This window comes from Lissotriton helveticus, chromosome 8 (genome assembly GCF_964261635.1).
Source record: "Lissotriton helveticus chromosome 8, aLisHel1.1, whole genome shotgun sequence".
Classification (NCBI taxonomy): Eukaryota; Metazoa; Chordata; class Amphibia; order Caudata; family Salamandridae; genus Lissotriton; species Lissotriton helveticus.
In genome coordinates, this window is record NC_136069.1 from 1,258,795,285 (window position 1) to 1,259,948,717 (window position 1,153,433).

The 1,153,433-nt window shown below is 44.3% G+C and overlaps 1 protein-coding gene across 1 annotated transcript; it reads left to right on the top strand.

The window, feature by feature from the left end:
- Positions 1-82,545: 82,545 nt before the first annotated feature.
- Positions 82,546-911,234, top strand: ATP10A (ATPase phospholipid transporting 10A (putative)). Its single transcript, XM_078658238.1, has 21 exons — positions 82,546-83,911; positions 342,451-342,655; positions 498,739-498,824; positions 622,240-622,346; positions 628,143-628,274; positions 651,053-651,183; positions 654,686-654,938; positions 724,094-724,311; positions 753,557-753,751; positions 764,129-764,690; positions 797,033-797,136; positions 808,324-808,450; positions 820,916-821,097; positions 825,376-825,700; positions 865,991-866,067; positions 874,038-874,163; positions 878,974-879,174; positions 879,402-879,482; positions 879,583-879,687; positions 895,105-895,292; positions 909,363-911,234. The coding sequence occupies exons 1-21, from the start codon at positions 83,436-83,438 to the stop codon at positions 910,069-910,071; spliced, it is 4,590 nt and encodes a 1,529-aa protein (XP_078514364.1). The 5' UTR covers positions 82,546-83,435; the 3' UTR covers positions 910,072-911,234.
- Positions 911,235-1,153,433: the final 242,199 nt, after the last annotated feature.

A 1,153,433-nucleotide genomic window follows, 5' to 3' on the forward strand; every position in this document is an offset into this window, starting at 1 on the left:
TCTGCTATGAGAATTCGCATTGCAGAGATTCCACCCTGAGTGCAGAGACGCCCCCACAACTGCTGTGGCCCATTTGTGAATCAGGCCTACAGTGTCTTGTGGTACTGGAGAGTCTATTTTTTAGGATGGATGGATACTTCTTAATATTTTATAGACTAGGATCCCAATTTTAAAAGATTTAGCTTTGAGTTAATTAGGAAACAATGGGAATCCGACCAAACCGCAGGTCGGTCGGTCGCAAATCCGTGACAGTGTCAGGCAGAGACTTTGCGCCTGAAATCATAATGAGCCCCTGTAGTGTAAATCTACACTCAGATATTATGAAAATTATAGATTTTTTAAAAATATATATTTTATTAGTTTCCAATTATATTGTATATCATTTCCAAAACCATTACAACACTCCAAGTACAGAGATGCAGAATTACATTGCAGCATAAGAAACAAAAGCATGTATTTGTTGATATTGTTTGTTCACTTAGCTATGATCATGAAGTATTGATCCCAATACTCTTGCTGCATACAGGTTAATCTCAGTTTTGTCTGCCCTATTGATCACCTTCCAGTCAAATCCTTGGGATACAACCACATTGTCTTCACCCTCCTTCGTGTCCCCTAGCGTCCTGACCTAGTGTATCAATCATTACACCTCATCAGAGCCAACCTTCTCCTCTTCCACAATCCTCAATTCAATCAGCATCTTTCTCCATGCCAACAGGTCGTCGTTCTGTCATTCATCTCATCTCGTTTCATTCTAAGGTCCTCAGCCACTACCCATTCAGACACATCTCAAAACTAATCCATGTAAGTGAGCGGGTGTGCACTCAGCCACTTAATGGCAATCCCCTGCTTCCACAGCACCAAACCTAGGATTAGGAATTCACATCTAAGCTTCCTTTTAGGAGGGGCTGATATCAGACCTAGCGATGCCTCACATGAGTTACAGGGGATTGCCCAACCTGTCGCACTGTTTAGGTTCCACAATACTTCAGTCCAGCAGGGTGCTATGGAAGTGCAGTTCCATACCACGTGCTGGAATTCCGCCTCCAGGGTCCCACACCTCTGGCATCTGTCAGATCTAGTAGGGTCAATAGCACAAAGCGTCTTAGGAGAGAGGTACGCCTGATGGCTATATCATATTGGATACGTTTAAAGTGTGCATTAGTACTTACAGTACGTGCTCCCATGTGTACTTTCTGCCATTCACATGAAGTTAAGGTCTCTCCTAGCAGGGTCTCTCATCTATTGTGTTTGCCAGGAACTCTCTCCGACATGTCCTCATGTAGTGCCCTATATAAATCCGTTATGTGTCTGCGGCCTCCAGTCTGGTCTAGCCGTCTAGTCAATGTCTGCGAGGGTGGCGGTTCATCTGGTAAACAGGGCCAAATCTCATGGGCCATGGCAGATAACTTATAGTATTGTGAATACTGACCTTTACCCAGCACAAATTAATACAGTGCCTCGTCTCGGGTAATAAACTGTCCACCAAGATATAGGTCTCCTATGACATCAGATACACCATCCCACCATATCTGTACTGAAAGTACTTCTGCTTAGCCTGGAAAGGTTTCAGTACCTATATTGGCATATCCCTCGCATATGGCCCACAGTGCAGTACTCTCCTAACTTCCTATTCCCAGATGCAACCTATCTGTAGCACCAGGAATGGTTGTGTCATTGGTGTCCGCGCCCCATACATAAGCAGCTCAGGGAGTGTATAGCTCCCATGTGAACCATTCAGGCGCCTCTTTTCCCAGTTGTCTACCGCCTCGAACCATTGGATCACATGTTGGAGGTGGGCTGCAAAATAGTAGAGTTCCAAGTTGTGAAGTTTAATACCTCCTTGTTCCCACATCTGTTTCATCTTGGCCAGCCCTATCAGTTTCCGTTTTGTGGCCCCCAAGAACAACCCTGTCTCTTGTCGCAAAACAGAAGAAAACTCACAGATACCAGACCACCTGTTCAGATCCTAGCTTTTGGTTCGGTGTATAGTAGTTTAACTCATGAACTATATTTAGGTCCAAGGCCCACCCTTTCCAGCACTCGCCACATACATTACCACAAAACCAAATCAAATGCTTGTAATGTATCGAGAAATGCCAGTGCATCTAACCTTTCCCACAAGTCAGGGTTATGGATACCATGGAACAGTCTGCGCAGATTATAGATTATAGATAGTGCTTCTCTTGGGAAGAAAGCTGCATCAATCTTCATGTATCAGGGTTGACAGCTGCGGCAGCAGGCACGCGGCCAGTATTCTGCTGAGTATTTTAACATCAACATTCACTAGTGAGAGAGGCCTATATGACCTCCTCTCTGTTAGCTCTTTGCCTGGTTTTGCTACTAGCACTATGATAGCCTCATGCATGGTGTCCGGAAGGCGTCCACAGCACAACGCTTCTTGGTACACCTCCAATAGCCTATCCACCACTACATGTGCATATTTATGGTTGAATTCAGCTGAGAGACCATCTCAAGGTGTTTTTGCAGTTTTCTGTCATAGTAGTGCTGCAAAAACCTCCTCTTTAGTTATGTCAGCTTCTAGTGTCATCCTCTCTTTGGTATCAAATGTAGGGATGTCTAAGTCTGTTAAGGATGGTGCCCCAAGAGTATCTGGTTTGACCATTTGTTTTTCATAGACCTCTTCGAGATGTGCCCTATAGACGTCATTTATAGCCATCTGAAAGTTGACCAATTTACTGGAACTGTCTTGTATAGTCAGAATCCGCTCACGGGACTCTTGTTGCCTCATCAACCATGCCAGCATGACCCCTGTCTTATCCCCTTCTGCATGCAATCTCTGGCGATGTGCAGTAAAAGTATGCTTTTCTAGCCTTCGCCAATCATCCAATAGAGTACTACGGGTACGTCTCCAGACTCTGGGGTTGTGATGGCAGTTCTATTTCTATGTCCCACAGTCGAGTTTCGTTATTAGCTATGTCACGGGTCAATTGTTGACGGACACAGTATGTGGTCGTGAGACAAACCTCTCTAATCACTACCTTCTTAGCGTCCCAGTTATGGGCTCTGCTACTTGAGCTACCCCAATTCTCCAGAAAGTAATAGGTGATCTCATTTCGCACTGTGGCTGTGAACAGGGGGTCCATCAATGCCTCAGCATGTAGTCTTCGCAATAGTACCGCAGGGTGAGTACGGCCCCATGTCAGGCTCACCAAAAGTGGGGAGTGATCCAAGATATATTGTGCTAGGTAGGCGATCTCCGGGAATGGGCTCACCAGACTAGGGGTAACAAACTAATAGTCCAGTGTACTGTATGCTCCTGTCACTGGGGTATAACAGAAGAACAATCTGGGTCCCGGGGATCATTCTCTCCATGTGTCGACGAGGTCGATGCCCTTAGTCAATTCATGCACCTGCTCAGTCATGTGGTGTTTTGTATTTGTGCGAGCGGGTTAGCGTTCTAACAGTCTATCAAGCACACAGTTGCAGTTGCCCACTAGCAGTATTTCGGTCGCCAAATATGGAGAAGCAGCCAAGGCCATGTCAGGGTAATAGCATGCGCAGTCAACATTAGAAACATATATATTTATAAAGCACACCTCTTGCCCATCCAACACTGGAGCCACACATTTCAGGGCACCCGCGCATATCCTGACTATAACGTTGCATATAACTGACCCCACCAGTGTTTGCGTAAGCTGGAAACACAGTCACCCCATACGTGTGTTTCTTGCAAAAGGGCCACTGAGATACAATAGCGTTTGAGGCATGCATACACACTCCATCTTTTTTCCAATTGTGTCAGTCCCCTGACATTCCATGTCACTATTTTGAATACTCCATCAGCCATTGGGCATGTTACTCATCCACAGCACGGGAGTCAGGCTGTCAGACAAGCCGGTCAACTCTATAATTCTCAGCATCCATTCACCTAATCTATCATTTCCCTTTTGAAACCATGCAATTAACAAAACTTCAATCCTGTGAAACTCCCCCCTTCCCATGGGCAGAAACCTGAACCCACCCCGCCTCCAATGAGGGAGCGTGTGAACTCATGGTTTCTGCCCCAACCCAGGTATCTTTTATGAGTATCAAACCAAGAACACAAGTAATGATAACCAAAATACTGGAATGCTTTGCTAGAGATCAGCACTCTGCAGCTGCCGCACGGGTATGTCCCATGCTGTACCACCATAGTATCTAGACCCCTGGGCCCTACCACCTCAGGCCACCCACCATATTCCACCCAGCACCCACATATTTATGCATATATTACATCAGCTCTAGTTATCTTACCCCAATGAAAACAGATAGGGAAAAAGAAACAGAAAGGGGGAGGTCTAGAGGAGAGAGAGGGCAGGCTTCCACAGCAACATCTAATAACTATTCTGAGAATTACGACTAGTAACTTATGGCATAGGTTATCCATACATGTCTGACATCTAGATATTCATTTTCAGAAGTCTACTGGACATATCATGGGGGCCCTCCTCCGTACTGTCTGTGCCATACTCAGGGCCACTCCATCTATCCAGAGTGGAGTCCCTCTGATGCAGGAAACACCTTCGTGTCATTAAGGGTGTGTTTGTTCTTACCGATTTCTTTCTGCATACGTGCTAACCATATCTGCTCTCTCTGTATCAACATTTCAATCCACTCCAATCCCTGCAGGGAGGCTCCAGCCAGAGTATCTACCCAGTCACTAGCCTCATTTGCAGTGAAGAAAAAGTGTACCGTACCATTTCAGAACACACGTACTTTCGCTGGGAACATCAGGTTGTATCACAGATTAAGGTCCCCCATACATTTTGACAGCTGGTTTTGTACCTGCAGCGTATCATTTGGAAAAATAGATAATCGGTGACACTCTAAATTTGGTGGGTCCTTCACTCGTACCTCCTGCAGGAGTGCACCTTGGTCTCTGCGGTTAAACAGCCAGGCAAGGAGGTTCAGTGGGGGGCACCTGAGCGTTACAACTGAACCAAGGCCCAATGCACCCGTTCAATTGTGAAGAGTTTTGACAGTTGTTGAAGGTGCATGATTTTACCAAGTCACTCTTCAAGGAAAAGTTCAGAAGACTGGCTCTCTGCTCCCTCCGGTAAGCCAACAAATCATAAATTATTTCAAATATAATGTTCTTTGGCATCTTCAACATGTTCTTCAAGCCTGTGAAACAAGGATTGGTAGTGGTGGTTCCCAAAATGGGAATAATCGCGCCTACACTTATTATTTGTACAGGGAAATTCAAATGGGCTTACAATGTGATGTGATACCTCTAATTGAGACGGAGTGCTACACAGACCACTGTCACTCACTACCAAGGGTGACTGTTACCAAAAAGGTTTGGTAAATCAACACATGCAAAAAAGGGTCAAAGGGAGCACAATCCTAAATATATGTAAAGCAGGTGACAAAATAATCACAAAGTTTCAATACGAAATGGCAAGGTCAAGTTGAAAATATCAATGAATCTTCACTTTTAGACAAGATACACAATCAAATAAAGTCCATGTATGCTTATTTATCCATTTATTCAAAGGCTTCACAGAAGATAATCAAAGCATCAACAAGAGCGACCACCACGTGTTTCGTCGGTACATCCAATTCGTACCATGACTTTTTCAAGGCTAGATGAATGATTAAGAGCGTAATGGATCTTGGCTTTACTCATGAACCAGAGTTCGAGAAGTCTTGTCTTGGACCTATATCATATAAGTGTATGAGCACTGTAAAGTAATTTTCAATTAAAATTTTCATAGAAGTAGATGCTATGGTTCTCAAGGTGCAACATGGAGGTTTACACCGTGGATGAGGGGCAGGGTCCTGCACCCTAATGTCTCCAAATTGCGCAATAGACCAAAGCACAACACGTGTGAGGGTCCTCAATTGGAGGCTTAACGCCAATCCAGTAAGTGGCGAGTAGGGTGGCGTCAGAACAGTTCCTCATTTGTTGGGCCCAAGTTGTCCAGGGCCTATCTACTCAGCAAGCCACAGGCCATTCCAGATTAGGCCCAGGTCACAGGCATAAATATGCAGGTAAAAGAGGCCAGCAGAGCTCCGCAGCAGTCGGGCCCACCACAACAGGTGTAAGTCACATGCAGGTAATGGCAGCACAGTCAGATGGGGGGCAGGAAACAGGGCCTAGCAGATGCACGCAGCAGCGTCTTATCTTTTATTAAAAATAGTGGCCTCCCCCCTGGTGTACGACATCCATCACAGGCCTCATATCAGAGGAACACCGCAAGGCCAAATCTGCAACCTTGCCCACCTACCAGGCCCCAGCTGCTCTCATAGGGCACCTAGCAGGACGAATGGATGCAGCGGGCCGGAGCATTCACCAGGGAGCAGTACTCGGAAAGTACAGGCCCCACCACAGGAAGGCCAGCCAGCCGACACACACACTCCCAGCCCTGTCGCACCTCCCCAGTTTCACCTGAACAATGGGCAGGTGAGCCGGCAGCTCCCAGCATGAGCACCGCCACAGAGGGGATCCAGGCGGCCACCCTTGCAGCACAGTGCCACAGGATCCTTCAGCCTGTGTCCTCACATACCAGCCTGGTAGCTAGGCCAGGTCAGCAGTGGCAATCCAGGGGACGGAGACCGCATTTGTCAGCCTGCAGATGGAACAAATGGCTCTGTCAGGCAGCAATCAGGTACGGGCACTAGAGAGGGTAATTGTAGCACTGGATGGGTGGTGGGTGGCAGGATTTTCACGGATATTTAAGGGTATTATGGCGGAGCCTTGTTAGAGTGGGCCCGCTATCTTGGCTGAGCAAGCCACGCTCCCATGAAAATTGTAGATTTCTACATAGGTGCGAAGTAGATTTACACCAATTCACCTGTATGTATAGGTCCCTAGGTATGTGTATGTTTACAGCATTTCTTTTCATACATGGGTCCCATATCACCCTGGAATGCCAGTGTGAGCACAATATTGACCTAGCAGAGAACCCATTATTTGATGAGTGAGATTTACTGTGGACTGCAGACGTTTTATTAGCTATGTAATGACACCTCTTTCATGCTCCCGAAGGTAAATTATCAACCATGAGTCTACCTCCGATTACATATCGATTGGGAAATCAATAAGTATGGGCGGAAACTTCGTTCCGCTCGTGGAATTTGCGAATTTTCTGGCAATTTTGCGAATTGCGCAAAATTGCCCAAAAATTCGCATTTCGCGAGTTGGCGGATTTTTTTTTCTTGTTCGCGCTTCTAAAATACAATCTCGCGCGCGTGGCATTGACTTACCATGATTCTGCGTTCGCTGATGAGTTTTCCTCCCTGTTCGCGTGCGCTGCGAGATTTTGGTAGCTGGCCGAGCAACGCCGCGATCGCGAACACGTCTTTGCGACCCGAAACAGGAAATTGCAAACACAAACATGTCATTGCGACCCGAAACAGGAAATTGCGAACACGTCATTGCGACCCGAAACAGGAAAAAGGCATCGCGAGCAGGCTGGTTAAGAGAAAACAACATGTTCGTGACCGTTGCGACAGCATGCGCAAGTTCTCGTTCCCGAACTGGTAAAAAAATCTTGCTAACTCCCCCCCAAAAAAATTTGCAAGCTCGCAGAATTTGGCGGATTTTTGCGAATCGCAATTATGAATTCGCGAATTCGCAAATTCCGTCCATGCTTAGAAATCAACTAGAAATCTCAAAGGTCTACGAGCTTCAGCTGTGCCTCACTCCAACATGTTTCACACCTTCATGACGAATGTTCTAACATTAGAATGAGTATATTCTGTTCTAATATACCAAACATTTTTGATTCTATTTAAGGCACAGAGGAGATAAGCAGTCAACACTACACTTCATGTGATTCCAAGAAGAAAGGTGCAGTAGTAACGCCTATAGATAAGACCACTGTCAAATATGCAGTGCAAATCCTCTTTTACATATGATTTGATATATTTTATTTCAAATTAGCTCCTTTTTCTTTGAGGAAATCCACCTGCTTTTATAATAAGACATCATATAGAACTAAACTCTGAACTATGGAGCACACATTGCAAACTGGTGTGACAAGCCAAGTTAAAAATATCGCCAGGGATTCTCGGCATTGGCCACTCTATGTCATCTTTTTTCACCACTGAGAAAAATAAGAGACGAAAATTCAGAATAAAGAACAAAATCTCAAAGACAGCAAACAGCTCAGACCAAATACAAGAGGCAACTATAATGAAGATAGAAGGCCCGATTTATATTTTGATAGACAGCCTGTTGTAGCGCCAGGGGGACAGTAGATTATACAGTCCCCCTGGTTGAAGCAGCGCCCACTGAATTTATAAATGACCGTCAAGCTAGTTTATTTTAGGAACCGCCATCACTGTTGTTCCTGTCAATGTTCTTTGCTGTTTGGTGCAGGACTTCTGCTACATGATGGAGCCCTGTACCAAACAGTTTTTTTTTTATTTTGAAAAAATTAATTCCTAAACTGTATTTTCTTTTTGAAAATAGTAAAAGAAAATGCCCCCCTCACCATAGGAGTTATCGCTCATAGCAAAGGGGTATTATTAAGTTTTTACTGTCCTTTACCATCAGGATTTTCCTGGTGGTGATAGACAGTATCATAAATGGCTATCTGTCCACCCATCCTAATTGGGTGGGCGGACATATAGCCATTTCTCTGATGTCCCTTACTCTGTCGAGCTGTTGGAGAGGTTTGGCATTGGCAGCGAGGGAGTAGACATGTCCACAGCCAAACATATAGTCTGCCTTCACCTAAATTGGTAGGACGGACCATTGTCTTGGTGGGAAGCACACTCCATCACCATTATAACAGATTATGATTACCACCAAAATATAAACCGGGCTCTTAGGAATGCTAAAGTGCTGTTATGAAAATGAAAAAATTGTGCGGGACAATACTTTTCTTTAATAGATTTAGTATTTTTTGTGTATAATAGTATTGTTTAGAGTAATTTCATTGCATGTCAAGACCGGGGGCTCTTATTACTTTAAATTTTATCTTACTGTTTAAGTTTGTATTTTTATACTCAAACATCGGTAATTACTTTTATTTACTTTTGATCCATTTATCTGTCTTATTCAAATTAAATGTTACTCCATGAAAAGTAAAGCTCAAACTTGTTACCTTTCTACATTTATTTATATAGTTCAGGAGCAAAGAGTACCTCGGAATTTAGCCACCCCAAAATTTTACCTCAATCCGAGTCAACATTTTACTGGGTTGGAGACGGTGTTAAAACGTAATTTCATGAGGCAATGTGGCCCACGTAAGGCACCTCTCAAACATCAAAAATCAGAACATACAAGTTTAAGTAAAATGGGCCTAATCAATAAGTAATGCCCTGATTATGATGCAGGTCGGACCACATACCAACAGTCCGTCGGTGGTGGACCGACCGCCGACAGGCCATCGGTCCGACCGCCCCATTTTAATGCAGGCGCTCAGACCCTAAGAAGTGGGGTGGGAAGACCACCGCCTATGACAGGACCATCTGATGGGGCGGCAGTCAGAATCGCAATCCTGAATGGAGGCAGTGCCAAGACAGGCACCGCTGTTGGGACTATGATATCCCTTTCTGACAGCCTTTTTATGTCAGACAGACCATCATGATTAGGCTGTCAGAAATGCATATTGGGGGCTACGAACAGGGCCCCGTCTGATATGGAGAATGTAAATTGGCCCAGGAGGCACATGGTGCATGGATGTGCCTTTACACAGCAGCTTGTGCTGCTGCCCTTTTCCTGGACCGCAGCACAAGTCGCTGTGTAAAGAAGTACTTTGCAACTGCCAACCCAGTGGTTGCATCGTGATGAGGCTGTTGGACTGCCTCCTGCTTATCGGGCGGTTTGGATAGCAAGTGGTGTTCCAACCGCCCCTATCGTAATCAGCCCCTGAGTTCTAGATCAAATAAAAGTTAAAGGTTTTACTACAGGATTAAAAAAGTAAGCAGTGCAGAGTGAATGCCATGAAGACTCTCAATGAAAATGTACAGAGAATGCAGAACCTGAAAATTATTCAAAGTCCCAAGTTGGCAGCAAAATCGAAAGAGTAACAGGCATCATCCCTAGTAGAAAATCTTCTGGCTCACAAGCAAAATTGATTGTTTGTATGCATTATTTTCACATATGAAATTATGGGATCGGCAGACTCACTGTGGTATTTCATTAGCAAATCAGAGCACATGAAAAATAAAAATCATATCGCCTTACACCTAAACCCTATTCCACTACATGAATAAATTATTCAGCCCCCTCTCTGCTAATGTCACCCGAAGATGCTAGAACAAAACTAGATAAATGAACAATAATGTGTTATTTAAATGAATAGCCACAGTGAACCAGGGGAAAGACCTTGGGAAATGTTGTGGGTAGCAGCTGAAAGTTCATCAAGAGCGGAGTAACAATAACAGTGGAAATGATGATGTGCTGCAGAATTTGAGAGGAGAGAAGTAGGCAGGGGAGAAAGCATGAGTGACAGGGGTGACTTCCATCTCCTATCCTAATTTGTGGCCCAGTTAACATATATTAATAGAACACACTTCTGCACATCACAGACAATGTGGTTTAAAGACAACAGTACAACACTCAATTAATGGTTATCTAATCAGAAATTACAACAAAGGCTGCATCACTTTTTGCTTCTTTCTGATTGACTCCTCCATCAGCTTTAGTTGGTTGTAAACACAATCCTTGACATTTTCCATCTTAAACTCTTTTTCTCTCTTTGCTTAAATTACTTTCTTTTATTTTTACACTCATAATTTAGTAACAGACACCCAAAAATCTAAACAAGAGGAATAGAGGAATTGCACAAAGTATTACAATTATTAAAGGAGTTAGGATAAATCTCAGCGTTGCCTCTTCCAAACTATCAAACCATTCACCAACCTTAATAGAACCCTTCCCTTTCCTCACTAACCCCGGAACCAACTCTTTCCCATAGGCTGTGCTCTTCTAAAGCTTAGACTTCACGAGAAATATTAGTAATGTTTTGTACAAAGGCATTAATAACCCTGCTGTTATCAGGTATGAAGGCACAACACTTCTTTGCCTTCACTACCTTGCAAACACAACCTTCCTTCGTGAGATGTATACCTTGCGCTAAACGCGCTAGGTATACTGTATGTTTCTGGTTCTGACTCTTCTGCTTCTTACTCAGATACCGATGTTATATACGCCCATTTAGGTAAAACACACTTTCTGCTTGGATAATTTTTTTTACTGGTCTTTTAGCAGCTGGGGATTCAATTTCACTATTCTCTAAATCAACTTCAATTATTTCAGATTCTTCATTGATTGGTTTTAGTCTCTCATTCTGCCAATGCATCCGATTTTTGGATTCTTTTAATTGTTCTGGATGCTTCAGCCCTTGTATCTTCACTTGTGACCACTGCTAAATCTTCTTCACTCTCTGTTGGTCTTGACCGGTGATCAGCATTGGTATCACAATTCACTATGACCTGTTTTCTTCCTTTTGGGATTCTTGTTACTCAAATTTCAGCTGGAGTCTTAGATCAGAGACAGCTTCTTCTTGCTGCCACACCCCAATGGATCCACGTTGAGAACTTGAGCTTGGATCTTTGAATCAGTGGTTGTTTTCACCACTTCTTTATCCACCGCCTTCACTCTGTGAGAGGCATGGATCCACTGTGGAATTTGGGCACACTTAAGAGCAGTGTTAGTCACTAGCAAACCTTTATAAGGGCCACACCACCTTTCTTCAAGACAGTGTTTCAAAATATGACTTCTGACATCTACTCAATTACTTGAGTTCAACAAATGACATTGAATTTTGTTTGCTGGTTCTTTTTCCAAGTTCACAAGGTGAAAAAATATTTTGCTGCCCAGAAGCTGTCAAAGGGACTAGGGCCCAAAAGAATAAACACAAGCCCAGGAGGAGGGCTCCATTTCACAGAGAGCGCTAATGAGCGAATTGTGCTTCCTGTGTGCAGGGGCACTGCTTTTGCTGCCCAAGAGCTGTGAAAGGGACTACAGCCCCAAGAAACAACGTAAGCCTGGGAGGAGGGCTCCGTTCCACATTAGTGCGCTAATAAGAGCAATGTGCTTCCTGCGGGTGCAGGAACTGCTTTTGCTGACCAGAAGCTGTCCAAGGGATTACAGCCCCTGAGAAAAAAACAAGACTGCCAGGTGGGCTCCGTTCCATGGAGCACGCTAATAAGCACATTGCGCTTTGTGCAGGATGTACCCAGGCACGTGCCCGGGCGATGGCCGGGCCAGCCGCGGGCTTGTCTTCGCCTGTCATTGACCAGAAGAGGCCTGGCTGGGCCTCCCCACTTGGCGCCTGATAAAGTCATCAAAGCGGTGAGTTGTAGTTTATCTTCGCTACCATTTCTACTATCTGACCCTCTCCCCACACTTGAGACAATATTTTTTGTAGCATTCTTTCATCTGAACGACTTTCTTTTTTATTAAAAAAATACAGATTTGCCTGCTTTTTCTAACAAGCTAAGAACACCCCATTTGAGGGAGTGTGTGGAGGATTATGGAGAAGAGAAGGTTACCTGGGGATAAGGACATTGACAAAGCTAACACCCTCATTGCAAAATGCTGGATTCTTTTCTGCCTAGGGCAGTTGATCTCATCTCTAAAGAGACTGACCTTGGGGAGAGGCATCTATCCTTGGACATCTATCCTTGGACCTAGGCGACATCCAAAAAAAACCCCTCTCTGGAGCAGTTAGACCAAAAACAACAATGAGCTGGGCCTCAGAATCCCCTGGTTACACATAGCTCGCCACCAAAGATAATCATGTCTGAGGTGCTCCTGGTCCACTCACCATCTAGAGGTGATCTAAATGTGTCAGCTGCATCCTATGCGAGCGAGAGTGAGCCCCCTATCAAAAGAAAGCTACAGCCAAGTGTGCCTGTCGCTCAAGTCTAGCGCACAGAGGTGCATAGATAAGAACCCTCCAGTTGCTATGCGCCAGCCTGACCCCTCCCAGCTCTCCACTTAAGGAGATTCCAACCTAACCTGAAATGAGGTGCTAGACAATTTCAAACCAATAGTAGTAGCTTGTATAACCATTTTAGTAGAAAGAATAGGGAGTTTTGAAAATATTGTTTTGGAACTAACCAGGTCACGTGATAGGGAAATGGTAACATCCTCCGCTGGTTTGGTTGGCCTTGTTAGTTTAGCTGGCCTTGCAGGGCCGGTGCAGCCCCTGCTCCCCTACACAGAGGAATCATTAATCCAACTTAAGAACAAAGTGTGTCATTGGCTACCTAAAACCTGAATTTTAATATCAAGGAGTAAAATCTTTATAAGGCGGGCAGGGTGGGTAGGCCATATGCCCAAGAACTTGGAAGGAGACTGTGGAGTCATTAATTGAAAGCATCCAAGTCCGGCTCACCATTTAATCTCAAGCAAAAGGAAGGACAATCCTTTGATTGGCTGCATTAACGCTCTTCCGTTAGGGTTTTTCAATAAACATCTGCAACCCAGGATGCAACCTGACCTCTTGCTTTTTCCTCTTGTAGCTTGTGGGTTCGCCAGACCTCCGATTCCAACTTCAAACTGATTTCCCCTTTGGCAGACTAAGAATTTAATGACTGGCTTGTACCGGTTTCTATTCTATCTAAGAATGTAACAACAGGGGGCGTGGCTAGCAGCCGAGAGGAATGGCCGCGTTCTAAACCGGCTCCTCGGCCCTCATAATGAGGTCTTCCACTCTCAGATGGTGCCATAGATGACCCATTATCGAAAGAGCACCTATCACTGACCTGCCTGGGCGCACTCTCTTGCTCCCCAGCCGCCTCCAGGCCCCTACGACCGCTGCGGACTCCCGAGGCTCTGCTGCCTCATCAGCTTAAAATGGCGGCTGGAGCTACTAACTATCGTGAGCCTCGATTCCGGCGCTGACCCTGAAGCGGGGAGCTTCCACGAACACACCGCATCAGAGTCGGACCCGACGGACCCGACTCTCTCCCACTGTGCGACTCCTCCACCCCGGTGGGACGAACAGAACCGAAGAACTGCTGCGAACAGCGAACCCCTCTGGAGCCCGAGGTGAAAACTAAGCGAGTCCCCGGCTTTGGGCCTTCTACCGGGGACCGCTTCACGCTGCCCGCACCCTGGCCGGATACTCTCCTTGACTATCAACCATTGCCCCGATGGTCCGGACCCATCGTTGTCCCCTGTGAGGCCAAAGGGGCCCCCACAAGACGGTGTGCTATCCTGCCTGGCCGCTCCGCCTAAAAAGAACCAGAGAGATCGGCGGCCTATTTGCGACCCACCGGAGGGAGGTCCGGTGGCTGGGCACTCCAGGCCCACAAGACCTGCCCTGAGTGTCTGACCTCCTGGCAACGCTGCAATTGAGATTTCACCCTCCGTGGGGAACACCGCCGAGTGTCTCCCGCTGTGTGGCTCCTCCGCCTGGCTGGGGAAATCGGAGTTGGAGAGCTGTTGCGGACGGCGAGCCCCCCCCCCCCAGAGCCCGCAGTGACGACTACGCGAGTCCCGGGCTTTGGGCCTTCTGCTGAGGACTCCTCCACGCTGCCCTCATCTTGACCGGACACTCTCGCATTCACTGTTGCCCTGAGGGCCCAGGCCTATCAATGCTCCCTGTGAGGTGTGAGGGGGCCCCCAAGAGACGTAGTGCTACCCTATCAGGCCGCCCCACTTAAAACGTACTGAGACGATCTGTGGCCTACTCGTAACCCGCCGGTGGGGGTTCCATCAGCCGGACTATCCAGGCCCATATGCTCTGCCTCTGAACACCTGTAAAACGTCTCCTTACCACACTGCAACTATGATTTAACCCCTTACAGAGGACATCGCCACAAATGCCCCGAGGAGACCAGCTGCGGGAATCGGGGTTGAATCGAACGGTCGCTGTCTGGCGTCTGGCCCTGTGTCGCGGGAGTGGACCGCCCTCCCGTTTCTTCTGGAGATGCTCTCGCGCTTGTGGACCTCTTTGAGAGAATACAATCCCACGGAGTGGCCAGACCCTCGAGGAACCCCCCTCAACTCCTATGACCTACCTGCCGGTGCTCTTGACTGCGAGAGGCGCTTTTCAACGGTATCTGTGATCTACTGCTGCTTAAGTGACGCCGTTATACTCCTCCCCCCCGCCAGGTCGTCCCTACCCTAGTGCTTTTGGTCTGGCGAAAGGGGTGTCACCCTGACTGAATCAGGAGAGAAAGGGTTTACTCCTGTTGACTATTTCTAGTCCCGCGCCACCGGACTGCATCGGACGTATTGACACCCCAACATGGCCTCCAGTAAGGGCAACCGACCATCCAACCAGAGGCAAATCAACAAACTCTCGTGGGGAACCCAAAGAGGTGAATCCTGAGAATGCGCCCAAGACTGCGATGTCATCCTTCAAACGGCACGAGCAGGTCCACCTGTACGACTGGAAAACGCCCAGATAAGTTTCTTTCCCGACTTCACGGTGAAGGTTCAAGCTCGTAGGCATAGCTTCCTCGAAGTAAAAAAGGCGCTCCGTGCCAAAGACATTAAGTACGCCATGCTGTTTCCCGCCAAGCTACGAGTGGAGTCAAACAGGAAAACTTGGTTCTTTTTGTCACCTGAGGAAACATGGGACTGGCTTGAGGGATGGCGGCAATCGGGGGCCACCCAACGTCGACGTGGCGAGTCGACCGAACGTGTTGATCCTGATTTGCCCCTGGAAAGTCAAGACCTATTCTCTGAAGACAATCAGACGGACTTGTGAGTTCACCAGCGGACTGTTCATTTCCACCACCAATGGAACACAATTCGGAAGCTCGAACTGTACGACTGGAGCCTTCTGACCATGGGTGGCCAAGGGCACTGTGTCTTTGTCTTCACCTCTGCTGCCCTGATTTCTACTCCCAGCGGTCCAGACGCCGGAGAGCGTCCAGGTCATGTCATTGCTTAATGTACTATGTGAATATTGTTGTTGATACATGGTTATTGAAGCTGCACTAGACTCAAATATTCATCACTTTTGGGCGAGGGCACTTATGGCTCTCCACACACCCCGTTTATGTTTGCGAGGGCGACAGGCACTCTGCCTAGTTGGGGAGTGGATAGTTTCAAGTCTGCGGGCAGGGAGGCTGGGTGGGAGGTTGGATCGGGAGGGAGGGGGGTTTTGAGATGTTCTATTCTAGACTTGATGGTTTTCTCTTGTGTCTTCAGCAAAGTCTTTCCTTCCTCCGCTACACTGCTCCTTCCGAAGCCACATATGTCAGGGATGTGGGTAGTTGGGAAATTTGCTATGATGCTGTTATTGTTTTTGTCTTTGTTATTGTTTACACGCTGCAGAGGTTTTTTAGACATGGAGCTTACTACACAGCGATACGTGCCCCCAGAAGGCGTTCCGTACTCATCATTAGGAAGTACCGGGTCCCCTTTGGACTCTGTCGTCGACCGAATTAAGTCCGCTATTAGCACTGGGAATCACTCTGTGACTCAGAGGCCTATACTCCGTGAATATCTTCCATTCTTTAAACCGCCATGACTCCCCCCTGACTAAGTCTCTCTCCCTCATGACATGGAACGTCAATGGAATAGGCAGCAAAATAAAAAGAGGGATAGTCATGCAATATCTCAAACGGCACGCTCCAGATCTGGTTCTCCTCCAGGAAACGCACTTAATGGGTAACACGTGTCAAGCACTACACCGGGGGGGTTACAAATTGCTCGTGCACGCAGGGTTCACCCCCGGTTCCAGAGGGACCGGTATCCTTGTCCGCAAAAATGTTGCACTAACGTGTACAAAGACATGGGCTGACCCGCTTGCCCACTTCGCTGTGCTAGAGGCTATCTGGGAGGGAAAACCGTTAAACGTCATCTCAGTTTACATTCCCCCAACCTTAGGAAAAGATGCAATGCAGACCCTGCAGCGATTAATACTGGATCTCCCACACGGACCCCTGCTTATTGGAGGTGACTTCAGTATGACTATGAACAATACGCTTGATCGGCATCCCCAGCGTACATCACACAGACAGGGTTCTGATCTCCTAGATTTTACACAGGCGATGGGACTCGAAGATATATGGCGTTCATTTCACCGGACCACTTCTTATTTCACACACTATTCTAACGCCCACAATAGTAGCTCTCGCATAGATTACCTCTTCACCCCCACAACTGACATGGAACTTTTCCGCCATCCTAGGGGTCTCCCCAGGGGAATCTCGGATCACTCCCCACTCCTTGTAGAATTTACGTATCACCACCAGAGATCCCGCGGCCCCATAATCATAACCCCTTGGCTCCTAAAAATCCCCGACATAAAAGACTGCCTGCTCGAACACATGGAATATTACTTCACAGAAAATGTTGGATCCGTGAAGTCGGCTATAACCATCTGGGAGGCTTATTAGGCTGTACTCAAAGGGAAGGCATTAGCTCTCAAAACTGGCTATATACATAAACAGAGTGAACACCTGATCCAGACCGAGGTAGACCTAGTCCACCTAGAATCGACCCACAACGCAAACCCCTCAGAAGAGACGGCAACCCGCCTCCGAACGAAACAAATAGAATATAAAGCATTAGCTTTGGAGAAGGTGCAGGCCAAACTTTTAAAGACTCGCCACCGAGTATATGAACTGGGGGACAGGGCAGGTAAAATGCTAGCGTGGCTCGAAAAACGCGAACAAGGCTCCAGATGGATCCCAGAATTGGCCGGACCAGGCAACTCTCCTATCACAGACCCTGGGGAAATAGCGGAGCTCTTTGCTGCCCACCTAGAGGGAGTGTACACAGCTAGGGCACACTATAGTGCCGAGGAGTCTAGACTGCTCTTGAATGAAATGAGATTACCCACTCTTTCTGAGTCGGACGCGCAAGAATTAGAGGCAGACCTCACAACAGAGGAGATTGGCAATGCATTATTTGCCATACAATCAGGTAAAGCTATGGGCCCCAACGGTGTTCCTATTGAATTTCTGAAGGGTATGGCAGGTGAGATCCTCCCGCACCTGAGGGCGATGTTCGAGGAGAGCCGCGATACCAGATGCTTGCCGTTAGACCAACGGTTGGCATCAATAGTTGTAATTCACAAACCTAATAAACCGACTACTGATTGCTGCTCCTATAGACCTATTTCCCTCATTAACTTCGAGGTGAAAATCCTGGCAAAAATCCTCGCTACCAGGCTCATGACAGTCCTCCCCACCTTAATTCACGAAGATCAGTCAGGGTTCCTTCCAGGCCTCAACACGGCGCTGAATCTCCGTAGGGTCCACAACGTTATGAGTAGAATACCATATCTCCAAGAAGACGCAGCTATCCTCTCCCTCAATGTCACACTTGCCTTCGACTCTATACAATGGTCATACCTTTTCGAGGTCTTACTCCGTTATGGCTTTGGTCCCAAATTTATTCAGTGGATCCGATTGCTCTATACTGATCTCTGGGGTCAGGTATATGTCAATGGTCACACATCCAGACGATTTCCTCTACACAGGGGAACTAGGCAGGGATGTCCTCTGTCCCCATTGTTGTTCGCTCTTACCCTGGAGCCTTTAGCCCACTGGGTTAGAACGGATAACTCTATCCGAGGCCTCCGGTGGAGTGACGATATAATTGACAAGATCTCATTATACGCAGACAACATTCTCGTCTACGTCTCTTCCCCTAAATCCTCTATCAATAGTCTACTGCACGTCATCACCAATTTTGGCAAATATTCTGGCTTCTCCATCAACTGGTCCAAGTCAGTAATGTACGGGCTCCACGGCCCGCTCCCTCCTCTCCCAAGGAGATACTCGATTGACCCTCCTTTTTCCGCAAACATAACTTCATTCAGATGGCTGGAAGCCCCAGGAGAAACAGGTCAGCGCTGGGATGCTCACTGAGTTACTACGCGCTTTACAAAACCATTAAATAAATAAATAAATAATAAATGTGGTCCAGGACAGATTTAAGTACCTTGGCATCTTTGTCACCCCTGACTCCAAACTCTTTTATGACCGTAACATAAAGGGCCCCTTACAAAGACTCCATAACGACATATCACATTGGAGATCGCTCCCTCTGTCTCTCCCGGGCAGAGCAGCCCTTTTTAAAATGCTTGCCCTCCCTCGCTTTCTGTATGCCTTGCAGAATTGCCCATTTCCCATTGCTGACTCCTACTTTAAAACACTTGAAGGAGATCTCCGCCTCCTCCTATGGGATGGCGGCTCTCCCCGCATTGCTCTTCCCTCACTTACACAGGGGTGGTAGATGGTGGTATTGCCTTACCAATTTTGGAAAAAGGGGGTGGTGATGGACAGAGTTTCTGAATGATGCAGGGTATACTCAGACGTGAGTCCCTTGCTCATTGCACCATCAGGATTCAAGCAAGCCGGGCCGAAGAAGGCTGTGATGCCAGAAACCGGTCCCCGGAAGCTTGTTTCCTTCCCAGTATAAGAATTGGCTTGGTAGTTTGGTTTGCCCTGTTCCCATCATGCACTGGGACAGGAACAGACTAATTTGCATATAGCCAGGTTCTGAGCTGGGATAGTGCAGTGAGCTAAAAAAACGGTGATGGATTAAAACCATGATCTATTGACTTGGTAAGAGTATTCTGCATCATTCAGAAACTCTGTCCATCACCACCCCCCTTTTCCAAAATCGGTTTTATCCACACTATGTGTGGGAGGGTATACTCAGACGTGAGTCCCTTGCTCATTGCACCATCAGGATTCAAGCAAGCCGGGCCGAAGAAGGCTGTGATGCCAGAAACCGGTCCCCGGAAGCTTGTTTCCTTCCCAGTATAAGAATTGGCTTGGTAGTTTGGTTTGCCCTGTTCCCATCATGCACTGGGACAGGAACAGACTAATTTGCATATAGCCAGGTTCTGAGCTGGGATGGTGCAGTGAGCTAAAAAACGGTGATGGATTAAAACCATGATCTATTGACTTGGTAAGAGTATTCTGCATCATTCAGAAACTCTGTCCATCACCACCCCCTTTTCCAAAATCGGTTTTATCCACACTATGTGTGGGAGGGTATACTCAGACGTGAGTCCCTTGCTCATTGCACCATCAGGATTCAAGCAAGCCGGGCCGAAGAAGGCTGTGATGCCAGAAACCGGTCCCCGGAAGCTTGTTTCCTTCCCAGTATAAGAATTGGCTTGGTAGTTTGGTTTGCCCTGTTCCCATCATGCACTGGGACAGGAACAGACTAATTTGCATATAGCCAGGTTCTGAGCTGGGATGGTGCAGTGAGCTAAAAAACGGTGATGGATTAAAACCATGATCTATTGACTTGGTAAGAGTATTCTGCATCATTCAGAAACTCTGTCCATCACCACCCCCCTTTTCCAAAATCGGTTTTATCCACACTATGTGTGGGAGGGTATACTCAGACGTGAGTCCCTTGCTCATTGCACCATCAGGATTCAAGCAAGTCGGGCCGAAGAAGGCTGTGATGCCAGAAACCGGTCCCCGGAAGCTTGTTTCCTTCCCAGTATAAGAATTGGCTTGGTAGTTTGGTTTGCCCTGTTCCCATCATGTACTGGGACAGGAACAGACTAATTTGCATATAGCCAGGTTCTGAGCTGGGATGGTGCAGTGAGCTAAAAAACGGTGATGGATTAAAACCATGATCTATTGACTTGGTAAGAGTATTCTGCATCATTCACAAACTCTGTCCATCACCACCCCCCTTTTCCAAAATCGGTTTTATCCACACTATGTGTGGGAGGGTATACTCAGACGTGAGTCCCTTGCTCATTGCACCATCAGGATTCAAGCAAGCCGGGCCGAAGAAGGCTGTGATGCCAGAAACCGGTCCCCGGAAGCTTGTTTCCTTCCCAGTATAAGAATTGGCTTGGTAGTTTGGTTTGCCCTGTTCCCATCATGCACTGGGACAGGAACAGACTAATTTGCATATAGCCAGGTTCTGAGCTGGGATGGTGCAGTGAGCTAAAAAACGGTGATGGATTAAAACCATGATCTATTGACTTGGTAAGAGTATTCTGCATCATTCAGAAACTCTGTCCATCACCACCCCCCTTTTCCAAAATCGGTTTTATCCACACTATGTGTGGGAGGGTATACTCAGACGTGAGTCCCTTGCTCATTGCACCATCAGGATTCAAGCAAGCTGGGCCGAAGAAGGCTGTGATGCCAGAAACCGGTCCCCGGAAGCTTGTTTCCTTCCCAGTATAAGAATTGGCTTGGTAGTTTGGTTTGCCCTGTTCCCATCATGCACTGGGACAGGAACAGACTAATTTGCATATAGCCAGGTTCTGAGGTGGGATGGTGCAGTGAGCTAAAAAACGGTGATGGATTAAAACCATGATCTATTGACTTGGTACGAGTATTCTGCATCATTCAGAAACTCTGTCCATCACCACCCCCCTTTTCCAAAATCGGTTTTATCCACACTATGTGTGGGAGGGTATACTCAGACGTGAGTCTCTTGCTCATTGCACCATCAGGATTCAAGCAAGCCGGGCCGAAGAAGGCTGTGATGCCAGAAACCGGTCCCCGGAAGCTTGTTTCCTTCCCAGTATAAGAATTGGCTTGGTAGTTTGGTTTGCCCTGTTCCCATCATGCACTGGGACAGGAACAGACTAATTTGCATATAGCCAGGTTCTGAGCTGGGATGGTGCAGTGAGCTAAAAAACGGTGATGGATTAAAATCATGATCTATTGACTTGGTAAGAGTATTCTGCATCATTCAGAAACTCTGTCCATCACCACCCCCCTTTTCCAAAATCGGTTTTATCCACACTATGTGTGGGAGGGTATACTCAGACGTGAGTCCCTTGCTCATTGCACCATCAGGATTCAAGCAAGCCGGGCCGAAGAAGGCTGTGATGCCAGAAACCGGTCCCCGGAAGCTTGTTTCCTTCCCAGTATAAGAATTGGCTTGGTAGTTTGGTTTGCCCTGTTCCCATCATGCACTGGGACAGGAACAGACTAATTTGCATATAGCCAGGTTCTGAGCTGGGATGGTGCAGTGAGCTAAAAAACGGTGATGGATTAAAACCATGATCTATTGACTTGGTAAGAGTATTCTGCATCATTCAGAAACTCTGTCCATCACCACCCCCCTTTTCCAAAATCGGTTTTATCCACACTATGTGTGGGAGGGTATACTCAGACGTGAGTCCCTTGCTCATTGCACCATCAGGATTCAAGCAAGCCGGGCCGAAGAAGGCTGTGATGCCAGAAACCGGTCCCCGGAAGCTTGTTTCCTTCCCAGTATAAGAATTGGCTTGGTAGTTTGGTTTGCCCTGTTCCCATCATGCACTGGGACAGGAACAGACTAATTTGCATATAGCCAGGTTCTGAGCTGGGATGGTGCAGTGAGCTAAAAAACGGTGATGGATTAAAACCATGATCTATTGACTTGGTAAGAGTATTCTGCATCATTCAGAAACTCTGTCCATCACCACCCCCCTTTTCCAAAATCGGTTTTATCCACACTATGTGTGGGAGGGTATACTCAGACGTGAGTCCCTTGCTCATTGCACCATCAGGATTCAAGCAAGCCGGGCCGAAGAAGGCTGTGATGCCAGAAACCGGTCCCCGGAAGCTTGTTTCCTTCCCAGTATAAGAATTGGCTTGGTGGTTTGGTTTGCCCTGTTCCCATCATGCACTGGGACAGGAACAGACTAATTTGCATATAGCCAGGTTCTGAGCTGGGATGGTGCAGTGAGCTAAAAAACGGTGATGGATTAAAACCATGATCTATTGACTTGGTAAGAGTATTCTGCATCATTCAGAAACTCTGTCCATCACCACCCCCTTTTCCAAAATCGGTTTTATCCACACTATGTGTGGGAGGGTATACTCAGACGTGAGTCCCTTGCTCATTGCACCATCAGGATTCAAGCAAGCCGGGCCGAAGAAGGCTGTGATGCCAGAAACCGGTCCCCGGAAGCTTGTTTCCTTCCCAGTATAAGAATTGGCTTGGTAGTTTGGTTTGCCCTGTTCCCATCATGCACTGGGACAGGAACAGACTAATTTGCATATAGCCAGGTTCTGAGCTGGGATGGTGCAGTGAGCTAAAAAACGGTGATGGATTAAAACCATGATCTATTGACTTGGTAAGAGTATTCTGCATCATTCAGAAACTCTGTCCATCACCACCCCCCTTTTCCAAAATCGGTTTTATCCACACTATGTGTGGGAGGGTATACTCAGACGTGAGTCCCTTGCTCATTGCACCATCAGGATTCAAGCAAGTCGGGCCGAAGAAGGCTGTGATGCCAGAAACCGGTCCCCGGAAGCTTGTTTCCTTCCCAGTATAAGAATTGGCTTGGTAGTTTGGTTTGCCCTGTTCCCATCATGTACTGGGACAGGAACAGACTAATTTGCATATAGCCAGGTTCTGAGCTGGGATGGTGCAGTGAGCTAAAAAACGGTGATGGATTAAAACCATGATCTATTGACTTGGTAAGAGTATTCTGCATCATTCAGAAACTCTGTCCATCACCACCCCCCTTTTCCAAAATCGGTTTTATCCACACTATGTGTGGGAGGGTATACTCAGACGTGAGTCCCTTGCTCATTGCACCATCAGGATTCAAGCAAGCCGGGCCGAAGAAGGCTGTGATGCCAGAAACCGGTCCCCGGAAGCTTGTTTCCTTCCCAGTATAAGAATTGGCTTGGTAGTTTGGTTTGCCCTGTTCCCATCATGCACTGGGACAGGAACAGACTAATTTGCATATAGCCAGGTTCTGAGCTGGGATGGTGCAGTGAGCTAAAAAACGGTGATGGATTAAAACCATGATCTATTGACTTGGTAAGAGTATTCTGCATCATTCAGAAACTCTGTCCATCACCACCCCCCTTTTCCAAAATCGGTTTTATCCACACTATGTGTGGGAGGGTATACTCAGACGTGAGTCCCTTGCTCATTGCACCATCAGGATTCAAGCAAGCCGGGCCGAAGAAGGCTGTGATGCCAGAAACCGGTCCCCGGAAGCTTGTTTCCTTCCCAGTATAAGAATTGGCTTGGTAGTTTGGTTTGCCCTGTTCCCATCATGCACTGGGACAGGAACAGACTAATTTGCATATAGCCAGGTTCTGAGCTGGGATGGTGCAGTGAGCTAAAAAACGGTGATGGATTAAAACCATGATCTATTGACTTGGTACGAGTATTCTGCATCATTCAGAAACTCTGTCCATCACCACCCCCCTTTTCCAAAATCGGTTTTATCCACACTATGTGTGGGAGGGTATACTCAGACGTGAGTCTCTTGCTCATTGCACCATCAGGATTCAAGCAAGCCGGGCCGAAGAAGGCTGTGATGCCAGAAACCGGTCCCCGGAAGCTTGTTTCCTTCCCAGTATAAGAATTGGCTTGGTAGTTTGATTTGCCCTGTTCCCATCATGCACTGGGACAGGAACAGACTAATTTGCATATAGCCAGGTTCTGAGCTGGGATGGTGCAGTGAGCTAAAAAACGGTGATGGATTAAAATCATGATCTATTGACTTGGTAAGAGTATTCTGCATCATTCAGAAACTCTGTCCATCACCACCCCCCTTTTCCAAAATCGGTTTTATCCACACTATGTGTGGGAGGGTATACTCAGACGTGAGTCCCTTGCTCATTGCACCATCAGGATTCAAGCAAGCCGGGCCGAAGAAGGCTGTGATGCCAGAAACCGGTCCCCGGAAGCTTGTTTCCTTCCCAGTATAAGAATTGGCTTGGTAGTTTGGTTTGCCCTGTTCCCATCATGCACTGGGACAGGAACAGACTAATTTGCATATAGCCAGGTTCTGAGCTGGGATGGTGCAGTGAGCTAAAAAACGGTGATGGATTAAAATCATGATCTATTGACTTGGTAAGAGTATTCTGCATCATTCAGAAACTCTGTCCATCACCACCCCCCTTTTCCAAAATCGGTTTTATCCACACTATGTGTGGGAGGGTATACTCAGACGTGAGTCCCTTGCTCATTGCACCATCAGGATTCAAGCAAGCCGGGCCGAAGAAGGCTGTGATGCCAGAAACCGGTCCCCGGAAGCTTGTTTCCTTCCCAGTATAAGAATTGGCTTGGTAGTTTGGTTTGCCCTGTTCCCATCATGCACTGGGACAGGAACAGAGTAATTTGCATATAGCCAGGTTCTGAGCTGGGATGGTGCAGTGAGCTAAAAAACGGTGATGGATTAAAATCATGATCTATTGACTTGGTAAGAGTATTCTGCATCATTCAGAAACTCTGTCCATCACCACCCCCCTTTTCCAAAATCGGTATTGCCTTACCAAACATGCGACTTTACTATTGGGCTTCTCAATTGACTGCCACTAACTCTTGGTTATATAGTCCATCAACGAACCCTGCTTTCCACCTTCGGCGATATCAGAGGGTCCACGAGGGATACCTTGGGGCCTTATATGGTAAACCTTCCCGCTCTCGCTACATAGGCCCGATGTCCCAAACACTTACAATCTGGCACCGAGCGAATAAGCGACTCGGCTGGTTTGACACTCTCAAGTTATCCGCTCCGCTCTGGACCTTACATAAGCTTGGCTCCCTATGCCACTATCAGGGCTTTGACAAGTGGGACATGATCGGCATCTCTGCCCTGGGGGACATGCTTCACAAGGGCAAGCTACTGACATTCAAAGAGCTCCAGGAGATATATGATTTAGCCCAATCTGAGGCCTTCCGCTACCTCCAAATCAATTATGCCATACTCACTAATGTCCCTGATCTCTCTTCTCTTCCACAATCCTCGACTCTTGAGGATAGACTGTTATCAGAACCCCTTCAGGCCAAAGCGATATCCTATACCTACCGCAAGCTATGCAATAACATGCCTAACACTTTCCAACTTTTGAGAGACAAATGGCAAGGCGACATTGGGGGCCTGGAAGATGCTGAGTGGCAGGCGGCATTGATGTCTCCGTGCGATTCAGCTATCAATCACAGATTTAGGCTTATACAATTAAAGATATTACACAGAACATACATGTCTGCTCCCCTCCTCGCCAAGATTGGTAGGCGCGCAACTGATCTCTGTCTCCGTAACTGCGGGCAGGTTGGCACTTTCTACCACATTATCTGGGAATGCCCGATGATTCAAGACCTGTGGGAGCGAATGATTCATAAGATGCCTGATGCACTAGGAAAAACTATCCCTCTGTCTCCCAAAAGAGGACTCCTTAATGTGTGGGACCCCACAGATCTCACTGCACTGGAGCGACAATGGGCGGCTCTGGGCTTTCTCTTGCTGAAACGTGAAATAGCAAGGCAATGGGGCTCACCAAATACACCACTTTTGATTAAATGGGTTGCTACGATGGATACATGTATGTTGTCTGAAAAACTGTATACAAGGTCAGGGGGTGTCCTGGAACTTGGGACAAAAAATGGGGACACTGGAATGTTTATAGGGGCGAACTATGTACTTCCCCTACAATTGAAATGGCCATGATCAGGACCGGTCCTCCCCGAGCTCGCACTTGTAATGCACCGCTGTAATGTATGCTTTCTATGTCAATATTTGTACAACATGACTGCCACCTGATTATTTATGAATATTGTTTTAAAAAAAAGAATGTAACAACAGCATCAAAGGCCCACATCTGAACCGTCGTCTCTCATTCCACGTACCGGAAGGAGAACTCCACTCTGCCCAACTCGCCCTGGCCACCGTCCCACAGATTCACTAGACCAGAACCTGAGGAAGATCCTTCTCCTACCTCGGTGCCAAGACCAAGAACATCCTGCCCCTTCACCTCAGGTAATCCCCGTCACTGACCCAATGCAGGAAGGATCTCAAGAACTGGCTCTTGGACCGAACCTCCATGCCCAGATGGATCAACAGCCTCCTAATCCAGTGCCTTGAGACCCTCACAGGTGAGTAGCTGACTTTACAAACTCCCCATTGATTGATTGATTTATTTACCTCGTCCCTGCCAGAGCCCTCTCAACAGACTTGGTTTTCCCACTTGAGCCTGCCATAAAGCTTATTAGCTGGAATATTACTAGTTTTATAAGACTGTCTAAATATTTTGGAACCATGATGTAATCCAAATTTTGTGCATTATTTTATTTAATAAGTTTACATTTTTTCTTGTCAAGTTCTATAATGCAGTCTTTGATGTAGGATGCCAGATGGATATTTTGTTTAAGGCATTATCACTTCTTACAGAAAGGTCATTATGTCTCTCCAATAATTTCTGTGTGGCGGTAGGGGGTAATTTTAATGCCATGAATAGTTTTAATCCCACATTACATGAACCCTTTTTGTAAGCTGATAACTTTCTATGTACATAAGCCTCTGGCCATAGGGGTCTGAAGCTGTTTAATGTCTTATGTAATTTTGGCTCACTGAGGAAATTCTTGGAGATCTCCACAAACAGCCCCCCAACTTTGTTTGTTGGGACAAAGGCTCAGTCATAGACTCTATCTTTATCTCTAAGACCTTGGTACCATTTGCTAACTCGGGAGGGATGATTGAGAATAGATCCAGGGACCATAATCCTCTTGAACTCCCCCTTAACCTTCAAGACTATAATCAACTCTCCGCCTCCCCTGGTGGAACTGGCCTGTCCCAGAAGGATAGAGGGTTAAGGTTAAGTTGAAGAGCTGTCCATATTCCCACTTTGCCGATCTCACTTGTTGGGTCCACTCGTGATTTATTTGTCAGCCGTTTGCTAACCTTTAACCCCTCGCCTTCTGACCTTCTAGCTGCATTTTGGGCTCTAAGCTACGGAAACATCATTTTAGGTCATTCAAGGGCCGAAGGTGTCCCTAAATCAGAATGGTTAGACAAGGACTGTATAATTGCCTACCGAAGATCACGTGAAGCCCTTATCACTAAGCCTAGGAATCAACAGCATATCGCAGCGGCATGGATAGTCTACAAACCATCAATGAAAAACAGGAAATCAGCACTCAAAGAGGAAACATGGCAACGCTTAATTTACTCATTTAAAATCAAGCATGCAAAGGGATTTTGGGCAATTGTAAATAAAAGGAATTTTTTCTTCCCCACATAAGAAGGGCTATGATCCAACATTACCCTGAAAAATGGGTACAGCATTTTAAATTGATGTATTCATATGGAGGTAGCCCCATGGCAAGTGATGTGGATAGTGTACCACAGTTTCCACTGAAGATTAGGTTTGGTTTGGATGAAGTTTCTGCCGCAATATTAGCTAGCCCCTCAAATAAGGCACCATGCCCAGGCGGGGTACCCATGGACCACTACAAGAAGAATGTTCTAAATGCTGCAGCTTCTTTTGGCATTCCTCATAACTGGCAGACTGCTTCAATTGTGCCAGTATTAAGAAAGGTAATTGACAAGACTCGCTACCAGAGGCCAATTTCGCTTCTGGGTTCTGTGGTTAAGATTGTAGGGCATGTTACATTGCACAGAATTGAGGACTGAGTAGAGCAAAGTGGTTCCTTATGTGGCGCTCAATATGGTTTTACGGTGGGCCTGGGGACCCTGGAACAGTGTTTAAATTAAGACCTCATATAGGGAATTACATGATTGCATTGAAGGGTCTATTTTATTTAGCATTCATGGACCTCAGTAGTGCATTTCATCGTGTCAATCACTCCAAACTATGGAGCATTTTAATTAATATCGCCTATATTTACCTTTAGTGGAGTTTCTTCACACCTTTTCCTACATGGTCAGCGCTTCTGTAAGATATGGAATTGAGAGGAAAGGCACAGATCCCTTTGGCCTGTCCCGGGGAGTTCACCAGGGCTGTGTCCAGGCTCCTATTTTATTTCTTTTATATATCAATGGTTTAAACTTGTTTTTAGTATCACAGGGGATGGACATGCCTAAGGTGAAATTGGCTTTTACCCCAGGATTACTCTAGTTTCTCCTTTTTCCGAACACCAAATGGTCTTAGGGGTCTTATGCCTTCATTGTTTTTATGGACAGTCTAGATTTAGAAATGAATATTGTCAAGACCCACTACATGGTTTTAGGAAGCAAAATTCTAAAATCAGGCCAATCTCTATTAAGAGGAAATACATCACACAGGTTAGCGAGTTTCCCTGTTTTCGGATTACCTTTGATTCAAGGAATAACTGGTTACTCTGTCTGGCAAACCGCTGTTTGCATTTTAATCAATCTGTTGGGTTTTGCATGGGCTGCCAGGTAGAGTAGGAAGCAAGGCTATATTGCCTCTGCTGTAGGTTTATAGACTTGAGTGTCTACCAGTTTTGACCTATGGGTTAGCCTTATGGGGTTTCCAGGACTGCTAAAAACAGAATTAGGAGAATTGTTTTTGTAGAATATTACAAGGCCTTGGCCCAAGTAGATCACATTTTTTTGTACACAACAAACTGTGTTTACCTTATGTGGAAGACTATAAAAAACTCGCCCAGCTTCTCCTATGGATGTCAGTCTGGAGCAACCAGCAGACATCCCTGAATCGGGAGGTGATATCAGATTGCCTAAGTTGTGATAATGGCCATAAGATCCCATGGTTAGGATATATAAAGATATGGCTGGGGTGATGGGCAGGCCTGACCTGTTTTGCTCCTCTCACAAGCTGGGTAAAGGTGAGCATATTAAGGTCTAGGAATCATTTGACTGGAAAGTGAAGGACTTTCGGTATTCCCTTGTGGAATCTGACACCAAACAAGAACTTTATTTTGAAATTGAAACACAAATAAGTATTGATTAAGTATTGACTGTCTTTGTAGAGGGGAACCGAAAAGCAAGCCTGGCATAACTCAATGACTGTATACTATTTTGCATCTGATGGGATCTGGAATAGGATTACTACTGGACTCAGTACCACTGGACAACATGGGATAACTATTTTATTTACATCATCATCTCATGCATGTAGGAACATCTTCTAAAACCATTTGGTCAAAGTTGTGTAATTGCCATTGATAGCTAGTACATCATATATGAACGTGTCTCGAAACCATAGTCATTTCTCTAAAGTAACTGTGGAACTCATCTCAATGTGTATAAGGTTAAAAACTGCATTAATAGAATACACTGAAAGAAAAATACTAATTAATGTGTGTCAACAAATACAGCAATGTTGTACCAATATTTGTAGAAACTGAAGGCCTGTCTCCGATTTTGGCCATTTCGCAATGGTAACACTCACCTCAAGTAACTTAAGTATTGTAGAAATGTGCAACATATTATAAGGATTCAGTGCTGAGGTAGCTTATCAATGTATCACGCTCTATGTATTTACCCATGCTGTTGAAGACATTTAGACATATTGTTATTGTGGATTGACAAATGACTCCAAAGGCATAAGTAAATACAGAGGGCTTGATACATGTCTAATCCACTTTAGTACAGAGCAACTACTGATTCACATTTGGCTCCAAAATATCTCAAATAATTTCAAGGTTGTCTCACCATTGTGAAATTGTTGAACAAGATATGGTGGCTTTCACCTTAGGCAAAAAATGGTGATAAATCACAGCAAATATGACATATGCTGATTCACAAATTATACCCACATCGAAGAATCAAATACAATTCACCAGATGAAACAGATCACACATTGTTACATTTCCAAATGAGTCATGAGTTGGGCCTGATTTTGACACTTCAAGATGGGATACCTCAACATATATGTGATGGCACATGGAATCTGCCAAAATCCCTTCATCTATCCCATTTTTCTCTATCATTGAGCTCTGATCTGGACATAACAAAGGGTATTGAAAATGGTTTGAGGTATGTTTTACTCTGTTACCATTGTGTACACATTCCTGTCTGTGTTTCTACAAAAATTGTATGTCTATCACAAGTATCTGTACAAAAACACACTGGCTCACATACACATTTAAGAAGGAGTAAAACATCATGGAAATCTGTTGCTTTTAACATGTATGAAGTCGTATATCTGATGCTGAACACAATTTGGATATGTGTAGACTCCAAAATGTAGCCTTAATTCTGATGTGACTAGTGACTTTGTCTCACCTGCTTTCTCTTGTTTGTGTAAAATCTTAAATTATCAATGTGACGCTTGGAACATCCACTGTATCATAAGTGCATAGCATGCTATGTCACATGTAGTTTGTCTCCCATTAAATCATCCACAGTAATGAAGGAGCATCACACCTAAAATAAAAAAGACTATAGGTCTGTTTGTAAGAACTGTCCCTCAGGACATCAAACAACCTGATGTATATGTGTAGTTTAGGCAGCCAGGTCAGTCGTGGCCCGTGCACATAAGAGCAGAAGAGGGGTGGGATTTCGACAGAAGACGACAAAGGAAAATTAATTATTTATTTAATTTCTCCTCTTGGTCGTCTGTCGAAACCCTCCTCCAACCAGGCCCCACTGCTCTAACCTGCACGGGCAGTGGCTGGGCCAGGTGTCTGCTCAGAACAGTCCGTTGGTAGTAAACAGGAATCAGGTGGTATCCTTTACAACAAATGAATAAACAAAGCACATCATCACACACGTTGTACAAAACTTACACCTTCAAGAACTCTTTTCACCCTTAATGTTGATGGGAAACATCCTGGCTGTAACACAGAATCACTCATGTAACATGTGAAACTCAAAAAAGAACTTACCCACTTCATGCTGCTATTGAGCTCTAAACTGCCCATCTAGCTGGGGATAGGGCACCGCAAGACTGTAAGCCATTAGAGGGGTTAGGGTGTGGCGCATGTGCTTTCCACAATGGGAGGACTGCCCGAGCTGGACTTTTGCTGACTTTCTGGTCCAGCATCGTAGGTTCTCCCACCTCTTCCTGCAATGGTGGCTTTGCTGCTTGTAGACCCCCAGGGCAGGTATCTTCTGATGGGCGTTGACCTGTATGGATACAAGAAATGAAAGGAAAACAAGGGTTTTGTGACTTTTTGTTTGTCTGTATTGATGTAACACAAATTTACTACATCTATAACAAGCTTGACTCATAAGTTACCATTCAACATGTCTATTTTCATGTTGCTGACCAAAACAAATAAATTATTACACACTTTTCTAGTGACCTGTTGACTATCCTCATCCCTTGTCATGTCCTACACTCACTAATCCAGGCCAGCAATATCATCTAGCACAGAGGGCTCCGACATTTTCTGTGATGTGAGCTACTTCAGATCAGTGGAAAACGTTGTTAACTACTGAAGGCTAAAAATGTGTGCATTGTTACCCAGCACCCTCATGGCCAGCTTCATTGACTTGATGCATATAGTCCTTAGAGCCAGATAATATGGTTTGAACAACATACTATGACTGAGGGCACTACGAAAGAGCTGCCGTGTTTGTCAGTGAGAGCGTGCTCTTTGGAGATGTATGAACATGTGCAGGTATGAATGGGATATAATTGTACAGGTGACAGAGTCTGTGCTGTATTTACTTGTAGCACAGGACACAGCTTTTATTGCATGTGGCACCATTACATGGGTGATACACATATACAATTTTATGTCTTTTTGAACTGGGGGAATTTGAAAGTGCAGAGAAATATTCTACCAAACACTTCATATCATGGAACATATTTCTGCACCATAAACTTCTCACATGTAAAGAAATGCTGTATCTTGCATAAGTAATTATGTCACAGTGAAAACAGTCCACTTGGAGTAAAGTACCAGCAACTTGGAAATTAGACACTTTGAAATGGGAGTAAAATGAACTGATGTGTTAGCTCAAGAATTTAGGTAACTCTTCATTTCAATTGTCCTCCATTTAAAAGCATATTTTTGCTCAGAACTCCAAGTTTGAGTTGACCAGGAAACATTTTTATGATAGATATACTTCAATTCTTCACCTGTTTTCCGCTGTGTCCAAGCACCAGCCTGGCCCTTGATTCTGACTGAGCGCTGCTCATTGTCAGGCCCTGCTATCTGCAGCTTGATAATTGTGATGTCAAATGAACACAGCCTTCCCTTAACCATTATATGAAAACATGACCTTGTGCCCATCTAATAACGGACATCAAAGCTGTGTGCTACTCTGAAGGGGTCTGGAAGCTACTGGTAGCTCCCAAACAACTGGTTGGAGACCCCTAATCTAGGATGAGTGATTTGTGGGATTACACACATATCAAACATCATTTACATTTGCTTTGTACAGAAAACATATATATTTACAGTTGTAAAGACAACATTATGTGTTTTCTAAATTACATGATGTAAGATTTCTACATTTCACATGTAATTCAAACATATACATAGATATATATCTACATACGCACCAAATAAAATGTAGGGCTTTAAACACACAACACATACTTATGTTGTTGTTTTTTAACATTGTAAAGTGCTTACAAATCTCCAACAATATTGTCCTATGTAAGGAACAAAATATATGACACGTTACATCAATGTCTGCACTTCACTCAGGAACTCAAAGGGACATTGTAGACTGTGTTAATGGAAAAACTGTCAGACAGATTCACATATACATTTCAACATGTACCTGTTCCTCTGGTGAGTCATAGAGCTGGTTATAAAGGGACAGGACCTCCTTTGCCAACAACTCCTGCTCCTCTGGTGAGAAGGCGGGGCCGTCTCACCTGCTCAACCTGGCATTGTTTCTCCCAGCGGTCACAAACAGTAGCAAAAGTGGAGGAGGTCTTGATCACCGCAGTGTTAGGAGACAATTGAGCTTTTTTTAAAGCTCTACCGCAAACATGTGTGCGACATACGTGATCGTATACATCCAATGGCCTTCGTACATTGCTTTCACACAGGTTAGCCTAAGGCTGTGCCCGTCGTAAGGTTCAACACCCACTACACGGTCAACTTCCACCGTGGACATCTGATTACAAATGTCCTGGCGGCGAGATCAGGTGCCAGCCATTTTAGAAGGTCAAATGATGTGTTGGTGACTGTTAAGTGCATCAACACCACTGAAAATGGTGGCTAATTTGCTTACCTATTCAACCTTCAAAGGACATTCATGTATTACACTTTTGTATGTGGTGCATTACTGTGGTTAAATGCGACAGTGTTGTTTACACCTCCATTGAATGTATTCTGGCTCGCTTTTTCATATTTAAAATATATCGACAGCTAAAAAATGACATTTGTGAAGTAAAAATGTCAAAAACAAATGTTAGATGAACATATGTGAAACCATATATGATTTTAGCACAACAGTACATTTGCATTATAAATCAAAAATAAATATGTGGAAAATGTTTAAAACGTTTCACATTTTTTCCAAAGCAGACATTTGAACCCTGGGAGAGTGAGGAGACGATAGCCTCAAGTGCCACCATGGAAGAATGGGATATTATCAAAAGGTTCAGATTGAATAGGCAAACTATATTGGATTTATGTCATAAGCTGGAGCCAGATTTCTTGCCTCACAACACAAATCCCACATATATTACAAGAATTGTCAAACTCATGGCAGCACTTCTTTTTGGGGCCACAGGATCATTCCAACACACTGTGGCAGTATCTGGTGGAATGTCACAACCAACTTTCAGTGGTGTGCTACTAGAAGTTCTTTCATCAATGATGAGGCGCATCAACAGCTTCATCCAGTTTCTACAGCGTGATGATTTTGTGAATGTAAAGGGTGATCTCAGTGGTTTGGGTTGCCTACCACGTGTGGCTGGAGAAATTGATGACGCACATATTATGTTAGTGCCACCACACGCCAGGGAACAAGTCTACCAGAATCAAAAGCACTTCCCTTCAATCAATGTGCAAGTTGTCGGCTTAGCTGATTTGTAAATCACAAGTATCTGTGTGCGATTAGCCCATAATTCCTTTGTACCACGTTACTGCAGCATACCCCTGCAAATGTCACAACTTGGACGTGAGAGGGCCTGGCTTGTTGGTAAGTACAATCTGACATAATATTGTTTGGGTAATTTCAAGGTGAATCATCTGAAATGGTGTTGAATATCTTGGCCCTTCTTGTTTTTTCCATTTAGGAGGCTCAGCATATCGTAACCAACCATGGTTGTTGGCACTGCTGAGGAATCCAACAATGCATGGGGAAGTCTGCTTCATTGAGGCCCATGGAAGAACACAGAGGCCAGTGGGGTGGGCTTTTTTTCTGCTCCTAAAGGCCAGGTTTTACAGTCTGGTCTAGACTGGTGCCAAATCACCATGGTTTGCTGCATGCTGCACAATATAGCCCTTCAACTGAGCATCCCTTACATCGGAGAGTTTGGAGACCACGAAGAGCCACAGGGTGAAGATCCTGAAATGTCAAATGAAGATGATAGTGGTCAGGAGGAAGGAGTTGACGTGCGTCATAATGTCATTGACAACTTCTTCACATCAATGTAAGTGTCTCTTTACATATTATCGCATTAAATGTTAAATCAACTATTGATGTAATGAGGAAAAAAGTATGTACTGAACATTTTTTAGGAAGGGCAAGTTCAGGGAAATCCAAGCTACAGGTCTTTGTTGATCAAAATTCTGATGCATTGACTTTTGTTGTTACTTTGATTGTTTATCTCTGTCTATGTTTTTGAAAATGTTTCGTCAAAAGGATGTTTTTTTAATGTGTTAATTTTGTTATGTTTCGTTACTCATCTTTTGTTTAAATCTGTTGTAGGTATCTACAGCATGTCAACTTCATTTGGACATGTCAAAGTTGTGACATTTGCTATTATATGGTGCTGTTTCAAAGTACAAAGGGACCATGGGTTGACCCTGGGAGAGACAGACACCAAGACAACTTGTACAATGATTGTATGGTAGGTTTTAAGCTTGCATTAGTCTTATTTTTTTTGTAAAATTTTTATTTTGCAGTTTTAAGTACAACCAATAACACAGAAGAAAAGGTCATCTAGGTGTTACACAGTCCGCCTTGCAAGGACACTGAATCAGGAGCATTGTCCCAACGTAAGGCACAACAAGTCCGTGCCACGTGATTATAGCCATAGCACCAACAGTTCGGTGAAGCCAGCGTCAGCAGCGGTCGAGGCGGATGCCAAGGGGAAGGGTCCCCAATCCTATGTTCTGTACATCACATCCAAACAGCTATGGACCCAGCAATGAGCAGTAAACACCCAGAGTAACCAGAACAAGAAGAAGTTAAACAATTACCCCCCCCCCACCCCCCCCCCATGGTGGTGACCCCAGCACACATACCCGCACAGTCGTCCTCCAAACTAAACCTGAAAGAGATGCAGCGACCTCAAGGATGCAGGACACACAGCTGAGGGCAGACCTTTGGATAGGAAGTCAACTAACGGGCCCCATTGGAACTGAAAATCCTCGAATTTACCCAGGAAGATGTCTGCCATCCTCTCCATGCTTAAAAGCTTCCAGAGTCGGGCGTGCCACAGAGATATTGCCGGTGCCTCACTCCGCTTCCAGGCAGCAGCCAGCGTAAGCTTGGCAGCGCCCAGACAAAGCCATAAAATCTTCTTGTCGGCCCGGGTTTGATGCTCAAGACCGGGTTCACGCAGTCCCAACAGAACAAATGCAATATCGTCCTCTATGGGATAGTGAAGGATGTCCCTGATATGCGAGAGAATCTCCTCCCAAAACGGCCTAATCACTGGGCAGTCCCACCAGATGTGGCGGAAGTCCCCAAGAAGCCCACAACCCCTCCAGCATAGGTCAGACGTGGCCGGATAGATACGGTGAAGCCGAGTTGGGCACATATACCACTGCGTCAGCGTCTTGAGGTGAGCCTCCCGCAAGTGGAGCAAATGATTAAACGCCGTCATGTCCCGCCACAAGGCCGACCATTCCGTATCGGAGATGTCTCTCCCCAGCATGACCTCCCACTGGCCCATGTAGCGGTGCCTAGGTGTCACCGCCGATTTAAGCAAAAGCTGGTATAAGAAGGAGATGGCTCCCTTCATGACAGTTGACCGCAATATAAAAGCCTCGAAAGGCGATGGGGGTCTCGTCGCCGCCTCCATTATCACGGGTGTGGTGGCCCAGTGATACAGTTGTAAATGATGAAATCGTTCAGCGTGGGATATCCCGTAATCCCTCATACAGTTAGCAAAGGTGAGGGGTACCCGCCCATGAAACAGATGAGTCAACGCCCGGCAGCCTCCCTCCCTCCAGGCATCAAAGACCCCTTCCCGAAGCGCCGGCGGGAAAGCTGGATTGAAGTGTATAGGCGTAAACGGTGATGGGAACGTAGTCCATCGCTCATCCGCAGCTAAGGAATCCCAGACCTTCAGTGTGGTACCGGTAGGAGTACTGATATAGGCGTTCAGCGGACGGTCCTTCTTGGGCTTCCACGCCAAGTCCCAGACCGATCTGCCAGCCACGCTCCGGTCCATATGCAGCCAATGTTTTTCTGACGTTTGCTGCGACCACTCCACCAGCACTCTCAATTGCGCCGCTTTATAGTAAAGCTGCAGATCAGGAAGTCCCATTCCTCCCTCGGATCTCGGCTGCCGCAACACCGTAAATGAAAGGCGAGCCCGGCCCCCCTGCCACACAAATCGCAGTATCTGAGTTCTGAGATGCCGAAAAAAGTCGTTATGGAGAGGGATGGGTAAGGCTTGAAATAAGTATAAGTATTTGGGGAGGAGAACCATCTTAACAGCATGGATCCTGCCCAACCAAGATATAAATTTGGGCTTCCACTTCTCCAACTCAGCTCGGGTCTTCGCTAACAAAGGCGGGAAATTGGCCGAAAAGAGCCCGCCAACCGTCGGGGTCAGGTGAACCCCCAAGTAGACCAGTGATCCATCCGCCTAGGCCAAAGGAGTCAAGGGCCGCACTCATTCTACCTCCTCCTGAGAGAGAGTAAGATTCAAGATATGGGATTTGCCATAATTAACCCTGAATCCTGCCACCGCCTCATAGGCCAACAGGGCTTCCCGAAGGCATGGCAGTGAGCGTTCCGGCTCTGTTACCGATAATAAAATATCATCCGCGAAGAGCGTGATTTTGTGTTGCTCTCCCGTGAACGGAATACCCCGAATCCCCTCGTGCTCTCGCACCGCTATCGCTAACGGTTCAATACTTAATGCGAACAGGAGCGGGGAAAGGGGGCACCCTTGCCTGGTGCCTCTGGAGTGCGGAAAAAACTCCGACATATGCCCGTTCACTGTCACCCTAGACCTCGGGCAGCTAAAATTGGCCCGCACCATAGTGATGAATTTTTCCGAAAACCCGAAGGCGGTCAAGGTGTTAAATAGGAAGCCCCAATCCACCCTGTCAAAAGCCTTTTCGGCGTCCAACCCCACCAGCACCGCTGGGATGCGGAACCTGTCGGCCTTTTCAAGTAAGTGTACCACCCTGCGAGTATTATCGTGGGTCTGGCGCCCCTTGATGAAACCGGATTGATCCGGATGTATGACCGCAGGTAACAGATCCTGCAATCTATGCGCCAGGATCGCGGAATATAATTTAGCGTCTACATTAAGTAGTGCAATGGGGCGGAATGACGCACAATGGGCGGGATCCTTCCCGGGTTTCGGCAAGACCGTAACCACCGCCTCCGCCAGGGAGCCGGCCGAGGAGCCGGACACGGCCATGTCGTTAAAAAGAGAAGTTAGGAAGTCACACAATTCTGAGGCGTAAGATTTATAGAAGACCGCCGTATAGCCATCCGGTCCAGGCGCTTTGTGTAACTTCAAGCCCTGAATGGCCTCAAGCACTTCCTCCCTGGTAATTGGCGCATCTAGCAACCCATACCACTCGGCGGAGATCCGCGGGAGGGGCAATCGCCTCAGGTACTCCCTCTGAGCCTCCGCGGCGAGCCTGTCTCCCGCATACAGGTCCGCATAAAAGCGTCCAAAAATAGCCGCCTTCACCTCATCCTTGTGTTGCAATACACCCGCCTCATCCCGTATCCCTCCAATATATTCGCGTTCCCTCTTATCTCGCAGCTGACGTGCCAAGTGCCGTCCCACCTTATTCCCACCGGAGTAAGATTGTCGCCCCAGCCTCAGCATCGTAAGTTCAGCCCTGTTATTGTAATGAGCCCGCAGTTTCCCTCGCACCGCAGTCAAGGGTCGGAGGGTAATTCTCGAGGGATTGAGCTTATGGGCCTGTTCGAGGCGGGACACCTCCGCCTCCAGAGCCTCCCGGTCTTTACGCCGCTCCTTATTAAGACGTGCATTGAGGCCCAAGCACGTGCCCCTAATGGAAGCCTTAAAGGCATCCCAAGTGTTAGTGACCGATGTATCAGAAGCAGGGTTAAGCTCAAAAAACTCCCTAATGGCCACCCGCAAAGCTTTATTGGAGGCATCATCCCTGATCACCGAAGCCGGGAAGTACCATTTTCTCTGCCCACCGCCAGTCGATGACCAACGGAGGCTAAGCACCAGCAAACTGTGGTCCGACACCGAAAGCGGAAGAATGGTGGAGTCCAGGACATCTCCCCTAAGGGCCTGACTGATAAAAATGTGATCCAGGCGGGAGTAGGTGTGATGTACGTGAGAGAAGTAAGTGTAATCCCTGGCAGTGGGGTGATAAAAGCGCCAGCCATCAACCAGTCCCAACTCCCCCACCTGCTGCTGTGTAGATGCCGAAAAAAAAAAAACCCCAGCCCTATGGAGCCCCGAGCTATCCACCGACTTGTCCCACACCAAGTTGAAGTCCCCCAGGAGGAACAAGTGACCGTCAGCAAAGTCTCCCACCTTCTGCAATAAATCTTGGGAGAACTTATTCTGACCTGCATTAGGAAGGTACACCACTACAAAGGAACATAGCTGCCCTTGAACAAGCCCTTTCACCATCAGCCATCGGCCATCCCTATCAGTGCGCACCTCAATGGGTTGGAAGTGCAATGCAGCGCGAAAAAGGAGGGCCACCCCTCTATGTTTCGTAGATGCAGAAGACCGATATATAAGGGGATACGCCTTATGCTTGAGTTGTAGCTCGTCCCTGCGCGCCAAATGCGTCTCCTGAAGCCCCACAACATCCAACTGATGATCCATCACGTACTTCCACACTTTCTGCCGCTTCTGAGGCGAGTTGAGACCCTTAACGTTCCAAGTCCCTATACTAACAGGCATACCAAAAAAGAACCCCCAAGCTCTCTACAGCCAACGTGCCTGGACCCCCACCCGCACTCAGACCCCCCCCAAGTTAGAGGCCCAACCGAGGGACCACCCTGGATATCCCACTGGAAGGCAACTGACGAACCTGAGCCCACCCGTATCCGGTGACTAAACATATCATAATGAGGGCAACTGAATAATAATCCACATTTAATAATCCACATTTGTAAAGCGCACAATCACCCGTAAGGGTCTCTAGGCGCTGGGGGCCGTCGGGAAGATTAAGCAAGCTATTGCCCAGAGTCACATGGTGCTGGGCTAACCTGCCGCCGGAGCCGGGGATCGAACCCTGATCCCCAGATTCCAGCGTCAGTCGCCCTGGCCGCGGCGCCACACCTCTCCCACTGAACAGAAGCGGCATCATCAACGGCCAAATCGACACCCCCCCACGCAACCCAGCACTCAACCCCCCCTCCAACTCCAAGGGATCCATGCCAGAATAGCCCACAGCAAGTACAGAGTCCATGTCCAGAACAAAAACAGCTGCCGAGCCCAAGAGGAGGCACCAGCAACAGAAGCCAAGGAAAAACGCCTCGAGAGGAGACAACTCTTCACACACCCAGCAGTCAAACTTCACCACCAACCCACCCCGCCCCATCCCCACCCCACACAAAGGGATATAACAGTGAAAAATAATACCAATAACAATAACAATATGAACGATACTCATCGTGAGTTGCATCAGTCCAAGTAGTCCAAAAGTCGCGGAGATCCGTCCACTCCGGGGACAGAATAGGGAGACCAACGCGGTACCTCCCAAGGTCACGATCCGGGGAGTCTTCTCCAAAAGTACTTCCATTCACCCAGACCAGGGGGCCGATGCCCCCTCCAGCGCCGATCCGTCAACAATCAAAACTCTGTCACGCCGCTCCCGAACTGGCTTGCGACACCGGCAGCGTCGTCGAAGCTACTGAAGCCACTGCGTCCACCCTTTCCTGCAGGCTGGTATTGCGGTCCGGGCGCCCCCGATCTGGAGAGGACCCCACTCTGTGCCATGATGAGGATCGACGGCGCCGCCGAGACGGGGATGCATTCGACCCCTGGGACGGCGCCGCATCATCCAAACCCAAGAGATCCCTCGCCTCCCGGAGGGAGCGTATCTGCACCAGCCGGTTCTGCCATCTGAAGATGATCCTGAAGGGGTGGCCCCAGGAGTATGCGATGTTACGTTCCCGCAGAAAGGAAGTCACTGGGCGGAAATCCCTCCTTTTTTGGAGCGTAGAGGCTGCCAAGTCCTGAAACAGCTGAGGACGATGACCCCTAAACTGCAGAGATGCAATGGCCCTGGCTTTACGAAGGATGCGCTCCTTCACCTGAAAATCATGGACACAGACAAGGATGTCCGGGGGTGGCCCCCCCTCTCCTGGCAAACCAACGCGATGGGCTCTATCCATTCTGATGTCCTTCACATCTTCTTCGTCCAAGATCTGCAGAAACAGTTCCTGTACATAGCCTCGCAAGTCTCCTGCCTCGCCATCCCATGGCACCGCCTTAATGCGGATGTTATTCCGACGGGATCGGTTTTCTAAGTCCTCCGTGTGCGCCTGCAAGTCCAAGTTTTGTTCCGTGAGACGGAGGACATCCTGTTGGGGTAAGTGCACATCATTGGCCGTGCTCAAATCATGGTCCTCTAGAGTCGCCACTCGTTCGCCAATCCCATCAACATCCCTTCTTACCTCCCGGAGGTCGGATGCCAGCTGCGCCCGCAGCTCGGAGATATCCTCCTTGATGGAGGCAAAAAGTTCGGTCATAAATGCCTTGGTAGCCGGGGCCTCATCATCGGACACTCTCGGCGAGCCACTGGGACCGGGGGAAGCCGGCTGCTGTGAGGATTTAGAGGCTCCGTCTTTCACTACCCGCCCCTTGCGGGCCTGGTTAGACATGATGCCGGGCAACCCTCCTCCGGGTGGACGTCCACCAGTCACTCTCAAAGTCAAGTGGTATGGGAGCCCGGGCTCGCAGGTGTAGTAAGCGGCCCCACAAGGCGGCCCAATTCGGTACCTTCCTCTGACCACCAGGCCGAAAGCCCCCAGAGAGTCCTCGATCGCCGAGATTCCAATCAACAGGACCGTACAAAAGTCAAGGACCAGGAAGCCCCCAGCCTCCGATGGCAAGTCCCTGAGGGGATGGTGCAGCAGGGCAACTCAGTCACCAGCTATCCAGGCGCCGGCGATAGTCACACAAATCGATCAGGAGAGCCAGATAAAATGGCGCCGACACGCTCCCTGTCCAGACCACCTCCAGACCTCTAGGTGCATACTCCCAGCTTCTCCACTAGTCCAGCTCCAGTCTGCAGCAAGTGATCGAGGCCTGCACGATCTAAGCCTCAGGGAGGGGTGTGGGGCTCCACCAGACCCCCCAGGTGGTCACGCACTGCAAGCCGACGTACAGCCTCCCCCGGGCCCGCACTCCACCTAGGCCCCCGCAGGCTGCAACCCCCAGGGCTCTTCCGCTCCGTAGTTAGCCGAACCGGCTCCAAGTTCACTCCCCCGGCTCGGGCTGCAGGGCGTCTCTCACTCCCCCCTTCCTAGCTAGGGCGCAACTCCTCGTACTGTGTCCGGGCCCCACAGCGTGTCTCAGGGGCGAGCAGTGACCGGAATGCGCCCGGAGCCTCCACCACTCCGCCGGGTCTGCCCTACGGGGCCTCCGTGCTCCCTCAAGGTCAGGCCCTCTCCTCACCTCCGGCCGGGAGAGCCACACACCACCGGCGTCCCCCGGTACGTTGCACTGCCCTCCGCCGATCGCGCGGCCCGCTCCAGGGAGCCGGCGTATGGGGAGGACCTCGGGTGGGTAACGGGCGAGCCCCTCTCCGCCGCCGCGGTCACATCGATCCTCCGGACGGCCCTCAGAGTACGCGAGTCCGGGGATTTGAAGGCCTCACAGCTTCCCCGCTCTTGTAGCCGCCACGAGCGGCTCAGCGCTCCGCAGACGGCACCGGACCTCTCCGCGCTGCATCGTAGACCTCCGACAACGGTCTGGGGCCAGCCTGCGCCAGTGACATCGAGCTATCAGCAGCAATGTTGGATCGGCGCCGGAGAGGCTCGGAGAAGCGTCTTACTCCGACGCCATCTTGGCCACGCCTCTAGTCTTATTTTTTGTTGTGTGTTGGCACTAAGCTAATATGTGTGCCATCAATTGCTCAAACCACATGTTACTAGAGCCAAAGTATACTTAAACCCCTTCACATTTCCGAAATCCTCATTTGGTGTAATGTGTATGGAGCTGTTATGTGTCACATCATTGTAGGACAAACTTCTTGTAGCACACCACTTATCCATTGGTCAAGACATTCTCCTAGATACTGGGACAGTGTATTGTACTGATACTATGTCTATCAAATGTTTACTGCCATGAATTTGAGTATTGTTTTTTATTGATGTGGGTTCCTTATGTAAGCCAGATGATCTTCCTCCATCTGATGACATAATTGAATTATGCTTTGCCCATTGAAAATGATTGTTTTGGTTCTATCCTTTTCTTCCATGTTGGCAATGTCTGGAATTGGCAATGTGAAAATGGCCACAGTATGTGTGTCATGCATAGATTGTCATGTTTGTGAACATGTTGGCAGTTAAATCTTTGACAGATGAAATAAATTACTAGTTGATGAGTTATAGGCATTTGTATGTTGTTGTCATGGTTGAGAACTTGAGAGAAACATCATCTACTTGCAATTCATTTATGATTACACAATCATTTGTTTTTTGGCATTGTAATGTATGATGGAAGGAAACAAATGAAATAAACAACTTGAGGAATACTGCACCAGTCTTTTACTTTGTGTGCTGTGATTTTAATAAACAAAATCTAATGACTATAACAAGGTGAAAATGAGTCACGCAAACCAAAAATAGGAAAAGCCAGCCATGGTGAATGAAACCATTCGTGAACAGCCAACATTGTTTGAAGTCCAATTTCCAAAATGCAGGTGGCACCAGAAAAGGAAATGTGTCCAGGAAAAGTCCACATATTGAATAGTAGTCCCACTCTGGGGGAAATTAGGATCGAGGTCTCTTGTTGGTGGTGGCAAAGGTCTTTCCCTCCTCTTCTACTAGTAGTCTGGATGGATGTCCCCTTCTGTGGGGGAAGGAGAACCACCTTTGCAGGGACTGAGGTGGGGTGGGGGCAGGTGTTTCTACTTGTGGCAGGGACTCCCTTTCTGTGGCTGCAACAGATGTACTTGCACATGCTGAGAGAACCCTGCACATACATGTATACATGTCATGCAGCACCTCAGTCAGGGAGCCCAAATCGGAATTTAGATTCTCCATTTGTACATTGTGCTCCATCTGCAACTACTTCATGTCCCGGAGCACTGTGAGTACCTGGCCATCTTGTCTTTGCACTGATAGAGGGATCCCAAGACTTGGTTTAGGGGGCTGGGTGACAGTTCATCCAGTGGCCTCACTATGCTAGCCAGCAGGGTCCCTCCCTACCCCATCTCCCACTACCCTGTGGCCTTTCCCCAGTGTGCCCCATCCCACAGGTTCCTGGCTGAACAGTAGGTGGTGGTGCCTCAATATCAACCTGGACTGGAGGCACAAGATTGGTGTGGTGTTGCTTTGGACATAAGAAAGGAGCTGAGGTGTTGTAACAGTTGGAGTAGGAGGTGTAGGTGTGGGCCAAGTGAAACTCACTGGAGCCATCTGCCTAGGCAGACTAGATGGACTAGGCCGCTCTTCTTTATCCAGACTTGCAGGAGTGTAGTCATCCCTGGAGGCTTGATCCTGGACTGGAGTGGAGGTTTCCTGAGTGGCAGATGGTGAACCACATGCTCTAGCTGTTGGACCTATTATGAATGTAAAAATATGGATGCGTTGTAAAAGTGTGGATGAAACATCCAATGATTTGTAAGCAAAAAATGGTGCAACCTAAAAGGGAAAAGGAAATCAATATTATGATTATACCTTTCAGTTGTATTGTAATTCTTTACACAAACAGTTTACATTTCATACAGAACAACTTTAAAAACAGGAAAGAGATGTCCTGAAATGTAAAAATGTGTAATTATACATGGAGTGTACCAATAATTCAACACAACACAGTAGAGAAATGAGAGATTAACCAGTCCAAACCTTAGCAGGCTAAATAAAAAGACAGACATTGACACAACTTAGATGGATGTTAAGCATTAATCATCATATTAACAGTGCAGACAGAGTACATTTATCACAGATACTACTTATATTCAGTATAGAAATTTACAATAATAAACAATTTTATGTCAACATACTTTGAATTGTACAACTCATGTCATCAATTCAATTACAAGACTAGAAAAAGAGAACATACACAACTTTAACATAAACAATTTTCAAAGGAAAACTTTAAATAGGTTTTGATCAATAAATTACACTTTACCATATATGAAAAGAAGCTTTGAAAATAGAGTAATTACATAGCAATATGATTTTCACAAAACAGAAATAAGGCATCATGGTAGTTTTAGTTATTTCAATGATACATTTACAACACGTGCAAAATTGTAACTTGAACAGTGCTTGTGTAAATCTGGAGTTAAAAGGGAACAACTATTCACTATGTTTTATTTAAAGTACGTACACTTACAACGAAAATACCATCATGTAAAATGTGATGGCTATTGAAACTTGATATCTTAAATACAACTCAAACCATTAAAACAGACAAGCCAAACAAGATGTTACTGATATATTTAGGTTTTTATATAAATAAAATTGTACTAAACACATCAGCAAGAGCTAACTTCAAAGCAAACAGGACATTAAGATTTAGTGACACATTGTATAACTTACCAATCTCCATTCACCCAAGGATTCCTGTTAAGCCTTCTGGAAGTAGGATCTCTGAGACCCTCTCCTCCCAGAGATATAGTTGTAAGGGGGGGTCTGAAAGAACCACCACCAGTCCTCTGGGCCTCCAGGTGATGCTTGGAAGCCAGGGAATGCAATCTTCCCTGCAGTTCATTTAACCTCTTCCTAATTTCCTCTTGTGTGCGCAGGTTGTTTACTATAACAATCACTCTTTCAACTATTCTGGCCCACATTTCCATTTTCTGAGATAAGGGCACATTTTGGATTGCCCTCCAAACAATTGTGGCTCTACTGTTATGATTTCACCCACCATTCTTGACAATTTTCACTTAGTAAAATGTAAACGTTTGTGCCCTGGCATTCTGAATTTATATTTATTGAACAAAAAAAGGAGAGGGGGGACCCAGGAACTAATTTAGGTCCAGTGTCCATGCTCCTTTTACTAGTCTAGTTATCAACAGGAGAACAAAGTTCCTATACTAGGGTGCAGAAAGTCACCCATGTATTAAGGGTGCAAAAAGTCACCCGTGCAGTAAAACATGAAAATGAGAAGTAACAAGTAGGAATGAAGTAATCCTAGGTATAGAACACCCAAATATTAGAGGGAAAGTCATTGTACATCCTCTGCTGCCCTCACACACCCCGGAGGATGTCATGCTTCATCATCGGGCGTTTGCTCCTCGTAGGACCAGCGCTGCAATTCCCTACGGGTCCCCCGAAGGGTCACTTTATCGGAGATCTTTTTAGAGGATTGCCGGATGTTGCATGAGGGTGTGTGTGAAGTGGGTAAAAGGAGGGTAAATAAAGTGTGTGCCAGTGAGATAGTGTTATAAAATTCAAGGGTAAACAAGCAGCGATAATATTCAATGGTAAACCCTTGGCAGTCCAAAGTACTGCTAAAAATGATTGACCCCAATGGGCCTACAATGCCTGGGTGTCAATAGTCAGGGCCAACATGTTTCGCGCCTCTGTCACCCGTAGGTCATTAGCGCTTCTTCAGGACCAACATAATGAAAAGTGATGTGCACGTGATACGAGTATAATTTAAATTAAAATTATAACCTTCTTATCTCAGTCAGGGCGGGGCAGAAACCTGTATACCCTCGTTATGGTTACAGTTGCTACATGGAAGCCGCTCCTGAGTGATACCTAGGAAAAGAACAGACATGATAAACCACAAGTGAGCATCAGTAACAACTTGATGCTTCACAGAGTGCCACTTCTGTGTGCACATCGTTTACACAAAAAGAAGAATGCACAAGCACACAAGAAAGGCCACAAATAGGTCGGGGACAGCTAGTCGCGTTGGCCCTAATCTGAAATAGCGTCTAAATTATTAAAACCTGGTACTTTGATCTAGCTTCAAAGCTGTGGCATAACGTATAACACACAGGAAACATCATTCTACCATAGTTAAAGTGGTAAGGATACCAACATGTAGGACTGGTAGTGCGACATCAACATGCTTACCAAAAACTAGTTAATAGCGATCCTCCAATGGTCAGAGTAATGGACGCCCGCGTATAGTCGGGCTGTGGAAACAATAAACACAGACCAGAAACATAAACAGTACATTGCCAGAGCGCCGATGATGTTGGACAAAATGATAATAATCATCATGTACCTGTCTCGTTAATGTACTTACAATTAAATGCGGGTGCTGCCTCCCCTACACCTACCCCTGTCCAAACGTCTGCCGAAAGAAAATTAGTGGCGGCAGAACGCAGATTTAAATCAAAGGATCGGGTCAGGTGACAGGCGGTATCCATTTCCGGTGAAGCCTTAAAGAATTGTATCTTAATGCGCATGTGCGGCTTAGGGAAGCAAATGCGCATGTGCATGCGTCGGGCACACTAATCCCTTGCTCCTGTGCACTGGTTTAATGAAAAAGGAAGGGTGTCATTGCCGGTAATGCTCAGAGGAAGCTGGCAAAAGTAATGAGACTCACTTGGAATGGAATGATACTAGGACTATGTCAACAGGTGGATCTCTCTAGAATGCAAAGGGTATTACATGCGAGTAAGTCTCATTACTTTTGCCAGCTTCCTCTGAGCATTACCGGCAACGACACCCTTCCTTTTTCATTAAACCAGTGCGCAGGAGCAAGGGATTTGTGTGCCCGACACATGCACATGCGCATTTGCTTCCCTAAGCCGCACATGCGCATTAAGATACAATTCTTTGAGGCTTCACCGGAAATGGATACCGCCTGTCACCTGACCCGATCCTTTGATTTAAATCTGCGTTCTGCCGCCACTAATTTTCTTTCGGCAGACGTTTGGGCAGGGGTAGGTGTAGGGGAGGGAGCACCAGCATTTAATTGTAAGTACATTAACGAGACAGGTACATGATGATTATTATCATTTTGTCCAACATCATCGGTGCTCTGGCAATGTACTTTTATGTTTCTGGTCTGTGTTTATTATTTCCACAGCCCGACTATACGCGGGCGTCCATTACTCTGACCATTGGAGGATCGCTATTAACTAGTTTTTGGTAAGCATGTTGATGTTGCACTACCAGTCCTACATGTTGGTATCCTTACCACTTTAACTATGGCAGAATGATGTTTCATGTGTGTTATACGTTATGCCACAGCTTTGAAGCTAGATCAAAGTACCAGGTTTTAATAATTTAGACGCTATTTCAGATTAGGGCCAACGCGATTAGCTGTCCCCGACCTATTTGTGGCCTGTCTTGTGTGCTTGCGTATTCTTCTTTTTGTGTAAACGATGTGCACACAGAAGTGGCACTCTGTGAAGCATCAAGTTGTTACTGATGCTCACTTGTGGTTTATAATGTCTGTTCTTTTCCTAGGTATCACTCAGGACCGGCTTCCATGTAGCAGCTGTAACCATAACGAGGGTATACAGGTTTCTGCCCCGCCCTGACTGAGATAAGAGGGTTATAATTTTAATTTAATATATACTCATTGTATCACGTGCACATCACTTTTCATTATGTTGGTCCTGAAGAAGCGCTAATGACCTACGGGCGACAGAGGCACGAAACATGTTGGCGTTGACTATTGACACCCAGGCATAGTAGGCCCATTGGGGTCAATCATTTTTAGCAGTACTTTGGACTGCCAAGGGTTTACCATTGAATATTATCGCTGCTTGCTTACCCTTGAATTTTATAACACTATCTCACTGGCACGCACTTTATTTACCCTCCTTTTACCCACTTCACATACACCCTCATGCAACATCCGGCAATCCTCTAAAAGGATCTCCGATAAAGTGACCCTTCGGGGGACCCGTAGGGAATTGCAGCGCCGGCCCTACGAGGAGCAAACGCCCGATGATGAAGCATGACATCCTCCGGGGTGTGTGAGGGCAGCAGAGGATGTACAATGACTTTCCCTCTAATATTTGGGTGTTCTATACCTAGGATTACTTCATTCCTACTTGTTACTTCTCATTTTCATGTTTTACTGCACGGGTTACTTTTTGCACCCTTAATACATGGGTGACTTTCTGCATCCTAGTATAGGAACTTTGTCCTCCTGTTGATAACCATTCTGAATTTATAAACCTAACTGATTGTAATTACCCACCAAAAGATTATTTGCAAAAGAGAGAGAATGAATAAGTAACAGGAAAAGCTAAATTAAAACCTGACTTGACTGAGAGATCACAGTGGAACAATGTTATGCTGCTGTGGAATGGCAAAGGGTCATGGTCTGATATGGAGGCTGTTTTATAGTGTGGTATGCAGGTGCAAACAATTGCCCAATACACATCAGGTGTGTGATGCTTGCATCCAGCCTACAGCCACAGGAATAGCCTGATGTTACCCCCACAACGGAATCACTCAGTCGGCACCCTTGCCAATAGCACACCGCCAGCACACTGTGAAATCTACATCGGCTTGGCTCAATCTTGCTGCACTGATGGCAAAGTAGTCCTATTGGCCAGCTGAGGAGTCCGCCTCGTTGGCAGTGGTGAGCCGCATACATGGCGGTAAACACTCTGTCGTCTGAGAGACAGCCAGCATACATCTAAATAGAGCGGGCAGGCCTACGTCAGCTTGCCAGAGTACTTGGAACCACCGCTGCTGCACAAAGATAGTAATACTGCCAAGATCTAAATCAAGCTGTAAGTATTATTATTTGAATCCACTTTCAATTAATCCAATTATGTCTTAATGTTTTATGAATAATTTTTCTTCACTTTAGATATCTCGCATTTAAGCAAATGGCTGTATTTTTCTGTTATAAATTTAGCACCAAGTCTACAGGCCAATGGGAGCAAGATGTCTGCTGTTTGTAAATGTGACACTAGGAAATGGGAGAAAATCGAAATGACGAGTCTTATGGAATCCATATAAACATAAAGTTAACTCTTCAGTTTAATTATCTTCGATTTCAAAGTGGCGCCTTTACACACAGCAGGCATCTTGCTCCCAGCTACTGGTAGACACAATGCCGTATTTATAACAGAAAAATACAACCATTATTATAAGTGGGTGAAATTTAATGGGCAGGAAAATGCTCCATATTATGAACATTTTTGCTGAACATTTTTCTCCACTTTAAATTTCTCCCATTTAACAAAATGGTTGCATGTTTGTGTCATTCATGTCAAGCACAACAAGATGATGGAGGGAGTGCTGAAACTTTTCACTCAGAGAGTTGAGTTTCATCCATTGTTCTTTTGCTCACGGTGCCACATATAGTGAAACGTACATCCTGTACCACATGTATATACAACACAGCTTCATAGTCACCCATACAGATATGTCTCATTCATATTCATACATATTCATATTTACCCAAAGACCATGTTCTCGCTGACACACATTACAGCCCTGTCATAGTGCCCCGGGTCAAAGTATTTTGTTCAAAACTGACTTAAGTCTGTCTGCCATCGTCCCAGGAATTGGGACTGGCTGCCTATATGGTGGCGGTTCCCCACATGTAACTGCAATGCGGCATCCACTGCAGCGGTTGCATTGGGAATGTTTACCATTGTGGCGGGTGCTGCTGACTGCAGCACCCGCCGCAATTATAAAAATGCATGTTGTGCATTTCCTTCCACTACGTGGCAGGCACCACCTGGTGTAGGGAACTCCAAGTGCACAAGTAATATGCCCCTGCAAAAAGGGGGCCCGCGACGGGCCCCCAAAGTACATCCCTGCCAGCCTATGAATGGTGGTTGAACTGCCATACACATGCTGGCGAGGATGCAGCATCCAAATCTGCCGGGCGGTGCCTGCTATGCACCGCTACAATGTTTTGCAGACAAGTAAAGATGTAGGGGATCGTGGTAGTACCAAAAAGATTTTCTGTTCTTCTCCTTTATTCAATAATAAGGTAAATATGAGGAAGAGGGTGCATTTTTATGAATGGTGTGACTCATGGAGAGGATGAATGCTAACACAGTTATTTTGTGTTTTTCTAGCTCTTTAATGTCCTGACGAGAACCTGGAAAAAAGCTTATGGGTTCAAAACGCGTCAAGAGTTTAAACCTTTCAAACAAGTGCTACAGTTTAGAATTATACCAAGGTGGCTCATCTCAAAAAGGAATTAAGTATCATGTATATAAATGTATTATGAGCTAATTGGTTCACTGTTTGATTGCTAGCTCTTGCTTCTTGAGACGTTCAGTAGGGCTGTTATCTGTTCATTAATTTCTCTTTCTTTATTTTTTCATTTCTGTTTTTCAAACAATCACAGACTTCGAGCTAGTTGACAACTTTTTCTTTTTATGTAATTTCATTCATACATGTGTATTTTAACGACTTTAGGTGTTGTCTGAGTCTTGAAAATTTTGTTTATGTTCAGTGTCTTTATGGTGTACAATGTTGTTGAGAAAAACTAATTTCTCTTCACTTTTGAAAAAATATTAAAAAATGCTTCGATAGAATTCAATAACAATTGTTCAATAATAAATACCAATAGGATTAAGGAATCAGTTGTGGTCATATCAAGTGTGGGGTGTGATCAGGAAGAAAGAGTGTGAAAGACTATCAGTATTGGCATGTGTGTAGTTTTTTTTATATATTAAATAGGCCTAGGCTTACTGATTATGGGCCAAACCCCTCCTAGTTGGTTCACTTTCTAAAAGTGGCATTTCCAAACACACAATTGTATAACTCTATATTCATAGCACTTTGTCCACAAGGGTCTAGGACCATCCACTATCTGATTCAAATAGTGGGTGCTATTGTTTGTAAAAATGAACAGTATTGATTACAATAAACATTAGGAGACACCTCACTTAAGCAATCGAGATAACAACACTGGATGTTCATTCCAGTGCCATCCTCTGGCCCATCATAGTTATACTCATATGTGTCCACGGTTGAACAGCTGTCAGACTAGCCTTCTGCAAGCCCAAATGTAGTAGCTATTGTATACTACTGATGCCTATTACTGCTATGTTTTGGTCTTGTCGCGTCCCTGCTTTCTTATTTTTTTTTGGGTGGGTCCTCCAGTCACAAAGACATCCTGTCTGAATAGTAAGTGTTTAAAAATGTGGCCCAAAACTCATACACATTTTAGTTACATATGGTTCTGAGGCACAAGGTTAAACAATCCTGGTACATGTTACTACCTGTGGGTTACAACTGGCCAACATGTTTCATTGCTGCATCTCCTCATGGCAATTGCACTGGAGCCAGACAACCAAAATATCACCCATAGAGGATGACAAGCCTAAAAAAGAAAGAAAAAGGGAGAGCTGGGGCTCAAACCATCAAGCATACAGAGGATGACATGAAGGTGCCATGCATGTGCAGCAAAACATAACTCATATGTAGTTACTATCTGTCAACAGGGTGAAAGCCTGTCAGCGAACAGAGTATTCAATTTATTTTATTGACCACATACTTAAAAAGATGTTTAATTATAATTGATACACTAAACGTATGAGAACATGGTAGAGGAACTGTGTGCCACACTACTCTACTGAACTAGGATTAAGTAAGCCCTAGACATTCAAAATAGGATGATTACAAGCCCGAATGTATGGCCTGGATTAAAAAAAAAGTAACAAACAAATGAAAACGAGCTTGCTACCATCCCAATGTGCTGTCACAAATGTATTTTACTCATGTATCAAAACAACCATTAGGTTTCTTAACAGAACCCTCACCCACCAACCCACTTGGTGGCATGTTTCATCACTGGGTTCCAACCTAAGAAACCTACTGCATCTCAGGTGTGCTACGATGCCTGATTACGGAGGAGCTGGGTTTTTTTGTGAGGTAAAGAATTTGTGAGTTAAATAAAACTACCTCAAGGGAATTCATCCCTTGAGAAATATTAATTGTGGATAGTGAATAGTGGCTAGGATGTGAGAGACCATCATTTTTTGACTTAACATCCACCATCACTGTTTTTAACGCTACCCAAGGGATCCACAATTATAATTTCCTAAGGGGCAGATTCCCTTGAGGTAGTTTTAATTTACTCACAAATTTACTACTTCAAAAAAAGAAAAATCTCCACTGTAATCAGACAATGTAGCACAGCTGAATAACATTAGCCGTCTTAGGTGGTAAGCCAATGATGCAGCATGGCACCGACTAGGTTGGTGAGTAAGGGTTCTTTTAACTCCTTTGGCGCGGCCGCGATTCGGCGCCTGTGCGGCCGTTTTAATGAGTGGGCGGGTTCATGACGGCCCCCAGCCGTCATCAGCACCGCCCACCATGATGCATGATGGACGGGGGCCGTCATCAGCATGGAAGGGGTTAAGAAAGCTAATGGTTTTTTGATACATGAGTGAAAGACATTTGTGACAGCACATTGGGATGGTAGCAAGCTCAATTTAGTTTGTTACATTGAAAAGGGGAAGAGAAACTGGCTTATCTAATCTTCTCACTATCCTATTTTGTTTATATTCCTGGATTAAAAAAAACACATTGATATATTTAGTTAGACTTTAGTATTGTCATTTTTGGGGTGGATGTGGATTCTGTGATTCACATGGGTGAACACCCCTCCCCAAGGGTTTCATGTACGTGACAAAAATGGCAAGGGCCAGAGGAGTTACTAATTATATGGAAGATACATATATGTATCATTAACCAAGCCAAAACACTAATCAACTCATTAGGCCCAGATTTACCAACATTTTGCATCGTGGTTGCAACACTTTTTTAGCACAGCCAGAACACAAAATGTTCATTGGTATTTACTTAACCACGCATTCCCATGCATGGCACACTCCCAGATATACGGAAGCTAGTAAACCTGGGAATGTGTCTAAATGCAACGCCTGCCCTAGTGAGGCGTAATGAGGAGAAATATCTTTATTTCACCTTGTTACTTCCTCTTTCTATGTGTAATGCATTCTGCATCAAGCATAGAAACAGGAATTCACCTTACAAGGCTTTTTTTGTGCAGGAAGATATCCCTTCTTATCCTGTCCATAACGTAAGGACCCTTGCAATATGGCGGCAACAAGTGGGACAACGCTATGATGGTGCTGAAGAGCCCCATCTCCATTTCACACAACTCAGCGCAGCAACTTTGATTGCCGCCCTGCATTCCATGAACTTTTACTAAATCGTTGTAAGTAAAAGTAGTAAATTAGTGATTAGCACAGTGTTTCCAAAACTATGGGTCGCGACCCACTGGTGGGTCATGAGACAATTTTTGCTGGGTTTCAAAAGTCCAACCAATAAATAAAGATGCCTTTAAATTCTGTATTTATCTTGTCACACTTGCTGTGCTTCAAACACAGACGTCAAGTGTCAGGCTATGTCTTCTGACAAATTGCCAGTTATTTGGTTTTACATGGGGATTGGTATTTACAAATTCCTCTCACGTTTGCAGTCAGTGAAAGAAAAGTAAAGTGAATTATGTGATAATCTTGTTGGGGTACAGAGAAAGGCTGTGGGTGTCTTTTTTTTGCAACTCACAATAAAATGTAAACCAATGTAAATGAACAGTACACATTCAGCGTTTAGGTAAGCAAAAATGAAGCAAATTTTTTGTGATTTTGAAGTGTGATGGAAACAAAGAATTTAATAGGATCAAAACATATCATGATGCTTTAGTTGGTGATGCACAAATGATAAATATTTACTGAAGAACCAGAATTCAACACAATGTCATTTGTGTGCATTACAGTTTTGTCAGTAAAACTGCATGTCCATGCAAATTTAGTGGCATTACAATGGAAATGTGCTGTAAGTAAATGACAGTGCTGCAGTGTCCTCTCCAGCTCGGTAGCATGCAAATCACTACGCCACACACAGAGCTCTGCAGTTCACGTCTTTATTCTTCAGAGTGAAACCGTTAACTGGACTCACTTCGCCACAACTTTATTAACCACACCCATCAGATTACATAATACTTGTAAGGAGTCTGCTGAGGGCCACTAAAGTCTTCATGCACATAATCACTGGACACGACAGGTGCGATACCACACAATGGTTTAATTACATTAAAAAATCTCCCAACTCATGTCCTTTAAACCTAGGTGGATTGTGAAAGTTTGTCATTCTGTCGTTCTGACAAGTGGGTCGTGGTTCTAAAAGTTTGGGTACTACTGGTTTAGCAGTCTGCATATTGCAAGAGTCTTCTAGTTGGTCTCCCCTTACACTCCTTCACTCCACTAGACAATGTCATAAACTTTGGTATCTAAGCTCTACATCATTTACCAAAGCATACTGTCAAAGAAAATCTGCAGACATACCAATCGAGGTCTGAAACTGTTTATTAGCAGAAGAAAAATCCAGAGTCTGGTAATTCTCAGATTCGGTTAAACAAGATTCCCCCCAGCGACCACTATTGGGGAGAACTCAAGTGAAGCAATCGATAGGATTTTATACATATTTTACAATGGAGGTCACATGACGTTGTTAAACAAAGGGAGTACGTAGGTGCCGGATAATAAAATCATGAAAAAGGAAGAAGATGACCTTCTCTTCCATCAATAATGTAATCTTGATCCTTTGAGTGCCTAAATAAAACATTCTTTTGTAGGATTCTACTACTAAGTTGACTATTGGAGGCAATGCAGACGCGGACATTGATATAAATTGAAACGAAAATGAAGAATATATCCAACAGCACTTCAAAATCTTCATTCCCCAAACTCCAAACAGAACTTTTTTTCCCCAAAAAACTTTTATTTGATTTTCAAGGATAACAACAGTGCAAGACGAGCACATATGACATCATCGGCAGATGGATACAGTGTGTATTGTGTGTTTGTAAATGATGATAGATTGAGAGAGATTTCAAAACAATGTAATCCTCCTGATTTTGTCTGATTGTGATTCAATCAGGGATTGGATGGGTCACTGAGTCCTCAAAAATAAAAAAAATAAAAACATTTCTATGTTCTGTCAGTCATTAACACATTGAACACATCAATAAATAAAAAACATTCACAGCATGTTTCTGGGTATGTGAAGAGTCTCAGTGGCATCATCATGAAGCAGATATGCATCACCAGTAGGTATAATATTCAGAGGGGCCCCCAACATGGCATATGATGGACATTGATTATCTGTGTGAGGCTCCCGAGTATTGTCCAGTCTTCTCCTTAGGGGCATTATCTCTACACCTCAACCGTGGACAACATACTTTGGATCCCATCCTTTACCTTTATACACTCATTTTTACCATGCTTTTATGCATCTGCACTTAATTCTGTATTGCCCATGGGTCTAGAAACTAGAAAGCTATTTCTCATTTATGACTTGTTCATGTTTATATATTCATTGTGATTATCCGGTGACAATTTGTGCTATATGTTTTATGAGTTATGATAGTGTGCTCTTAGTTTGCATATTCACATATTTGTACAGTGGACTGTGTGTTAATATCAGTATAGAAGATTTATATGGGCAAAGTAGTGAAGCGTTTCCTCTCATGTTGCATCACTGACCATGGGGACATTTTCTCACACTACCCCCGAGAATCATCATAAAAGCAGCGTTTTCATTTTTCCGAGAGAGCAGCATTTTCGACTTCTAGGTCACTTGTTTTTTTTCTACCAAGGCAGCAGATTGCGAACACACTGGCTTCTCAGAAACATAAACTACCTCTGCTGGCAGTTCCAGGCTGTCTGGCTTCAGCTTTCAGGTATGCTAAAAATGCAGCGCATCTCAAGATGGCAGAACTTTTAGCTATAATTATTATTAGCTAGGATGTATTAAGAGGGCAATCCAAGGACACCTTTCTTATCAGTGCTTCTGTCAACACCCCATGGATCCAGCAGGGGCCACTGGTTATCCTGGATAAGGATTTGATCGCCGTGTCGAAAACTTAGTAACTAATCACGTTTCTGCCTTCCATGCATAACGAATTTCTGACAGGTTGAAAGATTGTGGCCTCATAGGGCCCCATTTTCCCCTTTCAAGGGGAATACCCTGGTCACATCCCAGCTGCAAATTCTTTACAGCATCCCAAGTTGTCTCAGATCACTTCTTACTCACAAGGGGGTGAGTTTTGCCAATCTGCTACCACATTCCAGTTTTGTTGTGGCTTTCTTTCACGTTCTAATATGAATTGTCGCCTCATAGGATTTACCACTCAGCTGACACTGCATCAAACTGCCTTGATTGTTTGTTTGATTCACACCTCCCTAAGAAACATAAACACCCTTGGCTCAAACTTCTCTACTGTGATCAATATCAACTTATTGGTTGATGTTAGAAATTGGGATTCTGGCTGGCAGAGGTATGCACCCTGTACATACAGGAATCCCAAGCCAGGTCAGGATAAGTCAAATACACACCCTAAATTAGCATGTGCTCACCTTCTGGTAGCTTGGCAAAGAGTGGGCATTCTAACTATAGAGGCAATGTGCAAAGTATTTGTGCAACACTTCAAACAGTAACACAGTAAAAACACCACAAAAGACTCCACACCAATTTAGAAAATAGATTATGATTTTATAATTAAAACAAGACCAAAATGACAAAAATCCAATAAGTAGAAGTCAAGATATAAAATATTATTGATTAAATGCAGAAATAGAGCTTTGAAGCAGTAAGTGCCTGGGCCCTATTCCAATGGACCAGGCACAGGATTAAAGACTTTAATATCCCTTAGTTTTTGTAGAACAGAATGCTAGTCAGCTGGCCCTTAGAGTCACTCTCAGTCCAGTGATGAAGGTCCAATCAGAGTGCGCAGCAGGCAGCAGGGCAGCAGGGCAGCACAACAAGGCAGCAGTCTTCCAGAGCAGCAGTCCAGCAGAGTGTCAGTCTTTAGCACAGCAGTTCTTCTTCTTGGCCAGTTGGTTTCACATCCAGAAGTCTACTCATGTGGTAGGGTCAAAGGTCCATTACTCGCATCCAGCTCTGCTTTTGAAGTGGGGTTACTTCAAAGAAGGGTCTTTGAAGTGCACAGAGGTACTTTTTTCCTGCCCTGGCTCCAGGCTCACTACAAGGGGGTGTGCAGCCTTTTGCGTATGGACAGGCCCAGCCTATTCAGGTGTAAGTGTGAAGCTGTGCACAGCTCCTCCCTCCCTTCCTCCCAAGACGATGCAGGAAGTAACACCAGCCTTCCTTTGTGTGGGATTGTCTACAGGGAATACACAAGGGGAACTGTCACCCAGCCCAGCCAGTGATCAGAGACAGGGAGCAGAAAACAAATGGCTAAGAGCCGGAAAATGTCCAGCTTTCTAAAAGTGGCATTTTCAGAATGGTAATTGCCATTCCAGATGTAATAAACGTGACAACTGACCTTCTCCCAATTAGGAATTACAGCGTATTGCGTGTAATAAGGAATCCCCAATGTTAACCTATGAGAGGGGTAGGCCTCTTAGTCATTAAAAACGAGACATGCATAACTTATAAGTACATGTGCATCCTTTTAGTTACTTAGCACCCAGCCCCATGGGCTACCTTAGGCCTACCTTGGGTGACTTATATGAAATAAAAGGGGAGTTAATGGTTTGGTAAGGAGTTTTAAATACCAAGTCGACAAGGCAGTGTAAACTGCACACACAGGCTCTGTAGTGGCAGGACTGAGACATGTTTAAGGCTACTTGAGTGGGTGGCACAAGAACTGATGCAGTTCACTAAAAGCTTTTAATTTACAGGCCATGGGCACATGTAGTACACAACTACTAGGGACTTTCAGGTAAATTAAATGTGCCAATTGTGAATATGTCTATCAAACCATGTTTTAGGGTTGAAGCAAATGCATTTTATCACTGGTTGACAATGTAAAGAACTCAAGAGTCCCAAGGCCAACACAATGAATCAGAAAAACTTTGAGTCTAGCAGACATACGGTTTGAAAGAAGCCCACCCTAAGGCTGTCAGGTCTAACTGTTGGAAATTAACTTTCAAGCACTATTCCCACTGTAACCTATATAGCATCCAAAATTCAACTCTCAACCCTATGGAAAGCGTTCTTCGTGCAGGAAATCTTATTAAAGGTAGGAATTAATTTAAGCCATTGGCTTCCGGTGCTTGGCATCTAGCTCTGGCACTTAGGACAGCCTTCCACATGGGGATGCTGTTTATGATGAGCACATCATCAGTTGTTTAATAATTCAATATACATTCAAATTACTAATACCTGACACCCAGAGCTATAAGAATATCTTAGGCTGCACCACCTTCTCCCAAGGAGAACTCTCCATACCGTTGCCTAGCAGACAGACAACAGGCATAGCTGGCCTCACAACTACTTTCAAGGTACCTAAGAACCCGCCCTCCCCACTCAAAGGGTTCCTGTGCCACTTTGCAGAGGCACTCCGAGTTGTCAGCTGCAACTACTGCGTAGAGTACATTGGGGATCACTTGCTCTTCAGACACTAGCTGACAGCTGTCACACTGGCTCCAGTGTCTCTCGGAGCCTGCACCCTATGGTCAATAATGGTCACCCACTGCCCGTATTTCTTAGTGTTAGCAGGCAGGTGGGTTCTTGGGACCATCTCACTGTCTCCTAGTGAGACCAGGGTTCATTCTGCTGGCTCCCACCCCCTGGGAACCCAACTCTTCCCCCGAGGCTATACTATCCAGCCCCAGGGTTGGTGCACGTGCAGGTGCAGAGGTAGTCTTTTTGGGACACCTAGGATTCCCTATGAAGTGGCCCACCTGACCACAACCATAACATGTGCGTGGCCCTTCTGGGCAGGCTTACCTGCAGGGACCCACAGCTTCTTCTCACTGGGGATAGGAACCTTTCCCTTGGGAATTACTTTAGGGCCCTTTTTGGAACTTCTTTTGTTTACCCTTGCCCCACCACTCTTCTGCTGGGGACTCTTCCCACCTTTGGCAGAGTCTCCCACATGACCTTTGTGGACCCTAGTACTGACTCAGCTGTCCGCCTCCACAGCAAGCTTCCTTGGGTCAGTCAGCCTACTGTCAATCAAATGCTAAAAGAACAATTGATTGACAGAATGCAGAACAATGTCACTCATTCACCCCAGTGCAGAGATCTGGGACTAAATCCATCGTTTTTTAGCTCCCCATGCCATTCCAGTTTGAACCCAGTCATATGCAAATCAGTCTCGACCCTCTGCCCAATAGTAACAGTCCAGCCCGAATAGCCAGGCCAGGTCCTCCTGGACTGGAAAGAAGCATCCTAAGACCTGTTTCAGGGTTTCATCCCTCATCAGGCAGGATAGCTTGACTCCAGTGTCAGGGAGAGCACGGGGCCCACGTCTGGGCATACCCGTCCCACTTGGGTTGACAAATGCAAAAAGAACAATTGATGGACAGAATGCTGAACAATGTCAGACATTCACCCAAGTACAGAGATCTGGGCCTAAATCCATCATTTTTTTGCTCCCCATGCCATTCCAGTTTGAACCCAGCCAGATGCAAATCAGGCTTGACCCTGTGCCCAATGGAAACAGTCCAGCCCGAACTGCCAGGCCAGGTCCTCCCTCGACTGGAAACAAGCATGCTAGGACTGCTTTTGGGGTTTCACCCCTCATCAGCCAGGAAAGCTTGATTCCAGAGGCATGGAGAGGATGGCCACAGTGATGAAGATCTCCACATAAGTGTGCAAAGCTACAAGCAGTAACATACATTCGTAAATCCTACAATTAGAGGCTCCATCCCATGATTTGAAGAGTTGCCGACATGTAAGTCTGCTCCCACTTGGAAATGCTGAGTAGCAAAAAAGTGTATAGCTACCCCTAGGTATAGTAGCAAGGACGCACGTGAGTAAATATTTATTAACCATTACAAATAGGCACTTTTGTTTCAAAGGTCTGTCATTTGCATTGTCATTATTCATTGTTACCGTTGTCCTGAATGTTGTCGTCTGCTGCAATCGCTGTGGCTTGTTCTGGTTGGGACTGGTTCGATCGACCTCGTTAATCGGTCTGGTTTCTTTTCCGCACTGTGCGCTACCCCTCGAGCCAGTCCCATGTTTCCGCTAGACTGTTAAAGAACCATACCTTCCCTTCTGTTTCAACTCTCAGTATAAGGTAAATACCAAGGTTTGGGTCCTGTATCTGAACTGGCTTGGACCACTGGACTGTGCAAAACGAGAAAAGGAGCGAGACAGATTTATTTTGCTACTTATAATACCAAACAGCACATTAATTCTGGATGGTTCTCTATTTTATTTTAGCTTTTCATATTTTTAGAAAACATTTGAATACTTAAAGTATGTCATCAAATAAACAGTCGTCAGACAGTGAAAACATACATGCAAAAAATGGAAAATGTGCAGGGATATATACAAGTGCTATACATATAATCAACAATTAGATACTATACAGTGACACATGTAACACCAAACAATATTGATATTTAAAACATTAGGAGCCAGTCCTTTCTATTGGGTACAAAAAGACAAGCGGACCTCTAATCACAGAGAACTGCCTGCCTGTCTGGCTGAGCCAAGGATATGGAAAACCCAAATTAACAGGGTTACAAAGCAAGGAATAACACTATATAAATCTCAATCGTCCTTGCGGCACCCAAATTCTTTCTCCAAGGCTCAGTGTCAACGCGTTTCGAACCTCAACGCTAGTAAGGGTTCTCCTCAGGACACGGACTGGGTGAAGCCGGAACTGTAAATAATGATGAAGAAAACTAGGTGTGAGTGTTGTGTACTATTATGAGCTAAACTAAAAAACTAGGACTCATTTCTAATATCTCAAAGAAAGATAGAATAGTACCTGTAAGTGACCGTTACATGTCACTTGTGATTCGAATTGATGTGGGCGGGCCGGGATAGCAGTCAGAAAGATGCTGAAGACTAATTGGAACACCCTTCAACTGTCATGGTTCTGAAACCCGACGAGCGAGAAAATCAATACCAGGATTTAACACGCACAATAGTCCATTCGCACTGAGTACGTTAGGGGCCTCCCTGTTTGACAGAATTAGAAATGCACTGCTTGTCAGGACTGCAGTTGTACTTGACAGCACTGATAGTTTTAGGAGGGGGCGAGTCACCACTGGCGCTGCTCTAAAAGAATCAAAAATAGAGTATAGCGTTTATAAACCAGTGTAGCCAAGCTGTAATTTCGACACATATGGCGAAGTTAGTGATTTGCCGAGATAATTGGGGACTCGGGGTTTATAAAACTCACTGTTTGACTAACCGCCCTGCGTCATGGCGCCGCCTCCGCTTTGATGTATTTTTTATCGGCAAAGTCAGTGATTCTGGAATAATAAAAGAGCCGGGTGTCAAGGGCCAAGTCCATTCTCGCTTTAACCACGCCGCACAGCAGCGCACGGAGTCGAAGTCCGACTTACTTGTAATGAGAACTGCCAAGTTAGTCAGTTTCCTACACACGGGCAGCGTTCAGCATTCGGCGTGTGAGCGCCGCGCGATCATGAGGTTTGTTTAAAGGGGCCGGTGCAAGTCACGTGTGCCCGCAGGTTTCTGGTACATGTAGTGCCTGATCGTACTAGCTGAAAGAAGGGACATCCTCAGCAACTGACTGCAAGTCACCCGGTTTGGCCATGTAAACAGACATATTAAAACTCATTGGAACAAGGCAGAACCGAACTCATGACGGACATAATTACCACCGAAGAAGGGGGAATTTCGGAGTGGATGTCTCATGCAGATCAAAGTTTGCTGGATTCTGGCATGATTGCCACAAGAGAGGGGTCAAAGATGTTGCATGCAGATCAAAGGTTGCTTGATTCAGACAGGTCATTAAGACCTGAGTTTGCAGTGTCAAATTTCAATATAAGATACGCTTCCCTCTGTGAGAGGCGTAAGTCTGGATCACCACCTCCCCCAGCTTTGATGACAGAGAGTACAGTCCATTTCAGTTCATCCGCCTTGTGGTTCTTTTGCGAATAGTGGGCCACTAGCGGAGCAGAGAGTATTTTGTTGTTGATTCGGGACCTGTGTTGGATTATTCTTTGTCTGACTTCTTGGGTAGTCTTACCGATGTATACCTTTTGGCACGGGCATGAGATGGCATAGACCACATACTTAGTTTTACAATTCGTATGTTCATCGTGCCGCCAGCATTTCTTGCCGTCCGTGAATAGCGAGCAACTGCAGTCCTGACAAGCAGTGCATTTCTAATTCTGTCAAACAGGTAGGCCCCTAACGTACTCAGTGCGAATGGACTATTGTGCGTGTTAAATCCTGGTATTGATTTTCTCCCTCGTCTGGTTTCAGAACCATGACAGTTGAAGGGTGTTCCAATTAGTCTTCAGCATCTTTCTGACTGCTATCCTGGCCCGCCCACATCAATTCGAATCACAAGTGACATGTAACGGTCACTTACAGGTACTATTCTATCTTTCTTTGAGATATTAGAAATGAGTCCTAGTTTTTTAGTTTAGCTCATAATAGTACACAACACTCACACCTAGTTTTCTTCATCATTATTTACAGTTCCGGCTTCACCCAGTCCGTGTCCTGAGGAGAACCCTTACTAGCGTTGAGGTTCGAAACGCGTTGACACTGAGCCTCGGAGAAAGAATTTGGGTGCCTCAAGGACGATTGAGATTTATATAGTGTTATTACTTGCTTTGTAACCCTGTTAATTTGGTTTTTCCATATCCTTGGCTCAGCCAGACAGGCAGGCAGTTCTCTGTGATTAGAGGTCCGCTTCTCTTTTTGTACCCAATAGAAAGGACTGGCTCCTAATGTTTTAAATATCAATATTGTTTGGTGTTACATGTGTCACTGTATAGTATCTAATTGTTGATTATATGTATAGCACTTGTATATATCCCTGCACATTTTCCATTTTTTGCATGTATGTTTTCACTGTCTGACGACTGTTTATTTGATGACATACTTTAAGTATTCAAATGTTTTCTAAAAATATGAAAAGCTCAAATAAAATAGAGAACCATCCAGAATTAATGTGCTGTTTGGTATTATAAGTAGCAAAATAAATCTGTCAGGCTCCTTTTCTCGTTTTGCACAGTCCAGTGGTCCAAGCCAGTTCAGATACAGGACCCAAACCTTGGTATTTACCTTGTTTGTTGAGCGGGCGCTAGCTCGCAAGGTTCACACAAATAGTTGGTGTGCATAAACATAGTGCATTGATTGAACTCAGGTCTTCGCAGCCCTGAGCATTGGATATGTCTGAAAGAGACACGTTGTCCTTCAGTGAGGACCACATTCAAAAATTGCTCTCGGACTCCACACTATTCTCATCTATCAAATTGAGTAATACAGCAAAACAGCTGAATGTATCAGACAAATTGTTGAGACTACAGAAGAAACATGTCAGAACCGAACTGCACGGACATTTCCTACTTGCCAGTTTAAAAGCTGGGGTTATACCCTGGGGCTTACAGATCAAAAACGTCCCTGTCATTTTTTACTGACAATCCAGTCTATAGAAAAGGGTTTAGCTGCATCAGCACAAGGTGCAGCCGAGACTTGATAGTGCATACCATTGAAACGGCCCAGAGAATCTGCAAAAAGGAGGAGGAGGAAATCGAAGAACAGCTTCGATCTATCAAAGATAATCACACCGAAACAGAAGCCAAATCTTTACTAGAAAAGATTGAAAGGGAATTGGCAACGTTCAAAGACCACACCATCAACTTCAAAACGACTAAGTTCGAAAAAGATCTCAAAAGTTTCAGTCTCGAGGTGGTCTACCCGTACCTAAAAGACGAGTTTTATACTCGCCAAGACTCTACTAGGTTTCTGAATACTTATCAAGGAAGATCTAGAAAGAAGTTTACCACGTTCTCGGAAACTTTCTCCTCAGAATCCACTGGAGATTCGGACGCTGGCGAAGGCCCCTCAAACAGAAATCCTTCCAAAAGACCTTTTTTAGGACAAGGCCAGCAACAGAAGAGAACCAGATTCAAGCCTCAATGGGAGATGACAACACGCAAACAGCACTACAAGTCTTAAACAAATCCCCGATCATCAACATCTCAAATAAAGTGCTAACTGACGCTGAAAGACAAGTCCTCGAGTTGGGCCTTTCGTTTGTACCAGGTACATTTATGGACTTCACTAGAGTCAAGCTTGAAATGACTGAATTCTTTAGGAAATTGCGTCTCAGATGGTTCTTCCGGGAATCACCGGACCAAGTACAAACCGAAGCATCTGGCCTGAGGAATAAGTCATTATTCTGTCCTTCAAACTACAATACTTCCAAAAACATCATCACTTTTGAACGGGTGGTGATGTCATCACTGAATGTCTTGGAAAAGAAACGCCCCTACGTTCCATCTAATGTAACCAAAGAACAAAAAGAAGCAATCATGCAGCTGAAGAATCAACAGGACGCCATCATTAGACCTGCGGACAAGGGGGGTGCGGTCGTCCTTTGGTCAAAGGATTTGTATAGAGCTGAAGGAAGGAGCCACGTTGATAATCGCGAGTGGTACCGTCCTATACCAAAGGACCCTACAAATCAAATATCACAAGAAGTGAAGATATTGGTCAACGAAGCCAAGGAAAAGGGGATACTTGGCCCGAAGGAATCAGAGTACTTAATCAAAAAATATCCGCGAGTACCGCACCTGTACTTCTTACCCAAAGTCCACAAGGACGCCACGACACCCCCTGGGCGGCCTATAGTATCTGGCTGCGACTCGGTCTTAGAGCCTATTTCCCAGTTCGTCGATGTCTTCCTCAAACCTCTAGTAGTACAAGTGCCATCATATCTTCGTGACACGATGGACTTTATCAATAAAGTAGAACTATTAGATTTCGATCCAACCGAACAACTGATGGTGACGATGGATGTTGCGTCACTCTATACGCAAATCCCCCAGCAAGATGGACTCGACGTACTCGAGATATATCTGGAAAAAAGGCCACGACCACACAGGGTCCCAACCGAGCTAATTCTGGAATTTGCAGGACTTGCTCTGAAGAGAAATTATTTTACATTTGAGGACGATTTCTTTCTACAAGTGAAAGGATCAGCGATGGGTTGTCCGTTTGCTCCTGAGATGGCCATCTTGTACATGGGGCAATACGAGGAGAAGTTTGTTTACAATAACAACCCTTTCAAATCACATATCCAGCAATGGCTGCGATATATTGAAGACGTTTGGTGCGTTTGGAATGGATCAATAGAGACATTGGAGGCATTTCACATCTGGCTGAACAATCGCAGCCCGGATATCAAGTTCAGCCTCACCCACAACTCTAAATCACTACCGTTCCTAGATGTGGAAGTGAAGGCCACTTCGGAGGGGCTTGTTTGCTCCTTGCATCAAAAACAGACTGATAAAAACAACGCCCTGCACTTTAAAAGCTACCATCCTAGGAGCCTTAGGAACAACTTGCCCTATGGACAATTTCTTAGGGTGAGGAGGAATTGTTCGAGAATTCAAGACTACGATATCCACAGTCAAGCTCTGGTCAAAAAACTACAGGAGAGAGGCTACCCGAGAAAGCTCCTCAAGCACTCGATGAAGAGGGCAAAATGGACACTTAGGGAGCACTTGCTTGAAAAAAGACCTAGATTGCCAACTCAACGCATGGTATGTGTATCCACATTTGGACCTCACACACACCCTCTACAAAAAATCATTCGGAATGCGTGGCATCTCGTGGAAGAAGTGCTCCCGGATGTGGGTTCACCTTTGTTCGCACTAAAAAAGAATCGCAGCATAGGACAGCTGATCACCACCACAAGACCACAAAAGAAGCGCGATTCCCAGAGTACAATCTTTGGCGCAACTCCAGTAAAGGGACACAGAAAATGTTGCACCTGCTCGGTGTGTAACCTTACAGTGGAAGGCTCGCTATTCACGGACGGCAAGAAATTCTGGCGGCACGATGAACATACGAATTGTAAAACTAAGTATGTGGTCTATGCCATCTCATGCCCGTGCCAAAAGGTATACATCGGTAAGACTACCCAAGAAGTCAGACAAAGAATAATCCAACACAGGTCCCGAATCAACAACAAAATACACTCTGCTCCGCTAGTGGCCCACTATTCGCAAAAGAACCACAAGGCGGATGAATTGAAATGGAGTGTACTCTCTGTCATCAAAGCTGGGGGAGGTGGTGATCCAGACTTACGCCTCTCACAGAGGGAAGCGTATCTTATATTAAAATTTGACACTGCAAACTCAGGTCTTAATGACCTGTCTGAATCAAGCAACCTTTGATCTGCATGCGACATCTTTGACCCCTCTCTTGTGGCAATCATGCCAGAATCCAGCAAACTTTGATCTGCATGAGACATCCACTCCGAAATTACCCCTTCTTCGGTGGTAATTATGTCCGTCATGAGTTCGGTTCTGCCTTGTTCCAGTGAGTTTTAATATGTCTGTTTACATGGCCAAACCGGGTGACTTGCAGTCAGTTGCTGAGGATGTCCCTTCTTTCAGCTAGTACGATCAGGCACTACATGTACCAGAAACCCTGCGGGCATACGTGACTTGCACCGGCCCCTTTAAACAAACCTCATGATCGCGCGGCGCTCACACGCCGAATGCTGAACGCTGCCCGTGTGTAGGAAACTGACTAACTTGGCAGTTCTCATTACAAGTAAGTCGGACTTCGACTCCGTGCGCTGCTGTGCGGCGTGGTTAAAGCGAGAATGGACTTGGCCCTTGACACCCGGCTCTTTTATTATTCCAGAATCACCGACTTTGCCGATAAAAAATACATCAAAGCGGAGGCGGCGCCATGACGCAGGGCGGTTCGTCAAACAGTGAGTTTTATAAACCCCGAGTCCCCAATTATCTCGGCAAATCACTAACTTCGCCATATGTGTCGAAATTACAGCTTGGCTACACAGGTTTATAAACGCTATACTCTATTTTTGATTCTTTTAGAGCAGCGCCAGTGGTGACTCGCCCCCTCCTAAAACTATCAGTGCTGTCAAGTACAACTGCAGTCCTGACAAGCAGTGCATTTCTAATTCTGTCAAACAGGGAGGCCCCTAACGTACTCAGTGCGAATGGACTATTGTGCGTGTTAAATCCTGGTATTGATTTTCTCCCTCGTCTGGTTTCAGAACCATGACAGTTGAAGGGTGTTCCAATTAGTCTTCAGCATCTTTCTGACTGCTATCCCGGCCCGCCCACATCAATTCGAATCACAAGTGACATGTAACGGTCACTTACAGGTACTATTCTATCTTTCTTTGAGATATTAGAAATGAGTCCTAGTTTTTTAGTTTAGCTCATAATAGTACACAACACTCACACCTAGTTTTCTTCATCATTATTTACAGTTCCGGCTTCACCCAGTCCGTGTCCTGAGGAAAACCCTTACTAGCGTTGAGGTTCGAAAAGCGTTGACACTGAGCCTCGGAGAAAGAATTTGGGTGCCGCAAGGACGATTGAGATTTATATAGTGTTATTCCTTGCTTTGTAACCCTGTTAATTTGGTTTTTCCATATCCTTGGCTCAGCCAGACAGGCAGGCAGTTCTCTGTGATTAGAGGTCCGCTTGTCTTTTTGTACCCAATAGAAAGGACTGGCTCCTAATGTTTTAAATATCAATATCGTTTGGTGTTACATGTGTCACTGTATAGTATCTAATTGTTGATTATATGTATAGCACTTGTATATATCCCTGCACATTTTCCATTTTTTGCACGTATGTTTTCACTGTCTGACGACTGTTTATTTGATGACATACTTTAAGTATTCAAATGTTTTCTAAAAATATGAAAAGCTAAAATAAAATAGAGAACCATCCAGAATTAATGTGCTGTTTGGTATTATAAGTAGCAAAATAAATTTGTCTGGCTCCTTTTCTCGTTCAACTCTCAGTATGGCAGGAAAGAGCATAGCATACATGGTCTGCTTCTCCCGCAAGGCTCTTTTCACTTCGAGGAAGCTGTGCCTTTGTCTTTGAACTTTAAGTATAAAATTGGGAAAGAAGGTTATTCTACTGTTCTCAAAATCAATTGGTTGTGCCGTGCGGGCCACTTGCCGTACTGCGTCTCTATCCGATAGTTGAATACTCGTGCTAATATGGGCCTAGGGGGTGCTCTGGGTTTCGGTCTACCCACAGCACCCTGTGTGCCCTTTGAATCGTGAAGAATTTGGACAAGCCTTCGGGTTGTAGGTGTTTTGCAGTGAGTTCCTCTATGAACAAGTCCGTTACCTGTTCTTCTGCTCGCTCCAGCACGCCTACAATTCGGATGTTATTGCTCCATGCTCTGCCTTCATAATCGTCCAACTAGTTTTCCAAACTGTCCTTGCAGACTTGGATGTCTTTTATTTGTTGTTTGAGGTGCTTTTGGTTAGAGAGTTGGTGGTTGTCTCCACATCTTTAATTCTGGCATTGTTGCGGATGTCTGCCCTGATCAGAGAGACTTCCTTGGAGACAAAGTCAATTCTAGATTCCAGCGAGGTACACACTGTAGTGATAGCAGTCATTATATCTTGTAGGGTCAGGTCTAATTGCCCTTCGGTTATTTGCATTTTCCCGGGTGCTTCCTCGATCTCCTTCTCCTTTGCACCCATCCCTTTTTGCTAATGCAGACCGCTTTTGACAAAGTGAAGGACTTGATTGTGGAAGCACCAGTTCTATCTGCTTTCGTAGAGGATTGCATGCCCCTTATCACTGTAGATGCCAGCCTCTGTGGTCTAGAAGCAGTTATAAGCTAGAGGATAGGTGACCGAGAACAAACGGTTGCATTTGCTTACAGGTCCCCTCAGAAATATTACCAACAATATAGCGCGACTGAGGGCGAGGCCCTGGCATGAGTTTGGGGAGTTCATAAGATGTATGTCTGGGGACGTTGCTTCGAGTTACACTTGGATCACAAACCCCTTGTTTACATTTTCATTGGGGGGATTCATAATAATGTGTCCACAAGGCTTACACAGTTGGTCTCAAAGCTGTATGAATACACGTTTAACATAAGCCATGTGGCAGGAAGGAAACATTTTCGAGCAAATTGCTTATCTCATATGCTATATAATCAAAGGAGGAAGGAAGAAGCTTTGATCCATTCAGCTTTCTGTCAAAGGTCAATAATCAAGGGGGGAATGGATCACTTGTACCTGTAATATCAGGGTCAGGTGTGGTAACCAACATAAAAACCCTCAATCACAGACAGGAGCAGAAAGCGGTATATCTTGATTCTCCGCCTCTAGAAACGTGAACTGGAAAATATTAAAAAAGGACAATTCAAATCGGTGAAATAAATCACAAAGGGGAGGGGAATAGAGGAGAGACCACAACCAGCAGGTAGGATGAAGTAAATCAAATTATAATATCCGTCAGTAGTTAAGAAGCACTACAGTACATGATTATACAATGACCATAACACACAGGGTAGGCACTGGGCGTGCTGGTGCAGGTGAACGGCGCAGTGACATAAGGTTGCTAAAAACAACGTGAACGGCGAGAGTAGATAAGATTAAGATGGTCAAAAATGCAGTTTATATATAGTGTTTATATACAAGTTAGTCCGATAATTAGATTGACCACAGTAGAGTCTGAGTTCTAAGCTGGGTAGTCGACGGCGTTTCAACCTGAATGATTCCAGGTCATCAACAGGACAATTGTCATTATTTTGGGGGTAGTGCTCTGGTCAAGCGAGCATGATTGCGATCCTGAGGCAATCAAGGTCGGTCGGTCAGCAGGGCAGTAAGTAGGTGCCAGGTCTGAATTCCAGGAACGAGGGAGGTACAGAGGGATCAATACCAGGTGCAGCCCGGTTGGTGGGCGATGAGTATGGTATTTGAAGATCAATTGGCAGCGCGATGTCAGGGAAGGTCGCCATGGTTTAAGTTTGCCGCTGCAGTGGAGTCCTTGGAGTTAGCAAGGTGTCCGGGGAACTGAATTAAGGCAGAGGGATCAGCCTCTGCAGTTCTGGCGGGACGATTGATCGATTGACGCTTCAATCGTCCCGCCAGAACCGCAGAGGCTGATCCCTCTGCCTTGATTCAGTAAGTAAACTAGAAGTCTGCCATGTATCTGTTGATTGTGGACCAAATTAGTAGGAATAGCATCACAAAGTAAGTAGGTAGGAATAATCCCTTGTAAACAAAAAAGAACAGCCGCGGGCTTACAAAGTGGGAGGGTTGAAAGGAGTGTGGCCAAGAGCACACAAAGCGTTTCCCTTGCGGGATCGAGCCATGGGCACCATATGTTTGCAAGTTAATTACAAACATATGGTGTCAAGCTCTTTCCCGCTAGGGAATCGCCGAACGTGCACGCGTTGCCATTGAAGGCAATGCAACGCGTGCACGTTTTTGGGATAAAAACCGAAGAGATTGCTACAGGTCTTTTACCTATGCAGCGCATGCGCGATGCGTAGGCGAGACCTAATAACAAGGTGGTGCTTCTATAGAAATGTTACTGTTCTATAGCACCGTGCAGTTCTAGTTAAGGTCAAACGGTCGACATGTTTCAGCCCCGTATTTTTGCTCAGGAGGGGTCGGAGGGCTTTCTTCAGGACCTACGTGAAAATATTGGGTCGCTAATATTATAAGCACCCTGAGGGGGTGGTTTACTGACTCACCCTTCTTCTTGGTCACTGATCAGTGGTGCTTGAACGAGATGAACTTGAAATGGATGATGATGTGTGGATACAGTACAGGCCTATCTGGATGTTGAGTCCATGTTTTTAGATGAGGACTGGATGAATGCTTTCCAAGAGGATGAAACTCTTAAGCAGGTCAGTGTGAACATATTTCAGGGATGGCCTGAAATCAGATTCTTGCAGGGTGTTTTGAGGACCTATGCATAGATAGCAGGGGAACTATCTTGGGTCAATGGTTTGATCCTAAGAGGGGATTTACATGTTCCCCCGCTCAGGTTATGTGAGGCCATCATTTTCAAAGCACATCAAGGGCGTTTGGGCACCACCAAGACATGTATGCATATCAAGCAACTTTACTCGTAGCCTGCTCTGGGTAGTCAGGTCAACAAGGGGGTTGACAAATGCCCAGAGTGGTTTCTCTCTGATAAACATTGGAAGGTCAGCAAGATACCTTTGCACCCTGTCCCATACCCTGAAGCTTCTTTGTGCAAATTGGGCCTGGATTTTTTGGGAATGTTTGTCTCACTTGCTAGCAAAATTAGATATGTCCTTTTGCTAGTCAACTACTTTTCTAAGGGGTTGTACTTTTCCTTTGCCAATTCTCCTTCCTATGAGGCGGCCATCAAATTTCTGGTGCAGGTGTTTGCCATTGAAGGGTTGCCCAGATCTCTGGTGACAGATAATGGCTCACATTTTGTATCTAGTCAAATGTGCACATTTTTTAATATGCATGATGCTTTGTATTCACCAACATCCAATGACCTAGTGGAAAGAGGGAATAACGTGTTAAAGGAAAGTGTACAGGCAGGTCCCAGCAGGATTGGAAGTTAACCTATTTCTCAGACAGACAGTATGGGAGTACAACACGACTATCATAAGCCACCTACCTGGATCCCAGATAATTCCATTGGGGCAGCGACGCTAGTTCCCAAACCCTCACAAGACTTTACCTCACCTCAGTTTACAGGAAGAGACACTGATCCAGTGGCAAATCCCAGGGGGAAAGGGGTTGGGATGGAGAGAGCATGTAGCGTCAAAGTTGCTGTGGCTCGTCTACTCAACAGCAACACTACAGCGGGCATTCATACCAGTCTGATGAATGGTACCGGCAGATATGGTACCTAAAAACATACAAATATTAATGCTTTAGTCTAGTATTTACTCTTTCTCTTAAAGTATCACCTCACAAAAGCTTTTCGAATCTCAACCAACCTTTAGTTTTGTTGTTGTTGTTTTATTTTCATTTTGATTGTCCGTAGAGGCTCCTTTATCACAATTTTCAAAACTGTAGTGAGTATTATTTCAGCATCAAACCCACAAGAAAATTTGGACGTGTTAGCTTCACCCAAGACCTCTCTGGCAGAGTCCTGCCAACAGTATCTAAAAGTTGAACAAAAACACTGGTTATATTTGTTTGCAGCACGATGTTGCCACTGTGCTCAGCACGTAGTAAAATCAAGTCTGTTGATGTGTCTCTCCTTTTCTTCTAGTTCTTTTTTCTATCCAGGTGCGAGACTAAAGCACGATGTTCTATGCAGTGAGGTCAAAGCGGGAGAATGAAGGGGGCTGGCAAGACAGAGTGCTGGAAGCCGGGAAACATGTAAGTGGCAGGCGAAGAGGCTAAGCGAAAGGGAGGAGTGTGGTCATTTTTTAAATAAGACTGCTTTAGAACTTTCATAAAGGTCACATTTTAATTGTTTGTAACAAAGGAATGGGTTCAGATAATTAACTAATGAGGCTGCCTTCTTGAAGGTGCTTTATAATGTTTACAAAGGTTGCATTCTGATTGCTTATAGCAAGGAACAGGTGTAGAAGATTAATTTGATGAGGCTGTCTTCTAGAAGGTGTTTTAGAATCTTCACAAATGTTGCATTCTAATTGCTTATAGCAAGGAACAGGTACAGGGGATTAATTTGATGAGGGCTGTCTTCCAGAAGATTAAGTTGAGGTAATCTTTGCCGGTTCCTTGAAGCTTATTCTGGTGGATTTTCGGGATGTGGAGACCTGAAATCTGACCTTGGATATGCAAAGTAAAACATTTGTAAAAGCTATTAAGCCTTTTTAAACAAACCTGGGGATACCAGCTACAGCTAGCTATTACCAACAGCATGTAATATGTCAAAAGTCAGGGTACAAGACATTTGTTCATTCAAAAGTGTTGGGAGGAATGATATGAGTCATGCTGGTATATTGTAATAGTCAAGAGAGGTGAGCTGTGGCATGAATCCTGATACTCTGAGACTAGATTTGCCTCAGTGAGCACCTTGACATGATCAGGGCTCACTCTTGATACCACCTGGAGACTCACAAGTGCAATTACTGCAGGTGTCCTAGAAGCATTCTTTTTGTTTTTACAGTTAGAGTCTTCAGTTTGGTGTCCGGTTGTCTCGAAATCAAAACACCAAGCCTTCTTGGGATCTCAGTTTTTACCCTGGTACCCACCCTTGGACCATGATGAGTTTCTGGGTCCACTCTCCTGAGCAGGTTTTTTGGGGCCCTGAAGAAGTAATTTTTTTGTTTCTATCTTTTTGGTCACCATCTTTCCCTTTGGGGGTCTTTTTGGCCTCTTTCTTTTGGTAACCCCACAAGTGATAGGTTTGGTCACCCTTGTTTTGGCCCAGTCGTCTGCCTTCTTTCCCAACTCTAGAGGAGAAAGTGGACCTAGGTCTACCAGATGCTGATGTATCTTCTCATTGTAAAAATTAATCAAAAGATGCTCCTTCATAATTAAACTGTAAAGCCCTTCAAAGACATTCACATTGTTATCTGTTAACCAACCACCTTATGTTTTCACTGAAAAGTGAAAAGATTCCACCCAGGGCTGACTCTGGGTTTTCGAGTCACCTTGAATCTTGTTCTATACTCTTCAGTGGAGTCCAAAGCCCTTAATCAGGGTATCCTTCATGAGGTCATAAGATCAGCATATATTTCAGGCAAAGTCTCTCCCTGCATTTCCCTGAGAATAGTTCCCCCAAAAGAGGAGCCCGTTTTTTTCTGGCTACTTTTCTACCTATACAGGCCCTCTCAAATGCAGTGATCCATTTGATGATGTCCTCGCCATCTGAATATATAGGGATAATCTCTTTGGGGAGTTTAGAGCCATAAAAAGCTTCACCCTCCCTATTTATTTGTATGCTGTCACCAGAGATAGGTCCTAGGCCCAACTCTTTCCTTTGTCTTTTTATTTCCTAGAGCTAAGCTTCTAAGTTCAATCTCCTGGTCAATGTTCCCAGACTGAGGTCTTCCTCTGAGTAAGCCTCATCTTATTCTGAGCTGGTTCCATCTTAACCACCTCAAACGTAATCCCCAAAAAACTGAAATCATCCCTTTTGCTCCCAAAAACAACCCTCTGCCTATCCAACAATGGATTGCCGATATCAAAGCACTTAATTGCCCTCTCACTACTTCCAACTCTGTCAAATCCCTTGGCATCAGCGTCAACCAGAATCTCAATCTTATCCCACATATTAAAAACGCTGCCAAAGGTGCCCTTTTCATTCTCATCACCTTAAAAAAATCAAACCCTTAATTCCAATGGACGATTTAAAAACCATTGTTCAATCACTTGTCCTTTCCAGAATCGACTATGGCAACGCCACTCTTGCTGGCACCCCCAAAGTCCATCTTGCCCCGATTAAATCTGTCCTCAACCTGGCAGCCAGGCTTATCTCTGACAGTAAGCGTTATGATCACATCTCCCGGTCCTCAAAAATCTAGATTGGCTACCAATCGAAGGCAGATCCACCTACAAGATTGCGTGTATCACTCACAAAGCCCTTCACCAAAACATCCCCTTGTACCTTTCTGACAAACTCCAAAAAGCAGGATGTACTAGATCTTTGAGGAGCACCAACGCCCTTGTCCTAATCCCCCCTCAGACCAAAAAGAAAAAGACTCAATTATGTTCTTTCTCAGGTAATGCATTATCTATTTGGAATTCTCTTCCCAAAGACCTTCGCTGCAACCCTTCCTACCCCCTTTTCAAGAAAAACTTCAAGCTGCTGCTTCTCAACAAATATTGGGGTCCTTAATTCTTATTGAACTACCGGTCCATTTACTCTTTGCTGTCCTATACACTCTCCCTTACACTACCTTTCCTACTCTCGCTTTTCAAGAACTACCTCAAGCTGCTGCTTCATAACAAATATTGGGGTCCCTAATTCCTATAGAATTATCTGCCCATTTACTCGTGGCATCCCTCTACATTCTCTCTTCCTTCTACTCTTCCTACTCTCGCTCTCCTTCTTTCTCCCTCTAACTAAATACTTTAGCCCCCCTATTTTCTTTCTCAACAGCTCTCTTCTCCCTTACTTGCTCTCTAAAAGCTACTCCTTCTTTTCCTTTTACACTTGGAGGACTCTATCACCTAGTATATGTTAAAAATGTTCCGTTTATTGATTTTCTTTTTCATGATGTGTTAAGTATCCTGTAAAGCGCTCTGATACTCTTGGGTCCAGTAGCGCGATATAAAACCTTTCAAATAAATAAATAAACTCAACCACTTCCTCGGTTGGATCTGTATTAGTATTCTCATCCTCATGGAATGCAGCCAGTATTTCTGGTTTATCTCTCTCAAATACAGCCAAAAGCCTTGTAAGATTTTCAGTGGTAGCATTAGAGCCAGTTTTTATACCATATGCTTTACAGAGAGCCCTTTAGTGGGAATAAGTCATGTCCTCATAAGGGGTCCAGTCAAGCCCCTGAGCCTGGTTCTCTGTATCTGACATTATTTTTTACTAAAGTTGGGACCTTTTTATGAAGTTAAAACAAATAACTATCACTGCTTACTTTGTCTTAACTAAAGCAAGACTGTTACATTTCTAAACAATTTGCTTCAGTGGCTTAACCCAGGCCCTATCACTTAATTTTAGAATTTTGGAAAAAATAGACCACTCAAACATTTGACTAGCTAGAAATATTTTGGAGATTTACTCATGTGACCAAATATTGAGAAAGTAGTTTCCGTAAATGTAAAATTATCTATCCCACCGCTGAACCACCAAATTTAGGAAGCTGGCTCTCCATATAGTGTACTAAAATGAAGTACACTGTGACGAGTTCAGTGAAACCCAAATAGGTATGCAGAGGTAAAAGTATATCATACTAATGCTCTTTTTGGGGTAGTGTGGGCGAGTAGTTAGGCTTATCAGAGGGTGGTGCTAAGCAGATGTTGTCCCACACAGGCAATAAATGAGACACACACTCAAAAATAAATCATAGACCAATTTGTGAAAATGAAGACTATTTTTCTGTATTTTAGAGGCCGAGCACACAGTCCTAGGGTAAGTACTTTTCCAATTGCGATATTTAAATGTTTGGAAAATGTATTACATTTGTGTGCAATCATGCACCAAAGGAATCAATGGGAAGATAATAGAAAATTGCATATAAAATCAAGCAATGCTTTCATGAAGTTCACCTTCTCGTTTTGGGTCGATGTCATGACCTTGTCTAACGTTCCAGCAGGAGAAGTTCGGGAGCGTCCCAGATTGGCTGAGAGCACAGTACTGAGGGTCTTGGAAACTGGTCCGTAAAGACAAAGGGGGACTCCTTGACAACGCAGTGCACAGGTAGACTTTCAGGTAAGTATGTTGGGTCTCCTTGGAGGGAGAGGTCGCAGGGGCCTGGGAACCTTGGAAGCAGGGCTGGTTGGTCAGTGCTGGGGCCAGGTGCAGAGCAAACAGATCAGCCGGTGCTGGTGCTTTGGGAGTCCGGTGTGGACTCTTCTTGGTTTTTACCACTGGGGTGTCTGGTACACCGTGTATTGGCACACTACGGTTCCGGTAGGCCTTAGAATCTTCCCGTCCTTGAAGGCCATCCTGTGCTGGAGGAGGTGTGAAACACCCCCGCCCACTGTAGGTATTGTTCCTGCCCTCTGAGAGCGCTGGCTCTCACCCCATGAGGTCATAAATGTCTCTGGTGGTGGAAGGCTGTTGAAAACCCGCCAGAGACCCCACTAGTGTTTGGTTAGGTTTCAGGGGACCCTTAAAAGGGTCTCCTGTGTGAATATATTATTAAATCAACACTGGCATTAGTGAGGGTTAATTAAGACAATATGTTTGATACCAAACATCTTAGAAATCGGAGAAGCCATCATGGAGCTAGAAAACTCGTATTGACAAGTAGCCAGCCCATGTACTCTATATGGCTTCCATGTTCACTTACAAAATCACAGAATGGACTGGACATTGTAGGGGCATATCTGTTCATGCTGATATGACCACACATAGGATATAGTGCACCTTGCCTTAGGCCTAAAGGCCTGCAGTAGGGATGACTTACCTATATCTTATATCGCGCATGGGGAGGCATGGCACACAGTGCTGGGTGCCATATTGATTATTTTGATTTTTCTGCACCAGTACATGCAGCCTGCAATGGCAGAGTGCATAGCCTTGGTGAGGGGTCCTGGGGTGGCATAACCAGTGTTGCAGTCACAAAGGAACCTGCCCAAGGTACCAGGGATACCACTAACTATGGACTCACAGGGAAGGTGCCCAAGGTACCAGGGATACCACTAACTATGGACTCACAGGGAAGGTGAAATTGCGCCAATCGTGGTACAGAATTTTGGGAAAGAGATCTGGCACTGGGAACCTGATCAGTACAGACCCAGTGCACTTACAGTTTGAAATTACATCAGGCATCAGGCAATAAGCAGGTGCTAACCATGCAAAAAGAGGGACTTTCCCACAGATAGGCATTGGGTTTGGTTGTTGTTGCTTTCACAGATTTGGATTCTTGTTGTGATTCACTGGTTTCTGCTATTTTTGACACATTTTTTCTAGGTTTTTTTCCAATAAATATGACTTGTAGCACTTTTTGTTATAATGATTGATTGAAAAAGCTTTATTCGAGTTATACACTCATAAAAGCACTTTTGTTATAATGATAAAATAGTTGATCCTCTTCACCTATCAGTTTCCATCTTTTGAGAACTTTGTCTTGCTGTATTTGTGCAGCATCTTGAACTCTCTTCTGTCCAGCTGCAATTGATGTTAGCTTAGCATGTGACATATTTTTCTTAGTTGAAGGAGTCCTCAGATTTTGTAGTTAGCAACACTGTCAGGAGGTAAAGAAACTTCGCTACCACCTGCTTCACTCATTTAAAAAAAAAAAAACATATTTTATTAGTTTCATATCAGCAAAATACAAAGTACTGTATTCTCCACCGTCTCCTCCCTCCAAGCCAAATACTAATTCCTCCCCAAGACAACGCACATAACCAATCACAGTGTGCATTCGAGTTCAATACAGTATAGGCCGGTGGTCCGCATACCACTTTATAATACCTTTCCATACTCTGAATCTCAATCATCTTGCTAATACTATCCCTAACCCCAACTGGGACCCACCCTCCCTCCCTCCCCACCGGCGTGTATTACATTAAGTATCAAATCCAAAACGCATTTCGTAATTCAACGGCAATCCAAGGTTTCCCACAATGTAGCTAGGAGGGGTCCTCCCCATGCAGAACATCCTCCCCCTATTCCTCTTCTGATTGGTGATCAGATAATGCTTGTACCAGCGTTTCCCATGCGTTCGCAGAATTTAATGCTTTCTCATTATTTAAACGTCATGCCTGCTGTAATCCAAGGACACTCTCACTACCAGCCCATTTTTGCAATTCAGCCTTCCACCTTTTGCTGTTGGGACCCTTCCTAGATTTCCAGTGCCTTGTTATCTCCCTTTTTGCTAGCAACAATCCCATGTCCACAAAGTTACTTGTCACCTTTGTCTTGGGGGTATGAGGGAACCAATGTAGTATACATACTGCCATGTCAAAAGTTAAGCGTCTCTCAGTGACTTCATTCAATACGCTTCCCACTTCTTCCCAATAATCCCCAGTTTAGGGCACTCCCACAGCATGTGTTTCAGCTCCGCCCCTTCCCTTGTGCACTGAGGGCATGCTGCATCCTCAACCTTAAAGTACTTCTTGATCCTACCTGGTGTTAAATAAGCCCTGTGTAGTATAAATAAATGCACCAGTTGAAATCTTGCGTTCCTCGTACTTTTCCAAGCCCTACGTAGTAGATGTCCCCATGTCGTCTCCGGTATGGGTTTCCCAATACCTGCCTCCCATTTTAATCGCAAGGCATCCAATGGTGCTAATCTCTCATTTAACATCCTGGAATAGAGGCACATGACTGCTTTAAAGGTCCCTGCCGCTATTACTACATATTGACATGCCATTGTTGTTTTGGGTTCTGTGGGCCCTTCCCTCCAATGCTTCCGTATTGCATAAACCAGCGCGGCGTGTATCAAAAATCCTCCCCTAGGAAGATCATATCTCTACTGCAGTGCCTGAAATGACAGCAATTCCTCCTCCTCATATAGATCCCCAATTACCTGGATCCCTGCTTTTTCCCATTCCATCAGAGACGTCCAATCACCACCATTGGGCAAAGCTGTAACCATCCCCAATGGGATTTCGGGCGCATAAGGATGTAGCAATCCAGCTCTGCGCTGAATGAGATTCCAGCACAAACTCAATGTCTTCTCTTCTAGAGAGAGTTCCCTGAGATCAAGCTTTTGTTGTAAGACTATGAAGGATAGAACGTGCCTTGGGATCCCCCCACCTCTCAAGTTCTCAGGGCCTCTAAATTCCATTCAAACTGCCTGTGTCAATACCTGGAGTTGAGCTGCCAATAATACAGCTCCAGGTCGGGAACCGCTAGTCCGCCCTCTGCTTTTGGCCTTACCAGTGTTACTTGGGCCACTCTCCTCCTGCCAGACCCCCACAGGAACCCTACAATCATGGATTTCAGTAATTTAAAGATCGATCCCGGCACCCAGATTGGCAATGTTCTAAAAAAATATAACAACCTAGGTAGCGCCACCATTTTTAGCAAAGCGATCCTTCCCATCACGGATAGCGGGAGCGTGGACCAAAAGGCCATACTACCTTTCAGAGCTCTCACGCATCTTCCTATGTTCCCTTCCAGCATATCGTTGACCTCGTGATAAACATGGACACCTAGATATGCTAGGCACGTCGACTCCCAGCGTACTCCCCGGGATATGGTGGGTGGCAACCCTCCAGGTTTCACTGGGAATAAACACGTCTTAGTCCAGTTCACCCGCAGTCCTGAAATGTCGCCAAATTTCGATAACATGCCCGCTGCTCCATGAAGTGCTCCCTCCATATCTGCCAGAAACATCAATAAATCATCCGCATACAACTAAATATATTGCCAATCCCCTCTGACCCTCAGGACCGCGTAGTACTGCCCTATTCTAGCTCTTGTCGCCAAAGGCTCTATCGCCAAGGCAAACAATAGCGGGGAGAGCGAGCAGCCTTGCCTCGTCCCGCGTGCCACTTAGTACTGGGGTGATATCAACGCTCCCACCTTCACCCTAGCTACCGCGGATCTCCCTGCATCACTCATGATTACGAATTTGAATCAATGGAAATCCTGAAATAAAAACAATATTAAAATAAATTACCAATATGATGGCCAAAACACATCATTTTAGAGCCACCATTGAAGGGTTGCGCTGAGGAGTTCTTTTCTGTCTCTTTTAGACTACTTGGCCTACAAAACCTAAGTTTTGACACCAAAATGAAGAATGTAGCTCTAATAGTTCCTGAAATATGATATCACCACTGCAACACATCCACCATTTTCAAAAACGGCGTCAATAAAATTTGGCCCGGATTAGCAATGTCTACCCAAGCTAAATTATTTCTCTAATGATACAATAACACACATAAAAAATGAAAATCTCTGGGCAACAACTATTTTACGGAGATATATTGAGGGGCCAGGACTATCGATCACAGGCTGAGACCTCATAGCACTATAAATACACAAGTCACTACTCCCACAGAACCAACCAGGATTCAATTCTGTGACTCTCTGTTCACATACAGAAACAGTGATGGCATTAAACTATAAGGTTTTATAATGTAAAAGAGTAGATTTCCCACTGATTAGTTTAACTTGCATTTATTTTTCATTTAAGGTGTTTGTTTATATGCAGTAACTGGTGAGTGAAGCAACAATAAAACATTTGCATATTTTATCCTATTTATTCATGTTTTTCCACCCTGCTCAACCCTTGTGAGACACACCCACACACACAAGTTCCCATTCTTTTTATGCACTTCAATTGTTGTACACAAAGACAGCCTGGAACGTGACAAATAAACAAGGGCGTTCTTCCACGCCATGTCCATATACATGTACTTACAGTCATTTGTGCAACCCTTGGGATACAGACACTAACCCCAGAGAGATCCAACCCAAAGTTTGAAGACCTTAAAATGAGTGTGATATTATCAGGGTTAATGTCACATGACTTCACTTCCTGGGAAATTAAGGGTCAAGATTCATATGATGTCACTTCCATTGATGCCTTTAATGGAAAATGTTGTGTGGTGTCATTTCTGCTACCACTAGCATTTTGATGACTCTACGCCCACGAGGAGATATAATGATAGTAGTGCTATCTGCGCAGGCATAATGATAGCAGTGCTATCTGCGCGCAGGGGCAAATTAGGCGATATAATTATAGTAGGGTGTGAATATATTATATTTTCCTGCTTTCTTGAGCTTAGAGACATTCGAGTTTCACCAAATGGAACATTTGAGAATTATTGCCTATAAACTCGCCTGTATGTTTTAACTTTTAAGGCACATTCGTGAGTTGACTACCGGCAGGAAAACGAGCCAGTGATGTGTATTTCAAGATGCCACGCTCCTTTTTGATGTTATGCTTTATGCATTTTCGAAACTCCCCCGGCTGAAGAAAGAGAGCGCCCACGTTGCAATATATTACACCATCATGTGTTTTGGGCAAACATGCCAAGCCACGACGCAGTAAGGTCGGCCTTCTCAGGTTTCCCGGAGACAGTTAAGCAAACATGAGACGCAGACCCCTCCTTTCCACTCTAACACCCCCTAGACTTAAGTACAAGGCTGCAGGGTTGGCGGGGGGTAGGGGGAATGAGCAATTGTGAATTACCATATAACAACTTGTTGATACTGAAGATTCCTTCAACAGAACAGTGTCGCTTGCTTATTGGTACTGGAGTTGAAGAAGTTTGCTTTCGCGTTTTAGCCTAAAGGTTCCCAGAAAATACGCTCTTCTGTTTTCCAGCCTCCTCAGTGCGCGCGTCCAAGAGGGGCGGAAACTAGTCTGAGTTTGTGGGAGTGACGCGGAGGAGGGGCCCAAAGTGCAACGGGACTTCAGCAGGACACGAAGTGGGTAGCGGGTTCCCCGAGTAGAGGCTAAAAAGAAGCCACTTCACGCCGGAAAGAAAGAGGAAATAAAAGCGGGAACGCCCCAGGACAATCTTCGCCCCGCGCCGGGAAAAGAGCAGCCGCGGAAAGCAAAATAAAGACCCAAACCAGGAGTTGTGAAACCAATTTTTGTTTCTTCGTTTTGCCGCCGCTTACATTGGGAGGTCCTCCTGCGATGAGAGGTGGGGTAGCTGGAGGATGGACGGAGGGCGGTGCCTCCGTTTCTTAAGAAATATTGAATGACTTTGGAGGCGCTGATGACACGTCAGAAGGCGTGTTGATCAATAAGACCACGTTTGTTTGTTGAAAAGTTTGTATACAGAAGACAGCGCGGTGCTCTTGTGAGCTAATTAACCACAGAGGACCCTGTGAATCACCGAAAAGCCTTTTAGCTTCAATGGACTGGATCCACTACTTGTGATATGGCAGATTACTGAGGTGGTGTACGGTTATTGATGAGGTGATGGACCACTGATGAGCTGTTTGGTCGCTGGGAGTTATTTGGTCATTTTTGGTCTGTGAGTTGTCACCTGGACCGTTCTTCCCTCACTTTTGGAATGCATTTGATTTCAGAGGAACCAATTGGCCACTTTTCAGATAGCCACCCTGGTGCAGTCTGCTAACTTTGGATGTATTTGGTCACTATAGCTCTGGGTGATCAGAACACGGCTCTGCTGACCACAGGTGTGTTTTAATGGTCACTTTAAGTTTTTGTGTTGTGTACTCTTTCTGTAAAGATAAACTGTAAAGTTTGCAGCGTGGATTGGTCTTCTCCAAAGTGTGCCAAGCTGTAGGAAATACTGCACCTAAAGGTAACTGGATATTTATAATGGAGAAGGGTGGCGAGGTGAATGGTGAGCTTGGCAGCCAGGTCACAGATGAAGAGATAAAGAAAAAGAAGAGGAGAAAAAAAGGAAAGCGGGAGGCCAGGGCACGGACTGTGCACTCCAACCTGCTGTACGAGGTGGGATCCCAGAGCCTGCTAATGCCATCGGCAGCCAAGGCAGCTCTGGAGAACCCCAACAGGCAACTGCCTGGCAACTGCATCAAGACCACCAAGTACACCGTGCTTTCCTTCCTGCCCAAGAACCTTTTCGAGCAGTTCCATCGCCTGGCCAACATCTACTTTGTCTTCATCGCTCTTCTCAATTTCGTACCCTCTGTCAATGCCTTCAAGCCTGAGATGGCGCTGGCACCTGTGCTCTTCATCCTGGCTGTCACCGGCCTCAAGGACCTGTGGGAAGACTACAGACGCTACCATTCCGACACAGAGATCAACCACACCGACTGCCTGGTGTACAGCAGGTATCCTGGGGGCTTGTGGGTAACATGGGCTGGTGAGCATTCTGGGGGTAGCCGGACTCTGAATTTAAGAGTAACAAAATGCATTCTGACATCTCGTAGGCTGATGCGTCTTCTTGAAGTGCTGTTGGCCCAGTGCATCCGGGCATTGTATTGGCACAGTTGATAATGAATGAATGACCTACTTTTCTATACGAAATAGATTTAACTATATCAGTGTTTCTACCAGACTGCCCTTGATGTGAAAGAAGTTTAACAAAAAAAGTAAAATTCCAGCAAACCATAGCATTCAGAAGATGACGGTGTCATACTTCACCATTGTTGCGGCATGATGCACCATGAAAATAAGGATGACAACTTGTGTGATAATGACAATAACTGATGTGGTAATGACAAGAGGCATCCAGGGCATTGTTGTGCAAGAACGTGGCCATGTGGTGTTGGCACAGAGGGACCTGAGCCAGGGGTTCTTGGTATTCTTGGCAAGATACTACGCAACATGCACAGGGTGGCGGTGTTTGTCATAATTCATTTCATTGATACAAATAGTGGCTGAGGCCATGTGCTATGGGTGTTAAACTGGCATCCTGCAAAGTGCCGTAAGTTCTGTCATCATGAATTATGATCACAGCATTGACTGTAAATCCTGAACATCGTAGCACTGCCATGGATCTAGTATTCGAACTGTGGCAAAATGCACCCTTGGCTTTGTAATGGCACTAGAAGTCCTAGGGTATAGGTGGGGCATAATGCATGTATTCACAGAAAAGACCTAGACCACAAAGGCATCCGTAAATTAACCACTTAATGTTGTACCATATCATGCAAAACTTTTGCAAATAACTCCTCTTATTTTAATTAGTGAGGTAGGAGGTACATCCATGTTATGCCATATTTAAAAGAATATGCCCAATCCCTGGAAAAAATGATGACAGTTGTGAGACAACAAATAACACACACCTATGTGCCAAACTCAGATAGGTAGAAAAAAGTGTGTGTGAGCGAGATGGCGCCTCACAGGCACACCACCAACGGGAACCTGGCAGGTACTCACCAGGATTGCCCTGATCTCATCATTGGCACCATCAAGTTCCAAGGAAAGAAATGTGTCCAAAAACAAACAAAACAGTGTTTGTGAGAATGTGCAGTGTATAGAAACCACGAACAACACAGATCGTGTCCAAAAATAAACATATAAAAGCCACAAACAACACGGAACTTAGCTTTATTCTGTCACTTTCGTGTTGGTTGCGGACTCTAAAAAAGTGAGAATGGCTACTACCTATCTAGCCACACTCCACTTGCCGACATGTTTCATTGCCATTCACATTTAGGCAATTTCTTCAGGGCGTCACAAATTTTTAAGCCACTGCATTGGACATGCGTAATCTTCACAACTGAAACAAACATATAAAAAGCACATAATTGTCATCCTTCCTTCTAAAAAAGCCATTAGAGAAAGGCTTTAAGTATGAGTGATCCCAACCGCACATAATAACACAGTATTTACCCTCAGTCGACCACCTGGTGGGTCTTTGGGTCCTGAAATTGCGGTTTTTGAGTCTAAAGTGCTACAAGACATTAAATTGCTAGAAACGAAAGAGAGAAATACTTACCATAAAAACATGTCCAGGTCAGATTGGGAAGCTGTTAAGAGCCTACAGAATAATTCTGATCTTACTATAAAAAGTGCGGATAAAGGCGGAGCGGTAGTTGTGCTCAATACTTGTGACTATGAGACAGAAGTCTACCGCCTACTCAATGTCCGCGCAAATTACCAGCCTTTAAACAAAGATCCTACCCCTGAATTACTCACTATCATAAAAGGGATGGTAGGAGAGGCAAAAGAGAAGAAATGGATTTCCGATAAGGAAGCGGAGTTTCTGGTGAATACCAACCCCAGAACTCCTGCGTTCTACATTTTGCCAAAAATTCATAAGCCTGCCCGGCCTCCCCCGGGTGGGCCCATTGTGTCTGGGATACAATCTGTCCTGGAACCGCTATCACAAATTGCCTAAATGTGAATGGCAATGAAACATGTCGGCAAGTGGAGTGTGGCTAGATATGTAGTAGCCATTCTCACTTTTTTAGAGTCCGCAACCAACACGAAAGTGACAGAATAAAGCTAAGTTCCGTGTTGTTTGTGGTTTTTATATGTTTATTTTTGGACACGATCTGTGTTGTTCGTGGTTTCTATACACTGCACATTCTCACAAACACTGTTTCGTTTGTTTTTGGACACATTTCTTTCCTTGGAGCTTGATGGTGCCAATGATGAGATCAGGGCAATCCTGGTGAGTACCTGCCAGGTTCCCGTTGGTGGTGCGCCCGTGAGGCGCCATCTCGCTCACACACACTTTTTTCTACCTATCTGAGTTTGGCACATAGGTGTGTGTTATTTGTTGTCTCACAATTTTTTTCAAGGGATTGGGCATATTCTTTTAAATATGGCATAACATGGATGTACCTCTTACCTCACTAATTAAAATAAGAGGAGTTATTTGCAAAAGTTTTGCATGATATGGTACAACATTAAGTGGTTAATTTACGGATGCCTTTGTGGTCAGGTCTTTTTTGTGAATACATAATTTGAGTGGAGGGCGACCTATGACTCCTGTTCCCTCTAAGCTCCTCGTTGTTAGTTGTGTTGGGGCATAATGCATGCCAGTTCTTACAATGGGGTCATGGCCCATGCATTTTTAGTAGTGAGCCCATGCAGTAGGGGAATTGTAGAGGCACGCTACATGATATATTCACCATGTATGTCTTGATTCAATCATAATACAGTGTGCTGCCTAGCATTGACAGTATTTCTGGGTATCTAGTGATTGTTGTCTGCACTCATATTGATAATCCCCCTATGCATTAATTCTAGGCGTGTGTCTTACCGTTTATGGATATGAGTGTAGTTACACGTATTACGGCTGTGAGGATGGTTCCAGGGTTCCAGTAGTACCAATGCTTGTCCTTGTGCGACATTTATACCACACCTCCTTAGAAAAAGCAATCATGGATTCTGTGTTTAAAGAGGCCGACCAGTGTAGAGAAAGAAAACACTTTTCTTTACCCAGTCCTGCACCTCCAACAATCAGCAAAAATAGACACACTGGAATGATTGTTTGGTGATGTCTCCTTGAGATTTGTGCTCTATTGTGACATCATTCAACAGGTGGCTCCTCTAAATCATACGACAATGAGTTCTTGTCATGCAAGTGACAATTATTACCCTGGGATTGATAGGGGCAGCATGCATCCTTGGTTTTATTTGTGGACATCAAGCTTTATTCTGGATATGGCAATAGTTTAATGTTCCAGGGGAATTGCAGTTTCACTACAGTCTCTTTCAGAAAAAAGGAATAATAGTGGGTGTAAGCGCTGCGGATTTCAGTGTTTTGATCATACTACCTGAACATTGTTGCAGCAGAATCCTTTAAAGTACAGTGGTGCCAGGTTTCCCTAATGACTTCAGATGTTCAGTTCCTCATAGTGATGACCCAAGCACGATTGTGGCACCTTTGAACTTGGCTTGCCGGCACAGCACTAAAGAAACCTGGAATAGCAGTGATTGTGTCCTTAGTTTGGGACCTGGCATCATGCACCCTGTGATGGCCAGCAGTATCCTACAGTCAGGGTGCGCAAAGTGTCACACTGAGTCCAGGATATGAATGACTGCACCACATGTAGAGTAGAGTATCTGGCATTACGCAAATCTAACTTTGAAGTACACAATGCATCCAATACCTACCTGTCTGGTGAATGTTATGTCCAGTTGCGTTCTTGTGACCTTTCATAGTAAAAACCTGCTACCAATCTTACAGAATTGAAGGCAGATATTGTCTTAGACCAGTGGTTCTTAACCTTTTGACTTCTATGAACCTCCACTTAATCATTACTGGAACACAGGGACCACCCCCCTCCCCCCTACTGAATAATTATTAGATACTGAGGAAGCCCACTGAGTCATTACTTGAAGCCAGGGGAGCCCTACCTAAGCATTTTCGAAGCGTTGAATGGCAAAATAATGCACATAAAATACAGAAACAAGCATTCACTAATAAAATACACAAATTATTAAATATTTCATTTAAATTCACAAACAAATTAATAAAAATGTATATACACTTTATTAGTCTGTTAATATTATATAATTTTCTAAACAGCTAAGGACTTCCAGAGTAGGCTTCGCAGTTCCTTCCATCCGGGGGTCCCAGGAGCACAGGTTAACAAACCACTGTTTTAGAGCATTTTAAAATATGTCTTTTCACTTGCACCAATATGTGGATTCACATGTGTTTTTTTAATCTGGAGTATTGTATATTTATACAACGAGTGTTCACAGCTTTGCCACTCCTGGGCTTTCCTTTCACAAATTAATCTTGATTACGATAACCTAAAGACTATTTGAGCTAAACCAAGATAAGTCCCACAATGCATCTTTTGGGCAAATGTAAGAACAGGACTGCAATTGTTGGCAATGGGCATGAAGTTCCATGGTCAGTCATAGTTGCCAGAATAAGGGAATCTGGACTCAGAGGCTTGCGTAGCAGGCTTCTTCAAACCACCTACCAAGGTGTCAAATCTGAAGGGCATACATGTAGTTGAGACTCCTGTCATTCAGACATTTGAAGAAAAACTCTCTACAAATACTAGTAGGTGGGAAGCAATGGATCTGGATCCTGAAGTTAGGAGTAAACCACACAAAGTGCTGTGTATAGGATTGACACATTTACCATTCATCTTCGGTTGCTAATACAGCTTTTTGGACAGTTACATGATGCAAACATGGCGAATGGTATGAGATTTGCTGCAGCACTGCCACCCTATGAACCACTACCAACATGCTGAACTCATAATACAATGAATGCCTGATTCACAGTAGGGTCATTGCGCAACGCCGGGAACACGAAAGTACGAGGGGCTAATGTTTTTATGAAGTGTGCCAGGTTTTGAACATTAGTCATAAGATTGTCTTTGGGTTTCTTTTTCAGCAGACCATGGAGCGGCTAATAATTTCCTCTAATAGTGAAATGGGCTCTTTCAGATTAATGTACGTGTTGTGAGGTTACACCGCAAGGTCACAAGCCTCCTACTGCGAAACTTGTTTTATGTTCGCTGCCTTCCACGGGCGTGCAATAATGAACAGACAAATACAATAATAATAAAATAAGTAAATATTACATCTGAGGGGCCACGAAAAAGTGCTTGCTTTTTCGGATCTTTGTGCATTTTCATGGCCACATTCTAAAAGTTGAGAGCGCTCGAGGGTGGTGACGTGACATTTGCTTGACTGCTGATAGCCGGAAGTGTGCGCAGCGCGTGGCGGTGAGTTTACAGGTCTGCCCATCCTGCACGTCAGCGTGCTTGGCGCGAGCAGCGAAGATATGCAACACGTGTCTAGAGAGTTTAGGACGGTGTCAGTGTATCACTGCCTGCGGTGGACACAGAGGTTGTACTCTTTCGGCGCGGCTCGCTTCCCTGGCTCTCTGGCGCTCTGGGGGCAGGGCGACCCGCCTTGCTGAGTGAAGAAAGGCACGCCCTGGGCGAGGCGGGCGCGATCACAGTGATCTGTTATTTTATTCAAACAGAAGACTCTAAGTGTACTTTTAAGCTGTTTACAGCCATGGGCGTGAATAATGGAAGGATGCCTGGGCACAGGAAGGAGTCACATGCTAATAAAACGCAATGCTCTTGGCGAATTATCGTGCTAATAAAAAGATTGCGGATTAGTTTCCATTAGGTCAGAATAAGGGTGATGTGTCACTCTAGCTATTCCCTATGAGGCACGCGCTCATCTGACCCTTTTTGTATGATTTGAAAATACGATCTTCATCCTCTTGAATGTGTCCGTGAAAGCATCATTATGATTATGTTTTAAATGGTAACATTTCCAGGTCCTAGTGGTAGATGTGGGCGAACCAACAAATTAATAGGGAGAGCTGGGCCAAGGGTTAGCTCCGGTTCTAAGACGTGAACATATTTGGCATGTAAGTCGTGCAACACCTTCTTAAAATGTGATGATGTGTCTTCGAAATTCTAAAGTGTGTGTTTCTTTAACATTACCCTAGCGTATCAGATAAACTCTGCATTGAGAAGTATTTATTAAAAGTGAAAGTTGTTAAACATGAACTGACAAACATCCCTGCTCCCATCCTGCTAATCAATTCTTTTAATCAGTTAAGAGTCAAGTCACTTGTCATGGGTGCCCTGTATGAGGCCTAGCTTCTTATTATAGAAGTAGCAACATTTTAGGCTATTAAATCAAACACAAGAGCTTTTTGTACAGTGTATCCCCTGACCTCACGTATTTGAAGGTACTCTCCTTTGATAATGAAAAAGGAGGATCACACAGTAAGTTCCCGCAGGTTTTGTGGTTTCACATTGTGCAATTTAGCCATTAAAGAGGTATATATTTCCCACATCAAAGGTTAATACTTTGTTAATTGTTGCTGTGTGAGGTTGAGCGTGGGTGACATAAATAATCCATATTTTATTTTCATTTTTTGGTAGTTATACATAGCAGATACCTTTTAGCCAAGGATAGAAGAAGGTTTGGGCCTGGCAAAAGGTTTATTTTGCCCGGTGCACCTGGCTGGTTTAACTGCACCCATCGGCTCTGTAATGGCACGCCCAAGACATATTTAAAGGGCTAGCTAAGTGGGTGGCACAGTGAATGCTGCAGGCCCACTAGTAGCATTTAATTTACAGACCGTTGGTTCATGTAGTACCACTTTACTAGGGACTTGCAAGTACATTAAATATGCCAATTGGGGATAAGCCAATATTACCATATTTTAAGAAGTGAGCACATGCACTTTAGCAATGGTTAGCAGTGGTAAATGCTCAGAGTCCTAAGGCCAACAAAAACAAGGTCAGAAAAGTGGATGAAGAAGGCAAAAAGTTGGGGGAAGACCATCCCAAGGATGACAGGTCTAACGCCACCCTACTCACATTGAAGAAAATGCTTTGCAGTTTTTATGCTCTTTTTAATAACCAATTCAACTCAGGACAGTAACTAAAAATAAAGTGCACGTGATGTGTCAGCATTTCATTCGTCATCTGTTATTTTTGCATTTGTTGCTCTAAGTGGGGATGGGATGGCCAGATTTGGGTCCCGTGCTTGCTACGGCACGAGATTCAAGCTAGCCTGGCTGATGAGGGATGATACACCGAAACCGGTCCCAGGATGCTTGTTTCTGGTCCAGGGAGGACCTGGCCTGTCAGTTCGGGCTGGACTGATCCCATAGGGAGCAGGGTCAAGACTGATTTGCTTATGACTAGTTCTAAACTGGAATAGCGTGGCATACAAAAACAAAACAAATTTAACCCAGATCTGTGACTGGGGGGTGAATGTTTGATTTGTTCAGCATTTTGTCTACCACCTGTTCTTTTTTCATACGGAATGACATGGGCAGCTGCTTCAAAGGCTTTTTTTTATACTTTACCACCCTGCACATCATTGTTAATGCTGTGCAGCATGGCTAAAAACCTTTGGCAAAGTCAATAGGCCACAAAGCTGAGACCTCTTGGTTTTGTCAGTGCTTGTTTTGATATGTTGCCCATAATGATCGTTGACTGACTTTTTTTTCCTCTGATTCTTAATTTCTTTTTAAAAGCTTGCATGCCTAAGTTGCATATTTAAAGCTGAGCTTTAAAATTCCTCAATAGTTGATCAAAACTGTATGAGACTTGTCACTTTTTTTTTTCAAATTTTCTAAATTATTTGGATACATTTTATATGGAAAAAAATGCCATCCCTGTTTTCATGCTTCTGCTTGGATTTGCACTAATCAAGCAGCACTTTGGGAGCATCATAAACAGCAGCAAATTGATATATTTTGCAAAAGCCGGCATGTCTTTATATTGGAGTCATTGTCAGTAATGCAAGTTCAGCATTCAATGCACTGTATTTCTTTAGAGTGCCCACCTTAACATTGAGGGCTTTACATAATTGAACCATATGCATATCTTTGAACATCCTATACATGTGGCTGCAAATCTTCCTCCGCAGCAGCCATTCGAGACAAAATAAGTATGAAAACGTGTTGTCCTTGAACCCAAAGAATATGTCCTTTGAATGGGTGTAGGCATTCTACACCCACGGAGGTGTGGTGCCACTGGATATAACGACTACAACAATAACTGCAAACTTGAACACCGGTCACATGTCATTTTGAGTAGTAACTTTCACTTTATTACTCTAAGAAGACATTGTTTATTATTATTTGTAGGAACCCTACCTCGCAATATGCTCCATAATGGGGAGCTACAAACAGGGCCGTTTCTAGGTCTTTTGCCGCCCTAGTCGAGAATTGAAAAATGCCTTCCCCTCCCTTTTACTACCATCACTCTCTCCCCTGTCATCCAGGCTCGAAGAATTAATGCATTAGATCACAGAATGTGCCTCCTTATGCCACATAATTTGCCTTTTTTTAATGCATAATTTAGCCAATTCACCGCATAATTTGGTTCTCCCTGTGGCTTAATTTCAAGTCGCCCTGAGTATAAATAACACCAACAATCAAAGACCACATAGAAAAACAGCTGAGTAGGTTAACCGCTTGCTGCAGAGATCTGCAGTGTTAGCTGTTTATAAATTGAAATATTTGCACAGTCTACTCAGCCTTTTATCTTTCCAAGTTAAAAAGGAGTGCCTTTGTGTTGAGTAATATTGACCTATTATCTAAGCCGAGAGGCACAATTTAATTAGCAATGTATGTTTTGTAATGGGGGTGTATAGAGCACAATCGTAGCCGTAGAACACCACAGCGTGGTACAATAGTTGCCTGGGTACATTTGAGTGGTAAATCATATAGAGCTGCCAAACTGACTCTAGAACCAGATGGATTGGAAAGTCTTGCTACATGAGTTTATTCACGCAGGTGGAGCATCACTCGCTTCATATCTAGCCGCTGCTGATATGTCTCGCCGCATAAATCGTGACAAACAACCACAAAAGCTAAAGCGCAAGAGGCAGAGCACAATGTGAACTTGTTTTTATTGCAGGTTAGAAAATATGGCTATTCGTCTTTTTTTCACTCTTTCCAGGCCATAATAGGACCGGAACCTGTATTTTGGGGTGAAAAACAAAAAACAAATTTCAGATTGACATGCTGGAAAAAATAAGCTGCTTGGCACCCTATATTTTTTATGTGTGGCGTGCTATTAGCCACCTGTTTGCACTGCTTAAAAACAAATGAAATTCATGAATTATAAACCAGTTACCTGACGCAGTTATTTTATTTCCTAGGCACCAGAGCAGTCGACACACACAGTCCGCCCCGTGCGCCGAGAGAGTGGGTGGTGCGATGTGGGAGTAGTCACAGACGTCACTGGCTGCTGCATAGGGCACCGCTCGGAGACTGGCCAAAAATTATGCCCAGGGCCGTCATTGGTAGTGCTTTCCAGTGGTACAAGATTGACAGCCCTGGGGACCCACACACTGGTACCGCCGGCCCGCTCCACACACCACTATGCTAGGGTGCGCAGCGCAGCATGTTCAAGCAGGTGCGCTTGCACTCACATACGGGTGCTGCTGCCTTCAAATTAAAACAAAAAATTCCCCTTTTGCCACCCTAGCTCTTTTGCCACCCTAGGCTGCCGCCTAGTCTTGCCTAATGGTAGAAACGGCCCTGGCTACAAATATGAAACAACGCTGTTTCAAGGAGCACGTCTGAGCTCCTTGGCTGCTGACACTGGTCGGCGATCCCTATCCCTAACGTTCTTGTTTGGACGTCTTTGAGATGTGCTCACCTGAAGTGACAAGACTACAGTGGCACAGTTGTATTTCTTGAACTTGGTTAGTTGTCTCTTTGAGGTCTAGACATGTTTTGTTTTATAAAGAATATGTTGCTTGTGCCGAGAGTTTGTATCCCAAGTACTCTACCCCGAGGTGTAACTGTGTAAGATTTACCAACCCCTCTAGTGAAGTGAGGATTCATCCCCTAAGTTTAAGGTCTATGCGTTTCTTTGGAATTGTCTAATCACATTTTGCAGGAAAATCCCTTCATTTTGCATTATGCCACTGTGTGGCTTGGCCCTGCAATTGGTCTTGTAAATGCCCTGTTGACAGCAGAAATGCAGGGGATGTCTGAATAAATTAGGGCAGGACTTGCCAGCCGGTGCACCAGTAGTCTACTGAAAGCCGTGTGCTATGTGCAATTTCAGAACAGAGCCATCTTGGTAGTTAGCCCTGAAAAGCACTGAATCTAGCTGTTTCCCATGCATGCTCACTGTGTAGCCCACAAAGGTGGCCTAGATCAGCCTCATCAAGGAAAGAGCTATTTTACTCGAAGCTTGTTCTTCACCAGATAACAAATGAGGTCTAGAACTGCGCTGCACCACAGCACATGTGCACATATGCCCTCTTTACTTTTCCACTTAATATGCATGGGAGAGGCAGCGAGCATTTGCCCTTCAGAAATGTTCTGCAAGCAGGTGCAGAACTAGCTTGGCTTTTGGTCTGCTGACAACTCTGACCCACAGGACAGGACAGCATCTGGAGCTCCATGACAGCTAAACAGGCCTTACTGGATTTGTTAAGTAAGCTGAGTCTACTATTGCTATCCAGCACATGCTCGGCTGGCACCATAATCTTAATTTGATGGTAAATTTGAGGCATCACAGGGGCGTTTATATGAATTAGCTGTGAATAATAAAAAATGTCTTTGTTGTGGTGCTTCATACCACAATATATTCCTTTTTCAGGTCTGGCTTTCTGTAAGACCTTTGGATTTTACTAAAATTATAGTCTGATATACTTAGTTTTAGGGGCTTTTAGCCAGCCTTTACACCTTTTTGTTTGCTATTGTGTCATTCACATTTATCTGAATGTGAATGATTCACACATTCCGAGAATGCTTGCGCCAATCCACTTGAGCCATTGGCTACCTTCACTCTGAGTGCCCACATTCTGTGCTTTCACATGAAGCACATCTACACACAAAGTACTTCTTTTAATTGTCAAGAACTACTATGGTAATGTGTGTTTTTGAGACAAAAAATATTTTTGCTTTAAACAAATGTGTTTATTTAGATTGACGAGGGCGTAGTCGCTTTCCCAACTAAGAAAGTTATCCAGAACCAAGACAAAACTAAACATGCACAGACAAAGGCAAAAGGCTAGCAGACAATGCCAGACCTATTGTCTTTGCCAACATTTGTTCTCACATTGTCACCCTTATGCATAGAGATCATTTTATCAACTCAAATCTAGATTATATCGCGTGCTAGTAGCAAGCACTTAACTAGAGAGCCAGGTTAAGCGATGTTTATCAGTGCAGAGAGAGCACAAGAAATTAACTGAAAGAACGAAACAGAAAGGTGGAAATTCTGAACACTTCTTGGCAATTTTCCTTTAAATACTGGGGCATCGTGGATACTGGCACAGCAGTGATGCTTTTGCTGGCTTGACTGGAAGGTGGCGGTATAAATTGGTACACCAATGGTGCTAACATACTGTTGGTTGAGGAGGGTATAGGAAATGTAGTAATGGAATGGTGCTGGAACTGACTTGAGGACTTATTTAATTTTGCAGGTTGTCTAGAAATTGGTAGTACAATGGTACTTTACATACTCAAGCATGTGGAAACTTGCATTACAATGTTTCATTGTCATGGCAATTGTGATTTTCATAGAGGGGTGGGAGCTGACACATCAGTAGTACTTTACACTTGGCAGGGATTGTGGAAATAGATGCATAGATTTTGACTGTCAAACCATTTGGTTTTTGGTACTGGTATTATAATTGTGTTTCACACTCTGAGTGGTGTGGAAACCTGTACAGAAATCGTACTTTAAATAATGCTTGAGAGGGTAGTGGTATAACAAGGGTTTTTCTCTAACTAATAGGTGAGGAGTGATTGGCAACTGGTGTAGAAAGGTTAAATGAGCTGGCATGCACAACAATGTTTTACATTCCTGTACAGTCTAGACACTGGCATGAGAGCAGTTCTTTATATTTTCACTATATGGAAAATTGAATGAATGGCACTTTTCATACTGAGGATGTGTGAAAATGGCATGACAGTTTTGTGCTCCATGATGGAAATGCGTAGAAACTGGCACGAAAATGATGGTCTTTATCCTGTAGTAATGTGGAATGAATAAAACAGTTGCATTTTACATACTTTGAATATAGAAGCTCTAAAGACAATTACGTCTCTCATACTTACAGGCTGGAATTTTACCATGACACTTTATTGATAGGGAGCATTGTATAACCTGGATGATTATGTGTGACTTTTAAAGTAGAAAAAACATCTGCACTACCATCATGGCAGAATCTGTTATCCGACAATGGGCCTCTGGACATTTATCACATTGTCAATAACTTTCTTTCAGCTGTATCTTGCAGTAGTGGCATCTCTCCTCAGGAGTTGTAAAAGAAGCTTTCTGTGTTAAAAAAAAAATCTATTCAGTTTTCGCAGAGAAAAACAAACAGTATAACATACCACCCAACTGTCGAGGACATGTGAACAGAACATACAGCAATCATTGCATACGTTTTCCTGAGGCCTGGGCCAGAGCAAGACACCAGTGCAATAGCCAGAGTCTTTTTCCTTTCATTGTTGACAGCGGTATCGAAACCCAACAATTTAACTTGTGGCTCAAGCCCGATCTACCCTCCATTAACAATGTATGTCCTGGATCTCCTCACTCTCCCTCTTCCCTCACTTCCCTCTAGTGACCACAGATCTTTTGGAATTTGTGTGAACAACCTCTCGCCTGTTCCATCCGTTTTTCCACCCCCATACACCAATACATTCTTCCTCCCACTCCCTTATAGTAGGCAGAGTTGACGCCCCACGGTTCTTCATTGGATCTCTACGTGCCACCATCAAGGCCAGGTTGAAGAATAGGCGGGCCTAGCGGTCAAGGGTTTGTTCGCCCCAGATGCTTAGTGAGACATATTGGGATGTAGGCCTCACCTCGTAGACCAGGATGTCTGATATTCTATTGCCCGTCATGTTTCCAGCAGGTCCCAATTTTCGGACATACCCACAATGTGTATGCATAAGGATGCCCTTCATCCGACAGCCCCACAGGAAAAATGTTTTGAATTTGACTTCGACTATGGTGTTAGTTGATTTTACGGCACCCATGCGTCCTTTTATTCTCCCTAGGCACTGTTTGTTACTTCAGTTTGATTTTATCCGCCTAATGGAATCCGAAGCTGCCATTCGTGAACTGAAGTCCTGCTCTCCTGATGATCCTTGCCCTATTTATGTGCTCATTAAGGCTGTGAAAGTGGATAATCCTATCATGAGCGAGCTTCTAAATGCTTCTTTATCAACAGCCATAGTTCAGTTAGGATGGGCAACAGGCTAAATTGGTTCCTCTTTTGACAAAACCTTCTGAAGACCCCACTGTTTTGACGAATTTAAGATCTATTTCCATGCTTCCAGCATACGCCAAAATTGTGGAAAAATGTATTTATAAGAAACTATCTAACGATCTGAAAACTAATAGATTGCTGCAAACTAGTCTGTCTGGATTTTCCCCTAAGTATAGACTACCTTGCCTGAACTGCCCAAATGTATCAAACTGTCTTTGGACCAGGGTGGAAAGGTGGCGTTGATTTTATCAGATCTTTCTGCAGCATTTGTTACTGTGTTGCATACGCTTCTTCTTCAAAACCTGCATTCCTTTGGTTTGGTGGGCTAGCCCTAGACTGGATAAAATAATATCTAGAGAACAAAGGACAATCTGTTTGGCTCGTCCCCATCTCCTCCGGGTTGAAACCCCTCTCTGTGGGAGTGCCTCATGGTTCAAATGACGAATTACAACCTTCGAAGTAACCGTGGAAATAAATAGATGAACAGACTTTTGGAACAAAGATAGCCATAAAGTGGTATCACAGTGAAAGCTCGGAGAGTGTGAGGTCCTGTGTGATCCTCAACAAGATTGTATATACTTGTGGGATTCAAATATTATATCCTGAAGATGGTGTTGGCTCTTTAAATACGTGCCCACCGAAACGCGTCGATGCGTTTTTTGGAGTTGATATACGTTGTCTATGAAGTAACAACCCTGACTATAAAAGTGATATAGATGTCAGAGTGTGATTGCGTTTCGACTACTGTATTTATCTCATGACAATAGGATCCATTTATTCCTTATTTTTTGTCTCCCACTTTTGTGTTTTTATATTTGTGTGATTTTATATTTTATAATTGTATATTTTTATCAATTATGTACTGACGAAAGGATATTCTGTGTTTTTAATACTTACCTGAATAAACTGTATATTTTTTATGAATGTCAACTTTATGTTTCCTTTTTGCTCCCTTCTGAGTTTATTGTTGTGTTTGAAAGTATAGATGTTCTAGTAATTCACCCAAAGGGGAATTTCTGTTTTGACATTTGTCTTCTTGGTACCCTACCCCTTTGGTTGTTGGGTCCCTCTCTTTTTTTAGAGCTACATGTGGGTAGAACTATGACATATTCTAGAAATATAATATGATGTTTGCCGCATTGAAACCATCTAATTAGCAGCACCATACAGTCCTTGAGCAGGTCTATAATATAGCCGGCCACATCCTTGAATATTTGAGTAATACTCAGATAGATATTACCACCACATCCTAGAAAATAGCATTAGCTCTATTGGTATTTTATATTCTAACGACAGAAATGTTAATGGACCTCAGAAGAGAGATACACAGTCTTTCTTGGTACATATTTTTCTTTTTTATATATTTTTCTTGTTTTTCATTATCAACGGTAAGAACACATGCACTAAAGGTAAAATTGCAAGTAATATCGGATTCTGCCTTGCATAATAATGCAGTGTAATTTGCCGAAAGAGACAAATTTTTTTTAAAAAAAAGAGTAAGAATCGAGGCATAAAACCTGCCCCTTCATTACGCAAGCTACAGTTCTGCAGGTAGGAAACACATATGCATGAAATACTGTGGCCGGGCTCTTTCTCTCGGCCGGATATTGATTTGACCTAGGGGCCTGCCATAAAGTTCTGATTGCTGCAGTGCCACTTCCTAGGAGCAGAAATATAAGCCCCTCTGTATCTGCCACAATTTTAAAACTGTTGCTATTTCTCTTGGCGGGGGAATTTTCACCGGAATTGCTTTTTAGAGGAGCGCATTGTACCAGATAAGTAAAGCTTCTTTGGCAGGCATAAAGGGATACTATGCATCCAGCTGTTTGTTTCAGGCGGGGCTGTTTCAAATAGAGCAGGTCCCAGACGTATTTACATGTGGCTGGTTCCTGCCTGAGGTGAAATGTTAGAGAAAATATTGACTGGGATTCGCCCCCCAATTTGCTACCAGTAGCTAAGGTTAATTCAAGCATGCCACCCGCCATTTTTATTTTCCTCAGTTTGATGCCTAGATGACCAGATATGAGTCATGTGCTCACTGTGCCTCGAACCTCATCTTCTATGCCCCACAGATGAACCCTAACTAGGCCAAAACCAGTCTGTGGAGGCTTGTGTTCCTGTTCTGAGGAGAAATAGCCTGGCAGTTCAGAGTTGACTGTTCCTATTGGAGCAGAACCAAAGTTGATTTGCACTTGGCTGGTTGCCCGTCTATGATCCCATGCTGGGCCAAAAAATATGGACTGGGTTGCTACCACCAGCAATTACCAGTCGCTGAGATATAGTCAATCATTTTACTAATCACTTTTTGGTATTCCTCATGTTTTGCAAACAGGCGCACTTCAGACTGCTTCATTAGTTTTCATTCAAAAATAAGTGTCAAATCTGACTTTTTTGACATTATATTTGAAAAAATGTGAAGTCAAAGACACCGTTTGGTGATATTTTACCGAAAAAATGAGAACATACTTGCTGACCCTTCAGTCTTGATTGCTGTCCTCACTCAGAAAAAGTGTGATTTTCCGAGATATAAATATATATTGTTTGCCATAGCTATTTTTGATTCCCAGTTCGGCTCAGCCTGTGCCTCTCGTTTACTGCAGGAACTGTTGAATCTGTGAGCTGAGACCTGTGGCCCATAAGTTACATACTCCCAAATCTTTACAGCTGGCGCTTATCTGACTGTAGCACCTAAACTGATCTGGTATAAAGTCATCGACAATGATAATGTTGAATTCTAATAAACAGCTTTTACATGATTTAGTGTTTTTTTTATTGACCATGATTTTCCTTTGACACATTTGAAAATTTAACACTAGTGCATGCAGTTTATATGGTATAGTGATGACAAGGGAGGAATTCCTCCTACATATCATAAAGTGCCCATACCCACAGCTCTCAGAAGTAGTACATTTGATAGACCCTATTGTAATGTAATCATTCTATCTGTTCTTGGAGCAATGTAAACTCTTCCAAAAGCAAAGTTTATTCGGTCTTAACTGTTTCCCCAGATTTTGACGATAGCTGTTAAGGATGAACTATGTCCCTGGTGTCGGCTACGGATGGCTGAAGTCTCTTCTTCAAAGATTTTACTTCCTTTTGGGTGAGAGGGGTGCAGCAGAGACCACTGACACTTATATATGTGTGAAAAATGCTGCTTTATTGAAACAAGTGTGCATCACAAAATTTTCCTACAGTGGCATACCGACTTACAAAACTAAAAGCTCTCTATACAAGTCTGTCATCTACCATTCCTAGCCCCCACTCCTAAGTTACCACCCCCACTTAATGTAACCCATCAATTATCTATACCATGACATACTGTACTGCAATTGTAACATTTTTAACTTCCCCTATGATTTAACCGTGAATCTATTAACATCTGCTAAACTTAACTTGCTGTAACATAACCTTTTATCCTCCTACCTCGTTCAGGTGTGAGCTTGTTCACCCCCTCCCTTTCAGGCTGGTTTGCCTTTGGCAACAGTAACTACCTTATCTAAAGCCCTGAAAACTTGTGGGTCAACCAGCACTAGAAAAAGACATAGTCTGACTTTTTCTGCCCCCCTGCCTGGATCTTGACCATCTCATATCTGTACTTGCTATCTCTGAGCCAAAAATTCCTTCACTTCCAACAAATATAGTATAATATAACCATGAAAGGTGCCCTCCATCGCAACAAAAGAACTCTGCTGTATCGTACCGCAAGTCGGCATGCTCTACCCGGCTTTTCCCTTCGTCTCTGCAATCTGCACATCTCCCTATTGATTTTCCTCCTTGCCTTATCAATTGCTGCTGGCTTTTTAGCACCCCTCCAATTCCTCCTGGGTATGAATTCTGTCCATGCTACAATAAACCCTGACCACTGTGCTTTTATCTACTTCAGACTTTCATATCCCTCCGTAACAACATGCACTTTTCCATGACCATATTGTTTTCACCTAAATGCTCTAACAACACCTCAAGGGTATTTCTCCCTTGAATCAACCTGTTAATGTAGGAAACAGCTCTGTCCAACCCATACTCCCTTTTCCATGCCAAACAACAGAAAGAGCGGACTGTTCAAAGCCCAAATTACGCCCATGGGGACTCTTGCTGGCTTCTTGGTCAGCCCATTTTATGAACGAGTGCCACATGATCCATACCGCCAAGCTGGTAGCCTCCAGGCCTGGAGCCGAACCTGAAATGGAAAACAGCAGTAAGGGAAAATACAACAAACGGTCGCTCAACACTCACTCCCTTCAGGTCTGACATACATCTGGAAACAATTTGAGGACCATCTACCCAGACCCATGATTCTCTCCCTGGACCAGCCCCCTCTGTTGCACCCCCAATTCAAAATGAATGTGTACCGTAGTCTGTAGCTCCCACCTTCAACTTATGGATCACTTTTCTTACAGTTGCCAACAGCTGAAAAGCAGTCACAGGGTCCGCTAGATACCACTCATCGCCCCATAGCTTCCTACGCCATACTCCCGGGAAGAAACCCTCCTCGGGGTACACTGGCTGGCGTACCATTATTCCCGTTGACCTCTGAATTCTTTTTGAACAGCGCAACCTGATTACAACCCCTGTCAGCTGAATTCAAATGTCCTCCCATAGTAGTCCCCTATCATCCCTGCCCCCCAACAATTACCTATACTGATATTTCGAATAAAAGGCTATTTATAAGCATATCCCAGCTTGGATAAGCTTTCTTTGCTCTGGTGGAAAACTCTTTTGTTAACTAAATATCAGTATAGGCAATTGTTCTTTGTTGATATAGAATTGTGGCTCAGCCTTGCTGATTAAGAGCCGACCCTATTTGTTCTTAGGCCCCAACAATTACAACACTTTGAGTGCCTCGAAAAAATCCACGTCAACAAAGTAGAAAACAATATCGATTCCTTTTCTGATCTGAAAATATAGGGCAAACCTTTAAGCACCTTGGTAAATCCCTGCCACGTAAGCAAGCAGCTTCCACTTCTTTCCTGAACTACCCTGTTCTGTGGACCAACCCAACAGCATCCTCTTACCCAGTTCTCCTGCCGATAGGCCATGCCCCCAGAACAACTTAACCATGAAAGCAATGCCTGCCAATTTCCCCACAATTATGACCCGAGAAAGCCCTTTAGCCTTCAGCCCCAGAATAAACTACACCATGTCCTCTACTTTTTTCCATTCACCCGACTTCCTACCAGCCCCTGTACTGAGAAATTCCCTCCCGGGCTGAGCATATTCTGTCTGTGGAGATACGGCCAAAGACCCTACCACCAACTGGAAGGAACTGTCTCTGTCTCCTACTGTCCACAGTTCAATTGTCATTGCTTCTTGTTCCTGTCCACGGCCAGCCCATAGAACCTATCCTTCTGTGAATAAGACAAAGCATCCAGAGTGTCATTGTCCACACCAGGTTCGTGTTACGCCCTTAAAAAAAATATCATGTTTTAAGCATTCAAGCACAAAAACCACAGTAACTTTAGGACCTGCATGTCTCTGGCTGACTGTCTCTTCACCATCCGCACCACTGCCATGTTGTCAATACGAAACAAAACTCTTTTGTGTTCTAACAACCCCCTGACCCCCCACAGGGTGAGTGCCATCATCAGTGGGAACAACTGAAGAAAGACGATGCTGCAGCCACCATGCTTCCTCATTTCTGGCCATTCTTCGGCACACCAATGCCCTCTCAGTATAAGCCAAATACTATATCACCTGCAGTGTCCAAATAAATCTATGCATCCCACTCAACTTCACCCAGTGCACACAGGGGATACCATTGAATGATTCCAAAAAGAAGCACCACATGCACAAATCCTCCTTCACTTCACTCCTGCTGACAACAACTCATGATAATACGGTAAGGACAGGCCTGATGAAGCCAACCCCAACCTACAGAATGTCCTACCTGCCAGTACCACCCTGCATGGAAAGTTAAGATTGCCCAGCAGCAACTGCACCTCCCTGATCTTGACCTTAGCTTTGTCCAGCATTGTGTCAAACAACAATTGCGTGTTCAGTTTTTTTGTCCTTCGAGAAACATGCCTCCATGACCCCAGAGTCCAGCTCTATCTCCAAAAAGGAAAGTGTTGTCTGTGGTCCCACTGTCTTCTCGAGAGCCAAAGGGACCCCAGTGTCATCCATGATCTCTTGAAAACTTGCCACCAGACGCTGGGATATCCGCAGAGCCAGGTTTAGTGACAACCAAATATTCATCCAGGTAAAGGGTCACCATGTAAACATCTATTCCAAAAATGAAATAAAGCTCTCAAACAGGGCTCATGAAATAGAGCAAATCATTGGAAGAGCTTTATCCACTGAGCTTTATCCACATACGAATGACCTTCACATTGGATACCCAGCAGCTGAAAATCGTCAGTGTGTGCAGGGAGAACTGAAATACTGACTTAATGTTGCATTTTGCCATTTCCACTCCGACTCCTGCCCGTTCCACTAGTGCCATTGCCACGTTCACTGTTTAATATGACACACAAGCTAACTCTTCCGCTATAAAATCTTTCACTGATTGCCCCTCTGGCCATGAAATATGTTTAATCAGCCAGAACTGACTCTGCTCCTTCTTGGGAGCCACCCCTATAGGGGACACAATCGGGTTCTCCAATGTCCATTCATCAAAAGGGCCAGCCATCCTACCCTTCCTCACTACTTTCAACAATTTTTCCAGCACAGCCTGTGGATGTTTCTTTAACGATTTGTCTGCCCATCGCCACAATCTAGGACCTTGTACAACAAATGGAAACCCCACTGAAAACCTCTCCTACAAGATCACTGCGTCCTCTTTATTGGGGTAGGACCACAGCCAAAAGTTCAGTCTATCTAACTTAACCGTCGTGCAAGCTTTTTCCTCCAGGTCCTTGGGCCCCTTTCCTCTTCTGTAGGACCCAGCTATGCGTTGGAGCATACCGGAGACCCCCAGTTCCTGCCGCCAGTGGCCTGAGTATCCCACTGCATGGCCCCCTTGCTGTTTCTCTGTGTTGCCATAACATTGTACAAGGGCGTGCCTCCCTGTGCACTTTGAACATTCATGCCTAAACCTGCCATGCTCTCTCTAAATCTTTCCCTTATTTAAATCGCAACAGTTCCCCGTCAACCCACCTTTTTTTTTTGGTGTATAACCCACCCCTCCCCGGATAGGGTGGGCCTGAAAGAGCCAGCAGACTATTGGCAGGCCGTCGGTCGTGACTATTGTCAGTCCAAACTTTGCCAGACACTTTGTATGCTGCCAGAGGTCTGCTTTATTTGCCTCCACTTAGCCTCTGCATCAAGGGCCATGTGCACTCAGAATTCATTATCATCATACTGTGCCCACGCATTACCCCAAATGATATTTGAGCGTTGCGTATGACATCCATGTACTTAAACAGGGCCACACTCTGCTCGGGATATTTCTCACCATACACACTAGCGCAAATGAGAAACACCAATGTCAAGATTTCTATGCTCATTGGCACCCATGACATTTTGCCAGTCTATATTCCTCCTTCTTTCACCCTTTCTTGGTACTCAACTCTCTATGTAGGCGCTTAAACATTTCTACATACTCCCCTTTCCAAATCTTTTCCTTGATGGACAACATCAGGTGTGACCCTAATGGCTTAGTCACCGCCGTGTACGGGAGTTTCGTTATTTTTAGCGCCTTGTTCTCTTTGCCCTGTGCTCCTTCTAACTCCCTCTTCCCTGCTTCTGTCCCCATTCATACTCTGTTCCTTTGACCTTGTCCTCCATCTGCTCCTCCACTAACGTCCCCCTGCTGTACCTGTCCCCCTGTCACCCTGGCCGCTATTATCACTACTTTGTTCTCTGTGCCGTCTGTTCCTGTGACCACGGCCCCCCGTTCCTCCGTGCCTCCGTGCCTACCCGCATGTCCTTCACATACATGCCTTTCCGCAGTCTTGCATCCTCATCCCCCCGCCGGCACGATGCATCCACTCCGGTTGATACCATCTCCGTGGCTGCTCCTTCATTCTTACGTGGCTTTAAGGTCGGTGCCCGCTCCGAAGCCTGCTGCCTTGCCAGTTTATTGTTACCCAACTCAATGGAACAAATTTTATCAACCCAAAGAGAATGAAAGGCTGAGTGAATGAATTAATGAATACTTTAATTGTGCGGTTAATCAAAACCATTACAAAACACAGCATATTTAAAAGAGGAAGAAAACATATTTTGGAAGTATAAAACAATAAATATTTGTTTCAAAGATTGTTAAAATCTCCGATTGTTTTTGTTTATAAAATAAGACAGTGATTTACAAACACCCTAATGGGCAGAGCAAATCAAAGGTTCAGTGTTGGCCAAGCATCCACAACCCGGGCCCTCCCTTCTAAAGAACTCCGAAGGGTACACCTCACTCAGTGTATGGAGAGTTGCCCTTCAATAATGTACAGGTGTGGTAAACAAATTTCCCAAAACTGGCCATGTGCTTTACAATATCCAAAGTATAAAGTTGTTGGACTGCCTCTTTTTCTTTACGGGTGCCCATTTGGGGGAGGATCGGTCTAAGATAGAATCTAAGAGCTGACTGAAGGGCTGGACAGCAGAATAGTATATGGGCCAAGGATTCTTGTTTGTAGTTGCAGAAGCGGCTCTCCCTAATGCCCGGCCTTATGTTCACAGTTGGATCTAGTTCTTTTAAAGGGAGGGGGTGTAATCTGGCAGCAAAACTCCTGTATAGGGCTTGCCTCCCCACGGCCTGCCTAAGATGAGGTTTCTGATTGGACCGTGTATGTGGGAGACTTTGGGTCTCATGAAAGCCTCTTGCTGCCAGGTATTCCATGTCCAAAGTGCGAGAGCGTGGAACCAATTGCTTTTTTATTGTTGCCTTGATAGTGGCGTAGTTGGTTATGCTAGGGTCTCAGTTCTCTGTGGCAAGCTGCAGAAGTTATTTGGCTAAAGCAAAACAGGCGGACCATGGGTTACTACTGGATTGTTGAAAAATCGGTTTTAAAACAGCCTTCATAAAGTTTGTGGGGGCCGCCGTTGTTAAGAAGTATATCGAGAGAGTCGCCAGCTCTTCTAGCTTTTGCTGGTTGAGATAAAATTCCAAACAAATTATGGTGTTCCTAGTACAAGCTGGTAATTCGAATATCTTTTTGTAAGCAGTGCAATGTATTTTTTCCAGGTCCTGCGCAAATTTCCCTGGGAATATCTGTTGCGCGTAATTGTCTCTCAGGACTCTTTGTATGGCCATTGTTGATGGGCTATCCAAAGTCATGTATAATTTGCAAAGTGCATAGGTGATAATTTTCCCCTTCTGCTGCAGTTGATGGAGGTGCACCCGTGGGCGGCCTAGTTATTTTAGGATTGGACACAGTCCAGAGTCAGCATGCCCAACCACCACTTTGCCACCTTTTCTTTCAGATAATGGCCAAAGTTCACTATTTTGGACTTGGTTGAATTAGCAACCAACTTGTTCTGAGCGTTGTATACCGAAAGGGCCATGAGCGCTTTTTGAAAGCCTATTTTAGTGTGGTTGAAGAGAACCAGGTAATCAGCATACTGCAACAGCTGTATCTTTGTGAAGCCGATCCTGGGCGTGGCTAAAGATGCTCCATTCAGTGCCCGGCCCATGTCTGAAGTGTACAGGTTGAAGAGTATCGGGGCCAGGACACATCCCTGCTTTAGCTCCCTGTCCGTGGTAATTTTCTTAGTAGCGGGCTGACTGGTAAGTTTGACCCTTACCCAAGTATGCGAATATAATGATTTATTGGCTTGTAATAAGGGTGGTCTGATGTTCAATGTGCCAGTTTCTGCCAAAGGATGGAACAGGCTACGCCGTCGAAGGCTGCTTAGTAGTCGATGAAGCAGGCAAAAAAGAGGCAGGGTGCAATGGGACAACTCTTGATGGGCTAGATATGACAGGGCGACGATGTTATCCATGGTTGAGCCCCCTTGTCTAAACTCAGTCTGATAAAAGGGCAGAAGACCTTCCTTCTTGACCCAATCCGCTAATTCCGCCAAAAATTAGCTTGCATGGGCCTTGCCCTCGATGTCCAGCAGGGCACTCATTTGGTAGTTCCTTGGGTCAGTGTTTGGCCCTTTTTTAGGTCTCCCCTAGCGAACGCAGCGCATGCGCTGCTTCGCCCTGGCGAGACTATTGTTGTCGGTTTGGTGCGTGAAGGGGACAAAACATGTGCGCGCCCGGACAGGGGATGTGCACGCGCACGGTGTCAGGAGATGTGCACTCCGTACGTGTGCATATCTCCTGTCCCCGTGTAGGGCTGGCGTTACACAGCGCTCGCATCGCGCGCTTTCACTTTCTCTCCCGCCGTCGGCTCCACGGAGACAGCTTGTTGTATACCTGGCCCGTTCCTCTGGCGCCCCTTTGTTGACCTTTTCTTTTGTTTCATGTATTCCTTCTGCAGTGCAGGGTGACTGAGAGAAGGTCAGAAACTTGGCCGAAAGGTTAATCAAAATACAGGTTGGCATTCCAAACCTAAAGTGTTCACTTAAATGAAACTTGACCCATGCACATGTTCACATTTACCCAAGTAATTTTTCCTTTTCTAAATGCATCTTGCAGGGAGCGTGTTAAGGTTGTGCAACACTGATCCAATGGTTGTACAGCAACAAGACAGTGTTTTTAGAGTTCTGCTATTAATTTCGTCATCTTCGTCCAGCTGGAATTTACTCAAACACTTTTATGCATATTTCTCATTGTCATATATTTCAAATACCGTGAGCTCATCTAGTAAGTCTAGTTAGCAGTGTTTGACAGATTAGAAGTCCAGGAGATAAAATGCAAACAGATGTACCGCGAAGTCAGTGTGTACTATAAACACAGCACAAAAACAGCACTTAATATCGCGCCCGCACCACTTGCAATGTTAATGGGCATCAATTAAATACCTCAGTGGCAACGGAAATAGAAGTAACCTACAACCTACACTACTGAAATTTGAAAAAAAATACTATGTGTATTAACATCTGTGCAAGCCTACAAAGCCAAGACATCTCAATCCAGCTGCAAGAGGCTAAGAAGGACATGATACTATGCAAAGAACATGTATCATAAGCAAACTCGTACTAAAACACAAATATACAACATAAGTAAGATACTTTGGGAAAATACTGTAAATGGACTCTAGGCTGTATTACCAGAAGACACACACAGAACCTTGCTATCAGACTTTACCTAATACAAACCTTTCTTATAGGTTGCCATTAAAAGGACACATTCTAGAATAGATAATGGGATTACAGTGGCTCTCAAAAACAAGGACTCTTTGTTGCCAAATTGTACAAATGATTCTACAAATGAAGGCCTGTAATAGCTCCCATTTATATTGGCTAATTATACTGTTGCACACAATTCCATTTCTTTCAGGTAGCAGCTACACACTGCGGAGAGGCTTGTTTTTTTCTTCAGCTGTCTGTTCCTTCTTTCCCTTCACAGAGTAGAAGCGAGCCTTGTTTCCCTTTTAGACTGAGGCAGCCGAAAGTGGGCATTAACAGTGCACTAACAGTGACACTAAGTATAGCTACTGATTTGGTAAAATTAAGAAAGCTTGGTGATGTAGTTACAAATAAATCCTGCTTACTTTAACCTCTGGAGCTAGTTTTATATACACCTGACTTACCTATATGCAACTACTGTAACAATGTCTCTGAGAAAATTTCTTTTTGCATGTACAGAACAAGGGACACCACATTTCATAGGAGACATTTTGAGTTAACTTTTTAAAACACCAATACCATACATCTCTTTCTGGAGCCCCTCATCTCCATGTTTCATACTTCATCTCTTTCCTCTTCATTGCTGTCTTTTCACTCTCTCCTTCTGCATGCACTTGCTTTCTCCTCCTCTGCATCACCCTCTCCTTTCACACCCACCCCAAAATACAAAACTTGTTTTTCCTTTGGTGCCGTATACATACTATTGGCAATATACTTGTGTCCTCCTGCTGCTTGCCTTGTGGGAGCCATTTATTTATTTATTTTCTTTGAGAACTGCGTATATTTGCACGATGTCCGCTGCATCATGTCCCCACCCTTCTGTGTTGCTCTCTGTGACCGTATGTGTTTTTTTTCTTTAATTATCATATATTGTTACTTGGCACTGCTAGCTGCTACTCTGGTCCCTTCAGTAATTTCTCCATCTCCATCTTCCAGACAGTGCTGCTAGCTGCTACTCTGGTCCCATCGGAAATTCCTGCATTTTAAATCCTCTAGGCATTGCTGCAGCTGTGTCTCTGTTCCCAGTGGTAATTCCTCTTTCTAAGTCCTCTAGGCAGTGCTGCTTCTCTGGTTCTGTTGGTAATTCCTTATTCTTAGTCCTCTACACAGTACTGCTACCAACTTCCATTCCAAATCTTCTAGGCAGTGCTGCAGCTGTGTCTTTGGTCACAGTGGTAATTCCTCATTCATAGTCCTCGAGGCTGTGCCGCTAGCTGCTTCTCTGGTTCCGTTGGTATTTCCTCATTCTAAGTCCTCTAGACAGTGCCACAGCTGCATCTTTGGTCCTGTCAGCAATTCCCCATTTCTAAGTCCTTTAGACAGTGCTCCAGCTGCTTCTCTGGCAAGTGAAAACTGCATAAGTGGGTTACTCTAAAGGACATATTGCAATTAAAATATGGTGAAGAAAAAGAAGTTTGAATCTGTTAAGACTGCAGGCAAATGTCCTTTAATTATTGTGAGGTTCAACCTTTTTGGGACCTGTTGCAAATTACTGTCTTGAAATGCTGATCAGTAATCCTGTTGCGCATAAACTACAGAATGCTGGAGTGTAGTACAACCTGAATATTCCCATTGGCAGTGGCTTCACAGGGTAGAGAATAATGAATGAAGTAATTACAGTACACAAAAGTAGGGGAATGCACATAGCACCATTTAAACCTTCTTGGGTGACAGGAAAGCTTGAAAAATTTCAAAATTCATTTAAGCTGGGTGGACCAAAGCAGGTGGGTAATAAATGAGATAACCAAAATAACTGTTCAGTGGTGTAGCAGTACGCTAGTGTCGAAGCTCTGTGACCATTTTGGGAAAGCTAATAAAACAGAACATGGGAAGACCCATGATGTTGTCTCTGACCGTGGTAAAGAAGACTTGCTCAAGCAGGCTGGCCAGTGCCCGGTAACCTCATAGGAATAAAGACAGATTCAGACAAGTGTTAAACATCTTTGGAATGAGTTGAATACATGGAGCATATTGGTGACACATGCAGCAGATAAGAAAATACAAGAAGTGATGGATTATTGTATGAGCTTACCATTATAAACCTTGAAGGGTTCGATTCATTATAAAGCAAACACTATTCTAGCAACGACATAGGTGCTTTGTGCTGACAGGCGTCCACTGTATTCTATCGTATATCGTACACCAACAAAAGCGCAGAAGTAAGTGTATTGTGACTCAGGCAGGTGTTTAGGTGAATGAATAGTTATATATATAAAAAAGAACATTTGTAAGGGTGCTTACCTTGATTAAACGTGTCAGTCATTAGTATCTTGGTCCTGCGGAGGCCTTATTCAATGGCCGAAACGCGTCAACTACCTTTCGCTTAGAGGTTCCACCCAGTAATTAAATTTGAATTCATTGATTGAATTTTCATCAATAAATAGCAGCTGTTAAAGTGTATAGATAGCTAGATAACAGACTGTGTGCACGACTGTTTTGTGTACCAATGACAGATAATATTTGTTTTCGGACAACTTTAAGAAAATAGATTTTTTTTAAAAAACCTTTATTGAGGCAGATAGCAATTACACAGCTTTATTCGCCTACAACCTGGAATCCCAGGCCGGCAGCTTCGTCAGTGACATTAAAGTAAATCCTTTACTGAAAAAAAAAAGAAGAAAGCAAGCATGTGTCTTAACACGGCAAGCCGCCTACAACCCATCCGGGCCGGCCGCGAATAAGGCTACTGTGAGCTGCGTAAGGATGCATTCTGTAATGATGGAGAGAGTTAGGCATACCAAACTGTGAATGCTTGAGATTTCTCGATTTTTTAAACTTTACTTTTAACCGTTTGTGAAGCCCAACAAACTTGTGGGACTAGTGCAAACTGTTCCCCTCCATTGTGTGGCCACCATACCGGGTATGTGAAGAAAGGATCGTAAGGCGCGGAGCGCTAGTGTCGTATCCTTGACAATTGTGCAGGCACAATATTCCAACCTAATGTTCTCTGCACCTGGTGAATCAATCCAAAGAACATGGAGGGGGAGGGGTATGACTAATAAATAGATATTGAACTAGACTTATGTGTCGTTTATTAGTACGTCATGCTAAGTGTATGTCCTTAGGGTTAGGGGACCGCATCTAGGAAACAGGAAATGTGACTATTTCATCATTGTTGCAACCGTTGCAGCTAGTGTGAAATGTATAACACTGATATCCCGGGGGTATAATGGGTGATGGTAAAGTATTACAAGAGCTCTGGTATAGGGTACCACGTATAGTGTTACACGTCATGTGCCTAGCATATGTAATAAGGTGAGTGGGATAGGTAACTTCACTTAGGGGTGCTGTCAGGGTCTGGTATCGCGGAGGTGCCCTCCTGTAGCTCAGTCTCGTCCTCGGCCTGGGTACTGGCCTGAAGTCGGAGAAGGTACGCCGTAAGAGGACCCCATATGTCTTTGGGCCTTGATTTATGCGGCAAAAGCTCAGCATAATTAGACAGTTGGTCTTGCCATGTGGTCATCGTTGTCAACCAGGTCTTGAATTTGGGGGCACAACCTCTCCCCCACCGACACGCCACCAGTCGTTTCGCCAAAAGGAGGCCCAGCGCAAAAAAATTACGGTGAGCCTGCAGGGCAGGACATGCCTGCCCCAATAGAGCAATCCTCGGGCATGGTGACACGGTCGTGCCTACCATGTCCGACAAGGCTGCAAACACCTCATCCCAAAAAGTCTCCACGGCACGACACGTCCACGCGAGGTGGAAGAAGTCCGCCCCCTCTCTCCTGCAACGCACACAATGGTCATCATCTCGGAGGCGAAAGCGGTGCAGTTTGGCCGGGGTGTAATAGAGTCGGTGTAGAAATTTATAATGGACCAGTCTGAGGCGTGTGTTACCCGTCACTGCGGCAGTGTGCGAGCAGCTCTCTTCCCATTGTTCATCCGACAGTGGTATGTCTAGATCACCGTCCCATTCTCGTCTCGCTCTAAGAGAGGGGGGAGATGGGGCTGCCTGTGTGTGTTTGTAAAGCATGGAGACAACATGTTTCGGGTTATCTGACTGTAGCAGGGCATGAAGGGGCGCCACCGTATCCGGTTCATCTAGAAAGGAGGGAGTAAATGCCCTGATGCCCTGTCTCAGTCGCACGTACAGAAACGTATCCATGACCGAGGGGGTAACATCTCCAAAGAGTTGCGCCGATGTGCGGAAACTGCCCTGGAGATACAGGTCTCCCCATATGTGAATTGCTAGCCTCGTAAGCATTTTACGGCCAAGTTCTTCACAAGTTACACTCAGTCTTGGGTCATGCGCCAGGGTCATGCGAGATGAGTAGAGAAATGGCGTTCCCATGGCCTCGGCTAAACGTCTCCAGGCGAGCACCGTGCAGTCCACAGTGGTGGGATCGCGGTCTACTATCTTGGCTCTAGAGTAGAGATAACCTGACGGTTGTTCTGGTCTCATATAGCCATCCTCAACAGCCAAGTGCGCCATGAATGGAGGAGGATGTAGCCAATATGCCGCGAAGTGACCTTGTGCACAGTCATAATAGCGCTGAAAATTGGGCACGTCAAATCCCCCTTGATGATATGGGAGCATCGGCGTCTTTAAGCCAATCCGAGCTTGTTTCCCTCCCCAGATGAGACGGGACATTTGTGAGTTAAGGGCCCGAAAGAAATGTGCGCCCGGATTGTACGGGATGTTAGTGAAAAGGTACAGCAGTTTAGGTTATACTACCATTTTAATCAGGGAAATACGCCCCGCCATGGAAAGTGGGAGGTGGATCCACCTAGTTACGCTGTCAGTCAGTTTATCCAGGACTGAACCGTAATTGGCCCTGATGAGGGTATCACGGTTTCGAGTCACTTTGATGCCTAGGTATTTGATTTCATCCGACTCCCAGATCAAGGGATAATCCAAAGGGAATTGTGCAGTCCTATCAGCCAATGGAAATAGAGCTGATTTTGACCAATTTATGTGTATTCCTGCGATACCCCCAAATTTGGTGATCTCGCGCAGCAAGGGGTTTAGGTTCTCCGGAGGCTTGTGCACATAAAGGGTCATGTCATCAGCATATAATGCAATAAGCAATTGTCTCTCTGGGTATATAAGAGAGCGATGATTGTGATGTTGGCGTAGTTTGGCTGCCAGAGGCTCAATTGCAATTGCGAATAGGACCGGGGATAACGGGCATCCCTGTCTTGTGCCCCGGTGAATAACAAAGGGGGCCGAACGGGAACCGTTTAGCACCACCGAAGCCTGGGGTTGGTGATAAAGTAAGCGGATCCAGTCAAGGAAACTAAACGGAAAGCCCATCCGCTCTAGTAGCGCCAGGAGGTAGTCCCATTCCAGTGAATCAAATGCCTTTGTGGCATCAAGAAAAATGGCGGCTGCCTCGCATGTGGGGTTAATGTCTTGTATTACTGCCTGAAGCGTACGCAGGTTATGGGAAGTCGCGCGGTTTGGGACGAATCCTGCCTGATCCGGCTGTACCAGCCGTTCCATCAGTAAGTTGAGGCGCGATGCAAGTACTTTTGCCAATATTTTAATGTCTGAGTTCAAAAGGGAAAGGGGTCTATATGAGTCACAGGACTCTGGCGGTTTGCCTGGCTTCAACAGTGAGGTTATAAGGGCTTCGCGCATAGTGGTCGGTAGAATACCCTCCTCGAGAGCCGTGTAGTACACCTGTTGTAGGATCGGGGCTAGAACGTGTATATAGGCCTTGTAAAAGTGAAATGGTAGACCATCCGAGCCCGGAGATTTGCCCGATTTCATGGACATTATAGCATCCGTTATTTCCTCCAACTCGAGTGGGTGGTGAAGGAATTTCTGCTGTGACGGGCCTAGCCATGCTAGCGCAGTGTCGTCCAGATAAGTATTTAAATTAACCGGGGTGTGTCTCTGAGAAGTGTAAAACGTGGAATAGTGATCAGTAAGAACCCTGAGTTGTTCTGATAGGTTCCGCTGTGGCACATTATGTAGGTGTGGTAATGTAGGTGTGGTATCTGGGGGGGTTAACAGCAGACGCTAGTGCCCTACCCGGCCTGTCTCCCTCACCATATCTACGGGCAGTGTGTGTTTTCCCTAAGAACTTACATTCTTTCTCCGCTAAGTCTGCATAGTCATTTAGTTTCTCCCGAAGTTGAGCTTTGGCTGTATGGCTGTGTGTGGGGTGGTCAATATCACGTTCCAATTGTCGCAGCTCTAGTTCAAGCTTGCGCAGTTCTTCTCGTAGGGATCTGAGGACGCCTCCCCCCTTAGCAATGCACCACCCCCGCACAGTGACATTGAAGGCCTCCCAGACTGTTGTGAGACTGGATACCGATGATATGTTACGCTCAAAAAAATCTTTGATATCTTGTTCCAATTCCGCCTTAAAGGCCGAATCAGTGAGGTGTGCAGGGTTGAGGCGCCAGCTTAAATAAGGGGAAAAGTTTAGAGGAATGCGTAATGACAGGAGTACTGGTGAGTGATCGGAGAAGGTACGGGCGGGGTGTGAGGCCCTGACCAACCAGGGAGAAAGGCCCGCTGTCAAAAATACGTAGTCAAGACGTGCCCAGGTAGAGTGTATGGCAGAGAAGTGTGTGCCCTGCTTGAGAGAAGGGTGTGCATGCCTCCAAGCGTCAATCAGGCGGTGTTCCTCTACGATGTCTGATAGAGTGCGTTGCGTGTGCGTGTAGTGTACCGCCTGTGGGTGGGATCTGTCCATACTATGCCGGAGTGCAGTATTAAAATCACCTCCCAGAATTACGTGAGCAATACCCATTGATTGGATTTTACCCCAGAGTGTAAGGAGAGCAGTTGGGTCATCTGTATTAGGACCATAATAACATGCAAAGAGTATTGTGTGTGAATGAAGTCTGCCCCAAACCATGCAATATCTGCCACACGCATCAGCCTCAAAACCTGCCGGGGTAAAGTGCACCCCTCTTTTGACTAGGATCGTGATCCCCTAGCGTAATTTGAATAGGACGAAAAAGTTCGACAGGAGGCCCAGCGGGATGCAAACAAGGGGGGATTGCCCAACAGTAAATGTGTTTCTTGGAGCATGGCAATGGATACATCCTGTCGATCTAGGTAGCCCAAAATCTGCCTCTTTTTCTGTGGGTCGTTAAGCCCCCGTACATTCCATGAAGTCAGTTGCAGTTGTTGGGCAGGTTGCACATTTGTTACGTCACCCATCCCAGGAAATACAGAAATGTGTAACACATAAGCATGACATCAAGATTCTGGTAACAAACAACATCATAAGTGCAACTAGCAATCCCGTAGTCCGTTTTGGCAGTCCCGTCCCATAAGAGTGCTAAAATTTGTAAAGCTATTCCAGTAGTGTGTTGGGACATCCACCCTCCCACACCGGCAACCCCAACTCGCCGGGCAAAGAATACCCACCCCCCCACCCAAAGCCAAAGAAAAACAAAACAACATGCTACTTTCGTCTCTCCACTATGGAGGGAGAGGTTGCAAAGGGGCTCGCCCATTGGGGAATCGTATCTAGGGGCGCCCGACTTGCCTCCCACCTCTTACTCACACCCACAAGACACCAGGTAGCAACCCAGTTGTCTCCCATGGGACGGAGGTGGGGTGTCGAGCACTTAGTGTCACATAGACCAGTGAATAGTAAGTCAGTAAAAGTACCTCACCGGAGTCACAGCACTGCGCGATCAGCTATGTCAGGAATACGGGTCTCGTGGGTCAGCCAGGAGTCCAGCCACTGTCAGTCCTGCTGTTCCAACGGCGAGTGTGATCTGGAGCGGTGTCCACCCGCATCACCCCCGGTATGATCCCTCTTATGTTGCTTGAGGAAGTCCTCCACCTGCTGCGGGTTTGTAAAGATGTGGTGTTTGCCTTGGTAGGAGATCCTTAATTTCGCAGGGTAAAGCATGGCGTAGGGGAGTTCCTGGGATTGTAACTTCTTTTTGACCGCCACAAATTTACGCCGTGCTTCCTGCACCGAGGGGGTAAAATCCGGGAAGAAGGATAAGGCCGTGTTGCCGTAGTTTATCCTACCCAACTCTCGTACACGACGCAGCACCGCATCACGGTCTCTATAGTTCAAGAAGCGCGCTATGATGGGCCTAGGTGTAACCCCTGGAGGGGGGCGTGCAGCAAGGGATCTATGGGCTCGCTCAACGATGAGGCGTGGAGAGAAGGAGTCTTTCCCAAATAGTTCGACCACCAGGTTCTCCACGAAAGTCTCCATCTTCCCAGTGTTTGTGGATTCCGCCAGGCCTAAAATTCAGACATTATTTCGGCGGGACCTGGCCTCCAAATCCTCGTTTTTGTCTGCAATTATCTTGAGGAGCCTGTCCATTTGCGTGACCTGACGATTGGTAGAGGTGGTCCCGTCTTCCAGTTCGGAGATCCTGTCCTCGGTCTCTTTTATGCGGGTGTCGTGTTGATCCAGTTTCGCCACGACCCCATCCATGCGCGCATTTATGGTGTCGATCTTGGAGTCGATTGTTGAAAGGCTTTGTCTCTTACCTAGAAGTAGGGATTTCCAGTCTTCCTCTGGTGGGGCCGATGTGGTAGGGCTCCCCTCCGGTCCCGGCATCGTTCTGGAAGTCTTTTTGGCCTCAAATGGAATTTTGGACTGTTTGGCGTCGCTGCGGCCCATGGTACGCCTCGGTGTCCGCGACGTCGTGGTAGCAGATTCCGCCAGGTTCGTGGTGGTCGAGTTCAATGGAGGTGGGGGCCACCGGCCCGGCGAGGGAAAAGGAGTTTGTGGGCGGTCCTCCCTGCGTCCCCAGTACCAGTGATTGTAATTGAGCGTTCAGGTCTCCTCAATGCAGCCCGCGACACCGGAATGCCTTGACTCGTCCCCCGAAATGGCAACAGATCCGTTGGTGGACCAGCGTAGAAGGCAATTCGTGGATAGCGTCGAAGAGCCCAGGGAGTGGAGCCGGAAAAGGAATGTGCCGTCGGTCCGTACAGTGCGCATGGGAGGAGGAAGGCTGTTATTGAATGCGTCGGCGAGCGGCGCTGCAAATGTTCTTGGCTGCGGCACAGGCGTAGGTTTAAAACAGGCACTGGCGGTGCATATATGGCCGGGGAAGGGAGGGAGGGGGAATGCCGCCCAATGGAGTCCGCAAGGCAAAATTGAGTGTGGTTTGTCAGAGGACCGCAGCGGTCAGTCCGCACCGCACCCCACTCCAGATCTCGCGGCGGCAGTGTAAAACAGTTCAGGCCTTGCCCCAAGCCGGCCGCAGCTATGTCGCAGGATATCACCAGGGCGGACCAGGGGAGCAATGGAGGCTCCGCCTGCAGCGGCGCGATGTTTCCAGTCCGCCTGCAATGTGGTCTAAGCAGGGGAGAACCAGCACAGTCTCGAGTGCGATCCAGGCGTTATGCCACGTGTTGCGCCATGGTGGCCATGCAGCAGTTGGTCCCCTCCCATCACTCCTCGGGTCTCCAGAGGCGGCAAGGCTATGGGGGGGCCACAAATCAGGAGCGCGGGCAAATTAGGCGGTGGTCACGGGGCAATGCTCAGCGGTGTGTCATGGCCGGCGCTCCCCAGCGGGCTCCAGCAAGGAAAAAGCGCGCAAGATAGGCCGCCCGGGCAGGTCCGCGACCGTAGGAGACTCTCACCTCCCCGTCCGGCAGCTCCGGCGTATCACACAGCAGCAGGGGATCCAAATAGTGTAGTCGGTCGGGACGCAGGGAGTTCCGTGTAGGCCTCTGATCCCCGGCCTCACCCAGCTCGCTCCCCCGGCAGGAGGGCACCACAGGACCGTGAGCGGGCCGCACGCTGAGAACGAGGCAGATTCCGCCGGCCCCCGATATGGCAGACGGGAGGCGAGGGTACCGATATGTGCCTCTCAACAAGGCGATTCAGGGCGCACTTCCAGCAGGCATTGACTTCCGGTCAGGAGGGCATGGAGGATGGATGAAGGCTCGACCAGGCGAGAGCCTCACTACAGTGCGGCCATCCTAGTCCGGCGCCACCTAGCGCCCCCCCCCCCAACTTTAAGAAAATAGATTTGTAAGGAACGCAGTTTATTGTAAGAAACATAATGTTTCATAATATAAAGAGGATATTAATGTACAAATTCTATTGAATATTTCGATTAAATTGTATCAGTTTCAACCGTGTATACAGCCGGGGTCGAGGGCGATGATATATATGAAGTAGACTTAGAGAATTAATTAATTTTGATATATTTTTAAGACACTAGTGATTAATTGCGCTTTTGTCTCTTGATTGACCTTTGCATCATCCGTACAGGGAACCATATATTCAGGTATAAAACTGCTTGATAGGCCAGTCCAACACTGATCTATTCAATGCAGTAGTTGTGTTTTAAATGGGTAGTTTGTATTCCTTGTACACTAAAGAATTTGGCGAAAGCTGTTTTTAATAAACTTGAACTCGACACGGACGTGTAATCTGACCTAGAAAATGCCTGATTTTTGCCAAACTGGTGTGGAAGAAACCGTCACTGCATAAGCCATGAAGTATATTTTTGAGGCACTGGCCGCTCTGAATCGATGTCACTTGTTAAAAAAAAACATGTAGTCCCAAAATAGTTTCTGAACTTTGTCTGAAGCCTGTATGTTTATGGGGTGGTTGGAAACGTACAAAAAGACCAAATGAATCACAAGGTTGACACGCTTTTCCCTGTAGAAACCACAAATGATGCTCTGTGTCTTCTGAAATGGAAAGTTATCTTGAGCACAACCCAGATTACTCATTTTGTCACCCTTTGGCATTTACTGAAAGATGCATGTGTGTTCTTTACGACCAATCACCCGCGTTCGCATGAAAGACTGTTACTCATAAGAAACACAGACTGTTTAAATTGCACTGACGTTTAGAAACCGGATAAAAGGCCGCTAGGAACTGCATGAGGCGTACGTTTGCTGGTGCTAATAATTTATATTTTAAGGTTGTACTATGGGTTATGATTGTTTTCCAAACTTCCACACCGCAGTCACCTATGGCACGATAGCACTTGTGGTTAACACTCCTATTTCTGGTTGCAGCTGATTTTCTTGAAGCTCGCCCTATCCTATTGAATTAGTCAGCCCCTCTCTATGATCTCTACACTCTTGTCATGTTGCACATAGAGTGTTTGGAGTACTTTACAAGCCAATGAGGTTGTAGAAACAGTTGACTAGTGAAGCAAGAAGAATGAGGTCACAGGGTTTAGTGGCTAAACCCTTTAGTGGCTAAGGAAAGAGGGATCTGTTGGAGGGTTAGCTCTTTGAAACATCAATAAACCATTGTCATTAAGCAACTCCGACCTGATCAACAATCCTGGGCACAGTGGTCTTCTTTGAGCTTTTCTTTTTTTATATTCAAATCATTTTTATTGAAAAATACAATTATAAAGAAAAACACATACATGAATGAAACAACGGAAATAAAGGAATTGAAACAAAAGAAAAGAACAAAATGAAATGACAAAAGAAATGGGCCCGACTCAAATAATACTTACATAGCAATTATTACAAACATGTTGGCGTAGTCAAGTGCGTGTAGAGTACACCCAGCGTCTACATGAAAGTCTCATGATGAAAAAACAGCAGCAAACGAAGATATCTGTTACAGGTGATCATATGAAAAGGCAGTGTGGTTACATACATTACAATAAAATTACAATAAAGTCTTATATATCACCACCATAAGATGGATTTACGGAGGGACAAATGAAAATGATGAGGCGTCTAAAGACTCCAAGAGTTTCCGGTTAGTCTTACGCCACGGGGAGGTATGGAGAGCCGGGTTGTCCACACCTCTTAAGAAGGACAGCCACTCTTGCCAAATTCCAAAGGAAACATCCCTGGAGTTCTTCCACTTGCATAGTATTACTTTACAGGCTAAGGTGAGCAAGAGATCCATCAGTTGTCGATCATTATCGTTACCTAGTGTTGGGTCAAGGACGCCTAATAAGACGTATGAAAATTCTCTAGGGGGGTTGATGTTGAATATGTGTTCTATACATTTATACATTTTATCCCAGTAATGCTGCAGGGTAGGGTAGGTGAAGAGCATATGAGAGAGGTCTCCAACAGCGGAGTTACAGTTCCAGCAGGTCGGAGTATCTGTTAAGCGCAGTTTAAAAAGTTTTTCAGGAGTCCTGTATGATCTATTAAGAAGCATATTTGGTCTGAGACAAGATAGGAGATATTTTATTCGAGAAGGCCGTACTCTATATTTTATCCCATACAAACTGAATATTGGTGGAGTTGGATTCAGATTCCCATCTAGCCTCATTACGTTTATGCGTTTTCCTAGGGTTAGGTAGAAGAAGTTTGTAAATTTTAGAAACAGTGTGACCCGCTTTCAAAAATCGTGAGAGTTGAGAAGTGAGCGGTGAATCACAAGGTTTAATGGAGCGTGCTGAGAGGAGAGCTTTCAATTTTAGAAAGACGTAAAAATCCATGGGAGTTGAGTTGTGTTGGCTCTGAAGATTTGAGAAGGGTAGCGGATGGGGGCCTTCATAAAAGTCTTTTACTAAGTTTATACCTTTCTTGGACCAGAACTCCCAACGGAGCATAGTGCCGTCAATCCTTAGAGAGGGGTTCCGCCACAAGGAGGCTAAATTAGATTTATGTACTTTCAATTTATGTGGGAGGTCCAATCTCAGGAGGGCTCGCCTGGTGTTGAGGAGAATATAGCGAGAGTGAGGAAGATGGGAGAGATCCATGGTGAGGAGAGCAGATAGGGCATTTTGTCGATGAGTGACCTCTCTATATCAAGCCAAACCGGTGTATAGTCCGGATGTATGGTCAGCCAGTTGGCTCCTTGTTTGCACAGAAATGCTGTTTGATAATTCCTGAAGTTAGGGAGACCCAAACCGCCTTTTCCCTTAGATAGTTGTAACTTAGGGCCAGATGTAGGAAGCCTAATACCGGTCAGTAACGGCAAAAATTACCGAATTCGGCCGCTACCGACCGGTATTAGGCTTTTCTGATGTAGGGGCCTTATCTAAGGATTCGGTAATTTATCGAATCGGTAATTTAAAGAATCGGTAAATTACCGAATTCTTAAATACCGATTCGGTAAATTACTGAATTCCTAATGTAGGGAGCACTTAAATGAGTGCTTTTCCCATGTTAGGCTGTTTGTGGCCTATCCTAGGGCCGTATTAAAAAGAAGGTTTAGACCTGGCAAAAGGTTTATGTTGCCAGGATGAAATGGCAGTTAAAAACTGCACACAAAAGTAGCCTTTGAAACATGTCTCGGGCCTGAGACCTGTTTCAAAGGCTACTTAAGCGGATGGCACAATTAGTGCTGCATGCTTACTAGTAGAATTTAATTTACTGGTCTTGGGTACATGTAGTACCACTTTGCTAGGGACTTATAAGTAAATTAAATGTGCCAATTGGGGGTTAACCAATTTTACAATTTTTACCATGTTTAAAGCAGCGGGCACAAGCACTTCAGCACTAGTTAGCAGTGGGAAAAAGTACAGAGTCCTGAAGGCTAACAAAAACGAGCTGAGCAATCAGGAGGGGGAAGGCAAAACGTTTTGGAATGACCCTGCAGAGAGGGCCAAGTCCAACATGAACGCCCTCCAGCCAAGAGCCAGGGCAGAATAATCATTACATTTATAGGCTTCCCTCCGTAGGCCATAGAACGTGGATGAAGGCCCTCTTATGCAGTGGCTCTTGTCAGTCTGAACTCAGTTGGATCCCTCTATCTACACTCTTCTGAGCCACTGGATTGGCCCACAGAAAACCCTTCTCATCTGTAGACCCCAGCTACACAGCTTCTAACCTTAACTTGCTCACTGATGTGTCCTATTAGGCAGACAATACCACCATTGCCAACAAAGTGATGTGATCCATTCCGCCCATTGGATCAGACGACTTTCCCCAACCCAAAGAGAATTCTGCCCATAAGTACAGCAATTAACAGAGGTCACTAAAAGCTATTAGTCTCAAGTGCCAGTCACTGTCCCATCTACTGCCCTGTGGAAGCTTCAAGCAGGGACTTTGGGTAGGCCTCTCCTCAAGCCTTGGGGCTATGGGTTATTGACAGTTCTCTGACCTCTGAGGTTTCTCAGAGTGGGGGGCAGCAGCTGCGGGTGATAGGTACCCTACTTCCACTCTGCTTACTACCAGTTGTGAAGTGGAATCCTGATTCTGGCTTTTCAGCAAAGTGTCTGTACCCTGAGGCTGAACAGGGAACAGAGGTGAGTCCTCCCTCGCCCTGCCCCTCCATCTTGGCTCCCATATCCTCCGCTTAGGAGAGGTAATCCCAGAAAACGGAACCGTCAGGGTGCCTTGGGCAGCCACCCCTCCCATCTCTCCTGATTCCATGGGCAAATCATATCCCAGAATGCAGTCTATGGGTATCTGAGGACTAACTGACCCTCCTATGGAAAACCTCCCCACCCCACTCCTGGGATACCAGGGCCATGGGGTGGAAAAAGTAATGCCCCTAGCCCTAAACTACCCTATACACCTGGCTAGTGCACTGCTCTGGGGAAACCGGCCTTTCCACTACCATGGACTGGCTTGCCCCAGTGTCCCTCAAAGCAGTGACAGAGATCCCATACACCTTCACCTGGTGGAACTGATGACTTCAACCCTCAGGGATAACAAGCTCACCCTCTGAGGCTATCTCCCAGCTAGAGGAGATTATGGCATGGGTACTTCCCCCTAAAGCCACTCTGGCCACTCCTTTTCAACTTCCACCAGTGGGGGGGTTTCTTAGGCCATACAGAGTCTCCCTGCTTGTATCCTAACTGGGAACACTCAAAGCAGCAAGTTGAATAGGGGCTGCTCTGGGCCACCGCCTACCAGAACCTCCCCCCCATTTCATAGAAGAAGCTTGAGAACCCTTTCCTCCCACCTTACTCTGGGACTTTTCTGGTTCACATTTACTGGGTCACTGTAGTGGGGGAACCTGCACCAGCCTTCTTGGAGTCACTCCCAGGTACCATTGTTTACATTCTGGCAGTGATCCAGAGGTCTGCCTACCTAGCAAGCTCCCTAGGGTTAGTGAGTTTACTATCCAGTAGGTGTTGGTGCAGCTCTGTAAAACAAGTATTCGGCATGTGCTTCCTCAGGATCAAATTGTACAGCCCACTTTAATCATCGACCTCGCTGTCCCTCACACAACCACTTAGTGCCTTAAAGGAATAATCAAGAAAATACATCCAAGGCTGGTTTGGCAGTTTCTGGTGATAAGAATGGCTTTCCCAGAGGCATATGTCATCTGGTCTCTTATGTCTAGTGTGAGCAGGGTGTCCCACCCCACTGTAGGCATGTGTTTCTAGAGTCCCCCTCCCCCATATTCCTCTTAGACCCTGTGCTTACTTAGGGCAACCTCATAGGCTGAGTACCACTGTCAGTATCATCCCCTTCCACAGGTGAACAACCTTTACAACGAAACTTTTACAACGCACTACCATTACAACGCGGTCATTACACCGCAAACTATTACAACGCATTGTGCTGGGGGGCGCTCTAGGATAGGGAATAAGTTTAATTTTCTATCCAACACCTTCCCTAGTGTCCACGGGGACTGGAGTTGGAATAGAAAATTAAACTTTTTACTATCCAGCACCTCTAAGCGCTATGCGTTGTAAAGGTTTGCGATGTAAAAACCGCGTTGTAAAGGCAGGCGTTGTAATAGCCTGCGTTGTAACGTCATACATCCCCTTCCACATAGCTAGGCACCAGGTGTTTGGGTATGTGTACCTGTTTGTATCCATTAAATACTATGTTATCACTGCCACCATTGCTGTAGTTTCTGCTTGCTTGGCTCGAAATTCCAAATCTTTGAGACTTAGCTCATGGGTCAGTTTTCAGTTTTCCCATCTGCAGCTGAAATTCCTCCTCCACTCTCCTATTAGCCAGCCCCTCCGGGCCATAACTTGGAAAGACACAGTACTTTCTGCCCTGACAATCAGCTACATTCCTGGGATTCTGTTGACCTCCTCATCTCAGGACCTGTACCCAGGACCTCTTAATGCTCCACAATACCTTTATCCTCATCTTGGTCCTCTGCTGCCAGCATCTGGTGAGTCTCCAACTAGGCCCTCAGGGCCTTCTGGAGCTCCAGCTTCATGGTATTCTTCTTGGTTGAAAGCCCCTTTTCTTTACAGAACTCCATGGGCTTAGCCACAGTGTAGCTATTCAGATCGAAAAACTCAAATTCCATTCTTGCATATATAGTTAGAGGCAGTCAGGTAGAATGAGAGTACGTTTTTGAAAAAGCAAAATGAGTAAATCAAGAAAAAATGTAAACTAACTCAAATTGGTATAAACATATGTATAATGTGATTTTAGTTTTACACAAAATCACTGTATGGCACTACACAAACACAGATGCTGTATCTCACCACTCAACACCAATGTGAGAAATTGGGCTGTTGGTCGATGGGGGGTGAATCCTTCTAATGCAACAGCCACAATCCCTGTCAGGGTGAACCATGAACTGTCACTAAATTAACCTGTGCGTACCCTAGAGCAATCCTTGTAAGACTTCCACAGATGAAGAAGTTTTCTGAAGAGTTTGGTCTGAGGGTAAAATATTAATACCTGCTGCCAACTTTGAAGTGGGAGAAGCTTCTAGAGTTTCTCCCTGCAGAGTTGCCGGAATTTTCTGCCTCCTTGCTCTGGTCCCAGTCTGTATTTCGGCACAGTGGGCTACTGTGAGGCCTTTGAAGTGTAAGTGTGGGAGGTAACAGCTCTGCCATCTTATCAATTTAGAAATGGCCCATCCTGCCAACACCTGTACCTTCCTTTGTGTTACTGTCTAGGGGGAATACACAAATGTCAACTACACCAAACATGTGATCCAGAAAAAGGGGGAAGCCAATAAATGGTTAGGATACAAAAATGCCAACTTTCTAAAAGTAAATACAAGGAGATGATGGACGGGGCGCTGAAACTTTTCAGACACTCACCCCCAGTCACAGATATGGGTTGAATCCATCATCGATCTTTAGTTCACTTCTCCATTCCAGTTCAGGCACAGTTATATACAAATCAGTCTTGGCCCTTTGCCTCATGGGAACAGTCCAGCCCGAACTGCCAAGCCATGTCTTCCCTGGACAAAAAACTAGCATCCTGGGACTGGTTTCGGGCTAACAGCCCTCATCAGCCAGGCTAACTTGAATCCAGTGGCAAAGTGAGCAAAGTCTGAACATTTTCAGCGCGCTGTCCATCATTTCCTTGTGTTAATTTTCTAAAAGCAGCATTTTTAGAATTGTGACTTAAAATCAGCCTTTTTCATTAAAGAGGTTTTTAAAATACAATTTCTCAGACACCAGACATGACTTTCATATCTGATCCCAATCAAACGTTATCACTTATTAAATGTGACAAGATAACCAAATGTTATCCTATAGGAGAGGAAGGCTTTGCTGTAGTGAAAAAAGAAGTTAAAGAGTTTTCACACCCTGGACACGTAAAATGCTTACGTTTTGCTTTTTAAATACTTTGCACCCTGTCCTGTTGGACGTTTAGGGCCTTCCCTAGGGATGTCATACGTGTATCAACAAACATTGGCAAAGCCAATAGGTCTTGCCTGTGCAAGTGCTCTTGGCTTTGTGAATATTTTTAGCCATGTTGTACACCAGTGTTGCAGCTGTTCAGCATAACTAAAAGTTAATGATGTAACAGAGAGCGTTTTTGAGTGTTATAGAGTAGTGTAGAGCACATAGAGTAGAGATAAATGGCGTGGAGTGTTATGGAGTGGCGTCCAGTGTAGTGGCATAGAATGCCTTGGTTTTGAGGAAAGTGGTGTAGAGTTCTTCCTATTTTTCCTTTGTTTCAGCTAGTCCACTACGGAAGCCCGTGGAGGGTCACATGAAGTGTCTGCATGTAAGAAGAGGCTGTTGCATATAGTGTGGTGGCGTAAAGTAGTACAAAATAGAGTGGTGTAGAGTGCAGTGGTGTGGAGTAGATTGGCGTAGAGTTCAGTGGAATTGTGTACATTGGTTTTGAGTAAAGTGGTGTAGAGAGTATTGGGGTAAAGTACAGTGACGCAGAGTAAAGTGGTGTAGAGAGCTGTTGTGTAGAGTGGTGCAGAGTAGCCAACGTAGATTACGCTGACATAGAGTGGAGTGGTGCAGCGTGGAGTAGAGTGGGGCAGAGTGCAGTGGTGTAGAGTGCAGTGACATAGAGTAAATTGTTTTAGAGTAGAGTGAAGTGGCGTACAATGGAGTGGTGCAGGCAGCGTAGAGCACAGAGGTGGAGAGTGCAGTGGTTAAGAGTAGATTAGAGTGTTCTAGAGTGAATTTGCATAGGGTGGAGTGATGCAGAGTAGAGTGTTGTAGGGTGTAGTGGAGGTGAGGGGCATAGATTTCAGTGGTGCAAAGTGGTGTGGTGTAGACTGCATTGGTGTAGAGTGCACTGGTGTAGAATAGAGCTATGCAGAGCAAAGTTGAATAGAGATCAATGGTGTTGGGTACAGTGGTGCAGAGTAGAGTAAAGTGGCGTAGAGTGTTGAAGAGTAGAGTATATTGGCGCAGAATGCAGTGGTGCACAGTAGTTGGCGTAGAGTGCAGTGGCGCAGAGTGCATTGGTCATAAGTAAAGTGTTGTTGAGTGCATTGGCAGAGGGTACAGTAGTTTAGAGTTGAGTGGCATAGAGTGCAGTGGCGTGGTGCAAAGTAGAGTGAGTGGCGTGGAGTGGTGCAGCATAGATTGCAGTGGCTTAGGGTGCACTGGCATTGAGTGCAGTGGCAGAGTGGAGCAGAGTGCAGTGGCGTGCAGTAGACTGGCTCAGACTAGAGTTAGGTGGTGTAGAGTGAAGTGGTGCAGGGTACAGTGTGGTGGCATAGAGTAGTGGTATATCATACACTGGCATAGAGTGGAGTGGTGCAGAATATAGTGCAGTGGCATAGAATGTAATGTTACAGAGTAGAGTGGCGCAGAGTGGAGTGATGTAAAGTTGAGTGGCCTAGACTGGAGTGGTGTAGAGTGCAATGTAAATGTAAATGTAAATGTACAGGAATTTATATAGCGCAAATCACCGAGCGGTTTCTAAGCGCTTGCTTAGGGAACCCGTCCTGGTATTCCCCTGTGAGATAACCCAGGCAGGGTATCCGCAAGGTGAAAGCCAGGCATCCCGCCGCGAGGGGCCGTTGTGGAGATTAAGCAAGCTATTACCCAGAGTCGCAGAGTGTGAACCCGTGAATCGAGTAGGCACCAGAGTGAGAATTGTCGAGTCCATGGACATTTTAGGACTCAAGACCCCGCCGAGCCGGGAATTGAACCCTGGTCCCGGGCTGACCTCTGCTTCCAGGTCTGCCTCCTCTAACCAGTGAGCCACACTTCTCCACTGGTGCATAGTAGAGTAGAGTGCATTAGCATAAATTAGAGTGGTGAATTGTGGAGTAGGGAGGCATAGAGTCCATTGGCACAGAGTGGAGTGAGACAGAGTGTAGTGGCGTAGAGTGCATTGGCGTAGAGTTCATTGATGTAGATTGCAGCTGATAGGGTAGAGTGGTGAAGAGTAGAGTACAGTGACGCAGTGTAAAGTGATGTAGAGTTCAGTGGTGGAGAGAGAAGTGTTGTAGAGTAGAGTAGATTAAAGTGAATTGGTGAAGAGTGGGGTACAGAGCAGTAACGTAGGGTACAGTGGTGCAGAGTAGAATAGAGTGGCTAAGAGTTCTGTGACCTGGAGTGCAATGGTGTAGAGCAGAGTGGAATAGAGCAGAGTGAAATAGAGTGCAGTGGCATAAAGTATAATGGTTTTGAGTAAGGTGGCGTAGAGTGCAGTTCTGTAGAACAGAGTGTCATAGACTAGAGTGTTGCAGAGTAGAGTGCAGTGGTGTGGAGTGGTGCAGAGTTGACTGCAGTGAGGTAAAGCGGAGTATGAACGGTGTGGTAACGCACTGCCATTACAGACTACACAGCCTTTCTCCAGCACATCCCCAGTAGCCAGCATGATTGTCACATAAATCCTCTTTCTTTGAAGTCAGAGGGGAAAAAAGTAAACACCAAGCTCTGTGCGAGAGAGCCTGACATTTGACCTCTGCTTTGAATGCACAGCTAATGTGATAAAATAAGAACAGGATTTAGTATTACATCTTTTTATTGAAAAATCAGGGCACATACGCAAAAAGCATCTGTCAATATCGCCCAAGAACAAGATTTAAAGGCTTGTACAGAAAGAGAGTTCTGGTTGAAGAACTCTTTAAAAAGGTTATGGGCCATGGAAGGGAGAAAGCAAGCAAATGTGAATTACCAAACACAAAGCTAATGGTAAGCAGTGGGTGGCAAGCATTCCAGGGAAGCTTTCAGAATGTCCCCAAGCTGTGAGACAGCTGTGCTGTCTGGTAGGCTTCAACATAATAATGAAGGTTTAGGCCTGCCAAAAGGTTAATGTTGCTTTATTAGCATGCTTGAGACATGTTTCAAAGGCTACTTAAGTGGGCGACAAAATGAGCGTTACATGGCCACAAGTAGCATTTAATGTTCAGGTCCTGGGTACACATAGTACTAATTTACTAGGGAAATTACATGTGCCAATTGGGGGTAAGCCAATTTTACCATGTTCAAAGGAGAACACAAGCACTTAAGCACTGGTTAACAGTGGTAAAGTGCACACAGGCCTAAAATCCAACAGAATCTGGTTCAGAAAACCGGAGAGTGAGGGCAAAACAATTGGGGATGAAGTCCAACAGTTTGCGTTCGTTATGTTTTCCCTTTGGCACAGGCCCTCAACAAGGGTGTCCACAGCTGTCACTGCTTCTTTTCGCGATTGTGATAGAGCTACATCTTATGTTGACAGTTGGCATTTTGTCTCCGAGGGCGAACCTGCCACCCACTTAGGGTTATGGTAATCATTTGTATAAATCTTGTTCATGTCCTGTTTGGTGTTGGGTACTGGAGGACCTTCCTCAGGCAAGCCTGAGTTAAGAGCCTGGCACTATGCGTTAAAGTTTAAATGCTACCAGGAGACTGGACTGCCTGAAGAAATAAATGGCTGTGGGGGTGGGTATAAGTTTCTGTCACATTTTATATTATGAATCATCACCAAGCTTTTGGAACAGTGCCAAGTCATAAGTTATTATTCACAGAGCTGTAGCATTTACCTTTGAAATGTAAATGCTTTCTTTTAAGCGTTTTGTATACAAATACTACATTATTCACAGCTTATGCCGCCACGCTGAACCTCATCATATGACAGGAAGCGAAAGTTACTGTGAAGCCAATGTTGGACTCACTTCTGAAACTATGGAACTCTGAACATTCGTTTAATCGGCAATCACCTTCATTTTAGACAAAACCTTATTTTTCCTTCAACCAGTTGTTGGCTCAAACCAGTTTTTATTCCCCCTCCCCGCCCCCCAAGCACCACAAGATATCCAGATGGATGATCACCACGCTTTGTAGATAACATCTGCTGCTGTTGTAGACACTTGCCCAAAAGACTCACCCTTAAGAGAGTTGACCTTTTGCTACATAACGAGAAGAAAAGAGATCCATAGCATGAAGTGTCGAATAAAAAGAATTTGATTTTGATTTGGCTCCTGGGGTAGTGCTATTTAGGAAATTAATTGAGAATCTCGGGAAACACATCAGAATGAAGACCATAAACTTGGAATAAATACTACCTCTTTGAACACATACTTCTTATGGTGATTTTGAACTTTGAGGCACACTTACAATATAAATTAATGATTGGACTAGCAATAAAGGCAAGTGAATTGAGTGAATAGCTGTTCTCCACTGTAAGATGTTCTTTGGGACATGGCTGGGGGGAAGAGGATATGCATGTGCCTTGGCCAGCTGTTGTCTGTGCTGAACCTAGACTGTGTATTAAACTGCACTGCTGCTGCTTATGATGTGTCTGCTTGTGCTTTGTTTGAGAGAAAAGCTTGCTAGTGTGTGTTTGTGTTGCTAAGAGTGTTTGAGTGAAAGTTCTCAAATAGTGGCCAAGGGATTCCATCTCAAGTTTGCCTCCTTGCATGATAGACTATGTAGGGTTATACATACTAAGATTGCAAATGCAAAACATCAAACCACAGAATACTGTTAGCTTAAAAGTCAAGTGTTTATGCATGCATGGCATGGAGCAGTGTGGGAGGTGTTCTTTAATGTATTCTGCACTAAATTTATGGTGTTTCTATGAGGAATTACACTGACCTTTAACAAGTAGAGAGAAAGAGAAGGAGAGACTGCCATTATCCTCTTGGCCCAGGATGTTAACTATATTTTTGTCAACAGTTGGATGGAACCGTAATCATTTAGAGACCACACAAACTGTAGTAGATTGGTGTCCTGAGAGTTATCCCCTGGGCAAACCCTCAGAGCACTGACCCCATTTGTCTCTCCAGTTGTAGTCCCACAGGGTTAGTGCCTCTTGGATCCCTTGGACAGAACCCTGGCTGGTTGTAGCCTATTGAATAGCTGTTGGTTTTCCTATTTGTGCCAAGGAGAGTTGTCTTATTAACCTCTTCATGTAAGTGGATGTTCCGAGGCTCTGGGCTGAGACAGGCCAATTGTGTATATTCGTAATCGTAATGTTTGCGAACATTCGGTACAATCCTTATTGGATTAACGCTTTACAAATTTTAGTGAGTGCAGTAATTTTGATGCATGAGCAAATACAATTGATGACCATAGAGAACAACCCTATGCCCACTTCTTCCTTTGTTACAGCTAGTCCACTACTGGAGCCCGTGGAGGGTCACATGGAGCATCTGCATGTACGCAGAGGCTATTGCTGTCACAGAAGAATCCTGAGGAGGAGCGTGCCTCTCCACCCTGCTTATCTTGACTTTTGAAATTGTAGCATGTCCTGCACAATGATTAGGCACTGAGCATCATTGAATTGCTCAACTGTGTGCATGAAACTTGGAGCTGCCTTACATGTCAATCAACATGTTCTGCACTTTGGATCAATGAACCCTTGTTGCTGTGGTGGCCCCAGAGTACGGAGCCCGGCATGCTAGCCTCTTGCTCCTTCTTGGTTAGAACTAAGCCAAAGCCCTGCTAAAGCTGTGCTTGCCTGCTCTGCTGCCCTTCTTAGTATGATTGGAAGCCTTTAGCCAGACTAATGGGTCCTGCCTATTTAAAAAGAGTCTGAGCTTGCTATACACCTCACCATGAGATGTAATCTGCTAAGTGAAGATTCCACATTCTTGGAACAAGATGTTCACAAACTTCCACTACGCTTCTTATGTACTGCACACTGCACTGTTACTGAAGAAGGTTGCCACAAAATAGACCTCTACAAGTAGTAGATTTAGACTGGTGGCTCAGACTGTTGCTTGTGCAAACATTTTTTTTAAAAACTTTTATTATTTTCTTTGTTGCTTCCAATTGCCATGTGTAGTGGTTCAGCACCTACCTGGTTGACCAGCTAACCAAATCCACACCTCATTGTGGTGTACATGATCCCCATGTGCTCTCATGCTGTTGCCACTGTGTGCCTTGCTGCAGCCAGAGGTCTGCATCCATCGATCACACTCCTGCTTATGAGTAAGAACTTTGTCACCACACCCTTGTGTTGCATGTAGCCTAGGCACTGTTAATAGCATTGTGTTTGCCTTCTGTTGTGGGGTTAAGTTGTCAGTGAAAATTTAGATCATGACTATTCTTAAACTACCAAAGAAATTGAAAGAATCTAGTATTGACAGGAAGGTTCCGTTCTTCTCTTCTCCTCAACAGCCTCTGCATGGATATCTATGACTTTGGTAGATTTTTGTGCACACCCTAGGGGTTTGAATCTTCAAAGAGTTAACATCCATGCAGCTCACCTATGTAAATCTATGGTGCATAGATTTCCAGGTTTTCAAAAACATTTAGAAACTGGAACACAATGAGTATAACTTGTTTTAAAACCTTAGTGGTAGAGCTAGTTTTGTGACAGCTCTGCATGCTTCAAAAATGTAGAGTTGTACTAGTGCCTATTGTAGGACTTGCATTAAACATTTCTTTTGGTAGATGCTAATTAAGCACATCAAATGCCTTGTGTGTACAAAGTCGTAGCCTCTACCGGCTTGAAAACAAAGCCTAATAATGTGGGTAGATTAATTTCATATGTAGTTATCAAATACGATTGGCTATCGATTTCCAGTTTGACACCTTGCATTACGTACCTCCTGATCATATCTCTTGTACACTGCCACATTTATGACATTAAGCAAAAAGTTGTGTTTTCTTGATGGATATCCCTTTCTTCCCTTTTCTGTTTCACTGTGGTGCCATCACCAATTATCCTCCGTCCACGGTGCTTGCCCAGTGCTTGATCAATTGCTTTAAGGTCCACCCATTCTCACCAGACATTGAACTGCTTATGTGGGCATCTTCGGGACTTATGGATAGATAAATATCCCGAAAGTCATGCAGTGATCCGCCCACCTTGACCAACTTTTCAAGTCATGTGGTTCTTTGCTTCTACAGGCCTTACAGTGTCACTCTTTGCCACCACATGTCTCGGGTAAATCGGAATCAGTTTCTATTTACTACTGTCTAAACTTGAGGTAATTAACAGGGTATGTTTGGGGCCCATGTTGAGGTGCTAGTTTGTGGCCTCGGAAAGTGAAATGTGCGTAGTCCTCCTTCCAAGAACCCTTGAATCTTCAGGCAGGACCATACCGTAGATCCAATCTTGATTTTTCAACATTAATTATGACAGGAGCATAGCCAATAGGAATAAATAAGTACATTAGACCAGAAAAATAAAACATCAATGATATCGTTTTTGGATTATGAATTTCACAAACATAATTCTTATGCAACTGGAAATATTTTATTGCTTGAAACAGATATTTTTCAAGTTATTATTTATCCTGATCTTCTATCAACCCTACTAATAATATATCTTGTTAAAACAGTATAGTTGTAAGCCTCTTAATTGAAGAGTTTGTGGTCGATTTGATGTGGTTACCTTTAGCCAAGTGCCGCTGCACCAGGCGGCAAGCTTGGGAAGGAGGGAGGCTTGGGTGGCGTTATCTGCTAATGAACATCAGAAAGTGTGCGCCATTGGTCACATTTGATCACTTTAGTCCGCCAGTTAGGGATGGCCAGTTCCAATGAGAAATATTTGGAGGTTGTCCTGTCTAGCATTGGCAGTACACCCATCATTTCTAACCCAGCATTCCAGGCACGATGCATTTTAAGTGACCTGCTGATTTCAGTGTCATTGTGCGGACTGCCCAGCCTTCACCTCTTTCTTCCTGCCTTTCGTTGGATTAGTAAACATAAAACATTGAAGCAACAAAAAACACTGAAGTAAACAAAAAATAAAAAACATGGCTTGGGAGTTTGAGCTGGACTGTTCCTGTTGGAGCAGGACCAAGACTGCTTGGCATATGGGTATGGGACTGGGAATTTTAAAAAAAACAAAGCTTTATGAGTGGCCGAGCAAGCTCTTTCATCCCTTTGGTCATTTTGCTCCAGCGGTACCAAAATCAGTAACCTAGGAGTGGGCTCTCCGATTGATGGGCTGCAAGATCAGAAGAAATGTTGTGGCTGCCAGTACAGGACACAGGGATTAGTCCCTGTGTCCTGGAAACGTTTAATAAATACCATATAAGTGGTAAGGAAGGGGTATCCTGATTCTTTGGGCCGACACCTACCCTGCACACGGCTGAAATTCACCAGTTATTGTTTACTGAGCTTATTAGATTTGTGCCCCCACTATGCTCTCTGCTTATGGCCTCACAGATTGCATCACTCGTGACATGTTCAATTGCACCATTGATGATATACTTATTATAAGTGCCAGATATAAAAATCGAAAGTTTTCTCCTTGTCTCAATTTCAATATGATACTTTGGGCTACCACTTTGTTTTGTAGTGCTATGGCATTTTGTTAGCCAAGATTGCTAGTTTGTGCTATACACCAGCACTGTGTGTTGGTATATGTGCAGATGATGCTCATTTTTGTGCATTTATAAGTAACTTGTTATATGTTAAGCTAGGTGTGGCCAGAGAAACGTTTTCGTGAAATATGCCTTCTGCTTTTGAGTTGGACTGACGGTCAATTTCAGCAGATGTCTTGTATCAGCAGATGTTTCTTCAAAGATCTGGAAGGCCTGAGTTGGCGCTGGTCTTGACTTTCTTGGCATGTTTTATCTCCTGCAGATTAAGTAAAGCTTGCATGAAGTAATGCCTAAACTGAATATCCTTGACACTGCCAGGCGGCCTTTGGCCAGTGAGTAACATATCACGCAAACAGTAGCTTGCCAATCGCGTAAACCGAACGCGGTTGCCACATCCTGTGATTTTACCTGAGAAGGGCGCGGAGTTACCCAAAAAGGGTAGCAAGATTTGTGGCTCAGACTTCGAATGTTTTGTTGAATTTCAGACTGGTCTTGGTGATTATAACATTTTTTCCATGCCTTCCTGTTCACTCCCTAACTTGACATGTTAGGAAAAAGGGTTTGTCTACTTTGTTTTTTGGCATGAAAGGAGCCTGTTAAAATACTTCATGCTGTAGGGACCTGCTTTAGAATGCTTGCAACAAAACTTCAATTGCTATGTTTACTAGGGGCATAACGCAGGCCCCTGTAGCCACTGGGCTTCAACCTCAGGGCTATGAACACCTGTGACATACGCGAGTCTCAGGGGCCACTCAACATATTCTTCAGGGGGAATATATTTTGAATCACACCAGTGATGCTTGCTTTGATTTCGTCAGTAGATTGGACCATAGGATATTTTTCACAGATGGGCACCTTTGCTTTTTAATAAGTGCTTGTTTTAGGCATCAGAAATTTACGAGTTAAATTCTACTCTTTATTTCTCTTTCCTACCAAGGCTCCGTACTACCTGCGTTCATTTCGTGTTTGGGTTGTGCCAGTGGCATTTTCAAAGAGGTGTCCTGTTTTTTGGTTAAAAAGCATCAACTTGTCTATAAATCTGCTGCATGCCTAACAGACTGTCCTACTACTTTGATCTTGTTTACCATTGTTTGGTCTCTCCACTGGACTGCAGTAGACCAAAAGATAATACGTAACTCTGTTGTGTTCCCCAAGAAGTGCTTCATCAAACTGGGGCCTACATTTCTGTTAAATGAGCTGCAGCATTGTGCCTTCGGGTGTCATGTCTGCAGCTTGTGAAACCTACTTACATTTCCTCTGTTGAGACCAAACACTTATGGGTGACCCACACGCCTCTTACCGGGCACTATTCCTCTGGAACACACTGCTATCTAGATGACATAGAAAGAGAACTAAAGGAGACTCGAAAAAGCCATAAATCCCTAGCTGTCCCCAGCAAACGATAAGAACAGCCAGTACGTGTTTTGTGACTGAACCATCACTTTATTAAGGCCCACACATAAAGTCAATAGAAATAGATGGTGCAGTTAGTATAAATCCATCGTGCGATGCTGTTTATTTTCACAGTAACACGTTGATTATTATTTGACAACCCATGTCATACTTAAATGGTCCCCTTGGCCAGAAGAGCCAAGCTGTAATCATGTTGTTACATTCTAGAGCACACAGACATGGCATCTGATAGTGCAAACCTAATAGTGATAGTACAGTTAGTCTGGACTATTAGATGATGACATGAATTAAGGGTGTACATCCGGGTTTCTTCTCTGTAATACACGCACATAGCAACAAAGTAATACCCTTGTCATGTGTGAGAACTTAAGACAGTCGTGTGACTTTTATTCAAAAGCATTTGGCTTTTGAGAGATGGTCACATCAACCTTTTTTATACAAAAAGGTGAAATGGCTAAAATGCACAGGATTGGATGGAGTTTTCACACATTAGATCAAGCTGCTTGGCAGTCATGGCCACCTCTATGTTCTATTGCATTGTTAAGTGCAATGTTGCGAGGCTGCAATGTGAGGTCCTGCATTAACGTCGAGGAGGCTGTCGACTGGGGAGGGCCTGAGATGCAAAGCCCTGTGTCGGGTTGCATCACGCATTGGCTGGTCCTGAAAAAATTGCAGGGCTTAAGATGCAAAGTCTTGCATCGTCATCGAAGCTACCGTCAACAAGAGGTTTACGATAACATGGTGTGCGTCAGGGATCCGTTGCACAGCAGTGTTTCAGATCAGGCTGCAAAGGTGATGTGAAGTTCTTGCCCTGAAAAGTCCACGCAGCAGAGGCAATGTGTCAGTTCTGCTTGGGGCTGCGCCATGCATCAGAGGAGAAGTGTCAGTTCTACTGGGTCCACAGATGGGCTGGCAGAGCATCTTCAGTCCCACATCCAAGGGTCCAGGACAGGGGTGAGGGTGACACCACTTGGCAGGGTAGGACTCACAGTTGCAGTGTCCAGGTGCTGTTTACAAGAGACCGGCCCTTGTAGTCACTCTGGTGGTCCTGGGTACAGGTTGCAGGTCCAGTTCTTCTCACCTAGACAAAGGGGCAGCAGGTCAGCACAGCAGAGGAGCAGTCCTTCAGGGCAACAGTCCAGCAGTGGGGCAGTCCTTTCGGTAGCGTAGCCATCCTTCCTGGCAGAGTTTTCCACAGATCCAGAAATGTACTGAAGTGTTGGTGGCTGAGGTCCAATATTTATATCTGGTGCCTTCTTTGAAGCAGGAGAAATGTCTAGAGAATTCCCTTTGAAGTGCTCAGGGAGTACGCAGTCCATTGTGTGAACAATATCAGACTACAGAAGGTAGCCCATATACCCTGAAGAGACTAGGGCAATCATGTATATCATAAAACAGTGTCTCGAAAGGGTGTAAATTAATGGTCCGGTACACGTAGCACAATTAGTTTGCAAATAATTGAATCAAAGGGGGAGAAGAACCAGGGAGACAAATTGCTTATGCAACAAAAAAACTATTTTAGTCAATATATACATTTCACATATTGACTTCATATAACAAACGTATGGAAGGCACTGCATTACATTGAATGACATGTACCCTGTGGGATACTGTGCACAAGTGCTCGTGAAGGATTGTGACGGCGCAAGTGACACGTGAGGAAGTATGTACAGCGATAGGAGGGGGCGCAACGAGGAGCAAGTGAAAGTAAAATTTACATAGTTAGGACACCCAAACAATAAGTGGTCTTGAATACAGTTTAGTCAAGAAGGGTATCCTTGAGGAGAGCGCCGAGAATTCCGCTGTAAAAAGTCGACAGCGTTTTGGCCTATTGAAGGATTTAGGCCCTCATCAGGACCAGGTTACTTTTACTTATGTGGCAGTGGTGGGCGGCTACACTGTCAAAAGTCCAGGTGGAAGGCTGTCAATGTGTAGGTAGGTGAGGTACCAAGGAATTGGTTGTCGGACCTGCGAAGGTTCAGTTGAAAGGGATGTGTTTGCAGGCTCCGAGAGAAGAACGGGGATCGCTCACTGTCACGACATGTTTGTCTATCAGGACATGTAAAACTTATATGTACATGTCCTATTTTTTAAATACATAGCACCATGCCTTGTAAGGTGCTTAGGAACTAACTTAAAGGTGACGTATATGTATTAAAAAGAAAGATAAAGATCTGACAAAAGGTTGATTGAGCCAGGTTGAAATGTCAGACTAAAACTGCACACACAGCTGCAATGGCAGGCCTGAGACAGGTTTGCTAGGCTACTTAAGTGGGTGGCACAACAAGTGCTGCAGACCAGGGCTGGACTGGGAACCCAAAGCAGCCCTGGCAAATTTTGTCAGACCAGCCCTCGTACTGTGCTTAGAGTGTGTAGCAAGCAAGCCTGACTGCCACAAACAGGGTTTGAGGGGTTCTCCGAAGAAAATGTAGGAAAAAACTGTGCATTCTACAGCAAATTTGTCATTATATATTCAATTGCAGTAGCTTTTAAAGCATATTAGAACATTGGAATGTTGGGTGCTACAATAAAGACAATGGAGTGTTCCGGGCCTGTAATGGCCGGTGAAAGCCGGGACTCCCAACATTCCAATGTTTGTCGTTCACAGCTGTTGCTATGAACAAAGGCCTCAGGGAGCTCGAGAGGATTTAAATCCCCTTGGGCTCCCTGGGGTCTTTGTTTTATTTGTTACAACATTCTGCCCTTTAGTGGAATGTTCTAATAGCCTTTTAGCCCACCATAGCGATGGGCTATACTGGCCATTAAAGGCCTGCTCCCTTGTTAAAGACCCGCGCTTTCGGCTCGGGTCTTTAACGTTGAAGCAGACCTTTAATGGCTGGTATAGCCCACTAGTAAATGATGACCTTACTGTGCACCAGGAAACAGCTATCTTTGTTGGAACTCTTGAAGGATTCCTTTACTATCACCCTCCAGCAGTGACTCTTATGTAGGGTGTTGGAGCACTGTACATCACACATAATAAGAATTTATTTCTACCCAAACAAACGTTTTATAGCAACATGAGGTTAATGAAAGACTGGGGGAAAAAATGATTTCCTAACCTGTACTATGCTGCTTGCATACAACTCGTTGATGGCAGTTCATAGCTCACTGTGCTAGATTACGATTGTAACTTATGAACTGTACAGTAACAAAAGAATCTTTGTGACAAAAGCAGTAACCCACTGAGCAATGCACATAAAATATTGTTCTTTGATATGCATGGTATATGTTCTTTGCAACAGGCATTAACCCCCTGCCCCACTTTAGGTGAATCAAAATTACCACTACACAAAAATTCCATCTGTTTCCAGCAGCTACATTAATCACCAGAGTTAATGTGACGCTTTAATTGTTGCCCGAAAACCGCTGAATATACAATGACCTTTGCAGTGCTTTTAAACCTGCTGCACTGCTACAAAACCGGCCTTCCATCCTTCCAGCTTGCAGGGTAAATGGCCGGGACGGCCAGTCCAGCTTTGGGCAGGCCCACTAGTTGTGCTTAATTTACAGGCCCTGGGTATATGTAGTACTGCTTTACTAGGGACTTATATGTAAATTAAATATGCCAGTTTGGATTATGTTAATGTTACCCGATTTTAAGCAGTGCGCACATACACTTTAGCACTGTAGTAAAGTGAACAAAGTCCTAAGGCCAGCAAAAATGAGATCAGAAACATATGGTGGAATAAGGCAAAACGTTTGGGGAAAGACCACTCAAAGGCTGACAGGCCTACCAAACGTACACAAGCTTTTTTAGATATTTGTAAAGCAGATGGGGGGAGCAGAAGCAACAGGGTCTGAAACTGCACAAGGGACGGTGGGGGATGCTGAAGCAAAATGATCAAGAGTGGAAAGCAACAAAGCAGGGTGAATGAGAGGACCCTGAAGCAACACAGGGTTGAAGAAAGAAATTGATGACACAGGAGGAAACAATGGGAAGAAGCACACAGACAAGCTTAGAAGGGAGGGGTGGGATGAGCACATAGGCAATGAAGAGCATCACAGAGTGCAGGAAGAGAGAAGTACACGAGGGAGAGAGCTCGAGAAAACATGCATTCTCATGGACTTGGAGTGCCTAACACAAAAGAAAAAACGTGCATGAAAAGCAAGCAGTGGCTGCAGAGTTACCTTCCAATCAAGAGATGGTATAGAGACAATGCTTCATGGAACGAACAAGCACAAGAATGACAAGCTGGGACACTAATAAGAAGCAGGCAAATGAGTGACAAGAAAGCCAACAAATGATAAGCAATGGGCGGGCTCTTAGCCCCTCTGTTTTCTTGGTAAGCCACAATATGTCAGTGTTAGAAACTGGGTCTCCAGTTGGCAGCGGTATGCACCCTGTCACAGTAGGGACCACAATCCTAGTCAGGGTAAGTGACAACACAATCTCAAATTATCCTTTGATTACCCCCTGGTAGCTTGGCACAGAGTAAAGAGGCTTAAGTTAGAAGGCTATGTGTAAAGTATTTGTACATTAACTCATATATTAGCTCAGTAAATACACCACAAAAGACTCCACAACAGTTTAGAAAAATAGAGATTATATTTATTTGAGCAAATCAAGAACGAAATGATCAAAATCCATCAAGTAGAAGTTGAGATATTGAAGAAAAAAATACAATAAAGCTCTTTCAAGCAGGTAGCTCTAAAAAGGTTACTTCAGGTTGTGAGGGACCAGTGAAAATCCTACGTTTAGGCCGACCGTGATGGAGCACAGACTATATACAGGGACTCACTTGGGCCAGCTGAACAAAATACCTTGGATTCTGAGGTGCAGTCTGTGCTGCAAGACCTTGCTCCGTTGGTTCTGAGAGCCTGTGCAGCGAGGCTTCAGAGTAGTTTGTGAGAGCTGTCAGCTGTGCCACAAGGCTTTGCGGGGCTTTGTGCTGCGTCGTATCAGATTTGGCAGAAACTCAGCTGCAGAACCCACTTCTGAGGTCCAGAACTTGGAGGGGGCACCTCAAGCAAGGGTAGGACTCATCGAAGGCAGAGTCCAGCAGATCTTGCAGGGAGTCTTTTGTGTCACTGAGACTTTGAAAAAACAAAAACACAGGAGGCAAGGGTTCAGCTCTCCTTCAGCAGAATCAGAGAGCAGCAGGCCACAGGGCAACAAGCAGTCCTTCCAGGAAAGCAAACACATTTGAGTCCTTTCGGCAGTACCATAGCTCTTCTCTTAGGGATTCGGAGTAGGACCAAAAGTGTCTGATTTCAGAGGATGAGAGACCCGGTACTTATACCCAAATGTGCCATTGATGTGGGGGAAACCTCAAAGAGTGGTTTTGAAGTGCACAAGTACACCTTTCAAGCCAGTCTTGTCTGCCAGGTTACCTGTGCGGATCACTAGCCATTTGTGTGGGGTCAGGTCATTACTCCTTGATGTCCCGGTACAAACCCCCCCCTTTCCTCCCTTTTGCCCTGGCTGGCCATTGTAATGCAGATTTATGCAGAGAGGTGGTCAGATACTCCTGGCCTTCCTTAGTTTATGGCTGCTGGGGAGGAATGAACAAATTGAATCTCTCACCCCATCCAGATGGGGTTTGGAGACCGGTTGGAGGTCACATAGAGGAGAGTTAAGAGCAGAAAAATGCCCACTGTCCGAAAGTGGCATTTCTGCACTAGTATTGTTAAATCCAACCTTACCAGCAAAGCGCATTTTTCACTACTATTCCACTCGTACCAAACATGATGAAGGTACTCCCCTGGGATCAGGTATTACCACTTAGAAACATGTTAGGGAATTCCCAATGCCAGTCTATGAGGGGCATAGGCCTCACCATAGTGAAAAACAAAATAGGCTGTTTTTCACTAACAGGACATGTAAAGCATACAAGCATTTGTCATTTCCTTTGATTACATAGCATTCTGCTCTCTGGGTTGCCAAGGGCTGTCCTTAGGGTTGACTTATATGTAATAAAAGGGGGAGTTCAGGGCTTGGCAAGTAGTTTTACCTGCCAAGTTACAGTGACAGTGAACTACACAGGTAGGCCATGGCAGGCCTGAGACATGGTTAGGGGGGCAACTGATGCGAGAGATAAAATCAAGTCTGCTGACCCACTAGTAGCATTTCATTTACATGCCCTGGCTCCTGTAGTGCATGTTACTAGGGACTTATAAGTAAATTAAATATGCCAATTGGGTACAATCCAGATTTACCATGTTTTAGGGGAGAGAGCACAAGCAATTTAGCAGTGATTAGTAGTGCTAAAGTATGCAGAGTCCTAGAACCAGCAAAAATGGGTACAGAAAATGGAGGGAGGCAGGCGATAAAAGTTGGGAGAAAGACCCTCCCAAGGCGGTCAGGTCTAACAGTCGTGCACCAGATGGTGCATGCTCTGTCTAATAGCCTTGACTTAAAAAGGTCTGCATAAACCGTGTGGTCTCTGTGATCTGATGAATCATCACCACACCATACTCTTGATAGAGCTGTGACTCTGCAGTCACTTTGTCACAACTTGGATATGGGATGAGTAGGACGGTGCCAGGGGAGTCACCTATTGGCATCAGTTCGCTCAGCGAGCGTAGGAAACATAGGCAAGTCTAATGGATGGTGAAGTTCAAAGAGCCGAGGATCTCCCATAGATACAGAGGAATTTGGAAGCTGGCTATAGGCATCTCCCCAGAAAGAAGTCTGAGGGTGGGAGTGGGTGAGATCCCAACCCAATCAAATGTGCTGAGCAGAGATTGTAGGGAATAAAACTGTACAGGCCAGCATTGTGGTGTGCTACAGCCTTTGAATAGTGTGCAATCCAGGAGACTTCTTGTCGGGGGCCGCAAACCTGCATAGGATAATGTATGAATATCTTAGCCCCTTGCATGCTCGTGACTGAACCATTCCGTCACGGTGTTGTGCTGGTGACGGAATGGTTCTGTCACGGCCCAGGTGCCGCACCTACGCGGTTCTGTCACGGCCCAGGCGCCGCACCTACGCGGTGCTGAATACGCACCTGCGCTGAGCGTTCTATTAGGCGGGCGGGCCCGTGACGGAACCATTCCGTCACAAGCACAGCGCCACCGCGGCTCATGACGGAGTGGTTCCGTCACGAGCATGGCGGCGCCGCCCAGCGCCCCCCTAGCGCCGCGGCGGAATTACCGCCGCGGCCAAGGGGTTAAAATGCAGGTTACTGACAATTTAGATCTAAGCCAAGTTGTGGCATCTTTATTGCCTTCTGAAAACAATTATTTTGTATCTCCAGATTAATATGTGTGTTTCTGATATATTGTAAATGTGTTATATGTGCAGTGGGAAAGGAGGTCCTGCCCTGCTCTCTGCACAGTTGAATAGCTCATGAAATATGGAGTGGAAGCAGTTGGTTTAATGGGAACTGCAGATGCAGTGGATTTGAAGTAAACACAGTGTTTGCTTTCATAGGCGAAGCCCAGGATTTGGCATATTGTGATGTGTTGCGCCCACAGCACTTGTGACCTGCAGCATGCCTTCACAGGTGCAGCACCAGGAGAGGCACGAATGTGGCTCTTGGCCCACTGCATACTTCATCATTCATCTGATATAAAGGAACAAAATCTAGGTGTGTGTTTTGTGAGAGATAACAGGCTTGTTGTCCTTGGGTACGAAGTGGAATTCCTTAGAGTATGGTATGTGTAAAGGTTCGGATGTCTTCTTTGTGTTTGAAAACGATATTTTGCTAGTCGTGCAACTTTGATTATATTCGTGAAGGAATGTGGCAACACCCACATCGCAGTGTTTATGAACTTCGAACTGCTTCTGACTTAAACAATCAAAAACAAACATCGAATGTTGGAGATGGTTTAACACTGACCCCAAACTATTTGGGAGAGGCCTTGTTTTTATCAAAAACAGATTGAATAATATCAGTGCATCTGTCTGTCCTTGGAGAGCCTACAGGAACACAGCAAGAATGAGGGAATAGCCCTCAAACAGTATAGAAACTGCGTATTTTCTGCTACTTGACTGTTCTAACACAGTCCCTCTTCGCTTTTGTGATAAATTGGTGGTTTAACATCAGGGAATACTGTTCTGTCGTATTGTCAGTGTCTACCAATAATCAGTGCTTAGTTTGTAAAAAAAAATAATAATAAGTGCCGGGGCTCTCGTCAGGAGGCCACCACAGCTGGCACCACTCATTGCCCCTGCCAGCGCAGCGAATGATAGTAACGACACAACTACTAACCATTACACTCTTAAAAGTGCGACAATTCGTACTATCTCAGGCCTCCAAATCTGAAAGAATGGCTTGGGAGGCAGGTATTAGTAATTTTTTATGTATATTGAATTAATGATTAACTGTTCTTGTGGTCATCTCTAAAATAGCCAGACAGCGTCACCTTGTGGCAGACTGTGACAGGCACCCGTGTTAACAATTAAGTGCCAGTGCCGAGCACCGGAAACCACCTGCTCAAATTTAGCACTGCCAATAACACTGAAAGGGCAAAACACATTGTGTGGTCACAGGGAGAGAGGTTCTTTATGTTAGCAACCCTTCGATTTGATACGTTTAGTGTGTATCTTTGGGAACTCCCTTATGAATTTTTAAACGCCAAAGCAGAGAATGCCGTACATCGATGTACGATTTCTAGTCAGAATCCATGTACTGATAAAGTTAAAGAACGTGAATAGTTTGGTAAACCATTAAATCCCGGAAAACAACTTTTTGCTCCTTCTGGAAATGTCGTAACTCTGTGGCTAGCTGTATGTTGATCGCTAAGCCGGGGGTGTGAAACAATGTGCATATCTTAGCCCAGCAAATATGCTGACCTGGCTTTACGTGCATCAAAAAAGGTTTCCTTTGAGTTTAAATTGTTTAAATCGGAAAGATGTAGTAATTTCGCAGATACCGCTGGACATTGCTGGGAAGGTTGCTCTTAACCCCTTAGCTGCTGTACCCCCACCCAACCAGTGCTGAGCCCTTTATTGGCTATCAGGCATAGTTCGGGCTTAGGGCTCCATAACTTTTTTCCACATCAGGTATGAAGGCTAAATTTGCTTCCTTTGTTTTTTTAACATCCTCATGAGTCTAAAGGTACACAGGGTTTGTGGATTCCCCTGGAGGGGACTGAGAAATCAGCCAAAACATAGATTTTCTGGGAAACAGGGGAAAAAAGTGCTGCAGAAGAAAGCATCTGTTTTGTTTCCTGCAAATGGCATCAACAAAGGGTTTGTGATGCTAAAATCACCATCTTCTCAGCTATCAGGAATAGGGAGACTTGAATCAGAAAAACAAATTTTTCAACACAATTTTGGCATTCTGTGGGAGACAGCCAATTTTTCGTGCTTTCAAACTCCTTCCAGTTTGTGGTGGAAACAGGTGGGAAACCCATATTGGATCTCGGAGAGCTATACATTTTTGAAAACTAGAGAAAAATTTGAATTCAGCTAGGGTCAATTATGTAAACCTTAAAGGTTTTCTTCTAAAAAGTAACAGATGAAATTTAAAAAAAAATTGAAATTGAGTTTTACAAAAAACAACCATTTGTATCTTCGTTTTCATCTGTACCGTCTTCTTACTATGGCAGATTTTTTAAAGCAATATACTGTTTTGTCCGCTTGACGCTTCTGGTTGTGGCGATATATAGAGCTTATAGGTTCTCTAAGAACCCAAGGCACCCGGAGCAACCAGCCGAGCTGCACCATACAATAGACTTTTATTGTGTACCAACATCACAGTAATTCATATGGTAAATTATAAAGAATGGAAAAAGGGTATGAAGGAAAACTTTGTATTTCTGAAATGTACACCAGATATTGAGTTTAGGAGCAGTGGTTGTTTGTACATCTATGAATGCATGGGTACCCTTACTGGCATGCATTTCAGGGGCATTTTACAAAATGTCTTCTGTGTTACACACTTGCTTACATTTGAAAGGCACAAATATAGACTTATTCAATTGGTAATAGCAAATTCTTTCTATTCTGTATTCCCACGTCTCCAGAGAAAAACGGCGCCTCACTTGTGTGGGTAGGTCAAGTGCCCGCGACACGAAAGTGCGCCAAATGCAATGTAGACACACCACATTTTTCCACTGAATAAGTATGTGTTTTTTGCAATGTGGGTTACTGTGGATTTTGGGCCCCAGCTCAGCCGGTACCTAGGGAAACCTACCAATCAAGCACATTTCTGAGAACTAGATACACAGGGGAGGCCAGGGTCGAGTGATATGTGTGGTTCTCACAAGGTTTTTGTTACCCAGAATCCTTTGCACAGCTCAAACTTTGTATTGAAAAATACATTTTTCTTGCATTTCTGTGAAGAAAAGTCCTGGATTCTGCAGTCAGCCACAAATTTCTTACCACCCAGCATTCCCCTAAGTCTACCGAGAAAATTGGTACCTCATTTGTGTGCGTAGGCCAAGTGCCCACACACGAAAGGGTGCCAAATGCAACATCGACACATCACATTTTTCCACTAAAAAACGATACGATACGCTTTTTGCAATGTGGGTAGCTGTGGATTTTGGACCCCAGTTCAGCCAGGCACCTATTGAAACCTACAAAACCAGCACATTTTTTAAAACTATACACCCGTGTGAGTCCAGGGTGAGTGACTTGCATGGCTCTCGACAGTTTTTTTTTTACCCAGAAACCTCTGCAAAGCTCAAACTTTCCCTTTCAACACAGTTTTCTTGCATTTCTGTGAGGTAAAGTCCTGATATCTGCAGGCAGAGAGAAATGTCCTACCACCCAGCGTTCCCCAAGTCTCCCGAGAAAACCAGTGCCTCACTTGTGCTGGTGGAGACATTGCGTTTTTGGTCCTGAGCTCGGTGGCCATCTAGAGAAACCTACCAAGCCCAGACATTTACAAAATCAGACACCTAGAGAAGTCCAGGGAGGTATGGCTGTGTGGATCCTCAAAGTTTTCTTACCCAGAATGCCCTGCAATGTTGTAACATTGAATAAAAACTCTATTTTTTGGTGTCTTTCTGTGATGTAATCTACATGAACGTGCAGTAATCTACAAAATTCCTACACGCCTGCATTCTCCCAAGTGTCCCAATAAACACTCTACCCCACTTGTGTGCCTGGGCCTAGGGCTTGCGTCAGGTATGGATCACACCAGGGTCAACATTAGTCCAAACCTGGAAATTTCTGAAAACTAGACACTGTGGCTTGCTTGGATCTCCCCAACGTTTTCTTGCCCAGAATCCCCGCCAGCCTCAAATTTAGCTAAAAAGTCACACTTGCCACAAATTTCTGTGTAGGAAAGCTGTGGGATCAACAGGGATTGTACACATTTCTACCACCCAGCATCCCCCCAGGACTTCCCCGGGTGTCTAGTTTTCAGAAATCTCTGGGTTTGGTAGGTTTCCCTAGATCACCGCCAAGCCAAGGACCGGAAAAACGCAAATTTCCCCCCTTGGGAAACCAAGTCATTTTGTGACAGTTCATTTTGATGCCTCCACAATACATTTTGGGTCCTTCCCTGTCAAGAACTCTTTGCCTACCCACACAAGTGAGGTAGCATTTTTATTGGGAGACCTAGGGCTGGTCGGGTGGTAAGAAACCTGTGTCTCCACGCAGATTCCATGTGTGTTTCTAACCAAAGTTTGACATTTGCAAGGGCTTCTAGGTAATATTTCCTGGTGAGAGCCACGCACCCATGGACTGCCCTAGTTGTCTAGTTCTAAAAAATTTGCAGTTTTGCTTAGGTGACGATTGAGCTTGGGCCAAGAATTCACACCTACCCATAATGACTGAAAAACTGAGTTTTAGTAAGGGCCATCGTAGTGCCACAGATAGAAATCTGGTACTAATTTGAAAAAGTTAATCTACCACTGGTTGGTTTCAGCACCTCCAGAAATACTGGCTTCAAAGCACAAATACTTATCAAAGTATGTGAATATTGAAATACTTCTTAAGGTGAGCCATGAAGCCACTTCAAGGCACCAACTGCTTTATGGTCCATTCACACTCCACACTCCACACATAAGACTTTCATACCACCTGCCTTTGTCCCAATCCAACAGATCAGTGGCCATCACTTTCATACGCCACAGGATGGAATCAGTTTTAATACATTTTACCACCTGTCAAGTAACCGCCTCCTTCTTTCTGAACATTACCGAACGCATGCCTAGTGAATCTTTGCTAAAGGCTCCCAGGACAGCTGCATGAGGCTCAGGAAGAGATGTATTACATGCAGCTTTAGCGCACTCACTGTGGTAAATCCAACTCCTTCCAGTTTGTGGATGCAAGTTGGGGGTGTCCAAATATGCCTCCGAGGTATCATTCCACAAAGTCAGTAACCATATCTACATTTGAAATTAAGGCAAACATACTGGGGAATACTGCCGAAGTTCCCTAAAGAGAACGTCATAAACTGTGAAGAATGGTAGTTTTTGACACACAGGGTAGTCTGTGAAAACGTAGCATATGTCCCATCCATCGTTCTATGCAGTGCTAACTCTAATGCATTTGTCATACAGCAAACTGAACATCTACTAGATGTAGAGTTGGATGCAGATTTCTCTCTAATGGTAGGAATTTTTTGTAAAGCGCACTTTCACCCGAGAGGGTATCCTGTTGCCGATGCAAGAGCAGTAAGGGATGACAGATGGAGTAACCTAGTTGAAGAGCCAAGTGTTCAGCTTCTTGTGAAATTTTAGAGATGGTGCATATGTGTAGAGGCAGGTCATTATGCCCTTTTGGAGCCAATTTGGCACCCTGACTTAATTGTCTTAACTGTAATTATGGCTGGATCCCTTTGCTGATTTTTGTTGTCTTGTGCAAACACAGATCATGCTTGTACCCTTTGGCATCGTGGTCTCATGGATTGTGGTCTAGTTGGGCTGAGAGGGGTGCCCAAAGTGCTACTCTCCTGGTGGTGAAAGGCTACTTGCTTTGCCAGGAGTTAAGCAGCCTGAGCGCAGTGGTGGCAGTATACCATGGAGTGATAAGTAGGAGTGACAGGTCCTTTTAAGTTGTGTCAATGGAGTGAGGCCTACAGGCTGATTTCATTCAATCAGAAATCTTTATTCAGTTATCATTATAATCATAAAAGTATATAAAATCAATTACAAATCAAATCATGCCTAGAACAACATACCCCACAGTTAGGATACATGTTACAAAAGATAATGGAGACAGCAGCAAGATCCTCGTAAAAAAGCAACTTACGGGGCGGACTTAATAGCAACAGAATTAATCCAGCATGGAATCCCTCACTCTAATTACAGCTCCTAAAAACCAAGACACTTAAAAAATAATATGTTCATTAGATAGTAATTGAAGGAAGTTAAGAGCAGGTCTAACTTGTCTAAGGTTCTAAGGTTCAGAATCTTCAATAAAGGCTTCAAGAACATTCTCCTGGGTAACTTAAAAAAAAGCTACAAAACATCATGAAATAAAGAGTGTCCTGCGATAACACATTGTCGCAACTGCAGGGACCCAGTGAACCTGGGAGGCTCCTACCGCTCGGAGAGGCCAGAAGGTAATGAAGCATATTTAATCTAAATCTAAATCTGGTCAATTGAAATATGTCCCTGTCACTCTTTGCAATAAATATATAAGGTTCCAGGACTAAACTGTTTTTATGAATGTGTGCCCCCGTACCATGGATTTGATCAGTTCTAGATGCTCTCTAAGTAAAAACCTACGTTCAAAACAATTGTCCCTCATTCACCTCAGTTGAATACTGAAAGTCTGGGGGCTATAAAATAAGTCCCTCCTGCCCAAGTTACTTGAGGCAATCTTAATATATGCACCCAACAGGATTTTAACATTGTGATGCAAGGATAGACAATCCTTAAGGATCAGCCTGTTCAACTGGGAATCCTCCCTAGTCCAGAGCTTGATTCAACATAACTATGGCCTAAGTGCAATCATATCTTCTATATGCTATACTTCTAACTTATTATGCACGCAAGATGCCAAATTACTTCGGAGGACCTTCAATATGCGCCTTAGAAACTTATTTTCAGCAGTCTGAATGCTATCCACTTTTATGTAACCCCAAACATCACTACTATATAGAGTCTTAGAGACATACTTGGCCGAGTAACCTTGGTTAGGATTCTGGCTGGGCCACTACCCAGTCTCTGAGCAAAACTAATGACAGCAGCATTTGCCTTAGGGAGCTCCCATCTTTTTTAAAATTAAGGACTTCCAATTTGTATATGAGTAAAACAACACCCCAAAATAAGAAAAGGCTGGCACTGTAACCATGGTATGACCGACCACCTTAAATGTTTTGCTTCTGGTACTGCTCTGACCCACTACCATCACATACGATTTGGTAAAATTAACCACAAGGTGTCTTTGGAAATGTCGTATTTTACTTTGTGGTCATTTATGAATACTCCTTTTTTTTTTAAAACACAAGAATTTGACTGAAAAATCCTTTATTGTTGCTGCTGTGTGTATTTTGAGTTGTGAGTCAATATTCACTTCCTTGTGCCCACTCCACCATCCCACCTGAAAAGCCTCAGACTGCTTGACCTACACTTCCACTGATAGTCATGTGCTTGCCCAGTTGCTCATGACCCATAGTAGGTTGAGCCCAAGTACATCAAGAGTGAAAGACCTCAACCCCCATGTTGAGGCCCAGTAGCCCCTGATTGCTTATTGGCCCTCTGAATGGTGTTCTGACAGGTTACATATCTTGACTGAAGGGAAAACTGTCCAGGATGGAGTTCCTTCTTCTCATCAAATGTACATTTGTACACACTCTTGTGCAATGAGGATGACCATAGTGTATCTAGGATTACAATGTATATCATTGAGTTGCTTTAAAATATACTTAAATTCAGGGTGCTTTGACCTAAGTGAAGAGCGTGGTCAAACTGAAACCTATCAGTGTCCTCAGAAATTGTGTCAGTCAGTGTCCTACACCAGAAATGATTATTGTCCTGGGGAGATCGCATGGTTTATTTGTATTTCAACACGAAACATAATAGGGACCCTTGCATCGTGCATGCTTAAATAGTCTACATCAGAATAATTTATTTGACCAGGTTAATGCAATTTAGTCTGAAGTGGTAAAAGTTCAGATTGATTGATAGAGGATTTGCGTTAGCATAGTTATCGGGGATAGGCATTTGTCTTTCAACTTCAGCCTCATAATCATCAACATCATAAAACTTTATTTCGATCACAACGATCATAAAAGTACACAGCACAAGAAAGATAAAATACAAAATGCAAAAAATTGGTTTTAAATGACAAATACCATAAAATAGTTTAAAAACTGGAATAATAAAAGCAGATAAAATGTGTGGTGCATCATACAATACATTTGGAGTGCTTGATCCATAGTGCATGCCAGTATCCGGGGAGAAACCATAGACCATTACTCGTCGTGTGTCGGTGGTTAAGATTCTCAACACCTCAAGGTAGTGGCCGAGGCCAACCAGTCTATACTGCGGAATTATCAATTTTTTCCTCAAGGATTTATAGTGTGGACAGAAAAAGAGTAAATGCACAATGGATTCTGGACTGGCATCACACGCAGGGCAAAGATCATCATTAAAAGCATTACAACGCCACTTTATACAAAACAGTTTTGTGGGCAAGGCCTTGTAGCGAAACTGAAAAAATAGTTTACGTGCCAGAGGAGGAACTATTTCATCAATAGTATCCTCAAAACGGGAGGCACGTTTAAAATTTAGGAATTCATTAGTCAAGCATCCCTCAGTTTTTGCAAATACCTTTTCTGAGATGGCTTCCCAAAACATCACTTTCAGCCTAGCCCTTAGTGTGATGGCCAGACTTTCTGGGTTTTTCCAAAACCCCTCCATCCCAAGCCTCCCCAGTAAATCCCTTAAGGAGCTAAACCAGGGGATCGAAGTTACCTGGGCGAATTTCAAGGGGCCAGTTAGTGCCTCTCGATAGGACATGAGCTCATCCACGGACCACAGCCTGTGCCAGAACATGAGAAGTTTATAGTTCAGTTTATGGGCCAGCTGTCTCTGGGCTAGGTCAAGGTAAAGGGGTGTCAGAGGGGTACTAGAAGGTAGGTCAACCAGGGATCTGAGAAAACGATTTTCAGTAGTAGTTAAACAATTAGTATTAGCCGTGCCCACAGTTCAGCTCCATAGATGACCCCCCCAGGACCTTAGTATTATAGATTTCTAAGGCTGGAGCTAACTGCCTGGACAGGGTTTTCCTGTGAATTTTAGTAATGTGAGCAGTCAGTTGGATTAGTTGTAGTTTCACTTTTTCAATGTGGGCACCCCAGTGTATTGTCGAGGTCAAGTGAATACCTAGGTAATCAAAAGCATCAACTAGGTCCAGTTTGCTATTACCAGCTAACACAGGTCTTTTAGAGGGTTTGGCCTTTCCTCTTGTAAAAATCATGTATTTCATTTTAGCCTAATTAAGCACCAGGCCCCGTTCGTCACAAAACGTAATAAAATCATTCAAGAGTTGTAGACCCTGTGGGGATTTCGAAATTGTCGGTGAAAAGAAGAGTTGGAACTCTTCTTGCGCCGATTTTTGGAGCATCGCACCCATCTCTGTCTAAAATGTTGACCACTCTTTTAATAAAACGAGTAAAAAGTGTGGGGTCTAACACACATCCCTGTTCTACTACGTGCTGGCAAAGGAAGTTTTCTGTAACTTTATTAGTCTCCCCCACCTCACCTGTGCTGTGTTTGATGAATGTAATCTGATTAGAACATCTAAAAGGTTTCTTGGTCAGCTCAACTCATTTAGAACTCTCCATGGGCTAGCTCGCGGGACTAGATCAAACGCAGACCGTAGATCAGCAAAGGCCTCGTGAAGCTTCCCTTCCTTAACTGCCACTTCCTTCCAATAAATGCAATAAATGCAAAAGAGGCGAAAGGCCTGGTTCAAGGCACTGTATTTGCGCGGAGACCTGCTTGAAAATCACTCAGTATTCAAGACTCTAGAATCCAATCCTAGATCCTTCCTAGAATTTGCTTACAGAAGATTTTCTGAAGAGTCAATAAGGCTTATAGGCCTATAGCTAGCCGGATTTGCTCTGTCCCCCTTTTTATTAAAAAAGGACGATTTCTGCTATTTTCCAAGAAGGGGGAATAGGAGTACCAGACAGAATTGAGTTGGTAAGCACATTTATATAAGAGCCCCAGAGGACTATGTCCTCTCTATACAAATCGTTAGGAATTCTATCAGGGCCGGAGGCGTAGGCTGGGACGCACAAATTGCTGCTTGCTTTTCCTCCATTGTAAAGTGCAGAACACCACCCTCATCACCATGTACCTCCCCCCACCACTCACTGGCTTCCTCTACTACCGTGTTGTCTGATCCATAAACTGAACCATAATGCGCTACCCACTCCTCAGGCTGGACTGTAAATTCCAGGGCTCTCTTGTTCCCCTTGAGCCAGTACACAGCTTTACTTTGGGTTAGCATAGTTATCAGGGATAGGCATTTGTCTTTCAACTTCAGCCCCATAATCAGAAACATCGAGAATCACAATATTGCCTTCCTTATTAGCCTAATTTAAAGTAATATTTTTATCCTGCTCTAAATCATATGAGGTCATACATTGCCTTTTAGTTAGGTTGGGCCCGGTTTTCCATTGAATATTTACATTACAGGTTGGTTTTAGGAAATTTTTTACATACTTTTGTTTAGAAAATGTTAATTCAATGTCATGTAATTTACCGAGAATTACAGCAGCTACTTGACTGCTGATTCTGCTTTGGTTAAACTTGCTACTTCTGCTACAATAATGAAAATTAAGAAATATTTATTTCTGAGTGAGCTTGAACGCCTACATTTCAAGGGAACAACCAGATCCTTAGCTGTTTGGATGTTCCGACGCCTACTGAAGATGTCCTTCTACAAATCAAGCAGCTTCTGCAGAAGAAATTTTGTATTTACTTTGTTGCCAATAAAATGATACCAGCTAATACCAAAATAAAATAAGACACTATGAAATATAAATTTCTCTTAAAGTCATTTGATGGTCTAAATGTTTTGCACTACCTCGTCCCTAACAAACTTCTATTACTCTTACTTCTGTCTTTGGCAGTTGATGCAGCTGTTTACTCCTTGTAAGTGACATCATATTACCAGTTCTCCCTGCCTTAGCCCCATTACCCACAGTAGCTTGAATCATCATTTGGCCAAAGCCTGTTAACACTAATTACACTAAATCCAACACCAGAACAGAAAGATATTATTCTTCATTGAGCATTGTTAGACTTATCAACATGTGGGTGGTCTTCCCCCTGACCTTTTGCCTTCACCCTTATATTTTGCTGACTGTGGGATCTGTGCACTTTACCACTGCTGAACAGTGGTAACGTGCTAAAGCTTATTCCTGAAAACATGGTAAGATTGGTTTACACCTCATTGGCATATTTAATTTACTTATGAGTCCCTAGTAAAGAGGTACACCAGATATATAACCCGGGACTGTGAATTAAATTATACTAGTGGGCCTGATTCTAAAACAAAACAAGGGTAGACCTTCTCAGTAAGAACCGGGACATCAAACAATATCAAAAGAACAGCGGTTCTTATTAGAAATGTGTACGGATAAACAATCCAAAACAAACATAATGACAGAATACAATTGAACTGTTTGAGGATGCAATAGAGAAAGAATAAGCATACCTTAGTTATGTTGAAAATTACTTGTATTTTCTTAAATATAGTTTCGTAATATGGCATGCACCCCAATTGAACACAGAAACAAAAAAACAACCAATTAAAGGCATTACAATTATACAGACAACATACACAAATAATGTATATGTTTCCAAAACTGTAACAAGTGACCACATCGAAAAATTAATGAAATCGAGCACTTGTTTGTGTGTGTCGATGATGTTTCGACCCCTGTACAATATGGGGTCTCATCAGGACCTACAAAATGTGTGGACACCTAAGAATTAAAAAACACAGAATGACTACTCCATACTGTGATATTAAAAAGTGTGTCAAAACAATTAATAACTGAAACCGTACCTGATGGAATCTAAGATACTTCAAACAGTATGCACACCAACCAAGTGCCCAGCAGAAAGGTGAAGGGCACTCACATGGGGCACCCTGGGCGGGAACTGGGTAAAAAACATAAAATGGGTACATAATATCATAGAGAACTCAAAGAAACAACTGCAAGACTTGCAGTGGGTTCACAATATCAAAGGGAAACAATGGCAAGACTTCAGTGGGTTTGCGGGGAATGCTTACCCTCAAGGTGAGGATGCTGACTAAGCAGGGCAATGCTTGAGTAGAGGTGCAAGGTGCCGCAGTGGGTGCCTAACCAATAAGAGGACGCTTCCAGCAAACTGTGCATGTACCACATGGTCAGAAGGCTTCTGCGATTGTATCACAAATCACCGTTGCTATGTCAATGGCAGCTGAAAGACACAGTGGTGGTGTTCTTCCTTTTGACACTGACGAATAGCCAAAAAGAGGCTTGGGGCGGTGCACATGCAGTTTCCTGTAACTGTATGATTATTGGTTAAGCACCCATTATGGCGCCTTGCACCTCTACTGAAGCATTGCTTTGCTTAGTCTGCCTTGGCAGTAAGCATTCTCTGCAAACTCATTGAAGTCTTGCCATTGTTTCCCTATAATATTGCGAACCCACTGAAAATCTTGCCATTTTTCCTTTGAGTTCCCTATGATATTGTTTACCCATTTTTATGTTCTTATAACTAGTTGCTGCTGTGGGCTGCTGTGTACTTCAGAAGGTGGCTTTGCTGCACCTGAAAGGACTGCTTTGCTGCCTGAGGCCTTGGTGTTTGAGTCCAGTTCTAGCTCTTGAACCTAAGACTACTAGACCGACTCCAAGAGCTAGTTGTCTGGCCTCCTGATCAGAGGCTTGGGGACAGAAAAGGCTCCAACCTTCTTGAACCCACACCTGAACCTAGCCTGAGTGAGTGTTGATCCTCCAAGTTATGCCCCTTCAGTCCTGGACTCCTAGAAGTGGTGGCAATGTTCCCCAGATAGCCAAAACTCAAAACTTAGAACGCTGACACTTTTTGGCTAAAAACTGCTCTATGAACTGAAAGGAGACCGGGACCGACCTGCTCCTCTATCCGCTGAAGGTTCGCCGCTGGTCGGCTTGAATTTGTGGCAGATCCCTGTTACTTTCTTCCCTGCAGCAGCAATCCTATTCAGCGGGCCTTTGTAGAAGGGTTATCAAGGCCTTGCAGAGCCCTCGTTGGCTAAAGCTTCCAACCTTGTTCCGCTGGTGATTTTTGACTTCCCAAAAAAAAGACTATGTCCGAACGAGGAAATCTTCACCGCGACATCGCCCAACAGCTCCCTAACAACACCTCCCCTTGGACACCGCCTGCAGCCTTGCCCCGTTGAACTTCTACCTTCTCTGAGATTTGTTTATTGAAATTTCCTCTAAGTCCGAAGGTAAGTGCCAACCAGGCCCAATCTACTTCTTGTATCAGACTCCCGCTCCATCGCGGATGGCTATATTTTTTTTTACTTTGACCCAGTCTCGCATGTCTAGATGGCCTCAGTTGGTGCTTTGATATTTTAGATACTAGATTTTTCCTTAAATTTGGAAAAATTCATAACTCTGGTTCTACTGATTGGATTTGTTTCGTTTTGGTATCAAATATGTTATTAAACTTCATTCTATTTGTAAGTTGGTGTGGGATTTTTCTCATGTTGTGTTTTCCCTTTATTACTGTTTGGGCGTTGCACAAATTCTTTACACATAGCCTGTAGGTTATGTCTGACTGCTTTTGTGCTACGCTACCACAGGGATATGCACAAGTTAATTTAGTGACTTTTGTGCTTCACCCTGATGGAGATCGTGGCTGTTGGTTGACCAGGGTTAACACAATTCTCAACCAAAAACTCAATTTTTCACAAGCATGAAATTGATAAATGTGCAGGTAAAGACAGCAAAACGCTGTGTTCACTGGAACTGCTAAACCAATTGAAAAAAATCCCATTGGAAGCACCATTAATTTTTACCCTTTTAACCTCTCTAAAAGACGATTATAGCCAATCTTAATTAAACTGCCTGGATCTAAGCATGCCAAGATGTAAACATATTGGTGATTAAAAGAGCTCTATGATTTTGGCTTACCGGTCTTCCCCTTCCAGTTACTGACTAATGTCTCCACTACTTTTTTTCTCAAAGCACTATTTGCTTTCAAATATTGCAATTTATAGCTCTTGCCACTCAGTATTATTAATTCTTTCCTACTTGGGTTCAGACCATTATGTTAAGATTCCATTTCCCCCCACATGTCTAAATTTATCACTACAATTGAAATTGATCACCTATCCTTGATTTTCATTTTTTGTAACATCTGAGTCATTCACTGTTGTGACTCTTCTACATTACTCTTTGCATTGTCAATACTTAGCTTCGCTCTTGTAGCTCCGTCTGGGTCTCCGAGCCGTAATTTTCTTCCCTGCTGATTATGGAAATTCACTGTGTCTAGACCTTCCTACCATCCAAAAACTGCAGCATATACACAACATGAATGTATGTTGTTATCCCGCAGTCTTTTTCCCCGCAGGGAATCACAACGCAGTCGTTCGTTGTGATTCCGCATACCATTACTCCACAAGTCGGAACAACGACTTGCGGAGGGGGGGCGCTGGATGTTGAAATAGTAAAATGTACTATTCCAACTCCAGTCTGTGCGGACAATACGGACGGTGTTGGATTTTAAATCGTTGTAACAACCGCGTTGTGATTCTCTGTGGGGAAAAAGATTTGTGGTAAACTTACCAGACAACATGGCACATGGGAGTCTATTAGAGCTCCCAGCTAGGTCATCTGTTAACCCCTATCTCACAGCCCTTCACTGGATTATAGTGACCAAACGTCCCATTTTTATATTGCTTATCATCTGCCATCAAGCCCTACCATAAAAGGCTCATGGTTCATTCTTTTTACGTACATTCTGAATAGTATCACCTGTCTTTTCAAAAGGGTCTGAAAAACTGGCTTTTCCAACAGCACTAATACCCTTTTAAACTCAGTCTTCTATTCTGGTGCCTGACCACACTTTTTAGGCTACTAGTGTAATTTAAACATTCACTGAGGGCAGGGGTTGTAATTCAAACATTCACTGAAGGCAGAGGTCGTGGCCATGATGGCAGAGGAGTAGGATGCAATCTCTATCCCTACCTTCTAGCAAGCAGACCCAGCTGTTGAGGGCTAAGACTGGGAATCCTGGTCACTGAAGATACAGATATGCGTGGAAGGTGATTGTTGCATTGCATTCCCTGATGGAGGCCCAGGGCGGAGTGTTAACAGGACACCAACTTTGCAAATGGCATCTGAATAAAACTGGAGGTTTAGTCCAGGAGCCAGGCTTGTGCACATCACCCCCAGATAGCTAACTATGACAGAGCAAGGGAGATCCGAAGAAAGGCAGACGTGGCACCACCTCTTTGATTAGTGGATCACCAGCAAATAAGCACCTTGAACATAGACCTGAGAGGGAATACTACTGCAGAGACTGGTGCTTTCTGGGTCAGAAATACCTCAGCAAATGAGCAGGGGTCCTTAACCAGGGCTACAACAAGAGCTGGAATTAAGTCAGCCTATAGTAGGAAGCATAAGAAACATCTACTAAAGTGAGGAACCCTATTACTGGATCATGACATGGGGTGATACTGATGAGGCTCACATGAGCCTGGGTCGAGTCAAAGGCACTGGGCTTTAGTGGCACACTTGGTCACAGAATGTGCCAGAGGAAAAATAAAAGTTGCTCAAGTAATAGGACCTGGGGGTGGCCCTCTACAATCCTGCAAGAGACGTCTGTGGGGGCACTCTATTTCAGAATCTATAAAGAGTCCTAGTTAGACAACTAGGTGTGGCTGGTCCCACTTGCAGGATCAAACTTTTGCAGGGCCCATTCTCTTCAAAAGGAAATCAATGGGTGCACTACCTGACAAAGACTGGACCTCAACACATTACTTACAAACTTTTTTTTATGTAGGTCTTCATTGGGGCTTTATTGAACCTAGAGGAAGGATCACCACCTTGATGGCTCGCTTTGATTCAGAAGGAGCCAGAGGAAAGCTCAGAATTGCAAGTCGATTGAGACCTGGAGGGCCCCACATAACCGTGGAAAAATACACTCTAGTAGGATCCTCATTGTTAAATAAATCTCCTTACCAGCCACTTGGAGTCTGAAAGGGTTTATTGACAAGAATTAAATGATTAGTCTTTCAATCACAGAGTGGGCCAACTTCAGTACCCATTTAAATCATCAACAGGGACAAGCTTGACAAATACAGACAAGACCCAAATTCGTACTCAACTGCACACAAGTTTACTGTAGTGGTGAAAGCATGCAGCTTCACAGGAAGAATATGAACAGGTGCGTGCCTGGTTGAGATAATGAGAACAGGAGAATTACCTTCACTAATAAAAACTGTATAAACAAGTTTTGGTTAAGCAGGCCGTTCACTTGTTTTACTCTTAAAGACAGTCAAATTGCATGGCACTTCAATGTCCCAGTGGAGTATATCCTGTGGGTACAATCTGATAGAGACTACTAGCGGCAGATTCCTTAACGTAGAATTATCCCCAGGCACGAGACTGGATCCAGGAAGTTTTTTGCCCAGCATCCCTGCACGCCGGGGGGGGGACGGCATCACTCGACTCCGCCCGGGCGTCGTCTGCGTACGTGATGTCAGCGAGGTCACATACGTCCCACCCCGGCGCGCCTGCATCAGTTTTTTCCTTTTCCGCGTGCAGCGCGGATCCGGTTCATGCTCTGGGCCTTTTTAGGCTTTCCCTTCGATCTCTCGTGTGTTGTGGGAACAGTGCGCGGATGTCTTCGCGCTTCAAGACGTGTTCGTCTTGTGGACGCTTGATGTCGGTGATGGACCCTCACCTCATTTGCATGTGGTGCATGGGGGAGGATCATAGCTCCACTGATTGCGAGGTGTGCCAACGGCTGAAGCTGAAGTCGCGGCGGGAACGCCGGATGAAACTTCTCTCGGCTCGCATATCCAGATCGGCTTCGTCACCTCGCTCAGCTTCTGCGGAAAGTTTTTGAAGCGGCTGTCATCGTCGTCGTCCTCATCCCTCTCCTGTCCTGCAAAAGCGTCGCTCCCTTGTCGGTAAGTGTCGCAGTTTGTCCCTGTGGGCTGGTTTCCGTCCTGTTGGGGGCATGGGCTTTCCGTGGGTGATGCGGCCCTGCGTATTGTCCCCCTATCCACTGTTCCCTGGTGAGGGGGCGTCGAGAGCCCAGATGGAGACCTATGCGGTGGCTTTACAGGCCTCGCTGGCTTCTCCTCCTCCTTCACCTCCTGGGACGTCAGCGGATCCCTTGTGCCATGCGGGGCCCTCTGTGGAGTCGCCAGCGGCTCGGCCCCGGCACCGACTGCTTCGGCTCCAGGCTCGGAGGATGTGGTGCAGTTGGGGTGCAGGCCTTCGGGAATCCCTCCTTTGGACCACGGCGCTTCTGCTTTGCCGCAAACTCCTGCGGGAGTCCCTGTGGTGTCGCAGGAGGACGCCGGGGCTTGGGTCACATCCCCAAGCCCCCCTCGGCCCTTTAGGCAGGTGGCGATTCTGTCTTGGGCCGAGGTGACGCCGCCAGTGCGCCGGCAGCTGCTGGCCCTGGCAGCGCCACAGGGTCGGCGGACCCCTCTCTTCCCTTCGTAGGTCGAGGCTGGCGGGGGACCCCTTGTCAGTCCACGGGTCCCTCTCGATCCACCGGGCAGGGCCTGGCCCTTTCCCGCTCTGCTTGGTCTAGCGGATGGCCATCTTAGTTTGCAGCCGTCGCCCACATAGGAGCTGCTTTTTCCACCGCAGGGCCCTACGGAGGCGGGTGCGGCCTTCCCTCGCGCTATTTCCACAGTTGTGGGGATTTTGCGCATAGGAGATCCGGCTGCCCGTTTCCCCGCAGATCATCTTTTGGAGGTTCTGCACCAGGGCTCTGGTGGGAGGGAGCTGCTGCCCCCCTTGAAGGTTCACTTCATTCTTCTCTGACAGGGACTTGGGGCCCTCCCGCCAAGGGGGATCCGGTGCCCGATAAACATCCTTTACAACGCAACTTTTACCACGCAGTGCGTTTACGACGCAACTTTTACAACGCAAACTATTACAACGCATTGCGCTGGGGGGCGCTCTAGGATAGGGAATAGGTTTAATGTACTATCCAACACCTTCCCTACTATCCACGGGGACTGGAGTTGGAATAGTAAATTAAACTATTCACTATCCAGCGCCTAAAAGCACTATGCGTTGTAATGGTATGCGTTGTAAAACTTGCGATGTAAAGGTAGGCGTTGTAAAAGTATGCGTTGTAACGTCATACATCCCGGTGCCCCGGTGCCCCAACACCTTCTTTACCGGCACCTTCCAGCGCCGCTTGACCCGGCGTGTCCGGCTCCAGGTTACGACGGTAGACGTTTTAGGTATAATAGCCTTGTTCTTCCTGCACAAACTAGTCAGTTTGTATGAAGAACTAGCCTGCCGCTTTAACCCCGTGAAGCATTAGAAACTGTATTTCCAGTTTCTCCGTTTTTCCTCGCCTACAACAGGCTGCGAGGATACCAACTGCAAGTATACAGTTAGGTTTCGGAATCTAGGGTTGGGTGCACGTTAGTGTGTGCAGACCGCCCAGGTTCCTCTCTATTGGTCCTGACCTAAACCTGGTAGATTCCATCGCAGGTTGAAACATGTGTAGACCACGATTTTTTCACATTCACATAGATATAGCTGGTCATTGTAGCCAACTGAAATATCTCATACACATATTTTAATATTGTTCAGTAACTTCAGAATAAAAGTCTTTTTCAGGAAAGTCATACTTGGACAATTTTTAACTTCACTCTTTTTTTCACTTCACTCACTAAAAAACCAGCGCCACTGTAATCAGCTGTCGCAGCACACCTGGATGGCACTCGGCTGTCCAGGTGGGCCCCAATGATGAAGCATGTCACCAACCAGGTTGGTGAGTGAGGGTTTTTTAAACAAAAGAATACTTTTCTTTTGGTACATCGCCATCTCCCTCCTTCCCTGTTAGGACCACTGGTTTGGTCCTTTGGGGATACTCCTTCTGTTGTTTATATATTCATGTCTTGGGGACCAGGAGTACCTTCATCCACCTTCGTGGATAACCCCTCACTCTCTCTTTTTGTTACTAAGTTTATCATCCCACCACATCTATAGTTAACAGGTCCCTTGCTCGCTATGCAGCATTGTAGTAGATACCCATGTATAAAGGATTGTTTTTAATAGGTGGTTCATATAAAAAATTGCCTTTCTCCTAGCCAGTATTTTAAGAATCAAACGTCCTACTTAATTTTGAGTATTATAGATTTTTTTACATCTCCATTATTCTTCATGAACTCTCCACTTATTTTGTGGTGTCTTCCTCTGGTATATTATTTTGTTCTAGTCTCTTCAGAAATGTGACCCAGTCACTCACTGCAGAAACCTCTTTATAAATATGTACCCTACTACAAAAATGCCCATTACTAATAATGTTAGTCAACAAACTACCTTCACTTACTTAAAATATCTTCACAATTAAACACCATATTTTATTCGGTACTTATAACTTTTATTATGTGTATATGGTGTGTATGGGGCTGCATATTGGAAATACCAACATAAAGTCAGATTGGACTAAATATAATTCCCACATTCAGTAACTACTTTAGAACTGGTAAATACTACTTCATTTTTATATGAAAACCTGGACCTGTTTTCTTTCTCCAGAATATGCAATTGATGGAGTCTTTCTGCTCACAGCCAACTCTTTAGCTGGCAAATGCTGTCATACACTCAGTATAGTTTTCCGTAATAAAATCAAACACATTGTTTAATCAGTATATTTAGTCAGCTATCAAATCTATGTATACCCCTCTATTGAATAGAGCAAGATCCCCATATTTTACCTATTGATAGCAGTGATATGAAGCAGTTAATGCCAAGCAACTACAGGGTTGAACAGAGGTTCTTCCTTCGTGTCTTTATATACCCCGTAATCCTATTTTTCTCAGATCACTTGATGAACTCAGACCTACTCAAATTGTAGTTCTAGAAGGTGATTCTGCCTGTTGCTTCATAAGCACCAGTGACAGACTACAGATTAAAAAACAGACTTGGTAACACTGCAAATAGACCTCCTCACAATGGAGAGAGCAAGCACTATACTCATTATATTCATACAAATAGTCTTAAAGATGCCTCTACCGGTGGGAACTGTCTACTTGACAATGGGAGGAAGCAATGCATATTACTCAATTGGCGATTGTTACCCAAACATAAGCTAGAGATAGCAGATCTTATTTTAGAGTTTCGACCTGATGCCCTTTTTTAACCGAAACCTGGCTAACAGATATACCGGCTCCTGATATATTAAATATAGTCCCCTAATCACGCTATACTCCGCCTTGACCGCTCAACACTCGAAGGAGGATGGCTAGCGATAATTCTTAAAAGCAACTTGCATTGTCAGCTACTACCAGTTAATATCGCAAACTCTGAGGCAGCTTTTTTTAGCATGAACCTAAACAGTAAGACACACTGACTGGGTTTCTAATCTATCATCGACCGGGTCCAGCAACGACTTTTGTTAAAAGCCTAACATATGATTTTGGACTACGCAGTCATGTGATGTATTCCTATAGGTTCTGTATCGATCCCCCTATTCCTGACCCTGTTCTGGTTAACAAGTTAACTAGCAGCCATCCCATGAGGCAGAAACCGTTATCTGATTAAGCCACACCACGGCACAGGAACGTGTTATCTGATTAGGTCATAACGCTTGCCATCTAATTAGACAAGCAATATTCCTCCAGCCCCTGATAAGGCATACGGAGTTCTCAAAACAAATCAAACCTATGACAATCTGGGAAAAACCCTGCGGCCATTGTTTTGATTTCACCGAGAACTTCAGCAAAAGAATGTGCTAACGACCAGTTCGTATGACATCCTTATTGACGTATCTATGTCCATCCTTACGTCAATCTCGGCACCTTACAGGTATAAATATTACCGGTATTGCCTTAAGCAAACACACGCGGTGGTGACGAGATCGGAGCAGCCAGACTTGCCGAAGCCCAGAGCAGAGCAGACCCCGCTGGCGCAGCCCCGCCTTCCTGACGCGCTGAGAACGAGACGCTGCTTTCTCCTGCCGAGAAATCCAGCTCCGGCGCTTCCGGGCAGCCCTTGCAGGCAGCCTGGAATATCGAGACCAAAGACGAGAGATACCATCCCTCAACCATCCTAGATTCCAGGTACAGAACTGAATAACCCCTTGCAGAGAATTCTTGAGTCAGTCACTTGGCAAAACAAACTTAACTTAAACTGCTACTTTCTATTCCCACCCACGTATTAGGCTTAGGTCAGGTACACTGGGGTAGGCGTAGTTAGAAACACCAGTTGAGTACGATTAGTCAAATGTATATGTGTATGTATCTATTTTATCCATTTTAAACCACCATGTGGCTTAGAAACCATATAAATGTTTTTACAGTATTATTTTATACTTCTGCTTTTATTGTATGCACTTTACTTAACCATAAGTATTGCGATAATATCGATCCATTTCTCTTGTATGAGAAAAGAGACTGATCAATAAATACCATCTTTTATTGAACCGCCCGTCTCTTCCTTTTCTCTACAATCTGGTGAGACTAAGAATGCACGTACTGACTGAGTAAAATAAGTTGTCTTTTGTTTTCACACGACTCTAGAGATATACTCTTGATTAGGGGAGAGCAAAGTTGTCATGTTCTATGGTTGTCAGAAACTAAATCCCTTCTTGTCTATCCAGGGAGGTTCAACTCCTCCTTGCCTATTCGAGAAAGTTTCTAGTGAACTCTGAGCTAGCTGGCAAACCCAAAACTTTAAGTCTAATATTGACAATAGAAGACCTAGTTAACGTCTGGTCTAGGCCTATACTATTGAAGGTATTATTCCAATGCGCAGAGCCTATTGGGATAATAGGAACTACACTACATGGCGCCCAAACGTTTGGAAAGGCGATAAAACTAACGCAAGACATTAGAGTAACTCAGTCGTGCTTTTTCACTCAGACCCCTTTTTTCCCATAATACTCCAAAGACGTCTGGAGTGGGTGAAAGGTAATATCCGCCAAACCTCGCAGGAGGAAACTCCTATGTATGGTTCTTGGTTTAGTCAACGTTGAAGGATACACTGTTCCAAAATATTGTGCATCTAATCTTTGTTGCCATAAGAAACCTGATCTGCAAATAAACGGAATAACCTTCTGGACAGTACAATGTCAGACAGTGAAGGAGAAAGAGAGGCAGCTAGAATGGCAGCCGAACTCATAGCAGCTGATAATACTATGCAAGAAGCAGACCCGGATATAATACTCATCCCGGTCAACACAGGAAAATCTATAACTTTAAAACTTATAGAAAATGGACTGACACCGAGAGGTGGCACAGTCATATTCGTAATAGAGGCACACGAATATCGGCAGACAGAGGTATTCTATTCATGGATACACTTTCCAGCAGCAAACGCTGTAACAAAGCACTTCCACTATTACAAAACAGAGGAACCTCCTAATGAGTACACTCCTTTCGAGGAGGTGGAAGTACCACTTAAATTTCAAGAGCACCTGCTCTTGTTTAATGGCGCCCTAAAACATAATAATCATATCACCAGGCTCGGTCCATTAGGTAGACCAGGAGCAACGTGGCCGGTCCTAGCCGGATACACACCACATCCAGACATCGAAAGAATGTCTGCAGCAGATCTTTTAATACAACTAAAACAATTAATAAAAGTACATAGACAATTAGTCCAATATGTAATGCGGACTTCAACAATCCAACCAGCAATTAAAATTCCACAGCTGACCCCTCATCAGGGGAACACAAATAAAATTACACCACAGAACATACAGTCCTGCCTAGGTAAAGTACCAGCTAAACGGGAACAAATACCATTCTGGCTAGCACAAAAAATCACCCAAATAGAGGCGTTTTTTCCAGACACCACCCCGTTAGAAAAACACAGGATTCTGACTATCTGTCTTCCAATGGGAACCGCACCACACGTGGAGGACTGTGACACTTGGGGTACAGTCTTTGCTTCCATTTACACAAAAACGCATGGTGTTCCATCCATCTCGGTAATACCAGATGTGCTAAAACAAATTCAAGATGAATACGGTCCAGAACCCGCTTTAACTCTTGGTATGAAATTACTAAAAGACTTCAAGCAGGTCTCGGCAATACTACTAGCCAACATAAAGGGAGAAGCAGCAAACGTGGCGATCCGCCAAAGGTTAAAAGAGACAGATTTAGCAGACCAACCAGCTGAAATTGCCAGAATTATAGAAAAATCCTATGAGGAACTAGGTAGAGATAGTTTAGGTGGAATACCAGTAAAACCCCAACTGATTGAAAGTCCTGAAAAAGTATTTTTTAATAATAATTTAACATCACAAAAAAAGAGCTGGGATGGAAACAAACAATCCAATCCTAAAGAAAAGAAATTCCAGTCCAGAGGAAGGTCTCCTCGGCGGAGAGAAAGATCTCCAAACCAAGGACGCAGGTCTCCCCAAAGTGAGCCCTCTGGGAAAAGATACAACCTTAGAAATAGGGATAATATAAAGAAGCCTGATAGATATCAAGAAATTGATACACGCCCCTCTCAATCTTTTCAGACTTCCTCGCAGAAATCGGAAAGAAGAGGACGATCAGAACAAAGAGAAGAGCACGTCAAGTCCAAAGACAAGGAACCTGCTCATCTAAAAAAGAAACTACAATTTCCAAAAAAGAAGGTAGCCAGTATTAAAGTAATAAATAATGCCGAGAATACTGAGGACACAACTGAAAAACGGAGAATGGGCTCAGACAATGCTAGACAGCGCAGCAGAAGTGAGCATAGCTCGCAAAGTCCTTATGAATCATCTGGAGACAGTGGACACGAATGAATACCTTCAAGTGGAAACTGCAGACACCAGCAAACCTCACAAAATATATGAAATAACTTTACGTATAGAAGGGGATAAGACTAGAAAAATAAGGGGACTATTTTGGGATAATCTCTCCAAGGGCTATGACATCCTTCTAGCTGAAAAAGACTGGCCACCAGAGTTTGTCAGGGACTGCCCTCATGGCGAAGAAATAATTATGCCTGCCTTCTCAAATCATATCCCAATTCATAAAAAATACACACTTGCTAGAAAGTGGGCAGTAGCTGAAGCTCCTGCTTTATATAAAAATCATGTAGGATGGGAAGAGGACTCTCCTCCTCACAAAATCCAGTTAAAATCACAACCTACTGCACAGAGACAGTATCCAATCAAGCAAGAAGCTAAAAAACAGGTAAAAGAAATCCTAGACCAATTAGAATACCAGGGGGTGATTGAAACTTGCACCTCACAAATGAACAACCCTTTGTTTCCGGTCTCCAAACCAGACAATTCATATCGTCTAGTTTTGGATTACAGACACCTTAACTCATGTTGCAAAACTTTTGCAGTACAAAACTCGCATAGTGCTGCACTAATGAATAACATAGTGCGCAAAAAATACAAAACAACATTAGACATCTCTAATGGATTCTTTTGTCAAAATATAGCACCAGAGAGCAGATACTTGTCCGCGTTCTCAATAAATGGCGCTCAAAAACAATTCTGTCGGTTACCCCAGGGGTACAAGAACAGCCCAGGATTATTCTTAGCGAGAGTAACAGAGTTACTACAAACATATGATGACGAAGCATTATCTTATGTCGACGACATATACCTGACAGATGATGACTTGGATACTCACTTGAAGAGGGTGAACACCATAATACTTGGGTTCGCAGCAGAGGGTTACAAATTCAACTTTAAAAAATCTAGAATTGCCCATCTAACAGTCCTGTTCTTAGGATATGAATTATCAAGTGAAGGCAAAAGCCTGGCTGACAATTTCCTAGAGAAATGTGCCGTACTCCAAGCACCTAGAACACTAAAAAACCTACAGTCAATTCTAGGCTTCCTAAATTTCGGAAGAACATACATTGCAAATTACGCAGAAAGGGTCAAACCCCTTTATGATCTAATAAAACCAGATTTTAAAAGAACCAATTGAACTCAAATACACACAGAAATTCTGAAATCCTTACAAACAGACATGTTAATTAAAACAAAATTAGAAACACGTGATAACACACGCAATCTTGTGATTCGAGTCATCCCAGGAAGATGCGGATTCACATACCTGACCTCTAATGAGGGAGAAAAGGTACCAATTGCATTCAAATCACACTTGTACACTAAAGCTGAAATGAAATTTAGCCCAACGGAAAAAATTCTAACTGCAACACAGACAGCTATAGCAAAAGAACGAGCCCTGGCACAAGGTAAACGAATAATAATCGTGACACCGATACCAGCCCTAGAGGCTGTAACAAAAGCAAGCATTCCGAATGCTAAAGCGCTCCATCCGAGATGGATACAATGGGCTAATTCTCTTGCTGCAACAGACGTGGCATACGAATTTGATCCTAACTTAAAAACACAAGAATTTCTCCAATATGAATTTGAAAGTCCTCCGCCGACCGAAATTCTGCCTCTAGAACATTACGGCTGTATAATATATACAGACGGATCAGCACAACCCGCAGTGGGGGGTAAACAAGCTTACAGTGCTGCGTGCGCGATTGTTAAAGGTCGTTGGCACAAAGGAAAATTTAGACCACTGGTCACTAAAACACAATCTCTAGGAGATTGTACAGCTCAGCGAGCTGAACTACTAGCATTCAAGATGGCGCTTGAAAATACCGATCGAGAATTCCCCACACTCATAGTGTGCGATTCGTATTATTGCGTTCAGTCTTACAATGAATACTTGCAGATCTGGCTTCAGAATGGTTTTAAGGATGCAAAAGGAGGCACAATCAAGCATAAAATGCTTTGGGAACAAGTAACTCTTTTACAAAAAGAACTACCAAAGACTCACGTGATACATACACTGAGTCATCAACGTGATGGCGTTCACGTTGCAGGGAATTCATTGGCTGATGAGGCCGCGAAGGCAGCTGTGCAAACGGCTTCCGTAGCTGCCATCACACGGTCAAAAACAAAAATAGACAGCGATATATTACAAGCTGTCAGCGCTACAGAAAAAGATTCGATAGAAACACTCCCGAAAGGCTTTCCAGTGAAGTACTCATACATAACTGATGCAAACAATGTTCCGTTTGCTCGAATCCCTGGAGTGGGGGATAGGGCAATTCCAAACATGGAACATAGGTTAGGACTAATCATAGCGGCACACGAAGGGCTTGCTTCTGTACATGCTGGCGTCTCAGCCACAGTATCATTATTAAAACAGAGATACTGGTGGCCACAAATGAGAAGACAAACACGGAACTATGTTATAGAATGTGAAATATGTCAAAGAATGAAAGTATCAACGGTGAGACGACCAGCACAGACGCCCCTTCTAATCTCAGATAAACCATTAGCCTGTGTTTATCTGGACCACTGTGGTCCCTTACAAAGGGATGGTAACTATAAATATATCCTGGTCGCAGTGGATTCATGCACGAGATTCATATGGATGTGGCCCCAGCGATCGGCTGACGCCAGAACTGTTATAAAAGATTTGCGAGTCTTTATCGGCACATACGCAATTGGCATGCTGCATTCTGACCAGGGTCCTGCTTTTAGCTCTCGAGCTTATAAGGAGGCCATGACCAGCATGGGCATTGCATTGCGGTACTCTTGTCCATTTCATCCCGAGGGAAACGGAATCGTAGAAAGAAAAAAACGTGACATAAAGCAATCTATAACAGCAAAGGTATTAGGTTCGGGAGCTGGGTGGGTCAAACATCTAATAAGTGTCCAACGTAGTCTAAACAACCTGCCAAGAAATTCTCTGAGGGGATTCAGTCCGTACGAATTATTGTTTGGAACTAGGATGTTGGTCTTAGATCTTGACAGTCAGACTTCAGTGGTGAAGGAAAAAAGCTTTGATTTCAAAGATCGTTTGGCTATTTTGCAGGACTTAAACAAAACAAGAAAAGACCTGAGCAACATAAAGTTGAAACAGCAGCCAACAACCACTGAAGAATCACCACCGGTCCCAGCAAGACCTGTCTGGATTCCAAAAGTCGGGGATCTAGTCAGAGAAAAGATCGCGGTAAAGAAGGAATTTGGGCCTTCTTACAGAAAAGCAGTTCCTGTCTTGTCTATCAACGGGACAAGATCAGTTGTACTACCGCCGCTTGCTGGTAAAAAGGAAAACCGAGTTGTATCCATCGACCTGGTAAAACCACAATCATGTGGCCGATAACAAACAGTAGGCCAAGTGGACTCCCGATAAGTAGCAGAACACCAAGGTTTGCTACCAATACAGAGGTCCTAACTAAGAGGCTAATCACATTCGAAACGCCTACAGAACAACAACAAGGACTATGCAACAATGCATTGGAACTCACACCTCTAAAAACCCAAATAAAAACATTTAGTAGAGACACACCAACCTACAATGAAGTAACAAACGAATATGCAAGAAACAGTAATCCTGAAGCAATTGGAACAATTGACAGAACGGCATCCGGCTACTTCATAAACTTCGATGATTCCTCTGAAGACCTCAGTGAATCAAAGACACAGCCATCAACAAAAACCTTTAAAGATAAAGCTAAGGAACTTTTGAAACAACTGAAAGAAACCTATCTGATTTCTCCATGGATTGAATTTTGGGTGGCCTTTGGTGCATTTATCCTCATACTTTGGCTCATCATGATACTATGCTTGGGACGCTTCATTGAGGGAAAATATGCTAAAATGGACACAGCAAGCCAGAAAATCAACTTGATCCTCAAACCACACACATCTTCACACGTCGAGAAAAGAGAACTTTCTTCAGTCAACTTCACAGCCAATCCTATACCGGGTGGGGTAGCATGGGACAACACTGACTATGAAATGTATGGTCCGGTTGAAATCCTGAAATATCCACACCAAATCAAGATCTCGTTGAGTGACTTTGTAAAACCAAGCTCATTTGCTGATGATTGGGACTTTGAAAGTATAAATGGTATGATGTCTGACCTAGTGATGTCTGCTAAATTTACCAAACATGATTATTTGCAGGGTTCGTCTAATTATGATAGTATGTACTGTTACAACCACTATGGTAACCATTTTCTACATAAATCTGCACAACCTAGAAATGTTTTAAATTATAATCAATGGGAACATTGTGCAACCCCTCCAAAAGGAAGCTCAAGAACCTTTTATGACAAATATTCATACTTTTCAGGGTTCAACACAAGTAATGCTGAAACATTTTATTTCAAATTGTCAAATAAGATAGGAACAAAAACCATGCTTACAAACACGAAATTGATATATTCGGACTCATTTTTTGCACAAATGAATACATTTGGTTTTGATTATTGGGACAAAAATGTTGAAGTAAAAAGTGTTTGGGGTACAAAAGAATGGCAAGTACAAGGTATAGAATCATTGTTTAGAGCCTGCATGATCCCAGAACAAATTATATTTTTGAATGACACTGTTCAACAAACTACCTGTCTTGGCCTAGCCAAAATCAAAGACTTAAATAAACCGTCTATTCCAAAGCCAACTATGAACAGCAATAGCTCTACAGATGAAGAGATAGACGTAAACTATGTATTAAACCAAAACAGAACACATCCTGATTGGAAACAATGGTTAATCTGGCCCACAGATACTAATAACTGTCAAGACAGATTCCTGAACAAAACACAGGGGTTCACATTGACCAGGCCAGACCCTAGATATTCCCAAAGACAACACCCAGGGATAATCACCACCTACAGTGTGGGCAAACTCTGCCTTCAATGGCTACAAACTTCCACACTGACAGAAATTAAGCAACACCTAACTTTACTTACTGATGGTGCTGACTTAAGTGATTTCATTATGGGACCGCGCAAACAGCGTCAAAAACGCTTCATAGCAGCCTCTGTATATGCAGCTTACAACGAGGCCTGGAAGGTAACTCGAAATTGAGACAGCAGAAAGTATACGGGAAATTGACCGTATTAATTTGGAAAAATCACTTTCTGTAGTGGACAATGGGTTAATGACTCTGTCCTCCAGAATTTTTTCTTTGGACAGCATTGTGTCTTCAGCAATCGACATATTATCGCAAGACTTACTGTTGTTACAACACGGTCAGTCTCAATTGCGTTCTATTGTACAGCTTGGCTGGACGTTACAAAATCTACGTTCAGGCTATGTGCCTTGGCGTTTAATCAACACAACGTCACTATTCAATATCTTTAACCTTACTGATAAACAAGTCAGTATGGCACAGAAGAGTGCTGATTATACAATCCTGAGCATTGAGAAACTCGAGAGATTACCAGTGACAATGTCAGAACGACCTGTCAGTGAATGGATGATACATGGGATAATTAATATTCCAATATCAACCTTCAGGTTTCAATACTGCCAAAAATATATACAGGCTGGCATGTACGAAAAATTGGGAAAAGGGTACATTAAGTCAACATGGAAGTTGCCCTATTCACATGCATGTGTCAGTAATAAAGGACAGAAAGTGTTTCTTAGTGGCAATAATTGTGCGATGTCACTAAGCGGTACACTTCTGTGTAATGGAATTAGTTTGCATGGAGCCTGTGAAGGGAACTCAAATAACCTTTCATGTCACCAGCTAGGCGCACCTGCAACAGAGATAGAACCATTCTTTAAAAGACTCTATAACGGGAGTTACATTCTAATTGTGGATCACAGATGTTGTAGTTTACTGCCCGGGATTCCTTATCTCATAACTATGACTGCGAAGGTCATGTGCTGTGGACGCTTATTGTTCCCCAGCTCCTTTCCAGACAGGGAGGCAAGGGCATGGCCTAACTTGAAAATTACTTCTATTCGAATAGATACTTTAAGCAGAATGAAAACAGTGCTTCTTCAGACGCCGACCAGACTCACGTCATCAAAAGAAACGTATGATCTCCTGGTCGCAAGGACGACTGCAGAGATTCACTCATTGCTATCAAGTAATTCCCCCATACATTTCGCAGAAATCCTGAATGAAATCTTAAATATTTCTGATACCAGTGGAGTCTCAAATGTATTTAAGACTGTATTTTCGATGGCATTAACACCATTCAAAGCCATACTGTGTATTTTTCCAGATTTCGTCCATTCGATTTTTGGCGGACTTCCCCTCATTTTGGGACTAATTGCAGGAATCCTATTCTTGGTCCTTATATTTCGTTATGGCAAACCATGTCACAGACAAAACACCTGCGACAAGGGAAGAAACAATCCGAGCCATTGGATATCGGGACCGGATATCAAAAATCCTGGGACTATCCCGGCTTAGAGACCTGAACATGACTTGGTTTCTTTCATTTCGACCAATGTGGCATCGATGTGTTTTACCTGTATTAAGGTGCTTGCTGTGTGGAGAAGAATGCGTGTTGGACACCTGTCTGACGCTACAATCGGATGCGCCTATGGATGCAGAAACATTGTTGGGTCCGGTAACGGCTCATGCATTGTGCTGCCCTCAACGGCTGCCAATCCTGATGACGGCATTCGTGGAAACTTCACCACTACGATTAAGGGGTAGTGAAGTTCAAGATGAAAGCAGCATCGATCAGGTACGACCTTCTGTCAGCAATACTAATCAAAACGTCAATGGAGACAATCATGCACATGAATGCATGGTTACACCTTTTTCCGAGTTAGTGGAACTTTCACAGGAAGCTGTTGACAGCTTTTTCGACAGTCTCAGTGATATGATGTTCTCACCAGAGCAGAAATAACGACTTTTGAGCAAGCTAGCACACGGCGTTCCCAACACCCTGAATTTGGCCTTCAACTTTAATAATAAAGTAGCATGAACAATTTTCCCTCCAGTTCACAGACAACAATTTTTTCAGCAGCCCCAAAATATTTTTACGATTTTTCGGGACACTTATCTTCTGCTTAAAGTAAGAACTATTCTTAGAGAACTGAATTTCTATTTTTGGAAACTTTATAGACATTAGCTGCCCGCTGGTATGTTCATAATTATTTTATTCTGTGATGGAATGGTCTCGAACCTTTTTTCTTCTGTATTAAGAGCCATTTCATGTGTAATTCTCATATTCAAATAGTAATAATGTATACATATACGTGATTACTTTAGCATTATTCTACAGCTTGAGTGCATATAGTATATATGACTGTTTTTCCGTATATTACATAATTTCGAAATGCATTATATGTATTTTGGGGTGGTAAGGTATACACGATACTCTACAGTATGTTTTACTATGCCTAGATTCGTAAATATGGCCATAGTTAGCGTGGAGTGGGTGTGATGTATTCCTATAGGTTCTGTATCGATCCCCCTATTCCTGACCCTGTTCTGGTTAACAAGTTAACTAGCAGCCATCCCATGAGGCAGAAACCGTTATCTGATTAAGCCACACCACGGCACAGGAACGTGTTATCTGATTAGGTCATAACGCTTGCCATCTAATTAGACAAGCAATATTCCTCCAGCCCCTGATAAGGCATACGGAGTTCTCAAAACAAATCAAACCTATGACAACCTGGGAAAAACCCTGCGGCCATTGTTTTGATTTCACCGAGAACTTCAGCAAAAGAATGTGCTAACGGCCAGTTCGTATGACATCCTTATTGACGTATCTATGTCCATCCTTACGTCAATCTCGGCACCTTACAGGTATAAATATTACCGGTATTGCCTTAAGCAAACACACGTGGTGGTGACGAGATCGGAGCAGCCAGACTTGCCGAAGCCCAGAGCAGAGCAGACCCCGCTGGCGCAGCCCCGCCTTCCTGACGCGCTGAGAACGAGACGCTGCTTTCTCCTGCCGAGAAATCCAGCTCCGGCGCTTCCGGGCAGCCCTTGCAGGCAGCCTGGAATATCGAGACCAAAGACGAGAGATACCATCCCTCAACCATCCTAGATTCCAGGTACAGAACTGAATAACCCCTTGCAGAGAATTATTGAGTCAGTCACTTGGCAAAACAAACTTAACTTAAACTGCTACTTTCTATTCCCACCCACGTATTAGGCTTAGGTCAGGTACACTGGGGTAGGCGTAGTTAGAAACACCAGTTGAGTACGATTAGTCAAATGTATATGTGTATGTATCTATTTTATCCATTTTAAACCACCATATGGCTTAGAAACCATATAAATGTTTTTACAGTATTATTTTATACTTCTGCTTTTATTGTATGCACTTTACTTAACCATAAGTATTGCGATAATATCGATCCATTTCTCTTGTATGAGAAAAGAGACTGATCAATAAATACCATCTTTTATTGAACACGCCCGTCTCTTCCTTTTCTCTACAATCTGGTGAGACTAAGAATGCACGTACTGACTGAGTAAAATAAGTTGTCTTTTGTTTTCACACGACTCTAGAGATACACTCTTGATTAGGGGAGAGCAAAGTTGTCATGTTCTATGGTTGTCAGAAACTAAATCCCTTCTTGTCTATCCAGGGAGGTTCAACTCCTCCTTGCCTATTCGAGAAAGTTTCTAGTGAACTCTGAGCTAGCTGGCAAACCCAAAACTTTAAGTCTAATATCGACAATAGAAGACCTAGTTAACGTCTGGTCTAGGCCTATACTATTGAAGGTATTATTCCAATGCGCAGAGCCTATTGGGATAATAGGAACTACACTACAGTCAGATACGCTAATTTCACAGTTTTAGGGGACCTAAACATTCACATAGATAAAACAATCACAAAAAACTTAATGGGTGATCTGAGTATGTGCCAACTCACTCAATTAGTTAATGTCCCTACACATGAACTGGGCCATCTATTGGACCCCATTTTTACCAACTTGCCTTTCCTAACAGTAGCGGAACAAATCCTGGTGGCGTGGTCAGATCACCATTGATTCCCTTTGGAACTTAGGAACCCTCACTGGAAATTGCACTACCCTTTAAACCTATCTCACGCAAATGGGCATGGATTACACTCTCTGCATTCACAAAGGTTTTTCATTCTCACAGACCAACTCTCATAGAATGCCCATCGACAGCTAATACTAAGATTAAGGGGTGGATTCATCTAGGCTTGGATATACTAGCACCATCCAAGCTAATGACTAGCAGGCGATCTAAGCCCTCTGCACCCTGGTTCTCAGTGGAACTCCAGGAAACAAAGCGGTCATGCAAAAAGTTACAGCGAATATGGCGCAAAATGTACCACGAACATCATAAATCCACCTACCTGGCAGCCTTGAAAAAGTATCACAAGGATCTTAGGCTGGCTGGCCCGTGTAAAGTTTTATGACCCTACAAATTGAACACTCCAAAAACTCCACCAGAAAGCTCTTCCTGGTAATTAAATCCCTGACCTCCCTAAAACATACCACAGCGCTAATCCCTCCCTCTACTGAGCGCTGTGAATATAGTGAATATCATCTACGCCTTTTTCCCGTAGAGTGCTAGGACTTTTGAGATGCTGCATCTCTCTCCAATACCCTGCCAGACTCCATGGGTAAGCTTTTCAATTTACAACCCATCGCTGAGGCTGATATGCACAGTCTCATGCTGAGAAGCAAATCGGTATCCCCTCTAGGCCCTGCATCCCCAACCATCTTGGATAAAGGCAATGCTGCCCTTGTCCCAGTACCAACAGAGATGCTCAACCTATTGTTTTGCTCTGGCATAGTTCTGAAAGAGTGGAAGCACGCCATGGCAATTCCCCTGCTCAACAAGCCTAACCTAGAGCCTTTACAGCCGGAGAATTTAAAACCTATCTCGCTACTCCCTTAATTTGCAAATTTGCAATCAACAAATAATGCAGTTTGTAAAGGATTACGATCTCCTCCATGAGAGACAGTCTGGTTTCAGACCCCTCTTCATCATGGAATCAGCACTACTTTTAGCCTCGATTCATTACGCAAAATTGCTGATGATGTTCAAACGGCGGCCCTCATCGTGCTTGACCTAAGTGCCGCCTTTGATACAGTCACCCATGGTCTTCAACTTGACAGACTGCATCGTGATGGCATAGGTGGCCTGGTTCTGGGTTGGCTGGAAAGATTTCTGGAAGACTGTACCTTTCAAACTACTCTGCAACCTTACGTATCGTCAATTTTACATCTGAAACAGGGGGTGCCTCAATGTTCCACCTTGAGCAAGACCCTTTTCAACCTATAAATGCGTCTTCTGGCAGATCTACTGACCAACCATGGGGTGCAGATGGTGTCATATGCAAATGACACGCAGCTGATCCTTACCCTGGCACAGACCAATGGCAAAGCGGCTGAGGATTTCAAACTCTGTCTCGAGGACATGGCAAATTGGATGAAACATAGCTGCCTTAGGCCTAATGTCAGTAAAACAAAAATGCTAGTGGTAGAAAAACAGCCCTCCATCTGGTCATTGAGATGGTAGCCCAGCCTGTTGGGATCTCCATCTTCCCCGAGTCAGAAAGTTAAAAATCTGGGAGTCTGGTTTGACTCAATCTTATCCTTCTCTGACCAGAATACAGCTCTTACATGCTCCTGTTTTGGGATTTCACAAATGTTGAAAAAAATCTTAGGACTTATCTCGGACGATGCCAGGAAGCTAGTGGTACAGGGGCTTGTAACATCCAGGTTGGACTATTGCAATGTCCTCTACCTGGGGGCACCAAAGAGGAGCATACATATGCTCCAGCGGGTGCAAAAAGTGGCTGCTCAGATGCTCTTAAACATCCCTAGACTTGTCCCAACTGGTAGTTCTTTGGAGATTCTCCATTGGCTCCCTGTTGAGTAGAGGATCTCCTTTAAAGCCCTATGCTATGTCCACAGGATACTACAAGGCAAGTGCCCAAAATATCTTCGTCTCAGGATACAATCCTACCACCACACGTGCAGCCTGAGATCAGCTGGAACAGTGCTGGTCTGCATTCACAAATTTAATAGGAAACTTTTCAGAGGCACCTCTTTTAGGTATGTGGCAGCTAAGAGGTGGAACTCCCTACCCTCTTACCTCAGATGGGAACCAGTAGAAGGAGCTTTTAGGAAGCAACTCTAAACTTGGCTGTTTAGGAGACATTTCCCTACCTAGAATCTTTCTATCCTTTATGCTCTTCATGATCTCAGCCACTGAATGGAATTCAGCGCGGTGACACTCCGTAATGGAGTAACCATGGTGCTTTATAAATTACCATAACATAAAGTGAACATTTGGGGCATAGTCACAATATACTGTCCCATTCTTCTTTTATATTCAAACCTGTTTAATGTGTTTGAAATCTGCACATGAAAAAATGCTGTCTCAATTTTCATTCTCTCTCTTTCTCCTCCTTGTGGTCGCAAAGTCATTTTCCCTAAGATAATCCATTACTAAATCCTGCTTATCTTTGGTGTCCATATCACATATTCCACAGGTTCCACAACTAAAATTTCCAACTATGGCAGAGCCATTGCAAAGTTTCTCTTGTCCTTTTGCCTATCTTTGTGCATATATGTGTGCTAGCTAGTTGCTCACATTTTATATTCCTTCATTGTGCAAGTAGCAGTGTTTTTTGCTTTATCCATCTCAATATTGAGAATTGACAATTTGTTTTAATCAAATTCTTCAGATTTCCACTGAGACTTGAGAACGTTGTAACTCCAACTAGCCTTTCGGATCCTTTTATCCTATCTTTGGGGTTGAAGATGCTCTGTCACAGAAACTAGTGTGTTGTGTCATTTGTTGTGGGGAAATCTCTTTCAAACAGTTTATGTTGCAATATTTCAGCATGTTTAAATAGTAAGTTTCACCTTAATTTTCCGATTGATATAATTTTTACACATCTTGGATGCTAAGTTTCATACTGCAATAAAGTATTGCAATCTGATAGTTTTGTGAATAATTCTACCTCTAATCTGCCCAACCGCTGTTGTTTTTTGTGTGTTCAGATATACTGCATCGTGGCTATCTTAGATGGTATGTGCCATAAGCCTGAGGTCTTGTATCTCAGACTTAACCAAACTATGAATTATTCTAGCAGTTTATCCAAACCTCTTAAAATAGGAAAGATATCTGCAAAGAAGCTTGCCACATGATATTCTCAACATGTCATTATATGTGTGTGTTTTGTCAAAAGTGCCTACATACAGGAGGTTGGCTAATGACATAATGAGGTCTGGTCTCTGGGACTTCAACGTGTGTATAAACTCTATTGCCTGTAAACAGTAACGCAAACGGAACAATCTACATCTGCCCTCGAAAAAAGTGTGGTTGCATTACGAGGTGACTATCTGTGCCTGCGGAACTGCACTCACATGGGTAGTGAGACAAAATATCGAAATTAAAATATCGATATACAATAATATCGATGTTTTAATTTCGATGGTATAGAATATCGATGGCCAAAATATCGACAGACAGAATATCGTTTTTTTAAGGTATGTATGTTACTAATATCGAAATTTACTAATATCGAAATTTTGTTTAGTGTTATGTATTTTATTATGTTGTTTATATGTTTGTAAATATGTTTTGTAATGTATGTTTGAAAATTAGTAAATTTGTTTACATTTTGCGTTTTAGTATCAGAGCGGGTTGTGGGTTTATAGGGGAATAGAGTGGGAAGTAATTTAATAATAATTAATTAATTAATATATTTTTGTAAATATTTTCAATTAATAATTGGTAATTAATTCATATTCATTAGTTAATTACATTAATTAGAGTTAATGTTTTAATATAGATATTGTTATTGTTAATTAATAATTGGTAATTAATAATTATTAAGTGATTAAATGATGTGATTTATTTATGTGTAGTGGGTTGTGTGTTTATAGGGGGATAGGGTGTGATATAATTAAATGTAATTAATTAAAGAGATTGTATTTATTTGTTGGTATTTATTGTTAATTAATTACTAATTAATATGTGTTAATTAGTTCATTTATAATTGCATCAATTTAGTAATATTAATTGTTATTAATTGATTATTAGAAATTTATAATAATAGTTTTTTTTTGTATGTGTAGTGTGGTGTGTGTTAAAGGGGGAGTAGTGTGGGAAGAAATTTTTACCCCCATGCTATCCAACGCTTTCCCTACTGTTGCACCCTCTGGAGTGGGAATAGTAATTTAAACCCCTACGCTATCCAACGCTTTCCCTACTGTTGCACCCTCTGGAGTGGGAATAGTAATTTAAACCCCTACGCTATCCAACACTTTCTCTACTGTTGCACCCTCTGGAGTGGGAATAGTAATTTTTACCCCTATGCTATCCAACGATTTTCCTACTGTTGCAATATGTGGAGTACGTATATATATTAATTTATATGTAGAGTTTTTAATTTATTTTAAATGTATATGTATTAGTTATAATTTTTTTAATGTTTTAATGTTTTTATTTAATATTTGTAAAATTATATGTATTTTAAAATTATTTTTACATTATTATTAATACATTTAAAAAAACGATATTTTTAATTTCGATATTTTTGTACTACGATATTAAATTTTCGATATTTTTGTACTTACCTTTATGAAGATATAACTCCGATATTTTTGACTTCGATATTTTTGTGTCGATATTTTTGTATGTAGATATTCTGTCTGTCGATATTATGTCATAGATTCCTCACAAGGCCTGTTCATGATTTAACATCAGCATGTTGGTGACAGCATCTTAGGCGGCATCCATTTGGAATGCACCAGTTTGATATGCTATTCATGTGGAGCCTCATTGGGTATTGAAGACTGCTCATGTACAATCTGACAAGTTTTGATGTGACTGTGTTTCTTTTTCATTGAGGGATATTCTTTTCGGTTGTGGGCTATCCAGTCAGTGACTGTTAGACATCACTTTGAAGAGGAGCCTCATACATGACTGCACCCTACCTACAGCGACCTCGCCCTTTGCAAATAAATTCCTGTTCTTGATGTATGAGTATATGTGAAGTACAGTTCTCGTACCAATTATGAACTGTGGTGTTGTTGACAGAATTACATTCTGTTGATTTATAATAGATATAGTTTTCCCCTTGCATTTTGGGTGTCAAAATGTTTGCAAGTTCGTTTATTTTGTCTCTGTGTGTTCTCTGCTATTTATATTGTGTAACAACCATGCAGATTGTGACTCAACTTCTGTTTTTAGGTCTCGCCTAGCGACGCAGCTTGCAGCACTGTCGCTAGTGAGATCTATTGTCGTCGACTTGGGCTCGTAAGGGGGACAGGAGATGTGCACTTTTCCCAGGACAGCCCATGTGCGCGCTCACGGCGTCTGTTTGAGCTTCAGCCCAGACAGCCGATATGCACGCATACGGCTCGCGGCGGTATTACAACACCTGCTCGCACCATACGTGTGCACATCTCCTGTCCAGGCGCGGCACGCTTACGTCAGCTGCATGCAGTAACTGCGCCAACAAACACACGTACCAGCTGCCCCCTAGCCAGTGCACACGTAGGGCTCGTCTCCATCAACGCGCACTTGGCGTGCTTTCGCTTTCCCCCACTCTGGCGTTTCAACACAAGACCCGTGATCAGAGACACAGCGCCTCCGTGGGACCGCAAAACACTGCTTGACCGGGCGGAGCAGAAGGAGGAAGCGGCCTGAGCTGAAACATGCAAGCTCAGTAGCAGCGCCTTTAAAGCTCGGAGGACAGTTCTCACGGGCACTTGTTTGTTTCACAGGACCCAGACTGACGCTGTGCTTGAGAGATGTCTTCCTGTGTGCTCACTGAGCTCTTCAGGTAAGTGGACGAGCACCAGAACCTGTATGTTAAGGTGATTGGGAGCTGGGACGCCGCGCGCTGCTTAAGTTCGCTTCTTGTTGAACGGGATTCCCAGCCGGCCCTCAGCTTGCCCACTTGTTCTCGGCTGTGACAAATGAACGTAGCTCTGTTTTTTGTGATTTATTTAGATGAGAATACCCCCAATCAAGGTGGTATTTTAAAACTGAAGTATTTGTAGTGGGCACGCTCTCCTGGATCTTAGTAAAGCAATGCACTGGCTTCAGCAGTGGGCTATAAATTCTGGTACTGGTAGCAACTGAAATTGCCGCATGTCTGTTTTTTCCATGCTGCAGAAGCCTTATTACACATTGTATAGTTTTAGGTATATGTGCGACAGTAATTTATGAGCACAATATGTTCTTTCAGAGTTAAAGGAGGAAAATGTTAATTGCAGACAATCATTGGATCACATCGCACTTTGTAGTACCTTATCCAGCGTGAGTTGGTTATGCGCCCCCGTATTTTTACCGTTTCATTCACCCAAGAACCCCTACCGATTTTATCAACCTTTGAAGAATAAAAGGCTGAGCCGGCTTTGAAATGACGTAAACATTTGTATGCCCTTTTGCTCTCCCACAGATGTTTGTAGTAAGCTAGTAATCTATCAGTTCATGCTTTTCTCATCTTTCGAAATGCAGTGGACGGATGTTACATTCTTCAAACGAGTGCGATTGTCTTGTCAAACTTGTAACTAGGTAAGCCAGGTTTAAGGTGGCGATGCTTAACTACTACCTATCAACAGAGGACATTTTATTATGCACCTTTGTGGAAAGGTGACAGACTTCACTGGACAAGTCAGAGTAATCTGGCACTTCTCTAGTGTAGAAAAGGGCTGTTGTATATAACCGGCCAAATGTTACAAGAAGCATTTGCAATGCATTAGGTCTCACATTCGCGAGAGTTTGAGCTATTGGCATTGTAAATGATAATGCCTTTTATTTATGTTTCAAAAACAAACACATAACTAAAAAGCATTGTCATTAACAATGTCAAAAGCTCCAACTCTCGCAATTGCGAGACCTATTGCATTGCAAATGCTTGTTTTGTGTGCATCCGAAGAGCCATCTGTGTTGTGACCTAGATGGAAAAGGGTTTTACAAAACTATGTTGGCATTTGTGGTACAAGTATGAGCGTAGAAAGGAATCCAGCATTGTTATTACACATACTAGGAGTTGAAGGACAGGAATTCCTAGAAAATGTACCGAATTGTCTTGAGATGATGAAAAAGCTTAAATGAATTCAAGATTGCTATTTAAAAAAATTAGATATGAAAGATATCACTTTGGATGATGCATAGTCCAGATGGACAGTGAGTCTGTGGTGGAATATGTCACGGTGCTAGGAACTCTGGTTCATGGATGAGCCACCCTTAGAGGGTATGGTTGCCACAGCATGGGGAGCAGAACAAATGATGGATTGTGGTGATGGCTTGGGGAAAGTAAGTGTAGTTACGGAAGAGTTTTGTGTGATGAGTAAAGCAAATAATAGGAGAACAATGGGAAGATTCATAGGTCAGTGCTACAGGTCTGGAGAGTATCAATTCATAGCCAGTTGTAAGAAGTGTCCAGCCTTGTGAGGTCACCTGTAACAAGTGTGGTTAGAGGGGCACTTGCAGAAATGCTGTAGGAGCTCAAATAAGGTGGCTGAGGGTAACATGGTGAAGCAAGTTACTGAAGAAGTTTGCTACAGGTAGGTGGCAATACCCTAGGCAACCCCACAGATAAGATATTGTTTAATGATGTAACAGATGAAATGATGTTCGATTATTGTTGTTGGTTAAGCATAATGTCAGAGAAAATAATATTCTAGAGTGACCCCCCCATCAAAAAGATCTTGGAGTAGATTTAGATCCAAATGTGCACCCCTCAGGTTTGTGTTGGTCAAGTTGTGGATATGTGTGTGTATTTCACATCCATGTTTCCATAAGTGCTTACAAATGATCTGGGTTCTGTTCAAAGGTATATTCATCCCATTAAACCTACATCTGGTGCTGTTCCACTAGTTGACAGAGTGAGAAGACTCGCTTTAAGTAGTCCTGATGCTTTCGTGGAGAGCTGGAAAGTTGGCAGCAAGGGGGGGGGTGATTGCACCACTTGAGACATCTGAGTTGCTGACTCCAGTGGTATCTGCCAGTAAGGCAAGTGGTGCTATATGACTCTGTTACAACATAAGAGCATTTAATAAATACGTTATTGTGGATTGGTTTCCTTTAGCAAACATTTAAATGTTGTCCATATTAGCAGGTCAAGGTACTTCACTACCTTGTATCTTGCACCTGCTTACCATCACATCAGACTACACCTTATTTCTCAAGATCTCCCAGCTTGTGTTACCTCTATGGGTTCCTTTAAATTCCTTAGGATGTCCTTTGGGCTATCTTCACCTGCTTCAGGTTTTTAGAGAGTAATAGGTTTTGCCTTGGGACATTTACAGGACATGTGTTACTTCCAGGATGATGATCTTCTTTTTTAACCAACTTGGACTGAAAATAATGAGAGGGTTAGTTGATGTCTGTTTGAAAAGGGAAGAAGTAAAATCTTTGGGGCGCTGTTTAAGCCCAAGTAAGACTTGGTTGATACTGTCTGAAATCTATATACCCCTTGTAATGGATGTAGTGATCTTGATCTTTTGGATGGTTGAATTGTTTGGTTGTTTCTTATCTAACCTGTCTGAGAAGACCAAAAAGATGAGGAGATTTTGTAAGAGAGGGTGAAATTCATATGGCCCTAGGAGTGCATATCTAAATTTGGAGATGTAAAGTTGGACTTAATGTGTGCTCCTGATCTGCAGGTTTTTATTCCAAGAAAGGAGACCAGAGGGATAACCCATGCTAGTATCAAAGGTCTGCATGTGATTCAGGGTCAAGAGACACTTATTGCCTCTGCCTGTAGAGCTTAAAAAGTAGGGGTGAGCGGAACTCAATTTCACAGAGTTACATAAAAAAATCCACGAGATTCTACATAGTTCTGCCAGTGGGAGGAATTCGGCACATCCTGATGATATTTAGCACCGGGAACTTCTTCAGTGCTGTAACATCAGCATAAGGCCATCATGCAGTGCTCCACAGGGTGCTGCTTCTTTCTGACACTCGAGTAGAATATCTACTTGAGTGACAGCTTTCTTAGTGTGAACATTTGCCAGCTGCAGCGACTGCCCGTGTTGAGAACATCTCTGCCAAATAGCAGTTGGCAGAGTTTTGGCAAACATGGAGTGGGCAAAGCTCAGTGAACTGGGCTGGTGGAACAGAGTTTATCACCCACCTCTATTTAAAAAGAGCTGAGAATAACTATTTCATTATCTAAAAGGAGGCCTTGGCTTTGTGTTAGGCTAGGAAAACATTGTCATTTCTTTGGGGTTGTATATTCTATGAGTGGACAGATCACAAACCTTTGAGCTAATGTTTTCTCAGAAAGCGCTTAGTTGTGGGTTTTTTCAGAATCTCCACATGTTTTGTAGAGGTTCAAGAATATATGTGTTCTGTATATTCTGCCTGATGATAACAGCGCAGTTGACTGTCTTTCAAGGTTTGCAGTGATGGAGGAGGAAGATGTTGGGTGTATGGAAGATGATGTGTGGTTTAGTTAAAGTGTGTGCATTGTCTTTGGTGGTGGTATTTGGCAGGGAGAAGGGATGCATTAGGCAGATCTGGATAAAACCTTGACTGTGTGCTGTAAGTACTAAAGTGAAGGTTGGCCGGACAAAGGATGTGTTAGTGACTTGGTTAAGCCCTTTTGAGCAGTCAAGGATGTATTGTCCTAGCATTATTGATAGATATTCGGAGCAGGGCCTTTATTAGCATTTGCTCATGAAGGCCATTTAGGTATGGTCAAAACCAAGACAAGAACTTGTTCTGATTTCTGGCGGCCTTCTCTTGATTTGGCAATGGAGAAAATATAGACAGCCTGATTTTTCTACGTGGTCACCCAGGACTTTTCATGCTTGGCTAGACCCTATATGTTTGCTGGCTTTGAACTCTGAGCACTTTACCCTCTGCTAACCAGGAGGAAAAGTGCTTGTGCTCCTCCATTAAATATGGGTAAATTGACTAAGCTCCGATTGCCGTATTTAACTTTTCTATAAGGCAATAGTATATGATGTGGAAATACACCCATGGAATGAAAAGTTACGTGTTACCTCTAGACTACAGAACTTACTGTGCTATCCACTTGTGTGACAAAAGAAAACATTGCTTCAGACCAACCATTGTGTCGTAACTGCTGCAGTGTAAAACCTGTTAAAATAATTTTAAAAAATGGCAGGTAAAAAAACTCCCTTTTAAAGCTTAGTAAGTCACCCGCCTTCATACACTTTAAGCCCACAAGGTAGGGTGCATGATATTTAAAAAGGGGACATGAAGAAAATTAATATTACAATGTCCCTTCAGTGGCACGGCCAAAAGGCTACTTTCACTGCGGCAGGCCTAGATGTCCTTATGTAGGAAGCCAGAGTGCAGACTAAAATACTATTATTGCTAACTCTGGAAAAGGGATCAGCTACAAAAATAATGAATGAATGAATAGATCTCTTGCAAATCTCAACAGCTGCTCGAAATGAGTATTCCTGCACTTCCAGTGACATCACACTATCAAGACCTATGTGACAGGTCTGTTGAGCCACATGTAACATTTGGGGCACACTTGAAAGGGAGAGAACTAAATGCCAAGCTAATTCTTATGGATCCCCTGACTGGTTGCTGAATGACCCTGCTTTTTTCCTACCAGAGGTCTGTCTCTGGGTTTGTTGTGAATACAGTGCTTGCTTCTTACTGAATTTTAGTGTGGGATGACACTAGAATTACCATAAAACACCCCCCAAAAACACCCCCAGACCTTATGCCAGTTTAGTGTGGCTGAAGACTTTTGCCATGTTGAAAATATGCTGACACATGGTATTTAGGTCTATTTTCAGTAAGGCAAATAGGAACTATTGCAAAAGTAGGTAGGTGGGGGCCTGGGAACATTTACTCCATTGGTTTGGGAGGTCCCGGTAGTCATCCTAGCCAAGCCAGACTTAAATGTGGCATGCCCGGGCACACACTTTTTAGAACACTTGCTGGACCTGCGGAACATCAGAAGAGGACTTGGTCTGCTGTTACCTGAGGAGAGCCCTGAAGGACTTGACCTGCTCTCTCTTATACCCAGGACGAAGAAGTGGATTCCAGAGGTCTGTTGGCTTACCTCCTGTGTGCCTACAGTGAGACAACAAGCCGCAAGAGGCCTTTTCCTGCAGCTGGCCAGTGGCAACTGGACCTGGACTGGACCCTGCTATTGGCCTCTACCTGGCACCCTTTAAGTCTCTAAGAGCCTCCCCAAAGGTCCTGGAGGGCTTCAGAAGTATACCCCTGTGGTGGCTTTGGACTTTAAAGACTAAGTCAAAGGATAATATTTTTGACACGGATGAAAATGTTTGGTGTATCTGGCCCACCCCCCATCATAGTCAGCCTGAAAATGCAGCTAGGTCCCGATGTACTGTGACCATAGACAACTCTTGGTGCTATTCCTACTTAAAACGTAAAAAAACATGTAACTCCAGTTCCCCTTATTAGATTTTTGTCCTTTTACTTTGATTTTTTTAAACATTTTACTGTATTGTTCTAATTCAGTTTGGGATTTTTATTGTGTTGCATTTTGACTTTATTGCTGTTTTCGTACTTCAATAATACTTTACTCATTGCTCTAAGCTGAGCCTGTCTACTTTTTGCTAAGAGGTTTTACAGTTATGACAGCTAAACTCTGGAATACCCTTCCTCTTGACCTGAGGTTCACTTCGTCTGAATCACTTTTTCGCAGTCGACTGAAGACCTGGTTATTCTCCTCTGCATAATTATTCCTTACCTTTCTAGATTGCAGTCTACAGCGCCGGGACACCCCCATTGGGGGTAGCCTTGCGCTTTATAAGCTTCAAAATAAATAAAATAAAAAAATAGTTACCAAAGGGTTGAGCTCAGATTAATTTAGTGACTTAGAGGGTCCCTTCAACCTGACAAGTGTTGTGATTATTCTTTGAGGCAGGCAGTCACCAACCCCCAATAATAGTTCAATTTCTTACAGAGAAGAATTAGAGAATACCGATAACGTGAGGATAAGCAAGATGACATCATTCATAAAGTGCACCAATGGTGTGTACAGAACTACCTGATGGACCCTGGCAAGAGACCGCTTTGGATTAAGTTGGTCCCCTAAGAAGTGTCCACTCAACTCCCTATTTATTTATAGTAGTGGATCTCTTTTCAAGATGACCCGGGACTGGATGTGTCGCTGATACTTCTTTGGTGGCAGTTGTATGCATTCTAGAGGATCTTTTCAGGTAAGAAGGTGTCCCAAAGGTGTTCTGAAAAGCATTTTGACAGACAATGGTGCTCAGTTTTGTTCCCATGAAGTAGTAGAATTCTTGTACTCGTATGAAATTGTACAAAAGAAACCCTCATTTTATCAACTACAAGCCAATAACTTGGTTGGCGAAGTTCACTAACACCAATAAAGAGAGCTACCAGTCAACTAGGTCCTGTGGGCTACATTGGACAAAAGAGGTCCAGCTCCGTAGGATGTGTATAGATTAGCTTCACAAACTTCCACCAGCCATTCTCCTTTCGAGTTTTTCAGAGGAAGGGAGCCCAATTCTAGGCTGGCTTCTGGGTGGATGTAGTGGAACAAGGGTTGGGTGAATGTGTCATTGGATGATGTACAACATGTGAGCAATACAGAATGAGAGAAAAAAAACACGCTTTTTAGAAAGTCGATGTCAGTGTTGATGATTGGTTGAAGATTTGTCTTGGGTTGGCCTAAAAACTTGGTCTAAGTTTTCTGAACCAAGGAGGGCCATTAAGATTTTCAAAAATGCTGTCAAGACACCTGAGAGCGTAGACTGGGACATCAGTAGGGTGACTGTGTTCTAATGAGACTCCTCCTTTATTGAGAAATGTCCCTCTCGTGTCATGGATGAAGAGTATCGCTCTCCAGTTCTCAAGGACTCTATCACTGGTGTGGTCCAGCGTTCAGGTCATACAACTCCCAAGAAAAATTCCAGAAGGCCAAACTATCTGAAGGATTGTGTGCAACTCATTTTTTCAGTATGTACCTGTTTGTTTTCATTTGTTTGTAGTTTTCATTGCTTTCTTGCTATGCTGTGTTTTGCATTAGCCTTGTTTTCTTTTCTGTAAAAAAGGGGAAGATGTATGGTATTTGCTCACCTTTTGGCTTCGAGAGGCCTTGATGTCATGTGTGAAGTCATATTGGCAGGAGTTCCAGACTATTGCTTGTAAAACTGCAGTTGGTTTTAGCCTGTGGCTAAATTGGAATAAAATACACTTGGATCCAGCACTTAACTTGTGAATTTTCTCAATTCTGCTGGTATCAATCAGTTTCCAGGAAAGAGACATTCAAAGCAAACAACCCGCCCGTGCAGAGATAATTGAATTATTTGTGTGCTGACAAGGAAATCAATTTCTAGTTGGAGGGCAGCAAATAATTTATAAAAACGTATGTGATGCTCCCTTCCTCTGCATTAATCTTGCATGTTTCAAACCTGCGGGAAGAAAAAATTGTCTAGGTAGAGCTTTTTAGAAAATGCGTAAACTCGAGTCGATATCCACTGTAAATTTTACATGGGCGTCTATTCTGTGCTGTCCTCTGTGGGGCGTCGAAGCTTCGCACAAGTAGTGTATTTTTTATTTTCTAAATTCGATTAAATCTTCTGTTTACGTGTCCCACACAAGAGGGGCGTGCCTCCATTTTGCCTGCTCCTGCTGTGCATCACAGAAGGTTCAAAGGCTTCCCTGGTGACAGGGATCCCTATGTTCTTGACTACTGCCGCTCAGCGTTTGTTTTTTCCTTGTGCCTCTCCAGATGAATACAAGGCTGTTCTGGATGCCAAAGATAGCATGTTATGCTGAGGACAAGGTGCATTCGCTAACAGAGACCTGCTGTTATTTTGTTGCACGTTATGCAGTCTATATTGGGGACACGTAGCACCAGTCTCAGACCGTTTTGTTACATCATAATACAAGTAGCACCAATGTATGAGAAATTACATTGCCTCTCTTCAGAACCTGTTCGAATAATGATAATAAAACGTTTTTAAGCACTATGGGCCATATGTATCAAGGTGAATTCCAATCGCAAACGCTGAAATTCGCAGAATTTCAGTGTTTGCGATCGCAATTTGGCCTAGTGCTATGTATGAAAGCACAACTGTCTCACAAATTAAGGAATCGCAAAATTTGCGATTCCTTATTTTGCAAACGCATTTAAGGAATTGCAATTTGCGATTCCTTAAATGGAATATATGAAGCACTCAAGTTGTGCGAATAGTTGGTGGTAATTTGCGATTCCTTTAAAAAAATGCACATTTTTGCATATTTCAAAGTGCCATGTGGCACACACACATGCCCTTAGGGCATGTATGTGCGCCCCATGTGCATCCATGCTCATTTCAGGGGTGCAACAGGGAGTCCTTTTGACACCCTGACACACTTGCAATTGCATTCTCATGTTGCGATTCTGTAATTGGGAATCGCAAATTGAGAATGTCTTCCCATTCAGTCTTATGGGCCTCTTGGCCCATAGAAATAAATGGGGAGGTATTCCTTAATTGTGAATCGCAATTTGCGATTCGCAATTAAGGAAAATGTAGGATTTGCAAAATGTATTGCAAATCCTACATACATAGTGTTTTGCGGATCTCAAATAGCGATTCTCAAAAATTTGCTATTTGGGAATCGCAAAACCTAACATTGATACATATGGCCCTATATCCCGTCGTTAGCAGTTTTGCAGCACTATAGGTAACTTTCTGTGTTTAAAAATCATTAAAGGTCATCAGGACAGGACTGTGGTGAAGGACAGAACTGAACCTATCAGGGTCCCCCACTGACTAAGTTGAGCCAGTGGTTTCCGGTGCAGCACCGGCACTTAATTGCCCACACCCGCACTTATGACAGCTGCCACATGGTGGCGCTGTTAGGGAAATATAAAGATGAGATTAACAACAGTTGTATATTAATTCATTATAAATTCAAATCAACTTGCACTTGCCACCCAAGCCATTCTTATAGCTTTGGGGGCCTCAAACAGTCCGAATTGTCACACTTCTACCAGTGTGATAGTTAGTAAATGAGTAAGTACTGTCATTGGCAGTGGGGACAGTAGCAATGTGAGGTGCAAGCAGCTGTGGCCTCCTGACAAGGGCTCTGGTACTTATTTTTGTACATATTAAGCACTGGGGCCCCCTGAAACAATTTGGCCTTATGCCATAGCCCATGTTGCCCATGCCTTAAGACATCTCTGATCTGGTGTGAGCTAGGCGTTAGACACACAAAGTTCAACTTGATCATTTAATCATCTCGACAAATAGAGCACCATTATGTTTGCCATAAATTGCATCTTTTATCTGCAGTGCGCCGAAACGGCACCACTGAGTATTAAATAAAAAGCAAGTTATTACACCCTAATTTTGCGTTTGTGCCAGACCACGTGTGAGAAGTTGGCCTGATGTGCAGTGCTCACTATTCTAGTGATCACTATATATCAGTCCAAACAACCCTTATTGATGATTGGTTGTAAGTCAACCTTATAGACCAGCTATCCTAGTAGCATGGATACGAGCAGTCTAAGGCTAAGACTCTAGAGGGCGTGTTAAGCCAGCTGTTTTACCATCACATTACCCCTTGAACACCCAGTGAAAGGACACCACACAAGTGTTATGAAAATAAACAGTGTATTTATTAGAATCACAACAACCCTGTACTCTTTATGAGGACAGGGTGCTAGGCACACAACAAAACTCTTACGAAAATACTTAAGTTAGCACGTTATACACAAATGCACGAGGGGCACGAAAAACCATATACTTTAAAAGTGGAATGCGAATTACTAGCAGGTAAGTAACAGTTCTAATAGGCTTTGGAATCGCTAGGACTGGACTAGGGAATCGTTAGATTACTACTAGGAGGCCCAGGGGACTCGGGTGCAGAGTGTGCACTCTCACGCGGGATGCGGGACAAAGTCTATGGAAGCTAGTAAAGGCAAAGTTAGTGTTCACGGGCGAACCCGACCTGGTAGGAAGAAAACGACAGTGGATCCTGACCCTAGGATAGTGAGGCTATGCTGGGACACCGAAGTGCCGAAGTTACCTAGCCCAGGGGCTGCAGCTGCATAGGTCTGAAAAGACGTCGGGGATCTCGTTGCCGGACCAGGAGCCTGGAAGGAAGAAGTTGCTGGCAGGCGACCAGTGAAGAAAAGTTCGATGGATCCAAGCCTGGATCAAGGAAGAAGAAAACCTGAAAGCAGAGGGGACCAAGTTCTTGAATCACTAGCCAGTGATTAAGTGGGCACCAGGATGGCACCGGGCGAAGTCACCGCAGTCAGGTGAGTGGGCGCTGCTGGGCTCTGCAGTCTCTCGGACCAGGAGGCGTTGTCGGCGACCAGGATGGAGGTGCGAGCTGTCCCACGAAGGTTCTTGCTGTCGACGTCGCTGGACCCAGGATTGGGCAACAAGTCTTGGCAAATGCAAGGCCCACGCGGTGGACCTAAAATGGCGTCTTGAGTGGACCAGGAGGGTCCAGGGTACTTCTCCGATGGAGGGAAGCAAGGGCCAGTCTGGAGCAACCAGACCAGCAGCAGAAATGTCGTCGGGCGTCGTCAGGAAGGCCACAAGCCAGCGGGCTAGTAGCCAAACAACGCGGTGAGCAGCAAAAAGCAGAAGGGCCCCACGCAGATCGTGGAGATGCTGGGGGGCTGCTCTTCGGTGCTGGAGCTGCTCAGGGTGGGGGCTTCTCGGACCCCAAAGCACTCACCAGGAATTCACTCGGCGGGCTTGCTGGAAAGAAGTCGTGCAGTCTTGAAGATGGCCGGTCCCTCGAGGTCTCGTCACACCCACGAATCTCAGCGTGACTGATGATGCAGGTAGAGGTCAGAGGTGCCAGGGAAGCCGGTTCTCGTCGAGCTGGGCAGTCTTGATCCGGAGGAGAGACTTGCAGCAGACCGCAGTGTTCTTAAGATGGTGCCTGCGGATGCAGGGTGACTACTCCTTAGTCACAAGGGAGAAATCTTAGGAAGAAGTCTTGAGTTCCTTTCGTGGAAAGTAGTTTCAGGATTCAAAGATGATCTGATTTGGAAGGGGGCCAGTCTCTACCTTTATCCTGTAAAAAGGGGCTGGCACGCGACTAAGTCCTGCCCTATGGGTGGGACTAGGAGGGGGGTGGTTACACCCACTTCCTTGGCGGGCTTTTCTCCAGCACAGGGTCTGGAGTGACCCTGGAACTGGTTCCAGCCAGCCTATGCACAGTGAGCACCGGGGTGCCACGTGCAGTCACCTTCCTCTAAAGCCCTGCCTACTTACAATACACAAAATCCTGTCTGGGACGGTGCTGGCACCGCCCCTGGCAGGAAACCCTTTGTCCTTATCTCCTGCTCTGGGAGGACTCCCAGCAGCAGGAGGGCAGACTTGTGTCTCGGTGGCAGCATCCATTTTGTGGATGCTAAGGCTCTGTCTGACTTTTAACCGGGTTATAGGTTACATGCATGTCGTGTCCCTCTAGAAGGGTGGAATGCTAACCCCGTCGCCAGAATTGGCGAAGGGTTAGTATTCCAATTCGTATGACACCTTACTCGACATGTTTTGATAAAGCGATACCAGAGTTGGCACATAACCGCGAGGATTATAATGCACTTAAGAGTATATGGTATGCGATATCATGGAAATGGCTAAGGGATGGATCCCGAAAGCCGTAGACAGGCTCAGCTCATGCCAGAGCACCATCTCACACGATTCCAAGCACTCTGCCTTCAGGATTGTTAAGGCCTGCCATAGGAGTGACTGATAGGAGATCTGTGTGTCCATTTTAGGGTTAGATATAGGTATACTATATCTAAAGCAAAGGGTGAGTACACCACCTTGCCCCAGCTGTCGTGCAGCCAGTTGTGTCAGTTTTAGTTAGTCAATCCAGGGGTGGCACAATACATGCTTCAGCCCCTGGGAGACTTCTATGTGCACCTCAGCCCTGGGTACAGGGACTTGGAGAGGGCCCAGTGCCAATTCAGTACTTGAGTACAATTTGGATAGAGAGAACAGCTAGGCTGTGGGTCTGATTAGCAGGCCCACAGCCAGGGAAAGTCGTAAACCAGTGCAGCAAAAAGCAAAAAATCTGGGTGATCATAGGATTGCAGACCCTACTCTCCTACATGACCCCCCCCCCAAACTTTGGGACAATAAACTAACCTTGACCAGGTGAGTCTTCTTGCTCTAAGTGGAAATACCTGGAGAGCCCATCAGCATTGCTGTGATCAGTCCCAGGTCTATGCTCCACTGTAAAATCCATCCCCTGTAGGGAAATGGACCACCTAAGCAGTTTGGGGTTTTCACCCTTCATCTGATTTAGCCACAAGAGGGGCTTATGGTCTGTCTGAATGGTGAAGTGAGTGCCAAACAAGTAGGCCCTCAGCTTCTTCAGGGCCCAGACCACAGCAAAGGCCTCCCTCTCAATGGCTGACCAATTTTTCTCTCTGGGTGTCAACCTTCTACTAATGAAAGCAATAGGCTGATCATTACCATCAAAATTCAGTTGAGACAGAACAGCTCCCACACCCAACTCAGAAGCATCTGTTTGGACAATGAATGGCTTGGAGTAATCTGGACTCTTGAGGATAGGTGCTGTGCACATGGCCTGCTTTAGGTCATTGAATGCTTTCTGACAGCTTGCTGTCCACTGAACTTTCTTTGGCATCTTCTTGCTTGTCAGGTCATTAAGGGGGGTCACTATGGACCCATAATTTCTGACAAACTTCCTATAGTACCCAGTCAGGCCCAAGAAAGCTCGAACCTGAGTCTGGGTGATTGGAGGAGTCCAGTCCTTGATGGCCTGTATCTTACTCTCCAGTGGCTGAACCTGGCCTCCACCTACAAGGTGGCCCAGGTATACAACCTGTGTCTGCCCTATCTGGCACTTTGTGGCCTTGATAGTGAGGCCTGCCTTTTGCAGGGCCTCTAACACTTTCCTCAGGTGGACCAGGTGATCCTCCCAGGTGGAGCTAAAGACAGCAATATCGTCCAGATATGCTGCACAGAAGTCATCCAGCCCAGTGAGGACTTGATTCACCAACCTTTGGAAGGTGGCAGGTGCATTTTTCAGTCCAAAGGGCATTACCACAAATTGATAATGCCCTCCAGGGGTAGAAAATGCTGTCTTGGGTTTGGCTTCCTCAGCTAACCTGATTTGCCAATACCCAGCTGTCAAATCAAATGTGCTTAAGAAGTTGGCAGAAGCCAATCTATCTATAAGCTCATCTGCTCTTGGTATTGGGTGGGCATCAGTCTTAGTGACTGCATTGAGGCCTCTGTAGTCTACGCAAAACCTCATCTCTCTCTTACCACCCTGGGTGTGAGGCTTTGGCACTAGAACTACTGGGCTAGCCCAAGGGCTATCTGAGGGCTCAATGACTCCCAGTTCCAACATTTTCTGCACTTCAGTTTTGATGCAGTCTCTAACATGATCAGGCTGTCTGTAGATTTTACTCTTGACAGGCAGACTGTCTCCAGTGTCAACATCATGGGTACACCAATCAGTTTGGCTGGGTGTCAGAGAGAACATATGTCTGAAGGATTGCAAGACTTGCCTGCAATCCTGTTGCTGATGTTCAGTGAGGCTGCCACAAAAGACAACACCATCAACTGATCCATCATCAGGATTCTGAGTGAGCAGGTCTGGGAGAGGGTCACTCTCTTCCTCCTGTCCCTCATCTGTGGCCATGAGCAAGCTCATGTCCTTCCTGTCAACATATGCCTTGAGCCTGTTAACATGGAGCACTCTGAGAGGGCTCCTGGGAGTTCCAAGGTCCACCAAGTAGGTAACCTCTCCCTTTTGCTCAATGATGGTGTGGGGCCCAGACCATTTGTCTTTCAGAGCTGCTGGGGCCACTGGCTCCAGCACCCACACCTTCTGTCCTGGCTGGTATACAGTCAGTACAGCCTTTTGGTCATGCCAAGCTTTTTGAAGTTCCTGGCTGGCCTCAAGGTTTTTGGATGCCTTCTCCATATACTCAGCCATCCTGGAGCGGAGACCAAGTACATAGTCCACTATGTTGGTTGCAGGCTTTTTGAGAGGTCTCTCCCATCCTTCCTTCACCAAACACAGGGGTCCTCTTACAGGATGCCCATACAGAAGCTCAAAAGGGCTGTAGCCAACCCCCTTCTGTGGGACCTCTCTGTAAGCAAACAAGAGGCAGGGGATCAGGACATCCCATCTTCTCCTAAGAGGTTCAGGTAGTCCATGAATCATCCCTTTCAGGGTCCTGTTGAATCTCTCAACAAGCCCATTGCATTGTGGATGATAGGGTGTGGTGAACTTGTAGTTCACACCACACTCTTTCCACATGGCAGTCAGATATCCTGACATGAAGTTTGTACCTCTGTCAGAAACGACCTCCTTAGGGAAACCCACTCTGGAGAACACTCCAACTAGGGCTCTTGCCACTACAGGGGCTGTAGTGGTCCTAAGGGGAATAGCCTCAGGATACCTGGTGGCATGGTCCACCACCACCAGTATAAACTTGTGTCCTGATGCTGTCTGGGGTTCCATTGGACCAACAATGTCAATCCCCACTCTTTCAAAGGGAACCCCCACCACATGTAGTGGTATGAGGGGGGCCTTTGTTGTGCCACCTGACTTACCACTGGCTTGGCAAGTGACACATGAGCGACAAAACTCCTTGGTATTCTCATTCATATGGGGCCAGTGAAAGTGTGAGACAAGCCTGTCCCAAGTCTTTGTCTGACCTAAATGACCTGCAAGGGGAATCTCATGGGCCAAGGTGAGAAGGAAACCTCTCAGAGACAAGGGGATGACCAGCCTCCTGGTTGCACCAGGCTTGGGGTCTCTTGACTCAGAGTACAGGAGTCCATCTTCCCAGTATACCCTGTGGGCACCTGTGGCATTCCCTGCAGCCTCAGCAGCAGCCTGCTGTCTGAGGGGTTCAAGGGAAGGGCAGCTCAACTGTTCCTTCCCCAGGTCTGCTCTGGAGGGTCCCCCTGAGCCCAGAAACTCAACTTGATCAAGTTCAAGCTCTTTAGGCTCAGTTTCCCTCAGCTCTTCTAGATCAGCCTCCTCAGAGACTTGATCCTCAACCTGGGGCAAGGGGGAAGGCAAAGCCTTACCCTTACTGCTCTTCTTCTTGGAAGGTGTCTGGTCCATAATTTCAGGATCCAGCACCTGTTCAGTGGGGCATCTTCTGGCCTGTGACCTAGTCACAGCAAGCACATGTGCTGGCAAGCCTAACATCTCCATGTGAGTCCTCTGCTCCACTTCTGACCATTGTGATGACTCCAAATCATTGCCCAACAAACAATCAACTGGGAGGTCTGAACTGACTACAACTTTCTTTTGTCCCTTCACTCCACCCCAGGAGAAAGCCACAATTGCCACACTATGACTAGTAGTGACATTGCTGGCATTGGTCACCAGGAAATCAGTACCTGGCATGATCTGTCCAGGGTCCACAAAGTTAGGTGTCACCATGGTGACACTGGCACAAGTGTCCCTATAGGCCTGAGCCATTTTGCCATTTATCAAAGGTGTCTGCCTGTATTTGCCCAAAGTATTGGGACTTATCTCAGGGGACATATCCATATCCCCTGTACAGACAAGGACAGCCTGAGTGAGTGTGCCAACTAAGTTGTCAGACCCCTCAGTACCCAAGGTTAACCCAACTAATGCCTTGGGAGGTGCACTACCACTACTGGCTGTACTAGGGGGTGCAGTTGCCTTAGGGGCTGTAGTGGCAGGAGTTTGTCCTCCTCTTTTGGTGCACTCACTAAACCAGTGAGATTTACTTTTACAGTACTGGCACCACCTTTTGGACTGGCGCTCTTGAGTCTTCTTCTTCTGCGAAGCCTGACCCCCACCCTCTTTGGTTTGTTGGGGACCTGGTGAAGACTTCTGGTCATTTTGCTCATTCTTAACATTACCCTTCTGGTCTGCTTTCTTCTGACCACCCTGGTTCTGGTTCTGGTTCTGCTTGATCCTTGTCCTGACCCATTTGTCTGCCTTCTTTCCCAATTCTTGGGGAGAGGTCAGATCTGAATCAACAAGGTGCTGGTGCAGCAACTGGTTCTGACAATTGTTCAAAATGTGTTCTCTCATCATTAGATTATACAATCCTGTGTAATCTGTAACCTTGCTACCCAGCAACCAGCCCTCCAAAGCCTTAGTGGCACAATCCACAAAATCAGACCAGTCCTGAGACTGAGTTTTCTGGGTGTCTCTGAACAGCAACCTGTACTGCTCAGTGGTTAAACCAAACCCATCAACCAGTGTATTCTTCAGGACCTGGTAATTGTTAGCATCCTCCACTCTTGTAGTGAGGAGCTTATCTCTACCTTTACCATCAAAGGAGAGCCACAGTATAGCTGCCCACTGACTCTGGGGAATGCCCTGCACAGTGCAGGCCCTCTCCAGAGCAGCCATCCATTTCTGGATATCATCCCCTTGCTTAAAGGGGGGCACTATTTTAGTCAGGTGTTTAGTATCTAAACCCTTCTCTCTATCTCTTGGGAGATTGCTGCCACCAGTGGGAGCTAGCCCACTCATCTGCTGCTCTCTAGCAAAGGCAAGCTTTTCTTTGGCCAGGGCAAGTTCTTCCCTTTCAATCCTCAGTTCAGCTTGTCTCATTCTAGCTTCATGCTCTTTTCTCTGAGGGGAAGTAAATCTCCTTTGTGGAGGATTCCTTCTCCCCTGAGAAGAGGCATTAGAGTGCAGAGATCTATTGGAGTCCCTAGAAAGAGATCTAACTCCAAGGTTAGGCCCACTTCGGGTTAGTACTGGGGGTCCCCCAGATCCTAGCCCAAGTAAGTCTAAGTTGGTCCTAGTTAGCCTTCTGACTACCTCAAGACCTTTGTCTACCTCATCCCCAGAGAGTTCCTCTTGATCCTCCTCCTCAACTGCTGAATCAGTGTTGGGGAGGTCTGGATCCCCAGAGGTTCCCTCTAAGGCTGGCATGTTCTCATGTAATTGAGAAAGCTTTCTGGCATCATATGTCTCTAAGAGACCTATCAGAAAGGGAATGGTGGGGTTAGACCCCTACTTCAGTTTCCTGGAGACACAGATTTGTCTCATCTCCTGAAAGCTGAGAGCTGCATATCTTGAAGTGACCTGTGGAGGGTCAACACTGACCAGGGGAGTCTCAGTAGAGTCCCCCTGAGTCGACATGCTTTTCTAGTGAGGTGTAAGTGGTGCACTTACCTACACTATATGTTTGCCTACTGATCCCTTGCTAGAGTTGTAGTTTTAGGGTGTGCTAGGCCCTAGGAGCTACAACAGCTGGTTCAGTAGAACTCAGAGTATTCTAAGCTAAGTTATATGTACCTTTAGTACTTATGTGATCTTTCACAAGATATTCTTAGGATATGTGTGGTAAAACAACAGCAAGCTCAAATCCCAACCGCTGCTCACCAATGTGAGAAGTTGGCCTGATGTGCAGTGCTCACTATTCTAGTGATCACTATATATCAGTCCAAACAACCCTTATTGATGATTGGTTGTAAGTCAACCTTATAGACCAGCTATCCTAGTAGCATGGATACGAGCAGTCTAAGGCTAAGACTCTAGAGGGCGTGTTAAGCCAGCTGTTTTACCATCACATTACCCCTTGAACACCCAGTGAAAGGACACCACACAAGTGTTATGAAAATAAACAGTGTATTTATTAGAATCACAACAACCCTGTACTCTTTATGAGGACAGGGTGCTAGGCACACAACAAAACTCTTACGAAAATACTTAAGTTAGCACGTTATACACAAATGCCCGAGGGGCACGAAAAACCATATACTTTAAAAGTGGAATGCGAATTACTAGCAGGTAAGTAACAGTTCTAATAGGCTTTGGAATCGCTAGGACTGGACTAGGGAATCGTTAGATTACTACTAGGAGGCCCAGGGGACTCGGGTGCAGAGTGTGCACTCTCACGCGGGATGCGGGACAAAGTCTATGGAAGCTAGTAAAGGCAAAGTTAGTGTTCACGGGCGAACCCGACCTGGTAGGAAGAAAACGACAGTGGATCCTGACCCTAGGATAGTGAGGCTATGCTGGGACACCGAAGTGCCGAAGTTACCTAGCCCAGGGGCTGCAGCTGCATAGGTCTGAAAAGACGTCGGGGATCTCGTTGCCGGACCAGGAGCCTGGAAGGAAGAAGTTGCTGGCAGGCGACCAGTGAAGAAAAGTTCGATGGATCCAAGCCTGGATCAAGGAAGAAGAAAACCTGAAAGCAGAGGGGACCAAGTTCTTGAATCACTAGCCAGTGATTAAGTGGGCACCAGGATGGCACCGGGCGAAGTCACCGCAGTCAGGTGAGTGGGCGCTGCTGGGCTCTGCAGTCTCTCGGACCAGGAGGCGTTGTCGGCGACCAGGATGGAGGTGCGAGCTGTCCCACGAAGGTTCTTGCTGTCGACGTCGCTGGACCCAGGATTGGGCAACAAGTCTTGGCAAATGCAAGGCCCACGCGGTGGACCTAAAATGGCGTCTTGAGTGGACCAGGAGGGTCCAGGGTACTTCTCCGATGGAGGGAAGCAAGGGCCAGTCTGGAGCAACCAGACCAGCAGCAGAAATGTCGTCGGGCGTCGTCAGGAAGGCCACAAGCCAGCGGGCTAGTAGCCAAACAACGCGGTGAGTAGCAAAAAGCAGAAGGGCCCCACGCAGATCGTGGAGATGCTGGGGGGCTGCTCTTCGGTGCTGGAGCTGCTCAGGGTGGGGGCTTCTCGGACCCCAAAGCACTCACCAGGAATTCACTCGGCGGGCTTGCTGGAAAGAAGTCGTGCAGTCTTGAAGATGGCCGGTCCCTCGAGGTCTCGTCACACCCACGAATCTCAGCGTGACTGATGATGCAGGTAGAGGTCAGAGGTGCCAGGGAAGCCGGTTCTCGTCGAGCTGGGCAGTCTTGATCCGGAGGAGAGACTTGCAGCAGACCGCAGTGTTCTTAAGATGGTGCCTGCGGATGCAGGGTGACTACTCCTTAGTCACAAGGGAGAAATCTTAGGAAGAAGTCTTGAGTTCCTTTCGTGGAAAGTAGTTTCAGGATTCAAAGATGATCTGATTTGGAAGGGGGCCAGTCTCTACCTTTATCCTGTAAAAAGGGGCTGGCACGCGACTAAGTCCTGCCCTATGGGTGGGACTAGGAGGGGGGTGGTTACACCCACTTCCTTGGCGGGCTTTTCCCCAGCACAGGGTCTGGAGTGACCCTGGAACTGGTTCCAGCCAGCCTATGCACAGTGAGCACCGGGGTGCCACGTGCAGTCACCTTCCTCTAAAGCCCTGCCTACTTACAATACACAAAATCCTGTCTGGGACGGTGCTGGCACCGCCCCTGGCAGGAAACCCTTTGTCCTTATCTCCTGCTCTGGGAGGACTCCCAGCAGCAGGAGGGCAGACTTGTGTCTCGGTGGCAGCATCCATTTTGTGGATGCTAAGGCTCTGTCTGACTTTTAACCGGGTTATAGGTTACATGCATGTCGTGTCCCTCTAGAAGGGTGGAATGCTAACCCCGTCGCCAGAATTGGCGAAGGGTTAGTATTCCAATTCGTATGACACCTTACTCGACATGTTTTGATAAAGCGATACCAGAGTTGGCACATAACCGCGAGGATTATAATGCACTTAAGAGTATATGGTATGCGATATCATGGAAACGGCTAAGGGATGGATCCCGAAAGCCGTAGACAGGCTCAGCTCATGCCAGAGCACCATCTCACACGATTCCAAGCACTCTGCCTTCAGGATTGTTAAGGCCTGCCATAGGAGTGACTGATAGGAGATCTGTGTGTCCATTTTAGGGTTAGATATAGGTATACTATATCTAAAGCAAAGGGTGAGTACACCACCTTGCCCCAGCTGTCGTGCAGCCAGTTGTGTCAGTTTTAGTTAGTCAATCCAGGGGTGGCACAATACATGCTTCAGCCCCTGGGAGACTTCTGGGTGCACCTCAGCCCTGGGTACAGGGACTTGGAGAGGCCCCAGTGCCAATTCAGTACTTGAGTACAATTTGGATAGAGAGAACAGCTAGGCTGTGGGTCTGATTAGCAGGCCCACAGCCAGGGAAAGTCGTAAACCAGTGCAGCAAAAAGCAAAAAATCTGGGTGATCATAGGATTGCAGACCCTACTCTCCTACACCACGCCTTCTCACTGCATTTCCAGCTCTGTTATTGAGTGGTTAAACGACTTTCCTTTTTGTATTTTGTGTTGGTAGGGGTCACTAAAGAAAAGCATTTTCCATCTTTGGTGATTTTATGAGGGATATGGGTGGGTGTGTTCTGCCACAAGGGTGAGGAATTTGACCAAGAGCCGACACAAACCAAAATGTGGCTTTGATTCAGTGGAAAGAACCCCCTCTAGCCAGGCTGTGATTGGAGGTGTACCAGTGTGAATGAAAATCCCCTTGGGTCTAACAACTGCACGCCAGAGAGAGGCCTGGGATTATTTCCTTACTTCTCACAGCCAATGCAATGCAACATCATCAATTGTTTTTGATTTTGTTTAGTGGAAAGTTTTTTTATGCTTAAAGTAATATACCCTGAACAGGTAATCTGGAGGACAATAGCACTGAAAGCTTAATATGCTTTGGAAAACATGGGCAACATGGGTGCATGGATATCTAAACCTCAATCTCTTAGTGAAATCATCAAACACATTTCCCCACTGCTTTAAAGGGGCTTTGATAGTCGACTTGAAATGTGTGGGAGCTAACATCAGAAATACACTTCTATCTCCATGAAACCAATGCAGCTCCACAATAAAGACCAAAAATCAGTTATCTCAACTATGAAGGTTTATTTTAAAACATTAATCCAGCCAATATATTTGCAAAGCAAGAACAGATTTAAAAGATATAACAATACAGTTAGGAGACAAAATGTTCCAGTAAGGTAAGTCGTAATAAAGTGAGATACAAGATAGTACAGTCCAGTCATAATGCAGAGAGAATACATCAAAGCTATTAGATAGATGTTCCATTAAAAAAAAACTATCCTTTTATACTCTAAACATAAGCTAGGACAGAGGTCTTCTAAAGGGGATGCATAGAAGCTGTCAGCATAGTTCGACCTTCAGTAGAAGTTTGGAAGAAAAAAAGAGTGTTGATCTTGAAGCTTTGCACTCTGGAAACCCATTAGAGAGAGAAATCTGCTCCCTCTTGAAGTCAGGAAGACTAACTATGAAAAAACAATTAAAAGTACAACTGACAGTTTCCATAGCATTCATATCTAGTTCCCACCACAGAGAACCAATCTCCTAGCAGCATTCTAGGGTAGTTGGCGTACCCACTAAGTTCAAATCTTCACACAATGAGGTACACATCTATTGTCCTCGAGTGTTGCATCTTCCTGGTACTCTGATCAGGAGGCTTTCTCTCACCATCATTGCTCCATGTGTAAACCAACTTTCCTCTCTCAGCCTCACTATCAGCAATCTAATACATAACAATAAGCCTTTCTCTAGCTAACGAGAAACACAATATCACACCCGCAGAGGAGAGAAAACCACATACTGGCAGCTTTAAAGAAAACATGTTCAGCTAAGGCCTAATGTCAAGCTAAGTTAACTCGAGAATCAAAATTGATGCAAGTTACTGTAATATACAGTAGCATAAATCAGTCTGTTGATCCTCTTAATACACTTGTGTCTAAACTCTTGGTGATGTAATGGCTACATACTATTAATTCATTTACATGTGCCACATATGTTAAAGTTACACCACACTTTAAATATATATGTCATAGATTAATGCATAAATGTATAAACGTGATGTACGTAGGGTGGAGCCAAAATTATGCTCCTCCAATAGCAGCAGTGGAAGAGTCCTTCACACACATACACAGTAGGTTTAGCACACACTGTAGCAACATAAGCTTTCCTCAAACAGAACAGTTTCTATGAAGTCATCACTAGGGCAAGATTCCCCTCTCACACAGGCACATTTAGCAGGCACAGTCCACACAGTTATGCACGTTTTTTACACAAACACCACACACCACAGCACACACATCACACACACATCACACACGCACCACACACACTCACATGCACTTCAGCACAGATCTCAGCAACTCAAGCTCTCCTCATACAGGCAAGGTACAGTACTAGAAGCACCAGAGCAGGCTTTGAGAGACCCACACGCATATGCGCTTGCAGACAAACACACATGAAAGGCACAGCTGAGACAGCAGCACTGCAAACTTGCTTCATGCTTCACGGATGGAGAATTCATTCAGCAAGAATTGCAGAAGTGCACACTTCACACCTTTAGAACATTTGTAGCTGAGAGAGAGGCAGTGCAAGCTGCATCACACAATTATGTACCCATTGATGCACACCTGGTCCACCAGAAGCAGCAGCACTTCAATCTTCCTTCACACACAAGACTGCTTCAAAGAGATACAAGCAGAACAGAGAAAGAACAGTTTGGAAAATAAAGGAATTTTAACCGAGTGAGGCAGAATATACTAAGTGTGCAGGTCTTCACATGGGACCCTTTGCCATAAATGTATTGCTCACAATCAACAATACCTTGAACCATGTCTGGTTGTGACAGGATGCCAGTAGAGTGCCACCTGTTAAATAATAGGTGGGCTAATTGGCAGACAATGGACAGAACTGATGCCATAGACCTTTTAGACACCTGAAAATGAGAAAAAAAGTAATGTGAGTAAGCTATGACATATCTAACAGAAATAGGATCTGAAAACCAATGTATATCATGTTTTAGAAGCAGTTAATCAATTGCTCAGTATCTTTTCAAGGTGCAACCTTAAGTAGTGCCTGGATGGTGGGGCTCAGTTAACAACACAGAAATGCCAATGGTAATCTTTTCCCTCGTTCAAGGCACAACACTCTAGTGATATGGTTTTAACAAAAATATATTAGGGTATGGTTCAGACTTAAGCATTCTGTGAATTATATATCTTTTCAAAACTTGTCTACAATATTACATTGGTGAACAATTTAATGTTTTTCAGACAGAAATCCTTACTTCAGGGGCTTCTGCAAACATGACAAAGAATGAAATAAAACTGGAGCCTTTATCTAACAAAATAGTCACTTTCCTATGTAATAGATCACATCCAAACAGGTTCTAAGGCAAGTAAAGTTACTTACCAGCATTCGCAACCATTCTATACGGGCCAGGCCCTACTTCCACCTTCTTCAGTGCCACGATTGTCTGTGAGGCTGAGCAATGGTCAGACACTCTTTATGTTCAGGTCAGTCAGCCAGGAGATAGACATGCACTAAATACTCAGGTGCCGGGCTGCCAGAGCTGAACTTTGCCAGCCTGAGGATTTTACAGGGTGTGACCTCAGCCTGGCAGAAGTACCTTTAGACCCTCCCCCTCATGATTAGAGGTGCATCACAGATTGCTTCAGACCTGGGCACTTCACTTTTAAACCCAGAAGTGTCCAGGGCTGAGTGCCAATCGGTGACACCTCGTTACAAAGTGGAGTGGGTTCAACAGTCTCACTGACCCAGGACTCAAATAACCACCAGATTTCCAGGGATAAATGACCTTGGGTTTTAGTGGAGCTTGATCCAGTGGCTGACCATCCAATCAATCCACATATTGACCATACATTGCTGGAATATCCTAGCTGCTGCATCCAAATTACCCTGCATCATGAGCACCTGGATATCCTCACGGGTGATTAGCTCTGCTCTACAAATTCATATACCATAACATGTCCTCATCACAGGCATATATATATTTATATGGAAATGGAATCCAGACTTACAATTTCCAAGTGGATACATGCTTTCTTTCTCTTTGGCACTTATGCCATATTGAAGGCTGCTTGTAAATATTGGTAATAGTAAAGCCAACTTCAAACCATTGTCCGATTATTGAAAATGTCGACCTGTTTGATGACTTGCCTGTAGAATAACATTGCCCATAGGGTCCCAAGTTATTTGATTAGTCGCTGGCTGGTAAGTATTGTAATATTCTTTGGGTAGCATCTTGACCTGAGAAGGTACTAGGAAATTATAATTTTTTGGCTGTAATTATGTTTACTGTACTCTACTTGTAAATACAGACATTTCCCTTCAGGAAGGGTTTTTTCTGTGTTATCTTTGTTACACTGTATCTGAGATTCTCATTGCCACCTCTCAAAGTAAGCCTTGACTTCTTTGCTACCATCAGAAAGATAAACACTGATTACAGTAAATCTATATTCGGAACACAGCACATTGGGACATCAGCTTTAATGAACAGTAAGCACCATTTATCATGGATAATGGCCAGTAACTACTAATTGCCCAATATCCACAGTAAAGGCTGTTGTACACACAATTAACTTAAGCTAAAACCTACCTTATCTTGATGGCCCTGTTTATTGAGAGATAAACCATCCATGTTGGTTAGATGCACTTTTAAGAATTTCATGCATTAGGCACCAATTATTGAATTTGATTTGATTCTCCAGCAGTGGCTTGTGGGAGAGAATGGAGTGTAGGAGAAACATGGCCTGTGGTGCTGAGTCATGCCTTAATTTTAGCTGTTGTATTCAGACCACTCGGAGTTTCCAGTAGATACCATATGCAACTTGTCAAGTGATTTAACAATAGGGACAGCAGTTCCCAGTGGTGCTTTGGCTTTAACAGTCCTTCACGTAAAGTATGTCCCATTCTCACAAAGGTTTTGTCTGTTTAAATGTTTGGGGTTTTCTTATCAAAAATTTTTCTTGTCATTTTTTTAATGCTATTTTATTGCGTTTACATTTATGATAATAGGATACAATTTTAGTTAACGTTATCCATTTCCTGCCTGAAATGCATAATATTTTGTTATACCTGGGGAGCTGCAAATGTCTCCAGGTTGACACTTCTATCAGTTTACAAATTAATGAAGACAAAGAAGTGCAGCTGTATGCATACCTGTCCAATCTGGCATTTGATTGATGGTATAGCCATTTTAAAGTCGTGTATCATTAAGAAATACCTTGCACAGTGGGGCACATGCAGAAAATAAATAATGTGAACGCGGCAAATTCTGAAGTCAGAAATGTTTCTCGAATCCTATGAGATTGTGGAGAGCAGTGGTTGTTTCAAAGTCTTGACAGCATTTGAATGAATATATCCCTTCTCTTGTTATACTCAGTGCCATAAAGTGTATATAGTAGGTTGCATGGTCTCCACGCTCTGTGTAAGATAGCGTAAGAGAGAGCCTATGTGTTTGGCAACTGTACCTTTAGGCATCACCTTTAGGACGGTCGTTCTATAGCAGACAGCTTTGAACTGAATATATGGGAGTAACCACAGAAAAGAGTCACACCTCAAGTGATGGTGAGTATTTTCTTTAACTCGTGTTAGATTCGGGGGTCTCCAGTTGGCAGAGGTAGGTACCTTTGACCAAATAGGGACCCTTGCGTCTAGTCAGGGTAAGAGGGTGGACTTCTAAAATAACCCCTGCTCACCCCCTTGGTAGCTTGGCACGAACAGACCGGCTTATCTCAGAGGCAGTGTGTAAAACATTTGTGAACACATACAGTAACCCAGTGACAACACTACAGATGGACACCACACAAGTTGTAGCATAAAAATAAGTATTTTTATATAGACTTAACACAAACCCACAAACGACAAAAATCCACAATACTGTACTTTAAAAATGGTAGAATTAGCTTAGTTCTCTTTAGATGGTAAATGCGACACTTTGAGTTTAATATACCTTTGGATGTATAACGCTATACAACGAAAGTGTTGCAGGGAAGGTGATGCGTTGGGTCCTTACACGCAAGAACGGTGATGCATCGGGTCCTTACTGAAGCGTAGGGGATGCGTTGGTTCTTCTCGGCGTGGGGAGGTGATGTGTCGGTTTCTTACTGCGCTTCCATGGCGATGCGACCAGCAGCGCCGTGATGCGATGAAGATCCGGTGCAATTAAACAAAAATGGCATCTTCTCCTTGATGCAACACAATGAGTGCACGGCCGACGGGCGTGCGGTGACACAACAATTCTTCGGAGGCCCTGCGACACGCTTCTCCGGTGATGCAACAGCGTCTGATGCAACAGGGACCCTCTTCTCAGGTGATGCGAAATGCTTCGGCGATGCAACAGTTGCAGCAGCGACACTTTTTCAGTGATGCGACGATAGCCGCTGCGGCGGCGACGCACTTCTCCGATGATGCGACGGCGTCTGATGCGACGGTGAGACTTTTCTCCGGCGATGGGAGTCGCGCTTCCAGCTCCTTGCGACACGCAGTCCCTCAGAAAACCCAACACAACTGCAGGCACTTCCAAAGTTCTCTTGGGGAGCTGGTGGGTGAAGTCTGTTAGCCCTGAGACTTCAGCAGGAGGCAAGCTCTATCTCAAGCCCTTGGAGAGTCTTCACAAGTTGAATGAAAGTAACATAAAGTCCTTTCTCCTTTCTTTGGCAGTCAGGCAACCACTGCAGGCCAATCCCCCAGACAGCAATCAGCTTAGGGATAGTCTCTTCCTCAGTTCCTCTGGTTCCTCTCCTCAGCAAAGGTTTCTTCTTGTTTCCCAAAAGTGATCTAAAGTTCTGGGGTCTGGCTCCTCTCTTTTATACACCAAAATCCTTTGTCTCTGAAGGCAGAGAGTGTCTGTGCCTAGTCCAAACCAATTCTGTGCAGTCCTGGAGCACTTTGTTAACTGGACTCCTTCTCTTCCTTTGACAGTGTAGGCCAGGGACATCAGACGCAACACAGGAGGTGGAGCCAGCATTGTAAAAGGCAGGCACAGCCCTATTCAGGTCCCAGGTGCTCCCCTCCCACCACTCTACATGCAGATGGGTCTATTCAGCCCTGTGCTGACTCACTCTGTCTCCTGGAATCCCCCGGCCCCTGTCACTCAAACTCCAGAGAAGATAATCACAACCTAGCAGAGGCAGGCTTGGACAGTTAGGCAAAAAAATACCTTCTTTCTAAAAGTTGTATTTTCAAACACAGAATGTTAAAACCAACTTCACTAAAAGATGTATTTTATCATTCTGAGTTCAGGCATACTAAACTCGAATTTCTACCTAGTTCCCTGAGTCAGTTAGGATTATAAGATGTTATAATCAAACTGCCCATTCTGGCCTATGGGGAACAGGTAGCCTTGAAATAGTGAAAAACGAAAATGGCTGTAATTCACTATTAGGACATGCCACACACATCAGGGCATGTCCTACCTTTTAGCTACAATGCACCCTGCCCTTGGGCCTACCATAGGGGTGACTAATATGCAGAAAAGGGAAGGTTTAGGGACTGGCAAGTGGGTGCACTTGCCCAGTCAACATGGCAGTACAAGACTGCACACAGGCTCTGCAGTGGCGGACCTGAGACACACTTTACAGGCTGCTTCTGTGGGTGGCACAACCAGTGCTAGAAGCCCACCAGCAGCATTTGATTTACAAGCCCTGGGCACACTCAGTGCACTGTCCTAGGGTCCCTATAAGTAAACCAAGTAAGCCAATCATGGAGTCACTAATCCATACATCAATTTACCATAGGGAGAGCATACACACTTTAGCACTGATCAGCAGTGTTAAAGTGCCCAGAGTCATAAAAACCAACAAAAACAGGTCAGACAAAATACAGGAGGAAGGCAAAAAGTTTGGGGATGACCCTGCAAAAAGGGCAAAGTCCCACACCTCGTATTGTAGAGTCTTCCATTTTTTACTCTTTTGCAAGGTGGGGTCAAACTAGCAGCTTGGCCTGTGGTTGAAAGTCTCTCTGCTCCTCGTTTAAGCTGTTTGGGCTGATTCTGTGTGTTTTCCTATTCAGGAAACAGTGACCTGATACCGCTGGAGGAATTCTTCATGTCTTTGGTACTTGTTGCTCTCCAGAATAGTATTCTGATGGAAATGGGATGCACCCACAGTGGACCTCCTTTCAACAGAGGTGATTACAGTTCCCATGTCAAGGTCATGTCATGCAATGACAAATGGTTGGCAGCAAAAGATTAGTAGTGTTATACTCAGACGCATTTTTACCTGCACGCCTGTTTGGGAAAGCTGGGATATGCCATGTTTGGGACCCCTCAATTTTCCCAGGAGGGAGGAGTACGTGTATAATTGGTTTGTTTGTGCATGAGGTGTTGGCGAGCCCAAGGATGGCGGTCCCCCAGTGTATGTGTTCCCAGGCCAGTGGGTTGCAAGTATGACAGTATCAGCTTTGACATATCTTTCCCTCTTTCACTCCACACCTCCCTGCAAGGCTGGTCCCTTTCCCTGCTCTCTACTTAGGCCATTGTATCAAGGTTGTCATGCCTTTGATGTAGGGTCAACAAAGTCTTAAGTGTAAGGAGGCAGGAATATTTGTGTTACCCTCCTCTTGTCAGACCAGGTTGCACTTATCAGCTTGTGGTCTGCAAAGAATCATTGCCTTGGGCATGGTCACCTCTACAAAAATAGAGATGTACTGATTGTCCATCCTCAACGTGTGCAGTCCGCTCCATCACAAGGGAGATGAAGATTAATTAATCATCACAGGTTATAAAGTAACTCCTGGTGTAGTGTTCACCCTTATATACTGAAATATTAATGATCAAAACATACTTTTTAGGCATTCTTTTTCTATTTATAATCGCAACAATTTTTATTATCATCATTTGTACAATTACCCTGCATCTGTACGTGCAATTGAAATACCAAGAACATTTGTTTGGCACATGCATCATTGGTTTTTGCATTCGCAAACGGTGCGAATCGCAAAAATCGGCCGTTTGCGAATGCAAATCCAATTTTTGAGATGCATCAAGTTTTTTTTCCCCGCAATTTAAGAAATCGCAATTTTTTTGCGATTTCTTAAATTGCGATTGCATTTAAGAAATTGCAATTTTGCAATTTCTTAAATGCAATGCATCATTTAAAAAAAATTGCGAATTCGCAAATTAGAAGTTGTAAATTACCATGAAGTCAACCTTCATGGTAATTTAAGAAAAGTTTCAAAAATGCACAAAAGTGCATTTTTGACACTTTCATTTTACACACAGACAAGCCCTTGAGGCATGTATGTGTGAAAAATTGACTTTACGTTACATTTCAGGGGTGCACCCTTGAAATTGCATTCTCATTTTGCGATTCCTTAATTGCGAATCGCAAAATGAGAATGCCTTCCCATTGATTCCTATGGGCCTCTAGGCCCATAGGAATCAATGTAAAGGGATTCCTTATTTGCGATTCGCAAAATTGGGAATCGCAAATAAGGAAAAATATTTGCGAATTTTTAATGCATAGGTATTTGCAATTTCTAAATTGCGATTCCTTAATTTTCGCAATTTAGGAATCGCAAATACCAACAATGATGCATGTGGGCCCTCAGTGCATTTTGATTGACTCGAGTGCCTCATCAATTTTTGCTAAAGTCACTCAATTAAATTCCGAAAATGATACAAAAATAATAAGGTTATCAAATTACAAAATGTTTGTTATTTCAATGTATTCAAATAAAGCAAAAGTTTGAGTAATTGGATAGTGCAAACTTGGAGCAGAGTAGAATTTTCCCACTGCATAAAACACAGCTTATTCATTTGTTCTCCCTTCAAAGCTCTTGGGGTGCTTGTTTCTTACACTGCCCTCTCTTTGCTGGTTCTCATTTAAAGTTCCCTCCCGGTCACATCTCAGTTCTGAATTTTTTGACGTCAGATGTAATGGCACTTGCCCCATTAATGCAGAACATATTGTATTGTATTCATACTTTAAGGGGCTTTGGTTTAGCTTCCTTCAGCCATAGGCGTCTTTGACTGGGGGATCTTCAACCATTTGCTTGAGACATTGTCACTCACATCTTTATTCATGCCCCACATAAGTATTTTCATCTCATTCTTTCTTCAAGCTGTCTCATGCCTCCTACCTTAGTTATACAGGGGGACTGTGTTATGTTTGAAAACTACAATCTGCCATTACACATTTACTTCTTTATCTCATCAATGCATTAGTTACACAAAATAATCCCCTTTTCTGTTTTGCACTCTAGCATGATTTTGTTTAATTGCTTTTATTAGCATTTGAACACCAAACCTACTGCTTTTGCTAGTGCTTGATATGTTTAGAGTTAGTGAAATGCCTTTATATCGGATATTTTGTATTATGTAAACAAATTGCACTTATATGTTCATTGTACTGAATCATATCTAATTGCGTTAATACAACACATGCAAATTAAGTATCTTAAAATACCGCTTTACTGGGCTTGATATATGTCTTTTTTCTACATTCTTTCTGCTTCGATTAATATATCTTACTAAATCAAATCAAAAGAGACTTTATTCGGTTTCATTCAACCATAAAAGTGCATCACATACAGTACATACATAAAATGACATTGTTAAAATATGATTACAGATTTTGGTTTGGGTGTCCGCATTAGATCCACGGAGCTCACACTCATTATAAAACATCATTCATTGGTCCAGACAGATTCGCATTTTAAGAGTCAACTTTAAAAATTCAAGAACTTGGAGGACACTGTCGCTGTGCAGCAATTGTAAGTATAAAAAGGCTGGTCGTATCTGATTAAAATTAAGTTTCTTTAAAAGAGCAATTAAAAAGCGTTTACGTGGGTATTCGTAAAATCTGCATAAAAACATAAAATGCAACTTGTCCTGTGGAGACTTTCTGTCGCAGCCACAGGATATTGAATTTTTGCTAAAACTCTCCTTTTTGGGTCTGATGAGCAGATGCTGAAACAGGTTAAGTCTGAGTCTCGTTAGTAAAAACTTTTTGTGAGTACTTAGAGTGCCAAGTAGGTAAGGCTCCGTTATCAGACAGGTTTTGACCATTATAAATTTCCTTACACTTGTTTTTTGTAACTCAGCACCCTCCCTCACAGCCTTCTTTCGCAGAAGAAAGGTCTGCTTGATTAGTTCGACGTCCCCCCTCATAATTCCAGTTGGATGTTCGAACAAGTCGGGACGACCCAACTCCAAAAAACAAGTTTTTAAGTACTTCATCCAAGGGGTACCCAGCGCCTTATCGTGAGCCATAAAATCATTCACAATTAAATGTGTTAAGGCGATATCTTTACACAGCCACATGTTCAACCAGCAGGTCAGCGGTCGCAGGGATAGGATATCGCTCAAATATCCCACTCCTAACTCCTCCTGAACTGCAACGTTAGAAGTGGCGGCCGGGACACACAGAAGCCGTTTGTAAAATACGTTTTCTGTGATCTGAAGTTGTCCTCCCGCCAAGTAACCCCAGAGCTCACTGCCGTACACTGCAGTCGCTACGGATTTTGTGTCGTATAATTTTAACAGTGCGCTCGTGGGCTTTTTGCCTAGTTTTGAGGCAAAGTTAAAAATAGAGGCATTAACCCTAGTGACAGCACATCTTTTCTTTGCAAGTTGAGGGCCCCACGACAGTTTAGAGTCAAAGAGTACACCTAGATAGGAGAATGTATTGGAGAACGGTATTACCGCCTCGTCTAATCTAAAGGTGTATTGTCTCTTTGGTTGTTTCCCAACTTGCATAATGAACGATTTGGAGTTGTTAACTAACAAATCTCTATCTTCCATGAATTTTTTAAAAGCATTAAGTAATAGTTGAAGGCCTTTTGCAGTTCTGGATAACAAAACTGCATCGTCTGCGTATAACAAGACAGGGATACTTCTTCTCCCTACTCTCGGGCTATCTGCTTTCACCTCCTGTAAAACATCATCCAGCTCATTTATATAAAAATTAAAAAGGAAGGGAGCAAGTATGCAACCTTGGCGCACACCCTTCCCAGTTCTAAATTCATCTGTTACGCACAGGTCTTGGGAATACCTTATATTTGCGCTTGTGTTACTATGAAGGTCAACTAAAAAGTGTATAATCCCGTTGTCTACTCCCTTGTCCCTCATGGACCCCCACAGCTTCCCCCTGTTCACACAGTCGAAAGCTGAGGATAGGTCCATGAAGGCAAGGTGGACTGTACCTTTTTGGGCAATGGTATATTTGCTAAGTATAAGGAAGAGGTTTAAACATTGTGTTGTGGTCGAGCGGCCACTGCAGAAACCATATTGTGTAATAGACATGATGTTGTTATCCCGTGCCCACTCCGAAAGTCTCTGCAGTACAATTCTCCCCACTAATTTAGCCATGGAATTAATTAGGGAGATAGGCCTATAACAAACCGGGCTATCCCTATCCCCTTTTTTGAATATAGGCACAATAGTGGAAAACCCCCAGGATAATGGGCAACCGACTCTTGCGGCTGCGTTCATAACCGCCACAATAATCGGCGCCCAAAAATTGGGATCAGATTTAAAAAGATCGGGAGGTATCCCATCGGGGCCTGGGGATTTTCCCACTGTGAGTCCCTCTATCCCCACTAGCACCTCTCCTCTACTAACATTAAATTATGTGCCCCCTTTAGTGGGCTCAAAATGTACAGTGTTAGCCTCGGTGCCCCCATACAGTTCTTTAAAATGAGCAACCCACTCTTCCTTTGTTATAACACCTTCTAATCCCTCTCCCAGATCTTGCACCAGGAAGGGTTTTTTAAGGACCGCCCAAAATCTAGCGCTATTTTTCAGAGTTTGCGGTTCCAGGATCTCAGACCAAGCCTCATTCTTCAGTGCCTCCTTCCGTGAGGCAATGACTAATTTATACTCTTTACGTGACCTTTGAACTATTTCTTTATTTCTTGGTTTTACTGATAGAGCAGCTCTGAGGTCACGGGCAGCTTTAGAGCATTCCTTATTGAACCACCTCGGGCCCTCCCTCCCCCGACTCTTTGCTGGTTCTGTCATTAAGGTAGCTATTTTAGCTGTTATGCTCTGAAAATCCGACAGAACCAGTGTTGGATCGGAGTCAGCCCGTGTGCATCTATTAATTGCATCACTACAGGTATCTTTAATGTTCTGATATATAAGGTCCGGGGTACACATAGACCATTTTAGACGACGTCTGCCATCAGTAGCCGTTACCCTACCCCTGGACAGATTACAGTTTGCACTAACCACCCAGGGCCCCATTAGGAGTATAGTGAGTGGATTATGATCGCTAAATGCATTATTCTCAATGGTGAATGAATCCACAAAAACCTGCATGGACAAGGTTAACAGCATATAATCGATAAAGGTCCCTTTACCATGCCCTTTGAAAGTCGGAGTGACAAAGCGCTTTCTGGGGTCACACAATGCCATTGTTAATGTAAGACCATGATTATTGAGAAAATCATTAAAAAGGTCCCCCTCCATGGTGTGTTCCAAATGCAGTCCCTTCAGTCTAGGGCAATGGATTTCCTGAAGGTTTTTCATTAGGGGGTCACCGCAAGGGTGGACGTTAAAATCACCCATGATCAATAGGTTGTGTGAACAGTCCCTCATTGAGGTGTTAACATAGTCATTTAAAATTTCTAAATTACCATGAGCTGTGCCGCTATTGATTGAATTATAAAAATTGATCAAACCAACCTTACAATTGCCCGCAGTTAGGACTAGGCCTTGTATACCGGGATTACTTGATGCCCTTCTGTCAGTTGAACATGTCAGTGCTACCGAGATAAACATTACCATGCCCCCCTTAGGCCTCCCCCTGCTTCCTGATATAGCAGGTACAAAGTATGACTTATATCCTTCAATGAAAATTTCACATTTTACCATCCAGGTCTCTTGAAGGCATATAATCTGAAAGCCCCTGATGTATGATAACCAGCTCTCATCTTGCATTTTAGTTTCCAAACCCGCCACATTCCAGCAATTAACATTGTTTTTATGTATTGTGGGTATTATCGCCTCTGCAGGCTGTCCTGCAGGAGACCGTACAGTACTCTGACCATCCGGCACCGCCAGTCAATCGCATGCGTCCAGCCCTGAAAACATTTCAAAACGATTTTGTGTGGCGACATTGTACCCTCTCGTACTCTGATATATCTTACTACTACATTTCTATTTTTTACCAAAAGATGTGTTTGTTGTTAAATATGTTCACACAGTCTGTATCATATCTTGTGGTTGTAAATATCTTGATAATCATCTTAATTGAATTACTCCTGTTACCATATTTGTTGCTACAAACCACAACATGTCACTGTTAGTTTCTTCTGATCGTCTGGAAATCTTTTTAAGGGGAAAGTTCAAGATAATAACTTTGCTGACATAATCAAGTACATTTGTTTTAATCTTCTATTGAACGTAGATAATTTATTTGCAAAATACCTTATTTTTTCATCATTGTTTTAGGTACCTGGACCATTGTGTAGTGCTACAAAACTCAATTACATGTATTCTGTGTTTGGGCTTCTTGCGCCTCACAGTAGTGCATCCTGCAGTGCAAGAAAGTGAAGGCTACCTACTGCAATTTTGGGTGTCTGTATTCCGCCAATAAAACCAGATCTCACACAGTTGTCAATTCCGACTGGCTTAAAGGGTGCCCAATAACATTGCTATAGTTTCAGCAATATGATTGGACGCCATTTGCAACAATTAAATAGGGCCATGTGTTAGGCTCATTCTTGACGGATACTGACAGGCAGTCATAACAGGTCTTTGATAACCTGCCTTTGCCTTGCTTGGAGAGCAGTCATCTGGCAGTAGTATTTTGCATCTGCAAGATACTACCTGCAGTTCTCTGCATTTTTGCATTTCTATAGCAGGCAGAATTGGATCCCCGATAAATGAGATTCTCATCTAGTTGTCACAACTTCGTGAAACTGTGTCAAATATGCCATGAAAAGATACTGTAAAAATTCTCTAGTCATTGATTTATTCACCGATAGGTCAAATTAATCTGACCAGTACGTGCAAAGCTGGGCACATAATAACACCCTGTTTCAGTGCTTGCATAGTTGCAGCAATTAAGCTATACCTATATTTAATGACATCCATCATTAGCCGAGGATAGGTGTGACCTGGTACTGAGATTTCTCACTTAGTGCTGGTGATCGTGGTGATCACAGTAAGAGCGCTGTAGAAGATGTGCACCAAAATGGCAGGTTTAGTGGAATTTTCAACGATCTGAGGCTGCAGCCAAGGGAGCAAATATAATGATCATATGGCTATCATAATAGTATGTGTGGTTTTCTGGAGCAGGCCAACAAAAGCAGGATTGGACTTGATGTAACCAAACTCCTCGCCCCTGCCTCTGGCCTTTGCTTCCTTTCTGTGTACCTGGAGGCTATGCATTCATTGCTGCCAGGTGGTTCCAGTCTCCCTGCCATCAATATTCTACATTGACAAGGACAGACACTATTCACACTTTAAACATTTTAATGTTCCTCTTAACTGCCTCGCTGCTTCCTTTCTTTGCACCCATCAGTTCTGTTTTAATCGTTACTAGGTAGCTCCTCTCCACTTCCTCCGGGACGCTGCTCCCACTATGATGGTGCCCTGTGTCTCTTCTCCTCTACCCTTGAACTGCTGTTGCTGTTCTGCAGGCCATGCAGCTTCCTCCAGTGGTACAAAAACAACCACGAAGCCAATTGTTCTGTGAATTACTATGTGAGTGAGACCTATTAGATTTGCCAATGCTTGTTATTAATTGTGGCCCCATATTGGGCCACCGAGGAATCTAACCTCCTGGTTTGCACAATCCCATGAGTGAGCCCGGCTACGTTTCCACACTACACAAGGAAGTCTTACTCTTTCAAAACTATGGATTTGCAGATGGCCCATAGTTTTTTTTCTGACTGGATGCATGGATGGCCTCTTCACATTACATTGGCGAGTTGCTACTTTTCTGATGAGAGAGCAGGAAAGTATCATTTCTAAACTCCAACTGGTTCTTAACTGATGGTCCTGGGACAGCTGTGGGTCAGTAAAACCCATTCAGGATGTCCGCGAATGCTTCAAAAATGTAATAATATTAACAGATAAATAAAGTGTATATAGATCAGAAAATTGTAAAATTAAAAATTTTAAGACGCTTTGTAAATGTGAAGGAATTTGAAACTGAAGGCTTAAAATTAAGTTAGTATCCTGAGATTGATTTGTGGGAGCAGTGCAAGTGTATCAAACAGAGTAACACATAGATGATGAGTGGCCTAAATTGAATTCAGAAAAGCTGCAATCTTCCCCTTAAAGTTTAGATTTTGTCAAATGTTAGTCTATTAAATGAAATATTTCATAACTTGTTTACTTGTTTGATAAATGCTTGTTTCTGTATTTTTTGTGTATTGTTTTGTGGTTCAAATCATTGAAAATGTGAAGGCTTGGGACCCCGGCTTCTAGTAGTGATTAAGTGGGGGTCCACAAAAGTCAAAATGTTAAGAACCATTGCTCTAGGGTTTTAATTATAGGTTTATTTTGTCAACAGGAGAAACTGCAGTTAATTTGCATTGACTGTGAATCTGCAGTTAATTTTGTTGACTGTTCATTATTTCGTCTTACTTTGTAAAAGGGCATAATAAGATAATGATTAAGATGTCAACCCAATTATAAAACTTTCCATTAAAAAATAGGTAAAATTACAGTTTTTTGGTGGATCAGATATAATGTATTTTAAGGATGAGCTCTGTTTTCGGAGTTTAACCATCAAAGAACCTTTATTGGAGTGCAAAAAGGGAAAGCTTGCAGAATTGATTTTTTTGTAATCGATGCCTGAGGTAGAAAAATAAATAAATAAGCTAGCAATAAGATTTCCCCAATACGTGACAAGATTGTAGTGTACTCTTATAGATGTTTCTTTGTCAGGTCCTTCACAGCTATTTTGCATTCATTGCTAGATATAATGGAATATTTATAAGAAACTACCAAATGTTAAAATACAACACAGAGCAGGCATCAATGCTGTTATAGTACTCCTGTGTTGGTTGTGCATGCCTATTTGTCCTAGCACCTTTGCATTAGTACTGTCTTTTAATGGCGTGTAGCTCAAAGTAATAATGGATGGGTTTGTTTTACAAAAAGCGTGCCATTGAGTGAGTTCAAATAGAAAACGTTCCATCTATTTTTGTTTGTAAGAAATAGGTTTGTAATCTTACAATTTTTAAATACATTGCCAAACACTAGCTTAATGGTTCTTAGTGAAAAACAGCAAGTGCCAATCAAAGCTAATTAAGTAGAAGGGTTGGGGGCAATTAATGATCCACCTTTAAATGCACATTATAACTCAGGAGCTGTCACAGTGTGTTGGTTGATCCAAGTCTGAAGCGGAAAACAAAGACAATGATATACAATATAGGAAAATAATAAAGCAAAAATAACCGAAAAGGCGAAAATCACAATTTAAAAACACGAGTACACACTTGTGAGGTGATGGGTTCTGCTCATCTAATCCTCCTAGGTTTTTCACTTTTGGATCACCTGTTTTTTTTACCTTTTACTGTGGATGAGCCTAAAATCGGTAACTCACCTTCTGTAAATACACAGTAAATGGACTGCACTTGTTTACCGCCAGTGTTGGCCTTTTAAGATAAGACCGCTGCGACTCAGCAAGGGTAAGGAGCAATTGGTGGGTTACATATGAACATGTGTGCACGCATGTGCACAAGTGTGAGGGCTGCGTGAGGGAAATTCCTGTCATGCGCAGACTGGTAACTACACACAGGTAGCCTGGCGCAGAGGGGACACTGCAGGTTGGTTATTGACCTGGGGTATGCCTCATAATATTAGTGTACACTCACAGAGGGAGAGTTCATTTGGTTGTGTTTTTTTGCTGGACACTGAGACTGGAGATGGCAGCCATGGACAACTGAAAGGAGGGTCCCCGTGATATCTATCTGGACTAAGGACTCTGACTGCAGTTGCCTCCAGGACCAATGGGGCCCTCCTCAGGACCAGGACAGCTGGTCCCCTTACACTTCCTAAGGACTAGTTGTGGGAAGGAAATGGGCTGCTGTGCCAAGTAGGAGAGAAGTGCCTGAGGAGAAAGAGCAGGAAGGCTGGAGCATAGAGCCAGTGGAACCAGCTCCCTGCAAGGTTTGCTACTTTAGAGGCCAGGTGACCTAAGGAGAGTGTTTCAAGTGGCAAGGGCTCGCCACCAGGAACACAATGAGCCCAAAACTTTGCTAAACAGCCCAACAGAGCCTGACATATGGACATGAAAAGTATTTGACCCACCAGGGTGATCGTGGAGCGCATGGAACTCCGTGTTCAGCTTCTCAAAACACCCCGGGTGGGCCAGAGCCCAGGGCTCTCTGCAAGTATGACTTTTTAATTGTGGGTCCTGGGAGGGTGTGTGCGGGAGGCCTCCACCCCCTAACGTTCGGAGGGCCTCAGGCAGATGTATGGATGCCCTTAGGGGGAGTGCCCTTGCGCTTGCCCCCACGAGAGAGAGGGAAGGAGGCTGGCCCAGGATTCTCAACTCTGGGCCCTGAGGGAGCAAAGAGCGGTGGGGGAGTGCTGCTGCACTCCCCCCTACCCCCCAGGGCTTTAAGTGGGCCGGGTCTGAGCACCGGCAGATTTTTAAAGGGGACCTCGAAATGGGTCTCTATCGGGCTCTGTTTTGGGCCCAGACTGCAGTGACAGCAGGCACCTCGATGTGCACAGCGTACAGTGTTCACTTCTCACTGGTGGAGAAGTTAGGGCATGGCGTCACGCCAGGTGTGCGTTGGCGGGAAGGGAAATCCTTTACAGAGAGATGTATTTTCTCTCTGGATTTCCCTTCTCTTTTTGAAACTCAGGAGCAGCAACATTGTCGTGGTGTCACCAAGGATTTAAGTGAAAGCTTTTTCAATATTATATACAAGCCATGGTTGCTGTTTATTTATCTTATGCAACTAACAACCATTGACAAAGCCATTAGTCATGACTTGTTGTAGGTATGATGTTACTTGTTGTATCATATCTGGCTGCAATGACCGAAACAGCAAAATACAAGTCAGGCGGCACATTTTTAGCTTACGTGTTTTTAAGCCATGCCCTTAATTACATTAGCCACGCCCCTTTGAGAGACCCACCCAGTTTTCCATCCCAATCTGTGGTGGGCCTGCAATCTGTGGTGGGCCTGCTTTGCTCCACATGCCCATGTCAGAGTGGTGCTGGCGACCACCACCGACGCGAGCGCCCTTTCCACAGGAGAGGGCAGGGAGAGAAGAGTGCTGATGGCTATTGCAACAGCAGAGAAGAGGCTTCTACGCTGAGTGCCTCCCTGGGTTACCCCCAACAAAGTTAAGCATTCGGGTGCCCAGGTGGGATTGGGCACCCCCACGGAACCCCAAGCAAAAGGAGAAAGAACGAAGGAAAAGTAAATGCCGGGAGGCGCAAGGCCACACAACTCCACAAAGGAAGCTGCCGGAGCCGCTAATCTGATATGCATGCTCCATATGGAAAGCCACATAATGCCCATTAGGGCAGGAACTAACTAAGGCTGTCTCAACTACTGGTGGTGGCCCACTGACCGCGGGTCCACCACCCACAGCCGGAAAAAGAGTGCGAGGAGCTGCAGGAGATCGCAACTCCCCCAAAGGGCTCGAAGGGCATTTGCACAAAGTACTGACGCTAAGTTGGCAGAGTCTCAGGTACAAGGTCCACCTTTGGATTCCCTCCAATAATGAAGCACTCCCCAGAGCAGGTGATCTCCAGCTAGGAGAGAAAAGCAGCACCCTGTAAGAGGTTAAGTTCATTGCTGCAGGTTTTGTGGCCTAAAGATTGTTAAAAAAAGGACCGAGACACATGGTTGATATTTGAAAAGGCTTTATTTAAATGTTTTCTTTGCAATGTTTTGAACAATACATAAATGAAAATTATTATTCATGATGATTTTGCAGTGCTTTATTTAAAAGTGTTATTCACAATGATTTTAAGTAATGATTCATCCAAAGATATTTTTTACAATGTTTTCTTCAAAACGTTGTTGTTCCTTACAGTAGCTCATATTCCTGAGAGGCTGTAATGTTTATTGATGATGCAAGCACCTTGACCCAATGCCTAATTTATACATAAGTGCAGAGGAATTATGGTTACTGGAGGCGGTGATTGTGGTGATATAAAATTATCTCCTTTTCTGAGTCTTTTAGCTGGCACTATGCTTTGTTTTTCTTCAATTGTTCTTTTGTTTTCATTCAGTTGTGGCACAATTTGTATATCTTCGTTATCTGTATCCCTCTCTATCTGACTTGCTCCAGGTCTTTCTTCTGTTTCTTCTGCCTGGATACTAATCTGGCCTTGTTCAGGTATATGCTGCAATTGACTTTGATTTGGTTTGTTTTCTTCTTCCTGAACACATTTATCTACATCTATCTGATACTGCTCAGGTATCTCGATCTCTTGCTCTTCTTCTTCCTGAGCCTTCGCCCTTTTACCTATCTGTCCCTTCTCAGACTCTGGAACTGTGACAGGTATTTGGAATGTCTGAATATATTGATCTTTCCTTATCTGTTTCTCTTCAGATTGACTTTTGGCTTTGATTTGTGTATTCTGAGTAGGTTCTTCTATACCTGTCTCATCCTCACTATCACTCTGTCGCTCTAAATAGGTCTCGCTTCTGGTTCTCACAACATCTGCAGGAATTTAAATCACTGGAATCCATTCATCCTGACTGGTGCTTGGTTGTTCATCATCAACTACTTCGGAATCACTTTCTCGAGACCCCTCAGCTGCACAACCTTCAGCTTCAGTTTCATCAGGTTCAGCCACTCTTTTTGTATGGCTCGCGTGGATCCAATTCGGAACTCCTTTACACTTTACTGCTGTAGTGGTAACCAATATCACTTGTGTTGGTTTTCCCCACCTTGGAGCTAGACAAGATTCCTGTGCATGTTCTTTTATTACAACCCAGTCACCTGGAATCAGATCATGTGCTGGAGTTGTTTGCCTGGTGACAGCGTCTTCTCAAACCTGATGAGAGATAGAATGCACTTGGTCAGCCAGTTCTTTGAAGTACTCTAGTACTAAGTACAGATATATTTATCAACTTATGTCCTGGCACCCATGCCTTCCTCATTGCTCTTCCCATGAGTATTTCATGAGTGCTCAAGCCTGTTTTTCTGTCTGGAATTCTTCTGAGTCCCATGAAAACAAGAGATAAAGCATCTGGCCATTCTAATCGAGTTGATTCATAAATCTTTCCCAATCCTGATTTGATTGTGACATTCAGTTGTTCTACCACTCCAGAAGCCTCTGGGCGGTATGCACAGTGCAGCTTTTGCTAAATTTTAAATGCTTCACAGATTAGACCAAAGATCTCATTATTGAAATGTCTTCCTCGGTCTGATTCAATCGTTACTGGAAAACCGAAATGTGGTATGAGCTCTCTAAGTAATAGTTTGGCTACTGTGATGCTATCATTCCTACTTGTAGGGTAAGCTTCCACCCATTTTCAAAATAGGCAGACAATGACAAGAACGTACTTCATTCCTCTGCAAGGGGGTAACTGGATGAAATCAATCTGAAGTCGAATAAATGGATCTTCTGCCTTTCCAATCTTTCCTGACAACACTACAGTTCTATTCCCAGGATTCATTTGTTGGCATACCAAACACCTATGGCAAAGACTCTCTGCAACGTTCCTGAACTTTGCATTGAACCAAGTTTGTCTGAATAGTCTTACCATAGCGTCTCTCCCTAGATAAAAATCACCATGATACATCCTAGCCATAGGAGCAAGCATACAGTTTGGCAACACCGGCCGCCCATCAAGGTAAATAATGACACAATCTCCAGCCCTTCTCTGACATCCTATTTTCGCCCATTCTTCCTTCTCTTCTTGTTCTGTATCATTTTGCAAATCTTTCACTTCTTCCCACGTTTTCACTCTCTCAAGCAACATAAGTTGGCAGCTGTTTCTTTTTGGTTCAATTTTCGTGTTTATTACCATTTTATTTTTGGCACAATATTGAGCTAGTTGGTCAGCATATCGGTCACTTTGTCATTGTTAGATTGGTGAGCAGCACCCTTGACCACAGCTACTGTTTCTGGTAATTGAATTGCTTTTAGTAAATCTTTCACAAAATGTCCATTTTTAATTGGAGTACCTGATGAAGTCAGAAACTCTCTTTGCATCAAGAGTTGGCCAAAATCATGCTCAACTCCATAGCCATATTGGCTATTAGTAAAAATAGTCACTTTCAGATTTTTCCGAAATTTACAAGTTTTTGTCAATGTAAATAATTATGCTACCTCTGCAGATTTTACTCCAGGTAAATATGATGCTTCAACTGGACCCCATAAAGTGCAAACTGCATAAGCAGCACTCAAATCTCCTTCCTCATGTCGCATACATGAACCATCTACAAATAGCTCATGTTCTTAATTTATTAGTGTCTCTTCTCTTATATTTGGGTGTGGTTTAGTACAAATTCTGTAAGATCAATACAATTATGTTCGATTTCGTTTTTGACTTCTGCAAATTGCGATTCAGGTAACAATGTTGCTGGGTTCAGAATATTACATCTAGCAGTTGTCACATTCTCTGCACCTACAAGAATTCGTTCATACTTAGTGAGCCGACTAGGTGTTAGATACTAAGTTTTAGTCCTGGTCAGTAAAATCACAACTGCATGTGGGACATACACTGTTACTGGATGTCCCATGATAATGGACTCACTTTGCTCAAGACTCGCACAAGTTGCAGCTACTGCTTTGAGACATCCTGGCAATGCTGCTGCCACTGGATCCAGAGTAGATGAAAAATATGCAACAGGTCGTCTCATTAGACCATGAGTCTGAGTCAGAACTGAAAGTGCACAATTGTCTTGTGTGTCACAAAACAATGCAAAATCTTTTGTATAGTCCGGCATCCCTAATGCTGGAGCTGAACACAGACAATCTTGTAACTTTAGAAAAGATGACATGCTTTCATCATCCCATTCTACTGGGTCTTTTGCTCTTTTCTTTGTCATTTGTATCAAAGCTTTTGCTAGGACTGCAAATCCCACAATCCATTGCCTGCAGTAACCTACAACTCCAAGAAACATTCTGATTTATTTCTGTGTTTGAGGTAGATTCATGTTTTGAATTACTGATTATTTCAGAGGTAACCCTTCTGACACCTCTCTCTATCTGGTGCCCCAGATATTTCACTGATGTAGTACAATACTGCAATTTTTCAGGTGATACTTTGTGTTCACCTTTTAATTATTCAGCAAAGCAATTGTATCAGTAACACAGTCTTTTCGATTCTCAGATGCCACCTGTAGGTCATCTATATACTGCACCAGGACTGATTGTCCAGGCAATATCAAAGATTTAAGACATTTTTTCAAGATCTGATTAAAGATCGATGGACTTTCTGTGTACCCCTGAGGGACGCGATTCCAAACATAGATATTGTCATCGAATTTGAACGAGAAAAGATACTTACTCTCCGGGTGCAGTGGTATTGAGAAAAATGCGTGGCAAAGGTCAATTACGGTGAACCAGCCTGCTGCCCATGGTACTTGATACAAAATCACAGCAGGTTTTGGCACAACTGGACAACATGGGATGACAATTAATTTTGCGGAGGTCCTTTACGACCCTGTATTTTCCGCTCGGTTTCTTGATGCCAATTATGGGTGAATTACATGGACTGCTCATTATTTCCTGCAAAATTCCTGCTTCCACTAAACGTTTTATTTCTAGTGCGACTCCTGCTTTTATTTCTGGGCTCATTTTGTTCTGTCGAATATTTGGATAAACTGCACCTTCTTTTACTATCACTTTTATTGGGTCAACATTTGCCATTAATCCTACATCTTTTCCTGTGAAATCCCACACTTTAGGATCTACTGCAAGTTGTAATTCTTTTGGCAAGTCTTCTATGGTAAACTTTTGTTTTTCAGTTTCTTGTCTTGCTAGCATAATTTTATAAATTCCATCTTCATCTGGAGTTAGAATTTCAACTCCATTTGGTGTACAAAAGATAGTGCAATTCATTTTGCACAACAAATCCCTGCCTAATAGATTTACAGGACTGGAGTCACATACAACAAATTTGTGCATTTCTTTAAAATTGCCTATTTTGACTTCCATTGATTCTGTAACTGGGGTACTAATTTGTTTATTAGAAACACCCACTAGTTGGATCGTTTCTCCTGAGAGGGGTAGGTTTGGAACGTCTGCTGTTCTCACAGTAGAACGGGTAGCGCCAGTATCCATCAGAAAGGTAACATCATTTCCTTCAACCTTTCCCTCAATGTATGGACCTGACTGATCTACCTGCAAGGATTCGCCAAGTACGCACTCCTCGTCCTCCCCCCTCAGGCACCATTAGAAACTATCTTCATCAAAGTATGAGTCGCTCAAAAGAAATTGGCGTGTCACTGTGTCCCTTTTACCACTTCCTTCCCAACTTGTGGTATCTATACTGTATGCTGGTTGACTCCGAGGGTTTGGCATAGGCGGTAATGGTAACTGATTTTGTATTACCTGTTTTTGCTGCTTTTTCGATATCTCATTCTGCGTCTTTCGATTCAAACTATTAATTATTATTATTGGTTAGCACAGCCTTACACTCGTTCTTCCAGTGCCTCAATTTGCCGCGCCCATGACAAGGACATTTCTTTTTAACCTCCTCTCGATTAAATTTTCCTCTAGGTTTATTACCTGTTAGATCTGGGGGTCTCTAGTTGGCAATGGTTATCACCTTTGTCCAAATAGGGACCCTTACTTCTAAGTCAGGATAAGGGGATTACACAACTTAATAACCCCTGCTCACCCCCTTGGTAGCTTGGCACGAGCAGACAGGCTTATCTCAGAGGCAGTGTGTTAAGCATTTGTGAATATACACAGTCATACAGTGATAACACTACAGATGGACACAACACAGGTTTTATAAAAATAACTATTCTTTATATAGACTTAACCTCAAGACCATAAACAACAAAAATCCACAATACTACACTTAAGGTTACTTAAAAGATGATTAAAGTCTTTTAATTCAAGTTGTTGGTAAATGCGACAAAGTTCTCAACAAAGTACCTGAATGCGTAACGCAAAGTGAGCAATAGGTTCGCAAAAGGGGAGATGCGTCGGTTCCGTGACCCGGGGGAACGGTTGCGTCCTTCCTCAATGCGTGCGCTGAGTAGGGGACTCGTCGTGAGCCTTACCGGTGCGGAGGTGATGCGTAGATTCTCGGCCTGCGGGCCCGTTGCGGTGCGCAAGATGGCGCCTTGATGCGATGCGACGATCCAGTTGCGATGCGAGAAGATGGCGCCCTTGATGCGATAACGCCCTGGCAGCCTTGCGACGACTGTACTTTGGAGCCGCAACGGGCCCTGCAACGCGCTTCTCCGGCGATGCGATGGCGACACTCTCGATGGCGTCACGCTTCTCTGGTGATGCGACAGCAGGCAGCTTTGATGAACACACGCTTCCAGGGAGATGCGACGAAGGCCCGCTTCTCCGCGTTTCAATGATTTCAGCTGCAGTGGCGACACGCTTTATCTCGATGTGTCGCGCTTCCAGCTCCCAGCGGCATGCAAGTGACTGGAGTCAAAATTCCAAACAAGGAAATTCAGGAGGGAGATGGAGGTGAAGTCTTTTTTCCCTGAGACTTCAGCAGGAGGCAAGCACAGTTCAAGCCCTTGGAGAATATTTTGTAGATGAAAGTCCTTACAAAGTTCCTTCTCCTTTCCCTTGGCAATGAAGCAACCACTGCAGGCCAACCCAGCAAACAGCACACTGGCAGAGGGGCAGTCCAAACTCCTGCAGCTTCCTTGGTTCTTCTCCTTGGCAGAAAGGTTTCTTGTTCCAGAAGTGATCTAATTTCATGGGAGCAGGGTCCCAATATTTATACCCCCAAATCCTTTGTTCTCTGAAGGCAGAGAGGCCTCTGCCTAGTCCAAACCAGTTCCTGAGCACTTTGTTGACATGACACTCTTTTTCCTTTCACTGTGCAGGGCAGAGACATCAGCCGCCCCACAGGAGGTGGAGCCAGTACAGGGGAGGAAAGATATAGCTCTAGAGCACTCTGTTGACATGATTCCTTCTCTCCTTTCACAGTGCAGGGCAGAGACATCAGACAAGCCACAGGGGGTGGAGCCAGCATTGTAGAGAGAAGACCCAGCCCTATTCAGGACCCAGGTGCAACACCCCCCTCTCATCTAGATGCAGATCTCTCTATTCACCACCGGGCTGCCCCAGCCTGTCTCCTGGAATTCCCCGGCCCTGTCACACACAACCCCAGACAGGGAATACACAACTCAGCAGAGGCGAGCTCAAATGGTTAGGCAAGCAAATACCTACTTTCTAAAAGTGGTATTTGCAAACACAGAATATTAAAATAACCTTTACTAAAAGATGTACTTTATTATTCTGAGTTCAGGCATACTAAATACCAAAAGTAGGACTGCTCGATCGGCGAGGTTCTGCGATGATCGCTTCCGAACCCCGCCGATTGAGCGGTCCTACTTTCAGTATTATCCCAATTTGCCGCACTCGCCATCTGCGATGGCAACCATTTAAACACGTGAGACTTACATACCCTACTTGCCCTGGGTCCACATCACGCCCTGGTTGACTGTAATCCCCCGGTCTACCCGCATATTCTTCCACATATTCCATACCGACTGACATCGCTTTGGCAACTGTATAAATTCAATACAGGCATGGTTTATAATGCTGTCCTGAAGATGATGCCACACATCTAAAGTCTTGGCATCGAAACGTCGACACCCTTGTACCATATGTTTCCTAAATACTCACAATGTATTGCACAATGGTACCATGAATTAATCAAGACTGTCCACTGAATATTAGGAAACAGACCGCTTCATTCGTTCTTGCCTAAATATTATTGTTCTGTCTTGTCTGTGGGTCACAGGTTGTGCCCCCTTGACATTACTTTTTATCCATTTTTATCTTTCACATTTGAAAAAATAAATTCCTGTCCGGCTGGACAAAGAACATATTGGCTATTTAGCGTATGTTGATTCTCACTCTGATTTCTCATGTTCTAGGGACCCATGTCTTTAGTAACAATCTAACGCCCAAGGTCCCTAGTATATTACCTTTGGGTTCCCTTGTCTATATAAATAGTATTAACCAAACCAGCGGCTCTGAGTGACGTCAGCGCAGCTCCGCAACTGTCTCCCTCTTTTGCAAGGTAATACGAGAGTTTACTTCGATTCACTTTAAATGTTCATTTTATTAATCTACAACGTAAAAACATTCGCCACTGTGTCTGCGTAACTAATTTAAAGGAAAGAAATTACTTTATTCACTGCGAGTAACTCCCTTCCATTTACTCTTCATTCACTACAAGTAGATCCCTTCCGTCTACCTTTCACGCAAGCATCGGAGAACCTGTTACTCCCTCGGGCTTACCCTTTCTAGGTTATGCAAGGCCAAAGTTTCACCAACGAACCCCTTTGCTGTCAATCAAGCTTAGAAGAACCTGCTACTCCTCCAGTGTGACCTGTTCTAGGTTGTATCACACCAAAGTTTTACTAGCGAACTCTTTGCTATCAATTATTCACACATTTGTACAGAAAAAATCCCTAAAACAGGGCTTCCGGTTTTACCTAACCATGCACTTACTTCAATGACAAGTGACCTCACTACAGAATGGTTTCCATTTACCACCTGTTAGTCTGTCCCCGGGGTTTCCAGACAAAACATAAAAACAGGTACGAACAGTTTTGGTAATGCATTAAAATCAATAAATCTATAACTAATAATCCATCAAAAATCAATATTTACTAACTACCTATTTACACTAATACCTAACCTTGCCTCTGCTACTAAAATAACTGATAGAGCGCGGGCTCACCTGCTCAACATACTCACCTGGGCCCATATATCTATGTATACATTAAACAGGTAAACCTACACTCAATCAATTAGGATTTTTACTGTTTGGTTTTTAAATCATTTATCTTACCAAGCCAAGTCACCGATACCTATAGTCCTAAAGGATCAAGGGAGTTAAAGAGAGAATAGGTAGCAATAATAACATTTAGCATTTCATAAATGACCACAAACTCGGGAAAGGTTTAAAATCTTTATCTTAGTAAATCTTTGAAAACTTATAGAAAATGAAACTCAAATTAATTTCTTATTCTGTTTAGACTAATGCAGATTTTAAAACATAAACATTTTCAAAATGATTTGGAGAGAAAGCATTTAAACAGAGGGTAGGTAAAAGAAAGGGAAAACAGTACAATGACAAACCCACACTTTATAGTTACCTAGAACTATGTAATGACCAACCCTGGTCATAGACTGAGTCAAAGAATAAGAATCCCAAAGTATAGGTGCCAGCAGGAAAGAACAGATGAAAGCCAGAATCAGGACAGGTTAAGGACCAAATTGGATCAGGATAGGACCACCACAGGCTAAGACCAGCACCACAGCTAAATTTCAAAACACCAGCGTTGTAAACCCTCTCTGCAGCTAACAGTCGAACACCAATTGGATCATCGATCTCCTTCCCAAAACCCCGATTGGGTAATCGAATTTTCTGACAGAGTGCTCCGCCAGCAACTCTGCTCCCGATCACCTATTGAGTGCGTTGGGTCAGTGAAAGGACAGCTATTCGGACAAGTCGGACAATCTAACTAGCTAAGCCTACATTAGTTATACTATTTTTCAGGTCAGTGTACCACGCCCAAATGTTACAAATGTGTGAATCCCACAATTTTATTGGACAAAGAACGAGGAGTAGCCATCACACCATATTTTCTTGAAGTAACTTGTCAATCATGTATTGAAGTCGTTCCCTCCCATAACTTTATCTACCCATGTTCTTTATTCCGCCCGGTAGTGAAATGTATCAATAATCATTTAAAAAACATTTTAACAATTTAGCTTCCTCTGGCAAGGCAAGAAGTTCACTCTTCTCCACCTTCCATGTCCGTCTTGGCTTAGATTCAAGGCTACAGCTTCTGTGGCTTCAAGACTTGTCGCGCAGGCGCAGTTTCTCCAAAGATGGAGTTCAGCAAAGCATTTAGGCCCATTATTTAGTTACATGTAAAAATAGAAAAGAAGCCGTTTTAGAGACACAGAATAAATGAATGCTCTGTATACCACTTCTTTCTACTCTATTCCCATTATTATATTTTATACTATTGCATTAAATATTAAGCGAAAACAAACAGCTTAGCGAAGCAGCGATGCAAGCTTCTTGTACGTTAGGACACATACCGGTTATCTTAGTTCTATTGCGCAGAAGCAGAAGTTTTCCAGCAAGCATGTCACGTGGGCATGACAGACGCATGCGCAGTAGAAAATTCTGCGTAGCAGCAGCCATTTTAGTGTAAGCGGAATATAGTTAGTAAAAGCACATTGGCAAGCTTCCCCTAGATGCCTAATATATCGTGTAATGCAATATTAATAAGACAAAACATGTTAGTTAGTACATTAATATTATTATTGAGAGGGTTGCTTACGAGCAAGTCACTTTAAGTGTGAAACCTTGCTCCATCAATAGAATGAGGTATTACTGTGACCTGTGATTCTAGGCTTGAACGGTGACAACGTTGACCTAAAGCCACTGACACCCTCATATTCGGTTATGCGTCATAAGAAATGTGAATGGCGAACTTTGGGGTTATGACTCTTGAGGGGTCAAATGTAATGTTGTCAAAGGTATTTTCACCAGCCTGATGAATGTTTGTAAATTAATACGTAGTATTGAGCAGTGTGTGTGTGTGTGTGGGTGTCATGAATGTACTTTTACTTTTCCAGAGAAAAGCACAGACTGGACAATTATTTATTGTGTTATTATTGCGTGCCAGCAAGTGGCAATTACTAGTCCACACCACCTCCCTTGCATAGCCTATGACTGCTCTGCTCTGCTACCCTGCGCGAGTTAAGCACTAAAATGGGGTGTTGGTTCCCAGTGGAGGGCAAATATGGACCCATTACTTGTGAGGCCACACAGCCAATGGCCTGCTTCCTCACAACACTGCTCATAAAAATGACGAGTCAATCAGCATAGGGCATAGCAAAGTAATATGGACTTGTTTTCTTAGACCGTATAAGGAGAGATGGACAGCATCTAAGAACACATCAAATTTATGCTAATGAACTCTTCAGCCTAATGTTTACACCACATTATATTAGTGAAATTGATTTCTTTTTCAATAGCTATCAAGGAAAGTTTCTAAAGGATAACTGGGCTGTTCCATCTTGACTGAAAGAAGCCACACCACAAATAATCTATCTGGCATTTATGATAGAATATGTTTGAAAACAAGCCACTCAAAGACCACTCAGATACCTAAAGGCAAGTGTATAACTCCAAATAAAATAGGTAATAATCTATTCATACCAAACACAATGAAGGAAAACAATCCTATCATTTTAACACGTAAATGGTTGGTTCTGGTCCACAACACAAGCAATGTTGACTTGGCCTAAAAGGTTAACTTCTCTTCCCCTTTCAGTATATTCCAACCTTAAGGTGGATCATAAGAGCTGGTTACACTTTTCTAAGAGGTACTTCCTTAGCCCGAAGCCACGCCATTGCTAAACTCTTTTTATGTAAACTCTTATTTTAACCCGCCACACCAAAGGCAGAAAATGAAAGGTCAGAAACCCAGAGTCGTTTGGGCTTTGGCCCTCATGCACATTACTTTCACATTTCATGCTTTCTAGTTTCAGTACCCGAGAATCCTTTCAAAAATGGCATTGAAAGAATGAAATGGTACAATACATGGCAATAATCTTTCCACTGTCCACGAAAAGTAGCACATAATACATCGGTTTCTTTTTTTCTGCCTACTGCAAGATATCTTAGAATTGCTTGTCATCCAGCACAGTGATGAGTTAGGCCTTTTCCTCTACCTTTGTCACCAATCTTACTTGTAGTATCATGGGTTGAGGGGTTTGTGTAATGTAAAGCCTTTTAAGTCCACTTCTGTATTCCACACCCCTATTCCCCACAAATTGCAAGCTGGCTGTAGCAAACACTATGTATAAAAGTATAAAAATAGAAAACTTCGTCCTCTGCCTGTGCAATTTCAGCACAGTACACATTTCAAGGGTGGCATTCTGAACGAAAAGTCACGATTTATTTCACATCACTAGCTTTTCCATTTATTTGGAAAATGAAAAGCATTCTGCACTACTTTGCCTATTTCCTGAGAGGCCTCTTCGTAAATCACAACCCTACCAAGATATCTTTACAGTCCCCAAACATAAGGAAAAAAGAGATGTGTATTTTACCTGGATAGCATTTTTGAGAGAAAAGTTATTTGATGAGTTTTTTTATAGCGCCAGCTAGACCCGGAGGTATTAGAGCGCTTTACCAGAGGATCAGCGAGATTGCAAGTTACAAAAAATTTAAATAAGTTACAAAGTGTTAAACGGTAAAACAAGAGTTACAAGAGAATGGCAAATAAAGACATAAGGAAACATAATACTCCATCCATCGTTTCATTCCGTTGTTCTCCCTTTCACTCATTAATGCGTTCACTCATTCCACCCATCCATCCACTCATCCATTCATTTAACTTTTCACTCATCCATTCTGTCACTCCCTCAGCCATCCTTTCATCCATCCACCCACCCTTTCACTCATCCATCCTTACATTTAACCCTTTTTCTCATCCATCATTCCATCCACTCATGCATTTATCCACCCTTTCCATCTGTCCTTTCACTCACTCACTCACCGATCCAACCTCCCTTTCACTCATTCATCCCTTTTTTCACTCATCTATCCTTACATTTATCCTTATTCATTCATCTATCCATCTACCCATCCAACCCTTCACTCACCCATCCATCCTTTCACTCACACTTCCCTCCATCCTTTCACTCACTCATTTTCAACTTAATTATGAACCTTTTTCTGCCGAGGTTGCAGAAAGAACAGGCCCTTGAAGAACTCCACTCCTGCTATAGCTGCTAAAGCAAGGGGATTCACAACGTCCCTGGTCCAAATCTATCCATCCATTCCTCCATCTGTTTTTTTACTCCTACATCCCTCCATCCACCCTTTCACTCATCCATCTTTTCGATCATTCATCATCCATTCATTCGCTCATCCACTCTTTTACTCCATCCATCCTTTCCATCAGCCATCCATCCTTTCATTCATCCTACCACCCATCCATTAATTTACCCTTTCACTCATCCATCCTTTCACTTATTCATCTATCCATCTTCCGATACACCCTTTCACTCACACATCCCCCATCCATCTTTTTACTCACTTGCCCACCCACCGACCCTTTTTGCAGACAGAGAGGGCTCATCAAGAACTCCACCCCCCCCCCGCCCCCCCCCGCTGTCGCTGTAGCTGCTAGAGCAGGGGGTTCACAACGCCCTTTTTTCATACCCTGGTCAGTGTGAAGTGACACAAGGCAATTTAATATTAAACATATATTCATAAATATATAAATAAATCAGAGAAGGGGAGACTAGTTCTCAAGAGGGCTCCGTGTGTGGGACTATTGGTTAGGGTTCTGTTGGCAAACTCTTTATTGGCTGTAATAGATGTAAAGGTTTCCTACACATGGGCCTGTTGTAGTGTCATTCACATTTTGCATCCTCACGCCACAGCATACCGTATGGGGGAAGGGGTCAGCCCAAATCAACCACTGCCTCTTCACTGTGAAGTGCTCCATCTTTGCCTGTACACGTGCATATCTGCCTGGAAAGTGGTGCACTTCAGTGCCAGAGCCCATGAGCTAAAGCCTCCTTTCATTTGTTTGTTTCATTTGTAGTCACTTTTTTTTGGCTTTGTCAGTGTTATTTTTTCTTTATTTTCATGTGTAGACTGAACTGTTCTGCGCCTGCGCAGGACATGATCCTGCCTCGGTGAAATCAGACCCGCCTCCTGGCATTTAAAACGACTGGAAGCGACAACCGCATTGTACATTTCTCCATCATTCTTTCCTTGAGTCAGCACCGGCCCTTTCCCACGCAGCCTACGGTACTGCCAGCCTTGAAGAACTGTAAACACTCATCGGGCCACTTCCTGGTGGTCCAGGCAGCAGGGAACAGTCCTGCAGCTTCCCCGGGGAGAGCCTAACACTCCTCTCTTATCTCATGTTTGTCATCTCCCCAGTCTCTGACATGCTGTCTCTTGGCACAACAAGGAACATATGAACCCTTTCTGCTTGCACAACAGCGCAGCCTGTGGAGCCCAGCCAGGCAGCCCGCACACTCAGAAAGTGTAACTCTATACCGGTTTCCACCTCTTTTTAGGTTTTGCCTCGGCAATGCGTACGAAGTACGCATACGCTAGCAAAACCTCTTGAGTTCTATATCGATCGATGACCCGCCTCTGTCTCTCATTGGCTAGCTCCATAAATAGAGGCTAGCCATTGGGAGACAGAGGCTGTCAATCGCGCTTTCTCGGGGAAAACGCGATTCGGGGGCGTTTCTCGGGCTTTTTTTAAGCCCCGCCCCTTTGTCCCGGGCCGCGCTGCGATTGGCTGCCGGCCCGGGACACCCCCCTGACGTCATTCCCGGGCCGCGCTGTCATTGGCTGCCGGCCCGGGACCTGACTTGTTACTTGATGCGCCCACCTTCCCTCTCTAAACTACTCAGTATGTCTCCTGCTCGGTCCACTGAACTATAACGTAATAGACGAAATATTGTGTAAAAGTAAGCCATTCAACTGTTTAACATAACTGCCATTTTAACAGGAATGGTATCCTTCCTGAAACCTGAAAGATATCAAAACGTGAAAATACCTGAATTACATACACTTATGAAACGAAATCCCCTAAAAGTGCTGAGCAGTCTGTTAAACTATAGGGTTTCAATGATGCAGTTTATCTACATGCGCGTTCTTTCGCCCCTGCCAGACTGGTGAAGAGACCCCATATAGAGCTGCCAACGCCCGGCGAAGACGCGAGCTGTGCAAGTGAGAGGTGAGCGGGGGGGACTGCCATTGTGAGGCGGGGGGGAAACGAAAAGACAAGGGGTAACGCTGGTACGGCACCGGAGACCTGCGTGCGGATCACGGCAACAATCGAGTCTCTCTGGGATATGTGTGGATTGCTTCCACCGTGGCACGGCGGGAGTGTGAATTTTAGTATGGGGGAATTTAGACATTAAAATTGTCGGGGTCGAGGTCTGTGAGGGGCACAGGGTTTACTCTCATACCTCACCCAGGTAGTCGGTTAAAGCAAGCTTTTGGAATATTAGTATGCTTCCGGCCGAGCGGTTTCCGCACCGGCAATCTCATCGGCGGAAGGATATTTTCTATGAACTGGGCAGCATAAGAACCTTTTATGGGTGTTACTTCCCCCACCTCATCCTCCCTCCACTACTACTAATCAATCGTACCTAGAGAGCCCCCTTTATACCCATCTTTTATGGGTATTTTCTTCATTGCATTTTTCCCCATCTCCAAGCGCCGCCCTTCGGCGGTAGATGTAAACAGCAAGCTGTTAAGAAAATTTGGCCTAAGTAGAATGAGGCGGGGCGTGTTATCACCCTTGCTGTGTGTTTATCACCTACTCCGACGCCCCCTTTGCGATCAGAGGGGCACCGGTCTGTGTTTACCAGAAATTGAATGATGGGCCTGTCTCCGCCGGGGAATGGTCCTTGTCCACTTCCGGGCCGGATATTCTCTCATAACTAATCATGGTGTGTATGAATGAGTTGGTAACCGTTCCATTCTTCCCCGTTACCACCTTGCGCCCCATTTGAAATCCGATTATGTTGCTGCGTCGATGCCCTGCTTAAAAAAAAATTCTTATGTAGGACATACCCGGAAATAGTTTCATTTCAGGCTGTGGCTCCTGTCCGGAAACGGTGGGAGGGTTGGAGACAACCACATAAAAGCACAGAACTGATTTGAATAACACTCTTAATCACCGCGTTTAAATTGAAATTTGCAAGCTAAGTTGACCGGGACCCTAGTGTTAACGTAATCTAGTCATGTCACTATAGGCAGGTGGAGGAGCTGCTTCTCACTTTCCAAATGGTGATCCGTTACCTGAGCGAGGAGCCTTTTTGAGAGTATTGCATCCATCGTACGTGATCCAATAGAATTTTACAATAATTACCTAGACGCTTAAACAATGTAATTGTCGCCTTTGGCTACATCCGATAGCGAATGTAATAGTATTAGTGCATAATTTAGCAACTTTTAGTGACATGACTCCAATTAAGTAGGGTATCAATGAATGAAAGCTGTACTTTTGTGGAAGGTATTTTATACTGGGTTGGGCACGCCCACAAAGATGTAACCAGGAGTTTTAAACCCTAACGTGTTTTTTTTTTTAATGCTCCGGGCTTCTAGATCACTGCAACAATAGCACCGTGTATAACAAATAAGCCTTCGTTGGTATTGTATTTATATTGTGCTTACTTCCGCTAATGTTTTGAAGCGTTTTACACTGGGCAGCACACTGCTCTGTAACCCAACGTTAGTGGTTAGTTAGTCCAGTGTTTTTGGATATTGTTGGTTATTAGGGTTAGTCTTGTGCATTCAGTTAAACAATTCCATGCATTCCAAGTTTCTTTGTGATATTGTAATTACATTTATATAGAGCTTACTACCCATGGCGAGGCACGAGCAAGCACCAGCATCCGGGCACTGTGGGTGGCGCCTCAGTGTTGTAGTGATAAGTATTTACAATACGTGTTTGGTGAAGGTATGTGGACGTTTGGTTCAAGGCCTGCGAGGATGGCTGGCTGAGTTGAACGTTCTTTGCTGCAACTTAGTGATTGCTAGTCATGACCATTACCTTGGTAAATTGAGTGCCTTAAACTGGGCAAATGTAACGTTTGGAACCTTTAGTGCTTAATAAGCATTGGCAATGCCACTAGGTCTCGCTTTAAATAAATTATGTATGGTACTGTGAAGCATTACAAGTAAATAGCATGGGAATGGATATCTATTTATGTGGAAGCAAGGAACTGTAGAATGCTACTGGTGTAGGTTAAACGGTCAGGTGACAGTTGCACCGTCAATCAACAAGAAAGGGACTGTAGGGCTTTTTAGAGAGGTCCAGCATGCATGCCCTGTGTGTGTGGGTGGCTCTCTGTGTGCGTGCATGTGGGTGCAAATGCAATAGGTCTCGCATTTGCGAGAGATTAAGCTATTGGCATTGTAAATGACAATGCCATTTATTTATCGGTTTTCAAAACCAACACATAAATAAAAAATTTGTCATTTACAATGCCAATACCTCTAACTTTTACAAAGGCGAAACCGTTGCATTGTAAATGCTTGTTTTTTTTTGTATTTCATGGGAACGACTTGAAATATATGGCATAATAACACGCACCATTGTTTGAATAGTGTAAATACTTGTTTTAAATTACATGTCTGCATGCCTATACCAGTTGCCTTCGTGCCTTGTCAGGAGGGTAGTACAGCACAGCCAATGTCTACTGTGCTTCTCGCCAGGAGTGACAGTTCTCCAGCGGTTTGCTAATTTCGCCTGATCAGCGCTTGTGCTGATCCTTGGTCTCTGTCTGTATTTTGTTTATTCATATCGTACTTGAAGCGTAAACCCCTTGTTCTCCTAACTGTGGTGAGGGGATTATGTTTTCCTGGTCACTTGCATGTGATAAAAGAACAACAGGAACACTAAGGAACCTTTGCTTTGACCCTCGCATCTCTCTCGAGTGTCATGGAGTGTCGAGGAGGTAGTAGAGTGGAGGGTCGTAAAGTGGAGTGGCATAGAGTAGAATGTTGTGGAGTGGCGTAGAGTGTAGTAGAGTCGTACAGTGGAGTGTCCTAGATTGGAGTGGAGTAGAGTTACCTACAGTGAAGTGGCATATGGTGGCATAGAGTGAAGTGGCTTATAGTGTCATCGAATGTAGCGTAGTAAAGTGGCTTAGAGTGGAGTAAAGTAGCATGTCATAGAATGGAGGGGCATAGAGTGGAGGGTCATAGAACTGAGGGGCATAAAGTGGAGTAAAGTGTCGTAGAGTGGTGTGGAGTGGAGTGGACTGGCGTAGAGTGGAGTAAAGTGGCATGGAGTGTCGTAGAGTGGCAAAGAGTGTCGTAGAGTGTAGTGTCATAGATTGGAGTAGAGTTTTCCTAGAGCGAAGTGCCATAGAGTGGAATGGAGTGTCTTTTCATAGTGATAGAGCGCGCGAGGTCACCCAGCCAATGATTCCGCCGTTTCCGGCTTCAGGGCCCATATACTTTCAATTTACACTATTCATTGACAGGGCGACTTCACGGGCTGCTACCAATTGTGTGTGTGTGTTCCCCACTGTTATTACTCAGTGTACCCGACTTACCATCCACCGACACGGGTACCTATGACTTCAATGGATCAGGGGCCTAGCTGTAAAAGGAAAGGCAGCAAATGCAATCTCAAATGACATTCAATACTGTTGTAAATGACCACGGACAACTGGAAGTTTTAAAATGTTTATCTAAAGTTCGTTATCGTCAAGCATTAAACTTACAAGGATAAGGCAATCAATAACCAAGATAATGAAAAGTACATAACTATAGAGAAATAAAGTCAGGGTAACCATTTAAATGCAATTATGAGATAAAGAGAAAATGCTATGTATTCAAGTCAAGGAGTTTTCAGACAGCTTAAGTAAGGCCGTTCTAGACCATATCAGAAAATGACAAACTGCAATGCTAAATATGATTTCCAAGAGGTAGGATAGCATAGGAACAATTTAAGAGTATATGCACTTAACTTTTATGATTCAATAGTTTGCGGCAAAAGCATGGAAAAATCAACATGTGCAAAGATGTGTCTTTATTGAAGCAAAAGACTGAAATATAGAAAGGTGCAAGTGTAAAGAACTTAGAGCAGTATTTACCTAGACTGGTGTGGAAACCAAACCCTGGCCACGGGTCAGTTAAGGACAGGAAACCCTCAAGGAAGGATACCCCTCAAAGGACAGCAGGTGCAGAATGGACACCCAGGACAGGACAGGATACCCTCAGATTAGGAATCAGGACAGGACCTCAGGACAGGACAGCAAACCCTCAGGACAGGACCGCTCAGGACAGGACCGCACCCGCAGTTTGGAAGCAACGCCTGCGCTCCACCCTCTCTGCAGCTATCGATCAAGACCCCGATTGGGTCAGCGAACTCCCAGCAAAGTGCTTCGCCAGCACTTTAAGGTTCAGTAGAACCTTAGTCTATGGTCAATTTCGGACAGAGTGCTCCGCAGCGCTCTGTATCTTCAGTCACCTATTGAGTACGATGGGTCAGTGACAGGTCAGCTAAACCAGACAAGTCGGACAATTCCCTAGGTGAACCCAGGGTAGATATACTGTTTTGGGACAGGGTACCACCCCCCAAATGTTGCAAAGTGTCAGAATCCCCAATTTCGATTGGTCCTAAGGTAGGCTTTGGGTAACACACCAATCATAACAGTCTATTTAGATGCTACATTTACATATTTGGGTACCGCCTAGCGAGATTGGGGTTCCCATGAGAAACTGTGCAGAAATACGAGTGACAATTAACATTGTTGCCGAGTTAGGACAACTGGCTCCGCTTTCCTGGGTTTTCAGGTCAGTTCTCAGGAGCTTCTTGCCCATCACTGCCAGCTGGCTAAGTTCCATCAGCCAAAGTTGTCAGGTCCCCGGAAAGTCGCATATGCGCAGAAGGGACCTCCAAGATGGCTCTCGGTACAGACAGACCCACATTTCCCGCAGTACATGAAAAGTAAGCGAGAACAAATTAATACATAGAAATAACATTATGAAAACACATCATTTGGTTTTGAACTCTCAACTTATCACTACAAAATATACTTATGCAGTCTAAATGTTAGCTACATATAACAGGCACAAGAGCAGTGGCACGAGCAGTACCACGTTACAGGCAAAGCTATGTATTACGCATGCGCATAAATTTCCCTCCAATTCTGCAGACACGTCAGGACACGTGAGTGTGACTGACGCATGCGCAGTGACTAAATACAAGCGGCGGCCATATTTTACGGACACAGATTAAATTCATTAGGAATACACATAGGCAAGCTTCATAAACTTTGCTTAAACTAAATATAAGGTTAGTAAGACGTACACTTATTACCTTGTTATACATAAACGAAGTTCATGAATACAGCAAGCCGCAAAATATGCGAAGCTTTGCTTCATCAATCCCCTCTTTGATGATATTTACTATCATCACAAAATTTTAATGGAACCAGATGCCAACTTTTCTTTCACACTTTATACAGTTCTATCTCTTCTAGCAATCGCTCCAGCTTTTCTCGTTCAGTTTTGGTAGGGTGAGAATTCTTCACCTTTTTATAGATCTGATTATTCATCTCTTCTAATTCGAGCTCATCGTTTCACTCCTCTTGTATTTACTTCTCTTGCATTCACTTCATACTTCTTTGTGTGTTTACGACACTTGCAGCAGACAAATATGAAAAATAGGATGAGACCTATAATTCCAATTGGCATCAGTACTTTGAGTAATAAGCCTTTACCTATACTAGCAAACCAATGACCTACATTTGAGAGACCATCTACCAGTCTCTTCCAGGCACTATCAACCTCGAGTGGTCTGAGTTCCTTTGCCAAATTAGTAATGTTTCTCACATATCTTTTGAGCTGCACACTTTTGTCCGGAATATAAGTGCAACAATGTTGCGCCTTCAACATCCGGCAGACTCCGCCCTCTTTCGCCAATAAGGTATCAAGAGCAAGTCGATTCTGCAAAACCATTGATCTGATCGCAACCATTTCGGTATTGACCAGCAGAAATCCATGAGCTGTCTCAGTCGACAACACATCCACTATAGTGGACAATTTGCAAATTCTGTGAGTGTTCAGAACCACTCCCACTCCAGGTATCAGTGCACTGAAAATACTACCCATTATTTCACCTATACTTTCTCTTTTACTACGCACTAAGCCATTAGTATTTTCACTGCTTCCAGCAACTCCATTCACATGGTATATTTTCGGGAAGACAATGCCAAAATAGCAGCTTCCATACCAGTGATCCGGCAATTTGAAATAAGCCTTGTCCCCACAAATATAATAAATTCCAGGAAACACAGGCTCTGACCCATTTTTGAAACCCCAACCTCCAATTACCTTGTAATTATGTTCGCATTCACTGGAACCAATGAAAATGTTATTATAATAGCTAGTCTTCTCGCAGTGAAGACATAGCTTGCCTTTCTTTTCAAAATCCAGCAACAGAGCAGGACCCGCCCCACCAGTTGAGGTGCCTTCCATGTTCTCTGCCCACTTTGGCTTTTTCTGACTTTCGTCATTAGCCTTCTTTTGTATTTTAATTCTCCTTTTCTCTGCCATGTTTAGGAACATCTTTTCCTGCTCATGCAAAGAACAAGTCAAGTTATCTCTGTGTGCGTCAGCTATGTCGATATTACCTATTGTTAGGAAGTAATCTCCCATGTATCGTATTGCGTCACTTTTGGTATGTACAGGATTCAAGTTCCCACGTATAGGAAGCTCAGAAAAGATCACGTCATTATTAGAGTAATAGTACTGTAATGGTCCTCTTTTGTAAAATAAACTAGCTAAAATGCTACAGGAAATTCCGTATGTCAGTGGCAAGTGATGGTATGTCACGCCTTCAGCTACAGAAGTAGGTAGCTTCATGCAGACATAGCAATCTTCAATTTCCATAGTCTCTACATAGTGTATTAATAAGTTTGCGAAAACATTTAAGCGTGTCCTGTTTTTAATTCTATGATAATGTAGTTCTTCCTCATCTGATGCTTCTAAGTCTTGTTTTGTTTGTCTCAGTGCTCTCTCATGCCTAGCTACACTCTGTGTTGTCAGCTCTTCACTGTCAGTATTTACAATTTCAGTAGGGACAATATTAGTATCTTTGCTTACAGCAAAGGGAATGAAAATTGTTAGTCCTATCCAGAGTAATATCAGGACAACTATACTACAGACACATACCTTGCAGCATGTTTTGCAACAGCTGCGACTAGGTCTACCACTCACGTTTGAATCAGACATTTTAGGCTTCAGAAGAAGTTTCTCGACCCCTCTAGGTGACTTTACACGAGTATCTTACTTTGTGCAAATTCACGGTGGCTCGTCTTCTTCTTCGCCAGAGTACTCGGGGACGGGCTCTCCGTCGCTTACGTCAGTGATATCGAGATCTTCAAGTTCTTCTAACACAAGTGTCCATTCAGGTGACTTGTACTTTTTGTTTTGTCTCTTTATCCGATCACTCCTTCTTTTGGAAGTGTCTTCTGGTTGTTCTGCTATGCGAGCACTTCTCCTTTCTTCTGCACGTTTTTCTTCTACTGTTTTTATTCTCAGTCTCAATTTCTTTATGTATCTAGGCTCAAGATGCTTTCTTTTCTTAAGTCTTTTTGTTGGTACTTGAACTTCGTTCCCTTCTCTTGCCCTTTTGTTCTCATTAACTGTTGGCAATTCTGTCTCAGTTTCTTCTTCTTCTATCTGACTAATTCCAGGGCTAGCATCTGTTTCTTCTGCCTGGGTACTAATCTGGCCTTGTTCAGGTAAATTGTGTGTTTGCTCTTCAAGTGTCTCTGACTCTGTTTCCTGAACACGTTCTTCTAATTCTATCTGATCCTGTTCAAGCACTTCGATCTCTGGACTTTCTTCTGCTCGAACTATTACACTATGTCTAGTCTGTCCCTTCCCGATATCAGGTGTCAGTGGAGGAGTATCAATCACTTGTTCTGTATTCCTCTCTTGTTCAGGATCCTTCACTTGTTCAGTATCGGGCACCGGCTCTGCAGCATTCACTTGTTCTGTATCAACCACGTGCTCTGTCCCTGTCTGACCTTCTCCTTCCTCAGTTTTGATGTGAATCTCAAGAGTCTGAGGTTCTTCGCCTGTGCCTTGCTTTTTCTCTCTAGTCCACTCTCTACCTTCCCAAAGTCGTTCACTTGTTCGAATGGGGTCTTCGGTGAGATCAATCAAGGGAATCCACTCTTCTGGCCATATGCTTGGCAGCTCGTCTTCAGCTACTTCTGGCTCAGCTTCTTGGACCCCTTCAGCAGGCTGGACTCTTGGTAGTTCGTCATCAACTATCCTTGGGCCAACGTCTGCTGATTCTGCAGCTCGACTGGTACTGGGCTGTACGTCGTCAGCTACTTCTGGTCTGGCTCCTGCAGAGTCTTCTGCTGGACGTCCTTCTGCTTCAGGCACTTCGTCTGGTGGTACCTTCTGGGTGTGGCTGGCGTGTATCCAACGCGGAACCCCTGCACACTTGACTGCTGTGGTAGTAACCAGAATCACCTGACGTTTTTCTCCCCACCTTGGCTCCAGGCAGCTCTTCCGAGTATGCTTCTTTATCTTCACCCAGTCCCCCGGGACCAGTTTGTGGAGAGGAGTCGTTGGATTGAGGATGGCGTCTTCTCCGATCTGGCGAGAGATAGAACGCACTTGGTCACCCAATCTCTTGCAGTATTCAAGCACCAAATCATCAGTAATACTCAACAGTTTGCTTCCAGGCACCCATGCTTGTCTCATCACTCTTCCCATAATGATTTCATGGGGACTTAGGCCTGTTTTGCGATCAGGAATACTTCTGAGTCCCATCAGGACCAGGGGCAGGGCCTTCACCCAGGTCAATTTAGTTGCATCACATAGTTTTGCTAGTCTGTTCTTGATAGTTCCATTTATTTGTTCCACTACTCCAGAAGCCTCTGGACGGTAGGCACAGTGAAGCTTTTGTGAAATTCCAAAGGCCTTACAGAGTTCGTCGATCACTGCATTCTGAAAATGTGAGCCTTGATCTGATTCAATAGTGACTGGAACCCCGAACCTAGGTATCAGTTCTTTTAATAAACACTTAGCTACTGTTTTTGCGTCATTTTGGGGAGTAGGGAAAGCTTCCACCCACTTTGAAAATAAACAGACCATGACAAGGACATATCGTTTCCCTTCACAACGGGGCATGGTGATGAAATCAACCTGTATCCTTACAAAGGGACCCCCAGACCTCCCAATTTTCCCCAGTTCCACCACAGTCTTCTTCCCTGGGTTCATCTTTTGACATGACAGGCACCTCTGGCAGAGGGACTCTGCTACTTTCCTGAACTTTTTACTGTACCAAGTCTGTTGGAACACTAGAATCATGGCGTCCCTACCAATGTGTGATCCTTCATGTATCAACCTCGCCATTGTGCTAAGTAGGTGTCTAGGCAACACAGGCATACCAGTTGGACCTAAAATGACACCATCCACACGTCTTGGTCTACACCCATCGTCCTTCCACTTCTCTCTTTCTTGCCAAGGTGCCGCCTGCTGCCACTCTTTCACTTCATCCCATGTAGGCACTTCTTCAAACACTTGAAGTTGGCAGCTGGTTCCTGGCCCCCCTCGTTTTGGATTTACGATATACCGATCTCTTGCGCACCATTGGGCCACTCGATCAGCATAATCGTTTCCCAGTGATACCTTGTCCATGCTCTTCTTATGAGCAGCACATTTTACCACTGCCAGTTCCTTTGGTAACTGGATTGCCTCTAAAAGGTCCTGAACAACTTTCCCATTTCAAATAGGGGTACCTGATGAAGTCAGGAACTCCCTCTGTAGCCACAACTGGCCGAAGTCATGCACAACCCCATAACAGTACTGACTGTCAGTATACACTGTTATGCGCAGGTTCTTCCCAATTTGGCAAGCTTTCATCATAGCAATCAATTCGGCTACTTGTGCAGACTTGATATGATATAGGTAACCTGCTTCCTCAATTTTCTCTAAGGATACTACCGCATAGGCAGCACTCAGGCCTCCTCGTTCATGCCTTAGACATGAACCATCCACAAAAAGTTCTTTATCATGCACAGGCAATGGCGTTTCTTTTATGTCTGGGCGTGGCTTAGTGTTGAATTCTGTTAAGTCTATGCAATCATGTTCATCATCCACCCCCCCCCTCCATATCCTTTGGGTCGGGAAGTAAGGTGGCTGGGTTCAGAATACTGCACCTAACAATGTTTACATTTGCAGTACCCACAGGAATCCTCTCATATTTAGTCAGCCGACTAGGGGTGAGATACTGAGTTTTTGTTCTGGTCAACAAAATTACCACTCCATGTGGGACATACACAGTTACCGGATGTCCCATGACAATGGACTCACTCTGCTCTAAACTTGCGCAGGTAGCAGCTACTGCTTTCAGACAACCTGGTAATCCAGCAGCCACTGGATCCAGGGTGGCAGAGAAATATGCCACAGGCCTTCTCGTTGTGCCATGATCTTGTGTCAGGACCGACAATGCACAATTATCACGAGTGTCACAGAACAGGGCAAATTCTTTGTAATAGTCTGGCATTCCCAATGCAGGGGCTGTACACAGACAATCTCGTAGTTTGGTGAAGGCTGTTAAGCTTTCATCATCCCATTCTACAATCTCGGGTGTTCCTCTTTTGGTCATTTTTATCAAGGGCCTAGCTAGGACTGCAAATCCCAGAATCCACTGCCTGCAGTATCCTATCACACCCAGGAACATTCTGATCTCTTTCTGAGTACGGGGCAACTGCATCTTTTGAATTATTCTCACTCTTTCCGATGTCACTTTTCTGACACCTTTTTCTATCTGGTGCCCCAGATATTTCACCGATTTTGCACAGAACTGTAACTTGTCAGGGGCCACTTTATGTCCCTTCTCACACAGGTGATTCAGTAGGGCAATGGTGTCAATCACACAATCCTTATGACTTTTAGACGCCACCAAGAGGTCGTCTATGTATTGCACTAAGACAGAGTTCCCAGGGAGGACTAAAGTTTCCAAACATTTTTTCAAGATCTGATTAAAGATAGAGGGGCTCTCTGTATACCCTTGAGGGACCCGGTTCCAGCAATACACGTGACCTTCGAAGGCGAATGAGAAAAGAAATTTGCTATCTGGATGCAAGGGAATGGAAAAGAATGCATGACACAGGTCTATCACAGTGAACCACTCAGCATCCCAGGGAATCTGATACAGAATCACTGCTGGGTTCGGGACAATAGGGCAACAGGGAACTACTATTTTGTTGACTTTTCGTAGATCCTGTACTACTCTGTACTTGCCACTAGGCTTCTTAATGCCCATAATCGGAGAGTTACATGGGCTACTCATCACTTCCTGTATGATGTTTCCTTCTAACAATTTCTGTATTTCCACAGTAACACCAGCTTTCACTTCTGCATTCATTCTGTATTGTTTAGTATTGGGGTACACTGCATTGTCCTTGATTGCTATCTGTATGGGGTCCACATTTTTCATTAACCCTACATCTTTCCCAGTAAAGTCCCACACCTCTGGCTTCACTGCTTCTTGGAGTTCTTTGGGTAAATCCTGCATGGTCATTCGTTTAATTTCCGAGTCAGGTCGGACTAACATTAGTTTATAAATGCCGTCTTCATCTGGGGTCTGAATTTCAACCCCCTTTGGTGTGCAAAAGATGGTACAGTTCATTTTGCACAGCAAATCACGTCCCAGCAAGTTCACTGGACTGGTGTCGCAAACGACAAATCTATGCATTTCCTTAAAGTTTCCAATTGAGATCTCCATGGGCTTGGTAACAGGAGTACTAATCAATTGATTAGATACACCCACTACTTGGATGGCTTCTCCCGAGAGGGGTAGGTTTGGAACGTCCACTGTTCTCACAGTAGAACGGGTAGCGCCAGTGTCCAACAGAAAGGTGACATCATTTCCGTCAACCTTTCCTTCAATGTATGGTCCGGACTGGTCTACCGGCAAGGAGGCGCCAAGTACGCACTCCTCGTCCTCCCCTCTCAGGCCCCGTCAGTACTGGTCATCACAAAGGAAGGTATCATTTAGAAGATACTGCGAAGTTGCTGCATTTCTGTTCTCATTGCTTTCCCAGACTTCTATCTCATCTCCCTCTGCCTGTTTTCCCCTGTATACTTGCTTTGGTGCTCGGGGCACCTGAACTGTTTTTACCTGTGGTTGAGTCTTTCTTGGTCTCTCTTTCTGCGTCTGTGGAGTTAAATCAGGAGTTTTGGGGTTATCTTCGGGCAAGTAAGGACACTCGTTACGCCAGTGTCCAATTTCGCCGCACTGATGGCAGGGAAATTTCTTCATAGCCTCTTCCCTGCTCATTTTGGGCCGGGGCTTGCCTCCTCCCCCTCCCCCAGGGCCTTCGTTTTTAGTGTTTTTGACCATGTTACTCAACTGCTTTTCCTGCTGTTCTGCGAGCTTCACCTGAGCCCACATCACTTTTTCCTTGAGAGCCTTTTTCTTTTCTGCCATCTCGTCCTCGCAGTACTTTGCGTACCGCAGGACCTCGTCTACCTTTTTGGAGTGCCAACAGATTTTGTTATCTTTTATCCACTGACAAATTTCAGGTCTTAAACCGTTTACAAACCTGTAAATGAAGGGCGTCATGTCCTTCATCTCGATGTTATCTATACCACTGTATGTTTTAAACACCTGCAACAGCCTTTCATAATAGGAGTGCACTGTCTCCTCTCTTTCCTGCGTTGTTCTATCTATCCTGGTCCAATCAGTTTCCTTAGCTGGCACCTTTAGTTTCAGATGCTGAATTACTTGTTCATATTTTCTCATCACTTCTTTCGATGGTTCCCCTGTTTCTTTATCTCTTGTGTACTCCTCACTAGGCCAGGCTATGGCTATTTTACACTCGGTCCATAGATCGACCGGGACCACAATATCGAAAAACCCATCCAGGTCTTTCCACAGGCATTTCTGCACCTTTATGAACCTTTCCACTTGCCGGTACCATTCAACCGGCTTCTCGCGCAGTTTCGGAAAATCGTTAGTAAAGGACACAATATCCTGTCTGGACCATGGAACGTGCACATACCTCCCACCTGGTACTTCACGCATGGGGCATAATGTTTCGGGCTTGTCTACTTCTCTCAGAGGGAACTCAGGGGTAGCTTGTCTTGATCGGGCCTCATCTTTCTTACGTGCCCACCTCGTTTTCCACCTTTCCACGTCTCCCCATTTTTGCAAAACTGCAAGCAACTCTTTAATCTGCAACTTCCTCCCTGACACATTCAAGTTCTCTAAATCCTTATCTGAGAACTCAGCTCGGTATGGCTTCTGCAAGGGCTTCGATCTGGATATATCTATCCCCATACTAGCTGCGGTGTCGGTCGGTTTTTCGTGGAGCACCCTAGTACTCCGGGTAAGGCTTTTACACATGAACAGCAATTCTTCTTCAGAATAGGTGTTTAATCTGTCTAACCCCACATTTCCTGCCATTAATTCTTCTATTTCTACTCTCAGTTTGTAGAGGTCTAAAGGTTTCGTTTGCGGAGCCTGCTTTTCTAATTCACGACTCCAATTTTCAATTTCTTCCGGTGTTACCAAAGAGACACTCCTGGTACCCGTTGCTGATTCTAATTTAATTTCCTTCGTATCGAAAGGATTATGCCTCTTCTGCACTCCCTTCCCTGCTTGTTTGTTTGGCAGGTCCAAGAATACAACTTCGGACTCGCACTCACTGGACTGGTCGTCTATCAGTAGGGGCTCTTGCCTCGGCGGGGCCATTATCGGGTTCATAACGGGAGGGTTCGAACTTCCTTGACTATTCCCATACAACGGGACTACTGGTCCGATCGTTACCGGAATAGTCAAAGCTTCAGGACTGGTATTTAACTGGGAGATTTTCTGAATTATTTCTGACCTCTGTCTCGCTATGGCCTCTTGCTCCCTTTCATCTAATACTTTTCCTAATGTTCGGTCAGGTATCAGCTGTGGGGTCAGTTGAGGCGTAAAACTCGGGGCAGTAGGATGCGTTTCACTTGGTCCCCCACCATAATTTGGTTTCGGGAACAAAGTTCCTGTGCCAAATGACCTACGCTCTTCCCCATATGGAGGCTGCAAAAAGGGTACTCCTGAACTTACTGGCTTTTCTTCATTTTCATACAGGGGTCTGGGAAAAAATGTTCTTTCACGGGAATATTTTTCCTCTGAGCTCTCGGGCATTCTAGGATATATATTGCGTACCTCTGCGGGTCCGGGGTTCTCAAAATAGGGCAACACCTGGCCACCTCCCCCCCTACATAGGGATCTGTCTTCCTCCTTAATAGATGGACGCTGGGGATTCTCTCCTGCACTGGAAGGTCGGGCTCCCTCATTATAAGGGGGCGGACTTCTCGTAAAGATGTCATCTAACAATTCATCGTCTGACTCTCCAAGGGCTCCCCAATGCTTACATTTTTCTGTCTTTTTCCCTTCCCCCGAAGCGGTACATGCTGGCATCATGGGAAACAGACCCTCAACAATCATGCTCTGCCTCCACTGTTTCATCCTTTTATCCCTGGTCTCCTGTTTCAGCCTGGGGTACCACTTAGTCAGACCTTTGTCCATTCGGGGTTTCTCTCTTTCAAAAGCCTCAATCTCCCATTCCTCTAATGCCTCATACTGCGTTAGTCTTGGTCTGGGACGTAATTCATTCATGCGGGTTCTCAAATTAAATAAAATTCTGCCATTGAAAGTACCGTCTAACGGAAAAGCCAATACTCCGCATCTTTTGTGTACCTTACCCAATTCTCCAACCATACACAGGTATTGTACCCTCGGTCAAACATCATGAATGAGGCAGGAGTATTCGGTGGCGGGATAGTAACGCCCTCTCTAGATTTAATCGGTTTGTCCGTTTTGAAATAATTCTTTACCCTGCTTACAAGGGACATCTTTCTCTTAGCTCCGTACATAATATCGTATCTATTAGCTTTCCACTGATCCCTTTCAAACCCTTGGTTTCTTGGATCGGGTCTAGTCTCTGGACAATACGAGTGCCACATACAATTTCTACGCTTAACTCTGTTTACAAAGTCACCTCCAATCAGAACGCGTCTTGCAATTCCGTGCGACCAATGAGGTGCAGGCGTTCAAGTATTTCCGGCCAATGGGTGCGCGGCCCCTTCGTGAGACTGTCCTCACTCCTCGGCGCTTCACCCCTCCTTTACAATTTCAGCCCTGCTACGCGCCCGCTGCTTCTACCAATCCCAGCGCGGCACGGAGTGACGTCAGAGACGCTTCGCGGCTGACTCCCTCCCTTCACAAGGTAACGGAAACTTTCTTTCCTTTTAAAGTGCTCAGTGCTTGGTTATTTTACAACAAATACACATTCGCCACAGTGCTCAAGTGTCTAGACAGGATAGCTTTGTTTTACTGCAAGTAAACTACTTCCATTTACTTTTCACGCGCTGCGGGTAGATCTCTTCCGCCTACCCTTCACTCTAGCATCGGTGAACCTGTTATTCCCCTAAACTCATCCACTTCTCCGGGATATATCCGAGTCTAAGGTTTCCCAGCGGACCCCTCTGCTTTCACCCTAGCTCCGAGGAACCTGCTACTCTTCCGATGTGACCCTTACTAGGTTACGCCACTATGGGAAGTTTGCCAATGAACCTCGTTACTGACTTTTATTCACACATGTATTCAGAAAACCCTAGTTAGTGCTTCCCGGTTATCCTAAACTGCACCTAACTTTCCTTAAGCCTGTGACCTCAGGACAATGGATTCTATTCACCACTTGCCCTTTCAATTCCCCGGGGAGTTCGGACAACAAGAAACAATACGATTTACAAACGCATGGATTAATACATATAACAATATAAGAACAAGAATAATAATGAAAAAACAGTTCATGAATTGTTTTTACAAGAGATTATTCATGCGTATTCACAAGAGATTGATCAGGTCTCTCGTAATGACCTTTTCCTATAGCAGCATTAATATACTAGCAGCTCCCGACTTGACTAGTCTAACTAATCCTGCCTAACCTTTAGCTAGTCCCTAACCATCCTCTGATCTACCAGAAAACTGATAGAGCGCGCGAGGTCACCCAGCCAATGATTCCGCCGTTTCCGGCTTCAGGGCCCATATACTTTCAATTTACACTATTCATTGACAGGGCGACTTCACGGGCTGCTACCAATTGTGTGTGTGTGTTCCCCACTGTTATTACTCAGTGTACCCGACTTACCATCCACCGACACGGGTACCTATGACTTCAATGGATCAGGGGCCTAGCTGTAAAAGGAAAGGCAGCAAATGCAATCTCAAATGACATTCAATACTGTTGTAAATGACCACGGACAACTGGAAGTTTTAAAATGTTTATCTAAAGTTCATTATTGTCAAGCATTAAACTTACAAGGATAAGGCAATCAATAACCAAGATAATGAAAAGTACATAACTATAAAGAAATAAAGTCAGGGTAACCATTTAAATGCAATTATGAGATAAAGAGAAAATGCTATGTATTCAAGGCAAGGAGTTTTCAGACAGCTTAAGTAAGGCCGTTCTAGACCATATCAGAAAATGACAAACTGCAATGCTAAATATGATTTCCAAGAGGTAGGATAGCATAGGAACAATTTAAGAGTATATGCACTTAACTTTTATGATTCAATAGTTTGCGGCAAAAGCATGGAAAAATCAACATGTGCAAAGATGTGTCTTTATTGAAGCAAAAGACTGAAATATAGAAAGGTGCAAGTTTAAAGAACTTAGAGCAGTATTTACCTAGACTGGTGTGGAAACCAAACCCTGGCCACGGGTCAGTTAAGGACAGGAAACCCTCAAGGAAGGATACCCCTCAAAGGACAGCAGGTGCAGAATGGACACCCAGGACAGGACAGGATACCCTCAGATTAGGAATCAGGACAGGACCTCAGGACAGGACAGCAAACCCTCAGGACAGGACCGCTCAGGACAGGACCGCACCCGCAGTTTGGAAGCAACGCCTGCGCTCCACCCTCTCTGCAGCTATCGATCAAGACCCCGATTGGGTCAGCGAACTCCAGCAAAGTGCTTCGCCAGCACTTTAAGGTTCAGTAGAACCTTAGTCTATGGTCAATTTCGGACAGAGTGCTCCGCAGCGCTCTGTATCTTCAGTCACCTATTGAGTACGATGGGTCAGTGACAGGTCAGCTAAACCAGACAAGTCGGACAATTCCCTAGGTGAACCCAGGGTAGATATACTGTTTTGGGACAGGGTACCACCCCCCAAATGTTGCAAAGTGTCAGAATCCCCAATTTCGATTGGTCCTAAGGTAGGCTTTGGGTAACACACCAATCATAACAGTCTATTTAGATGCTACATTTACATATTTGGGTACCGCCTAGCGAGATTGGGGTTCCCATGAGAAACTGTGCAGAAATACGAGTGACAATTAACATTGTTGCCGAGTTAGGACAACTGGCTCCGCTTTCCTGGGTTTTCAGGTCAGTTCTCAGGAGCTTCTTGCCCATCACTGCCAGCTGGCTAAGTTCCATCAGCCAAAGTTGTCAGGTCCCCGGAAAGTCGCATATGCGCAGAAGGGACCTCCAAGATGGCTCTCGGTACAGACAGACCCACATTTCCCGCAGTACATGAAAAGTAAGCGAGAACAAATTAATACATAGAAATAACATTATGAAAACACATCATTTGGTTTTGAACTCTCAACTTATCACTACAAAATATACTTATGCAGTCTAAATGTTAGCTACATATAACAGGCACAAGAGCAGTGGCACGAGCAGTACCACGTTACAGGCAAAGCTATGTATTACGCATGTGCATAAATTTCCCTCCAATTCTGCAGACACGTCAGGACACGTGAGTGTGACTGACGCATGCGCAGTGACTAAATACAAGCGGCGGCCATATTTTACGGACACGGATTAAATTCATTAGGAATACACATAGGCAAGCTTCATAAACTTTGCTTAAACTAAATATAACGTTAGTAAGACGTACACTTATTACCTTGTTATACATAAACGAGGTTCATGAATACAGCAAGCCGCAAAATATGCGAAGCTTTGCTTCATCAATAGAGTGGGGTAGTGTGTCATAGAGTGGGTTGGCATTGAGTGGAGTGGTGTAGTTTGGTGTACGCAGGGTGTAGTAGCGCACTGCCATTACAGACAGCACATTTTGAATTGAAATGACCACTACATTTGCACATACAATTTTGCTATTAAAGCTATACAGAGCACAAACAATGTGTGGAAACAACGGGCCCAATTCACAAAAGTAATCTGAGACAAAATCCTAACTTTACGACTTTCGGTATTCACAAAGGGCATTTAGGAGTAGTGACGTTTACTACTCCTAAATGCACTTGTGAATACCAAAAGTCGTAAAGTTAGGATTTTGTCTCAGTTAAACTTAATTGTTGGTCTTCTTAAGACCAAAACATAAGGTGAAGAGGGTTGGGCACATTGTGGTCATCTATAGCCCAAACAATTGTGGTGGGTATAGGGAGAGTAACGAAAATACAACTTGTAATTTGCCTTACCATATTTGTTAAGTTTCGCACAAACTACAGCCAAAAGCATGTTTCCTAGCGCCTTACCATCATGTGAATTACATCAGACAAGATGCACACAAATTAAAAGCATTGACTTAATATAGCAGTATACATAGTACTGTAGAACCCTAAATGCGGTAAGAGGCAGACTCAATGAAGTTGTGATTTTCAGCTGAAGGGGAAGGGGCTGCACTGTTTGTTCCAGCTCTCTTGTGAGTTCATTCAGTAGCTTGATTCACTCTGTCCACAATAAGTGGTCCCCGTAGAAAGAATAAAGAACCAATCAAGATTTAGGCCAGGGTTTTCACATTACTAGCTCCTGTGGTCAGAAGTCCTTTATACATCAAACAGCTCACATTTTCTTCACACCAAACCAGATTTCACTTGTTCTCTTGTGTCTGTCAAGTTATTGCCTGTTCTTCAGTCATAGATGTTTCTGTGCAGACTGCAGTCACCCATGGTTTTTTTGTGGGAGAGCAAGGCAGCCCACATTGGCAGAAACCATTGAAGATATCTCAGCTGCATGTGCTATAAATTAAATGATGCATGTTCTGGGGGAAGGGTGAGTGTGTGTTACAGCATATCCAAACGTATTTGGTGGAATACTTTGACAACAAAAGCAAAAGCGTCCCAATTAAAAAATGGACATCCGAAAGTATATCCAGGTTCAGTATTACTACTGAGGGTATCTAACCATAGACAGCATGCCAGTTAAATAGGCGGGAAAGGCAAAGATACAACACGACATAGGGGACAAAGGTTCATCGGTGTATATCAGGACTAAAAAGATATCTGAGACATATCACCACAAAGAATATTTCAGGCTATAGACATATTTGGGGCATATAGTAACACATGTTAGGTAAAACTCTTGTTTCAAAAAATGTATTCACAAAAACAGTTCGCACAATCAATTAATAATTAATGTACACAATTAAAAACAAATTAAAAAACCATGTTCAATTTGGGCAATTATTACTCATATTGAATTTTTTTTTAACTTTTATACAACATAATTAAAAACGAAAAGAATCACAAAAGTCGACGCGGCGTTTCGGTTTTTTTCTTTGAACACCTTCTTCAGGACTGATTCTAGACAGTTAAGAAACACAGAATTACCATCCATTGTCACATTAATACATCATAATACAACACTATCTCCGATTTACATATTACCATTTTACATATAGTCATAGTTGCATCTGCTTTTTTATCTGCCTTTTTCTACATAATACCCAGACATGTTAGAACGAAGGGCTAACATGTCTGGGTATTATGTAGAAAAAGGCAGATAAAAAACCTCACCAGCAGCCATCTAAAACTAAAGAATCAGGCAGTCAGAATGTGTTTGAACTTGTGGAATTTAGGTTACGTGCAACCACACTTGAAATCCACCACCCCACCTCACCCTACACTTTTGGGTCCCAAAGATCAAATTCAAGATGCTGCGCTTTATTTCTGAATAACGCTTGCTGGTAGAAAGGCTTCAGGCCCTTCCTAAAATTGATAATCTCCTCCCCATAATTTGTAAGTCCGAAAACTTGGTGTTTTCTCACCCTGTTCATCCATCAAACCTTCACACGTCGAGAACATTGGAGGCAGATCATCGTGAGTCTGTGGGGCTGGGTTCACAGAATATCATGTTACACAACTAATCCTTTTCAAGCAACAGAGGCACATTTTTTGTTTTTCATCAGACCTTTAAAATATGACATTTTAGTTGAGCTTTTGATTAACGGTCAATGACAAAGACAGGGGTATTGATTAGAGATGGTCACATTTTATCTGATTGGATGAAACCTTGTCCCTTTGGTATTGTTTTCTCTCCACTGGCTGCCACTACAAAAATGGATCACATTTACAGCCTTGCCCATAAGAGGCTTCGCTTCACCTACGCTGTACAGACCAACGTTAAGACATTTTATTAATAAACACACTGCAGCTGAGAAAACAACAAGAACTGCAAGTTGAGACTTAACATGTTCTGCACCGAAAATATGGAACTGTCTCCAATTTGTGATCAATTTAGCCTCAACCCATTTATCAAGCACAAATCTTAAAACCTTAATTTTCAAGTTCTACTTCGAAGATAAGTTTTACGCAGTGTCTCCTCTCCCATTTCTGGTTGCTGCAAATCGCACACATCGGTTTCAACTAATTTGTTTTCTTCAGTGGTTGCGCATTGTATGTAAATATCATAAATCAATACATTTAAGCATATGCAATCAATACAAAAACACGCAGGCCAGGTATTGCCCCACCCCGGGAATTACTGGGACCCCGGAATTGGTAATAACAATGAGTTGTAATGGGCTATTCATAATAAGCGCCTTGTCCTGGCTTCAGACAAAGACAATGACACTGTCGAAAGTATGCTTCTTCGAATTTATTACAGAAACTTTCAATGGAGGATGTGCCTAGGCCATTATTTCATGACCAATAAACATAGTCCAGTATGTATAAACTTGGTAGACATGAGAAATTCTCAGGTCAGATAGTCACAGTAAGATTAGGGGTGTTATTAATCTTTTATGTTGTCTCCAGAGGAGTCCTTAATAAGAAAGGGAGAATCTATCAGTAACCCTGTCACTCCTTTGGAGTCTTTCCTACATTTACCATGAAGAACAGGTTTATGTTGCGTTAAACATGGGCGATCCGTCCATGGTAAAACCACCCACCTGTCTTAGTGGTTCTCTAGATGGGAAAGATCCAAGTCTCCTTGAAGCCAGTCATATAATTAGACCCTTTCCTCCTCACTTGTTTGCGTACCCCGCCCCATGTAAGTACTAGCACCCCGCCCTCCCCCCTTCATGGAGCAAGTGTTTGAAGCTCCTTGGTGCCCATTCAGCTTTTACGTCAGTACGCCCTTGCTGTCCTTTTTCCTCTGTGTACTGTAATGTGGTGGGAAAGTAGCAGGCCACCCATCTTGGAATGATCTAATCTTCCCTTGGTGAGTGCTCACGAGGGAGGCGACTGGTTCCTAAACCTACCCTTGTGTTCTTCTGCTGTCCTAACTGGTAGAGCCAATGACACTGACATCAAGAAACTGGCCAGTGCTCGGCCATCCTCTATGTTGCTCGATTGAGGTGGAGTGATATATGGTGGAAATGAGGTGTCTTCAAGGCTGTTAGGCCACTCGGAGATGCAGGATCAAACACAGACATTTTCAGGTTCTACTGCAAACATATGAATGTATTGTAAAATCTATAAGTAAGGATTCAAGTAGCTGCTTCGAATGTCCTCAACGTCTGATTCCATTTCCTTTGACCAAGATAAAATGGTGTCATAAGGCACCAGTAGGGTAGTTTCAGTGATCCAAGCAAACACTTTTGTTGTCCTTCCAACTCTAATTTGAACCATCTTTTAATTCACCATGAAATTCCTCATTGCCCATTCTTATTGAGCCCCATTCTCAGCTACCTTTTGGAAAAATCATTAAGGACAATACATTCCATAAATCCAGACTATAAAAAAAAGATAAAGTTTTGTTTTTCAGTGTAATGTTCCTTTGCGATTGCAACATTCAAAGACCTTCTGCAAGTAGCTCGACTGCATGTTAGTAGAACACTAGTACACTTTAAGGTTACATTTCAGCATCTTGGAATCAGGCCAGTAGAACCTTTAGATTGGCCTTTAATGGGGTACAGAATGGATGTTTACCTTGTAGCAAACCTAACTTTCAAGTGCAAGAAGCAAAGTTAATCATGTTTGTGGAGCCTAAACATTAAAGTCTCCAGGACTGAATAGTTTCATTGGGTGTATAATTGATATGCGCATACATTCACACTGATTGGGTGCCATAGAAGTTTACGGGAAAAAATATGTATATAGTTCATTCATTCATTCCAGGCATATACACTCTGTTATCTCCCCCTCTTGAAGCATACCTTTCTATCAGCATAAAGGTTGAGGAAGCATGGCATCTTTCAAAAGTAGGAATTTCAGAGCTGAAACAGTCTTGAAATCCAGGAAGGCAGCTCCCCTTTACAGAAAGGGAGATTACTTAAAAGGTTTACATTCCAGTTTTGCATACATTATATTTGCAACGGATTCTGTATTCCTTTGTAGCAAATAAGCCGGTCCATTTTGTATACTCGTATTCAAAATTGATAGAATTTCTGTCCCCTACAAATTAAAAACACAATATGTCCTAATTTTCGGGAGTACATAATTCACATTTTGTTGATAGTGGAGAACATTTTTTAAATACTTTTGAATAAATCTTACCATTGTTGGCGCAGCTGCAGTATCTGTCTACAGAAGAGGTCCACATGGCTGTGTGTAGTAAATCCTGAGGACTGTAGAACACGCCCAGCAGGGCTTGCCACTCCACTGTGCTGTACGCCTTAACTAGAATTGACGGTTTGTAGTTTGTGTCTTTTTTTTTCTAGTGGTGACTGGAAAGGCAGATAATGTTTATTAAGTTAAAGGCAAATATTGATATTGCTGAAAACCTACGAATATATTTCATCTACCACACCTGTAATTGCTGAGTTGCTGAGCATTTTATTTACGATAACTAATAAAGGATCTTGATACCATCTTACTGTGATTAAACTGAGAACTTCTAAGAAGGCAGGGAGATTCTGCTGATGTGAAATGAACTGAAACATCTGTTGCTTCTGAACAGCTTTTATTTTAGAAGGATGTGGTCTGCAAATAAGTGTTTCTTGAATTAGGAATTATTACACTTTGCCAACCACTTTACTTTGGTCTCCAATTTTTTTATAGCACCTTGCATGCTCATGACGAGGTCAGATCGTCATGAGCCACGGTGCTCGTGTGCTCATGACGAGCTGAGCTCGTCATGACCGTTGGAACTCTCGCATGCTGGGCTAATTCCCCTGCTGTGCGAGCGTTCCACACAAACGGGTGTGGTCATGACGAGCTCAGCTCGTCATGAGCACACGAGCACTGAGCCTCATGACGAGCTGACCTCGTCATGAGCATGGGGGCACTGTGCGCATCCCCCAGCACAGCTGGGGAATATGCCCCGCAGGGAAGGGGCTAATGATACGCGCAAGTTCCTTCACTCTGCTTAAGAAGTGTTAGTGGCTTATTTTTACTTAGACTTGGTATTGCTCTTAAATGTTGATTTCTAATGGCTGTAGCCCCTCAAACAAAAAAACACTCCACAACATTAACAAGGCAACATGGGGTGTGTGGCTGCAGTGCCTGAGATTCTGGGGCGGACACTGATGCTAGCTACTAAGTGGAGAACTCTTTCACCCACCCTGGGCTCAGAACGTCCACAATATCAGCAGTCCCTCCACAGTGGAGGATGGACAAGGTCAGATTACCAATGCGGCCAATCGGGTATGGGCCGATGGGCCAGTGCTTAAGTGCCAGCAGGGGGCTGCTTTTATTTTGGACCATGTGCTGTTGTGGCCTTTGGGCCATTCTCACCTAGCTGTCAGTTCTCACCACAGCCCCAATGGGGCCAGCCTGTCCCAGAAGTGAAGCAATATCATTCACCTCTCACCTGCCGCTCCTCCACTAGGACTTAATATTTAGGTCATAGTGGGAAGGGGGTATGGGAGTGCACAAAGGCTGAAAGTCCTCTTTGGAAGGCCAGGCCAGGTGTTGTGGCCATTTTCATCTCGACCTGGCTGGCTCAAATTTCATTAGGTAATCTCCCCAGCACATACCCAATTTATTTTGTGTACTTGTAGCATGTACTTGCTGGAGAGATCCGTGTTTTGTCTAGCCATGTTTATCTCATCATATGTTAGCAGAGAGAGTTTATATGCCTGCTGCAAACACGCGTACCTTGCAAATCAAAGATTTGCATTTTATGTAAAAAGGTCAACAGGTTTCTGCTCAGACATCCTTTTGTTACTTCCAGTTTATGAATTATAATCGCTGCCATTGGAATTAGGGCGGTAAGGAGGACCACATTTTGCATCAGTTGATTACATTTTGGGGCACGAAAAGACCTATGCAACTTTTTTTGATGGTATTCTTTCATTATTTTGTCACTTTATAACATTATAATCCCAGTCTGGGAAAATGTTTCACCCCCATTAGTATCAGTTTAAAAATCAAATACAGCAATAACAACTGAAAAATGACCAGTCAACATTTGAGAAGGGCCTACCAATGCGCAGGAACACGTGTTGCCAATTTTTTTTGTAACTTTTAAACTGACTGAGCTAGAAAACAATTGTTTCCATTAAAATGTGCATATTATGCAGTAGATGAAGAACTAAGTTGCAAATGTGGCAAATCCATAATTACATGGAAAATGCCGTGGCTGCTGAATCACACAATTCCAGTGCCTCTAATTATAATCCTTCCACTGCAGCACAGTGCCCTGTGAACCGGCATCAAGGAGCTGCATGCAAACTACAAAGCATAGAAACGTATTTCATTTTTAATCAATCTTTATTTATTTTGATATTGCTAAAAAAAGGTTTTTTGGGTAGTAATAAACTCTTATTAGTGCAGATTACCCAACCACTGTGTTATGTTTTAATTCCTGTCTGTTTCACTAGACCAAGCACTATTAACATATTTTACCAACCAATGTAGCAGAAATGCTCCTTTTACCCTTGTAACCATCATTGTCTCAGGTAACATTTCCTATTAATTCATTTAAACACTTGTATGATTAATTATTTGTGTACCATATGTGGGTATGATGTAAATCGCTGTCACCCTACACTAGCACTGCTATAAAAGAAATTAAATAGGAACATAAATTATGCCTGTCCCTTACATAAAGGGGTTAAACAAAGTCAAAAAGCTGCTTTGAAAGTGGAGTAATACTTGCTCTGCATTCCTGTGAGCAAACACAGCGAGTATCCCCAACTTCAAGGAACGTTCATGGAGTGTCTTCTCCCCTAAAATCTTTTTCAAAAGGAGGTTAATAGTGTACTTTAAAGCAGAGTTTTCACATAAACTTGCTCAAAAACCATTGTATCTCAAAGTGCACTTACTAAATACTATAAGGTGTGCCAAGTCAATGAAAACATTTGACTTCCATTTTATTCAAAATATGCAGCGGGTGCCCCTATTTGCTAATAATGAACTCATTGTGTCAGGGCTAGAATTATTTTGGTAACGTCATGGGCAATCTGTTAATGTCACAAATGACATACAGTATGCCAGTGGCACAATGTTGTCATTGACTGCATCCATATATATATGTGATGGGTGACCCAAAGGTAAAAATTACCACTAGATATAGAATGTTAAGGCCAGAATTTTGCTTTGGTTGCCTGCGTCCCCCACCCAATATGCCATGGTTGTCCTGACTGAGTATGGTAGTACCAGCATTTTGCTATAGGTGTCCCATATGCCAAGAATGAGCTCCAATATGCCAGTGCCAGCATTTTACCACAGGTGACCCATAGACAACAAACTACCTCTAGTGTGCCAGCACCAGCATTTTGCCATGGGTGCCGCACCCCATATGCCAAGAATTACCTCCAATATGCCAGTGCCTGCATTTTACTGTAGTTTCCCTTTTACCAATAATTATGCCCAATATGTCAGCACCATCATTTTGCCACTGCTGTTCAATATGCCAGGAATTACAGCTTGTGTGCCTGCATTCTACCTAGGTACATCATATAGCACGAATTTCCACCTTAATTCTCACTTAGTTCTCACTCACTCAGTCACCAACACTCACTTGCACTCACAGTAACTTACTCACTAATTCTTGCTTAGTTTCAATTATTTCCACTCCCTCAGACTCACTCAAACTCACTTAATTACACTATCACTCATATACACAGCATGCACACACACTCACTCATTTCACATGGTTTTATTTTACTTGCTTACCTTCACCTACCTAACCTGTTGAGCAGATAATGATATTGGATAGACTCTCAGGACAGGTACACAGCTTCTTCCAGCCTCGGGAACTGAAGCACAAAGTTGTAGTCTGCACAGTGATGCATAGGCTCCAGCTGTCAATTTCTTACTTTTTCACCTCATCTTGTCATAAGGTATGGTGCGGTGACAGAGGCTCTTGCCAACCCCTCTCTCCGCGATGAGATGGGAGAGGTTGAGCTGACAGCATGACTGATGGGTAGCACTGGGTATGGTAGGAATTACCTCAACAGCGCTCAGGGCTACCTGTAACAGTGATACTACAGCATGCCACTAATGGGAGGTCTTGAGGCCTGGCAGCATCCAGAGGCCAAGGCTAGGACCTTGCTAGTCCTGGTTAATCTCGCTGATGACTGTTGCAGGTGCCTCTATGCGTCTTTGCCAGCCATGGTTTACTGCCTCAGGCCGCAGCAAGGGTGGGCATATTTTTTATTATACTAGTAAATAATAGGTTAATATTAATTACTGGTATTATAAACAAGCATTTGCAATGCAATAGGTCTCGCATTTATGACAGTTTTGTAAATACGACACCTACTGCATTACAAATGCTAGTTTGTGCAAACGCCTGTGCGGTGCTTTACCGTTGGCCACGCCCCTTTCTTTAGACGAGCCGTCTCTAAGAAAGGGGCATGGCCGCCATTAAAGTGAAAGCGCGGTATGAGGCGCTTTCACAAAAAAAGCATATTTGTCAAGTTGACAAACAAATGCGTTTTTTTTTTGTAAAAACGCCCCATTCCCCGCTTTCACTTTCCTTCGACTCGGTTCGTTTAAGGTAAGGGCGTGGCCGACATTAAAGTGTAAGTGGGGTATGGGACAATTTTTTTTTTAAATAAATAAGTAAATAGTAGAAAAAAACATGTGGCCACTTTTTGGGCAGCACGTAAAGCTAAGGCACAGCCGCCACTACAAGCGTCTAAAAAAAAATAATGAAAGCCTTACGGGAGAGTGTGTCCTGCCTGCAACAGCAGGCATGCAAAAACCATTAAATTAAATAGTGCTCGGAGGCTGTAATTAAAGCCTACTGAGAAACAACACATGTAAAAGAGGGATGTCGTCATGGGAGGTTGCAAATGAATACAAGGCTGTACAAATGAGGGACTAACAAGCCTATTAAGGAATAAGAAGCCAGCGTTTATGAAGGACAATGACACAAGCCCATAAAAAATATGGGTGGTAAGTGGGTGGGGCTTCAAGTCCATACTCTAATACAACATGCCTCGCAGAGCAGCGCATGTGCTTCCTAGGCTCAACCTAAAAAGGGGCCGAACAAGGGTGAGCGCTAATGAAAATAACAGGTTTTATTCCATGAAACCTGTATGTAGTGAATCAAGAGGCAGAATTTCTGAGCCGCTTTTTCTCCTCCACTTGTCATTGTAGGTTGTGTTCCCAGGGATCCTGACCTAACCCCTTTTGCCCCTTCTACTTGTACTAGATTTCTGATTGATGATATAATCAGAGTCAAGGACCTAGATGATTAAGAGCAAGATTTTTGCAACCATGTACAAGGCGTTGAGACTTAAATAAGTATTTAGTTTTTACAGCTGCAGTGTTTCCAGTCTACGCCAAAGCTACTGACCCTTCAAGCTTTAAAATGATTAATATACCACAAATGTCTTCAAAAGTGAGCCTCCTGATGCTAACCAAGCAGTGTTTTCTGAAAGGTCGGGCTCCTCGAATGTTTGCCACTTTTTTGGGGCTGCCGGGCCTATTTTTGGTCGCAATCCAACTTTGAGGATGGATGTGGCAGAGCAGCACTTGTACTCCTCGATTTATCGGAAGCCTTTGATATGGTGGATCACAAGATCCTGGTCGGCTGTCTCCGGACTGTTGGTATCGAGCGGTCAGCACTGGCACTTCTCAAATCTTTTTTTATGTCAAAGGAAGCATGTGCTGGCGCTGGATTCTTTTCAATCAGAGCCTTTCTCTCTTGCCATGTGGGGTCCTGTAGGGATTCTCACTTATTCCACTCTGTTTAATGCTTATGTTAAATCTCTGGCTACACTGGTTAGATCTTTTGGGTTTGATCTCATTCATATGCTGATGATACCCAAACCATGGTAGCAATGACTTCCTCCGACAATAGTACGTGCATGAATTTTCATGACTGTATGGCAGCTATTGGAAACTAAGTGAACTCCAACTGTTCAAAGTTGAACTCTGCTAAAACAGAGGTCATCCTCTTCGGGAGCAATTCTACTATTTTTTTTTTAATAACACATTTTATTTGGTTATTTTGCAGTATAACAGGAGTTAGCCCTACAATAACACGCATGAGCAGAGGGATAATATTTGCATCGATAACCATTTTCATGATAATCAACGCTACCCGTCAAACATACAGGTAAAACAATAATACGAATAGTATGCAGTCAGTGATCAATCTCCATGATATAGTACATGATACAGCAGATTCAAAATATACATTACAACAAAGCGATAATACAATATAGCATGGGGTGATACCCGTCAGGGATCAGAGGGTGCCACTCATGGGTCCTCCTCGGGTAGGGGGGCAGGTCAATTCCACGAAATGCCGCCCATCGTGTCCAAATCCTGCGATGTTTCCTGGGGCAACCCCGGGCCTCAAAGACTGCAATCTAGGCTCCCATAGCAATTCTACTCTTTGAACTCCTTCCTGGTGGCCAGAGTAATTAGGCACCCTGCCCTCTCCGGTTAGCAAGGTTAGGAATCTGGGAGTGGTGATGGACAATAAACTGACATTTGGCCAGCAATTCAATGCAGTGACGCCGTCCGCCTTCTACATTTTGAGGATGTTAAAAAAGATTATCCCTTTTATTCAGCAAAATGTTAAAACAACTTTGTTAACTGTATTAGTTCTAGCTGAAAACGATTATTGTAATGGCCTGTATTTAAATATACAACATCTAAACGGGCTGCAAATCTTGCAGGATGCAGCTGCCAGAGTGCTGACAGGCATGCCCAAATTCAAATCCATGTTGCAAGATATAATCAAGCTACATTGGTTGCCTGTCAGGCAGCGTGTCAGATTCAAAGCCCCTTTTCTGCCTATAAAACTCTTCATGGGGTAGGCCCTTACTATATGATGCAAGCCTTCAAATGGCAGTGCCCAGGAAGAAATCTTTGTCCCTCTGGTACTCATAAACTGGTGGTGCCCAGATTCAAATGTACCAACTGGGGTGGAAGAAGTTTTGTAACTTCAACCACAAAAGAAATGAACCAACTTCCCCTCAATCTCAGAAACAAACTTAACCTTTTAGCATTTAGAAAGAAATTAAAAACGTGGTTATTTTCTAATTTAGGACGGTTATGTGTTTTTCATTGAGAGCTAGCGCCTTGACACCTTTGGGTATTTTTTGTGTTTAAAAAATTTCCACAACATAACTGTCTGCTGACTACCCCATACACCCTTTTGCACCATTTGGAAGCGTATCCCAGAATGGTGATGATAAAAATAGTGCCTCACATAAATATTGTTATCTTACTATATCGTTTACAAAAATATTGCTTCTTTGGGTGTAGACATTCTGTTAACTCAAAATGGGGGGATTTTTTGGTAGATGATATTTTGGACACAATATTTTAGTCAGGTGACATTTAATCCACAATATTATTGTACCATACCATCAAATGCATCGAGTCTCACTTCACCTCTTCCACTATTGAATCCATGGCAACCTCACTCTCCGGTCCCAGTTGCACTTCACTCTCCCACTCTCTCACATTATAGAAGATTACACCACATATATAGTCAAAGAAGAACACTTTACATTTGCTCATCTGCTCAAAGCTGTTATTACTTTACAGACATATCATCAGTGTGCCTACATTTTAAAAGGGGGATCACCAAAAGTGACTTCAGAATCTTGGCAAATACTCTGAAAAATGTCAACAATGCATGAGCCCCCTATTTTTTGTTTACATATTGTTTACTGATTTCCGAAAATGGAGCCCCTTACTTTTTTTGATCAATTTCACTCCAGTGATCTGAACAGAAAATACTGTATTGGGTTTTGTCTGGGAGACAACCCACAGAAATGCTACACTGCCCAAACATGCTAGTTTATTTAGACTTTGGTCATATCACAAATTGTTATTGCATCCCTATTTTGACTTACAATGCCACTGTAGACAGATTGTACTAGTTCTAGAAGTTTTTAATGCATTTGTTTTAGAGTGATATTTTTGTTTTGCCTTCGTAACGGCCAGAGGGCTGCGGATATTGGAGCTGGGAAACCAGGTTTGAGTCATGGCGTCTGCTCAACATCCTGTGATCCCCTCTGTCACTTCCGTGTGGAGTCCCCCAAGGCTCATCCCTTAGTCCGACACTATTTAACATTTATGTGTCGGACCTTGCCAACGTGATCAGGGCACACGGGATGAGCCTCACTTCATACGCTGATGACACACAATTGGTCCTTGCCATAAAAAATGACGGGCTTCAGAAAGCTAACATGTTCAATCAAGGCATGTCGGCTATCGGAAATTGGATGTCACACAATTGTCTGAAGCTAAACTCCGACAAATCGGAGGTTGTAATTTTTGGCAATCTCTCTCCGGAGTGGTCGTCATCCATGGGCCAGCCCCCAGTCCCGGTTGACAAAGTGAGGAACCTGGGAGTCATGTTCGACAACCGTCTGAACTTCCTTCCACATGCCAACCAGATATCCTCTTCAGCCTTTCATAAACTTAGGCTCATCAAAAAAATTCTGCCCTTTTTACCTGAAAACATGGCGAAAACGCTGGTAAGCTCCCTGGTGCTCTCCACCCTAGACTATTGTAATGCTTTGTTTCTAGGGGCCCAGGAGAGAGTGCTAACAAAAATGCAGTCTATACAGAACGCGGCCGCCAGGCTCCTAGGGCGAATCCCCAAATTCCATCCGGTCTCACCCACCATGAAACAACTCCATTGGCTTCCGGTGAGGAAGAGGATTAAGTTTAAAACCTTGTGCCTGGTATACAAGGCTTTACACAACGTTGCCCCAGCATTCTTCACCCAGAACCTTACTCCCTACTGTCCATCTAGAGCACTGCGCTCTTCCAGCTCCCTGGACCTGGTGATCCCCCGAACTAAATCTGTCAACTGGGGTGACAGAAGATTCCTTGTGGCTGCTCCAAAACTTTGGAACACACTGCCTCATTCGATCAAGACCAGCACGTCCCTCTGGTCTTTCCGAAAAAACCTCAAAACTTGGCTTTTTAATCAATGATCTGCCAGTCCCCTTGTTGGCCAAACATTGCAGTTACTTAGCGCCGAGATGCCCATGGGCCTTCGTTTCGCGCTTTACAAATGTTTAAAATAAATAAATAAAATAAATTCTAGGCAATTCACTTAATCTCCCTGGGCAAACAAAAAATATTTTGTTCTTCAGTAATGTAACTGTTTATTTATTTATTTATGTTTTATATAGCGCTAGCTAGACCCGAAGGTATCAGAGCCCTTTACATATAATGCAAGATCATTAGATTGAAGTACATGCAAAAAAATACAGACAAAGAAAATCGTTCGCGGGCAGCGGTAGTTACAGTATGCAGACATAGGACCCACTTGAGCTAAAAACATACAAGACTTAGTAAACAGCTGAAACCCTAATTTAACCTCTGCAAATGGTCAAGGCAGAGTGGGTGTAAGCTTTGGGAACATAGCTCTGTTAGAGTGTGTGTTAAAGTATTTGTTGAGCAGTAGGTTTTTAAAGTCCCGCTTGAAACAAGAAAATGAGGGGTTGCAGCGCAGGTCACTGGGGAGTGAGTTTCATTTCATGAGAGCATTTTCAGAGAAAGAACGTGTCTGGGAGGATTTCTTTTTCAGTTTGGGAGGTATGAGAAGAAGTGCGTTGGAGCTCCCTAGAGGTCAGGCTCTGCCAGCTTTTGGAAATTTGTTCTCCAGATAGTTGGGGTTATGTGTATGATGGGCTTTGTGGGTGATGCAAGCGGGCTTGTAGAAACATCTTCCTTCTTATGTAAAACACTTTAGTACCTTTGGGTCGAGTTTGCACTATATAAAACTGCAAAAACAAAAGTGCATTGTAGGTAACTGAAAACATAGGCGATCAACACAGAACTCTTCAGAAATCAAAAGTTGTTGTATCGTCCCCATTTTGTCCATTCTGACCACTGAACATAAGGGGCACCTGTTGTCACCCTATTTTTTCTCTTCACCCTATGCATCCTATCCCACCCTTAGCTCAAGTGCAGTTGTTAATCATAATTGCGGTAGCAAACATATCACCTGGCTTAAAAATTGTAGCCTAAAGGTTGTTTCCATAAATATCGCTCTGTTGGGTGTAGATTTACTATTATTATCTCCAATGGGAAGATATTTTTGTAAATGACTGTGGCATGTTGGGCCCTTGACTTAGATATCATACTGGAAGGCCTGCATAGAAGCAGTTACAATAATCTAACCCTAAACTAACAGTAGTGCCCGTACAAAGGATTGCTAGATAGATGAGAGCAAGGATGAGATGGGTCTGAACTTGGCTGCTCTAGGGCAACAACTCTTAAGGAAAACCCTATTCTTCATATCTACATCAAATCGACCTTGTGACTGCCTATACTTTTGCCCAGAAATATCTGGGAGAAAAAGTGAGAGGAGGTTAGCTCTTCCCTTGGTGCCAAAGAAGATTCCTGTCTTGGAATTGTTGAGATGGACATAATTGGGATTCATGCAGATTACATCATCTGGCCACCTGCTTCATTTCTTTCACCACACCGCATAAGTCTCCCCACAACACCAACATTGGTGAGTATCTGCCCTTCGCACTTGACGAGGCCTGGGAACACCCAGGTCTGCAGGGTGCTGTGCCTCAGTCCCTAAGGTTTAGTAACCTTCAAAAGTAATATTTATACATGAATGTTTGCGTAATCACTGAACACCAACAATATAACAATGTTTGATCCAAATCAAATTGTATTCTTAGATTTCTTGTACTCCAAAACTTGATAACACAAAAAGTAACTAGCAGTTTTCAATGCACTCTAGTTCCTGTAATAGTGCTTTTTTTGCAGGAAGTAAATTTTGTTCACAAATAGCATAAAGATTAAAGTAAAAGTTGAAACAAAAAAGCCCAATGCATTTCGGGTTTTAAAAAACCCTTCTTCAGGGGTTACGTTTTCCAATCTCTATTTCTTGAATAATTGCTGATTTTTCATCCTACTGGTGAACACTACAATAAAAACATAACAAAGGTAGCATTCTTAGTCATGATTGTTGCCCATAGCAAGTACTGAATCACATGTATGTTAGTAGGATTTGCACTTGAAAGAGACAGAGTGTTTTAAGGGTGTTGGTCCCTGAAAACGAAATCAAACGTGTGAGAATAATTGCACTCAAAAAGAAACCATGACCTCTGTACATGCTTGAATGTTGAAATCCCTGTTTTCATTGTGCATCTTGACATAGTGACTTTTGGTGCCCTGAGAAAGTGTTAAAATGTGCTCATAAGTTATGCAACGTGCCGGAGTGTTTACCGATGCAATGTTGACCAAATTGGAAAAAAGTACTCGCAAGCGTCTGCGAATGTATACCTAAACAAATAGACCAGAGTCAGTATCAAAACAACCTAAACATATCCAAGCTCAAACTCATATCCTCCTATTCATAGGTTTCTCTTACCGACTTCGGGCTCCGGCAGTGCGCTAAAGTTATGACGCCAGTGTTGGTAAACAAGAGTCTGGCTTCTGTCCTGTAAAGACCCGCGGCTTCACAAATTCCTGTATAAGCGCCAAATAGCCTTGTGACGACTCAGTTCTGCAAATACAGAGACAGAAGCCTTCCGTAAGACACCCTCCGTTTATAACAATCATGCTTACAAAAGCCTCAGAAACTCGCAGTTCACGCCGACTCACCTAACGGTCCCCTCAATCTGTCTGTCTCTTCCGTATGCATCCAACACAGCGAAACTGCCTATAGTCACGTGGCTGGTTTAAACGACCTGCGTATTTCTACCCTGCTGAATTTTCAACAAAACTTTATTAAAACGAAGGGAAGCCAACACGTCTTCACCAGTAGCGCAAAACCATTGCACTTCCTTACTTCAAAAATCAACTAAATCATCTAATAAACGTATGGTATTTGTCTTGAAACAGTCATCTCAGGCGCACAAATTGATTATCAGAAACAGATGGGAGATAATTACACAAGAACCTGATTTCAAAAACATCTTTGAGGGAATGCCTCTGTTTGCCTATAACCGTTCCAAAAATTTAAGGGAGATGCTAACAAGAAAACAAACAATCCAAAACACAGCAAACAAATGGATGAGCAAATGTTGGAATTGTGGTCAGTGTAGTAATGTAATGACAGGCAACACATTCGCGCACCCAAAGACGTGATATAAAACTGAAACACACTTCTGATTGTAACACCGCAGGCGTGATATACGCCATCCGGTGTCCATATGGATTGGTTTACGTAGTGAGGACTTCCAGAAAAGTGAAGACTCGTATCATAGAGCACAAAAGCACCATTCGAAATAAAAATCTCATATTGGGTACAGGCATCACATAACATCCCGCAAATTAGATTCACCATTCTAGAAAAGGTGGATGACATAATGGGTAAAGATTACCAGACCTCGTTGTCTTGTAGAGAGACTTTTTGGATTAAATATTTGTGTATCATCAGTCCAGGGGGTTTGAATGATCAGTACGAAATGTTGTGTTTCCTTTAATGATGTGTTTCCAAGATCATAGTATTTAACAGATAGAGGTTACATATCCAAGTAAACAAGTGATATAACACAGTTATTCTTTTCATTTATATTGTGTGTCCTTGAGTATATGCCTTCAAGAAGCAAGGTTAATATTGTCTCTTCTTTTTTTGTACAGGATTTGCACATGATTACACACAATTATTTATGGTGTCTTTTATCTTCTTCACCTTTTCACACTTCGTCACGCCGCTTCACTTGTTTTGTGGCAGGCCGTTTGTATTGTTTTTCTACATAACAACTATACATCGGTTCACTTTGTAGAAACATAGGTGCGCGGTAACTAGCGTGACCGTCTATGATCATATGATCATGATATGGATTCCCGGTGTTGGCTACCCTTCGTTTTAATAAAGTTTCGTTGAAAATTCAGCAGGGTAGAAACACGCGGGTCGTTTAAACCAGCCACGTGACTATGGGCGGTATCGCTGTGTTTGATGCATACGGAAGAGACGGACAGATTGAGGGGACCGTTAGGTGAGTCGGCGTGAACTGCGAGTTTCTGAGGCTTCTGTAAGCATGATGGTTATAAACGGAGGGTGACTTGCGGAAGGCTTCTGTCTCCGTATTTGTAGAACCGAGTCGTCACAAGGCTATTTGGCGCTTATACAGGAATTTGTAAAGCCGCGGGTCTTTACACGATAGGAGCCAGACTCTTGTTTACCAACACTGGAGCCATAACTTTAGCGCACTGCTGGTGCCCGAAGTCGGTAAGAGCTATGAATAGGAGGATATGACTTTGAGCTTGGATATGTTTAGGTTGTTTTGATACTGACTCTGGTCTATTTGTTTAGGTATACATTCGTAGACGCTTGCGCTTGTGAGTACTTTTTCCCAATTTGATCACCATTGCATCAGGAAGCACTCCGGCACGTTGCATAACTTATGAGCACATTTTAACACTTTCTCATGGCACCGATAGTCACCATGTCGAGATGCACAGTGAAAACAAGGATTTGAACATTAAGGCATGTACAGAGGTCATGGTTTCTTTCTGAGTGCAATTATTCTCACACGTTTGATTTCGTTTTTAGGCACCAACACCCTTAAAACACTCTGTCTCTTTCAAGTGCAAATCCTACTAACATACACGTAATTCAGTACTTGCTATGGGCAACAATCATGACTAAGAATGGTACCTTTGTTATGTTTTTTTTGTAGTGTCCACCAGTAGGACGAAAAATCAGCAACTGTTCAAGAAATAGAGATTGGATAACTTAACGCATGAAGAAGGGTTTTTTAAAACCTGAAAAGCATTGGGTTTTTTTGTTTCAACTTTTACTTTAATCTTTATGCAATTTGTGAACAAAATGTACTTCCTGCAAAAAAGCACTATTACAGGAACTAGAGTGCATTGAAAACTGCTAGTTATTTACTTTTTGTGTTATCAAGGTTTGGAGTACAAAAAATCTTAGAATACAATTCGATTTGGATCAAACATTGGTATATTGTTGATGTTCGGTGATTACGCAAACATTCATGTATAATTATTACTTTTGAAGGTTACTAAACCTTAGGGACTGAGGCAAAGCGCCCTGCAGACCTGGGTTCCCAGGCCTCATCAAGTGCGATTTCCAAGGTAGGGGGTGCGGGCTGTACCCGAGCAAGGCAGCTCTCCAACGGTTTCACAGCGACTTAAAATTGAAAAACCTTTCAGTTTATTTTAGGTGTGCAGGTCCACATATTTACAGAATATCTGTCGTTCACCATCATGCTTCCTTGATGATTATAGCCACAAAATCATATTCTCCATTATGAGCCACAACAGTGTCAAAAAAACAAGCGAAGCCCAGCAACACACAGGAAAAGTGTCTGTTCATGAGAACAAACATTAAGAAAGTACATAAACATGTCACTGGACAGTGCCATGGTGTGTAGGTGCATATCATGAATTGTTTTTCTGCAATTCTTCCTTAAGCTGATAATAGAATGGCAACTATTTTTCATTTTAAATAATCTTTATGAAGATGGTTAAGCTAGGAAGTTTAATACTCTCCTGTATTTTTCTCTTAGGCCTTTTGGCATCTTGAATCCTCACGCTTACTGTGGTAAATGTAACATAAAATGCTCCATGTTTTGTGCCAAATTTGAACTTACTGTAGCTCATCTAATGCTGGCCCAAGAGGTGGACCATGGGTTTCGCTCCTGGCAGCTTTTCCTAACCCCTTGCATGCGGCCGCGATTCTGCGCCTGTGCGGCAAAATCGCAAGTGGGCGGGTTTATGACGGCCCCCAGCCGTCATCAGCACACGAGCGCCGTAGTGCATGACGGCTGGGGACCGTCATCAGCATGCAAGGGGTTAAAGGAAGCACATATGAACACTGCTGCCACACCTACCTCCCAGACCAAGCAGGCCATTAGAGGAAACAAGGTACACTGTGCATGTCGCTTCCTAGTTCGTCGAGAGGTAAACTGAGATATGAGAACATTTTACTTTCTCAAGCTCTGTCTGCAGGTTACATATGTAGGTCCTTGTGTGTACCCTTCTATTCCGACACCCTCGATTTCGCCCCCTTTCTGCTGCAGCCCTTTTAGTCAGTACATGATTTCCAGTTCCACCTCTGGGCGTACCCTTTAGTTAACTTCAGATAAGATTTTGTGTCGTCACTGATCAAAATTGGCCGTTTAACATGCTTACGTGTTTGTTTGTACCCTTTGCTCAAATGAAAAAGTGACAGAGGAACTGTTGGAACCGATTTCTGAGGAGCCAGCATAATTTGAAGTGAGGTCAAACAGCTAGCATTATTTTCCCGTTTATTTCGTTCTGATTTGTTCCCGTTTTCATATTTTGAAATTGTCCACTTTGTTCATTCTTAAATTCGCCTTTTTGCCTGTATTTCTCATAATCAAGTCTTTGCCCCGGACATTCCAATTAGGACTTCTAATCAAGATGGGCTAATTCAGTATAAAAATGATTTATCTTATATAGTTGCAAATACATCTTGCATTTTGTCAAGTGTGTGCGTTTATTTCAGAGATCAGCAATCTTCATTTGCTCGTATCTGGTCTATGTAGCTTTATTTTGCGGTTAAGTTTTCCCCTTAATTGTGGCTCTTTCAAAAATCCCACCGGATTCCTTTTGTAGATAAAAGTCTTTATGCAAAGGACCCCAGTCACAAAGAATGGGCCTAATTAAGAAGTAAGAAATCTGCTCCCATATGGTTTCTCCTCAGTTAAGAGAAGAGTTCAGGGTTTTAAGGGATTTGCAAATCATCCCAGGAGTATTCAAGGAGAGCTACAATCGTTGTGGATATTCTGATATAAAGTCAATGCGTAATTGTTACTTGTACGGAATTTCCCCCACATGGAAAATTCTTCATGTGTTATTAATGTGACACAGATATGCTTACACACATATTTATTTCCTCTAAGTAGATGTTAGACCTGGCATACTTTGGCTTGATTTCCCCAGACTTTTTGCTTTCTGACCTCCTGTTTTTGACTTCGTTTTTGCTGGCTTTAGGACTCTGAGCACTTTACCACAGCTGACCAGTACTAAAGTCCTTTTGCTCTTACCTAAAATGTTATGACAATTTGTTTATCCATGATTGGTATATTTGGTTCACTTAAAATTCCCAAGTAAAGTAGTATACCATATTCCCAGGGTCTGTAAAACAAATGCTACTAGTGGTCCTGCAGCACTGATTGTGCCCCTCACAGAAGTAGCCTTTCAAACCTGACTCAGGCCTGCCACTGTAGGGCTTGTGGGCGCAGTTTACTGCCTTCTCAACTTGGCATTTCCTGCTACTTGCCACGCCTTAAACTCCCCTTTTGTTACATACCAGTCACCCCTAAGGTAGGCCCTAGGTAGCCCTAAGGGCAGGGTGCTGTGTAAGTAAAAGGTATGACATGTACCTTTTTGTTTTACATGCCCTCATAGTGACAACCACCCAAGTTCATTTTCACTACTGCTCCTCTGATAGGTTAACATTGTGAACTCCTTAAATACCCTTTTAAGTGTAATTGCTGATTGCAGAGGAGTAGCTGCTTTATGTTTTATATAATTTTATTGGAAATGACAACTCTTCTTTAGTGGTAAAGTTGGATCTGGTATTACTAACCTAGAAACACACTTTTAGAAAGTGGGCATTTCTCTGCTCTTAGCTGTTTTGTGTGCCTTACAGCCTGTCTCCAATGCACGTTACACTTTGTGCATTCCTCTAGACAGCCACTAGGACAGGATACTCAGCTATATCTGCATTCATCTGTATATTGATGGGTCTTACTGGACAAGAGGAGGGGTGGAGCTGACACGTTCACCTGAATAGTTAGTGGCCTGGTCTCATTCAAAACACTGTTTTACCCCCCACAGATAGGCTGCCAGACAGAGCTGGATGAAAAGGAGACTTGTGCACCACAATGGCTTTGCTTTATAGTCGCCTCAACTTCAAGGACACGTTTGACTATAAGTATTGGGTCTATGACCATCTCTCACTAGTTCACTTTGGGGTCCTAAGGAGTCTCTGACAAGAAGAGGAGCTTTACTACAGGAGGGACTGCCACTTTGCTAACTGCTTTGCTTTGTTGGCCTGTGTCCTGCTGATTGCTGGGCTACTTGAGGGACTACCAATTTGCTCCGTCCATCATCACTTTGTGTTTGCTTTGTTCACCCTAAGTTGGCAAGGTATGCCCAGACGTGGGTCCCTTGTTCACTTTCCCACTGGATTCAAGCAGCCTGGCTGATCAGGGGTGTTACCGTGAAACCAGTCCCAGGATGCTTGTTTCCGGTCCAGGAAAGACCTGGCTTGGCAATTCGGGCTGGACTGTTCCGATGAGGAGCAGGGTCAAGACTGATTTGTATATGGCTGGGTCTGAACTGGGGTGGTGAAGTGAGCTAAAGAATGATGATGGATTCAACCCAAAACTGTGTCTGGGGGTGAGTGCCTGAAAAGTTTCAGCGTCCATCCATCACCATCTCTTTGTGTTTGCACTTCCAGTTTGCTACCTGCTCTGATGTGTTGGCCTACTGCTTCTGACCTGGGCGGTGAGAAGGATTGGACCTGTTCCCTGCAAACTTTTGCTAACTAAGTAACTCCAAGGACTTGTTGGCTTACACCTGTTCAGGAAATCGCAGGGCCATCAAAGATTTCGTTCATAGAAACGACCACCACTGCTAAACTCTGCTAATCCAGAGTCTTACTCTGCCTGACTTGCCCTCAACCAGCCCTGGGCCTTCGCAGAGTGTCAACAGCTGCTTTTGGGCATCCACACACATCAGCGCATTCACCGATGAAGGACCTTGTGTCTGCCTGCTCAAGCGTTGGGCATCAAATTTGTCGACTTCACCGAAGTAGCAGCACCCGAAGGCAGTCCAGCGTGACCCGGTGCACTCTGCACACATCAAGGAAAAACGGGCGTGTGCCCTTCATGACTCCAATCACTGCATCGTATCCAGCAAAGGAAGACACCAGCAATGCAATGCGGGTCCCGATTCCGTGGCCAACAGCAACTCTGCAATCCCCCGACAAAGGTACAGTGAACTCCAGGACTTGCATGGTCCCTGCCGCCCACCAACATTATTGCAGGTGGCCCCGAACGGAGCGATTAAATCAGTTTTCCTCAAATTTGACATAGCATTTTAACTGTTATAACTTTGGAAGCATTGTTTTGTGCTGACCCCAGGAGAAAATTTTTCCCTGATTCACAGCGTCATTTCCACAGCATAACCGTAAAGAACCTACTGAAAGCACAAAGGCTCCTTCAGCATTGTATGTTCTTGAAGTATTTGTAACCTGAGATGTTTAATGGGATTCTTATTGTTTGTATCTTAGTTTGAAGAGTAAAAGAGATACTTTTGTCATACCTTATTGTGGAGTTATTTTTGGGGTGTTTTCACTGTGTTACTATACGCACAGCTACTTTACACGTTGCTGATTATGATAGGCCTGACTGCTGTGTGCCAAGCTACCAGAGGGTGAGCACAGGCTGATTTAAGTGTGTGACTGGCTTATTCTGACAAGAATTGGGGTCCCTACTTGGACAGGGTGCATTCCTCTGCCAAGTAGAGACCCAATTTCTAACAGTGGGGAACATGTTTTTCTCTATGGAAGAATCTCTTCCATTACACTCACAGGAAATAGGGGAATATTCCCTCCATGCCCCTAGTGCCTTCAGGATCCACACAGTGAAGTCCTTTATTGAAAACAACAGCTTTATTCCATAGACGCCCCATCAATAGCCAACAACCATCTCTAATTGAATCTCTTGACTGGTTTCATCATCACATTCCAGGTGTTACATCACTGGTCAAGAGATCACGAGACACCACACATCTTCCCTTCAAACACATATAATACAGCATTATTATAGAACTTTTTACATAAGAAGTTCCTTAAAACAAGGAATAAGGGGGAAGAAAACAAAGACAATTCGAATCTCATCTATTCTGAAAGCATCGAATAATCAAACTAAGTCCTTCAGGTATTTGGGAGACTTGTGGTTCCTGCACTATCTTCTCACACTCACATACATTTTCCCCTGAAGATCAGTGTGCTATTCTTCCTTTGCAAATGTCCTTACTTAGCATCTAATTTATTTTAGGAAATAAAGCCACACGATTCAATTTTCAGATCTTCCCATCTTCTGTTTTGATGGCATTTATGAACAGTTTAATAACCTTCAATGGAGCAGAAAACATTGGAAAAAGCATTACTCCTGTAGGAGTATGCACTTTAACCCAATCACTGACTTCCACCCTTGTCTCATACACCCTTTTCCTCTCATCAAAATGTTTTTTCCTAATTTCTCCCTTTTCATGACACAGCATCCTACAGGATTTGTCCAGTCAATCATTCCATCCCATTCTCCAACTGATCCAAGATGGAACTAATTCAGTGTTAGGCTTTCTACCTCTAAACATCTCAAACTGAGTCTTCCCCGTAGACTGATGTGGAGACCGTCGATATGCAAAAAGCCTATCATGTCAGTAGCCACTTCCTACCATAGGACCCTCTGAAAAGAGGTCTAACAGTGATCCACCTAGAAAGCCTACAATTCTGCCCCTAACGCTAAACTTGCAGGTACAACTATTTTGCCATACATACAAATGATCCGTATTCATAAGCATGCCCTTGAAATATTACATTATACTTTTCGAATTTGATGATTCAGGACAGGGACTTACATTTGTAAAATGCTTGCCTATGTGCACCTCAGTTCAACTTAAGTGCGCAAAAAATGTGATTTGGGAGTAGTGAGGTTAAGCCCACTGCAAAGATTCCATTTCTGTTAAGATGCATGGGTAATTTCTAGCAATGGTTTCCTCTTCATGACGGCAGCCTTGTTTAGTGACTCCTGCTCGGCCGCTCTCCTGTTCATTTATAGTGTGTGATTGCACAGCACTATTAGGTGGGATTCCTATAGAGGGATTGGTTATGCTGGTGGGTTTGATGTAAGGGGTGGCTCAGATTCAATGGTGTATCATATGATTTAATTCCTATAGAATTTCGATTTTTACAGATTAGAACATTGGAATGTTGGGAGGAGCTTGATTGAAGACAATGAAGTGGCTCCAGGCTGATAGTGACTGGTCTAAGCCTTCTGCATCAATATTCCTATGTTTGTCTTTATTTCTCTGTTTTTAATTTAGAACCGCAATGGGTGGAATGTTCTAATAGACTTATAGCTCTTCTGCCTCAGACTATACATATGATTAAAGGCTCTCTTCCTTGTTATAGGCTTATAGGCCCTTGCCAAACTCGGGTTCAAGGCCTTTATCAACTGGTATAGCCCTCGGCAGCGGGCAATAAGGCAATATTAGAACATTGGAATGTGGAGCACTCTATTGAATACAATGTAGTGCTCCAGGCTTCTATGGGCCGGTAGAAGCCCGCAAAGCAACATTCCAATGTTCTTTTTGTTCACAGCTGATGTTGTGAACAAAGGCCTCTCGGAGCCTGAGGGGATTTAAACCCCCTCGGGCTCAAGAATCCTTTGTTTTAAGTCATTAGAACATTCTGCCCTCTAGGGGCAAAATGTTCTAGTAGCCTTAGAGCCATCCTAGCGGGCTCTACCGGCCATTAAAGGCCTGCTAATTTGTTAAACGCTGGAGCGGGCCCTTAATGGCCGATAGAGCCCGCTAGATCAGGCTCTAAGGCTATATAACATTATTTTGTTTGTCTGAAGTTGATGACTTTCTATTTCCATATATCTACTTCACAGAGTGTCTTATATGCTACAAGGCAGATTGCGTTTTTCTGCAGTCAAAGCAATGCTATCCTAACAGCAGTAATTTAACGGAGAATTGTGTGGGCACATGAAAGAGGAGAGGGAGGGTGCAGTACATCATGCTTATATTTTTGGTTGCCATTTACAGAAAATAGTGACATTCTATTTTAGAATATTTGACATGGAATTTAGCATGTCAATCTGATGATTGATGGCTGTATATTTTCACAGCTTTGCAGGTGTCAGACCGATACATTTGTATCTGTAGCTCTCATTCTAGGTAGAGAAAGGTTCAAACGTGACTTGCAATCCATTGTTTATTTAAAAAATGATAATTCCAATTTGTGCTGGTTTAACTGTATATTGTCAAGCAATCGTGTATACATGGGTTCAGAAAATAATTTCAGAGGAAAATACTTTGTTTAGAATACTGACTTAATATTCCGCAACATAATGCTGTATTCAAATTTTTTTTTTACGATATAGCCTTTACTGTAGCATTTACTCATGTACGAAGGCTGCATTATCTATTGGCTTGGCTTTGCTGTCGTTCATAGAGACATTGTCGAATGTGGACCATCACATCTGGCTTTCTGCCTAAACTGGTGCTGGACTTTTGCATACATCAGCCCAGTTACACTGCATTTTGGGGGCTTTTTAATAAAGAATAAAGGGTAGCGTCCGTAATTGCTCTTGGGCAGTATTTTACTGCATGACGTTTGCAGAGCTCTTACACCAATGTCTACCAATGCTTTAGTTTAGGCATTAGTGTCTGGATTCCGATGTCTCTGCTGACACTAAATTATATCCATGATGATTAAGAAATCTCCTCAGCTAAACTGACCTTAATTTTCTCTGTCCCCCTTGCACCTTTTGATACACTTCTTATTAGGTGACAAACATTAAACTCTGAAAGGTAGTGATAATAAAAAGAAAGGTAGTTTACCTACAGTATTAATTTTACAGTTTGTTTGCTTTCATAGATCCTCAGGGACCCCAACCAAAAATCCCAAGAAAATACAACAATAGGTGGTTTGTGAATCCTAAAGGCTTGACAAGGAATTTTAAGCAGTGATAACACCTAAATAGGTCTAGTAATGCCGTTGCCGTCATCAACATTACAGTCTTGCCATTGGGTAAAGTCCAGAGAATAATTTAAAATATTTAAGAACAGTGCCCCATATCTAGCCTTAGAATATTGTAAGGCAAAGCAATAGCAGTTATCTAAGCTATAAATGATATCAAATTAGTGTTTCAATAAGCAACCTTTGAGTCAGTGTTCTAAATGTTGTAGTCAGGTAAGCAAAAATCAAAAATGTAGTTTTTTCTTTTAGCGATGGAGGCATCAAATGTATATTTCCGTATCATTACTCTAGACATGCCTTAAGATCATGCTTGTCACACAGGGATGTCCTGCCTTTGGGGCAGTGCTTAGAAGGTACATGAACAAGAACCTATAAAGGCATGAGACTTTCCCTGCACCTACACATAACTTGCTGATGGAGTTGGATGATTGTAGGTGTTGGGGATTGAGTCTGTGTTTCCTGCTTTAACGGGCAGTAGAATTGTGGATTTCAGTGAGCTTGGAGTTGTTTTGGATTCAAGGTTTTCCAGGGACAATAGGCTATTCTAGTTACAAGGATTTCCCACTTACCCCTGCGTCCTTTAGACCTGAGTCTCCTAGGTCATAGAAAACTGCCTAGACATGTATGTTACTGTTCAGAAACTAGTCTTCCCTTCTTGCTCTCTATCCCCGGCTCTCCCCTGTACCTTCCACAAAACACTCTCATTGAGATTTTACCTTGCCAACCAGGTGTGTTATTCCTCCTGACCCAAGACCATCAGTCAGGGCTACCTTTCTTTTCTTCTTCCACTTCTAGTTCCAATATTCTAAGTGCACAAAAATCTCTAACAGGAACATTGTCTTATAGAGTGTTGCCTTAGAATTGAAGTAGCAAACTAAAATAAGTGAACCAAAGTCTTTAGCATGGCCACCACCATTGTGAGCTTTCTGCTTTATTTCTCTTTGGTCGGGTCTGTTTCTAATATTTTTCTCCCCGTTTCTCAAGCTGTGGGTTTGTAACCTCAAAATAATTTCCTAAAAAACACATTCCACCATCTTGTTGAAACTACTGGCAAGACTGAGTCCTTTTTAGGTCAAAGCCTACCAGTCAGCGCTGCTGTCTGGTTTGCTAACAACATCTTGGGGACCTTCGGAAAGCTTTGCTGGGATTGCATTCCGCCTATTGCTTACCATTGGGTTTGTGGTTTGTAACTCACATTGGCTTGCTTTATATTTGCTGGCTCTGTTTGTTTTAAGTTGTCCAGCTTGAGTTCGTCCCTTCCCTTGATCAAATCCTATTTACTGTATTCTTCCACCAGCACTGGATTTCTTTAAACAGGTTTTTAATCTAAATCTTGTTTGTATGTTGTCACATTTGCTGTGCAATCAAAGAAAGAGGTCAAATGTCAACTTCTGTCTTCAATCAATCAATCAATCAATCATGCCATTTGTATAGCGCACTACTCACCCGGGAGGGTCTCAAGGCGCTTGGGGGAGGGGTATGCTACTGCTCGAACAGCCAGGTCTTGAGTTGTTTCCTGAAGGCGAGATGGTCCTGGGTCAGCCGAAGGTGGATGGGGAGGGAGTTCCAAGTCTTGGCAGCCAGGTAAGAGAAGGATCTTCCTCCGGCGGTGGCTCTTCGGATGCGTGGTACGGCTGCAAGGGCGAGGCTGGTGGACCGTAGCTGGCGGGTGGGCGTGTAGAAGGTCAGGCGGTCGTTGAGGTACTTGGGGCCCAGGTCGTGGAGAGACTTGTGTGCGTGGGTGAGGAGCCGGAACGTGATCCTCTTGTCGACGGGGAGCCAGTGCAGGTTCCTCAGGTGGCTGGAGATGTGGCTGCGTCGGGGGACATCCAGGATGAGTCGGGCGGAGGCGTTCTGGATGCGCTGGAGTCTTTTCTGTAGCTTGACTGTGGTTCCGGCGTAGAGGGCGTTTCCGTAGTCCAGTCGGCTGGTGACGAGTGTCTGGGTGACAGTCTTTCCGGTCTCGGTCGGGATCCAGCGTAAGATCTTGCGAAGCACACGCAGGGTGTTGAAGCACGATGAGGAGACGGCGTTGACTTGTCTGGTCATCGAGAGGGAGGGGTCCAGGATGAAGCCCAGGTTGCGTGCGTGGTCGGTTGGCTTGGGTGCGGTGCCCAGGGCTGGGGGCCACCAGGAGTCGTCCCAGGCGGAGGGCGAAGATCCCAGGATGAGGACTTCCGTCTTGTCCGAGTTCAGTTTCAGGCGGCTGTCCTTCATCCACTCGGCGACGTCTTTCATCCCTTCGTGTAGGCAGGTTCTGGCGGTGTCGGGGTCTCTGGTGAGGGAGAGGATCAGCTGGGTGTCGTCGGCGTAAGAGATGATGTTGAGCTTGTGCTGGCATGCGATGGCTGCGAGAGGTTTCATGTAGATGTTGAAGAGGGTGGGGCTGAGTGAAGATCCTTGCGGGACGCCGCAGATGACTTCGGTGGCCTCGGAGCGAAACGGGGGAGGCGGACTCTTTGTGTTCTTCCGGCGAGGAACGAGATGATCCACTCCAGTGCCTTCTCTTGGATACCGATGTTGCTGAGGCGCTGGACTAGGGTGTGGTGGCAGACCGTGTCGAACGCAGCGGAGAGGTCCAGGAGGATGAGGGCCACTGTTTCCCCCTTGTCGAGTAGGGTCCGGATGTCGTCGGTGGCTGCGATGATGGCGGTCTCGGTGCTGTGGTTGGCTCTGAAGCCGGACTGCGAGTGGTCGAGGGATCCGTTCGTCTCGAGGAAGGCGGTCAGCTGTCTGTTGACGATCTTCTCGATGACTTTAGCAGGAAAAGGGAGGAGCGAGATGGGGCGGAAGTTTTTGAGATCGGTGGGGTCCGCTGTAGGTTTCTTCAGAAGGGCGCTGATCTCGGCGTGCTTCCAGCTCTCCGGGAAGGTGGCGGTGTTGAAGGAGGCGTTGATGATGTTCCGGAGTTGGGGTGCGATGGTGGAGTCGGCCTTGTTGAAGACGTGGTGTGGGCAGGGGTCGGTCGGTGATCCGGAGTGGATGGTGTTCATCGTGCGGGCTGTGTCTTCGGTGGTCACCGTGGTCCAGGTGCAAAGGGTGGCGGTGGGGGGCGTTGGTTCGACGGTTGGGTGCGTGGGTGTGGCGCCAAAGCTGTTGTGGATGTCCGCGATCTTGTGGTGGAAGAACGAGGCGAGGGAGTCGCAGAGGTCTTGTGACGGAGTGATGTCGTTGGTGCCGGTGCTGGGGTTGGAGAACTCCTTGACGATAGTGAAGAGCTCTTTGCTGTCGTGGGCGTTTTTGTCCAGTCGTTCCTTCAGGGATTTCTTCTTGGTGGTGCGGATGAGCTGGTGGTGCTTGCGGGTAGCGTGTTTGAGGGCGGTCATGTTGTCGGTGGTCCGGTCGAGGAGCCAGGCTTTCTCGAGGGTGCGGCAGGACTACTTGGAGTCCTTGAGGTCGTCGGTGAACCAGGATGCCTACTTGCTTCTGGGTCTGCTGGGAGGGTTCTTTAGTGGCGCGAGGTCGTCGGCGCAGGCGGTCAGCCACTGTGTGAAGCTGCGGGCTGCTTCGTTGGGGTCCGTTGTGTTGGCGGGTGGGCTCTGGCTGAGGGAGGTGGTGAGCTGGTCTGCGGTGATCTTGCTCCAATTCCTGTGAGGTACCTGTTGCGGGTGGTGGTGGGTCATGGATCTGTTGATCTTGTGAGTAGTGCGCTATACAAATGGCAAATGGCATGATTGATTGATTGATTGATTATTCTACTCTTAACCACTAGACTGTACACCAGTGCTCTCTCCGCCACTCTGCTCTGCACCACTCTACACCACTGCACATCACACCACTGCAAACTCTACTACAGTGAGCTCTGCAACACTGCATTCTCTGGCACTGAATTATATGCCGTGCCACTCAACTCTGCACCACTCTACTCTATGCCACTGCCCTCTGCGCCACTCTACTCTAAACCAGTGCACTCTACGCCAATGCACTAAACACCACTTTACTCAAAACCAATGCACTCTACGCCACTGCACTTTATGCCAACTACTCTATGCCACTATACTCTCTTCTGCAACACTGTATGCCGCTGCACTCTATGCCTCTGCACTCTACGCCACTGTACGCTAAGCCACTCTACACCATTGTGTTCTAAGACACTGCACACTATGCCAACCTATTCTATTCAGCATCACTTTTCTTTACGCCACTCTACTCTGTGCTACTCTACTCTATGCCACTCTCGTCTACACTGCTGCACTCTGCGACACTCTAGTCTGCAAGACTGCACTCAACGCCACTGCGCGCTACGTCACTCTACACCATTGCGCTTTATGTCACTGCATTTTACGCCATTCTATTCTACTCTGCACTACTGCACTCTACTCTACCAGTTTACGCTACTTCACTCTGTGCCTCTCTACTATACCCCACTCTACTCTATTCCAATGCACTCCACCCCACATTCTACCCCACACTACTCTACTATGAACCACTGCACTCTTCACCACTGCACTCTATACCACTCCCCTCTGCATCACTCCACGCTATGCCACTCTACTCTGCCACACTGCACTTTATGCCATGGCACTCTACGCCAATGAACTCTAGTCTGTAAAGCTCCACTCAATGCCAGTGCACTCTGTGCCAATGCACTCTACCCTCTCTAATCTACTCTTCACTCTGTGCAACTCTACTAAACACCACTCTGCTCTACCATGCAATACTCCACGCTACTCTGAAACAATGTACTCTAAGCCACTGCACTCAGCACCATTGCACTCAGTGCCACTCCTCTCTGCACCATTCCACTCTGCTCTGCGCCACTCTGGGTCAGTGCACTCTACATCACTTTATTCAAACCCAATGCACCGTACGCTACTGCACTCTGCACCATTGCACTCTATGCCACTCTACTTCTACTGTGCAACACTTTATGCCACTGCACTCTATGCCATTGTGTTCTGTGTCATTACCCTGTATGCCTCTCTATTCTATTCTGCACCACTGTACTCTACGCCACTGCTCTCTATACCACTCTACTGTGCACCACTCTACTCTAAATCACTGCACTCTGTGCCAGTGCACTGAACACCACTGCACTCTACGACTACACTTACACAGCACTCTCTGCCACTGAACTCCACACCACTGCACTCTACTCTGCACCACCCTACTCTATGCCACTCGACTCTAAATTACTGCACTCTATGCCAATGCACTGAACACCAGTTTACTCAAAACCAATGCACTCTACGCCAACTACTATGCACCGCTATACTCTACACTGCAAAACTCTATGCAATTGCATTCTATGCCACTGTATTCTAAGCCACTCCACACCAATGTGCTTTGTCACTGCACTCTACGCCACTCTATTCAACTCTGCATCACTGTTCTCTAAGCTACTGCTCTCTGTGCCATTTTACTCTGTGTCACTTTACTCTGTCTGTGTCACTTTACTCTGTGTCGCTTTACTCTGTGCCACTTTACTCTGTGCCACTCTACTATATGCCACTCTATTCTGTGCCACTCTACTCAGTGCAATTCTACTCTATGCCACTCTACACTACCCTATGACACTGCACACTGTGCCACTCTACACCATTTTGCTCTACAACACTGCACTCTATGCCACTCTATTCTACTCGTCATTGCTGTACTATATGCAACTACTCTCTGCACCACTCTGTTCTGCACCATTCTACGCCACTGCACCATATGCCACTGCACTCTATACCACTGCACTCTACTATGCACCACTCAACTCTACACCACTTTACTGCTCTCCATGCCAATGCTATCTATGCCACTGCACTCAATGCCACTCTAATCTATTCTGCACCACTGCTCTCCACACCACTGCACTCTGCACTGTGCCACTGCACTCCATGCCACTCTACACCTCTGTACTCTACCCTGCACCACTCCACATTACCTTGAACCATTCCACTGCACGCCGCTTCACCAGTTCACTCTATGAAAATGTACTCTGCTCTGCGCCACGATACCCTACAATACTCTATTCCACTCTACGCAATACTCTCTATGCCACTCACTCTGCTCTGCACCACTCCACGACACTCTCTGCCACTCCACTCTACAGCACCCTACCCCACTATATTCCACTCAACTCTACGGCGCTCTATGACCTTCCACTCGACAACACCCTACCCCCTCCATGGTACTCCACAACATTCCACGCCACTCGACTCCTCTCCTCTCCATGCCCCTCACCTCTACTCTGTGCCACTCCATACCACTTCTCTCTACTCCACTTTGACACTCCACTCCACACCACTCTCGTTTACCCCTCTAACTTATAGCCATGCTGGACAGCAGCCCTGCTGGTGTACAACATTGCTAAAACATATTGGCAAATCCAATAGCTATTGCATAGGTGAGATCTATTGACTTTGCCAATGTTTATTTCACTAAGCTAAACAAACACCTTAAGATGTCTTCGCTATGTTCCTCCTTTCCCTTGTCATCTGAGTCTGCATATTACTCCATATCCAATTATGTCTCTCTGTGACCTTACCTCAATAGGAAACAAATGTGTGATCACACTGCTTGTCCATAATTATGGTGGATGCAGTTTATCAAGCGTGTGTACTTTCACAAAAGTTCTTTCGAGCGTTTCACCAGGTTGGTGCAGATCAATTCTGGCCATCTCTAAACACGTGTTTCTGGAATATTATCCGTCATCAGTAGAGATTAGGCATGAAAATATTTGGGGTTGCTGAGCAGGCTGCCAAAGTCTTCTGGGGTTACAGTACCTCTCCAGGTGTGCAGGTGCCTCTCCACGAGCTCGTCAGCTCAAAGCGGCTCGAGGGAGCCTTTTAAACAGGAAACAAATGTGGGATCACACTGCTTCACCTCCCAGCGGGTTCGCCCCTAAGCATTATGGTGGATGCAGTTCATCAAGCGTGTGTACTTGCCCAAAAGTTCTTTCGAGTGTTTCACCAGGTTGGTGCATATCAGTGCTGGCCATCTCTAAACACGTGTTTCAGGATTATTATCCGTCATCAGTAGAGATTAGGCATGAAAATATTTGGGGTTGCTGAGCAGGCTGCCAAAGTCTTCTGGGGTCACAGTACCTCTCCAGGTGTGCAGGTGCCTCTCCACGAGCTCGTCAGCTCAAAGCGGCTCGAGGGAGCCTTTTAAACAGGAAACAAATGTGGGATCACACTGCTTCACCTCCCAGCGGGATCGCCGTTAAGCATTATGGTGGGTGCAGTTCATCAAGCGTGTGTACTTGCCCAAAAGTTCTTTCGAGTGTTTCACCAGGTTGGTGCATAACAGTGCTGGCCATCTCTAAACACGTGTTTCAGGATTATTATCCGTCATCAGTAGAGATTAGGCATGAAAATATTTGGGGTTGCTGAGCAGGCTGCCAAAGTCTTCTGGGGTCACAGTACCTCTCCAGGCGCGCAGGTGCCTCTCCACGAGCTCGTCAGCTCAAAGCGGCTCGAGGGAGCCTTTTAAACAGGAAACAAATGTGGGATCACACTGCTTCACCTCCCAGCGGGATCGCCGTTAAGCATTATGGTGGGTGCAGTTCATTAAGCGTGTGTACTTGCACAAAAGTTATTTCGAGTGTTTCACCAGGTAGTGAAGCAGTGTGATCTCACATTAGTGAAGCAGTGTGATCCCACATTTGTTTCCTGTTTAAAAGGCTCCCTCGAGGTACACACACTTGGCGAACTGCATTTACCATGATGCCTAGGGGTGAACCTGCTGGGAGGTGAAGCAGTGTGATCCCACATTTGTTTCCTGACCTTACCTCAGTACTCCGTCTGCTAGGAGCCTATGTCTACCGGTACCCAGTGAACACCCAGCTCATGCCTTACTATTCTGACCACCAAGGGATCCACTATTCAGGATCCCAAATACTTTGGCCAGCTGTCTTGCTCGGGTGCCAACCCTAAGAATCTCGACTCTGTGAACACTACAGTTCATCGACCCCCTCTGTTGAAGCAGGAATATCCGTGCCATTGCACTTAACCCCTTCCCTGCTGCCGTTGGCTGTTGGACGTCACGCGCGCTACCTCGCTGGTACTGCGCACGTCCAACGGCCGACGCGGCCCCGTCCACCCTTTAGAACGCCCGCACCGTGGCAGAAAAACCGCCGCGGTTAAGGCGTTAATATATAGCAGACAGTGGCACTTCAATTCACACTCCCTCAACAGTGAAAGCACTCGCGGGTCTGCGGTTGTGTGCCTGTTCACTATGGCTACCGGCTATTATTGCCTAGTTGATCTTGCAGGAAAAAAACCCTCATGGTTGCTAAAATGTCCCACAAGAAGCATTCTGCCCACAGCACTGGGATGATATAATAAACCAATGTTGTGTTTTTTTTCTCCTTTCTACGGTTGTTTGGCACGCCGTTATATCTACCAGAACACCCCTGAACGAGTAGTGTTTTTTTTTGTATGTCTGAGAATGTAACCTCTGCATATGAAGTAAGGAAAGAGCAGTCCTAGGGGTGTTCCACAAGCACCATGGAACAGTGGGCTGCAGGTCCTCTTAGCCATACAGTAGCCTGAGTGGACAGGAAAGCCACCTCGCTGCCACAGTGGCACTGAGATGAGGCGTCATCTTCCTCCACTCCCAGGACACCTTTGCGGTTTTGGGTAGTGTTTTCAGGCCACAGCAGTACTACACCTCTTCTCTTGTTTCAGTGTTGCTGTTAATTTTACATAAATGCAACATGATCAAAACGGCCCTGTGTGCAGACCATTCAAGCCGCAGTTTACAGACCCAGTGGAATAGACTGCATCCGCGCGCTTTAGCTTCTAACCCACGCTCACAATATTTTTTGTCAGCAGACAACAGATGAACAGATGCGGTTATTTACACGACCCCAGGGAATCTTCACCTAGGCCCGGGTCTGACGTAGGTTTCCCGGCACGTGCTGGGCCTGGCCTCCGAGGTCTCTCCTATCACAGGGAGCGCAGCGCGCGCGATCAGTCGGGTGCATCCATGTGAGAGAATGTCGCAGAGAAGCCTACAGGCCCCAGCTGCCACGTCGCTGCCCATCCCCTGAATGTGTTTCAATATATGTTGTGATTTTATATTTGTTTTCAGTTCGGTTCTTCCATTCATAATACTGATAACAAACTACATTTGATAACAAAAGCTCAGTTTGCACCGGATATGCCCCATGGCTGCACTTATGTTGCATTGGAGCTGCTTTTGAGAATTACTCGCTACTGGTATATCTCAGCAACCGCTTTATTCTGCACTTCCCGCTTAACTTCTTGCTTTGTATTTGACGTTTGCTCTCACGAAAATATTTCTGTCAGCGGAGATATGTTCTCCCGGTGCCAGGTTTTTCTGCCATAGCCACTGTGGACAAGATGAGCTAGTGCCTTCACGCCTACTGGGTACCTCTTGGCAGCTCCGAGCAAATCATTAATGGAGCATTTCTTAAAAATAAATTGGGAGCGTGATTAGGAATTTAGTTTAATTTAGCACTTACATTACAATGAATGCGTCTGTCGCATAAACGTATGTCAAATGCAAGCATTAAAACAAGATTGTATATTGCTAACTCTTAAACATGATTTCTTGCTGACCTACAATGGCACAGGAACCATTTTACATCCCATTAAAATTCGAGAGTCCTTTGGAGACGTTTATGAGCGCTGATTCCGTGAGCAGTTGGCACAAAGCCTCCATAGAGGCCCATCTGTCACGGAGCCGCCATTCTGCAGTCCTGTCTGTACGTCAGAAGCGGTACAGGAGCAGTGTGTCTGCTCGGGTTTGAGTGACGTGTTTTTTGGCCTTGATGTGAGGCCACAGAGCGCACGTGCCATGCCCGGCTGCACGCTGGATACTGAGGTGGTTGTGGCCAGTCATTAGTGTTTTTCCCTACCTTTCCTTAACACAGGTACTTCTGGCAAACTGAAGTGTCACATGTGTGTATGTATATGCAGGGTTTTAAGTGGATGAAAAAACTGGTGGGGGGGTGTCTCTCAAAGGGCCATGGCAAATGTAAGTAAGGGCGTGGCTTAAAACACGTAAGTTAAAAATCTGTGCTAAGCAAAGTGTGCCGGCCGACTTGTATTTTGCTGTTTCTGTCATTGCATCCAGATACATGATACAACAAGTAATATCGTACATACGACAAGTCAGGACCATTGGCTTTGTCAATGGTTGTTAGTTGCATAACATAAATAAGCAGCAACCAAGGCTTGTATATAATATTGAAAAAGTTTCCACTGAAAGCCCTGGTGACACCACGACAATGTTGCTGCTCCTGAGTTTCAAAAAGAGAAGGGAAAACCAGAGAGAAAATGACTCTTTTTAGCCCCTTCAGTGCGGGGCTGTTTCCCCCACTGAGCTGGCGGGGGTGGGGGGGCACGTACAGCGCCCCGGTGCTCATGACGAGGTCAGCTCGTCATGAGCTACGGTGCTCATGACGAGCTGAGCTCATCATGGCCACACCCGTTCGCATGGAACGTTCAGCACAGCAGCGGAGCGTTCCACGGAACGGACGCGGTCATGACAAGCTCAGCTCGTCATGATCACCGGAGCGCCGTAGCTCATGACGAGCTGACCTCGTCATGAGCACCCAAGGTGGTAAAGGATTTCACTTCCCTTACAGTGAACACGTGGCATGACGTGATGCCGTATTTTCTAGACTAGTGAGAAGTGAGCAGTGTGAGCATGCCCACATGGACGTGCCTGCTGTCACAGACGACACGATAAAACGGACTGCCTGTGCCAGGGTACAAAACCCCGATAGTGATCGGTTTTGAGGCCCCCTTTAAAAAACTGCCGGTTCTCAGCACCGGTGAGACCCAGCCCACTTAAAGCCCTGTGTATGTGGTTTTTGTGTAGCGCAAATTTAGCAAAAATGCATTGGAGGGCTGTACAAATCGGAAGAAAAGGTGCAAACAGAAGTGGAGGTGCTGGGTTTTGAGAGGAAATGCGTACCACTCGTTTTGTGTTGTGGTGCTCTTCAAAGAGGTGTGGATCTACTGTATGTTTTTTCTAGTCCCGGGCGAAATTTCCATTACGCTGCATAATCTCAAGTTATTTCTCAAATTTCACATTATGCTTGTAAAGCAAAACTCCCACAATGAATCCATTATGCCACAAATGATAATTCTGCTGCTTTTGCAGCAAAACTTTAGCTTGAGACCGTGGAAACTACGAGGGAGACCAGAATGCAAGCATTGTAGTTTGCAGCACTTGTGTTTTTTGCACAATTTTTTTCCATTGTGGGACACATTAGATTGCATATAGCGCTAAATGCCAGTTTTGCACTTCGCATAATTTTGTATTTTTACGGGATTCCATATAATTCCTGCAAAAGCAAATTATGTAAATTTTGCACTTTTCTAGTTCTTAAATTGTAGAAGGGTATAGGAGTGCTCCCTGTGGATGCTGAGATGTCATTCCAGATCCTTGGTGCATAGATGTGATGTTACAGTTCTAAACCTGTCCACTTTCGCTCTTTTCCTGTTGCTTGCATTGACTGTTTCACTCTGTCAATGTGTTTGCCACATGTAACCTGGTTTTACGGCTTTGAAACCAAAGGCAACGGTATGAACGTGAGGTATGCTGGCTGCTACTCATGTTCAAATTAGCAATATGGAATGAGCTAGCTCTTGGACTGTAAACAACAGGATTTTGTAAAAATCGGTGTACAATGCTTTTGTGCAAGATCAGAACATCTTCATTGTATGGCTCCTGGTGTCTCAAGTCTGGGGCAGAAAGGTTAGTACGATGCAAAACCCACCTCCTTAACTACTACTGGGATTCCTAATCCCGTGCCATGACTCCTGATCTCATCTCACTATACCATATCTGTCCCTTTAATATAGCTCCTTCTTACTGTAATCAAATTTACCTATATTACCAGTATGATACTGCTTCATCTCTTGCTTCATTCCTCCTTGATTTTGTAAATGTGTTGTTTTTTACTTTGTTATTATGCTTTTTATACCACTTGTGGCCTTATCCTATCATGATCATGTAAAGCGCTCTGATACCTCTGGGTCTAGCCAGCGCTATATAAAACTTTAAAAATAAAATAAATAAAATAAAATAAATAAAAAAAGATGCCACTGGCCATTACTCCCTGTGGTCGAGTGATGGAAAGGAAGTGGAGAGCAAGAGGTGATGTTGACCATAATTCTCACGATTAACTGATGGAATTAGATTAGGAAATGAATTGAGGTGTGCGCCAGTGTACCTCTAGTCCCCACAACAGAATTAGACAGGGTTGAAACGACAAGTTACGCTCACTTGTGGAGCAGGGTAGATATCGATTATTTTATACAACATGTACCTTATACACATTGATGAAAAACATCACAGAAACAGAGAAAACGTTGAATAATCAGCACCGTAAAAGTGTGCTAGATTAGCTAGAAACAGTTGGATTAATCAAATAATAATAATAACAAGATGGTATAAAGGCTAACAAGAAGTTTAGCGTTTTTATTGATTTCAATCGCAGAGTGTTTTCACAAACTCGAAATAGGTACAAATCAATGTTCATATGGGTTGCAAGGTTGAAACTTTCAGTATTAGTACCCAACATTATAAAGAACATACAATAATGAAAATGATTTTGTTTGAATGATTTTTAGATGTAATTTACATGTTGCTACTTTGAAATTCATATGAGTAGGCCATATTTAGGATCGTCTGTTTCGATTGAGAGGTGTGGTGCAGCTGCCGGGGCAGCTGACTTTGGGGCACAGGGTTCACGGTTTGATCCCCGGCTCCGGCGGCAGCTCAGCACTATGTGACTCTGGGCAATAGCTCACTTAATTTCCACGACGGCCCCCAGCGCCTTGAGACCTGTAAGGGTAGTAGTTTATACTTTACAAATACGGATTTACATTGCATTTACATTTATATAATATTTACTGACAGCGCTATTATTATTTCTTAATTTGAAACGTTTGATATACTTTCTTATGGTTTGAATAGTTATTAATGAGTTGATTCACTAAAATAAGATGATTCTAATGCATTGGAATTCTCTTGCTCAGGCTGTATTATTTCATGGCCTAACGAAATGAACTGTGATATGTTTCTTTCAAATGTTGCTTTCACTATTACTGCCTAATTTCACAATTTGAGTTTGAACTAAGCCTTATTCTTTGTGTGTGTAATTGGTGGGAACCGATCCTTGGACTGTACCCATGAAGGAGATACAAATACATTTTTTTTTTGTAACTTACCTATGAGGATGACAAAGATTGTGGCTTTTCATGACTATCTAGGGAAACAAAGCTGGAGTAGCATATGGTACCTGACAAACGGAAGATGACCGCAGAATGGACACACCACTGTGTTCCGATCACTGATGTCAAAATTGCATCATCTACACTATAAAGACGATCTCCCCAAAGTAGGTGTGCTTGAGTGTGTGGAGGATGAGGATTAGATTGGAGACGCAAATCAAAGAGATCTCCTATTGTTTAGCTGTTTTTGCTCAATGGCTTGGGATGCTTTTTCAGATGATGCTGTAATTGCTAATTGATTTGGCCTCCTTTACTTGCTGACCACCTAAACTCAATGCTCTGATTTTTTCTTTTCCAGTGAACTTGCTTATTGAACACTTTTGGACAGATTTAGTGAGATACTAAATCCGAACTTTCCTGATTGTTTTTGTTTGTTCTTTTCCCACGTTCTTTGACATGTTCCTAGAGGTCTTTAGCTTGATCCTTTGACCCTTTCCTGAATTAGGTTTTTCCTCCTTTTAACCATCTTCCTGCCTTCACTGGTAGTGGGAATCTATAATGCTTAAACCATCCTCTTTGAAATTATTTGAGTAAATGTATGGTTTTATACTATGTTATTGCCATTCTAACAGCTACTTAAAATGTGAATCACTGACAGAATATCGACTACAAGAATATCGACGTCAAAAATATCGGAGGCGAAATATCGAGATCCAGAATATCGAAGTCCTATCTACATTATGGTAAGTACAAAAATATCGAGAGAAAAAAATATTGTTGTCAAAAATATAGTTTTTTTTAAAATTCCCACTCCAGTGAGCGCAACAGTAGGGAAAGTGTTGGATGGGGTTGGGGTAAAAATTGCCAATCCCACTCCAGTGTGTGCAAGAGTAGGGAACGTTTTGGATAGCCTTCATGTCGATATTCTGGTCACCGATATTCTTGATGTCGATATTCTGTCCCTTCGATATTTCTAATTTGATATTTCTGTAGGTCGAAATTAAAAAGTCGATAATATGTCTGTTCACCTCAAAATGTTGCTGGTATGCATTGATTTTGGATCATTAAAACAATAACCAATTTATCTAAATTTGACTGAATTGGTAATTGTGTCCTGATGTTCTTTCTTTAGACTGTGCTATTTAGTATTGATGCTAGATGCATAATAGAGTTACAGATTATTTTCAGAGCATCAAGTTCTGCTTCACCTATTCTGCGTTGCCACTGCAGAACTCTTAGGGGGTCATTAGGATGATGGGCGGACTTAGTCTGCCCGCCATCCTTTCGGAATTCGGGACCGCCCGCCATAAGTGCGGGGGTCCCATGGGGGGTATTAGGATGTGCCCGCCACAGTGGCGGGCACATCCTGCATTTTTAGCATTGTGGCGGGCGGTGCTCTCAGCACCGCCCGCCACAATGCTAAAAATGCATTACAGCATTTGCATAAACAAAGCGGCAGGCACCGCGTGGTGCCTGCTGCTTTGTTTATGCAAATGAAGGGGGATACCACAGGTACCCCCCATGTGCAACCCCCACCCCTCCTTCACTCTAGGGGCCCGCAGGGGGCCCCCAGAGTTAAGACCGCATGCCTTTCCGTGGCGGCATTGCCGCCACAGAAAGGCATGTCTGAAAGCCCACGCCAATATGGCTGGCGGTGTCTAACAGACACCGCCACCATATTAAACATTTTCCGCCCCGGCCGCAAGGCGACCGGGGCGGAAAAGCGACAGACGGTCTTTCTGTCCGCCGCGGTCCCCCCTACCATCCTAATGTGGCGGGGGAATTCTGGAGAGGATGTCGGGCGATTGCCCCCGCTAGGCCGGCGGTGGCTACCGCCAGCCTGGCGGGGGCAATCCGCCCGACATCATAATGGGCCCCTTAGTGCGTATAATCTGTGTTCAGTAGAAATGTACAAAAAGATAGTTTGATTGGCCCATTGTGGAAGTTGAAGTAGAGAAAAAGTTTCAGCTGGATCCCCTGCTCGCCCATTGTTACTAAGACTTGTTGCCCAGGCAAGTTCTAATCTGCCTGCAATCTTTTGACTTCATTGAATCGAGACGGACGAAGTGTACTTAGTGACCTTCTGAAAATGCAACTATCCACGTAAACTTACCTTACTGTACCTGTAAGAATTGTGGCTTTTCTAGTTAGGAAGAAAAAACTGCTGGTAGGGGGAGAAAAGAACAATTTCGCACAAAATGTGTTGTGCAAGAAATACTACATGCATCTTGTTCTTGTGAAATATCGTTTCCAGCTTCTTTTTGCTTAAACGTTTTTCTTTTTCTATGATCAGACTGAGGTTTGCACAGTGTGCACTAGTATTGCAGATGGAATTCAACTGCACCACTTAGTGCAGAATTTAGGGTGAACTCTTTCTGGAGCATGATTTTGAATATATCAGTTGACCTAATTAGTAGTAATAAAAAGGTATCGACTCTCCCGTTTGGACCTCTAAAAAATAATTCGTATTTTGCACACAAGTAGCATGCCAGGTTTTTTTGGACACTAGCATGCATAATTTGCTTAGTTTGTACATCATTATTTAAGCAGGTACATTGAATTCCTATGGCAGCACACCATGGACATTCTTAAGAAATTTGCCATAATGGCGAAGTGCCATGTCGCATTCCAGATGTTAAGAACCAATACCAACCTTTGGTAAAGCAAGTCTACTTTTGTAGGCATGTACTGATGAATAGCAAATATTTAACCTGAAAAGCTCCTGGTTCTCCACATATGTGATGTGCCTGTCCACTAGAGAACAATCACTGCATTTCTTAGCATAAAAAATTCAAGAACACTTAGCTTTCTTCACCATGCTGTCACTGAAACGTGCTGGGACTTAAGGAACTCTCAACAGTGACACTTTCTGCAGTATCGAGCATTTCATCTGTGGAGAAATGAAATTTGTGCATTCCTTGAAAAAGCATTGCCAAATGTAGGTACGTTAGTTCGTAGCACAGGGTGTATATATAATATGTGCTTCTGGATCAAATAAAACATAACTTAAACTGATGATGCCTCTTGGGATCAGCACCCCATAATCTGAGAAACGCTCTAGTGTGTCTCCTGTACAGTCTTTTGTATCCATTTGCAAAACAGTGTGCCCTTTGGGTTGGTCCTTTTGATCGGTTGCATGGTCTTGCCTGTGAATCAGAGATTCATCTTTTTTCGGGATCCATCCTGAGTCTTTTTGTATCCTGCAAATCTTAAACTTCGCAACTGTTTCAGATCTTTTCACATGTGACCAAACCGACTATTTTTGTTGGCTACCTGGACTAGTTGATGGTACTGTTCAGATCTGAAAAAAATTGCATCCAGTCATTAAAGTACCAACTTCCTGAAAGCCAAGGGGCTGACTTTCATTACTGTCATTTACCATTATTACCAACTACAAATCTGTTATAGCTCCCATAACTGCAGTTGGTTCTTTTGGATCTCAGTACCACTGCTTCCAGCTACATTCAGATACAGTACTGTAGTGTAGTTCCTATTATCCCAATAGGCTCTGCGCATTGGAATAATACCTTCAATAGTATAGGCCTAGACCAGACGTTAACTAGGTCTACTACTGTCGATATTACACTTAAAGTTTTGGGTTTGCCAGCTAGCTCAGAGTTCACTAGAAACTTTCTCGAATAGGCAAGGAGGAGTTGAACCTCCCTGGATAGACAAGAAGGGATTTAGTTTCTGACAACCATAGAACATGACAACTTTGCTCTCCCCTAATCAAGAGTGTATCTCTAGAGTCGTGTGAACAAAAGACGACTTATTTTACTCAGTCAGTACGTGCATTCTTAGTCTCACCAGATTGTAGAGAAAAGGAAGAGACGGGCGTGTTCAATAAAAGATGTTATTTATTGATCAGTCTCTTTTCTCGTACAAGAGAAATGGATCGATATTATTGCAATACTTATGGTTAAGTAAAGTGCATACATTAAAAGCAGAAGTATAAAATAATACTGTAAAAACATTGATATGGTTTCTAAGCCATATGAAGGTTTAAAATGGATAAAATAGATACATACACATATACATTTGACTAATCGTACTCAACTGGTGTTTCTAACTACGCCTACCCCAAATGTACCTGACCTCAGCCTAATACGTGGGCGGGAATAGAAAGTAGCAGTTTAAGTTAAGTTTGTTTTGCCAAGTGACTGACTAAAGAATTCTCTGCAAGGGGTTATTCAGTTCTGTACCTGGAATCTAGGATGAATGAGGGATGGTATCTCTCGTCTCGATATTCCAGGCTGCCTGCGAGGGCTACCCGGAAGCGCCGGAGCTGGATTTCTCGGCAGGAGAAAAGGCAGCTTCTCGTTCTCAGCGCGTCAGGAAGGCGGGGCTGCGCCAGCGGGGTCTGCCCTGCTCTGGGCTTCGGCAAGTCTGGCTGCTCCGATCTCGTCACCACCGCGTGTGTTTGCATAGGGCAATATCGGTAATATTTATACCTTTAAGGTGCCGAGATTGACGTAAGGATGGACATAGATACGTCAATAAGGATGTCATACGACCGGGTCGTTAGCACATTCTTTTGCTGAAGTTCTCGGTGAAATCAAAACAATGGCCGCAGGGTTTTTGCCAGGTCTGTCATAGGTTTGATTTGTTTTGAGAACTCCGTATGCCTTATCAGGGGCTGGAGGAATATCGCTTGTCTAATTAGATGGCAAGCGTTATGACCTAATCAGATAACACGTTCCTGTGCCGTAGTGTGGCTTAATCAGATAACGGTTCCTGCATCATGGGGGTTTTCTGCCTCATGGGATGGCTGCTAGTTAACTTGTTAACCAGAATAGGGTCAGGAATAGGGGGATCGATACAGAACCTATAGGAATACATCACACCCACTCCACGCTAACTATGGACATATTTACGAATCTATGCATAGTAAAACATACTGTAGAGTATCGTGTATACCTTACCACCCCAAAATACATAAATGGATTTTTGAAATTATCAAATATACGGAAAAAACAGTCACATGTAATATATGCACTCAAGCTGTAGAATAATGCTAAAGTAATCACGCATATCTATACATTATCACTAATTTGTATATGAGAATTTACACATGAAATGGCTCTTAATACAGAAAAAAGTTTCGAGACCATTCCATCACAGAATAAAATAATTATGAACATACCAGCGGGCAGCTAATGTCTATAAACTATCTAAAATTAGAAATCTTAGTTCTCTAAGAATAGTTCTTACTTTAAGCAGAAGATAGTGTCCCGAAAAATATGCAAAAATATTTTGGGGCTGCAGAAAAAATTGCTGTCCGTGAACTGGAGGGAAAATTGTTCATGGTATTTTGCTTTTCTAGTTGAAGGCCAAATTCAGGGAACGCCGTGTACGAGCTTGCTCAAAAGTCTCTATTTCTGCTCTGGTGAGAACATCATATCATTTAGACTCTCGAAAAAGTTGTCAACAGCTTCCTGGGAGAGTTCCACTAACTCGGAAAAAGGTGTAACCATGCATTCGTGCGCATGATTGTCTCCATTGACATTTTGATTAGTATTGCTGACAGAAGGTCGTACCTGATCAATGCTGCTTTCATCTTGAACTTCACTACCCCTTAATCGTAGTGGTGAAGCTTCCACGAATGCCGTCATCGGGATTGGTAGCCGTTGAGGGCAGCACAAAGCATGAGCCTTTATTGGACTCAACAATGTTTCTGCATCCATTGGCGCATCTGATTGTAGCGTCAGACAGGTGTCTAACACGCATTCTTCTCCGCATAGCAAGCACCTTAATACAGGTAAAACACATCGATGCCACATTGGTCGAAATGAAAGAAACCAAGTCATGTTCAGGTCTCTAAGCCGGGATAGTGCCAGGATTTTTGATATCCGGTCCCGGTATCCAATGGCTAGGATTGTTTCTTCCCTTGTCGCAGGTGTTTTGTCTGTGACATGGTTTGCCATAACGAAATATAAGGACTAGGAATAGGATTCCTGCAATTAGTCCCAAAATGAGGGGAAGTCCGCCAAAAATCGAATGGACGAAATCTGGAAAAATACCCAGTATGGCTTTGAATGGTGTTAATGCCATCGAAAATACTGTCTTAAATACTTTTGAGACTCCACTGGTATCAGAAATATTTAAGATTTCATTCAGGATTTCTGCGAAATGTATGGGGGAATTAGTTGATAACAATGAATGAATCTCTGCAGTCGTCCTTGCGACTAGGAGATCATACGTTTCTTTTGATGACGTGAGCCTTGTCGGCGTCTGAAGAAGCACTGTTTTCATTCTGCTTAAAGTATCTATTCGAATAGAAGTAATTTTCAAGTTGGGCCATGCCCTTGCCTCCCTGTCTGGAAGGGAGCTGGGGAACAATAAGCGTCCACAGCACTTGACCTTCGCAGTCGTAGTTACGAGATAAGGAGTCCCGGGCATAAGACTACAGCATCTGCGGTCCACAATTAGAATGTAACTCCCATTATAGAGTCTTTGAAAGAATGGTTCTATCTCTGTAGCAGGTGTGCCTAGCTGGTGACATGAAAGGTTATTTGAGTTCCCTTCACAGGCTCCATGCAAACTAATTCCATTACACAGAAGTGTACCGCTTAGTGACATCGCATAATTATTGCCACTAAGAAACACTTTCTGTCCTTTATTACTGACACATGCATGTGAATAGGGCAAGTTCCATGTTGTTTTAATGTACCCTTTTCCAAATTTTTCGTACATGCCAGCCTGTATATATTTTTGGCAGTATTGAAACCTGAAGGTTGATATTGGAATATTAATTATCCCATGTATTATCCATTCACTGACAGGTCGTTCTGACATTGTCACTGGTAATCTCTCGAGTTTCTCAATGCTCAGGATTGTATAATCAGCACCCTTTTGTGCCATACTGATTTGTTTATCAGTAAGGTTAAAGATATTGAATAGTGACGTTGTGTTGATTAAACGCCAAGGCACATAGCCTGAACGCAGATTTTGTAACGTCCAGCCAAGCTGTACAATAGAACGCAATTGGGACTGACCGTGTTGTAACAACAGTAAGTCTTGCGATAATATGTCGATTGCTGAAGACACAATGCTGTCCAGAGAAAAAATTCTGGAGGACAGAGTCATTAACCCATTGTCCACTACAGAAAGTGATTTTTCCAAATTAATACGGTCAATTTCCCGTATACTTTCTGCTGTCTCAATTTGAGTCACCTTCCAGGCCTCGTTGTATGCTGCGTATACAGAGGCTGCTATGAAACGTTTTTGACGCTGTTTGCGCGGTCCCATAATGAAATCACGCAAGTCAGCACCATCAGTAAGTAAAGTTAGGTGTTGCTTAATTTCTGCCAGTGTGGAAGTTTGTAGCCACTGAAGGCATAATTTGCCCACACTGTAGGTGGTTATTATCCCTGGGTGTTGTCTTTGGGAATATCTAGGGTCTGGCCTGGTCATTTTGAACCCCTGTGTTTTGTTCAGGAATCTGTCTTGACAGTTATTAGTATATGTGGGCCAGATCAACCACTGTTTCCAATCAGGATTTGTTCTGTTTTGGTTTAATACATAATTTACGTCTATCTCTTCATCTGTAGAGCTATTGCTGTTCATTGTTGGTTTTGGAATAGACGGTTTATTTAAGTCTTTGATTTTGGCTAAGCCAAGACAGGTAGTTTGTTGAACAGTGTCATTTAAAAATATAATTTGTTCTGGGATCATGCAGGCTCTAAACAAAGATTCTATACCCTGTACTTGCCATTCTTTTGTACCCCAAACACTCTTTACTTCAACATTTTTGTCCCAATAATCAAAACCAAAAGTATTCATTTGTTCAAAGAATGAGTCTGAATATATCAATTTCGTGTTTGTTATCATGGTCTTTGTCCCTGTCTTATTTGACAATTTGAAATAAAATGTTTCAGCATTACTTGAGTTGAAACCTGAAAAGTATGAATATTTGTCATAAACGGTTCTTGAGCTTCCTTTTGGAGGGGTTGCACAATGTTCCCACTGATTATAATTTAAAACATTTCTAGGTTGTGCAGATCTATGTAGAAAATGGTTACCATAGTGGTTATAACAGTACATACTATCATAATTTGTCGAACCCTGCAAATAATCATGTTTGGTAAATTTAGCAGACATCACTAAGTCAGACATCATATTATTTATACTTTCAAAGTCCCAATCATCAGCAAATGAGCTTGGTTTTACAAAGTCACTCAACGAGATCTTAATTTGGTGTGGATATTTCAGGATTTCAACCGGACCATAAATTTCGTAGTCAGTGTTGTCCCATGCTACCCCACCCGTTATAGGATTGGCTGTGAAGTTGACTGAAGAAAGTTCTCTTTTCTCGACGTGTGAAGATGTGTGTGGTTTGAGGATCAAGTTGATTTTCTGACTTGCTGTGTCCATTTTAGCATATTTTCCCTCAATGAAGCGTCCCAAAGTTAGTACCATGATGAGCTAAAGTATGAGGATAAATGCACCAAAACCCACCCAAAATTCGATCCATGGAGAAATCAGATATGTTTCTTTCAGTTGTTTCAAAAGTACTTTAACTTTATCTTTAAAGGTTTTTGTTGATGGCTGTGTTTTTGATTCAGTGAAGCCCTCAGAGGAATCATCGAAGTTTATGAAGTAGCCGGATGCAGTTCTGTCAATTGTTCCAATTGCTTCAGGATTACTGTTTCTTGCATAGTCGTTTGTTACTTCATTATAGATTGGTGTGTCTCTGCTAAATGTTTTTATTTGGGTTTTCAGAGGTCTAAGTTCCATTGCATTGTTGCATAGTCCTTGTTGTAGTTCTGTAGGTGTTTCGAATGTGATTAGCCTCTTAGATTGAACCTCTGTGTTTGTAGCAAATCTTGGTGTTCTACTACTTATCGGGAGTCCACTTGGCCTACTATTTGTTATCGGCCACATGATTGTGGTTTTACCAGGTCGATGGATACACCTCGGTTCTCCTTTTTACCAGCAAGCGGCGGTAGTACAACTGATCTTGTCCCGTTGATAGACAAGACAGGAACTGCTTTTCTGTAAGAAGGCCCAAATTCCTTCTTTACCGCGATCTTTTCTCTGACTAGATCCCCGACTTTTGGAATCCAGACAGGTCTTGCTGGGACAGGTGGTGGTTCTTCAGTGGTTGTTGGCTGCTGTTTCAACTTTATGTTGCTCAGGTCTTTTCTTGTTTCGTTTAAGTCCTGCAAAATAGCCAAACGATCTTTGATATCAAAGCTTTTTTCCTTCACCACTGAAGTGTGACTGTCGAGGTCTAAGACTAACATCCTAGTTCCAAACAATAATTCGTACGGACCGAATCCCTTCAGAGAATTTCTTGGCAAGTTATTTAGACTACGTTGGACACTTATTAGATGTTTGACCCACCCAGCTCCCGAACCTAATATCCTTTCTGTTATAGATAGCTTTATGCCTTGGTTTTTTCTTTACACCATCCCGTATCCCTCAGGAAGGAAGTGAGAAGAATCCCGCTATGCTATGCTCATTTGGCCATGTTTCCCCTAAGGCTGGAGCGCTAGAGTGAAAACAATGGTCAAACGTAGCATGCTCCTAGCGTATATGCCATTTAGACTCGCAAATCTTTGTATAACAGTCCAGACGTCAGCCGAGTGCTGGTGATCTACATTATAAGTGGAAACTAGCCTGTATATGTTAATCGGACGCTTTGCTTTTTACTGTTGATTCTTTCTGGAGTGAAACGACACGGTATTACACCGTTTCTCTCACCACTGCGATTTCTGTTACAGTTTGGGCAGTTCTTTACAAACATGGTATGATGCAGGCTCATGCCTGGCCACCAGTACCTTGATTGTAATTCTTCCAGAGAATCTTTTAGTTTGAGGTGTCTGAGACCCTCGCCCATATGTGCGTCTGCAATTAACAAGTTTCTCCTGTCCATGTTTGGAATTACTCTATCCCCCACTCCAGGGATTCAAGCAAAAGTGACGGAGTTTGCATCGATTATGTATGTATAATTGAGTGGATAGTTGATCGGTAGCGCTGAGCAGTCGCCTTTTGATGACGTTTTCACCGCCAGCACTGTTTCACCGTCAATATACTTCACTGTACGCTTTTTTCTAGCTACGGAAGCCGATTTAGTTGCTACCGCTGTGGCTGTCTCAGCCAATGAATTCCCTGCAACGTGAACGCCATCACGCTGATGACTCAGTGAGTGTGTCACGTGAGTCTTTGGTAGTTCTTTTTGTAAAAGAGCTATTTGTTCCCAAAGCAGTTTCTGCTTTATTGTTGCATCTGTGTCATCTTTGTAACCGTTTTGAATCCATGTCTGCAAATCGTTGTTATATGATTTGACGCAGTAATATGAATCGGACACTATAAGTGTCGGGAATTCGCGATCCGCATTATCTAGCGCCATTTTCAATGCCATTATTTCAGTCTGTTGTTCTGAATTAGTTTCTACTGAGTGTGTTTTTGTTAATAGAGGTCTTAGATTACCTCCGCGCCACACTTCTTTTGTAATCTCACATGTGGGGTTGTATGCTTGTTCTCCCCAAACGGAGGGTTGAGCATGTCCGTCTGTATAGATTACACAAGCGTATTGTCGTAAGGGCAGAATGTCGATTGGCAGAGGGAATGTTCTTTCATATTCTAGATTTTTCAGTTCCTCTAGTTCTGGATCAAAGTAGTAGTATACTTTGTCCGTTGTAATTGAATTCACCCATTGTATCCATTCCGGATTCAATGTTGTTGTTGGTAAATTACACGGTGTTGTTAATGCCTCAAAGGCTGATTCTGCTGTTCTGACTGTGATGTGTCTACCGTCCGCTTGATCTTTTTCTCTAGCTATTGCGGTTTGAACTGCATGAACCATGTTTTCTTTAATGCTGAACTTCTTTTCAGCTTCTGTGTACAAGTGTGATTTGAATGCAATTGGTACCTTTTCTCCCTCATTAGAGGTCAGGTATGTGAATCCGCATCTTCCTGGGATGACTCGAATCACAAGATTGCGTGTGTTATCACGTGTTTCTAATTTTGTTTTAATTAACATGTCTGTTTGTAAGGATCTCAAAATTTCTGTGTGTATTTGAGTCCAATTGGTTCTTTTAAAATCTGGTTTTATTAGATCATAAAGGGGTTTGACCCTTTCTGCGTAATTTGCAATGTATGTTCTTCCGAAATTTAGGAAGCCTAGAATTGACTGTAGGTTTTTTAGTGTTCTAGGTGCTTGGAGTACGGCACATTTCTCTAGGAAATTGTCAGCCAGGCTTTTGCCTTCACTTGATAATTCGTATCCTAAGAACAGGACTGTTAGATGGGCAATTCTGGATTTTTTAAAGTTGAATTTGTAACCCTCTGCTGCGAACCCAAGTATTATGGTGTTCACTCTCTTCAAGTGAGTATCCAAGTCATCATCTGTTAAGTATATGTCGTTGACATAAGATAATGCTTCGTCATCATATGTTTGTAGTAATTCTGTTACTCTCGCTGAGAATACCCCTGGGCTATTCTTGTACCCCTGGGCTAACCGACAGAATTGTTTTTGAGTGCCATTTATTGAGAACGCAGACAAATATCTGCTCTCTGGTGCAATGTTTTGACAAAAGAATCCATTAGAGATGTCTAATGTTGTTTTGTATTTTTTGCGCACTATGTTATTCATTAGTGCAGCACTATGCGAGTTTTGTACTGCAAAAGTTTTGCAACATGAGTTAAGGTGTCGGTAATCCAAAACTAGACGATATGAATTGTCTGGTTTGGAGACCGGAAACAAAGGGTTGTTCATTTGTGAGGTGCAAGTTTCAATCACCCCCTGGTATTCTAGTTGATCTAGAATTTCTTTTACCTGTTTTTTAGCTTCTTGCTTAATTGGGTACTGTCTTTGTGCAGTAGGTTGTGATTTTAACTGGATTTTGTGAGGAGGAGAGTCCTCATCCCATCCTACATGATTTTTATATAAAGCAGGAGCTTGAGCTACTGCCCACTTTCTGGCAAGTGTATATTTTTTATGAATTGGGATATGATTTGAGAAGGCAGGCATAATTATTTCTTCGCCATGAGGGCACTTCCTGACAAACTCTGGTGGCCAGTCTTTTTCAGCTAGAAGGATGTCATAGCCCTTGGAGAGATTATCCCAAAAGAGTCCCCTTATTTTTCTAGTCTTATCCCCTTCTATACGTAAAGTTATTTCATATATTTTGTGAGGTCTGCTAACTCTGGTGTCTGCAGTTTCCACTTGAAGATATTCATTCGTGTCCACTGTCTCCAGATGATTCATAAGGACTTTGCGAGCTATGCTCACTTCTGCTGCGCTGTCTAGCATTGTCTGAGCCCATTCTCCGTTTTTCAGTTGTGTCCTCAGTATTCTCGGCATTGTTAACTACTTTAATACTGGCTACCTTCCTTTTTGGAAATTGTAATTTCTTTTTTAGATGAGCAGGTTCCTTGTCTTTGGACTTGGCGTGCTCTTCTCTTTGTTCTGATCGCCTCTTCTTTCCGATTTCTGCGAGGAAGTCTGAAAAGATTGAGAGGGACGTGTATCAAAATCTTGATATCTATCAGGCTTCTTTATGTTATCCCTATTTCTAAGGTTATATCTTTTCCCAGAGGGGTCTCTTTGGGGTGACCTGTGTCTTTGGTTCGGAGATTTTTCTCTCCGCCGAGGAGACCTTCCTCTGGACTGGAATTTCTTTTCTTTAGGATTGGATTGTTTGTTTCCATCCCAGCTCTTTTTTTGTGATGATGAATTATTATTAAAAAATATTTTTTCAGGACTTTCAATCAGTTGTGGTTTTACTGGTATTCCACCTAAACTATCTCTACCTAGTTCCTCATAAGATTTTTCTATAATTCTGGCAATTTCAGCTGGTTGGTCTGCTATATCTGTCTCCTTTAACCTCTGGCGGATCGCCACGTTTGCTGCTTCTCCCTTTATGTTGGCTAATAATATAGCCGAGACCTGCTTGAAATCTTTTAGTAATTTCATACCAAGAGTTAAAGCGGGTTCTGGACCGTATTCGTCTTGAATTTGTTTTAGCACATCTGGTATTACCGAAATGGATGGAACACCGTGCGTTTTTGTGTAGATGGAAGCAAAGACTGTACCCCAGGTGTCACAGTCCTCCACGTGTGGTGCGATGCCCATTGGAAGACAGATAGTCAGAATCCTGTGTTTTTCTAACGGGGTGGTGTCTGGAAACACCGCCTCTATTTGGGTGATTTTTTGTGCTAACCAGAATGGTATTTGTTCCCGTTTAGCTGGTACTTTACCTAGGCAGGATTGTATGTTCTGTGGTGTAATTTTATTTGTGTTCCCCTGATGAGGGGTCAGCTGTGGAATTTTAATTGCTGGTTGGATTGTTGAAGTCCGCATTACATATTGGACTAATTGTCTATGTACTTTTATTAATTGTTTTAGCTGTATTAAAAGCTCTGCTGCAGACATCCCATCGATGTCTGGATGTGGTGTGTATCCGGCTAGAACCGGCCACGTTGCTCCTGGTCTACCTAATGGACCGAGCCTGGTGATGTGATTATTATGTTTTAGGGTGCCATTAAATAAGAGCAGATGCTCTTGAAATTTAAGTGGTACTTCCACCTCCTCGAAAGGAGTGTACTCATTAGGAGGTTCCTCTGTTTTGTAATAGTGGAAGACCTTTGTTACAGCATTTGCTGCTGGAAAGTGTATCCATGAATAGTATACCTCTGTCTGCCGATATTCGTGTGCCTCAATTACGAATATGACTGTGCCACCTCTAGGTGTCAGTCCATTTTCTATAAGTTTTAAAGTTATAGATTTTCTTGTGTTGACCGGGATGAGTATTATATCCTGGTCAGCGTCTTGCAGTGCATTATCAGCTGCTGCGAGTTCAGTTGCTATTCTAACTACCTCTCTTTCTCCTTCAGTGTCTGACATTGTACTGTCCAGAAGGTTATTTAGTTTGTTTGCAGATCAGGTTCTTATCGAAACAAAGATTAGATGCACAATATTTTGGAACAGTGTATCCTTCAACGTTGACTAAACCAAGAACCATACATAGGAGTTTCCTCCTGCGAGGTTTGGCGGATATGACCTTTCACCCACTCCAGACGTCTTTGGAGTATTATGGGAAAAAAGGGGTCTGAGTGAAAAAGCACGACTGAGTTACTCCAAATTGTCTTACGTTAGTTTTATCGCCCTTCCAAACGCGTTGGGCGCCATGTAGTGTAGTTCCTATTATCCCAATAGGCTCTGCGCATTGGAATAATACCTTCAATAGTATAGGCCTAGACCAGATGTTAACTAGGTCTACTACTGTCGATATTAGACTTAAAGTTTTGGGTTTGCCAGCTAGCTCAGAGTTCACTAGAAACTTTCTCGAATAGGCAAGGAGGAGTTGAACCTCCCTGGATAGACAAGAAGGGATTTAGTTTCTGACAACCATAGAACATGACAACTTTGCTCTCCCCTAATCAAGAGTGTATCTCTAGAGTCGTGTGAACAAAAGACGACTTATTTTACTCAGTCAGTACGTGCATTCTTAGTCTCACCAGATTGTAGAGAAAAGGAAGAGACGGGCGTGTTCAATAAAAGATGTTATTTATTGATCAGTCTCTTTTCTCGTACAAGAGAAATGGATCGATATTATTGCAATACTTATGGTTAAGTAAAGTGCATACATTAAAAGCAGAAGTATAAAATAATACTGTAAAAACATTGATATGGTTTCTAAGCCATTTGAAGGTTTAAAATGGATAAAATAGACACATACACATATACATTTGACTAATCGTACTCAACTGGTGTTTCTAACTACGCCTACCCCAAATGTACCTGACCTAAGCCTAATACGTGGGCGGGAATAGAAAGTAGCAGTTTAAGTTAAGTTTGTTTTGCCAAGTGACTGACTAAAGAATTCTCTGCAAGGGGTTATTCAGTTCTGTACCTGGAATCTAGGATGAATGAGGGATGGTATCTCTCGTCTCTGGTCTCGATATTCCAGGCTGCCTGCGAGGGCTACCCGGAAGCGCCGGAGCTGGATTTCTCGGCAGGAGAAAAGGCAGCTTCTCGTTCTCAGCACGTCAGGAAGGCGGGGCTGCGCCAGCGGGGTCTGCTCTGCTCTGGGCTTCGGCAAGTCTGGCTGCTCCGATCTCGTCACCACCGCGTGTGTTTGCATAGGGCAATATCGGTTATATTTATACCTTTAAGGTGCCGAGATTGACGTAAGGATGGACATAGATACGTCAATAAGGATGTCATACGACCGGGTCGTTAGCACATTCTTTTGCTGAAGTTCTCGGTGAAATCAAAACAATGGCCGCAGGGTTTTTCCCAGGTCTGTCATAGGTTTGATTTGTTTTGAGAACTCCGTATGCCTTATCAGGGGCTGGAGGAATATCGCTTGTCTAATTAGATGGCAAGCGTTATGACCTAATCAGATAACACGTTCCTGTGCCGTAGTGTGGCTTAATCAGATAACGGTTCCTGCATCATGGGGGTTTTCTGCCTCATGGGATGGCTGCTAGTTAACTTGTTAACCAGAATAGGGTCAGGAATAGGGGGATCGATACAGAACCTATAGGAATACATCACAGTACCACATCCACCATCAAACAAATATATCCATTACTGGTACCCCAGTTCATCGTCAAGAGCGAACGCCCACCCTGAGAACAAAATATAGCAAAGAAGAACCTTTTGTTTTCATTTTTGAAATACAGGAAAGGTGTCATAAATATTCGTTCTTATGGAAAGCGTTTTGAAGAGTTTAATTCCACATCATGACGCTAACTCGGGGAGGGAGGGTGAAGTGTGGCGTAGTGGCCAGAGCAGCTGACTCCAGAGTGCGGGGCTCACAGTTTGAAACCCGGTGCTCTCGGCAGCTCAGGTCAGCATCATGTGACTCTGGGCAACAGCTCACTTAATCTCCCCGACGCCCCCCCAGTGCCTGGATATCCATAGGGGTGATAAGTTCGCACTTTGCAAATGTGGAAATTATTTATTTGATCTATTTCCTCAAATTACCAGTATATTAGACTTTCCCAGACTATTATTAAAATGCTGATTTGGTGCAGACGTGATCAGCTGAAGATTCTCCATGGCAGCGTCTTTCTGTTTAACAGTTAACGTCTTGCTTTTTGACAATGAATTTTGAATTTTTCGTGAACCATGTCCCCATTCCTATTTACAGGGGAGCCAAAGAGTTCAAAAGCGGAATGTACACTTTCCTTATCTGTCTTAGTATTTACAAAACTTGACTTGAAGGATGCATTTCTAAACGTGGAGGCAGCCAAAAATATCTGTGATTACTGACTTTTCCTCTAATTATGTTGAAAGGAATAATATTATTGTTTTGCATATTTGCAAAGCTGTGGACTAGAATTGCCCAAATAATAGATACAGTTTGCTGCCAGATAAAACAATGACACAGTAGAAATCAGGACTAGTACATTTGTCTGAACTGTGAGTGCTGTAAGTCACATTTGTGCAAGACAGGTTGAATAAAAGGCCCGGAAGACAAAAGTGAATTATTTGTAGTTAACAATAAATTATGTAAACCACATTTATCATTGTCCTAGCCTCCACCTTCCACTCAGCGCAAACTCCTTTTTTGCCAACCGAGTAATGCAAACTATTTTCAATTATGGTTGTCTTTGTTGTTGTGTAAAAGAAAGATTATGCATTTTGTTTGGACAGATCTCACAGGGTGAAAATACAGGGTTGAGCTCATGTTAGTAGGCCAACACCCAACATGAAAAAGCAATGCAGTTTAGCACTACTAGTAGTTGAAGTTATTACATTTGTGAAATAGAAAAACGTCCTTCTCTTCATTCCCCAGAAAAAATGTGTGCTGATTTTTTTTCTTATCTGAAAGATATATTACGTTTCTAACGATGAAAGAAGAAATCATTGCAAAGTTTAGTCCAAACTGAGTTAACTAACATTCTATACTTCAGTCTTCACCAAGGCTCGTCAAACTTTTATACTTGTCTAGAATCATGTAGCATTATTTGTATGACTGTTTCACAGAAATCATACAAAACTTTCACTAAGGAATGTTCTTGGTTACCTATGAACATTGCACTCAAAGAAACCTAATTTAGTTTCCTTGTGTGGTTGAACCTTCTACGGGCATCAACCATTCTCCACCATATATAATGATCGCCCCTCAATTCGCAGAGTCCACCTATCTTTGGTTCTTTAAAGGTCAACCCCTGACACTGAAGAAAAACCCTTCAACTCTGGAATGGGCAAAGGGGCTCTTGACACCAGATATCATTATGTTTGTATTTGAGGAAGGCCTGGTGTGGGGTAGAAATGGAAAGAGGGGAGATAATTTAATGAATGTGGAAACGTGGAAAGGTGCAACAGTTTGTCTGTAGCTCCTCTGTCGCCCCCCACCTCCAGACAGCTGATTCAAAGGATCATCCTACGGAGGATGCTCAGCTGAGGCAGACACAACATAAAATTGCAAATTAAATAACAGGGAGTTGTCCACCTCAGCGTTATAAGTGACCTCACAAATAATGTGACCTCCACTCACGGTATTGAAAGGTACCCATCATAATTCTTTATATCTTACATGAGCCTTTTGTTTACTTTATATACAACAAGGGGTGGTGATGGACAGAGTCTCTGAATTAAGCAGAGTACTCTCACCCAGTCAAGAGATCAGGGCTAGATCCAACACCGTTTTTTAGCTCATTGCACCATCCCAGTTTCAGAACCTGGCTGTATGCAAATTAGTCTGTCCCTGGCCCAGTGCATCATGGGAACAGGGCAGACCAGACTACAAAAGCCAATTCTTACACTGGGAAGGAAACAAGCTTCCGGGGACCGGTTTCTGCCATTTCAGGCGTCTTCGGCCCGGCTTGCTTGAATCCTGATGGTGCAATGAGCAAGGGACTCACATCTGAGTATACCCTTCCACGCTTAGGGTGGACAAAATTATATACAACAAGGGGTGGTGATGGACAGAGTCTCTGAATTAAGCAGAGTACTCTCACCCAGTCAAGAGATCAGGGCTAGATCCAACACCATTTTTTAGCTCATTGCACCATCCCAGTTTCAGAACCTGGCTGTATGCAAATTAGTCTGTCCCTGGCCCAGTGCATCATGGGAACAGGGCAGACCAGACTACAAAAGCCAATTCTTACACTGGGAAGGAAACAAGCTTCCGGGGACCGGTTTCTGCCATTTCAGGCGTCTTCGGCCCGGCTTGCTTGAATCCTGATGGTGCAATGAGCAAGGGACTCACATCTGAGTATACCCTTCCACGCTTAGGGTGGACAAAATTATATACAACAAGGGGTGGTGATGGACAGAGTCTCTGAATTAAGCAGAGTACTCTCACCCAGTCAAGAGATCAGGGCTAGATCCAACACCGTTTTTTAGCTCATTGCACCATCCCAGTTTCAGAACCTGGCTGTATGCAAATTAGTCTGTCCCTGGCCCAGTGCATCATGGGAACAGGGCAGACCAGACTACAAAAGCCAATTCTTACACTGGGAAGGAAACAAGCTTCCGGGGACCGGTTTCTGCCATTTCAGGCGTCTTCGGCCCGGCTTGCTTGAATCCTGATGGTGCAATGAGCAAGGGACTCACATCTGAGTATACCCTTCCACGCTTAGGGTGGACAAAATTATATACAACAAGGGGTGGTGATGGACAGAGTCTCTGAATTAAGCAGAGTACTCTCACCCAGTCAAGAGATCAGGGCTAGATCCAACACCGTTTTTTAGCTCATTGCACCATCCCAGTTTCAGAACCTGGCTGTATGCAAATTAGTCTGTCCCTGGCCCAGTGCATCATGGGAACAGGGCAGACCAGACTACAAAAGCCAATTCTTACACTGGGAAGGAAACAAGCTTCCGGGGACCGGTTTCTGCCATTTCAGGCGTCTTCGGCCCGGCTTGCTTGAATCCTGATGGTGCAATGAGCAAGGGACTCACATCTGAGTATACCCTTCCACGCTTAGGGTGGACAAAATTATATACAACAAGGGGTGGTGATGGACAGAGTCTCTGAATTAAGCAGAGTACTCTCACCCAGTCAAGAGATCAGGGCTAGATCCAACACCGTTTTTTAGCTCATTGCACCATCCCAGTTTCAGAACCTGGCTGTATGCAAATTAGTCTGTCCCTGGCCCAGTGCATCATGGGAACAGGGCAGACCAGACTACAAAAGCCAATTCTTACACTGGGAAGGAAACAAGCTTCCGGGGACCGGTTTCTGCCATTTCAGGCGTCTTCGGCCCGGCTTGCTTGAATCCTGATGGTGCAATGAGCAAGGGACTCACATCTGAGTATACCCTTCCACGCTTAGGGTGGACAAAATTATATACAACAAGGGGTGGTGATGGACAGAGTCTCTGAATTAAGCAGAGTACTCTCACCCAGTCAAGAGATCAGGGCTAGATCCAACACCGTTTTTTAGCTCATTGCACCATCCCAGTTTCAGAACCTGGCTGTATGCAAATTAGTCTGTCCCTGGCCCAGTGCATCATGGGAACAGGGCAGACCAGACTACAAAAGCCAATTCTTACACTGGGAAGGAAACAAGCTTCCGGGGACCGGTTTCTGCCATTTCAGGCGTCTTCGGCCCGGCTTGCTTGAATCCTGATGGTGCAATGAGCAAGGGACTCACATCTGAGTATACCCTTCCACGCTTAGGGTGGACAAAATTATATACAACAAGGGGTGGTGATGGACAGAGTCTCTGAATTAAGCAGAGTACTCTCACCCAGTCAAGAGATCAGGGCTAGATCCAACACCGTTTTTTAGCTCATTGCACCATCCCAGTTTCAGAACCTGGCTGTATGCAAATTAGTCTGTCCCTGGCCCAGTGCATCATGGGAACAGGGCAGACCAGACTACAAAAGCCAATTCTTACACTGGGAAGGAAACAAGCTTCCGGGGACCGGTTTCTGCCATTTCAGGCGTCTTCGGCCCGGCTTGCTTGAATCCTGATGGTGCAATGAGCAAGGGACTCACATCTGAGTATACCCTTCCACGCTTGGGGTGGACAAAATTATATACAACAAGGGGTGGTGATGGACAGAGTCTCTGAATTAAGCAGAGTACTCTCACCCAGTCAAGAGATCAGGGCTAGATCCAACACCGTTTTTTAGCTCATTGCACCATCCCAGTTTCAGAACCTGGCTGTATGCAAATTAGTCTGTCCCTGGCCCAGTGCATCATGGGAACAGGGCAGACCAGACTACAAAAGCCAATTCTTACACTGGGAAGGAAACAAGCTTCCGGGGACCGGTTTCTGCCATTTCAGGCGTCTTCGGCCCGGCTTGCTTGAATCCTGATGGTGCAATGAGCAAGGGACTCACATCTGAGTATACCCTTCCACGCTTAGGGTGGACAAAATTATATACAACAAGGGGTGGTGATGGACAGAGTCTCTGAATTAAGCAGAGTACTCTCACCCAGTCAAGAGATCAGGGCTAGATCCAACACCGTTTTTTAGCTCATTGCACCATCCCAGTTTCAGAACCTGGCTGTATGCAAATTAGTCTGTCCCTGGCCCAGTGCATCATGGGAACAGGGCAGACCAGACTACAAAAGCCAATTCTTACACTGGGAAGGAAACAAGCTTCCGGGGACCGGTTTCTGCCATTTCAGGCGTCTTCGGCCCGGCTTGCTTGAATCCTGATGGTGCAATGAGCAAGGGACTCACATCTGAGTATACCCTTCCACGCTTAGGGTGGACAAAATTATATACAACAAGGGGTGGTGATGGACAGAGTCTCTGAATTAAGCAGAGTACTCTCACCCAGTCAGTAGATCAGGGCTAGATCCAACACCGTTTTTTAGCTCATTGCACCATCCCAGTTTCAGAACCTGGCTGTATGCAAATTAGTCTGTCCCTGGCCCAGTGCATCATGGGAACAGGGCAGACCAGACTACAAAAGCCAATTCTTACACTGGGAAGGAAACAAGCTTCCGGGGACCGGTTTCTGCCATTTCAGGCGTCTTCGGCCCGGCTTGCTTGAATCCTGATGGTGCAATGAGCAAGGGACTCACATCTGAGTATACCCTTCCACGCTTAGGGTGGACAAAATTATATACAACAAGGGGTGGTGATGGACAGAGTCTCTGAATTAAGCAGAGTACTCTCACCCAGTCAAGAGATCAGGGCTAGATCCAACACCGTTTTTTAGCTCATTGCACCATCCCAGTTTCAGAACCTGGCTGTATGCAAATTAGTCTGTCCCTGGCCCAGTGCATCATGGGAACAGGGCAGACCAGACTACAAAAGCCAATTCTTACACTGGGAAGGAAACAAGCTTCCGGGGACCGGTTTCTGCCATTTCAGGCGTCTTCGGCCCGGCTTGCTTGAATCCTGATGGTGCAATGAGCAAGGGACTCACATCTGAGTATACCCTTCCACGCTTAGGGTGGACAAAATTATATACAACAAGGGGTGGTGATGGACAGAGTCTCTGAATTAAGCAGAGTACTCTCACCCAGTCAAGAGATCAGGGCTAGATCCAACACCGTTTTTTAGCTCATTGCACCATCCCAGTTTCAGAACCTGGCTGTATGCAAATTAGTCTGTCCCTGGCCCAGTGCATCATGGGAACAGGGCAGACCAGACTACAAAAGCCAATTCTTACACTGGGAAGGAAACAAGCTTCCGGGGACCGGTTTCTGCCATTTCAGGCGTCTTCGGCCCGGCTTGCTTGAATCCTGATGGTGCAATGAGCAAGGGACTCACATCTGAGTATACCCTTCCACGCTTGGGGTGGACAAAATTATATACAACAAGGGGTGGTGATGGACAGAGTCTCTGAATTAAGCAGAGTACTCTCACCCAGTCAAGAGATCAGGGCTAGATCCAACACCGTTTTTTAGCTCATTGCACCATCCCAGTTTCAGAACCTGGCTGTATGCAAATTAGTCTGTCCCTGGCCCAGTGCATCATGGGAACAGGGCAGACCAGACTACAAAAGCCAATTCTTACACTGGGAAGGAAACAAGCTTCCGGGGACCGGTTTCTGCCATTTCAGGCGTCTTCGGCCCGGCTTGCTTGAATCCTGATGGTGCAATGAGCAAGGGACTCACATCTGAGTATACCCTTCCACGCTTAGGGTGGACAAAATTATATACAACAAGGGGTGGTGATGGACAGAGTCTCTGAATTAAGCAGAGTACTCTCACCCAGTCAAGAGATCAGGGCTAGATCCAACACCGTTTTTTAGCTCATTGCACCATCCCAGTTTCAGAACCTGGCTGTATGCAAATTAGTCTGTCCCTGGCCCAGTGCATCATGGGAACAGGGCAGACCAGACTACAAAAGCCAATTCTTACACTGGGAAGGAAACAAGCTTCCGGGGACCGTTTTCTGCCATTTCAGGCGTCTTCGGCCCGGCTTGCTTGAATCCTGATGGTGCAATGAGCAAGGGACTCACATCTGAGTATACCCTTCCACGCTTAGGGTGGACAAAATTATATACAACAAGGGGTGGTGATGGACAGAGTCTCTGAATTAAGCAGAGTACTCTCACCCAGTCAAGAGATCAGGGCTAGATCCAACACCGTTTTTTAGCTCATTGCACCATCCCAGTTTCAGAACCTGGCTGTATGCAAATTAGTCTGTCCCTGGCCCAGTGCATCATGGGAACAGGGCAGACCAGACTACAAAAGCCAATTCTTACACTGGGAAGGAAACAAGCTTCCGGGGACCGGTTTCTGCCATTTCAGGCGTCTTCGGCCCGGCTTGCTTGAATCCTGATGGTGCAATGAGCAAGGGACTCACATCTGAGTATACCCTTCCACGCTTAGGGTGGACAAAATTATATACAACAAGGGGTGGTGATGGACAGAGTCTCTGAATTAAGCAGAGTACTCTCACCCAGTCAAGAGATCAGGGCTAGATCCAACACCGTTTTTTAGCTCATTGCGCCATCCCAGTTTCAGAACCTGGCTGTATGCAAATTAGTCTGTCCCTGGCCCAGTGCATCATGGGAACAGGGCAGACCAGACTACAAAAGCCAATTCTTACACTGGGAAGGAAACAAGCTTCCGGGGACCGGTTTCTGCCATTTCAGGCGTCTTCGGCCCGGCTTGCTTGAATCCTGATGGTGCAATGAGCAAGGGACTCACATCTGAGTATACCCTTCCACGCTTAGGGTGGACAAAATTATATACAACAAGGGGTGGTGATGGACAGAGTCTCTGAATTAAGCAGAGTACTCTCACCCAGTCAAGAGATCAGGGCTAGATCCAACACCGTTTTTTAGCTCATTGCACCATCCCAGTTTCAGAACCTGGCTGTATGCAAATTAGTCTGTCCCTGGCCCAGTGCATCATGGGAACAGGGCAGACCAGACTACAAAAGCCAATTCTTACACTGGGAAGGAAACAAGCTTCCGGGGACCGGTTTCTGCCATTTCAGGCGTCTTCGGCCCGGCTTGCTTGAATCCTGATGGTGCAATGAGCAAGGGACTCACATCTGAGTATACCCTTCCACGCTTAGGGTGGACAAAATTATATACAACAAGGGGTGGTGATGGACAGAGTCTCTGAATTAAGCAGAGTACTCTCACCCAGTCAAGAGATCAGGGCTAGATCCAACACCGTTTTTTAGCTCATTGCACCATCCCAGTTTCAGAACCTGGCTGTATGCAAATTAGTCTGTCCCTGGCCCAGTGCATCATGGGAACAGGGCAGACCAGACTACAAAAGCCAATTCTTACACTGGGAAGGAAACAAGCTTCCGGGGACCGGTTTCTGCCATTTCAGGCGTCTTCGGCCCGGCTTGCTTGAATCCTGATGGTGCAATGAGCAAGGGACTCACATCTGAGTATACCCTTCCACGCTTAGGGTGGACAAAATTATATACAACAAGGGGTGGTGATGGACAGAGTCTCTGAATTAAGCAGAGTACTCTCACCCAGTCAAGAGATCAGGGCTAGATCCAACACCGTTTTTTAGCTCATTGCACCATCCCAGTTTCAGAACCTGGCTGTATGCAAATTAGTCTGTCCCTGGCCCAGTGCATCATGGGAACAGGGCAGACCAGACTACAAAAGCCAATTCTTACACTGGGAAGGAAACAAGCTTCCGGGGACCGGTTTCTGCCATTTCAGGCGTCTTCGGCCCGGCTTGCTTGAATCCTGATGGTGCTTGTCTCCTTTCTGGTGAAGAATTGGCTTGGTAGTTTGGTCTGCCCTGTTCCCATGATGCACTGGGCCAGGGACAGACTAATTTGCATATAGCCAGGTTCTGAGCTGGGATGGGGCAGTGAGATAAATAACGGTGATGGATCAAGCCCTGATCTTTGGACTGGGTAAGAGTGGTCTGCTTAATTCAGACACTCTGTTCATCACCACCCCCTTTTCTGAATCGTTTTTGGCCACTATAGGTGTGGCAGGGTATACTCAGACATGAGTCCCTTTCTCACTGCTCCATCAGGATTCAAGCAAGCCGGGCCGAAGAGGCTGAAATGCCAGAAACCGGTCCCCGGTAGCTTGTCTCCTTTCTGGTGAAGAATTGGCTTGGTAGTTTGGTCTGCCCTGTTCCCATGATGCACTGGGCCAGGGACAGACTAATTTGCATATAGCCAGGTTCTGAGCTGGGATGGGGCAGTGAGATAAATAACGGTGATGGATCAAGCCCTGATCTTTGGACTGGGTAAGAGTGGTCTGCTTAATTCAGACACTCTGTTCATCACCACCCCCTTTTCTGAATCGTTTTTGGCCACTATAGGTGTGGCAGGGTATACTCAGACATGAGTCCCTTTCTCACTGCTCCATCAGGATTCAAGCAAGCCGGGCCGAAGAGGCTGAAATGCCAGAAACCGGTCCCCGGTAGCTTGTCTCCTTTCTGGTGAAGAATTGGCTTGGTAGTTTGGTCTGCCCTGTTCCCATGATGCACTGGGCCAGGGACAGACTAATTTGCATATAGCCAGGTTCTGAGCTGGGATGGGGCAGTGAGATAAATAACGGTGATGGATCAAGCCCTGATCTTTGGACTGGGTAAGAGTGGTCTGCTTAATTCAGACACTCTGTTCATCACCACCCCCTTTTCTGAATCGTTTTGTTTACTTTAAGCAGAATACTTTTTTGACTCTTTGAAGATGGCGACTAAATGGGATAACTAAGATTTGATTTAATGCAAATACTTCAGTTATGTACTGTTGAAAGTTTTCATCAAGTCCTGCCATCTCAGGAATGTTATGTTATATGTTTTTTATAAGGCCTTGATGACACTGGAAGGGAAACAGGAAGGGATACTAAATAGGCTCACAAAAGCAGTGCTTTCTATTTTTTTCCAAATCCTAGATGGTTTGTGGTGGCTTTGATATCCAAAGGCAAACAGTTCAAAAGTTTTGCTGCCAAGCGTGAGAAGGCACTCCCACCCATTCTGGCATCTTGATGGTCATGATGACAGCTGTTTTAAAGGAAGCTGAATGAAGAGTACTAGGAGGGTGGTAGGCTTTGACCAATTCTTTTAGTTGAATAGGACCCTCACTATAGATGGCTCTTTGAGTGAGACATTGAGCCTTGAAGGAGGATTGTTTCGCGATTGGGAGCCATTGAAGCTGTTTTAAATAAGATGAGATACAGGCTGATAGAGGGAGATTAAGAATAAGAAGCACAGTGGAATTTTGGACAACCTGTTACCTATCGGAAAAGGTATTCAGGCAGACCAAGATACACTGCATATCGGTATTCGAGACTGAATTCAATCATTAAATGTACAATGATTTTTCTAAATTCAGTGGATAGAAGAACAAGCTTGGTGCTGGGACCGAAAAGTCCTCTGCAGTGTAATAGACATACTCTCCTGCTCTGAGTACCCAACTGTACTGATGTCTGACTCCCTAATGCTGATTTTTGTTGTTAGAGGCAAACACAGATCATGCATGCGCACCATGATGAAGGATATAGTGCTGTGAAATGTATGCATGTTAAATGCATGTACTGGATGTACGTGTGCCTGTGAGTGGTAAAGTATATTAAATATATAGTGCTATGCAGTGTGTGCGTGTTAAATCCATGTACTGGGGTATGTGTGCCTTTGAGTAGGAAATTGCATGAAAGATACAGTGCTATGCAGTACATGTATTTTGAATGCATGTACTGGGTGGGTATGTGCCTGCGGGTGGTGTAATACATGGCAGACTATGGGTTTCATTTTGGGAGACCCACTCCTGCATGGTGAAACATGATTAGGTAGAGAAATCCAACCAAACAGATTTGTATATTGCTGCATTCCTGTAAATTTGGTGGGACACACTGGAGAGGGGAGAACCAAGCTTCCCTGTGCATGTCAAAAGGTGCTATTTTATTCAGAGAGAGGTTACAAGGAAGGGGCATAGGCATATCTCAGGATGAAGTTTGGGCTGATAAGAGAATCGTAAATAGTAAGGGCTGAGGCTCTGGGCTAACCTTCTTATACACATATCACTACGGTTCACATCCAGAACTGTAGTCACTCCCATGGCCTGTGTTGTTGGCCTCTCAGGTATGTTGGCAAAGGCCTGCTAGTCTCCATGCTGGTTAGTGGACATAACACGGGAATCCAAGTCCATCTACCCTGGAGAACCAGCACCTGCCTGCTTGCTATGAATAGTGTGACGAAGAGGAGATTGTTGGAGGGAGCGATGTCTGGGGGGAAGCCCTGTCAAATGAACTCCCTTTGCAAGTTGTGAAAAGACAGTTGCTGCAATGATTTGGTCGCTGCCTGTGTGCAGGATGTAGTCAGCGACCCTTGTATGCCAGAAGAGGTCTGCCGTGAAGTGAGCCGTGTGCATTTCTGCACCATTCAGGTCAGAGCCCGTGCCTAGTAAGGAGCAAGCAACCCCATATTCCAGGAGGGGATGCTGTGAGGTGATTGCCATGTTGTAAGGGCCTTAGCCCCTGTGCGGTTGAGAACCTCGACTCTGAATGGCAGGAGGAGTCACTGGCGGGGAGTTCTTTGTGCTTATTGGGCTGGAGCCTGTGTAGAGTGAGGATACAGTGACCCCGTAAGCCAGAGGAGGACACTGGAACCACCAAGATGTGTGGACTGGTCGGAGTCATCTCCGGAGGAGGAGGCCATTGTGGGAATCCATGCGCACCTGTACCGGGACAAAGGATAAGCTCCAGGATCCAAGCACCCACACTGTCCCCTGCGCAGTGGGACGGACCAGAGACTTACCCTGCAAAAAGGACCCACAAATAACTTCAGGTCGCTGCGGTGAGAAACTGTATGACCGTTAAGTGCAGGCTGCTTGGGCCGCTTTCAGCAAACTCACGTGGATCAGCTGCTACTACTCCAGCACCTGTGGAAAGAGTGTGCGCAGGATCTCCAGTCACTCCAATCAAGCCAGTGCGGGTAAAACTGATTTCAGGCCCATCGACCCTGGAAGAATTTGTATGCTAGATAGCGCTTTGGCGCTGGAACATTGTTTTTTTTTTTTTTGAAAACTTTTTATTGATTTTATAACACAAACACAAACAACTTGCAAGAAGAGAGAAAGAGACATCAGTATATACAACGTTGCAGTACATGGTGTTGGAGCGGGAAGGGCAATACCATGAGCATTTGTTCCATCGAGAAAAAATCACACGGGGGGGGAGGGGGCAGAAGAGACAAATTGCAACCAATACACAATAGAATGTGAAGGAACCCTCGGGTTACGGGGACGTGGGTGCAACATCTGGGTCAGGAAGAGGAGGGGCACATATATCACCACGATAAGTGTTCCATTGAGTCCATATCTTCCCCCATTTTCGGGGGGTACCTCGAGAAATATACACAGTTTTTTCTCTGAACATGCACCAGTCCATGTTTTGTTTCCATTTCCGAATCCCGGGCGGGCCCTGAGCGCCCCACAGTTGCGCAATGTCTCTTTTGGCAATCATATTGCCCAAGGTCACCCACCGAATCTGCGACACGGAGTAATCATTCGGTTCCCATACGTTCAGCAGGCATCTCCTAGCTTCCGGCATCGATCGCACCCCCGTAACCTCACTCATCACCTCGTGCACACGGGACCAGAATCGCACTATCTCAGGGCACTCCCAGATGATATGTAAAAAGGTGCCCAGGAGACCGCATCCACGCCGACACAAACCATCCACAGAGAAGCCCATGTGTACCAAACGGGGACCAGTGACATACACTCTATGCAGGATTTTAAGTTGCACAAATCTAAGGCGCGCCTGGATGGCCACCTCCTTAGGGGAGGAGATTGCCGCCTGCCAGTCCTCATCGTCCAGCTCCAGCCCATCACTAGTCCAAACCTCTCTAAGGCGAACCAGGAGATCAGACCTGGAGTTGATTAATTTTTTATAAATAAGCGAAATCGTACTGTCAGGAACATGTCCGTCCAGTACCCTGTCCTCAAGCGGGGACGACTCCGGTATCTCCGCACCCGAAGGGAAGACCGAGAGCACCGCGTGGCGGACCTGCGCATAGCGAAAAAATTCACGATCGCTCAAAGCGTACTCGGTTTTCAATTCCTCAAACGTCTTCATTCTCCCCTTAGTCCAAACATCATCAATGCTGCTGATACCAATCAAGTCCCACCTATCGAACCCCCGAAACTGCCAAAGTGAGCCAAGTCTATCAGACGCGTACAGGGGGGTGGCACGAGTCAATTTACCAGTCCACCCAAGCGCCATGGAAGCATGTCGCCACACCTGGACAGCCGTCCTGGTGGGGCCCATCACGTTGCGAGGGGTGAGTTTCGAGTAGAGGGCTCTATTGAAATCGCCCCCCGGTATTAACCATTTGTCCATCTCGAAGGCCGGATTCGGCAAAGGGCCATACATGCAATGATTTATCGCCCCCAGTTGAGACGCCCAATAATAGCGACGGATATCGGGCAAAGCAATTCCACCGTCGTACCGCGGGAGCAACAATTTAGCGATGGCGATCCAGGGCCTACCCCCCCACACCAGTTGCCTCTGTAAACTTTCAACCTCACGGAAGTATGTAGCCGGGACGACGTCAAGTGTGTTTTGCAATGCATAGAGGAAGCGGGGCAGTGACATCATCTTAAACAATGCCGCTCTACCCAAGGGAGAGAGAGGGAGTTTCCCCCAAGCGACCACATCTGCCCGAAGGCGCTGAAGAGGGGGCAGTAAGTTACGGTCAAACCGCGCTGGAACATTGTTGACTTCAATATAGAGTCAGAGTGAACTCTTGAGACACTGATAACTAGCGGGGCTTACCCTGGATGTTTCCTATAGTGAATAGGGACCAATCACTATCACAAGGAGCAAGAAGGGAATGGAACCCGGGGAACCACACACAGCCCTGACCTAAGGGGGACTGTGTAGTTGTTTGTGAATGTCATATTTCCCTTTGTGTTAATTGTGGTATAATAAAATACTTCTTTTGTCTCAAGAGTAAGTGTTTGGCTGGGCAATCATTTATTGCTGCTGCTGTGCACATGTTGAGTTGTGAGCCCGTGTTCACCTTCCTGTATCTACCTAAAAAACTAATTTTCAGTTTTCTCCTGTAAGAAAATACATTCCTCATATGGAGAAACTGGATTCCCTGCATTCCCACCTAAGCTTTTGGAGAGGGATGAACCTTCCACTCATAGAAAGTGTTTTACTCCAAGTTTGTCAGGAGTAAATTTCCAATCTTTCCCAGGGTGGGAACAGGGTGGAGAGGAGTTGGTGAATACCGTTAACATAACTCACAGGGCATTTGGGGAGAGGAGTTGGCCTAACGGCTAGGGCGGTTGACCTTGAATCTTGGGAACTGGGTTCGAGTCTCTGCAATGACGCAGAACATTCTGTGATTCTGGGCAAATCACTTAATCTCCCTGTGCCTAACAAAACAAACAAAAAAATGAATGTGTCCTCATGTAATGCAACTGGTGCTATGTAAAGCGCTCTGATACCCGATTCAGGTCAAGTTTGTGCTATATAAAACTCTGTAAAATAAAAATAAAAAATTCCAACCAGGAACCTACCCTTTCTACCCGCTGCCAGCCTCTGTGAGTAGAAGTGCTCACACAGAAAACTTCATGCGCTTAAATTCTTTTAGCAGTGCAAAACCACCTTTGCACCTCAATTAAGCTAAGCTTGAATACTTAACCATGTTTGAGATTTGGCACTGTAATGTTAAGACCATGCAGCGTACACTTAGCTGTAAAATGAAAACAGTCATTGATCTTGTTCTTGATCTATGCTCACAATTAAAGCTAAGAAGGGAACTGAGGCACAGTGAGATGAAGTAATTTCTCAAAGAATTACACAGTGGCCACAAGTGGAGACGGTAATGGTGTGAGCAGTATCGTTGACCCTCAGTTGGAAACTTCGGAACTGGTCCAAAAATATAATATGGGTTTATTATTTGTAGTAAAAGATTTTACATCGAGATCATTAGATTAGTAGATTTCAGAAGCATTCCTTAAAGTATTCTTTCCATTGGACAAGTGGATATTTTATAAAATTCCCCACCCCTGGCTGAGGAGATAGACATATTCCAAGGATGGGGCAAGAAAGGATAAAAGGTACTGGTTGCAAAACCAATGATATGAGTGGGTGGCGATTACTTAGAGTGCCTGATTTAATTTTTCTATGAGGTTGTTTACCTCCTTAATCCAAAGGTAGTTAAAGAAAGAGAGGAATGGGCTACTCGTGGGTTCAGAAATTGAAGATGTCACATCTGATTATTGGGGATGCAATTGAGATTGAAACTGGACAATTTTATGATGGAAGAAGGCAGATAGGCTAGAGCACATGTCTTGAGAGGGTGGATTGTCTTTCCGTAATGCAGAAGCATTAATTAAGTTCTTTGTAATTTGCCTTTATATTTTTAGACCATACATATGCTAGCTAGAGAATAATTAACCATTGAAACATATGTAGTCCTTCACAGAACAGTTTAAATGGACATGAACTTCCTGGTCACCACAGGACATTCAAGTTATTTGTTATTAATAGTTGTCTAACTTTCTGCCATTGTTATGGCCTTGTAGTGCTTTCAACATTTTGGTAGCTTTCCAAGATTAGCATCAAAACCTAGAGTCTGAGCCAGCTTGTTATGAAATACTATGTGTAAAGTGTTCTGACCATATTCTTAGTAATTAATTGTGTCTTCTTATGATTTGATTAATATTTGTGCTGCAGTTTTCCCTCGAATAAAATAATGTTTTTGAAAGAGATTTGATGTTCCCAAACCCTTCTCTTTTCTTTCCATTCTGCAACAAAAGAAGTCTCCTTAGCTGAAATCCTCTCAAGCTTATTCAGCCACATTCCTGCCAATTGTCACAGTCTGGGACTCACAGAATCTAGTTCTTTGCCAAAGAACCCGAATAAGGTTTTCCACTATGTTACAAGTAATGTCTGGAGAAGCCTGCACTTGTCTGCATGGCCCTAATCCTTCCCCATTTAAATTATGAACATTTTTCCATATTCGAGATGACAATAGCAAGGGATATCACTCCTTTAATGTACAAGCTAGAAAGACCATGCTGATTTACCACTCCACTTATGCCTTAGCTTCTCCTTTGAGAAATACCCTAACCTTTTTAGCTGAACTGATAGAGTGATGTATGAGAAGGTGGTAAACTAATATCCAGCAAAAATACAAAGGTGATGAGTGGAATACTTTTAAATAGTCTCAACCACAGGCAATTCCTCAGGCCTTAATCCATCCATCATATTTCACCCACTATGCCACTCCAGATAGAGACCAGCCATATGTTAATCAGCCTTGGTCCTGCTTCTGTGGGTACAGTTCAGGCTGAACTGTCAAGCCAGTTCTCCCCATTGGCTGACACTGTTCATACTGGGCAAAACCGGTCTTGGGCTGCTTGTGTGCCGGTTCAGGGAGGACCTGGGCAAGGCTGCTCCTGTTTGAGCAAGCTCGAAACTGAAGTGGCATCGAGGACAAATGAACAATGGGTTAAATGCTACCCCAGGCAATTGCCTGTGGTTAGACTTATTGCAAGCATTCTTCTCATCACCTTTTGTGTGTTTGATGTACCACTCTAAGTGGCAAGGGTATGCCCATACGTGGGTCCTGTGCTCACTGTGCCACTGGAACCAAGCTACTCCCAACTGACGAGCTCCAATCAAGGCAAAACCAGTCTTTGGTTACTTGTGGTCCAATTCAGGGAGGATCTGGCCCAGCCATTAAGACTGGACTGTTCATACTGGAGTAGGGTCAGGGCTGATTTTCATGTAGCTGGGTTGACATTGAGGTGGCATGTTGGGGGGGAAAAACAATGGGTTAAAATGCTATCCCACATGATTGTCAGTGGTCCGACTTAATCAAATCATTCCACACATCACTTTGTTTTTTTTCTGATCACCCTAACCTTATAACAGGCAAAGCTCAGGCAGAGGCTACCTACCGTATTCCACATATTAACAAGGACAATCATGGATGAAGTTTTGAGTTTGACATATGAACAAAGAGGTGAAAGGCCTGCAACTCAGTGGCAAAATATTTTGTGCTTCTATGCTTTGAAAATTATATGTTTCTAAGGTAAACTTTTCAAAGATTTCTCTTGGCAATTAGAGTGATTGCTTAGTATAAAATTATTCCTGTTTTGTATGGATATTTCAATAGAAGGAACATGTCAGTATTCTTATGTGATTATCATTACACGTCCAGTGCATGTTTTCCATCAGGGCTTTGGAGTGCCAATGAGCTTTCAAGAAGTCCCACTTCATTGCATTGTTATAGGTATCATAGTAAATCTTTGAATGACATTTATCCTTTACACAATCCATTTTGTTTGGTGTTGCCCTACCGAGATCATCCAGCTGGACTTTGGGTTTACATTAAGAACAGATTATGTTGCAGTGCCCAGAATTCATTCAGAGAGGTCCGACCCCATCATTCTAAATCTAACATCATAACACCACCAGATTCTAGGTACATTTGAAATATTACTTCCTTATCCCCATGGAACCCAGCACAAAACTTGTGCCTGACTGTCCTTGATGTTAATCCTTCTTCTAGAACTACGACCTCCACATTACCCGATACGTCCCAAAGGAAACTAACTCGATTTTGTGCACCCTCTGTCTGGGTAGCTGCAACCCTTCTCTAGAATGATCTACATCCTCAGGAACACACCCAATGATGACGTACAGGAAGGAACTAAGGCCCTGATGCATGAAGCTAAAAACCGCTCGCAAAGGGGCAGATTCTCAGAATCTGCCCCTTTGCGACCTGTATTTTTGCATGTGGGATGCATCATCCCAAATGCAAAAATCGCAAATTGAGAATTCGCTAAATTGCGATTACTTGCATTTAAGGAATCTCAAATTGAGATTCCTTAAATGCAATGCATTAAAGTTTAAAAAATAGCAATTTCGCTAATAGGGCTCGCAAATTACCATGAAGTACAACTTCATGGTAATTTGCGAAAACCTTGAAAAATGCATTTTTTATTCATGTTGCGCACACACATGCCCTAAGGGCATGTGTGTGCACAACATATGTGCACAGATCAATTTCAGGGGTGCAAAAGGGGGTCCTTTGGACACCCCTGCACCCTTGAAATCGCATTCTCATTTTGCGATTCGCTAATTGCGATTCGCAAATTCAAAATTCCTCCCATTCATTCCTATGGGCCTCTAGACCCATAGGAATGAATGGGGAGGTATTCCTTAATTGCGACTCGCAATTTGCGAATCGCAATTAAGGAATTTTAAGAAATCGCTATTTTTAAAGTGATTTCTTATTGCATACCATTTTGCTATTCCTTATTAGCGTTTCCTTATTTTTCGCTAATAAGGAATCGCAAAATGGATGCTTGATGCATCTGGGGGAAAGATCCATCCCTTTGTACACGATTTCAACCAGTCTACCAGTAGGATTCTCATCCAGTGTAATGACTGGAATGACATTGTCACTGGTACCTAACACCTATGTGTGTTCACCACAGAGTCTGTACCTCTAGCAGTTACAGTGGCCTGAGGATCCCCATACATTCTTATATTGCACCAGTGAATGTTAAAGTTCCTCCATAAACCTGCGAATACCACTGTCATAAAATACTGTGAAGCTCAGTGACCACACCCATATGATTTTCTGCCCTAATGAAAGTTAATCCAAAGTACTAACAAGTGACCAACAAGATAGAGAGGTTTATGGAGGATAAGTATGGAGGAGTGAGTTGAGGACGAGAAGAAAAACAGTTTGCATTTCATGCTAGACGTGTGTTAACAAGTATTTGAAGTCTTAAATGGTATTTTTTGGGTTGGGTATTGTGGCTAGTATGAAGCATGGTTCAGAGAGAAGCTCGACTGGCATTCCTTAGTTTGTATTGGTCTGACTTTTGACTCCCATTACCTTCCAGCGGGTGCACCTAATCTCTGGCATGGCCAAGCCCTCTATTCCTTATTAACAGTGTACATCTGTGGGCCCTTGGAACATGCAGTGAGTGATTTGGAAAAACTACTATGCGTGCTGGTTGGCCTCCTTTCTAAGCACATTATGCGTATGCCTTTCAAAACCGTTAATAATAAATGTGTTAAGGTGGTGCCATACTTCCCAAAGGAGTCAGTGTGATAGACCGTTGCCTTTTCTTCTGTCCATTGCCTAATAATTTAAATTTACATTTCATTCTATTCTGTGGTAAATAGGCAGCATGCCTTTTCTAGAAGGGACCAACAAGGTGGTTACCAAAATACTGCCACAGCAGCCATTGTTAAGGTACATTTCTGAATTTTAGTTTTTTGTATTACAGTAAAAGCTATTTCATGCTTCCTGTGTTCACATTGTAGGTATTTGGTACATCTCCCAATTCCTGCCACATTCCAGGTAGCTAAATTCAGACCGTTGTTACTAGGAGTGCTGATCTGTATGACCTTTTTCGTAACCGCAACCAGTCTTCATTTGGACCATTATTGAGTTCTTTTTCTCTGGGTTTTAGACATTATATATAGAGACTTCTCTCTATTTTATGTTATTTCTATCTTATTTGTTGCACTTCTTATGGTCTCTTCAGGTGTTTAATTATGCAGCAGCTGTACTCCTATTCTTCTCATTTCACAATCAACTTTCGCTTTGTTAGTCTTTCCTGCGACAGCACATGCGTCTCTCACTTACGAGGGATATTGTTTACAATTAAGGGCTTGGAGCCCCCCCCATTGCTTATCATTCATTGGCTTCATTGACAGCTAATTGGTCCATGTGTGCTGAGCGTCACTTCCTATTTGTTCTCTGGAGCATGGTACGAAGCACAGTTTGATTAATCTTAATTAGTGTCCGTCCACAGATAGCGCTGTGATTGAGATACTTGTTGCAGGACATTTCCTCCGTTTCCGTTTCTTGTGCTGCTTACTCCATTTGTTCTGTTTTCAAACACATTTTTAGCCATTGTTTATATACGCGTGCATCTTTTGGCTTACTCATTCATTACATTTTACATGGATTGGATTAAGCTGTTATAACATATAACTGCCACACTGTCAGCACATTTGCACCTTCATGATGCGTACCGCTGCACACCTATGTTCATTGCCTTTCAGCCATTCATCCCCTTCATGCCTCGTACCTTTGCATTGATTTTAAGTTCAGTTCCTTGTTTGTTACTGGCACCCTTCCAATGTACTATTCTACGCTACTCTTCTCTACTCTACTCTACTGCACTCCACTCCACTTTACACTACTCCACTCTACACCACTCCACTCTACACCAAGTCACTCTATGCTGCTCCACTCTACTCCACTCTATTCTACTCTACGCTAATCCAACGCTGCCACGCTCTACTCTGCGCCACTCCACGCAACTCTGCCCTGTGCCACTCTACACCACTACACCAAGCCACTCCACTCAGCTCTACACTCCATGCTACTCATCACCACTCCAATCTATGCCACTCTATGCTACTCCACTCTAAGCCACTCTACACTGCACTATGCCACTCCACACCACACCACTCCACTCTACTCAACTTTACGCCACTCTTCACAGCTTTAAGGCACTTCACTCTATGCCACTCCACCCTATGCCACTCCACCCTATGCCACTCCGCTCTATGCCACTCTGCTCTTTGCCACTGTTCTCTACGCCACTCTCATCTATGCCACTCTTCTCTACGCCCCTCCATTTCACTCAACACCACTCCATGCTGTGGCACTCTACGCAACTCCACTCTATACCACTCATTTCTAAGTCACACCTCTTTGTTACTCCACTCCAATCTATGCCATGTCACTCTACATCACTCTACTCCTCTCTACATCACTCTGCTCCACATTACACCATTCTACGCCATTCTACTCCATGCCACTATGCTCTCTGCCACCCCACCCCACTCAACGCAAGTCAACTTCACTTCACTCCACTCTATGCCATTCTACAGCACTGCACACTCCCCTCTACAGGACTGCCCTACTCTACACCACTCCACTCTACCTTAAACCTCTCCACTTTATGCCACTGCACTCTACCCCACTCTCCTCTATGCCACTCCAGTCTACACCACTCTACTCCACTCTGCTCCATGCCTCTAACTTATAGCCATGCTTAACAGCAGCCGTACTGCGGTACAACATGGCTAAAAGGACATTGGCAAAGCCAATAATTCTTGCATGGGCGAGACATATTGGCTTTGCCAATGCTTGTTTGATTAGTTATTAGTCTTCCTGAGGTGCTCTTTAGCTATCATGATATCTATTCAATATTCATCACTAGCCTTCACCCTTTGTAAAGGTAATATCTGATTTAAAATTTCAAGTATGTACTCAAAGGAGGAGAATATTTTATTGCAGAAGATTTCCTCAAATAATAGAGTCTTTGGATTGTGGGGTGAGGCATTTGATGGGGCACAATTTTCCACCTGTTCCATTTTCCCAATGGCTCTCTTTTGTATCTTTTCTACATTTTTATCATTGTTCAAAATCTGTGTTACCACATAACTGAACGCCAAATTATTTTTATTCCTTTCATAGAATAATCTTACATCACTTCTAGCTCTTGACTGAGTGACTAGTTGTTTTATTAAGTTTTTCCCACAGAGGGCATCTATTCTAGGCTTTCTAAGTCAGCAGTAAGATCTTATACTATTGTTGATGTTGCTAGAGATGTAATCATTTGACTTTGTCTGTAGCTAACTTTGATATTATTCAAAGGTAGCATTGACCTATTTTAGGCTCCTCGTTTTATACTTCCTTCTAGCTTCAAAAAGGAGTACAGGGGTTTCTGGCTAGTTCAATATTTCTTTGTATTACTCTTTTGCTTGTTTTTTATTACATCACTATCTCCATTGTTATATACTCGAGTGTTCTCTTGGTGCAGAACATGTTTAGGTCACATGCACCCATTATAAACCTATGGGGGTTATGTTCTGAAGCATGTGGATTTGTTCTTGCCATTTCCAGACCTTTCCTCATGAAGTTTGCTGTGATATCTACCCCAAATTAATGTTCTCGCTGCCCTTTTCTGTTATTCTTTGTTTTCTTTTAAAAATCGTTTCATTCGAATTTTCTGATAGAAAACCTAACAATGACAGAACCATATTTGCCTGCTGGGCACCACAGAGTTTTAATTAGACAGTGGTTCTCCCCCCACCACCTCCGTACCCTCCCCCAACGCTCCAAGAAGCACACCTCCCCCACCACACTCAAATACCGCAGCCACACCAAGTTGATCATTGTTTTGCCACAACCCTCGTTAGTCTTCTTTTTTTATGTTTTCTCTGATGCATTATTGCCTCTTTATTTTGTAAATTTATGTTGATCAGTATCCTTTTTGCCCTTATTTGTTTTCCTTTGCTTTTGCACTATTTTCTGGGACAGAATCTCCTTTATCGTCTACATCCTTCAGAGCTAGGGCCAAAGCAGAAGTACTTATTTCAATCTCCTGAGGGGTTATTGCAATTTCTAATATCCTATCTAGCATACAAGTCCAATTTTATATAATGCACACTTATGAGCTCATGGGCAGCTGGTGATGAAGGCATATGTGAGGTGCCACAGAAGAAGGTTTTGAGCTGAAAGAGAATCTTTGAGGCACATGGGAAGGAGCCCTTAATGTGCCACTGAATAGGCATGTGGACTGCGCGGAAGGAGCCTCTGAGGCTATAAGCAAAGATACTGGGAGGTGCCGATGAAGGAGCCTCTGACCTGTCAGTGATGGAGCCTGTAGCGTACAAGTGAAGGAGACTGTAAGTTGCTCAAGAGAGAGGTAGTGGGTCAAGACGCCATGAGGCTTCAGCTAGGGAGCTATGAGGACCTTTACAAATGCATTGGAGTTGACTGGGAAAAAGCCTCGAGGGTGCAAGTATTGGTTCCGCTTAGGTGTCGAAGAAGAAAGGACCTTGTGAATTATTGGTGAAGGACCTTGTGAACTGGCAAAGATCCAGTTGTGATTAGACACCTTCCCAGAGGGACATGACATGTATGAACTTCCTTGACTAACAGAAAGCTTTGACTCTCTCGATCACATGGAAAGGTACAGAGTGGGAGTTATTACAGCGCTTGACATGGCAGTGTCTTCTAAAAGACCTTCCCAAAACATAACCACAGTTTAGGTCTTCTGGGGCAGTCGGTCCCGGAAGGAAGGCTGATTAAGAATCGTTCCCCTCTTGCTTCACAGTGGGAGTGGTACTTATACACAATTTCTCGTGCAAGAAAGACATGATTTCCTAAATATGGAGCCTTGTTTGTAATCAGGACTGTGTGTACGGCAGATTAGCATGCAGGGCTTAGCTGACGGTAGAACAAAGATCTCCGCCAAAGTGCCCCTTTATGGGTGCCCGTCAGGTATTGCAGCGCCGACCCATTGAGGAACAAGTCCATATGATGAAGCATGACACCTAGCGTGCTGGGTGTGTGACGACTCTAGTTCCGACAAGGAGGTCTTCCCTCTTTCTCACCCTTTATCACGTTGCCTGATTAGGTGGAACAGCATATTCTTTTCTGTTGAGCATTGTTTGGGCATGTATGCTGGACCCCGTTATCAAGCCCCTGAGTCCCTCTTTGTTGTTAGAGGTGTCAGTTACTGCAATCTTTGCCTGTGAGGTGCAGGGTACAGCAACAGAGATCTGTGCTTGTGGGTGCAGACTGTGGGCCGAGAAACAGCTGTGCTTCCTATAAACAGGGGTCAGCAAAGGACGGAGAGCTGTGGAGAACAGCCTCTGACCTACAGAGGAAAAGGGGCACAGGAAAAGGCAGACTTGGAATTGGGCTTGTGAGGTGCAGGGGCACCCACTGTGTGTAGGTTAGGCCTTGATGTAGTTCACAGAGTTTTGCTACGTGGAACTTCGCGAAGTTACAAAAAAACTCTGCGAAGTTCTGCGAGTGGCAGAGTGCAGTGCGTACTGCAGTTTGTGTTGGTATTCCTGTGGCTCGGGTACCCAAGCGGGGAAAAACCTCCATTGCACATCGCAAAGCGGAGTTTTCTGCACTCCTCGAACTCCGTGGAAAGCAGAAAACTCCGCAAACTCCGTGAACGGAGCAAAGTTCACCGCCCAGGCCTAGTGTAGGTGAGGGGCAGCGGGGCAGACAGCCGTAATTTGAGGTTCAAGGAGCAAGGCGGACATGCTGCTTTGCACGTGAGGTGCTGGAAAAAGGCAGGCACAAGACCTGAGTGGCCTGGCTCATTTTGAGCCTGTCAAGGCGTGCGTCTATGGAGGTTGTGCTTAGGAAGCTTTACTGGCTTCCAGTGAGACTGGGATCCTCATTTAAAGCCTTGTGCTACTGCTTCAAAGCCCTGAATGACAAAGGCCCATGGTACTTGCAACCGTTTGTCAGACGTTATGTACCGCCAAGAAACCTTAGATCGACAGGGCAGTTGTTGGCAATTAAGTCAAGAAAGTGCGTATGGGCGTGAGCTTGTTTGGCTACCTGATGCCGAAACTGTGGAACGCTCTGCCCGTAGCAATTTGTCAGGCACAGTCAGAATACGTTTTCAGGGAAAAACTTAAAACCTGTTTTTTTAGCTCAGAATGTAGGGGGGTATTATAACTGCATGGAGGACTGTGGATACCTGTACCTAACGCTAGGAAACCCCAAAAGAAGTGGCCATGCAGTTTTGAAATTGCATTAATATTATTATAACAGCTGAGCACATGAGGTGCCGTTGAAGAGCAGAATAAGGGAGCCCTGTATGTGAGGTGTAGGGACAGGCAGACATGGCGCTATATGAGGTTAACGGAACAAACTGACGACACTGTGTATGTGTGGTGCAGGGAAGGGGCACACATACGCTGCACGTGAGGCATATGTGAGGTGCAAGAAACAAGGGTCATGATACTGTGTATGTGAGATGCAGGGAACAAATATACAAGTCAATGAATGTAAGGTGCAAGCATACAGGTGGTACAGGAAGCAGGCACGTGATACTGCATGTGAGGTGCAGGTAGCAGCCGTACATTAGACTGTGCATGTGAGATACAGGGAGAAGTTGACATGACACTGTGTATGTAAGGTCCAGGGAACAAACTCATGACTGGGAGCAGGCATGCATGATGTTCTACATTGAAGGGAGCAGGCACACAACACTGTATGTGCGATGCATGGATTAGGCACACAGTGCTATGTAAATGAGGAGCACCTGTTATTCAGTAGGTGCTACACTACGAGTTATTGTATTTAGTAGCACATTCAACTCAATCTGACAATATTTAGTAAAAAGCACACATTTTCAGCTTTGGGCGCTCAGAAAAACATGGAAAAAAACTGAATGGGAACAGTTATGATTCTAAGCAGAATCTGGAACAATTGCCCCTGAGACCTGGTCATTGCGCCAGAATTCCAGCTTTTTTCTGATTAGAACACAAACATAAGCAAACAAATCCGGACCAAATTCTAATGTTGTTGTTGGCTCTTTAAAGTGTGTTCATGTGTCCTCGATGTAGGGTGTTCGTGGTGGTGCTCTACCTCCAGTCCCCATTTTGGAGGATGTCTTACTCTGTCACAGCCTTGCCATTGTATACATTTAATTTGTACTGACTGCCTTGCTGTGCATTCATTTGTTACCACTACAGTACCTGTCGTACCCTTGATGCTTCCATACTCCAGCCTCCATTGCTGCTTTTTTAAGACTGTCTGGGAGTGCTTTAAAGCAAGAGAGATTAACGTTTCGAAAGTCTACAAGCTGCAGAACTAGTTTGGAGTTGTTCTGCTTTCAAATGTCCTATCCAGGCTGCTCTCCAGACACAGCCTATGTGTAGTGATGCCCAGCCTGGAGCACCCACGCAAAGGTACAGAGTTGTGAGGTTTTGCACTGGTTGACAATAGCCCAAATGAAAGTGAGGTCAAGGAATACAAAAGGGTGGGCTCACCATAAGAATTCCTTTCACCTTGCGCTGCAGATTATGCAGCTCCACCCCTACCATCTACCAAAGGGCAGTGCCTCAAGAAGTTTGTCATTTGCATGCGTTCCTTAATCTCGATTAATGTATTTCAGCAATTAGTTCACAACTCATTTAACAATCCTATTTTAAAAGTCAAACCCCTGCAACCTAACAACACCTAACTTCCTCTAGCTCATCTATTAGCCGACCAAAGATCTGCACTGCCCCCACTCCCATGATAACACCTCCCTCATATTAATTTAGTCTGCCACAGAGAAACTGGAGTACATGGAATCATTTGCTTGAGCACAGAAGACTAATCCCCCAAACCAACATTAACACATAACACTGGACTAACTACTAACCTTGGGCTCCAGAGCAGCGTCCTGTCCAATGGAAAGTGCTTCAACACCCCATCAGGGATATTAAGCGATATATACATATATGCAGTTAGAATTACAAAGCAAGAACCACTGCAATGACACTCGTACAAATTTGCAACATTGTAATTGTAATTGCATTTATATAACGCTTACTACCCCTGGAGGCATCAAAGTGCTTTTTCGGTGAGTAGCACGCTACTCTGGAACCCACAAAGGATTGGCGGTGAATCAGTATAGGGAAATATTAAATTAATTTGAGTGGTGGACATGTTAGTCTATTATTTGAATTGAAAAGGATAATGAAGGGATAGAGGAGGGAAGGGTTTGCATTGATATAGCACGTGTTACCCCTGATGGGTATATGAAGCACTTTTCGCATAGCAGCTTGGCTTTGGGGATATTCTTTCTTGACCCACATTGTAATTGTAGCGGTTAGTGTTATGCGGCTGTCCTATCCGGCAAGACGTGTAGCCAATCTGTCGGAATATCAGATCATGGATATTCCCATAGTAACATAATCCGAACAAATGTAATGCACAGAGCTATTGTCAATTCATCCGGGTACTGATACCCGGTGTGTTTCAAATGCGATTATATATTTCATTTATGGGAGCATAGGGTCACTAGTAGTTGTCCTCTTACTAGATTCAGCCACCCTGACGTAAAACAATTATCTTATAAAAAGATGGGTTTTAAGAAGTTGTCAGGTAGCCAGATGATGAGGAACAAATCAAAGAGTGGAAGGAAAGATGTTCTAGAATCTAGAGGACAACAGTCTCGTGGGAGAAGGAGAACGAGCTGTGTCTTTCGACCAAGAGCTGTAAATCATTGGTCTTTCACTTTTAATAGGCTTTCATAAAATAGGATTTCAGAGCGCTACAAGTCATGGGCCCACCTCATGAATATTCATGAGCCGTGGTTGTGGATCAGTGCCCTTAATGTACTCCTCCTGTCTGTCTTTGAGTTGGAAAACAGAGTGTATTCCACAGGGTATCCACATAGGAGAAGGCATAACACCAGTACAAAAATAAGTGAATGGCATATCTGTTACATTAAAAAACATATATATATGATCAATACCGCTGCAACGCGGTTGAAACTGGTCAGGCTGGACACTCGTCTTTGCACTATGGTTGCTGCTTTATTTTATGTGCAATAAAATCTCACCTCAACGAATGGGCTGTGGTCTGTTCGTGCTTTCTCGCCGAGCATTTGGGGAGCCGGGAGTTTGGTTTCTATATATATATATATATATATATATATATATATATATATATATATATATATATATATATAATTTTTATTTATTTTGCTCCTTTTTTCCATTACACTGTGTTGTGTAAGCAAGAAGTAGACCACATTTTTAGGCCAGCGCAACGTATTTCTACACCACACACCAAGTTTCTATGTACACTGTAATGTTCCCGTGTTGTGTAGTAATTCATAATTTTGCACGGCACACTTAAAAAAATAAAGTTCTATAACGTACGATCCCAAAGTGTTCCGATTTGCTTACTCAGATCCTGAACTTCTAATCCCATCAATAGGGGGGGGGGTACTGTTGAGAAATAGATTGCTAAACATGACATGACTAAACTGTATACTGAATATATTGAGAACAGTTATTGGCACAGCCATAGGGTCTGGCATGCATTGAGTAACGAGTAAAACATTTAAACAGCCTGCTGCAGTGGAAAAGAAATACACATTTAGGTATACAACGCATCAATGAGATTGAATAGGTGATGTATCAGACCACTTTTGAGATGTGAAATAGACCCTGATGCAATACAATGCTGTTCTCCCAAGGGCAGGTGGATTGATAAGTGGAATGATGCACCGAACAGTCAATGACATGAAGCGAGAGATATACCAAATCACTCATGTATATTATAAAGTATTGGTAAAAGTAGCTCCTTCAGGCATACCTAAAATGGATGTGAGCAAAAAAGTAATAAGCAAATAGATCAGAACGTGTCAACTAAGGATTCAGGATACAATTGTCAGCACATTCTGAGTTTTCTTGAGACCTCTCACTATTCTTTCTTGGATCAGTGATCCCAACCTGTACTTTGAGAAATCTGTTCTGTAGAGGTTGCTTGACCGTTCTACAGTTCGGTGACCTATTGTTAAATGTATATAAAGTGGTCTTTGTCTCCACCGAGAGGAGTATTTCTCTCTCACTTTATGCAGTTGGCTGTTTGATGCATTATTCCACTTACCAAGAAGTGCTTCCCCTGAATGCACGAGGGACTATTTTACATCTAAACAGTACACTTAATCATCAGGCTGATCGTCGCTTCAACTTTTCAATATGCATTTTATACAGAACGATAACGTGTTGCTGCCTTCTTCGCAGCATTGTTGGATCAGTGACTGCCTTTAATGTGATAAATAGCACTTCTGTGTGCAGTGCTTGCCAGCAGCATTTATGAACGCCTGTGTTTCCATGCATATACACATTAAAGTCACAACTATTGGTTTTGCCAGTGATTGTTTATAAAGCTGTGCAGCTGAGATAAAAAAATCCTTAGAAAAGTCATTTATGGTTGGTACCTGTGGGACAAGCACTTCCTCTGTGTGTGCCGCTACAGTGAATAATTAGGCAATATAGACCCTAACGGATTGTATCTCCTGTCGGTTCAATGCTGAGCGGAAGCCATGAGAGAATATGGCTTCCTTAGTGACTGCACATTCTATTGATTGGACGACCTTACCAAGCAACTTCCCAGAACTTTTTTTTTCTTTACAATTAGTGTTTGTAAGGAGTTTTTACTGAAGTTATGTGAACATTGTTTTAATGAGGATACTTATTTTCTTCCAAATCATGTCAATTGTTCGAATTATTTATTGTTTCAATGTTTATCTAGGACAACATTTAATTGAAAGTGAAAGAAGGACTGAGGAGAAAAATGAATACTGTTCCAAAATTATATCTGTGGATGGGAGAGTTATGCCTGGGTATAACAAACCCGAAGTAATTTTTGGTTATTTAAATTTTAAAAAGAGCAACTATGCAGGTTTTGCTCGTTTTTAGGTTTCGCACCTGCGAAACCTATTGCAATCGTTTCTGCTTTCAAGGAGTGAAGGGAGACAGGAGACAAGTGATGTGCACGCGCAACCTTCCGAACTGGGATCAGGTCGCGCGTGCTTCCTGTCTCCCATTGCTCCTTGGAAGCAGAAACGCATGCACGCACACACACACAGACCCCCCCTCCCCCGCCGCCGCGTATACACACACATAGAGAACCCTCCCAACCCCCCCTCCCCCCGCCGCCGCTGCGCATACACACACGCATACCCGTTTCTGTCCTGTGAGCTCCTAGCCACCCCAAGGTCTCCGGAGCCAACTGTACCATATTCACATCCTCTACAAAAGCCTGTAGTTCTTTCTGGGGTTCTTACTTGTCCTTCTCGGTACCGAAGATGGATGCAAGATACTCCGTCATCTTCTGTTGCTGCTCCGTGCCACCGCCGTCGAAAACACAACGACTTCCGGCCTCTGGTAGCCGTCACATAAGCTCGGCCTAGCTCCATCCGTGCAACGTCATGATGCGCGTCTCCGTCTACCAGGAAGAATCTTGCCGTACTGGTGCGCATGTGCAGTAAGAAGAGGCCGCGGAAGGAAGGAAGGGATCGGCTAACGGTGAGTGGGTCATGAAAGAAAAGTGGCAGAGAGACAAATTAAGTGTGATCGCCACAGAGCGAGGGGCGGGGGAGATCAAAACCGGGGGACGTGCGACTGATATTAGTGGGGTCTGAGAAGCCCCAGTACCCGCCACTAAGAGCAGTGAAGGGGTTAGCACACCCTGCGGGCCAAGCCTGTGGGCCGGGAGAGAAACCCTTTATTTATTCATTCATTATTTTTATATAGCGCGGATATTGCCCAAAGGCGCTAGAGCGCTTTACAACCGCGATAGATCATTGCATAAGGTGAAAACTTACATCACCCGAGGATGCAGACATATTTAATGCCACGGACACTAGGGGGCGGTATTAGATGCAGCACGGATAGAAGAATCCGCTGAAAGGCGAGGCACTGGGAGCATGGGCCTTTACTCACAGTGGTGTTTGCACGTAGGTGGGGGGCAGGGTGCTAGTGTCGCGATGTGGGCAGCCATGAGGTGGGAAGGGGTGAGACTACTGTGACAACAACACTGCCAGCAGGGGTTCTACTGAGACACTGATGACGTAAGCCCCACGTCAGTGGTCACAGAAAGAGCAAAGGTCACCTCATGTGCACAAGAAGGGAGGGCGGGTCCTGAGTTTAATGTTCAAAAGTTCAAAAGACACGCACTCAGGTAAACCCACTCTACAGAAACTCTACTCACCGCCATCATCTTTTAAACTGTGCTCGACCGCAGGCTCAGCCTGCCGAGAAGAGCCCAGTGAATACAGCCCGGCTCTGCTGCTAAGGTGCCTTCATTTCAACTCTGTTCAGTTTACCTGAAGCAGGAATACAACTCCCAGAGTGCACTGCTTCACGTGCCTGCCACACAGTCTCACCGTGGTGTATCGCGGTAACTCAGATGCCGTACCCCACATCCTGCTGTCATGGAAACCGAATACGCACCAGGACCGGTTCCAGTAGGTGAGAACCCGCTGCAACTGGGGGACAAGGGGGTTCTGGAAACATCGAGAGACAACAGAATGAGCGCTTTGCTGTAATAAATGCTGCTTCCAGGTGCTTCTTTTTTTCAGATTATTCAGAGCAATCCCCAAACTAATCATCTCTCTTAAGACAGATGCCAGTCAGCCTTGGGTCGAAGCTCCCTCTGCCGGGCAGCCGGAGAGCTACAGCTGGCACCGGCTGAGGCGTAGGTATCATTTGCGCAACAGGTGCAGTGACCACCGGACGACAATGGTCCACTGTACCCGAATAATTACTGCAAGCTGAAGATACAGTATGTGGCGAAAAAATGACAACAAAATAAATAAAATAATATAAAGTGGAAATAGCACTGTCTGGATCAAGTATTATCCGACTAGTCATGAGAGTGAAGTGCAGTGCTTGTTAAGCGGATGTGCACAGGTGATGAGGGTGAATGCTGCCACTGGCAGAAAAAGACAGTCCCATTCTCCGAGGCTGGGGTGGGCGGGAGCAACATGTGATAGACAGTTGTACAGACCAATTAAGGAAGGCGCCCGATGCAATCCACTCAACTGACGTTTGTAAATAAGTATTTTTTTTTATTGCATGACTGCGGGTAAAAACTAAAGCTACCTCTGGGTCAGAGAGGTGATGGAGAGATGCAAAGGGGCAGATTCCACGCCTGCCCCGGTGCTGACTGCCACTGACTCACCCTGGCATGGCTCACCCACTGACGGGAAGGGAATGTCATGCCTTCTATTCCAGGGATGCTTCTTCTATGCCCACTTCCCAGCACCACCCCTCCCCCTGCCCCCGCCCCGCCCCCCTCTTCCCACGAGGCGCACACTCTGTCTGAAGTCCCAGTCAGTGGCTAATTAATATAAGAGCCGGGCCTCTCCCAGAGGGACCCCCCCCAGACTAGAACCCCAGACAGAAGGTGGGAGGGGCTCCAAAACACACAAATTGCAGCAGTCATTCTGTACAGCGCGTAGCAAAAGGCATTTGGCGCTATAATAATACAAGTATCTCTAACAGTCGCTTCTACCCCCAGGCTCTGTCGCCTACTCCTTCTCGGCCCCTATCTCTTATTGTCTCTCTTCTCTGTCCTCCTTCCCTGTCTCTTCCCCTTTTCTTACCCTCTCTACCTTTCTCCAAGTCTCTTTCACCCACACTCTCCCTTCTCCCGCTACTTCTCTCTCCATCCATTCTCTTTAACCACACGTGACGCTCCTCACTTGTCCCCCTCTCTCCCCGTCTGCCTCCCTCCTTGTTTTTTCTTATCTCTATCCCTTTGTGTGTGAATAATAACTGCGTCAGCCCCGTGCGTGAGTTGCATCATCAGAGCTGTGTGAATAATAACAGCTGTAAGCAACAGCATACTCTTGCACACACTCTCACTGCTCACCAATTCAAAGTTTGCTAAAAAATGTATGCAACGCATTGTCATACACAATGCCAATAACTCAAACTTTAATGCTGCGAAACTTATTGCATTGTAAATGCTTGTTTCAGACTGGTATTCCTGTATGGTCCACCTTCCTTTTATCTTTTGTGGGCCTAGAATAGCCTCAGTGCGATATTTGACTACTGAGATATTTGACTTCTGAGATTTCGCAACCATACATACGTTCCGAGTACTTGTGAACTAGATGAAGGACAATGATTGGCACTGCCATTTGGACTAACAGTTGCTGATTGATACATTGATTGTACTCCGATTGCATTTATGTATGCTTCATACAACTGATGAGGTGCCCAAACACATTAGCGGATGGCTATGACACTTCACTATGTGCAGTGCTTTTCTAGAAGAGCCTGGAATTGCGTTGTGGCCAATGTAGGAAGCGTTTTAATTTTCTTCAAGCCTTTCCTGTGAGTAATTGTTGCTTACATCTCACATAGTTGTGACTTATTTCAGATTTTCCAGGAGTAAGACACATTCACAGAATAAATCTCAGTGAATCGGGTCCTTTGTTCACTAACTTCACCACCACCACCACTTTCTGATCATCTTCTTACCACTCAGCATTTCGTCCCTTGAATATCATAGCAACCCTGTAAAAACCTTGTGTGGTATCTGAATGAATAATGTTGCGAGCTGTGAAACTGAAGAGAGTGAACACTCCAAGTGCCTTGTAGAAGTTGGGGAATGGTACCTGTGACTGGCGTGAGAGGTTGCAAGCTCCTTGTGAGGCATATAGTGGTGATTCCTGTAGCAATGACTGTGAAGCTACTTTTTGTATTGTGAAGGCTTCAGCATTGACACTCCTTTGCTGGATGCCTCCCCCTCTTCCTGAAAACCATCATCAACCCGCGCTCCTTCAAAATAAGTCTCCTTAGGCTTCAAGAGTTCCCTCATCCCCATAACCTATGAAGGAATATCCTGAACATGCTGGATTCTCTGTATTTTTTCATTAGCACCTTCTCTCCCTGACACTGGATTTTCTTCTACCAGAAATAGTTACTACTGCGGTCCTCATTACAAGGTCCTCATAACTTCTGATAAAGTAATACTGCACAAGGAAGCCCCACTTGTTGTGTGGTATGTTAATTCCCGGGTGTGATATTACTGCAACATTACAAGTTGATCCCTGTGGAACGAGGAATAATCACATGAGTTGGTGTTTATGCACTGATTCCAGCATTTTTTCTTCATTTATTCCAGTATTGTTGGCCACATCATTATGGCTAAAAGAACCTTTGTGAATTGAGCCCATTGTGCTTTAATTTTTGGACTTAAGCATTTTTTGTGGTTGGCCAAAGATCCTTAAGTGCATAGGGGTTGATTGCAGTTTAATGTTTGGCTGGACTCTACGTCATTTTCTTGTATGAGTATGATTCTATGGAGTTCAACCTCCTACGCCTATGTAATACATGAGAAATAGTCGATGAGGTACAAAACATACATAACTCTGACATAATAAGTCGTAGTGTCAGCTGCCCATGTACGTTGTGACTGTAGGAATAATAGGATTATAATGGTATGATACTGTAAACATCCTGGGTAGAGAATGTGGCTGTCCAGAACTGTTTTGAATATAATAATTCTGTATATTTTGGAGAATGTTTTGGGAAGAAATCACTTAAAAAGAAAGCATTAAAAAACATGATACTGCAATGTCAACGCATCACATCTGTGCATACAACTTACCTATTGTAAACATGGGTAATATGTGCTTGGAACTGAGAGGACTGGCTAGCAAGCAGACATTGTAACTAGGAGAATACAACCTGGTGAAAGGTGACAGCATTGCACTCCATTCTAGGCCACAGACTTCCATGGTATCCCATTCTATTCCCCAAACTGTCCTCGTAGTCTGCAGTTCATCACTACAGTGACTCCAAGGGCCCTGGTCTTAGTGGCCCGCATAGTAATCGACATGTAGCATCAGCGTCCCCATACTTAGAGGTGGGAAAATGGCTGAATGTCGAACAGCAACAGCACTTTCAATGAAAATCCCCAGTTTTAATTGCCGCAAAACTTAAACTTGCAGAGTCAAACCTCTATGAAACCAGGGGCTTTGGAGCCCTCTTGCCTTGTGCTAACATCCCCTTTGGTATCGCTTTGTTCGCCCTAAGTTGGCAGGGTATGCCCATACGTGGGTCCCTTGCTCACCTTGCCACTGGATTCAAGCTAGCCTGGCTGATGACGGCTGATTAGCCAGAAACCAGTCCCAGAATGCTTGTTTCTGTTTCAGGGAAGACATGGCTTGGCAATTCGGGCTGGACTGTTCCCATGAGGCACAGGGTCAGACTGATTTGAACTGGGGTCTGAAATGGGGTGGTTGAGTGAGCTAAAGAATGATGATGGATTAAACCCAGATCAGTTGACTGGGGGTGAGTGTTTATTTGTCCCCCGATAGTGCCTCTGAACAATATAGCAGTCAAAACATGCTCTACTGTAGAAATGTAACACTTACCAGAGAGCAGTCTGCCACCTCTTCTCTCAAGTTGTGTGCCCCACCTGTTATTGAGTTGCACCATCTGAAAAAGTGCTTCTAGTCAATTCAATTCTATTGCAAACTTTATTTCGCATTAAAAATGCATAAAAGTATATACTATTCATTTCTAAAACATACTTTTAGCTGCAGTGGTACCTATCCACATAAAGTGTACATAAAACAATATATTCGTTTAAAATAATATGCAATAGTACAGTAGAACCTGCACTGCATCCAACGATCGATGTTACATGGAGAATTTCATTTTACAACAATTATTTAAAAATCTGACTATGCTAAAGTTCTTTAAAATTGTTATATCGTGATTCAAAGCCTATGTAATCTGAGATGCCTTGAGGGAAACAATTAACATTTAAACTTACGGTGGTTCTAGTCACACTAAGTAAATACAGATATGTCTCAGTGGAAAAGAGGTACATACTTAAATTATGCATTTGAACTGTTACTGTTATGATATAAAGTGTCAACATATTTTTATTTTTCAGGAATGAGCGAAAATATGTGGAGAGATACTGGAAGGATGTGCAGGTTGGAGACTTCATACAGCTACGTTGCAATGAAATTGTCCCAGCAGATATTCTGCTGCTGTCTTCCAGTGACCCTGACGGACTGTGCCACATTGAAACCGCCAACCTGGATGGGGAGACCAACTTGAAGCAAAGGCAGGTCGTGAGGGGCTTCTTAGAACTGGTAAGTGAGGATGCTATTTCTCCTTGAAAGCCTTCTGCTTAAATTGTGCATTGAAGACATAGGATCATCTCCTGTAAACCGTGCTGAATGTTATTGCGCAGAAAATGCTCAGATGCTGCCTTAAAAATATAAAGTGAAGATCCTTCTCCATTTCAAATGTCTTCCTTCTTATGTTGTGTTTTATGTGTCCAATATGAACAACACAAAGAACCTAGGAGGTCGGTAAGCCAATTATTCTGGCCCAACTGACTTGTATTACACTATGTCAGTGGGTACTACAGTCACCATTGAGCTCATTTCTAAGGAACAAGAAAAAGGGGGAAAAACACATGTGCAGTGAACTTAGAACACAAAACAAGGAGCTAATTAAAAAACTGGTCAACAAAATCCAGATCCTCTCATAGTGGATAACCATCAAACAGACCAGGTGATCAGTCCTATCATTTGTGTCCAGTCAGACAAGTTGTAGCCCTTCAGAGCCCTCTACATTCCATGATGTTCTCTCCTGTGTAAGACCTCACATGATTCCCACTGTATTTTTCTCTTCACCGCCTGTGGAACTCTTGCATTGAAAGCGTGAGGCTAGACGCAATTCTCAATCTCAGTAACCCAGGAAGATGGATGGATACATTACCCCTTCCTGATGATTTTGACCCCATCAAATGAACATTGATGCAGCTCCTTCTGTAGCAGGGAAAGCCACAAATGGAACTATCTTGATTTCTATGGTGCAGGCGACAAGCAATCTCCTACTGAAGCAGGTGCACTATAACTGCTCTGGAATCCTGCACCATTTTGCCACTATTGCCTATTTAGTCGTTCCTATCCTCACCAATCACAAGAAACGTACTTGACCACATTGCACAGGAGACCATCTTTCCTTTGAGTAGGAGTGATAAAAAACGACTATCCTACCTCCAGAGTGGTGTAGTGTCACAGGCTGAAGCCATCATATGTGATGCAGTGCAGAAGCACCAGAATGTGGTGCCATGATAACGTTACTGCACCCAAGAGGCTGACAGGGCAGTCTTGTGGCAAGTGTTACATTTTGTCACTGTACCCCAACGCCTGGCTACTAAAGCTTGTATGAATGCCATGCCAATACCTTTTAGGCTTTTTGCGCTCAGGGGAAGAAAGGTCAAGCAGTCAGTGGTTATTCTTGGAGAGTGATGTAAGTTTAGAACTCCAACACTGGGACAACACACAACATTTAGCAGCAGTTCTTCATAAAGGAACTAACAGCCTGATTCATCATTGTCCCGTTTTGCGAGTCTGAAATAGCGATTCATAAGGAATCGCTATTACAGACTCGCAAAACGGTATTCATGTAGGAATCGCTAAATAAATTGTGATTCCTACACATTCCTTATTTGCGATTAGCAAATTGCTAATCGCAAATAGGAATAACTCCCCATTCATTCCTATGGGCCTAAAGCCCATAGGAATGAATGGGGAGTTATTCCTTATTTGCGATTAGCAATTTGCTAATCGCAAATAAGATAGCGATTTCAAGGGTGCTAGGGGTGTCCAAAGGACACCCTGTAGCACCCCTGAAATGTAATTTACAGTGGTGTTGCGCACACACATGTCCGAAGGACATGTGTGTGTGCAACATGCAACTTAGAAAAATGCTTTTAAAAGCATTTTTCTAAGTTTTCGCTATTTACCACGAGGTTTGACCTCGCGTTAAATAGCGGCCCGAAATTGCGAATTCGCAATTTAAAAATGGTTGATGAATTGCATTTAAGGAATCTCAAATAGAGATTCCTTAAATGTAATTCCTCGCAATTTAGCGAATTAGCAATTACCGATTTTTGCATTTGGGATGATGAATCCCAAATGCAAAAATTGCGCTTGCAAAGGGCCAGATTCTCAGAATCTGGCCTTTGCGAGCGCAATTCGGCTTGATGAATCAGGCTGTAAGTCTCTGGTTTAAATAAATGTAACACAGTGAAAGATCTAAGAGTCATATGTACACATTTTAGTAATTGCGATTTCCTGATTGCGATTCTTTGTAAATCACAATTAGTGAATCTATATTCCTTATGTATGAAACCAATTGACTTTCATTTAGTGATTCCTGCAATTGACCTACCTCATGAATGTTCATTAGTGAGTCACAATTTGTGACCCAGAAAGAATTGCGGCCATCACTAGGTCGGTGGTTTGCTGGAGTCAACAGACCACCACATCTGTGATTGCTTTTTAATAAAGCAATTTTTTTTTAAATACGTTCCATTTTCCGTAATGCGTTTATAAAGAAAAAGTTAAACTTTGCAGTTGAATTTATAAGGGCAGACTCACTGACTGCTCTTAAAAAATATATTTTTCTACATTTGCAAAGGGGAAGAGGTCCCATAGGGACCCCTTCCCATTTGCGAATGGTTACCACCACCCTTACGATGTCAGTAAAAATGAATGTTTTACAACCGTTATTTGGTCACAAAACATTCATGCATACCATTGCAATTCGGTATTAGGAAAGAACACCCAAAACACAACCCTTCTAAATACAGAATCGCTGATCATAAATTGCAATTTAGTAACTTGTTACTGAATCACAATTTCTGCTCTGTACACATGGAAAATTAATTCTCTCTCTCTCTTTCTCTCGATGGGTTTCTGTATTTCTGCCTTGGCTTTGCTCATAACCTCTCTTGACATGGTTGATCGTGACTGCATCCCAGTCCAGATCATGCATATATCACCAGCACATTTTTCTGATCCTTATTAAGATGTAAAATGTACTCTAATTGGATCAGAATATTACCTTACTTAGGAAGCTGTAACAATTGCAGTTTTAGTTTGCAGGTTGTGCATTTTCTGGAAACCCCCTTGCCTGTCGGACTTCAACAAATGAAGAAATCGTTCTGTTCCTTTGATTGGAGCTGTTATTGCTTATGTTGACCAAACTGCTCCACTTCCTATGTGCTCCTTGCTTATTGTGATCAGAGAGCTGTTGTTGTGTGTCCCTCTAAGTGCTCTTGGGGCCTTTGCTGTGGACAGTCAGCCTCAGATGACAGTGATAAGGACATAAAGTATTTCTAATGCTCAGCCAACACTTGCAGACAGAATTCTCCCCCTGCTGAGGACAAGGAGAACCCAGCAGAAGTTGTGCGTTTTATAGTATTGTTTCCTTGAAAACAACATCAGTTGAGAACATGAGTGTGGTCCACAAAATGTAGCAAGCTAGAGTTCCACAATCTTTTTTTTACAGAATTCATTTTATCCAATGTATTTCATTAAAGTGATGGAACTTGTGAACTAATTCTGCTTGATTATCAAGCTATATATTTTTTTAGAATGCATGAAGAGGTCTTCTGTCGATCTTCCTGATGGGCAGTTTAATACATGTATATACTAATGCAGCTTAATATTTATAATATTTGCCTTTGCATAGCGCATCCTGTGACATATGCCTCTATTAACTTGGTGCCTGTTAAGTCGAAGCAACAAGCAAGCGACTCTGCCCTTAGGGCTGATTCTACCCAATCCTTCAACCTATGACTGGCCCTCTGAATATTCCTTGAGCTACTATTGGCTACCTGTAGTGGGAAACAGCATTTACAACAAGGTTTTTACCGTGTGGTGACTTTAGCACACATTTTTAGCACACATATTTTTACAACGAATATGCATTTACAACGCATGCCAATACCACACATTTAAGGTAAGTGGGGGGGAGGGTGGGTGGGGGTCTTCCCCCACAAATACATTTTGTTTAAATATACATATGATGCGTGGTATTTGCATGTGTTGTAAATGCATATTTGCGGTAAAAACATGCGCACTAAAATATGCGTGGCCAAGGCATGCAAAGTAATTACCTGCATTGTGCTGTTGTAAAGCCCTTGTAGTTAGTGCCGCATTGTACATCATTCCTCTCGTCCCTGGAACTGAATGTTAGATAAAGAGCTGGAGAACCTTCTGTGTTGGCCTACAAGCTCCAACTCATCTGTATGGAATGTGCAAATCTGTATCATGAATGCCTTGTATACTGCATCATTTTCGGCCCTTCCCCTGAATCGGTTCTGTGTCTCCTAAAATTATATAGGGCATTTGTAGTGCTGTTGTGTGCAGCAAAGGACGTGGGCTGCTAGATTGCCATATGAGGGTAATTATTAGAACCTGCAGAATAAATCACAACAACCAGCTGATATATTTCTTGCACTCTCCCTTTCACTCTTCTTCCAACCACTAAAACATCAAGTGCAGTGACCCAAGATAGGAATAAAAGCACCACCCTGTCACTCATGTACAACACAAAGTGGGTGGTTTATATATTGCCTGACATGGTACTCCATAGCGAATATGATGGAGTATTCTCTTTAGTAAACTGAAGGTTTGCCCGCCCCATATAGGGTTGAGAGAAGCCTCAGCTTTCCATCAATGCAGCCCCGATTGGCTCTGTTGACAGAAGGCTTCCTCTGACGGCCCTGTGGAGCAGGGCCAGTCGAAGGAAGAATATTACATCGCCCACTCCATTTAGGGTGAGATATGTGATGTCCTTTTTTATGTTCCTTCTTGTCCAGTAATACCTGGTTGTGTAGACAGAAAATATAACTCAACATACAACCAAAGACAGGGGGGGTTTCTTTATGTTTTTGTTTTTCTGTAACATACTCCCTCTGTGGGAGTTTGTTTTTAACAAAAACAAAAGTTGGTTACATTTTGGTGGTTGGCCATCAAAACTGACAGCAGCAGCCTGTCACCAAACGTTTTGTACCTCAACCGGAACTGCTATGACAGCAGTAATGTCCTCCGCCACCGTGCTGAATGGAATACCATCCGTCAAACTCTAGATCTAGCTCGAAAACACTTCTCACACAGACCACACTGCAATTCATCATCCAATGATGGGTATCTTCAGAGTCTAATTTGAATCAGCCCCTTATTGGAGTATACAAATGCAACTACATTACACTGCATTACAATGACAGTACTATGTAAAGGCATTCTTTATTAAGTCCAGAGGCGCGTTTCATGACGTTGGGAGCTGTAGTATCTGAGTTTAAGAAGTGGCAATAGTCTACCTTAAACAAAAAGAGGAGATATGAGAACTAACCATCAAAGAATTCATGCTATTTAGCGAGTCACTTGTTATTTGTACTAAAGGTTTTATTATATTTTTAACTACCTGTGAAGACTAATTTTGAAGATGAAAGTAAATAAACTGCACATGCAGCTCTTCCATCCCTACCATTGTTATTTCCTTAATTCCTGACATCTCACATTGTTTTCCCTTTTAGCTGATTTTGAAAAATCCATAATCCCGAAGATTCACCAAACTGCAAATATAGTGCAAACTTTGAGCACTAGATTTACTCGAGGACAGGTGCGAGAAATTGGGATACTACTTGAGGCTGGTGATTACCCACCTCAAATAATAACCACAGTCCTCGACAGGGTAAACCACTAAAGCCACTAAATTAACATCAGCTCAACTTCCTGGTATCTGTGGCACAGAGCAGACAGGAAACAACCATTACAACGCAGTCATAAACTCTCGTATCGCTTACCATGAAGCCATCACTATGCATATGATTTTACCATGCAGGCCTTCAGCTGGCATGCCTTTACAATGTATTTCGTTCTAAAGGGATGCATGAAAATGGCATGTTCTCCTTTACAACGGCATATGCATGGTAAAGGTTTTGACTTACCAGAGTCTCCTCTGCTACGGTGAGCATTTTACAATTCTAAACACAGAAGGAGTGTGTCCACACAGGAACAGCACCGAGACGTTCTTGCTGTCTTAACTGCTGTCAGATTTCAGTCGTAATTGCCCACTTGGGTGCCAGGAGAGCAGGCAACATGGATCAGTTATGGCAATATAATTTTAATGTTTTTTTTTACTTATTATTTGCGAGGACTTATGCATGAAGTTGCGATTGAGATCGCTTATGAGCTCCTTCTCTCGAGACATCTCACAAGCTCCTTTATTGACTGGGCAGCTAAGTTACAGTATGGGAGCATGCGCGTAGCCTGATCGAGCATCAGTTGCATAGTTGCAGCATTGACTAGATCATGATCCTGCAAAAGCTCTTTTAGGGATTAGTTGCCTAGTAGGAAGTTAATTTGTCGCACACTCCGACTATTGGTTTGATGTGCTCCCCTTATGTCAAGCTAGAAATATGAGGCTAGTGTTCACAGCGTTGGATACCATACGGCACTTCTGATATAGCAGTGCCGCGCACACCTCTAGTTTAAATGTTGACGCTCCAGTGTTCGGATTGTACGTACGCACATTCGTCAGTGCATTCCGTAGCTAATTTTACGGTGATAGGCACATCTTGACTAATTAACATTGTGAACGCTCGTGTGCATCATACTCCTGTATTTGCACTTCCTGCGCCATGGTGATGCGCACACCGCAGTCGATTTGAGTGAAATTTTTAGTGTTGCACTGGTGAGTCCAGAAATGTGTTAAGTGTTTTCATTGTAGTGGTGTGCATGGTGACTGTATGTGTGGTAATGGCATTTACAATGTGCCCTTATAAATGTGCATTGTGAAGACATGACATGCAAGGTAATGGGGTGCATGGTAGTGGGTCATGGCTGGTAGTGTCCGCGTTGCAAAGGCAAATGAGTGTGAAGTTCCATCACACTACCAAAACAGACAGGCTTAACTTAGAAGCAACGTGTAAAGTATTGAAACAGTAATACAGTTGAAACACCACACACGAGAACTCCCATAACATTTAGAAACATAGATCAAATTTTAATAAATAATATCACACCAAAATGACAAAACTTCAATACGTTGAACCAGAGTTATGAATTTATAATGTTTAAGGTTCAAAATAGCACCCAAAAACATTTAGCACCAACTGCGGTCCTATGATTGGGCTTAACTGGGTCAAGGACGAAGTTTAAGGCCTGATAAAAGTACTAGGTTCGTCGCGGTCAAAGAATTTCCTTCTCACTTAGAAATTGTTCTGGAGAAAAAAGTCTTCTATGGGCAAGACAGCAGGCTGTTGTCAAAGCTGGGCTCAACAATGACAGGGAGTCGAAGTCTGAGGTCTTTGTGAAGTCGCTGATGAAGGTGGGAAAAGTTCAGGTTTCAAGTCCAAATAACCCTCAGCATCGATCAGATTGAGGCTGCTGGTTGGTCAAGTGAAACTTTATACTTTTGGTCTCTGAAACTTTTCTGGAGGTCGGAGTTCCTCAGCTAGGCAAGGCTGCAGGCTTTGCCCAAAAAGGGCTCAATGTTGTTGCATCCCGGTTGATGGCGGTCCTGCTGAATCAGATTTGCTCCTGCAGAAAAGAACTTAAATATGAACTCTGTACCAGTTTCATTAATGGAGTTTGTCAATATTAAATTTCTATGGAACAGCTACCCCTGCTACAATGAAAATAGCTATAAAGGCGCTTTCACTGTAAGGATATGTTTACCATCAAACCTTTACATGTCCTACTTTTAAGTATGATGCTCCCTGCCCAAAGGGGAATGTACGGCCAACTTACGGGTGACTTATTAACATTTAAAAGGAGGGTTTAGGTCTGTCAAAATGGGGTTACATTGACAGTTCAGATTTGTAGTTTAAACCAGCACAGCCAGTCTACTGGTGGCAAGCCTGCTGTCATGTTTACATTACCTCTGTAGTGGAAGGCACAATGAGTGCCACATGTGACTTTTAACTTACAGGCCCTGGTTATACTGTTGTACCGTTTCCAAATGTAAAGCAATCTCATAGGGACTCCTTCCCTTTTGATAGTCTGTTACGATCTCCTTTGAGGCGTAGATAATTGGTCAATGATTTGCGACCACAATTGAGGTTGCAATCCTTTGATATATACCAAGTCATAACTAGACTGGGACACCCCTTCCGAATTGCGGTTCAGTATGGATTGGTAAATCCTTTTTGCAAATCAGAAATGCCTTTCTGACTTGCAAAATGGGTCTAATATATGCTAAAAATCAATTTTACAGTTGCATACTATATGGTTTTTAGAATCTCAGACTTTAATAGCTTTGTACCTCTAACCCTATATATCTTCTATCCTGAAAGTAGTTTAGCAAGGCAAATACCCAAAGATCTGTTTTGTTTTGGCCACTATGTACAGTCACACTCTTTCATCTTCTTCTTCTTTGTAATGGGCAAACCAGTGCTTGATATGCATCTGTTTTCCCTCTATTACTAAAAACATGCCCCATTTTGTGCGTTAGCATTAGAACTGTGTTGCTCTTAAGGCACCAATAGCTAGTGTAAATTTTATTGGTTTGATTTTCTTACTTTTGATACTTGGTTGTGTGACCTTGATTGTTCCTGTTTCACATTAGGTAGTTGCCATATTGGATTCATTGGAATATTATTTATAACAGTAAAGTACCCCCGTGTATTAGATATGTGATCTGCAAGATTACCACTTAGATCTAAACAGACCCAAAGGCATATTTCTTCTTCATGTCTTGCTGTGAACAGAACAAATATTATGCAGTGAGGTCAACATTTGGAAAGTGATACTCTTATTTTTTTGCTTGTGTTCTTTTCTGGAATTCATATCTCTGGCCCTTATAATAATGTATTGTTCCCTGAACTGCTGTCTACATAGGCATTTTTCCGCGTGTTATTTGTGGCAGAGAATAGTATCATGTTATTTGGGTCAGTAGATTATCTTTTGACTCCGCCAGGAGAGTAAAACACTACCATTAAATATGGTTATTGGATTGTGCAAAGGCTTCTTACAGTTTGGCACCACTGTTTCTGGTGAGGATGAAGATTAGTAGGTGACCAACCATCAGCTCCAGATATCAAGATTGTGACTCATACCTCACATATGATCCAAATATCAAGGGCGTTACTCAAATGTGGATGTTGTCCAGCCAGTGTCTGTTTATTTTCAAGCTAAATTATTGAGCTGAATCTCACCGTTGCATGACTTGTTGAACTTGATAGAGAAGTACATTTCCCATCTGATGTTAAGCGCCTCGAACAATATAAGCAACGTGACCCAAAGTTATAAAAGTTGTCATTGCACAAATCTTTATAAACCATACACCTGCAGGAAAAACGAGTCAAAACTTAAATAATTTCACTCAAAGACCTTAGGCCCAATTCTATTTAGATCCATTGCAGAGTATTATAAGGGGTTTTAGGACACCCCCAACGACTGACAATTACATAATGTGCCCTCAACCAGTAATAATGTATTTACATAAATCAAGAAGAAGATTGTTTTATCTTACTGTAGCTTAAGCAGACACTTGTGTAGGATCTATAGATAATTTTACTTTAATATCTCCCAAACTGTCTTCAAAAACAGCGTTAGGCATGACGATGTTATCTTTGTTTCACAGAATAGCGCTGATTTTAAAGTGCCTTGACACACATTACTAACCCATTGTGGTGCAAAACCAAATACAAGGAAGCCAGAATAAAAGATGAGAGTAGACCGATCTTGTTGATTGTGCAGATGGAGTGAAGAATGTGAGACCCTTTCAGGGGGAAGTTAGTGGATTCTGGACAATATATGGGATGGGTACTACTTTTTACAAATGGTGTACTAGGGCCACCAGCGCTGGTACACTCCAGTTGCATAACCAAGCTACCTCCTTTGGGCGCTTAACGCTTCATAGACCGCAAAGTAGAGCAGTTAAGGCTTTCTCTAAGTGATGATCAGGAGCTAGAAGCTCAGATACAACATCATACAGTAAACTCTATGTCCAACCACTGGTATCATTTTCATCTCCTTGTGTTTGCTTTGTTCATACTAAGTTGGCAGGGTATGCCCAGACGTGGGTCCCATGCTCACTTTGCCACTGGATTCAAGCTAGCCTGGCTGATAAGGGGTGTTACCCCGAAACCGGTCATAGGATGCTTGTTTTCGGTCCAGGGAAGACCTGGCTTGGCAGTTCAGGCTGGACTGTCCCCATGAGGCTCTGGGTCAAGACTGATTCGCATATGGCTGGGTCTGAACTGGGCAAAGTGAGCTAAAGAACGATGATTAGTTCAACTGGGGGCGAGTGTCTGAAAAGTTTCACTGCTCCGTCCATCATCTCCTTGTGTTTTGCAGAGAATGGATGAGTGCCACATCTGTCTGCCACTGGTAGACTTTTAACCCTGTCCAACTGATATTGGATGGGCCAGGCTGCATTTGGGGACACCTCTTCTGCTAGAGGAGTGTTTCACCATAGGTGTTCACATTTTTTCTCATTAGCATCTCTAAACGTGAAATGATGTTTCTGAAGCCATGTCGTGCAGGGCAACTGTGCAGCAAATCCTCCCTCCCATTTGCCATGTAAACAAACTTTGTTCCTAATAGAGACCTTTGCACAGTTCCTGTTCACTGTGTTCCATGCTGCAGAAGGACATTTTACCCTGAACGCTTAATCTACCACAGCCCACCTCTGCCAGATTCTTGTAGCTGATTTACACAGTAGAACCAAGAGAAGGCACCACTTACCAGAAAACACAAGACTTACTGAGAGGATGATGCCTAAGGCTCACAGCATGAAGGGCTAAGTAAATCACACATTAGGGAAAACTTAACATGCACTAGATTCTGTTCCAGTCAGCACTGAATCAGGCACATGTTATGGAGACCTTGCAGATTCAGTGACCTGCCAAGAAATCAATGGATTTGGAATAAAGGCAAAGAAGAAGCTGCATGTTGTCCATGCTAAACATAAGGTGTTAAAACAATGTAAAATAACAAAAAATACTGACTTCAAAGGAAATTGTAAATGGCCAATGTTTGTTAGGGGGTTCTGGTCTCCAAAGCATGCTTCAGGTTCTCAAATTTTTCAATCCTTTCTACTGATTTTATAAGATTTCTTGTGTTGGCAGAGGACAGTAAAGATGGAGTTAAGATTATTCTGTTCTGTAGTCTTGCTCGGTTTGAACTTGGAATGGACTGCTGGTGAGAATTGTCAGTCGCCCCTCTGTTGTCAGGTAGGGGCCGTTGCTCAACGAGAAATCTCTGCAATCCCCTCTACAATCCAAGTTTCATTACTTGATCCAAAGACAAAGCCGTCAAAGTGCTGCACTGAACTGACAGAGTGTTGGAAAAAGACAGAACTTGAGGCTGTGAGTGTGCTACTGCTAGTGGTGAACCACGAGACGTGAGGACAGAATGGGCACGACAAGCCTAATCTGTTATTAGCTATATAAGGCATGGATAGTTGCCTTTCTAAAATAAGTGATGTTTTTCTGCCTCTACAGGAGACCTGATGATGCCTAATGCACCTAGGAGCATCTTGGCGACCTGCTGCTGGGAGTACTGTAGGTAGCTGCCTAGCATTGTTATGACACAGCAACAACTGTTTAGATATATTTGTGGAGAAGTGTGGCTCACCGATTAGAGCGCCAGACCCTGAGGCAGAGGTCTGGCCCGGGACCAGGGTTCTATTCCCGATGCGGCAGGATCTTGGGCTCAATGTCCACGGACTCGATAATTCTCGCCTAGGTGCCTACTCTAATCATGGGTCCCACTCTGCAACTCTGGGCAATAGCTTGCTTAACCTCCACAATGGCCCCGAAAGCGCTAGGATGCCTGGCCTCACCTTGGAGATGTCCAGTAAGGGGGCATCTCACAGGGAAAGTCAGGAAGGGTTCCACAGCGGTATACAGCGCCAAGATACCTTTCAGGTGATAGTGCGCTTTACAAGTATACACACATTTACATTTACATATAGGCTTTTGGACAAATACTGAGCTGGAAACCTAATGGCATTCTTGACTGTCAATATCTGTGCATTTATACCCATGCCCTGCTAGAAAGCCACAGCAGATGCTGCAGCCAAAGATATTCAGTGGTGCTGTGACACTGGGGCTTCAGGTTGCATCCAAGAGGGGTAAGCTTGGGGTTTGTTTGATCTCTGAGCTCTTAAATGTTTCTAGGTGTCTTCCAGAAGCAGGACTTCATTATGTACAGATGCTTTGCACACAGAGTGGCCAACGCACCAGACCAATGAAGACTTCCACCATTTTAAATTTGAGCAGCTTGAGGGCCCAGGAGCAAAAAGTTCTCTATGTGTACACAGTGGCGGCCCATGCAGGTTAGAGCGGTGAGGCTCAGTTGGGGGGCGGGGGCGATTTCGACAGACAACCATGAGGGAACATTAAATAAATAATTAATTTTCCCTCATCGTCGTCTGTCGAAATCCCTCACCAACCGACCTCACCGCTCTTACCTGCATGGGCCGCGCAGCTGGGTATACATTGCCACTTTGCTATCCGTTCCTAGAGGAACCTAAGATTTAGACATTATGGAAACTCAAACCTAAGAACTAGAAATGTCAGAAAAAAAGCTTAAGTCTTCGGCTTATACATTGAGGGAAGCTCCTATCTGTGTGAGAAAGCTTATGACCGTGGTTAAACCAATGCCTTTTGGCATGCTAGGTATGCTGCTACGTGTGGGCAAGGTTTTAGGAAATCACAATCATTGAACCGCTTCTTTCCATGCATTTGAAGGTATTGCCATCTACAAAGTATTTAGCTGTTTAAACGTTTCTTGGACCTCAGCCTACAGTTACCTCTCGTGGCATAGTGAAATATACCAGTAATAAAAAAATTCTGATAACAGGATAACATGTTTTCAGTTTAAACGTTTGAAAACATAAAAAATATCAGTCAGGTCTTAATCAGATAACGAATGACAGATTAAAACTGAGTGAAGACGGTAGAGGGAGGTCAGAAATCATATGGGCAAAAAATTGAAAGAAGTTAAACAAGCATTTGCTATGCAATAGGTCTCACATTAATTAAGTTTGAGCTACTGGCATTGCTAAATATTGCACCACCAATTGCAACAAAAGTCTAAATTGTAGGCCCCAAAAATGTGTATTTATTTTTGTAGCAATGGTGGCCTGCTGCGCTTTACATGAATATGTTTAAAAGTAGAGTGCACCATACTGCGATTGCTACAATAGTTAATTGTGGATGCGTTAACAATTCATGTGTGCACTGATGGCTGGTGGTGTGTGTGCCTGTATAAATTGTGCACTGATGGCTGGTGGTCTGTGTGCCTGGTGGAAGTGTGCACTGCCGGCTGGTGGTGTGTGTGCCTGGTGGAAGCGTGCACTAACGGCTGGTGGTGTGTGCCTGGTGAAAGCGTGCACGGACGGCTAGTGGTGTTTGTGCCCTGTGCAAGTGTGCACTGACGGCTGGTGGTGTTTGTGCCCAAAGAAAGCGTGCACTGACGACTGATGGTGTCTGTACCTGGTGAAAGTGTGCACTGACGGTGTGGTTGTGTGTTTGTGGTTGTGTGTGGTTGTGTGTGTGGTTGTATGTGTGGTTGTGGTTGTGTGTGTGGTTGTTGTGTGTGGGTGTGGTTGTGAGTGTGTGTGTGTGGTTGTGTGTGCTTGTGGGTGTGTGGTTGTGTGTGTGTGTGGTTGTGTCTGTGTGTGGTTGTGTGTGGTTGTGTGTAGTTGTGGTTGTGTGTGTGGTTGTGTGTGTGGTTGTGTGTTGTGTTTTTGGTTGTGTGTGTTGTGTTTGTGGTTGTGTGTGTGCTTGTGTTTGTGGTTGTGTGTGTGCGGTTGGGTGTGGTTGTGTTTGTGTGTAGTTGTGTGTGGTTGTGGTTGTGTGTTGTGTGTGTGTGTGTGGTTGTATGTGGGTGTGGTTGTGAATGTGTGTGTGTGGTTGGGAGTGTTGTGTGTGTGGTTGGGTGGTTGTGTGTGTGGGTGGTTGTATGTGTGGTTGTGTGTGTGTGGTTGTGTGTGTGGTTGTGTGTGTGTGGTTGTGTGTGGTTGTGGTTGTGTGTGTGGTTGTGGTTGTGTGCGGTTGTGTGTGTGGTTGTGTGTGTGGTTGTGTCTGAGGTTGTGTGTGTATGGTTGTGTGTGGTTGTGTGTGTGTGTGGTTGTGTGCTTGTGTGTGCATGGTTGTGTGTGTGGTTGTGTAGTTGTGTGTGTGCTTGTGTGTGTGCTTGTGGTTGTGTGTGTGTGGTTGTGTGTGGTTGTGTGTGTTTGTGTGGTTTTGGGTGTGGTTATGTGTGGTTGTGTGTGTGGTTGTGTGTGTGTGCGTGTGTGGTTGTGGTTGTGTGTATGTGTTTGTGGGTGTGTGGTTGGGTGTGGTTGTTTGTGTGTGGTTGTGTGTGTGGTTGTTGTGTGTGGTTGTGTGTTTGTGTGGTTGGGTGTGGTTGTGTGTGTGGTTGTGTGTGTCATCATCAACACCTCCTTCGACATCGCCACCTTCCCGGAGAGCTGGAAGCACGCCGAACTCAGCGCTCTACTAAAGAAGCCTTCAGCCGACCCCACCGACCTCAAGAATTACCGCCCCATCTCGCTACTCCCGTTTCCGGCAAAAGTAATCGAGAAGACCGTCAACAAGCAACTGGCCGCCTTCCTCGAGACGAACGGTTCCCTCGACCTCTCGCAGTCTGGCTTCCGGGCCAACCACAGCACCGAGACCGCCTTGATCGCAGCTACCGATGACATCCAAGCCCTGCTCGACAACGGAGAAACAGCGGCCCTCATCCTCCTGGACCTCTCCGCGGCCTTCGACACTGTCTGCCACCGTACCCTAGTACAACGCCTCAGCAACGTCGGAATCCAGGAGAAGGCACTTGAGTGGATCATCTCCTTCCTCGCTGGTAGGACACAGAGAGTCCGCCTCCCCCCGTTCAAATCGGAGGCCACCGAAGTCATCTGCGGCGTTCCTCAAGGCTCCTCGCTCAGCCCAACACTCTTCAACGTCTACATGAGCCCCCTCGCAGCCATCGCACGCCAGCACAACCTCAACATCATCTCCTACGCCGACGACACCCAGCTGATCCTCTCCCTCACCAACGACCCCGCCACCGCCAGAGCCAACCTGCAAGAAGGGATGACAGACGTAGCCAAATGGATGTCGAACAGCCGCCTGAAACTGAACTCGGACAAGACGGAAGTCCTCATCTTGGGATCCTCACCCTCCGCCTGGGACGACTCCTGGTGGCCCCCCGCCCTGGGCAGCGCACCCAAACCAACAGACCACGCACGCAACCTGGGCTTCATCCTGGACTCCTCCCTCTCCATGACAAGACAAGTCAACGCCGTCTCCTCGTCATGCTTCAACATCCTGCGCATGCTTCGTAAGATCTTCCGATGGATCCCCACCGAGACCAGGAAGACGGTCACCCAGGCCCTCGTCACCAGCCGTCTGGACTACGGCAACTCCCTCTACGCCGGAACCACCGCCAAACTCCAGAAGAGACTCCAGCGGATCCAGAACACCTCAGCACGACTCATCCTGGACATCCCCCGCCGAAGCCACATCTCCGGACACCTGAGAGACCTGCACTGGCTCCCGGTCAACTAGAGAATCACCTTCCGGCTCCTCACCCACGCACACAAAGCCCTACACAACCAAGGCCCAGGATACCTCAACAGCCGCCTCAACTTCTACGCTCCCAAACGCCAACTTCGATCGACCAGCTACGCCCTCGCCGCCGTCCCCCGCATCCGAAGAGCCACCACAGGAGGAAGGTCCTTCTCCTACCTGGCCGCCAAGACCTGGAACTCCCTTCCGACCCACCTCCGCCTGACCCAGGACCACCTCGCCTTCAGGAAGCAGCTCAAGACCTGGCTGTTCGAGCAGTAGCGAACCCCCCCCCCTCTCCCTCCCCCCCCCCAGCGCCTTGAAACCCTCTGGGTGAGTAGTGCGCTATATAAATGCTTGATTGATTGATTGATTGATTGTGTGTGGTTGTCTGTGGTTGTGTGTGGTTGTGGTTGTATGTGTGGTTGGGTGTGTGTGGTTGTGTGTGTGTGGTTGTGTGTGTGGTTGTGTTTGTGTGCGTGTAGTTGTGTGTGTGTGGTTGTGTGTGTATGGTTGTATTTGTGGTTGTGTGTGTGGTTGTGTGTGGTGTGTGTGTGGTTGTGTTTGTGGTTGTGTGTGTGTGGTTGTGGTTGTGTGTGTGTGGCTGAGTGTGTGTTTGTGGTTGTGTGTGTGCTTGTGGTTGTGTGTGTGTGGTTGTGTGTGATTATGTGTGTGTGTTGTGTGTGTGTGGTTGTGTGCGTGTGTGATTTTGTGTGGTTGTGTGTGTGGTAGTGTGTGTGTGGTTGTGTGTGGTTGTGTGGTTGTGTGTGGTTGTGGTTGTGTGTTTGTGGGTGTGGTGTGGTTGGGTGTGGTTGTATGTGTGTGTGGTTGTGTGTGGTTGTGTGTGTGGTTGTGTGCCCTGTGTGTTTGTGTGGTTGTGTGTGGTTGTGTGTGTGTGTGTGGTTGTGTGTGTTTGGTTGTGTGCGTGTGTGGTTGTGTGTGTGGTTGGGTGTGGGTATGGTTGTGTGTATGTGTTTGTTGGTGTGGTTGTGTGGTTGTGTGTCGTTGTTGTGTATGTGTGGTTGTGTGTGGTTGTGTCGTGTCTTTTTGTGTGGTTGGTGTGGTTGTGTGTGGTTGTGGTTGTGTGTGTGGTTGGGGTTGTGTGTGGTTGCCTGGGGTTGTGTGTGGTTGTGGGTGGTTGTGGTTGTGTGTGTGTGGTTGTGTGTGTGGTTGTGGGTGAGGTTGTATGTGTGGTTGTGTTTGTGTGTGTGTAGTTGTGTGTGTGTGTGGTTGTGTGTGGTTGTGTGTGTGTTTGTACGTGTGTTTGTGTGTGTGGTTGTGTTTGTGTGTGTGTAGTTGTGTGTGTGTGGTTGTGTGTGGTTGTATTTGTAGTTGTGTGTGTGGTTGTGTGTGGTGTTGTGTGGTTGTGTGTCTGGTTGTGTGGGTGGTTGTGGTTGTGTATGGTTGTGTGTGTGTGGCTGAGTGTGTGTTTGTGGTTATGTGTGTGGTTGTGTGTGTGGTTGTGTGTATGGTTGTGTGTGTGCTTGTGTGTGATTGGTTGTGTGTGGCTATGTGTGTGTGTTGTGTGTGTGATTGTGTGTGGTTGTGTGCGTGTGTGTGGTTGTGTGCGTGTGTGTGGTTGTGTGTAGTTCGTTGTGTGTGTGGTTGTGTGTGGTTGTGTGTATGTGTTTGTGGGTGTGGTTGTTGTTTGTGTGTGGTTGTGTGCGTTTGTGTGTCGTGTGTTTGTGTGGTTGGGTGTGGTTGTGTGTGTAGTTGTGTGTGTGTGGTTCTGTGTGTGGTTGTGTGGTTGTGCGTGGTTTTGTGCGTGGTTGTGGTTGTGTGGGTGGTTATGGTTGTGTGTGTGACAGTAATACTAAAAGCATCTCAAAATAAAGGAACACAAACATCAAGGTTGTGGAAAGAGAAAGCATGTTGTAAGTGAAACGGGCAGCAGCAAAGCATTAACAGAACATGTTCTTTGATGTTCTTTGAACGAGAACATCAAAGGGGCGCCGCGAAAGTGATCGCGGGCGCTTAATGAGCGTGACGAAGTTTGCCATATGGCACCTCTGCTCCTAAGCGCGTGCGCCTGCGCAAATGCACTGTAGCTCTAGGCTGGCCATGGTAGCATTTTTTGAGCCCTCACTAAAAGTCTCGCCAGGCCAGCGCATGCGCTGGGTCAGGCGAGACCTAAAAAGGATAACTGACTGACTGTAGAGCTGGTGATCTGTGTTTGGCTCCCAGGCTGAAATAAGCGGGATGACCGTTTTTTTGCTCGTTTTGAATAAACAAAATGCACAAAAGTACAATGTGTGGCCCCGGCTTCACCATGAAACAGGCTGTTAGGATTAAACCATTGTTTTTTTCATACAAATCCTGGGTACAAGCAAAACGTTGCTCAGAAATGCAGACATGTGTGCGTTAATTGAAAGGAGAGGGAATAATAAACAGCACGTTTTCAAGGTTATGTTCTTCCAAAGGGGTTTTCTGCTGATGTATGTGAATTATTGGAAAAACGAAAACTGAGAAACCACATTGGAGGACACTAAATCATGGAAAATTAATTTTAAGGAATCACAAATAAATCGGAAATTAAAGAAAATATTTTAAAGGAAGGATCATTTTAAGGAAAAATCCTAAATTAGATTAGATTTGGTTGGTGTCAAGGGGTAGTGAGAGGATTTTGGGCTCTCGGATGGGTGAAGTTTAGGGGTGATGAGAATTTTTTGGGTGTCAAAGATGTGTGGAGTTCAGGCATAGAAATGGGTTTTTAGGGTTCCAGGATGGGTGTAGTTTTGGGGTAGTGTGGGCTTTGTAATGACTATGAAAGGGTGGAATTTAAGGGTAGTGAGTGTTTTTTAGAGTTCACGGATGAGTGAAGTTAGTGGCGTTGAGGCGGTTTTTAGGGGTCAGAAATTGGTGGGGTTTATGTACAGAAAGCATTTTACAGTTCAGAAATGTGTGAAGTTTAGAGGTGGTCAGGGAGTTTTAAGATTCAGTAAAGGATGGAGTTTAAGAATAGTGAGGGGTTTTGGAGTTTAGGAGTTTTGGAATTTTGGAGTTTAGAGATAGGTGACTTTTAAGGATAGGGAGGGTTTTTAGGGTTCAAGTATGGATAGCACTTGGGGTCAGGAATGGGTGTAGTTTAGGTGTCTTCAGGGATGGTGGTGTTCAGGAGTTCTGAGGGGGTCAGAGAAGGATGGCGTTTAGGGATAGTGAGGGTCAGCAAATTAAAAGCATCTAAAGTAATTGTTTGACAATGTGGAAGGTATAAATCTGAAAAAATGCCCCAGAAGCACTGAAATAAATGCCAATCCATTTTTTTCTGAAAGTAAGACCTGCAGCGGTTGCACTTACATCATAGAAAATAAGTATGCAAATGCCAACTTTAAAAAAAATGCATTTTATGAATTAGTTTCTATCAAATATTAAATGCCATTTATCCTGTAAATTTCTATTGAACAGTTTACGGGAAATGGTTTATCAGTAATTGTACTCCATGGAATCGTTTTTCTATGAAACCACATGCAAATGTTTTCTGCACTGTAATTTGTGTGCTGCAGTGCAGCTCTGTCCAAACACCTCAAAATGTACCAGACCAGAGTCACAGAGGACAGGTATGAGAGCGCAATGGAGCAAAGAGTAATGGGCCTAAGGGACAGGTATTGGAAACCAATGGGAGCATATACCTTCAGGTAGGGGCACAAGTGGAAGACGACAGGACCAGGTGGCACAAAGTACGCAGAAGGGGCACAGAGCACAAGAGACAGGCAAGAGCGGCCTGAAAGCAGCAAAGAGCTTAGGGCGGGCAGGCATTCTAGGAGCTGGAATGAGATGCCCCCTTCGTTCCTTGCCCTCCAACTGATTATCATCGTGTGCTGAAGGCACACACTAGGAGCTGCATTGTCTACCCTTTCTTCCTCACATAGTTTCCCCTTGGTCGCGGAAGCAAAGGGGAGGGACTGAAGTGTATGCCGGTTTCAGTATCCGCAGCCAATACAAGCGCACTTCCCATTCAGAGTCCTGCCACACTCATCTTCACAAAGATGACTAAATGATTTACCAGGGATTGGCCTCAGGGCTCCCAGCCAATCCCAGGCTTGATCCCATTTAAGGACTTTCACCCATGCACAGGCCTACGCTCTAGTCTCCTGTCAATACAATTTCTTTCATCCTTCCTAATTCGCTGTGAGCACCAGAGTGCAATAACTCTGCCAGGTTTAGCATAATTTGTTGTGCATTGAACAACACAGAGATTAAATCTTATTATGAGTGTGTCAGAAAAACCCATGCCTTGAGCTTTGAGAGTTGTGAATTCCACACCACTGGTAGTTTATTTGTATCCTGAGTGCAGTGTACATCAATTTAGTGAATTTGAGCCAGTGTGGTTGAGTTTCCCACTGAAATAGTCTGTTAAATAGTCAATCCCAACAACTGCATGAAAGGAAGGTCTTCCTGTGGTACAAATGGCAGTGTAGGTTACCATTAGCAAGTTCGTTAAAATATTTAGCAACATTTAGTATCCTAAGGCAGAAGTCCCAGACTAAGAACAACATTAGAAATAATCTGCTTCACTTCCCGAGTTATCAGAGTGTATTTATTTTTTAAAGCACATCATTCTAAGAAGGTTCATGCAGATTGCTTTTTAAGACCAATACCAATTAATAGTAGCAGGATCGATTCCTAAGGGGTTTTAAAAATTTCGGCAGACCTACAAAAATGTGGTTTGCTGCCAAGCTGAAAGATATTCTAAATAACTGAGTACTTTCAGGACACCTGAAAAGGGCTACTGAGTTTATCGAATATGCTTAATCAAAAGGAGAAAAACATTTTGCAGAGTGAGTCTCCAAGAGCAAGAAAATGGGATTCTCTGAAAATATTTATAATTACAACATGCTTTTACATAGCACATCACGTCTCATGTTTGCCTTTTGTCTGTGCTGTAAATACCAGGGTTAATGTTTCCCAGTTTAGTTGTATTCAGTTTACAGAATTTGGAAGGATGGAAGTCTATAGTTTCATTTCAACAGCTCACATTTGCGACCATTCATTCACTGAATGGCAAGCATTTAAATTACTGAGCCATCTTGTAGTGATGACACAACATACAGTCAAGGTGGAACGTACAAGCACATACCTTTTATCCAAGCACCTTGCTGTAACATGGACATCCCAGTTGACTAGCTCAACTTCACACTTTTCTCTCTTGTGAAGAATACTATAAGATCCTCACGAATCCTAAGGGTCGGCTCGATGTTCAAATGGGCTCACCTTCAGGCACCACCAACTCTGTCTGCTGCTGTAAAGAGGATCGACGGGGCAGATGGAGGGAGGAACAGCAGGGATGGGGCTGAAATTACAAACAACACATGTGAACATGTCATCCTATGAATGATGAGTAGTCTACATTTTTATGCCGAGTACTTTGCCTACCTTTTGTGACTTGACCCCTGATTTCCTTCGCTAAGTGAGCTAGATAGTTGGTGATTTGTTGCAATGGCACAGCTGCTGTAAAAGGAACAAAATGAAACAACATCTTGGCAAACATAGGTGATTAAATTACTACAAGAAACCTACATTAATTATAGCTTTGACAGGTTCTGGACATAGGTCACATGATACTACCAATCACGTACTCAACCAACACGTATTGGCAAGGAGTTTTATCAGACAAAAACTGTCAAGAAATTTCAAGCCCAGGATAAATTCGCCTGTTCTCAGTGTTGATCTTTTGCTCTGGATCCTTTTCCTCAGTGTTTAACCCTGTAAGCTATATCATGTAAATGATCCAAGGTTTTCCTCTGTCTATGTTGAGTCTGTTTCAACACGCTGTCAGAGAGCATTGTCAAAAGGGTCCATATTGCCAAAATATCTCCAAAACAAAATCCCTTGTCAAACTTTAGGACATGCTCAGTAGTACTCCTACCACAATTATGTCTCCTACGTCGAGCGATGTACAACCGACCATGGTCATGACTACCTCCACCAGAGCAGAGTCTCTTCAGTGTCCTCCCAGCAACCAACGAAGAATAGTAAACATGTGCGCTGGTGAGTCTATCTTTTATATCCACACCCACACAAGGTTGCTGCTATGCACTGCCTTCTGGGACATCCTGTGTTTTATAGGTTATCTGTCAGCACTACCAGTTTTTTGTGGCCATGATTTTATATTAGTGCCAAATACCACATAAACTCTATGGTTTTAAAGATATATGCTGGCCTCACATAAGCTAGCATTGGATTGATAAGGAGGAAATGGAACAACCACTTCAAGACTGGTTAGCAGGGATGGACGGGTGAGGCATGACAAATACGGAGGCCCGAGAAGTGGTACAAGATAAAAGGCAAGTTTGGGAGGAGACTCCACGAAGAGCATAGAATTGCCCCTGTTCTAATCCTAGTCCCCCTCCCATTGCCTTGTTTGCTGGATTTAACATCAACGGTAATGGATTTAAGGGTTAAAACAATTAGCCTTCAAAGACCTATCCTCTTGGTCCTCATCTATCAAATACCTAGTCATTATGGGATACAGTTTGTAAGTAGGTAAACATTATTTTTGCCATATAGGTTTCTCTGTACTATGGTAATAACATGGAATTTCACCAATTCACTGCAATATTAATAAATGGGGGATGTATGTTAATTAGTGCAATTTTCTTAATAACATGTTAATGATCCACATTTATTTTAACAACTATGCATTTACGATTGTATCGGTTTTTTTTCAGAACAAAATTTTATTATTTTCTTCGAGAGAGATTGCAAGAAAAAACACAGCACTCCGACCACCGGAGGAGCTGTGAGCATAAAAGCAGAATGCACTGAAAGCAATCAATACAGTAATTCAAAATAACGCAGTTACCACAACTCTCCCACCCCCCTGCCCCCCCCCGGAATTCCTCCCTCCCGGATCCCACCCAAACCCCGTGCACGATGTCCACCGATTCCTAAAAAGGAAAACAATTATTAATCATTTAAGGTATACTCTCCCTCACCCAGGATCTAAGTGTATCTGTACAGCATCAAGATTGTGATGTGCTGGCTGCTCCAGCCACAGTCCCCTGTAGTCCGCCCACCTTTCCCAAATTTTATAGTGTTTCTTGGGACAGCCGCTGGCCTCAAACACCGGACGCTCCAGCCCCATACAGTGATCTAATCCCTTTTTCCACACTCCTACTGGGGGGGGGGGCTGGGGTCCTTCCAGGCTCTAGCCACATCTCTCTTGGCCACGGTAAGGCCAAGAAGCAGTAAATGCCGTTTGTAGACGTTGCCCCTCACCTGTTCCATTACATGAAGAAGGCCCAGCTGCGGTGTACGGGGAAGCTCCAATCCTAAAACCTCAGACAAACAATCCCATACACCAGTCCAGAATCTCTCCAGTGCTCCACTGGACCAAACCGTGTGTATAAAAGTGCCCATCGCCCGACCACATCTCAGGCATTCAGGGGACGCAATCAAGCCAGCTCGCCACAGCCTCTCTCTAGTATAGTAAGCTCTATGCAAATATTTAAATTGGATAAACCGTAGGCGTACGGCAACGGCCGCACCCCTGGGGGCCGCAAGGGCTTCTCTCCAGTCCTCTTCTTCTAATTCACCCACGTCTCCTTCCCATGTAGTTCGCAGCTTATCAAGCGAGTGGGAACAGTGCGCTATCAGCGATTGGTATATGCAGGATATCTTTTTATCCTCTAGTTCTCCCATGAATACCTTAGCCTCCAGGGGGCTGAATTCAGGCAGGGAGTCTAGCCCCTCTAGGGTGGGGGAGATGGCATGCCGGAATTGCAAGTATTTAAAGAACTGGGTTCGGGGCATGTCATATTCGTCTCTCAGTTCTTGGAACGATTTTAGGGTCGTACCCTTCATTACGTGGCCCAATGTCGAGATTCCTATCGCGTCCCAGCCGCGGAACCCCTGAAGGGACGCCAGAGCCGGTAGCCGACCATTCTGCCACAATGGGGTTTCCTCCGTCAGTGTTTTCCACCATCCCATGCGGCGCAGCGCCTGTCGCCAAATCCGGAAGATCACCTGTGTGACCATCGGGAGCTTCTTCCTCTTCGCAGCCGAGTATAATATAGTATGAAGGGAGTCTGGCTCCATCAGATACCTCTCCAGAGCGTACGCTGGATCTCTCCGGTCTCCGTACCACCACTCATTTAATTGTATCGTTGTTTTGATCTACTTTTTGCACTGTTAAATTCAATTAAATATCTCTTACTCAAGTTACAATTTCCCAGTGAACACCACTCACTGCAACACTTGCAATTATGCATATAGCAGCCCCAGCTGCGATTCAGGAAGTTGTGTTTCCTAAATATTTAATGTGAGCATTATTTAATTAAAGTCGTTATGGTTTCAGCAGGCACCACGCATTTCTAATCATTAATTCATGTAGTCAGGATGAGCCTGCAGGTCGACCCAATGCAGACTGGTTAAATATACCAGTCAGTGACAACCTGAAATGCAACGGAGCCTTCGGAGTCAACTACTCACATGTAATGACCTAGCAATTTGACGCAACCATATGGTTTTATTAAGATTATATGCTAGTACTACAAGTGTAGCATTATAATATGTAGTGTGAGGAAACGAATACAGTGATGCTATTTTTATTTTGTAGCTTGACTAATATCAATGTAAAATGTACCACAACACATTTAAATATTTCAAATAGTAGCTAATCGCAAAAAATGCTTATTGCCTTAGCAGGCAGCATAGTGCTTTTTGGATCAGTAACTCTGAGAAACTTGAAAAATTAATTTTTTTAGATTTACAATTATAAGGAAAAAGCCTCCGACTAAAATAAAACAATCTTTGGGAACTTAAATACACACTGTCCAGAGAGTGGACTACTTTGCTGTTTCAAGTAATTTAGTTCTGGACTAAACAAGTTTGCACATTAGGGAGAAAAAAAACATTGTATCCCTGGTGCAGCCCCAAACAGCCCTGTCAACAGAGCCCAGCCAAGGTACACGGGGCTTCCTTGCTTCTAAAATATTTAACAAGAGCCTCATTGTAAAGGTGGATGGACCTAGTGTGATTTCTGTATTGCAGGATAGGAGCAGTATTTTGCTACTTCTCCCCTAATTGCACATGGAACGGTAAGAGGCACATAATGTACCCCTGGCTACAGTTTGCTTTGCAAACAGTGACGTGAGACTTGCCTCATGGCCCACACAGTTCTTGCTTACATTTCCATGTTTCCGCTCAATTTAGCGGCCCGTCTTTGATGTGAAATGCCGCCTCTTTTGACTTTGCAACATTTGACTTCGTAATCCTCCTCCCCACTGAAGACGTAAAACGCCTGCAGTAATTATTCTCATTACCACTGTTAATGCAGCAGAAACTGCATATATAATGTAACAGTCAGGAGGCCGGCACCTTTCGAAGCAGCAGATGGGTTTTAAACATTATGAATGATAGCTGATCCGGAAGACTTAAACCTATTCAGTGATTTCCTCTTGTACTCGTGTTTAACCTCTTTTCACTTGTCCCGTGCATAGCTGCCAAGGTTTCAGATTACTTTTGTGTGACATTTTCCGAATTTCAGTGTAATTATGAGTGACATTCAACGACTATGAGTGACACTTTCTCGTGAGGAAACATCAAGCAACGGAGAGGAGGAAATTACACCCATTTGAGCAACGAGACACTCTAAGATTATCTTAAATTTCCTGCAAAATAGCAGAAATGGAAGGGCAGTCCTCCTTAACATGGGCCAAAAGCAATACCACATCCTTCTTCAGCTTTCTCCCATGCACATTCTCCTTCAAAACACCAATTATTTTCCTCAAAACACACTCCTACTCTAGCATAATCTCCTCACATCCCACACTTTACACCTGCTTGCACCACCGAGAATAATTGACAACCCTCTCAGTTTAAATATGCCATTCCATGCTACAAAACCTTACCAGAGTGATCATTAAATCCAAACATCTTCCTGTAAATTATTGTTGTAAGTGGGCAGATGATGTGCGGTACTGAGGAACCTGCACAACTTTAATTTAAAAGGGAGAGCATCTGCACTTCTCAGCAATGCTGTAATATTTAATGGGAGATCAGCGGCACTTCGGAGGAGGAAGTAAGTATTGTGGATAACTACCAGCACTTTTTGTAGGTTTTCATTTAAAGTACTGCCTATAACATTTCATAGGTATATGTCTCTCCTCCAGCTGCAGATGCACGGATTGAGAGCCCCTTCTGGATAGGCCACTTTTGGTACTACAGGGTTCTGCTAAATTGCCAATCGCCTGAACTAGTGCTGGCGATGCTCTGATAGCAGCAGTTGCTGGGCCTTTCTTGACTTTGGGGGCTCCGTTTTGCATTAAAAAGTTGACAGTCTGCAGAATATTTTACAGCTGCCGGTTCAGGTCATCGAGAGGTCACAGCTTCTGGTCTGCTGTGCCTTTTCTAGATAGTACAAAGCGGTACAAAAGGGGGTGGTGATGGACGGAGCATCTGAACCAATCAAACACTCACACCCAGTCAACAGATCTGGGTTTAATCCATCACCGTATATGGCCATATGCAAATCAGTCTGACCCTGTGCCTCATGGGAACAGTCCAGCCCGAACTGCCAAGCCATGCCTTCCCTGGACTGGATTCAAGCCTCCTAGGACCGGTTTCTAGCATTACAGCCGTCTTCAGCCAGGCTTGCTTGAATCCAGTGGCAAAGTGAGCAAGAGACTCGCGTCTGAGCATACCCTGCCAATTTATGGCGGACAAAGCGGTACAAAAGGGGGTGGTGAGCAAAATAACGATGGATTAAACCCATATCTGTGACTGGGGGTGAATGTTTTGCCAATGTGCAACATTCCGTCCATCATCTTGTGTGTTTTACTGTTCACCGTATGTGGGAAGGGTATGCCCAGACGTGGGTCCCGTGCTCACTAAGCCACTGGACTCAAGCTATCCTGGCTGAAGACGGCTGATAGCCAGAAACCGGTCCTAGGATGCTTGATTCCGGTCCAGGGAAGACATGGCTTGGCAGTTCGGGCTGGACTGTTGCCATGAGGCGCAGGGTCAAGACTGATTTGCATATGGCCATGTCTGAACTTGGGGTGGCTTGGTGAGCAAAAAAACGATGGATTAAACCCAGATCTGTGACTGGGGGTGAATGTTTTGCCAATGTGCAACATTCCGTCCATCATCTTGTGTGTTTTGCTTTTCTAGATAGTACAGCACAGCGCTCGGCTGGACGGACACACATGGAGCCAGGGCAGGTGAAAAATGAAATTTTTTTTTAAAGTGCATGGCATGGCAGTGTCCCAGCGCTAAGGACCCTCCAGTGGAGTGAAGAATGCTTTACATCAGACGCCCGTCCAGGCGACGGGAATCGCTCCCTGGAGCCAGGGCTGGTGAGGAAGCAGGGGCACAGGAGGGCTTAAAAACAAACACTCCTGCCTGGAGACACTGTGAGCACGATATTCTCCTCAGCAGAGCAGCACGGAGAGGTCGCGCATGGACTGGAGGCCCGAGTCAGGGCCCGAAATTATACTTAAATGCTAGTCAGTAATTTAAATAAATAAATCAAGAGTCAGCTGAATGAATCCTAGTATGCTGCGGCACCACCCTGAGCCTGGAGAGCAGTGAGTATTGTCAGTGTATAATGCCGAACCGGTCCGGTCGCAGGACAGCGGCATGAGGCATCACGACCAATTGGGCAAAGGCAGAGTTGCGAGCAGTGGCTGCCGTTCAAACTAAAGGATCAAATTCATAACTGCTAGCGATCACCCATCAGCCCCGCCCACCTCATGAGTAACCTAACTTTCAGGCTGCTCTCAGGAAATCGGCACTCTATCGTGCGAATCCAACTGCAGTGAATGCAACAGCCATCCAACGTTCAGCAGCCCTGAGTCCATTCCCCCCCCCACCCCACCCCACCCCACCCCGACGGGGCGACCTGGTCTGCACGTGCCTGCTACATGTACTTTGAGGGCAGGACTGAGCAGAGTAGTACAGTGTCAGCCCATAGTCTGTCCAGTGCCTAAATGCTTGCCAGCTCTGCCACACCAGAGCCTGCCTGGCCAGCGCGTGGTTCCGAAGCGCAGCCTGAGTTTACCCTAAACTCAATTGTGAGCAGGCTGTAACTGAGCTGTAGTGTACACTTACAGGCTCAGAATGATGACTCGCTCTACTTCTAAAAAGTACATGAAATATAAACTTTGAGAAACCTGAGTGAGAGCCATTGATGGGTACAGGCCAGCCGTGATGACTGTGTTCCAGCCGAGCGTGAGGTCACATCCGAGTATAATCCCCCCCACAGCGCCACAGCCAGTCGTAACCTCTGCTGAGCTGAGGGCAGGCCCCCCCCCCCCCGGGTCCCGTGGAGTCTAATTCGGCAGCAAGTGTCTGTCAGTTATTGACAGCCGCGCCGCGGGCGCGCTGGGACTGGGAAAGTCGCAGATTGTAACATTATAGCACCTCACTGACTCAGAGTCAGAGAGACAGATTTAACTGTTTATTAACTATCTCAGCCAGCTGCTGGCAAGTGAGACGGTCTGCAGCGCTGGGGAGCTCACAAGTGCAAACACGAGTTTCAGAATAGCATTACAAATGCGTGACAATGCATTTCAGTGCAGTGTTGCGGAACACCACACTGAAATGCGTTAGAGTCACACCTGATGCGTGATACTTGGCAGGACTGCCAGTGGCTCTGATGAATTAGATAAATCAAATAGCACATGCGTTGTCTATTTCTGCCAACACCTTCATTTGCACTCATAAGATATACAGAGGCTAGGAAAAGCAGTCTTTTTTCATGTTTATATATTTCTGTTAGGCGCATAGATTATACAACATTGGTTCACTTTGCATATTTCATGCCTTTCAGCCCACTTGTGCTAGCAAAAGTATTTCTACAGGTAGCAGAGCCTGTCAAAAGCCCGGGTTGACATGTTCTTTCCAAAGCCCCACAGTGGCTACTTCCAGGGCCAAGTGAATCAGCTGAGAGCACGTGAGAGATCTGGTGAATGGAGTTTGGTAGGGCCCTGTAAAAAGAGGGCCAGATGCTAAGTTGAGATATGAGTGGTTTTCTCGCTCTGCAGGACATTATCTGAAAAACCTCTTTGGCGATATAATGGACCAAAAACATGTAGATTAGTTGATGCTGCAGAAGAAGATTTTGTGCATTTAGTTTGTATATGCCCCGAAATGATGAATGCATCCCGATTACTTTTAAAGTTTTTATTTAATGAGCGACGGATCCGTACATGTAGAACAGCAATCATGAGAAGCTTGGACTCCACTGATCCTCGCCTAAAATGTAAGTTGCTGAAATATTTGCAAATCCACGACAAAGCAGTAAAACAGACAGTAGGAAGTATCCATAAAGGCAAGCTTTAACTGTATGTCATTGATAAGGAAGCTAAAGTTTTGGTAATCGATGACATCATGAACCATAGAATCATGCTTGCCATATCTCCCATGTACCACCCATACAAATAACCTGTTGAACTGCAAAGTACTTATAACTATGATGTGAATCTTTTAAAAAAAATTATAATATAACTCTGTTATTTGATGTATTAATACTTATAACGTTTTAATCATATGGAGCGACATCCTTTTTAATTTATTTTTTATTTAAACTGTATTTTGTAATGTGATGGTTTCGATTAACTAAAAACAATAAAATTGAATCATACCGGAAAGTGTTATCATCTCCCTGGTACTCTCCAACAGATGATCTAAGATGTCTCCTGCAGAACGCTTGGTTATGAAAAACTTGATTCTCCGGCGTTGTGCGGCCTAAAGGGTGGGCCTGCAGCAGGCCAGAAGGTAATAAGTGAAGGAGACCCGCGCTTACCAGACAAGGCAACACATAGTAATTCGGAAGTGTGCTGGACTTCCTCTAGGCACCTGCTGGATTTGGCAGTTGGAAGTGGAAGTGCAGTGAGCCAAGAAATGATTGGCAGTGCGGCAGATGGGCCTTGTTCAGCCTCACTGCTTCATGATCACAACCCTCCATGCAATATTTTGACACAGTGTGGAGCCCCGAAAATGGGAGTTTTGTGAGAGGATCCTAGAAGCTTGGCGCCATAACGAGAGATGCCTGAACGTTGTGGACTAATCGCAAATGCTATCATGGCTTTGTTTCATAAAAACTTCAAAAGGCATACTCTGACTAAGATTAATTGAACAAAAAAGTTTTCCCAAACCATACCCTGGACCAGGGTCTTTTACATTTTTAAAAAGTAATTAGCCTGTCGAATGTATTTTACTAAAACCTTTTCTTTTCTGTAGAGGTCTTATTCTATTGCTCGAACTAAAAAAGGGGGAGGCTTAATTAAGTTTACTTTAAGAAACCGGCCACTTGACATTGGGAATCAGTTTAAGTTGCTGAGGGATCCAGGAACCGGTGTGTTAGGTGCACATCTTTAAAACGGTATCACTGATCTGTTTGTCACTTGCCACCATCCTCTTTTCCCAATTAGTGTAACATGTATGCACTGTCCTGTTTTTTAATTGAACAGTGTTAAGTCTTTTGATCGCTCAACTTCCCATACTTTTGATCAATTTTAGCTCAATTTGGCGCCTAGTTGTTCTCCGGTGATGTGAGAAATTCTTGACTGATCCCTAGCAATGTTCACTCTAATTATTGTTCTTCTTTTGCGGCAGCGGAATGTTTTTGTGCACCCTTTTCTTGGTTGTCAGCGCAACCGAGTAATATGATGTGCAACTATGCAGGTGAACCAGGTACTACTTAAAAGTAGGTATAGAGGATGTTCATTTTAGCTTTAGAGCCTCTCTTACATAAATTGCGCTCTATAGCAGGTCATAAGGAGATTGTGCTGGGTCCCAGCACACACATTGTCTCCTCATATGCAGAGGACTTAATGTTGCATTTCAGGAACTTGGATGGTGATTATGAACCCATACCATCCACATTTGCTACGTTTCGAACACTTTCCAGGCTCTCGATCAATGAGAACAAATCCTATGTTTATTTCTTTACTGATGCGATGCGCACTCGGACACTGGACTGTGGGAAGTGGTCTTTCCATATAGCACCTGTCACTTTCAAATACCTAGGAATAAATATATATAGGGACATACCGGATCTTCTAGATGGCAACTTGCATCGCGCTATCACTTCACTCAGGTCCCAAATAAAGTTCTGGACTTCCTTACCTATATCGGTGGCAGGCAAGGTGGCAATTGCCAAAATGGTGGTGCTACCCAGATTATTGTATTTTATCACTAACTTACCCATTATGGTGCCGGCATGGATATTCAAATTACTGTCCTCCCTACTGATTGAGTTAGTATGGGGCAAGGGCCGGACGTATAGGGATAACAAAGCTACAATTAGATGCTAAACAGGGTGGGTTAAGTACCCCAGACCTGAAAGCTTACTGCTACGCGAGTCAGTTAAAGTGGTTGGCGTATTGGTTGGCAGGGCGGAACCTACAGGAGATAAACATGTCCCAACTGGCATGGCAAAGGAGGGAGATACATACACTACTATTGCCCAACAGCAAGATTCCCACAACTGCTCCTCATTTGCTAAGAGTTACGTTATTGTATTGAAGGAATGCCATAAGGTACACCAAATCAATGACTCCATACGCCCCTACTATTCCTCTTTTGGGAATCCCCACACAACTAGGCAGGGTTACAAATAGGAGAATATTAGCATGGGTAGATGAGGAAGGGATACTTAGTAGAAAAGGGGAGATTATGCACACCTAATTATCTCTTTATTTTTGTTCAAGATGACTAGTTCACCTGTTTGCGTGCTATGCTTGCTTATGCCTGCCTAGCATGTACTCATATGTGTTATTGCCAGGTTTCTATGACCTGGACTCAAGCATGCACTGCTGCATTGGATATACTTCATAGAATACTATCTCAATCTGTTTACAAGTGCAATTTAACAATTTTTATTTTCCATATATATATTCTGTGCATCATCAGTTCATCATCATCATTATATGTTATACTTACATTCCAATGACTGTTGTGATCACAATCACTGTTTTTTCACATTTCAAAAATTTAACTTTTTTGAAAGCTTCACCCTTCGCCCAATGCTTTTCGGGATGGGCAGTCCCTTCGTTAGGGGCGAAAACCTATTAAAAAAAACAAAATGAAAGCTTTCCATGTTCAAATAAGGCAATATGTACAGCAACTTCAGAATATTTCACAATACCATCTGTATGCAAATCAATATCAATGTTCCAACATGTTTCCACAGTCAAAAACATAGTGATGTATATCTTTTTTTAAAAGACCTAACCATTTTGTCCCAGTCTCGTTAGTCAAGTGATGTCAAACACTGTTGAATATGCTGATAATATTGATTGCTACTTAACATGTAACGTTATGCTGAGATTGTAATGACTAATATCTTCTGTATTATACTGTGATGTCATTGTCTAATAAAAATATGTTTAAAAAAGTAGGTATAGAGGAAAGGAACCCCCCTTTTCCAATTGCATTTTATAGCACATGTTCCCAATGATATTGACTTAAAACGTGTTAGGTTTAGATACTGTTGAGACTGATAGCTCACAAAAGTGACCAATACTTTAATTATAGACTCTACATATCACTCTTCTGGAACAAAAAACAATCATAAGTAGAGTCTGGAGTATTCTTCGAATTTCATATGTATTAAAAAAAATCACTTTTAGACACAAAAAAATGTGCAACAAGAGGTACTATGCCCATCTGAAAATGTGCCACAGCACAAATATCGAGCATCCACATTTATATGCCAGCCAAAAAACTAAGCATCTTGGACCGGGACACAATCTAGACTTATTATCAAAACAAGTATCTCAAATACATCTGACACAAAATAAGGCAATTAACAGTACAAGAAAGAACGTCATGCCTTTTCTCGGAACATGGCAATATGTATGCGAGAATAAATAAAGATGTTCTGTGATTTCACTGTACACGGAGAGCAAGCACTACAATTCCTTTGCTTGTCTCCTATTCACTGTGACATAGAATATCTGTCTGTAGATCACTCTGAACAGAACACACTGTTCATCTGTTAGTAGGCTACATAATATATGCCATGAAAGGTCTGCCATTTACTGGGATGTATAATCCCTCAACATGAGATACTAGGGCACAGGAACACATCCATGGTCACTCCCTCTCACTGTACTTTTCTGCTTTGCTCTCCTTTGATTCTCACTCTTCTCATAAACTTTCCCTCCCTGTTTAACATTCATATTCAGTTGTTTTCTCATATGCTTGCTATCTATTTATATTTCTAACAATACTCTCCATGGTTTCTTTTTTCACTTCTATCTTCTACTCCTTCTTGTTGACTCGCACACAAACACCACTGCTGCTTGGGCTTCTTTATAGCTTGGAATGAACAATTCAAATCAGAGAGAGAGAGAAGACATGACTTGGATCGTGGACGAATTATGATTTCCTGGAGGCATTACAAAGTGTACAGATTAAGGCCACATCTAGATTTCAGAAGTGGGAAAAATCAGGTGTTTGATGTTATCTACTTCTCATATTCAGGCAAAGCAAAACATAATACATCAAGATACAATCTACAGGGAAATACTGTTCTAGGGCAGGCAGAGCAGTGCCAGCTGCTGTGCAGTGCCTGTTCATATGCATATAGCCGTCTTTAGAAGATGAACAGCTGCTCTGTGTTTTTTCTGTGTGATGCAGAATTATTTACAAATCACATCCCTACAGTGCTCTCAACTCACCTTTTTGCTCTGTGAGTAGAGGTGGGGAGTGGGGATATGGGAGGGGGTGTAGCGCTATGGCCAAAGCAGCAGATTTTGGAGATGGGGAACCATGATTGAGTCTTGCAGTCGACTCAACAGTCTGATTTTCTTGGCAGCAAAAGTAATATCCCCATGCCTAAAATATGAATGTTTCCTTGTGTATTGTAACTGGTCCTCATCTAAAGCGCTCCTATACCTTTGGTTGGGTTTGCTCTATATACAATTGTTGTAGTGTAGTTCCTATATTTCCAATAGGCTCTGCGTGTTGGAATAACATATCCTGGAGCTTAGACGTAGGACTGAGGTCGACTAGGTCTCTACCGAATATATTACACTTAATTGTGAGTGCCAGCTAGCTCAGAAGTCACTAGAAACTTTCTCGGATTCACAAGAAGGGATTAGTTTCTGACAACCGCATAAACATGACAACTTTGTTTCCCAAGAATAAGAAATCAATCTCTAGAGTCGCGGAAACAATAGATAGCTATTTTACTCAGTCAATCGTGCATGCTTCGTTTCACCAGAGGTGCTGAGAAATAGAGACAGGCGTTTTCAATAAAAAGTATGTATTGAACAGTATTCTTTCTCAAGCATAATAAATGTACTGCTACAATCGTAATACTGGTTATAAAGTACAAGGCATATAATATGAAAAGTATTATAAAGTAGTACTGTAAAAGCATGGTATGGTTTTTCTAAGCCATATAAAATAACATATAATACATACAGTGATAAAATAATGACTAAAAGTACTCAACTGGTGCTTCTAAAATACGCTTACCCCGGTGTACCTAACCTAAGTCTAGTACAAGGGAAGAAGTAAGTGAGGTGTAGCTTAAGTTTAGTATTCTTTGCCAAGAATCTATTCCAAGAATTCTCTAAGGGTCTAATCAGCTCCGTACCTTGGTTTTAGAATGAAGGAGGCCTTGTATTTCTTTCTCAGGACTCGATTTCCCAGCAACCCGCAAGGGTAGCCTGGAGACACTGGAGCTGGATTTCTCGGCAAGAGAAAAGACAGCGTCTCTCAGTGTGTCAGCTGGAGGGTCGGCTTCCTTCGGTACTTGCTGCTGCAGGGCGCGTCGGGCAAGTAGATAGTCGAACTACTCCAAACCACCGTGTGTTTGTCTGGGCAAATGTAGGCATATTTATACCTTGAAGGTGCCGAGTTTGACGTATGATTGGACATAATAACGTCATCAAAGACTCAGTTCTTTGAAAACTCCATGATTTCCTAGATAAATTAGTGTTCAGGCAAGGGGAAGTCCCTAGCTGCTGAAGGCGGGTTTTTCTAAGAAATCGTTGTTGATTCTCGGAACTTAGTGGAAGTAGCCATGCCGTATTTGGGCTGCATAGGCTCAGTCTAAATATGGTAATGATTTCTAAGCCTATATAAGGATCGGGTAAGTTATACCTATATATGGGCATGAATCGGGAAAATTACACTAAGGTCCTAGATTCCTACACAACACTGTAAAAAAGGAGACAGACTCCTCAAGGAATGAATACTTGACTTGCCGTTCTCCCATCAAGGCATTGGAGCCGCTTGCCCTCCCCTGCTGATTTAGGGCCGGGCGCCACTGCACGTGTTCACATTCCTCTCAGTGGTCACTTGAAATAAAAAAATAAAAAACTGTCCCTAAAGCTGCATTTAACAGCAGATTATCTGTGCTGCAGCTGGTCTTCACTGATATCTTTCTTACAAACATAAGCTGCTCCGAGACACTTCTTTTATGCACAGTGACTAGGTAGCAGACACCTACAGGCCCAGTCTCCATGCACAGAAACACTGCTGGCTAGTAGGTGGTATAGATGAACACCATCTCAGTCCCCTGGCTCTGAAACCTAGCATATCAGTAAAAAACATATGGAATTGACTGTGCATGCCTTACTCACTTCTCAGCTGAGGGAAAGGAGGAGTCACTTCAAAGGCTTCACCGAAGCATTTTATGGCAGTAAGAGTTCAAGGGGTGCGCGCTGCATCTCTCACCATGCACAGAGGGAAAGCACATTGTGTGTGCTCGCTCGATCACACAGCTTAGAGGGAACGATGATCCTTAGTGAGTTCTCTTGTCTTGCAACGAGGACAGAGTCTGGAGATTCTCAGGAGATTCGTCTGCTACAAGTGGTGGAAGTCCACATAAGCTAATTGAGTGGATTAGTTGAGCATGACCTGCTGTTTGTAGGGTGCATTTCTCTTTATCTCTTCTATCAGCATAGAAGAAATGTGTGCATTGTTGACATTGCAAGATGCTCCTCCATGAACAAAATCACTTACCAGAAGTTACTGCGTTGGAACTCAAACTTTTGATTGTAATTTTAAAACAAGAGAATGGATTCCTTAATACTGAATGTTGTTGCTTGGTACCTGAATGATTGGACCTTTACAAGATGAAAAGTATCACTGATATGACAAGCACATTACTAGTCCATAAAGTTACACCTCTGTCATAGTCTCCTGAGTCAAGCCCACCATCAGTTTATGACTTTTTCTTAACACTGATGAAAGCAAAATGCCTGTTTCCAAGTAGGGCTGAACAGGGTGTTGTATTTACCACACCCAGTAAATAGTGATACCCCAGAACACATTGAAGTACGGCATTTACAGAGTGTGGAAAGAGCCTTCTATTCCAAGTTCATCTCCGGATGAGGCATACTTTGCTTATTTGGTATTTACTGCACAATAATCTCTATAATTTTGCTTTGTGTCTCTGTTTATCCCAGTTAAATGTTGGCTTTTTTTTACCTGGCAAAATCTGTCAAATGAAAATATTGGGTGTAGTGTCTTGTAAATAAAAGAACGCTGGGACTCTTTTAGCTCCAACTGCTTACTGTAGGGCTGTGACGTAAGCATTGGAGAGATGAGTTGAAGGCAGGCTTAGACTGTTGAGTTCTGACTTACACGCAGCAGAATAAAGACATGTACAACTAGTCTCCATGTATGGCCTGGGTATTGATGAGTACCTGGGCTGGCAAGATGCTACAATGGGGTTGTGATAACTATTGCATAACTTTGAATTGCAATTCCTGCGTAAGTTCCCATTTGCACAGATATTGAAATGTAACCCGCTACTTGGAATTAGGACCTGAAGTATTGGCTTCTTCTCTTGATAAATAAGTCTAGTCTGTGTTTAGCCTAGTGTTATGCCATTTTATGGTTAGAGGTTGTCGTTACATCACCAACAGGTAAGTAATAGAAAGTAATGTATGCAGGGAGAGACTATATGCATTTGGATTCATGAAGCACACTTTAGTAGCCTGTGACAAATATTTGTGCATAAACCAGGCCACTCTGATTCCGGCTGTTGAGTATGGTTCCAAAGTTTTTTGAAGTTTTCTTTTATTTAAACTTGCTCATATTGAAGTTTTAGGCATGATATATGTTACATTCCATCTGTAATGAAGTGTTCAACAATTGCTCAAGACAGGACATCATCTGAGAAGAATTGTTGCAAGTGATCTTGCTACTTTGTTTTCCCTTTTAGTGCCCTGCCTAATTCTCCCCCCTCCTGTAACAAACCAAAACGTAGGGAGTTCTAAGGTGCATCATACATCAGAAAATACAGGTCTACTGGCCAAAAAGAGCTAATGCAGTGCACATGGAGCGCTCTTCACGCTGTCTCGTCTCACTGTATACATAACTCAATCCAGTGGCTAGCTTAGTTTCTCCATCAATAGTTAAATTAATTCAGGTTTCGTAAGTGTAATAATGTGGATTATTATTTGGTGTGGGTTATAACATTAACTTGTCATCTTGAGCACCATTTGTCACTAAATTAAACAGAGCTCAACCCCTTGGTAGCTATGGCACAGACCAGACTGGCTTAACATAGGGCAATGTTTAAAATATGTATGCAAAACAACAACAGTAATAACGTGGATCTGGAGATATGATTTTTTAAAGTTTTAAGTGAAAATAGTGGGAAAAGAACTAAGCACCAGTGATAGTCTATGAAAGAGGTAGGCAAGGACCTCAGTGCAATTTAAGACCGACTGTGATGGAACATGGATCAGATACACTAAGTGGGTTCGTCCAGTCAAAGAGTGCACCTTCTGACGTAGTCTTATTTTTACAGAGCTCAAATACCTCTAATGGGACAAGCCTGAAGCTAAATCCGATAGAGTTGCATATAAAAAGAACACCTTTGCTGTGAAGTCCTGTTGACACTCTGGAGGCCATAAAAGTCCCAAACTTTTCCAAGTCCCAACTTTTCGGGCTTTCTGGAGCAGTTCCTCTCCGGCACTTCTGAGGATCTCAGGTCCTCAAGGTCAGCACTTGTGGACGAGGACTACCTCCACCGGAGGTCAGCAGCTGGGTCCAGTCCAAGTCCAGTTTGAATTGGTCACCTGGTCACTTCAGGAAAAATGACTTTTGCAGCTTATTGTGTTCCTGTCGCCACATAGGAAGTCAACAAGCTGACCGTTGATGTCCTCTTTTTTGTCCTGGGTACAAGAGATGGCAGGTCCAGTCCTACGGCACTGCTCACAGTTAGAGCAAGCAGGGTCCAGTCCTCTTCTGATCTTCCACAGATCCAGCAAAGTGTTCTTTGAAGATTTCCTTGGGTTGCCATAATTTATGGGTTGGACTAGCCAGTGATGTATCCACCTCCCTCCCTAACCAATTTGGTAAATGTCCAAGGGGTAACCCTATCCATTTTTTTCCAGCAGTTCTTGTTTGCCCAACCATAAAATATCTTACAATGCACCTTCCGTCTAAAATCCCAAATTGTTTAACCCATCCTCCCTTGTGCAGAGAACTTCTGAGGATCCTAGGCCCTCGGGAACAAGCTTATCTACCAGGTCTCACCCCAGCAGAAGCAAGCAGCTGGTTCCAGTCCAAGTCCAGTTGGAATTGGGCAGCTGCTCGCTTCAGGAAAAAGGCTTTTATCAGCTTATTGTGTTCCTGTAGACACACAGGAGGTCAGATAGCTGACCCTTTGAGTCCATTACTTTGTCCTGGGTGCAAGAGATAGCAAGTCCCGTTCTTCAGCTCTGCTCTTAGGTTGCAGCACGCAGGGTCCAGTCCTCTTCTGATCTTCCACAGATCAGGCTAGTGTTCTGAAGAAGGTTCTTTGGGGTGCCGCATGTATTGGTTACACTAGCCATGGATATATCCTGCCAATCAATTGTCTACAAGGTTAAAGTGGTAACTATCTCTTTTATTCAGCAGTTCCTGTTTGTCCTACCATAAAAATTCCCACAGTTCAGTTACCTTTTAAAATCCAAAATGAGTAGCCCTTCCTCCCTTGCGCAGAGATCTTGTACCCACCAATTGATGTTGCCAGGTAAATGAGTATTCCCCTCCCTGTGTCCACTCCAGACGGGTTCTGGGGGTAGCTTCCCTCCCACTGAGTTCAGAGCCAACCTGGATAGTGTGTGCCTGGGAAACAAAGGCTTCTACCTTCTTAGGTATCTCCTCACATGAATGCGCAGTCTTTACCCCAGGCCCTTTCAAGTTAACGAAATTCTTGGAACTGTCCCAGCTTAGCTTCTTGACCTGATAAAGATTGCATGCCCCACACCATGCTCTCCTCCCTAGCATTAGAAGAATTCCATCCATCGCAGCATTCAAAAAAGAGGCGAAATTGTTCTATATGGAAACATTTCCACAATGAGTCCTGGCAGCAGTACCTATGGATATAATCTTTCCATTTTTGCTTCCAGTCATACGCCAGCATCTCACTTCACACACGTGAGAGGGTATATCTGTAACACATATGCTGGTGTGATTTAATGCGCTTCTGATATATTTGTTATACGCTTCCCTGAAGTGTACTGTTGTAAAGAGTTTGTATTCTGCAACTTACATGTTCTCGCTATAGAAAACACTAAATAAATAAATAAATAAAAGCAATTGTTCTGCTTTGGGAGCAGTTTGTACACCTCATTAAGGGCAAGCACTGGCTGGGCAGCTGCTGGCATGCTAATGCAAATTTGCCTCAAGGAACTTAAGGGCAAGAAAAAGGTAACTTTCTAAAAGTTACATTTCCTAAATATTTATCAAAATCTAACTGCACCAATAAATTGGATGTTGAATAAATATGAAAAGTAGACTTTAGATGACTAATCTAGCCATTTCCTGACAAAAGGAATATAGAATAACTAGAGATGTATCACTTAAAATAGCTTTTGAGGGCTAGCCACTGGAGGAACATGTAACTGTAACTGTAATTCATGTAACTGTAATTCTGAACATGTTCTACTTTTAAATATCAGGCACCCTATCTTGTGGGTAACAAGTTGTACTTAGGGGTAACTTATTATTATTTAAAAGGAGAGTTTCCTGCGTATCAGAAAGGGTTATTTTGACACGTTTGATGTCATATTTTTACACTGCTGTAGTCAGGGTACACAAAGTAGACCTGAAGCCATTTTTAATAGGTCTAATTTGTGGGGGGCATAACAAGTTGCATTTGACTTCCACTGTCCTCTAGGTGCATTTTCTACTCCATATACTAGGGATTTATGGGCAAATTAAGTATGTTTGTCGGGGTAAGCCAAATTGACCTTGTTTAAAGGGGGACCACAGGTGCACTTTACTTCTATTTAACAGGGGTAAAGTGCACAGAGAATAATTGCCAGCAAAAATTGTTTTTAGAAAACTGGGGTGACGTGCAGAAAAAGCAGATTTGCTGCTGTAAGCATATATGGATTGGGATTAAGGGTAAACCTTTCAATAGTACATAAGCAATGGACCTAAACTGCTTCAAAGATTTTGTAGTTATTGTAAAATGTGCTTGATAAGCTCTTTATTGGTAATGTATTCCACACTCTGAGTCAACAGAGTGAAACAGGTGCAGGGTCTTTCTTTTTCCAGTTTGAAGTTAATGTGGTTTTACTCTTCCCAGGCTCTTGCACTTCAGTAGATGATCTGCCTTTATCTGGTGCTTCAACGTGTGTGAACAAAGACCAACCATAACAAAAGATAAATCAGAAGGAATGGGATAGCTAAAGATTGTTTTCATGGAACTCAGGTTCTCTGTCCATAGGCCTTCATCTGTGGTAGTAAACCTGATGTGCCTAAATACTCTAAATCAGGCACATCCCTGCCAGCACATCGTGCTGTTGTGAGGGTATTTGTTCAGTTTAGGTAGATGTAGCTACCAGCAGAGGACCACTTTAAAATTACCCTCCTTGCTGGATATGCCTTGGCAATTTCTAGAACTATCTTGCCATGTGATTTTCCATTGTTCCTCTTTCACCTCCACACTTAGGATATTATTTCAGTTGGTATTATATGGTTGTGAAGCTGGTGGCAGAGCAATTAAGCTTGTTATTTAAGTTAGAGATTCATCCCTTTGTTTCTCTGGCCGTTTTACACATTTGTCAATTAGAGTTGACTCCCGAGTGACAGCTGCCATAATTATTAGTTGCATGCCCTCTTTTTTTCTTCACCATTCAAAGGACAAGACCTTCTGCCCATGAAACTGATAATGTCCCTTCTTTCCATTTATTTAGCATACCTAGCTCTAAAGCTGGTGTACAGACAGCCACGTGGGGAGGAGAAGGTGGTCAAGCTGTTAGCAAGGGTATCCCAAATTGTTAGTGTAGTGCTCATGGATGCAATAATGTAGGGTCTATCTTGCTTTGGTCTCCATATTAAATCCCATATAACTTTGCCCCCAACTGCCCTATCCATATGTGTCCAAAGCTTGTTCATCTCTCTGAGTGATCAGTCTGCTTTAACTCGCAGCAGAGCATCACTACAGTATGCTAGGAAGTCCAGAAGTGCTAACCCCCCCCTCCTAATTTGGCTAGGTTTAGATTTGTATATGCTAATTTAGCCCAGCTATTCTACTAGATAAAGTGTAGTGCCATTTTGTGAGTTCAGTGGAAAATGATTTACATATCAGAATCAGGAGTATCTGAAACTGATATGGGATCCTCAACAACGCATTCATTTTGACGGTTTTAATCCTGTCCATTCTAGTAAGATCAGCGACCATTTTCAATAGTTGTTGCACACGGATGTTGGACATTGTCGGTAGTTGGTTTTATAAAATCTATGGGGTCTGTTCTTATTCGGATACCTAGGTGTTTTGTAGATTTATTTGCCCATCCTAAGGGGTTTGGCAGGCTAATGTTCTCACTTTAGCTTGAGTGAGGGTTAGGTTTAAGATCTCTGACTTTGTAAGTGTAATAGAAAAGGCTGGTACCGCATCATATTGTGGGAATCGAGATCTTAATTGTATTATAGAGGTTTCTGATTAGCAGAACATTGTCAGTGAAAAATTAACGCTCAACTTGACTAAATGGGATGCCTCTTAGCTCCCAATTGGAGGGAACCTTTGAAGTTTGCCTTGACCTAAATCGAAGATCTGCAAGAGCTTCTTATGCACTGTAATCCCTGAAGTGTGGGCTGATAAGAAACCATAGAAATTAAGGTAGGAGCAAATCTGAATTTATGTACGCTTTTTCCAAGGTCCCTCAGTCAAAACCTTTTACTGCATCCAGAGATGTTAGTAATCACAAATGCTTTCTTCTTAGCTTTTTAGTACAAGAGAACTATTCTGTAGATATTATCATGTAGGTGTCTACACTTGGTTAAACCCGATTGAGCAGGGTGGCTTATATTTGGAAGCAAGGCATCCAGTTTAGTGATGAATATCTTGGTATGTAATTTAGCATCTACATTGTGAAACTGTCAGAGGTGCATAGTTTGATATCTTTTCCATGCTTTGGCATCAGTGATATGGGCCGCTCCAATTGTGGTGGTCACTCTCTCCTTTTTTATTATTGTGTTTATCATATTCTGTGTCAGCGTTGTTCCAAAGGCTTTGTAGACGTACTGGTATATCCGTCTGGGCCTGGAGTCTTATGTATTTTAATAGATTTAATAGCTGTTAAGACCTTCTCTTTTGTAATAGGAGCTACAAGGATCTCCTGCTGGTCGAATGGAAGTTGTGGGAGGTTAATGGATGCTAAGTAATCAGGTTGCTTCTCATCCAGCAGGGACTCAGTGTGAAATTCAGGTCAGCCTCCGGTGTTTCAGTGTCTCTATTAGGTTTGTTGCAGAGGAAACAGCTGCTTTCCCATCTTGTTTCTCTCCATAGTGCCATCTTGAGGGCTTGAAAAGATTGTTTCGTGATAGTTTAGCAATGTGTTGTGCTGATTTTCTCAGTAGTTTTCATGAGGCTATCTATCTTTTAATTTTGCTGTTAAAGGTTTTGCCTCATAGTGTCACTCTGCTTTATGTAGTGTGTAGCTCTCAGCTAATCTTCACGATAAGGTATGTGGAACATTGTGCCCAGTTGCTTGTTTTAATATCTCCTATTTTATTTATTTTGTATTTATTTTGTGTTTTATAGAGCGCGAACCAGACCTGTGAGGGTATCAGAGCGCTTTACAGGATTGACAGGTGGTATACAATAGATTTAGGAGGGGTGGATACAGTTGGGATAGAAACAGGTAGATACATTATACTAAAAACAAGCAGTCTCAAATCCTGGATATCTTAGGGGTAAAAACAGGTAGATACGTTATACAAGAAAACAAGCAGTCTCAAATCCCGGGTGGGATGCCCAGAAGTGCCTGGTAGGTATCATCCAGAAAAACCATGGGCAATGCCGTAATAGTAGGTGGAACAGTCGCTGAGGTGATTGCAATGCGAGCGTTAGGAGAGGAATTTGCCCATTAGGAAAGTTTTTGCCTCCTTTTTAAAGTGTGCCAAAGACGGAAGTCTTCTGATGGAGGGCAGGAGTGAGTTCCAAATTCTTGGAGCGGCCCCAGAGAAGGCCCGGTTGTACGGTTTTTGTTTTTTTCGCCAGCGTGATGGTTGGAGCGAAAGGTCTCTGGTGTACCAGAAGTTTCTGGCTCCTCCAGATATCAGGAGTTTCTGAGCGAGAAATGCCGGGGAATTGGAGTTAGAGCCTTGTGAGTGATGCAAGCCATCTTAAGTTGGATTCTGGCCTCGAGAGGAAGCCAATTCAGAGCTTTGAGATGGGGAGATGTGGTCGAATTTCTTTGAACCTGTTAGAAGTCTGGCAGCGGCGTTGAGGGAGGCTTTCAATGTGGCCAAAGAGTTCTTGGGTAGACCTGCGAGGATAGAGCTGGAGATTACTAGTGCCTGTATTGCCATTTTTAGGTCGGTAGTGTCGAGGAAGGGTTTCAGATTTCATAGGTAGCTCAGGTGAAATCTGACAGTTTTGGCCATCGAATTGATATGGCCACGCATATTCAAGCTGCAGTCTAGGGTAATTACAAGGGATTTAACAGAGTCAACTGCTGATCTATTTTGCTGTACTCAAAGTCATGAGGGAAGATTAGCACTTCAACATGGAACAGTACCCCATGGTTTGCAAAGAGCCCGATGAAGAATTCCTATTCACATCTAAGGAAGTAGAAGGGGCTATTAAGTGCCTTGTCCCTAATAAGGCAGCGGGCCCTGGCGGCCTCCCGGGAGATTTGCTCCGCGTTAACCCAGCCGAGTGGGGGAGACTTATTGCCTCCTTAATGAATGCTGGCCTGGCTGGTGCGGCACTCCCGGATTCATGGAAGGGCGCAGAGGTCGTCCCGATCTTTAAGAAAGGGAGACGGGATGACCCTGCTAATTAGCGCCCTATAAGCCTCTTGGATTCCACGCAGAAGGTGGCAGGGAAAGTGGTTCTAGGAAGGGTCTTGCAGTGGGTCGAGGAGAACGATATTCTTTCAGACTTTCAGGCTGGTTTTAGAACTGGTATGGGGTCGATCGAGCAAGCATTTCGGTTAATGATGCTCTTTTGGAAAGTGGTTGTACTGGGCAAAGGCAGTTTGTACCTTGCATTTATAGATCTAAGGACTGCCTTTGACCTGGTCCCACGTAACCACCTCTGGAGTGTACTCGATGCACTAGGCATTCCCCCATACCTACTGAATATGCTGATAAAGTTTCATGCAGACAACTTTGCACAGATCAGGTGGGGTAAGCAGGGACAAAAAACAACAGGAATACCTGTAAATAGAGGTGTCCGCCAGGGTTGTGTGCTTGCCCCCCACTCTGTTTTCATTATATGTTAACGGAGTGGTGGAGCACTTGCTCCAACATCCTGCAGATGCACCATCCCTGGCTGGCAGGAGACTACCTACCCTCTTATTTGCAGACGATACCCTCTGATCTCCAAATCACCTGCGGGTCTGCAGAGTCTCCTATCCAGCTTCAAGACCTTCTGTGACTCAAGGGGATTAGTTATAAACACAGAGAAGACTAAGTTCCTGGTCTTAAACCCCCCGAAGAAGTCAGTTAAACCACCTACCCTAGATTCAGTTCCACTCGAGAGGGTCAAGGAGTTTGATTACTTTGGCATTCGTCTCTGCAACTCTATGAGTTGGAAATCCCACCATCAAAAGATGCTGCTGACCCATAAGAGGGTGGTGGGGGCCCTCCTCAAGGAACAACGTGCCTCCTCCCTCAAGCCAATTGCACCGGTTCTCGACATCTACAGGGCACGAGGTGTCAGTGCAGCGCTCTATGGGGCAGAACTATGGGGTGTACAGAAAATGTGGACCAGTTGGCCCGCTCAGAAAGTAAATTCCATAAGGATTTAATGGGCCTCCCTCACAGCACACCAACTCTCCCACTTCTCTTGGATATAGGCACCCGTCCTATTAGTGATCAGGCGAGGTTCCGCCCACTACTCTTGTGGGCACGTATCTGAAGAGTCCCAGAAATGTCCAGCCTCGCAGAAGGCTTAAAAGAGATCCTCCTAATGCCTGGCTGGGCAAAGGTCCATTGGCTAAGGGAAGTCAAGCGCCTTCTCATTGACCTGGGCCTTGAAGATGCCTGGATTACTAGATCCGCCCCGCCCAAGTCAATTTTGAAGAAACTATTTTTGAGTTGGGTGATTGATGGCAGGAATAGTAATGCCAACTTGTGCAGGTCCACGGTGGAATTTCTCTCGGTCAAGGAGGTGCATTTCTGTGAACCATATCTGGATACTATCCTAACTACTTGGGACAGGGCTCTATATTTTAAATTTAGGGTAGGCATACTTCCAGTGGTGAAACGCACTGCCAGTTGGAAGGTTCCGGCGCAGACAACTCCCTTTTGCCCTTGTTGCCTGAACAGAATAGAGACAGTTCCGCATTTATTGTTCGAATGCCCGGCCTATGCAGCCCCTCGCCGCAGATGGCTGAAGCCACTCTGCAGAGAACTCGGGACTAGATCCCATAAGGAGGCCTTAAGAATTTTAAAAACAGACCCTTGGCCCCTGTTTGCAAGTGGACTGGGGACATTTTTAGGCTGCTGGGCATGGCGCATTAGATCTAACAGGCTCTCGTATCTTGCTTGATATGTATCTTAGATTGTTTTTATGCAACTTCTTATGTAACTTGCTGTCTGAATTGTATGTTATTACTTTTGCACTGATTTTACTGTTTTTTAACATACGTGTTTTGCTTTGCACTGGTTTTTACTGCTTTTTTTTAATATACATGTATTGATTTTTATGATATGAACTATATCGAAATAAAGCGATTACTTACTATTAGCACTTCAACACTTCCAGATCTGACCTGGAAGGTTCGCTATAGCCCACTTTTCCTTTCCTTTTAGGCACGCTTTGTGCCATTTCTCATGAGGCGCCTGGTTCCTGCTGCTAGTGTGGGTGCCATATTTTAAAAGGATTCCATACCCACTTTTATCTGTTTATGATTTACTGTTTCATCCTTTTGAATTAGTTATATTCCTTTACCAGCACTTTCCTTCCACAGAGTAGCCTGTGGCAAGGAATGTGGATTGCTAGACCCCAGTTCGTTTTTAATGTATCCCACCTGTTTGGGCTTGGACATGCTGAAAAGAGTTAGACCAAAGCCACGCCTTCGGACATGCTCCCTTGGATGGCGGGCTATTTAGAGCATCACAGAGCGAGTTGCGCAGCTCTGCCATGGAAGGTTCGCCATAGCCCACTTTTGCATTTCCGTGTTGGCATAGTTTGTGCCATTTCCCAGAGGTGCCAGGCTTCTACTGCTAGCGTGGTAGCCTTTTTTTAAAGGGTTTCTATACCCTTTTTTATCTGTTTATGATTTACTTTTTTACCCTTTTGTGTTAGTTATATTCATTTAGCAGTACTTTCCTTCCACAGGGGAGCCTGTGTCAAGGATTGGAGGTTGCTGGTCCCCATTTAGTTTTTAATTTATCTCACCTTCTTGGGCTTGGACGTGCTTAGAAGCTTCGGACCAAAGCCACGCCTTCGGACATGCTCCCTTGGATGGCGGGCTATTTGGAGTATTACAGAGCACGTCTGTGCAGCTCTGCCTGGGAAGGTTCGCTATAGTCTACTTTTCATTTCCTTATAGGCCAGCAGTTTAAGCTTGGATGCACTGCAAAGCGTCGGACCAAACTCCCCTTGGATTGCGGGCTATTTAGAGCATTACATAGCGCAGCAGAGGGATGCAGCGGGCGCACCGCAGGCTAGCCTGTCTGCGCCTAGACCGCACCTACGCCAGACGCCATGGCTGTTTTAACCTCCAACACCCCTGGAGACAGTGTTATTCCAGACAGAAGTTGTTTTGCTGTAATGCTCCAGGTAATGGTTTTCGCTGCAACATACTAGAATCACACACTATCATTAGCGAAGAGTAAAATTGAGTTTACAGATTTTTTAGATCATCACAAACCAGATAATATATTTGTCACTGAAACATGAGCTGGCCCTTCTTCGGATCCATACCTAATCTCTGCTGTTCCCACTGGTTATTCTGTCTTTAGATTGGACAGGATTCCAAAGACGGGAGGGGGCCTAACTGTGGTATACCGCAATCATATGGCAGCCATATTACTGTCAGTGTCCTCTTCGGAATGTGATGCACTCTCCTTCAATATTGAGCTTTCTAAGAATCAACCCTTAATGGATTAATAATCTACCTCCATCTGCCCCTAGAGCCGCCTTTGTTCAGGTAGTTAGTTCTCTTCTAAAATTCCTGCCTTTATTTCTCCAATTTTACCATACTAGGAGACTTTAATTTTCATCTGAAGGCTTTAACAGATAGAGAGAGATACAAAAGTATTAGTGGACACTAGGTCCAATTTGGGCTTGTCTCCATTGGTAGTTGCCCCGACACATCTTGTGGGCCATACCTTAGATGCATTTTTTACAGACAATCCCTTTTTAACTGTTAGAGCCACGTTACCTCTGACCTCCTCGAATCATAAGGCGATTACGTTTGAGATAAGGATACCTTACAAGCCGTCCCCTGTCAATGCTCCCCACCATGCCCAGCAGTACATGCTTGTATAACAAGCTTTCGCAATGCAATAGGTCTCGCATTACAAAAAGTTTGAATTATTGGTGTTGCTTTATTATTTGCAAAGCCAATAATCTGTGGGTGCTTGTGCGTGTGTTTGTCACTGTATCCTTGTGAATGGGTGCCTGTGGATGTTTATCATCTTCTGTGGGAGTGTCATTGCAAACCGACATGTATGTTCGTGTGTGTGTGCTCGCACGTGCCTGCGTTTATTTGAGTGTGCGTGCTATTGAGTGCACGTGTTTTTCTATGTGCGTGCAAGTGTGTTTCTCTGTATATGTTTGTGCGTGCGTGTTTGCACCATTGTGTACGTGGGCGTTGAGCTACAAAACTGTTTCCAATTTGAAAATGGTCGAGATTTGACTGGCTGCAGTGAACCCCGAGGCTTTCAAATTTAAAGCAGAAAGTTTAATTCACTGGGTGCATAATTTAACACAATATTCGAAGTCCAGTTCACTTTGCAAAAAGGCACCGTGCCATGTAATTTACCATCTCTATACATCACCGATATCTGCCAGCGCAAACACACAAACCGGTAGGGAGTGATTCCAACCGATATGAGGAGGGTTCGGGGTGGGGGGCTTCTCCCCACGATAATTTTTTTTTTTAAGTCAGCAAATGGTGCATTTCCAAGTTAAGTTGAGAAAGCAGGAAGAATAATAAAGCAATTGTGATAGTGTAGTTATGACACCAATAAAGAGATTTCATATAATGATAATGTAGGTAACAGCTTATTCAGTGTACCACGGGACTTCATAACAGACTGAGATAACAGTGCTCACAATATCCTCTGCCCAAGCACGCACATCCAACCAACCCAAAGATCATGTCACCTGTTCCTGGAAAAAAATATTTCTGTATCCAGCTGTGTAGTCACCCTCATTGTGAGCATTGCTGTGGCTTCTGAGATCTTGTAGAATTTTATTACCACTAGGCAGGTTCAGTAGTAAACACTAACACTTCGCTTTCTGGTAATCAAGCATTATTTTCAGCCGGCATCCGCGATTTTTGAATATTCTGTCTGAATTTAGAAACAGGGCCTGTGAGATGTACGGCTGTGCTGCAAGGGCACCATGAAGTGGTTTCACTGTGTAAGTGACTCGCACCTTCCACTAGTGACTCACAGCGTGTAGGCTGCCAAAGGCAGTGGCAGTCTCTACGGGACCAGATTACAACTGTTCTGCAAATTGCGATTCTTGCACAGTCAGCACAAGCAGCTGTTTGCGCAGAGATTGTAATTAAAACAATGTGGTGTTTAGTACACTCGACAAGTACCAGTGTGGTAAAGTTCTCTCTCTTTTAATTGTTGGCAGGTCAAATGGAAACTTGCTGGACCTTAAAATTAAAATGGCCCGGTATTTACGAGCACATACGGATTATGGTGCACTTCACTAAGCACCAAAATCCACGATATTCACAAAAAGGCAAAATAGGTTGAATTTATGACATCCAATAAATTCCGTACCCTGGGGTGTCTGACTTTTTCATGTTAGATAAATTCCAGCATTACTCAGGGGCAGTTGTATTAAGACCTTAATTTCTTGGCCAATTTTGCTAGCTCTTTACACTTTATTTGTTTCTCCTAAATGATCTCTTTGAGCTAAAACGACGTGCTGACAAAAATGAAATATGCATTTCTGGAATTTCTGTTCATACATTTGAACTAAAATAGGTTCAATGCACTTTCCTTGAAACGTGTGCACGCGTTATTTCCTGCTCCTATATGAATCCGAAAAGGAGAGGAAGAGAACTAGATGCCATTTTCCTTTCTTTCTATATTTTATCCTTTTGCAAATGGAGCCTCACTGCGCATGAGGCTTCTCAGGTTGGGGAGTACTGTTGTAAATATGTAAATTAAGCTTGTTTAAGAAACTCGCTTTAACTAGCAGGGTTTTTTTGGCATTCAATTCAGACTGTGTATTTAGAAAAGGTTCCGTTCTCGTGCCTGGCTCTCCACCATTTATCACCACTTTTTTTTTTTGTTCAGAAGATAAAAAGCCCAGAAGTGCGGAAAGAGGTGCGTGTGTGAAAGTCTTCCTGAGGAGCATGTTTACCACACACGCAGACATGCAAACACATACACACGGGCACACACACGAAGTACACGAAGCACTTGGGCCAATTTGGGAAGTGTGCAATGGGATCGCACTTGACTTTGCTTTGGCGAAAGTTATCGATACTGACATATAACGTGCTGATCGATGCAGGCTGGGGAGGGGGAGGGTGGGTTGTGCAATTCAATGAAACAGCTGGGGCTTCTGAGGGTTTTGCTGAGAGAAATGTAAATAAATAAATAAAGTTGGTGAGCTGCTCTTTTGCATGGTACTTGTGCAGCCGGCTCAGGGTGGCCATTTCTCAGGACGCCCCCCCTTCCCCGCCTGCACTGACCGCTGCTGGTATGTTGGATTTAACCACAGCAATCGGAGAGCAACAACAATTTATGACAGCATTGTGTCAGGAAGGCAGACGGAGACTGAATGATAGTGCATTTCTTTCCAGTAACTGTGGCTTCCTTCCACCCTCGCTTCACACTCCAAATCCTACCTTTTCCACACGGAGCCTACCCTATCCTTCCAAGAGTGTGTGCTGAAGAAATCCTGGGGTACATGCTTCTAAAAGAGTGTCCTCTACAAGACTAACCCTCGCATTTCTTACAGCTACTGGTGCACTGTTCAGGCCCTTCTTGCCCACATAGGGTGGAGAGCCATCCTCACCAACCCGTCTACCCCACCCTGGCACAACAGAAAGCCATTTATATGTTATTTTACATTATCTCAATTCAAAGGCAATTGAGCTGAATCATCTCTTAATGACCAGCTACACTGACTCCCTCTATCAGCCTGCAACCAATTCCAACCGAACAGCATCATCTATAAAGACATGAAGTAAAAGAAACTGCCCCAGTGCCCAGAGAAAACCATTCCATACCAAAAGACGGCACAACGCACGCCACATCTATTGTCGAGGCTAGAGAACCGGGAAACAGCTAAAAGAACCTGAAGAACCAGTGCGTACGACTACAGACGACCTACCTCCGTATATTTATAAAACACAATTACCAGAACGGAATCCAGATTCACCGCACCATGTAGCAACACAACGTTGTATACAGCAAATGCGCAATGTGACGCACCATATGTAAAAAAGGTATTATTTTTAGAAATCAGCTCAAAGATGTAGCTGACGGTGGTGAATTCTTGCACATACCTGAGGATTCCGCGGGCTCTGAGACCCTTGCACCAAGGACACAGGGGCTGTAAAATGGATCCCCCAAAAAAAGGCAGAGACCCTCGAGTGGTGCGCGCGTGCCACCGCGATCCCTGATTTTGGTTTTAATTATTGTGCCCGTGTCTGGGCACGATAATTGAAACCACACGGCCTATTGGTGTCTATTACGCGCACCAAGCGCGTAATAGACACCAATAGGTCGTGGGCGGAGCAACGTGCCCGCCTTTGGCCTATTGCATGCCGTATTACTGACAAACACGCACACAAAGGCCAATAGCGGGACACAACAGGAAAAACACACGCACGAGTGTGTGCTTTTCCTAGGTCACTATCCTAAACCCCTTTTTTACCCTACTAAAGGTCTCACGCTGTGCGAGCACTGCTGCGCAGTGCAACGCAGGCACAAGACCTAAAAAGGTAAGCTGCTCAACGTAACCAGATTTTAACTGGGTCCCAGCCTGATGGAGTACAAGATTTACACAAAGTAACGCTGAACTACTCCAACTAGCTGGGTTGTTGCAAGGCCCTGATATAGGCAGAAAAGTCAATGTAGTTCATAGAAAAGATCGAATCCTCAAAAAATTCAGCAAAATAACTATTTCAAATGGTTAATAAACATTCTAATTTCACTAGTAAAAACACTGCAGGTAGCAATCGATCTGTTAGCAATATACTTGCAAAAAATTTTCAAACCAAAGTAGAAGAGGTTTGTAATGAATTTACCTCAAATAAGTAAATCATTCCAGGGGGAGGAGACAATCCCTCTTCTTACTCGGGCATGGAATCTTTCAGTGAATGCACTTCTCTCATAGCTGAGCAGGTAAAAGTGTTAATTAAATCGATAAACTCTGGTTCTCTGCTCAATCCATGCCCCCCAACAATTGTACAGTTAGTGCCAGAGATCAAAGCTACTCATCTTGCTAGAATCTCTAATGAGATGCTTAGCTCAAGGTGTTTCCCTAAATGGTGGAAAATAGCCCATGTGCTTCCATGCACAAAACAAAACCTAACCTCAGTCCTCAGGGACCAGGTAGCTATTGTCCAATTTTTTGTCTTCCGATGCCTGCCTAAATTGTGGAGAAGGCTATGAACTAGGACTCAGACTGCTTTATAAATAACAATGATCTTCTTAATTCCACGCAATTTGATTCAGGAGTGGTCACTGTACTGAATCAGCTTGATCGTGGCCTCAGAGGAAATTAGGGCATCTCTGGTTAACAGAGGTAAAGCAGCCCTCGTTGTACTCGACCTGTTGGCTGCATTCAACACGGTCAACCACGATCTGCTGCTTGACCGTCTTCATAATATTTGGATCAAGGGCTCTGTCTTGGTTTTAATAAGTTTCTTCCTCTCTGGACAGGAACAATTTGTTGCCCTGAATTAGTTTTTTTCTAATCCCTTTTCCCTTCCCTTTAAATTCCTGAAGGTTCTTCTTTGATCCCAACACTTTTTTTAATATGTGTTACACCATTGGCCAGTTTGATCAGAGCCTTCAGTTTCTCTTTGCTGTCTTGCTTTCCAGCAATGGTAATGATACAGCTACAAGATTTCATAACTGTATGTTGAAAGTACGCAAATGGATGAAGGGCAAATGCCTCGAGTAAAATAACGGGAAGACAAAGTTCCTCCTTTTTGGTAATGACATCGCTCTATGGTCCTCCTCTTTGGGGCCACAAAAGCTGGGAACTCACCGACCCCTGTCAAGAGGGTAGGGAATCTAGGTGTTGTGTTTGATGAAAGGTTTACCTTTGGAGATCAAATTAACACATTCCTCTCTTACTCCTTCTATACTATTATGGACATTAATAAGAATTCTCTGAAGTATTCCTTTTGAACTGCAGAAGACTGTAGTGATGATCCTCGTTCTCTCCAAAATTGACTACTGTAACGCCCTTTATTTGAATATGCAGCTGGGATTGCTGAATAAACTTCAGATGCTGCAGAATACAGAAGCCTGCATTCTTCTAGGGATCCCCAAGTTTCAATCAGCATCGCAAGCCCGGCTACCAATCAGGAATCGCATTGCCTTTAAGGCCCTTTGTATCACTTACAAGGCCCTAAATGATGTGGACCTGGACTATCTCAAATGTAGCTTTAAATTAAACATTCACACCAGGACACTGTGATCGACCTCAGTTATAAATGCCAGGGTCCCCAAATTTAGGAGCTCCTCCTGGGGTGGCAGGAGATTTATTGTCTGTTCCAAATTATGGAACAGCCTACCTTTAAATGTGAAACTCATGACCAATCTCCTTCTCTTTAGAAAAGGCTTTAAAAACTTGGCTATTCGAAAATTAGTATGGGCTTTTCCATCTTACAGATCTTCCCGACCAGTTGCACCGTGAAGATGCCTCTGACATTTGCACGCTTTATAAGAATTTATCATACGCCATTTACCCTGGCCTCTAATGTGCAGAAGTTATTATTCTAAGAATAGGGTTTATAAGAGTGTTATCAATGTTGAATATTGTTTCTGTCTGTATGCACTGAATTTGCTTGTTGGGATATCCTGAGGTCCCCCAAGTCTTCCACCACCTCTTCAGTTTATAATTGGGCAATTTTCCCTAAGTTGTTATTTTTTTGTCCCCAAATAGAGACTGCCATTGTTCGATGTGCTGCTATGGATTCACTCATGTAGCTCCCATAGTTCGGCGGGCACTCATTCCTTCTCTCTCTCTGTTGCTGGCAAGAAGGACTATCTTCAGCCATGCGCCACAACTTTTATCACGCTGTTGCGACCGCCTCATGCAGAGGGTCTGAGGTCTGTCCATGTCTTTCACCTCCTGTGCCTGCAGTACATTTGTCTGCTCTCTTCTGGGGTATATAGATTTTGCTCTTGAAACCAAACTTCTGCTTTCCCTGGTGCAGCACCGGGCGCAGCCGTTGTCCCTCTCCATGTAGGCTGCCCAGCACTCCCAAGAGCCATCAGGATTTGGTGAGTCATGGGCACTAATAGAGCCTGCAGAGACTTTTACTGGAGTTAAAAAAAACACTTTCAGTTGTGCAGTCCTACCTGCTCCCAAAGTGCGTGATCCATCTATTAAGCATATATGTGATTTTGAAAAGGCCATATTGGAGTGGGAATCAGTTTAAATGAAAACTTGGTTACCTTTATCAGACCTAATTCCTGTTGTCATTCCCTAGGTTCTTGGACCTTTGCCATTGTTTTAGGGAAGCTCAGGAGCAGCACATCGCATTAATTAATATCACAATTTTTATTCTAAGTTAAGTCAATAATGAGAGTTTGGTATGAGTTTAAGGGTTTTATTATAAATCTTTCAGTAAGTCATCTTTATTAGATCACAAGTGTGTTCATCAATTTTAGTCATTAGAATCTTATTAAAAATCAATAATTCAAAAATCAATGACCAATGAAAAATATTGTAATAAAAGCATTAAGTGCAATCTATTAAGGAAAGAATTTCTATATCGGAATTGGGAGAGAATGGTGTCATTCAGAACCCATAAAGAGTTCCAGTTTCAAGTGAGAGAAAATTAAGCATAACGCTTTGGCATATAGAGAAGTTCAAATAATCAAAAATCAAAGCAGAACTTCCCATAAAGAGAATTTCAAGAAACTCTCAAAGCGACGTAGAATAAGGATAAAGGGATATGAATAGGATTCGCAATAGCAATCACAAATGGCAATGAGGTAAAAAGATGCGGTAACCTGCTGTAAGAATGTGTATTATTGTAGACAACACATTCTGAAGCTTTGCAACATGTTGCTTCTTCTTTTCCAGTTGGCCAGTCAGCTTTCGGTGCTCTCCTGGGAACAGGATCACTCCTCTTCTTCTCACCAGAATACAATATTCCACACACAGCAATGTTAAGTTTGAAACTATGTTGTAACAATTCTAAACTCATGTGGGTTATTTTCTCATTCAAGACTGCTTTACCACATTTAACCAACATCTCTAACCTTCTGAATATCAAATCATTCAAATTGCTAATAGTCTATGTAGAAGTTGAAACATCTGTATTACAGAATAGAAAACATTAAGCACAAATCCTTTCACTGCAAAAAGAACAAGTTAAAAGGTCAAGTTCACTTTTAAATGCTGCATTTTTCTATGAAGTTATCTTCATTACTGCATTAAGCAACATTTTCTCATTATGTGCTAACACTGGTCTTTGTGTAAGTAGAAACATTTTGCAGAGTTTAGATGACACCATTTATGCAACTTATTTATTTAAAAAAACATGTTCATTGAAAGGTCAAGAAATAAACATTGTATGTGTATTTCAGCAATTCTAGTCAGTTCGTTTTTCAAGCAATATTGTTTTAGCCATTTGAGGCCTAGTGCGAATAAGTATGATTGCCTAGTGGATTTTTACATTTTTAAAAGCCTTTCAATGTCATTAAAGATTGCACGTTAATTCTGCATGTTTATTATAATCTATATTATTTACTCAAGCCCCTGGGAGCCATGAACAGCTAAGTCCGAGAGGCCATCTTAGCGGCAACGCCCGGTCTTCATTTTTGTGAAGTTTTTTTCTTTTATCAGAATTGCAGGTCATTCTCTGTCTGGGGCTTGTGTTAAAATAACAAGCATTTGCAATGCAATCGGTCTCGCCTTTGGGACCGTCTACGTATTTAGCTATGCAGCACATTAGCCTGGGTGCTGAAACATCTACTGTTCTTTATCATGGAGGGAAAGTAAGCACCAAACTGCGTGAAACCCCAGGTATGGGAACACATGGGGAGAAATATTGCCTTTCAGCAGGAAATGGTATAGTCCAAAGCAAATATTATTGTCTGCGGGTGCTCGTGGAAAACAGTTTCTATGGACGGGAATCTAGAGAATGCTAAAGTGATTCTGGTATTTTACTGTCCTCTGCTGGTCGTTATCTATCAAGAAAGTTAAATAGAGGCAGTTGCCAGAAAAATAGAAAAAAGAAATTCCCTCAGCAGCAAGCAATTCTGGTATTTTACTAACCTCTGCTGTTCGTTTTCTATCAAGACAGTTAAATAGAGGCAGTTGAACAGAAACAAAAAGTACCTAAGCGGGAGCAGACAAGTCCTAGGGCTGATCTCCAGAGCCCACAAAGTACATAAGTATGTACTAAAGTATTTACAAGAGGTTTCGAATGCTCGACCTAAAAAGGAGCGATTGTCTGTGTTAGGAGCTGTGTTCTTTTGGGAATACCATGTATCACAATTACTGATTCTACAGCAGCGTGGGAACAATAGAGGAGCCAGTGGCGGCTCCACCATACGGGCGTGGGGGAGTCACCTTACTGATTTCTTGTAGTGCGAGAAGGCAGAAACATAAAATGGTAAAACTACCATTTTATGTTTCTGCTTCTCACACTGCGAGAAAGCAGAAGTGCCTGGTTGGGGCGGGCGGGTGGGCGGTCCTGCTTGAGGGCAGGGGGGGAGTGGCTTACCCACTGTTGTGGGTATTGACTGTTTGGTCCGCCCCAGGACCGAACAAAGCAGTCATGCGCACTTCCCCTTTTTCATGAAACCTACATAGAGAAAATGGCCTGGCTGGGGCGCTCTCCGCTGCGCCTCACCAATCACAATGCTGCCATTGCAGCATTGTGATTTGCTCAGGGTACGAGGGGAGGCTGCTTGCTGTCTGCTTCGGTGCTTCCTGTAGGAACACGCGGGCAGGATTCGGCTGCAGCACACCATTTTATTTTCTCCCACCCACCCCTCAAGCATGCCTGCCACTGCTGCAAAACACTGTCCCATGTCTCCGAGATATTTCTTAACATTATGTCCCATGTCTCCGAGATATTTCTTAACATTGTAAGTAATTTTTAACAAAATATAATTATAGCAAACAGCCCGGCTTTGATTATGTAACGGGTCCGAGGCGCAGACTGTAGAATGCCCGTTGGCCCCGCTGTGCTAAGACTGTAGTAAGCGTGTACCAGAAAAAGGTGACCGTCCTGAGATCCTCGGCGGCGGTCGCTCCCCACACTGCTCCATGCCCTGACCCAGAAGCTGGTATCGTAGCACGAGACTGCCAGATCGCTCTTTGCCTGTTGCCAATATCGCTTAGCTCGCATTACTTGGGTTTAATTGTGTGCATTATCGTAGCGCCATACTGCAGTAGAATTGTATCACAGCGCTTAACTCGCATTACTTGTGATTTATTGTGGGCATTATCGTAGCGCCATAGTGCAATAGAATTGTATCACAGCGCTATTCTGCTAAAGCGCGCAATTGTCACCCATCGATTTGCTGCCTTGACTGAATAATCGTTTTGTGCCCGATTGGGCTTGTGCATTTCCACTCCCATTGCGCCCCAATCTCGTCGTGTTAGATTTGGCTCGCAGCCATCTTGTAGTTTGTTGTTGTGACTCACAGCCCAGCTGTCTCCGCCCCGCTCCCAGCTGCTCCTCCCTCCCACTGAAGTTAGGCTCCACCGTTCCGTTCTAGCGCTGTGACCGTCCTGAGATCCTCGGCGGCGGTCGCTCCCCACACTGCTCCCTGCCCTGACCCAGAAGCTGGTATCGTAGCACGAGACTGCCAGATCGCTCTTTGCCTGTTGCCAATATCGCTTAGCTCGCATTACTTGGGTTTAATTGTGTGCATTATCGTAGCGCCATACTGCAGTAGAATTGTATCACAGCGCTTAACTCGCATTACTTGTGATTTATTGTGGGCATTATCGTAGGGCCATAGTGCAATAGAATTGTATCACAGCGCTATTCTGCTAAAGTGCGCAATTATCACCCATCGATTTGCTGCCTTGACTGAATAATCGTTTTGTGCCCGATTGTGCTTGTGCATTTCCACTGCCATTGCGCCCCAATCTCGTCGTGTTAGATTTGGCTCGCAGCCATCTTGTAGTTTGTTGTTGTGACTCCCAGCCCAGCTCTCTCCGCCCCGCTCCCAGCTGCTCCTCCCTCGCCCCTCCCCACTCCACCATCCACATATGACAGTTGCCTATGCGCGCAGCGTTGACGCGCAGCGGTCGCGCCCCATGCGCGCCGAAGGTGCGCCAAAGGTAAGTCCGTCTACGCCCGTCCGCGCCTGGACCGCGCCCAGCGCCAGTCCCCCTGGTCCACGCAAACCGCACTCCTCCCGCATTACGTTTCACGCCGCCTCCCTCCTTGCCCTTAACCCCGGACGCACACCTCAATGCTACGAAGCTGCCCCGGGACGTTCCCATGGTCCCTTCGTATGCCACTCCTGCAAATTTACCAGCATCAAGTCCCATACCACATCCACTAACCCCAAACACAGCTCCGACCCCAACCACCTGAAATGCATCCTGCTGAACACCCGCTCGGTCCACAGACACGCCACCGAACTCTGGGACCTACTAGACACTACATCACCGGACGTCGCCTTCCTCACTGAAACATGGATGAACGCATCATCAGCACCCGACATCGCCATAGCCATCCCGGACAATTACAAGATTATCCGAAAAGACCGCACCACCCAAACAGGAGGAGGCATCACCATCGTCCATAAGAACACCATCAAAATGACAACCAGCTCCGACGTACACCTCACAACCGCCGAACACCTCCATTTCCAGATCCACTCCGACCCTAGGACCACACTTAGAGGCACCCTCATCTACAGACCACCAGGAACGCGCGCACACAATTTAACGAAGACATCAGTGACTTCATCAGCCCACATGCCCTCACCTCCGAAAACTATATTCTACTAGGAGACCTCAACTTCCACCTGGAAAAGAAAAACGACTGCAACACCACCACCCTTCTGGACAACCTAGCCAATCTTGGTCTCAAACAACTTGTTGACAGCCCCACCCATATAGCCGGACACACGCTCGACCCTATCTTCACCTCCAGTAAGCACATCTCCTTCGACCACACCACAGCTCTCCACTGGACGGACCACAATTGCGTTCACTTCAGCTACAAAACCACCTCAACCCACAACCCCCCACAACCTATTCCCCGAAGAAAATGGAACAAAATAACCACAGAACAACTCCTCACATCGCTCAACCTTAACCCACCCGCCCCCTCATCGGACCCAAACCAAGCTGCCACCAAATTCAAACAATGGATCACGCTCAGCGCTGACGAATTAGCACCCTTGAAAAACCATCACACCACCCAAGACAGCAAAAAAGCCCCTTGGTTCAACGATGACCTTAAGAAATCCAAGAAGCTATGCCGCATTCTCGAGAAAACATGGAGAAAAAACCCAACCACCGACAATATGACCACCTTCAAGGCAGCCACCCGCAAACACCACCAGCTGATTCGATCCGCCAAGAAATCAGCACTCAAGAATCGACTCGACAACAACGCCCACAACAGCAAGGAACTATTTAACATCGTCAAAGAATTTACCAACCCCACCGCAGCCTCAAACAACATCACTCCCTCCCAAGACCTCTGCGATTCGTTATCCTCCTCCTTCTACAACAAAATTGCCGACATACATAACAGCTTCGGAAACAGTCCCAACGAACAATCCTCTCCACCCCCCTCAGAACCTAAACCGCCCTCCAACAACCTCAACACCTGGAACCCAATCACCACTGATGACACCATCCGTCTAATGAATTCCATCCACTCGGGCTCGCCAACCGACCCATGTCCCCACCACATCTTCAACAAAGCAGATTCCATCATCGCACCCCATCTCCGTGATGTCATCAACTGTTCCTTCAACTCTGCTACCTTCCCAGAAAGCTGGAAACACGCCGAAGTCACGCCCTCCTGAAGAAACTCACAGCAGACCCCTCTGAACTTAAAAACTACCGCCCCATCTCCCTCCTCCCATTCCCGGCCAAAGTCATTGAGAAAGCCGTCAACAGCCAACTCGCCGCCTTCCTTGAATCCAACAACTCCCTTGATCCCTCACAGTCCGGCTTTCGAGCCAAACACAGCACCGAAACCGCCCTCATCGCAGCAACAGACGACATCCGAACACTACTGGACAACGGAGAAACAGTGGCCCTCATACTACTCGACCTCTCTGCCGCCTTCGACACCGTCTGTCACAGCACCCTCATACAACGACTCAACAACATCGGCATAAAAGGAAAAGCCCTGGACTGGATCATCTCGTTCCTTGTTGGAAGAACCCAGAGAGTCCGTCTTCCCCCATTCAAATCAGAGGCCACCGAAGTCATCTGCGGAGTACCACAAGGATCATCACTCAGCCCCACCCTCTTCAACGTCTACATGAGTCCACTCGCTTCCATCGCGCGTCAACACAACCGTAACATCATCTCCTACGCTGACGACACTCAGCTGATCCTTTCCCTCACCAAAAACCCCAACACCACCAAAACCAACCTTCACAAAGGCATGAAAGAAGTAGCCACATGGATGAAAAACAGCCGCCTAAAACTTAACTCTGACAAAACGGAAGTGCTCATCCTAGGATCATCCCCCTCTGCCTGGGACGACTCATGGTGGCCTTCGGATCTGGTTTCTGCACCCATACCCACAGACCACGCACATAACCTAGGCTTTATCCTAGACTCCTCCCTCTCGATGACAAAACAAGTCAACGCCGTCTCATCCTCCTGCTTCAACGTACTTCGTATGCTCAAAAAAATCTTCCGCTGGATCCCCACCGAGACAAGAAAGACCGTCACCCACGCACTGGTTACGAGTCGACTAGACTACGGAAACACCCTCTATGCCGGAATCACAGCCAAATTACAGAAAAAACTCCAACGCATCCAGAACGCATCGGCGAGACTCATTCTGGATATCCCTCGCCAAGATCATATTACCAGCCACTTGAAAGAGCTCCACTGGCTCCCCGTCAACAAGAGAATAACAATCCGTCTCCTCACCCACGCGCACAAGGCCCTCTACGAAGTTCGACCCGAATGCCTCAACACTCGACTTTCCTTCTACACACCCTCCCGCCAACTAAGATCCTCCAATCAAGGCCTCGCTACAGTTCCGCGTATCCAAAGATCCACCATGGGAGGTAGATCCTTCTCCTACTTGGCGGCCTAAACCTGGAACTCACTCCCCACTCACCTCCGCCTTACACAGAACCACATCTCCTTCAGAAAAGAACTTAAAACCTGGTTATTTGACAAATAATGAACCCCCTCCCCAAGCGCCTTGTGACCCTCTGGGTGAGTAGTGCGCTATATAAATCCCTGAACTTGAACTTGAACTTGAACATCTTCTTTTGGGTGGGTGCGCCATCTGGTGATTGGCACCCCCAGAGAACTATGCTCCGCAGCGATGTCAGGGTCCAGGTTGATTCCAAGAATAATCTGTACGTAGAGACGCCAGAATCATGTCAGACAAGGCCCCTCTGACTGCGCTAAAACATTTGGGTTTTCAGTTTTATATAACGAAAACTCGGCACAAGAAGCACTTTACGTAAGCACCAGTTACATTACACAAGGTCACTAATATTTTTTAAAGGCACGGGGAGATGATTTGTCTAGAATCACAGGATGCTGAGCCAACGTCAGGACTTGAACCCGGTTCTGAATTCCAAAGTTCGCAGCCCTGGCCGTGTCATGCGGATGTTGACAGGAATTCCCCAGGTTTGAGCACATCCCTGTTGCTGCAGTCGCAACACAGGTTTTCAAATGGGGCAGAGTCTGTTCCAGGGCGCCGGGGGTGCCCGCCATCGCTGCATCTAGGTGCTAAAAGTGCCCCCATCCACCATACACCTAAGACCCTTACAAAAAGGTTCTCAAGAGCGACCCTTCCCAGTTGTGGCACCTTCCTGCGTGAAGTCTTTGCACGATCCCTACGTGCTTTCCACTACAGCAGCACGATCAGAACATTCAGAACCCCACCTTCTACGCAATAAGCCTGCTTTAGCTACACTACTTTGGCACTCCATGTGAAAAGCCCCGTTGGCTGGCCTCTGGTGGCCTAAAAATGCTCACAGAGACTTAACGTCTGTGTAGGTTCAGCCATGTGCACACTGGCCTCTCTCACAACCCTTCTCGCCCCCCCCTCCCCCCCACACACACACTTTCCAAGGAGAGGTGCTTTCTGCTTGGCAGGCAGTGTCCTTAAGGATGGGTATAATAACTGCAGCGTAACTGAACGAATATCACATGACGTAATCGATAACCATGTTATCAGCCCAGGAAAAATGATACCCAAGTTGACATTGCTGGGTTTAGAACCTCTGACCTCGACTAGCATACAATCTGCACAGCAAATACATGAACTCGGTGCCAATGTCACAAGCTTTCTGGTCCACATACCGATAAAGGGCAGGAGACGGATGTACTCGTGAAAGTGTGACCTGATGCCCTGAACTGACTGTGTGTATATGGGGATGTGTGTGTACAACTGTATTACACTACGAGTGTTGGCTTTATCATTATTACATAACACCTGCAAAGTGCACTATGTGTTATGGAACACGGTGCAGAAATCTCGGGGTGACAAACATGTAGAAAATAGAGCATGATTCTGTGTAACCCTTATGTGCATAGTACAATTGTGAGCTTATGTATATTCTATGACACTGATAGAATTTGCTGTAAGACGTCTTTAATATCTTTGTAGCTCAAAAATGATAATAAAGAACTAAAATCATGCCAGTTAATAGTCTCTGTTGAATATCTGTGAGCGTGAGAATGTAAGTAGAGGTAACTTTGTAAAGGTGTTAAGTTAACCGTTACATTCCAGTCAGTTATTTGCGCATTGACAAACTGACCAAGTTAGGTAGTGTGAACAAATGTCAGTTCTCTAAAAACGCAAACTGGAGGAGACTTCATGGGGGTGTGGAGGCGGAAAAGCAACATGGAAGAAGTATTTATGTAAATAAACAGACAACCACACAGTAAATATATGGTGTAAAAGCCAACATTTGAATCCTTTTTTTCCCAAGTTTTCTTGTCAGGGGGAGAACCCCCCACATCCCCCTTTTGCACTTTAGGCTCACTCGCTCATTATACTTGGGTAGAAATTTTTCGGCTCACCACTTTGAAAGTCCACCAGCCGCCACTGAGAGGAGCAGAACGTGATTTTGATGTAGGAAAGATTACTTTTTTTTATCATTCTACTGTGGACATTGCAATAAATAAGGATTTGATACCCGCCAGGAATAATGCGTGCACTGCCAGCAAAGAGGAAAGTCCTTCCTAACGGCTTGTTCCTTGCACACACGGCATTAATTTTAGTGAAATAAACAATGATCCTAAATGTTATGGTACAGTTTTTTATTTGTTTGTGGTTACAGTTTTTTGCTATTGTTTTGAGAAAGAGACCTACCTAGTGAAGGAAGTGCACTGGAAAAACTTGAGTTGCTCCTACACCATTGAGATTTTTATTTGCAGACTCATGCCTGTGGCAACACACTAAATATTGCATGTTATATTGAAGGTAGCAGCTAGTGATCCGATAACGCTTTCTCTGGAGGAGTGTACGTGAATTTTCTATTTTAGCTTTGCACCAAGAAGGCTTTTTAAGGATATCTGCCTCGCTAGTATTTGGTATTTGTTATTCTGCCCTTTCTCAGAGGCAGTCATTCTTGATGCTGGGTCCCTTTTATCTCCCAGGGAAAAGAAGTCACTCAAAATAATATGCTCAGAGAATCCGTGACCATCAGAACAATGTGCCCTGAGGACATTACCAAAAAATGAATTAATATATCATGAAATGTGTTTTAGCATCCATTCTGGGCAATAGTAAACGCCAAAGCAAGACAAAATAACCACATGCCCAGGAAAAAAGAAGTACCACCATATATCATAACATTGTGATCATGAAACCTGGTTTAAGGGGCTAACATTGTTGTTTGTTGTTCAGGGGGGGGTTTGTCCTTCGTTATTGCTTTTTATACCAAGATAACAAACAACTTAATTGATGCACAAGAGGTTGATGTCATCCAGGACGAGCTATGTGATAAAAAAAGTGATATAACGTTACTATCCTTTTAAATATTTGTATATGTCAAACGATGTGTCAATTACACTTCATTATGACCACATGTACTAAAAAAATAAATAATAAAGAACTATTTGGAAAAAAAACATTTTGATCCTGTGCCACAAAGGCAGAGTGGCACTGTGTGGTTTTACGCATTGTGGTCCTGTGACACACAGAACTACACCATAGGATGTCCACCTGTAGTGGAAGTGTCCAGCAACCGATAGTACTCTCTATGGAATGTTGGACAAATATTTTTATAATAGCAGTAGATATGTAATGTATCGTTGAGAGAATGATTGCGAAATGTTCTAATGATAACATTCTTGTCGTGATCATGATATTGTATTGAACATGATAATGTTATCTTTTAAAAATGCCAATAAAAAAAATATTGAATAAGAATCGTGCAAGTGTCCAAAGATCATGGATGAATTTCAAGATATCCTCAGAAGAGAAATATGCACACAGGAACTCATTTATATTCCGCGATTATTTTCAAAATCGAGCATGAATTTGTTCCTCCTCGACCTATGTTAGACACTCCTAATCTATGTCATATCAGGTAGGGGGCCCAGTTTCTGTCATCTGCAGAAACCTAAATTAGATCTAAGTAGTGGAGAGTTCCAAACGCCTATGTTGATAACTCTGACTTTATGGGTGCCATTTGTTTGTTGGTCCTCATGTGCCACTTCTTCTGGTCATCCACATCCACCCACTGGGTCGTCATGAGCAGCCGCTACTAGACGCTAAGTCAGTGGAACGCCACAGTCACCTCCTCTAAATATTTGCATTTGTTTTGCACTTTGTGAAATTAAGTGTAAATTTTTTTATTTCAACTTTGTTTTCAATAAACACAAAACGGTGACCGTGCACAAATTATATAATTAAACAATCAATACTCACATACATTTAAAACCAATATTACATAAAATCAATGTATTTAGACAGGTTTAGTACAGATTAAAAATTGAATCCTTTAAAATAAGAAAACGTCTTTAAATCTTTTACAGGCATTAAAAATAGGGCCACAGCAATCGCAAGCTTACCAGACTGTAATTGAAATAACTATTTGAAAGCCAATATGTTAGTACGTAGCCCCTCTTTAGTAAACAGGAGTTTCAGATATTTTATTTGCAATGTTTATACATGGAACATAAAAAACATAATATATGCTTATTCAGTAGGCCGGTGGGGTTGACAAAATGTTACCTGTTACTGGCCATCTTGATTAGTTTGCACCCGCATACAAAACAAGCCTCAGCAAAGCCAGTCGGTTTGACGTAGACTGCCAGCCTTTTGTCTTTTTCAATTCTTGTTTAAAAAAAAAAAAAAAACATGGTTGTCGGAGTGAGAGGTACTGATAAAGAAAACATATTTTTTCATAAGTAGTAGTTCCGTACACTGAAGGGAACTCCTTTTGAACGGATGGGCTCCTTCTGAACGGGCATGATGCCATCACTCACAGTGAAGTTATCCAATGACTCAAGTGAGCTGACCCACTGCCCCATGTCATATGTTATAGTGGGAGAAAGAAAATGTGAATGACACAACAACAAACCAATGAATGAAGGTCTTCTATTAGGTCTCGCTGAATGCGCTAGACCTAATAAAAGAAAGTTCACAGCACAGGTGGGGACCTGGCGTATTTTCCAATAATTTACAAGATGTGGGGTCCTTTTAGCTTTGAGAAGGCGAACCAATCTTATTTTATTCCTAAAGAATTGTTTGTCAGCTGCAAGAGATAACTTAAACTCCTTCTGCATCAGCTACCTCTTTGAAACTGTCAAGCTGTGACCATGTAAGGTTGCCTGTGGTTCAAAATGTAAGCTATACTTTAATCATGAATTCTTGAGTTTCTGCCTCGTCTTAAAGGGAAAAGGTTTCACTTTTGCATAGGTCCGTTAAACAATCAGGGCTACTTGGTGGTTACTTTGTCGAGTACAACCCCTTCTCGATACCTAATGCCTCTACTACAGCTACTGCCAGGGCTCAACTGGCCACAGATGGCACCGGGCGTTTCCCCGGTAGGCCGCTAGGGTGTGGGCTGGTTTTCGGCACCTGGGGGGCCGTTTTTGTTACCGGGGGTCAGCAAAATCGGCCCCCAGTAACAAAACTGGCCATAACCAGCCCAGGCAAACTGCTCGGCTGCACTCCCCCTCACCCCGGGGGGGGTAGCTGAGCAGTTTGCCAGGGCCGGTTCTGTTCCCAGTCCGGTCATGGCTACTGCTGGCATGCTTAGAGCTGTTCACAGTGCATACACTACAACAATTTTAAAGCCTGGGAGGCCCTGCCAGCAATTGGGACAACATTTGCTAAACACGCCCTAAGTAGAAAACTCAATGTACAACTTCCATGCTGATGGTTAAAGCGACAAAGACCCATCATTGAATATGATGCCTGTCTAGGACATCCAAAACCTGACGTTTTTTCTGGGGGTTGCCAAGTCCCCGTAAATACCATGCTCCCCATTCTTCTATTATAATTAGAAATTGAGAGATATCACTATATTGCATTGTGTCTGAGGGGACAACAAACCAGAGTTTTGTGTGATAGCTATCGACCACTGTGTTGTGCTGAAACAGAGAAGAAAAAAAACTATAATCCACCCTTATGCCACCCACTCTGATGGCCCAGTTCCATCATGACAACCTCTTCTCCCCAACACCCCGCTCCCCACAGTAAGAAATAAATACCATTTCTGACAACAAGACAGAAATAAATGGGATTAGTCTAAATTGTTAAAAGGACTGGAAGGTGTGACCCTTGAGAATCGTCAGAAGATCCAATGGTTATCCCCTCGACATAGAGCCGAGGGTATCAGGGGAGAAACTATTAAGCAGCACTGGATACCAGCATGAGATGTTGGATGACATGTGAACATGACATGCGAACAGTGGCACCAACAATCAAGACATTCCCTAGATACCAAGGCATGTGCTGTCTGTCCCCAGTAAAATCTAAAATTACTGACTATATTTACCTTTAGCAATTAATCTTGTAACAGGGCTAAAATATTATGTAACAGGGCTAAAACGTTGTAAAGAAGGCACTACGACTCTTAAGTGTAATCAGGAAGCAAACAACCCTGGTCTCTTAGTTAGAGTCAGATTGGTGTGACGGATATTCTCCGTGCACAATGCAATTCCTAGTTTGCTGGGTTTCCTGAGGCAGTTTCTTCAGAAAGTTGGAGACTTGTTGCGGTGTTTTAAAAATGTGCTATTTCCCCTTGCAGATAACCTTTAGCTGGGTAGGATATAACATGGCGATATAACATGGCGTATGGTATATTCGCCTTAAGCAGCTGATATTTTACTGGGACAAACTTTTCTGCGGTCTCCTGCACCACTTTAAAAAATCCCAGAAGAGTGAGTTATAATAACCCTTAAAGCTCAAATTAATATCTTTCTGGCAAGCCTCAGGGCTGTGTCTCTATATATAAAGTTCAGTATGTGCATAATTATGGGACAGGCAGGAGTCCCAGGTGGGTTGCAGCAAAAGAGCTGTAGGCCCTCTCCACCACTAGTAGCCAGGGAAAGGCCACATGCCCAAAACAGTCAGTAGTAGATGCTCCACATGGTCCTCTATTTTGCCATTGTTGGTGGTTTCAGGAATTCCATTGATGTAGACATTATTACATTGTGAACAAGCCTCTAGATCTTTGTTTATGACCGTGATAACGAGTAGGACTTTTTTCATGTTGAGCAACATTTCTCTTTTTGCTGCAAGGATGTCCTCCAAAACTGAGATCCTCTGGTCAGCTTTCATCAGCCGGCTGTCATGTTGTTCAAGCTTGAGGGATATTGAGTGGATATGGGTGGTGAGGGCATCCATTTTTTTGCCATTTAAATCTAAACTTTATTGCATTGCTCTAATAAAGATCTCACATCATGAACCGAATCTCCATGTTCTGAGGAGGGGTCAAGTGCGTCTGTTGAACTGTTCTCTGATGCTGCCATCCTCGTTCCTCGGCGAGGCTCAAATTGTTGTTTGGACCATCCATTATTAGGTTGGCCATGGGTGCAGTCTTGAGAAACAGGTCCCCAAGAGGGGCACCAAAGTTCAATAGTCTGGGGAAAGGCCCGCCCTTCTACTCCAGATAGATAAAATAGGGATAACAAATTGTCAGGAACCGTAGGGCGCAAGGCAGGCAAAGACAATCTGTAGGAGTCCTCACGATGGGGAGAATCAAAAGAGGCTTAAAAACAGTGTTTGTGATTCAAAAGAAAACATCACAGACTTGCAAGATGCCGCCCTCGACAACGAGGGAGAAAGAAGGTTGCGGTCTAGCTTTCAACCCCAAGAAACGAGAACCAGGTGAAGAGCGTTAGGAGTTGCGCACTTCACCTGAGTAACGACGGAGAATGGCCGTACTTTGTTGCGTCGCGTAGATTAGGGTTTGGTTTGTCGCGCTGCACCTAAAGAAGAAAGGAAAATTGAATACGGATTCGAGCAGCGGACCGTGAGTGAGAACGAGCTGCGGAATTAGAATTCAAGTAAGCTCGTTCCAGTTCTTACCTCTGGAAGAATTCAAGGAGAATTTGAGTGTGGTAGTACTGTGTCAGAACTAAAAAATATATATGTAAATATTTGACTCTTGAGTACACATCAGCCAATATCAGTCTATGTTTGCAAACGCTCTAGAAAATTCTTAGGAAATGACTGGTTCCTGAGACAGGCGACATTAATTGAGTTACGAGAATATATCTATTTTAGTTTAGTATAAGGTATTTAGTTTTAAGTTAAAAGGTCAAAAGAGAGCTAAGTAGTTAGGACAAGAGTCTCTCGGATAAATAAAAGAAAAAGGTCTAAAGACTTGTAAATAGTTACAAAGGAAAGAAAGCAGGTGAAAGAAGACCCGCAACAGCCTCAGGTGAAAAATAAACACATACCTTCAGAATCCACGTAGAGGCAATTAAGCAGGAGCTTCAAGGTGAGGGAAGTCAGTAGAAGAGAAAAATGAGTGAGCATTATCATTAGACGCATATCTAGGGAAGGAAATTAAGCACATATTCTGTATTGCAGAGAATATAGTAATAAAAAGAAGAAGCAAGAAAGAAAGAAGAAAAGAAAATAATAATAGTGAAAGAAGAGAGGCAAAGGTCACACATTGGGCAGGTAGGATAAGGAACCTAGTTTTAGAGATAAGAGTTTCAGAGTAAAAGAACTGTTAGATAACGATTCTTATTTTACAGCAAGAAAATCAAGCAGCGCAGAAGAGTAAGCAGACGTTAGAGGTCAGAAGTCAGAAAACAGAACAACAAGAAGACCTTGTGTGGCAGTCTCTTCTCTGTCCAATTCCCCTTTCCCCCACGGAATCTGGTTGGTCACATTGCTAGTATATGTGTGTGGCCGAGCGGGTCTCGTGTGGGAGTTGGGTAATAGCGTCATACTGTTCCCGTGTATCTGAGAGGAGCACGATTAGAATCCAGGTCAAGATTTGACACAAATGAAAAGTGGAGGTACTATCTGGCTAGTCCCAGCCTGTCCACATTGGCTATGATCTGTAAGTGTAGAGCAAGAACTCACCTTGTTGTCCCTTTTTTACAATCAGTGGTATGGCAGCATTATATGGCAAAGTTCAGATCCTGCAAGTTGTCTTAATTTGTGGGGCAGCCTCCATGTCCTGTAATGAGTCCCATCTTCTCCCAAGTCATGTCAGACTCATTGAGGAGGCAGGTCACAAGCAGACTCAGGCCACTAAGGGGCCTGCTTTATGAGGAGGGGGTGAAGCAACACCTAACAGAGTTCTGAGAGGGGAGCCTTCTCCTTTGCTTCACACGGTCCGCGTACAGTAATGGTGACCCAGCACAGGGCTGTCCCTTCAGGTGAAGTCGGCAAAGAGGCAGCTAATCATGGCCCTGGGTCCATTCCCTCGAGCCACAGTGGCCGCGCAACCGAACCTAGACACACTGCGGGACCGAGAGACAAGGCACAGATGGATGAGGCACCTGGCGCACTGTCACTGGAACCTTCCGCTGAAGCCTGTTACTGCTCGGACACTGCGAATCTAGAGCCTTGGCCTAAAGAAACAGGGAGAGGCAACCGTCATATTCTCTCATGTGCATTTGCACTTCCCAACACTAAGTTTTCATATCAAATTCAGTCTACTCTCTAAAATGATATAGGCAGCACCGCCGGGCAATCTCGGGGTGCATATACCGCTGTGTAATTTACTTTGTCGGTGTAGGAACGCTGATGGTGCCAGATGTTTTCCTCCCACCGCAGGAGCCTAACAAGAGTGCAAAGAGGTACAAAGGGGGGTGGTGATGGATGGAGCATCTGAACCAATAAAACACTCACACCCAGTCAACAGATTTGGGTTTAATCCATCACCGTTCTTTAGCCCACTCTGCCACCCCAGTTCAGACATGGTCATATGCAAACCAGTCTGACCCTGTGCCTTATGAGAACAGTCCAGCCCGAACTGCCAAGCCATGCCTTCCCTGTACCGGACTCAAGCTTCCTAGGACCTGTTTCTGGCATTCCAGCCGTCTTCAGCCAGGCTTGCTTGAATCCAGTGGCAAAGTGATCAAGGGACTCACGTCTGAGCATACCCTGCTAACTTATGGCGAACAAAGCGGTACAAAAGGGGGTGGTGATGGATGGAGCATCTAAACCAATCAAACACTCACACCCAGTCAACAGATCTGGGTTTAATCCATCACCGTTCTTTAGCCCACTCTGCCACCCCAGTTCAGACATGGCCATATGCAAATCAGTCTGACCTTGTGCCTCATGGGAACAGTCCAGCCCGAACAGCCAAGTCATGCCTTCCCTGGACCGGACTCAAGCTTCCTAGGACCGGTTTCTGGCATTCCAGCCATCTTCAGCCAGGCTTGCTTGAATCCAGTGGCAAAGTGAGCAAGGGACTCACGTCTGAGCATACCCTGCCAACTTATGGCGAACAAAGCGGTAAAAAAGGGGGTGGTGAGGGATGGAGCATCTGAACCAATCAAACACTCACACCCAGTCAACAGATCTGGGTTTAATCCATCACCGTTCTTTAGCCCACTCTGCCACCCCAGTTCAGACATGGCCATATGCAAATCAGTCTGACCTTGTGCCTCATGGGAACAATCCAGCCCGAACAGCCAAGTCATGCCTTCCCTGGACCGGACTCAAGCTTCCTAGGACCGGTTTCTGGCATTCCAGCCATCTTCAGCCAGGCTTGCTTGAATCCAGTGGCAAAGTGAGCAAGGGACTCGCGTCTAAGCATACCCTGCCAACTTATGGCGAACAAAGCGGTACAAAAGGGGGTGGTGAGGGATGGAGCATCTGAACCAATCAAACACTCACACCCAGTCAACAGATCTGGGTTTGATCCATCACCGTTCTTTAGCCCACTCTGCCACCCTTTTGTACCCCCCTTTTGTATCACAAGAGTGCTGCCATGTCACATGCGACTCTCTGACTCCCTCCCCCATTTTTGCAGTTTCTACCTACTTTATCAATTCATTTTTGCATTGAAGTCCTGTTGGAAATGTGTCCTTTTCTCGAGGGTCACCCCAAATTTTGTGCCTTTTTTTTAAAACTTATTTTTGCCTGCTATGGAACTCTGCACTTTACCCTTGCCAGCCAGTGGTAAAGTTCTTCTGCTCCTCTTTTTAACATGGTAAACATTATATTATTCCTGACTGGCATATTTACCTTACATAAGTCCCAAGTATATGATGTACACAGTTTACCCAAGGTCAAACAGTTAAATGTTAAATGCTAAATATCACCAGTGAATGCAGCACCCATTGTACCACCCACTGCGAAGATGACTGCAGGCTTACCACAAGTAACCTGAGTGTGCAGGTATAAATTGCAAATTCAACCTGTCGAAATAGCCCTTTATTGACAATCATTAACCCTCCTTAAAATATTTAAAAGTCACACCTAAGTAGTTTCCATTAAGACAAGGTGCATGGCATTCAAAAATAGCACAAGTTTAATATTCCACATGACCTTACAGTGAAACCGCATAAAAGTTGTTTTTACTGTGACAAGGCTGGCTGCTTCCATATGAAAATGCTGGTTTACATTATACCACCTATAGTGCGAATTTTGGATTGGTAACAGCTAGAGAAATAGTCATGGACTCCTTTTAATAGTTAAACAAAATACAATATAATTGTAAAGTTGAATTATTTTATCACAGAAAAAGTACTTTGGAAAAGTTACCTTTTACCTGCTTAAAAGCCTCTGGAGGCCTTTCTGTAAATATTTAACTGTCACCTGCCAGCTTGATGGTTCCCCTTAGGTGAGGTCTGATCTGCTTCCATGACAGAGACAAGGGGCCTTGGGTGTGGGGAGGTGTTCTCCCCTTGGCAGAATGGTATGGGGCTATACACAGACTGTTGGTACACTTCTAAGGGGCCCTGCCCTGTCACAGGCAGATGTAGCTCACACTTGGCCATGCCTCCTCTTTAGGACGTCTTATCAGCCAGGCTCCAATTCCAGTAGTAGGGAGAGCTGCCCTAGAATTGGTTTGGAGTGACAACCGGGGAGGGGATGTGAGCTCTGGGGGGCTTTAGAAGTGTACTCCTGTGGTGGATTAGGACTTGAAGGACGCAAGTCGGAAGGTAAAATCTTTGACCAGGAAGAACCTTATTAGTGTATCTGACCCACACTCCCATCGCATTCAGCAATAAATTGCGCCTAGGTCCTGTCTATTGTAGCCATTGATTATAATTGGCACTTCTTGGAGCTATTTCTACTTAAAAAAATTTAAATGCATATCTCATTTTTCCCTTATTGCATTTTTTGTCATTTTTGTGTCATTGTGATCTATTTTTCCAGTTCATTTTGGTATTCTTATTGTTTTGCATTTCAACTTTGTTACTGTTTTACTACTGCATAAACACTTTACACATTGCCCCTAAATTAAGCCTGTCTGCTCTGTGCTATAGCTACCAGGTTGCTGAGATCAAGTTTAACCCCTTCGCTGTGGGGCCGATTCCCCCGCTGTGCTGGGGGAGGGGAGCGCGCACAGCGCCCCGGTGCTCATGACGAGCTCAGCTCGTCATGACCACGCCCGTTCCTTAGAACGCCCAGCACAGAAGGGGAATGAGCCCCGCGTGTGAGCGTTCTAACGGTCATGACAAACGCAGCTCGTCATGAGCACACGAGAACCGTGGCTCATGATGAGCTAGTCATGAGCGTGGGAGGGGTTAATTAGTGATGTAAGTGGTGCACCCTGGCAAGGATTGTGATTGTGGCTTAGTCCCCTCACTAATAACCCAATGTCTTACAAGTCCTGTCTGCAAAAGTAACATACAATGTAATCTTTGAGTCTCTCTCGGTTGCAGATATTTTCTGCTGGGTTGCAAAAGTCCTCTACATGTATTTGACGTTCTCCCCTGTCCTGAGTGTCCAAACTGTAGCAATGTCTGGATCCCTAATGCAGATGTTTATTGTAATAGGCAAACATTGATCATGACATAGGCCTGTCTCATGGATTGGGGGTTTGTTGAACAGGGAGGGGTGCTCAAAGCTCTACCCTCATAGTGGTGGAAGGCAGCTTTTAAGAAGCACGAGTGCGGTGGTGACAGCTTACCATGTAGTGATCATTAGGAATGAATAAGCACTTTTTAACCTGTGTCACTGGAGTGAGGCCTACAGGCTTACTCATGTTAAAGTTCTGCTCCTGTGTGCTTAACTCACCCCTTAGCTTACATCGGTTTGGTGTGTAGTGCTGCACATTGCATCAATGGTATATCTGCACTGGGTGTATGTGTGCCTGTGAATCGTACAATACAGGGATAATGCAACACTGTGTAGTGTGTGCATGTTGAATGCATGTTCTGGGTGTATGTGTACCTTTGAGCGATACAACACGTAAAGGATTTAGTGCTGTACAGTGCTTGCAGATTAAATACATGTACTTGGTGTATGTGTGTCTGAGTGGTAGAATACATGAAGGATAAAGTGCTGTGCAGTGAACACAGGTTAAATGCAAGTGCTGTATGTTTGTGTGCCTATGAGTGCGACATTACAGGAAGGATACAGAGTTCGGTGTATGTATGCTCTGTACATGCACTGGATGTACATGTGCCTGTGGATTTTACAATACATGTAGGGCCCTGAGGTCCATTTTGGGAGACCCAGATATGCATGGTGAAACATCGAGAGGAGGAGAATATAGTGAAAGGCAACAAATAAAAGAAATATTCTGCTATCCAGTATTCTGAAAAGCAATATAATAAAACAGTACCCGCATTATTGCGTGAGCAGATTGCATGATTTGCCAGAATACTGTTGTTAGAATTATCACCTGACATGAACATTGTGTCTTAAATTTCATCTGATTGGTGTAAGTTTTCTATTAACTTCAAATGGTTATATTTTTGTGAGCATGACAAGCATGCGTGCTACTGAGAGTAATTCTAAAGTGTGGTGGTAAGAAATATTTTAATACCATTCACTCTACCCTGCACCACTCCACCAGTGCACTCTGTGCTATCCCCTCTACACTGCTCAAATATACTCTGCACCACTGCACTCTAAACTGTTGCACTTAATGCCACTGCACTCTACCCTGCACCGCTCCACTCTACCAGCCCCCATTCCTCTCTATGCCACAGCACTCTACTCTGAAACAATCTAGTCTACTCTACTCTGTAGTACTCTACGCCATTGCACTCTTCTCTAACCACTGCATTCTACGCAAAATCACTATATACCACTTTACTCAAAAACAATGCACTGTACACGAGTCTACTCTGCACCACTGCACTCTACGACACTACTCTGCAACACTCTATGCCACTCTGTTCTACTCCGCACCACTGTACTCTATGCCACTGGTCTCTACACCCCTCTACTCTGCACCACTCTATTCTGCACCACTCTATTCCACTGCACTCTACGCCAGTGCACTCTATGCCATTCTACTATACACCCCTGCACTCTAAGATAGTCTACTCTGCACTCTCTGCCACTAAACTCTATGCCACTCTATTCTATGCCACTGCTCTCAACGCCACTACACTCTGCATAAATCCACTCTACGCCACTGCACTCTACCCTTCACCATTCCACTCTGCACCGCTCCACTCTATGCCACTGCACTCTATGCCAATCCATTCTAAGCCAATTGGATCTAGTCTGCACTACTGCACTCTACAGCACTCTGCTCTAGGCCACTGCACTATAGGCTGCTTCACTCTACTCTGAAACAATCTACTCTATACCACTGCACTCTACACCACTGTATTCCACTCTGCAGCATTCCACTCTATGCCACTCCTCTCTATGCCACAGCCCTCTACACCACTGCCCTCTACACCAATTTGCTCAAAGCGATGCACTCTATGCCAGTTTATTCTACGCAACTACTCTGTGCCACTCCACTCTACCTATGCTAATCTACTCTTCTCCACTGTGTGTTATGCCACTTCCCTCTAGGCCACTCTACAACACTCCACTGTATGACACTCTACTCAATTAAACTCAGCAACACTTTACTCCATGCAACTACACTCTACCACACTCTAACCCACTCTCTACCACTCTACAACACTCTGGGGTTCTTTGCAATTCACTCTATGTAACTCCATGCCACTTTACTCCACTCTATTCAACAATCCAATACTCCACTCTATTCCACTGCAGTAGTCCACTGTACTCCACTGTGACACTCTACTCTAATCTACACCACTCAATACCATTCCAGTATACTACACTACTACACTCTATGCCATACCACTCTATGACCATCTACTCAGTTCTATACCACTCTACTCTACAACACCATACTCCACTCTACGCAATACCTTCTATGCCACTCTACTCTTCATTACACCACTCCTCAACACTCTATTCTACTCCACTCTACTCCACTCTGCCACTCTACTCCACTCTGCAAGCTCAAATCTACGGCACTCTACTCCACTCTACACCCTTCCACTCTACGACACTCTTCTCCCGCCATGACATTCCACAATACTATGCAACTTCACTCTATGCCACTCCATAACACTCCACGCTACTCTACTCTACACCACTCCACACCACTTCACCACTCTCTATCCCACTCCATAACACCCTCTTGACTCTATGGTTGTATTCTCATTGCTTCCTTGTTTTATATTTTTACCACTTTGGCTTGCATTCAATATGGTAACTCAAAGAATCGAAGAACAACTGAAGCTCATATTGCGGGATACTTGCATTGAAAATGTTAGCTGCGTGTAAGGAAAACATGCTCGCCTGGGGTGCAACTGTTCTGTGTGTGCAAGTAAGTCTGCACTAGTGCTGTGCAAGTTGTACCTGATTAGTGTGTGCCAGAAAATGTGCATTGTTGCTGCACTTAATGTACCCGTTTTCTCTTTGTGGGGGAAGCTTGCGGTGCTGTTTCCACTAATGCTCTATCTGTACTTTGGGTTATGAAAGCTTGCACGGCTGCTGCCCATGATTTACCTGCGTTGTTTGTGAATTTTAATGAACTGTTTGCAAAACTCGCAACTATTGGCTTCCTGAATGTGTGTTACTCAGCCTTATCCCCGTGCTTTGTTGCAGAGCACTTACACACAATGAGCCCTTTTGAAGGATGGGTTTGTATACCTAATATTTGAAAAGGCTGACCAGCAAACCAGCACATGGTATCATATACAGACGAACGAAAGGGACGAACGCACTTGCAAGCATCGAAGAAACCCCATGAGCACGAGGAAACAGCTTCCATCATAATACCAGCTTTAACTAAAGCCGCAAGGCACAATTTGAAAGCAAAGACACCACAACCCTTTCTCCCAGTGGTTAACTTTATAGTTAACATGTCAGACCCAATCCCGCCAGACTTCTGTGGAAGAATTGATGTCAACACACGCTTCACCTCTGGAAATGCCATGCGTTCATATAGACTCTGATTCAATGTCCTCAGCCCTTTTACCGTTACACTGTCAGACATGTCATCCCTGTCTGAAAACACCTTTGATATTAATAACCCAGGTGATCTGTTAGTGAAGTGCCGGGAGTACAAGAGACAGCTCAATCAATCAATAAATCAATCAGGGTTCTTATAGAGCGTGACTAATCATCCATTAGGATCTCAAGGCATTGAAGGGGGGGAGGGGTGGAGCTGCAGTTCAGTCGAAGAGCCAGGTCTTGAGGTCCTTCCTGAATTGAGGCAGTGAAGGTGATTGCCTGAGATGCAGAGGTAGAGAGTCCAGGTCTTAGCAGTGAGGTAGGAGATGGATCATCCTCAGGCCGGGGTCTTGCGGATCCAAGGGATAGTGGCCAGTGCTGTGGCTTAGCTGTGCCCATTTCTGAGCTCCAGGGATGCTTCGTGGTTGCAGAGGGAGACAGAGCTGTTTGCTGATCCCTTTCTGCAGTCCTGATTGGGTGTACAGAAACAGGAATCTGCACAGGGCCACGGATGCTTCATAATCCTGAGGCGTGCACACTTTACAAGAAGGCCTGGAAGGATATGGTGAATGTGGGCAGCATGGGAAGCTGGGCACGCAATTAGCTTACCATCTTAGGGCAGCCTTTGGTGCAATGGCACAGAGTGTCCCCTCCTAGTGTGCAGTCACAGCCTGGGCCATGAGATGTGCGAGCCAACAAATGAACGGGCAGAGTTGAGCCAGGGCTGAGCCATGGGTCTGGCTCTGCTTTTAGACAGACCGAAGACCTTAACAATGTTTGCTATATAAATAATACACCACGGAAAATATGATCGTCTTTTTAAAAGTCCGAAAAGTGTATTTCTTTAGAATGTGGAAGCTTTGACATTAACATGTCACATTATAGCACTGCACTGAAGCACCTTTAATACTTTTTAAACATGAACCTTTAAAGAGGCAAGAGGCAAGGCAATAGTCGCGCAAAGGCTGCACTGGCCCAGATTATTATAGCCTTATAGTCCGCCGGAGCGGGCTATACCGGCTATTAAAGGCCCGCTCGAGCGTTAAAGGCCTGAGCCGAATGCGAGGGCCTTTAACAAGGGAGTAGGACTTTAATAGCCGGTATAGCCCAGCTATGAAGGGGTATAGGGCTATTAGAACATTCTGCCACTAGAGGGCAGAATGTTCTAACAGATAAAACAAAAGCATCTCGGAGCCCGAGGGGATTTAAATCCCCTCGAGCTCCGAAGGGCCAGCAACAGCTGTGAACAAAAGCAACATTGGAATGTTGCTCTGTGGCCTTTACTGGTCGTAGAAGCACGAAGCACTCCATTATAATAAATGGAGTGCTCCACATTCCAATGTTCTAATATAGAGTAATGTTCCTTTTAAGGCTTTACTTATACCTTATACCTTTTTGTGCACCTTTCAGCTGTTTTTTGTGTGCAAATTCTACCGAGGGTATCGGATAGATTTATTATAAGCACCCCTTACATTAAACTAGGTCACCCACCACTCATTAGGTCTCACCTAGCAATGCAGCGCAGCTGCTCGCTAGCAAGATCTATAGTCGTCGACTTGAATTTGTAAGGGGGCAAGAGATGTGCACTTTCCCAGACAGCCGATGTGCGCGCTCACGGCGTGTCTATCAGCTTGCTCCCGGACAGCTCATGGACATGCGCACTGCGTGTCTTTCAGCTTGCACCCAGACAGCACATGGGCACTCGACATGCTCACGGCGTCTCTTGTAGGTTGCGGCTGGACAGACAATGTGCACGCTCATGGCTTCTTTTTTATCCTTTGCTTGGTGGAACCGGGAGGGTGCAGAGCCTCTTTGATGCTGCCAGGTACGTGTTTACTGTTCCACCGTGCGGGTGGTGCAACGGAGTTTGGGTTTCGTGTCGAGTCAATGGGGGGGGGGGTGGCTGCTGTGCCTGTTCGCTGTGTGTGATGTAAAGCAGTATCTCTTTTGGTGTCTGCGCGCGTCTCTTCAGCAGCTGCACAAACTCTTGGTTTGTCCTGGCTGCTCAGACTGCATGAGTTATCCTGGGTCACTCTATGCTTGGGGGCTTCTGGCTGTTTCAAGCTTAAAGCCCCCAGGGCGGCACATGAGATCACACACCGGTGCCTTAGGTGGCAGTCAGAGCAGCCTCTCTTTGATGCCTGCCGATGCCCCCGCGGGACTCTCCAGGGTCCCAGTAGTGAACATTCCCCCTCTTATTTGCACGTGTTTGAGACGCGAATGTTATTAAGTAAAGGGGTGTCCCACGGACTGCTCATCTTCATTTGGAAAGCATGATGGGCTCTTCTCATTGTCAGGCTTTTGGAAGTAGTCCATTTATTGAAGAACGGCGCGACTCTGAATTTCAGCAGTATTACGTATATTGATCGCCACTTGAATCTATCCGCCTTTTCCCGCCGATTTCTCCTTTCGTTTGCATGCATTGGATTCAAAAGTTATGGTTTTTGTGTGTGTGTCAGTGTGTTCAAGTTGTGTGTGTGTGGAAGTATGAGTGTGTGCATGAGTGTCAGTGTGTGTGCAAGTTATGATGTGCGTGTGTCAGCATGTTGTGTGTGGGAGAGTGTCAGCGAGTGTGCAAGTTGTGTGTCAGTGTGTGTGTAAACATGAGTCAGTGTGTGTGCAAGGTGTGGTGTGTGTGTGCCAGCCTGCTGCGTTGTGTGTCTCTGGGCCTCTGCAGGCCCTGGCTGTTCCCCAGTCCAGACGAGGAATGCGCTCTCCTCCACATCCTCAGCAAGCCTCCTCTGTCACTCCCTCCTCCTGTAGCATCTCCCACCCCAGGGACAGCTGCCTTCCCATGGCCCATTCCCAGCCCGCCCCACAACTTCACCCAGCCTCCCCCGTCACTGCTTCCCACCCCAGCCTCCCACTCCCCAGGGACAGCAGCCCTCCCCATCCCCAGCCCGCCCCACAACCTCACCCAGCCTCCCCATCACTGCTCCCCACCCCAGCCTCTCCCTCCCCAGGGGCAGCGGCCCTCCCCTGGCCCATCCCCAGCCAACCCCACAACCTCACCCAGCCTCCCCCATCACTGCTCCTCACCCCAGCCTCTCCCTCCCCAGGGACACTGGCCCTCCCCCAGCACCCCCAATATGTCCCTCACTGCTTGGCAGTGCCTCCCCTAGTGCCTAAGGTGCTGGAGACGGGGGTGCTGCATCTACCCTAGCACCCAAGGTGCTGCAGGTGGGGTGCTGCACCCACCCTGGCCCCCAAGGTGCTGCAGGCGGGGGTGCTGCGCCTACCCTGGCACCCATGGCGCCGGACATGGGAGTGCTGCGCCTACCCTGGCCCCCAAGGCGCTGGAGGTGAGGGTGCTGCATGCTCACCATCTATACATTCCATCTTGCATTTTAAAATCCTTTTTTCGTATTCTTATTCATCCATTTACATCCCTTTAAGTTAACATAGCCTTAGCTTTACTGTACAGTTGCCATAGAAGCTTGTAGTATGGTATAGTGTGCACTTTTTTCTTTAAATTATCACTCCACTTAAAAAACATAACTTAAAAACATAGGCATTTACAAATTTCAATAGTTTTAACTCCAACAAATGCGAGACCTATTGCATTGCAAATGCTTGTTTTTTATAGGTATGGGGAAATTAAGTGATTTTGCCCGGAATCACGGGATTTCGAGACTAAGCCGAGACTCGAACCCGGTTCCCCAGGTGCAGAGTCGACAGCTTTGGCCCTAATTCCACATCCAGTGTACAGGAGGCGGAAACCACTGAAAGCTTGGCTCCTAATGGTCTCTAGTTTCCAACAGGACCTCAAACTGAGCCACAGCCAGGCTTCAGGATCGAGCGCGGGTCGAGCTTTCAGTGGCTCGCCCACCTCTTTTCTGTCCCACCCCCATGTTGATGTTAAGGACCCCACTACAAAGAGTAGTTGTCACCGAGAGTGGCAGACAGTGCAGAGGGTTGGGGCGGAGATGGAAATATGAAGATCTCAGCCCTTGGTTTCTGTATTGGGACCAATAAGAGGAATGTGGATGACAGCCTGGTGGAGAGCTCATGTGCCACCCTCAGGGCAGCTCTGCCAAGTGTCACACATCCTGTGTGACACTAACGCATTTTAAGGTACATTACCGCATTACCGCATGTGAAAGGATTGTCACGCAAATCAGCGTATTTAAAAGCAGAGTGTTTTACCAGTATTTGAGGTTGTCACTGTCAAGCCTGACTAATACTGAGAGTCTGTGGCAGCGCTGATCCAGCAGGCTTGGGGTTCAGCTAAGCTAAGGCTGCAGGCAGCTTTAGTTCAGCTGCTACAATCGATCATGATTGAAAGTAACTGCCGCGGCTCGGCTCTTACTGGCAGGGTGATGTCATCACGGTGGGACGTCACTGTGGAAGCGCGCGCAGTTTATTTTGTGAGCTCGATGCAGCTGGATAGATTGCGGGCAGCGCAGCATGTCATCATCTTTAAAGGTTGCTGCTTATAACTACGGCACTGGTCCGCTTGTTTGCATCAGCTCGGGCACCACATGCTAGAAGCTATTGTTATTACCGCCCCCGTTCAATCATGCATTACAGTAGCCGATGGAGAGAAGTCAGTGACACCGGGGCCGCCTGGACAGACTGGAGGTGGAGGGCCCTTCTTCTGTGAGGTTAGTGAAACTTTTCTATCACTTTGCTGGTCGTGGTCAGTGGGAGAGAGAGCCTGTGTGCGCTAAGTTGAGATGCTGAGACTGAGCCCCCACCCCCACGTGCAGCTCTTCCGCCGTATCTCGGTTATTTCTCCTCGGTGGAGCCTTGGGAGAGGCCGCGGGTCTCTGAAGCTACTGGAAAGGTTTTTTTTTTATTGCTTGGTAAAGGAGCCCCCCACCACCCCCTCATTGGGCCTCCTTGTTTGTTCAGAGCGTCACTCTCTTCCTCACAAGTAGAGGAAAAGAGATAAGAAGCAGCACATTAAGGCCACGGCTGATCTTTCACGTATTCAGAAACGCTCAGTCTAGTCTGCCCGAGTCAGGGCAGCAAACACAACCCCACTCCCTTAGCGAACCAATATTTAATAGAGCTTCTTATTAAAAAGAATAAAGTGTGCCATGTTTATTCAGGACGTCAAATTAAGTGCCACGGATTACTTTCGATTTATTAGGGCATTTTAAACTTTAACCATTTAAACTAATAAAAACAGAGAGTGCAAACATACCTGAAAGCTTAGTTCTATGTGTGAAGTGTTGCTCATCTCAATCAGGTGCCTACCCAGACACCTACTTGCACATGCACTCCATTCTAGACTTATTCTGAGTTTGCCTGTACCCCTGTCACTCACACAGTAGGTCTCTGCTTTGTTTTTCAGTTGCACAGCTCAGGTCACTGGTAGCTGTTGAGTGAGACTGCGAGTCACTCAGCTGATTATAATGACATTTTGAACCACTTCCAAGCTGCTTTATCTAATTTCCGCAATTTTAGCTAGAGTCTGATCAATGGAAGTCGTTTATATTTATTACGTTTTGCAGCAGTTAACTTAGATTCTCGTTCCTCAAATGTGTGCATTTTCTGATATTATTGTTTGCCTCCTCTTATTTGCTTAATTTTGCTCACGAGACAGTGTCACTCATAGTCATTCAAATGTCACTCATAATTACTCTAAAATTATTAAAATGTCACACACAGCAATCTGAAACCTTGGCAGCTATGTAGGGGTCAGTGGGCCACCTAGACATAAACAGAGGGACATGTTAAATAATGCTACGTGTTTCTTTGCTAGGCTGCATTCAGCACGGCCATCAGGGTTTCTATGGTAATAAGGCACTGGGATCTGGTCGGCATCTGGTGCACATTGCTCTCAATCTAATACAGTATTCCTTCTGTACTATAGAAGAAAATCTTCATAAATAGCTTTACATTGGGCAAAGAATGTGCGCTAAAAATAACTTTCATTAACAGAAATGTCCTTGACAGAAGAAAATACTGAGAAGGAGAAATGCTACAATAAATGTACAAAAAATCACCTATAGCAAAATGTCATTTGAAGTGATGTTCTGCAGCTGAGCTGCCTGTACAGTGTTTGTAGCCCCCACAACTTTAAAGAAGGTGCAAATGAATTGTTCTTTCTTTGCATTTTCCCTTTTGCGCCTCACAATGAGAGCCTGGGTATACATTCTAACGGGAAATACCAAGATTGGAGAGTTTCCGCTGCCTGCAACTTTGAAGCCACATATCTGGTGCGAGATCTTTTTATTCACAAAATAGTTTCCTACACAGTCGTCATTCTACTAGACCGTAAACACAATATTTTTAGTTTGTGTTTTGCTTGCTCCTGACTTGAAATACATAACTTTAACAATAGGCCAAAATATGCCACGAGTTGTCGAATTCTGCTCGAAAACACTAGTGGTGACGTAGCAAGTCCTCGCGCGCATCAGCGTGACTGCGTGGCCGGAAGTGGCTGGCAGGAAGGGTCTTTTTGTGTGCCAGTGGCTGGAAAAAAGGGGTGGGTTGAAAAGCGAAGGGTTAAGGAAGTTTGTGTATTTGGTGATGCTCTGTAAGTCTCTGTGCCTGAATGCTTTCGTGAAGGTGTCTGGAAAATGGTGTTTGTGTGCGTTGGTCCCTGGGAGCTGTGGTGGAGATTTAGGAATAAATAGCCATTTATTTCCATGTTATCGTTGTCCACTATGCCTTTGGGAAAATCATGATAGAAAGATTTCTGTTCAGAGCAGATTCAACAGTCTGCTCAGTTTCGTGGATTTTCCCCTTAGGTAATGGAAAACATGAAACCAATTGTGAAAATAAGTGTTCCTGTTCCAGGGTGGAGCAGGCACTTTCCAACTGAATGTATATTACATGTATATTAAGGGAAAACCGTATAAATATACTTCAGCCGTCACACACGCCCTAGCTAATGCAACAAGGCAAATATATCTTAACTTTTAAAGGCATACAGAACATGTACTTTATTTAAAAAAGCCAGGGTCAAAGTGTCACTTCAAAATATGAGGTGATGTATTTAGGATATGTATGATGTGATTGAAATTAATTGATTTCGGCAGCACAAAACCCTTCCATTGTTTGCGTTGTGTTTAGGCCAGATATGGATTCAGGAACACACCTCCTTGACGAGTATAGTCTGATTTTATCAGGGCGTTACAGTGAGTCTTTGTCATCCATGTGATGACATCACAACAACTGATATCATTACTTTTTCCTGTGCAGACTATTTGACGGCTTCCCGTCAAATAGAGTATTAGCGCACAGGCTAAATATTTTTGTTATAGAAAGTACAACTGCGTTTACATTCTTAACTGTCCACTTGAAAATAGTGAGAGGTAAGGCGAATCCGCAGACAGTACTTGATACCCTATAAACTATGGACCCGATTCGCAAAGGGGCTGCGCACTTGTGGCAAAGGCCCTGCAGTTGTGGCGGAGGCCCCGCAGTTGTGACAGAGGCTCAACACTCGTGGCGGAGGCCCCGCACTCGTGGCGGAGGCCCCGCATTTGTGGCAGAGGCCACGCACTCGTGGCAGAGGCCCCGCACTCGTGGCGGGTGACCCACACTCTTGGGGGGACCTCTGCACTGCAGTTTCTCTTTGCGGTGGTCCTGCCACGCGTGCGGGGGCCCCGCCACGACTGCAGGGCCTCCACCACGAGTGCACAGGCTCTTTGTGAATCCAGTCCCAGTTTTAATATTTTTAAAAATGAATCCCTTCATGGCGAGCTATTGATATTTTATAGATTGTCTAGAAATGCTAAGATTTCTTTATTTCTATAGATTAAATATCTTTGTTTTAAATTTAGTATTGAGTAAGTGTGCTCCCAAAGTCATTTCTTCAATAGAAGCTGGTTATTCGTACAAATAATAACCCTGTTTCAAGATTTAAAACTTTGTGGAAAGTTAGTATTCAATTTATTACAACACAGTAAATGTTTCTTCACTTTTATAAGATGGGGGTTTCTGATAATTCTATGAGGTCGTGGCCATTAGTTTTCTAATTAATACACATCAAAAAAGGAAGGGACTGTTGATTAGGTGACCCAAACGTAGTTATTGAGTGGATGAATTCTACTCATTGCATGAATTAAAGGCACAATATTAAGAAATCGATTGCTCAGTCAATCACCAGGTTCATAAAGTGCAATTTCCCCCAAAAATACACACAAGCACTATTACAGCAGGAAGAGAGCAATTTAAGAAGAAAGGTTTTCAAAGTTTTCCTGTGGAGCAAAATGTCTTTGATAAGTCTTAGGGCTGAAGGTAGCGTATTCCATTCAGAATTTGCTGTGATTGGGCAGATTCTTCGGAAAGCCTTGTTCCCCACTCTCTGTGTATGGGATTAGGAGCATCCCATCTGAAGAGCCCTGGCTGGTTGATAGATAACAATTTATTTTGACATATCAGAGTTTTGTACTACGGTGTGAATCTTTACTAAGGTCTTAAATCTTATACCTGAAACCACAGAGAGCTAATCGAGTTTTGTTAGAGCAGGTGAACTGGGAGCCTTTTCAATCCACTATCAACATAAAACTGCTGCAGGACAGAATGCCTGTTCAGAGGTGCGCCATAACTAAGGTCAATCCTGAAGCATTGACCAAACACAAAGTAAACACAAAACTGCTACCCCGGCATTGCAGCATGAAATAAATCCCAAATCCATTAAGTGATGGACGGAGTGCTGAAACGTTTCAGACACTCACCACCATTCATTTCTGGGTTGAGTTTATCATTGTTCTTCGGCTCACTAAGCCACCCCAGTTGGGATCCAGCCATATGCAAATTAATCTTGACCATGATCCTAATGGGAATAGGCCTGCCCGAACTGCCAGGCAAGGTCCTCCTTGGACCAGAATCAAGCATTCTGGGACATGTTTCGGGGTCCCTCGCCAAGGAGATAAACTTAGACACTTTCCAGGGCTGGGACCAGCATGCCTTCATGTTTCTGGGGGATTCTCATTATTACTCAGTTGCAGCTGAAAGACATCAGTCAGTACTCCAGTGTCTGGACCCAAAATTAGCTGAGCTGTCTTCAGAACCTGTTCTACAGCCCACTGATGGTCTCCTCTTCAGTGAAAAATTAATGAAATCTCTTTCTAAATTTGTATGGAGAAAAGCCAGACACCTGGTCAACAGCTCTGGTCAACATGAAGTTAGTGTTCTGTAAGCCTATCATTTTTACCTTGGCTTGAGATCACCAGGGGGCACTCAACTGCTCTATTTAAATGTCAATGTGCTTCCTTCAATCCCTTCTGAAGATATATAGGCCTCTATTTTGGACCTGAACTCCTGTCTACTTCCCAAGAGGACCCTGCCACACTAGTGGTATCAGTTGGGCCTTCAGACAACCTAGCCACCTTCCTAACTTACCAAGGTAAGACCAGCCTTTTCCTAATCTTCTCCTTTCCCTCCTAATGGTAGATTGGTCACCCTGCTTCTCCATTGGCGCTCTATAACTTCGGACCCCTGGCTTTGTCACACTGTTTCCGAGTATTGGATAGATTTTTGGGCTACCCCATCTCAATCCTGCAGGCCCCTTCCTAACCCCTCTGACCAAAGGAAGCCTCTCTAGTGAACCAAGAGGGTTCAGGCATGGTACAGAAAGGGTATGTGGTTTCTGCATCGTTCAAGGGTGGACTTGTAAGCTCGATCATTGTCATCCACAAGAAAGAGAAGGGCCTTTGTTTTGTCATCACTCTCTGTGCCCTCAATCACTGAGTCTCTTACAACCACCTCCTTCAGGTCACTTTTCTCCCTGGGTACTGGTTATCCTGACTGGACTTAAAGACGCTTATTTTTCAGTTTCGATTTGTGAAGACCATCAACCATTTCTGAAGTACAAATAGAGAAGTCAGGTGTGACAGTTTTGCTGCCTTCCCTTTGGTCTTTCATTCACCACTTGGTGCTTCGCCAAGTTCCTTCACGGACCCAGGGGCTTTCAAATCCTTTATCAGAATGATACTCTCCAGCAACTCCTTCCTAGAACTTAGACCTGACAGTCTCTCTTCTCCACATCCTAGGTTTCTTGGTCAACTTCACAGCATTTTAAAGAACAGACCTAGTGGGTTTTACAGTGGCCACAGACACCTTTGCACTCAAATTTCCTGGCAAAAAAAATGTCCATATCAGATGGGAGCCGAAAGCGGCTGTTTCTCTGAGGCCCTTGACTTATCTCCTTGATCTCATTGAAGCAATCTCTGCAGGCCGGATACACTATCAAATCCTCCAACATTGGAAAACTCACCTTCTATGCCAAGGTGCATCTTTCACTGAGCTCATCCCTCTGAATGACGAGTCTCACTCAAAACTTTGCAGGTGGTTTTGAAATATGGAAGCCTGGAATGGAAAGGCCATCTACGGTTCCTCATTCAACTTAGTTATCAATTGAGATGCCAGCAGTCTACATTAGGGTGCCAGTTCATGATCCCTGTCAACCAGGGGAGGCTGTGGTCCACAACCAAGATAAGGTTCCACATAAATGCTGTGGCGTTTCTTGCAAGGCACATTTGCCATACAAAGCCTCACCAAAAACAGACGGGTTACAGTTTGCTCTGGATGGACGTATCGATGCTAAGGTATGTCAACAAGTTGGGAGGTGCAAAATCCATACTCCTAGCAGACGATTCACAGGATCTGTAGGAACACTGCTTCTGCAACAACTGCTTGGTGATTGTGGAACATCTCCCAGGTCTTTCTAAATCTACTGCAGACTGGTTCTCCAGGCACCTCAGGTACTCCAGTGACTAGAGACTAGATCTGTCAATTTTCTTTTCTCTGCCCACTCTCTGGGGTCTCCTACACATAGACCTCTTTACCTTCCACTTGAACTTCAAGCTCCCCACATTTGTGAGGTTACGTCCCAATCCAGATGCTTGGGCAAAGGACGCCGCTCTTTATGACTGCTCCCAGTTCCTCCATTATATCTTTCTACAATTTGCTCTTTACCTAAAGTCCTTGTGTATACGAGCTGCTTCCTATGGAAGTTGATCTTGGTCACTCCTCATTGGCCTTCTCAAGCTTGGTTTCCCTATCTCCTGGACATAGCTACAGACACCCCTCACTTCTCCCGTCGTTCAGCTTGCTTCTTCTCGACCCAGAAGCCAAGCTCACATTGTGATCCTGCAGCGCAATCTTCATCTTGTTGTGTGGGATATCTGTGGTGATTCTGGAGATGGCTAGACTTTTTGAGGGTTGATGTAGATCTGATCGATGATGGCACTCGTTGAGCTTACAGTGCTTCCCGAAAGGCCTGGCTTCCTGTCCACTTACTTTGTCCATTTTTCTCTTGACTCTTTTCTCTAGTGGCTGTTTACACAGGACTATCAGTATCCACCGTTCCACTATCGCAACTCTCCTGCCTCTGTATAAATCTGTCTCCTTAAGTAAGGATTCCCTTGTCTGTCATCTTCTGAAGGGAATTCACCTTAAGAGACATCCCTTAGCTTATTGTAACTCTTCCTGGGATGTGATGCCAGGAGCATCAATACGATATATTACATATTATACATGCCTCATTGTCTTTAATTAATTCTTAAATTTCCTCTTCACTGAAGCTAGGAAAATCCCTAAAGCACCTGCTTTCTGTTTGGATTTGAGAGAGTGCACGAATGTATCTACATGAATGCAAAATTGGCCCAAGGGAGTGAAATGACTGAAGTTTAGTTTCAGAGTTCACCAAGGTTGTGTTCTTACATCTTTCCTATTTTGCATGTATATTCATGGGATCATTGCTGTGTTCTCTTTATACTTGAGGCATCATTCCTTGACAGGGAATGTATTGCATAATTGCCTTTTATGGATGATGCTGCCCTTAGTTTGAAGATCCCATTGGAAGTTGAGAACATTGTGATTGTTTTTTTCCTTCTTTTTCAGGGATGATGGTTTAGCAGTCCATTGCCTAAAGGCCACATTTAAGATGTTTAATCCCATCAGAGTATCAACCCTAAAATTAATCTAATTTGCTCTTTACTGGTGATATCATGTAGAACATAAAAAAAATTGATGGTTGTAATGCTAAAATTTATCTCGGCCTCTGGCAATGCCAGGACTGCATTTCGACCTCTATGCCACTCCAGAGACCATCCATTTGCAAATCAATTTTGGTTCTGGTCCAAACTGAACTGCCAGGCCTGATTCCATCCACAAGGGAGGGCAAGCAATACTAGACCGGGTCTCATCACTGAAGTTCAGCTTGAGTCTTATGGCACAGTGAGAATGTGATGTACATCTGGGCATAGCCATCATTCTTATGATGTCTCATTTAGAAGAACAAAGAATTGATATGTGGAATACATGAATTATCCTGAGAGATTGGTAATTACTCTGTGCCAAACTCTGATCCATTAATCTAAGTGTGAAGGTATGCCCAGACTTGGCAGAGACATTTTCAAGCATTCCAGCCATCATCTTTTGTTGTCTTAGAATGACTGGAGATAGTCCGCGATTTTGATTTGATATTATCTAGGTGTACGATCAGCAGATAAACAGGAACTTCTCCAGGTATCTTCTAGGATGGTTGTTATGCATTTCTTCGCCAATCAGGGCGTTTGAGCAGTGAATTGTTTGTAGAAAGCATTGAGTGCGCTGCCGACCATTCACTTGAGAGGCGCCTGTAATTTAACATGTTTGCGCCACCTTCGCAAGTCCTGGTTATGGAAAGTTCTCATTAGACCCTCAGAATTCCACAAGGAATACCATTGCTGCATCGTCAACAGAGATACCAAAGAATTTGTATTGAATTATGATCTTATTTGTCTTCAGCAAACTTGGCACCTGAATGAAAGTTCTTTTGAATAGTACAGCATTTTTTAATCCAAAGTCCTGCCACCTGTACGTGGCCGTACAATGGGAGGGCTTATTACATTAGTAAAGGCGATTTTCAGGTACTCAGGTTCCATCATTAAGGGTTATAACGTTTGTTTTCTTGTACTTATTGAAGGGAACTTTTATTTTTTATATAATCATTTTCAATCTAGCCCTCATTCCTGCTAAACGTGCACCACACGATGTTATACCTTACAAATTGTTAGAATTTCTTGAATATTTATCAAAAACTCAAGCTGGAAACCCAGGTGATTTCAATTATGTAGTTGCTTGGTAACAAGGTGAAATCTGCACATGCAATAATATATGGGGAATGTCCCTCGTTGTATATCAGAAGTCTTGAAGTAGCCTAGGAGGAAAAAATTTCTATAAAAAAATAATGTATCAGTAATTTAGGTCCTTGAACGGCAGGTGCCCTACAGATCAACTTGTTAATATTGCACATATTTCCCCCTTGGAGTCTAACGCTGTCCTTGACTATATGTATGTGTATTAGTGGTTTCTTAACAAGCTCTGCAATGTTTCTATCCTACGTAATATTGATAGTGACCATTTGCCCCAACAGAGGATTATGTATTGGGCTGAAGATTTATCTTTGATATCAATAATGTTTTAGTAATCATATGGCCCTCAGTCAATCTTTATACTGTTCTTAGCTGGTCTAAAACCATGCAGAAAGTAGGGCTCGCAGCTCTTGCTCGGGAAATACTTTCTAATTGAGAATACATTTTCTGCACAATTCGATCATTAGTAGCAAGGTCAACCAGGAAACCATCTGCTAGGTCATTTCGGTGCTTATCAAGATGCCAATTTGATCAATCATAGTTTAACATTGAGTGCAAAAGTAGCAAGAAAATCTGCTATGAAACCCTTTCCACCAAAAATGTTGTAACTTTCCTATCTGAAAGGCCAATATGTTGGCAGCTAAAAGAGTTTGTGAATTAATTCTTAGGGCCATGAAAATATCACCAGGAAAACAAATTGATACATTTGTGTTAAAGCATTTTGGCAAGAAGTGACTGGGAGTGACAATCCAATTTTTGAGATTTTTGATTTGGAATGACAAAATGTGTTGAACCTTATGAGGGCAACATTTTGTCCTTGTGTCTTTCATGCCCTTGTGCTCAGACTGCCTGGACTTTTGTCACTGTGCCCAGGATCCAGAACTTTAGTTCCTTAACCACTTGGATGCTAATGACAAGGGTAACTCGTCATGGAGTGCCCATTCATTTCAATGGAAATGACAGTAAAAATCTGCAGGTGCCTTAGCATCCAATTAAATAACTCCAGAATGGTCTTCCAGTGGCAGGCCTAAAGATGGACTTGCCTTTCTGGTCAAATGTGCTACAGTGACTATTTGTTCATTCAGGTTCTTCAAAGCGGCATTATTCCCACTTCCTGGCCAAACAGCATCTTAAATCTGTTATATAAAAAAAGGCTCTAGAAGAATTACAAAATAAAAATAAAGCCGATTGCTACGTTGGACTTCAGCAAATTTTTATTGCACTTTTTAAGCAATGTGTGTCTAGATATCAGATTCTCGACCGGGTGCAGGTAGAATTTATAGTTTGACATAGTGCCTGCAACACCCTTATGGCTTCATATGCGGTACGGTATAAGTAAATTAACACAAAGATACTGTTGAATGTTGATTTATTGACTTATCAATGCCTGTGACAGCATGGGGTTGTTCAAGATGCTAGGCCTACATGTAGACTGGATTCTCTTATATTTCATCCAAAAACGATGTGTATCCACCTGGGTACAGGTTGTAATTAGGAGTAGATTTAAGTTGATCTGACCCTTTTCGACTGTGATGGGGTTAAATCCGGCCACATTCTGGTTTAACTTTATTAAACATTAGTCTGTGCCCAACTCTGATTGATTAATCTAAATATAAAGGTGTTCTCAGACTTGAGTCTCTTGCAATGCCAGATTTATTCTGTCACATGAACAAATTCAACTGTCACCCACCTAAACTGGGTGGCCAAAAATTCTAGCTATTGCCTATTCTGAGAATTTACTTATGTTGACTAGGATCCCTGTTGACTCCGGCATTCCTGCGACTCCATGTCTCAATATCGTAAAGATAATGGCTGAAAATTAATTTGACTAAAACCAATGTTATGATCTTGGATAAATCCACTTAGAGTTGTCGTAGAAGGTAGGGGGTGTTTGACTGGGGAATACCAACATTTCTACTATTTGGGCATCACTATGTCCTTCAATTTACATTTGATTCCTCTGCTGAGCTCTTTAATATGCAAATGTCATAAGTAAATTACTTAAAATTAATCTTTTTTGCAAAAATTCTAATGTGGTTTCTTACCCCATAATCTTAAATGTGCTTATGCCCAGAGTGTCCATATTTTCGCTACTGCTTGTCATCTATGTTAGACAAATTTTAGAAAATAATTTTTTGGGGAGAATCTTGCTCAGTTTGTAGCAACTCACTCCTAGAGATTAACAGCCTGATTCATGTACGGGCCGTTTTGCGTGTCCCAAATAGCGATTAATAGCGACTCGCTATTGAGGAAACGCAAAACGGCATTCATGTACTTTTCGGGGAAAAAATAGCGACTCGCACGCGGGCGCTAAAGCCGTTAGCGACCTACAAAAAACGCAGAAAAATCGCTATTTCCGGCTACCTGCGATCGGGATTGCGACTCGCAATCCCGATCGCACGGGATTGCGACTCGCAATCCCGTGCGATCGGGAATGCGAGTCGCAATCCCGTGCGATCGGGAATGCGAGTCGCATTCTCGCGGGATCTGGAAAACGGGAAGACGCATTCCGAGCACCGTGATGACATCACAACCAGGAAGCAGCCAAATCCCACCCCCAAACACCACAGCGACGCTATCCTTCGAGTGTTCACGACGGAAAGCTGACGCTAAACCTCCGTTAGCGACTCCCGACCCGGCCGAATTAGCGACCGCCATGTCCGACGAACCTGTCCCTGGCCCCAGCAACAGTGCTGGCCGCAAGCGCAAACTCAAGTTCTCCGAGCAGGAGCTGGAGAACCTGATTGAAGGGGTGGTGGCCAACCACGACCAGCTGTTTGGTGCCAACTCCAGGAGGGTCCCAGAGCAGGAGAAGCGGAGGATCTGGGTGGGGATAGCCTCCAGCGTCAACTCTGTGGGCGTTGCGGACAGGTCGTTGGAGGAGCTGAAAAAGCGCTGGTACGACCTCCGAGGGCGTGCCAAGGAGAGGGTGGCGGAGCGCCTTGGTGAGGCATCAGGCACTGGAGGTGGTGGACCGACTGTCTCACCCAACACACCCCTGGAGGACCAGGTTGAGGACACCTTGGAGAGGGAGGCGTGTGTTGGCGTGACCCCTCTGGACTCCTCCCGCCCCACCCAAGACACCCAAGGTAAGTGGCATGCGACTGCGACCCTGTCCCCTATGACCGTCCCTGACCAAATAGGCTCACTCATTGGCCCTTAGTCATGCCTATGTTGTGCATCAGGAAATGCCCTGAAGCATTGTGGGAGACGTAGTATGTCCACAATGTAGTAGTACCACAATGCGGCCAGAAAGGTTCCAAAGTGCGCAAATCCACAGCCATCCAGGGAATGACACCCAGCATGCATGTAACATCTGCACGTCTGACAGTCACATGCACCTAATGAGTATCCACTTACCCTCACAGGTGCCGATGATAGCAGTGACAGCGAGAGGCTGCTGATTGATGAGGAGGCCCAGGAGGAGGAATCCCTACCCGATACCCAGCCACCAGCCCCTGCCGCTGCGCCAACACCAGCAGCCAGGCCCCCCACCGTACCTGCTGCTACATCTGCAGGCCCCCACGGCTGCCAAGGCCAGGCCCACCACCTTACCTGCTGCTACATCTGCAGGCCCACCGGCTGCCAAGGCCAGGCCCACCACCTTACCTGCTGCTACATCTGCAGGCCCACCGGCTGCCAGAGCCAGGCACCCCACCAATGTGCCTCCAGCGCCTGCCGCACCTGCAACACCAGCTGCTACACCACCTGCAGCTCGTCCAACCAGATCTGGGCCAGCCACATCCGCAACACAGCGGCCGCACAGCAGGAGGGGCAATGGGCATCTCCATGCCTGCATGAGCGTGGAGCGGCGCATGCTCCGAATACACCAGCGCCAGTCGCAGCAGCAAGGAGCCATCCAGCTCCAGCTGCATAAGATTGGCCGCAATGTGGCGGGAGTCGGCGAGCGGATGGACCGCATGACGGCGGCCATGGACCGCATGACGGCGGCAATGGAGGACAATACTGCAGCGCTCGTGAAGCACCGCAGTGTTGCAAGCAGGCGCCACCACCAACTGTTGAGCCGGCTGTCGACCTATAGTCGGTCAAATTATGTGGCAGCAAATGCCACCACCCAGCTGTCGCGGCGCTCTTTGACCCAGCAGCACCAACTGGTCCAGTGCTGCGAGGACATTACCCGGGTGCTGGAGCACTTGACCACCGCCGTTACCGCACTGCATACACCTGTGCTACCGGCCATTGTAGGGGGAGACGATGCGAGTGAGGGTGCCTCCAGTGTGAGCAGCCACTCTGCCACGCAGGTCCCCCCACCTAGGCGCAGCACCAGGGCTACGCCTGGTACAGCTGCCCAGGATGAGGAAGAGCCTCACAGGCGCCTGGGAATTACGCGCCGGAGGCGCCAATGACATTGTGTGAGGGACACAGGCGCAGGCTGACGCTAAGCCTGCCATGAACCTTCACATGCAGTATGCAGGAATACTGTATTTTGTAAATAGTTGTTACCATGACCCTTTTTTCTTGTGAATCAAACAAATACATTTATTTTGCTGCACACATTCGCCTTGTGTAATCATTACATTTTGCATGCAATTGTGATATGTGGGGTGGGGGAAGGGGGTGGGCTAGAAATTGTTAGCTGTGATGTGGTTGCGACGTCTGTGGCCTTCAGCTGGGTTCTCCCCGCGTGCATGGTGCGCATGTGCTGGTGGCCGGTCGTCCCCCTCAGATTCACTGCCTGAGATGTCAACTGGTATCCGGCGCTTGGTTGCAATGTTATGAAGCATTGCACAGACAGCCACAATGCGGCAGCACGCTGCAGGACTGTAATACATGGCCCCACCTGTCTTGTGCAGTATACGGAACCTGCTCTTGAGCAGGCCAAATGTCCTTTCAATACAGTTCCTTGTCCGGATGTGCGCAACATTGTAGCGCCGTTGCTGAGGTGTGGCAGGGTTGAGGTAAGGGGTCAGGAGGTATTCCCGTAGGGCGTAGCCACTGTCACCTGAATGAGAGGAGCAGATGTTGATTGCCTGTGCAGCGCAGTTACTTCATAGCAATGTGACATTGTCGACAAAGTGTACTTACCAAGTAGGTGTCCTTCCCCAAACTCTCCCCTGATCAGTCGTGTGTGGAGTCCGCTGTGCCTGAAGATAAAGGAGTCATGGGTACTCCCTGGGTACTGGGCCACAATGTCAGTGATGATGGTCTTGGCATTGGAGACCATCTGTATGTTGAGGGAGTGGTAGGACTTCCTGTTGCGGTACATATACTCCGTGCCAGCTGGTGGGCAGATGGCGACGTGGGTACAGTCTATGCAGCCGAGGACATGGGGAAAATGGGCGACATTATAAAATTGTAGTTTTGTCAGGTCCAATTCCTGTTGGCTCGTGGGAAATGTGATGTGCCGGTGGAGCTGGCTGAGCATGGCGTCAACAAAAGTGTGGAGGCAGCGTGACATGGTGGGCTGGGATATCCCCCCAGCAGCGGCTACTATGCCCTGGAAACTGCCGGAGGCCAGGAGGTGCAGGCTGCACAATACCTGCACATGTGTGGGCACAGAATTGTTTCGCCTTGTTGGGTGCTGCATGATGGGGTCGAGTTCTTGTATCAGCCAGGTGATCATTTCCCCATTCAGCCTGTATTTTGCATAAATCTGTTCTCTGGTTTGGCCCAGCAAGGTGACCCGCTGCCGGTAAATCCTTGCCTGCCTCATGCGTCTCCTCCGTGCTGCTCGCTGTAGCCTTCGCCGCCTCACCACCATGTACATCCCAGGCATTGTGGAACGCCTAATGCTGCTGCTGAATGTCCTTATGTGTGATTGGTCAGGCCTGGACCTGTTGGTGATTGGCCAACAGTTTTTCAAATTTTACTTAATCATGGCTTTTATGGTTACCACCTGCTTTGAGTTGTCCTTAAATTGCGCCGCGCAAACGTGCGATTTAGCGCTTTTTCGCTAATGTATTTCTTTCATGAATGCCGATTGAGACAATATTGCGTTTCGCTATTCATTTCGCAGATTCCGTGGTTGGTCGCTATTTCCGTATCGCTAATGCTCGACTTCCCGGAGTCTGCGACTATTACAGCGTAATCGCTATTCCAATCGCTATTATTTTTTTGCGATTTCGCTATTTCGTACTTGAATGCCGATTCCGTGTTTTGCACCCGCAATTGCGTTTTCGCAGCCATTGCGGGCGCTATTTCGCTTCATGAATCAGGCTGTAAGTGATTACACTTTTGTAAACCCCCCCCGCCTTGTGAAGTGTGCGATTAATCAGTCTTCTTTACACCCAGACGCTGCCTTACCTGCCGTGAGGGGAACGGCCAACTCGCTTTGCTCTCTGCCACAGCTGCCCGCCTGCTCTCTGCCCGAACCGCGCCGTGAGGGAAACGGCCAGCGCTTGAAATCTTTAGCGCCCATACCGCCATCCACCGCCATCCACCCGGTGCAGCAGCAGCTGGGGAACTACATCACCCAGCTGCCCCGGGGGTGGACGCGGCGGGTGTGACGGCGGCCACGCGCCAGGAGGCGCCTTATTAGCAGGGAGCGCCGAAGCGCTCTTGGGACACTCCAGACGCCGCCTTACCTGCCGTGAGGGGAACGGCCAACTCGCTTTGCTCTCTGCCACAGCTGCCCGCCTGCTCTCTGCCCGAACCGCGCCGTGAGGGAAACGGCCAGCGCTTGAAATCTTTAGCGCCCATACCGCCATCCACCGCCATCCACCCGGTGCAGCAGCAGCTGGGGAACTACATCACCCAGCTGCCCCGGGGGTGGACGCGGCGGGTGTGACGGCGGCCACGCGCCAGGAGGCGCCTTATTAGCAGGGAGCGCCGAAGCGCTCTTGGGACACTCCAGACGCCGCCTTACCTGCCGTGAGGGGAACGGCCAACTCGCTTTGCTCTCTGCCACAGCTGCCCGCCTGCTCTCTGCCCGAACCGCGCCGTGAGGGAAACGGCCAGCGCTTGAAATCTTTAGCGCCCATACCGCCATCCACCGCCATCCACCCGGTGCAGCAGCAGCTGGGGAACTACATCACCCAGCTGCCCCGGGGGTGGACGCGGCGGGTGTGACGGCGGCCACGCGCCAGGAGGCGCCTTATTAGCAGGGAGCGCCGAAGCGCTCTTGGGACACTCCAGACGCCGCCTTACCTGCCGTGAGGGGAACGGCCAACTCGCTTTGCTCTCTGCCACAGCTGCCAGCCTGCTCTCTGCCCGAACCGCGCCGTGAGGGAAACGGCCAGCGCTTGAAATCTTTAGCGCCCATACCGCCATCCACCGCCATCCACCCGGTGCAGCAGCAGCTGGGGAACTACATCACCCAGCTGCCCCGGGGGTGGACGCGGCGGGTGTGACGGCGGCCACGCGCCAGGAGGCGCCTTATTAGCAGGGAGCGCCGAAGCGCTCTTGGGACACTCCAGACGCCGCCTTACCTGCCGTGAGGGGAACGGCCAACTCGCTTTGCTCTCTGCCACAGCTGCCCGCCTGCTCTCTGCCCGAACCGCGCCGTGAGGGAAACGGCCAGCGCTTGAAATCTTTAGCGCCCATACCGCCATCCACCGCCATCCACCCGGTGCAGCAGCAGCTGGGGAACTACATCACCCAGCTGCCCCGGGGGTGGACGCGGCGGGTGTGACGGCGGCCACGCGCCAGGAGGCGCCTTATTAGCAGGGAGCGCCGAAGCGCTCTTGGGACACTCCAGACGCCGCCTTACCTGCCGTGAGGGGAACGGCCAACTCGCTTTGCTCTCTGCCACAGCTGCCCGCCTGCTCTCTGCCCGAACCGCGCCGTGAGGGAAACGGCCAGCGCTTGAAATCTTTAGCGCCGATACCGCCATCCACCGCCATCCACCCGGTGCAGCAGCAGCAGGGGAACTACATCACCCAGCTGCCCCGGGGGTGGACGCGGCGGGTGTGACGGCGGCCACGCGCCAGGAGGCGCCTTATTAGCAGGGAGCGCCGAAGCGCTCTTGGGACACTCCAGACGCCGCCTTACCTGCCGTGAGGGGAACGGCCAACTCGCTTTGCTCTCTGCCACAGCTGCCCGCCTGCTCTCTGCCCGAACCGTGCCGTGAGGGAAACGGCCAGCGCTTGAAATCTTTAGCGCCCATACCGCCATCCACCGCCATCCACCCGGTGCAGCAGCAGCTGGGGAACTACATCACCCAGCTGTCCCGGGGGTGGACGCGGCGGGTGTGACGGCGGCCACGCGCCAGGAGGCGCCTTATTAGCAGGGAACGCCTCTCGCACACGCGAGTCGCGCGCGGGAGAAGCCCGGGACAAGGGCGGGACCGTCTGTGGCCGTCAGTGGTCTACAGTGGCCGGGCGGGCCAGGTCCCTAAGTCTTTCTCTTTTAAGGTGAGCACTGTACTTGGACACGAAAATGGGCGACAATACGCCCGTTGCCATTAGCAATGAAGTCTCCACCCAGGGTGTTGATACCTCCGTCTCTCTCATCACATCTTTTGAGACACTGATAGACACAGCTTTTAACGAGATTGTGGAGACTGAGAGGAGGTTTTCTATGGGTCCATTTTCTACCAACTTTAACTCGAGTGTAATAACAAACAGTACAAGTAGTACCTATGGGAATATGCACATAACCCCCGCAGTAACTATTGTTAAGCCGTCACATCCTCCTGTCGATGTTCCCATTGTCTCAGATGACGAAGATACTATCACCTATATAGCACAGGACTCTGCCTTTTCTTCCCCGGCAGTTGTCGCCTTAAAACCGGCACATATATCTTCACCTACTGTACCTACTGTAGCTTCGCTAAATGAAAACGTTCCAACAACAATCACAATAGCTTCATTCGATGAGGCTCATACCTTGGACAATTTAGAACTTAGTAGCAACAAACAGGGAGGTGAAAAACGCAAAAGAGGCACCACTAAGCAAAGTGCCAACAAAAGGAAACAACCGCCAACCCATAAGAATCAGCCCACACCCCAAAGTCTGTGGAATAAACAGAAATCCACAGGGATGCAAATTGCTACTATGGAGGAAGAAGATCAAGCAGATATGGGATGTACTATCGTGCCATCTACCATTCACTCCAGTGAGAGCTCTAATACTGTTTGGACCCAAACAACACTAATGGGAGATAATTACAATCTTTCAAGACAGAATGTGAACCTTATAGAAACTATAGTGGATACTATTTTTAATCGGATAGAAAAGCAAATGATCAGTCAGTTTAATAATGTTTTTAAAAGACTTGATAGACTTGACAATTTGGTCAAAAACGGAGAAACAAAAAAGAAGGGGTCTGTTGTTTTGGACCAAATTAGGGCCGATCGTCTTATAAAAGAACTGGAATCTGTAAATAACACTCTGTCTGCAAAGAAACAGGAAACTTCTACTCTCCTGGGCGGGGTTTTGAGTAACCCCGGAACTTTGCCGCTGTCTACTGTGCTACCTACAGCTCCATTAAGACCTACTGATGGAGGGCCACTTTTAACAAAATCAGATTTGACTACTAGGCCTACCCCTACACCTGCCCCTAGGAAAACTACAACCTCCCTCATCACTAACTGCACCAACACTGCTTCGAACTGTGAGAATGGTTCTACCCAATCAGCGACAGCGTTGAGATCAACTGTTGTAAGTAATACTGAGGACATTCGTAAACAAGGGCCAAATAAATTAATTAAGCATCAAGGGCCGGCTTTACACTTGCCTCCAGATGCTTGTCCCTATGTTTTAGTTCTTGCAGGCGTACCACAGTTGAGGGAGAGCCAGGGGGAGTCTTGGGTGCAATTAAGAAATAAATGCATAGATTGGCTGACTAAACATAAAGGCGTTGGTTATGATATCTCTAGAGAGATTTTATCAGCACGTAGGGTGTCGTGGATTGGACCTCTAACTAAAGATAAGGAAGGCGACTGCATAGTTCTTAATTTCCAGAACCCAGGGACTGTGAGAAACCTTCTTAATAGAAACAGTAACTGCTCTGCCATTTCTACTGTTGTAACCATGCTACCTTTGAGTTATTTCTACAGACAAATGGCAAGACATCCACGGCCTCCTCCAGTGCAATTTTTATCACAACCACTACCTCAACCAATGCACTTTCACCCTTCGTCCATGTACTTTCAGCCACCGCCTATGCAATTCCAATCGGCCCCATTTCCTCTTAATATGTTCAATAGATTTGCACCTTTGTCGGACTTAGATTTGCAGGATTGACCATCTCTGCCTAATTCTGTTGTACCATCTATGTCGCCAATTTCTGAATCCCAGGTTGTTCCCCAATACTTGCCTCAACCTTTGACTCGACCGGTTACGAGTCAAAAAATTTTGATTTCAAAAAGAAAGAACCTGGATTCCGAATTATTGGTTGTAAGTTGGAATATAGCAGGTCTAAAATCGAAATTAAAAATTCCAGAATGGCTAACTTGGGTTGACAATAATTGTGATATATTGATGTTGCAAGAAACTTGGTGTATAATGTCACCATCGATGGAGGGCTTCTGTTGTTACAATTTAAAAGCCACCCCCTCCCATATGGGCAGGCCCAGTGGGGGCTTATCCATCTGGTCCAAAATAAAACCTGGGGTCCAAACTACATTGATCCCTACTTTAGGTAACTGTTTTATGGCCATTAAGTATTTTAATAGAATGAAATTGTGCATTATTAACTTTTATAATAATGATTTCGTAACTCATCCTAATGATAATTTTATTTCTTTGTTTGCATTTATTGATGATATTATGGAAGGGCATAAGTATGGGCCTTTTGACGGTATCTGTATCGGAGGGGATTTCAATGCCCATATATATCGCAGGAGCCCACCATGTAAAAACGGTGAAGAGTTGAAAAATCTTTTAGCCTCCCGTGATTTATTAAATGCAATGGAAATTGTGGGTTCAAGTGTTGATAGCATAACAACCCCAACTTTCGTGGGTCATGGTTGTGCATCCACAATAGATTACATATTTATATGCCCATTATTAAGTGACATCATCTTAAAAGCAGAAGTCATCTGTTCCGCTTATAGCGACCACTATCCAATTAGAATATATTTACATAATCCTCAGACCTGGAAGGTTGCAGCAAAAGTAGAGAGTGGGCCAAAAAATCTGTCTTTATCGACCGATAGATTAAGACTAGTGTGGAAAGGGGTAGACAATAAAGACATTTTAGCTAGAGTAATTAGAAAACATCTTGTGGTAGTAGAGACTTGCTTATCATACTCGAGCCCCTGTGTTGTTGTGGTTGAGGCCTTTGGCAATTTATGCAGAGCCATTAAAAAAGAATCTTCTAAACCAGCTAGGCAGAATATAGCTCAAGGTCCACGCTGGTTTGACTCTGCCTGCTCCAAGGCCAATAGGGAATTGAGGGCTGCCCTAAAAACTAACCCTAGGGATGTGCCATTGGTACGAGATTTAAGATCAAAATATAAAATTGCCCTACATACCAGATCTGAGGCTCTGGTAATTAACCATTGGGAATCTCTCATACGCACTGCCATGCTAAAGGATACAGCCGGCTTCTGGAGAGAAGTGAAGTCCCTAAGATCCTTTGGCTCTAGTCTCAACCCAATTAACTGCAACATAACCGGTGAGGCTTGGGTTGAGCACTTTTCACAAATTTATGCCATATCAGCCACCTCTCTAGTTATTGCCCCCCTATCCAATAGCGTTGAACCTTTGACCTTTTCATTAATAGAGGTCGAGGAAGCTATAATTGATAGTGCAAGTAACAAAGCACCTGGCCCCGATGGTCTCTCTATCGATCAGATTAAATCAGAAATTAATTTCTGGGCCCCTCTCCTATGCAACCTTTTTAATAACCTGTGCGAAAACTCAATTCCTGAATCCTGGTCGAACAGTGTTATCGTACCAATCTTCAAAAAAGGTGACAGGTCGGATCCTGCCTGCTACCGTCCGATCTCACTGATCGACAATACGTTAAAGGTCCTTGGTAGGGTAATCTTTAAACGGATAAGGAACTGGGCTGAGGACAACAATGTTCTTCATTGTAGTCAACTTGGATTTAGAAGCCACGTAGGCACAGTTGAACAGTGTCTAAATTTAAACCTGATTATGGCTAAATACATTATTGTTAAAAAATCCCCCCTTTATTTAGGTTTCATGGATCTGAGTTCTGCATTCGATTTTGTTAATCGTTCTAGGTTGTGGTCTCTTTTGCTTGATTATGGTTTGGATGACTCTCTGGTGTATTTTTTGTCTGAGTTACATAGGGACTTAAAAGCAAGAGTACGGATAAATAATGATGGCGATCTGTCCAATGATGTTCTTATTAGCAGAGGAGTTAGACAGGGCTGCGTACTCGCCCCCCTGCTTTTTATTTTATATATCAATGGGTTGAGCAGCAGTTTAAATAAAATTACTAAGGACGTTCCAATTATAAATGGCGTCCCCATTACTACTCTACTTTATGCGGATGACGCAGTACTAATGGGGCGAACCCCGAACGCTCTACGCATCTTAATTTCGGGGTTTGTTGCGTTTATGTCTGATCTTGGTTTAAATACCAATTTTAAAAAATCCTTTATCATGAACTGCGGACCTAAAAAGTACAATATTACATCAATTAAATCCGGCAACAATATTTTAAAATGCACTAGCACTTTTCCCTATTTAGGGTTACTTTTTTCCAACTCTGGCTCTTGGCAGCCGCATGCCGCTTATGCGAGAAATAAAATTGGCAAGTCAATTAAATCAATTTTATCCCTCCGACAACCAAAACTGGCAGATGTGGTAACACCCCTACTTAATATATACCGCACCCAATGTCGACCAACTGGGACATATGGAGCTGAAGTGTGGGGATACTGCAAAAGCACGGGTCTTCAGTCAGAGGAAAATAGATTTTGTAGGAGGGTGCTGGGAGGAGTCCCATGCGCCTCTACACTTATCTGTCATAACGAATTGAGATTGTCCTATATTGATGACTTCATTAGGTCTAGGCCTGCTCTCTTTTGGATCAAGGTATGGTTAAATCCAGCAGCGTCCTTAACGCGCAGTATAATATCTGACTGTTTGTTAAGTGATAGTTTTCATCACATACCTTGGTTTAATGCAGTCAAGGATAGCCTGCAGAGCGTGGGTCAGGGTTCCTTGTTTAGTTCCCCGAACTCTATTGTCCCCGCCCATAAGCACAGTATTAAACGGGCTTTACTTGACCTATACAAAGAGGATCGCTTGAGGTCTGAGTCTATTAAATCTGGTGTCATTAGATATCAGCTCATTATTGACCTAAGTTGTGATAATTTGATTAATTTGGAAAATTTTTATAGATACTTGTCAATACCCATAGGAAAGTGGAATAGGAGCCTTTTGTTCAGGTTTCGGGATGGAAGCATAGTAAATTTGCTCAGCTTCCCCCTTGGCTACAACAAAAAACTGGAAGAATTGGACTGCCCCTGTTCTCAGGGCGGGAAACAAAGTCTATTGCACTATTTCTTCTTCTGCGGCTTCTATAAATTATATACCTGTCAATACTTAAGGCCGACCCTTTGTAAATATAACCTCAGAGATTTTAATCTTGCTTTAAAATTTCTCCAATTGCTACATACTGATGAAGTTATATACACTGTAAACTGCTTTATAAAAAGTTGTGTCAAATCGAGGTCATGCATGGAGTTTGGATAATTGCTAATAGCACTATGGTATTGTTGCACTTCTTGCACCTAATTATTTATTTTAATTGCCCGTTGATTTAGTTGTATATGTATTCTGTTGTAAAGGATCATTTTTTGGGAGTACATAACTTGAATTTTATGTGTATGCTGCTAGTAGTATAATATTTCTCCCTTTATTATCCTCTTTGCACTTTATACTATGCTTACCGCACTTTATGATATATGCTGCTTAAATGCTATCTTGATAAATCTGTTTATTTATATATGTTTTAAACTGTTCTTAATGCATTTTTATGTACTTTTATGGATGTATTGACAATCCGAATAAAGATCATTTGACTTGACTTGACAGTCTTCTTTATTTCCATAATATGGGTAAAGCTGGAAATCATGAGGCAGTGTTGATTTGCTCCTATTGGTGGAATAGTTATTTTTTTCTAAAAACACTCAAGTGAAATTTGCTGTTACTGGCAAAATTACTATACGTATGAAAACGTGATGAGTTCTGGCCCCAAGAGCCTATCTAGAAATTAGGTTTAAAAGAAATACTACATTTAAAATAAAATCACATAGCTTTAAGTCTTACCACAACCCCTCCCAGAGGATTAAGCAAGGAGGTATTCTTGCCCCCACATACTCTATTATAACTCATTCTAAAGTATGTAATGGTAAATTACTAATATTTGCAACTAGCATTTATGATACAATTTCCATTTCTTAGATACAAAAGTAATGGCAGAATGGAATCTAGTTGTGCCAAAAACCACCTATCGTGTGTGGCATGGTTGTAGTTAGGAAAGCATTTTTATGCATATGCTCTGGACTAATAATTATGGTGCAAAGATTTTTAAATTCAATGTTTAATTCATATGACACAAGGGGCTTATCTGTTTACTCTCCAGTGACTTTCAAACCAGGATCGCACCTGTGTTTAACAATTTCATGATATTTTGTTTAAATTTATTATTGGTTTATTCTATGTATTCTGTTATATCTTTGTAAATATATCTCTAATATTGCTTATTGAATGTGCAGATTGTAAGAAATTGTATTATTATTTGGGGCGAGTGACTGCCCACTTCTTGGAATAATCAAAACCCTTGTCAGGGTGAACCGATAAAGTGATGTGAGCCCATCTCCCTGGTTAGCAATTGCACAGAGCAGAGGGTCTTAACTTAGTGAAATATGTAAAGTATTTATGCTGTGCCAAAACAATAATAAAGTCAAAACACCGGACAATAAAAATCCCAAACCAATTTTGAAACATAGAGTAAAAATAATAAAGAAAATATCACCAAATGTCTACACAGGGATGGTCTGTAGCCATGTTTGCACTGCCACTGTAGTGGATGGCCCAATAGGTGCTATCCACAAGTGGCATTTAATTTCCAGGCCCTGGGTACACTTTCCATACTGTATATTCGGGACTTCTAGGCAATTTAAATCTACCAATAAGGAATAAACTAATTTAAAGATGCTTAAAGTGAGAAAACCTAGAGTCTGAAACAATCCATCCCCCAGTGAACAAGACGAGCGTAAAGCTTTTCAGAGTCAAGACAAATACAGAAAAGACTTCCGAAAAAACCATCTTAGAAGGATCTACCGTGTACCCGCAGAAATAACAAACGGCACCATGATTGGAATTACAGAAAGAACAAATTGCACCTCGATGTAGGCGCACTTTGACAAGAAGACATCACGTTTTCACACAACTTAAAAAGCAAGCACAGACAGGATAAAAAAGAAACATTGGTCCTGAGGAGAGTTCCTGGTTGAAGGAACTCGAAACGCGTCGACCACGTTACTTGCTTGGCCGATCTTTTGAAAAAGTTACCAAAATACTTTCGAATGTATTTAGTTGCAGATGGCCCGTTTCCAAAAGTGTAAATAATTGGTTTACAGTGTTTTTTGTATATTAGACCAAAGAGACAGATTTTTTTGATCGCACAGTGAATTCGCTCCCCTTAACTGGGTTGTAGAAATGTATATAGGTTGTTGGGATGTGAGATCGAATGAAAGAGCAAACTAGTTCGAATGTTTTCACCACTTGTATGTTTGAGGAAGAGAATGTGTATAAAGAATATTAGAAACACATAAGAATTTTCGTATGTAGTTGAGGTTCTGAAGGGGACATATTGAATATGTGTAGCGAGATTTGTGATACAAAATGATGTGATTTAAACGACGTTCATCCATTTTTTTAAAAATAAACTGATTGATTCAAACTGAAAAAATAGTTGTGAAGGGTCAGTTTGATTCTGTCTCTTCCCATTAATAATTAGGATTGAACAAACAGCAGTATTGGCAATTGGTTTTGTTTATTATAAAGGGAGGAAAACAGCACTTTACTCTGGGTTAGCAAGGTAAGTGCACAGAGTTCTAAAGTGAGCAAAAATATAGAGTCGAGCAAAAGGTGAAAAATCCAGGGTGACCACGCTAAAAAAAAATGGATTTCCTACATTGATAAAATGTGAACTCTGTAAACTATTGATGCATTTGAAACACGCATTGACAAAGCCATCAGGTCTCGGCCTTTGAAAGGTTTGCCTTTTTGGCTTTGTCAGTACTTGATGCTGAACAGCATCAAGCATGCAATAGCTGATGAGGGTAATACCTGTAATTTGTCGAACCACTAACATTTACTCACTCTAACAGTCCAACCCTTTCCTCCCATCATCTTTTGTATGTTTGATGTAACACCCCAAGTGGCCAAGGATATGCCCAGACGACGATCCCATTCTCACTGTGCCATTGGAACCAAGCTGCTTCTGACTGATTCGGTCGAAGCTTGTCTTTGGTTGCTTGTGTTTTGGTTCAGAGTGGATCTAGCTTGCCAGTTTGGTCTGAACTGCTCCTTTGGGAATAGGGCCAAGGTTGGTTTGCATATGTATGGGTCTAATCTGAGATGGCATGGTGGGTGAAAAACAATAGGTTAGATTGCTAGAACAATTGATTGTCAGTGGTTCGACAAATTTCAAGCATTCCTCCCCGCATCTTTTGTGTGTTTGAAGGTGGATTGGCAACCCCCTTATTTTTACGGGCTCGGCGACGTCACCACGAAGTGGGGAGGAGCTGCGAGCCGTATTGTAGTGGGTTTCTCGTTCGTGCTGGATACATTTTTCTTTGCTCGTGCATTTTCAGTGCGCTATTTTATTATCTGAATAGTGATTGGTCGTCGCGGTGCTGTTTTGTTAGTAGTCTTGATGCGATAGGGCATATGTAATGTTAGTCGGCCATTTTTGGCATATTCTGTGCGGTTACGCGCACGGCAGACCATTAATTTTAATTAGGAGCTGTCAGAGTGCCCGTGTAATGCAATCCAGATGGTCTGAGCGGTGAGCGCGTTCAATGTAAAATGACGAGAGGCGAGGCAGCAGGCGAGGCTCACAGAAGATGACTCATACGTGCTCGTCCACACTGTCTTTCTTGTTTTTTGTAGGTGGCGTTCGCTTTCGATCTCTTGCATTTCTCATCTCCTTGCTGTCTGAAGTGGTGTTCATTATAAAAGAAAGCGCTGCCGTGTCTAAGTTTCCAGGAACACCATGCCCTTTAGCAAACACCTTCTTTTAATAAACACACCCTAAAGGTGTGCTGTTTCAGCTGCGGCTTTTCAAGCCCTTTTGTCTGCCGCCCCCGGCCCCCCTCCCCCTACACACACACAAAGCACCACGGACTGCAAGAGCACGTCTTACACGGGCAGTGTGTGAGTGCAGCCGCTCTGCCCGGGTGCCGGTGCACCCTATGCAAACAACCCACCACGGACTGCAAGAGCACGTCTGACACGAGCAGTGTCTGAGTGCAGCCGCTCTGCCAGTGCGCCGCTGCACCCTATGCACACAACCCACCACGGACTGCAAGAGCACGTCTTACACGGGCAGTGTGTGAGTGCAGCCGCTCTGCCCGGGTGCCGGTGCACCCTATGCAAACAACCCACCACGGACTGCAAGAGCACGTCTGACACGGGCAGTGTCTGAGTGCAGCCGCTCTGCCAGTGCGCCGCTGCACCCTATGCACACAACCCACCACGGACTGCAAGGACACGTCTGACACCGGCAGTGTGTAAATGCAGCCGCCCTGCCAGGGCGCCGCTGCACCCTCTGCACATAGAGCGGGCACAGCGCAAAGAAGCACAAACACAGAGGCCTCACAGCACGTGGGGCCGGGGCCCGGGTGCCGCTGCACCCTATGCACACAGAGCGGGCACAACGCAAAGAAGCACAAACACGGAGGCCTCACCACACGTGCGGCCGGGGCCTGGGCGCCGCTGCACGCTATGCACACAACCCACCACAGACTGCAAGAACACGTCTGACACGGGCAGTGTCTGAGTGCAGCCGCTCTGCCAGTGCGCCGCTTCACCCTATGCACACAACCCACCACGGACTGCAAGGACACGTCTGACACCAGCAGTGTGTGAATGCAGCCGCCCTGCCCGGGCACCTCTGCACCCTCTGCACTCCTTGCTGTCTGAAGTGGTGTTCATTATAAAAGAAAGCGCCGCCGTGTCTAAGTTTCCAGGAACACCATGCCCTTTAGCAAACACCTTATTTTAATAAACACACCGTAAAGATGTGCTGCTTCAGCTGTGTCTTTTCAAGCCCCTTTGTCTGCTGCCCCCACCCCCCCTACACACACCAAGCACCACGGACTGCAAGAGCATGTCTGACACGGGCAGTGTGTGAGTGCAGCTGCTCTGCCATGGCGCCGCTGCACCCTATGCACACAGAGCGGGCACAGCAAGAAGCAGAAACATGAGGCCTAACTGCACGTGGGGACAGTGGGGCGCCGGGGGCACTGACTGCCACTGTGTGAACGGAGTCGCCTGCCCGCCGCCGTTGCACCCTATGCACACAGAGCGGGTACAGTGCAAAGAAGCGCAAACACGGAGGGTTCACCGCACGCGGCCTGGGGCGCAGTGGGGCATCGACTGGCACTCAGTTCTCTGGGGCCAGGCGCTCGAGATACGTCTGCGGCTGGCCAAGTGACCTGCGCAGGTGAAGGGCACCGTGCCAGAGGTGCCGCTCAGCCCTCCATCCTTCCAAGGTCGATAACTTGACTAAAGATGCCAAACAGTGCAGCAATTCCACAGGTTTCCACAGTTATAGGAGTGGAAAGGACGAGGCAAGTGGGTGTGAGGGGGCGGGGCTTGGGTGGATGCTGGGGGTGGGTGTGGTCACCTCAGCTGCATTCAATTCTACAATATTAGAAACTAGACATGCAGCAAAATGTAAACACTCCCACCCTTTCTTTTAAGGAGCCCTCCCTTCCTCGGACATTAACATATGGTGTTTTTTTCTGCTTTTGAAACAAATACTTAAGCTGGCTGTGATTCCGCCGCGGTGGTGTGTGGCGGTGGACATCTATCTGTTGAATGGTCCGTGTCACACGGTAGCAATCTCTATTGTCAGGCCCGATTGCGTTTTAGGCAAACACTGAGGCGCTCATAAAGGCAGGGGTCAAGTACAGCTTTGTTCCACTCTGCAACGATTCACCTACCGGACCAGCGGGGCAAAGGATCTTTCAATGCTCGAGGCGGCAGAGTGGGGGTGCCATGGCTGCCGGTGGCCTGTCCGACCCAGGGACCAAGGTCACCTCGTGCCTGGGCGGAAAACCCTGTGAAGCCTCCGTCGTATCAAATACCCGACAATTCCATTGGAGACATAGAAAAAGTGTGTGTGTATGTGTGTGTGTGTTTCAAACCTCATTCTTCATTGTGTCGGTGTGTGTGTGCCTGTGTGTTATGGTGTGATGTGTATGTGTGTGTGTGTTACAAATCTCATTATTCATTCTGTGTGTTTGTGTGTGTGGGGGCGCGTGTGTGATGTATGTGCTTCAAACCTTACTATTCATTGTGTGTGTGTGTGTGTAAACCGCAGAGTGTATGTGTGTGTGTGTAAACCTCAGTGTGTGCTATGGCACCAGTGTGTGGTAGATGGCGTTGTGTAGCAGGTGTAGTGTTATCAGTGTTACTTAGCTATGATTGTGCAGCAGGTGCAGTGGCACCAGTGTGGCGTAGCTATCATTGGTGCAGCATTTGCAGTTGTACCGGTGATTGGTAGCTACCATTGGTGGACCTGGTGCAGTGGTAGTGTTGCTTAGCTATGATTGTGCAGCAGGTGCAGTGGCACCAGTGTGTGGCGTAGTTACCATTCGTGGAGCAGGTGAGGTGTTATCAGTGTTACTTAGCTATGATTGCGCAGCAGGTGTAGTACCACCAGTGTGGCGTAGCTACCATTGTGCAGCAGGTGCAGTGGCACCAGTGCGTCATAGTCACACACACCACCAGCCATCAGTGCACGCGTCAATTGTTAACGCATCCACAATTAACTATTGTAGCAATCTCAGTTTGCTACACTTTACTTTTAAACATGTTCATGTAAAGCACAGCATGCCACCATTGCTACAATTCAAATCTAACTCACATAATTCCACTACACTCCACATGCACACACTCCATAACACATGGCGAAAAGACATTGCCATTTACAACGCCATTAGCTCAAAGTCAAATAAATTTGAGCCCAATTGCATTTCTAATGCTTGTTTACTTTACTGTCGACCCCAGAACGATGAAATAGATGTGAACATTTGTCATTGTGCTAGGCTTTTTTTCAACTTTTAATCTACTCTCTCAAGATCGTGAATGACTACCCTGGACTGGTAACTGAAAATATCTACACATACTGTGTTTTTTTAGAGAAATTAGTTGTTTAGGCTCTCCCCCAAAAAGTTAAATCAAAACAAAACGGCTGGGGAGAGGTGAGAGAGTGATAGAGGGGCGAAATGTTGAGTGAGACAGCCAACTCTGCTATAAAGGAGTAAGAATCAAGGGATGGGTGAGCAAAGGAGGGGTGGGGGGATGAGGGGAGAAGAAAGAAACAGAAAAAAGCAGAGCAGCATGGGGAGGGTCAGGGTAAGCATCGGGCATGCTGAAGCTGTAAAACTAAACAATATGCACACAATTACAAGCATATACAAAATGGCAGGTAAAAAAACATTGAGACATACACTAAATAGAATTGCAAACTACAGGAGTGCACTAATGGAAAGGTCATAGTAATTAAATAACCCCCTAAACCCCTCACCTTTTTACACTTTTAACCGTTTGAGTGGCAGCAGACCATAACCTCTAAAACCTCACTACACCATACAAGAAATTATAGGGTACACAGTTATAAAAGACAGGGCTATTGGCTTTGTTATTAGGTGTTCATAATGCACTCATCAGTATGAAGATAGACATTTTACTATTGAAGAGCCATACTTCAACTGTAAACTATGGTAAATATTAAGCATTTTAATGAAATACCTTATTTCTATTGTTGACCAGGTAGCCTTGCAACTTTCAAGGACCAAGACATCAATGAGTTCCATGCACCATCATGAAACACTGAATGTTCAGCCCTGGAAGTGCTTTATTCAGTAACTTCACACAGGGCCTCTTATATAATATCCTAAGAGACTTAGGGCCCCATGCATCAATGAAAAAACCAGTCGCAAACAGGCAGATTCTCAGAATCTGCCACTTTGCGACTGGATAAAGGGGAGGAATTGACATCCAGGACAAGCAGGATTACACCACTGAATGCCGCAGACTAATCAGCGACGGACACAACTACAGATGCCTGAGAGAAGATCCCACTAATACGCTACGAGCCACCATAACATCTTTGGTGGAATTAGCAGAGGGTTATCAGTACATCTCCAAACAGAAGGTAGACTTCCTATGTACCAAAAGAGCCAAGGTTCCTTACTTCTACACGGTGCCAAAAATTCACAAAGAGACTAGACCACCCCCTGGACGACCCATCGTCTCAGGGATTAACTCACTCTTAGAACCTCTCTCTCGGTACTGCCACTGCTTTCTGAACCCTTTTGGTTCAGAAGGCATCAACCTACATCAGGGACACTCAAAATCTGTTCACTCTCATTAAAGACACAAGTTTTGACCCCACATCACAACTCGTTGTGGGGTTAGACATTGAGAGACTTAACACAAGCCTCCCTCAGGATGCCACACTAAAGGTTCTCCTGGTTATGCGCTCTGATACCTCCGGGTCTAGATAGCGTTATATAACCGTCACAAATAAAATACAATAAAAACAGTTTTTTCCTGATCGCTGAGACCTGTGCAACATGGCTGATGACCGGTGGAACAGCTTGACAGCTAATGAGGAGATCGGCCTTGGTTTCTCCCTTGACCGTCACTTACCCAGCCGGACATTGGGTATTGTTCTGCCTCGTCTCCCCGCTATTACTCCTTCCTCCCCTCCCTCCTACGAAATATTGAAACCTTGTTTATGTGTACTGTACCATACTATGCTCTTGTATCTGATGTAACTTGTAAATCAACAATCCTAAATGTAAAGCGCTCTGATACCCTCTTGTGTCAAGTTCGCGCTATTTAAAACTTTATAAATAAATAAATGACATGCTGATGGATACCACCTGGGAATACACCGCCCCTAGAGGGTTCATTTTACAATATGCCACCTTAGCTCTGAAGGAGAACAACTTCGAGTATGAAGGTGAGTTCTACCTCCAGACGAATGGCACGTCCATGGGCAGCATTTTTGCCCCTAGCGTGGCCGGACTATATGTATATCACTTTGAAAAGGCGCACATTCTTCTAGCCACCAATCCATATAGCAATAACATCAGGTTATGGCGTCGGTATATAGACGACATGCTCATGATCTGGACTGGCACACGAGAATTTTTGTCCACCTTTCTCAACTGGCTCAATGAACACAATCCCTACTTACGGTTCACCAGCACTGCTAGTGCACAGAGCATAGCCTTTTTGGACCTCACAATTGAGGCAGAAACAGGAACCCTGAAGACCTCTTATTACAAACCAACTGCCAGGAACTCACTGCTACAATTTGACAGCTTCCACCCTCGCCCTCTGAGAGAATCTCCCATTTGGTCAATTCCTCCGCATACAGCGGATCTGTAGTTTGACCTCGGATTACCAGAGACAATCAGCAGATCTCGCCTCAAAACTACAGGAACGAGGCAAGATCATTTAAACTACCAAAAAACATGCTCGCAATCAGAATAGGGAGGCACTCATTGAGGACAACATACAGATTCATACCCCTGCACCGCTTACTTGCGTAACGACCTACAATGAGGCATCCAAAAGAGTTGTGAAAATAATACAAAAAAACTGGAGGATTCTAAATACAGGGACAAGAAAAAGGGATGAACCCCTCTTTGCATACAAAAAGGCAAGCAGCCTCAAAGACCGATTGGTATCCACCCGTCCGAGAACAAACCAGAACACTACTACCAACACGGTCCTGAACGCATGGGGATTACCCAATATTGTCGGACATTACCCATGCGGGGATTGCAGTGTCTACCATCTGACACAATGCACCAAGATACTAAACCTGGAGCCGGGCAAGATATGGCGCCAACTAAAACACACTAACTGCAATTCGACCAATGTAGTATATCTTATTGAATGCCCCTGCAAACTCCGTTACGTTGACATGACAACACGGAAGGTGAGGACCAGGATTGTGGAACACCTCAGCACTATCCAATGTTAAAAGAATACCAGCAAACTAATGGACCACTATATACAGAAAGGCCATACCCCTAACAACATGTCATGGACAGTGATAGAACATATAGCGTATCGCAACACTAACAATGACAAATTCCTCCGCGCCAAAGAAGAACGTTGGATATACCGCCTCTCTAGCCATACCCAAGGATTGCATGATAATATCCCCTGGAACAGCCTAAACAACTGAGATTTAATTTAGGCGATAAGTCCCATTCTGGTTTCTCTGTACCACTACTAATAATCATAATGGGTTCAGAAACTATCACACACCAGGATACACACCACTGGCATAACACAGATATGGCCTCACCTGGGCACAAATGAGAGCTACACTGCCTATACCAGCATTTTTTATTTTATTTGCGGTATTTATAGAGCGCGACACTCATCCCAGGGGATATCACAGCGCTATGAACCAAGAGGGACTACTGAAGGCATATGCTGAAAGGTTACGTTTTGGGAAAGAGGTGTGTTTTCATTTTTTTCCGGAACTGAAGGTAGTTTGTGGTGTGTCTTAGGTCGGTAGGTAGGTCATTCCACCTTATAGCTGCCAGGTAGGAAAAGCCGCGACCGCCTGTTCTGACTTTATAGATTTGTTTGGATTTGGCCAGAGCTGATTGACTCGACCGTAGATTCCTATTGGGAACATAGAAATCTATCTTCCCTTGAAGAATTGTGGGGCCAGTTTTATGTAGAGCTCTGTGCGCATGGCTAAGCAGTTTGAAGGCAGCCCTCTGACGCATCGGGAGCCAGTGGAGTTTCTTTAGGCATTCCGATGCCGAGTCTCGTTTGCCTTTATTGCAGACCAGTTTGGCCGCCTGATTTTGCAAGACCTGTAGGCGGGAGAATAATTGTTTGTTCATCCCTTCGAATAATGCGTTGCCATAGTCTAGGCGGCTGACCAGTAGGGCCTGTGTGACTGAGCGTCTACAATCCAGGGGTATCCAGGGAAATATCCTTGCGAGAAGTTTTAGTATAGCAAAACCCTTGCCCCAGAGGGAGCGGACATGATCCTTCATGGACAGGGCGTTGTCCATGATGATTCCCAAGTTTCTCGCGTGTTGTTTTGGAGTGGGGGCCAGTCCCAGTGAGGGTGGCCACCATGTGGCGTCCCACACACGTTTGGCTCCCCCAAACAGGAGAATCTCCAATTTGCCAGCGTTTAGCTTTAGACAGTGGTTGTGCATCCATTGGGCCATCTCGGAGAGGCAGTCATGTAGCTTTATTTTAGTTATCTCGGGCCCTTCGTCCATGGCCACCATCAGCTGTGTGTCATCTGCATTGCGGTCCCTTACCCCATGCGGCACAGAATTCAGCCAACCTGTGCCCGAATTCCCTTATTGAGACCTTATAGGTACCTTCACCAGCCTTGAAAATACCTATTGATAAATCAACAGGTGCAACTACAACCTCATTGATACCGTTTTGACATTATAACAATCAGTCGGTTTCAAACAATTCTCACCAGTTAACTACAATTTTTGAGAACTACAAGAATGTAGTCTCTCTTCCCTTTCTCATAAACGCCAGGAGGCGCATTACACAGTCGCTTAATTAGGATAGTTCTTTCATAGCAAACCTGGCAGCTTCTATCATAATATGTGGCTCCAAAAATTGCCCCAAACCGGACTATGCCGGTAGAAAAATACATTTTTTTAAATGCCTCCTTTACTTAGATTTTCAAGACAACCTCGGGACCTAGAATGACGCTACACATGTAGCTCTGTGTCTGTTGTTTGTGTCTACTTCTCCTCCACAGACGCTGCTCGTGCCTGGCAGAAAATGTCCTCCACCTGTGGGAGAAGGAGGATATTTAAACCCCGCCGGAACCCGGGACCGTTATTAACGGAGTCCCGATGCAGGCCAAGTAGGTTTGAGTTACGGGCCTCCAGCTGGGGCGATGTTGCGGTCTAGTCCCTGACCATGGGGACTATTTCTGTAACTACAGTAACAGTCATGCCTTGTTTGTCCTTCTTTTTAATACCACCAGTGTGCAACTAAAAGCCGGACCACCTCCCGGGACTCATGAAGTTTCTCTCTAACAGTAACAGAGTAAGAATTAGAATGTTTTCATGTCTCCCTCCGCACAATTGCCTCTGCATTTTTTCCGCTATTGAACTTATGGCACAATACCGCATATTATCTACACGATAATTATGAACCACGCTCCGACACGTAACGCATTACGCCTCCGCTTTAATTCTGATTATAGCACAGGCACGACGGTATGATGTCACACAACTCAAACGTGTCTTATCTGAAGCTAATCTCCATATGCGTGTGTTTGTCTGTTTGTTTTTGTGTTTTTTTCCCCTAACAGGTCCGAAACTAGAGGAAGTCATCCTCTTTCACATAACACACCTTAGCGAGTGCGTCACTTAGCTGGTTAAACATATTTTGTAAACCACCTTTTTAATTTCCCCTTCACATAAGGTCCTGATGAAAGCCAGATTTAATTAAAGGCCTGGCTGAAACATGTTAACCACACTGGATGTGGGAGCTCATAGTCACCTCCACACACATCCGCTGCCTTGCTTTTAACACTGCCAAAGGCCTATTATTAAAATTACCCTTGTGGACACTGGGACCCTTAGAACAGTTTTTAAACCTACACTCTTAACACCATCATCACACACTCACTTAACAAAATCCGGTCCGCTTTAAGCAGACGTCTCAGCACACCGGAGGCACACTCAGTGCCCTCCCTGGGTGTGGCCTGATGATGAAGCATGCCACTAACTAGGTTGGTGGTTGAGGGCCTTCATACAAAACAAATGTTTTTTTTTAGTTCTGAAACGCACACTTTGAACTTCTAACCAATAGCTAGCTCTTTTTGATTTCTACATATACCAAGGGGAAGTGAACTAGCCTATATTTCATTCCCCTCTTTCTTATTGATACTCATAATCTACAGATACAACATTATTTCTTCTCCCCTGACTAGCACTACATGGGAGCAGCCTCCTGGCTGTCCAACTCCTCTTTAACGCATTCTGGGAAAAACAGAAATGGTGACTTGAAGAGCCATTGAGACAGATCCCCTTGAAATTTCCAAGAAACCCTGCTGCTGTGACTCGAGCAGTCCCTATGTGCCATCTGGGAACACCTGGCCAGTGCTTGTCAGAGAGATGTAGCTGTTCACCTTAATGAGAATTTTACCTCATCCACTTCATTTCCCAGGAGAAGCCTAATGACCCAGGATAGGTCTATTATTCCAGAAGAAGTTTCAAACTGGTAGGTGGACCAGCAGAGTAATTAACTGGCCCAGCACAGCAGTTCAATGTTGGAATTCTAATAAGTCTTACTCAGGGAAGTTGCCCACTTTTTTAAGTACATAAAGAAGCATGAATAGATGAATGTATGACATTACAACGCATGCTTTTACCACGCATGCTGTTACAACGCAGTTTTTACAACGCATGCTGTTACAGCGCATAGCGCTTAGGGGTGCTGGATAGTGAATAGTTTCATTTACTATTCCAACTCCAGTCCCCGTGGATAGTAGGGAAGGTGTTGGATAGTAAATTAAATCTATTCCCTATCCTAGACCGCCCCCCAGCGCAATGCATTGTAATGACATGCGTTGTAATAGTTGCGTCGTAAAGGCAATGCGTGGTAAAAGTTGCGTTGTAAAGGATGTTTACCGAATAGATCAAATATAACTCAATCATATTTGTCACCTTCTTTTCCGTTGAATTCTAACCAAGCTACGCCAGCATTATTATATTTGCAGTTTTAAGAGAATCTTAATATTTCTTAGCTGGTGTGTATCATGTTAAATTATGACCTTAAAGTGATATGAAACGTCTTTTTTTATTGAAATCTGTACTTTTATGATTTGTTTTGTCAAATCGAATAACGTTAATCTGACTGACTGACTCATCATGTGCATTTGTGAGCCAGACGTTTATATGATAATCCATGTAAATGACTTTCCTGTGTTGTGCCAGTAAAAAGTTCAGGCATAAATTAGTTTAACACTGTAGGTTTTAAATTTCAGCCAAGAAGATTCCCTATTGAATTATGTATAAGTCTTTAACCAATGTACCCTAAGTCCCATCTTCCATTGTGCTACCTGTGTGCATACACCAGAATGAGTCACATAACAGTCTTCCTCACTGAGCCTGCACATGTGTGCAAAGACGTGTGTACATATGTTCCAGTGCTAACCTGCTTAGAGCGCCTCACCCAAGCAGCACAGCAGCAAGCCTACTTTTAACAAGTGGGCTCTGAAGGTTGCCACTTAAATCCATTTTTGACTGAAGCTTATCATTGGTGGGACTCTGTTAGTAAGGCTTACTTATAGCAAATGTCCACTAACCTGAGGTCCAAGTATCGATATCAGGTACTGTACTCACAGGGCTCTCAAAATTCAAGCGTGATTCCTTCAGACATCCAAGGTAGCTTCCTCCCTCCTACTAAACTGCTGTGCCCATCTAGTAGATCCAAATTTACACCATACCTTCCAAAACTACTGCTACTTAGCCGAGGCCCAAAGCATAAAAGGTTCATCCAGTATAAATTGTTTTTGTAATTATGTGTTGCAGTATGCAGCCTCAGAAACTTGGTCTACTTTTACAACTGTAAGTAACAACTGTAGTTTCCCTCCTATGTAAGGGGGCTCAATTTCCCACCACAGATGCTGGATTCAGATCGGATCGATAAATCCACTAGCTTATGTAAAAGGAGGCCTAACAAATGTCTGAAGATGATAAATCTGTTCACCAAAATAATTTAAGCGAACATATGGAAAAACCTATGCATAGTGTACTCCAATAGATCCATTGTACTTTGGTGCAGAGTGCATACGATGGGATTCTGTGGGCATACTATCTTACCAGACAATTACTGGAGGACAAATCTTTGTTGAAAGCGGATATATGGTATGATTTAAAGTACAGTGGAAATGCATAAACTGTTTCAATGATGTAATTCTCAGAGCCTTGCATAACAATTCAGAAATCTGCTCCCATTGGTTTGCACCAAGGTGAGAACCTCGTTCAAAGGGCCACAGGGCAAGTAGGATTTACTAAGGCTCAAAGTGGGGTGGGGGGTGAGGGGGAACGCTTTTACTCCTTATTTCCTGGGGCCCAACATACTATGGATCCTTAGCAACTGGGCCAAGTACCCCTCCAGCACTTGACTCAGTGGTAGCGTGGGTCGAGTAGTGCAAGGCTTCTCGCTTCTCGGGGGGGGGGGGGGGTTGAGGGGTGGAGGGAGACACAAGGGGGTAAACTCAGGCTCACAACTCAAAAATATGTGAAAGCAGCAATAAATATTTGTCTAGTGAAACACTTGCTGTTATAAAAATAAGTATTTATACACGACCACAAAGTAAAATATGACATTCACAAACAGTGTACATAGTCCCCTGAGGTCAGGGTCTAGTGTTTAATTGGCGGGTCTCTGAGTTCCACTCCGCTCAAGCTAGTGACAGTGGTCATTCCCCATTCACTATAGGTGATATTCAAGTTAAACCCCACTAGTAGCCTGAGTCTCTGGTGTCCCACTCTGACTTTTAATTAAAGTAAAAAGTGTTTTGTGCCAAAACACTATCTTGCAAGCAAGATACCTTAAGCCATCTGGCCCGAAAACAGTGTTATCTGCTCCAGCAGGATCGGTGTGACCCGAGTCTCTGAATGTGCCCCTTTGCCAAAGCTGAATCTGCAGCGGCTCTCTCTGGCAAGTCTTTTGCATGTGGACCTTGCAGCCTGCATTCATCTGTACATGTGTTCCTTACACCCAGTCCTGCTAGGGTTCACGGTGCTCCTTTGTTGCTGGGTAAGTTCTTTGGTTATTTGCACAGGTTGGGGTGGACAGCAGTCTTGGTACTGGTTCTCAGTCATAGCTCGGGCCCTCTGTTATGTTATGTTATTTTATTTTAATTTGTAGAGCGCACAGCTACTCGGAAGGGTCCAGGCACTTACATCAAAAAGGAGAAAAATACACAGTTATCCAATTAAAAGAGCAGTGTTTTTAAGGTTTTCTTGAAGAGCAGTGGATCCTGGATGGCTCGCAAGGCTAAGGGCAGCATATTCCAGGCCAAACCAGCTTTCCGCACAAAGGAATTTCCCCCCAGTCGCTTGCACTTAAACTTCAGAGTCTGCATCAGCAGCTGAGCAGAAGAGCGCAACTGTCTCCCTGGTATGTAGAAAGCAAATCTCTTCTGCAAATAGATAGGGCCAAGACCATAAAGGGCTCGTTGAGTAATTGACAACATTTTAAATTTCAGGTGAGATTCAACAGGAAGCCAGTGTAACGAACGTAAATGAGTCCGAACACTGTGCCTGGATGACAACCACACAAGAAGTCTGGCTGCCGAGTTTTGTACCACTTTCAATTTCTTCACAAGTAACCCAGGGCTGCCAACTAAGAGGGCGTTGGCATAATCCAAACGAGAAAGAATCAATGCATGAACCAACGTCTCTCTGGCCGTACTAGGCAAAAAAAAGAAGAAACTTCCTCAAGCTTTTCAGCAGACCGAAACAGGTGCCACCCAGTGTTTTTTACATGCGTCACAAAGTTCAGATTCTCATCGAACCAGATGCCAAGGTTTTTGGCGAAACCATTTATCTCCGCCAGGCGAGGAAAGCCCAAGGGCCGGAGTCTCTCTCCAAAGTCTAGCGCAAAGGAGCCAAACAGCAGTACTTCAGACTTTCCTATATTGCATATCAGCTGGGCATTAGCCACCCAATGAAAGACCGAAGACAAGCAATGTTGGGCTATCACGACCGAGTCATCCTCCTTGTTCCAGGTAAACAACAACTGGGTGTCGTCGGCATAGGCCATCAATTTAGCCCCCAGCGACTCCGCCAGGTAAACCAGCGGAGTCACGTAGATGTTAAATAAAAGAGGGCTAAGCGATGACCCCTGCGGCACCCCAGTGGATACCCGCATGGACACAGAGGCACTCGGAGGGAGCCAAACCTGCTGCAGCCTTCCTTCCAAGAAGGAATTAATCCATTGCAAAGCCGTCCCAGAGATTCCTATTTCCAATAGGCGATCAAGGAGCATGGCATGAGGCACCGTGTCGAACGCCGCCGAGAGATCAAGCATAACCAAAGCTGCTCTCCCACCGGCATCCAAACACTCCCGAATCGACTCTGTGACCTCTAGTAATGCAGACTCCGTGCTATAAGTAGCACGGAAGCCAGATTGAGCCGGATGAAACAAACCTGCCCCCTCAACAAAGTTGGTAAGTTGGAACGTGACTTCTTTCTCGCATACTTTACCCAAACTTGGCAAAAGCGAGATAGGGCGGTAGTTATCCGGGACCAATGGGTCGAGTAATGGAAGAATCAAGGCATGTTTCCATGCCTTTGGCACACACACTTCACGCAGTGATTTGTTAACCATGAGGTTCACCTCTAAATTAATGGTGTCTGCCACGTCAGATAATAGTCTGGCCACACAAGGATCGTTGAGAGAGCCGGACTTAAGGGCTTTAAGGATTCTGAGAGAGCTGGCATGGTCAACGGGACTAAATTCAGAGAGGACGGAGACCGGTTCAGCCCTAGGCAAATGCAGCACCAGCACAGTGCCACAGTTCCTGGGAGAAGACAAAAATGTCTCCTGGATACTAATTATTTTATCCCTGAAGAATGACGCCAAGGTGTTAGACCAGGTCTCTGTAGCAGGAGCAGCTGCCACCTGGGCGCTGGGGGGGCAAAAAACGCTGCACAATTGCAAACATTTCTTTGGAGTTTTTACTAGCCCGCTCAATGCAAGCGGCATAGTGCTGTCCTTTGGCCTCTCCTATCGCCATATAATAAAGTTTTTGTTTAGCTCTGAGGATGTTTTTGTCAGAAGGGCGATAGCCACTGGTGCGCCAAGCCCTCTCTGCAACTTTACAAGCATGTTTCAGAGTTCTCAGCTCGGGAGTGAAGCAAGGCTTAGAAGGGGACTCTCGCCTCAGCCTTGACTGACATGACGTCGACACATTAGCCACTGAGCCTGCAATCCAATCAGCAAATTGAGTTACATTATCTTCCAGACCCCCCAATAGGGAAGGCCGGGAAGCGGCAAGGGAGGCACTTAGCAGACCTGAGTCCATTTTCTTAGAAGCCGGAGGGCGACGGCAGTTGGCCTGCCGAGAAGGGTTTTTCAAAACCCATGAAAAGAATATGGGAAAATGATCTGACCAGGCCACCGGCCTCGGCTTCATCACTAATAAAGGGAAATTAGCAGAAATTATGTCCAAAGTATGCCCACCCAAATGGGTGGGGAACAGAACTCTTTGAGAGAGATTCGCTAGATGGAGGATTTCCAAGAGAGCTATGGAGTCCACCACATCAGTGTGGTCAAGCTGGATATTGACATCCCCAAGAAGCACAAACTTCGAAAAGCATAGAGGTCGCTGAGCCAACGCGTCTCCGCAAGCAGCCAGAAAGTTCCTTGCAGGCCCAGGGGGCTGATAGATCAAGGAGCCTCCCAAAGTAAAATGGGCTGATAGTTGTAGGCTAAAGTTCAGAGCCTCGCAAACACCCCAAAGGGTGGATATTTCACTACGGAAGGTCCAGTCTTCCCTATACCAAATGGCTAGGCCACCGCCTCTGCCCACCTGGCGATCAACCCGATACACTTTAAATCCGGTGGGTGTGGCCAAGGCCACTGTAGGATTAGAGAAGTCATCAAGCCAAGTCTCTGTAACAAACAATATGTCCAAACTATTATCCGTAATCAAATCAGCCACATCAACAAAATGCTTCTTCACTGATCTAGCGTTAATGAGACAAGCACTAATATTCCTCAAGCTTGATATGGCGGCAGACATACCCGATGTCAGGGGCTCCGGAGTAAAGCTAAACCCACAATCCTCACATGTGTAGTCCCTGGAAGGACCACTGGACCAGACTCTGTGAGATGGACAGGGACGGGGTTTCATAGATTTCAGCCACTCAACTGAGAAGTGAGTGGTATTGCAGTTCTCCAAGTCATGTCAGACAGAGTAACATGCCCTGTGCCCAGACTTAGCGCTGACGGGTGCAGACGGGCTTGCCTTAGGCGCGACTTTGGCGCGCCCGCTGCGCGTCCGGGCATGTATCCTATTTAAGGGGTGTGGCTGAGACCGGCGTTCAGCGTGCATCATCTGGAACGCTGACCGCGAACAATGCGAGTCGCGTCCAAGATGGCCGCTGCCCTAAAGTAACCCCCCAGAAATGCCGCCCGATAAGCAAGCTAATGGTGCACTCTTTTTAGCGAAAATCTACAGAAAATGTCGGCAGTAAAACAATGCCCCTAATGATTTTAAAAACACACCAAACAAAATCCGAAATTCCCAAATCACGCTACTGACCTCCCCCCAAAATTCCCTGAATCAAAACACAGATACAATTTAAAATTGGAGAGTGAGCAAAATGCAACCTTTTTGAAGCACCGCTCCGCCGTTCTGGCCTTGCTAAATAGAGGTTGCCTGGGACCGGCGTTCAGCGTGCGTCATCTGGAACGCTGACCGCGAACAACCCTCTAGGGTTACCACAAGGTTCCTCTGTCAAAGGTGCCATCACTACCATGATTATTGCTTGGTCCTGATGGCCCCCCAGGCATGGGGTCACTGTTCCTCTCCAGCGCATTGGCTACAACCCGATTTGCACAGCTGCAGTCTTCACATTGGCCTCACCTGCTATATGGGGTCACCGACTTGATACTGCACACGGGCTACTGCCCAATCGGCACAGCAACAATCTTCACAGCAGCCACACCTGGCTTAGTGTTACTGACTTGATACCGCACACGGGCTACAGCCTGATCGGCACGGTAGCAGTATTCATGGCAGCCCCACTTGTCTTATGGAGTTGCTGGTTTAGCACTGCATACAGAGGATGACCTGTTGCATGCAGCAACTGTCATGGCTCACTTCACCGTGGCCCTCCTCTGGCATACATGGGTTTCAGACTTTTCCTTGCACATGGGAAACGACCCAATCGGTGCAGCACCTGGTTCCTCACACCTCGCTTCAGGGATCCTCTCGCCAGGCTTCCCCCACTGGAGCTCGCTCCCTCCAATGCTCTCCTCTTCCCCACGGGGGGGGGGGGGGGGGGGTTGGTACACTGGACTTTGCTATTCTGAATTTGCAGTTTTTGCTTATTACATATCTGTAAGTTGTGTATAAATACCCTTGGTTTTGAGGGTGAGCCAGAGACTTATCGTTTTCTTGACAGTAGGACTCTGTCTGACTTTTTCCCGATGACTTTCCTATTCGTCCCGAAACTTTTTCTGTTGCTTTTATAAATGTTGTTGTTTATTGTGACTTAAAATAATTCCAATTTCTGACCTACATGCTCCGTATCTGAGACTTCATGGTATATATTTCGCATTTTCTGTGTAATGACTGTTTTGAGATTTTGTAATAAACCATTTAACTTTTCATTGATCTAGAGATCAGTTATTTAGTGGTCCCAGTTACTATTTTATTTCTCTGCGAAGTTGATTTGTGGTCTGGAAGCAGAGGTGGGGGTGACTCTTATCCTAAGACTAAGGGTGCAGAAGCCAAGCTGCATAAGGTAAATTGTGGGTTGTTATTTAAAATATTGTGGTTCAACTTCCATAGATACAGGGAGTGTCTGGTTGAGAATTAAAGAGGCATGATGAGGTGGAATGAAAACTATGCAACCTAGGTATTCAGGACACTGACATTCCACAGCAGGCTTCTACGGAAAACTTTGGGCCCAGCCCTTATTATTTTACAAATTAAGCACTGATGTATGGTGCACAGCGTACACATGTTTTACATTACACACATAGTTGCAGGATTCCCCACCTTGAAACTCCCCTTCCATCCCTTTACCACATGGTGCACTTTTATTTTGTCAAATATCAGTTTATGACTATAAATTACTTTTCTGCGTACAACACCGTTTATTTACGAGTAAAACATGTGTGTGCCTGGCCTTTATTTATTACCGGGAGATTCATTGAGACTCCGAGCTACACACAAACAACCTGTCAAGAGTAACCATGCTGATCAGCTTTAGCTCCTGGGTCGACGATAACTATGAATCATTTCTGCATCTGACCTTCCGCCATCTCAACAAATTCCGACCCGACTATTAAAATAAAGAAAGTGTTTTCAGGCTGCGTGGGCCGCCCGTTCCCCTGAGCCAAGACTCGCCGAGGCCCTGGCTGCTGCTCGGGCGTTCCCCATCACTGCCCCGGCCTGAGGAATGCACGCGGGACCGAGGTGCGCCTGGTACCTCATTTTTTTCACATTACAAGTTGCTCTGCTCTCATCTGGAATTAAGTAAAGATGTAGCTTTGGCAACATGTGAAGTAAATGCTCTCTGACTTTAATTGTAGCTGAGCAGTGGAAATGGAACGTTCTAAACAAGCAGGCAGTACATTAGTCGAGTGAAATGTGCTTATTCGAAAAACATTTCCTTTCGGTGCTGGATGTTAATTAAACAAATTGTGGTAACTTGAAAGGCGGCTGCCCTCTTAACATTTTCTTCCCCACCCACTGTATAAGAAGCCTGCTTAATGTGGCCTTCAAACCCAAATGAAGTGAATGCCATAAATTTAGCTAGGATAGCACGCATTTAATAACAAAAATATATATAAGACAGTGCTTACTCTGTAAGAAAATAAGTGCCAGGGCTCTGGTCAGTAGGCCACTGAGCTTGCACCACACATTGCCCCTGTCATACTGCCAATGATAGTAACTAACCATCACACTCCTACAAGTGTGACAATTCAGACTATTCCAGTCTCCCAAAGCTGTAAGAATGGCTTGGGCAGCATGTAATAGTCATTTTTAATACATAATTAATAATTAATTAATTATTGACTTTTGTTGTGGCCATCTCTATATTAGCCAGCTGGCGCCGCCTTATATTAGCCAGCTGGTGCCGCCTTATATTAACCAGCTGGCGCCGCCTTGTAGCAGACTGTCACAATCCCTGGTGATGACAATTAAGTACTGATTTTTGTAAGTTACATTAGGGCTCGTACCACCGCTTCCCAGCCTAGCTTTTCTTACTTGAATAGTTACTTTTGTTTGCGATGGTTTTGTTCTCTTGCAGTGTGTATACCCACAAAATGTATGATAAAATACTGAAAAAAGCAGTGATAACATACGATAGAAAAGACAACTACGCCTGTGGCAACATTTATTTTCCTGAATATTCCTTCTTTCGGTGCATGACACGTTATACAATTCAGTTAAGCACAAACTATATATAGAAGATTAATGCAAAAAACGTAATTTTATATTGCTGTATATATTCGCTTATTCTTATTGCCAAAAGGAAAACAGGGCATACATACGTGTGTCTGTGCAAAAAACTGAAAGGAATATATCCACTCAAAAGATATGGGGTTTATTGCAACGAACTAATCTAATCTCACACTTTACTGTAAACTGAGGAGTTGTGAAAATTGCAATTGGATTTGAAAAATATGTATTACAATCAATGTATTGCTGGTGGGCTTGTAAAATATTTATTTACTAGATTTACTAGAAATGGTGGGACAAACAATTTCCAGTCTACCACAATTATTTGCCAGCAGCATCTGGTACAAACTGTTCCTAATGCACCTGGTAAGTTGGAAGATCCATATATAAAAAGTTCCAATGATGAAGACTGAAATCTACTAAGGCTATCAAAACTGCTATCCTTCTACGGTAGATCAAAGCAGGAGTGATCTTTCACAAGCTCTTGAGTTGATCGTGACAACACAGTTACTGCATTCATCTAAATTGTTAAACAGTGCTTTGAACCCAGCTTAATATCCAGGTTCTAAACGATGGAACTATCTTCCACCCAGTCTCAGAGCACTGGAAAATGAACTTTCCTTCAGGAAGAAACTTAAGACATGGCTGTTTTCCCCGTTAATGTACCAGAGGCCCTACTCTCAGCACAGAACTCACCAGCGCGGGGAAGCCTTCGGGTAGCCATGCGCTTTACAAAACATAAACATGACTACCTTGAGTACAGCACAGTCCCAATTTCTGCTACCAAAGAATCGATGACCATTATTCCTCTTGGATTAATTAATACTTGTAAAATGCTATGTTCATAAGAACTTGTTTTTGCCACTAAGAATACCTGAAGGAAGGAAAGGCCTTCAAATCTGCTGTTACCTAATTGGAACACTTGTAGAGACTTCTTGAATGCAAACTGTGACACAATCCGACATATCTGAAGTGGTAGATTCTTCCAAATTTTGGACCCAATAAGCAGGAGGGAGCGCCTTCACAGCTGAACTTATAATATGTTAACCATTTAACTGCTGAGGTCATTTTCGGCCCAGTGCTGAGCCCTTTTCAGGCTATTTGAGGTACTTTCCACTTATGCCTTTTTAACTTTTTCCCACATAAGGTATCCATGCCAAACTTGTACCTTTTTTCCCAAGAGCCTGTGGATTGTTAAGGCAAAGGTATTTCCCTGGAGGGGACGGAGGAAAATCTAATATAGCTACATTTGGGGTTAGCTACATTTGGGGTTTTTGAGGAAATAAAGGGAAAAAGTCTCTGCAAAAAAAGTGTATTTTCCCTAAAAAATGACATCCACAAAAGGTTTTCTCTGCCAGTGTCACCATCTTCCCAGCTTTCATAAACATGCAAAGCTGAATTGTTTTACTATTGTTTCAGTATTTTTTCAATATTTTGTGCTTTCAACCTACTTCCTGTTTGTGGTGCAAACTAGTGTGAAACCCATTGGTGAGCTCAGAAAGCTATACATTTCTGAAAAGTAGACAACAGTCTGAATTCAGCAAGGGGTTATTTGTGTAGACCCCTCATGTTTTCCCCCAAAAAGCAAACTATTCAAATTAAAAAAATATTGGAAATGAGTAGGAAAAAACAGCAATTTGTGCTGTTTTAATCTGCAACTTCTTGTTATGATGGACGATTCACATAACCAATATGTCATTACGTCCACTAGACCCTTCTGGTTGCGACGTTATATAGAGTTTTTAGGATGTCCAAGAACCCGAGGGACTCAGAGCTAACAACTGAGCAGCACCTTACAATGTTTTTTCATTGTGTACAGATATAGAGCAAATAATATGGTAAAATATATAGAGTATAAAATGGGTATCAACCAAAACTATTTATTTCTGATGAAGCAAGATAGTACGGATTGAGGTCTCATATGGGGGATACCAATACCCCTTTTTAGGTCTCGCTGCGCAGACAGAACTATAGCTGTCGTCTCAGCCGACAACGAGTTTGAATGTGTATACAAGAACTGGCCGCGCGCGCAGCGTTGTCCCATAGGATAACGTTGCGCGCGTGAACTTCTGCTGCTTTCTGCATGGTAGAACGAATCGGATCGCGTCGCGCGCCTCGTGAGCAGTTCCTTTGGAATGCAGGGGGAGTCTGCAGAGGGGCGCGCGGCGCTGTTCACAAGGCGCGCGGCGCTGATAAGTAGGCTGGTTCTTTGTGTGAGCATTCCATGAGAATGCATGTTCTTGTTAAATATCTTCGTCAGACCAGCACTTTTTAAAATGCTTCTTTGTCTTCGTTTGGGGCTGTGCTCTTCAGAGTATATGCTCCTGTCACGTGTCATCTTTCAATGCGACAGGTGATTTTTATTTTATTTTTAGAGCCAGCTGCAGCAACAATCTTGCAAATTGCTTCATTTCGTCACAGCGGCTTCTCGTAGCTATACCTGTTGCTTCCTCACCGGTAGGCAGCCTTTGCATCCGTGATAGTACCCGTGCGTCCACCGCCAGACTGTCAACACCTCTAATCCATCCAACCAGCTTATCCGCTGCTTCCGGAGCGCGGTGTCTCGATGCAGCCACAGAAATAGCGCAGACGTCAGTATTACACAATGGAGTAACACGACCGCCCGGCCGGAGATCCGAGCACTGTGGAAGGAACAGTGAGCAAACACACAAACCTGCCGAATGCTTCCCTTCAGAGGCCTGTTCTGACTCTCCACTCTGCCCATGCTGATAAATATGTTTGTCGTAGAAAGGCAAGGAGTCCAAGTGCCCAACAACTGCACCTGAGGCCTCATAGCTCCTCCACAGAAATGGGAGGCATAAAGCGCCCCCCGCTCACCCACTTCGAGGCGCGCAGGGTTTCACACACTCACATTCCAAGAAAGCAAGGGTTTGCAGGTCTCGCAGCCGATATCATGTTATTTGGCTGCCGTTGTGTTTATCTATCCTTTGCCTGTTAGTCGCTTTGAGGATTGACGTTGTAACACAGCGGGGGTGGGCGTTCCCTTCTCTTGTTTACTGTAGTCTGTGGCCATGTGAATAGAACACGGACATTAACCTCGTTCACCTACATAATCCTTCCATTCCAGATCTGAGTGTAACTGGAGCTTGCAGTGATGTAGATGCCCACATGTGGTTTAAGACAGAAGAAGACCTTTAAAAAAATGCACCGCAATATAGGTTTTTGGTTACCATTATTTTCTGTATAATAGTTATGCCTCAGACCATGGACTCCATAGCTTGTGAAATCTCTCAGTTGAGCAGTGGGAGTTCTACAGTGACTGATGTCTCCGGGAATGTATGTGTACGGAGGTAATTTAGTGGGAGGAAAAGAGTCTGCATTATGTGGCACATTCTGGTAGTGCATACAGCGAGGGTTTGAACGCTCAAATTAATCAGCCACTGGTACTTACTATGAGCTGCATTACATCCATTCTTCTTAAATTTTGCCTACGGACAGCTTTTAGCTGCCTGTTGACGTAGAAGTATTGTGGTCAGGCCGTTGCTTACCATTGCTTGTCTCTCTTGTTCTCACTATCTCTTTCTCCATGCTTCTCGTTCTGTCTCCCTCTCTCATACTCGTACCCATTTCTCTCTTTCTCTTTCCCTCTCACTCAATCTTTCTTTCACTCTCTTCCATGCTATTTTTCTCTTTACTTCTCGCTGTATCTCTCTTATCTTATCTTAGCTTATGCTGTATTTATAAAGCGCACTGACACCGGAGGTTTCCTGGCGCTGTGATTAGGATTGAGGGTGAGGGCCATAGCTTAAATGAGGTTTGAGAAGAGCCATGTTTTTAGGCTCTTTCGGAAGCTTAGTAGGGTGCCAGAGGTTTTAATTTGAAAGGGGAGGGAGTTCCACAATTTGGGTGCTAGGTAGCTGAATCTGCGGCCGCCCAGTTTTTTTAATTTAACCATCGGGGTGGTGAGGAGGTGGAGATGGGCTGAACGGAGGTTACAAGCCGGGCAGTGAGAGTTGAGGAGGGATTCCAGGAAAGCCGGACCCTTGGTCTGCCGGGCCTTATATACCAGGCAGCCTATTTTAAAAGCAGCTCGTTGTTCAATGGGCAACCAGTGCAGCTTGGCCAAGAGGGGTCTGGCGGATTGCCATTTGGGAGTTTTGCAGCTAAGTCTAGCTGCCTGGTTCTGCACCAACTGAAGGCGATGGAGGAGGGACTTAGGTAGCCCCCAATAAATAGAGTTAGAAAAGTCCAGGCGGGAGAGGACAAGAGAAATGACGATTTGCACCAGGGATTCGTAGGAGAGTAGATGAGAGTTTTTACGAATTTTTCGTAACTGGAACATGCTGGCCGAGATGATGGTGCCAACATGAGTTTTAAGAGAAAGGTCTGTGTCGATGGTAACGCCCAGGCTTTTTACCGAGTTCGAGGGACTAGGGGGAGTGCCTAGCTCGTTTGGCCAGAAATGGGGGCCCCAATATGAAGGGCTTGTGCCGGGCAAGATGAGTTCCGTCTTCTCGGGGTTTAATTTAAGCTGGTTGGAAATCATCCATTGTTGGATGTGAAGCATTACTGCCTGAAAGTCGGATGCAGCGTCAGGGGTATCTAAAGGAAAAATAATCTGCATGTCATCAGCATAGTTGAGGACAGTGCAGTTCCAGTTGCTCAGTGAATGGATCTGTGAACGAAGATATAAATTAAACAATAATGGGGAGAGGGAGGATCCCTGGGGGACTCCGCAGGTAGTGGGGACCTGGGTAGCAGTGAAGGGGCCTAGGTGGACTGTTTGAACTCTGCCCGAGAGGAAAGACTTGATCCATTCCCAGGCAGGTCCCTGGATGCCCGCCTGTCCGACACGGTGAAGAAGGATGTCATGATCCACCGTGTCGAATGCGGCCGATAGATCCAGGAGGACCAATGCCTGTGGGGACCCTCTGTCGGCATTCTCCCGAAGGGTGTCGAAGACTTTTAAGATGACTGCTTCAGTGGAATGTGCTGGTCTGAAGCCAGCTTGGTTGGGTTCCAGGAACCCGGAGCTCTCGATGAATGCCGAGAGGCAGGTGGTCACGTAGGCCTCCAGGAGTTTAGAGGTGTAAGGCAGAAGAGAGATGGGCCTGTAGTTGGCAGGGTTGGCGGGGTCAGCTCCTGCTTTTTTCAAAAGGGGAACCAATATGGCTTCCTTGAACGCCCTGGGGACCGTGCCGGTGCTGAGGGAGGTGTTCAGGAGGGGGAGGATGCTGTCAGGCAGGGCAAAAAAAGTCGCCCTGAGAACTGGGGGGGGGACAGCAGTCCCTGGGAGATCCCGATTTGACACGAGTGATGAGCTTGGAAAGAGTGCTGAAGGTGATAGGTGGGAACTGGGTGAAAGAGCAGGGGTTGAGAGGGGGGGGAATCAGAGGGGCTAACAGGAGTGGAGAGAGGAATAGCATTCTTGATATTTACAATTTTCTGAATAAAGTAGGAGTTGAGCGCATTACAGGTTTCTTGGGTGGGGGCCTGAGTTGGAAGTACTCTATGATCGGATGAGAAATCGTTCAGAATTTTAAAAATTTCTTTAGATTTATTATAGGCTGTGTCAATTCTTTCCGTAATATGTGAGGCCTTTGCTTTGGTGATAGCGTTTTTATATTCATTGCGGGCCCTCACAAACTCAGTGCGGTCCTCCTTGGAGTAGCCCCGTCTCCAGTTGCGTTCTAAGTGGCGTAGTTTGGATTTTTGTGCTTTAAGTTCCTCTGAGAACCAGCGATGGGAGTTGCCATGTCTAGTATGAGCAAATTTAGTGAGAGGGGCGAATATATTGCTGGCTGATGACAGCCAGGTAGTTATCCCGTCCTGCATAGAATCGATGTCTGATTCTGGGTGGGTAATGGGGCGGGTGTTGATCAAGAAGTCAAGGAACCCCTGGGAGTCATAGGAATTCCATTTACGACACAATCCCCCAGGGAGGGTGGGAGCCTTGAGTTTCCCTTTAATTGAGATAGTAACCTCGATCAAGTGATGGTCTGACCAGAGGCAGGGGGAAATAATTGGACGAGACAGGACGAGATTGTGAGTCCAGATGTGGTCCAGGATATGACCCTTGATGTGGGTAGGGGAGGAAATGTGTTGGGTCAAATTGAGGTTTGTCAGAATTTCGAAGAGTTCAGTAGCATGGGGCCCGGCTTGGTCGTCATCAAACCAGTAGTTGAAGTCGCCGAATACGGCGAGTCTGGAGTGATGGGTAAGCAGGTCAGCTACCTGTTACCAGGTCAGCTACCTGCTCTCTCTCTCGTTCACCCTTCTTCTCTCTCTTTCTCATTCTATCTTTCTCCACATTTCCGGCACATTCCAATGGTCGCAGACTATGGAAAGGGATATCCTGCTGCACCGGCCTCTTCCTTCACAATATTATTATTTTTTTTAAACTTCCGACACAAAGTCACTCCGGGCCGTGTCCACAGCGGCGCTTCCTGTTCTCACACTCGCGCAGAGCAGAGGCACTTGAACTCCTCAAAACCGTGGCCTTCTATTGGCTGTCGTCTCTCGGGATGTCTGACTTCCGCAGCTCCAGGTTGTCCTAGTCTCTTAGGGTGTTTTACTCTTCCGTAGCTCCAGACTGTCCTCGTCTCTCAGGTGTCTGACTTCTGTAGCTCCAGGCTGTCCTCTTCTCTCAGGGTGTCTGACTGTTCCGTAGCTCCAGACTGTCCTTGTCTCTCAGGTGTCTCTGTCCTCCCTCTGTAGCTCCAGGCTGTCCTCGTCCCTCGGGGTGTCTGACTTTCCAAGCTCATGGCTGTCCTCGTCCCTCGGGGTGTCTGACTTCTGAAGCTCTAGACTGTCCTCGTCCCTCGGGGTGTGTGACTGCTGTAGCTTTAGGCTGTCTTCGTCTCTCAGGGTGTCTGACTTCCGTAACTCCAGGCTGTCCTTGGTTCTCAGGGTGTCTGACTTCCGTAGCTCCAGGCTGTCCTCATCCCTCGGGGTGTCTGGCTTCTGTAGCTCCTGGCTGTTTTCATCTCTAGGGGTGTTTGACGCTTCCGTAGCTCCAGACTGTCCTCGTCTCTTCCGTAGCAGGCTGTCCTTGTCTCTCGGGGTGTCTAACTTCCGTAGCTCTTTGCCCATCAAAAGTATTGTACAAATACTGAGAAGTGCTGGTTCTCTCCCATTAAACCTATTCCACTAGTATTGAAAAACTTGGGGACTTGCATTGTACCAGTACTTTGAAGTGCTGACACTCCCATTAAAAGTGTAATTCCAGTACTGGGAACCGCTAGTACACATATTGCACTGGTACTGAGAAGTGCTGATATATGTATTGCACCAGTAACTAAAAGGTTTAGAACCATCCCATTAAAAGTATTGCACTCGTGCTGTTGTACTCTCCCATTAAAAGCGTTGCACCCCTGCTGTGAAGCGCTGGTACTCTCCCATTAAAAATTTTGCACCCCTGCTGAGAAGCGCTGGTACTCTCCCATTAAAAGTATTGCACCCCTGCTGAGAAGCACAGGTACACTCCCATTAAAAGTATTACACCCATGCTGAGAAGCGTTGGTTCTCTCCCATTAAAACGTAAGTATTTTTTTTTTTTTTTTTTTAAACCTTTATTTGAGCAAGCAGAAATGTACAAGGATGGGCCTACAACCACACGGGCCAGCCGCTAAAAAGGAGTAGACACATATCACATACGCCCGCAGAGGTAACCGTCAATCAACAATGCAATACTCCACATTATATACAGGACCAAAACAGGTTTTATATATATGAAAAAACAAACATACAAAAAGGCGAGAGTGTATCACTGAAGGTCAGCCCAAGGGACACAAGGGGGGGACAGCAGCGGAGGTGCAGTAGTAATATCCTAAGCACTAAGGAGTATGGAGTGGGGGGGGGGGAGGGGGGCAGAGATCAGGAAGAAGAAGGGGGGAAGAGCCGGAGACACCAGCTCAGTCCCTATATGAAGATTCCGGGAACGCCAGCCTAAGGAGATAGGGTAATCTCGATAGTGTCCACAAGGGGAGGAGTACAAATGTCGCCACGGTATTCGTTCCATTGACCCCACACCTTCACCCATGCCCTGGGTCTACCCCTGGCCACATAGACAGTTTTCTCACGGAACATGGACCAATCCATATTATCCTCCCATTGCGAGAGGGCAGGGGGCCTGGAGGCCCCCCAAAGTTGCGCAATGTCTCGCTTCGCAATCATATAGCCCAGGGTGGCCCATCTAGTCTGTGCCACCGAATAGTCCGTGGGCTCCCAAACATTCAAAAGACAGCGACGAGGTTCCGGTCGCAAGGATATCCCTGTCACCACAGTCATCAGATCAAGCACGGCCACCCAATAAGCAGCCACCATCGGGCACTCCCAAAGAATATGCAGGAAAGTAGCACGCAAACCACATCCACGCTTACACAGTCCATCGGAGGAAAAGCCCATCACCATCAGTCGCGGTCCCGTCACGTACACCCGATGAAGGATCTTCAATTGGACCAGACGGAGTCGAGCCGGTATAGCCACCTCCTTCGGAGAGGAGAGGGCCGATTGCCAATCCTCATCATCAAGTTCCAACCCATCTCCCATCCACTGTTCCCGAAGTCGGGCCAATAAGTCAGTCCGATTGTTAATCAACTTTTTATAGATCAGGGAGATAGTGCTATCAGGAAGATGTTCGTCAAGGATACGGTCTTCAAGTGGGGAAGAGTCAGGCGGAATCTCACCAGGAGCAAACACCGAAACCAAAGCGTGCCTGATCTGTAAATAACGAAAGAATTCCCGACTACTCAGGCCATAGTCAGCCTGGAGGGCCTGAAACGGGCGCACAGAACCCTTAGAATATACATCCCCCACTTTAGAGATCCCAATCAAGTCCCAACGGTCAAAACCCTTGGAAGACCAAAGACCGCCCAGACGTTCCGAAGCATAAAGCGGCGTCGCCAACGTCAAGCGATCCTCCCAGCCCAGGCTCACATTCGCAGCACGCCACACTGTCAAAGCAGTCAAAGTAGGTCCCACAAGATGGCGCCCAGCGGAGCGAGAATAGAGCACTCTATTAAAGTCACCTCCCGGAAGCTGAAGTTTATCCATCTCAAACGCCGGATTACGACCCGGAGAGAACATAGCGTGATTAATGGCGGACAGATGGGAAGCCCAGTAGTACCTCTTAATATCGGGGAGCGCCATGCCCCCGTCGTACCACGGGATGGAAAGTTTCGCGAGAGCAATGCGCGGTCGCCCATCCCAAATAAGTTGCCTCTGAAGGCTCTCAATCTCCCGAAAATAGGTCTTGGGGATAGGATCATAATAATTCTGGAGAGCGTAGAGAAACCGCGGTAGTGACATCATCTTAAACAGGGCCGCCCGACCCAGTGGAGACAGGGGAAGCTTGCGCCAGCGGGCAACGTCCAAACGGAGCCTAAGCAACGGGGGAAGGAGATTACGATCAAAACGAAGGGACGGATCCAAGGTAACGAAGACCCCCAAGTATTTGAAACCATCCCGGACCACCTGAAGAGGAAGTCTACTCGGCAACGGAGGCAAGATACCAGATAAAACGTATACACAGGATTTAGACCAGTTGATGACGAGGCCTGAGTTAGCGCCAAAGGACGCAAGAACGTCAAATAAAACAGATAAAGACTTGCGAGGAGAAGTAAGATACAAGAGGATGTCGTCCGCGTAAAGCGAGACGCGGTCTTCGAAGTCCGGGGCCCAACGAATACCTTTATGGGATGGTTCCCAACGGAGCCAGGCCGCCAACGGTTCAAGAGCGAGCGCGAACAACAGAGGGGACAAGGGGCAACCCTGACGGGTACCCCTGCCCAAGGAGAAGGGGGCCGACACTCTACCGTTCACTACAACTTGCGCCAGAGGTTCCGCGTACAACAGCCTAACCCAGCTAATAAACTCGCACCCGAATCCAAATTTCTCAAGTGTCGCCCATAAATAGGGCCACTCCACAGTATCAAAGGCCATGGAGGCATCCAGGGACGCCAAAATGGCCGGTTCAGTCAAAAGCCCCGCCCTCGCCAGCGCGCCGTGGAGGCGACGTAAATTCAGAGCAGTGTTGCGATGCGGGATAAAGCCAGATTGATCCGGATGGACCAACTCCCCAAGAACCGAAAGGAGACGGGTCGCCAAAAGTTTAGCCAACACCTTAGGTTCCACATTTAATAGGGATATGGGCCTGTACGAGGAACAGAGGTCACGCGGTTTACCCTCTTTGGGAATGACGACGATTGTCGCCAGACGCTGATCATAAGGAAGTATGTTCCGCTCACGAGATTCTAGAAACATGGCGCGGAGATACGGCGCCACCTTATCGGGGCGTAATTTGTACAACTCAATAGGCAAACCGTTCGGGCCCAGTGCTTTGCCCGAACGGAGCGATCGAACTGCATTGGCTATCTCATCATTCGTAAAAGGGGAGTCCAAAGCAATACGGTCCAAGTCGGTGACACAGGGCAAAGTGATATCACGCAGAAGAAGGCGGGAGTCAGCAACATCCCTCACAGACACGGGAGCATACACCACACGGAAATATTCCGCAAAACGATCAACAATGGCGGTCGGATCAATCACATTCTCACCACTCGCAGACTGAATCACGGGCACCACACGATTAACTCTTTCTTTCTTGTCCAACCACGCTAGGAGTTTGCCCGCCTTGTCACCCACATCGTACAATCTGCCCTGCTGCTCACGAAACATCACCTTTGCAGCGTCAGTGACCAGAGATTTATATGCAAACTGTTTTAGACCCAGGGCATGGAGTTTCTCAGGCGTGACACCAGATTCCAGCTCGTCCTCCAAAGCAGAGATCTCCCCCTCAAGGTCCACCACCTCCTTCCTCCCTGCTCTCTTAGCTTCAACAATCAAGGAAAGGGCCTGTCCACGAATCACAGTTTTAAAAGCTTCCCACAGGGACACAGCCGAAGAGACCGACCCCTCATTTTCCAGGAAATATGCATCCATGGACTTGAGCAAGAGGGTACGAGTCACAGGGGAGGAAAGATACCAAGGGTTAATGGGAGCCACTCGGCCCGCCGCTTCTACCCCAACCTCGAAACGAAGCCAGAGCGGCGAGTGATCGGAAATACCCCTCGGCAAATGTAAAATCTCGCGAACAGCCGATGATTGGGCTGCGGGCATCAGGAAATAATCCAGCCGAGACAGACTGCCATGGGCCCCAGAATGGAAGGTGTATTGGAGCTGAGTAGGATGCAACAGTCGCCAGCAGTCCACAAGGCCAAAGGTATCTAAAAACCCTCCCAACCACTGCTGAGCCTGCGGGGTATCTCTAGGGGGATGGCGATCGTGAAGGCCGGGAAGCACCGAATTAAAATCACCGGCAAGAAAGAGAGTGCTATCAGGGAGATCTAACAAAACACGGCCCAAGTCAGTGAAAGTAGAGGCCTGCAAACCCGGGGGAACATAAACATTGAAGAGAGATAGGGTGCGGCCTTCATATCTACCCACCAGGACAGTATATCTCCCACGGTCATCATGAATCACCTCATCGATAGCCAGGGGGAGGGAGGTTCGAACAAGAATACCCACACCCCTAGATCCGGAGGTAAACCCCGAGTGCGCCACTAGGCGGTAGCCCCATCTATTCATTGCATAACAAACATTACCAATCAAATGGGTTTCTTGCATGAAAACAATGTCCGGTGACAAACGTCGTATACATTTTAAGACCACACTGCGCTTGATACGATCTCCCAGGCCATTAACGTTCCAGGAAAGAAATTTCAACCCTCTACCCCCCATCCCAACCGCCCGAGCCAAGACCCCTCGTCCATGAGCTAGACATCAGAAACAGCAGCAAACACAGGAGCAACTCGCCTTGAAAACAACACACAGAAAAGAAAAAACTTCCCAACCCCCCTCCCCCAAACTGAAGAGAAACACCCCCCACCCTGCACCCCTGCAAAAAGCTAAAGAGCCACCCCAACCTGCAGTGTGCCTGTCGCCCAAGAACCCCTATTCTACACAAAGACCCCGGAGGAGGAAAGGTCTCCGTTCCATCCACCCCCCGACCTCAGCAAGAACAAAAATAACAAACGAAAGACAGAATGATCACAATGTAGAGGGACGCCGGCCAACACTCCTGAGAATGTATTCAAAATAAGACATAAGAGCCGAACAGTTAGATCTCCACACCACCTTCGGCACCACCAGGGTGAGCGGCGGAGTCTGTCTCAGGAGGACGGTCAGGCAATGAGTCCAGCCAGTCATTAACAGCATCTGGCCGATCAAAGAAAAGGGTACGTTCATTGTATTCAACCCGGAGTCTAGTGGGAAAGAGCATGGCGTAACGTAGACCCCGATCCCGGAGACGTTTCTTGGCACCACGAAACTCCATACGTTGCCTCTGAACCTGTTGGGAAAAGTCCGGGTAAAAGTTCACCGTAGCATTCTCAAAGGCCACCGGGCCCTTCACCCGCGAGGCCTGCAGGATAGCGTCCCGGTCTCTATAATGAAAAAGCTTCGCTACAATGGGTCTCGGCGGGGCTCCCTGCTTGACTTTGCCCCCTGGAACACGATGTGCACGTTCCACCGTGAAAAATTTTGTGAGACCAGAAGGGGCCAAGTGGTTCAAGACCAGATCCTCAACCAGGAGATCCACCGAGTGGGGTTCAGGGTTTTCCGGTACACCAACCAGGCGAACATTGCAGCGACGCGCCCTATTTTCAAAGTCCTCCAGGCGACGGGTCATGAAGTCGTTCCCCCGACGGAGATTTCCAATCTCTGTTTGGAGCTCCGAGACATCATTCGTAAGGCTAGAGGATTTAATATCCAGTGATTGCACCCTCTCATTCGTCTTGCCGAGATCAGCACGAATCAGATTCACCTCAATAGCCACGGTGTCAAGTTTGTGGGCCAAGGCCTCGTACTGTAGGCCGATGGATTCCCTCACACCCGAGATGGCGCCCATGATATCCTGTAGGGAGGGCTCCGCCGACTCTTCCAAAATTCGTTCGGACGCTATACTAGAACCAGGCAGGGCAGCTCCGGGGGACCCCTTAGAATGGGTATAACGGTCCATGACATTTGATTGAACTGGAGCTCCGCGCAGAGGTGTTTTCGTCTTGCGCGTCTCTCTGTCCCCTCTGCCCGCCATTTTGAAGATGCGTCACAGGACAAGCCACCAGGTTCGACGGGCCCGACACCCAAAGTACAGGATCAAAAGTACATAAAAAGGGGGCACAACTCGGGTAGAGGTCGCCAAGCCAGCAAATAGGTCACATGAAAGCCCAACAGCCGATCTGCCTCCAAGTCTCAGCCGCAGCACGACATCCACCTCCGTGGCCCAAGTCGGAACGGAATCGAAACCGAAACTTAGGAAGGGGGGACCCACAAGGCCAGATCTCCTGCCGTTGTTGTTCAATTGCAGGACGGCTACAGTACCGCACCCCGTCCCGGGCGCACCTCAAGGGCGGAGCCCAAAAGTTCAGAGCACCATATCTCAGGAATACGAGATCCAAATCGATTTCTGAAAAGTGCCAGGGTAATCAGCCAAACGTCCCCCACACGAATTCTTGCAAGAAATCAGGATTCAGCCAGGATAAAATGTCGGGAGCGGCGAGGGTCCGGAGAGCGCTGTGCTCAAGCGGCCATCTCTGATGCCCGCCAAGCTCCTCCTAAAACGTAAGTATTAATTTTTTTTTTTTAAAAAGGTCATTGTTATTTGTAATGTCAATACATGTAACTCACGTAAATACAACACATATTGCATTACTAATGCTATAGGTGTCACATTTACGAAAATTAGAACTATTGGCATTGTAAATGACAGAGCTATTAATTTCGCTTTTTTCAAAACCAACAAATAAATAAAAAAATTGTCATTTACAATACCAATAGCTCAAACTTTCCTAATGCGAGAGCTATTGCATTGCAAATGCTTGTTGTATTTGGATTTGTTTCAAGAGCCTGCCAGACTTGGTGTGTGACTTTGTATATGACTGACTGATTGGATACCACATATGCCCTGATGAAGTTCATTTGATTTTGAATGAAAAACGCTGACTGGATGTTTGGTTGCTGAACTTTTTGAATTGCAAAGGAATTAAATAAAGGAAGAAATTCTTTTTTCTACAAACAAACTTGAAGACTTGCCAACTTTTGTTTCTTTGGGTGTACCATTCCATTTTTGTTTTGAAACATGAACTGGTTACCTGCTCCTATGTGAAAAGTGCAGGTTATTAAATGTAATAAGGTACATCTAGTGTTGTGCTATGGGGGAGGTAAGCCTTGCAGTAGTGAAAAACAAATTAAATAGGCCAATTTATGTATAAGCAATTCTACCATATTTTAAGGAGAGAGCACAAGCACTTTAGCACTGTCAAGTCAAGTCAATATTTTATTGTTTGATTAATTAAAATCATTACAATTCCCCACCAGTGTACATAGAAATCATAATAGAAATAGCATTTCTGCAAGCCCGTCTGCGCCCGTCCGCGGCCGACCGGGGCTAGGGGCCCCGCACCCTGCCCGTTTTTATTCCTACTCCGTTGCTGAGTTATGCGCTCTTCAGGACCATTGGCCCCTTCAAGCGCTCACTTGTGCACGGATCACTGAATTCGGTTTGGCGCGACCACGCCGTCCCTCTACCTTCCCCGCTTCTGCGCCCCCCCTTCCCCCTTCTTTCCCTGTTCTCCCTTTGCTCCGCCCTGTTCCTCACTCTTCCCCTTTGTCACCACTGTTATCAGCCTTTTTACTTAACACTAGGTCGGCAGTTAAACATCAGTTGGAATTGTTTGACTTTCTGGACTCTGTTAAACCGGACCTTTTGTTTTTGACCAAGACATGGCTTCGCACTGACTCTCTCCCCAGTGTGTTAGCAGCCCTTCCCCCGCCTTATTTCATCCTTAGAGCCGACCGGCCGGAAAATCGACTAGGTGGTGGGGTTGCCCTGATCGCCCGTGCAGGCCTGCACTTTCAAGTGCTTCCCTCCCTCCCTCTAGCTGCAACAGATTGTCTGGTCATACGTTCCACCTCCCTCCAGGTTCCTTTAACTTGTATCCTTGTTTATCGCCCCCCTCAGTCCTGCCCACGTTTTCCTGCCATTTCGGACCTTTTAGGAACTCTTGTTGTTAATAATTCCTCGGTTCTGCTCCTTGGGGACTTTAATTTTTGGCCCAACGACCCAGCCGAGGATGCTACTTCTCGTGATTTTACCGAGCTCCTTCTTAGCCTGAACTTTGTTCCCCAGGTCCATTCCCCCACTCATATTGGTGGTCACACCCTAGATGAAGTTTGGACTCTCAATCCCTCAGTTCCTGCTCTTACTGTCCAACCTTGCTCATGGTCGGACCACTGATTTCTTTTTCCCTGGATCCTGGTATAAAAACTAATTCCCCCTTTTCCAAACATACTTGGGCAAGAATTTGGAGCAGAGTGGATATGCCTGCCCTCTGCTCGTCTTTGTCTTTATCTGCCCCTGATCTGGCTATGGCTGGCTCTGAACCTTCGAGGCAGTTGGATGCCCTTAACAGCTTGCTTCGAGGGGCCTGCGACCAAGTAGCCCCTCTGAAGCGCACCACGATCAAACGCGCCCATGAGGCAAATAAATGGTTCTCCCCTGCCCTTGTGGTAAAAAAACTGGCAGTGCGTCAAGCAGAGCGAGCTTGGGGGCGGGCTTATTGTCCCCTCTTCAAACTGCGCTATAACTCTATCCTTAATGAGTACAAAAGGGATATTCTCCTTGCCAAAACTTCTTACTTTTCTGGGAGAATTCTTGCTGCAGAGAGCCAGTCTAAAGAAATATTTTCTATAGTACGAGAGTTGGCCTCTTCTGACAGGGCCTCCCCCCAAAATCCCCCCCTCTCAATCCTTGTGCAACTCTCTCAATGACTTTTTCATTGAGAAAGTGGCACTTATTAAGTCCAAAATCCCGCCCCCCACCCCTGCATTTGGTGATCCCCAGCCCCCTCCTACCACGTCTAGTTTCACCCTCCTACCTCTTAACTAAAGAAACCTTTCTCTCTTTGTTGACCCGCGTCAAATCCGGATCCCCTGCGGACATAGCCCCTGCACATATCCTTCGCAAGATTTTCACTAATTGTCACCTTCCCCCTCTTACTTTTCTGAATGCTTCTCTTGAACAGGGTGTCGTGCCTATTGCCCATAAAGAGGCTATCATTATTCCCATCTTAAAAAAACTCGGGGCCGACCCTGTTCCTCCTTCCAACTACCGCCCTATCTCCCTTCTCCCTTTCCTGGCTAAAGTCCTTGAGGTTCATGTCACCCAGGTCCTTGGTACCTTTGTGGAGGAGAGCGGGGGTCTTGCCTCCCGTCAGGCTGGCTTTCGACCCCGGCATTCCACTGAGAAGGTTATCATCTCGGTGATGGATGAGCTTAGAGAGGGGCTAGATACCAACACTCCCCAGGCCCTCGTTCTTTTAGATCTTTCGGCGGCCTTTGACACGATTGATCATTCCATTCTTCTTGACCGTGTCAAGGCGGCCGTCATCGGGGGCCCAACCCTTACCTGGGTCAGCTCCTTCTTAGAAGGTCGTACCCGGGCAGTTCACCTCGCCGAATTCTCTGCCCTCCCCTGCCCGGTCCAGTGTGGTGTCCCCCAGGGTTCTTCTCTCTCTCCTTTATTATTTAATCTCTGTATCTTCCCACTCATTTTTGCACTTCAGCAGATGGAGGTCACCGTGTATAATTATGCCGATGACCTCCAACTCATCTTTCATCTTTCACACTCTCCCGTCAGCATTCACAACTTTCAATCTGTCATGCTATTCATCAGTGATTGGATGAATTGTAATCACCTCAAATTAAACCCTGACAAGACTGAGTTTGTCGTCACTGGTTGCTCCCCCGGCCCTTGGTCCCCCATTTTCTGGCCTTCCTCCCTAGGCACTCCCCCTACACCCTCCCCTTCAGTCAAAACACTTGGGATTTCACTTAACAAACACCTCACTCCTCATTCCCAGATTAGTTCAGTTGTCTCTTCTTGTTTCTTTGCCCTCCGCACAATCAGGAAAATTTCCCGGTTTTTCTCTTTCCCCGCTCTGAAATTAATTTTAATGGCAATGGTCCTTTCCCGGCTGGATTATGGGAATCTGGTGTATAACGGCTCCCCCGCATATGCCTTCCATCTTCTCCAGCTAGTCAAAAATCAGGCCGCTCGCCTGATCTACGGGCTGCCCTGATTCCATCACTCCACCCCGCTACTCAAATCCCTGCACTGGCTGCCTATTAAGGAGCGGGCGCTCTTTAAACTAGGCTGTACTACCTTTCAGGCCATAGCAGGGACTGCCCCAGCGTTTATCTCATCAGCCATTAAGGTTTATCGTCCAAACAGAGACCATCGTTCCTCCACAAAATTCCTTCTTTCTGTTCCCCGGTTCAAGAAAAGCAGATCAGGGGGTCTGAAATTTGCTGTTTTAGCCCCTATTTTTTGGAACACCCTACCCTTACAGATCAGATCTCTCCCCTGTTATCTTGAATTCCGTGGGGCCCTTAAGACTTTCCTCTTTTCGCGCGCCTTCCCTTCCCAATGATTCTTTATGCTCCAGCCCTAGATTAGGCATCCTCCAGCGCCATGAAACCGCAAGGTAAACGTGCGCTTTGCAAATGCCTGTAAATTCAAATTCAAATTCAAAAATTTCTTTTATAAAATACACCTGGTTTTAACACAATACCGCTATTATAAAAAGGTGGAGTTGCTTTTCATTAAAAACTAATTTACAAAAATTCCTACTCTCTTCGAGACATTCGCCTAGCTTAAAACCCTATTGATTCTTTAACCTATTTAGTAGAAACGCTCCCAATATTGTAGATAAAAAAGCGCAAGTAACGGGCTACCCATTTAGCGGCACATTACACTCCTGTGAGGGGTACAGTTTAAAACTAAACAGCATGAATGAAAATATAGGGACCCCTCAGAGGGACAATTATATTGATACTGCCCCAATGTTCAAGACTATGGTGCTCTTTACTGTCTGATTGCGACCAGCAACTAGCTTGCTGTCCCCTTAATTATGGTCATAGATTGACTGTAGGGTGGTGACTTTGCTCCATCTTATTTTTGTTGCTCTCCGTCGGCTTGATGTAATAGTCTTCTGACCGTTGTCATGTAATTGACCCCCCGGTAGGCAGGCACGGCCCGTGCAGGGCGTTATATCGGGGCGGTGACGTCAGGCGGGGAGGGTCAGGGTGGGGCGTTGTAAAATGCGGGATATGGACCATTACAGGTAAGTACCGAAAAAATTAATAAAACAAATTTCGCTACCTGCGCTGCATCGCCAAATGTGATGCAGCACGGGCAACAAAATTCGTTTTTTTTTCCCGGTACTTACCTGTAATGGTCCATATCCCGCATTTTACAACCCCCCACCCTGACCCTCCCCCGCCTGACGTCACCGCCCTGGTATAACGCCGTGCATGGGCCGTGCCTGCGGGCAGGCCAAGATGATGGACTTACCCTCCAGCCGGCATATCACCGCTTGCCTGCTTGAGCGAATGTTCAGGTTAGCACTGGTTAGCAGTGGTAAATTACACAGAGTCCTAAATCCAATGGGAACGAAGTCCGCAAACAGGAGGGTTGAAGGCAAAAAGTTAGGGGAGAGCCACATCCAGAATTCCAGGTCTAACACCCACTCTGATGCTTTCAGTTTAACTTTCTTTATCTTAATATCTTCTTCCCTATATATGGAGTGCCTACAGGGGTTCTTTGAGCCAAACTATCAGTATGACAAAAACAGTTGTTTTCCTATGTAGCAACACGATTACATAGAAATTTCCTCAGCCTACCATTCTAAACATCAACAACTACATTAATATATGTTGCAGACACTGATCTGTATATGCTCTTTGATGATACTACATGCTGTCCTTTTCAGGATTATCTTCAGCCAATAACTGCTTATCCCGTTACTCCTAATGTGATGACAGATCCACATCACCCCTCTTCTCCCGAATGCTCAAGTTCCTGGGTATCTTCAGCGTACATGTTAAAACCATGGCCAGGAACATAGAACAAGGCCTCAAAAGGCTAGTTAAATAAATTGACCAGGACTAGGAACTCCACATTCCACTGAAGGAAATGCCATGAAGAGATACTGCCTGTGTCAGACGGTCAGTTTGGATTGAACCCAGGTGAAGGTCAAACCTCAGAGGCTCATTTCCCTAAGCCACCACAAGTATTGTGTGGTCCATGGTGTGAAGTCAAGTGACATTCCACAATGATGTGTACTTTGTGAATGCTTAACATCCAAAATCAGAGGCACTCTTAAACCTGATCCTGTGCACCAGTTCCAACAACCAAAGTGTTTTTTTATGTCAGTAATCTTAGATCTTTATTAGCAATTCAGTAAGAATTTAATTAGCTAGTGTGATTTAATTGACTTCATCTAAATCACATGAATTTCCTGTTTCTCCTCAAAATAGTTATGAATATATTTCCCCTTAGAATAAAAAAATTAATTAACATATATTTGTACTGCATCATGTATGAAATTTAAAACGGAAAATCCCAGCAGTGTTTGAATGAATCCTCAGTATTGCCTGTTCATTCTTTCTTCTCAGTTGCTGTCTAGTGCCTTCATGTCTTCCTGTTTGACAGCCATGAAAGTACACCTGTCAACGTTTTTGTACTCATAAATCTGTAAACCCATGTGTCTATTACATAGTTTTGACCCAATCTTTTTTTTTGTTGCCCACATGAGTGCTTTTTCTTCTGTTTTGATTGCAGATCAGTCCTTGCTGCAACCAGGATTTGTTTCCAGGATGTGCATGCTGTCTGTATAGCTGACTCGGCACTTGTTTTCTATGATGTGCTAGAGTGATAGCTTTATCAAATATCTTCTTGAGTTCTTGCTCCATTTTCAATAAATTCTATTTCTCTTACATGATCTTTTGACTTTTACACTTTAAAGCTTATATTTTAAGGTATAAACTAGTTCCTCTTTAATTTGATACTTTTCTTATTCATGAGCACATTCTAACAGAAACACTCTTTAACCAAATTGTTCCCATGAGAAAGTGCTTCTTTTCATGTGTTTATAGCCATTATTTACTCACTGATATATAAATATATATATTTTTAACTGTGCACCCTGGGGCACTGCTGTCCAGATCGCAGTGCATGTGCCCCGACGCCTAAAACTTGGCAAAATCTGCTAATCACCAATTGACCTTTACAGTAAGCCCATAGTTTATGATGCAGGAAAATACACCAGTGGCATAGAAAGATAAATGGCACACGTGGACTGCAGCACTTACTATGTCATCCATTAGTGTGACAAAAACATGGCTTCAGGCTCCATGACTACCTGTGTAGCTTGTAAACCTGCAGGTGAACCTATCAAAACAACCCTTTTTGACAGGAAATAATCATATTTGTAAACAATGTTAAATCAGTCCCCCTAAGTTGTCCTTGTAGCTCTCAAGGTAGAGTGCCTGGTATGTAATCGAGATAAATGCAAGAATTTAATTACATGCAAGAATTTAATGTCGGTCTCGAACTACGGTGACTAGCCCCCAAAAACTATTTTCAGTGTTAAAGCTTTAGTTGTCCGATGTGAAACACTAAAGTTCAGATGCACATATAGGACTCCTAAATTTAGATTGGGATAATCTACATAAGTGATTACTATGTGTATCACTATTAGCATATGTATCACTATTTTTAATATTTATGAAAAATCAACTTCATTAGTGAAGTCTTGTGTTTAGTTCAAATGTAGAAAAAGGGACTGTTAAAAGGTTACATTTTACCTGCTTGAACCTCCAGTATACTAATTAGCATTCACCAAGAGCTGGACCCTTGATGAGGTGGGAAAATTGCTTCCAGAGCAGGAACAAAGGATTAGACCTTTCAACAGGAAGAATTAGGGGTTATGAATCTAACTCTTCTCAGCCCAGGAAAGACTTGTGGATGCTCCAGGAATTTCATTAACTTGAAAGAGACATAAGGCTTCTGTGAGGTTAGGGGCTGGTCCCAAATCAGTTTGGTGTAGTTGAAGAGGAGGGGACTGCTCATTTCCATAAAGGCGCCCCTGGCAGGCACACAAGCACCCTTCAGGGACAGAATGATTCTGCGATGTTGGGTTTGCCTCAGAAAAGTTCACTGTGGAATAATTTGCAGTAAGGGAAACAATATAAAAGTGAGAAGGGTTGTCCCTGTGAACTATGTTCTCATTCTTTAGAAGTGTTCATGAGTCAGCCCTACCGACTGCCTAGTGAAACCTACAAAGCAGGCAACTCATCCACAGCACAGCGGAACACTTTCTGGATCTGCTGGAGCTCAGAAGAGGACTGGACCTGCTGTTTGTTACCTGTGTGGAGACCTGAAGGGCTGGGCCTGTTTTGATGTGTTCCCGGGACTAAGAAGTAGACTCTAAACGTCAGTTAATGGCCTTCTGTGTGGAGACCGAGATACAGCAAGCTGCACGAAACCCTTTTTGTGATGTGCCCTCACTGATCAGTAGTAATTGGACTCAGCAGGAGGCCTCTGCTAGAGTAAGTCCTGGCTCAAAGTTAGAACTTTGACACTTTTTGGACTTCCAAGACTTCCATAGTGGCATTGTGACCTTTGAGTACTTAATTCTTGAAGGTTCTAGGAGGAGTTTCGTTTCTTTGCTTGATGTTCTCAATCAGTTGTTCCTTTATGCCATTCCAAATCAGAAATATATCATCTGTATAGCATGCACACACCTCGAGATTTTTTCTCTACTCTTGTTTTTTTTAAATATTGTCGGAAAATGTCATCATAAAGATGTTTGCAAATGCTGCTCCTGCACACCTTCCCATGGAAGTTCCAGGTATCTGAAGAAACAGCAACCCCGTTGTTCAGAAATAATTACAATACAAAACAGTGTAATAACTGAGTAAGGGACCGATAATGCGCATCATCAACTGCAGATTTCAACAGGTAATTTGTATTTGTATTTGTAATTGTTTGTATAGCGCTAGAATTGACCCCCGAAGGGGTATCTCTGCGCTTCAGCGGGACCGTGAAAAGATAGTAGTGCATTTAACAGAGATCAGTGCTGACAGAAAAGAAAAGTCTTGAGCATTTTCCTAAATTGCAGATGTTCAGAGCACTGTCTTAAAGGAAGAGGAAGTTTGTTCCATAACTGTGGTCCCGGTATGAAAAGGCTCTACCTCCTAATCTGGCCTTTTTTACTCGTGGAACTACCAGAAGACGTTGAACACCGGAACGTAGGGTTCTAGAGGGGACATAAGGCAGAAATTTCTCAGCAAGATAGGAAGGGCCCATATTGACCAAAGCCTTGTGAATGATACAGCATGTCCATAGGATGTTGGATTTCTTGCGGATAGGTCTGCCCTGGGCAACCTTCCATTCTCGTGGAACATATCCCTCTAAAAAGAGAGGTTGATGATATCTTGCACCACCGGGGACAGCTGATTCTCTAAAGAAGGGATGAATTTATCTGGCATGTGATCCATAGGGGATCCAGATTTTATTCTGTGAATCAAGGTTTCAACCTCTGCTAAGGTAATGGGGGTAAAGAACTCTAGCTTATGTTGATTCCTCATTTCTAAATGAGCCAAAGCCATAGGGGTCTGTGACGAGTTGCCAGCTGCTATTATTTTCTCATATATGCTTTCAATTTTCTGGGAGAAGTATGAGGCAATATCCTCACATAATATTTGAGACTGGGTTTCTAAGCTCTCGCATGCTTTTGGGTTGGTAAAGGAGTGAAGAATTTGTTACAAAATTTTAGGCGAATTTCCAGCCTGAGTCAGCTGAGACATAAGATGGGTCTTGCCAGCTGCATTTATGTTTTTGTGGTAACTGGTCAGTGAGGCGCCATACCTTTCCCTATCTAACTCGTTATGAGATCAGCGCCACACTCTTTCCAGTTTACTACATATTTGTTTCTGGCTCCGTAAAAAGGGGTAAACCATGCTGTTTGCGGGCGTTTGTGTTGGCTCAGAAATGGTTTAAGCGGTGCAATATGATCTATAGCAGTAATGACCGCCGAGTTAAACTTTGACAGGGCTTCCTCAGTGTGATCTGATGCAGAAAATTGAGGTTTCATGAATGTACTTTGAAATTTTTCTTCTGATACCTTCCGCCACTGCCTCCGTAGGTACGGTATAGCTTGATTAGAGGTCTTAGGATTATTGATGTGCTGGATATCAAATTCTATAGCTAAATGGTCTGACCAGGTAAGTTGTTGAGGAGGTTTACACTTAATCCTAGAAGAATTGGAAAAGAGAATGTCCAAAGTGTGACCAGCTATATGAGTTGGGCCTTCATTTAACTGCACCAAGCCTATGAGGGCTAGATCTGCCAGAAAAGTCTGTACATCAGGATTAGAATGGCATTCAGTATGGACATTAAAATCTCCTAATAATAGGAAGCGATTTCCTTCTTTCACATGGGGAGCGAGACACTCCACCAGTTGTAGGGAGAAGTCCAATAGCCGGCCTGGCAGGCGATAGATTAAAGCCCCCTTCCAGCTCTCCTGTAGGGGCATGTCTATTCTGAAGATTAGCATCTCTACTATTGCGTCACTATGTTGGTCTAGGACAGAGATGCTAATATCATCTTTATGTACACTGGCTAATGTTCTTATGCACCTATAACTTTTTATTGTGCAAATGATGTGTATAAGGAAGTAACAAATAAAACGTAATAGGTGTCCCTTCAGAAGAACGCCAGGCATTGCTTAAGAATCAGAAAAATGGGAGGGGAACTGAAGGGGTTATTTTTTGTAGCTGATGGTTCACTCTCTCGTGGGATGCACAGAGAGTTCCTATGTCCAATCTGTGACCAACCCGTATTTATGGGTGGAAAGGGAGGGATACCATTTTTTTTTTATAGCCCTCACTCACTTCACATGCATCACCATTGGGCTCACCCCAACTCCTAAAGGTCAGGTGGGCTCGACCATATTTCAGGGAGTACTTAGGAAAAGGTGTATGGGGGCATACATTTAAAGATAAAATTACTCACCCACTCCTAATGTATCCTTTATTAATGGAGTGGGAGGGGAGACCAAAAACACTATAGGAGGGTATTTTAGGATGTGATGGTCCGATGACACTAAACTAGGCACCAACATGTTTCAGCCCTTCCTAGTGGCCACAATGAGTCCTGGCCTTTCGTCAGGGTGGGATGTAAAGAGGTTACTTCCCCCAGAGACGTGAGTGCATTAAAAGTACACAATTAGCATAGGGCCCATTGAATAATCTTATAGGAACAATTCTAATACTAGCTGCTGGTTTCTTAAGAGGATTTTCCCCACATGAAAAGGGCGTCAGTTCTCAGGGATGCACAGGGGGAGGCCTTGTAGTCACACATTTGTCAAAGGTCCATCCCTGCCACAACCTACTTGGTTCTCTACAGCCCTGCTTGTCTTGGAATATGTATAAGGAAGTAACAGCTAGGTACATAACATATTTTCTGCAATATGTATTTCATTAAGGGTCAGAGGTACGACTGTTTTTTGCGGTCACAAATGGGAATTTGGTCAGTTTGCACCCGCAAAATAGGTCTGCCCTATGTACAAACCCTATTTTGCAAATCGGTAACCTATTACCAACTCGCAAAATAGGGTTTGCAATTTGCTATTAGAAAGGGGCGTGCCAAGGGCATCTCTTCCTAATAGCGAGTCATACTTCAATGTAAGATTGTTTTGCGGCTGCTATTGCAGCCTGCAAAACACACGCAGTATACCACCCATTTCAAATGGGTGGTAAGCCACTTGCAAACGGGATGGGGTCCCCAAGGAACCCCTTCTCAGTGACTGGCAGTGGAAATATTTTTTATAAGCGTGTTGTGATCCCACAAACCACTGTCTACTCTTAAAAAATGAAACAGAAACGTTTGTTTTTTCTTTTTGTAAAGCATCCCATTTTCCTTTAAGGAAAACTAGCTGCATTAAAAAACAAAATACTGCATTATTTAAAAAGCAGGCACAGACATGGGGGTCTGCTGACTCCACAGGCCACCATCCCTGGGAGTGTTAGCCATTTCCATTGAGGTCGCAAATTTCACCTGCCTCGTGAATATTAATGAATTAGGCAATTTGCGACCCAATTAGGAATTGCAAACAGTGTCTGAGACACTGGTGTAAATTCCAGTTTGCGAGTCGCAAAACGATGTAATTTGCTATTCGCCAGTTGGAAGGATCGTATATCTGGCCCTCAGTTTCTTTAAAAAAATCTGTAGTGTTTTTTTAAATAAGATTTCAAAGTGATTACAATTTGAAGGAATATGTCAATGTATTATCCAGTATGTTACTGTAGGGAGTCAGTTGCAAAGATAATTGGTCTCATTGAGGTATGTTCTAAATTCTTATGAATTTGAGTAGAATGTAGGACAGCATACTCTACAGTAGGAATACTTTATATGTTTCAAATACCCATTCGTTTTTTTTTAGGAATGCCATTTATTATCTCGTTAAATTAATTTGAAGCCTCATAATACAATTTCAAATGTGTTCTGATCAGCTAGATGTTCACTCATTTTATATAAATAGAATATTGTGTCCATGACTGCAGTTTCTCCACCCTTATTTGCTTTTTTTAATGATAATTTCTTTCCTAATTATTTTTGCACCTGTTGTTTTTCTATAGATTACCTTTCTTTTGGTCAGAACCATATTTGTTATAATTCATTTAATATTTTGGTCTCTCACAGATCTAAGAGCTTCTGGTCATTTGTCCTTCATATACAAATTTTGATGAAAATCCTCAATAGTTGGGGTCCTCTTGGTTCTCCATTACAACAGTTGCAAAAAATGTTTTCATCTCAATCTCTGCATGAATTTATAGAATCCTGTTGCTGTTTCTAACAAAGAAGTGAACATTTTGGGGACAGATGTTAACCCTATTTGATAACACATTTTGTTATCAGAAATGTAATATTGAGAAATAGGTACTAGTTTGCTTTCTATTGAAACCTCAACTTTCTTTTTTCTTATTCCTCTTTTCATTTTCCACTTTGTCCATTCATTATAAAGAGACTTGTTACGCCTAGGTTTTTCATTTCTGTCAATTTTGAACACTCTTTAGATGTTTGCTCACTTATATCTAGTTTTTGTTTCTGACCTTTCACTGTTATCTTATGCTTTTGTTGTACTTGATTTTTCAAAATATTGTATGTTATCCTGTCTCTTTGCATACAAATTCTGACCATTGGTAAACTAATATAACTTAGTCTTGTGTGTCCCTTCAGTACCTTCTAACTTTCCTTTGTTCAATTCTTTTTTGAGTGTGCCTCGTTTCCTATTAATGTCTTCAAGAGTATTTTTCAGTTCTCATTCTTTGAGTTGGATGTGTATTGTGTTTTGATCTCTTTAAAATCTTTCTCCAGTTCTACAAGTACGTTGGCTAGCCCTTCTATCTTTAATTGGATCATGTCTAGTGATCATTTCTTCAATGTAGCAAACCATTGTAATGAAATTCTTGTCTGTCTCGTCAAAAGGATGGTTTCAGGGTTATCCTTAATGGTCTGAGAATGCTTTCAGTTTTGTGGTATTCAGCTAGTGGTCTGACATTGGCACACTGATTTATTTCTTTTCTTATTAAATGTTATAATTTGTGGAAAGTTTGCTTCTGCTTTTTAGGAAGTCATAATGTTTTCAGTGCCATGTTTAAATACATGTGAGGGGTGCTTTTACATCGTCTTTGTCAAACATTAGAGTTTGTACTTTTTTTGTCTGTACATCTCATTAAATTACATTTTCATTTTGTGGGACAACACTTGGTAATAAAGGAGGTATTGCTATGGGCAACAGAAAAAAGACTCAATGGAACTGCATAATAGGTTGAGCTGTGCTCACAGTTATGGGGAGAAAACCAGTGAGAGATCTACTTTGATGGCGGCAGTCACCGTTGAATAATTTAAAGATGTGGGATGCGAACAGAGAGGAAAGCACAAGAACATTCAGGCTGGAATGCAGATCATAGGAGAAAAGCTGTTGGGGACTTCTTTTTTTGAACATTTCATAAATTAAACGTTAGTGATATTTTTTCTTTTTATGGGACATCGTTGTTTTACTACTCCTTGTTAGGACGTAAGAGTTTTACACATGGCGTGAAGCCCTGCCCTGCGTGCCCTAATTGTATTGATGTCTCAATCCCTAATGCTGATTTTTGTTGTCATAGGCAAACACGGATCGCGTGTGTGCACAAAGACATAGGCCTATCTCAAGGATTGCAGTCTAGTTGGACCGGGAGGGGTGCCCAAAGCACTACTGTCAGTGTTGAGAGGCTACTGCCTTTACCAAGAGATAAGCATCACATGCACTGTGGTGGCAGCATACTGTGCAGTGATCAGTTGGGGGGAACGGGTCCTTTTTACCTGGGCTACTGGAGTGAGGCCTACAGGCTCACTCATTTAAAATTCACAGTTGTGTGCTTCACTCACCCTTGGCCTACATTGGTTTTGTGTGGTGCTTTGCAGTGTATGTGTGGTGTATATGTACTGGGTGTTTTGTGCCTCAGGAATGGTACATTTCAGGGATAATGCAGTAGCAATGTGTGTATGTTGTGTGTATGTTATAGGCATGTGCTGGGTGTATGTGTGCCTGTGAATGCTACACATCATGAAAGAATTAGTGCTTCACAGTCAGTATATGTTGTGTACATGTGCTAAGTGTATGTGTGCCTGTGAATGGTACAATATAGCTATAATGCAGTACTGTAGTGCATGCATATTATATGCATGTGCTGTGTGTATGTGGGTCTGTGAGTGGTGCAATACACCAATGATGTAGTGCTGTGTAAAGTGTGTGTGTTATATGCATGTGCTGGGTGTATGTGTGCCTGTGAGTGGTTTAATACATGGCTGACTCTGGGTTCTATTTGGAAGACCCAGGGCTTTATGCTGAAACAAGGAGAGAGGAGGTAGAGGACTCCCCCCCCCCCCCAGTTAGGTTTGTGTATTACTGCATTTACGTAAGCTGTGTGGGACACAGTGGAGTGAGAGAGAGAGCCAGGATTCTCCAGGACACTTCAATGGGTGCTCTTTGATTCAGAGAGAGGTCCCAGGAATGGGGCCTGGAATGGGACCTAGGCATATCACATGGGAGATGGGGCTAATTAGAGAATCATATAGATTAGCTTGGGAACCTGAGTTAGCCTTTTGATGCACATATCACGGTGTCTGGCATCCAGGTGTGAACTCCTAGTCACTCCCATGGCCAGTGTTGTAGGGCTAACAGGTTTGGAGTTGCTCCTGGTGTGTCAGACTTCTTTCTGGAGGTAGAGACAGCAGAGTAGGCACGTCAAAAGGAAGTAAACCTCCAACTTAAACTTTCAAGATTCCGACTTTAAATCACATTTGGTGTCTGGAAATGGACTATAAGAATGGAAGCTTGAGACCCCAACAGTTGTCAACTGCCAAGCAGCCAGTTGGGCTGTGCGAGGAGAAGAAGCTCTGAAAGACCTCTGCCTGTGACCAAGACTGGGAACAAGACCTGCTAGTCTCCCTGCTGGGTGAGGAGACATAACCCAAGGAATCCAAGATCACCTGCTCTTGAGCACCTGCGTGCTTGCCTGTGTCCTGTGAAGAAGAGGAGAGCATTGGAGGGAGTAAGGTCCAATGGGGAATCTTATCAAGTGGAATCTCTCAGCGAGGTGTGAAGAGACGGATGCTGCACCAATCAGGTCATTACCCACATGCAAGGAAATTCAGCGACCCTCTTATGCCAGAGTTGGGCTGTCGTGAAGTGAGACATGACAGATGCTGTTCTGAATGCCAAACAGGCCATTGTCCGTGTGCAGTGAGGAAGTGGCAACACTGTATGCCAGGAGGGGCCGCCATAAAGCGATTGCCATTCCGACTGGGCAGTAGTCCATTAATGGTGGAAAGCCAGCAAGACCTGCATTCCAGATGGGGCTGCTGTGAAGAGAGTGCCATGCTAAGTGGGCGTTGGCCTCGTATGTTCTGGTATACCAAGAGGGGCTACCTTGAAGAAATTTGCTGTGCCAAAAGGGTCAGTGCTTGTGTGAAGTAGAGCGAGTGTGACCCCCTGTACCAGAGGAGGCCACTGAGACAAAGCAAGAAGTGTGACCTGTTTGGGATTGTCACTGAAGGATAGAGGCCGCTGTGATGAAACCTATGTGCCTACACCAGGACTGAGGACTGGGTGTGAGAAACATGGTGCAACAGCCTGCTTGAACCATGTGCTGATCACTTACTGGACAGAGGCGTGTTCAGGGACTCCGGTTGCTCCAGTCCTGCAGGTGCAAATAAGACAGAATTTAGGCCAGTCCTCTCCTGGAAAACTTGCTTGCCTGATAGCACTTTGGCAAGGGAACACTTTTGACTTTTATACAGAGTCAAAGTGAAACTTCTGAGACTCTGACTAATGTGTCTTTACCAGAATGTCACCTTTAGTAAAGTGGGGAATAACCACTACAGCTAGCACTAGAAGGAAGTGGGAACCCAGTGACCTCCTAAGAAACACTAGAGCCCTGACTTCAGGGGACTGTGGAAATTGTTTGTGAATGTCATATTTCCCTTTGTGGTGGTAGCTGTAAAATCAACACTTATTGTTTCATAAAAGCAAGTGTTTGACTGCACAATCATTTATTGTTGCTGCTGCCAGTATTTTGAATGTTGAGCCTGTGTTGATTCCGCTGCATCTACCTCCCCCCAAGAAGACTTGTACTGCTCAACCCACACTACTCTTGAGAGTCAAGTGTTGAAGGGGTGCTTGGGCCAGTTGCTCAGGACCCATAGTCAACTGGGCCGTGGGACAACAGGAGTAAAATGTCTCATCCCCCAAGGCTGTGCCAAGTAGCTCCTGCTTGACCCATGGACCTCTGAATGGGGTTCTGACGCTCCTCATGAAGGCTGATGACAAAAATGTATATAGCTATAACTAACTTGAGCAGACACACATGAAGCTGATGTCATTTAGATGAAATCATTGAAATCAGTCCAACATATTAACCCCTTCCATGCTGATGACGAGCTCAGCTCGTCATCAGCGTTACCTACCGTGTGCTGATGACGAGCTGAGCTCGTCATGTAACACGGTAAATCAAAAAATGCCGCATACCGCGGGAAAAACGGCCGCACGCATGCGGTTAAATTCTTAATCAGTTATTAGTAAATATCTAAGGTAACAAAGTAAAAATCCTTGTTTATTTTTGGAATGTGAGCGCAGGATCAGGTGTAGGAGTTCCTCTAAATTTGAATGTATTGATTGGGCCTTGGAGTTCTTCATGGGCTTCCAGGGTCTTTCGTAGACATGCCTGGTTAGCCACCTAGTGCTTGATGTAAATAGTCTTCCCAGGGCATAGCTACTGCTGGGAAACAACCTTTACAACGCAACTTTTACAACGCACTACCATTACAACGAAACTTTTACAACGCAAACATCATTACAACGCTTGCCATTACAATGCAACCATTACAACGCATGACACTACAACGCATACCACTACAACGCATGTCATTACAACACAGTCATTACAACGCATACCATTACAACGCATAACATTACCATCCAACACTTACCCTACTGTTGCACCCCCTGGAGTTAGAATAGTAATGTTTACCCCTACACTATCCAACACTTACCCTATTGTTGCACCCCCCTGGAGTTAGAATAGTAATTTTAAACCCTACGCTATCCAACACTATCCCTACTGTTGCACCCTCTGGAGGTGGAATAGTAATGTTTACCCCTACACTATCCAATACTTACCAAACATGCAATGTAATGCTAGGCGTTGTAATGGTATGCGTTGTAAAGGTATTATGCGTTGTAATGGAATGCGTTGTAAATGTAGTTTTTAAAATTTCGTTGTAATGGCATGCGTTGTAATGGAATGCGTTGTAATGGATGTTGCGTTGTAAAAAATGCATTGTAAAGGTATGCGTTGTAAAAGAGTGCGTTGTAACGTAATACATCCGCTACTGCTACCAGGGGATGTGCCAAGGCCCGAGCTTTGGGATCACCATATGCTGTTAGCATATCCGGTAGACACACTGAAAAATGTCGAAGTTTTATATGGCTTCAGTAGTGCAGACATCGCCAACAGTTCCGCTCTGAATACACATTTTATCTGAGAGGTCTAGTGAATGCCTCCATGAGGAGTGCAGCCTTGGGGAAAAATAGTATTTCTGTAACTTGTTGGGGCTGTTCACATCCTGAATTCTCAGGCCTCGAGTTCGAACCATGGCACCTACTATGGGACCTGGAGAGCTATTTCAACTTTAAGGATCTAGTCTGGCGCCTGGGAAGATTTCAGGAGGTGGAGAGTATTTAGATGGCGAGCATTCACCAGAAGCATTGTTACCGAAGGTAAGTAACCTTTTCTTCTCATGCCAATGGTTATTTGTAAATAAAGAAACTGGAAAAACAAAGGTGAGATGATGGAATGAAGTGCCACAAGTCTGAAAGATCAAAGTCAATAGTTGGGAGTGAAGACAGACAAGTGGGGAGGAGGAAAGATAATACATAGTAGAGCACATCAAAAACCTTTCAAACAGTTCACCAATCAGAACAGAGCCAAGGGAGTGACACACATTGAGGAATAAAGCATGAAATTCGCCATTCCACTAGATAAGGGGTTGTGTTTGGCAGTAACCAGTTACACTGTGATAGAGAGGTCCAGTTATGAACAGGATACCTCTGACAGTTGTGCTTGTCTGTGTGCAGTCATTGTTGTAATTATAACCAGGTGTTTGTTCTCCATCTCCATCTGGTGGTGTGCATTATTTTCATTGCAATGGTTGAATTATTCAAACAATTTGTCCCTTATTCTATGCTGTGCCACATATCATTGTTTTTGCTTAAAAAAACTTTATTTTTACTTCCAGGACTCGGATTTTGACCCCATGAAGTTCAGAAGTGTGATTGAGTGCGAGAAGCCAAACAATGATTTAACCAGATTTCGGGGTTACATGTGAGTGTTACCTTATCTTCTTTATATAAAGCACTTTTTGTTTTGTGTGTAAACTGGTTGCGATGACAGTGGCGTAACGCAAAATGATGGGGGCCCCTTGCAGAAAGTGAAAAGGGACCTCCGAGTCTCCCATATCTCACAGATATTCATTAGCTTTGGGCTGAATGGGTCAAGGGCTGAGGGTCCCCAGAAGTTTTGGGGTCCCCTCCCCAGGCCAGGCCGCCCCCTCGCTCCTCCCGCTGCTCGTTCCCGCCTCCTGTGACTCCTGTGATCTAGCCTGCCGTAGAGATCTCCAGGCGCTACCCCCATCACTTGGCGCCTCGACCGGACCACCGACAACATGACCGCCCTCAAACACGCCACCCGCAAGCACCACCAGCTTATCCGCACCACCAAGAAGAAATCCCTGAAGGAACGACTGGACAACAACACCCACAACAGCAAGGAACTCTTCGGCATCGTCAAGGAGTTCTCCAACCCCAGCACCGGCAACAACGACATCACTCCGTCACAAGACCTCTGCGACTCCCTCGCCTCATTCTTCCACCGCAAGATCACCGACATCCACAACAGCTTCGGTGCACCATCCACGCACCCAACCACAGAACCAACGCACCCCAGCGCCACCCTCCGCACCTGGACCACGGTGACCACCGAAGACACAGCCCGCATGATGAACACCATTCACTCCGGATCACCGACCGACCCCTGCCCACACCACGTCTTCAACAAGGCCGACTCCATCATCGCACCCCAACTCCGGAACATCATCAACACCTCCCTCAACACCGCCACCTTCCCGGAGAGCTGGAAGCACGCCGAGCTCAGCGCCCTCCTGAAGAAACCAACAGCGGACCCCACCGACCTCAAAAACTTCCGCCCCATCTCGCTCCTCCCCTACCCTGCTAAAGTCATCGAGAAGATCGTCAACAGACAGATGGCCGCCTTCCTCGAGACGAACGGATCCCTCGACCCCTCGCAGTCCGGCTTCAGAGCCAACCACAGCACCGAGACCGCCCTCATCGCAGCCACCGACGACATCCAGACCCTGCTCGACAAGGGGGAAACAGTGGCCCTCATCCTCCTGGACCTCTCCGCTGCTTTCGACACTGTCTGCCACCGCACCCTAGTCCAGCGCCTCAGCAATATCGGTATCCAAGAGAAGGCACTGGAGTGGATCATCTCGTTCCTCGCCGGAAGAACACAGAGCGTCCGCCTCCCCCCGTTTCGATCCGAGGCCACCGAAGTCATCTGCGGCGTCCCGCAAGGATCTTCACTCAGCCCCACCCTGTTCAACGTCTACATGAGACCTCTTGCAGCCATCGCACGCCAGCACAACCTCAACATCATCTCCTACGCCGACGACACCCAGCTGATCCTCTCCCTCACCAGAGACCCCGACACCGCCAGAACCTGCCTACACGAAGGGATGAAAGACGTCGCCGAGTGGATGAAGGACAGCCGCCTGAAACTGAACTCGGACAAAACGGAAGTCCTCATCCTGGGATCTTCGCCCTCCGCCTGGGACGACTCCTGGTGGCCCCCAGCCCTGGGCACCGCACCCAAGCCAACCGACCACGCACGCAACCTGGGCTTCATCCTGGACTCCTCCCTCTCGATGACCAGACAAGTCAACGCCGTCTCCTCATCGTGCTTCAACACCCTGCGTATGCTTCGCAAGATCTTCCGCTGGATCCCGACCGAGACCAGGAAGACAGTCACCCAGGCACTCGTCACCAGCCGACTGGACTACGGAAACGCCCTCTACGCCGGAACCACAGCCAAGCTACAGAAAAGACTCCAGCGCATCCAGAACGCCTCCGCCCGACTCATCCTGGATGTCCCCCGACGCAGCCACATCTCCAGCCACCTGAGGAACCTGCACTGGCTCCCCGTTGACAAGAGGATCACGTTCCGGCTCCTCACCCACGCACACAAGTCTCTCCACGACCTGGGCCCCAAGTACCTCAACGACCGCATGACCTTCTACACGCCCCCCGCCAACTACGGTCCACCAGCCTCGCCCTCGCAGCCGTACCACGCATTCGAAGAGCCACCGCCGGAGGAAGATCCTTCTCTTACCTGGCTGCCAAGACATGGAACTCCCTCCCCATCCACCTTCGGCTGACCCAGGACCATCTCGCCTTCAGGAGACAACTCAAGACCTGGCTGTTCGAGCAGTAGCACACCCCTTCCCCAAGCGTCTTGAGACCCACCCGGGTGAGTAGTGCGCTATACAAATTGTATGATTGATTGATTGATTGATTGGTCCCCCAGCGCCGCAGGGGCTGCAGAGCCTGTGTTAGGCCCCTGCCCCAAGGGTATTTTTTGACCTGTGAACAACACTGCTGGGCTCTGTCTGTTTTCACACTTTGCTACTGTACACACTGCTTCTTTATTTAAGCTCCATCCCAAGCAAACAAAAACCTCAACATGTTATTTTCTCTTTCCCATCCAACTTCTTAAGGAAATTGCTGTTCCGTCCAAATTCTGAGAGCATGTTTTTCCATTCAAACACATAAGCTTCAAGTTTGCTGTAAGCAGAATTAGGCGCAGGTGTTGGATTTTATAACCCTCCCTTGAAATCACCAGCGGCTGCCCCAGGGGGGAATGGCTTTGGGGTTATGATGCTTTTTTCCACGATCTTTATTATGAGGTGTTTTTCCACGATCTTTATTATGATGCGTGTTTCCACAATCTTGCCGTCATAACCTTCTTTTAAAAATACTGATGTTCCAAATAAAGAAAATGCCACAGAGTTAACTTCTAAAACAAATTGCCTTTTCACCCTTCGCAGGGGAGAAGAAGGGAAGCCTGTCTGACCAAAATACCTGTGGTCCAGATTCACCAGGTTTCCACATAAGCTTTGTCATACCTCTTAAGCAGCATGGCGGGAGAGATTTAAGAATGTGCCATGGCAACACTCACTTTAGGTGAGAGTCACGATTTCTTTTAACTGTAAATTACTTTAATTTTTCCTTTCTGATCATATTTAAAGCCCCAGGTTTAACTCACTTCTATGACACCCTTGTTTAAAGAAACACTATTTTCATCCCTGACCTCTGGCTTATGCATTTATCTCTGGATTGTCCTACTCCCTGTAGAACTGTCTGCCAGCAGGCAGTCTGATCAGAGCAATGTGGCTGTATCTAGAGTTTATAGCACAAAGAAGCAAAATAGCCCAGGCCGCTGAAGAAGATAAGCGGACTAGTCAGTGGGTGTGAGATCCACCTGGTTGTGTGCCACACACCAAAAGTGGTTGATTTGTGAGGCACAGTTTCTGTAGACCTTCACATTTTTGGGGGATTAAAAAATGTATCTATAAGAGATCCTGGATATTATTATGCAAGTTTTGTGTTTTAATGCACATTTCAACTGTAACGCCTTGCTGCTATGAATGCGTGCTGTATGTGTTTGTGTGTGTGAGAGAGAGGATGTAAACTGCTGTCCCTATTCTGATGCTGCATTGGAAACCTGCACTCCTGCTGCTTATGCTCTCTCTACTTTGTTGTGTGAGGGAAACTTGCATCTCACCTGTATTGCCACAGCTGTATGTATCTGAGGTAAGCTTCCATTGGTGCTGTGTGTGTTGCACCCATCCTCCGTGTGCTTCTCATGCTATATTTGCTCTGCATATGTGGCTAGCCTCCACTGCTTGTGCCTGAGCAATTCCTAGTTTGCGAGTGTATGTATATATAGGAATGAATAAGAGCTTGCACTCACAACCTTGCACTTAACCCAGTAAGATGGCCTACTCATGAATTCTCTTCCTCTTCTAGCGTCTTATGGGTAGTGCCTAGACGCCTCTGGGCAGTATTACGCGCTTTATAAATATAAAATCAAATAAAATTAGCATCACTCTACAGTAGTATCTGGATTGTATGTGTGTGTGTGTGAGAAGCTTGCAAAGTTGCTCTCTGTTTTGCAACTTGTTTGCGTGTGTGCATGTTCTGTGTGCACGTGTGTGTATGTTTAAATAATATATTGCTGCTGTGTCTGCTTTACCTGCTCGGCATGTGAAAGAACCTAGCATTCTGGCACCCCTTTTGTACTTTGCTATTTGTGGGGGAATCTTTCACTGCTGCATTTGATGCTGTACCTGCTTTCTGAGTGAATGGGTCGCTGCTACTACCCATGCTGTACCTGTTGTTTGTGTGTGGGAAGCTTATGCGGTTGCTGCCGAACCTGTACCTGCTGTGTGTGCTAGGGAATCTGTACAGCACCATTGCTGACCCTGCTATGCTTGTTCAGTGTGAAAGGGAAACTAGCACTTTTGCTCCCTATGCACTATTAGCTGTGAGTGTAGAAGAAGCTTGCACTGCAGCTGCCTGCCATTCAGTGTGCGTGTGTTCTTATGTATGTGCAGTCTGAACTACTACTGCCTTTGTTGTACCTCATATGTGAGTGAAACTTGCACTGCATGTGCCCATGCTGGGCATGTCCACATCCTATGACTTAAGTTTCCCATTGCTGCTGCTCCCTTTGTGTAAGACTGGTTTACCCTGTTATCAACTGTGCTGTAGTTGCTGTATATGTGAGGGAATAGGCCACCACTGCTGCTTCTGTTCAGTACATAAGGGCAACTTGTATTGATGCCGGCAAAATAGTACCTGTTCTTCGCATTAGTGAAACTTTAGTGAAACTTGAACAACATTTTCATGATATAAAAGCCAGAGGGATTTGCTTTGTCATTGCTGGTTTGTTTACTGAAATATATTTTACATAAACTCAAAGCTTTTGTTCCCTTTGATCTGTTTTAATATGTTCTCATGAGAAAAACGTGTTTTATAGTTACTCTCTGTTGTGACCTGCATGGTAAATGGGTGTGTACTCCTGCTGTGACTGCATGTGAAACAGTTATACTGACTTTTTCCTCTGCCTAGCCAGCATGCTAGCCTGGGGTTGTACGCTGAAGCATAGGCCTGCCCATGATGATTCTAAGGTTTAGAACCGGGATAGGACAGGCAGCACTAAGAATCCCCTCTGGCTCGACATTGGACTACCGTCTATGTCCTGGGTTGTTCGCATTAAGTGATGTTGGAAGCATGGTTTTAGATTATTGAACTGAACAGATATTTTTCCTGTTGGTCAGACAGAGTAGGGGTCCTAAATGACCACTTATATGTGCTTCTCAGACCATTGAGCTGACATCCTGTGTACATGTTGAATGCATGTGTGTGAAGTTTGGATGGTAGCAAGACTTCGTGGTTTTGTGAGTGTAAGGGGGTTATCCCTTGTTTTGCATAGCACAAGATGGAGGTTGGGGTACAGCTTTCCAAACAGTGGTGAATCCTCTGGTTAATCCTATCCTCAACGCTTCCCTGAGGGAGGGGAGGGTGCCTTGCACCTGGAAGAGGGCGATGGTCATCCCCCTCTTGAAAAAGCCGGGTCTTGATGCTGAGGTCCTGGCCAATTACAGGCCAATTTCACTTCTGCCGGCGTTGGCTAAGATCACCGAGAAACATGTTCATGGCGTCTTGTCGAGCTTTTTAGAAACTAACCATCTGCTCCATCCTTCCCAATCCGGATTCCGTCCTAATTTTAGCACGGAAACGGCGTTGTTGGAGGTCTCGGAGATCATCAGGGAGACTTTGGATGTTGGTGGCAAGGCCATGTTAGTCATGTTGGATCTGTCGGCGGCCTTTGACACCGTCCCTCATGCGGCGCTCCTCGCCAGGCTTCATGACATCGGCATTAGGGGGACGGTGTTCAAATGGTTTACATCTTTTTTGGAAGGCCGCCGCCAGACGATCTGGGTCTCGCTGAGCTCCGCCGAGATGCCGCCTCTGGGGGTCGGGGTTCCACAGGGCTCTGTGTTGAGCCCATCGTTGTTTAACATCTTTATGTCCCCTTTGGCGGCGGCGGTGGAGGCTTACGGGGCCCAGATCGTGTCCTACGCCGACGATACGCAACTCCTCTTCACATGTGGCAAGGATCAGCCATTTGATGGAGAGGGTGTTCGGGCCTGCTTGGCCATGGTATTCGATTGGTTCCAGCACAACAATCTGAAGGCCAACTCCAGTAAATCGGAGGTTCTATTTTTTGGATGTGCCACTGACCCTGAGTGGCGGCAATGGTGGCCGGCTGAAATGAGCCCTCCGGCACAGTCATCCTTGGTTGCCAAAAATCTCGGGGTTAAACTTGACAATAAGTTGTCATTAAGAGCCCATGTACTTGGTCTGGTGGGTACCTGCTTCGTTGTTCTGAAGATGCTCCGCAAGTTTCTTCCATTGCTCTCTGCGGAGCATAGGCGGATTACCGTGCAGGCGCTCATTGGGTCCAGGCTGGATTATGCCAATGCCCTCTTCCTTGGCCTTCCAGACTACCTGGTCCAGCGTTTACAGGTGGCGCAAAATTCTGCTGCCCGTGCGATTTTTGGCCTGCATAGGCGATCGCGAGCTTCGGGGCTGCTACAAAAGCTCCATTGGCTGCCTATCCGTAAGCGGATTATGTTTAAATCCCTTACGTTGATGCACAAGGCACTGTTTGGCTCCGGGGCCGGGTATTTATGGCGCAGGCTGATCTTTTACCGCCCTGTTCGCTCACTGCGTTCTGAATCTCTCTTTACCGCCGTGGTTCCTCGCGTGCGGAAGGCCCGCACTGGGGGCCGCTCCTTCGGCTTTAAGGCACCTCAGTTGTGGAATTCCCTACCACTGGCACTACGCAGTATTCCTAATCTGCTTCAATTTAGGAAGAGCCTGAAGACATGGCTTTTTAATGTCTAGCTGCTCTTTGGGTGGGTCTTTCTTTTCTGTATCTTGTTTCGTGTTATGTTATTACACACTGAGTTGTTTGTGGAAAGCGCCGGGACACTCTGTCGGAGTAGCCGTGCGCTATATAAATTCATTTTAACATAACATAACATAACAGTGGATGGGCGTTGCCTGCATTCTTTAATCTGAATAGAGGAACCCTAGACACTGACGTCTCGGAGACAGTGCTGTCTTTAGACATTGTATGGGAACTGTTTGGAAAGGGATTTTCAGATTAGCCCTAGCTGAGGACTGCATTTCCTAACAATAAAGGAATGGGTGTGAGTAATGAGATTTACTTGTTAAAGGAAGGAAGGTTTCTAGGTAGTATTGAGCCCTTTTGAGATAAGTGCTACTTCAGGAAGAGTGATGACAGCCAGGTTCAGCGGTTTCACACTTCATTGTGTTCATGGTTTGGGTTCTTCTGCTTGCTGTGTCTGACAGCCATCCTCCCAGAGGTGATGGGATGTCTTCTGACTTGTTGCACAGCTTGCTGGAGAGCTGTGGGTCTACCTAGTTTCTAGAAGCTTGCCTTACCTCAGAGAGATACAAGTTGTGCCTGGCTCTGCAGGAGGAGAGTGTAGGAGGAAAAGCCAAGCCATGTTACCAGAGTGTGGGGCTCTCAGAAGACCTGACTTGCTAAGGGGGGATGGTCAGAGGCTTCAACCTTACCTACGAGGGGCATCTTGGCATCCCTGCATGGTTTATGTGGCAAACTATGCGAGACATCATCAGCATATCTGTCTGGCATTACTGCAACATGACCTGAGGAACCTGTTCTGCTTTACCCTTGGTGTTCTGTGAGTCCTTCCAGATCCAATAACACCACCGAATTAGAGGACCCAAACCAGTTTGGATAACATCACTGTCAAAGATGTGTCACTACCTTAGAGGCCTGCTGTGCTGATCTGCATCCTTCATCAAGACCCAAGGCATAGAGCTGCTGCCTGCGATTCTCCTGCCTGCTGACCGAGTCACTGACCTTTGCGACTGTAAAGGATGCACCTCCACCACCTGCACCAAACCGTATAGAAACAAATTCCTCATTGAGTGATTAACGATTCACACTGACAACTCTTTTTCACCAGCATACAATACAAATCTACTGACTGAACATAGTAGTTGCTTACACAGCTAAGTTGTGAGTTCACAGCTATGCCTGAACCCTGTCTGTGATCCGTTTCATTACTGCTATAATTCTCTGGTCTGGTGTGCAAATTCCTGTTGAAGGTTGCTGGAGCCTCACAGATGTGTTTTGTTGAGGCCTGTAGCAGGACCCGTATTAATGTCTGTAAAATGTATTTTTTATGTTAGACTTAAGTACTTCATTTTTAAATCAGACAAGCACTAGGCTGGACAAGCAGATATTATCTCTTTTGTTTGACTACTTGAGTTTAGAGTCTCCACCTCCAAACTACCTCCCTGAATAGCCTTTGACTGATAGCCCTCTCTACTCTGATAGTCAAATGTGGAAGGGGTGTATTTGGCTCAGTTTGCAGAGCTATAGTTGAACGGACCCAAGGACAGCAGGGGCAACTGACCTCAACCACCATGGTTGTGGCCTAGTAGCCCCTGCTTCCCATATGGCCCCCTCCCCTAAGATCCCACTCCCTACCACCTTTAAGTTCACTACCTGCATTTACCACTCCTTGGAGCCAAAATCTTGACTAACACTGAATCAATAAAGTATATTTTAATGTAATTTACTTCTACTGCAGAAAACTGAACTGTGCATGCTTGCTTTCATTTGAACATACCGCAGATCAAGGTATGGGATTGAAGAATATCTGACAAAATGAAAAAGTGATTTGATCAGATTCTAACTACCCTGTGCTTTTTTCCTTCATCAGCCCTACTGCTCTGAGTAAAAAAAATGAAATGAAGCTCTATATTAAACTTCAAAACAAATAAATGAATAAGTATTTCAACCTGTCCATATCGATTCTACTTCCACATCGACCCCAACCATATCCCTATTCCTTGCACTCTATACATTTTATTAATATGTACACATGTTTAATCAAATCTTTAATACTAACCCTGACACATGCACTTTATGAAATTACAATGAATTAAATTATAATAAATGTTTTTAATTTGCTTAACATGCATCTCATTAATTAAATAGTAAGCCTTTCTAAAACTCTATGCTAACCGTAACACTATTCTTAAATTATTTATAAATGTATGAAATGGAATAATACCAACTCTACACTTTTTTTTAAATTATTTGTAAATCAATTAAATAAATATAACTTGAAGTGAAGCATAATACCGCTTTAACTAATTTCAATTACATTGAATAAGTAACCGAAACATAATCCGAATGCTATGTCGATTTCCATATTAATTTCAATTGAGTTTTTTATTTTTTTGAAGCTACTCTGATATATTACAAGTGATGCCCCCAATCCTTGCCTTCAAACAAATTAATTATGTTTACTTAAATACAGTAACCTTATTCATACCCTGTCAATATGGTTCAATGTGGGAACCTGCCCTGGGAATAGTTACAAGTAGCAGGAGGGTTCTTATATTTATATTGTCATACCCTGTTACTAATCATAACAGTAAATTACATTTACTCACCTTTAAATGTAATAAAACAAGTAACCTTAACCTAACATTGACGCTGGCCCTTGTGCTTACCTAATTTGATGTAGCAGCAATTCTAATGTAGCGCCTCTGATGATGTGACTTTTCTTCTCTTTTTTTTTTCTTCAGTTCATGACATAGTTAAACCAGTTACAATTCATGTGGGCATATAAATATCGACAGCATAAAAAAAAGACACTACAATCACAGTTCCATCCTGTTCGTAAGGTGCAGAGAGATAATTGATCATATAGTAAGAGCATAAATACACAATAAATAAAGAACAACTGCATACACCTTACTTTACTCTTTCATGTGCTCTATCATTGGGCCCCAGATCCTTAAGCCCAGTTTCCGTCTACGTGGCCTTGTGAGAGAATACAGACTATGCTTGAGATAGCCAATGTAACTCTCCACATCTCGAAAGTAGGAGGTTCCTTCTGTCGTGCTCCTGGGTCTGCTTCCTTGGGATTGTGCTGATGCTCAAAGGGGGCCCACCTCTGAACCACCCCAAGTCTGGAATCGTAAAAGGCACACAGACTTTTGAGGTAATTTAGCGGGGGAAGGAAAGGGTAGGGACAGCAGGGTAGGAGATCTGTGATAGAAACAATAAAACAACGTAAGACCTCCAAACGTACTGTACTGTATGTCAACACTTGTTTTACGTAACAGATTCTTCTTCTATACCACAACCCCTACCTGAAATAAAGGACTGTAACATCGGAAGAGAGCAGAGGGTGATGGCTGAATCAGAACAATGTCTAGGCAAAAGAGAAAACAACAGGACAGACAATGTTATGGATAATACATATCCTTTGTCTTACATCACCTCGAGCCTGTAACATACATCCTATTGTAAGTATTGATCAAACACCTACCAGGGCAAACGTTCTAAGTTCCCTATAGCCTGGATCTACCCTCTTCGTAAGAGCTCTCTTCAGACGACACTTGGAAGAAAAGAAACCAAAACAAATAAAATAGGCAAAGAGTTTCTTGACTCTTAAATATGATAACTGTTATATAACAATCTTGATCAAAGAGTAGGCACTTTTCTTGTATAGTCTTGCAATGGTTGTAAGATAGTTATTATCATGCCAAATGCAATAAGCTTATACGTGTCCAGTTATTCCTTCATAACTGAACTGTTTAGGGCGCACAACTTTCCCTGCATGAAACCTAGGAAATGTAAGGTTGCTCCAACAGGGAAGTAATGCAGCCCTTGTGCCCTTCAAGGCACCTCTACTCCCCTGCAAGAGACTGCAGTCACGCACGCCTCAACCAACAGGGGAGTCTGGTCAAGACACACAAAGTACTCACCACCTTGTTGAATGGGTGGTATATGGAAGCCGAGGAAAACTACACCGGTGCTCCCGTAAGCCTCCCTGCACGAGACCGCGAGATCCGTGTGTCTCAGCCAACAGGAGAGTCCGATCCACAATGATGCAACCGGCACCGTTACAAAAGTCAAGTCAGGCGGGCGGTCAGCATGGAAGTGCGATAGCACGCTCACCGTCCCCGAAGCAACAGGAGTCTAAAACGAGGAGTCCGACATCACGTAGACTGGAAGAATAATCGGCAGTGTTTTACAGCAGCGGCCGTTGTTATCCTAACGTAATGCGACGTCAGTATCACGTGATACGTGACTCACGTGGTGTCTAGGGAAATTTAGTCTCTTGCCTTGTCATGCAGATTGTTTGTGCATGACGGCAGAGAGCGTAACCCTGCTGTAATCCTGACACCTTCTGTAGCCAGAAGGAAGTTATGCAGAGTCGGGCAACCGCCGTAGACATAAATATCAGATATTTGAATTGCAGAGTGGCCCGTCTCATCGACGGCCCGTTCCCTAGGCCCAATAACATTGTTATTGGTGTGATATCAATTTCTATACCTGTCACCTCCGCTAGAAAAGCTTCCAATCCCTAGTAGCTGTCTTAATTGAACACAGGTAAAAAACATATGAAGTATATTGTTGTATCTGTACCTTTAATTTATTTAATGTATGACATGTATTGTGTTCCTTAATGACATATACTGTATTCTATGTTCTATGATTGAGTTCTGCTGTCGTGTCATTCTGTTCCGTTACTTGGACACGACAGCATTGCTCTTTCATAGCTATTTCTTGTGGGTTTTATTTCTTACAGATTTATTCATAATAAATCTATCTTACTTAACTCCTGCCTTCTTATGTTGTTTATTATATTGAGAACCAGTCTCACTAACATGAGAATCATGTAGAGAATTCTCAACAACTACTTGATCTTGTAATGAAATTTGTTCATCAACATCCGAAGCATGAGATGGTTGCACTACATCCATGAAGTCTTTATAACACAAAAAAGAGGAATTACCCAAAATAGTTTTACGATCAAGTTTTTTCATAATTATTTCCTTTTGAAAAGGTTCAAGCTTTATAACAGCACTTTTGTTCCACCTGTATTTGGTATAATAAACAACATAAGAAGGCAGGAGTTAAGTAAGATAGATTTATTATGAATAAATCTGTAAGAAATAAAACCCACAAGAAATAGCTATGAAAGAGCGATGCTGTTGTGTCCAAGTAACGGAACAGAATGACACGACAGCAGAACTCAATCATAGAACATAGAATACAGTATATGTCATTAAGGAACACAATACATGTCATACATTAAATAAATTAAAGGTACAGATACAACATCTCCTTTCCATAAATAAAAGAAGAAAGACAAAAGCAAGAAAAATAAACATCAATATAAATATTAATCTTTAATTTTAGAAGGTACAGATACAACATTGTATTTGGTATAATAAACAACATAAGAAGGCAGGAGTTAAGTAAGATAGATTTATTATGAATAAATCTGTAAGAAATAAAACCCACAAGAAATAGCTATGAAAGAGCGATGCTGTCGTGTCCAAGTAACGGAACAGAATGACACGACAGCAAAACTCAATCATAGAACATAGAATACAGTATATGTCATTAAGGAACACAATACATGTCATACATTAAATAAATTAAAGGTACAGATACAACATATATCTGCCTGTTCCTCCACGTAGCAGAAACATTTACCGTCATTCATCCCCCCAGTTACATTTTTTAGCAGGAGTATAGTACAGATTAAATATAGTTTTAAAGTGCTGTGCTTTTAAACTGGCAGAGATCACGGTTTCTTCCGACATATCAATAGATTCCTCCAGAATTTCCCCATGTTGGCCCAACAGGTTGTTCCATTTAAGATTTTGAGCCTCTAAATCATCCTGTTGGGAATCCACCAGACAATGATATAAGCTACTGATGCGATCCCTCCATCTGATTGCCTCTACCAGAGGATTTTTCATTGCCACCACCTGTTTCTACTTCCTTTGTAGGAAATCTGGGATCTGTAAAAACTTAAAAAATTCAGTTTTAGGGAGAAGATATTTTTCAGCCAGTGCTGAAAAGGGAGAATACTATCTTCATTATAAAAGTTCCCCTCCCATCATTATCCCCTTTATGTCTCCATCTTGCCGTTATAGTATCCCAAAAGACAGAGAGCATCAGTGTTGATGCGGCAGTAGATGTGCAAAAACAGACCCCATCTATCTTAAAATATCTTTGGACATGTGTCCAATCTTTAATGGCTGCAGCAGAACATTAAAGCATGTTTTCTATTTATAGCTTGGTTCAATTATCTTGAATTGACAGCTATTAGCCTCTGAACCAAGTACCATTTGATATATGGATGGAGCCTTTGCCACATTGCCAATGCCTTCCCAGTAAGTAATATCTGCATGTTTTGCAGGAGGCAGGCATAATAATCAAAATGTAAAGTTAGGAACTTCCCACCTCCCCAGCTAGACTCATGAATTTCATTGCCCTACAAGATTTCTCCTGGCCCCACATAAATCTACCGCAAATTGACTGCAGGTGCTGGAGCTGAGTGCAGGAAAGTTCCAGTGGTAGTGATCTAAAGTAATAAAGCACCTTAGGTAATATGTTCATTTTAAGCACATTACACCTTCCTACCAGTGAAAGATGAAGACATTTAATCCTGTGCACCTGTTTTTTAATCTCAACTAACTTAGAGCCCCAATTAGCCTCTACCAGTTCATTCAGGCATGTTCTGATTTTAATACCAAAATGTATAACTTCATCCGTAACCCGAGGGTCACCAGCACAGGCTTGATTGTACAAATAATCTGCATCTTGGTAGTATTTAGTTTATATTCAGATGCCTGCCAGAACAAGTAGGCCAATCGCTCTATCTCCAGGATATCGTTGGATGGGTTAGGAGTGACAACAGCTTCATCGTTCGAATAGGCAAAAACACCTGATAGCTTTCCTGCCTATATTGGACGTTTTTTGATGATCAGACCATCCTCTAGCATAGTAAAAAATGGGTTAATGTATAGAACAAATAGCAAAGGGGAGCCTCGTCCCCCTAGAAATGATAACTGACTCTAGTTCTAAACTCATCATACAAATTCGAGCTGTGGGGGTTCTATACATAACCCGGATGGATTGATGAAACCTATCCCTATATTCAGATGCCTGCCTGAACAAGTAGGCCAGTCGCTCTATCTCCAGGATATCGTTGGATGGGTTAGGAGTGACAACGGCTTCATCGTTCGCATAGGCAAACACCTGATAGCTTTCCTGCCTGTATTGGACGTTTTTTGATGATCAGACCATCCTCTAGCATAGTAAAAAATGGGTTAATGTATAGAACAAATAGCAAAGGGGAGCCTCGTCCCCCTAGAAATGATAACTGACTCTAGTTCTAAACTCATTATACAAATTCGAGCTGTGGGGGTTCTATACATAACCCGGATGGATTGATGAAACCTATCCCAAAACCAAGCTGTCGAAGAACCCTCCACAAAAAACTCCCAAGAGACCCGGTCAAATGCCTTTTCGGCGTCCAATAGTACCAGGCCCATTGTAGCATGATATACATTAGCCAAAATAAATAAAGTCACTACCCTGTTGATATGATTAACTGTGCCTCTACCTGCGATAAAGCCATGCTGTCGGATCGATACCAATGGGAGATGAACTTGGCTAGACGCATAGCTAAGATCTTAACTTATATTTTCCCATCACAATTCAACAGGGAGATGGGTCTATATGAACCCGGTAAGGTAGATGGCTTATCTTTTTTTTAAAGTGACAATATTCGCCAGATCCCAGGATGGCTGCGCCATCCCCTTCTGTGCCTCCTGGAATGTCACCAACATATCGGTCTTGAAAAAAAAATGGATAAAATTCTAAGGGCAATTTAGCTGGGCCAGATGATTTACCCACGGCCAGTGTGTTTATTGCATCTTCTAGATCACCTAGTGTAATGGGGGCGTCGTGAAGGTCAGATTATTCATGGCCAAGTCTCTCCCCACATACAGGGTCTTCCTTTGCTGCCACTCTCAGTATAAAGGTCCTCATAAAAAGTTCTGAACACTGTAAGAATCTCAGCGGATGCTTCCACTAACCTCCCTGTTGAGTCCTTCATACCAGCTATCCTTTGATCGACTTCCTTAGACCTGACTCGTTTCGCGAGACATCTTCCTGTGGCTGCCCCATATTCATAAATCTTTTTTCTATACATCTGATATTTACATGCGATCTCTTTGGTCCACTTTAAATTGATCCTAGCCTTACAGCGGGCAACCTCAGTTTGTGCTGACATAGTTGGAGTATTATCGTACCGCTTTGTATGAGATGCTGTTCGGCCCTCCTGAGGGCCTCATATAAACTCTGCATCAGGAGCTTGAGCTGCCGCTGTTTATGGAGCCCGAAACTCAAAATCTCCCCCCTAAGCCCCGCCTTTAAAGTGTCACATACCAATGGGCATGAAGCTCTGTTATGAATAATTTCAAGAAATTGTACAATCCATTGTTTAATGTGGCTGACAAACAAGGTATCCTGCAAGAGTTTCCTATCAAAGGAAAAAGATCTTTGTTGTCGAACAACGCCTATAGCGGAATATCTAACAATAAAGGACCATGATCAGACGGGATTCTGGGACAAGATTGGATTTTAGACCCTGTTATCAATATCCTAGAGATGAAAAAGTAGTGTAGGCTGGCAAATTTGTTTTTTGGGTAAGAATTGAATGTAAAACCGAGGCCAGGGTACATCCTTATTGACTGATCCATGGTCGACTAAAAGCTGTTGTAGTGCCTTAAATACTTTAGGCACTACATCATCTCACTGTGCCTGTATGCATTGGCAAGGGACCTCCGTCAGCCCTAGCCCTGAAGTGAACGAATAGTCCCACAGGAGTGCCCCTGCATTATCTGATTCCTCTGCTCCCTCAATCAACTCCTTCCTTTTCCGCACCGTGGCTAGTCCAACATCTGAACTGCCCATGGCTTCCCTCTCGATGTGCAGGCTGCTTGATTCACCCCAGCCACTGCCTGGTGATTCTCCCCCTGAACACTGCCTTGGGACAGATGAAGTCTCATCACCTGATGAATTAGAAGGATCCGACAGAGAGAAAAATTGTCCCCCGAGTCTGTCTCTTTCAAGGCATCATGGTTACTAGGATTTCCCCTTGAATCATCCCAGCTCTGATTATTGTGATTCTCTGCTTTAGCCTCCTTTGATTTTTTCGTGGAGGCTCTACCGGTGTTGTACCATTTTTCCTGGCTGGCTCAGAAGGGTGTTAGTAACTCCCATGCCTGGAAGAGTTAAAACAGGTGCGAGCCCAGATCCCCTTTCACCAGAAGCCATCCCATTCGTTTTTTAGACTCCTTCACCCGTTAAAGTCTTACCCTGGTTACCTGAACTATCTCTGGTGGTAGGGTTGGCCAAAGCCTTCTGCCCAGATAGAGCAGCCTCCTCATGTTGGCTCTGCTGAGTGCCTGTACTGGCTTCCTGGCCATCCTTCGTGATGTCAAGATTCTCCTTGTGGGGTGGTTGAGACTTTCTGCTTTTAGCATACAGAAAGAGTGATGAGATAACTTTTTTCTGGGCTCGCGCCGCAGGCTTTTTCCAAGGCGCCCCCCAGACTGCCGGGATTACCAGCACCACCACGCTGCACACCAGTGCTTTGCTTCGTTGCCCCAGAGACGTCAAGTGGTACGCAAGATTTCGATCCGCTCGCGACCTTCGGGGCATTGCAGCAACGGGATCTAACGTAGCTGCACCCTGTTCAAGTTCAGCAAGGACAGTTCGGAGGCCAAGAGGGGCCAGGTAAGATGAAATCTTGAGCGAGAACGTAGAATTATATATTCCACTAAGGGCCCAGATCATGTCCGGAGATGTTGCTGCACAGTTAAACCTGCATAGTCCCCATGTGCATCAGAGCTTATGAGGGAGGGGTGGATCCGGAGTGAGAGCTTACGCGACTGACACAGCAAGCACCATCTTGCCTCCTGATCTCTTCACTAGAAACCTATACAATGATATTGATGTTATGACTTCTCAATGTAATGGATTTCAGGTAATAGGGCTACACCCTTTATCATATATAAAACAGTCATCACATATTTAGAAATAGAACTACTATACAATTGTGGGCCTTCTTTTGCAGTCATTACATGTGATTGACTTGTTTTGTTGTCTTTGTTTGCATGTGCCTGAAAAAGAAAACGCCTTTACCATTAACTTTTTAGCTTGTATTTCAGGACAGAGCAATGCATGCCTATGGATGCAAGTACGCACTAGATTTCTAGATGTGCATCAAGCAATTTACTCATGCATTTATCTTGCACTTCCTGCCCATGGCGAGACTTCAAAGTGCTTTTGGTGGACAGATAGTATGTTACTCTTTGTATTTAGGACCATGGGTTGGAGCATGAGTGAAATCCTATTTTGGATAAATATGGACTTTGATTCTCTGCTCCAGTCAGATAAAACAGCTAATGCAAGACTCCTATTGGGCTGAATATAGCCTACTACAGGTACATTTGTAATCCACAGAATTTCTGTGCTGAATAAATGCCCCTGTTGATTGCGAATTTGGATTCTCATCAATATCAAATTCCGAGCAGAGGCTCTCAATAAATTCTAATTCTGAATTTGATTCATACAACTTGTAAGTATCTTCATCGATTCTGGCCAGTGCGGAATCACCATACAGCAATCTGAATCTGTACAATGCAAGAAGATTCCTCTTGTGAGAACTATAAGTCATATAAATACATAGGAATGTGTGAAAAGTAACTTAGAATCTCAGGTTTTGCCTACCTATTGAAAGGTATTTGTTTCACTGGGAGTGCAATTGAAGATCAAGACTCTAGACATGTAGTCCGTCTTGTAATGATTCAGTTGCTAATCGCCTATTTATCCATTATCATACAAAAAGGGCTGTCATGTACCAAGGTCCCAGTGAGTGGTTCATTAAATCTACAACTAGTTAACATTTTGTATGGAGCTGCTAACTCAGGAAATGAGTTCAGTGTACTGTACACTCTTATAAAACGATGATACTTTTTTAACATTTAGTAATGGTGCTGCTTTTGTAGGTTTCCTTCAACCAATCATTTTCAGCAGTGCATAATTTGAGCCGGTGGTTTCCGGTGCTCAGTACCATCACTTAATTGTCAATAGCAGCGCTTAATTGTCAACACCGGCGCTTATTACAGTCTGCTACCTAGTGGCAATGTGGAGCTAATTTAGGGATGAGCACAACAACAATTGTTTATTAATTAAATATACAGTACAGTGACTAATAGCTGATGCCCAAGCCAATTATTTAGCTTTGGGGGCCTGGAATAATCTGAGCTGTCACACTTTTAGGAGTGTGATGGTTAGTAGTTGTGTACAAACTAAACACTGGTTTTCAGACAGAAAGTCTGCAGACGTATTACCTCCTACCAGTGCTTGTTTCCTTGATATAAAAAAATATGAAAACACATCAGGTTTTCCTGAATGATGTGCCAGAGTGAAACTCTCCTGCAGCAATACTATATTTGTTATCACTTCTACAAAAAAAGTTATTAAAGAGTTCACCTATTGTTTGGTTTCAGAGGAAAAATTCCTAAACGAAACTGTCAGATGGCAATTTTTGGGGAAAACATTTGTAATAAAAAAGAATTTGTTGCTGGCGAACATTAAACATATTGTTTCAGTGTACTCTTTGTAAAGGTGTACTGTTTCTGGTACTGCAATAAAAAAAAGAAAGTCCCCTATAAGAAAGTAGATAGCAATTATGAAGTTGCAAAAAAGTCAAAGATTACATGTATTTCTCCAAATTCAGTCCTAAATCGAGATTTGTTCCATTACATATTTATTGTCCTCATATTTTGTAAAGGTATTTTTACTTTTCAATTGACATCCTCTTGTTACCCATTTTTTTTTTGTTTTAGATATTAACTGGGGTATACCACTGGACCCCGTTTTCTCACTACTGCTGTCAACCTTAACCGTCTACATCCGATGTCTTTGTCCATTCAAACGTCTCCGTCAAAACGCCTTTTCATCTCTTTTTGTCTTTTGTTTGTTTGTTTGTGTTTTGCAGGACACTCATTTTGGTCTTCAGTCACATCTTTGCATCCCTTGCCCTCTCCTGTCATGCCCAGCGTGCCTCATTCCCTGCCTACCAATAGGTTCACTCACTTCTGCCAATATGTTGTGGTTTCTGTCTTCATGCACTGCTTTTCTGTCTTCCTGCCCACTACATTCCTGAAAAAAAGACCTGTAGTTCAATTATACCGCGTATAAATGCAGCCTAATAAGGAGGGAGTAAAATAACATAGACAAGAATAGTCTCTGTATCACTTAATTTTGTTTAAATGTGGGTTGTGTGTGTAAGAAATTTTTATTGCGCTTAATTGGAGTGTTAGGCGTGGAACTGAGACATCTAAGACATGCTTTCCACATTACTGAGGCAGTGGAAGGAGTTTCCTCTCTTTTGCAATACTTTCTTCACTTCGGATGCTGCTAAATGTAGAAACGACAACTTTCATAGGGGACAGAACTCGGCCGTTCTTACAATTTCCATCCTCTACAATGCAGCACTAAACAATTACTTTTCTGGTTATGACAATTTCGCTTTCTCATTTCACATCTTTGCACAGAAAAGTCCAGGCTGAGATACATAATTACAATACAAGTGCACTTAAGAGCAGAAAGATCAAGGAGTACAAGCAGGCAATCAGTTCCTTTGTTCCTAATGCTGTGGATGTTGTCATGGATTTTTGCGGTGGCCATTTCAGTGCTGTAAACCTTGGAGAATCCAGATTGATGGGAGCAAAGAGATTGTTTTTGATGATGTAAGAAGATAATTTTGGTTTAACGCATTTTTAGATGGCTGTGCCTAGCCAAAGGAAGTTAGTGATAGATTTATAGTAGGATAGTGAGTTGTGCATCATTTGTTTAAGAAGGGTTAATTTGACCCTATATTAGGCAATTGTAGAAGATGCCTTCAAGCAGGGATATACTGATTCGATGACACGTTGGGCCTGATTCACAAACTGCCTTTTGTAGTATGTAAAATAGTACAACAGTGGTACCACTTGCTTACTACAAAATGCAGTTCCCAAATCTACAGTTTTAAATCTCCACCTCTACCTCGGCTGCATTTTCTATAGTGAGATCTCTGCACATGTGCATTAACTAATTAGTACTAAATGTGAGAAAGACTAGGGGTGTGGTGGAAAATGGGGAAAATCTGCTACACTATTAAATGAGAGGGGTTTAGGGGAGATAAATAGGGATTTAGGATCGGGCAAGGAGGAGTTTAGGGAGGCAATTGCTAATATAAACAACTATCCACAAAAGAGTAAGTAAATTGCTATTCACAAGCTACACTTCTAAAGTTACTACTGCCCTAAGAGTGACAAAACAGTAATACATGTCCTACAGTCCAGCCCAGCCTTGGAGTAAGTCTAGCTCCAAACAAGGCCACTCACAGGTACTGCAAAACACTGCCACATTAAAATAAAATGGCGTCAGTGGCTGAATATAACAGCACATAGGAAATCTTTCATTAGTGTAAAATTAAATAGTTAACTTATTAAACATATAAAAAAATAAATTGTCATTTACATTAATTAAACACAACTTTTAACTAAAGTTACTAAATAAAAAGAAAATTGCTAGGTAGGGTGTTTTTATTTTATTTGGTTTAAAAATTTACATTTATAAAATGAATGACATTTAAATTATTGAATCATTTATTTTGGAGAAGTAATGTGCTTTAACGTCTATGAAAAAATACAATTATTTTCATTTATTTTACATTTATGTTTTACAATACCTAAATAATATATATATATATATTTAAATTAATGAACTTTAATCATCATTTTCCCTATTCTTTCCCAAAGGAAAACTCCACTGTGGTGGTAGAGATCTCCACCTACATATGAAATGCTTCAAGTAGTAACTTTATACTTTTATGTTTGAGTCTGTACCCTGGTTTCACAGTATAGAGAAATGTAAGCCTACACTTTGCAGTAAATTTACACTTTGAAATGGTGAATAGTCAAGAGTTGCAAATGTTTACTCTGAAGTCGAAATAAATATACACATGTAGATTTACTCATGTGTAAATTTGCCTTTGTGAATAGGCAGCCATTTTTTTACTGAAGAGTTGGGAGTTCTTTCAGATGATTTTTTCTGGGATTATGCTTGTCATGGCTTGCCAGAGGTGCTGGCAACATTGTGCTAGCCCGATTCCCAACTATCTCTGGTCCTGGACATTATTGGCCACCCAATTAGCCCCCTGCTTAGGGCATTGCTATTCAGGATGCCATTTACAGTGGTGTGACAGGAGTCATGCCACCCAGGATGTTGACTGCCATGTATATACTGTTCAGTTTGACCCCTCCCTGTCACCCCAATCACTAGCACAGCAATTTTTTACCCCATGGGGGAACCAGAAGTAATGTCATTAAGTCACTTCTCAGTTTCAGGCTACATAGGGTTTTGGGAATCTTCTGCAAGGTTTGAGGATCTTTTGCAAGATTTGTGGATTCCCTTATTCTATAAATTCCACACCCAGAGCATGGCCGGGTGCTTGGCCTTTCTGCCTGGTGATGTGCGGAAGCTCTCCTCTTCATCTGTGTTCCTCTGCTTGGGGTCTGCTCTTCATGTGTGTTCCTGACTCTCTAGCTAAGACAATCTTCAAGCTGGACACATAATTCATCTTCCCAAATGGTTTCTGCTTGTGGAGCATCTTGGAACTTCTTCTGCAATGTCACTGCAATGAATTTCCTCACATCCCTACAACTATTCAAATAATTTACTTTCATCCTTGGAGCTCTTGACCTCTTTCAGCATTGCCTTCAGATGTTTCTGGTTAGGGGTCGGCTAGGAAAAGTTAGATTTATTTGTTTGGAATGTGTAACTATTGTTGTATTCTTGAACTGCCTCTTCCAACTACGTACCTGCATTTTGATTTGCCTTCTAGGTTGTGCAGTAACAACTGTCTCTTGGGCCTTTGCAGAGTTATTTACAAACCCTGAGTGAACCTCTGCATCTCTTCAGTGCCTCCAGTTGTGGAGCTTTAATAACGGTGTATAGGACATTAGAACAGGAACAGTCGCAAGCTGATTCCCTTCTCTCTAGCAATATAAAGGGAATGTGCCAGTGATAAATTGAGTGCTTACTATAATGCAGCTGTTGCAGGAGTGATTCTTACATATTTCCGTAGATTGTTACCATTCATGTGAAATCCATATGGAAGATAAAATGGAATGCGACTGAAATTGGTGTAAGATGTGAGTAGGCTTGTGTTCTGTCAATATAAAAGATTTGTCACTCGTGAAAAACTACAAAACACCTGTGATACCCTCCATATGACAAGGGGTGTTGTGAGACCAAAACCCTTCTCTCATATCCCTAGCCCTCTTCCCCCTCTTTGCCATTAGTCTTAGTCATGTTTGACATTGTCAACAGGGAAGGAGACTGGTGTTGTTCCCCATCATTCCTACAGCATATTTGGATCTGCCTGTTAGTTCTAACCTAATATTTTATCATCATGGCACTATAGTGGTTTTAGGTTTCTGACGATCTGTAGAAGGTCATCTTCGGAGATGGAGTCAAATTCAGACCAACACGCTGAGTTAGAGGAGGGAGGAAAGCTTGTTACATGGAATTTGTTCGTGGTTTAGTTAAGGTGTTAATTGGGCAGATATTTTGTGGTTAGCTTTACAAGATAGAAAAACTCTTTTGGTTTGTTTAGGGAGTGATTGAGAGTAATTTATGTAATTCATACATCATTGTTTGTCTTTCTCAGATGTATTAAAGATAATCAGATCATCTATGGAGGCCACCAGAACAGACTCTTTGGAGCAAGGGGAAGAGAGTCCCTTTTGGTGGCGCTTGTAAATGATCTTTAGTGTCTGCCTGTTGTCAGTAGTGTCTGGGCCTGAATCACTATTAGCTGATATGGGCAATGACTTGGAAAAGTGCACCTTCTGTTGTATCAGATGAATTGGTTAGCCAGTCTTGTTCTGAAAGCAGTACGGGTTAAATGATCAGTAACAGGGGTGGCAGCTTGATGGAAGTTGATAAAGACACAAATACCCTATTATCATATTCCATTAAAAAAGAGCTATGATAGTTGGGATTCTTACATAGACATCCGGTCAGAATCCATTCCCCCGTTACCTCTTGTGCGATCTCTGGCAAATTTCCCAGTGCTCAAAAGTGATCCAAGCCAGAACAGGTGTGTACCGGGAATCAGTATAGGGATCCGAGACAGCTGAAGTACATTGCTGTCATCAATCCCAAGCCCCCATGTTTGTAATTCACATGGTAAGGGAATGCCAATACTGTATCAGTAAACCAAGTGTCATGTGTAGGGTGCGCCCCCAGTTCTTGATAGACATTAAACAAGTTACAAATATTCTCCTAGCTACAATAAAATGAAATCTCACATTATGTATATATCACTTTTTTTTTTTAAACAAAAGTCTAACACAGGAAAAATAAGAAATATTAAAAACATTACTGTACAATATCATTTGTACAGTAATGTTACTGTTGTAACCATTTTTCTCTTCCTTCATTCTTCCATTTCTCCCATTCTCTCTCTTGTTCTGGCTCAAAGTCTTATGTTGAAAAATAACTCCTGGTCCCCAAAAATGAGTGCCGGTGGGCCCCAACAGCACCCACCAGCTCAAATTAAGCACTGACCTCTAACCTTCTCGAGTCGGAGCAGAACGGATGGTTGTGGGAAATGAGTAAGTTTTAGTAAAAAACAGTGTACAAAGCTAATTGATGCCCACAAAAACATGACAAAACATTGGAGGTAGGGTGGAAACCCTTTAATTTGCAACTCAATGCTTAAGTAAGTCTCCATTTCTTACTATCATTTTCCGTCCCTCTCTCCTGTCTATGTAGGCCAGATGGTTAAAAATGTGCTGTGGTTGCCTGCGGATTACATTCACTGTTTATATGATTCTTATTTGACACACATGCAGATAAAAATCTTGATTTGAAAAGCAATGCAATCGCTTCATTGCACCCTCCGATATCTTTAGCTACCCAAGCAAGCTTCAGTAACTCTTTCTTAATGTGGCCAAAAATGGGCATATATAATTTATCAGATGTTGCAGGGGCTCAAAGACACAAATACTGGTGCTGTTGTTAATGATTTGAGCTGTTGTGTTTTCTAAGCAGGTGATACAGCTCTAATATTTATTAGGGGAAGTGTAACTTGTGTAATTTCGTGTAGCGTAATTACGGGAATATTACGCAAAATTGCACAAAATGCTTTTCACTGTCAGAATATTATCTGAATGCTCCATTCGGGTAAAAATTCAACTTGCCAATGTAATTTGTTTTTGATTTCTGGTTGTTCGTGTTCAAAACACTGCTCCCCTCTCTTGGATTTGGAGTTTTGCACTCGAAAGTTACCCTAACAGTCCGCTCAGGTAAACAATCTATCTAGAATGCTGTTCGCATAAGAAAAATACACGAACAGTTGACTTCGGTTTAACATTTCTCACTGAAATTCTGCGATGAGGCGTAATGGAAAAATCTTTTGAATTTTGTGTAAATCTTGCAATGTGAAATTACCCAAAATTATGCCAATTACTCCGGCATAATTACATTTTCGCTCAGTCCTAATATTTATGTGACATAACTTAAATATAAAACAGCTGAGCCGTGTTCCGGGCACCATAGAAAAAATACTTTTGAGGAAGCAAGCTTTTATACGTAGCGCGCAAATCAGCATAGTTTGGTAATTTATTTAAGTAATAGATTTCAGCAATACGGCTTGAATTTCAGAGGCAGTAGCTAGTATGATTTATAGCAGGATTGTCTGAAGCGCTATAACTATACTCAGACCATGCCAACAATGGCATTTTTCAGATTTGGTACAAAAGGGGGTGGTGATGGACGGAGCATCTGAACCAATCAAACACTCACACCCAGTCAAAAGATCTGGGTTTGATCCATCACCGTTCTTTAGCCCACTCTGCCACCCAGTTCAGACATGGCTATATGCAAATCAGTCTGACCCTGTGCCTCATGGGAACAGTCCAGCCCGAACTGCCAAGCCATGCCTTCCCTGGACCGGAAACTAGCTTCCGAGGACCGGTTTCTGGTAAGCATGGGCGTAAAATCCGTTCCGCTCGCGGATTTTTCGGATTTTCGGTAAATCCGCAATCCGCGAACTCTCGCGGATGTAGCGAAAATACGCAAATCCGCGCGCTGCGGATTTTTTGCTTGTGTTCGCACTGCTCGCGGTCCGCGGCGCGGGCAGCAACAATCTCGCACTCGCGAAATTACAAAAATTACAATTGGGGAGGGGTGAAGGAAGTGGCCCAGTCTCCAACTTCCTGTTCCTGTCCAGCAAGCTCCTCCCATTGCTTAGTCCATTTCCTGGCCACTTTGAATTCGATCTTGACTGGGAAGGATTACTTTTTGTGGATGCTGCTGGAGATTTGGTTTTGAGGCCTTTTGGATTACTTTTGGATTCGAAATTTGATTTCACAAGTAAGTTGATAAGTTGATGTTGTTTGTTTGTGGTGATTTTTGTGTGTGTTTTTCGACTTTTTGGGGTGGGGTTGGGGGCTGGCTATGTTGGTGGGAGGCCATTTTGAGGCATGGTCCTGCAGGTCCTGGCCATGTGGATGGGGTCAAGCGGCCATTTTGAAGTCAGGCAGTGTGCTTTGTGCCCTAGGCCCACCCAGTCTGCTCTGATTTCTTTCATTATGCCCAGGGGGCCTAGAACTCCCGCGGATTACCCGAAAATCGGATTTAAAAAAAAAAATGTTGCCTGTGTTCGCACTGCTCGCGTCCCGCGCAGCAACAATCTCGCACTCGCGAAATTGTAAAAATTACAATTCTGCACATGAATTGAAAACTACCAGGCTTAGTTATGGGTGCATGCATGATACAACTGTTTTGTTGAATTTTAACATGATTCTGGCCAGGGCATGGATGGCATTGGATTGTGGTGATTTTTGTGTGTTTTACGACTTTTTGGGGTGGTGTTGGGGGCTTGCTATGTGGGTGGGGGTCATTTTATTGCCTGGTCCCGTGTGGGTGGGGGTCTAGGGGCCATTTTTAAGCCAGTTTGTGTGCTTTGTGCCATAGGCCTGCACCCAGTGTGCTGAGATTTTATCATGCCCAGGGGGCCCAGAATCGGTCTGTTCGTGGATTTTGCTGGTTTTTCGCCACGTTCGCGTCGTGAAGCAGCAATCTCGCACTCGCGAAATTGCAAAAATTTGCAATTCTGCACCAGAAAACCACCAGCAGGCAGCATAAACCTTCTGAAACTTGATGGATGGCATTGGATTGTGGTGATTTGATTGGTGTTGTGTTTTTTGATTTTTTGGAGTAGGGGTTGGGGGCTGGCTATGTTGGTGGGGGCCATTTTGAGGCATGGTCCTGGCCATGTGGATGGGGGTCAAGCGGCCATTTTGAAGGCAGGCAGTGAGCTTTGTGCCATAGCCCTGCACCCATTTTGCCTTGCTTTCACCCATTGTGCCCAGGGGGAGTCAGTGGTACATGAAACTATAACCCTCTCTGTGTGTGCTCTCTTGGATCAATGTTAAATTACCGAAAAACGAGTTTTGCAAAAGCAAAACCAACGAGCAGGTGCAAAAGTTCGAGCTCATCATTTGTAATAATTTCCCTGTAGTGCTTCCTAAAGGGGCCCTCCAGAATCCGGTTGCCTACTTGCAACTATTGTGTGACCCTGCTCTGACAGTCACAGAATAGTTAGAAGTATGCCATTGCATCCTGTTAAAAAAAATTACATTGCAACAAAAAGGAAAGGGAGCAGACAAGCAGGTGCCAGCCTTCATCAATGTCAGTTGGGGCAGGGCAGGGCAGGTGTTGTTGTTTGCAAAACTTAAAGCACTTAGCAGGTGTGCTTTGCTTTGCCACAATAATGTACACTCACTGGTCAACCAGAGGGTGCAGTGATGACACCGAGGGTGGCATGGGTGTGCCAGCCAGAGGGTGGCATGGGTGAACCAGAGTGCCAGTGCTGACAGAGGATGGCAGTGCTTTGCTTTGCCCCAATAATGTACACTGGTGAACCAGAGGGTGCTGTGATGACACAGAGGGTGACATGGGTGAGCCAGAGGGTGGCATGGGTGAACAAAGAGAGTGCCAGTGGTGACAGAGGGTGGCAGTGATGAAGAAAGCCTTGCAAACAGGCTGGGCACGTAGAAACAACAAGTTCGCAAAACTGGCGACCCAACAAGTAAGTTCGCAATTTGCGAAATTGTACAAAACCCTCGCGAACTTGCAGAAACCCGTGCGAACACACACCCAAAAAAATCCGCAAAATCCGCGAGAATTCGCGGATTTTGCGGATTTTCACAATCCGAAAATTCGCAAATCCGAAAATTCGCGGATTGCGAATCCGCAAAATCCGCCCATGCTTAGTTTCTGGTATTACAACCGTCTTCAGCCCGGCTTGCTTGAATACAGTGGCAAGATGTGAGTCCCTTGCTCACTTTGCCAAAGTCCATATAGAAAGATATTGTCATGGCTAAGCCATTCCCTGAGCATGCAAGTGCTGTCAGACACATCGTAGGAACAAGAGGACATATATTGCATCAGGCGTGCACCTACAATGCAGGGGCGTCTCCTCCACTAGAGCGGAGGAGCATCGCCCCACTGCTTTCTCGCAGTGCAAGAAGCAGAAACATAAAATGGTATTAACTACCATTTCATGTTTCTGCTTCCCCCACTGCCAGAAAGCAGAAGGGTTTGGTTGTGAGTGTGCATGGCTGGTTTGGTCGGCTCTCTGGGGCCGACCAAACCAGCCATGCGCACTCTGCTCTTCTCCATGCAGTCTGCAAGGCCTCCTACAAGAAAAACATGGCCGGGCCATTAGACCCTGGCTGGGCAGCCTCCCAATCAATCATAACGCTGCTTGCAGCGCTGTGATTGGCTTAGGGGTGGGAGTCTGGCTGCCTGCTTCCTGTTCCTGCTGGAGGCAGCAGAGCAGGAGAGGAGCAGTAACGATGTGGGACCCGCCAGGCGGGAAGGTAAGTTTAATTTTTTTATTATTATTAAATTAAACCCCCTTCCCGCGCGCCCCGACCCCCCACCTGCGAGTCATGCCAGCCGCGACTGCTACAATGCATTATAAGCACAGTGTTGCATGCATTGCAAATGTGATCCTTGCAGCGGCGGCATAGCCAGAGTAAAGCTGGTGATGTATTTGAGAGAGGGTTCCTTAAGGGAGTTCCACTCCTTTCTGTGGTGCCTGTAGTTTAAAAGTCCACTCGTATGCCCTGCATAACCAGTAGAGTAGCAAGGACACAAGGGGCCCTGGTGCAAGCAAGGAAAAGGACCACTTGACTGCTGTTGGTGTAGTAAAATACAGCATTGGTCGGTGTAATATCGTGATGCAGTCTAGTGGTTGAGGTGGAGCTAGGGAGAGGAACAGGAACAGGAGGGGCTAAGGGGACGAGCTGAGTGCGGTTAGAGTAGGGACAGGGACACAGAAGGAAGTATACAATAAAGCTCCGATATAAATATGCATAGAACTGTCTGTCGTTATTTCATAGACACGACAACTGGCGACGAGGATGGGATTGGTATGCCTACCACCCACAGAACCCTGCAGGAGCGTCCCGTCCCGAGCAGCGTCCAGAAAGAAAAGAGCTGCTGTGCAAAGTGAAGCTGCCGCCTGAGGTGAGAGGCCAGCAGCAGGCGACCCTATTCCCCAGTCCAGTGACTGCGAGGGAACCAAGTGGGGCCGAAGTAACGAGCGCCGAGACGCTCGAGCAAAGAAGAACCCATTCGCGCCAAAACCGCGACTCACGCCTAATGCGTGCAAGTTGGCACGTACTGAAAGAGAAGAAGTCGGGAGTCCACTCCAACTCTGCCAGCCACCCAAAGCAATCCGGGATTGTCCCGACAGCGAGCGTTGCCCCTAGAAGCCCAGCGGTACCTGTCTGCAGCTCTGTGGCTGGAAACCACGTGGAGCGCGATCGTGAAAGCGCTGTCGAGTGCTGAGCCTGGGTGCTCGCTCCGTGATGCGTGGTCGCGCGGCGAGTGAAGTAAGGAAGTCGGGAGCCAACCCCGGTCCTACCTGCAGCAGAGTACACTCCTGGGTGAATAGCGTCGTCACCGGACGGCTGAGGGAGATTTCCAGGCCCCGCATAGTGCGCGACTACCGAGTGAGTGCCTGAGTGAAAAGTGAAACTAAAGAAGAGCCAAGTCTCGTGAATCATGAGAGTTTGGGAGTGGCGGCCATCTTGAAGTCAGGCAGTTTGCTCCAATCCCCTGTCAGGGATCCAGGGCGGCCATCTTGGGTCAGGCAAGCAGAGTTCAGCAACAAGCCTTGACAAACATAAGAAACAAGCACTGGTAGATGGAAACAAACAAACATTGATAAGTACAAAGTTGCAGCAATCCAACAAGCATTGGCAAATGCAAGAGACGGATAAAGGCAATAGTAAAGCCACAACACAACAAGCACAAGCAAGTGCAGGGGTTCACAATAAATAAGCACGAGCAAATGTAAAGGGAAGACAAGCACGAGCCAATGCAATAGGCTAAACAAGTAAATAAGCACAAGCTAGCACAAGTAACAAACAAAGACGACCTCGAGCACAATCGAGCACTGATACAAGCAACAAGGAGTGTGATGAATCGAAGTCGTTCTAGCAACAAGCACTGGCAAAGGTAAATGAACGAACATTGACAAACGTGAAGGAACAAGCATTGATGAATGTAGATGAACAAGCCGTGACAAATGTACAGGAAAGCGCATTAGCAAATGCAAGAATTGCAACAAAACAAGTACAAGCAAATGTAAGGACCAAACCAAGGCAACGATTGAGAATAAATAAACACAGGTAACTGCAAGGCCTGAAATAGACGAGCCCGAGCAGAAACAAGCGTCAGATGTAAATAAGCACAAGGAAACGTAAGGCGCGACTACAAAGAACGCAGGTAAACACAAGTCACGCATGCAACACACAAGCCAATACCAAGCGCAAATGCAACAAGCACCAGCCCAAGCCTCAGATGCAACAAGCCCGAGCAAATGCGAGCCTGGAGTGCAACAGGCACGAACGAACCCAGGTCTCAAAGTAAGTTCCAACGCTAAGTGAAAGTAAGCAATTAAAATCAAAGAGGACACAATTGTACGTAAGACCTCGACTGCAGAGAGCTATAGAATAACGCGGATAGCACAAGTGAACAGTCTTGCGACAGTAGCATACTAGGACTCTCCTCCGCCATGTCGGTGAGAAAAGGAAAACAAAAATCCAATCCCTGCATTGAAGTACCACCCCCAGTGACACAGACTGACAGTCAGACTTTGGGTCGCAAGTGGAACCGGTGGCTGGAATCACTGGACGATTTTCTTGACGCAATCGGTGAACGAAGAGATAGAAAATGTCTAATGCTACTCCTCCAACTGGTAGGTCACGAGGGCCGACGCTTAGTCAGAACATTTCCTGAAAAGGACACAGAGACCTATGAGAGACTCCAAGAGAAGCTACGTGCCCATTTCCATGCACAGGTAGGCGTGGATCATGCTCGCATCGCCTTCACCACAGCCCAGCAGGAACCAGGAGAACCATTGCCAAATTTCATTGCCCGGTTTCAAAGCTTGGTACCATGCTGCTACTTCAATACATTTACAAATGAAGAAGCAGTTCGGCTCCGGATAATCGAAGGCTGTTCAAATGCTGACACGAAGCGCAAGATTCTTCAGGGTCAGTGGTCGCTAAAGAGAATCATCAGAGGGGCTGAGGTTGGAGTGCGGGTCAAAGTAGGAGACATTTCAAAAGACGTGCACTCGAATGCAAGACACAAAGATGTCTGGAAAGAGACATCCCTCGTGTCTGGGGGCAAGGCCCAGGAAACAAACAAAACCAGAAAGAGGGAGGGTGAAGGCAGATCAGAGCCAAGACAAAACAAGGGACAAAGCGTCATGAAATACTCCGAGTCAACAACACAAAAGACCAGGATGAATCAGGTGAAGGCAGATCAGAGCCAAGACAAAACAAGGGACAAAGCGTCATGAAATACTCAGAGTCAACAACACAAAAGACCAGGATGAATCAGGATTGCGATAGCGGCACTGATACGACCTTAAGGAGTTATTCAACCTCAAGGAGTTATTCAACCTCAAGGAGTCAGTCAACAGATGGTGCAAACGGTTCTGAAGCAGATGAAGTGTCAAGTGGGACAGATCGCACCTATGGACCAGATGACAGTCTGCCCAACAAACGCGCAAGAAAGGCAAAATATAGAAGACTGAACCAATCAAGTCAACACTGGAAATCGGTGCACGACCACACACAAGCACCTCACTGTTCGAGAGACGAGTCTGAGGAGACGTCAAACAGGAGAACGCACCACACCGGTAATACAGATGTCAGTACAGCAAACAAGTGTGAAGAGGAAGTGAACTGCATAAGATGGACTGATTCACCCAGGCAACGAAAGGGGGAAGACAAACGCGTTCAGGACATCCAAAATAATGAGGAAACTGAGAGGAGGCCATTATCACTACAGGAGAGAGGCAGAGACGAAGTACCCGGGGATCAAACACAAGAAATAAACATGTGGTTATCAAACAACCTCTCCAGTGAGATGGCACCGAAGCCACTTCGAGAAAGGTACCTGGAGAAATATCCCAAAGAGAACTCCGACTCTAGGAGCAGCCCGTCACGGCCTACCTGTGTCAGAAATCTACCATTCAAGACACACCCAAAGGAACGTTCTCGAAGGAAATCAGCAAAAGACTCCTCCGAATCAGAAAGCATGTCTGTTCGATCCCTCGGGTCGACCGAGTCATGGCTCCGACAACGTCCATGGCATCAATCACCCGAATGCTTCATCAAACCAAGGAACATTCTTCCCATCAAGAGCAACAAATCTCACACCAATGTCTCTGAATACCCAATCACCCCACAAGACAACCTGTCATGTCAGTTGCAGGTATGTCAAGACATAAAGAATATACCGTCACCCCTGATGGGGTCAGCTAGGCTGACTCAAAGGACCTACCGAATGGAAACCGATGTAAGGGACATTACACACCGGATGAGAAAGGACTATCCAGTCACCCTGCAAGGAAAACCTGACGTGTTGACAGAGACAAATCATCATCAAACGAGAGGGAAACATGCACATGCTCAGATAGTCAAAGGGTTCACCAGTCCCAAACGCGAGTGGGAGTGGGTGAGACAACCAGCGGCAGCAAATGAGTCCCCGAACCAAACTAGGATGATCGTTCCAAATGGTGCATCACCGTCTGGTATGCATGACGTTGAACAGGAAGACAGTGCTGCCCTCGACTGGACAATACAAAAGGAAGTAAAAGTATATGCCGGTGCTTGGAAGAGAACCAGAACAACATCCTCTCATGAAGGAGATCAAGCGTCAATCGAACAAGAGCCACAAAGGAAGACAGACTGCCGCCATCACGCTGAGCCCTTCACGGTCACCTCACAGGGGGCAATCATGATCGCCTCGGAGACTGAGGATGAGTGGATAACCCAGAAGCCTGTTGGAAACCGCCATGAATCTGGGAACAAGAAGATCACACGAGACATTTCACAATTTCAAAGATGCACTCCTGTAGTCAAGGAGACTTTCGTCAAGATCAGAGAAAGCCACACCATGGAACTGGATATGTGTCTTTATAGCTGAAACGGGCGGCCTGCAGACCCGTGAGGCTGATTGAGGAACTATAGATATGGTGGACGCTAAGCTAATTTTGTTAACAAAGGGGAAGATGTAATATCGTGATGCAGTCTAGTGGTTGGGGTGGAGCTAGGGAGAGGAACAGGAACAGGAGGGGCTAAGGGGACGAGCTGAGTGCGGTTAGAGTAGGGACAGGGACACAGAAGGAAGTATACAATAAAGCTCCGATATAAATATGCATAGAACTGTCTGTCGTTATTTCATAGACACGACAGTCGGGTTTATTGGGAACCAGTGCCACTGCACCTTCTGCACCAACGGAAGCTACACCCCTGTGCATAACAACCATGAAATAGACTCTGTGTGTGTTGCTTACAACTCTACAGCACCTACTCTGTTCTTCACAGGCACTAGTTTGTAGCCATTTCCTGGTCCTAGATTTTTTCATGATCTTTTCTCAGAAGGGTTTATCTGTGTTCAAAGAAATGGGCACATTGAGCAGCAGAGTCACGTATGCAAAGAAAGGATCACTGCGACGTCGCCTGGATGTCTGTGTGCTTAAAGAACACTGTGCTCTGAGAAGTGCACGTGGAAATGCACAGTAACAGTGCAGATATCAACACAAAGATATAACGCTTTCTTTTCGTCAACTGCCTTCCGTTTTGTGTGCAAGCGATGGCGATCTTATTTGTGCTTTGCGCCTTTTCATAACATGTTTGTGTCTTTGAGGCTCATTGTTTTGCCGAAAAATATAAACAAAGCTGTGTGTGGAATGCACTGCACATATTGAATTAACAAACAAAACGAAATCTTTGCAACTCTGATGGGTCTTATTCAAAATATTTAATTAATATTAGACATCAAGATGCTATTTACCTATTTTATTATTACATTTTTAAACTCCTAATAATATTCTCAGAGAAGCACACTAACGGAAAATAATGTGATGATCTCACTTTGAACCACCAAAACAAACCTGTCTACCTAATAAAGACTAAATGGGTGTTTTTCTTCCTTTCCTAATCAACTTTCATCAACCCGTGTGCACAGCTGACATTGCTTATGTTATGTCACATGTGACCCCACGAACAACTTCCGGCTTTTAACCCAACAGAACTTTGCATTCTGGCCTTATGTTGTGCTTTAATATGTTAAGGATACGTTTAGAAATCCTAGTATGCTGCAATGACAGACTGTCCTCTGGTCTCTTAATGCACATCACCCTTGGATCCTCTAGTGCACACCATCCTTTTCTCCTAATAGACATTGCCCTGGTCCATTTTGTTTAACTGTCTTTCCCTTTAACTTGTGTAGCACTAATCCTCTATTTGCAAGTGCCCTATGTGTGACATGTATTGTGCTTCTGTGCCCACACACTTCACAAATTCATACCTGTTGGCTTTGCCACTCTATCCACATCTATTCTTCATTTACACATCAGTCCACTGTATGCACCCACATCCACCTAATCATCTATTCAGCCGGTACACACCCATGCTGACATCAACTCAATCATGTATCCACCCAGCAATCTCTAACAAAAGAGAGGGGCCCTGAAAACCAATGGGGTAGGGCACCGGAAGACAAAATGTCAATAAAGTTTCCCCTTTGGGTGAACTTTTAAATAAACCACAATGAACACTTGTATACAGAGACATAAACTAGGAGCAGATAATGATCAACATGAAGCAGTCATACAAAGCATGTGCATTTTATTTTAGTATAAATTAAAAACAGAGGAAATAAAACATTCTAAATACATCAGAAAATCATGTTACAACTCAAGGGACAAAAAAGTAAGGAAAATAGTTCCAATTAAAAATTGGGTAAGAGGAACACTAGAACAAATAAATTGATAATTCCTACTCAAATTTGTATACTTGATTTTTTAGTTGTAGGAAAATCATTCCTTAGTGACTTAGTGTTTCTCCACCCAAATATGTTGCATCGACGCGTTTCAGTTAAGGAGTAATAATGTTCACAGCCAAAAACCTTCTTCAGGATTAAAAATAGTGTCCCAAATAAAATACAATCTGAAAATAGAAACACACAGTATGAGATATACAATGCTGGACTAAACCATGGCAGACATTCATCATGCTAAACAGTGCTGCTCCTACATACATACAACATTATTACAGACATTTGCGACGAAAATAACAATCATTCTATACTCGAGAAACTAAAACATGGACTAGGATTTTTTAGTACACCTAGTGATGAATGGTAATCGGGGCAGTTACTCGCACCCAACCATGACAGCTAACACCCAAATTCGTCATGTTAGGTATCTATTGATTGCTCGAGGCTATAAAAGGCAGGACATTGACCACCTAACCCAAATGGTATATATCAGGTGTTTTACCTTATTAGATCAGCAAGTAGATATTTGCAGCGGTACTGTTGAAATTAGCCACCTACGAAACGTACCTACAATTATGAATTTATGGTTAGTCTAGACATCTATATTTTTATCGATAGTTCATATGCATAGTTATCTAAATATCTGAATGGGCTGTGTCCGTTATAATTATGGAATCACAGCTTCCACATAGACCACTGAAAGACAGACTAGTCTCTAAAAATTCTGTCAAATTGGAGGCAGCAGTCTGTACATAATACTCATGTATTACGACGATAGTCAATGTGATATACATACATTTACCACTCCATAGATCAGCGGGCATTAAATAATTCATTCCTAAGACCATTTTATATTGCGGTAAATATAACCTTTTTTAACAGACTTTATTAAAATACGCTGCTATTTTTACCTCAGAATTATCTCATGTGCGTATATACTGCCCTCTATCAGCATGGACAACACACTCCCAATCTTTATCAGGATGGCCAAAAAGAAGCTTATGCTTTCATCTTTGCCAGACCACCCATCGTCTAAGGGATGATAAAAATGCAAGAAGTTTAGGGACTAAAAAGCATATATAGTTGGTCACTCAGACCCTCCCGCCTTCCGCATCACGTAAATGGCTTCTATTATTACCTCAAGGATATGTTCTCAATGTGCGTATATAAATATACTGCACTTTGTCAAAGAAGACGGCACAGTCCCGTTCTTCGTAAGAGACGGCTAGAAGGAACTTTTAGTCTCGTCTGAGCCAGACCGCCCGCAGCCTAAGGGATACATTCAGGCAGAAAAAGGTCAGGTACCGCTAGGCATTTGTACAACGCCACCCACACCCTCCAACAATAGCACATACCTGCTAGTAAAATATATACGCCGCAACGTGGGGTTCCGTGTCCAGTGCACTCCGCTGTCTGCGAAGCGAGTGAGGACGATAGCTTTATATATGCACAAACCGCGCGAAAGAGCGCGAAAGCGCAGCTACGTGACAACGTCAGTTTCTGTAGCAAAGAGAATTTCCGGGTCATGTTTCCATGGTAAACAACGGAAGATAAACAACGGACTCGCGGTAAACCATAGCGATGACCCGTTTTTTATTTTTGTGCCGGTTTGACCTACTAGTCACGTGTGGTCATCATGAATACATGGCATCATCTCTCAAATACTGACATTGATACATCCGGAAATATATTTATTCTATAGTTTTTGTGCTAAATTAATTTTATATTAAAATAACGAAACACTGTTGGTCTTCAGAATTCACTATATCCCTGATAAGATGACACCGCTCATCCTCAAAGAGCAATTTTTGATATGATGTTTGTCACTTCTATTATACATTTAGAAGCATATATTATGCATGCCATGCCAACAGTTTCTAAAAGTGCAATCAATTTCTGTAAGTGCACATATTCCAACATACACAAGGTTTTAGAGCACGTACTGTTTATATAAAGACTAGTTCATATTTAAGGGTCATCTTTGTGGATACACATATTGCAACATATAACAATTTTTTGCAACATATAACAATGTTTTTTAAGCAAGTCGTGTTTATATATATATCAATACACAATAGGTGTCAATCTTTGATACCAAACAAAAATTGTACAGGAATATAAACATGTATCCAATAATAAAAACATTGTACAGAAATATAAACATGTATCCAATAATAATAAAAATAAATTTAAAAGGCAACATTCATAGAAAAAAGTGAAAAAGTAAGACACCACATAGTTCTTATTACATCAAGGGTATCGTTACCATAAATGTTGTAACACATAGAGATGTACTATGATTAGAAGGTCTTGTAATTATGCTAAACATTAGTCAGTTTGGTCTAATTAAGCGCTCCCATTCTTCTTTGGAATTTAGGCCCTCTCTAACAGTATTCAGGAATGAGATGTACCATTGTTCACGCGCCTTGCGTTTAGACTGCATGTTTCCTCCTCTTTTGCCAATGACAATTTTCTCAAGGATGAACCATGTGAAATCATTTTCACCATGGCCCACCTCGAGAAAATGTTCAACTAGGGGTGCAGTTATTTTTTTCATTTTTATGGCTGACCTATGTTCTTGAAACCTGGTTCTGGCTTCTCGGCCAGTCTCCCCGACATAGCCCATACCGCAGGGACATAGCAATAGATAGACTATATTTTTAGTCTTACAGTTTGTGAAATTTTTTGCTTTAAGGACATGGTTGTTAAAATTAAGTTCCTTAGTCTGTATACACTGTGGGCACATGTTACATGTGCCACATTTATAGTTGCCTAGCGCTACGGTATTATCAAGGGTTCTCTGACTGGACTGTGGTACTTCTCTATATGTGTGCACTAAGACATCTGGTAGATTCTTGTTTTTTTTTTAAAGCAAACAGAGGTCTCTCTAACTTGTTAGGTTCATCGTGATTCAGGATATGCCAGTTCCTATTTACGCCATTTTTGATTTGGTTGCTAAGATTTGAAAACTTGCTCACAAATACAACTTTTTTAGGGGGCTCCTTCTTTTCTTTTATATTATTTACAAGAGCATCCCGATCGTAAAATCTTGCTCTTTTCATAGAATGTGTCAAAAGCCTTTTGGGGTATCCCCTATCTCTGAACTTCTCTTTCAAAATTTCAGAATGTCTGTAAAAATCTTCTAGGTCGGAACAATTTCGTCTCAATCTCAGAAACTGGCTGAAGGGGATACTCTCTCTTTGGGACTTTGGGTGGAAGCTCGAAAAGTGTAAAAGGGTATTTTTAGCTGTAGGTTTCGTATAAAGCTCCACTTCCAGAACACCCTCTACATCTTTTATAGTGATATCCAAGAAATCCACCTTGGATGTACTATACAATGATGTGAATCGTAGGTTAGGATCACCTAAATTCAACCAGTTTAGAAGTTCTTCCAGAAGATTAGTAGTGCCTTCCCATATAAAAAAGATGTCATCAATGTAGCGGTACCAGCCCGCTACATTCTCAAAAAAGGGGGCTAGTTCATTATAGATGTGTTTAGTCTCGAATACTCCTACATAAAGGCAGGCCAAGCTGGGGGCACATGTGGCCCCCATGCTGGTACCCTTCAGCTGTTTAAAAAATTCATCCCTAAACAAAAAAATATTGTTCATGAGGATGAGTTCTATACATCTTACAATGAATTCCCTGTTGGCTCCACCTAAGTCGTGGAGTTCCAGTAACTCATCAACAACATTCACAGTGTCTCTCTGTGGAATATTGGTGTAGAGAGACTCAATGTCCAGAGTGACTAGACACTGAGTCTCTCCACAAAACTCTCTTCCCTCAATCAGTGATATCATGTGGGCCGAATCTCTCACATACGATTTTAAACCACATACTATTGGCCCCAAAAAATGATCGACATATTTACTCATAGGTTCAAGGAGAGAGTCAATACTACTCACTATCGGTCTCATTGGAGGATTGACTTGATCTTTGTGAACTTTCGGAAGACCATATATTGCTGGAATTCTTGGTTCAGTGTTATTAAGGAACTTAAACTCCTCATCACAAATCCAGTTATTGCTCCTGGCTTCGTTCAGAAGATCCAAACACTCTTTAGATATTCTTGAAATGCTGCTCTCATGTATACGACTATAATGTTCTTTCACCTCGAGAAGATTATACATTTTTCTCTCATAGTCAGCGGTGTTAAAAAGGACTATGCCTCCACCCTTATCAGCAGGTTTGATCGTAAGGGATCTAGCATCTCTAAGTAAGTTCAGAGCAGATCTCTCCTGAAGGCTAATATTGTTCATATTGGGTTTCTTGGCTTTACAAACAATATTATGGATATCACTTTCAACAGCTTTTTCAAAAGCTTCAATATTTCTGCTAACCATGGACAGCGAAGGAGTGAACTGTGATTTTGGTTTCAGGCCTGAAATGTTCACACGATCTCTGGGAGCTTTATCTTCAAAGAGTCTGTTCAATCTGATTTTTCGAAAGAACAAACGCAAGTCTTTTTCTAATTGGAACTGATCTATATTAGCACAGGGAACAAAGCTAAGGCCTCTACTAAGGACACTTATTTCTGTGTCACTAAGTACTTTACCAGATAAATTAATTATAGGTATTCGGCCGGTCTCCAATAGCGTTTGCTCCACGTGCTCATATACTCCTGTTGCTGTGGAGGGGCCCGGTTGTATTGGCCCCTCCCTGAGTTCCCATTGTAGCGTTGCTCTCTCTTCGGGCGAGATCCTAAAAAAGATCCTTGATCCTTGGGGAAACTCCTACCTATCTGTTCTTCTCTTTGCGGACACTCGTCTTCGCTACTGGAGCCCGATGTTTCCGAGAAGGTAATTTGTTTTCTCCCTCCTCTATTATATGTTTGTTTATTGGGTCTGTCCCAGTAAGGTTCATTTTTCTGCTGATAATAATCTTCCTGGAGAAATGGGTACACCCTTTCAACAGAGAATTTCTCTATATCTTTCTTTAGTTTATTGGTTTTCTTATTAATTAGGTATTCACTATACCCTTCAACATCTTTGTTGATATCATCCAGCTTCTTTTTTGCCTCTTCTAACGCAGGACAGTGTTTTAATTCATTTTCCAATTTTTCAATTTCTTCTTTCTCTAAGATAATTAAACCTTGGGCTGTCTCAATAATCAGAAGCATCCAATCACGGCTGCACCTGTTGGATATCATAGTCCAAGTATCTAAGAACTTTTTGTTTTCAAAAAACAGGCCGGGCTCATTTCGTACCTGTAACCAGCAATCACCTGTATCTTCATGTTCCTGTAGGTGTTTTGTCTGACTGCACGTGTCTGTATGTTCCACTAGGTGTTGTTCATGGATATGGGTTCCTGTATGTGTGTTATTTGTTTGTGCATGTGAACAAAGCACAAACCATTGACCATTACATGAGAGATCACAAACACATGAAATATGCCAGGCCTCGTGGCTTTGCCAGTGCATGGATGTGTATGTATATATATATAAAGTGACAGTATAGTAACATTTTAAACTAAAAAACACAGAAATTCGTCATCAGGGATGGTATGGAGCATATCATGAATAGTGAAGGCATGACGTATAGTTTCTTCTAACTATAAATGGTGAAGTTCAATATGTTTATAGTTTAAATTCTTACATTTAAAAAGACATTTTCACCTAACTATAATGTCACTTTAACCTTTGCTGTTTCAGTACATTTCTAAGCCTTTTTTTTAATGTAAAGTAAGATATTATTACAAGACCTAACTAAACATCACTTTAACCTTTTTCTTGTTCAGCAAATTACCAGTAAAAAAAAAATATATATATTTTTTTACCATAGGTAACTATGCCAACCCCCCATCGTGTATGGACGTTGGCTATCGGATTGCCCCCCCTCGGCCAGCCGTGTACTGCGGGGGTGGGGATGGCTGCCCGCAGGGGTTGGTCGCAGGGCCTGGTCTGCAGCCAGGCCCTGCTCACAACACCCTCTGGGCTGCCTACTCCCACACTGCATTTTTCCCATTTCGTTTTTTTTCCATTGCACCTCAGTACTCTTGCGGTAAAGCCACTCATGCTTCATCTACATGGTACATGCAACTTTCACACATTGAAGCTTGTGCAGTCCTGTGGTTCTATGGGGGTTTCGCTTGTGTTGCAGCTCTCGCGGAAGTCCTGCTTACCTCACGGGATGGCCACGCTGAGTCCTGCGGTACCCACAGCATGACCATTTTTTTAATTTTGGCCCCTAGGGTGTCCCATCTGGATCCCATCCTCACCTCCCCCAAGAAGTGCCAGAGAGTCAGTACATCCCTTCCATACCCCCAGTGTTTTTTTTTTCAAACCTCAGTACACAGGAACCCAGTTGCCCTCCTCTGTAATGGCAGGAGTAATATTTCTGTTTAAGCTGTGGCTTGCGAAGCAGATCACTTGGTTCTGCAGGAATTGGATGACTGCCGGGGGAAAAAGCTACCCTGGCCAATACAATTGTTCTATTTTTGGATTTACAATACTGTAGAGGTCCCAAGGGACCAACCGTTCAGATATAACTTTTTTAAATAACTTTTGCAAGCCCACTCCAGCCACCTTTTAAAATGGAAATTTCTTGTAAATGATTTACACCAAAATCATGAAAAGTATATTTAGTGACTAAAGTTTTTACTTTCAGCCAAATTTGGTGCAATTTTGTTGAGCCATTTTTTCTGTATCGCTTCCCAAAATTCCCTGTAGGAATTTAAGTGGGAAATATATGGTTTGGACTCCTCTTTTTGTCATCCTCTTGCTTGACTGAGCACTCCAAAACTTTTCAAGACAGAGCTGAGGTAGGTAACTTTTTTTTCTAATCGTTGCATAAAGATTCACGAAACGGCACCAAAGTTATTAGCGAAACAAAAAAACATTCTTGCTTTGGAAACTGTGACCTAACTATAATTATACAGTGGTGACAGCCATTGTGCGATATAGATATAAGAGGAGGGAACAGGTTACTCAAGTTACGAAGGTTGGAATCGCGACACATAATTGAGAACCAAACCAAAAGACTAGGAGGTTTGAACAGCAGAGAGGAGTTAGCTGTCCATTTATGAATCTCTGTATAATTAAGTGTACCATTGTGCGCAATTGACATATTCTGGGCTAAGCCCATCCAGGGCTGAATTGTTTTGTAAATGTATATATTTTTAATAGCTTGCATTGTTATTGTGTTAGCCCATCCAGGGCGTAATATCAGACAGTGAATTCTAACTGCATTTGTACCACTTAGTAATGGTGCAAGAAATGTGTCCTTTCTTTATGTTCATGAACGGATGTATTTAAACTCTACCTAATGGTGGCGCCAGCCTCTAATTGACGAAGGCGGTTGCCGAAACGCATCTTAGAAGTGTGTTAGCCCAATAAAGAATATTGGACTCGTCCCTGCGAGTGCTGTGTAATTTCTGTACTAATAGCTTTGGTCTGCAAGGGACCAGCGTGGTGTCCGTCACCCCGACTGAGCAGCACCCGGTCGCGAGTGAAGGGGAGTTGACGGAGAACAAGCCTACAATATATATATATATATATATATATATATATATATATATATTACCTACTGGCGGTCGCCAGTAGGTATATATAGTTAGGATTTTTTCTCTATGGGATTTTTGAAAATTCTATGTCTAATAACTTTGGCGTTTGTGGACGGAATTGGCTGAAATTTTCAGGAAAATGGAACATTTTGTTTCTGAGCAGCCCCTGAAAATTTGGGGGGGGGTTCGTCAAGGGGGGGGCCGAGAAAAAAGGGGGGTCCCAAAACGTGTTTTTAACATTGAGTTTTCCATAGGGCGGTTGGCCTCACTTTTAGCCCGAACGGCTGAATGGATTTCCACAAAACTTGGCAAAATTGTAGGGACTGGTAGCCCGATGTGCCTTTGCTAGGTCTCAATATATGTGCTTCAGTGGATTTTGAGAAATTAACGTTCAAAAAAAGATATATATCTGTAACAGCGGACCGGGCAGCGCTCCGGTTCGCGGACTTTTCGCGGTACGGAGCTTTGTGAAGCGAAGCTGATTGGTTCTCCGGCGTCTGTGAAGATTCCAAACAGTCCGTAGCGGCCGCCATCTTGTCTCTCGGTAGGATCGAGAGACAAGAGGAGGCCAAAGCGAAGGGGCAAATGACCATAAGGGGGCATAGTAGATCCTCGCTGACCCCCTAGGTTTGATGTGGAGGTTTTAAAAGGGCCCCGCGGGGCAAAAAAAAAAAATAATAATAATAATCGAACGGCTGAATGGATTTGCACGAAACTTGGCAAAATATTAGGGACTGGTAGCCCGATGTGCCTTTGCTAGGTCTCAATATATGTGCTCCAGTAGATTTTGAGAAATTAACGTTCAAAAAAAGATATATATCTGTAACAGCGCTCCGCTTCGCGTACTTTTCGCGTTACGGAGCTTTGCGAAGCTGATTGGTTCTCCGGCGTCTGTAAACATTCCAAACAGTCCGTAGCGGCCGCCATCTTGTCTCTCGGTAGGATCGAGAGACAAGAGGAGGCCAAAGCGAAGGGGCAAATGACCATAAGGGGGCATAGTAGATCCTCCCTGACCCCCTAGGTTTGATGTGGAGGTTTTAAAAGGGCCCCGCGGGGCAAAAAAAATAATAATAATAATAATCGAACGGCTGAATGGATTTGCACGAAACTTGGCAAAATTGTAGGGACTGGTAGCTCGATGTGCCTTTGCTAGGTCTCAATATATGTGCTTCAGTGGATTTTGAGAAATTAACGTTCAAAAAAAGATATATATCTGTAACAGCGCTCCGCTTCGCGGAGATAAAATTATCTCTGTATTACCTAGCTGTTGCTAACACCAGTTAGCGACCGCTAGTAGGAGATAGCGACCATCTTGGGCCCCACTTTGCATGTCAGTGATATTTATCACTAATGACATGCAAAGTGGGCATGCCAAGATGTTAGCGACTGGAAACAATCGCTAACATCGCTATCTCCTATTACCAACTTTTGGAGATATTCGCGCTAAGCGCGAATATCTCCAAAAGCTACCACCTGCCCTGAGCAGTTCTTAGCCATGTTATCCAATGGGAGGTGGATAACATGGCTAAGAGCATTAGCTCGGTAATGCATGAATATCGCTGAGTTTTCAGCGATATTAATGCATTGCGGTCGTTTTTTATGGCATTTGCGATAAACCTTGATAATAGCAAGGTTTATCTGCGATAATTTCTGACGATGCTTAGCGGTAAAAAATTCGTTGCTAAGCATCGTTAGGGATAAATATCGCTTAACTTTGGTAATATGCCCCAACGTCTGTTAACGTTCGATTCTAAGGAAATCAGGAAGTGTTGAAAAACATTGTCTGCGCCATCTTGCCTTTTTTCAAATGCCACACTTTTGTCGTGCACGGCAGCCATTTTAGATGACTTGACCAGACCCACTCTCTGCACGCTGTCGATCCTTAGCATGGCTCCCCACCCTCGTAAGCATCTCCCCCAGGCACTGGTCACCCCCGCTCTCTGTCTTATGCATGGGTAATAAACCTCCCCCCATCTGCGCTGTTCTTCCCTGAGAATCACACCCTGCCCGACACCTCCCTTTCGCCCTATTCACTACCGCACCCTCTGACACTCCTTTTCCTCTGTGTCCGATTGTCCAGGCCGGTCCTAGGCTATCAGCTAGCCCTGCAGATGTAGTTTATGGCCCCAGCTGTAAAGAATCACCCCTCTTCAAAGGAGTTATAGTAGATCAAGGCCCACACTCGATGAGATCCGTCACAGCACACGCGTTCCTACTATCTGAAAACCATCCTGTATTGTGATTGGGGAGGGGACCGAGCCTGAAGCGGAAGATTCCAGGGATGACTCTTTGTACATCAAAGTTTTTACAAGTATGTGTCACATTAAAAATATATAGCACTCCAACAAAGTAGTAAGATTATAAAACTTTAATAACTTATAAATATATACAACAAAACAAAAACAGTAAAAACATATAAACATTTTTAGGGAAAAACAACGAAGTAGCGGTCGGCTGTGCGAATAGTCCCAACGCAGCACAACGTCCAGATTTCTGGACGGCACCCAGGTGATGTTGCCTGGGTGCCGCACTGATTTCGGCATCCGGCGTGGGGCGTCGCGGGGGGTGGGTCATCAGTAGCAAACTGTTGTGCGAATAGTTCCAAGGCAGCAGAACGATGGCACCAAGGTGATGTCCAGTAAGTTGCCGCACTGGTTTTGGTATCCTACAATGCTGCTCCGAATAACGGCGTGGGGCGCCGCGGGGGGGGGGGGAGGCGGCGTGAACGGGCCTCTCCAGGTGGAGTCTCGTCTGTTGTAGTGGGGCGCCCCTTTACCGTTTCAGTTGCCATTCCGTCCGCTTTTGGTCCACTGTGTCAAAAGCCGCAATTCAGCTGAGTTGCGCCCACTCTTGCGGTGCAGCGATAGGCGGCTGCCACAGGACTCTCAAAATGGCGGCAGGCTCTTTCCTTTTTGGGCCTGGTCCACTGAAATGGCCCTGGGACACCTTGGAAATCGGACGACTGTCTGCTAGGTCTTGGACCCCATTCTCGAAAGCGTCCCCTCCGCCTTGAGGATTCAACAAAAGTTTTGGAGGCCCCCGACTCCTGCAGGCTTCTGGTGGGGAGCGGCTGCCATGATTGCTCGCGGAATGACCACGACGGAGCCACGAGATGGTGGTGCTTTCATGCTGACGCCAGCTTCAGTCTGAAACACCCAGAAACAAGGTGGGGCTTTCATCGTTTGGGAAAAAAAAAAGTTTTCATCCAATGAAAAGTGTTATTTTTAGGTCATATGATCAAGCCTTCCATCATTAGGAAACCAAAAGTAAAATGAACCAATGAAAAGTTTTATAAACAAGTCACATGACCTGTTATGCGGCATAGGGTATAAAATGCGGAGAAAATACGTTGGCACGTGAGGCGGCGTCAGTAGCGGACCGATGTGCGAATAGGCTGAAGGCAACACAACGCGCCAAGATCCGGATGGCACCGAGGTGGTGTCCAGCAAGTTGCAGCACTGGTGTGGCCATCCTACAATGCTGAAAGTCGGCGTGGGGCGCCCCGTTGGCCTGTGAGTTCGCGTCAGTAGCGGACCGATGTGCGAATAGGCCGAAGGCAGCACAACGCGCCAAGATCCGGATGGCACCGAGGTGGTGTCTAGTAAGTTGCCGCACTGGTGTGACCATCCTATAATGTTGAAAGTCGGCGTGGGGCGCCCCGTTTTGGCACGTGAGGCGGTGTCAGTAGCGGACCGATGTGCGAATAGGCCGAAGGCAACACAACGCGCCAAGATCCGGATGGCACCGAGGTGGTGTCCAGCAAGTTGCAGCACTGGTGTGGCCATCCTACAATGCTGAAAGTCGGCGTGGGGCGCCCCGTTGGCCTGTGAGTTCGCGTCAGTAGCGGACCGATGTGCGAATAGGCCGAAGGCAGCACAACGCGCCAAGATCCGGATGGCACCGAGGTGGTGTCTAGTAAGTTGCCGCACTGGTGTGGCCACCCTACAATGTTGAAAGTCGGCGTGGGGCGCCCCGTTGGCCTGTGAGATGGCGTCAGTAGCGGACCGATGTGCGAATGGGGCCAAAGGCAGCGCAACAATATTTTCGGAATAGAAGACACCACAAGGCGCTGAGATGCCAACATCCGGATGGCACCGAGGTGGTGTCTAGCAAGTTGTGGCACTGGTGTGGCCATCCTACAATGGTAAAAGTCGGCGTGGGGCGCCCTGTTGGCCTGTGAGATGGTGTCAGTAGCGGACCGATGTGCGAATGGGGCCAAAGGCAGCGCAACAATATTTTCTGACTAGAAGACACCACAAGGCGCTGAGATGCCAAGATCCGGATGGCACCGAGGTGATGTCTAGCAAGTTGCTGTACTGGTGTGGCCATCCTACAATGCTGAAACTCGGCGTGGGGCGCCCCATTAGCCTGTGAGATGGCGTCAGTAGCGGACCGATGTGCGAATGGGGCCAAAGGCAGCGCAACAATATTTTCTGAATAGAAGACACCACAAGGCGCTGAGATGCCAAGATCCGGATGGCACCGAGGTGGTGTCTAGTAAGGTGCACTGGTGTGGCCATCCTACAATGCTGAAAGTCGGCGTGGGGCGCCCCGTTGGCCTGTGAGATGGCGGCAGTAGCGGACCGATGTGCGAATGGGGCCAAAGGCAGCGCAACAATATTTTTGGAATAGAAGACACCAGAAGGCGCTGAGATTCGGTTAGCACCGAGGTGGTGTCTAGCAAGCTATGCAGCTGAGTTGCGTGTGCACTTGCGGCGAATAGGTCGAAGGCAGCACAACAATGTTTTCTGAATAGAAGACACCACAAGGCGCTGAGATTCGGTTACCACCGAGGTGGTGTCTAGCAAGTTGCTGCACTGGTGTGGCCATCCTACAATACTGCTCCGAATAACGGCGTGGGCTGCCCGAAGGGGGGTGGGGGAGGCGGCGTGAACGGGCCTTCCTAGGTGGAGGCTCGTCTGCTTTAGTGGGGCGCCCCTTTACCGTTTCATTTGTCATTCAGCTGAGTTTTGGCCGCTCTTGATGCTACAGCGACAGGCGGCTGCAACAGGACTCTCAAAATGGCGGCCTGTTCTTTGGATTTGGGCCTGGTCCACTAAAATGGCCCTGGGACACCTTAGAACTCGGACGCTCGATTTTTTTTTCCTTTCCTCTACATGCAAAAAAAGGTAAATGCCCGGTACGTTATACGCTTCATCTGCCACGATGTACTCTCCAGAGGAACCGAAAAAAAATATAGTTATGCATTGTATTGTCACATGAATGATATCATCAGTGATGTGGTCATTGATGTCAAATGAGATGTCATCAGTGATGTCATCAGTGATGTCATTTGAGATGTCATCAGTGATGTCATCAGTGATGTCACTGACCATGACATGAATGATGTAATATGTGACATCATCAGCAGTGGATTGCGGGTGCGCGATATATAGTTAGTGCAACTAACTATATATGGAATTTCAATGGTTTTGTGTGGGTAAAATAAGGTTTTTTAAATGCTAATTCCTAACGATATATGGTCTATAACCTATGGTTTTTTCAGTGAATTTTCAAGGTTTTGTAAATGCTAATTCCTAACTATATATGGTCTATAACCTATGGTTTTTTCAGTGAATTTTCAAGGTTTTGTAAATGCTAATTCCTAACTATATATGGTCTATAACCTATGGTTTTTTCAGTGAATATATATATATATACATATATATATATATATAATATATCCTATATTGCTTTCTTACCTAATGGCATTCACCAACCTCCACCTTAAGTGGCAGAACCATAGACACATGACACATCATTTGGTGAAATATCTTGGGTTGACTTTCTAGCATATTAGCAGATAAGATTTCTATGTAATCGATGTCTAGTATCACATCTAAACAGTTTGCCATTGTTTCATGTCAGCAGCTGACGTGATATGGTACTTTCCGGCATGGGTTTATGTCCTGCACCGGTAACATTAATCAGGTAACTTACCTGTAGATTTGCACTATTGTGCATGCTACTGTCAACAATTATAATTTTCCTTTGGCCAGAGGGCGGACTTAGTTCATTATTAGGGGCAGTTCCTTGCTGCCTGAGGACCAGTAACCTTTTCAGAGAATGCCTTTGAGAGGATTTAAGAAACAACATTCAACATATTAAGGAGGATAGAAACTGCACCTGTGATATTTACAGATCCATTTTGGACGCCTGCCTGCCCAAGATAGTTATGATGGTTGTTAGAGAATGTGTTTTGGAATCAACCATTGTTACAAATGAATAGACTTTACTTGAAGCAGTGGCATTTTTGACCCTAATGGTACAGTAGGTTCCACGTCTAGGGTTGTTGAGAAAGCATTCTCCTATAGTTCCGCAATTAGATGGTTTATCTAGCTCTGGAGTACAATCCGTCTGCACCATACAATTCAGCTGATTCTTTTTATTATTTGGCATATTTAATATTGAGCTCTGTGAAGAATCTCACATTTTAATTGCACCACTGCTCACAGCAATTCTTCATTCGGCTCAGTAATCAGTATTGTGATAAAAGAACTACTTCAAAATGAACTTAGACCTCCTCTATTAGTGTAGGTGTCTCTGAAGTGAATGAGTTTATAGCTACAGACAAGTCAGTACACAATCCATTTCTGTTTCAACAGTACCAAAAAAAAGAGGAATCTATTTGTTGATCCCTAGAAAAGACAATATTCTTAGCTCTTCAGGCAAGAGCAGCATTGATTGTAATTTTGGAGCAATAGCCCTACTTCTGATGTCTACAATAATAGTAGTGAGACATAGATAAGAGTTAAATATTACACTATATAAGTCAGTTGTAGGACAACATACTGGGCATCTTGCTAAATGTGCTGCCATACAAAAACATACAAAGGTTCTTAGAAAGATCCTTCCCCCTTTCAACCGGGGAACTGGACTGCCAGCTCTGTAGCGCACTGGTAGAGAATTTGCTTTAGTGATGCTGCCGCTCCAGTATATGCTCCATGTAAACGCTCAGTATCGTCTTTTGTAGGCCTTTGGGGCCTTAGGTGCTTGTAGTAAAGTGCAGTACTTCCAACAACAAGTTTCAGCAGCTGGTTCCAAAGCCGCACCACCCCCAGCCAAAGTCTCCAGTGCTGATCCCACAATCAGCTGGCTCCACAGCCGGAAAAGGTACAGAGTCCGCCCAGAGTGTGGAAATTAGCCCTTTGCGCCTTGTTTTGTAGCCACTTAGACATTAGCGACTAGCAACAAAGTACAGTACTTATTGAAATAAGTGCCAGTAGCCGCTTACGTTTCTTATTGCCCACCAGTCACGATGCAGATCCCAAAATTAGTTGAGTCTACCATCATAAAGTGCGAAGAGTCAGGGTAGTATCTGTGGTTTTCAGATTGTCCGATCTGAATTATTTTTGTCAAGCTCTCCCTTTCCAGAAGTCTGCTCTTCATGTAGTCTACTTTTCATAAGGCATCCGCTCCATACATGTTTTGCTGGGGTGTGATTTGCCTCAATTTGCATTCACTAAGGTCTTTTCTACATGTTTTGCCTTATAGTACAAAAGATCATACTGTAGCATCTTTCCTATTTCATTCGAACTCACATGGGCAATTTGTATTTACCATTATCATCCAAAACCTCTAATCACCAATATTTAAGAATTGGATAATTCGGCCGCAATGCAAGTATCCTGCAGATACTTGTGTGGGCCACATGGCGTCCAACAACTGCTCTTTTTAGATTACAATTCAGCCATCAAATGGTAAGGGTTTCGGTTCTACAAAACACTTTCATTGCATTGTGGCAATCTTAACAAATTGTTCAATCCATTCATTGGAAGTGGGTCAGGGCTACTGCACACAGAAAACAACGTGAATATAAACGTTCTCTTATATTATTATTTCCACGCTGAATATCACAGGTCCAGATCCTTTTCCCTTGTTTACTCGCGCTATTCCAATGTGTCTCTTTTAAAGTGAACGCTACTTAAGGAGAATATAATTTCATTTCAATGTCCTTCTGTGAAGACTAGCAGATGATTGCACACAGGTGTTAATCAGGTCAGAGCACAGCTGATCGCAACAGAAATGTTTGTGCTGGGGTGTTTTTGCACCCCGTTAACACTGCAAGGGTTTAAATGTCAGTGTGTGTGGTGGTAGAAGCCTGGAAGGCGTTCTTCTCTGCCCTTGAAATGTCCTTGCTCGCAGTGCTACATGTGACACCTTTGTTTCTGAAGGCTGAGGCGCAACATCGTTTCTTTTGTACTATCTCTTCATATTGGCTGTGGTTCTGTTTATAACTCTGTTAGTCACACCTTAGCTTACTAAGTGTGCACTATTTGAGCAGTACTCGTTTCCCTCTTAAAAATATTAACCAGACGAACTTACACAAACTAGAGGTTTGTTGTATAATCCTCCGCGGAAATGCATGAGGTTTCACACAAAGTTATGAAAGAGTAGGTTCCATTACAGGAGGGAAAATGGAAGGGAGTACTCACGTATTTAAAGGAGATTTCGAAGGATTTATTGTTTGTCACCCCCATGAGTACTTTTTGCAATTCTTGAGTACTTCCGAAAGGGATCTCCAATACACAATAACATTATTATAAACGTTTGAGTTACCCCCCAGGAGTACATTTCCAATTTTTGGAGCCAGCTCTTTGGCCCAGATGCATCAAGCTAAAATCCGCTCGCAAAGGGGCAGATTCTCAGAATCTGCCCCTTTGCGACCGGTATTTTTGCATTTGGGATGCATCATCCCAAATGCAAAAATCGCAATTTAAGAAATCGCAAAATTGAGATTACTTAAATTGCTATTGCATTTAAGGAATCTCAAATTGAGATTCCTCAAATGCAATGCATTAAAGTAAAAAAAATAGCGATTTCGCTAATAGGGGGCGCAAATTACCATGAAGTTGAACTTCATGGTAATTTTCAAAAACTTTGAAAAATGCTCTAAAGTGCATTTTTCAAAGTTCCATTTTACACACAGACATGCCCTTAGGGCATGTGTGTGTGCAAGATGTACCCATATGCAGATTTCAGGGGTGCAACAGGGTGTCCTTTTGACACCCTGGCACCCTTGAAATTGCAATCTCAATTTGCGATTCTCTAATTGAGAATCGCAAATTTAGATTGTCTTCCCATTCATTCCTATGGGCCTCTCTAATGAATGGGGAGGTATTCCTTAATTGCGATTCGCAATTTGCGAATCGCAATTAAGGAATTTTAAGAAATCGCTAATTTTAAAGCGAGTTCTTCATGCATGGCATTTTGCTATTCCTTATTAGCGAATCCTTATTTTTCGCTAATAAGGAATCGCAAAATGGATGCTTGATGCATCTGGGGGTTTGTGTATCAAACCCATTCAATTATGATGACATGCATGATAAGTGCATAGACATCTTATTAGAATTTAACATGCTTTTTCCAACCAGTAATAACTTATATAACAATTCCACATGTTATTGTTTGTTAGTTTAAAACATTACCATTTTTTTATCAGAGTACAAACATAATACATAATAGAGCGGAATTCGTTGTTGAAAGAAGCTTAAGAGTGTTAGATCCATGTGTGGGAGTGGACCAGACATTGTGCATTTTTAAGGACGTTATTTGACTTGAGGCACATTTTAGCTGTGACCACAAACTTCATTCTTAAAAAAATGTAAATTATAAAAAATAACTTATATAATGCTTCATCATACTACCTTCAATTACATACCCAGGGTAACCTGATCCAACACTGCACTGCTGCTTTTTTTAAACTTATGTGTAACATTTAAAATGTCATAGTTACTCAATTTACTTACCTTGGCTCATAGGTTTTTATGTTGCCAGAATTTCAACTCTTGACCTGCAGATTAAAGCAAACTTTTAACTCACTCACTTACTACAGTATATATTCACATTATTTTCCTGAAGCTAAAGCTGCCCACACAGTACTGTCCCCTGGTATTTACCATCAAGCTTCAAAAAAGAAATATATACCACATTTTAGGTAGTTCATCGTTTTAAGCGTCAGCCTGTCCATCATGTTATGTGTTGGTGCTGTTTGCATTTATCACCTTTAATTGCTTATTTTAGGAGAAACAGCGAGTTCCTTTTTAGTATGTAAATGTCCTTTTTAGGTCTCGCCTGCGTAGGCTGCGCATGCGCAGTCTCGCTGGCGAGATTTTATGATTTAGAGGGGCTTTTACTAGCGGGCTTTAAGCCCCGCCCCTCTTTCCCATTGGCTGGCGTCACCGTTTATGCTAACGGTGGCCAGCCATTGGGAAAGAGCTTATGCTGACATAGACTTTTCTCTTTTTCTGCCGTCCCACTTGGACGTCCTGGCCTGCCTTCCTTCTGGCGTAAAAGGTTTCTTATCTTTATGGGGCCAAACAGATGGCCCCATAAAGATAATAAACCTTTTACTTCAGAAGGAAAGCAGGCCGCGGCCGTCCAAGTGGGACGACAGGAAAACAGAAAACTCTACGTCATGGCGAGCGCCTGTTTGTTCCTATGTTCTATATATTCATTTAATGAACCCATGACTCTTGATAATCTCGGTGTTCTACGACATATGTACAGTGATTATGGTGCGATCATGTTGCCTTGGGATGTGCAAATTGTACGCATAAACGGTGCTGTGATGTAACAAAATGAAACAAAGGTGGTTAAAAAACACATAACATCTCTTCAGTAAGATGTCCTCCAGAAATTGTAATAAGTATTTTAGCAAACATTTTGCGAGGAATTCACCTATAAGTACAAAGTAATAAAGAACTGGGTGGGCTGAGGAGAAATGTGTCAATGATGTGTCGAGGAACAAAGAAACACAAGGCGGACATTGCTCGGTCCCGTTGGAAATAAATGTAAGAATGATAGCTTTGATGCCACGGGCCAGCCCGGGCCCCTGCTCCTCATCTCCTCCTCTCCCGCCTCTAACAGCGCAGACATGACGGGCCTGTGCCGGGAGCAGAGACGTCGGCCATGTTCAGGCACTTGCTCCAGAGGCTGAAGATAAGATAGCCCGGGGCTGAGAAAGAGATGGGGCAGCCCGTCCCGGGTTCTGTACTGAGACAGGTTGGCACGGCGAAATCCCGTCCTCCCGAGATGGGCATGCTTATCTCGCCGCCGAGGGCGAGGCAGGCCTTGCTGACATGCCGGAGTAGCAGTAGGCTCATCTCTGCACTTAGCGCTTAGACAGGATAATCTAGGAGCTCTTCACTCACAGCTCGACGGCTAGGGAGTGGCATTCCTGCTGGTGGGAACTGAGTGGGGGCAACCCCCTGACACGCACAGGGCTAGCAGCCAAGAATGGCGGCCATGCCTTGCGTCTGTCGAAGGTGACCTGGTAGCGTGGAAGAGGCCATCTGCAAATCTGTATAGTCCACACATGGGAACCCCGCTGGGAGTTAGGACTGACATGTCCCAATTGCTACCAGTAACAAGGAGCTCGAGCTTGGCATGCATTGCCCCTGGGAATCATGAACGTACGGGACCCGTTCTAATCTGAACTAGCCACTGAGAGTAGGTGTTGGACATGCCTCCGCCGGCCACTGGGACCCGCGACCGCCCTTGTCCCCTGCAGCTGCTGGCATCCACGACTGCACTTGTCCTCAGCAGCTGCTCGGAGCCGCGACTGCACTTGTCCTCAACAGCTGCTAGGAGCTGCGACTGTACATGTCCCCTGCAGCTGCTGGGAGCGGCGATTGCACTTGTCCCAGCAGCTGGTCGGACCCGCGACTGCACTTGTCCCCAGCAGCTGCTGGGAGCCACAACCTCATTTTTCCCCAGCAGCTACGGGGAGCCGCGACTGCCCTTGTCCCCAGCAGCTACTGGGAGTCGCAACTGCACTTGTCCCCAGCAGCTGCTGGGAGCCGCGACTGCACTTGTCCCCAGCAGCTACTAGGACCAGCAACTGCACTTGTCCCCCGCAGCTGCTGGGAGCCGCGACTGCACTTGTCCCCTGCAGCTACGGGAAGGCGCGACTGCACCTGTCACCAGGGGCCCAACAGCTGCTGGGAGCCGCAACTGCACTTGTCCCCAGCAGCCACTGGGAGCCGCGACTGCACTTGTCCCCTGCAGCTGATGTTGAGGAATGTAATCATCCCCAACAGACACTGGCTGACAGGATTGGACAGGCATGCCCAAATATAACAAAACACAATAAGCACTGGGTGTGCTCTCGTCTCTGCCAGTCTACATGAGTCCAGGTAAGAGAATGCCCCAACCCCCGACAGCTTCCAACAGGCTGACTTAACATACTCTAACCTCAGTGAACCGAATGGCATTGACTTACCAAGCCACTGTGGGTCGGTGTTACCCCAGTACCAACCACAGCCAGCAAACTGAAGTCCATTTGTGCCACGCCATGAACTTAAACAGCTAATATAAACATAGGACTGCACATAACACAATTTCAAACCAGCATTGGATAGCCAATAGGTTTCACATTTGGGACCTTATAAGTGTTTAGCCATGCAACCGTTGGTGTTGTTGCACCAATGATATTCTGCTGGATAACTAAATACTTGTAGGGTCCAAAAAGCGAGTGTTCACGTCCTACCAGCCAGGGCTTAATTTGTGCCGATGGGAGGCACCGGCACTCATTTTTAGAGAATGGGACTTATTTATCATCATCATGCTTTGTGCCAGCGCAAAAGAAAGAAAGGCAGAACATAGATAAAGGAGAAGGAAGAGAAAGACAGGAAAGCAGTGACTAAGGAAGAAAGAGTGATGAGAAAGAGCTTGAATAAATGGACAGAAAGTGTAGGGTGTTTTAAGAAAGAGGCACGAGTGAGAATCAAGACGGGAGCCGGACTCCTTGCGTTTGGCAACCTTGGCATTTTGGGAGCAGCAGCGTTGGGTCCTTAACCCCTTCACTGCGGCGGCTATTCCGCCGCAGTGCTAATGGGGCGGGGCGGCCGCACGGCACTCCCGTGCTCGTGACGGAACCGCTCCGTCACGAGCTTCGGGCGCGCTGTGCTTATAGCCGCCGCAGTGCTAATGGGGCGGGGCGGCCGCACGGCACTCCCGTGCTCGTGACGGAACCGCTCCGTCACGAGCTTCGGGCGCGCTGTGCTTGTGACGGAACGGTGCGTCACGGCCCCGCCCGCCCAATAGAACGCTCAGCGCAGGCGCGGCGAGCGGACCGTTCCGTCACAAGCACAGCACACCCGAGGCTTGTGACGGAACGATTCCGTCACAAGCATGCCAGGGGTTAAAACGACTGAGGCTGTTAATAAGTTGTCTGAAAAATAATAATGTAATAGCTAACGCTCCAGCAAATTACAGAAAGCAATAATTATCCGGTGGCATATTTTTCCTCTTAGCCTGATTAATTACTTGCAGCACTTACCGCCGTTGTTAAGATGAAGGGACACTTTTCCAAGTTAAAGTCCAGGGCTTAGAGTAATAATAGTAACATCTGTTATCTTAATCTTTGTGCGATTGCAAATCTGCAGGGGCACGCACCACACCTGCAGCTCCCTCATTCTTACTACATGACGAGATTCCAATGGAAGTTAGTTTCAGAAGTCTTAAAACGTAAAAGCCAATATAAACAGATCGAAAGGATCTACGATTCAATACTCATGGCAGGATGTGCTATACACAAGTGCTAACTTACTCTGCAAAGAATATTTCGCATCTGTTATCGCCTCTGTTTTTATTCTGTTTTGGCATAAACTGCTTCATTCCCTGGTCGTAGAACGTTTCTGGTGAAACACAAGTGCTGCGCTTTTTTGGCCTCCCCATCTTATTATTTCTAAAGATTGCTCCTAGTGAGCCAAAAAAGTTAGCACATTACCCACAGCGGTCACCACTAAATGTAAAATAACCATAGCACGTTGCTTGTTACACAAAACATTTATTGATGAATCTTGTATCTTCCCATACCGGCCTGTTACCATGATCTTTGCCCCCATCACCTGGCCTACTAAAGTAAGGTTTAGATCCCTGTGCCAGGGTATTCTGATTAACATGAAACCCCACAGCCTCATGCCCACACCCTGCCAAGGTGTGTCTGTGCTCTGATAAATGGCAGATCCGCCACTGCCAATATGACAGCCATCTTCACTTTACTCACTGATCTAGACACCCCTGTCCAGGCAAGCTGGTTTTATGTCATCCCCAAACCAGTACCCAACCTAATCTTTCCCAGAGAAGTATAAGTTTACTATACATTAATAACTGGATGCATAAACTGGGAGGTCTCTTGAAAATCTTTAAACTGCGACATTTTCCAAGTTCAGCCCACAGAAATGTGCAGCTCATCACAACATGCTTCAGACTTCACGAGTTCTACCACCCTCCTGAGAAAAGCAATGTCTATGTTGAATATTCATAGACTATATTTCTAATCACCTGCTTTCTTCTTGAGGAGGGCCATTTGTGATTCATTCTGGATGTAACCATTCTCAAGGAGATTTGAGCTCTAAAGTGCTCTCTGCCTAGTGATATCAGCAGTGAGACGCCATCCTTCTGTGTCAGATTGCTGCAAGAAGTAACACGCATTAAAAATGCAATAGGTCTCGCCTTTCATTAAGTTAAAGCCATTTGCTTTGCTATACAATACCATTAGCAAAGCAAATGGCTTTAACTTAATCAAAGGCGAGACCTATTGCATTTTCAATGCTTGTTTCCTGTGCACACGAGGTAGTGGAACCTGACTTTTTTATCGTATTGCCTAATACTCAATTGAATAGTATCTGAAGAGCCAAGGACTTGATTTTGCGTCCTGCATTTAACATTTTAAATAGAAACATCTAGCAAAGAAACAAAGAAAAGGTTGAATAAATGTTGAAGTTCTGGTATAAAATGTTCATGTCTTAACGAAATGTCAAGACTCAGAAGCAGGGTTTCTCTTGGGGTTTGAATGTCAGAACTAAGAATTGAATTATTATCTAAAGGCAAATATTAAATGCTCAAATTCAGACTTGCATGTGTCAGCACATTAAAACCAGACTATGAGAAATTGAGTTGTTGGTTGATGGGGGGGAAACCATACCCAAGCTACAGCCAAGATCCTTGTTTCAGGGTGAACCACCAAAATCCCCTAAATTAACCTGTTCCTAACCCTCTGGTAGCTTGGCACAAAATCAGCCGAGGTTAACTAAGAACCAATGTGTAAAGTATTTATGCAGCCTACTAACAGCAATGAAGTGAAACCACAACGAAAATAAAATCCCACACCATTGTGGAATATTGAGTAACATTTAATACATTATTGACACCAAAACAACAAAAATATGATCAGTAAAATTTGAGATATGCAATTTTAAAGATTCAAGATAAGTGCCACTTACTTTTATCTGGTCATGCGAGACCAGGTGAAAGTCACAAGTTCCAGCCGACTGCGATAGAGGGAAGGATACAGGGAACAGGTTAGTCCCACACAAAGAGTTACCTTCTAAAGTCTAGCTGAAAAGTCCTGTTTGGGGTGTTGGAGGCCGCAATGAGCAGGAAGAGCTTTGCAGATGGTTGTTGCTGTAGTGCGAGGAGAAGACCGCGCACCGTGGACGGTCGTCCCTGTAGGCTAAAGATTCTGTCAGGTGTCATGGACAGTCATTGCTGGAGATGCGCATTGGCGGTCACTGCGGGAGGTCGATGTTGTACCGCGAACTACAGATCTCGCATTGCCAGTCGTCGCTGGTGGTCGCTGTAGTGCGAAGAGCCGGCTGGTGCGACTGCAAATCTTGGCTTTAACGGGCCTGTTCGCAGTCGGAAAGAGCCCAAAACTTCAGGATTTCTTATTTCCTCATGGAAGAGCTCAACTGATGCCACACCAAGGATCCAGTAACTTTGGGACACCTCTTGGGGATCAGGAACTCACTCCAGCAGAGTCCAGAAGGGCTCAGGCAGTTTCAGTTGTAGGTCAAGTTGTAGGTCAGCTGGACAGACGCAGGGAGATCTCTGGAGATTGTTATGTTCCTGTAGCGCAGAACAGCAGTTCAGTCAGCAGGCCCTTGCATCACTTCAGCCTGGGATGAAGGGGCAGGACCAGTCTTCCGAGCCTGTGGGTCGACTCAGTCTGTGAGAGCAGCCCCACTGGACAGCAGGACCTGCCCTGCCAGCTCTCCTGGCCCACAGGGATCTCTCATCTGCGACCAGAGGGGTCCCTCTATTCAGTACTCAGTTCTCCTGCCCCTTCCTCCAGGTGCTCTTCTGCCTCTGGCTGCCCACGTGGCGCTTGGATGTCCCCCCGACCCCGGAGTTGGGACGCCTTCAATCTGCCGTACCTTCCCACATGCTGGGGAACACTCGCCGCTGGCACTCCTCTAAAGGAGATGACAACTCGTCGTGTTGTGCTTTCTTCCAAGGGGCTCAATTACGCCACCTGCGGTTACGTCACAGACGGCGGACAATATCTTTTGACTGTAAATTGCAACCCCACCAACCCGCTTTCCCTCCTCTCCTACAATACTCACTGAGCACCCGTAGGTCTGCTTTACAAACTGAATCCGGGCTAGCGCTCTTTGCAGTACATGGCTCCCTTTGTGCCCCTCACATCCCTTTATGTGCTATTGCTATCCCCTTCCATTTCTGTTGAAATATGCGACGTATTGATCGCCCCTCGGACCAAAGTTCACTACACTTTTTGGCTCCTGTTAATTTGCCCTTCTGTATTACATAGACCTGCCTCTGCATTAATGGACTCTCACTTTTACTGCCTTCACATGAGGTCTCGCCTTACTGCGCCCCTTGCTGCACCCACCAAGTTTCCCTCCCTACACTAATAACATGGTTTCAGTCAGTTTGGACAAGGTGCAGTTTGCACCCTGCCCATGGTATTTGCAACCCAGTTCCCAGCTTTAGGCCGCACATTGCTATCAACACACAGACATACCTGTACTATCTGTTCAACCTCTGTTGCCTCCATGGCAACAGGCACCACCCTGACGCCGCAACCTGGCATCTTCTACGCAAGGCGTTACTGTAATCACATGGAACATCATGGGGGTGCACACCCACGCTAGGCGATACTCTCTTTATTCTTACCTGTGCCTGCACAATACACACATAGCGTTCCAATAAGAGAAATCACTCAAGCTGAGTCCATGCATCTTTTCAAGCACTGAAGAGGGCCACAGTTAACTGCTCAGGAGGGTATCTACCCATAACTCGGAGGAACCTGCCTTTCTAGGCAGACTCTTGGGGATGCTAGGACAAGGGGATGTGAATCTCTGGCTTCTAGACATGGATTTCAATAGCTTCTTGGATACCCTGCTGGACAGGTCCTACCCTCCACTTCCTCAGTCTCCAACACACTCCAAAGCCAAACACCTGAGCAATTGGCTCCATCATTGGGCACTAGTAGACATACGACTTCAGCGCAGCGTGGGGGAAACAGTTTACTCCTTTTGTTCTCACCCGCATGACCTACTCATACACCTCGACCGCATCGTCTGTTGAACCAAACTAGCCACGTTAGTGACACACACTGACTATTTGGGGTGAGTGCACGGGGACCACAGCCCTCAATGTGTCCAGCTCTGCTCGGGCAATGACGCTCCCCATACTGACATATCGTCTTCGCCCTGAGGCGCTGTAAGATGCGGTGGTTTGCATGACCTTGAACGTGTCTTGCCTAGAATTCCTTGAGGTACGTGCGGGAACTGCATTATCCTGCCTTGTAGAATCAGACACATTTAATGTTACTATCAGGGGCCACTGAATGAGCTCAGTGATAGCCCTGAGGAAGCAGCTGGACCAAGACATTACGAGGGCACAATAGGGTCTCCTCCATCTCGAGAAGCGGGCTATTTCCTTGTTGGAGGGTAGGTGCTGGCTCACCAGCACGCGCCACGAACACACAGCTCTGTTGCAGCGCCTACACTGTCTCAATTATTTATTTATAAAGTTTTATATAGCGCGAACAAGATCCCGAAGGATATCCGAGCGCTTTACAAAAGGATGGAGGCAGGTAATAAATGTAATATCCGCATTCGATAATAACAAAACAGAACAAATGCTGCACACTCCACCAGGACTCACTTGAGGCAGATAAATCTGGTGCTTTACTGGCAATGTTAATTAAGCAGGACAGTCCGCAATGCCCTATTCTGTCCACCACTGTATCTCTGGCTTCACAGCTGCATTCAAAGCACGAGTTCTGCGCAGCTTAAAAGCAATACTGAGCGCGCCTCTATAAGCCGGTGGTGGAGATTGCTGGCTCGGCTATCAAAGGTTTATTGTCAGACATGGCACTCCGCCGGGTCCCTCCTGACTTAATGCTAGAACTCAACGAAGCATCCATTCCTTTCGAGATCAATGAGGCTATCCAGTCGCGGGCATTGGAGAGAACTCTGAGCCGAGAAGGGATCCCTCAGGAGTTTTACTAAACGTACACTACGCTGCTGGTCCTCCACCTAAAAACTTTATATGACTAGGTGCTCTCACACCCCTGTCTCTCCCAGTCGTTCCAGGAACCTTCATTGTTTTAATCTTCAAACCAGGGCAGGACCCTTCCATCCCCAGTTCATACAGACCCATAGCGATGCTCAACACAAACAATAAAATACTTGGTAAAATTGTGGCGGACAGACCAACGCCAGTGATCCTGCCATTAGTACACAAGGACCGGAATGGCTTTGTATCGGGTCCAAGCACCTCTCCCCTACCTCTTCCAAGTTCTGGAGCGGGCGTTGGGCTGCTAACTATGATCTCCCTGTCTGGTACTGAACCTGGAGAAGGCCTTTAACTTGCTGGAGTGGGGCTACCTCTTCGCGGTTTACCAATTTGATCCGGGTCCCAACATGCTTTAGCTCATCAAACTCCTATAGATGGCACAGCTGGCCTGAGTTAAGACTGGTAGCTACATCTGCAAACCAATATGCATAGGCCGAGGCACCCACCAAGGCTGCCCCCTCTCCCCTGTTTTCTTCTCCCTGGCCAGGAAGCCCCTGGCGCATAAACTGAGGGAACAGGGGCCGGTCTGGGGGAACCTGCAAGGAGATGGCATTCATACCGTCTCGCTTTACGCTGACGACATGCTGCTCTATGTGCGGGACATCGCTGAGCCATTGCCTGCAGTCGAGTGCCTGCTTACCTTCTTTGCCAATATCTCGGGTCTGCCTGCAAGGGGATTCCCTAATCTCCGTTAACTGGGGAAAATCTTGCCTCTTCCCACTGGCCGTCGCGGTGGCCGACCCTGCATCCAGGCTGGGTGAGGAGTTGGTGCAATGGCGGCCTGACACGATCCACTACCTGGGCATCCGGATTTACCACTGATGCAGCAGCGATGAAGGATTGCAATGTACGCCAGTTATTCCCCTCCCTCTGTGGGCAAGTAACATTCTGGAAGACCCTGCTGCCTTCAGTGGCAGGGCCTATTACTCTAGGCAAAATAATTGTACTCCTGCGGTTACTATATCAAGCGCATGCCTCGCGACTTTATCTGGCATGGCAATTGCTACCGAGTGGCACTGGCATAACTGTATCTGTCAACTGATAGGGGTGGGCTATGGGCTCCCATCTTTGAACACTACTACCTTGCTGCCCAGCTGCAATGACTGACGTGGTGGTTTGCTGAACGCAACCTAGATGACACAGCAATACTGACATCTTATCTGTGGACTATAGAGTGCTTGCTGCGCCTCTTTCACTCACTTGCCTGTTCACCCATTCAAGCCAGGTGCCTATTGTCCATGGCACTGCAGTGTTTTCACCGTTGCTTACGCCTTGCAAACACATCATTGCTGTATGCCCCTTTGTTGCTGTTACTTGGCACGCCCGGAGGGCTCAAACAGATCGCGGCGATGGCTATGTCCCTTGGCATGAGGCAGGACTCCATACCCTAGGCTACCGTTTCTATGTTTACCAACCTGCAAGACCGAACTGGGCTTCCCCTTAGGCAGTTCCTTACAAGCAACTCGATCTGCAGCCAGAGACCCATCAGTTGCTCCAATATCTGCATTTGCTGAGTACACAGTGCCACCTGGTCACATGGTTTACCAAAGTGCTGCATGAACACACCTACAAGTCCCTCCAGACAATCCTTGACCCGTGGAATGAGGATTTGGGCAGGGTGTGCAGCAACGCGGAGTGGACACTGATTCTGGCCTACTCCGGCACTGGGCTTGCGGAATCTGCACTTCAAGCGAATACAGTTCTTTATCTTGAATAGATCGTATCTCAACCCTGCGAACATAAATCAGCACTTCTGTCATGCAGACACTTCCTGTCCATGTTTTGCTCAAGGTTGCGGATTTCAGGCACATGTTCTGGTCATGCCCTCAGTTGGAACATTTCAACTCTTAGCCTGTTTAAACACACACAGAAAAAACCTAGCATTCATTTTGGATAAGAGGGGATCACACATAATTGGAAATCATAATTGGAAATCAAGAACCCTGCCTTACCACTTGCATGGGCCCGGTCGGTGGAGATATGGGCAGCGGCCGAGGGCACAGCCCTACAGCCGGAGGAACTATGAGGTCTCTGGAAATATCCCATCTGGCAACACTGGGACACACTACTTCAAGCCTTTAAAACCAGGGGTAGATGTAACCCTGGGCGTAGTCCTCATAGTAGTGCTACGCGTAGCTACGCGAAGTGCAGTTCGCACTACTCAAACTACGCGTAGCTATGCGAACTGAGTAGTGCTGTAGGGAAAATGCTGTTTGCACTGATTGCACAGTGACCGATGCTTGTCCGCACTGTGCAATCATTACAAACAACATCTTGCACAGTGCAAGTGGTCGTTTTCTGCCGCTGGAGTAGATTTGTACTCGAGCGCCAGCTTTCTCAACACGGACTGGTAGTTTCTCATCGCATGCGGTCGTGAGCATACGCTACCACTCGCAATAAGAAACCTGACCCTGCCCGCCTTGAGAATCTCGCCGGGAGGTATATTTTCCACTCTCGCAATCGGCAACTTGATGTTACTGATCGTGAAGAAGGAAAAAGTCTTGTAGATATGTTGATTTTGCTCGCTCGCAGTCGCCAACTTCAAAAAGCTACCCCTGACCATTGTGGCAGTCGACGCCGCTAAGGCTTTCGATCAGGTAGATTGGGAATACCTTTGGATGGCTATGGCCAAATTTGGACTCCCAAATAACTTTATTACAGCCACCAAGTCACTATACTCTGTTCCAACAGCAAAAATCCTAGTAAACGGCTCCCTCACGGATCAGATCTTTAGTGCACGAGGCACTCGACAGGGCTGTCCCCTGTCGCCCCTTTTGTTTAATTTATATATTGAGCCTTTTGTTTGCATGCTAAGATCAGATCCCCTAATTAAACCTTTTAAGATCGCGGACTTAGAGCTGAAATTTGCATTATATGCAGATGATCTGTTGAAGTATACCTCAAATCCGGAAGAAGCCATACCTAGACTTATACATCTTGCAGAAGGCTTTGGCGGGATCTCCGGGTATACAATCAACAAAGAGAAAACAGAAATAATGGAATGGAATCAGCATGTAGACACGTTAGGGAGTAAAAATAAAATGAGGTACTTAGGAGTTCATCTAGCCAAAAAAATAGAAGAAATCCCAAAAATGTATTTAGACAGAGTTATCAAGGACACAAACGCCTTACTACAACGATGGTCCTCTCTCCCTTTAAATATCTATGGGAGGGTGAACCTTCTGAAGATGATTATCCTCCCCAAAATTACATTCTTATTTAATTCTATTCCTCTATCATTTCCATTATCTTTAATCAAAAAGCTGCAAGGGAAATTGGGATCATTTATTTGGAATTCTAAAGCCCTGCGAATTTCCTGGAAAAAACTAAGAAGAAGCCTAAAAACAGGAGGGCTGGCTTTTCCAGACTTACTTCATTACTGCCAGGCGTTCCATTTCAAACATTTCAGACTAATGGCTGGCCAAATGGATCAATCATCGATGGGTCTGCTATTTTCCGCCTTATTACAGGACGTCCCACAGGGATTAGACTATTTTCTTTTTAAGTTTGGGGACCCGAAATTTTTTTAACAAGTAAGGCTGAAGATTCTGGGGACAGCCCTGAAAAATGGGGTATTTGTGAGGAACAAGTTGAATATCCCTTACTATGCGTCACAGGCCCCTATATGCGATTCACCAGGCCTTCCAGCATGCCTAAATGACCACTTGTCACTGCCATTAAAACAGGCTGGGTTGAACTGTTGGGGGGATTTCCAGGAGGAAGGACGGCTTTTGAGTTGGGATTGGTTTTTCAATCTGACAAGGGGAACCCTCACCAGATTCAAATACTATCAATTATCTGGGTGGTGGGCAACTAGGCAAACAAGACCCACAGATAGTAAAATCCCAAATCCTAAATTTGATGAGGTGATGAGAGGCGGCAGGTGGAAGAGCCAAATATCGTTTTGGTACTCAGCGCTGCTAGAGGGCGAGGAAGTGACAGAAGCGGAGGTAAACAAATTGTGGTGCGACGCTTTAACATTGGACAGTGGGACCTTTATGGGTCTTTGGTACGACTCTTTCAGCATTTTACGCGCAATAATAAAGCCAGCAGCATTAAAAAGAAATCATTTGTATACAATGTATAGGGTGTATATAACTCCAAAGAAACTGGCTAAATATTCCAACTTAGCTTACCACTGCCAGAGATGTGGCCATCTAAAAGCAGATGACGTCCACATGTTTGCCGAATGTCCCGAACTAAAAGAATATTGGGGAAAGATTATTGAATTTCTGGAAGAAGTTCTTTCCATGCCCATCACAATCTCTACTCTCATTATATTAACAGGGCTTATTTCGGGTTATAAGGTAAACGATCTCCCCACAAAATTTGTTTTTTATGTTAATTTACTCGCAAGGCGTGAGATCTGTAGAGCCTGGAAGGACCCAATTCCCCCCACTTTCCCAAGTTGCTTACGGCAAATTATGATAACTAGTAAGTCAGACATGGCTTGTGATTCCGCGAGCCAGGTCAATGTTTGGGCGGCCCTGGAGACATGGCAACTTCGATGATTGGTTTTCCAATGATTTATCTGGAGCCCTGATGGTTCCCTGGACTCCTAAGTAGCTGGGCGCACACAGGTTGGTGAAAAGGAGTGTGGATGGGAAGGTAGTGGCTACTTGAGGGTGCAGGCTTACCACCTTGCTTTTGGCCGCTTACAACAAGGGCCGGATCAGTATGACCAAAGTGCATTGAGGCGCCAGTTTCCCATCAAGAGTTCCAATCAATGGTATATGAGGATTACCAAATAGGATATGCTCAACCTTTAGTATCCCAGTGTTTTTTTTGCGGTTCAATTAATCTATAGGGCATCATGGTCTGTAACGCAGGTCACAATAGAGGCAAATTTGACCCTGAATAACAGTGTGTATGTTGCTTGGAAAAAAATCTATTTGGGTACTGGTCTGGTGGGCAGAGGACATCATTTTATAATTTCTTTCATTTAGATGCATAATGCTCCAGGAACCTGTCAATGCAAAGCCATACATTGAATCTTTGAGTAGATACCATTCTTTAGGATCGGTTAGACTGTAGTGATCTGACTTATCCAGAAGCGGGTCCTGCGCTAAATTTCAGTCACCCCCTATCATGACATTTCATAGATGGAGAGATAACAGTATTCTATTGATAACCCTGTAGAATGAGCGTATATTTCCTACAGGGATATAATGGAGCGGAGTATCACTATCTGCTGTTGTATGTGCATTTTAATGGAAATATAGTAATCAATCCAGTTGGGAGGGAATCGTACAGGAAGCCCTTTCCTAACTAGGATCGCCACCTTTCCTTTCCGATAGACCTTGTCTGGTATTCCTGCTTCATGTCTTTTACTAGAGTGGAGTACCTTTCTCCCCCATTCCCTCAGAAGATTTTCGTATTTAAAGCTTGAGGTGAGTTTCTTGTAATAGTACAATATCCGGGCTGACCGATTTGAGGTAGAGCATTTTTTTTCTGCTTGATGTAGTGAGATAGCCCATTAACATTCAGTAAGACAGTCAACAGATGGAGAGCCATTGAGAGCCTTATCATTTGGGGACATTTTGACCCTCTACTGTCCCACTCACCTCGAAAGTAGGGGTTCGGGCAGATGGTGGGCTCTGGGCCAATGATAGGACGCTTGTTCTAAGGCTGAAGGTGTATTATACCTTCTGGTGGTGTGCGTGGATCATATTGTTTACCAAGGCATTCGATAAAATAGAGCTCCAGCCAGCTGCAAGTACGGGTGTTTGTCTCGTGTACATAGAAAAACAGAGGCCAGCCATAGAAGAGCAGTCTCGAAGACTACTGCTGCTGTGGGTAAACATAGAGACATATGACGGCTTACTGTGATCATCATCATTGTTCTCATTAATCTTTAGGTTGGTCGGGTATCACCTAGGTTCCATACCTTCCATCGCAAATTTTAAAAAGTCTGTAAAGTTTACAACCTATAGACAGGCTGCCCACCCACGTGCTGATTTGAGAGGGAATCTTGACTTGTCTCTCTGGGGTTGGGTTGGTGTTGACGGTGGTGGTGTTTCCAATCTTGATTCCAAGTGCCTCATAACTTCCTCAAGTCTTTTTCATCGTTCTGTTTCTTCAGTGTCCAGCTGGGATATTTGAGTAGCTGGGGAGAGGCCATATCAGGGTTTTGCTGTGTTGTATCCATTGCTGATGAGCCCAAGGCCTCTAAGAACCTGTCCAGTTTGTCTGGTTCAGTGAACTCTCTCATGTGGCCGTCGTGGGTTATTAACATAGTGGCGGACTCTGGAGGTCACTACGGATCTCTGTGTTTAAGTCGTGGTCGCAGGACAGGAAATTGTTTCTGTTTCTAGGGCCTCATCTGAGAAATCCTGGAATACGAACATCTTTAGGTTGCCATGTGTAAATGCCCCTTGTGTTTTGCTGCCTGGAGCACTTGCTGTGCTTGATGTCAAAGGAAGCATGCTATGATTTGTCTTGGGGTATTGGACTTACCCGTAGTCTGTGTACGGACCCTGGGCACTCTATCAGATTCCAGTGGGGGAGTCAAATGTGATGCATGTTATTTCAAGCAAAAAGCTTTAAAAAAGATTTTCATAGTATCTTTTTCAGATTTTAGGGAGAAGCCTGAAAAGCGCAGATTGCCTCTTTGATTTCTGTCCTCCAGCTAGGTGAGTTTAGCTTACATATCCCAATTGTTCCCACTCCCATTCAACTGCTGTGACAATCGGTTGTTCTACTTTTGCCAGTCTGTCCTCTGTTTCTACAGACAGGAGTTAAACGTAGCTATGTCCTTCCTGAAAGAGGACATTTGGGACTAAGTCTGTGATTTGTTTCCCTCTTTGGTCATGAGTTCTTGTGTGCTGTGTGCTCCATCAGGATAGTGTCCAGAGCCGAGTCTTGTGTTATGTGTCAAGAGTTTTCACAGGTTTGAGCGGGATGCCTGTTACCTGCTTCCATAAACAGTATTTATCTCACGGGTTTCAACATCAGTGGCGTTCTGGAGAAAGATCAACCCCCAGATTCATCATTGTCCTCTTTTGCGAGTCCTTAATAGCGATTATTAAGGAATCGCTATTAAAGACTCGCAAAACAGGATGCATGTAGAAATCGCAAATAATTTTGCGATTTCTACTGCTTCCTTATTTGCGATTCGCTAATTGCTAATTGCAAATAAGGAATGGCTTTCCCATTCATTCCTATGGGCCTCAAGGACCATAGGAATGAATGGGGAGTCATTCCTTATTTGCGATTAGCAATTAGCGAATCGCAAATAAGGAAGCGATTTCAAGGGTGCCAGGGTGACACCCTGTAGCACCCCTGAAATGCAAATGTACACTGGTGTTGCGCACACACATGTCCAAAGGACATGTGTGTGTGTAACATACAACTTAGAAAAATGCACTAAAGTGCATTTTTCTAGGTTTTCGCCATTTACCACGAAGTTACACTTCGCGGTAAATAGCGGCCCAATATTGCGAATTCGCAATTTTAAAAAGGTTCATGAATAGCATTTAAGGAATCTCTAATTGAGATTCCTTAAATGCGATTCTTCGCAATATAGCGATTCCTAGTATAGCGATTTTTGCATTTGGGATGATGAATCCCAAATGCAAAAATAGCGCTCGCAAAGGGCCAGATTCTCAGAATCTGGCCCTTTGCGAGCCATTTTCAGCTTGATGAATCTGGCTGAATATCTCAAGTTTGTTTGCCTGAGATGATGAAAGTTTGTGTTAAAATCCCAAATGGTTTAGGGCAATGGTTCTTAACTTTTTGACTTCTGTGGACCCCCTCTTAATAATTACTGAAACCCGGGGACCTCCACTGAAGAATTATTGGAATCCAGGGACCCCTACTCCACGGAGTCATTACTGGAAGCCAGGGAATGCGGCCTAAGCAATTTTGATGAATTGTGCCACAAAACAATACACAAATAATGACCTATTTTATTTAATTAAAAAATAAATATTAAAAAATCAAATGTTTTATTTTGATAGGAAGGCTGGTGTTTTGCTAAATTCAATTAAGGCAACCTACCGTCCATGCTATATTTTGTTTGATCCACTTGCACTCTCCCACGAATCAATCTGAGTATACCAACTTAATCTTTAGCCTCCTGTGTCATATTGTTTCACATTTACAGATCGTTTTAAAATTACAAATGTTGCTTCTTCATTTATATACCTTTAATCTGTTAATATTATTTAATTATTTAAACAGTTGTGAACCCCATGAGTAGGCTTCGCAGATCCCCATTGCTCCTCGGACCACAGGTTAAGTACCTGTGGACTAGGGTGATATTGCCAACGATTGACCATGTTGGGGTATTCTTCTTCTAGATTCTGCACTATTCATTGGGCTGTGGACCTCTCTGTCTTCAGCCATCTCATCCAGCCAAGCAAGTATGTAATGTCGACTGTATTTATATACAGTAATACAGGTGGCACCTCTAAGTCATTCCTATCATGTCGCTAGTAATTGCCAATTGAGGCTCGGATTTTTATGACATTTACGCATTCCTGCGTCCTTTGTAATCAGTGTAGTTGTAAACTTATCTTGGGAGTACCACCTCCCATTCAGGGTTACGGCCTTGTGTCTTTAAAAGCCCTAGTGTTAAAGTGCTCTAATGTTGCCCTTCAATAGTTGTTACCAGCATTTTGTTCTCATTAGATTGTGTGCAGGGGATGTGTTAATTTGTGGGCTCACCACATCACCTTCGGAGAGCCCTACTCCCAATCAGACTGCTGTGCACCTCAGTCAGTCAGTCAAAGGACAACTTTATTTGGTTTATCACAACCATAAAGCACACAATAACATTTATCGAGGATTAAAAACGTCATATTATCAGTACAAACTTTTAAATATTTACTGCTGTGCACCTCAGTCCTCTTTCTGTTTTTCTCAATTCACCACTTGTCAGCATGGCAGTCTTCTTGAAGTCCCTGTCATCCGGTGAACTTTGCCTTATCATCGGCCTTCTTGTTCGATCCTCACAACATCGCTGCCTCCAGAGAATGGCGAGTACTATGCCTTTCTGAGCCTGTGGGTCTCCCGTAGAATGGCTGTGGAATCCAGCTATGCCACTGCACGAGACTTGACATTCCCCATGGGTTTCTGGACACACAAGGTTCTGTTGATGCTCAGGTGCTGAAATGGCCAGCGCCGTGCCCATCTCCGCTTCCACTTGACAGTCCTTGGACCATTATGCAGTCTGTGCTTCTGTGTTGGTGGGCCGTGGTTGGCCACCAACACGGAGTTCAGGGAAACTTCACCATCTTCCTTGGGCTCCAGGCTACGCCGTCCTGTATGTTGGTTTGGGTATGGCATGGAAAATTGTATATGTCTTATGTTTAATGGGAGATTGGGCAGGGTCATTTATTATTTGAAAGCCCTGCTGATTCCATTGCCCTGCCTTGCTAAGAGTCCGTTGCTGCTGCTTGCTGAACCTTTCTCTCAGCTCAGCCACCTCCCTTAACCACCTTCTATCAAACCAAAGAGGTGACCCTATTGCTTTTCTGATCAGCAACATTTTAAAGTAGTGTATATTCTATTAGTGTATGAATGTTTTGTGCTTGCATTTGGTTGGATAAACATAATGACTGCTCGTAAAGTAACTTAGTGAGTTGGCACGGGAGATGTAGACTAACTGAGTAAACTCACTTCTTCATCCAAAAAGTTAAATAAATAGATTGCGTTTGAGATTGTTATTAAAACATCTATTGCTTTCAATAGTGCCAAGTACCGTAAAGACTAGCCAGAGTTGTTTAAAAAACATTATTGTCTATGGCATTCACAGGAATCTATTATTGCAGACTAGATTCATAACAAGAAATCGCTTGATTTCTTCATTTACCGCAATCCCAATTTTAATGTTTGCTGATGACACGCTAATCATATCAAAAACCCTAGCGGTCTACAGTGAGCTTTACTTCTTTTTGTAAAGTTTTGCACTTTACGGGGCTTGGAAATTATTTTAGCGAAAACAAAGTTTATGACCTTCAGTCAACATAGAACATTCAAAGGAGGCATACTCCTGGATAGGTGTCCACTGGAACAAGTCTGCATTTACTGACCTGGGGGTTATCCTGCAAAAAGACATGAGATGGGGTTGTCAGATTGATACTGCACTCTGAAACATCGGCAGCTATCAGGCGTACTTTACACTGAGTTTAATGCATCCCTGACCAAGCCAGTTTGCCCGGTCCTACAAATTTACAATATGAAAGTAGTGAGCTCGGTGTTATATGGGGCGGAACTCTGGGAGTTTGAGAACTTGTGCCAGTTAACTATGACTGAAAAAAGCTGTTTGCGAAACATCACTAGCCTTCCCCAAAGTACCCCCGTACTACCAATGTTGCAAGACCTAGGTAGGAAAGCATTGGCTGATCTCCCCAGGCTATGCCCCATCTTGTACTGGTGTAGAATCTGGTGTACACCAGAACTGTCAACATATGCTGCAGGTCTTGGGTACATAATCAAGGCAGATCGCTTCCACAAGATAAATTGGTTACGTGAGGTAAGAGTTTCCCTACTCAATATTGGCATGTTAAATTTGTGGGAAAACCCAATGAGCTCCCAATTTCCCTCCAAAGAGACTATAAAGGAAAGATATTGGGAATTGGTGTACCATAACAGGCACAGAAAAATGATAGTTCAACGCTAACGGGGGCTTTTCTAACAGTTAAACCATGGCCAAGCTTGGAACAGTATTGGGACATTATATTCAAACCCTTTGACCGGAAGTTGTACTTCCAATTTAGAGTGGGAGCTATGCTTTTAAGAACATTTACAGCAACATGGGCTAAATCATGTAACAGCAAATGCCCCTTATCTGAGATATTGGAAGAGTCTTATACCCACATCCTGTTTGTCTGCCCTGCTTACGCTGGCCCTCGTAAAACATGGCTTACACCAATTTGCAGGAATCTGGGCACTAGAATGAGTAGCGATGCACTGAGAATATTGTGCACTGACAAATTGCCATGTATTACATTTGCAGTAGCTAAGTTCTTGAGCTGGATGTGGGTATTTAGATCACCCACTTTATCTGCAACCTCAAACACCCCCAATAGCCCACTCGTGCCAGAGTCTCAGATCCCTGAAACACGGTGTGTGGTTTATTTTATTTAATTTTTTACATATATCTAAGCTGCTTGAAAGGTTGTTTTAAAACAAGCTCCCGTAGTTATTTAAACGCGCCATTGTTTTAACACCTACCATGATATATTCTTTGTCTTTTTAATCTTATAAATGTGTCTTAATTCTGATCATGCCTGTGGTGTATATTTTTTTTAATATGTTTTACTCTTCTCATAGCTATTGTATTTTACGGCTGGAAATCACTTCATGTTATGTTAATCTGCTTTTATGACATGAGTTGTCAAAGCTTTGGGGAAACAGGATTTATTCTGTATCTTCACATTCTTTAAAATCTTTTTAAAGGAAAGCTTCTAAAATACTCTGTCTATAGTAGGCATGTCAAATAACTCTGATACAAAGGTAATGCTCACTTAATGTTTTTAGTGGTGACAAATACCAGATAATGTTTAAAATGTTCCACAAAAGTTTAGTAACAGATCAATGACTTAATCGTTTTTTTCCAAATCTATGGTAGTCAACAGTTTTAAATCAAAGGGCCTCTCAAGGAATTGGCTTTAAATGAAATAAACATTGGGAATGCCAATCGATCTTGCTTACCTTTCCTTAGAAGCAAGTCTGATTGGCATTGCCAGTGCATTTTTAGGGCTCGCAAGAGAGCCCTCTTGAAGGGGGTTTAAAAATAGGCCTGCAAATTCCACACACTCATGCGTGTGATTTTCTTTTTGTGGCCTGCTATTGGCCTTTCACTGCTTGCTGTTTTGTAAGGTAGACACCAATAGGCCAGAGGCGGGCACATAGCTCCACCCCTGGCCTATTGGTGTCTATTACACGCATTTCCTGACATATGCTTTCAATTAATTCAAAGCACACCACTCACAAGCTTCTTTTTTTTTTATCCATTTCACGGCGAAGCAACTAAACGCTGACGTCTTGTTCTTTTCTGTTTAGTCTCTGTGCGTGCACGTCTTGTCTTCAGTCCCTTTTTATCTTCTCAGCGCATTCCTATCTCCTCATAACTCATGATCTCTGACCTTGTCTGCCTACTGGGCCACCTCTTCTCTACAGGCCTGGGTCCTCTCGTTTCACCCTCCCTCGGCATGCGTGCCCCCTGTATTACTCACCTCCCTATGTCTCCTTTCGTTTCATCCTCTCTGTGCAGTGTGCACGCACGCCTTGTCTTTTGTATTTCTCTTCTCTGTGCATGCCTGCCTCCTTTACATTCACCCTCTCCTACCCGAGCATGGCGGACTCCTCTTTCTCTTGACCTCACTGTGGTGGATGCCTGTCTCCTGCACTCCGCTCCTCCAGGCGAATGACTGTTTGCTCTCGTTTCACTCTAGCCTTGTGAACGTACATCTCCTGTGCCTCTCTCTTTCACTGTCTCTCTCACCCCCTTATCTCTCTCCCTTTCACTTTCTGCCTGTCTCTTGCGCACCTCGTCTCCCTGTGCACCCCTCCCTTCCTTCGGTCTGCTCTTGGCCCCCCTGCCTGCCCCCCCCCCCCCCACAGCATCTCTGTACGCTTCCGGTCTCCCATGCTTCCCCCATCTACCAATGCCCACCCCTCTTTGGAGCCCAGGTTTGATCTTATACATTTTTACAGCTGCGCAGCGCCGCTGAAACAAGGATGAAAAGCGACACAAAATGTTACCTTTAATATTCATTTCAGGCAGCGGAAGAACCAGAAAACTGCTTATTATCCACGAGAACAAGGGCAATTTGGCCGATTCTCTGTGAGACGTAAAACAAAGGAGAGTAGAGGTAGCAGAAATGTTCCCGAGCTGGACTGGTGCATCTTTCGGGAGAAAACAGTATACATTGCAAGAGGCAAGCCCAAAAAATGGGGGAAGATTTGGAATCCGTGGAACTCATATCGTGGAGATATTTGTACACCCCCACTCACCGCTATCCAGAGTTCTTCCCAGTCGCCCTGACCTATATCCCTTCCGGCTATGGTATATCGTATTGTTCATATGCAATTCTGCCTCCGTCTCCCTCCCCTCATCTGTATTCAATAGACTTTTTTCTCCTGCTATCATGTATCTCCCGTCCACCGTGAGCACAGGCCTCATGATTGTATTATACTGTACTGCCTTGCTTGTTTGTTTGATGTTTTGTTTTTTATGTGTTTTGAATAATAAAAAGTAAAAAAAAAAAAAAAAAACATTCCCGAGCAAGGGGGAGGGATATAGCACCGCCCCCTCACCCACACACCGCACCCCACATCCCTACAGTGCACATAACTTGGATGGGGAGGGCGGTCCCTAGAGTTGCGATTTTATTTTGTGCTTTGCGCGGGGGGCATCATTTAGTTAACATTTTGAGTAGGGCCTTCTCAAGACTAACCAGTAGTTTAATTAAGGGGCGAACATTGAGCCACCTGAAAGATAATGCACACACTGGACCACATGCTGTCATCAAATTCCGACAAAACATTGAAGATTGAAATAATTTCAGACGTTCAGTTCGCGGGTGCTTCCGGACCAGCCTGTATGCTGAATGTAGGAGTTTCAACACAATTTCCCCTGCAACATGAGTTGTGGGCATTGGAATATCTGACAGCAGGGCACAAGTCCTAAACAAGCATTGCCATAGCCAATAGGTCTCACCTTTAGAACCTTTTAAGTGTTTAGCCAGGCAACAGGTTATACTGGGTGCTAGAACATCTACTCTTACTGCACAAGTAGTAGGCTAAAATGACTGCACCTAGCCAACACACTAAATAAAATTAGCAATTTCCAGGCAAGTGCAGTAGCTCACCGCATAGGGGTAGAAACGTTGCAATACAATAGTCAAGATAAGAACCAATGATGGTATGTGATAACTTGATTCTCTCCCACACCTTCCAGCTATGTATAAAAACAGCCACAACTCTGCCACAAAATACTTAAATATACATAACTCCTAAATTCACAAGTGACAGCAAATCCCTTCTCAAAATGGCCACAATACAAAACACACAGCTTACCAACCACGCAGAAGAGAGTGGCCGCTTACGGTCTCACCTGGAAAGCAATTGAGGTCTCATGCATGGTAAAAATGAACTAAAGAAAATAATATGATATGACATATTACCTCAAGTGGTAGGTTGTATTATGGGAAATACCAATGAGCACTTGCCAGACAACCTCAGGCCCAGACTATTGAAACCATTAATTTAGAAAAGCTGTGTCACCCTCACACCCTCACACCCCCTCACCTCCTCACCTTCACACCCCCTCACCCTCACACTCCCTCTCACCCTCACCCTCACACACACCATCACCCTCACACCCCACCCCCCCCCTCACCCTCACACCCCCTCACCCTCACACCCCCTCACCCTCAGACCCCCTCACCCTCAGACCCCCTCACCCTCTCACCCTCCCTCACCCTCTCACCCACCCTCACCCACCCTCACATCCCCTCACCCTCCCTCACCCTCACACAACCCCTCACCCCCCTCACCCTCACCCTCTCACACCCCCAACACCCCCTCACACCCCACACCCCCTCACACACTCACACACACCCTCACATCCCCTCACTCTCACACCCCCTCACAGCCCCTCACACCCCCTCACCCACCTCCTCACCCCCACACCCCTCACACCCTCACACACCCCCTCACTCTCACACCCCCTCACCCTCACACCCCATCACCCTCACACCCCCTCATCCTCACCCTCACACACCCTCACCCCCTCTTACCCTCACACACCCTCTCACCTCCTCTCACCCCCTCACCCCCCTCACCCTCACATCCCCTCACATCCCCTCACCCTCCCTCACACCCTCACCCTCAACCTCACACCCCCTCACCCTCACCCCCCCTCACTCTCATTCACCCTCTCACCCACCCTCTCACCCTCACCAACCCTCTCACCCTCACACCCCTCACCCTCACACCCCCTCCCTCACACATCCTCCCTCACACACCCTCTCACCCACCCTCACACCCTCACCCTCACCCTAACACCCCCTCACACCCTCACCCCCACACACCCCCTCACCTTCACACACCCTCACCCACCCTCACACACCCTCATCCTCACACACCCTCACCCTCACAACCCCACACCCTCACCCTCACAACCCCACACTCTCCCCTCACACCCCTTCACACCTCCTCACCCTCACACCCTCGCACCCCTCACCCTCACACACCCCCTCCCCCTCACACCCCCTCCTCCTCACTCCCTCTCACCCTCACACACCCTCACACCTTCTCACCCTCACCCCCCCTCACCCTAACACCCCTCACACCTTCTCACCCTCACACCCCCTCACCCTCAAACCCCCTCACCCTCCCTCACCCTCACCCCCCTCACCCTCACACACCCTCACTCACCCTCACACCCTCACCCACCCTCACCCCCACCCCCCTCACCCTCACACACCCTCTCACACCCTCACCCACCCTCACCCTCACACCCCCTCACCCTCACCCTCACCCTCACACCCTCTCACCCTCACACACCCTCTCACCCTCTCACCCTCACACACCCTCTCACCCTCACACACCCTCACCCTCACACACCCTCACCCTCACACCCCCTCTCCCTCACACCCCCTCACATACCCTCACACCCCCACACCCTCACACCCCCTCACCCTCACACACACACTCACACATCCTCACCAGCATAGCATAACAAAACATAGCCTAGCATAACAAAACAAATCAGGATAGCAAAATAAAACATAGCATAACAAAACAAAACATAGCATAGCATAACAAAACACAACAAAACATAGCATAGCATAACAAAATATAGCATAGCATAACAAAATATAGCATAACAAAACAAAGCATAGCATAACATAAATCATAGCAAAACAAAACATAGCATAGTAGAACAAAACAAAGCAGAACAAAACATAGCATAACATAACAAAACAAAGCATAGGATAGCTAAACAAAACATATAATAGCATAGCAAAACATAGCATACCAAACACAACAAAACATAGCATAGCATAGGATAACAAAACATAGCATAGCAAAACAAAGCATAGCATAATAAAACACAACAAAACATAGCATATCATAACAAAACATAGCATAGCATATCAAAGCATAGCATAGCAAAACATAGCATAGCATAACAAAGCATAGCATAACAAAACACAGCATAGCATGACATAACAAATCAAAGCATAGGATAGCAAAGCATAGCATAACCAAACATAGGATAGCAAAACAAAACGGCATAGTATACAGCATCACTCCGCACCACCACAGCATCACTCAGGGGCACCACAACATCACTATGTGCTACAACAGCATCACTGAACGCCACAGTATCACTCATTCGCCATCACAACATCACTCAGCGCCACCACAGCATCAATCTGTGCAACCATTCAACAACACCTGGTTCAAATATGTTCTCTCAATGTTTCAAGCTTTATTACAAATGTAACAAAAACATTTAATATTTCACTTCTGTTCTTGGATTTTCGTCACAATAAAATACACTGAACATAATCTTCACAAATGTTATTTACAAAACGTTAAGCTGTTGCCATTCTAAATTACAATAACTTTTATTTAAGTATTAATTATTGAAAAAAATAATAAGCCATTGTTATTTGTAATATCAATACATGTAAGTCACGTAAATACAACACATATTGCATTACAAATGCTATAGGTGTCACATTTGCGAAAGTTATAACTATTGGCATTGTAAATGACAGAGCAATTAATTTCGCTATTTTCAAACACAAAACATAAAATTTCATTTACAATACCAATAGCTCAAACGTTCCTAATGCGAGACCTATTGCGTTGCAAATGCTTGTTATAGTAGTCTTGATTGTCTGCCAATACATTGTTGCGTTTCAGTTTCACATAGTGACAGACAAACTGTTGTGTTTAAAAGTGGCTCTGTTTTCTTTCTGTCTTTCGACCAGGGTGAATGAGTCCACCAAGGCAAAGCCAAAAGGCACCAGTTGAGGGGTATGGGAAGTGGTAGCTGTAAAATACAGCCAATCAGAGTGCTGCTTGCGTTCGAGTTCATGCATGAAAAACATAAAGCAAAAAAGATCCTCTAAGCTCTGGTAACAGAAGCTACCATAGAGCGTTCCAAGATCGGAGCACGCATTCAACACTTTTATGTACAAGCCCATAACAACTCACACACAAAAACTGCATTCCACAGTAAACATTTTAAAATGTCTTACAGAACGCTTGGTGTTGCCCAGGTAACTCCACATTGACCAATGCTTAGTGGACAACCGCTAGGAAACGCTAGCTAGTTACCAATGGCTGCTAAACCTCATCTGCACTTATGTGACATGAAAAAACAGGCCCTTGTCTTGTGTTGTCAGAGGAATGTTTTCAAGCACACCAGCGCGGATGAACATCACTCTTTCTTTGACCTCATTGTGTTCAGAGCTAGAGAGAGCTCTCCGGAGAAATCCAAGTGCAAAACGTTTCCAATTAGTACCCATTTTTCTCTGCCTCCTTCAGCAGGCTTGAGGAGAACCCAATCAAATATAAACAGACAAATTGCAAAGAAATTGAGCTCTGGGGAAATAAATATTGTGTAGGTGTAGCACAATATTTTTATGAGCGCTATTAAGAATAGATTGAACGGAGCCGGCTTATGTTCTACGTTGTCTCTTGGGCTACTAAAGAAGTTTAGATGGCAGGTTTTGCAGATTGGTCTATTTTGTGAAAATTGCACTGAATTTGGGCAGCCATGGTAATTCCATTTAGCAGTTTGTATATTGGAAGATGAACTGGCTTGTCTTTGCCCTCGAGGACTGGCGTGGAACACCACTGACAAGATGTCGTATCGCGAGGAGAAAAATATGTATTAACTGCACTGTCTGAGACTGTGCAAGATTCTACAACTAGGATTTTATGGCTACGGTTATAGCTGATGTAGGGAACTATGGTGTTCCTTACCTCAGGATTGTTGCTGTCAGCCCAAGAATTGATGCACAGCGCTCAGCCAGGGGCTGGAGGGGTGGGCATGTTCTCCACACAGGCTGTAATGCAGTCTGCATGGAGAACAGGGAAGTGCGCATGACTGTTTAGGGTGGCCCTAGAGGGCAGACCAAACAGTCATTGAGCACTTAAGAGTGGGCAAACAACTCCTACCCTGCTTTGCAGCCTCGCCCTGCCCCTTCACGCAAAGCTTCCGCAGCAAGAGGACAAAATAAAATGATAATAACATTACGTTATTTTCATTTTATTTTTTCCTTTAACTGCTGAAGAGTAGTGGGGCGACGCTCCTCTGCCTTAGTGGAGGAGCCGCCACTGTCTCAATAAGGACTTAAAAAACGTAGGTGCTAACCTTATGAAGTAATTTACTATCCTCATTTTCCTATAATCTTCACTGCAGTCTTAAGTTTTTTAATGCCAGTTGTGAGGCACTTCCCATGATGGCTTGTGGCATTGCTTTCACAGATGTTGTCAGGCTGAGAGTGATGGGGGCTGAGCTCCTCAGAGCTGGCAGCGCGACAAGAAGTCAGATAGAAAGCGACAGGACAAGATGGCCGCTATATCACTGGAGGAAAATAATCTGGCCTTAGACTGACAATAATTAGACCTGCGAAAATGGCATGGCGCCACCTAAAGTACCAAAGCACCTTATTTGATTATCTATATTTCCTTTTTTGCAATCCATTTACACATCCATCCTTCTCAGTCATCTGTTTGGCTTTTTTTCTAAATAATCTTTTCGGGTGTATATGATCTCCATCGGGAAAGACCACAATGCCAAAAGTGTTTGATATAAAAAATATATATAAATTAGATTGTCTCCAAATCTTGGGCAGAGTGGTTTTGAAACTAAGATTTCCTTTTTTGGCTTTCATTGGGTAAATAGTAACATCCAGATGTGAAGTTTATGTGAGAAAGTAGTGACTGGACAGCAAAGAATAATATTTTGAAACAATCTACAACTCACAAAAGTTGTAGTCGAGAAGGATTCTGGCCAGATACAGCCTCTAGACATTGTAGTAGGTTTGAAATTGAGAGGAATGCTTGGGCCGGGCATTCTTCTGCAGTTATCCTTTGTACTTTCTTTGTATTTATGAATGTCGGAGCCAGCCGTGTTGGCTCCTTTGCTTTGCTTTATTGTCCTCAGAGGTTTTCCATTTTGTGCCACATCCCCTGCTCCACATCATTTTAATGATGTTTTACACTTGGCTGTGGAGATATAGTGCAGGAATGTATCTTACAAAAGGTTGACTGCTCCAAAGTTCAACTAAATATTACACTGGGGCATGGTGCAGCTACAATATGGAAAGCAAGGATCATTTGCCCCCCCCCCCCCCCCCCCCCCCCCCCAGCAGGCAGAGACCCGGGGTGTGGATGAGTTGGTGCAGGAAGAGAGCACTTTGGTGTAGGAGAAGAAATATTTCACAAACATTTTTCTACATTGATGTGAAAGAAACATTTCTAGACGGAAACAGTGCTTTCAGATAAGTCATGAGCTTAATCGGCAGCAAATGAAAAGCTTTTTAGCAGCTCCGGCCTGTGCAGGTAAGAGCAGTGGGGCGGGGTGGGGGGGGGGGGGTGATTTCGACAGATGCCGACAAGGGAACATTCATTATATATTTAATTTCCCCTCCTGGTCTGTCGAAATACCTCCTCCACCCGGCCCCACCGCTCTTAACTGAACGGGCCGTAGCTGCTTTTTAGGTGTCACAAACAGCCCGCTTTTAGCGGTTTGTTGTCAAAGTCCTATTTTTGTATAATATCAATACTTATAGTGGGCTTTGGGTGAGCCCATTGCTTAACATGTGTTGGATTTTTTGTCACTCTCATATCCTTGCTTTTTATTCAGTGGCTTTCCTACCTCTTCATGTGTTGGTACCTCCGCTGGAGCGTAACATATACCTCTGTCAAGCACTTTCCACCATGACGGAGCCCTCTACCGCACAACTCTGCTGGTTTGGGGGGAAGCCGATGTAGTCTATCCTCATTTATGGAGTATAGCGGAGTGAAGAAAGCCGGTAGAGTAAGACTGTCCGAATTCAAAGAGTGAAATTACTTTTGGCAGGAAGGCAGCCAGAGTCCTCAACACTAATTTGTCTGGAAATATGTAGTGTAGGAATGTTGCACCAACAGCACTTGTAGTTCATTTACACAATGTGCTCAAGTGATTGCAATGAGAAAGACTGGTTCGAGGCATGTGGGCTGCTGAATTCATATCTATAGCATAGATCGCCGCCTATTGTTGGGTCCGGATGATTGCACATTGTTGTCCTGGAAGAGTCTTCGAAGTATCACGAGATAGGTGGCTCCTCCCCTGGACTACAGTGCGCATGGGCATCGACTCCATCCTCAGATTGTTTTTTTCCGCCATTGGGTTCGGATGTAATTTCGTTATCTCCAGTCGGAATCGACATAAAACTTTTTCGAGGCCAGAAGGCCTTTTTCGAACCGTCGGTATTGTTTGCGTTGGGTGCACGTTCAGTTCCAACTCTTTAGAGTCGGATATCCTGGGAGTCGTGTGACTCTTCGGTGATCGAGGCCCAGTCGACGCAGCAAGACTTTTGACGGCATGGAATGGAGTCCGTTCAAGAAATGTCCCGTGTGTGGATCAAAGTATCCACACATTGATGTCCATCCAGTGTGCAACAAGTGCCTGTCGCAGACGATTCGCCTTTGGCGCGTGGCGCGCCTCGAGGCCCAGCGCTCGGCCCCGGCACCAGTGGACATCTTCGACGACGAAGACGCAGACGGACGACAAGTTCAAATGCAGATTTCACCTCCAACGGTGGACATCGAATGCGACTATCATGCGGATGTCGAAGGCCAAGACGTAGAAGTCGTCGACGAGGTAGGGGACGACGACGAGGCCTATGGGGCCATGGAAGATAGCTCAGAGGACGAGCTATGCCCCGTTCGAACAATTAGAAAGGCTCAGGTCGAGGGATCGCCACATGGCCTTACCCAGGACCTTATACCAATATCCACGGCCCCGCCTTCCGGCCCGGATACGGACACTTCGGCGGAGCCGCCATTGTCGAAAACGAAACCGAAACTGAAACCATCGGTGTCGACAAAAACAAAGATGGCCGAGGCGCCATCGAAACCAAAGACGTCTGCTCCATCGACGCCATCGACTCCCGAGGTATCGGGGCAATCGAAGCCAAAGAAAACCATCGACCCTATCAAGGTGCCGACATTGGTCAAGGTCGTCGAGCCGAAACCCACGAAGGCCGTCGACTCGGAGTCCAGCGCAACCGTCGAGCCGAAGACTAAGAAGGCCGTCGCATCAGAGTCAGGCAAGGTCGTCGAGCCGAAGCCCAAGAAGGCCGTCGAGCCCAAGCTGGGCAAGGCCGTCCAGCCGAAGGCTGGGACCCCGACGCCAGTAGTCAAGGCTGCAGATCCGAAACCGGCGGCGTCGACATCAACGGCCGCGGACAGAGATCGTAGCGCCCCTGAGAAGGACGCTCCTACGGCTCGACCACAAAAGCCAAAGTCAACGATGCTCGGGTCTCCCTCGAAGAGTGGCCCGAGGTCTACTGTTGGGTCGATGAAACCGTCCGCTTCCTTTACGAAGCAGGTCTCGGACTCCCTCAAGCGGATTAGGGACAAGGCTTCAGCGCCGGAAGCGTAGACACCTTCCACCCCGAAGCAGGCTGTCCCAACGCCAAAGACTTCGACGCCGATACTCTTCACGTTGCCGCCGAAGGCCTTCGCACTGCGGTCGCTGCCCCGGGACTCTGTGGTGCCAAAGCACACTCGCCAGCCCGAGGGTTTGGAGCATCGACCTCCTTTACTGGAAGAGCAGTCGGAGCATTTCATCGATGCCGACACCGGGAAGCTTATGATTTACAGGAGGAAAATCACGGCATCACAGCCTTTGGAGTCCTATGTCATACCTCTAAAGCGCAAAAGACCTGCTTCAGAGACACCAGTGCTGGTCGAACCAATAGTTCCTCAGACTCAAATAATTGCAACACCCTCACCCACTTACTCTGATGGAGAGGATGCAGGGGAGCAGGACGAGGAATACAATTTTCCTGCCAACACAGACCCTGATGAACAACAGGACTCATGGGTAGAGGCAGGTGAACAAGGGGATCAGCACACCGTCCTTGACCCTCAGGTCTACAACATCAAGACCTCTCCCACTGAGGATTCTGCGGCGTTTAATGCTTTAATTGAAAGGGCAGCTAAAAACCACGACGTTGAAATGCATGCTGACCCTGTGGAGGTGGACTTCCTCTTTGACACTTTCTCCACTGCAGAAAAAACTGTTAAAACTCTTCCAATGTTGAAGGGGGTCCTTAAGCATGCTGCGGACATTTTTAAGGAACCCACACGCTCAAGGGTCGTCAACCCTAGGATTGAGAAAAAATACAGACCGGCACCTGGCGACCTAACCTACATCAAGGGCCAGTTGCCGTTAGACTCTCTGGTGGTCTCTAATGCTCGCAAGAGGGCGAATTCACAAACCACCGGTGAAGCTCCTCCCCCAGACAAAGAATCTAAAGTGCTGGAGGCATCAGGAAAGAGGGTAGCAGCTCAGGCCGCCAATATCTGGCATATCTCAAACACGCAAGCACTATTGGCTAGATACGACAGGGCACACTACGACACCCTAGAGACCCTGTTGCAGCATCTGCCCGATCAATATAAGGAGGCAGGGGAGATGCTTATCCAGGAGGGGAAGCTCATCTCCAACGCTTCCATCAAATGTGCACTTGATGTTGCGGACACTGCAGCTAGGGCGATTAACACCAGTGTGATGCTAAGACGTCAGGCATAGCTCAGGATCTCTGGGTTTAAACCGGAGATACAAACTACCATCCTTAATCAGCCGGTAAACCCTGACAGATTATTTGGTCCTGAGGTGGATACCACCCTGGAAAAAATAAAAAAGGATACCGAGACTGCCAAGTCCATGGGGGCACTCCAATCCCAACAGTTTCGGGGGAACACTTTTCGTCGCTCAGGCAATAGGGGTGTTTCCAGGGGCCAAATGTCGCAAAAAACACAATTCAACAAAGGTGGGGCGCAATCCTCTTACACCAAGCAGAGTAGAGGAGGATATCGCGGCAACAGCACCAAGGGCAGAGGCAGGGGCAACAACAACTCCTGTTCCTCCGCCACCAGCAAACAGTGACTCCCTGTCACTGCCCCCCGACCATACAACACCTGTCGGGGGGAGACTCCAGCAGTTCCTGCCAGTCTGGAAGAACATCACTACAGACAGGTGGGTCAGGAAACTTATCCAGTTCGGTTATTGTTTGGAGCTCACATCCACTCCACCCAACATACCACCAAGACAACGTCCTATGTCCACAGAGCATTTGCACTTATTGCAGCAGGAGGTTCTTGTCATGCTGCAAAAAGGAGCAATCGAGCTCGTACCAGTGGAGGAAGAAGGCACAGGGGTTTATTCCCTGTACTTCTTAATCCCAAAAAAGGACGGGTCCCTCAGACCTATTCTGGATCTACGGTCCCTAAACCAGTACATTCTCTCAGAACACTTCCACATGCTAACACTGCAGCAGGTTCTTCCATTGCTAAATCAGGGAGACTTCCTCGCAACCTTGGATCTCAAGGATGCTTACTTTCACATCCCACTCCATCCATCCCACAGGAAATACCTCAGGTTCACTATTCAGAACAGGCATTACCAATTCAAGGTCCTTCCTTTCGGGGTGACCACAGTCCCCAGAGTGTTCACGAAATGTCTGGCGACAGTGGCGGCGCACCTCAGGAGACAAAACGTCCATGTCTATCCTTATCTGGACGACTGGCTGGTTCAGGCAAAGTCAGCCCGGCAGTGCGCCGCCGACATGTCCCACACCATTCACCTTCTTCACAGTCTGGGTTTTTCACTGAACTATCCAAAGTCGCACCTTCAGCCGGCCCATGTGCGGCAGTATTTGGGCGCGACTATAGATACTCTAGCGGCCACGGCTCAGCCGACCTCAGTGAGGATCGACAACATCCAGTCGCTAATCCAGAAGTTCAGACCGCAACACTCCCTTCCAGCGAGAGTGTTCATGCAGTTGATAGGCATGATGGCCTCCTGCATCTTCATAGTACCGCACGCGAGGCTACATATGCGTCCGCTCCAAGAATGCTTGGCTCATCAGTGGACTCAGGCTCAAGGGCAGTTGGAAGACCTAGTGTTGGTGACCGGTCGGGCATTCAACTCTCTGCATTGGTGGACTCCACACAACGTTTGCAAGGGCCGACCGTTCCAAGAGCCTGTGCCACAGATTACCCTGACGACGGACGCATCTCTCCAGGGATGGGGAGCTCATGTGCTCCACTACACGGTGCAGGGACTATGGACGACGCAACAAAAGAGGATGCACATCAACTACCTAGAACTGATGGCAATCTTCTTGGCGCTCAAGTCCTTCAAAGTACATCTGTGCAACAAAGTCGTGTTAATCCGGACAACAACATGACAGCCATGTACTACATCCAAAAACAGGGAGGTACACACTCTCCACAGTTGTCTCATCTGGCTCAGAGCATGTGGAAGTGGGCCATTCAGAGGAACATCTTCCTCATGGCGGAACACCTCCCGGGCAAGGACAATCAGATGGCGAATCTGCTCAGCAGGTACAGCCACCAGATACACGAGTGGGAGTTACATCCATCAGTACTCCGCCCGTACTTCCAGCAGTGGGGTCATCCAGAGATAGACCTGTTTGCCACAAGGGAAAACGCCAAATGCCAAAGCTTTGCTGCCAGGTTCCCGCACCCACAGTCGCAGGGCAATGCGATATGGATGAACTGGTCAGGCAGATTTGCGTACGCTTTTCCCCCAGCATCTCTCATACCGCTGGTGGCAAGAAAGCTAAAGCAGCACTCGATGACACTCATCCTGGTTGCTCCGACGTGGGCACGCCAACCATGGTACACCACGTTTCTAGAACTCTCCGTGGTACCGCATCAAAGACTGCACCTCACACCCAGGCTTTTGACGCAGAACCGTGGCGACATTCAGCATCCAGATCCGCAACAGCTCAATCTGGCGATTTGGCTCCTGAGGTCTTAGAGTTTGGCTGCCTTGACTTGCCTCCTGAATGCATGGACATCATCCGGGAGGCAAGGAAGCCCACTACCAGAGCTTGCTATGCAGCGAAATGGAAGCGGTTTGTCATTTACTGTACAGAACACAAGATCAACCCGCTGGATGCATCCATCCCTAACATCATCTGCTATTTGTTACATCTTTACAAATGCAATCTAGCATATGCTTCCATTCGGATACACTTATCCGCCATAGCGGCTTATCTCCAAAACAGGCAGCATCTCTCTGTTTTTAGGGTGCCTGCCATTAAAGCCTTCCTGGAAGGGCTAAAGCGGGTCATCCCTCCCAGGACCCCGCCAGCTCCTGTATGGAACCTCAATGTGGTCCTCACCAGGTTGATGGGCCCACCCTTTGAGCCTCTACATTCATGTGAGATTCAATTCTTAACGTGGAAAGTGGCTTTTCTCATTGCCATTACGTCTCTGCGACATGTTAGTGAGCTGCAGGCGCTCACTGTACAAGAGCCATTTATTCAGATTCATTCCAACAGGGTGGTGCTGCGCACTAACCCCAAATTCCTTCCTAAGGTGGTTTCGCAGTTTCATGTCAATCAAACCATCGAACTGCCCGCATTCTTTCAGAACCCTGAGACAGTAGCAGAAGGAATGCTCCACACTCTTGATGTCAAAAGAGCGTTGATGTACTACATTGATAGAACAAACGATTTTAGAAAAACACAACAGCTCTTGGTTGCCTTCTCAGCCCAGCACAAAGGCAACCCCATTTCAAAAGCAGGGATAGCCAAGTGGATCGTTAAGTGTATTCAGATTTGCTATCACAAGGCTAAGCGCACCTTAACGGTCCCCCCCAGAGCCCACTCCACCCGCAAGTTGGGGGCCTCCTTGGCGTTCCTGGGTAATATTCCTTTAGAAGATATTTGTAGAGCAGCCACATGGTCTACACCACATACATTTACAAAGCATTACTGCGTAGATGTACACTCCAAACAGCAGGCAGCTGTAGGACAGGCTGTTCTTAAAACACTATATCAGACTTCTGCAGCTGGCACGGGCGGCCGCCGTTAATGGAGGGACTGCTATGTATTCTATGCTACAGATATGAATTCAGCAGCCCACATGCCTCGAACTGAATATGCTACTTACCAGTATGCATCTGTTCTTGGCATGTAGGGCTGCTGACATTCATATCGCCCGCCCTCCTCCCCGGCGCCTGTAGCGGCTGCAGACTTTCTTGCATTTACTCTTAAGCATGGCCATCGCTTACACTATTACACTCCATCTTTGCCACAATGGCTAAAAACAATCTGAGGGTGGAGTCGATGCCCATGCGCACTGTAGTCCAGGGGAGGAGCCACCTATCTCGTGATACTTCGAAGACTCTTCCAGGACAACAATGTGCAATCATCCGGACCCAACACTAGGCGGCGATCTATGCTATAGATATGAATGTCAGCAGCCCTACATGCCAAGAACAGATGCATACTGGTAAGTAGCATATTCATTTTGATTATCAGGAGCCCTACGGAGCAACTACGAGCAACTACAATTATGTGCACACAAAGAATGTGAAGACCAAACTAAGGTCCCTGTGTGGCAGAAGTAAAAGATGTGAGTCAGAACTTTCAAAAAGCACATCGCAACAGGTAACTTAAAAAGGGAATGCTGATTTTGTACACAGAAAAAGCAGACATGGGTGATAAGTAGCCCATAACTGTGCCCACTACAACCCCCTGCTGGGCCAACGGCGCAGCAAGCAACAATACACAAAAGAAATTGCCCTACAGAGGATCTAGATGGCAGGTACCACACCAGGACACAAACTTCTTTCCACATAAGTGGATTTAGTTGAAGGACATCTGGCTGCAAGGATGATAGTCACTACTTCAGACAGCAAATCAAAGGAACTTAGCTGTCAGTCTTGCACATGGAGATGTGGGTTGCAGAGAAGTAGTCATGTCACAAGGGCAATGTTCAGGATCCAGAGATTGTGGTACCACACTCTCCTGAACCAGTACAGGGTTGTTAGACCTGACATCCTTGACGTGGTACTCCACCATACTTTTTGCACTCACCCCTATTTTGGCGGAACTTCATTTTGTTGGTATTCGGACTCTGCCCTTTACTCCTGCTAACCAGTGGTAAAGTGCTTGTGTTCTCTCCATTACACATTGTAAAATTAGTCCAGACCTAACTGACACATTTAATTTAGTTTTAAGTTCCTAATAAATTGTATTATAGGTACCGAGGGCCTGTAAATGAAATGGGACTAGTGGGCTGCACTACCCGTTGTGCCATCCACTAAAGTAGCACTGTAAAACAGATCTCAGGCCTGCCACTGCAGCCTGTAGTGTAATTTTAAACTGTCATTTCGACCTGGCAAAATAAAAACTTTTGCCGGGCTTGAATCTTATTTTTACACATAGGTCAGCCCTAAGGTATGCTATAGGGCAGGGTGCATGTTGTTTAAAAAGTAGGACGTGTGTACTTATGTTTTACATGTTCTGGCGGCGAAAAACTCACCTCAGGAAAACCAGTCACAGTCGTTTTTTTACTGTTAAAAGGCTATCTCTCCCATGGACATACCTGATTACACTTAATAAGTGATAACTGCAGTTTGAGGACAGATAGAGTAATGCTTCGTCCCCTCTTTTAAATTGTAATTTAAAATCCTCTGTATTTTTAGAGGTGGATTTTAAGTTACTATTCTGAAAATACCACTGGCATTTTTGTACCTAAACCAGCTGCACCTATCTGCCAATGTCCAGGATCAAGTGACTTTGAATGGCTCTCCTGAGGTGTGTTGTGTATTCTTTCCAGACATGGGGACAATTGAGATCCTGGGTGTAGAAGGAGTGGGTCTTCCTGGGAAGATGGCTCAGAAGGAGCTGTACCCCGCTCTGATTACACTTAAAAGCACCCTGCCTGCAACACACAGAAAGAAACCTGAACCAGGTCTTCCCCTACTGAGACAGTTTGGAACCAAATCCAGAGAAGAAAACAGAAGAACTGCCCAGAACCAATTTGTGAGTAGGACAGGGTTTTTCTCCCACACAAAGGCTGGCACTGGGTATACATGTAGCATCTCAGAACCTCTCATCACAACACTCCTGAACCTGAAAATTAAGAAGGATTGCACAACTGTTTGAAAAAGGAAGATTGGACCTGCTTGCCTTGAACCCATGCTCCCCAGAAGTGACTCCAAGGGCCAGCTAACTGACCTCATGTTTGAGCTACAGGGACTCAATAAGATTCCAGAGGCCTCCCTGCAACATGCTAGCTAACCAGAACCAATTGGACCTCCTTGAAAGCTTCTGTTGACCTCTGATGGGGTGCTTTGTGATCCCTTCAAGGTGCCCCCAGGGCCTAGATCCATGGCTGGCATGAGAGTGTACTCCTCCTGAACTGCTGTTGAAAACCCTAAAGCTTTTGGCTCTTCACACTAGCCACAGCAGTCCACGTTAGCATTAAAAGTATGCATCAAACGCTAATGCAAAGCTCCAGCGATGGCGGCTCTTCTTGCTGACAACCTCCTCCTTGCACCCCCAAAACTTCACCTTGCGTGGACTTGGAATTTAGTAGGTAAAGTTTTCAGCAGGACAGTTCTGGTTTCTTTATTCGACCCACACTCCATTGCTGTTGGCCTGAACTTGAGACTTTTTTCGCAGTCCATCATAACCAGAAACCTGTTAGTAACACTTTTTGCTTTTTGGGCCCTGTTTTCACCATAAACTTTTTAAACTAATAACTCCAGTTCTACCTATTGCATCATTGTCTTTGTGGCGTCATTTTATTTATTACAATTAACACTGTTTTTCTAAATTAATTTGAGATCTTTCTCATGTTGTGTTCTAACTTTATTACTTTTATAGCTCTGAATAAATACTTCACACATTGCCTCTAAATAAATCCTGATTGCTTTTGTGCTAACCTACCAGAAAGGTAAGCACATGTTTATTTAATGACTTTTGTGGTTCACCCTGTCAAGTATTCTGGTCATTGTTTGAATGGGGCTTCAAGCCTTCTCAGCTAATAACCCAATTTATTACATGGACTATCAAGATGACTTAGGCCTAGGCAGTTCTGATGTTCTTCAGAACTCGAAGCAAGAGAGATAATGTGGGAATAGGTGCAGAAGACCTATGTCCCATGGAAGACTGAGCACTTCTCCCTGTGAGTCTCTCCAAAGTATCTCTAGCACACAAAAGTTTTGACACGGTGTGTTCTCGGCGGTGTCAAACAGGTCTAGCCATGGCAGGTTTCACTATTCGAAGATGACTAGCATCACCTTCGTGGTCCGGCAGCCAATGACTGCTTAGCTTGCCAACTTTGTGTTGAGATACCCTTCCAGTTGCTTTGTTATTAGAAAGATGTGCTTTATTTCTTGAAAAACATTCCAATGCTTTAATTATTTATTACTGGTAATATGTTACTGTAATAACTTTTATTTTCCTCTTGCTTTTTGGTTCTCCTACTTTGTTTCATTCCGGTATTCCACCAATGTCTAAATGAGCAACTTGTTGGTTTGAAACAGGGTCATAGGACCATAACAGTCCACATTACCCACAAGATATGTGTTACATTTTGCATATTCCCTGTTTGCCCCTTTCCCCTTTTCCTTGCCTTTCCCTCGTGACTCGCCTCGTGCTTAGAACATGGAACCGTGTACCTGTGTTGTACATCTTTGGTTCCATGTTCCACACAACAGTTACTGCTTCCTTTGTACAATGAACAGATGTACTGTGCTGCATCTACAATAAATTTGGATTTTGCCTAAATTCCTGGATCATCTCATCTTTACAAGTGGCGACAAGGAAAAGAAAATTTCGCCATTTACATCTCCATAGCGGCACAGGTGCAGCGAAATTTTCCGAACTTTTCTGCGTGCTACTGTTAGATTTGACGTCTTCTGGAATTTCGTTTCTGATGGTTGATGATTTTCCTGCCCTTTCTGTGAAAACCGCGACTTCATAGCCTCTCCGGTGTCTACTTTCTCTTTTTTTGTGCATTTTCGTCTTCTTCTGGACCAACGGATTCCCTTCAAGCTGAACTGTGACGTCGTCGAGTCTCCTTTCTGCTGTTGCCTGGACAACGTCACAGAGTCTCCTTCTGTTGCTTGGATACCGATCTGTTTGTAATTCTTTTCCTGCAAACTCCACGGTTGCGTCCTTCATGTCATCGTGCTCCTCACGCAGACCACGTGAAGCGTCATCACACCAGTGGCCATTTTGGAGCGACTTTATCAACAGTATATTCATCGCATTTGCCGCCTCTCCTCGATGAATATTTAATGCTTGAAGACATCGTCATTTCACGGCTGAATTGCTCTGTGCAAAGTTTTGAAGCTTATTTTAGCTTCTCTTGCACTGCGGTGAGAACGTTGACTTGGAGTCAGGTAGGAAGCCTGTTCACTCTACGTGACAGGCACACCTTTTCATTTAATAATATAGAGACACTGTGACTTTCACTTACCTCATCATTGCCTGTCCACTCTTCGGTGACAGGCACACCCTGTTCATTTTTCTTATCTCGCTTCTACATTAACCCACTTTTCACGGTGATAAGCGCACCTTTACTTTTTATTGGTGCTAACCTTTTTAGTGCTTTATTTCTTGAAAAACATTCCAATGCTTTAATTATTTATTACTGGTAATATGTTATTGTAATAACTTTTATTTTCCTCTTGCTTTTTGGTTCTCCTACTTTGTTTCATTCCGGTATTGTGTAGTTTTTATATACTCTATTGCCATATTCTTATACAATGCAATTTGACCTACCCAGCAAGTATTTACAGAGCAAAGGAGAACCTCCCATTCCGTGGACAAGATGGAAAGGGGAATTCTTCACCTTTTTAAAAGCAATTGACGGAAAACGTATGTCAGCTGAAAGAAAATAATATATTTTTCTCCATTGCTTAGGGTCTGAAGGGCAAGTAGTGTACAGAACTCTTCCTCCTGTCAGGTCTGGGGTGATCACAATGTTTATGATGTAGCTGTTTTACGTATCGAAGGCCGATTTAAACCTACCACCCGTGTTGCCCTTAATAGGTTTAAGTTTTATTCTAGAGCTCATGAGGAGAGGGAAAGTGTTGACGAATTTTTGACTGTGCTCCGTGCTCTGTCTTTGCATTGCAACTTCGGTTTGATCACAGATGAGATGATCAAGGATCAAATCATCGTTCATGTAATAAGTAAAAGAGTTCAAGAGCAGCTTTGGATAATGGCCGACCCTAATTTAGAGGCTGTTATTAGCACGACCAAAGCATTAGAACAATCGGAAAAGTGGATGAAGTCTCTCGATAAAGAATTCAAATCTCCTCCTCCTAGTGAAATTAATAGTATAACCCCTGGTAATTCCAAGAACCCTCACAATTCTAATCACAAGAGTAATTCCAACACCAAACGTTTTTACTGTTACAGGTGCGGCAATCTTGTTCACTTAGCCTCTTTTCCATGTTGTTCTGTCATTGGGAAAGAGTGTAGTAAGTGCTTACGTGTTGGCCATTTCTCCAAGATGTGCAAAGGCATAAAAAAAGGCTCTACTTCTTTCTCCAATCACTCCAAAGGTAAAGTTTCATGTTTATCTCAAGATATTTCTCTATATGATGACTCACAGGACAACTTAGAGACTGGTATTGTCGTTTCCATTTGAGGTTCATTTGATATTTCCAAAACTGACAAGATTGATCCACTTAAATGTATTGTGTTTATCCTGGGGAGGAAACTCAAATTAATGGTAGACTCTGGTTCGCCCTGGACCATTATCACAAAAAGATACTGCTCGGAATCTTTTAGAAAAATTATTGATTTGAACTCTGTGCAAACTGGACATTGAGGCGAGAAATTTTGATGGTTCTAAAATTAATTTTATTGGTTTTAAGGAGGTTTTCATTGAGTTCAAAGAAAGTACTGCTCTGATCAAACTTTATATTGCCTTTAAGGGCATGAATGTTCTAGGATGGCGTGACCAAGTTAAGCTTAGCATTGTGTTAAAACCTGAGGACAAAGAACCTGTGTCTGTTCTCGCCATTACTCCTACTTCTGTTGATTTTTCTACCATGTTCCCTGCTGTGTTCTCAGAAAATCTAGGAAAATTTAAGGACTTCAGACACATGATCAAACTTAAAGAAGGTGCTGTACCTATCAAGCAAAGTCTTAGAGGAGTTCCCATCAGTATTAGAACTGAGTTAAAAAGAATGTTGGATGACATGGTTGAAAGTGGTAAAATTGAGGAAATTGAGTCATCCGAATGGGTTTCCCCCATTGTTTTGACCCAAAAGCCTAGTAAAAGTCTTAGATTGTGTGTTGACATGAGAACGTTGAATGCTAACTTAGTTACCGATTGCCACCCTCTTTCCAATATTAACTAGATGGTATGCATGTTAGATGGTGCTTGTATTTTTTCCACTCTTGACCTTCGTTCTGCGTACCACCAAGTTGAGCTCACAAAGGACTCTAAACATTTCACTGCATTTATCACACCTCATGGTATATTTCATTTTAGAAGGATGCCTTTTGGCCTAGTATCTGCAGCATCTGTGTTCCAAAGGGCCATGTACCATATTTTTAAGGATGACAGTGAGTATGTCAAATGTTTACAGGACGACATTCTTATATTTTCCAAAAATGATGATGATCATTTATGCTATGTTAAGGAAGACTACCAGAGATTGAGAAAGAGTGGGTTGACACTTATAGCTGGGAAATGTAAATGTTTCCACAAATCAGTAGAGTAGTTTGGACACACACTCTCGGGTGATGGTATTTTTCCTAAAAAGTCTTTAGTGCACGCGATTATTAAGGCCCCCTCTCCCGACCACAGAGAGAAACTACTTTCTTTTGCAGGACTCTGTGAGTACTATGGCAAATTTATACAGAACGTTGCCCCCAAAATGGAGCCTCTCAGAGAGTTGACCAGGAAGTCAACTGAATTTATTTGGTCGGATAAGCAGGAAGCTGCTTTTAAGGAAATTAAAAATGAAATTGTAAATCTTCCCACTCTCAAATGCTTTTGTTTAGGGAAAAAGTGCATCATTACTGTGGATGTCAGCCTTTATGGTTTGGGAGGAGTTTTAAGTCAGTGTTCCGGTAAGGAAGAGTGGTGTGTAGCTTTTGCTTCAAGAACTCTTTCGGCTACTGGGAGAAGGTATGCTGGTATAGAGAAGGAATTACTGGCATGCATTTGGGCCATTGAACACTTTCGAAACTACATCTGGGGTAACAGATTCCTACTTAAGACTGATCTAAAACCTCTTGTTGGAATCTTATCTCGGGGGAGGGGGGGTGGAATTCCACGGCTAGTATTGCCAGACTCGCATCTAGATTACAGGAATATGATTTTGATATTGTCTACGTTCCTGGCAAGAGTAATGTTACTGCTGATTTTTTATCAAGGCTGCCTTATTCCAGCGATTGTACTTCCCATGTTGAGCAGGATGTTGACATAGTTGCCACCATCAAAGACTTTATTTCTGACGAGTTTGTGAGTCTGTCTGAATCTGAGTGGGTCACAGAGATGGGGAGTGATGTTGTATCTCAATGCATCTTTGAATGTTTGGAAAAGGGTTGGCCCAAGGACAGGTCTGCCACTGCTGATATTGCCCCTTTTTCCAGGTGTCTGACGAAATTGAAGAAAGTGTGGTCTACTCTTTAAAGCGGGTAAGGCCATTCCCCCGGCCTCTATGCAGAACAAGATTTTATTGCTTGGTCATCAAGGACATCTTGGTATGTCCTCTATGAGACTTCTCATCAGGGCCAATTTATGGTGGCCCGGTCTTGATAAAATGGTTGATGCTTAGAGTTTCTTCTGCCCCTCTTAAACCAGTGCCTTGGCCTAAGTTTCCCTGGCAGAAGGTGGCTTTTGATATATCTGGTCCATTCAATCATTTACCTTGTAATGCGCGTTTTGTCCTGGTGATGATCGATTATTATTCGAAGTGGCCAGAGTTGAAGTTTGTAGCGAATGCTACTTCGCTAGTCATTGTCACCTTCTTCAAAGAAGTTGTTGCACTTGAGGGGTTTCCCGAGGTTCTTGTAATGGACAACGGGGTTCGACTCACGTCACAGGAGATGGAATGTTTCCTCCATAATTGTGGTATCAAGCATGTCACCACATCTCCGTACGAACCAAGGGAAAATGGACAGGTGGAACGTTTCAACCGGGTTCTTAAAGATAGTATTGAATCTGCTTGTAAATCTAGTGTACCTTGGAGAGATATGGTAAGAAAGAGATTGTGGATGTACCGCATCAGCCCCCATTCTGTTTCTGGGGTGAGTCCTTTTAGGCTCCTTAAAGACAGAGAACCTATATCTCATATCTGCCAGTGGTGGATCAAGAAAGCCAATAAAAATGTTGATAGTCTTGATCTTAACCTTGTTGCAGAGCGCATAGAGGCCAAGCAAGATAAAATGAAAACCTTGTTTGATGCTGGTATGAAAGTGAAAGTACCTGATTTTTCTATTGGAGGATAGGTTAGAATCAAGAAACCTGGTTTCTTAATGAAAGGTGTTTCCAAGTTTGGGCATCCCATTACAATTGTCAAAGTCTGCAAGAACAGTGTTGTAACCCAGGATGGGAAGGTATGGAATGTTAGGAGACTTGCCAAATGCAAGCGTTGCGAGTTTGGTGTGGACAATGAAAATACTTGGCCATCATGTGACTATTCTGTGTTAAGGGATCATCCCCAATCAGTGGCGTCAAGAGGAACAATAGACCTAGTGTTCTTCCTGCGAGATATTTATCTTAATTGTTGGTTCTTTTATTTGATTTCCTTATTATCCTTTTTGGTTGTTAGGAGTGAGATGTGTTACATTTTGCATATTCCCTGTTTGTCCCCTTTTCCTTGCCTTTCCGCCGTGACTCGCCTCGTGCTTAGAACATGGAACCGTGTACCTGCGTTGTACATCTTTGGTTCCATGTTCCACATGACAGTTACTGCTTCCTTCGTACTATGAACAGATGTACTGTGCCGCATCTACAATAAATTTGGATTTTACCTACATTCCTGGATCATCTCGTCTTTACAATATTGTTTTTACTCTCCTCACCATCTCCACTAATAAAGGGATACCTTGGAGAAGGTGAGGGATTTTTAACATCTAGTTAAACACCCTGGTCACCCTTCTAAGAAGGGCTCCCTGAAATATGGTTGAGCCCACCCTGACCTGTAGTAGTCAGGGTGAACTCGATGATGAAGCATTACGCTATTAGAGTGTGTGAGGGTTAGATATAAAAAAGGAATATTTTCCTTCCCAGCATTATTCACACAGAGCTATTGTTCACACTTGGGGTGACCCACCCCTCTATCCCTTGTCCCTCTGTATCGGAAAGGACCACCCTGATAGTCCTTGGTGGGATACTTTTGTTAAAATGGATTTATTAGGGAGCTGAGAGCACCGCCTGCCACAATGCTAAAAATGCAGGATGCGCCCGCCACAGTGGCGGGCGCATCCTAATACCCCCCACGAGACCCCCGCCCTTATGGCGGGCGTTCCCAGTCACCGATGCCGCCCGCCATCCTAATGATTTCCCTAGTATTCAACCAAACAATATCAAGAGAAAATGGTGAACATGCCACCAGTTGTGGGACACTTTTAATGTGTTGTGCAGAGTATTTGTGTGTGTAGACAAATCATACACATACCAGAAGAAACTGACTTGGCATTAGTCACTTCTTGGGAATAGAAATGGCACACTATTTTTTACAGTTGTATGTGATTTATATAATTACATATCCTTATAATTTACATATATAGTGCTGACAAACCGCAAAAGCAAGATTAGAAACACTAAAATAAGTCAGGTGCATTTAATTAACTAGCAAAGTAGTTACCCGTTGCAGTAGGGCACAAACAACAGAAGAAGTATTATATTAGACTGTAATAGAACACTTAAGAATACAAGAATTGAAAATCACATGACTGAAATTTCACTGCCAAGGATCAGAAATGGATATACACATTTTCAACATATAGGAGAGGACTAACTGATGAAGTTGATTGGAACACAGTAGCTTTACAGGATTAAGTCCAGATAGTAACGTCTGGTCCATCATCAAGAACACAGTATAATAACCTGAAGAGCCCTGTGGAATGCCAAAAAGATCCAACAAGTTTTGACTGGATATTTAAATGAGTTAATAATCATTCTCAGAAAGAAGTTTATTCTGATAGTAACTACCTATTAAAATTGTTGACTTAGTAAGCAGCGTTACTACACAGCTACATCAGTGTTTTTTTTTTTTTTACCAGTCCCATAGTCACACTAATAAGTTTTAGGAGTAACTACCAAAGCATTTGTTTTTATTGAAAGAAAGACTTAATAGATTAAGCTATAAGTTCCAGTGTTCTTAGTATACTTTTACTTGGATAAATACTTAAAGTAATGTGGTGACATCACTGCAAAGTTGCATCAGTTACATGGACATGCTGCACAGTGACTCACAACAATAAATAATGGCATCACCACGTATGGCACCTGACCCATGAGTTGCTTACATGCCATGGAGAGACTCCATAGAAGAATGGGACGCTTTAATCTAACCTAACTTAGGGGCCGATTATGATGGCGGACGGACCTGAGTCCGCCATCATAATCGGGTATGTAGATGCACTGCTTAAAAAGTATGATAAATCCACTGCATTCTAACTACCAAGGCCATAATGAAACTTACTGTAAATTTGCAAAGGAATCTATTCTTGCTGTACAATAGGATAATATCACAGCTTCGAGGCGCTTCCATTCCGCTACCTGACAGTGGTGTGCAAATAAAAATAGGTGACGTGAGTGCTTGAAATCATAGAAGGACAGTTCATGCTATAATGTTTTCACTTGTGTGGGATGTGTGCAATTGTGATAGGTAAGCTAAACCTACAAAGTGGATCATACAAACTGAGAAAAATGTAGTTCAGTTTTTCGCACATTGACGTAGAGTCAGAAACACATTGACCTCATCTATGGTTAGCAATGGTCATCATAACCCTTGCCTATAAGCTCTTTGTTAATCTTGTGGTAGGAAGGGAAACAGAATAAAAATCATCATCTTAAACTACAAACAATTTATGCAGAATAAACCTCTCAGATATACAGTGCTAGCATTGACACTCCCCAATACCACAAAAATTAAACTAACTTTGGAGAGCGTGGAGACATGCCTAGCAACCGTTTTTGTTGTTGAGGAGCACTCTTATGATGAAGGTTGTCACCTAGTGTAGGTGAGGAGTTTGTATCTTTTTCTAAGGAAAACATAACTCTGAAGTCCTTCTGGAACTCTCAAATTTGCTAAATACATAACTAGTAAAGAAATGTTTTAGGCTCATGTTCCTTTTGTCCAGGGGCAGTTTCTCTATTAGGGCTCTTGGGCTGTGCCCCTCTGAAATTCCTACACATTTACCACAAAAAATATTAAATAGATCGATTTATTTAGTGATGCGATCGTATCTGCTTAAAAATAGATGTATTTTAGTCTGGCCTGCCTGTACCAGGCTGCCTGTCCCGCCTCGCTTTGAAGCAGGATATGTAAGCCTGTCAGTAAATCAACTTCCTGTAATGTAACGCACAACGCAGGGCTTACCTTTCAGAAGTCCTTCATTGCCATTGTAGTCTTTGGCAGTATCCACTGTAGCGTGAGTGGGTATGCAGTTCCTATAAGGGGATGTTTGGGTTTCTAATAGGTCAGTAAGGGAGGAGCCCAAGAAGAGGGTCATAGGGCTTTTGCTTCTCATCGAGCCAGCGCTGCAATGCTCTAAGGGTATTCTCGAGGGGGCTCTTCGGCAGAGGTCTTTTTCCAAATAAGCCATCTTTCCAATGTCATCAACCACCACTGCTTTTGTCATTCAAAAGGTTGGTTGGGTGAATGTATTTTGTGTTCTCTAGTCTCAAACTCACTCCATGGGGTCTTTTAAGTACCTGGAAGTAGTCCACTGTGTTATTTTAATGCTGGATCATGTGTAACAGGATTTTAAATTCCTGGATGAGATTTGAAAACAAATCATGCTCTTTAAAAAGGTTGGAAATATTTAATTCTACGATGTTCAGTTTTGGGTTACCTTTAGATATGTGTCTACTTTTCTGCAAGTGTTTTGATTTTTTTCTATTACTTTTTTAAGAATGCGTTACAAACACACATTGGCAAAGCCAGTAGCTTAGCACTTGCATTGTAAAGGGGAAAACTATTGACTTTGACAACACTTGTTCCCTTGGCTGCCATTATATTACTGTCAAAATGTTCACAGAAGGAGCATTCTCACACTTCTCACCCTAGATGCACAGGATTAACTGTTCCTCCCTGAAATCCGGTTTTATTTGTCCTGGGATGAAGTTAACGATGTAGGAAATCTAACAACAGATCTTTAAAAATTAATGGGAGCTTGGTGGGTTTCCTGCATTCTTGAAGGACAGACATAGTTATTCTTGTGAACACAGCAATAGTCCTTTCATTTGCGCTTTGACTCAGCAGTGGTACAATTAAAGTATAAGGCATGTAGGCAACAAAGTTAGAAAGTACAAGGTGTGAGCAGGAATTGGAGCTTGACATGTCCTCCGTTAGGCACATTAAAACTGCATTGAATGCGTACACTTGATTGTCTTTTAGATTTTCACTTTTCAGGCCTCATGCTTCCAGTATAGAATGGACTTTAGGTCAGTCATTTGCTCATACTTGGTTGACTGCTGTCTATCTCAGGGTGCCCTCTTGATTCAATGGCGTTCCTGCTTATACTTGTCTGTGTCCTGCCCAGATTATTTCACATTCTCAGTGTTCTTATTGGTTGACTTGCATCCTTCTACTGCTTACTTGAAGGGGGGTCTTTTATAATTTGCTTTAAGCATGTCATCGGAGTGCGTGCCTTCTCCTTTCTCTGCCTTTTATCTGTCTCTGGCCTCTCCTGGTGCTCTCTTCATTACCTCCTTTCCCGCTAGGCGGAGCCAAGGGCAATTAGCTTTGCACTATGTGTGCTCTCACCACAGGTTACATGCCAACACCTGGTGATACTTTACGTATTTTGAACCTATGATGTGTGGTTTAAATACTCACCTTTACTGGAGGTACATTAGCCCTCTGATATACTGCTCTTGAACACAAACTGTGATCTGCCTTTAAATCTTTGCAGTTGGTAGGTACTTCAACCCCTTTAAGGTATGCTGCCTACATTTTAGCTTGTAATATGCATAACATGTCAGTATCACCCCCAAAAGGTTCAGAACAGTTTTTCAGAAATGCTCTCTAGCCTTTTGTCTGTCTGGCTTCTCCTTCTCCAACATTTGTATATGTTTAAGAGAGAGCGAGAACACATTGAAGCTTTTCTCTAACCAAAATGTTGTCTATATTATATTACCACCTCATCCCCTTCCTCATTGCAATCCTTAGATCTGTAAATGATTTCTGCCCTCCAAAGACAGGTACCTCATTGCATATATTCAAAAAAGCTTGTGATCCCGAATCCCTCCTTTGCATCCTTTCCCTTGTCCTTCCTACACTTCCAAAGAGAACCATAAAGATGTAAAATTGTATAAAATATTTACTTGCCCCAGGAATGGGATGTTTCAGAATCCTGTGTGTCCTGAATATGAATCACTCGTCTCATTGGTCTCATACAATGAGGCCAAGTAAATAACTTGTCTCATTTGGTTTCATACAATGAGGCCAAACGGTGGCATATTTCTCCTTATATCAGAGTTCTGATAAAACTTTTGCACAATGGCTCATATTACTTCTTGATTTGGATTCTAGCAATCCTCTAGTTATGACACATTTCCAGTTATGCTAGACTTTGACCAAACCAGGTTCTGATTACGTCAAATCTGAATATTCACAGGTGCGGCTGTTTGTAGCTGTTTGTATAAAAGCTCTGTGTAGGGGGATGGTTTTCTGATCACAGTAGGTCTTTCGCTATTCTGAAGTTCTGATTATAGAAGAGTTCAGGATACACCATTGCTCCAATAGTACGTGTCCTCCCTCTCTTTAATTTCTTGGGACATGTCTTGTGAATTGCTTGGGCAATTTTCGATTAAGCATTCACTCGATTTCACAAAAGGCTCCTGTAAATCTTCCCAGATTATATTTCTGGTCCTGTGCCTGGGTTGCTAACAGAAGAGCAAGAACACTGCTTGCACTCTTCTCTACTTAACCACACAGTGTAAGTCCTGAGCAAATCACTTAATTTCACTGTGCCTTAGATCCCTTGTTTGCCATAATAGTGAGCATATACCAAACACATCTATAACTGGTGTACTTTTCACAACTGGATTACCTCTGCAAAGTCTTGTCAGAGTGTAATGTCATGGGCTTGGTTGTTTTTGCACTCATAAAAGAATGAACTCACTTGAAGATTTGTGTTTGCGCTATTTTGCCGACAGGGGCTGTAAGTAGGCTAGGAGTGATAGTTCCAGAGCTTATTGTCTCGCCCTAAGTCTACCTTTACATATAAATGTGACACACTCATCTCACTTGTATGTTTACTTTACGTCTGTATGTTTATATTCAGCTTGTAACTGGATTTATGATATCTGATTGAGGACTGAGATTTGCCAAACTGGCACCAGCCACATATGCTGCATCAAAACAACATGAGTTTGGGCCCACCCTGCCACTCCCATGGGTGTCGCCTCTTCTAGATGTTGTCAGTGCCCAAAAATCGCAATGAGACCTATACATAACATTAATAACTCACTACTTTCACGTCCGCAGTTTTAACATAGGGCAGTGTACACTCCAGTCAAGTGGTTAAGTTTGGAAACTGTGATGTAAGTTATTTCCTCTTCACAGATTTTTCTATTCGTTTATATATTTGCTGCACTGATCGTTGTCAGTGGCAGATTTTCCATTAGGGTGGAGAAGTGTTGGTCCCCTGCTGCACGTGCAGCAAAGATGAAAAATAAAATGGTAATAAAATGTATTTATCACCATTTATGTTTTTACCTCTCCCAACTCTAGCCGTGTTTGAGGGAGGACACTCCTGCTGAGGGTGCTCAATCGAGTTTAGAGTACGGATGTGACTTTGGATGGCTGTCTTGCGGCGACCTGCCTGACATGCAGACTTTAAACCTTTCTACCTAGCTGTCTTAGACCCAGCTGCGCCATGCTACTACTAAGTGTGGTTGACATAATACTGTTCACGAGAAAGTCTCACTCATAGTTGTTGAATGTCACTCATAATTACAGTAAAATTATGAAAATGTCACACATAACCAATCCAAAAACTTGGCAGCTATGTACAAGTTGAGGGCAAGTTACGATATTTCAAGCTTTGCATGTTCTCATTACTATATCTGTCTCAGCAGCTCATTACGAGGCTGAGCTCTGGGGTCTTGTGAGTTAGATAGTGATGGAAAACGGTTTTCTGGGATTTTTTTTTTAAAGTTAGAGGTGTTTTCCCCTCTTGCCTGTTTATAAAGTTTTAGGCCGTGACCGCATCCTTCTCAAGTCAGGTTTGAAACCTGTAGTCTGTTGAATAAAACTTGTAGATCAATCCGCCCACAAGGCATGTCGATAGGTCCATGAAGTGAAGAATGATTCTGGGGGTCGTACTCTGCCTGGTTTCTCTCATGTATGTTTCACATTAACTAATCTTGGCCATTCAGACCGCAGGCTGATAAATTCTCAGTAACTACACATATGGCACTGACAATGTAAGAGAAACACCCGGCATTGACATATTTCATATGACTGGATTTTGAGGATCTTAGACATAGATCCCTGTTACAATATAATAAAAGATATGTTTTGTGATTTTCGAGAGTGGCCGGCAGTCATTAGGGCACGTTTAAAAAATATATATATGTTTCTTTTTATTGATGACAAGTTTACATATAGTAGACACTTTACAAACAGTAGCAATCAAGAGTGCATCAATTGTCAATTTTCTCACATAGATCACAGAGCCTGTCAATATCACAGAGATAATACATTCAACAAGTTGTCCTGCTGGTCTACATTGGATCTTGTCCATGTCTCTGCTGCGGGGGCTCGCATATTCCTCCCCTGTAATTATTCCACTTCTCCCAGATCTGCGACCACTTCTTGGGACACCCTCTAGATTCATCTACTGTTCTCTCTCTCAGCATACACCAGTCCAGATCACTCTCCCACGTTGTTAGGGACGGCGGCTAGGGCATGGTTAATGAACAGCTGTTAGACTAGAAATTGAGGACCTCGAATATACCCTTTCTCCATTTGGGCAGGTTATTGTTCAGCAAAGACTCGCATTAGGAAAGGTTGAGTATTCTACCATTATCTTTTTCGAATGTGTATTTTCTATGCTAGTGCTGGCATTGTAGATTTTTTCGTTTTTTTTTTTTGCTGTATGCATGATAATATTGAATATTCTGAATAAATTAATACTGATTATGACCATTCTGTGCAAGTTTTAAATTGCTTGTGTGCAGGCAACGCTCGCTCACAGGTTGCACAGATGGGAGCATGCGCCTCGTCCCTTCAGAAGATGATCAGACAACTGGATAGGACACTGGTCACACTTAAGTGTACATTCGAGCCACTTATTCACTGCTGCGTTATGGAGTATGAAAGAAAGTTGAACAATTGCCTGTCTGACTTGTTTATTTTTTATTTATTTGCGGGGGGTTTGTTGGTGGTACTAAACACTGTGTTGCATTGTAAGCGACTGAACTCTACATCTTTCGAATCTGACAGAGCCTGTTAACTCTAGGCATCAGTATGTTGACCTAAGACATCTGGCCAGAAGGTAATGGAGAAACCGCTTTGCAAGATTGGTTGATGAGCAGCCATGAAGCGCCTTATGTTTTCAAGTTTTCTTTTTCTTTTACTATGAGACACTGCAGGAGTTTAACAGCCTACGTGATGTGATTGTGAAGTTTCAATCTAAACAGCAGATGAGCTGCAATGTTTTGAGCTCTGGAGTTTATGTACACTCTTGGAAGGGAGCCTAGTGCTGTGTGTAAGCTATAGAACTAAACATTACATGGCAATGAATAGAAAAGGGCTGATTTTTTAAGACCTTTGCAGCAGCGCAGAATCCCTTTTAGCAGGTCAGTATGGTGGCATGCAATTTTGAAGGCAGCGTGTAATTTAGAGGGGAAGGGTAGGTCACTGACAAAGACTACTCCCATTGGGATTGGATGTGTGCCTCATTCCTTTGGTCAAGGGATAGGTAAGAAGGTTGACTGGCGGGTACCAGGGGAACAATTGTGGTTTACTTGCCATTCAGCCAGTGCCAGTTGTCCTGCATCTATTGATGAATCTGTGGAATCCATTGAGACAAGCTAAGTAGGTTACGAGGCTCGCCATCAAGCTTGAGGAGGAACTCTGTGTCATTCGTGTACAGATAACTAGTCTTGTAGGTGTCAAAGATGCCAGCATAGACTCCATCTATGCATTGAATAGCTTGTAAGAGGGCAGAGACCTGGAGTACCCTGCCATGAGCTGTTCTGGCGAGGAATGGGCCCGGTTTGATTTAGTAAACCGATGCTTAATTAATTGCCAACGTTCTCAGTTCTTGGATTCCATCTCCATTAAAATCTTGCTCCGCCTTTTATATTATGTTTTCACTTTGGTTTTGCCCACTTGTTGGACAGGTGGCGTGGCTTTAGCCTGAATAATCTGTCTAGTTTATCTGGGCCACTTTACCAGTTCCATCAGCTCCTTGTGCTTTTCTTATTCTCATCCCCACAGAGTTATCTTCAGCGTTGGTGTCCCCTTATACAAAGATATGCTATTCTTTATTTGGCAGGATTGAAGGCATGCAGGACACCAACAGGAAGCTGAAATAGTTAGATGTCACTGGTAGACGTATCCTGATTACTAAGTTGATCCAGCAGCAAGCTCCATGAGGCACAAATGTCAGCCAATCAAGTGCCTCTTTGGCCACATTGTCATAGCACATGATAGGCCTACTACTAGGCCAGGCATGCGTTTGACGGACAGTTATATGACATCCCCTGTAAGCTCGAGTCCTACTTCCTCCAGACTGTACAGGTGTGGTTTAATGTGCCACCAAAGACACTTAAATTCCAAAGAAGGAAATGTCTTTCCATAAATGATTTGATAAGAGGTAACCCAGCATCATCATTCTCAGCATGAACATCATCTGTCAGAAATCGATCCATGACGCCTGCATAAATTGTCATTTTGTAGTGGTTCAACATTTAATAGTGTTAGCATAGTGGACAAAAAACAGTATGTTGTGGTCAGAGAGGCTTGAGTGATTGTTAACATGCACTTATAATGTTAATATTCCTACAGTAATGACAGTCCATACCCCGTTACTATAGCGTCTGATCAAGAGCATACTGAGCATAATATCAGATTAATGTATGTACAAAGCACATACCAACCAAACAAAAACGGTGCGTGCAATACACATATTGAATTCAGTGTTCAAGTGCTAGGGTGCATTGGTAGTTTATTCCTGAACAAGCATATTTAGTTAAAGATCGTTTTCTTCTCTATCTGGCTCATTCACATTATGCAGAAGATGTTAAGTCATGCGAATACCATGTAAGATATACAGGTAGAACCACTTGTCCCAGATGCTGCTGTGGCTATACTCCTCTCCCTCCGCCTGGGACGACTCCTGGTGGCCCCCCGCCCTGGGCAGCGCACCCAAACCAACAGACCACGCACGCAGCTTGGGCTTCATCTTGGACTCCTCCCTCTCCATGACCAGACAAGTCAACGCTGTCTCCTCGTCGTGCTTCAACATCCTGCGCATGCTATGTAAGATCTTCTGGTGGATCCCCACCGAGACCAGGAAGACGGTCACCCAGGCCCTCGTCACCAGCCGACTGGACTACGGCAATGCCCTCTACGCCGGAACCACCGCCAAGCTCCAGAAGAGACTCCAGCGGATCCAGAACGCCTCGGCAAGACTCATCCTCGACATCCCCCGACACAGCCACATCTCCGGACACCTGAGAGACCTGCACTGGCTCCCGGTCAACAAGAGAATCACCTTCCGTCTCCTCACCCACGCACACAAAGCCCTACACAACCAAGGCCCAAGATACCTCAACAGCCGCCTCAACTTCTACACTCCCACCCGCCAGCTTCGATCGACCAGCCACGCCCTCGCCGCCGTCCCCCGCATCCGAAGAGCCACCACAGGAGGAAGGTCCTTCTCCTACCTGGCCGCCAAGACCTGGAACTCCCTCCTGACCCACCTCCGCCTGACCCAAGACCACCTCACCTTCAGGAAGCAGCTCAAAACCTGGCTGTTCGAACAGTAGCGGACCCCCCCTCCCCAAGCGCCTTGAGACTGTGGTTCTGAAAAATCTGGATTCTTATAATAGTACTGGACTCGAGAATAAAAACTTCGTCGAAATAGGACGAATTTGGTATCAAAAGACCGAGAATGACGAGTACATCAAGTACATGTATTTTCGGCATATTCGAGTGACGATTTCACCTCGAATCGTCATTTGCCTTCTAAAAACCCTTAGCTGCATGTTGCCCTTTTCATAGGCCTTAATCCAGTTGAATTTGATTCCACAAGGACACATACTCCTTAATCGACTTCTCCCTGACCCCAGTACAAGTTAGAACCATTGCCCCAGGCCGAACTCGTTAGGTCAGTTCCCTCCCAGTGGCCGAGCAAGATAGCATCTAGGCCCAACCAGCCATAAAACCATTTCAGCGCGCACACCTGCCATATCTTGCTCACATCTTTCTCCACTCCTTTTCTTCACTTGCTTTATGATGGGGAGGTGACCATTTTTATTAGGGGTCCAGCGATATCTGATGAAACGTTGGGCCTTGCCGGATGATTTGTTATGGGAAGCACGACGTGAAATATGTACATGTCATCATGACTCTGCTTTTCTTTTGTAATCAGTAACCATAAATGAAATACCACGAATCCAAGGAATGTTTTGCCCAAGGCTGAATATTATGTATAAGAAGAGAAGCCTAACTTCGTGAAAGTGTGCAGTCTCCTGAATATACTCGTATTGTACTTCTAGGACCCTGTCACCTTGGTTGCAGCCAATAAACTAATCTTTGACTTCACCTGGAAGACTCTGAAGTTTCTGTCGGTCTGACTCAGGAGAACCCGAGGTCTCTGGGTGTTGATCCCCTGGCACCGCTGGGTTACCGGTTCTGTGCCGGTTCTTAAAAACCCAGTACCTCAGTTGGCGCCCAGCGTTTGGGGCGATTCCAGTGGTACCAATCAGCCTGAAGATCGTGAGGAGCTTCGTGTGGAAATTCCGGAGGAGGGCCCACCACCTCATCGACCCCTGCATGTCGACGTGGTCCGAAGGTCTTTGCTACGAGGTTCCCCGCTTCCCGACGGCTACAAGGACTGCTGCCCTGGCTATCGCCCTGATGTTGGACCCTTGAAATTTTCGGTAGAGCGAAACGCTGAGACGAGTCTTCTGGTGAAGCCATCGATATTTTCAGTTAAGTATAAGTGGAGCGTCTCCCAGTCCTTAGTTGGACTTACTTTGTGGTATCTTGGAGATACAAAAGGTTTTTATTGGTTCTTGCAAGCACCATAACCGAAGGACTCGTGTATTCACGAGAAATATCGTAATCGATAAATCCTTTGAAGTTTTGGAACTAGACTAGAGAGCGAGGATGCCTAGTCTTAGACTCGGGAATTGGTTTTGTCTTGGTAGTAATAATAGGGACTCCCGATTGGAGGACTCATGTCCGGTTCCTCCAGTTGGAACTCCGACTTACGAGCTATACGTTAAACATGGGGTAGGCCCCATCGTTTACAACAAGGTATGGATTAAATACACTAGGAAAGATGGTGTTTTAAAATGGCCCCAATATGGTAGCTTTGATTCTGAAATCTTAGATAACCTTGAAGTTAAACTCTTCAAAAAGAAAGCCCGGCCGGCGATGTTTGACTCTTTCCGCTTATGGCGCAAAGAAGCCAAACAAAAAGAAATTAAATTAGCTAAGAAAAATAAGAGAGAAGGGGGACTTTCAGTAATGCAAGCTGCCGTGCAGTTTAAAGATAATGAGGAAGAGCAGATAAATGAGCAGTTGCACAGGCAACGTAAAATGGCAATAGATAAGTGTTATCCAGTTTTGCCGTCTCTTCAGCAAGGGACAGCAAAAGAGCGTGAAAAAGACCCATTATTGTCGCAATTATTAACTTCACCACCCCCCTATGTGCAGAATGCTACAGCACCCCCGCAACCTTTAGTTGCACAAGCTGCGCCTCCGGCTCTTCCACAGCACCCACCAGCTGTTCTTCAGCTGGCTCCTACTTCTTCGGTGCAGCCTCCTCCAGGCCCACCGACCACTTCTGTTTCACCTGTGTTTTCATCTGTTTGTCCTTCAGTTTCACCTTCCATTCGGCAGAAAATGGCCAGCACTGTTACTAATCTTCTTTTACCTCTTTTTGGGTCGCCTGCTACGACCCCTAACATAGGACGAAGACAGTTGCGAAGTCAACTGCCTGATTATCAAGAGAGAGATTCCCTGAATAGTTTAGCTCGGAAATGGGTCATGGACACTGCAAAATATGATTTACAGTCTGTCATGGAAGTTTTCCATCAATGGGAAGCAGCGACACAGAGATATGTGTTCGAGCAGATGTGTGTCTTTCTCGGCGAGGATTTAGAAGACAATGATCAAGAATGCATCCCGCGAGAGATGTGTCGTATACGATTTAAGTTTGGAGAGGGTATGATTGTAGGTCCCGATGTGGAAAAAGCAGTTGAAATGCTATTATCATATCGAAGTAAGAGAAGCAGTTCTGGGTCACCATCGGAATCCAGTGCATCTAGTAGGAAAAAGGCACGACAATACCCTATGAGAGAAGTTCCCCCACAGTGGAGAGAGGGTGACGCGACAGCTGTCCCACCTGTCCTGCCCCACTTTCACCGCGTATGGGTACATGTTCCATGGAAGCGAGCTGAAGTTTTAGCACTCAAACAAACACTACCAGATCCGCGTAAAAATCCTGCAGGGTACTATGAAGAATTGTCGCAAACTGCTGGGTCATGTATAATGAATTTGGCCGATATCGATATGTTATTCGGGAACGTTGTTCCACAGCCTTTATGGGGAAAAATTCGCCATGTAGATCATGACCAGGAATTAGGTGACACGTGGGTTAATATTACTGCTGCAGATGCACGACAAGTTGGTGGTGCCAAGCCTGAGCCTCTGATAGCGGAACTACCTGGTAGAATAGTAGATTACATGAAAACGATAATGCCTGCAATACGCGTAAATTGGGATAAGCTATCTGCATGCAAGCAAAAGAAAGAAGAAACTGTGTCAGATTTCTTCACCAGATTTGAAGAAACATTCATTGGCCACAGCGGTCAAGATATGACCACAGAAGGTGGTCAGAGATTGTTTGTCGATAAATTTCTGCACAATCTACTTACAGACTTGTGTAGGAAATTGAAAGATTCGGAAAGTTCTTGGGCAGTCTCATCTTCAGCCCAGATATTAGCTACCGCACAGTACTACGAGAATAGAGACAAAGATGAGAAAGATAAAGTAGAGAAGAAAACTAGAGAACTCAAAACGAAGGTTTTACTACAGCAAGCCTATCCGCCACGTGGTGGTGGTAATAAAAATAATAATGGTCAGAATAACTACCAGAACACTTTTCAGCAGCCTCAACAATATCAGAGAAACTTGCAAAGATTCGATTACACTCAAAACCGCGTAGGTCCCAACCAGTGTTTATACTGCAAACAAGAGGGTCATTACAAATATGACTGTCCTGCCCTACCACAACGTGCAAATGGAATTTCTGGCGTACGAGGTCGTGGTAGTCAGCAAGCGCCTAGAGGTAGAGGGCGTGGAAACGCCCCTCAGGACGCACGTCCCCTTCCAACACAAAACTCTATGAACAGGTTTGACCAGCAAAATAACGTATCTGACAGGACAGCTCAATACTACGTTATGTTATGTTATGTTATGTTATGTTAAAATGCGTTTATATAGCGCACGGCTACTCTAAAAGAGTGTCCCGGCGCTTTCCACAACAGCTACAGTGTAAAAACATAACACAGAGAACAAATCCCAAAAGCAGGAAAAAGAAAATCCACCTAAACAGAAAGATTAAAAAGCCAAGTTTTCAAATTCCTTCTAAATTGAAGCAAATTGGGAGTGCTGCGAAGTACCAGTGGGAGCGAGTTCCACAACTGGGAGGCCTTGAGGCTAAAAGAACGCCCCCCCATACGAGCCTTCCTCACCCGTGGGACCACAACAGTAAAGAGGGATTCAGAGCGAAGAAAGCGGGCGGGGCGATAGAACACCAGTCTCTTCTGTAGATATCCCGCACCTGAGCCAAACAGAGCTTTGTGCACCAGCGTCAGGGCTTTAAACATAATCCGTTTACGGATCGGCAGCCAATGCAACGACTGCAGCAGCCCAGAAGCCCGTGTTCGTCTAACGTCTAACGTTGACGAGTATTACACAGAAAATGAGCAGTGGGAGAATAATGATTGCTAGGACAGCCTTAGACAAGGAGAGGGAGTTGTTTCAGTTCCAGTAGATCAGAGTGGACCTTACGTTGAGGTGATTACATCGGGTGTGTCAGAACCTTTTCTGTTGGATACTGGTGCTACAAAGAGTTCTATTATGCACTCCAAACTCCCTGGCGCACCTTTGTCTGGCGAAATGAACGTTTCCGTAGGTTTTTCTGGCGCCCCGGTTAGGAATCCGATTTCTGACCCTTTATCTCTTTCTGTTGGTCCTTGTGAATTCGAAGCACCCCTTATTTTGACAACAGGTTGCGGTGAAAATTTGCTAGGATTAGATTTGCTAAAAAGATTATATGCGACTTTGTACTGTTCTCCCTCAGGAGTACAACTTACTTTAGGTAAGAAAGTGGTTTCTCCCATGTATTTGTCGAGAAATACACTTCCAGCAGAATTGGCACTTCTACCAGATATTCTTTGGGCTACTGGTCCGAATGATGTAGGTCTTTTAGAAATTCCACCGTATGTTGTAACATTGAAGCCGAATGTCAAAATGCCACGAATTCCCCAATACAGGATATCCAATGAGGGCGAAAAAGCTTTGCTAGCGATTGTTTACGAGTTGATTGAAAAAGACGTAATTGAAGAAACACGAGGCAATGTTTGCAATAGTCCTGTTCTGCCTGTTTTAAAACGAACTGACCCTTCTCAGCCACCTGTGTATAGATTCGTGATCGATCTTAGGGAAGTAAATAAGATAGTGGTGCCACAATTCCCAGTTGTCCCCGACATTACAACATTATTGACTATGATTCCAGCCTCTGCATCCTGGTTTTCGGTGATTGACCTGAAGAATGCTTTCTTCAGTATCCCGATTGCTGAGGAAAGCAGGGATATTTTTTCCTTTAGTTTAGGTGGTCGCAGCTTCCGCTTTAAACGCGCCCCTCAAGGCTACTGTGAAAGCCCCTCAATATATAGTCAAGCTCTGAAAAGTCAGCTTGACACAATGGTTTTGCCCAAAGGTGCCACTCTCGTACAGTACGTGGACGATTTGCTCATAGCTGCGGATACTGAGAAAATATGTAAAATGGCCACGTTGGAATTACTGCGTCATCTATGTGATCTGCATCACAAGGTGTCACTTTCCAAGCTCCAATATTGCCGACAAGAAGTGACCTACTTAGGTCATCTCTTATCGAAGGAGGGAAGGAAACTGACCCCAGAAAGAATTCAGGCAATAGCTAAATTGAATGTGCCAAGAACGCAGAGAGAAGTACGCGCTTTCTTGGGCATTACATCGTACTGTAGACAGTGGATTCCAAATTTTTTGTTATTAGCCAAACCCTTATGGTTCACTAACGTGTACAAATACACCCAATCCCATTCCTTGGTCTGATGAGTGTCAGAAAAGTTTTCTCGAATTACGCACAGCATTATGTTCGGCCCCTGTGTTAGGTAACCCCAACTACAGTAAACCTTTCACATTATATGTCCACGAGAAGGAGGGCTGTGCATTGTCTGTACTGACTCAGTTATACGGAGATAGACAGCGGCCATGCGCCTATTTTTCGTCAACTTTGGATCCGGTAGCACGAGCATTGCCAAGTTGTTTAAGGGCCACAGCAGCAGCAGCTGTTTCTATTCGACAGTCTGCAGGTCTAGTAATGAATAATACACTAATCGTGATGGTCCCGCATGCAGTAGACACGTTGTTAAATAGGACCAAGACACAGCACTTAACTAGTGCTCGACTGTCCAGTTATGAATTGACGCTACTAGCGAGCCATGTGCACATAAAAAGGTGCAGTACCTTGAACATAGCCACATTGTTACCAATTGCAGAGGAATCGGATGCTTCAGAACAGCACGATTGTTTCCTCAGAACAGAGGAAGAGACGAAAGGGAGAGTTGATTTGTTCGACACTCCTCTTGCTGAATGTGATGGTACATTATGGGTGGATGGTTCCTGCTTTAAACTCCCAAATGGTAACGTGACTACAGCATATGCTGTCACAACTTTGCACACAATCATTGAAACTGCGCGAATACCACATGGTTCAGCTCAAGCCGCTGAACTCGTGGCACTGACGAGAGCATGTGTGCTATCTAAAGGAATGAAAGTGACTGTCTATACCGACAGTCAGTATGCTTTTGGAGTGGCTCACAGTTTTGGACGATTGTGGAGAGAACGTGGGTTCCTGACTTCGCATGGAGCTAAGATTCAGCATGGTCAGTTGGTGAATGAGCTTCTTGAATCACTGACGTTGCCCCTGAAAGTAGCGATCGTGAAATGTAGTGCACACAAGAAAGTGATTGATGATGTTGGTCGTGGAAATGCATTTGCTGATGAAACTGCTAAGGAAACTGCAAAGAATATGATGAGCCGAATATATGTTGCGAGCCCAGAAAGATGGACTGGTGATGTTGGAATATGTGAAGACACGATAGAAAGTGTGAAGTCCATCGAAGCTGAGGCCACGGAGAAAGAGTTAAGCATGTGGAGAGAAAGTACAGGGAGAATGGATGCAAATGGTTGTTGGATTGAATCGACAGAGCAACAGAGATGGTTGTTACCCGATGCATATGTGCCTGCAGTGGTTACAATGGCTCATGGGATGACCCATATCAGCGCGAAAGGGATTTGCGAGTTGTTGGCCCCAGTGTGGAAGAATTCAGGGATTCCCAAGTGTGCAGAGAATGTTGTCAAGAATTGCATGGTATGTCTGAAGCACAATCCTGGCAGGGGAACCCCAACCCCAGCTGGTCATTTTGCACCTCCTAAGTATCCGTTTGAGGTTTTGCAGCTAGATTTCATACACATGGAGAGGTGCAACAACTTAAAATACGTGCTCGTGGTTGTTTGTGCCTTCTCAAGATGGGTAGAAGCCTATCCCCTAAGGGACAATACTGCCTTGTCCACAGCGAAAGCCCTTGTGAAAGAGTTCTTCCCCAGGTTCGGAATGCCTAGAATGGTCTGGTCCGACAACGGAAGTGAATTTGTGGGTTGTGTGATGAAAAGAGTGTGTGAAGGGCTAGGCATTAGGCAGAAGTTCCACGCTGCAAATCACCCCCAATCAGCTGGATTAGTGGAATGTTACAATGGCACGCTTAAACTTAAATTGGCCAAAATCCAAGCGAGCACAGGTCTTAAATGGCCTGACGCTCTACCCTTAGCACTCCTATCCACCAGAATGACTGTGCATTCGCGAATGAAACTCAGCCCCTATGAAATAATCTTTGGTCGGCCAGCCAACATATGGGGAGTGCCTAGGCCCACGAAGTTTAGCGAGCTGCAACACCCCATTTTGCTTGACTATTTGTATGAATGGACGGCTAAATTGCGTGTTTTATATCAACAGGTCCACAACACCTTGCCTCCGGTCTCTGAGACACCGGGTCACTCCATTGACCCCGGTTCCTGGGTGCTTGTCAGAAACTTCCAAAGAACAAGAAACGACCAGCCCAGATGGACCGGGCCTCACCTCGTCCTCCTGTCTACAAGGTCGACTGTTAGGGTGGAGGGGAAGGCCAATTGGGTCCACGGGATCCATTGTAAGAAAATACCCTTCCCTCTGCCACATGACCAATGGGTCCGAAAAGGAGGCACTGACTCAGAGCGCACAACTGATGAACGTGTAAGAGAAGCCAATCCTGATTGTGAAAGTGGGAAAATTTTTCAAGAAACTGCGCCACCACCAGAACAATTGAACTTTGTGGAACCTGAGCTACTATTCCTGGACCAGACAGTACCCGGGAAAAGACGCTACAAGTTGAGACCAAGAAAAACAGACTAAAGTAAAAGTGATTTATTTTATGATCCGAGAGAAAAACCTGTGGACTAATAAAAATGTGTGTTTTTCCCCAAATCCTATTTTTGAAAGTGCAGATTCTCCCATCTAGGTAACTTGCTTATTTTTGGGGGTTTTTTCGAACCGCCATCCGGGTTCCGCTGCTAGGGTCGCGGTTGATTAAAGACTTTTGGGTGCAGCTGACGACGATAGGTCGCTGGTTCCAGTTGGTCCAAGGGAGCTGCCCTAGACTGACGGAAGCATCCTTTAGCAGAAACAACCTACCACCGCGGGCAGCACCTTAGAGAGGATGGAGTTTCCTGATGTGGAGAGGCCTGCCAAACAAATGAACTTTAAGCAGAAACTTTTGAAAACAATGACGAAGAAAATTTTATAATAATGTGTATTTTTATGCTATTTAGCGTAATGGTCTTTTTGATAAGCTATGTTTTATTCTCTTTTCATGAGACATTTGCTCCCACTACATCACCCATACCTCCTCCTACTGTTCCCTCTCATTCTTTCCACCCTTTGCCTGACCACGAATCAAATAGGAGATTAGAGTTCATTAATAACTCCTTCGTTCAGTTATTACACCAACACCAACTTGTAATGAACACAACCAACTGTTGGGTGTGTGGTCTCATGCCCCACACCACGGATAGAGGTATCCCCTATTTGGTCCTGCCATTTAGTCGCAATGGGTCAGTATGGGCATATAGGACAATGTTCATATATGCACGAGAAATCCAACCCCTACGTTCTGTAAAAGACAACCTCAAGACTAGCGCCCTAGTCAAGGGTATAGTTGACATGATCAAGGAAGTAACTTCTTACGAAGATACCCCGGATGATGAGATACTTGCATATGTAGGTTGGAATGTGACCGGATATGGCATTACATTAAGTGAGAAACAGCAAGCCAAGAGATCGTCCCCTATCTGGATCGTACCCCATCAAGGTCACCTGTGTCTGCAAGGTATTGGTAGGAATCCCAGAGCTCAGCTAGGGAAGAGTGTCTGTACAGAAACGTACGTTTTTGGATCGCAGACTTCCCCTGCCTTTTTAGCCGCTAAGGGTACTTATTTCATCTGCCATGATAGAGCCTATACATGGTTGCCCCCTGACTTCTCGGGCTCATGTTTTGTTTCATTCCTGTTACCTCCCACCTACACAACAGCGGCGGATTACCATCGGACAAGGGTAGTTAGAGGTGTCTTGAGTAAAGAAGACACTGCAGGTCAAGAATTTGGTGACTTTGCAATGGGTGTTCTGCCGTTCTGGGGAGCCATGGCTAACAGCAGAAACATAAGGCAATTGACAAGGGTAGTTGAATCCACCGTGATTGAAACTGCTGGTGCCCTTAGTAACCTGACTGCTGAGCTCCAGTCGGATCGACTGATGACCCTTCAGAACCGGGTCGCTTTGGATGTAATACTTGCGGACCGAGGTGGAGTATGCAAATTGATCCAGTCCAGTTGTTGCATTTTTATTCCAGATAATGCTCCGACAGTGTACGGGGCCATCTCCAAACTACATAAGATTTCCGAATCTATTCATGTGGATAAAGGAGATTGGTCGTTAATGGGATGGTTCTGGGAACTGATATCTGCCTGGGGATGGAAAATTCTGATGGTCATTGGGATGGTCTTAGCCATTCTTTTCCTGTTCTGTCTATGCATCCAGTGTGCTCCTGCAATATGTGGCCTCTGTGCTACATCATGTGTAAGGAAGCCTGTGTCAAGACATGAGCTCAGCACTAGAATGATGTTGCAGCAACATCTCAATGACTTTAGGAATGTAGATCTGGACTCAGATTAACATGAGGATAGATTAATTGCCTATGTAAGGGCAAAAGGAGGGTCTGTGGTTCTGAAAAATCTGGATTCTTATAATAGTACTGGACTCGAGAATAAAAACTTCGTCGAAATAGGACGAATTTGGGATCAAAAGACCGAGAATGACGAGTACATCAAGTACATGTATTTTCGGCATATTCGAGTGACGATTTCACCTCGAATCGTCATTTGCCTTCTAAAAACCCTTAGCTGCATGTTGCCCTTTTCATAGGCCTTAATCCAGTTGAATTTGATTCCACAAGGACACATACTCCTTAATCGACTTCTCCCTGACCCCAGTACAAGTTAGAACCATTGCCCCAGGCCGAACTCGTTAGGTCAGTTCCCTCCCAGTGGCCGAGCAAGATAGCATCTAGGCCCAACCAGCCATAAAACCATTTCAGCGCGCACACCTGCCATATCTCGCTCACATCTTTCTCCACTCCTTTTCTTCACTTGCTTTATGATGGGGAGGTGACCATTTTTATTAGGGGTCCAGCGATATCTGATGAAACGTTGGGCCTTGCCGGATGATTTGTTATGGGCAGCACGACGTGAAATATGTACATGTCATCATGACTCTGCTTTTCTTTTGTAATCAGTAACCATAAATGAAATACCACGAATCCAAGGAATGTTTTGCCCAAGGCTGAATATTATGTATAAGAAGAGAAGCCTAACTTCGTGAAAGTGTGCAGTCTCCTGAATATACTCGTATTGTACTTCTAGGACCCTGTCACCTTGGTTGCAGCCAATAAACTAATCTTTGACTTCACCTGGAAGACTCTGAAGTTTCTGTCGGTCTGACTCAGGAGAACCCGAGGTCTCTGGGTGTTGATCCCCTGGCACCTCTGGGTTACCGGTTCTGTGCCGGTTCTTAAAAACCCAGTACCTCAAGACCCTCCGGGTGAGTAGTGCGCTATATAAATGTTGTGATTGATTGATTGATTGAAGTATATTAAATGCCAAGTGGCCACATACTTAAGTTTATCAGTGGGCATACTTACCTTCATGCATTGATGATGAAAACATCCAGTTACTCCATTGATGATGGATGCCTGGCCAGCTGACATAGATCATTTGATGTGTTGACCTGCCCACAACTTCCAACTTGCAGTAGGTTTGGTATAAGTCTACACAACCCAGGTTTGATACATGACTTCACTAATCACCACAATCTTTGCATCAATCCGATGATTAAGAAACAGAAACTGACAAAGAGAGAATGACCAAACAAAACCACACAGTATTCAACGTATATTCTACAGTGTGGTGTCAGAACATGCAGTACTAACAAGAAATAGCAAGCTGGACCTGCTGCCATTACCTGAACAACTTTATTTCTTTATTTTAGTATTTCTAAAGCATGCGACTACTTAAAGGCGTTCTGGCACAGACAGTAATGTAGCACAAAATGTGCATTAGTTCTGGCCAGAACTTATGTCGTCATGCTCGTATACTTTTTGTCATGCATCAGTTTGGTGGGTGCCCACTAAGCAAAGGTTGTCATAGTATCAATTGAGGATCCTACATGGTGGGGGTAAAAAAAGAGGTAATAGACAAAGGACCGGTGTGGGGCCTGGGTAAAATGCCGGTGGGAACGAGGGTGTGATGAGATCATCCCCACTAGGGATGACACTAGTTGGGGCCTCGCTACAGTGGTGGCTACCATAAATAAAAAATGGTGAGGCACGTAGGCGATTGACTCACCATAAATTCAGGAGCACGACCGGTGCAGCACTTCTTTTAGGTTTCTACGAGCAGGAAAAGGGATGACTTCCTTTCTGCTTGTGGAACACAACTCCAATCAATCCTGGAGCTGCTCTCATGCCGTGAAAGCAGTTACAGAATTTGTGGAAGCAGGCTCACCCAGCACTCATTTTGAGGCTGGGGGCATGTGTCAGCAATTCCCAGGCTGTTTCACATTCTTGTATTTCTTGGTCTACTGTGCATATGTCTACCTGGCCATGGCAAGACGGCCAGCCAATCCGACATGCACACTGTAGACCAGTGCTGTTATCCTGCACAGGGCCGGTTTTAGCTCTGGTGGCGTCCAGTGTGACAATGTTAGTTGGCACCCCCTGATGACCACCTCCACCACAGATTCTCTCACTAGCAACCTTTAACAGTGACCAAGTCTCCGTTACCACTCTCTCTCAGATGCATGTAATTAGTTGGATAGCACCACTCATACCCGTAAAGGATGTCAGAGCACTTTGCATCACACACACATTACACAGAGATAATCAAACATACGTGTGTAAATCAGCTTATAGGAAACGTAACATAAACCAAAGGACTAAAAGTGTAGGAGTCACATGTCATCCATACTGGTAGGCCGTATAGTTTAGGAGTGCTTGGTGTGGAGAAGCACAAACTCAGAGTCAGAAAAAAAAGAAACAGCATAGTTGGGAGTTTTGTTTAATAATAATAATCAATTTCTACCCTAATTAACCCTTTTTGTAACATGAATCTATGCTCTAATGTATACTTTGCAGTGTGTACGCAGTTCTATGATGAAAGTTAATACCTCACTATTCTATATTAGGACTTTAAGTTATAAATTGCAAGTAACAAAAGGTTGTCTGTTTTAAAAGCAGTGACCTGCTGAACTATTTGCATTATATGCACTCTGTAATCTAGATGGTACACGTTCTTTGCAGCAGGCATATTAACCTTCTGCACTACCTTTACAAAAGTCAAAACATCAACAATACAAAACTCCAATCTCTCTCCAGGAAGAACATTAATCACAGGAATTAACTTGACATTTTTGTGAGGCCTGGTAATTGCCAGAGGAAAGGAATGTGGCAGCAGGTGCTTTAAAAACATAATAAACGTACAAATACGGTGCCCTCAGGAAGCCAGCACCCGGTGCGATGGCACCGGTTGCACTGGCCTAGAGCGGCCCTGATCCTGCATTTGCAGGATTCAGCCCCGCCCCACCCTCGCGGTGTATACAGCACAAGCCGTTGCGGTGGCAAATAAATAAAATGGCATTGACATGCCATTTTATTTATTGTCTTTGCCTGATTCGCTAGCAGCAGGCAGAGAGACACATCTCCGTTCCAGAGGAGTAGCCGCCCCTGGTTGCGTCTCTTAAAAGAGGAGTACCATAGTGTGCACATCAGGATGATGTGTCGGGATCACTGACATAATATCGACGACACAAATATCGAGATACACAAATATCGAGTCAAAAATATCGATTGACAAAATATCGACTCCCTATCTTCAAACAGGTAAGTACCAAAATATCGACTCCAAAATATCGACTTACAAAAATATAGACTGTCAAAATATCGATTTTTTAAAATGTCTTAAAATTAAGTTAAAAGTAATATAGTAATACATATATTTAATATAAACTTAGAAATAATTATTAAAAAAATATAATTTTAATAAATAATTTATATAATTAAAAAAATTATATCACCAAAAATTACACACACACATATATATATATATATATATATATATATATATATATATATATTTAAACATATTATTAAATAAACATATATAACATTTTAGAAAATGTTTAAAATTTATTGTTACAACTATAGTGAGTTCAACATTAGCAAAAGTGTTGGATAGCGTAGAGGTAAAATTTACTACTCCCACTCCAGTGGGTGCAACAGTAGGGAAAGCGCTGGATAGCGTAGAGGTTAAAATTACTATTCCCACTCCAGGGATGTATGACGTTACAACGCATACTTTTACAACGCCTACCATTACAACAAAACTTTTACAACGCAAAAACGTTTACAACGCATACATTTACAACGCAAGATTTTACAACGCATATACCTTTACAACGCATACCATTACAACATAAGTATTGGTAAGTATATAATAATTTTTTGAATATAAATTAATAAAAAATATTATAATATAATTTAATATAATTTAATTTTATTAAATAAATGTAATTTAAATGTAATTTTACTTTATTTTTACAAAGTACCCCTGTACCCCAAAAACCCAAAACTGACCCTGAACCCTAAAAATACCCCTTTACCCATAAACTGAAAACTGACCCTGAACCCTAAAAATACCCCTTTACCCGAAAACTGAAAACTGACCCTGAACCCTAAAAATACCCCTTTACCCAAAAACTGAAAACTGACCCTGAACCCTAAAAATACCCCTTTACCTACAAACTGAAAACTGACCCTGAACCCTAAAAATACCCCTTTACCCCAAAAACTGAAAACTGACCCTGAACCCTAAAAATACCCCTTTACCCAAAAACTGAAAACTGACCCTGAACCCTAAAAATACCCCTTTACCTACAAACTGAAAACTGACCCTGAACCCTAAAAATACCCCTTTACCCCAAAAACTGAAAACTGACCCTGAACCCTAAAAATACCCCTTTACCCAAAAACTGAAAACTGACCCTGAACCCTAAAAATACCCCTTTACCCAAAAACTGAAAACTGACCCTGAACCCTAAAAATACCCCTTTACCCAAAAACTGAAAACTGACCCTGAACCCTAAAAATACCCCTTTACCTACAAACAGAAAACTGACCCTGAACCCTAAAAATACCCCTTTACCCCAAAAACTGAAAACTGACCCTGAACCCTAAAAATACCCCTTTACCCAAAAACTGAAAACTGACCCTGAACCCTAAAAATACCCCTTTACCCAAAAACTGAAAACTGACCCTGAACCCTAAAATTAAAATATTTATCAATTAATCAATTATAATTAATTACCAATTATATTTTAATTAATTACCAATTAATAATTAATTAACAATTAATTTTTAAAAAATATCAATAAATAAATTAACATATTTAGTTAATTATAATTAAATTACTTCCCACCCTATTCCCCTATAAACCCACAACCCGCTACAGAAAATAAATTACTAAAATTAAAATATTTATCAATTAATCAATTATAATTAATTACCAATTATATTTTAATTAATTACCAATTAATAATTAATTAACAAATAATTCTAAATTATTATCAATAAATAAATTAACATATTTAATTAATTATAATTAAATTACTTCCCACCCTATTCCCCTATAAACCCACAACCCGCTACAGAAAATAAATTACTAAAATTAAAATATTTATCAATTAATCAATTATAATTAATTACCAATTATATTTTAATTAATTACCAATTAATAATTAATTAACAATTAATTCTAAATATATATCAATAAATAAATTAACATATTTAATTAATTAGAATTAAATTACTTCCCACCCTATTCCCCTATAAACCCACAACCCGCTACAGACTTATATTACACAAAAAATAAAAATTATTATTAACTTACCTTAAAATCGATATTTTTGTTGTCTATATTATGTCTAGTCGATATTATGTCCATTCTATATTTTTGATTCGATATTATGTCCATTCTATTCGATATTAATTTTCTCTAGTCGATATTTTTGTTGTCTATATTATGTCTAGTCGATATTATGTCCATTCTATATTTTTTACTCGATATTCTGTCCAGTCGAAATAATTGACTCGATATTATGACTGTACACCGATGTGTCGGTAGAATTCTCATGTTGTTCCTCCAGTTTACTTGGTTCGAATGATTTTTCTTCATTGATATAGATGTCATCACAGATATCGTAACCTCATCACTGCGGCGCGAATTCCGCCGCAGTGCTGAGCATTCCAATCGCGGGCGTGGTCATGACGGCTCCCGGCCGTCATCAGCACACGCCCACCGTGACTCATGACGGCCGGGAGACGTCATCAGCATCGATGAGGTTAAAGGAGGTTTGCATGGAATATAATAGTGGCAGCCAAGAAGCCTGACCAAGAACAGCTGAGGCATCACTTGGGATTGTTATGAGTTCCCTGGATGTTCCTGACATTTGAAAATGCTCACCTCTCTCAAACCTCACTACTATTTATCACATATGCAGGTTTTCTATTCTTCTTTTAGTTCTACTGTCCTTGGGGAGAGGATGTGGCCTAACGGCTAGGGCGGTCGACCTGAAATCAAGGGAACCGTGTTTGAATCTTGGCAAAGACGCTAACATCATGTGTTTTTCAGCAAATCACTTCATCTCCCTGTGCCTAACAAAAATGAATGCGTCCTCGGGTAACGCAACTGGTGCTCATGTAAAACGTTCTAATACCCGATACCTTCGGGTCAAGTTTGCGCTATTTAAAACTCTGGGAAAAAAAACCTTCACAAAAGAAGCTACCAGAATTGCTTAACCCCTTCGTTGCTTCTGTCCGCCAACGGCCGTCGCGAGCACTACCTCCGAAGTGCTGCGCTCGTCCGTTGGCTGTCGCGGCCCCCCACCTAATTAAACCGCCGCACCGCGGTAGAATATGCGCCAGCGGTTACGCGGTTAAAAGAACTTTACATTGCTTGTGTGTTATTCATTTCAAAACGTCATTATTAAAAAACATCTTTCAATACATTTATACATTTTATAACAGTAGTTCATCCTTCGTGGAATATAAAGATTTTCAAAGAAAAACCAAAGTGCTTGCATTGTTAACGCTCCGTCTTTTTTTTTTTCTCCGTCCATCATTTCCTTTGGTTTTTCTTTGTTCGCCATATAAAGATTTTCAGGCAGTTCAGATGTATTCTTTATGTTCAAGTTCAATAACGTTATGCATTGTAGTGTCTTGCAGATTGCGCTGATTGTCAAACAAAGATCATATACTGCACATCGTGTATGGTGTTGTTGCACACATTACATCTTCGTGTTTCATATGGTATTCTTTGCCATTATCTGATCACGAACTATGAAGTAATATTTTAAAAAAGACTCTGAGCTCCTTAGATTGCAATATTATCTCACGATAATGTAACTAATTAAATTTCGTTAGAGATTAACTTAATGATAAGAAAGAAGGGATCCTGTGGACAGAGGCCAGATCACTCATTAAATAATGTATTCTCATTGCACTCTTTAATAATTGTTTGAAAGAAGCTCTTGAATTCATAATCTGTAAACTATAGAATGTATGGCCCAGAAACACTTGGTTTAATTTTGAAATTACCAGAAGTAGCATCACACAATTCTCCTTGTAATAAAATACTCCAGCAACAGAGTTTGGACTTTACAAACAGGAGATATTCCACCTACATACGTGTGCATTAAGTACCTTTTAGTAGATTCCATCCAATCCTGCAAATGTATAATGCAGCATTGGATCCCTGCCCCAACTATTACAGAGCGCCTGTTTCTGCAATTCAAATTAACTTTGGATTGGTTGAAAGTGACGCACTGATTCTTGTTACTTGCATATGTAATGTAAATATGTAGGTTACAATAGTTTATCTTTCATGTGTAAGTCTGTTCGCTGTGTATGCATGAACACTTCAGTTGTTTTGAATTCATGTATGCATCTTTATGTATTCACCTACTAAATTCACATTATTTCACATTCTCTGTATTCATCTACTAAATTCACATTATTTCACATTCTTTAAGTATTTTAAGGGCAGTTTATGCTAACTTCCTTGGAAAGTGTGTAGAGTTGCTTCTGTATTGTAAAACATTTATCTTTGAAATGTTACGTTTCTAAATAAATGTAAGGAGAAATATATGTTAATAAAAGGTGCACGTACTTTAACTTCTAAAAACAAGAGCAGCCCTTTTAGATATTTCATATGTATCGCTCATATTTCATGTTTTTCTGCAATAAGGAGTCACAACCTCGATCACTTGCTTTCTCGGAAACTATTACAATGTTTCCTGTCTCCAGCTGTCTAGTCTCGAACAGCATTGCATACAATAATCTACAAAGCCAAACAACCTCGCTCAAGATTGGATTGCTTCCGTGTCACTCTCAGTTGCCTTGCTGTTATTGGTGGATCTCCACCCCCTCTGCACTTGACCTGTCCTTTGGAGTGTTTGGGGTTCCCTCCTAAGAAAATTCGTCCTGCTACAAGTGGTGCTTTGCTTTGAATATAAGAAAACAGTCACATTTAATCAATTCCTCCTTGTGGTCACTAGAAACACTGCATCAGAAACGTGGACGATACATTATCAATTTTGATAGACAACGAAGACCACTATAAACAAGCATTGTCAATGCCAATCACTCGCCTTTGCCCATAAAGGTAAGCGAGACCAATTGGAATTGCTTATGCTTGCTTAAGGAAGCTTTTTATTTCGTTAATAGTCACCACCTCATCGTTGAGGCACAGTGTCACAGCCAGCTGCTGTTACTGCCTTTGGGGTTCTTCGGAATGATGCTAGTTGGTCTTATTCTTGGTGGCCCAAGTAATTTTTCCCACACTTCAGTATAATGCCTCTTTGCACCTTTAACACCTGTTTGAATGATATGGGCATTTTGTGTTAATGCTGCTTTCATTTTTCTTCTGTAGATTACATAAAAATGGAAAAAGGATGGGACTTCACAAAGAAAACCTCTTGCTTCGTGGATGCACTATCAGAAATACGGAAGAGGTAGCTGGGATAGTTATCTATGCAGGTATGTAATGTTTCATTTTTAATACCTAGTAGGAGGAGGGTACTTAACTGCATTGCCAAACCTCTGGAGGCCTACGCATATTAAAAGCCCCTTAAATTACCTATTTATGCTTTCAGACGTTGTGTCCATCTGGAGGGTTTTCCATTAACTTTGCCAGATCCAGACGTAACTGATGATACCTAATGGGACATCGAATTTTGTTTTGTTAATTTTTAGGTCTTGCATAGGCAGCACTTGCGCTGTCTTGTCGAGAGATGCTGTATTCAGTATTCTGCCCAGGTATTTTATTGGCTCCTTTGACTGTCTTTTGGAAATGTTTCTTTTTCATTGGCTAATTTGTTCAATAGTCCATCCTTAGTACCTCCTTTTCTCCTGTTGTAACCTCCCATGAGGACTACCCCGTTACTTGTGTTGTTACTCATTATGTTTTATTTATAGTTTGTGAGCACTATTTTCATAATGACTTTCTCCTAGCTGCTGTTGCAGGCACGACATGCTCTCCCGCTTTCTAACCTGCTCTGTTTTCCTGACTCAGCGCGGCGCCTGATCATCGACACTACGCTTTAATATACGCGCCTTCCCCGCTTCATGTCCAGATCCACGTTTCATGCTTCGTTAGACTTTATTAGCTGCTTTGTCTTTAAGCGTGACGACGGTGCGGCTTTCTTTAGTTTTGCACAGCACGCCACTCCTGCACACTCTATGCCCTAATAAGTGCGGCACGCCATGCTTTATCCTTAAGCATGGTGACTGCGTGCCTTTCTTTTTTTTGCTCGGTGCAACATTCCTGCACGCGCTTTGCCCAGGTCAGCGATGCATGCCACGCTCTATCTTCAAAGCATTTATAAAGGAACAGTGGTCCCTCACAACATAAGTCATAAACCACATTGAACACAGAAATACACTGATGTCTATGTTTTTGAAATCCCAATGGAGTTTATACATTTATTGTATCAGATTAAAGCAACCATGAAAGTGGGACAGTATTCAACAAGAAAGGGAGCTTTGCTTTCGAACTCTGGCATTACAACATGTGGCCGAAGTGCGACCAGTAATTAAGCCGCAAAGATATATATAGCAATATTGCACATATCTACAATGAATAAATAGACAAGTATGCGTCAAGGTGCTGAGGTAGATGATGTTTCAATCTCTAACATAATAATGGGCTCATCATCAGAGCACAACAAGTGATGTCTGAGGAAAATGCCTGCATTTCATGACGGACAAGACTATGCCCACAGTGACTTTATTGAAAATCCAGTAAGGCTCGATCTAAATTCAGGTAGCATATGTATACCATAATAGTCCAAGTTAGCGAGTCCGGGCAATCAATAAAAGGAATTGTTGAGGTTGTTAAAAGACACTGAGGAATGGTACCAAACCAAGACCTTATTCATACAAATTAAAAGTTCAATTGGGAATCAAATTACAGAGAGGCCAGAATCAGCCCTTGAATGTTTCTGTTTAACAGAGACGCAATGAATGAATGGCTTTTAAGGATACCCTCAATGATACAATGATGGTGACTGGTCGAACCCGTGTTATAGTTCACCAGTGAATAGACAGGTGGCCAGACGTCACAGACCTGGTGACCTGGATTTCTTACAAAGCATCCAACCCTGGAGAGTCATATTTTACAGACCTCAACCAGTAAGGTAAACCCTAATTAATTTCCAATCACTCCTCCGGATAGATAATCCAAGAAGATTGATGTTTCTGACAAGTGCATGTTTTTCTCCAACAGCCTAACACTGTGATCTGTAGATGCTGTTTGTTTGTTCATCCGTTAGTCACATGCCCTTTGAGATAAGGCCAGCGGGATCTTGCTGGCAGTTCTGGAAGACATTAGTGCTTTTTTTTACAGTAGAACTAAAAAACCAAAAACAACTGATGAGCCTTGATGAGCCGGACATGGGCAGATATGGTATATGTGCAAGCCCGGATACTACAGATTGCCTGAGGAGAGCAGTAGGTGCTAGAGTTCCTTTGTCGACCCATAGATAAGTTTCATAGGATTCTCCTGCAATGCGCTGGTCTCCCTAATGTATGTGCCTTCTGATGGGTTCCACCATTTTGGTGAAAAAACAAAGTCAGCGTTAGAGCATTGTAAGGACAGCAGAGCTTCGGCATGCTCTTTGGGACTGTTGACTCCTGCCAAACAGTTTTTGCATCTCTTCGGATAGTTTAGAGTTCATTCCAGAGGACTGGGACAGCCTTACCAAACAATGCAGCCCACTCCCTAATTCTTTTGAAGCTCTGGAAGTAGGTCTGGCAGGCAGTGTGCAGGCTAGCAATGGCAACAGTCCTCCAGTTCCTCTTCCCTGGTGACAACGACCACCAAACAAATTTACCTTGCCCTTAGTGGTTCTTGCCTGCTTGTGGAGGGCACTCAGAGGGAGGAAAGGGGCCTCAGGCCTATCCTGGATGTCCGGTCTCTACATGCCTTTCTGTAGAATGATAAATTTGACATGCTCACACTGGTCCAGAACCTATTGGCTCTAGGCCAGGGTGATTGATTGGTGCCCCTGGAAGTGTATTTTCATGTACCTGTCCTACAGTTGTTATATGAGGTTTAAGGTAACTCATGAGCATTTTCAGTTTGATATGCTTCCCTTCGGCCTTGCCAGCCCTCCTCAGAAGTTCATGACAGTGATGGCACCTCCAAATGCCGCTGAACCTCATGACATCATCGGGTTCACTATGAGCAAGCCCAAATCTTACCCTTCGGGAGGCATACATACATTGTGGCAATTATGTACACGTTGGAGTTCAGGGCTTTCACTCTGCCGCAACAAGTCCAGGACTTTTGGACTCTAATCCTGATGTTTCAGGCTAAGTCATGCTAAGATCAGCTGTGAGACTTCATGGTATCCCCTTCCTTCTTTGCCAGCTATGCCAGGTGGCACCTGTGCTCCCTGCTATGAAATGTTAAGTTCCAGTGAGCACAACATCAAGCCAGTCTGGCTGATGCCATTCAGGTCTTGGAGGAGATTTGCAGTGATGGCTTCTTGAACACATCAATCCAGTAGCATGCTCCTCTGTCTTCCCTACCCAGAGCTGATGGTGGTGATGGACATGTTCCTGCTGGGCTGGAGAGGTCATCTGGTGAAGGTGGAGATAAGAGGAATTTTGAGCTGGCTCCATATCAGTCTGCTTGAGTCGCAGGCCATTCTTCTGACTCTGAAGCCTTCCTGCAGTCCATCAAGCGGAGGCTTATTCAGGTTCTCACAGACAAAACCAGTACCATGTGGTACTGCAATAATCAGGATGGAATGGGTCATAGGTCCTGTGTCTGGAGGCTGTGCACCGCTTCAGGTGGGTAGAGTGTCAGTACATCTACCTTATCACACACACCACATAGCATGAACTCTAAATGCCAGGACAGATAACCTGAGCAGGCAGTGACTGGCAGATCACAAGTGGCAACTACATCCAAAGGTGGCACAGGGAGTCTTCCAACAGAGGGGAGAACCATAGCTAAATATTCTTGCCACCTTCGGGAACGTGTAGTGTTGAAAGTTTTGTGCACTGGAGTTCTCTCATTAACAAGTGGTAGGCAATTAATTCCAGCTGGAATGGAATATGGGATTCCTGTACGCCTTCCTATCCCTGCCGTGAGTTCTGAAAAAGATTGGGAAAGACTGGGCCCAAGTCTTTCTAGTGGTTTCAGATTGGGCCAGGAGAGTGTGGTAGCCGAATCTCTCGGGCATGAGCATCTGTCCTCGGATCAGGCTGCCACTTCACAAGTGCCTCCTTTCTCAGCAACAGGACAGTGTCCTCCCCCTGAATCTACGCAATCCACACCTACATGTGTGGAGCTTGAGCGTTGGCAACTGACTGTGTTAGATCTGCCGCCTGAAGTGGTTGATGTCTTCCTTGTCACCAGGTGCCCTTCCATGATAACCATTTTTGCCAGGCGCCGGAACAAATTTGTGGCCTGGAGCATTCACAAGACTGATTTCATACAGGTAAAGATGTCAGACATCCTTGTGTTTGTTTTATCTTTGTCCCAGCAAGGTCTTTCAGTGGGCATTTGTAAAACTTATGTCTGCCTTTCTACATTTGCCAAACCAACTGACCTGCTGTGATTCTATTTATTAATGTTTTGACTTACATGTTTTCTCCCAAATCATTTGTGTTGCCTCAGTGGGACCTTAACTTGGTTTTGATGTTTCTCATGTGCACCCCTTTCTAACCCATGCATAGCTACTCACTGCGTATAATGACATTAAAGTCCATGTTCGTCATTGAGATTATGTCATCTATCTTGGCAGTCACACTGCACCGCCTTTTCCCGGACAAGTTGGTGCAGCATTTGTGCCAAAAGTTGTGGCTCCCATCCACAGTGGGCAATGTTCCTGCCCATGACATCTTCCAGACTGCAATTTGGGCATTAGTGCCTACGTTCATAAATGGCTATTGCTTTGAAAGACAGGTCCAGTGGGAAGGGCATTTTCCCCACTTAGTCTTGCAAGACCTTTTGGTCTGAGCCCACTCACAGACCTTCCACCTGATTAAATGCTGCTTTGATATCTATTCTAAGGTGAGGAATCTGCAGTTAGAAGTATCCATCAGAAGAACAAATTACTTACCTTTGATGAGCCTCTTTCTTGTGGAAACTCAATCTAACAGCAGATTCCTTACCTCCCTCCCATCTCTCCTTTCTGTGGATGATCCCCTTTTTAACATTTAAAAAGGTCCAAGTTTGTACTCAGCACACTGTTATGGTGGAGAAGTGTGGCTCACTGGTTAGAGGAGGCAGACCTGGAAGCAGAGGTCAGCCCGGGACCAGGGTTCAATTCCCGGCTCGGCGGGGTCTTGAGTCCTAAAATGTCCATGGACTCGACAATTCTCGCTCCGGTGCCTACTCGATTCACGGGTTCACACTCTGCGACTCTGGGCAATAGCTTGCTTAATCTCCACAACGGCCCCTCGCGGCGGGATGCCTGGCTTTCACCTTGCGGATACCCTGCCGGGGTTATCTCACAGGGGAATACCAGGATGGGTTCCCTAAGCAAGCGCTTAGAAACCGCTCGGTGATTTGCGTTATATAAATTCCTGTACATTTACATTTACATTTATCAAAAATTGTTCACACCCCACAAGGGTGCGTAAAGGTAAAATACAAGAAATTTCCATCAGCAGACAGGGATGTTGCACGTGGGAGCATTGCTTTGGAGAAAGATTTCTGTATCCTGTCTCGCGCCTGGGAAATATTGCAAAGTGAGAAATCTACTGTTAGATAGTGTATCCACCAGAAAGAGTATGGCCAAAGGTAATCACTTGTTTGTTTGAGCCGGGCCAGCTTCTTCCCTAAAAATAGTGATGTATTGTGTTGCTAGGGAAGGACCTAAGGGGGAGTAGCATGAGCGGGTATGCATGTGTATGACATTTTTTTACAGTGCAAACTTAACCAAAGGCAGCATAGTGCTCGCTAGGGTCAAATGCAAGCATAAAGTTAACAAGTGATATGAGAGGTGGGTGGCCTGTGGACTGTCAATGAATTGTTATGTTGCGTTCTTTAAAGATCTGCATGTGTAACTCTGTCCTAAATTGGAGCAATATTGGGGCGGTCCTGATGGCTACTGGAATGTTATTCCAAAATCTGGATGCATAAATGGAAACGGTGGGTGGACGTTGAGTTTGGTGGGGCAGCACATAGGTTTGGGCAGAACAGCATATGTGCTTGCCATGTTCACAGGTGTATTGGCAAAGTATGCACACTCCCAGTACCAGGGATGACACCCTATGCCTATTCATGATCTGCTATTTTGCTTTATTTTGTCTCTGCAGGACATGAAACCAAAGCACTTTTGAATAATAAGGGACCGCGTTATAAATGCAGCAAACTTGAAAGGCAGATGAATACTGATGTACTGTGGTGTGTACTCATACTTCTAATAATCTGCAGCTTTTCCGCAGTCGGTAAGTTTTTTTTCGCACACAAGTCTGCAACTTTTACGGCATAATTATGGATTCATCTCTTTTGCCACCTAATTTGCATGATTTGTAAATAGAAATAAAATGTTTGTCGCTCAGATGGATGAAACGAACACTACCAGAGAATGTGCTACATCATTTCCTTTTGTTCCATATAATTTAGATTACCTTCCTACATAATTTCGCCCTCCATGGTGCTGCATAATCCTTGTAGCCCTGATAGCGGTAAAAGTCTGCAGAGTGGTTTAGGGTCTGTCATTATATCATGTTGAAACCCATATTTCACAGAGAACCATGACATATTATCGATATTGAACAGTTCACTGTAAAACGTGTTTTTTTATACCAGTGCATTTTCTGAAAGAAAAGCACTCCAACATTTAACTCAAAAATATATCTCAGACACATAATTTTTGTGTGCCAGCGCTACATTTTTCCAAAGGTGTGCGTGTGCTAGGAGACATACATAGCATGCAATTAATGATCTGACGACAGCTGTTAAAGTGTTTGTTGATGACGTCAATCTCACAGCATAATTAAGCTGCAAGAAACCTGTGGGACCAGAGCAGCTAGCAGAGGAAATGTGAAATCTTTATTAAGTTCAGCGTTTCTGCAGTCACTGCCTAGTTATTATAATGTTAATATGGTCTACTGTAGGCCAATGCGGTGCCACATAGCACCTTTCTTTTCAGTTCCCACACCCCACTTTGCACCCAGACACGAGGCGACTAAAGTATAGATTTAATTAACATTTTCTACTCTAGGGAGGCTTAAAATGCAAGATAAAAATGCATATGTAATATTGATTCAGCACACGGGCTCCAGGAGAGGGCTGGAATGGGGCCCAAAAGCAACTCTGGCATTTTCTGCCAGAACAGCACTCATAATACGTGAAGCACTACAAGGGAGATTTTTGGGGATGATGGAATTCAAATCCCCCCACCCCCCAAAAAAAAAAATTGTAACACATTTTTACAACACCAATAACTGCGGAGACGTTTTTATGGAGAACACAAAAAAGGTGGCAAGCATGGGGAAAAGATGAATTTAGACCAAACGTGTTTTATTTGAAACTTCAGTGTCTGTGCTGTTCTTAACGGGCTAAGGGACTTCCAGAACCTTGCTGAGTAGAGAAGTACAGTACAGATGAAGAGGCTTTTCTGTACAGTGCAAACAGTCTGAGGATGCCATGCATGTCATTTTTTCAAAGATGCTGGGTGCATGTGCGGCCCCCAGCAACATAAGCTGAAGGATTTCCCATCTCAGTCCGTTAAAGACATACCAGTGTTTCATAGTGAAGTAATGTGGAGGATGGGTCCATTGCTGTGCTCTTAAAAGACTCTACAGCTCAGGTACACTTTGCATGGTATTCTGAATACCCCAGGGTGCATGGTTCCCCAATAGTTCCCTTTAATAGTGCTCAAAGTACTATGCACACTCAGTATGAATAGACTTCTTCAGCTAATCCAAGGCAAGCAAGCCCACCCAGTGGATTCCCCAATGGATTGCCCAGAAGCTTATGCATTTAGTCATTCACAGAGGAAGGGAAGCTTTTTAGGAAGGATGCAGACATGTGGACAGTCGCGGCGCGTCCGTATGGGCTGATGGGCTATGCCCCCTCAACTTTTTCTTGGCAGGACGAGTGTCTGTCAGGCTGAACAGAGGTCAGCCTGGCGAACACTCTTCTTGTTTGGGTCTGGCTGCCAGGAGCTAGACATACACTATATGTGCATGCTCTTGGTTGTCTGAGCTGAATTTTGGGTATTCCTACACTTTGCCAGGCTGAGGGATTCACAGCTCTGTGGGCTTGACATCTTTAGCCTGGCAAAAGTGTCTCAAGGGCCTCCCCCTTGTGACGAGGGGGACCGCCACTGATTGTCTCGGATCTGGGCGCTTCAGTTTTAAACCCCGAAGAACCCAGCGCCGAATTTCAATCAATGGCACCTCATCAAAATATGGGGTGGGGTGGAGTGTGGGATCAGCCGTCTTACTGACCCCATCCCATTCTGTGATGAGAGGAGGCAGCAGTCCAAACCCTCTTGGGACCTCCAAGGCTTCCCTCTTTACAGTGAAGGTAAGTTTAATGTGTTGTTTTATGTTTGGTGCATGTGTGTATGTATGAATGTATATTTGCGTGAGTGTTGTAAATGGGTGTGTGTGTGCGCATGTGTGAATGCATGGGTGTGAGTGAGTGTGTATGTGTGCGTGTTGCGCTCCTCCCCCTCCCTGGTGTAATTACCGGCTGCCACTGGATGTATATCTATTTTTCTGAGTGTGTAACACTTTATGAAATGTAAAGGAACAGCAGCACTGTCCTGAAGTAATGGGGAGCAGTGCAAAATGTCCACTACTGTGTGGAAGCAGCAATGAATGCATGGAAGAATCAATGTATGAACGGATTGGCAAGCAGATTAGTAGATGGATGGTAGTGTTGAGTGAATGGAGACACAAATGTATGTAGACATTAATACAGGGATGGGGAGATGAATGAATGGGTGGGTGGGTGCAGCCATGAATGCATGCATCAATGAATGGAGATTGAACACATGGCTGCTTGGCTTAATACATGAATCAATAGTTAAATGGATAAGGAGTGGGGCGATCAGTTAATTCAAGAATGGGTGACAATGAATAAAGGAATTTATGTACGTGGAGCAAATCATTTCGATGCTCTGATTAAAAGTGGGTGCCCTGGTTTTCATTTTAGATTCTGCATCACCCTCCTCTAAAACTGCCACCAACAATCCTTGTGATACATGCACAGCTTGGATTCTTGACTGAAATCCATATACGGCTGTGCAAGTCCTCCCTCTGCACACTTCACACAGCCTAGACAAGTGCACTCAGCCTGCACCATCAGCAGGCAAGTGTTATGCACATGCTGGGTGGATAACACTGAATTGTTAGCTTATCTTGCTGAGCAAAACGTAATCTTCCCTCCTCCTCTAAGTAGCTTTCTTCTCTCTTGCACCTGTTCAATACTGCAGGCTTGCAAATGAACATTCATTCTCATGGTGGGGCTCATGATTTAAATAAAAGCCTGCAGGGTTACTAAATCACAACAAACCTCAGAGTATCCCTGTGCCTTATGAGAGAAACTGGTTCATTCCACTACTAGACACCACTTCACTGAGACGTGGGAAAAAAGAATACTATTCCTTTTTTATATACAACCTTCACCCACTCTAGTAGTGGCATGCTTCATCATCGGGTTCACCCTGACTCCCAAAAGTCAGGGTAAGCTTGACCATGTTCCAGGGAGCTCTTTGTATATGAGTATGTTGGGGCAGTTACCTGTATAAAAAAATTCCTCATCCACTCCCAAAGTATCCCTTTATTAGTGGGGTGGATGGGAAATGATTAAAATAAACTATAACAAGGGCAACAAGGACACAATAGTCATATGCTCCTTATGGTGCCAACATTTGTCTGTCCTACCCTGGTGGCCTTACAAAGTCCTAGGCATTTGTCTGGGCAGATTTGCTTTACTAATACTCCCCCTTTGGCGTTTCTATACTCAGAGTTTTTTTTATTGTAGCATGCACTCTAAAATATAGGCATGAAAAGGCAGTGAATATTTGCCTAGTCAATTGGTACCTGTACATGAAGATATATAAAGAAAAACAAGAAGATATCAGTCCTAATATGGGTTCACATGTCGTGCACAAACACAGAATCTTGTGCCTATCAACTCTTATACTCAAGATCAATAGATCCTGCAACATAATTACTAGTGCTGGTATCACACAAACGTGGCATTTCTATTCCAGTAAACAACTCTGCAATCAATTGAAGATTAATTGAGCCGTTAGGTGTGGCTAGCATACATAGATTTTGACATGCGCAGGGATTGAGGACATACCTGGCAGTGGGTATTTCAAACCACTCGGGGGCAGAGGGAGGTTGGCCTTGCAGTCAAAGTCTAATAACCCCATCTGAAAATGGACCAAGGGGTAAAGAAAGTGCCAAAAATATCAGCACAGAGAAAATATACACGATGTAAGTTGATGTCGATATTATTAATGCGGAGAATGCGGCAGGCATTGGTCAAAGGAAACAAGGCTACTCGTGAAGCGCCGACCGGGTCATCCAAGTCCCAGGATTACTGATATCTTCAAGGGTCCCTTCCATCCATGTACATATTATGGTCCGCTCACTCTCTGCTTGTGGCACGAGTACCGCTCGAGGAAAGGTTTGTATGCGCTGAGGCCGACTCGGCTGGACCAGGTTAGCGGCGGTGATCAGTCAATGATGCACAGAGTGCATCCGTAATTGAGTGCCCGAAGGATGATGGGGCCTGTAGTTCGTATGGCCACAGAAGGGCATTCGAACCAAATGCCTATAGTCATGGTCTCAAATGCCAGAGAAGCTAAGAGCGCGTGTGTCATGGTGTGGCTAATGGATCATGGGAAATGAAGTTCACAATGTTCAATTTGCCCATATTGTGAAGGCACCAGTGGTGCTTGTGTCATGAGTCCCAAGGATCCAGGGACATGTGGTTTGATTCGATTTGATTTGATTTGGGGATTTGTATAGCGCCCGGCTACCCTACAGCTTCCCCGCTCTGACTATGAGAGCTGTGGTAGGAGATGGAACCCATTAGTGGTTTAGAGGAAATAGCCAGGTCTTCAGTTTTTTCTGAATGCCATTTCATTTTGCAGCCCTCTTAGGTCGAATGGTAAATCGTTCCACAGTTTTGGAATCAGGTGTGAGAAAGATCTGCCTCCCCATCTGGATTTTTAAATTCTGGTGGTGCGGAGGAGGTGTACATGAGATGACCTTAGTGGTCTGATGGGGACATGTGCCGAGATCAGATGTCTGAGTTTTTCTGGGCCTTTATTATTTACTGCCCTGTGAGCGATGCACAGGGATTTGCTACTGGTAACCAGTGTTATTGTTAACAAAGTAAACATTTCATGTGGTGTAACTAAACATCTAGTTAACTTAAATTCAACGAACTGTGATGGACCACAATCACGGTGTATCCTTGAATATGGATGGGTCAATCATACTAAATTATGAAGGAGCCAGGGCCGGACTGGCCATAGCGGGCACCGGGCAATCCCCCGGTGGGCCGCACAGGTGGGGGCCCTCTAACAAAAACGGCCGAAAACCGGCCGCGGCAAAGAGCTCGGCGGCACCTCCAACCCCCACCCCCTTGAGTTGGGGAGGAAGGGGGGGTTGGGTGTCGAGCAATTTGCCAGGGCCGGTTGTTGTTCCGAGTCCGGCCCTGGAAGGAGCAGAGCGCTCCCTAGGCTGTCAGTAGTGTTTATACACTGTGAGAAGGGAACATACCTCATCCCCTATTTTTAAGAAGAGAGTCAGACACTCTGCTATATGTGGCTCAGCGAAAGGACAGGGGACTACCCTTGCCTGCATGAATCTTTTACAGAGCAGCGAGGGAGGTAACAGTAACCTTGGGTTTCATTGCTCCTAATGAGCCTGTCTGTGTTCGTTACATGCCGGTGAGATGTGTCCCCCCTCCTCCCTTCAAGCATCTTCTGGTGAGCTGAACAGGGGATGCGTTAGCCTGCTATATTGGCCATGTGCCTCGATGCCCTGTCTTTGTTGTTCAACGGTGGTATCAGTTCCTTACACTTCTTGACTTGCACCTGTTGTTTTTCTTTAAACCTATAAAACAAGGATGGGGGTCTATGTGGGTGGGAGGGGGTATTTTAAGTAATTCTTCGCTGCTATTAAAGAAAAGCACGAGGCCCTGGCGAGTGACCTCCCTTTAGACAGGTGACAGTACCCAGGCTCGGGGCTCTGTCTGCACAAACAGCTGCCCTGGCAACGACAAGTGCCACTTCAGCAAAGTGCAGCCGCGCGTCGAGCTCCGTTCAAGTGATGTTTTACTGTAGCCTGCCCTGGCAGTGAGGCTTGGCTGGCATATCTTGTATGGCGAGTCCCCGACAAGGGGTGCGGCGCGCAGAGGCGTTCTACCTGGGTCTTTAACGCACATTCACAAGGGGCTCTTAAACTGCTTGGTTTGTGCTCGCGTGAGTTTGGGTGCACGCGCACTCACTTGCAGAGGACACTAGTATGTTCAACTCTGGACCATAGTATTTGTATTGGGTTTGAGTGTGCGGGAAGGGAACACGAAGGTGCTCGTGTGTTAAGGGCCTGAGGAAACACAGGTTCCAGCTCACCATTGCCGATTCTCATTTGTAAATTGCCCAGTACTCCCCCCCCCCCCCCCTCCCCCACCGTAAGTTCCAGTACCTGTGTTATTGGTGCTTCCGGGTTGAGAGAATACTAACGTCTTGTTCCCGCTTGAGTCATAATCGGCCCTTTTTGTAGGAACTATCACAAAAATAAACCGTATTATTGCAAAGTAAAGCAATGTTTATTTTTTGTTGTACTGAAGTAAATGAAGGCAAATAAGTCAAACTAAAATATACCAAAACTAAATACATTTCCTAAAATAAATAGAAATAAATAAATCTGCTAAAATAAATACAATGGCCAGTTAATATATGTAAAATGTAGGCATTGACCCAAGTTAATGCCCCGGCAGCTCCATTGTCTTCAGCCAAGATTCCCAATGTTAGACTAATGTTCTGATTTGTTACCTTTGCTGCAAATTGTAAAGCGCTCTGATATCCTTCGGGACCAAGTTCGCGCTATATGAAGCTTTATAAATAAAATAATTAAATCTAGCCACAGCTAGAGAGAGGCAGCTGGGACAAAACTATTTAATACAGAGTCGCTAGTTTACAATAGGTGGGGAGATAACATATAACACTCATCGATAGAATAACGTGAATATGGAGCCCTACTGTGTGTAATAGTCATTGTCGAGTGTGGGAAGCAGCCTCTCTGGGAACCTGTAATGTATACAAAATCTTGCAGTCAAACTTTCCTGTAGCGTTTTGAAAATGTGTTCATGTCAATTCTAGGTAGCGTAATAAATTTGATAGTTTTGATAATCACTATTGTAGTTTCTAGTATGTGCTTTTCTTCGGCTTTTTTCAACACACTAATTCTACTTTTGTTCATGGTCCCATGTTTTAGTATGCCTCACTTACAGCACTTACCGCTATATGTATCAAGCTATTTAGCATTCGCAAAGGCCGAAATTCTGCGAATTTCGGCCTTTGCGAATGCTAAATAGACAAATGGAATGTATCAAACAAGTTTGATGCAAAATAAGGATTAGCAAAATTTGCTAATCCTTATTTTGCGATTGCACTTAAGGAATTGCAAATTTTGCGATTCCTTAAATGCAATGTATCAAATAAATATTATGGAAAAAATGCCATTAAGGATTAGCAAATTACCACCAACTTCTAGTTGGTGGTAATTTGCGAATTCTTATCAAAAAGCTTTTTTGAAAAAAAACACAGGTGCCATATGACGCCCATACATGCCCTTAGGGCATGTATGTGCGCCATATGCCCCCAAATGTCTTTTTCAGGGGTGCAGCAGGGTGTTCTTGAGACACCCCTGCACCCTTGAAAAAATTCCTAGTTTGCGATTAGCTAATTGCTAATGCAAATTGCACTTTCATTCCTATGGGCCTCCTGGCCCATGGAAATGAATGGGTAATTTGCGATTAGCAAATTGCTAATCGCAAATTAGGAATGCTAAGGAATCGCTATTGAAAAGCGATTTTGTACATACATACCATTTTGCATTTCCTAAATAGCGATTCCTTAAAATTCGCTATTTAGGAAATGCAAAATGGTTTGTTGATACATATAGCGGATAATGGCTTGACTAATGTAGTTGTACGCCAAACTTCATCCACATTTGGGCTGCTAATTCCTCCATACAGGGACCTTAAGTCACAGGCTTAAGTACCAAGCAGCTTCAATTGTTAAATCTTGCAATATATGCAAATGATAGATCTGCCTTACATGTGATGTCACTTCCTGTCGTGATGTCACTTCCTGTCGTGATGTCACTTCCTGTCGTGATGTCACTTCCTGTGACCACGCCTACCTTGGAGAGTCCCCCCACTTCTTTTTTTAGGACTTGTGCCCTGTTTGTAGCACTGGCAGGAGCAATGGGTGCCGCATGCTGGAGTGCCCCCTTATGAATGGAGACAGCTGTGAGGGTTATGTTGTGTACAGATGGAAGGCGCTCTGCCTATAGTAAACGTTACAGTGTAGTCGGAGAATAATGTTTGTGGCGTGGTGCGTGAAGAGCGAACGGGATAACCCTAACCGTTCATAGAAAATCAAAGACCTTCAATAATGAGAAAAAAGCAAAGCTCTCGCAACCACAAGGCAGTAATTAGCATAAAAAACAGTAATGACAATAAAGTGGAGAACAACAGCAGATCTTATATTTTCAAAATTCCAAAGGACGTTTATTTGGATCCACATTCAGCCGACACGTGTTTCGTCGTGTTCAATAGTTGAGTCAACACGACTCTTCAGGGCTGGTAAAAGACCCAGGCATCTATAGGTTAATGCAAAACGTCGGTGTTGTAGAGCGATGAATCCTGTATATGAATTAAAAGGTGATCATAGTATGAGTAATCCAAAATACTAGGTTCCGGGTTGGGAATGCAACTAGTTTTCAACGTAGGCGCTCACTGAAGCGCATTGGAGAGCGAATGTAGAGACTAGACACGTGTAAGTGTCAGAAGTTACCGGGAGGGGATCCAATAGGAAGGACTGGAGTTATTTGTTTAATTTTCATTAAATATGCGGTGCGCTAAAATTTGGAATCCCTCCTCTGTGTGTTCCCGGTCGCCGTGTTCCATGGACCTTCAGTGAGCGCCTACGTTGAAAACTAGTTGCATTCCCAACCCGGAACCTAGTATTTTGCATTACTCATACTATGATCACCTTTTAATTCATATACGGGATTCATCGCTCTACAACACCGACGTTTTGCATTAACCTATAGATGCCTGGGTCTTTTACCAGCCCTGAAGAGTCGTGTTGACTCAACTATTGAACACGACGAAACACGTGTCGGCTGAATGTGGATCCAAATAAACGTCCTTTGGAATTTTGAAAATATAAGATCTGCTGTTGTTCTCCACTTTATTGTCATTACTGTTTTTTATGCTAATTACTGCCTTGTGGTTGCGAGAGCTTTGCTTTTTTGCCCCCTTATGAATGCCCTGGCGCATAATATTTTCCTAAAAATTGAGCACTGCCTTGGAGCCAGTCAAATGCTAAAAAAAATGTTCTTAAAGAGAGTGCGGTCTGACTGGGTGCCCTTCAAAACATTTATTTTTTGCATTATTAGTATTTTTAAATGCTGAAGCACAGCAGGACACCAATTACTGCCTGTTGCACTAGCTTCCATATCGTAGACAGGCAGGCAGTAATTAGAAGGCCCTGAGCTCCAACTCCTCACCCCTGTCACAGGAGCCTGCGGCCAACCTGAGAGGGTAGCAGCATGTGTCGTTTGTTGCACAATTACCCCCCGGCCATCCAATCCCCCTCTGGCTGCTGAGTGATGGCTACTGTGAGCAGGGACACTGCAGACCAGCTGACAGCCCCAGGTTCAGGGCTGTGACCTCAGCTGACTTACATAACCCCAGGAGCTGGTGAGAAAGTGGGGCCTGATGGTGGGACCACCATAGTGGACTGCCTGCCCCCCAGCAGCAAATTTGACACCTAGCAGCAAAAGATGCCCTACCTTCGGAGATTTCTTGAGGAATGCCTGGTTCCTATTAGGGCCTCTTCGGACCTGAGAGACGCCATGTTTGCTAGTACTTGTTTTCCTGGGAGAGGTGTGGCGCAGCCGCCAGAGCGGCTGACTTTGGAGCGTGGGGATTCGTGGGGAAATAAGGAAAAACTCCCCATTCATTCCTATGGGCCAAAAGGCCCATAGGAATGAATGAGGAGTATTCCTTATTTGCGATTAGCAGTTTGCTACTCGCAAATAAGATAGCGATTTGAAGGGTGCCAGGGGTGTCCAAAGGACACCCTGTAGCACCCCTTAAATGCACATTTGAACAGGTGTTGCGCACACACATGTCCAAAGGACATGTGTGTGTGTAACATGCAAAAGAAAAAAATGCACTTAAGTGCTTTTTACACTATTTTCGCAATTTACCACCAAGTCAGACTTGCTGGTAAATTGCGACCAAATATTGCAATTTCGCAATTTCTAATTGGTTGATGAATTGCATTTAAGGAATCTCTATTAGAGATTCCTTAAATCCAATTCCTCGCAAATATGCGAATTCTTAAATAGCGATTTTTGCATTTGGGTTGATGAAGCCCAAATGCAAAAATTGCACTCGCAAAAGGCAAGATTCTGAGAATCTTGCCCTTTGCGAGTGCAATTTAGCTTGATGAATCAGGCTGTAAGGTTTTTGCTTTTTTCGCAATTTAAGAAATCGCAATTTATTTGCGATTTCTTAAATTGCGATTGCATTTAAGAAATCGCAATTTTGCGATTTCTTAAATGCAATGCATGATTTTTTTTATTGCGAAATCGCAAATAGGTAGTGGTAAATTACCATGAAGTTAACCTTCATGGTAATTTGCGAAAACTTTCAGAAGTGCATTTTTGAAAGTTTCATTTTACACACACACGTGCCCTTGGGGCATGTGTGTGTGAAAAATGTACGATGTAAATTTGCGATTCCTTATTAGCGAAAAATAAGGAATCGCTAATAAGGAATAGCAAAATGGTATGCAAGAAGAAATCACTTTAAAAATAGCGATTTCTTAAAATTCCTTAATTGCGATTCGCAAATTGCGAGTCGCAAGTAAGGAATACCTCCCCATTCATTCCTATGGGCATAGAGGCCCATAGGAATGAATGGGAAGAATTTTCAATTTGCGAATCGCAATTAGCGAATCGCAAAATGAGAATGCGATTTCAAGGGTGCAGGGGTGTCCAAAGGACTCTCTGTTGCATCCCTGAAATTGATCTGTGCACATATGTTGCGCACACACATGCCCATAGGGCATGTGTGTGCGCAACATGAAACTTTGAAAAATGCACTTTAGTGCATTTTTCAAAGTTTTTGCAAATTACCATGAAGTTGTACTTCATGGTAATTTGCAAGCCCTATTAGCGAAATCGCTATTTTAAAAACTTTAATGCATTGCATTTAAGGAATCTCAATCTGAGATTCCTTAAATGTAAGTAATCGCAATTTAGCGAATTCTCAATTTGCGATTTTTGCATTTGGGATGATGAATCCCAAATGCAAAAATACCGGTCGCAAAGGGGCAGATTCTGAGAATCTGCCCCTTTGCGAGCGGTTTTTAACTTCATGCATCTGGGCCTTAGAGACCAAGATTTGATTCGTAAATATTGCTTGCTGTAGTCTACACCCAGAAGATGGCCTTCTATAACCTCACTCTAAGTGTTATTTCATATTGATTCATACCATATTTGACACAAGAGCTGGTGAGATACAATTGATTTACAGGGAGTTAGTTTGCCTCTACCATAGCTTGAGTCTGTGTGTGCATCTCATAATTATACTCCACATCTTCTGTGACTTGATCTTCTGCTACTTCCATTCCAGGCAGCCAGCCATAAGAGACTTGAACTCAAGAAAGCTGTACATCACAGCCCCTGAATCAGATGTGTAAGGATCTTAGATTGGTGTGTCAATATTGTACCAGTGACACTGCAGTCTAGGCCCCATGATGCTGTCATTGATGAGCCCTAACAATTCACACTGCAAGACCCCATCCTTACATTCATTCTCTGTTTCTGCCCAGCACCACTCCTTGAATGAAAGCTTAGAGCATGAGAGTTATATCTAATAATTATGGACTTTGCAGGCAAATATAAGTCTAGGTCTCTGTTCTTTTCACTACCAATTCATGTTCTCGTGCCAAATGACCTTCACCAGTACTCTGAAAGATTCATCTGTTGTGATGGCAACAGTTTATTATTGCCAATTCAAAATAGCATATGCTCATTATGGAGGTGTTTCAATCAGAGAATTATGAAGTACGGTCACAAAGGATATTGTCAGAGAAATTCATAGTCCTGCTATAGTATTCTCATTATCACAAAAGATTTGCAGTTTCAGAAACAGCAGTATTTATAGTCTCTCAAAGGGTACCTTGCAGGTTCTACTTCCTTATCTACTCGACCTTTGGTGCACATCCATTACAGGAATATTAGCATGGATGCGTTGCACTCAAGGTACGGCCACAGGTTCTCCTCCGCATATGGGTTTTCTCCAGCAACAAACAATGAGATCCCACAGTAGCCACCTCTTCTGGGAGTGGTACAGTCAAGAAGTGTTGTATGGATGATTGGGTGTTTATATATACTCGTACGATTGAAAAATTTCCACAAGATGACAAACTGCAAGAACTGGAACTCTACAGCAGGTGGACTTCTTGTGGGGGGAGCTTAAATGGACAATGGGTTTTCTTTTTTCGGACAATACACTCTTCACTAATGTGTATGGGAATATTGCAGTATCAGCGGAGGGTCCGGAGCAATAAAGTTAGCAGTGTTGGGCCCTTAACAAATGTGTGACTGGACGGCAATGCTCCTGCTCCCACCCTGGGTTAGGAGTTGCTAACTAGATAAATGGAAAACGCTCCTTTGTCAATTGGCCATACCAAAAGTAAGGTATTTGCATGGTGTATGGTTAACACTCTAGTTTTTGGCAGAATGCACTACTAACTCACAGGGATAGGAGCTAGAGTGATTTTATAGTCCTGACGAAGGCTGCAGACCCCGATCAAGGTTGGCCGAAACATGTTGTGACAGAAATTGGAGCGATGTTAGGATGATAATGCCCAGAGTTCATTCATTCATTATTTTTAGACTTGTCTGGAGAACCCAGAAATAAAGCAGCAGAATTGATGGGGTATCCCCAAAGCACTTTTAACTTCTAACTATTAAAAATCTAATCCCGTTTTAAAATGTAGAGCTTACAATTTTCTGAAGCTCCACCCCATTTGATGCTGACACAGGGAATGTAGTAGCATGCCTGATGATGAAGCATGCAATGAACAGTAGGTGTGGGAGAGTAGATTTGATATTTTCATAAATCTATATTTGTGAGATAATGTTGCATTGATAGCAGCTGGAGACTGAGCTATCGCTACAGTGATTACCATATGAAGTGTGCTATTTATGTTTCTCCTTAGTCTTGTTTTTGACCTCATTGGTTGTACGCAGTGTAACAAATGCCCTTCTCGGTTGGCCTGTGGACACCATATTTATGGTCATAACAACTGTTTGTATTGCCATTCACACTCTTGAGCATGACCCTGATGCCACAACAGCTGGCTCCCCGACACGCTCTGTGCTCCCAGCAGCTACTTACCTAACAAGGAGAAGCCATCCTGATCAAAATGTATATTTGTGCTGAGAAGGATTAGCCCTGATTCTTTCTATTGCCAATACTTCCCTAGGTTTTTAATACCCTGTCTCCAATGATGGGTCAGAACTTATCTTCTAGTGTTAGACAATAACATGTTTTGCTGGGAGCTATTGCTCATAGATGAACTTACAGCTGCTCTTATCCATTTCATACCCCTGATATGGTTTAAGCTCCAGAATCCCAAATGCAGAAGTTAGGAGCATGACCCTTACACATCAATTGATGTGCTTTCCTCTACAAACTGTCTCCGACATAGCCCCGAAGTACACAGGAACCTTTTCTTAGTTTGACATCAGAAATCAGCATGACATAACAATACCAACATTTTCCCATGCTGCAGTTCAAGTCTACTCTTTCTAGTAGTTTTCTAGTATTTTCATAGACGTTCACACATCTCTATTTGGGCTTACCTATCCAAAAGCTCCTCCTATCTCTACATGTATTTCCATCTTGGATCCTCGATCAGTGTTTTGAGGATTCTAAATATACTAGCCACCAAACATCTTTATCTCACAGTAGGTAGAGATGAAGGACACAAAAGCTTCCTTTTTCTGGTGACTGACATTCAGATTGAGGGATGCGTGATATACTTTATCTGCCACTACCTGAACCTCCCCTGTACTAAAAACGTTAAAAGATGTGTATATGCCTCAAAGGATTTACTTACCGGGGTCATTTGTTGGTTAAAGTGTATCAGAGGTAATGGTTAAGGAAACATACGAGATTTGGTTTGGACAGTTTAAGTACGTTATTCCCTAACTGTATTGTTGCACATCTACCACATGCATTCTCTATGAGAAATACCGTATAGCTTGTGCCAAGCTACCAAGTGTAAGCAAAGTGGGAGTTTAGTCACATAATGACTGTGATCTCTCTCTTCTGTAACCAGCCATCCAGTTCCTTATACTGATGTCTCTGTCTATGACAGAAATAGTTTCTTTTCCTTAACACATTTATTTTTCTCTGATAAGCCACGTTTCTAGCACCGTTTTACGCTACCATTTGCATGATTTATTATACACACACAGTTCACTTAGATCTTCGATAACACTCGCACTTTGCTATCCCTGTTGACTTACTACGTGTATATCACCTACTTGATGATTAACAACGCACGGTACGTTCCGGCACGCTGGCTATTCGCTTGTGTATTCTCCTCTATTTATTTAGAACCCGTTTCTTTCACCTTGACACTATGTAAGCTTCCCGTGACACTTGGGTGACCACAACCCACAAGCCTATTCCCCGCCCACTTCGAGCACTTCAACCAATATTCACTGCAGTTACAGCTCCTTTTAACTAATATGAGTTGCCCTCTGGCCCCAGAACAAAGTCCTTAGTATTTCTTAACATGTTTTTTCTAGAACATTCCCCCTGAAGAAGAGCCATCGGCTCAAAATGCATCGGAGAGAGATGTCTCACCGTACTGCCTTATCGACGAACATTTGAGTTATTTGGATGTCTACACTCATCTTGTATTACCATTGGATATTTTATCATATGACGAAATATGATTTGATCATCATTCAAATAAAGATGACACTGATCTAAGCAACTTTATTGCTTGAATTCCAAAAATGTAATTACTCATTTGGCGATCCATCGCCCCCAGGCGTGCTGTCGAATTTTTCCTTACTCAGAGTAAGGTCCCTCAAACATTTTCTATAGCACCTCTAGGACTAAGAGGTGATCATTCCCAGCACCCTAAGAACGCGAACATTAATTAACCGGATTAATTCAGAGTCCACTTTGGAGTGCAGCGGTCATCACTCTTTTTCTATGACAGAAATAGAGAACACATAATTTAAGTTGAGTGACACAAGTGGGGCATAATATTTCCTTCTCATTCTTTAATAAGTCATGATTCCGCCCCACATTCTGGTGAACATGCATTTTATACCAAGCTAATGAGGTTAAAATAGAGGATTGACTATCTTCGGAGTGCTGTCAATAGGTGTAAAATAAAATTCTTAAAGATTAAGCAAGACCAAGCAATCAAGCTTTGCAACAGAGTGTGCACCGAACTTAGCTGAGTCTACATCAGAAAGATGAAAAACTGGACATCGAAGAATTAGAGAGGTAGTTGAGACTTCCTAAAAAGAAGAGCAAAAGTAGACCAGTAGCTTGGTTTAGTTAATTAATGCTACTATTTATTCCTTATAGGGATAGAAGTAAGAAACCATCTATACATCAGTCCTCTTGGAAAGATAGGATGAAAAATCGAGGCAGAGAGCATGTTTGACCTTGATAAGGAGCTAACCCTGGAGAAAAGATCTAACCCCCAGATTCATCAAAGTCATGTTTTGCGAGTCCTTAATAGCGAATTTTAAGGATTTGCTATTAAAGACTCGCAAAACGGGATGCATGTAGAAATCTCAATATTTTTAGCGATTTCTACTGTATCCTTATTTGCGATTCGCTAATCGCAAATAAGGAATGGCTTTCCCATTCATTCCTATGGGCCTAAAGGCGCATGCTCCTCTGCCCTGTGAGCAGGAAAAATAATAATAACGTATTGTTGTTAATTTATTTTTCTGTCTTCGCTCGGCTGGTTAGGGGTGGGGCAGGCTGTCACAGAGGAGCTGGGGGGAGGAGTAGTGAGCACTCTCTTAAGTGTGCATGACGGTTTGACCAGCCATCTTGGACTGGCCAGTCATGCGTACTTTGCATGTTCCCCAACAGGCTGCATTGTAAAGACTGGGAAGAGAGCAGGCACAGCCACCCAGTCCCTCTCTGAGCACCAAACCAAGGTCCTCAGACCATTCACAATGCTGCTGTAATGCAGTGTTCTGTTGGCTAGGGGAGCATGGGAGCCTGTGGACTTCCTGCCACTGAAGTCCTTCAGTCGACTGAAGAGGATCGAGAAGAGACGGCGGCTGGCCTGCAGGTAAGTCATTTTTCACAGTTAAATATCAGTTACTGGGAGTCAATGATGAGATTTTATGTGAGTTTTAATTGTTTTAGTCAAATCTTTAAGTAAGTATTTCTTTATTTATGATCAATTAATTCTTCTGAAACAAAAATACAGAACATGAAGAATTAAACGCGTTCCATATGAAATAAATCCCTTTTCTAAATCTTAAAGATTAGACAAATATCTTGAACCCATAAAGAGGGTGAAAACTAGGGGGGAAAGTATGAAGCTTTAAGCAATTCAAATAGCACTTCTCATGAAGAGAAATTCAGGAAATTCAGTGGAGTCCCAGAAATATAGCACAGATTCTGCTCAAAGCACAAAGCTTCAGACCGTAGAGGGTCTGGGTCTTCAAAGGAAAAGAAGCTCAAAACTATAAGAGGGTACCGTGTCTCTAGTATAGGAACATGCACTAATATAACATTTTGATATCTATAACAAAAGCAAATGTTGCAGCAGATCATCTTTTCCACCAATAGGTGCACGATGTCATTGTGAGAACAGAAATCTTCCACAGTTTACGCTGTCTTGAATAAAAGACTTACAAATATTAAGTGTTATATGTAACATTACTGACAACACTGTCCCTGATGTGCAAAGCAAAACAGTTCATGGTTAGGTCTGTCATTCCACAAATAAAATCATCTCTTTCTCACATATTCTAACTTACAAATCTTATTCATGAAGAACTATTTAAGTAAATCAACAACATTATTTAATTCTCTTTTTTATTCAAAGAGAAATATGTTTATGAGAAAGTCGAAAATTATCTTTCTTTATTAAATCATGTTGGTTGAGCACATTTTATCATTGAACTCTTCACGTCATCAAATTACTAAGGATGTTGACCCACGGTCAGTAAGAATGAAAAAGAAAAGAAAACTGTGTTCATAAGCATTTCTAACTTAATATTGGCAGATAGAAGGCCTAGTGCTCAAATTTGCCTTTTAAAAATATGCCTTCTCATTTTAGGCCTAAACGTTATTTCTACAGGTTAATTGCATTTGTTTGTGTTTATAAAAAAGCTCTATCACAGACTACTGAGTTTATCCCGGGTAGAGTATGTGGGGGAGCACTTCCAATCAGTGCAGCTAGAGGTGTAGGATGTGTAATATCTCTTTCAAGGGCCAGATGTGCCATGTATGGTGGAGAATGGACCCCATGGGAAGTGTATTGTGCTTGCACACAAAGGTAGTATAGTTTAAAGTCAAGGGCTGACAGCTCTCCCTGCTCATACTGCAATGTTAAAGTCTCCCTCTTTATTCTAGGCTGCCTGCTGCCCCACGCCAAGGTAACCATTTGTGAGAGTAAGGTTTTGAAATATTTCATGTTGCGAGGGATAGGTATATTATCAAATAAATTTAAGAATTTGGGCAGAATGACCATCTTCATTAGTGCAATCCTACACATCAAAGATATAGGGAGGGAGGTCCTTCTTTCAATTTGTTATTCGAGATGAGCCATCATTACCCTGTAATTTTCTGCCACATTTACTTTATCATGACTTACACATATTCCTAGGTATTTAAGTTATGTCTGAGTCCATGGTAAAGGGAACCCAAGTTCACAAAAATGTATCCCCTATGGCACTAAGAATATGGTAGATGTATTCCAGTTGATGGAGATCCCCACTAGTGATTTATTAATGGTAAATGCATGTATTACTGGGCTTAGTTTATGCTGTTTTTTTTTTTAACAGAGGGTGATATGTTTAGCATATAAACCATTGATATGGTTGCTGGTTCTAAATTGCAGGGTTTTGTTAAGATGCTGTTGTCTATCAGCGCAGGCCTATGGCGTGAAAGCAAGAGCATAGTTTAGGGACGAAATTGGGTATCCCTGGCAAAACGCCCGTTATATGTCAAATGGTTCAGAAAATAGTCTGTTTAATCAGACCCTTCTGATCAGTTTGGTGTGAGAGGAATCCCCACTCAAGGGAGTCGCTGGCCTTGGTGGCATCTAGGTAGAGTGCAGCCGGGTCTGTCAGGGTTCAGTTGATCTATCAGGGCTTAGAGGGTGTGTAACATTGTGCCGTCAATCTACCTGGAACAAATCTGCATGGTTTGAAAGGCCCATGTTCGGGAGAAGGAGGATTAGTCTGTTAGCTACAACCTTAGCTAGTATGTTTACATCAATGTTGATTAAAGACAATGGTCCGTACAAGTTCCATTGCGTAGGGCTCTTATGTGGTTTTAGCAAAGTAACCAGCAATGTTTTGCTGAGTGAGGGGGCAGAGCACTAACAGTAAGTGTTATTGCGTACCATAAGCAGCCTGGGAGCTATGTCTTTAAAACAGGCTTTGTAGAATTCAGTAGGGATGCTGTTGATGTCGAATGCTTTACAAGTCGGCAAGCTAGAAATGACAATGGAGATTTCGTCTAAGGTGATCGGAGTAGCTAAGCATTGTTGCTGGGCTGATTTCCATCTTAAATGAACATTCTTCTGATGAAACATTTAACGGACTACAATGCCAGTGGAGCCCACCTATCCCTCGTTAATTAGAAGGAGAATTATAATTTTCTGCTGGATGTCTTGCATGAATATCTTCTCTTGGAGCGCTAGCAGTGATAAGTTCCACGTGAATAATCTGTTTTGAACTATGGGTCATTTTAGCTCAAATTTCACCAGTGAATGATCTGAGAGAGTGTGAGTTAGATGAGTAATAGACTTTACCCATGTGTAGGTGTCTCGGGTGCCCAGCCAGTAATCTTGCCATGCCAGGATCCAGGTCATGAACCAGCAGCCGAAAAACATGGGTGCCCTTCCTCAGTGAAGTAAGCTTTGTCCGCCATGTGTCCACTAATTGCTGTGTATGTACAATATGCCTTAATGGGTTTGTAACAGAATTATCTGTACAGTTTTCTGGGTTCATACTTTTATCAAATTCTAAATTAAAGCCTAGTCCATCATAGCACTGTTTCTGAAGTCAACCTTATGCATTTATGACATACGTCATAAGGGGAGGTTGTCTACACTTGGGCCATAAACATTTATGAATGTGATATGTTTGCCATGCACCTGTTCCGGTGGAAACTAGGCCCTTTTTCATATTTGATTTATTTTATGTAACTTAGCACTTCAACACTTACTTGATCCTTCAATGAATCTTGTTTTGTGCCAATGAGGGGTTGGATATTAGTTGTCCAATGTCCGGTTATCCAACAAGGATCAGGATTTGGATAGCCAATTGACAAGCTAATAATTGAGTTCATGTATATGGCTCTTCAAACCAGACTATACAAGTATAGGATTATCACTGCTAGTCTGAACCTTCTGAAGAAATTTAGTCAGACCAAAATCATGCAAACAAATAATTCTGCTAGGGGTATACAAAACAACAACATTAGTACCTGATGCTCAGAGATTTCTCTAAGCTGGTCTCTCCTTGGCATTAATTAGTAAATTCATAATGCACAATCAATTTCAAAAGGACAAGTCATGATAAACCATAGACTCATGCTTCTAGTTAAGTTTAGTTTGTCAAAGATTTCAAATAAAAGGCATTTCATTATTAGTAAGCATTTCTTGCCTAAAGAGTCCAGGATAGTCTAGTTAGTTTGGGCTTGCCATAAAGTGACAAAAGGATTAAGAGAGTTCAGCAAGGACATGAAACATGATAGCTCATAGGCAATGTCCCATCGAGAAGCAGTCCAAGTATGGTGCATATGGCGTTTGCGTCAATCCAAAGGGAGAGAGCAAGCAGAGTTTGCAAAGGAAAAGTAGTTCCCAACAGAAAGTTCCAGGAGAACCAAAAGCAGTCTCTCTTGAATCTGTCCAACTTGCACTTCATCCATCAGATCAACATATAATATAGTCTTCTAGTTCTGTGGTGACACCTCCTCCTTGGTCATCTCATCGTCTCAGACCACTCAGTCATTGGTCAGTTCATATAAGATGATTTTCATGTGGCATAAAGGTAGAAATATATTCTAGAAAAAGGTGGTGCTAATCACGTAATTTTTAGAGTCATTCTATACTTTGTAAACGTTCAAACAATGATCCTTTAGCAGCAGTCACAAGAGTTCAAGAGGACAGTTTCCCATAGCAAATGTTCCTAAAGCATCAATTTTGTTGCAAGCAGTCCTTCTGAGCCTGAGAACTCGTCTAAGAAGTAGCAGTTTCTCTTCACAGTGTAAGGCTGAGAAAACTTCTCACACGTATAAGACAATACAGATAGTAAAATGCAGGCCTAGCATAAAGTAAACTTAAGAATATATAGGCTATAAGTAGTGAAATGTATATTTCATAAAGGTAAATCAATATTAGAATAGACCATTTCAACTTATTAGAATTCAGAAATGTTAATAATCTATTTGCAAAGATTTCTTGTTACTGTCATTTTACTGCAATTTTAAAGTACCAATGTGGAAAATTATTCCAAATAATAAAATATTAATCTTGTTTCAAGTGTTTTATATTACCACATTAAGATTATTATCTGAAGGTTTCATGATATTTACATTCAATATGAGTGTGTAGCACCACTTTTTGTATTTCTCATTTGGGACACAAGTTCACATATGCAGAGGATGGAATTCAGAATGGAAACCCTCAATATCACATGCAAACTTTTCTAAATTACAATTGATTTAATTAATTATTCATACAATTTACTATTACCATAAGTATGTTAAGACTGTTATAACACATGAATACGATCACTTTACCTTTCATTTATAAGCTGAAGTAATTATGCTAAAGCTGATTAATATAATATAACCCTATATTATTCAAATGAATATGGTTTCATCTATCCTGCAATCATCTGCATGCTTTTATGATGCAGTAATTAAGTTCTGTCACTTTGATTTCTCATGTTTCTTTAACGTAAAGTTGGTGCACGTTTATGTGTTACTTAAAATATCTCAAATCAGTTTCTGTGTCACGTAAGGATTATCACAGCTTTTCAGCTGCATCACACCTATGCTTTTACTGCATTGTATGTGCCTTGCTGATCGTTGACTTCATGTAGTAGACTGGTTGAATTAATTGTCTAGCTGTTTTTCAATACCAGTGCCTCCACCTCTAGTATTTGTCAGCAGTGTAGTTATAATACTGTTGCTGTTTCAGAACCTAAACACCTACACCATTCCAATCAATTCTTTAGTCTTCAGCAGAGTAGGGAACTCTACCAGTCTCCCCATTGGTTGTCCCCTCTACTCGTTTTAAATTTACAAAAGAAAATAGGTACCTTTCCACTTGTACTATTTTTAGCGATCCAAGATACACTGCTACCTCCTCCTAGATACAGCAGACAAACCTCAACAAATCATCCCAGTACTGAAAGTGCTGAAATCAGTCTACAACTCTATCTGCTCCCGCATTGAAACCATCACTCTACACCACTACCCGTCCAGCTACTTGCAAATCACTTAGGCCCACATGCATCAACAATGCCATTTGCGATTCCTTATTAGCGAAAAATAAGGATTCGCTTTATAAGGTATAGCAAAAGGCTATGCATGAAGAAATCGCTAAAAAAAATCACGATTTCTAAATATTCCCTAATTGCAACTCGCAAATTGCGAGTCGCAATTAAGGAATACCTCCCCATTCATTCCTGTGGGCCTAGAGACCCATAGGAATGAATGGGAAGACATTCTCAATTTGCGATTCGAAATTCGCGAATCGCAAATTGAGAATGCAATTTCAAGGGTGCAGGGGTGTCCAAAGGACACCCTGTTGCACCCCTGAAATCGATCTGTGCACACATGTTGCGCACACACATGCCCTTAGGGCATGTGTGTGCGCAACATGAAACTTTGAAAAATGCACAAAAGTGCATTTTTTAAAGTTTTTGCAAATTACCATGAAGTTGAACTTTATGATAATTTGCGCCCTTTATTGGCGAAATAGCAGATTTTTTTACTTTCATGCATTGCATTTAAGGAATCGCAAAATGCGATTCCTTAAATGCAATTGCAATTTGAGAACTCACAATTAATTGCGACTTCTCAAATTGCGAGGGCCTTGACCCTTGATGCATCGCAAAAGCAAATTTTGCGATCGCAAACGGCCAATTTTTGCGAATCGCACCGTTTGCGTGTGCCCCTATGTGCCTGGGTCCACCTAAGCCCCCTTATTTACCAATTCCAGATTCAAATTCTTTGCATTCCTGGAATCGTTTCCCTGGAATGTACTTTCCCTGGGCCTTATATACGTGGTTTTGAAACAGCCCAAAAGAACCACCTTTTTACCTGGAAATCAGTGGTAGGTACAGAACCTTCAATGCTCGACGCCACACAGTGCTGCGAGCCCCTTCCGGAGAGAGATGTTGAAGCTGTTAAGTAGTGAAGGATCCCACACTTCTCTCTATATTTACTGAATGCCTGCTGTTATGGTTTATCTTGTCAGAGTGTGCATAATACCTGTGCTCAGCACCTCTGTTCGAGATTATTGTTACTTAAATACAAATAAAAGTGCCCACACCTCTAATTGTTGGCATCATCATCGGTCTATAAATGTTATTGCTAAACCTTCTTCACTATGTTGAGAATTTCAGCAGATAAGATATATAATTATCACAAGAGTCCTTTACGATAAATTATTTTACTTGTTTTGTAGGTCATGGACTTTGGACAGGTCATTATGGAGAGACGCGTCCAGTGTTTGACGTCCGTGGACCTGACGGCAACTATTTATCCCCAGGGCTGTCGGCAGTTTATTTATTTTTTACAATGATAATAGTATTTCAGGTACAGTATCTTCTTTGTACTTTCCATTAGGATTTAGACCGGGTGTGGTGTGGGTATTTATATAGCTCTTACTACCCCTGATGAGGCACTGAAATTGTATATTTACTGTGTATGAGGTTATGAATGGTTAGGAACTCAGTAACATGAGTCAAGGATATCATTGAGCGGAAGTGGTCATGTGAAATAATTAGTTGTTTTTTTTGTCGAGTGCCAGATGATTATTCTCTTCAGTGACTTTATTTGTGACTTCATCAAGAGGATCAAAAGGGGTATGTTCTTTCAGAAAAACACTGGTCTCTCCCAAAAGCTTGTTAACTTTTTGTGAAGGGAAAAACGGGAGGATTTAACAAAATTCATATTGGTCTAAGAGGTGCAAGGTATAAAGTCAGATATGAGAACTTGTGAATCTTAAGTGGGGAGTACAGTCTTGTCGGTAAAGCTTTAGATTCCATTAGAGGAGCAGTGTCAAAACTCTGAATAATACCCCCCACCTGCATAATGTGATGGAGTGTCCCTGAGTCTCACTTATTTCACAGATGATGAAATGACTTTGGGCTAAATAAGGGGCCCCCTGAAGGGTTGGGTGCCTCCCTGCAGCACTAGAGCTCCAGGGGCCTGCGCTAACACCCCTGCAGAGAGGAGAAGGATGCGCATGGCCACCACATCCAAGTAGATCAGTTAACAAACTGTGTGAGGAGGCTGTGAAAAAATACTGAGATCTTTGTGGTGCATAGAAAGAGGTCTGTGTAACCGTGGCGGCCGGCACCGATCCGAGGTGGCAGGGCAGGGTCGGGGGTGTAAAAAAATGTCAAATAAATAACTTGCCTTATCACCGCCGCGTCTCTCCTCCGAGTCAGGACTCGGCCGAACAGGAACCAGGAAGCACTCAGGCTCCCCTGACCAGTCCCAACGCTGTGTTGTGATTGGTCAGAAAGCTGTGGTTCGGTGCTCAGACGTGGACTGGGGCCTGGACATGTTCTCCACACAGGCTATAATTTAGCCTGTGAGGAGAATATGCAAAGTGTACTTGACTGTTTGGCCGGCCCCAGAAGGCCAGCCAAATAGTCATTGTGCACTTGGAGTGGGCAAACCACTCCTCCCCTTCCCTGCTCTGAGAGCAGCGCGGCCCCGCTTGCCCTGAGAGCAGAGCGGCCCCGCCCGCCCGCCCGCAAAGCAGCACAGAAACTTACAATTATAATAACTTTGAGTTATTATCATTTTATGTTTCCTTTATTTATACTGCTGAAAAGTAGTGGGGCGACGCTCCTCTGCCTTAGCGGAGGAGCCACCACTGCTGGGGAGCAAAAAATAGAAATGGTGTTTCATCTTTGTACCAATTATTGTTGAGCTTTCAGTTGGAACTTTACGTCCAATTTTAAATGACACCGTTCTAAAACGATGAAGACAGATAAGACGTACACTGTAGAGCAGAGAAATCGAGTCCTTCCCTCCAGCCAGAAGTCACGCATGAAGTTTTTTCTTCTCATTCGCACAAATCGCCATGACACCTAGCTCTACATGGGCAATTGAATCCATATTCTATTGGGACTGTGTTGCTTAGGCAAGAGAATAGTAAAGGGTCATTCTGTTCACAAAAAAACAACCACCAAGATGTTTTGCACACATTTTCCTCCCTGTGCTCGCAGCAAAAGCCGTAATTGGGCACGGAAGCGGATTCAATATCGTACAGAAACGGGTTATCAATGGCCACTTGCTACACCCCGCTGCTGCATTGACAATGATGCCATGTCACAAGATGGCCGGTGTGCTGCAGACAGAGTGATTACATTCCATGCTTTGGAGGCCTGGGTAGTGAGGAATAATGATATGAAAGCCGTAACAGAATTTATGGAAGGCTTTGGCCAGACCAAAGGTTGTGACAATAGTGTGAAACTTAATAAGGCTCCAGAGACTTCATACCCGAGTATCAGTTGATTCGTTTTACTCCTTCCTTTATTACTGCGTCAGCTGTAATGGAGATGCGTGGGCAATGCAGAAAGAAGTATTCGACGGGTTAAAGGAGGAAGGCGCAGCTCGAGCCACTTCAGGCAGGATTTTAAGGGAGTGGTGGCAATGTATAGGTAATTTAATAATTATAAAATCCTTGCAGCACCATAGGAGAACAGTGTGTTGATACTGTTTTGTTTTTCACCGTTTATGTTTCATTTGTCTTTGTCAGATTGTCAAGTTGTTGCATGACTTCAACCACTTGATGTTTTTACAGCTGTGGAGGAGTTAAATTTCCGCGAGAATGTGGTTATTTTTCTTCTTCACAATCTTAAATCACACTTAATCAGCCTTATTTGGTTAACACTTGGCCGATACCAAACTCAAAATTGCATAAGTATTTGTATTTTTTTTCTGCAGCAGTAGTATGTTGTTAAATGACAGAGTGCATCATGCCCGTTGCTTACTTAACTCTGATTGAGCACACATCATTCTTTGCCTTTATGGCGCATAAACACTACAATAAACATTAAAATCTATTTTTTAAACTGCGTTACTAGTGCAGCAGGGTTACACATGGAAAAGACCGCCATCCCGTGGTCAGAGAAAACTGTATGTGCACGGATTTTTTGTTCTACTCCTTTTTACTTTGCCAGCTTACTATGCATCATGGAAGCGGCTGATTTTGAGAAAAAAACATGAAGGCTTTAAAATACATATACAAAGATCACCCATTCAAGTCTAGGGAGAGAAACGTCCTCAAGAATTTTCAGTGACGCTGAATCAGAGTAGCAACAGCTCTATTACTGTTCGAAAGGCGCTAGCAGCGACACATTTGTCGAAGCGGGTACAGGATTGCAAAGCGTTAGCCACTGATCTACTGAACAGTTTGCCAGCAACCTACCCCCGCATTTCCAATGGAACAGTCCATCAGTTGACCATTGGGCATATTCCATTCTTGGTCTTAACAACTGCATCCGGTTTCCAACTGTATTAAATCCTACAGCCGGAAGCAACTCTCAATGCCATGCCCCGCGTGGGGGTGGGGTACCACAGCAGTCTACTTACCACAGCATGGGGCCTCTTCTAGTAAAATGTTACGACAATACTACTCTATCATTGGTACTTTTATAGGTTGTTGCTTAGGAAATGAGGAACTGCTTCTAAGATTTTGAAATTGGTTAGTGTGATGGCTATTGCAAAGAGTTTCCAGGCTAAAGGACAATTATGTCCTTTGAGCCTCATAAGAAAAAAGTTAAACAAGTTAATTTATTCTTCGTTGAATAGTTTTGTCATGTCATTGAACACTTCCAGAAGCTGAAAAGCAGGTGTGATTAACACAAACGATGCATGAAAACCAGAGTGCAATAAAACCCAATTAAAATAGATTTAACACATGAATAAATACAGTGTAGCTTAAGTTTGTTCTTACAAGGTATCAAAGTATCATTATCTGGGAAACGACTGATTTTCTGTACCTAAATCACTAAGCATTTGCAGAATTAATGAGATAATACCGATCCTTGTGTTGATTACTGTTTGTTTTGTGTTCTAGGTGCTCATTCCAGTGTCACTGTATGTGTCGATTGAAATTGTTAAAATTTGCCAAGTGTTCCTCATCCATCAAGATAAAGACTTGTATGAGGAAGAGACTGATTCCCAGCTGCAGTGCCGCGCCCTTAACATCACAGAGGACCTTGGACAGATACAATACATTTTCTCTGACAAAACAGGGACCCTCACTGAAAATAAGATGGTTTTCCGGAGGTGCACTGTATCAGGCGTGGAATACTCCCATGATGCTAATGGTAGGGTTCACAAAAAGGTTTCCATGTAGCAAAACTGCTTTAATGGGTGCGTTTAGTATATTTTAAGCATTTGATTAAGGGATAGGTCTTCGCCAGGGCTACTAACTAGAATAATGCCATTCTGCAGCGGTGGCGTTTTTCGCATAATAATGGATTTACCGCATTTGCCCAATAACCAATCATCTGCTGAATATTCTTGCAGATCTTAACAAAAAAAGGTTTTTAGCTAAAATGGATCAAAAGTCACTAAAACATTGGCGACATGTATTTTCTGCATAGTATGAGGCCCTTCGCAATGGTTTATTGGCCATCTTTCTGTTGCTTATTGATGTTTTTGGTTGTTAAGTTGGAATATGTGCCAAGACAGTGTTTCCATGTATAAACATTACAAAATAATGACGTAATGCTATCACATAAGGTGGCACAATATGCGCATAATTTGCGTGTTCTTGCCACGTAATTTGGTCAAGTTTACGGGAATGGAGTTGGCCTCATGGCTAGGGCGGTCGACCTCGAAGCAAGGGAACTGGGTTTGAGTCTCGGCAAGGACGCTCAACATACTGGGCAAATCACTTAGGGGCAAATGCATCATTGTAAATTGCATTCGCAAATAGTGCGAATTGCAAAATTCGGCCGTTTGCGAATGCAATTTCAACTTTTGGGATGCATCATCATTTTTGTACTTTACGCAATTTAAGAAATCGCAAAATTGCGACTTCTTAAATAGCGAATGCATTTAAGGAATCTCAAATTGAGATTCCTTAAATGCAATGCATCAAACTTAAATAATTAGCGATTTCGCTAATAAGGGGAGCAAATTACCATGAAGTTGACCTTCATGGTAATTTGCGAAAACTTTGAAAAATGCACTAAAGTGCATTTTTCAAAGTTCATTTTACACACACACATGCCCTTGGGGCATGTGTGTGTGCAAGATGTACTCATAGGCAGATTTCAGGGGTGCAACAGGGTGTCCTTTGGACACCCCTGCACCCTTGAAATTGCATTCTCAATTTGCGATTCTCTAATGGAGAATCGCAAATTGAGAATGTCTTCCCATTCATTCCTATGGGCCTCTAGGCCCATAGGAATGAATGGGGAGGTATTCCTTAATTGCGATTCTCAATTAGAGAATCGCAATTAAGGAATTTTAAGAAATCGCTATTTTTTTTGCGATTTCTTGATGCATTGCATTTTGCAATTCCTTAATTGTGATTCCTTATTTTTCGCAATTAAGGAATCGCAAAAAGCAATATTGATGCATGTGCCCCTTAATCTCCCGTGCCTAACAAAAATGAATTTGTACTCATTTAACACAACTGGTACTCGTGTAAAGCGCTCTGATACCTGGTACCTCTCTGATTCCTCTATATAACTTTGTAAAAAAACAACAAAAAAAACATCCCACATTATTTGTTCCTCTCCTCTACATAATTCCAGAGGCTCTTGTCTTCTATAATCGTGTTTTAGCAATCGATTAGTGGTTGTTCTGTCAGGAGTCAGTTTTATAGGATTGCAAGTCCTGCACCCAAACACACTTAATTGCTCAAAGTCTTTAAGAGTTTATACAATATACATAAACCTATTCGATCAGCGCAAAGGGACTGCTATCCTCCATTCTCGCTGCAAAACACAGGTTTGACGATTGTGGTGATTGCCAGATATACGGCATATTTTTTTAATTTTCAAAATCAGGCTTTCTGGCCTGCTGTAGATTTGTCCAGCCTTTGCTGCTGAGAGGCATTCATTTGTCATGAACCTAATGCCATCAAGGCCAGCTGAACATGTTTGATATTAACAAAATGGCACCATCTGTGAAAATAGTAGTTCAGCTGTGTTAACTTTGTTACGCTCAGCGCTGTGCCCTTGTCTGCTGGGCATCTGTTTTGCCATTCTCTTCCTGGCAGAAAATCGCCGAGGCTTATGAGAACATCTGACCATAGTTTTCTTCTCGGAAAATGAAAAGTGAACTAAATGCTGTCCCCTTGCTGCAGAGGAAATATAAGCCACTTCTTCTAGGCCATCTGTCACATTCTGATCTAATGGAAGAGACCAGGAGCGTTATTTATTTACTGTACACAACTTGCTGTTCCATTTGTTCAAGCACCCGTTTTTCATCTGGAAGTAATTCTCTGTGTGCTAGAAATGAGTTTATCGAAAAACCTTTCATTAAGTCTGACATACAGACAACTTTAACCTGTTTTGCGACAGTCGTCTAATAAAATATAAAAAAAATATATATATATAGAGAGTGAGCGAGATATTTATTTTTTTAGGGCATATGGGGATGTTTTCCACCAAGGGGTTCTGAGTGATATCAAATAGAAAACAAAAGTGAAGTGCGAGTACTCTATGATATCACTCAGAACCCGAGGCTTAAAACAACCTTGTAATTCACCCATCTATAATTTAATGTTATGTGTGGACCCCCAAAATCATCTGCCACTGCTTTTAGCTGCTACCCAGGGGCGGAGGAGTGATAAGAACGGCATACGGAACATGGTCTCTCATCCCTGGCCCAGATGTGAAAAAATCATACCTTATCTGCCATCCGTAAATAAACCCCACCACCTTCCCTGCCTTCCTTCCCCCTCCTTGAGTTGTCCTTTCAGCTTTCAGTCAAAGCAGACAAGCAGCGCTGCAATGATAGGCTTTCAGAGAGCCTTGTCAGCCTATCCTGGTAGGTCTTTAGGATGTAACTACAGTAGGAAAAATATTTATATATATATATATGTACTAATGTTTGTATGTGTATTACCTACTGGCGGTCGCCAGTAGGTAGTTATAGTTAGAACATAGTTTCCATAGGAAAAGCATTTTTTGATTCGCTAATAACTTTGGCGTCGTTTGATGGATCTTCGCAAAATTCTCCCAAAAAAAGTCTATCCAGGTCAGCTCCTATCCTGAAAGTTTGGGGGTGATTCGTCAAGCAGGGGCTGAGAAAAAACGGGGATCCCAAAACGTGTTTCCCTGGTAATTTCCATAGGACATTTTGAGAGAGGCTACAGCCTGAACTGCTGAACGGAATTACTCCAGATTTGGCAAAAAGGGAGTGCTTGGTTCAGAAAGCGACTTTTTTTAAAAAATGGTGTAAATCTGTTCAGTAGTTACTGAGAAACTAAAAAATAAATGTTTCGATATCTATGGCCGCGGTGGAGTCGCGACCCCTCCCGACCACGAGCTTTATTCTAATTGGCTGTCAACTCTCCAAACCAGGAAGTGTTGGCAGTCATCTTGTGACTCCTGAGTCACAAGAAAACAGTAAAACAAAAGTGAAAGGAGGCGGGGAGCCGGCGGGACCGTGGGGACATTGGGGCCCACCCACGGTCCCCAACGGTGAGGCCAGGCCCCGGCGAAAGGGGTCTTCGGGGCTAGAAGTGGCCCAGGAAGGGGGCCACGCGGCACCTCTCCCCCCAAAAAATAATAAATAAATAAAGGCCGGCCCGGGGGATGGGGTCCCCGGGGCCAATAAAGGCCTCAGGAGGGGGACCACGCAGCCCCCCTCCTTAAAAAAAAATATGTGGCCATGTCCCGGGGGGTGGGGTCCCCAGGGCTGGAATTGGCCACGGGAGGGGAAACACGCGGCCTCCCGTTTACATTTTTTTTTTAAAAAGGGGTCAGGCCCTGGAGGATGGGGTCCCCAGGGCCCCAAAAAGTTAAGAGAAGAGGGGCCAACAGCCCCCTTCTTAATTTTTTTTTTTTTTAAAAGCCGGCATTGCAGCTAGGCCCCGCCCTCTCCCTGCAGCACTCCCCAAACCCACCTCCTGACGTGTTGTAAGTTGGGGAATTAATTCCCCTTGAATACTAAGGGTCCCTGGGGTCCAACTAGCCCACCAGGAATGCCCAGTATGCGCCAGTGAGATGGGTTGCAGTGAGGTGTTCAGAGGCCACGCCCCTTTTTACCCCTCTCTGCAACACCGATCTTGGGCGCTTACCGGAGGTACCTGGTGGGCTAGCTGGCCCCCAGGGACCCTCAGGACTCGAGGGGAATTAATCCCACAATTTACAACGCGCCAGGGGCGCGTTTGCACAGTGGTGCAGGGAGGGGACATGGCCTGATGTGACAAGTGTGCAACGTTTTAAGTTGGGGTATTTAGTCCCCTTGAATCCCGAGGGTCGCGGGGGCCAACTAGCCCACCAGGTACCTCCAGTAAGCGCCAGGGAGCTGCGTTGCAGAGAGGTGGTCCAAGGCCACACCCCCTTTTTACACTACTCTGCAACGCAGCTTGTGGCGCTTACTGGAGGTAGCTGGTGGGCTAGTTGGCCCCCAGGGACTCCCAGGACTCAAGGGGACTTAATCCCCCAATTTACAACCCACCAGGGGGTGCGTTTGCACAGTGGTGCAGGGAGAGGGCATGGCCTGATGTGACAAGTGTGCAAACGCGCCCTCTGGTGCATTTTAGGTTGGTAAATTAAGTCCTCTTGAATCCTGAGGGTAACTGGGGGCCAATTAGCCCACCAGGTACGTCCAGTAAGTGCCACAGAGCTGCGTTGCAGAGAGGTGTAAAAAGGGGCATGGCCTCAGACCACCTCTCTGCAACGCAACTCTGGTACTTACTGGAGGTACCTGGCGGGCTAGTTGGCCCCCAGGGACCCACAGGATTCAAGGGGAATTAATCCCCCAAATTAAAACCTGGCAGGGGGCGCGTTTGCACAGTGGTGAAGGGAAGGGACAGGGCCTGATGTGACGTGTGTACTTATGCAATCACTCCGCCTAAACCCAAGAACTTATAAATTCACAATGCACTCTCCTTGCAGCGCTCTAATCATCCAGTCACTACCCATGCACTCATGCAATGACCCATGCACTAACTCATGCACTGCTACAATACCCTGAGTAGTACCCATGCAGTCCAGCAGTCACCCTGTCACTACCCATGCACTCCTCAAATCACCCAGTGAGCACCTTGTACTTATCTAATCACTCCGCCAAAACCCAGTCACTTACACATTCACCATGCACTGTCCTTGCAGTACTCTAATCATCCAATCAGTACCCATGTACTTATGCAATAACCCAGACACTAACACATGCACTGCTACAATCCTCTGAGCACTACACATGCAGTCCAGCTATCGCCCTGTCAGTACCCATGCACTCTTTCAATCACCCAGCAAGCACCATGTACTTACCCAATCACTCCACCAAAACCCAAGCACTTATACATTCACCAGGCACTCTCCTTGCAGTACTCTAATCTTCCAGTCAGTACCCATGTACTCATGGAATGACCCAGGCACTAACACATGCACTGCTACAATCCCCTGTGCACTACCCATGCAGACGTCTAACCACCTACACAGTACTGATTCACTCCTCCAATTACCCAGGTTGTACTCATGCACTCCACAAATCTCTCTGTCACTACCCATGTAATCCTCAAATGACCCATCCAGCATCATGTACTTATCCAATCACTCTGCCAAAACCCAAGCAGTTATAAAATCATCATGCACCCTCCTTGCAGCACTCTAATCATCCAGTCACTACCCATGTACTCATGCAATGACCCATGCACTAACTCATGGCAAATACAGAGGAGGTCATGCTAATTAAAGGGGTACCCTAACGCATAGTGTTCCCTAGTATATGTAGGGGTTTTCACTGTTTTCTAAGTGTCTTTTAGCATAGCACTGGCTCCAGTCCTGGCTAGTCAGTCAGTTACCACCAGTACCGTTCAAGTAAAAAGTTGGGGGCTTAGGAGGACTTTCTGCTCCTCTGTTGGTTCTTTCTGCACATCTCTTGCTTCTTCCTGTACTTTTCTTCGTCTTTCTGGACTTCTGTTGCCTCTTTCTGCATTTGTTTTGCTTCTTTCTACGCTTTTCTTCCTCTTTCTTTACATGTCCTAACTTTGTAGGCATAGTTAGAAATTAGCATTTTAAAAACCATTAAAATTCACTGAAAAAAACATAGGTTTCAGGCACGTTATAGCTAGAAATTAGCATTTAAAAAACCTTAGAAATTCACTGAAAAAAACATAAGTTTCAGGGACATTATAGTTAGTTGGACATTTCACTCGTACAAAACCATAGAAATTCCCCCGTCATAGTTAGCTGAGCTAACTATAACTCACGTCCCCGCAATGCACTGCTGATGACGTCACATATTACATCATTCATGATATGGTCAGTGACATCACTGATGGCATCACTGATGACATCTGAAATGACATCACTGATGACATCATCCACATCAAAATCTGATGCACATTCAAATATAACCTTTGATACCCCACTGTTAAATACAGACTACCATTTTTGAAACCATAGACAGACCGATACCAGTTACTACATATGCACTCACTGATTTCTAGGTCTACACACACATCCACTCATTCACCCATACAATCACTCATACATACAGTCACTCATCAATACAACACTATCATATGCACTTATAGACCTATACAGACACTCACACACCACCACTCATCCATGGAGTTACTCACACACCTAGTCAGTCATGCAAAGAATCAATCACACTCCAATTTCCTCACCTAGACAGTTATAAACACACCACCTCACTTATTCAAACATATACTAACACATACTTACTCTCTTATACAATTACTGATACAAGTACACACTCATCCATACAGCCACTCACACAATCACTGACTCTCTCGTATAGTCATTTATATACTCCAACTCTCACACACACTGCCTTTTACATATGTAGTTACTTGGACATGTACCACTGAGACATCCAATCTCTCACCAACACACCCATGCACACACTCACCCGCCCATATAGCTGTGTCCACATGCACTCTTGAACCCATACACCCAGTGAATCAACCACTCACACATCTATGCACAGAGTCACACACCTCCCACCCACACACTCAGTCTCCCATACAAATACTCTGGCAACCAATCAATAACCCATAATGACACTCATGTAGCTACTGACCAACTCATGCAGCAGCTTACACAACAAAAGAAATACTGATACACACATTCAGACAATTTAGTCACCAATCCATGCATTCAGTAAGACACATTCAATCACTCACTTTTACAGTCAGTCACGCACCTACTAAATCCTTCCTCCAGACACTTATACACCCACTAATTCTTCAATACACCCTGGCATATAAATATAAAAAATATTTAAGCTTTACAGAAATACACAGTCACTAGATGATGTCATCAGTGATGTCACTGACCATGTCATGAATGATGTAATGTGACGTCACCAGCAGTGCATTGCGGGGGCGCGACTTATAGTTAGCTGAACTAACTATAACGGGGGAATGTCTATGGTTTTGCATGAGTGAAATGTCCAACTAACTATAACGTTCCTTGAAAAACATATATAGATATGTCTACACTTGAAAATGAAAATTCAAAGTAATGAATCAAATGACTATTGATCTTGCATATTGTCCCACTGTAACATGAGCAGGTAGAGCTCACATGTTTATTATGTCTTAATATTTGACTTTTTATATTCACAGTGGAAGTTACACACTTGTGTTGAAAGGTATATTTGTATATCTTTATCTTGTTTAAACTCAGTAACATCAGTCTTTCTTTCAAGGCTCTAAGTATTGAATAAAGTCCCGCAAGGCTATTCGCTTTGCTTATTTTTGTGCTAGCTTTGTATTTAAAGGTGATAGGGCCCTACCACGATTTGTATGTTGGCTTTGAGGAAGACCAGTTAGGTCAAAACTTGTCGGCCAAACGATACATGCGCTGCTGCACAGGTGATATATATATATATATATATATATATATATATATATATATATATATATATATATATTACCTACTGGCGGTCGCCAGTAGGTATATATAGTTAGGATTTTTTCTCTATGGGATTTTTGAAAATTCTATGTCAAATAACTTTGGCGTTTGTGGACGGAATTGGCTGAAATTTTCAGGAAAATGGCACATTTTGTTTCTGAGCAGCCCCTGAAAATTGGGGGGGGGTTCGTCCAGGGGGGGTCGAGAAAAAAGGGGGGTCCCAAAACGTGTTTTTAACATTGAGTTTTCCATAGGGCGGTTGGCCTCACTTTTAGCCCGAACGGCTGAATGGATTTGCACGAAACTTGGCAAAATTGTAGGGACTGGTAGCCCGATGTGCCTTTTGTAGGTCTCAATATATGTGCTACAGTGGATTTTGAGAAATTAACGTTTAAAAAAAGATATATATCTGTAACAGCGGACCGGGCAGCGCTCCAGTACGCGTACTTTTCGCGCAACGGAGCTTTGTGAAGCGAAGCTGATTGGTTCTCCGGCGTCTGTAAACATTCCAAACAGTCCGTAGCGGCCGCCATCTTGTCTCTCGGTAGGATCGAGAGACAAGAGGAGGCCAAAGCGAAGGGGCAAATGACCATAAGGGGGCATAGTAGATCCTCGCTGACCCCCTAGGTTTGATGTGGAGGTTTTAAAAGGGCTCCGCGGGGCAAAAAAAATAATAAAAATAATAATCGAACGGCTGAATGGATTTGCACGAAACTTGGTAAAATATTAGGGACTGGTAGCCCGATGTGCCTTTGCTAGGTCTCAATATATGTGCTCCAGTGGATTTTGAGAAATTAACGTTCAAAAAAAGATATATATCTTTAACAGCGCTCCGCTTCGCGTACTTTTAGCGTTACGGAGCTTTGCGAAGCTGATTGGTTCTCCGGCGTCTGTCAACATTCCAAACAGTCCGTAGCGGCCGCCATCTTGTCTCTCGGTAGGATTGAGAGACAAGAGGAGGCCAAAGCGAAGGGGGAAATGACCATAAGGGGGCATAGTAGATCCTTCCTGACCTCTTAGGTTTGATGTACCATTTTGCCAAGTTTGGTGTAATTCCGTTCAGCCATTCAGGCTGTAGACGTATGTAAATGTCCTATGGAAAATTGCATGGGGAAAACACATTTGAAAGTGTTGAAATTTAGAACCAATTAAAATGTTACTTTGGTTTTGTATTTGTGTGTGATGAAAGTTAATTGGTTATGTATATATGTCAAATGAGAGGAAACCACAGCCATTTTGTGATACTACTGTCTGAGGTACATTTGTGAGGAATTTTTGGTGGTGAATTTCTGGTGTTTGATTTACACAGTACTAACACTTCTCCTACTTTTAAAAAGGTGAGTTGTTAATTTGTAAGGGGAACTATGTTGTACACTTGAAGATAATTTGAAAAATGTTTTCTGTTATTTATTTGCAGTCCTTCTGTTATACTAAATACTTGATAAAGTTAGTTTTATATTATGTATTACTAAAAACGATAAATGAAAGTGATTATTTTTTTCTGCAATTTACAGCAAGCAATTTCAAAATAAAATGGCTCACAATGAAGAGACCGTGGCAATTTCTTTTGAATTGTCCACTACATTGATTGAAATTGAGAGCACCAATAATGAAATATTGTCACAAGGAGGAGATGACTTGTATGATTCCATTAGATTGATTGAAATGGACAGCACCAATAATGAAATATTGTCACAAGGAGATGACTTGAATGATTCCACTACATTGATTGAAATTGAGAGCACCAATAATGAAATATTGTCACAAGGAGGAGATGGCTTGTATGATTCCATTAGATTGATTGAAATGGACAGCACCAATAATGAAATATTGTCACAAGGAGGAGATGACTTGAATGATTCCACTACATTGATTGAAATTGAGAGCACCAATAATGAAATATTGTCACGAGGAGATGACTTGAATGATTCCACTACATTGATTGAAATTGACAGCACCAATAATGAAATATTGTCACAAGGAGGAGATGACTTGAATGATTTTTTTGATCAATCTGTTGATGGCGAATTTATCGAATGTTTGGAGACCATAGAGTTACAAGAATCATCATTGCAGACTTTTCACGAGGAAATTGCTGATGAGGACATGTTACTAGTTCTTTCAAATTTAGAAAATTCTGAAGAATAAATTTATATTTAGAAATCAAAAATTGTTTGAGACATTATTCATTTTTATTTTTAATTTATGAGGTTGTAGCGAAGTGATTGTAGTATAAAATGAGACTGATAGTATAGAGTGCAACATTTTTATGTTACATGGTAAGTTTACTCATATTTACTTCCCTTCTGCCACTATATTATCTCCAATGTGTATTTGACATCTCTTCTTCATCTCCGGCCTCCTTTCTCTCACTGTGTGTCTCCGATGCATCTTATCGCTGCTATTTTGTGTAATTACAGAAGAGAGTAAAATAAAATAGTTCGGAACGTGAAAAGGGGGCAAAGTAGAGTACCCCTCACCCCCTAGGCCTTTTTAGGCGGTCCCAAAAGGATCAGTTTCTGCTTTCCTGAGAGATTATGGTATGAGTTCCATATACCACAATAATTTGCATTACAACATGCAAGATATCTATCTCCTATTACCAACTTTTGGAGATATTCGCGCTAAGCGCGAATATCTCCAAAAAGTAACACCTGCCCTGAGCAGTTCTTAGCCATGTTATCCAATGGGAGGTGGATAACATGGCTAAGAGCATTAGCTCGGTAATGCATGAATATCGCGGACTTTTTAGCGATATTCATGCATTGCGGCCGTTTATTATCGCGTTTGCGATAAACCTTGATAATAGCAAGGTTTATCTTCGATAATTTCTGATGATGCTTAGCGGTAAAAAATTCGTTGGTAAGCATCGTTAGCGATAAATATCGCTTAACTTTGGTAATATGCACCAACGTCTGTTAACGTTCGATTCGAAGGAAATGAGGAAGTGTTGAAAAACATTGTCTGCGCCATCTTGCCTTTTTTGAAATGCCACACTTTTGTCGTGCACGGCAGCCATTTTAGATGCCTTGACCAGACCCACTCTCTGCACGCTGTCGATTCGTAGCATGGCTCCCCACTCTCGCAAGCATCTTCCCCAGGCACTGGTCACCCCCGCTCTCTGTCTTATGCATCGGCAATAAACCTCCCCCCATCTGCGCTGCTCTTCCCTGAAAATCACACTCTGTGCCCGCCCGACACCTCCCTTTCGACCTATTCACTACCGCACCCTCTGACACTCCTCTTCCTCTGTGTCCGATTGTCCAGGCTATCACCTAGCCCTGCAGATGTAGTTTATGGCCCCAGCTGTAAAGAATCACCCCTCTTCAAAGGAGTTATAGTAGAACAAGGCCCACACCCGATGAGATCCGTCACACCACACGTGTTCCTACTATCTGAAAACCATCCTGTATTGTGATTGGGGAGGGGACCGAGCCTGAAGCGGAAGATTCCAGGAATGACTCTTTGTACATCAAAGTTTTTACAATTATGTGTCACATTAAAAATATATAGCACTCCAACAAAGTAGTAAGAATATAAAACTTTAATAACATATAAATATATACAACAAAACAAAAACAGTAAAAACATTTAAACAACGAAGAGACCGTGGCAATTTCTTTTGAATTCCTGATGAGGACATGTTACTAGTTCTTTCAAATTATGAAAATTCAGAAGATGTTGCCTGGGGGTGGGTCGTCAGTAGCAGTCTGTTGTGCGAATAGTTCCAAGGCAGCAGAACGCGCTGAAATCTAGATGGCACGAAAGTGATGTCTAGTAAGTTGCCGCCCAGCAAATAACGGCGTGGGGCGCCGCGGGAGTGAGTGAGTCCAGTAGGCACCACAGCTATTCTTACCGGCATTGCAGAATTACTGCTGGGGACAATGCCTGTGCTGTAGCAGGGTCACAGCAGAAACAAAAAGGATTCTGTTGAAGATGTTGTTGGTTTTCAATTTGAAAACAGTTCTGGTGTCAACTGCTATGCTAATGTAGTGGTTAATGTTTTGTTTTCTCTAGAAAATGTAAAAGAGGGGGAGGCAGTCCAAAGTTCCGTTAAAAGGGCAAAGGAAAGGATCGGTGGTTTGAACTATCAGTCAAAAAGGGGAGGGGGTGCAACAATTTTTCCTACCAGGTCACACTGTGCTTTCACCGGAACTGAGGTCTGCAGGATTCTAGTAATTCAAAGTGAGGCTGGCGCCAGCATGGGAGCGCCGACGTCCCGCGGATACAGTTTCGTCACTCCACGGGCGATCATGGCAGTCATTCCCCATCAGGGGTGTCTGCGGGGGTCGGAGACTCCCGCGGCTCCTCTAGAATCTTCAAGGTCGTGGAGGACTACGGTGGTGGAGTCAACCAGTGACCGGGCCATTTCTTTACGCTGGGCCCGCTCTTGCCAGGTCGACCGCCATTTTGAGAGTTCGGTAGCTACTGGCGATCGCGGGGTCAAATGAGCGGACGGGCTCCACCCTGCCGGGCGAGACGTTGCAGCATGGCCACAGTGGAAGAACCCTTTTCCGGGCGCCTGGAGCGCTGAGGGTGCAGCTGGGAAGCCTCCACCTGGGGAGGCGGGAGAGGCCTGTTCGCACCGTCTCTCCCTCTTCGTCTTCGGGCCGGGCTTCCGGTAGATGTCGGCCGGACGCCCCTGGCTCTGGCCCCATGAACGGGTTTCTTGGTTTATCGGCTGCAGCCGGATCCCGTCGGCCTCGGCCCCCCGACCGTTGGTGGCCGGACCGGAAGAGCATGTGGCGGGACTACCTGAAACTGTCAAGGGCCACCGCGGCCGGACTGGGAGAGAGAGGGGAGGGTCGAGGAGACATTCCCCCCCCCTGCAACTGTTCAGCGTTGTAAAGGCAATCCCCTGGCCGGGTCCCGCTGGCCTCGGCCGCTCCTCCGGCTACACCCTACGTTAGGATCTCCTGGCCGAGGCGTGGCAGCAGGACCCGCCTTATATGAGCTGCTCCCGGCTGGGCGTAGCCGCAACCCTGCCCCACCTTGGAAGTTTCCAGAGTGGGGGCGGATGTTCTACTGACTTGCATTTTCCCTAGTCTATCGATTTTTTTGGCGTGGCAGGCGGTGGGACAGCGAGGGGTGATTTGGTTTCTCTTACTGTTTTTCTGGTCTCTCACCACTGGCATATTTTAACGTTTTCTTGTTTCTAGGACATTAATAGGTTTTATCATTACGTTATGTTATCGTTTCTTTGTTCGTTGTTTAATAAAAGTTCATGTTCATCAGTGGCCTACTGATTTTCGTTTTCCTATTCTTTTCTTTCCAGGTTGTTTCATGCTAAAGTTTCTGTTAACAGGATACAGTGATCACTTCGTTATTATTGCATATGTCCTTTTCACTAGGGGTGCTCTCTGGTCGGGCCAGATGACGTATCTCTAGTAAATGGTCCGGGTGAAACAGGTGCATCAATCAGTGGGGAGTAGATAGGCATGACAGATTACAACGTGGGAGAAAGGTCCGCATTACGTACCCTTTCACTATTTGCAAAGATTTTCCTACGTATATTTGCAAACAGGGAATACCTCCAAAAAGAACCAATTCCCAAACAGTCAATGTTTGGGGAAACAATCAATCAATGAGGAACGAAATAGGCACGACGTGTTAAAGGTTTGCGTTACCTACCCTTCACTATGTGCAAAGGGAGAGAGAATATTCCTATTCTTCCTCGTTTGCAGGCAGAGAAGATTCTTAAGAGAATCAACTTCGAACAATTCAATGCTCGATTCAAACAATCAACAAGGGGTACTGTGAACACAAATGAACGCTGCTTATGTACATACACATTGGTATTATCAACAGGTTGTTCCTAATGTTTCTATTTTAGGGAGGTCAAAAAGAGATCCCATTAGTGGCCTACTGATTTTGCTCGATTCCTTTTGTTTTTTTACACGATTTTTCGCTATCTGCAAAGACTAAACAGAGTATTGCGACTCTGTGCTTGTTTGTAAATAGAGAATGAACCAAAGAGAACAATCAATCAAATGGAGAGAGAAGCAGGCACGACGGATTACAACGGGGGCAACGGGGGCAAAGGCCTGCGTTAACTACCCTTCACTATCTGCAAAGAGAGAGTACTCCTAATAGAAATGAGGGGTGGGGGGCAGCATTCAAAGCAGATCAGTGTGCATAAACACGAAAATGTTTTTACTTACCACGTACTTGACATTCGACAGCTTATGATATTTGCTATTAAAAAACCATTGAAATTCACTGAAAAAACCATAGGTTATAGACCATATATAGTTAGGAATTAGCATTTAAAAAACCTTATTTTACTCACACAAAACCATTGAAATTCCATATATAGTTAGTTGCACTAACTATATATCGCGCACCCGCAATCCACTGCTGATCATGTCACATATTACATCATTCATGACATGGTCAGTGACATCACTGATGACATCTCAAATGACATCACTGATGACATCACTGATGACATCTCAAATGACATCACTGATGACATCACTGATGACATCTCATTTGACATCATTCTTGTGCTAATACGGTAAACCTCTTCAGACTCTAATATAACCTTAGATACACTCAGTGTATACAGACACTCACACACTGCCACTCATCCATGGAGTTACTCACACACCCAGTCAGTCATGCAAAGAAACAATCTCACCTCCATTTCTTCAACTATACAGTTAAACACACCTTACTTATTGAAACATATACTAACACATATTTACTCTCTTGTACAATCCCTGATACAAGTTCACAATGATCGATACAACCACTCACTCATTCAGTGGCTCTCATGCACAGTTATTTATATATGCCAACTCTCACATGTACTGTGTTTAACATATGTACTTACTATGACATGTAGCATTGAGATATCCATTCACTCATCAATACACTCATGCACACAGTCAACTGCCCATGTAGCTGTTTCCACATGCAGTCTTGAACTCATACACCTAGTGAATAAACTGCTCACACATCTATGCATAGAGTCACACACCTTCCAGCCACCCCCACACAAACTCAATCTCCCATAGAAATACTTGGGCAACCAATTAATAACACATATAGCCTCTCGTATAGCTAATGATCAACACATGCAGCAGTTTACATCACAACAGACATAATGATGCACAAATTAAGACAGTTTAGTCACTAACCCATGCATTCAGTGAGACACATTTAATCACTCACTCATACAGTCAGTCACGCACCTACTAAATCCTTCATCCAGACACTTATACATCCACTCATTCTTCAATATGTAAGACATATTTTAACTTTACAGAAACATACAGTCACTGGATGTTGTCATCAGTGATGTCATCAGTGATGTCATTTGAGATGTCATCAGTGATGTCATCAGTGATGTCATTTGAGATGTCATCAGTGATGTCACTGACCATGTCATGAATGATGTAATATGTGACATGATCAGCAGTGGATTGCGGGTGCGCGATATATAGTTAGTGCAACTAACTATATATGGAATTTCAATGGTTTTGTGTGAGTAAAATAAGGTTTTTTAAATGCTAATTCCTAACTATATATGGTCTATAACCTATGGTTTTTTCAGTGAATATATATATATATATATATATATATTTTTTTTTTTTTATCAGCCGGAACAGCCTTTGTCCAGTTGAGCAAGCACTTCCTGGTCCAACATTAAATGCTGATAATGTAACCATAAACATAGAAGAATTACTACAACATGCAAAATGCGGTTCATGTGATTGCAATTTTTGTGCAGTGATTTCTCTACCACATATAAATGAAATTCAAAAGAAAATTGATAATAACAGTACAATACTACTCAAATCGCAAAGAAATAAAATATAGCCAATTGAGTTAGATACAAATAATCCGATGTATCCCGCAAGGTCCAACGTATAATTTCTTGCTTCTTGTATTTGGCAGGACATTAATAATAAATTCAATCGCCGCTACACATGCCTCACGTATTATTGTGTGCCCGCAAATCCGTATATTACCATTGCCATTACACTGATGGTCGCATGACCAATTCTGTAACCTGGTGCCAAAACATACGCAATGCTCGTGAGAATTGTTTGGTGGTATACAATCACCATGCCATTGGCACTCATGAGACATCGAGTGATTGATTCTATGATTCAACAGATCATCGATTAGATTAATGCATGAAAAAATAAATACCATATTAATTCATCAGTGACAACACATATCAGTATTGCTATACATTCATGTATATGCAGCAAGTGCTTCATATTGGCGCAGGTCATCGTGCTTGAAAAAGAAGAAATTGATTTTTTTTTTTTTATTAAATGTCATTTCGCCCATTAAAGTGAAAAATGTAGGAACATGTGTAAAATATGTGAAAAATATGTATTAATCTATGAGTGGGCAATGAGACATAAGACCATTCATATTATAGTGAGTGGTCAACGAAATTGTCCTAAGTGAAAACAACAGTTATGACAAATGGTTTGATATATTAATTATGGTATATCAACTATATCTTCATGTAGGGGCTGGGGCCAGTGCCCCATGATTTCTTAATACCTATCGCCCAACCTCATGATCCTATGTGTAAGTGCACCCAATTGTTTAAAAGGAAAAGGGGGTTAAGGATGAGGCACCTTACCCCTGAGAAAATAGAAATAGAAAATAATTTAGAAAAACAAGGGGGGGAGGAGAACAGCAAACAAATGGCATGTTGATTCAGAAGACATCATGTTAAAAGGACACTAGTCTATCAATTATTTCAGTACCTGGACATTGTATGAAACATTGGACCATTAAACACCTATGTGCGTGTACAGTTCTTCCTCCTGAATCAGCCCAAAAGGCATCCTTGTGTTGAGATCGATTATGTATTTCGATTCCAGAATACATAACTGTTTCTCCCTGTCACTTCCCCGGATATGTTTCAAGATTTTATCAATACCACAGATTGTGAGAAGTTTCTTATCACTGTTGTGAGAATTGTAAAAATGTCTTGCAACTGGGTAACTGAAATCCATGTTTGTGATGGCCCTTTGGTGCTCTAAAATGCGTTTTTAGGGGTAATTTTGTACCCCCTGTGTACCGTAAACCACACAGACATTTTAGTAGATACACTACAAATTCTGAGTGATAAATGTACTTATTGGCCTGTTTTTTCCTTCACACGTTTCATAGGTTTTGCAGCTGCTTGTGAATTTACAGGCTTTGCACGAATTGCATGTGTGAAAGCCTTGCCTAACCTGTAACCAGTATGTAATGAATTCTAGTCTGATAACTACGTACCAATCTGTCCTTTAGGGACTTTGGTCATCTATATGTCACTACTGGGGAGTTGCCTATTTTCTTTACCAATTATTGGATCAGCTTGAATAAGACTCCAATGCTTTCTCATAATGTCTTTGAGTTAATTTGACCTGGCATTTTAGGTGGTTATCATGCGAGGATTGTCAATAGAGTCCTTTTTCTGCCGTGTTCCTTTGCTGGTAAAGAGAACCTCAGTTTGCTTCATATTTAACAGCTTGTTGCTAGCCTCTGTCAGAATCTTTTCTGAATAGCCTTGCTGTTTGAAGAGCTGGTTCATACATTTTGCTTCATTAATATAGCCCTCATCTGTCCCGCAATTTCTACGCACACGCAGACGCTCCCCATATGGAATGCTGTTTAAAAGAGAGACAGGATGGTGACTGAGTGTGTATAGGGCGGTGTTCCCTGTAGTGTCCTTCCTGAGTAAATTAGTTACTAATTTGTTGTTTTTGACCGTGATTCTTATGTCGAGGAATTTGCATGAGAGGTCACTAATAGTGTGTGATGCTCAAATTTAGATCATTGATGTCCAGTGAGTGATTGCATTCTAGCGCTTGATCCTTTCCACCATCCCAAATGATGAAAAGATCATCTATATATCTTAGCCATAAAAGTGCATGTTCAGTACCTTTTTCATTTTTTCCAGTCCATACCACTTGCCCCTCCCACCAGCCCAGAAAAAGATTAGCCAGGCTGGGGGTGAAGCAAGTGCCCATCACTGTGCCAGACTTCTGCTTATATAATATTTTTTCAAACAGGAAGATATTTTCTTGTAAACAAAACAACATCATATGTTTGAGCATCATTATGTGGTTTAACTTGTCAATACATTGGCTTTGTAAATAGTACATGCATGCATTCACCCCCTTTAGCTGATCTATACATGTATAAAGGGAAGATACATCTAAGGAAATTATAAGATAGCCTTTCTCTATTTGATGTTATGATTTCTTTTAAGAAAATCAGAACTATCTTTGCAGTACGATCTTAGGTCTGTTACGTTAAAGGCCAGAGAGTGGAGAAGTGTGGCTCAGTGGTTAGAGGCGGCAGACCCGGAAGCTGAGATCGGCCGTGGACCAGGGTTCGATTCCCCGCCTCGGCGGGTCTCGGGCGCAAAAATTCCACGGACTTGACAATTCTCGCTCCGGTGCCTACTCGACTCACGGGGTCACACTCTGCGACTCTGGGCAATAGCTTGCTTAATCTCCACTACGGCCCCTCGCGGCGGGATGCCTGGCTTTCACCTTGTGAATACCCTGCCGGGGTATCTCTCACAGGGGAATACCAGGACGGGTTCCCTAAGCAAGCGCCTTGAGACCCCTGGGTGAATCGTGCGCTATATAAATCGAAATACATTTACATTTACATTTACATAGTGCTCTAAAAAGATTGATGTATTTTCGAGAAGGCCTCCATTTGAGGAAACAAGCGGCCTCCCAGGTGGTCTAGTTGGATGTTTATGCGCTTTCGATAAGAAATACAAACATGGTATTCTAGGATTGGTATTTTTCAAGAATTTGTACTCGTCATCATCCAAAAGTCCATTCTTCCACTATTCACTTAGTAGGTTATGGTATGTAATCACGGTTCTATCATAGATCCCCAAATTGATTATCTCATAGTACTTGGAGTCACTTAGCTGTTGCATGGCCTCCATCCTGTAGTTTTCAACATCCATCAGGACAATGTTCCCCCCTTTGTCCGAAGGTTTTATAATGATCGCGGGATCTCCCAGTAGATTGATAATTGAATCCCTTTGGCCTTTCGTGAGATTATCCTTTATACGATAACTGTGATCATCTCTTATTCGTATCAGTTCATGAATCATGACTGAGTGGAAGGCTTCAATATTATCATGTGAAACATGGAGTTGAATTTGTATTTTACTCTTACACCACTCCTACAGGGTGTATTGAATGAGAAACCTAGATTCTTCAGAGTTGATCCCACATCATTGATATTAGTACCACTACTGTCAGTTTTCAATTTGTGAATTTCTAAGATGGTTTCAATCTCGTCCACTGTGAAATTCAGTGGTGTTTGTCTTTCCGATGTATCCATTCTGATCATCCGCCGTTGTTCACCTTGTCTTGGTGTAGCATGCAATTTCATTAGTTTTAATTTCCTTACTAATAGAAACAGGCCAGTCCGTGTATTAACATAATTCCAATCCGTCGTAGGGCAAAATGATAGGTCTAATCTCAAAACCGATTCTTCCTCGGGTGTCAAAATTTGTTTGGATAAATTGACGATTGATTTATCCATAATGTTGTGATCTTGTTGATTTCTGGACCAAAATGTTGATCTCCCACCTAACCTTGTTAATCTTTCTTTTTATTTTTGTTTGCACTCCTTCCTCTTGGCCATCCTCAACCCCTTCCTGTTCCTTCCTCGGTTAAGGGTGTTCGGTCGTGGGTTGCTTGTTCTTTCTGCTGTTTCAACAATTGAAATTCGTACAGGAAGGTTAGTGGGTGCACTCCTAAAGGGACAGCCGGTGTTTATCTTTCCACAACCGAACTTAGGTCAGAACTGGAATCCGTTAATACTACGTCTCGTTTTGGTTGTTAAAAGAATTGGCGATCGTGCTGGGCCCAATCAAATCGTTTGGCATATGTCAATATTCTGCCTTCTGCATAATCATTTTTGTCTCTGAGGAATGTGTGATGTTTGTTTGCTTTTATAGCATCTTCGTATGTTTTGAGCCGGCCTTCCAAGGATTTCAAGAAGTCAATCACCAATTTGTCCTTTTGTGTTTATCCAATTCCAGACGCAATGTAACTAGTTCTTGCCTAGTTTTGTCACGATAAATTTTGGCATACTCTATTAGAATTTCTAACATTTAAGAAAATCAGAACTATCTTTGCAGTACGATCTTAGTTATGTTACATAAGGGGCCAGATATTGATCTAAAAAGTTGGATGTATTGGCCCCAGCCCCTAAGTGAACATATAGGTGATATACCATAATTAATATATCAAACCATTTAGCATAACTGTTGTTTTCACTTTGGACAATTTCTTTGACCACTCACTATAATATGAATGGTCTTGTGTCTCATCGCCCACTAGTAGATTCATACATATTTTTCACATATTATTCACGTTTCTAAATGTTTTCACTTTCATGGGGAAATGACATATATAAAAAAAAAGCCATTCCTTCTTTTCTAAGCGCTATGACCTGCACCGATATTAAGCACTTGCTGCATAAACATGAATGGATATATATATATATATATATATATATATATATATATATATACGTTCCACTACTGCTGGTGAAGGAGTCAGGCTGTCACGGGCGGTCCTGATACAGCTACCAGCCAGCTCGTAATTATTTCCAAAAGACTTCAAACAATTTTGAAGATAACAGGACACCCAAAGTTCAGATATTCCAAGATTTATTTGGCAGATGAAAAAATCACGACGCGTTTCGCCATTACGGCTTGATCACGCTCATCTCGTGGTAGTCACGGCCATTTTTTTATATGCATACCACACCCTAGTGCATAGATTCTAACATGGGGAAGTGGAAGACATCTTTAAATGGATTATACATAACAGCAACAATCAGTTATTAGCGCTAGACTGATAATCTTAGTCATTACAATACATTTAGCGTAACGTTGAACGCGCAATACAAAAATATTCATGTAATATGACAGCGTAACGTAATTTCATCTCATTATATACGTTTGTCAAATTAAAGCCTATGTGAAATCTCTAACGACCATAATATTAGTGCAAGCTTGTTACATTGATCCAAACTGCGATATATTCCTCAATTGCAATGTCAATATACAGCGCGATAGAACTTAGGCGAAAACAGCCTCCTCATTGGCTGTCCATCAACCCAACGCGCCATTGGTTGTATGTTGGTATGGCAATGTGCTGTAAGCCAAATAAGTCCATAGCGATTGTTCAATCATTGATGAATAATAGCTAGCCAAACTTATATATACATTGCAATATATGATCATGCCGATATTGTTGGCGCCACAGTTCATGATAAAAGAAATATAGTCTGCCCTAGTGGGCTGCACTCTTGAATCCAATAGAACAATGTTTTCGAAGTTCTACCCAAGTGGGCAAATAAATTCATTGACAAGATAGTGCACAAAATAGATTCCTAGCGATATAATCGGCTTCCTTCTGCTACCCCATGTTGTGAGAAATCTAAAAATAATAAAATAAAATAAAACATTAAAATCAAGGAAACTGCAGATATAATAATCAATCCAATATCATAAAGTTCTTTCATTCATATAAATGTATGGATAGTTCTTCACTCATGTTAAATCCTTTAGGAGTTAAACATTCGAAGTCTACAATATATTTAGACTCAAGCTTCCTGAGGGACAGTTCACGGTTGCCTCCCCGGATTCCCAAATCTACACAGTCAATCACAACTAGCTGCACCAGTTTTTCATCCTGCATATGTTCTGCAAAAAAATGTCTCGCTATAGGATATTGTTTGTTGTTGTTGTGTATGGCACGTAGGTGCTCCAGCACTCTTTTTTTAGCCTCATGTTTTGTGCTCCCTACGTACCATTTGTTACACAGACAGATTAGTACATATACACTGTAGGGTGTATTGCAAGTCAGATGTTTGCGTATTGTGAACTCCTTCTTAGTAGTTGGAACAATGAGTGTTTTGCAATCATGGCTAAATTTACAAGCCTTGCATCTACGACAACATTTGAAGCCCATTTCTTGGTTATTTGAGCCAGATGATGATGTCACATAGTTTTGACTCAACTCGTCTCTTAGTGACCTCCCCTTCCGAAATGTTATTTGTGGATTGTCACTCAGGTACTTCTTAAGGTGTAAGTCAGTATGCAAAACGTGCCAATGTTTACTGAAGATCTTCCGCACATCACGTGCCTGTCCTGAGAAAGTGGTTATGAATCTGACCAGATTGGTATCTTCTGTTTCAATTCTGGGATTCAATAATTCCTCTCTATCTTTCAGGGCAACCCTCTCTTTTGCAGTATTAATCATATTCTGACTATACCCCCTATTGCGAAATCTTTGACACATTGTCTTTTCTTCATCAATATAGGCTCCCTGAGTACTACAATTCCGCTTCGCGCGAAGTAATTCACCATAAGGTATACTATATACCAAATTGCGGGGATGGCAACTATTAGCATATAAAATGCTATTACCCGCAGTTTTTTTGCGAAATAGTTTGGTGATAAGTTATTTGTTACTAACTTCCACAGTTAAATCAAGGAATTTTAGCCTTTTATCACTGATATGTTCAGTGAATGTGAGATTTAAGTGATTGATGTTCAATTTGTCAATGAATAGTCTCACAGACGCTTCATCCCCATTCCAAATGAAAAAAATATCATCTATGTAACGCAGCCACAGGGCAACGTTGTCAAATTCTGCAATCTCACTGACAACCTGCTCCTCCCACCAGCCCATGAATAAATTCGCGTAGCTGGGGGCGAAGCAGGTTCCCATGGCCGTGCCCTGTGACTGTCGATACAAGATGTTGTCAAAGAAAAATAAATTGTTTCTGAGACAGAAATCAATCATAGATGAAATCATTTTAGAATGTTGCAGGTATGAGACAGAACGTGTTCTAAAGAAATGTTCTATAGCCTTTAAGCCTTGCTCGTGTAAGATGCTGGTATATAAACTTGTCACATCTAGTGTGACAAGAGTATATTGATCTTCCCAGTGTATTCCATTGATGGCTGTTAGAAAGTGGGTGGTGTCTTTAATGTATGACGGAAGAGCGACCACGAAAGGTCTTAAATAGTGGTCAATATATTTGGAAGTATGTTCCAGTAGTGATCCAATCGAAGATACGATTGGACGTCCTGGTGGTACTAGGGGATTCTTGTGTAATTTGAGTAGTAGGTACAGAATAGGGATTCTGGGATGCGCACAATATAGATATTGAAACTCTTCAGGCTCAAGCAATCCCACATCCCTCCACTCCAACAACAAGTCCCTAAACATTAGATTGGATTTCAATAGCTCTTCATGGTTGGTTTTACAATAACAATTCACATCATTGAGTTGTCGTAACCCCTCATTAAGGTATTGGATCTTATTTAACACCACAACATTCCCACCTTTGTCACTTTGTCTAATAACAATGTTGGTATCGTTTTTCAAGTCATCCATGGCTATCAGTTGATCATTCGTTAAGTTTTTCTTTCTACCTGGCACTTTCTGATAGCGTAGTTTAGTAAGATCTTTCAACACGCCTTTTTCAAACACATCTATTGCATCACATTGGATTAGGGGAAGAAAAACTGATTTTGGTTTGAATTTTGTTCCAGGATTAATCCCCAAATCAGTCCCCCACGTGTCCCAGTCAGAGGTATTGTGGACATTGTCCGGATCAGAACTCATCACATGCAATAGTTCCATATCATTAGTGTCAAAATTACTGACAGTCGATGACATACTTACAGGATCGCTGATCTTGGGTTTAGTTGCAAACCATTTCTTCAATTTAAGTTTCCTTGAAAATAAAAATAAATCGATGCGAGTTTCTGCAAAATTCATATTCATGGATGGACAGAAAGATAAACCAAAGGCCAAAACGTCTTCTTCCACCTTGGTAAGTGCCCTGTTCGATAAATTGACAACTGTCATGTTTAATTTTGTTTTCGGCTCCGTGTTGCCATTCCCATTGGAGCACTGTTGCCTCTTGCACCTCCTCTTTTTGGCTTGTTTGTTGCGGTGGTTCCTCCTCTGTTTCCCCGTCCTCGACCCCTTTGTGGTCCCACATCCTGGAACATTTCTGTCCGATTTTTGCTGATCATTTGGAACTGTAATAAAAATTCGGATTCCTTGTGATTTCAGCAGTGACATCCTGATTGGTTCCTGGATTCGAGGTATCGGAGACATTTCCGTCTGAAATATCACTTTCTGTCACGTCTTGTCTGCAGGTTGGTGCTGGCTTAATCATGGCCAATCCTGTGTTTTTATCAAATAAGTGATCATATTTCTTTTGAAAAGTGAGGGTACGTCCCGCTTGATAATCTTTGTAATCCCTAATGAATTTACGTTGTTTTTTAGCGGTGATCTCATTTTCCAGTTTGTCCATCCTCAACAATAATTTTTTGATATAATCCTCTAGTTCATCCTTAGTCATCAGTGCACTAATTTCCAGCGTTAGTTGTTCAATCTCCAACAGAAGTTTTGCTCTGTCTTTTATGGCATATTTCACCAAAATGCGCATCATCACCATTGAGCAGGCTGCTGAGTTGTCTGTCCACTCCTGCAACATTTCTGCATCAGAGTTTTCATATGTCGGGACGGTGAAAACTCTTAATCCCCGTGGTACTCTCTTGACCTCAATGTATCTTTGTAGGGATTCTGCTTCCCACCATTTGGAAACTTGTTTGTATAGCCTTTCCAACTTATTTAATTTGGATTGCAGATTCAACTCAGTTCCTATGCTGGAAGCTATGGGTGTTTCATCAGTTAAATTGTCAGTGTTCGTGAATAACAATTTATCTGCAGTTTTCTTTCGACGAGCATCTAGCTCACCTGCCATGTTAGAATCACTTCTTAGCTGAACTTTGTGCATGTACTGCCTTGTTGAGACAGTGTTTCCGCGTAGTGCTCCCTGCTCCTGAATTCCGTCGAATGCCACTAGTCCTCTGTCGGGCAACACCCGGTAATCCGGAATTCCAAACAGTGCCACCGAAGTGCTTCGTTCGTACCTTCCCTTTCCCGGTATGCCCGAATGGAGCCAGTCAGCAAAACGACCATAAAACAGAATACGCACGGAGTGTGTCCTCGTATAGATCCGAGGTCCGATGATTAAACAATGTTACTCGGCGTGCGATGTAAGCAAACACCTAATTCCGGCGTTTATGAAATTCAAGAGGTCAGCCAACTCCTTTTCGAAAAATGCACGTTCCACTACTGCTGGTGAAGGAGTCAGGCTGTCACGGGCGGTCCTGCTACAACTACCAGCCAGCTCGTAATTATTTCCAAAAGACTTCAAACAATTTTGAAGATAACAGGACACCCAAAGTTCAGATATTCCAAGATTTATTTGGCAGATGAAAAAATCACGACGCGTTTCGCCATTACGGCTTGATCACGCTCATCTCGTGGTAGTCACGGCCATTTTTTTATATGCATACCACACCCTAGTGCATAGATTCTAACATGGGGAAGTGGAAGACATCTTTAAATGGATTATACATAACAGCAACAATCAGTTATTAGCGCTAGACTGATAATCTTAGTCATTACAATACATTTAGCGTAACGTTGAACGCGCAATACAAAAATATTCATGTAATATGACAGCGTAACGTAATTTCATCTCATTATATACGTTTGTCAAATTAAAGCCTATGTGAAATCTCTAACGACCATATTATTAGTGCAAGCTTGTTACATTGATCCAAACTGCGATATATTCCTCGATTGCAATGTCAATATACAGCGCGATAGAACTTAGGCGAAAACAGCCTCCTCATTGGCTGTCCATCAACCCAACGCGCCATTGGTTGTATGTTGGTATGGCAATATGCTGTAAGCTAAATAAGTCCATAGCGATTGTTCAATCATAGATGAGTAATAGCTAGCCAAACTTATATATACATTGCAATATATGATCATGCCGATATTGTTGGCGCCACAGTTCATGATAAAAGAAATATAGTCTCCCCCAATTGAGGAATATATCGCAGTTTGGATCAATGTAACAAGCTTGCACTAATATTATGGTCGTTAGAGATTTCACATAGGCTTTAATTTGACAAACGTATATAATGAGATGAAATTACGTTACGCTGTCATATTACATGAATATTTTTGTATTGCGCGTTCAACGTTACGCTAAATGTATTGTAATGACTACGATTATCAGTCTAGCGCTAATAACTGATTGTTGCTGTTATGTATAATCCATTTAAAGATGTCTTCCACTTCCCCATGTTAGAATCTATGCACTAGGGTGTGGTATGCATATAAAAAAATGGCCGTGACTACCACGAGATGAGCGTGATCAAGCCGTAATGGCGAAACGCGTCGTGATTTTTTCATCTGCCAAATAAATCTTGGAATATCTGAACTTTGGGTGTCCTGTTATCTTCAAAATTGTTTGAAGTCTTTTGGAAATAATTACGAGCTGGCTGGTAGCTGTAGCAGGACCGCCCGTGACAGCCTGACTCCTTCACCAGCAGTAGTGGAACGTGCATTTTTCGAAAAGGAGTTGGCTGACCTCTTGAATTTCATAAACGCCGGAATTAGGTGTTTGCTTACATCGCACGCCGAGTAACATTGTTTAATCATCGGACCTCGGATCTATACGAGGACACACTCCGTGCGTATTCTGTTCTATGGTCGTTTTGCTGACTGGCTCCATTCGGGCATACCGGGAAAGGGAAGGCACGAACTACGCACTTCGGTGGCACTGTTTGGAATTCCGGATTACCGGGTGTTGCCCGACAGAGGACTAGTGGCATTCGAAGGAATTCAGGAGCAGGGAGCACTACGCGGAAACACTGTCTCAACAAGGCAGTACATGCACAAAGTTCAGGTAAGAAGTGATTCTAACATGGCAGGTGAGCTAGATGCTCGTCGAAAGAAAACTGCAGATAAATTGTTCTTCACGAACACTGACAATTTAACTGATGAAACACCCATAGCTTCCAGCATAGGAACTGAGTTGAATCTGCAATCCAAATTAAATAAGTTGGAAAGGCTATACAAACAAAAACTTTCCAAATGGTGGGAAGCAGAATCCCTACAAAGATACATTGAGGTCAAGAGAGTACCACGGGGATTAAGAGTTTTCACCGTCCCGACATATGAAAACCCTGATGCAGAAATGTTGCAGGAGTGGACAGACAACTCAGCAGCCTGCTCAATGGTGATGATGCGCATTTTGGTGAAATATGCCATAAAAGACAGAGCAAAACTTTTGTTGGAGATTGAACAACTAACGCTGGAAATTAGTGCACTGATGACTAAGGATGAACTAGAGGATTATATCAAAAAATTATTGTTGAGGATGGACAAACTGGAAAATGAGATCACCGCTAAAAAAACAACGTAAATTCATTAGGGATTACAAAGATTATCAAGCGGGACGTACCCTCACTTTTCAAAAGAAATATGATCACTTATTTGATAAAAACACAGGATTGGCCATGATTAAGCCAGCACCAACCTGCAGACAAAACGTGACAGAAAGTGATATTTCAGACGGAAATGTCTCCGATACCTCGAATCCAGGAACCAATCAGGATGTCACTGCTGAAATCACAAGGAATCCGAATTTTTTATTACAGTTCCAAATGATCAGCAAAAATCGGACAGAAATGTTCCAGGATGTGGGACCACAAAGGGGTCGAGGACGGGGAAACAGAGGAGGAACCACCGCAACAAACAAGCCAAAAAGAGGAGGTGCAAGAGGCAACAGTGCTCCAATGGGAATGGCAACACGGAGCCGCAAACAGAATTAAACATGACAGTTGTCAATTTATCGAACAGGGCACTTACCAAGGTGGAAGAAGACGTTTTGGTCTTTGGTTTATCTTTCTGTCCATCCATGAATATGAATTTCGCAGAAACTCGCATCGATTTATTTTTATTTTCAAGGAAACTTAAATTGAAGAAATGGTTTGCAACTAAACCCAAGATCAGCGAGCCTGTAAGTATGTCATCGACTGTCAGTAATTTTGACACTAATGATATGGAACTATTGCATGTGATGAGTTCTGATCCGGACAATGTCCACAATACCTCTGACTGGGACACGTGGGGGACTGATTTGGGGATTAATCCTGGAACAAAATTCAAACCAAAATCAGTTTTTCTTCCCCTAATCCAATAAGATGCAATAGATGTGTTTGAAAAAGTCGTGTTGAAAGATCTTACTAAACTACGCTATCAGAAAGTGCCAGGTAGAAAGAAAAACTTAACGAATGATCAACTGATAGCCATGGATGACTTGAAAAACGATACCAACATTGTTATTAGACAAAGTGACAAAGGTGGGAATGTTGTGGTGTTAAATAAGATCCAATACCTTAATGAGGGGTTACGACAACTCAATGATGTGAATTGTTATTGTAAAACCAACCATGAAGAGCTATTGAAATCCAATCTAATGTTTAGGGACTTGTTGTTGGAGTGGAGGGATGTGGGATTGCTTGAGCCTGAAGAGTTTCAATATCTATATTGTGCGCATCCCAGAATCCCTATTCTGTACCTACTACCCAAATTACACAAGAATCCCCTAGTACCACCAGGACGTCCAATCGTATCTTCGATTGGATCACTACTGGAACATACTTCCAAATATATTGACCACTATTTAAGACCTTTCGTGGTCGCTCTTCCGTCATACATTAAATACACCACCCACTTTCTAACAGCCATCAATGGAATACACTGGGAAGATCAATATACTCTTGTCACACTAGATGTTACAAGTTTATATACCAGCATCTTACACGAGCAAGGCTTAAAGGCTATAGAACATTTCTTTAGAACACGTTCTGTCTCATACCTGCAACATTCTAAAATGATTTCATCTATGATTGATTTCTGTCTCAGAAACAATTTTTTTTCTTTGACAACATCTTGTATTGACAGTCACAGGGCACGGCCATGGGAACCTGCTTCGCCCCCAGCTACGCGAATTTATTCATGGGCTGGTGGGAGGAGCAGGTTGTCAGTGAGATGGCAGAATTTGACAACGTCGCCCTGTGGCTGCGTTACATAGATGATATTTTTTTCATTTGGAATGGGGATGAAGCGTCTGTGAGACTATTCATTGACAAATTGAACATCAATCACTTAAATCTCACATTCACTGAACATATCAGTGATAAAAGGCTAGAATTCCTTGATGTAACTGTGGAAGTTAGTAACAAACAACTTATCACCAAACTATTTCGCAAAAAAACTGCGGGTAATAGCATTTTATATGCTAATAGTTGCCATCCCCGCAATTTGGTATATAGTATACCTTATGGTGAATTACTTCGCGCGAAGCGGAATTGTAGTACTCAGGGAGCCTATATTGATGAAGAAAAGACAATGTGTCAAAGATTTCGCAATAGGGGTATAGTCAGAATATGATTAATACTGCAAAAGAGAGGGTTGCCCTGAAAGATAGAGAGGAATTATTGAATCCCAGAATTGAAACAGAAGATACCAATCTGGTCAGATTCATAACCACTTTCTCAGGACAGGCACGTGATGTGCGGAAGATCTTCAGTAAACATTGGCACGTTTTGCATACTGACTTACACCTTAAGAAGTACCTGAGTGACAATCCACAAATAACATTTCGGAAGGGGAGGTCACTAAGAGACGAGTTGAGTCAAAACTATGTGACATCATCATCTGGCTCAAATAACCAAGAAATGGGCTTCAAATGTTGTCGTAGATGCAAGGCTTGTAAATTTAGCCATGATTGCAAAACATTCATTGTTCCAACTACTAAGAAGGAGTTCACAATACGCAAACATCTGACTTGCAATACACCCTACAGTGTATATGTACTAATCTGTCCGTGTAACAAATGGTACGTAGGGAGCACAAAACATGAGGCTAAAAAAAGAGTGCTGGAGCACCTACGTGCCATACACAACAACAACAAACAATATCCTATAGCGAGACATTTTTTTGCAGAACATATGCAGGATGAAAAACTGGTGCAGCTAGTTGTGATTGACTGTGTAGATTTGGGAATCCGGGGAGGCAACCGTGAACTGTCCCTCAGGAAGCTTGAGTCTAAATATATTGTAGACTTCGAATGTTTAACTCCTAAAGGATTTAACATGAGTGAAGAACTATCCATACATTTATATGAATGAAAGAACTTTATGATATTGGATTGATTATTATATCTGCAGTTTCCTTGGTTTTAATGTTTTTTATTTTTTTTTATTTTATTATTTTTAGATTTCTCACAACATGGGGTAGCAAAAGGAAGCGGATTATATCGCTAGGAATCTATTTTGTGCACTATCTTGTCAATGAATTTATTTGCCCACTTGGGTAGAACTTCGAAAACATTGTTCTATTGGATTCAAGAGTGCAGCCCACTAGGGCAGACTATATTTCTTTTATCATGAACTGAGGCGCCAACAATATCGGCATGATCATATATTGCAATGTATATATAAGTTTGGCTAGCTATTATTCATCTATGATTGAACAATCGCTATGGACTTATTTAGCTTACAGCATATTGCCATACCAACATACAACCAATGGCGCGTTGGGTTGATGGACAGCCAATGAGAAGGCTGTTTTCGCCTAAGTTCTATCGCGCTGTATATTGACATTGCAATTGAGGAATATGTCGCAGTTTGGATCAATGTAACAAGCTTGCACTAATATTATGGTCGTTAGAGATTTCACATAGGCTTTAATTTGACAAACGTATATAATGAGATGAAATTACATTACGCTGTCATATTACATGAATATTTTTGTATTGCGCGTTCAACGTTACGCTAAATGTATTGTAATGACTAAGATTATCAGTCTAGCGCTAATAACTGATTGTTGCTGTTATGTATAATCCATTTAAAGATGTCTTCCACTTCCCCATGTTAGAATCTATGCACTAGGGTGTGGTATGCATATAAAAAAATGGCCGTGAATACCGCGAGATGAGCGTGATCAAGCCGTAATGGCGAAACGCGTCATGATTTTTTCATCTGCCAAATAAATCTTGGAATATCTGAACTTTGGGTGTCCTGTTATCTTCAAAATTGTTTGAAGTCTTTTGGAAATAATTATATATATATATATATATATATATATATATATTACCTACTGGCGGTCGCCAGTAGGTATATATAGTTAGGATTTTTTCTCTATGGGATTTTTGAAAATTCTATGTCAAATAACTTTGGCGTTTGTGGACGGAATTGGCTGAAATTTTCAGGAAAATGGCACATTTTGTTTCTGAGCAGCCCCTGAAAATTGGGGGGGGTTCGTCCAGGGGGGGTCGAGAAAAAAGGGGGGTCCCAAAATGTGTTTTTAACATTGAGTTTTCCATAGGGCGGTTGGCCTCACTTTTAGCCCGAACGGCTGAATGGATTTGCACGAAACTTGGCAAAATTGTAGGGACTGGTAGCCCGATGTGCCTTTTGTAGGTCTCAATATATGTGCTACAGTGGATTTTGAGAAATTAACGTTTAAAAAACGATATATATCTGTAACAGCGGACCGGGCAGCGCTCCAGTACGCGTACTTTTCGCGCAACGGAGCTTTGTGAAGCGAAGCTGATTGGTTCTCCGGCGTCTGTAAACATTCCAAACAGTCCGTAGCGGCCGCCATCTTGTCTCTCGGTAGGATCAAGAGACAAGAGGAGGCCAAAGCGAAGGGGCAAATGACCATAAGGGGGCATAGTAGATCCTCGCTGACCCCCTAGGTTTGATGTGGAGGTTTTAAAAGGGCCCCGCGGGGCAAAAAAAAAAAATAATAATAATAATCGAACGGCTGAATGGATTTGCACGAAACTTGGTAAAATATTAGGGACTGGTAGCCCGATGTGCCTTTGCTAGGTCTCAATATATGTGCTCCAGTGGATTTTGAGAAATTAACGTTCAAAAAAAGATATATATCTGTAACAGCGCTCCGCTTCGCGTAACGGAGGTTTGCGAAGCTGATTGGTCATTCTGTCACTGGGCTATAGTTGGGCTACATCTGGCTGATATTTGGGCTACATTTGTTTTTTTTGTCTCTGGCGGCCATCTTTGGGCTACATTGGGCTACATTGGGCTTCATTGGGCTTCATTGGGCTACATTGGGCTACATTTGGGCTCCAACATATATATAGGCCAATGTAGCCCAATATATATTTTTCAAAGTTAATTTTCGTAAAAACCACTGGAGCATATATCTTGAGACATAGCAAAGGCACATCGGGCTACCAGTCCCTACAATTTTGCCAAGTTTCGTGGAAATCCATTCAGCCGTTCGAGCTAAAAGTGAGTCCAACCGCCCTATGGAAATGAAGGAAATGAATGGGTAATTTGTAATTAGCAAATAGCTCATCGCAAACTAGGAATCGTAAAGAATCGCTATTTATTCCTTAAAGTTCGCTATTTAGGAAATGCAAAAAACTTTGATGATACATATGGCGGTTCATCTCTAACAAGATAAGAAGCATAGGGATAGATTTATGATGACTGGCGCATCACCAGGGATGTGTTAGTCATTCTGTGCCGCTGTTCCGTCACCTATGGTGTGCTGCATTTACAATGCGGCGCATCATGGGGCAAAAACAGCACAGATGCGTGATGTATCTGTGCCGTAAAGGTGGCGCATTGCTGGAGTTGTATCGCAAGTGTGATGAAGCTCCAGCAAGGGTCTGGGGTGCCCCTGTCGCAGGGTTTCTGTTCTCACACAGAACTGTGGACAGAGGATTGGAACCTCGGCGAATTAGGGTGCCCCAAAACTCACCTTAGTAATCAAAAACCCCTTAGCAAGCTAGGTACAGTGTCACATTGGATATAACAAACTCTCAATGTTTAGACAATCCAGAATATGAACTTATAGTACCTCAGGATACGTGGAACTCATGAACAGTCGGTCGTTATATATTTCTTAGAAACCAGAACATGGAGTTAAGAAGAACACATGTGTATTTGAAATGTTTATTTACTAATGCCGTCTTCTCAGGCGTAGTATCTTAGATAATACAAGTACACATATTATCAGTAGCAAAATTACCAGCATAGTTACTAGTACATAAAAAGCGAATGGTGACAGTATGTTAACATGCTGTAAATGAATAAGAGTTAGCAACACTTATAAGCAGCCACGGGCCGTGGAGGGAGTTACGGTGGGGCAGGGAGGTGGGGAGGGGGAGGGGCAGGGTGGAGAGGGCTCCACCCTGCCCCTCCCCCTCCCCGCCTCCCTGCCCCACCGTAACTCCCTCCACGGCCCGCGCCTGCTTATATCTCACCCTCCCTAATACACATATTATATTATTTGCTAAGAAGGTTTGTTTGTGTTGGTTTAGGGCATGCCCATACTTTAGTGTCTTAGATTTGAAGGAATCACATCAGCATACACCAGCTCTCTCTTCATGTGAACCGCATCAACTGTTGTGTATGTGTGTTCGGCAAAGCAATATAAAACCCGCCTCATGCCCAGAATTGGCAGAAGCTGCACTTATGTTATGAGTATGAAGTCGTGGAGATCAGACCTCATAACAATTCTGTATCGTGTTGTTCTTGAAACTTCAGCACTCGCTGTACAGATATAGTTTAACAAGCAAAGCAGATAGTAGAGCAATAACATATTATTCTCATGTAAACCACGATGAACTACTAGGTTGAAAGCTAAAGCAACAACTAAGTGTCGTGTGCAGAAGTTGCAAAAAAGGAAAAATGGCGTTTAAACCGGTAATGAGCCCATGCTAACTTAACACGGTGTAAAGATATCCAGGACCTAGATGACACCTCCCCATGATCCGGAAACGAACTGAATAAGATAATAGAAGTGCCATCTCATGAGAGCAGATTGCAACTTTATATGTGGACGGTCCGCAAGGTAAAACATTAAAAACTAGGAAAAATTTAATGCTAAAGAAAAATAAAACAGCCAAGTACTTTATCGAGTCTTAAGCCAATAGGCAAGCTAAATAATAAAAACTTGACAAATAAGTCAATGAATTGTCAATGAAATGCTAGTACTCAGCATATCAAACATGAAAAAGGTCTATGACATAACTGAGTATGCAAAATAAGCTGCAACAGCCTCCAATAGGAAGTCACCGTCTTCATCCGAAAAGAGTTCAGCCATCCAATTTAAAAGCGGAAAAGAACATACGTGCTCTCCCAGCACCGGATCCTCTATCACCATCAGAGGACAGCTCGGTGGGTTTTCAAGAAAGCTCTGTTCCAAGAAAGACTGTGTTGCCGCCAGTAAATTCCAGGGACCAATTAGTCCATGCATCAATGCCACAGCCATAATCCTTTCGCCAGGACAAACCAACTCGTGAGTAATGATAGGAGTCATCAGCTGATTAAAGTCGACGTCAGGAGAAACCGGTCCGCAGAGACACAAATCAATGGCCCAATCGAAATCACAGGTCAGGCAGTGAAATACAGGCTGGACACAGGTGAAGTAGGAGAATCGAAAAGATAATCCATATGCCGTGCTTAATATCGCCAACGGCATTGTGCCATAATATTCTAGCATGCGATTGTGGAACAGTGTCAGCAGCTGCAGGGCGGGAGCTTGCACAGGAGGGACATCCATATTTAAAAATGTAAAAAAGCACAAGAGCGTCCGCTGGTAATGCAAGTAAAAATGGGAATCCACGAAGCACAGTGGAAAAAAATAGAATGAAAGAAAGCAGGGATGACTCCAAAGATTTTCTCAAATGAAGTCACGAGACCACTGGTAACAACTTTAAAAAAGTGTGCCAGGCCCTTTGTGGAGGACGCGTTAAAGATAGTCCGAACCATCTTGCTGAAATGGAAAGGCAAATCTGTATTTAAAAGGGTCTGCACCTCTGTACGGGTGTTCGCTATGTGAAGCACGAAAGTTTCACGGGCCGAACTCAAGGCCACCTCTCTTTGAGACAAAAGAGCTCTTATTCTTGCCATGCCGTTGAAATCTGCTCCCAAGGTTGGTATTTGTGGCCAGATTGAAAACTCCCTATGTTCATGTGTGGGAGGAAATAGAACATTTCTGCAGCAAATAACCCGTTCACTTACTGTTACGATAAAAGGAATACTTTTAATTAACCCAGAACAATCTTCATTATTGAGCATCAAATAACTACCATTTTCCAACAACTTGAACGTGGGGATGATAGCAGGAACTGGCGTGCCTTGCAACACGCAAGCCATATTTGGTCGGTGTTTGTTGCATGAACCGTGTAACTGTATGTGCCTACACATTAGTGAATGATCTGGCGTCTCAGTGCATTCCTCTCCATTCAGATAAACTTCTTGATCATCTTTGAAACATCTGTATGTGTATGGAAGCGACCAGACCTCATGAAGAAAAGCACTACCTAAAGGTTCATAACGACCTATTGGTATATATTTCATACAATTTGAAAACTTATATAAAGCAAAAGGCAGCGTTATTAAACCGTGGATAAGGCACGTTGCCAAAAAACCCGCAATCCTCTGCTGATGATGTCACTGAGCATGTCATGAATGATGTAATATGTAACATCATCAGCAGTGGATTACGGGTAATAGTATCTCTAGTTTACTCCCCTATAGCTGTCTTTCTTTTAACATAAGTGTCTGTTTCCTTCCCTTATACTTACTGTTCTTTTTAAAAAAAAAAAAATTTTGGTTCACTTCCGGTTCGCGTACCGGCGAGCGAACTGGGAAGCGAACTACGAGAAATAGAGGTTGGCACAGTTCCAAATATTGTACCAATTTTTTAATAACGGGGAGGTAGTTCTGAAAAGAACTTTTTTTTTTATTGTTTTTGTTGTTTTATATTTTTTTAATTATTTTTCTGAACATTTTTTTATATTTTTTGGGGTTTTTCTTGCAGGGGGCAATGAAAATGATTCATTGTAAAGGGCTCAACAGGAGCAACAAAACAAAAAAAAAGTATTTATTATTTGGGGCGTTTCGTACAAACTTGCATATGATAGTCAATAGCTCTGTTGATCAGAGTGATGCTTCTTTCTCCGTAGCAAATGAATCCATTGCAATGTACGCAGACGTGTTTTACTTCATGAAATCTCGTTTGAATATTTGGCACCATCTCCCTGCCCTCTGTTCCCGTTACTTCCGGTACAACAGATCTTCTGGCCATAATAGGGAGATTATCTAGGTCGTTACGAAACTGTGCAGCACTGTAGTTGTTAGGATGCCACCTAGTCATATGGCGATGCATTGTGTAGTTTCCGAAACTGTATTTTTTGTCGGTCCCTCTGGACAGTCTATCTTGACATATAAGGCAAGTTACGTATCTTGCATTTACTTTTTTCTGACCTTTGGGAATTTTAAAAAATTGCCAAATGAAGTTTTCTTTCCGGTGAGACGTCCTGGGCTCCTCAGGCAAAAAGTGCCTCTCTTCGTGCTCGTCGTCCTGTTCCTCTTCTTCCTCTTCTTGCTGAATTATAACTTGAGCAGGTGGTCCACTCTTCCTTGGATGTGGTGGAGGTGGTGGGGAAGCACCAGCTGAAGCTACTAAAGAAGCCATTGCTCACTGGTAACAAAGGGTCTTTCTCTCACAATGATGAAAGTCAGAGTGAGGAAAGAAGGAGGGATTTTCATCATTTGGGAAAAACAATAGTTCTCAACCAATGAAAAGTGTTCATTTTAGATTATATGACCTAGTCTTACATCATTAGGAAACCAAAAGTGAAATGAACCAATGAAAAGTGTTATTACCAAGTCACATGACCTGCTGTGTTTACGTTAAGCGCTTTGCAGGGCCTCCCGGTTTGCTTCCAGAAACCTGTGCTTTGCGACTCGGTAAGCGTACCAGTTCGCTAACGTAGCACGTCATATGACGTATCACGCGACAACGCGAAACGTCATGCGGACTGAAGGCGTCACGATGTTGTTTTCTAACGCGGCAGTTGCGGTAAAGAAACGTTTACCGGCTCGCGGTCTATTTCGCGGCATCAAGGTCAGCTAACGGGAAGCTTCCCGATTCGCGAAGCGGGAACGAAGAAAAAAAAATATTTTAAAAAAAAATTATTAATAAACATATAAAATATATTTTTGGATTTAAAGAAGAATACATTTTACAGCTACAGATATTAGCTATTAAAAAACCAATGAAATTCACTGAAAAAACCATAGGTTATAGACCATATATAGTTAGGAATTAGCATTTACAAAACCTTGAAAATTCACTGAAAAAACCATAGGTTATAGACCATATATAGTTAGGAATTAGCATTTAGAAAACCTTATTTTACTCACACAAAACCCCATATATAGTTAGTTGCACTAACTATATATCGCGCACCCGCAATCCACTGCTGATGATGTCACATATTACATCATTCATGACATGGTCAGTGACATCACTGATGACATCACTGATGACATCTCAAATGACATCACTGATGACATCACTGATGACATCTCAAATGACATCACTGATGACATCATGACACACCAATACCAGTTACTACATACGCACTCACTGATTCCTACGTCTACACACACATTCACTCATTCACCCATACAATCACTCATACATACAGTCACTCATTATTACAACACTATCATATGCACTCATACACCTATGCAGACAGTCACACACTGCCACTCATCCATGGAGTTACTCACACACCAAGTCAGTCCTGTAAAGAATCAATCACACTTCCATTTCTTCATCTATACAGTTAAACACAGAACACCATACTTCAGTGACATCACTGATGACATCACTAATGACATCTGAAATGACATCACTGATGACATCTCAAATGACATCACTGATGACATCATGACACACCAATACCAGTTACTACATACGCACTCACTGATTCGTACGTCTACACACACATTCATTCATTCACCCATACAATTACTCATACATACAGTCAGTTATTATTAGAACACTATCATATGCACTCATACACCTAGTCAGTCCTGTGAAGAATCAATCACACTTCGATTTCCTCATCTATAGTTAAACACAGAACACCATACTTTTCACACATATACTAACACATACTTACTCTCTTATACAATCACTGATACAAGTACACATTGATATGCACAGCGTCACACACCTCCCAGCCAGCCACACACACACTCAGTCTTCCATCCATCCAGTCATTCTTCAATATGTAAAACGTATTTAAACTTTACAAAAACACACAGACACTAGATGATGTCATCAGTGATGTCATCAGTGATGTCACTGACCATGTCATGAATGATGTAATATGTGACATCATCAGCAGTGGATTGCTGGTGCGCGATATATAGTTAGTGCAACTAACTATATATGGAATTTCAATGGTTTTGTGTGAGTAAAATAAGGTTTTCTAAATGCTAATTCCTAACTATATATGGTCTATAACCTATGGTTTTTTCAGTGAATTTTCAAGGTTTTGTAAATGCTAATTCCTAACTATATATGGTCTATAACCTATGGTTTTTTCAGTGAATATGTATATATGTATACATATTTCCAACCTTGATTTCGCTCAGCAAACCCAAGCCGCTTTCAATGGCGGGCCGCGGCGTGGTCGCGAACCCCTATTAATACAAGCCAGTATCGTGTTCAAATGTCTGAGAAAACAATACGCCACAGCCACAATGCAGTTCTTCGGCGTGATTTTATTCCGTATACCAAGTCACTATACGCGTTTCAGAGCGTCCTGCTACTTGTTCACAAGATAATATATATATGTGCAAAAAAGAAGCAGAGAACTCTGGGTAGTTCTCAAGTTTAGGTGGCAAGCAGCTCTTATTTAGAGCACCCTCAACACCAGCAACACTCTAGATCTGCTCACCTCAAATGTCTGCTTTTCTATCATTAAGCATAGGATTAGCACAGTGTCATCCACGCTGAGATAGAAAGGGACAAAGTCTTTTGCCATTTCTACAGTAAAGGTGTTAAGCATATACAGTTACAGTTTAGAAACACAGACAGTAGCACCCATCTCCTGTGGTTTAAACGGATGTGCCGGAAGCCCTACATTCTTATTTAGAAGCATGTGCCAGACTTCCTACATTCTTATAATTTAACAGCATATGCAGGAACCCCTAATTCTCGAGGCTTTAATTTATGTTCATGTCCTTGCCACTAAGCACCCACCATGTTGATAAAGCATGCAAAAGAACCTAAGCAAAATGCACACCCATACCACAATGCTAGGTTCTGTGCTACCCTGTGTAATTCCTAAGCATCAGTCTGTGGCCTTCATTTATAAACATTTAATGAAGAGGAGATTTACAAAGAAAAGGAAACATTATCATATCTATTTCGGTTTTGACTTGTTTTATGTAGCTTATTCCTTAAATGGAAGTCACAAGTGTGTCTTTATATCAGTTTCCTTGGCAAAAACAGCCTGCCTCTACAACTGAGTACTGCATTTATTAATGATCTCCCACACACCCCTTCTGACTTTTCAGCCGTCGCTCATGTTTGAATGCTTATGCCCTCTCCACCTAAATACTCATGTTCGGTCAGATAAATAGCCTAAGTGAAGCAGTGAGTAATGGAAAGGAGCATGATACTGCAGTACTACTATCTCACAAGGTTAATGCGGTACTAAGCACTGGTACCAAAGCACCCCTGCGCCAAAGTATATATTTACAATTTTCATTTAAGGACGGGGTCTTTTTGGCACCAACCACATGGACCTGGGGGTCAGGGTGTGTCCACCCTGCCCACTTATGGGGCCTTTCATTATTTTTGTCAGGACTCTGGTACCATGTCTCCAAGTCCTGTATTGGCTAGCAAAAAATATTTTCCGTGTTGTGTACAGCGAATCAACATCTGCCCCTGCATTTTGAATGGGCAAATCAGATCATATCTGGACACCAACAGTTCAGGTACCTCCAACATTTTCCTACCAGTCCCCATCCCAAACACCTTGTTAAATGCTAATTTCTCAAAAACAACTGAACAGATTTACACCAAATAACGAAAATCATGCTTTCTGAATAAAGTTCCAACTTTTTGCCATATTCGATGCAATTGCGTTCAGCTGTTTTTTTACTGTATTAGAGAGCAAACTTTCCTTTGGGAAATCATATTGGGAATAACTCTGCTGGGACCCCCATGTTTTCTACGCTCTTGCTTGACAATTCAGCGCAGAATTTTCCATGAGTGTCAAAGTGGGTGAACCTATTTTTGGAAAGTTTTTTGAGTTCGAGTGATATTCAGTCAAATGTGTTCATGAAACTGCTCCACTCCAGGATTACGCAGTGTCTCCAGAAAAACGGGTGGTGGAGGGGGTGGGGGGGGGGGCGGCTCTTAACTCTAATATATTTTGCAAAGCTATAAATGCACAACCGTAAAGGGACTCATCTTCTGTTGATCGCCTGGGAGAAGGTCCACATTGGCCACTCGGTCGTCATGTAGCTGTTATTGATTTGAAGATTGCTTTGAGTGCGGGTAGCAAAAAGAGTTTTGTTGATCGCTCCTTCTGAAACGACTTAGAGATTAGACTTCTGAAATGTGTTATGTATGGCCTTGTATAAAGACTATCATTTTTTGCAGGTGATTTTGTTGTCTTGGCAACAACAACTAATACAATAAAGAAGCTGCTTATTTAACTCAAAGCTTCTATTTTCGAAAAGATCTGCATAGCAAGGCTACTATAACAATTAGATTGCTACTTGTTTCATTTGAGAGCTTAAGTACGCCAAGAAATCTGCTTATCAATTCTGATAAATCAAAAGTTGTGATCGTGGTATGATTGTTGAAAAACGGTACCAAAATCAACGAAACTGTTGTAAACCAAATGAGCAGGAGTACATGTATTGTGGCTTTAGAGCATCGTTTTGTTTAGGGCTATACACCATTGTAATTATCATTGCCAAAATCTAGCTTTGCTCAGAATTTCACATTACACAATTTTCCATAACTGTTTGCACATGAAAGTCTCATAAATGCAAAAACATATCACTGAGAGGTATTTAAATGCCCAAAATATTCTGCTGCTGGTGTCTTGTAGCACTGCAAAATGCCCACATTTGTTAAAAAGTCATGCAAGTTATCAGAAACCACATTTCAATCTAAGAGGGTCATCATGAAATATTTTATGAATTTTTGCAAAAATTACAAGTTTTTTCGCAACACTAGTTTGTTCTCTCCAGTTTTTCATGCGTTCGGTGTATAAAAACCTCCTGTCGTCCTGTCACAATCAGATTTGACTATTTTGTCTTTCATAAATCAGTGGGATGATGTTATATTAGTTTTGCTCTTAAAATACACCTAGTCAAATCATCTGCTAATGTTGGTAACGGGGCCGATTTCTGGGCACATTGGATAAGAGACTCCTACAATACATTGTGAAATAAACGTGTACAGAGATTGTTAAGAGTTCCACTATCAACCAGCACAGACTAATAGGAGTTCGACCTCGACAAGACATTCTGGAATTGGCAGCATTGGTTCAATGGGTGAAGCTACAGGTAAAACGCGAACCTCAATTTACCATCAAACCATAGGAGAGTTTGCATCATTTTGGGAACTGTGCAAAAATGCTAAATCTGATCCGCTTTCAGAAGCCTCTGACAAGCTAAGGATTGAAGACATGGCAAGAGAAGCGTCCCTGGAATGCCAGGCTAACTCCGTGCGATCAATACAAGAGTATGAGAAAGAAGGAAAATCTAAGAAATTCCTACCCTTCATGAGCTAATAAGGATTACATTCCCTGTGAGCCTTCCAAAGTCCCATTGGGTGTTAGTTATCTGGGCCCATTTTAATAAGTGTTCTTTGCTCATAGTTTGCTGTAGGTGAAAGATTTCAACTCTGGTCCTAATTTGCCCTTTTCACTTCTTTTATGTTCCCATTGAGAGCGAGTAGATATAGATTGTTGGCCCACCTAATAAGGAAGTATCATACCACTATATACAAATTGAAACGTTGTTATTTTTTACTCTGTGAGAACCGGATTCAATTTCTAGACTTTTTAGTGATAGGTAAAGATACTTTTCTTTCTTGAAAAGTGTTTGAATCCTCATTCGTTGCCAAAGACAGCAGTAAGTTATTGTTTTGTTAGGGCCCTGAAGCGCTAGCTTACCTTTGTAGCACACTTCACCATCTAGGGTGTGAGGTTTGACGATGTCTTTATTTTAATCCTACATGGGAAGTGTTTCCGTGTCATGTGCAGTGACCACTGAGGTGTGGTTGTCATGTTATGAGACGCATTACTTAGCAGTGTGTGCAATAGAAGCGCATTTATGGTTTTGGTAAGATTGCCGCTTTGATCAGCTCTGCAGGTTTCATTATGTCCTTGGGATGATCATTGTCCAATTAGCTGATTGTGGTATAGGGTTCTCTATTTTGAGATGTATTTGTTTGTTTATGACCCTGAGCAGGCATAGGTTGGAGGGAGAGTCAGGAGACCTGCTGGGACATTACTTTATATAATTGTCACTGTGAGATATTAAGTAGTGGTCATGATATGCAGTTACTTGGGACCTACAGTGGTGAACTACATTAGAGTCTTCCCGTGGTCTATGCTATGTGGCAGATCTCTTCAGTTATTCCGTGCCTTTTCATTTGTTGCTGTGGACTAGCACTGTACTGGGTGATAGACAGGTCATGTGGTGGTTCTCTCCTAAATGAGTATAAAGGGCCAAGTATTATGAGGGGATTCTTATATAGCCTGTTTAGTAATCATAAAGCGCAGGTATGAATTTATGTTACTCTATAATACCCCAGCTAGACCCAGATCAGCCGTTTTAAATGTATCTGGACATAAAGTTGTTAAAGTGTTTGCCACCGTGGTTTGGTTGTTTCGTATCTGTGAACTGTATATTATTTTTGGAAGGAGCAGCTATTGTTCCAGGCTTTCTCTAGAGGTTATGGAATGAGGTAGTCATCTTGGAAGCAGACATTTTTTCACCTCTCATCTGAACTGTAAATGCTCCTTAGTGCTTCTATTCATGGCTGCTATTGAGTTTCAGAACTTTGCAACTTGCACTGAGAAGGTATTTTGTATAGATTTCTTATAGTAAGGTTCTATGATGATCCATGTGCAAGCTTGAAGTGCAGTGTCCTTATTTTGTTTGTATTGCATGAATGTAGTTTCTGTATATATAGTGGTCCTTTTTCTTGGGAGACTCTGTAGACGATGAAAAGTTACTCGAAACATTGCTCGTCTAGATACAGATAGCTAGAGGTGTGCTTGCAGGACTGGTATCATACATTTTCAAGGGTGGAAGGTGAAAAGATGTATTTCTGGATTGTTTTGGATTAGTTTTCTATATGATGAAATTCGGGGCTTGTGAGTAGTATGAATTGTATGTTGCTTTTTTAAAACATACATTCATCCCTATCACATTTTTGTTTACATTTGTATTTGCTGGGTCTCTAAGACCAACTCATTACACTATGAATTGTATTTATTTATGAGTTTTTTTTTTCTTTTAATGAAATGAAATGGGTGAATTTAATCGATGTAAGATTTTATGGATTTTATTTTCAAAAGAAATAACTTTTCTAGTCTTTACTACTCATCCTTGAAATTACATACAGTGCCCGAATTGAAATAAAAGTTATTAAGATTTAACTGTTAGATGATGATGCTTGTAAGATTTATAGAGAAGGTGTAAAAGTTAGGAATTCATGCTGCACTGCTACTGAGAAATATATTACAACTATTTCATCATCCCTTGCAAAGCTTGGTTATAGTATTACAAAACCTATGTTTTAAGATATGCCGCTTATGTAAGAAGAAAGATATTGTGTGAAATGAATCACTATTTCATTTCAGCTCATGATTCTGACCTGGATTTATTCAGGTACTGAAGGCTGGACCACCCCCTCATCCATTTCATAACTGATCCATGACCTTCTGGATTATATGCGTAAGACCACACCCTTTCCTCAGCCGTTCATTCACTGATGCATAACCATTCTATCACTTGCAGCCCTTTAGAGTATCAGAGTCATCGTTAAGAATAGTGGATGCTAATTTACTCCCTTATTCTCCTTCTTCAGGCTTTTAAACGAGTTCTATGTGTTGGTCAATGTCGGCCATAGCCATTTGTCCAGGTTGTTTCCTTGTCAGCCTTGAATCCACAGTTGCCTTCCCTCATTCCGAATTGTCAGCAGGTGCTTGTGGATCAGTCCATTGACCTCAGCTAAGCACACCTCTGCACTAACAGCAGAACGCCTCACTTATTGGTCATTCAACATTTAGTTGGCCACCTTGTGACTGTTTTGTGCTTTAGTACAGAGTCACCTGCAGGTTCCACCCCATGCAGCTGTCTGTAGCATCTATTTCCTAAATCTGAAGGGAACCCCAATAAAGGTACTATCAACAAAACAACATTCACTTGTTCACCGATGTTACAAATAGTTCACATGCAATACACTGTTCCATATTTATGGTTCTTCACACTTAAGCATGATTTTCACCCGATTATTTTATTCCATTCCTTTATGTCAAAATGATCCTTTCCATTTTATTATTTTACATAAATCTGAACTACACATTGGTATTCACCTTTAACTTTCGTCAATAAGAAAAAATTCAATTTACTTTTCTTGCCTTATTTTGTGCCTATAGTGTTATTGGGTAATCATGGGTACTAAAACCGCGTATAATTTAGAAAATCATGTCATGAGCCAGTGAAAGGGGTTCATGCATATACACTTACCCTGAGAGACGATACACATTACATTTCCTTCTGATTTGCCCTTCATTGAATACTGAGCGTAACTTTTTTTATCTATACCGCCAGGGATAATTGATACAAAGCAAACCAGTAATTTAGTGGACTTTTATTTAGAAAATAAATTCGAATTTTTCATAGAGAGTGCTCGGTTGCTTCCCTTCCAGGTTCATGCTATTTAAAAGCCCATATATTCCTACATTCAGCAGATACATGGGGTAGGTCAAGAACACTACAGACTAGTAGGAGAACAGCAGTTCATCGAGTTTGATTTTGCATCTCATTTAAAAAATGGTGTTATCAGAAAACCCTATTGTATTAAATTTTAAGATCAAGGCCAAATGTGGTAATGATAAATGCATCAGGTTATACTATATTCTTCCTGGTTGATAAACATCCAAACGATGTTGTAGTATGGTGGATGACCATTGACAGCTAAATAACATCTTTGCGCATCTCTGCCACTGTATATGCCTTAACTCAGTTTCGGCTTTTAGAGGCAGTACAACCACATTTGACAATTTGGCAATTGTTAGCTGCTAAAGACCATGTGACATTGGGTTAATCAAGGCTTTCAGGTGCTGGAGTTCATAGTGAGATTTGGCGCTCCTTGAATTTGGGCTTTGTAACATAACATCGTTCATACTCTGAATCCAACAAAACATGCTAATGCAGCACTCAAGAACTGCCCCAGGGCTTGCATCCTTCCAACGGAATAGAGACTCTTTTCCAAGGAATACATTGGTTTCCTCCTTGGCAATCCCATTTCTCATTCCACCAAGGTCAGAAAACATGCACCACCTTCAATCATAGATGTAGTCATGCATTCTTCTGAGGGAATGGCTGCATTCCTCCAAGAGGTTAAGAATTTTTCACCCTGGCTATCCCATATCAGATACCACTGGGGTCAGAAGATGTCCACCTCTTATTTCATTGATGTAGAGATGAAGAGGTGTATGTAGACTTTGATATGAAATCATTTGGCATGTTTTATCATCAAAGTGTCATTCTTCTCTAAAGATAAAGTAGAATACCAAATCCGAAAAACTAAAAAAAACATTATTCCAATAACAACATTTATGTGATGGATGTGCAATTCCTCCTTGATTACCAAATAGTGGCTTCGGAGAAGAACAGTACAGGCAAAACAAGAAAACTCCCTACATCAATAATTTTAATTAAAATTAATGTTTCTGCCGCATTGAATTTGCAATAGATAATTCAACTCAAAAAGTCTTATGCACGTTCATCTAACCGTTATTCAAACACTTAACCATGCTCTGATCCGAAAACTAAATCTTGGAATAACCGAATAGCGCTATCTATGATTCTTTATCTTTTCTGAATGGTAACCGTTGCTTTGCTTTGGGGAATTCTTCGTTATAGTTTTCTCATTTCTCAATTTATTTCTGTAACTGAATCCTACAGACCACACACTACCCCTGAAAGTACAAATTATGATCTCAGAGAAAAGAGAGACTGGCCAGCTATTACAATATGAGGATTGTTCAACAATAACATAGGGAGTAACACTTTTGACAGTGTTTCTTTCCACAGCAATGGGCTGTTTTTGTGTTTACACACATCTTCAGTTTTCATGTCCAGCACAGCAGTTTTATAAGAGTCCCTCTCCAACATGTCCAGCTATGTTCCTTTTGAGCTGTTAGTATAACAATTTGTTTCAACATTCTATGTATGTCATCTCCTTTTCAGGGTTTAGTCTATTCTCTTTCAACCTGCAGTGTGAACAGTCATATATGAATCGGTGTGTTTGCTGCATGTGCCGTGGTAGATCTCATGCTGTGCCATCGAGTGTTGGGCTCAGAAGGTTGCAAGTTGTTTTACTCCTCAGTTTCAAGGTGACTTGTGATACCTGCTCGAAGGCTGGAATACACCATGGTACAAACTCCACCGCGTACTGTTTTGTTTCAACATCTCCGTTACCGCTGTTCATATCGCAGGGAGTCTTTCAGTAGCGGAAGTCTTGAAAACTAATGACATCTGCATTAAGCTAAATCTTTGAACATCGACCACTTTAGTATGTTGATGCTTGAAGAGAACACGGGCAGAATGACTCGATTGAAGGGAGGGTGTAAAATATTTTTATTTAAAATTTGCCCTGTTTGCAGTAGCAAGCTTCTGTGGTCGAATGAGCATATGCACTGCAACCTCTGTTTACTTTGAGACCACAACACCAGAGTCTGTTTGGTGTGGAATGCTGTCCATTGCAAAATGTCCACATGGAACCAATGAGAAAGAAGTAGAGCATACTGCTCAGAAATGCGGTGCCAGGATTGTAGTGAGCCCCGTCTGTCACAAAGTCGTCAAACAGTCTGAGCCTGATGACAGTTTGGGGTCCCCTCCCATAGTCCAGTAGCCAAACCAAAGTTGAGCCCATATCTGTATCTCCTGAAGAATCTGACTTTGGACCAATGATCTTCAGGTCCTTCAATGAAACCCACACCAGGACTAAAGCCACAACTCACATTTTAGTACCTGACAAACAGTCCTGGACACAGCACTTCTAGTCTGGAAAGAACATGCTTTCCGCAGATCCCGGGGTTCAATTTCAAGAGGAGCCTTGGCTCTTTGGCAAGGTACGAACTTGATCTGAGCACCATGCCTTGACAGAAGAACGTCCTCTAAAAAAGGCTAACCATTCGGCTTCACCCCCGTGGCTGATACCTTTTGATCCTGAAAGGCTAGCTCGATGCTGGAAGAATCTCGAGATTAAGGTCAAGACTCGAGGAATCTGAATGACCTTCGGTACTGTAGTCGACTATGTCCTCGACACCTAGCAAACCCGGAGCCTTAGCTGGAAAACAGAGAGTTTATTTAAACACCTCAGCCTGATACTAGGGAAAGGACAATCTATATTGACCATAACACTAGTTATATTGGCATGCACCTGTATTAGTCCGCTCACCTACTGCATAAGAAATGCATGCTCACCTTTAAGAAGGTAATTTTAAAAGAAATTTGGCCTTAGCCTAGTACAAACCAGAGGAAAGCAGACATTGCCGAACTCCAAAAACTTTCTGTACATTCTGACTTGAAAGTGGACAATTCAGTAGATCCACATCCTCCATATCATGATCCAGGGTCAACAGAACAGCAGGGGACCTCCTGGAAAACTCAAGAAAACTCTTTTATAGAGCTGTACCCAGTAAGGACTTCTCTGCCTGACGAAGCCACTATGTATTGCACAGGTGTAGTGAGGGTTGTAGCACAAAATACATTTCCAGTTAAGGTTGAGGTGGGATTACAACTCAATGATGTATTGGTAAATCTGTGGGCCTTTTAGCCTGATTGGTAAGGCACCAGTTGATAGAAATAGGAGGAGTTGTTGCAACTAGTCCCAGCTGCCCAGAAAATGATGGCATGTTTGCCTCCAATGCTACCATCAGGTGTGCCTCAGATGCAGCGGCCACAACCTCCATGCAGGTCAATATCAGCATCCTCTTACACCTGGCTAAGAATCATTAATCTAATCCTATACACTTATATTTTGAAAGACCGCAACTGGTTTGATCTAAGTTCAATGAACTAGTGGAGGAAATAAAAGAAGACACCAATATGGGTGAAATATGAGTGTTCTACAGCAAAAGGCAGGCTAAACATGAGCAATACCTGCAGCTAGGCCAGCAGCAATTTAACACAGGACTATTCTTGTGATGCCCTTTCTGCTGCAACAGTTGCTGCATGGTTAGAAGTACTCAAGGTAGAAACATGTTGCCTTTCAAACAAATCCCTTCCTCTCATTTCATCTCATCATCCAGAGCCTGTAATGTGGAATGTTATTTGCATCCCAATGGGTGTCAATAACCTCAGATCAGTGGGTGTTTTCCCCCATCGCCCACAGCTCTTTACTGGAATTTCATATCACCCCTGCTAATCAACCTCCCCGATCTTGTATAATCAACAGAGGTCAGCATAAACTAGTGGTGGAAGCGGTACAACGGCTTCTTCTGAAGGGTGCAATTGGAATAGTGCCTTTGGACCAATGGGAGCAAGGGGTGTATTCTTTGTACTTTCTAATCCCCTAAAAGTACAACGTTTTGCTGTCAGGCCTCGATCTGAGAGTGCCAACTGCTACAGTACATCTAACTACTTCAAACCTAGCACACTTAAGGACATCAGGGGACCCTATGGCATCACCCAGGGCCTTATTCTGATTACAGCAATCCATGGGATTGCCGTACTCATGGTAGCGTCCAACCACTGCTACATTGGGGCAGCGTGTGTGCATTAGGCTTATTGCATTTGGACCTCCACAGAACAGCTGCCTCAGTTGGGATCCAGGAATCCCACGTCGTGGCGGTCAGGAATATGTTGGTGGTGCCACAGTGGCACCGCCGAGCATATTATGAGTTGCCGAAACCACCACCATTTTCATAGCAGTGAGCTGGCAGTGAAAATAATGGTGGTAAGGCAACTAAAGGGCCAAAATAGGGCGCCTGCCGCCTCTGGGCCTAGGGGGGCATGCTAGAGGGCACATGTAGTGCCCCTCTGGAGTTCCAATCCCAGTTTCTGTATGGTTTGGCATGTATGCAACACTGTGCAGTAAGGCGCAGTCTGCACTCTGACTGTGGTGGTCTGCATGATAGGCTCTTCTGTGAGCCTAAGAGACTGCCACTGTCAGACCACAGCAGGGCCCCTGCCAGACTACGATTTAACGCCTAATCTGGTGCCTGGGCGCAGTACAGCTTTGGCAGTCCTACTTCCACATTCCTATACTTCAAGCACATTGCCAGCACCTGACGTTTGTGGTTAGTGAAAGAAATGATCAATTTATAAATCTTACCTTTTCGGATTACCTCATGCCTACAAGTTTTATCGTGTTTCTGGCAACAGTGGCAGTGCATTTAAGGCGCAGAAAGATTTGCTTCCAAACCTTGACGATTGGTATCCATAGCAAAAATCTCACCTGCGTTTCCAACAGACAGAGACATCCCTTAAAGTAGCACTGAATTCATTAATAAGGAAGGCTTTAATCAGTGAGAAACTGTTGGCATTTAAAATGTGGCTTCTGCTTTACCAGATACATCCCGCTCTCTGACAATGAGAACGATAATGGTAATGAAATTGTTGGGAATGATGGTGTCATGAATTGCCCTAGTTTCAAATACAAGTTTACGTCTACAACCTCCACAATAATGTAAGTGACAGTGATCACAAGCGACTGAAGACTAATATTAGTAATATTAGTGTACCGCACCAACCTGCAATGGTAGAACAAGGACATCTTCTTACCGGGCAGATCATTTCTAGTTGTACAGTCACAGGTGATCATATTCTGAGGCACGTTCCGCACAGGTTGGAAAGCTCACAAAAATAGCCTCTCCGTTTTGGATCTGTGGTCCCCAGGAATGCCTCTTCCACAGCAGCTCATTGGATGTTTATGGCAGAACAGTAAGCTGTTCGGGCCTTTCAGGCCAGCCTTTGGAACAAAGTGGTTCTGATGTGGACAGACAATATGACCATCACCCAGAAATATGGAATGGTACACACTCTTTACATTTGTCGAAGCATCTCCCAAAGGTGAAAACTGATCTTGCGGATCTCCGCAAAAGACTCAATGAGACTCTCAAATCGAAGCTCAACCCCAAGTTCTACACCAATACATGTACCATTGGGGCACCCGATAGGTGAATATGTTTTCCGCTCACAAGAATGCAGAATGTCTACGCTTCACCTTCAAGTACCACAGTATTGTTCCAGAGCTATGCTGTGTGGGTTATTTGCTCAGGAATATTTACAATAGCTTTTCCCCTGTTTCCACTAATTCAGTCTGTAATGTGTAAGATGCATCAGGTGCAATGACTCTGATTCTCATTGCCCTCATGTGGTTCCTCCTGCTGTGGACTCTCTCACATTAAACATTTGCAATTACCTACACACAAACCTACAACTGGATCAGACTTTCTCAACCACCATCTACGTCATCTACTCCTCAATCTCAAGACCCGAACCTTGTGTTTGGCACTTGAGGTCTTAAAATGTGGGTATTTGTAACTACCTCAAAATGCACACAAATTCTGAAAGAGGCTAGGAAAGCAACTGTCCATGTTATACACCTAAATGGAATTACTTTGTGCATTGCTGTAATACTGACAGCATACAGCGCTTACACCTTTTCCGGTGTCTGCTACTCCTACCAGAAACAGAGCCATGTGAGTACACATAGTGGTGATAGTTGCATACTAACAAATTAGAGAGCATCATATGTTCAAACTTCCTGTTGTTAATGTGTCTGTGGTAGGTCCTAAAGGTTAATCCCTCCTAGACTGCCTCAAGTTTCTTCCTTGGATGTTAATATTGCCTTATTAGGCTTACGGTAGCATCCTTCGAGCCACTTGATTTGTGTCCACTACAGTGGCTCTTATGGAAGGTAGCTTTTCTTTTTGGTTATAGCCTCTTTTAACAGCGTAAGTGAGCTTCATGCTTTGTAAGTTGAGGTACCCTTTATGCATGTACATAAAATGGAGTTGTGCTGTGAATACATCATTCTTTCTTGCCAAAAGTCATCTCACTTTTCCTTGTCACCAGTCCATTGATTTAAAGTTAGTTTAAAAAGCACTTCACACTTTCAGATGGATGGCATTTAGAAAAGTCATCATGTACTATGTCTTGTTTTATATTAATTTCCAAGCTCACAAGGCTGGTAGAACTCCACTCCATCTTCATCAATATCTATTCTGACATGTTTCCCAATACACTATTTCACTTTATCCGAATACTCTTTATCTAGGGAAATAGTTTTTTAAGCTGTGCTTCCTTTGAAGCCAACACCACACTTTGGATTGCCTTCCTGAAAAAGTCTAGCGTGCATCGTCATCATGCCCTATGCTCTCCCTAACTCTGGAGAGCTGAGCTTAAAAAGAAGCAGTATCAAAATCCTCAAAATAAATTCATGTATAAAACAGTTAGCGCCCAAAATAGAAAGGATCATTATTACAATGGAAGAATATATTATTGGAAAAAGAATAGCAGAGAGACTAACACCCAGTTTAGAATATGTTTTAAGTTGGTTAATTAATTACCAATGCCCTTCTAAACAGTCCCACCATCCCAAAAGACGTGACTCGGCTTTCATCAGTAAAATTGATAGAATAACATAGAGCTCTCTGTGACTGCAAAGATGGCACCTTAATGTGATGCAGTGACCATCCTACGTGACCTTCCTGTTTCTTCCCATGACACCCTCATCACCTCATACAAGTACAGCAGGATTCATAGAAGCTCATCCAGGGATGCCCGGTGACTACTAAACCACTTGATGCCTTCTGAATCCAGTATCAGCATGTATCATTAGGGGTCACTCTGATAATTTGTGCCTATCATTCATGATCTTAATGTTGAGTCTTTGAAGGTCATTTGCATATTGGACTTTTGAAAAAATTGTGATTCATTTTTTCAGTATGCTTTCATTAGAATATTCCATTTATGACCTATTACTAATGCCCTTTCATTTTTAAAATCAATGGTTCTTCAGCTTTAGGTCTGTCGGGAACAATTTAAATCATATTTTCTGATCACCTCTGTGTTAAGACCAAGCATGAGACCAAAATGCCTCTGAGTATCGGATAAGACTTTGAGTAGATGGTCAACAGGGGATCATGTGCCTTACCGCACCTTGCGAATCTATTTCTAATGTCCATCCACTGAATCATCCAAGTCAGGGAGACTCCAGTTATGTGTCTCCTCGCTTAACAGTGGTTTATTTCCCTTTAACAGACAGGTCACACAGGTATGTCTCGATGCTCTTCAGAATACAATTGTGCTGGTATCCAAGTGCTTCTTTTTTGTCTCCTCATATTTTTTTAACTAAATTAGCATAGGAGAGTTCCAATTTTTCCATTTACGTCCATTCAGAGAGCTGAGGCAAGATGCAATCTTGTAACCAAGTAGGTAGACTGAAGCCTTTGCCTGTAGTAGTAATTCAGTAAAACTACTGGCATAGACTATGCTGGCCAGCCATGGCTCAGGACACATGCATCTTTCTATTGCTGTAGTACTTAGGACTATTCATTCTAAGCGTGCATATCGTGTCTTTTTAGCACCTAGAAACAGATGAGATGCAATCACTGTGACTGTGTACCTGTGTTGTGGAAAGAGGCTGGTGTACTATTTATTTAAAGTATGAACAAAGGAGAGAGTGTAGGGATTTTATCCACCGTAGTGGACGGAGAGATACTCCTGGTCCCCTGGGTTAGGTATCTAAATTAACAAAAAGAAGGAGTACCACCTGAAAAAATGCTCAGCAGAGCGATTTCGGCGGGATGATTCGGTTTCAAAAAGAAGAAAGTCCTTCTTTGTTTTTAGTAACCCCTCACTCACCGACCTGGTCGGTGACATGCTTCATCATCGGGGCCACCTCGATGGCCGAGTGCCATCAAGGTGTGCTACAACACCTGAAATACAGTGGAGCTGGTATGTGAGTGATGAATGTAGAGAAAAGAGTGGGTGTGTTAAAAATTGTCCTGGTATGACTTATTTTGGAAAAAACTTTATTCTTTAAGACTACTGGACAATATTAAAATCTATGTGTAGATACAGTAATAGGTTTAATTATGACCAAGTGTATCTGGATTATATGTGGTGGGTCTACATGTTTCAAACCGTAATGGGAGTTACCGGTTTTTCTTCAGGACCAAAGCAAAGAAATGGGTGGTCAGGGTACACTAACACCCTGCCGTGCCGTCATTCCTTTGTGCCTAGGTAACCAAATCGTGATACCAGGCAGAAAAAACAACAAAGGTATAACCCGGTGGTGGTTATCCTAACAATAAAAAGACCTGTGGAGAAAAGGAATATTGATCACAAGAAAACTCGTTACAAGCCTGCAACGTAGTGAAGTGATGAAATCTCCTGTCTTTGTGCTTCATCATTCATCCCACACCGATTAAATGCGCACTATTGTTGTGCAGTAAATCTAGGGTGCATGGTGCAGCTCAAAATTATCGGAATCGATTATTGGCGCAGATGTTGTCGACTGGACTACCTGGCACACCTATCAATTGTAGAGTGCATGGTGAAAGATCTGAGATTAATTACTCATTCATACGCTTCCAAAATCTATAGGTGCGTGACTATGCTGCAATCACGTCATTCTAGGTGATAGGCATATCGTGGTGTGTCTAATGTCTCTTGATTCCATACAGGACAATACAAACAAACACAACATAAAACACTTAGTAGAAGTGCTTACTCCTAGTGAAGAGTCATAGGGCAGCACAGGATTAGGAGGGAGGAGAGGCCTGTGGTTGAAAACATATTCTGTAATAAAAAACGAGTAAGGGTGGTGCTAAGTAGCTAACCGATAGGGTTAATCTACTCAGAGAAAGTAGAGCCGAAAATGCGTGGGACTTCGCGTTTTCGTGCGGTGCCGGGGGTCTCTACTTACAGTTCTCTCAGGTCTGGCATGGCATTATACCTATGGAGTCCCTCGTGTGCCCGTAATCTGGTCGGCCGTGTTGCCGGCATTAAGGCGGCCGCCATCGGTAATGAGGGGCGTGGCTGGCAAAGCGTCCTGACGTCACGCAACAGCCCGGGCTTTCGCTACGGAAGCCTCGGGTGTACACACAAAGTCAGTTACCATAGTAACCGCGTCGTCCTTAGGCAGTAAACACTGCGGGAATGATTTGCATGTTCCGTATGTTAATCGGAACACCGAGGTCTCATCTTTCTCGATGACTGGGGAGAGTAGAGCCCCGTGTAATTAGTAAGGAAAGGAAAAAGGGGGAGGGTATTTCTGCAGAGAGATACAAAAACTATAGTATGTCCTAAGGCTTACATGGACCTTCAGGAACAATGCGTTGGGATGTCTTTTAAGTTTGCATGAGCAATGCGTTCAGTATTAGTGTAGACTGTCATAATTCACAAGGATGGGTTGTTAAAAAACTACTAGAAGAGGGAATTAATACAACCCTAAGTATATAGGCACTATGTATACAGACGGATGGGGGAGGACATTTTATAGAACGTTCGCCCATTGAATGTTATCGTTGAGATCATTGATATGTGTGGACAGTCTATAAACCCATCTTTGTTCTTTTTCGTACAAACGTTTCTGTAGGTTTGGCCCGGCTGGTAGTTGCTCAATGATAGTCCATATCATATCGTTGGGTGTGTGGTTCTTCTCTAAAAAGTGGTCCGTCAGTTTGGTCGCACTTTTTCTGCAGCGGATAGTGCTGCGGTGTTCGCTGATTCGCTGCTTGATCTTACGGGTGGTCATCCCTACATACTGTTTTTTACAAATGCATTCAATCAAATAGTAAACATTGTTGCTATTGCAGTTCGTATGTGCAATTTGTCTCCATACTTTTCCTTCTTCAAGATCCAGTGTCTTAGTGTTTCATGTCAGATGGCAAACACAGCAGTTGCCACAGCGATAGTGTCCAGTCACATTAGGGAGCCCCCAGATTGCAGTGATGGATTGGTTAGTCGGAACAGCTTTTACTGTGGGCCTGGTTTTAACCAGGGTGTCCTTTAGACTATGCTGTTTTTTGAAGGAGAAAAGGGGTTTCTCCCAGTGTAGGTTTCCAGAATTTACAATCGCCCAGTGTTTATTTATGCTCCTCGTCACCTGATTAGATACTGCGTTGTATGTAGTTACGCAGGTTAGAGGTATGGAGTTGTTGGCATTCGTTCTTTTTTCAAGTAGTACTTCCCTCGGTTGATTTCTGGCCCTTTTCTGGCATTTATTTACAATCTTGTTTGGATAGCCACGCATTTGCAACTTTTTGGATAGATCGTTTGCTTGTTCCTTGTAGTCGGATAATTTACTGCAGTTCCTTCTAAGTCTGAGGAATTGTCCGTACGGTAAGTTTTCCCTGAGTGGGCGAATTACACGGGGCTCTACTCTCCCCAGTCATCGAGAAAGATGAGACCTCGGTGTTCCGATTAACATACGGAACATGCAAACCATTCCCGCAGTGTTTACTGCCTAAGGACGACGCGGTTACTATGGTAACTGACTTTGTGTGTACACCCGAGGCTTCCGTAGCGAAAGCCCGGGCTGTTGCGTGACGTCAGGACGCTTTGCCAGCCACGCCCCTCATTACCGATGGCGGCCGCCTTAATGCCGGCAACACGGCCGACCAGATTACGGGCACACGAGGGACTCCATAGGTATAATGCCATGCCAGACCTGCGAGAACTGTAAGTAGAGACCCCCGGCACCGCACGAAAACGCGAAGTCCCACGCATTTTCGGCTCTACTTTCTCTGAGTAGATTAACCCTATCGGTTAGCTACTTAGCACCACCCTTACTCGTTTTTTATTACAGAATATGTTTTCAACCACAGGCCTCTCCTCCCTCCTAATCCCGTGCTGCCCTATGACTCTTCACTAGGAGTAAGCACTTCTACTATGTGTTGTATGTTGTGTTTGTTTGTATTGTCCTGTATGGAATCAAGAGACATTAGACACACCACGATATGCCTATCACCTAGAATGACGTGATTGCAGCATAGTCACGCACCTATAGATTTTGGAAGCGTATGAATGAGTAATTAATCTCAGATCTTTCACCATGCACTCTACAATTGATAGGTGTGCCAGGTAGTCCAGTCGACAACATCTGCGCCAATAATCGATTCCGATAATTTTGAGCTGCACCATGCACCCTAGATTTACTGCACAACAATAGTGCGCATTTAATCGGTGTGGGATGAATGATGAAGCACAAAGACAGGAGATTTCTTCACTTCACTACGTTGCAGGCTTGTAACGAGTTTTCTTGTGATCAATATTCCTTTTCTCCACAGGTCTTTTTATTGTTAGGATAACCACCACCGGGTTATACCTTTGTTGTTTTTTCTGCCTGGTATCACGATTTGGTTACCTAGGCACAAAGGAATGACGGCACGGCAGGGTGTTAGTGTACCCTGACCACCCATTTCTTTGCTTTGGTCCTGAAGAAAAACCGGTAACTCCCATTACGGTTTGAAACATGTAGACCCACCACATATAATCCAGATACACTTGGTCATAATTAAACCTATTACTGTATCTACACATAGATTTTAATATTGTCCAGTAGTCTTAAAGAATAAAGTTTTTTCCAAAATAAGTCATACCAGGACAATTTTTAACACACCCACTCTTTTCTCTACATTCATCACTCACATACCAGCTCCACTGTATTTCAGGTGTTGTAGCACACCTTGATGGCACTCGGCCATCGAGGTGGCCCCGATGATGAAGCATGTCACCAACCAGGTCGGTGAGTGAGGGGTTACTAAAAAACAAAGAAGGACTTTCTTCTTTTTGTAACCGAATCATCCCGCCGAAATCGCTCTGCTGAGCATTTTTTCAGGTGGTACTCCTTCTTTTTGTTAATTTAGCTATTTATTTAAAGCCCTTGTTTATTTATTTGTTAGCCTTGAGGTTGGTTTCCAGGCGGTAATTTGCTTTGCTGGCTGCTAAATATTTTGAAAGATGGCTGCTAATTTGAGGATGACTAGGCTAAACAGTGATTTAACCAGTGATGCAAACTATTTTCAAGTTCGAGGATATCTCTTCAGTGAGCATTCAGTTCCTGAGTGTTACAATGTGCAAGGAGTTTGGCATGAGCTTTTTTTAATGCAAATGTCTGGTAAAGATTTAATGGTGCTGTTCAATATAGAGAGCAGTGTGCCAGTGTTCAGTAGAGAGGAATCAACTCAGTGTTTGTATGCCAGTGTCTAATGACAAATTCTTAAACAATTGTGTGGTTAATACATTTGTATTTGGTTGTCTATTTTGTTTGCCCCTGGAGGAACAGGGGATATGACATGGATACCCAAGAACACATGAACAATTGTACTTTTGTTCTCTGTTGGCATCCAATGCAAATGTCGTATTAATCGTTTTTATTTCCTCTTTTGCTCTTGGGCTTCAGACCATCAGTCAGGATGTTCCCTTTTTTATTTTCAGGTTGTTCCTGTTGCAATATAATTCATAGCTGAAAGTTTGACTTGGAAGGCATTCTGTGCCTTTGTTGGGAGTGTGGAGTCCTCCGATTGAATTAGTAGGTGAATAGGAGGACCTGGCTTGGCAGTTTGGGCAGCACTGAGCAGGGTCAAGATTGGTTTGCATATGGCTGGGTCCAAACTTAGTTGGCATGGTGTACAAAGAAACGATGGACTAGCATGCGCCCTATTAATTTCCAGTGGCTGACATTAATTCAAGCACTCCATCCAACACTTTTTGTATTCTTTAGTGTGTTTCCCTAAGTGGGATGGGTGTGCCCAGATGTTGGTTTCGTGCACAGTGTGACACCGGATCCAAGCTAAACCTGGCTACTGAGCCCTAACTAGTGTAAACCTGGTACTGGGTTGTTTATATTCCATCTCAGAGAAGACCTGACCTAGCACTTCAAGCTGGACTGTTCCCATTGGAGTAGGGTCAAGCAGTTCTTAATTTGTAAACAAATAAGTGCTGGGCCCTCGTGATGAGGCCACCGCAGTTTGCGCCACACAGTGCCACTGCCAGCGCTGCCAATGACAGAACTTACACAACTACTAACCATCACACTGCTAGAAGTGTGAGAATTCAGACGGCTCAAGGCCCCCAAGCTTTAAAAATGGTTTGGGTGGCTGCAATTAGTTGTTTTAAACCTGTATTAAATTAATAAATAACTGCTATCCTGCTCATTTTTAAACGAGCAGCTGTTCCTAGTGCCGGTGTCGGCAATTAAGTGCGGTACCAAGCCCCGGCAACCACCGGCTCAAATTAAGCACTCAGGTCAAGACTGACTTGCATATGTCTGGGCCCAGTCTGAAGTGGCATGGTGTGCAAAATAACGATGGGCTGGGATGTGGCCTGAGTGATTACCAGTGGCTGAGATTAATTCAAGCACTCCATCCAACACTTTTTTGTATAGTTTGGTGTGTTGCCATTTCACAGTTTGCACATCCACCCACATAGTGGTTTACTTCATTGCCTAGAAGGGTTGTATGGACATTTCTGTTTTCTAGAGACCAAAAAAGAATTCTTGACACTAGCCAATGTTTTTTTAGACTGACGAGGGCCGAGCAACTTAAACAATAAAATGTTACAAAAACCATGACATAAAAAACAAGAACTGCTTAAAACTGGAAACCAGTGCTAGATCGATTGGGTTTGCCAATATTTAGTTTTGCTTTGGAATCTGTTGGGCTTGTTTTTCATCAAGATAAAAAGATTGACTATTTTACAGTAATTTTGAAATATGTTGTTAGAAAAGCTGACTATCCGCTGCTGAACTGCTTGATTATTTACAACAAGGGGTGGTGATGGACAGAGTCTCTGAATTAAGCAGAGTACTCTCACCCAGTCAAGAGATCAGGGCTAGATCCAACACCGTTTTTTAGCTCATTGCACCATCCCAGTTTCAGAACCTGGCTGTATGCAAATTAGTCTGTCCCTGGCCCAGTGCATCATGGGAACAGGGCAGACCAGACTACAAAAGCCAATTCTTACACTGGGAAGGAAACAAGCTTCCGGGGACCGGTTTCTGGCATTACAGCCGTCTTCGGCCCGGCTTGCTTGAATCCTGATGGTGCAATGAGCAAGGGACTCACATCTGAGTATACCCTTCCACGCTTAGGGTGGACAAAATTATTTACAACAAGGGGTGGTGATGGACAGAGTCTCTGAATTAAGCAGAGTACTCTCACCCAGTCAAGAGATCAGGGCTAGATCCAACACCGAACTGCTTGAAGCATAGGAAATGAACCTTGCTGTAGCCTTTGGCATTATTCTTTAAAGCAAGACCTGTGTCTGTGCTTTTAATGACAAAACATTCTTCCATTTCTTGACTCTGCATTGCTTGAATATTTACTTTTTTAGCTAACGCTAGTAGTTTATTGTGAATTGTGCCATCTTGGGCAGCATAGTTATTCCGGACTTGCCTACCTCATTAGGAAAGATCTTATTCATTCAGAACCCTGCAATCTCCCTCTTCATGACTCCATTTATATCACACTGAGAGTTCTTCTTCTTTGTTCTCCCAAAACATTGGCTAAAGGTTTTTATGGTCGAGCCAGCAAAAGCATGTCCTAGCGCAAGCTTCTCGCTTGCGTGACCCTGTTGTTAACAAAAAGGGCTTGGATCCGTCCCGTTGCTTACCAGTTGTTGGCTTGTATAGCTCTTCTTTACAGCCTTGTAATTTGTCAAGGCAGGTCCTGGGTCTGTCGTAGACTGGTAGGGAGAGCGTTCCAGGTCTTGGCGGCGAGGTAGGAGAAGGATCTGCCGCCGGCGGAGGTTTTCCGGATACCAGGAACTGAGGCGAGGGCGAGGCTGGCAGAGCGGAGGCTGCGGGTGGGGGTGTGGAAGCTGAGTCGGTCGTTGAGGTATGTAGGTCCGGTGTTGTGTAGCGCTTTGTGTGCGTGAATGAGGAGTTTGAAGGTGATCCTCTTGTTGACGGGGAGCCAGTGTAGGCCTCTCAAATGGGGTGTGATGTGGTTGCGTCGGGGGACGTCGAGGATCAGTCGTGCCGCGGCGTTCTGGATTCGTTGTAGTCGTCTCAGGAGCTTGGTTGTCGTTCCTGAGTAGAGGGCGTTCCCGTAGTCAAGTCTGCTGGTGATGAGGGCCAGGGTGACGTTTTTTCTCGTGTCGGGAGGGATCCATTAGAAGATCCTGTGGAGCATTTGGAGGGTGTTGAAGCAGGACGCAGAGACGGCGTTGACTTGCTTGGCCATGGAGAGGGCGGAGTCGTGGATGACCCCCAGGTTGCGTGCGTGGTCGGTGGGTTCCGGGGCTGTGCCTAGCGATGTGGGCCACCAGGAGTCGTCCCAGGCTGATGGGGTGGGTCCGAGGATGAGGGCCTCCATCTTGTCTGAATTCAGCTTCAGTCTGCAGTCCTTCATCCAGTCGGCGACGGCCTTCATTCCTCTGTGGTGATTGGCTTTGGCGGTGTGGGGGTCTTCGGTGAGGGATATGATCAGCTGGGTGTCGTCAGCGTAGGAGATGATGTTGAGGTTGTGTTGTTCTGCGACGTTGGCGAGCGGTGCCATGTAGATATTGAACAGCTTCTGGCTGAGGGAGGATCCCTGAGGGACGCCGCAGATGATCTTGTCGTGTATTTCTATAGGTTCTGAATCAGTCCCCCTATTCCTGACCCTATTCTGGTTAAACTAACTATCAAGTTAACTAACAGTCAGCCCATGAGGCAAGAAAACCCCAATGATGCAGATACCGTTATCTGACGCAGTCACACTACGGCACAGGAACGTGTTATCTGATTAGGTCATAACGCTTGAGATCTAATTAGACAAGCGACATTCCTCCAGCCCCTGATAAGGCATACGACGTTCTCATAACAAATCAAACCTATGACAACCTGGAAATCCGTGCGGCCATTGTTTTGATTTCACAGAGAACTTTAGTAAAGAATGTGCTAACGAGCAAGTCGTATGACATCTTTATTGACGTATCTATGTCCATCCTTACGTCAATCTCGGCACCTTTAAGGTATAAATATTGCCGACCTTGCCCTATGCAAACACACGCGTGGTGACAAGACGGAGCAGCCATACTTGCCGAAGCCGAGAGCAGAAGCAGACCCCGCTGGCAGCAGCCCCGCCTTCCTGACGCGCTGAGAGACGCGCTGCTATCTCAAGCCGAGAGACCCAGCACCGGCGCTTTCGGGCAGCCCTCGCAGGCAGCCTGGAATATCGAGAGCAGAGAAAGAGATACCATTCCTCATTCATCCTAACTTCCAGGTACAGAACTGAATAACCCCTCACAGAGAATTCTTTAGTTATTCACTTGGCAAAAACAAACTTAACTTAAACTGTAACTTTCTATTCCCGCCCACGCATTAGACTTAGGTCAGGTACACGGGGTAGGCGTATTTAGAAACACCAGTTGAGTACGTTTAGTCAAATGTATATGTGTATGTAAATATATTTTAATCATTTTAAACATCATATGGCTCAGAAACCATATCAATGTTTTTACAGTATTATTTTATACTATTGCTTTTAATGTATGCACTTTACTTAACTATAAGTATTGCAATAATATCGATCCATTTCTCATGTATGAGAAAAGAGACTGATCAATAAATAACATCTTTTATTGAACACGCCCGTCTCTTCCTTTTCTCTACATTCTGATGAGACTAAGAATGCACGTACTGACTGAGTAAAATAATTGCCTTGTGCTCACACGACTCTCGAGATTGACTCTTGATTAGGGGAGAGCAAAGTTGTCATGTTCTATGGTTGTCAGAAACCAAATCCCTTCTTGTCTAATCAGGGGAGTTAATTCCTTCCTTGAACATTCGAGAAAGTTTCTAGCGAACTCTGAGCTTAGCTGGCAAACCCAAAAATTAAGTCTAGTATCGACAGTAGTAGACCTAGTTAACGTCTGGCCTAGGCCTTTACTGCTGTAGGTACTATTCCAATGCGCAGAGCCTATTGGGAAAATAGGAGCTACACTACAATCTCTGTGGTTTTTGAGCGGAAGGGTGGGAGGCGGACACTCTGGGTTCTGCCGGAGAGGAAGGATGTGGTCCAGGCCAGGGCCTTCTCTTGGATTCCGGCATCATGGAGGTGTGCTGATAAGGTGCGGTGGCAGACCGTGTCGAAGGCTGCTGATAGGTCCAGGAGGATGAGGGCGGCTGTTTCTCCTTTGTCCATCAGGATCCTGATGTCGTCGGTGGCGGCGATGAGGGCGGTCTCGGTGCTGTGTTTGCTGCGAAAGACGGATTGGGAAGGGTCCAGGATGTTGTTGTCTTCTAGGTAGCGGGTTAGCTGTTTGTTGACAATCTTCTCTGTCACTTTTGCCGTGAACGGGAGCAGGGAGATGGGCCGGAAGTTCTTGAGGTCCTTGGGGTCCGCCTTGGGTTTCTTCTTCTGTAGGGCGTTGATCTCGGCGTGCTTCCAGCTTTCCGGGAAGGTTGCTGTCTCGAAGGAGATGTTGATTTCTTTCCGGAGGTGGGGTGCGATGGTTGTGCTGGCTTTGTTGAAAACGTGGTGAGGGCAGGGGTCAGACGGGGATCCGGAGTGGATGGAGTTCATGGTTTTGATGGTGTCTTCGTCGCTGACGGTGGACCAGGCGGTCAGGCGGCTGGTGCGGGTGGAGGTCGCGGGGGTGGTGGTCTCGGTGGTGGGTGCGGGGGTGTCGGAGTTGAAGCGTCATGGATGTCGGTGATCTTGCGGTGAAAGAACAGGGAGTCGCACAGGTCCTGTGATGGTGGAATGTCGTTGGTGTTGGAGCTGGGGTTGGAGAGTTCATTCACGATGCTGAAGAGCTCTTTGGCGTTGTGTGCGTTGTTGTCTAGGCGGTCCTTGAAGGCGGTTCTCTTGGTGGTCCTGATGAGTTGGTGGTGTCTGCGGGTGGCGTTCTTGTGGGCTGTGTGGCTGTCTGGTGTTCGGTCGTGGAGCCATTTCTTCTCCAGCTTCCGGCAGGTGCGCCTGGATGTCCGGAGGTTTTTGGTGAACCAGGCGGCTTTCTTGTTGGTGTGGTTGGTTGTGGAGATCTTGAGAGGGGCGAGGGCGTTGGCGCAGTCGTTGATCCACTGTTTGAGGTTGGTAGCGGCAGTGTCGGGGTCGATGGGGTCGGCGGGTGGACTCAGGGTGAGGGTGGTTGTCAGTTGGTCCTTGGTGACCTTGCCCCAGTAGCGGCGTGGCAACTGTTGGGTGCGGTGGGTTTCTTGAAGGTGAAGTGGACGCATCTGTGGTCGGTCCAGTGGGGTTCGGTGGTGTGGTTGAAGGAGTCATTCATAAAAGATGAGGATTATTTTATTGCAAAGTGACATTTTTCTTTCTTAGGCATAATTTCTGAAATTATGCTTTAACGCATAATCGTGTAGTACACCCCAATCCACCCTACTCCAATACATCCCCCTACAATCCACGCCACGTCACCACAGACCAGTTCGCCCCACTCAATCCTGTCCACCCCAGACAAATCCAATCCACCCCACTCCAATCCAAACCACTCACCCCAATCCATCACACTCCTATCCTCCCAACCCACCCCACTCCAATTCGCCCCACTCCAATCCAAAACATTCTGTTCCACTCCAATCCAAACTAAATTGACCCACATCAATCTTCCACACTCCAATCTGCCTCACTCCATTCCAAATAAATCTGCCCACTCCATTCCAAATCAATCTGCCAAAACCAATCCAAAATAATCTGCCTCACTCAAATCCCAAACAATCTGCACCACTTCATTCTGGCCAACTCCAATCCAAAACAATCTGCTGCACTCCAATCTGCCTCACTCCAATCCAAAACAATCTGCCACACTACAAACTGCCCCACTCTAATCTGCCCCACCCCATTCCAAACGAATCTGCTTACCTTAATACGCTCCACGCCAATCTGTCCCGCTCCAGTCCAATCCATCTGCCCCACTCCAATTTAAAACAGTCTGCCATACTCCAGTCTGCCCCACTCCAATCCAAAACAGTTGAATCCATCCCACTTCAATCTGCCTCAGTCTAATTCAAAACAATCTGCCCATTCCAAGCCGCCCACTCCAATCTGCCACACTCCAACCCAAAACAATCGTCCCCACGCCAGGCTACCTCACTTCAATCTGCCCCACTCTAGTATCTACCCCACTCCAATCCAATCCACTTTACCCCAGTCCAGTCCAGCGAACATCTTCTCCAATCCACCTCACCCCATCCAACACAATCTTCCCCACTCCAATCCAAAACAATCTGCCCCACTCCAATCCGCCTTACTCCGCTCAAATCCACCTCACCTCATCCAAATCCACCTCACCTCACCCCAATCCAGTACAGTCCACCCGCCCCAATTCAGTTCACCCCACCCCAATCCAATCTGTTTCACTCAAACCAATCCACCTCAATCTAGTCCACCCCACTGCAATCCACCCCACTCCGCTCCAAGTCCAATCCACCCCTCTCCAATCTACCCCACTCCAGTTCTCCCCAATCCATCCAGCCCATTTCAATCCACCCCAATCTAATCCAGACCAAGTCCACTCCACTGCAATCCACCCCACTCTACTCCAATCCACCCCACTCTACCACAGTCCAATCCGCCGTACCCCAGTTGAGTCCACCTCACTCAATCCAGTCTATCCAGCCCACCACACTCAAATACACCTCACTCCAATTCAATCCACCCTACTCCAGTGCACCCCTTCCAATACAATCCACCTCGCTCCAATACAATCCACATCTCTCCAATCCAATCCATCCCAATCCAGTCCAATCCACCCCACTCCAGTCCAATCCACCCCTTCACTCCAATTCACCCACTCCAAGCCAGCCTACTTTAATCCAATCCACCCCATCCCAGACCAATCTAGTCCACCCTACTCCAATCCACCTCACCCAATTTCAGTCCACATCACTGCAACCCAACCCAGTCTACCCACTCCAATCCACCCCACTCCACTCAATCTATCCCATTCTATCCCAAACAAGTCCACCCTAAACTACTCCAATCCAATTCACCCCACTAACATGACCTAACATAACCACCCTTCTCTAATCCAATTCACCCCACCCCCACCCACTCAATACACTCCCTCCAATCCACCCAAATCCCCCTCTCCCTTTACAATCCACCCATCCTACCCCTCTCCAATCCAGTCCACCCACTCCGATTCCTCCCACTCAATCCAATCCACCCCAATTTACTCCAAACCATTCCACCTTACTACCTCAATCCACTCCACCCTATGCCATCCCACTCCACTCTATGCTACTCCACTCTATAATACTCTGTGCCACTGAACTCTACTCCGCTCTACTTAACTCTATGACACTCTACTTCCCCTACTCCACTCTATGACACTTTAGTCCAACAAATCCAGTCTACGAGACTCGACTCCCCCACTCCACTTTAGGGCCGTCCATGCCACTAACTTTTAGCAATGCTGACCATCAGCCACACCGGTGTACAACATGGCAAAAACATATTGCCTAAGTCAATAGCTTCTATATAGGCGAGACCTATTGGCTTTGCCAAAGCTTGTTTGAATTATTTTGGTCAGCAACGTTTGCGAACAGATCACCTTAATGGACGGGAAACTGCTTTTCGATGGTAGTTAATGTCAGCCGCGTCTGATGGATTTTAACAGAGACAGAGTGGAAATGTTTGGTCGCATATAGCATGCGAGCCTGAATTTAAAGAAGGGAGTGTGGAGGCTTCAATATGTTGACAATCTAGGTGGAATGACACGTTCTACCGCATAGATTTCAAAAACATACCTGAATTTCATTTTTAAAGAAAGAGGTGTAAATAGCGTATAACACTTCACAAGTTTCAAGAAAACTCATTAGAAACAAGCCAAAACACACCCCACGCATAATCCTTAATTGGTCTGTTTGCAAAATACCGTAGCTCTCATGCCACTTCTTTACTGCATTAGTCTATTAAGGCCAAGACAAGTGTTGCCAGCATACGTGCCAAACTCTGCCATCAGTTTCCCATAATCAGTAACACTCAAGCCTGTCTTACCAGCACCAATGTATTTCATCATGGGAGGATAAAATCAGAAATATGGCAGCATTGTAATGCTTTAAGTGACAAGAGAGAACGAAAAGCTCATTCACTGCACTTTTTATTCAGGACTCCCTGTTTTCCGTTTATGCATATTTTTACATGTAAATGCAGGCAGAAAACATCTTTTCTAGTCTGTATTTCCATATAGAAAATGGGAAATGTGGAAAAACAAAGTATGTTTTCTTTAACTGTTTCAGTCTCTCAGTGCCTAATACATGGGGTCGGGGGTGAGGGAAAGGATTCATTACATGAGAGACATCTGGTTTCAATATAACACGGTTACTGCTTTTGCTTATTACACCCCTTTTCATAGCACCTCTTACAAAGTTTGGGCAGGGTAGGATGAGTCTAACTTCCCAGTAACACTTCTTGAACTTGTCTCTGACGCTTTAGGAAAACCTACCCCAGATAATCCAGTTCTCTTGTGCTTGCCGTTGAAATGTTCACCTGAAGGTTACAATCTTCACTCTCAGTGAGATATCGTTTCCTGCAGTAATCCGTATGTAACATGCATGTCACAGTGTCAAAAATATAGTTCTGTGGGTAAATGCACCTTCTGCATAAATGTTTGTGCAGGTGTGTAAGCTCAAAGTCGTTTATTTTAAGTTATACACTTCATGATGTTCACATGAAGTGGAGGTCATTACAGACACAATGTCCTGCTCCTCACCACAGCGAAGATATTTTATCATTGTGTGTTTTGACTTGTGAGCCTCAAAGTCTTCACGTCACCCATCAAAATCAGGACCAATGAAAACTCACCTTACAGGAAATGTGAACTTTATGTTTAGATAAAAGTGCACATGAGCAGCTACAGCTAGTTCTTTTCACCACCCTCTGAACTCACAGATACAGCATTCATCCTGCAGGCACCCTGCACGCATACAGTGACACAGACCACCCTGCACTCACACCAGTCCCCCAGCACTCTTGCATTCACCTGCACTCTTGCATTCACCTGCACTCATACACTCACCTGCACTTATACAGGCACACCACTCACCGTGGGCTCATACACTCACCTGCACTTATATACTCACTTGAACTTATACACTCACTTGCAGTAATACACTCACCTGGACTCATACACTCGTCCTACACTTATACAGGCGCACCACTCACCCTGTACTCATACACTCACCTGCACTTATACAGGCACACCACTCACCGTGGGCTCATACACTCACCTGCACTTATATACTCACTTGAACTTATACACTCACTTGCAGTAATACACTCACCTGGACTCATACACTCACCCTACACTTATACAGGTGCACCACTCACCCTGTACTCATACACTCACACTGCACTCATACAGGCACACCGCTCACCGTGGACTCATACATTCACCTGCACTTTTACACTCACTTGCACTAATACACTCACCTGGACTCATACACTCACCCTACACTTATACAGGCGCACCACTCACCTTGTACTCATACACTCACCGTGGACTCATACACTCACCTGCACTAATGCAGGCACACCACTCACCCTGAACTCAAATACTCACCCTGTGCCCATACAGACACATCACTCATACAGACACACCACTCGCCCTACATTCGCACGTCTTGCACCCAGCATGTGCACAGGCCAAGCTGCAGCAACACAGGGTTGAGGGAGGGGACATTTTTAAACTGCAGGCCAAGAAAAGCACTGTCCAGTCTGCAGGTCCTCAAAAAGAGGCAATAAGGGAGACCCCCTGGTCAGTGCCGGTTGTGGGCAGGGCATGTGTGTTCGGTCCTCTGGCAGCGCCCTCCATCACTGCAGGAGGCAGAGCCTTTGAGAGAAAAGGGGGCTCTAAAAGCGAGTCCTCAGCCACTCGGGACCTGCCCCCTCCGCTAGGTTTAGCCTGATACCTAAATATCACTTACCATACCTAACTGAGACTGTCCCCTCTAAGCTTTCCACGTGGCAGCCAGCAGATCGGGGGCAATGACGGATTCCATCGCCAGTCCGTATTCTGTGAAGCCAAAAACATACCAGCAGTGGATGGGGCTGGGACCCGCACTTTTGTTGACACTTAGCTAGCTCTACCTGACTTTAAGGTCCATGGTGCTCTGATGGTCCCACCCCAGGTCACAGGTTAGAGCATCCCAAAACGAGAAAACACACTGACATCCAACAATGCCACGCCCACCACAGCACTGCCACACGCCTCTAAACAGTGAGAAAACCCTCACTTGGCCTAGCCTGTCACATGCTCAGTTGCGACCCCTATCCCTTCTTCCCCACCCACCAAAAAAAAAGCTTAGTTTACTTCATGAGACTAAGCAACTAGGTGCATTTTCCTTAGTTCTATTCCTCTTGACTCCCTTCTCCCCTTTGTGTTTGTTACAGCTCACGGGGAGCAGTAATAGCTCAGGCCTGGTGGTAATTCCAATGTGAAGTGACTGCTGGAAATGCCTCCTCCACGAGGAAGGAGATGGCGAGATATACCTCCCCGCCCCAACCTCAGGCTCTGAGGTCCTGTCCAGGGTGACGACAGGGCCCAAGGTTGCTGAAGCGCAATCAGGGAGACACCCCGACTTGCAGGACTTTATCAATGTTGATAGTGAGATCAGAAGAGTGTAGTATTATCCTGAGTGATATTTCCCTTTCCATCTATTGCCTGCGTTGTAATACCACAGGTATCCCACTGGGGACGCTAGAAGCTTCCAGACTCACCATTAGACCTAGTGTTGTTCAAATGTGGTCCACCTAGCTGGGTTTGAATCCCGCGGAGTGCTCAGTTGGCAGTATTTAATCTCGGGGTACCACCAACCTTAATATAATGGACGGTAGCTACTGCCTTCCAGAAACAGGAATTGCCATCTTGCAGCATGCTGTCCTCCTGTACGTATTTTATTTATTTATTTATGCATTTTTATATAGCGCGGACTTTACCCGAAGGTGTCAGAGCGCTTCACAATAGGAACAGAACTGATACATGAGAATATTACAAGTGAACAAAATACAAAAGCAAACGTTACATTAAATGAAGCAAAAATGACAATTGTGAGCCAACAAAATACAAGAGGTAGCAAACGGTGCATTACAGTAGGAAAAAGTGACGTGTGCAGGTTACAAAAGCGTACAACGTAAACATAGAGGTATAATACTGCAATATATGGAGGACACTCAAGCACAAGAACAATGAGGGTCCTGATGTATCGATCCCTTTAGAACAAATGTATAGCGCTTGTGTTTTTGAAATACGTTTACATTTCTCTTTCTTAAAGACATCAGGGACAACTGAAAAGCCCTTTCCGCTTTAGCCAAACATATTACCAAGCAAATATTTAAGAATAACCATGATTATCACTTTACGTGTCTGCACGCTCACATCCACCATCCTTTTAACATTGTTCTTCTGCCTGTCTTGCTTTGAACAGCCAGGCGTCTGGCACTGTACCAGGAAGCAGACTCCGAAGAAGAGGAGGTGGCACCCAAAGGTGGTACTTTGCCCCGACGTGACAGTGCCAGCAGCCACCAGAGTGCCAAAGTTGTCCATCGAACCCAGAGCACTAAATCCCACAGGCGCACCGGAAGCAGAGCCGAGGCAAAGAGGGCCAGCATCCTCTCCAGACACACCGCCTTCAGCAGCCCAATGGTTAGTCATATGGAAATGCCAGCATTCTCCTTTTCACACTCAGTGCTCATGCGTTCATTATGTCATCGTCTTAAAAACACTGATCTAACATGTGGGTTTATCAGGTTTTGTATGATGTAATAATACACCGAATAATGGAATGAGCATATGGAGAGGGTGTTGGAAGGTGAGTAATGTATCCAATATTGATGTATGCAATGCATTTTGCAATGTCTTTAGTCTGTGGCACTATTTGTTTCTAGTACTGTCTTTGTTAAAACGTGTAGCTTGATAAAGATGTTTATATTTAATTTAATATTGGAGTTTTATAGTGCTTTGCTGATCACTTATGCCCACTTAACTAAAGCTACGTGATCACACTCTACACGTTGCCTTCCTGCACTTTTCACATATTTGTGAAATGTCACTTTTTTATTGGATTCACTTTTCCGTTAGCAAGGAAAACTTTTTCCTTAAGTGTCTTCTTATTACCCCCCCCGTATTTTGTACATTGACTGGTGTACTAGCCCACACTATAGGTGTAAGAGGTGTAAGTTGGATATTATGGAGCTCATTACAATGACGGAAGGACCGCCGGGCCGGCGGTGTGGTCCGCCAGCCCTGCGGACCGCGATTGTCCCACTGCCAGATTACGATGGTGGTGGGATCCAGACCGCGACAGCTGAGGCGGCAAAGGCCATCCGCCATGGAACCACCACAGGCAATCGTTACGATTGCCCAGCAGAGCGGTCTGCATCCATAAAATGGTGGCGGTGCCTAGCAAGCGCTGTCCGCCAAATTATGATGAGGTCTCCAGCCAGACTTTCCACCCGCCGTTGAAAGGCATGCAGAGTTTGGTTTGGGGGCCTGTTGCGGGCCCCCCTTGTGTTGGGGTGAGGTGTGGGTGCACTGGGGGGGTACCATGAAGTATCCCCCTACATTTCACTGCACCAAGTGGCAGGCAGACTGTAGTGCCTGCCACGTAGTGCAGTGAAATGCACAACAAGCTCTTTTTGACATTGCGGTGTTGCTGCTGTCAGCAGCCACCACCACAATGTTAAAGGTGCAGAAAGCTACTGCCGCAGTCCCATCCTAATCAGGCATGCCGAATGCATGACGGACAGTTCCGGTTTACACCACCATGGCGGACGGAGCCAGTCCGTCCGCCATCGTAATGAGCCCTAAGCATGGGCGGATTTTGCGGATTGGCAATCCGCGAACTTGCGTATTTACGGATTCGCAATCCGCGATGATCCGCGAACTCTAGCGGACTTGCGGATTTTTCCGTTTTTTGTGTTGGCGCGTGTTCGCGCCGATTTTGGGACAAGTTCGCAATTGCGAACTTACTTTTCGGCTTGCAACGGCCGCGACTATGTTGTTTCTACGTCTGGTTTATCATCACAGGTTCACAGCACCCTCTGTTTCACCACTGCCACCCTCTGGGACACCCATGCCACCCTCTAGTACATCCTCACAGGCACCTATTAGGTTTATTTATTACTGTAGATTATGGTGGTTGAAAAAAGCTAGCACACCTGCCCTTCTTCAACTGCCATCAATTAATTTGTGTTTCATTAATGTGTCAGTAATTTTGAAAGTTCCAGTCTGGCTGGCACCTGCTTCCTTCCTTATCTGTAATTTGCTTTTTGTTGCAGTGAAATTTTTTTTTTACAGGACCTTTATGGTGCTATTCTATGAGCCTGCTGTTTGGGTCATAGCAGGGTCATAGAATTGTTGCAAACTCTGGAGGGGCCCATCAGGAAGCACTACCTTGAATGTTACTAATGTTAAGTTTGAACTTTTGCACCTGCTCATTGCTTTCATTTTAGCTAAAATCGTTTTTTTTGCAATTTCGCGCGTTATTTGGGGCGCGAATCCGTGCGAGATCGATTTCGGAAGCCGCGAATACGTGCGAATACAAAATTGTTTTTATTGCGACGTGTATGTTCGCGTGATCTTGCGCGTGTTCGCGAGGCGCTTCTAGCTATTCGTTTGCCAAGTTACCCTATCGGTCGTACACGGGCGCGGCCATCTTGTTGGCGTGACGTAATTCCGTTTCCGCCCGCTATGTGTAATCTCGCAAAGTGTGCTGCTCGCGAGTACAAGTTCGCGCGTACTCGCAAGGAAAATCTCGCGCGAACTTACCCACGCGGTCGTGAACGGGCGCGACCATCTTGTTTCTCATTCATTGCTATGGTTCTGGGCATGCTTTCTCTATCCTCTCTCAATCTCTGCCATCCTTTGCTTGTTTGAAGTTTTTTTGATCTAATTTTACTTATTATCTAACCCTCTATTTTTCTAGCTCTATATTTTTGTGTTTTCTGCAGCTTTTAGTTACTTTTAAACTACTTTTTTAAACTCTTTTATTTTCTTCTTCACTATTCTATTTCTTCTTTATCATTTAAGTTTATTTCTGCCCAGACCATGGTAAAGGGAGCCGGGAAGCACCCTGAGAAGGGGAAGGGTCCCGCACCCCGTGCCCGGCTCCCGTGCGGGCGTTTAAGGGGGGAGCAAGTGGTCCCGAGGGAGATCTTTAGCGCGGAGGAAGTGGCGGCACTGATCTTCCATGTCCAGCGCCGCCTCCCCAAGACGATCCTGGGAGGCGGCAAGATCGCGACCGGCTATGGCATCCGGGAGCGCCGCCAGCGGTGGGAGAAGGTGTGCCGGGCCATGTACAAGATCTCTGGGGTCCGGCGCACATATAACCAGGCCACCCACCGCTGGACCGATGTCATGGACCGGGAGCGGGACTTGCTGGACGCGCTCGGCGTAGAGGTCCCCGGGCTTGGTGAGTAGTAGTAGTAGTACATTTACTACTCTGTTTTATCCTGCTCTGTTATTTGCAAATCTTTGTTCTTTACCAAGAGCAATAATGCTGCCGATTACATTGAGGTAAATTATATTTCAAAATCTTCTATGCATTTCATTTTCAGGTGCACTGCTCTCCTTCTCAGTAGCCTTGCTTGCTACTATGCTTCTTTGTTTTGTATGTTGTGTTCAGAAGCATTTCATTGGCCTGAGAAATTATGTATCAGTGTACTGTAAAGAAAAGAACTGCGTAATGCTAGACAGTAAGGGTCATATTTTCAATTACCGGCGCATCCCTGCAAAGTAGCAGGGATGCGGCAGTAATTGTGTGCCATGCCACCACCACCCATTGGCCCAAAACGTCACAGAAGCCTTACGCATCTGTGCCGTAAAGGCAGCGCATTGCTGGAGTTGCGTGCCAACGATGGCGCAGCTCCAGCAATGCTCTGGGGTACCCTATCTCCCCAATGCTGCATCAAGCCGTACGTCGGCTTCAAGCGCGCAGGGTTTGAGTCATGCATCATTGTCATAAAAATGACTGATTGACATCTTGTAGATTTCCCTCAGCCACTTTTAGGATTCGTTCCTGCGCAGGTACGCCCTCCCTTGCGCCGGAACGCCCCCTGATGGCGCAGGGCTTTACAACGTGATGCATCGCCCATATGCCCATATGTGTTTTTTTTTTTAATATATACGCCGCACCAACACCATGGCGAGTCTTTTGTTCTGCCGCTGCGTCAGAAAAGGCACGCAACAATGGAGGAAAATCAGCCGCAACTTCCGCAAGGGACTTATAAATCAGCCCCAACAGACTGAAGTCCAGTGTCCTTCCTTTAGACAGTCACATGGCTATCAGAAGAAATAGTGGCGGTGGTGGCGGGTGGATTGATAGTTTGAGTATTCACTGATCTGCAAGCAGGATGGACTTTGTCTGTCACGTGTTGTGCACTACTGCCTGCAGTGCCAGGCCTAGGCAAACCTCTTTAGTAGTCTGTTTATTGAGTTACATAGGAACTTTCTAAGTCAACGTTCCGCAAATCAGGCAATACGAATAACGTAGTATACCACATGAGATAGATCCCGTGGAATAGTTGTCTATCTATTTGCTATTTTTCCAAAATATGTTGTTATTGTTCTTTTGAAATGTTTGATTTGGTTGAAAAATCTCATCCATGTTTTATGGTTTTTCTTTCTTTCATGTTGTACATCAGCTCCCCCCAAGGGCAAGAGGACACAGGAGGAGGGTGCTGAGGATGCAGGCCAGGATCGGGCAGGCGAGGGCTCCTTTGCTGGCCCCAGTAAGTTTACATTTTACTAAACAGTACCTATTTTTTCCTAGCGTTCCTCATTCGATTTTTTCTAAATCGTCTTTGATCTTCTTGTAGACTGGATATAAATTCTTATCCTGCCTCGAATATGATGACTCCCTGTGGTATTACTAGACTATTCTTATTAGTCTGTCTGTGTAGCTAACTAAGATTGGACATTTGGCAATTCCATTGGACTCCCATTATATTCAGCAATACCTCTATGCACTGTCTCCTTACTGACTAGATAGTGTGGCAGAGTCATTCAGCTCCCGAAGTCACCGATTATAGATCCCCAATGATCTCTAGATTATCGTACGCAGGACAAGAGAGTAGTACGGAGTCACAGCACAGTCAAGAAGTGTCAGAGGCACTCATGCTTGCAAAAATTCCAAAACCTTTAGCTCATCCACTCTAGTCTAGAGGAACAAAAACCACAGAGTCTATTTAAGTGTAAAAGCTTTATTAAAAGTAAACACATTTATTGAAATCTACTTTGTCATAAAACTATTTAACTGTAAACGGAAAAGTGGTTAGTGCTGACGATTAATTGGACACATTTCTTGTGGTCGAGACGAACTCTCACCTACTTTGAACTTGATCCTGGTCGTGTTCTTAGGACTCAGGAGTCAAGCTTCTGTCTGTTAGGAGAAAAAGTGGTGCGTGTTAAAAATCAAAAGCAAGCATTCATCAGTTGTGCATAAAAGTGCAGCAAGACAACAGCCTTCCCTGGAAAATGGGACATTTTTACTATGGAGTAGACAGTCACAAATTATTACATTGTATTCTGTTTTTTTAACATTTCTCCTAGACCAAATATTATATAGTAGTGAGTGGTGTATTCTAACTTTCTTAAATGTACTTTGTAGGTGTAACATCTGGTGACGGGGCCAGCGCGGAGGTGGCTGATGTGTTGGACTTGGACTCGGAGGCCTCTGGGGAGGATGCGGCGGTAGAAGAGCTGGTGGCCGTTCCTGTGGGGGATCAAACGGTGGTGGCGGAAACAGGTAAGCTATATATTCCTTACTTATTGAGATTGAAGACTGCATAGTGTGCTTTCTGCACGGGTGTATTACAATTACAAATCAACCAGGTAGTAGCCTCCTCGAAATGTACTTCGACTTAGCTGTGAAGTTTTTGGTGAGAAGAATCCCAATAAGTTCTTAGACGAACGTGATGGATGGGATGAACGAAAAGCGAAAGAAGGGTGTAAGTAAGTGGGACGCGAACTTGTATGATGGCTGGCAAAGAAGAACGATATGTGTTTGCTTGGACCCAGAGGTGGCTGGGAAGGAAAGAATATGGTATGGTGCATGGCTGGGTCAATGATGAAGCAAGGATGGGTGGAAGGACAGCAGCCTGGGTGGGTGAAACAGAAACTGTATGTGTGCGTATACTTTGAATGAATGGATGCCTGGAGCATGGTATTCTCTGACTCTTACATAGCAAATGTGTATCTAGAGAGAGTAGATGGTCGCCAGGTGAAGTAAGTGTTACCTTGAAGAGCATGTACCACCGCACCCGCACGTCCGTCCCAGTGCAGGGAAGGCAAGGAAAAGAAATTGTAAATGTGTCCAATACTACCATGAATAGTAGCAGTACTTTGTATTGCGTTTGCATTCACAGCATATATCTGGTTATTACGGTGGACACTCCGTACCTCTCTTAATAACTTTAGTTTACTTGTAGTACGTCATTCATGTGTGGGTGTATCACTGTGTTCACTCAATATTAAGCAAAGCACCTAAAGTCATCTCATCTGTCATTAAATACGTCCCATGTGAAGTGATAGATAATCAAATTAGTTAGCTTCTTCAGTTTCCTTTTCTAGTACTCATTTGCACTGTAGGGTGAAAGGTAAATTAATTAAGCAGTAGCCCTTGTAACAGAGTATTCTCAGTGCCACCCGTAATAGAAAAGTAATAGCTTCACCACCTGCATGTACTGGACCGGTACAGTAACGCAAGTCTGTCTCCATCATCATGGTGTGCAACTTTTTTTCTCGGGTGCAACTTCACTGTGCTGTGTCCATGTCATTCTGCCGGCTTGCATAAGATAACGTACCCATTTCCCTAAACAAGAGAGAAGAAGAAGAATAAGACTGGTGTACTGTCATAGTCGACTGTAATGGAAGTCCATAGTGGTCGTAGAATTAGTTCATTAAACTACCACTACTGTTAGAGCAAGGATGCAGAAGTGGGAGGGTTACATAGATACTGTCCTCAATAGTTATGTACTGTGCTTTCAATTTGCTACTTGTACTCTGTGACCCAACTTTCGGCTCAATCACTTTGTGTTATTAATAAGGAGCATTGGTTACAGACTATGTCTTTCTTTCTTCATATAGTTGCTCCTTCCAAATCAACAACAAGGAGGGAGCAGGCTAGATTGGCCCGGCAACGGAGGCTGGAGGCCACAGTCGCCGAGTATCGGCGGCTGGTGGCCCTGGAGGAGGAGGAGGACACGCAGTCGAGCGGGGCAACATCTTCGACTGTCACCACTGCATCCTCCTCCGTGAGTAAACCAGCGGGACCGAGCCGGGCTAAGAAAGCCGACCGCCACCGCCAAGCACCCGAAACACCAGCTGCCCCCCACAGGAGCTGCAAGGAACGCCAACACCGCCTACGAGTCCGCATGTCCAACCTGGAGCAGGAGGTCCTGAGGTATAAGACCTTGGTTAAGGGCCTCCGCTCCGAGCTTGCCACCCTCCGCAAGGAGTTTGATGCCCATGCCGCATCATGCACCAGCACCAGCACCCTCCAGTAGTGGAGTGTCCCTTGCCCTTTTTTTATAGACTTTTGGGGGGTGGGATTTGGGAGTTGGGATCGTTTTGGGACGTTTCAGAGACAATCGTTGGGGTTAGGGTGGGTGAGGGAGATTATTTTGTTAGGGATAAATAAATATATTTTTCAACTACTTTATCTGACCATACCTGTTTTTTACTGCTTTTCAGTCTGGTGGGTGGGGGGCGGGGGTGTAACAGTAACTTTGTTTTCCTGAACAGTCGTAGGACTTTAGTAGTACAACCGTCACACTCTTGTCTACTCCGAAATAATACTCCATTATACTACCTCCCACCAAACGCTTATCTTACCTGTAATTTGTGTTAGAAATTAGGGCTAGGCCCAGGGCTGGCTCCAGGTGAAATGGGGATTAACGTTGTCATTCCTGGGCGGGTGACATTTCCTCATTGCGGTGTTACTAGTGGTGTGACACAGTGGCAGTTGCATGCCTATGGAAAAAAAGAAAACGAAACCTTGTTTGTACTCCTTACTGTAGCATTACAACGGTTACGGTACGATCGAGAAAATAGCAGGTGAAAGTACACTAGAACAGTGCCATAATGTAGCCTAACAAATGGTAAAGTATTGCAAGTATAACTAGTACTTGCGTTGAATTTATTTGACATTGGCTACTACTACTAGAAGATATAGTACTGAAGCTGAGTAAGTCTAGAAGATATCCTCGTATTCCTTCACCAGCCTGTTGCTGCTATCACCTTATCCTCCCCAGCAAGTGTGTGGAATTATTGATGTCATTTTAGTCAGACATCAAGCAAAACAACACAGCCCGGGGGAAGAGGGTTAGGGTTTGTAAAATGGATGGGAATGGGGGTTTCTTTTTGGGTAGGTTTTGTTGAGAGAAGAAAAAAAAAGCAGAGCATGGACAAACAATAATTGAAGATACAGAGTTTACAGACAATCTTTGGTTACAAAGTAAAGGTAAGCACATGCAGTCACACTCATAGAATAAAAGACAACAATGGATACTGTATCTGTATTGCGTATGTTGTTGGAGTTGTCCTGTTGAAATTGGTAAGTAAGTTGCATGCAGCAAACAATTCCTCTTATTGGCGGCACTCCTCCATTCCAGCTGACGCTTCGTCCATCAATGTGGTGGTGACCACTGACAGAAGAGACACCCTGTCCACTGCCTGCCTGGCGGATGTTGACTGAAACCCGGCCTGTAATTATTGAACGGAAAACAGGAAGTGCTATTACAATACCACTGATAAATAAATAAAAGGTATGTACGCTGTGTGGTTCAAAAAGTCACACTTTGATTTCCCTAATAGACAGTACAATATTTTTGAAATTGCGTGCTCTGTCTGAGTCACCTTTTTAAGGATCAATAAGTATGGCCAAAATATTATAGCGGATCTTTCCCCTCAAGGTGGCTGTACTACTGTGTTTTAGAACAAAATTTGACCTTCCCAGCAATGCTCCCACCAAGACCCTTACTAAAGCCAGTCGCAAAAATGTAGAAGAACCCAATCATATCTCCAAAAACGATGCCTAGCAGAAAAATGGTTACAAAACGTACTTTGAAAGTAACAGTAGACCCAAATACAGACCGTGGATTGTATTCAAACCACTTGCCTGCAAGCAAAAGTATCCATAGCCAGCATCGCTCCAACAGTGCTCTACAACAACAGAACCGCGTTGCAATAGAACCCCCCTAAACACATGCAATCCTGCTGCTAGGGCTAACCCTAACGAACCCTAACTTACAAAGTGCCAAAACTGGTGTTTCCTTATGGATTTTGTCCAACTAACTTCTAGCCGGTATTAGACCTTCCCAGGAATGCCCCAGGCAAGACCCGCCAACCCACCCGCAAAAAAACACCCGACACAACACCACCAAACAGCGAAAAAGCTAAATCTCATACTTACAATGTCTCTCGGCCTTCGGTCCAAACGCGGCGCTGTGCAGCTAGGTCGTCATCATCATCATCAATCATCATAACTCCTGTTTTCCACCACGGATTTCCTGAAAAGCAAATGCAATCAAGATTAGACTGTCGCAGCAGTGCTTCGACAGAGACCCCGGCCGCAACCCACCCACGAACAGCAGGAAGCCCCCCAAAACGCTACATTGAGCAAGATGTCTGAAGAAATGGCAAAAAAAAGGCTGTTCCTTATGGATTTTGTCCAAAACACTTGTATCCGGTATTAGACCTTCCCAGGAATGCCCCAGGCAAGACCCGCCGGCGCCAACCCACCCGCAAAAAAACACGCGACACAACACCACCAAACAGCGAAAAAGCTAAATCTCATACTTACAATGTCTCTCGGCCTTCGGTCCAAACGCGGCGCTGTGCAGCTAGGTCGTCATCATCATCAATCATCATAACTCCTGTTTTCCACCACGGATTTCCTGAAAAGCAAATGCAATCAAGATTAGACTGTCGCAGCAGTGCTTCGACAGAGACCCCGGCCGCAACCCACCCACGAACAGCAGGAAGCCCCCCAAAAGGCTACATTGAGCAAGATGTCTGAAGAAATGGCAAAAAAAAGGCTGTTCCTTATGGATTTTGTCCAAAACACTTGTATCCGGTATTAGACCTTCCCAGGAATGCCCCAGGCAAGACGCGCCAACCCACCCGCAAAAAAACACCCGACAACACCCCCAAACAGCGAAAAAGCTAAATCTCATACTTACAATATCTCTCGGCCTTCGGTCCAAAGTAACGCGCTGTGCAGCTAGGTCATCATCAATCATCATAACTCCTGTTTTCCACCACGGATTTCCTGAAAAGCAAATGCAATCAAGATTAGACTGTCGCAGCAGTGCTTCGACAGACACCAAAAATTACACACAAACCCCCGGAACCCCGCCAAAGAGCACCTCAAAGGCAAGCAAGTCAGCAAAAACGTCAAGAAATTTCCACCTCATATTTGGTCCAAAACACTTTTGTCCATTATTAGAGCTTCACAGCAATGGGCCCAAAACCGTCAACTCACCCGCAAAGAAGTACAACACCCCCACAAGTGCTGAGTCTTTCTTCATTGTGCGTAATCCAGCACTCTGCTTGGAGGGAAATCGCAGTCTGGAGGAGGAGGATAGAGGAGCATGTTCTTCAGAACTTGTGAACCTGAGGAATGTAGACTGCGGCACCTTCAAATCAATAAGCAAACAAGTGAAGACAGTTCTGATGATGGTCTTGTTTTTGGGATTAGGTGATTAAAGTTTGAATTAAATTAACTGTGCAAAACAAAGAAAGAGAGACACAAAGCACACAGGAATAAAAGTGAATAAGGACGAAAAAGAAAGTTCTTGATTGATTGTCTCATTTTCAGGGCTCGTGTCAGGGAATAAGAACAAGATTTCGTCATCATACTCTGCGAATTCAGGCTGGATGAGGTCAGTGGCACCGAACAGAGAAAAAATCCCCTCATCTACGTTGCTGTCCTCATCGTCTTCATGTGGCGTGCTTTCTCGCACTTTGTAATCTGGTGGTATGAGGTGCTGATTCATCTTGATCATTGTCAGCCGCTCCACATTTTTGGGCGATAGGCGGCTCCGTTTGGCAGTTACAATGCCACCAGCAGCACTGAAAACACGTTCAGAAGACACACTTGCGAGTGGGCAAGACAAATAGTTTATAGCCAGGTTGTAGAGCTGTGGCCACAATTGTTTTTTGCCATGCCAATACTGCAATGGCTCCTCATTAAGAAAGACCACTGTTGAGTCATTCAGATAGTCCTGCACCATCGACTCAAGGTCATCAACTGTTCCTCCACTTTGCTTACTTTTTGCTGTGCCTGTGACATTTTTTAGAGAACCATACCCCATCAAACTTAGCCAATCCTCCTCCCCAGCCACTGTTAGTGTTGTCATTGTGTGTGGTGCAGATGATCCAGTTGCCGGTGTCTTTAACGGCTGAGAGGTCACTTGTGCCCCAGCCACAGGTGCAGAAGTGGATTCTTGTGACTGCGGATGGCCTGCTGATGCTGATGCTGATGTACTGGCTTCTCCTTCAATAACCTGCCGTTCTTTTTCAAACCTCTTGGCTGACCAGGCTAACCAATGTTTGTACTTTTGAACATCTGCATCAGCGAAAGGAAAGAATGCGTTGTCTGCCAGCGCCTTTTTGTAGCGTGGATCCAGAATAGTAGCACAAATGTAATGCTGATCTGAGTTGATGTTTTTAAGACGTTCATCACCACGTAGGCGATGTAATAATTTCTCAGACAAAATGAAATGGTTTTTTTTTTTTTCATCTTTTTCAAACTCAGAAGAAACCGCCATCAGTTGGTGCTCCAGTATGCACAACAATGGGATAGCTTTTCCCAAATTACAGTCCTCCTGGCTGACTGCACGCGTGAAGAACTCAAAAGGACGAAGCATGTCTGTCAGGCTTTTAACTATGGCCCATTGCGCCTTACTCATCCGCAGGTCCTCCTTCTGAGATGTAGCCTCTGTCAAGAAATAGTGATCGAGTACCGTATACTGCTCATGCAGACGCTCAAGCATGTAGAAGGTTGAGTTCCAACGTGTTGCCACCTCCTGGATGAGTGCTTTCACTGGCATTCCACGTTGAAGTAGCAGTCTCCGCAGATGCTTCCGGGCCTTAAAAGAATGGCTGAAATGGTTGCACATTTTGCGGCAGGTGGCCATTACCTCGAACGCTGGACTCTCTTTATCACTCAAGAATTTTTGAACTACCAGGTTGATACAGTGCGCCAAACACGGCACTCTAACATGGTGACCCTGTGACATGGCCTTAACTACATTGGCGCCATTATCCGTGGAAACATAACCAATCTTGCGTTTTAGGGGGGATAGCATTGACAACACCTTTTTGTCAAACTCTTCCAAAAGGTTTTCTGCTGTGTGACTTTTCTCCAAGGCAAACATGGCTAGTGTTGCATGTTTCCGAGCAGCTTTGAAAACTTGGTCCGGGTCAACACCTGCGTTTAGCTTTGCTATAACACCTGAAAAAGAGACCCAGTGTGCAGTGATGCACATGTAATCATCGCCTGGGCCACTGGTCCACATGTCTGTTGTCAGATGTATTGTGTGAACAGCACTCTTCTGCAAAGCTGCCCCAATCGCCTGCAGCACATCTTCATGTAGTGCTGGAACCGCAACTCTGGCAAAATAGAACCGGCTCGGAACCTTCCATTTAGGGCAGAGCGTTGCAACTAATTCAAGAAAACCTACCGCTTCTACAAAAGAAAAAGGTAGAAGGTCCACAGCTAGCATTTTAGCCAGCTTAGTGTTATACAGACGCGTCAGTGGGTGGTTGCGTTCATATGGCACGTCTGAAGTAAGCATTGTTCTAATGTTGGCCTGGACCAAGCATTTACGGGCTGATAATGACTTCGTTGACCCAATTTTGCTCGCTGGTGAACTTTTGTGCGTTGGTGTCTCACTCGCTCCAACACTCTTAGTGTGCCTCACATTGGGTGTGCTGCTGAGAGGGGTACTGGGTGTAAGGGAAGTGTTTGACACGTCTTCTTCCTGCTCGTCAACATCAGATGAAACATCAACGTTTCCTTGATTTTGGCCTTTCTTGATCGCAGCTAGGTGCGCAAACCATTGGACACCGTGCTTTCTGTCAAGATGACCACTCTGGCCGCCGGTACCATAGTTGCTACCTGGCTTACCACGACTAACTGCAAGCTTACAAAGGGTACAAATGGCAAACCTTGGATTTTTGGGACAAACAGTAAAGAAGTCCCAAACTGGGGACTTGAAGTGTCTGTGGGACCTGGAGGAGGCGGCGATACTGGTGGTGGTGGTGGTCATGAAGCTAATGCCAGATGAAGTGGAGGATCTGGATTGGCCAACTTTTGTACGTTTTCCACTTTCACCGCCACTAATTAAGGTCGAGGTTGACGCAGGTCTCTTCTTGCCAGAAAGAAATATGGAAGCGGGACGAGTTGGTGTACTACTTAACTCCAATGATTGTGGTGTTTCCACTGCCTCCTCATCGACAACATCATCATCATCATCATCACGCGCAGCAGCTCTTCGGGCTAGGGTCAAAATGTCTGTTTGCTGCATGCCCGCTGGGGCTGCAGTGACCTTTATGATGACTGGGTCGTCGTTGGCAGAGTCTTCATCAGCAGCAGTATCCGCCACTTCTTGTTGAGCCTCATCACACTCCATAAGTCTGAGACTTTGGACGAGCTTCCTTTTACGCTTAAGTACCTTTGTTGGATCATGGTGTGCCTCACTCTCAGACGGCTGTGGTGCTGGTTCCCAAGTTTGATCCGTATCATCAGAAGGAGGTGTGCTTGAAGAGGATGTAGACACCACCCTTGATCTCTTCCTTGCTAGGGTTGTGGAAGACAATGAAGGATCATCAGGAGGAGTGGCTTCCTCAAATGATACCTCGCCTTGATTGTCGATTTCCTGATGTGCCCCTACTTCGGGAGGAACAACTATTGTGGGCACTTGTTGTGACCCTCCATGCACCTCTGCATGCGCATCTCCTTGCGCTGCCTCTCCTTCCACATGTACTTGGGCTTGTACTTGCACATGTGATTGTTGTTGCCGCTGTGGTTGTTCAACACTCGTCAGATGAGCTACAACAACCTGTGTTGATTGAGGGACATTGCTGCTGCTTTCTTGCGATGAGCCAACATCACTGGTCGATGGTGATTGAAGAAGTATACTGGCTGCCTCTGCAGCACTCAAGGGCTTGGACTTAAGTTGGCGTGGTGGTGGTGGTGGCACTGAGCCCAATGGAGCGGGGGTGCTGCTGCCAGCTTGGTCCCCAGCAGATCCCGCTGCAGCTGCTGCAGGCATACTTTTTTTTTTACTCACAAAAAAAGGGGCGGGCGGCACACCAGTGTCCTTGGTAACTTGCTTCTTCTGCTCCTTACTGGCACCTTTCTTGCTAGAGGAGCTACGGGTTACTTTTTTTGGGGCCATCTTCTTCAGAGCAGGTCAGCAGGCAGCAGTTGCACGAGTTGCAGAGGGTTCTGTGTCCAGACGTGACGTCGCGTGACGTTATGCTGCACACACCGCTGCAGGACTTCTTCCTGGCACTGGTGGTTCTATTGAGTCTTCTTGTGCACCTAAAAGCAATGGAAGACAGAGGAACATCAGTTCAGTTATACACCCCAAAAAATCGACAAAACACAGAAAAATGAGCACAATCCCATGCCATCCATGATGTTTACATTGAAGACACCCCACAGAAAGACTAGGGACATGCAAGTATGCAACACTCACTACCCCTGGGCATAAGGGATGAAAAGTAGGCAAAATAAGTGCAGGCCTCAGACACTGCCTCTCCTCAAAATGGCCCCCTTACACCCCAAGCACATGTTGCCTGTACCAGCCAGCACTCAAGATGGCCACCACCACCACCCACATGGCCAGTCCACATCAACAGTACACCCCCAAAAAACAGAAAAACAGCCAGAAATCACCACAATCCAATGCCATCCATGATGTTTACATCAAAGAGAGTGAGACAACACCACAGGCACACTCAGTCCATGCACCACCACCACCCCTGGGCAAGCAAAAGGCCACACCAGCAGCCCCCCAAAAACGACAAAAAACAATAAAATAAGCACAATCCCAGCCCATCCATGGCCTCAATTATGTTTAAATTCAAGAAGACACCCCACAGAAAGACTAGGCCCATGCAACACTCACCACCCCTGGGCAAAGGGCCACACCAGCAGGCCCAAAAAAACGACAAAAAACAATAAAATCTGCACAATCCCAGCCCATCCATGGCCTCAATGGTGTTTAAATTCAAGAAGACACCCCACAGAAAGACTAGGCCCATGCAACACTCACCACCCCTGGGCAAAGGGCCACACCAGCAGGCCCAAAAAAACGACAAAAACCAATAAAATCTGCACATTCCCAGTCCATCCATGACCTCAATGGTGTTTAAATTCAAGAAGACACCCCTCAGAAACACTAGGCCCATGCAACACTCACTACCCCTGGGCATAAGGGATGAAAAGTAGGCAAAATAAGTGCAGGCCTCAGACACTGCCTCTCCTCAAAATGGCCCCCTTACACCCCAAGCACATGTTGCCTGTACCAGCCAGCACTCAAGATGGCCACCACTACCACCCACATGGCCAGTCCACATCAACAGTACACCCCCAAAAAACAGAAAAACTGCCAGAAATCACCACAATCCAATGCCATCCATGATGTTTACATCAAAAAGAGTGAGACAACACCACAGGCACACTCAGTCCATGCACCACCACCACCCCTGGGCAAGCAAAAGGCCACACCACCAGCCCCCCAAAAACGACAAAAAACAATAAAATAAGCACAATCCCAGCCCATCCATGGCCTCAATTATGTTTAAATTCAAGAAGACACCCCACAGAAAGACTAGGCCCATGCAACACTCACCACCCCTGGGCAAAGGGCCACACCAGCAGGACCAAAAAAACTACAAAAAACAATAAAATCTGCACAATCCCAGCCCATCCATGGCCTCAATGGTGTTTAAATTCAAGAAGACACCCCACAGAAAGACTAGGCCCATGCAACACTCACCACCCCTGGGCAAAGGGCCACACCAGCAGGCCCAAAAAAACGACAAAAAACAATAAAATTTGCACAATCCCAGCCCATCCATGGCCTCAATGGTGTTTAAATTCAAGAAGACACCCCTCAGAAACACTAGGCCCATGCAACACTCACTACCCCTGGGCATAAGGGATGAAAAGTAGGCAAAATAAGTGCAGGCCTCAGACACTGCCTCTCCTCAAAATGGCCCCCTTACACCCCAAGCACATGTTGCCTGTACCAGCCAGCACTCAAGATGGCCACCACCACCACCCACATGGCCAGTCCACATCAACAGTACACCCCCAAAAAACAGAAAAACAGCCAGAAATCACCACAATCCAATGCCATCCATGATGTTTACATCAAAGAGAGTGAGACAACACCACAGGCACACTCAGTCCATGCACCACCACCACCCCTGGGCAAGCAAAAGGCCACACCAGCAGCCCCCCAAAAACGACAAAAAACAATAAAATAAGCACAATCCCAGCCCATCCATGGCCTCAATTATGTTTAAATTCAAGAAGACACCCCACAGAAAGACTAGGCCCATGCAACACTCACCACCCCTGGGCAAAGGGCCACACCAGCAGGACCAAAAAAACGACAAAAAACAATAAAATCTGCACAATCCCAGCCCATCCATGGCCTCAATGGTGTTTAAATTCAAGAAGACACCCCACAGAAAGACTAGGCCCATGCAACACTCACCACCCCTGGGCAAAGGGCCACACCAGCAGGCCCAAAAAAACGACAAAAAACAATAAAATCTGCACAATCCCAGCCCATCCATGGCCTCAATGGTGTTTAAATTCAAGAAGACACCCCTCAGAAACACTAGGCCCATGCAACACTCACTACCCCTGGGCATAAGGGATGAAAAGTAGGCAAAATAAGTGCAGGCCTCAGACACTGCCTCTCCTCAAAATGGCCCCCTTACACCCCAAGCACATGTTGCCTGTACCAGCCAGCACTCAAGATGGCCACCACCACCACCCACATGGCCAGACCACATCAACAGTACACCCCCAAAAAACAGAAAAACAGCCAGAAATCACCACAATCCAATGCCATCCATGATGTTTACATCAAAGAGAGTGAGACAACACCACAGGCACACTCAGTCCATGCACCACCACCACCCCTGGGCAAGCAAAAGGCCACACCAGCAGCCCCCCAAAAACGACAAAAAACAATAAAATAAGCACAATCCCAGCCCATCCATGGCCTCAATTATGTTTAAATTCAAGAAGACACCCCACAGAAAGACTAGGCCCATGCAACACTCACCACCCCTGGGCAAAGGGCCACACCAGCAGGCCCAAAAAAACGACAAAAAACAATAAAATCTGCACAATCCCAGCCCATCCATGGCCTCAATGGTGTTTAAATTCAAGAAGACACCCCACAGAAAGACTAGGCCCATGCAACACTCACCACCCCTGGGCAAAGGGCCACACCAGCAGGCCCAAAAAAACGACAAAAACCAATAAAATCTGCACATTCCCAGTCCATCCATGACCTCAATGGTGTTTAAATTCAAGAAGACACCCCTCAGAAACACTAGGCCCATGCAACACTCACTACCCCTGGGCATAAGGGATGAAAAGTAGGCAAAATAAGTGCAGGCCTCAGACACTGCCTCTCCTCAAAATGGCCCCCTTACACCCCAAGCACATGTTGCCTGTACCAGCCAGCACTCAAGATGGCCACCACCACCACCCACATGGCCAGTCCACATCAACAGTACACCCCCAAAAAACAGAAAAACTGCCAGAAATCACCACAATCCAATGCCATCCATGATGTTTACATCAAAAAGAGTGAGACAACACCACAGGCACACTCAGTCCATGCACCACCACCACCCCTGGGCAAGCAAAAGGCCACACCACCAGCCCCCCAAAAACGACAAAAAACAATAAAATAAGCACAATCCCAGCCCATCCATGGCCTCAATTATGTTTAAATTCAAGAAGACACCCCACAGAAAGACTAGGCCCATGCAACACTCACCACCCCTGGGCAAAGGGCCACACCAGCAGGACCAAAAAAACTACAAAAAACAATAAAATCTGCACAATCCCAGCCCATCCATGGCCTCAATGGTGTTTAAATTCAAGAAGACACCCCACAGAAAGACTAGGCCCATGCAACACTCACCACCCCTGGGCAAAGGGCCACACCAGCAGGCCCAAAAAAACGACAAAAAACAATAAAATCTGCACAATCCCAGCCCATCCATGGCCTCAATGGTGTTTAAATTCAAGAAGACACCCCTCAGAAACACTAGGCCCATGCAACACTCACTACCCCTGGGCATAAGGGATGAAAAGTAGGCAAAATAAGTGCAGGCCTCAGACACTGCCTCTCCTCAAAATGGCCCCCTTACACCCCAAGCACATGTTGCCTGTACCAGCCAGCACTCAAGATGGCCACCACCACCACCCACATGGCCAGTCCACATCAACAGTACACCCCCAAAAAACAGAAAAACAGCCAGAAATCACCACAATCCAATGCCATCCATGATGTTTACATCAAAGAGAGTGAGACAACACCACAGGCACACTCAGTCCATGCACCACCACCACCCCTGGGCAAGCAAAAGGCCACACCAGCAGCCCCCCAAAAACGACAAAAAACAATAAAATAAGCACAATCCCAGCCCATCCATGGCCTCAATTATGTTTAAATTCAAGAAGACACCCCACAGAAAGACTAGGCCCATGCAACACTCACCACCCCTGGGCAAAGGGCCACACCAGCAGGACCAAAAAAACGACAAAAAACAATAAAATCTGCACAATCCCAGCCCATCCATGGCCTCAATGGTGTTTAAATTCAAGAAGACACCCCACAGAAAGACTAGGCCCATGCAACACTCACCACCCCTGGGCAAAGGGCCACACCAGCAGGCCCAAAAAAACGACAAAAAACAATAAAATCTGCACAATCCCAGCCCATCCATGGCCTCAATGGTGTTTAAATTCAAGAAGACACCCCTCAGAAACACTAGGCCCATGCAACACTCACTACCCCTGGGCATAAGGGATGAAAAGTAGGCAAAATAAGTGCAGGCCTCAGACACTGCCTCTCCTCAAAATGGCCCCCTTACACCCCAAGCACATGTTGCCTGTACCAGCCAGCACTCAAGATGGCCACCACCACCACCCACATGGCCAGACCACATCAACAGTACACCCCCAAAAAACAGAAAAACAGCCAGAAATCACCACAATCCAATGCCATCCATGATGTTTACATCAAAGAGAGTGAGACAACACCACAGGCACACTCAGTCCATGCACCACCACCACCCCTGGGCAAGCAAAAGGCCACACCAGCAGCCCCCCAAAAACGACAAAAAACAATAAAATAAGCACAATCCCAGCCCATCCATGGCCTCAATTATGTTTAAATTCAAGAAGACACCCCACAGAAAGACTAGGCCCATGCAACACTCACCACCCCTGGGCAAAGGGCCACACCAGCAGGCCCAAAAAAACGACAAAAAACAATAAAATCTGCACAATCCCAGCCCATCCATGGCCTCAATGGTGTTTAAATTCAACAAAACAGTTGTATCATGCACCCATAACCAACCCTGGTCCTACTGGATACTGTGGCTACCCACAATATAATTTATTTAATTTTCTGAAAAAGTTCCAAAATTGTACTTGCAGCAACTGTAATGCCCCAAACAAACTTACTTGTGAAAGTTGATTTCTAATCCAAAAGTGATCCAAAGACAGTCAAAAAGGCCTCAAATCCAAATATCCAGCAGCACCCACAAAAAGTAATCCTTCCAGCTCCAGATCCAAATGAAAGTGACCAGGAGATGGACAAAGCACTGGGAGGAGCCTGCTGGACAGGAACAGGAAGTTGGAGACTGTGGGGCACTTCCTTCCTCCCCCCCCCCCCCAAAATGGACTCCTTGCAAAAAAAAAGGCCATGCAAATGTCAACCTGAGGAGTGATTCTGATAAAAATCATAATTTTCTGAAGGTTTATCCTGTTTGCTGGTGATTTTCTTGTGCGAAATTGCAAAATCTCTATTTCGCAAGTGCGAGATTGTTCCTTTCCGCCGCAACTACATGTTCGCAATTGCGAACTCTCGCGAGGTGTGCTGTGCAAGGTGGCAAGCCGCGAGTACGTATTCGCGGGCGACAAACTCCCGCGGGAACACGCAGCAAGATCTAAAATGGCGCGTCACTCGCAAAGAAAAACAACTCGGCAAACGCTAAAATGACGGAAAGTGAACGCCGTGCACCACGCCGCGCGCCGCAACCAAGCAAAAAATCCGCCGCGAGCGGATTCACGGATTTTCGACAAATTCGCGAGCGTTCGCGGATTGCGGATTTGCCGAAAATCCGAAAAATCCGCGAGCGGAGCGGATTTTACGCCCATGCTTAATGAGCCCCTAAGATCGGTTTTCAGATAGATGCAAGGGTCGCACTATATAAAAATATTAAAGTAAAATTAATTTATATATTTGAGATAGAAAGATTTCACACTGATACTGAATGGTTCCTGTTAGTTATTTTGTGATTTCATGTTAACACTAGATTAAAAATATGTGATGCAAAACTCCTCCTACATACAAGAAGGGGGAGGTCTGCTATTTACCGAAAGATTTAATGGGGGTGACATTGCATAAAATATGCAGTTCTGTTCAGTCAGTTGTTCTAAAGTGGATATATTACCAAAGCAAAATTGCAGCATAAACGGACACTCTGATATGATTTACTGATGCACAAATATTACATCAGCACCAGTGGAGACCAAAGCCTAACTAGATTTGGTATCAGTGGATTCAAGAGATTCTTGAGGGCATTGCGTTTCTGGTTTTTGCACTGAGGATAACAGCTTGGAATAACAACAAAATATTTAGCAGATTTCTTAAGAAATGCCAGATTATTTTCCTTTCTGTCCTGAAATGCAAAATCTAACACGGTAGTTGAGTTTGATAACATTTATGTCTATGTTTTATAAAAATATAAAAACCCGTATGCATGAATGTACAAGCATCCTGTCACAAATTCTTTCAAGCATTTTAACTTAGTACCTAGCCAGGGTATAATCAAAGGGTCCTGAAGTAAAGCATAAGGTAACAGAGACTTTTGCTGTTACCTTGCATCAGGAAAACCTTCACTTCTCGCGGAACCCGCTTCGCGGGTCCCGCATCGTCACTGCTGCTATCACTGGACTTTGGGAGCTATTCTGGGTGATTGACAGGGCTGCGAGCGCCGGGACCGGGACTCAATATCCCAGGAGTCCCGGCAACCCCAAGGCCGCCACACCTGGCCCGCTCTCCCTGACCGCCCCGCCCCACCCTTATTTCGTTTAAAGCTCTGCCTGCCGTATGGTTCATGGGACGCCAACAGAGACTTTTGCTGTTACCTTGCATCAGGAAAACCTTCACTTCTCGCGGAACCCGCTTCGCGGGTCCCGCGTCGTCACTGCTGCTATCACCGGACTTTGGGAGCTATTCTGGGTGATTGACAGGGCTGCAGGGCTGCGAGCGCCGGGACCGGGACTCAATATCCCAGGAGTCCCGGCAACCCCGAGGCCGCCACACCTGGCCCGCTCTCCCTGACCGCCCCTCCCCACCCATACTTCAACGGCCCAACGTATATAAGTATTTGAGATTCCCGCTGCGCGGGAGTGCCCGGGGCAAAGCCCGGGCAAAGGGCGGGCCCTCTGAGGCCCTCCGAGGCCAGAAGAGGCCGGGCTGGGCGTCTTACTCTCTCCTGCAGTTTTGTAAGCAAAAGAACACTTGTACCTGGTGCCCCTTTGCTTGTTTCTTCCATACCCACCTCCATTACTGCCAATACTTCTTTTTCGCATTTTCGTATGGTTAACAATGTTTCTTACTACCAGTACTTTCTTGTTTGATCTTGTTATATATCATTGAAATGTCTTCATCCACTCCTAATCAGGTTGTTGAGGGGGGATCCAAACGAGGCACGTTAGATAACTTTGTCATTAGGTCGGCCTCTACGGTCGATAGGGACCTAGCCTTACCGGAGCGACGTGCTAATAGGCGTCGCTCGATTGAACACATTAAGAATAAAAGATCTTCAGAGGGCCCCACTTTCCCAGGTTTGCCTCTGTTAACTGATAGAGCTGAAGGTCCCAAGAGCCCAGAGCCCCTGATCGTTTCTAGTATTCCCCTACTACTCCAGGAGAGGGTTACCTCCCCTGATTCTTTGGCTGTTCCCAATTCTGTTATCAATCTTTCCGCCTCGCTGGTTAGTTGTCTAGATGAGGTGGAACTTTTGACAGATACCCTCCCATTAGCGACTAAGCCATCTCCCAAGACTAATAAACGGCCAGTAGATGCGGACGTTCATCGCAGTCATGGTCCTCCGCCTAAGAAAAGGCGAAGGAAGGGACATGGCACAACTAGGAAAAAAGCCACATCCTCTCCCTGTACTAAGAAGCCTGACCACTTACCTTTAGGTTCTTTTTCTCCGCCTGTTAACACTATTCTTGCCTCAGATCAGCAGGGACTAGATTTATTGGGGAGTATCGAGAAAATGATCAGATCGTTTATATTGCCCTTGGTGGAGAGGCTCAAGAGGATAACTGTGCAGTTGGATTATCTAGAGAAAGTCATTAAGGAGTCCCACAAGAGTACCAAGGGTTCAACTGGGGCACTTTCTGCCCCTGTTTCCTGCATTGTCCCCCTGGCTCCTGTGCCCCGGATCCAGGACAATCATTCCAAACAACCTAGAAGTATCGCGTCACAGGTTACTACATCTCCTGGACACGATACTAATAGGCAGGATAAGGAAGTAACGGGGCGTGTGACACCTAGCTGTCCTTTATCCCAACCCCTAGCTGCAGATAATATTGTTAAGCCTCATATTCCTAAAAGACATAGAGTCAATCTGCCCCCTGAAGCAGCCCCTTTTGTGGTAATCTTAACGGGTGTCCCAGTTTTAGAAGTAGGCAAGAGAGAAGACCAAGCCCAACTTAAAAATAAAGCCATTCACTGGCTAAAACAGAACCGGCCTTTACCCTTACACTTAAATGGTGATATACTTATGGTTCGACGACTTGCTTGGATGGGTCCCAGCCCAAAAAGCATTACAGGGGATATTATTATAATCAGTTTTAAAGACAAAAGGGTGGTTAGCTTTATTTTGAACTGGTCCTCCCTTACAGGCAGTAGTTCGATTACCCCAAGAGATCTGCCTTATTTCTATCCCAGAAATTTGTTAAGCCCAGGGGTGAAGTCAAGATCATGGGTTCCCAATGTGGAGAGCCTAGTCAGATCATTTAGGCACCCGCAGGTTAATCGAATGAGTAGACAACGCTATCACCCTGAGGGTAACCATCACGCTCTTAGACCTCCATTTGCCCCGCCGATTCTAAATCTTGCTCATTCTGCCCATCAGGCCTATTCGGATCCTTGGAACCAGTATTTAAACACTCCACGTGTTCCACCTGATCCATGGTCATTTGATCAGTTTCAAATTCCCCTCCATAATCGATTTGATAGTTTGCGTGACCTGGAGGGTGTGGACTGACTGAGCTGTAAACTCTCAGTACCATTCCGTTCGACAAGTCTTTCATCTCCTGCACCCACTGACAGCAGCCCAGATATTCTAGCTGGGCTGCACCATGGAATTGCCCCAGTCATTGTTTCAGGGCGGTGCGATGAAACTGATTTAGTCACCACTGGTAAAATGGGCTCTGCCATCCCAGAAGCTCCGGTTACCCATACTGAAGTCATCACTCGCAATCCTGGCCTAGTCATCCCGGAAGCTTTTGATGCTAGTACAGTTAGGCAGCCTTGTGAGCTTCCTACCGGTCGTAGCAATAGTGTTACAGCCGTTAATTATAGCTTCCTATTTTGGAATATTGCAGGTATTAGGGATAGGGTCTTGGATTCTTCTTGGGTTGCGTTTGTTAGTTCATTTGGATTTTTGTGTTTTCAAGAAACCTGGACCACTGAGCCTGTTCACATAAATGGGTATAGCACTTTTCATGCTGCTGCTCTACCATCTAAACGGGGGTGGAACAGCGGGGGGCTTTGTATATTTATTTCGAATCTGCTGGGTGTTGTGAATATTAAGGTAGTCAAAGTGGGAACCTGTTATCAGATTCTATAAATTCGGTTGACCGCTAAGGTTGATATCATTTTGATTAATATTTACAACAACCTGAATAAATGTTTAGTTGCAGACCTGGTTTCTTTACTGAGTAAGGACTTACACGGGGCCATCACCCCAAAAGGGAGGGATTGTATTATTGTTTGCGGGGGGGATTTTAACCATAATCTGTGTGATTTAGTGGGGGGGGCTGTGGTCTTATTGGGGCAGGAGCGGATGTTTCATCCCCACACTTTTCTCACTTGGATGGGGGCGAATCACTGAACGAATTGTTGGCATCCTTTAACTTAGATTTTGTAAACAGACTGTGCTCCCCCTGTGTTGATTTCAGTGCAACTTTCGTGGGGAGAGGGCATGGTACCATCATAGACTATATTGTTGCCTCTGAAAGTTACGCCTCTTGGTACACAGGCTACTCTACTCACCCCGTAGGGTTTAGCGATCATCTTCCCCTCTCTTTTGTCATCAAATTACCACAGGCCCAGCATAATACACTGATTGAAAGATTGTCATGGTTAAAATTCTGTGAAATGCCCAGACAAAATGGATATGTTATCAAATGGTGTCATATCGATGCGGAGGCCATGCACAATAAGATTGTCAGGGAATCCCTTGCCTCAATCGAGAGGTGCTTAGATGTTGAGGCCTCTCATGAGGAAATCATGGCAGCTTTTGAGACCATCTCACGAAATATTCGAGACAGCCTGTCCTGAAAGGGGAAAGATTCTAATTCTAGGCCTACGACCAATTCCTGGTTCGACGCTCCCTGTTCTAAGGCACATTCCCATCTCAAGGCTGCATTACATAAAAAGAACAGGGATCCGGTTGAGGTGGCTACTTGCAGAAAAATCTATCGTTTATCCCGAAAGAATTGCAAGAATAACATCAAACAGGCGGCCTGGACTAATTTCGTTTCTGCTGCACAATCTATGCACCTTTTTTTAATACATCAAATAATGCTAGGATAGAGGTCGCCATTAGCGAAACTTCCTGGATTGACTTCTTTTCGGAAGTTTATAATCCAGGGGAGACCACTAAGCTAGTTGATATGGTGGGCATAGATAAGGAGGCTTCACGGACTTTCCAAAAAGTAAATTTGGGAATTTCAATTGGCGAAATGTCCACCGCCATAGAGCAGAGTAGGGGAGGAAAAGCCCCAGGAATTGATGGGGTTCCAATTGATTTGTTCAAATACTCAGTCGCCTTATGGTCCCCAATATTGAAGAGAGCCATGGAAGCAAGTAGTGAGCTGGGCTTTCCCAGGACCTGGTCTGATTCTATCATCATTCCCATTTTCAAGAAGGGAGATAGAGAGAGCCCCTCTTGTTATCGCCCTATCTCCCTTCTTGACTCTTTTATGAAGATTGTGGGGAGGGTTGTTTTGAATTGACTATTATCCTGGGTAGATGAAGCAGGAGTCCTATCTCCGGTGCAGTACGGATTCCGTGAAGGGATGGGTACTGTAGAACAGGTCCTGAACATCACAGTCCTCCAAGCGAAATATGTCTAGGCCAAGGCTGGAAAACTCTATGCAGCATTTGTTGACCTAAGTGCAGCATTCGACTGCGTTAGGCACGATCGATTGTGGAAGGTGCTGGAAAACCTCAAAATAGAAGAGCCTATTATTTCTTTTTTAAGGCAACTCTATGCTGGGGCAAGGGCAAGGGTGAGATTCGGAACCAGCGGCGAATGCACCAAACCCTTTTATGTGAAACGTGGAGTGAGACAAGGGTGCGTGCTTGCGCCCCTCCTTTTTAATCTATATACGAACGAATTAGAAGATGTCCTGGTGTCCAAAGTTATTGGCTCACCCAGAATCAATTCCAAACAAGTAGTGTCCCTATTATATGCGGATGACGCTGTTATTATGGCAAGGACTGAGAGAGGCTTGCAGTTAGCCTAGACGCTTATATTAATTTTATGGAATCTAGGGGCTTGACTCTAAATGTTAAAAAAACCTTCGCGATGGTATGCACTAGGGGCAAATCTAAAACCTGCAAACTGTTTGCATGCAGGTAGAAAGTGCAGACCACTAATACCTTCTCATATTTGGGAGTAGTTCTGGAGGGCGGGGGACACTGGGGTCCAGCCATTAGAAGCAGAATCCTGTTGTTCAAAAAAGCTACTGCAGCCCTCATGGCTTTTTCACGTAAGATGGGAAAAAGACCCCCAGCAATTCTACTTAAGATCTATTCGGCCAAATGTGTCAGTACAGCCATTTATGGGGCAGGTGTCTGGGGTATCTTAGACACCAGGGAATTACAAATTGTAGAAAATGCTTTTTTAAGGTTTATTTTAGCTGTTCCTTTTAGCTTATCTGTGTTTAATTGCCACGCTAAGCTGGGGGTTCGACATATCAGTGACCTGATTGCGATGCAACCAATATTACTTTGGCACAGGGTCTGGACCGCAGTCGAATTAGAATTAAACAGAGAGATCATTTGTGATGTTATGGCCCTTGACAATTCTCACAAAATAGCGTGGTTATCATACATCAAAAGGTTTTGTCTAGAAATGGGAAAACCCGAGCTTTATACCGCTCCAGAGGGGCTCTGTAGGATATCAAGGAAAGATCTAAAGAAAGATTGCTGGTTTCATCTGGAATCCCTGCGGTTAGGGATAGAGTTGAACAAGGTCACGATAGTGCGGCATCAATTGTTGCTTACATCAGGCAATATGCAACCCTATCTGAATTGGTGCATCAGGGGTTTCGATAGGTTCTTACTTACCAGATTCAGATTTGATATCTTCTTTCGTTTAGTCTCATTTCCCCATATCAACGACTGGTCAAAAAAGCTCATTAATTGCCCATGCGATGGGAGAGCTGAACAATCGACACTTCATGTGATTTGTTTTTGTGGTTTTTATCAAAATGAGAGAGCCCGATGGATTAAACCACTTTTGAAAAAATATGGCCCCTGGTATCACTGCCGCCCAGCTTTACTGTATCTCCAGCTTTTAAATGATGAATTATGTGGAAGGAAACATTTATTATGTTCTTAATTTTATTGTATTCATAGTCATTTTCCTCTTCAATGTATTGTTACATTTGTGTATTTTATGTATTGTTTTATGATGATGTTGCTTTTATGATTTTTCCTTTTTACAAAAATCGAATAAAGCTTTTTCTACTACTACTACCTAATTTAAAAGCTACCACTCAGAGCATTTATTCTTTGACCAATGTATCTATTCAAAATTGCATTAATCACCTGTAATAGATAGGATTGATATTGTGCTTAATGTATTTTTCTTTCTATTATCTAAACTTATACCCTCAACCACTTCCTGACTTCAGTCATGCCTTAAGTGTTTCCTCCTTCATTGTATGTCACAGAGTAATGGTGATCAGACTTCCCTTTATACCAAAACTACCACCCATCGCCAATTGTAATAGTGTAATTTCACTCTAGCCATCTTTCCTTTGGCCCACAAGTAGAAAAAGATATTTTTGTTCAACTGGACAGCCCTAACTTGCTCACCAATAGCAATTAATGAATGTTCATGTGAGAAAATAAAGGTTAGTATATTACTGCCCCCTGTATGGCGATTAAACTCCCCATAGGCGTTCTCGCTTTCTGTGCCATGAATTCATTAATACATCTGAGCGTCAGACAAGTGATCATGCCTGATACCTTGAGTTCTTTGGGCCATGGTATGATTTAGGTCTGCCTGAGGAGGCTGATATATAAATAGTTATATATAGGGATGGTACTCAGAATACTACTTCTCAACTATCACAGGAGGTTGATAGGATGCTGGTTGCTAGCTTTGAAGTTGGCCATTTTGTACTGGATCCTTAATTCATGTTTGTTCAGTCAGAGGTACCTGACATTCATATGCATGTAATCCTATTATACCATGGCAGAATGGCCACAAGGAGTAAGTTACTTTGGCCCATTTTTCTGAAGGAGGCATTTTTACCTGTGGTAATGTTGATGTATGCTGCTTGAGTGGAGATATTATCTGGATATGGCATCAGATGGCAAAGCATTCTTTGCTTCTTTCAAACTTTCTAGATGTATGCGTATGTCTCAATAACACTTTGAACATGTTACAATCCACATTTTGAGCTTTGTGTTTCCTTTTCTTCTTTTAAAATTAGAATTGCTTGTTTGCTCAATTTTCTATTAACGTACATTTGCATTTTACCCCTTGTTTGCTTTTCTTCGTAACATAAACAGTGGCATTCTGGTTTTATTACATTGTAAGGATTTTTAGGCATCGTTATTACCAGTACAAACCTCACATTGGAGACCTTGTGATCATTTGCTGCTCCTTGGTTTGATATTGATAGCCTTTAAAGCATAGAGAAAAACACTATTCTGTCCAAGGATGCAAAATCACTTTTAACCCAGAATGTACAATATGCATAATGTTTTGAAGCAAAGTGAAATTCAACCTTTGAATGTTAATTTAGAAAAAACTGCTTGTCCGTAAGCTAGACCTCCGGTATGTTGTTTAAAAAAATCTCTAAAAGAAAATATTTCATAGTACGTTTTAATGAAACAAAGTTTTTGCTTTGTCATTAAAATACATCATACTTTGTAGAGTTGTACGGAACCTATTTCAGGCTATGGAATTGTGCAAAATTAAAAATCCTGCTTCTGTACAAATGTGTTTATTTTGCCCTATTGCTCATTATGGAACTTTTTCTGCTGCAGGTATGTTTTTTTGCATCATTTTCTGCAATACCACATTAATCTACAGCATTAATTGCGAAGATACATTATGAACAAATACAAATAGGAAAGCGTTTTCTAAAAGTTTAGTTTCTTCATAATAACTATGCAGATTTGTTCTACCATGAAGTTCATTTCCCTTATTGCTGCAGTCGATTATTAAAAATGCGGCTTTCCCAATTTCATAAAATTGGCAAAATGCATGGTTACATTTAGTTACATACTTTTGGCAAACTAGCCCAAGTTTTTATTCTGCAGTTGAGTGGAAGAATGCACTGTATACTGTTCTGATACTGTATGTAGAAGGCCTTAGAGACTTTTTATTATTTGTTGATACAGCTCGGCGAGTAGTAGATTTTTGTTATTAAAAATTATATAGCAATACTAAATTCTATTGAAATGCAAATGTAAAATTGTCCTGCCTACTTTGTGAAGGAATTGTCAATAACACTACAGTAGAACTGCTGCACACGCATGGCAAGAATTCCGTAAGCCACGTAAAAGATTTTGCACATTGCTCATATTGTGTTTTTATGATGAACAATTTATACTGAACTAAGTCCCAAGTCATAATATAAATAAAAAATCTCACCTGTTGAGCAAATAAATTGCACAGTGTTCTAATATTACAAATAGTGCATTAAAAAAATCAGTGGGCAAAAAAGCAGACATATCGACGAGTTGAATAAGATCCGTAAGAAAAAGGATATGTGTAGTTAAAGAAATTGAGTCTTGAAAAATGTAGGGACTGTCTGATAATAAGAGACAGCTGTAAGAGAGCTTTTGTGCACAAGCAGTTTGATTTTATTTTTCTTGTTTAGTTTGGAGTTTTACGTTTTTGGAATGCACTCTCTTTCCTCCTACAAATCCATTTCACCTGCTGATTCACGAACATCAACTGTCATTTATATATAGGACATGTGATCTTTTGAGGAGACCTATTCAAGGACTCAAAGAAATATGATTCTCAAATACTCTTTGTATTTCCAGGAACACACAAATATTGCTGGTTTAACATTGCTAGGGTTACATTAGTAATGCAGGTTCTATGTTTTTAGGAAAAAGATGTTACTCCTGACCCCAAGCTGCTGGGAAAGGTAAATGAGTGTGCCAGTTACCTCCAGATCATGCGGAACCATGAGCAACCACTGTCCCGACTCACACCTGAGTTGTGTGATATTCTTGACTTCTTCATTGCATTGACCATCTGCAATACTGTTGTTGTGACCTCTCCAAATCAGCCAAGGCAAAAGGTAGGTTGGAAAAATGCCATAACAACCATTACCTTTAAAATGGGCTCCCCACACACATTTAATGGAATACAATGTTATGTTATGTGACATACTTCATTCAGTAACACATTCTAGGTTTTAAATAAAGCCTTTCATTTGAGTGTATGGATAAAGAAACCATTCATCTTTCTGTGGTGTGTGAATTGAATACCATTAAAATGAATAACTGTTATTTGTATCGTCTTGAAACACAGAAGTGCATAGTAAACACTATATAAAATGTTATCATCATTATTAGTGCTGGATATATATTAGTTATTTACAGATCCCATCGAAAAAACACATATTTTAGGTGGATCGTGCATCTTTTCATGCCACTTTTCCACAGAAACCCTCTTAGAAACTTTGGAAATTGCAGCAGCCAGCAGTATTCTGTAGAAGAAAGAGTAGGGTATTGGTCCTTCATAGCTTTCCTGCTAAAGTATATATGGCATTACACTGAGCTCTTCCACCTTATCCATGTGTTTTTTGGAGCCCCGTTGAAGCAACTTTGGTTACCTACTCAAATGATATATTACCTGTTGTAAGAAACCTATCCACCCTTGTTAATATTTAATATTTCTCTTGGATGTTTGCAAATCAAGTTCAACATTAGGCAAATAGTAAACAGGCTGCTTATTTTTTGTTCTTTAACCTTTTTAACGTGGAGCATGAGACAATCACATGCTCTGCATTAACCATGCACTGAAAAGGATACAAGCATTTTGTTATCTGTATATGTGCAAAAAATACATTCGGTGTTTGCGTCAAAAGGATTTTCTGTTTTAAAAAAATCTCTGGTTGTGAAAGTAAAGCTTACCTTATGTTGAGAGATTATTATAATTTCACACTGTGCGACAAGCACTGTCACACTGTGTAAAAATGATCACCACAGGAATGCCATCCTCAAGGAGGGCTTCAGTACTAGACCCCAGTCATGAGGGAGTTTGCATGGGCAAGTGTTCCCCCGAACCAAAATTACGTCTGCTTTTCTCCCCCCCACCCTCTGTCATCCTGGGGAGGGTGCCTCCAATCTTGCAGAAAGCCCACTAGGCAATGTGTTGTGAAAAATTCTACTGTAGTAGGGGCAGCATGTCTCGGCATCAAGCTGCATCTCCACTCCTACAGTCTTTCTGTCCTACTGGGGCGTAGAGCACCCCCATCCCCATGGCAAGCAAGAGGACATTTTTATTTGTATACACTTAGTTGTGACATTTGGGCCAACAGAGAGGGGGTAACTCATCCATTTTGCCTACCCCAGTTGGCAGAAAGATTGTGTGGTACCCACAGGTGAGGTATGCAGTGCTGTGCTGAGATAGGCAAACTCTGCACACCATTGTGTTTACAAAATACCCCTGAATCATATGATAGTATGGGTAAACCCAAATTTAAAGTTGTACAAATAAACACTGTTTTTAAACTCATTATCTTGGGCACATTTCAGAAGTGCGTAAGCTTTGTTCATACATATTTTCCTTTCCTTAAATGGTCGCTACACAATGAAAATCATTAAAAGCAAGAGTTCAGTTGTTGATCGTGTGATTTTGGACAAAAAACAAACCCTGTATATCCCTGCAACCAGAAGAGCCTGACGGACATAACAGAAAATTAGTTAATAAATTTCCCATTGAAAGAAAAAATTACAGATGAAAACAGTACTACCCATTTCAGTTTTTTTTCTACAGTTGTCATTGTTTTATTTCAACTTCCAGTCTCCATGAAGCAATGACGCAAATGACTTTATGCAGATTTTTAAATTGTATCTCTTTTTAAGTGTGTAGCTTTCTGGGCTTACCCAAGATAGGTAGAAACCACACACAATGGGAAAAAATTGGCCACTGCTTAGAAAAATGCAACCATTTTTTTTGTTGAAACTCTGCCTTTTCCTGAAAGCTTGAAAGAGGATGATCTTAACACAGCAAACATTTTCTTGATGCAATTTTGAGAAAAATATAACCTGTCGTGCACAGCATTTTTTCCAATTTGTAAAAAACAAACAAACAACATTTTGGGTATTTTCTCGATTCCCTCGAGAAGCGGCCACAATTTCTTGGTACCTTTAAAATCCTTAACATGGGGGAAAAGGAGTGCTAATTTAGAATGTATACCTTTTGGGGATAAGCAGTTATGAATGCCTTAGCCTGACGTGCCCCGACCTACAAAAATGCTTGGCGGCCTGGGGAAGTCTCAGCAGAAGGGTTACCCAAAATGACTAACTTCGTCACTTTTTAGGGCTCGGCCTACGTCCCACGAAGTGGGCGTGGCTTAAGATTCCTTTTATGAGGACTTCGAAAATCTAACCTACGAATTCCAGAAAGCTCGTGAATTTTGCAATGTATTTATGGCAGCTGCATGGCAATTGGCCTTCGCATGGCTGTCTTTTTAGAAGACAGCACGCAATAGGCCATAGGCTGTAGAGTTGCTCTGCTTCCTGCATATTCCGTGCGGACTCGCGCAGCAGAAGGCCATATTTCTTCAATTACCAGCTGTCAGGGGCCGCGGTAATTAAAGAGAGATGCTGGGCGCGCGTCCACCAGTCTGCAGTTAGTTTTTTTTCAGCTGTGTGTGTGTGCGCGCATGCTGCCTCCCGGCTAAACGTTGACTTCAGTCTTTTTGTATGAAATAGTTCAGTTTACTTTCTTGTTTTTACAATTGGATCGCTTTCGCGATCCTTTGAAGTGCCACTTGTTTACCCTCCCACCCGCCCGGTTTACGTTGCGTCTTCACGCTCTATTATTTATCTGTATGTCAGATGAGGCGGTGGAGGGAGAACCAGGAGTGAGGCGACCTCGAGGTGTGCTGCTGCTTCTCTGCGGGGGCCACTTTTGTAACATTACCCAAATTAATTTAATAGCTGAATATTTCACCAGGGAACGTGACTTTTCACGATTCTAATGTGAAAAAGCATACCAATGTGTATAAATTCTCCCTTCGAGCAAAACAGCCACGCGCACATTTCAAGATCTTTTTTAAGTTATTTTCTGCATTTAAAACGTCTCGTCAGCTGTAACTTCCCATTCAGACCTAAACTGTCAAGGTGCTTGTGTTTTTGTCAGGAACTTCAGACTTTGGAACAGGGGAACCAAGTTTGAGTGCCGGCGTCGGCTCTGCTGTGATTCTGGGCAAATCACTCAATTTCCCCGTGCCTACAAAAAAAAAAAAAAATTGATCGCCTGTGACATAACTGGGGCTTATGTAAAGCGGTCCAATATATTTGGATCGAATTTGCGCCATATAAGGGTGCAAAAATATGTTCTTCGCTACAACATACAGTAAATTAAGATTGAAATATGTTCACCCCATAAAGGTTGCTCTGCAGAGTCCCAGCACAAATGACAGTTTATAACAATACGTGTTCTGGAAATAGCGCCTAACACCTCAAGCGCAGTAAATCCATTACTCAGAACGATGTACCGACCTGTGGAGACGGAAAGGATGGGTTGCCATTTCCAGCATTGTATCACCAGATGCCAGCACCAACGAGGGGGTAGCCCACGAGCTTGTATGTGTCTTCCCTGTAGTGCCCGCATTTTGCACACATGGTGTCACTCAATACCACTATGGGGTTTGCACGCCCTGCTTTTGTGCTGCACTGTGGAGAGAGCCCATCTGACAAATCTTCAGGGCAATTCAAGTATGCCTGTGACTTCATTGTGCAGCTTTGTGGGCTTGTGTTTTTTTTTTTTATATTTATATTTTTATTAATTATAACACAAGAGTAGAAATGTACATATCGGGTATCATTTGGAGGAACATACAGTAGTGGTGGACGGGCATATGAGTTGAGGAAATATACAACAATAATAGGCATCTGAAAGTTAACAATACCAGCTTAGAGCTGGGGCAAAACAATACGGTACAGATAACCTTAAGCAAACCTCCTCGGAAACCGCCCACCAGGATACAGGATATGGAGATCGGACACTCGACACCCGGATATGAGAAACAAAAGGCTCAGGAGAATATGCCACATCTCTTGCAAAGAAGGGAAAAGGGAAAAAGAAAGGCCATAGAACAAAATAAAGGAAAAATAACCCCCCCCTCAGCCCCCCACCCTGCACCCCTGCAGATGGCTACGACCTAACCCCACTAGTAGCGTGCCTGTCACACACTAAACTAAACCCCAAGGGAGGGAAAAGATGGAGGAGGAAATGTCATACAATACAATACGGGCTCCCGGACTCCCCTCCCCCCGCCAAAAGCAGACATCCCCTACCGTCGTACTAAGCAAATCAAAGCAGACAAATAAGCAAACAGATAGGGGAGTCATAGAAGGAGAAAAGACCTTCCCGCCCAACCCCCGGCACCACAGAGGTGGCAAATCCCTTATCGAACATAGTCATTGTACCAAACCCAGACAATCAGACTTCCATCTGGCCCCTACGCTCACGGACACAACCCAGCAGAGTCAAAAGAAAGTCACTGTACCGAACTCAGATAGTCAAGTTCAGCCCTGGCCCTTACGATCCATCGCACAAACCCCATCCAGTAGGACCGACATAGTAGCAAAAGAGTCAAAACGTTGTAGAAAAAGGAGACCAATGCATCCTGAAAGGGTTAAAAATGTTAAGTCTCGAAGTCTACCAGACACACGAAAGTCAGTCCAAAAAGTATTAATGGAAGTCTCCAGAAGCGAAGGAAGAAAAGAGTCCTGCGCGGCCGATGACTCTGCCGATCTTGCTAGTTGTTCAGGGGCTCCAGTAACATACTGCTGTATTCGAGCATAGACAAATGGCACCAGGTCTTGACTATGTTTGGGGTTCTCCTCTCGAGGTAGATCAAGCTTCGCGGGGGTCACCCACCGTTGCAGGTCTGACACAGGGCTGGAGTCCGGTCTCAAACACATAGTCTCGATGCTTACAGTCAATTTGTGGAGAGCAGCCTCCATATGCAGATGAAGAGCCCCGATGTCGGCCATTACGGTCCTCAGTGTTGGTCCACACATCGTCCGATCCATCTCCGCTTGCACGATAATAGAGCAGGTCGTTAACCCCGGAGGCCGGCTACTCCGGGGAAACAAACAGGAGCGGGATGGACGGAGGCGACGGGCGACTTGTAGGCTTGGCGCTCTTCACACCGCTGCCGCGAGCGGGGCCCCACCCGCGGACCCCGAGGGACGCAGCAATCACGTCTCGTCGCCATCTGTCTAGTATTCGCCGGGACCAAAGACCACCACCAGGATCGAGAATAAGTTTCACTCCGATGAGACTGGACTCCGCCAGGTACCCGCGGCCGATGTTGTTCAACTGAAACCCAGCTGGGTCAGTACTCGAGGCCCCGGCTCACACACTGGAGTAGGCCCAAAAATGAAAGATGGTGTAACTTCGTCAATCAGAGCGATAAAAACTCCGGAATTGCCCCCTGGGCTCAGCAACGATTCAGACACACGGGAGTCGGGCGGGAGGTCAGGATGAATTTCAGGATAGGTCCGCCAGCGACGGAGGTCGACGGAGCCGGGAGCTTATGCGGCCATCTTGGTTGCTAGCGTAGCTCCTCCCGGGCTTGTGTTTTTTGTTGCAGTTTTATATAGCCTGAACTCGACCCGAAGGTATTCGAGCACCTTACATGAGCACCAGTTTCATTACACAAGGACACGTTTTTTACAAGAACAGGAGATTTAGTGATTTGCCCAGAATCACAGGACGTTGACACGACGCCGAAACTCGAACCATATTACTTAGTTCCAAATTCCGCAGCTCTGGTTGATACGCCACATACTCTCCATTTATTGGCCCCATGTGGATTCCATCAGTAGTTAATGTAAATCGATCCATGGTCAAACATAGGGCCTCACAGACTACAAGGCAGATGAACCCGCTTTTCCAGACAAATGCCTCGCCTCAGTGTACCCATGTGTGATATCCTGTCTGTCTCAGCAAATCCAAATGTGACCCCTCCCTCTTTTGCATTCAAAGAGCACAGGCTCCTGCTTTATTAAGAAAGGGGTCGATGCCACGTTCTTGCAAAGTACGCGCTCTTTCCACTTACTTGATATGCATGGTGTCCCTTTGTAGTGCAAATGTTTGAAACGTCTGCGTGTATATATCTGCCTGCATCATGGCGATTGCATCTGTGAAAAGCATTTGCCAGAATGCTCTTCGATCTCTTCCACTTTATGGGGGCATGAACTGTCTCTTAAGTGCGTCTGCGTTACGTACTGTTTTATGGGTGCCTGGAAAGCACAACGCCTCCTTTGAATGTGTCACAGATGCTTGTCTGTCTTGTCCTGTTTCTTGTGTATGAAGAGACAAAGCAGGGTCTCACATGATTGATGGCCACACAAGCTGCAGAAGGAAATGATTCACCATAAGCCTGTAACTGAAGAATTTCCAACAGCTGATTAGAAGCCACTTGAGAAGGAGATTCTGTTTCACCTGCATATATTTCTAATACTACTCTCTGCGGGGTGGGAATGTGTTTTATGGAGCACGAGAAAAGTACACTAGTGTAGAGCTTTGACATTTTCCGTTTAAGACGACCCGTATATTGTACGCACCAGGTCTGATAATGCACGCATATCTTACTGTAAAACAAACAGCATCGACAAAAGACAAGCGAAAACAGCAAGAAGCAAGGTACCAGTTAACTGGAAGGTAAGGGAAACACGCATTGCAGTATGACTGCAGAGTGAGTGCAGAGTGAGTGCAGAGTGAGTGCAGAGTGAGTGCAGTGTGAGTGCAGAGTGAGTGCAGAGTGAGTGCAGAGAGTGTGAGTGCAGAGTGAGTGCAGAGTGAGTGCAGAGTGAGTGCAGAGTGAGTGAGTGCAGAGTGAGAGTGAGAGCAGAGTGAGTGCAGAGTGAGAGAGAGTGCAGAGTGAGAGAGAGTGCAGAGTGAGAGAGAGTGCAGAGTGAGAGAGAGTGCAGAGTGAGTGCAGAGTGAGTGCGAGTGCAGAGTGAGAGTGAGTGCAGAGTGAGTGTGACTGCAGAGTGAAAGTGAGTGCAGAGTGAGTGTGACTGCAGAGTGAGGGCAGAGTGAGTGTGACTGCAGAGTGAGGGCAGAGTGAGAGTGACTGCAGAATGAGGGCAGAGTGAGTGTGACTGCAGAGTGAGGGCAGAGTGAGTGTGACTGCAAAGTGAGGGTGCAGAGTGAAGGAGAGTGCAGAGTGAGAAGGTGCAGAGTGATAGTGAGTGCAGAGTGAGAGTGCAGAGTGAGAGTAGAATGAGAGAGAGTAGAGTGAGTGCAGAGTGAGTGAGTGCAGAGTGAGTGCAGAGTGAATGTGACTGCAGAGTGAGTGCAGAGTGAGTGTGACTGCAGAGTGAGTGCAGAGTGAGTGCAGACTGCTGCGTGCCACACACTGCTGCACGCCACACACTGCTGCACACCACACACTGCTGCACGCCACACACTGCTGCGCACCACACACTGATGCACGACACACACTGCTGCACGATACACACTGCTGCACGCCGCACGCCACACACTGCTGCATGCCACACACTGCTGCACGCCACACACTGCTGCACGCCACATACTGCTGCACGCCTCACAGTGCTGCACGCCATACACTGCTTCACGCCACACACTGCTGCACGCCACACACTGCTGCACGCCACACACTGCTGCACGCCGCACACTGCTGCACGCCGCACACTGCTGCACGCCTCACACTGCTGCAGAGTGCGAGTGACAGCAGAGTGTGAGACACAGCAGAGTGTGAGACACAGCAGAGTGTGAGACACAGCAGAGTGCGAGACACAGCAGAGTGCGAGACACAGCAGAGTGCGAGTGACAGCAGAGTGCGAGTGACAGCAGAGTGCGAGACACAGCAGAGTGCGAGACACAGCAGAGTGCGAGACACAGCAGAGAGAGTGACAGCAGAGTGAGTGACAGCAGTACAGGACCACTGGTCCTAGCAGTACAGAAGCACGGAACGCACAATACATGAACACTGGTCCCAGCAGTACAGGAGCACTGGTCCCAGCAGTACAGAAGCACGGAACGCACAATACATGAACACTGGTCCCAGCAGTACAGGAACACTGGTCCCAGCAGTACAGAAGCATGGAACAGTACAGGAGCACTGGTTCCTGCAGTACAGAAGCATTGGTCCCAGCAGTACAGGAACACCCCAACACACATCTGCAACACACACTAACACACACACACACACACACACACACACACCTAACACCACACACCCCCTCCAACTCTACCCTCCAACTCAAACTCTACCCTCCAACTCTACCCTCCAACTCTACCCTCAAACTCCAACTCTACCCTCAAACTCCAACTCTACCCTCAAACTCTACCCTCAAACTCCACCCTCAAACTCTACCCTCAAACACCACCCTCAAACTCCACCCTCAAACTCCACCCTCCAACTCTACCCTCCAACTCCAACTCAAAGTCTACCCTGAAACTCAAAGTCTACCCTCAAACTATACCCTCAAACTCAGTCTACCCTCAAACTCCACCTTCCAAGTCCACCCTCCAAGTCCACCCTCCAACTACACCCTCCAACTACACCCTCCAACTCCAATAATAGGAACAGTAATGATACATGAGAAAATTACAAGTGAACAAAGTACAACAGCAAACGTTAAGTTACAAGACGCAAATTTGACAATTGTGAGCAAACAAAAATACAAGAGGTAGCAAACTGTGCAATACAGGAGGAAAAAGTTACACGTGTGCAGGTTACAACAGCGAACAAAGTACAAGTAGAGGTATAATACTGTCCACCCTCCAACTCCACTCTCCAAATTTTCACCAAGCTCACACACACCACCAGCCGTCACTGCACACTAACAGCCATCACTACACACATCAATTGTTAACGAATCCACAATTAACTATTGTACCAATAGCAGTATTGCAAACTTTACTTTTAAACATAATCACCTAAAGCTCAGCATGCTACCATTGCTACAATTCCAATCCAAACCACATAATTCCATTACAAACTACATACATACACTCCATAACACATGGCGAAAAGACATTGCCATTTACAATGCCATTTCCTCTAACTCAAATAAATCCGAGACCTATTGCATTTCTAATGCTTGTTCATGAATGTGGTTAAGGCAGCCAATAATAGTAGCTTGGAATGTTAACTTCCACATCCTTAATACTCTTGTCATTCATATTTATATGTAGTAGCTAAGAACGTTGACATCTGTTCCAATCAAAAGACATGCTTTGAGAAAGACGGTTAGAAGGGATTGTTGCTAAAATGATGCAAAGAGCCATCATTTAAAAAAAAAAAATCAAAGATAAAAGCTTCTAGGAACTTTTTTTATCTATGAATTGTATATCTGTTGAGATGTGTTTGAATATAAATATCTATTATTCAATTAAGTATTTTTTATATATTTATAGTTAATTTTAGCTTTTTAAACATGTACAGTGATCTTTAGCACTAACCAGGTGCCATCCAGAAACTTCACATGGGTCACTTAGAAAGGCAGTTAGATACAGTACAGAAGAAAGATATTTAATCATTTCCCATACTCACAACAAATGTTGCATAGCAGAGTACACCTTAAGTTAAGACAGAAAACATTGACATAGTATAACACTTAGAAGAAAGTGGAACTTGCAGACACATGTAAAAGTGCCTCTTGGTGCATTTTTATACTGAAGCGTGCCTATTGATATTGGTTATATTTGCTGATTACCCTTGTAGACCCCAAAACCAATGTGTTTTTCATATTTATCAAAGAATTCACAAATCAGGTTTTTGTGGGTTAGGATTTTGGTTTAGATTTTTCTATTCTTCAAACAGGTATTATTTCCATGTGTTGTGTTGAGAACAAGTCGGAAACAGTGAGCAAGGACTGCCTTGTTCTGTCGAAAGTTCATGCATTAATTCACAAAAATTCTGAGTTATAAGTTTGACCTTTAGACATCTTGCTTGCAAAAAACAGATGTGCACGGCTCTGTGCAGTACCCTCATGATACGGCCCTGTAGTCCTGGTTATTTGCACATTACATATTTCTTTGTCCATATATATAAGATGGATGTACGGCTTATGTATACAAAATGTTTCTCCATAATAAATATCAAATGTCCTGCAATATTTAGTGTACCTGGTTATTTGAGAGTTCTCATCACTCTCACACTTTAAAAGTGTGGCTACTGCACTGCCAGATGGAATACGCTCGTATTAGCTTTAAATGTGTCATAAGTGCCATATGTATTAATCATTAAATTTATGAATATATACAATTGTTGTCATAGATGATATAAATATAAAGTTTTCTTTAGCATGTAGAGACATTGGTAAGACAAATTCGGTGACATATTAGAAAATTAGGTATCTTTATTACAAACTTTAACATTGTTTCTGTTTGTGTATTTTCTCGTCTTAAAACCTGTACACTCATTAATGAAAATTAAATCTCTGTGTTTTTTAAGGTCAGAGTTAGACATGAACTGAAGTCTCCAGTGAAGACCATTGAGGACTTCATCCGAAGATTCACCCCCAGCCGTTTAACCTCCGGATCTAGCAGCAGTAGTTCTTCAAGTCTGGCTACCAGTAAATCGACACTAAGAATTGGGTCGAGTCTGCTGTCGTCCAGTTCCGCTGAAGGAGCTTTGTTCAAATTAGATGAAAAGATGGCGCACACCCCTCAGATGAATAACATTGTGTTTAGCTCACAGCAGGCTGGAAAAGCGACATTGTCTCCATCTGAAGATGGAGAACTTCGCTATGAAGCTGAGAGCCCAGATGAGGCTGCTCTTGTATATGCAGCGAGAGCTTATCATTGCTCACTGGTTGATAGGCTGCCGGACCAGGTAACGGTAGAACTGCCTCATCTTGGAAGGTTGACCTTTGAACTATTGCACACCCTCGGTTTTGATTCCATTAGGAAGAGAATGTCGGTGGTAGTCCGTCATCCTATCACAGATGAAATCGTTGTTTACAGTAAAGGTGCCGACACAGTCATCATGGATCTTCTTCAGCCCTGTTCTACAGGTATTGTGTTTAATTCAATTTGATGCGCAGTGCCGCTTACATAGTCAGTCACATTATTAAATAGGGTCTGGCTCAGGAATATCGAAGACAGAATATCAAGGGGTCACAATATGGTGTCCAGAAAATTAAGGGACAAACTATCCAAAAGTATCTTTGTGTAGAATTTCTATACCTAACTTCACATATACATACCTTGGTGTGTGTATATATCTATATCTATATATATCTATATATATATATATATATATCCAAGATACCGCGTCTTTACTCCATTCGCTCAGGCATTCCCCCACGCAAGGATACGCAGACACGGACCAATTTAGTGCAAATTATTTACTCAGTACAAGTTAGCGCATGACGTTTCGGCTCTCAGCGAGCCTTGTTCACATGACAGTGATCCAAGTACAACTCAGTCTTTTATAGGGCCCAAAGTTGATTTAAACAACATCACGTGTCAGGGCTAAAAAAGTATGGAAAGGGAGACATACTTGGGGAAAATGCATGACGCTCCCTTCGGAATACTTCAAAACATTCAGGTCATATATTTACATGTTTTCATCACATTAAAATATCGGTAAATTACTCATAATTCATTGTGCATTAGACAGTAGGGGAAAATGTTATTATCATTTATAACGATTGATCATTTGTAAAATACCATTTTAAAATCTCAGTGAAATACATATACAGTACAAATGATTTGGGCATCCCGGTTTACAGTACTTGGAGATGTAATAAAGTGCATGTGCATTTTAATTACTGTGCAAAATACGCAAAAACTGTACTGGTCAAAACTATAGGGAATCAAATTCCCAGTAGTTATGTGCAAAATGCATTTATGTGCAAATATCAGCAATAAGGTGCAATAATGCTTTTGAAACCAGAAATGCCCTGTTATCTTCTCATCGTATCATTAATAAATAATTTAACATCATTATTTATCCGTGCATTATTCTACTAAATCTCTGTGTTATAATGCACATAACTTCCCCTACTTGCACCTTCATCCCGAATGTTATATTCCATTTGGCGCCATGTCCGCCCTCAACTTCTCCCCAATTGTGCTCAAACAAATCAATAACATTAGTGCGTGCTTGGCTAGTAAAATTTTTTAGAAAATATCGACTATTGGGGTATTAGGATCCACCTAGTCTAAATTAACCATGTTATGCCCTTGATGTGTGTTATAAAATTAAATCAAATAGTAGCGGTTGCAATAATGTAATTCAGAGATTGCTGCAAAGATTCCATCATTTGCTGTAATTCATTTCATGTATGCATACCTAATGACGGCAACCCAATATTCGGTCCCCACTCCCGAAACAAAGATGAAGGAGAGAAGAAGAGAATGGAAACGCAAAAGCAAAGCTGCCTATTTTAGTGCCAATATATAACTTCTTTGTAGGCAATCATTAGGGTAAACAGGTGTACATATCTTCTGTCACATTTAAACCCACTGGGGCCTTGGTGTCGAGCAACAGGATATAATGAGTCTCCAGCCTTCTCAATTTAATCTCCCTGTCTCCGCCCCTCCTGCTAGCCTTGATCGCATCTATCACAAAATATCTAAGCGATGAATTGTCACCTTGATGGTGATCACGATAATGCCTTGCGACTGGGTAGGTATTATCCCCATTAGCGATAGCTCTAAGGTGCTGGAGGATGCGTTGGTGTACCGGGAGTTTCGTACTGCCCACATATTTCAGTAGGCAGGGGCATTGGAGGATATAGATGGCATATTCCGTTTTGCAGGTCAAAATCTGCGATATTGGATGCTGCCTATCACTGAATCCATCCGGGTACGTTTTGGTGTTGATGCCATGCTGGCAAGCCTTGCAGGTCCTGCATTTAAAAAAACCTTTATTAGTTTGCCACCAGGCTGATTTCAATATGGGTTCAGGGTTAGTGTCAACTATCTGATCTTTAAGGGACGGTGCCTTACTGTAAGTCATAGATGCCCTGTTAGGAAGAGTGTTACCTATGATAGGGTCACTTCTTACTATGGGCCAAAATTTGTTAACCAATCTGTAAATCTCCCGGTGTTGGTTACTAAACCCTGTGATAATTCTGAAAACACCCGAACCATTGCTTTGTTGTTACTCGTATTGGAGTCAGTGTCCACTTCCTGTTGCTTCTTTTTGGTCAATAGGGCTTCCCTAGTTACCATCATGGATCTATTTTTGGCCTGTTCGATAGTTTGTAGGGAATAGCCTCTTTCAAGGAAATGCTCTGTGCTTTCCCTCTGAGCCCTCTCTAAGTCAGTGGGATTACTACAGATGCGTCTCATCCTCAGCATCTCCCCGTAGGGGATGCTGGAAACGAGATGCATCGGATGTGCACTTGCAGCATGCAATGTGCTGTTCCCAGCCGTTGGTTTGCGATGAATTCTGGACTCTAATTTTCCACCGGTAATGTACAATTCTGTATCCAAAAAAGTGACTGCATGTTGACTTAGAGTCGCTGTGAATCTAAGGTTTAGGTTATTTTGATTGATCTCCTCAATAAATGCCTTTGCTTCCAATTCACTACCCCTCCATATCACTAGTAAGTCGTCTATAAAATGATACCATGCTGTCACATGAGTCTCCAATATATGTTTGTGTTCCTTCCTGAGGACCAGTTCCTCCCATGCACCCATGTTTAAGCAAGCAAAGCTCGGGGAGAAACTGGCCCCATTGCAACCCCCTGTCGTTGGCGGTACATGAGATTACTAAACATAAAGGTATTGTTAGTCAGGCAAAATTCCAACATAGTCAGTAGCATGCGATTATGATCATTAAACATTGGGTCACGTTTCAATAAATAATGTTTGACCGCTGCTAAACCTTGTTCATGTGCAATGCTGGTGTACAAGGACGTTACATCCAGCGCAATAAGCCAATCCCCAGGTGCCACCTCCACGTTCCTGATTTTCTATAAAAAGTCACTAGTGTCTTGTACAAATGAATCAAGCTTCCTCACATATCCCTGCAGGAAGTAATCTATATATACCGAAGTATGTTCTAAAAGGCTCCCCCTTGCTGAGATAATTGGTCTACCCGGCGGATGCAAGGGGTCCTTATGCACCTTAGGTATAAAGTACATTATTGGGGTGACTGGGTGATCTACTTTCAGGTATCTATATTCTGCATCCGTGATAAGTTTAGCTGCTTTCCATTTTAATAATTTTCGATGGAATTCTATTTTCGTAGCTGCCATCACATGGGCATTGATGCGCTCATAGCAGTTTCTGTCATTCAGTTGTGAAAAGGCTTCTTTTTCATATTCTGATTTTGTCAAAAGCACAATATTGCCGCCTTTATCACTTCCTCTTACCACAATGTCACGTTCCTTAGTTAGTCTTTTCACAAGGGCATAATATCGTTGTGATGTTTCATCATATTTCCTCTTGCTGTTCACCGTATTTCTATGTAGTTCCTTTAATTGCCCGACTACATAAATAAATATAAATATCAAAGATGTACATGCACAGAGGAAGGTATGGATTTATTATGCTTAATGCCACATCTACGTAACTTGAAGTTATAAATATATATATATATATTATATATATATATATATATTTATTTATTTATATCTTCAAGTTACGTAGATGTGGCATTAAGCATAATAAATCCATACCTTCCTCTGTGCATGTACATCTTTGATATTTTGTCCCTCGATATTCTGGTCACCATATTGTGACCCTTTGATGTCCTGCCTTTGACATTACCCTCCACAATCGTTAAATAATTTACATTTGTGAGCTAGTCGATAGCTGTTAAAATAACCTGGAAAATTATACGTTTATCTATGTATTGGTGATTATTTAGGCATCGCAGGCCATGTATAGGCCTCACAGTGTGCACCTGTATGTGATTGGTGGGATATAGATAAAAGTAACATGCAAGAAATGGATGGACAGAACTGACACATAACAATATGTTTGTGCCTCAATAGTATTATATGGCATTGTTTTAAAAAGTTCACAGTTCACGGCTGCTTGGAAGAACAACCTTGTTTGCCACTCCTCCGGGGTTCTAGAGTTGACCTTTTTGTACCAGCATAATGGATACCATTTGTTGTATCTTTCTGTACGGAATGTTCCCAAGGCTTTGTATCCATACCAGCCAATGTCTGTATTTCTGCTGGTGGGTTTGTACTAATACTTGTAACTTTGGAATTTTCTTTAATAGAACATCATAATCATTGTCTTTTGAGCAGTTTTAAATTATGTATATTGATTTGGGCATTTTTTTTCATCTATTTAACCTGTCCCTGGAAGGCATGCTCTACACGAACTACTGCAGCCAGGTGCCCTCTAGAGCCTGGTTGACCCAATATAAAATCATAAAAATTTGTAAATACATTTAAAAGTTGTGAATATTAATAGTTGTACCCTACTGAAGTGTGATGTTGAGCAAAGCACGCCAAGCCTCTTTCCTTTTGACTTCTTCTATCGGACCAGTGTCTTCCACAAAGTGAAATTGTAAACTTCCCAAGTAGTAGATGTTTTAAAGGATTCAGGCACTGTAGTAAATTGGAATCGTTATCCTAATACAACTCAGTGGCCTTGTAGAATTGACTTCTTCCTTAGATATGAAATCTCCTTCATGTTCCAGGCATAATTATAACAATCTATTCAAACTCTCTTCTTGGTGCCCCTGGGCTCCTGCACCAGTACAGAACTCAGGTCGGTTAAATGAGTTTCCTTCTGACATCCCCCATGTGTGACTTATCAAATTCAAAACAGTGATCAGTGCAGCCGCAATCTCTATATAGTACAGTATATTTCCCATACAGTATACGGTGATCATCAGTTCCTGTGCCAGTATGTCAGGATCTTCCCTCGGTCCCTCAAGTTGTACATTTTTACATGCCATAACCACCCCCAAAAGAGAGGCACCTCGAAGCACTTTGTATGGGACTAGGAAGTATCTAGTCATTTACCCACAACAACTTCTCCTACACCGACCTGCATTCCATTGTGTTGTAGAGAAACCCCAAAGCGCTGAGGCAATGGAGTACAATCAGTAGTTTTCATTTTACTCCACAATACATGGTTTTGTGAAAAAACAGCATGTTGGCCAGTTACCATTGTACACTAAAATAAGTATGGTGTCCCCTTACTATCATGTGTCCCTCCTAAAGAATTGTTGACAAATACTACCCATATCATCCGTTTGGCTCACATTTGACCGTGTTGCCCGTCAGACCTCCCATTGAATACTGTCCTCTTACAACACCATTAAAACATGCATAATCTTTTCACGCGTGTCACTTCAGACATTAGTTGTCCTGACTGTGACTATTATTTTTGTCACAATGTGCTGATTTTACTTGATGGAATCTTGGAATGGTAAAGACATATTTGGACCCTTTTCAAATCAGATAATAGTTTTGAAGCAAACCTTCTGAAAGGGTGATGTCAATGCAGCAAGGTTCCGCCATTATGAAATCAACCTAGGGCAAAGCGCTGCCATCTTTAAACTGTCAAGGTGTGGGCAGATATTTTGCTTTCAACAGCCTGCCAAGGACAGACTCTTCTTCCTTCTAAAAATGGTACAGTAAATATTGAGAAAGGCTCTAGGAGATATTCATAAGAATTTTCACTCATGATGATGCATAGTATATATCAGCATTTACCAGTGCTTACAGCGGTAGCAGTTCACTAAAGTGTCAGGTACCTCAGAACAGTTATTAGAAACTTAAGAGGGAAATATTCCTTATGAATCTTAATAACTTAAAATATGTCCCCCCTTAATTGTTATTTTAATTTGATATTGTATTCCTCACAGGGGCCATAATTACAATTTTGATGAGTATGTGTACAGCATGTTGAAGGCTGCACCATCTTGAGCTTAGTTCATGAGTTTAAGATAGATTTTGTGGAGAACGAAATATTTTAATTTTTTAAAATGTATTTACTGTTTTCATAGCATACTCAAATGACCTGTGGGCGCAGATCCCCAGTAAACACCTCAGTGACAGTAGAAGATAAAAAAATGAAAGTCTGTAGGAAAATAGTTCCAGATCTCAGACACTGCAGAAAACCATGCTTGAGATAATGTGTTACTTTTTTGTAACAGGAAATGGGGAGCATCTTTTCGCTTTTGGTCTGAAAGACATATGAGATTGAGAGTTTGAATGTCAAATACTCTACCTTTTATGACGCAATTACTGTGAAGGTAACGTGCAGTTTTATAAGAAACGTATAAGAAAGTGATGGGTGGAATGCTTGAATTAATGTCAGCCACTGACAATTACCTGACCATTATTTTTGGCCACTGTGCCCTCCAAGGCCGCCATGTGCACATAAGCCTTGATCCTGCTCAGACACGAGCAGTCTAGGCCAAATTGCCAGGTGACATCCACAAAAGCAGCCATGACTAGTTTCAGCCTTGTTGTGCATCATCAGTGAGGTGCAGCTTGAGTCATTCGGCAAAAAAAAAAGAGAACCCACTTCTCGACCTGTCACACACAGGACCCCTCACTGTGAAAAACAAGAAAGTGGGTTCACAGGCGTCAGCAAAAGAGAGCGAAAGAGAGAAAGGTAGGTTTAGGAATCTCAGAAAGCTCAGGTGCAGACTGCCGTAGCAGGCCAAAGCTGCAGAAGACTCAAGGAGCAAATGAGACTGATTGCACTATATAGTCACCAAGGTCTTTTGAACCTAAATTATTTTTCAATACCATTGGTTTCAGGCAGGCTAAACTCTTTGACTCTCAAGGTCGGCAGTGTAAGCTATAGATATATGCTTCAGAAGTATTCACTTCACACATGAACCCCATACTCCCTCTTTCACCTGTAGGTGAAGAAAAACTGGTTTCAGGTGACAAGAACCCCTCCATTTTTAAACAGTTGTACCTAGAAGGTTCATCAGAAATGCAAGATGCAGTAGAGTATCATTGTAGATCTACTTTAACTTTAGCCTTAAATCACAGTCCTTATATAACACATCTTCTCTGCTGCAACCAGAAAGACCTGATAAGTGAAGGCTGATATTTATTGTAAGTTCTTAGGGGTCTATTTGGATGGCGGGCGGATCGCCCCCGCCCATCTGGCGGTGTCGATCCGCCCGCCATTTACCACCGCCCGCCTACCATTTTCCCCGTGCCAAATTACGATGGTGGTGGGGACCCCGGTGGACGAAAAGACCGTCTGCTGGCTTTCCGCCGTTCATACAGGCAACCGGGCGGAAAAGGGCTTCTGTATGGTGATCGTTGTCTGCAAGACATCGCCATCCATATTGGGATGGGCGGCGGTGCGGTGCTTTCAAGGCCAGGCGGAGTTTACTTTCGGGAGCCCGTTGCGGGCCCCCAGGGGTTGTGGGGGGTTTGGGGTGCACTTGGGGGGTACCCATGGTACCCCCCCTCCATTTGCTTGTACAATGTAGCAGGCACCGCGTGGTGCCTGCCACGTTGTGCATGCAAATGCACATCATGCATATATTGCATTGTGCGGGTGCTGCTTACAGCACCGCCCCCCACAATGCAATATATGCGGGATGCCACCACCACCGTGGCGGTGGCATCCTAATTTCCATTGTGGGACTCCCTTTCTGCCCCTCTTTCCGAAGTCCTTCTGTTCCTTCTTTCTGTGGCCTAGCGGGGCTCTGCTCTGGCCACTATCAAAGGTTATCTTTCAGTCATCTCCGCCTTTCTACGACTTCCAGATCAGCCTTCTCTTTTTAAGTCCCCAGTTGTTAACCGTTTTCTGAAAGGCAATAGGCACACATTTCCTCCTGTTCCGTTCATCATGCCTCAATTGGTCTTAAACCTTGTCTTGACATATCTGATGTGCGCTACCTTCGAGCCCCTCAATAACTGTCCTATGCGTCCTCTCACTCTCAAGACTGCTTTCCTGGTAGCTATCCCCTCTGCCAGAAGAGTAGTGAGCTGCAGGCTCTTTCTTCTAAACCTCCTTTCCTTTCTGTTCATCCGGACAAGGTGGTTTTAAGGACCTGTTCTTCTTTCCTGCCAAAGGTTGCCACGCCCTTCCACATCGGGCAGACCATCACTTTGCCTACCTTCTTTCCGCCTCCGCATCCTTCAAAAGAGAAAGAGAGGCTTCACCGTCTGGACCCAAAACATGCGTTCTCATTCTACCTAAAGCGCACACAATAGCTCTTTGTTGGCTACGTGGGCGCCAAAAAAGGTCGGACCGTGCAGAAACGGACCATCTTTCGGCAGGTCATTCTGTGCATCAAAGCATGTTACTCATTGGCTAAGAAGGAGGCTCTTGTGGGGCTGCATGCCCCTTCTACCAGGGCGAGGGCAGCCACTACTGCCTGGGACACGGCGTTCCCTTGCAGGATATTTGTCAGGCAGGTACGTGGGCTTCGCTGCACCCCTTCACCAAATATTACTGCATTGACTGTCAAGTCCAGAGAGATGGCTTCTTCTGTTCTCCGTGACTTTCTGGTGTAATCTTGTTCCCACACCCACCACCGGGGTTGGTATTGCAGGGGTATCTATTCTAAGGTAAGGAATCTATCACTAACGTGTCTCTTTCAGATGTACTAGTTACTACTTGTGTAACGATATATCTGTAAGAGACATTAGTTAGGGATAGATTCCTTACCGCTCCACCCATCCTCCCCGTTCTGCGAACTGATTTCTGGGGTTAAGGTCATCCGTTTCAGGGCCCTAGTTTCATGGCACCAGTGGTTACTTGTGTGTCACTAGTGGTGCCTTTTCTCAAAGGGTTGCTTTATTTGTTTTCTCCCGCTCCGTTTATTGTTCTTTGGTATAATTTGAATCTTGTATTGACTTGTATTCACCTTTTTGATGGCATCCCTGTTCAAACCAAAGGACATTTGGCTAATTCTTCTTCTTACCCTGAAATGGTTATTTCTGATGGATACTTCTACCCACAGATTTTTAATCTTTAGATTCTTCAGTGTTGGAATATCCCTAGATGCCAGACTGGATCCATAAACTTTTCTCAGCAATGCTCTTGGATACCTCGAGGTGGCGCTGTACAGCTCTGCGTAAGTTATGTTCTACCTCAGAAGTGACAGAGCAGAGCCAAATATAAATGTCAGCCCTGTGTGCAAATGTCAGTCCCTTGCATTCCACTCCTTCGAACGAGGATCCAAAGCCCCAGTCCCATTATTGTTGTTTTTTGACGTTTTGTAAAAATTAAAATCCAGTGTGCAAGGGAACAATGTCCCCACCTAAAACTACAGGTGGCCAAACCATACTGTGACTATTAGAAGCATATATCAGTAACGGACCAAAAGGTATGCCTTTTGTGTTTTGGTTCAGGACACCACTCCAAGTCATATGAGGAATGTGCCCCTATGTACGTGAGGGGGATCCGGGGCCGTGAAGTGAAGCTCTAAATCACCAAACACCAACACAAGTCACAGACCTCGCTTAAGACCCACTCCAATGCGCAGACCCACTAGTGCTCTTGAGGTCTGTCCTGAGACAGGTCTTCACGTTCAAAGACATATCGCAAGTCAAACAAGAAACATAACTAGGCAAACCGTACTTGACCTTATCCTGCCAATCTCTTCCAAAAGAGAAGTCACTAGGGTATCAAGGTGCTACTCAGTCTCACTCCAGATCCCAACTTGAGGATCAGATTCCAGAATTGATACTGATGTGCCCCGAGTTCCCTGGGCCATCACCGCAGCTAGTCGTGGTGTATTTTTGGCTCTCTTCTGGCTCCTGGGCCCCAAGGATCTGCAGGGCCTCCAGCCAGGTTACTGCCAGCAGATTCATCTACAGTGGCATCTGCAACCCTAGAACCTGCCTCAATTCCCACACAAACTCAGGTGCTGATTTCGATTCCTGCTCCAACACCTGTGCTGGTATCTCTTTCATCAATGCCGACACTGACGGCAACCATGGGTTATCCAGTGCATACTTCGAAGTCCAACACCGAACCCTGACTGAGTGCATGCTCCTATTCTTCTCCAGCTCACCAAGTCCCAGTCATTCCTGAGTCTGACAATATTCTGTCATTACAGAGAAGCCGCCCTCAGAGGGTCCATTATATGTTTCTTTCCAATTCAGACCAGAGTTTACCTTCCAGTGAGGATGAAGGGGATGATTTACTGCCGTATTATGATAAGGACAGTTTATATGTGGGCGTAAAAGAGGCTAGTGGGTTTGATACTTCTCCTGATATTGGGTTGATTTCCACATTGGGCCCCCAATGGAAGAGAGGGATTTATTTGCTGTGGTAATTCGATGAGCTGCTGAGGTCCACAACCAGCAATTGCCTTTTCTCAAAGTCAAAACGAATGTCCTTACGGAAGTCCTGCAGCATGCTTCCTCTGAGCCCTCACTTTCATTTACTAAAGCCCTAACTGATACCTTGATGGGCATCTGGTAGAAGTTTTGCTCTTACCCCCCACCCCACCTCCCCTGGTGAACAGGCAGATAGCCAGACACCAGAGATTGGTGCTAGGCAATCCATATTTTTTGATGCAGCATACTACTCCCAAGAGTTAGATGGTTCAGGATTTCACCTGCAAGATAAACCCCAATTCAATTCTTCCCCATAGGATTTCATGCTGTATTCGGAGGAGACTGCACAAGAACTGCAGTGGTGGCTGCTGGACTGGAGTTGGGCCAGCGGCAGGCCTCTCTCCCTACTCGATGCAAAGCTGACAGTGGTAACGGATACATCACTGCTGGGTTTGGAGGTCATCTGGTGAGGTGGAGATCAGAGAACTTTTGTCTCCGGTGAAAGTCCAGCTCTATATCAATCTGATGCATCGTTTCATTCCCCTGGCATCCATCATGGGAAGGCTGGTGCAGGTTTTCACAGAGAATACGACCACCATGTGGGGCTGCAACAAGCTGGGTGGAGTGGGAACCTGGCTCCTGTGCCATGAGGCAAAGCGCCTCTGGAGTTGGTGGGAGCATCATGGCATCTCCCTGATTCTGAACAAACTGTCAAAGTCATTAAATGCCAGGGAAAGCAAACTGAGCCAACGGTGCCCTACGAGTCATGAATGGTGATTGCATTCCAAGTTGACACAGGGCATCTATTGAGAGAGCCAGCCGCGGGCGTTAGTGGGAGTACCGGCCGGGCGGTGACGTGGGGAGGGAGAGGGGCAGGGTGGGGGGTAGTAATGTATGGATTCCGGACCTTAACAGGTAAGTAAACATAAAAATAAATAACACGAATTTCGTTGCGCGCACTGCAACGCATTTGGTGACCAGTAGGTGATTATGCGCTCTAGACATTCCAATTAACAATAACAACGTTGAGAACACTCAGTATCAAAACGTTTGCGCTTTGGAGTTCCCAAGAAAGCTGTCTCGTGAGATGCATTCTGGCTAAAGTAGAGCACAGGAGTCTTCGAAACCTTTCTGCCTCTCCCTCTTCAGCCCCTAGTTCTGTAAAAGATAAGGAATGAACAGGCACAAGTCAACCTAGTGGCTCTGGATTGGGCCAAAAGAGAGTGGTACCTGGAACTTTTGGGCATAAGCATCTGTCTTCCAATCAGGCTAGCTCTTTGGGAGGATCTTCTGTTGCAGCAGCAGGGCAGTGTTTTGCACCTGAGCCTGCACAATCCACACATCCTTGCATGGAGATTGGTAGGTGCATTTCACTGTGTTATATCCACCTCCTGAAGTCGCGAATGTCATCCTTGCTGCCAGATTTCCCTCTTCAAAGTCCATCTACGCCGGGTGCTGCAACAAATTTGTGGCCTAGTGTGGGAGCCACAGCTGCGACACGTTACAGGCCAAACTGTCGGATGTTCTGTTTGTTTTATTTTCGGCCAGCAAGGTGTTTAAGTGGACACTGTTTTAGGTTATTTGTTGGCACTTTCGGCCTTTTTACTTTGGCCGGACCAATTGTCTTTGTTTAAAATCAACAAAGCACTGAGGGCGGAGGGCCCTAGGGGAAGTTTAACGACCAGACCTGCTATTACCCCTATCTACACAATCACACCAACAAAAAATAGCAGTGGGTCAGAGAACTAACTAAATTATGTATCTATGTGGAAAAAAGGAAAAAGCTTGATTTGTTCAAAAGCAAAAGTGGAATCTTGCCTAGGGTACTCCCTCAGTGTGAAAGAGTTCCCATCAGTCATCGACTGAGACCGCCCTTCATCATCTGGGAACCTTCAAGCTCTGAAGGTAAAATACCCACAACAGATTGGCAGATGCTATGAACCTAATCTGAAGTGAGTATATCAGTGATGGATGGTTGAGTATGGGAGTGTGTCTGTGGACAATTGAATAGCAGTGCAAACTAAAGTGAACGTGAATCAGTGACAAGTGAAATACATTAAAATTGGGTAGTGACAGGGGAAATAAAGTTTTATTCTGCACCCCTTCAATCCCAAATCAATAAAAACAGTGCAAATAGTAGTGTAACAAATAACTACTAATGAGTATCTTAGGTCGACATTTTTCTGCAGACAAACGGAGCCAAGTGGTCTCCTGCTGCTTCTTCAGGACCATTAATGCTACTGCTATGGATATGAAAAGAAAACGGAATAATATCACCTGAGAGTGTGATATATTTTCATCCTCCTGACTTCATGATGAAATAGTCCATCGGAGAAATCCAGATACATAAAAAAGAAAGACAAACAAACAGAGCACATTCAGTATCAGCGATCATGTGCTCGAATCTTTGGATCAATTAATCCGATTCTTAAACCAGCTAATACAAGCCAGCCACAAATGGGCAACCATGTCTGCCCCATGTATTTATTAATTGAATGCTCACCCCCCTTTATGAATCGTTTTGGCCACTATAGGAGTGGCAGGGTATGCTCAGACATGAGTCCCTTGCTCACTGCACCATCAGGATTCAAGCAAGCAGGGCCGAAGACGGCTGCAATGCCAGAAACCGGTCCCCGGAAGCTTGTTTCCTTTCCAGTAAAGAATTGGCTTGGTAGTTTGGTCTGCCCTGTTCCCATGATGCACTGGGCCAGGGTCCGACTCATTTGCATATAGCCAGGTTCTGAGCTGGGATGGTGCAGTGAGCTAAAAAACGGTGATGGATCAAGCCCTGATCTTTTGACTGGGTATGAGTGTTCTGTTTAATTCAGATGCTCTGTCCATCACCACCCCCCTTTATGAATTGTTTTGGCCACTATAGGAGTGGCAGGGTATGCTCAGACATGAGTCCCTTGCTCACTGCACCATCAGGATTCAAGCAAGCCGGGCCGAAGACGGCTGCAATGCCAGAAACCGGTCCCCGGAAGCTTGTTTCCTTTCCAGTAAAGAATTGACTTGGTAGTTTGGTCTGCCCTGTTCCCATGATGCACTGGGTCAGGGTCAGACTAATTTGCATATAGCCAGGTTCTGAGCTGGGATGGTGCAGTGAGCTAAAAAACGGTGATGGATCAAGCCCTGATCTTTTGACTGGGTATGAGTGTTCTGTTTAATTCAGATGCTTTGTCCATCACCACCCCCCTTTATGAATGGTTTTGGCCACTATAGGAGTGGCAGGGTATGCTCAGACATGAGTCCCTTGCTCACTGCACCATCAGGATTCAAGCAAGCCGGGCCGAAGACGGCTGCAATGCCAGAAACCGGTCCCCGGAAGCTTGTTTCCTTTCCAGTAAAGAATTGGCTTGGTAGTTTGGTCTGCCCTGTTCCCATGATGCACTGGGCCAGGGTCAGACTAATTTGCATATAGCCAGGTTCTGAGCTGGGATGGTGCAGTGAGCTAAAAAGCGGTGATGGATCAAGCCCTGATCTTTTGACTGGGTATGAGTGTTCTGATTAATTCAGATGATCTGTCCATCACCACCCCCTTTATGAACCGTTTTGGCCACTATAGGAGTGGCAGGGTATGCTCAGACATGAGTCCCTTGCTCACTGCACCATCAGGATTCAAGCAAGCCGGGCCGAAGACGGCTGCAATGCCAGAAACCGGTCCCCGGAAGCTTGTTTCCTTTCCAGTAAAGAATTGGCTTGGTAGTTTGGTCTGCCCTGTTCCCATGATGCACTGGGCCATGGTCAGACTAATTTGCATATAGCCAGGTTCTGAGCTGGGATGGTGCAGTGAGCTAAAAAACGGTGATGGATCAAGCCCTGATCTTTTGACTGGGTATGAGTGTTCTGTTTAATTCAGATGCTCTGTCCATCACCACCCCCCTTTATGAATCGTTTTGGCCACTATAGGAGTGGCAGGGTATGCTCAGACATGAATCCCTTGCTCACTGCACCTTCAGGATTCAAGCAAGCCGGGCCGAAGACGGCTGCAATGCCAGAAACCGGTCCCCGGAAGCTTGTTTCCTTTCCAGTAAAGAATTGGCTTGGTAGTTTGGTCTGCCCTGTTCCCATGATGCACTGGGGCAGGGTCAGACTAATTTGCATATAACCAGGTTCTGAGCTGGGATGGTGCAGTGAGCTAAAAAATGGTGATGGATCAAGCCCTGATCTTTTGACTGGTTAAGAGTGTTCTGTTTAATTCAGATGCTCTGTCCATCACCACCCCCCTTTATGAATCACTCACCTTTGTGGCAGGAGGGAACAGCCCCACCTCACCTGGCTTCAGCTCAGGTACATGGAGCACCGGCGGAAGGAAAATAGAAAAAGTGCCATTTGAACTATGGGATTTCGTTTCCCAGAAGCAACAGTAATCATCCAGTCATTCACGTCACCGCCGGGTACTAGTAAACCTCTCACACAATCACACTATGATAGCGACTGCTGCATGTATGAGCCCTGATGTATCTCTTCAAGAACATGTTCAATACTGTCACCAATAGAAAACTGCACACAGTATATTATGTATAGTGAGTAACCACTCTGTCACATGTCCACTGTTAAATATAATAGTATAACGGAAAGGTTCTCGCATCCGATACCCCTCTAGATACGCCCGGCGTTCAGTGTAGTGTTAACCAAATGCCATCTATGACTAAAGGTACTATCAGATCGTTCATTCTTCGAACAGCATTATCCGTCACTGGCTCATGACCATAACAACCTCTAATCTAATTGAGCTCTACCACCAGTTTACCGTAACCAAAAATCACCTGTCATAATGCAGTTTTTTATTTTAAAGTTTGTCTTTATTACCGACAGTGCATTGTATCACAAAGCAGAATTCGTCATATGCATGTTTCAATATATCAACAGTATTTACCCATGACGGTTTTCAACAATCTCCACTCACCCAGTGGATTACTGTACATAGCAATGCACGACCATTTTTTTTATTAATTAGCAAAAAGTAAAGTTAAAAAAACATAAATAAACTAAGAACATAAAAATCTTCTGGCAGTGGCTGGTGGCATCGCCCACCCCTTGTGTATGAATAATGGAGTTTATTAAAGGTTTGGCACACATGTTCTCTCCCAAACCATTTGTGATGCCACAATGGGACCTTAATTTGGTCCTGACATTCCTCAGGTGCACCCATTTTGAGTCAATGCACAACTTGTTGTTGCGACTTCTGACTCTAAAGACTGTCTTCCTCATTGTGATCACTTCAGCTCGTTGTGTGAGTAAACTCCAGCCACTTGGTACAACGGCCCTACTCCACCTATTTCCTGGGCAAATTGGTCCTGAGGACTGGAACGGCCTTCTTGACGAAAGTAGTAACTCCCTTTCTCGTTGGACAATCCTTCACTCTTCCAGCATTGGCCTGCCCCACCCTCGAAAAAGGAGGTGAGACTCCCATCAGCTGAACCCTAAAAGAGCTTTAAGCTTTTACATTGATAGAACCAAAGACCATCGGGTGAACAATCAGCTTTTTGTGGGATTTTTAGGGGCAGGAAAAGCAAGAAAGTGTAGAAAAAGACTCTGTCGAAGAGGATAGTCCTGTGAATTAAGATCTGCTATGCATTGACCAAAAAGCAGCCTCCGAAAGATCTGAGAGCCCTTTCCACTTGAGCAAAGGTTGCCACCATTGAATTGGCGTGCAGCGTACCGGTCCTATACATCTGCCAGGCTGTGACGTGGGGGTCAGTGCACATTTCATGAAGCACTACAGTCTTGACAACCTGGTCCAACAAGAAAGTCATTTTGCTTGTTCGGTCCTGCAAGACTTTTCGGCCTGAGGCCACTCAACAGACTCTCCACCTTTGATATTTCTAACTTTGGTATCCTTTCTAAAGGTGAGGATCCACAGCTAGAAGTATCCATCAGAAGAACAAGTTACTTACTTTCAATAGCACTCTTTCTGGTGCATACACTAACTGCAGATTCCACAATGCCTCCCCACCTCAGCATTCTGCGATGTGGGCTATTTTTACCATCTAAAAAGGTTCCAAATTAGAAACCTGCACACTCGTACCTAAAATTGTTTTGTGCTCCTCATCCAGGGGCGCAGAAAGAGTCAAGCTAGAAATGTATTTTGGTGTGCAGGGGTAACGCTTATATGTGGCTTCGCTCGGTTACTTCTAGGATGGAACGAAGCCAAAGTGGAGCCACATGGTATCACTTAGCAGCTCGCAGTAGTACTGCTGAGGAAATTTCTGGATTCAGTCTAGCACCTGGCGATATTCTAAAGGTGAGGAATTTTTGGTTAGATGGAGTCCACCTGAATGACAGTTACCAAAGGTAAGTAACCAGAAAGACAGTTACTGAAGGTAAGTAACGTTCAGAACTTCAGGCCCTCTCAGATTGTCCACCTGTCACAGGTTTCACATGGATAAATTGATCACCCACGCCTACTTATCCTTCCTACCCAACAGGTTTTCTACATTTTATAAGGATCAGTTTACCACACTTTCTACTTTTTTCCCCGCTACATCCAACCAGGTAGGAGCAGCTGCTGCATCAACTGACCCCAGACTTACAGGGACCGTACATGACAGGAAAGAGGGATTGATCAGCCCTGCAATTTGACATTTTCTCCTGCATTTTCTAAATAACTGGGAGAAACGTGAGGTCCGCAGTAACTTCAGGGCCTTCTAATTTTCGATTGGCTAATAATAGAATTACCTGCCAGATTGGGAATTACACGCTTCTCATAATGAAGGATCAAGTGAATTATTTCTGCTTCGGGGACAACCATTCTGCTTCAGTTACCTTCATAATTATAAGAAAAAAGGTTTTCCATTTGCCCTCATTTTTTCTGTTAAACTTGTGATGTCAGGACACGATTTTATTAATTTCAACTTGTTTTCAGTGTTTAATGTTCCGGTGCCTAACAACTATATAAGACACCACTTCCATTTTCCAATGTTCGAGGAGTCGTTTTAAATTGCTTGAAAGCGTTTATGTTGACCCTGCTGAGCACTGAATCCCAGATAGATAGAAGCGCGTGATTGAGCACCCAGTGACACGAACAGCAAATTAGTTTCTGAAGGTAAATATATGTTCCGAGCCACACTTGCAAACACAGCACATTTAATCAACAGCACATGAGTTGTGAGGGATTATTAAATTCATGTTGTTGGGATAGGAGGGGAGAGGTGCATTGCAGCCTTCTTTTTCAAAGGAAAGTAGAAAACAGTGACCACGTTTTAAGATTGGGCGATAGAACAATTTACATTTCTTAAAACCGTCGTGGCCTATATCTCATTTGGATAAACGGCAGCAAAGAAGCAAGAAGCAGTTTCAGAAGCACTTTGCAATAAAATCTTGTTTGATTATATTAGAATATCAGGTTTCTCCATAGTCGGTCCTGGAGGGCCAGATCCATGCCAGATTTTTAAGACAACCACATGTATCTAAATAGGGATAGGCTAAAAATCTGGCATTAATCCGGTCCCCAGGACCTACCATGGGAGAACTCTGTATAAGAATGTAATATTTTGGTAATTGGCAACAGAATATTCACACTTAGCTTATTTCGGCCTATGTTGATCATTGAAAAAGGACCCAAGAAAAATGCATTTGTTTTGGAACTGATGCTGTTGTGTGTAGATAATAAGCAACAACAGAAAAGCCAATACTGCAAATTCTAGCTTGCACAAGGATTTCCTCTACACAAAGAACTAAACTGAGTGTGAGTATGGACAGATTTGTCAGGAATAAATCTTATTTATTATTCACCAATTTAAACGTATTTGTTGGTTAGGGTTCACCAAACAACTGACAACAATTTATCAAAAGACAGACACTACAAAATACAAATTGCATAAAAATGACATTTACATAAACAAGTGCACATTAGTGAAAAATTTGCAAACAACATTAGTTGATCAACTTCCACATTCGAATCTCACTCTCTCTCACAAACCATACATACGTGAAGAATTATTTACAATTTGAGAAATGTCACAAAATAAATTTACAAAAACACCAGAGGGATCAGTTTTGTCAATTTTATCTAAAAAAATGGTACGATCAAAAGACCATGAACTATGCCGATTTGGCTGAGTGGGGATTAAACTAAAGGTCACTGCCGAATGGTCAGATAGGTGTGATGGCAAATATGCAGTGACTGAACAATGCATAGTCTATTCTAGACCTATGTTTATACTTTAAGTTCTTAAAGGAGACCCCCAATTGACCCCCCGCCTTTTCTCTCCATATATCAGCTAGGCCTAACTGTGCCATAGTTGTCAAAAGTAATTGCCTGGATTTAGATGGGACAGAAGCTCTAGAATTTGGTGATTTATCTAGCTTGGAGTTTAACACAATATTGAAGTCCCCGACCCAGATTACAGGGTCCGGGAAATCCGAAAGATGACAACGGATGGTGTCCAGATATGAGGGGTCATCCTGGTTTGGACCATAATCTCATATCAGGGAGAACAGCATACCCCTAAAGAGACTTTTAGGATAAGCCATCTCCCGCTGTGATCTTCCCTACATTCCAGAATTTGGGCCTTAGCTTGTTTTTAAAAAAAATAAACAGAACCCCCCTGATATTTGCAGTTTGATCCGTACACGCAAAAGTGTCTACCCATCTCTGTTTTTTTAATAAATCTGTAATTTCAAACTTGAGAAGGTGAGTTTCCTGTATGGCAATGACCTGCCCCGGGGAATCTCTCAGATATTGAAATATTCTATCTCTTCTGCCCTTTGTGCGTAGGCCATTGACATTCCAGGATAAAAAATGACACAGCGTCATGGAGCCACTTCCTTCGCTGCCACCCCCATAGTTATCTTATTGCAGAACCCTTGATATAGCACTGACCTAACCCAGAGAAACTGCTGAACTCCCTGATACAAGACCTGGGTGTACATAAAGGTTAAATGATACTGAAAGGTTACCAGCAAATGAGGAATTTGTATTGTTTCACCCCCTCAACCCCACGTGCCCATTCCCTCCCCCCACCCCCTGGGAAACCCAACCCTACTCACACTGGCCTGATGTATGACCAGAATTTGCGCCCTCCGGCAAAACCCCTCTACTCTTCTCCCTGATACTATGTGTCTGATGCTAGAACTAGGAAGAAGGTACAAACTCTCTCTCAGATCAGTTCCGGCGGAAAAAAGGAGACCAGAACTTTGCTATCTATATTCAGGCAGATTCATCAACGAAAAACCGGCTCGCAAAGGGCCAGATTCTCAGAATCTGGCCCTTTGCAAGCTCAATTTTTGCATTTGGGATTCATCATCCCAAATGCAAAAATCGCAAATTGCGAAATCGCTAAATTGCGTGGAATTGCATTTAAGAAATCTCTATTTGAGATTCCTTAAATGCAATTCATGAAGCAGTTTAGAATTGCAAAATCGCAATTTTTGGCCGCTATTTACCGCGAAGTCTGACTTCGTGGTAAATAGCGAAAACTTAGAAAAATTCACTTTAGTGCATTTTTCTAAGTTGTATGTTACACACACACATGTCCTTTGGACATGTGTGTGCGCAACATCAGTCTACATTTTCATTTCAGGGGTGCTACAGGGTGTCCTTTGGACACCCCTGGCACCCTTGAAATCGCATCCTTATTTGCGATTAGCAAATTGCTAATCGCAAATAAGGAAAGACTCCCCATTCATTCCTATAGGCCCATAGGAATGAATGGGGAGTCATTCCTTATTTGCGATTAGCAATTTGCTAATCGCAAATAAGGATGCGATTTCAAGGGTGCCAGGGGTGTCCAAAGGACACCCTGTAGCACCCCTGAAATCGCATCCTTATTTGCGATTAGCAAATTGCTAATCGCAAATAAGGATGCGATTTCAAGGGTGCCAGGGGTGTCCAAAGGACACCCTGTAGCACCCCTGAAATGAAAATGTAGACTGATGTTGCGCACACACATGTCCAAAGGACACCCCTGAGGGTGCTACAGGGTGTCATTCCTTATTTGCGATTAGCAATTTGCTAATCGCAAATAAGGAAGCTGTAGGAATCGCAAATAATATTGAGATTTCTACATGAATCCCGTTTTGCGAGTCCTTAATAGCGATTCCTTATACCTTCAATGCTAAGGCAATTCCCGCTGGGTGCTGAGCTTTGACATTTCCCATTGTTCATGACAAGGTCAGCTCGTCATAAGCACAGCTCCAGTGTACTGCATGACGAGCTGGCCTTGTCATTAGCATGGAATTTAATAATCGCTATTAAGGACTCGCAAAACGGGACTTTGATGAATCTGGGGGTTTATTTCCTAAGTTTCTCTTAAGGTTCTCCATATTTCCTCTCAACTATATGTATTTTTTTTATTACATTTTCACCTTTTTCTTTCTCATTTCTTCCCTTATCTACGTGTTGTTCAAACTTTCCCCAATTGATATATCAGAATATGTCAGAGATAATTCCCTTTTTTTTTCTTCCCCCTATATTCAAGACTATATTCAAGTCAGATTTCCCTCTCTCGCTCGTGAGGCATCACTTAAAGATTCCAGGAGCTCGTCGGCCTCGTATGGAGATTTAATGTTGTGCATCTTGTTATTATACATGATCCGCAGGAAGGTGGGAAATCTCATTTGCACCGTGGCGCAGAGAGCTCTGAATTTCTCCATCCTTTGGCCTAACTTCCACTGCCGATCCAAAGTGGTTTTAGGCAAATCTGAGCGTACCTCAAATAAGAAATCGGGGCCCTTTAATGATTTAGCTTTCAAGGCCAAATTCAAGATATTTTCCTTTATCGTGTAGGTAAGGAAATTGACTAATATTTTCCTAGGTTTAACCCTGCCAGGATTTAAACGGAAAGGGTCTCTATGCACCCTTTGGATGTCTTTTTCCAAAAGGTCCAGCGGCTCCTCGAGGCACAATGAGTCTTTCAAAAGTGCTACCACAAAGGTCTTGATGTCACTCTCTTCCTTACCCTCCGGAACCTTCAACAAGCGAAGGTTGTTCCTCGGTGAGTAGTTCTCTAAAGTTTCCACTCTTTCCCGCATTGGCGTCTCCATCTCTCCGTAAGGCTAAGATCTTCACTTCCGCTGAGCCCAAATTCGCCTTAAGTTCTTCTACTGAGCCCTCCAAGGAGTCAGTTCTTTTATTAAGTAAATCCACTTTTTTCTCAAGGACCTCACAGGCTGCTCTAATCTCCGGTTGGTTCTCAGCTGAGATTGTGAATCCATTTTTAATGTCTGCTTTCAGCGAAGCGAGGAGTCCCTCAATCGAGGCCCTAGCAGAATTCTCTGCCCTGCTTGCTCCATGTGCTTCTGGCCGAGAATCCGCCGGCAAAGAGAGAGAAGGCCCTGCAGATTCCGACAGTGGTTCCTCAGATTGACGGGGGATCTTTGAGCTAATCAGATGCTTAGCCGACCCAGAAGGTGCCTCAGAGGCCTCCATCTGTTCCATATGTACAGCAGAAGCTGTTAGAGTAACAGGGGAAATATCGGAGAAAGCCTCATACGCCAGAGGAATCGTCTTAGAAGCAGGGAAGGGGTTATCTAAATCAGAATGACCTATAGAGTCAGTAGCAGGGCCGGTAGAAGCTACCTGATGTATAATGTTCAAACTCGAAAAAAAGAGCGCAAAGAAGGAGTAATGCGCACTAAGCTGTTTTTTTGCGCTGCTTTCTGTGCTTTCTTGGAGCCCTTAAATCTGACCTCCTTAGCAGCTCTCGCCTTTACCTTTACCTGACAGCCCTGCTCCAAACTGACCCCTTTCTGCGGTTGAAAATTGTGGATATTGCCATCTATTGCACTACCTGGTGCCCTATCACTGCCTTCAATGCTTGAAGCAGACCCTGTGGCAACTTCCTGTGAAGCCTGCGGAGACAGTGGAGCCTGTCTAAGCTGTGTGGCCTTGCCCCGTTTAGATTTTTTTTCCTGCCCCCTTTCTTATCCGGGGTATTCTTCGAGCAAGAGGGACTAAAGGGACTGACTTCTATGACTTCCACTGGAAACACAGTATGACCCGCTTCATGCACCGGGTAAACCGCACTCTTACCACCTTCACCGCTTTCCCCAGGTCCCTCGAGGCCGTCCCGTGTCTGAGCCAGTACTTCGGCCGAGCCCGCTCCTGGCACCTCCACCAGTGAGAAGAAGGCACCAATCCCGGTTTTCCTGCTCGTTCTGACACCGCCCGTGCTGCCCCGGAGGAGACCGCGGGCCACCGCACTCCGGCCGTGTCTCAACTCCACGGCTGCTTCCACCCAGCGTGGTAGGAGGGAGGGGCGCGGAGAGCATATGGTGTCACCGAGACACATCGGCCACAAGAAACTGGCCGCCGGAGCACCGAAAGGAGAGAAATAAAGGTGATCAGCTACTCTACTCTACTAGCACCATCGGTGCAAGGTTAGCGCCATTCAAAGGGAAAAGAGAGACGGGTTGCCGAGGAGGACGCGCGCTGCCGCTCAGCACGCGGGCGCCATGTTTCCCTTCTCCTTGTACTGTCACCTTTATGTAACATCACCAGTGTGGTATACATTCTTTGTAGGATGGTGAACTGTGTCAGCCTAAATTTGGTTTTAGTTTCTGCTTTGACTAACCGTTTTCATGCTTTCATCCAATCTCTGTCAGTAAATTCTGGTTCACAGACCATTTCCCATAATCTCCTAATCAGATATGCGATAAGTTTATTTGAAATTTAATTGAAACCATTAAAACAGTTAAACAAACACTTCTCAGTTAGCTGAACATGCTTTCTCTCTCTGTCTGGGCAACATTTAAAACTTTATGGTTACAGTAAGATTCTCTCCTCATCCCGGCAGCAGTACAGTGGCCAATTTACCGCAGCTTGCCGGGCTGTACCAATAATTAGGACAAGAATGCTGGCTTATATGGCATATTCCTGGACACGAGTCTCCCATACAGGGGGCGACCGGGGAAAGGTTGCCTTGGAGATGGAAAAGACATGCTGGAGGTGCCTGAAATGAATAATCTTGTGTTGATTTTATTGGCAAGGATCAGTGGGTGGGGGGCGGGGGGACAGGGTGTGTTGACCAATGAAGACATGACTGTAATGGGGTTTCATGAGAAAATGCAAATAAAAATATTAAATAAAAAAAGAAAATGCTGGGTTAAAGTGCTAATACATGTTTTAGTGTCTAAAATAGTAAAATTCATATAGCAAAAATCATCTCTGTATACAAAATATTCTAATATCGTTCAAATCATTCTACCGCTGCACATCTCCAAAGATATTGAGCTAAAGAGGACAGAATTTAAAAAGCATAGGATTTAGAAGTTTAAGTGCATAGTACATGTTATATCATAAAAATAAATATGCTAACATCAGTCAATTCATACTACAACTTCTCATCCCCAAAGACATTGAGCTACAGGGGAGAGAATGTAAAGTGCATAGTGTGGCAGTGCTGGACGATGTTTATGATGGTCCAGATATTTCTTCCGATGCCTTCTGACAATCTAGACGTGCTGCTACTCTGTCCATAAACTTTGAAAAGTGCTCAGTGAGCCTGCTGTCTTTTCTCTGGAAGAAATGTTTGATGGCCTCCTGACAGACCATTTTAGTTCTCTGCATATTGGTTTCCCACTCAAAGGTAGGGTAGGTGCATAGTACATGAGTCAGAGATCCTTTTGGGAAAGGCAAAACTGGCAACAGGTGTTCACCTGAGGATACTTCCAGCTTTAGGCCACTTCTCCTGCATGGAATAGCCCCATCAGTAGGCGTAAAAACTGTATTTTATAATTTCATGACATAGGGAGGGACACGTAGGATTGTGGTTTCAACTTCTTATAAGTTGCAAGTACGTATTGATTATGAGCTTATAAACAAAGGATTGTAAGATTTTTATTGTCTGGTTGCTTTTTATAACTTTACTTAAAGGCAGCTTGAATGCCGTATGCGATAAAGTGGGATCCAGAGGGAGGATCAATTCGAGCTCTTCAGAGAACTGACAAAGCACCCCCAGCCAGGGAGATGCCGGCTGGCTAAACAGCTCTTTGTCCACGAGGAATTTGAGACTCCCTACCTCGGCCTTCTTTAATTTAAACCATTTTTTCAATAATGCAGCCCTCTGTGACAATATCTGTCCTGTAAGGCCAAATTCTAATCTTACCTGGGGGGTCTCTAATGGAGTTTGGGAGCCTGAAGGGTTGGTGAAAGATTCTTAATTCTATTCCCAAATATTTATAGGAGTTGGTTGTACTGATGATATGCTCTCCTAGTTTCCATAACCATTGCTTACACTTGGGGTCTGTCTGAACATATATATTTTTTTCTGGATTTAGTTTCTGTTTGTTTTCCTTACAATAAGTGCATAGGTTATTAAGAGAGAATTGGAAACCAGTTGCAGAGAAAACCAAAAGTACTGTGGGTATTCGGAGAGGATCGGAGACCAGTTGTAGAGAAAACCAGAAGTACTGTATCATCCATCTGCATATTGCATCATAAACATGGTTTGGCGTTGAGTCTCGTCCGGACCAGGCTTTGCATTATTTAGAGCAGACTCTATATTGGCAGTATTTAGATTAAAAATAACTGGGGATAGAACGCAGCCTTGTTTTAGACCTTTATCAATACAAATTATCTTGCAACTTCATTAGTGAGTTTGACTTGTACCCAGTTGTTGAAGTAAAGAGTAATTATGTGGTTAAATATTTTTTCAGGAAGCCGACAGTTGCTCAGTTTCTTTAATAGCATGGTCCTGTTGATACTGTCAAATGCCTTTTTGTAATCAATAAAACATAGGTGTAAAGAACGTTTACTGCTGATCGTCTCATGGATTAGAAAAGCAAGTGCCATTATGTTGTCTATGGTGCCGGTATTTTTGCAGACACCTATCTGTAAACAGGTAATGGTATTTGACGTTGTAGCCCGTTCTTCTAGATCTTCTAAAATCAACGTGGCAAAAGATTTGGCATCCACATCCACCAAGGCTATCACCTTGTATATCTCTGGATCATCACTGCTTCTTTTTTTGTGGATGGGAACTATATATGCATCCTGCCCTGCCATGATGGTGGTATCACAAAAGTTAATAATACATTATTAAAAACATTGCTCATCGCGTTACCCCAAAAATGTGGCTCGGCTTTAATAACTACCAAGGCAGGCCATGAGGCCCTGGTGCTCCATTGGTTCTCCCTTTTAAAATGGCTCTCTCAACTGTTAAGGGCATAATCGTGAGGCAGCTGGCAAAGGACAGAGTGCCTGGTGGAAACATCATTTTGGGACTCCTTGTGGGGAAAGCCGTAATTAAGTGTTAGGGTATTGGCTTGATGATATATAGACCAGATACATAGTTCTCCCATGTACTGCTGTCCAATTGTTTGTGCCTCAAAGGATTATATGAAGCAGTGAGGGTATTCACCCATCTCCAAAATTCTCAGGTTTTATCCGGCCTGGCAGCTTTAGACAAAAAAAAACATGTCTGCTTTCTTGGCCTCCCAACCTAAGTTTTTGTAGCTTTTCCGCATCTGTTCGAGTTAGACTTTTTGTTGTTCAGTGTCTTGGCTTGCTGCTCCAAGTGTCCTGACCCATTTGGCTAGCTTCCTGTTTTCAATGCGTAGGCTGGTGGTATACCATGAGGACATGGGATTTGCTGGGAGTATTAAATGAGCGCTTGATTTGTGCCTTGTTCCCCTTAGCATCAAGTGAATGTCATGCATGGCTGTGTCCCACATTGATGGAAGAAAGAGTTGATCATTCACTGCAATCCTAGTTACATAGTATGAACACTAGTCTGTAGGCTTGCATCCTCATACTTAACTGTTTTTCTGCAACCAAGGACCAATTAATTAATCTATCCTGGAAGCCAAAATACCCTCTCCTATCGTATTAGCACAATCAAGTTTATAGCCTTGACTGCAAAGTTCTAGCTTTTGTGTGACATGGTTCCTTTTCAATCTATGATCTATTTGAAATTCTGGCTAAATAATGGTAGTAATTGAAATGTGTAGTCCAGTACATCACCATGCTTGGGGGAGGTGTGCGTAAATTAAGCAGTTGGTCTTGGCTGCCACATGCGTTCAATGCATGAAGGCGAAGTGAGTGCCGAGATTCAGCCTGGGTATCTCCTATTGTATCGCACCATTCTGGATGGAAGAGTTAAGGGGCAATGTCCCATATTAAATCCACCTGCCTCGTGGATTTTAAACTGTCACAGTAGTTAACCAGACTCAGATTAAAGTTTCCTATGACAATTAATTCAGCGTGTTGATTGACCAATACAATTTCATGGAGATATGTTTTATGGTATTCTACCTTGGTGCTTAAGGATTTTCGAACTGGGTTCAGGTATATACAAAGGACAAGCAGATTTTGATTACGTTTGTTTGGGAATTTAATTGAAATCCCTAAAATCCTTGATTTGTCTGAGTTTACTCTCTCCATTTTATAGTTCATGGAAGATTGACACAGGATATTAAATCCACCAGCTGGTCTTCCTTTATCCGCCCTTATAGTCGCCCAGTCAGCAAGTTTCTTTAAGGCAGACGAGGTCAAAACACATTAAATAATCATTTACGTGACTTAAACCCCATGAAATGCACTTTTTTTCCCCTGAGGTTTATATTGCACAAACTTGACCTGAAGGTATCACAACGCTTTACATGAGCATCAGTTGCATTACAGAAGGACACATTAATTTTTGTTGGGCACGGAGGGATTAAGAGATGTGGCCAGAATCACAGGATGTTGAGCGTCCTTGTCGAGACTTGAATCCAGTTCTCTAGCTTTGAGGTCGACCGCTCTAGCCGCAAGGCCACATCCCCCCCACTTAATTATTGCTGATTACTCTTCTTGGTGAGGGGTTTCAAGTCGCCGTGTAGAGGGTGTTTCAACCATAACTAGCTTTGTCCTAAGGTTGCTGGGAGCAAGGATCATTCTTGCTGCTTTTGGTTGATGATGTTCCTCAGGGTACAGCGCTGGTTACTGTGCTTTCCTGTGATGACCCTTAACTCTTCTGCTGGTGAATAATTAAATCTCATTGGACCAGTACCTCTTAAAATTTCAGAGTGTTGTTGTACTGTGGATGGAATCATGTGGAGTTTTGGAGGCTCTCGACCTCTTCCTAGCTTTTGACCATTATACTGAACAGGAGAGTGCTGTAGATTAGCCATCTTTTTAGTCTTCTATCTTTCAGTTGTGTTTTTGGTACATCTTTTAACAGTATGCTGCATAGTTATGTAATCAGTTTCTCTTCCGTGTTTGTTAGTGATGAGGATATTGATTTCCTGCTCACCTCAGACAGGTGCCTGTCCAAACCCCATTGTCTGCAAACCAGACAACTTCATATTTCAACTGTGAGGCCAAGTAGTAGTGTTCAATATTAAGGGATTGCAGCCCTCTCTCTTTTTTGCACTTTTTAGGGTATTAAGTCTGAGCCCATTTCATTTGCTTCCTCACAAAAAGATGTAAGATTTTATTAATACTCAAATCAAATAAAATCCTTGGGTTATTCGTACTCCAGTGGAAGGTGTACAGACATATCAGCAGCACTATCATTTTCACTGGTGCTAGTCTGCCCATTAATGACCTTGGAAGGGACCACAAATTGACATTTCTTCAAGTTAGTCTATTGTTTGTTCAGGGTTTAATAATGGGTCATTTGTTTTCTGCTATGTCATGGGCATTGCCTACCTCATATCGACTTTTCCTGTTTTACTTTGAGTGCCGACACACATACAGACTTCTCTATCCATTCATCATTATCTTTATTGATATACCCAGTTTTCTTAGATACTCAAGCAAAATATTTTCTGTGTCTAATGAAGTGAACTCATAACTTCCATTTGCCTGTAACCTTCCCACCCTCCATTGTGTGTACCAGTGAATGCAAGTTCTGCCCTATGTTTCTGTGTGTTATAAATCTGCATTGATCTTCATGAACAACGTTTATTATGATGCATCCAAGCCGGCTTGCCAGTATTTTTCTGAGTATTTTGCTGTCAGTGTTCAGTATCAATAAAGGCCTCTAGGTCATACCATTTGTGGGGCTGCCGTCTTGTTCAGGTATCTTTGCCTCTCTCAATATCTCAGGTAGAGATCCTCTCTGCTCTGCTTCCACTGTAACCTCCAGTAATCTATCAGTCCAGTGTGTCCCCATCCTCCTTGTTAAACTCAAATGGGAAACCATCCTCTTCGATGCCCTTCCTGCATTTAGATCATGTTGTAATCTCCATCTCTTGCTACATTCCGGACCCCCCTCCTCTCTGTCCTAATTGGTTCCCCCCTGTCACTGTTTGCCAGTGCCCTCGAGCTGACTGGAACCTGTGGTGGTGTGAAGACGAATAAAGAAGAGTTCTCTACATACCTGCGCTTTGTCTTCATTATAACAGATCACTAATGGCGTCCATATTTGCAGTCCCACAACTACAGACGTTTGCAATTATGTGACTTGTAAGTCTTTCACCTTAAGCTTGCTGATATTTATGCTGTAATATACCCTTTCTGCTCTTTTACTAACATAGTTGTGTACAGAAACCCCCGTTTTGGTAGCCCACATAGTCCACTGGAGATACTCAGGGGAAGTGGGCCTCTGCATCATGGCAGCTCTAAACCTGTTCTCCAGTAATAATCCCCCTCCTTACCATTATCCGGTCCAATGGTGTACTTCAATGTCTGTGATGTCACTTTTCACCATCTTTGGAAAGTCTCTGCTTCTTTCATACAAGTTTCAGTGCTTCTATCTTAGTTGCTTCTCAGTAGGTAGCATGTCTCCTAGGACATAGGATTCAGTGGTGTTTGTTTCCTCTGCTCCCTGGGTTTCCATCAATGACCGTCCATTTTCAGGAAATGCAGAGACTTTTCAGAGTCCTGCGTCAATATCATGTCCTGTTGTACTCTGATATTACCAATTATGCAGACTCTTCCGTTCCTTTGATTGCGAGTGTCAGACGTATCCGTGGCATAATCATTTGCAGGCAGTCATGTGTTTTCTGGTGAAGGGTTCAAGGCCAGGTTATTTCTGTTCTGCTACTTCAGTGCAGTCCCACACCTGCTAATGCATTGTAAAGAAAAGTGGGCAAGTGCACTGTGTGGTTTAAATTTGTCCACCAAATAAACATATCTTTGAGCCCAATACACTCAGACTCTTTTTTTTACATCGTAAAATGTTTTCCTTTGATTTTGCACATGCTGTGTGTAGTATGGGGGACGAAAGCAGTGTGGCATTTTTGTATTTAATGGGGACCAACCTCATTGCCACTTTCTTTGCCTCATTGCATTTTTGCATCCACAGAATGCACTGAAACAGCTTGCAGATCACTGCCCGCAGTGGAGCCCCCAGTGGTGGTGGTGGTGGGGATAAGGGGGCCCCATTTGACCTTTGGACAGGAAAGAACTTGGTAAGGCCTCATGTTTTCAATGTATTCTCTATCCATCCCTCAAGAAAGAGTTCCATTTTGTGGCCCTCTGGTTTCAATGCATGCATTATCCATTCCTCAAGAAAGAGTTCCATATTTTGGTCCTCCACACATTCTAGCAGGCGACAAGTATTGAGTATGTGGAGCGTGTTCCCGTTTCCTGTGCCAAGTGGCGGCTATTGGTTAATTAAATATGGTGGGGCACGATGGCTCCAAACTCACCATAAATGTGGCACTTCTCCACTGAGTCCAAAAGCAGTAATTGAATGACTTACTTCCTACTCACTGGAACGCAAATCCAACCAATCCTGGAGCTGCTCCCATACTGTCTCATTGCTGCTGGCGGTACGGCAAGACTGCAAAAGAACCGATTCAATTGGCTTTGATACCAACAATCTTTACTGGTGGATTAATTCCAGCCTTACGTATGCCACACTAAGGGATCCTCGTCTTATATGCGGGGCTACACTCCTGATACAAGAGCGCGACCTTTGAATCCACATCCCATATAACCGGATTTTGGTACCGGCAAGCCCCTATCATTGATTTATCCTCCTATAGCACGTCCATTTGGTGGGCATCTGTGGACCTTCTGGCAGTATCAATTTACCGGCCCCCAGGACCCAGCTGGCCCTGATTGCGAGGCCCCTCACCAGTCCCTGACTGGTGTTTCTAGGTTGCTCGATATATGTCCTGATGAAGACCCCCCTTTCAAGGAGTTAATTGGCCTACTTCCTAATTGGGGTCGAAACGTCGATACATCTTTCTCACCTGCTGTCATTCTCGTCTTTCTTTAGTTTTAAACATATAGTGTACTAAGGAAGACGTCACTAATCAGTAGGAGTAGGAAGTTTCCGAACAGACTGATTTTGTATTAATTTATATATATTGATTGCATGAATAAATCCTTTGTCTTTCACTTGATCTTCTTCATGAGCACTCTTTTCAATCACTTTTCCTTTCTTTCAGCAACTCTACTAGCAAATCATAATCGTAGAAATGCATTCATGATCCAAATTGTGATGAAAAAAGTACCTTTCTGTCTATCATCAGAATTATTATAAAATTCAACATTTTTGCATCATTTTGAGTCTGTATTTTTTTTTTTAATTGGGTACTATTAATGATGAAAAATCCCATTGGGACCAATTGTTTTCTGTACTATTCCATACCCAGGTTCTTCAGTTTTTTTGTCTGGGTTCCCCCATTGTTGAGTAATGGTCCATACTGTTTTCAGCACGAGACCAGCTCCACGATTGGTTGGATCAGGCTAGCCTAACGCTCATTTTGAAGCTGTGGCCCCATGTCTGCAATCTCCCGGCTGTTTCACAGCCCGGGGATTGCTGGGTCTGCAGTGTGCAAGTCGAGGTGGCCTCAGGTAGCCAGCCGGCCAACCTGACAGTCGCACTGAAAGAGGTGGCAGTAATGCTGCAATAGCAGGATTCAGCCTGCGCCCTGCACTAATGTTGGCAGTTACAAGTTCCATGAGGTGTCACTGTGCATGTTGCCATAAACCCAGAGCATTATTTATGTGTATGGTGCAGTCTTTGTGAGATATAAATTGAACTTGCTGCTAATTCATTGTTTGCCTATTTGATTACCTTTCTTTCCTGAGTTAAACCTCAAAGTATTCCAGAACGCTGGGGGAATTTTTGACACATGAAACTTGGCTAAACTGCTTAATACGTTGTTTCTTCTTTACTTTGTGCTTATTTCTTACTATTGTCTTCTCTCTTCCCATGTACGTTGTCAAAGAACTATCTGTGGCATTTCTGTTTCAGGGGTTGATATCGGGGACACGTGTTCGTCCTCTGTAAATTGCCTCGAAATCTCTAACATGGTGTCCACTTTTGGACGAGTTGAATAGGCTGTTGTATGTTCTGGCCAGACCTCAGAAATTAGGACAACAGCCAAACCTGCATAGCTTCATCCTCAAACTCCTTTAGAGTATTTATAGAGGCATGCCGACCCTTCAGATGGAAAATTCATTTTGGGGAAGAAAGTTGGCCAGCAATGACATGTAATCATTTAGAACTTTGTGGCTGGCTCGCTTCCATCTAGGCCATCAATGGAGCTTAGGTTGATGAGACTCAAATTTAGAGAGCCATACTTTAATAGAAGAAGCCACATTTTGGGAGATCTTTTAACTCTGGACAGAAGATTCCAGCTCGTTACAAATATTTTAGTTTGACACACTTATCCAGATACCCGCTAGGCGTTCTACTGTTTCTGTAAAGGAGAACACTTTTATCACTGAAGAAATTGTCACTCTATCCCACACTCTATATACCAGAAATTGCTGGATTTTTTAGATATTAAAAAAACTGCACATTGACTTTTTTTGCCTTCAGCTGTGCAGTAGAAAGACTTGAGGTATAATGAAGAAAAGCAGGTTAGCTGCCACCAAAGTCATCCTAAAAAAAATAGGTATGTGAATTATCTGACAGGAATTTTCCCTCTGTTGTAAGATGATCACTCTCTTGCAGAATGTGCTGCTCATAAGAGTACATTAGAACCTATGTTGCTCTAGATTGGGTGTTAAAGTGTTTGGTGCATCTCTTATTCAGTCATTATTGTTCATAGTGTAATGATTTGCAGTGGTAAATCTACACTAAGCACACTGATTTTCCACCTGTTATATTTTATGATAGTAAATTAAACTCTAGTTAATTCCCAGCATTTCCAATCCTGTCCTTCAGTAATCACTGATATTATCGGGATCTTCCCCTGCCTTTGCACCCTGAATGTTATTTAGACAAGCTATTTGTTGTTCAGATAAATTAACAGATGTTGTAAATGCTCACGCCAGCCCTGCCTTTTTAAATTGATTGCTTGTTTACAGCAGTGTTGTTTGTTCATTATAGATGACCACCGAGGAAAATATCAGAAGAAAATTCGAAGTAAGACGCAGAACTATCTTACCCGCTATGCCATGGATGGACTACGCACCTTATGCATTGCAAAAAGGGTATGTTTTTGTATCTGTTTGTATTATTTTATCATTCATATTTTATCACTGATAACATAATGGAGCTGCATGTTTGCTCAGCACTACAAAAAGTATGAGACTTCAAGAACTTTCAGTCGTTGGAAGTAGACTTAAGGAAGAACTTGTAGCATTTATTGATGAACTCATCCGGGGCAGCCATGGTCTAGAACCACTGGCAATTCCTCCCAGTACTGCAATCAAATCAAATTGTAGTTTCCAGACTCATGCCAGTGTCGCCAAGATCACACTAGGAATATCCTGAGACTCACCAGGAGTATCCCGCATTGACCTTATGACCCATGTACCCATATGGCAGCTGTGAGAACCTCTTTTTCCAGTAAGAACTGGATAGTGTGTCTGTAATTAGGCCCAGTTGAACCTTTCAACATCCTTCACCCACAGCTCAAATAGACTCCAAGTAAGCCCCTCTGGTTCTGGAGTTGTACCCAGTAGGCCTAGTTAAGCCCAAATCAGTCCACATTAGCTTCCTGCGGGCTAACAGGGTTACCCTTCAGATAGGCTCCAGAGGGTGGGCACCTCGATTTCGACCATAAGGCGCAGTTGAATCTCACATCACACTTTTCACTCACGTTATGGCATATGAATAACCAAATGGGGTTTAGATCAAAACTAAGGAGTGGATCCTTTTGTACCTGAAAACTCCTCTTGCGCAAATTGACTCTGCGCAATTGGATTTAACTCATTGAAAAGGAATTGCCCATATGTGCTCTATTGAAAGAGATTTTGATATACGTCACTGAATTTTACAATAATTACAATGTTGTGACTTGCCGTAGAACTAGTTTTTATTTTTTGCTCTAATGCTCTTTGACCAAGAGGGGCCAAGGTGACAACTCCCTCTCCATGCCACCTCTGTATTCCTGTGCGAAGTGTATCCCTTTCTTTCACATGTCCTCCTTATCCTTCAGAGTAAACATTTTTTATTTTTATTTTACTTTTTATCCTGGACCAGTAGCAACTCCAGGTGAAGGTGAGCCCCTAAGACAGGTGCGGTACAAGGCGGCGGCCAACTGTGGTCGCCATGTTTTTTAATTTTTCCCGGACATTCCGCAACGATAGCGATTGGCTGGCAGGGGTGTGATGGGGTTGCATGGGCGGGTGGCTCGAAGGTCTTGACTGTTTTCACACCCTCCCATCCCTGTAGATTGCCTTTTTGAAGAGGGGGAGCTTCTGTCAGGGAAGGAGTCATGTTTGGACTCAAAGCAGGTGGACAACCTTGGCATCGGAAATAGAAGTGCAGGCGAATTTAGGATGGAATTGGAAGCCTATTGGCTCAAACCAGGGCTGGGGTTACTGTGCAATATAGCGAAGGGCTTGGGAGCCTGCTACAGCGATTTCCAAAGCATCATACAGTACTCTATTACAAGGCCCTGGAGATGTCGGGGATGGTGACTGCGCCAGGGGACAAAGGTATGGCATGGTTGCCCAGGCTCATCTCCTTTTGGGTGCCAGGGGGGGATAACGTCTTTGGGTTAGCTCTGGCATGGTTGTGTTTGGGGGTCCAGATTGCATTCTGGCCCACGTTCCCCTATCTTTAAGGGACAGGTGAGTGCACCTTGTGATGTGAAATGTATTGTTGGGGGATCACGGCCCCCTAGTCATTTGGAATAGTCGATGCCATAGGTGCCTGGGGGTATAGCCACTCCGTACCCTAAATGCACTGTGTTTTTGCCTTCTCCTCAACCCCGGTTTTTAATTATACTTTTTTTTTAAATTCCTCCTGCCCGGTTTCCATTTCTTCCCTCCCACCTGTTCCCCATTCTGTCCTCTGTTGCCTGTCCATCCATTGCGGCCCTTTACAGAAAACACATAATTTTATGTTGTTGGAGGGTCTGAGAGCTTCCATTTGCTTTTAAGCCTCTCTGCATTCTAAAAAGCACCTCTGCCCAACTGGTTTGTTATTTTTTTTTTATTTACCAATTCAAGTGGTGTCTACCATCTTTGATCGGTAAAAAAAACAATGGCACCAGCATCATTCTGTAGGCATGGGCATTCCTGGTGGCACCTGCATGCATACGTTAACACACATATTGTGCCTACAGAATGACACCATATATCGACCTTGTGTGTTTAGTGTAAAATCAAAACCTTGCACACACAGGCACAGACACTACCTTGCAAGATGCAACCTCTTTTGTGTGTGATGTCCAGTCCATGACATCAGTATTAGCCTTGTTTTATGAAAGGCTGAAGGCGTTCTTTTCAGATTTTCTTATTTTTGATGAATGTGGTACATGTTGTCAACTTATCTTTCATGCCCACTCCTACACAATAGCATTGATGCCCAGTGACAGTGTGTTATATATGACATACTTGGCATGGTATTCCTCCAAACCTTTTACCTTCGCAAGTCCTGTTTGCTGAATTCATGTTTGTTGGTGTTAGGACTCTCTGCACTTTACCACTATTAACCATTGCTTGTGCGCTCTCCTTCAAACATGGTAAAATTGACCTATACCTATTTGGCTCATTAATGTACTTGTAAGTCCTTAGTAGATGGTCCTGCATGTACCCAGGGCCTGTAAATTAAATGCTACTAGTGGGCAGCTGCATACATTGTGCCACGCACTAACGTAGCCTTTTAAAACATGTCTCAGGCCTTCCATGTTGTCTACAGTGCAGTTGTAAACTGACATTTCAACCTGACAAAATAACAGGCCTAAACCTTCTTTTTTAATAATTCTAAGTCACCCAAAGGTTGGCCCTAAAGACTCATATGGCTGTGTGCATTGGACTTAACAGAAGGCCGTGTACTTAAGTTTTACATGTCCTGGCAGTGAAAAACTCTCAAGGTAATTTTTCACTGTTTTAAGTCCTATCTCCCATTGACTGACACTGGGTTACCATATTAATTTTAATAAGTGCTAACTTTAGAATGAGAGAAGCTAGAGATATGCTGTTTACACTCTGATCAATTTTAATTTCAAGTGCTCTTTAATGGTAAAGTCAGATTGTAGGTCACAATTATGAAAACGCCAGGTTTAGAAAGTTGATGTTTTCTTAACACAACCATCTGTGCCTTCTGCCAGCGTCCAGGGTCATATGACTGTGAATGGCTCTGCTGTTGGGGTTTGTGTATTGCTTCCAGACAGTAACACATAGGGGGCTTAGCTGTGGACAGGATGGGCCATCCTGGCAGTATGGCTGGGTTGGATCTTTAACCAGCCCCACTTACTCTTCAAAAGTCTTTGCCTCCTCAAATGAGCCTGACACCAGCCTGGCACCAGGCCTGCCCTGCCTTTTATCACCCCTGGACAGTTTGGAGCGTGCCATGGGAAGGAGAAAAATGTTCCAGACCAGATGTGAGGGTAGGACAGAGTCCAGCTACACAAAGGCTGGAGCCAGATATAAACATTGGACCTCCAGAGCCACTCATCAGAACACTCCTGGATCTGTGGATATTACTGAAGAATGACTGCCCTGCTGCCAGAGGATCGCCCTGCTGCTTGAAACTCTGTGTTACTGCCTGTGAAGGAAGATTGGGCCTGCTTGCCTTCATCCCAGGCTACCCTGAGTTACTCCAAGGGTCCGTTGACTGAGTTCCTGTGTGAGCTAGAGGCACACAACAAGCTTCAGAGGCCTCCCTGCGACTGACCAGCTAATCTGCTGCAACTAGACCTGCCTGGACCTGGACTAGACCTATCTGAGCCCTTCTGGAGTGAGTCCATTTCCCCAAGAGGTGTTCCCTGATCCTGGACCCTTAGCTGGCATCAGTGAAAGCCTCCTCCTTGCTTTACTGAAAGTTCCATTAAATCCAGTACGAAACCCAGAACAGCTGACAGCTTCATTGGAACTGATGCAGAGTGACACCAAGCCCTTTAAAGCCTCACCACCCATCTGAAAGCTTCATTATGACTTGCTCCAAGTGACATAAAGCTCCACAAAGCCTCGCTGCATAGCTGATAGCTTCATTGAACAGACGCCGAGCAATGCAAAGCCTCACTGCACAGCTGAGAAATTCATGAGAATCGACCCAGAGCAATGCAAAAGGCTAAGCCTATCAGAGCAACACTGTGCATACCTCGCATCAAGGACATATGGTACAAAATCCCAGTGGGCCAAACTCGGTCCTGTGTCCAGCCTACACTCTATCGCGGTTGGTCTGAACTTGTGACTTTGCCGTGGTCCAGCATGACCAGATACCCACATTTAGCACTCTAACCCCTAGATTCATCAAAGTCCCGTTTTGCGAGTCCTTAATAGCGATTATTAAGGAATCGCTATTAAGGACTTGCAAAACGGAATTCATGTAGAAATTGCATAAAAAAATGCGATTCCTACATCTTCCTTATTTGCGATTAGCAAATTGCTAATCGCAAATAAGGAATAACTCCCCATTCATTCCTATGGGCCATTCCCATGGGCCTAAAGGATGCGATTTCAAGGGTGCCAGGGGTGTCCAAAGGACACCCGGTAGCACCCCTGAAATGCAAATGTACACATGTGTTGCGCACACACATGTCCTTTGGACATGTGTGTGTGTAACATGCAACTTAGAAAAATGCACTGAAGTGCATTTTTCTAAGTTTTCGCTATTTACCACGAAGTTACAAATCGTGGTAAATAGCGGCCAAAAATTGTGAATTCGCAAATTAAAATTGGTTAATGAATTGCATTTAAGGAATCTCAAATAGAGATTCATTAAATGCAATTCCTCGCAAATATGCGATTTCGCAATTAGCGATTTTTGCATTTGGGATGATGAATCCCAAATGCAAAAATTGCGCACGCAAAGGGCCAGATTCTGAGAATCTGGTCCTTTGCGAGCCGATTTCACAATGATGAATCTAGCTGTTAGCTTCTACAGCGTTAAGATTCAATAGCTCCTGTTTTACTGATTTGACTTTTGTTGTTCGGGTATTTTTTTTGCTATAATATTGCTATAATATACTACTGTATTTTTCTAAATTAGTTTTCTAAATTGTTTGTGTGCTGCATAAGTACTTTACACATTGCCTGTAAGTTGAACCGGACTGCTTCTGTGCTCGGCTACCAGATGGTTAAGCACAGGTTCTTTTATTGACTTTTGTGGTGCCCTGACAAAGATTGTGGTTGTTCCCTGAGTGGGGCCTTCAAACCCGCAACCAGTAACCCAATTTCTTACACTGTGATTCAAAATAAAGACCCCTTGCCATTGTCTAATTATTTACACTATAAACCACTCAGTTGCAGATTCGGCCCTTTAGGAAAGTGTCACACTGACCTCAACCTACCAGCTGACAAGAGATTTACCCTGCTCTTTACAGATCAGTTAATAATAATAATAATAATAAATCATTTGTAGAGCGCCTGGCTACACAGAGACTGTGTGTCCCCGCGCTAACTGCTAAATAAAATACAGAGATCAAGAGGCAGCTGTGGAGAAGAAGCTCGGGAGAAGTTACATGTTGGGGAACAGAAGAGTTTTCAGTTTTCCCCGAAATCTCAGTTCAGATGGCTCCATCCGCAAGTGGAGCGGGAGCGCGTTCCAGTGTTTGGAGGCTAATGTACCTGAAGGAACTGCCACCGATTCTGGCTCTGAAGATTCGAGGGAGTTTAAATAGCATCATGCCAGATGATCTTAGGTTCCGGGTAGGGCGGTGTATTGTGAGGAGATTTTTTAAATATTCAGGGCCTTTGTCCTGAGCGATGCGATGAGCATAGCAGAGGGTCTTAAATTTAATTCTCTCCCTAACCGGGAGCCAGTGAAGTTTGACCAGGGCAGCTTTTGCGGAAACTCTACGTGAGAGTCCGAGCACAAGGCGTGCGGCAGCATTCTGCACACATTGCAGTTGATGTAAGTCCTTTTGACTGAGCCCAATCAGAAGGGCATTCCCATAATCCAAATGGGGAGTCACTAGCGCGTGGACAATTGTTTTTCTGGCTCCGGTAGGAAGGAGATCCAATACTTTTCGAAGAACCCTTAGTATGCCAAAGCACCTTCCCGTTACCCTGTTGACATGGGTCTTGCAAGAGAGATCCGAGTCCAGCATAATGCCTAGGTTTCTTACCGACTCCACAGGAATGGGGGGGTTACCCAATTCGCTAGGCCACCATAAGCGAGACCAAGCTGATGTTGCTCTCCCGATCACCAGTAGTTCAGTCTTTTCGCCATTTAGACGAAGGCAGTTGTTATTCACCCAGACCGCTACTGCAGACATACAATTCGAGAAATTGATGGCATCTTCTCTTCGGTTGGGAGTTAGCTTAAACACCAGCTGGGTGTCGTCAGCGTAGCTGACAATGCCCACCCCGAAACCTTCAACTATGTGAGCCAGGGGTTCCATATAGATGTTAAATAACGTAGGGCTCAAACTAGAGCCCTGTGGAACCCCATGGCTCACCTTCCGAAGGGAGGATCTGAAGGGTGGGCAGTATAGCTGAAAGCTTCTGTCGGCCAGAAAGGAACGCAGCCAGGCAAGTGCTGGACCCGTTACCCCCATGTCCGAAAGACGAGACAGCAGCGTTGAGTGCAGCACGGTGTCAAATGCTGCACTAAGGTCCAATAAGACCAACGCTGCCGTCTCGCCTTCGTCCACTATCTGCCGAAGACGTTCAGTCGAGTATTGAACTGCCGACTCAGTAGAGTAGCCTGCTCTAAATCCCGATTGTGAGGGGTGGAGGAGAGCTTCTGCCTCCAAATACTCCATGAGCTGTCTGTTCGCGATTTTCTCTATTATTTTAGCGCAGAATGGGAGGAGGGAGATGGGGCGGAGATTTTGGAGCTGAGAAATGGGTATGTTGGGCTTTTTCTTTAATGGTATAACTTGCGCAGTTTTCCATACCTCCGGTACGTAGCATTCCTGAAAAGATAGTGTCAACATGTGACTGATATAATCAATTAATATACTTTCCATAACTCCCTTGCACCGGTCCGGTGGACAGGCGTCAGTGGGGGAGCCGGACTGTATACCATTAACAATACCTAAAAGTTCATGTCTGTCAGGAATTTTAAAGCTAGTGAGGGGTGAGTTGTGTGTTAGGATAGTTCTAGTATCCTCACTGTTTTTAAAGAGAATTTTGTTGTCTACAAAGGTGGCATGAATTGTATCCACCTTATCTACAAAGAAATCGGCTATTAGATCACATGTCTCAGTTGAGTATGTGTCTTGGGTCTCAAGTCTCGATGGAATCGTGAGTTCTTTGAGTTATTAACTTTCTCCAAGTTTACCCAGTGTTTTGTTCCCACATTATTCATTCCCCTTAAGCCAGACAATCAATTTAACTAAACGTTTTGCTTTTTTGGTTTTATTTCTCCTGGTCGGTAGCGTATTTTAAGAATTCAGTGCTGTTTTTGTGAAGGAATGTTGTCTATTCTGACTTGTTCGACATAACTAAATTATACTACAACAATCATCTTACCTTCTGAACCATTTGCCATTTCCTCCTCCTAGACTATGCTATCACCAGTTCTCCAACTTGTTCATAGAAACAGAAATACAAAATTCCCTATCTCTGAAACCTTAGACTAATTCCCTATCATGAAATGCTCATCCAGCCTAAACACAACTTAACAATGTATCTCAGACCCATGGTTTAATCGTAGGTAACCCTTTCTTTGAAGAAAGACAAAATTGAAGCCCATTGCTGTTGGTGTTGGAGTTATCAAGTAAGATATTCTACAGCATTGCGGTGCAAAAATATATTGCCATAGACGAGCATCCATCTTAACTGCAGTGCTGCAACACATAGGACCGAATGCACAATGCTGCTGTGTTTTGAATTGGGCCCTCTTCTATCCTCTGACTCCCGCTGCCTTAAAACCTCTGCTAGCTTGAGAGTGACCCACCCAAGTTCTTCGAGCAGATGGTTTATTCAGTTTTAGCTTTTTTTATCCTTTTTTTACATTGATTTCAAATGCAAAAGAAAGACCAGTGCAAAACAGGAAGGGAATACGTCATTTGCAGGCAATTCAGAAAACGGCTCCTGTACTCAATGGATCAACAGATCAGAACAATACTATGAACAGAGTTACAGTGGCGGCAGTTTTATAACAAGGAAGCCAGGAAATCCCAAACCCTCATTAAAGTAATTTCATAATGGGGTCCATATTTTAGGGGCTTATTTTGCACCCCAAAGACCATGTAGACAAGTTCCTCTGTAGGAGCGCAGAAGCCATCGTCCTGGTCCATTCCTCCAGTGGAAGGGGATCTGTTTATCTCCAGTGGTGGGCCAGATCCTTCTTTGCTATCATAAGACCAATGGTTATAAGGATACAGGTGTAAGAAAAGGAGGTATCCCCAACAAGAGTTCCTAAATTGGGATCACTAAATGTTTGGAAAGACAAATATTTAGGAACAAGTGTTTTAAATAAACATGGACTGACAACAGGTGATACTGACAACAAAAGTTACTAACTATGGATAGGCAATGCACTGGAACATATCATAGAAAAGGTGCTTTATTCAACAATATATTTGTTAGGGATCTGGTTTTAAACATTCATTGCCGATCCAACATTGGTTCTCATGATGTGCATTTTATGCTTATTATGCATCACGGTACATTTCAATATAAATATACATTTTTAAAAAATGCAAGAAAATACAAAAAAATATACAAAAAATTATAATGATAATATATATACAAGGGTAAATGTTGTTAATCGCAAAAACATGGCTAAAGGTGATTTAACATTGCTACGCGCGTTTCGGCCATGAGCCTTCATCAAGGAGCCATGATATATGTTCCGAGTGTACCAATATAATGTTGCAACCGCGATGGCGGATGGTAGACTCTAGATATATTTATAGGGTCACTTTAAATAGATGGAGACACTTCAAGGAGGGTCTTATTTAAATAAGACCCTCCTTGAAGTGTCTCCATCTCCCGACTGCTGTCGAGACGCCGCCATATCGGATTCCACCATCGGAGGATATCTTTAACTGAAGTTCAAGCGCTACCTCATTTTCCCCTCTAAACACCGAAGTTAAGAATTACATACCGGTGAAGATAACAGTGGCTGTTTTTTAAGCAATGCTTTTATTTTCCCTCTTCCATCCGGAGCGGATACCTGCCCACATTTGAAATAAACAAACTAAGTCTTATTCATCCTCACTGCAGCCAGAACTTTGCTTTTAGTCACATTTTTTCGGACCTCTTTATATGACACATTGTCGCCATTGCATTCAGCAATCATCACATCACAACTCCATCTGGTTACCTGAGTCTCTGTTGTAGCTGTTTTAACATCCATAGACTACAGGACGGCAACGTATACAAACATCGTCCGACCTCTATTTGCAGTAAACAGCAACCCCAATGTGGTATTACCTGGATTTAAAGTGACCGTATAAATATATCTAGAGTCTACCATCCGCCATCGCGGTTGCAACATTATATTGGTACACTCGGAACATATATCATGGCTCCCTGATGAAGGATCATGGCCGAAACGCACGTAGCAATGTTAAATCACCTTTAGCCATGTTTTTGCGATTAACAACATTTACCCTTGTATATATATTATCATTATAATTTTTTGTATATTTTTTTGTATTTTCTTGAATATTTGTTTTAATGTATATGTATATTGAAATGTACCGTGATGCATAATAAGCATAAAATGCACATCATGAGAACCAATGTTGGATCGGCAATGAATGTTTAAAACCAGATCCCTAACAAATATATTGTTGAATAAAGCACCTGTTCTATGATATGTTCCAGTGCATTGTATCCATAGTTAGTAACTTTTGTTGTCAGTATCACCTGTTGTCAGTCCATGTTTATTTAAAACTCTTGTTCCTAAATATTTGTCTTTCCAAACATATAAGGATACGGGTATCATGGGTCCACCTAGGTGCTCCATAATTTTTGGTATCATCACCTTGAGGTCAAGGAATGACCTCTTACGTACCACGTTCCCCAGCGTTTTACTCACTTTACTTCATTGCCATTTCATGTGCTAATATGTGCTGAGGGGAGAGTTGCATCTCTGGTAGTTAGGCGTCATGTACCATATTTGAGAGGGATTATAGTGCGCCAAGATGCTGAACACCTGCGGTGCCATCCTCGCCTCTATCCAGTCCTAATCTAATGTGCCTAGATCAAGTTCCCACGCCTCTCTCATCTATAGATTTGGGAGTTCCATTTTTCACAGAGCCCCAATGACTAATTTAACTTCAAGAGGACTGAATTCTGATAGTGCCCTCTATCTGCTTCCTTAGCTTTCAGAAGCATGGCGCAGTTGGAGATATCGGAAACATTTAGGTTTTTGCAGGTGGAAGTCTATGACCGGATCTTCTAAGGCCTAATACTGCCAGCTCGCCCAGCGTCTCCCAAAGTTGAGATACCTATTGTGTCCCATTGTCAAAACTCAGACAGTCAACCAATTGGGCAAGCCAAGTGTCTCGCCAAATGGGAGTTGTGGGTTTATTATACCTATATTAGCTTTGAAGATGTCTCATCCCCATGCCCACGGGTTTGTGGACTGGCAGCACACACAGATGAAAACTGGTGCAGTATTTTAGGGACCTCCTCAGCAGTTTGGCAGGGTACATTGGTGGGTCACCCTCCAATTTAAGGAAGTGGGCCCCAGAGTCAACATCCCTGTTGTAGGGTATCGCATTGCCACCGCCTCTCCTGTGCACAGTCTGGCAGAAGTGATATGGAGGGAGGGAAAACAACCACTCTGTCTCTTTCCGACTTAGAAGTATTGTTAATGTAATACATCTATGTTATTTCATTACCACTTTCAGGAAAATGTGGTTTATAAACTTTCTGTGATGACAGCATTAGAAACCTGTGTCATTCATGGGATAAGTATTCGAATTCCGTTTGAAAAATCATTGATTTTATTTCAGTGCATTTTTTTAATACTATCTTTTTGTAAAGGGAAGCGAATGTATATTCGAATGTATTTTTCATCTTTTGGCTTAATCGCTCAGGAACAAATACTAATTCATGTTTTTCTGGCCAAGCCTTTATTCCATGTTTGTTATTTAAATTATGATGTAGTGCCCGTTGTAGTTTATGCATGTTGTTCTCTCCTATAGTGTTTAATGAACGACAGTCAGATAGATAGATAGATAGATAGATAGATAGAAAGATAGAAAAATAGATTGAGAGTATACTGTTCATTTACACTAGGTTATTATTTTACTTGTAGTTGTGCTTTTTTTTTTTTTTTTTTTTTTTAAATGAACGTTACTTTTTTTTGCACAGGTTCTCCACAAAGAAGATTATGCTTGTTGGCTGAAAGGTCATTTGCAGGCCGAGTCATCTATTGAAAACCGCGAAGCCCTGTTGTTCCAGTCGGCCATCAGCCTAGAAACCAATCTGCACCTTCTAGGTGACTGCGTGTGCACGGCAGAAAATATGCGACTGTGTGCTGATCTAACTTCTGTGCTCGTGATTAATAATTAACATGTTTACCTCAATTGCGTTCATTACTCACGACTGTATTTTAGAAGAAGCATGCGAAAGTGGGGAGAACGCACCCAAGTTGTGTGTCAGCTGTAATTTGTATTTACCAAAAGCTGGAAAAAAACGAGTGCTCCATTCAGCAACAACAGAAGCACCCGTCTGTGGCAGGAAAACCGAAGTGTTCCTCTTTGTCATGAAGCATTTGTCCCTGATATTGTCCAATGCTAGCATTTCATGTTTGCTTAGCAGAAAATAACTGCAACAGCAGCATTTTTAATGCTTGACTTATTGTAATTTCTGATTTCCTATTGTTGTGTTCGGTTGCTCGAAAACATGGATGGTTAATTTAAATTCGAGGTTTACGAGCCAGTGTGTAATTAGACAATTATTTGAAAAGTAATCTATGTATGATGTTAGCAAATTGTAAACAGATAAAATGAATTAGCAAATGTTAATCACCCAGCAGCATTAGCAGACGTTTGTATCTGCAGCTTTTCTTAGAAGTGAGGTTCGCTTGAATCTACGGCAAGTCTGATAGTTTACTACAACCGAGAATAAACAATTTCTTTCGGCATTGTGTTTTGGGTCGAGTTTGACCATCGTTATAGTGTTCATGGCGAGCTGTTTTGAGTAGAGACCGTGTTTATGCCGCTGCGCGTCAAATACGTACATTCGTCAGAAAGCCAGGCGTAGCCGCTTAATGACGTAATTTATCACTTACACGTTAAACCTTCAATGGCATTAGAAGGTTGGCTCCTTGTCCCACCATAGTCAGTTATCTTCATTCTGTTTGCTGCCAAAGGACTTTGGGGGCCATCGGGAGACGGGGAGGGGAAGAACCGACCGGACACAGGTGTAAGGTGTGATAAAGGCCGCTTTTATTGGAAAACAGGTGCATCCTGAAAACATACCCCAACCTTGGCCTTTGCCGTACAAAACTAGGCCTAACTAAATATACATATACCTGACCAATCCCCCACCCCCACCCCTAAACAGTTCCCCGACAACATCATAAAAATCCTTATCAGTTACCCAAAACGCCTGCCTCAACTGTTTTAACATCTGCCATATATACACTCCCTCCCCTTCAACCAGTAAAGCTCCTTCCTCCTATCCTACCCCCCCCCATTATAACTAGGGAAAAGCGCCATCCTACATAAAACTCTCCAGCACCTGCTCCAGCGACAACACTTTTCAACCCTAACACAGAAAGCACCTGCAACCAACAAAAACCCCCTTAAATTTCCCAACCTTGGAGAGAAGAAAAGAAAGAACCCCCCCCCCCATCCTAAGGGAGGGCGGGTGGGACAAAATTCTCCGAGCCCCCCGGCTGCTGGCTCCCTGTCCCATGAAATGGTGACCAGTGACCCAAAATGGCCGCTTATTAACCCTCCCAGCCCAAAAGGAGCCCAAAAACCGCCGCCCAGCCCAACCAGCCCAAAGTCCCTTCCTGTGTCCCATTTTATTCCTCCCCTCCCCTTCCTCCCGGTGCCCCAAAATCCCCGGGGGGGCGAGCCTCCATCAGGTCGGCCACCCCCCGCAAAGCCCCATTGGGGCCCATCGGGAGACGGGGAGGGGAAGAACCGACCGGACACAGGTGTAAGGTGTGATAAAGGCCGCTTTTATTGGAAAACAGGTGCATCCTGAAAACATACCCCAACCTTGGCCTTTGCCGTACAAAACTAGGCCTAACTAAATATACATATACCTGACCAATCCCCCCACCCCCACCCCTAAACAGTTCCCCGACAACATCATAAAAATCCTTATCAGTTACCCAAAACGCCTGCCTCAACTGTTTTAACATCTGCCATATATACACTCCCTCCCCTTCAACCAGTAAAGCTCCTTCCTCCTATCCTACCCCCCCCCCATTATAACTAGGGAAAAGCGCCACTCGAAGGCCCCCTACCGCTTTCGACCCCCCCCCTAGGACCCTTGCACCTTCGGATACCTTTGCACCCCTATTGCCCGATCCAATGCTTCCTTCAGTTGTACAATATAGAGCTCCATCCCGTATCTTGACAAATGTACCCCATCCTCCATAAAAAAGTAGACCGCCCCATACTTCAGTTCCGGATGCTCCATTCTACCTACCCCTTCCTTCTCACAAAAAGCCCTCATCTCCCTGTTAATCTTCCTCCTAGTCCTGTCAATAGCCCCTGTTCTCTCCGCTCCCCTCCAACATCTCCTAGGTATAAACTCCGACCAGATGACGTAACACCCTGCCCACTGCCTCTTGATCTCTAGTAAATCCCTCCTCATCTGCTTTACCAGTGCCAGTCCCTTACACTGAACCAGGTCGTTTTCCCCCAGATGAACCACCAAAACATCCGGGCACACCCCTCCCCGCACAACGTTATTCAACATCGGCACCAACTCGTGCCAACGCATGCCCCCTTTACCCCTCCAATGACACCTAAACAAATGCTCATCCAATTCAAGGTTAAGGTTCCTGTATTTTTCCCACTCAGCCTTCTCCGCTCTCTTTACAAAAGAATGGCTCACCACGTATATAGACACTGCTGCCGCTGTAGGCCCCGCCACCGCACCTGGAAAGAAACATATATAAGCAGCAAATCCAAAACCAGCTTAGTCCACCACTACCCCTCGCAACCTGACATACGTCTTATAACAGTCCGATTTCCATCGTCCCAACTGTTTAATTTCCTCCTTCCCCCAACCTTTCCTCGCCGCCCCGATGCGAAACAAAGTCTTTCCGATCCTCACCCATACACCGCAGGGCGTGCCGCAGGACCCATAACAACTGCGCAGCCGTCACTCGTCCCGCCTCTCTCCTGCCAAACACCTCCGCCCCAACCTGCACCCCTCCGTCCGCCAGCCGTCTCCCCCACTCCACCGGACACACCGCCTCTGTTCCCCCAGGACCCAGCAACACCCAAGTACCCCTCCCTCGCTGATCAGTCTTGGAACGTTGAAGCCGCACTGCGACCTCCCTGCCTCGGAACTCCACTTCCCCCCACGTCAGCCCCGCCCGCCCCTTCAAACCCACCAACTCCGACACCCGAAAGACCCCGAAATACATCCACGACATCAATGTGGAAAACCGCACCGTCTCCTCCCGATCTCTGCACACTACCGGTAAACAGCCTACCAGTCCTTCCAGCATCGCCTCTGTAATTGGCCGTCTCCTCCGCACCTGAGCCCCTCTCTCTCTCTCCCAACCCTCCAAAAGACGCCCTCCCAATTCACCCGCCGAGGGGGCATAACCCCACCAAAGCTTGCCCATGAACGCCAAACCTGCCAGTTTACCCGCAATTGTCACTCTCGCCAGACCTTTGTCCATTAACCCCAGCACGAATTGCACCACCTGCTCTTCCCGACGCCACTTGTCCCGCTGCCTTACCGCTCCAAAACGCAGAAACTCCAGCCAGGCCTGTTCGTAACTCCTCCACGTGGACGCTGCCATGGACGACCTCACCAATTGAACGACCCGCGCTCTCCCACCAACCACATCTCCTCCGGCACCTCCGTCTTGACCGCTGCCGCCTCCGTGGCTAGCCCATGGAACCTTTGCCACTGTTGACGAGACAAAGCATCCGCAATGTCATTGTCCACTCCCGGCACATGCTGAGCCCGAAACAAGATATTGTGTTCCAAGCACCTCAACACGAACACGCGCATCAGCTTTAGCACCTGGGGCTCCCTCGCAGACTGCCGGTTCACCACCTGCACCACCGACATATTGTCCACCTTGAACAACACGCGCCTGTGCGCCAACTCACTCGCCCACACTGTCACAGCCACCACCAGCGGGAACAATTCCAAGAAAGCAATGCTTCTCCCCCCCGCCTGCCACTGCTCCGGCCATTGTTCCGCGCACCACCGGCCCGCCCAGTAGAGTCCGAAACCTCCGACTCCCGCTGCATCCGATGACATCGTCACATCCCACTCCCACTCCTCCGGGGGCGCCATGGGAACACCGTTGAATCGTTCCAAAAAGGCCAACCACATGCACAGATCTTCTCTTGCGCCCACCGATAGCCGTACGTGATGGTGAGGCAGCGACTAACCGGACAAGGCCAATCCCAACCGCTGACAAAAGGTCCGCCCCGCTCGCACAACGCGGCACGCGAAATTCAAATGCCCCAGCAACACCTGCACCTCTCGCACCAACACCTTCCGCTTGGCCAACATGCCCTTCACCAAATCCATCATCGCCGACCGCTTGTCCTCCGGTAGGCGTGCTTCCATGGCCGCTGAGTCGAGCTCTATCCCGAGGAACGACAGCACCGTGCTGGGCCCCTGCGTCTTCTCTGGCGCCAAAGGCACCCCCAGGTAATCCATCAGGTCCGTAAAACTGCTCAGCTGCTGCTGGCAGTCCGTCGAACCGGGGCTGCCCACCAGGAAGAAGTCGTCCAGGTAATGCGTAATCGCCTCAGAGCCTGTGCGCCAGGAAAAAGCCCACTGCAAAAAAGAGCTGAAACGCTCAAACAAGGCACACGACACGGAGCACCCCATTGGAAGCGCTCTATCGACAAAAATGAACCCATCCAGCTGGATCCCCAGCAAATGATGATCAGTTGGGTGAACCGGAAGCAACCGAAATGCCGATTTTACATCGCATTTTGCCATGAGCGCCCCCCGACCCGCCGTCGTCACCAACTTCCTCGCAACGTCCACGGACGAGTAGGACACCGATGCCAAATCCGCCGAGATAAAGTCGTTCACCGACGCGCCCTCCGGCCATGAGAGATGTTGAATCAGGCGGAATTGACCTTGCTCTTTCTTTGGGACCACACCAATGGGTGAAATGATCAAATCTCTTAACGGCGCTACCTCGAAAGGTCCCACCATCCTCCCCTCTTTCACTTCCTTGAAGAGCTTCTCCCGGACGATACCCTTGTGTGCGTTCACGGACTTCAGGTTCTCCGCCCATCGAGCGATCCGCGGACCCTCGTGCCCCAACCGGAAACCCTCCCTGAAACCCCGACGCAGCACCGTCGCATCGTCCGCCCGCGGATACACCTCCAAGAAAGGTTCCAGCGGATCCAGCCTAACCGGTGTACGAGCCTTTTCCCATGGTACTCGCCCCCCCCTACCCCCTCCCCTCCCCCTGCCGGGCACGGGAGCCGGGAATTGACCCTGTGAGGGGCCTCCCCAAAACCCCCAGCATCGCGCCTCTGGGTGACGTTTTCCACAAGCGGAGCACTCATGCCGAAAGCGGCACGTCTGCCGGAGACAGGAACCCCTGTTAAAATCCCAGCATGTCCCAACGCCGGGACTGCTCCCGGCTCCCCCCGTCTCCACCCCCCCACGGGTGGGGCGGGCCGAAAAGGGGGGAGGAGCCAGCGGCAAGCCACTGGCCGTGTAGATAGTGCGGCCAAATTTCGCCCCACTCATCGTCTGCTGGTACAGGTCCGCGTCCAACTCCCCCCACTTAGCCTCCGGGTCGGACGCCATGCGCGCCCGGAACTCCTCATCGTAATGCGACCAAGCATTGCCCCCGTAGGTCACTTGCGCCCGCCGCACCACATACATGTATTTAAACAGCGCGACCGCCCTGTCCGGGTACTTCTCACAGTACACGCTCGCATAAATTAAGAAAGCCGCCGACCAATTCTCGATAGTAACCGGCACTTTCGGCCGCCTCGCCAATTCCTGCTCCTCCTCTTTCGACCCTTCCTTGGCCATCAATTCCCGGTGGAGCAACTTCAAAATCTCCACTTACTCCCCCTTCCATATCTTCTCCTTAGTTACCATCGACAAATGCGCCCCCAATGGCTTCGCTACCCCCATGTACGGCAGCTTCTTGACCGGAACCTCGCAGCTCTCCTTCGCCCCGGCGCCTGCCGCCGTCGACCCGCCAGCTGCCACGCCCGTCCCCGAACTTCCCGACGCCGCGCCATCCGCCTCCGTACACACCCCGGCATCCATCACATACCTACCCTTCACCAGTCTCACCTCATCACCACCCACAGCATCCGTCCCCACCGACACTTGGCAACTGCCATCCCTACTTCCACCCGCCTTGCCTCCATGAGGCGCGCCCAAGCCACTCCCCGACCCCGTACTGGTCTTACCTGGCGTCAAGGCTGGCGTCCGCACCGGATCCCGCCGCCTAACCATTTCAGCTGGGGGGGGCCGTCACTCGCGGCACCACTTGCCGGGGGCATTCCTGCAAAACACTGCCAACAACATTACTGACCTCTCCCCCGTCCTCCCGCAGCTCCCCCTCTTCCTCTGACTCCATCTCCGCACTCCCCTCTCCGACAGCAAAAACCCTTCCTGTGGACACCCTGCTTAGACCTGCCTTATCCCTACACTCCGTCATCAAAGTACCTAGGTCCACACTCACTCTCCTTCTACTCTCTTGGTGGTAAGCTGAGTAACCCGTCACATCGTTGCTCCATCCCCGTCCCCCGGCGGCCGGATCGACCCATCGGGAGGGGGGCGTCGGAGAGTTATGGCCCATCCATCGGTCGTCTGTCCACACCAGGTCCCTCGTTGCAGCGCGACCGCCCGTACTAGGCAGAGCCGGCCCATCCACTCAGCGGGGTGGAGCCGCATGCTGCTCACCCGAGCCCCTACCCCACTGCTCCTGCCAAGAGAAAAACGGGGAAGTCCAGCATGCCGGGGCAAAACCCTCTCCGCTACCTCCCCAGCCACCACTCCCCCCCGCCGCAGAATGCCCTCCTCGCCGCGCTGGATGCCCCCCCACCCACTCTCACCCCACCCCCAGCTCCCCGCCCCGCCCTGCCCCTCCCACGCGCCTCCCCTCGAACCCCCACAACCGCCCCATCCCAACGTCTCCCCCCCGCTGCCGCTCCACCTGCCCCGTGACCCCCCCGCCGAGCCCCCTCCCCCATCCACCGTCCGCCCCCAACCCTTGATGCATGCCCGGACCCCCGGTCGGCCCCCCACTGCCACCCCTCGCACCCCCTCCGTGCCGTGCACCCCGCCCCCCGCCCCGTGGGGAGCCCCCCCTACTGGGAGGCACAATGTCGTCATCTGCGGGGTCCTCCCCCCCCAGCTCACTCTCACCTCCATCTCCCTCCTCTTCCCCCCCCCTCCGACTCCTCAATCATGAGTGGCGATTCCCCCCCTGTCACTCCCTGCCCCCCTGCCTCCCCCTCCCCCATTGCCCCACCCCCAGGCCCCACTCCTTCTTCCCCCTCCGTCCCCCTCCGCCCCCTCCACCTGACCATGCACCCCTCCCTCTCCCTCACTCATCGCCTGTCCCCTTCCCACCCCCCCTCCCCTGGTGCAGCGCTTCGCCCCGCGCGCCGCCATTTCCCTACCTGTACCCCCTTCACCTCTCACAACCTCGACATTGGGCACCAGCGCTCCTCCCTGCACCCCCCCGCGCCCCCAGGCCATCCGCGCCTGTCACGAACTTCAAAGGCGCCTTCTTCCGGCCGCCGCGTTGTCGTCCCGGCCCCCCTCCCCTCTTTGCCGCCCCAGCCGCTCTCTGTCCGCCACCGCGCGCTGCTCTTTTCTGTGTTCCCGCCCCCTCCCCCTTGCGCGCACGTGATCTAGGCGGCTCGCAAGCCGCCGCGGCGCCATCTGCAGCGCGCCGCGGTGGCCTTACCCTGAGGTCGCTGCGGAGAAGGTCCGTCCTGCCTGCCTCACCGAGAAGGCGCAGCGCCTCACGAACCCGGGGATCCGACAGCGAGTCTGCCGCCATCTTCCAGGTACCTCGCCGTCAACCCGCCGCTTCCTCGCACCACAGCCCGTCACCTCGCACTGCAAACCGGCACCCAAGTCCTCGCGAACTTCCCCTAGCACCGCCGCTATCTCCAGACGCCCTAACAACCCGATTGCCCTCCACAAAACCGACACTAAAACAATACCAAGCCCAAAACTCTACAAAATTCTCCGAGCCCCCCCGGCTGCTGGGTCACTGTCCCATGAAATGATGACCAGTGACCCAAAATGGCCGCTTATTAACCCTCCCAGCCCAAAAGGAGCCCAAAAACCGCCGCCCAGCCCAACCAGCCCAAAGTCCCTTCCTGTGTCCCATTTTATTCCTCCCCTCCCCTTCCTCCCGGTGCCCCAAAATCCCCGGGGGGGCGAGCCTCCCTCCGGTCGGCCACCCCCCGCAAAGCCCCAATGGAAAGGACAAGGAGAGGAATCAACAGAACACAAACACGACTACCAAAAACATGTTTACTTCCTTCGTGACCCCTGATACAGGCCTGGGTGAGCAAGGGGGATCAAAGTTCAAGCCAGTGGTAATAGCTGCTACCCCCTGATCTTTAAATAGACGTCCATGCTTGTGGAGGATGGCTGTAAAGTCTACCTCTGTACTCAGCCTTCTGACAGTAGCAGTGTTTGCCGTACTCTAGCTCATTGTGAGATGGAGCAGTGGGACACTTGTGACCAAAATCAGAGCAACCAAGTGACATCATTTACATTTTTTTATTTTATATAGTTCGAGCCTGACCCGAAGGTATCAGAGCGCTTTACATGCGCACCAGTTGCAGTAGAGGCGGACACATTTATTTTGTTAAGCACGGGGAGATTAAGGCCCAGATGCATCAAGCAAAAAACAGGTCGCAAAGGGGCAGATTCTCAGAATCTGCCCCTTTGCAACCGGTATTTTTGCATTTGGGATGCATCATCCCAAATGCAAAAATCGCAAATTGAGAATTCGCTAAATCGCGATTATTTGCATTTAAGGAATCTCAAATTGAGATTCCTTAAATGCAAGGCATTAAAGTTAAAAAAATTAGCGATTTCGCTAATAGGGGGCGCAAATTACCATGAGTAATTTGCAAAAACTTTTTTTAACCCCTTCCATGCTTATGACAGAACGGTTCCGTCATGAGCGACGGTTGAGCTGTGCTCATGACAGAACCGTTCCGTCATCGTTCCATTGGCTCAATGGAACGTTCAGCACAGCGCAGGAATCTGCGCCGCGCTGAAGCGGTTAAAGTGCATTTTTTCAAAGTTTCATGTTGCGCACACACATGCCCTAAGGGCATATGTGTGCGCAACATATGTGGACAGATCAATTTCAGGGGTGCAACAGGGTGTCCTTTGGACACCCCTGTACCCTTGAAATCGCAATCTCATTTTGCGAATCGCTAATTGCGATTCGCAATTAAGGAATTTTAGGAAATTGCTATTTTTAAAGTGATTTCTTCTTGCATACCATTTTGCTACTTCTTATTAGCGATTCCTTATTTTTCGCTAATAAGGAATCGCAAAATGGATGCTTGATGCATCTGGGGGTAAGTGATTTGCCCAGAATCACAGCATGTTAAGCATCCCTGCCAAAACTCGAACCCAGTTTCCCAGCTTCGAGGTCGACCGCCCTAGCCGTTAGGCCGCATCAGTTATCAGCTTTAATCACTCTCACCCTTGTGGGCTGGACAGACCTAGTAATCGTATTACCCAAGCAGTTTTTTAGGTTCATCTCTGACATCAAAGACAACCACATGGGTTTCAAGGCAATCGAGAGTCAAATGGAACAGTGGAAGACTCTGAGAAAGATAAAATTATTGTAATGGGAAAATAGCGAGTTGTATTATGTTTATGAGACTTTAACATTTTACCAGCAGGTGAAGGAGAAGGCTCATCCCTTCAAGGAGCCCCTCGTCGCACTGTACCCATTTGGATGCTGGACAAACCAGCAGATATTCCCTCTCCACACAGAGCTCTACACTCCCCCGTCCCTCCTTCCTCTCCCCGTGTAATCTTATGGCTGCGCTTGCACTTCAAATCTTACCCTTCTCTGCAAATCACTCTCCCTACTTCTCTAGCCAGCTTGTGTCCTCTCCTGTATTTTGCACAAGATTGTGAAATCTCCTTTTTTGTGCAACACTCTGGCTTTGTGACTAAGTTTGCAGTTCACTTTCTTTACTTAAGTTTTTACCTAACTAACTCTGATGTAGCATCGATTGTACTACTAAATTTCGAACCTCAGAATTCCATGGTACACAAATATCAGGACAGAATGCTGAGGGACAAAGTATCAAAAGGTTTAGAGAAGTGTAGATTTAGAATTCCTAACTCTGCATCTGTGTACCTTGGCGTGCATATGCGGAGTTAAGCATAGAGAATCTAGACTTACTTACCTCTTGATAATATTTTTTAGGTATTTTGTCTTCAATATTGTATCCTGTTGATATTCTGTGGTCGATATTCAGGGTGCAGAAGTGTAGTATCCTATTCTTATACCTGAAATATTTATTTTAGCTGGTTTATAGGCTGTCCTTTTGGCAATTTTAAACTATGTTTTTGCCACAACGTGATCACAACACAAAAAATGCAGAACTTTATTTCAATGCTTCTATGTTAATCTAATACTTTCAGTCCTACGTAAATAATTACCAAGGAAACTCTGTGCGTTAATACACTTGCATAGCCTATTGTGCCTCAAGGTGGTCTCTTGTTGCATAAGAGGTGTGTAGCCTGACTAGCTGGCCCCTCTCATTGTTTCTCTTGCCATACTACTTTGACTTGTTTCCATTGCTGCCTGAAAGATTTTGTTTTTTATAGCGAGTGCATAGTAAAATCCTTTGTCACACCATTAAAAGATGCAAACAAATATTTGTATGTTAATCTTTGAGTGGCATCACACTTTATATCTGTGATGACTTAAGCAATGAGAATGCAAACACCACAACTGCATTTTTTGCTACCTGTGTTGTCAACTTTTTAAAAACTTTGAGTAGAACAATTTTAACTTCTTGAGGGGATATTCTACATCATTTTTCAGGATTAATTTTTTTTTTTCGCTAGGGATTTTATCCGATATTTTTAATCAGTGTATTAAGTTTTAAAGATGTGTTATCTAGTTCAGTGCCTTGTGTTAATGGGGTATTTTGAACCCGATTAATCGGATGTCTAAAGTGTAGTGCCTTGTGCCTGGTAGGTTTAATTTGTATTATATATGGTTCTAATTTTTGTAAATTATCTCTTCCTCATTATAGAATTAATACAATGCATATATTATTAGCTTTGATTTTAATTTAATGCCACAGATCTTTGAACTCTATTTTTATGACAAGGTTGTGTTAAATGTTATATTTTAATTATAGACCAGGCCTATATTAAGCATGACTATATAGTGATATTTTAAACCAGTTTTTTTTTATTTCACTGTCATTTTAATGTGTTATGTTGGACAGGTGTATTTTGAACTCCTTATGCTATAGCACTAATAAGTTCATTATTGAGTATTTTTGATCAATGCCAGATTACTTGTCCCTCTAGCCAGTCCCCACGACCTCACCAGGATAGCTTTTATTTCTGCTGAAGTCCCGTGAAAGGTTTACACACTTATAAATTTATATTTTCAAGGACACGAAAAGCAATAATTAGCTTGTTACACTTTTGGTCAAACTTCTGTTTGAAAACATGAGATTTATTTAACATTCGGAAAGTGTTTCAATCCTAGCCTTGTTTCTTTAAAGGAGTTATTTGGCAGAACTGATCCACCCAGTTATCCAGGCAGCGATAACATAGTGGCAGATATAAAGACCAACATGTCTTCCTTTTGTTAAAAACATGACTGAGACACGATTTATTCTTAGGCCTGGAGCATCAGGCATGCCAGTATTTACTTTGTTCTGGTCGAATCTGAGCACCATTTGTTACTTGTAGTAGCCTTAGTTTCATAAATATGTTTTGGAGGTGTCTACATATTAATGAGAAATAAGTGTACATGTTTTACCAGAGGGTGTACTGTGAAGTGACTTCAGACTGGAACGAATCTGTGGTCATTTAGGGATTATGTTTTTTTTCTGTCTTCATTCTTTTATTAGTATCCTTGGTAAAGCTTTATAGTATGTGGAGCAGATGAGTCTAGCATATCATCTAATGTCCTTACTGGTTTGTCTCTTTGTAGGAAGCTAGGGAGCTGCTGAGTATTTTCTTGAATTTTCTCCAGCAGAATGTCTGATCTTGGTGACATTAGCACAAAGGCTTATAATGATGCCTCTCGGAGAGTGGGCTATATCTGGAAAGTGGCATCTATATACATCTATCCACTGTACATCCTGCCACTCGGGAGCTCTCCTTGGATGGGCTGTTTGCATTACAATTACCAGTTTAGGATCACATTTCTGTACATCTGTTATACGATAAGTATTCAAGAGGGAAACACAATGTTATCGGCAGGGGTTCATCCAGCTTCAGGATGATCGGTTTCTCCATGAATGTGCCCTCCACATTTCCTTCTTCAGCATATGAAAAAAGGAGAAAACAGCTGTTCTTTTTCTAGTTGCACTTTTGAGATAAAATAAGTACAGCAGCATGTCATGCTTTAAAAAGCTCATCGGGTGTTGGGAATTATTACCCCTGTTACTATTGTATGGATATATTAGGCACAAACCTTTCTCAAAGCCCAAAGTACTTAATTTTAGGGCTGTAATTAGCATATATAACCAGTGTTCACTAATATGTGCGATTTTTCAATCAGGTGCAACTGGTATTGAAGATCGTTTACAAGATGGTGTCCCAGAAACCATAGCACGGCTTCGCCAGGCTGGGCTGCAGATATGGGTTCTGACTGGTGATAAGCAAGAAACAGCCATAAATGTTGGATATTCCTGCAAATTGCTGGAGCATGAGGAAATCATCACATTGAATGCGGAATCACTGGTAAGTTTGTAAGTAGCACAGATCCGTGGTAACATTTTAAAAAACTGCTGTTCATTATACTGTGGCCTGCTAGATATGGGCAGGTTTGTGGTAGACCAAGTAACCATATCCAATGCACCAGACTTGATTTAGACATTGCAGCATTGCATTTCTTATTGTGTGAATATTTCCAGGCTCATAACCAGTCCTACCTCCATGATTTTTAGCTGGTGATTGGTCTGGCTGATGAATGCCAATTTAAGCCTCAAATGCCCGACGCTACCAAGACGTCTTGCTAGTTGTAGCTGATTATATCTCTGAACACCTTTATCCCTTGATCTCCTCTGTGTTTTAGGACTGCTTGTGACGTCTTTCAATTCACCTCCAGTAATAGTCTCCTTTTCCTCTTGTTGATCTCAACCTATCATTACTGCCAGCTCCTGTTATGCTCTTTGTCTTATGAGATCCTCGCTGTGTTCTCTAACTATGTTTTTTCTGACTCTTGCCTTTGCACTCTGACCCCTCACTTTCCTACCCTTTTAGTATGCCAGGACATTTCCGTGGTACAGCCACACACCTAACAACTCTATTTTCTGATATTAATCATATGCTGATGCTCCTGTTGTGCTTTATCACCATACTCTGTACTTCGACTCTACTATGCTCGGATATGCACTGTAGACTTCCAGTGTGTGTGACCTTCCATTGCATTTTCATCTACCTCTTGCCTATTATTTGATCCCCTAACAGACTGGCACCTCTTGAATGTTGCATTGCTTATCTTCACTCTTATTCTTTTTCTTACTACTTGCATGTATGTGGTGCTGTGCTGAGAGCAATGCTACAAGGTGTCCTGTACCTAGATTAGCAAGCAGTACAACAAAACATGAGACAGTAATGGTAGTAGGAAGCTAAACATGATTATCAGCGAGGAATAACACAGCCAAATAATTTCAAGAATGGGCATCAATATGCTAGAATTGTGTCCCATGGGCAGATTGTCCTACCATTAGACATCTTCTTACTATTAAGTGGGATGGAATGAGGTTTTATTGATGGTTCACAAGAGGTGATTTTTGATTTAAACTTCGAAAGTTGACAGGGAGGTGATAGACCTTAGTTCCATAGAGAAGGTCCTTCTGGGCAGCAAAATGATGCAAGTAAGCAAGGTGGCATTCAGTGAGTAGTAGAGAGGTGGGTGTACAGTTTACAAAGTAGGAGCATCCTGAGACATCAGATGAACCAGAAGAGTGCTGTGCCTAACAAATGCAAACACAAGGAGATGATGGACGGAGCGCTGAAACTTTTCAGACACTCACCCCCAGTCACAGATATGGGTTAAATCCATCATCGTTCTTTAGCTCACTTCGCCACCCCAGTTCAGACTAAACTATATGCAAACCAGTCTTGACCCTGTGCCTCATGGGAAGAGTCCAGCCTGAACTGCCAAGCCATGTCTTCCCTGGACCAGAAACAAGGCTCCTGGGACTGGTTTCGGGCTAACAGCCCTCATTAGCCAGGCTAGCTTGAATCCAATGGCAAAGTGAGCAAGAGACCCACGCCTAGGCATACCCTGCCAACTTATGGCAAACACAAGGAGATGATGGACAGAGCGCTGAAACTTTTCAAACACTCACCCCCAGTCACGGATTGGGGTTGAATCATCATTGTTCTTTAGCTCACTTCACCACCCCAGTTCAGACACAACTATATGCAAATCAGTCTTGACCCTGTGCCTCATGGGAACAGTCCAGCCCGAACTGCCAAGCCGTGTCTTCCCTGGACCGGAAACAAGCATCCTGGGACCAGTTTCAGGCTAACAGCCCTCATCAATCAAGCTAGCTTGAATCCAGTGGCAAAGTGACCAAGGGACCCACGCCTGGGCATACCCCGCCAACTTAGGGCGAACAAAGCAAAGACAGGGAGATAATGGACGGAGTGCTGAAACCTTTCAGACACTCACCCCCAGTCACGGATCTGGGTTAAGCCCATCATCGTTCTTTAGCTCACTTCGCCACCCCTGTTCAGACACAACTATATGCAATCAGTCTTGACCCTGTGCCTCATGGGAACAGTCCAGCCCGAACTGCCAAGCCATGTCTTCCCTGGACCATAACCAAGCATCCTGGGACCGGTTTCGGGCTAACAGCCCTCATCAGCCAGGCTAACAAATGGACAGAGATAGTCAAATGTATAATGTTGGAATCAGTTCTTTCAAACATAGTAGGGTAATTTGAGGATATGGAAGAAGCAAAGTGATGGTCATAATGGACAGTAATGCAGACAGTCGAAATGTGAATGGGAGCTGTTGTGGCAGAGTTAAACTTGTCAGATGCTGGATTGTAGAAGATTTCAGTGGTTGTGCAGAAGAAAAGGTTAAGTCTGTTGAAGTTTAGCCATAGATTCAGGGTAATAATTGGAGATGTGTGATGACTGTTTTTGAAGAAAATAATGGAGCATACTAAGGTATTTTTATGTGTTGCTTTTTTACGATTAGGCACAGGAAGTGTTCGTCAAGCAGACAATAGAATGAGTTTATAGCAGAAGTGGTGTGGCTAAAGATGCAATTGAGTGCTATTCCCATAAATCACCAATTCTTATCCAGAAAAGTTATTCTGGTCATGGCTGACAAGCTGTAAAAAATCTCTTCTTTCTCAGCTTTGATACCAAGAAAAGACAGCAGTAGTAGGGTTCTGCTAGGTGACAGAGATTGCCGTGCAGGGCTCTCCAACAAAGCCCAGTTTTGCGTACTTCTTAAGTGAAGGCAAAGGTTTATTGATGTTTACCCCTGTCCTAGTGCAGAAATGAATTAAGTACAATAAATCTAAATGGAAGAAGAGGTTTTCGTGAAATTGTCATCTCCTTGAGACAAGCAAAAGTAGGTGCAGCCTGTGCCTGGTGCATTTTGCCTGTACATATTCATCTATGAATATTATTGAATGCTTTATTGATTTCACTTCTGAGTTTTAAAGGAGATTCTCACTGATGACATACAGATTATATTAAGATTGTGGTCATGCTAACAGAGCTTCGCAATGACCTCAATATACGACTGGGGCTCAATAATGCCACCATTCTGATTATAAGATATGTCTCTCCACTAAGTATTAGAAATTCCCGCTACAACTCTGTAACTGAAGCTCCGCTTCCTGACTGATGACATAGAGGATCCCATACATAGCCCCCTCCCGCCCAACACACATGACTGGCATAATAAAGAAAGTCTGTCATACCTCTCACCACAAGATGGAGGACAATAACTCCAGTCCTCCTGGCAGCCCTCCTTGTCTCTAACTGATATAATGTGTGTCACCATACGTTATCAACCAATTCACTACCTTATCCCTCATATTCAGCTGGAGAGCAATAGGATCTATGAAAGGACCTATGGAACCTTGCTGGCAAGCGAAGGGAACAAATAGCAGTTACTCTAACTATCATTTAATACTAACCAGACAAGCTTACGAATAATGGAGAGATCTGCCACACTCCGCCGGTTACCATAGTACTCTTAACATAATCCACCCTTGCAGTTCCCAAATATTCACATACCCTGACTACCAGTATCCTATAATGTCAGTGATAAACGAATGAATATAAAGCTGGGCATCTTCTTACTTGATGTCTCATAATGGCACTCATATCAAAGAGGTCTGTAACAGAGTCTATCCATGCACATCTCGGATTGTATTCCTTCTTACCTTCTGGCATTTCATAACATTCCAGATTAGACAAACTATTGCCACAGCCTTCATCGGTCTTGAATCGAGAAAATAAAACAAGAATTAGCAACACATTAAAGGGACCTTCAAAGCAAATTAGATCCGCCAGCACACAGCACACGACATACTATAACAACTCTATCTCGCATTACCTCATCTGCCACACCTAGAAGTGCATTATATCACAAAGGGGAGAAGGAAAAGTCTGTGACCCTCTCAACTTCCTTGCTTTCAACATCAAAAAATCAATTAAGGGGGAAAGGATCACTTGTCCACCTAGAAGTTCCCCATAGCATGATAACCGCACCCCTCTGGATAGCTCCCATAACATAGAAGCACTTCCCACATAGGCGTCAGCAAAGACAACACACTTCAACTACACACTCCACCAAGTATAGCATGCTTTCCGCATGGATATGGGCTTCAAGTGCTACACAGAGGGGTAGTAAGCACTATTCACACAACACAATAAAGTACAGTATTGCTGGGATATTGTGAGCAATAGCTCTCGCAGTTGGGAGACGTGCTTTCATCCTCCATTTTCTTACAGAGTATTAATATTTGTCTTTTGTTTCAGGATGCCTGTTCTGCTTTGATTGAACAGTGTCTGCACTATGTGCAGTCCAAGTTTCCAGGTGTATCAAAACAAGCAACTAAACACGTGCAATGCAGTTTTGCCTCTCGCCTTCAACGCTTGTCTCCATCTTCAAATCAAGCGAGTCTGAGTTTAGTGATTGATGGAAAAACGCTTGCCTACGCGCTGGACAGAAGTTTGGAGGATTCGTTCCTGTCACTTGCCAGGAAGTGCCGGTCTGTGCTCTGCTGTCGTTCTACTCCACTCCAGAAGAGCATGGTGGTGAAGCTGATCCGCAGCAAGCTGAAGGCGATGACCTTGGCAATAGGCAAGTCGGTCAATTACATCTGGATGTCTTATTCTGTCTGACAACTTAGTGGCATGAGAGTTGGCATATTAACCAGACCTCCAAGTCCTGAATATTGTTCTCTTCTCATTATGTAGGTTGTGTTATTTTCGAAGGACACTTCTTTTTGTTCCATCGAAGCCCACACTGGGTGAGGAAGCATTTAGCATGCATAGGTTTTTTCGTGAGTTGTGTCTGTCTTTGTGCTGAGTAGTTCACCAGGCTAATAATAGTAGATGACAGCGTCACACCCCTTCATGTCACCTCACATTTTTATGGCATGTGTGTGCATTAATTTTGGGTTTATTCACAAAAAATGGTGGTATGTTCATCTGTAGTGTCCAGTTCAACTATTGCAATATTAGAATGTGCCTGAAATTCCCCATAAAAATATATGTTTTTTTGTTTATGATTTGAAAAGTATGCATGGTTCAGCATGGAATGAATCTCGAGGTATCACGCACTGGCAGACATAAATACACAAAAGCATCACTCCTTCACAATCCATCCATTTCTCAACCAGTTGACACACGTTTCTTCCATTCTAATGGTCAAGTCATTGCAAGTTTACTGATTCTTTCCAGTTACACTGCAGGTTTTACATAGTTAAAGTCATCTTTATGAAAGTAATTTTTACATTTTGTAACAATTCAAACAGGGATGTTGTTGCTTGAAAATGAAATATCTTGAAAAAACAAGAGGCGTTTTTGCAGAACAGAAACAGTTTGTTTAATTAAACAATTCGGCCTGAGTACTGTCTCAATTTACAATCAGGCTAACACAGACATTGAATGTAATAAAATGTTTCCCGTGATCCTTTTTTGTAAGGAATTTGTACCCCTGTCTTTGGAGCCATAAATTAAGGTTTTGGATGAGGAATCCAGGTGGGCCTCGACCTTGTGTGGACACAATGCAGCCAGTGGGCAACGTGTTCAGATGTCCGGCACAGGGATCGTGTGATCACTACGTGCAATGTGTGTGCTGTGTCTTGATTGGTTAAGTGTTCCTAACTTAAATTGGCATCTGACTTTATGGTGCTTTGGGAACGCACATACCCCTCCGGCAATGTGTTCTTTATTGGGGCCTATCGCTCTGGACCATTGTGGTGTCACGGCGCCTATCTGTGGGAACAATCTGGGATTTTCTTTTTGCACATTTGTATTCTGGCTGTGTGGTACCCCACCTGTGACCTGTCAATAAGTAACCTCGGGCCTGGGCATCGGGGCCTTCCTAACCATGTATTTCTGAGTTGGGGTTGATGCGGAGTTCACAACGGGCACATTTGTCGTTAAAGATGAGAGTTCATATTTATACATGAATGTTTCGTTATTTATATTGACGTCGCCTTTCTCAATATTAACAATGTTGCATCGAAAATCTACCCTGTTCTATTATTTATGTACAGTGGAACTGACAAACAAAAATATTAATGATCGTTTAGATGTAAATTCTTAAGTGGAGGTGATCTGGGATATCTGTTATATGAATCTATGTTTAGAAAACATTACAAATGATAGAAAGTGGGATATTTTAAAAAAGAGCGCATATTTCTAAGCACTGAATGCCCACACAGTTTCATATGTCCCATACTTCAGCCCCTTACATTGCTATGGAAATACACTGGGATTTTATAAATCTTCAATAGTGGCCTGAGATAGCCACCTCCCACTGGCTGCAGAAGGCTACATTATGAACCAATTACACTTAACAGTTTTGCTCTGCACAAGGCGATGTTGAGCACCCAAGACCCAGAGGTAGAGAAGGTAACCCCCAGATAGAAAAAAGTGCCTGTGCTACTCAGGTGATTGGTTCCAATAGAGTGGATGGCGAGCCGTTTGTGTTTTGGGACGCACACCATAATGTGTGATTTTATGAAGTTAGTGCGTAAATCTAGAGTGGCTATGAAGTCCACAAATGCAAGCACCAGGAGACGTATTCCCCTTCGGTGTGCATGCCATAAGCACTGTGTCATTCGCATACAAGAGAGTAGGTAACGGCATACCTTTGATTTTGGGTACATCCCGTGTAACAGTGTGTAAAAATGGGTGAAGTTCATTGATAATTAAGATAAATAAAAGAGAGACCAAGATGCACCCTTGTCTCACCCCTGATGCATATTTATATCCCTGGATACCTCCTCTTGTCCGCTGATCCTGATTCTTGCCTTCATGTTCAGTGTGTAAGTATGCAAAAAAGTGCACTAAAACTTAATTCATCTCATGCAAGATAAGCATATGCCAAAGCTTGCTACTCTTAACACAATCGAATGCTGAGGATAGGTCCATAACTGCCAGATAAAGAGAGGGTTGCTTGCCAAGAGTGTATTTCCCGAGTGTAAATTCAGATTTAGACACTGCTCCGATTGTTCCCAGTTTGTTTCCAAACCATACTGATGTGAATATAGGACCAACTCTGCTTGAATCTATTCCTTGATTCTGTTGTGTAAAACCCTCCCCAGGATTTTAAATGTGTTACGCCCAAAGAGATCGATCTATAAGAACCAGGATGGGATCGATCACCTTTTTAAAAAATAGGTACTATGATAGATGTGGACCAAGACAAAGGCAGCAGGAGTTAGCCAGATTATTAAAAAGTTTGTTAACAAAGGTGCCCAAACATCAGTGTTACATTTTATGTGATCAATTGGGACAACGTTGTGGTTCGGGACCTTACCACTAACTCTTAGGTTAATTGCATCCTCTACTTCACCTAGGATTACCATTTCAATTTTAGGGAGCTAGAACTTGATGGAATGGCGACTAGACAGCAACAAAAATAGCTTTTTATTCACTGTAAATTAAACCTTCTCTACTTGTTGGATACCACAACTTGCATGGATTCATCTTTAATCAGACAGAAGTGATAACATATTATAAATCAACTAAATAAATTAGGATTGCCTTTGTCTACCTAATATACCTCATTTAGCAGTTGTCGATTTTAAAAATCAAGATGGCATTCAGTATCAATCCTATAATGTCCAATAGTGTGCAGATTTTTTTGTACCTTCCTAATGCCCTCATTATGGTAGATATTTGCGTTAGAATGCTTATATGCTTCATAGTTGACATTTTTTCCATATCCACATTAATCCCGAAATTCTCTTTCTAATGGGCACCAATCCTTCTGCTTCAGTGCATCATTATCAAGTATCATCGAAAATACTACTTAGCAGTTCTGTTGAAACAAATGTTTTCCTTTTCCCAAAAGTATCTCATTCTTTAGTTCCTTAATTAGTTCTCTTTACAGATATTTCATTTGTGTTTTACCTATAGAAGCCGGTTGTTGTCTTGACTTGCTTTGGATTTGATTTTGTGGCTCCTGAGGCTTTATTACATGCAGGGCGAACTATCCATGTTTGCACCACAGCGGACCTTCAAACTTGTGCACTGTACGCAAACAGGGAAAGTACATCCCAATATGATGAATGCGCTGCCCTCAAGGCAGCGACTAACTTGCGTGTGGGCACTGCATTCAGGTTAAATATGGGCCAGCTGCTTCTAAGCCACTCTGTGTTTCACTGTACTGGCGGCAACCCACCTGCACTTTTAAGAGGGGAAAGAGTTCCCCTTTCAGACAGGTGCGGTGAGTGACTGCACCCGCCTGCCTGGGGGTATCACCTCCAGAAGACTGCAATTATTGGGTGCACTGACATTGGGGCACCTTTTTGTGGTGCACTGTCAGTGTGCCTTCTGACAGCTTCTTTGCCATTACGCCCATGTCCATAATACATCGTGGGCGCTGAGGTAAAGAGATTCTCTTTTGTATGGGCCCACACCCCCATGCAAATGAGGGAAGGGATATCACTGGTACTACATGTGTGCCAGCGCTATCTGTATTACAGAAAGGGTCGCACAAGCATCTGCTGCCTCTTCTGTAATACCACCGTGCCCCAGGGGTGCACACAGCAGGCACACATTCCCGTTGCGCCACCCAGGGCACTTTCTATAATACAGCCCATGGTATCCCCTTTGCTATCTCTGCGCAGACACAGATCGCCTACCGCTGTCCATCACATTTTTCTGCTCTCTTAGGTATCATCTGGGACTAGCCAAATCATTGATGATTTGTGCTAGAGCTTTGTCACTTTTCAAACTTGTTTATTAACAAGTTTTTCTTGGTACTTCAAAACGTTTGTGATCAGTGAAATCGGTGGTGCAGCCTCATGGGGAGACGTGCCATTTTTATTACAATTAACAATGTGGCATTTTCACCCTTACTCTAGCTGTTCAGTTATCCAGCTAATCTTTCACAAAATGCTCAATGTGTGTCCTTCCATAGCTATCCAGTATAACCACCAACATAAATTAAGTCTTTGGGTCTTCTGCACTCTCCACTCTTTGCTCTACCATTTTATATTTGGTCCTCTCTTTTTCGTTTTATTGTCAACTTCCTGCTTGCCTTTTCCTATATTTTCATTTTTCTGTACTTCTATTCTGAATTCATTCTGTTACGTCTAACACTACTGAAACTACCATCCCTTCTGATATGCATTTATTGTGCTGCATTGCGTACACTTGTCTGCAGTAGAACTATCCTCTACCTTAGATATCTGAGCAGTTGTCTCTGAAATGTTACTTTATCCTTGCGACTCAGTTTTCTAATTTGCATACTTGTCTGCCATACATTGTAGGGATACCTGTGGTGGTTTTCCATTGCCCATTCTGTCAAGTGTTACTCCCATTGACTTCTGTCCCGTATATGACTTCAGCTCATCAACTCTCTCAGCGCATCTGCTTGTTTGCTCCACTCGTGGCTGGTCCTGCAAATCAGTAGTGGGGTGGAGGGCGCTGGGGGGAATAAAAAAAAAAATCATTTACCTGTTGGCTAATCGGCTAGCTGGCCCGCCTCCCCTTCTCTTCAGTCCTCTTCCTGGCTTCTGCTTGAACAGGAAGCAGGATAGGCTCCCCTGAGGCAATCACAATGCTGCAATGCAGTGTTGTGATTGGTAAGCATCCCGGTTCCCCAAAGCCAATCACAACACTACAATGCAGCGTTGTGATTGGTCTGAGTGCCATTGGTCTGAGCGCCATAGTTTGGCACTCAGATGGGGAATGGAAGCCTGGGCATGTTCTGCAGCCTGGGTGCAGGCCATGCTAGGTGCACATGAATGTTTGGCAGGTCCCAGAGAGCAGGCAAAATATCCAAATATTCAGGCACACTTATGATGGTACCAATTCCTATCCTCTGCACATGCTCAAGTCAAGTGTGATTTTTTTTTTTAAACAGATCAGCGTATAAAGAAAATTAAAAGAGTGATCCATTTGCTTTTTCTTTATTCTTTTAATCCACAATGCCCAACCAACACGTATTTCGTCGAGAGGGGTTGACGCCATGACTTCTTCAGAGCTGTCAGGCTCCTTAGTTCCTAGTTTACATATCCTCTCTGCCGATTCTATTTCCGACCCGGCTGGTCATTAAGTATAAAGATTTCTACTGTGTCCAGGGATTCACTACAATATTGCTTAAAGTAAACTCTTTTAATAAGGATCGGTGTTAACCCCGTAATGGGTCGATTTCCAGTTTGAGAATTGCCGCTATTGAAATTCCATTCCAAGACTGTCTTTAGCGAGTGCGCTGTTTTTCAGTATCCCGTGTCCAGAGTTTGCGTACTCAAAAGCAGTCAAAAGCAGATGTCATTCACAGATCAATACAGCGTGTGTCTATGGTGACTAGGGTTTCAGTCATTACTCAAAGTCATGTAACAAGTGTGCCCTAATGCACCCTAAGGTGATCCTAGAATGAGAGGTGAAGCTCTACATCGCCGAACATAAAGGAGGTCATAATAAAAGAATAAGTCCTGCTCCAAGTCTCAGTGCAACCAGCAGTCTCAAGGCTGTTCCTGTGAAAAGTTGACCTTCTGTTTGATGTTTTCAGTTAAGTACAAGTCGAAAATCCACCTTAAGTGCAAGGAAGCTAAGCTGAACTTCAAGCCATCCCACCCATTGAACTCTGCAGCATGGTAAACGGGTGTCAACATATGGATATCTGGCACGCAGCAGATCATGGAATGCCCCTAATTCCCAGCGCCGTCTTCTATCCTGCAGCACATAGCGGCCTTCAAAACTCCATGTTGCAAGTATTTCAGTCTCAGCTGGTTCCCTCTGGTGTGCCTTCAAATCCCACAGTGTCACAAAAATCACCAGTTAAACTTCTGCTGATGGGCTGTCTCCTGACACAACTGACCAGGCCTGGACTGATGCCTGTTGAGACCTCTACCTGCCCCAATGTCCATGCCGGTTCCTTCCATGCTAGATTGGACACCGGCTCCATTGGCGCTAGTTTTAGATCTAGGACCACTGTTGGTTCTCCCATTCTCAACTGTTGTAGACCCGATGCAGGTCTATTTTGTTCTACGAGATTACAAAAGCACAGCCAGTTCTTATGCAACCAGACTCTAATCCTCTATTCTAGTAGTACCAAAGGCTTGAGGTTCTAATTGAGGTAAAGACCTACTTTTTCTAGTGATACTGTTGATGATAAGGCGGCAGAAAGTTTACTACCCTCTCATTACTTTAATGAACTTATATTTGAACCTACAAAATGCCACTGGGCTAATTACATCTGCTGAGAAAAAACTATTCGTCCCACCGATGCCCACAGTAGCAGAAAATGCCACTTTTGAAGGGCAGCAGAAGTCCTAAACTTACAATTGCCTTCCATGGAGACCAATCCAAATTTACCAACTGAAATTCTCCAGTCTGTGCCAGTAGTATCCCGACCACTCTTTTCATTGATGAGGGCCTGGGCTGAGCCATGTTCTGGACTTCCAGTTAGTTGACCTGTGGCTGGGCGGCATAGACCACCCCCTGGTGATGTGGATTTACTGGCTCAACACCATGCACCTAAATCCTTGTAGTTCAGGCTTCAATTAATACGGGCAACTAGAATTATTTTCCTTCCACTGCTCTGGATTGGGAGTCAAGTTCTCCTCAGCTAGCTTGGCCCCCAGATATCTCAGTGCAGCTTTTATTTCAGGTAGGTACATTCATGCTTTGTGGGGCATGGCTAGCAAGATATTGACTGTCATTCCAGATGACTGCTTGGCCCTGTTGGCCCAAACAATACAAGATAGCATGGACATGGCTAAATATGTTCTGTGTGCTAGCATGGACACAACAACTTGCATAGGGAGAGCTGTTGGCACCATTGTCATGCTTAGAAGGCACGTCTGGATGAGATCATCCAGGTTTTCGGGAGATATGCAAGGGTCCATGACAGATATTCATCTTTATTGGTCCTGGTTCGTGAGAAGGCTGATTTGGTGCTCCAAGGGTTTAACAGTAGCTGAGCCAGAGCATGATCTTTTTTGGCCTATTATATCATGCCAAGACGCTTCACCAATGGTGCTTAAAATTCTGAGGCTAGTCAGAGGCCTGGCTTACAGACAATGCCAGCCCTCTCAACAAGTATTACATCAACATCCTTACAAAGCAGAGGATGCAGCAGTGGCCAAGGACACTCGCATCAGCATGGACAGCAGTGCTCCAACTCTTCCTTCCCTGCTGAACCTCAGAACCAGCTAGTAGGAGGCAGTATACATTATTTTCTCCCCAGCTGGAGATCCTTCACTCCAGACAGGTTGATCTTGCAGATTAATAAAGGAGCAAAACCCTTTTTTCATCTCCGCCCTGTGCCATCTTCTTCCCACATCAGAGCAACTTTCAGAGGATCACTTTGCAATCATGATGCAAGAAGTCATGCTACTCATGTACAAGGGTGCCTTCAGCCGGGTGATGGATTTGGAGAGAGGAGAGGGGTGCTCACTACTTCCTTGTGCCAAAGAAAGATGAAGACCTCTGGCCTGTATTGGCGTTTGTGAGGAAAGAGATTCCAAATGCTCACTCTGTCTCAGATTCTGTCCATTCTAACACTAGGAGACTTAATGGTGTTCCAGGACGTGCAGAACATGAATCTTCATTTACTCATCCTGAAGTCACACAGGTGTTCTTTGTGGGTCTCAATGGGTGGAAATACTTTTTAATTTTCTCTGCTTCCCTTCAAGCTTGACTCAGCCCTTCAGGTGTTTGCAAAAGTGATGGCAGTGGTTGCTGCCCAATGTTGGAGGTCGGAAATACATGTATTCCTGTACCTCAACGACTGGCTGCTCAAGGCAGGCCCCCCATTTGTAAGCCACCTCTTGATAATGGTCTGATATCTTTGGAGTTTTCAATCAACGAGCCATTGTTCCACCTGTGCCCCATGCAGAGGGTGCCCTTCACTGGTGCTGTCCTGGGCATGATGGGGTTCAAGGCCCTATCCATCACTGCAGCGAGTCAGGCCATTCAGAATATTATTCTGATGTTTTGGGCCCAGTCCTAGGTCTTGAGGAGGATGTCTCTGAGGCTTCTTGATCTCCAAGCCTTGTGCATCCTCCTCTCCCTGAACACCAAGTGGCATATGCAGATCCTGCAGAGGAACCTCAGGTTTCAACGGGCCCAACATCAGGACCACGTTTTAAATTTCATCAAACCCTCACAGGAGATGGCTCAGGATCTTCTTTGGTGGCAGACCAATGCCAGTGTGACCTGTGACAGGCCACTTTGTCTTCCTCCAATGTACTTCATTGTTATCACATCTGCCCCACACCAACCTTTCGGAGCTTTGGGCAATCCATCTCACTTTCAAAGCCTTCCTGCCTCCCATCAATGGGAGACTGGTGCAGGTCCTCATAGACAACACATTTGCCGTGTGGTGCTGCTACAAGTAGGGCAGAGTTTGGTCCAGTTCCTGTGCCAAATAGTCCTATGCCTATGGAACTAGCTGGATCGAAATAACATCTTTCTGGGAGGCAACCTTCTGGCAGGATCTCTGAAAGCCCGACCAGGCAAGCAGATTTCGGGGTTCACCTTTCCAACCTTATTGTCCATTGCGCACTCGGCAACTCTAACAACATAATTCTGGGCGACCTCAAACTAAGATGGAACGAAACAAAAAACCTGCTCATTCAAACCCTAAACAACCTACAACTAGAAAGCAATCTGACCCAACACTGCTCAGAAGAAACTCATCATAGAGGAGCAATCCTCGACGCAATTATAGCCGAAAGCAATGCAGTCTCCATCGACCACATCCTCCCCGTTGACTGGTTCTTTTTCACATCAACCATGCGATCTTGTCCAGTCTAATCCCCAAGCAAGACCCCCCCAAATGGGTCAGGAACACAGCCCTGATCCCTCGAGCTGACCTAGAAGAAATAATTAGTTTGCTGCTTCCCAACACCACTGACCACCTCTCAACTACTGAACTCACCTCTCTCTACAACTCCAATTTGACTCACATGCTGGATCACCTTGCCCCCATGAAACTAAAAAAATCCAGGAACATTCCCTCCAGATCATGGTTCTCCTCTGACATCAATGATGAAAGAAGACAGCTAAGAGCCGCAGAAAGAATCTGGAGGACCAATCCAGCCCTCCATCGTGATCAACTCCAAGTAGCCCGCAGGATGTACAAAAAGCACATTAAGAACAAAAAGACAGCTTTCTTCTGCTCTGAGCTAGATACCGCAAAAAACGTCCCAAAGAGCTTTTCAATATGATCAGGAATCAAACCTCTAAACCTATACCCTCCTCAACACAAGCATCCAAAGAACGATGCAACAACTTCGCCATCTTTTTTAATGACAAAATCTCCAAGCTAGATCTCTCACTTGGCTCAAATCTCATCCCCTTCACCGAGATCAAATCGACCAAAACTCTTGTTAGCACCTCCTTGAACCCCCCAAAACATTGGTCCTCCTTCATTCCCATCCAGGAAGCAGAGATAGTCAAACTAATATCCAGTGCTAAACCCGCATCCCACCCCTTGGATCAGCTGCCCCCTCAGCTGGCCAAAGACCTGAAACTCGTCCTAGCCCCGCTTTGGTGCAGGATCATTAATAGCTCACTGAACTCTTGAATCGTACCTGACTGCCTCAAAGTAGGCCAAGTCACGCCACTGCTGAAAAAACCAGGGCTAGACACTGAAGATCTGAATAACTTCAGATCTGTATCGAACCTACCTCTTTACTTCCTCAGTTGACCTTACACTTGGATAACATCAATCTCCTAGATCCCCATCAATCGGGCTTTAGAAAAGGCTGCAGTACCGAATCCGTAATCCTCAATGTCATAGACGATCTACTCAAGTCACTTGACTCGGATCAATGCTGCCTTCTCATCCTCCTAGATTTATCAACCGCATTCGATACAGTTGACCACAAATTGCACATCAAGGTTCCACAAGAAAGGGCCGTTCTTCAGGAGACGGTCCTCCACTGGTTCTCTTCCTTTCTTCACAACCGCTCACAAAAAATACAAATTTAAAACTTCGAGTACGATATCCACCCCGTTAGCAGGGGTGTTCAACAAGGGTCAGTGCTCTCCCCTCAGTTTTTCAACATTTAAATTGAACCCCTCACCACTCTACTCAGGGAATCCAACATCCCCTTTCACTTATATGCAGACGACACGCAGCTCTATCTGGAAACCACTTCTATTGATGACATCCAGAGACTTAACACCACGCTCAAGGAGGTTCAACGCTGGCTCACAAGTAATCACCTAAAACTCAACCAAGAGAAAACGGAAATACTCCTCATCTCCAACAGAGACAAAAAAAACAAATCGAAGAATGGCTCAAAGCCATTGACGCCCTCAATGGTAACCTCACCTTAGCGGATTCAGTAAAATCTCTAGGGATCACCCTCGACACGAAACTGGACATGAAGAAACATATCACAAGATCCACTAAAGTGCCTTTCTCAACCTGAAACTGCTATACTAAATAAAACCCTTCCTCCCACCCAAGGACCTCCAACAAGCCACCCAAGCACTGGTGCTCTCCAGAATAGACTATGGGATTGCTGCCCTGACGGGGACAGCAAAATCTCAACATCCCCCCCTGAAGACAACCTTCAATACAGCTGCCAGAATGGTTATGGAAACTAAGAAATTTTAACACATCTCTCCCGCTCTCAGAGAACTTAAATGGCTCGCAATTGGGTTGCGAGCCAGCTTTAGAACAGCCTGCCAACGCACAAAGCTCTGCACACAGGCAAACCGGAATACCTGGCCGCCAAACTCAAAAGGGTTGGCCAGTCCAGAAACCTCAGGAGGTCCAACTCTCTACTACTCATCCTGCTAAAAACTCGCAAGCAGAAAACCGCAGCCAAATCCTTTGCTGGAAACGCACCAAAAATATGGAACTCCACCCCCCCCCCACACACACACACACATCAGAACAACCCCCTTGTTTCCAAAATTCAAGACGCTACTCAAAGCCCTCTTTCTCGCCCGCTCTCGAATGAACAGATAGAACAAGGGAGTTCCTTAACCGACGCGCCACCTTACCTTGATTTGGGACCGATGACACTGATTCAGACTAATTGATCAATAAATACGCTCGGATAATCGTCTGGTTTGTCTTGCTCCCTCCTCCCCTTTGCCCCTCCACTTATGTACCTGTTCTCTACCCGGCACAATCCCTCGTGCTCTACCAATTACCTCTACTGTCTATTTACACATTATTGTATATGCTGTATGCACTCTGATACCATTGGGTCCAGCCAGCGCTATATAAAACTCCTAAAATACATTTTTTAATAAAAAAAAAAAGAAATAACATGGTTGTGAAAACTCGGGTGGGCTTCTTACCAAAGTTGGAACACCTTTTCATGCTAGCCAATCAGTTAGCCTGCCAATGGTTTTCACCCCACCTTATCCTTCAAAAGAGGAGAAGAGGTGCCATTGGCTCAACCCTAAAAGGACCCTGAGCTTTAACATTGACAGCACAAAGGTTCATTGTGTAGATGATCAGCTTCTTGTAGGGTTTTCTGGACTGAAGAAAAGGAAGGTGATGCACAAGAGGATCTTGTCAAGATGTATAGTCCTCTGAATCAGTATATTTTATGCCTCCTGAAGATCTGCAATCTCAATCTATCAGAGCCAAGCTGCCACCATGGCGCAAGGACGAACAGTAGCTGTTTTGGAGACCTGCAAGGCTGTGACTTGGGCATTGGTGCATAGGTTCACAAAGCACTTCTGCCTTGAAGGTCTGTTCCAGCTGGAAGATCACTTTAACCGCACAGTTTTGCAGAAGGTTTGGCTCCAAGTCCAATCACCAGATCCTCCACCTTTTTGAGAGGTACTGATATTATATCTTTTCTAAAGGTGAGGAATCTGCAATTACAAGTATCCATCAAAAAAGACAAGACATCTTCATGACGCTCGTTCTGGTGGATCCCAGATTCCTCACTGCACTCCCTCCTCCACATTCTGTGGGGTGAATTCCTGAACATCTTACTGCCCCAAGTTAACAATTAGCAATTAGCATTGTCAGCAACAATTTGTTAGATACTCCATTTGAGAGGGTGAGGAAGGAGAAAGATTGAAGATTAGCGCGCGGGGGGGGGATGCTTATAGGGGTCAACTTCCAAGATGGAGCCATGCAGCACCACCTACTGGTGCATTGGGGCATTGCTGGAAATGTTCTCCAGTCCAGTCTGGTGATTCGAAGCATTGCCAATGGTGGAATCTACATTTAGAGTATCCACCAGAAGAAAGTGCTTTACCAAAGGATAAGTAACTTGTTCATTTACACCAAGCACTGCCTTAGCTAAGGACATGAAATATCACCACCCGAAATCCCGGCCCCTGTTCTCATCTTCTTTGGCCTACTTACTTGCTAGATAATGGAACCTGTTTGGATGCTGTAATCATTCTTGAGAAGGGAACTGTCTAAGGTGTCTTTCACCAAGTATGAAAACCAAACCATGATCAACATCTAAACAAATCCTAATTTTTAGGACCGGCTGTGGTAAAGGCACAACCCCCACCTGTATGTATAGTGCTGACTGGTACAGTGCAAAGCTCAAAATAATTTTGTCCGGGGGGTCATGGACAGTGTTATCTCAAAGCGGAAGAATTAAGAAATCTAATTTTTCTCAGTTTTGGAAAAAATCTGTTATTGTTTCTGTTTTGGTTTTGGTATTAGCCCCGGGTAAACCAACGTTGCAGAGAGAATGTTACATTGAGTTGTCACATCCACTATTTGTCTGGGATTCTCAGTGCTCCTCCGTGTAAGGAAAAGGTGATGAAGCGACTTTTTGGCTGCAGAGTGTGATTGTAAGGCATCTTCTTTGGGTCATTATTGGACTTTCATAGGTGACCTGGAAGTTTAGGCAATCAAGTATCTCTCTTCTTAGTATTGACTCTCCAAAGATAGATAGCTAGATCAAACAGTAAAGGCTTACTGCAATGGGTGGTAGAAGGCCAGAAATCAAAAGTAATATAGCACAGCACTCATAACACCATAATCTGAATGTCCAGCTAAAGCTAAAACTTTTTCTAATAATCAGTTTTGATGTATACATTAGAAGTGAAGTAAACACATCAGAAATATTTAGCACTCCCCACATGTACCTGTAGGACTGATTAGTGAAATGCAGTGTTTAAAAATATGGGATCTTGGGGACATGCACAGCGTTATGGCATAGCAGAAGGATGAGTAAATCAATTTTTTCTCAATTTTGAAGCACTTTGTTTCTTCGTTGGTTTTGTTATCCGCCCCTAGTAACCTAAGGTTACAGATAAATTGTATTTAGTACATCCTTTGTTTGTTGAGGGAAGGAAAAAGTGTCTTAGTTTCAGCACAGGTAGCTGAGCATCTGCCACAAATGTCCCAATCCACAAAGATATTTTAAAGATCTAAAATCCTGCCTCCCAAAAGTTAACTGGGATTTTCACCGACCAGACGGTGATCGTTTTAGGTTGCCAAAACACTGGGGCAAAAATCAAGGTTCCAGTGTCAAGTTATTTAACCAGTGGATCTGGTGATCAGTGATTGGATGTACACCAACTTCACCCTTTTGTTGTCATTAGCAGCTGAGGTACTGTGGTTTATGATTAGAGTCCAGCACTTCTTTAAACCATAATATTTTCTAAACGAAAGAGGCCAGGAAACTTCTTCAGTAATTCTTCGGTCAGCCACCAAGGTATTACACTAAACCCTACAGTGCAAGAGAAAACCTTTCTCCTCTCAAGCTCCCAAAAAGTCAGGACATAGTACAGGGTGGGTAATGAAGAAAACGTGGATGCCCAGGACCACAATACATGCCTCTCCTATTTTCAGGCAATCTTTGGCAAAATGTAAAGGAGAAGGTGACCTTAAATGGCCAAAGATGGCCTCACACAAACAAGACAACCTAAGCGGGAGCCAGTTTATCTCTGGTCAGATCTACAGGCAAGCCTACAATGCAGCACAGTGAGTTTTTGTTAGTTCTTTGTGTTAAAGCAGAGCTTTTGGCTAACTGCATATTGTAGCCACAATCCAGACAAGGGTGAAGCTTCTCTAGCATCTTAGGGGCAGTTACTGTGGCTGCTCGAAGGACCTAGAAGCCATAATGGCTTTAGCCTGTGCAGCCGGTCTGCGTCTTTTCCTGTATGCAGCAAGTCCTTGCATAGGACATTCAGCATTCTGTATACTCTCATCACTTGTAAGCCTAAACACCCATTCAGGTTAAAAAGAGTCCAGTAATGGAAGTTGAATAGAGGTTGTCCTAAAAGAATTGGTGCAGCAGTTTCCCAGTGATAACATTGAAAGGGCCTATGCCCCTTAATATAATCTTAGCTGCCTCAGACTCGTCATATTAAGGCAACTAGACATACTGCATAATCTTGTACTTTACTGAATAGCTGCACAATAGAACATGAAGTACATCCAGTGGGCTCACAGATCTCTAGGACCTCTAGTAGAATACACTGCGTCAGCCAGAGAATCAAACAAGAGAGCAGGAATATGTACCTGCATGTCTGTATTAGTCTCTAGAACCCATAGGTATAGAGCATTCATATAATCATTCACATTTGCCAAATACTTAGGGAAGCTGATAATTCATGGGAGGATATGATCCATTCTGCAAATTCTCATGTCATCATGTCTTACGTATGTCGTTTTGTGTTCCGTAAGAAAATAGATGCACCCAAAATCCACAGTAGCATTAGGCTCAATTGGTATCATGCAGGTATAATCCCTATAAGGGTAAGCAAGAAATTCTTGGGCATCAATTTAAATCACATATCACCAGTTGTTATCTAGACTTACTTACTTTATGCACGTTCTAAGTGGACATGAGGTTTGGCCCAAAAAACACCTTTCCGCAAAGACAGTTGATTAAATAAATTGAATTCAACACCTTGTCCACTCAACAAATCCACAATTAGTTTTTCTTTCAATTTGAGTAGTTGTTTAATCTTTTGGCTGTAAACTCAGTTTTTCCTTCTGCTTCCACTACCAACTCTGGAATATTAGTTTTATACAACCTTCTATTTATCTTTACCTCTGTTCAGGAGCTTATCATCATGTTGTACCAAATACCAGTACCTCATTTCCGATTTCACAATCAATTCAGTTTATTTACTATATGGCAGTCTGTTTGATAATCTCGTGATAGCAATTTCATTTTTTTTTCCCTTTTCACTCCTAGAATTCTCCTGTGCTCTTTTAACGTTTCTGTCGTATACTTGTTACATGTCTTTTTATCATCTCTTCAGTCAGAATTCTAAATTGTTCCTTATCGAGATAATCTTTGATATTTTCAATATTTGACTAAGAGGAGTTTTCTTTGGAAAGGCACTTTCAATTTTTCTCCTGCATATGTAAAATATTTTTCTCCTGCCCCACCAATTTGAAAGATGTTCCATTCCCACCCCACTATTCAAACTGATAAATTTCTGTCACTGTCAGGAGCAAATTCCCAACCTTTTCCACGGTAGAAAGGATTTACAGAGGCATTTAGTTGTTGTGTTTTTATACAGCAGCACCAAGGCCCTAGATTCCAAGAGTGGCATTGCATCTGAAACAATAGGCAGTGTACATCAAATCCTGAGTTTATAATGGGAGGAATTAAATGTACAAGTCTAGTGCTGCAAGAGAAAAGTTGGGTTGCTGACCATTCGGTGCATCCAGTTTGCATTTAATGGTGGTACGAGGACACGTGGGCATATAACGCAGGACTTGCCCATGTGTGAGTGTAGTACATGTGATTATAAGAGGGAGTGGTAAGCTGATGCTTGGATACCCATTGTATTCAACGGACATTTATGTGAATGACAAATTTTTGTTTGGAGGAAGTGAGGTTAACCAAAATAGAACAATGGCATTTAGTAGTAAAACGTGTGTATTTTCAGAACTGCCAAACAGGATACAGGGCTGGACTGTCGGGCTGGAGCAGTATAGGCAGGTCATCAAAGAGGGCAGAGGCAGAAAGAATTTGTATTGCCAGCCACTCGCTAGTCACTGTCCTGCCCAGGTCCTAGTAATTTCACATCAATGGCTGGGGCCTGTGTCAGATTCATCCTATTAAGCGTTCAGAATGGAACCCACGGGGTCTGCAGTGTTTTTGTCAGTGCTAAAGGTAATGAATTGGATAGCTCTGTCTACAGTGGTTAATTTGTAAAAATATAAGTGCCAGGGCTCTTCCCAGGAGGCAACGGTAGCCTGCACAACCCATTGCCCCTCCCAGCAATGCCAATGAGAGTACCAAAACAACTACTGACTATCACACTCCTGCAAGTGTGACTTCAGACTATTCCAGGTCCCCATAATATAAGAATGGCTTGGGTGGCAGGTATTAGTCAATATTTAATGTGTTATAAATAAACAACTGTTATTGCGTTCATATTTAAATTAGATCAACCGCGCCACCATGTAGCAGACAAATAACTGGAGGTGTTGACATTTAAGTACCGGTGCCGACACCGGAAACCACCATCTCAAATTGAGCACTGTCTGAGTAAATTCAAACCTGTCCATTCCAGCTGTAATCAATGCGTTCATGCCTACCCTCAAACCCGGAATATGTGTCTTGGAATGAACATGAAGGTTAAGGTTCCCCGCATACACGTGCTCTCTGTTTTCTGCTGCGCTTCTTTCTACTGTCTGTCTTTCATACTTTGCAGTGGAGGTGCAGGAGGGCAGTCTGTGACCCCCTCCGTCATCCTCTTGTCGGGCTTTACCCCAAGGCACCTCTGGTGGTGCCACCCAGAACAGGTAAACATTTGCCCCACAGGTGGATAATAAAGGGATCAAAACAGAAGTGCAACAAATTGTCTGTGGGTCAATTTTGAATGTTAAAATTGTAAGAGTCTCCACCCACAAACTAAGTGTGGCCATTTCGATAATCATTCATAGGCAAAGTTAATATGTGGCGCATCTTTCCATTTTGTGAATATACTGTCCAACCAGAATTAAGTAACGGGTGAAATAAACACGTTAAAGGAGCTGTTGGTGAGTTCATTGAACGGACACGCTGAATCGCAGGTCTACCTTCTGAAAATCCTTTCCCACCACACAAGCTTATCCATAGCACAAGTTTATGCATCGCACAATCTAACATAATATACGGGTCTGCAAACTGGATAACAATATTCAACACACAAGCTTTCACAGACAGTGATTCACTACGTAGATTTAGTCAGTACACAGTTTACACACTGAACAGACCTAAATACCATCCAGTTAAACAGCACCCACACTGACATACATTCTATCTTGTACACGCTGTGCGTTTACAATGCAGAACACGTGCTGTCTTAAACCCCATACAGGCTTAAGCACCACACAGAATTACACCTCATGGGCTTGAGTATTATGCATGCCACACAGCCTTACACATCACCCATACTGATTAAATTCTTACACCATGCAGGCTCACATGGCACCTATATCTATGTATCATGAGGCTACCCACCACACAAGCTTTACTCTATGGTAGGTTATGCACCATATAGTTCTACAAACCACATGTATACATACAACATACACTACACAAGCCTTTGCACCACAGTGATCTATAAATGGCATTGATTTGCTGACCGCACACACCAACACAGCATACAGACTTTTATAGTGTGAAGGATTTCACTCACAAGCTAAACAAATACATTGGCTTACAATGCACTTTAGTACACATCACAGGTTTAAGTGCCACACCACAAGATTGTTTTTCACCACATAGGATTTCAAACACACAAACGCAAGTCAGTCTTACCAATGTCATTGGCTTACCAACCACACATTACACAACCACAGTTTTACACACCCCTCCACGCTTGTATGAAATTAGGATTCATATTTGTGGATTTCACTTTATTCATGTGATTATCCCAAAATCAGTTCTCTCACATCACTTGTTTACATGCCATACAGAGTAGCATGCTGCACAGGCTTGGGCACTGTAACATTTACACATCATGCTGGTTAAAAACCACACAGGCATATACATGATGTGTTTACCTACTACAGTAGGGTGACAACAAGCATCTGTTTATCTTTAACAGTGTCATGAGACCCCTGAAGGTGATATGTGCCTAGCAAATACAGCTTATAAATAATTTTACTACAAAATGTACATACTGCACAGTCTTACCCACAGCACAGGCATGTTGTTCAGTCTGATATAGGTACTATACAAGCGTACCCACCTTTCATTCATGCACTGTAATAACAACACTGTGGCATTTAGTTCTATAAAAATATATAAATGTGAAGGCTAACAATCCATTCCATACAGGCTTGGATATGTTGCGGGCTTTCATACAACAGAGGTTTCCAAAATGTACTGGCCTACAAATCATGCAGATATATACTTGAAATGTTTTTCCTCCAAACAGATTAGGAAACCACATAGTGGTTTTTCATAAGAACGACTTGCACAGTACAAAAGCATGCACATCTTACATGCTTACATGCTAAACACTTGTATGAACCATGTAGTTGTTACTACATACAGGGCAATCTAAGTATGGGTTTACGAACCACACATAGATAAACATAACTCAGCCTTATGGGACACATTCTGTTACCCTGCACATAACGTTATAATTTCTTTACAGGTGTCATTCCCAGTTCTAGGAGGCCACAGGACAGACATTGGTGAAAGGGCTAGGCCCAATATTTCTAGACCTGTTCTAGAGGCACACTCCAATGGTTCTTTTTCGCAACATGTAAGCGTAAAGGGGAGCAAAGTAGTTCTAATTTAGTCAATTAGCCAATAACTTTCTTCGGTACGTAATAACTCGCGGACTACTGCTTAAGGTTAGCCAAAAATAGCTGAACATAAAGACACCTCAACACGGGAGTATGGAAATACAACAGAATCAACATAAAGCCAAATCAGCGCGTCCAATTCAGATGGTGCAGCATAAGCAAAACAATAAATTCAAGTAGAATACAGAAAATCAGGAAGCATGAGTCCAAATTTCCCTGCATCAAGGGTTGATGAGTAAAAATCATTAATTCTATCCCTACTCTAACGCTAAAGTGACATCCCTAATCGAGCATTTTCTATTGAAAGGATAAAAAGGTGTCAGTGTGTGGAGTTTCCCTAAGAAGTTTCTCCACCATCAATGAGTCAAGTAGCATAAAGCCACCAGAGAGCTCGATGGAGATGCTCTCTCTCTGAAGGCAAAGGAAAAAGTGGACACTTTCTCTAATTTCAACAAACAGTTATCCAAAGGTAGTACTCCCATGATGCATCATGAATCACGCCATCCACACTGGGTAAGGTCCTGAATGTATTTTTCCATGATGTCGCCGCGTACCTTCCATACAACAGTTTGTCCTTGGTTCCCAGACCTCCTGTGTAAATCGTCTCTGCCTTCCTTTATCTACTCAAGTTACATGATTGTAACTTCTTCTCTCCTTGCCTAACTAGTAAAACAAAGACATTATTCTGCCTAAAAGAGCGTTTCTTCACTTGCAGTACAAAAACGTGGAAAAGAACAGATTCCATAGCAGACATGAAATGCAACTATTAATTCTAAAACAAGAGTTTTCAGGGACGTGCATTTCAGGCCTGCAACTTAAGCTAACATTAGAATTCACCATGTAAGCTTTACGATACACATACCAATTAATGCAGTTCAAGTAATGCATCTACCCACGCATTAAATGTCATATTTAATAAACACGTTTAGTACTTGAGTATTTGTCAGTTTCATAACGCACGTTCTCCATGTTAATGTTTCTGCTAATTACATTCAGTTTTCATTCTAATTCTCCATGCTACCTGTCAATAGCTTAAAGAAAGTCACATATTTGTGTTAATACGTTCCACAATTCTAACACTTTGTTAACATAATTTGTAAGATTATATGTGGATGCGTTATACATGTGATTATAATGCACCTCACAACAAAATTAGATTCCCGCTTTATCATTGGCTATAGGGCTACAACCCTGGTATTGCTAAAGGGGGAATTCTTGTATATCAAATTGTCAAGTATAATCATTAAATTGCCCCCGCCATTGATCTATGGACTCTTGTTAGCCGATAAGGAGAGAAGATCAGGAGCAACCCTTTATATCAAACATCATGAAGAGTGAAGTCCAATTTGGGCTTCACAAGAATCGATAAAAAGACATGGCGCTAGTTTAAAGAATTTTATTATCAAAATAATTCAAATCAGATGATGTATTTAGTAAATATTAATTTTGGACATATTGTTACAAATTCAAATAATCCATAGTCCATATTTCAAAAAAAGCTAAAGTACCACATTGGTGAGAATTACATTACAAATAACAAAGAATAAATTCAACAAGTGTGTTCAATAAAGGAAAATCCATAGTCTCAATTAATGGGTTTAAATGATAGTTATCTTCAAGAGGCAAGGTAAGGAGTCTTTTTCAGAAACCCAAATGATGGGCTCTTATGGGAGAATAAGAATGCATAGACATGAAGCCATAACACTCAGCAATGGGAATTTGCAAAAGCTGTGACGTATTCTCAGAACAAAGTCTGCAGGCATCTCGAAGGTCTGCTTATTAAGTTCTGCAGCAAGCTGCCCGTACCTAGTCTCAGGACTCTGGTGAAAGTGCTCTGGAAAAGTAGGGTCTCTCTCTGGGAAGGATTCTGATGGAATCTGAAGGGCTCAGGCTAATCTAAGAAACACACGCTATTATAATTCTATCAAACATCAATAGCAACAAATCTTATATTCCCCGTTCTTACCAACCAATCAGTTTCCAGCTAACTTCGGGAGTAGGTAAACTCCCTAGTTTCTCACGCCTTCACAATGAACAATGCAATGATGTTCATGCTTTATTACTTTAATCAAATCTTGCTATTCAGACAGTTTTGCACACAAGTTGAATTTTCTGCCACTTCCTCTCAAGGCTTCTAGAAATTAGCAGCTTCTGCAGTGTAAAGAGAAAAACATCTCGTGCATCAACAACAGTTTATTGCAAAAAACAGGCCTCTTATCCCTAACATGTAAAGTCGACATTTAACATTGCATCTGTAGTTACGCTAACTTAAGTAATTACATCGTAACTTTATTTATGTGCTTTTAATATCTAGACATGACCACCTTCTAAAAAGTGTTTCATTATTTGTGCGTGTATTATTTAGCATGAAAGTTTTGCAGTTTTCCGTTAAATGTGTGATAATTTGCAAACAAGGATATTTGCTATATAAGTGTGTCGGGTCATTTGCCTCTGATGTCCATCCTACTATTGGTATGTAAACTAGGCCAAGTACACCCTTTCCTTACTTGACTCTGTAGTTAGCACGGATGAGTATTTCAAGGCTTCTCAAGGAGGTAGTGTAAGGTACAAGAACTTAAATCAACAGTCAACTAACAAACATATAAACGTGTTGTCCAGACCAGTGCTTATCTTTAGTTAAAAAGAAAATACTTTAATCTTGTAGAAAAAACGAGGTGCTACATTCTTCATTTGGGTTACAATTTACAGGGTTGTCACCTCACCTACGTGTTCTAGTCACGTGTTGCCTCCTGTGGTGCCCTTTCCCTGTTCTGGAACATTACCCCATGTCTATGGTATATTAGGCCAGTGTGCTGGCAAAGGTATCGATTAGTCAGAGATGTAGATCACTAGAGGTTATGTCACAAGATAGTTCACAGGTAAGTTCAATAGTTCCTTAAGCCAAAAGAATTTACACTGGCAAAGTTTTGTGTTCTAATGACATGTTCACCTGGATCTTGCAGTTAGCAATTTTGCACCTTTAGCGTTTGCTCAGGTGATGTGAGACCTCTTGTGGCGATTTCGCTTTTCACTTGCCAACCCAGATTCAGCAGTGTGACAGACTTGCTTGGCGGGTGCGCATCTCTAGCAGGTGCAGCCTTCACGCCAGGTGCAGACACGTGCTCATGTTTGGTAGTTGCGGTCTCCTGGGTAGGGACTGACAGGTACTCATTTTCAACATTCGCAGCATCTGGGTCATTGACTGGAGTTCCACTTTGATAGCGACAAAGGCTCAACACACAGAAGTACACCATCTTATGCAACAGCACTACGCCTTCAGGCTTTGCTGTAGGGTTGCTGGACTGCACAATGCCCTCTTGCTGGTAGCTTATTTGCGCAGTTTACTACTGAACCCACAATGAGAGATCCCTCAAAACTCGGGTCTTCGCCCAATTACTTCTGCTGGTACACAAAATCTAGGTGTTCTGCATGCTGGGAACACACTAGGCTGCTCCTCCTGGACACATCTCTCCTCCCTCCCTTTCTGAGCAAGCAGACAGGGTTGTTAATCAAATCCTCAGGCTTCAGGTGATGTCCATCCCCTCTAGGAGACTTTCTATAAGGGAGACAACAGCCATAAGCACACAGCAGCACTTCATGTACCCTGCAGAGCACTCCTTACCTTGGTCAAGAAGAACTTGGAACTGGAGCAAAGTGGGATGGTTGGAGACCCACTTTCCAGACAGGGGATTTGGATTCACTGTCTAAGGTCCTAGGACCTGGTTGAAGGTGGTTCCTTTTAAAATGTCAAACATACATTACACGCAGATTCTTCCTGTCATGTATGCGCCACACATACAATGAACATACAAACACACTTCACATGCATGCAGAATATGACAGCAAGAGTCCGGGTGCCATATTGAAGACAAAATCTTACCTGAAAGGGGCTAGTAGGGCACACTTCACTCTGACTCACAAAAAAGGCCTGTTCAGGACTGTTAATTTACACAGCAAACATATTTGGGCATTATGCAGCCTAGAGGACCACTCAGACATCCACTTCACACATGCTTGCATACGACTTATGTAAAAAACGTGTACTGAAAACATACTGATTTATATGGAATGCATAATTGGACACTAAGAGTATACACTTCAGAAAATTACACACCTTACTTGAAACATACTTAATCATTAGTCTGGCTTACCCTTTTAGGGAGTACTTCTAATTATTAGTAGCTTTCTATCCACCCAGCGAATCAAATAACAGACACTTACTCACAATACAGGAATACACTCCATGAAGGTATATGTGCCACAAGAGCTGGTATAAAACACACACTTACAAAGCACAGAGGTTTACACATGTGGTATGGTGACATACCTTCCAGGCTCACATGCCATGCAGGCTCAATAACTGTATACATTAACTGGCTTATTATGTATAATACCAAAAAGAGGCATACTATGTAGAAAGTCTAGATGTCCCTTATTAATTTACAGGGCTTAAATTAATAATCCCAAATTCTCTCTTTTGTGGTAGTATAAGTGAGCAGTTTAGGTTTATCAGAGGGTAGTGTTAATGCATTTGTTGAACACACACAGAGTTAATAAATGAGACACTCACTCATGCAATTTAAGGAAGGTTTGGTTTTAATATAGACCTTGCCGTTGATGTATATGTTTTGGATGGTAGTGAAATAACTCAAGAATGCAATTAACCTAAGGAAAACATTGAGCTGACTCTGTCGAATAGCTGTGAAATAAGTTTATGTGAGGATGTTTTATGAGGAATCAATTGGTGTTTATTAATTTGTTCATTTGTACTTGGTCCTTTTATGTGTTTATGTGATAAAGGAGTGTTCACAAGAACGTGTTATAAGAAATTAATAGGTGTCTGTCATTTTATTCATTTGTTATCTGTCCCTTTTATATGTATTTTTATGATTGTTATGTACTTTGAGGAACTTTTTTTACATGCACTTTTATGGTTGTTATCTTCAACCGAATAAAGTAATATTGATTGACTGACTGACTGAGACACACAATCAAGAAGAATAAAAAATATTTTTATATTTATTTTAAACACCAAGAACTTCCTTATGGCGTAAGTACTTTTCAGTTTATCATTTTTTGCAGGTAAATAAAAAAATGTTCACTGAAATGCCTCTTCTCGCTGTAATGCTTTCCTATGGAGAAAAACACATATAATACATAAGGACTTGAGGTGTTAGGGGGCCAAGGTTCAAAGTACCACCAGCAGTCAAGTTTACCTGCTCTGGACTGACCGGGTGCAGAGCTGCTGGATGGGTTGGTAGCCTTGCGTGCTACACAATAGGCAAAGAGTGGAGCCAACTAGAACAGGCTGCAGAGGGGTACTTGGGCTCAAGTCCGGGAGCTCCCAATGGGAAACCTTGTTCGTAGGGGTTCTGGGAGCAGGTGGAGAACCGTTGGTTGTCATGGACCCGAGCCGGAGAGCTTGTGTGCAGAGGGTTTTGGTCGACTGGTGCTTATGCGTCAAACGAACCCATCGGTCTCACACCTGCAAAGCGGGACAAAACAGAACAGCTGGGCCACTCTCTGTGCTGGCCTCACTCATTGGCTGCTTGGTTTTTGTGGTGTTGGAGTCTGGATACGACTCAAACAAGCTTTGGTTGCTCAAGGGGTCCGGTACCCCTGGTAAAGGGGCAGGCCGGCTCCGGTTGTTCTGTGCCTCATCTAACTTGGTGGGGGTAAGCATCTGGCCTCCTGGAGCATGGTGAACTCTACCTGGGTGGTTGCTGCATTGGTGAGCCCAGTGAACAGCACACAATGAGCCGGGTGTTGTGGTTAGTGCCTGCAGGCTGCAGACAAGTGGTTCTGCCACTTGAAGGCAGATGCTGACTGCTTGGCGAAGTGCTGGAGGCCCTCCCAGCCTTTTAGAGGATACTCATATGCCGGATGAGTCAGGTTGTCACAAAGCCCACCACTAGTCCGCAGTTCTCGCATCTTCGTCTTTTCTTTGTCCTCTTCTTTCTTCAGTCAGACAAATCTGAGTTCCTGGTGTTGGGGGGCCAACTAAATACTCAATTTAGGGGCATCAAGGTGAGTGAAGGATAGTAGCCAATGTGCTACTTCCACTTGGGGTCATTACACCACCTATATGACCACTTTCCGTGGTGAATGGTCATAACCCTGTCCCGGAATTCCTATTTCCGCCAAAATCAAAATGGTGGAACCCTTCTTTCATGGGGCACATCAAGCATCTCACCTTAGAGATGGGACTCGCCTGGTAATGCACCACGACTCCTACCATAGCTAATTTCCCACCTGTCCTGGTGAAAATGGGCCTCCCGACAGGAGGTGGCATATGTCAGGTCTGGGGGAAGCCGGGCTTGCATATTAAAGGTGGCTAGGTAGATTGAAGTCCCTGGCCTAGGTATGCAGATTCACCAGCAATCCTGCTGGAGGAGGTGTGAACAACTACCTCTGGAGCAGGCATTGTTCCTGGCTCTCACCTGCAGGGGGTCAGAAACATGTCTGTGGTAGCAGGCTGGACGATACCAGTTAGAAAGCAGACTGAGAGGCTGGAAGGTTTTGAGGTTGCACCTGTAAGTTGTCCTGTGGATGCATGTCTTCATAAATCCACTACTGGCATCAGTAGGGATTTATTAAGGCAAGGTATTTGATACCAAACATCATAGGTTTCAGTGAAGCCATCGTGTAGCTGGGGAAATTGTAATGACCAGTGCCCAGTACATACACTTAAAATGGCTTCCCTGTTAACTTGCACTATCTAGTATTCGAACTAGAGAGCACAGGGGCATATCTGTTCATGCAGATATGTCCACACATGTAATATAATGCAACTTGCCGTAGGGCTGCAAGGCCTGCTGTAGGGATGACTTACATAAATTCCATGCAGTGTCCGTGGCCATGGCACACAGGGTGTGTGCCTTGTCTTGTTTTGGCATTTGTCTGCACCCTTTAACGCAGCCTGCAATGAAAGTCTGCATGAGTTTGGTGGTGGGTCCCTTATGGTTCACAATACATGCTGCAGCTCTTAGGGTCCCTCTTTATTACCCATGCCCTAGGTTTTAGGGGTACCATGTACTAGGGACTTACAGAGGTGCTAAGGTTTTGGCCAGTTGGGAACAATTGTACTGTTACCTTGTTTTTGGGAAAGCGCACTGGTGATCTGGTTAGCCAGAACCTAGTGTACTTCAGTTAAAATTGCATGAAATACCAGGTAAAAAATGGGGGTGACCATGTTAAAAGGGGCACTTTCCTGCATAAACCCCCATTCCCCAAGCGAAAGATAATGCGACTAACCTTTCCCAAGAGAGTATTCATCTTCTTAGTGGAAAAACTTTCAAAAGCCATCAGCATTAACATGATCAGTCTCAGCTCTGTGCTCCACTGTAAACTCCATTCCCTGTAGGGAGATGCACCACCTCAACAGTTTGGGCTGGTCACCTTTCATTTGCATCAGCCATCTGAGAGGCCTGTAGTCAGTTTGGACAAGGAAACAGGTATGGTGTCAGCTTTTTTAGGGACCAAACCACAGCAAATGCTGTCGCCCTCTTAATGGCACTCCAACACTGTTCTCTGTGGAGCACCTTCCTGCCAATGAAATCAACAGGCTGGTCATGGTCATCATCGTTGGTCTAGACCGCTACGATCCCATGTTCAGAGGCATCAGTCTGCACTATGAACTGCGTAGAAAAATGTAGCCTTTTGATAGCTTACTGTCCAGTTTACCTTCTTTGGTTGCTTCTTGGAGGTCAACTCTGTGAGGGGTGCCGCAATGGTACCAAGCCCCTTCACAAAATTCCCAAGGAATACCCTGACTTGAGGCTGGGTTGTTGGAGCCACCCAGTTCACAGTTGTTTGGATTTTGGTCTGTAAGGGTTGAACTTAGCCTCCACTTACCAAGTGGCCCAAGTACACAACAAATCCCTGCCCTATCTTTCCTTTATAGTGAGATTTGCACTCTGCAGATGCAGAGCCTCAAGAACCTTACCATGGTGGATGAGGTGATCCTGCCAAGTTAAGCTATAGACAGCAATATCATCAAGATAGGCTTCGCTAAAAGACTCCAACCCAGCAAGGAGTTTGTTCATCAACCTTTGGAAGGTAGCAGGGGCATTCTTTAATCCAAATGTCCATCTGGAGTCAAGAATGCTGATTTCTCCTATGTTCCTGTCATCAAACCCATCTGCCAGCACCCTGATCTCAAATCAAAAGTACTGAGAAATGTAGCTGCCCAACCTCTCAATTAATTCATCAGCTCTTGGGATAGGGTGTGCCTCTGTCTTGACAACATTGAGACCTCTATCGTCCACACAAAACCTCTGCTCTGGTTTACAACTCTTGGAATGTGGTTTGGGGACTAAGACCTCTGGGCTAGCCCAGGGACTTTCAGACGGCTCAATCACCCCTAACTCCAGCAACTTGCTGACTTCAGCCCTGCTGCTTTCCTTAACTTGGTTAGACTGTTTGCATTTTTTATTTTTGACAGTTTGTCTGTCTTCTGTGTCCACACCATGGGTTCACCAGGATGTCTGACCAGGGTCTAGAGAAAAGAACCCAGCATACTGCCTCAGAACTTTTCTGCAGTCAGTTTACTGTTGGGCAGAGAGGGTGTCTGAGAAGACAACGCCTTCAACTGACCCATCAACAGCAGTCTTTCGTGTCCCAGAATCTGGTGACCACTCTACTTGACTTGTGCTCAGCTGTTCATCATCCGGTTGTTCTTCAGAATCTGTCACTCTAGATTCTTCAGCTTCACACCTTCACCCACTGGTCTATGATTTTGCTTTACCAGTTGCTGCTCTTTTGGTCTTTCAAGTGGATCTAGGACTCGTCTGGTACGGCTCGCGTCAATCCCATTTGCCAATCTATCACACTTCACTGCCATTGTTATCACCAGTATGATTTGATAAGGTTTGTTTCATCTGGGTTCTCAACACGATTTTCTTAATGCTTCTTGACCAGAAGCGATTCTCCAGGACTCAGAACATGAGCTTGATTTTGCTGTGTTGTAGTGGCATCTTCTCCAACCTGGTAAGGCACAGAACGCACCAGATCAGCCAATCTTCTGCAATGTATACTCATCAGTTTGTTTGCTGGTATGTATGGACTTGACTGATCTACCGCCAAAGATACGCTAAGTAGGCACTCTTCCTCCCCCCTCAGGCACCGTCATTGAGATGAGTCAGAATCATTCCCATTGCATTACACCCAATATTGCGGAACCATTTGTACACTTTTATTCCTACCATTCCTGGTCACCTCCGTGATATCCAGTATTTGCACCGTAACTCTACACTTGAGTATTCACATTATTTGGCATGGGAACTTGTGGCACCTGTAACTGTGTAGTAACTATCTGCTGCTGTTGATTTACACCCACCTTATTCTGCATCTGTGGAATTAAATTTTGATTTACCCTGTTATTCTTTTTAGCAGATCTACACTCGTTCTTCCAATGTCCATACTTTCCGCACACATGACAAGGAAACTTCTTCATGGCTTCTTCTCTACTCATTTTACCTCTACCTCGACCTTCACTGGATACCTGGCCACTCTGATTCTGTCCATTCATCTGGTAATTTGTCTGAGTATTATTTTCTTGCTGCTCTGCTACTTTCACCTGCGCCCATATCATTTTCTCTTACAAGTTTTATGTTTTGTATCAATTTCGTCACTACAGTACTTGGCATACCTTAGTATGTCATCCACTGTTTTGCTCTACCAACAAATATAATGCTGCTGTATCACATTGCTAATCTCTGGTCTCAATCCAAACACAAAACGGTAAACAAAATGTCCCATATCTTTGTCTCCAATATTCTCAAACCCACTGTACTGCTTAAAAACCTGCAACAACCTTTTGTAATAGGCATGTACTGATTCTTTTGGCTCTTGGGTCGTCCTGACAATTTTAACCCAATCTGTTTGTTTTGGAGACATTTTTCCTTTCAAATAAGTGATTACCTGATTATACTTTTTCATTACTTCATCTGATAGTGCACCAGTTTTAGGGTCCCTAGGATACTCACCTTTTGGCCAATCTACAGTGATCTTACACTCTGTGCACAAATCAGCTGGAACAACAATTTCAAACAACCCATCTAGATCCTTTAGCAACACCTTTGAAACCTTCACAAACCTCTCTACTTGTTTGTACCACTCAACTGTTTTTTCTCTTAGTCTATGAAAATGATTCGTAAAAGACAAGATATCCTGTCTAGTCCAAGGTACGTGAACATATCCACCACCTGGGACTTCTCTCATCGGACACGCCCTTTCTATTTGCTCTGTCTCTTTTAACAGAAACATAGACACTCCTTTATCAGCTGCTTCTTCCTTCTTTCTTGTCCATCTGTTTCTCCATCGATCTACATCTCCCAATTTCTTCAAAATATTCATCAATTGTTTTATTTGCAATCTTTTTCCAGACGTATTCAAATTCTCTAGGTCCTTGTCGGTAAAAGACAATCTGTATCATTTTTGCAACACTTTCGACTTCTCTATGTCTACTCCATACTCACTAGCAGCTTCGGATATCTTTTCATGAAGATTCTTTGCTCTCCAAGTGATACTTTTATACAAAAACAATAGCTCTTTATCCTGGTAAGTCCCTAATCTGTCTGGACTTATTGTACCAATAATCATTTCTTCCAAATCCATTTTCAACTGACTCACATTTATACTCTGTGGTTAAGGTTTCGGCTTTGTATTTCTTTTATCCAATTATTTAATTCTTCGGGTGAAGGACCTGCTGAACTCCCAGCTACTGCAGTGACATTTGGCCCTATCTTTCTTGGATCTATTTGTCTGCTTCTTCTAGGGGTCTCAGTTATCAACTCACAAGATCTAACAAAGTATTATTTGCATTTGCCTTTCCATCCTCATTCACTCCACTCCTGATACTACTTCCTGGAACAGCCAATGCATGTACTTTGTATAAATTCTGTCTTTCTCCATACAATGGAACTACAGGACCAATTGTTACCGGTACCGTCAATGCTTCTGCATTCAAACTCAACTGATTCAATTTCTGAACCTGTTCCAACTTTGCCTTATTCAATAGATTAATTTCGTTTTCTCGCACTACTTTCGCTCTATCCGAAACTTGTGGAGTTAATGGGGTTCCCACAGCCCCTAAATTTTCTTCATAAGGCGGAGGTCTTTTGTTCATAATGTCCTCTAACAATTAATCATCCTCAGAATCGTTCTTTACACTTGGAGTTTCTATAATTTTCTTTTTCTCCTTACATTTGCCTCCAGTCTGTTCATCAACGGTTAAAACTGTGTACAACCCTTTAGTTACCACAGTTTTTCTCCATCTTTTCAGCTTTTCTTCCCTACTCTCAAAAGGATATCTAAACATCATGCTCCTATAACCTCTATTGCCACTTCTGTATCTTTCTTTCTCAAACGCCTCAACTTCCCATTCTTCCAATGCTTCATATTGTGTCAATCTAGGATTCGGTTCTAATGAATTCATTCAATTTCTCAAATTCTGCAATGTTCTTACTTTGAATGTACCATGCTGTGGGAAAGCTTTAACACCATCATCATTTGTTTATTCCATCCAATTCTCTAACTACATACACGTCTGATAACCTCTCTGCAACACAGAATAGGAAGCAGGCGTTTTTGGAGGTTGAATCGGAATTCCCTCTCTCTAGTCACAATCGGTTTATCTTTGTTAAAGAAATTCTTTCTTTTCTTGAGCAACTTCATTTGATTCCTTATGCTATTATACTGCAGCAAACAAAACAAAACAACTTCTCCATAATTCTACTTATTCTATTGGTCAACTCTTGTCCTATACCAGCGCAACTCACACCAACCGTCCAAACACAGCTCTCTACGTATTTGCTATCTCGACCAATGCTAGCGCGGATCACACTAACCAACCAATCAGAGTTCAGTACACGCCCGCGGTCTGACCAATGCCAGCGCGACCTTTTCTGACGTCAGTATTACTCCTTCTACTGACCCTCCCTTCACAAAATATTACAGCAATATTTTTTCAGTGTTTTCCTTAATAAAATTGTGTTAATAAAAACACAAAACAATGCTACCTTGTCTGTTCCACTAAATAAAGAGATAGTTTTCACTTTTTCAAAGACATTTTCCTGACACAGCAAGTAATAATAATGACCAGCGTTATCTCACTTCTCTAACAAGCTCCGGGAGGACATACTACTCCTCTAGAGATAAGGGCAACATTTCACAAGAGGACTTTCTGGTGTGAAAAGAGGTCTTGTTACTCTCCTGGTGATAAGGCTAGATTTTTGGAAGTGGACCCATGCCTATTTCAAACACTCTACTTACATATGAAAATTCCCTACTATAACACCTACAGCCCTCCTTAGCTTTTAGGTATCATTACAACAGACAAAGTCCTTCTGCAGTGTGATTTCTTTCCAGAAAAGGGGTTGGTGATGGACAGAGTATCTGAATTAAGCAGAACACTCCTACCCAGTCAACAGATCAGGGCTTGATCCATCACCGTTTTTTAGCTCACTGCACCATCCCAGCTCAGAACCTGGCTACATGCAAATTAGTCTGTCCCTGGCCCAGTGCATCATGGGAACAGGGCAGACCAAACTACCAAGCCAATTCTTTTACTGGAAAGGAAACAAGCTTCCGGGGACCGGTTTCTGGCATTACAGCCGTCTTCGGCCCGGCTTGCTTGAATCCTGATGGTGCAATGAGCAAGGGACTCACATCTGAGCATACCCTTCCACGCTTATGGTGGACAAAACGATTCAGAAAAGTGGTTGGTGATGGACAGAGTATCTGAATTAAGCAGAACACTCCTACCCAGTCAACAGATCAGGGCTTGATCCATCACCGTTTTTTAGCTCACTGCACCATCCCAGCTCAGAACCTGGCTACATGCAAATTAGTCTGTCCCTGGCCCAGTGCATCATGGGAACAGGGCAGACCAAACTACCAAGCCAATTATTTTACTGGAAAGGAAACAAGCTTCCGGGGACTGGTTTCTGGCATTACAGCCGTCTTCGGCCCGGCTTGCTTGAATCCTGATGGTGCAGTGAGCAAGGGACTCACATCTGAGCATACCCTTCCACGCTTATGGTGGACAAAACGATTCAGAAAAGGGGTTGGTGATGGACAGAGTATCTGAATTAAGCAGAACACTCCTACCCAGTCAACAGATCAGGGCTTGATCCATCACCGTTTTTTAGCTCACTGCACCATCCCAGCTCAGAACCTGGCTACATGCAAATTAGTCTGTCCCTGGCCCAGTGCATCATGGGAACAGGGCAGACCAAACTACCAAGCCAATTCTTTTACTGGAAAGGAAACAAGCTTCCGGGGACCGGTTTCTGGCATTACAGCCGTCTTCGGCCCGGCTTGCTTGAATCCTGATGGTGCAGTGAGCAAGGGACTCACATCTGAGCATACCCTTCCACGCTTATGGTGGTCAAAACGATTCAGAAAAGGGGTTGGTGATGTACAGAGTATCTGAATTAAGCAGAACACTCCTACCCAGTCAACAGATCAGGGCTTGATCCATCACCGTTTTTTAGCTCACTGCACCATCCCAGCTCAGAACCTGGCTACATGCAAATTAGTCTGTCCCTGGCCCAGTGCATCATGGGAACAGGGCAGACCAAACTACCAAGCCAATTCTTTTACTGGAAAGGAAACAAGCTTTCTTTACCACACTCTTCTTCTGCCTATTTCATGCTAAATTCCATTCCCGGGATTCCGCAGGTATCTCCGTAACTGTACTTCTTGACAACATAGAAGAGGACACTAACTTTTAATGTTAAGAACATATAATCAATATTCATTACCAAACTAATCAATAATTAAACCGTCCTCTTCTACCAAGAAACTGATCCAGTGCGACACCAATAATTGATCAGGGATCAATACTCAATAACATCTTAACCTCATCGCTGCTAGAGAGATTCCCCTGCTGTGCTGGAAAGCAATAAAAACGGTTGTGGTCATGACGAGCTCAGCTCGTCATGAGCACAGGAGCACTGTACTGCATGACGAGCTGAGCTCGTCATGAGCATGGAAGGGGTTAATACAATGGCAAATACTCATTAACACAGAATACCTGATGCGCTTGGGTCATTTTATATGTACGTTCAATTCCTTTTCTTTCATAGGTTCATAGGTTCATACGTGACATCTTTGACATATATCTAACCATTTGGTCGCTGGATCAATTAGTTGAATAGTTGATGGTAATGATAATACTATATAACTATTCAGTCAGCTAAATAATCACAGACTCTCGGTAAAATTAATAAAAGCTTAATACTAATATTTTGAAAATGCTCAATGGATACTGTCACAAAATGCAAATAATGAATTCACAAAGGGAGAGAAACATCAGTAATTCAAATGAATACAAACTCATCATATAGTCAATGATATTATGCCTGAAGGAGTGGATAGATTAAGAGACAAAAGTTTCAGCAAAATTCAAATGTGAAAGAAGATACACCTAACAGAGGGGATGGATGAAGAGACAATAGTTTCATATAAAATAATACGTATCAATATACCTATGACGGAGTGGTTAAGTAGACAAAAGTTTCAGAGTCAAAATACATTTACAAGTAAAATGTTCAAGAACAAGTCAGACTAATACAAACCCAATGGTCTGTAGAAAACCACCCCTTCAGCCTAGGTGATGGTGGGGTTTCCCCGAGAAAGAATCAGGGAACAAAGATTAAAGGACAGGAACAGGAAAGGTCAGGAACAGCTAGGCCTCTCTGCAAACCGCCGGACAGCGATGCATCTCCCCTCTCTCTCTCTTCTGCCAGCCTAAGCGTAAACCACACCCCTAAAGGCACCCCAATTATACCCTAAACTTACATGTCCAACCCACATTTCTTGCAACATTTCTCATAACTTGACAGGGGATTGGTGGTTTTGGGAGGTGGTATTGTCACACCACAGTGACTTAGTTTGACTTTTAGGCACATTCATTGTTCTCCACCGTTCCCACGAATTAAAATAGTTCCTTTCACACATTTTATTACATGTTTCAAATACTCATGACTTTTAACAGTGGTCACAGAAGAGTTATTCTTTTCCCACGGTCAAGCACGTCTCTTGGCAGACAAACATCACATCGGCCTTCAACTTGTGCTCGGTTCTTTGCAGCACTCAGCAGTTCTGACTGTGCTGTCATGACATTTCACTCGTCTTTCTGACCCCTCCTTTTTTCGGACAACTTAAGATAAATGGCTCTTCATCCAGCACACTCTGGCAAATGTAAACAGACAATTCTTATTTATATGATAATGTAGTTTTCACTGCGTACCCCCCTCCCTTGCACTGTTCCTCATTAGAGTTACCTAGCATGAGCCGTAAGCAAATAGCGGCATTAATTATTAACTCTAAGCAAGATGCAACATGCAATTTACGAAATGCACATGCGGCCTAGTCATGCAATATTTCTATTTTCTTTCAATCCGCAATATTATTACACTTTTAACTTTTTCATATAATATTTCGTATTAGATCATGCATGCACAAAGCTATGTCCCTCGTGTTTGTGTAAGGTGCACCTTAGTTTTCTATTACTATTTACTGTTAGTACGTATTATTGGGGTATTATTTTGAGCAGGTTTCTTTTTGCGAACCCCTGCTCCATCACCTACCACTGCAGTGTCTGTGCACAGTTTTCAGCTGCCATGTCGACCTGACCAGTGCACCCACTTGCCAGGCCCTAGCCTTCCCTTTTCTTACATGCAAAACACCCCTCAGGTACTCTAATGGGCAGGGTGCAATGTATGTGAACGGCAGGACATGTACTGGTGTGTGTGTCACATGTCCTGATAGTGAAATACAGTGTATTTAGTTTTTTCACTATTAAAAGGCTGTCTGCCCCATATGATAACAATGGAGATACTTTGTAACATCTTACAAGTATAGCTTCCCATTGGGACAAATTAGAGGAATAAAGTTTAGGCTCTCTACTTTTAGAAAGTAGGCATTTTCTTTTTTAACCATTCTGTGTGCCTCTACCTGTATGTGAATTGACTAGTTTTGGAGTGACAGCGGCTGGGATGTGCATTCACTGTAGACAGCCACTTGGGGGTTTGAGGTGTGCCTGACCCTTTCGGATTTTTTGGAGCTGAGCTGAATAGACCTTGGCTGTATTTAGAGTAGTGGGAGGAGTTTTACTTGCACCTGAATAGGGCCTGTCTCCCTTGCACAATTCTGTCTCCAACCCCCGTTCTCATACTGCACCAGTGAGGGCAGAACTGGTTTGGACTGGGCTCAGAGACCCTTGCACAAAGAAGAACAAAGATAAAATGGGGTATAAGTAGTGGACCTTAAACCCCAGAACTTTATATCATTTCTGAACTCAAGAGGAAACTTTGCCAAGGAGAAAAGATGTAAAGCTGTGAGGAGGAGTATTACCTCTTTTGCTGTGTGCTGTTGGCCTGCAGTTGCTCCTTCTGCCAAGGAAAGGGCAAAGGCTGCAACTTTGCTATGAATCTACTTGAAGAAGGATCTCCAAGGGCCTGTGTGTGCTGGCCTTCTGTTCTGAAGGCTCAGGAACACAAAGACTTCACCCCCCCAGCTCCCCTGAACACTATTGCGAGAGTTCTGACCTGCCAGAAGGTGCCTATTCCAGTTTTGGACCTCTGGACGTTGTTCCTGCTGTTGGGAGGTGGAAACAACTTAAACAAGCATTTACAATGCAATGGTTTCGCCTTTGGAAAAGTTAGAGCTATTGGCACTACCACTGGGAACCTAAATGCAGCTCGTAAAATTCATTTAACAAAACTAATAACAACATCGTATTCATCATTTTTCACACCAAGCAGACGTAATAATGTATTACTAGTTGAGACCGCATTACACAAAATATGCATAACATGATCACCCACTGGTGATGGTTCTGTATACAAATAAATAAATATGTAATACAGTCCTGCATTCCACTGACTTGAAAGAAGGTGAGTTTTGCTTTAATCTTACAGCACTAGGGGTGATCGAAGCCGGTGTGAGTACTTTTGAAGTTCCCTCACACGACGGCCCCTGTTTACGAGTTCTCTTCAAATACACATCTGTGGACCCAATATCTGCTTTGTATGCAAAATATGTGCTCTGGCATTTGTTGTAAAGTTTTATCTTTTTATGTTTCTTCACTGTTTTCCGTGTTATTGTTCCTTATCGCTTGGCGCATTGAAGCTGGTTTCCTGGCATCGCTGCGCTTCATTTTATAACTGCACTGCTGTGGAGGGCTTCATTGAAATGCACCCAGATCTTACCGGAGGCAAGATGGCATCAGTGTGATTGGGGCTTGAGGTGGCACTTTGCTGGTCCCGACCTCTGCTGCTCTGCCTGCCGGTGTTCGACTCTACACTTGTTGCTATGCGGCTTGGAGGCATGGAGGCATGGAGGCATCGAAAAGAGCTTAATGAACTTAAAAGACGAGCTTTGTGAGATATTATGAAAGTTTAAGTAGACGCTCGAGTTACAGCCGTACAGCCGCACTGCCGTGCAGCCGTATAAACAACAGACGGATGTTGTACAGAGATGTACAGAGATGCTGCTCGGAGATTAGATGAGATGAGAGGTGAAGCTGAGATGCCGATGCCGATATTTGACCAGCGGAGGTGCTTATATGCTCTAGGAAACACGGTATTTTACATACCTGTGCAACATGATGAAATCGGAGAAGAGGAGAAAACGAACTTGTCAACACGGGAAAAAGTTGCTGATCGGCGCCACCCCCCGCACACACAAGAAAAAGACATGCCCGGACAACGGTTGAGCAAGCAAGCCTAAAAAACTTGGGGAGCTGACCTGTTCGTGCTTTTTCGTGACGGCCATCCGGTCACAGTCTGTCTGCCCGCATCGGTCTGCTGTGGCCTGCCTCAGCCTACACCAGCCACCAGCCTTCATCGGCCGGCCGGCGGCCCAGGAGACCGCGGGTAGAACCGCTCAGCCATCTGCGAAAGAACACGTTTCAAGATCGTCTAACACAATTCAAAGCTCCGAACTGTGATAAAGATGGCGGTTGCCTGTAATTAATTTAAAAACGTGTCCCACACTGAGGTTCTAAAATGCGGTACATTCCCGCAAAAGTAAACGAACAGCAGTTTCGATGAAAAAAGCAAGTATTCAATGTAATAAACACTAAACTAATATGTACACAACAGCCAGGCACGACGGAATAAACATGGCTTACCTCTAAGACGCGTAATGATACCGGGCAAAGGAATACATGCACGACGGGAAACGGAGATGACAGCCAGGCACGACGGGACACAGAAAGCCTTAAAAACATTAAAAGCAGAGTCAAAATAGCTTAACTCTAAAAAAAAAAAGTTGCTAAAAATAAATAATAAACACGGCTTACCTCTAAGACGCGTAATGAACACCAAAACCAAATGCCGTGATGAAAAAAGGGGCGGGTGATGAAAAAAGGGGGCGGGACTTAAAAAAAGGCACGGGAACGCCTCCGATTCGCGTCCTGAGGGGGAAAGAGTGACGGACAACAATGTCTTCCAATGGCTAGCCTCCATTTATGGAGCTAGCCAATGGTAGACAAAGACGGGACATAGCCACATAGTGTAGATCAACAGATTTCGCCTGCGCGAACGCTGCTGCGCAGCGGACGCCAGGCGAAACCTAAAAAAGCAAGAAAAGCAATCTCTGACACCATCAGCAATGACACCGCGACCTGCACCAAGGCCAGGGGCACCACTCATTGAGTGCACTTCGCACCGCCCAGCCTGTACCGCAGCACTGACGCCTTTCGAAGCCTGCCGATGCTGCAGTTATCGGTATTCCCGACACCAGCTCTCGAACCAACTCCATTACCGCCAGCGCCTGCATCCTGTTATCACAGCACTGATAACCACCAGGGGTGACTCAACGAACTCAGAGTTTGCATCGTCACCAGAACTGACGCCTCACCGCCGGCGCAATCGATTTCCCCTGTCCTAGATTTGACACGTTGCCTCCTCATACATGCCTTCCTCGTCGCAGCCAGGGAGCCGGCCTCAACCTCAGCACTGACGCCTCACCGCCACGATGCCGTGCATCATCATAGACTTAGTCTTTCAAAGGTACTGTTTGTTTGGGGGTCCGTGTGACTCCATGTCCGACGCCGCACATCTTGTGGTCAGCGCCGTACTTAAGAATTATTGCTATCACAACGTCACAGGTGGTGCTGTTTGCTTTCCACTAGTTCTGTTTTGGAAATAACTGTTTTAAGTGCTATTTTACTGCAGGTACATTGGGTTTTTATCGTTTTGGTCTTGTTGAGTTTAGATAAAGATACTTTATTTTTCTAAACTGGTTTAGTATCCATTTGTGATGTTATCGGTGTATTACTGTGGGTTGTGAGTACAAATACTTTACACATTGCCTTTGGGATAAGCCTGCCTGCTCGTGCCAAGCTGCCAAGGGGGTGAGCAGGGGTTATCTAAAGTGTGTATCCCCCTTACCCTGACTAGAAGCAAGGGTCTCTATTTGGACAAAGGTGGATACCTCTGCCAACTAGAGACCCCCAGTTCTAACAATCTGCTATTGGCATTAGTAGGAATTTCTTAAGATAAAGTGTTTTATACCAAACACCATAGGTTTCAGTGAAGCCCATCATGTAGCTGGGGAATTCATAATGACAGTACATAAATGGCTAGTTCATGTTCACTAGAACTACCTAGTAATCGAACTAGACAGCACAGGGGCATATCTGCTCATGCCGATATGTCCTCTCATGTAATATAATTCACCCTGCCTTAGGGCTGTAGAGCCTGCTGTAGGGGTGACTTACATATATTCCATGCAGTGTCTATGGTCATGGCATGTGTGTCATGTTGTGTTTTCATATTTGCCTGCATCATTTCACGCAGCCTGCAATGGCAGTCTGCATGAGTTTGGTGCTGGACCCTAAGGTGGCACAATACATGCTTCAGCCCTTTGGGACCATCTTTACTACCCATGTCTTAGGTACCAGTGGTACCATTTACTAGGGACTTACAAAGGTGCGAAAGGTCTGGCCAATTGTGGAGCAATTGCACAGTTATCTTGTTTTTGGGAAAGAGCACTGGCACTGTGGACATGGTTAGGTGGAACTTAGTGCACTTCAGTCAAATTTGCATCAAATACCAAGCAAAACGTGGGGGTGACCATATCAAACAGGGCCACTTTCCTGCAATTCTTTAAACAAAGGCTTCAGAACCATCACACTAGTGTTACACACTACACATGTATATATATAACACTAAGGTTTACAGCAGACATAATTTTGAAATTCTTACCAGGATATAAAGGTACATATCATACAAATTACCACAGAGTCATAAAATCCTCATTGCCACAAAGAGTGAGTTACACACCACTTATGAAGATATAAAAAGCATGCTTAAACACAACATATTCTATCCACCTCACAGACTAACTCACCACAGAGCATTGCTTCCTCAGTCTTAGTGATAAAGCTTACCCAACAAAGTGACCTACACACAGTACAGTCTCCTTCCCCGTACATGGTTACACATTACACAGAGTCATCTTGTAGGATGGCATATCACCTTTCTATTTTTAGTACTTTTTTAGAGGACTTTTGGAACCTGCTACCATGAACAGGTTTTCTACCCAAGACCAATGTAAACTCTCTGAGTTCACTTAATTTATCACAGTGGCACATTCATTCCCTTATGGCTTGCTGTGGTGATAAAAAAATCAGAAAAGGCTTCCATGTTTATTCAGTGTGGCACAGCTGCCTTCAATAAGTCAATTTCTGTCCTGCTGCTGCTTCGATCAGTGGCTTTGCTTTCCTCTTTCCTCCCATGTTTAAGGCTCTTTTTAAAACAGATTCTAGCCCTGGAACACGAGTTCTCCAAAGAATGCAGGATCCATACCTTGCATTTCATTCAGTGGAGGTTTCCAGACACGTGATTAGAATAAGCAAGACTAACACATAGTACACAGGATCAAGCAACTATTCCTACAATTATAGGGAAATATTAAAAAATCCCGGTGGTTTGATGATGACATTTTTCTGTTTTGAATCCTGAATATATCTGTAACTCTTATTTTCTAATAGCTGTGATTTTTCTCACTACCTTTCAAAATTCTAAAAATAAAGTGAAATAAACACCTTTCCCTCATTTATAGGAACTGCCACCTATTTTACACATAGCCAGAGGGGCTGTGAAAAATAGATGACGTTTGGCGGATGGAGTTGCTAAGTTTCGGTGCATTTGTGTTATGAGTTCGCTTGTGTTAGTCATGTCTAGTTTACTGAAAGGAAACATTCTTGTCTCCTGTTAATTCTAGGTGACGGAGCTAATGATGTCAGCATGATCCAAGTGGCTGATGTGGGAATTGGGATCTCTGGCCAGGAGGGCATGCAGGTAATGTCTTTGATGGAAGAGTGTTCCAAAAATATAGCTGGAGCAAGCCTCTTTTTTTCCGTACAGCTGTTTTTAGCCTGGGCCTGTCAGCTGGAGTAGGCGGCGTTCTGACAGCTAACAAAAGTAAATGATGACGATCCGAGCTGGCCTGGGGCTGTACAAGCTGTGTGCAGAGAAATCCTTTCTCTTTAACTATTAATACGTGCTTTATATAAATTGTGTCAGTGGTGCGTTACATCCATTAAAGCCAGAGCCAAAACCACATTTTTCTTACTTTGTTGACTTTCTAAGCCTTTGAACGGTGTGCTTTGCCCTTCCCTTGTAAAAAAAATACGACAACATATTACATTAACTCTTGTTGATAGTTTTGGGGGCCTTTGTGGACACAGGCTTAGTCGTGCACATGGGAATTGTGGAGATTTCTCACTTTTATCCAATCTACAAAATCCTCGGTTGTACGCAGGGTTAAATTGCGTTTGTCGTGCTTTCTTTCCCTGGTGTGCACCATTTTGTCCTAACTATTGCTGTAAGTAGGCCAGAACCTGCCAGGCCTAGCAAATCCCCCCAAAATAGACATATTGTGCCAGGACCCTATGGAAACTTCTGTTTCTGTTATTCCTCGTCTGAAGTAAAAAAGATCCTAAAGGCTAATTTACCAGCCTCTTGCGCTGCCGAATCTGGGAACTGGTGACGCACCGGTGGCGCAAGGGGCTTGTAAATAAGCCCCCTACATTCTTGCCTGTCACATGCTAGTGCTTCAACGCAATGTCACCACAAGTCACTTTTGTGTCACACTGCAAAGTGACAAGTGGCTACCACTGTTTATCATTGGTAATCCGAGGCTAAAATCATTCTTTCATTTCAACTGGATTACTAGTGTATTACCATTTATTTTTAAACTTAACCTGTTAAGTTTGTTTTTATTGCTTTGGGCCCTGTATAGAGATGCTATATAAACCGTTGAAGAAAGTTTCATGCTGACTTTGATTATAGTTTGTCCATTGATGATCCATGTATGAATTTCCCTAATACAGGATGCTATTTCACAAGTATTAATTAAAAAGGCCACACCTCGTGTAAAGTCTGCTCAAGCCACACCAGTTTTAGGGCCTTGCCACATTTTTTATCCCGCTTAAACCACTGTTCCTAACCTTACATAAACCAATTGCCTGTTTAGTAGATGATCTTCAGACGTTGAGTTTGGGTTAGTGGGAAATTTTACACCAAATTGGTTTACTGTATTTCATTGTAGGCCCGTTCATTTTCCATGCAAATTCTTGCCTTCTCCTACACACAAAGTAAAAATGAAGTTGGTGCATGTAGAAACCGACAGGTATTGCATAAGATGCCCTTTCTCAATTTAGATGAACATTTGGAAGTACAAATATGCGTGTGAAAGGTATTACAGACAATGACGACAATGTGGTGTTCACGCAGCTTTTCATTACCCTCTCTCCCTGGGATCACCAATTTACTCTCACCCAAATTGTCAGTTAAGTTAGTGATGAAATGCAAAAACAACTTACAGATTTTATGGAGCCGAGAAAGGCATCTGTTAATGTAACAAATCCATCCGCCGGTCCTAGAGTGCTTAGTTTGTGCCACTGGCTGCTTATTGTGGGCACACGCATTCTTTGTAGACCACAGCTTATTTCTCATCATCATACTTTGACATAGAGCAAGAGAGGATTAAAGGGAGCAAGGAGGTGGGATATACAAACAGTAGCAAAAGGAGAAAGCAGGTATAATAAAGAACCCCCAAGATCACTAAAAAAATAGGCATGATCTGGAATTAAGATGAGGTAGTTCCGGCATTTGACAGTTTTAGATATACTTTAGGCACCAACACTTATGGTTTTTAACATAAAGCAGGGACAAGCGATGCCCCATCATGGAGAGATCGTCAAAGCCCTTCAAGGATAGGGAAATATGTTTATTAATTTAAAGAGTAAGCAATATTCGGGCCAAGATACAGCCTTGGCGCACACCTGAGAAAGATCAAAATGGCCTGACAATGCCCCCAAATTGTCATAATGGACTCTGGCAGCCAAATTAGCATGAATGGTGTGAAGAATGCTGACCAGGGAAACCTCAAACCCCGAATATAGCTAGCATAGCCACATCGTGGTTTGATTGACATAATCAAAGGCTATAGACAAGTCTATAAAAGCTAGAGGCAGGGGGCAGCTTTTGGCAAGATTATGCAAATGAGATGTACATTTAAGCACTGCTCAACTGTACCCAGCCCCGCCCAAAAATAATCCAGGATTTTTTGATGTTATTCACCTCAGCTCATGTAAGACATGAAAACACAACCCATCCTTTGATCTTTGCCTTACCATCGAGTAAAGAAAAGGGGTGTAGCATTTCGGGGCATTTCGATCTCCCTTCTTAAAAATCAGTACAATAACCAACAATGCCCAAAATGGAGGTAGTCTATTGCTCACAAAAATGTTAAACACATATGTAAGCAAGGGACCCCAGATCTCAGGTTTGAACTTAATAGGGCTACCCTCGGGCCGTGGTGACTTACCCTCTGTGCTTTTCTAAATAGCCAGGGCACTTCAGGAACGGTTAAACCCCTGTCCTCCTTTGCTTGATAAATGGATTGGAAATGGGAAACCTACTCCCTAATAGTGATGCTGCAACACATTGTGTTTGACGGGGCTATCCCTTGACTATCTCCCCGAACCTTTTACTATTCTTGTGAGTAGTTGCAAACTCCAACTCACCCCAGTCTGCCTCAAGCAGGATTTTTCCTTTTTAATAGCACACTCGTATAGTATTTACGTGCAATTATAGCCTCGTCCTGATTCTTGGGCTTAGCCCCGAGAACCTTCCTGAGATTATGATTAGTACGGGGGTGCTCTGGCATAAACTTCACGGGCCAAATTAACCTTTCTTTAATTCCTTAACTAAGCTTCCCAAAATAGGGCAACATGCATAACCTCCTGCCCCCCCGCACCCCCCCCCCCCCATGCCCTTGGACAGACAGACCTAAAAGATCTGAAGATGTCTAACAATGAAAGAGGCAAGAAAAGACTCTGGAGACAGTAAAAACCAGCATAGCCTATGACGATCATTAGAAGAAGACAGTGGGGAGCCTTTTTTTGTATTGGATAATGCCCAACTGCCACCAAGGCGTTGTGGTTGCCCCAATTTGTTTCTAGCATATAACCCTCTGGAAAGAATAGAGGACAAGTTACATGTGCAGTCAGTAGTGGAGGGGCAGACCCTACCTCTAAGCGATGGCACAAGGGGTCCACCATTGTCAAAGAGTTTAAAAACATTGGCAAAATTGCCCGCTGTTACAGATAATCCCAGTTCGGAACCCTTTAAGATCCAAATCCTCCACATGACAAATATTGGTCACTTACCCCAAACTTTCAGTGTTTCTCCTTAACTTAGCGTTAAAGTCACCACAAAGTATACAATTCGGTTTGGCCAGTCCGCCATAACAAGAATTTCTAAGCTCCTCTAAAAAAATTGAATAAATTGGCAAAATTACAACAAAGTGCATTAGGAAAATCACTGTTGTATAAATGAATGAAATTAAGAAAACTATTAGCATCCTTAATGAACACTGATTGAAAGGCAGAGCAATCGGTATCCAGTACAACCACCGAAATTTTAAGCAATAGATTACCCCAGATGGAGAGGCCATCCTTAGCTCACCCATGAGGAGAAGGAGCAGCAGCAACTGAAAAGCAAGTAAAGACCTAACATGATAAAAGAATTATAGTCCAGGTCTCTTGAAAAAGGCTAATGTCAAATCAGCGAATAATCACCATCCAGACCGGATTGCCAATCTTGGGACTGATACCCGCAATATTCCAACTAATCAATGAAAAACGAGGTAGCAGGCTTAACAAAGTGCCTTTCAATACCAAAAGGATTTAACCCTACACAGGAGGAGTGAGTGCATGTAAGTCAGAAAGAGGCTTTAAGCTGTTGCCTAATAAGAATAATTCTTCAAAGACAATTAAAGGAATAACTTTACTGAAATAATTTATGTATTTACTGTGCTTTGATGATCTTAAAAGTAACAAAACATTAAATAACTTTACGTACAGTGTTTTATTTGTATGTACTTTTTGTGAAATGGTGGAAACTACTGATAGCCCACTTTTGGGTTGGGCTTGGCAGTGAAGCTCTCTAAAAATGATCCACTGCATACAAAATAGAAAGCCTGGTGTTGGGTCCACTCCCTTCAACCATTTGGACCAGCCTCTCTGAGCCATTGGCTTGAGACTTTGTCAATCAGATCTTGGCTCAGCCCAGTTGAGTATTGCTCCTAAACCTCATTCTATTAACTGTTTCAGTGTATCCTTCCAGCAACAATTGAGTGCTTGCATTGCAGTGCACGAGGAACTATTTTTCATCTGTAAAGTAGAACTCATCACACTTTTTGCCTCATATTATCTTTGCTCCCAGTCGTTCCCTACTCTCATTGGCTGCACTATGCACGCACAGCCTCACTTAAAACTGTATGTTTTGGCTTTAAAAATGCCTGTCTATTTTTTCATTTCAGTTTGCTCATTTGTGTCCCTCTCCCCATTTACTTGGCAGGCAACTAACCATTGAAAATCTAAACAAATCATCCCGTACTGACATAGTATGCTGTTTTCCACCCTGAGTTTGACAGTATGTTAGTTGTTTATGAATTATTTTGACAGTTGTTAGTCCTGCTTTTCTTTCCCCTCAAGGGAATTGACCAGGTGTTCTGTTTTTCATGAAAGAGATCGAGGGTGGTCAGGGTTAGACGGCGAATATGGCTTGCAGGTCACCTCACAGCCAACCCTTGCAGAGTGGACATCATGAGATGAGACTTGACAGGCTTAGGTCTGGCTTGATAGCGCATCTGCCTGCAATACCTTCTGTAACAATCCTATAAGGTATGCACAGAGTGGACTTCGACTCTCCCCAGAGGAGTATTTCTCTCTCTTGTCATACTATTGGCCTCCTACGGAGTGCTTGTATAGCAATGAATAAGGAACTAATACACACCACAAAAGTACATGAAATCATCACACATTATATTCTTTATCATTAAACCATTATGTAAAGAAAACAATCCCTTTTCTTGTTGTTCACTTAAATATTTCATTTACACCACACTATGTAACGTATAAGGGGACACATTGAAGCTACTTAAAACAAGCATTGCCAAAGGCAATAGGACTGGCTTTAATCTAGCCACAACTAAAGAGAAACACACGTGCACACAATCATTTTGAATGCATTAGCATATTAAAGCTCCCAGTGAGACTATGTATCCAATTCAAATCTCTGACCATTGCTTTCAGAGCTCTCAATTGACGAGGCCCTGCTTACCTGAGACACAGACTGAAGCTCTCACAAGCTCAGATCTAACCATCTTCGCCTAATGTTTTGTCCCCGATTTCGTCTTGCGCGTACGGGAGGGAGGGCCTTCTCAGTGGCCACCTCCAGACTTTGGAATCGTCTGACACTGGAATTTAGATTCCTTACATCAGAGCAACTGTTTCGAAAGAAACTTAAGACCTGGCTCTTCTCCCTGATCTAGCCCACTTATTCTCCCTGGACTTTACCGAACCTCACGAGCTGTTGTCTTTAGCGCCGGGACACCCCCGTGGGGGGTAGCTGTGCGCTCTACAAGCCTCAAAATAAATAAATAAATAAAGCCAGTCCAATAGGCCTTTCCAATGCTTGTTTTAATTTTCTTTAGGGTTGGGGGGGGGGGGGTGGGGGGGGGGGTTCTGCGGGTCATTAAGGGAGTGTGGTGCTCTCAAAGCTGTGTCTCCATGCCCACCTGCATTGCCACCACCACCTAATACAGCGGTGTTAACAACTGCAAATATAGTCAGATTCATAATCTTTGTAAATATTGCTAAACTAATGTATAAATTAGTTTGATTCAATTTCATTTTTAAATTATGCATCCTTTTATTTTAAGCAATCTTTATTTTACAAATACTATTCATGGTCTAGCAGATAGAGGTGGGCGAAATTCCCTTCTTTGAATCCATAGTAAGCTGATGCGAAACTGCAGACATTTGCACTGTTTTTGCATCTGTCTGCCCTGTATTATAAAGGGAGGAATGCAGGTGAAATCATTGACCAAACGAGAATTCGTCATTCTATGCACTGAAGAATGAACAAAACAAGGGATTTCTTTGCCTCATGGCACTGTCAGGGTCTGAACTAAGTAATTACCTTAATAGTAATTACATTAAGTTAATTACAATAGCTGGCCCCTGACAGCGCTCGTCAAATCAACTTTCTCAGCAGGGAAGCTTGGTTTGAAATGCACTGTTTTTTAAGGCCTTCTGAATCAGGCTGGAAATGTAGGAGAAATCCACATTTAAGACATTAGTAATGCACAGCTACTCACAGTGAAATCTTTGTTAATTGTGCCCCCAGTATCCAATCCACAAGAAGGTCCATGAGTCGTTGTCTTCAATCAAAAGCCTCATCTGTTTCTTAGGCTAATGGCTACTAGCAATTTTAAAATGTTCTGCTTGAGATGGCCGTCATGAGATGAAAATGAATTGAATATTGATTGAAGACATGGTCTCGTGGACTTTCTTGTGGAGTGGATCTTATCTATATCGACAGAACAATAGCACTTATTAAAGGGTACTGATCCACTATCTCATATCTGTGTTAGAGAACGGCTTCGACTTCTGATAAAGGGGTTATGGTGATTGGCCCCTTTTGATCCTTGCACCTCAAACTGAGAATGTGGGCATTCCCATTATATGATGTGTGGTTGTGCTGAAACCTCACCCACTTTCTAGCAATCAACCAAAAAACCTCAGCCTCACCAGCTGGTCCTCGTCACTGAGGGACGATCTGCCTTCTCAGCGTCCAGCTCTAGGATCTGTCGTACTATGGCTTGGAAAAAAGGAGCAACAAGTACTACCAGACAGGTAAAACAAAGCAGAAACAAAAAAAAATAGAGCAACTACAGGACAAGAGCTAGGCACAGGTTGGTTGACTACAGCAGCAAACATACATCTCCCACGTAAGAAACTCTCCACGAATACGCTCTCAGAACTACCTCTAAAGGAGAAGTGTTCCTCACCTCTGAAATAACCCTAATGTGTCCCTCTCAGAATCAAAATTACTTATCTCCCATACAAAACACATGCATAAAATATATAAAGCAAGGGTTGACATGCACACTGGCCGTCTGCAGACTGAATTATCTTAGGCACTCCCAAGTGCATCAACCATTCATGAAGCAAGAATACTCAAAACAATTCTAACAAATTCACATGCTTCTTTAATAAGAGGAAAGCGCAATATGAAAGTCCACTGTCCCTCTATCTCTCCAAAATCCCCTGTACACATGTTGCAATGGCACACATCATCCTTGTGCTGCTGATCTAGGAACACCCAAATGTTATCTTTATTGACAGAAAAATCATTTTATTGGAGGGTGCTGATCAGCTATCTTGTATCTGTTGTTTTATCATTGTCCACCACTCTGAGGAGAAGTGAGTTTGTTTTTAACAAGCCTTGGTGAGGGTAGCTTTCCACCGAACATGGTTTTTCTTGCATAGGAATGACTTTCATATTTTGTAATTGGGTTCTGTTTCATGCTCAGTGAGCAGTGCTAATATGAATAATAGTTGTTGAAATTGTTGTCTTTTTCGTGTAGTTGCTTCAAAGTGCAGAGGCAAGGATGAAGGTAGACAATAGGTCCATGAGGGATTAATGTTCCATTGTGTAACATAATTTAATGTTCTTAGGACCATCATGACCTTCAGACAGTCTGGTCGAAGTGAAAGGTGTAGATAGGTTGTATGTTTCATAGGTGAGAACCTGGTCAATCCATGAATGTACCCCACATATTTTAACCCGATGCTGGGGGATAGCCAGCATGTTTTGGAAAACAGTCCTGCATTTTCAGCCTGAGGATATTAGTGTGCAGAGAAAAACTCCTAAATCATTCACCCATGGTCATTTGTATTTTTCTCTTTCAGGCTGTAATGGCAAGTGATTTTGCAGTCCCAAAATTCTGTTACCTGGAGAAGCTCTTGCTTGTTCATGGCCACTGGTGTTACTCCCGGCTTGCCAACATGGTGCTCTATTTCTTTTATAAAAATGCAGTAAGTGTTTCAGTTTTCAATTTTACTTTATTTTCATTTTGTTCTTAGAACAACAATTGCAAAGAAACACTTTAGAAATTAAGAACCAATTGCAGTATTTCAAGGTTTCCATAAGATTTTAAATATTTAAAAACTTACAGCAAGTTGTCAGATTTATTAGTACATTGATAAACTACTTGGCTCGTGCAATTGTTCTTTTCTGATTTAAATTTAACATGTTCACCGTTGTTCAATGAAAGCTGGATATGTGAACAATGCATGTCCTATTATGGTTCCAACTTGGGCAGACTCTTTCAAGTGCTGAAATCCCAAACCTATTTCCATCATTCATTTCAAAGTACGGCCACCAAATAAAATTGATGAAACCTATGAAAGATAATGTTTGAAAATAATGTGGCTGTATTTTGATGATGCTCACTTGCCAAACCAGTGAGAGCCTCAATGGTTTCCTACAATGATTACACTCTTATTTCAAACTATGTAAGTTTATATGATTATTTGTATTTTCATTTCCAAATATGTTTTCCAGGATTCAAATTGTTATCAGGATCCACATTTCTTCTTGGCAAATAGTTTAGCATATTGTCTCAGTAGCTCCTTTTAAGGTCTTGGATACAGATGGCGTTAGTTTTGTAAAATATTTACACTCACCCATCCCCAGTCGTTCCTTCGTTGCACTCCAGGCCTTTCCCACTTGTTGCCCCCTTCCACTGCTCCTGTACGTCTTTATTTTTACTTTATTATCACCCCCCCCATTTCACCCTCCCCACTGAGCCATCGTAGATAAACATTGGACTCCTCTGCTTTTCAGTTTTTAGAAAATACCAGGGCAGATAGAGTCCCCTGTGTGCAAGATCCCACATAGAAACTGAGGAATCAATTTTTTTATGGCATAGTTTTGACTTTTTTCAGGGATTTCCAGAATCGAAAACATGCTGAGTGAGTCTTTCTGAAAAAAGATGGAGGAGAGGCTCATTATAACGAATCACAGAAGTGGCCACCATGTTCATGCTTTCACTGCACATTCACTGCATACTCCTCTTTATCTGACTTTGACGTCTTCTGTCTTCATTTGTAATTCTGATTGTTCTCTGTTTTTACTTAGACCTTGGCAAAGATCTTCGCCTGCCCTTCATTTCTAACTTTGGCTCCTGATTCAAGACTTCAGGCCTCATCCCCTATGTTGCCAGAGTCACCACAAGAAGTACATTTTGGTGCTCTTTGCGCCCCTTAGCCATCTCAGGATGGATCTGAGGGGGGAGGGGGGGGGGGTAGACTACAAGGTGTTGCCAGATGTTCCTATTGACTGGGTATACAGATACTTGATGTACAGTTCAGTCCCTGTCTCTGTCTGCCCCCAGCCACCCCTCCTTGTAAATGTATTCACTCCATGCTGAGAGTGAGGAGTGTTTTGAAGGAATTTTTGGAAGGACTCCAGTCAACAAGGACCTGTACATGGAGAATCAATTCCCCCACCAGAGAAATCTAATATGTATAGTGCCAAGGAGAGCAGAGTAGCGTTTCGGAGCTTCTCAATTAGATTGACACAGTTGAAATGGTATTGGTGGTGTGATGCAATGCATCTGGGTGAGCAGTGCTGGAAAAGTCGTCCTTCTCCTGTATGGTGAGGCGTATGGTATCCTAGTGCGGAAAACATCAACATGGATGTGAAATGAAATGTGGTTCTCCCCACACTCAGATCTATACTGAATCTAGAATCATTCAAACCAAGTACTGGGCACACGTTAACCCCTTGCATGCTGATGACGGCCCCCGGCCGTCATGCATCACGGTGGGCGTGTGCTGATGACGGCTGGGGCCCGGCATGATCCCGCCCACTCTTTAAAACGGCCGCACAGCGTGAAAATTTGCACCGAATGCAAGGGGTAAAAGGAAAAGTAAAAGAGTGTCAATCAACTACATTCGTATTGCGAGCAAAATAATCACAAAGGTCGACACCAGTGGATACTTTTTTTCCGTTTGTATTAGCGAATTTCTTCAGACAGTAACATCATGGGAAAAACCAGCTGACACGTGTTTCGTCACCTGGGTATTCACCCGTGACTCTTCAGGGCTGAATGGCAATTAATATAAGTGCAGAATCACTGGACCAGTGATATTTCCAACCCGGTCAGAATGGGTATTAGGTGAAAGCGCATTCGGAAAGCAAGATGGATCCTGAGAGAACTTTTGGCTGCATTACACATATCGGACGCACTGAGGATGGACGTACCCGTCCGTCTTAACAGGATCCGGTTTCCACGGGAAAGGGTCCTACCGTTCCTCCCCCTTTTCATTTCATCGGCACGCGGCAAATTGATTTATTTTCACCTAATACCCGTTCTGACCGGGTCCGAAATATCACCGGTCCAGTGATTATGGCATTATTTTATGTTTATATGGTAGAGTTTATGGGTACTCTGGACTTGAGTGTTGTAAGTTCACCGACTATCTTGTTTTATCCCAGGTCAAAAGTATCCCTTGGAAACAATACCTAATGATTTGAAAAGCTGCTCTGCAGAAGCCTTAAGTTGCAAGTGTGTTGTATATTTTTCCATGACTATAGGCAAATTATAAGGATGAGGTTTTATCTGTAAACTAGTGATCATGATTCATTAAACCACATTGTGTATAAGTAAATCATTTATTTACAACACCACTCTTTATTTTACGTAGGTGTAAAGAATGTTGTTCATTGTTTGACAATAGATCTTGACTTTGTGAATACCATATCGTGGTCCATAGAAGAGTTGATTAAAGAAACTGGTTAGAGCATAGAGTCTTCAATATGATTGTAATTAGTTTATACAAATTTAAAGGATAAGACTGTGAATATCTTCCTACCAACTGAATGAATTTTTATCTTAAAGCTAATTTAAGTAGACATATTTATATATTTTTAATAAAGTTTAAAATAGGAGGATTTGAGGTTGCAGATAATTCACAGTCCAATTACCCTCACAAACAGGCATTGTAATCTCTGTACTAGTCCTTTATAGGTTCTGAAACATGTTCTTTGTCTGCGCTTATATTCCCAATGGTAACCAAACGTGGCATTTTGACATGGTCAGACGCAATGGTTATGTTTTACTTATCCTATTTAGTTAAGATATGTTATTGTTTGTTTGCATTTATTTTTAAATCTTTTTTAGCTATTTAAATTCCAATTCTGTGGAATATACAATGTTAAGAATTAAATAGAATAACATTTAAAACTGTTGGGTTCCTCAGAAGCCGCCTAACTTTGGATTAGTTTTGCTCTCTGGTTTTCAGAAAAACCTTGATTGTTAGGGTTCCCTGTGTGCTGTCTGACCCCAGTCGCCAATGCTGTAGCTTTCCCCATGAGAAATGAGAGGAAATTGTTTTGGGGACATATTTTTGATGTTTGTAGTGCATTCCCCTCTATGTTTCCCACAAGGACTAGCACTAATTCTGTATATACTGTAGGGGGCCTGAGGTGGCAGATGAGGCCTAATAATGAAATCCAGCCCCACGCCATTCATTGTGTACATGACATCCTGCGTATCTGGCAGACTCTCAGCTTTTTAGTGCCAACATATTGGTGTGAACCCTCCCAACCGCCTGATGCCAGGACAGTCTGGCCACATACCCTGTTCATTCAAGAATTACGTCCATGGTGTCTAGTGGACTTTCTCTCCAGTACAAATGATTGTTCATGATAATGTTGTCAATGGTGATGAAACTCCACATGTAAAGCACCCAGCTGTCAGTACAGTTCTTTTGTTTCCAGTTTTTCAATGTATGCTTCTCACCAGCCTAGATTGTAGTGATTTATGAACTGTGCTCCGCGTTTTTTTCTTGAGTGATCCCAGGTGCCCTGCTATATTGCTTGCCGTTTGAGTTCCTTTGGTTGCGTTTTATTCAAACAATAATCATGATTGCTTGGAGTACACTTTTTAAAACTAAGCATTAATTATCCATCGATTTTTGAATGCATTTTAAACTCTTGCCCCAGTGCATATCGGGACTCCTCGTACCTTCATCAGAGGACTACGGCAATCATGAAGTCCGCGTTTAAACTCCTAAAACTCTGTAGAAAGAAGAACCGATTCTTCTACAACCCCTTTGGAGAAGACTCTGCTTTCCTTTCTACATGGATCGATAGTCAGTGCTGATTTTTAAAAGATGTACTACAAGAAGTCACGAATAAAGAAAATATTTATCTATACCATTTGATAATTACTTGATTATTATTCGACTGAGGTTAAGTGGTTCCAAACCAATGAACCAGTTCAGGACTCATCCACTTCCCTAGAGGAAAATAGTTCCATTGTAGAGGTTTGGTGAATCTCAAATCCCCACTGAGAGACAGTGTTTACACAGGCTGGTTTACATGGATATACAACAGCTAGTGAAATCACCAGTTTAAAAGAGCTTATATAGAAATATAGAAAGAGCTGCAACACTTTATTTGGTAATTGCTATAAAGTGTGGATTAGAAATTATATATTAGTTTTGCTGTGTATTTTTGCCACAATTAAAAGCTTTTACCATAAGTAGAGATTACACACCCCTATGGGAAGTACTGCTCAGATGCACAGCGAGCTAGTGCACCTGGGCCAGAATTCTTTCTGTTGAGGTATTTCTCATCTTGAATGGGCAGGATGACTAGCAGGTCTTGCAGGTGAAAGTTTCTGTTGGTGAGAGAAACTGAGAAGTTTAGATACATTATTGGATGTCAAGTTACAAACATCTTGGTCCAGTCATGACTTTATTAGCTTAATTGAACCTAGGAAAACAAATTACACTTCATTTTTCGACCAAATCACGTTTGTTATAATTATTTCAGATGTTTGTTGCCCTCCTGTTTTGGTACCAGTTCTTTTGTGGCTTCTCTGGATCTGCAATGATTGACCAGTGGTACTTGGTCTTCTTCAATCTATTCTTCTCATCCCTCCCCCAACTCATTACCGGTGTACTTGACAAAGATGTGCCAGCAGAGGTGCTTCTGGCAGTCCCGCATCTCTATAAAAGTGGACAGAATATGCAGGTAAATCAAAACTTGACAATCTTAAAGTTTGTTAGGCACTTTTCAGTTTAATTGTCTAAGTGTACTTCTGTCATCTATGACTCTCTCCCTTACGTTTGTGGTCAGAAGTAGAGGGACTCCTTTGGCCTTTTCTATCAAACCCTCCTTTCTACTGATTCAAGTTAACAAGAGATACAATATGTTGAGTCATGACTACAGCCAATCTTATTTTTGTGCTTGTTTCACAGGAGTACCAGCCACACATGTTTTGGATGAACTTGGTTGATGCCTTGTACCAAAGCTTGGTTTGCTTCTTCATTCCTTATTTTGTGAGTAAATCAGGTCTGAATTTCTATCATCCATTTGTTGTAATGTGATAATCCATGTGTGCCATAGTCTTTAAAATGCATTGTCTCTCTCTCTTTTTAGACTTACTCAGATTCAGATGTGGATTTGTTTACATGGGGAACACCCATCACCACATTAGCTCTTCTCACCATAATGAGCCATCTTGGGATTGAAACCAAAACATGGGTAAGAGGTTTTCCAGTACTTGCTGGTCCCTTTTTGGGCATCCCTGAGAAGACATGTTGCATTATGTCCTATTTTATACAGTGCCAAGCTTTATGAGAATTTGGGTCATGGGAAATGACTTGTGAAACCACAGCTGATGTCCTATAGCGAGTGATGTTTAACTTTGTTTCATTTTTTAAACAACTATTTTGTTTTGTTACTAGAACATTTATACATTATCTTCTTTTACACTATCACTGTGCTGTGTTCAGTAGGTCTCGATATCATGTAACAAGGTAGGTGATAATCAAATAGTTAAAATTACAACTAATATAACTCGGAGTCTTATGTCTTCATCTTTAATGTTATATGCTTGCGTAGGTAGTGGATAATCTCTTGAGTGTAGGTGTGTGCCTTTCCCAACCTTCCTGCTTGCTTTTATAAGAGCTGCAACTGTTACAACATTCAGTTGTTGGAAGAGATAGGGATCAGTGCTCAACAGTTAAGCTCATTCACAGCTGGTCAAGTTGAGTTTGTTGCTAACAATGAGACTCCAGTCATGGGACTGTCTTTGCCACCCTCACTAAGGGCCTTGGAACACACGTGGGAATCAATCTGGGCTTCCCTCTCAGATATTCCCGTCAGTCTTTCTTCCCTCATGTAGATTCACTAATAGTTTGTCCCAGAACTGAACAAATGCCTCCTCCCCGAGTCCCTTCTTCCTCTTTACGAGCAGCACTGTGCTTTCCAGGTCAGCTCATTTCACCCCCTGCTTCCATCTAGCAACATCAGGTGCTTCGGGCGATTTCTAGTTCATGATTATACACCTGTTAGTCAACAGCAATGCAAGATTTATAAATTTACTGTCCTCTTTCTGCTTTGGAGATTGCAGCGTCAGGCCTAAAAGGAATGTTTCTACCTAAAGCAAGGATGTTCCTCCGTCAGTATTACTGTGACTTCTTCCCAATACTTTGCAGTAGTGGGGCATAATCATAACATGTATTAAAAAATTGCTATTGGTAAGAGGAATCTTTTGCTCTCACACGTTGGTGTGAAGTATTCCCCATGTTAGGTGTTAAATTGCAGGTACTTAAATCTGAGATTTCTCAAGACCTTTAAGGTGTAGGTAAGAATTAGTGACCAGTATGTGTCTTCAAGATTCCTGCTAGTGTCACTGGACAATTTCTCTTTCAGACCGGTCAAATCAAACATGTTTATGTCCACTAAGACTTTATTTAAATGTATCACTGTTCTCCTCCTTAGTTCCTAGTGTGAGAAAAAAGTTTACAATTCCATATGAGGGTCGCTCTGAGCCCTCCAAGGACCACAACCTGTGTACCATTCAAACAATAGTAGCATACACCAGGAACTGCCTAGCGGGTATCCCATTGTTCGGAGTTACTGCAGGAAATTGCTTTTGCACATCTTCACTGTACAGGTGTTCCACCATGATTACTCCTTGAAATCCAAGCCATCAGTTTATGGATCCATCCTGTCCTCGTAAGCCAGGTAAGCTCCACATCAGGACCCTCAGAGCTTATTTTGCTGTTAAGCCTGTCCTTGTGCACCAGGCCCTGCTACACATAGCTGACCTCAATATTATAGCATGTCCCCTGAGTTTGGGCCTATGTGTAAGAAGCAGTCAGATTATGTCAGACACTGACATTTCCAAGGTTGCCAACGTGGCTTTTGGGCAGGGTGTGTCTAAAGACAATTTTGCAGCCCATAGGGGTTAAAAATGCAAAAAGAACTATTGATGGGCAGAATGCAGGACAATGTCACACATTCACCCCAGTACAGAGATTTGGGCCTAAATCCATCGTTTTTTTGCTCCCCATGCCATTTCAGTTTGAACCCAGCCATATGCAAATCAGTCTTGACCTTGCGCCCAGTGGGAACAGTCCAGCCCGAACTGCCAGGCTAGGTCCTCCCTGTACTGGAAACACGGGCCCTAGAACTGGTTTCGGGGTTTCACCCCTCATCAGCCAGGATAGCTTGACTCCAGTGGCATGGAGAGAACGGGACCCATGTCTGGGCATATCCATCCCACTCAGGGTGACAAATGCAAAAAGAACAATTGATGGAAGGAAGGCAGAACAATATCATACATTCACCCCAGTACAGCGATCTGGGCCTAAATCCATTGTTTTTTGCTCCCCATGCCATTGCAGGTTGAACCCAGGCATATGCAAATCAGTCTTGACCCTGCGACCAATGGGAACAGACCAGCCCGAACTGCGAGGGCAGGTCCTCCCTGGACTGGAAACAAGCATCTTAGGACCGGTTTCGAGGTTTCACCCCTCATCAGCCAGAATAGCTTGACTCCAGTTGAATGGAGAGCACAGGACCCATGTCTGGGCATACATGTCCCACTCGGGGTGACTTGGTGAGCAAAAGAATGATGAATTTAACACAGATCTCTTGACTGGGGGTGAATGTTTTTATTTGTTCTGCATTCCGTCCATCAATTGTGTGTCATTTGCTTTCTCGCCCTAAGTGAACCTGGTATGCCCAGATATGGTTCCCGGGCTCACTGTGCCACTGGATTCAAGCTATCCTGGCTGATGAGGGGTGAAACGCTGAAACCGGTCCTAGGATGCTTGTTTCCGGTCCAGGGAGGACCTGGCTTGGCAGTTCAGGCAAGACTGTTCTCATGAGGCACAGGGTCAATACGGATATGCATATGGCCAGGTCTAAAATGGGGTGGTATGGTGAGCAAAAGAATGATGGATTTAACCCAGATCTCTTGACTGGGGGTGAATGTTTTGATTTGTTCTGCATTCCATCCATCAAATGTATATCTTTTGCTTTCTTGCCCTAAGTGCGCCGGGTATGCCCAAACGTGGGTCCCAGCCTCACTGTACCAGTGGATTCAAGCTTTCCTGGCTGATGAGGGGTGAAACCCTGAAACCGGTTCTGGGATACTTGTTTCCAGGCTAAGGAGGACCTGGCTTGGCAGTTCGGGATGGACTGTTCCCATGAGGCACAGGGTCAAGACTGATTTGCATATGGCCAGTTCTAAACTAGGGTGGCATGGTGAGCAAAAGGATGATGGATTTAACCCAGATCTCTTGACTGGGGGTCAATGTTTTAATTTGTCGTGCATTCCGTCCATCAATTGTGTGTCTTTTGCATCAGGGTTAGGCAGATATAGTAGAGCTCAGCATCTGCAACTCCTAACCCGCCTTGGGACGAAGGAGATAACGCCTACACAGATCCACCCTATGCCTTCTATGCACCAAAACAATCCAAGCAATACAGCATCCATTTCCTTAAAAATAGGTACTGGGAGCCAAAGCAATAGGTTGTCAAAAGTTACAGGAGTCTTGGTAACATCACAATTTTGGATAATGTTGTCCCATCCATATCTTAGGATGATAGCGATCTTCAAAGCTGACACCACCTTTGATAGATTCCAACATTCTGCTAATATTGCCTTCAATAACATTAGCTTAATATATGTATATCTGTACCCCTAAATTCATAAATGTTACAGGCGCCCTAACTAATGCCTAAGCGAGTTCTGGAACAGGCCCTTCTTCTGAGTCAGGTTGGATGAGACAAATAAAAATACTGGATTAAGCTCAGTTTACTCTAAGTCCTGTCAGCTCTGCAAACTCTTTCAGGTTGTGGATCAGCGAACCTAGTCTGACTGTACATTTGTCAGATGAAGCAATAAGTAATCCTTGTACAGTGATATGAAGTGCTTTGTTTTTACTCTCAGCAAATCTCTCATTCTGCTCTTTGCATGATTGCTATTAGCAAAGGGTTCTATAGCCATGGAGTATAATATGGGGAAATGGGACCCCTTGATAGGTGCCCACTTCTGCCTTATGTGAGTCAGGCCTTTTTTTTTTACAATTGATAGAGACCACTACAGGTTGGGGGTCAGGGGGAGGATAAACTTCCAAAACGTGGAAGGGCCTTTTTATGTTGGACGAAGTAATCCACCTTCGTATGAATCCTCTCTTTTTAGGATAGTTCAGTATTGGTAAAAAACAGAAAGTATGGTTCACTAGGACTTTGCTTAGGACCCCGCAGACTTGACATTTAGCTTCAAGAGTGGGCGAAATGCAAGCATTGCAGATGTATCTCTTATAGGCTTTCACAGCGAAACAGTCACATATTCTCTAGCTGAAGCAGGTAGACATCACGTTTTCTTTGCCACTTCGTATAAATGAGCGAGTTTAGCGCTTCAAGGCCTCCAGTTCATCCTGTTCATCTAAAGTCTGAAGAGTTATGGAAACAGCCTTCAGGTAGTCTTTGAGGTACTTGTTCATTTATTGCATCTGTTTGCTTACACACTGCAAAATAGTGTGAGAATAATTCTCCATTTATTTCCTGCTAGCTGTATACCATATTGCACTGCGGATAACGAATTTGCATAATAGGGGTCCCATACTAAGCTTGTCTAATCAGCCAGGCTAATGATCTCCCAGATCTTATGCCTCAATGTGCTCTTTCTAAATCCCTTAGTCAGACCTCAACTCACAACAGTTCCTGTTTCAGAACTGCTTTCACTCATTGTAAGGTACTCAGGCAGTTGCCACATATGACTATATTAAATGCATCCTACTCGACTAGGGCATCGATCACTGTGTCTTCAATTTTGCAAAAATAATTACAAATTTCCTCCCTTATTTCATGTCTAACCTTTGGACTATCGGGGGCAGCTGCCTGCAACTTTCTGGTAGGAATCCCAGCCCTCGGCTTTCCCATTTCCATTCCATTACCAGGGGGTTGTGGTCAGAAGCTCTCCTGCCAATCTGTTTGACTCGTTATACCTGGGTGAGCATACGTGAAGTACAGAAAACATAACCCAGTTTGGCATATAAGTCATGCATATATGAATAGGTAGAATGCGCCCTGGTGGCAAGGTTACATGTCTTCCATACATCTGCCAGCTCCCAGTTTCTCATCCAGATTCCCATTGCTCCCTTCACTATTGGGGATGACAGAAGTGTTGGTTGGGGTCTGGCCGTGACACAATTAAAGCCTCCTCCTTTCAACATGTGTGGATGTACCTCATGAGCCGCCATGTTTAATAATGTGCCTAAGAAGTCTAACTGATTGACATTCAGGGAGTAGACACTTATCAACAGCACCTTCACTTTGTCACTTGTTCCAGCCACCAGCATGGATTCTGTTCGGGCAAAAATGGGGGAAACCTGTGCTTATCCATACCATTACTGTCCCTGCATATGAGGAATAACTTGTAAAAAAAGAACACACATCTGCCCCCTTAATTTTTCCTCCTTTGATCCCCATAGCACATGAAGAGTGTATTTTGTGAATAGACATAATGTGGAGCCACCCACCTCTTCAGGTAGGAGTGGATTCTGTATCTTTTTTGTGCAGTTCCCATACACCTCACATTCTAGGTTATGCACCTATATGTTTTAATCTCTAACATATCGTAAGACTAAATATCTTAGGACCATCCCATTTGCTCTGGGGGGCAATCACTCGCCCAGAACAACTTCCAATTTGCCGGATCACCCCCCTCACAAGGGAATCACTCTATTCAAAACTATTGTTAGGCTCAAACTCCATTCAGTAAAAACCTTTTACCAGCAGTTCTCCCAGCACAGTAAAGCAAAGGCATCCTGTTCATGTCTAACAAAATCAAGTGTGTAGAAACGCTCGATTCCTTCTCCATGAAGGGCCAAGATAAGGAGTATGACAAATATCAAGTTGCATCTGAGCATGCACCACTTTGAAACAAAAGGCCGCAATAGGCACCACTGGCCTTGGAGCATGTCCCTAATGATATCCAGTGGCAGTGTGTGGTGTCAAGTGTTGTATACCTTCAGATTAGCTCATCCACAGATCTCATAGTGGTGGTCGGCAGTCTCTGTTCAGTCACAGAGGTTATGATCAGACTCTGTATTTGGAGGCTCAGACTCTGTTCCAGTAAAACTCTTTGGGGATCCTCTGGCTTTAATGAGCACTCCCTGCCATAGTGATGATATTTCTTCCCCTGCTACCTCGTGGGAACAATGTCTTATTTCTCTGGGGTTGCAGTCTCAACTTCTTACACATTGTCTTGGAAAGACTGACGTAATGGAAGGTCCTTTCTGCTCTGCACAAAACTAAGGATTGCTGTCTCCCATCACCTTTATGTTTTCAGGAAACAAGAGTGCATAGGTCACTCCCAGCTGTCTTAGCCTCCTTTTCCCTGCCAAGAACAAGCATTGTCTTTAAACTGTGCCTAGTAGTCTGGAAAATTGAATATGTGATCTTGCAAATAAACAATTTGTAATGGCCAGCTTTGCGGGCCTGATGTAGAATTACAGCTCTGTCCCACTAACGAAGAACACAGGCTAGCACTGGACTTGGAGTAGATACTGACAACAAGCGACACACTGGGATTTTGAATGTTTGCTAGCCATTGCTCATTAAAAGAGACTGTATCTGATCACGCAGCACCTTTCACCAGTCCCATTATATGGGTGTTATTCCTTTCCTGCCTGCTCCTCTGAATCTTCAGCATGGTACACCAGGTACCTTACCCATGTTTTTATAATCCACTGGTGGTGGGGCAAAGACCATTGAGAAAAACCCTAGTCTGCTCAACTCATTCAGCTATTTTTTCTGATGGTCTCTTTGCAGCTTCAATTCATCCACCACAGTATGCTATTTTGTGTTTGAGCGCCTCCCTATGGCTGCAGAGGCCTCAAGGATTAGGTCTAGTTTGTTGGGTCATGACATTTTGTGAGGTGGGGGCACTCCAGATGTTACTTTCTTCTGGGTGGAATTTGCTGATTACTTGGGTCCCTGGCCGGGTCACTTTTGGTTCGCTCATTATGTAGGTGTACTCAGTTTTTCCTGGAAGCTTGTCAGTAATGTCGGTGCAGTCAGAACAAAGATCTGTGGACCAGCCACTCAGGTCAGGTAGACAGTCCTGTGATGCCTTTATCATTTCATTTCATTGGTCTTTATTCGGATATGCAATATCCATAAAAGTACACACATTTCTCATAATCATTTACATAATCCATCGTCATAAAATTTTGAAGCAAAAATCTGCTATAAAACTAGTGAATAAAGATATTGCAAAGTTATCACGCATATTCAATAGCAGCTTCAATACTAAAGTGCCAAAGTGCAAGGTGTGAATATTTCAGAAAATAGCAGTAAAGATGGACAAATTATTAGATCACATTAGAATTACAAATAGCAGCATCGTATAAAAGTGCCAATGTGCATAATGCGAGTAAAAACTAGAAGAATAGCAGCGAGAAAAGGCAAACTTATTAAGTTCTATGCATATTCACCCGCATATTATTCATATTACATTTTGCCATGTCTTAAATATAAAATCCGGAAGTGTATATAGTACATCTTAATCCAACATCCAAGAATTCATAGAGGAACGCGAACGAATGCCTTTATCTCAACTGTGTTTGATTCCATGAGATGGCTATTGCTCTCTGTAATTTTTTTGTGGTCTGGCGATCAGTGTAATCTTCTACTCATTAGGCTGGGTCATTCAATCATGGTTTCTAAGTCATGCACACATGCTGTGCCACTATGATGCCACCATGAAGGTGAAGTCTGTAGATGTGTAAGGACCATCAGGGTGCCCCCTCTTTGCAGTTGCACCGCTTGGCAAGGACCCCAGGCAAAGACCTCCACTTCAGTGAACATGCCCAATTTTTCCTTATCAAAGACATGCATGCAGCCTATGGGTCACTGCCAATTCTGGGCAGGCTGAGTATGGGGCCCAGTAAACTCATAACCCACTCCAGGTGACTGCCAAAGTAGAAGTGGACTTTGAACTTCCTGCAGCAGTCAAGAGACCCTCAGTCCTACCCTGCCAACTGCTGAAATTGCCTCAACTTAGAAATGGACCTTAAATTGGCGAGCCCCTCTGCAGTGATTTTTGGCCATGTCTTTGTCTCTACTCCTCAGTTGCGGAGATTGTGTCTGGACCAGTGTCTCTCTTCACAGAGAGAGGCAGCTCATCCCGGCGGGGACACACTGCACCATTGGGCTCATTCTTTTTTAAATTCTTTCACTGCACTGTGGTCAGGGAAACCGGTCTCCGCTTCTCTGTCACGGCTCTTTCTGCCATTGGCTGAATTGTTCTTTGGGCTTCACAGGTCAGTCCTCATTTGATCTTCGCTGGAATGTATAAACTCAAATCTGATAGCATACTAGAACCGTTTATATTACACCGAGACACTGTCCTTGCTCTCCGCCTTAGTGCCTGCGAAAGTAACTGTAAATTTACGCTGACAAGCCATGAACTCATACATTACAGTTAAATAAAATTGATACATCGGTGCTGTTTAAAATGTAAGATTTCAGCAACAGTACTAAAAGCTGTTCTTTAATTTATCATATTGGGCAAGAAATCCTATTCGTCTCACAAGAAAAGCAGACGTCAAAAGTACTAACAACCAGGCATATATTGTTCATATTCTTAACCTATCTTGCCATGCTTGCCCTTATTGGAAGGATGCTAAACGCAGGCATCTTCTCTTTTAGCAGTTGTGTATATAGCTTCAACAAATGTTAAGTGCATTTCATCACCCAGGTGCCCTTGTATAGAAGTCACATTTTTAATATTTGGTTGTTTTACCACCACACCACCCTTCCAATGATAGTCTCTACACTACAGCTTTACCCCCTTTAATATGTCTCTATGTAGACCCCAATCTGTGCACCCATAATTTAAAAGGGTTTCTCTCATGTTTAGCTGTGGGGTTTGAGATTTAAATAGGTGCAGGGCTGTAGCTTGGTCAGTAACATTGGGAGGGTGTGAGCTTCAGATTTGCCAACAATTACACTGGTTAAACTACATTAGCCTGCATGGAGAAGGGCAGAGTGTGCAACAGTCTTTGCGCACTCAGGAGTGGGCAAAGCACTCCTGCCATGCCCTGCACCGAGAGAAGGGCAGCTCCGCCCGCCCGCAAAGTGCAAAGACAAATAAAATGGTAATAGCCAAAAGTTATTACCATTTTATGTATTGGCTTTCTCGCACTGCGAGAAAACAGTGGGGCGACGCTCCTCCGCCATAGTGGAGGAGCCACCCCTGTCCCCAACTATTTACTACAGAATGCATGTATTAGGGGGGGGGTTGTAACACCCCAGAACCCACCCCCTCCCTCCCCAGGCCGACGCTACGTCCCTGAATAGGTTGTCTGTCATGGTAGCTATCAAATAATATAATTCTTTTGACCACAAAGAAAACTGAAACAATGGAAATGAAACCATAATTTGATATTATAAATAATGCAAAACACACAAGATAATAATGCACCTTTAGCTCTTGATGCAGTACCTAACTTACAAAGGATTTTCTAACCTCCATAACTGTCCTAAGAAAAAAGATCTCTATTCTCACTATAAGACACGTTCAGTAACCCCAAAGGGCACTTAACGTATAGTGTCAGTTCTTTATGTTTACTTGTTGTAGTGCATAGTACTCAGGAGCTCAATTAGTCTTAAACGAATGTTTAAAGTGGTGCTGTATATGAATTTGAAACCACAACAAAAAAAGATGGACACAAACTTAAAGAAATTACGTGGAACAAACAGAAACATTTAGGTCTCGCTGGAGACATGTTGGTACCAGTATTTAATACAAACTTAGATTGGCCTTTGGAATTAACCCTTGCTCAAGTGTGATGGCCTTTTGTGTTTCCCCACTCCTTCCTCTTAATTCAATGGCTGTCATCCTTATTCTTCTCCTTCTGCTCCACCTCTAGAGTATTTTGGTGTCACTGTGTTTCGATTTGGTGAGTTGCCGCCTTCCAGCGCTGGAAGTCTGCAAACTGAACGTTTGCATGTTTCTATGAACTTTTAGGACCATGAGAGAGAGCATGGCCTGTCTTCTTTCACCTCTTGCGTCAGCATTTATAGCTGTCTACACAGCTGGCCTTGCTCCCACCCGTCCTTCTCCAGCTGATGCTGCTGCATCCAACTACTTCTTACCCCGTTCTCCTTGATCTTATGATCACACTCGCTCATCATCACTGTCCTTTCACTCTTCCCTCATTACTTCACAAATCCGCTCTCTTGTTCTTGATCCTCACTTGGTGTCATCACTCTCTTCGCTTCCCTACCTTCCTGCTCAGTCACTCTCTCTCCATCACTCACTCTCTGCACATACTAGTGACTGCTGACTTGCATTCGCAAGAAAACAGCTAAAGAGCTGTTCCGTAAGTAACCAATATAGTTGTCTTATATATACAAGTGGCTGGTACTACTTGTAAATATTATATTGAGGTCCTCGAAAACATACTCAATAATAATTTTCATCATCATCACAACCCAGCATTGAGATGTTTATTTTGGAGATAGAAAACAAGCCAATCCAATCCAAAAATTCTTTATTTCGGCCACATGGGCCATAAAAGATGCAGTGAAAATACATACATTTAAAACACAATATTTACAATAAAAATCCTACTGGACCTGCAATGTTAAAAAATACCAGGTAATATAAATTAACCAGACATTTTCTTCCTTATTATCCATGCTGCCATTAAGAATTTGGAAACCGCAAACACAATGTGGCCCAGGGTGTTGGTTTTCAAAACCCTGTAGGCCTGTAAATACTTCCTAAAGCCCAGGTTCCGACACAGAGGAGCTAGCCAGCGCCTCCTCGGGCTCCGGTAGGCATGACAACAGAACATTATGTGCAAATCATCTTCATCATTGGCTTTACAGCATGGGCAAAGTTTATCACCCCCTAGCGACCATTTAAAGGTGAATACTTTAGTAGGGAGCGTGCCAAACCTCCATTGCAGGAACAGTTTCCTCGCCAAAAGAGGATAAATAAAATCCATAAAAGGTTCAAACACATAGGAATTTTTGGATACTATAAAACATCCCGTCAAGGTGCCACTATCATAAGCATTGACCATGTCAACAAGGTTTTTATTCTTGTACAGCTGGGCGAGGGTTTTACGCGAAATACTTCGGCAGCCCTGAGCTGGATCATCCCATAAGTCTGGCAAATTCAGGCTAAACAGTTCCGACTTGATAAATGCCAGCCAAGGGATTTTGCAGTTAACATTCAACCTCATGACATGTATAAGGTCCTGCCTGTAATGATACAGTTCCTCGGTGGTCCATATCCGGTGCCAGAACTTCACAGGTTTCGACCGTAGGTCCTCAGCAATAGACGGAAGGCCCAGGTCAAGTCTTAGGGGGAGGAGTGGTGAGCCTTGCGGGAGAGCAAGTAAGCGTCTCAGAAAACAATTTTCCACCCCTGCCATAACCTTCCCTGCTTTGTGTCCCCACAGCTCACTGCCGTAGGTGGCTGCTGCCTTCGCTTGGGTCCTATACGTTTCCAAGGCCGGGCTGACGGGCTTGAAGGTGGACTTATTGGACACCTTCAAGAGTGCGCCCGATAGCTGGGAAAGTTTCAACCTAGATCTTGCTACCTGGGAGTCCCATGTCAAGTTTTCTTGGAGTGATACCCCCAGATATACAAAGGTCGAGACCCTTTCGAGGCTAGTTTCCCCCAGTTTTGGATTGGGTCTAGTTTTGGTGGGGGGGTTGAAGATCATGAACTTAGTTTTTTCCGTGTTCACCTCCAACCCATGTTGACGACAGAAATTACCAAAACCGTCCACAATCCTCTGGATCCCCAAACAAGCAAAACTCATTAGACTTGCAGAAGGAAATAGGCACATGTATATGTACATATAGCATTGATTCACTCTCAATGGTCTGTGTGATGGAAATGAATGCATAGTTGAGATTGCTTGCATTTTTTCATTTCCACTTGAAACAAAAAGAGTCATTTTAAGGAATCTGATCTGTTCATAATTCTCTGGTTCCTAAGCTCAGGGGAGAAGTGGTAGAAGCCCACATAATCCTTGTTCCTCACTCATAGGACTTCTAGTAATGACCTACAATAGTGCAGCCTGATACAGCAAACATTTGTGTATGACTCAAGGGACCTCTACTATTGGCGTATGGTGTAGTAGCCTTCTACAACAAAGACTTGTGTGTGACTGGGGCACTAATAACAGCTAAAGGTATTGCAGCCTAGAAGTAGGGATTTGATTCTGACTCATCGTACCTCAAGAAACAGCTAAAGGTTCTACAGTCTGCTACAGAAAAGACTTGCATTGCATTCAAGGGACTCTAGTAATGAATTAGATACTGACCCGTTCATCAGAAGTGTTTTGGGCTGGTTTTTAAGGGCATGCAGATTTGCTTTTTAAAAATAGTGAGGCAAATTGGTTTTGCCAATGTTTGTTCATATTGTAAACTTTCAAGAGACTTGGGCAGACAGAGAAACAGAATGATTAGGAACATAGTGTACACAAAATCTGAATGAACCATGGTGGTTATTTCAATTGTAACATACTGCAGCAAAGTCAAGCTTTCTAAGTATTTGCTCATAACTATTCTGTAATGGATGTACTTTGGTACTTTTCGACAGCGTGTGTCCTGATATTCAATCATACATGCACCGCTGGGTGTGCAAAACCTGCCTGGTGTGCAAATTCAAGAAACAGCTTGTTAATTAACCTAACTTAATTGAAGCTGTGTGTTTTCATTAATGGGCTTGTTTTCAGAGAGTATTTGAACTGTACATTGAGAAACTCTCTAACACTAACTAACAGCCTTTTCAAAATAAACTATATTAAAAGCGATTTTCTGATCATACAGGCATGGAAGTGCAGTGTGAACAAGTTTTTTTTTATAGCAAATCATGTGGACTGAAAATCTAGTAGTATTCCTACTTGAATGTGTTCACTGTCATCGTTTAGGAGAATAATGTGGGTGTTAATCATCCTTTCACTCTCACTCAGAAGGCTTCCACTTAAAATACATCTGGTGTTTAACATTTGATTGAATGTACTCTTGCCAGTCAAGCTTTCTGAAAACCTGCAGACCGTTCTCTGCTGGAAGACATAGACTCAATCATTGTATGTTAATCCTGTTGGTTGGTTGTAGATTTTTCACAATACGGTACAGTAGTTACACTTTGTCTTGGTCTGTGTCTGGGCATCAATGTTGCTATCAGGATGTACTGAAAAAAAACAAGGCCCCCAGTTCCCGCGTTCCACACCTAAGTAGCTACAACTAAACACCAACAAACATTTATGATCCCGGATATAGTGTTAGAATACTGGATAGGGCCCTCCGTCCTATCATGACTGGTAAATACACATATGGAAGAAAGTAACCAACTACTCATATAGAAATAACCATACCTGTCAATGCTACAGTAAAATAATTCTCAACAATCCAATGTTTTGAGAAAGTGTGTTTATTATTAATCTCCCTGTATTTGTTGATGCTTGTTTTTGATATGGACAGCCAACACGTGTTACAACCCCTCCAGCCGCTAGGCCTGCAGCTTTTTCAAGGCAGTATGGGTTGCGGTTGATCATAAGTGAAGTTCTCAGTAGGAAATTTGATACAAATGGGAGCAATTCCGTTATTGCATGTGGTCTGTAGTTCTATCTCCTAAGGTTTGTAATGGAACTGTTAGGAGACCAATCATGACACAAACTTGCTATCACCTCTGCAATATACTGCCTAGAAGTGGTCAAGCAGTATATGCTGCAGGAAGCTTAATTAAATCTTAAAATGTTTCTGACATTCTGCATTAACAAACTTTGAATTGAATTTAAGATCAAAAACGTGAAGGATAAGGTTTTTGACAAGGAAGGTAACGTGTGGAATATGAAAGGATGTAAATCAATGAAGGGATGCTAATTTAAAAGGGTACACTACAGTTCTGAATAGTCATATTCAAAACATTATTACTGTGGGTGTAAGATTTGGGTGAAATGTAGACCTTACGTTATTGGTAAATTGGTAAAAATTAACACAAAGCAGTGGCTTGCCAGCTTCAAAACTTTGACAACACCACACCCAGTATCTCAAAGTAAAGGGGTGTGACTCCTACAGGGATGACATAAAACAAAGTTGCTTTACCTTAGGACAGCTCATTTTTACATAGCCTGTGGCCCATCTCTGTAATAGAATGAGAGGGAACAAGATGGGTTATAGGTTTCTGTAGACACAATTTCATTCTAGAAGTCAATACACAGTATTCTAAAGAGTACTTGTTAAAGGTCGCACAGCTTCCAAAAACCTGCCTATCCTATTGCATCTCCAGCTAAGACCTGGAATTATGGTAATCTAGGGGTATACAGCCTGATTCATCAAGCTAAATTGCACTCGCAAAGGGCAAGATTCTCAGAATCTTGCCTTTTGCGAGTGCAATTTTTGCATTTGGGATTCATCATCCCAAATGCAAAATTCGCTATTAAAGAATTCGCACATTTGCGAAGAATTGCATTTAAGGAATCTCTATTTGAGATTCCTTAAATGCAATTCATGAATCATTTTAAAATTGCGAAATTGCAATTTTGGGCCGTTATTTACCGAGAGGTCAGACCTCTCGGTAAATAGCAAAAACTTAGAGAAATGAATTTAAAAGCATTTTTCTAAGTTGCATGTTACACACACACATGTCCTTTGGACATGTGTGTGCGCAACACCAATGTAGATTACATTTCAGGGGTGCTACAGGGTGTCCTTTGGACACCCCTGCACCCTTGAAATCGCATCCTTATTTGCGACTAGCTAATTGCTAATCGCAAATAAGGAATAACTCCCCATTCATTCCTTTGGGCCTGTAGGCCCATAGGAATAAATGGGGAGTTATTTCTTATTTGCGATTAGCAATTTGCTAATCGCAAATAAGGAACATGTAGAAATCGCAATATTTTTTGCAATTCCTACATGAATACAGTTTTGCAAGTCCTTAATAGCGATTCCTTATGATTCGCTATTAGGGGCTCGCAAAACGGGAGAATGATGAATCAGGCTGATAGTCTTTAAAGTTGGTCAACGAAATGGGGGGTGGGCTGGGTGTGTGTATCTCTGCATATATTTATAGATTGTGATATATTTCTTATGTACTCATTAACAATAAAAATAGTTTTAGGTAGAACCCGCATGCGTTCATCGTTTGCCTGTATTTTGAGAAGTATTTTCCATTTCATTCTACTCAACCAAGCCTTAGAGAGAAGTCTCAGTAGTTTGTATGCAATCAAATCTTTGAAGATGTGAGTACCTGTGCAATTTGTTGAAGGGAAAACGACATTAGAAGCTATGCCTTCATCTTAGCTGGGTTGTTGTCCAATATCCTGTATTCTGGCTAATCTTAACTAAATCTTTGAGCAGGACAGTGTTTTCTTTGCTGAGGTTTCCCAGATTGTTTGAAACTTTCCAGGCATATTGTGCGCAGTTTAAACTGACGTGTTATTTTCCCCAAGCACAACTGATATAATGCTGACTCCTTTGAAAGCACTAGGTTTCTGCCTCCTTTGGAAAAATTCCAGTGACCTCAATATTAGAAATTCAACGAAAGAAAATCGAGCTTTTAGAAAGTAAAATGTATTGAATTGCTGAATAAGCTTACATGGCCTTTGTTTTATTTCTTTTTAGACTTGGATCAATGTGGCTTCCATTTTCTTCAGCATCTTTCTGTTTTTTTCTGTGGCTCTAATTTATAATTCATCTTGTCCAACTTGTAACCCACCATCTAATCCCTATTGGACTATGCAGAGATTGCTGAAAGAGCCCAAATTCTACTTGATTTGTCTTTTATCACCGGTTGCTGCTTTATTACCAAGGTATTATCATCTTCCAATCTCAATCATGGTCCTGTGATCACATTATTTCATTGTTCTGATGTGTTTTAATAAGAAAGTAACTGTATATACAGGGAAGTACCTTTGTTCTGTCCAACTTTTATCTAATTCTTGCAAGCCTCATACGTAACATGCAAATATTGATGTACTTCAGTAATAATTCCTTTTAATACAAAATGTGTTTAAATAGGCATTTTAATAAACTCACTGTGTTCCTTGTTTATCCTCATCTGTCCCATTTGTTCCCCAATATTAATGGGGTATATGACGAATGAACGTCCACATGGCAAGGTAGGTCTAACATACAGGTTTATTTCATACAACGTATTGGCTACAGTTTGTCACGTCCAGCTGGTCCAGATGTCCAACAGCAACTGAGGGTTGCAGTTATAATCTTCACACAGAGTCTGCTAAGCATGTGAGCCATCATTACAAAACACAACACAACATACAGAATGCATATGAGCTGCTTAACCTACAATGCACTTCACTACATCAACTTACCCCCTTACAAAATGAACAAAAAGAAAATAATTTTAAAAAAAACCTACTAAAAGTAAATAAATGTACAGTACTTATCATAGTAAGACCTCTCCATGAAGATTACACTTTGGGTAACAATTATGAGTGTTCAAAGGCATCAACAGACCTCACACCCACATGTATGCTAGCCAATTTCCCTCTCTCAGAAAAATGTCCATGAACATGCACCTGGTTATCGGCTACAAAGGTGTGAACGGATCCTTTTCTCTTGCTCATGATGCTTACCTGCTCTGGATTAGGTTTGCCCAACTTCCACTTGTTCCATCAACCTTTTCCTATAACTAGTACTGCACCTTTGCTGGCTTTGTCCACACACACTGGTGCAGTGAATTGGACTCCCATTTTCAGCTCTGATGGAGTTTTTAAACATTATCCTGTCACCTGCCACTAGATCTGGTCCAACCTCACCGCATAATTTTTAAGGATAGGCAACCTCTGGACAGGCAAATACTTTCACTTTTGTTAATTCGTACAGGCATCTCTCTACTTTATAGTGATAAAAAAAAATGCAATGTGGGGAAATATTGTAATTCCTAACTTTCTGAGTAACAACCGCACTCACATCTAAGCCTGAATTTAAGGCAGTCCGTATGCCTTCCTCAATGATTCTGTTACAATGCTCAATCAACCCAACAGAGGAAGGCCAAAACTGAGAAACTTTCAGTTGTTTACAGCCCATACTGGAAAATAGTGTCTTCATGCAGTCAGATGCAAAGTACATCCTGCAGTCTGTAACCACAATTTGAGGTGTGCCTTCCAGAATAAAAATATCTTTCAAGAATTTGATAACTGTCTCAGTGTCAATCGACTCTATGAAAGAGTAATACATCAATTTTAGAACATAGTCAACAATAAAACACAATGTATCTCATATGTCAAGGTGGAGTAAGGCCCTGAAAAATGTAACCTTTTTTTTATCCAAGCACCCTCAGAAGCGGATGTCGGTTGTACAGGGGTATGCATACTCTCCCAGTTCTTGCGTAGACACTCAGGACACCAGTCAATCTTGAGAAACCAGGCTTCCAAAAGTTTTGTGCAATCTTCATGCGTGTCTTGATAGTATCCACATTACCTAAATACGCCAGAGATATTATTTTGTTGTGCAGTTTTGTGGGTGGGACCAAACGTTCTCCTTTAAGGACAACTCCAATAACCACAGACAAATTGTTTGTGACCTGAAAAAAAAATCAACTCCCCACCTAAGTACTTCTCCACAGGCCACCATGAATTGCATAGTCCTTGACCTATCCCAAAATGTAATTTTCAGCATACGTATTTAACCACTTCTGCTCACTCAGCTCACTGATGTTTACCCATAGCACCTAACATCGCCACATGTTCCCTACCATTCAGCACGAGATCAACATTATTATCTGAAACTGTGTGGGACAAACTGCTAGCTCTACAATACTGTCCATCTGGAACAGTATTCTGGAACTTCACCAAGCCTTACAGTGTTGTCAGGACCAGGGACAAGGTATAAAACCATTTTAGCCAGGTCCTACCACCCCATATTATTTCTGCCCTTAACAACCACATAAACTTTGGTGTATGTCACTCGGCCAAGACAAGTGACATTTCATTGTCTTTCTCCCCAAGTGCCATAAGACTTAAGATGGTGGCCCTCAGACTGCTCTGAAGCCCATAGGGCAAGTAACCTTGGCAGCAGCAGTAACATACCTGAATTGCTCTGTTGAGGCCTGCCGGAACCCCATACAACACAGCAGTAGGGGGTGTGGTTGATTTACACATAACCTGAGGGGCTGAAGTGATGTACAATTGCTCCTTTGTTGCTTTGCTAACTTGATTAGGAAAGTCAGAAGTTGCAAGAAAACACCTCATAATGGCCTGGGACTGTCCAGTCAAGATCAGAGGTATCAGGCGGCTGGGACATTCTTGGGTGGTGGCAACAGACTGGGGAGTGACATTTAACCAACATCTCTTGTCGTGTAAAGTTGTCCTAGTGTGGGCGTGGCCTACAGCCCATCGGTCTGATCACCAAAACCTCCGAAAAGTCCTCTGAGATAAAACTGCCTATGGGTAAGCAGTGAAAAAGAAAGGGGCAATTTGACCATAGCAGCATATAACGCTTCTGGTGGTTCACTAACACCCAAACATTTGTCACACACGGACCACCACTGGAGAAAGAGAAAGACCAGAGCCTCACCCACTCAGAGACATCCAGGGCGCAGCCAGAGTTGAGACCACAAGCAGGACGGACTGGTTAGTCACAGTGAGAACAGCATGGAAGATAACCAAGCCTAAAAGATAAGCACCTGGCCCTAGCATGGAGCAATTGCTCAAGAAGAGAGTGAGGCCAAAGTCTGGCCCAGAGTGAACCTACAAGCTACTGGCAACAAGACAGGGTACTAAGGAAGGAAAGAATCAAACATTAATGACCTCTTGTAGCAGAGTACTACTCGAACGATAGGCAATAGAAGGTATGAACATGTCAAAGGCAGAGAAGGCACATGAGCCGTGGGGGGAACCATACCTTCACCAAGAGCCTATTAGATAAGGGTAAAAAGAACTGTCCTGTTGGATATTTTATATTCCTATTCCTCATTTTATGAATCGCAATGGGCACCAGACTGGATACAAACAATTTGCAATCTTTCTCCTGCACATTAGGTGATATTTGGGGAGTTTCTGAAGTCAATTCACTTTTTTTCTGCAGCCTTCAGTGAGTTTCCCTAGCTGCTCTCTGTGGAGGTTTGTCATGTAAAACGTAGAGTTTTGCTGTGCTTGGCAGGATGTCACCTCCAAAAAATCAGGATTTAAATCCTGCTCATCCTGTCATGGACAGATGTCCATTTCAAACCCCCACTAGGTCTGCATGTGGTGTTTTGGGCCTAAGTACAACTCAAAGTTGTCGAGCAGTGGGTCGCAATGCATTCAAAAGCCATTAAGGAGTGGGAGGCAAAGTTATGACCTGTGTGTACCATGAGCTTTGGGCTTGATCAAGATCATGTTTGCCACCATCTTCCAAGTCATCAAAGGAAAAAGCAGATGGAGAGGTGCAGATGGGACTACTTCATGTCGAGGTGCTGCTTCTAGACTTGGTGAACATGACTCCGGCTAAAGAACCGCGTCCGGAGCTGGTTGCTGCTCAAGTGCCAAGTCTTCTTCCATCATATCTGGAGTTCCCAGCTGCAACTTGGCACTGATCCGTACTTTCACACAAGAGATGATGGCGCTGTTCCAAGGCGCATCGGTTCCCTTTGGCATCGGACCGCATGGATCCAGCGGGGTCTGCAATGGGGATAAATACATTGGTGTTTCTCCAGCACCAGTTGATCCTGTCACTCTCCACACAGCACACTTCTGAACCCTACTCAGACCACATCAATGGCCATTGACAGCCAGTAGCCCCTTCACTGATGCCAGCCCTGGTTCCTGAACATATGCCTCAATACAAGGTCATTCCAATGCTCTCAAGGTTTAAGGTACAAAGATTAATAGAGAAGGACCGGTACAGAAGTGACACTCAGACCACCATCAGCACTCAGAAAGTCTGCTGAGCTGCTGCAATTGCCTCTTTCAATAGATGGGTCATCGGGATCGACTTCAGGCTTATTTTGGTCCCCCCATCAATAAGCCTGAAGCTGATCCTGATAACCAAGTTTAGGGGAGACCAGCAAGAAGTGCTGGATAGGAAGGAGTTGATGATAATTATCCAGGTTGGAGCGATGATGGTGTCTGAGTTTTCTGATAAGGGAGAAGGGGAGAGGATCAGAGACGAGGGAGGTTGGCTTTGTGGATAATAGTATTTCCCCGACTTCTTTTTCATATATTGTTGCGAATTTGGACCAGTTTGCATTATTTTTTTGGGATGGAGGTGGTTGGCGCTGGAGTTCTGGTATTCTGAGAATCTGGGATTGTAGGGATCAACATCAATTGGTGATGAGGTAAGTGGCGGGTCATTGGACATGGGGTCTTTGATGGCAGGTGGAGGGGAAGGGGGTCTAACGATAGTTCAGTGTTTGTTATCTTGTCTGTGAAGAATTCAGCAAACTCTTCATATGGTTTTGTGAGGGCATCTGTAGTATGTTGTGGAATGGAGAAGGTTTGTTTTTGATGAGCTTGAAGAGGCCTTTGGGACTGTTTCTGGAGTGGTCTAATTGGGCTCTGAAGAAGGTGGATTTTTCTCTGTAGATGCGCTTTTTATTTTTAGCTGTTCTGTTCGTAGGAGAGAGAGATGAGCTAGAGCGGGTTGGTTTCTCCATTTTCTTTCTGTCAATCTGAGTTGTCGCCTCTCATTGGTAAGGTCTGTGTTGAACCATGAGCTGAAGGGGGCACTTTTAGATTTTTTGAGTTTTAGGGGGGCGATGGTGTCAAGGAGTTTGTCAGTGGTTGACAGTTCTGGAGTGGGAATGATTTGGGGGCTAACTTTGCAGTTTAATTTTTTAAGGGCAGGCAGTGGTCCCTAGGGCCACTGCCGGCTCTTGAAAAATATTTGCGCACCCATTCAGAAAGGGGAAGGCGTTCCTCGGGGGACCCCTTCCCGTTTGCGAAAGGTTTACCACCTACTTGAAGTAGGTAGTAAACTGCAAGTTTTTTGCGACTGCATGGCATTTGCACTCGCTATTAGGAAGGGACTTCTTCGGCATGCCCCTTCCTAATAGCGAGTCACTAACCCTATTTTGCGAGTCACTAATATATTAGCGACTCTCAAAATAGGGTTAATACATTGTGCATCAGTTGTACATCTGGCCCGATGTCTTTTACAGATGAGATCTTCAAGTGTAATTGATTGTCATTGGCATATTGGTGCAGAGCAATTCATTAGTTTTCCAAAGTTAGCCCACGAGGCGCCAAGTAGAGGTTGAAAAATACTGGGGCTATACGGAACCATGTGGAGCCCCACACACTGCTGTCACTTTAGATGAAAGGTGATCAGCAATTTTCACTAGCAGGGATCTGTGGTGTGGAAGGATGAGAGCCAGCTTACGTCCTTACCCCTAAAGCCCATGCAATATTCCAGAATAAAAAGTAGCCTGTCCTTATGAATCGTATCACAGGCAAAGCAAGAGTCACGATTGACCTGGATAGGACATACATCATCAAGTCCTCTTAGGGTTGGAGTTTCTATACTGAAGCCCGCTGAATAGCCAGACTGACCAGGCTAGCAAGCGTTGGTAGGTCGCTATTTTTTTAGTTGCCTTTCCGAGCTGTGGTGCTAGGAGACTGATTGATAGTTTGCTTGTTGATCTGTATCCAAGTTCCCTGTTGTTAAATTGTGTTGATTTGATTTAGTTTAATGGAGCTTGGGAATAGAACTTGCTGCATGGAGGCATTTATTGAATGCGTCCTCGTGTAACGAAACTGGTGCTATGTAAAGTGCTCTGATACCCGATATCTTCGGGTCTAGTTCGCGCTATATAAAACTCTAAAAAACAAAACAATTTTTAAATGTATCAGATTTTGAAATCTTTCCTCAAGAGGTTTGGCCAGAAGGTGAGCACAGAGGTTTTCTCTGGGCTTGATTGGTGTTAGGTAGATCATCGAGTGAGATAGGTGAGAAACATCAAGTGTCAGAGTATTTAGGGGAAAGATTTAGGGCTACAAAGTTGGCATTAAATTTCTCTCAGCTAGTCTGATTTTCTCATTGAAGAGTTTACTGAAGCTTTTGCATAGATCTGAATTCACCGGTGGCCAGTGTTCATTATGGCGATTAGAGAGATGTTTGGCATGCCAAGACTGAGAGGGTAATTCATTTGTTGAGGGGCATATATGGTCTTGCCCATATTGATTTAGCCTTTGCAAGAATGCACGTATATTCTTTGTGGGTTTTTTTTGATTTTGGAGTGTCAGGGTAGATTTTGATTTTCTACTAATATTTTGGTTTTCCTAAAATTGACTGTAAATTCCATCCAATTGTAACTAGCACCTGCATACATATTAAGACTGCTGCTTCCAAATCTGAGCCACTGGTGTACACTTGGACTGAACTTTTGTGTCAGGTGAAGGACCTGTAATTAATCATTTTCATTGACAACCTTCCAGATTCCTCTTGTTTATGATGACACGCCCACTCCAAATTGGGGGCTCAGCTCAGTCTCCCATTACCGCTGACCTTTAACTTTCACCTATACCCAGAGGCTGCTTTAGAACAAAGCAGTGATAATTTTCTTTTCCTCTGTTAGTGTTCTCATAGTTCTGACTTCACCAGCGTAGGTTTTGATATCAGGACATATAAGGTGCGGACTGGTGCGCTGGTATCAGTCACTGCATTATTGTCTTGGAACCAGAACTCTCTCAGTCCTTCAATGATTACGTTCCTCAGCTTTCCATAGCAAATAAGTACAATCTCTCCTCCTGGGGTTTTGGGGTCAAATCCTTTTATAGATTCCTTAAAAATGTGCTTATCAAATCTGAATGATATTTGCATGTGGTACCTTGGATCCTATAAGATAAGGGGTATTCCTGAATGCACTGCAATATATGAAAAAAGTTCAAATGTCTGTATGGTGCTCCGGGGTAGCGCTCTCCGACTTGGAGCGTAATGAATACAAACTGAGGAAGCTCTCCCTCCTGAAACTGGGAAGAGTCCCCCGGGCTCCACGAAAATGTCCTTGTGTAAAGGTTTCCCAAAGTTATTCAATAGTATTCAAAGAATAAATGCTGTGATTTCAATTTGAAAATGTATTCGTATTTTGCATCCTGTTGTAATCACAAGAGTATGTTGCTTTAAATCATTCCTTCAAATTCAAATTATGCACTCTGATCCCAATGCATTTCGGCATACTCATAATGCCTTCATCTGGGGATATATGTTCGTGATGTGCAAACGCGGTTCAACAACTCGGAGGAATAATGGTTCCCATTCCCGACATGGGAACCATTATTCCTCCGAGTTGTTGAACCGCGTTTCAGGAGGGAGAGCTTCCTCAGTTTGTACCTTGGATCCTATCATGGTTCATCAGCCTTGGACTCCTGCTGCTCAGTATAGCAGAAGGCCATTAGAGAAGTAAGGCCAAGTATTTCTGGTAAAACCTGTGGGGACTCCTAAAGCAGACATGTTATCCCAAGGGACCTTCAGAGAAATAACACAAAAAGTGCCAAAAGAAGTAATGCTGCTTCCTTGTAAACAGTCACACTCCTGGAACTATTCATGGGGTTGATTCTGTTTCCTGGTGCCGGTCTCATCATCAGAGCCAGTCCCATAATGAAAATGATTAAACCAGAGTAAGCCAACACAATCTGCTAACACTGCAAATGTTGAGGCCATTAGTCAAGCCATGCTGGACATTTTCAGGCTGGCCCTACTTCCTTGGGTCACCCCCCCAATGGTGGACCCGCTGCTCCAGGTATCTGATAGAGACTACTAGCCGCAGATTCCTTACCGTAGAATTATCCCCAGGCGTGAGACTGGATCCAGAAAACTTTTCTTCCACAGCATCCCTGCGCGCCGGGGGGACGGCACCACGTGACTCCGCTCTGACGTTGTCCCCATCCGTGACATCAGCGAGGATACATAAGTCCCACCCCAGCGCGCCTACGTCAGTTTTTTTCTCTTTTCCGCGTGCAACGCGGATCCGGATTGTGTCCTGGCCTGTTTTCAGGCCTTCTCTTCTTTTTCAAGCTTTAGCATTATTGGAACAGTGTGCGAATGCCTTCGAGCTTCAAGATGTGTACCTTCTGTGCACGTCCCATGTTGGCGATGGACCCTCACCCGATTTGCATGTAGTGTTTGGGTGAGCACCACGACTCGGAGGAGTGCCACGCCTGCCAGCACCTTAAGCCTAAATCACGGCGGGAGCACCGGATGAAGTTGGTGTTGACGTGTCTGTCCCAGTCGGTGTCATGCCAGCGTCCGTCTCCTACCTACTTTCGTCTGCGACATCGTTTCTCGCCGCGACCCCAAGGGCATGGCTCACCGGCTGGTAGGTCCTTCAGTTTGTCTCCGAGGACTTGTCCTCCTTCCGTGGTGGGCACTACCTACCCTCGGGACATGCACCCCCGCTTGTCGCCTTCCTACCCACTGTTTCCCGGCGCAAGGGCGACTAGGGCCCAAATGACAGCCTACGTTGTGGCGCTGCAGGCTTCTTTGTTCCTGCCTCCACCTCCTGAACAGTCTGCGGATCCCTTGCCTCGCGCGGGGACTGCGTCGTCGGCAGCGCCGACCCCAGCGCCGAAGGTTTCGGGTTCAGGTCGTAGGAGGGTGGTGTCGTGGAGGTGCGGTCCTTCGGGGCTCCCCTCATCGGCACCTGGCATCCCTGCCTTGCCGCAAATCCCTACGGGGCTCCCTGTGGCATCGCAGGAGACCACCAGGACCCTGGGCTTACCCCCGAGTCCCCCTCGGTTCTCTGAGCAGGCGGCTGCCTTGCCAGAGGTCAAGCTAGTGCCGTTTCAGCGCTGGGGGCCTTACTCCCCTGCTCCGGTGGAGTCACGGGTGGGGTGTTTTCCGAGTCCCTCTCGGTCCTCGACGCGGGCGGCTGCCCCACCTGAGGCCGAGCTGGCGCCTTGTAGGTGCTCTCCTTCGATGTTCCGGTGTTGACCCCGCCCCATTCTCCTGGAGAGAATGTGGTGGCAGAAGTCAAGCCGGCACCACGAGTGCCCACTCCAGCGCCAATCGACGTCGATCAGGCGCCGGTGGCAGATTCCACTGAGCCGCCTCCGGCGTCGGGTTCTGGATTCATCTCCTGAGGTCCCTTCTCCAGAGATCTGTCATCTGTTGGTGTGTTCCTCCCCGGAGAAAGGGCGCCGTATTGTTGCCCTTTCACCGGCATCTTCCAGGAAAGGCTCCTCTCCGTCCCCACGGCTTAAATCCTCGAATCCTTCTTTCCGTGACTCGCGGCTGGCTTTTCCACCGGCCTCTCCACCTTCCCCTGAGGCCCCTCAGGTTCCCCATTCATCTGTGGATCCTCCACTATTCCGGGTCTGGCCTCCCCCCCCCTGGACTTGGGGATGGATGGCTCAGTCTGCAGCCATCCCCCACGGAGGAATTACTTTCTCCTCCACTGCGCCCTAACGAGGCCAGTGTTGCCTTTGCACGGGCCATTTCCACAGCCGCTGGTATTCTGCAGATGGGTGAACAAGTCACTCCATTTCTCACAGACAACCTTTTGGAAGTTCTCCACCAGGGCTCTGGTGGACGGGAGTTGTTCCTTCCTTTTGAAGCGTCACTCCACAATTCTTTTATGAGGCTTGGGGGCGTCCTGCCACGGGCGATCCGGTGCCCCAGGCACTCCTGTATCGCCATCGTCCTGCTCCGCACGACCCTGTCTGTCTTTCCTTCCACCCTTCTATTCAAGGCTCTCTTCTGCGGAATGCCTTTCCGTGTTTGCCTGTGGTGTTGTGTCCTCCGTCTCGGGAGGCCCGGTGGTTGGATTCATGGGGGCGTAATGTCTTCGCTTCTTCCAGCGCTGCCTTGAGGGAACTTAACACTTTGTGTGTGTTGACCAGGGCCACCTCCAGCCTGTGGGACTCTGTTGAGTCCCTTCTTTCTCACGTCTCCCATGAGGGTGCCCATGCTGATCTGCGGGGCCATGTTTTGGATGGTAGGGAATTGGCCGAGTTTATTCTTTGTGCGGTCTTGGGTGTTGATGATGCTCTCGGCCGTGCTATGGCTACCACTGTGGCTCTCCGTCGCCATGCTTGGCTGCGTGATGCCGTATTTCCTGAAAATATTAGAGAGAGTCTGGTTGATCTGCCCTTTGACTTGGTCCTTCTGTTTAATACTCATGCATATTCTGCCATTCAGCGTCTTCTTGCGGGCCTCCGTCCTCCTCCTCCGTACGCTGATTTCTTGATCCTCTGGGACTTGCTGGGAGGTGTTATCCCACCTGCTCCTGGACTCTGGTATTTAGAGTGCCCATTACACTTTCTGTGTGGGTTGCTGTGCCCTCAAGGTCCCTTGGTTGGCCTGCTTCTTTAGGTGGCTGCTGGTTCAGTCCCCCCCCCCCTCATTTTTTGGCAAGAGTATACTTTTTGGCTGCTTTCTAAGCCTTCTGTGGTTTCTGCCGCAGGTTTATAGTTTGTTCTCTGATGCAGGATTTCTTCCCTAAGAGTGGTCCCCATAATTTTCTTGGGACGTGCCATACCCCATGTGGGGTACTTGTAGCTATTGCATAGCTCTGTCTTTCGCTGGGAGGGTGTGGGCACTCCTTTGCGGGTTCTTGCCTCTCCTGGTGTCGCTGTTTTCCGCTGGTGCGGTTTCTTGATCATTACCTGAGCGTTGCTGGCGCTGCTTCAGTTCAGTCTTTTAGTTATCTGATGTATAGTTTGACTGGCTTGGTAGGCCATCTTCGGTGTTGTGCTGCGGTGTTTCGCCCTCCTATCCGCCCTTTCGGCCTGGTCCTCTGTCTGGTGTTCCAGGGAGATTGATTTCCTGTGTTGACGGCTGGGTCCGTCCTACTTGTTTCTCCTATTATCTTCCGGCTAGTTCCACTTTTCGTGGGTTGGTCTCTGTCTGGAACGGTCCCCTTCTTGGGGCCGTTCGAGATTTTCCTGGCCCCTGCCCTTGTTTGGAGCTCAATGTTGTCTGGCGCTCGGCCAGGGCGCTTGTCTGCGGTCAGCTGCACCGCTGGCTCTGCTGATCTTCGACCGGGGACCTTCACGTGGGTCCTTGTGCTCCTACCCTTGTTTTTTCAAGGGCCTTTTTGAGACTACGCCTTTCTTCCCACGTCGGCCTTGTTGCCCGAGGCGTCATTCCTGCCTTCACCATTTCTTCGGGCAGTGTTCGGTTTAAATGTCCCTTCACTGCATGTGTGTTCTAGTGAGGGGCTTTGCCTCCGTTCTGCCTCTTCTCCTTGGAGTTTTGGAGTGATTCTTATTCCTCAGTATTCCTCTGCTGTTGTCTGTTCCTCTGGACTTCTGGAGAGTGTTCCTGGTGCCCTAACAGGGCTTGGGGTGCACTGTCCTCCCTTCATCTTGTCTTATTTCTTGCTTGGTGGGGGTTGGGCCACCCCTCACATCTCCTCTCCTTAACACATCCTCTGTGGGGCTCTGTGTTCTTCTAAACTGGTGAGGTCCTCTTCTGCCTAGAGGGGGCCTGGGGTTGTCCCGGTCCCTATGACTCGTCCCCAGTGGGGCCCTGTATTCTTCCGGGGTGAGGGGGTCCTCTCGCAGATCCTACTCCTCCTTTGGGTATGGCTAGGGTATCTATTCCAGCTTAAGGTATCTGCGGCTAGTAGTCTCTATCAGATGTACGTGCTACTTACCTTTGGTAACGATGTATCTGGAGGAGACACTTCTAGCCGCAGATTCCTTCACGACCCGCCCTTCCTCCCCGTTTCTGCGAGGACTCTTCTTGGTCTTTTGCACTTGCCTGCCTCCGGGCGGCTGTCTTCTGCGAGTTCCCTTTTCTTACTCCCTTCCTAGGGGAATGCTTGCCTTGTTGTTGCTCCATTCCCTCCTTTCTGGTGATAGGGTGATGAATTCCTGAGTACTTCTGCGCCCCTGCACCTTGACCTCCAATGTGGGGTCGCTTGTGCTCTGCCTCCTTGGGTGGCTTGCACTTTTGACTCTCGCAGTCCTTGGGGTTGAGGTCCTTTGACTGGATCTCGACCCTCAGTTCTTTTTAGGAGATCCTTCCTGCTGGGGGTGAATTGTCGTTGCTCCTTCGTTCTGGCCCTGGAACCCTTCTTTGTTCTAGGTGGTGGTTGCAGACTCTTCGTCTGTTGCGCATTCTTTCATATGCTTCCTGCCCTCGGAGAGGCTGTTGTATTTGTCTACAAGCTATGCAATGCTTAATTTGTGTAAATTCACTGGAAGGCTGCCTGCCCAGAGGAAGTTGTAAAAGTCACATACTTCACTATTCGTCGCTTCGCTCTGCCCCCTACGTTACCCCACCCTCCCAAGATGAAAGGAAGCGGACATTTGTTTAGAGCTTGTAAATTCAGAACCAATTGGTCTGCGTCTCTGAATATGAAAGGGGCTTGATAAGATCTGCTTGTAGGCCATCGTCTGGAGTGTGCTGCGTGTTAACACCTCAATACAGTTCAGGGAGCCTCTTCTACTGCAAGCTGTCCCAGTAGCTCAGATCGAACCCGGGATAGCTAGATCACAGGGATTTTAAAACAAAACACCATAAAAAACTTCCCAATCCACTTAGAAGGGCTCTCAAAGGCTCAATGGCCAGGTCTGGTGAGGTGCCACACTAATTACAGCAGATAAAGTGCAAGGGCAGCAGATGCCATCTTTAGTAGTCAGATGACTGCATACCTTGTTTTATTTTTTTACATGTAATAAATGTGCACGTGAATGCAAGCAGCAGCCTTCTCGGAATATTCTAATTAACAGCACTCTAGGTACCTCTGAGAGGTGGATGTGCATATACATGATACACAGTGGGGCATATCTACAAAGGCATTTTGGAGCACATACAATAGAACTCCAGTAATTCTCTTTTACATACTATCTCATGCTCACTCCATCTATCGCCCTCACTCCATCTATCTATCGCCCTCACTCCATCTATCTATCGCCCACACTCCATCTATCTACCGTCTATCTATCGCCCTCTCTCTATCTATCTATCGCCCTCTCTCCATCTATCTATCGCCCTCTACCTATCTATCGCCCTCTATCTATCTATCGCCCTCTCTCTATCTATCTATCGCCCTCTCTCCATCTATCTATCGCCCTCACTCCATCTATCTATCGCCCTCACTCCATCCATCTATCGCCCTCTCTCCATCTATCTATCGCCCTCTCTCCATCTATCTATCGCCCTCACTCCATCTATCTATCGCCCTCACTCCATCTATCTATCGCCCTCTCTCCTTCTATCTATCGCCCTCTCTCCATCTATCTATCACCCTCCCTCCATCTATCTATCGCCCTCACTCCATCTATCTATCGCCCTCTCTCCATCTTTCGCCCTCTCTCTATCTATCTATCGCCCTCTCTCTATCTATCTATCGCCCTCACTCTATCGCACCACCACAGCATCACTCAGCACCACCACAGCATCACTCTGGGGTACCACAACATCACTATGCGGTACCACAGCATCACTGAACGCCACAGCATCACTCGTCGCCACTACAACATCACTCAGTGCCACCACAGCATCAATCTGTGCAACCATTCAACATCAACTGGTTCAAATATGTTCTCTCAATGTTTCTTTACAAAAGTTTAAGCTATTGCCATTATAAATTACAATAACTTTTTTTCAAGTATTACTTATTAAATTTAAAGCCATTGTTATTTGTAATATCAATACATCTAAGTCACGTAACTACAACACATGTTGCCTTACAAATGCTATAGGTGTCACATTTGCGAAAGTTAAAACTATTGGCACTATTAATTTTGCTATTTTCAAAACCAATACATAAATAAAAAATATGTCATTTAAAGTACCAATAGCTCAAACTTTCCTAATGCGAGACCTATTGCATTGCAAATGCTTGTTTCTGATGCCTGTTAAATGTTTAAAGGCATATAAAGTATGAAATGCAACATATCAAGCTTCTGGAAAGTCTAAATGGCTACAGGTAAGGTTTGGTGACAAGTAGTTATTCTTGAATTATTTACTGTTTCTTGTTATTCCCTTAGGTTGCTATGTAGGACACTGCAGGGGTCACTCTTCCCAACACAACTCCAGCTTGGGCGCCAGTTACTAAAAGTTCCTGCAGAGGCACGCAGTCGTTTTCTGGAGAAATTAAATCCCAAAGCTGAATTACGCGCTCCATGCCTAACACTGCAAGATGGTTCGCAAAATGCACATCATTTGGACGTCGAAGACCCTCACGATTCCTGCAACCCAAACATATCTATGGAGAAATGTGGCCAGTCAGCAGAACCTTGTTTTCCTCCAATTAATATGCACACTCCAACAACGCTAGAGGTTAAATCCACCCCTAGTGTTGCCATTTTGCCTGGAAAACGCCAACAAGCTTCTGTACCGTGTCACCCTCTGTACATTCAAGGCCCTCCTGTACTGGGAGATAAGTTGTTGCAATCTGAAACAGAACTGGAGTCTCCCTTCACAGAGGATGGGCTGCAGCGGACCGCAACTGGGGAACCATGTGATTCAAGTTTCACAAACTTAAAAACGTCAACGCCACGTTTAAGGCCGATGAGGCATCCAACAAGCAGTTTGCACGCGGGTTCAAGCGACAGCATACTTTTCAATAACGGCCTGCATCAAGACTGCAGCCTTGATTCCCAGCTAGAACATGCTTCATATTGCTGCAGGGAACACATCATCGTGAACCCCAAGATCTATTCAGCAAGTGAAGTGCGAGAAACAACGTTCCTATGACCTTAATTATTATTTATAGATTTTATTTTTGCACAAAAGATTTAAAAATATATATTGTTGTGACTGAAAATCGAAACCAAAGGTACCATTTTTTTTATATATATTTTAAAATCAGAGCTTTACAATATACAAAGGACATAAATGCCATGGATATATTTGATTTATTTTTTATTTCTAACAAAGTAATATTCTGAAAAGATTATTTGTGTTCACAACCACATAGGACAAAGTGGGCACATGGTGCTCAAGTTGCCAGAGTTGCACAGCTTGCCACAAGGAAGGAGCAAGTGAAATATGCAGGTTTGTGGTTGCAGGCTACTCATGCTAGTTTGCATAGACAAGCTTACAGTTCACAAATAATGTCTTTTTATCACTACCTTTTTGCAATGATCCCCAGTTCAAATTTGAGAATAGTTTTGTCCATATTTTTGCTGCTTAATTAATATTCAGGTAGACATTTTTGTGCTATATATCTGGTCTTTAGAGGCCTATTCTGAAGACGTTTCTATTACCTTTTCACTGTATGTTGATTTGTAAATTGCAGTGACAATTTGAGTCCTTCTGTTCTAGGGTTATATATAAGCAGTTCAATAGTGCCTTCCTCAGAAGAAACAGAGGCGATTTCCTTTTATAAAGTGGGTGCCATCCTTCCTATGGAAGGATATTTTCGTTGTTGGCAATTGTGTAGATGCAACTGTGTTATGCCATGCTACTCCAAAAGTGCTGATGTGAGAGGAAGCCATTTGTGTAATGTTAATACTGCAATATGATTACGGCCAGGGCTGGACTTGCAGTAGCGGGCATCGGGTGTTTCCCCAGTGGGCCACCAGGTGGGGACCGGTTTTTCAACGTAGCTGCAATATCGGCCCCCTGTAACAAAATGGGCAATGGTGAGACGGCAGTGGTGCTTCCAACTAGCCCCACCCCCCAGGGGGCCAGCCGAGCTGTTTGTTAGGGCTGGTTTCGGTTCCCAGTCCGGCCGTGATTACGCTAGACCGTTTAATAAATAGGTTAGTTCATTACAAATTGTAGTATTCAACAATAAATCTTGAGCAATAACTGCTAAGTGCTGATCATTATTTAACTTATGGTTATAGTCTGATTAGTTACTATAGCCTCTATTAGGCAGTTGACTGGTTATGTGAGACAAATGTGTTAAATAAAAGGAAAACTTTCATATTCTCAATGGCTTTGAGTGGTGAATAACCTCTGGGTGTCTTTTCGCAAGACTTGTCAGGTGAATGTGGACAGTACAAATGTGAAAAGTGTAATTTCTTGCTTTCTTACAGGATTGATAGTTTTCAATAAACTCTTCATGTTTGTGTCTCTAATTTCGAAAAGAAAGGCAATGACTGTGCTGTAGAGGCATTCAAGTCATTCCAACTGTGTGGATTAAGTTGACTTGCTAAACCCTTAGCTTCAAATACAATAAAAACATAAATGATTTTCTTCCCTATAGCTATTTAGTCTCTGAGCATGACAGTAAATTTAGAGAATTATAGCCTCAGCACAGAGGCTTTCATTAATCAGTTTAAATATTGTCTATTGTTTAATCATTACCCTGCTCGTGAAAGGTAAGCAAAACCTGAACATCATTATTTCGGTAGAGCCCTATTGATAAATCAGCCTTACAGGAGCAATTTCAACTACATAATTAAATATTTTTCTGTTCTTTAAACTGCAGACAGCTAACCAGTACAGTACAGTAGGTTTCTTAGGCTTCAGTGCATATCTCTCTGTTTCAATAAAAAGACAAAAACACATTGTTCATGCTAACTTCGACAAAATAAGTATAATATACATAAAATATACATAATGGGTAACATTTTATATATTTTATTTAACCCATCCTTCACAGGAAGAACGTAATATTTCACAGATATACGTGCATTTAGATAACAACTGCACCAAAGACAGGTAAACAAACCATTCTAATTGCGATTACGGCACCTTAAAGTACTTAAAAAAATTGTCCACTTTTTCGGGGCGTAGACAGCCCGGGCAAGATGGGGGTTGAACATTGAGTGCTGCTGGCAGGGCAGTGTTGGGTTGTTTGTAGCTCCTTCCTCGCTCCCGTGGTGGGCTACCACCCCTAAGAAGATCCATTTGGCGGCTGCGTGGTTGGACGTGCCAGGGACACCGGAGGTGCCAGCGAGTGTGGATTGCTGGGGGCTCTTCCCTTCCCGCCCCTCTCCTGGACTTGGGTCCTGTGGTGGTGCCATTCTGGGGCTACCGGAGCTACGGGCCAGAGTTGCTGCGATCCCCTGTGCCTTGAGGATAGAGCTGAGAGGCGCCGGGATGGGGTCAGCTATGCAGGACACTGGCCCCTCTCTGGATCTTCGGCCGAACTCACGGGTGGGGAGCTTGGTGCATAGCTGAGATGGCAGCCCTCATTGGAGTAGTTTGTGCGGTAGAGGCCCGGAGGCGACCCGGTGCTGCGCACTTCCTGATTTGAACTGCTCCTCCTACTGGAGAGGTTAGCCTTTAGCTGGAACGTGAGGACGCTGCCTGGTTTTAGCTGGAGATGGCATGGGGTGATCTGCTTGGCTTGGCCTCGAGAACCCGACTGGCGTGGCGGGACACCCCCTTGGAATATTTTCAGGCATTGATCATGGATGGGGGACTGTCTTCCTGGTGATACCGACTCTACTTGATACTCAGCAGTCTGGAGACAGTTGCCTTCCCTTCCCTCCAGGCTGGCTGACTGGACACTCTTGGCTGGGCTGTTTTGCAAGGCAAGCGGACAGAGAGGACCTACTATTGTCACTACATCTTCCTCCCCACCCCCTGCTGATGGAAACTGTTGTACAGGGACTTTGTCCCTTTCTCTTAACTATATATTTCCTTGTTGCTCTGTTGATGCCAATGTAATAATTCCTAGTGACATCATAGAATGTTGTAGTTAGACCTGAGACTACTGTCAGTTGGAGGCAGGCTGAGTGACAGGGCAGTCACTCCTGGTGGGGTCTGTTAATTACCATCATAAGAACTGGACCTGTAACTACCTTGAATAAAGCAACCTTAAATATATCTATGACTCAAGGACATCTTTTATATACAACATTTTGGCCACTTCTGGACGGGATTTTTAAAGAATTATAGTGCCGGAGACGTCTGGTATTCTTTCTCTTGTATAAAATTTTAATTTCTTGTATATTTCGTACTTTTGACCATTATTAGGAAGAGGGTGGTGGTGTGCGTTACCTCATTGATAGTTTTTGTGTCTTCCTTATTCTTTCACTACTCTGCGTTACCTCATTGATAGTTTTTGTGTCTTCCTTATTCTTTCACTACTCTTTCTTTCTTATGACTTCTTACATGTTTGTATCATCCTGTTTAACAATATAACTTATTCACTTATTTAGCATTGATATAAGTTTATATTAATTATTTCAATTTACTCACTTAATAATTATACTAGTTTACATTTATTTGTTCTTTTCCCTAAAGAAAGGAGATATGTTGTACAGGGACTTTGTCCCTTTCTCTTAACTATATATTTCCTTGTTGCTCTGTTGATGCCAATGTAATAATTCCTAGTGACATCATAGAATGTTGTAGTTAGACCTGAGACTACTGTCAGTTGGAGGCAGGCTGAGTGACAGGGCAGTCACTCCTGGTGGGGTCTGTTAATTACCATCATAAGAACTGGACCTGTAACTACCTTGAATAAAGCAACCTTAAATATATCTATGACTCAAGGACATCTTTTATATACAACAGAAACCTTGAGCTTTGTGCTGTTCATCTGAGTTGCCCACCTTAAATGCTCTTGGCTGCTCATGCTGCCCTCTGTCACCTGGAGCAAGCAGGCAGAGTGGTGGCTGTTCTTGCTGCCTCCTTGAAGATCAACTGCCGTGACCGTCCCTGCTGACCCTCCATGTCGTAACTTGGGGAAGGCCAAGGGCATGGCATTACATGCACAAACTAGGATGGATAAATTCACCACTGCTGCTCCCCTGATGGGAGCGGGGCATCAGAGTGCCACTTCACTGCCACGGAGGTCAACTGAGCCCACTGACCTTGCTATTGTACTGCAGGCAATCCAAGAGTCCCAGTGGAGACCAGAATCAGGGAAGTTAGGGTGGATGTTTCTCTCCTTCGACAGAACCTCAGGAAAATCTCTTATATAGTCACTGAAATGGATAGTAGAATGTCAACAGTGGAGGATGAAGTTATCCTGTTAAAGGCCAAGGTGGACAGATTGGAATCCCTTTCCGCCACTCTTGAACAATGGGCCAAACATGCAGAGAACAGTACTCAGCAAAATAACCTGCATTTTATCGGATTTGCGTTTCTTGCAGGACCGGATAACGTCAAGGTGGGAGACACCCTCTCATGGTGGTTTGTGATTGAAAGGGTGCCTTTCTGGGTGCACCTCCACTGCTGCCAGATTTCTCATCTACTATGATAAAGATGCCATTATTCATGAAACTCGCGAGGCCTGGGAGCTACAGTTTCGATCATCCCAGATTTTGATGTTTCCAGACTACACCCAGGAAAGGCAAACTCAGAAAAGGTCCTTTGAAGAAGTAAAACAGAAGCTCAGAGCCCTTACCCTACAATATATGCTCTTCTTTTCGGAGAAACTAAAGGTGATACACATGGGCCACTCCCATTTTTTTATACTCCGGAGGCAACATGGGTGTGGGCGATGGAGCGGACAGGGAGGTTCTATTCACGTTGAGGGACTCAACAATCCCTCGAGCTTGATGACAGTTAACCACATTGCCTAGGGTGCCTGGACAATTCAGTGACTTTCCGGCAAGTAGACGTTGCTGCCGTCCGGTGAATCATCCAAATGCTGAAGAGGGACCTGGCAGATGGCCCTGTGGGTGGAGTTTCTGAGGCACCGGATAGTGACCCACGACAATAATCAACGTAGGCTCCTTACCAGTTAGGCAACATAAGTAGCACTTACTATTGATTCGCTCACTGCAGGATGAGCACTAGTTGAAACCCCCCAGAACTATACATTCTATTTTGAGTCACTTATTTGGTTTGTTTGGGTTTTAGGGTGACAGATGCTTCAGCGGAGAAAGTGTGGGGCGGGAAGGAGTTGAGGAGGGAGGGAGTTTTGTTTATTTGGGTTATGGTTTGGTTTTATCTCGCCAGTATGCAGGCTGTGACACACACTGCATCCTAGACATCTCTACACCTTTCGGGTACCTTTGATTTCACCTCACCAACATTTGCCACCTCCCGCTGGGTAGGCAACATACTTGCCCACAAATATACCCCAATGATAGCTCATACGGTCATAATATGGAATGTGAATGGCCTGTTGGACTGAATTAGGAGATTGGAAGCCCTCCGATATGCTAAGCACCTTCTTCCCTTTGTCCTTATGTTACAGGAGACTCACCTTTTGGATTGAACTGCCCACTCCTAAACCGCTTTGGGTACACTAGAGTTTACCATGCACGGTTTAACACAGGCCCTAGTAAGGTAGCCATATTATTACTTAAACCCTATTCCCTTGCTGTTACTAACAAGGTCACTGACCCCCTTGGTTGGTTTATTGGGGTGGAGGGCATACTTGAAGGACACCCTTACTTTTTCCTGAGAGTGGACATCCCGCTTCATCTGTCCACTCAGACATTTGCAATTATTAATGAGACACTGCGGGCCGGACCATTATAGGTGGGAATTTCAATGCTATGCTTAACCCTGGCATGGATAACATGGGAATCCCTTTGCAACACTGTAATATGAGGGCAAATCAATTTAGCGGATGGCTGGACTCCCTGGACTTCTGTGATGTGAGAGAGCCTATACTCACACATTAGCAGTGCATGGGACGCTTTTTCGTGCATAGACTTCCTAGTAATGCCTGCATGCCACCAGAGTCGAGAAGATCCCTAGCAGCATCTAAGACCATTCGCCAATTGAAATTCATCTTGGGGGTCAGTGGGCGGAATACGTCCCATATGGCACCTCAATGCATGGCATCTCCAGGATGAGCGCTGTACAGACCTTCTAACTGCTGAATTGCACACCATTTTTGAGTTTAACATTTGATCAGTAAGCTCGGTTGGTATGCTTTGGGCCACTAGGAAGGCCATGATTTGACGTGTAGCCAAAGGGGATCACTGACATAATATAGAATGACAAAATATAGACTTACCAAAATATAGTCACCAAAATATAGAATGCCAAAATATCGAATTCCTATCTACAAACAGGTAAGTACAAAAATATCGAATCCAAAATATAGTCTGTAAAAAATATAGTCAGTCAAAATATCGAATTTTTTTAAATGTCTTAAAAGTAATTTAAAATTAATGAAATAATAAGTATAATTAACTAAAACATACTTAAAAATACTCAAATAACCTTAAAATTAAGATATAATTAATGTAAGTTATTAATAAAAAATGTACAATATTTAACCGTAGGATAGCAGGAGGGTAACATTTAATATTACCACTCCAGTGAGTGCAACAGTAGGGAAAGCGTTGGATAGCGTAGGGGTAAAAAATACTATTCCCACTCCAGCGAGTGCAACAGTAGGGAAAGCGTTGGATAGCGTAGGGGTAAAAATACTATTCCCACTCCAGAGAGTGCAACAGTAGGGAAAGCTTTGGATAGCGTAGGGGTAAAAATTACTATTCCCACTCCAGAGAGTGCAACAGTAGGGAAAGCGTTGGATAGCGTAGGGGTAAAAAATACTATTCCCACTCCAGTGAGTGCAACAGTAGCGAAAGCGTTGGATAGCGCTAGGGTAAAAATTACTATTCCCACTCCAGAGAGTGCAACAGTAGGGAAAGCGTTGGATAGCGGGAGGGTAAAAAATACTATTCCCACTCCAGCGAGTGCAACAGTAGGGAAAGCGTTGGATACCGTAGGGGTAAAAAATACTATTCCCACTCCAGAGAGTGCAACAGTAGAGAAAGCGTTGGATAGCGTAGGGGTAAAAATTACCATTCCCACTCCAGAGAGTGCAACAGTAGGGAAAGTGTTGGATAGCGTAGGGGTAAAAAATACTATTCCCACTCCAGTGAGTGCAACAGTAGGGAAAGCGTTGGATAGCATAAGGGTAAAAATTACTATTCCCACTCCAGAGAGTGCAACAGTAGGGAAAGCGTTGGATAGCGGGAGGGTAAAAACTACTATTCCAACTCCAGAGTGTGCAACAGTAGGGAAAGCGTTGGATAGCGTAGGGGTAAAAATTACTATTCCCACTCCAGAGAGTGCAACAGTAGGGAACGCGTTGGATATTGGAAGGGTAAAAATTACTATTTCCACTCCAGAGAGTACAACAGTAGGGAAAGCATTGGATAGCGTAGGGGTAAAAATTACTATTCCCACTCCAGAGAGTGCAACAGTAGGGAAAGCGTTGGATAGCGTAGGGGTAAAAAATACTATTCCCACTCCAGAGAGTGCAAAAGTAGGGAAAGCGTTGGATAGCGGGAGTGTGAAAATTACTATTCCCACTCCAGATAGTGCAACAGTAGGGAAAACTTTGGATAGCGTAGGGGTAAAAAATACTATTCCCTCTCCAGAGAGTGCAACAGTAGGGAAAGCGTTGGATAGCGTAGGGGTAAAAAATATTATTCCCACTCCAGAGAGTGCAACAGTAGGGAAAGCGTTGGATAGCGGGAGGGTGAAAATTACTATTCCCACTACAGTGAGTTTAACAGTAGGGAAATTAATGATTTAATATATTATTAAAAATAAATTAAATATCAATACCAATAAAACATTAATTGAAATTCATAACCAATTTAATATTATGTAATAATTCATTAGAAATACAACTACATATTAGTTATTAAAAATTAATAACCTGTTCATAATTATTTAACAACTAATTAATTTTCAATAATAAAAATGAATACCAAATAAAATTTAACAGTAAATTAATTATCAATACACAAAAAGTATTTTTAATATATAATTAATTACAATCACATTACTTCCCACCCTATTCCCCTATAAACCCACATCCCACTACAGAAAATATATTAATACAATTATCTTAATTATCAAATATTTAATTAATACAAAATAATTACAATTAATAAAAATTAATTGCCAATTAATAGAAATTAATTACCAATTAAAAATTAATTCATACATTTAAAATCAATACCAATAAAAGAAAAACATTATTTACTTAATTACAATTAAATTACTTCCCACCCTATTCCCCTATAAACCCACAACCCGCTACAGAAAATAAATTTAGAAAATTAACATAATTAACAATTAATCAATTAATACAAATTAATTGGCAATTAATAAAAATTAATTACCTATTAAAAAATAATAAATTCTAAATGAATACCAATAAATAAATAAAAATATTTAATTAATTACAATTAAATTACTTCCCACCCTATTCCCCTATAAACCCACAACCCGCTACAGAACTAGAAAGCAAAATTTAATTAAAAATTATTAATAATTGCTAAAAATTAATATTTATTTTAATATAATTAAATTACTTCCCACCCTATTCCCCTATAAACCCACAACCCGCTACAGAATTAAATTACGCAAAAATTAAATAACATAAAATTCATTACTTAAAATACATTAAACATACATTACAAAAATTAATATACACTTTTCACACATATACTAACATACAAAACACTTTAAAAAAAATGATAATATTAAAAAATCGATATATTTAATGCCTATATTGTATACTTCGATATTTTGACTTCTATATTTTGAAAATCGATATTACTTACCTTAAATTCGATATTTTTCACCACTATATTGTGTCCATTCGATATTTTGTCCATTCTATATTTTTACTTCGATATTATGTCCATTCTATATTTTGGAATCGATATTATGACTGTTTACCAGCCAAAGGATATGTGCACCATACTGAAAGGTATCGTAGGCAAATGCTTACAGATCTGGAGGTCCTATTGCTACCTTAGCTCACCGTCACACTTGCAACCCCTCCAAGGCCACGCAGCGCCAACTATCACTTGCCAGGCCTACTCTCCAACTGATGGCCCTCGAGGAGGCTAAGAAATGCTGGAGGGCCTCCACACAACGGACGTGTGAAAGCAGGGACATGTCTAGTAAGCTCCTGTACTGGCTGGCCGTTTGGGACACTGCCAATAGGATAATCCCTGAGGTCCTTCATTTAACAGACACTCTCTGCTATACCTCAGTGTAAATAGTGTCAATGTTCACCGAGTACTATCGCACCCTGTATGAGACTCGACCCCATCCTCTGAGCAAGCTGAGCCAACCCCTCTTGCTGGACATTCCACTCCCATGCCTAACCAATACGGAGCGTGCAGAACTAGAAGAGCCCATCTCCCTAGGGGATACTCAGGAAGCTATATCTGGGATACAATATGAGCAAACCCCTACACCGGACAGGTAGCCCTTGGAATATTGCCATCAATTTCAGGCCATACTGTCCTTGCACCTCCTTAATCTTTACCTTGAGGCTGCACAGATAGGGCATTTTCTCCCAGAACTAGACACAACCACCATCGTGGTGCTCTCTAAAGAGGGCTGGCCCAGGCTGTGATGCAGTCCCTGTAGGCCCATATCCCTCATTAATTAGCAGAATAAAATCTTCACAAAGATTATAGCCACGAGGCTTTGGCAGGTCACATCCATCCTGGTCTATCCGGACCAGTGCGGCTGTATGGCTAATTGGGGTACCTGGCACTGTATACACCAGCTGCAGGTAGCACTAGTCCAAACTCATGAGATGCCCAAACCCTGTGCCCTCCTCCTCTTTGGTTTTGAAAAGGCTTTTGATCGCATTGACTGGAGGTTTGTGAGGTCAGTCTTGGCCACAATGGGGCCTAGTCCCAATATACAAGGCTACATTGATTTACTCTTCGCAGCCCAGAGCCCAGGTGGTAGTCAGCTGAGTCCTCTATGACTCTTTTCATGTTGGTAGGCCCTCTTCCCCACCTTTTATTCATCCTGGCTATCAAACTCTTAACTCGCCTGGTGCGATGGGACACCCAATTACAGGGCTGGAGATGGGAGAATTCCACGGAGCAAAGAAAAGAGGTATACACAGATGGCGTGCTTCTGTAGTTAGCGAACTCACATCTTATGGGGCTGCAATGGCTCTACCTCCTTGAGCTCTATGACGGGGCCTCGGGTCACACAGTGTATACACACAAATCCCTACATGACCTAGTACCTGTTCAAGGTGATTATTCCACATTACAATTGTAATCCTCTATACTACTGAAACGGTTGAGCGTTACATTTTTGGGTATTCATAACTCCTTACTCCCCGAGTTGACCTTGACTCTTAATATGACTCCCCTGGTATCACGAACAAGAGTGGAAAACCAGCTCTGAGCTTCCATGCCACTCAACATGTTAGGGTGGGTGGCACTTTTTAATATAATGGTCCTCTCCTGTTTTCTTTACATCCTTCAGAATTTCCACTTAGTTATCCCAGGCCGGTGTTTCAGGGATCTTTCCTTGGTGATCAGCACATTCTTATGGGCTAACTGTCAACCCATATTGCCTGGTCTAAGTGCCGACAATTGGTGTATGGCGGGAGAATGGCATGGCGAACATCCAACTTTACTATTGGGATTTGCAGCTGAATGGTGGCTGAGACAATCTTATGTACGTGCTGAATTGGGCTCCCTGGACAACATCATAGGAATCCTATATGGTGTCCCACGCCCTAGTCATTCCCCAACATAACCAGAATGTTCTTTTTGAACTGATGTGGGGTACTCTGCTTTTTGAAGTGGCATGACAAGCTCTTTCAGCAGCTTCCGTTGTGGACGGGTCGTCGTCTCGCCCACACGGCTGATCTTTGGGGCTTCCTATAGTGGGACAAAATTGGCATTATTACCCTAGGTGAGGTTTGGCAGGAGAATCACATTAAATCCTTTCAAGATCTTCAGACACACTTCGCTGTTGCCAAGACCTAGTTACATAAGTACCTGCAGCTCAGATATGCCCTGGCTTTATACAGGAAGCAGATTGATGTGCTCCCTGAAGTTAACCCACTGGAGGCCCGCCAGCTAATGGGAAAACTTGGAAAGAGCTGGCTTTCCCACATATACTGCACTACAGTTAACAATGCACCTGATGTCCTTCCCTCCCTGAGGCAAAAGCGGGAGCCTTGGATCGGACGATCGGACTGGCAACTAGCCGTTATGGCCCCTCACAAGTTTGCCATGTCCTCTCGACTGCGACTGATCGAACTGATTTACCTTCTTTGTGCATAGTTCACCTCAAGGAAGCACTGGAAGGCGGGGTAGATGACTGCATCAACCTGCTTCCGTTGCCACGAGGGGAATGCAGATTTCTTTCATATGACATGGTCATGCCCACTAATTGCTACCTACTGAAAACAGATATTGTCCTCCCTATTCCGGGTCTTGGGATACATTCTGACATTGACCCCCAAAAAAGCCCTACATGGGATACTGGATGATCTGGTGTCCATGAGGGGGCAGAGGTATCTCATTGGCACAGCCATGATAATTGCTAAAAGAGACATTGCCCGCTAGTGGAGGATGGCCGTGGCACCCACTGTGACTGAATGGAGGGCTGGGATGGACTGGTGTGTGGCACTGGAAGAGCCAACGTACAAGGCCCAAGGCTTCACCCGTAAACATGAGAGGATATGGGGGGAATGGCTGGACAGCTATGGTTTACAATCTCTTAATATTACTGATTAAATCCGTGTTATCGCAAGAGAGTTTGTGGGATATGGCAGCTGTACTGGTGATTGATTTGTGTTTGCACAGTAAAATCAATAAAATTGGTTATTAAAAAAAATCGTTCAGTTTTATGACAGAATGTTTTTTTTAACAAAACATATTTCACTTGAATCGTATTTTTGACCAACAAAGTGAATAAATAAACATGGCTTTTCATGCTAACTGTACCAACCGATACATGTACAAACGCAAAAGTGACATGCATAGCATGGCCCATTTTCACCCTATAGGAGTTGATCCAAAATTTGCAAACCAATTATACCCCTATAACATGTTGGCCTCCACCTTCCTCTGGTAGTTTAAGATTGCTTCTCAGTTACTGCTGACCTGCCAGTTTTGGATTTTCGAAAGACATGAGCAGTAAAGTATTTACAAGCAATGTTGAAATGGTGCAGTCCTGAGGTAAGGTAAAATATGCAGCGATCAGGCTATATTTTCACTGATGTTCAGTCCATCTGGATGCAACGATTTCAAATGATATATCCAGAAGGGATTTTGGGAATTCAATACTTTAAGACATGCTGAACAGAGAACATCTTTCTGTCTGATAGGAAATAGCCTACCTTTCTTTTTTTATTTTTAAAAAGCTTTATTTGGAATAAAATACGGTTACAGAGAATAAGCCATACTAATTGCCCTAAAACGGAAATAACAGGAATTAAGAAGGCTAATATTAAACAAAGTAGAAAGCATTTTACATTTTGACAATTGCATAAGGAGGGAGGGGAAAGAGAGAAGAATACAATTCATAATCGACCTTTCTAAAAAGGCTGTTAGAGTTTTATATTAACTATTGCTGAACAATTATATCAAATCGCACCAAAAGGCACCTAACACCCGAGACGGGTATGAATGGCCCCCCACCAATGGTTTGTAATTATATGGCTCAATTAGGCACCGGCTGGAACTACATCAGTAAGTAAGCAGGCCAGATACTGGTCGATAACATGTTCCCCAGACACAGGCTTAGGTAATAATTGTACACAAGGTAAAGAAAACTTTTCAAAAAGAAAATCAAAAACAGCGATGTACAGTAAAGACATGACTGTCCATCTGGGCTCATATGTATACATAAGGCAACAACCAGATGTGCTATTTGGTGGTTCCTTTCTGAGCCTGACAAGTACCATTAACTATAACATTGACAAAGGATATGGATATGTCCATCAGAAGACAATCGCAGGATTACTAGTGGTACAGCCTCAGCTCAGTGTCCGTGCTCTAATCACTTAATTGCACACCTACAGGGTTCAAAATATGTTACACAGGGCCACACAAGCATCCAGGTCATCCTGAAGTTTGTCATCCATCCTACAGCACTTCTGCCAACTACCACTCAACCACATCCCAGTTCAAGAGTTCCTCCAATGGAGTTTTCTGCCCCATCCAGGTGATACCCACCCACCTCCTGGCCAACACCAATGCCAGCTGTAGAAACCAGAATGCTATTTTGCAAACTTTGGGCCTGCAAATGTTCTCCGAGAGACAGAACTGTGGTGTAAGATATCTCGCAGCGCTGTGGTCAACCACCAGGGTCCAAAAGACTTGCAGTGGTGGACTTCCCCAGGCCATATGCATAAACTCCACTCCAAGAAGCTGGATTGAGGACAGGAGATTATCAATTCCGTCATAACCAGCTTAAAACCAGGGGCGTCACATAGGTACTGTTTCTCCCAGTTACTTCCTTTCGCTATCCATCTGGAAGCATGCTGCATATGGGTTGCAAACAGTAATACTCCAGCTGTAGCATGTCAAGTCTGCAATCTCCTGAAATCCTCATCAAAGTGACACAGCCACCCTGTTCCTCTTACCTGACCAGAGAAGAGAGATTAGAATGGAATTCAACTGCCTGAATACACTAGAAAGCAAGGGGCTCAGGGAATTCTGAATGGTGTAGACAGCGCAGGAAGAGCACCATCTCAGACAATTCTACCAATGATTGACAGTGGGGTGTTCCAAAATGCCTCCGAAGAACGCAACAAGTCCATCACTCTTCCAATGTTGTGCTGCAACTGTTTTGTCTTCTTATGATTAACATCACACCCAAGTACCGAAAACGGTGAAGTTCCCACTGCAGCACAATATCTGGGTGGCCGCCTACCAGAACTCCCACCAATGCCGCCAAGGGAAACTGAAAGGATTCAATGTTATTCATTTTAGGAGGAGCAATTCTCCAAACTTGTCCAAGATTCTTAGCAAGACCCCAAGGGACTGACGGTGAACATTAAACTAGGATCCACTGCACTATCTTTTAATCCCTGTACCCTCCACTCTCAAACATAGCTTTTGATTTCTGTGTAAGTTCTCAGCTGTTTAACTAGTATACCTCAGTGAATTCCTCATAAAAAGAATTGAGTGATGTTCGGCAAGTCTCAATTCCCATAGGCCTCTTCACCAGTTTCTGTAAAAAAGAGTATTTTTTAAGGTATATGTTGGTAGCATTCATCATAAAACATTCCATTGTGGCAATTAGCCTTTGGCGTTGCTGTCTGCTAAAATATCTGCTGTCGTCTAGTGGGTAAGATGATAGTTATGTAGGAGTTAACCTGTAGGAAACTTGACTTCCCCACTTAAGCTGTGTGTCTTGTGTGAATTGGTTTTGCGCGTTGCCTCTTTAAAATTATTCTACATATCTGAAAGAGACACTTTAGTGATAGATTCCTTATCTTAGAATATCCCCAGGCGTCAGACTTTATCCGGAAAGTTTTTCTTAGCAGTACTCCTGCACGTCAGTAGGTGGCGTCCTGTGGCTCTGCATCCGTCGCTGGCGTCATATCCGCCGAGATGACGTCACGGAGACTACTAAGGTGCCACCCATGCGCGCTGGTGTCAGTTCTTTCTTTTTCTGCACCAGTAAGCGCAGATCCGGTTAAAGCAAGTACCCTAGTCATTTATTTAATATCTTTTTGAGACTTTTGTCTCTGTTGGTTTCTCTGGTGCTGGTAGGGATGCCTGGTTTTAAGTCTTGCGGGACCTGCCGTCGAAATATGCCGGTGGCGGACCCTCATGACATCTATCTCTACTGCTAGGAGCGCGACCATGACTCCCGGTCCTGTCTATACTGTAGCGCTATGGCCCGAAGGCCCTGCGTGAGGGCTGCCGGAAGTTGTTTGAAGTTTGGCACTCGTCCCCCACCATTCCAGATCCAGGGCTCATTCCCAGAACCGCTCGCGGCCTCGTCACCACCGCTCCTCTTCCCCTTCGGATTCGGGTAAGAGACGGCACAAAAAGAAGTCGAAGAAGCGTTTTCGCTCACCGATATCCCCGTGTCTGTCCCCGGATGCAGACGAGGGAAACAGGGGTTCCGCCCATGCGGCTCCTTTGGAGCCTAGGAGTCCCGCAGCCTACCCGCCTTACCCGGGTCCGTCGACGAGTCCTGCACAGATGCAAGAATTCCTTGCTGCCATGGACCGCCTTTTTTAGGCCTCTGGCTCCTGCCGCTGCTCCTTGGGTTCCCGCAGTCCAGTGTCCGGTTCCGGCAGATCCAGCCCTGGCTCCGCAGGATACTGCGCCCCTGGCTCCGGCGTCAAGAGGTCCCATGCTGCCGACTCCCATCCCGGCACCGCCAGCGGCTACGGCCCTGGCGCTGCAGGATCCGGGCTCCGGCCTCGGTGCCAAGAGGTCCCATGCTGCCGGCTCCGGCCCCAGCGCCTTCGGCTCCGCCGGCGGTGCCGCAGTGGATACCGCTGGTTCTGCCTCTGCCCCGGTTCGCGGAGGGATTTGTCCCCGCCGTGGATCCGAATTGAGAACCTGTGCCGGCTCGGCCCCGATGGCGCCGTTTATTCCTCCACCGGTTCCTGCCCCGCCGCCGGGGGCTGGTGGAGGAGGATGACTGGGTGGATAACTTGAAAGAGGCTGGGGGCCTCAACGTCTCCTCTGATCCGGGGCTTGCCTCTCCCCCACCCACTATGGAGGAAGGTGCCATGTATACGGTGGTGCTCCGTCGGGCTGCTGAGGTCCTTAACTTCGATCTCCCCAAGATGACCCTGAAGACAAACATCCTCACTGTGGGATTCCGTGGCTGAGGTGTTGCCTCGGTGCCCGTAGGAGGTGCAGACTGTGCTGTTGCAGGCTGTGGGTAAGGGCGCGGCTAGATTCACCATTCGTTGTGGCTTGGACAGCGTGGATTTCCTTGGTAGGGTAATTTCCACGACAGTGCTGCTACGGCGCCACACCTGGCTGAGGTCCACTGGGTTCTCCCTGGACGTTCAGAGCTCGTTCATGGACATGCCTTTTTACGGCACTCGCCTGTTTGGTGATAATGCTGTCACGGCACTGTAGCGTTTTAAGGACTCTCAAGCCACGGCCAAGTCCTTGGGCCTTTCCACCACGCGACCGGCCACGTCCAGGTTTCATTCCTTTTGTGGCCATGGCAGAGGCACCCCTGGCCGTTCGTTCAGCCAGAAGCTTGCGCAGAACCAGACTCAGCAGGCCCATGAGCGCGGAGGCCGCGGCGGTGGCTCCAGGGGCCGGCGCGAGGTTCAGTCCACCTCCGCCCCCGGGACGTCTACCTCGAAGCCTTCCTAGTCTGAGCTTCGGGTTGCATGCCACGCCAGTGGGTGGCAGGATTCGCCATCACCTTCCCCATTGGCGTTCTGTCACTTCCGACAAGTGGGTGTTGCAGCTCGTCCAGAGGGGCTACTCCCTCCCCTTCAAGTCTACCCCCGGACATGCCTCCTCAGTTGCACCGCATGTCGGGTGATCGCTTTGCGCTTCTCCAACAGGAAGTCGCGGACTCTTGGCCAAGGGGCCATCGAGAGCGCTCCTGGGCCAGAAGTAGGACATGGTTGTTATTCCCACTACTTTCTGGTCCCCAAGAAGGACAAAGGAGGCTTGCGCCCCATCTTGGACCTCAGGGACGTCAATCGCTTCCTCCGGAAGGAGAAGTTCAAGATGTTGACTCTGTCTCAGGTCTTGGCTGCCCATGACCCTAGAGAATGGATGGTAGCGTTGGACTTGCAGGATGCATATTTTCACATTCTCGTCCTGCCGGCCCACCGGTGTTACCTGTGGTTCACAGTAGGCCAGGAGCATTTTCAGTTCGCTGTGCTCCCCTTCGGCCTTACCAGTGCCCCTCGGGTGTTCACGAAAGTGATAGCGTTGGTCACAGCTCATCTGCGCAGGTCAGGGGTGTCAGTCTTCCCCTACCTCGACAACTGGTTGTTGAAGGCGGGCTCGCCCCCCAGGCAGTCGTCACCCACCTTCAGACTACGGCCGACCTCCTGCACTTGCTGGAGTTTCCCATCAATGTGCCGACGTCGCACTTGAGTCCCTCTGAGAAGCTCCCCTTCCTCGGAGCGGTTCTGGATTAGACGCAGATTCGGGTCTATTCTCCCGAGCAGGGAGTCCGGGATATTCAGGCTATGATTCCGATCTTTCAGCCTCTATCTTGGGTTTCAGTCAGGATGACCCTCCGGCTCCTGGGCCTGCTGGCCTCCTGCATCCTGCTGGTACAACATGCCAGATGGTATATGCGGGCTCTGCAGTGGGACCTGAAGTTCCAATGGGCACAGCATCAGGGCAGCCTGTCCGATCACGTCCAGATCTCGGAGGACACTGCACGGCACTTGCAGTGGTGGCTCACGAATCGAGATTGGGTCAATGGCAGATCCCTCTCCCTTCCCGAACTGGAGCACAAAGTGGTGACAGATGCGTCCCTCCTAGGCTGGGGAGGCCACTTGGGAGAGGCGGTGATCAGAGGCCTCTGGTCTCCGGCAGAGTCCCGGCTCCATATCAACCTTTTGGAGCTTCGGGCAATTCGGCTTGCACTGAAAGCATTCCTTCCCTCTGTACGGGGGAATGTAGTGCAGGTGTTTATGGACAACACCACCGCCATGTGGTACTGCAACAAACAGGGTGGGGTGGGGTCGTGGACCCTATGTCAGGAGGCTCTGCTCCTCTGGACATGGCTGGAATATCAAGGTATTACCTTGGTGGTTCGGCACCTGACAGGTTCTCTGAACGCCAGGGCGGACGAACTCAGCCGCCGGTTCATGATGGATCACTAATGGCGTCTGAACTCGTACGTGGCGCAAGGTCTCTTTCTGCAGTGGGGAGAGCCTTGGTTAGATCTATTCGCCACCAAAGAGAACGCGCAATGTCATCAGTTCTGCGCATTGGAATTTCCAAGGCGGCACTTGCACGGCGACTCTTTACGTCTCGAGTGGAGTTGCAGTCTGTTGTACGCCTTTCCGCCTATACCACTTCTGCCCAGAGTGCTGAAGAAGATCAGGCTTGACCGGGCCCAGGTCATTCTTGTGGCTCTGGATTGAGTACGAAGGTACTGATATCCCGAGCTACTCAATATAGCGATCGATCCCCCGATCCAACTGCCTCTTCGGGAGGATCTTCTGTCGCAGCAGCAGGAGACGGTCCTTCACCCGAACCTATTCAGCCTCCATGCGTGGAGATTGAGCGGCGACAGTTGACAGCTTTCGATCTTCCTTCCGAAGTCTGTGATGTCATTCTGGCAGCCAGGCGTCCCTCCACAAAAACGGTATACTCCTGCAGGTGGAACAAGTTTGTGGCACGGTGCACAGATAAATCTGTGGATCCCCTTTCTGCCCCTCTTTCCGAGGTTCTTCTGTTCCTTCTTTCCTTGGCCCAGCAGGGCTCTGCTCTGGGCACTATCAAGGGTTACCTTTCTGCCATCTCTGCCTTTCTGCGGTTTCCTGATCAGTCATCTCGTTTTAAGTCCCCAGTTGTTAACCTTTTGCTGAAAGGCATTACGCACAATTTTCCTTCCATGCCATTCATGATGCCTCAATGGGACTTAAACCTTGTCTTGACATATCTGATGTGCGCTCCCTTTGAGCCCCTTCATAACTGCCCCTTGGGTCTTCTTACTCTAAAGACGGCTTTCCTGGTAGCTCTCACCTCTGCCAGGAAAGTGTGTGAGCTCCAGCCTCTTTCTTCAAAACCTCCTTTCCTTTCTGTTCATCCAGACAAGGTGGTTTTAAGGACCCGTCCTTCTTTCTTGTCAAAGGTTGTTACGCCCTTTCACATAGGGCAGACCATCACTTTGCCCACCTTCTTTATGCCTCCGTATCCCTCGAAAGAGGAAGAGAGGCTCCACCGTCTGGACCCAAAATGTGTGCTCTCGTTCTATCTGAAGCGCACACAACAGTACCGGGTGGATGGCCAGCTCTTTGTTGGCTATGTGGGCGCCAAAAAAGGTTGGGTCGTGCACAAAAGGACCATCTCTCAATGGGTCGTTCTCTGCATCAAAGCCTGTTACTCGTTGGCTAAAATGGAGCCTAATGTGGGGCTGCGTGCCCATTCCACCAGGGCGACGGCAGCCACTACTGCTTTGGGACGCGGCGTTCCCTTGCAGGACATTTGTCAAGCAGCTACGTGGGCCTCGCTGCACACGTTTACCAAGCATTACTGCCTTGACAGTCAAGTCCGGAGAGACGGCTTCTTTGGCCGTTCTGTTCTCTGTGACTTTCTGGTGTAATCTGGTTCGCAGACCCACCACCGGGGTTAATATTGCTGGGGTATCTATTCTAAGGTAAGGAATCTATCACTAATGTGTCTCTTTCAGATGCACAAGTTACTACTTGTGTAATGATATATCTGTAAGAGGCATTAGTTAGTGATAGATTCCTTACCGCCCCTCCCATCCTCCCCGTTCTGCGTACTGATTGCTAGGGTTAAGGTCATCCCTTTCAGGGCCCTAGTTTCAATGCAGCAGTGGTCAGTATCTTGCATTGCTCTGCGTTCCTGGCATGGAAAGTCGTGTACAGATCTGACGCCAGCGTGCATGGGTGGCGCCTAAGTAGTCTCTGTGATGTCATCTCGGCGCATACAACGCCAGCGACGGACACAGAGCCGCAGGATGCCACCTAGTGATGCGCAGGGGTACTGCGAAGTAAAACTTTCCGGATCCAGTCTGACGCCTGGAGATATTCTAAGGTAAGGAATCTATCACTAACTAATGTCTCTTACAGATATATCGTTACACAAGTAGTAACTTGTGCATTAAGTGCTATATAAAAACTGTCAGGAGAGGTGGGGGGGTCATCACACCATACACAAAGTCTTATTGCTTTGCACTTCACAAGCCAATTTTGTCTAGTATTTAACGCAACACGTGTCATGAGTGGCTTATGGTGACGATGAATGAAATCTATTTACTGGACGTACAGTGTCAAATACAATATTCTTGTGCTTCACGCCACACCAAGAATAATAGTAGACCTCTACATCAGCATCCTCATTTTTTTTAATTGGTCTTTCTTTTCAGCTTGTTCATCATTTTTACTGGTAATGTTTTATCCCGGTATTTCTTGCAGGATCAGAATTGTTAACTCATAAACGATGCTCCATAACCAGTCAGGCTAACATAAATGCATTTTGCATAATATTTATAGCGGGTTTTTTTGGGATTATACTTTTAAAATATTTCGGAGGTCCATATTCACATAACTCAGGTTTCAAGTTTATTGATTCAGCTTTACAGTAAAGCCATACAATAATAAAAACATAAAATACACAGTACACAAAAACCCTCACCTCTTATTATACAGTTCTTGTTCCAGATGTTACATAAAACTAAAAGGAGGAAACATTCCTGTCTACCAATTCCCATGTCACTAGCATGACTCCTTTCTTTGGGTTGTAGGGAGAAAGGTGCTATCTGCCTAGGTTAAAACACCTTAAAGGACTAACGATTAGTCCGCATGGCTTCCCTCATTAAAAGTGCTATGTCCTCTGTCCTTAGCTCAAACACAAACATAATGTAGTTAGGCTCTATAGCAGAGGTCTTCAAACTTTTTTAGGCCAAGCCCCACCCCCGGCAATATTTTTAGGAGTCGGGGCCCCCCATCACAAAAATTTCTGGCAGTTGGGATTTAGTATCTTTGACAACTAGTTTATCCATGAGGTGTTAGTTGACAACTAATTTTCGCAACAGCGAAATAACATTAGCAGGTTTTTTTTTAAAGTTTAGATTTGTGAGCTGTAAATCTGGCCCACAACTACTGAACTCATGCAACACCCTTTAAAGGAAAACTTTCTTTTAGGGAAAACTGCCACATGGCCAGTGCATGAACCCCACCTTTCAGGACCACATCTAATACAGTGCAGCCTGATCCAGCAAGCAAGCAGAAGGTTGGCAGACCTGGCAACCACATCATTCTCGGGGCAAGGTCTTTGCTCTGAAGATGCAACTCAATCAATTGAAATTCTCACTGCCATATATGTTTATTTTGTATTGTCATGTGAGAGCAGTATACATAACATGGGCCCTGGTGGAGGCAACGAAAATGGCCTCCTGACTAGAGCTGGGATAGGAATCCACAGCAACTATCAGAGTTTAATAGCCCGAATCTACATTAAGACTGTGCAGGCAGCTTCTTGACAGGCTTATCACTAATAAACAGGAATGAGTGCAAAACTGCAACAAATGGCCTGAAAATGCCTTGGTATTATGGAAAATGCTAAGACAAATGTAATTTTGTCTCAGGCTCTGAAAATACCTGCATCATAGCAGATTTGCGGAGTAAAACTGCTGTTAGCTAAAATGCCAGGGCTCACAGAGAACAGACTCTCAACTGAGACCTCTTGACCACAAAGTGCAAGGACACTAGGTCATAAGAATTTGCACGGCGCAGTTACACCCTTTGTAGGAACTCATAGCACTCTATGTTTTTTCAGCTTATTTATATTTAATGGCTCTTTTTTGGCTGGTTACCAGGGTGTAAGATTCTCAGTAAAGAAAGCCTTACCCTGACCTTGAGAAGATCGACAGAGATTACTTCAGAAGTTTACATTTTTATGCAACCCACAATTTGCAAAATTGGAGTGACTCAGTGGTTGCAATCTGAAAGGACCAGCGCAGGATTACGTTTCTGGATATTACTTTGAGCCAGTAATATTCCTTTCCCTTCTGGTGGTGTTTAAACCCACCCAAGTCTTTTTAACCTTTTCGTTTCACATGTTTGAACAGGAGGGGGAACTGTTGCATTTTCTACGTGTGTGTGTTTATGCGTGAAAGAATGTCTGCTTCTCTGACACTGAGAAGGCCTATTGAGTGAGAATGTTTGTACGAGTGTCCTGCTGTGAGGCAAAACCCAATTTATGTTTGGCAGTGGTAAATAAAGAGAAGTAGAGCGAGGATGGGGGAATACGGAAATTACCCTGCAGAAAAATGTTTAAACATCCTACCAGTAGCTTTAAATGTCTAGACAGCAGTGTGATAAACCAATGTAAAAGGCACCAGCAAGGAAGCTAAAAGGCAGCAGCAAGAAAGGCGAAGGGCAGGGAAAAAGCATAGCTCTCCCTGCAAAGCAGAATATGTAATTAGATTTAACCTTTTCCGTGCTGATGATGAGCTCAGCTCGTCATGCAGCACGGTGGCGCTGTGCTGATGATGAGCTGAGCTCGTCATGGCCTCCGCGGAACGTCCACGCGGGGATAATTACCCCACTGTGCTGGGCGTTCCATTGAGCGGGCGTGGCCATCTCGTCATCAGCAAAGCGCCTCCGTGCTGCATGACGAGCCGAGCTCGTTATCAGCATCGCCCCCCGCGCCGCGGGGAAATTAGCCCCGCGGCGATGGGGTTAATTTGTATGAAAGTGCAATTTGCTGCCATTTCCTGCCTTTATACTGCTGTGTCTCGGATTATAGGAACGTCAGAGTTGACTCTTCATCTTAGTTATTATTTACTCTGACTGCTGCCTCTAATCAAAATTGAGTCCTGTTTGCGATAGCCACGAACCTCGATAATACATGGCAGTAAATGTGCTTCAGATTTTGGAATGATTGATATTAAGGGGAAATCATTCTGTGGAGCTCGCGCCCCCCAGAGGTTTTTCCATGCCCCTCCAGTTTGAAGACCTCTGCTCAATAGGGAGGAACAATGAATCGAGTCATAGATGTGTTAAAACGAAGGTACTATTCCCGGGCTGGAGGGGCTAGGAAAGGTAATGTCATGTCTAACTATAATAAAACACTGAAGCTATTGTTAAATGCTTCGAGAGCCTAAAAAAGTGGTGTGGTTACGATACAACAGGCAGGTGGGGAAACCAAAAATGATTCATAACAATGCTAGCCGAGGCTTGAAAGGGTTGAGCCTCAAAAGTTTGTATGTGCCAGAACCACAGAAAGTGCAATTATGCGGAGGCAGGGTTAGTCCAGGTGTATTGGCTGCCTTCTGAACTGGGACCTTACAGGACAAAATCGGCGCAAGGTTACATACACTTGGAGATTGCTCAAGGGAGTTCGGGGATGCCATGCAATTGGAGATGGTTCATGGGATCCAGAAGCCTTGGTAGCCTCCCTGCATGCCTTGCCCTTTCCCCTGATTTCTTTCCGTTGGATTTTTGACTTGGTCTTATTGGGCACAGGCATTTTTTCATCTGCCTGTTTTTAGATTCATGTACCCTAGGAGCAGACCTTTGAACGGGTCCCAGTGAGTTCCTTTGGTGGTTCTGTTTGTGTCCATCACAGCCGACGTCACATTTTGGGAGGGTCTGGTCTGCTAGCTCGTTAGATGGCACCTCCCTCTCCTGCTTTTCAAGCTGAAGCCTGCAGCCCTCTATGATTGTGTTAACGCAGGATTTCTAGTCTATTGTTATAGATCTAGATTCCAAGTCAGGTCGACTAAACCGTTGGTACCTGTCATAGAGTAAAAGGCAATCCACTACTAGGTCAATCAGTGAAGAACTTACCCCACTCTAAAGAACCACTTACCACGAATACGTTTTAAAAGTTTATTGTAAAGCCAAAGTTAACTGGAGATACAAACATCTCAGAATAAGGTTCAAGAGATATACGGGTATCAATACAAACAAAAATTCTCTAAATGCTCTTAGTCGGCAAAAGAATATTATCAAAACCAATTCAAAAGTCATCAGGGTTGCAAGAATAGCCACAAGTTGTAATCTGTGAGTCATTTACAGAAAGGAAGATTTCAGATTAGACTGTCCCTACACTAGACTAAGTGTCATCCCTACTTAGCAGAATCTTTACCTAAAAAGGTGTCAGCCGTGGTGACTTCCAAAGAAGATCACACACTTCTCTTAGTCTTCGTTGTGAATTGAGGTCTCGCAGTTAACCTATCTGCCTACCCATCCGCTCTCTAAGGCTCCTCAGACCATCTGCTCTAACTCCACCCAGGGGTGCTGTCCCTAATACAAAATCACATTTACAATAGAAACGCCCCTTAGAGACACCCCTCACGTGGTGTTGATCCTTGCATTTTCCATGCTGATACTCCTCTGGACCCTTCGTTAGCGTTGACCTTGCTTCTCAGGCTCCTCTCCGGCAGGACGGTACCCCCCAGGAAATTCCTGAAGCCTCCTCCAGGCCTGTGCCTGGCTCCCAGAACAAAAGTCTATTCATCACTCTCTTGATTAAAACCTCCTCGCACCTGCAAACAGACACTTGTACTGTGGGCCTCAAATTCCGGCCTCTACCGTATCTTCTAAGTCGTAAACCCTTCGAGCAAGCTCCGCAATTTATGCTTAACATGACCTTCCTTTAACTAGCACACGCAGATCTAAAGAAATGACTTTCTCTATTCAGGCCTATTAGAATTACATGAAACGGGCCTATGCGCTCTGAAAACCTTTAATTTCTTAGTCTAAACAGTATTCTAACTTATTACACACAATGGTTATATGAAAACACTTCTATAAAACATATACTTCAGTTCCATGATCAATAATACTTTGAATTATAACAACATAAAAATCCTTTCTCATGTGAAAGTGTAACAGCATCTTTTGTTTTCTGTGAACTGCCATGAGGCCTACACATTTCTACGTTTAGCAGAATTACATTTTCTTCTACAACAGCCACATAACATGGGATTTCAACATCATTCTAACATCTCTACACTCTTCTACGTTGGTTTTTCACACTGATATATGTATTCTTTACCAAACTAATGCAACGTGCTTGTAAATATGGTGCACTTCTACAAATGTTCCCAATTTGCGCTCTCTCAGTCCCCCCTTTGATGACTTTTAGTAGTCATCACCATCACAACACCATCCCTGAGGTAAGAACTTGTGTCAAACTGAAGTCGTTGCAGTACTCCGTCGTTTCATCATCTCTAGAGCTCTCAGACTCCTGTACTGATTATCCTGCATCGCAGCTAATCTCCTCTCCTGCTCTCTCATGGATCTCTGCAACCTGTTTGATCTATACCATTTGTACAGTCTCACCAATCCCCACAAAGTGATTACACAAATCACTATTATGATGATAGGTTTCAGTATGTACCAAATGAAACCCTTTCCTAAGTTGGCAAACCAACCTCCAACTTTACCCATTCCTTGGCCTACTTTTTCCCACACATTTACCTGTGCCAAATCCTCAATTTCATGATGAATTTCAGTAATGTTCCGTATGTACTTCTCTAGAGGTTTTGAATTGTCTGGAATGTAAGTACAACATTCCTGAACCTTCAAAGCCTTACAGACTCCTCCCTCTTTGGCTAACAGAACGGCTAAAGCAAGTCGGTTCTGAAGAACCATTGCCCTTATCGATTGCATCTCTCCCTCCACCAGCATTAATGATCTAGCAGTACTGGTGGACAACCTATCTACAACTGTTGCCAATCTTCTAATCTTGACGTCATTCAGTATTATCCCTAAAAGAGGAAATGCAGCGCCAAATACGTCTTCAACTACCTCCTCATAGCTTACATCCCTTCTTCCTCTAGCTTGAGTTCCTCCCTCTATGATTTCTAAATCCTTAGCATGGTATATTTTGGGGAAGACAATTGCCAAATAACATGATCCATACCAATTATCCGGTAGTTTCACATAGGCATTCCTTCCACTAACAAAATATAAATTTGGGATTACCTGCATTTCCTTCAAGAAATCTTTTGAATAATATTCTAGTTGGAAAGCATGTTCACAACTTACTTCTCCCACAAACACATTCTCGTAATATGTTTCACCCCTATGTATACACAGTTTCCCCTTTTTCTCTCGATCTAAAGCTATTGGACCATTACTACCCTTTCTTTTGTGTGTCCTTTCTTCCTCGGTCCAGTCTGTTTTCCATTGACCTGAAGCTTTTAAGATCTTCTGTCTCCTATACCGATCATCCACCTGCCCTATAAACTTTTTCTCAATTTCTGACACTTTACAAGTCAAATTATTTCTTCGGGCATGTGAAGTATCCAACGTTTTCCAAGGAAGGAACAATTTCTGTAATCTGTCTTCACTCTTATAATAATCCCACTTATTCAAGTGCTTGTAGTTTGGCACTTCTGGTAACACAGCATCAAAGTTTGAAAAATAATACTCAAAACCATCACGTTCATAAAATATGCTCAGCAACAAACTACATGTGATTCCATAAGTCAATGGAAGATGATGATATCTAATACCTTTGTCTACAGAGGCTGGCAATTTCATACAGACATAACAATTCTTGGCCTCCATAGCATCGATATATTCATAAAGCAATTTAGCATATACATTTGATTTAAAGTTTCCCTGCGATTCATCCACATGTAACCTACGAGTCTCAGCTGCTAGTAAAGTGTTATCTTTCTCAATATTTTCCCCCTTTTTACCAGCAATAGTAGGTTTCTGGGTCGATACAATTTTTGCTTCCCTTGTTGCTTTCTCTTCATTTTCATGTCCCACTACATATGATATAGTAACTACTAAAACTATAAGAAAAATTAGTCCCACTAAAAGTGTGCCTACTATGCATTTTGTCCTGCGGTTCGGGTTGCCAGCCTCCATAATCTCAAGACAGTGTAGTTCTGCTTTTCTTTCACAACACAAAGTCTCTTTTCTTTGCTTCTTCAGTCTTTCCGAACCACACCTGGAAGCTGATAATCCCTTTTGCAAAATCAGTTTTTGAGTTCTATAGCAACAGACAACCCTAGCCCTTCTCCGTCCGCTAAAATGAAATCCCTAAATTTCTTCTTCTTCCACTTGGCGCTAGGTTATCTCTCAATCTGTTTACTTACAAAGTCTTTACAAAGTCTTTAGCAATCTGGAATTATACGTGTACCAGCAACTCTAATCACACACTCTAATATTTCCAAACGAAGAAGGATCTCCTCAAGTCTTGGGCTCCTTGGACAACAAATCGGAAATTCTATTCTGTTTAAAACCATGTCTCTTATCCCGCTCAGATAAGGAGGATAGGGAATAGTGAGTGTCAACAACCCTTCGACCTCCACTCCTGGTATCAGCAACGCTATTTCCACTGTTATGATGGGGTCAGTACTGGTCAAAGTCACTTCCCTCACCCTCCCGGATCTCTGTACTCTGGACATCTGCAGCAAGGTAGGTCCACTCAGGAGTAGCGTATCTTCTGCAGGGCACTCGCACTCTCCTCGATCTTCTCGGACCTTCCTGTTCCTGTCTTTGTGCACCTTCGTCCAAATTTGAGTCCTCAGATATAGGAACAAGAGTTCTCTCTGGAGTTGGCTTTAAGCTCGGCCTCTGTTTTCTTTCAGGCCAACTAGCTTCTTCATGCCTTGTTCTCCTATTTCTTGTCCTCACACTCTGTTCTTGATCACTCTGGACTTGATCTGTGTCTGAGCCGTATTCACAGCAGCTTTCTCCTTCAGTGGCAACTTCAGTTTCACTGCCGTACTGTCTTTCTTCTTCTGGATCTGTAGCACTCCCAGCTTCTTCAGACACCCCCACAGCTTGACTGATCCCCTCTAGTGGTTCGTCGTCCACAGCTGGATTTTCATCTGTGAGAGGAGCTGTTTCTTCTAAGGGTGCTGGAACTCTTCGAGTATGGGATGCATGTATCCAGTTTGGCAGCCCTCCACACTTCACGGCAGTATTCGTTGTCAGGATTATTTGGTAGGGCCCCTTCCAACGCACGTCTAAGCAGTTCTTCCGGACGTGCTTCTTCACCAGGATCCAATCACCTGGGCACAAATCGTGACATAGGTCTCTTGAAGATGGAACTTCAGCAGCCTGCCCCTGAAGAGACACAGAATGAATGGCGTCAGACAGTCCCTTGCAGTAATCCAGGATCAGGTCATCTGTAATATTCAACAAAGCTGTAGTTGGAACAGACGGAAGTCTCATTGCCCTCCCCATTAAAACCTCGTGAGGAGAGAGTCCTGTCCTCCTGTCTGGTGTGCTACGCATACTCATGAGCACCAAAGGAAGAGCATCAGGCCAGCTTAAGGACGTCGATGAACATACTTTGGCTATTCAGGACTTGAGTGTGCCATTTATCTGTTCCACGATACCTGAAGCCTCTGGTCGATAGCTACAGTGCAATTTCTGATCAATGTTCAATGCAGAGCAAAGCATCTTCACAACTTCACTGTTGAAATGACTTCCTCTATCTGATTCCAGGGAGGTCGGCACCCCGAAGCGCGGGATCAACTCTCTAAGCAACAACTTCGCTACTGTGAGTGTATCGCACCTGCGTGTAGGGTATGCTTCGACCCATCTGGAAAATATGCATACAACCACCAGAACATACCTAAGGCGGTTGACTTTTGGCATCTCAATAAAATCTAATTGCATTCGGTTGAAAGGCCCCCCAGACCTCCCAATGTGACTCATTGTAACTGGTGTTCTTTTCCCTACGTTCAATTGCTGACATGTAACACATCTCTTACACACTGCTTCTGCGGCAATCCTGAATTTAGGGCAATACCAAGTCTGCCTAAATACCCTCAGCATGGCATCTCTTCCCAAGTGTACTGGACCATGTATCTGTCATGCCATTGGATTCCCTAATTCCTCAGGTAATACTGCCCTTCCATCTGCTGAAACCCAAAAATCCATTTCACTTTTCACACAACCTGCTGTTTCCCATGCCTTATTCTCAGATTCAGGTGCATTCTCTTGCATGTCTTTTAAATCCTCCCAAGTATCAACTGTTTCTAGCATCATGTTTAACTCTGTCTTTTCCTGAGCCCCACCTACTTCCACCTCCGTGAAAGAATATCCGTGCTCCGCACAGTAACGCGCGACTTCATCTGCATATCTATTACCTTGCGACACAAAATCTGTATTTTTGGTGTGGGCTACACATTTAACAATTGCAATTGCAGCTGGACCTTGTAATGCTTCTAACAACAGTCGCACAAATTCTCCATTTCGAATAGGCGAACCAGAGGAGGTCATGTAACCTCTCTGAGACCACAATTGCCCAAAATCATGAACTACACCGAAACCATATTGGCTATCGGTATAAATGATGACTCTAATTTTTCTACCTGCTATACAGGCACGTGTCAATGCAAGGACTTTGGCTACCTGAGCGGAGTGTACTCCTTCCAGGCAAGTGGCTTCCACAACTCCAGTAATGGTGCAAACAGCATAAGCTGCTCTCAACCGACCAGTATCGTCCCTTAAACATGAGCCGTCGGGGCGTAGCCAAGATGGCGGAGTGAACGGACGTGTTCTTCCCGAGCTCCTGCGCCCGCCTAGGCCCTGAGCCTTGAATTTACGCTTTTTTCCCCCCCCAATCGGTCCGGAGGACCGGGGGTGGTCGGGAGAACATAGGGACGCAGCAAAGTTGAGCTCCGGTTCCCCTGTCGGCCGCAGTGTCGGGCGTGGTGAGCCTGGCGGCTGACACCCGGAGCGGTGGTGGTGGAGCGCAACTGACCAGAGGCCCGGCTGTCGATAGCGCGGACTCTGGGGGCCGTGAGGGACGATCTGCTGAGCTGCAGCCGCCTGTAGCTGACCCAGCGGTGCCGAAGGTCGTGGTCCGAAGAGTGCTGATCGGACCGTGAACACAGCGGTGAGCCCGAATCCGCCCCCGAGACTAATCGAGGCCGCGGCTGCGGCCGGGGCCGGGTGAGGACGCAAGCCGGAACCGCTACCGAGGCTGCCCTAGTACAGTAGCGGGTATTAGCGGAAGGTCCAGAGAGGTGCGGAGAAGAGTTGGAGACCCGCCGGCACAGTGAGCCTGGACCGGAGGACTGCGGGCCAGTTTCTCGGTGAAGAAGGGGGCTCGGCCCCGGCCCGGGGGACTACGCGAGGCCGCGGCTGCGGCCTAGCTGGACGGTGCAGAAGGCTGAGTGCGCCGGAGAGGCGGCGAGTCCTACCGGGTGGAGAGCCGACGATCGGCAGCCTGCACCCAAGAGCTGAAGCTGCACTGGTCGAGACCGGAGCGAGACGGAGCCAGGCCCTGGGCACACCTCCCCCCCACGACCCGGCGGAGGCGGTGAGGAACGCCTCGGGTGACGAAGAACAAGCAGGGAGCCCAAGGGCATTGCGGACTGACCTTGAGAGGGGTCGGAGTCTACGGTGCACGACACCAGAGTGGGACTGGCACCGCGGCGGCACTGGGCCTTTGAAGCAGAGTCAGGTGGGGGTCGCCGCCCCGGAGAGCGGGGGGAGGGACCAGGACGGACTCCCCTTGCGTGGCCAGTCGCACGAGTGAGGACCCTTGGCGCCCTGCGGATTGCACTGGGGGCCGGAGTGGTGTCGCCCGGAGCGTTGGAGACGGACAGCCTGGGCTGGGCCCCGGACAGCGCCATCCCCTTCCCCCACGACTTCAGCAGATGAGGTGAGGTGCGGGCTGGGGATGTGTATTTGGCTGCGGAGCCCCCGGAGGGGTTACAATTTGCCCGGAGTGGAGCGAGGGCTTGCGACATATTGCACCGGGGTTGATAGAGAAAAGCAGCAGCACCTGGTACTTTGTGCGCGACCGAGAGGGGGAGCAGATTGGGGACAGTGACTGAGTGGCGCAGAGCTCCCCCTGGGTGCGCGGACATTGGAGGTGAGGGGGGGACCCCTCGAATGGCGTGACGCAAATTGAGACTGTGGTGTGCTGGTCCCGAGCAGCTGAGGCCCTGAGGCGCCTGCGACAGGGGTGTCCCGCCTAATCTGGGTGGAGGAAACGCTCGCGGAGCCGGGTGAAGGAGTGGAGACTGTTGCCTAGGCGGTGCTCCCACACTGCGATCGGGCTGGGCGGTCTGTGGGCCCAGGCCTGGCTACTACACGCATCTGCAGCCATCGAGGAACGCGCAGTTGAGGCCGAATCCCGCCTGAAGTTTGGCCGGGCTGGGCCTTTCGTGGGCTTGGCCTTGTGTTGTGGTGACCATCTAGGGAAGGGCCACACACCGGAGACTCCCGAAGACTCGCGCCGGAGGTCCAGGCCTGGACAGGTGACAAATTGGCTGGGGCCGGCTGTGGATAGCACACGAGCTGCGGTACAGTGAGAAAGATGGCCGGGCAGAGAGGCGGCAAAGGAACTAACCGCACGCTCCCCGAAATGCTCACTAAACCACCTGGTAAAGGAGACAAGACCTCACCGCAGTCAGGTGGCGCAAGCGGGTCTCACGAGGGAAGCAGCGGAGAGCCCCCGGTCACCAGATCCTTTTTGGAATCACTTTTCGGGACATTGCGGGAAGACTTTCAAGAGTTGAAAAAGGAAGTGGCCGGTGAAATACGGGAGCTACGCCGAGAGGTGGATGGAATCGGGGAGAGGGTAGAAGCGGTTGAGAGATCCACGCAACGGCAGGACGAGGAGATTACGCACTTACAGCAAGAGGTACTTCGCCTCAGAGACCAGCACATAGATCTTCAACAGCATAATGAGGATCTGGAAAACAGGTCGAGCCGGAACAACATTAGGGTCCGGGGAGTGCCGTCCACGGAAGAGACCTCCGGAATAGTGGCTTATCTGCAGGAACTGTTCCGCACTGTCATTAGCGAACCTACGGATTTCCCTATTAAGATAGATAGGGCTCACAGAGTGGGCCCGCAACGGCGTGCAACAGGGCCCCCACCGGATGTCTTGGCTTTCCTTCCCGATTTCTCGCTGAAGGAGCGAATTATGTACGAAGCACGGAAGAAACAGACTATAACATTTAGAGGTCACCAAGTGGCGCTGTATCAGGATCTGGCTGCGACCACGCTCCAAAAGCGCAGAGCATTTAAGATTGCTACAGACTTCCTGAGACAACACGATACCCCCTACTCATGGGGGCATCCTTTTCGCCTCATATTCCGATGGAATGGAGTGCAGCACCAGCTGCGGTCTCTTCAAGACGTCTGTGAAGTGTTAGGGATCACAGCGGAGGAGGAGGAATCGTCCACGCCGCGGAGAAGGAACTCGACTAATGGAGGTTGGCAGAGGATCTCAAGACGCAGGACACAGAGTGCCTCACAGAGACCGAGTTCGCCCATGATCAGAGCTGGGATGGCAGAAGCACTTCGAACAGCGTCCCAGACTTCGGTGGTCGGGGAAGAAGTAGCGTTAACCGCATGATGTGGCTCCGGGGGGAGAATGAAAATGCATTACTGATGGAGCTGGCTTTGGGGGGGGGGGCGGGCGCGGGACGGCGAGGGAGGAGTGCTTGTGGCATAGTCGCCCACAAAGGTATTTCCCCACAGACTTGTCCGGCAAGGGCAGGCCTGGGACTAATTGGACTACGAAGGGTGGAGAGGAATGGGTTGGAAGGGTCCGTTTGGGATTCGAGTTGGGATGAGGGGGGAGGGGGTTGGGGAGTTGGGGGTTGGGGTTCTTGGGTTCCGGGAGGGGGGAGTTCGGGGTAGCTCTGTCCGGTGTTTCTGTCCTGTTCACTCAGTTTTGCCAGGGCTCGCAGACAGGTCCGGGAGTAGGCTTGCCACTTACTGCTTTTGATCGACAGTTGCTGGTGGGTTACGTTCATATGGTATGGCGGGTTTGAAAGTAGTAACTTTGAATGTGAAAGGGCTCAACAATCCCACAAAACGTAGGGCAATTCTTTCCTTGTTGGAGGCCTCACAGGCGGACATCTGTCTGCTACAAGAAACGCACTTGTTGGCTGGTGACTGTCATAGGTTACGGTCTCGCTCCTTCCCTACACAGTTCTTCTCCTCCAATACCACTAAAACAGCAGGAGTGGCGATCTTGGTCTCTAAATCCTTTAAGGGTGAAGTGCTACACAAATTGGCAGAGCATAAAGGGCGGATGCTGGCATACAGATTTAAGTTGGGGCCTCTATTATTCACGGTGGGGTCGGTTTACTGCCCAAATGAGCGTCAGGACCACTTCCTCCATGCCACACTGATAGATGTCACAGCGTCTCCCGACCGGCATCTCATTCTGGGGGGGGACCTGAACCTGGTGTTTGATTCCTCATTAGACAGATCAGCGCAGCGCTTTCCACAGACCGGGGAATTATCACACACTATGAAAACACAAGTAGCTGAATTCGATATGCACGATCTTTGGAGGGGATTACACCCTGCAGACAGGGACTACTCATATTTCTCGCACGCACACAAAACTTATGCTCGGCTGGACTACCTGTTGGTCTCTGGCCCGGTGAGGGACATGGCCACTGCCTCCGAGGTGGGGGTCATCTCCCTATCAGATCACGCACCGGTCTCGGGGACCTTCCTGCCCCCGTCAACCCCAGTTCGGCGTGGGGTCTGGCGTCTTCGAGACACGCTTTTACACAAAAAAGTTGTGGTGCAACGTATCACCGAGGCGGTGGCTGACTTTCAACTTCATAACTCTAACCCCGACACTACGTTGGCGACTCAATGGGGGGCGCTTAAGGCGGTTCTACGGGGAGAATTCATACAGATATTGGCGACCGAAAATAGAGAGAGGAAGGTTAAACGGGAAGAACTTACGCAAAAGGTCAGGGAACTAGAACAGGTACACCGGCGAACGGGGGCTCCTAGAATTTGGAAACAACTGAAGGTAGCAAGAAAACTCTTGTCGTCTCTGGACATAGACAGGGCTGAATATGCGGCTCTCCGTTTGAAGCACGCATATTATACAGGAGGGGATCGTTGTGGCCGGTTACTAGCGGCTAGGCTCCGAATCGCACATCAATGCCGTCGAGTTAAGGAACTTACGGTACCAGGAGGGCGCACGGTTACAGAAGACGTCGAAATAGCTGAGGCCTTTCGACAGTTCTACTCTGAGCTCTATGCGGAGGACGGCGCGACGACTGGGGACCCTGATGAATATCTTGATTCAGTGACTCTCCCATCCCTAGCTCAATTGCAAACTGATCACCTGGACCGGGAGATTAGGATAGAAGAGGTTATTGCAGCAATCGCTAGGCTGAAACTCGGGAAAGCCCCGGGACCGGATGGATACACCACCCTTTTCTATAGGACTTTTTGCGCTACTTTAGCTCCTATTCTGACCAAGCTGTTTAACTCTTTCACCTGCCCAGGTGCTATCCCACCGGATCTCCTGCAGGCCACGGTGTCAGTCATACCTAAACCAGGGAAGGACAGGGCCCAGTGTGGCTCGTATAGACAGATTTCACTCCTTAATGTGGATCTTAAAATCTACACGGGGATCCTAGCGGCGAGATTGGCGCAGTATCTCCCCGGACTGATTGCACCGGATCAGTCTGGTTTTGTCCCTGGCAGGCAAACGGTGGATAATACCAAGCGGTTGGTACACATACTGGAAAAGGCTTCGCGAATCCCCGGGGAAAGGATGCTCCTTTCGGTCGACGCCGAAAAAGCGTTTGACCGGGTGCACTGGCCGTATCTTGAGCAGGTGATGACTCGAATGGGCGCAGGGGAGAAATTCAGAAGCATGGCCTTTAATTGTTATAAGTTCCCGTCGGCTACGGTGCGGGTCAATGGCTGTGGATCAAAGCGCTTCTATATTGAACGCGGCACGCGACAGGGATGCCCACTGTCCCCTCTCCTTTTCGCCCTCTACATGGAGCCTTTTGCCCAGAGGGTGAGACAAAACCCGGACGCCCTTGGGGTGCGGATGGGGGGTTATACCCATACGGTCAGCCTATACGCGGACGATGTTATTTTCACACTGGAGGATCCGCAACGGGCTTTGCCCGCGTGTATGGCAGAGCTCGAGGCTTTCGCGGGAGCGGCTGGGTTTAAGATGAACATGGGGAAATCCACGGCGTTGGATGTTTCCCTGACGCCCGGGACGAGAAGGGAGTTGCAGAGGCGGTTCCCGCTCAGGTGGTCGCGGAACCACGTGCCGTATTTAGGTATCCTGCTGGCTCCCACGCTGTCGGCGATGGTGGCGGTTAATTACGAGACGCTAGGCCAGAAGGTGAAGGAGGAACTGGGGAGGTGGAGCAAGGGGACGATATCGTGGCTAGGCAGGATAGCGGCGCTGAAGATGACGGTGCTTCCACAGATCCTGTATCTCTTTCGGGCACTTCCGCTGCAGCCCCCCAAAGGCTGGATCCGGATGATGCAGACTGCACTGTCCCAATTCGTCTAGCAGGGCCGTAAACCCCGAATGAAGAGAGCATTGACGACTTTAGCGCCGGAGGCGGGGGGACTGGGAGTCCCTGACCTTCACAAATATTTCCAGGCGTCGCAGTTGAGGTACCTGGTGGAATGGAGCAGGTGGGAGTCGGATAAGCATTGGCTTTTCCAGGACCAGGCGGTGGCGGGTCGGCCCTTGCAGGAAATCCCGTTCCTGCGTAGACAACACAGACCCCCGAATCTCTACGCTTCCTATGTTACGAGGGTGCCGTTGAGGATATGGGATGCCGCTAGTGTCCGCTTCGAGCTCACCTCGTTCCCCTCTCCGTTCACGCCTATTGTGGACAACCCAGACTTCACGCCTGGGACGGAACCGGGAGCCTTTACGCACTGGCGAGAGAAGGGGTGCAGGGCACTTTTTCATGTGTACGGTGGGGATGGGGTCCTCTCCTTTGAGGACCTTATGGGGAGCTACCAACTGGCCGAGGCGGATAGGATGAGATACTGGCAAGTCAGACATTGGGCGCTACAACCACAGGTGCGGGAGGCTGCGGACAGGAACCTGCTCCCTTTTGAGAGATGGATGGCGACGCGCACGTCGGACGCAAAACTCATATCTGATTTGTATAAAATGCTTCAGCCACCGCCCACACACATCTATAATCCTGGTAGGGAGAGATGGAACAAGGAACTGGGGAGAACACTTAGCCACAAGGAATGGGAGCAAATCTCATACCGAGCGCGACATTCTGCTTATCATGTGGGGCTGACTGAAACCTTCACCAAGGTGTCAACGTACTGGTACCACACTCCCGAGCGCCTGCACGAGATGAATAGACTCATAGACACTGCATGTTGGCGCGCTTGCGGGCACACTGGGACACTGACGCACATTTTATGGGACTGCCCGCTGATACAGGGTTACTGGAAGGAGGTGATCGATGAAATAGACAAATGTTTTGACATAGAGTTGCCCCGCTTCCCGGCCTATACCCTGCTGGGCCTCCCTAACGCCTTAATGTACCTGTTGAAATCCCGGAGAGGGAGACACATTGCCATCGCTTTGGGCTCGGCTGTACAGAACGTTCTAATACACTGGCGCACCTCCACCATTCCATCAATCACAGGTTGGCTACACCGGCTGTGGCATGTACTGGGTATGGAGAAAATCTCGCTTACACTGGCTGGGGAGGTCGATCAATTCGCGGAGCTGTGGCAACCATTCCATGCATTACTGGCTACTGAATTCAGGGAGCTTACGTGCCCCAGATACCTGAGGCTCCTTAGGCTTACACCACCGATCACTTGAATGTCCAGCATGGCGAGGGAGGCACTCTATACGCATTAGAGGTAGAGAAAGCAGGATAGGATCTGTGCGTTTCTGTGATATTCTTTGCGCAACACCGGACAGGGGGAGGGGGGGTGGGAAGGGGGGTGGGCGTGGGTGGCTGTTGGGGTAGTTTGTTAAGTTAAAAGTGAAGTACAGCGGGGTTGATATTTGCTTTCTGATTCACGTTCGGACTCAATGCTCGAGGAAGCCGCCTACGGCGGTTCTCGCCTTACCGGGACTGTTGAACTTTGCAGGTGGCGGGGTGCTCAGGAGACAGCATTATTTCTGACGCTATACACTGCCTTTTAATGCCTGGTTTCCTTCCTGTTTTTCACTGCTGTACCGCTGTGCTTAATTAATAAAATACTTTAAACCTAAACATGAGCCATCAACAAAGAAAATTTCATCAGGGTCAGTCAACGGCTCATCCACAATATCTGGTCTGGGCTTCGTGCATAGTTCAGTCACATCAAGGCAATCGTGATCTTCACATTCTTCGCCTTCTATATCATTAGGAAGTGGCATCAATGTAGCAGGATTCAAAACAGAGCACCTCTTAAGGGTCACGTTCTCCGCAGCAAGAATAACTTGCTCGTAGCGCGTGAGCCTATTACTGGTCAAGTGCTGTGTCTTGGTCCTGGTCATTAACAGTTCTACAAAATGCGGTACATACACCACTAATTGGTGTCCCATGACGATGTTCTCACACTTTTCAATGCTGACACCTGTTGCAGCAACGGATTTGAGACATCCGGGCAACGCTGCGGCTACCGGATCTAAAGTAGCCGAAAAGTATGCAACTGGTCTACGGGCATTTCCATGAGTTTGTACTAAGACTGACAAAGGACAACCCTCTCTTTCGCAGCAGTAAAGTGAAAATGGTTTTTCGTAATCCGGCATCCCCAAAGCTGGAGCGCGACACAAGTCCTCTCTCAGCTGTAGGAACGACATCAAACAATCCTTGTCCCATGGTACCGGATCACTCACCTCCTTGTGCTTCAGTTTCTGTAAGGGTTTTGCTTTCAGTGAAAAGTTAGCTATCCACTGTCGGCAATAACCAACCATTCCTAGAAACATCCTGACTTCTCTCTGTGTCGTAGGCGAGTTCATCTTCATTATCGCCTCTATCCTATCTGGTGACACCTTGCGCTTTCCCTTTTCTATCCGGTGACCCAAGTACTGTACCTCTGTCAGACAGTACTGCAATTTGTTCGGAGACACCTTGTGTCCATTTTCAGCCAAATGGTTCAGCAAGGCGATGGTGTCTACCTTACAAGCTTCTTCTGTTCCTGACGCAACAAGTAGGTCGTCTATGTACTGGACCAGAACCGAGTTCTGTGGCAACACTAGACTTTCAAGATTTTTCTTCAATAGCTGGTTAAAAATCGATGGGCTTCCTGTATACCCTTGTGGGATACGACACCATGTTAGAACGCGATTTTCCAGTTTAAAAGCAAAAAGGTACTGGCTCTCCTCATCTAATGGAATTGAAAAGAAAGCCTGACAAAAATCTATCACTGTGAACCACTCAGCTTGGAATGGTATCTGAAACAATATCACTGATGGATTCGGTACCACTGGACAACATGAAACAACTATGTTATTAATTTTTCGAAGATCCTGTACTATTCTGAATTTCCCACTAGGTTTTTGCAAACCCATAATCGGGGAGTTGCATGGACTACCCACGATTTCCTTCAGTATTCCCTGTTGAATCATAGAGTCGATCACGGGTTTTATTCCTACAATCGTCTCCGGGGACAATTTGTATTGAGGCGTTCTTGGATAATCAATATTTGGTTTTACCATGATCTTCACTGGTTCTACACCTTTGATCAATCCTATCTCTTCTCCAGTGAAATCCCATACCTCTGATGCCACTGCATCTCGTAAGTCCCAAGGAAGGTCCTCCACAGTCAGGGTAGGATACAGTTCTACACATACTCTCGAATTTGCAACTTTAAAGGTAGCATCATCGTCTGTAGTCTGTACCTCCACTCCCTGAGGTGTGCAGTATATTGTGCAGTTCAGTTTGCACAACAAGTCCCTTCCTAACAAACACACAGGACTTGAATCACACACTACAAACTGGTGTTCATTGGTGTAGTTTCCTATTTTCACTGACACTGGTTCCGTCAAAGGGCTAGTCATTCTCCTATTTGCTACTCCTACCACTTGAATTGTTTCCCCCGATATTGGTAAATCTGGGACCACTGCCGATCTCAAAATTGATCGAGTAGCTCCAGTATCCACTAAGAATGTTGTAGGACATCCTGCCACTTCAGCCTTAACAAACGGTCCTCTTTGATCCACCTCTAGAACTGTCCCGAGGGTACAGTCCCCTTCTCTACTTACACGTTGTCCCGTCAATGGATCAACGTAGTAACACTCTCCTTCGTCTATAAAAAGAGGCATTTGTCGATGAATCTTTCCCCCTGTCGTAATCCTTGGTGGCTGCGGGAACTTAGCTTGTGGAGCCGAAGTCCCCCCTTTGGCCACATTACTTCTTGACACTGTCACCCCTTGAACTGGAACTTCTTGAACTTCCTCCTCTACTTCTACTTCTCCGTTTTCAGGGTTATAGGGACACTCGCGTCTCCAATGTCCCACCTGGTGACACTGGTGGCACTTTGTCGTTTTTTTCAATGTAGCAAAATCTATTCTAGGTCTCAGACTTTCCTCGTTGTTCTTATTCTGACTATTCGATTTTCGTCCCATTGTCCCTGTTCCCTGTTGCTGCTGTCCGCCCTTTCCAGCTGACTGCATCTGCACCATCATCAGTTTCTCCTTTAGTTTCTTTGCTTTGGAATCTATTTCATCACTGCAATACCTTGCGTATCTCAATATTTCATCTAATGGTTTGTTTTGCCAACAAATTAAATGTTGCTGAATCATCAAACAAATATCAGGTCTTAACCCCAGAACGAACTTCGATACAAACTGTCCTATATCCTTGGGATCCATCACATCTAGTCCACTGTATTGTTTGAACGTTTTCAACAATCTCTCATAATACTCATGAACTGTCTCCTTGGGTTCCTGTCTTGTTCGGTCTATTTTTACCCAATCTATATCTTGTGGTGGCACCTTCTCATTCAGCCATGTCCTCACCCTTTCATATTTTAACATTACACTTTCTGACGGTCCATTAGTAAGAGCATTCCTTTCTGGTTCTGCAGCTGGCCAGTCGACACTAACCTTGCATGCTATCCACAAGTCTCCTGGGACCACAATGTCAAATAGGGTGTTCAAATCAATCCACAATACTTTTGAAATTTTGACAAACCTCTCTACCTGCTTGTACCACTCTACAGGATTCTCCCTTAACTTCGGAAATAAGTTGGTAAATGCAGCTAAATCTCCTCTACTCCAGGGCACGTGCACATAATTCCCATTCGCTATTTCTCGCAAAGGGAATGCTTCCATCTGCATTAGCCTTCCCTCCGGAGACATCACATTCGCACTCCGCCTAACAGTTCCCTTTTTGGACCACCTCTCTTCCCATTTGTCAAGATCTCTCCATGCTCTTATTCCTGTGATCAGTTCCCTTATGTGTGTTTTTAATCCAGTTGTCCTTCTCTCCTCTAAGTCCTGATCTGAATAATGTAATCTATGGTTACCCTGCAATGCCTTGGTTCTCGACAAATCTACCATATACCTGTCTGCCAGTTCAGACAGTTTCTCATGAGTTGCTCTTGCCCTTCGAGTGATGTCCTAGGCTATAAACAGCAGCTCATCTTGTTCGTACAAGTCAATCCTTTCTAAAGATAACGAGCCATCTATTATATCATCCAGGTCAGATTTTAAGCTGGTCACATCGAGTCTTTTAGCTTTTACCACAGCTTTCAGTATGCCATCTCTAGAGAGTCCATTTACATCTCTCCCATCACAGCTCTGAGTCCTACGTCTGGGCTCAGGCGTGTTATGGGGAGTCCTCCCATGCTCCCATCTCTCCAGGTCCCATGCAGTTCCATCCTCTCTGGGTGTATAGTGAAACACTTTCCTATTTCCCATAGTCCCACAATTCCCATCCTGCCTGGTTTCTCTAGGTGCATGGTAAGGCATTCCATTATTCCCCATGTCTTCGCAATTTGCCTGTGATCTCTGATCAGTTGGCACATGGGAAGATCCTTCGCGGTTCTCCATGTTCCCACGATTCCAATGCAGTACGTTATACTCAGGTGCGTGGTGCGTGCACCTAAACCTATCCCTATACTCTTGCGTTCTTTGGTCTCCCTCACTTTGAATGAGACGAGACGTCTCTCCACACTCCGTACTTCTACCTCTTCGCTCCTGCCCATTTCCACCGTCAATATGACATGTATCTCCTCTACTCTCCTGACTTCTACCGTCCCTCTCCTGACTGCTTTCGCTAGCCCTGCAGTGAGATAATGTCCCGTTGCCTCGATTTCCCCATTCAGCTTCTGCTCCTGGCCTGTTGTTCGGAGCTTCTGTGGACCTATCCCATTCCCTCAAGTCAGCCCTCAGCTCTTTATAGGATTTCGGCCGTGGTCCCCTCAGGTCCATCGGTCCTCTCTGACCCCCCTGTTCTGCTACGGGATCCACTGCTGAATTCAATGGGGGGCTCCACGTTATCGGTCCCGGCAATTGCCTCCAGGCATTTGTCGTGTTATTCCTTCTTTCCATCTCAACTCTTTCCCTGTCTAGCCGTACCTGTTCTTCCTCTCTCCCTTTCTCTGGGTTATAAACCGACAATATAGGACCTATGGTAACGGGTACTTGAAGAGCATCTGGCAATCCATAAGACTCAGCCCTCTCTGTTGCTGGCATCTTCTGCACCGCAACCCTTCCGACTACTCTCTGTACAGTACTATGTTGAGGTGACTCTTCACCTTTGGTAGGTACCCAATCCGTTATAGGGAGTGGCCTATACTCTTCTATGTCCACCCCATCTTTCCTTGGGAGCTCAGTACTTTCTATCTCCCTATTGTCCGGAGGCGGTCTATCTATCAACAACCTATTTATTAGGCCATCCTCCGACTCGCTCTCATCATCCTCTTCTACAGGTCTCTTTCCTCCTGTAACCTCTCTCATTGGGTACAACTTATCCACTTCAATCGCCTGTACCCTCCACATCTTGGCTTCCGCATCCCATTTGGCATCTTGCACTGCCCTTACTGATCGCCGTACCCTTTCTTGGCGTCTGTTCTGATTCCTGTCGTGCGCCGCCCTAATCCATGCGTTAAGGGCCTCAAACTGTGTTGGTCTAGGCAAAGGTCTCAATGAGGACATAACTGCTTTCAGCCGATGTAACACTTCTAGTCTAAAAGTTCCGTATTTCGGAAAAGTCAGTTCTTCATTCCCTTCTGTAATCTTACTCCAAGTACCAAGCCACAGTATAGTATGCAACCCAACATTCGTTGCCGTATAGTGAGCTGGTGTACCCTCTGGCGGTGCCTCTTCCCCGTAATAAGATTCTCTTCTTTTCCTCTTAAAAATCCCTCTCAAACATTTAAAACACTTCATGTTTAAAACCTACAAAATTTCTTATTTTCTCCGCGTTCGTTTACTTCCTGATGACAATCCACCAATCTCAGCGCGGTTCTCGCTAACCGGCCTATCAGAGCGCGGCTTCTCGCTGACGTCACACCAACCGCCCTATCACAGCGCGGCTCTAGCTGACGTCACACCAACCGCCCTATCACAGCGCGGCTCTAGCTGACGTCACTCTCCCCCTTCGCAGCAGTTCCCCTCCTTTCTCCGCTCGTCTCCCGGTCATGCATGCGTCCCATTCATACTCTGAAAAATGATTACTTCCGACCAAGCGATCACTTTCCTTGACTGTACGCCCACAGTCTAACTGTAATTGTCACCTTAACTGACGAAATGTCTTTCCGTGTACGTCCAGACAATCGCCTTAACTGATAGGTTACTTGCACACGGTAACTTTCGACCTGCGTCCGTTACCCACACACTCACTCTTGCATTCCCCCTATCTCGGTCCTGCGGGCGATCAATGGTACCTCATGACCCCCTTTACTCTGGTCGACAACTACTCTGGATGTTCGATACACCCGAACCACTTAAGTTCTTCCCCGAACTTAAGATTTTCACCAGTTCACCGGTTCACCCGTTCCCCAGGTTGCCAGTTTACCAGTCTGCCAGGTTGCGCGCGCTCACAACCCTCTCTCAATCACACTACAGGCATTCAACTCCGCAAGACATTACAATACAGATACAACAGAAAACACCGCAATCTTATCAACGCATGACCCTTGTTATACTCACTCTCGTCCGACTCTGCTGCTTTTCTCTCGCACCGTCAGCACCTTCTTAGGCAGGCCATCTCTCGATCTCTAGGGACCTTGGGGTAATCTTAACCTAGTCTAGATCACCTTCCTCAAGAAGGTAACCATCCTCACTCTGCTACCAACTGTTAACGCGGGATTTCTAGTCTATTGTTATAGATCTAGATTCCAACTCAGGTCGACTAAACCGTTGGTACCTGTCATAGAGTAAAAGGCAATCCACTACTAGGTCAATCAGTGGAGAACTTACCCCACTCTAAAGAACCACTTACCACGAATAAGTTTTAAAAGTTTATTGTAAAGCCAAAGTTAACTGGAGATACAAACATCTCAGAATAAGGTTCAAGAGATATACGGGTATCAATACAAACAAAAATTCTCTAAATGCTCTTAGTCGGCAAAAGAATATTATCAAAACCAATTCAAAAGTCATCAGGGTTGCAAGAATAGCCACAAGTTGTAACCTGCGAGTCATTTACAGAAAGGAAGATTTCAGATTAGACTGTCCCTACACTAGACTAAGTGTCATCCCTACTTAGCAGAATCTTTACCTAAAAAGGTGTCAGCCGTGGTGACTTCCAAAGAAGATCACACACTTCTCTTAGTCTTCGTTGTGAATCGAGGTCTCGCAGTTAACCTATCTGCCTACCCATCCGCTCTCTAAGGTTCCTCAGACCATCTGCTCTAACTCCACCCAGGGGTGCTGTCCCTAATACAAAATCACATTTACAATAGAAACGCCCCTTAGAGACACCCCTCACGTGGTGTTGATCCTTGCATTTTCCATGCTGATACTCCTCTGGACCCTTCGTTAGCGTTGACCTTGCTTCTCAGGCTCCTCTCCGGCAGGACGGTACCCCCCAGGAAATTCCTGAAGCCTCCTCCAGGCCTGTGCCTGGCTCCCAGAACAAAAGTCTATTCATCACTCTCTTGATTAAAACCTCCTCGCACCTGCAAACAGACACTTGTACTGTGGGCCTCAAATTCCGGCCTCTACCGTATCTTCTAAGTCGTAAACCCTTCGAGCAAGCTCCGCAATTTATGCTTAACATGACCTTCCTTTAACTAGCACACGCAGATCTAAAGAAATGACTTTCTCTTTTCAGGCCTATTAGAATTACATGAAACGGGCCTATGCGCTCTGAAAACCTTTAATTTCTTAGTCTAAACAGTATTCTAACTTATTACACACAATGGTTATATGAAAACACTTCTATAAAACATATACTTCAGTTCCATGATCAATAATACTTTGAATTATAACAACATAAAAATCCTTTCTCATGTGAAAGTGTAACAGCATCTTTCGTTTTCTGTGAACTGCCATGAGGCCTACACATTTCTACGTTTAGCAGAATTACATTTTCTTCTACAACAGCCACATAACATGGGATTTCAACATCATTCTAACATCTCTACACTCTTCTACGTTGGTTTTTCACACTGATATATGTATTCTTTACCAAACTAATGCAACGTGCTTGTAAATATGGTGCACTTCTGCAAATTTTCCCAATTTGCGCTCTCTCAATTGATGCCAAAAAATAATGGGATGATGCGCAACTTATTCAGGATGGGAGAACAAGGACACGCCTCCTTCAGCATGGTTAACTGCGGGGTCCGGAGTCCAGGTGTCCAGATTATGGAGGGCTCCCAATTTTGGACACCTCAAAATTTACCTCATTTGGTTCTCCCACAATTTACTGGATGAGAGATGGTGTTAAACCCCAATTTCATGAGGCAATGTGACCCGCCATTTAGGCACCTCTCCAAATATCAATTAGCAGAATAAACTGTTCAATAAGTATTGTGGCCCACTCAATAACTGAGTTATCGATCAATGAAAATATAAAGGGTTTTATTCCAAAAATGCAAATAAGGAGTACAGAGCTATCAAATGCAAAGTTATACAGAGTATGCAAAATTTGTAATATCCCTAACAATCAGCAACATCAGAAAGAATTTGGGCAGCATCCCTAGTGGAACAGGAAAGTCTCCTGGCTCATCCCTAAAATCAAGGGGTTTTCGTGCATGGTAAATTAGTAAAATAGCAAAAATATCATGGTCTGAGCAAAACTATAAATTCTTTGGAAATCAGAACCCAAGAACAATGTGCTTCATTACCTTAACACATAAGCACCAATCCAGTTCTAAAAAAAAATATGCTGACGTCACCCGCAGATTTTCGAACAAATATGAAGCATTAAACAATAAGACTTTCTCCCAGTGAATGGATCAAGTGAAGAAACAAATGAGTTAGATACTTGTTGCAGTCTTATATCCACACCCTGGAAAGTTCAACATTGTGATGGCAACTACTACAGTAAAATAAGCCATTATGTTATCAGTTTAACCATGTGCTGTGGGAAGGGGTGTGTTCAGGGGAAGATGGACTGACAGAGATGACATCCATCTTGAATAAAATGGCGTTTTGCACAGGAAATATTGCACACCTAAAACACATTAATAACACTTCTACACATCATATGAAACGTGTTTAAATAAAAATGATTTAATTCAGTCTCTATGTGTAAAATCATGTATACAACTGCATATTCTTCATCATTATTTATGCAAAAAAATCTAAACCCGAAAAACAATTCCACAAAAGGCTTGGTTTAACTTGTTTATTAGTGGTGTGCAAGAAAAACATTTGCTGCACTGGCGGCATGAGTGGGACAGGAGTGTTTAAGCAGTAAAGTTCAGCATACCAGGCAACACATTTATCATCAAACATCACAGTTCAGTTGACTGCAATCTGAGCACATTTAGCTCCGAATGGTGTGGTAGTCTTCATTTGGTGCTCTCTAAAGCACAGGTATAAGTGTTCCCCCACATGGCTGTGTACCTGAAAAGTTCTCTACAGATTACAGAATAAGGTGGTATGGCTAGATGCACTCCCTGATCAGTCCGGTTGCTCTTGTGAGTGTCACGCACACAAAAATGGTCCTCGCTACTCACCGAATCATAACTCATTATCAAATTTAACAAACTCAATAGTTCTGTACAAATGCCCTTTCACTACAAACGTCCCCCCTAGCCACCTTATAACAGCAGCCTCCTTCCTAAGTTTCAGGAAATTATACAGCCCACCCCTTAGGAAAATCAAATTTGGAAGTTGCTACCAAATTTCGTCAGGGTTTGTCCACTAGTACTTCTAGGGGGCGCAAATTAGAACTCTTCATTTAGCCTTTTAATACCTGGGGTTTTTGTTCTCTTCGTGTCACAGAGTGACATCAGAAGGTCCTCTTTATTAAGCAGCTTCTCTCGCTACTCAGAGGTTAACCTACGTAGACATTCCTATCTCAAATGGGCATGCAGAATATCCCTGCCTGAGCTAGGTGTCTGAGTATGTAGCTTATGTAGATGACACAAAAAGGTTTGTGGAAGTATCCCCTGGTAGCTTTCACAGGGAGGGGAGTAGATAGTACAGAAAATCAGACCCTGTGATCTTCTAAGAATTAATTCCAATTACTAATTTTTAGACAAGTGTGTGGGGGAACGGACCTGTAAAGGGTCCCAAAGGTCAACTTATCTCTCTAGATATAATAATAATGTGGAGTTGTGTCACTGTATACTAAACAATAAGTATTAGACATATGCAACAAAGTTTTAAAACGTTTTTCTGCAATTTATTAGATACCTCCCTTTAGGGTTACATTCTAAAATTAATAAAACGCATCATTTTATGATGTACATAATCAAATAATTAAAAACAGTCAAAAAATAAAGTTTAAAAAAACAGTCAAAAAAGTCGTAAAAAAACCAGTAAACAAAATAGTAAAAAAAACAGTAAAAAAAAACCAGTCAAAAAAAGTTTTAAAAAAAGTTTAAAAAAAACAGTCATGTAGATAACCAATGGGCCATATAAATAAGAACTGTTTGTGCGGGTTCACTTTAAAGTTACTCATGAACAATCATGCCTGTGTGTCCAATGAAGGGAGAACTGTCCTTACAAACTAGTCACCTTATATGTTTCTAGTTGCAGTTTGACTTCATACATTTTACTGATACAGTGTGAACGTCGTGTGGTATGCACATAACTTATTTAGGTCGTTCCTACTAAGGAAAAGCAAAGGGGGTGCCTAAAATCTTGGATTTAAGGATGGAGGGCTGCAGGAGATGGACTTACAAAAAGGGTATGTGGGAAAGGTAAGATGTGTTTTCTCAGAGTAGATTGAAGGTAACTGAAATATGGATTGTTGCAGATTAATGTTTGGTTTTCATTCTGGCCCGGAGGCCTACCCGGTCTCAGCAAGGCAGGCAGCCAGATTTTGGAGCTCATTCATTTGCTTAGAGGCCATCATAGAGGGCAGTGAATATTCCATATTTATTTGTGCATTGAGCCATACTGTGATAGCTTTTGCATAGTAAGGAACACAATGAGGACACTGGAGTGAACCAAGGCAAAGAAACACCAATATGGGAATTAAGGAGAAAAGATGAGTAGTATAAAGGGATACCTTCCATTAAAGTCAACAGTGGACAAGGTTTGTATAATGTAACGTGTGTCTATGCCCTATCGGTTCTGCCCTAAAGTGACATCCTCCAGCCTACAGACCCGGAAGTGACTAGGCCTGGTGGAATTTAAATTATGCTGCATAATTCACATACTTTGGAAATGTTGCATTACACTGGGAATCCCCCAAATTACGCCATTACGACACTTTTAGTAACTATGCACCATTTGTGTTAAACATGTCACGGTAATTCACAGTACAAATTTACAGTGAACGCACAGGAACAGAATATGAGCAAGTGTTGTTCAAAGTCGCTTACATCATCATTCCAGAAATTGATGTGAGGATGCATTTCGCCATAAAATAAAGCAAGAAAGGACGGATATGCATTTTGCCTAATATGCATATTTTCACTGTAATTTTGCAAACTTACGTGAAAGCAAATGAAACCAATTACAAACACTCCTGGAAGTGGCATGATTATTTGTCTCTGACCCTGAAGTACCAAACATGAGCCCTGATCAAGAAGTCCAACCCTTAAGTAACCTCACCCATGCGCCCTCTGCTAATGCTTGCACCAAGGGTGTTATGATAGGAAGCAACGTATTACAGGAACCCAATATGCAGGTCCAATGGCCCATTCCACAGATCAATGCACGAAAGCAGCATAGTTTTAGATCCCAACATATGGGTCCCCTGAGTGCTAAGCATATACGCCCTTGGACCCCATTGCACTGTGCTGGGCACAGGAAGTGACATAGGAATCACTCCCAGTTTTGGAGTCCGGGAAGATATTAACAGCTCTGGAAACAGTATTATTTAATGCCCAGCGCACACTACATGCATGACAGCCTTGAGGTACTAGGAAGATAAAGACATAAAGGCCAAGTGATTCAGTTGTCCAGGAAGATACTAGCATACAAAAGACAAGCATAACAGAGTAATTAGATTTTCACAGGTTCGGAGTAATAAGAGGAACTTACAGTAAAATATTGAAACTTAAATAACCTATGCATATTCAACCTATATTGATCAATAACAGCATAGTAATCCATCGGGTAGATCATATTCCCCTTTACATCACATTTTGCACACAAGAGCCTCCTCATAAAAGCAAGTACTGCTATCATTTACCTAGGAGTTAGTCTACATCCTGACCATTGTAAGAAAGATGGTCATTCATTTTTTGCCCAGAATGTAGGTCCATTGCACCCATCTATATGAATTAAGTTGATACCAATCTACTCCTTAATGGCATCTGTGATCATTCTCTTCTGTCGGCCACGAATCACTGACAGAATATACAAAATAGCGACCTACAGAAATATCGACGCTGGAATATGGAAGGCAAGAATATCGACATCCTATCTACAGCTTGGTAAGTACAAAATATCGGAAAAAAATATCGATGTTAAAAATAACGTAAATAAAAATATCGTTTTTTCTTTTAAAAGAAATGTATAAAATAAAGTAAGTAATACTTATAAATAAAATAAACATAGTTAAAAGTATTTAATAATGTTTAAAATTAATAAATAATACATATAAATTAATAAAACATTAATTAAACATGTACCTAAAATATATAATATATACTTACTTAATAAGTTATAATAATTATTTGATTAACTTATACATTATTAAAAAATATTATAAATTACAAATACATCTACACACATGAAACAATAACATAAATAAAAAGTAAATAATTGTGTTTAATAAATGTAAAATATTAAATATACTTTCAATATTTTTAAAATTAATTATATACTACATTATCTAAAATAATACAAAAAATATTAAATAGCTAAAGAAATAAAACTACTATTCAAAGTCCCAAAAAAACTACAGTAATGAAAATGTTGGATAGCTTAGGGCTTAAAATATCTATTCCCACTCCCCAAAATGCAACAGTAGGGAAAGCGTTGGATAGCGTAGGGGTCAAAATTACTATTCCAACTCCAAAGTGTGCAACAGTAGGGAAAGCGTTGGATAGAGTAGAGGTAAAAATTACTATTCCCACTCCAGAGAGTGCAACAGTAGGGAAAGCATTGGATAGCGTAGGGGTAAAAATTACTATTCCCATTCCAGAGAGTGCAACAGTAGGGAAAGAGTTGTATAGCGTAGGGGTAAAAATAACTATTCCCACTCCAGAGAGTGCAACAGTAGGGAAAGCATTGGATAGCGTAAATTACTAGGTGATAGGTGAAAATTACTATTCCCACTCCAGAGAGCGCAACAGTAGGGAAAGCGTTGGATAGCATAGGGGTAAACATTACTATTCCCATTCCAGAGAGTGCAACAATAGGGAAAATGTTGGATAGGGTAGGGGTAAAAATTACTATTCCCACTTCAGAGAGTGCAACAGTAGGGAAAGCGTTGGATAGCGTAGGGGTAAAAATTACTATTCCACTCCATAGAAGGCAACAGTAGGGAAAGCGTTGGATAGGGAAGGGGTAAATATTACTATTCCCACTCCAGAGAGTGCAACCGTAGGGAAAGCGTTGGATAGCGTAGGGGTAAAAATTACTATTGCAACTCCAGAGAGTGCAACAGTAGAGAAAGTGTTGGATAGCTTAGGGGTAAAAATTACTATTCCAACTCCAGAGAGTGCAACAGTAGAGAAAGTGTTGGATAGCGTAAAAGTTAAATATAACATACTTATAAATAATTTTTGTATTTAAAATAATTGATAATTTAGTTTTTAAATAACTCTACATCATTTACAAATACCCGTTAATAATTATTAAAAACATAATTACAATTGAATAATTAATTAACAATAAATTAACAGTACATATTAATCAATAGATATTAATGACCAAATAATAAATATTGAACAATAAAATATTTTTCATGACAAAAAAAATATTAATAATTGATGAACAATTAAGAAATGGTAAACAATAAAATGATTGTTATACCAAAAAATACTTTTTATGAAACATTAATTGCCAATTAATATAAAATAATTTCCAATTAATAAAAATTAATTACCAATTAAAAATATGGATCGCCAATTAAAAACATGTATTGTCAATTAAAAACATCAATTACCAATTTAAAAAATTGATTACAATTTTTTTTTTACCAATTAATAATTAATGTAAACATTTTTTTTAACAATACCAATAAATAAAAATAACGAATTACTTAGTTACAATTAAATTACGTCCCACCCAATTCCCCTATAAACCCACAACCCGCTTCAGAAGTTAAACGCAAAAATTAATTAAAAATAATTTATATTTCCTAAAAATTTATCATTAATTTAGTATTCTTAAAAACTTCCCACCCTATTCCCCTATAAACCCACAACCCACTCCGGTATTAAAACACAAAATTGACTTAAAAATAACATTATTAACATATAAAAATAGTATACATATAATTTAAAACCAGTAGAATACTTAACAAAAAACATATAACACATACATATCAAATACATAATAAAATATATAACAATAATACAAATATCGATATTAGTAACATCGAGATTAGTCACATCGATATATTGATATCTATATTATTAACTTCGATATTACTTACATCGATATAAAAAACAAATCTATATTACTTACTTTAGGGTCGATATTCTGTCCAACGATATTCTTGACCTCGATATTCTTTACCTTCGACATTTCCAACTTGATATTTCTGTGGGTCGATATTTCGGAATCGATATTTAGACTGTGCACCGTCAGCCACTCCAAGTAGCCATTCTGTCATACACCTAGCACGATTGTGGTGTTGTTGTTTTTTAACATATTTTCTGTATTTTCTCATTTTTTTCATTTCCACTAGACACAAAGGGGCTCATTAGGATGTCGGGCGGATTGCCCCCGCCAGGCTGCCCCCGTCAGACACCGCCAGCCATATTAGCATGGGCATTTTACAATGCCTTTCGGTGGCAAAGGCATGCGGTCTTCACTCTGGGGGCCCCCTGAGGGCCCCCAGAGTGAAGGAGGGGTGGGGGCTGCACATGGGGGGTACCTGTGGTACCCCCCCCACATTTGAATAAACAAAGCGGCAGACACAGCGCGGTGCCTGCCGCTTTGTTTATGCAAATGCTGATATGCATTTCTAGCATTGTGGCGGGCGGTGCTGAGAGCACCCCCGGCCACAATACTAGAAATGCAGGATGTGCCCGCCACTGTGGCGGGCACATCCTAATGCCCCCCACGGGACCCCCGCCCTTATGGCGGGTGGTCCCAATCCTCGCTAGGATAACAGACGGACAAAGTCCGCCCGTCATCCTAATGGACCCCAAAGTGGGGTGGTGCATTTTCCTTTAGGTTATATCTATTGTGTGGGTTTACCTTGGTCATTTGAATTTTCTTTTTCCAAGAAAGAACATCCGTTCAGTTTTAACACTGCTAATTGCATCACTTCGAAACTGAATTCGGTTACATTGCAATGATTTAGGTACCCTGTAAATGAAAAGTGACATTTTGTATAGTTTTCCTGGCAGACATAGGCTATAAAAAAGTAAAACTCATCAACACACAATAAACACATTGCTAATTGTCATGCTAAACAAATGTGATCATAGTGGTTAACCCTGTACCCTCAGAATCTTAACATCTAAGGCATGTATTCTAAACCCATAATACTATATTACAAATCTGTAACCTTAGTCCCAAACCCTTACCGTATACCTCAATCCCGAAATCATACACCCTTGACCTCAATCACTAAATTCACAGCCTTAAAATCTAACCCTATACCCTAAACACCATATGTGAAGCCCTTAACAGTATACGCTTAACCCCTTCAGAAAACACCTGAAACCCCACACACCTAAATACTAAACAAGAAATATTTCAACTTTAAGCCTGTGCTACAAACCCTTAACCTTTTTTTCCAACCTTCTAGCCTTGACCCCCACCTCTTAAACATATACACAGAACTCTTATTGCTGTACTCCAAACCCTTAATCCGAAACCCCAAACCCTTATTCTCTAACTTCATACCCGTAATACATAACCTCATACCCTTGGCCCTATATCCTATGCCCTTAAGCATATACATGAAAGCTTATACCTTCAGCCCTGTGCCTTTATACCCTGGCCCTTCACCATTTTGCCTGTATCCTTACCTCCTAACTCTTGTCCCTTTAACTCCTGTACCATAAACCCTTAACATTATGCCCCAAACATTTAATCTATAACTCTATAGCCTTAACCACTTTTATAATGCAAATAAAGATATGTGAGGAAAAACACTTTGGCAAGTGTAATTTTTTCAAAATATAGTTTTTTCAGACGTAATTATTGAAAAGTGTTATTTTTTAGAAATGTTGCTTTCTATGTTTTGCTGCTGTTGAATGCTGCATTTGGTTACAATTAAATAATGAGCCAAAAACCCGATCTGGGTTCGAACTTTATATTTCACAGGTATCCCATAAGACAGAACATAGTTGACATAGTAATGACTCGACACATAAAGGATATTTCTTTTTTTAAAATTTTTAAAATTTTTTATTTTATTGGTTCACAGCAAAAATACTTCATCATGAATGAAATGATACCAAAATCCAACAAGAAAAAAAAACAAAGAGATACAGCAGAAGTAATTCAAATAAGACATACAGAGGTCGGGGTAATTCGTCCAATAGCAAGAACAACATAATCTCATTGTACATGTGCAGAAAGTAACAAATATAATTGCACTCTAAATTTCATAGCATATTCAATCTTCATAATAGTCTGAAAAAGCCCCCCAGATTTTCAAACCCATTTTTTTCTTTCTCCTAGCTGAGAAAAGTCCCCACTCCAATTTATATAAACTATACATTCGTGCCCGCCATTGTTGAAATAAGGGTGGTTTCTCCTGTAACCAATCAGTAGCTATACACATTCGGGCTACAGTCATTGTAAAGAAAATAAAATGTCGAAAAGGATATAATCTATCCACAGGATTATCATTAGGGATTTTCCCTAATATTAACATAGAGGGCGTAATAGTCAGGTGAAACTTAAATATTAAAGACATAAATTTTTCAATTTCTCCAATAAAAATTGCCAACCTAGGACAAGAGAAAAAAATATGTATACTATCTGCATGGTCAGCTTTACACCGGAAACATTTTCCATCAAAACCCTCTCCCCATTTGGACATACGTTCAGGCGTATAATATAAATCAAAGAGAGTTTTAAAAAATTGTGCTTTTAAATTAGCTGACATTAAAGCTTCTTTAGACAGTAAGATAAGGTCTTCCACAACTACTTCTGTATCCCCTAGACTGTTGGCCCATTTTACATTTATTTTCTCAAGATCATCCATCTTCTCTTCTACTAACATTCTATACAAAGTACCAATTTTCACCTGTTCAACAACCCCCTCGATAACTCGATGTTTCAGTAAGATCAACTTTTGCCTTATGAGAAAATCCCGAATTTGTAAGAATTTAAAAAAATAGCTTCTGGGTAGGGCAAATTGATCAGATAATTCCACAAACGATTTACACCTGCCATCCACCGTGCACATGTCGCCCAACCGTTTTATCCCTTTTTTTGCCAATTTAAAGCCATTCCATCCGAAAATATACTTGGTAATAACCTTGATGCACTAAAAGGGGTATAATACGAAAACTTCCCAATTGCAGTTGTTCGAATCAGCCACCTCCAAGTCTTATAAGCTCCCATTAGTACCTTAAATCGAGTTCGCTTGTAATAGCTGCCATCAATTTCAATAAAAAAACTCTGCTTCACACAGGACCCCAGCAAAATCTCCCATATAGATGGATGGATATACATATTTTCAGTTGCCTCCCCTGTAATCAGTATTCTCATTTTCAATAAAAAAGCAAATTATGTAGTAAAGAAAAAAATCTGGTACCCCTAACCCTCCCCTCTCAATTGGTAGCATCAAATGCTTCATAGCTCCTCTTGATTTTCCGGGGCTCCAAATAAATTTCCCACATAAAGATTGTAAAGCCTGTATCTTGTGTTTAGGAAATTCCAGGGGCATTGACCTAAACAGATATAACACTTTAGGTAAAATATTAATTTTTATGATGTTAGTGCGTCCAATAATAGTCAAATATAGTCGTTCCCATCTCTCAAGAGATATCTTAATTTTATCATATACCAAATTCCAATTAGCATCAATCAATTCTGTCATATTGGCCTTGATCAATATCCCTAGATAAGTAACCTCCCTCACCACTCTCTCATCTTCCCATGTTAAGGCTTCCGGACATAAAATCTGAGTTTTTGATTCATTGAGCTTATAACCAGTTATAATTCCAAACTCTTTTGCAAGCCTCTCTATCTCTAGGATAGCAGTATCTAGATTAACAGTAATCACTGCAATATCATCTGCATAAGCAAAGACAGAAAGCGAAAAATCAAATACTGTAAATGGAGGTATAAGGGGATTTTGATTTAATTGTTCTACGAAGGGATTAATATACAACGCAAATAATAGCGGGGAGCAGGGACAACCTTGACGAGTCCCTCTAGTAATGTTTACAGAGTCGGAAAGTGCTCCCAAAACAGAGATTTTAGCAGTTGGTTTAAAATATAAGGATTTAATTGACTTGATAAATTTCTGGCCAAATCCCATTTTGGCCATTAAGCTCCATAAGTAATCCCAACACACACGGTCAAACGCTTTTTCTGCGTCTAACAGAAAAAGCGCTAATTTTTGTTTATTTACTGCCGCAATGTCAAGCAATGTGATAACTTTATTTATATGATCCACCGTTCCTCTTTTCGGTATAAAGCCGTGCTGTTGCCGAGAAACTAAGGATGTTACAACTTTAGATAATCGATTGGCCAAAATCTTTGAGTAAATCTTATTATCAACGTTCAGTAGGGATATTGGTCGATAAGATCCCACATTATCCGCAGATTTACCTTTCTTACAAAAAACTGCAATGGTCGCATCTGACCAGGTGCTAGGTGGATTTCCCTGCTGAGCTTCCAACATTACAGGCAACATTTCATCTTTCAGGCTTTCAAAAAATTGTTTGTATACTTCCACAGGAATTCTATCGGGACCAGCGGCCTTTCCAATTGTTAAACTCTTTACTGCCGTTTCTAACTCTACCATAGTTATTGGTAAATCCAATTCTTCTGCAGCTGCAACGTCCAAGACTTTCAGCCCTATATCCAATCTATCACTCCATTCAGTGGTTGCATCTATCCTATCTTCCTTCGCGTATAATTCAGCGTAAATTTTTGAAAAATATTAAGAATTTGCTCCGGTTCTGAGTGAAATACACCCTGAGAATCTTTCATTGTATTAATGTTACGAGCTGATTGCTTCATTCGTAATCTTACCGCTAATCTTTTACCAATTTTTTCCCCGAATTCATAACTTTGCATTTTAGACGTTAAAAATCTCCTTGCAATTTCTATATCCCAGAAACCAAGAATGTTAGCTCTAGCCTTTGCTACCCCATTTTCAGCTTCCCAAAGCTCCTTTCTACCCTGGGCAACTTCCCTAGTTAGGAGAATCTCTGCGTGTGCCAACTGCTCATATAACTTATCAAGTTCTTTTTGGAATTTCTTTTGTTGCCAAAATGAAAAACAAATGCACTCTCCCCGGAACCCCGCTTTAAAAGTATCCCAGACTGTACCAATATTAGCCGTGCCCTGATTGTTAATAAAAAAAGATCTAATCCAACTCTTCACATGTGCATTAAATTCTTTATTCAATCCCAATTTACAATCATAGGAGAAATTAGGAGGTGTTAACCTCTTCGCCCGTCCCTGTATTTCCATCAATATCGGAGAATGGTCAGAAGTGATTCTGGGATAGGTTCTTATTTTAGCACCTTCCAATAAGTTTTCTGGAGCGAAAAAATTATCTAATCTAACTAATTTTTTGTGGGGGTATGAATAAAAAGTAAACCCATTATCATCCCCCCTAAGTTTCCCCCATACATCAATTAAACCTTGATCTTGTAGTAAATTAGCAAGAGCTTTATACACTCTTGGCTTTCGACCTTTGTAATTTCCATACTCAGCCTGCATTGCATTGTTCGACAAATTTATATTCATATCCCCACAAATCACTATCGGTTGTGAAAAGTTAGCTAGTTCCAGATTTATTTCGTTCAAAGGAGCGGGGTCGTCCAAGTTTGCTCCGTAAGCTGTGGCTAATGTAAATAGCCTGCCCCCAGTCCTACACTCTACAATGGCCCAACGGCCATTTTTATCCACAGCTTTCCGAGCAACCTTTATAGAGTTTTCTCTAAAAAGTATAGCTACCCCCCCTTATCATACTAGTCTGTCCAGAAGCAGCAGCTAGAGCGAACCCAAGATCTTTTAACAACCCCCTTTTTGACCATGGGATATGTGTTTCCTGTATACACACTATTGCAAAAAAGAACAAGTGATGGTCTGAATGTGGATCAATGTCACACACTCCCCCAGTCAAAAGATCTGGGCCCAAATCCATCGTTTTTTTGCACTCCACACCACCCTGGGTCAGATAATGGCTTTATGCAAATCAGCTCTGACCCTGTTGCCCCATGGGAACAGTCCAGTCCGAACTACAACAGCCATATCTTTCCCAGACCGGAATCAAGCATCCGAGGACCGGACCGGTTTCGAGGTAACACCTCTCTTCAGCCCGGCTAGCTTGACTCCAAGTGGTGTGGAGTGCCTGGGACCCACGTCTGGGCATCCCCAGCGCACTTAGGGCGGCAATTGCAAAAAAGAACAAGTGATGGACTGAATGTGGATCAATGTCACACACTCCCCCAGTCAAAAGATCTGGGCCCAAATCCATCGTTTTTTTGCACTCCACACCACCCTGGGTCAGATAATGGCTTTATGCAAATCAGCTCTGACCCTGTTGCCCCATGGGAACAGTCCAGTCCGAACTACAACAGCCATATCTTTCCCAGACCGGAATCAAGCATCCGAGGACCGGACCGGTTTCGAGGTAACACCTCTCTTCAGCCCGGCTAGCTTGACTCCAAGTGGTGTGGAGTGCCTGGGACCCACGTCTGGGCATCCCCAGCGCACTTAGGGCGGCAATTGCAAAAAAGAACAAGTGATGGACTGAATGTGGATCAATGTCACACACTCCCCCAGTCAAAAGATCTGGGCCCAAATCCATCGTTTTTTTGCACTCCACACCACCCTGGGTCAGATAATGGCTTTATGCAAATCAGCTCTGACCCTGTTGCCCCATGGGAACAGTCCAGTCCGAACTACAACAGCCATATCTTTCCCAGACCGGAATCAAGCATCCGAGGACCGGACCGGTTTCGAGGTAACACCTCTCTTCAGCCCGGCTAGCTTGACTCCAAGTGGTGTGGAGTGCCTGGGACCCACGTCTGGGCATCCCCAGCGCACTTAGGGCGGCAATTGCAAAAAAGAACAAGTGATGGACTGAATGTGGATCAATGTCACACACTCCCCCAGTCAAAAGATCTGGGCCCAAATCCATCGTTTTTTTGCACTCCACACCACCCTGGGTCAGATAATGGCTTTATGCAAATCAGCTCTGACCCTGTTGCCCCATGGGAACAGTCCAGTCCGAACTACAACAGCCATATCTTTCCCAGACCGGAATCAAGCATCCGAGGACCGGACCGGTTTCGAGGTAACACCTCTCTTCAGCCCGGCTAGCTTGACTCCAAGTGGTGTGGAGTGCCTGGGACCCACGTCTGGGCATCCCCAGCGCACTTAGGGCGGCAATTGCAAAAAAGAACAAGTGATGGACTGAATGTGGATCAATGTCACACACTCCCCCAGTCAAAAGATCTGGGCCCAAATCCATCGTTTTTTTGCACTCCACACCACCCTGGGTCAGATAATGGCTTTATGCAAATCAGCTCTGACCCTGTTGCCCCATGGGAACAGTCCAGTCCGAACTACAACAGCCATATCTTTCCCAGACCGGAATCAAGCATCCGAGGACCGGACCGGTTTCGAGGTAACACCTCTCTTCAGCCCGGCTAGCTTGACTCCAAGTGGTGTGGAGTGCCTGGGACCCACGTCTGGGCATCCCCAGCGCACTTAGGGCGGCAATTGCAAAAAAGAACAAGTGATGGACTGAATGTGGATCAATGTCACACACTCCCCCAGTCAAAAGATCTGGGCCCAAATCCATCGTTTTTTTGCACTCCACACCACCCTGGGTCAGATAATGGCTTTATGCAAATCAGCTCTGACCCTGTTGCCCCATGGGAACAGTCCAGTCCGAACTACAACAGCCATATCTTTCCCAGACCGGAATCAAGCATCCGAGGACCGGACCGGTTTCGAGGTAACACCTCTCTTCAGCCCGGCTAGCTTGACTCCAAGTGGTGTGGAGTGCCTGGGACCCACGTCTGGGCATCCCCAGCGCACTTAGGGCGGCAATTGCAAAAAAGAACAAGTGATGGACTGAATGTGGATCAATGTCACACACTCCCCCAGTCAAAAGATCTGGGCCCAAATCCATCGTTTTTTTGCACTCCACACCACCCTGGGTCAGATAATGGCTTTATGCAAATCAGCTCTGACCCTGTTGCCCCATGGGAACAGTCCAGTCCGAACTACAACAGCCATATCTTTCCCAGACCGGAATCAAGCATCCGAGGACCGGACCGGTTTCGAGGTAACACCTCTCTTCAGCCCGGCTAGCTTGACTCCAAGTGGTGTGGAGTGCCTGGGACCCACGTCTGGGCATCCCCAGCGCACTTAGGGCGGCAATTGCAAAAAAGAACAAGTGATGGACTGAATGTGGATCAATGTCACACACTCCCCCAGTCAAAAGATCTGGGCCCAAATCCATCGTTTTTTTGCACTCCACACCACCCTGGGTCAGATAATGGCTTTATGCAAATCAGCTCTGACCCTGTTGCCCCATGGGAACAGTCCAGTCCGAACTACAACAGCCATATCTTTCCCAGACCGGAATCAAGCATCCGAGGACCGGACCGGTTTCGAGGTAACACCTCTCTTCAGCCCGGCTAGCTTGACTCCAAGTGGTGTGGAGTGCCTGGGACCCACGTCTGGGCATCCCCAGCGCACTTAGGGCGGCAATTGCAAAAAAGAACAAGTGATGGACTGAATGTGGATCAATGTCACACACTCCCCCAGTCAAAAGATCTGGGCCCAAATCCATCGTTTTTTTGCACTCCACACCACCCTGGGTCAGATAATGGCTTTATGCAAATCAGCTCTGACCCTGTTGCCCCATGGGAACAGTCCAGTCCGAACTACAACAGCCATATCTTTCCCAGACCGGAATCAAGCATCCGAGGACCGGACCGGTTTCGAGGTAACACCTCTCTTCAGCCCGGCTAGCTTGACTCCAAGTGGTGTGGAGTGCCTGGGACCCACGTCTGGGCATCCCCAGCGCACTTAGGGCGGCAATTGCAAAAAAGAACAAGTGATGGACTGAATGTGGATCAATGTCACACACTCCCCCAGTCAAAAGATCTGGGCCCAAATCCATCGTTTTTTTGCACTCCACACCACCCTGGGTCAGATAATGGCTTTATGCAAATCAGCTCTGACCCTGTTGCCCCATGGGAACAGTCCAGTCCGAACTACAACAGCCATATCTTTCCCAGACCGGAATCAAGCATCCGAGGACCGGACCGGTTTCGAGGTAACACCTCTCTTCAGCCCGGCTAGCTTGACTCCAAGTGGTGTGGAGTGCCTGGGACCCACGTCTGGGCATCCCCAGCGCACTTAGGGCGGCAATTGCAAAAAAGAACAAGTGATGGACTGAATGTGGATCAATGTCACACACTCCCCCAGTCAAAAGATCTGGGCCCAAATCCATCGTTTTTTTGCACTCCACACCACCCTGGGTCAGATAATGGCTTTATGCAAATCAGCTCTGACCCTGTTGCCCCATGGGAACAGTCCAGTCCGAACTACAACAGCCATATCTTTCCCAGACCGGAATCAAGCATCGGATGCTTGACCGGTTCTGGGAAGGACATGGCTTTTGTAGTTCGGACTGGACTGTTCCCATGGGGCACAGGGCCAGCGCTGATTTGCATATCGCCATTGTCTAACCCAGGGTGGTGTGGAGTGGAAAAACGATGGATTTGGGCCCAGATCTTTGGACTGGGGTGAATGTGTGACATTGATCCACATTCTGTCCATCACTGTTGTGTTTGCAATTACCGCTCTAAGTGTACTGGGGATGCTCAGACGTGAGTCCCAGGCACTCCACACCACTGGAATCAAGCTAGCCGGGCTGATGAGAGGTGTTACCTCGAAACCGGGCTGGTCCTCGGATGCTTGTTTCCGTTCTGGGAAGGACATGGCTTTTGTAGTTCGGACTGGACTGTTCCCATGGGGCACAGGGCCAGCGCTGATTTGCATATCGCCATTGTCTAACCCAGGGTGGTGTGGAGTGGAAAAACGATGGATTTGGGCCCAGATCTTTGGACTGGGGTGAATGTGTGACATTGATCCACATTCTGTCCATCACTGTTGTGTTTGCAATTACCGCTCTAAGTGTACTGGGGATGCTCAGACGTGAGTCCCAGGCACTCCACACCACTGGAATCAAGCTAGCCGGGCTGATGAGAGGTGTTACCTCGAAACCGGGCCGGTCCTCGGATGCTTGTTTCCGTTCTGGGAAGGACATGGCTTTTGTAGTTCGGACTGGACTGTTCCCATGGGGCACAGGGCCAGCGCTGATTTGCATATCGCCATTGTCTAACCCAGGGTGGTGTGGAGTGGAAAAACGATGGATTTGGGCCCAGATCTTTGGACTGGGGTGAATGTGTGACATTGATCCACATTCTGTCCATCACTGTTGTGTTTGCAATTACCGCTCTAAGTGTACTGGGGATGCTCAGACGTGAGTCCCAGGCACTCCACACCACTGGAATCAAGCTAGCCGGGCTGATGAGAGGTGTTACCTCGAAACCGGGCCGGTCCTCGGATGCTTGTTTCCGTTCTGGGAAGGACATGGCTTTTGTAGTTCGGACTGGACTGTTCCCATGGGGCACAGGGCCAGCGCTGATTTGCATATCGCCATTGTCTAACCCAGGGTGGTGTGGAGTGGAAAAACGATGGATTTGGGCCCAGATCTTTGGACTGGGGTGAATGTGTGACATTGATCCACATTCTGTCCATCACTGTTGTGTTTGCAATTACCGCTCTAAGTGTACTGGGGATGCTCAGACGTGAGTCCCAGGCACTCCACACCACTGGAATCAAGCTAGCCGGGCTGATGAGAGGTGTTACCTCGAAACCGGGCCGGTCCTCGGATGCTTGTTTCCGTTCTGGGAAGGACATGGCTTTTGTAGTTCGGACTGGACTGTTCCCATGGGGCACAGGGCCAGCGCTGATTTGCATATCGCCATTGTCTAACCCAGGGTGGTGTGGAGTGGAAAAACGATGGATTTGGGCCCAGATCTTTGGACTGGGGTGAATGTGTGACATTGATCCACATTCTGTCCATCACTGTTGTGTTTGCAATTACCGCTCTAAGTGTACTGGGGATGCTCAGACGTGAGTCCCAGGCACTCCACACCACTGGAATCAAGCTAGCCGGGCTGATGAGAGGTGTTACCTCGAAACCGGGCCGGTCCTCGGATGCTTGTTTCCGTTCTGGGAAGGACATGGCTTTTGTAGTTCGGACTGGACTGTTCCCATGGGGCACAGGGCCAGCGCTGATTTGCATATCGCCATTGTCTAACCCAGGGTGGTGTGGAGTGGAAAAACGATGGATTTGGGCCCAGATCTTTGGACTGGGGTGAATGTGTGACATTGATCCACATTCTGTCCATCACTGTTGTGTTTGCAATTACCGCTCTAAGTGTACTGGGGATGCTCAGACGTGAGTCCCAGGCACTCCACACCACTGGAATCAAGCTAGCCGGGCTGATGAGAGGTGTTACCTCGAAACCGGGCCGGTCCTCGGATGCTTGTTTCCGTTCTGGGAAGGACATGGCTTTTGTAGTTCGGACTGGACTGTTCCCATGGGGCACAGGGCCAGCGCTGATTTGCATATCGCCATTGTCTAACCCAGGGTGGTGTGGAGTGGAAAAACGATGGATTTGGGCCCAGATCTTTGGACTGGGGTGAATGTGTGACATTGATCCACATTCTGTCCATCACTGTTGTGTTTGCAATTACCGCTCTAAGTGTACTGGGGATGCTCAGACGTGAGTCCCAGGCACTCCACACCACTGGAATCAAGCTAGCCGGGCTGATGAGAGGTGTTACCTCGAAACCGGGCCGGTCCTCGGATGCTTGTTTCCGTTCTGGGAAGGACATGGCTTTTGTAGTTCGGACTGGACTGTTCCCATGGGGCACAGGGCCAGCGCTGATTTGCATATCGCCATTGTCTAACCCAGGGTGGTGTGGAGTGGAAAAACGATGGATTTGGGCCCAGATCTTTGGACTGGGGTGAATGTGTGACATTGATCCACATTCTGTCCATCACTGTTGTGTTTGCAATTACCGCTCTAAGTGTACTGGGGATGCTCAGACGTGAGTCCCAGGCACTCCACACCACTGGAATCAAGCTAGCCGGGCTGATGAGAGGTGTTACCTCGAAACTGGGCCGGTCCTCGGATGCTTGTTTCCGTTCTGGGAAGGACATGGCTTTTGTAGTTCGGACTGGACTGTTCCCATGGGGCACAGGGCCAGCGCTGATTTGCATATCGCCATTGTCTAACCCAGGGTGGTGTGGAGTGGAAAAACGATGGATTTGGGCCCAGATCTTTGGACTGGGGTGAATGTGTGACATTGATCCACATTCTGTCCATCACTGTTGTGTTTGCAATTACCGCTCTAAGTGTACTGGGGATGCTCAGACGTGAGTCCCAGGCACTCCACACCACTGGAATCAAGCTAGCCGGGCTGATGAGAGGTGTTACCTCGAAACCGGGCCGGTCCTCGGATGCTTGTTTCCGTTCTGGGAAGGACATGGCTTTTGTAGTTCGGACTGGACTGTTCCCATGGGGCACAGGGCCAGCGCTGATTTGCATATCGCCATTGTCTAACCCAGGGTGGTGTGGAGTGGAAAAACGATGGATTTGGGCCCAGATCTTTGGACTGGGGTGAATGTGTGACATTGATCCACATTCTGTCCATCACTGTTGTGTTTGCAATTACCGCTCTAAGTGTACTGGGGATGCTCAGACGTGAGTCCCAGGCACTCCACACCACTGGAATCAAGCTAGCCGGGCTGATGAGAGGTGTTACCTCGAAACCGGGCCGGTCCTCGGATGCTTGTTTCCGTTCTGGGAAGGACATGGCTTTTGTAGTTCGGACTGGACTGTTCCCATGGGGCACAGGGCCAGCGCTGATTTGCATATCGCCATTGTCTAACCCAGGGTGGTGTGGAGTGGAAAAACGATGGATTTGGGCCCAGATCTTTGGACTGGGGTGAATGTGTGACATTGATCCACATTCTGTCCATCACTGTTGTGTTTGCAATTACCGCTCTAAGTGTACTGGGGATGCTCAGACGTGAGTCCCAGGCACTCCACACCACTGGAATCAAGCTAGCCGGGCTGATGAGAGGTGTTACCTCGAAACCGGGCCGGTCCTCGGATGCTTGTTTCCGTTCTGGGAAGGACATGGCTTTTGTAGTTCGGACTGGACTGTTCCCATGGGGCACAGGGCCAGCGCTGATTTGCATATCGCCATTGTCTAACCCAGGGTGGTGTGGAGTGGAAAAACGATGGATTTGGGCCCAGATCTTTGGACTGGGGTGAATGTGTGACATTGATCCACATTCTGTCCATCACTGTTGTGTTTGCAATTACCGCTCTAAGTGTACTGGGGATGCTCAGACGTGAGTCCCAGGCACTCCACACCACTGGAATCAAGCTAGCCGGGCTGATGAGAGGTGTTACCTCGAAACCGGGCCGGTCCTCGGATGCTTGTTTCCGTTCTGGGAAGGACATGGCTTTTGTAGTTCGGACTGGACTGTTCCCATGGGGCACAGGGCCAGCGCTGATTTGCATATCGCCATTGTCTAACCCAGGGTGGTGTGGAGTGGAAAAACGATGGATTTGGGCCCAGATCTTTGGACTGGGGTGAATGTGTGACATTGATCCACATTCTGTCCATCACTGTTGTGTTTGCAATTACCGCTCTAAGTGTACTGGGGATGCTCAGACGTGAGTCCCAGGCACTCCACACCACTGGAATCAAGCTAGCCGGGCTGATGAGAGGTGTTACCTCGAAACCGGGCCGGTCCTCGGATGCTTGTTTCCGTTCTGGGAAGGACATGGCTTTTGTAGTTCGGACTGGACTGTTCCCATGGGGCACAGGGCCAGCGCTGATTTGCATATCGCCATTGTCTAACCCAGGGTGGTGTGGAGTGGAAAAACGATGGATTTGGGCCCAGATCTTTGGACTGGGGTGAATGTGTGACATTGATCCACATTCTGTCCATCACTGTTGTGTTTGCAATTACCGCTCTAAGTGTACTGGGGATGCTCAGACGTGAGTCCCAGGCACTCCACACCACTGGAATCAAGCTAGCCGGGCTGATGAGAGGTGTTACCTCGAAACCGGGCCGGTCCTCGGATGCTTGTTTCCGTTCTGGGAAGGACATGGCTTTTGTAGTTCGGACTGGACTGTTCCCATGGGGCACAGGGCCAGCGCTGATTTGCATATCGCCATTGTCTAACCCAGGGTGGTGTGGAGTGGAAAAACGATGGATTTGGGCCCAGATCTTTGGACTGGGGTGAATGTGTGACATTGATCCACATTCTGTCCATCACTGTTGTGTTTGCAATTACCGCTCTAAGTGTACTGGGGATGCTCAGACGTGAGTCCCAGGCACTCCACACCACTGGAATCAAGCTAGCCGGGCTGATGAGAGGTGTTACCTCGAAACCGGGCCGGTCCTCGGATGCTTGTTTCCGTTCTGGGAAGGACATGGCTTTTGTAGTTCGGACTGGACTGTTCCCATGGGGCACAGGGCCAGCGCTGATTTGCATATCGCCATTGTCTAACCCAGGGTGGTGTGGAGTGGAAAAACGATGGATTTGGGCCCAGATCTTTGGACTGGGGTGAATGTGTGACATTGATCCACATTCTGTCCATCACTGTTGTGTTTGCAATTACCGCTCTAAGTGTACTGGGGATGCTCAGACGTGAGTCCCAGGCACTCCACACCACTGGAATCAAGCTAGCCGGGCTGATGAGAGGTGTTACCTCGAAACCGGGCCGGTCCTCGGATGCTTGTTTCCGTTCTGGGAAGGACATGGCTTTTGTAGTTCGGACTGGACTGTTCCCATGGGGCACAGGGCCAGCGCTGATTTGCATATCGCCATTGTCTAACCCAGGGTGGTGTGGAGTGGAAAAACGATGGATTTGGGCCCAGATCTTTGGACTGGGGTGAATGTGTGACATTGATCCACATTCTGTCCATCACTGTTGTGTTTGCAATTACCGCTCTAAGTGTACTGGGGATGCTCAGACGTGAGTCCCAGGCACTCCACACCACTGGAATCAAGCTAGCCGGGCTGATGAGAGGTGTTACCTCGAAACCGGGCCGGTCCTCGGATGCTTGTTTCCGTTCTGGGAAGGACATGGCTTTTGTAGTTCGGACTGGACTGTTCCCATGGGGCACAGGGCCAGCGCTGATTTGCATATCGCCATTGTCTAACCCAGGGTGGTGTGGAGTGGAAAAACGATGGATTTGGGCCCAGATCTTTGGACTGGGGTGAATGTGTGACATTGATCCACATTCTGTCCATCACTGTTGTGTTTGCAATTACCGCTCTAAGTGTACTGGGGATGCTCAGACGTGAGTCCCAGGCACTCCACACCACTGGAATCAAGCTAGCCGGGCTGATGAGAGGTGTTACCTCGAAACCGGGCCGGTCCTCGGATGCTTGTTTCCGTTCTGGGAAGGACATGGCTTTTGTAGTTCGGACTGGACTGTTCCCATGGGGCACAGGGCCAGCGCTGATTTGCATATCGCCATTGTCTAACCCAGGGTGGTGTGGAGTGGAAAAACGATGGATTTGGGCCCAGATCTTTGGACTGGGGTGAATGTGTGACATTGATCCACATTCTGTCCATCACTGTTGTGTTTGCAATTACCGCTCTAAGTGTACTGGGGATGCTCAGACGTGAGTCCCAGGCACTCCACACCACTGGAATCAAGCTAGCCGGGCTGATGAGAGGTGTTACCTCGAAACCGGGCCGGTCCTCGGATGCTTGTTTCCGTTCTGGGAAGGACATGGCTTTTGTAGTTCGGACTGGACTGTTCCCATGGGGCACAGGGCCAGCGCTGATTTGCATATCGCCATTGTCTAACCCAGGGTGGTGTGGAGTGGAAAAACGATGGATTTGGGCCCAGATCTTTGGACTGGGGTGAATGTGTGACATTGATCCACATTCTGTCCATCACTGTTGTGTTTGCAATTACCGCTCTAAGTGTACTGGGGATGCTCAGACGTGAGTCCCAGGCACTCCACACCACTGGAATCAAGCTAGCCGGGCTGATGAGAGGTGTTACCTCGAAACCGGGCCGGTCCTCGGATGCTTGTTTCCGTTCTGGGAAGGACATGGCTTTTGTAGTTCGGACTGGACTGTTCCCATGGGGCACAGGGCCAGCGCTGATTTGCATATCGCCATTGTCTAACCCAGGGTGGTGTGGAGTGGAAAAACGATGGATTTGGGCCCAGATCTTTGGACTGGGGTGAATGTGTGACATTGATCCACATTCTGTCCATCACTGTTGTGTTTGCAATTACCGCTCTAAGTGTACTGGGGATGCTCAGACGTGAGTCCCAGGCACTCCACACCACTGGAATCAAGCTAGCCGGGCTGATGAGAGGTGTTACCTCGAAACCGGGCCGGTCCTCGGATGCTTGTTTCCGTTCTGGGAAGGACATGGCTTTTGTAGTTCGGACTGGACTGTTCCCATGGGGCACAGGGCCAGCGCTGATTTGCATATCGCCATTGTCTAACCCAGGGTGGTGTGGAGTGGAAAAACGATGGATTTGGGCCCAGATCTTTGGACTGGGGTGAATGTGTGACATTGATCCACATTCTGTCCATCACTGTTGTGTTTGCAATTACCGCTCTAAGTGTACTGGGGATGCTCAGACGTGAGTCCCAGGCACTCCACACCACTGGAATCAAGCTAGCCGGGCTGATGAGAGGTGTTACCTCGAAACCGGGCCGGTCCTCGGATGCTTGTTTCCGTTCTGGGAAGGACATGGCTTTTGTAGTTCGGACTGGACTGTTCCCATGGGGCACAGGGCCAGCGCTGATTTGCATATCGCCATTGTCTAACCCAGGGTGGTGTGGAGTGGAAAAACGATGGATTTGGGCCCAGATCTTTGGACTGGGGTGAATGTGTGACATTGATCCACATTCTGTCCATCACTGTTGTGTTTGCAATTACCGCTCTAAGTGTACTGGGGATGCTCAGACGTGAGTCCCAGGCACTCCACACCACTGGAATCAAGCTAGCCGGGCTGATGAGAGGTGTTACCTCGAAACCGGGCCGGTCCTCGGATGCTTGTTTCCGTTCTGGGAAGGACATGGCTTTTGTAGTTCGGACTGGACTGTTCCCATGGGGCACAGGGCCAGCGCTGATTTGCATATCGCCATTGTCTAACCCAGGGTGGTGTGGAGTGGAAAAACGATGGATTTGGGCCCAGATCTTTGGACTGGGGTGAATGTGTGACATTGATCCACATTCTGTCCATCACTGTTGTGTTTGCAATTACCGCTCTAAGTGTACTGGGGATGCTCAGACGTGAGTCCCAGGCACTCCACACCACTGGAATCAAGCTAGCCGGGCTGATGAGAGGTGTTACCTCGAAACCGGGCCGGTCCTCGGATGCTTGTTTCCGTTCTGGGAAGGACATGGCTTTTGTAGTTCGGACTGGACTGTTCCCATGGGGCACAGGGCCAGCGCTGATTTGCATATCGCCATTGTCTAACCCAGGGTGGTGTGGAGTGGAAAAACGATGGATTTGGGCCCAGATCTTTGGACTGGGGTGAATGTGTGACATTGATCCACATTCTGTCCATCACTGTTGTGTTTGCAATTACCGCTCTAAGTGTACTGGGGATGCTCAGACGTGAGTCCCAGGCACTCCACACCACTGGAATCAAGCTAGCCGGGCTGATGAGAGGTGTTACCTCGAAACCGGGCCGGTCCTCGGATGCTTGTTTCCGTTCTGGGAAGGACATGGCTTTTGTAGTTCGGACTGGACTGTTCCCATGGGGCACAGGGCCAGCGCTGATTTGCATATCGCCATTGTCTAACCCAGGGTGGTGTGGAGTGGAAAAACGATGGATTTGGGCCCAGATCTTTGGACTGGGGTGAATGTGTGACATTGATCCACATTCTGTCCATCACTGTTGTGTTTGCAATTACCGCTCTAAGTGTACTGGGGATGCTCAGACGTGAGTCCCAGGCACTCCACACCACTGGAATCAAGCTAGCCGGGCTGATGAGAGGTGTTACCTCGAAACCGGGCCGGTCCTCGGATGCTTGTTTCCGTTCTGGGAAGGACATGGCTTTTGTAGTTCGGACTGGACTGTTCCCATGGGGCACAGGGCCAGCGCTGATTTGCATATCGCCATTGTCTAACCCAGGGTGGTGTGGAGTGGAAAAACGATGGATTTGGGCCCAGATCTTTGGACTGGGGTGAATGTGTGACATTGATCCACATTCTGTCCATCACTGTTGTGTTTGCAATTACCGCTCTAAGTGTACTGGGGATGCTCAGACGTGAGTCCCAGGCACTCCACACCACTGGAATCAAGCTAGCCGGGCTGATGAGAGGTGTTACCTCGAAACCGGGCCGGTCCTCGGATGCTTGTTTCCGTTCTGGGAAGGACATGGCTTTTGTAGTTCGGACTGGACTGTTCCCATGGGGCACAGGGCCAGCGCTGATTTGCATATCGCCATTGTCTAACCCAGGGTGGTGTGGAGTGGAAAAACGATGGATTTGGGCCCAGATCTTTGGACTGGGGTGAATGTGTGACATTGATCCACATTCTGTCCATCACTGTTGTGTTTGCAATTACCGCTCTAAGTGTACTGGGGATGCTCAGACGTGAGTCCCAGGCACTCCACACCACTGGAATCAAGCTAGCCGGGCTGATGAGAGGTGTTACCTCGAAACCGGGCCGGTCCTCGGATGCTTGTTTCCGTTCTGGGAAGGACATGGCTTTTGTAGTTCGGACTGGACTGTTCCCATGGGGCACAGGGCCAGCGCTGATTTGCATATCGCCATTGTCTAACCCAGGGTGGTGTGGAGTGGAAAAACGATGGATTTGGGCCCAGATCTTTGGACTGGGGTGAATGTGTGACATTGATCCACATTCTGTCCATCACTGTTGTGTTTGCAATTACCGCTCTAAGTGTACTGGGGATGCTCAGACGTGAGTCCCAGGCACTCCACACCACTGGAATCAAGCTAGCCGGGCTGATGAGAGGTGTTACCTCGAAACCGGGCCGGTCCTCGGATGCTTGTTTCCGTTCTGGGAAGGACATGGCTTTTGTAGTTCGGACTGGACTGTTCCCATGGGGCACAGGGCCAGCGCTGATTTGCATATCGCCATTGTCTAACCCAGGGTGGTGTGGAGTGGAAAAACGATGGATTTGGGCCCAGATCTTTGGACTGGGGTGAATGTGTGACATTGATCCACATTCTGTCCATCACTGTTGTGTTTGCAATTACCGCTCTAAGTGTACTGGGGATGCTCAGACGTGAGTCCCAGGCACTCCACACCACTGGAATCAAGCTAGCCGGGCTGATGAGAGGTGTTACCTCGAAACCGGGCCGGTCCTCGGATGCTTGTTTCCGTTCTGGGAAGGACATGGCTTTTGTAGTTCGGACTGGACTGTTCCCATGGGGCACAGGGCCAGCGCTGATTTGCATATCGCCATTGTCTAACCCAGGGTGGTGTGGAGTGGAAAAACGATGGATTTGGGCCCAGATCTTTGGACTGGGGTGAATGTGTGACATTGATCCACATTCTGTCCATCACTGTTGTGTTTGCTGTATACACACTATGTCACGTTGGATATATTTCAATTCTGCAGCTATTTTCTGTCTTTTCATTGGATTATTCAGTCCAGACACATTCATTGAACAGATTCTTACCCCTTTATTCACCATTGCAATTGTACTTGTAAATCCATTAGCTTCCTCAGTCTGTCTACCACCCTCCTATCCAACACTACAAAGAATACTACAAAAAATACTGCTAAACAACTTATTTCATTTAAACTTTTCCCCACATATTCTCCCTGTATTTCTTTATGTATTTTGCTGTGAACCCTTTTCCCCTTTTTTTAACACCCCCCCCCGTGAACCCCTTCCCCCCCCAGCCCCAACCCCCCCCCCCTTCGAACTCACCCACCCTCTCCCACCCTGCCCTTCTCCCTTAATTAAGGCGTTAGGACTTATGGTCCTGTGATGCGAGTTTGCCCCCAAACCCCCTACCGTCCCCCCACAGAGTTTATCCCCTTGATTCTCACCATACTCAATCCCCTGCTTCTGGTGAAGCACCAGAGCGAACTTGAACTTGTAAGTATACACAACAAATACAATCAGGTCTTTTACTCTCTTTGCTCTCTATATAAAGAACTATATAGAGAGCTCGGTAAAGTTGTAGCTACCCACACTCAATATCTCTCTGTAATTACAATGTCATCAAGAATTCTTTAGCCGCATCAGCAGTCATAAAAAATCTTGTGCGTTCCTTATCAATTACCTTAAGCTTAGCAGGAAACATTATATATGCCTGCACTCCCTTTTCTTGAAATTTTAGTATTAGCTGTCTTAACTGCCATCGTACTTCTACAGATTGTCTGCAGAGATCCGGTCTTACAAAAAATTCACATTCAAGAGCTTTACATTTTTTATCAGGGCGAGCTCTCATAAATAATTCCTCACGGGCTTGAAAACTATTAAAGTCCACCAATATAGCCCTAGGTTTCTGATCCCGTGGATTGACTCTAAAAGGAAATCTATGGGCCCGTTCCACCTCTCGATCCCAATCCCATTTGGTAACATCTGACATTGCTTCTTTTAAGAGTGACACTATAAAGCCTCGAGTGTTGGACCCCTCTTTCCCTTCTGGAATCTGCAAAAATCTCAAATTGTTTCTACGGGATCGATTTTCAATGTCAACAAATTTCTAGTTAATGTCTTCCTTGGTGGCCATATGCATTTCAATTGTCTTTTTTTGTTGAGCTACCTCATCCTCTAACGAGGAGATGCGTGTTTCTGCCTCCGTAGCCCGGGTTAGAAACTCTGAATGCGATTTCACCAACCTCCTCACAGAGTTCTGGAGTTTTTTGCAGGATTTCTGAACTCTCAGGCTGTCCTCTCGCGTCTCATCCCTATGCTGCATCATAGTTTGATAGATCAATCCCAAAGAAATTTCCTCCGTTTCCAGCCCCGAATCGGCCACCGCGGCTTATAGCTTCCCCTGCCCTATCTTTCTCTCTAGTCTCTAGTTGCAGCTTTCGAACAGTGCCATGCTCTACCCCTTCTTTCTCCATTAGGTCAGTATTCAAACTACTATGATCACTTCCTTCCTCTAAGCATGCATCCTCCATGCTCATTCGAGTAGAATAAAGTTCTGCTAAGTCCTCGGAGGATGACATAGAACGATCTGACATGGAGTAGAAATCAGCAGAATCAGTTTCACCACCAATAGGAAGTACTAGGTCGTTACTGTTTGGTAAAACCGAATTGATATTTAATGCATCATCGACACCATCTTCCTTCTCCATAGTAGACATAAGCGGCACATTATTATCAGTCAAAGTGCAGATGGTGGGTGCAGGTGAGGCCAAAACTGTAGCGTCTGAAATGAGGGAATTGTTCAAGCTCTCTACAGTAGCCATCACCTCTCCATTCACTGCAATTGCTGCCATTACTGGGTCGAGGGTTGGATTAGAGGCTATAGTTATCACAGCTTGAGCAGAGACCGTCTCATATACTCCCTCTGTTCCCATCCCCTGAACATCAGATACAATTAGCTGTGTCTCAGTCTGTTTTTTAAGTTTTGACTTTCCTGCATCCTTCGGTTTAGTGGCTGAAAACATCTCCGGTATTCTCTTTTTTAAACTAACAGCCTCCCCCTCCTTGGACAGTACTGCAGTCTGTTCTGTGGTTTTACTCACGGAAGGCACGAAGGGTGCAGAAGGCGCGACTGAGGTCGATGATGTCGAGGGCATTGCTACCTCCGTTCCGTCTATGTTTTCAGCGGCGGCCCCCTGCCCCCGAGCTCTCCTTCCTTTTGGCCTCATCTCGAAAGCTGACTCGGTCTGTTGAAACGCCAGCTCAGCTTCAACCTCTGCACCGCCTCGCTTCACTCGCAGACGCCGCCGCACAGCCCAGGTGTACTGAATCAGGGGTCGAGTCAGGTGCTCCCAGAGAGACGCCCAACACTTCGCATGCGTACTCCGTACGGCTAATACGACCACCGCCCGTATCGCTAGCATAGAGAGGCTGAGCGCCGCCCGATCCCTGCCAGAGGTGAGTTTTCAATCGCTCACCCCAAAAAGAACTGCTCGATAGTTTTAATCTTTAATCCGCTCGGGTCCGCTCCACCATACAGCCGTTAGCTCTGGGAGGTCCGGCAGGAGCGACTCACTCACGCGTCCAGCGTGGACGCCATCTTGCCCCTAAAGGATATTTCTTTATGTATTAATGGTTTCAAACTTATATCTTGTTGTTTTATGTTTGCATGAGAAAGTTTCATGCTAAAATGAATACATAAATCATTATCTCTACGCCTGTCAGGTATATACTGTGATCAGAAGGTAATCAAATTCCAATAAAATCCTGGCGATCCGCCCGCCATCCTAGTGGGGGCCTTAGTGCCTTGTTGCAAGTTTTTTTTGTTAGACTTAATAGGCATTTTTGTTCTATATTGTGAATTTGTGAACTTTGTATTTATCTGGCATCTGTCCCATATAGCCTTGTCCACGGGATCATTTTATTAAATATATTACTTTTTTTGTATTGGAGGTTGGGGGGTCATGTACTTCAATGAGTTGTCTTATTTGGTGGTGTTAGAGTCAGTGTTGGTCCCCAGCTTTAAAGTAACAATGTTTAGGCTGGTTTTTTTTTGTCCCGTTGAATAAAGCCCATGGGACCAAAAAAGAAACGCCCCACCCACTGGCCCATTCAGGCTGCCACGCCTAGATGTACCAGATTGCCTGAAAGGCTGCTCCAACACTGGTTGGATGTGCCGCTCTTTGATTATTTGATTGCAGCATATACATGCAAAACAAAGAAAGGTTGTCTTTCTCTAAAGCAAAACCTTGCGACTATCTTTGATCCCTAATTAACCTACATTTTTAAAATATTTGGTTTTTCCCGCAATGGCATTCACACTTGAATAAATGTCTAGAGGTAGACAATAGAACACATACCTAGTGAAAATATCTCACAATCTTATTTTACTATCCCGGAACATATGTTGGTAACAATGGTAGTTTAAACAAATTCCCAAAGCGGTATAAAATTAGTTCTAATACAGATGTAGATTTATTTATACACAGTGTTCTCTATAATGACTGAATTCTTCTTCTTTCGGTAACAGGAAATTCTGCAGGAGTACAAGGTGTAAAAGCAGGAAGAATTTCACCCTTACATCATTTCGAACCTTGGCTTCCTCGGGGCAGTTAAAATAGCCTACTAATGTCTAAGAAAATTATATCCTGTGTGTAGATTGATTGGTGGGCACTGCACACTGTGACCTAAAGTGCCCTGGATCAGATATGCAATGAAGCAAAAAATGTGTGTAAAACAGAAAATTTGAGTCATTTATCAGAGAAGGAGACAACAATGTCTTGCTCCAACTTTATAATGTTCATTATGTGTGTGTATTAGACTACCGTAGACAATATTACTGCTTGATAGTTTTTTTTTATGTTTTTGAGTTTTATATTGCGCGAACTAGACCCAAGACATCGGGTATTAGAGCGCTTTACATGAGCACCAGTTTGTTACAGAAGAACACATCCATTTTTTTTGTTAGGCACAGGGAGATTAAGTGATTTGCCCAGAATCATAGGATGTTGAGCGTCGTTGCCGAGAGACTAACCTGGTTCCCCAGCTTCGAGGTCGACCTCTCTAGTGTAAGGCTACATCCTCTCCCCTTGTTATTCCTTGCCTTTTGTCTGCATTCAAAATGTTTATTTCATGCAGTTAGGGACTGATTTAGATTTTGGCAGATGGGTTACTCTGTCACAGCGGAATATCGCACTCTGGAATAGTAGTAATTCCCTTTTCCAGGTCCTGCCCAGGTACACCCAGGAAGTGTTATGGGATAATTTGTTGTGTCACAAATTCTAATATGATGCACTGGTTGCTGTTTGGTTCTGTTTCAATAATCTGTAATGCTAAATTGGCATTATGAACCTTGAGTGAAACAACTTGGGAAGTGATAATTGAATTCTGGGGACTCTGGGATTAATTTGATGTTGCTTGTTCAATCAAGTTATCGTCCAGCCCTATGTCCTTGTCATTGGTTTCGGCCTCGACTTCAACTCTGTCCACAATTCCATTTTATACACACAGTGAATGCACTTATGTACTCTGCTTGTTCACTGAAAAACCTACTAGGTCAACTGCGTGGCTTTACCAGGACCCACTTAACTTTTTGTTATTTCTTTTGAGCACTGTAAAGGTATTTCGAGAAAACAAACGAGTTTTTATTCCCCTTAATAAAGCGCTTATAGTGCAAAGCAAAATCACTGGCAATAAATCGTGAATGTACAATGCTGGTCCTTTCAGCCGTTCTGATCTAACTGAAGCTCTTAATCAGAAAGAAAGCTCGTTCCAGAACTGCAGGCTGAACTGCAAATTAAATTCCGAGTGTTTATTTTTGTTGGTGCTTTATCAGTAAGACGTTACCACTTCATTTGATGAAGGACCTGCATAGAGCGATCTGTAGCACACAAGCAGAGCTAAGGCATTTCCAGGAATCTTAAAATGACTACATTGCTCTTTGAAACACATTAGGCTTTTTCGTGATACACCATAGTGTGGTTTTAATATTAATTTATGACATAACTTGTTGCACTATTTATGTGTGTCAACCAGAAATACTTGGTCCGTGTGAATGGGTCCAAGCATGCTGCTGTTAGGCAGATGGCCTTGGCTTAAGATTTGGACCAACACTGAGGCTCCTGAGCAGACAAATTATCAGAGACTGTATAGAAAGGGACAAAGGAATGTCTATTCCCTGGCTAAAATATGTGAAGTCCACACTGGAGGGAATTGGCTGTAAAGATCTTTTTACCAATCCTACGGAAATTATCCCCCAAGATAGACTCAGAGTCAAAAGAGTTTTTTTGGACTTGGTAGCTTCACGTAGAGCGGCGGCAGAAGGAAGTAAAACCTCAGTCTGTGCCTATAGAATGGTGAAAACAGAGGAAGGAATGGAACCTTACCTCGCTCTCATGTATAATGCACAGGATAGGTTTTTAATCACTCGTTTTAGGCTCAACCTTTTACACCACCTACTGGCTGATCCACCAGGTTTTACTTTAACAGTTGAGCAGAAGGGTTCCTGCGGCTGCGACAATAGGTCTCCGCAGGATACCCTTCATTTTGTATTATTATGCCCATTTTTGGTTTTACTCAGGCACAGTTTTCTACTAGGAATTTTAAAACAGGCAAAGTTTAAACATGTTAAGGTTGCCTTATTATTCTTGCAAAGAGCTAACAATCCTTATACTCTGTATTATGAGTTTTATTAAGGTTGTTTTAAGGTTAAGGAATTCAAGAGGGCAGTGTTGAATGGATTTTTTGGTCAATTGTCTCCAATCACTGTGTTATGAATTGTATTTTATTGATTTTAACTGTATAATATGTCCTTTTATGGTATTTTCTAAATACCGAATAAAGATCTATTGATGATGATGATGAATGGGTCCAAGCATGCTGCTGTTAGGCAGATGGCCTTGTAGCAATACGTTGGCCATTTTCTAGTTTCGCCCTTGTGCTGGTCCCACAAGTTCATTGAGTAGCACTGCAGTACCCCCGCCCACAACCACAATGTCGCCTCCACCACTGCACTGCCACATACGGGTGCCACACTATTACCCCTCACCACTGTACTCTTCCACAACCTTGCTACTATCACCCTATCACCTCAAACCTCAACCCTACGCTAACAACTCAGACTTTTTCTGTTACACCTACCCCGATTCCAGTCCTCAACTGCAGTACCTATTCACAGCAGAATTTCTCCTAATGATATTTTTTGGATGAGTTAAGGTAGCGCTCAACACTATGGCTGAGCATATTTTTTTTAAAGATGTATTCTTCCTATTGCTATTATTGGTAATAATAGCCAATATTTTAACCCCTCCCATGCTAGTGACGGAACCGCTCCGTCACCAGCCTTGGTCACGCTGTGCTGGGCACGGGGCGCTTCTGTCACGGCCCGCTCGGCGCGCCTGCGCGGCGCTGATTTTGCTCCTGCACTGGACGTTCCATTGAGCGGGCGGGGCCATGCCAGAACTGCTCCGTCACAAGCACAGCGCGCCCGAGGCTCGTGACAGAGCGGTTCCATCACGAGCATGGAAGCGCCGCGCGGCCCCCCTCCCCCTAGCGCTGCGGCGGAATTGCCGCCGCAGCGAAGGGGTTAAGAAATCTATAATTCTGTCCATCTATGTGATTGATTTCATCCACAATAAACTTCAAATGTATCAGTTATTCTAAAATTGAAATATTTTACCATGGATTTAGTTACACAATTGTGCTAATAATCCTAAATATGCTTTTAAATATTTAAGCAATAACCCGGTAGCTTAGTACATCATATTAAGTAATGCACTCTTTTGAAAATTCCTCTTATTGTCTTTTGCGTACATCACCTCATTATCAACCAATAGCTTTAGTATATGATGTTTCTCTTGAGTTGAGATACACCCTTTCTTAGTGTTCTCTATAAATGATTAATAACAAAATCCCAAAATGGCTTTACTGTATACTGCCTTTTTTAATTATAATTTGTTGTACGGGATTACATTCAGCCACATATCTTGCCATTATAGTAATGTGTAGACTTTAAGCCACCTAATAGATGTGTTTGAAAAGACGTGGGGCTCGTGCTCACTGTACCACTGGATTCAAGCTAGCATGGCTGATGAGGGGTCATACCCCGATACGGGCCCTAGGATTCCTGTTTCTGGTAAAAGGAGGACCTGACCTGGCAGTTCGGCTAGACTGTTCCCAGGATCAAGACCGATTTGCATATGGCCGGGTCCAAACTGGGGTGGCGTGGTGAGCATAAAGCGATGGGTTAAACCCATATCGGTGACTAGAGGTGAATGTTTGATTTGTTCAGCATTCTGGCCATCATCTGCTCATTTTGCTTTTGTGACCCTAAGTGGGAAGGGTATACCCAGTGAGTCCTGTGCTCACTGTGCCACTGGATTCAAGCTTGAATTGCTGATGAGTGGTCACAGCCTAAAACTGGACCCAGGATGCTTGTTTACGGTCCAGTGACGACCTGGTCTGGCAGTTTGGGCTGGACTGTTTCCATGGGGAGCAGTGTCAAGCCTGATTTGCATAGGGCTGGGCCCATCCTGGGATGTGTGGTGAGCACAAAAATGATGGTTTAAACCCAGATCTGTGACCAGGGGTGAATTTTTGATTTGTCCAACAGTCCATCTATCATCTGTTCTTTTCACTGCTGTGCTAAGCTGTCCCTGCTGCCTGCTGATCTTTGCCCTGCTGAGGACAAGGACTGGACCAATTCCAGAGGAACCCAAAAGTGACTCCAAGAGCTTGCTGATTTGCCTCCTACTTTCTGAAGTCTCAGGGACACAAAAGATTTCTTGCAATTCTGCTGGTGCTGCTGGACTCTGCCATCTGTGAGTCTTACCCTTGCCTGACGTGCCCCCTTTTCATGAATGGGCTTTATGAAATGTCAGGCAGTCATAATCTTCCAGAGATGCAAAGGGTGGTTTTAGTGAGATATTTATTATATTGTGGTTTTACCATGGTAGCTTCATACAGAGTACACATTATAGGACAGCTCTCCTTTTCACAGGTCAGGGATCTGGAGCTGTTCAAGCATCTGCTTCATATGCTTGTTCCTAATGAGGCTTCCTCCCTCCACCCCAAGTCCGGACCCTAGCACGCACCTGCGAGATCCATGCTCCTCCAGGAGCGTGGCTGGGATTAGTAGCACATGGTTGGGTCGTTCCCTCCTCGTGCCTGTCAGCTTCTCTGCTTCCACGTGGACCCTGGTCTGCGCCCTTCGGGATTGCCTCAGTAGGCGTGTTGGTCCAGCTCTCCTCGTCAACCCGCGCAGCTTCTTCTGTCTTTCCTTTCTCTTTCCTTCAGCAGTCCATCCTCCATATCCATGGCTCTAGTCCCGCCTCCTCCAGCTCTGCAGCAAGATGATCAAGGAGCAGGATCCCGTGTTGGCCTGTGAAGATGCGAAAGGTCCCTCTTTTGGTTTGTCATCATGAGGAAAGGGCCACGGCAATGCTTCCGGTAAATCCTCCATATTACACATCCCCTCCCTAGTATTTTCCCGATCAGGGAAGAGGGGAAAAAAGAAACGTTGTCGGCATTGCCCTGATCTCTGCCCTTCCTATGCTTCACCTTGAATTGGAAAGGTTGTAAACACAGGAACCACTGCAGGACTCTGGAGTTATTGCCCTTATTTTTGCAAAGCCATGTATGGGTAGCATGGTCTGAGTAGAGAACAAAAGATCTTCCTTCCGAATAATAACACAGTTTTTCAATGGCCCACTTAATTGCGAGTCATTCCTTCGCTATGGTGGGGTATATCTGCTCACAGGGAAATGGCTTCCTACTGATATATACTATTGGGTTTTCTTTACCGCTGCTGTTGGTCTGGGAAAGTACTGCTCCTACACCTACATCTAATGCATCTGTTTGTAAAATGGAGGTGTTATTAAAAGTCAGGGGACACTAATACGGTACTGGTGGTGAGAGCTGCTTGTAACCTCTGAAATGCTTAAAGAGCAGAAGTAGGTATCCATTTGAATGTACTACTAGGGGTATTTTTCTTCAGGAGATGTATTTGAGGAGCAGCTATCTGTGAATAATGTGGAATGAATCGCAGACAAGACCTGAGTAAACCTAAAAAAGCTTCCATGTCTCTTTTTGTTACAGCAATTGTGGTCTCTGTAATGGCTGTAACTTTTTTAGCCTGTGACTCTATCACTCCTGCCGCTGTATTCATGCTAGCTTGGCTGATGAGGGGTGTTACCCAGAAACCGGTCCCAGGATGCTTGTTTCCGGTCCAGGCAAGACCAGGCCTAGCAGTTTGGGCTGGACTGTTCCCATGAGTAACTGGGTCAATACTGATTTGCATATTGCTGGATCTGAACTGGGGTGGCGAAGTGAGCAGAACAATGATGGATTTAACCCTGATCGAATTGTGACTAGGGGTGTGTGTCTGCAAAGTTTTAGCGCTCTGTGCATCATCTTATTGTGTTTTCTTTCTATCACTTCTTCCCCCAAAAGATAGCCAAGACACTTCACTTTTGTTATGGGCAAATTAAGATTTCTTCGCATTGATGTGCAAGTGAGCCTGCTGTAACTCTGATAGGATTAACTGGAGGTGTCACAGGTGATCCCCCCCAAGTCTTACTGTACAGATCTATGTTGTCTACGCAAGCAGAGGAATAATCCTGGTGAAGTTGTAATCAGGAATTCACAAGGCTCTGGAAGGTAGCTGGAGTCTCGTGGAGTCTTGAGGGCAAAACCGAGAACTGGTACAGTCATTCAGGGGTGGCAAAGGCTGTTTATTCTTGGTCACCCGGATTCAGGGCCACCTGCCAATACCCTTTGTGAGATAAATAGTTGTGATGTAATGGGCTTTCCCTAATTTCACCACCAGCTCATTGACCCAAAGTAAGGGAAAACTATCCAATTTGAACAGTTTATTAACAGATCTAAAGTCTATACAAAAGCGTATGCTTTCATCATGCTTTGTTGCCAGGACTATCGGGAAACACCAACTACTGGTGGATGGCACTATAACCGCCATCTTCAGCATTTGTTCTACTTTAGCCTGAAGTGCTTGTCTCCGGGCTGTAGGAACTCTATATGGACGCTGTTTTATGACAACTCCCTCCTAAGTGGGAATCAAATGCATAACAAGATTTGTTCTGCCCAGTAAGTCAGAAAAGATATCCAAAAAAGGTTTCAGGACATTTAATAGGCCGGTTCTTTCTTCGTCAGATAGAGCATTGTTTATACCAATGTCCCCTAAGGTATGACCTGGCTTTCCTGTAGGACCTTACATGTGAACTGCGTGGAGAGGCGGACGTAGGTGATAGTGAGTAGAACGCGGTGATAGTGAGTAGACTCTTGAGGCGGAAGCCGGGAGTCAGGGACCGCATTTCTTTTATTTGTGTAATTCTATTTTACTCGCACCATTTTTAGTAGATCGTAATGCTATATGAGTGACAATCTAAATATTAGTATCTCTTTATTTACTTTGCACCATTAGTTGATCATAAAGCTAAAACTGTGTGGCATTTCAAATAATTACTAAACGCTGTGTTTGCGTGTTTTTTAAAATAGCGCTCTGTCCCTACCTCCTCCTTTGCTCAGACAGTCCACGCTGTTTTCAGTGGCCGATTAAGGGCCTCTCGAACGCGGGACTCGACACAACCAACTCTCCTTAGGCGCCATATTGGGCGTACCATAGGCTCAGCGGACTAGTGTTTAGGGCGATTAGGCCCTGCCCTACAAAATGCCCCTCCCACCTCGGCCACGCAGCGGACGAGCGCAGCGGGCGCGACGATGGCGCGCCGGAGGTGCGCCAGAGGTAAGCCCGTCTGCGCTTGTCCGCGCTAGGCAGAGCTCAGAGCCAGACACTAGGGGAAACTATCATCTGCTCCCAATTAGTTATTCCAGAGACGCTCTGTTGCAAATGAAACAAGTTGTAACAACCCCCTTGTTTACACTCGGTGCTAGGGGACAGCCCCACTAACCACTGCCTCTACTGCCCTTACAAGCTTACACTAAATGAGCCTTCCCAATCCACTCCCATCTCAATGCGCATGGCCCTAATCAATTGTAGATCGCTCCCAAAACACTCTGTAGAAATGTATCATACCCTAGAAAACCTCAAGTTGGAAATCCTCTTCCTGACAGAAACATGGTTAGGACCTGACTCAGACCCAGACATTATTAAGTCCCTTCCACCGGGCTTTCTTATCCAGCATGTAGATCGATCAAAAGGGAAGGGAGGGGGAATTGCCATAATTTATAGGGACCATCTTTCCTGTCGTCTCCAAGGCAGCCCCTTCTCTGACTGCGAAAATGTCCTATTTTCGATTCAAATTTCCCCATGTAAATCCCTTTCGGGCCTACTTATCTACCGCCCGCCGGGCCCAATAGGACAGTTCTGTAGCTCACTCTTGGAATACTCAGGCATACTGGCTACCACTCACTCTAGCTTTATGATCTTAGGAGATCTTAATATTCATTTCGATAAGGGCGAAGACAAACCAGCCTCTGACCTGATATTAGACCTGGAAACCCACCAGCTTAGGCTGGAAAGTCGCCAGCCCACTCATACATTAGGTCATCTTTTGGACCCCATCTTCTCCAACATTCCTGATCTTACAATTTCCGACCCCACGCCGATACCCTGGTCAGACCACTTCCTAATATTGCTGAACTGGCGGCTTCCCATCATCTCTCGCCCCAGACCTCCACTGAGTAAATCTACACGCCCCTGGGCTAAATTAGACCCAGAAAAATGGAAATACAACCTGGAGCTCTCCCCCCACCACTAGTCTCGGATCCCGCATTAGCCGACTCCGAGTTCTCAAACTGGATTGGAGAAACACTGGATAAAACTCTCCCGAAAAAATCTACCTGCAAACCTCGGGGTAAAATGACCTCACCTTGGTTCAACAAGGAAGTACGCCTTTTAAAAAAGATCTGCAAAAAAACTGAAAGAGAGTGGAGAAAAAACTTCGACCCCATTAAGAAACGAGAATATAAACACACGATTCTTAATTATAAAAAGGCCCTAAAAATTGCACAGTCCAATTTTTTGGAAGAAAAAATTAGGCTATCCGCCAACTCATCTAGGGAGACCTTTCAAATTGCTAAAAAACTCCTTAAAATCCCCGACCCTCCCCCCCCCGTGGAACCATCGGTCAGCCGGTGTAACGAATTAGCCGAATTTTTTTACTCCAAGATCAAAAAGATTCTTAATTCCCTCCCCTTACAAACAATAGACAAAACTTCCCTTCCTAACTCGCCCAGATCTATTCCCCAGACATCGGAACCTCAGCTGACTCAGTTCGCTCCCATGACAGTAGATACACTTTCTCCAGTTCTACAATCAATTAAAAGTGGATCTCCATTGGACCCTGTACCTTTTAGCATCCTAAAATCAGTTGCCCCTACCATTCTTCCGCACATGGCAAACTTGATCAATGTCACGCTCTCCCATGGTACTGTCCCGCCTAGCTGGAAAAAGGCAATTATCAAAGCCCTAATTAAGAAACTTCATCTAGATCCCCTGGAGCTAAGCAATTTTCGGCCGATCTCTCTATTGCCAGGCATCAGTAAGATCGCGGAAAAATGTGTCAATCGCCAACTCTCCAATTATCTTGAAGTCAATGGCCTTCTTAAACCCTCACAGACGGGTTTTAGACCTGGCCAGAGCACAGAGTCCGCAATGGTGGCAGTTGTCGAAGAGGCAAGAAAGATCATTGACTCAGGAGGATCAGTGGCAGTGATCCTCCTGGACCTTAGTGCGGCCTTCGACACCGTCAACACTCGATACTGGTCCACAGGCTCAAGGACCTGGGTATTTTAGGCCCGGCCTTGTCCTGGTTGGAATCCTTCTTGAACGATCGATCCTTCCAGGTAGCGGACTGTAACTTTACCTCCAAGTCAACACCTATACACTGCGGGGTCCCTCAGGGCTCATCCTTGAGCCCGACCCTTTTTAATGTGTACATGTCCCCCCTTGAGAAGATCGTGGCTCTATTTGGGATCAAGTTACTAACCTATGCGGATGACACCCAGCTGGTGGTATCCCTTAGTCAGCATGGCCAATCTTCCATAAATCTCCACACATGCCTTGGTGACATTACCAATTGGATGGACAGGTCCCACCTTAAGCTTAATAGCGAAAAGACTGAGATCATGGTCATGGGCAACCAGTCACACTTCCGCCCCGAGACCTTGTGGCCTTCCTGCATGGGCACACCCCCTAATCGTAAACCTGAAATCAAGAGCTTAGGGATCTGGCTGGACAAGGGTCTTAATTTCTTCACCCAAGCCAGGAAAACGGCTGGAACTTGCTATGGCCTCCAACGGACCTCTAGGAAAATCCTCCCTCTACTCCCTGCACAATCTCAAAAACTATTGATTCAGGGCCTTGTGGTGTCCCGTCTGGACTATGGCAATGCCCTATACTTAGGGGCCCCCAATAAGGTGTTGGCAAAACTCCAGGCAGTGCAAAACACTGCTGCCCGCCTTCTCACCGGGACACACCGACGATGCTCAGCCAAACCAGCCCTTAAATCCCTACATTGGCTGCCCATCCAGGAAAGGGTGCATTTTAAAGCTCTTTGCACCACCCATAAAATCTTACACGGAAAGGCCCCACCCATTCTAAAGGACCTTATCGCCCCTTACAAAACTAACAGAACCCTCCGTTCCTCACATTCAAACCTGGCATTAGTACCTAGGATTAGGAAGGCCCGCTCTGGAGGCCGACTATTTGCATACAATGCCTCTAAGTTGTGGAACACACTGCCCCCAGACATTCGGGCCCAGACCAATCTTCTTCCATTTCGTAAAGCACTCAAGACCTGGCTGTTTCCCTAACTCTCTTCTTTAAATCTCTTCTGATCTATCACTAGCGCTGGGACGCTCACGGGCAGCCATGCGCTCTAGAAATCTGTAAAATAAATAAATAAATAAATAGCCACTTCTTCAGGAGGATTACTTGATAAATCTGTTTCTTGTTCTGGGATAGCCCTAACTGGTAAGTAACTTGTCCTATTTTCTTGATTATTTTATAGGGGCCTTGCCATTTGGCTTTCATCTTAGTATCGGATGTAGGCAGTAAAACCAGAACCCAATCCTTAACTGCATACTCCTGGCATTTATTTTCTTTGTCGTAGAAGTATTTCTGCCTTCTTTGATTTTTCTCTAAATTGGCATGAGCCAATTCTCTTAACTTGCCTATTCGGGATTTGAGTTCGTTAGTATAGTCTAAGAGGGCACCGGCTTCATCTTCAGACTCCGTCTCCCAGGCCTCTTTTGTAATCTCAAGAAGGCTACGGAATCATTGACCTAAGTGCAATTCAAAAAGAGAAACCGCCAAGCTACTTTATGTTTGGCCCTGAAGGACAAACTCCTCAAAGGCAAGCAATTGATCCCAATTTTTCCATTTCAGAGAACATCTTCTTGAGTGTCAGTTTAAGGCTTTCATTATATCTTTCCATGATTCCTTCAGTCTGAGGGCGGTAAATGGAGGTGTTTTGGTGTTTACTGTCAAGCTACTTGCAGACCTGTTTCATTAAGTTGGAAACAGAATGGGTACCTCAATATGTGCAAATCTCTTTGGGAAAGCCCATACAGGAGAATACTTCTATTAAACGTTGGGCAAATATTTTAGTGGTAGATGTAGTTAACAGGTCACATAGTCAACTAAGACTAGCACCTACTTAACCCTCCTTGGAGAGCTAGGCAAAGACCCAATGAGATCCATCCTCACTCTAGCAAAAGGTTTCTCTATGATAGGCATTGGTTGTAAGGGCACTTGGGGAGGATGGTAGGGTTTTTTTCTTTGACAGATCTAACACCCCTGACAATTTTTTTTTTATCTGAGCAATTATTCATGGCCAATAGAAATGTCTTGGTATTACCTGGCTGGTCTTCTCTGAACCACTATGGCCTGCTAATAGCTGGGAATGTGCACAGGATAGAACCTGATACTTTAATTCTAGGTGCACTAATAGTTGAGGCTCTTCGTTGGCCTTACCGACGCTATACAGGAGGGCACTTTTTACAAAAAGAATAAAGCTACCCTCGATTGGGATTGCCTTTATTGTCTTTAGCACTTTGCCAAGCATTCTGGAGAGATGCATTGTTCAATTGGGCCAATATGAAACCCCGATCTATCGTTCATGGTTAAGCAGTAAGAGCATCTCAGTGTTGTTCTTTAGTTCTCTCCTGTTTTTCTCTGTTGCTTACCTCTTCTACTTGGTCTGTTAGGGTTCGTTTTTGGTCATGGTGTTTGAAGTTGTTTTGTAACAGGTCAAGAAACTAAGGAGTGTCTGTCCCAAGGATTGTTATTTTCTAATAAAGTGAAAACACAACAGAAGAGTTATACCAAACCAATTAAGAAAAATAGAGTTAACTCAAATAAATAAATTGAGACCAAAACAACAAATGCTCTGACCGACGACAATTCAGTAAAACCAGAGTTATACAATTTTTAAAGGTTTAAGTAAAAATAACACTAAGGAGCAGAAAGCTTCTTAGTGTTAGAAAGCTTCTTAGTGTTACCCGCTAACTGTGGGTATCTGGTAATTCTAATCAAGAGTACATTACAAGGTCAGACAGACCGCGATGGAGTGCGTGCCGGATACAGGGACCAAGTTGGTCTAGCTGAAAAAGTTACCGTCTCGAAGTCCAATGGGCAACACTTAACGAATTCACAGGAGGAGCTCAACCGATGACAGCCAAAGGTCCGGGACCTGGAGAGGCACCTGTAGGGGATGAGGAACTCACTCCACCAGAGGCCAGCATGGCTCAGGTAGGTTCAGTTGCATGTTTAACCCAGGGCCAGTAGCAGCAGGTCAGCTAGGCAGTTGCAGGGATAACTCTGGAACTAGTTGTGTCCCTTTAGCTTGGAATAGAAGGTCAGCCAACTGACCCATGTAGTCACTCTAGTAGCGCTGGGATCAAATAGCAAAGCAGGCCGTTAGCCGCAGGACAGTCCTCTAAAGTGACAAGGCAGGCTTTGAGCAGCAGGGCAGTCCTTTGAAGTGGGGAAATATTTAGTCCACCTACACATCTGGTTGTTGAATGTTCCTTCCTTCCTTCACCTTTCTTCCCCTGCCCAGGCTCCAAGAGGTCTAGAGTGACAAACTCTGGTGTTGAATTCCTCTCCCAGCTACACCCATGTCCAGTTGTTCACTGTCTGAGCCCAATATGCATCCCTCATGGGGGAGAAATTAACAAGCCCAGGCAGCTGGAAACTTCTAAAAGGCCTCAGAAAGTTTAGGGCAGGAAAATGCCAACTTTCTTAAAGTGTCATTTTCAAAATTGTAATCTAAAATCTGACTTTCTTATTAAAGAAGATTTCAAATTACAATTTATTTCATTTGGCTCAAATTACAGTTTCAACGACATTTCCACCAGCTCCCAATCAAATATTAGCACTATACTATGCACTATACAGTAGGGAAAAACAATTGTAGTCGTTTTTTACTACCAGGAGATGTAAAACTTAAAAACGCATGTCCTACTTTTTAAATACAATGCACCCTACTTTGGGGGTGGCTTATATGTATTAAAAAAGAGGTTTTGGCCTGGCAAAAGTTTATTTGGCCATGTCACATAAGCAGTTTAAAACTACACTACAGGCTGCAATGGCAGGCCTTAGACATGTTTCAAAGGGCTACTTAGGTGGGTGGCATTATAATAAGTGCATTTACTTTACAGCCCTTGAGTTCATGTAGTACCACTTTACTAGAGACATACATGTACATTATATGTGCCAAGTGGGTGTACGCCAATCTTGGCCATGTTTAAAGGAGAGAGCACAAATACTTAAGCCCTGTTTAGCAGTTTAAGTCTAAAATGCCAACAAAAACAAATTTCAGAAAACAGGAGGGAAGAAGGCAAAACATTTGAGGGTGACTCTGCAGACAAGGCCAAGTCCAACATCACCCTGCCAATGTGCCCTGCTTGTGAACTGATACCACTGTTTGCACCAAATATTTTCCAGGCCATTGTCTACTATGCAGCAGATGGCAGCCCTTAAGGAGGTCATGCTGCAGAACTTTGGTACACTTCTGGCTCCCTGTGGCACACATTCAGGCCCCATAGAGCTGTTGGGGTCTCTTCATCGGACCTCCACTTATGGGTTTGTCTGCAACACTGACTGTCGTCATGTGGCCCATTGCAGAACCCATGTTTCTTCTGACGCTGCCTTCTACTCTAGCACTAAGGTCCACCACATCTCTGTTCAAGGCAACGCTGACTGAACTGGTTCCAGTCGACAATCCAGTCCAGATCCAGATCCGGAACTCAATCTCGGACCCCAAACTGACATCAGCCCGATCCAAGCCTATGCCCGATATGAAATCACTAAGATGAAACCAGTAGTTATACTTCCATCTTCCAAACCAATACCTCAGCACCAATGCTGGTAGCAGAGAGGATTCATGCTATTTTTGGTTCTGATTTGGACCCATTGCATGGACCAAACTATGCCCCTCAAGACACCTATGATGATGAGGATAGGGGATCAATTCTTACCACTAATTGAACAAAGGATTCATTTAATGCTGACTTATAAAATGCCAGTAAGATAGACACATTTCCTGAAACTGAGCTAGACTCACACACATTAAGCATAGATCAACACATCATCTCCAAAATTGTGATCATTTGGGATGATTTTTCTGATTCAGAAGACACACTCATAAACATTGTAGAATATACCAAGCCACTTGAATTCACTAGTTATCAGCTTCCCACACAACTAGCCAAAGGATTATGCCAAACATTTCTCTCATAGTGGCTCTTGCTGACAATTGCATCTCTCCAAAATGGTCGTTTACCTTAATGCTTTAAAACAGGGCGCACATAAACACTCTTAAAAAACAAATTACCTGGATCGCAAAATGATCGAAAACTACAGACATCCTCATGATTTTTTAACTTCAACTCCACAAAGACAAAATTCCCCCTGATTGCTCTAAATGAAGTAGAACTGATGTCCCCTTTTGGCCTGAAGTGCTAAAAGATGTAGATATTACACATCAACCTCAAAAGAAGCCACATTCAAGGAGAGGAGAAATCACCAAAATTCCTCCTATAAAAGTTAAAAAAAAACTCAAAAACCATCTCTTTCAACAGTAGCTAAGAACAGCCCTGGAAGCCTTCGTTATCACCCAGTAAGGATGTGGGCATTCACTCACAACTCGTCTCCAAAAAGACCACCTTGCCGCATTGAAATATTTGCTACATGCAGCTGTTGGCTTATTTTATTTATTTCTTTTATTTATAAAGTTTTATATAGCGCTAGCTTGACCCGTGGGTATTAGAGCGCTTTACATACACAAAGGATTTTTTTTTTATCACATCGCAGGATATGAGGATGCATAAAGATATAAGCAAAGACATAATACTCATGTATAAAGTGCAGGGGAGAAAAACGCAGGTGGTTGTAACAGTCCGGTAACCACCATCCTTGAAGGTCAAAGTGAGAGGGGAGTCCATTAGGTTATTTATGCTTACGTTGGTTGACTTGGTCGGTAAAGTATTGGTTGAGGAGCAGGAGTTTCAGGTCCTTTTTGAAGCAAGAGAAGGAGGGGTTGCATCTGAGGTCAATAGGGAGTGAGTTGCACATCCTGGGAACGTTACCAGAGAAGGATCGGCATTGGGTTGTTTTCCTTTTCAGTTTCGTGGGATGAGAAGAAGTGAGTTGGTGCTTCTCAGAGTTCAGGATTGTCCTGCTTATACCAGTTTGCTGTTTAGGTAGTTGGGCGATTGGGCGTGAAGGGCCTTGTGTGTGATGCAGGCCAGTTTGTAAATACATCTACCTTCCATGGGAAGCCAGCTGAGTGAGTTGAGGCTAAGTGTAATGTGTTCAAATCTTTTTACACCAGTTATGAGTTGAGCTGCCATGTTAAGGACTGACCTTGGTGGGCTAGGTGAGCTTTTGGTGAACCTGTTAGGATTGCGTTCCCGTAGTCCAGATTAAAAAGCACTAGGGATTGTACTATTGTCTTAAGATCATCCTGGAGAATGAAAGGTTTAATTTTCTTGAGGCGTTTTAGAGAGTAAAGCGCACCTTTTGCAGAGTTTGTGATGTGGTCTTTCGTTGACAGGTTCTTATCCAGGGTACTGCATAGTGACTTTACCGAGTCGGATAGGACGAGGAAGCAGTTTAGAGCATCAAGGTTGCCTGGACCTAAAATGGTGGCGCCTCTTTAAATACGGAGACCTTGGCTCTTCCCTGATTTGATCATTCAAACATCATCAAAGGAGATGTCCTTGTGGCACACAAAGCAACTCACAGGTGCTAAGCAGGGATCACTTTGTTTTGTTTCTCTTGCAAGACATCTTCAGTCAACACCTCTCCAAAAGGGGTGATAGTAAACTTTGTTCAGGCAATTCTTCTCATTCTGCTATCTGTATCCCTGGATTATTTATGCTGCCCGAAACGTAATGTGAATTGTGTTAATTATTTATTATTTAGTTTAGGTGCAATCATAATGGTTTACCTAATTTCTGTTTCCGTATTTGATACTAAGCTTTGTTATATACCTCTGCCCTACGTGCACTCATTATAGCCTCCCCCGCTTTATTTCTCTTGGTTATAATTTGAACTTTTATATTTACATTTTTCTAAATGTTACATAGCTTATCTTTTGAAAAATATGTACAGATCCTAACAAAAACAGTGAACACCTTATGCCTTTACTACCAGGCCTTAAATGGATGCTTTGGTATCTGGATGACCTACCAACCAGCTTGCCTACCTAAAAGATCATGCACCTCCACACTCTAAACTGCCAAAACAAGTAACTCAAACACTTAGATGGATCAAAGATACCTGGAAGCAGCTAAAATATTGTACTTCCCACTCAAAGAACTCCTGTATCCACATATCTCTCAGGTCATTTTCCCTTAACATGGAATAATATCTCTTGCCAAATCAGAAATGTTGTCTCCTTCCTTAGCATCAAAAAACATCGAAATATATTCCTAAAAGTATATATATTTGAGTGCTTGGCTCCTGGTGGATATCTTTCTCCAGCTTAACAACCAACAGCCTAGTTGTAATTTTTATGATAGATACAACTATAATTAAAGGGTACTGAACTATTAACTTATTGCAGTCCTACTGGATAGACTACTCTATTATAATGTTTCCCAACGTGCTTCAAGACTTAGCGACATAGTACAATCCTGGAAAAGAATATTTTAAACCACTCGCATTGACTCTCCGCAACTATTCTTTCAGGCATGATGGTAAAGCCTAATTCAAATTTTAATGATCTCTCCTATCTAATAAATGGACAGCACTCTGAAACCCACATGGATTAAGTCTACGTTATATAGTACAAGAATAACAATATTGATGTGGATGGGGTGCTTATGTGTGGATGCCTGTGACCCCAGTCAGTCCTTCAGGTGTTATGATGGTTTCTAAAAGTTCCTCAAGTGGTGTAGATTGGGCCATAGAAGAAGGTCCTTTTCCAGTGCTAGTTTCTTCTCGGATACTCAGAGTTAACCTTTCCTTTGTACACCCTCTTAAGTCATACCACAACTTTCTGATTTCCTGTAGGTGTTGATTGCGTATTCCTGCAGTATTTTTTTTTCTTGGATTGCCAACAAAATCCTTATTTTGGTAGCTTCTACCACAGACTTCTTCCCAAATATTTGGTCGTTGTGTAGCTCACACTGCCCTGCGAACAAATCTGTTTTACAACTCTGAAAACATCTGTTTTCTCTTTCTGACCCTTTCCTCTTTGTCTGTCTCATGTGTAGCTATTTTCAAATGTGCTGTTTAGGCTCCAAAACATTATTTACACATATCCCATCCAGATATGTGTTTTGGAACCAGGATTTCCTGGTTGTGATGCCATAAGTTGCTTCCAATGCAACGTTCGCAATGTGTGAGTAAGGGTTCTTGCTTTGCAGATCATGCTAATTTCTTAATTGCGATTCAGCACTTTGTTAATGCTAGTTATACTGACTCGCTATTTGAACAGGGTATTTATTTGTACATAAGAAACAGTGATTACCAATAGCGATTCCTTAAAATGTGCGCACTGGAAATCACTATTCTTATGTTTAGTACATCTGGCCGTCAATTTGGAAACATTTTGGGTATAATTCACAAAGAAATTCATAAGTCTGCACCTTCAGGTTTACTGTCTCTGGTGTAAGATGGCACTCCCTGAACTATTTTGTAAATTCCTAATTACATCAATGGAGAGGCAGTTCTGCATTCAACATTTAACCTAATGTGCTGTTGAGAATATGAAAATACATTAGCATTGGTGCAACTGCACTGTTTATTTTCTGCTAGGGGAACATATTTTCTCTTGGGAAACTTCTACCTTTACAATCCACCAATTTTAGCGGTGAACCCTTTTCATTCCCTCTGTGGAAAAAGATTTACTCCAGCCCATGACAGTTGTAAAACTCTGTTTCTAGGGTGGGAACGGGTCCTGGAGGAGTTTGTTTCTCAGTCGTGGCAGCTAAGCTCTGGAATACTCTTCCTTTATCCATATCCGGTTTAGAGGTACACCTTACTTTCTGTAAAGCTTTGGAGACCTGTCTTTTTGCCTTGGAAATTTAACCTCCATAATCTGCCCACCAGCTAGCTACAACTGCATTAGCGCCTAGACGCCTTAGGGTATATGTACGCGCTTTAGAAATACTTCATTCATTCATTCAATACACAGAAACAGTGATGGGAGGAATGTTTGCAAATAGTCTAACAACTGGCAATTGCTTGGGGTAGCATTCAAACCCATTGTTTTTCGCTCACTGTGCCACTTGAGACAGAGGTCTGCCCAGTGCCTAATTTTTTTTTAAAAACCCTAGTTAAGAGGCCTCTGCAACTTGCACCACACATTGCCCTTCCAGTGCTGCTGTGGCAGTACCAACACAATTACTAATCATCACACTCTTAAAAGTGTGACAATCAGCCTACTCTAGTCCCCCAAAGCTACAATAAAGGCTCAGTGGGCAGTCAATAGTAATGTTTAACAGCGCCACCATGTGGCAAACTGATACAAGCCCCTGTGTTGACAATTGAGTGCAGGTGCTGAGCACCGGAAACCACAGGCTCAAATTAAGCACTGGGTCTGCCTTATGCAAATAGGTATAGACCCTGCTCTTCATAGGAACAGGCCATCCCACACTGGGAGGTGCGACACCGTCCAGAACGGACCACAAGCAACTCCTATAAACATTTACCCTTATGTGATATTACACCATACTGCTGTGATACAAGGCACGACAAACAGGTTAATGAGTGCAAATTCACCTTTTGTAAATTGCTTGCATTGGCCCATGTAATTGTAACAAAATAATTGAGTAAACAAGTGAGCATGAACTGAGCCTGTCTCAATATCTAGCTTAAGGCTTTCATTTCTTTCAAAGCTGTGTTATATTAATAGGCCTTAATTATTTTGCTTTTATCATGTCAAATGTATTTATGTTTGTGGCCTTAGGGCGCACCTTCCTTCATAAGTTAGGTGATGGAAGTAGAAGCACGATAACATATGCAGATGATGCAGTTCTTCTATGTGTAATGGTGATAATTTATTGTATGTTATGTCACAGCTCCCAGAAATCCAAACTATTGAGTCTAAGGAAGAAATTGTTTTTTTTGGGACAGAAATTAAAGTGAAATCTGTCATTTAATGATGAGCATAAACTCCGAAATGGAAAGCTTCCAAACTCAGCCCTATCGTTTTTGGGACCATTGTGTGACTTTATAAAATGTAGCTCAAGCACAGATTTGTTAGAACGCCCGAACCAACAGTAACAGGGAGTTATTTTAAGAGTAGGATTGATTAAGGTCGCTTACATGCATTGATAGCTGGTCTCACCTCTGCCCATCTTCTTATATTTTCTGGTATGAAAGGTTATCAGCCTCTCCACCCTCTCTCAGGCTGCTCAGCAACTAGAGACAAGAGGTGCCAAAATCATTTATTTTGAACATCCAAACAGATAAAGCAGAAGGAAATACGGACACCTAAAAAGAGCAGATAAAAACAGATTAAAAAAACTGATCCGAATCAAAAGAACGGAGCCCTATCTTTTTTAGGAACAGTGTGTGACTTTATCAAATGTAGCTCAAGCACAGAAGTATTAGAACGCCTGAGCCAACAGTAAATGGGAGATATTTTAAGAGTAGGATTGATTAAGGTCGCTCTACATGCATTGATAGGTGATCTCACCTGTGCCCATCTGCGGGCATGTTCTGGTATGAAAGTGTATCTGCCTCTCCCCCTCTCTCAGACTGCTCAGCAACTAGGGACAATAGGTGGCAAAATCAATTCTATTGAACATCCAGATAGGTAAAGCAGAATGAAATACAGACAACTAAAAAGAGCAGAAAAAACTAATACGAATTAAAAGAAGCGAAAACGCAAAAGAGCAACAACGACCAAACACAACCTAAAGCAAATCCGGAAAATGCAATGCTGTGGAGAGGGCCAGCACATGATAGACAAAAATCTATGGAAACTGCTGCGGAACATTTAGCCACTGTTGTCCAGCCTTTGTATTATTACATTGTATTTGTCTTCAATTGTATTTAATTGTAGATATAATGCACATATTTGTTATTCTTAATGTTTAAATTGGGACTATTCCGTTCGCATTATTAATGAGAACTATTTTTACATTAATTTTGATTTTTAAATGACGTTTCACATATGTTTTTCTTATATATGTGCGTAATTGTTTCTTTTAAGTTACTGTTAATATTTTTAAAGTAATGTTTTTTCAACAATTTTTAAATGTTTTTATATTTGTTAGAGAATAAATATTAACATAGATATAGATATTTAAGTATGTATTTAAATAATTTTCTTTACTAATTAAAACTATTTGTAATTATAATATTATTTTGTATTTTAATAATTTACGTAAAATTGCCTTTTATTTGTTGATTATCTGGTCCACTATTTTTTTTACTCAATATTTTGGTAGTTTACATGTGAAGTATGTATACACTATGGACCTTGTTACGATGTGGGGAGACACCGCCGCGGAATCGATACCGTCCGACTTCTGGTTGGTGGTCCAGACCGCAGTATTAGTTTGCAACCGCACATGGTGCGTTCGCAAACTCCCATTTCTCTATGGGAGCTAGTGCTGCAGTCAGAAACCGACCACAGCACAAGCTCCCATAGAGAAATGGGAGTTTTTGTTAATTCCTACACTGCGTAGCAACTCAGGGCAGGGATTAGGAGGGGGGCACCCTATGTGCCCCCCAGACCCTCAATTGGTGGCGGCTGTTGCAAGGGGTCCTGCTGGGACCCCCAAAGTCCCATTCTGACAGGCTTTTCATGCTGGAAAGTCTGAAATCAAAAGCCTGTGGGAAACTGACATCAGAAACTACAGCAGAAACACCATTCTTTAGGGATTACGTGCTGGTTCCGACTGGTCCACTGGCTCCTTGAGCCCGTCGGAAGCCAGCTGAAATGACCGGGCAGTTTCAGTACCATCTGCCGTATTCATAATATGCCAGTCGGAATAGAAACAGGAGATGTTTGTTGGAAAGCGGCCAACCACAGGTCATAGGCTTTCCAACCAACATCACAATCAGGGCCTATATTTTTATAGACAGTATTTTTGTACGATATTCTGGTGTCATGATGTTACTGTTCTCCATATTCTGTCACACAACCACAGACAACAAACACAGGTTATGAATCTCTAGAGGAGTACTGCAACATTTGCGTGATAGGGGCTGTAGACTGGTGCCTGAGAGACCAACTTTTAGGGCTCAGAGACTTGAGTTCTGGGCCTAAATTTGATGATTAGCGGTTGTGTGCTTTGGGCCAAGCACTTTCCTTTTTTAGAATGTATAAATGTAACCACATGTGCAGATGTAGGATAATGGTATTAATATTTTAGACTTCATCTTGACAACCTAGTTGCGTATCACCATTTAATTTTAATAGGAGCTGTACTGAAAGATTAGGCAAAGTCATTGTAAAATGGGCATGTAAGGTCTGTGGTATGTTCAACAAGCATTGAGCTCCAGCAAAAGGTCCAAAAGCAAAAACTAAAAAGAAGTAGCCATGGTCAAATTAGATTTTTTTTTTTTACAATAGCGCTCTGAAATTGGACTGCAAAAACTGAGTACCTTCTTAACCGCTTGCAGGTAGTTCAAAATGCAGTGGCGAGATTGATCTCATGCTCAATCCAAGGACACATATGTCTCCTCACCTCAAGGCTCTAAACTGGCTTCCAGTGAGAAAGAGGATTACATTTAAGGCCTTGGTGCTGATTTTCAAAGCCTTACAAGGCAGGGATGCTGGCTATTTTAGGAAGAGAGTATTCCATTACATGCCATCCAGAACGCTGAGGTCTTCCTCGAATGCCTTGGCCTCAGGACCCTTGATACGTCTAGCCCGATCTGGAGGAAAAGGCTTTAGGTTCCTGGAGCCCAAGCGTGGAACCTACACCCGGCAACCCTCAGATCTATAACGGACCTGGCCTTCTTTAGGAAACAGCTTAAAACCTGGTTATTCTGCAACTAGGGGCACTTGGAAAGGTAGATGGGTACCATTAGCGCCAGGACGCTCATGCTGAGAAGCTGTGCTCTCTATAAATGCAGTCATTCATTCATTCATTCCTAATGAACTTGCACAATTGTAACACAAATTTTGTTTTAAGCAAAATATAAACAAGTCATTACTATTTATTTAATTAAATCCTTTTTTGTAATTTGTACTATTTTCCTAATATGTCTTCTCAAATTAGATGAACCCAGAAGGAGTGTCTCGGACCTTGGAGGTAGACTTGGAACATGTACTTATGCATTTGAAGTATCCTAATGCCGGCATACTGGCTGGTAACTCTGCACCTCTAAACACAAGCACTGTGCAATGAATTCCCTCCAGTACTGGGCAGTCTGGTACAATTATGAATGAAACTCCAAGGAATGACAAGTGATTGTGTGGAACCAGATTCACCAGTTTGAAATTCCGCTGGGTTTATTATTCACATATACCCACTGCTGTAAGCATGTGCTACATGTGTGCGGGCGGGGGGGATCCTTGTGGGACAGGGGGTGAGGGCGTGGAAGGAAGGAAAAAATGTCACCTGACAAGGGGAGCATTTACTATTACCCCACACCTCAACTGAGAGTCTGGTGTGGGCCGTTGAATGGGTCTGGCCTGGAATGCAGTCTATTTGCAAAGTGATTTTACCAGTCAGATTTTTTGGCCAGTAAAATCAAGTACAGTTCTCCTGCACCTGGAAAATCTGGTTGTAGGAACCCAGGCTAGTCGTGATCGGGTAGAGTGGAATTGCACAAACGAATGCCACTCGTCCTGACTTTAAATCAAGGCCGCCGCATGGTAAATCAGACCAGGACCCAAGAAGGACCAAATTACTTGAAGTGAATGGTTGACGTTAAGTGAAATAATGTATTGACATCAAGAAGCCGCGTGTGTCCCTAATGGCATAACGTGCCAGAGGATGGGAAGTAGATTCCCTACAATCAATCACTCAATCCAGGATTTGTAAAGCGCTGCAAATCACCCCTGAGGTTCTCAAGGAGGTGAATTTTAGGCATAGGGAGATTAAGTGATTTGCCCAGAATCACACCGGCTCCGAAGGTGGCAGCTCATGCCGTTATGCCACATTCTTCAGAGGTACTCGCTCAGCAAGTGTTCCTAAGGGTAATGGCTCAATGTCCACATTTGAAAATCTGCCTTACCGGATTAATTTGAAAGTCAGACTTGGGGAATCACATGTCTGTGTGTATCTCCTGTTGTGGAACGCCAAATGAGTCACAGTATGATGTTTTTTTTTGCAGAAGTAACTCATGGTCTTGTGGATGCAAAAAATGGAAACAATTCATAGAGAAGCTCGCCAATTCAGCCATCTTCCCTGCCATGGTTCTTAGTCTACTACTGTGGCCCAGTTCCTGTTTATGTGTGCACATTATTATTTTTTAACTCCTCCCCTTTAGTAACATTTAACAAAGTCGTCGTCGATTTCACTTGTGTTTCCTTTTTCTCTTCAAGGTTAAATACTTTGACAGCATTTGAAGTTGCTTGTCCGGCAGTTCGGCAGGGGAGAAATTAATTTAATCTTCTTTGTGTTACTGCCCATATAGTCCTTCCATGTGAAAGTCATGTCTTCCTGAATGCGTTTGAGAAACTGTCTTGGTAGAGCCGAGTCTGTTTCCCTGACATGCGCCTTGATTGTAGAGCACAAGCATTGGAGCAATGCAGCGTTCTTTGTTGACACCTCGATCCCAGGTTGGGACGGGTGCCTTTACAGGCCTTCTGGTGGTTCTGCCTCCTACACTACCTAACTTTTTCAATCTTTGAAACTTAAGCAGTCCTTCTACAACTATTACGACTATTGCTGGATAGTGCATGATGCTGTTCAATACAAGTGCTTAGAATTACCAAGCACTCAACAATGGGAAGGCAATAGGCTCTTCGTGGCATCATACCAGTTTTTTTAGGTCATGTCAAAACAGCTCCTGAGTAGTGTCTGTGTTTTAGCCTCGAAGCAAATGGAAGGAAGCACAACTCGAAATACAGTGAAATATTCCTGACTGAGCATTCTGACATCCCCCACCCAAGAGAGATGCTGCGGATGGCCAAGGAGCAGGGACTCCCATATTCCATCTCACGGGACTCCCTTGCCAGCCACATGGAGTCAAGACCATTTGGAGTTGTCCCTCTACATATTCAGCCTTTTCTTTCTGGTCCATTTCTTTCTGGGCAGGGCCCCCTTACTTGTTCACCACCACAGTCCCTGCTGTCAGCTGCACAGTCAGATAATGATTGAACCAGTCTCAAACACTGATTGGCCTCAGGCCTCATTCAATACTTTAGTTGATTATATGAGTAGCCTGGGTTTGCGCAATAACTTGACTGAGACATTTGTGATGCCATGTGGGAAGAAGCAAGCTAAAACTCACTGGTTTGCACTCCAAGGTACCCCCTTTGGCCGATTTGATGAATTCTCCCAGGTAACCTTTTTTTTTTAATGTTTTTTATTTTAAAGGAAGGACAAACTTTACATTTCAATGCATATAATCCCATCGCATCACATACAGTTATTTTCGCATGAATACTAAATTCAATCAAAGGTGTACTTTACATATCTTGTGCTCCATTCCCAACTCTTTTCAGTTCCAACTCTACTATCGGTGACACACAAATCGCTCCTTTGTACTGATTCCATTTGGACCATTTCCTGTCCCATTTCCTCGGGCCAGGGGGTTACCTTTGACTCGCATCTTCTTAGGGTCCCTGCTTAAAACAGAGATACCTGAAGTATTGCAACTCTGAAGAATTCCTCTTCAGCTTGGTGCCCGAAATAGGCAGAAAGTCAGTGACGGCCATTGCAGAGATTTATGCCAAGAAATGTGTTTTACGACTCTCACTCATGGTGTTAGTTTGTGGGGATATAAAGTTCTTAAGGGCCTCCAAGCCAATGAGTACAGTATTTGAAGATGATTACTTGCTGTTCTACCAGGGTCACTTAACTATGCTATCCGTGAGCTACTGGGTCTTCCGTTTGTGGAGAATGCCATTAAGCTGGCAACCCTGATGCCATGGTGCTCCATCTGGCTACAATCAGGAGGCCTGGGTGAATAGCGACATCATTTTGGATTGCCTTGGCTGTGATATTGTCCTTCGTATTCCATGGCTCACATATGTCAAAGAAACATGTAACAAGCTGGGCAGACCAGATATATTTACCTCACCTGGCCCACCTATGGTGAAGAACAAAAAATGGCTCAAAGATGCTTTTAGGTAACACCTTCTCAAGGAAAGGGAGCCCTGTGAATTGCAGGAACCGTACACACGACCATTGGCATGGAACCTTATTTGACCATGGTACTGAGTGGAAGGGATAGGGCCCTCCTCACAAAGTTTAGGCTGGGACTGATCAGGTGCCAACTTTCTTTTCCTCTGTGCTAGTTCAATCCAAAGGAACTCCTGATCTGTCCCTGTGATGAGCGAACTCTGAAAACTCTTGCCCATTCCATCTTCTTTTGCCTATTCTATAACAGTTATGCTAGGATTGTTCCCTCTGTTGAGAGGTACCTCAATTTCCCAATACATCCCGGTCCTTCTGCATATGCAGTCCCTCTCGAAACCCAAGGTGTGCCTTGGTGTGGTCACCTTCCTCAAACATGCTTTACTACTTAGGCAATATATATTTTTTGTGAATCTTATTATTGAAAAAATAGTCAGTCTTACAACTTTTGAATGGGGAATAGGCAAACATGCATAGTGAATATACATTTATCTACAGTCTGGTGAGTTCATACATTTCATTACAATTTGTTCATATATTTAACGACTTGCTCCCGGTAGAGCGCTCCCCTCCTCCGACCTTCTTTGTTCCTCCATAGGGGAGACACCGATCCCACCCCTATATGCATTCCACTTCTTCCACTTGTAGTCCAATTTTCCCAGGTATCCTCTCTTTTTGTATAGGTAAATTATTTCCAAGTTTTTGGTATCTCATGGATATGGCCTTCCGGTTCAATGGTTCCTGTAGGAGCCTGCCTTCCAGTGGTGACGCTTCGGAAAGGGCCTCCCTGTCGGGGATAGCCGATATCAAGGCATGTCGTATTTGCAAATAATGAAACAGTTTGGTGCTTGCCATTTTATATTCTGATTGCAGCTTGGGGTATGGAATGAACCCTTTTCTGGTCCAGAGATCTTCTAATGTCGAGATGCCAATTGTATCCCACTTATCAAACCCTGGGCAGATGCTCAATCTACCTAATTGTTGTGCTTCCCACAGAGGTGTTGCTTCTGTTATTTTTTTGTGACAACCTAGCTTCTTAGGGCCTGATTCACATAACTAACTTAAGACACAATCCTAAACTTACTACCATTTTGGTATTCACAGAAGGCACTTACTCATTTTGGTATTCACAGAAGGCACTTACTCATTTTGGTATTCCCAGAAGTTAGAACTCCATTTCTAGCCAGCACATTGGGACATGGCTACGCTTTATTGATGATGTCTTCATGGTGTGGACAGGAGGCAGTGACAACTTGTCCCTGTTCCATCAATGGTTGAACTCCAGGACACCTGACATCAAGTTTAGCCTCTCGCAGTCAACTACTAAAATTCCATTTTTAGATGTAGAAGTATTCCCTAGAGCAGGGATACTAGCGACTACCCTTTTAATTAAACCTACCGACTGCAACAAAGCTCTACTGTTTGACAGTAATCACCCTAGAAGCCTCAAAGAAAATCTCCCCTACGGTCAGTTTTTGCGTGTCCGCAGAAACTGCACGTATACTGAAGATTATCGCCACCATGCAGAGAACTTAGTGTCTAAATTATTTATGTATTTATTTTCGAGATTTTTATAGCGCAACAAATACCCTGGGGTGTCTCGGCGCAGTGGAGCTACTAGAATCAACCATCATCTTACTGGTTGAACAACCATGTTTTTAAGAGCCTGCGAAAGCTCATCAGGTTCGGGGCGGTCTTAATGGCCAGTGGCAAGAGATTCCAGAGTTTTGGAGTGGCCACCAGAAAACGCCTGTCTCCCCAAGTGGCAGTTCTTGTACGCGGTACAGGGAGGAGGCTGGTGTTAGCCGATCTTAATTGCCTCTTGGGAGTATAGAGCTGAAATGCCTCGGTAAGGAACCTGGGTCCTATGCCATGTACTGCCTTATAGGCAATGCAGAGGGCCTTAAATTTAATGCGGCTTTCGACTCTCAGCCAGTGGAGGTGGCGGATGGCAGGGGTGGTGGGCTTACGGCGAGGGATATTTAGGAGAATCCTTGCAGCCGCATTCTGGATGGACTGCAACTTCGTAAGGACACGCTTCTGAGTATGTAAAAAGAGAGCGTTCCCATAGTCTATTTTTGAGAAAACTAAGGTAGAGACCAGAGTTTTGCCAGCTGAGGTAGGGAGGTAAGGCAGTAGTTTCTTAATTTTTTTCAAAATAAAGAAAGCTGAAGAAACAACCTTATTAGTGTGAAGGTCAAAGGACAGCTTACTGTCAAAGATCACTCCCAGGTTTCTGGCCTTTTCCACTGGGACAGGTGGAGGGCCCAGCTTTTCAGGCCACCAGATAGAAGACCATTCAGGGGAGAGCCTGCCGAAGGTCATGATCTCGGTCTTGTCCGAGTTAAGCCTCAGACAATTCGAGGCCATCCAGGTGCTGACCTCAAGCATGGCTCTTTGGAAGTTGGCTGCCACAGTAGGGCCATCTCTGTGGATAGCCAGAACCAGCTGGGTATCGTCTGCGTAGGATGTAAGTCGTACCCCATGGGCCTTTATTACCCTCGCCAAGTCCGCTACGTAGATGTTAAATAGCATGGGACTTAGCGAGGAGCCCTGTGGGACTCCACAAGGGGGTGCAGAGATAGGGGAATAGAAATCTCCCAGCCTCACCATCTGGGTACGGTTTTCCAGGAAAGATGAAATAAGATCCCTGGCCAGACCGTTTATCCCCAGGGCTGTGACACGGTCGACCAGAATAGTATGGTCAACCGTGTCAAAGGCTGCCGACAGATCCAAAAGGATCAGGACAGCCGCCCCTCCCTGGTCCATGATCGCCCTGATCTCATCAGAGGCCTTTATCAAGGCGGTCTCCGTTCCATGCCCTTTCCTGAACCCAAACTGCGTTTCGTCGAGGAGTTGGTGAGCCTCGACGAACTCTGAGAGTTGTCTATTCATCAGAAATTCGCATACTTTGGCAGGAAAGGGCAGACATGCAATGGGTCTGTAACTGGCCACAGCTGTAGGGTCTAGGGAAGGTTTTTTTAAAAGGGGTTTTATGACAGCCTTCTTCCACAGGCTGGGGTATTGACCTGTCTGGAATGCAGTGTTGCAAATTTCCATGAGTGGACGTGAGATCACTTCACGGAAGGAGGACAAGGGTCCAGAGGGGAACCCGACTTGATGGTAGAAATGAGTCTGATAATGCTGTCCTGTGAGGAGGGTGTAAAACAGGGAAAGCGATCATGATTGTGATAAAAAATTACTTCTTCCCCAGTGCAGACTCTATGTTTAGTTCTGATATCCCCTTCAAAAGATGCATATATATCTGCCACCTTTGTGGTAAAGAAAGTGGACAGTTGATTACAGAAGATCTGTGAGGGTTCGACCCCGGGTCCAGTGGAGGGAGTGGACAGAGTCGTAACGACAGAGAACAACTCTCTAGCCGAATTTGCAGAGTTCTCTCTTTGTGCCGAGAAAAAAACAGTTTTTACAATTATGCGACCGAGGATACACAAAAAATCTCGTAAAAAACTGCATGAAGAGGGCTAGATGGACACCTAGAGAAACACTCCTGGAGCGTAAAAAGAAACCAGATCTGAAACGCCAAGTGTGTGTTACCACATTTTGCCCCAATGCCAACCAGCTGAAACGCATAATTGGACACAACTGGCACTTGGTAAAAAATATGGATGCCAGTCTAAAAGATCTCCCCCTATTTGCATTCAAAAAAGAGAACAGTGTGGCTAACCACATAGTACGAGCTGCCATGCCAGTTGAACCACAACCAACCTTGCGTCAAATGTTGGGCATGCCTCCAGTGACAGGACACCACAAATGTGGCACAGTAGAAGGGTCATTATTCCAACATAATGGAATTTCGTGGAAGCACGATGCTTTCAGCAACTGCAAATCAAAATTTGTAGTTAACGGGATATTATGCCCGTGTGACCGCCTATACATTGGTAAAACCAATCAGGAAGTGCGCCAGCGTGTCTCCCAACACAAATCAAGATTAAAAAGGAAAGTAGAAAATGCGCCCTTGGTCAACCATTGGGCTAGGATGAATCACAAAACCAGCGATTTTAAGTGGACAGTTATATCTAAGGTCGAAAAAGACCTACGAGGAGGTGATTGGAATCTAAAATTGTCCAAAAGAGAGGCCTTTCTTATAGTGAAATTCGATACAGCTATATCAGGTCTCAATGAATTGAGTGAAATCTATAGACTCTAATCATGCGACCTTTTAGGGCCCGACCGGATGCACTGCCTAAACCCTTTACCGTCCCCGCGGTTACGTACCGCCAGTCATGTTCGTGTACAGCTACTCGAGTTATTCACAATTAATACACTGGCTTTTTTTAGGCCATTCTAAGCCAGGAAGCCAATACAATCTAAACCACCAAGCCTAGAAGTCACACGCCATGCCCTGATTGGGTGGTTTGACCTAGAAGCTCCTTTAAAAGGAACACTGTCCCGAGCGCATTCTTTCACGCATGCGTGAAAAATCAGTGCCGAGTCGAACGCCGTTTATTTGGACCGAAGAAAGTGTGTTCATCCAAATTGTTGTTACACTGCCCATCTACTTCGAACAATAGTTAAGGTAATCCCTTTTCCTTGTTTTATAGAATTTTGCAAAGCCGCTGCCAGTTTTGAGTCCTCAGCGCCTTCGTCCGGGTGAAGTACGGGTGTTCTGTCGATTTTGAATCCACCCGGTAAGAACCAGTGAAGTTTTCTTTTAGGCCGTGCTGTAATACTCCTGCACGTATAACAGGGACCCCCTTTTGACAGCCTCCCCTTCTATGCCCCTACAGCCCGCCTTTCATTCAGGCAACAAACCGCATAACTAGATCGGGCTAAGCTGACGTTCCAACAAGATCGGTAAGATGTCCTTTTGTAAAAACAGTTCTTTGTTCCTTGAAATTTCAATTTTTCTCGCTAACAGTCAATTGTTTCACCAAATATTCCATTGTAGTACCGTTTGCCGTCCCGTTTAGCGCATTAATTGATGCACTGTCTTCGGTCCTCTAAGTGTTTTAGACCGGTAAATATATGTTAAATATTTCTTAAAACGTGTAACGGTAATTGATACGCTCAGGACGCCTCGCGATTCCGTTTGTAGTTATGTGTCCATTTTTTTGCATTTAGAGTCCATACTTCACCCTCTTTCCATCTCCACCGCGAGTTTCATCTTTTGCCCCGAGACACTATCAAGTTCCGCTAAGGGTAAGAGATCTCCCAAACATGGTGTTCATTTTTCAGCTAGCATCCCTCGATGAAACAACAGCCCTAATGAAGTCTGTTCACTTCTAGGCAGTTATCGTCACCTTAGTGTGGATGCACTCTGACTTCGTCGTACAGGCCTCCTCGTCATTAGAACGCACTCCTCGAGTTGTGAATAGGTGAGTATAATAAAATTTCCTCAGTGTGGCGTTTTTGTGTTAGTGTATTGTTATACTCAAGAACCCTCAAATACGATATGGTCGAATTGTCATGCTGTATACCTTCCATCTTACAGGACAAGACCCTCCATGACTAGCTAATCCTTCTAGCATACGTCTAGGACCTTTAAAGAAATTGGTAAGCCTCTGCCGAGACTGTGTGTTGCATTGCAAAGCTGTGCTTCTGGTGTATCCTCAAGTGTACCCGCAAAATTATAAAATACTTCGCTTCACTGATGTTTCTTCCCTTTTTCTTTTCTTTTTCCCTTGTCTCAAATTGTTATAGATTTCTACAGTAGGCCCTGAAGAGAATCCCCAACAATTCCAGCGGGATTCGAAACGCTTACGCCCTGCCACATTTGGTCTACGTGAGCATCTGGGTATACAATCAGTTCAACCCGGAGCTTTCTTTTTTGTACATTACCTCTCAGTATTAATTTATAATGAATTCTAACTAGCTTGTTTGATATATAGGAATGTACCTTATAAAATAGCCCACTTCACTGCCATTGGAAATCATATGTAGACAGTGGTCGTTTTTCCGTTTGTTTTGATACTGGATATGTTCACAAAATTTCTTTCTTTTATCGAGTGTATGCATCTTATTTGGTCGCTTGTGATATGCCTGTCTTTTTGAATGAATGATTGAATGCATGTTGAATATTCCTATGTCCCATCTGTTTGTTGAAGAAATCACATTTTGTACTATGTATTGAACTTTGAAATATATCAGAAAATGTTTCCAATAAAAAGCTATTGAGTAGCATATACCCTTTCTTGAATTCCTTTTCTTGTTTTGGATGTACATTGGTTGATTAAAATTATTCATATCAGTATTGGCACCCCTGTTCTGTTAGTTCAGACTCTGGTCACTCGGCAGAGCGCCCTTCTGACAACTTTCATAGTACATGTTACGAAGGAAGGGTGTAATTCTAGAAGTGGTTAGTTTGAAGAATTGTACAGGCAGGCTGCTCGGCCCCAGAGCCTTTCCTGACTGCACACATCTTATTGCTGCCTGTATTTCTTCCTCAGTGAGGTCACCCTCTAGAGAATACCTGTCTTCCAGGGTCAGGGTGGGCAGAGGGATGTGAACTAATAAATTTCAGGAGTCGGCTGCTGTCGTTGCAGGGGTATATATCTTAGTGAAGTAGGTTGTGATGGCCTCCTGAGGATTCCTCAGCACTTCCCCTAGTTCCCCCTTCAGAACCCGCACCCAGCGTTGGGCCTGGTGCTGCCGTTCAAGCCACGCCAGCAGTTTGTCTACCCTGTCTCCCAGTTCATATATTTTGTGTTGTTTCATCTTCTGTGTAGCCTGGCTGCCCCCGACACCAACTGTAGATAGTCTAGTCTCTTGATGTTTAGTGTATGCCTAACAGCCTCATTATGGGTGTCTCTAGAGAGTGTCAGTATGTAGCCTATGCTAGATTGACTGTTATGTACGCCAGAGCGGAATGTGAATTGACGCACTTGAGGGTTCATGTGGGTTCCATCAAGGGGGAAATCTATCCATCTGCTCGTTCACTATCATATTTAAGTCTCCCCCTATAAAGAGAAGCCCCATAGGGAGGTCAAGAATTATCTGACCTATGTCCTCTAGTGTTGTTTTTTGAAGTGCAGGGGGAATGTAAACCGACAGAACATTAATTGATTTTCCTTCCCACATTCCTGCCACCGCCACATATCTACCCTGTGTATCTATCCATGTTTTCTGTATCGTTAACGGTCAGCCTGTGTGTAACAGTATGCCTGTTCCCCTGGAACTCGAGGTGAACCCAGCATGGGCTGTTAGTTTGTACCTCCATCTATCCAGGCATTGCAAGCATTGCCCAAGAGGTGTGTTTTTTGTAGCAATGCTATTCCTGGTGCGTGTCACTACAAACATTATAGTACAATACCTCGCTTGAGTTTGTCCCCTAGACCATTCACGTTCCAAGTTAGAATTTCAAGTGAAGTCCCTGTTCTGTTATCTATAGTGTATGTTGTATGGTAAGTTTTGGCCTGTATGATTGGTCTCAGGATTATTCTTTACAGTGTGGAAGGCGCAGGTTGATGGGCTGGGGACCGAGTGTGGGGTGTGTGTCCGTGCCTGTGTATCCTCACCTCCCTCTGCCCTGAAGACTGACTTGAAACTCCCCCCTAGACTGAACTGATCCATCCCCCCTCCCTGCCTTACTGCTTAGCGATTAACAAACTTCCTGCTTCCCCAACATTGCAGAGTGCCTGTTGCACCCTCCCAGAAATTAGTGGAGCATGAGCCCTGACCCTCACCCATCCCAAACACAAACAATTATGAAACATGCAACTTGTCTGAAGAAGATCGGTTCTTCTTCATGCAAAGTAGAGACCTCCAGCACCTCTGGTTCCTACGGGTCATGGACTGCCAGGTTAGTCTGTACTGGGCCTGTGCAGTGTAAATCCACCTTGATGTCTATTTGTTTCTCTCTGAACTCCTTCTAATGGCTTGTATTGGTTTTGTCTCTGCCCCCTCCAATGACAGTTCTAATGTCATTACGATCCTTGTCCACCTCGTCGGCTGTAAGACTGGTAGCGTCCTCAGAGGCCAATGCTTGTTTGAGTCTATTCCCGCTTTTCCTTTCCTGCCTCCCTGTCAGTGTGTGAGTTCTGACTTTAAGACAGCCATCATGCCATTCCCATGCTACCTTTGGGTTAGTGAAAACCCACGTTTTCCCTTCGCTTCTACTCTGTTTGACAGGAATCAGCATGGTACATTTGAGTTCTTTCTCTCTCAGAGCCCTTTTGACGTCGAGGAAATTGCGTTGCTGTCTAGAGTTTGAGCGTAAAGACGGGAAAGAATGTTATTTTACTATTGTCATAGCAGACTGGAAGTGCACCGTGGGCGGTCTGCGTGATAACATCGCTTTCGCGAAAATTGAACATTTTGGCTAGTATGGGTCTGGGGAGGGGGGAGCCGGGCTTTGGTCTCCACCAGGACCCTGAGTGCTCTTTCGATGGAGAAGTATTTTGATAAGCCATGCGGCTGTAGGAACTTTGTTATCATGTTCTCAACAAACCGGTCAGCCGCCTGGCTCTCTGCCCGGTCAGGTCCTCCTAGGATGAGTACGTTATTTCGCTGTGCCCTTCCTTCATACTTGTCCAATTGTTTTTCAAAGATCTCACTTTTGGTTTGGAGGTCATTGATTTGCTGTTTACACCGGGCTGTCTCACTGACCAGCTCATGAGGCGTAGCCTCTACATCTTTTACTCTGGAAACCATGTTACGGATGTCCGCCCTGATCAGGCAGACTTCCGTGGAAACTGAATCTAATCTGGATTCTAGTGAGGTGCGCACATTGTTGATCGCCAACATTGTATCTTTTAGGGTGAGGTCTGTGTGGTCCTCCGACTGTGGTGTTTGCATCGGTTGTATGTCATGACAACGCGTGGTATTACCACCCGTGCCATTACAATGCGGGGATTACAACGAAAGTCGTTACAACGACTTTCGCTGTAGGACGCTGGATAGTGGAATAGTTTAATTTTCTATTCCAACTCCAGCCCACGTTGACAGTAGAGTAGGTGTTGGATAGAAAATTAAACTAATCCCTATCCAACAGCGCCCTCCAGCGAAAGTCGTTGTAACGACTTTCGTTGTAATCCTCGCGTTGTAATGGCATTGCGTGGTAATCCCCGCGTTGTCATGGCTGTTCTCCGTTTGCACCTGGGTCATGTCAATCGTTTCTTCTGCATCAGCACCCCTTCGCCATGAATACTTGTCCAGCTTCACCTGCAGCATGGCTGTATTGCTTCTCCCACCCGTCATCTTCGAGGGATGGTGAGCTACTTGAGTTGTGCGGTAGGGAGCTGGAGTCAGCCAGGTATTCCCTGCCGCATTCTCTGGGGCTGCCTTCTATGGTCTGGGGTTCCTGTCCACCCTGTCGGGTTTCCCCGGTTTCCTCCAAAAAGGATCTGGTCTCTCCTATAATTTGCAGTGGTGTCTGGCAGGTACAGATAACTTAACACACCTAGGGATCTTTCTTCCAACACTGCTATTGCGGATTGGTTCGTCAGCAGTGTGGGCCATCCAATTCCTCCTTCTTGCTATAACTGTGCCCTTGGTGTCCCGTGTGGCTGGCCCTAGTCACAGCCCTCCGATGTCATTCTATTTGGCGCTACTCCTCCCCTGAGACAACACTGGCACTCAGGGTTGCATCCATCCACTTGCCTGTATTGTGTGAAGTCGCCGCTTTCTGTCATCTGCAACTTTCGCCACTCGCCAGGCATGCCCTTTTGTTTCTCCAGGGATCCAGTATCAGCCCTCGGCTCCGGATTCATTTAGCCTGGGTGCTCGTCTGCCCTGACGTGCAGCGGCACCCAGGAACTCCACAGGACCTCACTACGCTACCACTGGCCCCACCCACTTACTTCTGGGTATTCTACTGTTGTCCCGCTCGGCCGGTCCGAATCACTGTGCCCGGCAATCCGGACTTCGGCTATTGTGACTGCCTACCACGGCGGTCTCTGCTGCTTCCGACCTTCCCACTGTTGTTCTAGCCAATCTGGGACCCTACTATCGAAATCAGCAAGTATGTCACCTCTAGCGTTCAGACCTCTCTGATTATCTAGGCCCCGGTCCAAACAGAGGTCCCTTCGTGCCAGTTCATTACCAATATTTCCCAGTTGGCACTTACAGGTGAGGACGGACCTCCCTCATCAGCATTGCTGCAGTTGGTTGCAGAATATTTTCCGGATTCTGAGGGATATCAGGAGTGAGGATCCAGCTTCTCTGGGGTATTACTTTAGCATTTTGTTCACTCTAACTTCCTCATAAAAATCACAGCTGTTCCTCTCCACTTCCAAGAAAAAGGTGGACCTTTGCCCTGTCTCTCTCACAGCCATATCAACCGGCAGCAACTTCAATGGGTGGGAGCAAAGATGGACTATGTCTCACCACAAGACTTGCTATCCAAAGGAGGCTGACAGATCCTCCAACCTAAGGATATTGTTTGCAATCGACATGGACGTTGTGTAGTTTGCTGACTACCTCTGTATCTCTGTGGTCTGCTTGCTTTTTCCATTCTACGTTGAAGAGACCCTGAATTTCAGAGTGGGTATGCTAAGCAGGGGTTTCCTCCCTCGGGCCAGGTTATAATTGACATTCTTGGTATTTGAAATGCTAAATGAAAGGTTTGTGACTCCTAGTGTGGATATATTTGATTCCAATGCTTTCCTACCCCTACACCCTAAGGCTTCAGGGGTTAGATCAATGGCAGTCCTGTGGCCCAAGGGGTTCTATTGTTTGCCTTCCACCTACATTTTAATTCTGAGAGTGCCTGGCACTATCAAAAAAAGGATGTTCCTGGTGGTCCGCTGGTAGCCTGGGCTTCGCTTCTGTGAACTGTGAACTGTGACTGCAGCTCCAGAGACAATCCTATCAATTTCCAATTCTTTTGTTCACTGTCCAGCGTTCCCTTTTGAGTGCAATAGTGCATGAGATAGAAAACATAGTTGCTGAGAGGTTTGGTCTTGAGCTTAATGGAATCTTTTAAACCTACATCAACTCAGGACACTACCTTCATAACTATGCCAGACATTCAGAATCATTTTGTAAGTCATGTTCAGACAAGAGCCTGTCTCCTTTGGGACCCACTAAGTATTTTGTTAGACTGGCTTTGATGCTTTGCCATATTCTTTTCTGCCTTATTGCCAAGTAGCAAAGGTCAAGAGTCTTCAAGGACACTGCTGATGGCATCAATGGCAGAGAGCCCTAGGCAGCCTCACATACTGTTCAGTTTTACTTTGGCTTGGATTACAATCAGCTCCATCTTTCTTATTCTAGACCATCCCCTTATACTCCGAGGCTTCCAGCTGTCACCCTTTGAACTACTGGAAGACATCTCCCTTGGCACTCCATTCCTATCAAGTTTTGGCCATGGTATCAGCTCTACTTCTCATTGCCATGTAAAGACTGGGGTGTGTAGGGTGTGAAACAGAGGTGTAGAGGAGATTTTTCAACTAAGGATTTTGAAAATTACACATTTTGCTTGCTCCTTTCAGAACTCATGTGATCAGTTTTGTGAAGCTTAAAGAACAGACAAACAGACATTTTGTATTATTTGAATTTTAACTAAAGCAGAGTCAGGCAAACCTAGATACATAACATTGCAGTAATCCAGTCTAGAGAGAATGGATGCAACCAGTATTTAAGTGTGTTATTGGAGAGGAAAAAAGGGAAGAATCATTTTCAAAAGTTTCATAACAAAAAACAGCATTAATTTAAGCTGAGAGTGTGAGTTTCTGATCAATATTAACTTCCATTGACTTTACTTTAGTTGAACACAATGGAAGGCTCTTCAAAGACAGAGACCAAAAAAAGGATGCAAGCAGTCTGGATGATTATAAAAGAGTAGAATCTCCATTTTATTTGTGTTAAGATTGAGATAATTCCAAGTCATCCACTTCTGACTTTTTTTTATAACAAGTTGGTTACGCCAGCAGATGCAGGTGGGGCAGGTAGAGTCCAGATGGATAATAATATGTGTGTCATCTACATAAGAAATGTTTGTGCCACTAAAGGTTTTGCCCATAGAGGTCAGAGAACTTATATAAATATTAAAATGCATTGGTGACGGGGGGCGTGGCTTGCAGCCGAGTAAGATGGCTGCTGAGTGAAGGAGCTCCGAGGAAGACGTAGCCTTTCTCGTCCATCCTCTCATTTATCCGCTACATGAAAACACTCCAAGGGTCTGAGCTGAGGTCTGGGACCAAGCGGCGGCTGTAGGCGAAACTCCGGCCGAAATATGACACCGGGTGCCAGCGCCAGCCGAAGGTGAACCGCAGTGGCCTACCACCCACGCAGCGGCCAGGGCCTGGATTGCCGGGGGATCCCGGTACAAGGCGAGCAAGCGGCTGATCGGGACGAGCTGCGGAAGATCAGGTGACGGCATATGCCGCCGGGGCATAATCGAGTGGAGCAGGAATGACGAGGTGAGGCCTGGTGGCTGGGGCGGAGCCGGGGTCTAAATTACTCGAGGCCCGCACCCTCTACTGAACCTGGAGGCGCGGAGGTCCATCAGCGCAGCATGCATTGGCGAGATGTGAGAAGCTGAGAGCCCACATGACTTGATGGCACAGTACTGGCGCAGTGTAGGATGTATGGACGGGAGCGCATGAATCGGACAGTTGCTTGAGACTTGAGCCGAACACAGTAACAGACCGTCAAAGCACTGGCGCACTCCGCAGTTCTTGAATACTTGGACGTTCTGCATACGCATAGGCACTATTAAGTTAAAAACCTTGCATACTCAACGGGCCATGAGGACCACAAGCCTGATAGAAGCGATAGCACTGTGAAGTACAATACCCGGACAACCGTCGGCGACGCCATGGCGGGCAGGGGCCCACGGAACCAAAACACGCAATCCAAATTAGACAAATACGCCTATGTCAAAGACTTTCCGCCACTTCCGGACACTCCTCAGGGAAAACAGCAGAGAGCGACTGGGCTAAAAAAGTAACTCTAGAGGATATCATGGCGGCCCTGTCGAGTGTTCAGATCACCACTGATGTCTCCCTACTCAGAGCGGACTTCCAGAAAAAGGCGGACAGAGTCACAGAAGTCGAAACAGTCACCAAAACCTTGGTAACGGACACGTCGGCACTGCAGAAAGCGATGTCCCGGCTCGAGACCGAAAATAAGCTACTGATGGAGAAGCTGGACGACCAGGAAGGGCGCTCTCGCAGAAACAACGTCCGCATTCTTGGTATTCCAGAAAGTGAGGGTGTTCCAGCAATGGACCTATATGTTGGGGACCTGATCAAGACGCGGCTACAGCCCAAAGGTCTCTCCAGCTTTTTTTTCTGTAGAAAGGGCCCATAGAGTTCCGGGCGGCAGACCCAAACCCGGGGCTCCCCCCAGACCGGTGCCTGCTGCCTATTTAACTTCCGAGATACGGACGCCATCTTACAGACTGCGAGAGTCTCCCCGCCGATTCGAGTACAGAACACAACAATCTCCTTCTTCCCGGATTACACAGCTGCGGTCTCCCGGCGCAGGAGAAGTTTCCTTGAGGTAAAAAAAACATTAAGGTCTCAGGAGCTGCCCTATTCCATGTTATTCCCTGCGAAACTCTTAGTGGTGGCAGAGGGCAAAACATGGTTTTTCGAAATGCCAGAAGAGGCACATGACTGGCTTGAAGGTTGGCGACGAATGGATAGACCAAGCCGTGGAAACATAACCCAACACCGAAGAGACGGGATGGCGGATACCGCAGCCAAGATCCACGAAACTCTGACCCAGAAGGCTTGCCACGGTCTGACCCGGAGAATCTCGGCCAGGGCTAGAACTTCCAGCAGAATGACACCCAGGAAGTAATCACCTGTACATGAGAAAGCCACAGACGCACCGACTTTGGACACCAGACTGAAGCAGGCCGCGAAGGGAAGGGAAGGCCTGCGATTACCTAGGACTTCTTAGCCCCATCAATCAAGTATTATGTTCTGGTTTGGGATGAAGCACTCTGCACGCGGCGGTTCCGAGTCCATCAGGCAGGGAGGCAGGGAGGGAGGGTGGGGCGAGGGGTTGGGAAGTTTGGATTATGTTTCTCTTAGTTCTAGTTTGTAACGGCACTGATGGCAGGGCAGACTGTCTGAGGACCGGCAGGTCTCCACAAGGCTTAGTTAGGCAGCACTTCATGTTATTTTAACACTGCATTCATGACACCACACACCCCAGTTGAACGTGCCCAGGGCACAATCCAAGAAGCACAGGTGGCACCCCTCGTGATATTAACATGGAATGTCCACAGTCTTGGGGACAAAATTAAGAGGGGACTGGTACTGGAGGCCCTGAAACATCAAGCCCCCGCATTAGCGCTCTTACAGGAAACACACCTCACGGGCATGGCATGTAAGGCACTAGACAGATGGGGGTAAAGGATGGTAGTGCACTCCGAGTTTTCGTCAGGCTCCAGGGGAACGGGCATCCTGGTGCGGAAAAATACTTCCTTCATAGTCCTCCAAACCAGGAAAGATGACCAGGGACGCTTTGCAGCACTGCAGGGTCAATGGGAAGGCAGGCTTATTAATGTGATATCAGTGTACATTCCCCCAGCGCTTCACGCGGCGGCGCTCCCAGCACTTAGCGACTTTCTACTTACAATGCCGGAAGGAGACCTTATCATCGAGGGGGACTTCAATGCCACACTGGACGCCAGCCTGAATAAATATCCAGTTACGGCACGGGTGCCGGGAATCTCTCGCCTGCAGAGCTTCACGGAGGCACTGGGGCTTTTTGATGTGTGGAGATATTCCCATCCCGCAGCGCGTCAATACACATTCCACTCCAATGCACACAACAGTCTGTCTAGAATAGACTATTTTATGATACTAGACACCAGCCTGCAATATGTTGACGATATAACGATCAAACCCAGGGGCATCTCTGATCACTCCCCGGTTGTGTTGACCTTCTCCTGTCATCAAAAGTCTCATTGGAGGGTCAACCCTATCTATCCTGGGTACCTCCAAATCCCCAAGATCAGAAAAGACCTCCGCAAAACCACAAAATACTTTTTTGCGGAATACACTGCATCGGTCAGTTCCCCATCAGTAGTTTGGGAAGCCTGCAAGACTGTCATTAGGGGGCAAGCAATAGCGTTCATTACAGGGCAAAAGCGAGAAAAGCAGAAAGAACTGCTGGACTTGGAGATAGATTTAAGCTCGGCCGAAACAGAACACTCTGCGGATCCCACACCTGAAAGGGCACACACTCTGCACCTCAGACAACAACACTACAGAGACTACTTATGAAACAATACAGTGACTAACTTGGCAGCAACAAGGCATGAGATATATGACGTAGGGGACAAGGCAGGGAAACTCCTGGCTTGGCTGGATAAGCGCGAAGGTGGTACTAGGGGAATACTGCAAATACGGACAACAAAGGGACGACTCACGACAGATCCCAGGAACATAGTGGACGCTTTAGCGGAGTACTTCCGAGAGGTCTATACACCGACATCGGGGATATCAGAGGCTGGGGCTGCGGCATTCTTAGCACATATAGAAATGCCCAAACTTACGCAGGAGGCCTCTCTAGATCTGGAGGCGGATCTTACGGAGGACGAGTTGCAAGTGGCAATTCGTTTGCTGCAGTCAGGCAAAGCACTGGGACCCAACGGGATCCCAATAGAATGGTATAAGTAGATGGCAGAAACTATTTGCCCACATTTACTGAAGATGTACAATGACAGCCTTGAGAAAGGCGAACTGCCACCAGACCAACTAATGGCCACAATAGTAGCTATCCCGAAACCTGGTAAACCCCCGTCTGAGTGCACCTCCTATCGCCCGATATCTCTGCTAAATGCGGGGGCTAAAATTCTAGCTAAACTACTAGCCACCAGATTGCTGACACACCTCTCAAACTTAATTCACCCAGACCAATCCGGCTTCACGTCAAATAGGAACACCGCGCTAAACCTCAGACGCCTACATGGTGCACTGGCCAAGGCCACATCCCTAGCAGTTATCATGTCCCTGAATGCGAGGATGGCCTTTGATATGGTGGACTGACATTACCTTTTTGCGGTCCTTCCACAATTGGGATTTGACCCTAAATTTTGTGCATGAGTCAGTCTCCTGTATACGGGGCCTCTGGCTTGTATCACGGCAAATGGACACCTATCAGACGCGATACCATTGGCGAGGGGGACGCGCCAGGGATGCCCCTGTCGCCACTCCTGTTTGCATTAGTGTTAGAACCCCTAGCGACATTGATTAGAGGTGCTCCATTGTTAAAAGGAATCCGATGGGAGGAGAGATGGGAAGACCGTCTTTCCTTATATGCTGACGACATACTGGTGTACCTCACTGATCCCGAAAACTCAATACCGGTGCTCCTTGAAATGTGTGACAACTTCAATAAAGTGTCAGGGTACACAATAAACTGGTCCAAATCGGTCTTATATATACTGAAAGGCCCGCGCCACATCTTACTGATGATTGCCCACTTGTAGTCTCGTGGGATTAATTTAAATACTTAGGTATACACATCACAACAGACATGGCAGATTTCTTCTCCAAGAACCTGCCGCCCCCCATGGAGCGATTGAAGAGGGACGTGATACATTGGGCATCCCTGCCCTTAACGCTCTTGGGAAGGGTGGCATTATAAAAGATGATGGCCTTACCCCGGTTTCTATATGCCCTCGATAATACGCCCTTTCCAGTCCCGCTCCGATATTTTAAACAAATAGCTGCGCAGGTGTCCACACTACTCTGGGGTAACAGACCTGCACGAATAGCACAAACAAAACTGCACAGAGGTTGGTATGATGGTGGAATAGCGCTCCCCAACCTACAGTTGTATTACTGGGCGGCACACCTCAAGGTCATTAACCAATGGGTACACGAACCACAGGATGACCCAGCATACAGGGCGGATAAGGCCCAACTAGGAACAGGCAACATGTTCGCAGTCCTGTACAACAAAGGGCAAGCAGTGAAACTGACGGGCCCCACAAGGCACACGCCCATGCTCCTGCACACAGCGCAGACACGGTTGGGTTGGAAAGGGGTCATCACCAAGCTTACCCCACTCTGGGACACTAGACAATTAGGACAACTACGAAACAGCAAGGGATTTGAGCAATGGGACCATATTGGTATCTCCACAGTGGGGGACTTGTGGGACCGAGGGAATGTACTGCCATTTGACCAGCTCGGGCAACAATACGAACTAGGCCCGACTGAGGCTTTCAGATACACGCAAGTACATGCATTACTGGCGGTGCTGCCACAAGACACTGATGTCCAAGAGGCTTCCCCACTGGAGGACCGACTGCTTACAGACCACATGCCAAAACGTGCTACATCCTTCACATATCGCAAACTAATAAATAATCTGCCAGACCCGTCAGTCTCTTTGCGGAATAAATGGGTGGGAGACATAGATGACACCGATTGGCAGGAGGCCCTGGGCTCACCCAAGTAGGTGGGAATCCCCGCAAGAATTCAGCTAGTGCAGCTTAAAATCCTACACCGTATATACTATACCAGGATCACACTACATAAAATAGGAAGGGCGCAGCATCCATATTGTCTCAGAGGGTCCAGGAGGAGGGATCTTTTCTCCACACATTATGGGACTGTTCGGCTGTGGCAGACTACTGACGGGCGGTAATGCGAACAATATCACAGACAGTGGGAGTGTCACTGCTGCCGGAGCTGCGCCGATGTTTACTTAACGTATGGGAGCCCAATGATCTAACACGTCACGGACAAACATGGGCCACATTGGGACTCATGGTAGCGAAACGGTACGTAGCACAGAAGTGGGTGGCGGTGGAACTGCCTTCGCTGGCGGCCTGGTGTAGGGATATGGACCTCACTATGGTGACTGGAAGGACAGTCTATATAAATCGGAAATGCCCCCGGAAATGGACTGAAATATGGGCGGCTTGGAATGCATACCGGGGAGACATTTGTGAACCAATACCAAATTCTGATTAAGACAGCTCGGATGATGAATTGGAGGAGGGGTAGGGGTTCAGTGTTGGATGCACTGCTGAAGGGATTATTTGGGGAGAATCTGATTGGTATTAATTTAAACAGAGATATGTGTCAAGCGTTGTGTAACCTAACTGCAATATGTGATTACTTGCATTTTGACATCACTGCTGATGTTTTGCATGAAAACAATGAAAATTGTTTTACAAAATGCATTGGTGACAGCGAGTAACCTTGGGGGACTCCAAATGAAATGGGGTAGTGTATGAGATAGAAAGGGAATTCGGCAACACACTGAAAATGGTCGGACAGGAACAAGACAAACCTTTTGCCTATTGTGTCCTTGATACCAATCTACCTAAGGTGCTCTAATAGAATGCCATGGATGACCTTATCAAAGGCTAATAACACAACCGTAGCTGAGTCATCTTGATCAACAATGGCCTGTATACATCCAGGGCAAGAGCTATTGCAGATGCAATACTTGGCCAGAACAGAATGCAAGTTGCCAGGTATCAAGAAGAATGTTAGATTTTACAACGTTTAAAACTTGCATGACAACCATACATTCTGCTAAATGAGTAGTATGGCAGTAAAGTAATTGCTCTGTATTTATCTAATTTAGAGCTATCAAGATGAAGTTTTTTAAGAGTAACAACTCCTGTTTTCCATGTGTTAGTAATAAAACCTGAAGAGAGAGAGAGAGTTCACATGGAACTCATTTTTGTGAAGGTTCTTTAGTTTCACAGACCTTTCTGTGTAGAATCAATCTTTATAACAGCATATTCAATTCAATCAACTATGCTCTTCAATAAGGATTTGTGAGAAAGTTAACAGCACAGCCAGTATTTATGAGTAAATATGGTTCAGCCGAACCAAGTTTTATTAAACAAAAATTATTTAAATAAACAATTTGTAAGTGTTTTTCAAGGCAAAAAAAAGAAAGAATGAATAGACCCCAGATAGGAAAACAAACCAAAACCCAAATCTCAGAAGGACAAATGAAGTAAGATATTAACATATACGGTGTATTGGTTGCTTCATATTAAAAAGACAGTAGTTTATATTCAGTACACTGTAGGACATCGGTAAGTAAGAATTGTATCACAATTATGAAAAATTGTCTGTCTTTGTACAAGTGTCGATGGCGTCAAGAACCTTGGAAGGATAAATGGGTTTCATCACAACTGAAATTGCCTGGGGTTGGCTGGGTTTGTAGGAACACTGATCCACATGGTAGGGACTATTAAGGAGTATCAATAGAAATTAATCCTGGTAGATGAGAAAGCATCTAATATGGACTTGAAGGGGGAGGCAGTCCCGGTATTATTTCCTTAGAAGAATCTGGAACAGTTTTAATAGACTCTCTTCAACAGGCAGGAGGTCTTGTGTAGTTAAAAAAGCATAGCAACTGGGATGGACCATGTTCAATATAGCGATGACTTTATAGGGCAAATTATGCTCCTATTGAGACTGTTGTGCAGTTCTCTACGAGGCTGATCTCACTGTTGGCTACAATGCATCCAACAGGGAGAGCATATTGCTGAGAAGAGTTAGAAATAAAATGAATGAAATTAATGACTAGTCTATCCAAGGGAGAGGAAGCAGTTGAGTGAATGAAAGTTGGGGGGAAATTGTGGTTCAAGGTATGACCTTCAATATAATACGGCGGCACCAGAACACCATTGCCGCCAGGAGACCACAGCATCAGCAGTCTTGCAACTACTGTATTACGAGTTTACCTGTGGTGTGACTGTGGAGAGTTTGCAGTGGTCGTAATTCCTTCTCCATATTTATCGATGCATATGTGTTGGATGCACACGTATGCATAGTACATGTGGTAAAATACCACCTACCCACTGCCGGAGTCGGGCCCATCTGTGGATGGTCCAGCAATAGGTATATGGTACAAAAGCATTCACCTGTACATCGCCATAAACAGGGTTGTAATCCTCTGGGTGAAGATGCTGCTGTGAAAAGGGGACCTGAAGAAAGGGATCCACGTCAAATTATGACCGAAAGACCAAGAAAGGGGTGAGTAAGCACCCCAAGTCCATAGTTTCCGCTGACTTGAAGCTGGCGGTCCCTCCCCGCAGTTAGCTCATCGAAAAGCCAACTCATAATTCGGACATGGTGAAACTCCCCTGTACAGCCCTATGGCAGCTGCTTTTTGTCAATCGTGACCCCGGCGGTCTGCGATGTGCTGGTGGTGTCAGCAGTTCAGCCACGGTCTTTCCAAATGCAATCCACCAATCTCGTAATACAGCGATCGGACCGCCGAGCTCACAGTGGTCAGACTGTGTCCAGGGCAAACTCGTAATAAGCTCCTTAGCAAACAAACCAGTAGAATGTACGACATGCTACAATTTAAATTCAAACTCTTCATAAACAATGAAGACGTAGCTTACTTAGCAACAATACCCAAAAGCATATTATAAAACAAATACCTACAAAACTCCCCAAAAACTATAACATAATCTTAACCAACATGACAAATCATTTTTTTATATAATAATAAATATAATATTTTGTTACATCAGTCAAAACATTAAATAAAAATCCAATCTTGAATAAGAGTGAGATAATAAAATAATATATGAAGTAGTTATATTAAAAAGCTAAACCTCACAACCAAAAAAGCTCAAAGAACAAACTCAATCCATTACGTAAAATAATTAGAACATATAAAATACCCATTTTCAGATAACAATCACATAATAATTACACAAATGATAAAATATAACCTCTCCCACTCATAAAAATAAACTATGACTTATTGTTCTGTAGCTGTATATCATCCTCTGTATTCCTATAGTCAAAAAGTATAATCAACCCAAAATGAGAAAAATATTATCCAAAACCCCTAAAAAGTGCAAAAATATTACTAATCCACTAGAGATCTCTCGAAGCAACCCAAAAGTATCTAGGAACCAATAAAAAACAGAAACAGTGTTTGAATAAAATAAACGATCCTGGAAACTCAAAAAAGGAAATCAAAGTTAAAATATTGGTTTATAATAACCCAAAAGAGATTTCCTTAAAAAAAACTAAAAAAAAGGTAAATCTCAATGGCATAGCACAGTTTCGATGAGAAAAATGTTCACATTTAAAACAGAAAGTGCACCCGCAAGAAACATTACATTCCCAAAAGTACATATACATTACAATTAGTCCTCATAAAGTAATTAACCTAACACAGTATAACATATTGATACATAAGTAAAACAGTGTATGAAGCAAAAGCCAAACCTACACACTAGTGAAAAACATTTCAATGAATACAACTAAGGGGGCTATTTCAATGTCGGTCGAAAAGCCTGCACGTTTCCGCCATAGGGATTACGAAGTTGGTTTCCGACAGGCTTTCCATACTGGGCTTTCCGACATGAAAAGCCTCTCGGAAACCGATTTTGGGGGCCCTTACCAGGGTCTCTTTCTAACTTCGACCTCTGGTTGCGGTCCAATGGGGCACCTATGGGGCCCTACCTGTTCATCCCTGTACCACAACTCAAGCACCTTAAGGTGCCTGCCATGTGGTGCAGAGATGAACAGAATCTCCCATTTCTCTATGGGAGCTTGTACTACAGCTGGTTTCAGCCACAGCACAAGCTGCACCATGAGCGGTCGCATTGTGATTGCGGTGTCAGGACTGGCAGCATGAAGTCGGTCGAAGGCTCGACCGGCATCGTAATCAAGCCCTAAATGTACAAAAAACAACACTATTTAGACCTCCCCCCTACATCACCCTTACCCTCAAGACCCTTAAAAAAATCTTTAAAACGGACTTACCTGTTTGGACGAACTGCAGCACCTTACCGTGACCTGGTTATCAGAAAATAGACTCAAAATGACACAAATAGACAACTAAACAGTGGGGAGCTGAGAAAAAAAGCCCTAAATAAAACTAAAAAAAAGTCTATCTTCCCATTGAAATGAATGGTAGTTTAGTTAAGAATGTTGAATAAATGTAACAATATACATAAAATACAAAATTTAAAATAAATAAAAATAGAAACATGCTACAAGTGTTTATTCTATAAAAATATGTAATTATTAATATTATTCAATACAAATATATTACTAATTTCTTTTTTAAATATCTTTCTAAGCACCAACAATAATAATTAAATAACATAAACTACTCCTACTACATAGAAATATAGGGCCTAATTATGACGTTGAGGGGACCGCCACCGACAGGATGTCGGTGGCGATTCCAGCGACAGACAGGCCATCTGTCCGACTGCAGTATTTGGATGCAGGCGATTGGACAGCAGATCCAAGATCCAGTCGGGGCTGCAGTCGGAATCCTATCCCTTTAGAGGAGGCAGTGCATGAGCAGACACCGCCGAAGAGATTATGATGTCCCTCTCCGACAGCCTTTTCATGGAAGTCTGACTGCCATAAAAAGGCAGTCGGAAACTGACTTTGGGGGCCTTAGGCAGGGTTCTGTCCCCTGTGAGCCACTGCTAAGTGGACCTGGTTCAACGTCTAGTGCCCCCCACGCATCCATGCACCGCGAGACATGCCTCACATGGTGCCCGGCACACGGTGCATGGATGTGCACAAAGTGCATTTTTCTACTGCTGCTTGTGCAGCCAGGGCCTTTTCTACCACTAGGCAGGCCTAGGCGGCCGCCTAGGGCAGCAAAAGGTGGAGGGCAGTCGGCAGCAAAATTTAAACCTCAACAGGAAGCACTTCCAGATATAAATAAAGCAGGTGCCCAAGTTGAAGCTCAAATTCAGTAACGCATTAATCAGCCCAATAAATTTGTGAGCTCGGTTGAGGCTAGGCAGGTGTGCTTCCTCCCCATAGCTACCATCAAAAATTAGCTGCGATCCTTGATGGAGGTCCTTGCTTCCATGACTTTCTCATGCGCAATCCCTGTGTAGTTCCCGTGAGGCCAGGTAACGTAGCGCCTTCGATTCCGCCGTCCACGTGACACGTCACGTTCACCACCACGGGTGGAGGCTGTGCGTGCACTGCCGGCAAGAGGCAGAGAGAGAGAATTTCTCCTGCAGGCCTATCAGGTACTGGGGGAGGTCGGATGGGATCTGGGTCGGCTGGGGCAGGCAGGTACATGTAAAAAAAATATAGGGGGCTAAAGGCCTGGTCAGTTAGTTATAACCCAGAATGCTATGTTTGACATTTGCATAATTTCAGTGTAATTATGAGTGACATTTGATTTTAGGGACTATGACTGACACTTTCTGGCAAGCTACATAAAGATGAGGGAAGCACATACATTTCAGAAAATGCACTGATTTCAGCAACGAGAAACACTAAGAAGATTTTAAACGTACTGCACAGTACCAGAAATTGAAGGGCACTAATCTAGTACTCTTGCAGATATTCAGGTGGGGGTGACAAAACTAACTTTACTTAACTGTTCTTGGTGATCCTATCTAAGTCCAGGCAGCCGTAGCGCTGTGTGTCTGGTCTCAGCCATTGACTCTGCAGCAGGCTAAGGGCTGCCTCGTGCCACCTCCCACGGCAATCATTTTCTGTTTGCCGCTGGTGCCCATGAATTCAGGCAGATTGTCCGAGTCTTCTCCTAGCTGCTGCTGCAAATGAACAGAGGCGTGGTAGAGGTCAACAGCTAGATGGTCTTGGTCGACATAGCTGTGGAACAGATACAGGGTACTGGGTGCCTGCTTTGCAATAACCTAATTGTGCCTGAGCTAGTGCCATGGTCGGAGGCCTGCATTCCCTGGACAACATTGCTGTCAAGATCACAGGCAGCATTTCAGCTTTAGGCTGAGGTTGTCTCCATACCTGGAGGTGAAGTATCTAGAGAGTGTATTGTAGTGCAAACCAGGGAAGGGTCTGAGAATATATTGTTATAGTGCTCGCTGCCTCTGTTCCAGACATTGAGGCCCCTGGGGTCACTCTTGTATAGGACTCAGGGTCATTGTCAGAGTTACAGGTGGAAGTTCAAACAAACACAGGAAGAGTGTCCTACTCTACTGGGTCTATGCATGGTGGTCAAAGAACGAGATGCCACTGGGGTGGATAGCAGTCAAAGCTTGGTCTGGAAGGAAGGTCTACCGTACAGCAAACCTATCAAACCAGAACAGGCGCAAGTACCTTTTCTGATAGCTCTAGAGGCACACAGAAACGTTATCTTGTTTCTAGCTCATAAGTTACTTTCAGCCAAACAGACAAAGGACAGGTTGGGGCTATTGTTCTACTAGCCAGCAGCCGCGGCCCATGAAGTGAGTTCGGTGGGGCAAGGAGGCGGTGCGGGGGAGGGGCAGAGTGGAGGGTAGTAAACAATGGAATAGGGATAATTGCAGGTAAGTAAACAATTTAATACACAAATTTCGTAGCGCGCGCTGCATCGCATTTTGCGATGCAGGGTGCGCTACGAAATTCGTTTTATTTATTAAATTGTTTACTTACCTGCAATTATCCATATTCTATTGTTTACCACCCTCCACCCTGCCCCGTACCGCCTCCCTGCCCCACTGACCTCCCTCCACAGGCCGCGGCTGCTAGCCAGGTATCACTACCATACCCAACATCTAAAATGAGTGGCAAGACGAGAGGCCATTCCAAGGCTCCTTCATTGCCTCTACCATTGATTGATGTCCCATGTGAGATGATGGACACAGGCCATAAGTGTGTCTAAGGTGTGGTGGACCATGCCAATATGTACTCAGAGGTGGTGCCTCTGAGATAATGGCGTGGGCGAGGCCCCTCTTGCACTCATTTTCATGGTTGGATTTCCAAAGAATGTGATATCCAGCCAAGGAACAAATTATACCTTTTCACCTTTGAGGGAATGTAAGAGCAAGCTAGAGTCATTTACCGCATCAATGTGTGCCAACCAACACCAATGTGTTAGTGCAATGCTTCAAAAAGATCCAAAAGAGCATAATAGAAACTCTATCAAAGCACGAAATGACAGGGGAAGAGAGTGATGGTAGTAAAAGGGAGGGGGCAGCATTTTTCAATTCTCATCTAGGGCGGCAAAACACCTAGAAACGGCCCTATGTGCAGCAGCCCTTTTCTTGGTCCACAGCAGAAGCTGCAGTAGAAAAAAGCACTCTCAAATGCCGTGCTGGTGGTCTCTTCCAAATTGGGCGGATGGGACCAGCGGCTCATTGTCGGGCGATCTCCTTCCCCCTGCAATGGAGGTCGACTATTGTAATAAGGGCCATAATTTTGAAAAAGTATTTCACACTAAAATGATTAAATAATCGCATTCCATCATAAACTATTTTAACCAAACTGTTGGACACTAAAGCAATAACATTTATTATTCCCTCTCCAGTTTATACTAATTTGGAGAAGGTGTTGGACACTACAGGGGGTGACACTTACGATTGCCACAACAACTATATCAGTTTGAGAAAGATGTCGGACACTACAGAGGTGACAGTTACTATTCACACTACTATCTATACCAATGTTAGGAAGGTGTTAGACACTAAAGGGATGGCAATTACTCTTTCCACCCCAACATAAAATATTTTGAAGAAAGTGTTAGACACTAAAGGACTAACATTTACTGTTCCTACTCCACTACAAAGCAATTTGGGTAAGATGTTGGACACTAAAGGGGTGAAATTTACTATTCCCTATCCAATCTAAACCAATTGTGTGAAAGTGATAGAAAGTAAACAGGTGGCATTTACTATTCCCAAACCAGTCTATAACAATCTGAGTTAGGTGTTGGATACCAAAGGGGTAACATTTCCTATTCCCACTCCAATCTAAACCAATTTAGGGAAGGTGCTGGACACTAAAGGAGTAACATTTACAATTCCCACACAAATCCAAACCAATTGGGATACGGTGTTGGATACCAAAGATAACATTGACTGTTCCTACTTCAATCTAAACCAATTTAGGATAGGTGTTGGACACTAAAGGGGTGACATTTACTATTTCCACTACAATCAAAAACATTTTATGCAAGGTGCTCCACACTGAACATTTTATATACAGAATCAATAGTGCATCCTCATACAAATATTTTGATCCATAACAAAATAAAAATGATTTATCCAAACAATAAACCTATATATATTTATAATTAAACATTAACATATAAAATATGTTTCCCACTATTTAGAATTAAAATATTTGTATTAATGTTTACTAATATTCCTTTATAACTTTGAAACATAACAGCAAATCCATACTTTGATAATAAAAATCATAAAAAATGCATGACATTTATTTTTCAATTTAAATATGTTTTATTTAAAAACATTAGAAATAAATTAAATTAAATGTATTACCAACAGCAGAACATATTACAATATTAAAAATATGAAAAAGTATTTTTCCTATTTCATTTAAAATGTTTTCATGAATAAACATATAACATATGAATAAACAAAAAAATGAATACATCATAAATAATACATATTCTATTTTTATAATTTTAATAGACATTGCAAAAACGTTTCATTAATAAATGTAATAATACAAATGTAAATAAATAAATATAATGAATGTAATTTTTATTCAATACATTTATATACAAATCCATTATAAATGTCAACATAAAAAATCCTGAAAATATTTTACATGTAGAAAAAATCTACAACACATATTAAAAATAAAATGCATTATTTAAAAATGTACACATATTTTACATTATGAAATACATGTTTTCATATATGTTACCTTTTTGTTAAATTTGAATAATTATTTTACTATTTACAGTAACATATTTTTTTACATTTAATATGTTATTAATATTAATTGAATATATATATTTAAAATAATTTGAAACAATTACTTGGAAAAATTGTTAATATAACAAAATATATTTAGAAATGTTACTAGATTTATTTGCATACCATTAAAATAATTAACATTAAAATTAAATTTGAATTTTCACTATAAAAATCTCCCCACCCTCATTCCCTATTAACCCAACAGTCTGCTACTTAAAAAGGTATATATAGATATTATTTTTACGCATTAATACAACTAAAAATACAAATTTCTAATATTTTACAAGTAACATAAATAAAAAAATTATTAAACATAGAAAATTAAAAACACTACAATAAAATACATACAAAATAACACAAACGATATTATATACAACAATATTTTCTAACTTGACATGTTTCACAACGATATTAAAAAAAACACTTTAAATGATATTCTTACCTTCGATATTCCTGTCGATGATATTTTTGATATCCCTATATTCTTGACACAATATTTTTTCGTCGCTACTTTTTTATTCGATATTTTGTCAAAACACCTGCTTCACAAAGGTATTGAAATGTATGGAAAGTAATGCTTCTAATTCACATACTCATGATTGTTCTTGTGAATCGTGATAATGTCCACACTGAATGAATGATAAGGATTTGCAGGGTGATTGAAAATGCTTATCTTTTATTCTGCATTAAAATGTAGAGAATAGACACAAACAGCCACTGACAACCACAAACAACCGAGTATTGAACAAAAAGATTCTTGAAAAGCGAAGGAAGCAAGGTGCCAGCCACTCATCAGCAGCTACAGCCCCTTTAAAAGAACAATTGAAAACTCTTGTCCGAAAGGCTGGGTTTGGGAGTGGGGGTCAGACATGGCACAATGATTGAAATGGGTCAATTCAATGTCTACATGGCCATATCGCGTATTTTCTGTAAATTGCATTGAAATGATTTCAGAAGGCTGCATCACCTTGCTGTTCGAGCCATTATCACTGCTTCCGTCACAAATTATTACAGGAATTAAATGTGAACTGCTTCACCTTATCCTTTGTGTCTGAAGGTGATTCAAATAAAATCTGAACCTTGCATGTTTAAAATGAGATATCAGGTATATAAAATTATAGTGTCCTCATCATTTAAATTAAAAGACTAATTAAAGTCTAATTTATGAAATCATGGTTTCAATTTCTCCTTAACGCCCTCTAATTGGCACTAGTGACATTCTGAATTGCAACCATAAAAGCTAACACTGCAATCTTGCATTTATGGGCTGGGTGTTGTAATTTCTCCTTGGTGAATTAACTCTTTTCTAAGTAGCCGGGATATTTTTCAACAAAAAGAGGCAAGGTGTAACATTTCCTGTTTGCTAAATTTGGACTTTCTCAAAATACACCTTTTGCTTTTGGATAGTCTAAAAGCAGCTGTGCCTATTGACGTCATTCAGAACATATAAACATACGAATAATAACATTATAGATGAAGTTTAATACCACAGTTTTTGCAGTTAAAGTCAATGAAGCAGAAAACCATGCTTCCTTTTGAGGACAAATAAACAATGTGCAAATTTACTCACCAAGCTTTTTTTTCTAAAAATCAAGGTCAGCACTCAAAATTCTGCATCATGTTTCTTTACTTCAAGGTTCCTAGTATCTGCTTGAGTTTCATATTGTTCTCAGTTGGCATTCTATAGAATGATGCTCCCCGATTAGGAATGCTTTAGACGCGCATTTGTAAAAAAATAAATAAACTCTAAGCATGTAACCCTGATGGATTTTATGTCATAGAAATAATTAATAAATTGCATTATAATTACAATTAACAATTTTGGTACATTTGTTTATATATACAATATGAGACTAAGCGAGACAGGCTTTAAATGCTGTTTGGTGCCTTGTAAATCCGACCTGTATGACCTGTGATGAAAAACTGCCTACTCTCCCTGGAAACAAGGCGACATTTACTGCATTCAAACGAATAATCATGTATAGTTTTGTATGGAATCAGAGTCTGTTTCTTGCTGAGGAAGTAAAGCTTTGCTTATGAGACTTAATTAAAGTCACACATCTTTGTATACAGTGGACTGGTCACAGTTAATACCCGATCCGTCACCTATGAAAAATGAGTCATGAAACATACAATAGGGCATACTATGTTAAACTAGACATGTGTGCAGAGGGATCATGGCAACCCCAATGCTCAAGGGACTGTTGCACGGTTTATGAAAGGGTTCTGTGCTTTTATAAAGCTTTATATGTTAGTTCAGTTTATTTGATTTATTGTCAGGGAAAAACAATCCATATTGTTGGGATAAAGGCAAACACAGAATCATCCTCCCATTAAATAGCACACATGGCCCTTAAAAAAAAAGTGAAACTTTCCCAATGCTGAATGGAACGTTGTCACTTTTTAAGAAAAAATAAATATCTTCCTTGCTTGTGTCGCTGCTGAATCTGTAAGCTCTGCCATGGAACCGAAGATTCCTTAAGCAGGTTAGTCCAGCTGGTGCTCTGTAGCTTTGGAGGTTTGTTCCTGAAACTTTTCTATGTCCCATCGCAGAATGGACTTAAGGCCTCATTACGAGCTTGGTGGTCTGTGTACCGTGGAGAACTTGGTGGTCCGACAGCTGTAGTACGAGGTGTGTGGATTGACTTTGGGAAGACCAGGCTGAACTGTTGAGACCGCCAGCAGATCGCTGACCGCCGGGCTCACTGTCAGGGAAAGGCAGCTGCCATAGGGTGGTACAGGGGAGTTGCACCGCCCTCCATATTATGAGCTCTTTTTCCATGATCTGACCACAGTGGTCTGACCACCAGCTAAAAGTCAGTGGTAATAAAGGATTTGTGGTGCATACTCACCTCTTTCTTGTTTCTTCAGGTAAGGTTCGACACAGATCCCTTTTTCCAGGTTCCCCCTTCACAGCAGGATCTTCACCCCGAGGAATATGACCCTTTTTGCAACGATGTACAGGTGAGTCCTTTTTGCCCCATATACTCATTGCCTGGAGTACCCACACAAGGAACAACTCCAGCAATGGGTAGATGGTATTTTCCGCATGTATCATGGATATGTGTTCATTCAAAGCATATGCAGTCAAAATGCACACACAGGCATCAATATATTTTGAGAAGTACTCACCACTGCCGCAAGATCTCAGCAGCCACGTGGCCAGCACTGTGGTCAATTTGTAATACGGCAGTCTGTAGACTGCCAGCGACATGGGCTTGCCCCCCTGGATCCTGAATTTTTTACTTGTGCTTTAAAAAGTTTGATTTTTTTTAATGTTGCCCCCCTGAAAAGATTTCTGCAGATTCCCATGGCTAGTGGTGTGGACTACTGCCAGGTGTTGATGCAGTTCTTGGGTTGTCAAACTGCCAAACTCGTAATGAGGTGCTTAGTCAAATTTGCAGAGGTGTGGGGATGTCTGAACAGAACAAGGCTGAAATCAAATCCAGCACTGTGGAACAACTGATCTGATATTTTTTTCCAGCAGACCCTGCTGCAGCTCTAGCCCTCTTTAGTAAAAGTTTTCAAAAGTTTCCAAAGTGTCATCTGGTGTCCAACACCTACAGGAGCACAGTTCTAAAAAAACCCTAGGACCCCTTGGGGCACTTAGAGGCTATCATTATGGCAGGCAGGGGGGCAAACAGCAGGGCCCAGTCCAAAGCAGATCTATTTGCCACTGGTCAGATGGGTATTTCAGATAAAAAACATTTTGCAGCTTGATGTGTCCCTGTAACCACACGGAAGGACAATCAACTTACCCTTGGTGTCCACTTCTTTGTCCAGAGTAAAAGTGGGGGCAGGCCTAACATTTCAGGTAAACTCATCAGGATTTAAACAGCAGGTGCAGTGTTTATTGTGTTCTTCCACAGGTCCAGAAAGGGTTCTGAGGATGGTGCTTTGCGGTGGGACCAGTTAGTGAGTGGGGGTGACATCTGGCTAATTTCTAAATAATGGGGCAACAGTTTCAGGGTACAGCCGTACCCACTTTGGCACAAATCCTCTTTGGTTTGCCCTACTGCAAAAATCTCACAATGCACCTTATTCCCAAATCCAAGATGCGGAAACCCTTATCCTCTTGTTCAGAGCCTGTGTTCCCAACCAGAGGTGTGTATGGGTTGGGTTATGAACCGTCCCCTCCACAATAGTCACTAAAAACCAGTTCTGGGGTAGCTGTCCTGTCACTGGGTTGGTGCCAGCATGACTAGGTGGACAAAGGCTGGGCCTTTTCAGGTGTCACCTGCCCTTTGAGGTTATGTCTGTTACAGGACCCATTCTACTTGGTCTTCCTACCAGTGGAAGGAAATGCCTCCAAACTTCCAGGCCATTGTCCCACCTCTGGGAACAATTTTTAAACTTCATTAAGGTCAATCACTTATTAACCTCCAGGAGTTTCAGAGAGGGCAAAAGTAAGGGGGTCATTAGCATGGCAAGTGGACTTAGTCCGCCCGTCATCCTTTCGGTGTTTGGGACCGCCGCCATATGGGCGGGGGTCCCATGGCGGGGATTAGGATGCGCCCGCCACTGTGGCGGCCGCATACTGTATTTTTAGCATTGTGGCAGGCGCCACAATGCTAAAAATGCACATATGCATTTGCATAAACAAAGCGGCAGGCAACGCGCGGTGCCTGCCGCTTTGTTCATGCAAATGCAGGGGTGTACCACAGGTACCCCCCGTGTGCACCCCCCACCTGTCCTTCACTCCGGGGGCCCGCTGGGGGCCCCCGAAGTGAAGACCGCATGCCTTTCCGAAGGCATCTGTTTTGGTTCTTGCTAATATGGCTGGCGGTGTCTAATAGACACCGCCACCATATTCATCCTTTTACGCCCCGGCCGCAAGGCGACCGGGGCGGAAAAGCGGCGGACGGTCTTTCCGTCCACTGCAGTCCCCCCCGCCACCCTAATATGGCGGGGGAATTTAAGTGTGGATGGCGGGCGGATTGCCCCCGCCAGGCTGGTGTTGGCTACCTCCAGCCTGGCGGGGGCAATCCGCCCGTCCTCCTAATGGGCCCCTAAGTTTCTAAAAGTTACTTTCCCCATAAATGTATCAAAAATCAAGCTTCACCAATGAAATGAGCTTTAAATAAATCATATGAAAGTGGTTCGATTTTTTTCTAGATGGTCCAAAACCCCAGATTTAGAATTAATATTGTAATCTGTACATTTTGTTTTCTCATATACCAGTCTGGGTGTTCCACATAGAAAATTGCTTTTGAGGGGTTGTCACTGTAGGGACATAGTGATATTAAATATTCTATTTTAAAATGCTATGCACCCTTCATTGAGGGCCACAAGACCTACATAAGCGTGAGGTATTATTGTATAAAACAAAGATTTTTCCCCGGTCAAAAAGCTTATTTTGATATGTTGTGCTACATGATTAAATTGATACAGCAAACAAATGATGGACGGAATGCTGACAATGCAAACATTCTCCCCCAGTCAAAAGATCTGGGTTAAATCCATTGTTCTTTTGCCCACTACACCACCCCAGTTTGGACCCAGCCATATGCAAATCAGTCTTGACCCTGTGCCCCATGGGAACAGTCCAGACCGAACTGCTAGGCCAGGTCCTCCCTGGACCTGAAACAAGCATTGTGGGACCGGTTTCAGGGTATGTCATCCTTCTTCAGCCAAGCTAGCTTGAATCCAGTGGCACAGTGAGCAAGGGACCCACGTCTGGGCATACCCATCCCACTTAGCGCGAAAAGTGTTACAGCAAACAAAGATTTAACCCAGATCTTTTGACTGGGGAAGAATGTTTGCATTCTCAGCATTCCATCCATCATTTGTTTGCTATAACACTTTTTGCCCTAAGTTCTTCATTCGTGTGATCAAGCTTGCTGAGGAGGTTGGTATCTTGGGGTTCAAAGTTTTTGTAGATGGTGGAAATCTTGTTGTGGAAGAAACCTGCCAGAGAGTCACAGAGTTCTTGTGAGGGGGGATGAATTTTCTGGTGGCTGCGGGCAAGGAGAACTCTCTGATAATGTTGAAGACCTCCTTACTGTGGATTGAGCTTGCTTTAATGAGGTAGACCGGGGCACTTCTTTTTTGTCTTTTTTAGGTGTTGGTGGTATTGGTTGAGGGCTGCTTTGAAGGTTGTTCGGTCCATTCAAGTTGTTTGCAGGTGCATTTCATAGTTTTTAGTGTTGTGTACCAATTAGCTTGCTTGGAGGATCTTTTGGTCTTCATGTGTTTGCAGTGGGCGACTCTGTCAGTGCACTCTGTCAAGTTTAAACAACAAAAGAGTGTAACTCAATAAATGCATAGAAGCACAAAAAGGAAAAAGAATGAGTATGCAAATCTATTAGATTTGTATAGAAAGCCCTCACTCACCACCCTGGTTGGTGACATACTTCATCATAGGGCCCACCGGGAGAAGCCGGATGCCTCCCCGGTGTGCTACAACGCAAGATTACTCCGGAGCTGGGTATTTGTGAAGAGTATGTAAATGTGGAAGGTTAAAAATGTACAGATTGTTTCGCACACAAATTTTTTTTATTCAGTGTCCAATCTGACATATTAAAAGCGATATGTGTGGAAACTACCAAAATAATTGTTTGGCTTTTTCCACTTATAGTGGGGTCAACATGTTTCTGCCCATTGACGTGTGATTTACTGGGCATTTGTCAGGACCATGGGGAGTGTACCTCGGCGGTATGGGCACGCTAAGGCCCACCCTAACCAGAGGACGTAAAAGTTAAAAATTCGCGTAAAAAGGTGCAAAAACCCAAAAACAAACCAACAAGTTTCAAGGGGTAAATTACCTAAAAATAAGAGGAACCTGTATAGTCTGCAAGAAAAAATTGACAAACAGACATATAAACAAGACAAAACACGTAATTAATTATAGAACTGTTATTCTGGTTTGTTATGAGTAAACCATGCTTTGTCTTTTTTAGGTGTTGGTGGTATTGGTTGAGGGCTGCTTTTGAAGGTTGTTTGGTTTATTCAAGTTGTTTGCAGGTGCATTTCATAGTTTTTAGTTTTGTTGTGTACCAATTAGCTTGCTTGGAGGATCTTTTGGTCTTTATGTGTTTGCAGTGGGCGACTCTGTCAGTGCACTCTGTCATCCAGGTTGAGAAGTTCTTGACTGCCTGTTCAAGGCTGTCTATGGTGTGAGGGCAGGAGGTGTTGAGGGCATCAGTCCACTGGCTTCCTGAGCTCTTGTTCCAGTTGCCGCGTTGCATGCTAGACGGCTTGGGGTTGTGCCAGCAATTCCTGAGATGGTGAAGTGGACTGATGGTGTACTTGGGCCAGGTGAGCTCGATGACAAGGCTATATTTGATTCTGTCACTGGCCATGAAGATTGGTTCGAGTGTGTGTCCTACGATGTGGGTGAGGATGGTGGGCAGTTGCATGAGGCAGATGCTGCTCATTTCAAGGAGATTGGCAGTGTTTGTATTGCTGGGGTCGTAGAGGTGGAAATTGAGTTGAATGAGGAAAATGTCATTTTTGGAATTGATGGCAAGCAGTGCGAGGAATTTAAGAATGGGATTCCAAAAGCAGGGGTGTGGTCCTGGGGGTCTATAGGCAAGGGTTCCCCTGATGGAGGTTTTGCTGTCAGTTCGGATCTGGAAGTTGGGTTATTCCCTGATCAGGGTGACGTCGTCTGGGGTAGTGGTCCAGTGGATGGATGATGGCGATTACGCCTCCATGCTTGTTGATGTAGTTTCAGTGTGCTATCCTGTAGTTACCAGGTGTAGTGGGTGGTGATGTCAGGTGCGGACATGGGGTTGAACCATGTCTTGGTGAGGGAAATGATGTTGGGGATGAGGGAAGTGATGGTATCTCAAATTTTGGTGGCATGCTTGCAGAAGGATCGTACATTGAGCAGGTGGCAGTAGAAATTATCTGGGGTGGTAGATGTAGACGTGGTGGGGTTCACAGAGTACGCAGGAGTTCTGTGGTGCAGGAGAAGAGGCAGTGCTGCAGAGGAAGGTCCTGTCATAGTTGGGGGGAGTTGCGGCAGCAGTTGTTGTTGTGGAGTTCTGTGTTCAGGGCTCGGAGCTCGGTGGTGGGGTATCTTCGGGTGACAGTCTGGCCAGGGTTCCTTATGCTGGGTACAGTCCAGGCATGGACGGGCACAGACAGGCTTGCCTTTTGTGCGCCAGATGCACTTATGAAGCCCACCTGATTGGCACAGACCAAGGCTATACCAGTCCAGCAGTGGCAAGCAGGATGAGGGAGACTCCAATCCCACTGTTGAGATAGTGGGATCAGGCCGGGCTGAAGTCAAGTAGTGGTGAAACGCTCCGAAAACCAGCAGCACAAGGTCAAAAAAAGAAAAAAAGTGAAACTTCAGCCTTTAAACCCTTGTGCAGTCCTCCATCAAATAAAGGAACAGAGGTAATATTGGCACTGAAAACAAGGACCAGCCCATCACCACAACAAGTATTCAACATTGTGCCCCAACCAGCAACTCCTAAAAACCAAATGCAAGGGCCCCCGACTCCTGACCCTCTAAACAGAGGAAGTACATGGCACATTCATCTCCGCATCCCTAAAAAAGAGGACATTGCGAGTAAAAAAAAACTCCCCTCGGGTTACTGAAGGCACTACGCCACCCATTGGGGATATTCGACCCCTTACCAAAAGGAAAAATAAATGAAAGAGGAAAAGCCGTTGCAAGCAACCAATGGCCCAAGAGATTGTGAGAGCTCAAACCTTTTCCTATATTTACTCCCAAAACAAACCTGCAACCCTCCCTCAAGGGTAACTCACAAGCAATTACCCCTGGAAAACTGTTGCCACAGGATCAAATAGCGCTCTCAATACTCAGGAGCAAGGTAACACACCAAAACAGCCTGCAAGGTCCCCACAAGGAATGTCAGAGATACTGAAGAAAGAGGTCCTAACGCCCCAGTCAAACCATCACAGAAAAGAGTGGCAAGTGGCAAACAGATGTTCCAGTGCAAATTGCTTGCTCCTCAGCAATTGGAGTTACAGGAGAAGAGCAACATGAAACTTCATCTTCCCAACAGGAAGTATTGCGCACAGTCGCTCCTCAAAGCACGAAAGCACTTGCTACACAAATCCTCTAAGCCCAAAGGGTCAAAACATCTGTCAGTGATGCAAAAGAAACCCCCTCATCAAGCCCCCAAACAACCACAATACCAAAGAAACAGAGCACACAACTTGTGTTCTCAGAAAGGAATCTAAAATCCCCCAGGACACTCTGAACCGAGGCAGTATCCCGATTGCTCCACACCATACAAGACATTGAACACATAAGCTCCAAGGACATCGTATCTGGACAATTTTTATCAAGAGGTGGGAAGCTGGATAAAGAACCCACATTGACAACATAAGCCTCATTCATTGTCCCTACCCTTGTCCTGCTAAAAAAGACACATCTCAGGGGCTGGGGAATTAAGGTAACGGAATTTAGACCAACATCTATCTACCCCCTGTCTCACAGCTTTGCTGAGAAACATGGAAATGGCCAAGATTGCCTTCCCCAGGTCTCAGGAAATAGCAAATTCATACTCCATCTTAAAGGGCAGAAGGGGGGCACTCTCACATCCTGCCTTAAGCAAAACTACACTGCCACTGAAAATCACTACAACTAAAGAGGTGAATCATAAGAATACTTTGCTACTGCACTCTAAGGGGAAAGAGCTTGGTTAGCAACCACAAATGAAGGACTTTTCCTCAGTGGGAGCGAGGCTAGTGAAATCTGACCAAGACCACTCAACTCCCAGCTCTGCTGCCTCCTCCTGTTTTTGTGTTGCCATCTGCTTGCTACCACCCGGGAAAGACTGACGCCCAAACCACGGGGGACCCCATGGGCTGATAATCTGCTCCTGGAATGTCAGTGGCTTGAAATCAACACTAAATGACAGTGATGTCATACATTACCTTCAAACATTGAACATACTTATCGTCCAGGAGATGTGGGCAGCTGACGCCGCTAATTGGTTTCTTCGAACTGCCTAACCCAGTGCACAAGAGCAAGCTCAAAGGCAGACCCAAGGGAGGCATCTCGACCTTTGTCTCGTCCAATTTACCCCCCAAAATCACTGAATTAAAGACAGCAGACTCCTGACTGCAACAGGTTCTGCTCGAAAACAGGCCCCAGGGCCCGCCATTTCAACTTCCAATCATGAATGCCTACATAAAAACATCAAGAAAGCAAAAAAACGACTTTGTTCGCAATCAACAATCAGTCATCACAGCGACCACAGCAGATTACATAGACTCTTACCTACTGATAACAGGCAACTTAAACTTGAATCTCTTTATAACACCCATGCACGATGAGATAATAACCTCGTATGACTCTCACTGGGGGATCCCTTTCCAAGCTAAACCAAAACACTTAAAAAAAGTTAACCTGGGGGAATCACTCATCAATCATTGTGCATTCCACAGCCTAAGAGCTCTAAATGGCAGATTAAAGAACAATCAGCCACCCTGTCCCACACATAGTACTGCAAGCTCAAAGTCGATTCTAGATTACACACTTGTGAATGGGCCACTGTTATACTACATCAAACCATTCAGAATTTGAGCAGTGAACAGAAAGTGACCGCTTCCTACAATGCTTGAAAATGTACCTTGACATCCCAACCCAGAAGGTAGCAGCTCAGTTCCTGGGAACACATCACACACAATGAACCCGAAGAGGGTTTTTTAGAAGAACTCCTTGGCAATCTCAATTCAGTCAGTGCTTGAAACATCCCTAGCTATTTTACCAGCCAACCCCCCAAATCTAACTAACGCATGGCAGGGATTGATCATAACTATACTCTCCTGTCAAAAACCATCAACCAGTAAAGCCCACCAGTTGATCTCAGTTTGGCAAGACGCCACATTTTTCACCCAGCATTGAGATCCCCAAAAAGGGCGACAATACTTCTGTTGGCCTGCAACCACTCAAAAGAAGATATCATTGCAAAGGTCAGGGTGATACACAGACAATACAAAAAAAGCTCTAGGAGCACAAGATTAACCTCGTCTACACCTTTTGGGCCAAACGGCTTGCAGCTAGCAAAAGCTGTAATTCGTAAAAATTCGGGGGAACAATAGATAATCTCGAAAAAGTCACAACAGACACCAACAATGCCAGCAATTCTGAAGATGCATATACATACATATTTGCAAGCTGTTTTACCTGTTCCATTTGACATCTGGAAAAGTCTTTTTGTTAGGGAGTGTTGTATTAATAAAACCCCGCACTTTATTTTGAAACTGCCTTTTGAAGGTTCGTTCGTCCCATTTTGTGAGTGAGGACTCACTTTTCCAGGTGTTTCTTCTTGTTTTACTGAGGGCCTCATCTTGGGGGGTTGACTTTATTTTACTTGGGAGTGTAAAGCGAGGCACAGCGACATACATAAAACATATCATTAGTTTTTTAAATGTATCCAACCATGTTACACTTTGTTTCTATGGCCAGAGGGATGGAGTATTTTAACTCGACTTCATACATTTGCACTATCTACTGCAGAAGATAACCACTGTTCATTCATGAGCTTCTCTAATGATCATTGAGATATAATTCCTATGTGCTCATACAGCAAACTTACTAGTAAGACAGAGAAATACATGAAACATACGACTAGTTCATTATATGGTTCTGACAATGTCACCATCTGATTTCTATGGCCAGAGAGATTTGCGTTTTCTTCTGGCTCGACTTCATACACTAGCTGTGGAAGATAAATGTCGTAAAATACACACCACTTCCCTCTCAATAATAAGGCTGATTAATGGAAAAACATAGGGCCTTATTTATGAAAGCCTTGCGCCACCGGTGCGTCACTTTTTCCCATGTTAAAAGTGACGCACCGGCGGCGCAAGGCCTTCATAAATAAGGCCCATACATTTTATGTTTCAGGGCGTAATAGCTCAACTGTACGTGCTGGCTCACTTTTAAACTTTCTATGCTGCTAACGTGCCAACAGTCACACACTTTCTGAAGAATCCTTTAATCTTCCTGCTGCTTATGACGGGAATAATGAGCCTGAAACACTCACGTACTTTGTCAAAAGGAATACGTTGCGTCTGCACTTAGTCCGACCCCCCCATTCTCCCCCCCCCCCCCTTCACACCTCACCTTCCACTGTCATATCGTGGAAGTGTGCGGCCCATCTAAGCTTCTTTTTTCGTGCAGTGCCCCGGTCACGTGACATATCTTTCCATTGCGGCTGCTAGCTAATCAGCTGTGGCACAGGTGCGCCAATGAACTATGGACTTGTAGTCCAAATCATGTTTGAAGATACACAATACACTCCTAAAAACAATACATACACGAGAAGACTGGAACCTTAGTATAAGTTCCAGACAAGGTGATGATGAACATAAAGAACAGACTACAACTAAAGTAACAAACCTCATTACACAAAGGTGCGCCAATGAACTATGGACTTGTAGTCCATTTTGAAAACTCAGCCCATACTTTTTTTAAAAGATATTTTTATTAGCATTTATGTTTTTACAATTATGCATATGATCAGAAATACAATTATTCACACATAACTTTCTCTGTTTTGGGGTACATGTTCATGATAGGATTTAGTTTTCGATCTGTATTTTGCACAACACACATTTTCTGACTTCAACCCTTTGTACCAGCTCCTCACTATTTGATCCATAAATCTGCCATGGGGAGCTGTCTGACACCTCTTTTTTCCTCTCTTTGTATTACCCTTTCCTCGGTTGTTGCCCAGCAATCCACACCCTGTTCCTATTGTGTCGCCCTAGGCCTTATGTCAGGGATTTCCATGCCATGGCCACCCACCTACGTGCAAGAACCAATGCTAAGTCTATGGAGCGTGAGCCCACCTTTTTAGCCTTCGGTCTCGGAAAGAGTCTCAGGAGTAGTTTACTGGTCAGGGTCGCTTTTATTCGAGCCAGTACTGCCTCCCAATATTCCTATATTATCTTGCATGCTCAGGTCATGTGTATAAACTCCACATACAGCTGCCCACATCTAGGGCACTTTCTTATACCTCCCCTGTATATGATGTTCAAGCGATGTGGGGTAAAGTAGACCATGTGTTCTTATAATTGTAGCATATAGAAAGGCCCACCTCACAGAGTCAAAGGCCTTCTCCAGGTCTACTGACATTATCAGGGCCTCTGGACAGCGGGTTCCCTCTGGGTGGTGTAGGACATGTAGGAGTCTTCAAATAGTAGCAGATGTGGCCCTCGCAGATATGAACCCACTCTGATCAGTATGTATAAGCGTTGTCATGTGGGGAAATAGTCATCTTGCCAACACCTTACTCAGGATTTTAAAGTCTAAGGTTAACATAGACAACGGTCTAAAATCTGTTACTCTCGCCCCCACAGTTTTGGTTTTCGGTAGGGGGATCACCAATGCAACTCTGGTATAGATCAGAAAGATATTGTTCTGCCACACTTCTGCTTATAGTGCCTCTAGCTTAGGGGCCAACGTCTGTTCCATTATCAAATAAAATTCTACCGGCAGTCCATCCGGACCAGGCGTCCACCCATTGGCCATTTCCCAGAGAGCTTCTCAGATCTCATGTGCTGTCACTGGATCTCCTAGGACTCTCCTCATTATCGGGTCTAGTATGTGCAGCAGCAAGGGGGCCAGAAAAGGTACTTGGTTCTTCCGACCACACTGTAGGTGGAGCCTCATAAAGACGTTTATAATATGTACAACATTTGTCCTTAATGTTATTTGGGAGGTATAGCATGTCCCCTCTTGCAGTTGTAATTTGTGTGATAGGCGTTCCTTAACTTTCCGGCCGTACTAACCACGCCAATACTCTAACCGCTCTTCCTTCCTCTTCTAGTACCTTAGTGTGGTATTCTCGGATATCTAAGGCCTGTAATCTCTTGAAAGCCCCATTGTATTCCTTCCTGGATTTTTCCAATTGTGCATGGGTAGTCGTATCTGCTGATAGTCTGCGTCCTTGGTCATAAAGTGTCTACTCTAATTGGGTTAGTTTCTTCTGCAGGTCTTTTCTCAGTCCCACTGTGGCGCCTGGGTAATGTCCTCTCACCACCACCTTGAACGCTTCCCACTCCGTTGCCCACAAATTAGTTGAACCCTGGTTGATTGGGAAGTATTCTATTGTCTTGTCTTCTAATGATTGTCTGAAACCATCATCTATTAATACATTTGGGTCTAGACGCCAAGTCAGCGTGGCTGTGGGTTCCATTAACGGTTGGTAGCAGAGAAGGAGAGGATTATGGTTGGAAAAGGTGCGTACTAGGTATTCCGTTTGTATTGCTCGTTTTGTCAGTATCTCTATGCATATAAAAAAATCCAGTCTTGTATGGAGGTTATAGAGGTGTGAGTAAAAGGAGAAGTCTCATGCTTGTCCATGCTGCAGTCTTCATATGCAATCGAACTTCCATTGAGTCAACAAGTTCCTAAATCCCCTCACTATTTTACCCGCCACTGCACCATGTAATGAAGGGGTGGAGCGGTCCAAATTAATATCTGCTACACAATTAAAATCCCTGCCTAATAACACCTCGACCTCGTGTATGGAGAAAAGGGATGTAGACAATGAATCCAAGAACTGCAGTTGGTCGTGATTCAGGGCATTAACACTACCCAACACAATTTCCTTCCCAAGTAATCTACCCTGCACCAATACAAATTTACCCTCTGGATCTTTCACCATGTTCTGCATCCTGAATGGGGAACCAGCTTGTATCCAAATGAAAGCCCCCTAGAGAACGCTGAATATGTAGTGACATACACTTAGCCGTACCATTTTCTTCTCAGCTTAGTCCCCTCTTCTCCTGTCAGGTGGGTTTCTGGTAGCATTGCAATGTGTGCCCCTCTCCTATTAATGTAGTTATCTATTTTTCTATGCTTAATTGGGGATCCCAATCCGCGAACGTTCCATGTCAGTATCTTAAATTGTTGGGGTACCCGTGTAATGTGAGTCATAGCCATCCTTCTATCATCTGTTGCTTCCCCCTCCCTCCCCCTCCACTCCTCTCTCACAACATGTTATTTGCAGCACCACAGAACAATCACTTTACTGCATAACAAGTAACTCCCCTCTCCCTCTGGCAGTGTCGCAACAGCTTGTCGCTCAATCCTGGAACAAATTAAAAAAATAAGAAAGATAGATGACTCTCGCCATGTAAGTGTGGGAGTCAATCTATTTGGGGATCTGGTCTGTGTGTCCAGCGGAGCTATTCGGTCCAGCCCAGGCTATATGGCATTGCAAAACATCTGAGCTCTTTACGTTGAGCCCCTTCTTGTTTAACTGCATACCTACTAATGAATTTCAAATACCAGCCCCTCCCCTTCAATGCTTTCCTGCCCCTGAAAAGGGTGTCTCTTTATTAAGCTCTACTGTTGCCCCCATCAAGGCTTCTACTCCCGATTCCACACGTCCCATCTCTTTTCACAGACTCCCTTCATGTTACTTATCATTATGTTGAACTTCAAATAATATCGTCCACTGAGCCTGGATTCACCACCGGGAGATGCATGTCACTTTTAATCGACTCTCCAGAGTCTGAGTCTTCCGTTTCATGGCCTACGGAGGCAGCAGTCCCAGTCTCTTTCCGAGGGGATGCCATGACATCTGCCATTACCTCTAATGCTGCACGCCGTTCTCACGCTGTTTGGAAAGAGGTAGGTTTTTGCACTGATGGTCGGCACGTTGTACTGTTGTTTGAGGTCTGTGCTTCCACTTTTTTGCGTTTCTTTTGACCGGTCCCCTGCTCTATACCTCTTCAACCAGTTCCATACGTCCTCTGGTTAGGCACAAAAATGTGATTTGCTCTTCAATTGCAGTCTGAATTTGGACGGGTATCGCAACGAGTACTGTATGCCTTCTTTCCGTAGAGTTTTCTTAACTTCAAGGAAGGAGGCTCTTGCATATGGACCTTTGCTGTGAACTCTGCGTAGACAGAAATTTTATGATTGTCAACCGTATACGGGCCATGGTTGCCTGAATGCGGTATTATGGTGTCTCTTTCTCAGTAATATAACAGTCGTGCCACCACTGGGAGTGGGGGTCAGTGCGGTGCCAGAGGTCTTGAGAGGACTCTGTGTGCTCTTTCCAACGCATTGAATCATGAGAGTTCTTCCATGTTTCTAGGTATGTAATCATGTCTGTACTTTCTACTCCTTCTGGTATTCCTACCACCCAGATGTTGTTTCTCTGATTTCGGCCTTCAGCACATTCTGCTCTCCACTCTGAGGTCACCACTCTAGTTGTGAGATCAGTTCCCATTTAAAATATATGGGGAGGCGGCATCACCGGGGCCCAAAATGGGCTCAGGGAGGAGGGCCCTGGTAACACCTCCTCCCCATATATTTTAAAAAAAAAGGCAAGACACCATTTTTGTTTCTTTTGCTGCAATCCTGTTGGAGTCCCGTGGTATGTCAGCAAAAGTTGCTGATTTACTTTCCATTTTGGCCCCAGAAGTGGTCTCTCTGGGTTACCTTCAAGGCACCTTGTGGGGTAGGGTATACCTACCCTGCCCCCTTACATTTTTTTTACTTCATTACAAGGGATTAAGCCCCCGAGTCCTGTAATGGCTGCCAGCAAATTTTTTCTCATGTTGCTAGCAGCCAATGAGAGCGCTTGCTCCCATGGGAGTCTGACTCCAATGGAAGCAAATTGGCACAAGGGAAAAAAAGCTCACTAGACCAATAAGAATGCTCTATTCTTTAAAATTGGGTTCAAGGAACTCTCATGAGAGTCCCTGATCCCAACCATCCAGATATACAAATATATTTCAACCTTAATTTCTCAAAAACAACTTAATGAATTTACACCAAATCACAAAAAGCACAATCTGTGATTCAAGATCTAGCTTCATGACAAATTTGGTGTAATTCCATTTAGCAGTTTTTTCTAAAACGCTTCTGACAAAAGTCTTTGAAAAATGCATGGGGATTTGGCATTTTTTGGGACCTCCTTTTTTTTCGGCCCTCGATTGATGGATCACCCCACACCTCTCTATGCACAAACTACAAAAAGAGCACTTTTTTGGTAAGTTTTGTGAAGAATCGTTAGAAGTTATATGCAAATCGGAAAAAGGCATTTCCTCTGGAAACTCTGACATTACTATAACTACCTAGTGGTGACCCTCATAGGGTAATACTTTAGAAAATGAATGTACAAATATTTAGAAAAGTGTGAGGAAGGAAACAAAACCACATGTGTGTTCACAGACAGAAATTCCACGACATGAGTCTCAAGAACATGTAAGGACACATTAGTAAGCCATGGCTACTCAATAGTTATGACAGAATTAGTTTAACAGTATCAAAATATTAAATAATAGAAGTATACAACCATTGAAAAAAGTCTTGCAATCTACAAAAAGTACTGGATGCATCCTAATAAGGCTTCCTAGATAAATACATTTTATAGAGAAAGACATAAAAATGATGCCTCCATTTTTAACTGTAGAGAAACACTATCATTAGAATCCAAACTACAGTTTGGCCACTCACTACTCCACCAGGAAATATATGATAGAGTGTTTGCAGTCTTTAAATAGTAGCACTTAACTGGAATACATTAGAAATTAGTAGATCCAAAAACGTACAATGTGTATAAGGATAGAATTAATTATCAGAAATGCTACCCAATATACTGTTTCAGAATTATAATGGAATTGAGGTGCTAAGGATTTCAATAATTTTTGGTTAAAACGTTTTCTGAAAATTAAAAACAAAAGGCAATAAAAACCCATTTCGGACAATTAGAGATTTGCATTGGAACAAGACCAGAACAGTTAATATTGTCTATTAATTAAATCTTAGAAATCAGTACTACATTCGGTTTGCCTAATCAGGTATCAATCCGATAGGGTCATAAATAATAGAGGTTCTGAACCAAACAGATCATTGTGAAAAAGTGTTCTTGTCCAAGGTAGTATCAAAAGTTAAAAACACCTGCCTGTCTATAATGGGGTCAATGAAAGAAATAAGCTTAGCATATTGACCTAGAACAGATTTATACATGTTCAATTATGTTTTTAAATTCATCAAAAGAACTTAAATAAATTAATATTTGATTGTACCGACATAAAAGCTTAAATTGTATTTTCGAATAAAAGGTTCTGTTTTCAAATGTAATACTTTTGTTATACTAAACAAAAAAGTGAATGAATGATTTATCGGTCAATTTCTGGTTAGTGAAGGAGTAGTCAAGAAGCATGAATGTTGAAGAACAGAAGAGACAAAACACTTAGGGGTGGTTACGAGTTTGGCGGGATTGCACAGGCTCTCTCCTGGCACTGCTGCGCAACACACTTGCAAGGACCGTCCACCGTATTATGAGCTGAACTCGTGTACAGCAGGTGTTCCTTCGTATTTCCCTTGGCCGAACCTGAAAAACAGGCACTGCATTGGGAACGGCAAAAAGTTACAGCACGGCATGAACAGTGACATCTATGCTGTGCTGGAACTTTGGGGGAGTACAAACAGGGGGCACATGTTGTGCCCCCCCTGTATGTATCCCCATGGAGGGGGACATGGGGCCCCTGTAGGGCCCCCTTTGTTGCTGCACCAACAGCCTTTTAATGGCGGGGTCCCGGCATGAAATTGCTGGCGGTACAGGAACTTGTAATATGCTCAGCGGGACTGCACCACTTCCTCTGAGCATACCACATTGTGGAGCAGTTCTGCCTCCTCCAGGGTCCGACTGTTCCCTGACACAGCCGGTGGTCGACCACCGAAATAACTTCTGAAGTCGTAATATGGCGGACGGACCATACCCGGAGCGACTTTGGTGGTCTTGCAACTGCCAGACTCGTAATCAGGCCCTTAGTCTTTGTGACATAAATAACATTACCTCAATAGAAAATGGTGCTATTAAACATTTTTCAAGTATAAGCAATACAGGAACAAAGGATTGATCCTGATTATTGTCAAATAGCTGTAGCCATGTCTGTCAGAGACAAAATGCGAAATGATAAGTAAGATAATCAAAACAATTTACCCCACTCGTGGGCTTATTTTTCCTGAGTTAATCATGAGACATTGTGTATCGTATCACACCACAAAAGTTAGACAAAATCCTGTCTAGTTTTTTTTTTAAAAAGACAAAGGAATTTTTAAAGGAGCTTTGATAACGGATAAATAATATTCAGAAAAAATATTTTATGTATTGTGTCCAATCAGCCCACCAGAACATAAAAAGGAGGGAACATATTTAACTTAAAAAATGAACTTAATGTGTAATGGCTTTAAAATTAAGATTGTTTTTTTTATTAATAGGCATCAAACACCAAACACTCAAGCACTTAATTTTAGTGTTGTTCCAGGGTGTAACATATAGTTGTAAAGGTGCTTCTTAAAAATATTTTCATGGGAAATCTTAGGATCTGTCTAATTAGCTTTATGACAAAATTGTTTATTGGGAACATTTTAGATTTGTCTAATTAAATTTGCACAGAAGCACACTTAAAACTATGCGACATATGTGCTATATTTAAAAATGTTCTAGCATTGCCTGAAATTGCACAAGCTTTAACAAATCCAGACTCATCCAGTTTGATAAACAGAGGCAAACGTATCGCAAATCTTCAACCTAAAATGTTTGCAAAAGTTTTGCTAGGTACATTAATAAAAGAAATAGGATGGTAATAGTAAAAATATAAACAGAAATCCATCAAGTCAAGCAGCCCTTTCTTTTTTCAAAACACCTTATAAATCTCTGAGTCAGAAAGACCCTATTTCCGACAAAGATACACCAACATTAGAAAGCTTCTCAATAGGTGAGAATACACAGCCTAGCCCAGAATTAGATGGAGTGTTCCCAGAGTTTTACCGTTTTTTTTACATTTAACCAAACAATTAGATATATTTGAGTTTCAGAACAAATGCACACCCCTAGTATCAATAATGGACGTAATTAACAATGTATTCTCCTTAATTTTCAAATAGTTTGTAAATAGATTACCAGATTTGATATGGCCCCCTTGTAATATGCATGTATCATAAGAAAACTATGACAAGCATTTTCTGTTGCAGACCTATGAAAGTTGAACTCTTCAGATCTAGAAACGGAATGAAACAAAGTAATGTTAAATCTCTACCTGCCAAGGCCTTTTTTGGAAGCACATCAACATAAACCCTAGTGGGGGAATGCTCAGACATTTCAATAGCTCAGATGTCCACATTTAAAAGACCTTGGCTCAATAGTTGCTTAAGAACAAATCTTCAAAATGAGACTGGAAAATATGGACTGGAGCGTAAAAGGAGTATTCACTTGTATTGGATTATGTAATCTCCAGTCTTAAATTAAAGTCCTTTGTGTAATAGCACACTTATCAGATTTGTATATATTGTTTGCAATGTATTTCTATTTTGATTTTCTTTCTGGAAAGTGATTAGAAATTTGATTCAAATCATTCCTGAGAATGAAGTTATCACTAGTACACCTCGTCAATTTAGAAAAGACTGTCTTTCTACAGATTCTATTGATATTCACTGAAAAATAGACATTAATAATGAATAAAGGTATATTAACATTTGCATCAATTATAATCCGTCTAGCAACCAAATCAAATGCCTGTTTTGAAATAGTAAGGTCTAAACGCTTATGAACAACCAAAACAGAAACCCCATTTTTAGTTTATCTGCAGGGGGCCCCATCATTTCGTGTTATGCCACTGATCTTGAAATGCTCCCCTCAACTGGCAAAGACCCAGCACTCCTCTGATTCTATCTGCAACCTGCACTAGCCCGTGCTCCCCCTGTTGGCCCACGCTTTCCATCTCCATGACCTCTGAACACCCACACCCATTTACCACCTTTCCAGAGCAGGTAAATGAAAGCGGAATTGTCAAGAATTAGGTATTATCCAAACAATAGGAGCTCAAGGGGGAAGAAGTGAACAGGCCGCCCCCCACTCAACGAAGCATGTCGGCAGCATAATTGATTATGGTTTGATTAGAACCATTTTTAATATGGGAAGCTAGCAGCACCAAATAAAGTTAGTTGTAGCTAGGTACCTTTACCAAGTTTTAATTGCGAGGATTATCTGCTTATATCATCATGGGGTTCATTGGGCATACAGGATATTAGCTTGTTATGACACTTAGGTTTTGAGTTCTTCCTTGGTTTCATGGGTTAAGGTTTCTGTTAAATAACACATTCACGCACGTTTCTTTAAATAGGAAAGGTGGTAACCGATGATGATAAGTGGACTTGCTGACGAGTACCAGCTAGCAGTCCCCTAGGTGTTACGACCGTGAGGTGCCTCCTTTCCTTTCCACACTTTTTTCTTGCACAAGGGGTGGAGTATGATGGTTTGAATATTTTAGAATTTGTACACACCACAGCCTAGGGACGCAGTCAGGTCCATGAGGGAGGTAGAAAGTTTATAATATCCCCTTTAGTGCTGTAAAGTGAAAGTAGGGTGTGGTGAATAGTGATCAGGCCCATTGTTGATTGGTAAAGAATTAGGTATTATCATGCAGAATTGGGTGCAGTAATACCAGGATGGCATGGTTATTCTCCCAAACTGTGAATAAAAACTCATAATTGCATGATACAGGAGTGGAATTAACTTCCAGAATAAACAACTTCGGCACCACTGTACGGTGCAACTCTTAATCAGTGCCTCAGAGTCCCACAACTTGTTATTCCTAATCAATGCATTATTTTGTAATCAAATACTTTTTAAAATTGTGTCTTTTTATCCCATACCTCCTTGCAGTCCTTCATTCTGTGAATAAATCTATTTCTAACAGAGAGCACGCCTAATCATTCCTTTTGTGAGCAAAAAACAATATTTAATAGATTCCTCCCATACATGGGTGTGCCCATTAAAAGGAGACACTTTCTCCCCCATTCTGTTTTTCATTATCTATCTCAACAATATAGAGCTGTGGGTTTGTGTGGCCAGAAGAACTGCAGTGCAAGATTTCATTACAAGAACAGAGGCTACATTATGCAGATCTTTTAAAGCAGTCTCCAAGCAGCCGCATACATCACAATACTAAGGCTCCAGAAAAGAACATTGAAAGAACATTAATGGCATGTGCTAATAACAATCTGTCTCTTTTAAATGCGGCTCCAAGCAAATAAATAACTTCTTCTTATCATCTTTTATATTCTAATAAGCTTGTTTTTCCCTTTCAGGTGGACCTTGGTGGCTTGACTCCCACCCCTCTCCCCACCTGTCACCTTACCGATCTCCAATTTACGGAGATCTCCCTTCTCTTCTTGTCTTCCTTTTTCCAAGTCAGGTAAGCCCCGGTACCCCCTTATTTACGCTTCTACTGCGCTTATCATTGAATTTTCACCTTTCATTTCCAGGCTATTTCACGTAAGTAGCATTTCATTACTTTTGCTTTAACCGCCTTGCTCATCGCTTTACTCCTGGCTTCTGTGTATCCCCACACACAGCTCCTCAAGCCTATAAGTGGGCCCAAAGCACCCCCATTTTACTTCAAGGAGCAGGCCAGACTCTTGCCTCCTTCACGATGTAGGCCGCGTCTCACACACATCGCATTTCTGCATCGCAATAAAATTCTGAGAAAAGTACCTTGGCCCCTGAAGTCTCCATACTGCTACACACAAGGTACTATTGGATTAAGCCCGTTAAAACTCCTGCTGAATATTTCTATGTACTGTTGTTAGGTGCCTAACGATGAGGAAGTTATCTAAAAGCACTAGGATGCCTGTTCTAAGATCGAGTATTAAAGAAAAAGCGGACATCCCACAACCAGTACCTACACTTACTGCCATAGACAAAATGTTACAGCAGACTATAGGGGTCGTGACTAATGCAATAGCAAATACAGAGAGAAGGATGTCCTTACCACCAATGACTATCATTCAAGACACACAGGAAGTGGATACTGATCTCTCTGTAGGCACCCTAGATGTCACAGATGATCAAGATATTAGTCTTGGGGTCACTTCTTCCTTTGCGGATCTCCCGTGTGCTCAGGCCCCCATTGAGAACACTAAGGAGACAGTGATTACTCATATTAATGTAAGCTCTACATGTGATACAACAAAGGCTAAATCAAATAATATGGAGGGGAAAAGGCCCAGAGAATGTACAAAACAGGCCAAAAAAAAAGGCCACAATAAAACTGTGAATCCTAATTTAGTGGCACCGATAATTCCCTCCACACCAGGAATTCCTTGCTGGATTGCCAATATGGTAGCTGATCTAGAAGACACAATAACTACATTGATCAAACCCTTTATGTCCGAAATCGATAGACTAACCTCTCTAATAAACAACAAGGGAGTAGGCCAAACAAGACAATTGGCACAGGAAAATGCTTCATCAAAAGTGGGACATGATGGGGGCTCGTCTGAAAAAATAGTAAAAGATAAGGTAATATCAATAAATGAATCGGCATCAAATAAAGCAAAGAGCGCTAAACAAATGAATACTCAGGCTGGGCAAAAAGCCGCAATAGCTCCAAACCTCTGTAGTTCCAATGAAACAACACAGGGCCAAATAAAACAACAATGCCAAGGAAAAGCTCAAGTATTAAATGGAAAGATAGACCAACCCCCAAAAGACAATTCAACGGCAAACCCCACCCTGTCAACGTATGCTTCAGTAAATAAAACATCGCCCCCATTTAGGACAATCAATCTGCCACCCGAAGCTCTGCCCTTTGTGGTCGTATTAACAGGAGTCCCACCACTAAAAGAGGGTAAAAGGGAAACACATGTGGAATTAAAAAACAAATGTGCGCAGTGGTTGCAAATAAATAGACCCCTACCCCCTAACATCTGTGGGGAAATTCTTACAGTAAGGAGGGGGGAGTGGATAGGGAGAGGAATAAAAACAATAGCAGGGGACATAATAACAGTCAACTTCAGAGACAGTGCAGCAGTAAATTATATATGCAATGCACCCCTAGCAGATCTCACACACAAATCCACCCCTTACATCTGTCATACTTTTATCCATACACACTCCAAAGATCGGTGCAGAGAAATAGAATTCCCATGAATAGGGTCCCACAGATGGAACCTCAGTATAGACCAGTCTAAGGGTAAAACCCATATCAAACCAATTCAGTCTATGACCCCTTCTTAGTTCAACACATGCACTGGAACAGGTTCAGTGCTCTTGAAGAGGTCGACTGACTTGAACCACAGAAATCTATTGTGTTAGATACCCGTATAAGAAAAGAGGAGGAAGGGCCTATCGTAATTGGAATCGGAACTCTAAGCTCGAAAGGGCACAGTGATGGTAGGGAAGTTAGCAAAAAGAATTTAAACACCAAAAAAGGGGGAAATAAAACAATAGAACAATTAGATAAAAAGGTAACCCTAGATCAAAATAGCCAGGATAGTGATAATATCCCAGAACCCCGTACTAATATAACAACTTTAGAAGTAGTACAGGAAGAGCACTTAGCAAGGGATCCTACAGAATAACTAAGGGGGGGCAATCACGGACATCTCCGAATCATATCCTGGAACATTGCTGGACTAGCAGCTAAATTTGAATCTCAGGAATGGCAGAATTATATTAAAACCTTTCAAATTATATGCCTCCAAGAAACATGGGCGGTCGACCCAAACATGTATAGTTTAGAGGGGTATAAATGTTTTTCGGTGCCAGCTACTAAGTCATTATCGGGTAGAGCGATTGGGGGATTGATAATGTATGTAGATCTTCACATGCAGGGAACTTGGACTAATCATAATTGGAACTCACGGAATATACAAGCTGTGGGGTTTCTTTTTAAAAGATTCAACATTCTTTTAATAAACTGGTATAATGCCATAGGCACGATGGGAAAGGGGTCCGTTGTTAAGGATCTGGACTCCTGTTTCGAAAAGTTGGTTTCCTCAAACAAGACACCAAACCCCCCCAGTATAATACTTATGGGGGATTTTAATTGTCATCTCTGTGATAATTTAAAACCATTCAACAGAGATTGGTCAAGATGTACTGTAGCAAAAGGGCCACATTTTGTTCATGTAACTGAGGGATGGGACCTAGAGAAACTAACAAAAAGGAACAACCTGGATCATACTATGGACCTTGCAGAGTTAGGTGAAAATGGAGACCTCAACCCAACATTCAGAGGTAGAGGTTGCCAGTCGTATATTGATTTTATTCTAGTCTCACCCCTCATAAAGAGAAATATTAGTAACATGGCCATAGATGCAAGCATCTTCAGTGACCACAACCCCTTGACCCTTGTACTAAAAGGTTTTGATTTTAAAAAATCTACAAGGAGATCAGATGTTATGGAAAAGGCAGTGGATTAGGGAAGGAGGATTAAGTGGGCAAAGATAGATGGAGATAGATTTTATAGAAACTTAATTACAGAGGGACTAAACGCCATAAATACATGTCTCGACCCCCAAGTGGAAGGAGCATTAGTGGTTAGCGCATTTGAAGAAATTGCGCGCCATGTGGATAGTCTATTAAATACTTCTAAAGATAGTAAAGTTCCTTCCACCCCGCGTTGGTTTGACTCTGTTTGCAATAAGGCGCACAAACAACTTAAACTTAGTCTCCACTCCAAACCTAGAGATAAGCTTAAAATTGCACAACACAGAATTGAATATAAAAAAGCACTGAATTGTCGGAAAAAGAGTTTACAAATTCAAGCTTGGGAGGACCTGAGGGAGGCAGCAGAAAGGCGAGATACCTCGGGATTCTGGAAGGTTATTAATACCCCATGCTTCCAGGACCCAGGAGCACCTAAAATAATTAACACGATCTTACCCGAACAATGGCAGACCCATTTCCAGAGCCTCTATAATTATGCAGGGCACTCACTTCAGGGTGAAGGACCAAGGTTAATTCCAAATACAAAACTAGACTTTCGCCTGGAAGAAGTGGAATTGGCAATAGTGGGACTTTGCAAGAATAAAGCACCTGGCCCTGATGGGATACTCCCCGACCTCTACCTGAGCAATACAGACTTATGGGCCCCACTGCTCACGAGGGTTTTGAACGAGGCAGTGGTGGCAGGACTGCCTCGCTCCTGGTCAACAGCAACCATAGTCCCGATCTATAAAAAAGGGAATTGCGACGACCCTCAATGTTACCGCCCCATATCCCTTATAGACGTGACAGCTAAAGTACTGGCCCGTGTCATTTTACATCGTCTGCAGGAATGGGAGGAGGAGTATCAGGTCCTGACTGATGTTCAATATGGCTTCAGGAAGGGTAGATCCACCACTGATCAATGCCTGAACCTGTACCTCCTGACAGCGAAATACACCATCGCTAGCAGTGGTACCATATATATGGGGTTCATGGATCTCTCCGCGGCTTTTGACCGTGTAAACAGAGAAAAACTTTGGTCATTATTGTTAAGTCTAGGAGTGGATCAACCCCTTGTAGACGTTCTAAAAACTCTACACTGGAATACTTCTGCAAGTGTGAGATATAACCAAGAGGGAAGTAGGACTGACCCCTTTTTATGCACCAGTGGAGTGAGGCAGGGCTGCATTTTAGCGCCCTTCCTGTTCTCTATATATCTTAATCGCCTGGAGAAAGAACTGCTTAAATTACATGTGGATTCACCCCAAATTGGCTATCGAGCGGTGCTGGTATTACTTTATGCCGATGACGCGGTATTGTTAGCCAGAACTCCATTGGGATTACAGAAGCTGATTGACGGTTTTGTTGAATTTATGGCCAGACTTGATTTATCGACAAATTTGGAAAAATCTTACATCATGTCAACAGGTGCAAAAGACAAAGGGAAATTTACCTATAAAATTGGGTCACACAAGATTGGCCAGGTTAAGATCTTTTCATATCTTGGTGTGCTGTTTGACGATCAACTGAACTTTAACCCCCTGGTGGAGAAACACGCAACAAAGCTGGCGGCTTCAACAGGGGCCATCATGGGGTACGGGAGAAGACTGGGTAGATGGTCCCCAGAGCAAATTTTGAACTTGTACAGATCAATTTGTTGTGCCAAGGTTACATACGGAGCAGAAGTATGGGGTTTTATAGACAAACAGTTACAACAGATTCAGGTGGAAGAAAAGAAATTCCTCTGAAGAATCCTGAAACTGCCACAGAGCATTCCGGCCTATATTATTCACGAGGAGGTTGGAGAACCTTACATTGAAGACCGGATTAAAATAAAACCTCTCCTTGCCTGGGTTAAAATCTGGATTAATCCAGAAGCGGCCCTTACAAGACAAATTATAAAAGACTGTCTGAAACGTAACAAAGGGGGTCACATACCCTGGCTAAAGTATATAAAGGACTCTCTGGAGGTAATTGGCTGTAAAAAATTCTTCACAGACCCAGAATCCTTAACCAGCCAGAACAAAATCATGGTTAAAAAACTTTTTTCAGATTGGTCCCTTACGACTAGGGCTGAGATGGAAAGACATAAACCCACTGTTTTATCCTATTGCCAATTAACAGTGAAGCAAGGAATGGAACCATATTTGAGGGTCATGCACAATGCTCAGGATCGTTACCATATGACCCGATTTAGACTAAATATGCTTCACCACTTACTTGCGGTCCCTTCTGGGTTCACTCTTACAGTGGAGGCGAAGGGTACCTGCGGCTGCGACACTAGGTCTCCGCAGGATACCCTTCACTTTGTTTTGTTATGTCCCTTTTATTCCGCCCCAAGACGTAAGTTTTTAGTAAGGATCCTGAAAGAAACGAAACTCAGACAAGCAAAAAAGGCTCTGAGATTTCTGCAGGAAGCCGCAGATGCCCATACGTTGCTTTGCATTACAAGTTTTATCCGGGTTGCATTGCGGCTAAGGAACACTAGAGAAATAAATGATTTTAATGCTTCCTAATCACGTAAAGTAAATTCCTCTTTTCCCTATCTTTATGAAATGCGTTTTTAGCCAAATTTTAACCTTTCTTAAAATGTTTTATTTATATATATGTGTGTATTTCGTGTATGTGCTTTTATGGTGTCTTTCTAAGTGCCGAATAAAGATTTATAATTGAAATTGAAATGCAGCTCCAAGCAAATAAATAACTTCTTCTTAACATCTTTTATATTCTAATAGGCTTGTTTTTCCCTTTCAGGTGGACCTTGGTGGCTTGACTCCCACCCCTCTCCCCACCTGTCACCTTACCGATCTCCAATTTACGGAGATCTCCCTTCCCTTCTTGTCTTCCTTTTTCCAAGTCAGGTAAGCCCCGGTACCCCCTTATTTACGCTTCTACTGCGCTTATCATTGAATTGTCACCTTTCATTTCCAGGCTATTTCACGTAAGTAGCATTTCATTACTTTTGTTTTAACCGCCTTGCTCATCGCTTTACTCCTGGCTTCTGTGTAGCCCCACACACAGCTTAACGGCCCCTCAAGCCTATAAGTGGGCCCAAAGCACCCCCATTTTACTTCAAGGAGCAGGCCAGACTCTTGCCTCCTTCACGATGTAGGCAGCGTCTCACAGACATCGCATTTCTGCATCGCAATAAAATTCTGTGAAAAGTACCTTGGCAACGCGGACGCCCCGTCCTAGGGTTGCCAAGGTTCTTTCTTCCCTAACTCCGGACTTCGAGTGATCGCTCAAGAATGTTCCCATGGAAACCAGCCCTTCCGATCAGCTGTTTGCCTAAGTACCGATTGAAGACCAGCTGTTCTTCAAAGCACCAATAACCTATTTATGGTCCTAATTTCTCAATCTAAATTTTTTTTTTTAAAGAGAGCTTAAAGAGAGACATCTACATAGCATTTAACCCCTTCGACGCTCATGACGAGCTTAGCTCGTCATGGAGTTTCCATTGATTTCAATGGAAATTACATGGAAGATTATCAGGGACCTTAGCATCCAAGTGGTTAAACAGGCACTTCTCTCTCTGATACGTTTAAGGGCATTTCAATTGCCCCACCTTTCTCTACCCTCTCTCTCCACTAGTTACTCACTTTATTAAGCATAAGTGCAAGTGCCAGCATAACAACATAGAGGCATAATGTCTGACTACGAGTCAGACAATGCTAGCGCCACTACCCCCAACATTGGCAAAGAAACTTTTAGGAAAATGTTACAAAGGGAGATGAGGACATGTATGATGGAGAGCTTAAACCAGGTCATCCCATCTAAGAGACCGCTCCCTACTCAGGAGGATGAGATTAACAAAATCATTATTGATGATGCATCTGAGCTAAGGGGTAAGAGAACTAAAAAAAAGCAAAAATCTAGATAATAATACCCCTATGAGCACTCTAGGAGGTCCTAGTACCTCTTCAAACCTGGGAGGTTTTAGCACCTCAACACTTATTGGAGGTCTTTGACCTCAAACTCCCTGGGTGTCCTCAGTGGCACAACTAATGTGGGTGCCCATAGCGGCACAAAATTCATGAGTGTCCCTAGCGGCACAAAATCCCGTAGTGCTCTAAATAACATGGGAGACGACGTTTTTAACGGCAATGATTGATCAGACATGCCTGATGAGTACATCCTCGATCGGGATGAAGAGGATGATGATGATTTTTATAACAACGAGGAAGAACTTCACACATCCTCGAAAGATAATATCATTGATCCCCTAGGGGAAGAAATGTTCTCCCCACTTAACCTTAAACATCCTAGATCCTCAGAATGGTGGCCCCAAGTCCACATCGCAAAGTTTATTAAGAAATGGCTTTGTAACCTCCTTGAGAGGGAAACAAGGAATAGCCTAAGAGCTGAATGCTCCAGACCTTCCATTGAAGAAAAAACCTGTCAAACCCCTAACTTGGCCCCTGAGCTCATAAACTTTCTCTTTAAGCTTGGTCGGGACCCTAAGAAAGGATTGGAGAAATCCCTAAAAGGGTGCCAGGACCATCTTCTTGACGTCCTGGGTCCCCTTGCCAGAATTTTAGACTCAGCCGAGGAGAGCCACATCTGTGGTACACCCCTCACACTGAATTGATAATAGGCTGGAGCCAGAGAGCCCTAATTCTCTTAGGCAATGCAAACGCTAGCCTAAATGCTGAGAGGCGCAGAAAATAATTTCTAAACTTAATCCCAAGCTGAGTGATATGGCCGACAAAGAACCATCTAACAATCCAAAAGGCCTCTTTTTGGGTGAAGACCTTATCAAGTTGCTTGGCAAATATGTCTCTACTTTTACAGCTCTAGACAAGGCCAAGCAAAATATGACAAAAGTTTTTAACAATAATCTTTTTGGACGGGCCGAAAGAAGGGGCCTTTCTTCCGGCCGCTTTAACCAGAGGCCCTATCAAGGATACCGTGGCTTCGGACGCGGATACCAACAATTCAACACCCCTTCCTTTTTCCACTCAGCGCGGCAGAGGAACAAGTTCAAGAGGATTTAGATCTCGTGGCTCCTTCAGCTCCAACCCACAAAGTAAGTGTCCTTCCCCTCCCTCCTTACCCTTCTTTTCCCTTAAAGGTAGGAGGCAGACTCAAACATTTTTTCCAAAATTGGAAGTTAATAACTCAGGATCCCTGGGTCCTAAACTCTGTCAAGAGCTTTTTGATAGATTTAATACAAATACCCACACAAATACCCACACAAACCTCATTTCCAAGAGACAAGCCTCTCTCTCAAGACAAACAAAAGATAGTAGAAGAGGAGATCTCTTCCATGCTCCAAAAAGGGACCATAATAGAGGTCCCCTTGGAAAACATTAACATTTATAAGTATGTTATTTCTCATAGAGAAAAAAGGGAAAGGTTGGAGACCCGTAATAAGGAGGTCTCTCAGGAGGTGGATACCTTCCATCTTGAAATGTCTGTAGACTAGATATTTGTTGAGTTGTTTTAAATGTATTACGTAAAATGTCCAACTAACTATAACGTCCCTGAAACCTGTAGTTTTGTCTGTGAATTTCTAAGTTTTTTTAAAATGCTAATTTCTAACTATAACGTCTCTGAAACCTATGGTTTTTTCAGTGAATTTCAAAGGTTTTTTAAAGGAAAACTTCCAATTATGATGTCCCTGAAACCTATGTTTTTTTAGTGAATATATATATATCACCAAGGTACCCTCCCGGGTGACAGCGTTCTCTACAAATCCGCATAATATCCTACAACAAGTTATGTATATGTGGCGTTATTTATAGAAAATTTAAACAAATATACCTTTCAATAATTTGTCACTCAATATAGCGGTAGCAATAGACTGTGCCATCAATATTTTGGATTCACTATTCACTGCCTACAATGTTCAATTGATATACAGAGCACCTACAACTGGTGAAGAAAGAGGCTGATGTCTCCATCCACCAATATGCAGATGAAACTCAAACCTATTAAAAAATGTTTATTGACTATTTTCACCTCCTAAGACCCATTTCTGTCAAACCTGAAAAATTAGATGGCTTTCTTAGCTTTGATCCAGAAAAAAATGAATGTATTTGCTTTTTTTTGGGCAAGTCAATTCAAATATCAACCCAGGGTTACTCAAGTACATTGCTCCAAACCTAGAAGCATATATACTAAGGAATTTCATTGCCCTTGAGTAACTCAAGTCATCACAAGTCAACTCAAGTCATTCAATGGTATTTACTAAGCCACGCAAAGTCAACTTGTGTGACCCTTATGATTTGTAAAATACAAGGTAATGCAAGCGGCATATATCTCTGCCTTGAGTTACCTTGCATCAGAGAAATGTTCCATGGGTTAAGTGTGAACATTCCAACACATACACCCATATATTTTGACACAATCCCACATTTACTAAAGTCAGTAAACCTGTGATTGTCCAAATAATGCTGTGCTTCCCCATCCGAGGTGTAACTAGGAGAAATATCTTATTTCTCCTCATTACTTACTCTTTCATTTTGCTGCACACATAGCATGAGGAAAATACCTCAAATTATTGTGTTGCGCAGCATGGTGGCCCTTCCTGCACAATAATAATCCTGCCGTAATGCAGGCACCCTTGCAGCATGCCACAAGGGTTCCTGCATTGGTGCTATGCTGGATTTCCTCCCTTTGCCATGATCCAAAGAGTCTTGCAGAAAGTGAGATAAGACCAGTGCTCCCTTGTCCTGATAACTCCGTTCTGACCTTCTCAGGCATGGTTCCCCACCACTCTGGAACTTGCATGCAACCACCCTTCATAATCCCTTCACAAGAGAATCTCCTAACAGACGTAAATGGAGGTTTTCACCCCTAACCAAACAAGGAGTTTGAACCTTCTTGCTTGGAGATTTTTAGGAGATCCAATGAAATCTCAGGGCTTTTGTCATCAGCTGCAACTCTCCTCAGAGAGTCTTGGGCCCCAGCCACTCACTACAGATATAACAACATTTGGAGATGCTGGGTTCTTTGGTGCCTGGAAAGGAACTTGGATTCCCTACAGGCACCTATCGTTGACGTAGTGAACTTCCTGGTCGAACAATTTGATAAAGGTTTAAGCTATAGAACTATCAATTACTATAGATCGGCCATCTCTGCTGGCCATATACTCGTCAACGGGAAAATGGTAGGTAAAAATGCCATTGTTTGCGGAGTAATGAAAAGCATTTGTCTAAGAAGGCCTCCTAAACCCAAATACAAAACCCTGTGGTACGTAAAGTTAATCCTAGACCTTTTCAATTTCTGGCCAGATAATTTCCTTCTGAATAAAAAATTCCTCTCCATCAAGCTTGCAACTCTTCTTTGTCTTATCTCCTGTCATAGAGTCTCTGACGTCAAAGCCCTGGAGATCTCTAACATATCTTATAACATCTTTGCGGTCAAATTCAAAATTTACAGAAGAACCAAAACCATGTCTAATTCAATCTTCTATCCACGTTTCGACTCTTGCCCAAAACTCTGTGTGGTTGAGTGCATGCGAGAATACGATCAGAGAATGTCTACTCTACTCCCTGCAGATGAGAAACAACTTCCCATTTCCTTCGTTAAACCTCATAAAGCTGTAACCTCAACTTCCATTGCTAGATAGGTTAAAACTGTCATGAACTTAGCAGGTATTGATTTAACAAAATTTCAAGCTCATTCTGTTAGAGGTTCTATGTCCAGTAAATCTCTATGGTCTGGAGGTAAGTTGATGACATTCTTAAAGCGGCCGACTGGTCGAACACTAGCACCTTTGCACAGCACTACTGCAAGCCTATCGAACATATGTCTAATGTAGTGTTACAAAGCTACCAACATGCATAATGTAGCCTCCGTTCTTGTAATGAAATTGCGATTCTTCTATTACCATGACTAGAGAACTAAGGATTTCATTAAAGAGACGGAGGCTGACATTATCCCCCCATCCCATTCTCTGGTGTTTGATGATTTCATCAACAATGCCTATTTGTTTATATTGATAACTGTGATGCTTTTGAAATAACTCACTATTTCCTTATTTATCTAGGTGTTATATTTTTTACTTCTGCAGACATTTACTTCTCTCTCTTTTCAGGTAACCCTTCATCATAACCGCCCGTCGCTTTGGTTTACTCCTTGTTTGGGTACTTCCTTCTTCACGCCTCCACTAGGAAAATTTAGAAGTTTTAAAAGTCTTCAAACCAGAATCGCATAAGTTTATTATATCACTGAACTTACTTATTTTCTCCTCGTCATTTAAAAGAGGCAGATTGTTATCAGCTCATGCCATTTATGTTCTTTCAATGTTCTTTTCTGGAACCTTAGTATTGTGATGTATGCGGCTGCTTGGAGACTGCATTAAAACGTCTGCATAATGTCAGCCTCCGTGTCTTTAATGAAATCCAGATTCTCTAGTCATGTTAATAGGAGAATCACAATTAATGGCCAGAGTGAGTATGGCTATACTCAGCTATCCAGAAGCTGGTCAGGCGGATTGTATTCAATCACCCAGGGTTCCTTCTGGTCTTAGGCCTCAGTTCAGGAGCAGATGATGGAACGCAGAATCTACTGGAACAGAAATGACCAGAGGGCCATGTAGCATGAGTTGAGGGACTGCAGTAGGACCATTCCGAGCAGTAAGGCTACTTTCAGATTGCCTATGGCACCATGATCAGGCGTGAGTCTGGGAATGTTGCTGCTCTGGAGGGTGGGCTAACAGGGAGTGGTCCACAGCACATTAGAAATGCTGAAGCGCGATGCTAAACATCAGGGACTAGAGGGCAATGTGGATTCTCCGTGACTGTAGAGGGCAATGAAAATGGCCTGGTACTTTCCATCAGAACACACATCTTAGGTAAGAAAAGTAGTTTATGGCCACTTCCCCTTCTGATTTTAAATTTGTGTTAAAAGGAGGTGCTGACTGAAGACACATCATGGTACCACGGTATCCACACCCCAAATGTGATGTCCCACAAATTATTTTTCAGGAGTACCTGTGATGGCTTAAGGACCTTAGGAGATCTGTTTGAAACATTTCATTACATTCACCTGAGGATTGGATGGATGTTTATATAGTTTGGTTGTCCTTATATGTCAGGGGCCAAAGCAAAACATTAGCAGAGAATTCCTCTGGTGTTTAAAAGTAAGAAACAAAGGTTTGAGTCAGGTCTGGAACTTAGGACAGTTCATGATTATGCAACATATTAGCCTGGAGTTTAGCACCTCTGCCCTCCATTAGGTAATGTTAGACCTGAAACCCTTGGCATGGTTTTCCCCATGCATTTTTGACTTCAGACCTCCTGGTTTGCTCACTTTCTTTTTGCTTGCCTTAGGACCCTGCACACTTTACCACTGCTAACCAGTGCTGAAGTGCTTGCACCCTCTCCTTAAAACATGCTTGATTGGCTTATTCCCAATTGACATATTTAATTTACTTACAACTCCCTAGTAAAGTGGCACTACCTGGGCCTAGGGCCTGTAAATTAAATGCGACTAGTAGGCCTGCAGCACTGATTGTGTCCTCCACTTAAGTAGCACCTTAAACATGTTTCAGACCTGCCATTGCAGCCTATGTGGAAACTTTAAAACTAAAACAAAAACACACTTTGGATCCAAAAGGAGGAGGGATCTGTATAAGCCAGAAGGTACTGATCCCTCAATTACTATACACACTAAAGTACGTCTGGCTATGCGTCAAAGAGAAAGAAGAGCAAGAAAAATAGAGTCTGAGTGTTGTACAGGGAGAGGGAGGTGACATGCTTCATCATATGGGTTCCCTCCTCACACTGTAGTGTGGGCTACAACTCCCTAAGGGGAGGAGCTGAGGTGTTATCTCAAAAGATGAGCGTAAGAAAGTACAGATGAATGAGGGGCAGAGTGCAGATAAAGAAAATATGTGATTTAAAAATGTCTCTCTGGATACACTGAAATTAGCGTATATATGTTGAATCCCTAGCCTGTGACCACCTAATAAAATTTCAGTGGATCTAGAGAGACATTTTAAATTCTTTCATTTCTCTTTGACGCATAGCCAGACATACTTTTGTGTGTATAGGACGTTTTAAACTGCCATATCGACCTGGCAAAATAAACCTTTACCCAGGCCATAACCTTCCTTTTTTAAATACATATGTCACCCCTAGGGTAGGTCTTGGACAGCCCAGAGGGCAGAGTACACTGCATTAAAAAAAGTTGGACATGTACTTTTAAGTTTTACGTATCCTGGTAGTGAAAAACTCATATTATTTTTCACTACAGCAAGGTCTTCCTCCCCTATAGAATAACATTGGAGTTACCGTATTACATTTAATAAGTGTAATTTCTAAATGGTAACAGGTACCCAGGTAATGTTTGGTGTCTTTGATATTATAATGAAAAATCCTAATTTATGGTGAAGTTAAATTTTGAATTACAATTTTGAAAAGGCCACTTTTAGAAAGTTTTTTTTTTTTAAATAAAGGAATCTGACCACTTTGTTTTATCTCCTGCTTTTTAGTTTAGCAGTTAGAGGAACAGTAAAAGTGCTTTTATCCTGGTCCTGGCTATTTCATTGCCATGATTTGCATGTTTATTACATGTTTTACATATTTGCCCAAGGCACAAATGGAGGCAAACAAAAAAATCACTAAGGTCAGAAAAATGCAATTTATGTTAAGTAATCCGATAAGTGTACAACATTACATTAGTGCTAATCAAATAAATGCAAAAAAATCACATTACACCATCAATTTGTCAGGTTCTTATCATGAGGACCTTGTTTTCTAGTAACTGATTCACTGGCTACTTCAGATTTCCTGATACCTTGGGGCTAAGCTCTAAGACTTTGTGGGATCTAATATGTAATCATAAACTCTATCCTGCCAACAGGCTACTGATTGCAGCATGCCCTCTGGTATTGAAGGTGCAGACGCGTTTCCAATCCCAGTGTAATCAAGGGATTATCTTCAGGGTAAATCGACCCGGTGTAATCTGAACCTCTTTGGGGTACTTTTGTGTCTTCTATTTGGAGTAGTGAGACTCTCGTTTTCTTCTGTGTTCAATAGGCTCCTTTATGAAAGATCGTTATGCCTCAGGTGTAGTTAGATTTTTGCCTTAAATATTTTGTTTTAAGTATCATTCTGCTCCGGCCGTGACTCGTTAGTTGATGCATTATACCGCTCTACTTTTAACTGCAATTGAATTTCATTCAGCAAATGCAGAGTTTTATGTGGCGCGGCACTGTGTCTTAACTGTTCTGCCTCAGTTACCGGTGAGGGGCTTCTCTAAACTTCAAATAATTTTAGATGCAAAGTGCTAAGTCCTGGGCTCACAGCTCTTTATCTTCACTGTTCAACCTCAGCTTACAGAGGATGTCCTTCTCTTTCCAGCTCGGGGCGAGTTAAAGCTCTGCATTTGCTGAATGAACTTTAATTGCAGTTAAAAGGGGAGCGGTATATCGCACCAACTAACGAGTCACGGCAGGAGCAGAATGATACTTAAAACAAAATATTTAAGGTGAAGAATCTATTGCACATCTACTATGTACAAGAATTCCTAGTCGTTTGCAGGCAGTCTAGGTATAGGACCTTATACAGAGAACTTGGTATCTTGGCCAGATTCTGTGCGTGAGTCATATACAGATTTGACAAAGTGGCATACAGTGGAATCACAATTGTGTTTAAACCTTGATCGAAATACATTTGTTTAATCAATGTAGACAATGATTTTAAGGCAATGTGGTGTAGTACCAAAGTTGATTGATTACCAAACAAAGATTCCAGTTTGATCAAGGAGTGATGACCATTACTTGGTAACATCTTCGTTCTCCGGTGCTCGTATTTTAAAAAAAGTGACTTAGTCAAGAATCAATCTATGCCATTCGAAGTGGCCTGCATGAAAAAATAATTACATGAATCAATTGCGACGATCCCTGACGACACTACGACTCAAATGGGAGGCAGATCTAGGCAAGGCTATCGATGAGAAACCATGGGGGGAACTGGTGGAAAGAGCTTGGAAAAGTTGTAGAAATGTGCGCTTCCAGTTGATTCATTTCTTTGTTCTACATAGGGCTTACCTTACACCGAGTAAAATCAATGAATATTTTGGGACCCGCTCTGCCTGCCCAAGATGTAACATGGAGAACGCTGGGTTCTTACACATGCTCTGGGACTGCCCGCTTTTGGGTGAGTTTTGGAGAATGGTGGCCGATATGCTAGGGGACACGACAGAACGTGTCATAGCACTGACACATGGGGTGTTGCCTCCTACACTGGATCCCTCATACTGCCAAGAGTAAAGTTACCAGCAAATGTATAGATCTGGGGTTGGTGTTGGCCAAAAAGGAAATTACTAGCCATTGGAAGGCAAAAACTGCCCCTAGCGTGTTGAGGTGAAGGAAGGAGCTTATAAGATGGGTGGATTGCGAAGGGATCTTCAGGCTACAGATGGCCCAGAGAACTGAGAGTAAAAAGTCACTGGAGGCAGTGAGAGCATGGGTGGCATTGTGGGAGTTACTGAAACAGCCAAGGGACGACACCAACATTCATGGGATGAGCTTCCTGGTGGGACAGGGCCACACCTGGGGAAATACATCTGGAATAGCACACCTGATGCCCTGTAGAGCTGATTAGTCGTCAACAAGCAGGAAACCAAATGAATAAGCGACATGCCTTAGGGGTGGGGTGGGAGGTCAACTGGTGGGAGGTGAGGAGTGGGGAGTTCTTTCACTGTTGATTAGCTTGGGGGTAATTATTGAGCTAAATATAGTTGATGTATGTCTGGGGATGATAGAACCGGAACCGACAAGCCAGAAGGCCTACAATTCTATTAGATATCTCATTGTTTCCTTGTGTTGGCACAAGGCAAATTTCTCTTGGCGGCACGACAACCTGTGAATAGTATGTATGACTGTAAAACCGAATGCTGTATCCGAACTGCAATTATAGCATTATTGTCATGATCTCACTAATCACCTTATTATCATTTAATAAACAAATCTGTTTACAAAAAAAAAATGAATCAGTTATTCATTTATATGGCAGTATACAATGAAGCACACCAAAAATAACAATTTGTAAAAGAAAAAGATTGGGTTAATGAGAGTGATAGTAATACACAGTGCACATTTGAGTTTTGGTTACATAAGAACTTTGTTAAAAAAAAGACCAGAAGCTGATCTAATGGGCTGGGTGGCTACCTGATGATTGATACGTTTCAGTGTCCCAACTGTGAATGACGTTCCTCATCATTATTCATCCCTTCAGGGAAGCCAGAACCTGCTTTCAGAATGAAAACTGACTCGATCTTCCGCAATGCGGACAATCGGTCGCCACCACTGGGATTTGTCAGCACAGCACTGTGTCTAAGCCAAAAAACTTGCCTTTGGTCCAGTCACTCTAATGCATTTCTTGGAAGTGTTTAGCTGTGCTGTATGTATGATTATTGTTGGTGATTGCCCTTCAAATGCTCAAGTATACGTTTCTTTACTGGGAATGTGGTACACCCCATGTACCATTTGTCACAAGGACAGATGATAGCACAGACTACAAAATCAGTGTTGCAGTTAATTAGCTTAGGGATCCGCCACTTCTGGTTTGTACATGACAATGTTACTTCTTTGACATTTCTACTGTGTTTGCATGCTTTCCAATGTCTGCAAGTGTAGAACACGTTGATTTATCCTGACCAATTGGTCCTTCAAGGTGTTAGGTGGCTTTGGACAAGCATGTCTTTGATGGAGACATTCTTCTGAAAAGTGATGGCGGGAGCCTGACCTACCGCTTCTTTCAGAATGGGATCTAGTTTTAAAACATCCCATCTTTGTTTGAGAATTATCTTTAAGTTGCCTGCTTGGCTAATATACTCAGTAATAAATCTGATGGAGTTTTTACCTTGCTCATTTTTGTTAGCTTTTTTTGATGATTTATTTAGGGCTTGAGGTCTACTAATCTGGGAGAATTTCTTCTCTGCCGTTTATAGCACTTTGGTAGGGTTCTTTCTGACTTTGAGTCGCTCTGTCATACTTTTTTTGGTATTTTCATAGGACTCATCGGAGCAGCAGTTTCTTGCCCTAAGGAACTCACTGAAGGCGAAGCTCCACTTGAGATTGGGTGTGTGGGAACTTGTGGCGTGCAAAATGGAATTCCCTGCAGTGGTCTTTCTGTGTAATTCTGATGTTAGGATGCCCTCACTTGCATTTAGTTTCAGATCAAGGAAAACCATGCTACTCTGGCTTTTTTTCTGTAAACCTGAGGTTAAGTTTGTTCTCATTTAATTTTTCAAAACAATCATCCAAAACTTTTTCTTGACCATCCCAAACAAAGAAAATGTCGTCAATATACCTTAAACAAATTATTGTGCAAGTTACTTTTCCCAAAATATTATGAACTTCATTTATATAACCAGAATCAACCAACGCAAATCATTTCAAACATTATTGTATTAAATCACAATACGTTGAATTCTCTGTTACATTTCACAGTTTGTTTTACATAATACAAAATTGATACAACAATCCATCAATGACGACTTGTCTTTCATGCCCAATGCATTTCAAGCTCATGGGAGCTCTTCATCAGGGGCCTGTGGATTTGAATATAATTTTCTATTAATCAGCTGTGTGTTAATTCATGAACGTCAGAGTTTACACAGGTACAAGGAATGAACACTTTAAAAGGAATGAACAATTTAAAAAACACGCTGCAGCACAGCTAAGAGAAACCAACTTCCCTCACCCTGGTGTGTGAAAAAAATGATAAGGAAAACAGACTCACTGATTTTGAAACAGCAGGTGTATCAACCTACAACGAAAACCCAACAATACTCAAAAACTCAAAAACTGACTCTATCGACAAACAACCCACTTGTTAGCTCATTACCAAGGTTCTTACCTTGATCTGAAAACGTAACGAATGACCGATCTATTTCCAAATGACTGCTGGCAGGCTTTTAACCACTTGGCTGCTAAGGCACCTGATGAGCTTCCATTGACTTTCCATTGAAATCAATGGAAAGTCCATGACGAGTTACCCTTGTCATTAGCGCTGAAGGGGTTAAACTTCTCCTGTAGGTGTGGAGACACAAACAAAAAACTAAAACAAAAAACTATGTCTAGTCTACACTGCTTCCATGTGCAGTACACCAGTGTATTCGAAAAACAACAACCTACAACGCTCACCTCTCTTTGGAATTGCTCGCGTCTTATTCAAAGAAACCTTCGCTCGGCGGTGCACTCAGTGATCGTCTAACTGCTCCATTTACCGCGACGCCTACACAACGGAAACCGAAAACGGACTCCTCACTCCTCAACAACAACCTAATGGACCACTCTAACTCAAGCGCCATCTTGGAAAGTCGAAAAATAGACCAAAACAAATTCATTGGATCAGAAATCTTGATACACAAGAACCAAGGGGGTTAAATGAAAAAGTTGATTTATCATGTTTTTTATAACATTTTCACCTTGAACCTGCTAAAAGCTGATGTTTGCATACAGAATGTGTATACCACCAGTCAGTATTCCTTGTATATATGCACGCACGAAGCGTTATGTTTACACATTTATTTTCATCTTGGTTGTTATTTTTGATCTTTATCTTTATTTCTTACTATCTATTCACCCCTTTATCCTTAGTACTTTGTTTTGGTCTATTTTTCGACTTTCCAAGATGGCGCTTGAGTTAGAGTGGTCCATTAGGTTCTTGTTGAGGAGTGAGGAGTCCGTTTTCGGTTTCCGTTATGTAGGCGTCGCGGTAAGTGGAGCAGTTAGACGATCACTGAGTGCACCGCCGAGCGAAGGTTTCTTTGAATAACACGCGAGCAATTCCAAAGAGAGGTGAGCGTTGTAGGTTGTTGTTTTTCGAATACACTGGTGTACTGCACATGGAAGCAGTGTAGACTAAACATTGTTTTTTGTTTTAGTTTTTTGTTTGTGTCTCCGCACCTACAGGAGAAGTTTAAAAGCCTGCCAGCAGTCATTTGGAAATAGATCGGTCATTCATTACGTTTTCAGATCAAGGTAAGAACCTTGGTAATGAGCTAATAAGTGGTTTGTTTGTCGATAGAGTCAGTTTTGGAGTTTTTGAGTATTGTTGGGTTTTCGTTGTAGGTTGATACACCTGCTGTTTCAAAATCAGTGAGTCTGTTTTCCTTATCATTTTTTACACACACCAGGGTGAGGGAAGTTGGTTTCTCTGAGCTGTGCTGCAGCGTGTTTTTTAAATTGTTCATTCCTTTTAAAGTGTTTATTCCTTGTACCTTGTGTAAACTCTGACGTTCATGAATTAACACACAGCTGATTAATAGAAAATTATATTCATATCCACAGGCCCCTGATGAAGAGCTCCCATGAGCTTGAAATGCATTGGGCATGAAAGACAAGTCGTCATTGATGGATTGTTGTATCAATTTTGTATTATGTAAAACAAACTGTGAAATGTAACAGAGAATTCAACGTATTGTGATTTAATACAATAATGTTTGAAATGATTTGCGTTGGTTGATTCTGTTTATATAAATGAAGTTCATAATATTTTGGGAAAAGTAACTTGCACAATAATTTGTTTGAAAAATTGAACATTTGAAAAGAAATATGTCTTAAGGTTTGAATACCGCCCAAGCAACAGTGCATAGAGGTTAAGTGTTCCCTACACTTAAGATAGAGTTCAAAGTCAAGGCACGGTCAGGACAAACGTGCCACCTCTATAGCACGCTTTTGTTAAAAATTTAAATTAATTCTAGTTTTAAGATATTGCTAAAACAAGGAGTGCTCCTCCAATTTTGCATACAGTCAATATACCTTAGCCTTATACTGACATTCTTGGTACACTTTTCGAGTTCATTGTTCCAGAGCACTTGCTTCTCCCACCAGCCTACCAGATGATTGGTGTAGCTGGGGGCAAAGCAAGTACCTGTGGAAGTTCACTGTATCTGTCTATAAAGTTGTTGATTAAACAAAAAAACATTTTCAGTGAGGCAGACCTCAATCATTTGTAAGATCATATGGGTGTGTTCTAACTGATGAATACTTCTGGTCTCTAGAAATTGTTCACATGCCATCAAGCCATCATAGTGTCTGATGCTAGTATATAAACTTTCTACATCTAATGTTACTAGCTATGAGTTGTTACGCCCAAACAAATTTTCAATTTTCTGCAAGAAATCCTTAGTGTCCCTGACATATGAATACAATGGTTTAACAAAGGGAAACAAAAAATGATCAAATTTGAAAACAAGAATTAAGTGTGCAGTTCATAAAATGAAGGCAATTTTTTGGAGTATTATGTACAAGAATTCATAGTCGTTTGCATATATTTGCAAATATATATATATTTTTTTTTTTATACAAAATACGCCGCACTCAGGAACTCCGTTTATCTTATTTTATTGGCACAGATCCTAAGTCTGTCACACCTATATATATATATATATATATATATATATTCGCTGAAAAAAACAAAGGTTACAGAGACGTTATAGTTAGGCTCAGTTTTCACTCATAGAAAAATATGTGAAATTCAGCAGTTATAGTTAGCTGAGCTAACTAGAACTCATGCCCCTGCAATGCACTGCTTATGACCTCACATATTATATCACTTGTGACATGGTCAGTGACATCACTGATGACATCTCAAATTAGTGGTTTTGTTTACAGTTTATGAGTGTTAAATATCTATACACCAAGGTGTATTGGCAAATCTGTGGGTGTATGAGTGCTGGAATGGATGATTCAGTGGGTAAGTGACTGCATAAGTGAGTAATGAGGTGTCTCAGTGTATGTATGGGATGATTGTGTGAATGTTTGTATTAGTCTTTTAGTTGGTGTCTAAGGGGCTGCATGTGTATGCAAGTTAGTACATGAGTGGCTGTTTGGGTGATTGAATGGTTGTTTCAATACCTGTATGGGTGTCTGAGTGTTTGAGTGGGTGGATGAGGGGGTGCGTGACTACCTGTAAGGATGAGTGAGTAGGTGAGTCAGTAGCTGTATGGGTTAGTGAGTGGAATTCATCCCCAACCAGTAGGGGACCATGAGAGCCTCTTGGGCCATTTTTGGCCCCAGGGACCCCATCGCCGGGCCTGCCCTTTTTTTTATTTAAAAAAAATAAAAGAGGGATGGGGCTAATTTCGGCCCCGGGAATCCCCTCTGCTGGACCATGGCCTTTTGTTTTTAAAAACAAATGTCCTAAAGGAAGGGGGGCCGGCCAGCCCTCCTCCTAGACTGATTTCAGCCTCAGGGACCCCATCACCCGGACCGGGTGGCCCCCACCCCGGACAATTTCAGCATCGGGGACCACATCCCCAGTGCCCTGCTGTATACATATGGGGGAGAGGGGCTATGCCCCCTTCCCTGTGCCGAATTGGGCCCTGGGACCCCATCCCTGGGGCCTGCCCATTTAAAGAGGGTGCCTCCAGGGCACCCACTCACCAATGGGACCACAGGGGGAGCCTGAAGGCCCCCACTGTCCCTGTCAGCTACCGCCAGCATTGCTTTGAGACCCCGGGAGCTGCTGACATGCAGCTCCTGGCATCCCAAAGCAGTGTCTGTTTCTCTGCTTTCTTGACAGTGGGCAGGAAAACCGATACTTGCTCTGCTTTCTGCAAGCAAGAGCATTCTGGGCTCTTGCTTGCTGAAAGAGATGTCATCACTGATGACATCTCAAATGACAACACTGATGACATCATCCACGTGACAATCTGATACACCTTATCATACACTAGCATAACCTTTCAACACTCATTATAAAATATGGAGTACCATGTTTGAAACCATTGACACACCAGTGTCAATGGAGGAATTTAAATGGTTTTGTACGAGTGAAATGTCTAGCTAACTATAACACCCCTGAAACCTATGAATTTTTTCAGTGAATTTCTAAGGTTTTTTAAATGCTAATTCCTAACTATAACATGTTTCAAACCTATGGTTTTTTGAGTGAATTTCTAAGGTTTTTTAAATGTTAATTCCTAACTATAACATGTTTAAACCTATGTTTTTTTTGTGAATTTCAAAGGTTTTTTAAATGATCATTTTTAAATATATTTATTGTTATATTTTGTTAATATTTTTTAACTACATTTTTTTATCTTTTTATTTTTAGATGTTATTTTTGAAATTACATTACACATATTTAAAAAAAAAATTTTTTTAACTAAAATTATATTTTTTATTATTATTTTATATTGTCTAAAATATACTTAAAATATTTTTTTATTATTTTTTTCCTTTTTTTGGAGTTGCGCACCCTGCTCGTTCACTGCGCGAAACATTTCCGCCATTTTAGGATTGCTGTATAGGTATTTACTTGTAGGTACTAAAATCTCTCAATAAACACAAGGGCTCTTTTTAGAGCCACCTAAGAACTAAACACATAAGCTTGATGTATATCTGAAAAAAAATATATTTTTTGCTTGGAGTGACGCACCCAACGCGTACAAGTCATGCACCACACGCGCTGGAGTCGCGCACCCTACGGGTTAGAAGCCGTGCATCCAAAACGTGCACACCAGGGAGCCCCACTGAGCACCACGATGAGTGTGCGACTCCTAATTTTAAAAAATAGCCCCTATCACTAATTTCTATTATCCTCGGGGACCCCATCCCCCCAGGCTTATAAAAAACGTTGGGGACCATGGGGTGAGCCCCAATGCCCCCATGGTCCCAGCCGGCTCTCCAAGTCCTTCGGGAGCCGGCATTGCTTTTCTACATGGGGAGCTGCTAACCTGCAGCTCCCCGTGTGGAAAAGCAATATGGTTTAGATTTTGAAAGAGAGAACAGGATTCCCTGCTCTCTCTTTCAAAATCCAAACCACGTTTGCTATTGGAGGGCAGGAGGCTCCCGCCTTCTCATAGCAAACAGCAGTGTCCCGGGCACCCCAGGAATACTGCAGGAGCCGGCCCTGGGGGATGGCGGTCTCCAGAGCCCTCGAGAGCTCCAGGATGGGGGCCACACAGCCCCCCTCCCACAATCCATAAAGCCCCAGGGGTGGTGGTCCCCAAATTATACTGGGAGGGGCTTTTGAACCTTTCCCAATAATTTATTTTGTAGCCCCGGGGGGTGGCGGTCCCCAGGGTTAGGGGCCCCTCCAGGGCCACTCTAAATTCATTAATTTCGCCCCCGGGGGCTAATTATAAAAGAAGCTCTGTTCTATTTTTATTTTTTTTGTTTACGGCACGATCCGCGCATCCTGCGCGCACTTAGCGAGTTTAAAAAAAGAAAAATTGGGGGGTCCTAGGAGTCCTTCTGGGACCCCCTAAGCAGGTCTAGAGGGTCAGGGTATTTCTACCCTGCCCCCTTTATACAGTTTGCACACATATTCCACAGACTTCTTCAGCCTCGCTTCTACCGAGGCACAACATGGCTGCCAACAGTTCCTAGTTTCAAATGTTGACAACCACTTGACAGCCAATTAGCATTCAGCGGGTGATCAGGAGGGTGCGCTAAGGGATCCACTGAGCCCATAGATATACATTTACTTTTAACTGTAATTTCCTCAGTAACTACTGAACAGATTGACACCATTCAAGCAAAAGGCACGAGTCTGAACTGAGGACTACCTTTTTGCCAAATTTGGAGTAATTCCGTTAAGCAGTTCAGGCTGTAGCTGCGGCTAAAGGTCCTATGGGAAATAGCATGGGGAAAACACGTTTTGGGACCCCAGTTTTTTCTAGGCCCCTGCTTGACGAATCATCCACAGACTTCCAGGATAGTAGCAGACCGGAGCTGGCCAAAAGTTTTGAGAATTTCACGAAGATTCATCAATCTGCGCTAAAGTTATTGGGAATAGAATGTTGCGGATTTCCTATGGATAATAGGTCCTAACTATAACTACCTGCTGGCGACCGCCAGTAGGTAATGTATATATATATATATGTGTGTGTGTAAAACCTAGTGGCAATCACCACTAAGTAGTTACAGTTAGGATTGCTTTTCCATAAGAAAAGCATTGTTTGTGTTGCTAATAACTTTGGTATTGTTTGAGGAATCTCCATGAAACTTTCCAAAAAGATGCTATTTCTTTTACTACTGTGTACTTTGAAAATGTAGGGGTTATCTGTCAAGCGGGCCTGAAAAAAGGGGGGGCCCAAATACCCATGCTTTTTTCATAGACTTCTTTGAGACGGGCTACCACAAAAACTGATGAACGAAATTTCACCAAATTTGGCAGGAAGGTAGATTTTAGTTCAAATATTGTGATTTGTTCTGATTTGGTGTAAATACGTTCAGTGGGTTTTGAGAAATTAAGGATCAAATGTAAGTATCTAAACGATTGGGTCGGCAAGAGGCTCGAGAGACTCTTTAGGGAGTGCCAATTTCAGAATTGAGTGTTCTGATTGGCTCAGGGAGCTTTATTTCCCTTGAGCCATCTCACTACTGTGCAAGTCTGACTCCCATGGGAGCAAGCGCTCTGATTAGCTGGCAGCAAAATTGAGAAAAATGCTGCTGTCAGCAGTTACAGGACTCTGGGACTTAGTCCTCTGTCTTGAAATAAAATAAGAAAAATAGTATACGTGATCAGGGTATGGATACCCTGACCCCCTAGGCACCATGGGGGGATTCAGAAGGAGCCACCCCACCCCCAGAGAAAAAAAGAAAATTATTATGAGTATTTATTTTAAGGATACAAGGGGTTACATTTGGGCTGTAAGGCATAACCACTCTGAGCAGGCCATGTGACTGTAAGGAGAGTTGCGTCCATGTGTACACTATTTGTAACACGCAGTCTCTGAGGCGGTAAACTGTGGTTTTTCTCATTTGAATTTTTGGCTACTGTGGGAATTTTATCTTTGCTCTGTAGAAATAAATGTGTAATTTGCGTTTATTAGTAAAGTTACTCTAAGTAAAATGTTTTATTGGCTCACACTTATTTCCACTGTCATTGTATGATCAAGTGCTGTGAGTTATTATAACAGCAATTACAGTTACCCAATATTATTGTGGTTCGGAACTTGAGAGGCAGTGATAAATTCAATAAACCTGCTTGGCAGTTGCATACATTACTATTAAAACATTTTTCATTTGTCATTTGATGCTGAGTAATGTTTGATCTTCTCAAATGGAACTTCGGGAACCGCTATCGGTCATCTCAGACTTCTGGCATAAGCATTTCCAGATGTCTAATTCTTTCCTTCTTAATAACACAAAACCTACATCTACAGTCAACAGTTTGATCTTTCTACAAGCCAAATAAACAGCAGCGAACCCTTAAGTATTTCACTATGGCACGTATGCGCATAGAAGCAGTCATGTAAGGCTGAGGTTTGTTGCATTTATGCGACTGCAAAACCCATTTACTTGTCCTTTAATGGCTACTTTACTAAAATAAGATTCAAATCATTTTTGCCCCGTCAGCTGCTTTTTAAACTGACTTTTCATGCCTTCTGCATGAACTATTTTTTATTATTATTGTTTTCAATTTATTATAGCTCAAATTTGGCTCATGCGATTTAGCACTGGACTATGTTACACATTTTCAATCTTGGGCACTGGGATATTAGTGATGTGCTCAGAATCACAGGATATTGAGCTGATGCTGAGACTTGAACTTGGTTCCCCCGTCCCAGAATAGGCAGCTCTGCTCCTAAAGCCACATCCTCCCCACCCTCCATCTCCTGTATCGTGCAGAATCCTCGATCAAGGATTGATTGAAACCCACACCTATGCTGCTTTTCTGCCCAGAGCAGCGATTTTACGCTGCTTGGGCTTGTAGTTTTTGGGCGAAAACAAATTCTCATTAAATTTAGCATCCATCACAAGGGATTTTAGTAATAAACAGAACTCCAGCCGAAGGGCAGTTTAGCAGTAGTTTGAAAATAAATCTAAAGAGATTGTGCCTTGTAAAACCTTTTATTTGGCTTCTTGGGGTAGGCTTCGCTGGCTTACGTGAAGATAAGCACAGGTTGGACACTAATTACCTCCACGAAAGAGCCAGCTTATTCCTTGGCTAGATTATTCAAGGACAAAGTTAACAAATGAGATTCTAAGTTGGTCTGGTCTATAGGGCACTCTGGCACTGAGAAATGGGCTGGCTTGAAAGGGCTTTTTGGTTCTGTGGGCCATGACTACACAAAAAAAAACAGGTCCACACAATGGCACTTTCAAGCCAGCCCAGCTGGCATTGCCAGCATGCCGCCAGGCCAGTCCGACACTGAAGAGCTTTTGGTTTCAGTTAGGCAAGATGTTGTAGATGGCTTTCTCTGTCTTGAAACCAGAAAGTGCTAAGTAAGTAGCAAAATTCATGCAGAATGGGCAAACCCCATCAAAGTTATACGCTAAATAAAATATTGCCTTTTGCTATTGGACATAGTGGCTTAATCATACCTACAGAGTCGATATAGCTGACTCCAATAAATACGTCCTGGTAATGTGAGTGAAAGACAGAGGGGCATATTCTCAAGAACGTGTGATAACCATCGCAAAAGTAACTTAACGCAACCTTCAACATCGCAGTCTATCGCAGGAAAATTACGCTATGTTAACCAAGTATTCACAACATGGCGGTACCATGCGATAATTTCCAGATAACGCGTTAGAATCAACGGCACGCCTCAAAAATGAGAAACACGTATGAAAAAAATCTTGTGATGAGGACAATCGCAATACAAAAAGCAGCGAAAACCAGCGACAGGCCTGCAATGCCACGAGTCTGGCAGGAGAATGCACCATAAAAGCAGAGTAAATAAATGGTGAGATGACAACGTATGAGCACAACCCCACAGCTGTGATGCAGACCAAATGATGATTGTCTAAATCAGGTAGGCATTTTCCCACAAACAGCCACACTGTACATTGACATGCATTCAGTATGTAACCTGCGCCAATGTGGAAAAAAACATGGAACACACTAGGGGAACCGAATCTCCTCTTCACATTACAGAGGGACAAACAACACCCCCTACACACCGAAGTGCCATGTCCATGAGGAAACAATAATGAAAGCATGGACCAATGTAGGGGCAGTGATTCCCCCATATGTACATGTCGCCCATGTCATGGGACTTGAGTCACAGGGTGCATCCCTGCATCATGGCGGCACATATGAGAGCCCAAAAGAATCTGTGCTGTCACTTGTAGGCCACAAATGACAGCCAAAATGGAATGAATTGAGACACATGTGAAACGCCGAAGAGTAACAACTGTGATACACAGAACTGGCAGTTTGAATATGTGACACCCTAAACAGCCTCACTGCAGAGAGGTGACACCCCCACCATCCATCAACAAATTCCTAAATTGTCAGCACAACATGTTGCACCCACACTTGTCTGAGTGAAGTGCATGTACAGATGAGTGACATGCACTCAGGGAATGTGTATTGGAATGCATTTATTAGCACATGCTGTGGTCAGTCAACGTACAGTCCCATTACTGCTAACGACCCCCACAATGTGACGTCAACCAGAGAAGAAATTGTCAATAATGTAGTCCCTACGGGCTATTTCTGCTGTGGCTGCAATGGGGTGTGGTCCAGCTGCTTCATCTTCATCATCCGGTGCATCTGGCACTCGTATCCATGGGGCTTTGCTGCGTACACATATGTTGTGCAGCACACAACATGCAACAATCATCTTGCACACAAGGTCCGGCTGTACAAGAGCCTTCCACCTGTGACGTCCAGGCACCTGAAGCGTGACTTCAAAATGTGCGCTCCACGATGGCCCTGGTGTGTTTGTGGGCCAAATTGTACTGCCTCTGGACCTGTGTGTAAGGGGCTCGGAGGGGTGTCATCCTCCAGGTGCAGAGTGCATATCCTTGGTCACTTGTGACAGTGCAGAGAGACATGAGTCAAGACAACGCACTGCACGAGGTGTTGACAGGCTCACTGGTTCATTGGTGTGTGATATGTGTGACTCAGTAATTCCTGTATGACATGTACTCCATGTTGCAAATGAGCGGCATCACTGTGTATTACGTAGCCTCACTGCTGCACCTCCCCCTAAGCACATTCACTAGTGCGCGCAGCGCGATTGCATCACATACACCCCTACAGCACACCATTGTCATGCCTGTCTGCGCATGTCCACAAGCCTGACTACAACACAGTGATGATGCCGTGCAGAATGTGGCCGGCCACGTGTGTGTAGGCCCATTGCAAGGACAGGGCTGAAACAGATGTAGAGCACCTGCCTGGCTGAACTCAACATGCAGTTGAGAGTACATATTTGCCTCATGCTGCGCTAATAGCGACACACAAAACAGTTGGCATGTGTGATCCCTGACCCCAAGCGGGCATGCCCTCCCCCATGTACCCCTTCGGGGGCATGCCACATAGCAACATTGTCGATTGCGTGACGGATGGTGCAGACACTACAACAGAGACACACGCATCTGCCACATCCTTGTCAAGGCCTACACTGAACCACGCACAGATCCACGTGTGTAGGAGCCACACCCCTACGCAGTACTGTCGTACGCCTGTCCAGCCTGCTTACGCTCACATGGAGATATGGAGATACAACACAGTTACATGCCCAGGTCTACACCACTGCCTGCGGTGACATGGTTGCACACGCTGTACACAGCACAATGTAATGTGGAATTTCCCCGGTCCCTCATGCATACATAATGACCACACAGACACACAAAGTGAGTTTGTGGGACTGACTACAGGCACGTGCCCCCTGGCACCTTTTCTTGCCAGGGTCACATCTCCAGTGACGCCTGTGCTGGATGGGTGTTGGGTAGTGTAAGTGAGTTAATGCGGACCTCTTTCCTAGAGGTGCGTACCTTTATGCACTCAATAACAATATAGATCATGTAAATACTCTTTAGTCCATTTGTTCAGAAAATTCTTTCTTTATTCAGTAGTACAATTTCTCGATATTTCTGTTGCTTTTATCCAATGGATGTAGTCATATGTTATTTCATCATAACGTTAATCAATCGTGACTGGACATTTAACTCTGCCCAATGCATTTCGGGCGGGTGGCCCTTCGTCAGGGGCTCCGTAACTGTAACATTGAGAAAATTTCAGTTCAGAACAGGACTGTCATTCATTAGCGATATCAATATAATCATTATACACATCCACGCTAGACCAATTCATAGTGAAGTGCAAGATAAAATTGTAGGTGTTATACAAGAACCTGTGAGTAAACTTTGGGTGTTACTGTTTTCAATTGACGTAGTGCCTCATGTGTTGTGGACAAACAAAAGCCTTAATGGCCCTCTGGCATACAAAGGTGCTCCCAGTTTGTGAATCGTAAAATCATGTGAAAAGCCACAAGGTCCCGCTGTGTGGGTAAAAACTTGACCTTGGGTTATCCTTTGAACAACAGCATTGAAAAATACACTTACGTCTGTAATTTAATCGTGCTTGCCTAGCCCGTAAGTGTTCTGTCAATGATACAAAATAGGATTAAGTATCTTGCGTAAGAGGAAAATCACACGTCCAGAACGCTTGTGAGAATCAGTTCGCTTACCTCTGTAGGAGTAGATGTCTCGTATGTAGTTATCCGAGTGTGTAAGTAAGCATTGGATGTGTACGCGCAAATTTATCCCGGAAGCGAATCGTATGCTATGCAATAGTGCTGGAAAACAGACTATGCTTTCCACGTGATCATAAGGAAAGACGAACTGTCAAAAACGTGAGACATCGCAAATACATTAAGGTGCGCCATAATTGTCAAAATGTTTTAAAGAATGTTGGTGGTGACGTGGTATATGATGTTGTAAAAAATTAACGGGAAAGCACGGACCGGAGTTGTGAAAAGAGGTTCACGAACCTGGACCGACACGTGTCCAATGTGAAAACAAAGTGTCACTTGAAACAAAAAAAACGGATAAGACGGGTCTAATAAGTCGGAATGTGGGCTTCCGTAACTGAGGAGCAAGTACAATAATTGTGTGATTAATAGTCATGTAACGGCATGTAACCATGTGATAAAAGGCAATTCTATCACAGTAATGTATAATACATCCATGGTAGTGGTGTGAGGCAATACTATCACAATTTTGCATATGACGTACACAATAATAAACTCATGAAAACTGTGGATGTGCTGCTCTCATTATTTACAAAAAACAATTATAATTGTAGCGTTCATTTAGTCCCTTCGGATTGACCGAGTCCATGAGGTTAATCCAGTATATCTCTCTTTGCAATAAGAATTGTGCATTATTGCGTCCCTGCATGATTGGAACTTGTTCGCGGACTAAAAACCGGAGTTGACTGATATTGTGCTGTACGGCGTTGAAATGGCTTGTGATCTGGGATTTAGAATTTCTTGTGCGGATGTGGCTTTTATGTTCATTTAGTCAGATGCAAATTTTCCGTTCTGTTTACTAACGTAGGCAAGACCACATGGGCATTTCAGCATATAAATAACGTTCTGGCTATTACAATTGGCTGTCACTCCGAGTTTGATTTGAGTTCCTCAAGCGGGATGTCTGATTTTAGTGCCTTTAATTATGAAATTACAATTGCCAAATTTAAGCAGGGGACCATGCCTTTGTGTTCTGTTTCTTGGCTATGTGATTGTTTATTGAGTATTTGTTTGATGTTCCTCGATCTTGTGTAGGCGAATCAGGGTTGACTGTTGAATATGCCCTTAAAATCAGGTTCAGTAGTTAGCACAGGCCAGAACTTTAAGATGGTTCTTTTGATTTGATAGCTTCTGGTTGAAAATTTCGAATACACTTCGATTCTCGTCCGTATTTGGACGTATGTTGTTTAACAATTCAGGACGTGATTTGGTTCCTGTTTTCTGGATAGCCGATTGTAAAATTTGCTCCGGATAACCGTGATCTTTAAATTTTTTCATGCATTTCTCATTGCTTGCTTTGTATAGGTCATCATCCAATGATATTCTTTTTAGCCGGAGTAATTGAAAATATGGCAAGTGTTTTTAGAGCGATTGTTGACGAAAACTCTGAAAATGCAGTAAATTGTTCCTGTCTGTTGGTTTGGTGTAAACTGTGGTTATGAGTTGACCTTTGTTGTTGGGATGTACGACGTTACAATGCACACTTTTACAACGCATACCTTTACAACGCATTTTTTACACCGCAACATCCATTACAACGCACACTTTTACAACGCATACCATTACAACAAATTCTTAAAAAATACCTTTACAACGCATTCCACTACAACGCATACTACATTTACAACGCATACCATTACAACGCATTACATTACAATTAAGGTAAGTGTTGGATAGTGTAGGGGTTAAAATTACTATTCTAACTCCAGGGGGTGCAACAGTCGGGAAAATATTGGATCGTGTAGGGGTTAAAATTACTATTCTAACTCCAGGGGGTGCAACAGTAGGGTAAGTATTGGATGGTAAGTTTTGCGTTGTAATGGTATGCGTTGTAATGACTGCGTTGTAATGGTATGCGTTGTAGTGTTATGCGTTGTAGTGTCATGCGTTGTAATGGTTGCGTTGTAAAAACATGCGTTGTAATGGATGTTGCGTTGTAAAAGTTTCGTTGTAATGGTAGTGCGTTGTAAAAGTTGCGTTGTAAAGGTTGTTTCCCTTGTTGTTGACAATGCAGGTGTCCAAAAAAGTAAGCCACCACTCAGGGGTTGGTTGATGCTGGCAAAAACCACAACAGTGAGAAGACAATCAGCAGTACAAGGTACGAACATCATAGGTACCTGACTTGAGCAGCACAGAGTTTGTGGCCCCGGATGCACAGCAGCTGGCACAGGCACACCGCCATGGGATGGTGACTTGCTGTGCACTGAGGTAGGGCCACGTGAGCTAACACTTGTACTCGTCGATATCCAAGGGGAATCTCGAGGACGGTTGCAGGGGACAGTGGAAGGTTTCCTTCCAGGTCATAATGTAAAGGGCAGAAGCAAGCAGAAACAGAAAAATGGCGAAGTTGAATGCTACAGATTCCACTTTTCCACCTCGTCAGTATCAGCTACATGTCGATGAAGACAACCACCAGCCCATGGGCTCATACGCCAACGATGTTCAAACAGAGATTGACCATGAATTTCAGGGCACACACTCAGTGGCACCAGAGCTGGAAGGGGATGCAGTCTGTGATGAGGCCGGTACAATGACATGGACTCTGCCATGTAGAGAGCAAGACTCAGTTCAAATTGTGTGACCTACTCCACCACAGTGTGTGCCGGAGGCAGCGGTCAGCAGGGGCCCACAGCCACGTGTGGTAGGCATGCGCTGCACAGAGTAAGTGGCCCCAGTGCAGTTGCTGGTAGGTCCCATCACCTCCGTAAAGGTGAGCATTTTCTCTTCCGGACTGAAGTGCGTCTTTCTCTTACTCCTCTCCTTGCATGCTGTGCCATGAACAATGACATGAAGAAATCAAGACTCAGTTCCAAAAGTGGGACCTAGTTGGCCGCAGTGTCGGCTGGAGGCTGCAGTCAGCACTGTTAACCGCTGTGCAGCCATCTCCTCCTGGATCTCCAACACACATCGTTGGAATGATATGTGGATTAGATTTGTGGCTGACGGAGATAGTGGCACCAGAGCTGAGCTGGTGTGAAGGCAGCGAGGAGGCTGTGTCCTGCCTGGGACGGACTGCATTGGATTGGTGTGAGGCCTGCAGGACCGCAGAGTAGGCTGAAGGCCGCAGTCAGCATGGGCCCACAGACACGTTTGGTGGGAGTCCTATGCACAGACTTGGTGGCACTACATCGAAGGGAGTATAGTGACATAAACTCAGCCTTAAATAATGTACTCTGCCATGATGTAATAAAGACGTAGTTCCAAATGTGTAACCTACTTGTCCACTGTGTATGATGGTAGAGTACGTCAATGAGAAAGCTGTTCCGCAGGCCTGTGACGTGGAGGCAGTGATGATCCGAGGAGGCTGCCAAGGTCGGGTGCCTCGGGCTTGGAGCTTGCAGCGGCACGTGGTGGGCCCTCTTTGACACACGCCGGTGTCAGCAGGTGGGCAGTGCTGTCTGGATGTGCAGGGGTGGCCATGACGGCTTAGGGGACCACAGGCCCAGGGTGCAGCAGGTGCACAGGATCCCAGGCACTCCGCTCTCGGCCTCATGGTGGGGTGAGAGGCTCCTCCCTGGAAGGGACGTTGGGCATTCCCAAAGAGGATTCCGCCCAGGGCTACGTGCTTTTTATTCATACCCCTATGCTGACCTGGCGTACGCCCACTGTCAGCCCACTCCGCACATGCTTACAGGGGGGGACGTAACAAACTACATTTCCTTGGTCTCCCCCACTGGCTGGGGTGACACGGTTGCATCCACTGTCTACTACACTCCAAATATCAGCGGTGTGTGTCGACATGGATATGTCCGAGGTCTGCATACTGCAGTCTGTCCAACACATCCATGCCACACTTGGCATTGTGTGCAGTCTCATTCATCTGTCAAATTGCCTCCTTTGCACATACCTGGTTTCCTCCTCTTCCCACATTCTGCTATTGTGTAGCTGAGGTGCATTGCCGTTGATGGCTCATGTACATGGCTAAGCCAGGTTCCGACAGTGAGTTGTGCTGTTGTGTCTGTTGTTTGGGCATGGTGTTTGGCATGTTGCATGTGACTTTGTGATGTGTTCATTCCCAGAGTTGTGGATTGCATGATTGTGTTTTTGTGGTGTTGTGTGTTCGTTTGGTACTTACCAAAGTGTAGTGCATTCCCATAGGTGCCATCCTGGAAGCGCTGGTTGATGATGGACTGTCGGAAAATGTAGGAACTATGCACACTGCCTGGGTAGTTGGCAACGACATTGGTGAAGAGTTCCCGGTGTCCACTATTGCCTGCACATTGAGGGAATGCATGTGCTTTCTGTTGCAGTAATTGTGTGCAGTGTCGGCAGGGGGCACAAGTAGGACATGTGTGCAGTTGATTACCCCCAACACGTGTGGGAATCCAGCTATGGCATAGAAGCCTTGCTTGGTCTCCAGCTGTTCCTGCGCAGTGTGGGGAAAGTATAGGTACTGGGGTACCAAGCTGATGATGGCATCCAAGACAGGTTTGAGGAACTTTTTTTTTTTTTAATTGTTTTTATTGAAATCGTTCAAATCAAGACAGCTCACAGTGTTATAAAGACATCCGATGATACATTGTCTGCTTATGAGCTACAACCGTTCATAGGATCAAATTTTTTGCAGAACACCAACATAACAGGGTCTGGCCTAACCCTCCCTCCATCCCTCACAGCAATAACAGGTAGATACAGATTATAATAAGAAAGCAGGAAAGCAGATAACGGCAAAGGTCACACACTTGATTGATACATCAGATATTAGCGAATTAGACAATCGAGGCATCCGCAATAGCAAGGGTTATATACTGTAAGACATTTTGCTTCCACAGGGATTAACAGCACAGCCAAATGTTGCATCATAGCAGGTATCGAACAAGTACCGTACATACCACAGTAAATCACGTGCTGAGTGCAAACTCAACGCGCTTGCATAAGTACTTGCTTTAACTTATAGCGCCCAATACCGTAATCGGACAGTTTTACAGCGGCCCCGTAGGACTCCCAGCATGAGGGGATCTTACCCTGGCTCTTTCCCAAGTCAGAAATGGCTCCCAAATATCCCTGGGTCTGGAGGCGGCTGGCATCAGTTCCCAGTAGGTTTCTAGTTGCATCTGACCATAGGTCACATCCGCCAGCCACGCTTTAAGGGTTGGAGCCTTTTTTTTTTCCCAGCAGAGTGCTATCTGTCTCTTGGCATACAATAACAGGAGTGCATGTAGCTTCCGCATATTAGGGACAGTTTCCCACACAAAACCCAACAGCCCTTGGAGTGGGGTGGGGGCATCTGTTCTTCCAAGTATTTGATTAGCAGCTTCAAAAATTTCTTGCCAGTATTCCTGCAGCTGGGGGCAGGTCCATGCCATATGTATAAAATTAGCAGGTTCATACCCACATCGCCAACATCGTGCGTCAGGTCTCAGTTTCATGCGATGTAGACTAGTTGGTGTCCTGTAACATCTATGTAGGAACTTGAAATGCACTAGTCGCAGTCTATAATTTGGGGATAGCTCAAGTAATTGCCTGCAACAGAACTCCCACTGTTTATCCGATACTTGGGGGTCCAAATCTACATTCCACGACTGAAATTATCTACGTGTCACAGCTGGAGCCTGCTCTTGCATAGCCGTGTACAATCTAGTGACCAGTTTCCGTGGCGACGCCCTAGCTAAAATATCTTGCAGTGCAGCTAATGTCGGAGGGGCCTCAGGAAAATTCTCTGACAGTACGGTGCAGGCCAGTTTCAATCTGTGGTACGCAAACCTTTCCAGAAAGGGCACCACACCATCCCCCTCTCCCGCAGGTGGGGGGCAGAATTTCCCTTCTGGGTACAGATCTGCAAAGGTTTTCAATTGTGATCTACTCAGTTCCAACACCCCTCCCCCTTCTTCCAGACAGGGCAGCATTGGGTTCCCCCTCAATGGAATTGCAGGAGCAAATAATAGTGGCAGTCAGGCTCTATGTTGCAACTCTCTCCAAGCCCACCTTAGCATATCAGCAGTGTCCAGATCTGCCTGAGGACGCTTTGATATTTTATAAAGGGCAACTTCCAAGGAAGTGTGGGCGACTGAATCTATGTCCACTGCCACATGCGGCTGGTATGGCGTTCGGTGTACCCAGAAATTCTAAAATTTAGCCTGTGCACCCAGCGCGTATAATCTCATGTCCGGGGCTCCCAGACCCCCCTGTCTCAGCGGCAACGTCAAGAGGGCCCACGACACTCTGGCCTGCCCACCCGACCACACCAATGTCAATAGCAGTGTGCGTAGACATTTAAAAAATTGTTGTGTGAGGGGGATCGGGACATTCGCAAACAGATATAAAAATTTTGGTAGGACAATCATCTTAGACAACGCCACCCTACCCGCCACCGAGAGAGGCAGCCGGGTCCAGATCGCCACTTTTCCTTCAAGCCAGTTCACCGCCCTCCCAAAGTTCATGCCCCAAATGTCCTGCAAATTTCTGCAAATCCATATGCCTAGGTATTTGACCTCCTCTGGCTCCCAACGTAGTGGGAACTCAGATTGCACCTCAGGTGTGCCATCTGTCAAGGGAAACATGACGGATTTCACCCAGTTAATGGATACACCTGATAGCCCTCCGAATTTGATGAATTCCCTTAGAACCGGGTCAAGGTTTTCAGAGGGGTTCGAAATATACAAAGTGACATCGTCAGCATACATGGAAATAAGTAGACTTCTCGAGCTGAATCCAATACCTCTATTAGTGTGGTGCTGGCGAACCCTGGCAGCCAGTGGCTTTATGGCAATGGCAAATAATAGGGGCGAGAGTGGGTACCCCAGTCTTGTGCCGCGAGTGATAGTAAAGGAGTCCGATATCATGCCATTTACTCTTATTCTCGCTCTTGGGGCGGCATAAAGAAGTCGAATTTGGTGTATGAACATGTGGATGAACCCCATGCGTGCGAGCACCATGAATAGATAGGGCCATTCAAGGGTATCAAAAGCTTTCGTTGCATCGAGGAAGATGGCGGCAGCTTTTACACTAGGATGAAGATAGTGCAGGACTGCAAAGATCGTTCTAATGTTATGCGTAGTACAGCGACTCGGTATGATTCCGGACTGGTCTGGCAGTGCCACCATTGGGAGAAGCGGTTGTAGTCTATTCGCCACCAGTTTTGCATATATTTTCACGTCAACATTAATAAGTGACAATGGACGATAAGAATCTAAGAGCAGCTCGTCCTTGTCGGGTTTCAATAAAGTGATTATTAAGGCTTCTCTCATTGAGTCGGGGAGCACACCGGTTTCCAGCGCCTCTCCATAAACTTCATACAGCCGAGGTGCAAGTTCTTCAGCATACGTTTTGTAGAATGCTGTGGTTAGGCCGTCTGGGCCTGGGGCTTTATTCAGCGGAAGGCTTTTGATGACCTGTTTTATGACTTCCACTGACACCGGGAGGTCCATGTACCTACGGTGAGCATCGTTAAACCACACCAGTGCATCGAGTCTAAGAAGGCCTGAAGGCCATCAGAGTTTCCAGTGTGTTTGGCTGTATATAATTTTGCATAGAAGTCCCGAAATTCGTTCAGTACTCCAGCCTGACCCGCCACTACGTCTCCAACCTGATTAGTGATCGTGTGTATGAATGGCGGTGATGCATTTTTTCGAATCATGTTTGCTAACATTTTCCCTGGCCTATCTCCTTCACCATATCGCCAGGCTTCGGCATGTTTCCCCCAAAATTTTACTTCACAATGCCCTTCTTCAGAATATTCTATAAGTTTGTCCTTCAGCTCCGCCGCAACTTGAGGGGTCTGGGCGGCACAGAACCTTTGCTCCAGCTCTCTAATCTGACCCTCTATGCGGGTTAGGGTACCTCTTATTGCCTTCAATACCCCGGCTTGTCTGGCTATGCATTTACCTCGGATTACCACCTTAAAGGCATCCCAAAGGGGGGCCTCAGTAGAGACCGACCCAGCGTTAAGAGTGAAATATTCCACAATATCAGCTCGAATTTCCTCTTTAAATGCCTCATCCAGCAAAGCATGTGGCGGAAGCCGCCAGCTAAATGCCCGGGGTGGGGAGTCTGGAAGAGAGACAAATAGTAGAACAGGGGCATGATCCGACAAAGACCGCGCCATATGATCCACCTCCATCGTCCATGCAGCTACTGTGGGGGTGACAAGACAGAAATCCAACCTGGACCAGGCAGCCTGTGCATTAGATATACACGTTCCCTCTAGTTCACCGGGATGCTTAATCCGCCAAATATCCAACAGGGCACCCTCCGACATCAGGTCATGTAATGTTGCACCCGCTCGTGGGTGCAGTGGTCTAGCAATGCCCTTTCTATCTATAGTGTCGTTCAGTACAGCATTGAAATATCCTCCCCATATGATATTGTCGCAATGCATTGCCGCAATTTTTGCCCATACTTCGCGGAAGAACTCCGGGGAGTCTACATTCGGACCATATAGCGCAGCTAAGACCACCCTTTTAACTCCCAGCGTCCCCTGTAAAAGAACATAACGACCTTCCGGGTCCAAATGTACCTCATGTTCTTTCCAATCCAATCCTCTCCGCAGCAGTATAGCAACTCCGCGTGCATAGCTGGAGTATATCGCTGAGTGAATGTGCGCCCATCTGCTGTGCTTAAGACGCGGGGAGGGTATGGTATTTAGGTGCGTTTCCTGAAGAAAGCAGATGTCAATACTATGCCTCGCTAAATATGCATGCACTAAACGCGCTTTCCTACAATCATACATCCCCCTTACATTCCAAGTAAGGATTTTAATCGTTGCCATGGGGAGGTTTAGTGAGATGTGCAATGGATCCTCGGTGAAAACCATGTATCAATAGTGGTGACCTAAGTATATACCATAATGTGGTAGGACAGCAGCTAAGACCAGACCAATACAACCAAACATTCCCCCCCTTTCCACACCCCACCCGCTCCAACCCCCCAATTGGGCGGAGACATACTCTCGCAAAAACCACTCCAAAGTGGTGCGAACAGAACATATGGGACTTTACCGTGGAGGCGTGGAAGCTCCAGCATACACCCCTGTTGCTACAGGGTGGCTGGGGTAATTGTTACGGACTCCGTTCAGGCACCAGTGGATAACTAAACATATCATAACTTTGCACTGTCGCAGTACACTACCAATCTGTCAATTTCAGCAAGGACATTATCCAGTAAATAAAGGAAAATCGTGCCTAGGCAGTTATAAGTGACAAAGTACAGTGCAGCAATCAGTAGTGACAGCAATATAATGTGGCATACAGCCACCACAGTGCAGTTTATAAAAATAACGGTAAGCGACATAGCCTTAAGTGTAATACACGTGTGACTCATCATGTCGGGGCGAGAGCAGTTCAGACACCTGGTCCACACTCCAGCCAGAACAGGGAGCCATAGAACCAGCCAATCAAGTACTGCAACAGAGCATCAACAATCGAGGGATACCACAACCCAGTGTTGAGCGCATGGGTTAACACACCTTTGATAGTCAGCAGACGGGCAATGTGTTAATCATTGTCACTGAGTCGGCCATTAACACTGTCCTGCCCTGCAGTAGATTTCTTAGTTTTGGAGCCACAGACATCTTTCGCAAATTTAAGGGCTGATTTGGCATCAGTGAAGAAGTGTAACTTGCCATCATAAGACACTTTGAGCTTAGCAGGGTACAGTAGTGAATAGGGGATTTCAGCGTCCATCAGCAGCTTTTTCGTTGGCAAGAATTCTCGTCGTGCAGCTTGCACTGTGGGTGTAAAGTCAGGGTAGAACGAAGTATGATTACCTTTATGCGTGATTTTACCCTTCTGCCTTGCCAGCCTCAGCACTGTATCTCTGTCTTGGAAGTTGAGCAATTTGGCCAAAATCGGTCTTGGTGTCCCCCTACTGGTGGTTTTGGCCCCAGTGCGCGGTGAGCCCGCTCCACAACGAAGACAGGTGAGAGATGAGGGTCAAATAGCTCATGTAGGAGATCCGAGATGTACACCTCCATTTTAGATATGGCAGTGGTCTCTGGAATGCCCGTGACGCGGATGTTACTCCTCCAAGAGCGCGCCTCTAAATCATCATTTTTCGCTTGTATAACAGCCAGCAGCTTATCCATACTAGAAATATGTGCTTTTGTTTCTTGCTGGAATTCATGCTGCTCTGTATGCCTATTTTCCAGGCAGTCCAGCCTGGTTTCATGTCCCGAGACTTGTGATTTTACTGCATCCATTTGCGATGTTAGGTTGTCCAGTTTAGCATCAATGCTTTGTAGACTTGAACGCATGTCTACCATCAGTTGACGGAGGTTAGCACCATTATCTACATCCGTCTGTCCCCCACTTGCCTCATCCACTTCTCCTTGTTCGGGGTTGGTCTGCTTTGCCCCTCTCCGGGTGTCAAAATTTATCTTGGGCTGTCGAGTGTCTGGCTTCCCCATCTTTGTCACCACCGCGTGGATCTGCCCAGGCAATTGTCTCACAGCTCGGGCCTCCCCTGTGTAGCAGTATCAGTGCAGACGTGGCGTGTGCAGTTTGGAGCAGGGCTGGCAAATGTCTCCCAGTCTATTCCCGATGTGGCGTGGAGCCAGATGTATGGTCAGAGCGCTTGAAGTGGGGTCTCAGCTGCTCAAAATGGTGCCAGAAAATATCCCCAGTGGCGAGCAGGTCCGGTCCGGCAAGCCGCCTGTAACGAGGGAGGACCGGGGGCCAGGCACCTCACCGCCGCCCGCGAGTCAGCCTGTAAGCAGCCAGTCAGGGCAGGGAGTTCCCGCAACAGAGGCACAGCGCACGGCGCAGGATGGCCCAGTCCGCACCACACCACACAAAATGGGGCCCTTTCGATTCAGTCTCTTAGTCTATGCCAGTGGTGGACTCCGCAACCCCTACGACCATGCCGCCGGCTCTCGCCGTGTCCTCCGCGGTGTCCACACTCCGCCCGGCATTCCACAGGCGCCCCCCACCTCAGGGCGAGGCCGGGTTAGAACTTCGACAGCGCGGAATGTTCCTCTGACCATAAACTGAGGAGATGGCGCAGTCGGTGTCTCTCCGCCCCATCCACCTCGTATGCCGCGGTTATCGCCACCACACAGCCCAGTTTTCTGCCGCTTTCAACAATAGCGCTCACCTCGGGTCGTTCACCTGCCACCACGTCCTCAAGCACTCTCCAAGAGCGGGTCGTGTAGCTCCAACTCCAAGGCACAGTGGTGACTTGCGAACGCAAGCAGGCCTCGCATCCCCGCTCAAAAGTTAGGAGCCTGGCCGGCCCCTTCGATCTCAAGGGCGGGCGCCCCCGTTTCAGCCGTGGCCGGTCAACTGTTCATCAGGTGGCGGAGCACTTCAGCAGCTGTCCCGGTCGGCGGAATTTGGCCTGGCGGCGCTGCAGTGCAGGTATCACACAGGGCAGGTATGTCGGTGTCCCGAGGACCGTCCGCTGCAGGATAAAGTTAGGATAAAGGCCACAGCTGGTGGAGCTCACTCACAGAGCGGCCATTTCCATGCCTGGCTAGCCACGCCCCCCAGGTTTGAGGAACTTTGATAGGGCTGGCTGTGAGACTCCTCCGACTCTAGCTGTTGTTTGTTGGAAGGTACCAGAGGCTAACAAATGCAGCATGGCCAGCAGCTTTGTCTGCAGAGGGATGTTGGTTGTCCGCTGTGTTGGTACTGTCAGCCTGTAGGCAATGATGTTCAGGATGTGGAGGATGGTTGTCCTTTTGAGCCTCTAGTGGGCAATGACATACTCTGGTGTTAAGTCTGTGAGGCTGGTGTGATTTCTGCGCTGCCTCTGTGGAGGTCCAGGGGGGTGGTGCAGGGGGGACCGGGGGTGGCGGGCCTTGGGTGGTGGCAGTGGGTGTTGTGAGCCTTTTGGGGCTCCGAGCTGCATGATCAGTAGCTCCATGGCATCTGTTGTTCTTCAGGTGTGGTTCTGGGCTGGGCTTAACAAAGATAGGAGTACGAAGTTCCTTGGTGATGTGGTAATCACACAGAGAATGTCATAGCTAGTGAAGTCTGACAAAATATTACAGGTGGTAAAGGAGGGGAATTCCTCCTTTCGGAACTAGGGCTCTCACACACCCAGCAAGCTAGGTGTCATGCTTCATCATTTGAGCCTGGGTCCTTTGCTAACTTTGCCACTGAATTCAAGCTAGCCTGGCTGATGTAGGCTGTTAGCCCGAAACTGGTCCCAGGATGCTTGTTTCGGTTCAGGGAAGACATGGTTTGGCAGTTCGGTCTGGACTGTTCCCATGAGGCACAGGGTCAGGGCAGAGTTGCATATAGCTGTGTCTGAACTGGGGTGGCAAAGTGAGCTAAAAATCAATGATGGATTCATTCCAGATCTGTGACTGGGGGTGAGTGTCTGAAAAGTTTCAGCGCTCATCCATCATCTCCTTGTGTTTGCTTTGTTCACCTTGAGTTGGCAGGGTATGCCCAGACGTGGGTCCCTTGCTCACTTTCGCACTAGATTCAAGCTAGCCTGGCTGATGAGGGCTGTTAGCCCGAAACTGGTCCCATGGTGCTTGTTTCCGGTCAAAGGAAGACAAGGCTTGGCAGTTCGGTCTGCACTGTTCCCGTGAGGCACAGGGTCAGGACTGATTTGCATATAGCTGTGTCTGAACTGGGGTGGCAAAGGGAGCTAAAAAACGATGATGGATTCAACTTAGATCTGTGACTGGGGGTGAGTGTCAAAAAAGTTTCAGCGCTCCGTTCATCATCTCCTTGTGTTTGCTTTGTTCGCCTTAAGTTGGCAGGGTATGCCCAGATATGGGTCCCTTGCTCACTTTGCCACTGGAATTAAGCAAGCCTGGCTAATGAGGGCTGTAAGCCCAAAACTGATCCCAGGATGCTTGTTTCGGTTCAGGGAAGACATGGTTTGGCAGTTCGGTCTGGATGTTCCCATGAGGCACAGGGTCAGGGCTGATTTGCATATAGCTGTGTCTGAACTGGGGTGGCAAAGTGAGCTAAAAATCAATGATGGATTCATCCCAGATCTGTGACTGGGGGTGAGTGTCTGGAAAGTTTCAGCGCTCATCCATCATCTCCTTGTGTTTGCCTTGTTCACCTTCAGTTGGCAGGGTATGCCCAGACGTGGGTCCCTTGCTCACTTTCGCACTGGATTCAAGCTAGCCTGGCTGATGAGGGCTGTTTGCCCGAAACTGGTCCCATGGTGCTTGTTTCCGGTCCAAGGAAGACAAGGCTTGGCAGTTCGGTCTGGACTGTTCCCATGAGGCACAGGGTCAGAACTGATTTGCATATAGCTGTGTCTGAACTGGGGTGGCAAAGTAAGCTAAAAAACTATGATGGATTCAGCCCAGATCTGTGACTGGAGGTGAGTGTCTGAAAAGTTTCAGCACTAGGTCCATCATCTCCTTGTGTTTGCTTTGTTCGCCTTAAGTTGGCAGGGTATGCCCAGACGTGGGTCCCTTGCTCACTTTCCCACTGGATTCAAGCTAGCCTGGCTGATGACGGCTGTTACCCCGAAACCGGTCCCATGGTGCTTGTTTACTGTCCAGGTAATACATGGCTTGGCAGTTCGCTCTGGACTGTTCCCATGAGGCACAGGGTCAGGACTGATTTGCATATATCTGTGTCTGAACTGGGGTGGCAAAGTGAGCTACAAAATTATGATGGATTCAACCCAGATCTGTGCCTGGGGATGAGTGTCTGGAAAGTTTCAGCGTTCTGTCCACCATCTCCTTGTGGTTGCTTTGTTCGCCCTCAGTTGGCAGGGTATGCCCAGACGTGGATCGTTTGCTCACTTTGCCACTGGATTCAAGCTAGCCTAGCTGATGACGACTGTTAGCCTGAAACCAGTTGCAGGATGCTTGTTTCCGGTCCAGGGAAGACATGGCTTGGCAGTTCGGTCAGGACTGTTCCCATGAGGCACAGGGTCATGACTGATTTGCTTATAGCTGTGTCTGAACTGGGGTGGCAAAGTGAGCTAAAAAACGATGAGGGATTCAACCCAGATCTGTGACTGGGGGTGAGTGTCTGAAAGGTTTCAGCACTCTGTCCACCATCTCCTTGTGTTTGCTTTGTTTGCCCTAAGATGGTAGGGTGTGCCCAGACGTAGGTCCCTTGCTCACGTTGCCACTGGTTTCAAGCTTGCCTGGCTGATGAAGGCTGTTAGCCCGAAATCGGTCGCAGGATGCTTGTTTCCAGTCGAGGGAAGGCACGGCTTTCAAGTTCGGTCAGACCTGTTCCCATGAGGCACAGGGTCATGACTGATTTGCTTATAGCTGTGTCTGAACTGGGGTGGCAAAGTGAGCTAAAAAACGATGATGGATTCAACCCAGATCTGTGACTGGGGGTGAGTGTCTGAAAAGTTTCAGCACTCTGTCCACCATCTCCTTGTGTTTGCTTTGTTTGCCCTAAGATGGCAGGGTGTGCCCAGACGTGGGTCCCTTGCTCACTCTGCCACTGGATTCAAGCGTGCCTGGCTGATGAGGGCTGGTAGCCCGAAACCGGTCCCAGGATGCTTGTTTTAGGTCCAGGGAAGACATGGCTTGGCAGTTCGGTCGGGACTGTTTGAATGAGGCACAGGATCAGGACTGATTTGCTTATAGGTGTGTCTGAACTGGGGTGGCAAAGTGAGCTAAAAACGATGATGGATTCAACCCAGATCTGTGACTGGGAGTCAGTGTCTGAAAAGTGTCAGCGCTTTGTCCATCATCTCCTTGTGTTTTCTTTGTTTGCCCTAAGTTGGCAGGGTGTGCCCAGACGTGGGTCCCTTGCTCACTTTGCCACTGGATTCAAGCTAGCCTGGCTGATGAGGGATGTTAGCCTGAAGCCGGTCCCAGGATGCTTGTTTCTTGTCCAGGGAAGACATGGCTTGGCAGTTTGGTCGGGACTGTTCCCATGAGGCACAGGGTCATGACTGATTTGCTTAGAGCTTTGTCTGAACTGCGGTGGCAAAGTGATCTAAAAAACGATGATGGATTCAACCCAGATCTGTGACTGGGTGTGAGTGTCAGAAAAGTTTCAGCACTCTGTCCATCATCTCCTTGTGTTTGCTTTGTTTGCCCTAAGATGGCAGGGTGTGCCCAGATGTGGGTCCCTTGCTCACTTTGCCACTGGATTCAAGCTTGCCTGCTGATGAGGGCTGTTAGCCCGAAACCAGTCCCAGGAGGGTTGTTTCCGGTCCAGGGAAGACATGGCTTGGCAGTTCGGTCTGAACTGTTCCCATAAGGCATTGGGTCAGGACTGATTTGCATATAGCTGTGTCTGAACTGAGGTGGCAAAGTGAGCTAAAAACTGACGATAGATTTAACCCAGATCTGTGACTGGGGGTTAGGGTCTGAAAACTTTCTGTGCTCCGTCCATCATCTCCTTGTGTTTGCTTTGTTTGCCCTAAGTTGACAGGGTATGCCCAGATGTGGGTCCCTTGCTCACTTTGCCACTGGATTCAAGCTAGCCTGGCTGATAAGGGCTGTTAGCCTGAAACCGGTCCCAGGATGCTTGTTTCCGGTCCAGCGTAGACATGGCTTGGCTGTTCAGTCAGGACTATTTAAATGAGGCACAGGGTCAGAACTGATTCGCTTATAGGTGTGTCTGAACTGGGTGGCAAAGTGAGTTAAAAATCCATGATGGATTCAACCCAGATCTGTGACTGGGGGTGAGTGTCTGAACAGTTTCAGCGCTCATCCATCATCTCCTTGTGTTTGCCTTGTTCACCTTGAGTTGGCAGGGTATGCTCCGGCGTGGGTCCCTTGCTCACTTTCGCACTGGATTCAAGCTAGCCTGTCTGATGAGGGTTGTTAGCCCGAAACTGGTCCCATGTTGCTTGTTTCCGGTCCAAGGAAGACAAGGCTTGGCAGTTCGGTCTGGACTGTTCCCATGAGGCACAGGATCAGGACTGATTTGCATATAGCTGTGTCTGAACTGGGGTGGCAAAGTAAGCTAAAAAACGATGATGGATTCAGCCCAGATCTGTGACTAGAGGTGAGTGTCTGAAAAGTTTCAGCACTCATCCATCATCTCCTTGTGTTTGCTTTGTTCGGCTTATGTTTGCAGAATATGCCCAGACGTGGGTCCCTTGCTCACTTTCCCACTGGATTCAAGCTAGCCTGGCTGATGACGGCTGTTACCCCGAAACCGGTCCCATGATGCTTATTTACTGTCCAGGTAAGACATGGCTTGGCAGTTCACTCTCGACTGTTCCCATGAGGCACAGGGTCAGGACTGATTTGCATATATCTGTGTTTGAACTGGGGTGGCAAAGTGAGCTCAAAAATTATGATGGATTCAACCCAGATCTGTGACTGGAGGTGAGTGTCTGAAAAGATTCAGCGATCGGTCCATCATCTCCTTGTGTTTGCTTTGTTTGCCTTAAGTTGGCAGGGTATGCCCAGACGTGGGTCGTTTGCTCACTTTGCCACTGGATTCAAGCTAGCCTGGCTGATGAGGGCTGTTAGCCTGAAACCGGTCCCAGGATGCTTGTTTCTGGTCCAGAGAAGACATGGCTTGGCAGTTCGGTCTGGTCTGTTCCCATGAGGCACAGGGTCTGGGCTGATTTGCATATAGCTGTATCTGAACTGGGGTGTCAAAGTGAGCTAAAAAACTATGATGGATTCAACCCAGATCTGTGACTGGGGGTGAGTGTCTGAAAAGGTTCAGCTCTCTGTCCATCATCTCCTTGCGTTTGCAAAGTTCAAGGCAATATCAGGAAAATCAATAGCAAAAACAGGACAACAGAGCATAAAACTGCACACAAAACAGCCAAAACAACAGCCCACACCCTGACCTGTCCGACCAACCCATCAAGCACTGCGCTTGATTTCCCTATAAGCCAGTTCGACATTACTCAATATGTAAAATTTCCCACCTCTAACTTCCAAGCACCTACTCCTAAACAACTTCATAACAGACATGTGTTTCAGGAAACAACAGTACATACATTATGAAAGTATATTAATGCAGAAGAGTAAAAATCTAAGGAAAAATAGCAGCTTACTTCAGACAAAGGGCAATATACATAGGACGTGTGTACACAATCATACATGACATACAAACTGGAACTTTCTGGGTTTCGTGTTCAGTGCTAAAAGCTGTGCTCCTGCCACCTATACCAAACATTAACATCAACAATGCAATAGGTATCACATTTTCACATGTTTGAGCTATTGGCATTGTAAATGACAATGCCGTTTATGTTTTGTAAACATAAATGAAAGGCATTGTTATTTACAATGCCAATAGCTTAGCCTCTTCCATGCTCATGATGGCCGGGGGCCGTCATGCGTCACTGTGGGCGTGTGCGCAGGACGGCCCCCAGCCTTCCGAATACCTGCCCGCTAATGGAAACTCCCACACAGGGCGGATGGAAGGGGTTAAACTCACAAATGTGAGAACTATTGCTTTCCAAATGCTCGAAGGCATCGCTGAGTTGCCCCATTCTGTCTCCCATGGCCCCTGAAGTGCTCCCCATTTGCTACGAGTTACATAAACATGCTGGTGGTCACAACTGCGCACAAGAGACCCTCCTGCAGTAAGAGAAACTCATCAAAGAAAATAGTGCTTACAGACTAAAGAAGGAATACAGTGTAGCAGCCAAAGTAAAATGGCCAGTCCCCATGGCAGGTTACAAATGAAGACAAGGCGGTACTAAGGAGGGACTAAGAAGCCTAATAACAAATCAGGTGCCAGCATTGAAAAAAGACAATGACACAAGCCAATGACAAATATGGGCAGAGAGTGGGTGGGGCATCAAGTACATACTCGAATACAAAATGTCTCACAGAGCAGGCATGTGCTGCCCAGGCTCAATCTAAAAACCTGGATGGATGGGGCATTTTGTACCAGAGAGACATTACCCATCAAAAATAAAGTAAAATCTGGATTTGTGATTGTACAATTATTGTGATGGCTGCGTTGCACCACTGTCTGTAGCAAGAGGTTGTATGTTGTGTGTTATTTTCATGCATTAGTTTGTACTATATCCCTTTGCTTTGCAAGAATGTAAACTTTTACAGCTAATTGGCACTCAGTGAATTCACTATGTTTAGTAAAGTGTGGTTTTCTGTTTTATAGAGTATGTCCTACCTGTTTTTGTGGGTTTGACATGTATTGTACTTACTCCACTCCACCTGAATATTTTGGGGCATATTCTCAAGAACGTTTGATAACCATTGCAAAAGTAACTTAATGCAACTCTCAACATCGCAGTCTATTGTGGGAAAATTCCGCGGTGTTAAGTAAGTATTCACAACACAGCGGTACCATGCGATAGTCACCCGATAATGTGTCAAATGACCGCGTTAATATCAATGCTACGCCGCAAAACTGTAAAACACGAATGCAAAAAAAGCTGCGATGAGGCCAATCGCGATACAAAAATCAGCAAAAACCGGCAACAGGCCTGCAATTCACACGCGTCAGGTGGGAAAAATCATCATAAAAGTAGAAAAAAAACAGACAAACAAATGCCAAACAACAGTGAAGTACAATGGATGTTGCAGGAGCAAGTACGAAGGACAACCAGAACCCACAAGCCCCACGGAGGACCAGCCTGGGACCTAGGGGTCAGGGAAGGCCAAGGAGATGAAGAGTAGGAAGAAGCGGTTCAGTCCGCAGGAAAACAGGATCCTGATAACGAAGGTGGTAGAACACCATCAACAACTGTTCGTCACCTCCGCTGTATCATTGGCAACCAAAACGGACTCTGGCAGTCCATCATGGACAAGGTGAATGCAGTGGGAGTGCTGAAGAGGACAATGGAAGAGATCTGGAATGATGTCAAGCACAAAACCAAGCTGAAACTCGCCAACAACCGGAAGGCAACAATGCAGACTGGAGGTGGGAGCCTAGCACCACAGGAGGAGCTGGACGATATGGAGGAAATGGTGTCCACAGTCATCAGTGCAAAATAGAAACACGGTCACCATTAGATTTGAAACAAGTCAGAAGAATAGATACACTTATTCATTTCATTCATTTTGGCATTTTATTCATTTATAGCCAAAGTTATGAGTTAGCGATTTAAAGTAAATACATGTAATTGTAACATCATTACATTCGGTATTCGGAATAGGTGCTCTCTGTGAAAAGGGAAGGGTAAGTGAATGAGTGAAGGGGACAGGGTAAAGGTGTTGTGACATAATTTTTACATCCAGATTAAAATGAAAAACCTCTACAGTCAAATTAATGGGCAAAGGTTCCCAATTTCACATCACACATAGATAACGAGAATACATCTCTTATTTGGCTCCTATAACGGTCATCGTATGGGTTTTCCTTGATTTAGCATAGTTCAGGGCCCTGATGGCACCTATGTATTGTATTTCAGTATTCATCGGAGCGTGAGGAAGCCCCCCCCGCGGACGGTACATACGATGACCGTTTGATGATGTAGGTAACCTTCCACATCATTACCTTGAATAATAATACCACGTCTGTTCACCCTCCAAAAATTCTGAACTCTTTATTCATATTACCTTGTAGGCTCTCCATTTTCTTCCTGATGAAGACCCCAACATGAGGCCGTGAATTGCCCTTTTAGCGTATCAGGGGTCGAAACGTAGAACTACGCCTCCTTTTTGACACACCATAGGAGCCAAATAAGAGATGTATTCTCGTTATCTATGTGTGATGTGAAATTGGGAACCTTTGCCCATTAATTTGACTGTAGAGGTTTTTCATTTTAATCTGGATGTAAAAATTATGTCACAACACCTTTACCCTGTCCCCTTCACTCATTCACTTACCCTTCCCTTTTCACAGAGAGCACCTATTCCGAATACCGAATGTAATGATGTTACAATTACATGTATTTACTTTAAATCGCTAACTCATAACTTTGGCTATAAATGAATAAAATGCCAAAATGAATGAAATGAATAAGTGTATCTATTCTTCTGACTTGTTTCAAATCTAATGGTGACCGTGTTTCTATTTTGAATTGTATATTATATTTACAAACTCAGACCCCCCCTCTTTTGTACTGACCCACGGACCCAGGTCCTGAGTTTTAAGGGCCTACCCCTTTCATACTCACACAGTCATCAGTGGGGAGACGGTGGCAGGAGTTTGGGGACCGGACACTGCTCAACATGACCGGCACAACAGCACTGGGGGGGACGGGGGTAGATGGGCACAATGGCACATATGCACAATTAAGTAGAGCACATATGCGGATAAACCATGCCCCAGACCACCAACTCCGATCAAGAGACCAATCTCTCAGCACTGTACAAGCACAGAAGTCAAAGGCAATCTGCATGAAAGGGATAAGGGGCACCAAAATCAGAGCAGCAGGGCCGACTCCCCAAAATTACAGCACACACACATAACATGCAGAGTACACCAACACTGACAACAATGTGGTACAAACCACAAAACACCTACAACAGAACACAGGAAACAACTGGTGCTGCTTGGGTGTAGACACTGGGCAATCACATTTGACATTGCAGGGAAATGTGAGTTGAAAATGTACAAGTACAAACACACACACATCTGTTCTCGCAATGTCCACTGTCCCCCATCAAATATGCAGCTCCTCCCAAACAGCCATAATGTACACAGTCATGCAGTCTGTATGAAAACATGTACAATGCGACAACATACATGTGGACACATGGTTAAACTGCATCTCCCCTTCACATTGCAGAGGGAGACTCAACACCTCCTGCAGAGCAGCCCGAACCTCTCTTCTCTGATGACGAAGAGGGCCACCACAGCTTCGACTCTGATGCCCTCCAACAGCTCGTGGAGAGAATACGCAGCCCACTTCCAGGAGCTGGGCAGCCCAGCAGCTACGAGGGGACCCCAACCCCTGCACAGACCACACAGCAGGCAGCACCCACCACCATGGCTGCCTCCCAGGACCCCCACGAAGAACACATGGCCTTCCAACGCCGTGTGTTGGGGTGCCAAGAGCAGCTGGCTGAACAGGTGCGGGTGGGCTTTGACCACATGGCAGACAAACTAGATGCCATACGTGGGTGTCTAAGCCCCATCAGGGACCACCCACGTTCCCTAACGGACCCCCACAGTCCATTCCATGCCGTCCAATGGACCATGGCTGACATCGCAAGAGCCCTGACTCAGATAACAGAACAACTGTCCAGTCAGAGTGGCTTTAGCGATGTCACACAGGAGTTGGGAAACATGCGTAGGTTAATAGAGACCATGGAGCAGATGAATGTGGAAAGAGCGGCTGCCATGGCTGCATCCTCATGGCATTGCTGCCACAAGTACTGGCGCTGATGTATGCTGCTGCTACCACTACATCCATATCTCCAGCCCCTGAAGTGGCAGTGCCACACAGTGCAGGAGACAGAACACCACCACCAACATGTGAGGCACATGAAAGAGCAGAGGACGAAGATGCGGATAAAACCGACTTACTGGTAAGAAGAAAACTGTAGCATTCATCTCTGCCATATGGCCTGTTTCTGCTTGGTTCTGCCCTCTGCATCATCAACTTCCACTGTCTCCCTATACACTCTGCGAAACTCACCTTGGACCTCGACATGGACTGCCATATTCTGCTTGGTTACCAATGACACAGCAATCAGACTGTGGACTGAAGTCTTCCCCTTCCTTTGGACTTGTCATTCCCTGAAGTACTCTGGCTGGTTCTCCATGGGCCAACATCGTAATGTGTGGTTTGCACGGCCCTGTACTGCTCCAGATGCAACACTCCACTGAATGTGCATTAAACATTGCTAATCACACAGATGTGTCATGTCTATGGTCTGTCAAATGTGGAAGTATGGATGAATGTAGGGTCAGTGAATTTCTCTTACATCCATGTGGCTCATGTCATTGGACTTGGGTCACAGGGTGACAAATTGCTGAATGCGGTCCGGGTGGCGCAGACACAACAACAGGGACACACGCATTACTTACTTCCTTGTCCAGCCCTGTAGGGAACCAGGCCCAGAGCCTCGGGGGTCATTGTTCACACCCTTACGCTGGAATGTCATGCGCCAGGCCAGCCCACTCCACCTACGCTTACAGGGGAGGACGGCAACGCTACATGTCCCAGGTCTGCCCTGTAGCAATCTGCTGATCACAAGTCTAGTTGCCAGCATGCCACAGCCACTCCCTCACGGCTGGTATACATCCACACCACACCCATACAGCACACGCGTCACAGGACATGTGACCCTGCCAAAAAAAAGGGCCGGGCGCACATGCTTGACGCCATTTCCAACCTCTCTCTGGGAGTATCCGTGTGGTGTTCATGTAGGCATGAGGGCCCAGGGCCCTGCAACATCACATTCCCCCAGCCCGGAGGTGACATAATGGCGTCCGCACCACGAGACCCAATCATAAAGGGTCCATGACTTGCAGGGCACAGACGTGGTGGCACCGGATACACTGCGGCCAGCACAAGCAAACCGCTACGGGACAGTGACTTTCGGTGCACTGAGGTATGGGTACCTTAAGTGCTGAGCGGGTGTACAGCCTGCGATGATTCCCCGTCCCGGCGGTCCGGACAGCTCAGGATTTTTGTGCCCTGCTGGACCCCAGTGTAGGCCAGAGCCAGCAGACACTGCGGGCCTACCGCCACGTGGCGTCGCCTCCTGGATCACTGAGTTAGTGGCACCTCAAAGGCTGAGAGGGTGTGCAGCCTGCGATTATGCCTGGTGCATTGGTATGTCCTCAGCCATGGCGAAATCAAGACCCAGAATCAAATGTGAGACCTGGTGGCCTGCGGAGCGGGGCTGCATGATCTGGAGAATGCCATGTTCGCAGGTCCCAGCCTTGGGGTTTGCACCGGCACGTGGTGGGCCCTCATTGCTACACGACGGTGGTGGAAGGTGAGCAGTGAGGCCTGGGTGCGCAGGGGCTGGCATACACCACTGCCTGGGTGCACAGGGGTAGGCATGCAACGCTGGGCAGCGGGAGGGGCTTGGTGCATCTGACTGAGTGTGCAGGGGCGGACAGGCGATGATGTTGTGTGCAATTGTATGTACTTTGCCATTCATGTATCTGGACTCTGTTTCAGATGACGGATCTGTTTCAGATGTGGGACCTGGTGAACTGCACTTCATACCGGCATGTGGTGGGAGACACCCCAGTGTCAGCAGGTGAGCAGTAAGGCCTGGGTGAGGAGTGTCGGCACTCTCTCTCCCTGTCCATCTCTTCTGTTATCTGTCTCTCTCCCCCTCTCTGTACGTCTATCTCTCTCTCTTCCTCTCTGTCCATCTTTCTCTTGCTCCCCCTCTCTGTACGTCTATCTCTCTCTCCCTCTCTCTCTCTGTATCTATCTCTCTCCTTTACTCTCTTTCTCCCCCTCTCTGTCTGTCTTTCTCTCTCTCCCTCTCTTTCTCTCCCTCTGTATCTCTCTCTCTCCTTCGCTCTCTATCTGCCCTTTGATGTGTGCAAGACACACCTTCTCATCATGATTTTTGTCTTGCAGGCTGAGACCCACAGAGTGTCCCGAGGGGAGCCGCCAGGTGTCTTCATTTCTGTTTTGTGTTTATTTGAATACATTTTCATTTGTTAATTCGAAGGTGAATGTGTGATGCTCATTTTTGTGACGACACATGCATGTCACCAAATGTGATTGTGCGACTTCAGGCGGATTATTTGGTACATGTTTCCGTGTAGTTCATGTGACATGTCTTTGCCCGGGGAAGTGGGGTCCTGAGTGTGGTGGCGGTGGGTGTTGTGGCCCTGTTGGGGCTCCGAACTGCATGATCAGTGGGTCCATGGCATCGGTTGTACTTCTGGTGTGGCTGTGGGCTGGGCTCCCTTTTCTGGTGCAGGCTGTGGTCCGACTTCACACCAGGTCAGAGCAAGTGTTAATTTTGTGCTGCTAACGTGCCTTATCGCTTGTTTTGTGGTCGTATCGTCGATCTGGCTGGTCGTTTAGAATGTTGCGGAGTGGCGTTGTCGCGGCTTTTGCACGGGAACGTCTACTCTGCATCTCATTAGCGATAGTTGCGGGGGTCATCTGTGGCGATGTTTTTTGCGGCTGCTATCACAGGTAAACTGGTGCTACGGGCTGTTAGCACCAGCTTGTGAATTGGGGGGATAATTTTATCGCGATTTTGGCTGCGATAAAGTGCCGATAACTCAGCGATAACTCCTTGACAATATGCCCCATTGTGTTCTATATTTTCTTTTAGTGGTTGGCAAAACCTTCTTGAGCCATTGGCTCTTTTTACTCCAGAACACTCAACCATTGGTTTAAGACAGTAGCATTCACTCCTTAGACCAGTCAACAGGAGCATTTTAGTCGCAACGTGTTTCCATTTGCTTTTTAGGTGTGTCTTTCCACCTCCGCTTGAATGCACAAGGGAATGGCAAGTAGCTCAGTAGGACGGGGAGTGAGTGCTGACTAAAGCATTTGTAAAACGGATCCTGCAGGAAAAATAAAAATTCTTTAGCAGCCATTTGACGGAGTTTTTCTGTGCTTGCTTCTTAGTGCTGCCGAGTAAAACAAGCATTGGAAAAGCCAATGGGTTTGACGTTTGTATAGGTGCACATGCCCGATCCGCACAACATACACACGTCAAACTATTGGCTTTGCCACTGTTTATTATCAACGCTTTCCTATAGCTCGCTGGATGGTGTGATTATGGTTCCTGGTGTGTGTTTCATGAACATTAGCAGGCATTACTGTTTCACCTCGAGTTTGCTGACCTGTGTGTGTTGTGTGATCTTCTGTATTTCTCTTTAACGTGGTATTGCTTAGTCCCGACTACTCGACTGGACCGACTGCTTCACCTACAACTTACTTTGTTCCAATTCACAAACTGAAAGTAAAATACACCAAATTGAGCCGGCGTAGATTGTCTCTCTAGTAATCAAGGCTGTGAGAAGACCCACCGATGGCGCGACGACGGAAGAGGAGAAGTCAGTAAGGGAATTAAGACGCATGCCATTGCAATACACGTGAAACTGATCTCTTTGGGGATATTGACAGCTGACGTCTGTTCTTCCGCTCCATTGCTTTGACGCTTGGAAATGTAAACGCGTTAATGTCAGGCAAGTGACTGGTGGCTTGGTGCGCAGATGAGGCGCTCCAGAAACATTTCCAATTACTCCATACTGGTAGGCACTTCCAACGGGGGCTCGTTCTAAAAAAAAGTGCTTGCCCGTGCATTCCTGCGCGTGCTGTGTTTGCATATCCCGGCTGAGGTGACAGCAGTGCTTCAAGCCTGCAGATGTTCCAGTGGCAGGGTGGCGGCGGTGGCGCGCGCAGCAGAAATCCTCTGCCCCTAGGTTTGTTAGCGAGCGGCGAATCGAGGGGATGAGTGGCAAAGATAGATTGTTCCCCTTCAAGGGGACCTCCAAGGTGGGCCCTTGCATGGTAAACGCGCCATCTGTGTGCCCCTGTAAGTGCTGAAAGCTGGAAAAAAAGCATTATTAATTAACTGCTTCGCTGTTCTCTTCCAAAGAGGACATTCCTGCTTCATTATCCTATGTCAGATGGTAGGGCTTTCTTCATCAAAACTGTCAGTTCGACTGCAAAAAAAATATGCTGAAACTCCACTTCAAACCAATCCCAACAGCAGGTGCCCTGTAGCGCAACTTAACTCATGATTATTTTTCTTTTCCTGCTGAATTCCCCCCAAACGTAGAATTAAAGCACTCCTGTCTGCAACTGGGCCGGGCATCCTGGGAACTTGCCTGAATTTGCTGACGTAGCAGCTCTCAACCAGGACTGCAAGTTTGACGCTCTTCGGATTCTGGCTTGCCTAAGGGCATTTTGATGTATGCATACAGAAAACACCCATTCGGAAAAATGGATGGTAAATCTTTAAATCTTACTAACCACATTTTGTTTTGTTTTGTTTCTAAATGTAATTCCTGGTGAGATAAACTGGCTGAAAATATGGGACGGACTTCATCGACCTTATTGTTCTAATACCCGGTGGGCCCGGTGTGTCAAAAGCGAAACCGTGCTGTTTTACAGCCATCTTGATGGTTGGGGAGTTGATATTTTTCAAGGATTTCAAGGATGTTTTAAAGGTAATTGTCTGTCCTGTATGAACCCTGTCTCAGTCTGTCATGTAAACAAACGCAGGCTGCGCAGGTGAACGCCTACACAGCTAAAGGTAGCAACGTGCAGGAATGTGGGATAGCCTCTTGGGTCAAGTTCCCGCTATATAAAACTTTATAAATAAATAAATAAATTAATTAATTAATTAAAAAAAAGAATAAATAAAATAAAATAAATAAATTACTGGCCTGGGTGCACAAGGCATCCCAGACCATTTCATGTATCTTCGTACAGGTGAGGCGGGCATATATGCTTGTCGGTACGCTTGAAATTACTGGTGTGTACTAATTCAAAGATGAAAAAAGTGCTGCTGAGAAGTAAATGGTGAAAAACAAGGGCCCAAACTTCGGGGCATATTCATGAGAAATTGGCGGAGTGCGGTGTTACGCCAAAATTGTTAACGCTACGCTTTGTCAGTTTCAAATCGCAGGGATGCGCCGTATTTACAAAAATAAGGCGCAGCCCTGCGTTTCCCTTGGCGCTAAAGGAGCATCCTAGGGCCAATGCAGGTACCCTATGCCATGTTGCAAGGGTGCCTGTTCTGCAGGGGTGTTGTTTATGTGCAGGAAGGGACACCTTCCTGCACCTAAACAGTCTTTAAAGGCGATTTGCTGTTTTATGACATGGAAAGAGCAAAATATAAGGAGAAATAAAAAATTTCTCCTCGTATCGCCTGCTGAAGATCAGGATTCCATGGCGATATTTTTTTAGCTACTGCATACCATGTAAATATGGAGCAGCATCAAAAAGCAGTGGGTGTTGCGGTGGAACGCCAACTGCAACCCCATTGCACGCCCCTTTCACGCTAAGTGCGCAGTTAAGCCTCGTTAAGTGGCTTGACGCCGCTTTGTACATAAGGCAACAGACTTAACACCACCAGAACGTCAGAAAAAGTGACGTTCTGGTGGAGTTATTTCCTTGTAAATATGCCCCTCCGTATTTTTAAAACAGCATAACTACCACAGTCGCTGCGTTGTGTGATAGGGAGATAGCAGTACATTGCAGGGATTTAAGTGGGATGAAAACACTGGGGGGGTCTCTCAAAGGAGCGTGGCTGATGTAGTTAGGGCACGCCTTAAAAAGTAAGTTTAAAAACTGTGCTTAGTATAGTTTGCTGCCAGACTGGTAATTTGCTGCTTATGTCATTGCATACAGATATATAATACAAAAAATGAAATTACACCTACAACAAGCTAGGCCTATTAGCTTTGCTAATGGTTGTTTGTTGCATCAAATAAATAAGCAACAACTATGGCTTCGTTGTAGAGAATATTGAAAATGCTTCAGTTCCGAAATGATGGGACTGTGGAAGAACTATAACAATAACAATGTAAACATTTTTTTAGATTTCAGGTCATTTTTATTGCATGAAAGGGAACATAAAATAATCATGCAACAAAGGAATACCAAATATGAAACGTGTGAGAAGCAAAGAAAAAGAGTAAGCGCAATGGGCTGTGTATTCCCAGGATCCACGGAGCCGGGAATCATGAGCAACAATGTACTTGAACAGTCTGTAGGGTTGAGTGGAAGAAACATCGGCGTGGTCTTACAACTGTGTGACTTGGTTAAATAAAAGAAAACAGTGGTTGCCAAATAGGGTACATAGCCCAGAAACAATAATTAGATGGGCAGATCAGAGTTTAAGTATAGCTGCCTGTCGATAGTATATAAACCTATAGGATAGATTGGAAGAGGTGCAGCACAGTGGCCAGGGCGTCTGACTCTGGAACACGGGGCTCACAGGTCGATCGCCGGCGGCAGTTTAGCCCAGCACCAGTTGACTCTCAGCAATAGCTCACTTAATCTTCCCGATGGCCCCCAGTGCCTTGACACCCTCAGGTAATTGTTTGTGCTTTACAAATACTGGTATTATTATTATTATTGTACTGCTTGCCACAGTCCACTGGTCAGAGAAGAAGAGGAAGGTAGGAGGGTATTGAGAGGGAGATGTGTGTCAGTATAAGAGATGAAAAGAAAGGCAGAATTGGGGTAGCTCCTAAACTATTCACTTGATATGGCACCGGGCAAGATCATAAGTGGAGAAGGGATGGTGAAGAGGGCCTAAGGGGGTTTGTGCTCCTGTAGAAATTTGTCGCAAGTAACCCAGAATCGTCTTGGACTTGAGGAGCCGTGTGTTTTGGAGTATGGTGCCTTATCCACACTCCTAAGTTCCACCACTTGTCATAGGCACTAACAGGAGTTGATTTCCAGTCTGAAAGTATTGTTTCTGTGCCCAGGGACAAGAGGAGATCAACTAACGAAGCTGTATGTGCGTCTAAGAGCAGTGCATTCTGGTTAGCGTGAATTTCTAGCGCGGTTATAAGGACGTTAATAACTAATGGGCTCTTTGTGAGCTGCTGTAGTAGATCTTGGATTTTTGTCCAGAGTGGGTGTGCTAATTTGCATGTGAAGAACATGTGAGGAAGATTAACCGGTCTCATCCCCGCAACGCCAGCATATGGGAGAATCCCTCAGTCCAAGTTTGTGTAATCTATCTGGGATCCAGTAGGTGTTAGGGATAGCCAAGAATCTGGCTTGTGCTATATGGTGGGAAAGGTTTTCAAGTCGAAAGGAGAATTCAAATTTTTTTGCCAGCAGGTTTCATTAGCATGTAGATTATTGGGCGGGTGAAGTATGTGTTTCCCATTTTCTGATAAATAGTTTCAATGATTGCCCGTTGTAAGTATTAAGAAGTTTCTATAAGTAGGAGGCTGTATTGCCTATTTGTTTATGGGTGAATATTTTAATATAGAGTATTCCATACCAGAATCTTATATGCAATGTCTTTGCTAAAGGTGATACATTTTGCATTTAAATAACTCAAAGAAAGGCGTGGCTTTGTGTTCCAAGAACTTTGCTATAAGACTCCCCTCTAAGATATTCACTTGTATTTGGCCAAAATGTGAGCCAGTATGAGTTTTTGACAATAACCCTAGCCAAAGCAGCGTAGAGACACTGGATCAGTCCACCAGCTTTCTAACCCTAAGGTTACCAACCATTTCTTTACGTGGCAAAGCCAAGGGATTGTACTAAGCGAACAAAATTTCAAGATTTCAGAGAGAGAAGCCTTATAGAAAGCTATAGTCCGATTTTGATCTTGGAGGATGGATTACACCGTTATATCCTATGGGATTTATATTTTGGCAGGTGGGTTATCCCTCCACGTTGTGACGGAGCAACCCATCCGCCAAGATCTAAATCAGGCCCCTAGTTTGTCAATAGCGCATATTTGCACCCAGTATTAAAAGGAGTCTCAAAGCAACCAGATGCTCAACTCTTTGCAGCAAAAAACAATGGAGTTAAGGGAGTGCTTTGCAGAATATCAAAAAGAGTTCTAGTAAAAGAGTTTTCTGCTGCTGTTAATTTGGATGTATTTGCATGACCACATATCTGAGCACCATAGAGGGCAGCTGACTAAGCAAAGCTATGTAAATCTCCAAAGCTGGGGACACAGGTCTGGTGATTGATAGATCAACTCTTCTCTATTTGTGAGCCCCAGAGCAATACTATCTATCCTTATACCCAAATAGCCAAAGTCCTCCACTTCTTCGAGCAGTGTTGCGCCTAAGTAGATGTTACCCTTGAAAGACCAATGGGAATTTAGGGCCATATATTTTGTTTTTAAAGTGTTCATCTCAAGGCCCTTACGATCACAATCATTTTTTAACTTGCCTAAAAGATTTCCCAAACCCCTTAGCATTCTATATAGAAGAAGGGTGCAATCTCCAAAACAGAGAGCAAGTATGGCAAGATCGTTCAATTTGGGTGAGTCATGGGTGCAGTCTTGCAGTATTGTAAATAAATCATTTGTAAAAAGAGGAAAAAGGTTGGGGGCAAGAACACATCCTTGCCTACCCCAACTTTTTACTGGTTTACGCGCAGTAAGCTCCCCCTGTTTTCCCCAGCACACCTGAGTGTAGTTGTTCTCAGGTGTGCTGGGGAAGACAGGGGGAGCTTACTCCATATCATCTCTCCTTGTTGACTAACGAAGGTCCATACGACCAATGGCGTTGATATTTAATGATTACACCTGAAGAGTGAGGTACAAGAATCCCTGCACCGGCACTATGCTTCTGGCCTCAAGCTTTGTTAGAACTTGGTGATGTGACCATGGGGCATATTAGCAAGAACCTTTTCTAAATTATCGCCATTTTAGCGGCAGGAAACTGCCGCTAAAACGGCGATAATGGGCTTGCTAATATGCGTTATAGAATTCCAATAGAAGCCCAGGTTAGATATGCAGGACATCTAACCTGGGCTTCTATTGGAATTCTATAACGCATATTAGCAAGCCCATTATCGCTGTTTTAGCCACAGTTTCCTGCCGCAAAAATGGCGATAATTTTAACAAGGTTCTTGCTAATATGCCCCCATGTTCTTTGGAACCTGGAGACCGTTCAATTTGTGGCAGGCAATGTAGAGGAACGGAGCCAGAGTTGTAATAAAGGACCATACTTAATGAATCACTTGCTGAGTACTATCATTCTTCTTTAAGCCAACACTACAGTTTAACAATGAACAATTGTCTCTCCCTCTTACTGAAGAGTGTTGCTTCATAATTGCTTCACTGAGTTCCATATGGACCCAATGGATATTATCGAGTTTCTGAAGGACCTGAGAGAAGCTGAATGGAAGTGTCACCTATTTGTGAGAGAAAGATGCCTTTTTTGGCAAAGCACAAACCCCTGTTTTTTTTCCGGAGATAAGGTACTGTGCTTGGCGCACACATGATGCTTTATAATTAATCACTGGAGACAGTTGGATGCGCTGGCCAGTGTATGTTCTGAACTTTGTCAACAAGCGTACTTATGCAAGTGGAGCAGTGGCGTCATCTCGTGGGGTCATGCAACGCGACCCGCGAGACTGAAGTTTAGGAGATAATCGTATCTAGGTAGTTTAATGAAGACTACGTCTCCATTTCTTTTCTGAGGTGGAAGCTCCGCACAACAGGATGAGACTACTTTTCAGAGGTGCAAGTTCCTCACTACAATTAAGAATAGTTTGCGTATCAGACAGTGAGAAAAATTGAGTTTGCCTTATTCTGATTAATTATATGCTATTGGCTTACCAGGGTATAAGTCTTCAACAGCTGGTAACCAGTATATACTACTCAACAGTACTGATTCTTGTAAGCATTCACTTTTGAGTGGAAATAATAGGTTTGAACTGTGGGAAACTCTGTTAAGTCATTGTTTTGTTATTGCTTTTTGTAAGAAATTGGGTTACTGGCTTAGGGAGGGTGAAACCCTTCTCAAGCAGCAACCACAATCCTTGCAAGGGTGAAATTACAACCAAGCAGCAAATTGAGCTGTGCTTAAACCTTTGTTAGCTTGGCACAAAAGCAGTCAGGCTTAACTTAGAGACAATGCGTAAAGTATGTATGCAGCACTTCAAACAGTAATAAAGTGAAACACAACACAAAGAAAACCCACACCAAATTTGAAAAACAGAGTAAAATGTAATATATAATTGAAGACCAAAATAAAAAAAATCTAATCAGATCTTAGTGCAAATAGTGCCCAAAAGCAACTGCAGGTATCTTGTGTGCCAGACTGGGAAAAAGTAACAAGTTTAGGTCAACCTAGATAGAGCACGGGCTGCCTACAGGGACCCAGTTAAGCCCACTGAACAAAAGTGCCTTAAATCCTAGTTGCGGAGCGTTGTGGGATCCTGCGCCAAGAATTCCTTGCACAGCGGAGGCGATGCAAGGTCCAGTTGGAGAGATGAGTTGTGCAGTGTCGGTTCCAGGAGGGTGCGATGAGAGGTCCTGCTTCATCATCAAGGTTGTTGTTGATGAGCGGCTTGTGATGCGAAGACCTGTGTCGAGGATGCGTTGCGCAGTGGCAGTTCAGAAGAAGTGGCTGGGCTTGCATTGCAGAGTCCTGCATCGTCGTCGAGGATGTCGTCAACAAGGGGCTTACGTTGGAAAGACCTGTGTCAGGGATGCATCGCACAGTTATTCTGAGGCAGAGTTTGGTGAGGCTACTTCAATTCTGCTGGCACTAGAGTTGAGCTGACAGGGCACCTTCAGGTCTATTTTCAAGGGACCAGGACTGGACTAGCACCACTTGGGAGGCCAGGACTCACAGCTGGCAGAGTACAAGTGCTGGGTTCCAGATGGAAGAAGCCTGTTCTGTCCCCGGGGCTTCTGATCAGAAGGGCAACCAACCAGCCCATGGAGTTATTCCGGTCGGTCCTGGATTGAAGATGTAAGTCCAGTCCTTCTCACTTAGGCAGTAGGGCAGCACAGCAAGGCAGGAGAGTGGCAGTCCTTCTTGCAGCAAAGCAGCACAGAAGCCATTTTCTGAGTCTTCCATAGCTCCAGATGTGTACTGAAGAGTTGGGTTCTCAGGTCCAATGTTTATACTTGGTGTCCACCATGAAGTAGGCGAAGCTTCTAGAGGATTTCACCCCCAAGAGGTGTTTGTAATTGCCTTTAGCCCTGCTGCGGCTCTAGATTGCCTGGGATTACAATAGACTAGTGGCAAGCCCCTTTGTGAGAATGCTCAGGAGTGGGCCTTTGTGATGCTCAAGTGTGGTAGGTGACAGCTCCTCCCCCTCGTTAACTTAGAGTGGCCCATTCCTACACCTAGTTTCTCTTGGTCTCACTGCCTGGGAGCAATTTACAAATACCACTGTCAACTACACCTATTCATGTGACCCAGGATACAGGCAGCAGACGCCAAATGGTTGGGACAAAAAAATGCCAACTTTCCAAAAGTGGCATTTTCAGAATTGTGATAAAAAAGTCTGACTTTACCATTAAAGAGGGCTTTCTGTTACAATTCTTTAGACACCAAACTCGACCTACCCTCCTACTCCCAATTGAAAGTTATCACCTTTTAAATTAAATAAGGAAACCCAATGTTATCCTATCGAAGAGTTAGGCCTTAGACTAGTGAAAAACAAATGTAGGAGTTTTCACTACCAGGAAATCTAAAAGTTAAAAGTACATGTCCAAACAAAAAACAAGATCAATAAAAATAAGATGGGTGTAGGCAAACGTTTGGGGAAAGACCACCATAAGGTTCACAGGTCTAACACATGCCCAACCAGCTGAAAGTGGGGAGAATTACTCAACCTCTTTGGAGTTCTCATCACTAAGGCAGAAAAACCTGCATCAGCATTGGTGAGGCCTTACCCAGGACGGAGTTCCGCAGTAAAGTGCATTCCCTGCATGAGGATGGACCACCTCATTAATTTGGGATTCTCGCCCTTCATCTGCATCAACCATTTGAGGAGCCTGTGATCTGTCTGAACCCAGAAGTGTGCCCCAAACAGGTATGGTCTCAGCTTCTTCAGCGCACCTAGGACTGCCCAGTACTGGGTGCTGCGCTCTCTTAGAGCACTTAATATCTCACTTGAAGTGCCCATAAAGGTAGCACTTTGAGCACTTAGGGACAAACTTACCAATATTTTTGTCCACAAAAACTTTCTTTTGGTAACCAGATTGGGAATGGGACCCTTTCCCCGGGGAATTATTTTGGGGACTTTATGAGAACTCTGTCTTGCTTTTATCCCCCCTTCGTTCTGGTGGGAACCCTGACCACTCTTTTGGGAGTCCCGCCGAGAGGCCCTTTTTGACACTCTGGTACTGACTCAGAGGTCTGTCCCCTCATTAAGCTTTCTGGGATCAGTCAGCTTGCTAACCACCAGGTGTTGGCACAGCACAGTAAAAAAATATTGAGCGTTTGCTCCGTCAACATTTGTACAGCTCATCATAATCATTAACTTTGCTTCTCCTCACCCAGGCACTCAGTGTCTTGTTGGAATAATCAAGAAATCCACTCAAGACTGGTTTGAAAGTTTGTGGCTGCCCCTGAACCTCTGATGGTACTTCTCAGGGGTCAGCCCAAATTTGCCGACAAGTATGTTTTTCATGGGGGTATACCTTGACTGGTCATCTTGCGCTAGTTTTGAGAAGTGTGTCCTTCCCCACTGTAGGCATACGTTTCTACAAGCTACCCCCTCAATACTCCTCTAGTATCTTGTGTACCCTCAGAGCTGCTTCATATGCGGCAAGTCATCTGTCCATATCTTCTTCCACCTTATAGTTGGGCACCAGATCTTTAGGGATGCGTACCTTCTTGTCTCCCTCAGACACTGCAAGTATGCTGCCATAATTTCTGAACTCTGCTTGCCTAGCTTTTATGGTAAGATCCCTGAGACCTAGCTCATGGGCCATTCTCTTCTCCTCCATTTTGAGCTTGGCCATTGCAGACTGAACTCCTTTTCTGCCTTCCTGTCCTCCAACTCTTCTGGGGACAAGTTCCTTGAAGACAAATTGCTCCATGCCTTCAATCTGACTCTTCTTTGGTGGGCATATGGTCTCCTGCCGCTGGGAGTTTCACCTTAGATCCCACAGCCAGGCTGTCCTCTCCTCCCCATTGAAGATTCCCTTCATTAGGATTTTCCTCATTAAGATTCTGATCCTCAGACTGGGATTGCATCCCTGTGACCTCCTCATAGGCCCGGGGGACTATGTGAAGATCCAGCTTTGTGGCCTATTTTCTTGCAGGCAGATCCCTCTTTTTGGAGAGTTTCTGCAACTCAGCCCTGCTGAGGCTATCCACATTGAGCATCTCCATGGTATGAGACAAAGAGGTAGGGAACTTCAATGTAGAAAACGAAGAAACAATATAGCCAATTGGAAAACTAGGGAGAATTTAAAAAAGGTTTAAATTAGTCTCAGCTCACCAGGACAAAGCACTGCTTTCAGCAACATCCTCACTGACTTCAGCACTCCCTTTACCATCAGATCCAAAGACCTTTTACTGCTCAGAGACCTCAAACTTAATTTTAATGACCCAACGGCCACAGCTCCATCACCCTTCTTGAGAACCTCAACAACATTGCACTCATACAGCTCGTCCAAGGCCTAACTCACAATGTTGGTCACAACCTTAACCCCGGCTTCACAGCCAGCAACTTGATCACCTTCAGCCACCTCACCCCACTCACATTGACAGACCACTCCATTGTAGACTTCAACATCAATCCACCCCACTCCAGAAAGCCGAAGCCAGCCAGAAACTTTAGACAGAACTGGAACAAGATAGCAGAGTTGGACAAGACTCATACCTTCAGTTCCAACTAGCCTGCCTCTCTGATGACCTACAGAATGACATAACACACCTCTAACAACTGGATCTCAGGCTGCCCCAACACACTGGTGTCTTATGTATTGGCTTTACCTTTGCACTGTGTTAAGTTGACATGTGCTAGTTAGAGTTTTAAATGCCATTTTTCCTTTCCTGCTGCCTCTGCACTCGACACATTTTGTTATTAATGCTTTTCGCCTAGTTAGGTATTTTGCTTTACATGAGAATAACATGTTTGCTTATAATATCAGTTTTGCTTGGTAAGCTATGTCTGTACAGTGAGTGCCGAGGCCTTCAAGGTTATCTCAACACAGCGCTTATTGTTTGGATTGATCAGCGCACAGAGTAGACATAATATGGATGCAGCTGTGGCCAACTTTGGTTTTAGGCGCGAATGATATTGCACTGCACAAGGCAGGAGACACACACTTGATGAATATCCGTATGCAGAGTGTTGGTGTAGGAGATGATGTGATCCATTTCCACTGAACCTAAAGGTATGGGCCCGCCCTTCTAAACCCAAAGAGACCTTCTGTAGATATAATATAATATACTAACTAGGGAGGGTAAACTGAGGTTCTATTTAGACCTGTTTCCTTTAGCATTTTAACATGCTTTCACCCTTTGTATTTTATGGAATAGTAACTATGCTTTTAACCTTGATCTTTATAATATGTTTGCTTGTATTAGCTAAGATACTGCGTTTGAGAACACTGCATTAGAAATAAACATTTCAAACTCGCACGTGTCCTCATTGACTCCTCGTTTTGGATTGATATGTTAGTATAACGAAAGAGTGTTAATGTGTTCCACGTTTTCCTGAGGTGTTCTAAGTCCATGTTCTGGGTTGTCTAAATCATTGGGGTTTTGTAAGTACCAATGAGACATTGATTGCTAGTCCGGTAGAGGATTTTGGATACTAAGGTGAGTTTTGGCAGACCGTAATTCACTGAGGTTCTAGGTCTCTATGCACAGTTCTGTATAGGAGCAGAAATCCCTGCTACATGGCGCCCAACGTTGGTGGTCTTATTACATGACACTTGAGTAGTGCTTATATCGGTCCTTAACACCCTTCTCTATTGTTTCCGGAAAACGGTGGTGTCGGGCAAACCTACCTATATTAGTATAGGTCTTTTCAAGCTTGATTCTTTCAAAACGGTTTCCTTGAATTACAACCCAGTTGTGCTACGTACTTTTTGTTGTACCTTTCACTTTCTGTGTCACTATGGCCGTGGTGGACATTCCGCAACATAGTCGCATTGCGGTGCGCAATCATTTGCAGACTTATAATGTCCCCGTGGATGGCATGGCTGTAATCATGGTGGTGAGTGCGGAAGTAGCTTACGCTTACGAAATATTTTATTTGTGGGTGACCTTCCCGGCTGTGAACGCAAATACAACTGTGTTCGACACGTACACTGCTACGGCTGTTCCGAACGAATATGCTCCGTATAGGACACAGGAGGTTCCGATTAACGCTTGGCAGCACCGAGTTCGGTTTAATGGCGTCCTACCCCACTCTTTAACAGCTCCGAGGTTAGGTCCCTTGTCCATTCCAGGCGCGCCATGGCCTGTTTTGTCTGGATTTACACCTCATCCTCAGCACGTGTTCCGTTGCTGAGTTAAGACGACTACATGTAGTCGCGATTAGCGTAATTAGGTCGTTAGTGCAATACGTTACCCGCAATCTCCCGGGCGGGGCCCCAGGAGGTGCGGCGCTTCCTGCTGGACAGGGCGGAATGAAACTTAGTCCTGTAATGGTCAACGCTGTGATGGGCAAGCACCCCCAGGATAAGGATGAATCTCCTTTCTGGCTTGCTGAGAAGTTTGACCAGCTGGAAGCAGTATTTCCTAACACGACTCCTGGTGAAAAACACAGGATTCTGACAATTAGCATGCCTAAGGACTTGATCCCAGAAATTGGTGACTGTGAGTCGTGGGGAAAGATCTTTGCGGCAGTTTATGCGAGGTGCCTTTGCGTCCATGACTGTCCTTCCGACAGTCATTAAGCATGTTCAAGATGAGCACGGACCTGAGGCAGCGGTTGAATTGGGTATGCGTCTATGCGGCTCCTTTGACGTAGTTTCCGATCTCATCGCTTACCTGCACTGCTGCCACCTTACTCCCACTTTAAAACGGTTGATCACCTCGTTTCAGCGCGGGTCCCTGCCCATTGCGGTTAGCGCGATAGCTTCCTGGCGCTCGGCGTCCATAAAGGCAAGCGTCCTACAGGTGAGCACACCTATCATCTTACAGAACGCTAGAACCTTGCGCTTTACAGCCCCTTTGCTGCTAGCTGCAACTCTTAATGCCATTTTAAAAAAACCTCAGTTTTTTCTATTTGCGTTATTTTTATTAATTATTTTTCCCTCGTTTTTAGAAAAAAGGCCACTCGCTTACCTGCACTGCTGCCACCTTACTCCCACTTTAAAACGGTTGATCACCGCGTTTCAGCGCGGGTCCCTGCCCATTGCCTTTTTGTGGTGGCCATCTTGGGAGGGGGGACACGGCCAGCGGCGCGGTTAGCGCGATAGCTTCCTGGCGCTCGGCGTACATAAAGGCAGCCATGCTGACGCGCAGCGTCACCACGCAGCGTCATCACCGGAATGTCACCGGAGTTTCGCCAGAGTTAAGCCCGTCTGTGCCTGTCCGGGCCCAGACGGGCTTAGGGCATGCCACTCTGCAGAAAACCACAGCCCATATAGAAACCACACACAGGTACTCTAGGGATACCTTGTTGTTGCTGCGCGCTACGAGAAATCTTGGTTGTAGCTTCCAGTGGGTAGAGGGTTCCCCGTTTACCCAATGCTCCGTATGTACTGCTGGTTTTTTGCCTATGGATCGGTATTCGCTTTCCATGGCATTGCTTAATTGCAGATCCTTACCCTGCCATGCCACGGAAATTAACTCCCTGATTTTAGATCATAATCTGGATGCCCTGTTCCTTACGGAAACTTGGCTGGACTTCAGTTCAGATCCAGATATTATTAAAGCCCTTCCTTCGCGATATATTATGTATCACCTGGACAGGCCGGATGGAAGAGGCGGAGGAGTGGCTATAATATACAGAGATGATTATGTATGTAAAGCAAAAGACTGCTGCATTATTAACTCGGAAAGCTGTCAGTTTTCCATACGCATATCCTCTACCATCTCTTTATCTGGCCTACTTGTGTACCGGCCTCCCGCAACATTAGGTAATTTTGTAGACTCCTTTATGGAGGCAGTGATACCATTGGCTGCCGCATCCTCCAATTTTGTTGTCCTTGGGGACCTCAATTTACATTTTGACGATCCCTCTGATAATGTAGCAAGAGACCTTCAAAGTACGCTGGCTGCACTCGATCTTCAGATTGTAAATGTCGGTAGCACCCATCAGAGGGGTCATCAGTTGGATGTGGTTTTTGCTAATTTTGAGAACTTGCTAGCCCTCCAGCCGCTAGCGCTTCCCTGGACTGATCATTACTTAGTCTCTTTTAGATGGCAGCTGGGGAAGTGGAGAAACCCTGTCCCTAGGCAGCACATAGTGGAACGACTCTGGTCGAGGCTGCCAGTGGATACTTGGGTGGCAGAATTATCTAGAACTTGTCCTCCTCCTGCCACAGATCCCATTACCGCTGATCAACATATAGGGAATTGGTTGACAAATTCTTTGGATTCACTAATTCCCAAAGAGAGAAGGCCTTTTAGAGAAAGAAGAGTGGGCTCTGCCCCCTGGTACTCCCCCGAACTCAGGATTCTTAGAACTCTTTGCAAGAGATTAGAACGTGCATGGAGAAGGAAGCAGACGGAAGACTTTAGATCAGATTACAAGAGAGCGATGAGGAAATACAAAAATGCGCTGAAGAATGCCAAAAGGAGCTTCTTCAGTGATAGGATCGAGAAAGCAAGCAACTGTCCAGGGGAATCTTTTAACATTTTTAAGGAACTCTTGAAGGCCCCTGTCCCCCAGTTGTTCACAATAACCCCCAGGAAAAATGTGAAGAACTTGCAGGTTTTTTTCACTCGAAAATAGAGAAGATCCTACTCTCTCTGCCGACGACCTCCCAACATCCGGAGCTGGACCTTTGACCGGCAATATGCCCTGTTGAGTTAACCTCCTTTGGCCCCTTCTCAGAGGAAGAGGTCACAAACGTCTTGAAGGGGATGAAGAGTGGGTCCCCTAGCGACCCAGTGCCCATGAAATATCTTAAATTAGTGGCAGACTCTTTGTCCTCCCCACTGTCGGATCTCATTAATCTCTCACTTTCTCAGGGCACAGTACCTCAGAGATGGAAAGAGGCCGTGGTAAAGGCATTACTGAAGAAACCAGGTTTAGACTCTACTAACTTGGCCAACTATAGGCCGATTTCACTTCTACCCGGCTTTTCTAAAATTGCCGAAAAGTTGGTCAATCGTCAGCTTTCCCACCATCTTGAGTCCCAGCATCTCCTGGGAGACTCCCAGACGGGCTTCCGCCCTGGTCAGGGAACAGATACAGCCTTACTGGCTGTAGTGGAGGAAGCTAGGAGCATTCTTGATTCAGGAGGATCAGTGGCAGTGATCCTCCTGGACTTGAGTGCTGCCTTTGACACCGTAAGTCATCAGGTGCTCCTCCAACGACTGTCAGAGGTTGGCGTGACAGGGCTGGCGTTGAAATGGCTCGAATCCTTCCTCTCTAATCATTGTTACCAAGTATGGGAAGGGGGAGAGCAGTCAGCCAGGTTCCCTCTTCAATGTGGAGTTCCGCAGGGCTCATCTTTGAGCCCTACCTTATTTAATACCTATATGACTCCGCTTGAAAGAGTGGTCGCCCCTTCAGGAGTCAAGATCATCAGCTATGCTGACGATACACGGCTGGTGGTGGGGCTTACCCAGTTGGCGGAACAACCTGAAGTCCTTCATGACTGCCTTGCCAATGTTCATCGTTGGATGTCCCACTCCGCCCTCAAGCTGAACGGGGAGAAAACTGAGCTGATGCTCCTGGGAAAGTCCAGTCCCTCTATTATTGCTAGCTGCTGGCCCCGGTCTCTGGGTGATCCTCCATCTCCCAAGAAGGAGATCAAAACCTTGGGAATATGGCTGGAGGAAGACTTGTCCCTGAGGACTCACGCCAGGAAGACCGCAGGGGTGTGCTTCGGCCTGCTTCGGTCAGCTCGCAAGGTTTTGCCACTGCTCCCTGATTTAGCGAGGAAGCTCCTGATTCGTGGCTTAATCTTGTCGAGGCTTGATTATGGGAACGTGGTGTTTCTTGGCGCCCCCGAAGCAACTCTGAAGACCCTCCAACAGGTACAAAATGCAGCTGCTAGAGTGTTGATGGATGTCCCCAGAAGACATTCAGCTGCCCCGGCCTTGAAAATGCTTCATTGGCTTCCCGTTAGGGAACGGGTGAAATTTAAGGCGCTGTGTACGGCCCATAAAATTCTTCATGGTAAGGGCCCTCCGCTCCTTGCCCCCATGGTTCGTCCCTATAAGCCCACACGTCTACTGCCGTCGGACCAAAGACATCTCTTGCAGTCAACCAGAGTAAAGAGAGCTCGCTCTGGGGGGAGGCGGTTCTCAGTGCAAGTGGCGGCACTGTGGAACTCCCTTCCTTTTAAGATCCGTTCAGAGCCTAAGATCCTACCTTTTAGGAAACTTCTGAAGACCTATTTGTTTCCAGTGTAGTGATAAAGTGCGCTTCTTCTTGTTCTGTACTGCGCCGGGATGCCCCTGGGTAACTGAGCGCATTATAAATTTTATATATAATAATACTTGCGAGTGTCAAGGGAGATGCGGTGAACTTTCAGGTGTCCAATGCATTGCAGGCGGTTCCCGATGCCGACAAATACCAACAGTTACCGAGGATTATTGTGGCGGCTTATAAAAAAGTGGGCCACAATAGCGTGGGTGTCAAGCCATTCTCCACTAAGGAGAAAAGGAAACACCAAGGGCCGAAGTCGGAGAATGACGATCAGCCCAAGGTCAAAAAATAAAATTGTCCGAAGGTCGAGGTTTGGCCCCTCACTTCTTGGAGAAATGCGCACAACTGCGCGCTCCTACAACTCTGAAAAAATTACAGTCCTTGCTGGGATTTTTGAATTTCGGGCGTACTTATATTCCCGAATATGCCCAGCGTATCAAGCCTTTGTTTGCTTTGATACAACCAACTTTTACCAAATCTTGCTGGCTGCCGGAACATTCAGCTATTTTGAAATCTTTGCAGGCTGATCTTCTAGGACCCGATTCACAGAACTAACTTAAGACAAAATCCTAAACTTACTACCATTTTGGTATTCACAGAAGGCACTTACTCATTTTGGTATTCATAGAAGGCACTTACTCATTTCGGTATTCACAGAAGTTAGGAGTCCTAACTTTAGGACTCCTAAATGCCTTCTATGAATACAGAAAGTCTTAAAATTAGGATTTTTCTTAGTTTAGTAGTAGTAAAGTTAGGACTCCTAACTTTAGGACTCCTAAATGCCTTCTGTGAATACCGAAAGTCTTAAAATTAGGATTTTTTTCAATTTAGTAGTAGTAAAGTTAGGTCTCCTAACTTTAGGACTCCTAAATGCCTTCTGTGAATACCGAAAGTCTTAAAATTAGGATTTTTCTCAGGTTAGGAGTCTTAAAGTTAGGAGTCCTAACTTTACTACTACTAAATTGAGAAAAATCCTAATTTTAAAACTTTGGGTATTCACAGAAGGCATTTAGGAGTCCTAAAGTTAGGACTCCTAACTTTACTACTACTAAACTAAAAAAAATCCTAATTTTAAGACTTTCGGTATTCACAGAAGGCATTTAGGAGTCCTAAAGTTAGGACTCCTAACTCCTGTGAATACCGAAATTAGTAAGTGCCTTCTGTGAATACCAAAATGAGTAAGTGCCTTCTGTGAATACCAATATGGTAGTAAGTTTAGGATTTTGAATTAAGTTATTTCTGTGAATCGGGCCCCTAGAATCTAAATTCTTACTGACCCGTGATAACCACACCAACCTGGTGATAAGAATCATCCTGGGGAGGTGGGTTTCACGTACCTTACTTTTAACGAAGGAGACACAGTACCTATTGCTTACAAGTCACACTTGTACACTTCGGCTGAAATGCAGTTTTCCTCTGTGGAAAAAGTTTTTACAGCAGTGCAAATGGCGATTCTCAAGGAACGTGCACTGTCACAGGGAAAACGCATGTTGGTTGTAACCCCGTTTCCTGCATTAGAGGCAGTGACAAAAGCCATTGTACCAAATTCTAAAGCTTTGCACCCTCGGTGGATACAATGGGCAGCATCTTTGACGTCTCCGGATGTCACGTTTATTTTTGATGCCTCCTTGCAGTCGCAGGAGTTTTTGCAGTATGAATTTGTTCATCCTGCGCCTTTGGATATGCGGCCTTTGGAGGACTTCCATTGCATCATATACACTGATGGTTCTGCGCAGGTTGCGCATGGGTCTAAACACGCAAACGGTTCCGCTTGCGCTATTGTGGTAGGTGCCAAGGTGAATGACGAGTTCAAGTCCAGAGTCGTGCACACGCAGACTCTAGGGGACTGCACCGCACAATTGGCAGAGCTTCGTGCTCTGATGCTCTGATGCTTGCATTGGAGTACGCAGATCCTGGTGTGTCAACTCTCATTGTGAGTGATTCTTACTACTGTGTCCAGTCTTACAATGAAAACTTTTCTTTTGGATTCAGAATGATTTTCGTGATTCCAAGGGTAGCACAATAAAACATAAAATGGTCTGGGTCCGAGTGGCTGAGCTTAAATAGCAGTTGCCACTCGTGTTTGTGATTCATACTCTCGGTCATCCGCGGGTGGGAGTCCACGCTGTTGGCAATTTGCTTGCCGATGAGGCAGCAAAATCAGCGGTATCGACTTATTTGGTTGCAGCAGTTACACGTTCCAAAAGTAAGATTGATGATGAAATAATCTTGGCAGCTGTTGCCGCAACTGAGAAGGGAGGTAAATATCCAAAAGGATTCCCTTTGAAGTATTCATACCACTTAAGTCCTGATATAGTTCCTTACGTGAAAATTCCTGACTGTTGGTGAAAGATTGCTTCCCAACGCGGACCGCAGGCCTACTCTGATTACCGCAGCCCATGAAGGTGTTGCGTCAGCGCATGCGGGCGCTTCGGCTACTGTAGCTCAGTTACAACAGCGTTTCTGGTGGCGGGGACTGTACAAACAGACGCGTGATTATGTCCTTCAATTTGACATTTTCCAGCAGATTAAGCCTTCAATTGCTGCGCGTCCGCCACAGACACAGTTGTACATTTCTAATAAACCCCTTGGTTGTGTTTATTTAGATCACTGCGGTCCTTTTTTTTTGATACTGCGTATAAGTACATCTTACTTGCAGTTGATTCATGCACACACTTTGTGTGGGCATGGCCTCACCGCAGCGCTGATTCACGGACTGTCATAAGAGACTTGCGTATCTTTGTAGGGATTTTTGCCTGTGGTACCTTCCATTCGGATCAGGGTCCGGCTTTCGCCTCTAAGGCGTATAAGGATGCCATGACTTTGTTGGGGGTACAAGTCAAGTTTTCGTCTCCATACAGACCTGTGGGTAATAGTGTTGTGGAACGGATGAACTGAGATTTAAAGCAGTCCTTGACGGTTCGAGTTATAGGCACTGGCAGGAACTGGCTGGCCCATCTCAATGGCGTGCAGCGGGCTCTTAATAATCGCCCTAGAAGGTCTCTGGGTGGGCGAACCCCATACGAAATGCTCTTTGGTATCAAGATGTATGTACCGGACCTTGAAGGTCTAGACTCGGTGGCTCAAGCCGCCTCATTTGACGTAGATGAACATTGCAATGTTTTACAGGATCTACAAAAGACAAGAGACAGTCTTGCAAAGGAACATTTGCCCTCCACCTCGGATGATGCGTTGCAGATCCCGGTAGTTGGCTGGCTACCCCAAGTTGGAGAACTAGTTCGTGAGAAGATCGATAACAAGAAAGAATTTGGTCCCTCTTATCGAGCTCCGGTTCCAGTGCTTGGTGTGAAGGGCACAAGAACAGTCATTTTACCACCACTTCCAGGTCAGAAGGAGAACAGGTATATCTCCATTGACAATGTCAAGATACACAGAGTGGCCGATTCTTCTTAGTATACACCGGCAGTCTCATGTCCTTCTATTTTGAGAAATTCTGTTTTGGCCCCAGTTTCCAATCCTGTGCCTGATGTTGCTCTCGAGTTGCCTGCAATTTCCAGTCCTTTATTGAGTATACTGCCTGGTACTCAACATGATGAAACTGACTATAATTATCCTACTCACTTATCGATGCCTGATTTGCAAACTCGCTTGGCTACAGAATCCAGATTTTCATTTGACACTGTATCCCACACATCTATTAAGCCCTCGAAGATTTCTAATTTGGCAAGACTGTTTAAAAAACATTTTTTGATTCCCCCTTGGACTTATATTTGGATGGTGCTTTTTTCGATTTACCTTTTTATGACAATTGGTTTTGTATTTTAATTTTTCCGTCTCGTCAATGGACACTATGTCGAGGAGAGAACTGACATTCGACATATCAATGGAACTTTGGCTCCCCATTCCTCATCGCACAGAGTGCAGAGAGACTTAGCTTTTGTTAAGATCACAGCTTGGCCTGTCCTGGATGGGATTGTGTGGGATGCGGTTCGATTTCCAATTCATGGGCCCACTGAGGTTATAAATGTCCCCAATGTGCTTAGAGTGTCTTTGGGGGATGTGGTTAAAAAAAATATACGTTCTGATGATTGGGATGTTCAGGCCGTTGAATCATTGTTTTCTGATTTGAAATATTATGCTGCCTTTGATGCTGAAGATTTGTACTTGGAGTCTGCTAATTACGGTGATTTGTATTGTTATCAACATTTTGGCAATCACTACCTGCATAAAGCTAATACCAGTAGACTCACTGTAAATTACACCCAGTGGGAACACTGTCCAGCTCCTATACAAGGCAGTTCTGCTACCTTTTTGAAAAGGTTCACTTACTTTACAGATTTTAATCAATCTAATCCTAATGCCTTTTATTTTAAAATGGGTGATAAACCCATATCCAAAGTTAGACTTACCGATACTAAATTATTGTATTCGAAGTCCTTTCTAGATCAGTTGGCTATTGGGGGCTACGAGTTGTGGAAGGATGCAATTGACCTTAAATAAGTTTGGGGTTCAAAAAGCTGGCAAGTGCAAGGCACTGAGGCTTTGCACCGTGCATGCCTCATCCCGAACCATATGTTGTTTTTGAATTCTACTATTTCTCAAACAACATGCTTTGGATTGGCTACTCCTAAAAGATTGAATGCTCCTTCCTTTCCTGATTTAGAGGAATATTCCGGTTGGGGTAATTTTACAAAAATTTCCATGAGAGAGTTACAAACTCTATTATTGAATTCCTCCTTTAACATATCCAGTTTGGATCCCGAAGGCTGGTTGGCCTGGCACAGAAGTGCTGATTCATGCCAGCATCATTTTCTGGGTTTAGCTCACGGCTTTACACAGGTCAGGGTGGATCCCCGTTTTGAAAGTGGCCATTCTGTAACTACCTATTCGGTAGGCAAATTGTGTCAGAACTGGCTCAGACATTCTACCTTGGCGTCAGTTAAACTGCATTTATCTAAACTGACTGATGATGTTGATCTGAATGATTTTATTAAAGGCCCGGCTAAAGGTAGATCAAAAAGATGGATATATGCTGTTTATAACGAAATATGGAAAATTTCCCAGGTTGAGGCTGCTACCCGCCTTAGGGCTATAGATCAGGCTAATTTAGAAAAAGTGCTAGCAGTTGTAGATAATAGCATTAACACGGTCTCTTCCCGCATTTACACATTAGATAATATTGTGTCATCGGTTGTGGATATTGTGCAAGATGAGGTGTCTGCCTTGTACCACGGTCAAAATCAGTTGCCTTCCATTATGTAGTTTGCATGGACGTTGCAGACCCTTAAGGCCTCTAAAGTGCCATGGCATTACTTGAATACGTCCGCCTTGTTTGCCCCTTTTAATTTGACTGACAAGCAACGCTTACTATCAATGAAGGATGCTTCTTTTTCCATGTTACACATTGAGAAGTTAGAGACTTTACCTTTTTCTGTGGCGGAAGTCAATGCTGCTAGATGGCTTATTCATGGTTTGATTACTCTTCCGTTTCCTTTATTTGCATTTACAAATTGTGTGAAGTACTTTGCCATTGGCAGATACGAGCATCTAGGAAGTTCTTATCTCCATGTAGCCTGGTTGCTTCCTTTTACATACAAATGTCTTAGGGAGGGAAGAGAAGTTTATTTAAATGGTGTTGAATGCACTGAAACACCGGATCATTCCTTAATGTGTCGGCATATCCAATTACATGGCTCTTGCAACCAAAACTAGCCTAATTTAGCCTGTGTTTTGAAAGGTACACCCGTGCCTGCAATAGTTCCCACATTCACGTTGCTGGCTAACGGGAGTTATTTGCTTTTGAACAATGAGGATTGTTGTGGGTTAATTAAAGGGATTGCTTATGTCGTTACAGTCAGTGAACGTGTAGTTTGTTGCAAGAATGTAATGTATCCACCCCCGCATGGGAAGCTTGATGTTTCCATCTGGCCTAAGATCCCGACCTTGAAAGCAGAGTTCAATAAGATGAGTCGCATAAGAGCTCTATTGTTCCAGAAAGAAGTTGCCCTCACATCTGCTCGTGAAACATTTGTCCTTCACGTGGCTAACACCCGCACAGAAGTACATTCCTTATTAAATACTGATCTGCACTTGCACTTCGGTGAATTAATTCATACAATCTTCAATGCGTCCTCCACTTCGGGGCTGGCTCACTTTTTAAAAGTTGTAAGCAGTGGCTTAGTGACTTCCTTCCAAAATATTTTTGGAGTAATTCTATTTTCTCCAGCCTGTTTGGTGGATTTCCCTTGCTACTGGCTCTTGCTGCTGGCGTACTATTGCTGTTCTGTCTATTTCAAAATGGATGTACACCCTGTGTTGCAAGACGGGCTGTCTCGGCTAGGGCTTCTTCGCGCCCGGATGCTTGAGTACTATGGTGCGTTGCCGCTTGCCACACTGAGTGCAGCGTATGGATTTCCTTTCAATTTTCCTACTTTACATGCGTTCAGCCTGTTTTCCTTTTTTTTTTTTTTCATTGCCTGAGTTGCGATTTCAAATGGGCCTTGGATTTATGTCTCTGCAATACGGTGTCTCCCGAAGGGGATTAGAATCAGCTTATGAGTACCTTAGTTACTCATGAATTGCTTTGTTCTGAAGGAGGGATTATGGCCTTTGCAGCGATGCATGGTGTTCTGGGTCGTTGGAATGTGTACGCAGCGGCGCAAGATTTCTTGGCTCACAGTTTCCTCGAGAACCAACCGAGTTGTCCTCTGATGGTGCTAGAGGCTCCGGTAATAGAAGAGCATGTATGTTCTTTCTCTTTGTTAAATTGGATGGCTGATCTGTTTTCAGATGATAACAGTGAGTTCCTGTTGGAGGCTGTTGCTACATATTTTGCCTATTCATTGCAGTCTCAGTTTTTTTGACCTAAACCTCTCGTTGGATTATTGGATTTTTTTTTGGACTTGGGGGAAAGGCTTGCCTATTGACTTTATCAATGTCGAATACTTCGTTTTTTCCCGACTATTGCATTTTTTTTCTCCTTCGATTTTTTGAGTGCCAAATTAGAGACTTGTGTTTGAACTAACGAACTTGAACTCTGCGTTCCTAAATTGTCCCTTTATACTTGTCCTATCAGTGCTTGGATCAAAGGGAGGGTGTCTTATGTATTGGCTTCACCTTTGCACTGTGTTAAGTTGACATGTGCTAGTAAGAGTTTTAAACGCCGTTTTTCCTTTCCTGCTGCCTCTGCACACGACACATTTTGTTATTAATGCTTTTTGCCTAGTTAGGTATTTTGCTTTACACGAGAATAACATGTTTGCTTATAATATCAGTCTTGCTTGGTAAGCTATGTCTGTACAGTGAGTGCCGAGGCCTTCAAGGTTATCTCAACACAGCGCTTATTGTTTGGATTGATCAGCGCACAGAGTAGACATAATATGGATGCAGCTGTGGCCAACTTTGGTTTTAGGCGCGAATGATATTGCACTGCGCAAGGTAGGAGACACACACTTGATGAATATCCGTATGCAGAGTGTTGGTGTAGGAGATGATGTGATCCATTTCCACTGAACCTAAAGGTATGGGCCCGCCCTTCTAAACCCAAAGAGACCTTCTGTAGATATAATATAATATACTAGCTAGGGAGGGTAAACTTAGGTTCTATTTAGACCTGTTTCCTTTAGCATTTTAACATGCTTTCACCCTTTGTATTTTATGGAATAGTAACTATGCTTTTAACCTTGATCTTTATAATATGTTTGCTTGTATTAGCTAAGATTCTGCGTTTGAGAACACTGCATTAGAAATAAACATTTCAAACTCGCAAGTGTCCTCATTGACTCCTCGTTCTGGATTGATATGTTAGTATAACGAAAGAGTGTTCATGTGTTCCACGTTTCCTGAGGTGTTCTAAGTCCATGTTCTGGGTTGTCTAAATCATTGGGGTTTTGTAAGTACCAATGAGACACTGATTGCTAGTCTGGTAGGGGATTTTGGATACTAAGGTGAGTTTTGGCACACCCTAATTCACTGAGGTTCTAGGTCTCTATGCACAGTTCTGTATAGGAGCAGAAATACCTGCTACACTGGTTTCCCTGAAGAAAGTAAGGCAATCAAGAACAAACACTCAAGCGTGCTAGTACACGGAAAACCTATGAAACTCCAAACTTTACTGTAAGCAACTAGAGAGAAGATGGAGAACCACTTGAGACAGCTCCTCAAGAAACACCTACAAATCCAAGCTCAGAAGATATCACGCCCAGATCTTACTCCAGCAAAGAACTCTTCAACATTGTCAGAGAATTCTCCAACCTAGCTGCAGCCATCAACACCATCACTCCTTCTTATGACCTCTTCAACCTCTTTGAATTATTCCAACCAAAAAGTACTCAAGATATACAGCAACTTTGAATCCCAGCCAACCTCACAAAGCCTTATTGGACAACTACCCACCAAGAACGTCCATCAACTAACGAACTGGAACCACAGAAGACACCACCGCCGAAATTATGAAGACCAACCTCTCAGGGGCCTCCATTGACCCCTGCCCACACCACTTCTACAGCTTGGGAGAATCACTGATTAGCACCAACCTCACCACCACCAACTCCTCCAACCTTAATGTTGGTCACAGCCTCAACCCCGTCTTCACAGCCAGCAACTTGATCACCTTCAGCCACCTCACCCCGCTCACATTGACAGACCATTCCATTTTACACTTCAATGCACCCCACTCTTCACAACTCAGGAATTCAAGGACCCACCCTGAGATGGGTCACCTCTTTCCTCTACGACAGCGAACAATGATTCAGACTCCCCCATACACCTCTGAACCCAATAAGCTCAATTGCAGAGTCCACCTAGGATCTTTCCTCAACCTGGCCCTTTCAACGTGTACATGGCACCTCTTGCCCTCATTATAAGAACCCATTACATCAATGTTGTCTCCTACTCTGATGCCACGCAGCTCATTCTCTCCCTCATCGATGAAAAAAACCCTATAAGGACCAATTCTGCAAACTGCATGACCAACGTGGCCAACTGGATGAAGGAGAAATACCCAAAACTCAAAACTGGCAAAAAGGAGATCCTGATTTTTAGAAGCAAACAAGATCTCCTGGTGGGACTCCTCTTGGTGGTCACCAGAACTGGGACCCAAGCCACAGACTGCACCAGAAATCTTGGCATCATCTTGGATGACAAACTCACGATGACTAAACAGGTGAACGCAGTGACCTCATCCTCTTTCTTCATTCTCAGAATACTCAGCAAGATTTTCAGATTGCTCCTCACACACATGAGATGAACTGTCACGCAGGCCCTCATAACTAGCAGACTGGACTATGGCAATACGCTCTACGCCGGCATCTCCAACCAGCTCACTCAAAGACTCCAGACCATCCAAAACACTGCTGCCAGACTCATCCCTGATGTCCCCAGAAATTCTCACTTCCCTCCCCACTTTACAGAACTACACTGGTCACCCATCAGGAACTTTGTTATTTCAAGCTGCTCGTCCATGCCTACAAAGCCCTCCACAACGTCGGACCTGTACACCTTAATGATTGACTTCAACTCTACCATTTATCCAGATTTTTGCACTCACTCTCCCTCACATGAGTCCCCCGCATCTGCAGAAACAAGTCAGGAGGACTCTCTTTCTCTCACATCACTTCCAATACCTGGAATGAACTCCCTGAGCACATCAGAACCACCTTTTGCTATTTCTGCAAGAAACTGAAGACCTGCCCGTTCAACTAAGAGCCTAGTCTGACCCATGTTCCTGCTCCAGCACCTGGAGACCCTCACAGGTGATAAGTTGCACCCTACAAATCGACCTAACATAGCATTAAAACATAAGGTAACAGGGCATGTAAAACTTAAAAAGTACGTGTTCAACTTTTTAAAAACGCTGCACCCTGCCCTCTGGGCTGTTCAGGGCCTACCCTAGGGGTAGCTTATATTTCTTCAAAAGGAAGGTTTGTTTGCCAGGTCGAGAAGGCAATATAAAACTGCACACAGACTGTGATGGCAGGCCTGAGACATTTTTGCAGGGCTACTTAAGTGGGTGGCACAAAAAGTGCTGCAGGCTCACTAGTAGCATCTAATTTATAGGTCCTGGGTACATGTCGTACCACTGTAGTATGAATTTATAAGTAAATCAAATAGGCCAATTAGGTGCAAGCAAATTCTACCATGTTCAAAGGAGCGAGCACAAGCACTTTAGCACTGTCTACCAGTGATCCTAAGTCCAACAAAAACAAGATCAACGAAAATAGGAGGGGTGAAGGCAAAGGGTTTGGAGAAGTCCCCCCTAAGACTGACAGGTCTAAGGCTTTAACTATGTTTGTAGCATGCTTTAGCAGCAACTGAGACATTTTTGCACACCCCAGGAGACCCTGTCATCAGATGGCGGGAATAGAAAGAATGATTTTTAGATTACATGTCTATTATAGAAGGGGAAAACTTTATTCCACTTAAGATACAAGGCATTCTTTCTACTTTCATTGGGCCTGAAGGCTTAAGACAATATAATAATATTTTTCTTAAAGTTTAAGAATGCACTGGATGATCTTAACACCCATTTTGCACCAACAGTTTGCATTTCCATTGACAGATTCCTTTTTTCCAGCGAAAACAAAGCAAAAGGAAGTCTATTAACCACAACTATTAAAAAACTACAGCTATAAATTGTCGTTTTGACACTTTGCCAAATGATTTATTATCATAATCATAAACTTTATTTGGAAGTATTCACAACCATTAAAGATAAAAAAAATGAAGTATAAAGCACATCAACATTTCAGTTCAAATTCATTAAAAATATTGTGCAAAATTGCAAAGTCCTAGCAGCCATCAATCGCATCTGGAATTTCTATATCTGAATGCTAATTTCAAGAAATTCATTGCTGTAAAAAGCATGTGGTCATTAGGCAGAAACTGCAAGTAAATTAGGGTGACATAGGCTTGTCTAAATCTCATATCTATTAAAGGGGGCTTAAGAAACAATCTCCTGAGGTGAGTAAAATATTTACATAATAGGGCAACATGTAGGGTATCCTGTGGAGACCTATCGTCCCAGCCACAGGGACCACTCCGCCAGTGGTGTCAGGCAGACATTAAAAAGTAGCGGGCTCAGGGCCAATCCCTGCGGCAGCCCCCATTTTAGTGGGTTAGCGGGGGAGGTGAAAGGGTGGATTGAGACCTGTTTTTCGCTGTCATGCAGGTAAGAAGTGATCCAGTTCAGCGCCGTCCCCTGGATGCCAATCCATTTAAGGCGATCTAGTAAGTTTGAATGGGACACCGTGTCAAACGCCGCTGACAGGTCAAGAAGCACCAGCATGGCCGCGGAGCCTCTATCCACTGCCCAGCGTATGGAGTCAGTCATCTCAATCAGCACAGATTCTGTACTGAAGCCAGGGCGAAAGCCGGACTGGGACTCATGCAGTAGACCATTGAACTCAATGAAAGCTGACAGTTACTGATAGGCTAGTTTCTCTATAGCTTTAGTGGGGGGCTCGGAGCAGAGAAATGGGTCTGTAATGTCTTGTGACTTCAGGGTCACGTTAGCTTTTTTCAGTATAGGGAGAAGAAACACGTGTTTCCAGGCTGATGGGAAGATCCCCTGTCTGAGTGAGGAATTCCAGATGGCTTTAAGAGGGGGTGTTAAGGCACTAAGCCAGAGCACAGTATTGTTTTGCTGGCCAGGGATCACCAGGTGACCCAGATTTACGTACCTGAAGCTCGGCCAGGGATGCCTCCATGGGGATTGTTGCATATTCTGAAAATAATGGCTGGGAGGCATAGGGGTTTGCTAGATGTGGCCACCCCTAGGGGGTAGAGTGCTGCTGGGAAAGATGCATATATAAGGGCTATTTTCTCCTAAAAAAAAATCGAGATCCTGTTGCATAGCCCCTGTGACGGGGGAATTAGGTGTGTCAGCGCTAATGGATCCGTGAAGGACATCACAATCTTAAAAACGTCTCCAGAAGAGTTATTGGCGCTGGCGATGCACTTGGCCAGAAAATCTCTTTTTTTATCACTGAGAAGTTTACGGTACTCTTTTAGTGCTGCTTGATACCCAATTTTGTTCTCCTGAAGGTAAGATGATCTCCATTTGCGATCCAGTCTTTTGCACTCACATTTTTTGGCTCTGATCTCTGCTGAGAACCAGGGGGCGGGAGGGGAAGTTCCCATGGAGTTAACAGGATTCTGGGGTGCAATTGAATCGAGTGCATCACTGACCCACATATTAAGGTTTGTGATGCTATCATCAAGGTTATTTGAGATGGAGGGCTCGGAGTCCTTCAGATGCAAGGTAAGGGACTCAAGGGAAACCCAACTCCAATTCCTTCTTAAATCCTTTGGTAAGGAAGTGGCCCTCAGCCCACCCTTCAGTTGTAGCTGAAAAGAGATCAGGAAGTGATACGACCAGATCACCGGCTCGGGGGTATGAACTGTAATGTCTAAACAACTAAAAGGCTGAAGGCAGTGACAGACCTATTGGCTTTGCCAATTCTTGTTTGCTGTTAGCACCAGTTACGCTGGGCCATATAAATGTATAGCAGATATTTGTGAATGCCCACTAACTAATTTGGGAATGTTCACTCAATTTATATTGCCCACTCCACTGACACGTCATTCCGAACACCCAATTCCCCCTGCAAAATCCTCACAAATCGTGCACCTAAAAATATGAAGATCTTGCCTCTGGAAATCAGAATGTAGTTCTCACTGAAACAATTGACAAGAAAACAGGATTCTGGATTCAAGGAATACCAAAGGATTCCAAGTATATAGTTGGAAGCTTTGAACACTCACAGGTTTCTAGGATTACTCCTCAAAAACCTATGAATTTCTATCTATGACTTTGCGGAGGGCTTTCTGCATGTGGAATTACAAAAAGTGTACAACTCTGTATGCAAAAATGCTTCCGCATATGTGCAATTGATCTTTTTATCCACAGGGAAAATATGAACTGTCACGCAGGCCCTCATAACTAGCAGACTGGACTATGGCAATACGCTCTACGCCGGCATCTCCAACCAGCTCACTCAAAGACTCCAGACCATCCAAAACACTGCTGCCAGACTCATCCCTGATGTCCCCAGAAATTCTCACTTCCCTCCCCACTTTACAGAACTACACTGGTCACCCATCAGGAACTTTGTTATTTCAAGCTGCTCGTCCATGCCTACAAAGCCCTCCACAACGTCGGACCTGTACACCTTAATGATTGACTTCAACTCTACCATTTATCCAGATTTTTGCACTCACTCTCCCTCACATGAGTCCCCCGCATCTGCAGAAACAAGTCAGGAGGACTCTCTTTCTCTCACATCACTTCCAATACCTGGAATGAACTCCCTGAGCACATCAGAACCACCTTTTGCTATTTCTGCAAGAAACTGAAGACCTGCCCGTTCAACTAAGAGCCTAGTCTGACCCATGTTCCTGCTCCAGCACCTGGAGACCCTCACAGGTGATAAGTTGCACCCTACAAATCGACCTAACATAGCATTAAAACATAAGGTAACAGGGCATGTAAAACTTAAAAAGTACGTGTTCAACTTTTTAAAAACGCTGCACCCTGCCCTCTGGGCTGTTCAGGGCCTACCCTAGGGGTAGCTTATATTTCTTCAAAAGGAAGGTTTGTTTGCCAGGTCGAGAAGGCAATATAAAACTGCACACAGACTGTGATGGCAGGCCTGAGACATTTTTGCAGGGCTACTTAAGTGGGTGGCACAAAAAGTGCTGCAGGCTCACTAGTAGCATCTAATTTATAGGTCCTGGGTACATGTCGTACCACTGTAGTATGAATTTATAAGTAAATCAAATAGGCCAATTAGGTGCAAGCAAATTCTACCATGTTCAAAGGAGCGAGCACAAGCACTTTAGCACTGTCTACCAGTGATCCTAAGTCCAACAAAAACAAGATCAACGAAAATAGGAGGGGTGAAGGCAAAGGGTTTGGAGAAGTCCCCCCTAAGACTGACAGGTCTAAGGCTTTAACTATGTTTGTAGCATGCTTTAGCAGCAACTGAGACATTTTTGCACACCCCAGGAGACCCTGTCATCAGATGGCGGGAATAGAAAGAATGATTTTTAGATTACATGTCTATTATAGAAGGGGAAAACTTTATTCCACTTAAGATACAAGGCATTCTTTCTACTTTCATTGGGCCTGAAGGCTTAAGACAATATAATAATATTTTTCTTAAAGTTTAAGAATGCACTGGATGATCTTAACACCCATTTTGCACCAACAGTTTGCATTTCCATTGACAGATTCCTTTTTTCCAGCGAAAACAAAGCAAAAGGAAGTCTATTAACCACAACTATTAAAAAACTACAGCTATAAATTGTCGTTTTGACACTTTGCCAAATGATTTATTATCATAATCATAAACTTTATTTGGAAGTATTCACAACCATTAAAGATAAAAAAAATGAAGTATAAAGCACATCAACATTTCAGTTCAAATTCATTAAAAATATTGTGCAAAATTGCAAAGTCCTAGCAGCCATCAATCGCATCTGGAATTTCTATATCTGAATGCTAATTTCAAGAAATTCATTGCTGTAAAAAGCATGTGGTCATTAGGCAGAAACTGCAAGTAAATTAGGGTGACATAGGCTTGTCTAAATCTCATATCTATTAAAGGGGGCTTAAGAAATAATCTCCTGAGGTGAGTAAAATATTTACATAATAGGGCAACATGTAGGGTATCCTGTGGAGACCTATCGTCCCAGCCACAGGGACCACTCCGCCAGTGGTGTCAGGCAGACATTAAAAAGTAGCGGGCTCAGGGCCAATCCCTGCGGCAGCCCCCATTTTAGTGGGTTAGCGGGGGAGGTGAAAGGGTGGATTGAGACCTGTTTTTCGCTGTCATGCAGGTAAGAAGTGATCCAGTTCAGCGCCGTCCCCTGGATGCCAATCCATTTAAGGCGATCTAGTAAGTTTGAATGGGACACCGTGTCAAACGCCGCTGACAGGTCAAGAAGCACCAGCATGGCCGCGGAGCCTCTATCCACTGCCCAGCGTATGGAGTCAGTCATCTCAATCAGCACAGATTCTGTACTGAAGCCAGGGCGAAAGCCGGACTGGGACTCATGCAGTAGACCATTGAACTCAATGAAAGCTGCCAGTTACTGATAGGCTAGTTTCTCTATAGCTTTAGTGGGGGGCTCGGAGCAGAGAAATGGGTCTGTAATGTCTTGTGACTTCAGGGTCACGTTAGCTTTTTTCAGTATAGGGAGAAGAAACACGTGTTTCCAGGCTGATGGGAAGATCCCCTGTCTGAGTGAGGAATTCCAGATGGCTTTAAGAGGGGGTGTTAAGGCACTAAGCCAGAGCACAGTATTGTTTTGCTGGCCAGGGATCACCAGGTGACCCAGATTTACGTACCTGAAGCTCGGCCAGGGATGCCTCCATGGGGATTGTTGCATATTCTGAAAATAATGGCTGGGAGGCATAGGGGTTTGCTAGATGTGGCCACCCCTAGGGGGTAGAGTGCTGCTGGGAAAGATGCATATATAAGGGCTATTTTCTCCTAAAAAAAAATCGAGATCCTGTTGCATAGCCCCTGTGACGGGGGAATTAGGTGTGTCAGCGCTAATGGATCCGTGAAGGACATCACAATCTTAAAAACGTCTCCAGAAGAGTTATTGGCGCTGGCGATGCACTTGGCCAGAAAATCTCTTTTTTTATCACTGAGAAGTTTACGGTACTCTTTTAGTGCTGCTTGATACCCAATTTTGTTCTCCTGAAGGTAAGATGATCTCCATTTGCGATCCAGTCTTTTGCACTCACATTTTTTGGCTCTGATCTCTGCTGAGAACCAGGGGGCGGGAGGGGAAGTTCCCATGGAGTTAACAGGATTCTGGGGTGCAATTGAATCGAGTGCATCACTGACCCACATATTAAGGTTTGTGATGCTATCATCAAGGTTATTTGAGATGGAGGGCTCGGAGTCCTTCAGATGCAAGGTAAGGGACTCAAGGGAAACCCAACTCCAATTCCTTCTTAAATCCTTTGGTAAGGAAGTGGCCCTCAGCCCACCCTTCAGTTGTAGCTGAAAAGAGATCAGGAAGTGATACGACCAGATCACCGGCTCGGGGGTATGAACTGTAATGTCTAAACAACTAAAAGGCTGAAGGCAGTGACAGACCTATTGGCTTTGCCAATTCTTGTTTGCTGTTAGCACCAGTTACGCTGGGCCATATAAATGTATAGCAGATATTTGTGAATGCCCACTAACTAATTTGGGAATGTTCACTCAATTTATATTGCCCACTCCACTGACACGTCATTCCGAACACCCAATTCCCCCTGCAAAATCCTCACAAATCGTGCACCTAAAAATATGAAGATCTTGCCTCTGGAAATCAGAATGTAGTTCTCACTGAAACAATTGACAAGAAAACAGGATTCTGGATTCAAGGAATACCAAAGGATTCCAAGTATATAGTTGGAAGCTTTGAACACTCACAGGTTTCTAGGATTACTCCTCAAAAACCTATGAATTTCTATCTATGACTTTGCGGAGGGCTTTCTGCATGTGGAATTACAAAAAGTGTACAACTCTGTATGCAAAAATGCTTCCGCATATGTGCAATTGATCTTTTTATCCACAGGGAAAATATTTCCTCAAAGAGAAAATACTTTCCCTACATTTCGATCAATTTTATTTGGTAATGTTGTCTCCCTGTAACCACCTGGAAAGGGGTATTAGTCCTGCCTTAGAGAGGAGAAATCTTGTTTTATTTCCTTGATGAGACTAAGGCAGAAAAATATTTTGGAATAAGCACAAACTCACACCTTTGTCGATGTTACCAAACTTTCCTGTGGTCCCCATCCTGGAATGCCGACTTCAGGCAAATGTGTATAATATCACATTCATTTATTTGTTTCTAAAGTTTTAATGTATTATCCATGTGCACAGTGCCAATCCACTCACGAGTGCAAAATCAGGTTTTTCAAATACCATACCAGAAAATAATAATTTGTGTCTGTGAGACTTAAGAACAAATGCCTTTTACAAGCGAGCGATACATGCATAGTTGCTACTTTTTTCACACATAAATGACACGTATCCGTCCTGTGTAGCACGCTGGTTGAGGCGGGTGATTTTTGATTACCTGCTAGAAACAGGAGCAACACTAGTTTCAGAGCTTTGCAAACAAATTTTGTTTGCAGCACTATCTCTTGCAATTTATAGCTCAGCTTTACCAAGCAGACAAGGTGGAGGAGTTCTGGATGGAAGAACCATGTTTAATCTTCAACCAGTCCTGTGAGATTTACAGTCAGGTGAGCAGGTAACAAATTGCAGAGGCAATACTCTATAAATATTTCAAATGCTGCCTGACTGGTCTTTGGCTGGAAGTTGGACGCCTTCCCAAAGACATTACTGCTGATGGAAGTACAAGTGAGGATATAAGTCTTTCTTCCGCTGAAATGTATAGTGCAATTCGTTCTACAGACGTCTGTCAAGTAGGACGTGAGTTTAAAAAACAGATCAATATAAAAAAAATAAGCAAATAGAGATCTCTAACCACTTCCAAAATCGCAAAAAGGTAACTTAATGAAGAAGTTGAATTTTGTTAAATGCTCATCTAAATAATAAAAGTGTAAAATGTGGAGATTTTAATATATATGTTTATTCTGGGTAGGCTCCATATTCTGTTATAAAGAGTGGCACTGCATTAACATACAGAACTATATCTGGGTAACAGCAGGGCTGGACTGGGAATGCAAACCAACCCTGGCAATTGAGTTGGAGCGGCCACGGACGGGGAGGGGGTGAGGGAAGCGTGGAAAACACTACAGCTGCTTTTGTTACAGGGGCCAATATTGCAGCTATGCTGCAAAACCTGCCCAGGTAACAAAAAGAGCCCCCAGGGGTCCAAAACTGGCCCCCCACCCTGGCGTCCCACAGGGGAAATGCTGGGTGCCTGCAACCGCCAGTCCATCCCTGGATAACATACAATAAGGGGATGTTGTTTCATTGAGGGGGTCTGAGTGACATCAAATAGACAACGAGAGCGAAGTTTGGGTGTCTCTGATGTCACTCAGAACCCCCTGGTGAAAAACCTCTCTATAATTTACATTTTACCAATGTATAATTTTATTTTATGTATGGCCCCCAGAATCATCTGCCCCTGCTTTCAATTGTTAACCAAAGGGCAAAGATGTAATGCGGGAGCCATATATAAGGTAGCTCATCTCCCTTTTCCAAGTAAAAAAATAAATGCACAGCCTCCTGTAACCCACACCAACTACTCTCTTTGCCTTACCTTTCCTCCAAAAGCTGTTCTCCCTCCTTTCCATTGCTGCTCAGACAGGCTCTCAGCGAACCCTACCAGACCAGCCTCCAATTTCTTTATGATGTATGAACATTGGTTAACAAGTTCTGTTTCGGAACATTGCTACATCAAAGTAATGGACTGCTTATTTTAGAATCCGGTTGTTCACCCTAGTGGCTCCCAATCAGAGTCATGTATAACATAAGGAATTGTAGATGGAAAACTATCAATAGCAGGGTTGTTTACCACCTTCCTACTGCATATAACATCACTTCAAAACTAGAGACAGAGAACTAAATGTTATTGACAGCTACCAATGTACAATTTTAATTTATCAACGCCCGCCCCATCCCATATCATCATTCCCTTTTCAGCTGATTCCATGAAGCAATTGCGCAGGGGTAGAGGAGTCATGGGAAAGCCATTCTCATATTTACCTCATCTCTCTCAGACCTCCACTCCTTGGTGTCCTGCCATCCACCCCTATTACCTTTTGACCATCCACCTCTTCACCCCACCTAAATATTGAGAAAAAAAAAACCTGCCTTCCTGCAACCCTTCCTCGCCCCATTGACAGTTCCCTCCCCTGCACCAGATACCGAAAAAAGTATCTAGTATTCTCCCACCTTCCTTAACCACCCTTCTCCAGCTCATTTACTTAAATAGAACTAATACCTGCCACTCTGCCACCCTCAAATATCCTCCATCTTTACACCCAAAGCCATGCTGTAAGATCAGAAACCAAGCAATTGCCATTGTACCTTGCATATTTTGGAATTAAATCTTTACTTTGCGACTTCCATGTCTGTCCTTTTTAAGCTTCTTACGTGATTTAAGACTGAATTTATACACACACAAATCTCTCATATAAATATATATTCACTGAAAAAACCATAGGTTTCAGGGACATTATATTTAGAAAGTGGCATTTAAAAAACCATAGAAATTCACTGAACAAAACCATAGGTTTCAGGAACGTTTTAGTTAGAAATTAGCATTTAAAAAACGTAGAAATTCACTGAAAAAATAACAGGTTCCAGGGACGTTATAGTTAGTTGGACATTTCACTCATATAAAACCAGAGAAATTCGGCCGTTATAGTTAGTTGAGCTAACGCACTGCTGCTGACGTCACATATTACATCACTCATGACATGGTCAGTGACATAACTGAGGACATCTTAAATGACATTACTGATAACATCACTGATGACATCATCCAGTGACTGAGTGTTTCTGAAAAGTTTAAGAATGTTAACTATATATATATATATATACCAGAGTGTATTCACAGAATGAGTGGGTGTATGAGTGTCTGTATGGATGATTTTGTGGATGAGTGTCTGACTTTAAAAGTGAGTGATTAAACGTGTCATAATGAATGCATGGGTGAATAACTAATCTGTGTGAATGTCTGTATCAGTCTGTCAGTTGGTGTGCAAGTGGCTGCATGGGTTGGTAACTAGCAACATGAGGGTCTATATGGGTTATTGATTGGTTGTCTGAGTACCTGTATGGATGCTTGAGTGTTTGTATGGGTGGGTGGGTGTAACTCCCTGCATGGATGTGTGAGTGGGTGATTTAGTGGGTGTATCGGTTCATGAGTGCATCTGCGAGGGGCTGTATGGGTGAGTGTTGGAGTATATAACTAACTATATGTGAGAGTGAGTGATTGTGAGAGTGGCTGTATGCATATGTGTGTGCTTGTGTCAGTGATTGTATAAGTGAGGAGGTGTGTGTTAGTATCTGTATGAATAAGTGAGGTAGTGTGTGTATAACTGTATTGGTGAGTACATGGGAGTGTAATTGATTCTTTGAATGATTGATTAGGTGTGTGAGTAACTCTATGGGTGAGTTGTGGTGTGTGAGTGTCTGTATGGGTGTATGAATGCATATGATAGTGGCTGTATTTCTGAGTGACTGTATGTATGAGTGACTGTATGGGTGAGTTAGTAGATGTATGTGTAGATCTAGGGATTAGTGAGTGGGTATGTACTAAGTAGTATTGGTGTGTCTATGGTTTTGAGAATGGCATTCTGTATTTTAGAGTGGTTGTATCAAAGGTTATATTAAGGTGTGAGGAGGTGCATCAGATGATCACATGGATGATGGCATCAGTGATGTCATTAGAGATTTCATTAGTGATGTAATATGTGACGTAATCAGCAGTGCATTACGGGGGTGTGAATTATAGTTAGCTTAACTAACTATAACAGCCAAATTTCTCTGGCCTTGTACGAGTGAAATGTCCAACTAACTATAACATCCCTAAAACCTGCGTTTTTTTCAGTGAATTTCTATGGTTTTTTAAATGCTAATTTCTAACTATAATATCCTTTAAACCTATGTTTTTTTTCAGTGAATTTCTACGATTTTTTAAATACTAATTTCTAACTATAACGTGCCTGAATCCTATGTTGTTTTCTGTGAATTTCAAAGGTTTTTTAAATGCTAATTTCTAACTATAACGTCCCTGAAACCTATGTTTTTTTCAGTGAATTTCAAAGGTTTTTTTAAATGCTAATTTCTAACTATAACGTCCCTAAAACCTAGGTTTTTTTAAGTTAATTTCTAAGGTTTTCTTAAATGCCAGTTTCTAACTATGCCTACAGTGGTAGAACATGTTCAGAAAGAGGAAGAAAGGTGCAGAAAGAAGCAAAAGAAATGCAGAAAGAGGCAACAGAAGTCCAGAAAGAGGAAGAAAGGTGCAAAAAGAAGCAAGAGATATGCAGAAAGAACCAACAGAGGAGCAGAAAGAGGTCTTGTTGGAAAGTCATCTCATGCCCTGAGCACCCCCCAACTTTTTGCTGACTGGTACTAGTGGTAACTGACTCTGACTAACCAGGCCCGAGCCAGTGCTATGCTAAAAGACACTTCGAATAGAGAGAATACACCTACATTCACTAGGGTACACTATGGGTTGGGGTACCCCTGTGATTGGCACGGCCTCCCCTGTTAGGCCCTAGTAAATATTAGAGCAGGGGGATTAAAACTACCTCTAAGTCAGAGGTGTAAAAAGAAGCAAGAGGGATATAGAAAGAGGCAAGATGGGTGCACAAAGTAGCAAGAGAAGTGCAGAAAGAAGCAACAGAGTTGCTTAAAGAGGCAAGAGGGGTGCAGAAAGAGGCAAGAGAAATGCAGAAAGACGAAACAGAGGTAAAGAAAAAAGCAAGAGAGGTGCAGAAACATGCAGGAAAGGCGCAGAAAGAGGGAACAAGGGTGTAAAATGAGGCAAGTGAGGTGCAGAAAGAGAGAAAATGGGTACAAAAAGAAGAGGGGTGCAGAAAGAAGCAAGTGAGGTGCAAAAGGAGGCAACTGAGGTGCAGAAACACGCAAGAAAAGTGCAGAACCAAGCAAGAGAAGTGCAGAAAGAGGCAAGAGAATTGCTGAAAGAAGCAACAGTGGTGTAGAAAGAAGCAAGAGAAGTAAGTACAGAAAGAGGCAAGTGAGGTGCAGAAAGAAGCAAAAGTAGTGCAGAAAGAACCAATAGAGGTACAACAAGAGGCTATAGGGGTGTAAAAAGAGGTAGGAGAAGTGCGAAAAGGGGCAAGACAAGTACAGAAAAAGGCAGGAGGGTGCAGAAAGAAGGAAGAGAAGTGCAGAAAGAAGCAAAAGAGGTGCTGAAAGAGGCATGAAGGGTACAGAAAGAGCAAGAAAAGTACAGAGAGAAGCAACAGAGGTACAGAAAGAGGCAAGAGAGGTACAGAAATAGTCAGGAAAGGTACAGAAAGAGGGAACAAGGGTGCAAACAGAGGCAAGAGAGGTGCGGAAAGAGGGGTGCAGAAAGAAGCAAGAGGTGTGCAGAAAGAAGTAAAGGAGGTATAGAAAGAGGCAACAGAGGTGCTGAAAGAAGCAACAGAGGTGTAGAAAGAAGCAAGAGAAGTGTAGAAAGAGGCAAGTGTGGTGCAGAAGGAAGCAAGAGCAGTGCAGAAAGAACCAACAGAGGTGCAGAAAGAGGCAAGAGGGGTGCAGAAAGAGGTAGGAGAGATGCACAAAGAAGCAATAAAAGTACAGAAAGAGGCAGGAGGGGTACAGAAAGAAGGAAGAGAAGTGTAGAAATAGGCAAGAGAATTGCTGAAAGAAGCAGCAGAGGTATAGAAAGAAGCAAGAGAAGTACAGAAAGGTGCGGGAAACTTCCTTTACCACGCATCAATTACAATGCGGTATGTTACAACGTAGTTTTGACTACGCAAGTCATTTTATAGACTTGCACTGGAGGGCGCTCTACACTAAGGAATAGTGTAAATTACTATTCCAACACCTTCCCTACTGTACGTAGACTGGAGTTGGAATAGTAAATCACACTGTCCCTAAGTCCAGCACCCTCCAGTGCAAGTCGTTGTAACGACTTGCTTTGTCAGGACTGCGATGTAACATACAAGTTGTAATACAATGTGCTGTATCGTCATACATCCGAAAGAAGCACCAGAGGTACAGAAAGAGGCAAGAGAGGTGAAGAAACAGGCAGGAAAGGTACAGAGAGAGGGAACCAGGGTGCAGAAAGATGCCAGAGAGGTGCAGAAAGAGAAAAAGGGGTACAATAAGAGGCAAGAGAGGTGCAGAAAGAAGCAAGTGAGGTACAGAAAGAAGCAACAGAGGTGCAAAAAGATGCAAGAGAGATGCGGAAACAAGCAAGATAAATGCAGAAAGAGGCAAGAGAATTGCTGAAAGAAGCAAAAGAGGTGTAGAAAGAAGCTTGAGAGTATCAGAATGAGGCAAGTGAGGTGCAGAAAGAGGCAAGAGAGGTACAGAAAATGGCAAGAGAACAGTAGAAAGAGGCAAGAGGGATGCAAAAAAAGGGAAGGAGGATGCAGAAAGAAGCAAGAGATGTGCAGAAAGAAGCAATGGAAATGCAGAAAGAAGCAAGAGAGGTGCAGAAAGAGGGAAGATGAGTGCAGAAAGAGACAACAGAGGTGCAAAAAGAGACAACGGTGCAGAAAGAAGCAAGAGAGGTGCCGAAAGATGGAAGACGAGTGCAGAAAGAGACAACAGGGGTGCAGAAAGAGACAACAGGGGTGCAGAGAGAAGCAAGAGAGAAGTAGAAAGAGTGAATAGAAGTGCAGAAAGAGGCAAGTGAGGTGCAGAAGAAGGCAAGAAAACTGCAGAAAGAGGCAAGACAGTTGCAGAAACAGGCAAAAGGGGTGCAGAAAGAGGGAACAGGTGTGCAGACAGAGGCAAGAGAGGTAAAGAAAGAAAGGACAGGGGTACAGAAAGAGGCAAGAGGGATACATACATTTGCAAAAAGAGGTGCCCAAAGAAACAAGAACAGTGCAGAAAGAACCATCAGAGGTGCAAAAAGAGGTAAGAGGGGCGCAGAAAAAAAGTAGGAGAGGTGCACAAAGAGGCAAGACAAGTACAGAAACAGACAGGCAGGAGGGGTGCAGAAGGAAGATAATTGCAGAAAGGAGTACCAGAGGTGCTGAAGGAGGAAATAGAGGTGCAGAAACAGGCTGGAAAGGTACAGAAAGAGGGAACACGGTGCAAAAAGAGGCACGAGAGTTGTAGAAAGATGGAAGAGGTTGCAGAAAGGGGCAAAAGAGGTGCAGAAAGACTCAAGACAAGTGCAGAAACAAGCAAGAGAAGAGAAGTGCAGAAAGAGGCAAGAATTGCTGAAAAAAGCAACAGAGGTGTAGAAAGAAGAAAGAGATTTTCACAGAAAGAGGCAAGTGAGGTGCAGAAAGAAGCAAGAGCAGTGCATAAAGAACCAACAGAGGTGCAAAAAGAGGCAAGAGGGGTGCAGAAAGAGGTAGTAGAGGTGCAGAAAGAGGCAAGAGATGTGCAGAAACAGGCAGGAAAGGTGCAGAAAGAGGGACAGGGGAACAGAAAGACGCAAGAGAGGCGCCGAAAGAGAAACAAGGGTACAAAAAGAGGCAAGACCGGTGCAGAAAGAAGCAAGTGAGGTACAGAGAGAGGCAAGATGGGTGCACAAAGTAGCAAGAGAAGTGCAGAAAGAAGCAACAGAGGTGCTTAAAGAGGCAAGAGGGGTGCAGAAAGAGGCAAGAGAAATGCAGAAAGACGAAACAGAGGTAAAGAAAAAAGCAAGAGAGGTGCAGAAACATGCAGGAAAGGCGCAGAAAGAGGGAACAAGGGTGTAAAATGAGGCAAGTGAGGTGCAGAAAGAGAGAAAATGGGTACAAAAAGAAGAGGGGTGCAGAAAGAAGCAAGTGAGGTGCAAAAGGAGGCAACTGAGGTGCAGAAACACGCAAGAAAAGTGCAGAACCAAGCAAGAGAAGTGCAGAAAGAGGCAAGAGATCTGCTGAAAGAAGCAACAGTGGTGTAGAAAGAAGCAAGAGAAGTAAGTACAGAAAGAGGCAAGTGAGGTGCAGAAAGAAGCAAAAGTAGTGCAGAAAGAACCAATAGAGGTACAACAAGAGGCTATAGGGGTGTAAAAAGAGGTAGGAGAAGTGCGAAAAGGGGCAAGACAAGTACAGAAAAAGGCAGGAGGGTGCAGAAAGAAGGAAGAGAAGTGCAGAAAGAAGCAAAAGAGGTGCTGAAAGAGGCATGAAGGGTACAGAAAGAGCAAGAAAAGTACAGAGAGAAGCAACAGAGGTACAGAAAGAGGCAAGAGAGGTACAGAAATAGTCAGGAAAGGTACAGAAAGAGGGAACAAGGGTGCAAACAGAGGCAAGAGAGGTGCGGAAAGAGGGGTGCAGGAAGAAGCAAGAGGTGTGCAGAAAGAAGTAAAGGAGGTATAGAAAGAGGCAACAGAGGTGCTGAAAGAAGCAACAGAGGTGTAGAAAGAAGCAAGAGAAGTGTAGAAAGAGGCAAGTGTGGTGCAGAAGGAAGCAAGAGCAGTGCAGAAAGAACCAACAGAGGTGCAGAAAGAGGCAAGAGGGGTGCAGAAAGAGGTAGGAGAGATGCACAAAGAAGCAATAAAAGTACAGAAAGAGGCAGGAGGGGTACAGAAAGAAGGAAGAGAAGTGTAGAAATAGGCAAGAGAATTGCTGAAAGAAGCAGCAGAGGTATAGAAAGAAGCAAGAGAAGTACAGAAAGGTGCGGGAAACTTCCTTTACCACGCATCAATTACAATGCGGTATGTTACAACGTAGTTTTGACTACGCAAGTCATTTTATAGACTTGCACTGGAGGGCGCTCTACACTAAGGAATAGTGTAAATTACTATTCCAACACCTTCCCTACTGTACGTAGACTGGAGTTGGAATAGTAAATCACACTGTCCCTAAGTCCAGCACCCTCCAGTGCAAGTCGTTGTAACGACTTGCTTTGTCAGGACTGCGATGTAACATACAAGTTGTAATACAATGTGCTGTATCGTCATACATCCGAAAGAAGCACCAGAGGTACAGAAAGAGGCAAGAGAGGTGAAGAAACAGGCAGGAAAGGTACAGAGAGAGGGAACCAGGGTGCAGAAAGATGCCAGAGAGGTGCAGAAAGAGAAAAAGGGGTACAATAAGAGGCAAGAGAGGTGCAGAAAGAAGCAAGTGAGGTACAGAAAGAAGCAACAGAGGTGCAAAAAGATGCAAGAGAGATGCGGAAACAAGCAAGATAAATGCAGAAAGAGGCAAGAGAATTGCTGAAAGAAGCAAAAGAGGTGTAGAAAGAAGCTTGAGAGTATCAGAATGAGGCAAGTGAGGTGCAGAAAGAGGCAAGAGAGGTACAGAAAATGGCAAGAGAACAGTAGAAAGAGGCAAGAGGGATGCAAAAAAAGGGAAGGAGGATGCAGAAAGAAGCAAGAGATGTGCAGAAAGAAGCAATGGAAATGCAGAAAGAAGCAAGAGAGGTGCAGAAAGAGGGAAGATGAGTGCAGAAAGAGACAACAGAGGTGCAAAAAGAGACAACGGTGCAGAAAGAAGCAAGAGAGGTGCCGAAAGATGGAAGACGAGTGCAGAAAGAGACAACAGGGGTGGAGAAAGAGACAACAG

Bases quoted from the DNA above. Each gene is read 5' to 3' on its own strand.
- ATP10A (XM_078658238.1), top strand. From the start codon at position 83,436: ATGGAGAAGGGTGGCGAGGTGAATGGTGAGCTTGGCAGCCAGGTCACA. The intron at 342,656-498,738 runs GTAAGTGAGGAT...TTTTACTTCCAG, and splicing joins TGAGGGGCTTCTTAGAACTG to GACTCGGATTTTGACCCCAT. The intron at 866,068-874,037 runs GTAATGTCTTTG...TTTCTCTTTCAG, and splicing joins CTGGCCAGGAGGGCATGCAG to GCTGTAATGGCAAGTGATTT.